Source organism: Stegostoma tigrinum, chromosome 27 (genome assembly GCF_030684315.1).
Source record: "Stegostoma tigrinum isolate sSteTig4 chromosome 27, sSteTig4.hap1, whole genome shotgun sequence".
Taxonomy (NCBI): domain Eukaryota; kingdom Metazoa; phylum Chordata; class Chondrichthyes; order Orectolobiformes; family Stegostomatidae; genus Stegostoma; species Stegostoma tigrinum.
Window position 1 is genome coordinate 28555450 of NC_081380.1, and position 910501 is coordinate 29465950.

General features: G+C 40.7%; 1 protein-coding gene across 4 annotated transcripts; it reads right to left on the reverse strand.

Moving 5' to 3' along the window:
* Positions 1-21781: 21781 nt before the first annotated feature.
* On the reverse strand, positions 21782-875085 carry LOC125464660 (seizure protein 6 homolog). 4 transcript variants are annotated; one of them, XM_059655251.1, is made up of 17 exons: positions 874434-875081; positions 479698-480555; positions 470544-470677; positions 346801-346993; positions 192433-192618; positions 178670-178838; positions 176563-176729; positions 162213-162407; positions 146320-146458; positions 96904-97100; positions 83635-83829; positions 71429-71620; positions 59641-59835; positions 56555-56593; positions 48748-48865; positions 43057-43159; positions 21782-22258 (listed from the first exon to the last, which is right to left on the reverse strand). In XM_059655251.1, exons 1-17 carry the CDS (start codon positions 874519-874521, stop codon positions 22229-22231), a joined length of 3198 nt encoding a protein of 1065 aa, XP_059511234.1. In that variant the 5' UTR covers positions 874522-875081; the 3' UTR covers positions 21782-22228. The 4 variants fall into 4 exon arrangements, with proteins under 4 accessions (XP_059511234.1, XP_059511235.1, XP_059511233.1 ...); XM_059655252.1 differs by lacking the exon at positions 43057-43159 and having other exon boundaries at positions 874434-875084; XM_059655250.1 differs by lacking the exon at positions 21782-22258 and having other exon boundaries at positions 39633-43159.
* Positions 875086-910501: the final 35416 nt, after the last annotated feature.

A 910501-nucleotide genomic window follows, 5' to 3' on the forward strand; every position in this document is an offset into this window, starting at 1 on the left:
CTTACCTTATAGCCCTGTCTTGTAATGGCTATCAGCTTGTACTTATTTATTTTATTTGTATTCTCAGTTCATCTGTTTTATTTCAAATACTACATGCATTCATATACTGAGTCTTTAATTTTATCCTAGGAAAAATGGGGGTCATTCAAGCTGTTGACTCAGCTGGAAGTCAATGAATGTGTCTAGTTCCACACTCTGGTCTAACCAACCCTCAGAGTTGAGATGGTGACTGAACAAACTGGGCCAGACGCACCCACAAGTTGCAATTTTATTAACAATTGGCTGTATAACTTCCTTTGTGCAGAATTTCGAGAAGAAGCCTCTGAAGAAACACCCTCAGAGGAGAAAGTTTTGACTAACAGAATACAAAGTGAAAGTTTTTCCGAAATCAGAATCTGTTCTGCTCGTGTAAAGTCAGACTCATCTGATTTCCACCGACCCGGCGTATTATGGCAATGGAGCTGGAACGAAGCCTTTAATGGCCATTAACTAGCTGAGGGCAGGCAGCGTTGTAGCCACATTACTTACCTACATATTTTAATTTGTTCACGGGATGTGGGTATTTCTGACACGATTAGCTTTCATTGCCCGTCCTTAATTGCCCAGAGGATAGTCGTGTCAAACACATCACATGGGTCTGGAGTCACAAGTAAGCCCATGCAGGTAGGAATAGCAGATTTCCTCCGCAAAGTGCATTTGTGAACCAGATGGGTTTCTAAAATAAATTACAATCAAAAGGGGTTGCGCTTAGAATGGTTTTTTATCCCAATTTTTTTTTTAAATTGACCTCAAATTTCACCATCTGCCATGTCCCAGAAACATTATTTAGGGATTCTGGATTGCGAGATCAGTGACAATTCCACTGCACCACTACCCACAAACCCTCAGATGGGACAACAGATTGAGAAAGCCACTGAAAGGCATGTGCTAACCATGTGTCATATTTATCTGCAGTCCTGCTATGGTCACATGTGCCTCACGGAGAGGGTGTAAAATCTAGCCTAAATTTAATTAATTTTAGCATTAATTACTCAATTTACTTACTTACTAATTAAGCATGAAGAATTACTTAAAATGCAAATGAATTCTCAGATGCTAATTGACTACCCCAACCATTTCAACAGAAGAGCTTTAAAATGACAATTGCTGCTAGACCTTCTGGCTTCGTGTAGCTGAGATGAGCATAGCTGGAATGTTGATGGGCTGTCAAAACGTGCTGCCATTCTTTGTCAATGATATTGTTTCCATGCATTATGTTGGCAGTGGAATACATTAATGCTGCTGTCGCATGACTGAAAGTGGCTGGAGAGGACGCCAATACCTCAATAACACAATGAAGTCCAATAAGACAGTCTGGGAGAAACATGTCAGAGGGAGAGATTGACTAGCAAGTAGAAAATACCTTTCCCCAAAAAGTTGTTCATCTCCAGCAATGAAAAGCGTCATATTTATTTGAACCGCAAGATTATATTTTTACACTACAACAGCATGGCTTCAATTTTATCTGAAAAGGCCAGTAATTTCCAATCTCTGTTCATTTTCAAAGAATCAGAAGAGTATCCTTCAGGCCTGTAATGTATTCAACTATCGACTATGAACAAGTGATCTGTTTCTAGCTACTTGTTAGTAATATAAATGAATGTTATGTCTCTAGAAATAATAATTTCAAGTGAGTGTGGTGTCAATGACTTTGAGGTTTGTTGCATTCATATTTTGGCTGTCGTTGAAAATAAATTTTTAGCCAATTTTTCTTGATTTAAGTTAACAAAAAACATTTTTTGTCACTAACAATTGTGTGGCACTCAGTCATAGGGTTCTAACCATATAGCAATAAAATCATAGGGTTAAAATGTTCCTCATCAAAAAAATGGTTAGCTGAGATGTGAGAAAGCCCGGGACATTACCCCATATATCATCCTGTCTGTAACACTATTCCTTTGGTGATTTTGACAGAGTGCTCTGATCTCTATAGGGCTGCCTGACTGAGGTAGGCAGATCTCTAGTTTTGTATGCTCATTTTCCAATATTCTGCCATGGCATAAACCATAGGAGCAAATTAACATTATCAATATTTTACTTTTTAACTATATACAAAGATGTTATTTTGGAAAATTAACAATTAAATATTTTCCTAAGTACTAAAGTTAATTCAATACAATTCCTCAACAAATCTAAAACTAGCCACTGTCAACCAGAAACGCCCAAATAAGACAGCTGGAAAAGTAGAAGTGATTCTGATTTCAATATTATCACATTGCGGAATAATTTACGAATCTTATTAGATTGTGGCAATATTTTTTATCTAATTTGAATTAACAAGATATCTCTTACATAAAATAACCTTATGCATTATTAATAGAATCACAAATGGAATTAAAGCCTAGGGAAAAGACAGTTATTAATATTTAAAATAGAATTTCACAACTGTTCCCTAAAATTTAGAACAAATCAGTTTGAATTATGGTAGTCATTTGTGGACCTTCTTAGATATAGTAAGATCTGCTGATGCTGGAGTCAAAGATAACACATTGTGGAGCTGGAGGAACTCAGCAGGCCGGGCAGCATCAGAGGGGTAGGAAAGTTGACATTTCGGGTCAGACCCTTTTCTGAAGAAGGGTCCTGACCCGAAATGTCAACTTTCCTACCCCTCTGATGCTTGCTGCCCTGCTGTGTTCCTCCAGCTCCACACTGTGTTATCTTATATGTGGACATTATGGATGTTTTTATTGGCCAACTGTAACAGTTCATGTATTGCATTCTAATTAAATACAATCTGTGCCAACATACATAATTTAACTTAAAATGCAACTTGTAATTCTACAAAAATAGTCCTTTGTTAGTATAGAACTTGAATATTATTGAAAAATTATGTGTTTTGTCAAAACTTTTCATTATGCACTTTAAGGACAATTAACAAAATTACCAAAGTAAAGGGCTATCTAAATTTACACTACATGAGAGAAAAATGCTAATTTGTTATCACGTGTACACTGATTAGTAGACGTATTACCACAGACAATGCACCAGTTAGATGATGACTGTCAGTTACCTGCCAAACCTTGTTTCCATTTTAAACCAAGCAGGTTGACTCTGACTGATCCAGGCATTATCTTGAGAATAGCTGTCACCTAGTTTTGTGAGTTGAAGTACACACATTTTGAGTACATTATTTCTTAATACAAAGAATAAGGCTGTTTTATTCATTTGAGTAATTTGCACTACTTCTACATGTGCCACACTGCGAGACAGACTGGTGATCTTAAGTTGATTGTCAGAGTAATTCTTCATACACTCAGGATTTTGTAGCAAATATTGTTTAATTATAAAATTACATCTAATATTGGACACTGTAAAGACCGTATCTTTTTTATTTTTACGTGTTTTAATTGAGCACTGAAGAGGAAATTTTTTTTTAAAAGCCAAGGATTGTTGAAAGATTATTGTCCATTTTAAAAGGAAGTTACCTGACACTCATTGTAAGTGTTAATTACTTTGCTATGTGTTCAAGTAATAGGAAGGGGGCAAGGTTTTCAGATAAATTGGAGCCAAGGCTTATGTACGAATAGAGCTTTAGCTGTAAACAATTAGCTGATTGGTCTGGTGACCAGTTATTGATGACAAAGTCCTCTTGCTTTCCAACAACAATTGATTGGTACCCAGGTGGCTGAGCAGCTTGAGGGTGTGAATGTTTGGGCAGTAAACACCAGACCTCTGAAAGGGAAAAGGTATTTCTACCTTGCAGTAAAAAGCATGTGAAGGCTGAAGGTAACCAATTTATTTTACCCTAGCAATAATCAGTGAGCCAGAGCCTTCATAAGTGTGAACCAGCCACCCTTGTATCTTCTTGAAGCAAATGAACTTATCTGGAGGAGAAGAATTAAGAAACAGCCAAAAGGATCATCTCAACAAATCCTGTGAACAGAATCCAGTGACCAGCCTGCCCAGCCTTCCCTCTGCCCATAACACCTATATTTTGTTTTCTTGCCCTTGTTTTGCCTCTCTATGTGTACAGGGCAAAGTTTATAAGGAGGTTACAATATTCACTATTAGAGTTCTATGTTATATGACAGTTCATAATTGTTTATCTGCAGTTAGAATCTATTTATTTGTAATAACTATAATTCTTATTAAGCATAGAAACCTGGGTCTAAAAGATAGGTAAATTAAGGAATTCTTTTGAAATGACATTAGGAAGAGCCAGCTTAGTTTCCAGTGTGCTACCCCAGTGGGACCTAACAACACTGTGTTTTGAGTTTTACAAGCACAAGCTGGTTGAGCACTGTCAGCACCCTGCTTGTTGCAAATGTCATTTCCAGTGTGTAGGTGATTGGTTCCAAAGTCTGGCTGATCAAACAGGCATATTCCTCTGAAGAATGGTCACTAGACCAAAAGCATTAACTCTGGTTTCTCTCCATAGATGCTGCCAGAACTGCTGAATCTTTTCAGCAACTTCTGTTTTTGTTTCTGATTTCCAGTGTCTGCAGTTCTTTTGGCTTTTTTTAGAATATTCCTTCAGCTATTTGCGACAAGCAGCGTATTCACCAAACTAAGATGCACTCCTTGATGAGATTGCCTTTAATCACACCCAACAGCATGCTATCCATTATTATTTGAGTGCAACCCCAGCTCAACATAAGGTTATAAAGGTCATCTGACAGTTGAGAACCAACAAAGCTGCCAGTGCAGATGAAACCCTATTGAATATTGAAATATGCACTGTGGACTCATATTCACAACCTCAGCTCCCTCATGTAGGAGGGGAGCATGACAGTGGATGTCAAAGTGATTTGATTCTGACCATCTTTTCAAAACAAAAACATTGAGACCGATTCTAATGACGACAGAGGCGTATCACGGGGAAGGTCATTCTAAAAATCTTTTTCAATTACTCCCCACTCAGTGGCTGAAGCACTCCTCCCAGAGTCACAAAGCAGATTCTGTCCATCAAGTGGCACAGTGGACATGATCACCACCATAAGGTAAAACCACGAAAACTGCTGAGGGAGCAGCAATCTTTATACATTTCACCTTCAAATCTGTCAACCTGGTTGGTTTACAATTCCTGATGTGGAAATCTGAACAGGTAGTTGGTGGCTGCAACTCACTGGCATCTTCTCCAGGCCTCCATCTTGGTCAGTGTTTCCCAATCCCTTAGTGCATGCTTCATGGGCTCTCCCATCTTCCTTCCACAGAGATAGGTTGGCACCACGACGTCCAACACGTTGGAACAGGATGCATCTCCGGGTTCCTAACTTGATTTCTTAGGACTTACTTTTTTGGATGTTTCGTGTCCAATGCAGTGTGATGCAAACAGCCCAAATCCTACACCAGTTGATGTTACCATGAAGGGATCTCCTTCTCAATCTCTCCTCTCACATGAGGCATCGTGTTCCACAGGTTAAACTCACTACTAGGATCCCTTTCTCTGCTGAGAGAGTAGCTCTATGATCTGTTAACACCATAGCGACTTTGCCTATGAGTTGCACTATCTGAATGCTTCTGGCATCTTGGCCTAGCCATTTAGTACAGCCAGTTGGCCAGGCACTTTGTCAGGTTTGGCAGTGTTGGGTAGACTGTTGTCAGTTAGGAAATGTGATGAGGTGTCCTGAGTCCGTGGGAAGGGTTAGCATGGGCAGGAAGAGTTAGTATTTGTGGGGATGGGATGGTGAGAGCCATTGAGAAAAGACGCTACGTGCAATACTGAGAATGATAGACCATGATCCTTGGCAGAAGATGGATGAAATGGCAGAGTTAGAGTGAGTGTAAGAGAAGATGCTGGTATTATCCTTGCAGAGTGCAGAAGGTCATTGCTGCATGTTCCTCCAGACCACAGACATCTTACTGACCAAAGTGGTTCCTATAGATCATTGACAACCTTTGACATAGTATGTAGCTAGAAGTGAACTCTGGGACGTGCAGCATAAGTGCTGTAAGATCCTGACACCTGTGACCATTTTATTATTGCTGAGTGCAAGACATGGTTAGTGTGATGCTACGGAGGTATGGTGCATTCTTAATGAGGTGAGCAGCATAGAATTGTATGAGAAAAATCCTTAGGGCTCATAGAGGGAAACCCTCCATGAAAATCCCTGAAAGCGATATTACCAATTCTTTTTTGGGAACATTTACTTCATGGATAATGTATTGCAGAAACCTCAAATCCCTTGAGAAATGTGACCGATGATACCTTACAAAATGCTTCACCTGATGAAGGAACAGCACTCTGAAAGCTTCTCGTTTCAAATAAATCTGTTGGACTATAACTTAGTGTCTTGTGAGTTCTGAACTTGTCTAGCCCAGTCCACACTGGACGCCTCCAACATCATAGCAAAATCCTTCAAATCCTCCCACACGTTAGGGCACCAATATCAGTGATAATGGGAACTGCAGATGCTGGAGAATCCAAGGTAACAAGGTGTGGAGCTGGATGAACACAGCAGGCGAAGCAGCATATCAGGAGCACAAAAGCTGACGTTTCGGGCCTAGAACCTTCATCAGTGAGGGGGATGGGGAGAGGGAACTGGAATAAATAGGGAGAGAGGGGGAGGCGGACCGAAGATGGAGAGAAAAGACGATAGGTGGAGAGGAGTGTATAGGTGAGGAGGTAGGGAGGGGATAGGTCAGTCCAGGGACCTGTCCGTCTTCCCTGGATTGACCTATCCCCTCCCTACCTCCTCACCTATACTTTCCTCACTACCTATCTTCTTTTCTCTCCATCTTCGGTCCGCCCCCCCCCTCCATATTTATTCCAGTTCCCTCTCCCCATTCCCCTCTCTGATGAAGGGTCTAGACCCCAAACATCAGCTTTTGTGCTCCTGAGATGCTGCTTGGCTTGCTGTGTTCATCCAGCTTCACACTTTGTTATCTAGGGCTCCAATATCAGTCAGGTCAACATCCTCATATCGAGATACTGATCACAATGAATCAGTTGTTTTGCTCTATCGAAGTCGTCCACAAAACTTCAAAAACAGGTTCTCTTCTCTGAGCTTCATTACATTGAGTCATTACCAGCACAGTCGAGAGGAACCCTCAACAAAGTCCTCAAAGTGTTCCTGAAAAGAAAAAGCATTTTTCCACTGACTCGTGGGAAGGCCTAGCCCAAGGAAAACCCAGATTGAATAAGAAGCATCTGCAAAGTTGCAAAGATGAAGAACAAGTACAGCAATAGGAATGTGCAAATACTCGAGCATCCCACTTCAGCAACACACTACCTACCCCACCTGTGGCTGGGTGGATGGATCGAGTAGTAGGCTGTTTAGTCATTTCAGGACCACAGCAGCGGAGCATCGTCAATCCTAGGCAGCTGTCTAAGAAGAAGAAAATTGACAGCTGAAAAATTATTTTTTGACAATTATGTTTAAATAAATTGAGATATATTTTGTAACAAAGAGTATACTGAATAATGATTTCAATGCAACATGGAAAACTAATATTTTTAAACATAGACTGATTAATTGCAAAGTTATTTCCCATTGATCTACAAACAGTTTAACTTCAGAGTGATTATTATAATTAATAATGACACTTCATTTTCTTTAAATTTAACAACTTTATAGTGTCCCATTGGATTAAAACTGCAGAACTCTAAGAGGCAATAACAAACATGGTAAAACTGATGTCTGATGTTATGAAGATTGTATCATGCATTTCCAATAGTGTCTTAAGGTGCCAACAGAGAGAAAAAAACTATGTTGGACCAGAAGAGGACGCTGTCTGGTTATAATATATTTCAAGCACAATTTTGCAGGGTTAATAATGGCGTGTAGCTTTTGAAAATACTTTCTTATAAATAGATCTGCATTACAAGCCTTTTTAGTTGTAATGGACTTGGGACTTGAATTTTCTTAGTTTAAATTTCACTCCATGCTTGAGTACATTCTCTCAACACATTATACTATATGGATATGCTTCTATGGACTGCATTGTATAATGGTAGTAGACTGATATTGCCATTAGATATTATTGAAGTGCAATATGATCACAAGCAATTTTGTTGGAATTTTAAATGATTTAATGAGTACTTCAGTTGTAGCAGAGTACATGTAGAATATAAATTAAATTGAAAACAAGTCAAAACATATTTATGCTGGGTGGTACCTATGAAAACTAAAGCAAAGAAGTAGAAATGAGAATAAAAGTGAACTTATTATAATGACTAGTAGGTAATTTGTGATTTATTGAATGTATAGTTAAGTTCACTTTGAATCAGTTACCATAACAATCTTGTATTAAATCAATGACAAGATGTCAGGTTGCAAAGATTAACAATAATCACGCAGCAAAATAAGAGGAAGATTCTTTGCAAGAGCTCATGTGGAAGATATTAGCATTGCGACATGAATACAAGATTTTTCAACCTTTCAGGGAGATCAACAGTAAATAACCACAACACAATTGTATGCAGTCTAAAAGATTATTCTGCCAAAGAAAATCAGAGTAAGTATTTTATCCATGAAAGAAGTGCAACCAATCAACATAGTACAAATTCTCAAAAGTCCCTTAGAATTTCCTATAATTAGACAGATTGTCTACAAATAGCGCATTTTTTGCCTGTGTTCAGACTTTTTAAAATACATGATATTGCATTGATTTCTCCTTCCACATGCCGTACAATTCTCTGTCAAGTTTCTTTTGGTAAATGTAGTCAGATAACAGATCCCTAGAGATAACTTATTAATCCTCAACAATAGCTCTGAATAGCATCTGCATTTTTTCTCTTGTTCCTTTTCAACAAATTATCCACTTAGACCCACACCTCTGTTTCTGTGAAGACATACGGACAGTCCACATGCGGACTTTTAAATAATGGTCTGTTCAGCCTGTCACAAAGAAGCACGGTGAGATGTACAATTTTCACTCTATTTGCCCTTCACAGCTGATGTGAAGAATTGAGTGCAACAAGAGTCTGTGGTCATGCCATCCTATTTCATGGCACTGAACATCTGCAGGCATTTAGCACCACAGCTCTCATCATTACCTGTTTTAAATACATGCTATGAAGTTGACTTCTGTAAGCTGTAAATATAAGCACTCACTTTTCTTAGAGGTGCAGTCCTTAATAACTTCATGACATGGTTTATAGAGATTAAGAGGAGTTTTATAATGCCAATATATTTTAAAACTGAATTTCAAATTAAATAGGTTTTTTGGATACATTTTAATGATGTAAGTTCCTCTATACAGTATCATGAATAAATTGGTTTGATAACCTGAACGATATCAATTAACATCTGCACAAAAAAAACCAAATGCTGCATTGTTTTTCTTGTCCTTTAGAAGGATATTTATTTGCTTGCTAAAATTTGCTTGACTACTTTTATTTAAGTACCCAGGGCATCTTTTGGTGATAGGTCTTTTTCAGACTAACACTCAGCTTGTCAAACTCTCAAAGTTAGAGAGCTTTTCTTCAAATGCTGAAGGGATTTATTTTTAGTTATGCTTATGTCAGTTTTTGAAGCTAATGGAAGTCAACAAGACTTGGTTAATTGTCTAGGTTTGTCTGAAGCTTGATCTGGGTAATTGCTTTTAAAAAACAAACCCAGCTTCCTATGGATTAGAAAGTAAGTAGTCTTGTGATCCCTTGTCCTCAAACATGAATGGAAGGGAAAAGCTTTGACCAAGGATAAGAAGAAAAACTGGTGGGACAAAACTCCCTTCCCCTATGGGGCCATCTGATGCATCACCAAACTTTAGTCTGTAGAGCAAAGATCAAACAGACCTGGGGGCAGTTCATGAGATCATCCTTTCACCCTGGAAGAAAGTAGTTGATTAGCTTGAATGGGTGGTCTGCAATACTAAGCGTATACCAACAGTGTGGGTTCAATTCCCACACCAGCTGAAGTGACCATGAAGGTCCTAACTTCTCAATCCTGCCCTTGTCTGAGTTGTGATGACACTCAGGTTAAACTTATGACTAGCTATCTTTCTTGCAAATGAGAGAGCAGCCCCATGATCCTCTGGGACGATGGTGACTTTACTTGGCAAAGATCCAAGAAGGAAAGTTGAAAAATCATATACTGAAGTAAAGGAATGCACCAGAATTACAGACACAATGGGTTGATTGTCCTTCATTCTTTACAATTCTGTGACAGACCGAAGTCTGGAATCCATGTTTAACAGTTTTGATAATATTTACTGTGTGTATAAAGATAGATAAAATATCTAAATTCCTTACTTTTTCTTCACAGTCAGTATAAATTATGAACAACAAAAACATTAGTTGGTGGAAAATCTCAGCAGGCCTGGCAGCATCTGTGAAGAAAAGAGTCAGAGTTAACATTTCGGGTCCAGTGACACTTCCTCAGAACACTTCCTCATAACCCTTCCTCAGTATAAATTATACCCATGCTGCTGTATCAATCTGAGCTATTTAATGTCTATTCACTATAAAAGCTGGGATTGTTGTAACTGGCTTTATGATAAGATGATCAATAATGTTCTCATCCCATGAACTGGTATTGTTAAAGCCCATTTGATTCATAGCTGTGATGTTGAAAGATGTGACATCTCAACGAGGTGTTAAATGGAAAATGAAAGTTGGTAAACACTCAGCACCACCTGCAGGGCTGAGGGGGAGGGTTTATTGACATTCTTTCTGCATCAACACAGAAGAATTGTGCCTGAGCCAAGTTAACTGATATCAGGGTAATAAAATGTGAGGCTGGATGAACACAGCAGGCCCAGCAGCATCTCAGGAACACAAAAGCTGACGTTTCGGGCCTAGACCCTTCATCAGAGAGGGGGATGGGGTGAGGGAACTGGAATAAATAGGGAGAGAGGGGCAGGCGGACCGAAGATGGAGAGAAAAGAAGATAGGTGGAGAGGAGAGTATAGGTGGGGAGGTAGGGAGGGGATAGGTCAGTCCAGGGAAGACGGAGAGGTCAAGGAGGTGGGATGAGGTTAGTAGGTAGGAAATGGGGGTGCGGCTTGGGGTGGGAGGAAGGGATGGGTGAGAGGAAGAACAGGTTAGGGAGGCAGAGACAGGTTGGGCTGGTTTTGGGATGCAGTGGGTGGGGGGGAAGAGCTGGGCTGGTTGTGTGGTGCAGTGGGGGAGGGGCGAACTGGGCTGGTTTTGGGATACGGTGCGGGAAGGGGAGATTTTGAAGCTGGTGAAGTCCACATTGATACCATTGGGTTGCAGGGTTCCCAGGCGGAATATGAGTTGCTGTTCCTGCAACCTTCGGGTGGCATCATTGTGGCACTGCAGGAGGCCCATGATGGACATGCCATCTAAAGAATGGGAGGGGGAGTGGAAATGGTTTGTGACTGGGAGGTGCAGTTGTTTATTGCGAACCGAGCGGAGGTGTTCTGCAAAGCGGTCCCCAAGCCTCCGTTTGGTTTCCCCAATGTAGAGGAAGCCACACCGGGTACAATGGATGCAGTATACCACATTGGAAGATGTGCAGGTGAACCTCTGCTTAATATGGAAAGTCATCTTGGGGCCTGGGATAAGGGTGAGGGAGGAGGTTTGGGGTCAAGTGTAGCATTTCCTGCGGTTGCAGGGGAAGGTGCCGGGTGTGGTGGGGTTGGAGGGCAGGAGCTATATCGGCCTGGGCTTAGGCAGAAGCCTAGAATCAACCCCAGAACTTCTAGGCAGTGGAGAGGGACAACTCAGTGAGAGTGTAAACCAAACATTACTCTTTAATGTACTTATAGTTTTACTTAGTCTACTCCATCTTTAGAATGTGTTTGTACATTTTGTGTATATGTACTTCAGATAATGTCCAGATGATACATGGCTGTGATGCTATCCACGGTTGAATCATTTGCCATTATTCATGATTAAAGATAACAGCAAATACTGACAAATGGGATTAGAGTATCTGGTCGGCATGGACGAGTTGGACCGAAGGGTCTACTTCCATCCTTACAACTTTGACTAAGACACAAAGAGATCTCTATTGGAGTTAATCTTGTATAGCAAATGGGGAACATTGAAAGATGATGGATTGGATATACAGTAAAGCTGTTATTAGTCAGTGACAATACCCTGTCATATGCTGCTAATGGTGCAGTAGACTTCTGTATATTCCACACACTTTCCACCCCAGACTTCGTTTATATTTTGACCATTTATTGATGCAAACTTTCTTTGCAGTTTAACATATATGGTGTCGAATTGCTATTACGATTTTATAACAGCAAAGTATGGACAGAAAAGTAAAGCTAATGATTTGAGTCAATGACTCTTTATTAACTTTACATTTCTCTCCACAAATGCTGCCAGACCTGCTGAATTTTTCCAGCACTTTTTTTTTGTCTCCAACTTCAAGCAACTGCAGTTCTTTATTTTTATCTGAGCAAATTGTGAAAGATTTAAAATTATGATCTGGACATTCTTCACACAAAGACTGATTAGCAGTAAAACACAAATGCAGAAAAACCTTTGGAACCATTGAAAGCTGATGGGACTAGAGGTATTTCCTGCATAGATGATGGAACAAAAAATCTTTCTGACCTATATCTATCAGATGGTCTTGTAGAACAATATGATCTGTTTCCTAAACAATGCTTATAATAATTACCGTTTTCAGGAAACAACTTCAATAATTTTGACCTACATGCTTCAGGATTGTACTATTTATTTTGGATCCCTAGTATAATAAAGATCACAACAACTGTTATTGTAACTGGCAGACAGCCTGCTAATGACCACATGATTTAATCCACTGTTGACACTGAGGTGGGACCTGAGCCGAGAGTAGTGTGCCCTGCTAATGGACAGGGAATGTGGGAGATTGAGAAGCATGTGGGAATATCCTATCGCAAGAGGGTGCCTTGTTGTTATTTCATTGCTGAGTTTCTCTGTTTCCAATGTGAATGATGGGCATGCCGTGCACCTACAAGACACGATTTCAGTTTGACTGTGGCTAATGTACAGATTGAATGCGGGCGACTTCGTGAGCATTGTGGGTGAGAGATGTATTTTGAAATGGAGGCAGGAAAGACCAAGGATAAGTCCTCGTTTAACAAAATGTTGCTTGACATAATGTGTGCGCAATGAGGACTATGAAGGTGGCCCCATTTTGCAGAAAGGGCAAGAAGCAAACTGAATGCTGTGAGGAAAAAGGCAGCTTATTGTGGCTGGAAGAAGACACCAACAAGATTGTGGTGACCCGTGGATGCAAGCAGTTTAGTTATTTTGGCCAAATTAGGAAATGTGCGCATGTGCAGATTCACTGACAATCTGTACTCCCCCACCCCAACTCATTCTTGTTCAGTGTGTTTTGTCAAAGCACTCCTTACACCAACTTTAGTTAAAAATTTTGTTTCAATGTACTTCCTCGCTTATCCCTTTTTCCATCCACCACTGCCATCACTCACCACACCTTAATCAGATCATTTGATTTTGAAGGCAATATGGGAAGCAATAGCCTAGTGGTATTATTGCTGAACTGTTAATCCAGAGACCCAGATAACATTCTGGGGACCCAGGTTCAAATCCCACCATGGCAGATGGTGGAATTTGAATTCAATAAATATCTGGAATTAAGAATCTAATGATGACCATGAATCCGTTGTCGATTGTCGGGAAAAACCCATCTGGTTCACTAATGTCCTTTAGAAAGGAAGCTGCCATCCTTACCTGGTCTGGCCTACACATGACTCCAGACCCATAACAATGTGGTTGAGTCTGAACTGCCCTCTGGGCAATTAGGGATGAGCAATAAATGCTGCCTAGCCAGCGATGCCCCCAACCCATGAATGAATAAGAAAAAAACAAAAACTTATGCTGTCTGTTGTTGCACATAACCCTACTGAATGTGTTGCATCTGTCAAATATATACATGGAGTGAGAGATCCTTATCAGTCTACCACCCTGTAATAAGATACAGGATAAGAAATTGACACCACAGGTGTCCACTTGACGTCAGAAGAGCAAAAGACATTAGAAATGAGCTAGATCTCTAAACGTTGGAAGTGGGGTTGCTCAGACCACATTGCTGCATGGTGACAGCATTAGATGCGTCCAAACAACAACTTGGACAAAATCGAATGGAGCTGACACCATGAATTGTCAAGTTTAAGAGGCATTTGGACAGACACATGAACAGGCAGGGAATAGAGTCAAATAGACCATGTGCAGGCAGGGATTAGTTCAGAATTGCTTAAAGGTCGGCACAGACGTAGTGGGCCAAAGGGCCTGTTCCTGTGCTGTACTGTTCTATGGTTTGAATAGGATCATCTAAAATACCTGGATTTTAGTGCTTTTTATACTCAAGTTTCTAAACTGGATCCTTCTCTCCTTCAGGCCACAATTTCATCAGCCTGCTCCTGTTGCAGTTAATGTTTCCTCAGTTGTACTGACTCCTCAAGAGGCACTGTCACAGCAGGAACTCGAATAATAGGGGTGAGACAGGTATTTTGAAAGGGGAGCAAGAAGGGCAAAGGTTAAATCTTGGTTTAACAAGATGTCCCTTGATGTAATATGTTGTGTAGTCGGGGCATGATTATGCTCTGGTGTTGGAATTTGTACAGTGAGGAGCTGGGGAAAAAATGGGCAAGTCACCTCATTGTTCCCAGCAATGGGAATCTTTTACAAGATCAGACAGGGACCAGGATTAGTTGTTTGTTGTATGGAAGCTGCAGTCAAGTTAGAGTTAGCGCACTATTAGGGATGGTCTTGCGGTGCTGTTGGAACGTTACCATTGGCAAAGTGGCTCCTCACCTCTCTCTCTCTTTCTCTCTCTCTCTCTGTGTGTGTGTGTGTGTGTGTGTGTGTGTGTGTGTGTGTGTGTGTGTGTGTGTGTGTGTGTGTGTGTGAGAGACACACAATTGTTCCATGTCACAAGTTGGAATTCCTTTGGAGCCAGAGGTTTTATGCCCCAGTGACATATGAATGTATAAATTATGGACAGTAGTCCATTCAGCCCCTTGAGCCTGCACTACCATTTGGTAAGATCATGAGTGATCTGACCTGACTAGTCTCAACTCCACTTACCTGCCTACCCCCCAATAAACATTGACTCCCTATTGTTAGTCCAGAATGTGTCTGGCTTTGTGGATGCTAATTCCACGAACCCTCTGAGAGGAAACAAAATCTGCTTGTCTCCATCTTAGACATAAGGGATCTTATCTTAAATGTATTATACCTTGTTTTCAAGGCAGTGTTTGCTAATGAAGGGAGGAGAGAGATGTGGCGGGAGAATCATAGGTGGGGAGATTGCAGGTGCGAAGGGAGGGAATCAGAGGGGCCAGAGTGACAGGGAAAATGGTGCCCTCTCCTGATCTCCCCCTCTCCTGAATGTCCCCCATTATGTGGGTTCTCACCTCTTCCTGCTAACTCCAGCTTCCAAACCCTCTCCTGCCTCCTCTAGCATGTTGACCCGTCCCCATCCTCTCCCAGGTCCTGATTCCCTCACCCCTGCTGCCCATTCACAGCCTCCGTTTGGGTTCTGGCCACTTTCCCTGAAATCTGTTGAAGTATGCATATGTAGTTTAAAATGGTGCATAACGTACACAGACTGCTGTCACGAACACACGCTGTCTTCAAACTGCATCCCCCAAGCCTAGTCTCTCTCATAAAAGGGAACATCCTTTCAGCGTTCATCCTGTTCCGTTAACTCTTTTCAAAGGATTGCTTAAAAACTGCCTGCAGTGGATACAGGCCTAACCTGTTCGACTTTTCTTCATAAGATAACCCCCTTAATCCCAGAATCAGTTGAATCAGCTGGGCCACACAAATAATGATCTGCAATCATTGCTGTGTCCAACCCCTTACAATCTCCCCATGCCCCCTTGCCATCCCCTTGTCTCTGCATCTTTGAAAGTCTTCAGTACAGCTCTTCTGTCTTTGTTATGTTGAGGCATTCTCATGGTCTCTGAGGGGCCTCAACAACACCTGCCTCTCCCAACAGGGCTGATAAACAGGGCATGAAAGATTTTATCTTTAATGTGGTCATTTTGAGGGCTACTGTTTGATTTTTGTGGACTCTATTTTCATTTACAAGGGCTGCATTTTAATTCTCACTACCGACTTTATTAGGTGATGAATTCACGTGGGGCATAATCAGTGTTTTTTGGGCAAAGTGCAAGTCCTGTCAAGATCTGTGGTTTTATTTTAGCTGCAAGGTTCAATGAGCTTTCCCCATCTTACCAAACTCACCACATTAATAACCATTTATGCCCGCATGGTGAGAAGTGCATTCGATTTCCACTCCATTTTACCACACCCTGTTTCTAGTGCAACTTGCCCCTCATCAGAAGTCCTCCATAAGGCCAGAATCCTTTGTGGCCAGGAGAGCTGCCATGTGAAAGCTGTGAAGAGAGATGGTGGGAGAAGGGGAAGCTGGCACTATGCTTCCCTGAGAGGGACCTGGCGGTTATTGTGACTGAGGTTATGCAGAGAAGAGGAGTTTTCTTCCTGAAGGACTGGCAGATAAGGTCACACCACCAGACCTGGATGAATTGTCACTTCCAGTGTCAGGATCAATGTCGGGTCATCCATCCGGACTAATTCCTCTACTCAGACTTTGTAGCATTAGACACAATTGAACGGCTTTGCTAGACCATTTCAGAAAGTATTTAAGGGACAATTGCATTGCTATGGATCTGGAGTCACATTTAGGTCAAGCCAGGTAAGGACACTGGGCTTCTTTCTCTAAATGAACAAGATAGATTTTTACCGCAACTGACAGTGATTGTCTAGTCACCATTAGGCGAATTTTTTAAAATTCCAGATTTATTAATTAATTTAAAATTTCAGTATCTACTCAGGTGTAATTTGAACTGTAGTCCCCTGAATAATATGTGGGCCTTTTAAATTACTCGAGCAATGACAGGACCACTTCAACAAAAAGTACTATGGCTACCATCGCATATCTGCGTGGCATTTTGCTTGGTTATGCTACCTGCCCACTCTTTCTGGCACACTTGCAAATCGTGTCTGCATTTCACATCACCTTGTTCAAATAATGCCACTAAATGTATCACTACTCAATTCATTTCCTGAGAAATGCAACTAAGTTGGGCTGATATAGTTCATTTGGCAAATCAACAAACACCTATTAGAAGTACAATGAATTAAAACAGACTCAGCAGGTCTGGTATCTGTGGAGAGAAAACAGAGTTAACATTTTGAGTCCTGTGACCCTTCATCAGGCCCTACATTCTTTCAATGGGTCACTGGACTCAAAACTTTAGTCGTTTTTCTCTCTACAGTTGCTCTGAAACCTGCTGAGTTTCTCCAGTGATTTCCTTTTTTGATTGTTTTCAGATCTCTAGCATCCACAATTCGTTGTTTCATTTTAGTAAAAGTGCGATATTGGCTGGAATCCTACGGTATCCTAAGAAGTCCTGCGATAGAGGGCAGAGGGATTTGGCCAATAACAGCCAATTAAGAGACATCCTCCAGGATTATAATCCAATTGATGAATGCAGCCCACCTCTCACAGCTACTTTGAAGTTTGTCAGCCTTCGGCAACACCACAGATAGTGATGGCCACTGCTGAGGCTGCTCAGAGAAACATCTTCAAAGTAAGGAAGTATTTTTTTCAGTGTGCCTGGGGTTGTGTTAGACAGACCTTACCGATTGGTGGGGTGGACCTTTCAGGAAGGTTGGGGCCTGGTTCTCCCACCTTGCCACCCCAGGAGTCTTCTGAGAAAGCACCGTGTTTCTGGCAGACTCCTCATGTGGCAGGAACCCATCGCAATTTAATGAAGATGTTGGGGTGGGGGAGTGAAATGGTCATTAGTAGAATAACTAATTAGTTTAACTCTGATTTCTCTCCACAGATGCTGCTAAATACAGGGATATAGGCTACTAGACTAGGTAGGATTGAGGTTCACAAGGAAGAGGTATTAGAAATCCTACAGAGGGTGAAAATAGATAAGTCCCCTGGGCCGGATGGCATTTATCCTAGAATCCTCTGGGAAGCCAGGGAGGAGATTACCGAGCCTTTGGCGTTGATCTTTAACTCGTCATTGTCTACAGGAATAGTGCCAGACGACTGGAGGATAGCAAATGTGGTTCCCCTGTTCAAGAAGGGGAGTAGAGACAACCCTGGTAATTATAGACCAGTGAGCCTTACCTCAGTTGTTGGTAAAGTGCTGGAAAAGGTTATAAGGGATAGGATTTATAATCATCTAGAAAAGAATAAACTGATTAGGGATAGTCAGCACGGTTTTGTAAAGGGAAGGTCGTGCCTCACGAACCTTTTTGAGTTCTTTGAGAAGGTGACCAAACAGCTAGGTAAGAGTAAACCGGTTGGTGTGCTGTATATGGATTTCAGCAAGGCGTTCGATAAGGTTCCCCACAGTAGGCTATTGTACAAAATATGGAGGAATGGAATTGTGGGAGATATAGCAGTTTGGATTGGAAATTGGCTTGCTGAAAGAAGACAGAGGGTGGTAGTTGATGGGAAATGTTCATCCTGGAGACCAGTTACTAGTGGTGTACCGCAAGGGTTGGTGTTGGGTCCACTGCTGTTTGTCATTTTTATAAATGACCTGGATGAGGGCGTAGAAGGATGGGTTAGTAAATTTGCAGACAACACTAAGGTCAGTGGAGTTGTGGATAGTGACGAAGGATGCTGTAGGTTGCAGAGAGACATAGATAAGCTGCAGAGCTGGGCTGAGAGGTGGCAAATGGAGTTTAATGCAGACAAGTGTGAGGTGATGCACTTTGGTAGGAGTAACCGGAAGGCAAAGTACAGGGCTAATGGTAAGATTCTTGGTAGTGTAGATGAGCAGAGAGATCTCGGTGTCCATGTACACAGATCCTTGAAAGTTGCCACCCAGGTTGACAGGGCTGTTAAGAAGGCATACATTGTTTTAGCTTTTATTAATAGAGGGATCGAGTTCTGGAACCAAGAGGTTATGGTGAAGCTGTACAAAACTCTGGTGCGGCTGCACTTGGAGTATTGTGTACAGTTCTGGTCACCGCATTATAAGAAGGATGTGGAAGCTTTGGAAAGGGTGCAGAGAAGATTTACTAGGATGTTGCTTGGTCTGGAGGGAAGGTCTTACGAGGAAAGGCTGAGGGACTTGAGGCTGTTTTTGTTTAGAGAGAAGAAGGTTGAGAGGTGACTTAATTGAAACATATAAAATAATCAGAGGGTTAGATAGGGTGGATAGGGAGAGCCTTTTTCCTAGGATGGTGATGGCGAGCACGAGGGGGCATAGCTTTAAATTGAGGGGTGAAAGATATAGGACAGATGTCAGAGGTAGTTTCTTTACTCAGAGTACTAAGGGAATGGAATGCTTTGCCTGCAACGGTAGTAGATTCGCCAACTTTAGGTACATTTAAGTCGTCATTGGATAAGCATATGGACGTACATGGAATAGTGTAGGTTAGATCGGCTTCAGATCGGTATGACAGGTCGGCACAACATCGTGGGCCGAAGGGCCTGTACTGTGCTGTAATGTTCTATGTTCTAAATCTGCTGAGCATTTCCAGAAATTTCTGTTTTTGTTTCCGATTTACAGCATGCGCAGTTCTTTCGACATTTAATTTGTTTAATTGGCCTGCCCAATTCTAATGAACTGACTGCAGCACCATTGACATCTCGCCACTGGAAATATCTTGCGATGACAGTGAACCTTAAGGCTCCCCTCCCTGAGTCTTCCATGTTATTGAGGCCTTATGCCTCCAAGCCCATTCCTAGGGGGCAGAGAGAATTCAGCTCATTGTCTATCAAATCATAACCACAGTTGATCAAAAGGCACTTTGCCACATTTTCAGAAAAAAATATTTATTGCAGATGTGATACTCTTTTATAAAAAGAAATGCTTGCAGTGTTTGTGATTTTTTTTATCAGATGTGTGTCAAAGTGGTCAAACACATACAATTTATTTATGAGAGAGAGTGGGCTAGTTGTGTTTTTGTTTCATTTATGTCCAAGAGATGTTCAATTATGTTTCTGGTAATGCCTGGTGGCAATCAGTGATCTTTCTCTTTAATAAAGTTGTAGCAATAGAAATTGTATAATCTGTTCTGTCTGGGAAAGAATTACAATGGCCAGATAATTGGCACTATGGTCAACTCAGTACCAGATTGACATATTCTCAACTGCTCACTTGAGTGGGGTAATGGATTCTAATTTCTAAATTTGAAAGAATAAAAGAAGTTAGAAGTGAGATCTCAAGTCATCATCTGAGCATTGATTCGTAGGGATGTTATTGGAAATTATTCTTACAAACAAAATAACCTCTAATTTTCAAAGCCATGGGATAATCAAGGATGGTAGCATGGATTTATTAAAAGTAAATCCTATCTTTGATGAGAAAACCAAGAAGGTTGATCAAGTTAGTGCAGGAGATGTTTTAAGTGTGGACTTTTAAAAACTATTTGACTAAGCACTACTCAGGAAGCTCACCAAGATGAGCAAACCCTAGGAAAGTTAAGAGAAATGGACTTGGTTCAATGGCAAGAAGCAAAGGGTGATGATGGTGGATGGATGCTTTTCAGATGGGGAGGTTTTAAATTGGTCCAGGGAACAACACTGCATTATTGGTCCATTTGAGTCCATTGCTGTTTGAAATTTTAAGTGACTGATACTTGGACATAGAGAGTAGCATTTTAAAGCTTGCAGATGGTACAAATCTTTGTCAAGTAATAGATTGAAAGATGATAGTTACAAGCTACAGGATGACAAAAAATATGATGATTAAATGAGCAAAATCACAGCTGAATGAATTTGGTTTGACTCAACTAAATAAACAGTAAAGTATAACAATAATTTGAGAAGTATAGATGAGCAGCAAAGTGTTAGTGTTCATATACACCGAATTTTAAAGGTGGCATGACCTGTCATCAAAGTTAAAAAGCATATGGAGTATTTAGATTTATAAATAGAGGGATAGAATTTAATAGCAGTGCTAGAACTTTATTAATCACTAGCTAGTTTTCAGCTGGCATATTGTGGACAATTCTGGATGCAACGTTTTACGAAAGAACCCAAGGGATAACCAGGGATGAAAAAATTCAGTTTAAGGAGAGGTTGGAACAGTTAGGATTGTTTTCCTTGGAAGAGAGAATAATAACAGGTGTGATAGACATAAGAGGTTTGATCAAGTAAATCGGGAAAATTTAATCCCTGGCTGGTGAGTGGGTAAAGAGGGCAAAAATTCAAGAGCATTAAAAAAAAATGACAGGGGAGTTGAGGAGAAATTTATTGTCTCAGAGAGTTGTCGGGATCAAGAATCATTAGCAGTGGAAACTGCATTCCCCTATAATTTTAAAAATGAGTTGGGCAGGTGCTTGAGAATGAGAAACTTATAAGTATGTAGACGAAAAGCAGGAATGTGGGACTAACTACGATTACTCTTTCAAAGAGCCATGGTGAGCTAAGTAATCTTCTGTGCTCTCGGTTTCAATGATTTTGTAATAACTGAAATGGATACTTTTCAGGTTTTTTTCTATGTTACTACCGTATTTACAAAATAATCATGGAACTTTTTCTGGAGAAAGCATCATCACAGTCCTTAACTCAGGCCCAATATGAGGATAGCAAGATAGTGTAAAGTCATTTCAATAATCAGTATTAACTGGTACCATGCTTCAGCCCTGTGGTGTCAAGGAAAGTGGAGCATTACACGGATAGTGGGCCACTGGATGAAGTCAAGTAAACATAATTGTTTTCATGACTCTTTATTATAGCACTTCTTTTTGCATTAACATAATTTCTACTGACAATGGAGAAGTAATTTTATTTTCCGTGGTAATTATACCGTGTCTGTCTTAGGTCCTAAATTCTGGATTGCAAGTCAGCAAGCCTTAAAGGGACCTTTCTGAACAAAGCCAATTATACCGATCCCAAAAAAATCGTGTAATGCACCAGGGGAAGATCAATAAAAATGTTTAATTACCACAACTTTACATTTTAAAACATTTTACAATTTAAAACAACTGAATAAATACATGATAAAAGGCTCAATAATTTGGATTATTTTTATCTACTGGAATGGCATTCTTTAACATTGAAGAATAATTACTATGTGACTGTAACTACAATGCACACAGAAATGTACAGGTACACTTATTACTTGACTTGAACTCACTCAACAAGCAGATTGATATTTCATTGACACATGTAAGTGTGGTTAGTCTATTCCTTTTTTTTTGAAGAGAAAGGTTGTTGTGAAGAACAGACTGTAGAAGAGTTGTTTGAGGAATTGACTTCAACAAGGAAAGCAGATTTCAAACAGTCGTTACGGACAGAAGGGCAAGAGGTGCTGAGAAAGTGTCTAGAAGGCAAGAGGGTATTTCTGTTGAGAAGAACATCCGCCTCTAAATTGTAACCTCATATTCTCGTGCCTCCTGAAAATGAAATAACATACAGTAGATCATAGTAGTATTTTCATGACAAATGTACTCTCAACAGTAATGATAGGTTTTATTAATGAAAGCATTGAATGCTGTATTGATTAACACAAGCATGCCATCTCCACTCCCCACTATCTCTGATTGCCAAACCATTCTCCTGTAGAGATCTCCATGGCAACAATCAGCAATGCATTGCGAACATAATTGTACACCTGTGAATAAAGATTGCGCATTTAAAATACATTCTTCTCGTTACTAGATCGACATATCCTTGGATGGAACAAATAACTTAACAAAAAACAGGAGCAATTGAACGCTAAAAAGGACTGAACTGTAATATTATGTGTTGTTCGCATGCACACTGTCACGAGGAAGGATCACATGCAGCTATCCTGGCTTCCAAACCAATGGAAAGCCTCCAGATTTCAGAAGGTTATAGCTTTGAAACATTCGAATTGACACATTTGCAGACCCTGAATGCTCACTATTGTGCCAATTGGAAAACCTGCATTACTTAACCAGGAAGTGGGGGGGTGAGAGGGGGGCGGCAAGGGAGTGGTAGCTAAGCAGGCAACAGCTGGTAGAAGTGCAGTAGAGCTCGGAAAAATGTTCTTGTACAAGTGTAGCCGCACATTTAGATAAGTACTTCTTTTAAAAAGACAGCTACTTTCTTCATTTGTGGCAACCTGCGCCTATAAGGATCACCTGTTAGACTGTGTATAGACTTAATTTTCCTGATGTTAGCTACTTCCTACTTCCAGGATTCCTTAGTAAAAATTCACCTCTTTATTTACGTGTAGGAGTAAGGACTGTTTCAGACTTAAGCCGTCGGCTTCCAACGTTTTGATGATTTCAATATAACGGAGCAGTCTTTAGGCTGATAGTAACCTTGTGTGCCCTGATCCCTATATTGGGGTTTTAGGCGCCTGTTCAATTCTGGACAATTGGATGTGACATCAATGAATTTATAGGGCATGACAAGTACTCCTTAAATACATTTAATTTGCAAATGTCATTCCAGTGCCAAAATTTCAATGTTTGTGATGAAAGTACAATTAATATACCATCATATTGTAAAAAAAACGCAGATAAATACATGGTGTATATGGTATTTGCCCTGATTGCAACTGCTGGCACTTTGTGGTATCCACCAGCTACATTAACACACAGCACAGTTTACAGGTTGTTTGAGGTAGTTTGCTGCCAGCAATTATACTTTGTCTCTACAATGTAGGGACTTATCAATGATGGACTGCATCTGAGGTATTCCGTGCACTTTTGGTGTCCTTATCTCAGGAAAGATATTATTACCATAGTGGGAATGCAACCAAGGATCGCTAAGTTTGTTCCCAAGGTGGCAGGCCTGTTCTATGAAGAGAGATTGGGCAGACGGGGCCCATATTCTCTAAAGGTTTAAAGAGTGAGAGATGAACCTGTTGAAACTTACAAAATACTTAAATGTATAGACAAGGTAGAGGCAGGTAGGATGTTTCCCTCGTTGGGAAGCCCAGAGACAGGCAGCACAATTTAAAAGTGCACAATTTTAAAAGGATGCCACTTAGGTCTGAGATGAGGAGAAATTTGCTTTACTCAGATGACAGTAAAATATTGAAATTCTCTGCCACAGAGGGCTGTAGAAGCTTAGTTTTTGAGTATGTTTAAGGTCAAAGTTGTTAAATTTCTGATGGTGTACAGTGTTAGGCATGTGGAGTGGGTATTCAGCAGTGAAATGTTCAATCAATTATGATCAAGTTGAATGGCATGATGTGGAGGTGCCCTTGTTGGACTGGGGTGGACAAAGTCAGAAGTTGCACAACACCAGGTTATAGTCCAACAGGTTTATTTGAAATCACAAGCTTTCAGAGTGCAGCCCCTTTGTCAGGTGGATGGCAGAGCAGGCTTAACAGCAGGCTGAATAACCTATTCTTGTCTCTTGTTGTGTTTTGTTCAGTGGTGGAGTGTATATCACTGTAGGATCTTTAGAGAAGCGGCTGTTGTCTTGATTTACAAGATTGTTTATTGCATTATAACAGTAAATACAACATTACAAGTCAGTCATAATTACTTTGACTCTTTTGGACCTGTATGTCATACATTTACTCCCGACAACGATTTATTTTGGGTGGCATGGTGGCTCAGTGGTTAGCACTGTAGCTGCACAGTGCCAGGGACCCGGGTTCAATTCCAGCCTCGGGTGACTGTCAGTGTGGAGTTTGCACATTCTCCCCGTGTCTGCGTGGGTTTCCCCTGGGTGCTCTGGTTTCCTCCCACAGTCCAAAGATGTGCAGGCTAGGAGGATCAGCCGTGCTAAATTGCCTGTAGTGTTCAGGGGTGTGTGAGTTATAGGAGGATGGATCTGGGTGGGATGCTTCAAGGGGCAGTGTGGACTTGTTGGGCCGAACGGCCTGTTTCCACACTGTAGGGAATCTAATCTAACCTAAACAATTTATATATAACTCCTTGTCTCCACCTATGTGTGTGACATTGGTAATTGATGACAAGTTGGAACTAATGCAAATTTGACTTTAGCTCATTAAGAAGCACTACCTCATACAACAGACTACTGGACAGTAGGGAGACATTTTGTTCGCACGTGTTGGTTCGATACATGTGAAACCTTGAGGACCATATTTAGTTTGTATACATCTCAGACCATGTTTGCACCTCTTGTTTCTGGGTCAGAAGATTTCAACTCCCAGAGACTTGAGCATAAGAAGCTCAAGCCCTGACAATACACTGCTGAGGGAATGCTGCCCCCTCAGAGATGCCTTTTAGATGTTAAACCAAGGCCTGGTTTGCTCTTTCAGCTGGATGTACAAGATCCAGTTAGACGATTTCAAAGAAAAACAGGAAAATTATTGCTGGTGGCGTGCCTAACATTTATTACACTCTCCTCATTGGTCAAACAGATTACCTGGTTGTTTGTGAGAATTTGCAGCGTACAACCTGCTGTTGTTTCTCCTTTCTGATCTCGCTGACTATGCTTCTGTTATGGACCAGCACCCCTCTGAAAATATATTAAGGAGATGGCCTGGACCCTAAATTTTTCTCATGGTAAACGTAAGTATAGGGCATTGCATTCTAGATGCAATTAGTCCAACTAGTCAACTTTAAACAAGCACACTTTATTTTTACAATACATTTAAAATACAGACAAAATAAAACAAAAGTATTAGCTTAACTGTAACTGTCAAAATAGATAATATAAAGTAATAGATAAATTAACTACTACTGATTAACTGTTTCAATATAGTGACATCCCATAAACACACACTTGTCAGAGGCAAATTCAGTAAAACAGATTGTCTCACATGCAATTCTAACAGCAGGAAGAGAACTCCAGCTTTTACTTGTAACAGTAAGCAGAATAAGAGAGTCTGCATCCAGCTTCAAGATCACAGCTGAAAGCTTGAACTAAAAATTTTGGTTCTGCGGGAGTTTGACCCTATCCTTTCAGGCCACTTGTATTATTCGAATTTTAAAACAAAACCAAAGGTCTGACAAGCTGTTTACTTTAAGCATACTCCTCTTCATCTCTATCTCAAACTTTCTTCATAAATAAAACCAGGAGAAATTACACCTCTTAAAGCCATAGTATCACCACATTTGCAAAGTCCTTAATTGACCGTAAATGACTTGGGACACCTTCTGGCTGTGAAAGATACTACAGAAATGCATGTTTCACAGATAGTAGGAACTGCAGATGCTGGAAAATCTGAGATAACAAGGCGTAGAACTGGATGAACACAGCAGGCCAAGCAGCATCATAGGAGCAGGAAAGTTGACGTTTTGGGCCTAGACCCTTCTTAACGTCAGCTTTCCTGCTCCTATGATGCTGCTTGGTCTGCTGTGTTCATCCAGCTCTGCACCTTGTTATCACAGAAATGCATGTCCTTTTACTCTTCATTCTATGCTTGTTTATTTATGTTGGCTTGGCAAACATTACCCATCCTTAATTGCCTTTGAGAGGTAGTGGTGATCTGTCTTCTTGAAATGTTATTTCTCTTGCGGAAGATGGAATATTGCCTGGTGTGGCATGAACATTACTTGTCACTTATCAGCTCAAATTTGGTAGAGACAGTCCGTAAGCAAACAAGATATTTCCAGGGCACCTGCAGCCCTGATGGGTAGAACATTGTCTGACTGCAGTTGTCCCAAGTTGAACATCATGACTATGCTTATTAAACATCACAGAGGGATTTTATTATCTTTGTTAATCTTACTGAGTTTCTGAGTGAAATATTTTTGACTGAATCTAGTGGTATCATCTCTCAATAAATAATATAGGCTTGATATTCTTCAGATGCATCAAAAAGGAATTGTCGGTACCGTTTTCTAAAAATAAGGTTCAAGGTGTATTCACTCACAGGTTCAAACAGCACAGCAAACAAATCTCAGCCTCTCAGGTTTTTAATTTCTGAAGATGATTTCAAGAGGGCCCCTGATCAAATGCATGTTAGAACATTGCACTTTTATTGAATGACTTGCTGTATTCACAGTGAGGGAAAGAAATATTACTATGTCATAGAATACCTCATAAGAACTCTAAAAATTACATGTACAAAGTATGTTTGTAAGGTCCATAACTTATAAAAAATCTCCAGTAAAGTTTTATTTGAAAAAAGTTTAGACAGCAGCAAAACAAAATACTCATTCAGAGATTTTTAAGTTTGTTGTTGCTCTAAAGACCAGCTGGAAAAGTTTCAGGTTCACAATTTAAAAACTCATTAAAAACTTGTTTCTCATCCAGCATTGTAACTAAAACTATTGCATAAATTTGGAAAAATGTAACAGCTTAAGATAGTTAGCTCAAAAGACTTTAAAGATATAGTCAGAAAAGAAAATGGACTGTTTGTGTTAAGGCAGAATTCAGCAAAACATTCCTGTTTGTTTTAATCTACTCCCATGTTAAGTGATGTGCCTAGGTTGAGGTACACTCCCAAGAATGGAAAAGACAGGATATGAGGCTGGAGCTCCCTGTTTAATGGGGAAAAAAATTAGAATGAAGTAGAAAAAGCATGCATATCAGAGTTATCAGGTTGATAATACAGCTGAGAACCAGTTTGAATATTGAAAGTTCAGGGGAAATTTGAAAAAGATATTAGGAGGGATGGAGAGAGTCATATGGTCAAAAAGAACTCGAGTGGGTACATATTATTTTGCACTCATCAGGATATTTTGCAGGAATACCAATTCATGATGAAACCAACTTTTATAGCACAATAGTGCTGAGTGATTATCAAATACACCCTGACTAGTAGGGCAAATGCCATGGAGAATGTAACCAATTGTGCTGATTAACAGGTAATAGACAGATTTTGTTTCAATTTTAAATCAGGCACACGGGTTATGGAATTTCCCTGAGAAAGTAAACAGAGAATGGCTGTCACCTATATTGTTGAGTTAGAATAAGGGCAGAACACGTTAGTCTACTTTCTGTCTACAAAGACCAGACCCCTGGGTGTTAATATACGTAGCTCCCAGTATATGCAAGTGCAACACACACTGAGCCTGGCTGACAATCCTAAGTTGTCAGCAAAATTCATCTCATATACCCAGAACTAGCTGGATCTGAGGGTGATTGTGTATGGTTGGCACCTTGCTTGTTGTGAACAGCGAAAGGGACATACTGCTTGACACGATATATGAGTCTTTGAAATGTTCAGTCTACACGCCTGCTATTACACCAAAAACTGAAATTCATATTGCATCACAACAATCCTACAGCATGCAAGCAGGCCATTTGGCTCATTGAGTCCACAGCGACTCTCTGAAGAGCATCCCACCCAGACCCACTGACCTAGCTTATCCCTGTAACTTGCATTTCCCATGGCCAATCCACTTGGACACGGCAGGGCAATTTAGCATGTTCAATCCATCTAACCTACACATCTTTGGACTGTGGGGGAAAAACCAGAACACCCAGCAGAAACCCAAGCAGACACAGGGAGAACATGCAAACTCAACAAGATAGTCACCCAAGAGTAGGATCAAACCTGGATCCCTGGTGCTGTGAGGAAACAATGCTAACCACTGAACCACCGTGATGGTCAGAATATCTTTTTGGCTTGACAGCAATATCCTGTTCGTGTAACCACTTGCATTAGTACTGCTTGGCTGGGTAAGTTGTCAGCTTGAGGCTGTGTGGATCAGGGGTCCATTTCACTGTAGTCCAGGGAGTGAATCACAGTCAGTCAGTGGTTACACTGCAAACAATTAAAAGACTTGAGGAACACCAGTCAATGAGATGCACAGAGATTAATCGAAGGTATGGTCAGTCATCATTCAGTGTTAGGGATTGGAGGAAGCAACCTGGGATGCAGAGTGGACAAGGATGGTGAGAGTGGAAATGTGGCATAAGGTGGGGAAGATGATGGTGCATTGCAGGACTGAGGGAGGGGAGGATATGGCACTCACCACCATCAGAGCAACCATGTTTTCATTGCCATTATTTAAGTATCTAAGTCTTACCTTGTAAAAGTTGAAGTCCCAGCACAGACTCCTCCAGCATCCCACATGTCACATTCAGAGAAAGATTCATTTATGTAAATTCTGCTTTCTGCCAGTCAGACAATCATCTATTTAAGCTAATTAATCCCTACATCAGGAACTCCAAGCCTGCACAATAATGATTCATGTGGCACCTTGTCAAATGCCCACTGGAGATCTAAGTGTAGTACATCAACAATGTTCTTTTCACCCACTGTGAATGTTATTTCAAAGAATTCTAAGAAGCTCAGAGTTAAGACACTGAAATGGTTGCAGAGAAGATTTATGAGAATCACTCAGGAATGAGGCATTTCAGTTTTATGGATAGATTGGTGAAGCTAGGGGTCTTCTCCTTAAGGAGGAAAGGTTGAAAGGACATTTTATAGATGTGTTTACAATCATGAGAGATCTAAATAGAACAGTTACGGAGAAGCTGTTCCCATTGGTGGAAGAGTTGAGAAAGTAAGAAAACAGATTAAGGGTGACTGGCAAAAAAGCCAAAAGCTGTAGGAAACAAAACATATTTATATAGTGTGTACTTAAGATTTGTTAAGTACTTTTGTGAAGGCAGATTCAATTAAAGTGTTCAAGAGGGAATTTGAAGAGAAAATATTTGCACAGTGAACTGGAAAAGGGCAGGACAGTAGGACGAACTGAGTGGCTTTCTGCAGGAGCAAATGTAGATACAAATGGCCAATTGGTCTCCTTCTGTAATGAAAAAGATAGTTCTGGAGAAACTCAGCATTCTGGCAGCGTCTGTGGAGAAGAAACAGAGTTAAGGTTCTGAGTCTGATATGGCTCTTTTTCCTAAATCTGTAGACTAGGTAGATTATCCATGGGAAATGCAGAGATAGGGTAGGGAGATGTGCCTGGATGGGATGGTCTTCATAGGGTCTGTGTGACTTGATGGGCCAAATGGCTTGCTTCCACACTATAGGGATTCTATGGTTCAATGGTTCTAAGTGGAAGTTCTGAAGAAGTTATACCAGACACAAAACGTTAACTTTGTTTTTATCTCCACAGATCCTGCCAGACCTATTGAATTTCTGCAACACTTCTGGTTTTTCTTTCACACGTGCAGTAGCAGCTGTACTTTGCTTTTATTTGATCCTATTCAGTGCTGTAACCATTTTTCAGTTTCATCCTGAAGGAGAAAATAGGTGTCAAAAGCATCGATATTCTTCCCTGCACTCAAGGACAGCCACAATATTTTTCACGTCAGTTGCTGGATCAAAGAATGATGTTATAGCTGGACGATCTATCACCAGAAGGAGTATGTCTAAACAAGTCACAGAATCAAAGAGTGAATATCATAATTTAATGCTTCTAGGGTAGAACATTGTGTGACAGGAATTTGAGTGGGGTCCATTTGTCTGAATTGTAACTTGTATGATTTTCTATACATTTAAAAGAATAGATGCAAAAGCGTCCAGGTTACAAAATAGGTTGTGTTGAGGACTGTGTCAAATTCCCTATTTGTAAAGCTCAGTAACCGCAGTGCTAACTTGAACAAGAGGTCACATATCCGCAGCATTCCTCATGTACAAAAAGATATTTCAAAACAAATAATGATAAGGGGGGGAATAAATAATGTTTGCTGAGATGAGATAGAGAAGAACCAAAGAGACTGGATTGTTTCAATAACGTAGTCAAACAAAAAAACATTTTGAAATGAAACAGAAAATTCTGAATGCTCACGTAAGATCAGGCAACACCTGAGAGAAAATAGAGTTAATACTTCAGCTTAATTATCAAATTAGCTTTTCTCATCCCAAGAACTGCCAAACTTGGAGTATTACCAGCATTTTCTGCTTTTATTTCAGTTTTCTCACATCTGCAGCAGTTTGCTTCTGTGTTGGAAATGTTTGGAAGATATTTTTGAAAATGAAAGGTACAAACAAAATGGAACGATATGGTAAGGGGCATTAAGATTGACAAAGTAATCACCAGTTGGGGAGCAAATGGATTGGGGATCAGGGGAATAGAAATTATTTCATACACCATGATTAATAGTTAATTTAAAATCATCATGTACACTGCCACAGGCAACATCATGTTTGGAATTCACAGTGTTCAATGCTATTTATAACTGTGTCCCTCAGAATTGGAAGTTATTAGGACAGATGTCAGGAGCCGCCTTATATTGTACGTTTTCATATAGGGAGTTAACAAGTGCTGTTGTTTGGTTGTTAGCATTAGGACCTCCAGTTATGTTGTTTTAGCCTTAACCAAACATTCACATTGATTTCTGAATATGGTTTGATTGTTAACAATGTAGCTTATATCCTAGAGTATTGTTTTGTTTTGTCATTTTGATTTTTAAATATAGCTAGGTTTCCTTTTTTATGCTTTAGTTTAAAAAAAAAATCAGAAAATAATCAGGCAGCAGGCAACTTAAAATTGAGGAGCTGGTGAATATCCTGGAGAAAAGTCTTTCCAAAAAGTTGACCACAAAGTATTTTCTTGGGAGATGTGCCAGAACAGGTGGACATTAGTATGATTTTGACAGATTTCAGAGTGTTGCAGTTCTTTCCTAAATAATCATCTGGAGTTAAATTTTGATTGTGATTTTTAAGCTAAACAGGTGAGGAGAACAATTGCTTTCCATTCCCAAATCTGGACGCCTGAATTGTAGAGCGCACAAATCTAAGAATACATTATTCTCCCCGTCTTCTCCATGTGCTGTTGAAAGATTTTAAAATAGATATAACCCAGGAGCAGAAATTTAAGGTTTGAAGTACATCTGTTTTCCAATTAACCTAACTCCATTGGGAGCCATGCTACAAAATTCATAATTGGCAAAAGAGAGAATGTAGTCTGAGATTTTTCTTGGTTGCCTGAAAGTAGAAATGCAATTTCTATGCCTTGTCCACAGCATGTTGTCTTTGAATTTGATCTCTTCTTTTATAGATAGCAGAGTTCTTCAGTGAGACCCTATTAGTAGTTCCTGATGATTATCTCCATTATGGTTCAACATAAACTTTCAAACAAATTGCACAACTTTTTCCCCGATATTTTATCAAACTATTGAATTTGAAATGAACTTACTGCACAAACGTTCAAAGCCAATGTTAAGAATCTAATAACAAGCTTTACAGAAAGGTTTTGTGGAGTAAGGCTTACTTTTAACATTATATTTGTAGGCATGACATTTTCACTAGTCAATGAGTTAGTTAGTAGGGGTGATAGTTAAAAATAACCACAAAAAAGAAGAGAAATTTAATATTTTTGTTCTAACACAATGGGTTGTTATCTCAAGCAATATCCTTTCAGAAACCATAATAGAAGTGGGATCTGTAGTGATTGTGCAGAGGTCAGCCAGATGGACCTCACAGAAGAGATAATAAAGTGTAGAGCTGGATGAACACAGCAGGCCAAGCAGCATCTTAAGAGCAGGAGGATATGAGTTCCCTGATTGTCAGCTAAAGCTAACAGCCCCAAATAGGAACAGTAATATCGTAAGAATTGCCCTAATCATGCTTTACTTGATAATGCTTCATTGGCTACATGGGTGTTTTTCCACGTTGTGCAAATAGTGAATAAAGTTGTTGCACAATGGAAAAATAAAGGATAGGAGTATCAGAATCCTCTTCACTCTGAGAGCTGGATCTGTGTCAAGGACTCTCCACATGTAAATAGAGGGTGACTTGATGACGGTATACTGGCATCTGTGGAATTATTTTGGGATTGTTATAATTTTAAAAAAACAATGGGGTAGAAGACAAGGAAACCTGATGGTATAGCAGATGAATGGAATTAAGAGATTAGCTCTTTCAGAGAGCAGCTCTGAGCTGAATTAACTTGCACTGCATGGTAAAGTTGAATAATTCTAGATCAATGGTCCATGTAAAGTAAGGTAAATGAGATAGTCTGAGTAGAATCATTTTGGGAATTCAGAGCAAGTCAGGAGCCAAAGGAGGGGAAGACCACTAGTTTGGGTTTTCAGGAAATAACAGGCAGAGTCTGCGATAACTCCTATGAGACCCATGCAGAATCACTAATGAATCTCTTCATGGAGCTCACGGACTATGAGTTCGCTCAATATCAGGCAATGGCCTGGCCAGTGGGAACACATCACCTGAGTCCAGTTAGATAGTTACATCAGTGTGATTTATTGAAAACAGGTTTAAAAAAAAAGCAAAACCCGTTTATGGGTTCGTGTGGCGCAGTGATAACTTCCCTAATGCTTAGCTGGGCATCCTGGTTCAAGTCCCAATCTCTGAGGAGGTTGTTTAGAAAATAGGTTAATAAAAAGCAGAGATAACAAGGTGTGGAGCTGGATGAACACAGCAGGCCAAGCAGCATCAGAGGAGCAGGAAGGCTGATGTTTCAGGCCTAGACCCTTCTCAGAAATTTCTGAAGAAGGGTCTAGGCCCGAGGTGTCAGCCTTCCTGCTCCTCTGATGCTGCTTAGCCTGCTGTGTTCATCCAGCTCTACGCCTTGTCATCTCAGGTTCTCCAGCATCTGCAGTTCCTACTATCTCTTAATAAAAAGCAGACCCTGGGATTGTGTCTGCTCTTCTTCCACAGATATGTTTGTGCACAGGTGTTGTTGGGGAGGGGAGCACATGGTTTCCATCAATGCTCTCAATGCCTTTGGAGTGAAATGGGCTGTATTTGCAACTCCATTTTGATATAGCCCCATCCCGCTCTCCCTACCACCCCCTTCACTTTTGGTAATTTGCATCAGGCTTTGCTTGTAAACCTCTAATTAGCTGCCCAGGTGATTATTGATGCTAGTCATGAGAAAGAAAATGCAAATAAAGTTGTGATTTTGGTGTTGGGAAAGTTGCTCAGTTGTGCATATGTCAATTCTTGGAAGGAAAGGAAAAAAAAAGGAGTACCATTAGAGGTCCTGGCAGTGGACTGTGGAGGGGAACATATCTGCCACCTTTATGCCCCTCCTCAGCAGCGACGTTTGTGCCTGGGTGTTCCTGAAGAGGGAGCACGCAGTATCCATCAATGTTCTCGATGCCTATAGAGAGAGGTGTGCACCACAGGGGATACAATGCTTTATTTCCCCCTCCAACTCTATTTTGATTTAGCCCCTTCCCTGCCCCTCTACCTCCCCCTCATTTTTGATGGTTTACCTCGCCTATAATGGGCTTAACTTGCAAATATTTAATTAGCTAAATGGATGTTTTATTGATGGTGGTTAGCATTTAAACAGTGCAGAGAAGAGCCAGAGGGCTCTATTGGCATATTGGTAGTGTCCCTACATCTGAACTAGGTGAGCTAAGTTCAATTCCTACCTGTTTCAGAAGTGTGTAATGAAATCTTTGAAGGGGTTGCTTCAAACATGTATAAGAACATATAAAGCAGTGCCAGTGTCCCCACCCCTGGGGTATAGCGGTCTGGGCTCAAATCCCACCTGCTTCAGAGATGTGTAATAAAATCTCTGAACATGTTGATTAGAAAACATAATTTAAAAAAGCAGACCCAGGATCTAATCCCTTCTCACTCTCATTCCCCTCCATCACTTTGATGGTTTGCATTGGAAATTTTTAATTGGCTACATGGGTAATTTATTGGTTAGTAGCCAAGAACGAAAAATAAGTCACGGTGATTTGGTAGTGGGAAAGCAATTCAGTTGTCTGTTAGAACACTTCTGGATATAAATGAAACAGAAATAACAACGCCTGTGCACAAACATATCTGTGGAAGAAGCGTAGATACAATCCCAGGGTCTGCTTTTTATTAAGAGATAGTAGGAACTGCAGATGCTGGAGAATCTGAGATGACAAGGTGTAGAGCTGGATGAACACAGCAGAAACCCACGACTGAACTATCTGCCCAGGCAGGAACTAGCCTGTGCACACCATGAATAAATGATATTCCTTTCCAGTCAGGCTTTCTGGGTTATCACAGAGTCATAAAATGGGAATGCTCAAAAAGTTGATAAATATTCAAGTATCTGTTGTAAATAGCACAGAATTTAAGAGCCAGGAATCATTCCAAGCCCCGATTGGTGAACATTGGCAAATCTCAGGTCTGTTATATTCGTGGGAAAAACGGTAAATGGGATCCTCAACACAGAATGAAAAATCCTGAATTTCAACTAATAGAAATGGCACGAGGGGCCCTCTTGTGGCACAATGGTAGCGACCTTATCCCTGAACCGAGAGGCCCAAGTTCAAATCCCACCTGCTCAAGAGGTTTGTAAACTGCATGCTAGGTGGATTGGCCATGCTAAATTACCCATAGTGTTCAGGGGTGTGTAGATTGTGGGTTATAGGGGATGGGTCTGGTTGGGATGCTCTGAGGGTCGGTGTGGAATGTTGGGCTGAAGGGCCTGTTTCCACATTTGTAGGGATTCTATGAAACTATGAAAATCTCTGAACAGATTGATTAGAATAAATAGATTAAAATAAATCAAAAATGGCATTTAGTGTATTCAGTCGGTAAAAATTGTAGGCCTTGATCATTAATCTGAGAGTAAAAATAGGCACAAACCTGACTTGCAAAACACAAACAGCAACTTACATTTATAAAGAAGCTTCAGGACTTCAACTGGAATAAAACACCCCAAAGCATTTCACAGAGGTATTAGAAAATGAAATATGACATTGAGCCAAACAAGGAGATATTAGGGCAGATAGCCGAAATCTCGATCAAAGCCCACGTGTTAAGCCTTGTCTCAAAAGATGGGAGTTTTAGGAGGAATTCCAGATCTTAGGGTGAAGGTAGCAGTGGGGCAGTGATTTAAATCAGGGATGCTCTAGAGGTTGGAATTAGATGAGTGCCGATATTTTAGAACGCATAGAGCCAGAGGAAAATAGAGGTAGGGAGGGGCTAGGTAATCAAAAATAGGTTTATAAAAGCAAACCCATTTGTGGATTCTTGTCACATTTATTGGTCATATCTTATCACCCTGATAAAGTGCAGGTCAACATTCTTGTTGAACTACTTTTTTCTCTGTTTTGAGGATGCTCCCACAATGGTATGGACATAATTCTAGGATACTGACCCACCGTTGATGAAGGAATTGGATTATATGTCGATCGGAATAATGGCTGACTTGTGGGAGCTTGGAAGTGGATGGTATTCCTGAGACATTTCTGGTCTAATCCATCCAGCAGGTGGAGGCCACAGTGATGGAGGTGAGCATTTGTATGCATCCTGCAGATCATGTCACCCAATGGAATGCTGACTATTTTATAGGTGTATCAACAGCAATACCATACGAGCTACGTGCAGCAATTTTTAGAAAATGCATTAAGCGATATAGGTCAATGTAATCTGAGCAATGTAGCATATCTACTTAATGCACATCTATCACCATTCAGGGACAAATAGAACAAAACACTCAATGTTCAAATACATCAAGATCACTTTTTTTGATCCTATCATTTTAGCAGCAACCCACAAATAGGCTAAAGTGCATATGAATTTCTGGTGCTAGTATGTGCGTTTAGATGGTGTAATTATTTAACTTAGTAATCAGAAATATAGTTAGCCATATCTGGATTCGCAATTAGGTACATCAGAATTCCCAATGACCTATATGTGTCTCGTGCCATCATGTTGCTGATTTGAGACTGATCCATGATGGAGGGACTTTTGAAAGGTCACCTTGTGAACCATTTTTTTGGAGAATAGTCATTTTTGAACTTGGTCATGTAACAATTATCTCGACAAATGCCATACCAGTTAAAGATCTTCTCAATGCAGTACCATCCCCTAAACTACACATTAATGTTGGGGCCCAGGAAACGATGGCACCACGAAAGTGCCAGGGAAGATGACCTCACTTAAGATGGGGATTATGTATTGTGTTGGCCAAAGTATGAATCCAGTGCCTGAGCAGTATATCATACAGCACCTGTGTGGAAAGGGTCCTGGAAGAGAAGTCTTGGTTAAACATTTAAATTGTTCTCCACGTGACCTTTTCACCTCAACTTTTCTCCCCCACAATAAGGGTAATGTAGATATTCCACAGCAGCTAGCTTCTCATTGACCACTTTTTTTTGTAGTTCCCGCTCCACTCCATTTCCAAACCATGCTGCTTACATGTGACAAGAAAGGTTGTTTGAAAGCACAAGGCAAAAATGCAAATGCATCTATCTCTCACTTTCAGGCACGCGGCAAACAAAATACGGGCATTGCTCTCACTGAACAATTGTCCCATCAGCCCATTGTTCAGTGCATGGTATTATATTAATCGGAGATGGATCACAGTTGTCTGCTTTCCTTCAATGCAGCATTGAGCAGAAATAGGTCTCTACGCTGTGAGAACCACTTTCTCAGCCCACCTGGAAAGTAAAATCAATTAACCTGGCAAACAGCACACATTGGCTCAGCTGGTCTTGCAGTGATTTTCAATCAACCTGTTTGGGCATATTAGTATAACTCTGGTGGAACTTGAACCTGGATCTCCTGGCCCAGAGGTAGGGACACTACCACTACGTTACAAGATCTCTTCTGATTGGACTTGCATACCTCTGAATAATGATCCAGAATAATGAGTATATTCATTCCCAAGCGTTACTACTTTGTTTTACTGTTTTATCCCTCTGGGCTGCAGCAGAAGTTGAACATTGGGAAAGTTCACAGAAGTTACCCTACCTCTGCCTCAAGTTTTCCAGGATCTGGGAACAAAGGCAGCAACTGCTGCCACAGAGACAGGAAGCCAATTAGGTCAATGAAGGCCCATTTAGATGCCACATTCTGAAGGAGAGCAGTTCCTGACTGTCAGAATGGCCTCTTAATGACTGTGAAACCTTGCAGTCTCCAGGTGGTAGGCCAGAAAACCATCTGAGCCGCACACCGTTCTCCATTGAAGGAGATAATGCCAGTCCTATGGAGGCGTGGCCCTCCCATACAATTGTCCTCTTTTTATTCTCAAATTTTGCAGAAAACGTCTGAGAGTACCTCCATTTGTTAGCAACCTCATTCTTGTATTTCTGCCTCAGCAGCTCCCAGTTGTTGCAGTCAGGCTGTGGCCCTCCAACCTTGGCAAGGCACCAGTTCCTCTAATAGGATGATTAAAATTTCCGATAAGATAAATAATTGGTCATGTCCTGCAATGTCAAGTCCACAGAGAGGCAACTGGCGAGCAGGGAATCAGAACATGTATGTGGCCCTGACCTGAGGTTTTGATCCAACTGGAATGTTCCAGAGTAAGACTCTCTAACATCCTTCCCTATGGAACATACAGCATGGTAGAGACCTGATCACAAGATTCTTTTGAGGTTCCTCCCAGAAGAAAAACCAGAAAGACTTGAGCTGTAGAGAGAGGTTGAATAGGCTGGGGCTATCTTCCTTGGAACATTGGAGGCTGAGGAGTGACCTTGCAGAGGTTTATAAAATCATGAGGGGCATGGATAGGGTGAATAGCCAAGGTCTTTTTCCCAGGGTAGGGGAGTCGAAGCTAGAGGGCATAGGTTTAAGGTGAGAGGGGAAAGGTATAAAAGAGATGTTCTATGTGTGCGATAGACATAAGAGGCAAATTTTCACACAGAGGATGGTACGTGTATGGAATGAGTTGTCAGAGGGGTGATGGAGGCTGGTGCAATTGGCATTTAAAAGGCATCAGGATGGGTATATGGATTGGAAAGGTTTAGAGGGATACGGGCCAAATGCTGGCAAATGAAATTAGATTACTTTAGGATATCTGGCTGGCATGGACAAGTTAGACCAAAGAATCTGTTTCTGTGATGTACAACTCTATGACTTGGTAATGACTGTCACTAATCCAAACTGAAGTACCACTTTATGTTATACAAAACCAACTGATCTAGTACTAGTCATTTCCAAGGATTAGTGTTTTTTCCCCCCTTCTGGTGCAGAGAAGGTGGTATAAATAATATCACATTAGATCTTTCAACTAACAAGTTTATAATACTATAAATGAATCTTTATGCAAGTTGGTCAGAACTGTAGAATGTTAGCAACACAGAAAGAGACTATTGGCCCATTGTGTTTGTCCTGGTTCTTTACTGGACCAGTCCAAAAATAATCCCTCTGCTTAATAAAACCACAATTATACACAGTAGAGGAAACAGCCATTTAATTTATCAGATAAACAAACTACGAATTCCTTTGCATAGTTTAATAAAGCCAGTTTTCTTTCTGCTGTTGAATTCCTGAGAGTCCCAAGAAAGCTCCCCAATTGCTATGACAGCAAAGCTTCATGATTGTTGAACAATGAAAGAACCGTTAACAAGGTAAGATTCCATGACTACCTTCCAGAAGCAGTGCTGCTAATGTATTCTGGGGCTGACAAGTTGGTTGTCTTTTTCAAACTAAATAGAGACATTTTTGCGATCTTCAGTAAGGCCTGATCATCTTTAAACTAAAATAGAAGTGGGGTAATAGCTGTGCCAGGGTTAACTTGTGTAGGGAAAGGGGACAGCCAAAACTAAAGGCTGAAAAGTTTAGCTTTAACAAACATCTGAGCTGGCCAAGGTTGGAACCTTTTCTTTTGTCTGAAGCCAATAAAATTTGTCTTGGCTTAGGAACCGATTGGTCTCTCAAGCCAAATTCTTTTCCAGTTAGGATTCAAAGCCACTGTGGCAGAGAGTCTCATGCCAATCCTTTTGACACATCTTGCTCCGCTGATAAGCTAAAACTCATGACCAAGTGAGATGAAAACTTGAACAACTGATTAGTTTTGTCATAGAGATGTTTATTAGCTTTAAATGGTCTTCAAAATAAAAGGGAAACTCACAAGAAGCCATATGCATAAATGTAATTGGCTCAAAGCTTGCTCTATAAGTTAATTACGGGGATCAGGGAGCTGTTAACTGTATCTCTTACTGGACTGCTTGTTCTCTGCCACAGGATTTGGTGCCAGTAATATTTCACAATCCAGCCCCAGGTAGTCCATGAAGAAAGTCACAAAATGATCAAAGAACAAGAAACAACAGCAAACAAAATGAACAGATGCCACACACTTTAATAATGAATCAGTTCTCATTCACAGTTATGAGAGATCATACTGATTTAGCAATTGCATAATCCAGTTTGGAGCAGTTTTCTTATATAAAAAAACAAGTAAATTGGGAGTAAATCCCTGTGCATTCAATACAGTCTTTCAATTTGACTAGCATTAGGTTTTTTTGCGGTTGGGTTCAATTTTTAGTATTCCGACTGTGATTGCAAATAAAGCTTTTGAACCAGATATACAGATTCCTTCCCTCACAGGGTATTTAGTGCTCTGTAGTGTATTTTAATTAAAGTTCACAAACAAAATGATGCCAAATCCACAACTAGAGCTAAATCACTATATGGCAATGCTTTGTGTACGTTTTAGTCATCGCTGTTTGTCTTAAAGCTTAATTTATCAGGTAACCTGATTTGAAAAATAAATTACTACTTTGCAAATAACAATCACCTTTAACAACGAGAAAATGAATTCCAAATACAGCAAAAAATCATTCTCTTCCACGTAGTTTGTTCATGCGCAATTCTGTTTTCAGAATAAAAATACCATACTAGATCTACTTGTAGGTAAACACAAATCTAAAATTTCAAATAATTTTAATTTTGTTTTTGACTGGGGTCTGGATTTTTGTCACGACTTTAATATTTTGATTCAGGGCTGATAATTGGTCTGGTTTCTAGATAAATCGTCACTTCGCTTACTGGCTCCACAGTAAGAATGAGGTCATAATTTTTCAAGACTCCATGAAGTTAACATGGATCTCATATGCTGGCTTATTGTAAAATCAGGAATGCTTCACTGGTTGTCAATTAAATTCTGTGAAGGGGCATCTTGGAAAATTTCTTCCCTGGCATTTAACTTTCTACTCTGCACTGAGGATGCAACAGCATCTGTGAAGACGTGAAAATGAATATGTACTCTTTGACTACAGAACAATGTTCACTGCTCAGTTTTTACTCACTTCTTTTCACTGGTCGTGATAAGATGAAGTTTACGTTGACTCTTTTGGTATACCTCTCTCCTTATTTTGGTCAGGTTTTAAACAAGTAAAGTAAGGGTGGGAATCAGCTGTTCACAAAGATGATGATTGGTTAAATGGGTGAGGCATGGTATGGATGATCTTGGGTGATTTTTATTGGAAGGGGAGGTGCATTCAGTACTTCTGAATTTCCCTGGATCAATTTTCAAATAACTTCCTTCTGTTCCTTGAGGGACTGCTGATTAGGCTGCCTCATGCTCAAATTTCACAGGACCCCACTTTTTTTAGAATTCTTTCACAGGAGGTGGAATTGTTGGCAAGGCCAGCATTTCTTGCCCATCCTAAACTGCCTTGGAACAGGAAGGCTTGCCAGGTCAATTCAAACAGCAGTCAAGAGTCAACGGCATTGCGCTGGGTCTGGAGTCACGTGAAGGCTGGTTTGGTGGTAATGTATTAGATTCCTTTCACTGAGGAGCATGAGCGAACCAGATAGGTTTTTACAATAACTGATGACAGTTTCACAGCTATCATTAATGAGGCTAGCTTTTAATCCTAGATTTTACTAATTGAGTTTAAATTCCAAAAGCTGTTGGGTGGATTTGAACCCTTGCTCCCAGAGGCGCTTGGGGGTCTCGATTTTCCAGCCCAGCAACATTACCACCAAGCCACTGTCTCAGCCACATTCATAAGGCTCCATCCTGCTCCCTGTCATAAAACTGGTGGCTGAACTGAAAACTGCATCAGGTGGGACTTTGGCAACAGGCCGGCAGAGAGCTGCATTTTTCTGTTTTGATCTTGCTGTGCTCTGTTTAAGGTGAAAAGCAGAGCAGAAGTGAAATGGAAACATCTGATGGAAGCAGCTGACTCTTATATAAAAATGCTAGGACTCTGAGATGGCTAGTTAAGTTTTAATGAAGCTGCCTGCCTCTATGTGTCTTTTATTTTACTTCTAAATGTTTCTGACATTGAGTGGGGGTTGGGAGAAATATTGACATTCCCAGCTTATTATTTTGTTCAGTTATAGACAACAACCTGCAGAGAAGAAGAAAAACCCACCCTTTAATTGAAAGAATGAGAAGGTTGGTAACTCTGAAAACTCCCCATCAAGAAATAACAGCAAATGGTTGTCTCAGCATTCTCAGGGGAAATGTTTCAAGTTAATAAGCGAGCGTCAGGCTTTTTGTATTAGGAGTGCAAAATATCCACTGTCTGTTTAGTCAGTAGACTAACTGAGGTTCCACTTCAGATTGCTTCATTTGCCAATGTAACTAAAAAAAGGTATGAGCATTAGCAGCTGCTGCTTGCTTTATGCATGAATGCCAGAAAATAGACCCCAAAAATGAACACTTCTCAAGTCACTAAATAATTTACCCCATGTTTAAATCCTGATTGATGGGCTGTATTTTACAAATGTTTTAGTGGGTTTAAAAATTGAGATTCAGCATCAAATCGTTTTAAATTGAGGTCGAGGGGACACAGAGTAAAGGGCCAAGCTGGAAAAGGCCAAGGAAGATGATGAGATAAGTCTTAAAGCATTGGAAAGCTGATCAAAGTTTGGTGTTTTAGAAGCCTTTCAACAGGGATGTCAGTGTTTGATGCCAGCTTTAAGGCCTGCTGCAAAACTGAGTTTAGTCAGGATGACTCTGGCTGAAGACCAAGTTGTTTTTTAAGAAACTGTAAACTAGTCATCAAATCTCAAGGTAAATTGCTGATGCTCCAGAATTTTAAACATATCATCCACATTCATCTTGAAAATGGCAAAACTAATTTCAGTAACTCTGAATTCATTTTGTTCATTTTTAATGAATAACATAGGTTCTCTGGCCAGATTGCAAAGCATCAACTGTGTTTGAGAGGCAGCTACATTTGCAGGAGATTAAGAAAGCTGGAAATCACAGGGAGAAATCTCTTAGTATGTTGCCAAGGTCACTTAATAAATATCAGGTTTCTAGTTCACTATCAATTTTTACTGAGAGCAACTTGATGTTGAATCACCTGACCTCCTTTATTGCACATTCAGTAATACAGTGATATCCCTTCAGTATCCTGATACCCAGAGACACTGCACCAAAATAATGCTTACATTAAATGTAACAGATTCTGAAGCATAGACCACTAAGAATAGAAACATAAACATGCTAAATTTTATAGAAGGTTTTGCAGTTTTCTAACAGAAACAGAAAACACAATATAACTGACACGCCAAAAGATCACAATGAAACTAGAACAAAAGCTATATTGAAAATAAATATGTATGGTAATGGTTTTTAAATACATAATGCAAAGACTTTGTGAGATGACTGACAGATGGCTTCAGTAAGGTTTCATGCCTATGGCATGCACCGTAAGAGGACAACTGTGATGTGATGGAAGTTGTTCAGGTAAGGACAGGTGTATTTTCAGGATCCAAATCCCTCAGCTGGAGGGGCTCATTACTTACTCCTGTCTCATATATGGGATTGTCGAATGCTGATTCCACGGTGATGTGGTTGTAAGGATGAGGGCCGGCCAGTGGCAACCTTAATGTGGACTTTCCCTGGAACCTGGGAAGAGAAGTGAAGTAAAAGAGGCCATCTCAGCTTCGTCAAAACTCTTCATGGAGATAGAACACTGTGCACTAGGCAGCGACTGCAGACACTCAGTTCTCACAGGAGCTGAGCGTCAATGGATCCGCTCACTGCAACAACTTACATTAATATACCACCTTTAACATTGTAAAACACGCCAGGCCCTTGACGGGAATGTCAAACACAATATTGACACCGAGCTAGAGGATATATTGGAACAGATGACCAAATGCTTGGTTGAAGAGGTAGGTTTTAAGGAGTTTTGTGGAGGAGGACAGAGGGAAAGAGAAGTGCAGGGACTAAAAACCTCTCAGATCTTGGGGTTTAGGCAACTGAAGACTCGGCCACCAAAGGTGGAACAATGAAAGTCAAACAAGCATCATTGTGACAGCATGGCACTGTCTCTATCTCAGGATTGGGGTAGGATTGGAGCAGATTTCAAAGACAGAATGGGGCAAGGGGATGGAGGGATTTGAAAAAATGATGAATATTTCAAAATCAATATATTGTCAGACAGAGAGACAATGCAGGACTGTGAGTACAGAAGAGTAAATGGGACATTGTGCAGCCTGGATATAGGCAGCAGAGGTTTGGATGAATATACATTTACACAGAGTGGTTGGGGTGCCAGGACACCATTGCATTAGCCACATCAGCAGGCACTGAAAGCACGAATGAGGGCTTTAACGTTAGATGAGGTGAGGTTAGACAGAAACAGTAAGCTTTAACAGAGCATTCAGCCCTACCTGAACTTTGCAGTTTTTAAAATTTAGCTCATAAACTAAGCTGTAGAGGAAAAAAAACAAATAGTTGAGCCATATAAAACAGAAGATGTTCCAGGGTTAATGACCAATTTGTATTAGATTTATTGATCAGAAGTGATGTTTTAATGCTTCTTTGCTCGATTGGGGAAAGTAAGCTACAGTTCCCATTTCTGTTTGTTAATTGCTGCTAGAATTGTGCATGGGAGGATATGAATGAAGATTCCAAGTGAAGTTAAGATGGGAGCTATATTTTTAAAACCAAGTACTTAGCTGACTGAAAATGGCTTATAAGAAGAGGTTTCGAATTAATTAAGTGATTAAGAGGTGTTTGGCAATGATCATATCAAATGTTGACATTTTATTGAGGGGACTTACTAATTGTGAGATTCCAACTAGATAGCTCATTGAATAGAAAAATCAAGCTGGTTTCCTATTGAGCATACACTTTACCCATCGCTTTCCCCCTCAACTTTCTTGTATTCGCTATATTTAGGCAATCTAGTATATACCCTTGCACAGGGAGAAAATAGAAAGCAAAGACCTGATTGTTTAAAATGGCAACTTTCAATTTTAAGTGTTAAAGCACTTTAGTTATCAATATTTCCCCAATGTGTTCTGGTGTGCATCCTTAGAAACCTGAAAAACCTTTTGAATAAGTTTAACTTAAAACTGCTCAAATCAAAACTACTGCCCATGTTTCTGCCTGCAAAGTGATTTCCAATTGTTCTGATAATATTTAATCATTTTCAAGCTTGGCCACTGATAGCTGGATTATAGTAACAGAGTGGGAGCTGTGAGTTTCTGATATCCAAGTGATCTGGCACAAAACCTCAGTGCTTGTTCACAAGACAAAATCAACCTGGACTGTCCTCATGTCCATTTATTTGCCTTGTTCCCAGCAAGAAGTGAGCTGTGTATGAATTAGCTGAGGGAAATGGAGACATGGAGCTACAAACCAAAGATAAGTAGGAATGTACGACATGAAGAAGCCATAAGGTTTTTGTGTACGGATATAGATGAAGTGAGTGAGTAAAAATCTGGCAGATGGAGTATAATGTAGGAAAACATTTAGTTGTTCACTTTTCCAGAAAGAATGGAAAAGTGGAGTTTTACTACAATAAAGAATGACTGATGAATTTCGATATGCAGAGTTATCTAGATATTCCATTACTGGAGTCACAAAAAGTTAGAATGCAGGTACAACATATAATGAAGAACGTTAATGAGATGCTCTTCTTTATTATGATTTGAGTTAAACTAAAGTTGGGATTTAATGGTTTAGCTCACCTCCACCTTTTCAAAGGCAATGAGGAATAGACAATAAACGTTGGCCCAATCAATGATGTCCACACCCTATTCATGAATATTTATATAGGGCATTGGAGAGATTTCATCTCAAATACTGTTATCAGTTTTGGCCTCCTTATCTAAGGAAAGATGTAAATGTATTGCAGGTGGATCAGATGAGATTTACTAGAGTTATATGCAAAATAAGTGGGTTTTTTTGAGGAAAGCATGGACAGGCTGAGCTTATTACTACTGAATCTGGAAGAAGGAGGGCTAATGTGATTGAAGTGCATAGGAAAGCATGGGTCTTCTCGTGGTTTGAATCCAGAAGTAGGGGTCATCATTTTCAAATGAGGGGTTGCACTTTAAGTGCTGAGCTGAAAACAAATGTTTCTTTCAGAGGATTACATGATGTTGGAACTCTCCATTTGAGAAGGAGAGGAAGCAATCCTTGAATATGTTCAAACTGGAAGTAGATAGATTCATGTTAGGCAAAGGAATTCAACATTTTGGGGATAGATGAGATTGCGGAATTTTAAACAAAAATAGATCAGCCATGATCTTATTCATTGGTGGAGGAGACTTGAGGCGGTCAGATGGCCTACAACTGCTCCCACTTTTGTATGTTCCTCTATCTGTTCTTCTCCCCCATTTCTCAAAAGCGACATTTTCAAACATAAGCAAATTAAAAAATGCAGCTGATTGGGAACGAAAGTTTCTGCAATGTGCTACTTGGAAACTGTCCTTAATTTTCCTTTAATTTTAAACATATTTTGTGCCCAGGTTGGCAATCATGCTTGAGGTTTAAACCCCAATCCATGATGTGCAGTCCTTACAGTGTGTCAAATAAATATTGTTCATTGAACCCCTGGTGTCGCATTATCAAAGAAGTTATTCAAGGCTTTTGGGAAGATTTGTAGCTCAGGTTGTTGATGCAGTTGTTTACTTGCTCATCAAGCTGAGAAGTTAATTTGCAAATGTTTCATCACCCTGCGAGGTAACATCGCCAGTGAGCCTCCAGTGAAGCATTAGTGTTCTGACCTGCTTGCTATTTTTGTGTCTCAGTTTGCTGGGGTGGGTAGCATTGCTATTGGATTTGTTTCTTAGTAGTTGGTATATAGGGTCCAGCTCTACATGTTTGTTAATGGAGTTTCGGTTTGAGTGCCAGGCCTCTAGGAATTCTCATGCATGTCTTTGCTTAGCTTGTCCAAGGATGTCTACATTGTCACAGTTGAATCGGTCCCCCTCTTTGTCCATGTGTATTGAAATGATAGTTGGTTATGCCTCTTAGTGGCTAGTTGGTGTTTGTGAATCTTAATGGCAGGTTTCCTTCCAATTTGCCCTTTGTAATGTTTTTGGCAATCTTTGTGTGGCATCTTGTAAATAACGTTGGTTTTGTTAGTTGCGATTGCCAGATCCTTTATTCTCACCAGTAGCTGACGTAGAAGGTGGAGTATTCTGGTGGTCATTTCAAATATGTCCTTAATGTATGGAATGGTGACGAGTGTCTCTGGATATGTTGTGTCTTCCAGTGTGGTCTGTTGTGTAGGCATCGGTGGACTACATTTTTTGGGTAACCTTTGTTTTTAATGACGCTGTAAAGGTGCTCTTCCTCGGCTTTGCATAGCTCCGGGGTGCTGCAGTGTGTTGCTGCTCACTTGAACGAGGTTTGGATGCAGCTCCATTTGTGGAGATTGGAATGATTGGTATGGTAGTTGAGTACCTGATCCATATGGGTGGCCTTCTAGTGTACACTGGTCTGGAGCTCGTGTTGGCCTTACATTCGACCATTACATCCAGGAAGGGAAGTCTGTTGTCGTTCTCCTCATGGCTGGTGAAGATGTCGTTTGAGTAGATGGGTTTCCTCCAGTTTACAAAGGTGTCATCCACATAGAGGATCCATAGTTTTGGTTGGATGATGGGAAGGGCTGTCCATTGCAGTCTTTGTATTATGGCTTCCGCTATTAATCCGGATATTGGTGATCACATGGGTGTTCCACTGATTTGTCCGTGTACCTTGACGTTGAAAGTGATGTGGGTTGTGAGACAGATCCAGTAGTTTGAGGCTGCCATCTTTGCTGATGGTGTTGGTGCTGTCGGGTAGCTGTATCCCTGGTCTATCTATCAGCGAGGCTAATGTTTCCTTAGCTAGGGGAATGTTTATGGGGGAAATAGTGCAGTCACATTGAAGGAGACTATGATCTCATCCTCATCTATTCCGGTGTCCTTACTGATGTTGAGGTATTCTTGAGCAGAGTGAATGGAGTGGTTTGAGCCATCTATTAGGTGTTTCAGTCTGTAGTTCTTTCACAAGTCTGTTTGTCAGTGTACCCAACAGTGAGATTGTGGGTCTGAGGGGGACCTCCAGCTTGTGTACCTCGGGGAGACCATAGAAGATGGGTGTGCAGCAGCCTGAAGCTACACAAAGCCGAGGAAGAACACCTTTACAGTGTCTTTAGAAACAGCAGTTACCTGAAAAATGTAGCCCACCGCTACCTACACAACAGGAAGACACAACACGTCCAGAGAGACTAGTCACCATTCCATACATGAAGGACATATCTGAAATGACCACCAGAATACTCCACCTTCTACGTCAGCTACTGGTGAGAATAAAGGATCTGGCAATCACAACTAACAAAACCAACGTTATTTACAAGATGCCACACAAAGATTGCCAAAAACATTACAAAGGGCAAATTGGAAGGAAACCTGCCATTATGATTCACAAACACCAACTAGCCACTAAGAGGCATAACCAACTATCATTTCAATACACATGGACAAAGAGGGGGACCGATTTGACTGTGACAATGTAGACATCCTTGGACAATCTAAGCAAAGACATGCACGAGAACTCCTGGGGACCTGGCACTTAAACTGGAACTCCATTAACAAACATGTAGAGTTGGACCCTATATACCAACCACTAAGAAACAAATCCAGAAGTGATGCTACCCACCCCAGAAAACTGAGATGCATAAATAACAAGCGGGACAGAACACCAGTGCCTCACTGGAGGCTCACTAATATGGTGATGAAATGTCCGCAAACTTACCAGCTCAGCAAGCAAATCAACAATCACAAAAGGAATATGTTTTTACTAAGGGCAGGTAGTTCTTCTACTGAAGTAAGACCTAACAGACAATGCAGCTTGGTTCACCATATTTTAGATGAAAGCATCCCACTATTAATAATAAGAAGATTGCAACCCTTAAATCCTTCATGAAGTTTCGAAATATTTATTCAATTTCTGAGTAATGGCTCTGCCTGTCTGTTCATAAAATATATTGTCACATCATGAAAATGATTAATTAACTTTACAATAAGAAAAATGCAATTTCATAAGTTGTCTTCAATGATGCTTTAAACAGCAAGGCTACTCGTTAATATCCTTCATTTTCTATCCTTGCTTTCATAAAAAAAAATTGTCAATCTGCTGTAGATGTTAAATAATGTGTGTTATTAAGCTCAGCCTCTGCTGTTAATCTTGCATTTTCTGCAACTACTCACTTTGTAAAGTAGAAATAGATCACTGCAATGAGGAGAGCTACAATGATCATCGGGATGAATACTGCAATGGCAATATGACTTCCTTGCATCTGGCTCAGAGAGCTTGCAGGCTTGGCCACTGCAAGAGAAACAGGCATCTTACACGCATGATATAATAGGCACCTTTCTCTTTGACATCCACATTATAAATTACACATTATAAAGTATATATTTAAGAACAGCTCTTCACCAAGTACATTTCCTCATTTGAATTTTCATTATCAAATAGAAAAGAACGACATGAATTAGATGTTGGTTTTTACGAGCACTGGATGTCCCAAAATAATGTGTGGTAAATGAAGTACTTTTTGAGATGTAGTCACTGATGTGACGAAGGAAACATTGATGATAATTGGCATAAAAAACTCTCACAACAGCAGTAGGCTAATGACCAGAAATTTTTTTATAATGTTGATTGGGGGATAGATGTTGACCAGGGCACCGAGAATAAGTCTCCTGATCTTTAAAATAGCGTCATGGAATCCTTTACATCCGCCTGCACAGGCAGACTCAACCTTGGTTTAACAGGAGTATTCCGGTATTCTGAATTCCAATGCTGAAGCCATGGCATAGGACTTGAACTGGAACTTTGTGACTTACAGACAAGAGTGGAACCAATGGTGGACCAACTTCATGCACCCATTGCTTTGTAACTGCTATTATAGATTCAGCATTTGGACTGTTACTGGTAAGATATTTCAGATCTTAACTATCGTCAGTGGGAAACAATTTCTCCAAATGTCCCACTTTAATTCATTTGGTGGTAATCTTAAATTCTTGCCGTTCACCTACTTATTAGCCTACCAGTGGAAATACTTGTTTTCGTTTATTTTGACGAAGACATCATAATTTTGAACACTTCCATTAATTCTCCTGTTAACCGTTGCTCTGAGAAAGTAACCTCAATTTTTCAAATATCTCCTTATAAGTAAAGCCTAGTGCTGTTTTGGTGAATGTCTTCTGCCTCCTCTCGATGGCCTTCTTCCATAGTAGGGTATCCAAAACATGAGGTTGGATTTCTCGGCCCTGTTTGAGCTGTGATCAGAGACAAGCATGAGCTACAAGTAGTGTTGGCGCCCTATGCGTCTGTTCAACAGGACCTAAGAATTAGAGTAGGAATAGAAATTCAGCCCCTTAAACCTGCTCTATCCTTTAATACTCAGCGTTAACTCAACTTGTCTGCCCACTCCTTAAACTGTTATTAATTAAAAATCCATCCATAACCTTCTAAAATTTATTCAATACCCTGACATCCACCACACTGTAGGGTTGTGAATTCCATAGAATCACAATTCTTTGAGGTATCCAATTCCTCTTTACATCTGTTTTAAATCTGCTACCTTTTAGTCTGAAACTATCACCTCTCATTCTAGATTTCACAAGGGGAGACATCCACACTGTGAGTATTTTGTCAATTCCCTCCAGCATTTTATATACCTCAGTTAGATCTCCTCACATTCTTTTAAGCTGGAGTGATTGCAGGCCTAAGCTACTCAATCTCTCTTCATAAGACAAACCTGCTCCACCCTGCATGTTTAACGGATGTAGGAATGAAGTGGCTAATTGGGCCAGTCTGTAACTCAGGGCATTAGTGGCCACAAAAGACCAATATAAGAGAACTGACACTGTCTCCAGGTTCCCACAGGTGACTGGATCAATTTGACTTCTCTGGAGCAGCTTCTTGTTGGCAGACAGGTGACCCTTCCTGGTATAGCTGCTATAGTCGTTCCCCCAACCTGCATCACCCCACCCAAATCCACACCCCATCAATGCCCATTCATACCAATTGTCCCTCTCCAGATGGTGGCCTGACTGTAAATGCTAGATTTAATTTGTAATAGTTGGAGGGACATGATGCCTCCATTCTGAGATGCCATCTCCCTTACCTCCCTAGCATTAACAGGTTGCCTCTCTTTAACTGGCCAACTCCAGGGAAAATCACAATGAGTTACTGTTTCTCACTGAGTGCATTTGATGCTAATGTCGGGGTTCAGAAGCCCTCAGGGAGGGGTCTCACTGTTGCATGCATGTATCTAATTTTTCAACAATTAGCAGCTGGTAACTTGCCTTCAGATTAATGTTGAAGATGTCTTATATTACTTATTGTGTATCTTCCCTTATCCTTCACTGTACTTATTTATTTTATAAATCAACATCTTTTTCCCCTGTTCGAGGAGTGTGTTAAATTGCTGAAAATGCTCATGTTTAATTTTTTTGAAAAAGCTTTAAAGTAAAAAATTCACCTCCTGAATCTGGACATTTGTGGCACTGGAGTACTATATATATAAATGTTTAAATGACGTCAGTGATCGAACCAAAAGGATCCCCTGATTCTACATTATAAACCCCAGAAATTGATCCATGTCACACTTCCCCTTTTCAACATTAATCCTGCCAGAAGAATGTTCATTCTACTTCCCCAGCTTTTATCCTGGCCTATTTTTGTAATTGCCTGTAGCATTCTGTGTTTACATTTTCCATTCCCTTCACTGTTTTCTATATCCCTGTGATCACTTCACCAGGCTGAAAGATGCAACTTTCTCCTGACTTTGATCATAATTCAGACTTTTGACTCTTATGTCAAAATCTGTACTTGGTAGAACTCCTGCTTTTGAGTCAGAAGTCTGGACAATTATACCCCAGAATGTGTCACCTTTTTAGCCCCCTTGTTTGACTGCTGCAAAGATTTTATTTCTTTTTAGCATACAGCCACATCACAATTATAATATAGTCCACTAGTTTAAATTTAAGGAGTCAGTGTCAGGGTTTTCTTGAATGAAATGAAGTGGAATTTTATTACATAATAATACTGAAAAGGTAATAAAATGTGATATTGAACACACACTAATATATGTGTAAAGTTTGAAAAGGAGCGAGCGCCTGGTATAGACAGCAAGGTAAAAGAACATGCAGCTTAACAATTCCATTGAGTCATTGAGGTTTCAGATCAACCCTGGCCTTTTAAATGATGTCATCTATTCTCAGTAGTGGTAAGATTTACTTATGTTTGAGTTTTTGGTAAATGGATTATTAGAATGGGCATTCTGATTTCCTTTCGTCAGTGTGTATTGCCTTTTGAGAAGCTGAAAGAAAACAGAAGGAGAGAATCTTTCAGGTCTACTGTCATAAATGCGTTTTGTTCTTTCAGAGGAGCTGTAGTAAATACAATTGATTGGTGTATTACCACGTTTGGCTTCATAGTTTTATCAAACTTGATAATTTGCTGGTATATCTTCCATCCCAATATGTGAAGCTTTCCCATAAAGATGTATATTAAACATGAACTACACTCCCGAGATTGAATGTTTTTTGATAAGCTGCTCCTTTCTTGGTGATTTCCTAAACTGGTTCAATCTGTGTTCAGTTGATAGTTGGTGTTATTTTAAGTCAGGGATGTTTTCTTTTTAAAAGCCATTTTTAATCTACGAAGGTCCCAGGTATTAAAATCAGATGATGGAAGTCAAAAATTGGTAGTCAATATTTCCCCACTAACATAAAGCAGGGTATTATATTGCTGGAAACATACCTAGACAGTCACTTGGATGTAAAAATCTTGTGGTATTATTCACAGAAAAGCAGGAGTGTTCCTCTGAACTGTATCAACATCAATCTTTGAGTCAACACCAGCAAACAAATTTAGTGGTCATTTATCTTATTACTTTTTTGGTACCTTGTTGTACAGGCAATGGCTGCTAAATTTCTTTATAACAATAACTGCAATTCAAATCAACAGGAGTAATTCATGGGCTGTATTTTATTTTGGGACGTTCTGAGGATGGGAAAGTTGCTGTGTAAAATGCAAGTTCCTCCTTCTCAGATTAATGGCTCTTCTCCGTGTTGTCTTCAGAAGGGTCTCTCATAATTTGTATAATCAATTACTCTCAGCATTTTAAATGTCTTAGTCACAATTCCTCATCTATACTCCCTTCTTCTGATGAAAACAAATAAAATGCTTTCCTCACAACTGGGAGCTCCAAATACTCATCATCACTGCTTTAATATGGAAACCCCTCCAATAAATGGAAGCCTGATTTTGAACCTTTACTCTGGTGGGAATGATGCTGTTGCGTGGTGGGGTTTGGAAGGTTTGAGCTCCATTCCTAAAGCATTCCAACACCCTTCCCTCCACCAGAACTTACTGAATTCTAGCACAGAAGAGCTATCTGCCTCAGAACAGTGAGACCTATTTAAAGTTTATGTTCTATTATTTTGTTCAGTTAGTTTGCCAGTGTATTTTCCCCTCGAACTGTAATTTGTATTCTTATAATAGAAGGCAGCAGGTGATATATGTGACTTGGCTTCACTCAGTTTCACAATCCTTAGGCTTACATAAATTAGATTGTTCATTGTGTACTCGTTTTCGATTTCCTATTCCAAGATGGAGCACCTTACATTTATCTCCATTAAGGCCTTAAAGCACATCTCATCACTCAAGGAAGTCAAGTCAGTGCCTCCAACACTTGATACTTTGTGAATAGATACAATAATTTGTTGATCTTACAAACTACATGCAGCTATACTTTGCTACTAGAAACACTTTTGGCACAGATCCATAAGTAAATCAGCTGTAGTTTATATAAACCATAAAATGCCGACACTACAGTACATTACTAGCAATCAGATATTCCCTAGAGCTCCTAGTGCAATAAAAGGAGTATGCTGGGTTAGACGAAACATAGCCCATTTTGATTTAATGTGCTTGTTTGCTGATGTTGCATAATTAATCCACTGCATTGTGGTTGAAGTACTGTTAGAAATGGCTCTCCTAAATCTGGTGTACCATCTTCTTAGCTGGGGTACTTAGCTTTCCCAAGGCAGCCTTCACCTGCATGAAGTACATTGCTCTGAGCTCCCTCTGTTTTTCCACCTGTTTACTTTTAGTGGTGACAGTTTGTGAGGTGGGATTGCCGTAAGTTCCCAATGGGTGACATTTTGTGTTGGAATTGTGAATTAGAGCTGTAGAGATGTAGATATTCCGGTGCAACTTATCCATGCCAACCAGATATCCGAAATAAATTTAGTCCCATTTGTCAGCCCTTAGCCCCCTAAACCCCTTCCTATGCATACTCCCATCCAAATGCCTTTTAAGTATAATTGTACCAGTCTCCACCACTTCCTTTGGCAGCTCATTCCATACCCGATCCACCCTGTGCGTGAAAAGATTGCCCCTTAGGTCCCTTTTTAAATCTTTTCCCACTGACCTTAAACCTCTCTCATTAGTTTTGGACTCCCCCACCCTGGGGAAAAGACCTTTCTTATCATTATTAGTCAAAGGTTTATCACAATCAGTTTGTGTAACCAAGACTTACATAATAAAGGCAGAGTTGAGGCTTTACAAATTTCCAAAAGGACCACGATCACCAGTACTTTCTTTTCCAACTATGACTAACTTTTTACTATTTCCTTTCTTTCTTCCTCTGGTCAGGTACAATTTGTCACTTTTAAAATCTGTAGTTACAGTGAGGGATACGTATGTCATAGAGCTGTACAGCACGGAAGCAGACCTTTCAGTCCAACCCGTTCACGCCAACCCTTTATTCATTCACAGGATTAGAATGTCGCTGACCAGACAGCATTTATTGCCCATCACTAATTGCCCAGAGGGTAGTTAAGAGTCAACCACATTACTGTGGGTCTGGAGTCACACGTAGGCCAGGTAAAGGGCGGCACGGTGATTCAGTGGTTAGCACTGCAGCCTCACAGCGCCAGGAATCCAGGTTAAATTCCAGCCTCTGTTGACTGTCAGTGTGGAGTTTGCACATTCTCCCCGTGTCTGCGTGGGTTTCCTCCAGGTGCTCCGGTTTTCTCCCACTGTCCAAAGATGTGCAGGCTAGGTGGATTGGCCATGCTAAATTGCCTGTAGTGTTCAGGGCAGTGTGGGTTATAGGGGGATGAGTCTGGGTGGGATGCTTCAAGGGGCAGTGTGGACTTGTTGGGCCAAAGGGCCTGTTTCCATACTGTGGCGAATCTAATCTAATCTAAAGGATGGCAGTTTCCTTCCCTAATAGACATCAGTGAACTAGATGGGTTTTGAAGTTGGGTAGAATATTTGCAGATTGGAAAGCAGGACATTAGAATTTGATGTTTGCAGAATGATAAGGGGGAATTGTTTGTTTTCTTAGTAGTTCTGTTAATTTGTTCACTATAGGAGTTAGATAAATAAATTGTTACTTGTTGATTATAGAGTGACTGTCAGGAGTTCATTTCATTTAACCTGCCCTTTATGTTTTTCTTTATTTATTCGATGAGGGTATTGCTGACCAGGCAGCATTTATTGCCCATCTCTAACTGCCCAGAAGGCAGTTCAGAGTCAGTGACATTGCTGTTGTACTGGAGTCACATGTAGGCCAGACCAGGCAAGGATGACATTTGGGAGCCTGATGGGTTTTTGTTGATAATTGACAATGGATTTATGATCATCATTAGATTGCTAATTCCAAATATTTATTGAATTCAAATTCCACCATTTGCCATGGCAGGGATTCGAACCCGGATCCCCAGACTGTTATCTGGGTCCCCGGATTAGCAGTCTTGCGATAATACCACTGGTCCATCACCTCCCCAGGTTGGAGGGGGTCAGAAGCAGGTTACATGACCTTTCACACTTCCTTTAACAGATTATGAGGTGAGGCGAGCCTCTCTGGGCGTTTTGGTTTTAGTTATCGGGTCAGGGTGTGGGGTGACTGCTGACCTCCACTATGTTGCAATATAAGCAGAAACAGTGCTGTGAAGAGTGGGCTAGAAAGCTCACATCAAAATATAAAACCATTGAAGATTTGAAATAAAATTATTTTAGCAACAATGTAAATTCAGGAATGTTCAGTGGGCCTGTACTGTTTTTTCTAAATTCCACTTTATAAATTATGGCTGATCATTCCGTAAAGTCACCTTTATGATCCATGTGGGGCAAAGACTGGCATAATTTGAAGATTTAAAAATCCAATGTGTTAACAAAAAATTAATTTCTTAGCAGAGGGAGATATCCCTAATGCAAATCCGTGTCAGAATGCAAACATACCACATCTGATTTAGCTCGACATTCTGCACTGGAGGCCTGCTATTTCAGGAGCAGAAGAAAGATCACTACAATATGCTCCTATGCAGCCTAAGCCTCAAGAAATGAAGTCCAAGTCTACAAATGTTGGTGCTAAAATAAAGCATCGACTGATGGAAAAACTATTCATACAAAAAATTCAACACCTTTTTAAGGCATATTTGTTTACAAATGGTACACAATTCATTTAATATAACACAAAATAAACAGAATTTTGGAGAAACTCAGCAGGTCATTTCCTAGGATGGTGACGGCGAGCACGAGGGGGCATAGCTTTAAATTGAGGGGTGAAAGATATAGGACAGATGTCAGAGGTAGTTTCTTTACTCAGAGTAGTAAGGAAATGGAACGCTTTGCCTGCAATTGTAGTAGATTCGCCAACTTTAGGTACATTTAAGTCGTCATTGGACAAGCATATGGACCGACGTGGAATAGTGTAGGTTAGATGGGCTTGAGATTGGTATGACAGGTCAGCACAACATCGAAGGCCAAAGGGCCTGTACTGTGCTGTAATGTTCTATGTTCTATGTCTGGCTGCCTCATTGGACAAAGAAAAACTGTGTAAATTTTTCAGGTCCCTTATGACTCATTTTCAGAATTCCAATGAATTTAAGTTGCTCTTGGAAAGTGGGTGACACTATCAGAACAGTATTTTCTGCACATTCTTGTTGGAAGTGAGTGTGGGGCAGTTCAAGGTCAACTATATTGTCTTACCTTCCAGTCTACGTTCGTTGAAGTATTTATCGTAAGTAACTGAAATGAAAATCAGATGGATGTCATTTTAAACCATGTTAGCAGAACCAAAGTTTTACAATGACTTTATAAGCTAAATTCTATGCTTGCTACATCAGACTCTGAGATTTTTACAAGCATTTGAAGCATTTTAACATTCCATTTTGCATGATTGTAACTAGATTCCTTTTTATACTGGAACTAAGTTCAAAGCTGTTTTCTTCTTTCTTAAGATAATAAAATGTGAGGCTGGATGAACACAGCAGGCCAAGCAGCATCTCAGGAGCACAAAAGCTGACGTTTCGGGCCTAGACCCTTCATCAGAGAGGGGGATGGGGGGAGGGAACTGGAATAAATAGGGAGAGAGGGGGAGGCGGACCGAAGATGGAGAGCAAAGAAGATAGGTGGAGAGGGTGTAGGTGGGGAGGTAGGGAGGGGATAGGTCAGTCCAGGGAAGACGGACAGGTCAAGGAGGTGGGATGAGGTTAGTAGGTAGCTGGGGGTGCGGCTGGGGGTGGGAGGAAGGGATGGGTGAGAGGAAGAACCGGTTAGGGAGGCAGAGACAGGTTGGACTGGTTTTGGGATGCAGTGGGTGGGGGGGAAGAGCTGGGCTGGTTGTGTGGTGCAGTGGGGGGAGGGGATGAACTGGGCTGGTTTAGGGATGCAGTGGGGGAAGGGGAGATTTTGAAACTGGTGAAGTCCACATTGATACCATATGGCTGCAGGGTTCCCAGGCGGAATATGAGTTGCTGTTCCTGCAACCTTCGGGTGGCATCATTGTGGCAGTGCAGGAGGCCCATGATGGACATGTCATCAAGAGAATGGGAGGGGGAGTGGAAATGGTTTGCGACTGGGAGGTGCAGTTGTTTGTTGCGAACTGAGCGGAGGTGTTCTGCAAAGCGGTCCCCAAGCCTCCGCTTGGTTTCCCCAATGTAGAGAAAGCCGCACCGGGTACAGTGGATGCAGTATACCACATTGGCAGATGTGCAGGTGAACCTCTGCTTAATGTGGAATGTCATCTTGGGGCCTGGGATGGGGGTGAGGGAGGAGGTGTGGGGACAAGTGTAGCATTTCCTGCGGTTGCAGGGGAAGGTGCCGGGTGTGGTGGGGTTGGAGGGCAGTGTGGAGCGAACAAGGGAGTCACGGAGAGAGTGGTCTCTCCGGAAAGCAGACAGGGGTGGGGATGGAAAAATGTCTTGGGTGGTGGGGTCGGATTGTAAATGGCGGAAGTGTCGGAGGATAATGCGTTGTATCCGGAGGTTGGTAGGGTGGTGTGTGAGAACGAGGGGGATCCTCTTGGGGCGGTTGTGGCGGGGGCGGGGTGTGAGGGATGTGTCGCGGGAAATGCGGGAGACGCGGTCAAGGGCGTTCTCAATCACCGTGGGGGGGAAGTTGCGGTCCTTAAAGAACTTGGACATCTGGGATGTGCGGGAGTGGAATGTCTTATCGTGGGAGCAGATGCGGCGGAGGCGGAGGAATTGGGAATAGGGGATGGAGTTTTTGCAGGAGGGTGGGTGGGAGGAGGTGTATTCTAGGTAGCTGTGGGAGTCGGTGGGCTTGAAATGGACATCAGTTACAAGCTGGTTGCCTGAGATGGAGACTGAGAGGTCCAGGAAGGTGAGGGATGTGCTGGAGATGGCCCAGGTGAATGAAGGTTGGGGTGGAAGGTGTTGGTGAAGTGGATGAACTGTTCGAGCTCCTCTGGGGAGCAAGAGGCGGCGCCGATACAGTCATCAATGTACCGGAGGAAGAGGTGGGGTTTGGGGCCTGTGTAGGTGCGGAAGATGGACTGTTCCACGTAACCTACAAAGAGGCAGGCATAGCTGGGGCCCATGCGGGTGCCCATGGCCACCCCCTTAGTCTGTAGGAAGTGGGAGGAGTCAAAAGAGAAGTTGTTGAGTGTGAGGACGAGTTCCGCTAGGCGGATGAGAGTGTCGGTGGAGGGGGCCTGGTCGGGCCTGCGGGACAGGAAGAAGCGGAGGGCCTTGAGGCCATCTCCATGCGGAATGCAGGTGTACAGGGACTGGACGTCCATGGTGAATATGAGGTGTTGGGGGCCAGGGAATTGGAAGTCCTGGAGGAGGTGGAGGGCGTGGGTGGTGTCACGGACATAGGTGGGGAGTTCCTGGACCAAAGGGGAGAAAATGGAGTCCAGATAGGTGGAGATGAGTTCGGTGGGGCAGGAGCAGGCTGAGACGATGGGTCGACCAGGGCAGGCAGGTTTGTGGATTTTGGGAAGGAGATAGAAACGGGCTGTGCGGGGTTGGGGAACAATGAGGTTGGAGGCTGTGGGTGGGAGGTCCCCTGAGGTGATGAGGTCATGAATGGTGTTGGAGATGATGGTTTGGTGCTCGGGTGTGGGGTCATGATCGAGGAGGCGGTAGGAGGTGGTGTCGGAGAGTTGGCGTCTGGCCTCGGCGATGTAGAGGTCAGTACGCCATACTACCACTGCGCCACCCTTGTCTGCGGGTTTGATGGTGAGGTTGGGGTTGGAGCGGAGGGAGCGGAGGGCTGCCCTTTTGTTGCGAACTGAGCGGAGGTGTTCTTAACATAGGTCACAGAGTTTTAAGCTTATTTAAGGATATTTTACAATTTTCTGTAAAAATACAATTCTCATCAATGGTTTTAAGTCTGACCCAATATTCACACCAATTGCTTCTTTTATGGTTTACTGGTATAGTAAACAGAAAGCATTTCTCAAGTGGTGGAACACAGTGTCTTTCTGGCCTGAAAGCTGCCAGTTAACATTCGGGCCATCAAATAGTGGACCATTGGGAAGTTTATTAAAATGAGGCAAACTGCACTTTGAATGATCAGAAATCATTTGGGCCAACACTCATACAAAGGTGAGTGGAATTAAAGCATTAATTAAGGGTGCACCCATAACACTCAAAAGCCTGAGCATGAGTAGATTTAAACTTATAGAAAACCCTTCCAAAGTGAATGAAGCATTAACATTTTTGACAAAGCATATCCCGCCGAAACACCCTGCAAAGAAAAACAAACAAATTTCACCGAAAAGTAAGGCTCCACAGTTTTCTCTCTGTGTCAGCAACTGCAAAATTTACCTTTGCAGAATGGAGGTGGGTTGCTCCACTCTGAGGGGTGTCCTGGAATGCATTTGATATTGGCTTCCCCTTTGAGCTCATAGCCATCATAACAGGCAAACCGCAGGGCTTCCCCTGCTTGGTACAACTTCTTCTCTGTGGTCTGGTAACCATTGTCAGGCACCCCAGGGTTGTGACACGGCTCAAACACCTCCGCTACAAAATCAACATCAAAGGTGGTTTCAGTTGCAGCCAAATTAAAAGAAAATATATCTCAGCACCTTTCAATTAACAGACCGTATAAGTTGTCATAATATTATTGAAGAACGAATCTAATAGTAAGTAAAGAGAAAGGCATATAAATTATCCTCTTTGCTATTTTTGATAATGGAATTCCCATTTGTAGTGAAGCAGTAACTCTGCCTATTCTCCGAGCATTTGATAGAATGGTCTATTAACAAGCTGAGATTAGAGGCTTCTCTCTATGTTATTTACATATTTCCTGCTGAGAGAACGCCGCTTGGCATACTGAGGGAAAAATGAACTGCTCAAGGGCTTAAAACTGAAGAAATTACAAATCTATTCCACTCTTCCCTCAGTCTGACAAGGAAGTTGCCTGAAAAATTGATCTAACTGTATCTTTGGAGATAGCAGGAAAAATTTAGAGAAATGAGTGAAACACTAGATACGATGAGAAGTCCAAAATCAGAATTGGTCACGAGACACAAAGGAGGTCAAATGAAAGAGGAAAGCGTACAGTAAATTGGCAGGCCCCTTTGGCACATTGATATACAGGGGCATTTCGGGGTGCAAGTCTATAGCTCTCTGAAAGTGGCTATACAAGTGGAGGACGTGGTAAAGAAGGCATAAGATGTGCTTGCCTTCACCAGTTGGGACGTTGAGTTTAAAAGTTGGCAAGTGTTATTGCAGTTGTATAAAACTTTAAATAGGCCTCATTTGAAGAATTGCATGCAATTCTAGTTCCCACACAATAGGAAGGATGTGGAGGCTTAGGCAAAGGAGCAAAACAAGTTTACCAGTATGTTGCCTGATTAGCTGCAAGGACAGTTTGGGCAAACCTGGATTGTTTTTGCTCGAGCGTTGGAGGCTAAGGGGCGATCTGATAGTAGTACGTAAAATTATGAGAAGCATGGATACAGTGGACAGTTGGAGCCCTTTTCCCACAGTGGGAGTGACAAATAACATGGGGCGTAGGTTTAAAAGTGAGAGGGGGAAAGCTCTTTTCTATTCATTTGTGCGATTCGTGGGTGTTCCTGGCCAGCCAGCATTTCTTGCCCATCCCTAGTTGCTCATAAGAAGGTGGTGATGAGCTGCCTTCTTGAACTGCTGCAGTCCACATGCTGCGGGTTGACCCACAATGCCATTAGGGAGAGAATTCCAGGATTTTCACCCAGCAACAGTGAAGGAATGCCAATATATTTCCGAGTTAGGATGATGTGTGGCTTGGAGGGGAACTTGGAGGTAGTGGTGAAACCATATGTCTGCTGCCCTTGTCCTTCCAGATGGAAGTAGGCGTGGGTTTGGAAGGTGCTGTCTGAGGATCTATGGTGAATTTCTGCAGTGCATCTTGCAGAAAATACACGCTGCTGCTCTTGAGCATCAGTGCTGGGAGGAGTGGATGCTTGTAGATGTCGTGCTAATCAAGCGGGCTACTTTGTCCTGGGTGGTGCCAAGCTTCTTGTGTGTTGTTGGGGCTGCACTCATCCAGGCAAGTGGGGAGTGTTCCATCACACTCCTGACTTGTGCCTTGTAGATAGTGGACAGGCTTTGGGGAGTCAGGAGGTGAGTTACTCACTACAATATTCCTAGCTTCTGGCCTGCGCTTGTAGCTACTGTATTTATGTGATGAATCCAATTGAGTTTCTGGTCAATGATTAACCCCAGGTTGTTGTAATGGGGGATCCAGTGATGGGAACTGTTGACATGCTAAGAGGCAGTGGTTAGATTTGTCTCTTATTGGAGATGGTCATAGCCTGGTATTTGTATGGTGCGATTGTTAATTGCCACTTGTCAGCCCAAGCCTGTATATTGTCCAGATCTTATTGCATTTGAACACAGACTGCTTCAGTATCTGAAGAGTCATGAATGGTGCCGCACATTGTGCAATCATCAGTGAACATCCTAAATTCAGACCTTTTTGATGGAGGGAAGGTCACTGATGAAGCAGCTGAAGATGGTTGGGCTGAGGAACGCCTGCAGAGATGTCCTGGAGTTGAGGCCTCCAACAACCATGACCATCTTCCTATGTAAGATAATAAAATGTGAGGCTGGATGAACACAGCAGGCCAAGCAGCATCTCAGGAGCACAAAAGCTGACGTTTCGGGCCTAGACCCTTCATCAGAGAGCCCGAAACGTCAGCTTTTGTGCTCCTGAGATGCTGCTTGGCCTGCTGTGTTCATCCAGCCTCACATTTTATTATCTTGGAATTCTCCAGCATCTGCAGTTCCCATTATCTCTGATACTATTTTAACCATCTTCCTATGTGTCAGGTATGACTCCAACCACTGAAGAGTTTGCCCCCGATATTTATTGATTCCAGTTTTGCTGGGCATCTATGATGCCATACTTAGTCAAATGCAACCTTGATGTCATGGGCTGTCACTCTCACCTCACCTCTGGTTTTCAGCTCTTTTGATGTCAGGAGCTGAGTGGCCCTGGTGGAGCCCAAACTGGGCGTCATTGAGCAGGCTATTGCTGAGCAAGTGCTGCTTGATAGCACTGTTGGTGACACCTTCCATCACTTTATTGATGATTGAGAGTAGTCTGATGGGGGGAAATTGGCCAGGTTGGATTTGTCCTGCTTTCTGTGTACAGGACAAACTTGGGCAATTTTCCACATTGCCGCGTAGATACCAGTGTTGTAACTGTACTGGAACAGCTTGGCTAGGAGAACGGCAAGTTCTGGAGCACAAGTCTTCAGCCCTATGGCTGGAATGTTATCAGGGCCTGTAGCCTTTGCAGTATCCAATGCCTCAAACCATTTCTTGATATCATGTGGAGTGAATGGAATTGGCTAAGACTAGTATCTGTAATGCTGGGGACCACAGGAGGAGGCAGAGTTGGGTCATCCATTCAGCACTTCTGGCTGAAGATTGCTTCAAATGCTTCACTGATGTATTGGGCTCTTCCATCATTGAAGATGGGGCTATTTGTGGAGCTTCCTCCTGTAGTGAGTTGTTTAATTGTCCACCACCATTCATGACTGGATGTGACAAGACTGTAGAGCTTAGATCTGATCCATTGGTTGTGGGATCGCTTAGCTCTGTCTATCACTTGCTGTTTTCGCTGTTTGGTATGCAAGTAGCCCTGTTTGGTGGCTTCACTAGGTTGAGATCTCCTCTTCAGGTATGCTTGGTTCTGTTCCTGGCATACCCTCCTGCACTCTCCAGGGTTGATCCCCTGGCTTGATGGTAGTGGTTGAGTGGGGGATATGCCAGGCCAAGAGATTACAGATCGTTCTGGAGTACAATCCTGCTGCTGTTGATGACCCACACCGTCTCATGGATGCCCAGTCTTGAGTTGCTAGATCTGTGTGAAGTCTGTCCCATTTAGCCCGGTGATAGTGCCACACAACATGATGGAGGTTGTTCTTAATGGGAAGGCAGGACTTCATCTCCACAAGGACTGTGCGATGGTCACTCTTACCGATACTGTCATGGACAGATGCAACTGCAGCTGGTAGGTTGCTAAGGATGACGTCAAGTATGTTTTTCCCTTTTGTTTGTTTCCTCACCACCTGCCGCAGACCCAGTCTAGCAGCTATGTCCTGTAGGATCTGGCCAGTTCAATTAGTAGTACTGCTGTTGAGCCACTGTTGGTGAGGGACATGGAAATCCCCTACCCAGCATACATTTTGCACCCTTGCCGCCCTCAGTGCTTCCTCTAAGTGTTGTTCAACATTGAGGAGAACTGATTCAACAGCTGAGAAAGGATGGTATGTGGTAATCAGCAGGAGGTTTCCTTGCCCACGTTTAACCTGAAGTCATGAGACTTCATGGGGTCCGGAGTCAATGCTAAGGACTGACAGAATGACTGTACATCACTGTGTCACCACCTGTGCCAGGTCTGTCCTACGGTGGGACAGGACATATCCAGGGATAGGGATGGTGATGGTGGTATCTGGGATATTGTCTTTGAGATATGATTCCATCAGTATGACTATGTCAGGCTATTGCTCGACTATTCTGTGAGACAGGTTTCCCAATTTTGCCACTAACCCCCAGATGTTAGTGAGGAGGACTATACAGGGTTGACAGGGCTGTTTCTGCTGTTGTCTTGTCCGGTGCCGAGGCCAATGCCAGGTGATCCATCCGGTTTCATTTCTTTGTAGCGATTGGTACAACTGAATGTCTTGCCAGGCTGGCTGAGAGTCAATCACATTGCTGTGGGTCTGGAGACATGTGTAGGCCAGATCAGGTGAGGAATACAGATTTCCTTCCCTAATGGACATTAGTGAACCAGATGGGTTTTTCCGACAATCGACATTGATTTCATGGTAATCTGTGGATTCGTAATTCCAAATTTTTTTTAAACGTTAACTGAGTTTCTGGATTAATAGTCTAACAAAATACCATGAGTCCATCACCAACCCTAAAGGAGAGGCGCAAGGGAATTTTTAGACAAAGGATGGGAGGTGCCTGGAATGCGCTGCCAGGGGAAATGGCAGACAAGATATGATAGCACCACTTAAATGGCATTTGGACAGATACACGAGCAGGCAGGGAACAGAGAAATACAGACCATGTGGTGGCAGACGAGATTAGTTTGGAGTGGCATAATTGTTGGCACAGACATGGTGGGCTAAAGAGCCTGTTTCTGTGCCACACTGTTTGACTTTCTATATTCTATGATTGCAAAGATCAGGTAAGATGCAGAAACCAAAAGCAACTGAAAACTGTGAGGCTAAAGAATCCAAACTATGTATTTAGATGAGTTAAAGGCTGTATGCATTGGCTCTTAGCGGAAATTGCGGCTTTGCCAGGACAGTAGCTTGGTGTTAGATATTTATTTCTGTGATATGATAATGTCACAATTCAAGTGAATTTCAGTTTGCATGTTGCATAAAAGTAACCCATTCAAATTAGTGCCTGGGAGAGGTCTCGCCAGGTTGGTTGCAGTTCCTTGCTTAAACACAGTATTGTTGGTCTGCTCTAGGTATTCACGTGAGTATTTCACAAGCAGTCTGACACTTGTTGACTCAGTTAACAGAAAGACAACAATATGTAGGCCTAGGCTTTCAACTACCCTTTAAAGATTTGTTAGATACCTCTGACGCTGGAAGAGATGGACAACTACACAGGGTGGCTCGTTGCTGCAAGTGTACCTGCGATGCTGTGATAAAATGGCAGAAGGAAAAGTCTTGTGGAGCAGTGCTGGTGTCTGTACTGCTGGACCAAGAAGCCTGGTTTCAAGTCTTGTATTCTCCAGGGTGGCATAACAGGGTGGCACAGTAGCTCAGTGGTTAGCACTACTGCCGCACAGCATTAGGGACTGGGTTCAATTCCACTCTTGCTCTTTGAAGGGGCACTGTGGACTTGTTAGGCTGAATGGCCTGTTTCCACACTGCAGGGATTCTATGCTCTCTGAACAGGTTGAGTACAATATATAACAGGGCAAAATGGTGCACCATATACTAATAATGTGCTAATAAAGGAAAGACAGCTTCCACTGTTTTTTTAAAATTCATTCATTGCATGTGGCTATCATTGGCTGGATTAGCATTTAGCCCATCCCTAAATGTTCAGAGGGCAGTTAAGTGTCAACCACATTGCTGTGGATCTTTTTTATTTATTCATTCAGAGGATGAGGGCATCATTGGTTAGGCCAGCATTTATTTCCCATCCCAAATTGCCCAGGAGGCAGTTAAGAGTCAACTGTGTTGCTGTAGGTCTGGAGTTATATGTAGACCAGAGCAGGTAAGGATGACAGTGATAATGGGAACTGCAGATGCTGGAGAATCCAAGATAATAAAATGTGAGGCTGGATGAACACAGCAGGCCCAGCAGCATCTCAGGAGCACCTGAGATGCTGCTGGGCCTGCTGTGTTCATCCAGCCTCACATTTTATTATCCAGGTAAGGATGACAGTTTTCTTCCCTGAAGGGCAGATGGTTTCTCCCAACAATTGACAGTGATTCATGGTCATCATTTAAGTCTTAATTCCAGATTTGTACTGAATTCAAATTCTACCGTCCTCCACAAGCTGCCAGGATTTGAACTCAGGTGCCCTGAACATTACCTAGGTTTCTGGATAAATAGTCTATGATAAAACCACTGTGCCATCACCCACCTTTGTGCCATTTATACACTATGTAAGCTGCATAGACTCTTGTTAGATATTAGTACCAGACATTTTGTTAGATATGGCACTCAGAGGGTTAGTAAGGGAAGCGAGGCCAGCAGTCATTATTAAGATGAACAAGTATTCACACATTGTGGCTGGGCACAGGTTCTTAGCTAAAATAAAATACTTTCTTGGAATCAGCTAGTCAGTTGCCTCTTCCTTCCACTGGAGCAGCCCACCATCCTCGAGTCTCTTCATAAACCTCTGCTCCTAGATTGACAACCTGCTTTGTAGATGTTGGTGAGCTAGCCACCCAAATGAAGAAAATCCTGGAGACTGAAATCACGAGGGTATCACTAAGGCTACAAGTCCCTACCTGCTAGAAATGAGTAGGGATGATCTTAATTAATTTGATTAATTTGACAGCAAAAATGCCACTTTTTCATTTAATTTGTTTTGATTTGTTATTGTCACGTGTGTGAGATACAGTGAAAAGTATTGTTTTGTCCACTATCCAGACAAATTATACCTTTATATATAAGTACATCAGGGCAATAGAGCAGAACACATATTATCATGTTACAGCTACAGAGAAGGTACAGAGAAAGATCAACTCTGATATACTAGAGGTCCATTCATAAGTCTGATAACAATGGCGCAGGAGCTATTCTTGAATCTGTTGGTACCTGTTTTCAAACTTTTGTATCTTCTGCCCAATGGAAGAGAGTATAGCTGGAATGTGAGGGACCTTTGAATATATTGCCTGCTTTCCTGAGGCAGCGGGAATGTAGGCGGAGTCAATGGGAGGAAGATTGGTTTTCATGATGGATTGGGCTATGTTCACAACTCTCTATACATTCTTGTGGTCCTGAGCAGAGCAGTTGCCATACAAAGCTGTGATGCATCTGGATAAGATGCTTTCTATGGTGCGTCTATAAAAATTGGTCAGAGGGAGCTTAAAGGAATAGTGTGGTATGGTGTGGAGCCATATTTCCATAAAGGCACCTGTCACCATTAGAGAGAAAAAAGTTGCGTATGTCTAACTTGAAGACAACCACTTCACAAGCATGGGGTAAGGGGAGAAGGCAAGGTCTTCACAAACTACCGCAGCTGGTATGGCAACTGAACCTGCATCGTTTACTTTATTCTGCACCACATTCTCATCATCTTGCCTTAACTAACCAACTGCAATCCCTCCCCTCAAAGGTGCACGATGTGCAAACATAAATCATGTGATTTCTACTCATTGATTGATTTATTGTTGTCACATGTACCATGACAAAGTGAAAAGTGTTGTTTTGTGCACTGTACAGACAGATCATACTGCACAAAGTGTATCCAGGTAGGGGAACAGAGTGCAGAATATAGTGTTACAGCCGCAGAGAAAGAGATCTGAATGAACATTTGAGAAGCCGATTCACAAGGCTGATAAAGGCAGGGAAGAAGCCATTCTTGAATCTGCTTTTGCATGTTTTCAAACTTTTATGTTTTCTGCTCAGTAGAAGAGGGTGGAAGACAGTATAACCAGCATGGGATGGGTCTTTAATTGTATTGGTTGTTTTCTCAAGGCAGCAGGAAGTATAGATAAAGTCAATGGAAGGAAGGCTGGTCTACGTGATGGAGTGGGCTGTGTTCATGACCTTTTGTAGTTTCTTGTGGACTTGAGAAGAGCAGTTGCTAAACCAGGCTGTGATGCACCTGGATAGGATGCTTTCTATGGTGCATCTATAAAAATTGGTAAGAGTCCTTGTGGACATGCCTTCTAGAGGAAGTAGAGATGTTGTTGTACTTTCTTGACTATTGTGTCAACATGGGTGGACCAGGACAAAATGTTAATTATCATCACTCCCAGGAACCTGATGTTCTTGACCATCTCCACCTCAGCATCATTGATGCAGCCAGGGCATACCTTCCACTCCACTTCCTGGAGTCAATGACCAGATCCTTCATTTTGCTCTCATTGATGGAGAGATTGTTATTTTTACATCGTGCCACTAAGCACTCAATCTCTTTCCTGTATTCTGTCTTGTTGTTATTTGAGATCCAACCTATAACGTTGGTGTTGTTAGCAATCTTGTAAATGGGGTTGGGGCGGAATTTGGCCACACAGTTGTGAGTATATAAGGAGCATAGTAGGAGGCTGAATACACAGCTTTGCAGGGCATCCGTGTTGAGGATTATGTTGCAGGAGGTGTTGTCGCCTATTCTTACAGACTGGCGTCCATGGGCCAGGAAATTGAGGCAACAGTTACAGAGGGGGGGAAGCTGAGGCCTAGATCTCAGAGTTTAAAGATGAGCCTGTTTGGAATTATGGTGTTGACTACTGTTCCATATTCAATCAGTGGGATCCTGATGTGGGTATCCTTGCTATCCAGATGTCTCAGGGTTGAGTGCAGGGCCAGGGAGATAGTATCTGCCATGTATCTGTTGCACCGGTAGGCAAATTCCAAAGGATCAAGGCAATTTATTAGCCTAGAGTTGGCATGAGCCATGACTAACCTCTCAAAGCACTTCCCAAGTATGGAGGGCAAAGCCACAATTCTGAAATGAATTGGGTGTTAAATTCAATGTCGATTTCATCTCTGCACAATCATAGGCAGAACAGAACGATAACATTCAGGATGGTCCTAAGGATGCTAATGTGTCATGTTTACAAGTACTACTTTAAAACTGGGACCAAAATCTTTCACTTCTTGTGCCAGGGCTGTCAGACAAAGCCATGGTACTCAGGAGTAATAGCAAAGAAAAAAAAATGTTCATTTCTCCACACCTTGCGTTTTGCACTTTCCTCATGACAGCCTTGCAATTTCAATTTCCAGTTGGCTACTCGTATCATTCTGTTTCCTTCTCAGTCTACATCCATCTAATCTTTCTTCAGTGATCTCCTTCAGCAAGTTCTCATGGCTTAGAACATGGCAAATCCAATCTTGTTGTTTTCTCTGATAACAAAGAGTGAAGCTGGATGAACACAGCAGGCCAAGCGGCATCTCAGGAGCACAAAAGCTGACGTTTCGGATTCCTCTGATGAAGGGTCTAGGCCCGAAACGTCAGCTTTTGTGCTCCTGAGATGCTGCTTGGCCTGCTGTGTTATCCAGCTTCACACTTTGTTATCTTGGATTCTCCAGCATCTGCAGTTCCCGTTATCTCTGTTGTTTTCTCTTGTTAGTCTGCACTAATGATCTTCACTCCTCCACTATCCTGCCAACATCTTTATTGCTGTTGTGTTCTTTCAAACTGATTCACCTCGTATTTTCTAGAGCCATATTTCACAATTTGCCAATCTTGGGGCGATGTTAATTGAGCTTACAGTTGGGTATGGAACAACTCTTGGTAACCAGGACTGTTAACTGAACTGTACATAATATATACAGAGCAGGGGTGATTCCTACAGGACTATCATGGAGTAATTCTTTCTACACACTCGACTATGGTGATTTAAGCTATCGTTGCGGTAACTGCTGCATTGTGTTGCAATCTCAAGATCCATGTTTCAGTCCCACACAACAAGAAACTTCAAATACCAGTCTCGATAATCCATTCTTAATCCTCACTCCTAAACTGAGTAATTCTCTATGTTTGAGGAATAAATTCTTTGATACTACTCTTGCTCTAATTTCTGAAACTTTAATCTTTAATGATTTTTATGCATCATCTGATAAGATATTTGCAAAGTATTTAAATTGTGACACCTGTTCCAGATATTGACCATTTACCTTGACTTCTGTTTTCCAATCATAATTCCCTCTAATCTGTATGACTTTAACTTTGTTTACATTATTTTTCAATAGCCAGTGGAAAAATATCTCCCACTGATGTTCTGAGAAAACAAGTTCAATAATACGGTTTGCAATTTGGATGACAATCATTGGCATCACTGGCCATAACATTTAAAACAAAAATGCAATAATTTATTTGCAAGGTTGATCTTTTCCATGTCTCCACTCCCTGCAGGAAGCAGCAGTTATGTGAGCAGGTGACATCTGAATTCATTAGCCTCAAAACACACAATCTTTAAAAAAAAGCTTGCCAGCTTCATCATTTCCCTCAGCGTGTTGCAAAATAATCTTAACCTCATGTAATTTTTCAATTTTCCCTTCATTATAATATCAGACATGAAGCTGATAATGAATGACAATCAATTAATAAAATGACAGGATTTTTCTCCCTCATGAGAGGATTAAATGACTCTTTTTACTGTATTACCAAGCTGTTGCATACTGAGTTGCCAGTTCTGAGAGATTCATTTTTTCTTTCTCTCTCAGTCCTGCATTAAAATGGTAGTTTAGATTATGTGTTTCAGTTTCTGACTTGGCCCAGGAATTAATCACCTTCTGACTTCGAGGTGAAGACAGGAACAAAGAGACAAGGCTGACATCTAATGTATATAAATTCAAAAGCCACCAGTTAAAACTAAAGGTTCCTACCTTGCATCCAATCACAGAACTTTTTCACTCTTCCTTCCCTTCCCATGCACTATATTTGCTTAAAATGTGCTCTGTTTGCAACTTTTTTCAGTGATGAGATATCATCAATAGTCTGGTGCAAGGAGTGGACCAAGTTCAAAACTGAAAAGTTGATTGTGATTTTGAAAGAAAGAATAAACAGAGACAGAATCATTCTAAACAGCCGAATAGGGGAGGCGATGGTCGAATGGTATTATCTGTTAATCCAGAGACCCACATAACGTTCTGTGGATGCAGTTTTGAATCCTACCATGGCAGATGGTAGAATATGAAACTAAGAGTCTACTGATGACCATGAATACATTGTCAATTTTGGAAAAACTCATTTGGTTCACTGATGTCCTTTAGGGAAGGAAACTGCCATCCTTACTTGGTCTGACCTACATGTGGCTCCAGACCCACAGCAATGTGTTTGGCTCTTAACTGCCCTCTGGGCACCTAGGGTTGGTTAATTAATGCTGTCCGAGCCAGTGATCCCCTCATGCTGTGAATAAATAAAGAAAAGTTGCTGCATAGAGTTGTTTGTACATATATATTTGTAGGTGTTTGAGTGGGTTAACAGAGCAATTAATGAAGCAAATAAGATCCCAGGCTTTACAAATAGAGGCATAAAATTCAACAAACAGCAAATACTAAACCTATACATAACATTAACTCTGCCTTGGATGGAATATGTGCCCAATTTTGGGCACTGCCCTTCAGAAATAAACTAAAAGCTTTGGTGAGAGTATAGGAGATTTCCTAGAATAATGGCTGAAATAAAGGATTACATTATTTTGGAAATGCTTAATGAATGAATAAATACTTCTGTTATGCAACATTTTCTCCTCTCAAATATCACTCCTTCCGATGTGAATTTGCAACCTGAACCAATTTATAGCATATATGGGTGAGAGTTGATGCTAAAGGATATGCTGCAGGATAGGTGGGAATAACTCTTCTATTCTGTACAAGCCAACACAAAGAGAGAAGCTTCTTAACTAAAATTTTTACACATATGGCAAATCTAACATGAAGTTTAGAACACCAGTTTAGTACTCACGGATACACTTAGGAACCCTGTCACTCCACTTAGGATTCCCAGACTGCCTGTTGTAACAAGTCAGTATAGTACTCCCGGCCAGCGTGTAGCCTTTGTTACAAATGTACTGCACTGTGGAGCCAATTGAAAACTTAGGATCTGCGATAATCTTGCGGCTATGATCGACATCACCGGGATCAGTGCAGAATATGACTAGGATGAGAAACAACAAAAATACATAAAGATAATGTGTATTTAGCTGTGTTATATTGCCACTGACTAAACTCTGCTGCTCAATACAGACTACTCTATTGATTCTGGTCTGCAATTCTCAAAATGTAGACCTTCTCTAACAGCAGAATGATTAGCTGTGAAGTACAATAATAACTTGCATATCCACAACATTTTAACACTGTAAAACACTTTATTCAAGGATTATCAAACTAACTTGACTAAAAAAGTCAATACTTTAATTAAGAGTTACCTTGCAACCACTAAAGCAGTGTGAGGAATTCTGTAGCTGGTCTCCATGAAAACTGAGTTAGCAAAGGAAAAACTGACACGGGCTCATCTCTGGTCATTAATCAATAGATCCATTTGGAAGTCAGCAAGCTTGAAGCTAGTTTGGATAAAAGCCCCATTTATTGACCAATTCTCAAATATTCACTGAGCAGGGGCACCTACATCCACAGAGCTATATCCCACAATAAGTCAATACCCTTTGCAAAGTGAGGATGCTGAGGGAGAAATGTGTCCGAAAAAAGCAACAAATCGTCACCTTTAATAATTCAAATACGACAAACAAATAAAGGAGTTACATTAGGTATTAAAAAAAAATCCCTTTATAGTTTAAATTTAAAAAATCCATTTCTGTTGCTAATATGTTTTTCTTTAAAAGTGAACTAAAATTTTACTGCTGGGCTTGTTCAAATATCTTTTAAAGTTAAGCACAAAATGTTATAGATTTTATGATTCATATCTTCTTAAATCTATAAAGCAACAAATTGAGCGATGGTGTAGTGAGGTTTTCTCCCCCCTCCCAGTGCGGTCTCAGTTTCATTCTACTGAAGAGAAAGGCTAAAAGAAACAATTGTGGGATGTTCTTAATTGGTTTTGGAAAAATAAACAGGTTGAGAAACAAAACAAATGTCATCTATTATATACTGTCAAAATTGCCTTTGTCAGAAATTGATTTTACCTGCAACCCATTTGTGTACTGTGCAGAGATAGTAGGAACTGCAGATACTGGAGAATCTGAGATAATAAGGTGTAGAGCTGGATGAACACAGCAGGCCGAGCAGGAAAGCTGACGTTTCTGGCATAGACCCTTCTTCAGAAAATGTATCTCTTGTGTATTGTGCAGGCATGGTTTAGCAGAGGTCTGCGGATATGAGCAGTGTCCCCTCACTAATTAGCGTCGTAAAAGATAGTCACCTATCCCACTGAAGGTGGGAGGAAGCAGTACTTTTGCTCCTGTTAGTCTGTTTGCTTGTAAACAATAAATCTCAAAATCTATTGGTTAAAATTCAACAAAACATTGGACACAGATGGACTGTGACCCAGAGAAGAAATTATTATATTACAGCAAAGGACCAGGCCCTGAATTTTGTTTTAACAGACTCATTATTGTTGGGAGACAAAGTGAATTATTTCCTCAAATAATGTTGTAGGTTAGAGATAACAAGGTGTAGAGCTGGATGAACACAGCAGGACCAAGCAGCATCAGCGTGGCAGAATGGCTGACGTTTTGGGCCTAGACCCTTTGTTTTATTTTCAATGTTCTTGACTGTTTTCAAATATTGTGGATTGTAATAGTTGCTGTCGTGGAATTTGTTGCAGCTGTGAAAATGTGAGAAGGGTTTTCAGAGCAGATTGTTGGATGTGAATTGACCGAGAGTGCATTAGAAGTTTTTAATGAAATGTTTATTTTGTTCAGATTTGTAGTGTTAGATGTAGTAACTTGGTTTTCCATCTGTGACATGCTCGTATAGAACATGTCTAGTCAGATGGGTATTCGTAAAATAAGTGTACCCAAATGACAAACAATGTGCCATTGTTAATCGTGGCCAGTTGTAATATGTAACTGTATTGGAGGTAAGTCTGATTATCGATGCCTATTGTATATATATCCTGCCTTTAAGAGAATTCACCTTTAAGGACACCAGTGGCTTTGTGAGTAGCAGTTACTTGTGAACAAGCTAGCTAGTTTAGTCTGCTTGGGTTTGCAAGTTGTACACACAGGAATCAACTGGTTTGCTCTCTTCTTTTCTTCATAACCTATAGTGTGTTTTCCTGTTTTAAATGAACTGCCGCATGGAGTTAATCAGTCCCTCATGAGCAGTTGATTATTAGACCATTATCATTGGCATGACAACACTTATGTCAGTACACATCTAAAGGACTCCGACAAGTTTGAGAGCAATTTCTGTCCATCTAACTGAAGACATGTCCATTGAAGAATACATCCAACTTATTCATCTCTGACATTTTAAGGAGAATGAAACAGATCTTTGAATTGAACACGAATTGTGTGAAAATATTTCTGCAGACTACTTTCTGTTCTGCTGTTCAGACAAGAAAATCTCTGTCAAATGGTTTCCGTTGTAAAGAAGGGCTGGATAGGCCGGGACTTTCTTCACTGCTGCATAGGAGGCTGAGAGGTGACCCAGTAGAGGTTTATAAAATCATGAGGGGTGTAGGTGATGGCCTAGCGGTATTATCACTGGACTGTTAATCCAGAGACCAGATAACATTCTGGGGACCCAGGTTTGAATCCTGCCACAGCAGATGATAAAATATGAATTCAATGAAATATCTGGAATTAAGAATCTAATGACGACCATGAATCCATTGTTGATTGTTGGGGAAAAACCCATCTGGTTCACTAATGCCCTTGACGGAAAGAATCTACCATCTTTCCCTGGTCTGACCTACATGTGACTCCAGACCCACAGCAATGAGATTGACTCTTAACTACCATCTGGATAATTAAGGAATGGGCAATAAATGCTGCCTGGCCAGCGATGCCCTCATCCCATTAATGAATAAAGGGAGAAATAAAGGTAGGGTTAATGGTATCAGTGTTAATGGGAACTGCAGATGCTGGAGAATCCGAGACAATAAAATATGAGGCTGGATGAACACAGCAGGACAAGCAGCATCTCAGGAGCACAAAAGCTGACGTTTCGGGCCTAGACCCTTCATCAGAGAGGGGGGTGGGGTGAGGGCTCTGGAATGAATAGGGAGAGAGGGGGAGGCGGACCGAAGATGGAGAGAAAAGAAGATAGGTGGGGAGGTAGGGAGGGGATAGGTCAGTCCAGGGAAGACGGACAGGTCAAGGAGGTGGGATGAGGTTAGTAGGTAGGAGATGGGGGTGCGGCTAGGGGTGGGAGGAAGGGATGGGTGAGAGGAAGAACAGGTTAGGGAGGCAGAGACAGGTTGGACTGGTTTTGGGATGCAGTGGGTAGAGGGGAAGAGCTGGGCTGGTTGTGTGGTGCAGTGGGGAGAGGGGACGAACTGGGCTGGTTTTGGGATGCGGTGGGGGAAGGGGAGATTTTGAAGCTGGTGAAGTCCACATTGATACCATTAGGTTGCAGGGTTCCCAGGTGGAATATGAGTTGCTGTTCCTGCAACCTACGGGTGGCATCACTGTGGCACTGTAGGAGGCCCATCATGGACATGTCATCTAAAGAATGGGAGGGGGAGTGGAAATGGTTTGCGACTGGGAGGTGCAGTTGTTTGTTGCGAACCGAGCGGAGGTGTTCTGCAAAGCGGTCCCCAAGCCTCCGCTTGGTTTCCCCAATGTAGAGGAAGCCTCACCGGGTACAGTGGATGCAGTATACCACATTGGCAGATGTGCAGGTGAACCTCTGCTTAATGTGGAATGTCATCTTGGAGCCTGGGATAGGGGTGAGGGAGGAGGTGTGGGGGCAAGTGTAGCATTTCCTGCGGTTGCAGGGGAAGGTGCCGGGTGTGGTGGGGTTGGAGGGCAGTGTGGGGCGAACAAGGGAGTCACGGAGAGAGTGGTCTCTCCGGAAAGCAGACAGGGGTGGGGATGGAAAAATGTCTTGGGTGGTGGGGTCGGATTGTAGATGGCGGAAGTGTCGGAGGATGATGCGTTGTATCCGGCTCATATTCCACTTGGGAACCCTGCAGCCATATGGTATCAATGTGGACTTCACCAGTTTCAAAATCTCCCCTTCCCCTACTGCATCCCTAAACCAGCCCAGTTCGTCCCCTCCCCCCACTGCACCACACAACCAGCCCAGCTCTTCCCCCCCAACCCACTGCATCCCAAAACCAGTCCAACCTGTCTCTGCCTCCCTAACCGGTTCTTCCTCTCACCCATCCCTTCCTCCCAGCCCAAGCCGCACCTCCATCTCCTACCTACTAACCTCATCCCACCTCCTTGACCTGTCCGTCTTCCCTGGACTGACCTATCCCCTCCCTACCTCCCCACCTATACTCTCTCCACCTCTCTTCTTTACTCTCCATCTTCGGTCCGCCTCCCCCTCTCTCCCTATTTATTCCAGTTCCCTCTCCCCATCCCCCTCTCTGATGAAGGGTCTAGGCCCGAAACGTCAGCTTTTGTGCTCCTGAGATGCTGCTTGTCCTGCTGTGCTCATCCAGCCTCACATTGTATTGTCTCGGGTTAACGGCAGTTGTCTTTTCCCAAAGATGGGCGATTTTAAGGTAACGCAGCATATTTTTAAGCTGAGAGGACAGCGATTTAAAAAAGACATGAGGGACTTTTATTTTACACAGGGGGAGGTTCACGTGTGGAATGAACTTCCTGAGGAGGTGGTGGCTGTAGTCACAGTTACAGTTTAAAAGTACACAAATAGGTAAGGTTTGAAGGGATATGGACCAGGAGCAGGCCGGTGGGACTATTTTAGCTTGAGATTATGTTTGGCATGGGCTGGTTGGACTGAAGGGTCTGTGCTGTGTGTATGACTCTATGACTCTCAGTTAAATTTAAAGCTTTTAAAAGGCTACAGGAGATGCACAAGTGCTGATCCAGATTTATGATTTAAGCTTCATACCGTGGAGAGTCAGCTAAGATACCTAAGCTTGGGTTGTACAAGGATAGAAGAGCTTCTTCTTTCTGTTGTTTTACCTTCAGATTCCCTCTAATGCGTTTTACTTTTCTCAAAGTGCTCCCACCTCAGGACCTTTAGGACTGACTGTACAAGGTAGTATGTAAACCTGCTGGCCTCAACATTGACAGAAATGGAGCCCGTGTGTCTGTGATATACTTCCAGCATAAACCCTGAGGCCAGGCTGCCCCTGCATCCTCACTTTGCTTTGATTTTTGTGCGTGACTCCTGACCAACTTTCCATCTTGACCTGAATAGTGCTGCTGTCCAATTACAGAGCAGCAGGTCTGTAAGTTGGGCAGTGCCACACAAGGAATGGCAGGCAGTATGGGTCCTGTAGGAATGCCAAGGATATAGCAAATAGCCATGGTTCCAGATACCTAGGAAAGCGTGTGAATCTTGCTGGGTTTAGGAGGACCATTGAGGATGGGGATGGGGTTGTATTTTGGACAGGCAAAATTACAGGGTGGTTTGTGGAGAAGGAAAACCAATACAGTGGCAGAGAGAGGGGGGAATCCTCCAGTTGGCACCAGGAGCCCACCATGTGGCACCCCTGCCCTCTTTTAGTGGACAGCTACCCAGAGTGGTGGCAGTGTCCGAACCTTCACTGGAAATTAAAGCAGTTCCCACACGCGCCATCACCTACCCCCCAACCCCAAAGCCTCCTCTGCCTCTCAAAGTCGTAGTGGGGTGGGTGGTGGTAGTGAGCACATTGCTGATGGCACGGTTCCCTAATTTAAAGACCCACTTGCCAGCCTTCTCACTCACGGGCATTCCACTTCAACTGGGTCAGTCAAAGGTCACCTTAAAAAGTGCCCTGAAATTTGGAGTAATGTTGCCCTAGACAGAGGCCTCATCATGGGCTGGATTGAAGAACAGTTTGAAGTCATTGAGAAGAAGGAAGATTGTGATGTGCTGCAGCCAACATAGGTAGATGAGACAGTGTATTTAAACAGCCAGGTTAAGCCTGTGAGACCTTCGGGTAAATATTAACTCTGGGTGTAATGATATGGAAACTCCAGCAGGTGGTGCTAACTTCACAGTAGATTTTCTTTCACTCAAACTATCAAATATGATTTTGCCAAATTGACCATGACATACAGAATTCAGTGATAAGCTTAAGAATTTGGCATTTTACCTTCCGTGTGTTAAATGGAGCATGAATAAAACATCTTTTTAGTTATAAGTCACTTAGTGATGACTCTGTTGCTTACTACATGTGACAAGGAAGAAATGAAAGGGACTCAGTTATAACAACCCAAACCTCAATGAAGCACAGGGAACTGAACCAGTTGCTGCTTTTAGAGTGGTGCTGATGAGTTACGTTCACTTTACAAGGAATTGTGATACCCCCAGAGCCCCAAAAGTGTGGCATGGTGGCTCAGTGATTAGCACTGCAACCTCACGGGGACCTGGTGCGATTCCAGCCTTGGGCGTGGATTTACACATTCTCTCCATGTCTCTTTGGGTTCCCTCCCATGGTCCAAAGATGTGTAGGTTAGGTGGAGTGGTCATGGGAAATGTAGGATGAGAAGGATAGGCAAAGTGGGGCGGGGGGTGGTCTGGATGGGATGTTCTTTAAAGAGTCAGTGTGGAATTTTGGGCTAAATAGCCTGCTTCCGCACTGTCGGGATTCCATGCTTCTAAAGCATGACTAAGTACAGTGATGGAACCGCTGAGGCTGAAGTTCCACTGAAAACCAAGACTGACACTCTAATGAGAGGTAGCAGCCACGGCCAGACTTGCTGTCTTTTGGATGAGATGTTAAACTGAAACCCAGCCTTGTTCAGGTGAGTGTAAGAGATCCCATAGCACAACATCAAAGAAGGCCAGGGAGTTATCTCCAATGCATTGGCCAAGATCGAACCTTCAATGAACAACACAAAAAATGCTGGCAGAATTCCAATGTTAATCTGCGCTGCTGAGTGGTAATTGTAGCTGATTATCACTCAATTGGAGCTGCCAGTTGTATAAGTGGAGATGGCAAAGTCATAGACCACATTGTGTGGAATGTTGGGTCTTGCTTTATTATCTTCAATTCATGCTTACAATGCAGCCAGACAAGCTGGGAGTCTACGGTGTGGCAGGTTCGACGGTATCACCGCATGCTTACCCTTGATCCTGTTTCGAGGTGCATCAGACGTTGGGGCTTGGTGCTGCCTGTTATGTAGGGGAGTGTGGGGTGGATAGGGGGAAGGTAGAATAATTCTTGGGATGAAGGAGTAGTCTTATGAGGAGAGATTGGACAGATTGGGCCTGTATCCATTACAGTTTAGAATCATGAATAAAAATGATCTTATTGAAATATATAAGGTCCTGATGGGACTCGATAGGGCGGATATGGAAAGAGGTTTTATCACTTTGGGAAGTGGAAAACTGGAGGGATACAGCGGTCTCCTATTTAAGAAGGAGATGAGGGTTTTTTTTCACTCAGTGGGTTGTTGGTCTGTGAAACACCCTTCCGTAGAGAGATAACAAGGTGTAGAACTGGATGCTGTAGAGCTTCTTCCTTAGAGAGCAATGGAGGTGAGCCATTGAATAATTTCAAAGCAGAGGTCGATAGTTATTTGATCGATGAGTCAAAGGGCAGAGGGTAGATAGGAAAATAGAGACCCCATCAGAGAAGGGGAAAGTTAACTGGATAATTTGCTCCAGGAGGCAGTCACACCCCTCGGATTAATTAGGTCATTCCCAAATTTGGCCTGTGAGCAGGGGCAGGAAAGAGTGACTGCAAAATGAGCCAGGTCTGAGAAACCAGCTGGCAGCATTCATAGCCTTGGACCCTACAACTGTCCAACAATTACATTACGAGGTTCTTGCAAACTGTGTGGACAAGAATGGACACTAGGAGGAGGAATGAGCAAATGGGCCATGGCACTTTGGTACATGAAGCTATCCAACTGTGAGGAGAAAATAGGAACATAGTAGTGGTTGGGGGGGCGTGGTGGTGGGGTGGTGGTTGCAGTATAATTAGGTGGAGAGATAATGTTCTTAGCAGCCATGAGCGTGAAGCCCAAAGACTGTCTGTGTCTATGTGCCTGGTGCCAGGACATCTCCTTGGAGCTGGAGAGGAATTTGAAGTGGGAGGGTTGAATGGGCTGTCGAATCCACTAAGCATCTCCTGCATTTGATAAGATCACGGCTGATCTAACTGCAGTCTCTATTTTCCTTATTTCTTAAACCAATGCCTTTCCCCAGTGCTGGAAACACAAAGTGCTCTGATAACTACTGAACCTGGAATGGGACCTCTCAGTGCTAAAGACCCAGAGCTTACTGCAGTGACTTTCTACCTCCCACACAGTAACCACTGGAGAAGGACCTGGTGAAAACACCAGATTGGTGTAAGACCACTTAGCTAACAACTTATGGCTGACATCAAAGTAATAATTAACAGTAGCAATGGTCAGTTATTCCAATTACAAAATCTCCTTGAAAGCTTTGTGCATAGAGCACTGTACAAGTATGTGGAGACCCTGCAATGTTAGTTGGCACAAATAATAAGAGTCTTTAGCTGGATGAAATTTATTGCATGAAATGACTAGGGAAGATGTTTGACCTGATTGTAAAATATGGAAAGGTGGGATTTATTTAGCTGAATTTCTGCTTGCTGTTACAGTGTTCTGACTGCCAAACGCTGTTGTTATCTTCCTGCTTCACTCTCATCCTCAACGTCCTACTTGTGTGTCGTCATTGTGAGCCAAAATTGGGCAGAAAATAGGAAGCTGTCATTGTGTGGGGACCATGCGACGTGAGCTGTCCTGTGGTATGCAATTGGATGTGTCCAGGCAGCAGCATCAGTGCTCAAGGTCTTCAGTTGTCTGCTTGATGACAGCTTTTGGTTTATGCCTGGATTTGACTGCAGTGCAATGTGGCTTCAGGCAGAGCATCCTTAGAGCTGTCATCAGCCAAATATGCAGGGCACAGCTTCGTCTCCAAGGAGCCAACCTCTCAGTGCTCTCTCAGGGTGTTAGGTCGGGGGTTACATTATGTGAGGGTGGGAGGACTGGGAATGGAAGACTGCTGCAAAATTCAAGTATCAGGATAGCACTAGTAGAGTGGAAGGCCCTGTGACTCATGACAACACTGGAGTCATATGAAGGAGCCGATGTGATTGCATTCAATGTGCAACTGAACATGAGTGCATCTTATAATTCGAAGAAACCCCAGTATCCTATGTTGTTGCTTCTAGATGCCCATAGGGAAAGTGATGAAAGTGCTTGTTCCAGCATTCATTAAATAGTCAACAGCCAGTTGGCCGATGTCATGGATTTCCTCTGTGGCACCCCTGAAGTAATCACAGAGAAAGAAATGAGGAATTGCAGTGACTCTGACTGTCACACAGAGTGCTACGTTAGCTGTGGGCAGCAGCCAGTTATAGGAGTTGCTGCTGGAGTGGCCCAATGTTTACTTCTTAGACTGGCCCAACTTTCTTCGACCATGTTTCTCAGAAAGTCCAGGCTATGTCCAGAGTTGCGCACTCAGGGTGGGCGATTAGGGCCAGCTTGATGTTTATTTTTGCTGGGTTTACATCACTGCATCTTTCTCCTTCTCTTGCCAGAGTGTAGCTGCTGGAGGATTTCAAACTGCTGAAGCTTTTGAAACGTTCCAGAGTATTCATCAGATACTGCCAGCACTTTGAAATGCAACCCAAAACCAGAATCAAATACAAGCAAAATGTCTCAGTAAAAAGTGGTATGTTATCTGAAATCAGCCAATTGTCAATGCAACTGGAACTAGAACTAGACACCTTCTGACATGTGCCACCTGTGGGTTGAGAGTGGTACCACTAGCATTCAGTTCATGACAGTCAGCTTCAAGCATTCAGTCTGGAGTTGAGAGAAGCATCTTGGGATACGTTGTCTAAACTATGTACTGCAGCCTTAACCTGAGAAGAGAACTAGCAGACTTATTAGGGTGAGACAGTAATGGGATCTGTGTTGAAAGGCTTTCAGTTTCTATTTACACAGTACCAGCCTGTGGGGTTAGATCTTGGACAACAGGGCAAGGCTGGATTGGTGTAGAGTCACAGATGGCTCTCCCCTTGGAAAACCTTGGGAAAATTTGAGAACCAGCTGGAGACTGACCTGAACACTGTCATCTTTTACTAGATGAAGAAAGTATGATGGTCTGAATATACATTGTGTGGACCAAAAGTGTCTTACAACAAGATCTTTGATTAGCAAAGGACAGAGAGTTTTATCATGCTTTGGGTAGTCTGCATCCCGTTTGAAACAATGGCCGAGTCATCTCTTCCCAAGCCTACTTCTCTTGAAGTGACTATGATGAAGGAGTAATGCATTGCTGAGGTTAAGTTACTTCCTGGGATAAGATGATGGTGGGAATTTTCAAAGTGAAGAAACGTGGAACCACAAAACTGGGGGCTTCAACTCCTTGTGCATCAAAAGAATGCATTCCTGCTCTGACAGAGATAGTCAAAGTAGCACAAAGTTCCCTTAGCTTCAGCAGCATTTCAGTGACTGTGGGATCTGAGCAGCACAAGCATTGAAGAGCATGGGGGTGCATCCAGCTTTTGATAATGCACTTGGTCTAACTAGTTCCCAGTTAGTCAGCAGTCGCTTCCGAGGATAGCAAAGATGGTTTGCTCTGCATCATCTTTGAACATTTTTAAAAATTTAATACACAGTAAGTGGCAGATACTGGCATTTTCAAATGTATAGCTCATGCTTTGTGTAAGAGAAAGAAAAATGTCGTCAACAATGTTACAACTCTGTGTGTTTATACAAATGTTTTAGTCGTTGAATCCTGGTGGTCTTCTTCAACAGATATCATTGCAAATCTCATTTCTAGTTCACACAATTGGCTCTTGCACTGCATCACATTGAGTATAGATGGTGCTGCAGTTCATCCAATATTAAAAATTCCTTTTGCACGTAATAACAGCTTTCAGTCAAGATTTAGTAACAGAGCATTAGACGTTTGCCATATAAATGACTGCTTTTGGTGATTAAAGATGTCAACAACTTTTAGCTATTGACAAGGAAGCTGCATGTAGAAGGTGCCCTAATGGAAAAACAGCAGAACGACTTTGCAGGACAAATAAAGACATTATGCACATAGAATGCCTGCTGATGTGTTTCTTAGATTGCAAGAAATTGTAAAAAATACAGTCAAGTAGGAGGGTGGGGTGTCCATTTTACAGGTTGTGCGGTTTGTGGAGGGTGAGGGTATTGCTCACTACCAACCCCAAGATAGTAACCTCCCTCTCTCTAGCCTGACTCCCCAAGCCCCTTCTCCTATCTCACGGGTGTCTCCCAGCCATCCAAGCCCAAAATCTCTGGTCTGAAGCCCCAAAGTCATCCTCACTTGTTCACTGGCACTAGTTGTATTTGCAGCAGTAATCTATATTACCTTCTGCTGCATCTGGGGACATAGGATAGGATTCTGTGCCTTGAGGTCTGACTCTGTACTAATCCCGGCACCCCCTCGTCCCACTGACAGAGTGCCAACTGACTTTTAGGTTAGGGTTTGGGGTGCGCGATCTGTCCCCCAATAGCCTATACTTTCAAAATGACTTTCTGAAATAAAACTATACCAAAAAAGAACATTTGCACATGTTCACAAACTGAATCATTCCTTGTATGATTTATTGTGTGTTGCAAGTTATTTTGTCCTCATTTATTATTTTGCCCTTATTTATTATTTTACACATAATCACCACAGGGAATTGCTATAACTATTAGTTTGTGCCAACCTGGATTTGTGTTTGTGTCTGAATGTACCACTCGGGCAGATTCAGTACATCACCAGCTGAGGTCCCTGTCCCAGTTGTCTTTCTAATCTAAACAAAAATGAACAAAAGTGTTGAATGGATGTGATTGAGTTCCAGGTGGAATTTCGTTTAAGGATTAAGCCTTTCTTGAATCAGGAGGTAACTTGCTGAAAGTAAAGCAGCCAGAAAACTGCCAAGGCACTTAACAAAATCATACAATTTCCTGTGGCAAAAAGATAAATATGGAATTCTTTTGAATATATTTTCAGCCCTGCTGTTCACAGCTGAGGAGGAATGAGTCATTCTGGAGAAATATTTGAATTTTCCTGATTACCCATCGTATCAGGTAAGTTACCACGTTATTACAGGACAGAAAGGAAGAAGTCTAATAAATTACTCACTCTTCTCACATGTTGGGGGATCTCCACTCCATGACAAATCCCATTGACACATTAGGATGTCGGTTCCAATCAGCTCAAATCCTGGGTAGCACTGGTATGTCACCACAGTTCCGTGGACTAGCTCAGGGTGAGAAGTTGTTTTCCAACCATTCAGAATCTCTGGCACTTCCGGGCAGGTATCATTTCTCAGAACCTCTGTAAGGAAAGAAAAATCATCATGGTGACTGAGGAAGTGCTAATCCACTCACCCGGGGCAGTTTCAAGGTGGATAGATTCCAAAATAATATCAGATGAAATGTTTATCTAACTACATCCTTTTCTTTATCAAAATGACAACAGAATTTGGGCAGCACCGTGGCTCAGTGGTTAGCACTGCCGACTCATGTGCCAGCGATCAGGGTTCGATTCCAGCTTTGGGCGACTGTCTGTATGGAGTTTGCACATTCTTGCCCTGTCTGCGTGGGTTTCCTCTGGGAGCTGTGGTTTCCTCCCACAGTCCAAAGATGAGCAGGTTGCTGAATAGTTGGAAACCAGACAAATCATCAGTGAAGAGAGATAATGGGAACTGTAGATGCTGGAGAATCTGAGATAACAAAGTGTGGGGCTGGATGAACACAGCAGGCGAAGCAGCATCTTAGCGGCACAAAAGCTGACGTTTCGGGCCTAGACCCTTCATCAGAAAAGGGGGATGGGGAGAGGATTCTGAAATAAATAGGGTGAGAGAGGAGAGGCAGACAGAAGATGTGGAGAGGAGAGTATGGGTGGGGAGGTAGGTAGGCTCTCTACCTCCCCACCCATACTCTCCTCTCCTCCTATCTTTTCCTCTATCCATCTTCAGACTGCCTCCCCCTCGCTCTCTATTTATTTCAGAACCCTCACCCCATCCCCCTCTCTGATGAAGGGTCTAGGCCCGAAACGTCAGCTTTTGTGCTCCTAAGATGCTGCTTGGCCTGCTGTGTTCATCCAGCCCCACACTTTGTTATCTTAAATGATCAGTGAAGCACATTTGGACTCTGTGGAATTCCCACGCAGTAATTCTGAGGGAGTTAGTCAAGAAGTTTGAATTTCTGATAGTCCAATAGAATAGGGGAATTGCCTATCAGGAAAGTTTCCAACCCTGAGTTATATTAGGAGGCTTTGAAGCCTTTTGCGTATGTACCTGCACAGCGATCAGGAAATGTTATGCAGATGAAAATCAATATCTAACTCCTGATAGCCATAGAACTAATCCCCAGCATCCATTGGTCTGATTAGGCCTGGCCACAACCCCAATGACCTGACATCCCCCTAGTTAAGTAGACCCCACCATCCAATTCCTCTGACCTACCAGTTTCCCCTGATCTCCTTACCCCCTCACACTCTCACAATCCCCCAACCTCACAGCCCAACTATCCACCATAGCTCTTGCTACATCACCCAGCTACCATCATGCCCACTTACCTCTTCCATTCTCATTTATTAAAGCACTAAAACACTGTTTAAATGTCCTAAAAACCTTTCAGTGCATGAAGGGCATAAATGACCAGGATATGCTTCTGATGCTGTAAAAAGTTGGCCTCCCCTGATGATTCAGAATTGTGAAGGAGGACTCCAATTTTGATGAGAGTCTGGATGTCTTGAAACTTGGTCATTGTGGAGAAAAGTTGGAGCAGAATTTGATGGTTGTCCAGGATACTTATTTTCTTCTTTAAAACAGAACCAGAGATTTCTTTCCCACCTCCACCTAAGCGAATAGGTGAGCCTTGGTATAATTGCTAAGCTGAAAATGCCAATGCAGCACATACTATGTATAGCGGTGGACTGTCAGCCTAGATTAAGTGCTCGATATTCTGGAGTTCTGCTGGAGTTCTGGTGGATATTCAGGGCTATTTAAAAAGGTTCGGGCTTTAAAGCCTGCACAGCCAATTATGAGGCTAAGGTGGCTTTTCAGAAGATAATGTGTGAAATAATTCCTACTCTGCGGACAACCCACAGACAAGGGATAGAAAGAGAAAGTGCTGGGGAAGTTCAACTGGTCTGGCAGTATCCCTGGAGGGGGAAACATAATTAATGTTTCAAGTCCAATATGAATTCTTTAATATGAAGACTATGTTGCAATGCAGCAAATTCTTGAGGCCTATTGCAACTATTTTATTTGGCTGCTTGTAATGTGACTTCCACATGGATGGCAAGGAGTATAAACAAAAATATACATATGATGCCATCAACATCTGGTACAGCTTGTTCTGTGTGTCAAAGTTCTACCCTGCCTTTAAGCAGAGGTTTACCCAACTGAAAGATCTAGGCATCCATACGTGCTCCATTCATCTTGCATGGTTAACCATGTGTTCCTTTTACTAAAACTGCTGTTCCTAATTTTCCTGTACTGCAAAAAGCCTTGTATATTAACACCATGATAACAGACTTGACCACTGAAGAGATTTTAGGCGACAATTCTGTGATATTTGATGTATTTCCTACCTCATCAATTTGTTATTGTTCAAGTACCTCTCCTGTATAATTGGCTCCTAAATGTATCCTGCAATTTATGCTCACGTTGTACAAGCTGTGAGATATTTTAACTTGCAGACTAATTATGCTCAATTAGCTGTTTAAGGCGCTCTAATGGTTACAATTCAATCTGGCTCAATTAACATTGCAATAATTAATCCGTTGATATGTAGGGCGAGCAGAATGAATGGTACAGTATTAGCAAAAGATGAATGTGCAATTTATGTGGTTGACTTTTTCTGGGTCATATACTTCAGTAATGTATGTAGATGACTATTATTTCACGATTGCAGGCAAATTAGCAGGTTATATTTCAGAAGAATTGATAAAGGTTGGTATAGTAAGAAAAAAAGTTGTCCTTTATGTTTCACAGTGAACAATGTTTCTCACTGAGTTGTTTTTGTGTAACTTAATGGAGCCCTCTTCAGGAAACCTTAGAGACCAGGCTCTCCAAAAGAGCAGTGCACAAGACCATTTCGCGAAACACCTGCAGGATTTCCTGAATGCAAGTGATACTTCTTTTTAAAAAAAAAATCAGATTTCTACTGAATAATATGAAAGTGACAACAGCAAAGTTAAGTAAAATAATTGAAATCAGAAAACAATACCTGTGTGCATATAAGATATGAATAACTGGGCTTTTCAAAAATATTTGATTTATTACTGTCATGTGTACTGAGGTACAGTGAAAAGTGTTGTATCTGCTTTATAGGCAGATTATACTATATAAGTGCATCAGGATAACAGAGCAGAGTGCAAGATATAATGTTATAATGTTAAATATACAGCTAACGATAAGGATTTGAGAGATTGCAAAGTCTGGTGCATAAATGATTCTTCTTTATTTTTTGTGCGCCCTTTGAATATTAGAGAATGATGAGTGTGTGTCTCCTAACGAAAGCAGCTAACTGTAAAAATGAAGGTATGATTGCTATGGTATTGAGATTTATAATCCAGTTTTTAGATCTGGTGTTTGAAACATCTGTTACTGAAGAGTGCATATCATTCAACAGGCAAATAACTTGATAATAATTTCCTAATAATAATTATTAGCAATACTAATTCCCTATAAAAAGCCTTGTATATGGGCCAGCCTCTCGTGGAAAGTCCAATGTCATAAAGGCCTGCCTTTTTACAAACCGATCGTCGTGACTGCCAGCATCAGTGAATCTGGCCATTCTATGTCCAGAACTTTGCTTCAGGAACTGGATATACAAACATTCTCCTGGCATCACTGTAAAAGCAGCCTCCAGTTCTTTAAGGCTACCTGAGACACCAGAGCTTAGACAAATGCTTGGGGAGTCAACATATGACCAAATAAGGATTGACGTAAAAAGGAATGAGACGAAACCTTTCGATATTTTAGGAGAATGGAATTGCCACTGAGAACGGGAAGAGGAACAAAATCTTCCAAACAGCAAAACAGTAAGCACAGAAGGAGGCCATTCAGCCCATCAAGTCTTCACCAGCTCTTTTGGAGAACAATCCAGGTTGCTTTACTCTCATTGTTATAGAGATAGTAGGAGCTGCCGATGCTGAAGAATCTGAGATAACAAGGTGTAGAGCTGGATGAACACAGCAGGCCAAGCAGTGTCTGAGGTGCAGAAAAGCTGATGTTTTGGGTCTGGACCCATTTTTCTGAAGCAGGGTCCAGATCCGAAACGTCAGCTTTCCTGCTCCTCTGATGCTGCTTGGCCTGCTGTGTTCATCCAGCTCTACCCCCTGTTATCTCTGCTTTGCTCTCATGTTGTTCCTTCGCATACCTGCAATTTTATCTCCTTCAAGTTATGCAACTCCCTTTTTGGAGTCTATGTTCCCAATGCAAAACGTCCTCTCTGCATCAGTGGTGCTGGGGTGGAGGCAGTCAAAAGCTTCAAGTTTCTGGGAGTAAATATCACCAACGATCTACCCTGGCCCATCCACCTTAACACCACCATCAAGACAGCAGACCAATGCCCTTACTTCCTCAGAAGGCTAAGGAAATTTTGTAAGACTCTGAGTAATTTTTAAAAGGTGCATCACAGAAAGTATCCTATCTGGATGTATCACAGCCTGGTATGGCAAATGCTCTTCCCAAGACTGCAAGAAATCACAGGGAGTTGTGAACACAGACCACTCCATCAAGTGGACCAGCCTTCCTTCTGTTGGCTCTGTCTAAATGTCTCTCTGCCTTGGGAAAGCAGCCAAAATAATCAGAGACCCCTCCCACCCTCTTCCATTGCACAGAAGACACAGAAATTTGAAAACACGCACCAGCTGATTTAAGAACAGTTTCTTCCCTGCTGTTATCAGACATATAACTGGACCTCTCATATTTTAGATTAGATTTTTCACTGCACCTTCTCTGTAGCTGTAACACTATATTCTGCATTCTGTTCTATCGCCCTGATGTAGTTATGTAAAGTATGATTTGGCTGTTCAGTACGCAAAACAAACTTTTCACATGTTACAATAATAAATCAAATCAAAATTTAAAAATGCCTGCATTGATCCATTCTGTGCAGTTACAAGATATTGTGCCATTGTAATGTTAAATTTTAAATAGTTGCAAGACCTGAAAAAACACAGCAACAATTATAATTAGAGGAGTAGGAGAGTCGATGTTTCGGGGCAAGATTTTTTATCTGGGCCCAAAACGTCAACTCTCCTGCTCCTCTGATGCTGTCTGATCTGCTGTGTTCCTCCAGCTCCACACTGTATTGTCTCTGACTCCAGCATCTGCAGTTCTTGCTATCTCCGAACTATTGCAATTAGTTTGCAAATTTCTTTACTAGTAGAATTCCTAGTTTCAATGAAAAGAAGGCTGATTATTTGTCAATGCTGCACTGCACCAATTGAGAAATCAGGCTAGTTTAAAAAAAAACCAAAAGCACTGGTCAGCGAAGAAATTTACAGACTTGCTATGTTTACCCAGATCATACAACAAATTTAAAATGTAACATGAGAAATTGTGGTGGTCTGGTTACTTGTTTTCTGCTTGGAACATGTTTTGACGCAACCGATGTGATCATCTTTGTCACATTCATTCAGAATCACAGAACTGTTACAATGTAATGGTAGAAGGGTGTTCAGTCCATTGTGTCTGCACTTGTTAGGTGTAACTCTCTCACCTTTCACACCTATGGACAACAACACTCACCTAGTAGTGACATTGCCCAGTAATACAGTCTTTCCCGGCAACATCTGTACATCCCAAATTCAAATCATTTATTGTGTAAAGAAACTTTCCTTTGTGCAATCTTTGGTTCTGTCACCTTAAACCTGTGTCCTCTGGTTATGAAAGGCTAGAAATTGTGATACATGTAAATAAGTTAGGACAGCTCATTTTATTTCTGTAGTTCGGTGATACTGGGGAGATATACTGGTTATTTCATGGGAATGCTGCTCCTCATTGCGCATGGTAATTCATTCAGACAGAATGTGTGCCAACGTCAGCACATTGGAAATGAAAAAATGTTCCAGCCAAGTCTAGAGGGTGAATAAATTTCATTTTTCTCTCCTGGGGCTGGTATAGCAGAGTTTGAATTTTTATAAAGGTATTTTCAGTTTAACAGCCTTTGAACATATGTAAATCTATGAAGAAACAAGCCAGCCAGACCGGGAGTAAGAAAGTGAAGAGTTTGTTTTAGCATTTATTAGTCAGTTAAAAGTATAAACATAATTAAAAGACAAACCCTGTCCCAAATCCTTGAACATACACATGCATACTACCATACTAGAAAACGGAACAAGCTACGTTGGACTCGAAACATTCAAACTGTTTTCTCTTCACAGATGTTACCAGACCTTTACCAGAGTTTCTCCAGTGATTTCTGTTTTTTGTTTAATTCAGATCTCCAGCTTCTACGGTGCTTTGATTTATTTAAACTATAGTGTTAGTGCTAAAATTGAGTAGCTCTCCAGTACTCACTTGGGATAGGTGGAATTGGACAAAAAATTAAGTTGTTTGCTAAAAGCATGTGTTCCCTTGTTTGTTTGGAGGTCCAGTGATGTAACTGATGTATGTTGCTTGTTCTTCTTGCGGTCTCTTCTTTTAAAATTGCAATCAGTCCCCTTTTGCTAGAGTTGGTGCTGAGGCATTAGAAATTCCTTTCACATTTTCTATCTCTGTAATGTATTCCAACTTTTAATAACAATAGTGTCTGTCTTAGAGAAACTGTCTAGGTTTCTCTATGGGCAATTCCTCTAGTTACACCACTCTGCATAAGTCTTCAATTCTATGCTGACACTGAACAGTTCTGCAGTACTCACCTGGTTAGGTTCACAGATAATTTTAGAGAGATTAAAACTGAATAAGTACAGAACTGTCCTTCTAATCACTCACACTGACCTCCCCTGTAACTCTGCCTGAAAATCTCCCATGACCACACCACTCTCACTCACCCTCTTACCCTATGACCCTACAACTACACATTCTGACATAATCCAACTCCATAATTCCCCACCATACTGCGATCCCCTGACTACACCCGACACAGCATTACCATACATCCCTTGATCACCTAACCATCCTTCCAACCAGACCTGACCATGCCTCACTGTCAGGTTATGCTTCTGAACTGGCTACTCATAATGCCCTGAGCCAACTATCGTCTGACCTATATCTCCCATCTGCTACTCCACCCACCAGCCACTCTACCCACTTGCAACCTCACCAACTTTTATCACACCCTTTCACTCACTCATTCATTCACTTACTCCTTCACTAGGACAGGACCAGGAGCTAGTGCTGTAAAAGCGTGCAATGTCCTGACTTCCCTCTGATTCTACAGAGCTGCAATGGAGCTCTCTGCACTTCTCCGAGAAACCGGGCTCAGGAGACCTGCCAAGAAATAGGGTTGCAGAGTTGAGATGAGGAGAAGGTCAAGTGCAGCATAAATCCAATCAGATTGGAATAAAGGAGGAAATTGATGTATTTGTATCCTCTTTGTCGCCATTTGAATGAGTATCTGCAGTTAACCAGGAAAAGCTTGGTGATATAAATTGGTGACTTCAATTGATATGGCATTGCTTTGCAGATGGACAAAGGTAGTACTGATCATTTTGGAAGTTAACATGTCGACAGCTAATGCTAAGCATTAATTTGTCACAATCAGTGTGAACACACCAGAGAGAATGGATAGACTAATATGACACCAGAGACAAGTTGATCAAGGTGCATAATTTACACATGGTTGCATTGGGCCAGTTGCTAAAACTTTTCACTGAGAGTCAAAAGGTGTGGGGTCAAAATGGCCGAAACTGGAAGTTAGTGTTGATGATATGAAGCTGATGAACTCAACATTGAGTCTTGAAAGCTGTAAAGTGCCCTTTGGCAAAATGTGACACTGTTCCTGCAGATTGCATCGGGTTTCACATGAACACTGCAGCAGATCTAGGACAGAAATGTGATTACCAGAGCACGCTGGAGCTATAAAATGGCAAGTGACTGGAAGGTGAGGCATTACTAAATTTGAATCATTTGAATTCAGCTACTGTAGCTAATAGTGTTGAATATTGGGGTCCCTTAAAACTGAAATTTTCCGAGTACTTACTTTGAGGCATGAAATTCATTTAACAGTTATTACCGAAGTAATTGACTTTCCAAAATTCCAGTATGGGAAAATGAAAGGGGGTAATTCCAAGAAATACAAAGGTCACGATGCATGTTGAACTAGCATCAACAATTTATCTGGTGATAACTGTACCCCAATAACAGTGTGTTGTTTTTGAAAAGGGGACTTGGTTTTTAGAAAGAACGAAAGCTAACCTTCAAATGGAGGTGGACAAGGAGAAAAATCTAACATCATAAGTTATTGTCGCACAGCCATGAGACAGAAAGGTTCAGACAATTGAATGACAGAGAAAATAATTTTTCCGTGGAAATGTAATACAGCAATAAGTGCTATGGGGCAGAGAGACTGCTCACTGGGGAGTTCTTACTGAGCAATCCTCAGGCAGTGCTCCTCAACACGTGGACCTTGTTGGTAGCAGTCCTCATCCAGCAGTCTTCAGAGAGCTGTCTTCTCCAGACTGAAGATGAACTAGAAGAGGAATAAGATCCAGGGAAGAGTTCCCTTGCATTTCGCCTAGTGTGAGATGCTGCCTCCACAACTTTAATTAGGGCAACACATTTTGTTCCAATAGCTAGCTTGACCCCTGGTATCGATGAACCATTTCCAATTGTCACAGTTGTACACTTGCTTTAATTGACTAATGTATCGTGTATAAACTGCTGTTTTTTAAACTCAGTAAACTCTCTGAAAATTGCTCCTAATCATGACCTGCCTAGATTAGGTAACTTTGTCTGTGAGCTCCGAAATTAACAATATAAATAGAAAAAAGGAAGTTAGGACATCGAGAGTTCCCGGTCAAGGATCTCATAATGTCCTTTGCTTGTTTGGGCGGCATGGAGGTTCAGTGGTTAGCACTGCTGCCTTATAGCGCCAGGGACCTGAGTTCGATTCCACCCTCGGGCAACTGTCTGAGTGGAGTTTGCACATTCTCCCCGTGTCTGTGTGGGTTTCCTCTGGGTGCTCCAGTTTCCTCCCACAGCCCAAAGATGTGCAGGTTAGGTGGACTGGCCATGCTAACTTGCCATAGTGTTCAGGGATGTGTAGATTAGGTGGGTTATAGGGGAATGGGCTTGAGTGGGACGCTCTAAGGGTCAGTTGTTGGGCTGAGGGGCCAATTTCCACACTGTAGGGATTCTATGATTCTAAGTTCAGAAGTAAGGAAACAGTCAATTAAATACTTCTAAAAACTGCTTATTGCTTTAAGTATCGAGATGACATCACCAAAGTAGATAATACTGGCAGCAATTGTGAGAATAGTATAATCTGATTTTGAAGGATTTTAATTTTCTACTGAAGTTTCATTGTTACGTAGAAAATGTCAATGTTCAAAGTCAGGAATAATTCCACATGAGAAACCTCTTTTTCTTTTAAGTTGCACATGCACTCTTGTAGTGTTGGCACATATCATAGGATTTCATGAGAATCTGGGATGTAAGTAAAATCTGTCTTATACTTGGGTTGCCATTTATGGGAGAATATACAGTTACTGTTAAATTATTCTATCCAATTCATTTTATTTACTTTAAAGTCAATGCAATTTTGTCAAACAGACTCCGAGCTGCTGAGTGCTTAAAGAGCGAATGAGTGGAGAGCACATGTCCAAGTTTTGTTTCCGTTACATTCCAAACACTTGGATTGTGCACTGTTCATTGTCAGTGAGATTTCTGGAGAGGATCAATAAAACCCATTCCTGTCACTGCTACAGCTTGACAACTCTGAGTCTAATTATATATTGTACTGGGATTTGACTAAAATAACATTTTATTTTCATCCTTGAATACCTTAATTTGAGATATTGAATTTTGTGACAAAGATACAACATAATATTTCTTTTGCACACTAAAAGTTCTACATTTAAAGGTCACCTTGAGACAAAGCCAGGCATGTTAGTGAAAAGATTTCGCAATCATTCCTTTAAACCTAAGGCCAACCGCTGATCTTAATTGCAGACCTGCATTAAGACCCAATTTTCACAATAAAAGCCGAATGATGGTAACAGTTGAAAAATACTTCAATCACTGTGTTATTTCTTTTTGATTCATTTTATCACCCAAAAAGAAGCCTAGCTGATTGTGATTTCCTTTGCAAATGGGTGATGATACTTTCTCAAATGAACAGCATGCTTTCTGTCACCGACAGAAGAGTATTACATGCAGCTTGACACTTTGGTACTGTGCTGAGGGCTACTGCATTGTTATAGGAGCCGGTTTCTGTCTAAATCTATAAACCAAGACCTCATCTTCCAGCTCAATTGGACATGAAAAATTCTAGGACATTATTTGAAGTGCACGAGGGGGACTTTTCCTGGTACTGTTTCTCCTACAGTCAACAGCTTGTGCGCAGACTATCTGGTCATTAATTTCACTGCTATACGTCCACAAATTAACTGTTATGTTTGCTTCCACTACAACAGTGATGATAGCTCAAAAGTACTGCAGTGACAGTGAGGTGCTTTGGGACTTGCTTAGTCATGAAAGGTGTTATATAAATGCAAATTGTGCCGCCTTTTCTTAAGGCTGCATGAATGCACACTCATCAATCCCCACAACAGCTTATGCACCACTGATCTCAACAGAACTGTCAATTTTAAATTGAATGGAAAACCTGCCTGATTTAAACATGTCAGTGATCCAGATGTGTAAAGAAAAAGCAATTTTAGCAGTTAGCAAACGTATGTGTTCCAAATGACATGGACTATTAAAAAAAGGCAATACTGGTTGCCTTGGAACCAATGAAAAAAATAGCTCAGTTGAACATTTGCTGATAACCCAGATGATCAGATAGGTTCTTGTGGAATATCAAGAATGTAGTGAAGGAGAGCAAAAGTAGTCAAAGTCTCATTGTATACTTTACTATTAGTGCTGACTAGATGTGGTGAAATAATACACACCTCATTAAATATTTAGAAAGTGCCCCAAATAATTAGTGAAAAAGCACAAGCAGTATTTTAGCTCTGGGGTCAGGAGGCCAAACACGCATTTCTGGATTCATGCTGGCCCATGAAGGGTCAGGATTATGATGCCCATTAGGGGGTCAGGATTATGAGGTCCATTAGGGGTCAGGATTATGATCACTGCCTAATTAAAGATGGAAGGCAGACTTCCAGGATGACAGATACTCAGAGGATCCTCCAGTATTCTCTGATCACAGAAGTGGGAGCTGATTATGTATGTCAGAGAAAGAACCTCAAGAAGAAGATGCCCTCTGAAGATATTTGGAAACAATTAGACTGTAACTGGCCACAATGGCAATGCTGCTGCAGCAGAAGATGATCTTCTGCTCAGGGCGGTCTGGAGCCACAGTCATGACCACCTCAGTGGGTAAGTTGTGGTGGGGTCTTTTCAATCATTGCTGGATACTCGTATTTCCTCCTCAGCCCTTGTCCTCGCAAATCTGTTACTAGGCTTTGACTGCTGAAGGAGGTGGACCTGCAGCCAAGATTTCTACCTGGTCTCAGACGCTGGCCTTAACTGGCCTTTAATTGCCTTAATAGGCTGCAGACTGATGGAGGCTAAGTAGCCATTAACATCTTGATTTTCATGATGTGCCACATGGAGCGGAACCTAGAGATGTTGGTGTAACCACATGGCAGCTGCCTGGTTGAAATTTTCAGACTAACTTCATCCAGGCAAGTGGAGAGCATGCCTTACTTATGTATTGCTCATGTTGGACAGGCTTTGGGAAGTCAGGAGATGAGTTGCTTACCTCAGACTTTTCAGCCTTTAACCTGGTCTTGTAGCCACAGTATTTATATGCTGGTCCAGGTAAGTTAGTGCTCAGTTGTAACACAGAGTTTGTTGTTGATGATGATGGATACAGTGATACAATATCATTGAATGTCGAAGGGAGATTGTAAGATTTCCTCTTGTTTGACTTGATCATTATCTGACACTTGTCACTTACCACTCATCAGTCCAAGCCTGAAAATTGTCCAGGCTCTGCTGCATGGGAGCACAGGCTATTCGATCCACAATATCCTCAACCAAAACAAAGTCTGACACCCTCTCAGAATGAACTGTGCAATTTTACAACAACAGTTTTTACTGGGAGTAAAGGTTAATTGGAAGTGCTGGAGCAATGTACGTAAATGGAGAGGAGGCCCAACTTAAGGGTGAATAGAGGGAACACAATCAGCTTTGATTTCTGTATACTGCCTCACATTATTCCTATCAAAAGGAGATACATTCTGCTAATGATGCTAATATCCCTGAGTGATCTGATTAAGTTTCCTTGGAAAATTGCAGCCAAAATCATCTTGAAAGATGAAATCAGAGTGACTTTCCAGTTCTAATACAGTACCATCAATCATTCAGAAGATTAAAGCAGGTCTCTTTAGATCATGATTTCTGCCGTTTTAATTATTTTGATTGGCATACACAGCTGAGGATTTTATAATTACGTGTCAAATCTATTTGCTAGAGCAATTCTTAAGTTGACACTGCTTAATGAAACAACAAAGACAATTAGTTGCTCAGTAATAAATTGTAGGACTGACCTTTAACCATTAAGAAAACTTTCTACCCATTACATTTGGAATAATGACTGAGCGCAGCAGGTGGCGGAAACTGGAGGAGCAAATACCTCCCATGGTAATGGGGGCATTGGAAGACACAGCAGCTACATTTGGAAGCTGCCTCGTAACCACATTGCCAGATTCTTGGAAGATTGGCAGGAAATGAAGTGCAGATTAATACACAGGCTTAAGTATCTCTTAATATGAGAATTTCAGTGGATTTGTCTGAGGGAGCTTGTTTTCTGCAAGGATTTATGTGTTGCCTCCAAGTCGTAAGGACAGCTGTGACTGATGATGCCTATGGGGACATGCATAGCTCAGACTGCACAACACTCTTGACTCATTACAACTGCGCAGCTGTAATCCTGTTTCTCTCACACCTCATGCCAGTGGGGAATAAAGTTCATGAACAAAATCTGTAGGAGTGTGAGAGACATGAATGACATTGGCTCTCAAGCTATGAGCACTACAATAATAGTAATTATTGTGGCAAGCATTTACCACAGTCTAATTATTGGCTGTCATTTCTTTGGGGGTCTGAGGAAAAGGATTGAATCATACCCCATTGAAATATGTGTAAAGAATTACCATACATATGAGAGATATATTCCACAAACAAACCTGGACCTATCCTGGGTGCAGGACCTGCTGGATTTCCGTCAAAGAAATAAATTGCAAAGTTTAATTAGACAAACAAAATCTTTGGCTCACCGTAGAAGTGAACGACAAATCCCTGTTGATATCCAAACACATTGGTTGCCGGATCAGATTGGAACTGAATGGTGACATCTGCCATGGTTGTGTACAGTTTGAATGGATGATGAGTGCCTGTGTACTGGCCCAATAATCTTGCAGTTAGATCATCCCCATCATAAAAAGTGAGAACATCATTCTGTCCCATGTTTAACCTGTAAAGACACACAGTTTTCAGTCACATGTGGAGTCCAATAGTTCCTAAAACAAATGAATACTAAATGCATGCATTGTTCAGTGTGATTCCAACAAACGAATGGTCTGAGGTAGTAATGAAGATATGAGCTGAAGATTCAATAAATTATTACTATTGCTTTATAGACATTAAATGATGACCATAATAATGACGGACTATGGATAATTAACTTTTGACTTCCAAGATCTTCGGACTTCTATGGATAGAAATGACACTAAAAAGGGGGGGAAAAAGACAATATGGCTGACACTTGTTGCAGTAAACTCCAGGAAATCTGTGGTTGTTTCACTGGCCGAGCTCGTTTGTTTATTCACAGATGTTTCATTACCCTGCTGGATAACTTCATCAGTGCAACCTCCGATGAAGCGCTGTTGTGTTTTCCTGCCTGGTATTGAAACTCTGGGGTCCGTTGGATTTTATTACCTCATTTCTGGTTTTCCTTCGCAGTGGAGTATACATAGGGTCTAGTTCTATGTGTTTATTGATGACTTTCTTAGTGGAGAACCAGGCCTCTAGGAATTCCTGTGTTTGTCTCTGTTTGGCCTGTCCCAGGATCTTGGTGTCGTCCTAAACGAACTGGTGGTTCTCCTTATCTGTGTGAATGGAGATGAGCGAGTATTGGTTGTGTCTTTGTGTTGCCCGTCGGTGTTCATGTACTCTTCTGGCCAATTTTCTTCCTGTCTGTCCAATGTAATGTCTGTCACAAATCTTGCATAGAATTTTGTATATTAAGTTGGTTCTGTCATAGTGGGTAGGGAAATCAATGTGGAATAAACAATATTGTCTGAACTGAAAGTAACACTTCTATTACAAGAGACCTAAACCCTAGCCTGACTTGAACAGACTCATATGTCCATTTTTCAACTTAACATGTATTGGAAATGAAACTCATCTTTAATTAGCCAGCTTGGAAACAATAGTCCCATACATAGAATACATAAACAACCACTATTTCGAACTGTTAGTTTGGCAAAGCATGGGAAATAAATTTTTAACAGCAGAACTGGAAGAAATTTTCTCTGTCTTTCTCTGCCTTTGTTTGGGATAAATAAATCAACTGCTAACAGCATAAATTTGAGAAGTATTTAAACTCCAAGAACTCAATGATATCTACAATATCACACTGGTGAATGATCCAGGATACACTAACTAATTGTGGTCTCAGGTTAACACATTACACCTCAAGGCAACGCCAAGGACTTCAAATTAAATATTCTCCCTTCCCTTTTGTATTGGACACAACCCCTTTTAACTCAGTACCAATGTCTGCATGTTTGAGTTTTATGTCATATCTTCATTATTTTTCTTCAAATCAGGAAGTCATAAAATTCCCCTTACATTTTTCACTTAAGAAGGCCTTGTAATTGGCTCCTTACTTTATTTCTGCTGAACCGGTTGGTGTGTGATTTAGCTGTGTCTTAACAAAGAACAATAAATCTTTGCTATAGTCAATCATGGAGGTTAAAAAGAGGACAGACAATTCACTCCTCTACACCAGGTCATAAGAAAGATTAAAACAACAGGATCTATGTTTAAAGACATTTACTGTAACAAAACACCAAATAGTCTATTGATTAAACTCTATCTTCATAGGCAATTATTGCTTTAAATTACAGAACAAACATTTAATACAACCAACTCACTATCAGATATTTATTATACTGTTCTTCAAGTAGACATTCAGTTCTCACAAAATCAGTCCAAAATAATTCCTAACTCTTATGTGTACTTGTGATGTTTTGGTTCCCAGCCCAGATGTTTAACTCCAGAACTCTCTTAAGTTGTGAAAGTTTTCTTGGAGATTCATACTCTAGCTACAGCTAGGCAAAACTTCTAGCCTCAGTCTAATTTCTCAAAAATTTGGTCTTCCCAATTCAAGCCTGAGCTTCTTACTGTATCCAGCACAGTGAACCAATGAGAATTTTAGCCTTGAGTTGCACTGTCCCTGCCCTGAATCTTAGCACGACTAACTGTGTCTGAGAGATCTTAGCAACATCATGGAAATCCTTCCCATCTCAAAGCCCATTTCCATTGTAATGTGAATCACATGGGTACTATGTCCATGTAGAATAGCTGATTAGTTACCCACAAGAGCTCAATTCTCTTTCCTTTTAGAGTCAAATAGACAGTTTAAAGCATAACTATTTGCAAGCCAACATTCTGAACTTTTCTGGGACTTTGGGGGCTCAGAGTTCTTTCCCAGTTAGTGCAGAAGCTGTTGCCACTATGCACTTTCTTGCTCATAAAACAATCTGGGACCTTTTTAACATTCAATAATCAAATCACCCAGGTTTAATGTCAGGCTGACTAAAATACAGGTCTCATGATTCCATTCAATTTACCCCCCTGTTAAAGATATAGTCCCAAACATAACTATTTTGTAAACATAAAAATGAAAAGGCATCATGATAGTGTTGAGCATTAAAATATTCCACTGTCTGCACTGTCATATCTTAAATTAAGCATCTTGGAAGCATCACAGTGGTTTTCCTTCAGGAACTGAAATATATGAAGCACCTTTGTTTTACAGTCCTCTTAACAGGGATTCTAGATCTTTTTCAGAGAATTCACAATTGCTTTCATTATTAGCAGGCTCCTTTTCTCAGCTAGAACTGAAAGAACTACAGAAGTTGTAAATCAGAAACAAAAATAGAAGATGCTGGAAAGGCAGAGCAGGTCTGGCAGCATCTGTGAAAAGAAATCAGAGTTAATGTTCTGGTCTGGTGACCCTTCCTCAGAACTGCAATCCTGCCATCAATTATGCAATTGTCTTGCAGATAGTTGAACAGCTTGTGCATTTGGATGATATAGCCAGAAGCTTTTGGAACTTCGGAAGGCGAGATGGTGTCCTTCTCTTTGCATTAGAAAGTAACCAAAGCCTGAAGAAAGCCAGTTTATTTCCCCTCACCAATTGATGTAAGCTTCCAATTAATACATCAGAGACTATATTTTGTGACCCAGCCACACTGTACCTCTTGCAAGGAAGTGAACGCTGTGGACGAGGGCCATGGAACTGCCTTCCCAGTTTTTCCACCACCCATAAAACCAGTTTTGTATGTCCTTATATATGTGTGCATTGGTAGGACTGTATAGGGAGGTTAGAATTTTAATAAGTAGAGTTATTTGTTGACAGTAGTTCTTTCCTCTAGCTAGAATCTATTTCTGAAACTTGGACCCTGCTGTCTGTTGACCTAGGACTAAAAGACAGGTAAATTGGGGAATTTTGTGAGATTTGATAACATTTTTAACTTCCGTGATGATTCTGGGAATAGCAGGTCTTGACTTTCAGTGTGCTCCTCAGTGAAGAGTGACAATTGTATACTTCATCCAGTTTGATTAACCTTGTTAAAAACAACACTACTCACTTCTAATAGTCCCGCTGGATTTTACATACCAGGAGGTATAAATTCTCAGTTATAATGCTGTTTAGCTTCTGGAATTTACACTTCCTTTTGTTTTCCTTTAGAATCAGTCTGAGACATTGGTCCAAATTCAAACATTTTCATTTCCTCCCTTGGTTACAGATTTTTAAATGTCTTAATCAGCAAAAATATGATATTTAACCATCTAACCATTGGAGTTGTCTTTCTTCTGCTTAAACAGAATGGGAAAAGCACAGAAGCAGGCTACCCTCACTCAATTAATTACCGATTTATTTACTAATATGCCTCACCTTCTCCACATGACTGTTTATCCATTCTTCCTTTTAGATAGCAATCTAATTCTCTACCACACTCTCAGGCCTTCCATTTTATGGCCTAATCACTCAATGTATGTAAAGTCATTCCTTCATGACTTCACTCTTTCATTTCCAATTACGTTAAATCTGTGCCCATTAGGTCTTGAACCTTCCATCAGTGGAAACAGTTTTACTCTGTTTACTCTGTCTGGATTTCTCATGATTTTGAACACTGTTATCAAATCTCTCAATCTTCCCATCTTCCCTCAACTGTACCAAGTTATCAACACAAAAGGAGATCCTCATAGTGTGGCTAAAATCTCAGCTCTCTGTTGTGGAGAGAAAGTAAAATTTTAAGAAGAAATCTGTTTCTGTGCTGTGCAATCTATGACTCCATAAAAGGCACCTGGACGGGCACTTGAATAGGAAGGGTTTAGAGGGATATGGACTAAATTGGACTAGCTTAGTTTAGGATACCTGGTTAGCATAGAGGAGCCGGACTGAATGGCCTGTGCCTGTGCTGTACATCTCTATGACTATATGAGTCAAAAAATGTGAACTGTTAGCATGGGATAATTCAACCTTGAAAATACGATTTCTGAATTGATGAACCTTTTAGGAGATTTTTCCACAGTTCACAAAATAGAACGAAGAGCTGAAATGGAAGGACAGGAAGCAAGTTGAACTAATCTGTTTCATCAAACCAATGGAAAGATTCCCCATTTACAGGCAGCTCCATAGTAATTTACGTGTAAAACTGTCAGGCTCAGCAGAAGCAGCTACCAAAAACGAAGCAGCAGCTTGAGATCAAAGCAAAGCTGGAGAAAATGGTGGACCAATAAAAACAGATGGAAATGCACAGCATACACAACAATGAGTTGCTAGTCATTTTTGAGATATCCTTTCAGATATAAATGCCAGCAATGATAGAGGAGCAATCTAGTGAAAGATGCCCACAGGATGTAGTGGAAACTAAACAACAACAAAAGCAACAAATGGAAGAGGTTTTGGATCTCAACAAAGCAAAAACAGGAAGAAAATTAAAGAGGCTGGACAGTTTTTTTGAGCAGATCATGAAGGAGAAAATTTACTGGACCAATACACGAGTAAAATTCTGGTAGGATTTAAAAATATCCAAGGTGAAAAACCATAAGTCTGGAAATGAGCTAGAAACTCTTCAGGAGTAGAAACAAAGAAAAAAAGTGCAGGAGTGGGTCATTTGAGCCTGCACCATCATTCACTGTGACCATGGCTGATCGTGGAATCTTAGTATTCCATTCCCACCCTCTTTCCATACCCCTTGATCCCTTTAGGCACAAGGGCCATATTCAACTCCCTCTTGGATATATCAAATGAACAGGCCCCAACAGCTTCCTGTAGGGGAGAATTACACAAGTTCACAACCCTCTGAATGACAAAATTCTTCCTCATCTCAGTCTTGAATGGCTTATCCTTTATTCTTAGACTGTGACCCCTTGTTCTGGACTTTCCTAACATTGGGAACATTCTTTCCTCATCTAGCCTGTCTAGTCCCTTCAGTATTTCATATGTTTCTATGAGATTCCTCCTTATTCTTCTAAATTCTAGTGAGTACAAACCCAGCTGATCCAGTCTTTTTTCAACTGTTAGTTCTGCCATCCCGGAAATCAGTCTGGTAAACATTCACTGGACTCCCTCAATAGCAAGAATGTCCTTCCTCAGACTAGGAGACCAAAACTGCACACAATACTCAAAGTGTGGCCTCACTAAGGTCCTGTATAACAGCAGCAAGTTATCCTTACTCCAATACTTAAGTCCTCTCGCTATGAAGGCCAGCATGCCATTAGCTTTCCTTACTACCTGCTGCACCTGCAGACCAACCTTCAGCAACTGTTCCACATGACACCCAGATCTCATTGCACCCCACCTTTTCCTAAACTGTCACTGTTCAGATAATAATCTGCCTTCCTGTTTTTGCAACCAAAATGGATACTCTCACACTTATCCACATTGCCCACTCAGCCAGTATGTCTTCATTCTTCTCACAGTATGCACTGCTACCCAACTTAGTGTCATCTGCAAATTTGGAGATATTGCATTCAATTCATTCATCCAAACTGTTAAGGTATACTGTGAACAGCTGAATTTCCAGCAATGACCCATGTGGCTCCCAAGTTGTCACTGCCTGTCACCCTGAAAAGGACCTGTTTATTCCAACTCTCTGCTTCCTGTCTGCTAAACAGTTCTCTATCCATGTCAATACATTATCTCTGATACCACGAGCTTTAATATTCCTTACTGATCTCTTGTGTGGAACCTTGTCAAAATCCTTTTGAAAGTCCAAATACACAACATCTCCTGAAGCACCCACTCTATCGGTAACATTCTCAAAAAATTCCAGAAGTTTTGTCAAGCATGATTTCCCTGTAGTGAATCCATGCTGACCAGGACCGATTCTGTCACCGCTTTCCAAATGCTGTTATTACTTCCTTAATGATTAATTCTAGCATTTTTCCCACCACCACTGCTAGGCTAACCGGCCTATAATTCTCCATTTTCTCTCCCTCCTTTTTTAAAGAGCGGGGTTACATTGGCTACCCTCCAGTCCATTGGAACTGTTCCTGAGTCTACAGAATACTGGAAAACGATCACCAATACATCCGCTTTTTCTAGGACTAATTGCTAAAATACTCTGGCGTGCAGAGCATCAGGTCCTGGGGACTTACAGGGTTTTCATCCCACCAATTTCCCCAATATTGTTTCCTGACTAATAATGATTTCTTTCAGTTCCTTCTTCATGCCTGACCCTCCGTCCCCTAGCATTTCCTGAAGGTTATATTTGTGTCCTCCTTAGTGAAGACAGATCGAAAATATTAGTTTAACTGGTCTGCCAGTAATAGCAATACCATTCACTTTAACTGGGAACTCAATCAATAAACAACACAATGACTAGGAGATTTTCTAATCCTCTTTTGTTTTTTTGTAGTCCAGGGTCTTGTGATTAAGAGGTATGTTTTGTCCTTTTTTAATGAACAAAAATGAGACAGAGATGATGAGCAGTCTGTTCCAACGCCAATAAACTAAACAGCTTGTGAGGCCTATTTGATTTTAAAAATTTGGAACAATAGAAGCAGCCTCAATGGGTAGGGTCAAGTTCTCACAGGACCAGGACTTGTAGTTATAACTTACAGCAGTTGCTGGGGCCTTGGAGCTTGAAGTGGAAGCTTGTGTTCTTCTCTCTGTTACAGCAAAATGCTGGGGTTCTCTTCCTGCTGCTAGAATTGAATGTGAGACAATCTATTTTACTGAATTTGCCTTTGCCCAGGGTGTGTTTATGACATGGTGCTATATTGAAAGAGTTAATTAGTAGTAGTTAATTTATCTGTTATTTTGTTAAGCATTTCAATAAAGTTACAGTTAAGCTAATTATTTTATTTTATTTTTATTCTGACTGTATTCTAACTGTAGTGTAGTAATAGTGTTTTGCTTAAAGCCGATAATTGACCAATTGAATTGCATCTCGAATACAACGCCTTAGATTTACCTTTAAAATAAGAAAAAGTTAGCATCCAGACTATCTTCTTAATATATTTTGAGGAGGCTTAGTCTGGTCCAATACAAGTGTTTCACTGCACCATGTGTTAAACCCTGAATAAAATAGCAGACACGTAAACCTAAATTAAGCCCAAGTATTTTTTCATTATAGAAAACAATACAACACAGCACAGGAACAGGCCCTTCAGCACACCAAGCCTGTGGCAATTTCTAATCCGTATTTAGACTTGCTACTTATTGCCTATATGCAGTTTCTATCCCTTCTGTTTGCCTCCCATTCATATGCCTATCAAGATGGACCTTAAATGCTGCTAATGTGCCTGCTTCCACCACCTCCAGTGGCAGTGTGTTCCAGGTACCCACGACCCTCTGTGTGAAAATCTTCCCTGCACTTTTCACCTAAACTTTCTTCCCCTCACCTTGAACTTGTGCCCTCTTATAGTTGACCTTTCCGTGCTGGGGAAAAAAGCCTCTGACTGTCCACCCTATCTATGCCTTTCATAATTTTATAGACATCTAAAAGGTCACCCCTCAGCCTCCATCTTTTCAGTGAAAACAAGCCAATGTTATCCAACCTCTCCTCGTAACTAAAACCCTCCAGATCAGGCAACATCCTAGCCAACCTTCTCTGCATCTTCTCCAAAGTATCAATGTCCTTCCGATAGTGGGGCAACGAGAACTGCAGACAATATTCCAAATGTGGCCTAACTGAAGTTTCATTCTATTGTAACACAACCTACCAACTTCTATATTCGATGTTGCGGCTGATGAAGGCGAGCATGACAATATTTAATTGATTTTTATCATAGCAGAATTACAGTATGAATGTTTGTGTTCAGTATTGAAACAAAACAATGAAAGGGTTTTACAAATCAATTGGCAACGCTTTTTGATCAAGCACCAGCACATCCCCATATTATCAGAAAACGCTATCAATTGGCTGAGTTTAGGCTGGAGTCTGGAGTCTCTGGTAGAATACACCATGTTTCCACAGCAACCTTCTAACATAAACATTAACTACTCAGAGCCAGTGCCTGAAAACAGTTTTTCATATCTCCTTGACAGCATCTGAAGTGATTTAATTAATATTGTGTAAAACATTTTTATGGGTGCAGTGAGAATATGTAATCACCTCACACATTCTGGGGCTAAGAGAACATTTTTAGGTGAATTAAACAGTACAATTAATCTCAGTACCTCAGAAACTCTCTTAATCTTGTCTAGAACCTAAGCCAGAACAGTTGTTGGGAAGTAGAGGGAAGACAGCAAAGAATTTATGTAATAATATTGGCAGTTCTTTGTATCCACATCGGTTTAATTTAAATTGGGGATGGAAAGCAATTGCAGAATACAGGTTGAGACTGTAGCCTTTACCTATACACTCCAATATGCTAATTTCTTCCTTGATGTCATGTGGCGTGAAATAATTCAACTGTAGAATAGAATCAATGTTTTCTTTATTGTTCAGTCTTAGGTTGTCCACGTCACTGGAAAGCCCAGCATTTATTATCCAATCCTAAATGTCCTTGAGCATTGGCGAAGTGAACCTTAGGGAAACGTAAAAGAACTTCCACTCAGCACTTCAGGCTGAAGACGGTTGCCCACACTTCACCTTTTGCTTTTGCACACATTTGCTGGACTTATGCCATTGTTGAGGGTCAGAATATTCTACGTCTTCTCCTCCTCCCATTAGTCCATTGTCTTGTGTAACAGGAATGCAGCACTTATCCTTGAGGTGTTGTTTTAAGGGATCACTTAACTCTGCCTGTATGGCACTGTGCTTCTGCTGTTTGCCACACATTTACTTCTGCTCTGTAACTCTACCGAGTTGGTACCTCATTTTCAAGAACACTACAGTTGGTCTCGCCATGCTCTCCTGCACTATTTAGTCAACCAAAGCCAGTCACCTCGGCTTAATGGTGATGGAAGAGGCAGAGATGTGCTAGTGAGTAACTATAACATACTGCTTATGTCACTGTTAATCCCCAAAAAAGAATCATAATTCATACTTCAGAAGTATTCCAAGGGATATAGCCCCATCTTCAGTATAGGCAACATTATTCAACAACTACTTGAAGCTGACAAGATACTGCAGTACGATCAATATATTTCATCAACAGAATTAACAACTTGAGGGGGCAGTGGAAGCATGTTTAATCACAGGATTCTAAAGGAAATTGAATCACAAACCAAAAAAAGGAAAAAAAGAATTGCAATGATATAGCACAAAATGGCAGGGGAGGGGCATCAGCTGAATTGCTCCTTTAGTGGCTGGCATAGACTAGATGGGCTACAAAGTTTCCTTTCTGTGCTGTGACTGTTCTGTGTTTCTAAATATGCTCTGACTTTATTAGATAAATAAAAATCAATCAAAAAACTAATTACAAAAGAGTGATTTCATTGTTACATCTTCAAAGCCAATTGAGGGTTACGGAGGTAAAACAGTGTGAAGCTGGAGGAACACAGGAAGGTCGATGTTTTCGGTCAGGAGCCTTCGGGTCCCAACTCGAAACATCAACTTTCCTGTTCCTCTGATGCTGCCTGGCCTGCTGTGTTCCTCCAGCTCCACACAGTATTATCTCTGACTCCAGTATCTGCAGTTCATGCTATCTTCGGGATTTACAGAGCTGCAATGACATCAGATAAATGGGCGATTGCTAATTGTAAACAATGTGTTTTTCTTTTCTGATTTAAATTGTGGACTGAAATGGGAAAAGAACTGTTCTAAAAATCAAATATTGTCAAAGGATTAATGCAGTTCTTAAATGCAAGTAACTTTACACTTATTGTGAGTTAACAAGGTGTAGAGTTGGACGAACACAGCAGGCCAAGCAGCATCACAGGAGCAGGAAGGCTGCTAGAACCTTCTTCTAGGCCCAAAACGTCAGCCTTCCTGCTCCTCTGATGCTGCTTGGCCTGCTGTGTTCATCCAGCTCTACACCTTGTTATCTCAGATTCTCTAGCATCTGCAATTCCTACTATCTCTGAAATTCATCATAGCAGCGTTCACACAACTGCTTGTTTAAGCAGTTGTTGAAATGTAGTATACAGATGAGCAGGAGCCATGCTGTGTGTACAAATGGGGATTCAGTCAACAGCTGCTCTGTGACTCATGGCCAGTAATTGATGACAAAGGCCTCCTGCCTGACACGAACTCTGTGATTGAATCCCAGGTAACCAGATTGGAGGCATGGACCACATAGTGAGAAGCCATCTGACCTCCAGGTGCTCTCTGCAGTAAAAGCCACTGTAAGCCTGAAGAAACCAGTTTTTTTGTCAGCAGTTGTTTTAAGCAGCAACTTTTAACTGATAAGTCAAAGATCTGTTATAAGTTTAGACAGCCACCTTTATCTCCTGCAAACCAGTGAAAGGATCTGGAGGAGGAAGACTGGGATGCAATGCTCTGATCAGTACAAGAGCCATCTCAGCATATCTTATGAACAGAGACCACTAAACTGCTTTCCTAGTCTTTTCTTCCATCCTTAATACCAATGTTTTTATTCCTGGCTACGCTACATCTGTGTGCATGAGGAGGTATTTATGAGGGGATTAGAGTTTTAATTTGTGTTATATGCAGACAGTTCATACTGTTTACCTGTAGGTGGAGTCTATATGCTTGTAATAAATCATAATTCTTGTTGAGTACAGGAGCCTGTTCCACATTTTCTGTCAACCTGGGTCTGAAAATCAGGAATTTTGCATACCTCTGTAAAACATTTGACTTCTGTGACACTACAGGAAAAGCGGGTAAAAACTGAAAGAACTGCGGATGCTGTAAATCAGGAACAAAAACAATAGTTGCTGGAAAAGCTCAGCAGGTCTGGCAGCATCTGTGAAGAAAAAATCAGAGTTAATGTTTTGGGTCCACTGACCCTTCCTTAGAACACGATGTTGTCAGCACAGATGAGAACATTTGAGGAAGGGTCACCGGATCCAAAATGTTATTTCTAATTTTTTTTTCTTTACAGATACTGCCAGACCTGCTGAATTTTTCCAGCAACTTCTGTTTTTGTACAGGAATAGCGTGACTTGATTTCCAGTGGGTTACCCCAATGAAGCATAACATGATATAACACATATTTCTGAGTAGGGGGTTCTTGTGCTAATATTTACACAATCCAGATAATTCCTTTCTTCCCCCCCAAAAAAGAACATCAGATACAACAGAAATTGCACAGCAGTTTATTATTAGCACACAGTAGCTGTACCAATCAATATGAAGATGGTTAGACCGAAGCTGATAAGATCTTGGTTAGTGGACCTCCTCTTGAACATGTGTGCTGAGAACATTGCCTCATAAAGGCTGTCTGAAACAAATTCTTCTTTGCATTTTCAGTTTGACTTATTTCTGCTCATCTCATTTGCAATCATTCTGCAAAATAATGGAGTGGAATAGCAACCGAAAGATTTGTGACTTTTGTTTGAGAGAATGAGACACTTTTTTTGAAAGGTACGGTTCCATTTTTTAAATTACCTGGGCTTTCGCAAAACCTCAAGCCTTGATACATTGTCATGCCATCCACAATTCCTCAGCTATTATACCTGGGGTTATCCTTGGCATCATGCAGCTGCAATTGACTATCAGAAAGCAAGTCGCCAATGACAGCTTTTCTTTCACTGACGCTGCTGAGTGGTTAGTTGATGAATTTTTGGGACCTATTGTTCAATGAAAGTGGAATGCCATGTATCACTGTAATATCCTCTATCTCCATGCTTTATGGTGCTTGCTCTAGGAGTTTTAATTAAAATGAAATACATTAATAATACATGAACAAAAAGCTCAAAATGAGCTAAGATTGCTTGAAACAATCGAAGGTACTGTCTTAAAGTCAAATCACACTTCACTCACAACTGTTCAAGTCAGGATAACATAACCTAATGAAATCCCTCTTGTTTTATAATTGGAATCAAATTACCAGCTTCACACACACTCACGGGCACATTTTAACTGAAATAGCAGGAAATATAAATCTAAAAAAAAAACCTCTCAGCCTTTTACTAGTTAAGGTGGACATATTCTCATTGCTTACATATTGAAACCTAGCTGCAAATTCACATGAAAATGCTACAGTTGCACAGCATTTGCAGGTTCTATAATTAGCTACACAACAAAACTTAGAGCACCATTAATCAGTAGACATTTTTAAATTTGTTGGATTTTATCAAGTTGCCGTTACATTCAATAGAACTTGTTTTTATTATTGAGAGGCTACAGGCCAAATATAGTGCTGGCACACAATGACGGAAGCTAAGACTTAGGATTTGATAATATCATAAAAATTTAGAAGATCATCCCTTAAAACTGCTCACTTTACAAAATACTTTTGTTACATTCTTGTTCCTTCCGAGCTCAGAAATCTTTGGGAGTGAGATCTGTTGCTGAACAAAGGCTAAGGTAGAATTAAAAGATGCTCTCCCAGAGTCACACCATTGTTATGGTGCGGAAGGAGGCTGTTTGGCCCACTGTGTCTGATCCAGCTCCCAATCCCTTTATCTTTTCCTGTAGCCCTGCACATTACTTCTAGTTAAATAATCACCTCATGTTCTCTTAAAAGATGAACCTGTCTCACTCACACTTCCAGGCAGTGCAATCCGGACTCTAACCACTAGCTATGTAAAAAAAAACTTGCCTTTACTTCCTTTGCAAAACACCTTGAATCTATGTACTTTGATTATCAATTCTCATGCAAATTTCTCATCATCTATTCTGTCCATCTACCCCTGGAACATGTTTATTGCTAGATTTTATGGAACAGGTTACCTTAAGCAAGTTCCTGGATGGCATGCTGATTCAAGGTATCTAAATGTCACTCCATCACAGCACTTTGCATCAGCACCAGGTGTAAATGTGGCAAGCTCACAAGAGGCAAAAGGCACCTTCAATTTGTTCAGCATAGACACAATCCTGGGGCTGCCAGGCTTAGATCTTGTTGAACAAATTGCTGATATAAAGCGACGATGGAAGCTACTTCTGTGAACAACTGTCTCGTACCGACTGAATGTCACCTTGACAACGTTGTAACATCAATAGCAACAAATCCTTCATGAACAGAAGGTGCCCCCAGTTTCAACAAAAATAAATTTTCATACTGTAATCTAGAGCTCGATTTTGTAATGAAAAATTTCCTTATGCTATCAACGCATGCCTGCTTTGTCCCTATAATTTATCTTGGCCTGATGCATACCAACAACAAGATGTCAGGAAACAGTGCACACTTTTGATTAGATGCTGTAATGTCAAATTCCCCACCCTCCAAAATTAATGAAAAATGATCATATATCAGCCAGCTCTGTGACCTGTTACCACTGTTTCACTTACATCATAAAAATGCCCCAGGATATTAATTACTCTGACAGCATGTCATAACACATACTCTGTAAACACTACTGTCTACTTTTCGGATTCTCACGGCTGCCCACAAACCAAATGAGATACTCAGTATCACAAACTACTGCCACTTTATGTCTTCAATATTGAAAATGTGTCTTGCGGAATTCATTAGGGGGGGCTAATCCATGGCAGTAGGGTGCAATAAGTACATGTTTTTGTAGGAGTGACATTTCATTTCCATAAAACCTTATCAACCAAAGAAAAGATATCTGCTTGATGCCAGAGGCACATAAGCTAGTTTCTTTTGTGCTATTGTAGCTAAAATATTAGACAGGTTCTGTTAATATATATTCCAAAGCATTGCTAAAGCAACTGTATTTCATGTGCCACCAGCCAACAGGATGTAGCAGCTCAGGATCAATGTTACTTCAAGATCAATATAGCTGTAATCTAAAGGAGCGCTGTCACTAATTTTTGTCAAAAGTTATAACTCAGGTTATGTTTTATTTTTGAGCCAGTCTCTGGACACCTTTATCAGTTCCCCATCGAGCAAGTAGGATGTGGGCTCACTCTTGAAAATCAGTCACACGCAGCCAGCTCCAAAATTTCATTAATTCCTTTATGAGCTGTGCCTATTGGAGAGGAGGAACTTTGGCCTTTCATCCTGCCCCCAGATCTAGACTGACAATTTCTAAACTATTATTTTCAAATTTCAGTCTCTTTATTGCATCTCTCCTCCTTGGTTCACCCTCCCCTTCCCATTCCCATTCGCATTGCAGGAATTGCTTCCTGGCTCCTGAGTTAACTTGCTCTTGGGCTTCAGCCAGTGGTCTTCCATGTGTACAAACTAAGATGCATTTCTATAGTGCATTGATGCTTACTTTCTCTGCTACAGGATGGATTGCATGCACTCTCTTCTTCCAATGTTTCTCTGGGGCACAGTTATAACGGTGACTTCTGCTACATCACTCAGCTGTGAGTTGATACAGAACAGGTTAATCACAGTGCTCACTAGAGCTGACCTAATCTGTTTTTATCTAATTACCAATTGCATTCTTTCAAACTGGGTTCAATAGACAGAAAGCATGTAGACCTATTCCCTGGCATGGCTCAGTGGTTAGCACTGTTGTCTCACAGCACCAGGAACCTGGGTTTGATTACACCCACAGAAGACTGTGTGGAGTTTGTACATTCTCCCTGCGTCTGTGTGAGTTTCTTCTGAGTGCTCTGGTTTCCTCCCACAATCCAAAGATGTGTAGATTAGGTGGATTGGCCATGCTAAACTGCCCTGTAGCGTGCAGGCTAGGTGGATTAGCCTTGGCAAATGCAGTAAAGGGATGGGGTAGGTCTGGGCAGGATGCTCTTCACAGGGTAGGCGTGGGCTTGATGGGCCAAATGGCCTGCTTCCAAACTGTAGGGATTCTATGATTCTTAACAGGGGTCATGGCCAATGAGATCACTCCAGCCACTACTCTGCTGAGCACATTGTGGAGTTTCAGCCCGCAGCATTGAATTATAAAATTATATTACAACAGCTAATGGCTAATGTTTAAGGGCTTCAGTGAATAGCAGCTCTGATTACTGTGCTGACTTGTGCTGGTGGAACAGTGCTGTTTGGAGTGGTTTATTCTTGTCATTATCCTCCATACTCCAGCCTTGTAAAACAATATTAAAGATGAATGAGTTTTCAAAAATAAGTAAGATGAAGACAGAGCTCTTGGGATGTCTTGACTGGATAAATGCACACATGATGGATCATCTCCAACATTTCAGAGTTCTAAAACTGCCAAATCCAATTCTGTCATAGTTTTCCACGTCCTTTCCCATCTTTTCCAGATTAATTCAAATTGATATGTTTATGAAACTGAGGCGAGAACTGCAGTTCAAGTTAGAGCTAAAGAAACACATGCAATTATGTAGTGTGAGATACAAGAGCCATGAAGTAGTCTTTCAGCTTAGTAATAAATGTTGTAAAAACTGTTTATTCTTGGTCCTGGCCCATTCTTTTTGCATCTCATAACACAATTCAAACTGACTACAATTCTGAGGTGAGTAACTCACCTTCCTGACACCCGAAGCCCATTTATCACATAAAAGGCACAAGTCAGCAACAACAAGCAGGAAGCTCAACACCATCCAGGAGAAAATAGCCTGCTTTATTAACATTGATTTACTGTCTTAAACATTCCCTCCCTTCACCGCTGGCAAACAGCGGTAGCAGAGTATACCATTTACAGAACACATTACAGCAATTCATCAAGCCCCCTTTAATGGTGTCTTCCAAACCAATAAGCTCTAGCACTTGGAAGCAGTAGATCTAATGGGCATGCTGCATTGGAAAAGCTGATTACCTGTGCAAAGTAATGTCAGTTAGTTACATTTGTGATTAACAGGGCATGGCCAATGATATCAGCCTGCAGCATGCATTATCCAATAGCTGTTGAACATATTTTTATACCGTTTAAGGGCTTCAGAGAATAGCAGCTCTAAAACGTGGCACTGACTTGTGATGGTGGAAGAGAAAGTGCTGCTAGGATGCCTCAAACATTATTGTATCTGAGGAGGGGTGAGGAGGGAGAACTTAGTTTGGCAGTGATGCTCCTCTCCCCCTGGCTCCATAAAAACACAATAGCTGCTAGGTGAAGGCTTCTGGAGCACTTCTTTCTTCGACACTTGGCTCATCTGTTACAGCCTAGCTTCATAGCATTCCCCAGCCCATTGTAGCTAGCTACATTACCACTAAAAGGGCTTTCAGCCTCTCGTGGGATAGCGCGGTGGCTCAGTGGTTAGCACTGCTGCCTCACAGTGCCAGTGGGACTTGGGTTCAATTCCAGTCTTGGATGATGGGCTGTGTGGAGTCTGCATGTTCTCTCCGTGTCTGCATGGATTTCCACTGGGTGCTCCGGTTTCCCCCCACAGTCCTAAGATTTGCAGGTTAGGTGGATTGGCCATGCTAAGTTGCCCGTAGTGTCCAGGGATGTGCAGGCAAGGTGAATTAGCCACGGGAAATGCAGGGTTACAGGGAGACGATAAGCTCTTCGGAGGGTCAGTTTGTCTTAATTGACTAAATGGCCTGCTTCCATACTGTAGAGATTCTAAGTTAAGCCAGTAAGGTCAGAATATGAAAATAAATGTGTGCTGTTGATGCTGGCTTTGGTGAACAGTGAGGCTGTGCACACAACTTCATGCCCAATGTGGGTGACATTTGAACCATGTCAAGTTTCATAATTAAATTGCAACCAGGTTGTAGAAAATCACCTAAGAGTTGCTCACCGTCTATACTAGAGAGAGCTTAGCTGAAAATTAGGACCTAAAGGGACATAAGAAGCTCCTAACCTCAAATCAAAAATCAAATAATCTTGTGAGAAATAAATTGTATCAGAAATAACAGGAACTACAGATCCTGGAGAATCCGAGATAACAGGGTGTAGAGCTGGATGAATACAGCAGGCCAAACAGCATCTTAAGTGCAGGAGAGCTGAAGTTTTGGGCCTAGACCCTGCTGTTAAGATGCTACTTGGCCTGCTGTGTTCATCCAGCTCTACACCTTGTTAGAAATAAATGCCTGATTACAGGACATCAGCTCTGAACCTCTGCCCACGATGCTAATTAATTTTAACTGTTGCTGTTTCCTGTGAGTCCTGAGGATATTAGAGTGGGGCCGTTGGGGGAGGGAGGGTATTTGTTTTGCACTTGGCACAATACACTACATCAAGCAGAGTGTCTGTTTCCATCTCAACATTCCAACTTTATTGCTGTGAAATCCCACAAAGCTGGCTGGTTTTCAATAAGCCGGAAGGGCAGCCAATGACAGTTTATGAGTGCCGTTGGAGAAACCTTACTTCACAGCCAGTGGATGGCACAGGCCAGTTTATATCTGAAACCACCTGATGGCAGACAACTCCTTTGCCTTTGACAATCTTTGAACATAAAGCATTGAGGCACTTTACTTTCCCAGTGACCATTAAGCTCTCCACCAAGTAATTCTGATGGCCAAAGCTGTAGGAACAGGGTAAGTTGTGCATTGGGACAAATCGGAATCCCCACGCAGCAAACTCTGTGGGAATTTGAATTTTCTGATGAAAATTCCCAGCCTGAAACCCCTGGTCCCAACAACCATGCCACTTCTGGATGCAGTACATCCCCATGCAGAAGACCACCCTTCATCAAAGCACCTATGCTCCCAGGCATGAACCATCCGCCCCACCCCTAACCTGCTGTAAACACTCCACCAGTTTGGGACAGGCCAAATCCAGAATCCTTGGTGAAAATATCGTCGGGACGTCAGAGAGTATTTTTTTAAAAATTGCCCTTGAAGTCTCTGGGAATCCCGATTGTCAGGGATAACTGAACCTTTCTCTCCATTTCTTTCCTCTCTGTCCGCTAGTGACCCTAAATAATATAGTTTCAATTGTTATCGATTGTGAAAAGATCTGTACTTCACTGACAGAGTGAATTTCATTCACCTTACTGCTGGGTTGGCTGTGAATGATTTCTTGTCAAACTGGTGAGTTTTCTGGGGCTTTTGGAGGCAGCCACTTTGGGGGTGAATAGAGAGAGAAAGTCAGCTTTTGATGTGACATTTTAAGAGGTTTTCTGCCAGCAATTTTAATGCTCCTGTTGATCCATGAGCTGGAAATTGCTCAGCGCTATTGTTACTTACTGTAACATATGCTTTCTTCAAATGAATTATCCTTTCACTCAAATAAAATGAAAGAGCAACCAAAATCCAAAACAACGTAACGAGTTGAAACTTTTGCTGCCTTTGTTCTTGCCACTGTTTGCTGTGTGTGTACCAGCCAAACAACAGCTCTTCATAATCCATCTATTCTTGTGAAACTTCCCGTAATACTGGCAGTTGGAAATAAAAGGAACAATTTTAAGCATCTTGCACAGTTTATGAAGTAACTGAGAGGTGAACAGTGAACAGAAAAGTTAGAAAAATATCCTTTATCTCGGAAGTTCTATGAAACTTTGTCTACCAGAACAGCGAGAAAATTTGAAAACAAAATCAAATAATAAGCAGATTTTCAAATAATCATAATATTTTCTTCTATGCGGTTTAGTTGGAGAAATGATTTTAAATGATAAATTAATCCTGACAGTCCCAGTTTAATGCTGCCTTATATATTTCCAGTGTTACAAATCATATAAATGGCTTATTTAAACTGTAAAACAGTATTTGTGAACGGTGGTCAAAATTGATGGATTAATGCTGACAATAACAGCTTATACTTGCATGTTCAATGGAGACTGATGAGAAATATCTCCACCAAATATCACTGCATCTCTTATAACACCTTTTTGTTCCCCAACCTTGTGGTAAAATAACCTCTTTGTTCTTGTGGAAGGAGACTTGTTTACTGACTTGCTTCAAGGTACAAGGGAGCAATTGATGCAATTATAGTTTTATCACTGACTCACTTACACATTGCTAAGGCAGGAAACAATTTGACAGTTTTAGTTGGGGGGGGCACTACTTATTGGTCATTGGCTACGGAATACATTATGAAAGCAGCAAACTGCCTGTAGCAAAAAAGAGTTGCATCAATTTTAGGCATTCTTCTTTGATTAGTTTAATCATTGTTTATCTTGCCAGGAAAAATGTGCAGGCCGTATGTTTCTTCTTAAAAACAGACAAGAATTTGCCCAAGTACAATCACTGGAAAAGTAAATTCTTAGGTGGAACTGTCATAGAGAGGATTTCCTGCATTATTTTTGCTTCATTAGGTTTTCTCAACAGTTGCAAGGATACTGTGTAACTGTCAAGTTTCACACACTCTCCCCACTTCAAAAAATGAAGGGTTTCCCGTAGGTTATTCTCATGCAGCATCAGAAGAATATATCAACTATGGAGCCTTGGCCTTGGTAGGTAATGTTCTCGTCCCCAAGACTGACAGATGTGCATTGGAGTTCCATTTCAGACTGACATTACAGTTGAAATATTCCACTCTTTGTTGTGGTGAGAGTAACAGTGAGTAGGTTGGGGTAATAAAGGGTCAAAATGCAAAAACACATCAGGATCTCGACTTTTGAAAAATGTTTTCCCAATTTTTACTTCAAGCCTTAATTGGTGAGTTCAGAATCTTGTTGTTGAGTTCCTTTATATCCATGCTGCTGCATCTCTTTAAATTTGTAACTTGTCTTATTTAAATGCCAGCCCCAAATCTCTCCTTCCCCGAGAAATGAGGTAGCTCAAATTCCCAAAGTGCAAATCAAAGCAGGTACCAAGCAGCTACCCAAAGCATGCTGGATGTTTATCTCATCCATCACTCAACTGCTCTTGACAACAATGTCCTATCTGCTTTAGGATCACCATCCTCCTTGCGCCTTCAGCCACACAAGTTGGCACTGGCAAACCACCAACCTTATCGCATGCTCATGCCTGCTCTCAGACCAACATCTACACCTATTTGGCTGTTCAGCACTTTAGTTTGGAGGCCAGGCACACCTATGACTTGCATGCTTCTGCCAGGTCACTTTGTGAGCAGGAACACAATTGCATCTCATACATCTGCACAGGAGAGGATGGTGAATAAAGAAGCAGAGCCTTTTGATCTCTCCCAGTTTTGGACCTTAATAATTTGGGCATCGAACCCTGGCTCTAACAAAGAGAAAACTTTCAACTAAGGTGCCGACTTCTCTCTTAAGTTGACAAAAAAAGCCCAGATTTTCGTCTTCTCACAGAGACGGGCAGTGGCTCAGAAAACACAGAACTTCTATTTTGCAGTGATACAATTTTCCTGTGTCTTCCTGGCCTTACTCTACATTCTTTTGGGTTGGGAAGCCCTTGGCTGCAAAACTCACATTATACCACTTTCTGAGCTCAGGCATCCCCCCTGTGAGGATCGCAGAGAATTTGTATTTCCATTATTTTTGTGTGTTGGTACAGATTTAGGAATCCACCTCCTCCCAAAAAGATTTCCCACCTTCTTGGAGAGTTCCTCACCACCAGGAAAACCTGCTGAAGAGTCAGGGACATTCTGCTAGGGAACTCCGAAATGTTTTGACACCTTCAAATGTCACTATTAGATGCTAAACTGGAAGTAGAGTCACTTCTTTTTAATGCAGTGATTCATCATAAGGCTATGGCCTACAAACACAACAAAAACACGGAACAGTTTGGCAGTTTCATTGGGAAGTGTGCCCACTCAGTTACACCCCACCATACATAAGGATTGCAACAATTTAATGCTTCCCCATTCCATCGGCAAAATTCTGCATTTATATTTAGCTGTTTCCTTTGATTGGTTGAGTCATGTGATCATTTTACAGGGAGCTTGTGCAGTTCTGAGATAACCAATTGTAGATGGTGGGGTATCCCAACAGCTATATCATCACCAAAATGATGCTGGAAGCTTACATAACAGGCTATTAAGAATGACATTGGTGAAGTTCAGTTCTTTGTTTAGCTACTGAATCATAGAATCCCTACAGTGTGGAAACAGGCCAATCAGCCCATTAGGTCTGCACCAATCCTCTGAAGAAAAACCAACCCAGACCCAGACCCCAACCCTAACCCCACATTTAGCACAGTTAATCCACTAGCCTGCACATCGTTAGAGACTATGGGACAATTTAGCATGGCTAAACCATCCAACCTGCACATCTTTGGATTGGAGCACCCAATGGAAACCCACACAGACACAGGGAGAATGTGCAAACCCCACAACAGTGGAATCGAATCCAAGGCCTTGGTGCTGTGAGGCCACCATGCCAGCTGTAACTATCTTTTCTCCTCAAAAAAGAGTAACATTTTAACACTGAACAGTACTAAATAGATTTACTCATTGATCTCCTGTAGATTTCTGAAAACTTCACTCCTCTTCTGCAGCGGGTTTAATTTGTTCTGGTAGCTCACAGCTAATTCAACAAGATTGTTATACAAACACAGTTTGTAGAGTTATAACTTATTTTCAGTTGGAAGACCATGTTTAAATAATTCAAAAGCAGCTGTAAGAGAATGGATTAAACGTTGCATGGGCACAAGAAGAAAACTATTTATCTACAGGACAACAGGAGGAGGCCATTCTGCCCCTTGAGCCTGTTCTACTGTCTGGTGAGATCATGGGCAGTGTGCAACCTAATTCCACATACTCATGTGCGCCTTATGTCCCTGATAACTTTGGTGAACGAAAATCTTTTAATTTCAGATTTAAAATAGAACACAGAGAGATTTGCATTTAGGAAGCACCTTTAACAACTGTGTCTCAAAGTGCTTCCCAGTCAGTAGGAGCATTTTTTTTTCCCAAAGTGTGCTCACTGTTGTAGGAAACAAAGCAGCCAATTTTTGCACATGAAACTTCCAAAAAGAAAATGATAACAACTAGATAACCTGTTTTTGTGATGTTGATAGAGGGATAAATATTAACCAGTACACTGGTGATATCTCACCCATTCTTCTTCCATGTGGTGTTAGAGGATCTTTCTCATCCTCTGGACTAAGCAGATGGAGCCTTAGTTTAATGTCCCATCCGAAAGACAGTACATCCAGTACAGCATACAGAGTACTGCTCTCAACTGTCTAAAACATGATGGAAATTAGTAAGTTCTCTTATATCAATTGCTGTTAGTGAACGAGAGTTCTAAATTTCTTCCTCTCCATGTGAAGTGTTTCCTAATTTCACTGCCAAAGACAGTGATTATGGCTGTGATAGGCGATAGCAGCCTTAGTGGACCAACTCTCGAATATTTACATCTTGGATAGAATCAAACTCCGATATTTGCTTATTTCCTCACATGCATCTGTTCAGAACTGAACAGCGTTAGTTTTTTGAATGATTAGAGCAAACTTTTGGGATAAAAAAAATCCATCCATCTTTACTATGAAGCAGAGTTTGTCAATGGACAGTTTGACCAAGGAGGCATCACAGCCATTTTTTTTCAACATGCACAACCACGCAGGAGGTAATATTTTTGTTGTTTTATTTTTATTTAGCAAACATAAATCAGCTTTTGTCGAGTTTGTGCCTACCCAGTGTTTCAAAGCAGGTGGGTACAATATGGACGGCAATTTACTTTTGTCTCTCACATGCACACGCACACACCCACACACACAGACATATATAGTCACACACACACACACTCACAAATAATTAGGATGGAACTTTTAACAGAACTGCTTATGAAGAAAGGCTCGTATTTCAGATGGAGTCCTTCACTTGGAGAGGCTAATTGACTCTCCATGCATGTTGTTTTCTTTATCCCAGACAATTAGCAAGGTGCCATGAGGGTCTTAGTATTTTAATTTTCTCCTGTGCTTGATAAAAAACCAGATAGCAAGATTCCATAGTGACAGTGAAAGCAGTTAGCACAAGTCGAGAAAAGTGCAATGAGATACATGCTGAACATGTACACTTAGAAATGGAAACAAAAACGCGTGATAAAGGCAGTAAGGAACATATTGTATCAAAAATAATCAGGATATATCAAGGAGCTTTAAGGTGAAAAAGAATATAGATAACAGATTGAATTTGGTGCCTGGACCTTTCCAACTCACTTTGATATCACATACACTTGTTATCATCTGCAAAGTATGAGAAAATCTCTTGGCATTTTATTTGACACAACATGAGGCACTTCCTGTGATTTACATAAAACCTAATATAAACATGACATCACAGCATATGCACCAGCTATTCACAGAGACAGTAGGGATGCAGATTATTGGATGTGGTGACATATATATCATTGAATTATTACAAAGGTGCCTCTCATGCTCCACCATGGAATGAGATGTCCCAAATAACTCAAAGATCTGTCAAAGCTTGTTTCCCCTTCATCAAAGTTGATTGATGTCTTAGATTTACGTAAATTACTAGAAATGCAGATAGGATTAGTTTTTACAAGTTGGCAACTTTCGTGTTGTCATAAATAGGAATGAAATGAGTTCTCACTGTGAAATTTGCACTTGATGAGAAATCACATGATTTTTGACCTTGTCCACACCAGCCCAACACCGGCATCTCCACATCATAATTTGCAATTTGTTTAAACACCCCAAACCTCTCCTTTTGCTATAATTATCATCTTTAAACTATTTGATAATTTGCTTTTGATTGTAAAGGGGTCTTAAATTGATGGTTACATGTTTCTTTAGCAAGAAATAGTTATTTGGTATGTAACTGGTTGCTTTGATATTGTTTATTAAATGTGATTGCACAGTATCAAATAAAGCCAGAATTCCCAAATCTTCATTCTGAATAAAATTTCCTTCTAAAAGTGAAAGGCTTCTTTGGCCATGTTCTACCTCATTTTCTTTCATAGTTCTGCACAGTTCCTGAATCCAAGTTAATATATGCATGCTGTTGCTACTATAATCTATATGTTAACTGTACAAAGGATGCTTAAATACAGAACAATTGCATAAAAGCCCTATCAATGAACTTCAAAGTTTAAAGGCTTAAATTTTGCAGCAAATCTAGAGAAAAGGTTATTTTTGGAGAATTGAGAACAACGGTGAAAGAGAAATGTGGAATTTGAATGCTGTCTCTCCAGCTCCTGAGACAAAATCTTGATTCTAGTTTGTATTCTGCAAATCAAAGCCCCCTCACATCTGTCAGTTGCAGGGTACTTGCCCAGAATAAATCTCAGCTCAGCTGCCAGTGGGTGTGCATGCGTGCACAGTATGCAAATCTCCACAACTCAAGGACGGCAGGTGTGGGAGTCAAATAGAAAACTTCACCCTGTTGTGGAATGTGTTTTTCCGATGCTTCGGTTGAAACACAATTGGGGAGAATTGCAGGGGAATAGTGGGAAACAAGCCAATTGTAAAGTGGATGAGCATTCCAATACTAAATCAAGCAAAGTGCAGAAATCTTCATGTATCCTTGAGGCCAGGTGAGGGAAGAAGCAATATTGAACTGACTCCTCAGAGCTAAGAGTAACTGATGTCAACACTAATGCAGAGGTTAGGTGGAGTGGTAAAGGGGTGGGGGAGGGTGGAGGGGTGGCAGGGGAATAATTGCTTAGTTTTAACATTGCTGCAGTGGTTTATTAATAGAGACTAGGAACAGTGATGACCGGTTCACGATGCATTGCCCTTTTCCTGGCCTATGTGAGAATCACACTCCTAAATCGGTAATGTTTCCCTGTAGGTAAATCAGAAACAATCTCCAATCTCCATTTTTGACCTGGCTATGTCTAAACCAGTAAAGCTGACAATATTCACTTCTGGCCCTTGAGTTGCTCGACCAATTGTCTTTAAAGGTACAGTTGCAGTCCACTCAAATATGGGCCATAAAGAGAATAAAATCTCTTGCTTTATGCTGGGCAAGCTCAGCACAGTGTCTGTGGGCTGATCTGGGACTTGACACTCTCACTTATGCAGACCTGTCTCTGAGTTTTTCTGTTGCCTGAAGTTGCAAAAGAAGGAATAGACATTTAATAGTACAAAATGTGATTATTTCTGGATTAAAAAAATACACTTTGTCTAAGCTTTTCATCTTGAACTGATCAGGACAACTTAAAAGGAAAAGTAACAACTAAGATAAGTGGCTTGATTTGTAAAGGTGTTGCCATGCAGAATACTTCAGTTAGTAATGATTGTCAGCTAATGGCCAAACTTTATTTTAATTTTTGATCATGCAGCTTGATTCTGATTGATCAAAGCATCACCTGGAGAAAGTAATAAGCAAAAGGCTGTTATTGTCACCTATTTTGTTGAGCTGAAATGGATGATTTTCCCCTTATATTGGTATTGCTAAAGAGTTCTGATGAATTAAAGCTGAAAATCCTGGACAAAATGTGTCTTTGCTACAGATGTACTGGGATTGGTGTACAGTTTCAGTCTCCTTATTTAAAAAAGGACATCATTGCATTAGAAGTAGTTCAGAGAAGAGCCACTTGCTTGATTTCATGCAATGAAAGGCTATCCTGTGAAGAGAGATGCTCAGCCTGGACCTGTATCCATTGGAGTTTAAAAGAATGAGAGGTATTCTTATCAAAACATAAAAGATCCTGAGGAGACTTGATAGGGTTGATGTTCCTCCCCATGGCAACAAGAACTAGGGACCACAGTGTGAAATTAAGGAATGTCTCATTTAGGATTGAGATGAGCAGAATTCTTTGTCTCTGAGGGTTGTGAGGCTTTGGATTGCTTTCTTTTTCCAGAGGTCAGTGGCGGTAATGCCATTGAATATTTTCAAGGCAGAGGTAGATAGATCAGCAGCTAATGAGGGAAACAAAGGTTTTTGAGGTCAAGCATGAAAGTGGAGTTGAAACCATAAATTAGGTCAATCACGATCGTATCAAATATGCACAGAAATACAAACAGCACAGCAGAATCATTTGCATTTTGTGCTTGGCAAAAACACTCCCTTTGAGGCATTTTCAAAGATGTAATCTTCAATAGACGTAAAGGAATGAAAGGTTCCTTTGAAGGCAGCATCTTGGAAGCTGTTCAGGAATAATTTAATTGTGTAAATGATCATAGTTTGAACACAGGATGTGATTCAATTTATTTCTGAGTGTTTTCTGATCTGACAGCTCACTGGTTTTGCTGTAATAAATGGTCTAAAATTTACAGGAAGGTGGAAGAAGGGTGGTTGAGGGAGTGGCTGTGTTGGTGAAGAGCTGGAACTGTAAGTCACAAGGAGGTCCTGCAGGGTTGACCTACCTTGGTACAGCTTACATTGTTAGAAGTGCTATACAAATGCATGTTGTTGTTGAGATTGAAGGTGGAGACTGTAATAGAATGGGACTTGAAGAAATCAGTCGTTGGGTTGGCTGTTGGGTGGGTGGGTGTGGTGGATATTTAATAGGTCACCAGTTAAGCAGGGTAGCTGTGGGTTGATGAGATTTCAAATTAGTGATGAAAGGGAAGACTGTAGATTTGGAAATAGTGGAGTATGTTGTTTGTTGGATATTTCACATCAGACAGAGGCAGAGAAAAATGAGCATAGGGTGGTATTTCAACTGACCATCTGGAATTTCAGGCTAGGAGAAGGAAGGGAAGGTGTTTGTTTCATGGGACCTAGGTAAAGCATTCCTCATCCTCTTCACCATTTTAGTACCACAAGATAGGGAGGTCAGAGGGAACAGACTTGGAATTTCCAGGACTGGGATGGAGAGGTGAGGTTGTGGAGGTAGCTGGGGAGAGGGGTGGTGGGAAGTTCACAGAGGAATTACTGGATGAGGAGGATGACAAAATAAAATAATTTGGCCTAGGGTCTGAATTCAAAGGCAACTCTATTCATAATAAATAAACAATATCACAGCGATTAATGAACATTGAAGTAGGTGTTACCATGCACACAGGCCCATCACCTGACTGCAAGCAGAGAGCCACTGTGCCAGCTACTAAAAGAATGAGTCTTTTCATCAATCGCTGTCAGTAAGCATTTTGGCCAAAGTAATTTCACAGAATCATAGGAGCCCTAAAGTGTGGAAGCGGGCCATTTGGCCCATCAAGTTCAAACCAACCATCCGAAGTACATTCCACACAGATCTACCCCCCAGCCCCCCACCAAGCTTTACCTGTAACCCGACATTTCCCGTGGCTAATCCACCTAGCCTACACCTCCCTGGACACTATGTGCCAACTTGGCCTGCACATCTTTGGTCTGAACACATTATGAAAATACAATTACACAGAGTGACAAATGCAAATATTATTAAGGAAACTGCAGTTACATTTATTTAATAAGGTTTGCTGCATGTGCCATTGCAATTTCAAATTGTCACCATTACCATAAGCCAGTTGTACACGTGAATCGTAATGTACTGGCTTCTCAATTAAGTTGTCAGGATCTGTTTGACTACTTTTGTTCAGAATGTTTTATGGCCTGTGTTTCGAGAATTCCTAATTCACACCTTGCGACTTTAACTATCGTCGGGACAGGGAAAACAGAATAAGTCAATTTTATGCCAAGTGCCCAATAGTCACAGAGCTGTCAATATTGGAGACCATATGGCTGAGGTAAAGTCATGGGTTTGAGTTTGATTTATTGCCATCACATGTTCTGAGATACAGTGAAAAATGTTGTTTTTTGTGCTACACAGGCAGATTATCCCATAAGTGACAGTTGCAGCTATCAGGGGGGATACAAATGGAATTGATAACCCTTTGATTTGAGCCTGCATTTCCTGATTTGTTTTCCCCTTTGTCTCTCCCCAAACCGCTCTTTCCTACCTGTCTGATGGGTAGTGTGCATGTGTCCGCTTTCAATCTGAAACGATAGCAGCCAAGGGAATTGTATGTGTGTTTTCCTGGTTGCGCATGTGTTTATATGTATGTGTGTTTGTGTGTGAGTGTGTGTAAGCATGTGTATGTGGGCGATGTGAGGTTTGTGGCAGAGTCAGAAGAGAAATGTAACAAGGCCCATCTTGACATTAGGAGCATCTTCTGGCATGCTTTATGCTTTTGCCAAGTAGTGAGTCAAGTTTCTCACTCGGCAGAGACAATAGCCAGTTAAGGGGGAATTACTGCTTGTTAAACTTCTCATTAATATTTGGCGCCCCACCTTTTCAAGTGTGCTGTCTGCTTTATCCTACATGACTTCACCATTCTCATAATTTCCAACATTTCCCATCCCTCACCTGGAATCCTGGCATGCCTTCAGCTGTTAAATTCTATTCCTCGACTGCTACTGCCACCATAGTTAGCGTCTCTTTTACCAAACACTAGCTGCAGTGTGTATCATCTGTAGCAATTCATCAAGGCTTTTGCTCAACAGCACCTCTCCATTTGCAACGTCTACTGCCCAGGAAAAGCAAGCACACCAGATACATGGGAATACCATCACCTCTAAATCACTGTGATTTGGAGATATATTCACTGTTCCTTCATTGTTGCTGCAAGCAAAATCCTGGAGCTCTCTCCCTTATGGCCAACATGGCATGTACTTTTTTAAGAAGGCAGCTCACAACCGCTTCACATGGCCAATTTGATAATAATGTTGACTTTACTGGTGATGCGTAAGTCCATGAATGAATAAAAACTATCCGTTCCTTCTTTGATACACCATCTATATTTGTAACTTATCCTACATCTTCACAGATACTACTCTTCTTGGCGCACATAACATCAGGGAAGATGCGAGACTGTAGGATGGCCACAATTAACCCCAATCCTCATCCCTATGGTGGAGACTGCCATTGATGAAGTGGGCAGAGGTCAGGCACGGACATACAATAATGCTGAAGGATATTGTGTTATTCAGTTGTTCGCTGCTTGATTATGTGTCTCTGCTGACACTTTCCTGTTGTGCTTGCCATCAGTAAAGCCTGTATGAGTTTACGGTCTGTTCCATTTCTTCACACGCACTGTATGACCCCCTGCTATTGTATTGAGCTGTCACTCAGTTGCTACTACTTAGTTAGTCATGCCACCAAAAATAACTTGCATTTTGTATAGCACCTTCAACCTAATAAATCCTCACAAGGTACTTCAAGTCACATGAGGAGATTTAAGAATATGTGGCTTTAAGGATTTCCTCAAAAGGAGGAGAAAAGCCAAGAGGGTTAGGGAGGGCAACTTAGGACATGAGCTCTAGGCAACCTTATCCTGGTTGCCTCGTTCCAGCGCTATTGCAAGATCTCTTTCCAGCCAAAGGAGGAAAGGTGTAGGGCATATGCTTGCATATGCAGAGTGCTCTATGCAAAACGTTAAGATTCATTAGCTCCTTTAAGGAATTCTTTTAAAGTAACAAGTGCCCTTGACAGAGTAAAGCTTACATGGTGCAACTTTAAAATCATCCTTATTGTTGTTATGGACATTTTTCCTTGTGTTCAAGTTTGGGGAACACCTCTCCTTCCTCTTCTCCATCACAAACTGCCCACCAACCCCCCTTCACATGGGGACCATACTCGTGCGAACTTTCAATTGCTCATCATAACCCAGTGATTGTCATAATAAGCATTTACAACTCTTCCCTTTCTCAATAAATAGTGATCACTCAACATGCTTTCTGGTGATGTATTCAAGACCTGCAGGGTTTCCTCCTCTTCAGACAAGAGCACGCTCCATAGAAGCTGCTGTACTGCATGAACTGAATTCTCCCTGTGTTTTGCAAAGCTCATTTACAAAGAAATACATACCTTCCAGCACAGTGTTTGCACAGAACAGTCTGTTTAAGACTTCTCACAGTTCAATGACCAGTTCAAAGCCAAGAATATATTTTTTAAAATGAACTTATCAAAGTCTCCTCAATTTGAATGTGAACTTATCCACCCTAATGACAAGATAAAGTTCTGATCCAGTAAGATATTTTTCTCTGCTGCCAATGAGAGACATACGCTGCTTTTATATTGTAGTTTTGCTCTTTTAGTGCTGCTGGATGCAAGTCTTGAACAACCACTGCCAATCCTAAGGCACCTTGTCAGATTTGCTACGGCTGACAGCCAGGAAACCGATTTAATAAAAAGGATGAGCTGAGGATGACATTCAGGAAGAGACTGTCTTCAGTAATGCATGTTTGACCAAACCATGCTTTCCATACATTCGGAAATAGAGAACATACTGACGCAATTCAAGCTGAAACATATCACTGCATGAATTGTGTGTGACTTTCTTGTGAGCAACGCTCCAGAAATCTGTTTCTGTTCCCTCTTTGAGAACTGGAAAACTTCTCAAATCTTCCTTCACAAAGATTTTGACTTGATTGGAGGCTGGTGCAATTATAACATTTAAAAGGCACCTGGATGGGTACATGAATAGGAAGGATTTAGAGGAATATGGGCCAAATGCTGGCAAATGGGACTAGGCCAGATTGGTATATCTGGTCAGCATGGATGAGTTAGACTGAAGCGTCTGTTTCTGTGTTGTATGATTCTATGACTCTTTGATTTCTCCACTGGCTGGGGCTGGGACTGGCTGATGTTCCTGAAGACAGCCTTCTAATTGTGGGCTGTGGGCTCAACATGCAGTGAAGGTTAATGGAGCAGGTCCCCGTGAGCATCCAGGGAGACTCAACATGAGTGAGCACAATGGTAGCACGCAAACGAGCTGTAGACACGGCCAATTCTAGGCCATAAGCTGGATGCGTATTCCCGTGCACAAATGCCCTTGCTGCAGCAGTACAATGATGGTCACTATTGCACCCTGAGGTGCAGCATTGGTGCACGGTGACTCAGTGGTTAGCACTGCTACCTCATAGCATCAGGGACCCGGGTTTGATTCCAGCCTGTGGGGAGCTTGCATATTCTCCCTGTGTCTGTGTGGGTTTCCTCTGGGTGCTCCAGTTTCGTTCAAAAGTTCAAATAGGTGCAAGTTAGGTGAATTAACCACAGTAAATGAGGGGTTATGGGGATACTGTGAGGGGTTGGGTCTGGATGGGATGCTTTTCAGAGGATCAGTATGGGCTCGATAGGCTGAATGGCCTCCTTCCAGACTGTAGCGATTCTATGATTTGATGAACAGCAAAAGTATATTGGAATTGTGCCAGGAGGAGTCATCGAGGTTGGCACATGTGTGATGCCAACATCCAAAGGGTGTCTATGGCCAGTACCTATGGAGCATGCCCTGTGATGTTGGTGCCTTGTGTCCAATATGAAGGTTATTCAGAGCAAGCAGTGAGCTGAAGTCAATCGGAATCTACTCTGACGTCCTTGTTGAGAATTATCAGTGTCAAGTTTGCTTGCGGTGGGTGGTAGGACGGGAATCTTCATTTTAATGAGGGGAGAGTCATTAATAAGGTCATTGAAAAGCAATAATCTCCTTAATAAGAAACTGGCCACTCCCTCGTGAGAATCTTGTTTCAACATCCAGAAGATTGTTACAAGTTGCAGTGAGTTGCTCTTGGCATGGAGATAGGCCTTGCTGGAATTGTCACATGATTCTGCCACATTTCTCACCATAGATAATATCATGCAGGCCCCTTTAAAGATTCTGCCCTTTGTGTCTGTAACTGCGGGTAACTTTCTAAAACAAAGCAATGTTAGCAGAATACATGAGAGCACTCAAAGCAACAGTTTCCTTACTCCGGGATAGCAGGAAGTGCAGATGCTGGAGAATCTGAGATGAAAAGGTATGGAGCTGGATGAACACAGCAGGCCAAGCGGCATCAGAGGAGCAGGAAGGCTGATGTTTCAGGCCTAGACCCTTCTTCAGAAATATTTACAACCAACTTTTCTTCATATGTGAATTCAACAAAGAATGCAAGTTCAGTCAGGAATTGGCTAAAAATGAGGTGCGAACCTGGTGTAGTTAGAATGCAGGACTACTTGCATATCAAATAGTGGCAGCAGCACGCAAGAGAGAGATCTGAGCAATTACACAACCAACAAATCAGAAGTAATTTCTACAGTTCCAGTTTTGACTGGTGATGGATAACTAAACAACTAACAAGAGAAGGAGACTCTACGAACGTCCCTATCCTCAATGGTGGAGAAATCAATTCAGATCACTTCATGTGATATCGAGAAATGACTGAAAACATTGGATGCTTCTAAGACTATGGGCCCTGACAATATTTTGGCAATGGCATCGAAGATTTGTGCTCCGTCATTAGCCATGTCACTGACTAAGCTACTACACTGGCATTTACCTGAAAGATGGAAAATTGTCCAGTATGACCTGCCCAGAAAAGTCAGAACAAACTCAACATAGCAAATTACTGCTCCCATCGGTCTCCTCTTGATCACCAACAGTCCTGTCAAGCAGAATTTGCTCAGCAATAATCTGCTAACTGAAGCACAGTTTGGTTTCTGCCAGGGTCACTCAGCTTCTGATCTCTTTACAGCCTTGGTTCAAACATGGCCAAAAGACCTGAACTTCAGACGGGTGAGGTGAGAGTGATTTCCATTGACATCGAGACAGGATTTGACTAAGGGTAGCATCAAGGAACTGATGTGGCTCAATGGTATCAATGGGAAATGAAGGAGGTGGGGGGGAAATGTCTCCACTGGTTGGAGTCATATATAAAGTAAAGGAAGACAGCTGTGGTTGTTGGAGGTCAATCATCTTAGTCCCAGGACTTCACTTAGGAGATCCTCAAGGTATATTCCTGAACCCAACTATCTTAGCTGCTTCAACAATGACCTTTTCTCCAACATAAGGTCAGAGGGGAATGTTTACTGGTGACTGCACAATATTTGTCACCATTCATGATTACTCAGAAACTAAAGCAGTTCATGACCATTTGAAGCAAGGCCAGAACAACAGTTAGGCTTGGGGTAATAAGTGCAGAGTAACATTCAAAGCATACAAATGCCTGTCAATAAGAATCTCAAAAAAGGGAGAATCCATTCATTGCCCATTGACATTCAATAGCATTACTACTGTTAAATCCCGAAGCATCAACATTCTGGTGATTACCATTGACCAGAAACTGATTGAACCAGACAAACAGGAGGCTACAAGAGGACATTAGAAGTTAGGAACTGCATGGTGTTCAACTTACCACCTGACTCCCAAAAGCCTGTCTACAAAGCACAAATCAGGACCATGCAATGGAATACTCTTCATTTTCCTGGACAAGTGCGACTCCAACTGAATTAAAAAAACCTCGATATCATATTGGACAAAGTGGCCTGCTTGATTGGTACCTCATCTACCACCTTCAACTATTATGAACCCAACTAACGTATTACAAGACAAGCCAGATCCCAGGCTGATACCTGCCATAATAGATTTTAGTTTGTATTTTCTTTACTTAATGAGCTGATCTGTCACTGAGGCATAAGCACTCAATGTTGCAGATTTGGTTTTAACAATAAAACATCAGGTTATTACACAAAAGAAAAGACATGATAAAACAAACTAGGTTATCTATGTATAATATATTTTGAAAGGTTTTGAAGCATATAATACAAAATACAATTTCATCTGTCTCAACACCATCATGATACAGGGCTCAAACATCAGGGAGAATTTAGTAACATCTGTCACATCTGTAAGCTTCACTTAACTGTTTCTTTCAATTCCTGGTCTTGAAAGCGTGGTAGCTTCTTCCTTGATTAGAGAGACAACTGAGCTGAGCTTTCTCAGTTTTGAATAACCCTTTGAAGGTTTTTACCAACTCTTCTGGTTTGGAACTTTCAAACTAAATTTCTAATATGAGATACGCTATTTTCTAATTATTTTGAATTTACTCCTTTCTCTTGGAGAAACTGTTTCATGCATTCAATTTCAACCAGTGCTTCTGCAAACTGAAAAATAAACTTTCCAAGCTATGGGTTCTCCCCTCAAAATGTCCTGACCTTTCTTAACGAAAAGCAAGCTAATGCTCCTCAATTTCCCTGTCCATACACAAAGCTCTACAAATACAAACAAATCCTGATTATAACTCCAGAGATCTCCTCTTTGACACTGGTTAAAAAAAAATCCTCCAGAAATACCTGACAACTTTATCATTAAAACATCTCAAACCAACAGATTGAAATCTACATGACACCAGTTGCAAATTCAAACTCTGAAATAACTGATATGAATGTATATGTATCATACACCTTACCTCACACAACATACACTCTTCCATCGACCAGTGAACAGTGACAGCAGTGCATACCATTTAAAAGTTTTTCACCAGTAACTCACAAAGACTCCTTTAATAGTATCCAAACCTACATATGGGCAGCAGATTCGTGCTAGCATCACCACTTGGAAGCTCTCCTCCAAGACACATACCACCCAAACTTAGAACTGTATCAATGTTGCTGGGTCCAAATCCTGGAACTCACTTACTAACAGCACCATGAGTATACCAGCCCTCATGGACAGCAGCGGCTCAAGAACGTGGCTCATCATCACTTCCTTCTGGACAACAAGGGATGGCCAATAATGTTGGCCCAAATAGCGTTACCCACATTCTCTGAATGACTAAAATAGTTTTGAAATTCAGTTATAAGTACTATCCTCTTCATTTCATTCATTTTCCAGCAAAGCAAATTTCCAAAATGTCCCTTTTCATTGGTGGAAAATCGAGTAATAGGTGAGACACAGAGTTTGGAACAAAAAGCTGAGATTTTGTATTTTGCATCCTATGTACTGAGAGTGGGGCATGTTCAGCGATGACTGTCTGAGTTCATTCCCCCCTGAGAAAACTTGCCAGATCAAGCACCAAGCAGCTTGTTAAGATCTGTCTAATGAGGTACAGGTCTCAATGTTGAAGACCTGCCTCACTAGAAGCTGCTAGCTTCTGGGTTCTAGAGCCTGGTGCTGGAGGCCTGGTCTTCAGGTATGGGGATTTCTCAGGTAGGAAGCGAGGGGTAACAACACTCATCACCTGGAATCTCAAAGTTCTGGCTTGAATGTAACTGCTGGTTGCTCCACTTTTAGGAACTCTGACCAGTGTTGAAGTTTGAATGCTGATAATTTTTAAAGTGGCAAATCCATCTCCTTAGAGGGAGTTAGTTACTCAGCTCTTTCTTGTTGTTGACTAAAATTAAAAATCTGTTTTAAGACTGGAGCCCTCCCCGTACTTGCCTGCTTTTAATGGTTAACATGTTCCCTGTTAACATTATTTCTCTCCAAACTGGAAGATTGTTTCCAGCACTTTCTTTTTGTTTATGTCCTATATTTCTTTTAATATTTGTGACGTACCTCCTACATTCCTGTGACTTAGGTTATTGCTCCATGCTCCATTTAAGCCCACATTTCATGGTACCTGGTTGTTCAGCTATTTCTACTTTCCATTGGTGGAATGCCTCAATAATAAAGAATGGAGCTGCCACTAGATAATGATGGAGGACGACAGACTGGTGCCATGGATCAGTGATAGCAGCTGGTTCTGCTGACTGTTGGGGGTTTTCCTATTGCAACAGACAGCTGCAGTGGTCTTTCCTTGGCTTTCCGGCTGGCTATGGTTTAGTGAGTTTCATGGGCAAGTGCCACAATATGAGTTTCTCTCATATGTTGTGCTATGAGTTGAGGTTGTCCTTTTCGTTTAGATCCAACTATAGCTGAATCAACATCTAATTTACAGACAGCTCAAGTCAATTTGATTAAAAGCATGCCATAAATTGCCAGTTCACTTCACTTAATGGAGATGTTTGCTTCTAAAAGTGATAGTATATTAATTAAATTGACAGCTTATTTCAGAATGCCATTTATTATGCGCATGCTTTGCAACACACTTGCCATAGCAATATGTAAATGAGTAAGTCCTAATTAAAAAACGAACAAATTAGTTGCATGAATAATCCATCAATTTAGATTTTATAGGTCACGCATCTACAGTTGTCACATGAGCTGAAAATTATATAGACCATTCATTTTGACTACTTTGCATAACTGACTATACTCAAACAGACAATTTTCTTCATTCATTGCCAAACCTGTACTTAGCTATGAATTGAGGAAACACTCTGATGTATATTCCCTTGATTCTAAAACATTAATGTCCATTTTAGGTTATAATACAAAAACAAAGAATTGTGGGTGCCGGGAATCTAAAACAAAAGCACAAAATGCTAGCGACCCCTAGCTAGTGTGGCAGCATCTTTAGAGAAAAAACAAAGTTAGTGTTTCAAGTGCAGTGACCCTTCTTTAGAACAGTTCTGACAATGGGTCACAGGACTCAAAATGTTAACTGTTTTTCTCTCTACAGATGATGCCAGACCTGCTGAGTTTCTCCATTACTTTCTGTTTTTATCTTAGAATATAAAATGTTGGGTATAATTTAGTGTCATTGCCAAGCTGGTCTCCAGCTGTGCACACGTCTTACCCAAGATACTTACTGAAATCTCAAGGCTCGTGCACAATTCAATTTCAACAATTATATCCCTTCTTTCCATCACCTAACTTTGAGATAACTCCGCCAAGGTCAGTATCCTGTCACCAAGTCACCATTTATTTACTCTTGGTGTCCTTGACACTGATCCAGCTCCCTTAGAACCAGCTCTCAGAGTGAGCAGGGTATTTGACACTCTTGTTCTTATCTGTCAGGCAGGGCTCCCTGATTAAACCAGATTAACAGCCCCAGTTAAGGAACTCATATTCTGGCTGGCTTTGTTACAATCACTAAAACTTTGGAGGGACTAACAACTGGCATCTTGTGGTTATGTTAAGTGCTAACCAATATACTCCCTGTTGTGAGTGTGAGGGTCTGTCTGGTTAACATTGAGAGGGGATGAACCAAATGTGAGTCTTAACATGAAAAACACTTGTCATTACAAGTATTGGTTTACTGCATGATGGCAGTAGTAATAAATTATATTGACTAATTAGAAATAATTCGCAAGACTATCTGGAGTCAGAGATAACAGGTCCCACACTTTTGGGAACTAATGTGGCATTGTTCGTTTTCCACCCAAATCTGCAATAATATCATTAGCAGTCTAAAACAGTAAACCTTTCAGAATTGTTACCTTACACAACATTGACTACACTCATCAATGCAGCTTGTAGCTGTTTATTTTAAATCTCCTGTTGAGAGACTAATTATTGCATTTATATGCCAACTCCAGAAACTGCAGTCAATCAAAATCACTCAAACTGAATATAATCTTAATGGTTTTACACCACACAGATTAAATTATTGCATTGGCTAATTTGCACATCTCTCATTTTACGTGAGCACAAACTTTCTTTTTATCAGGGAAATGTGCAGGAGAATCAATCTCTGGGTAGTTGGACACATTAGTCTTCCCTTATATGTGTACCAGGTTAATTATGAAGTCACGCGTTTAGGATTTTTCAATGAATACATGATGTGAATTGATTAGTCAATGATGGTATCCAACCATTTGGATATTTGTTGGGAGTCACCTGGAATCAAATACTGGTGATTACTCATCAAAGTTTTGCTGTTGACAATACGGGAGGTGAAATTGGCCCTTGTATGCATGGCTAATTACACAGAGCAATACTTTCACTGGTCAGACAAAAAGTATAGGTTCATCTCTTTTCATTCTGAATTCTTGGAGTGCCAAGATCCCCGGTCAACCATTGGATAAAGACAACTTGACCAACTATTGGATTGAAGTCAGGATTCCTGGTTAAGCATGGGTTAAAATCAGGACCTGTGGTCAGATACCACTACCAGTATTCAGCTGAACGGTAATGCCGCTAAAATAAATCCTAATATGGTTGGAAGTCAATTATCTGCAGTCCAATTTTCAGGCAAAAACATCTTATCAACCCTCTGCACAGCCTATTGAAACAATCTCTTTCTGTTCGATATCAAGTACATTCACACCCCAAGAAAGATTAATGAAAAGTGAAATACTGCAAGTGCTGCAAATAAGAAAACAGCAAGAGATAGCAGGTACTGCAGATACTGGAGAATCTGAGATAACAAGGTGTAGAGCTGGATGAACACAGCGGGCCAAGCAGCATCAGAGGAGCAGAAGGGCCTAGGCCCGAAACGTCAGCCTTCCTGCTCCTCTGATGCTGCTTGGCCTGTTGTGTTCATCCAGCTCTACACCTTGTTATCTAAGAAGACAGCAAGTTGGATCTGCCTCAAACAGGTTATTCATTGTCTGTGCGGTGAAGTCAACACTTTGATTTTATAATTCTTCATAGTGGGATATGATTATCAGAGGGATCAGAAAAAAATGTGAGAGGAGGGAAAAGTCTAAAGAGCAAACAAGCGGAAGAATTATTAGTTAAATAGTTGGTAGACAACAAACTAGTTTTTCTCCCCCCATACAATCTCTACAATGTGGAAACAGGCCATTTGGCCCAACAGGTCTACACCCACTCTCCGAACAGCATCCCACCCAGATTCACCCTCTCCACCTTCACCCTATCCCTGTAACCCTGCATTTACCATGGCTAATCCACCCAACCCGCACATCCCTAGACACAATGGGCAATTTAGCACAACCAATCCACTCTAGCCCACACATCTTTGGGCTGTGGGAGCTAACCAGAGCAACCTGGAGGAAGCCCATGCAGACAGGAGAATGTGCAAACTCCACATAACAGCTGCCTGAGGGTGGAATTGAGCCTGGGTCCCTGGTACTGTGAGGCAGTGGTGCTAATAACCATGCTGAGCTACTCTGCTGCCCCACGGGGAAGAATTACACTGAAGAAGAGTCATATCAGACTCAAAATGTTAGATGTGTTTCTCTCTGCACAGATGCTGCCAGACCTTTTGCACTTCACTTTCTGTCTACATCTTTGCTTGCTGAACATAGCAATATATTTCTGTGTCTCTTATTTTTTTTCAGTTTTGAAGATATTGCAGACATCAATTGTTTCTGTAGGGGCTGACTGACCTGCCATGTGATTCCTAGAAGAATCAGATTTCTTTATTGGCTTTGAAATTGCTTTCATTTGAAATCAAAACAGATTTGCACCAAATAGGGTGCATCAAAACCTGGAAAGTTTGTACTGTACCTCCTTAAAATAAATGCTTCACTCTGTCAAGGAACAAAGGTCAAGTCCTAAAAAGTGACCATGTAATCTGCTGCAACGTTCTTCCATGCATATTTTCATTCTGCCTCTCATTTCTATCCTGTCTGGAAGGTAATTTCAGATATTTTATATTAGTATGAGAAGAAGTATTTTTGAGGTCTTGCTATAAATTTACTCTTCTCTGTTTCACTATTATTTTCTCTGAACCTACAGCACATTTTCATCTGAAGTAACTTTCAGGATTTGACACATACAAACCATTCATTGTGCTAAATAGTTTAATTGTCTTCTTTAAAGACAACAATTGATTTACTTTACATGTTTCCCTTGAAAGTGTCTCTGCATCTTCAGTGTTTGCACAATTGCAGTTAAAAGTGTGATCCAAACAGTATAATTTTATAAGCTCAGATTAACTGTAGTTGAAGCACTCTGTATAAGCACTAGCCAAGAATCTCAAAATTTTATTAACTTTCTAATTGCACTATCTCATTTGATGTTGGCAATCTCCAGCCAACGCCAACAATATATTGACACAAATTACCTGACTCTTCTTCATAAGACCATAAGATACTGGAGCAGAATTAGGTCATTTGGCCCATTGAATCTGCTCCACCTTCGATCCTGGTTGATATGTTTCTCAATCCCATTTCCCTGCTTTCTTTCCATAACCCTGGATCCACTTACTAGTCAACAACTTATCTACATCTGTGATAATGGGAACTGCAGATGCTGGAGAATCCAAGATAATAAAATGTGAGGCTGGATGAACACAGCAGGCCAAGCAGCATCCCAGGAGCACAAAAGCTGACGTTTCGGGCCTAGACCCTTCATCAGAGACCTCTCTGATGAAGGGTCTAGGCCTGGAACGTCAGCTTTTGTGCTCCTGGGATGCTGCTTGGTCTGCTGTGTTCATCCAGCCTCACATTTTATTAACTTATCTACATCTGTCTTAATTACACTCAATTACTTGGCCTCGACAGCTTTGTGGGGCAATGAGCTCCACTGATTCACTTCCCTCTGGCCAAAGAAATTCCTCCCCAAACTTAGTTCTGAGTCAAGGGTTGTCTACTTGCTCTCAGGCTGTGCCCTTATGTGCTAGTCTTTCCTAATTGTGGAAGTATATTTTCCATATCCACTCTATCCAGGCTTCTCAGTATATCGGTAAGTTTCAATCAGATTCATTTCATCCTTCTAAACTCTGAATGGGCAATCAAATCTTACCAATGTCAGAGGTCAGGCTAATTGGCCTGTAGTTTCCCATCTTATACCTTCCTCCCTTCTTGATCATTGTTATAACATTAAACATTTTTTAGTCCTCTGGAACCCTCCTTGATTCCACTGATTCCTGAAAGATCACCACCAAGTGCCTGTACAATCACCTAAGCTATCTCCTTCAGAACCCTGGCATGTAGTCCATTTGGTCTGTATGACTAATCCACCTTCAGACCTTTCAGCTTCCGCAGCAGCTTCTCCTTACTGATGACCACTATACTCAGCTCTGCCCCTGACTTTCTTAATGTTCTGACATACTGTTGGTGTCTTTCATTATGAAAACTGATGTAAAGTACCTATTCAGTTCCTCTGCCATTTCCTTGCTCCCCATTACTTCTTCTTCAGTTTCATGTTCTAGTAGTCCGATGTCTATTCTTGCTTCTTTATTGCTTCTTACATACCTGAAAAAAACCCTGCGATCTTCTTTTATATTACTCATATTTCATCTTCTCACCCCAATCCCTCTTATTGCTTTTTAAATTATCCTCTGCTGGTTTTCAAAGGCTTCCCAATCCTCTGGTTTTCTACTAATCTGTCCTGGCTTCCCTTGTCAGCCTCATTCTCACTTTCATGTTTTTCTTCTTCCTTAGGATGGATTTCTGCTGTGCCTCTTGAATTACGCCAGAAGCTCCTGCCATTCCTGCTCTACTATCTTCCTCACTTCCAAAAAACACTGGCTAGATCCTCCCTCATGTCACTGTAGTTACCTTTATTCAATTCTAATATCATTACATCTGATTCAGTCTTCTCTCTCTAAGACTGCTGGGAGAATTCTATCATGTTATGGTTACTGTCCCCTCGTGGTTCCTTCATCTTAAGCTCCCAAATCAAATCTGCCTCATCATACCTCACTAAATTTAGAATTACCCGTTCCCTCATGGGCTCAACTACAAGCTGCTCCAAAAACAATCTCATAGACATCACACAAATTCCTCTTCTTGAGATCTGGTACCAACCTGATTTTCCCAGTCCAGCTGCATATTGAAGTCTCCCATGGGTACTGTAATAGTACTTTTCTGACATGCCTTTTCTATCCCCCGATTTATTTTCTTCCCCACATCCTGCATACTCTGAGGACGTCTGTACATAACTTCCCTCAGGGTCTTTCTTCCTTTGCGGTTCCTCAATTCTACCCACATGGCTTCTACATCTTCCGACTCAAATCACTTCTTGCTATCGATTTGATTTCATTTCTTATCAACAAGGCAACCCCACCCTCTCAGCCCAGACATAATGGGAACTGCAGATGCTGGGGAATCCGAGATAACAAAGTGTGGAGCTGGATGAACACGGCAGGCCAAGCAGTATCTTAGGGGCATAAAAGCTGCTCTCAGCCCATCTGCCTGTCCTTTCAATGGCATGTGTGTCCTTAGATATTTCATTTCCAGCTCTGATACTCTTGAAGCCACGAGTCCGTGATATCCACAACATCGCACCTGCTAATTTCAATCAGTGCTACAAATTTGTTTATCTTGTTCCATATATTGCGTGCACTTAAGTACAATACTCTCAGTCCTACTTTGAATCCCCCCTTCTCATAGTTGACTCTTTATCTGCTGTGTCTGAAGTTAGATTCCTGAGCCTTTCCATACTCTCTGACATAAGAGTCATAGAACTGTACAGCATGGAATCTAGCCCTTCAGTCCAATTTGTCCATCAGATATCCTGAATAAACCTCGTCCCATTTGCCAGCATTTGGCCCATATCCCTGAAAACTCTTCTTATTCATATAGCCATCCCGATGTCTTTTAAATGTTGTTATTGTACCAGCCTCCACCACTTCCTCTGGCAGCTCATTCCATACAAACGCCACCCTCTGCATGAAAAAGTTTCCCCTTAGGTCCCTTTAAGTCTTTCCCCTAAACCTATGCCCTCTAGTTTTGGATGCCCCCATCCCAGGGAAAAGATCTTGTCTATTCACTCTATCGATGCCACTCATGATTTTATAAACATCCATGAGGTCACCCCTCAGCCTTTGAAGCTCCAAGGAAAACAGCCCCAGTCTATTTAGCCTCTCCCTATAGCTCAAACCCTCCAACCCTGGCAACATCCTTTTAAATCTTTTCTGAACCATTTCAAGTTTTGCTACATCTTTCTGTTGCAGAGAGATTAGAATTGCATGCAGCATTCCAAATGTGGCATAATCAATGTCTTGTGCAGTCACAATATTACCTTCCAACTCATGAACATGGCCTCAGCCGTGATCTTGGGTTCATGTAACGCTACATGTAACCCCACCATTTTGTTCTTTATTTGTAAAATCTTCCTTACTGTTTTGTTTTGACACCATCACCTTGATAACTTGCTGTGATCTCTCTACCTTGATTAGTTTGTACAGTTTTGGATTTCTTGTTACTTTTTGGTTAGATCCTCAGCATGTGAGTCTTATTCCTGTCATGTTATTCCAGCCATTTGGTTTGTTTCCAGCACCACCTTATTTCTAATTTTTTATAATTATCTCTTTGCCTCAATTAATTGGATTATAGGTCATCCCTTCACTTGCTATTCAGCTGTTAAAATTTTACTCACACCGTCTGACACTTTCGATCACCTGCAGAGACTTATTATTCACCTTATCAATGCTCCACTCGCAGCATTTGTATGATCTTTTGATCTCTTTGCCGATAAATTATGTGTCTGTGTGGTTCTCTTCACTTTACCTGTTGAAGGAGCAGCACTCTGAAAGCTTGTGATTTCAAATAAATCTTTTGGGCTATAACCTCATGTTGTGTGACTTCTGACCAATTCTCACTGATTGTGGACTATAGGTCAGGAAGTTGAGGATCCCCTTACGGAGGTGGGAGCCAAGGGCTACGTCTCGGAGTTTAGAGATCGAGTTTGTTTGGAATTATAGTGTGGATCATGGAACTGTAGTCAATAAGTAGGAACCTGACACAGGTATCCTTGTTATCCAGATGTTCCAGGGATGGGTGCAGGGCAAGGGATATGGTGTCTGCTGTGACTTGTTGTGCTGGTAGATGAGTTGCACAGTATCAAGACAATTTGGTAGGCTTGAGTTAATGTGAGTTATGACTACCCTCTTGAAGCACTTCATACTAATGGAGGTCAGACCCACCAGTGTTAGTCATTGAGGCACGCTACATGATTTTTCTTTGGTACTGGGATGATGGTGGTCTTCTTGAAACGGTTGGGGACTTCAGATCGAAGTATGGAGAGGTTAAAGATGTCTGTGAATACTCCCGTCAGCTGGACTGCACAGGATCTGAATGCATGGCCAGGGACTCCATCCAGGCTATTAAAATGTGAGGCTGGATGAACACAGCAGGCCAAGCAGCATCTCAGGAGCACAAAAGCTGACGTTTCGGGCCTAGACCCTTCATCAGAGAGGGGTTGGGGTGAGGGTTCTGGAATAAATAGGGAGAGAGGGGGAGGCGGACCGAAGATGGAGAGAAAAGAAGATAGGTGGAGAGAGTATAGGTGGGGAGGTAGGGAGGGGATAGGTCAGTCCAGGGAAGACGGACAGGTCAAGGAGGTGGGATGAGGTTAGTAGGTAGATGGGGGTGCGGCTTGGGGTGGGAGGAAGGGATGGGTGAGAGGAAGAACCGGTTAGGGAGGCAGAGACAGGTTGGACTGGTTTTGGGATGCAGTGGGTGGAGGGGAAGAGCTGAGCTGGTTGTGTGGTGCAGTGGGGGGAGGGGACGAACTGGGCTGGTTTAGGGATGCAGTAGGGGAAGGGGAGATTTTGAAACTGGTGAAGTCCACATTGATACCATTAGGCTGCGGGGTTCCCAGGCGGAATATGAGTTGCTGTTCCTGCAACCTTCGGGTGGCATCATTGTGGCACTGCAGGAGGCCCACGATGGACATGTCATCAAGAGAATGGGAGGGGGAGTGGAAATGGTTTGCGATTGGGAGGTGCAGTTGTTTGTTGCGAACTGAGCAGAGGTGTTCTGCAAAGCGGTCCCCAAGATCCATCCAGGCTAGTCGCTTTTTGAGAGCCCACTCTCAAGAAGGCCAATTCAATGTGTATCTGAGGCTGTTGGGACAGGTGACATTGTTTAGATGACCCTCTGTTCAAAGCGAGCATAGAATGCATTGAGCTTGTTGGGTAGGGATGTACTGTTGTCCGCGATTCTGTTAGACTTCGCTTTGTAGACCATTATCATCACACGTTCATAGAACCCCTACAGTGTGGAAACAGGCCCTTCGGCCCAACAAGTGCACACTGAACCTCAGAGCATCCCACCCAGAGCAATTCCCCTGTAACCACCTAATCTACACATCCTTGAACACTATGGACAATTTAGCATGGCCAATCCCCCTAACCTGCACATCCTTGGACTGTAGGAGGAAACACATTAAGACATGGGTCGAACATGCAAACTCCACACAGACAGACGTCCGAGAGTGGAATCAAACTGGAGTCCCTGGCACTGTGAGGCAGCAGTGCTAACCACTGAGCCTCTGTGCTCCTCCTTGTCGTGTAAGCCTTGCCACAAATGACAGGTGTCTGTGTGGTTAGTCTGGGTCAAATGTTTAGTTTGGTATTATAAACCAAGTTTAGTTTATATAAAGTTTAATTTGGCCATTTAGTATGGCTCTTGGCTTCTCTCATGGCCTTTAAAAGGTTGTACCTGGATTTCCTGGATAGGTGAAAGTAACCTGACCAGAATGCCTCAGACTTGTGTTTCAGTAGGGAGTGGACCTTCCACTTCATCCATGATTTTCAGTTGGGAGCATTTGGATCAATGTCTTCAGCACACATCCTTCTGCACACTTATTAATGCAGCCTGTAACAGCAGTGACATAGTTGTTTGGGTTGGCAGCAGAGTTCTTGAGTATGGGCCAGTTCACTGGCTCTAAACATTCCCATAGAAGCCCTCCTGTTGTCTCAGACCAACACTGCACTATTTTCTGTATTGGGTTCTCATGGTTCATTTTCTGCTTGTATGCTCGGAGGAGGAGCACAGTGTTGTGGTCTGATTTTCCAAAATGCAGATGGGGAATAGAGCAGTAGGCATCTTTGATGTGTGTATAGCAATGGTCAAGGATGATTGGACCTCTGGGGCTATAGGAGATGTGTTGATGGTACTTTGGTAGCATGTTCTTGAGGTTGGTCTGGTGGAAGTCAATGGCTACGATGAACAAAGCTTCAGGGTATTCTGTCTCAAGACTGTTTTTAGCGTTGTACACTTTGTTAAGTGCACTCTTCAGTGCCGCATGAGGTGGGATATCGATCGCTGACCCTCGTGGATTCACATTGCAGTAAAATACCAGTAGGGTGCTCACTATTTTTCTCATGGATAAATCCTGGTGAGCCAGGATATACAGCACCAGCATATATTCAGAAAATGACCCTCATCATCTCAGTCTGCATTAAATGTTAGCTGCTATTGTCTGTCCATCTGCAAAAGTGTTCAAAAATTCCTCCGACAACTTCTAAGTGAAATAACAGCGTTTGTTTTGCCCCTCTCAGCATCGTCCAAGCATTTGTTTTCAGAATCTGGACCATTTATGTAAGCATTGTTGGATGCCATTCAACAATTCTTGCAATCAAACACCTCCCTCTCCTGAGCAATATGATCCTGTCATAACTTTTATCCACTCCCCATGTGGCATTTGGGCTCCCATGGCTTTCAGCTTGCTTAGCAAATTTAATTAATGACAGTGATGAAGCAGTTCATGTGTTGGAATTAACATTATTAACCACATTTTGCCTGAACTTCTGGAATGAAGAATTCAGTGAACAAATTTAATTCCTTTTCCTCATTCTTAAATTTCTCTTTTATTAAACTATTTTATCTTCAGATCTATGTTTCCATTAGATCTGATATTTTACAGTCATTAAAATTTAAGCTCCTCTTAATCATTCCTTTGATCCCTCAGGACCCATCTGATGATTTAAAGGTGGGGACCACGTGAAAATAAACTGGTTTCCAATCGGCTGAAACATACTTGCAATGTTTACGACAGTAGGAGGGCTCTAGTGACACAGTGGCAGTGCTCCTACCACTGGACCAGGAACATAGGCTCAAGTTCCACCTGCTCCAGAGGGGTGTTAATAACATCTCTAAACAGATTGATTCAGAAAATACCTAAGGCCAGTTTGGTCTTTATGGGCCATTTGCCTGAAGAGGTCAACCTTTTGATTGTTTTATTATGCATCTCCCCGAAAATCTTCCTTAAGTTCTCAAAGCTATTTTGCGGCTACGACTCTTCACATGTTAGTCTTAACAGTTAATGCTGATATATTTTTCCAACTCTCTAGACATTAGAATGAACGTGGTGCTGTTCTCATCTCACGTACATACTTTCTGTTACTGCCCTTGGACAACAGGACAGAGCGGGAAACATGCCCGGTTTTCCGCTTTCCGTCCTCAGGGATGAGTATAACAGACTGAGGTGTCCTCATTACAGCTGCCTGTGCTGTGATTAGTGCAAGTAGTTCAGTCCCTCGGCAGAGAGGCAATCCCCTCAGGAATTGTGGAGTTTAAAACATTTTACAATGCTTGACAGAAACTCTGCATGCTTTGGAGAAAAACCAAGCAGGCGGACTGAGCTACATGGCTATATGATGTGTAAACGAGGTGAATAGGAGTAGAGATACACAGTGTGGAGCTTGAGGAACACGGCAGGCCAGGCAGCTTCAGAGGAGCAGGAAAGTTGATGTTTCGGTTCGGGAAGAAGGGTCTTGACCCAAAACATTAACTTTCCTGCTCCCCTGATGCTGCCTGGCCTGTTGTGTTTCTCCGGCTCCACACTGCATTATCTCTGACTCCAGCATCAGCACTTCTTGCTATCTCTGAATAGGAGTAGGCTGTTCACTCCTTCGAGCTGCTCTGTCATTTAATAAGATCATGACTGAACTGATTATAACCTCAAGTCCACGTTCCTGCCTACCCCAATAAGTTTTCACCTCCTTGCTTACCAGGAATCTATCCACCTCTGCCTTAAAAATATTCAAAGTTACCTCTTCTCCCCTAGATTTTTAGCTTCAAAGATTCAAAAAAATTCTCTGAGAAAAAAGAATTTATATCTCTGCTTCAAATGGATAAGTCTTATTTAGAAACAGAATTGTTGGTCTTTGCAGAATTAAAAAAATCTGGGTTTAAAAGATTGCAATTTGAAATTGAGCAGAGAGAAAGTGGACCTGCTTTACTTTTTTAATAACTTAACCTTAAGCACATTTCTTGTGTCATGTCTGTAAACGTCTGCAGTCACAAACCTCTTCTCCTCACTTTCCAATCCTGCTAGCAATCAGTAAATTGATCAGACATCTTTCAATGACCCAGCATTGCCATTAATAGCTGCATAACAGAAATTCAGCCCAATAATTTCAACTGTCAGGTAAAACTGTAGGTCCTGTTTCTGGTAACCTTTCCAATGGGACGCAAGCTCCCACCATAGTCAACTCCAAATGAATACAGACCTGGCAGGAGTTTAATATGGATCCATTTTCAGAGCAGTGGAATTGTTTCTGGAATGGTCAAAATGAGAGCGAGGAAATTGGGTAGAGGTGTGCATTGATTTTCCTGCCTGTGTTGGGTACAACTTAATTTTACTGTCAATCTTCAACAAAAAATTGAGACGGTTGGGAATTGTATTGAAGGAAGTTGCACAGTTTCGCTGATTCCACTGTGTGAGAACTGCTGTGTACTGATTCTGCTCACATCAAATGGGCAATAAAGCCAAGCCTTATTAATTCAGACTGCTTGATGACTGGAATTTACACTGTGTAATTTTCCTTTGGATATTTTCTTCTGATTACTAGATCTTTTTAATTGAACAGATGTTTTGTTTCTAACCAAAAGTGGAAATCAATTGAAGTGTACTTTTCTATGCATGTTTGCTGAAGGAGTAAGGTTTAAGGTAACAGGAGGAGATCTCCACTGCATGAACACAGTCTACACCTCATCTGAGTCACATAACCATTTGTACTAAGATAGACGTATTGACTGGGAAATGTCTCAGGTCAAAGTCTTCAGAGGTTCCGTTTCACTGGTATGACAGAACCAGCTGGTTGGGCAACAGCCAGAATGTGCATGCTTTCACACTAACCTTGGAGTGTTAAGTCGCCGGCTCATTTCAATTTACAAGGACTTCAACAAGATTGGGGAAATGACAATGGACCAATACACCAATCAAGTCCTTGATGTGTTACTTACCAGTGAAAACACTTCCATGACTTCATGGTACGAGGATGAGTACTTTACAGAGGGTGCTGAGAAAAGGTTAGAATCACACCATCTTACAGTGCAAAAAGGTAACCATTTAACCCTTCATGCTTGTGCTGGCTCTGTCCAATTTAGACCCAGCTTTTCTCCATGATCCCTGGCCTTTTACTGAATTCCCAAGTACGCCGTGATTTCACCTCTATCTGTGCTACTTGTACAATTTTCTGACTTCTCAGTTTGACAAGTGCTATCATTTGAAACATTTGTGCAGATTCTTCTGTTTACTCTGAAATTCAAGAAGATCTCATTATTTTGATCCAAAGAATGAACATCACAGCAAGATTTGGTGCAAAGGTTGCTGAAAAAAAGCTGTTTAAGAAATAGATCATAAATGGGAGAAGCAGCTGAACTTTGACATCATCACTGCATCATGGTTCTGCCCCTCTGGACTAAGCCAGAGGTCAGCTCTCCCTCTTTCTTTTAGGACACTTTTTGACATATGCCTCTCCCTAAACTTCCAGACTACCTATTACTGCACGTCTTAATGGCTCAGTGTCCAAATCTGTTTGCTTGATCCTGTTAGATGTAGTGGAGCATTTTACTACACTGCACAAATGCAAATTGTTCTAACTAGAAAGGGAGATGGAAAATGCTGAAGTCCACAGCACATCACACGTTCACAAGATTGTCTGCATTCAAACTGCTCACAAGTCTTAACGGTTAACAGCTCCCATTTGCATTCAGTTTGCACAGGCTCCATCTAGGTCTGGTGAAACTAAATGTGCAATTCCCAAGCCATTTGTTTCAGTCACCAAGATGTCATGATTCACATAAAAGGTTCATTTGAGCGAGGTGGTACAATACTCCTGCCAATACTTTCAGGAAAAGTGAGACAAGAGTGAAAAATAGCAATCTAATGAGAAATTATGTGGACTATAGCTATGGTACGATAAGTGCTCAGTGTACTTTGCTCCAGTTTGCACTTACACCTGCAGATCCAGCATTATCCGTTTGTCTTCCTCCACGTGTATACCCCAAATGCAGTCCTGACCCTTGTCATAGGCTTCTGGCCAATTTGGAGACAGCACAACTCCAGCAGAGTCTGTAATCTCCCCACTGCAGACAGCTGTGAGTCAAAACAACACTGTCAAGTATCTTCAAGCAACTAAAAAATAAATCTCAGTCATTACATACATTCTCTTAACAATGTAAAACCATCAAGGCACTCCCTAACTATTTGGTGCTAATGCTAAAATGACTTGCATCTCCTCATTGTCATTTATTTGAAGTGATTTCCTGAATGGAAATTTAAAAACCCTTAACTATCATTTTTAAGAATGTGTTTACCTATCTTCTTATTCCTATTTTAATTGATTTCTCTTAACTGTAATCACAGAAGTGTCAGTCTAAATGCTTTGCTAACCATTTAGCTTGAAATATTGCAACAACCATTTCAAAAGGCATCACATTTTACACTGACTGCCTGTGCTAAATTTAACAGTTACCAGAATGGTAAGTAGGATTGTTTCAGTCAAAGCCAATCTAGATCTCCATAGAGAGTAGGTGGAAGTTGATGCACAATTGCAGCATGAAATTCTGACATGGGATTTTGGAGGTAGAATGCACAAACAAGAGTGAAACCATTCAGGGTAGGCTTGGCACTCTTGACCATCTCTAAGTAACCAATTAAAGACCGATTCTTGGAGCACATTCCCCAGTCCATTTCTTAATGGTGATATTAATGGTTGGAGGGTGATATTTATTGGCTGGCAAGGATATGGCGTAGCTGCACCATTTGACTGAATGCTCATTCTTAGGTCTAGTGTCTATTTTCCTGGCTTTCCAGATCTCAGTAACATTAGTGTGGTGACAGCCCAGTTCAGGACAGGCAGAAATTCATTTGTTGGAGAGAGAGGGGCTGTCACATCTGATAAAACGCTTCAAAGACATATAGAGACGGTGAACTGTTTTGTAAGTTTATGGGATCATGCAAGGTTTATTGTTTAAATTTTTCTCTCACAAACGCAATCTATTGGCAATAAAGTGACTGAGGGAACTCAAAAGCGTTGTTTCTTATTCAAATGATTTTTTTCAGCATGAAGTAGAAGTCTGACATTCACTTATCATTTATCCTGATTTTATGCTTTATCAGACGATAAGTTCAATAATGCATTGTATCAATTAAAGTACCATTCAGCAACAAAATTTGCAATATATTCTACTGTATACATGGGTCCAAGGAACAGGGTGCAGAATAAATAGCTGTTAAAATTAAACAGAGGAAGGGAAGAACACAACTAGCGAAAGGACTCTTGTTATTTTGTCTGATTTATGTTCACCATTCCTCTGCCATAATATGTAACTCCTCAAACTCTGATTTCCCTCCACCTCTACTTAATTGCACAAGAGGGGCCTGCGCATTGACCTTTATGTTTCCTCTGTTACATAAAGAGGTTAGTCTTTATTTTTTATTTCTCTGCACAACAATGTAAGAATTATGGGAAATTATACATCAAAAGACAACTGGTGATAAATGTCACACACTTTTCCATTTTACTACCTCCCATCCCAGGTGATTAACATCTCTTCTGTCAATAATTTTACAGGAGAAGTCTGTGATCAGTATAAAATATGAATTTATTCTCCAGGTCTTCCCATGACAATTCCACGAGCTTAACTCATGGAATCATAGACTCAGAGTGCTACAGCACTGAGATGGGCCCTTCGGCCCAAACAGGTTCATGCTGACCAAAATTTCCCTGCACTTGGCCCACACCCTTCTAAACCTTTCCTACTTATGTATTCGTCCAAATGCCTTTTAAATGTTGTTAATGCACCTGCCTCAACCACATCCACTGGCAGCTTATTCCACACACGTACCACTCTCAGGTTCCCATGTATTCCTTTCCCTCTTACCTTAAACTGATGCCCTCTAGTCCTTGACTCCCATCCCTGGGAAAAAGAGTGAGTGCATTCACCCTATGCCTCTCATGATCTTATACACTTCTATGAGATCCCTCCTCGGTCTCCTTCACTCTAAAGAAAAATGTCTTAGCTTGTCTGACCTCTGCCTAAAACTCAGTCCCTTGACTCCTGGCAACATCCTTGTAAATTTCTTCTGCTCTCTTTCCAGCTTAATAACATCCTTTCTATCACAAGGAGACCAAAATTGAACACAATAGTCCAAGTGCAACCTCACCAATATCCTGTAGAACTGCAACATAACTACCCACCTTCTGTACTCAGTGCCCTGACTGATGAAGGTCACTGTGCCAAAAGCCGTCTTCACATTCCTGTCTATCAATGACTTGACTTTCAGAGAGCTATGTACCTGTACTCCAAGGTCCGTCTGTTCCACTGCACTCCTTAAGGTCCTACAATTAAGCATGAAACCCCTACCTTAATGTGACTTTCCAAAATGCAACACTTCACACTTATCTACATTTGCCATTTCTCGCCCTACTTCCCCAGCTGATCAAGATCCTGCAGCAATTTCTGATCACCTTCCTCACTATCCAAATTACCGCATATTTTAGTGTCACCCGCAACTAATTATGCTTTTACATTCTCATCCAAATCATTCATTATAGATAACAAACAACAATGGGCCAAGCATTGATTCCGAGGTACAACACTGGTCACAGGCTTCCAGTCTGACAAGCATCCTTCCACTAGTACTCTCTGCCTCCTACAATCAAACCAATTTTGTATCCAATTTGCCAATTCATACAATCTAACATTCCAGAGCAGCCTACCATGTGGAACCTTATCAAAGACCTTACTAAGATACATAGAGACTATGTCGACTGCCCTGTCCTCATCATTTGTCACTTCAGCAAAGAACTCTAACCAATTACCCAGGAGAGATGTTAGGCTCACTGGTCTATAACTCCTAGGTTTTTCTTTGCAGCCCTTCTTAAATAAGGGCACAAAATTTGCTACCCTCCCAATTTCTGGGACCTCACTCATGGCTAATAATGATGTAACTCTAGCCTTTTGGATGCTTTCTGCCCAGCCATGCAAAACATGCTCTGCTCTAAGCAATCGTCTGCAGAAAACACATTCTAGCAAACCATTCTCTAATCTCTCACTTCTGAATTAATACATATACCCAACATCTTATGTATTCCAGCATCCACTTGTGCCAATCAGTCAACCATTCATCCAGTGCCTGTGCTGTAAGCAGTTCACAGCCAGTCTCCACATCTACAATCAAAACACAGCAGTAATTTAAACTTCCCGTGCTGTTCTGTGGTCACCTCAGTTCTGCTCAGTTTTAAATGTCATCAGTCCACTGCAAGCTTCTATTTGATATTTGGGATAGGACTCTTGCAAGAGATAAAAACGATGACAGAAAATGACATCCCACTAACCTTGAATGCAGCTTTTTGTCTTCTTTATTACAACAAACATACTTGACATTGTGGGTATTATTGATCTTACTGTTTTATACAACCAGGATTTCCCACAACTCAGCTTTAACTGTATTACAGGAGGTTTCAGCACATGATTTCTAACTTCTACTCCCATACTCCAACTGCTGGTTGATTGACAAGTTAATCAACAATGATGGCTGCAATTCCCTGAGTGGCAAGAAACTACTCCATCTAACCATGATGAGATTTTATAGTTAGTGTGCATAAATCCCAGATCAGCATTTCATCCTGGATCCACACTGGGTTTCCAGTCTAAATGTGGTACTGCTGCCAGGCCCACTGCTTGTAGCACAGCTGGGTGTCTGGAATTATAGTGAATGAGTGAACTGTGGTGAGAATCTCTGAATAGGCTGAGTGGAAACGAGTGCATTAAGTAGAAAACTGGGGAAATAACATCTTTGTGAGCTGCGGGGTGGGGAGGATGCATTTCATATTGTTATAAGAAAATTGTAGTGATTGTCACAAGGTCAGCAAGGTGGATCTCATATAATAGGAGTTCAATTGGACCAAGTTAGTAGCCCCAATCAGGGACCCCTGGCTGACTGATACAAACCAGACTTTCAGAGGTTCTGTTCACTCTGAGAGTTGGCTCTGAGGAAGCCAGATCAGTGTCAAGGACTATGCATGTGTAAATAAAGGGTGACTTGGTAAGGGGATACCAGCTTCTGTGGAATTATTTTAGAAAGGGTATCTCTGCAACTTTTAGATAGAAAGGATGGTTATCAGTGGAGAAATAGGAAGAGGAGTGTGAACAGTTTATTACTTGAAAATTATTGAAGAAATCTTTTTGGCTTGTGAAAATGCTGGCATACACTTATCTACTCAACTGAATTCTTTTCCACATGAAATGTCAAAAATCAGCAGTGGAAGAGGAAGCAGAATCTAGATGTGAGAATACTGAAGGTTTCAATTTGAATTTGTGGCTACAATTTTTTCAATTCCTTCATCATAATTTGTGTATTTGCATAAAGAACACTTGCATATGTTATACATCCTAGTCCATCCTCTGCTTTAAGAATGTTTGTCTTGTATTTTTCTTATTTCTTTTTGTAGGTTTATTTTGCATCTTTGATTTTCTCATTACTTGAAGTGTCTAATGCACAACTTATGAATATTAATATACTCTCTTCTTCATTAGTTTTAGAATATTCATTTATATTATCTTTCCTGCCGAAGCCCTCCACACCAGTTTAAAGTCTGAATGCCCTATTTATCCTTCCTGACAGAACATTGGTCAGAAAGAACCCATTGCAATAGTAGAGTTCTTTCCTGTTCATTAGTGGTGCCAGTGTTCCATGAAATGGAATTCCTTTCTTACATACTTCTTCAACTATACAGTCATAACTTTAAGGCCATTATCTCTGACAATTTGCACATGACTTGGCTGCTAATCCAGAGATTAAAACTCTTGGGTTTTGAACTTAGCTCCACGCTGGACAGGCTATTGTCTGTCTACGCTGTTGTTCCCAATGTGGCCCACAGAGACTGAGCACTTTTCCTCTCTCTCTAATATCCTTTAAAGCCATGAAAAAGAAAATAGGTGCAAGACTAGGCCATTCAACCCTCAAGCCTGCTCCACTTTCCAAAACATGGGTGATCATTGATCTCAAGACCATTTTCCTAGGCTATCCCTTATCCTTTGATGTCAATGGTATCTAGAAATTGATCAATCAATATCTTGACCAATGCCTGAGCTTCCAGAGTCCTCTGGAGTACAGAATTCCAAAGATTCACCACTCTCTGAGTGAAAAAATTGCTCCTCCTCTTTCTAAATGACTTGTTCCTTATTTGGAACTATTTTCCCCTGTCTAGCCATTGTTCGTTCCCATAACCAGGGGAAACATCCTTTCTGCATTTATGCTGTCAAACCACTTTAAGAATTTTGTATGTTTCAGTGAGATCATCTCTCAATCTGCTCAATTCTAGAAACTACAGGCCCAAGGTCCTCAATCTGTCCTCTTAAGACAGTTGTCCAGTGCCAAAAATCAATCTGATGAACCTCCATTGCATTTCCTCTATGGAAAGTTTATTCTTCTTCACATAAGGAGAATAAAAGTGCACACAACACTCCAGGTACAGACTCACTAATGCTTATAGAATTGAAACAATTAATCGTCACTCCTATATGTAGACCTTACAAAACTTCCAACACACCATTTGCCTTTCGAATTGCTTATTGCACTGGCATGCTCAATTTCAGTGACTTATATACAGGGAAACCAGCCATCTTTGAACTTCAACACTTCCCAATTTTTTTTACCATTTAAGAAATACTCTGCACCTTTGTTCCTCCTATCAAAACGGATAACCTCACATTTACCCACATTGTTTTACATTTGCCGTGTTCTTGCCCACTCATACAACCTGTACAAATCTCCTTGAAGCCTCCTTGCATCATCATCATAAAATATACTTGAGTCTTGTTTTCTGCCATTCACCAATTTGAAAGTATCACATTTGTTTGTCATTGAAATAGACTATTAATGTTTGGCAAGCACTGATCCTTGCATTACCCTGCTACTTAAGCCTGGCAACTTCAGAATGACCCATTCATTTCTATTCGATATTACCCATAATCTAGTGTGGTCCAATTTTGATTACTAACCTCCTGTGTGGGACCTTACTCGAGTTTTCTGAGAATTCAATACACTGGTTCCCCTGATCTACTCTGCGAGTAACATCTTCTGAAAATGTTAAAAATGATTTCCCCTTTATAAATCCATGTTGACTCTGCATGGTCAGATTGTTATTTTCTAGTTCCCAGTTATCACATCCTTCAAAATTGATTCAATATTTTTTTCTCCTACTGCCATCAAGCAATCAGGATTGTAGTTTTCCAGTCTCTCCTTCCTTGCTTTCTTCCTGTAGGTACCACTTCGGCATCTATAGAATTTTGAAAGATGACCACCAGTATATCCACCATCTCTATAGCAACATATTCTGAGCTGTAGATTATCAGTTCCTGGGGATTCCTCAACTTTCAGTCCCATTAATTAATCTAATGCTACATGTTACATGAATATTAATTTATTTCAGTTCCTCATTCTCATGAGTCCCTTGGATATCTATTATTTCTGAAAGATTTCTTGTCCCTTCCTCCATAAAGACAGGCCCAAAGTAATTATTTACCTTTTCTACCATTTTCCTATGCCTGCTTTAAATTTACCTAGAATGGGCTCACATTTGTTACAGAGTCATACAGCATGGAAACAGACCCTTTGGTCCAATTTGTCCATGCCTACCAGGTTTTCTAAACTGACCAAGTCCCATTTGCCTGCTTTTGGCCTATATCTGAGGGGCCTTATGAAATGCATTATCCTTCTTAGAAGCCTAGTATGGATGCCATCAGGTCCTAGGTATTTGAATTTTAATCTCAGAGGCTTCTCCAGTTCTCTTCCTTTGTCTTGTTCATCACTGGGTTACTCTCTATTTCTGGTATGCAACTTGCGATTCCTAAGGTAAAGTCAGACAAATAGAAGATAAATTTTTGGGTAATTTCCTCAGTTCTCATGATAATTCCTGCTGTCTCTTCTTCTAACAGATTGCCATTTACTTTAGGTACCCTCTGCCTTTTTCTAAACTTGTAAAATACCTTACAATCAATTAGTTTGCTGTCATTTTATATTTTTCCCCTTGTTTTAAAACAAGTTTTGCTAGTTTCTAAAACAGTCCCAATCTCCACTCTTATAATTACTTTTTGTAACATTCTAAGCTTCTTCTATTAACTTAATACCACCATTAGCCTCCTTATCTGGCATGGTTGGGTCTTTCTCACTGAAGTTTTCTCAATGAATTTTGCTGAAACTTCTGAATTGTTTCTTCAAACGCTCCCCACTGTTCCTTTACTGCCACACCTTGTATTCTATTTATACAATTAACCTGAGCTAACTCCCCCTTCACACTTACGTAATTGGCAGTTCAGATTTTTACTTGTGATGGAAAAATGCAGATTTCAAATTATACGCATAATTCCACTGTATTCTGATTATGCCACAGTGAATATTTTAGTGTGGCATTACTAAATAATTCTAACTCTCTGCACAAAACTAGATTTGAATTAGTTTTACCCTTCATTGGTTCAGCATGTTGCTGCCCCCTTGGTCACCGTTTAATCATGTCTGTATTATGCCACTACTCTGTCTTTGTGCATCTTACCATAAATGTTTTGTGCAACCAGGAGTTCTGAAGAAGGGTCATTGGATCTGAAATGTTAACTTTATTTTTTCTCCACAGATGTCGCCAAACCCGCAATTTGTTTTTGTTAGTCCAGGTGTATATCAAAATCAATCATCCCCACTACGTATTAGCCTTAATATCAGATGATTACTTTGTTCTCTAATCTTATCAACTCCTCTTCCTTTCAATTCCCTTTATGGTGCAATCTCTAACTTCAGTTCTGTATTCCACAGCCATATAATGCTCTGAGTGGAATCTTTTTCCTTCCCTTGATTTCACATCTTTGAATCATAGAATTTTACAGTACAGAAGGCAGCTATTCGACCCATCGTGCTCCCGCAAGAGCTACCCTGCTAGTCCCACTCCCCAGCCCCTTCTCCATACCCCTCTAATTTTATCACTTTCAAATACATATCCAACTCTCTCCTACTGTATCTGCCTCTGCCAATCTCCCTGGGAGTGCATTCCAATTCCTGACTACTCTTTTTTATAAAGAAGGTTGTTCATCTCACTCCTGGCTCTCTTGCCAACAATCCTGAAATTCTAATCCCTAGTTACTAATATAACAACTCGTGGAAACTGAATATTCTCTTTACCCTGTCAAAGTTGCTCATAATTTTGAATGCCTCAATGAAGTGACCTCTTCATCTTCTGCTCCAAAGAGAAAAGACCCAAGCTCTATCTAAAATCCTTAATTCCTGGTATTGTTCCAGTAAATCTCCTTAACTCCGTCCAGGACTTCAACATTCTTTTTTAAAGGAGGTGCCCAGAATTGCACACAATACTCCAAATGTAATCTGACCAATGATTTGTACAGGTGCAGCATCACTTCCTTATTTTTATGCTCTTATACCTCTATTTATAAATCCCAAGGATCCCACAAAGCTCCTTAACAACTATTTCAACTTGCCTGGTCACCCTCAGAGAATCATGCATGTGAACCCTGCCGTCCTTCTGCTCCTATATTCCCCACAAAGTTGTACTGGTGAGCTTGCATTGTGTCTCCATGTTTCTTCTACCAAAATGAATGACCTCTCATTTCTATGCGTTGAAATTCATTTGCCAGGTGTTTGCTCATTTGGCCAACTTGTCAATGTCCTTCTGAAGTTCTCAGTGTCTATTCTCCCTAGCTTATCTGCAAATGTAGTGATTTTGCCCTCAGCACTCACCTCCAAATCTTTAATTTAAATCATTTAATGCAACAGTCCTAACAGCGATCACTGGGGGACATCACTTTCACTTCATCTCCAATCTGAGAAATGCCTACTCATACCGACCCTCTGTTTCCTACCTTTTAGCCAATTTCTAATCCTTGCTGCCAAGGACCCAACAATCCCGAATATTTTTAATTTGCTATCCAACTTGCCAATGTGGTACCATATCAAATGCTTTCTGAAAGTCCAAATATACAATATCCACAGCAGAACCCTCGTCCACAGCTTGCGTCATATGTGGCCTGCCTTTGACAAAGTCATGTTGTCTGACTAGTCTGAGCCTATTTTACTCTGTGTATATCTACCTTATCCTGTATTGTGTCGTCCATGAGATTCCCCATCACTGGTGTCAAACTGACAGGTCGAGAGTTTCCTGGGTTATCCTCTGTCGCTTTCTTAAACAACGGTGTCAACATTTGCAATCCTCTGGTACCACAGGACTAATCTTGCATTCAAAGAGGCCTGAAGATTTCTGTCAACACCTCTGCAATTTGCTCCCCTAAGTCTCTCTGCAATCTAGGAATCACCCCATCTGAGCCTGGTGACTTCTGGAGTGCAGCCACTAAGCGTTTAATTTTTCCCATTTGTCTTTGTTAATTTTTTCTCTTATGTCCTATAGAAGCTTGTATAGTCCAATTTTAAATGCTTATTGCTAGTTTACATTCAAATTTTATTCTCCCTCTCTTTTTCAGCTTCATGATCCTCACGACCTAACGTCCAAATGCTCCCAATTCTCAAGCTTTCTATTCTTTCGGCAAATTTATCAGCTTGCTACTTTAATTGAAAAGAATCTGTTTCATCAATTTCTGATCATGGTTAAATCACTTTTCTGCTTTAAAGCAACGTATGCAGGTTTTAAACAATGTACTAATTCTTTAAGTACTACCCATTGCCTATCTACTATTACAGTTTTTAATACATTTTCTCAATCCATCACAGCCAACTTGGTCCTCAGGCCTACAGAGTTTTCTTCCTTCAAATGTAAGGTCCTAGTTTTGATTGAAGTACATAGCTTCTAAATTTAATTAAAAATTCCAGCATTTTATGGTCACACTTCCCTGAAGGCCCTTTTACAATGAGATTATTAATTACCTCCCTCTGGTGACATAATACTTCATCTAAAGTAGCCTGTTCCCTACTTTCTGTCCTTCAGTGTGGTACCAGATATGCCACAAAACACATGAGGCTCTCATTCAGTTTATAGGGAGTATGATCTGGCCTTTCCCACCATCCCAACTAATTGCCGACTCCCTACAACTACATCATGAGGCTTTCCTTCTTTTCTTTGGATAGCATCCTGTTCCAAGACGCTATCATCAGTATTCTGGATCTCCTTAAACAGTTTTTAAACCTTATTCTCATAGGTAGCAAGTTTATTACATTTGTTGAACAGAATCAGTTGCTACAGATCCCTGATCTCTATCTCAGCTGGGTCCCCATTACTGTGAACCATACTAGTTTGAACATATACTGACTTCTGAAACTTATTTCCACACCACTGGGAGATGATGGTGGTGATGGGTGGTGTGGTGGGGAGTGGGGTGTGAAGGAGGAGAGAAGATTAATATCTCTGTTAACTGGAGGGGCAGGATGAAAGGAGGAATGCTGTCTTTGTGTCACTATGAGAACACTTTATCAGTTGTAGCTACAAAGTACTTCACTTTTTTCCCTGCAGTTCTGTGTTAAATAAGAATGAAATGCTGATTTCCCTCTTCCTTCACATTTTTCCATGTTATCTCTCTTCTCCCTTTTGTATCTTGTCTGGCTGCATACTACCAGATAATTGGATTATTCTCTTCTTAGGCAGTCCCTGGTGATTGAGGATGATTTGCTTCCCTTCTGGTTCAATAGGTTCTGATTTGGCTGATAAATTCTGCAGATTCTGACACTTGAGGATCAGGTTTCGAGTTGCTGTGACTTCTCTCTAACACTGTGACTTTGCCTGTGTGATCCTGATAACATGTCTCAATGAGCTCAATGCCTTCACAAATGGGCCATCTCCATTTTGTTTGGTCAAGCTGATGTGCTGAAATTTTTGTCAAACATTAAGATTGACAAGTCGCCAGGCCCAGACCAGATTTGTCCTCGGCTGCTTTGGGAAACGAGAAATGCAATTGCTTCACCACTTGCAAAGATCTTTGCATCCTCGCTCTCCACTGGAGTCGTACCTGAGGACTGGAGAGAGGCAAATGTAATTCCTCTCTTCAAGAAAGGAAGTAAGGAAATCCCCGTCAATTACAGACCAGTAAGTCTCACGTCTGTCGTCTGCAAGGTGTTAGAAAGGATTCTGAGGGATAGGATTTATGACCATCTGGAAGAGCATGGCTTGATTAAATGCAGTCAACACGGCTTTGTGAGGGGCAGGTCATGCCTCACAAACCTTGTCGAGTTCTTTGAGGATGTGACTAGAAAAGTTGATGAGGGTCGAGCTGTAGATGTGGTGTATATGGACTTCAGCAAGGCATTTGAATAGGTTCCCCATGGTAGGCTCATTCAGAAGGTCAGGAGGAATGGGATACAGGGGAACTTAGCTGTCTGGATACAGAATTGGCTGGCCAACAGAAGACAGCGAGTGGTAGTAGAAGGAAAATATTCTGCCTGGAAGTCAGTGGCGAGTGGTGTTCCACAGGGCTCTGTCCTTGGGCCTCTACTGTTTGTAATTTTTATTAATGACTTGGATGAGGTGATTGAAGGATGGGTCAGCAAGTTTGCAGACGACACGAAGGTTGGAGGTGTCGTTGACAGTATAGAGGGCAGTTGTAGGCTGCAGCGGGACATTGACAGGATGCAGAGATGGGCTGAGAGGTGGCAGATGGAGTTCAACCTGGATAAATGCGAGGTGATGCATTTTGGCAGGTCGAATTTGAAAGCTGAGTACAGGATTAAGGATAGGATTCTTGGCAGTGTGGAGCAACAGAGGGATCTTGGTGTGCAGATACATAGATCCCTTACAATGGCCACCCAAGTGGACAGGGTTGTTAAGAAAGCATATGGTGTTTTGGCTTTCATTAACAGGGGGACTGAGTTTAAGAGTCGTGAGATCTTGTTGCAGCTCTATAAAACTTTGGTTAGTCCGCACTTGGAATACTGCGTCCAGTTCTGCTTGCCCTATTAAAGGAAAGATGTGGATGCTTTGGAGAGGGTTCAGAGGAGGTTTACCAGGATGCTGCCTGGACTGGAGGGCTTATCTTATGAAGAGAGGTTGACTGAGCTCGGAGTCTTTTCATTGGAGAAAAGGAGGAGGAGAGGGGACCTAATTGAGGTATACAAGATAATGAGAGGCATAGATAGAGTTGATAGCCAGAGACTATTTCCCAGGGCAGAAAAGGCTAACACGAGGGGTCATAGTTTTAAGCTGGTTGGAGGAAAATATAGAGGGAATGTCAGAGGCGGGTTCTTTACACAGAGAGTTGTGAGAGCATGGAATACGTTGCCAGCAGCAGTTGTGGAAGCAAGGTCATTGGGGACATTTAAGAGACTGCTGGACATGCATATGGTCACAGAAATTTGAGGGTGCATACATGAGGATCAATGGTCAGCACAACATCGTGGGCTGAAGGGCCTGTTCTGTGCTGTACTGTTCTATGTTCTATGTTCTAAAACCGGCACATGAGTCAGTTGGGATATTTGATCTCTTCAAGGATGTCGTGAGGATGTTCCTAAAGCATTTCTGCTGACCTGGCACCTTCCTGCCATGATCAAGGTCAGAGTAGAGCAGTGAGGTTAAAGTGTTTTCTTGGTTGACAGGTATGAGTTTCTGGCTCTGACCTTGCTTTCAGCATCAATGTTAACTGGATGGAAGCATTAGACACTCCCTCTTCACATTTTGTTGTATAATTTCTCATCTCTTGAAGGTTCAATCAATCTATATCTTTGCCATTCCATGGCATGGGCCAATACACGATGGCAATACAATAACACTCACCATTTGCCCCTTTTATTTAGCTTTGAAAATTGTTATGAAACCTATTAGCTTTGAATCTACACCATACAGAAATTTAAATTAACAACTGAGCACCTCTGTCAAAAGAAAGTTAATGTGATGTTCATGATTTGTATGCTAATCTTTGTATAACTTCAATGCCAACTGGCCCCACCTCACAATTTAATAGATAGAGTGCCTCTATTGTAGCTTCCCACCTACGCATTGCTTTGCATTAAATGTATCATTATGTGACGCTGTTCAAAAAATGCTCTCGTGTATCTACTTACAAGAGTTAATAAATACTACACACCCAGACTCTAGAGCTGTACAATATTCAGTAAATGATAGAAATGCCCAGTCGTGCTATGCTTTCCTCATCTCCTTAACCATTTCAACACTCTGATGGAATTATTATTAATTTATTGTAGTATGGATGGGTGATTTACTGATGTCACAAAACAATGGAAGGAATATTTTTTCTTGCCATAAAGAAATCAATATGACATTCACACGCCCCCATAGTTCAGAGTTCAAGTCCTACACTAGAATTTGATAGCTATAGAAGGTGTATTCATAGCATGACTAATGAGGTTGATTGTTAACCTGTCAATCCTCCTGATAAACCAATGGATGGCCAATAAGAGTTTGCTGGTCAGACAAACATTTCACCGTACAGAGGAATACTAGATTATCTAGCTAGCACTCGAAGAGTTGGCCAATGAGTTGGGCTCATACTTAACGACATGCCTCCAGATATAGAGCTGAGGCTATAAAAGGCCCTTTGTGAGTAATTACATCTGACATGAGTTTTCTCCCAATAGCGCGTTATCTTCCATAACAGAAAGGTTGTAAGTAGAAACCAGGGAAGTGTAGATCTGTGAGTCTGACTTTAGTTGTGGGTAAGTTGTAAAAGATAGGATTTGTGGATATTTAGAGAAGCCAAAATTGATTAGGGTCAGTCAACGTGGCTTTGTGTGAGGAAAACCGTGTCTCACAAACTTGATTGAGCTTTTTGAGAAAGTTATCAAAATGGCTGATGATGGCAGAGCAGTAGACGCTGTTTATTTGGATTTTAGTAAAGCCTTTGACAAGGTTCCATATGGCAGACTAATTAGTAAATTTAGGTCACATGGGATTCAGGGTGAGCTTGCCAATTGGATACATAATTGTCTTAATAGCAGGATATAGAGAGTAATGGTGGATGGTTGCTTTTCGGACTGGAGGCCTGTGACCAGTGTGCTCCACAGGGATCGGTTCTGGGTCCTGTTTTGTTTGTCGTTTATGTAATGATTTGGATGAGATTATAGAAGGCATGGTCAGTAAATTTACAGACAACACCAAAATTAGTGGCATTGTAGGTGGTGAAGAAGGTTTTCTAAGATTACAAAGGGATCGTGATCAAATGGGCCAATGGGCTGACAAACTGCAGGTGGAGTTCAATCTTGATAAATGCAAGGTATTGCATTTTGGAACAACAAATAAGGGCACAGCTTATACAATTAATGATAGTGCCTTGGGTAGTGTTGTAGAACAGACGGACCTGGGGTGCAGGTACCTAATTCTTCAAAATTTGTGTCACATATAGACAGGATTGTTAAGAAGCTGTTTGGCATGCTTGTCTTCATTGCTCAGTCCTTTGAGTTTAGGAGCTTGGACGTTATGTTGAGCTTGTACAGGACATTGGTGAGGCCTCCTGTGGAATACTGTGTCCAGTTCTGGTTGCCCAGCTGTAGGAAGAATATTATCAAGCTGGAAAGAAGAGATTTACCAGGATGTTGCCACGTATAGAAGGTTTGCGTTATAAGGAAAAGCTTGATAGGCTGGGACATTTTTCACTGGTGCTTAGGAGGTTGAGAGGTGACCTGAAAGAAGTTTATAAAATGATGAGAGGCACAGATAGAGTTGGTGTTAGTTGTATTTTCTTTAAGATGGGAAATTTCAGACGAGGGGAAAACATTTTTAAGGTGAATGGAGAGAGATTTAAAAAAGACATAAGAGGAAATTTTTTTTACATTGAGTGTGGTTTGTGTGTGGAATGAACTTCCTGAGGAAATGATGGCTGTGGGTACAACTATAATGTTTAAAAGTAATTTGAATAGATATCTGAATAGGAAAGGTGTGGAGGGATATGGGCCAGGAGCAGGTAGGTGGGACTCATTCATATTGGGATTATGTTTGGCATGGACTAATTGGACCAAAGGGTTGTTTCCATGCTGTACAACTCTATGACCCAATACCAAACTGGGTTTGGTCACTGTTCTATTGAAGTATCCAACAAACATTTATTATTGCCATCTATTCTGTATAAATGCTGTATTCCTCACACATACAAATATTTTAGTTAATATTGAGCTGTTTGGTTACAACAAAGGAGTACATTTCTAGTAATTTGAGTTAGGATAGAGGATGGGATCTTTATATCCGTAGGTCACATCTTATGATGTAGTGATCCTATCATGTTCATGTCGCTTACTGAAGAATGCAAAAGGTTGACAGGAAATCCTACAAACTGCGAAAGGTAGCAACGAAAATTGTGCAACAGCCATCAAAACATTGAGAGGTTTTATTCATAATCTCCTTTCATAGCATTGGATGTTATTGTGCTATGTTTTACAATCAGTATATCAGTGTACTTTTAAGTCATTCAATATTATTTTGTTAGGTTTTCACCAGCAAGACTACTTTTCTTAACAGAAAAACTGAATGGCTGTTGAGCACAATGAGTTCACATGGAGAACGCTGAACATGAGCCCAGTGATAGCGTCAATGCCTTGCTGTCCCTCTGTCAGGTTCCTTAGCACCTAACAAGCAATCCCCTTTAGTTTAGATACTTAGTTTCAATGGGGTCTGGGAAATTAGGAACCAGAGTGACCAATTTAAAGGAATTTTATATACTAGGCACTGTACACTGTTTGTGTGTCTTTCACTGATATGGTGGGCAGCACATTTTACAATGGTTGTACAGATCCTGCTCATCACTTCTGAAAAGATGACAAGAGTTAAACCACATGCTGTCAAGGATCTCCTAGGAATCACACGTTCTTCAAATAGACAATAGCCCTAGCTTGCTCTTTACTTTACTTTCTGTTGGTTAATGGAAAACCTGTTCCTATATTCATGTTCCCTTACCTCTGCAGGCTGGCTCAGTCTCATTCCACTGGGGGTCCTGGATATCCACACATTCTATGATCATTGAACCTTGCTCCAGGGTGTACCCTGGATCACATGAAAACTCAGCCACCGTTCCGACTTGATACGATGCATCACCCGTCGTGAAATTTCCATACTTAATGAATGGCTCGTAGCAATGGCCATGTTCAAAGGCTGAAACAGAAATAAAAGATATATTCAAAACAAAAATAAAACTGTGTGTTAAATTCCTCATATTTTCAAACACCAGCAGATCTTCCATGGCATTGCTCATGGCGAGATGTTTTATACCATCAGGAGTTTAGAAAAATGCTATCGCAAATTGTTATACAAAGTAGCGTGAATGGGAATTGCACACTATACTAAATTGTTAATATGTTATTGCACCTAAATTACAATAGTAAATATAAATCAAAAGTAATTAGTTGACTGTAGAGTCTACAAACTTTCATTTAGTCAGTCTCCCATGGTATTGCACACAGATTATGAAAACTAAAGTAGTATTCGTGCAAAGCTGAGTTAGAAATGGGGGATAAGGTAACCCTGAAGATCCCACATTTTCAACCTTGCTGCTTTCCTGATCCCTCATGGCCCTTATATTAAACAACCATCAGTCATCTCACTCTAATGGGAGAGCAGCCATATGGCCCTCTGGGTCTATGGCAACTTTACCTTTACCCAATTAGTCCAATACAATTCAGTTCTTGTATACTTTGACACTTTTGTTTCACATTTGATTCAATTGTATGATATAATTTCTAAGGAAATTTGGGAAATACACAAGGAATATTTAAGGTTTACTTGTGGACAGAGTAAACTGGCAACACCAAGCTCTTTGGCTTCAGATCTAGAAGCATACCTTGTGGAAGAGTAAAAGACCCTGTGGCTTGGGACTGCCAACTCCCCGGAATCAAACAAGCTTTACACCCTGGCAAACACTGGGGAATTGATGGCACAAAATGAAGGTTTTTCAGCACCACTAGTGGTGGGAAGTTTTAAACAGGAGCACACAAGTTTCCAATGGCAATTCTAACTGCAATTTGTATTTATGTAGCCCCATGAAGAGAGTAAATTGCTAGTTCACATTTAAATTTATTAAGTGTTGAGGCACATCCACTCTATCTGTCAAATTTAACTGTGGGTAGTGGAACTTTGTATGTGAGATAATGGGAACTGCAGATGCTGGAGATTCCAAGATAATAAAATGTGAGGCTGGATGAACACAGCAGGCCAAGCAGCATCTCAGGAGCACAAAAGCTGACGTTTCGGGCCTAGACCCTTCATCAGAGAGGGGGGTGGGGGGAGGGAACTGGAATAAATAGGGAGAGAGGGGGAGGCGGACTGAAGATGGAGAGTAAAGAAGATAGGTGGAGAGGGTGTAGGTGGGGAGGTAGGGAGGGGATAGGTCAGTCCAGGGAAGACAGACAGGTCAAGGAGGTGGGATGAGGTTAGTAGGTAGCTGGGGGTGCGGCTTGGGGTGGGAGGAAGGGATGGGTGAGAGGAAGAACCGGTTAGGGAGGCAGAGACAGGTTGGACTGGTTTTGGGATGCAGTGGGTGGGGGGGAAGAGCTGGGCTGGTTGTGTGGTGCAGTGGGGGGAGGGGATGAACTGGGCTGGTTTAGGGATGCAGTGGGGGAAGGGGAGATTTTGAAACTGGTGAAGTCCACATTGATACCATATGGCTGCAGGGTTCCCAGGCGGAATATGAGTTGCTGTTCCTGCAACCTTCGGGTGGCATCATTGTGGCAGTGCAGGAGGCTCCTTGACCTGTCCGTCTTCCCTGGACTGACCTATCCCCTCCCTACCTCCCCACCTACACCCTCTCCACCTATCTTCTTTACTCTCCATCTTCGGTCCGCCTCCCCCTCTCTCCCTATTTATTCCAGTTCCCTCCCCCCATCCCCCTCTCTGATGAAGGGTCTAGGCCCGAAACGTCAGCTTTTGTGCTCCTGAGATGCTGCTTGGCCTGCTGTGTTCATCCAGCCTCACATTTTATTATCTTGGAACTTTGTATGTGTCTACTTATGGTCAGGATCAGAGCTCTATTCAATTCAACTGGTTGCTTATGACCTGCTCCTTAGTTAAAACTTGAATTTCCAGCTGTCTTGCTGCATTCAAAACAGATTGTGCATGTTTTCTGGAAGACAGGCTGAGTGGTCTGGCTCTGTGCTTATTCATAAAATTGACCCTTAGTCTATTATTTCAGCTACTTCAACTTACTGAATTAACTGCACTGCAAAGAAAGCTACATTGTATCTGTATGAAACAAATCACCACGTGGACTTTAGTATTTTACTTTGAAGGTTCTCCACTGAACATAGCAGCACGTCAATCTTGGATGATTCCACTGTAGTTTTCACTTTAGAAGATTGTGTTATTCCTTTGGTTAATGTTAAAAAGATAACCCAAGAGGTTACGATGAAAGTGGTGTTATTATACTTCTATATCCTTCCACTCTTAACTAAATAGATCTGGCTTATATGTATGAGTTTGAGTCCTTTATATATTATGATCTCCAATAAACCAGATAATAAGTTCAAAAGTTTACTTTGGTATGCACTCCTGTCTATAAAAAATAGGCGTAGAGATAGCACCCATCTAATCTTGCATCTATAATGTTCTGGGCTGGCCTCCTTCCTTCATATGGCATAGCCAGAATGGTGGGACTTGCCATCATTCAGAACACTCTTCTCACGTAATAAAAATTATTGTTCCGTTTGAGATTTGGTATTTTTGCTATTCTGTCCTAATGAGTACAAGACAAAAAATGTTGACAACATGTCTCTTCTTTTCATCATATTTCACACTTTAATTCATTACTTGTGCATCTCTTCTTAACACAAAACAAGTTGTTCCTTTTTCTCTAAAAGCGTTGATATGGCATTTGTTAAACATTTATCTTTCCTTGGAGAAGAAGAACCAAAGACCAAAGGCTTTAATGACAACTTCCTGAGGAATATCATAAGATAATGAAAAATTTACATTTATATGACAATTCTTTACACAGGATGTAATACATCAACAATGACTTTTTTTAAAGTAAAGCTAATATTATTACTTTGGGGAAAAAAACAGAACCAATTTCTGCTCAGCAAGATCACACTTTCTGCAACGAGGTGAACAAATCTGTTGGCCAAGGGATGAATATTGGTTATGAAACCATTTAAAACTCGGTTCCTTGAACAATCAGCATTTTGCCAGGACTGGAATGCTGAGGTTAGATACTAATGTTCTGAAATGGGACTTGAATCTACAACCTCTGATTCAGGACCATGAGTGCCAATAACAGTTGAACTAGTGCACATGGAAAAAGATTTTCTGTACCAAATTGTGAATAGGCATGCAAGTATGTATGAAAACATTTTCCATCCTGTAACATTTGTTGTTTACTAAAATATTTACAATTGTCATAGTGCATAGTACAAGAGCTTGCAGAATTAGAGCCCATGGATTAAATGAAAGATATCACATGGATTATTTGCTTTGTACAATTTTATTTCATATTTTAATTGACTCCAAATTACTTTAATTAACAATGCACAGATTATATTGTGAGGTTAATTTACTGAAGTAAAATGTGCCTATTAATCCAAGGCATTCACAATGCAAGCTAATTGTTTTAGTGAATGACAAGACTCTCTTGTACTCTGCAATACAACACAACTTTTTATCTAGGGTATTGTTCAGAGATCTGTCTTAGTACGGGATGTATATTTCTTCAGTTTGATGGAAAGGATTTAGTGGATTTGCAACAATTTCAAGGAGCTTCACATGCCTTCCAATTGCATCTGATCCATTGTTTCATAAACTCACTGCTACGAGTTCACAGGAGAAATGATTCTAACATCCCTCGGCAAAATTGTTTAGTATCATCAGTGTGCTAATTTATACGTGGTGTGAACTGAACTGTAGAATTACACTGTTTATAATTATTAATGATCTATTACTTGTAGACTTGCCTCAATGATCCCAACTTTACAGCTAATGAAGCTGTATATTGGATGAGTTGCATAACATAAATAGCAGAAGAAACTTTCTGAAGAAGGGCCCCAACCCAAAACGTCAACATTTCTGCTCCTCTGATGTTGCCTGGCCTGCTGTGTTCCTCCAGTTCCACACTGTGTTATTTCTAGCACATATAGATCAGATTTATTGAAAAGGCAAAGTAGATGGAGGGGGCTACTGAAAATAAGCCAAGATTATCTTTATCAACACATGTAGTAGGAGTACTTAGAGACAAAATTCACATCACTAACGTTCACTAGGGTGCAGAAGCATACAATTTTCTGTTCATAAGAACATAAAGTTTGAAACGAGAAGAGGTTATTTGGCCTCTCAAGCCTATCCTACCATTCAACAAGATCATGGTTGATCTGCCCTAGGACACATCTCTTCTTTCATGTCAGCTCATCACAGCCCTCAGTTTCTTGATGTTTCAATAATCTGTCTACATTCACTTTAAATACTTCCCATGATCTAACCAACTCAACTTTCTGCAGTAAAGAATTCCAGATATTTAGTACCCTCTGGGAGAATAAATACCTTTACATTTCAGTTTTAAGTGAGTGTTCCCTTATTCTGTAACTATGTCACATAGTTTGAGATTCCCCCACCTGTGGTAAGAGCTTCTCAACACCTACCCTATCAAGACCCCTCAGTGGTTAACACTGCTCCCTCACAGCGCCAGGAATCCAGGTTTGATTCCACCCTTGGGCAACTGTGTGGAGTTTGCATATTCTCCCCCTGTCTGCATAGGTTTCCTCTGTGTGCTTTGGTTTCCTCCCACAGTCCAAAGATGTGCAGGCTAGGTGGATTAGCTATGTTAAAGTGCCCAAAGTGTCCAAAAATGTGTAGGTTAAGTGTAGGGAAATGCGGAGTTACAGGGGTAGGGTAGGGTGGGGTAGCATCTGGGTAGGATGTTCTTCAGACAGCCGGTGTACACTTGATGAACCAAATGGCCAGCTTCCACACTGTAGGGATTCTATGACTCTGTGTTCTTTATGAATCTGCTGTCCCTGCTCTCTTGCCTGCCCTTTATGAAGCTGCTGTCCACACTGTCTTGCATGTTCTTTTGAAAATGCTGCCCACACTCTCTCATATGCCCTTTGTGGATTTGTTGTCCTCATTCTTATGTGCTTCAGATCTACAGAAGTGCTGCTCCATTTCAATTTATTTGATTAATTTACATTTCTGTGAATCAATCTTTGGGCATCTCCAAGAAAAGTCTTTGAATGAACTTCTGGAGGTGCTGCCATAGATTTTGAGCTCTTTAATTAAGACTCTTTGGAAGAAGAGATGCTGACAGATAATCCATGCTGCCATCTGTGAATCTATTGTGGAAAAGTGCCTACACTATACATTTTGTACAAACCATTCACTTCCCAAAGAGAATGGCATAATAAGATTCCATCAGTATGTCAACTTGCATAAACTTAAAAATAAAACTAGAAGCGATCATCAGTCGGAAAACATTTTCACGAATATTCCTGCTTGAAGCTTAAACTTGAGCAAAGTAATTTAAATTTTGCTTTTCAAACCTCATCTAATAGCTCTTTTTCTCTTTGAGATTTCCTGGGAAATAGATGCAACCATGATGATTAATAATACTGACTACAAATGAAGCCCGTTTCCCACTTGGGAAATTCATAGAACATTTGTACCTCATTTGATAACATTTTTCTTGTGCTTTTGCAACTGTTATTTGGTATTATTTTAAGCCACTATTATAACATGAAAAAGATGAATTCAAGAAAAATCTAATTTCAAAAGTTTTGTTTTCATCCCTGTAAACTAAACCAATTCAAATATAAAAGTGACAATTAGTGTTCCAAAATTCACCATAGTTAGTTTAAGTTACTTTGAGCCTGTTAGATAGGAACAATATTCCTTCTAAGCAGTGTGGCCTCCAAGGATCCATAGACACTGTTTGGTGAGCTGATACTGTGTCAACACATTCGCTTCTGGTTTCTCCAGAATTTAGAGATAAAACAGGTTTAGTGATAACATGTAAGCATGGTAAAAGATAGGTTAACCAAAAGCAAGTAAAGAGTTGAGAAAAATAGATCTTTTTGAGCTTTAACTATTGGAGTATTACATGGATCATTGCTGGTGTGATTGCAGAACTCTTGAGGTGCAGAGAGATCTATGCGTCCTGGTACATGAATTATCAAACAGTTAGTTTGCAGTACAGCAAATAATTAGGTTGGTAAATATAATGTTGGCGTTTGTTGCAGGGGAAATAGAATATAAAAGTTCAGAGGTTTTACTGCCTCTGTCGAGCTTTTGAGAAAGCGGATCTAAAGTACAGTCCTGGCGTCCTTATTTGAAAAAGATATAATTGCATTCAAAGCAGTTCAGAGAAGGTGCATGACTCATTCATAGGATGAAAGGCTCTCTTTCTGAGGAAAAGTTAAACAAGATTTTGAAGGCACTTGATAGGGAGATACTGGAGGATGTATCCTCTCTCATGGTAGGCCAGAACAATGGGATACAGTTTAAGAATATGGACTTTGTCATGAATTTGTCAATGTGCCATTAATTAGCGAGAAATTTGAAAGAGGAACATAACTATAAAAGCATTAAGTGGCATGTTTATTCACAAAAGAGACGGCTGAATCTCCAGTGCAGTACTGACAGAGAGCTGCATTTTCAGAAACTGGCCTTTTGGGTGAGAAAATGGAAAGATTTGCATCAGTCATCTCAAAGTGCTTTACAGCTAATGAGCTACTTTTTGAAGTGTAGCAACAGACGAGAAGAAGGGAATGTTTACCTCTATGTCACAAACCCCTAGGTCCAATTAGGTCTAATTACTCCAGGGTTAGAGAACTATAACAAAATGGAACATGGAAATGTGGAACTGAGGAAGTGCTATCTTGCTGATGAGACACTAAATCAAGGTTTCACCTGCCTGCTTATGTGCTGGAAAGGATCGCATGGCACTATTTTAAATAAGCACAGGGGGAGTTATTCCTGCTCTCCTGATCCAATATTCATCTGTCAATCATCACCACACAAACAGATTTTCTGCTTAATATGACCTTGTTTGCAGTGGTTTGCTTGTTCAAGTTTGCTGCGATGTTTTATTGCAGCAGTGCCGGCATGCCAAAAGATATTCATTGGTGGCAGAGTGATTGGAGATGGTTGTAAAAAGCACTACATAGATGCAAATCTTTCTTCTGTTCATGTAACAACACTACATTTTTTTATACAATAAAAGCTCAGAAATCAGAGGACACAAGCTGCACTAATTAGAAAACGGAGTGCATTCTGTCAGCCTTGATTAGTCATTCAGTATCACAAGCACGGCTTGTGCACAAACAATTTTTCCTGCAGAAACCTCAGTGGTAGTACTGGTGTGACTCACTGTGGGTTTTTTTGTAGTATGTGTTTTGAATTATGCTGTAACATAGCCACAGTATTAACAACTGAGTTGAAGCACACATAAGTTCTCAATGAATGTTACAGTCACTGAATAGGACTGCTAGGACATCAAGATAACTCTCCTGGCTATCAGGGTATGAATTTATGAGGAACTTTGAGATTCACCAATTGCAACTCTCAAGATTATGAAAGGTATGAACAAAAGCTGATCCATGCTAGAGGTAAGAGCTAAAGGTAAGGAGGCAAGTTCAGAAAGGGGCATCAGCTCGAATTTTTTTCATCCAAAATGATTATAGCCATTGGATAAATAAGGCAAAGTCAATGAAGCAGCATATATTAACAGGGGCAAGAAAGGATTTAATGTATTTTTGAAAATAGGAACTATTGAGTAAATGGTTAGTAAGGTTGGATTGATCTATGAAAAATTGACAAATTTACAGCCCTACTGGGTTCCTAAAACTGATGGTCCTCAGAAAAATGATGCATCACTTTGGGGCATACCAAACTAGAGGACATAAATATTAGATAATCATACCAGAAAATTCAGGATTCACACCTTTCCCTAGAAGAGTCGTTAGAACATGGAACTCTGCCATACGGGGCTCTTGTGACAAGTAACAGAAGCATATTTATGAGGATGCTGGATAAATGGTGAGAAAGAAAACAGCAGAAGGGCATTTTGACAGGATTCGAAAGAGGAAAGGAGGTTTGTGTTAAGCATAAACAGCAGCATGGAGCACTTTGTGAAACAGACTGATACAGCCGTTAAGCTGGCCAGACATCCAGTTTTGCACAGGCCAGAGAAGTTTTAACTGTCAGGTACAGGGTTTTCAGAATTGACATTTTAACCACAGCTCAGAGATGGAGTGTGCTTGTTTCTTCATTTGACTGCCAGAAGCCTTGATGTGACGGGCAAGAAGGAAGCAAGACTTTTCACGTCTTTCTTTTAGGTCTTGCTGTCTTCCTTACAGCACTGAATCTCTGCATTTACAATGGCATTACCTCTTGTGCACTGGTACAGGGTCCAGCATGAGTAGCCTCCAGCAGTGACCACCTTTATATTGTGCTATGCAATTCTGTGATAAATTCTACATAGCCTGATCCTAAATAGTTACAGTGCTTGATTTCATAGCCAACACTTTTTGTGCTGGTCTGACTCCACTTGACTTCTACTCAGGGGCCTGAGGTCCATAGATACCTGGTCCATGCCCTCCCTAATACTCCTGTCATATTTAAGAGTTGAGAATGGGATTGAAGTCAAGGTGGAAAAACCACAAAGTCCCTTTTAGTAATAACAAGAACAGGTGTAGAAAAGGCAGTTAGTAGAGTGGAAAAATAGATTACAGTAGCTTGTTTAATCAGACTAGATTCCATTGGGACACAATGCATTTGAACTCAGATGAGATAGAGTTAATCAAGTGTGAGAATAAAAAGGGATCAATGAAAGAGGTAACACTAAAGAGAAGGAAGAACAAAAGTCACACTCTATTCAGCTGCTCTCTGAAATTTGAATTATCAACATGAATTCAGTAATCGGTTGCAGGCATTTAAAAAGTTCCTGTTTCCATTCCTGAACCTACAATTTAAAGTGTAATAGAATGACAGCGTTGCCACTTTAAATCTAGAGAAACCTGCGATGGGTTTCCCTTAGGGAAGTCAATGGAAACTTTTTAATGGATTATTTTGTTACTGACACAAAGTTCAAGTTCTGAACTTTAAGCCAGCAGCTGGAAATCATTTTAAAACATTCCAATTTCTTTGGTGCAGGGAGTGAATAAATGCATTTCTGCTGAAGTGACCCAAATCAAATTGAGCTGTCAAAAGCTCGGAAGCCTCTGTTGAATGAAACCTCTGAAAGCTGAGTGGGTTTGGAGTTCAGTTCAGCGCTTATTTTTAGCATTTCATGCACCATCGACTACTAATACCTGGTGTTGCACTAAACAGAATGTGATAAGGAAAAAATAAGTTTGAAGAACATCCACGTTAGGTCAACACCCCAGGACAAAAAACAGTTTGTAAAATACTTATGAGTGATATTGATAATTGGAGATGTTGTCATTGAGGATGTTGCATAAGAGGAATAGTTCTATAAGATGTAATGTCGAAACTGCATTAGCTGAAAACAATCTGACCACAAGACACAGTCATGGATAGAAAAACAGTTAGTCTTGCACAAGGCTGCAATGGAAATTTCTGAGATATGGCCAGTTTGTGAGAGCAGTAATCATACTTAACTGCTTAATATTGATATTATGTCAGAAAGTTATCTCTTCTTGTTAAGACCCTCTTGATTCCTCTATCTTCCACCACTGATAATTAGATAGGTCCTTAGAGTGAGCACAGGAAGGGGTACTAGTGGCAGTGGACATTCCCAGCTACAAGCCACCACTGATTGGGGCACAGAACACAGCACAGTGGTAGAGTGGGGACAGTGGGGAAAACCTGGGAACTTTGATGGTGGCGAGAGTAACAGAGTTATACAGACCCTTTGGTCTAACTTGTCCAAACCATATCATATTCCCAAACTAAGCTACTCTGATTTGCCCACATTCAGCCCATATTCCTCCAAACCTTTCCTATTCATGTACTTGTTCAAATGTCTTTTAAACTCTACCTGCATCCACCATTTCCTCTGGCAGTTCATTCCACAAATGAGCCACTCAAAAATATTGCTCGCATGTCCTTCTTAAGACTTTCCCCTTAAAACTAACTCCTTATATTTGAACTCCCCTACCCTAAGGAAAAAACCCTTGCCATTAACCTTATCTATGCGCCTTATGATTTTGTAAACCTCAATAAGGTCATCGCTCAAACTCCTGCACTCCAGTTAAAAAAGTCTGAGCTTATCCAATCTATTTTTATAGCTCAAACGCTCCATTCCTAGCAACATCCTGGTAAATTTTTTCTGTAACATCTCCACTCTACTAATATCCTTCCTGTGCCAGGGAAACCAGAACTGGGCACAGTACTCCAGAAGAGGCCTCATCAATATCCTATATAACTGCAACATAATGTCCCAACTCCTGTACTCAATGGTCTGAGCAAGCATGCTAAACATGTTCTTAACTACCCTGTTTACCTGAGCTGCAAATTTCAAAGAATTATGTGCCTGAGCCCCTGCTGTGTTCAACAACACAACCCAGGACCATTAAGTGTCCAAGTCCCACCCTTGTTTGTTTTACTAAAATGAAATACCTAGCATTTCTCCAAATTAAATTTCATCTGCCACTCCTAAGCCCATTGACCCAGCTGATCAAGATCCCTTTGTAATCTTAGATAATCTTCTTTAATGTCCACTATACCACTAATTTTGGGTCATCTGAAAATTTACAAATCATGGCTCCTATGTTCTCATCCAAATTGTTTATATAAAAGACAAGCAAAACTAGGGAGAAGTACTGATCCCTGCAGAACACAGCTGGTCAGTGGCCTCCAGTTCAATAAACAAGCCTTCTCCACCATTCTCTGTCTCCAAACATCAAGCCAATTTTCAAGATCACCCTGAATTCCATGAGATCTAACTTTGCTAGTTATTCTATCATGTGGAACCTTGTCAAAGGCTTTACTGAAGTCCATGCACACAACATCTACCACTCTGCCTTCATCAATCTTTTTGGGTACTTCCACAAAAAACTCAAATGAGTCTGTGAGACATGATTTCCCTTGCAAAAAAAAACATTCTGACTATCCCTAATCATTCCTTACCTCTCCAAATGTATGTAAATCAGAATCACCTCCAACTTATCTATCACTACTGTCAGGCTAACAGGCCTATAGTTATCAGACTTTTACTTACAGCTTTTCTTAAACAAAGGTACAACATTAACGACCCTCCAGTCCTCTGGTCCCTCACCCACAGTTATAAATCATACAAATATTTCTGTAAGGCCTCTGCAAATTTTTCCCCAACTTCCCCCAGCATCCTGGGACAAACTTGATTGGGTCCTGTTTTCAAAACATCAATATTTATATCCCTGAGTTCTGTAGCCTCCATTTCTTTCGTCACAGAGAAATCTGATGCAAAATATTCATTTAGCATTTCTCCCATCTCCTGAGCACATTGATGACCTTGTTGATCTTTAATGGACCCTAGTCTCTTTTGAATTGTTCTTTTGCTCTTAATGCACTTGCGGAATCTCTTTGGATTATTCTTAACTTTATCTGCCAAGGCTAACTCATATCCCCACTTTGACCTCTTGATTTTCCTCTTAAGAATGCCCCTACTTTCTGCATACTCTTCAAGAGATTTATTTGATCCCAGTTATCTATATCTACAGTATGATTCTTTCTCATTTTTGACTAGACCATCAATATCTTTATTCATCCATCATTCTCTAATCCTACTAGCCTCACTTTTCAATCTGACAGGAACACAATGGTCCCGAATTCTTATTATCACACTTTTGAAAGCCTCCCACTTATCAGTTGTCCCTTTAACTGCAAATGGTCTACACCAATCAATTTGTGGTAGTTCTTGCCTCATGCCATTAAAATTTGCCATACCCCAATTAAGAACTTTAACTTTTTTGGAAGGCTTATCCTTTTCCCTAACTATTTTAAAAATAATAGAACCATGATCACCAGTCCCAAAGTATTGCCTTATTAACACTTCAGTCACTTTTTCCAAGAGAAGGTCAAGTTTTGTTCCTTCTCTAGCAGGTACATTTACATATCGATAAAGAAAACTTTCTTGAACACATTTAACAAATTCGTCACAATCTAAGCCTTTAATACTACTGCAATCCCAGTGAATGTTTAGAAAACTAAAATATTGCAGCCCTACTATTCTTAGATATATCTGCGATCTCTCTACATACTTGCCCCTCAATTTCTGTCTATTGGGGGGCCTATATCATACAATCCCACCAAGGTGATCATCCCTTTCTTATTTCTAATTTCTATCCAGATAGTTTCACTGGATGATCCGTCAGAAATATATTCTCGAATTACTGTTGTGATGTTTTTTCCTGAATGAAAATACTACACTCCCTCCTCTCTTGCCTCCCTTTTCATCTTTCCTATAGCTTCCAAAACCTGGAACACTGAGTTGCCGATAGTGTTATTTCCTCAGCCAAGTTTCTGTAATAGCAATGACAACCCAGTTCTATGTTGCCATGCATGCCCTGAGTTCGTCAGCCTTACTTGTAGTACCCCATGTATTCAAAGGAATTAAAGGTCTGGGTGGAATCAGAATCCTTGTGGAGAAGCTTGCGGTGGTGGTATAACTAGTAATACCATATTGTGGAGGCTCCTCAGGAAAGCATCTAGATTCCAGAAGTAAGTGTAAAGACACTTGGACTTCTGAAACCACATAAACGTTCGCTCTGATGAAACTGTGGAGCTTCATGGCACTTGGCAATACTGGCTGACAGTTAAAGTCATTAAAAGGGTTTGTAGTCTTATTATCATACCTAAAGTACCAATCTGGATCTTTGAGTAAATCTCCCTCCAATGGGTTGGATTTTATCATCTACAGAAGGTTGAGCCTGCTCCTTACTGCCCACACATGTGCATCAGACATTTGGGCTAATTATTCACAATTCTCATTCTATAAATGGCTAATAATGACTCTGCAGGCCAAGGAGAGGGTGGATCCTAGTCGTTCCTTAAGCAGACTGTCAATGTCATTTGGCAGGATGCCTCATCACCAGCACTTTAAAAGAAGCACCAAGGCATTGCTTGGTTGGTGGTGAGAAGGGCACTACCTGTGAGATTCTTCATGTATGCCTGGATGCTCTGCACCACTGCACACTCCCCTTGGAGCAGCTATTGGGGTGGGGTTGAGACTGACACACATCGCATGCTGGAAGGTGCCTTTGCAAAGGAAGTCTGGAGACGGATGTAGTCATTTTTGTCGAGGTTAACCCTAAGCAGCTGTGAGATGCAGGGTTCAATGCTGTTTGGTCTGCGCCCCAGCATGCACACTGAAAGAAACATTGGTTTTGTCTGGAGGATCATCATCTTGGTGAAAGACACCCTTTGTTCTGCCCAAACCTTGTTGGCTTTCCAAAGCAAGGAGTTGACCTTGACTGAGTGTTGCAGACTGGCATATTCCAAAGTCCAGGACTACATGCTGAGGCACGTACTAAAGCATGGGGCAGTGGGGAAAGAAGGCCATCGAAAGTCTTTCTGTCGAAGTTAAATTGGGGTCTGTTCGATTATCGGACCCTCCCAGTGCCTCAAATATATGTAAATATAGTCTTGTATAAGTAAAAAATGCCTTTGGTTTGTTTTTTGGATAGAGTCAAACTCCAACATTGTTTATTTCTTCATATGCTACTCTACAGAACTGGACTGCTTCAGTGACTATGTATACATATAAAAATTTATTATGAATAAACTATGTTTTGAAAATAAAAAAATCATGTAGAAATGACTGAGTTGATTTTACTGAAGAATAAATCATTGCTGAACAACCTCTTTGGCCCTGAAAGATTAAGTTAACAATTGTGGAGTTTTGTGGTTTCAGAAAAATTAATGTCATAGTTATTTACATTTAGACTTCATTGTCTTAATTTGCTCCTTTATGTCTTTCAAGTACTCCCATGTGCATGTCCAAACAATTATTTTGCCTTTTGTATAATAATTTAAGTATGCCATCTATTCCCTGTTTTGCTGTCTGCATGAGGATTCTCCACGAGGTTCTGCAATTTGAGCTGTGCACAACTCCCTTCTCCCTTGTCCGGCACATAGATGCCACAGTTTCACCTGTAGAGGGAGCTAAATTCAAATAGATGTCAGGAGAGTGGACGCCTTCATTGATACACCATTCATACATAAAATGTCTGTGGACAACTGTATTGAGAGATGACCAATACTTTGTCACTCATAGCAAACTCTAGGCCCTGAGCTTGCTCCAAAAGAAAACTAATTACAAGTTTTCTTTCCCTTTGTTACATTTTGCAAATAAAACTAAAACCAACTTATCGTTCATGCGTTGAATAGGTACCTTCGTATCTTAAAGCTAATCCAGTAGATGTACCAGAGCTGTCAGTAGTCAATTCAATGAAGAAATGTTGTGAATCACTGATGATGCCTTCGATGGGCAGGTATTCCACTTCATAGGAGTCATAAACTGAAGGAGCGTCAATGCTGTCCCCATTCCGAATTATGACCCTGGCAAAGAAGAGAAACTCTGGTGTTTATTTGAAAAGTCATGTTAAGTTACGGTTGACAGAGTTGACCAAGAAGCAGGGGAAAGAGAAAAAGTAGGCATATATGCCCTCGATTCTGTTCTGCCATTGAATCCAATCATGGCTGACCTTATATCACAATTTCACTTTCCCACTTGCTCGTTATGTACCTCAGTTCCTTGACAGATCAAAAGTATGCCCCTCCCAGACCTAGATAGATGCAACAATGGAGAATGTACCACCTTCTAGATTGAGAATTCTAAAGTGCTGAACGCAGAAATATTTCCTTATCTCTGTCATAGATACCCTTTATCCTGACCCTATATTCTGGATTCCCCAGTCAGGAAAACAATCTCTCAATATCTGCACTGTCATGTCCTTGAAAAATCTAACATGTTTCAATGGGAACAACTCTCGTTCTTCTAATATCCAGACAGTATAGGCCAAATTTATTCAGCTTTTCATTTTTAGAACTCATTGAATGAACCTTTGCCGTATACTTCTAGGGCAAGTAAATCTATTCTTGGAATATGGATATCAGTCCAATGGACATTATTGTAAGCATGGCCTCTTCAAAGCTCTGTCAATTGTAGCAAGGCACTTTTATTCTTGTTCTCCAATCTTTTTGCAATAAACCTCAACATGCCATTTTCCTTCCTTGCTGTTTGATCCATCAGAGTGTTAATTCTCTAAACTCATTGTATGATAGCAAAGCCTACAAGCTTTACATATATTAAACAGATCCGCTTTCCTATTATTACCACCAAAATGAATAAACTCACACTTCTTCAGATTATTTTCCCCGGTTTCCCACTCACTTAACCTTCTTTGAGTCCTCCTCCTAGCTAACATTCCAAATTAACCTCGAAGCATTACCCTAAGTGCCTTCACCCAATTATAAATAGTGGCGATTTCAGCACTGATCATTGTGACACTCCATTACTCACAGCCTGCCAATTCATAAATGCCACATTATTCCTTATTCTTTCCATTCTCACCATTGACCAATATTTGATCCTTGCTTATACAATCACCTTGAATCTAAAAGCATTTATTTTTGCATATTGAGCTTTTTGAAACATTAAAGATTCCGAGAGCTTGAAAGGGTAGATGCAGAGAGGTTGTTTCCCCCAGTGGGACAGCCTAGGACCAGACAGTATATTCTCAGTGTAAGGGATCATCCAGTTAAGACAAAGATGAGGAGGAATTTCTTCTCTCAATGGGTACTGAAACTGTAGTATGCTTTACTTTGGAAGGTGGTCAAGCCTGAGCCAATGAGTAAATTCAAGGCTGAGGTAGGCAGATTTTTAATCAGGAAGGGAAGTGAGAGGTATGGGGAGGCAAAAGGTAGTGATGTTCAGGATGATCAGATCCACCATGATCTTATGGAATGATGCAGCAGACTTGATAAGCTGTTTCTACATCTTATGTTCTTATTGAAGAGCTGATCTTCATTTTCAAGCAGTGTACCTACTTTATTCTTAAATGCAAGTCAGGGACAACATAAATTATTTTACACAAACACTTTGATTATGATTTCTTAGAAACTGAGCAATTGGAATCATCCTGTTGGTGGCACAGTCTGAAGGTTATGTTTTCCCAAACCTCAAATCATTTTTCCCAGCCACCATCAAGGTATAAGTTGTTTTCCGTAAGATATTTTGGAAACTCAGACTTCAGAGCCTAGGAGCAGATATAGTTTGAGATTCTTTAAAATACAGCCTTGTGCACCACCTTTATAAATACTTAGCACCTAATTTGCCCACTTACTTTTTGAAAGATGCTGCAGTCAAGAGGATAGATTCCAATCGTGATTAAATTTCAGCTCACAGGATAATTCTGAATAGCCAAGTTCACACAACTGAAGCTATGCTGCTTGCAGGCAAGAATGGAGCAAGGAGTTACTTTTACAGCAGATATTACCTGTCATCGTCTTCGGCCAGTGCAACTTTCTCAAAGTGCAAGTGTAACTTCTGTCCTTCTGGAGCTTCAATCAACCAGTAACAGGTCAGGTTGTTGCTGTAGTTACCTGGAAAGTTGGGTGATGTGATGCGGCCTACAGTTGCATTTCGAATGAATCCCCCACAGGTAGCTGTAAAAGAAAATTTGCAGTTTATTTAGTGCTCACTCCTTGATTGAAAGAATGCCATTACGAATTTGTGAAACAATTATTTCTTGTCTCCTTGCTCCATTTGTAATGGAATGTTAACCTGGCTTTAGAAAGCTGGTGGTAAGAATGTGCTGAGTTGCACAAAAACATGCGTTGCAGTTCCTTCTCAGACAGTTGTATTGTGGTGGTTATGGTTTCAGGATATTCGTCCAGTTACCGCTTATGAAAATTATTGCATAAAGTTAAATTCTGTGACAATGCCAGCATTGTCAAATATATGCGCATAGATGTAGATTGGAACACCACTCATGCACACATTTTATATTTATATGTAAATATTTTACAAATATTGGGCAATGCCAGTACTGTTGTCATATTTAACGGTTGTCTGCAGAAATGGATATGTTACTGGAATTCAGGCTTGGTGACACGAGTGCTTGATGATACGTGAAATATTTGTGAGATTGCAAATGCCTGGGTCACATTAATACGATAAGCAGTCTTGCTGCAGTCATCTATCTTTTCATTGGGGTGGAAAGGGTATTTAAATCACTGAGTTAATTGTCCTGCCTTTCAGTGGCCATAGCACTGCACTGCGTTGGATCTCTATTTGTACTGAAATAACGATTGTTTCTTTGCATTCCTTGAAAAAGAATAATTAATAGTTTTAAGCTGGTTGGAGGAAAGTATAGAGGGGATGTCAGAGGCGGGTTCTTTACACCGAGAGTTGTGAGAGCATGGAATGCATTGCCAGCAGCAGTTGTGGAAGCAAGGTCATTGGGGTCATTTAAGAGACTGCTGGACATGCATATGGTCACAGAAATTTGAGGGTGCATACATGAGGATCAATGGTCAGCACAACATCGTGGGCTGAAGGGCCTGTTCTGTGCTGTACTGTTCTATGTTAAGATATATGCCCAAAATGAAGGATTTAAACAAATTTAATCCTTATGTTGGGGAATGAAGAGATAAGGATGGAGAACAAGTTCACATGAAACTTTTGCAAACTTGTTTTTAGCATTCTCTGCGTCATTTGTTCTGAAATTTATGATTCAAATTTGAAACAATGATTAAAAATAATTTCACTGAAGAGAATTACTACAGTAAATGAAAAACCAATCAAGCACAATGGCTACTTTCGGAGCAATAACAAATATAAATATAAATAAAACACAGCAGATTATCCCTCTTATCAAACCCAATTCACATGTCTTACCTAATTTAACCATCATAAGCGATTTAATCAGGTTACGGAGTTTGGTAACATTTGAGGTAACACAGACCTTAGCTACTGCCCCAAAGTAAATTGTAAATAATACCAGATGTGCCTAGCTTTATATCCTCAATGACATGCTCTTAAACATGATGTCCACATTTTACGCATATATTTATGAATTTATTCACTGATAAGTTGAGCTGAGCTTTATCCTTGACACCCATTTTTGTGACTACTTTCTGCCATCACTGCCGCGCTGCTGTTTTATTCACCACCTTCTAAATGTTGTAAAGAGCTTCATCCATTCGCCTTTATTGCCTTGGGACTAGACAACTGCAATAATCTCTGGACAGGCTGCTTGCCTCAAAGCTCCCTAAATTATGATTTGTACAGATTGCTCTTCCTTGTAGAAAATTTTGATATGGTTTCCTGCAAAGTTGTTATTTAAATGTAATTTGTTGGTGATCTATTACATATAACAACAGAGAAAATAAATCATGTTAATGTGTTACACATTATCTAATATGACACAGCATGGTTTCTGGGCTTCAATTAATAGAATTTGTTTCCTAATAAAATTAACCACTGATTATTATGTGACAATAATTATGCATTAGTTGTTTAACCTTTCATTTGAAACATCAAGCTTGATGGGCTTGTTTGGTCATCTCTATTCCATATTTCTGACACTCTTCTGCAATATAAATTTGAATTTATTTCATTCCCAGTGAGTGTGGGCCCACAAGACCAAGATGTGGTTCTAACTTCAGCAATCTGTACCCTTGTTTCTGGCTTTTTATTAAATTTGTTACCCTCCCATTGATTCTATCCCTTTCAGTCCCTGATTGGTACATCGAAAAAGGCTTTCTGAAAGTCTATACTGTGTACATTCCTTCCAATGCATTTTCTATATCCAAGATATCTGCCACATTCTCAAAGATCTCATGTCAAAATATGTCTCTCTTTCTGAAACCCATGTCTGAACTGACACTTGAGCGATATGAACAGAGCTGTAAGGTGGAATGATTTTTGCTGACTACTCCAGGACATTCATTTAGGCAATATCCTTTGCTGAAAAGAAATATTTGCTGAAGTACTCACATTAGGAAAGAGTAGCAGAGACTTGAAAGATGCAGAAGTTAAAACATTTGCAGATATTATTGTGGAAAGAAGGCGCATTAAAAGCTTACTGCATTAAGATTTCCAGAACCCATCAGCTGTCCTGTCAGGGAACTGTTTTAGGATTGAGTTTCTGTTCATTAATAGTAGTCAAGCCATGGCAATCTGGGAAGAATTGGCTGAACTGGTGTTGAAGTTTGGGGAACTTTAAACGTTAGTCAGTTATGCCTGAGCTCAGTTCAGGAGTCAATTTGCCTGACTGAGGCCTCACCTATAAATTGCATGATCTGCCCCTACCTCCTCACAGCTCTTAGGAAAGATTATAAAAATCTGTTGCTTCAGGAATGTTCTTCAAATTGTATCCAATTTCTTTGCTGAGAAGGCAGTAGCTGGTTATTTGAAACTTTTTGACATCAAAAAGTAATACACCATGAAGTTGATCAATATGCACCAACAAAACCATTTGAAGGCTTAGTGTCTTATTTTTAAAAATTATTTTCACTGATTTTTAAGTCATATTACACTCAGATGAAAGTCTGAATGTCCTTACTGAAGTTTTATTTTTGGTTCCGTTTTCAGCTGTGTTAATAAAACTACTCTTAGGTACATCGAACAAATACATTGTAATGCAGACATAGGTAATTAAATTTGATCATACTGCCTGGTTGTATTGGCTCACTGCTGGTTTTAAACTTTGATTGTGCAAGTAAATTATAATGAAAATTTGAAGCCTAACTTAACCAGTGTAGGATCAAGAAAATTGTGTATGCCTGGACCAAAATTGAAACTCTAACTGAGGTCTGAACATACAAAAAGAAGCATGAGCTTTTTTGAACAGTCAGTTTGGGGTGTTGAACTTTTTGACGTCTTGGGTTGCAACTGAAGTGAAACCGGAGCTGCTCAACATGACATTAGTTGCTTTGAATTTAGTTGACGAGAACAAGTGAGCCAGAGACTTCATCTGGAGATTCATTAAACATGTGACAATTGCAGAAGGAATAAGTCGGCAACACATATGTGCCTTGGCACTAAGTGATAATTTATAGAGGCCCCTGAGGTAAGGCATTGCGAGAAAAAGAGAATGTTTAAAATGACAAAAGAAAATTTCATTGAAGAGAAAATCCCGTAATTGCAAACACAACCAAACAAAACTTTTAAAAAAAATATGCATTGCAGAGAGGCTTAAAGCGTGATCAGTGAATTGCTGCCTGGGAGACTGTCCAGGAGGGGCTGTCTTCCCCTGGAGATTGCTTCATATTACAATTTGGTGTGTCATTGAGTGGCAATGTCAGGACAGATTCTTCTGCTGAGCAGTGTCCACCTACAGACCACACCAACTGGGCAGCAAGTTGGCTAAAAATCCTCGACATATTCATGAACAAAAGGGAAAGGAGAAAAGGTCGGCCACTTGGTCCATCAAGCCTGCTCTGCTTCAGCTTTCAATATCATCAGGGGTGATCTTTGGCTGCAATTCACTTTCCCACCTGTACCCCCTCCACCCCACCCCAGCCATACCTTTGATTCCAAAAAGACTCCAAAAATCTGTTTCTCTTAGCCTGTGATGACCCAGTGGAGGCAATGGGCCAAAAATCAAGCTCTGTTATTTCTGAAGTCCTATCAAATGTTTTTGATTAAGGTATTGTCTGTACCTCAATTTACCAAATTTTCAGACCAAGGTTGGGAGAAAGCATGGGCCAGTCTCTGTATTAACCAAGAATTTATTATTTATTACATGGAATTAGACTTTAGTCACAGGTAAACAGATATAAACCATAAGCATTTAATGCTACTAACTAAAACTCTAATCCCCTTGTAAACTCTCCCTTACACTTACACAAAGATGAACAGAAAGGGAAAAAAGATAATTGCCAGAGGTAGATCATAGATTATAGAATTCCTAAAGTGTGGAAACAGGCCATTCAGCCCAACAAAGTCCACACCAACCCTCTGAAGAGCATCCCACCCAGATCCATCCCTCTGCCCTTTCCCTGGCATCCTGCATTTCAGGTAGAGAAACTGGAAAGTCACCTCTGTGGTCTTTGCTTCCTTTTTCTGATGTTGAAATAATCCCTCTTCAGCAACCAGGCACCTTGCCTTTCCAAAGTTTTTCTTTGATGCTTTGATTGGCTTATAAGGAGCGGAAAGTAACTGATTCACTTGGAAACCGTCTTTGATTATCAATTTTACTCTAGGGTCACTGGAAGCAAAACACAGACTCTGCTTTCTCTTCAGAGGCTGCCAGACTTGCTGAGTTTCTCCAGCAATTTCTGTTATTGTGCATTTCAGAAGAATTCAATTCCAGGTGGTGTCCCATGAGTAGAATGGACAGAATTTGTGAAAGCAGTTGTGAGAGACTTTGGTTGATTATTAATCTGCAATTCCTTCCAGAATACTGATGGCAGGAGAGTTTCCTGACCAGCCAGAACCATGTTATACTTGCAATGCAACAGCACCCCATTCTCATGTTAAAGACACCATACAGAAGTTTGTTCATCCAGATCTACACCTTGTTATCACAGCCTCCAGCCTCGGCAGTTCCTACTATCTCATACGGAAGTTCTTTTCATGTATCAGCGATATCCTTGTTTCAAAGGACAATTACACATATATTAACAACCAACTTAAGATGACAATGGGAAATAAAACAGGGCTCAATTATGTTTGTTAAAAGCTACCTTTATTAATATGCTGAGTCTTGCTTTCTGCAAACAGAAAGAATATATCCAACCATTGCAATTTTTCCAGTGAAACAACAGCCTGGGAGATAACTATTCACTGATTCATTCTCAATGGCAACGCCTCAACCAGTCAAGTCAGAAATCTTTTTCTCATGCAGTATAAGTTGTTGTTTATTCTGAGATTTGGTATTCTTGTCTGTATCCATTACATTATAAGCCAATAAGAAACAGGAACAGAAGTAAGCCATTTGGCCCCTCAGACCTGTTCTACCATTCAATAGGATTATGGCTGATCCCAAAGATAGTAAGACAAAAAGCTTCAACAACAGCATGTCTCTTTTTTCTCAGCAATAGGTAAAACTGTCATACTAGGGGCTGCATGCTTTTTCATTCAACATTCATACACATTGAAAGGGATACTATTCTCCAATGAATACACTGACAGCAATAAATGTACCTTTCAATTGAAACATGGTGCTCTATTACCATTTGCTAAAGGTCAGTGTTCATGCCCCTGGCAAGTATTGATCTTGGCTCTCTAAAACAACAAAGAAATTGTAACCCTATAGATCTGTACAAATATTGAAAATATTTCCGTACTGTACTTTCAATGCATCTACTGAAGGAAAGGGGACATTCCTCAAGTTAGAATCCAACAACGGAATATAAAATGAATGCTACGTTACTATAGAGCTGGTTTTGTGCTGGGTGAGCACTGTGCAAGGGTCACCAGATGTTGACACTGAGGTGTCACATGATCAACAACGAACCTAAAGTAGAGTTGGCAGGCGTTTCAAAGGCTAGTCCCATTCTCATTTTACTGGGTCTTCTTATTTCAGCTAATACTGTGAGAATCTCATCGAGGAGCTTAATGCGAATCTTGCACAATATCAAAGCTGCTTACAATTCAAGCTCTCAAAACAACTTGCTCCAGTGGCAAATCATCTGTCTGATTCCAGCTGCTGCTGCTTAGCAAGAACAGAGGGAGAGCATTTAAGACTCATCAATGAAGGCTGACTACATGTAATCATTGATTTAATTGTAGGAATTTGTTATTTGTGCCTAGAAGCAAATTGGTGCATTTTCCAAACCTGAAAAAGCATTTCCCTGTTTTAAAGAGCAAAAAAAGTCTTGTAGAAATGCCTCTAGGCAGACAAATACTTTGTATGGGGTGATCAGGCCTCGCTCAGATTGAAATGCCAGCTCTGGTTTTGATGATTTCAATTTACTTTCTGGGTTGGAAACTGGAGGTTTGAAAGGTCACTGCAGGAGGTGTGCAAGAAATCTGTCCAGGTATTAACCATACATACACATAGACACAAGTAATTCTTTAGAGCCAGCAGATGTTTCTTAAAAATGCAAAGCTATTTATTACCAGAATACTAATTAGATTTAGAAGCTGAAGAAAACCTTTCAGACATGACTGAATCTATAGGGAAAATCTTCAGGTTGATTTTCAGAGTTGCTGAGGTCAGTTTTAGCTGAAAAATATGACTGATTTTTTTTTCTCTTGGAATGAAGCAATGATTCATTAAATTTTAATCTGCATAGCTATTTCATTGATTACAGTGTCACAATTTTACATCGACTTGCTGACCTGCAGCCCGAGAGTTATGTGATCTCAGACAGAAGAGTCACTGCAGCTTGAGCTGAAGAGGGAAAACTTGGGGAGGAAGCCAAGTCTCCCCGTTTGTACAGAATGGAACTATATATGGGTGAGGATATTGGCTCACATTCCTACAGACAGCCATCATTGAGACCAACTGTTTGCACCTTTGTCACATTGCCTAACTTTGACCTTGCCTCTGCTTACCTGCTGCTGAAACCCTCATCTCTGCCATTGCTATCTTTAGACGTGATTATTTCAGCACCCTTCCGTCCAGGCCAAACATTCCTCACTCCCACCGAGCTTCAAATCTCTGTTGCTATCTCCTAGCTTTCAATAAGTCCACTTCACTCATCTTTTCAGTTTTTTATACAATCCATTCATCGGATGTCACTGGCTGGGTCAGCAATTATTGTCATCCCTGATTGCCCTTGAGAAAGTAATGACGAGCTGCCTTGTTGAACAGCTGCAGTCCATGTGCTGCATGCAGACCCACAATGCCATTAAGGAGGGAATTCTCTGGTCTACACTGACCCCTGGTCAAATGGAGACTTGATTTCAAAAATTCTCATACTTATTTTCAAAATCTTCCATGACTCCACGGCTGCCTATCTTTGTAATCTCCTGGCCTGCAACATTCCTTCAAATATTGCGCATTCTTGACTTTAACCACCACTGTTTTGTGGCTGCATCCTCAGTTGCCAGGGTCCTAATTCATGTAATTCCCTCTGCTTCCTGTCCTTCCGCCTGTTCTTCTTTCACGGTCACCTTAATTTCAAAGAAACATCACTTTTTACTTTCAAAAGTCAGTTGTGCTCACTAAATGCAAAGAATTGTCAAGCTTTAAACTGCTTAGGAAATTCAGTTAATAGAAATTATACCACAATTGAGCTTCATCTGTGCAATAACAGGCACTTGGCTTAAAGAGGGACAAGTCTAAGCAGCTCAACATTCCTGAATGTAGGTATTTCAGGCTGATAAACAAGAGAATTTAAAAAAGTGGAGGTATAGCATTATTATCTGAAGAATCAAGTATTGTTGCGAGGAGGCATGATATTCTAAATGAAACATCATATGGGTTGAGCTCAGAAACAAAGAGGAGGGGCAGCCACATTGTTAGGCATGTACTATGGACCCTAAAATAGTGGAAGACTGATAAAGAAGCAAGTATGTTGACAAATTTCTGAGTGCAGTAACAATCGGGCAGTAATAGTTGGGGAACTTCAACCACCCAAATATCAACTGGAATACAAACAGTGAAAGGCAGAGATGCCACAAACTTCTTGAACTGCAGTGTAAAGAATTTTTTTGTAGACAGCACATAACAAGCCCAATGAGATGGAGCGCAATTTTAGATTTAACCTTAGGAAATGTAATACTTCAGAAAATGCAGAGCATTGCAAAAGTTACAAGGGTGAAGTGAAAATGGAAAGCAAAGACCAGAAATGAAAAAATATTTGCTGAAAAATCAATGAAAATCCAAAATTATTTTATGAGTACTTTGAGAGCAAGAAGATGACAAAAAAAAGGGTAAGGTCTATCAGAGATGTATATGGTAACTTGTGCACAGATACAGGAAATGAGGGCTGGGTTTTTACTGAGAACATTGTCTCTCTCTATGGAAGAACAAAATGATGTAGTCATTCTAGTTATAGAGGTAGTTATTAGGTAAAATGGGCAGAATCAAAGGGGAAATGCTGGTAGGACAAACTTTCTTGATGGCGACAAATCACTAGGACCAGATGAGTTGTAAATCAGGTTGTTAGAAGTGTTCAGCAAGAACGTAAAAGGTCCATTGAGGATACACGTCCCAGAAGGTTGGAGGTCTGTGAATGCTGTACCATTGTTCAAAAAATGCACAAGGGATAGACAAATACTCACAGGGCCGGTTGTTCTGACTTTAAATGATGAGAAATAATGCTGAAATTTAGAATTAAAGGAAGGTTATGTCTTACTACTTTGAATTTTTGAAGAACTAGTAAGTACTATCTATTGAGGGTAATGCAATAGATGTTGTCTGCATGGATTTTAATGCGGCATTTCACAAGGTTTACATGGAAGACTGGCCAGAAAATTATAGGCCCACGGGGAATGTGGTGGCTTGGATCCAAAATTGGCTCGGAGTTGGAGAATAAATGGCAATGGCTAACAGATGGTTTTACAAACGGAAAGTAGTTTCTGATGGTGTTCCACTGGGTTCAGTTTGGATCTCATGCTTTTCTAATATATACCAATGATTTAGAATTAAATGTGGGACACACCACTGGGAAATGAGCAAATGATACAAAAATTGGCCCGACTAGTTAATAGTGAAGAGAACGGCTGTTGACTGCAGGATGTTAGCAATGGTTTATCATACAAGTTGCAGAGTTTCTTTTTCTGGCTGATACCTGAATTTGTAGTGTCTTGATTGTTACCGTAAAGAGCAGCAGGAGGTCCAGGGACTTCTGTGTTCTATCGATGCTGTGTTGGTCATGCACTGCTCTGCATTCTCTTGTATGGAGCCAGTTGTGTGGTACTAGGGTCACTTGACTAATAATTCAGAGCACAATGTGGAGAAAATGGGCCGGAATCCCAACAAGACAGATGATCAATTTCCTTTCAGAATTGAAATCTCAAATTAAAAACAAGAACAATGTCAAGCATGATGAAATTGTTGACTGTTGCAGAAAACCCATCTATCTCACTAGTGTCCTTTAGAGAAGGAAAACTGACCTACATATAACCCAGTCAGCATTGTGGTTGACTCTGACATAACCTGTAAAATTACCTAACAAACTGCCCAACTGCATCAAAAGACCAAGAATGGAACAAAACTGGATGGACAAACCAGCATTGACCTAGGAAATGACAGTGACAGACTCAGCCCTGTCAACCCTTCTATCCAACATCAGGGAGCTTGTGCCAATATTGGGAGAGCTGTGCCATGCACTAATCAAGCATCAGCTTGACATAGTCAGACTCACAGAATCATACATTGTTGACAGTGTGCTAGACACTACCATCTCCATCCCTATGTCCTGCCCTACCAGCAGGACACACCCGCAAGAGGAGTCATCAGCTCAGTGATGCATGATCGAGAGAAGAATTGCAAGGAGGAGTCTTCAGCAATAACTTCACCCCAATGAAATCTCAGGTGAAACGAGGACAAGTAACAATCCTGCTCCCTCACCTGATGAATCAGTACTCCCTCATCTTCAACTGCAATTAGAGGAAGTACTGAAGGCGGTAACATATTCTGGGTCGAAAATTTCAACGTCCATCACCAAGACTGGCTCGGCAGCACCAGTACTGATTGAGATGGCTGAGTCCTATAGGACATAGCTGCTAGTCCTGTCTGTACTAAGTGGTGAGGGAACTCATGGGAGGAAAATACTGACGACCTCATTCTCACCAATTTGCTTTTTACAAATGTTCCATGATAGCATTGTTGGAGAGACCATCACACAGTCATTATGGAGTTGAAGGTCCATGTTCACACTGAGTATTGTTTTTGCAGCTGGAAAGCCTTTCCAGTGGTGCAGTGTCAGGCTCAATTTTGGGTTGCTTGTTGTCTGTGGCACGTATTAAGGATTTGAACTTAAATATGTGAGGTGTTATTGGGAAATTTGCAGCTGACACAAAAATTGGCCAGTGAGTCGATAATGAAGAGGATGGCTGGTGGATTGCGGGAAATATCATTGTTTTTATTTGGAGTGGACAGAGAAGTGGCAAATGGAACTCAAACAAACAAGTGGAGATTATGCATTTAGGGAATGCAAACAAAACAAAGGAAAAGCAATAAACAGGTGGATATTAAGAGAGGTGGAGAAAGTGAGAAACCTTGGAGTACGTGTTCACAGGAACCCGACAGTCGCAAGATAGGCAGATAAGGTGGTAAAGAAAGCATATGGGATGTTTTCTTTCTGGGAAATGTATTGAACACAAAGGTGAAATGTTGGAACTCTATAATACACTGGTTAGGCCACAGCTGGAGTTTTGTGAACAGTTCTGGTAAGTAAACTACAGGAAGGACATAACCGCTCCTGACAAAGGACAGAGGAGATTTACGAGAATGTTGTTGAACGTGAAAATTACACCTATGAGGAAAGATTGGATAGGTCAGCATTGTTTACCTTTGAACAGAAGAGGCCAAGGGGTAGTTTAACTGAGGTGTAACTAGACACGAGCAATTAATGTTGGCCAGCCTGAGACACCCATGTCCCTCGCGACAATAAAAAATAAGAGGGTTTAGATTGAATGGAGATGGGAGATCTGATGCCTCTACATAAAGGTCAATTACCAGGAGAGATGGATTAGAAGGAACATGAGGAAAATCTTTCTCACTCAGAGGGTGATGAGTGTCTGGAATTTATTGCCCCGTTTGGTAACTGAGGTGAAAGCCTTCATCTCGTTTAAAATGAGTTTGGATCAGCACCTAAAGCATTGTAACCTAGAGGTTTACGGACCAGGTATTGGCATATGGGATTAGAAAGGACAGCAAGTTTGTACAGCCAGTACAGATACAATGGGCTGAATGCACTCTTTGCGTGCTATACCTTTCTATGGTTCTATGGTTAAACTAGCTTTATTACTTGTAATCATCTATGAATAGATTTCTCATTGTAACTCCTCTTAGATATCCAGATAAAACACATCCAGAGAGTGTTATTCTGATAATATTGCATACATAAATAATACAGAAGGGATGGGATTAATATTTATGGAGGTGACAGCTTATGAAGCTGGGAGTGAATCATTTACCCAAAGCAAAAGCTGAATTTTAATTTTAATTCATCAAACAGTACTCGACCGTACCTCCCAGTGTTCCTGCTCAGATGGGCTAGGTGAAAAGGATTGTACAAGACATAATCAAATGAAGTCAGCAATAATAGGACTTTTCTGTTCCTTGTGGTATAAAATCTGTCAAGAGCAAAGCGCCTATACACTTTGGCTTTAAGTAAAATAACATATGGAATACGTTCCTAGACACTGCAGAAAAATCACATTCCATTTGATAGAATACTGATGCCATCACATCCAATATTTGAATAGATATGTCAATAATATATTGAAATAATCATCAGAAATCATTACCAGTTAGTCCATTCTATTACTGCTAGTGGTTATGTCCCAACTGTATCATATTAGTATTAGTTTAGAGATCTACATACACATATGCATAAATGTTTTAAAAATACGTATTATATAAAATTGATTTCTGTTGATGCTAAGTGGTTTTTTTTCCCATTTTGCCCTCAGAGTATAAAATTCTCTTAGGTTAGAAACAACATGATCTGTGACACTGTAAAACCCGCCATACTCTGCTCAAAAAGTCATTTTAACTTGAACGTCAGAAGAGCACCTTCTGCTGCATCAGATGTGAATGATTCCACTTTTAAATGTGATTATAGCTGTCTGGGCATATTGCTCATTTATGTCAAGCTGTGGGTTGCTGTGGGCCTGCAGTTATATTGATCAGGGTAGAGTATTCCTAGAACTGACAGATTAGCCCAAACTGGATTCAGACACATATGCCAGAGATGACAGGACTGGCTGTTTATTCACTGCAGGAATTCTTTATAATACAGATTGCAGGAGGTGGTAGGATTAAAGCAATTTCTTTTAAAAGTCCTTCATGGGAATCCGGACATCACTGGCTAGACCGGCATTTATTGCTCATCCCTCATGGCCCAGAGGGCAGTTGAGAGTCAACTGCCTTGCTGTGGGTCTGGGGTCACTTGTAGACCAGACACGGTAAGGCCAGTAACTTCCTTCCCTAAAAGTCATGAATGAACCAAATAGATTCTCCTGACAATTGGCAAGACACAATCACCATTAGAATCTTAATTCCAGATTGTTTGCATTTAATTCAAATTCCACCATCTGCCATAGTGGGATTCAAACCCTGTTCCCTAGAGCATTACCTGGGCCTGTGGATTAATAGCCTAGTGACAATACAGCGAGGCCATCGCATCCCCATAGTCAGGAGAAATGAAGCGATGATACTGAGGAGGCATATGGCTCTGTTTAGTAACAGTTACACATTAGAAAGACGGCTGTTTCACAACAATAATCATAGAGCTAGTAATAGAGTCATAGGAATGTTACAGCATGGAAAGTGGCCCTTCAGCCCATTTCATCTGTACTGGAGCATGAACAAGATCTACCGGCATTAGTAATCCTTGCCTCTGTATTTAATACCTTGTCCAATGAAGGAAAACATCTCATAATCTCTCTTTGCCAATTCATCTATCTTTCTTGCCACCTTCGGAGACCTGTGGACTTGCACTTCAAGATCTCTCACTTCCTCCGCCTCTCTGAATATCCTCCCATTTACTGCTTTATTTATTCTCCCCAAATGTCTCAGCTCACATTCTCCAGGCTGAAGTCCTTTACCACTTTTCTATATGAAGAAGCTCGACTAGAATTAGTAAAAATTTGGAATCAAATTACAGAGGAAATGAAGTAGTAGAAAGTAGATTGGACAAACTAATGTATGAGAGTGCTAAAATTATATAATGACTTAAATTAAGTTAGAAGAAAGCACTATATTGAACAGCAGCCATAATTAAAGTTTAAAATTTGTACAAAACTAATTTGAAAAATTTGCATTTCAAAGTCTATTAACTCCACTTTTGTCCAGTTACTTTACAGGCACCCACATATTCTTAACATAAGGGATTTGTTACTGTGTTTTTCTTTTACCAGAATTGAGCTGAGTGAGATATGCAACAATAACTTGTGCTTATATAGCATCTTTAATGTGGTGAAACATGCCAAATTACTTTGCAGTGACAGCTGGACTGTAATCTGGTCAAAAAGGGAGGTTGGGAGGACAGTCTTATAGGAGGGAAGAGCACTGAAAAGCCTCGTTTACTCCAAAGGCACAAAGCGCTCAGACAATCTACCTTGCTTTTAAAAAGCACTTAGGACAAAGATGTTGCTAAAGATGAGGCGTGCTCTCATCATGCTTACCAACGCATTCCGGTTCATTGTCACTCCAGTGAGGCTTGCTGCCATTGACACAGGTGAGGGAAGGGAAACCTTGCAGGCGGTAACCTGTGTTACAGTAGAAGTGCGCCACTCCACCAGGATGGAGGCTGGTGACAGACACATCGCCAAAGGACGGCTTCTGTGGAAATCCACAGCTCAGCAGATACGCTGCATGGAGACAAGATAAAATGTTTAGAAAAGAAAATTCAATAAAATCCACTGGGAAAGGAAATTACTCACAGTGCTTTAATCACATTCTGAGAGCATTGGGCATTCTTCTCTCGCTGGTAGCATCTGGATATTATTCCCTTTGAAGGAGAAACAGAAGTGTATTCAAATGAAATCAAAGTCCCAGAGTTGTTTAAATAAGAACAGAAAAATGCTGGAAATACTCAGCAGGCCAGGCGACATCTGGGCCCGATTGGGTGTTCCCAGCATGCTGTTTTCTTGTTTCTGATTTTTGTATCTACAGTCTTTTGAGTCACAGTTAACATGCAGAAATAGTTCATACTCTACACTGATACAGTTTGTGGGCTACAGCCGACTCCAATTCTTGTTAATGTTCAAGTGAAACTGGCTTTCATGTTTTTGGCTCTTCAAGGACTGCCTTCATTTCGAGTTCTCTGCTCAAAGGTGGGCCCTTGGTGACTATTTGCTGAAAATGTGTCATAATGCTATGATTTTCTCTACTATAGGTACAGCATGGTAGCAAACCTACAGCCTACCTCAATCGCAATGTGCTTGTTGGTATTACTCAGATCTGCACGTTGGGTATCTGGCTGACTAAGCTAACTCAAAACAGAACAAACAATTGAAATAATAAAGTGCGGAGCTGGATGAACACAGCCGGCCAAGCAGCATCTCAGGAGCACAAAAGCTGATGTTTCGGGCCTAGACCCTTCATCAGAGAGGGGGACGGGGAGAGGGAACTGGAATAAATAGGGAGAGAGGTGGAGGCGGACCGAAGATGGAGATAAAACAAGATAGGTAGAGAGGAGAGTATAGGTAAGGAGGTAGGGAGGGGATAGGTCAGTCCAGGGAGGACGGACAGGTCAAGGAGGCGGGATGAGGTTAGTAGGTAGGAAATGGAGGTGCGGCTTGAGGTGGGAGGAAGGGACGGGTGAGAGGAAGAACAGGTTAGGGAGGCAGAGACAGGCTGGGCTGGTTTTGGGATGCAGTGGGGGGAGGGGACGAGCTGGGCTGGTTTAGGGATGCAGTGGGGGAAGGGGAGATTTTGAAGCTTGTCAAGTCCACATTGATACCGTTGGGCTGCAGTGTTCCCAAGCGGAATATGAGTTGCTGTTCCTGCAACCTTTGGGTGGCATCATTGTGGCACTGCAGGAGGCCCATGATGGACATGTCGTCTGAGGAATGGGAGGGGGAGTGGAAATGGTTCGCGACTGGGAGGTGCAGTTGTTTGTTGAGAACCGAGCGGAGGTGTTCTGCAAAGCGATCCCCAAGCCTCCGCTTGGTTTCCCCAATGTAGAGGAAGCCACACCGGGTGCAATGGATACAATATACCACATTGACAGATGTGTAGGTGAACATCTGCTTGACATGGAAGGTCATCTTGGGGCCTGGGATAGGGGTGAGGGAGAAGGTGTGGGGGCAAGTGTAGCATTTCCTGCAGTTGCAGGGGAAGGTGCCGGGTGTGGTGTGGTTGGAGGGGAGTGTGGAGCGGACAAGGGAGTCGTGGAGAGAGTGGTCTGTCCACAAGGCAGACAAGGGTGGGGATGGAAAAATAGCTTGGGTGGTGGGGTCGGATTGTAGATGGCGGAAGTGTCGGAGGATGATACATTGTATCCGGAGGTTGGTGGGGTGGTATGTGAGAATCAGTGGGATCCTCTGGGGGCGGTTGTGGGAGGGATGTGTTGCGGGAAATGTGGGAGATGCGGTCAAGGGCGTTCTCGACCACTGCGGGGGGAAATTTGTGGTCCTTGAAGAACGTGGACATCTGGGATGTGCAGGAGTGGAATGCCTCATCCTGGGAGCAGATGCGGCGGAGGCGGAGGAATCGGGAATAGGGGATGGAATTTTTGTAGGACGGTGGGTGGGAGGAGGTGTATTCTCGGTAGCTGTGGGAGTCAGTGGGCTTGAAATGGACATCAGTTTCTAACTGGTTACCTGAGATGGAGACTGAGAGGTCCAGGAAGGTGAGGGATGTGTTGGAGATGGCCCAGGTAAACTTGAGGTTGGTGTGGAAGGTGTTGGTAAAGTGGATGAACTGTTCGAGCTCCTCTGGGGAGCAAGAGGCGGCGCCGATACAGTCATCAATGTAACGGAGAAAGAGGTGGGGTTTGGGGCCTGTGTCGGTGCGAAAAAGGGACTGTTCCACGTAACCTACAAAGAGGCAGGCATTGCTTGGGCCCATGTGGGTACCCATGGCCACCCCCTTAGTCTGTAGGAAGTGGGAGGAATCGAAAGAGAAGTGGTTGAGGGTGAGGACGAGTTCGGCTAGGCGGATGAGGGTGTCGGTGGAGGGGGATTGGTCGGGCCTGCGGGACAGGAAGAAGCGGAGGGCCTTGAGGCCATCTGCATGAGGAATACAGGTGTATAGGGACTGGACATCCATGGTGAAAATGAGGTGTTGGGGGCCAGGGAATTGGAAGTCCTGGAGGAGGTGGAGGGCGTGGGTGGTGTCACGGACGTAGTTGGGGAGTTCCTGGACCAAAGGGGAGAAAAACAAGGTGTACAGCTGGATCTACACAGCAGGTCAAGCAGCATCAGAGGAGCAGGAAGGCTGACGTTTTGGGCCTAGACCCTTCTTCAGACCCTTCAACTGGAAATCATATTTGAATGAAGCAGCCTGAAATAGGCATCAATAGGACAAAGGGGTCTAAGTTTCTGAAATGGCAGAGACTATGTTAGAAGTTTTTTTCACTAAAATCGTGTCAAATCTATGAAACGCTCTGTATGAGAGAGCAGTGAATGCTCAGTAACTGAGTATATTCAAGGCAGAAGCTAAACAATTGTTGGATACTCAAGAAATTAAAGGATGTGGAGAGAATGCAGGAAAATGGAACTGAGGTAGAAAATCACCTATGATCTTGCTGAATAGCTATGCAGGCCTACTTTAGATTTTATTTCAAATGTTGTTATATTCTTATTGTAATCCCCGAGGACTATATTGAAATAACCAGGGCATAGTATTAACACTCGTCTGAGGCTCAACCATTTGGTTCTCAGGCAAGAATGCTACCAACTGAGTGAACAGTGACATTATGGAGATTATCGAGATTTGAAAATCAATTATGAAAGAAAAGAGGGACTGAGAGGGTGTTGCAGCCAAAATATTTTTCCACTGCAGTGAAATCAGAGTGGGCCGATGAGATAACTTACTCTGAATATTTGGCCAAAAATGTGACAGTTGCAAAATCAACTTTGGGGTCTTAAAACACTGTAAGCACAATCAGAAAGTTCTTAGTAACATTACACAATGCAGCATGAGATGTGATTTAGAGCTGACAGTTATTCATTAGTTTTGTTAGGAAGTTGGACATAGATTAAGACGAGGCAAGGAGAGCATAATTTGGAAGTGAGCCAAACTTGTAAAAATAAGATCAGTTCAATCATGCTACTTCGCTTTGTAAAGCCCAGTGCAATCTATGTGGAACTCTAAATAGCATTTGGAATCCTCTTAACAGCTTTCAAACTCTTCAGAGTTTGTATTGTGTTACTTGACAGAAATTATTTTGTGCATATTTATCCAAATTCCTTTGGGATGATTATAACTGCATGTGTCAACTCAAAATAACTCGGTGTGACCCATGTTCTAAATAAATCATACTGTTCACTTTCTATCTCTTGCTAATTTTTGTCCGTTCCCCCATCTTTCCTCTTCACAAGCCATTGTCTTCTTGATACAACCCCAGTAAAGCGATGATTAATCATGTACAAGGTGGTTGGAGCAGGCTGAATTGTCCACTTTCGGGCTGATCCAATGATGATAGTCCACACAAGTCGCGTGGTAGCAAACAGCAGCAGAATTCTGACCATTTTTCTCCTTTCCTAACCCTGGTTTGACCTGGCTGAGATTAGGTCAATCAGCAGATACCAAGATTGAATCAATAGGAGATTTAGGAGTGTTGGGATTTGTGACTTGATAAACTTGCCACGACACCGAGGAATCCAGATTCATAAGTAAATTTTCAAAGTAGGAATGTTACCTGCGTCATCAGACTAAATATATAAATGAATTGCCAGATTTCAACTAAAAATACAAACGAACTTTGAATCAACCTTAAATCCACGTGAATATATTGTTTCCAGTTTCTTTTCTATTGAGTTTTACTGACAGTGTAAATGTAAGGGGATAATGACGATGAGTTGAAAAGTGCTATAAAAGCTGATTATTTTTATCTGTATGTTTATAGAAATCCTGACTAAACAGGAAGATATTTTGCAAAGCAATTAACAGGATTTGACTGAGCAGCAGCTAAGCATATATGCCCAAATTTAGTTTGTGTTCGCACTCACTCCTACTGATAAAGATATTTCAGGTTTTGAACTCTTTTAAATTCCTCCATCAGAGACTACTTGCACACTGGATCTATACAAAATACAATGCAGTGCAATTAAAATCATGGCATCATATCAGTTATACTGTAAAACAAGTTGTTCTCAACATAAATAAGAAGTTTCCCTCAGGATACATGTTGTAGTGAAATAAATATTACCATCTTTTACGTAAATCCCATGCTGCAATCCCATTACTGTTCAATTTATACAATTGAAAGTGTCTCTTCATCTATTGCTTTCAGCCATAATATCCTATCAACAAAACAGGAATGGAAATAGCTTGTAAATCCCATTAAGCAAACACCTCCCACACATGTACAATCTACCCCTTATCTCCTTCTGACGTTTCTCGATTCTCAAACTGAATGAACTGTTTATCTATTTCCTCAGCCAGAACCTATTAGGGACTTGAATGACATTGGTCATGGTGAGAAATCTGGGAGCATTGTTCCGTGCACTATCAGGTCAGGTCTTTCTCGACATCAAGGACATTTCAATTGCATAATTGTACAGTTCCAGACAATGAGGCAAAATTCTTACTAGAGAGTGGTGAGATGCCTATTAATGGGAATAATTGCTTGTTAACAGCCTCATTAACTACAAATCTCATGTCATTAGTATGCCGTTTCCCATTTTACCACCCACTACAAGGAAACTCATGCTGACAATTGCCAACATCAAAGTCAGAGGGCATACCTTGAGCTTGCTTCTTGGATCGCCATATCAGACAGGCATCAACAACATGTCAGGGCGAAGACACCAGCTGCACTCATCCCCTGTTCATGGATGCTGACATCTGACAAACTGCCCAGCCTCTCAGAAACACCATGGCACCTTCACAATTCATTTTCAGGATGTTTCTGCCATTTAACATTGTCCTTCATGGTGCATCAACAATTAGCTATGAAATGCTGCTGCAAGGACACTTTGTGTGCATGAACAGGCAGCTGGATTGGACCAAGCTGCATCTCAGGATTGCTTGGTTGCTCTCTGAGTGCTCACATACTAACTTCAGGCTTCTATTTCGTTTGAGGACACTTCAGGCAGAGTACTCCACATCAGTTAAATAGTGTGCACAATCAATGACAGCAATGTGCAAAGATAGGTGATGATGAGGCAAAGGCACAAGATCACATGAATGACCACATTGTAGGGAAGAGCTATTCACATTATATTTATTGCTACACCATCCAGTCTAATTCCCAACAAGCTACTGATTGAATTCATTTTGAAAGTACTGCTTGACATTGACTGAGTTGGCAACCCTCAAGACACTAAAGAAAGGTGGAATAAAATTATTCCGATCATGGCATTTATGTCGAGAATATCACAAAGCACTCTTTGCAAGGAGGAGTGCAATGTGGCAGAGATACACAAGAGAAAAATAGTTGAGGGAACAAACTCAAAGCTTCAGGTAGAGATTTAAAATAGATGAATAGAGCTTTCTGGAACAGAGTCAAAATGATTTGAAGTATTCCAGCAATGGAGTGCTAAACCTGTCCTGGCTCATTCACTGTTATTATCTTGCCAGGCTGTTTCTCTGTCATCCACTATTGGATGAACGCAAATTTCCTCCAATGAAATATTAGGAAGTTGAAGTCATTGTTTTCAGTCCCCACTGCAAATTCCATTCCTAGCTACTGACTCCATCCCTTTCCCTGACAGTAGTTTGAAAAGTTTATCTACTGGCAAAGCTGGAGTCATAGCTGATCCTAAGACAAGCTTCTGACCTTATACTTGTTGCCATCGTTAAGACTGTCTATTTCCACCTCTGAGGCATTGCCCAACTTCGTTCCTGTCTCAGTCTCATCTGCTGCTAAAACTCTCATCCATGTCTTTGTTACCTTGAGACTTGATTACTACTGTTTGATCTTGTTACATTTAACGCTGTGTAAGCTTGAGGTTATAAGAATCTCCACTGTTTGTATCTTAACTCAGAGCTAACCTACATTGGCTCCTGGCCAGCCAATACTTTAATTTTAAAAGTCTCATGTGTATTTTCAAATCCATCCATGTCCTCATCTCTCCTTATCGCTAATATCTCCTCCAGCCCCATAACTTTCCATGATAGTTAAACTACTGTAATTCTGTGCTCTCCCTAGCCTCGTTAATTTTAATTACTCCACCAATGATGGCTGTGCCTTCAATTCCATAAGCACAAAACTCTGGTGTACTCTTCCTTCACCTTTATGCCTCTCTACCTTGCTTTCCTCCCTTAACACTTACAAAAGGCCTCTTTGACTAAGCTGTTTGTCATTTGATCTAATTTTCCTTATGTGACTCAGTGCCATACCTAGTTTTGTGATGTCCCTGTGAAGCACATTGGGACATTTCATTGCATGATGTACACAAATGTTATTATTATTTATTTTGAGTTTGGATTGTTGAGGTTTGAATTGGTGGCATATGGGGTTTTCTATGTGTCTGAAGGGGTTTAATAATTAACTTCTGAGTATTTCTGTGATTTATTTTAAAACAGTACAAGAGAAAGACTTCCTGCATAGGAATGTTTTTTCCTTTATATTGGGGGAATTTTACAAGCGAAAAAATTAAATGGTTGTGTATCAGACTCTGGTTTAGAAAGTCAGGATTTTCTTTTCCTTTTATACCTAACCATAGCTTGGAAAAGATGATTTGTATTAGTTTCAGTTTGGGAAGTTCTGCAGAGTTTTTATATGAGCATGGATTTATGAATCTGTTGCTGCTGAGAAAAAGGGAGGATGATTTAGATTTTTTACAGTAGGTTATTTCAGATTAAGTTGTGTAATAATAGTTCCAAATCAGAAATGTTTGGTTAAAATGCTGAAGGGGTTATATGAATCTGACAGAGTTTAAGGTCAATTGAATGAAGGTTCCAACAAGAAGCTATCAGATCCTCAAGAGTGGGAGTTGAAGTCCCAGTTAAATTAAACCTTACAAAGGTGATAGAGAAGGGAATTGGTTGGCTTGCATGCTATGAAGGAGTGCTTTTGGGATTAGTAGAATTATCTACTCACAGTGTGTTTCAAAATCTTTTAAGTGTGTGTTAAATATAAATTGGTTTATTCTATTTATCTTTTTTTTTGCATAATAAACTTCTGTTTTACTGTTAAATTGGATTCCGCAGCATTGCGTGTTTGCTTTAGTGAGAGGCCAACTCAACAATAACATTCACTCTAAGCTGTACAGCATTTGGAGGGTCTGTGCATGTTGATCAGCATGTGGATACATGGGCATTTGGTTCAGGAAGCCAATGTGCTGTACACAGACCATGAAGGTCCATAGACTGACAGGTGAACTTAGAAGGAACTTTGCGAATTAAAACCAAAATATAAACTGTTCAATTAAGCTACATTTCAGGCTTGGACCTGGCTTGTTCAGTAGAAACACTTACTGGGATTATTTTTAAAAATGCTTTGAAGATGCCATATAAATTCCTGTTAATGTTTAAAGGTAGAAATTCTAAACCATAATCCCAGGGTGGCTGAAGTTTCAACTCCAAAAATTAAGGGTTGGGAACAGCAAAGGAGAGCACTAAGATTTCTTATTAATTTTGAAACTTCCTTTTACATCACAAGGCTGATGTGAATTGTCATACTGTGGATGGATGGTTTAGATATTTGCCCTCACATTGTGGTAGCAGTCACAGAGTCATACAGCACAGAAACAGACCATTGGTCCAAACTGTCCATGCTGACCAAACTGAACAAGTTCCATTTGCCTGGGTTTGGCCCATATCGTTCTAAACCTTTCTTGTTCATGTACCTGTCCAAATGTCTTTTAAATGTTGTACTTGTACCCACCTCCACCACCTCAACTGGCAGCTCATTCTACACATGCACCACCCTCAGTGTGAAAAAGCTGCATAAACCTTACCCGTCTCATCTTAAATCTATACCCTCTAGTTTTGGACACCCCTGCCTTTCAAAAATGACATTGATAATCACTTTATTAATGCTCCTCATGATTCTAAAAGTGTTCTCACCAATGTCTCGTACAGTTGCAATCTAATGCCCAACTCCTATGTACAGTGTTCTGACCAATGAAGGCAAGCATGCCCCAAACACCTGTTCACCACCCTGCAATGCCAATTCCAAAGAACTGTGAGTCTGCACCCCTATGTCTCTCTGTTCAACTACCTCCCCAGAGCCCTAGCATTAACTGTATAGGTCCTGCCCTGGTTTGCTCTACCAAAATGCAACATGTCACATTTATCTAAATTAAACTCCATCTGCCACTTCTCGGCCGATTGGTGCATTTGATCAAGATCTTGTTGTACCCTTGGATAACCTTGTTCACAGCCACAATTTTGGTGTCATTTTTAAATTCATTTTTGTGATGTGTGCATCACTGGCTGACCAACATCTCTAGCCCATCCCTAGTTGCCCTTGAGAAGGTGGTGGTGAGCTGACTTCTTAAACTACTGCAGTCCACCAGCTGTGGGTTGATGCACAATGCCTTTAGGGAGGGGATTCCAGTGAAGGAATGGCGATTTATTTCCAAGTCAGGATGGTGAGTGGCTTGGAGGAGAACTTGAAGGTGGTGGTGTTCCCATATATCTGCTGCCCTTGTCCTTCTAGATGGAAGTGGTCCTGGGTTTGGAAGATGCTGTCTGAGGATCTTTGGTGAATTTCCGCAGTGTATCTTGTAGATAGTACACATAGCTGCTGCTGAGTATCGGTGGTAGAGGGAGTGGATGCTTGTGGATGCAGTGCCAATTGAGCATGCTGCTTTGTCCTGGATGGTGACAAGCTTCTTGAGTGTTGCTGGGGCTGCATTCATCCAGGCAAATGGGGAGTATTCCATTGCACTCCTCACTTGTGCCTTGTAGATGGTGGACAGGCTTTGAGGAGTCGGGAGGTGAGTTGCTCATCACAGAATGCCTAGCTTTTGACCTGCCCTTGTAGCCACTGTGTTTATGTGGTGAGCCCAAATGAGTCAATGATAAACCCCAGGATGTTGATAGTAGGGATTCAGTGATGGTAACACCATTGAATATCAAGGGGCAGTGGTTAGTTTGTCCCTTATTGGTGATGGTCATTGCCTGGCATTTGTGTGGCGCGAATGTTACTTGCCATTTGTTAGTCCAAGCCTGGATACTGTCTGGACTACTTCAGTATCTGAGGAGTCACAAGTGGTGCTGAACATTGTGCAATCATTGGTGAACATCCCAAATTCTGACCTTATGATGGAGGGAAGGTCATTGATGAAGCAGGTGGAGGTGGTTGGCTGAGGACAGTTCCCTGAGGAACTCCTGCAGTGATTTCCTGGACCTGAGATGATTGACCTCCAACAATCACAATCCTCTTCCTATGTGTAAGGTATGACTCTAACCACTGCAGAGTTTTCCCCCTGATAACCATTCAATCCAGTTTTACCAAGGCTCCTTGATGCCACACTCAGTTGAATGCAGCCTTGATATCAAGGGCTGTCACTCTCACCTCATCTCTGGAATTTAGCTCTTTTGTCCATGTTTGAACCAAGGCTGTGATGAGATCAGGAGCTGAGTGGCCCTGGCGGAACCCAAACTTGGCGTCACTGAGCAGGTTATTGCTGAGCAGGTGCTGCTTGACAGCACTGTTGATAATACCTTCCATCATTTTACTGATGATCGAGAGGAGACTGATGGGGCGGTAATTGGCCAGGTTGGATTTGTCCTGCTTTTTGTGCACAGGAAATACCTGGGCAATTTTCCACATTGTCGAGTAGATACCAGTGTTGTAACTGTACTGGAACAGCTTGGCTAGGGGAGTGGTAAGTTCTGGAGCACAAGTCTTCAGTCCTATTGCCGGAATGTTATCAGGGCCTATAGCCTTTGCAGTATCCAGTGTCTCCAACCGTTTCTTGATATCATGTGGAGTGAAACGAATTGGCTGAAGACTGATGTCTGTAATGCTGGGGACCACTGGAGAAGGCCAAGATGGATCAACCATTCGGCACGTCTGGCTGAAGATTGCTGCAAATGCTTCAGCCTTATCTTTTGCACTGGCGTGCTGGGCTCTTCCATGATTGAGAATGGGAATGTTTATGGAGCTTCCTCCTCCTCCAGTGAGTTGTTTAATTGTCCACTTATTATGTCCAATCTGCAAACTTACTAACCATATCTCCTATATTCTCATCCAAACTATTGATATAAATGACAAGCAATAGATGCTTTTATAATAGATGATGTCATGAAGTCAATTCCATTACTCTCATCTATAGCATTGTAAAGATTGTGTCATTTAAAGTACTGGGATATACCTGAACCTTGCCTTTTCTAACAGGGTGATTTTTTTTCTTACATTGAAAAGACGCTAAGGCACATTCTGAAGAAGGGTCCTGATCCGAAATGTCAACTTTCCTGCTTGTTTGATGCTGCCTGGCCTATTGTCTTCCTCTAGCTCTACACTACGTTATCTCTGGTCCCAGCATCTGCAGTTCTTACTATTTCTAAGGCACATTCAAATTCAATTACTCCACATGATATGTTTTAAGCTAAGTAAAAAGCTGAGGTTGATAAACTTTGGAACTGCAGGATTTGCCAAAAGTAATAGTCTGATTTTATGACCACTAGGAATGGTATTTGTTTTGATATCGTTTGGAGTTGAGGTGTAATCTATGAAGAGGCAAGATCCCCAACTCAGTGTTTGCCACTTTCTTTTGACCAGAAACCATTTTGACAATCTCATGTGAGAGTTGAAAAACTCAAATAGCTATTTTCATTGAATGCTTCCCGACAAGCTCCTCCTTGTATCCTGAATGAACTGTATTTGAGGAGAACACAGTGGGACAACTGTATATGTCTAGTGGCAACCATCTGTGTCTGGTGATCTATCTGTGTATACAAGAACGCAAGACTGAAAGGAATCTGGAACATCTCAAATCTTATTATTTCATTCTCTGAGAACTAACAAGTATTTAGCCGAAGTGCATTGTTTCCAACATTAATATCTGCAGAGAAACTTCCTTTATATGGTGTGTATCACATGTACATGTGCAGGTTTGTTTTGGAGTAACTATTTATATATATCAAATAGTGTGTTGATCAGCTTTGTTGATTAAAACTTGTTTTTCATAAATGAATAACTCTGTTGTTTATTGAAGAAACCTGGTTGATGAATCTTTTTGCCTGGGTACTAGATAACACATTTTAAAATACGATGTGACTAGTGGAGTAGAGAGAGAGAGAAAGAGAGAGCAAGAGAGACAGACAATACTTTGTCCAGCCTCAGTTGTTGACAATGGTTCTTAGTTTATGCACTCATTTTCATTTGAAAATGGATATTCAATTTTTACAATGCAATGCCCACTCTGGAAGCCAGTCGCAACCCTACAGCACAGTAAGAGGCCATTGGCCCATCTTGTCTGCAGAGACCCTCTGAGGAGTATCCCACACAGACCTCCCTCACCCTATACCCATAACCTCACATAATCCATGGCCAATCCACCTTACCTGCACATCTTTGGACTGTGGGAGGAAACCAGAACATGCGGCAGAAACCCATGCAGATATGGGGAGAATATGCAAACTCCACACAGACAATCCAAAGCTGGACTTTAACCCAGATCCCCAGCACTGTAAGGCAGCAGTACCACTGTGTCATCCACTTGGGCTATGCTAACCTGTCTGATTACTCAAACTAGGTTTTTTTGGATATGAGACTCTAGCAGTGATAATGTACAAGTGTATAATCATGTAGTATGCACACTTGGGAAGTTCATATAATTTTCATTTCACCCAAACGATGCCATTTGAATTTGGAAGGCTATCTGGATTTTTCAGTTCAGAACTACAAGGAGAAATGCAGACTAGCTTTAGTACACAAATGGAAAAGACATTCAACACCTGGATTAGATTGTGGTTTCTTTGCATAGTGAAGGATTTACTACTATAACATTTCAAGGCCAGTATGTCTCTTCTTCAGAACTGGCAGATGTTACAAAAGAATGGGAGCATGAGTTGGCCATTCAGTACAATAACTCTCCCCCATTACTCAACAAGAACATGGCTGACTTTCTCTAGGCCTTAACACCTCTTGGATAATACAGCCAGACCTGCAGGCTTCGCCAACGCTTTCTGTTTTGATTTCAGAACTCCAGATCCGCAGTAGATTTGCTTTAATAAATATTTATTGGGAATTGGTTTCTTGTCTCACCACTTGCTTCTCTTCATTTGACTGAGAAATCTATGAAGAAATTTCTCTTGAGCAAACTACATCATCAAACTACATGGGCTTCATCGGAGGCTCACTGATGATGTTACCTAGAATGGTGACGAAACGTCTGAAAACTAACCTTCCAGCTCAGCGAGCAAACTCACATCCATAAACTACATCAACATTTTTTTTTAGTGTTTGTGAGGAATGTTTGGTTTGGTTATAGAAATATTAAAAATTACACTTCATAAAAACTGTATACGTTGACAAACTTCCAATGCATCAAAGGATGCACTTTCGATTTCTGCAATTCTGCTACATGATAAGAATGTATAGTGGGAAATTGCACAGCTTCAGCCTTGGGGTTTTGTCCATTTACTTCAAGAAATAGAGATTTTGCCTTCAAACACATTTGAGGCAGGAATATAATGACACAAACTTTCTATCAATTGGATGGGAGGAATCTGAGATTGTAAGTGACTGTTGACAGATTGTGAGCAGAGACAAATAGACATATGTTTGGAACTTGGGACTTGATGTTTCAGAGGAGGCTAAAGGCAGTTCAGTTCCCAATCTTCTGGCTGTTCATTCCACTGAGCTACCCCACCTCAACCCTTTCCCACTTCAGTGCTAAGTTCTAACCAACGTGCAATGCTTTAAGACACAAACCCATCATTCAGGTTTTGAAACATCATGCCATTTATGTTGGATCTATGGCCCTATTTCCACACTTGCATCGACTTCATTTCTTGGAAAGCCTAAAAAAGTGCCTAGGTCATCAGAATTCCTGATCACTCGTCCACCTCCAAAACACCAAGATCAGACAACTCCCTGCCTAGTGCTCTCAAACGCTAACAATCATCTCCCTCTGATTTTGATTACCAGCTTCTACCTGGTACTACCAGAATCTCAAATCTCCAACAAAAGCCATAATTTCCCCACATGTTCCCCAGTCTCCTCAAATAACATCTGCTTCTCTGCATCCATCTCCTGTTGAACTACTGCTCAATCCAAGCAATGCTTGTACACCTACTCTGAGACTTCCACATCACAGGATGATTGCCAAGTGTGCACGGTAATAGTATGTGTCATAATGCCCTCCTCTGCGTCCTTATATCTCATCCAACAAACAATCTACTGCCATTGAAAAGGTCAATTTGAATTGGGCAGGAAATGTGTTCTCATAATTGTCACAGGGATGACCTGGAAGTAACACCAACGTGTTGAAATAACATGAAGCAGCCCAACTGCTTTCTTAAGAGGTAAGGACAGGCATAATGGTTGTGTATGTTGTAACTAAGTAGGAAATTGAACAAAGCAACTTCTTCTTTGTACCATTTCATACAATAGGTAACTGGAATGTTTACTGAAATGTGAAAAGTTTGCCCTGACTGAGTCAATGCCTTTTTTTAAACACAAACAGAAATCATTGCCTTCCACTTAGTTACTCTAACAAACAAATGATTTGAAGAACAGGGAGTGCAATAATGTGTCAAATGGTGTCTGTCAAATAGAAAATCAAAAGCTATTCTAAATAATTCATCTAAATGTGATTTCTGAAAAAGGTGGATCTTTGAAATAAAAGTAAACTGACTATTGACAAGGCAATGTACCATTTCAGTGATGACTGGTGTGACAGGACAACAAACTAATGTCTGATTGATCGTGAAGAACTTATTCTAAAACATGCTGAATACACCTGCAACTATCTTCCTTTCTCCTAGTAAACCACCTCATATACACTGACAGAGAACAAAAGCCAAAATAAATCAATCTGATTGCCTACCATCCTCAAAGGCACCCAACTCCTGACTATGACACATTTGAAGTAATTTAAGTCATCTTTCCTATTAAACAAAATGCACAGCAGTGACAATGGAACTCATTACAAATTAATAGGGCTGGTTAACCCATTGATACCAACAAATGTTAGTTCAATACACTCTGAAGTCTCAGTTTCAAATATCGGCATGAAATCTGGAAGAGCTCTGCTTTAATCGCTCTTTTCTCCATTGCATTTCACTTTTGGATCCCTCTGGTCCATCATCCTCATTGAATCTAACTGATGCTCTCTTTTGTCCGAATTTAACATGTGGGCCCTGATGGCGCTCACTGCTGATCTCTGAGAAATCTGCTCACAAAGATCTAATGATGACTTGTGTTGATTACCCTTTCCTGAAGTCAGGTTAAGTCTGATTACAAGTCAAAAGGATTTCCAACCATCCAACAAAAGTGATCAAATAGTGCAAAGCACCATTAAATTCCAGTATCCTCATAAACTGCAAATCAGAAAGTATAGAAAATAAATGCTCGGAGCTGTTTGATTTTATAGAGCTAAAATATCATGAACATTCCTTCAAGAAAAATAAAAAATATGAATAGCATTTTCAAATTCAATAAAGCTTTCCAGCTCTAATTATGGATGTAGTACACAGTTTTAAATGAAATGTTACACTTCATTCAAAAAGGTGCAATTTTTGCTAAGGTTTTTACAGTAAAGATACAGAATAAAAGAACAAATATTCATCATTCGATGATTTTGATCACAGAATTTTCAAGAGTCCACCCAATGGGCAGGCATAAAATCACTGACATCAACTCTTAGATTTCAACATTGTGCTTACACAGATTCTTGCCATTACTATCTGCTTCATATTGCCATGACCATGGATCATAACCCCAGATTACCTATGGACACAGTGAGCTTCTAATTCTAACGTGTTTTATTTTTCAGAAGAGAACTGTAAATGTAAATCCAGTGGCTGACTGGAGAAGAATTCTGGAATGTCACATCGGACAGTGACAAAAAATTTCAAAGGAAGAAATACAATGCAAACTGAACTGTCATCTCCTGTGAATATCTCAAACTTTGAACACAATGGCAATAAAGACAGCAGTTTGGGCAAGTGACATGTTTGTGCCTCTTCCCCTTTTAAGAGTAAGTGTGAGTTATGGACCAGACCAGACCCAGTCAAAATATTTTAAGAAGGTAGTTTAGACTCTAACTTTTTCTTATTTTAAAGGCAAGTGTAAAGTGTTGTATTGCAGATGCAATGTGGCTGGTCAAACTACATGACATTGAGCAAAACACAATTTATTTAAACAATATAGTTAAGATACAACACAAAGAAAGAGGAATTTAGAAAAACAACTGTATTGGAAAACTTAACAGAATATTACATATAGTAACTATTGCTAATGAACTCTACCAATATAGTAACATCCCATAAAAACACTGCTTGGCAGAATTCAGAAAATAGATTTGATGCACAGGTAACCCAGCAGTAGAGAGAAGCCCCAGCTTCTAGCTGTAAGCAAAACAGGGGAAAGATAGCTTCTACTTCTTTAAAACTCTAACAGCTTCTGCCCTGTTTAGACTTTAACAGCTAATGGTTAAAGCTAACCCTAAAACTAAAAAAAAAGGAATTCTTGTCTATGAGAGTAAGCCACACCCATCCAGGCTGCTTCTATTGTTCCAACTTCAAAAAAATACCCAAGGCCTCACAAGCTGTTTGTTTCATTGGCTTTCCAAGTATATAGCTCAGCACTTGGTCTTAAAACCTCTTAAAGCCACAGCATTGTCACTCACAACCTGTGGACTGATCTGTATAGCTTTTCACTTTTCTCTATTTTTGGACTCACTTCTAATTTTTAATTTGTGTGGATGTGTGATGTCATGATTTCTTCAAATTTTTAGAAACACAATCACTCTTCTGTTATTTCAAGAGAACCTGTTTGAATTGGCTCCTTTTAAAATATAAATTCATTTTGTCTGGGTAAAAGGTATCCACCAGGGAGGGAGGTAGATTTTAATTAATGTTGCTGCGACCAATAAGGAATAAAGTAAATAAAGAAGGGGAACCTGTTTATCTCTCTTTATCTGAGAGCTTGACAACTTGGGGTATCCATTTGGAACTGTAACAAGTTTGGAGACTTAGCCCAAGGAGTGGTCATAATAATAACAGTAATGAAGTTGATCTCTGACAGTTTTACATCATTGCTGAGGCAAAATCTGAGTAATGGTTTACATTTGTATTATTCCGACATCAATAAAAAAACTGAAGGAATTGCGTATGCTGGAAATCAGAAACAAAAACAGAAATCACTGGAAAAGCTCAGCAGGCCTGGCAGCATCTGTGGAGAGAAGTCAAAGTTAATGTTTCAGGTCTAGTGACCCTTCATCGGAACTGAGGTCATGCAGGTCACTCAGAACTGAGGAAGAGGAACATTGGACCCAAAATGTTAACTCTGATTTCTCTCCACAGATGCTGCCAGATCTGCTGAGCTTTTCCAGTAATTTCTGTTTTAATATTATTCTGACAATTTCGTTCCAATGTCAAATCTCCTGAAGTGTGGAGTGGCACAGAACGCAGAGGGCAAATTTAATTCCTTTGTGTCAGCTTGAGCAAACCTGCTGCTCTTACTGAATTCACTGGCTTTTTGCAGTTACATACAAATTGCTGATTACCAAGATCAATACGGATACATCGTAAAATTACAACAAAGGAATGTTTTATGTACTCTTACTGAAACAATTCATTAAACACTTGCAACTATTTTCAATTTATCAAGTGTCAATATGACAATAAACGACACCCATCCTTGTGTACATCTTGATTTTGCCTTGAATGGAGTGAAACATTATAAGCCACTGAATTGTTACCAAAGACATGCTAAACCAAAAAATGACCATATTATGATGGACAATCAAAACTTTAGCTGAAGAAGTTAACTTCACGGAGGATCTCAAAAGAGTTAAGAGAGGTGGAAAGGCAGAGACATTTGGAGATGGGTCTCCAGCTGAGTGTGCAAAAGGGTCTGGACCACATCTGATGAGATTTTAACTCCATTTCTCTCCGATCAGATGTCGCCTGACTTGCTGATTGCTTACCAGTATTTGCAGTTTCTGTTTCAGATTTCCAGTTGTTTCTGTTTTGTTTCATAGCTAACACCACATTCATTAAATGTAAATGATATCCGACATATGTGATTATTTGTAATGAAATAACAGAGAGGTTTGATGAAGCAGCGCAGTTGCACTGTGTATATGGACTGCCAAAAGGTGTTTGATATGGTTCTATATAATTTTGAAACTAAAACCAATGGGATCTAACGGTTAGCTCAAGTGTGAATGGAAAATTAGTTGAGAAACAGAAGTGGAAATTAGAGGTGCGTAGTTGCTTATCAGCCGAACAGTATGCAGTGGTTCTCCTTCAGGGTTAGCATTAGGATCACAGCTCTTTGTGTATGTGTCAATAATCTGGGCCAGCATAATGGGCCAACAGCTTCAAAATTTTCAAAAGACATAACATTTGAAAATGTTGTAATGAGTGAGGAGGATATTTATGGACTTCAGGAAGGCATGGATTTATGAGATGGGCAGTGCCTTGGTGGATGAAATTTAATTCAAAGAATTATGAAGTTTGTAGTCTGTGAAGGAGGAAAGACTCAATCTGAGCTAAATTAACCAAGTTTAAAGGGGACACCGGAACAGAGTCCTGAAGGTTCACATACATAAGTCTTGCAAAGTGGTAGAACATATTGAGAAAGCTGTTTAAAGCTGACGTTTCGGGCCTAGGCCCTTCTTCAGAAATGTCCAGCTCTACACCTTGTTATCTCAGATTCTCCAGCATCTGCAGTTCCTACTATCTCCAAAGGAAATGTTCTTTGGCTTTACAGGTGCCACATTGGACATTTACAAAACACTAGTTAAACCTCAGCCAGGGTCTTGGGTATAATTCTAGAAAACACACTTTAGGAAGGATGTGAAGGCAGACTGTGCAGAGGAGATTTACTGTGACTGATATTAAGGATGATGGGCATCAACTACGTGGAAAACTGGAGAAGCTGGGATTATTCTCTTCTGAATAGAGAAGATACAGAGGTGTTTAAAAGAAGCATCAAAAACTGTGAAGTGCATAAATACACTAAATAATGCAAAGTTTCCACTGGCAGAGGGGTCAATAACCATAGTACAGCATTTACTAAACTGATAATTGACAAAGTAACCAGAAGAGAGTTGAGAACTTTTTTTTTCGCAAAGCATACTGTTTTGGAGTTGCAATGCTCAATTTGAAAATGTATTAGGATGTTGATTTAACATTAGGAAAGAGGCAGCAAATAGAAGTAGATAACTCTTTCAAACAGCCAGCAAAAGCAGAAGTGATTGAAGGACCTCTTCCTGGGCTTCATGATCGTAAGCTAAAACATTGTTTCTTAGCTTCTTAGATTTTCAGCTTCAACAGACGTTATCTTCAAACAGCTTCTGTGCGTGGTGCTTTTTTCGTCAAGAAACTAAATGAAATGCATTGAAGCAAGTACATGCTGCAGCTAAGTGCTTCTGCTTGCAAAGCTCTTCTTAAACTGAATGACTATGTGATGAATGGCAGCAATCTTTCTATTCCATAAACTGTGGCATATTGTAGGCTCCAGCATTTGTCCACTGCAGATTTATTTTGTGCAGCAATTACCAATTTTGAAGGAAAAGAATTAATGTCCTGTTTACTCTCCTTAAGAGCAGTATATTAACTCCTGTAGGTTTCCTTTGGAAACAGTATTAAAAAATAACGCAAATTGTAGGATTTTATTTTGCAGGATTTATTTTGAGATACTGTATTCCATTATCAGTACAACAGATTATCCCTTAATGGCTCAGCAACAACACAGCATGTCATTCCCCATGGGTTCAGGAAAAGTGAATAATTTTCCTGTGGACTTATAGAATTTTAAACACGTGTAATTTTTGAAAACAGATACACAATTGCATTACAACACTAACTACACTTCAAGTGCATTTCATGGCTATGAACTTCTTTGGGAACATTCTGAGAATGTGAATGTTGCTGTATAAATATAAATTCTTCCTTTCCTTTTTACCCCTACTGCTGCTTTTTGGGTATTGTTGACTGAAACCTCTCTATCCATTTCTGTCCTTGTTTTTTGCCTTTTGACCTATGGAACTGAGAGTTAGTGACTGGCTATTGAAAAAGTGAGTGAATAAAATTTCAACTGTATGCATACAATGGATATGTTGAGAAGTGGAGATGCAGCAAAGAGAATTGAGAAGGGGGTTTAATTAATTTGAAGGGAAGCAGAATTGGGAGGAGTGGAAAAATGAGCTGGGTGATTATACATGAAAAGAGAATGGTGCCAGTGTATGGTTCAGGTATTGTGTAGGAACCTCTTGAACATCATTGTCATCCTGGGTACTCTGTCTGGCCCTTGGCTTATTTTCTGTTAAGCTTCATTTTGAGCTGGTTCTCTTGATGTTTTTGATCAGTGGTTGTGTGCCATTGCCTTTACCTCTCACAGGCACGATGAGGAGACTGACCCTAAGCCTACTGCTGCCAGCGTGGGAATCAAATCTATGCTGCTGCCATCATTCTGAGCCATGAACTAAATGGCAAGCTAACCAAGCTAAACACAACAGCCATACTCTGAAGAAGGGTCTAGGCCCGAAATGTCAGCCTTCCTGCTCCTCTGATGCCGCTTGCCCTGCTGTGTTCATCCGGTTCTACACCTTGTTGTCTCAGCCATCTTGATCATGCCCTGAGGTAAAATGAAGACCAACATCAATGTTGTGAAGGTGTACAGGATAGAGGGATGAAAATTATTGGAGGGGCTATGAAGTGACGTTAACCTCTTCCGGTAATGAAAGAGCAAAGAGTTCAGCTGCTGACCCATGAACGTTATTCCTGATTTTTTTGATCCCTTGCTGATATTACCACTGGGAAAATCAGATCTCAAATATGACTTGAAAGGTCATTTTGAAAGAAAAAATAAAATGGTGATCTTTCATTGAAACATAAGCACACAAAGCTGCAGATTAGGTTTTAATAAGACAATGTAAATTTATTATACAGAAAAAAATGAACACAGCCTTTTACATATAACACAGCTGTAAAGGTTTCAAATCACAGGGCAGAACAAGATCCCATCTACTGCCTCAAGACTATCACTTTACAGGAAATCAAAATCCAGAAACATTTTTCTTCCCTGTGCAATCTGTAGCCTTGACTGAATTGATTGATCTCAGTTCCGGCCCGGTGAGCTGTGAAGCCTTTTCCTTGAATGGATACATAACTGGTAACTTTGATGTTTCCAGCTTTGAATAACCAATGCAGGTTTCTAAACAAGTAGTCCAGGTCTGGAAGTTTTCACAAACTGAAACCCTTGCATTGTTCCCATTAGCGCTCTGAATAATCTCCTTTTCTAGGAGGAACTACGCTTGCTCTGACACCAGTCAGTTCTCCTTCCAAACAAAAGCTTTTGAATTAAATCCAGAAGATCTTGCTCATCCCATATGCTGCTAAAGGTAAAGGCTTGATATTTTTTCTCTTTCCTATCTTAAGCCCTCACAATATTGACATCAAACTTCCATTAACACTGCAGGGGCCCTTGTAGTCACGTGCTCTCTGATACATGCTGCAATTTAAAATCATGCTTCTGCAAAGACTGAGTAGTTAGAAGTCCTGTACAGAAACAAACCAACACCTACGTGATGCTAGTTCAAAATCAAAACCCTAGTAAAACAAGTTATTAATGTTCATAAATTGCACAGCTTTCATCATACAATCTCCAGATCAGCAGCATCAAAAATTGACGATCATCAATCCACGGGAGTTTGTGAGATTGTGCAATGGGCAATATTTGCCATCTGCCTGTAATGACAAATGTGACTACATCTGAAAATTCAATAATTGGATTCAAAGTGTTCTAATTTTTAAAATTATAAATACTTAGAAAGTGCTGTATAGATGCAAGTTACTTTTCTAAGATACATCAATTTATTTAAATCCAAAGAAGTAGAACTCAGGTTTGTGAAACCACAAAAGGTCTACAGGAGTACTGTTTAACTGAAAACTTCCTGCTGTTCATCCAACTAGGTCAACTCCTCTTGTGGGGCACTGACTTTCATGGCTATCCAGAATTAAGCAGAAATTTCCACGTTAATAAGTGTTCCTTTAGGTTTCAATTATGAACCACTTTGCCTAGTGAATCATTAATAACATCTCAGAAATGTCTGATATTAGATGAATGAATCTAACACATTATTCTGAACCTCCACTGCCCAGGATGTCATCAAATTGTCAGTTTGCAAGAAGTACAGTAAATGGCTGGTTAAAGGCAGGTTCTGCAGAATAGTTTCAATCTCTGCTTCTGACTGACTTGATTGTTGTCAACGGACAAAAGCTTTTTAATTGAAACATATTTTGTAGCTTTTATCCCACTTGTTTGAATTGATCTTTGATGGTTTGAGGCCAAATTTGAGCTATAAATTAGAACGTCAGTTGGTTGGTCTTGTATCTAGCTTCCTGTTGCTAGCACCAAAGAATCATGTTAGCGTTTGTTGTATTCGCAAAAGTGCGTGAAACAGGCACTTTAAACAATAAAGTCCCATGCTTTCAACTGAATGTAGTTGACAGATGCTGAAAATTCATGTTAGTGTGCTGCAATTGTGACCTGCAAACTAATGAAAACCCAAAGCAATTTAGATTTTTGGCATAATGTTGCTTTATCATCTTTGACCAGCAGAGCTTCTTTTCATTTGGATGCTGTGAAGACTGCCTTTTACCAGATTGCAAATAGCATCTATCTGCCCAATACAATCATTATAACGCAGCATTTTTCAGAATATTACTCCTAAAACCATTTTTAAGCACAGCTGATAGGAAACTGGTAAAATTTGAAGCAATTATTTCTGCAGTGTCCATTTACTGATATGATCTGACATTTAAACTTAACTAAAAAGTGCCCAGGATGACATAATTTGCTATTTCAAATGCCTTCTAAGAAAATCAAGGTCCATGTCAGTCATGAGACCAGTATGCACCCAGACCCGTGTCCACCCAAAGCACCAGGACATCTTCCCAAATTATCTGACGAATATTCCAATCACATCTGAGGTGTTCCCAAATGGGTTGAAACTTATCAGACTGGAATTCAGATGAGAGCCATGGGTTATTCTTTCAAACTGCATGGCTTTATTAGTACACACATAGAATCCCTTGGTTAAGAATGAAGGGTGGGCTAAGGAGTGGCAGTTGGAGTTTAATTTGGATAAATGTGAGGTGCTGCATTTTGGAAAGACAAATCTGAGCAGGTAACACTCCTGGGGAGTGTTTCTGAATGAAGAGACCTTGGAGTGCAGGTTCATTATCCCTTCGAAGGAGAGTCACAGGTAGGCAGGATAGTGAAGAAGGCGTTTGGTACGCTTGTCTTTATTGATCAGTGCATTGAGTATAGGAATCAGGAGGTCATGTTGTGGCTGTACAGGACATTGCTTAGGCCATTCTTAGAACACTGCATTCGATTCTGGTCTGCCTGCTATAGGAAGGATGTCGTGAAATTCGAAAGGATTCGGAAAAGATTTACAAGGATGTTCTGAGGAAGGGTCACTGGACCCGAAAGGTTAACTATACTTTTTCCTTCACAGATGCTGCCAGACCAGCTAAGGATGTCATTAGGTTTTGAGGGTTTGAGCAATAGGGACAGGCTGAATAGGCTGGGACTATTTTCCCTAGAGCATCAAAGGCTGAGGGGTGATCTTATAAAGGTTTATAAAATCATGAGGGGCATACATAGGGTGAATAGCAAAGATCTCTTCTCTGAGTTAGTGGAGTCCAAAACTGAAGGGCATACATTTAAGGTGAGGGGGAAAGATTTAAAACGGACCTAAGTGGCAACTTTTTCATGCAGAGAGTGGTGTGTGCATGGAATGAGCTGCCAGAGGAAATGGTGGAGGCTGGTACAATTACAACATTTAAAAGGCATTTGGATGGGTATATGAATAGCAAGGGTTTTGAGGGATATGGACCAAATGCTGGCAAATGGAGCTAGATTTATTGAGGACATCTGGTTGACGTGGACAAGTTGGACTGAAAGGTCTGTTTCCATGCTGTACAGGCCTCTGATCCCATGATTCTATGTGTGTGTTGTTGAATTGTCATTGTCTTGGACCATTATTTCTGAGCTTGCAACCTCAGAAACTTTTAGCTGTTGAATGGTGCAGCAAATAGGATGGTCTATGTCTAATCACTGGGTCACTAGGAAACCTGATGCATCCAGATTAATCAACCTTTGCAATGCCCAAAGTACAGCAGCTCTCTGTCAGGATTGATGCCAGTTTCAAAACCATTGGCATCAGCTGGGCACCATTGTTTTCTTGGCCCTCTTGATTGATGGCATGTTGCTCCAAATGTATAAACAGCTTGCCAACAGATATGCAAAGAGGCCCAACAATGAAGGACTGAAACAACATCACAGTTTAGGCAAAAGCATAGCTTAGAAACAAAAGTACCACGAAAATTTCAAAGATACCTGAGGCTAGCATGCTTGCTTTTCCAACCTTCCAGCTGATGCTCAAATTAGTGTTCTTTCTATAACCATACACGAAAGACTGATATCATAGCTTTCTGAGGTCCAGCTGTAATGATCTATTAGCAAATATAGGGGTGGGAACAGATAGTTCTAAAGAGAAGAAAATGAAATATGGATGAGCATCATGGCAAGTTCCCAAGGCAAGGAAATCGTTTAATCAGTAATGGTTTCCTTGCCTACAAACCTTGAAAGAATGCACATCCGTGGATATAAGAAATGTTTTAAGCATGTGTCCAAATGTTCTGGTTCAGTGCATTCCAAATGAGTATCAACCAAGAGAATTCTGTACTCATCAACATTTCTGGTGACTAATTCTTTTTGACAGTTCATTCATAAATGACAACCTTTTCAAACAACTAATGTTGCACAAAATATCCTTTGTGATCAATTATGGAACTCGCAGGAAGGGAATGTGGCTGTGAGCAATTGAGTGAGAGTGAGTGAGTGAGTATTTAATTGAGGAAGTGAACAAATATCAAAGGGAAAGTGAATTTGCCTCTACACGAGTGAGCAAGTGTGTCTATGCATGTGCAGCAGTAAGATAATACCAGAAGTAAATGCTACAAAATTTTACAGTGTTCTAGAACAATAACAAATAGAAGAAAGTGTTTGCAAGATAACTTTCATGTCTTCAGGACGTTAATTTGATACAATTTTGAAATACAGATTGCTGTTATTTTCTATAGCCAATTTGCACCGAAAAAGATCTCACAAGCACAAAATATAGTAGTAACCAATAATGGTCATCGGTGTTTTCCAAGAGATAATTATTTTTCTTGCCTGTCTTTCAACAGTGACAAGTGATGGTTTATGTCCAAGTGACAGGTAGACACATCCTCAGTTTAATATGCCACTTAGAAATTAGCAATGTTGATACAATACAATGGTCCTTGACTGGCTCCAAATATCAACCTAGATTAGGTATGTAAATCCTTAGATTCACTATAATTGTTTTGACTCAGAGTTGAGATGACCACCAGAACTTAATACTTATACTGCACTAGAAGATAGGCAAGAATTCCATTTGTTTGTGCCCTTGCACCTGGCTTCTAGTTGGAAGTCATTCCCCTTTCTCCAATGCCAATTTGCAAGTACAGATTTCCAAGACATGTTTACAACATTGTTCACAACTCAGTAAGATGTAACTTTGGCAGAACCTCAGAGATAAGAATCATAGAATCCCTACAGTGTGGAAACAGGCCCTTTAGTCCAACAAGTCCACACTGACCATCAGAGCTTCCCACCCAGCCCCATCCCCCTATAACCCACCTAACTGACACATCCCTGAACACTATGGGCAATTTAGCATAGACTGCACATCTTTTGACTGTGGGAGGAAACCAGATCACCTGGTGGAAATCCACACAGACATGGGGACAATGTGCAAACGCCACACTGACGCCTGAGGGTGAATTTGAACCTGGGACCCTGGTGCTGTGAAGCAGCAGTGCTAACCACTAAGCCACCGTACCACCCCAAGAGGTGGATGAAAAAAAAATATGCAAGACCAGGGAATCAAGTTGGCCATACTGAAAAATGTAAAGCACTTACTCAACTAGCATCAGAAACTGCTCTAAAAAAGTGTGGAGCTGGATGAACACAGCAGGCCAAGCAGCATCTTAAGAGCACAAAAGCTGATGTTTTGGGCCTAGACCCTTTTCTGATGAAGGGTCTAGTTCCAAAACGTCAGCTTTTGTGCTCCTAAGATGCTGCTTGGCCTGCTGTGTTCATCCAGCTCCACACTTTGTTATCTCGGATTATCCAGCATCTGCAGTTCCCATTACCTCTGATCAGGAACTGCTCTGTTCTGTTAGCATAATACTTGTCTTCAAGCTGTATATATTTGCTTAGATTGTAATGTGTTAGTGTCAAGTTTCAAGGTTACATTTACCTGCTGTGAACCAATAGACAATAGACAATAGGTGCTGGAGTAGGCCATTCGGCCCTTCGAGCCAGCACCACCATTCATTATGATCATGGCTGATCATCCACAATCAGTATCCTGTTCCTGCCTTATCCCCATAACCCTTGATTCCACTATCTTTAAGAGCTCTATCTATCTCTTTCTTGAACGTATCCAGAGAGTTGGCCTCCACTGCCTTCTGGGGCACAGCATTCCATATATCCACCACTCTCTGGGTAAAGACGTTTTTCCTCAACTCTGTTCCAAATGGCCTACCCCTTATTTTTAAACTGTGTCCTCTGGTTCTGGACTCACCCATCAGCAGAAACATGCTTCCTGCCTCCAGAGTGTCCAATCCCTTAATAATCTTATACGCCTCAATCAGATTCCCTCTCATCCTTCTAAACTCAAGTGTGTACAAGCCCAGTCGCTCCAATCTTTCAACATATGATAGTCCCGCCATTCCAGGAATTCACCTTTGAAACCATTCATCATGACTAATGACTGAGTGGTAAATGACCAAACTTCATAATTTCTAATGAGGAGGCCCAGCAAATTGATTAAGTAACTTTTGCAGACAGTTACCTGTACCACCTGGAAATATATCATATAACGTTTCTCCAATTCTTTCATTAAAAACCATAAAGGCAGATTAAAAGCACAGTGCACTCTTAAGGCATCCTCTCCAACTAACAGGGTTGAAATAGAAGCCATAAGCTATTCGATAATTGGGGTGACTAAGGTCACAATGTCCAATCTGGATTTGGATGATTGAAAAGCTCAAATATCTCACAGCCATTGCGTAAATTTTGCTCCAATTGAATTTTCTTTAGTTAAAAGTGAAAGGGAATGCTGGCTTAACCAGAAGTCACTAATAGGTTTTCTCCTGTGCAATTCCTCTTTTGTTCAAAAGTCAGATGCCTCCAGCAATGGTACGTCTTCCTAGTGGACAACTGAGATTACAGCTTTTTGGCCAATATCACTGCACACTTCTAACCTAATGCATTTAATTTGCTAAGCTCCTGGAGCTCCAGAACAGGGTGCTGACTCGAGGAATTTCATGTATTTCATTGGGACACACATTGCTAAGTGTTGTGGTATTTTCCAGTCACAGGATATATGCAAAGCAGACCGATTTAAAAGAGGAACAACGTGCGCTCAATTTACAGAGACATAGCTTCCACTGCAAATTTTACGTGGGCTGGTTTTGTTTTTGGATGTCCCGAGGAATACTAGTGTGGAAGTCTGAATTTTGCAACAGTGTGGTGGTTTTGTAGTCACTGCTGTTTGCTGATGTTGGCTTGTTCCCTGTTTACAACCAAACAGAAATCCTACAAACCATCACAATGGGAGTTGAACTCTCATTCCCTGAATTGTTAGGCCAGGCTTCTGAATTATTGAATCAGTCTGGAAGATATCAGGTAGTACGCACTCTCTCTACATTAAATCTCAATAAGCCTGCCAAATCTACAGGAAGGAGATCTGATTGCTCTCTGGTTATCTTTCCATTATCAACTCCTTGAAAGCTTAGAGAATAGAATCTCAGTTATAAGTATTAAATGAATATGCCTTGGAGACTCCCTGAAGCTATTTGCATTGACCAGTGCCTTTGAAAACCATGCAAGGTAAAAACTCATGTGGCTTTTGACATTACAGATCATTGAAATGACTTAAGTGAACTGACCAATTACATCTCTTTTGATTTTATTTTGATTTATCTTGTAACTGCGTTTGTCAGTCTGTCTTTGTGAGACTAGGGGCTAGAATCAAAGAAAATGGTATTTAAATCATACACGTTAATGAGACTACCTTGTTGTTTAACTTTGCTGTGCTAAAGCTACTGCATTATTAATAATTTGCCAATTCTTTTGTTTAATCTATGAGCTTGATACTTGGTCTTGGTTATTGAAAAATCTGATTCACAACCATTGGGCAATTTTGAGTATCATTGAATGATTGAATATTTCTGTGTTGTGACAGAGATACTGATTTGATTTGGTTCTGTGTCTCCATTTCATAACTGTAGAGGTGACATTTTATCTCCTAATTGGAGTCTGTCCATCTCTTGCAGTTCCCTGAACTGCTTAGGTACATATGAAATAGTAGATATCCTGGCCTTAGCCTCTGCTAGACATTCAGTTCGTCAGGGAAATTGTGGTGACAAATGATTCATTATCACTCAGGTGCACTCAATAACAAGCATTTTCACTGCCCCGGGGATGCTTATACAGAATTGTGGTACACAGACAGCCAATCACACTAGGTCTAGCAATCATAGGAATCTGTAGCATTTGTCACAGACTGTTAAATCATTTGCTGTAACCACGGTTGTCTGTTGAGAGATGGATGAGAGCAGTTTTCCTTCTCTCTCTCTCCCTGATGGCAGCTTCCGGGCCTCTGCTCACAGCGGCTTCTGATGATATCACACAAGATTGAGAAGTCACTGTATGACAACCTATGGTTGGAAGCTTGTGGATTTTCATTCTGTCTTGCAGCACAGTGGAAATTAGACTGTTGCTTGTTGTTCAGTTCATCTTTTTATTCTCTCTCTCTTCCAAGTGTAATATCTTCCAGTTGTTAATTTTCCTTCTAAAGTGGTATTCTTGCAAATTATCCTGATGAGTGCAAAATGAAATGCTTCCTCAAAATGTGTATTTTATCCGGCAATACCCAAATTTTATAGAGTGGCATTGTTAAATATGCAACACATGATGGAGTATTGGCCATGTAACTGGACTAAAAATCAGAAGCCTAGGAAAATAATCTGGGGAATGAGCTTTCAAATCCCATCACAGCTGTTTAAAAACTTGATTTTTTCTTTAAAATTATATTTATGATAATAAAAGTCAGTATTAGTGAAAAGAAGTGACCTTATCGCATTGTTGTAAAATTCCAACTGATTAATTAATGGTCTTTAGAGAAATAAACTTGTCACCATTACTAGCAACCTATTATGTGGTCCTACTACCACAACAGTATGGTTGATTTTTAAATGCATTCCAGCAATTACCCAGGTGTGTCAAAATGATGATAAACTATGTATTGTAATGGTTCAATGATAGATCCAGACAGGAGATAACACAATAAAGGGTCAATTACACCAAAATCCACTGCAGGCAAATGGAATGGAAGGGTAAGAAACAAAACAAATTCGAGAAAAGAGTGAAAGAAATTAGGATAATCATCACAGATAATTAAAACTACTCAAATATTCTTTTGAGAGGAGTGGAATTCTTCTACTATCCACTTGTACTTTGAACCCAGTTCATAGGAAGCCAACAGGGAGGATTTACTGCTGCAGTGCAAAATGGGTAAACAAGGAAAGGAAAGTAGGGGAAAATCTATGAAATAGTAATCTTCTTATCACATTCTTTAAGATTATAACTGAGAAGGACATTATTATGAATAAAGAGCAGGACATCGATTGAAAAAAAAACTGACTTTGAGTAGTTGAGAGTAGAACTTGGGCAAGAAAATGAACAACAATGTTGGCAAACAATGAGATAGGTGAGCAATGGGAAATGTTTAAGATAAAGTGCAATAGAATCCCGAAAAAAGTTCCACTGATTAAATGGTGGAAATTGAACGATGGATGAATAAAGACGTAGAGAAAAAATTGAGAGTAGAAAGGCACACACTATTGTGTGGCCAGAAGGGGTGACAGCATGTCAAGTGAGAATACAAAGTGATTAGGAGATAAATCAAAATTCAAATATGAAAGCAAAGAGGAACTTAAATTAAATCATAAAGTACTATAAACAAAAATGTGGTACATTACAGGCACACAAAAGAGGAATTTAGAATGAGAATAATCCCACTAAGAGATGGATAGGTTAAAATCATAAACAGTGTGTAGAAACGGCAGGAATATTAACAATTTTCTTCCATGTGAATAAAGGACCGATCTGGTGAATATAACTGTAGAAGAATAGATTAGAATAAATACAATCATGTTAATGATTGGAATGCTGAACTTTATAAGGTGGTTAATTTTAAATGAGATTCTTTTAATTTAAGCTGAAACAGAACGGCCTAGTGTGGGATCTCATGTAAACGGATATGAACTCTGCCTGGTGAGCAGGCCATCTAGTCCCATGAGGCCACAGTCTCAGATCAAACCGTTTGAAAGTAGGTGCAAGCAATATAATGTGGACACAAAGGAGGAGACAGCTGGCCTTACTGCTGGCAGACTTTCAGGCTTACAGATTTTCAGAGACAGTCAAGCTGGGAGTTTTGGGGTGGAAAGATCCACAATAGATGTTACAATACCAGCAAAAGGAATAAGCTGCTTTTGGGGTAAGTGCCAGACAAAGGGCTGCTGTGCACAGAACCCCTGTTTGAGGAGTCAACGATTGTGATGTGTTAAAGGCTACTGTATCACCAGGCAGCACCCTGCAATAAGTCCATTTGTTTGGGCTCAAAGGATTGCGTGAAGTGGATTTTGTTTAAAAGGACACGAGGAGAGCCATGCTGATAAAGCAGAGAGAAGTGATCTTAGTAGACCCAGGGGGAGCTTTGGACTTAAAACACAAGACTCCATGTTAATTGAGAGTGTTGTGGTTTATTTTCTCTCTCTCTCTCTCTCACACACACACACACACACACATCAGCTTTCCAAATTCCTCCAAATGTTATTACCGGATTGAATGAGGGGGCATAATGAGAACTGAAAGGGGCAGTGAAAGGAAGGGTTATGGAGTGAGCAAGGCCTACAGGAATGGTAAAGGGTGAAGGAGTGAAGGTGGGGCTAGAGGAGTGAGGAAGGGTGTATGGATGTGAGGCACTCAAAAAGGTTGAGGCATACTTTACACTGTCCTAAAGAATTGAGCAAATGGAAGTGGGCATTTTATGCGGGTTATTCTTGCATTGGCATGCCTTTGCTCCACTTCTGGTGACAGGCCTTCCTTGCAGTGATTATAACAAGGTTAGTCAGGTGGACCTCATAGAATATAAGAGCCCTGATTGGGTTTTAAGTCTGGTCCAATCAGGGAGTCCTGGCTGACAGATAAAAAGATGAATGGCAGGGATTTTGGGTCACTCACTGAGAGGCAGTGCTATTGTCGAAGGCTATGCATTTGTAAATAACGGGTGATTGGTGACAGGATGCTGGCATCTGAAGAGTTATCTCACTCCCTGCCTTGGCTGGTTGAAAATCTCACTGACTAGCACTGCTGGGGCAGAAACACGATGATGATGTCAGGAAATTCCTAGCTCTTGCCTCCTTGATGAAAATCCATACTCAGAGATCAACATTAGTTATTCCAGGTGACAGAGATGAGAAGAAGATTCCCACAAATGCCAGGAGCACTGGCCATAGTGGGTTGGGCTCCGGCTTTGGAATGATCAAATCATAAGCACTGGAACTCTGTCCTGCAGTTGACCTGTTTGTGAGGCCATTAGACCATTGAAAGAGGGCATTTGTGCTCAAGCCCAGGTCTGCCTGAAGGCATGTTCCCCAATCATTAGCACCCTTAGCAACTACCTCTCCCTGGGTCTGAGTTGCAGCAACTAGCATTGATACATTTAAGGATGAGCTGGATATGCATATGAGGGAGACAGGAATTGAGAATTAGATAACAATGCACAGGAAAAGGTTCAAATGGAGCAGAATTGTTGATATCCATCGATTGTGTCGAGTGGCTTGTTTCTGTATAATTAACTCTATTCATCAAAGAAGATATCCCACCATCACCTTTAAGACAATTTGACGTAGAAATGCCCATTTTGCCAGTGATGCTTATATCCCAACAACAAATTTGAAGAAATGATTGTCAAAATGATAGATGAGCCTGTCTTTGCATGAATGATGAAAAGTTAGAACTAAGACTTCCCCTCCCACCTTATGCTCAGAAGATAAATTACAGGCCATCATCTGGATCACACATACCGAAGCTTGTCAAGCATTATTTGAAAAAGAATTTCTCTCAACCTCCCTGTGATATTCTCTTTACAATCAAAGCTATAGATCCCTTGATGCTTGACTCACTTTTCATGGATGACTGCATAAGTAAGTACCAGTGGAAAAAGAGAAGGAAATGACCACAATTCATCTTTATTTACTGTAGGAAATCCTTCTAGTGGGAATATTCTGCTCACAGTCATCCTACAACTGGACTACAGAGCTGTAGATTGACATGGTCTACACAAGCTAGTTGGAACTAACAAGGCTAATGCCACCTTTCAGCTGTACACAATATCAATGTGATTCCATTAGTAAATCAGCCTCACATAATCAATGCAGAATTAGATTTAGATCTGTTCTTAAATACATTCAATAAAATCTATTTTAATAAGCACCAAGCAACTTTTCAACTAGGCAAAAGATCCATATTTTTACATTAAGAGGGTACGATGATCCCCGTAAGGTTTGCATATTTATTGCAGCGTTTTATAGTGATCCACATTGTTCAAATTGGTGTTGGCAGAATTCCATGTGAATACAGAGCGACATTCCACAGGAACGTTTCAAAATTGAATGATTTTAAATAATAGCTGAGAGAGATTACATGATCTTGCAGGACACGGCCTCCATATGGTAAGGCCTAGTCTCCTTTGGGACCAATTCAGAATAATTGAAGTGATTGGTGTGATCATCGAGTTTACTGCAATCTACATCTAAGTCTAAAAATACTGGCTTCATTGTTACAAACTGGTAGAGAGGGGTGAATCAGCTCCCCTCTTATCAAACCTCCTTAGCTGTCTCCAATAAAGATTTTTATCCGGAAAGGAGTACAGCAAACAGAAGATACAAATCTGAGCGACTGGTTTGTCATTTTGATGACATGTTGTTAATTTCAGTTCAGACTGGGCCTTGGTGCTGATAGTTTCATGAAGCTTGGCTCAAGCTGTGGTCAGGTGATCATGGCAGCTACCTTACATATACTTTTATTTCTACTTTTATTTAAAATCATTTTAGTCCATTAAATATTTCAGGTATGAATTATCAGATGATGGAAGTTGAAAATTATAGTCCATTTTTACCACCATTGTAAAATGACACATATATAAGATTTATGATTGACTGCACCATTACCATAAGACCCATAGAATTTTCATCATAAATAACAGTCACTATCACAAAATCCTGTCAATGTGGAAAGAGGCTAATTGGCACATCACGTCCATAGTAACCCTCCGAAGCGCATCCTACCCAGACCGAGCTCTCACCCACCAATACCCATAGCCCCTAATTTCCATGGCTAATCTATCTAACCAACATCTCCCTGGACGCTACGGGGCAATTTAGCGTGGACAATGCACCTAACCTGCATATCTTTGGATTGACTGGGGAAACTGGGCACCCAGTGGAAACCCACGCAGACACAGGGAGCAAACTCCTCACCCAAGGCTAGAATCGAACTGCTGAGCCATCTGGCTGAAGGCAGCTTACCACTGAAGACAACCACAACATCGAGTTAATTGTGCTATTGACGTTGGCTTTTGTGCCAAGTAATCAAGGAGGAAGTGCAACAACTGATGTGGAGGGATGAGGTAGAAAGTATTGGCAGGCAGTGGCGATTGTAGAAGATATGGTATCTTCAAGAATATGATAGACTTGGCTTGCACATAGCATTGTGAATTCCTACAGTCTTATACTCCCATTGGTCTCCATCTTCAAAAAAAACAGCATTCTCAGTAGATAGTGGAAGGGGGGCTAGTGCTGAGGCAAAACAAAAATGTTCACAACATTCTGAATTGATAGCAGGAAGGTGCCTGAAGCTTTGTGTTTCCCCTTACCTACCTAATCATTTGGTAAAGGCTAAAAAATGGCTCTCAGCATGAGGTAAATAAAAGCTGACCTCCAACTAAATGATGGATCAAGAGAAGGTGACATTCTCTACCTTGGATACCTCCTCAGTTCATTGGTTATAAGGATTCAAAAAAATGACTGACCCGGGGTAAACAACCAGCCCCTGGAAATAAAGTACTGTAGCAGGAGTCCAGGACAGGGGCCAGTCCTCATCAGGTAGTTGCAAAGCTGATGACCTACTGGCATTATCACTCGACTATTAATCCAGAGATCCAGATAATGTTCAGGGAACCGAGGTTCAAATTGTGCCATGGCCAATGGTGGAATTTAAATTCAATAAAGAAAACTGGAGTTAAGAGTTTAACGGTGGCCATGTAACTATTGTCAATTGTTGTAAAAGCCAATCTGGTTTCCTCTTGTCCTTTAGGGATGGAAATCTGCCATTTTACCTGATCTGCCCAACATGTGACTCCCAGTGACTCCACACCAACCACAATATGGTTGACTCTTAGCTGCCTTCTGGACAGTTAGGGATGGTTGATTAATGCTGGCTTGGCCAGTGATGGACCATTTCACATGAATGACTAAAACAAAAGTTGTCTTCAGATAGGAAATGGAACCAGAAAGATAGAGGAAGACAGGATCCAGAGTTTCCTAATGCTTGGGCTACAGGGTGGAAGGCTGTTGCCACAGAAGACACTCTGTACCATCCATCCTTTTCTCCTTTAGAATAAGCAAACTGCTCTCACCTTTCACAGCTGTATGCTTTTTCTACCTATTTAGCTTATCCATCATTTCTAAACTATTACTTCTTTAAAAAACTACAAAGGAGTTTTGACTGGCAGTTCAGGGTAATCTGTGACTCTCCGACATTATACTAACAGACAGTGATTGGTAATTGTCTTTGCATTACATGTGCCAAGTGCAACATTTCAATAGTTGGTATACAGGATGATAGTTTATTTTTGAAATGACGTGTTGCTGTCAGCTAGCAGCAATCCCTTAAAAGATTATTCCTCAAATCAGATGTGGACCACTTTTTCCAGAATGCAACCAGCATGTTCTCAGTGTCTGGATGTGTTTGGAGCTGCCTAAGTTTAGCCTCAGCTATGTTTTTGGCTTCAGATGCGCACATGCAGACAGCCCATTAGCCAGTTCAAGCACAGAGTCTTGATGCCGCTTTATTCTGCCTTACAGAAAATTACCAATGCAGAGGGAGGCTCATTTCTGGACTGTAATGATGTGCATCAGATCCATTATGTTACTGCATCTATTTGCAGATGACAATGCACAGTTTGTAAATCAGGGAAAAAAAATAATCAAGGTCACATCAGTCCACTGTTATATAATTGCAAAACTAGTAGGACCAATGAAAGGTGGCATTCAATGCACAAAAATTGCTATGCCATGTGTGTCACCAACAAAAAACGATCCCCAACACGTGGCTTTATGTTCTATAATTGGTTGTGCATTTGGCAGGTATAGTGGACTGTCACTTTAACACTCAGGTCACATGATAATATAATGAAGCATCATTCATTTTGGGCAGAAAACAGCTCTCTCAAACCTTAGATAACAAGGTGTAGAGCTGGATGAACACAGCAGGCCAGGCAGCATCGGAGGAGCAGGAAAGCTGACGTTTCGGGCCTGGACCCTTCTACAGACCCGAAACATCAGCTTTCCTGCTCCTCTGATGCTGCTTGGCCTGCAGCATTCATTCAGCTCTACACCTTGTTATCTCAGATTCTCCAGCATCTGCAGTTGCTACTCTCTCAAACCTTGCTGTCTGCAGAGTGAACACTTTGCCAATAAAGCTCCTGCTGCTCTTTAGCACTTCAGCCTCCTGATTCTTCTTGAAACCTAATATTAAACAAATTTTCCAATAGGCAGACACATCCTAAGGATTCATTTTAAATAAAAAACCTTCAATGGTCAGCCAACATTCTGCAGATAACATCCAAAGCAAACAAGTTTCTGTGGAGCACTCTTTGGTACTGCAATAAACATAAATTTACAGTCTGGTTTAGCAGACATTTGGTCCAGTTGTCATGTATGCCACTTGTATGTGGAACCCTTATACTGTATTGTAAATAAATAAAATTCAAGATAAGACAAAATAGAAATGAGATTCAAAGATCTGCTGCACAATTCTGCACAAATTAGAAAGGAAGATATATGAGGGCTGTATTCCACAATTAAAGATTTTCAAGGGGAATCACTAGAGTGATGGATAGAAACCTATAGACTGATCATGTTCAAAAAATTATGGAATGTATTGGTGAGAATCAGCAAACACAAGTACCTCCTGCAATGACAAAACATGAGGTTGCAGTCCACACAAACTATAAAGGCTAGTTGTTTCCAAGACAGAATCTTAACCATATTTTTCCCAAGGATAATTCACAGTGGAACAAGCTGCCAAAGGATATAGTCCCAGCTCCCATCACTTGAAGTCTTCAAGACCCAGCTTCAGATAATTTCCATTGTAAAGTTTGCATTATCCAGAACACCATCTCAGCAGATAATGCCTGGTTAGCTAGCTATAAATGTTGGCAGAGCACAGATATTTAGTCAGGATTGCTGACACAATTAATGTAGACACAGAGAAGCAGAGAAAACACTATTTTGATACTTAAAAGCTTATTTTACACCAATGAAATGGGCATGGTGCCAACAAATGTCCAGGCCATGCAATGACTAAATTCTGAATTACTGTCTCCTTAGACCTGGAGATTGAGTCGACATTGAAATGTCGCTTTCATTAAATAACCCTCTTTATATTGACTGCCACTTCTGGGAAACAAACAGATGCAGAGACACATGCATCTTGATTCTCTTTTACGGAAAATATCCGCCAATCACTTAAACATCATTTAGAATTATTACAACCATTTTAGACACCAATACTTCTGCAATGATTCTTCACACCTCATTTAATAAATCCTCTAGTGTTTAAGGAGACTCAAACAAAACAGGCCCTTGGTATTGCACTAGAAGACAATCCAAACAAGTGCTACATTGATGAAAACAAACTGTCATGTAAGTGACAGAATGTCTAGACACTTTCCACAGAAAGCTTGTGAGAAACCAGACAAACCTAACTTGTTTCCATGTAAACATTCTCTGACATTGCCTGTTATTCCCAGGGATGTCTCCTTATTGTTTCCATATCAGTACTCTTTCCGGACAACCACAGTGCACTGCTTGCCATTGAATAGCAAGTGTTAAGTGAAGCATACACAGGGAGGCCTATGAGCAGAATAGCAAATCAGACACAGGAGCTGCATGAACTGGAGAATGCATTACATGGATGCAAAACAAGCCATGACTCATATCACCCAGACAATGGCTGTCATTTGTGCCAACTGTTTGGCACCAGTAGAAGTTTCAGCAATGAATTAAAACTTTATGTCAAATCAATAGCATTGGTAAAGGCCACATTGTTTTTATCCTTTACTTTTGACTGCAACTAAACTGGGTAAATATTGCTCTGAATCAAAGGGGCTGCATGGAAGATAGCTACAGTTTAAAAAAACTATGCTTACTGGAGCTTGCTGTAGATCGTAAAGGAAGTGGAGCTAACAATTGCATGGGGACAGTTGCTGTATGGGGACATCAAAGCCAGACAAATGGTCTCTACTTCTTTGTGTTCAGAGCAGATGCCCAGTGAGACTGGTTGGTTGGCTTTTCCATCATGACACTTGGAGTGAGTGTGACAGAACTGCACTTAACAACAACATGGTAGTTAGCTTCTGAGGAAGACATCAGTTCTGTGCATGCGCAAGAGCAGAAGAGCGTGACTTCTAAAGGAAGGGCATCAAGATATAGCTCCTCTTCATCCTGTGCGTGAAAGGTACGAGAAAATCCAGCTCCTGCTGCCCTCACCTACCTTCTCCTGTAAAACATTTATTTCATACCTCTGCCAAAGGAAAGGACTATAAATCCTTCTATGATGTTCAAAGGAACATTTCTCAAACAGTAAATGAAAGGCTGAACTTTGGTATAACCTCATGTTGTCAGCAAAGCACTGAAAAGGCACTGAAGAAAACTAGAAGATATCAAACTAAAACCATGCACCACACCCTGTGCTCCAGATTGGAATGATTAAACTGCATTATCCATTTTTCTCTACCCTGAAAAGCCATGTCTTTGTCTGTGTCTATCTATATTTACATCTGGGTGTTTAAGAAGGGCAGACTAATAGTGTTAATTCGATAATTCACATTTAATTTTTACTACTGGTTAAAGGTTATTTATTTATAGTTTTCTACTGATTAAGGATTCACACATGGTGTTTCATATTCTCCTGATCTGAGGCTTTCAGACATTTAAAATGGAGAGCTTTACCGATAATTTTCACAGTTGTCACAAATCTGAAACTAGCAGAGCTTGCTTTTTAGCATGGGTTTAAGAGATTCAGTTGTTAGATGTCTGCAGATAAAGTAGCTGAGTTTGATCTCTTTTAGTTTTTGCCTAATTAAGTGCCAATTTATTTGCTTTTACTCAGGAGTTCCGACAGTCATACAATACCTATTGTCCAGCATCCTCTCAATGGAAATTAGGAACAGCAAGGGAGCAGTCACGTCATTAAGGGTTTACTACAGGCCCCCCAACAGCAGCAGGGAGATTGAAGAAAGCATAGGTCGACTGATTTTGGAAAAGTGTGGACGTAGTAGGGTTGTTGTAATGGGTGACTTTAACTTTCCCAATATTGATTGGAACCTCCTTCGAGCAGAAGATTTGAATGGAGCTGTTTTTGTAAGGTGTGTTCAGGAGGGTTTCCTAACTCAGTATGTTGACAGGCCGACGAGGGGAGAGGCCGTTCTAGACTTGGTGCTCGGCAACGAGCCGGGGCAGGTATCAGATCTTGTGGTGGGAGAGCATTTTGGTGATAGTGACCATAACTGCCTCACATTCTACATAGCTATGGAGAAGGAGAGGATTAGGCAAAATGGGAGGATATTTAATTGGGGAAGAGGAAACTATGATGCGATTAGACATGAGTTAGGAAGCATGGACTGGGAGCAATTGTTCCATGGTAAAGGCACTTATAGATATGTGGAGACTGTTTAAGGAACAGTTGTTGCGAGTGATGAGTAAATATGTCCCTCTCAGACAGGCAAGAAGGGGTAAGATAAAGGAACCTTGGATGACGAGAGCGGTGGAGCTTCTTGTGAAAAGGAAGAAGGTAGCTTACATAAGGTGGAGGAAGCTAGGGTCAAGTTCAGCTAGAGACAATTACATGCAGGCAAGGAAGGAGCTCAAAAATGGTCTGAGGAGAGCCAGGAGGGGGCACGAGCAAGGCTTGGCAGAATGAATTAGGGAAAACACAAAGGCATTTTACACTTATGTGAGGAATAAGAGAATGGTCAAAGAAAGAGTAGGGCCGATCAGGGATAGCATAGGGAACTTGTGTGTGGAGTCTGAGGAGGTAGGGGAAGCCCTAAATGAGTTTTTTGCTTCTGTCTTTACGAAAGAAACGAACTTTGTAGTGAATGAAACCTTTGAAGAGCAGGTGTGCATGCTGGAATGGATAGAGATAGAGGAAGCTGATGTGCTGAAAATTTTGTCAAACATTAAGATTGACAAGTCGCCAGGCCCGGACCAGATTTGTCCTCAGCTGCTTTGGGAAGCGAGAAATGCAATTGCTTCACCACTTGCGAAGATCTTTGCATCCTCGCTCTCCACCGAGTCGTACCTGAGGACTGGAGAGAGGCAAATGTAATTCCTCTCTTCAAGAAAGGAAATAGGGAAATCCCTGGAAATTACAGACCAGTAAGTCTCACGTCTGTCGTCTGCAAGGTGTTAGAAAGGATTCTGAGGGATAGGATTTATGACCATCTGGAAGAGCATGGCTTGATCAAATACAGTCAACAAGGCTTTGTGAGGGGTAGGTCATGCCTCACAAACCTTATCGAGTTTTTTGAGGATGTGACTAGAAAAGTTGATTTGGGTCGAGCTGTGGATGTGGTGTTTATGGACTTCAGTAAGGCATTTGATAAGGTTCCCCATGGTAGGCTCATTCAGAAGATCAGGAGGAATGGGATACAGGGGAACTTAGCTGCTTGAATACAGAATTGGCTGGCCAACAGAAGACAGCGAGTGTTAGTAGAAGGAAAATATTCTGCCTGGAAGTCAGTGGTGAGTAGGGTTCCACAGGGCTCTGTCCTTGGGCCTCTACTGTTTGTAATTTTTATTAATGACTTGGATGAGGGGATTGAAGGATGGGTCAGCAAGTTTGCAGATGGCACAAAGGTCGGAGGTGTCGTTGACAGTATAGAGGGTTGTTGTAGGCTGCAGCGGGACATTGACAGGATGCAGAGATGGGCTGAGAGGTGGCAGATGGAGTTCAACCTGGATAAATGCGAGGTGATGCATTTTGGAAGGTCGAATTTGAAAGCTGAGTACAGGATTAAGGATAGGATTCTTGGCAGCGTGGAGGAACAGAGGGATCTTGGTGTGCAGATACATAGATCCCTTAAAATGGCCACCCAGGTGGACAGGGTTGTTAAGAAAGCATATGGAGTTTTGGCTTTCATTAACAGGGGGACTGAGTTTAAGAGTCGTGAGATCTTGTTGCAGCTCTATAAAACTTTGGTTAGACCGCACTTGGAATACTGCGTCCAGTTCTGGTCGCCCTATTATAGGAAAGATGTGGATGCTTTGGAGAGGGTTCAGAAGAGGTTTACCAGGATGCTGCCTGGACTGGAAGGCTTATCTTATGAAGAGAGCTGAAGGGCCTGTTCTGTGCTGTACTGTTCTATGTTCTACGTTCTAATGCCCTCACACTTATTCATAGCATATCCCATCTGCCATCTTCTCGCCCATTTACTTTCCTTCCAAGTCCTCTTGAAGCCTCCTTGCATCATAACAATTGGTTCCCAAATCATTTAGGTAGGCTTTGGAACATTATAGACCTAGCACTGATGCCTGTTTTTAAAAACCACACATTGGAATTAAAGGTTCAATATGCCCAGAAGGACTTTGGGGTGCTGATCCATTGTCATTATTACCTATTAGAAACTGCCTGCCACTTAAGAATAGCCCATCTATTCCTCCTCTCTATTTTCTGTCTGTTGACCAATTCTTAACTCGAAGTAGTGTATTACCTCCAATCTCATATGAACAAGGAACAAGAGTAGGCCACTTGGTTCTTCAATCCTGCTCCACCCTTCAACAGTATCATGGTTGATCTGATTTAACCTCAACTTAACATTTCTGCATACCTCTAATAATCTTATGTACCCTTGGCAATCAAGAAACTTCTGCCTTAAAACTACAGGAAGATTTCTGTATTCAGTGCCTTTGAAGAAAGGGAATTCAAAAGACTCACAGAAAGACTCAGAGAAAAAGAAAAACCCTCATCTGATCTTATTTACAAAACTTCCATTTGGGTCCTTTTCAACAGCTTTCTGAAAATCAAAATGTGCAACATCCATTGGTTCTCCTCTGTCTATGCCACAAGTAACACTTTCAAGAATTCCAATAAGTTTGTCAAACATGATCTCCTTGCCAAAACATCTGAATTTATTTCAAAGTGAATATTTTTCAGTGGACTGAAAGGAGCCCTATCTGCTTTAGAAAGAGCACTGGAGAACACCAGGGGATGGACTTTTCTGTTCAAGATGGGAATGAGAGTTGACAAACTTCCAGGATTGCCCTGAAATCTCTAGGAATTGAAGATTAATCTCCGTGGCACCGTGGAGAGTGAAAATCCAGAGGAAGAACCATATGAATACTATATAAACTGAGTTCTCTTTTCAATTACTCAGAACACTTCAATTTCTTAGCGATAGAAATTTTGGAACAGGTTTAGAGTGTAGCACAGATGATGATGGGAGGTTATGTGATTAAACATCTAGGAATATATTAAAGCAAATATGATAACTCACTTCTGCGTTGCAAACTCACCCCGATACCAGCTACTCAGAAGAATAATTTTTGCAGTGTTTACTGCCCTCATGACCATTTGGTTCACACCCCAATTAATGGAAAGGCAATGGAGGTGAGATATCAGGGAGGTGGACCACATTCTGGGTCGAATTGACAGCCTTTGCTGTGGCTACCGCCTGAGTGTAGCGTCAAACAGAATTAGAAGGCCATTGTCATTAAAGTGATCAAGGCAAATGGAGAGTTGGGACTCAGGATAGCTTAGGGAATGGTTTTATTGTCAAAACCTTTCATTCAAACAGCCACCCAGTTTAACTCAACACCCTAGTTGCTGCTGGCTTGGTGAAAATTCCAAAGTCACAAAGATTAGATTAGATTCCCTACAGTGTGGAAACAGGCCCGTCGGCCCAACAAGTCCACACCTCCTCTTGAAGCATCCCACCCAGACCCATCCCCATCCCCCTACTACCCACACACCCCTGAACATTACGGGCAATTTAGCACGGCCAATCCACCTAACCTGCCTATCTTTGGACTGTGGGAGGAAACCGGAGCACCTGGAGGAAACCCACGCAGACACAGGGAAAATGTGCAAACTTCACACAGACAGTTGCTCGAGGCGGGAATCGAACCTGGGTCCCTGGCACTGTGAGGCTGCAGTGCTAACCAATGAGCCACCGGGCCGCCCAAGCAAACTCACTTCCTAATGATCTCAAGATGGCTGAGTAACCAACCAACTTCACTTAAATAAAATCCAGAAGAACTTTTTTTTATTCATTCACAGCATGAGGTCATTACTGTCTAGGCAGCATTCATTGCCTATCCCTAATTGCCCAGAGGGCAGTTAACAGTCAACCACATTGTAGTGGGTCTGGAGTCATATGTAGGCCAGACCAGACCAGGTAAGGCTGGCAGTTTCCTTCCCTAAAGGATATTAGCAAACCAGATGGGTTTTTCCTGACAATGGATTCATAGTTATCATTAGATTCCTAATTCCAGATATTTGTTGAATTCAAATTTCACCATTTGTAGTGGCAGGATTTGAATTCAGGTCTCTAGAACGTTACCTGGGTCTCTGGATTAAAATTCCAGCGATAATACCACTAGGCCATCGCCTCCCCTTGTTTATACTTATTTGTATATGCTGTAAGCTGTGTCAGTCAGACTGATATTTGATGCTGTAAATCGAAAAAAAAACTGAAGTTGCTGGAAAAGCTCAGCAGGTCTGGCAGCACTTGTGAAGAGAAATCAGGGTTAATGTTTCGGGTCCGGTGACCCTTCCCCAGAACTGAAAACATTAACTCTGATTTGTCTTCTCAGGCGCTGCCAGACCTGCTGAGCTTCTCCAGCAACTTGTTTTTGTGGGCTTTGTCATTTTCCCAGTCACTCCTTCCCCTGCCCCAACCTGTCCTCGGGAGCTTGCAGATTCAAATGCAATGAGTGCCTTGGATTATGAGCAAGAAAGGGTACGGACTGCAGGATTCCGCACTGAATGGTATTAGTGAAGAGTGGTGGAGAGAAGGTCAATGAGAAAAACACTCAAGAAGACAGTTCCTGAGGTGATGGCAATACAGTTTAGGATTTCAATGTCGGAATACAAAAGACAGGGATGTCACAAGGCTTCAACTAATTAGGTGCTCTGAGAAAATCCATCCCCAAAAGACCCCCCACAAACAAGTGGCCAGAAGCAATTGTGGAGGTGATAGGAGGTAGGTTTCCCACATATGAGAGAAAGAGAGAGAGAGAGAGAGAGAGAGAGAGAGAGAGAGAGAGAGAGAGGGAGAGAAAGAGAAAGAATCTGTGAGGAGTTTCTCCTACAACTACTAAACACAAAAATGAGAGAACACCTGCCTGCTATTGAAGATAAACTGGGAAGGTAAGAGGCCTCAGCGAGGTGTGTTGGCTGAATTTGGGGAGTGTTGCCAGCTGAGGTGGGAGGAGAATCTGGAGAGCACAGACTATTGCAGAATAGTTGGAGGGGAGAGAGAAGATTGCTGCAGAGAGTGGTAATTAGAAAGCCATAAAAGGAAGACATGGAGGCTGCAAAATGGGAAGTAGGAAGCTGTAAGAAGGCAAAGGAAGCAAACAGCAGAGGGAGAGGACTGAGGAGGTTTGGGGTGGAAAATGAGGGTCCGAATGGGACAGAACATTTGTAAACCTGTGAACAAAGAAATATTCAGCTGTCTGGAAGCCAGGAAAACTCGAAGTCGATGAAGTAATGAATTACTTGAAAATAACTTTGGAATCTCTGGCTTAGGGCTGCAGAAGTTCAAGAATCACTATATGGTTGGGGAGTGTGGGGTGGATATATAGCAGATGCCATTATAATGAGCATTGAATCAATTGCTAAACTTAACTCAGAGGCTGAGATCGGAGATGCAGTGGGAAGAGTAGCAACTAACTAGTTAAAATGTTTCAATTTTGGACAAATATGATTGAAAACATATTAATAATTACTTCACCAGTCTATGGAAGATGAACTTTCTTACCTAGCGGTGTGTGTCAGTTATACAGAAAAATAAATAAAATTGTTGTTAACTTATGCCTGCTATCTGATGCAAATTTAAATTCTGTGGTACTCAGGGAGGTAATGTTTTCCTTGTGCACTGTGGCCTTAAGATTAATGAATGATTGCTAATTGAAGGTGTTGATGAATTCTTTTAATTCTACTTCTTCGAGAGTCCAATTACCACATATATTAACACAAATAAAGCAGGCATTGTTACAATGTGACTGCTGACCTAATAAATGAGTGAGAGAGAACGGGAAAGGAGTCCTTTAAAAACAAACAGTTACCCTTGGGAAATCCTCGAGAGCTGCCCACAGTGGGGAGAAAAAGCACTGAGGCACAGGTATATGTTGCAGAGGCAGAAAATTATGTGCAAGGATGGTAGCTCAGCACAACAAGTATTTTGGTTTGACTTAAGAAATAGTTTTTTTTTAAAGAAGTGTTATGAATCCTGTGCACGTCAGCTGGTAAGAAAAAACAACAGGTCATCTACAGATGAGGATGGTTACTATGAAACATTCAGACTGTCAGTCTCTGTGCTAAGGGAATACTGAGCATCGTGAATAACACTTCAGCTCGCATTACCCAACATAATATTAATGGAGCAGTCAATGATTACTGCTGTGGAACTAAACACCAACTCGGCCAATTAATAAGGAGTGGATCTAATTAGGATAAACTATGCAGTATTCCAATGTTTTAGAAGGCAGACATCAATATTGTGGGGTAGCTTTCAGATTAGCCACTGCATGCATGCACTCTGTCGAACTCCTCTGTCCAGGATATCTCAAATGATAACATTTTGTGCTCTAAAGCTCTGGCATCATTTCCATTCCATAGTCTTAGTAAAGACTCCATTGTGGAGCATGACCATGACCAGCTTATGCCAAATAGCCTGTTTCTACACTTCAAGTTCAATATAAATACATGGCTTTTATATTCAGACTGCACTTCTGATATTCAGACCCCAATTTAAGCTCTTGAAAAAAAATGCTGTGATTCATTTATGAGTGCTGAAATTTGAGAGTTTGGTTGAATCTCACATGGGAAATGGAAACATGTGGAAAGCTATCTTTAAAGCTCCCATTTGATTTCAAGTGCTTATAAAATACAAAATGTAAGTACATTTCCAATGCAAACATGTATGTGGTTCTAAATAAACCAGCAGCACCACAGAATAACAAGGGTGTTACATTTTACCGAGGATTTCAGAGATAGATCTGCAGCACAGAATGGACAGTATGTTGCAGACTTCCACTATGTACCTGCATTGGGAATGACAAACAAAAGATTGCATTTCATGTTTAATAATCAAAATTAATTTCTTGATTAAATAAATGATAAATGTCTTATATTACCTTAAAGCAATGGTTTGTGGTTAACCCTACTGCAACATTATTTGTTTTAGTCAAATAAATCTAAAACATTTATAATAAATATCAAAATCTTCATGCTATTTGCAGTGATGTAGTGACCCTTGTTCATTACTTAATATACCGGTGAAATTAGTGGTAAACATAAATAAACTAACATGGGCCGTGGCTAATTTTCATAAAGACAGCCCCACAATCAAGAGGGGACCAGAAGAACGGATGACTAAAAAAATAGTGAAAGTGTTATACAGACAGAAGTTTAGGGCAATGGGTGAGACATGGAGTCATAGAATCATACAGTAATACAGCATGGAAACAGGCCCTTCAGCCCAAACTGGTATATGCTGACCAGAATGCCTACTCAGCTGGTTCCAATTGCCTGCATTTGGTCCATATCCCTCTAAATCCTTAAAATCCACGTACCGATCTATACAGTTTTTAAATGCTTCTAATGTACCTGCCTCAAACACCCCAATCCAGGCGTGCACCATTATCTGTGTGAAGAGGTTGCCTCTCAGGCCCTTCATAAATTTATCCCCTCTCACCTTAAACCTATGCCCTGTATTTTTCAATTCCTCATCCCTGGGAAAAAGACTATATACATTCAAGCTATCTCTGCCCCTCATGATTTTATACACCTCAGTAAAGTCACCCCTAATTCTCCTACACTCCAATGAATAAAGTCCTATCCTGGCCCGCTCCTCCCCTTTATTCAGGCCTACTAGTCCTAGCAACATCCTCATAAATCTTCTTTGCACACTTTCCAGTTTACTCATATCTCTCCTATAACAGGGTTACCAACACTGTACACAATACTTCAAATGTGGCCTTAAAAATAACTTATACAACTGTAACATAAAGTCCCACCTCCTATACTCAGTGCCTCAACCAATGAAGACATGCATGCTAGTCACCACCCTGTCTACCTGTGACGCTGCTTTCAAAGAACTATGTATTTGCACTGATAGGTCCCTCTGTTCCACAACTCTCTTTAGACTTGACCCTTTACTATACAAGTTCCAACTTGGTTTGACGTTCAAAAGTGCAATACGTCACACTTATCTGCACTGAATTGCATTTGCCAATCCTCCATCCATTTCCCAATCTAATCGAAATTCCTGTGTAATTTTTGATAACCTTCTTTGCTATCAATCACACTTCCTAATTTTGTATCATCATCTATGTAGGTCAAGCATGAAATCTACTGCATCACACATAGAGTTGCACGCTTGAGCAGTTTCAGTAAACATCTCATTAAATATCTTAATGTCCCACTGAAGCGCACTTTATGTGCATATACAACAATAGTTGTTCAGTCAGCTCTTAATGGCAGAGAATGCAAAATATCAGCCCAATTTGGAGCCACATATTCCTCAAACACTGGAAGCTGTACATCCAATCATGTGGCGTAAAAGAATTTACCAAAACCGAGGAAGATGTACATAAAGCACTTTGCTTTTAAAGTTTACAATTTGAAGGAGATTATGTGATGCTTGGCAATACAAGCAGGCATTCCTTGTGACAACTGGGCCAGGTCCTTGCATCAATCATCATGAAAAGCAATGACTGCAGATAGTGATCTTTTGCTGCCTTAAAACACTTGCGCTGATTACTTCTGTGATCTCCTGTGAAGAATAGGGCTAGTACCAGAAAGAAAGAAAGCATTTTCAAATTGGACTCTGAACAATGGCATGCACACTGGGTGCAGAGAAAGATGGAATGGCCACTTACAGAGACCTGTCAAACCACAAATTGTGGCAGGCATGACAAGCTTAATGGCCAGCTGAAGATTATCAGGATCCTGCTTGCAAAACTTTATACTTTAAAGCAGAAAACTAAGAAGAAATAAGAGTAACTGTCTCTGACTCCTGGGATCTGAGAACTTCTTGAACTCTTCTCCTTCTTCCAATATTCAGACTTTTAAAATCAAGCTTTTAGTCTGTAGATCATTTCTTGCTGATTTTCTCCAATTCAACTCCTTTTTGACCATGGTGGTAGGGGCAACTCATTCTGTAACTCCATTATCCTATAGGTGAAAAGGTCCTTCGAACTTCTGAATTTCATGACTTTAATTTAGACCCCCTCTCCCTTAAACTGTTCAGCGTACAAAATATTGCCCTGCATGCTTATAATACAAAGTATTGTATTATAAACGTCAAAAACTCTCATTTGGGTTACCTTAAAGCCTCATCTACACCATGAAAATGACACCCAATGTCCTTAACTTCACTTCATGAATGCAATTCCTGACAGAATTTACCTTTTTGCTGCTCATCTCATCTCTTGCTGGAGGCCAAAGTAGAAGCTTCTGTTTTGGATCTTAATCCATGGTTCAAAAGAGTTGACTTTAATGGGAAGCCTTCTGGAAAGATATCCAGCACAAATCTGGATGACTCCTGACAGCTGAAAACTTTGGCTATTTAGACTTGCTGATGTGTGCTCTTTGTTCTTTAAGAAAGGAGAGTAATTTGCCTTTTTAAATCAATTTCTTCTTCAGTCTGTAAGCATGAATAATTTAAATGATAATGATCTGCAATGTAAATGTAAGATAATGAAAGACAAAGGAGGGAAATAATTCAGTGGAATACTTAGTGACATGTAGGTTATTACTGTATTTGCTGCATTAACCTGATAAAATATTTTATATACAGTACATTAAGGTACTGTTAGTCATTTTGCTAATGATGCTATTGAATCTGCTGTCATTTTAATTGATTTTTGAATTATTTAAACTAGTTACATTAATAAAATTGTATTGCAATGGCCCTGTGGTGATTATTGAATCCGTGACTTAATTTCTGCCTTGAGGAAGTAAAATTGATTATTTTTAATGATAGTACATGAGACAGCAAACAATACAGAACTCTGGAATGTAATGGCTGGTTAAAATCAGCAGCAACTACTAACAGCATAATTATAATGAAGCAACTTTCTTGGTGTTCACAGCAACCCACAGCATTAGTTACTGCACATTGATTTTGTTCCATCATTACTGCACAATGTTATAGGGGCCTGAGAGATATGGGCTATTGAGAAATTTGTGGCAAAATCACATGAAAAGTATAGAGGGGCCTAGATCAAAGTCAGGAGTGACTTGCTGCATCTTTTGTGTATTTGCAGAATCGGGTGGCACATTTCTCGAAAGTGAGTTACCAATGCCCTGGGATTATGGCCTCTTTAAATGTCTTATTAAGATCACAACCCACCTCAATATTCAGCTTCCTATCTTGTCAAACACACTGAAGATGCTAGACGTTGAGGTCTCGACATGGAACTCACGCGGGTAACCTGGCGACTTCAGCTCTGCTTGTTGTAAACATCCACAATATTGGACAGTGAGTACCAACACCTCAGGGCATGGTCCATGGGTACAATTTACATGCATTTCACATGCAAAGACATTGGCATCCGACATGTGCCAGCATCTAAGAACCCTCACATTCATTATAGAATGCTTCTGCATTTCCAATGCTACACCTCAGGTTGTACCAGTAACTATAATTGTAATATTATAGCAAGGACGTTGTGCACTCAGGTTCATGCACCCAGCTCAGGGCTGGTCCAGCCTGCATCTCCAGTCTGTTTGCTTGCTCTCATTGCATTCATTTGCTCTGAATTTACTCAGATGCTCACAGCATCCATGCCTTGCTTTTTACACTTTGCCTTCTCAGCCAGAGACACTGGATTCACAGTACTGCTGTGTCATTCGGTGTAGGCACAAAGCCAGAAAGCTTGTCATGGTTGCCTGCAGTCATTCAATAAGGCAAAAGGAGATAGCTTATGATCTGGAAGTCCTGACACAGTGAGTCAAGGGCAGGCTTTGCAGCAGTCCATGGGTTAGAAAACTTGCTGTACCTCGTGATGAAAAACCCTCAGAAAATTCCTGACCTGGCTGGCAAGTAGACACTAAAAAGTAGAAATCAGCTCTAAGTGACAAATGTTAAAAAAAGACCTTGAATCGAGTTAATTTGCAAAATTTACTATAATCAGTTTTTATTCCATAAACACTGACAGGCAACAATGTTTCACTATGCATTTGACTTTGTTACATCATTACATTGCTGTGACAGACAAGGGTATGATTATGATGGCACGATCGTAGTGGAGGGGGAGACAAATTCCCAAATTATGGTATTTGGTTCTGATACCAAAATAAAACTGCATAATTAGTCCCTCTTCAAGTTCATAATTTGTAACCAATTTAGCCTCTCAAATTTCAGGAAGATGGGGCCAGTCCTTCTCTGAAATTGTCCACCTGCAGAGTACTGAATCGCTAGGCACAGTTTACCTGAAGGAACAAGAATTTCTGCAGAGTGTTTAAAATGACTAATTATCCACTCACTTGGACTATTTGAGCCATCTTTCTTCTTTAACTTTAGCATTTTATTTTTTAGAAAGGCACACTCAGGCTAAGAACTACATAAAGTACATAAAGGCCTTTGTTCTGGCCATATTCTAAAGCAAATAATTTTTCAGTTGCAATAATTTGTGGCTGTTCTCTCTGATGAGTACTTTATGATTCACCATTTCCAACAACTAGGTCATCAGGCAATAGCACTTGATCGCTGTGAAAATTCCATCTCTAATGCCTTCAGCCAATGATTCCCATGTCCCATGAATGAGTAAAAGTATCTTCAAGAAGGATCACAGTCGCAAGTCAGCAAATGTTCTGTGTTAGAGTACTGAAGGTTTGTTCACAAAAGTTGGGAATATACATTGAATGTACATCATTATAAATGTTGCAAATTTCCTTACATTTATGCATGTTTTAGCTTTACTGGTGGACAATTGTTTTGTTTTCATTTGAGTAGGATGAAAAAAGGTTGTTTGGTATGTGAATGATATTCAATCTAAAAGCAAGCCTGAGTGAGATTACGGTTTGGTACCCTCACTGGTGAAACCTAAGCAATAGCCACATCCTTTGAAAATTTGTTGCACTATCAACTCGGGACTGGAGATGTCCAAATATAGATGGAGATGATTGTACCTGTTTAACTGTGCAATTCAGCTGATATGTTTTCATTGATCTATTCAGACGTATTATTACACAACTCTGGGCCTGGTGGTATCTAAATTTGGGCCTCCAGTCTCAGAGGTTGGGACACACCACTGCACCATAAGAGCCTGGTGCCAATCGGCTGATGTTTCCGTGTGCATTGTATACAGGCAATCCTCATCAGTCCTCACTATATCACTACTAATTAGTCAAAGGTGAAAATTGAATAACGTCTCTCACACACAGCACAGTCACTTAATATGGAAGGGCCTGCAACATTGAATTTGTGAAATAGTTATGAATGAAAGTTGATGAAACAAATACTTTTGTACAGAATTGTGATGACCTGGTACTGAGGCATTCACTTCTGTGACCAAAACCAGAGCAGAAAAGACCATGTGTTCCTCTTTGTGATATTGCTCCTTACATTGTTCATAATGTCAAGTTTGCTTACAAGATGTATAACAGATATTATGCATTTCTTATAAAGGTATCTTTGTTGTAGAATTATTACACAGTAATAGTCATACAAATATGAAATTAACCAGCACATAGCATGCAGGGAATCCTTGCCGAAGCTTGTTTGTCACCAGAGGAAATATTCTTAAGGTCTTGAAAATAACTGACTTTCTTCCAGAATTCACAAAATCAATTGGCTAGGGCTGCTGTGTTCTGAAGCTCACTTTGTGACTTCTGCCAGAAATACACCACTTGGTTGTCTGTCAGATATTATTTGATACTGACGGGACCACCCCAGTGGGAAAATACTAAAGCTGTTATAAGACTTTCTGTTCCAAAATCTTGAGAACAACAATTATAAATAGCAGATGATTTTTGTGGTATATTTGGCAAATACTTTGAAATTGGAGACAAAAATCCTTGGATAGTGCCTGAAAAGATACAGTATATACCATTAATACATTCCCTTTTTCCATCGAGACTGAGGGAATTGAACAGGACTGAAATGATTTTTCACACTGCCCTTCATATCGTGCCGAGCACTCTGATGTCAGGCACAATGAAGCTTAGCTTTCATACAAGGCTGCTTTCAATGTTACAAGCATTGCAGAACTAAAGACTTGAACTTTTGAAGGGACTGCCCTTTTCTGCTGTGCCTGATAACCTTACTATTTCATAAAATTATCTACAGGGCACCACTTGCAATTTGAGGCAGATGTGAAATATCTCCCCCAAGAAGAAAATAAGTATCTGACAGCTTGAATTTTCCAACCAGTGTACCTCCTGCCAATTGAATTGAGTATCTCATTAGCAGAGGTGTGGGCAAGATGCTGCACTACTCACTTACCCACCCTCTGTGCTCAGAGAGAACAGAGCGATGTTGCAACATGGGGGCACTAGGGAGAAGCATGCATTTTGTGTTTCTGCATTAGACAACAAATAAAGAGGGAAGCCAGTCTCAGGCATGCATGGTGCTTCTGCTGGAATTAAAAAGATGTGGAAGGTTTGAGGTGCTGAAAAAACTTCAAGTCACGGTAATAGGCAAGGGACAAAAACAAAAACAAATTAGAACAAATCAGTTTTACAAAAAGCCTATGATAATTCGGCTGCATTAAGTTGACGTGAAGTGTTGCAGGATTTCAGAGACATTTATCTTCACTGTGTGCTGGGGCAGCTTTTCCTGGAGAGTTCCTGGAAAGAACACAAAACTAGCTGGGCAGGCAGACAGTGGGAAAGTAAGCAAGACTCTCGAATAGGACATGGATGAATTAAACAGATCTTCATAACAATACATACATGATTTGGAGAACTTGGTGTCGGTGATGGTGGTGGTTGCGGTATGGTGGGGGTGGTATGGAAAATATTTGTGTGTTCATTTTGTCACCTTTTTTGTGGATGCAATTTTGAAATAGCTGTGGAAATGATTCAAGTGCTCAAGTTGAGATATGAGTGGATAAATGAGTATGTTATTTACAATATTGTACGTAAGACAAATCAGAAGTGAAAGCATGAAAAGCAAGTAACTGGAATGCGCAAAGACAGTTGTCCACATATTGTCTTGTAACAGTTAACATTGAGTAACTGAAACCATGCAGTTGTGCAGGTAGTCGCTAAATATGGCTAAATCCACCCTTCTATATATTTGGGCTATGTTATGACAGTATTCTACAGAACCATCAAAGATTGCTCAATTAGATTCATTGCCACCAATCCTTAGTATGAGTCTAAATTAATGGCATCTTGTAGATGGGGGTTAGTTAGATCAGTTTGCTGGGCAGCTAGTTTGTAATGCAAAGTGACTCCAACCACATGACTTCAATTCCTGCAAAGGTTGTGGTTATCATGAAGGACTCTCCTTCTCAACCTCTACCCTCATCTGAGATGTGGTCTCACTCAGATTTAACTGCCACCAGTCATCTCTCTCTGATAAGAAAGCAGCCCTATGGTACTACGGCAACTTTATCTTTAATGAAGTGGAGAGCGAGGCCCACATGAGGTCTTTTGCCTGAAGATAGGCTCAACCTTGTTCAGCAGTAAAATTCACAGTACTTAACAGCTAGTTATTCTATATTCTGATTCTTATGATGTGTTAATGAGACACAACCAGTATTAACTTAGGACAAAAGGCATGGCAGCGTCATTCCTGTACAAACCATTGCATCACCATGCTTGACTTGTTCTAGACTTGTTGCATAACTGTCTGTTGTAGTTAGTCACTTGTTGCTGATGAAATTTTTGGTTTTTCTTACAAGTGGCTTTTTCAAATCTACAGATCTCATTTGCAGACTCAACCACTTTGGAAGGGTAGGGAGCTAAGTTTTTAGTTTTCTTCCCATTAGTAGTTCTATTGGTGAAAAGTTGCACAGAGTGCACTGGAGCAATAGTTAATTAAAGCTGTGAAGCAGTCTGTGTCTTTTTCTTAAGAGGTCCTTGACTGTTTGCACTCCACATTCAGCTTCTTCATTTGGCTGAGAATATCTTGGTGAGTCAGTGACATGCTGGAACTGGGAAATGATCTCAAACTTCTCAAACATCTGATGAGCAAATTGAGGCTCATTATCAGATGTCATTGCATCTGAGATTCCACAAATGGTACATATTTCATGTAGGACCACAACAATGGTACAGAATCTGAAGACAGCAATTTAATTTAAAATCGCTAAATATTTCAATTATTTACACTCACTATGTTTTGACTGGAAATTTCTCTTTTGCTCCCTTGGATTGCTTTGGTCTCTGTGGAAACGCAGACTTAAGAGGATCACCACTGTTATATAAAACATTGGTGCCTACCTTCTCCTGCCATGGACTGAATGGATAAGTTTGTTTGGCTATCAGCATGGTATATTCTGTGGCTGTTCTGACAGAGCCACCTGAAATGATTTGCGGAGATTCACCGGCACTAATCCTCCTTAGTATTCATTGTCTAAACTATTGATACAAAGTGTGGAAGTGGGGAGAAACATAAGCTCAATCTTGATAAACAGCATAGGATTACTATGCAGTGACTAGTTACATCCGAGTTATATAACAGCCTGTTGTGAGATCTAAGGCTCAACTTTGAGGGTTAGTACATATTACTACTAGTTACATTGAATTAGCACTAGAGAAACAACTTAAAGACTAGTTAGCTGTACCCAGGAATTTATTTTTCATTCCAATGGGAAGTGCTTATCTCATGGTGTCAGTTAACCCTTTCAGGAATGATCTTACTTCCAGAACAGCAACTGACCTTTTCATCACTGTGAATCTACTGGAAGAACATAGGCCAGGTAAATACCCATTCCCTCTGGTGCAATATTGTGAAAAACTAGCAATACTCTGCTGACTTGAGGTGGACTTGAACATCTAAACTTCATTGAATAAAACGGAACTCAGGCCCTAAAACATAAACTGCTGGGAAAACTCAGTCGGTCTGGCAGGATCTGTGGAGAGAAAACAGATTCAATGTTTTGATTGCAGAAGTTTCTGAAGAGTCACTGGACTCAAAATGCTAACATTGCTTTCTCCCCACAGATTCTGCCAAACCTGCTGAGTTTCTCCAACGTCTCTGTTTTTGTTTCAGATTTCCAGCATCTACAGCTTTTATTTATTTTCATGAATTCTGGCAGCCTTGTCTACCACAAAATATATTACAGTGCACATTGATCCTACCCTCTTTCATCAGTGAACAGAGGTACAAATCCACTAGACTTTTCATGTAGAGATGTCGAGGCTAATTGTAGTGCCTCCACTCATTTTGCTTTCTGTGATTCGGGCTGGTTTCATATATTGAGCAGTTGCCTGTGCTATTATAGCTAGACTTGAATGACCGACTCGGGTACAAATCTTCCGCTGCCACAGTGCTGAAAGGATAAATCATGGGTGAGTTGATACCGGCAAAAGTTTTCAAGAATTTGTGCAATTTTTGTAACAACCCAGCTGAACCACAATTGTACTCTCGTGAAGGAACCTTGGTATCCTTATTCTATTTATCTTACATGTAATTCTGACTCAACACCAAATCAAAGGACTCTTTGTTCCCTCAGAAATGGCCAAGCACCCACTCTATTGTATAAAATCTCAAAAAAGCAAAAAAAAACTTATGATGCACCTGTGATCCTAGGTTATGGCAATGCAACAACAAGCTAACTGACCCCGCAGAATCCTTCTCAACCGTACCTTGGAAAAGCCAGGTAATGATCATTGCAAACTGTGCACCAAAATCACTAAGTTCAAAAAGAAACTGGAAACGTCAAGATGTCAAAAGGTCAAAAATCAAGGTGTCAGTTTCTCACACAGTTACAGTTTTCTTGGCTTGGAGTCCAAAGGTGCTAGCTTCAAGCTCAATTCCAAATGTACAACCATAGGCTGACAGCTCAATGCAGTTAGGAGAAAATGTTGCAGAGATGGAAATGTCATTTTTGGTTCAATCATTGAGCCAAGGCCGTCTATGCCCTCTCAGATGGGTATGAAAGATCCAGAAAATGATTTGAAGATGACCAGAAGAGTTTTGCTCAATGTGCTAGTCAACGTTTATCCCTCAATTGATACCATTAAAATGGATTATCTGGTCAGCATCACACTGCTGTTTGTGGTAGCTTACCAGGCTGCTGCATTTCTTAAATTACAAAAGTGACACATTTAAAGACTGCAAAATGCTTTATGATATCTAGAAGTCATTAAAGGTGCAATGTGCATGCAAATCCTTAATTCTTGCTAAAGGGCTTCACTTCTACTCTGCTGGGAGCAGGGAATATGTCAATTAAAGGATTTGTTCTATAGTTCCATCATATAGACTAACCACATCTTAGGCTAAGGTGGTATAGATGTAATGAACATATGCATATTTTTGATCTTCCAATACACAATGACCATGGATGATCTTGCATATGACTGTATAAGATTGATAGCCAATAAAAGAACATGCACGAAAAATGTAGGCTCTACGGGTATATCAACTGTTAGTGAAGTGGTTTTAGAAAGTGCATGCAATATCATGAATAAACTGTTGACTGTGTGCTGACAGGATAAGTTCTCTACAATACAGTGTCATAAAAATGGGGAGATGACTTTGAAATTCTAAACACCGGTTCCGTATTTGGACATGCATGACCAGATTACTATTCCTGAACTATATTTTTGATTTGCTTTAGTGTATGTGCTCTCTCTTTATTTAGTTCCAACAAAAGTTGGATCACAGATGAATAAGGATTATCCATGAGTTCTGAAACAGCCTGGCCATGCTTTTAGCCTTTTCAAGAATTTAAGAAGTGTGCATCAGCAACCAAAATTAGGTCTGGAGCTCTGCAATTTTTCAAAAATATGAGCTTCACTATTGATTGAAAAACAGACCAGGATCCTTGCCAACAACGTCTTTCTTTTCATCAGAGGGAATGAGGCTGCCAAGAGAGAAAAGATAAAACTGGAAGAATTGAGACCAATTAAAGAAAGCAGAATGCAAAAGTGATGGACAGACCAAATGAGCATCCCAAAGGGATACATTTACACAAAGAAAGAGCATGAGAGAGAAAGAAAGATAAAAAGAGAGCCAGGCATATAACTATAGCAACACAAATTGTTCCTGCTTTCATTGCATTACTCCCTTAAATGGCTGCATGATACAGCTTCAAATTTAATACCAGAAGTGTGTTAGGTATAGATAAGAAACTAAATGTGTAAATGTTAGAGAAAGTATTAGTGACTAACACTGTATTGCTGCATTTGTTTCCTGTGAATTTATACCACTTTAGCACACAGCATGTTTTCCTATGAAAGTTAGACTTAGAGCCCAATGTTAATTAGGGAAAAGTTTAAGCTTTGAGTGAAACAGTTATATCTCATTTTTTTTCTTGGCCACATTTCTACTGACTGTAGATTTGTCGCCACTTCAGATCCTTTGATACACTCAAGTAGTTGCATGTGATTGGGGTCACTCTATGTAACAGGCGTGTAAAATAAGATCCCCTCTGACTGTGCCCAGTTAAGATGCTATGGCATTATTTCCTACCCTGGCCAACAGTCCTCCTGACAAACTCCACCAAATGTTGCCAAAGTTACTTTATTTTGGGTGGGTGACTTCACTGTGCATAGAATGGCTGCCACTTCTGCACCTCAAGGGAATTAACGAGGCAATTTGAGACCTTGTTGAGAAATGGGACAAGATAATTTTTATAAATGCAGGCTTGCTCATTCTTTCTTTTTGTCTTCCTTTATTCAGTTCACACTGGGGGAATCAATAATTTCAGATAGACATTTAAAATATAAACATTAACATCATTTTAAAATACCAAATTCCCTGCGGATTTGTTTGCATGCAGACAACACTTCTGGTTTGACAAAATCTGGAATCAACTTTGATGTGTTCAAGTTACTTTCAAGAAGTTTTTCTTTAAATTTTTTGAAGAGCTTAAAATCAGAAAACTCATTTAAAGTATCTACAAATAATTCATAATATAAAAGCATCACTTGCAAAAAATTTTCTCAGCATTTTTAAAAAAATGTACACAATTACTGTATAAATAGGGACTATTCCAGAATCAAAGCATCACTAGATATCAAATGGTATTGCAATTGCACTTTTTAAAATTGGGCTAAAATGTGGTTTAAAAAATGGCCTTCAAAGTGCAAATTGGCCTCAACTTGTGATACAGAATAAATAATACCTGACTCAGCATAAGTTGCGGATGACGTAAAACAAAAACAGAAAGTGGTGGAGAAACTCAGTAGGTTCAATAGCATTTCTGAAGAGAAAAACAGAGTTAACATTTCTCATGAAGTGTCACTGGATTCAAAATGTATTTCTCTCTGCAGATGGTCCCAGACCTGCTCAGTTTCTACAGCACTTTGTTTTTGTTTCAGATTTCCAGCATCTGCAATTCTTTATTTCATTATATTGGTGGATGACGTGTACAGCTGTGCTGTAGATATTTTTAATCAACTTATTTAGATATGTTATGACACACTTCTGGAGTAAATGGGACATGATCCTGGGCCTTCTGGCTCAGAGGCAGAGACACTACCATTTTCCCCAAGGGCCTCCCATTCCTATGTAAGTTTTGCAAAACGGGTTCTTGCATTTTACTCTCCCTGTGAGTTTCATTGACTTTCTGCATTTGCACGTGAATTGATTCTTAAAGATTCAAATGTTATGTCTGGCAATTAGTAGAGTAGGAAGCCTTTTAGCAACAGAATAGTTGCTAATAACTGCCACACATCTTCTCTGAGCAATTAAACATATGAGGTCTCAATCTTGTATTTTTGAGTTGTTGCTGAAGACATTAAAAATGCCCAAGCTGATTCCTTCAGTGTACTGTACAAATTTCTACTGGGCACACCATGAGATGCCAATCTCCAGCAAATTTCAATCTTGCACCAATACAAATGATGCTACTGCTACAGAAAATCATCTCCAATTGTTTAAAAATACTTAAAGTATTGACTTTGAACCTTGCTAAGGCTGATGAAGTAAGATTCTTCTTTCTCTCCAATGGAAATACGGTACCTAAGTAAAACACACATGGACAGTTTCAACTTAAAGTAAGAGTGGGTATGAACATGAATAGTAGAGCTCTCTACTGCTCTTGAATCCTGAAAGGGTCACTACTAGTCTGACCATGCAAACATATGAACTACAATTATGTTTTACAAGGGTCAATGCCTTTGACTGGGAAACTCGCCTGGATATATTAGATTGATCAGTGAACTGAAACATATTACAACATATGCATCCGCTAGACCTAATTGGCAAAAGTTTCACATTCACATGATGACCATCGTTAACTCTATAGCAGCAGTACACACCAACTACAAGATTCACAACAGCAACTCACCAAGCACCCTTTGCCAGCATCTTCTAAGCCAACAAACCCTCTTGCCAGGATAGGCAATATCAGATACCATCCAGACTTGGAATAATACTGTCATTTCTTTACAGCGCTGGGTCAAAATCCTGCTTTACCTTGCCAATAACACTGTGTGTTTATCTATACCAGAAGTACTGCATTGGTTCAAGAAGGTGGATCACCACATTTTCAAGGGCAATTAGGAATGGGAATTAAATGCTTGCATTATTAGAGATACTTATTAGGGAAAATTATTGAATGTTTGAGTTAGGAGAAACAAAGTCATGGAAGAGAGTTTTGGGAGTAGACCCCGGAGGTGCAAGAGAAATTATGTTAGAAAGGTAGGCAGTCAAAGTGTTAGAAAGGAAGCTGGGTTTGGGGTCAAATAAGATGCCAATCGTGCAAAAAGGCTGATTCAACCTGTGATTAAACAGGGGCTGGAATCAGTGGCAAGAATTCAATGTTAAATTGAGGGGCAGAGAGGTGCAGTGAGGTCTACTGATTGGACATTGGGCCAATGGTCAGGCAGAATCAAGAGACTGAATTAGACAAGACATGTGGTGAAAGCCAAATCTGGGTGTTGTGAACATGCATGTGGGAGCTGAACTGATACTCAATGAGAATTTTAATTGAATAACTGTACTGTTAGGCTGAAACAACCCAACAGATTCTTTAAGATCTATTCAAAATGTATACAAGAAGACACACATGTACTTCAATGCAAATTTATTAGCTTAATATTCTTAATATAAATCCAAACTAATATGTGAATCAATTAGCTTAATCTACTCCACATGCAAGCAAACTAATGAGTCTCACTGCCTTGTTTACATGCTGAGGGCTAATAAAGACTGGCACTTGGAGCTCTATCTCAAAACCTGTGTTTCTTGTCTCAGAAGCCCCAGGCCAATGGGAGTGGGATGAAGTCCCTGTTATTAACAATTGTTCTGAATGTACAATGTTGTTGTTCTTTCACTACTTTTCCAGGCATTCTATTGTGTAGAAATTTCCTAATCAACCAGCTCAGAGATATGATGACACACCCCTGGACCAAGTGGGACTTGAACTAGAGCCAAGATAATAAAATGTGAGGCTGGATGAACACAGCAGGCCAAGCAGCATCTCAGGAGCACAAAAGCTGACGTTTCGGGCCTAGACCCTTCATCAGAGAGGAGGATGGGGTGAGGGTTCTGCAATAAATAGGGACAGAGGGGGAGGCGGACTGAAGATGGAGAGAAAAGAAGATAGGTGGAGAGAGTATAGGTGGGGAGGTAGGGAGGGGATAGGTCAGTCCAGGGAAGACGGACAGGTCAAGGAGGTGGGATGAGGCTAGTAGGTAGATGGGGGTGTGGCTTGGGGTGGGAGGAAGGGATGGGTGAGAGGAAGAAAAGGTTAGGGAGGCAGAGACAGGTTGGACTGGTTTTGGGATGCAGTGGGCGGAGGGGAAGAGCTGGGCTGGTTGTGTGGTGCAGTGGGGGGAGGGGACGAACTGGGCTGGTTTAGGGATGCGGTGGGGGAAGGGGACATTTTGAAACTGGTGAAGTCAACATTGATACCATTAGGCTGCAGGGTTCCCAGGCGGAATATGAGTTGCTGTTCCTGCAACCTTCGGGTGGCATCATTGTGGCACTGCAGGAGGCCCATGATGGACATGTCATCTAAAGAATGGGAGGGGGAGTGGAAATGGTTTGCGACTGGGAGGTGCAGTTGTTTGTTGCGAACTGAGCGGAGGTGTTCTGCAGAGCGGTCCCCAAGCCTCCGCTTGGTTTCCCCAATGTAGAGGAAGCCACACCGGGTACAGTGGATGCAGTATACCACATTGGCAGATGGGCAGGTGAACCTCTGCTTAATGTGGAATGTCATCTTGGGGCCTGGGATAGGGTTGAGGGAGGAGGTGTGGGGGCAAGTGTCCAACCTGTCTCTGCCTCCCTAACCTGTTCTTCCTCTCACCCATCCCTTCCTCCCACCCCAAGCCGCACCCCCATCTACCTACTAATCTCATCCCACCTCCTTGACCTGTCCGTCTTCCCTGGACTGACCCATCCCCTCCCTACCTCCATACCTATCTTCTTTACTCTCCATCTTCGGTCCGCCTCCCCCTCTCTCCCTATTTATTCCAGAACCCTCACCCCATCTCCCTCTCTGATGAAGGGTCTAGGCCCGAAACGTCAGCTTTTGTGCTCCTGAGATGCTGCTTGGCCTGCTGTGTTCATCCAGCCTCACATTTTATTATCTTGGATTCTCTAGCATCTGCAGTTCCCATTATCTCTTGAACTAGAGCCATCTGGTTCAAAGGGAGGGACAATACCACTGCACCACACCAGAGAAGCACTCTCTTTTATGTATAAATCAAGTTGAAAAACATTTCGACGTGGTCCTGTGTTAACTGCACAATATTCTGATACCTCCCAGACAAAGCAGGCTGTTTTTGCACTAGGCCTGCTTTCCATGTCACTTTCTGCAATTGCTCATTATCACCTCCAATTAGCCTTTAGTAACAAACCCTTAATCTGGTTTGGAATTATCATTTAAGACCAACAGCACAACAATCTACTGTGGATTTCAATTACCTTCATTTTCAAAACCGTACAACGTAAATTTCTGATGATATTGGATGAATGTCAATTGCAATGACAAGATGATCTTCCACCTACTACTTCAAATGCTATCATTATTGGAAAACTTTAAATTCTGCAGTTGGCATGTATAGCACAGAGGAGCTAGTGCACAACTGAAAGCACTAATGTTTACCCAGAAACATTCTACTCTTTTAGAACATAAGAAATAGGAAGAGGAGTAGGCCATCTGGCCCATCGAGCTTGGTCTGCTATCCAATAAGATCGTGATTGATCTTTTCATGGACTCAATCCATTTACCCACACACTCTCCATAATGCTCAATTCCTTTGCTGTTCAAAAATCTATCTTTTCCTTAAAAATGTTCCATGAGATAGCTTCAATTGTTCCACAGATTCACAATCCTTTGGGTGAAAAACTCAACTCAACCCTAAATCTGCTCCCCTTATTTTGAGGCTATACCCCCAGTCCTAGTTTCACCTGCTTGTGGAAACAACCTCCTTGCTTCTATCTTATCTATTTCCTTCATATTTTATAAGTTTGTATAAGATCCCCCTCATTCTTCTCAATTCCAATGGGTATAGCCCTATTTTACTCAATATCTCCTCATAAGGCAACCCTCTCAATTCTGGAATCAACCGAGTGAACCTCCTCTGTACCCACTCCTGTGCCAGTACATCCTTTCTCAAGTACGGAGACCAAAATTGTACACAGTACTCCAGGTGTGGCCTCACCAGCACCCCATACACCCTCATTTTAAACTCAATCCCTCTAGCAATGAAGGACAATATTGCATTGGCCTTCTTAATAACCTACAGCACCTGCAAACCAACTTTTTGTGATTCATGCATAAAGACACCCTGGGTCTCTCTGCACAGGAACATGCTGCAATTTTTCACCCATTTTGCCGTTATTTCTACCAAAATGGATGATCTCTCATTTACCAACATTGTACTCATTCTAACAGACCATTATCCACTCGCTTAACCTATCTATACCCCTCTGCAGAATTTCAGTGTCCTCTTACCCTTTTAGTCTATCACTCATTTTAGTGTCATCTGTGAACTTTGACACATTACACTTGGTCCCCAACTCTAAACCATCTATGTAAATTGTAAACAATTACGGCTCCAACACTGATCCCTGAGGCACACCACTAGCTACTGATCGCCAACCAGAAAAATACCTATTTATCCCCACTCTTTGCTTTCCATTAGTTAACTAATCTTCTATCCACGCTAATACATTGCCTGAAATGCCACGCACCTTTATCCTATGGAGCAGCCTTTTGTGCAGTACCTTGTCGCATGCCTTCTAAAAATCTGGATACTTCACATCTACCAGTTTCCTGTTGTTCACCATGCTTGTAATGTCCATAAAAAAATTCCAGTAAATTAGTTATAGAGATAACAAAGTGTGTAGCTGGATGAACACAGCAGGCCAAGCAGCATCTCAGGAGCACAAAAGCTGATGTTTCGGCCCTAGACGCTTCTTCCTGATGAAGGGTCTAGGGCCGAAACATCGGCTTTTGTGCTCCTAAGATGCTGCTTGGCCTGCTGTGTTCATCCAGCTCAACACTTTGTTATCTCGGATTCTCCAGCATCTGCAGTTCCCATTATCTCTGATACAATTTTAACCCCAGTAAATTAGTTAAATATGATCTGCCTTTCATGAACCCCTGCTGCATCTGTCCGCTAGGACAATTTTTATTCAGATGTCTTGCTATTTCTTCCTTGATTATTTTGAATTTTACCTCTAGACCAATTATTTTGGACCAAACCAAACCCTGCCAAACATACCAAGGAGATAATCCAAACCCTAGATTTCATCTTTTCTAAAGGCAAGGTGCTGCATTTCAGATGTGATTCAATTGGTCAAATTACTAGAATTAAAGCAAAACTTACTTATTCTTACACCACACTTAGAAGCTGTGGGCAGCACGGTGGCTCAGTGGTTAGCACTGCTGCCTCACAGAGCCAGGGACCTGGGTTCGATCCTATTCTTGGGCGACTGTCTGTACAGAGTTTGCACATTCTCCCTGTGTCTGCCTGGGTTTCCTCCAGGCACTCAATTTTCCTCCCACAGTCCCAGGATGTGCAGGCTAGGTGGCTTGGCCATGCTAAATTGCCCATAGCATTCAGGGATGTGGAGATTAGGTGGGTTATGGGGGGGTGGGTCAGGATGGACTTGTTGGGCTGGAGGGCCTGTTTCCATGCTATAGAGATTCTATGATTTCTTGAATATGAACAAGAAACAAATTGGCATAATTTTAACTCCATCCAAATAATTAACAAAATAATCTAGTATGTAATTATTACTCATCAACTATCCCAATACAGCAGCACGTTGGCAAGGGCAAATTCCACAAAACAGACTTCCCTCACTTGCTATCTCATCTAGCCGAGGAGAAGGAACACTAGCAGAATGACTGTAGTAGCAGATAGAGACAGTGAGAACTTAAAGGTTTTTGCAGCAGCAGCAGAGAGAGGGAGCTGTATCTAGCAGCTTAAACTCCAAAACCTCAACTTCAAAAACTGAAAGCAAAAATAAAACCCCAAGCCTGTGAACATGACTCCACCTACTCTTGCTTCTTCTGTCTAATTGTTTAAAAAAAGTCCAAAGGTATTTACTCTGCATTCCACGAAGTAAACTAATTCAGTTTAAACTAATTCAGCAGGGGGATGGGAACTAAAATTGTAGTTCGAGTATAGAAAAGGTTGAGAGTAGGGAGGTCCAAAATAAAGTTTCAGGGACTCAAGATGGCACTGGCAAGCAAGAAGTTGTTTGAAGTGTGTCTACTTCAACGCCAGGAGCATCCGGAATAAGGTGGGTGAACTTGCAGCATGGGTTAGTACCTGGGACTTCAATGTTGTGGCCATTTCGGAGACATGGATAAAGCAGGGACAGGAATGGTTGTTGCAGGTTCCGGGATTTAGATGTTTCAGTAAGAACAGAGACGATGGTAAAAGGCGGGGGGAGGTGTGGCATTGTTGGTCAAGGACAGTATTACAGTTGCAGAAAGGATGTTTGGGGGCTCATCAACTGAGGTAGTATGGGCTGAGGTTAGAAACAGGAAAGGAGAGGTCACCCTGTTGGGAGTCTTCTATAGGCCTCCGAATAGTTCCAGATATGTAGAGGAAAGGATAGCAAAGATGATTCTCGATAGGAGTGAGAAAGACAGGGTAGTTGTCATGGGGGACTTCAACTTTCCAAATATTGTTCGAGTACTATAGATGGGTCAGTTTTTGTCCAGTGTGTGCAGGTGGGCTTCCTGACACAGTACGTAAACAGGCCAACAAGGGGTGAAGCCACATTAGATTTGGTACTGGGTAATGAGCCCGGCCAGGTGTTATATTTGGAAGTAGGTGAGCACTTTGGTGATAGTGATCACAATTCTGTTACGTTTACTTTAGTGATGGAAAGGGATAGGTGTATACCACTGGGCAAGAGTTATAGCTGGGGGAAAGGCAATTACGATGAGATTAGGCAAGATTTAGGGTGCATAGGATGGGGGAGGAAACTGCAGGGGATGGGCACATTAGAAATGTGGAGCCTATTCAAGGAAAAGCTCCTGTGTGTCCTAGATAAGTATGTACCTGTCAGGCAGGGAGGACGCTGTAGAGTGTGGGAGCCATGGTTTACGAAGGAGGTGCAATCTCTGGTCATAAGGAAGGAGAAGGCTTATGTTAGGATGAGATGTGAAGGCTCAGTTAGGGCGCTTGAGGGCTACGAGGTAGCCAGAAAAGACCTAAAGAGAGAGCTCAGAAGGGCCAGGAGGAGACATGAGAAGTTGTTGGCGGATTGGATCAGGGTAAACCCTAAGGCTTTCTATAGGTATTTAAGGAATAAAAGAATGACGAAAGTAAGATTAGGGCCAATCAAGGATAATAGTGGGAAGTTGTGTGTGGAGTCAGAGGAGATAGGGGAAGCACTAAATGAATATTTTTCGACAGTATTCACTCTAGAAAACGACAATGTTGTCGAGGAGAGTACTGAGATACAGGCTACTAGACTAGGTGGGATTAAGGTTCACAAGGAAGAGGTATTAGAAATCCTACAGAGTGTGAAAATAGATAAGTCCCCTGGGCCGGATGGGATTTATCCTAGGGTCGTCTGGGAAGCCAGGGAGGAGATTGCCGAGCCTTTGGCATTGATCTTTAACTCGTCATTGTCTCTAGCAATAGTACCAGGCGACTGGAGGATAGCAAATGTGGTTCCCCTGTTCAAGAGGGGGAGTTGAGACAACCCTGGTAATTATAGACCAGTGAGCCTTACCTCAGTTGTTGGTAAAGTGTTGGAAAAGGTTATAAGAGATAGGATTTATAATCATCCAGAAAAGAATAAATTGATTAGGGATAGTCAGCACGGTTTTGTGAAGGGTAGGTCGTGCCTCACAAACCTTATTGAGTTCTTTGAGAAAGTGACCAAACAGATAGATGAGAGTAAACCGGTTGATGTGGTGTATATGGATTTCAGCAAGGCGTTCAATAAGGATCCCCACAGTAGGCTATTGTATAAAGTGCGGAGGAATGGAATTGTGGGAGATATAGCAGTTTGGATCGGAAATTAGCTTGCTGAAAGAAGACAGAGGGTGGTAGTTGATGGGAAATGTTCATCCTGGAGACCAGTTACTAGTGGTGTACCGCAAGGGTCGGTGTTGGGTCCACTGCTGTTTGTCATTTTTATAAATGACCTGGATGAGGGCGTAGAAGGATAGGTTAGTAAATTTGCAGACGACACTAAGGTCGGTGGAGTTGTGGATAGTGACGAAGGATGCTGTAGGTTGCAGAGAGACATAGATAAGCTGCAGAGCTGGGCTGAGAGATGGCAAATGGAGTTTAATGCGGACCAGTGTGAGGTGATGCACTTTGGTAGGAATAACCGGAAGGCAAAGTACTGGGCTAATGGTAAGATTCTTGGTAGTGCAGATGAGCAGAGAGATCTCGGTACACAGATCATTGAAAGTTGCCACCCAGGTTGACAGGGCTGTTAAGAAGGCATACAGTGTTTTAGCTTTTATTAATAGAGGGATCGAGTTCCGGAATGAAGAGGTTATGCTGCAGCTGTACAAAACTCTGGTGCGGCCGCACTTGGAGGATTGCGTACAGTTCTGGTCACTGCATTATAAGAAGGATGCGGAAGCTTTGGAAAGGGTGCAGAGGAGATTTACTAGGATGTTGCTTGGTCTGGAGGGAAGGTCTTACGAGGAAAGGCTGAGGGACTTGAGGCTGTTTTCGTTAGAGAGAAGGTTGAGAGGTGACTTAATTGAGACATATAAAATAATCAGAGGGTTAGATAGGGTGGATAGGGAGAGCCTTTTTCCTAGGATGGTGACGGCGAGCACGACGGGGCATAGCTTTAAATTGAGGGGTGAAAGATGTCAGAGATAGTTTCTTTACTCAGAGAGTAGTAAGGGAATGGAATGCTTTGCCTGCAACGGTAGTAGATTCGACAACTTTAGGTACATTTAAGTCATCATTGGATAAGCATATGGACGTACATGGAATAGTGTAGGTTAGATGGGCTTCAGATCGGTATGACAGGTCGGCACAACATCGAGGGCCGAAGGGCCTGTACTGTGCTGTAATGTCAGAGATAATGGGAACTGCAGATGCTGGAGAATTCCAAGATCATAAAATGTGAGGCTGGATGAACACAGCAGGCCAAGCAGCATCTCAGGAGCACAAAAGCTGACATTTCGGGCCCTTCATGAAGGGTCTAGGCCCGAAACGTCAGCTTTTGTGCTCCTGAGATGCTGTTTGGCCTGCTGTGTTCATCCAGCCTCACATTTTATGATCTGTGCTGTAATGTTCTATGTTCTATGTAAACATCTCAGCACTAGGTTTACAACATCTCTCTTCAGGAGAACCAGAACAGAGAAACCCCTCTTCAAGGCATATCTCATCACTCAATGCGATAGAGAAAATGCGCCGTGCATCTTTTGAGAAGTTTCAAACAAAGCACATGTTGATCAGCTCTAGGCTTGCTGGTGGTCATCTCACTGAAGATGCATAAATCCAGGGAATGGAGGAAAAGAGAATAAATTAAAGGAATACTTTAAGGTTAATGTTGATAGGTTCAGGAACAACTTTAAATCAGTTTCTTGGCCACCAAAACATAATCAAAGAAATAACAGAGTTAAAGCATGAGAAAATGATGAACCAAGTAAATGGCAATTATGTCGATTAATTGAAATGGCACTTGGTGGCGAGTCCCTTCTCCTTATTTACAAAGCAATATTGACATTCAAAAAGGAATCAGTAAGCTATTCAATTAAACTCTAATGAGAAAAGGACGTCTACTGAAAATTTCTTAAACATGGCAGTACGGCTTCTGACATAGACTAGGCTGTATATATGAGAAAAGAACATTAACTCTAAAGTAGAGGGCTGAGATATATAATCCATTTAGCTCAATGATACTATAAGTTCTTTGGAAGCTCTGGGGTTTGGAGGGACACTGCTAACTTATTTTTGAAAGAAAACTGGTTCAGGAATATTGTGGTTTATTGTGAAGTAAATCTGAAATGGTATTAGCCTCCCGGCATGAGGGGATTCTATCCTTTAAATTGTTTATCTACTCAAATAATGGAACATGGATACACAGCCTGACCCCTCACATTCTTCTCCTCTAATTCAGTGGTCACAGTGGACTGGAGAAGTGAAGCACTATCAAACTGAATGGTGTTTTGAATCCTGAATCTACGCATGGATCATGCATGTAGCAGAGTATAGAGGAGAGGAGAGCCCACGACTATTCTGCAGTGACTTTTGTTATATTCTCAGCTACTAGCACTGCTAGCATGTTGCACCTTCTCGTCACCAACAACTGGTGAATTATGGCAGGGATATTTTGCAGCCACCAATCCAAGATGGTGTTGCTGACATGGTCGGCAGTGTTAGGGCTCCTGAGCCTGTATGTTCCAGGCCAGCCACTTCCTTCTCTCTCTCTCCTTTCTCATGTTTTTCTTTTTTGTTTTCTTTTCTTTCCTCTCTGGCATTGTGGGGAAGCCAGAATGGTGTCACAGGGTTATCGGTAGCAGCGGTGGCGGTGTCTGCATCGCAGTCTCCTGGCTTCAGTAGCAGTGGAGCTGCACTCGGGAATTCAATGGGCCACCATGTGTAGTGGAGCTTGTGCTTGGGATGGAGCTGTGGTAGGCCCACAGTGGGGACAGATCGATCGTTGTCTGCAGCGGAGCTTGGTGTCCGGAGCAGGGCTGCATCCTTTGTGCAGAATAAAGTTGAGTTTGGCACCGACTGGAGGAGAAGTCTCAGTGTGGACTGGAAGCGAAGTCCCAACCAGGACTGGAGGCGAGTCCTGGCACGGCTGGTGGTGAGACCCAGCATGGTCTGGTTGGAAGACTGTACTGCTGAACTTTTCGTTTCTTTACTTTTCTAATTTATTCTTTTGTTCCTAAGATGGCAGCTTTGCAAACTTTGCACTGCCCTCATGTGAGCACATTTTACACAAACCTAATTTAATTCAATTTAATCCAATCGTCTTTCCTGTAACAAGTCTGAAAGCCTGTCTATTATCAATGGTAAAGTATAAACTGTTACAGAGCCTGAACAAGAAGAGGCATTTGACTTACATAATAAATGTTTAATTTCTTGCATAATAGCTATAGGTACAACTAATATTTATCCCTAGCAAGCAGGGAAGATGCAATCGAATGAGGGGGCCATGGGTCTCGAGAGAGGTTGAACGACTGGTTAAGAGGAAGAAGGAGGCTTATGCAAAGTTTAGGAAAAGAGGAACAGAAAAGGCTCTAGAGGGATACAAATTAGCCAGGAAGGAGCTGAAGAAAGGGCTTAGGAGATCCTTAAGGGACATGAGAAAATCTTGGCGGATAGGATCAAGGAAAGCTCCAAGGCTTTTTACACATATGTGCAGAATAAGAAAATGACCAGAGAAAGGGTAGGGCCGATCTAGGATTGCAGAGGGAATTTGTGCACAGAGACTAAAGAGATAGGAGAGGTCCTTAATGAATGCTTTTCTTCAATATTCACAACTGAGAGGGACCTGGTTGTAGAGGAGGACGTTGTGAAACAGGCAGGTAGGCTAGAGGAGGTTGATGTTAGGAAAGAAGATGTGCTAGGAATTTTGAGGAAGTTGGATATAGATAAGTCCCCTGAGCCTGATGGGATTTATCCAAGGATTCTATGAGAAGCAAGGTACGAGATCATAGGGCTTTTGGCGATGATCTTTTCATCCTCACTGTCCACGGGTATAGTGCTGGAAGATTGGAAAGAAGCAAACGTCATTCCCTTGTTCAAAAAAGGGAACAGGGATAACCCCGGAAATTACAGGCCAGTTAGTTTTATGTCCATGGTGGGCAAATTATTGGAAAGGGCTCTGAGAGATAGGGTTTATAATCACTTGGAAAGGCACAGTTTGATTTGTTATAGTCAGTGTGGATTTCTGAGGGGTAGATCAATCCTCACAAATCTTATTGTTTTCTTTGAAGAGGTGACCAAACACGTGGATGAAGGTGGAGCAGTGAATGTGCTATACATGGATTTAAGTAAGGCGTTTGATAAGGTTCCCCATGGTAGGCTCATGCAGAAGGTAAGGAGGCATGGGACAGGGGGAAATGTGGCAGATTGGATTCAGAATTGGCTGACCGTTAGAAGACAAAGGGTGGTAGTGGACAGAAAATATTCAACATGGTGCTCAGTTACGAGTGGTGTGCCACAAGGATCTGTTCTGGGCCCTCCACTATTTGTGATTTTTGTAAATGATTTGGATGTAGGAATGGAAGGGTGGATTAGTGAGTTCGCGCAAGATACAAAGGTGAGCCACGTTGTGGACCATGCAGAGGGCTGTTCTAGGTTACAAAGGGACACTGACAGGATGCAGAGCTAGGCTGAGAAGTGGCAGATGGAGTTTAACCCTGAAACGTGTGAGGTGATTCATTTTGGAAGGACAAACTTGAAAGCAGAATACAGGGTTAATGGAAAGATTCTCAGCAGTGTAGAGGAGCAGAGGGATCTTGGGGTTCATGTTCACAGTTCCCTGAAAGCTGCCACCCAGGTGGATAGAGTTGTTAAGACAGTGTATGGTGTGTTAGCTTTCATTAATAGAGGGATTGCGTTCAAGAGCCGTGAAGTTATGCCCCAGTTATACAAAATCCTGGTTCAGTCACACCTGGAGTATTGTGTCCAGTTCTAGTCACCTCATTACAGAAAAGATGTGGAAGTGTTGAAAAAGGTGCAGAGGAGATTTTCCAGGTTGTTGATTGGAATGGAGGGAAGGTCTTACAAGGAAAGGTTGAGAGAGCGAGGGATTTTCTCTTTAGAATGACTAAGGATGAGAGGTGACTTGGTAAAGGTGTACAAAATGATCAGAGGTATAGATAGAGTAGGCAGCCAGAAACATTTTCCTAGGGTGGAGGTAGCTTTTATGAGAGGACATAGCTGGCCTCATTAGGGGCATTTAAGCGGCTATTAGATAGGCATATGGGTGATAGGATAAGGTAGCGGTGGAAGTTATATAGACCTTAGATTTAGGGTAAAAGTTCGGCACAACATCATGGGCTGAAGGGCCTGTACTGTTCTACGTTCTATGTTCTCATATTGACTAATTAGGCAGAATTACAAGTTTCAGCAGCCAGGCATGTCATGTTTGTCTCCACCAAAGCATCATGCAAAACTGTTTCACCACCCCAAGACTGAGAGACATTATCAGGTTGTGTGAAGCTAATGCAACTTCAGCATTAACGCTTTCAGAGCCCTTAACTGATTCAACAAGGACAACAGTGTAGCTGATTTTGATCAAGCACCATCATACTTTTGGTCACTTATATATATGATTTGGATGTGAACACATAGAAGCATGTTTGCAGATGACACCAAAATTGGTGAAGCAGTGGATAGCGAAGAAGGTTACCCCAGTGTAACGAGACCTTGATCAGATGGATCAATAGACCAAGGAGTGGCAGTTGGAGATTAATTCAGATAAATGTGAGGTGCTGCATTTTGGAAAGGCAAATCAGGATAGGACTTACACACTTAATGCTAAGATCTTGGGAAGCGTTCTGAACAAAGAGACCTCGGAGTGCAGATTGGTATTTCCTTGAAAGCGGAGTCACAGGTAGCCAGGACAATGAAGAAGGCATTTGATATGCTTGCCTTTATTGGACAGTGCATTGAGTATAGGAGTTGTGAGGTCATGTTGAGGCTGTATAGGATATAGGCCACTTTTGGAATACTGCATGCAATTCTGGTCTCCCTACTACAGGAGGATGTTGTGAAACTTGAAAGTGTTCAGAAAAGATTTACAAGGATGTTGCTAGGGTTGGAGGGTTTGAGCTGTAGGGAGAGGATTAATAGGCTGGGGCTATTTTCCCTCCTATGTCGGAGGCTGAGGGGTGACGTAATAGAGGTTTATAAAATCACAAGGGTCATGGATAGGGTGTATAGCCAAGGTCTTTTTCCCAGGGTGGAGGAGTTGAAAATTAGACGGCATAGGTTTAAGGTGAGAGGGGAAAGACGTAAAAGGAACCTAAGAGGACGTTTTTTCACACAGCGCGTGGTGCATGTATGGAACAAAATGTCAGAGGAAGTGCTGGAGGCTGATACAATTACAACATTTAAAAGACATCTGGATGGGTACTGGAATAGGAAGGGTTTAAGAGGGATTTGGGCCAAATGCTGGTAAATGGGACTAGATTAATTTAGGATATCTGGTCAGAATGGACGAGTTGGGTCAAAGACGTACATGCTGTACACCTCTATGACTATAAATTTACTCAATCCAATAAATGATAATATATAGGGGTAGCAACCTCCCATTCTGAGGTAGCAGGAAAGGAGCTACTCAACTTTCAGAAGCACTACACAGAATGAAAAAGAAAACTTCCATTGATTAGAGAAAAAATTAGAACAAAAATTCTAATCATCTTCAGTTACATAGTGTAACATGCTCTTGTGCAATGATCATTCTGTACAATGGCCATCAAGATGCTATTCATTAAACCATGAATAAACAGAACAACTGGAAAGTAGATACACTGCTCACAATACTTAACTGTAATTGTATGTTTTTTTGTTTGACACAACACAGATTTCCAATCATATTCTCTTCTGTCATTGGGTGAAACATTTTCATTGAATTCAGGATGTGCTGTATTGGAGCAGAATTTTATTACATTATTCAATCAACTATTTGACCCCAATCACATTAAATAGACTGCAACAATTACTTCAATTTAATACTGTCCTAACAACATTCCACAAAAGCATAAATTGGTGCTGTAGGCCATTTCCCACTTCCAATTCTGAAAAATGAAGGGTCCTTTATTAAAGATCAGAGATAATGGGAACTGCAGATGCTGGAGATTCCAAGATAATAAAATGTGAGGCTGGATGAACACAGCAGGCCAAGCAGCATCTCAGGAGCACAAAAGCTGACGTTTCGGGCCTAGACCCTTCATCAGAGAGGGGGATGGGGGGAGGGAACTGGAATAAATAGGGAGAGAGGGGGAGGCGGACCGAAGATGGAGAGTAAAGAAGATAGGTGGAGAGAGTGTAGGTGGGGAGGTAGGGAGGGGATAGGTCAGTCCAGGGAAGACGGACATATCAAGGAGGTGGGATGAGGTTAGTAGGTAGCTGTGGGTGCGGCTTGGGGTGGGAGGAAGGGATGGGTGAGAGGAAGAACCGATTAGGGAGGCAGAGACAGGTTGGACTGGTTTTGGGATGCAGTGGGTGGGGGGAAAGAGCTGGGCTGGTTGTGTGGTGCAGTGGGGGGAGGGGACGAACTGGGCTGGTTGAGGGATGCAGTAGGGGAAGGGGAGATTTTGAAACTGGTGAAGTCCACATTGATACCATATGGCTGCAGGGTTCCCAGGCGGAATATGAGTTGCTGTTCCTGCAACCTTCGGGTGGCATCATTGTGGCAGTGCAGGAGGCCCATGATGGACACGTCATCAAGAGAATGGGAGGGGGAGTGGAAATGGTTTGCGACTGGGAGGTGCAGTTGTTTGTTGCGAACTGAGCGGAGGTGTTCTGCAAAGCGGTCCCCAAGCCTCCGCTTGGTTTCCCCAATGTAGAGGAAGCCGCACCGGGTACAGTGGATGCAGTATACCACATTGGCAGATGTGCAGGTGAACCTCTGCTTGATGTGGAATGTCATCTTGGGGCCTGGGATGGGGGTGAGGGAGGAGGTGTGGGGACAAGTGTAGCATTTCCTGCGGTTGCAGGGGAAGGTGCCGGGTGTGGTGGGGTTGGAGGGCAGTGTGGAGCGAACAAGGGAGTCACGGAGAGAGTGGTCTCTCCGGAAAGCAGACAGGGGAGGGGATGGAAAAATGTCTTGGGTGGTGGGGTCGGATTGTAAATGGCGGAAGTGTCGGAGGATAATGCGTTGTATCCGGAGGTTGGTAGGGTGGTGTGTGAGAACGAGGGGGATCCTCTTGGGGCGGTTGTGGCGGGGGCGGGGTGTGAGGGATGTGTCACGGGAAATGCGGGAGACGCGGTCAAGGGCGTTCTCGATCACCGTGGGGGGAAAGTTGCGGTCCTTAAAGAACTTGGACATCTGGGATGTGCGGGAGTGGAATGTCTTGTCGTGGGAGCAGATGCGGCGGAGGCGGAGGAATTGGGAATAGGGGATGGAATTTTTGCAGGAGGGTGGGTGGGAGGAGGTGTATTCTAGGTAGCTGTGGGAGTCGGTGGGCTTGAAATGGACATCAGTTACAAGCTGGTTGCCTGAGATGGAGACTGAGGGGTCCAGGAAGGTGAGGGATGTGCTGGAGATGGCCCAGGTGAACTGAAGGTTGGGGTGGAAGGTGTTGGTGAAGTGGATGAACTGTTCGAGCTCCTCTGGGGAGCAAGAGGCGGCGCCGATACAGTCATCAATGTACCGGAGGAAGAGGTGGGGCTTGGGGCCTGTGTAGGTGCGGAAGAGGGACTGTTCCACGTAACCTACAAAGAGGCAGGCATAGGTGGGGCCCATGCGGGTGCCCATGGCCACCCCCTTAGTCTGTAGGAAGTGGGAGGAGTCAAAAGAAAGTTCAAACTGTTGAATACACACTGTACCTTGAAAGTAATTGGCAAATTGGCATTGATCCTGTTTTGTCATAACCAGCTCCTGGGGTAAACTGCTCAAAGATAGGGCCGACAGCTTACTGATGGTGAAACAAGACAATTGGTCAAATATTTTTTAGTTAACAGAACCAAATTTTCATCTCAACCTTATAACATTTTAATTCTTTGTTGCTTTCTTTTGAAAACATTTTATGACATTTTGTGATGAGCTAGTTTCTTTGTACCATATGTAGGCAGGGCAGAGAACTGGATTTTAAAAGCCAGATCTGGCATGGTTTGCAAAGGTGGCAGAATAGGTCAATATCTGTCAAGCATTCTCATCTATTTATTGCACATCTGTATGATGAAAATAATAAAAATACCAGTTTTCCTTCTCTCATCTCTTTCGAATGCATTCAAAATGTAGATCAAAATAATAAATAGCAATTGTTATGAAAAGAGATTTTGTTCTTTCTAATTGGGCTTAAATTGAACACAATTATTCTTTCTGAGGATATCTGACCTTAGCTATTCCCCCAACCAGACCATTTGCTGTTTGCACATTTAAGCTGCAAGTTGAAACTGAGCAGTCAACAGAAATTGCTCATCCCACATTTGTCAGCTTTTGCACACGCATTGTACAGATAATCTTTAAAGTGTTCAGATCTTCTCATGGAGCATGTGTACATTGTTTTTGGCTGCCTGGACATAATCTGCTTACTGCTGGGATGATATTCCTTCTCCCGGGACTGTTACTCCGAACATGAGTGTTTGATCACACCAAAACGCTTGGCTTCCAGATTCAGTGTCTCTACTCAGTTGATGATTTCCAAACCATGTTGCGCTGTTGCTTCCAATTGAATCTTCATGATTTCTGCTGTGTATTGGTACCCTTAAATTTCTCCATAGGGAGTGCAACTTTTGACCGCATGACAGTATTAATCAGCTGCTTTTATTGCTTAGAAGTCACTTCCAAATCGTTTAATTGCAAACAAAGTAATATTCGTTGGAGCAGATTGAAATGTTCTGAGGAAAATGCATTGAAGTGACTTGTGGTCAGAATCAACTGTCACTTTGTCTCTCCCAAACAACTATCAATGAATAACTCACAAGAAAAGTCAATAGCCAGGCACTCTTCATCAATTTATGCACAGCATTACTCAGCTTGTATACACACTTGGATGCAAATGCATTTGTTTGCCCTTGTTGCACCATGTTCTGTCTCTCTAGCATTGCTTTGTAAGATGACTTCATTGTTAACATCATAACACCCCACCCCACTGGGACGGCATGGTGGCTCAGTGGTTAGCACTGCAGCCTCACAGCACCAGTGACCCGGGTTCGATTCCAGCCTCAGGCGACTATCTGAGATAATGGGAACTGCAGATGCTGGAGAATTCCAAGATAATAAAATGTGAGGCTGGATGAACACAGCAGGCCAAGCAGCATCTCAGGAGCACAAAAGCTGACGTTTCGGGCCTGGACCCTTCATCAGAGAGGGGGATGGGGAGAGGGAACTGGAATAAATAGGCAGAGAGGGGGAGGCGGACCGAAGATGGAGAGTAAAGAAGATAGGTGGGGAGGTAGGGAGGGGATAGGTCAGTCCAGGGAAGACGGACAGGTCAAGGAGGTGGGATGAGGTTAGTAGGTAGATGGGGGTGCGGCTTGGGGTGGGAGGAAGGGATGGGTCAGAGGAAGAAAAGGTTAGGGAGGCAGAGACAGGTTGGACTAGTTTTGGGATGCAGTGGATGGAGGGGAAGAGCTGGGCTGGTTGTGTGGTGCAGTGGGGGGAGGGGGCGAACTGGGCTGGTTTAGGGATGCAGTAGGGAAAGGGGAGATTTTGAAACTGGTGAAGTCCACATCGATACCATTAGGCTGCAGGGTTCCCAGGCGGAATATGAGTTGCTGTTCCTGCAAACTTCGGGTGGCATCATTGTGGCACTGCAGGAGTGGCAGAATATGAGTTGCTGTTCCTGCTCCTGCAGTGCCACAATGATGCCACCCGAAGGTTGCAGGAACAGCAACTCATAGTCCGCCTGGGAACCCTGCAGCCTAATGGTATCGATGTGGACTTCACCAGTTTCAAAATCTCCCCTTCCCCTACTGCATCCCTAAACCAGCCCAGTTCGCCCCCTCTCCCCACTGCACCACACAACCAGCCCAGCTCTTCCCCCCCACCCACTGCATCCCAAAACCAATCCAACCTGTCTCTGCCTCCCTAACCGGTTCTTCCTCTCACCCATCCGTTCCTCCCACCCCAAGCCACACCCCCATCTACCTACTAACCTCATCCCACCTCCTTGACCTGTCCGTCTTCCCTGGACTGACCTATCGCCTCCCTACCTCCCCACCTAACTTCTTTACTCTCCATCTTCGGTCTGCCTCCCCCTTTCTCCCTATTTGTTCCAGTTCCCTCTCCCCATCCCCCTCTCTGATGAAGGGTCTAGGCCCGAAACGTCAGCTTTTGTGCTCCTGAGATGCTGCTTGGCCTGCTGTGTTCATCCAGCCTCACATTTTATTATCTCAGGCGACTGTCTGTCTGTGTGGAGTTTGCACATTCTCCCCGTGTCTGCGTGGGTTTCCTCTGGGTGCACCGGTTTCCTCTCACAGGCCAAAGATGTGCAGGCTAGGTGGATCGGCCATGCTAAACTGCCCATAATGTTCAGGGGTGTGTGGGTTATAGGGGGATGGGTCTGGGTGGGATGCTTCAAGAGGCAGTGTAGACTTGTTGGGCCAAACGGCCTATTTCCACACTGTAGGGAATCTAATGTAAACCTAGGTATTGCCAACACCAGTTGTTTGATTCAACTGAAAGTTCCTTCTTGTTCTATGCCCCAATAACCTTGCACATCCTTTGCATGAAGATTCACACTCTGATCATGCATTAGATAGGAACTTTGCTAAATACTTTACTTTTCCAATAACTGTTCCCCTGCTTTCACATTTTCTCAAGATTTAGGAAAGGATCTTTCACAGTCCGTATATGACCTGTGCATTTGACCTCAAGTATTATCACTTGTATCTCTTTTCGCTCAGCTTCAGTTTCATCCGGTAAGGTTTCCCTGACAGTTTCAGTAGATTCTGATCATGTCGTGTAATGGCTTCTACCATCATATCTGCACAGCCACAGACTGGATTGATAATCCATTCTCAGAAGATAATTGGCTATCTCATGCTGTCTATGTTGATACTCTTGTGGATCGATGGAAATTTGCAACATCATATGCAATCATCTGTACCTTTCAAATGGCATTCAGAATGTAGTTAGAAAACTACTTTCAACGCAATTCACTTGTCAGAATGCATTCTTTGCTTTTAGGAGAGTAGAGGTCTTAGCCTTGTTGAGTTGCAACAAATTTCTTCAGCAGTTGGCATGGAGTATTAAGATCTTTTGGATCAGTGCACACTCTTAGCTTTCTAGTATTTCACTGTCACCATGCTGTTATTCCAACCATTTGGAGTTGGCATTTCCTTAATTACTCCCTTCTTTCTTTCAGGGTGAGGGCAGCTTGAAGTCTCTTTGGCACATGCTAAGTTGGTCTCACATTGTCATCTACTTTGAGATGATATCTACGTGGAAGAGATTCAAGAACTGTAAAAAAAACTTTGTAATTTGTTCTGATTCAGCTGTCAGTAGTTTAGTGGCTGAAAAAAACACACAAATCCCTTTTTAGGGTTTCCAGTCCAAGTTTCAGACTTGCTGTAGCTGAGATGGCTGGGTTTTGTTTAACATTTTCTATCTAGAACTCCAGATCTTGATTCTTCCTTTCACATTGAGCTTAATTTGTCCTCTTGGAATGAGTACCATTCCACAGCGCACAGTCTCAACTTCAGTTTTGGGCCACCTCCATTAACTACTTTACAGCGATTGACAACGCTCATGATATTGACATAGCACCAGTGTCTACCTGACACTTCACATTCACTTGATGCTCTCCTTCTGCAGTCATCATGTTAATAGAGACAAATCATTTATCACCTTTAGTCTTGATAGTGCCTTCACATTCTCGGCTTCAGAGTGATTTGGCAGAATCACTGTTCAAAATCTTTCAGCAGACTTCTTTTTATGTTGCTTTGACCTTTTCCAGCAAAACACTCATGTGCAACTTGATTCAGCTTCTTGCCTTTCAAACACTGCTTTCCCCATCCTGGGTATGTGCCTTTTTTTTCAATCACATTCTGTCCTCCACAATATTTACATCTTGTAGTCTGTACTTGATTTGTCAACTATACCTTCTAGAAATATTTCTTCCATTATGTAGAGCTTGTTAGAATTATAGAATTCCTACAGTGTGGAAGCAGGCCATTCAGCCCATGGAATCCACACTAACCCTCTGAAGAGTATCTGACCCACACTCTCCCTATCCCTTTCACCCTGCATTTGCCGTAGCTGAACCTAGCCTGCACACCTTTGCCAATCCGCCCATCTTTGGACTGTGATAGGAAACCCACACAGGGACAGAGAAAATGTGCAAACTCCGTACAGAGTTGCTCGAGGGTAGAATTGAACCCAGGATTCTGGCACTGTGACACAGCAGTGCTAACCACTGAGCCACAGTGCCACCTGTCAGGGTAAGCCTGTCTCTCAGCATAGTGCAAAGCCTTGTCAGTTCTACCATTATTAAACTATACTGATGCTTGACAGCCTTGACATTAAGTTCCTATTTGCTTAAGATCTTATCGTGGGAGCCCTTATTCCAAAGAGAATCCTAACTCTGCTGAGATCTGCTTTCAGTTGTCCAAAGCCACAAGCTGTCTCACCATAGTCATACAGTGATCATGGTTTGCATTCTCTTCCTGAGCTCTGATGCCCAAATGCCTCCCATTAATGAGTAACATTAGTAGAGGGTTCAAAATGGGTCTTCAGTGTTTCTCCAGTCGGATTTTTCTGCTCCATGATGAGGTCTAGGGTTCAACACAGCTTCTGGCACTGGTTCTCCAGCACTTTCACAACTCTTATTTGTTCAGGTTTTCTAACCCTATGGTTATCTAACAATTTTTGCCATTGCAACAGGAAGGAATTTTAATTATGTGTCATATTTCATACATCTCCACAGCAGCATAGACTGACAAATCAGTCATCCTGACTCACAGATGGTATAGAGTTGCAGGCTTCAGTTCTAACAATTCATTGCCATTTCTTGGTACAGCTGGGTCAATTACAGCTCTTAAATTCTACATAATTTCATGGCTCACAATCAACGTCATATTTGAGGTGTAGGCTTTAATGGCTTTTCTTTATAAACCTGCAAGCAACTTAAAACAGTCACAGGCCTTTGGCAGATCACAGTGCACAGTGAATGGTCCCTGAAAGCCATGTTTATAGTGTGGACAGAGATAATGGGAACTGCAGATGCTGGAGAATTCCAAGATAATAAAATGTGAGGCTGGATGAACACAGCAGGCCAAGCAGCATCTCAGGAGCACAAAAGCTGACGTTTCGGGCCTAGACCCTTCATCAGAGAGCTGATGAAGGGTCTAGGCCCGAAACGTCAGCTTTTGTGCTCCTGAGATGCTGCTTGGCCTGCTGTGTTCATCCAGCCTCACATTTTATTATCTTATAGTGTGGACAGTTTTATTTGGATTCTTAACATGTACTGTTGCCAGATTATATCATCCCAGATGTCACATAGTGCTCCCAAGTTCTCATTTTGTAAGTTCATAATGTCATGTTGAGCAAGACACTGATAAAAGATTGATCAGGTCTCCACAGAGAAGGAGGGGGAAAAAAATCAGCCATTAACTCACTTTGAAATTACTGTCTGCAGTCCTCATTAGTCAACTCAGAAGTATCACTGAAAGGAGTCAGTTAGCTTAAAAGCTACATATAATTTAGCAAGGTGATTTAATTTTTTAAAAAGGTTCTGGCTTGGACACAGACATTAAATTTGTGATATGGAGTGATAGGCTCTAGGGGAGCAAGATAAGTAAGCCAAATTTGGAAGATTAAGTTGAATATATGAATATAACTCAAAACACTCAATAGTAATGCATAAGCAAATAAGTAATAATTGACTTGCAAGTATTTTTTAAACATCATTTAGCACATAGCATTTACTTTTCAGTTAAAACAAGTAGGCTATTAATCATATAAAGGTTGTATGTAGAAATAGTTAATTGTTTCATTTAGGGACCAATTCACCATTTTTGGATTCAAATGCATTGTGTTAGCAATAGACTGAATGCCTAATTACAACCCACGTTAGTTCAGTTTGTTATTTCATACTGCAATGGCTATTTCTTTTGCAGGAGCTGCCACTGTATCTTTACACTTGCACGGCCTTTTATCTTCAGCCCTCTGAATCCCGTCTGTAGGAGCATCATCTGGAAACCTTGCAAGTGTCTTGGATCAATATACTTGATTCTTTTCTGAATCTATAATAACTGTGGCAGCAAAATGTAAATTCATTTAGTCCGTGGGCTTGTAGATTGTATTGAAGAGCTTAAATACAATTAAAATTTCAGTCACCACACAGCCTGTCATCACTGATTTGGAAGAGTAGAAATCTATTCAGTGCATACATATTTAATTGCATTTCTCTGTCAAATTGCATTTTTGAAACAAGAAATTACTGAATAGTAAAGCTGTGGACTACAGTGAAAATAACTTCATTTTACTGTTGAAGAACAAATGGAATAATAGAATTAACAAATCCCAATTCCCCTCATTTGAAACGCATTATTCTCCTCAAATGCATTAATAATGTAACACCTATTGGACTTTGACTGAGATGTACAAAGCCATTCAAATATCTCTATTTTTATTTCTTTTATTGATCATTTTCGGCAACTTCAGCTAAGAACCAGTGAATAACATGTGCAGTATTTCCAAATATGATCATGAGTTTGTTTTTAAACTCAATTTGGAATCTTACGTCCTCCTCTGAGGCAACTTCGGTGGCAAGAGGCATTTAATTGGACAAAAGAGTCACAAATGGGGATGCCATTGGTTTGGTGGGGCTTGGACCCAGGCCCCCACAACATTTGCTGATGTATCTGGATTACTAGACTGGTGCTAATACCACTACCCCACTGTCCCCTCTGGAAAATGCTGATCCAAAAACAGGAGTAGATTCCAAAGCTGTTAGCCCCAGAGGCCTGCACTCTGGCAGATTTGTTAGTTACAGTTGTTTAAGCAGATGTTTATCTGCCAAAGATGATGCATTTTATAACATTCTCACTTCACTGCATTTGATTTTCACATCTGTTCAACAGTTTACTTTTCTCAGAAGCGTTCTGTTTTACATTGCTCATGGCAAATGGCACCAAATTGATGAACAAAGTGGCACTATTTTAACTTACTGGTTTTGTTTTGAGGGGAAGGATTGTAACAATTATGTCAAATTCAAGACATCTTAAAAAGGATGCCATTCCTGTAATGACGAGCAGTGAGGATGATTAAAATCCTATTTTAAACATAATTTTCCTAAATGTTGGTGAAATGGCTCTGTAAAGTTTGGGGAAAACTCCCCCCAAAGATAAAAATGCTTTTTGGTAAAACAAAATTTGGAACATTGGGTAAGAAACATTCTCCCAAAGATTGGGTGAGTTTGAGTCAGGCTGGAAGTTGGACTATCCTTCCCACAACCCATTCACTTCTACTTTTAACTGGGGCTAGATGACCATCACATTCTTGGTAGCTGGCTGGCACTTTAAGTATCGCAAAAAGGCTACACACTTTAACTCTGGAATGTCTGATTTCCTACTTCTCAGGACATCCGGCAACAACAGAGAAACCATAATCAAATAGGTAAGTGTCTATCCACCTATCTTTCTCAAATTTCAAGGATTGGACATCCCCGATCATTTCCATCAGAAGCCTCTGACCTTCCTATTGCTCTGAGGTCACTAAGGATTTTTTTTTACTTTTTACAAGCTTTTTTCATCAGCAACAAGCCAAAAAATGTCCAGATTTGTGCATAATTCTATTTTGTCTGCACCAGACTTGTAGAAACATCGAGGATCACAGAATCCTGATAGTGTGAAAGCTGGCCATTCAGCTCATTGAGTCCACACCAACCTTCTCAAAGTCATTCCACCCAGACCCCTACTCTATCCCTGTAATCCCATATTTCACATGGTCAATCCACCTAGCCACCACTTCCCTGTAAACTACGGGCAATTTAGCATGGCCAATCCAACTAACTTGCACACCTTTGGCCTGTGGGAGGAAACCGGAGCACCCAGAGGAAACCCACACAGACACGGGGAGAATGTGCAAACTCCGCACAGACAGTCACCCAAGGCTGGAATTGACCCAGGATCCCTGGCACTGAGCAAACGTAAGCCGTTTGGCCTACTGAACTGATCCTCGAACTCAATGCCTTACTCATGCTCTCCCCTCATGCCTCTTAATGCTTTTAGTATTTATTTCTTTCTTGTGTGTTCACTGATCTTGCCTCCACTACCGTACATGGTAGAAAATTTCACAAGTTTATCAACCTCAAACTAAAGAAATCTCTCCTTATCTCAATCTTAAATGATCCATCCCATATCCTGAGACCAACTCCTATGTTCTCTCTTTCAGGTAGAACACCACTCATGCATTCCCTCTTCAGAATTTCAATGAGATTTCCTCCTCTTCTTCTAATGCCCAGTAAAAGCAGGCCCTGTCAATCCAATGTCTACTCACACAACAGACCTGCCATCCCAGAATTAGTCTGGTGAACATTTATTGGGCTCACTCTACAGCAAGTAAATTTCTTCTTAGGTAAGAGACCAAAACTGCGTAACAGTCCAGATGTAATGTCACCAGATCCTATGCAACTGCAGCAAGACATCCTTCTTCAAATTCTTTGCAATGAGACAGCGTGCCTTGCTGTACCTGTATACTGGCTTTGAAAGATTGGTATACAAAGACACCCAGGTCCCTTTATACATCAACTTTTCCTCATCTATCTCATTTAAATAAAACTCGTCAATTCTGTTTTTTCTACTCATGCTGTATCTGTCATTTTTTACCCATTCATTCAATTTGTCTAATTTGCCTTGAAGCCTCCTTACTCCCTTCCCGCCACTTACAATTCCTCCTAGTTTTGAGTTGTTAGTAAACCCGAAGGGTCTAGGCCTGAAACATCAGCTTTTGTGCTGCTAAGATGCTGCTTGGGCTGCTGTGTTCATCCAGCTCCACACTTTGTTATCTCTATATTACATTTGATTTTTTTCACCCAAATCATTGATATATTGTAAATAGCCAGGGAGCTAGCATAAATCCCTGTACATACTTACCTCTAATGTTGGACTTAATCAAAAGCTTTCTAAAAAATCTGAATACACGACATTCATTTGTTGTCCCTTACCTATTGCACCAGCTGCATCCTGAAATAAAACCTCCAATAGGTTCGTCAAACATGATTACCCTTTTAGAAGTACATGGTGACTTTCTTGAGGTCTCTTGATATATTCTAAATCTGTTATTACATCCTTTAATAATAGACTCCATTATTTATCAGTCCCTGGGGCTTTGCTTTCCGTCATGTAAATATTTACAGCGTTTTTTTAAAACTGATACTAATTTTCTTCAACTCTTCTTTCTCAATTGTCCCTTGTTTCCTTATCATTTCTGGAAAGTTATTTGTGTCTTTGGTGAAGACAGAACTAAAGTAGTTGTTTAATTCTATCGGCACAGCAATTTCTTACTTCAGAATTATCAATTTTTCCATTTCAGACTGTAAGGGACCATTACTTGTCTTCACTTTTTTAAAACTTACTGACTGAAGATTTTACAATGCTTTTGTGTTCCTTGAAAGGTTTACTCTTGAACTCTATTTTTCCTCTCTTACTTAATCTCTCAGTCCTTCTTTGCTGCTTTCAAAGCTACTCCCTCTCATCAGGCTTGCTATTTTTAAATTTTTCTTGACTTAGAATTGAATTGCATAGCGTTTAATGTCACATGCACTTGAAGGAGTGGAGTGAAAAATTTGTAATGTCACTGCTTTGGCGCTATCTTAAATTCGGCTTCCTAGGTACTGAATACTGAAGTGTTTGTTACAGACTTGTACAGAGAATCATAAATAAAACTCAGCATCAGAAAAACGAATAGAGACATTTTCTTTTTTAAAAGGACCCCGATTTTGAGGCTATACACCAAGTCCTTGGGATCCGCCTGGACTTATCGCCTCATGCTGGCCTGAACGGGGACTCACCTCTGAGACTTGCCTAGACTTTCTGCTCCCACACCTGGGGACTGTCTCCAGGACTCACTATGAGCTCTGGTACCCTCCATTTGTCTCCAGTAAGTTGAAGTTAGAAGTTTGAAAAAAAATGTTGGAGAGAAAGGAAAAGGAACGAACAGAGCAGAGGTGCTCTGACTGGATTGACTTACTCTGCCACCATCTTGCCCATTTTTATGAGCAAACTCCTCTTTTATCTAATATGATTCATCTCTGTCGTGTTGGCTCATTTTGACATTTTCTATTTTTGTTTCCAATATCCAGCAACAGCAGTTTTTTGTTGCTTTTCATTCATCTGCACTGATATGATTGTCGAGAACCTAGATAATCTCCACTTGGCTTGGTGATATCATGTGTCACAAATTGAATCATGATGAGTTCAGGTTCTTAGCCAAACTTTGGAGCGGATTCAATATCTGCAGGGTAGCCAAGATTCTAATTGTGAGACTTTGCCATTGAGAGATTACAGAAACCAGAATCTTGAGCCCAACTGTTACTTTATGTCACCTCCAGATGAGCCCAACAAGTCAAATGAAGCTGAACACTACAGCTGACTAAATAACAATTATAGAATAGGTCAAATAATCACCATGGAAACAAAAAAGGGCAATGCATAATTAGAAAGATCAAATAAGTAGGTTCACTGCATATTAGTCTTGATTCCTCCTGTTAGAACATGGTTTAAATCAAACTCTCACACTGTTCTTCAAAACAGCCCATATATCATATTAGGTAAAACTGAGATCCTCCTATGGATTCCTTTCATCTTTCAACAGCTAGAAAGCTTGGAGAACAATAGGCCAGGCAGAAAGCATTTCAATTAATTCAAAATTGAGGCTTTTGTTTTTGCAAGTACTTCTTTCAAAACAAAGCACCCCAATGTGAATTTGCAGACATTAATTAGAATGCAGAAACGGAGCACTTTTGCTGTCAGTTGGAGTGTTGGTGAAAGGAACTTGCTCACTGATAAAGATTTCAGCTTAGTTTGAACTGCTTGTTTATTAAAACAATCATTCTTGGAGTACAAATATATCAGAAGTGATGAGATAGAGAAACAGAGATATCATGTGTGCGATTGCCATTTTTCACATTAAACAGTTAAGCATGGAAGTGGAAATGGTTTTTGAACTAAAATTGCTTTAATTGAATGTGGAACACATACAGCCAAACTGCAAACTTTCATGATGGGGCACAAAGAAACCCCATTGAAACCCCATTTTGTATCCTTCAGGTGTGTACTTGGACTCGACTTCAGCAGGTTTCTGTAGCTTGAGAGAGCAATTCCAACAACATCAAGGAAAATGGTCACAAATGGGTAGTTTGGCAAAATTGAAAGATTTTTGGGAGTCTTTTTGGAAGCCTTATGGAATTTTTTTTAACTCCTCTGAAAATAAATGGCTATAACAGGAAAATACAGGCTGATCCTGAATGCACTGATGCTTGAGCAAAAACTGAACCTTTTAAGAGCATTTTTGTACAATTTTAAACATATTAATTTTGTTCAATTCTTCCTTCTCGATTGTCTCTTTCTTCCCTATCATTTCTTCAAAGTTCTTGTAGTAATTGTACATTTGTGAGGCATGTCATGTAAAGTTAATACCAATGTAAAGATCAAGAAAAGATTTTGCAATAATATTTTACAAGATAATCATCTATATTTGAATTTCTTTGATCTTTCAGATCTGCTTTTCAGTTTTCTGGCTACGTGAGCTAGTTTTAACACTGACCCTTGCTGAGACCAGCACCGTAATCGTTTTTCATTTCTATGCAATTTGTGGCACCAGTATGTCACTCTAACAACTGAAAGGTTTCCATGATTGCATGTTTTTTAAACAGGTTTTGTGCTAATTGTGCATTGATTGAGAGTTTGATGGCTTGAGACTTTTCATTTTCATGTCAAGGAGGAATATGCAGTCTCTATTCAATGCTATTTATGCTGTTTTTCACCTGTGTTCCACAGTTTTTACATTACATCGCGAGCTGATGAGTTCGCATGAAATTTAGCCCAAAGTAGAAAATAGCAAGATGGTCACAAATTCGCATGCAACTTCCTGGTTACTCCCTGTCAGAAAACTCTACCCCATTATATTGAAGTTAATGAAACACGTAGTATGCAAATTTCCTTTCAAGCAGTCATTGTTGCCTTCTCAAGGAGAAGCTGTCTTTTCAGTTGCATGCTTGCTTTTGATGACTGGTGAAGTTTTTATAATCATTCCCTTTTTGCTTGCTATTCCCTGCTAGTTTCTGATATTAATCCAGTTACAAAGAACATAATCTTATATGATATCACCGCTGTGTTCTCTAAAGTATTTGTTGCCAATTTAAACACTCAGAATTTAATGGATATTCGAATGAATAAAAAAAAGCATGAAAATGGGATGTGATGAAAATGTGCCTGACGGCTTCAAACTTATGATTGCAATCAAACCCTGGTAATAGATACCCTGGCAGTATTTCAATTTCATGAAAATGGCACACAGTGTGTACCTAACAGGGAGTAGAGAGTGTTATATGTGCATGCATGTATGGTCAATTACTGTGGAAAGGGCATTAGCAATTTTCCATTGTTACTTAAGTACATCTGATCACACACGATAGCAACTGGCATACTGTTCAATAATGGGTCTAGCTTGGCCAGATTAAGGATATTCCTGAATTATTCTACAGTCAAATCTACTTTGAACTTCATTTTGGAAGCACAGTGAACTTCCTTTTCCAAGTCCCTACAGACAACCATCTCCTCTGATCTCCTCCACTGTATCCTTGATGCTAACTTTGAATAACGCTTGCAAGTAAACTCAATGGCTTCATGTCCAAAGTCAAATTCATTTGTACATCCGTTCTTCCCATGTCTAGCTTCTCCTGTTCTAGCAATTATTGCGCATCCCTAATTGCCCTTGGGAAGGTGGAGGGAAGCCACCTTCTTAAGCAGCTGCAGACATAGACCATAACAAGTAGGAGCAGTAGGTCATTCAGCCCATTGAGTGTTCTCCACTGTAAACGACAGGAGGCTGGAAGAACACAGCAAGCCAGGCAGCATTTGGACAAAAAGAGCAATCAACATTTCAGGTATAACTCTTCTTATGAAGAATGGTTACACCCAAAATGTTGATTGCTTTTTTCCTCCAAATGCTGCTTGGCTTGCTACGTTTGTCCAGCCTTCTGTTTGTCTACTGTTGCATTCCAGAATCTGCAATTTTTTTGTCTCTAACCAAGTGTTCTCCACTATTTAATGAGAATTGATAATCCTTAATTCCACTTCCATGCCTTTCCATATAACCTTTGATTCCCTTATTGACTAATTATCTGTTTATCTCAGCCTTGAATATACTCAATGGCCCAGTCTTGGCAGTCCTCTGCAGGAAGGAATTCCCCAAATTCACTACCCGAAGAGAGAAAAAAATCATCTGTCTTTGATAGGGTGGCCCTTTATCATAAGATTATGCCCTCTTAGACTTTCCCACAAGGAAAAACAATATTTCAGCATCTATCTGATCAAGTCCCCGTAGAATCTATGTTTCAATTAGGTCCCCTTTTATTCTAAACTCCAATGAGTGAAGGCCCAACCTACTCAACCTCTCCTCATAATACAGTCCTTCCATTCCCAGAATCAGCCTAGTCAGCTGTCTCTGGATTGCCTCCAAAGTCAGTATATTTTTCTTTAGATAAGGGGACTAAAACTGCTCACAGTATCCCAGTTGTGGAAATCCCATTGAATACCAAAGCAAAACCAAAAAACTGCAGATGTGGTAAATCAGAAACTAAAACAGAAACTGCTGGAAAAGCTCAGCAGGTCTGGCAGCATTTGTGAAGAAAAATCAAAGTTAATGTTTCAGGTCGAGAGACCCTTCTACAGATGCTGCCAGACCTGCTGAGCTTTTCCAGCATTTTCTGTTTGTGTTACCATTGAATACTAAGGCTGGCTGGTTAATTTCCTCATTGCTTGAGATGGTTACTGCCTGATATTTAGGAGCATAAATGTTACTTTGCCATTTGTCGGCCCAACACTTCAGAATCTAAGCAGACATAAAGAGTGTTGAACATTGTGTAATCAGTCAACATCCCTACTTCTGACCTTATGATGAAGCAGCTGAAGATGGTTGGGTCTAGGACACTGTCCTGAACAACTCCTGCAGAGATGTCCTGCAGCTGGAATGACTGACCTCCAACAATTATATCTTCCTATGTGTTGGGTGAGACTCCAGTCATCGGACAGTTTTCCCCCAATTCCCATTGACTTAGTTTTACTGAAGATCTATGATGTCACACCCAGTCAAATATCAGGGATAGTCATTCTCACCTATTTTGTCCATGTTTGAACTAAAACTACTATAAGGCTAGGAGCCGAGTGACCCAGGCAGAAAACAAACTCTGAGTCATTGAGTAGTTTATAGCTAAGCGCTGCTTGATAACACTGTCGATGTCGCTTTCCATCACATTACCGTTGATTGAGAGTAGACTGATGGGATGGTAATTGGTCAGGTTGGATTTGTGCTGTTTTTTTGTGCAGAGGACATACTTGGGCAATTTTCCAAATTGTCGGGCTGTCTTCTAACTTTCCTGGAGCAATTTGTTTAGATTTGCAGCAAGTTCTAGAACACATATTTTCAGTACTGTTGCCTGAAGGTTGTCAGGACCCATAGCCTTTGTACTGCCCAGTGCCTCCTCTCTCCAGCTTTTTCTTGATATCATATGGAGTGAGCCAAATTTGCTGAAGCTCGGGCCCTCTGGAGGAGCCTGAGATGGATCACCCACTGAGCACTTCTGATTTACGTTTGTTGCAAATGTATAGACAAAAACCTAAGCATTTTGTGTGAATGTTGAGCTCACGAAATTGTTGAAGGTTTGTTAATTTTTTCAATCCAATCCCAGGTCAGGTCAGGTGCGACACTATTCACTCCAGTAATATGGTTACATTTTCTTCGTTTCACTTCTGTGAATCAGCTCCATGCTCAGATTTACAACTTCCAACAGAATCAGGGAGATATAAGGTTCCTATTCTGCTGTTGATTTAGGGCTGAATTTGGGACAGTTATGTGCATATGCCCAAATCCACTCAGAACTGCCTTAAGATGCTAAGCCCATTTCACACAGGCATTATTGGCTGTATGCAAAGGTGAAATTTATGCAATAAGCTAACTTTGACAAAGACCGAACTGAAAAAAGCAACTAACTAATCTGTCAGACCATACATGCAAGGGACTGAGTCTTTCCAAAAGCCAAGTGCAGTTACCATCAGATGAAAGCATCCCTGAGCCTGTGTGGACAGACAGCTGGACCCCAGGTGGGACTTTACCACTGGCCAATGAAAAGCCCACCACCAGGACCCACCTTCCAATGGAGGACATTGCAGGGTCATTGGCTTGATCAGGAGACTGGCAGCTTCATGCCATGCCTGATAGAGATTGTGACTGTTGAGGCTGCGGGGTAGGGAAGAGGATAACTTTTTGGTGAGACCAATTCCTCTTCCTGTGCTGGCCAGGCCTTGGCAATGGAGGGGGTTGAACCCTCCAATTACGGCACTGGAGTCATAAGATTGGCTTTCCCCAGTGGTGAGTGGGTCACTCTTGGGCCACAGATTGGTCGTAATGGAAACCACCATTTCCTGGGAAGCAACCAGGAGGTGTCCCCATAGGTTGAGAAAACATCCCCATGATAGTAAAATGGCCATTAATTTGTTAATTATTTGGCTTCATTGCCCGTGCTCATCTGGCTGACAGATGCACTATTGATCAATGCGTTATTCAGAATATCCTATGACAGTGAGAAGAAGTTAATTTCCTTCCATATGCCTTCTGCTGTCATTTTATGAGATTTTTCTCTTCCCAGCCCATATCTAGATGGCTGGTAAACATCAGCTCAATTTCTAAACATTAATAGAAAGCCTGCTTAAGGTTAGCCGCCAGTTTAATTTCTTTAAAAGATCTTTTGCAACATTATAACAAAATTATGCAGCATTTAAAGCCACAAGGAAAATAGGAATGCTTTTCTCACAAGTTCTAAAGACCTTAACAAAACAAACATGTACAATAAGCAGAAGCTAGTGTTAAATATTTATTGAATTAATAATTAAATGCCACTTTTGTAGAGAGAAAATGAAATAAGAACTGAGTAGTTGGGGATGTTTTCATGCCAGGAATATAATTGACTATTTTATGAAAGAAAACTTTCACATTTGCTTTCAACAGCACAAAAAAGGCAGACAAGTGACAACGCATTTACAAGAGTCTTAATCGAGAGCAATCAAGCAACTATTTAGATTTCATTGACACTGCTTGGCCTGCACGAATTGCTTATAAACATTTTCCAACTTCTGAGTAAAGGCTAATATATTTTGCATATAGCGAAGTGAATTACATTAAACGCAGCAAAACAGCATATTTATGAAGAGAGAGGAACATTACATATATTGATTTTAATGTAAGATTTACTCAAGCACATTGAACTGTACATAAAGCCAACCTAGTACATATTTTTCTAAACATTTGGTATGAGGTTTACGTTTAGTAGCTTGTGGAAGAACTTTCCATTGTTTTGCTTGGTATATACAACAGATTAATCAATATCTATTTCAGTCTGAAAACCAAGGTATTTTATAGGTGGCAGAGACAGAAAAAAAACTGCAGATGCTGGAATCCAAGGTAGACCAACAGGAGACTGGAAGAACACATTAAGCCTGGCAGCATCTGGAGGAATGGAGCAGTTAATGTTTTGGGTCGTGAAGAAGGGAAAGACCCAAAATGTTGACAGCTCCTTTCCTCCAGATACTGCCTGGCCTACTGTGTTCTTCCAACCTCCTGTTTGCCTACATTTTATAGGTGGCACTCTTCCTTACTCGTTTATCTAAATCCTGTGACCAGACGAGGTATTATCGCTTGACTATTAATGCAGAGTCCCAGGTAATGTTCTGGAGACCCTGGTTCAAATCCTGCCACGGCAGATAGAATTCAATAAAAATCAGGCATCAAGAGTCTAACATTGACTAGATTGATTATTGGGGGGGGGGGGGGGGTGCGGAATTCAACTGAATCACTGATTCGGGAAGGAAATCTGCTGTCTTTACTGGGTCTTCAGACCCACAGCAATGTGAACAATAAGCCCATACCCCATGAATAAAAGAAAAGACAAGCCAAATTCTCCAGAAATAGAAATTCCATTCATTGGATTCTGTGGGACTGGGCTATTAAGACTGGCAAGGTTCCCAATTTCAACCTCTACTGTGTGCTGGGGTAGCTGAGCTCAACCTGGAGTGGCAGTATAGTCAAACTCATAGTGGCTGTGATGTCCATTACATATCGCAGAGGAAGTCTAGCCACTGAGAATACTTAGAAAGATACAGGATGCTGTACTGAAAATGGTCCAGCACAAATTGTAATCAACATCACAAGGCAAGGAACAAAATGAAGAATAAATAAATGCAGCTGCTTTAAATATACATTAAGTTAAAGAATCAAATTCTTGGATATGGAATATTTGAAGTGAAAGGAATAAATGCAGTTAATGGGAAGCTAGACTAACTCATGAGCAGAGATAATGGGAACTGCAGATGCTGGAGAATCCAAGATAACAAAGTGTGGAGCTGGATGAACACAGCAGGCCAAGCAGCATCTTAGGAGCACAAAAGTTGACGTTTTGGGCCGAGAGCCTTCATCCTGATGAAGGGTCTAGGCCTGAAACGTCAGCTTTTGTGCTCCTGAGATGCTGCTTGGCCTGCTGTGTTCATCCAGCTCCACACTTTGTTAACTCATGAGCAGATGTTTTGTGAGGATTAGATCAAGAAAAGTGCAAACATAATCATTGGTACAGATCTGTTGAGTTGAGTTGCCTTTTTCTTTACTTATCATGGATTATGGTCTTCACTGTCTTGATCAGCATTTATTGCTCATTCTGAATATCTTTTGATGGTGAGCTGTCTTATTGAGCTGTTAGGGATGGAGTTCTAAGATTCTGACCCAATGACACTGAAGGAATGGTGATTTGTTTCCAAGTCAGGTGGAAGGGATCTTTCTGGTGGCAGTGCTCCCATGTATCTGCTGCCCTTCTCCTTCGAGATGGAAATGGTCATGGGTTTGGAAAGTGATGTCTAGGGAGCCTCAGCGAATTTCTGCTGTACATTTGTAAATGGCACATACTGCTGGGACTGAGTGTCACTGGCGGAGGGAGTGGATGCTTGTGAATGTGGCACCAACCAAGTCGGCTGCTTTGTCCTGGATGGTGTTAAGCTTCTCAAATGTTGTTGGAGCTGAACCCATCCAGGCGAGTGGGGAGTATTCCATCACACTCCTGAGTGGTACCTTGGAGATGGTGGACAGGACTCGAGGAGGCAGGATGAGAGTTATTTTCCTCAATATTCCCTGCCTCTGGTCTGTTCTTGTAGGTATTGTATTTATGTGGCATGTCCAGCTCATGTTCCAGATCAAGGTTAACCTCCAGGTCATTGACAATGCATGATTCAGTGGTGGTAATGCCATTGAATATCAAAAGGCATTGGTTAGATTCTCACTTGGGGAGATGATAATTGCCTAACGCTTATGTGACATGAACGAGGAGAGGGGTATTTATGGAGTCTCCTTCTCTAATCGCGTGTTCAATGTCCACCATTATTTGTGACTGGATGTGGCAGGACTGCAGAATTTAGATCTTACCCTTCAGTTGTGTAATCATTTGGCCCTGTCTATTCTATGCTGTTCATGTTGTTTGACATACAAGTAGCCTGGTTTTATAGCAACATCAGGTTGATACCTCATTGTTAGCTCATCTTTTTCTGCTCCTGGCATCCCCTCTTTCTTCAATGAACCAGGATGTGGAGGTACCATCAACACCACAAACTGCCAGCTCAAAGTGGAGAGGATCTCCCGGAAGATCATGCACATCAATGCAGACATTGAGTTTGTATAGAAATGCAAGGATGCAGAAAAGATCCCAAATGGACTACAGATCATGAACCCATTCAAGTGGACCTACAGCACAGATTGCCCGGACAGACTTTGCTGTCACATCTCTTGCAAACTCCTCAGTCATCTCGCACACCAATTCTACAGCAGGTGCTGGAACTTTGAAGTTGAGATATAGTCCATATTCTCAGCTTACGTTCAAGATACAGCAGAATAGTTACTTTCATTGAACTAAGGTTGATTCCTTGATTTGTTGGTAGAATAGGGGATATACTGGGCCATGAGGTTTCAGATTGCTTTGGAGTACAATCTGGCTGCTGCTAATAGACTATCACCGTGTCTCGTGGATGCCCAGTCTTGAGTTGCTAAATCTGTTAGAGATCTATGTTGCTTAGTATGGTGATAGTGCCACACATCACGGTGGAGGGTATTGTCAATGTAAAAATGGGACTTTGAGTCTGCAAATACTGTGTGGTGGTCACATTTTTCAATGCTGACTTGGACAAATGCATCAGTGACAGGCAGTTTGGTGAATTTGAGGTCAAGTATGGATTTCAAGCTGTAACGATGTCTCACAATGAACTCAAAATGTTAACTCTGTTTCTCTCTGCAACGATGCTGTTAGATCTGTTGAGTTTCTCCAGCATTCTCTATGTTTGTTTTGAGCTTCCAGCAGCTGCAGTACTTTCCTTTTATTTTACCATGAAATGCCAAATGGAATAGAAGAAGAAATGGCTAAAAATCTTCAGTGTCTGTATGTGTCTGAGTGGGAATCTGCACGTATGCCCACGCATGCAATGAAGGAGGGGGGTAAGACGCTTTTTTCAGATGGCACTGACATCCTGGAGGGTACCAAGCTAGGGGAGACTAGAGAGATGACTGAGCAAGGCCACAGAGATTTGAAAGCCAGGATGAGAATTTATAGATGGTGTAAATTGTGTCAGCCAGGCTGACATTTGAGAGCAATCTAATTTAACATTGATACAGACAGATTGGTAAGGCTTTAAGTGACCAAAGCATGAACTGTCACAAGGACAGAGGTGGGTGCACTATTTGATGCTTCTCCTGCTCCATATAGATTCTGCACATGTAGAGACAGATAAGCTGGCACCGAGCACATTACTTATCAGTCCACCAACCCACCAACGATAGTGAGTAAAATTCTGCCCTTAGAAATTATTTCTTTAAAAAAAAACTCCTCTCCACCTATCTTCTCCTTTGTCCATCTTCTTTCTAACTCTTCCTCTCTCCCTATTTATTTCAGAACTCCCTTCCCCTCCCCCATTTCTGAAGAAGGGTCTCAACCTGAAACGTCAGCCTTCCTGCTCCTCTGATGCTGCTTGGCCTGCTGTATTCATCCAGCTCTACACCTTGTTATCTAAGCCTAGTAAGTTAATTTGTTAGTTTTTAAACTGAAAACAGAATGATAATTTCAATTGATAAAATCTGAAGTTTATAATTTAGAGAACAGTAAATAGGAAATCTGTGAGGAACAGTCCAAATAAGAATAATTTTTAATGCAAGACAATTTATTCGTGATAAGATTTACTTCCCATATGTACTTTGAGAGTGCATTTGGGCCTGCCAGATCACACAGTAATACCATTCTGAAATTTCTACACCATACATAGAATGCCGTATCTCAGCAGCCTTCATGTACTTTGAAGTAGGTTTCAGACTTTAAATACATCTCCAACTGCACATATGTACTTAAGGAATAGATAAATTTTCCTCTACTGATCTCTTTAATAAATACTGACAAATGCTTCAATATTGATGGATGTGTGAAGAAATGGGGTGATGAACAGTACATGTACAGGAGACGACCTTGAGAGTTAAAGGGAGAAAACTGCAGAGGATAAGACTAAAGTGGAAGGAGCCTCTGCTGCCAGTGGTAATGTGAAGGAGAAGGAGATATGTGCTAACGAACAACGGTAGATAAGAGAAGAACTTCTGGCCCATCTCAAACAGCTGCACAGTTACAATAACTGTGCTACATCTTATCCTTTAGGATAACACAGTCTCTTCCTTTAAAAGTGATGGAAATCATTACTAGTTTTGCAAACAAATTACTATGAGCTTCCGATAGCAACTGATAATACAGGCAGAACTAATCTCTTTAATTATTCTATAACTATCCTGTAAGGAAAACCGTTGGACAATTGACAGTTCAGATATAATCAGGGATCAGGACCTCACTTCCTAATAAAGGTAATTGGTAATGCCCTCTTGGGCCCAGTATTAAACTTGTCCAGTGTTTGGAGTGTTAGTTTTTTAATAGTTTGAAACTACATTATGTGACTTATGAGTTAGTGTTTTGTTATGTAATTACACTGTTCCATTGTTCTAATAAAAGCCTTTAATAGCTTACTGTTGCTATGCAGCACTGTTTCAATGCAAGGTGCTCTTATGCAGTGCCTTTAATGTCAAGAAGTCCCAAGATATTTTTATAAAGCAAATTAAAACAAAAGGGAATGGGTATGAGCCATTGATTAATAGGTTCAGAAGGGTGAAATCTCATTGAAAACATGGGTTTCGAGCGTTTTTCTTGGTGCAGCGAGAAAAGAAGGCCTTGAGAGTTAAAGGGACAAAACTGCAGAGGATGAGCTTAAAATGGCAGAAACTTTGGCCACCAGTGGTGATATGAAGGAGAAGGAGATATGAACTAATGAACAATGGTAGATAAGAGAAGCTAGACTCTGCATCCACCCAAACTATATGATCTTTTGGAAGAAGTAACAAAGCTGTGAAAATCACAGGCTTAATGCTGCAGCGAATTAAGAAAACCTGGGAAATTCTTCATTAATGCCAGTTGGCAATCAAACCTAATCCAGTGTGCTGACCTTAACTGTGTTGTGAAGTACTTACCTCATGTATGAGATAACCTCCTTTTATGGGAACAGGTCCAGATGATCAATTGGACTGAATTAGAGAATCTAAAGGTGTATGCGAAAACATAAATCTACAGGATACTGTAGGGGTAGGGTTGGACAAGTCCATGGAATGATTAGAAATTAACATATTTTTGTATATTGGAGAACTACGAGTCATTGCTAATCAGTGAGGGGAGGTATGCCTGAAATGGTGAGTAGCAGCATTTTATATTTTGAGTCGGAAGAACATTGAATGACAATATAAAATAGGGTCACAATTCTAAAGGGAGTGAAAGAGTGGAGGGAGCTGGTTGCATACACGCAAAGATCATTGAAGAAGGCAGGGTAAATGGAGATAACAGTTAATAAAACAGCCAAGTTTCTTGGCTTTATTAACAGGGGCAGATGTATTCAAGAGCAAGGGGGTGAATGTTGATCTGGTGCAAGATGTATATTAGACCTCAGCTGGAGTATTGTGTAAAGTTGTAGGTACCACATTGTAGGAAACATATGAATGCATTCGAGAAAATGCAGAAGCTATTTACCAAATGGTTCCAGGAATGAGAAATTTCAGTTAGGAGGAGAAACTAAAGAGTTGGGACTGTTCTCTTTGGACGAAAGAAAATTGGGAGAAGATTTGAAAAAGGTTTTCAAACTCAGGAGCAGGCTGGTGGGAGTAGATATAGGGAAACAGAAACTGAAATTGCTGGAAAAACTCAGCAGGTCTGAAAGCATCTGTGGAGAGAAATCAAGAATTAACATTTCGATCCTGTGAGTTTACTTCTGAACACTATTTCTCTCAAGTTTTTCCAGCATTTTCTGTTTTTGTTTCTAAGGAAGAAGAATGAGAAAGTAGATTTGATTATTAGGTGACAGCAGCGAATAGTCTGCACACAAGAGAGAGATTTATCGAGTGTATCGATATCGAGTGACCCTTCCTCAGAACCTTTCCTGTAAGTATTAAGAGTAAGAGGGCACAGGTTTAAAGTTATGTGCAAATGGAAGCAAGGGTGATGTGAAATTAGTTATTAGTTAGGGTATGGAATTCACTGCCTGGAAAAGTTGTAGCATCAGGTTAAGTTTAGGCATTCAAGAGGGTGCAAAAAACAGAAATTCCTCGAAAAGCTCAGCAGGTTTGATAACATCTGTGGAGAAGGGTTGGGGAAAAGGCAGAAGATCGATAGTAGGTAATGGAACTGTGCAGACACAATGGGCTAAATGGCTCCTTCTGTGCCTAACAATTCTGTGATATAAATATATTATTAAAGTTGGGTGCTGAAATTTCACTTCACATGTTTTATCAATGTGAAATTAATAGTCTTTCAGAAGGCTTGAAACTAACAGTTTCATAGCAGTGTGTCTCTTACGTGAAGACTATTCGCTGCTGTCACCTGATAATTTCAGCTGTAAATTTCTGTTTAGTAGATACATTTTGTCCAAGCTGCAAATTTATGTAAGCTAACAGCAATATTTCACGTGGTTAACTTTGGGATATCAAGCCCTAGGATTTATATTGCTATAATCTGTCAAACTTAAGCAAGTCATGTTTGAAGTAATAACAGCACAAACCATTTACAGTTTAGAAAATCTTTCATTGCAGCAGAAAGGATATCAGAAACTGAAGAGAAAATATTTACCAATATTGGTTCTGAATCAATCATGATAAAGGTACTAGTAGTAAGAATATATTTGTGTTCAGTACCTCCATTACTGAAGGCATGATTGCCAATAATAGAACAGTTAAAATCAAAACTGTGCAAGCCAGAAAAATTGAATGAATAATGATGTCTTGGGTGGAGATTACAGAGGAAGTGAAAGGCAAGGTCAGGGAGAAATTTGAAAACCATGATGAGAATTTTAAAATTGACAGCTTCCTCCATCAGGAGCTGGCATATGTCAACAAGCAACATGGGGTGGGTGGGCTAATGGGATTTGGTGAGAGTTTGGATATGGGCAGCCAAGGTCTGACTTAACTAAAGCTTACTGAAGGTGGTAAATGGCCAAGAGTGCATTCATTCTCCTATCTTCAGGAATGTCATTTAAAATGAGTGAAGAGGTATCTGTAAGATTTCACACACTTTTTGAAGGCTGTTACATTGGCAAATGTCTGGGTTCTTGATAGTTAGCTTGTGCGCAAAATCAATTCGGAAACCCAGTAGATTTTGTCCTCAACAGAAAATGATCAACGTGGATAATTAAACAGTTGAAAGGCTTGATGGAAGGTTATATTATGTTATCAAAGGTTAACGTAGCAAGGCAGTGACAGCGTAGTAACTGTAATCTGGAGAGCCAGGTTCATGTTCTGGGGAATTGGATTCAAATCACACCTCGGCGTGGTGAAATTTAAATTCAATGAGCCAAGTTGGGAGTTAGAAATGTGTTTCGATTTACGGTGACTGTGAAACCATTGTTGATTGTCATAATAAGCCATCAGCTTGTTTCTGTTCTATGGGGAAGAAAGCCTTCCATCTTACCTGGTGTAATCTATATTTGACTCTGAACTGCCCTCTACGAAAGTCTGGCAAGTCACTCAGTTCAAGGGACGGACAGTAAATGCTTGCTGGTGGTGCCCTCATCCCATGAAAGAATAAAGAAGGGAAGAAAACCCTGTTTAATTCATTTCTTTCAACCTATGTATGAATGTTGTAAACTGAAGTACTCCATATTGGCGTTGCTATTGAGGTTGACATTTAAGAGCAAGGGAACCTGGTGAAAGTGGGAGTGTTTCCTCAGCCAGGAGGAAGAAGATAATCTTTGAAATTTAGCTGGCGTGGAATGACATGGTTGGGGAATCGGGTACACCAACTGCCTTGGAAACCTGCATACAGTGCCCCAAGATGTTTGATAATTTCATGAGGGCAGGAAAGCTGAGTGCTGTTACACATTCAGGGCTGACCTCCAGGGTGATATGTCCTGCAATCTCCTGCACAGCAGTTCTCAAAACTGCAGAGCTTGCAGTGCCTCTTGTTCCTCTCTTTACAGATCCTGTACATCACCATCTGAACAGCCAAAACTCCAATCCTATTATCCTTTTGTATTCACGTCTCTCACACTCCACAAATGTCAGCAAATACTTCTCCCTAAATCCAATTCTCATACCTGTAACTCTGATTATTCTCATTGGAGGTTAGGCAGCCAATCAGCCACCACCCCATAACACCATAATGTCTTGGAGCAGAATTAGGCCATTCGGCCTATCGAGTCTGCTGTACTATTTGATGATGGCTGATCATTCTCAACTCCATTCTCCTGCCTTCTCCCCATAAACCTTGATCCCCTTACGGATCAAGAACATTCTCTGTCTTAGTTAAGTGTAATAGAAGGGTTTGAAAAAGTTAATTTCTGAAACAATGTAATACTTCCCACTGTGATAAAGAGAGAGTGACTTGACTGAGAAGCATCATAACTTCTACAGAATTATTTATGTTTCTGTAAAGCTGTATATAACCTTTAGCATGTAATAAACTGGACATTGATCCAACCAACCAAAGATTTGGTGATCTTTCCTGGCTAGACTAACCAAACATACAATTACAGCTGTCACATACTGACCTCTCTGTTCCTCCAATTGCTGCTGTTTCCCTCCCATATTTGCTGATTCACTTGCGAGATGTGGTCTGTGATCGGAGGAGCAGCTCCTCAGAGGTTTTTTTTTCATTCTAGTTACATGTCCCCATGCAATTTGTTGGCTGGTAGGGATGAATACACTTGCAATCCCTGTGTTTTGAGGCCTGGTCTAGAACCAAGGGGCAGCACAGTGGCACAGTGATTAGCACTGTTGCCTCACGGCGCCAGGGACCTGGGTTCAATTCCACCCTCGGGTGACTGTCTGTGTGGAGTTTGCACATTCTCCCCGTGTCTGTGTGGATTTCCTCTGGGTGCTCCGGTTTCCTCCCACAGTCCAAAATTGTGCAGGTGAGGTGGATGGGCCATGCTAAATTGCCCATAGTGTTCAGGGATGTGTAGATTAGGTGAATTATAGGGGGATGGGTGCTCTGAGGGTCAGTATGGGTTTGTTGGGCTGAAGGCCCTGTTTCCACACCATAGGGATTCTATGATCTATGAAATATGTACATATGAATTAGGAGCAAGAGTAGACCATTCAGCCCCTTATGCCTTAAATCATGGCTGCGTTGATTTTGGTTCAAAGCCACTTTCCTGCTGGCCCCTAATAATCATTGAATTCCTTGTTCGTCAAGAATCTAGTTACATCTGCCTCACAAATATTTAAATACTCACCTCTACCACTGTCTGGTGAACAGATCTCCAAAGACATGTGACCCTCTGATAGAGAAAATTCCGACTCATCTACACCTTAAACAGGAGACTGATTTTTTTAAAACGGGGTCTCCCACGTTTATAGTTTCTCTCAGGCTTTCAGCATGCACCTTTGTCAAGCTACTTTAGGATCTCACGTGATTACCTGAACATTAATTCACTGCTTAAGGGTTTTAATTGCTGGCTAGTTGAGACAGCCCACTGGACCTTCTTGTCCAACATTTAATGTTGGAGGTTGCACAAAGAGAATGAGTTTCTCTCTGGGATAAATTCATCCACTTATTTCCCCAATTCCAGGGAGAGGAAGATTGCATCCATCAGATTTACCAGGAAAACCCATAGATTTGAATATGACCATTTCTTCCCCTTTTTTTCAATTGGCTTTCTTAATTGTACTGCAGTGCTGCACCTATTAGCTCAAGACTAATTCCAAGAATAGCTCATTTCCACGGACTTGAGGCAGTAATTCTGAGTCAAATACATAGCACAATATAGGAGATGCATGACAATTGAACAATACAATATAACTCTAAAATTACTCCAAAGTCCTCTCTTTTTTATAGAATTTCCTGCCGTGAGTAGCTAGCCCTTCAATGCACTTATCAAATCCACCTTTCCAAAATGGAGAAATTACATGCGAACTGCAGGATACTTTCACTGCAGCGAGATTGTTGCTAAACAATCCCTTGTCTCTGAATTGACAAATATGCTCTTCAATGCATTCGCAAGATCAATTTTCAACTTTAGCTCCTGTGTTATAGATTTTCACACCATGAGCAATGTGGCATTTAACCATGAATATTTATGCAGAGAGACTATTGGCCCATGAGTTGGGAGGGCTAGAAACGAAGATCTACTATTTTCTCTATATAGCCCCCACTCATGTGGTGTTAATAGATCTCAGACAGGATTGCCTTTATTTCTCCAAGCAACGTAAATCAGATAAGCCTTCTGTTCTCAAGTTCCGTTCTGTGTCACTTTTAATTAAGTACTGTAAACTTTCAATGGCTCTACTGCCAGTGCACCACAGCTACAGGTACACATAGCTACAGATACTTTGACAGCATCTTCTAAACCTTTAACAAAAACCAAAAGAACTGTAGATGCTGTAAATCAGGAAGAAAAACAGAAGTTGCTGGAAAAGCTCAGCCGGTCTGTCAGCATCTGTGAAGGAAGAAACAGAGTTAACGTTTCGGGTCTGGTAACCCTCCCTCATAATCTCCAGGTCAGCTGGCCTGAAACGTTAACTCTGTTTCTTCCCTCACAGATGCTGCCAGACCTGCTGAGCTTTTCCAGCAATGTCTGTTTTTCTTCCAAACCCTTGATCTCCAGTAACAAAGGGATTAAGAGTGGTCAGTGCTTCAGAACAGTACTCCCTATAGGTTCTTCTCCCAGTCACATACTATTTGGGTTTGGAAATACATCAACCACCCTTCATTGTTGGTGGGTGAACATCCTGGAGATTTCCCCTTGACAGGACTAAGGGTGTGCCACATGGACTGCAACATTTCAAGAAGATGGCTCATCAGCATTTTTCCAAAGATTATTAGAAATGGGAAATAACTGCTGGCTTTGCCCTTGAACATCTTTTTTAAAAAAATGCATTGGAAAGCCATGTTGAAGATCCAAGGTCTGCAGTGTGAAACATAACTAAATCATTTTAAGAGAAAGAACTGTGAATGTTGGAGATTTGAAGTAAACCTAAACAGAAATTGTTGGAGAAACCAGCAGGTCCGACAGCATCTGTGAAAAAATGGAGTTAATGTTTTGGGTCTAATGACCCTTCTTCATAATTAATGTTGAAATGTTTAAAATGTTACAGATCAGACCAAATCTCCTCAAAATGTATTAAGAAGATAGCCTAGACCCCAACTTTTTTAATTTTTAAAGGCAAGTGGAAGGTATTGTATTCTGGTTGCAATTTAACTGGTCAAACTACCAAGCTTGAAGCAAAACACACTTTATTCTTACACTACACCTAAAATACAAACAAAATAAAGAAGAATTGAAATGACAGCTCTTGTTGGCAGAATAATACATTATTTAACTACAAAAAAAACTGTTCCAATATAATAACATCCCATAATCACACCCTTGTCAAAGGCAAATTCAGTAAAATAGATTGTTTCACATGCCATTCTAGCAGCAGGAAGAGAACCCCAGCTTTTAGCTATAACAGAGAGGAACAACATCTCCACATCCAGCTTCTGCTGAAAGTTAAACTGAAATCCTGGTTCAGTGGGAGCTTGACCCCACCCCTGGCTGCTTAAAAAAATCTCAAGGCCTCACAAGCCGTTTACTTTATTGGCTGGGAGTAGACTGCTCTATACCCTCTGTCTCAAGATCTCTTCACAAAAAAATGATAAAATACATCTCTTAAAGCCATTGTACTGTCACAAAAAGATTGTCTTAATCAGAAATTTTATGTAGAAATATGATTGTGCATGAAGTCCTAAGGTGAGGTGAGAACCAGGTTCCATTGTAATGGTGTTAGTCATCTCATTTGTCAATAACACTGCCTCTACTCCAGCAGTAGGAGTGTTTTTCATAGTGTGATATTAGAGGGCTGATGTAACTGGACTGAATCACTGCATTCAGGAAATGATGAGAATAAAAATGACAGAAAGGAGCAAATTACTCCTGAACAGCAAATGGCAATTTGCTACTTTCAACCTCATAATCCTATATTGTGACAAAACACAATCTTGCTCCCTCATGAAACACATCACATGACACTTGGTTAAATTTGCCTATGAATGGGTTGCCAGGTAGAATAACTGACACTATTATAGGTAACTTGCTGAATAAATTCCTCACGATGCTGAGAGAGAACTGATCGTGATCAGGCATCAGCTTATTGTGTAAATTTTCTGAGGCCAAAATAGGCTTACAGCCTATGCTATTTCTGGTGTTCCAGACCATAGCTTCATCCAGCTCAAAAATGCTATATCTCCTATTAATGACAGCTAAATTTGATTAATTTGTCAAGTGCAGATTTAAAGCAGGCCTAATAAGAGCATAGGAGCAGCATCTAGAGACACAAAGTTGAATCCCTCTGTTCTTAACCCTGGAAAAGTCACTGAGAGATAAATGGAGAAATATTATGAAAAAACAAACAGCATTTGCTTTGAAATTCCAACAGAATAAATAACTTCATCTCAATTGGTTACAATTGAACAACAAATAGTGAGTTAAAATGGTGGAAGCAACTCTCTAAAAGGCACAATCTGTGAAACACTGATTATCAAATGTTACTTCAATGAAGTTAATCTAAATCCAAGAGATGCATTATAATTGAGCTTATTTTATAAGAGGATGTGATCATTTGCACTTGTCACTGGTAACAATGGTCCCTAGTCCATACCTACTCTATTACTCAACAATAATGTCCAAATTGTGTTTCACATCTTTCCCAAATGTAAGTCATTTGGAATTCAGAGCACACCTACTTCAGCTGTTTATGTGCAGTAGGATGATTGTCAATCTCATTAGATTAAATGCTATTTGTCAAGACAAATTGCTGACTGAGAGCTCAAATGGTTTGATAACTTTGTGCAGCACGTGGGATATCAGATCCATCGTCCCAGATTATTAGGTTTTAGTTTTTACAAAATAAATTTTTAATGAAGAGCTTAGTTGCAAATGCCCTGAAATAATTTGACTGTTAAACATAACTTTTTTTATATTTGCCTCTCGACAGTTGGGTTTGTTATTTTGTGCTTCTTTTACATTACACTTGGGGTCATGAGAACAATTAGAATTTTCTTGCAATGGATATTGAACTGATTTTGTTGTTATCAAAGGATTATTTCTCAATGTGAGGAAGGATAAAGACAAGGTCGGAATTTAGGGAAATAAAGGGGAATATTCTTGAGACAGCTCAGTGAGCTTGTAGCTCAATGCTGCTGGGGAGCAGGCCGGATCTGCTTGCTTCTGATAACTAAATACATTAACTTACACTTTAATATATGATTCTGGGATGCGCTTTTTTTGTTCGAAGCAATTGTGTTATACTATACATTTTTCTTTGCGGAATCAACATTCTGGTGGTCCTTCCACTGATCCTCTTCCCTATATTGAATTCCCAATCTCAACATCTAGGTGGAACATAGGCAAAGAGGGAGAGAGTTTTGAGATGAGTGACCTTGCAATATTTGCCTGTTCAACAGTTTTTTCAACCGTATCATCTCAACTGCGCCTGTAGCACCCTCGGCTGAGTCACAAGGTTCTGAGTTCAAGTCACTCTCAAGGCTTGTGTCCGGAAATCTACATTGACACTCCAAAGCAGGACTGAGGGAGTATTGCACTATTGGAGATGCCATCTTACAATTGGGGGTGTTAAAATGGAGTCCTATGTGACTGATCAGGTGCATAGTAACAGCGATTACAACAATATTTTGAAGCACGACTGTGGAGTTTGCCCTGATATCTTGGCCAAAATTTAGCCTTCAAATAACATCAGAAAAACAGATTGTCTGCTCATTGTTGTAGTGCTGTTTTTTTTTGGAATTTCCTGTGTGTAATCTGACTGCCACATTTCTACAGGACAACAGTGATGACTCGTTAAAAGAGCAGTATAGTATTACACTGACTGGAAAGTGCTCAGAGAAAATCATAACTATAAAAAGACAAGTCTATACTTTCTTTTCTTTGTCTAAAAGCAGATCATATGGAAAGAAAAGTGGGAAAAAAATAATTGCATGATTGTGTTACATGGTGATGTGATTTAATTCACACAGAGTAAAGGCAAGAAAATAATTCAACTATTCACATTATGACACATGAACTCGTCATCTTTCATAGTCAAGAGTGGCAGTAATTGTGCATAACTTGTTTCAAATGAGTTATTTTATGCACAGCAAAGGATAGGATGCATAATTTGCTGGAAATTGTAAGCGTTGGGTTGAACTGTGGTTTGAATAAAGTTCACGCCAATGTTCACCAACTACTGCCTATTTACACAGGTGCTGTTTTACTGTTGGGAAGGAAACAACACTTTTGCTTTTATTATAATGCAGCAGAATGTTACCTCTAGCATGACCTAATTATAATTGAATTACAAAAGTTGTATTCAAAATGAGTTAAAATAGGCAATATTGCCTTCCTATTTCTCTTGGTTCCCTTTCATCAGCATCAAATAACTGCGGCATCAAAATGGAATTCTTAATAAGTATCGAAGTTCATGTTAACATTTTAAATGAATTGTAATCATGTTGTTATTCCAGATGTGGTTTCCGTGGAAATGACAACTTTGCTGGAAATACTATGCAATATCTTACAGATCTCCTTGCTGGAGAGGCTTTTGATTGACAGTTCCTTTATAAACCATACAGACTACATTTTGGAGCTTAGGGCTCATGAGACACTGGAACTAAATGGGCAATTAGGTGATATAGAGCTTTGGATTTCCCCTGTGGGCTCCCAAATGCCACCCTCAGGCTCAAAGAGGGTCAGAAGCTTGCCCTATGCCCTCAAAAACCGTATATCTTTAATTTCAGCTAGCTCTAACATACGCCTGGAGAAGTAATCCAATTGGGAAATGATAGTCCCTATGATTGATTTTCTCGTATAAGGAGATGCTTGTCCTCCAACTAGTCTCCCTCTTATCTCACCCAGTAAGAGAACATAGACAATTTCTAGACTTTATCACTCCTTATCACAACAAGTTACAGAATCCATATAAGCAATACAGGCCATTTGGCTCAATCAGTCCATGATGCATTTCAGGTTTTTCCCACCTTTTCTTATCTAATGGCACTTTTGTAAATATCCTCTTCCTTCTCCATCATAAGCTGATCTGGATTCCCCTTAAATGCATCTGTGTCATGACAGCAAATCCTATATTTGTTTGACAAAGTGCCACATCAAAGGGTATTACACAAAATTGTTATTGTGTAAGGACTGTCATACTAGGGTGAATAGAGGATTCATTAGCCAAAAGGAGTATTAGCATAAATGGATCATTTTCGGTTTGGCAAGATGTGGTAGGCCATTGGGATCAGCGTCAGGGTCTCAACTGTTTATACTTTATGAAAGGATGGAATGCATCACAGAAATATTATGATGCAGAAGGAGCCCATTGTGTGTGCACTGGACCTCCAGATCAGCATCGTCAGCATGATTTAATGCCATTCTCCACAGCCCTGCCCAGCTATACCTGCTGATAACACAAAAATAAGGAGGAAAATAAGTTGTGAACATGAGGACATAAGAAGTCTGCAAAGAGGTATAGACAGATAGAGTGGGATAAATGGCAGATAGACTATAATATGAGAAGATGTGAACTAGTCCAATTTGGCAGAAAGAACAGAGAAACTGCATATTACTTAAATGGGACAGAAAGAAGAACTCTGAGATATAAAGGGACCTGCTTGTCTTGGTACATAAATCATAAGAAGTTAGAATTCAGGTACAACAAGTGGTTTGGAAAGCAACCGGAATTTGTTGCAAGGGGAATGGAATATAAACAAAAACAGACATTTTTGGAAAATCTCAGCAGCATCTGTGGAGAGAAATCCAGAGCTAACATTTTGGGTCCAGTGACCCATCCATAGACCTCCAAGCACTCCTATGGAATGAAATACAAAAGCAGGTATGTTTTGCTAGAGTTGTACAGGTTTTGATGAGAAGACACCTGGGAGTATTCCTCATTTAAGAAAAGCTGAAAAATTCATGAGAATTCCTTCAGAGAAGTTCACTCGAATGATAACCAGAATGGGGTTGGAAAGGCTATGTCAGTATCCACTGGAGTTTGAAGACAAGGACAGATGATCTATGCAAACATACAAAAACCTGAGGAAAGTTGGCAGGATGGACACCAAAAGAATGCTTCCTACTGTGGGCAAGACTAGAACCATGGAGAGATTGTTTAAAAATCATGAGGGGATCTCCCATTTAAGATAGAGACAAGAATCTCCTTTCTCAGAAGGTAGTGAGTTTGTTAATTCTTTTTCCCAGGCAGCAGTGGGATTAGGATTATTAAATATTTTTAAGGCAGATGGAGATAGATTTTTGACTAACAAGGGAGTCAAAGGTTATTGGTGTAGGTGTTGAGCTACAGTTAGATCAACCCTGTTCATTTATGTTTGCGTATCAAAGATCAGAATTTCCCATTCGATTTGTTGGCGATTATCTTGCACTACTGGCTTCTATTTCTGCTCTTACCCCAAAGTGGAAACATTATTTAAATGCTCGATCAAAACCTTTCACAATTTTAAGGAGTTCTATTAGGTCTCACCAAACCTTTTCTTTTCAACAGAAAACACACCCCAAGAGAAAAGAGACAGTAAGAACTGCAAATGCTGGAGTCAGAGAAAAGCAAGAATTGACTGACTGGGATAACAAGGTGTAGAGCTGGATGAGCACAGCAGGCCAAACAGCAGCAGAGGAGCAGGAAGGCTGAAAAAGGGTCCTGACCCGAGAAGTCAGCTTTCCTGCTCCTCTTATGCTGCCTGGCTTGCTGTGTTCCTCCAGCTCCACGTTGTGTTACTGCAAAGGAAAGAAACCCAGTCAGTTGATTCTTGCTTTTGTCTTCTTTCACATTTCTCCTCCCTGCACCCTTACCGGAGCTTGTATCCCCTATACAATATTGTAAGCAGAACTTGCAGCATACTAAGTGCGGTCATACAAAGTCTTGACACAGGTTTAGCATTTCTTTTCTGTTTTCTTTTAAATTCAGCCCCTTGAGCATTAAACTCTAAAGCCTGTTTTGTTTTTAGGGGAAATTTCACGCTGCCTACCTATTTAATTATATTCCATCGAGATCAAGCCTTGAAAATGTTTTGAAGTAGAAAGCAGTGTCAGTGCACATCAATCCACATTCAGCAATCTGAGCTCATCATTGCAGGCTCATAAATAAACCCTTGTTTCATTCTGAATGCTTATTGCTGGCTTATCGTGATAATGTTCAATTAAGTGGCAAACAGGTCTGCTTGGCCCTACTTTTGAAGGTCATAGAGTCATACAGCATGGAAACAGGCCCTTCAATTCAACTCATTCATGCTGACCAAGTTTCCCAAACTAAACTAGTCCCACTTGCCTGCATTTGGTCCATATCCTTCTAAACCCTTCCTATTCACGTACCTATCCAAATGTCTTTTAAATGTTGTAATTGTACCAGCATCCAACACTTCCTCTGGTAGCTCATTCCACATAGGTACCATCCCTTGTGAGAAAAAGTTGCCCCTCAGATCCCTTTTAAATCTTTCTCCTCTCATCTTAAAAATATGCCCTCTAGTTTTGAACTACCTCCTCTCAGGAAACAACCTTTGCTATTCACATCATTTCTGCCCCTCATGATTATATAAACCTTTATACGGTCACCCCTCAACATCCCATGCCCCAGTGTAAAAAGTCCCAACTTTTTCATCCTGTCCTTATAACTTAAACTTTCTAGCCCCAGCAAAATCCAGGTTAATCTTTTCTGAACCCTCTCCAATTTAATAATATTTTTCCTATAGCAGAGCAACCAGAAATGTGCACTATACTCTAAAATTGGCCTCACCAATGTCCTGTACAACCTCAACATAGCATCCCAATCCCTAAATGGCTGAAGCAATGAAGGCAAGCGTGCTAAATGCTTTCTTAACCACCCTGTCTACTGATGACACCACTTTCAAAGAACTATGTACCTGAAACCTGAGGTCTCTCTGTTCGCTAACACTACTCAGAGTCCTACCATAAAGGTGTGACAATATTCTGAATAATTCTGCACTCACATTTTCAGTAATTGTGTGATAGCAATAGAGGCCCTGAACTTTTTCCAATATCTGTGATAAAAGTTTATAACCTGTTATTAGCATTTGGGATTTTGGATTTTAAAACAGAGGCAAATGGGCTTCTGGTTTTAGTTCTGCAAAGGTGGTAATTTTTGAAAGTAGTCAGAAAGTCATCGCTGACCAGTGAGTTCAAAGATAATTTCCAAGAAAGTATGTGATTTAAATTTAATGGTTGATAATCTTCCTGGCGAGTTTATTGACAAAATGCTTACCTTGTGGCATTTTTTGACCTATGGAGAAACTAATAATTGGGGTCAGTAGTAAGCTAAGTTCAGAAGAAAAGGTACCAGGAGGTCAGTTCAGTTTGCGGCCATTCAGTCTATCCGAGCTGGAAAGAACTCTCAAAGCTACTTTAGCAGTCCAACTGAATGGGTTTCTTTAAAGATTCGGTGAGAAAATTTCAGGAATTAGCCAGAAACTGTATATCTCAGGGCAAGACAATTATGAAGAGAATCACATCTGAAGAACATATAGAAAGTCTGAAATGAAATGCTTGCAACTGTGTAAGTTAAAAAAAAACTAAAGAGTTAAGATAGGAATGTTACTAGTGTTGTGTTTCTATAAAGGATATTGTCAGGAATAAAGGGATTTTTTGTGTTTAAGGCAAGATGTATTGAATTGTCCTACATATAAATCTTTGCTTTTCTCTGATGCAATACATTTATGTCTTTTATTTAAAAGCATATTCCCAGCCTCGTGAATATTCAGTGACTGAGCACTTGAGTAAATGAACTGCACAAATCAACTTATGATCTATTAAGCCAGGTTTCAGTCTGAGATCAGACTTGTCTATTTTCACCATCAGCTGGAATCATGACTCACTGAATGAACTAATCTGCAAAGTCAGAGCTAGGGTAGCTTAATTATTCTTAATGTGTTCAGGACAGCAGCTGTAGAATTAACAAAGCTCATTCAAAGCCATTCCCTTGTTGTTAATTAGAACTGTACTTGTAAAAGAAGACACAGCAGAGAATTATAAAGGAGCACTCTTTAAAATCTGACACTGGAGATTATCCTTGATGAACTCCTATGGAGTATCATTTCTGATAAACTGTAACTGCATGAAACATCTGATTGCAATTGTAATCAGCATTTCTTTAAGAGTTAAACAGAGACCGTAACTAGGAAACTGCAGCCTTAATCAGGGCTAGGTTTAAGCTCATTTCAAATGGTGGTTTTATCACAGAATATAATCGGCACACCTTTACTTTTCTGAACATTGTGATTACAATATAAACTCATATTTCAGTCTGCCCTGATGATTGATTGGCCTTGAGCAGCTCTATTCTGTTGGAATGTGTTTTTGCAGAGTGATACAGTTTTGTGCCGCAGTCTGCAAGAAGTTATACACTGACTAAACAGCTCAAGTTCCATTGACCTCTTGCTGCCAATACCTTTTGAAAATGTTTTCTCCAGCAAGGTTTTAATTAGCATGTTGAAGTTTTAGGTGCTGAGGTTGGTTTGCTTGGTTGACTTGAAGGCTGTAGAGTATTGCATAATAGTGGCCACAGCACAGGTTCAACTCCTGGGGCAGGGTGCCTCCTCATCTAGCAACTTGACAATATCAAGGCATAATTAGCTACCGTCAGACAATGAAGATGTTACCTGAAGAGAGCAAGAATTAATAAGGGCTTCAAGATTCTTGACAATGCAGTCCTGTAATGAGCAAGAACTCTTCTGTTGAGTCAATTTCCAATGGTTCAAGCTGAGCTCAGGCTCCTGTGTTCTGGTAAAATGTACATAGCATGGTGTTTTAACAGCAGCAAAGAAGGGGACAGTTGGCCCTATCAAGCAGTTTCTGAAGTGGCTAATCCTCATCCTGCTGCTATTAGCATTTTACCAATGGCAAGTGTGTGCTTGCCAGGTAGGAAGGTCTCTGGGTGAATGCTGGATGCCTGTAATGCTTGGTGGGCCAAGGTCCCCCTACATGGACAGTCTTTGGTCCCTGGAAGAGTCGTTCTTGTCAGAGTTGCCCCCATGACAACCTCATCAACCCTGTGTCTCTGGGGTCTGCCTGACCGGCACTGGTTTCCCCGAGGTTCCAGTTCCTCGGTAGGGGATGGTAGCCTGCTTTACCTCAAGGGGCAGCTCCAACAGTGGCCACTTGTCCTGATCTTTCCACCTCAGTCTTAAATGGCTGGCTTTCCATCCTGGGACTGTGCTCCTATATTTGAGACTACCTGATGAGCAGATAATAATCATTTAAGCCTCTACTCTGTCAAAGCACCTCAGAAACTTTTATGTCTCAATCAGATAATCTCTCATTTTTCTAAATTGTGATGAATTTATACCCAATTTACTCTGCTTGTCATAACAGGGCAACTCTATTATCCCAGGGACCAATTTAGAAACCTTTTGTCATATCGCTTTCCATAAGTGCATTTAAAAACTTGGCATAAGTGTTATTTGTGTCTAAATGAGAATTTACAGTTCGAAGAAAGTCTCTTGACTTATTTGAAGAATGCAAGACTTACCTTATGAGAAAAGGTTGAACAATTTGTGCCTGTATCCATTGAAGTTTAGATGAATGAGAGGCGAGCTAATTGAAACATATAAAACATAAGGTCCTGAGCGGTCCTGATAGGGGGGATGCCAGAAGAACGTCACCTCTTGAGTTGGAGACTCCAACTAGGTGACAAAGGCCTCCCTTTGTGACAAAAGGAAGGAGCTTTTCTGCTCTCAGAGGGCGATTAGCAAGTAGAAATATCTTCCCCTGAAAGGTTAAGTCATTGAATTCATTCAAGGCTGACCTGGATAGATTTTTGACGAACAGTGGGTCAGACAGGAAAATGGAGTTGACACCACGGCCAGTTCAACTATCATCTTAGTGAATGGCATGGAGCAGCTGGATTACCTCCTGCTGTTGGGTTTAAGGTGAGAGGGGAAAGATTTAAAAAGGACCTGAGGGGTAACTTTTTCATGCAGAGGGTGGTGTGTGCATGGAATGGGCTGCCAGAGGAAGTAGTGAAGACGGGTAGAATTACAACATTTAAACGGCATCTGTTGGAAGGGTTTAAAGTGACGTGAGTTAAATGCTGGTAAATGGGAATGGGTCAGATTGGGATGTCTAGTTGGCACAGCTGAGTTGGATTGAAGGGACTGTTTCTGTGCTGTAGGAATCTCTGACTCTCTAAGTACTGTGTTTCTATATAAAACACATTCTGCAATCTTGAGTGTAGTGGATATAGTACTGCACAAGATTAATCAATGGTCAGAGCAATAACGTTCGCAGTAACTAAAATAACCTATTACTTGAAACAATATTGGGAAGAAAACATTTTTTTAAAAAATTCCCTGAAGTTTTATTTCCCAATAGTGCAGGCTAGATTTTCTTTTTTGTTTTTGCATGAGGATAGGGAACCAAAGCCAAATCTATTTCTACTTAATTTTTGCCCCCTATTGGCTCACAGACAAACCCTAGGGAGTAGCGATATGTTTCTTTCGCTTGTTGTTGCACCCTGTGGATATCACTTTGGGTTAGCACACAAGGCTGTGAAATTCTCACTGATTATACTTCCTATACAGTTAATGATACGTACAACTGCATGGGTTTAGTTGTCTTACAGGGCTCCACATGAGCTCCACAATGCCAGACTCAATTGTCTTTTGCATTTGGGGTCTGTCAGTGAAAATGCATCGGAAAATAAAACTGGGGTCATTAAAATTGGCAAGAGATAACATGCCTGCAGGAGAGTCACAGCCCCTACAACTTCTCCACTTGAATGACATGATTATAATTCTGTCAATGTCAGGGCTTGGAAACTGATTCTTGTTGAAACGTTAGCTCTTGCAGCTAATTGAATGAGACAATGCTATGGGGTATGTGACATGTATCAGGGTGGAAAGCAGTGCTTAAAAAGGTGAATGTAAGAAGAGATATATCAAAATCTAAGAAAGTCTTGACCAGCTATTCCCAAGATCAAAAACTGTATTGTGCAAATTCTCTGCATGTGTATGGTAAATACAATCATACACCTGAGTATAATTAATATGTCAGAAGTCTCATGACACCAGGTCACAGTTTAAGAGGTTTATTTGAAATCACAAGCTTTCTGATTGGCTTTCCTAAGAATTAAGCATACAATGACAATTATTACTAATAATTACACATATGAAATTATACATATTACTTACAGTATAGAGATGTTGGTGTTGGACTTGGGACTTGTTTTCCCAGGATGAAGGAACAGCGCTTTGAAAACTTGTGATTTCAAATAAAACTCTTGGATCATAATCTGGTGTCATGTGACTTCTAACTTTGTCCACCCAGGTCCATCCAGCATCTCCAACATTATAATTAATATGTATAATTTCATTTGTGTATTTATTAGTAATAATTGTCATTGTACACTTAATTCCTAGGAAACACAATTAATGTCTTGACACCCAAATATCTTAAAGAATTACTTAACAATTTTTATATAAGAATGCTCATTTTCCGACAAAGAAGTTCAATTACTTGAAGGTGGTGAACACAGACAAAACTGAGTGTCATTTGTCTGTGAAGCAAGTGCTTCCATCAAAAACAGACTTTCTTTTGAGCTTTTATTTCCCAAGGAAAGGCATACTGTATACATTCCAACCTTCTGAATCACATGTTGACCTTTTAAGCCACATCGTAGCCCTCTGAAGATGCAATAGAATCAAGATAAAAACAAGAAAGGTCCCATTGAGTTTTAATGTGATTCATTCTGTGCATTTCTTGAACAGTACTCTTAGAAACTCAGCACTGAATTTAAACATGAACATTTTTAAAGTTCCTCCATTAAAAGTTATTTTTAACCAGGTAGCATATCATGGCCTGACTGTTTCACTGACGAGCTTATTTATGTTCAGTCACTATTGAACTTCTTGTGTGAGTTAATTTCAGTGATGTATACACTGTGGCTTTTGCTATCTACATCTTTATAAATGATTTCTGTTCATCTATATAATCAAAGACGTACTTGTAATGAAGTCTGCTGCAGCTTGATCTACAGCCATACAGATGACACCGATTTGAACTGACCGTCCTGGTATGAGTTAGGTGGCAAAACAGATGCTTCTTTGTCAATGGAGCCTCTGACTATTACCTCAGAGGCAACTAACCTAAAAGCAGTGGAGCCAGATGAGGAACCCCCAGCTGTTGGCCCATAAGGAACAGGACTTCCTTTGAGGAATCTCAGGGACATGACTGCGCTGAACAAGAACAAATTCCAAAGATGCAAAACCTATTTTGACAAGCCATTTTATAGTTTCCTCACAGAGAATTAGGAACTCCACTAGCTGCAGGAAGCCAATGGAGCAGTGGGAACTTATCATGGATCGGGTTGAAATTACTGAATTTATGCAGGAAGAGGTAATGAGCTGTTGCATTTTGAGTTCCTGTTGTTTGGCCAATAATAAAGCAATTGACACAATCACCAGCTGAGGATCACAATGAGGAGAACGCCAAAATGTTTGAACTGCTCCATTGTACATTTCTCAAAAAAACAGCAACAGCTTCTCTTTATTTGAATGATTTGTGAATTATACCTTTTTAAAGTTTACACATCAGCATCACAATTCCATGGCATGTGAATGCTGTAGGCTGCTGTGTTGTATTTACAGAAATGTCATTCTGTCTTGTGCACCCATAGATTTGTTAAACTAGCAATGTTTTGAAAACGGTACTTATGCTAGGTGGCAATAGGTGTTGGGTGCACATTGATATCTCTAATATGACCAGTTGTATACAAGATGTTTGATAGCAAATTGCCTAGTGATTTTGTTGGATTCTGGCAGATCTTTCCGCCAATGACCATGTCTGGGAGTGGGGCAAAGAATAACATGGTGAAAATATGAAAGTACGAGAGAACTCAGTCCTGCCATGTGCAGGTATATTCAGACTGCTCATAGATCCACCAGCAGCACACTCTGTCCTGTTTAAGCTTCAGTATACCACAGAGTGACGGTACAGTCAGCCTTGCTCAGCTGTAGATTTTTGCTAGTCTTTAGAAATACACTTGAGGTCACTTTAATTCTCATTGCAATAAAGGTTTGAATCAGCTGCACATTTTATACACTGCCAATTATCCTTCACCTCAAAGACAAAGCTCAAAATGCATGGGATTGGTGTTCAAATTCACTCCTGAAAACAGCCTAAAATGACCAGAGAAAATTCTTCCCCAAGACTAAAATGGACAAAATTGGTGATGAGTTGTTTCCCCAACCGCTGGCTACTTGTCTCTCGGATTTGTGGCTGATAGGTTGATATCAGCAGCAAACACAGAATAGAGGAAGACTGTGATCAGAGGAGCAGCAAGAAGGGGAGTGGCAGCAATGAGCAAAGATGAATGGAAAGCCGCTGAGGCTGGAGGTAAGTAGACTGAGACGAACAAGAGGTGAAGCTGGCAGGACTAAAGCACAGAGGGCAATTAAATGATCATCTGCCTCCAAACAAATCTGATTGTAGATTCAATAACGTCTACAGCTCGCTAAGTCTGGAGATTAATCCATGTGAAAGCAAATTGTTCACAGTGCATTTCTTTTGAACAGCTGGGGTATCCCTTTGGAGAATTGAATACCGCTATTGAAATGGTTTCAGGCCACAATGAGAATTGTGAATCAGGTATGCTTTGGGATTATTAACTATTAATGGGTGGCATGGTGGCCCAGTGGTTAGCACTGTTGCCTCACAACACCAAGGACCCTGGATTGATTCTAGCCTGAGGTAACTATCTGTGTGAAGTTTGCATATTCTCCCCATGTCTGCATGGGTTTCCTCCCACAGTCCAAAGAGGTATAGGTTGTATGGATTGACCATGCTAAATTGCCCAAAATGTTGAAAGATGTGCAGCCTAGTTGGGTTTTCCATGGGAAATGCAGGATTATAGGGTCGGGGGTGGACTGGGTGTGATCTTTGGAGAGTCAGTGTGGACTAGATGAGCCAAATGGCCTGCTTCCACACTATTGGAATTTAACGATTAACTATGGATGAATCATGTGGAAAGGATGCAAAACCCCATTAGACCCACCAAGATCTGTCTTGCCTTGTCAAAAATTATCAATGGCTGTCAAGGAATACCACTGTCAAAATCTATCCAGAATTATACAGGCCTTTCAAGACGTGTCAAAAAGTTGCAGAACCTGTCAAGACCTGAAAAGACATATGAAGAAGATCTAAAACCATCAAGACGTGCTTCGACATATCATAAAGTGTCAATACCTATCACAAAACCTTAGGATTTGACAAGAGATGTCTACCTGTGAAGATAACAAAGTGTGGAGCTGGATGAGCATAGCAGGTCAGGCAGCATCTTAGGAGCACAAAAGCTGACGTTTCAAGCCTAAACCCTTCATCAGAAAAGGGGGATGGGAAGAGGGATGCTGGAGAATCCGAGATAGCAAAGTGTTGAGCTGGATGAACGCAGCAGGTCAGGCAGCATCTTACGAGCACAAAAGCTGATGTTTCGGGCTTAGACCCTTCATCAGAAAAGGGGGATGGGGAGAGGGTTCTGAAATAGATAGGGAAAGAGGGGGAGGTGAAACAATTCTTCTCCTCCATCTATCTTCGATCCACCTCCCCCTCTCTTCCTATTTATTTCAGAACCCTCTCCCCATCCCCCTTTTCTGATGAAGGGCCTAAGCCCGAAACATCAGTTTTTGTGCTCGTAAGATGCTGCCTGACCTGCTGCATTCATCCAGCTCCACACTTTGCTATCTCGGATTCTCCAGCATCTGCAGTACCTATTATCTCTCCTTGTGAAGAATCGGCCTCAGCCAGAAACTATCAAACCCTTTAAGAGCTTTCAAGACCTGTCTACATTAGTCATCATGTGTTAAGACTATTTCAGAAGCATCAAGGCCTGTTACAAGGTGTGTAGAAACATTAAGATATGATAAGAAGTGATCACGAGAGTAAAGTTGTCAAGACAGATAAAGACCCCAAAAACTGTTAAGATAAGTCAAGATCAATCAAGAAGTGAAAGAAGTGTCAAGACATGTAAAAACATAATGTTGAAAAGTGTCAAGAGTGTCTAGAAGAATCAAGAGGTGTCAAAAGGTATCAAGGAGAGCCACAGTATGCCAATATGTGTCAAGAAAAATCAAGAAGAGTCAAGAAGTGGCAAAACCTGCCAAACATAACAAGAGGTATACACTTGTCAATACATGTTAAGAAGTGAAGCAGCTGTCAAGACTGGTCAAGACCTTTCAAAAAGTGCTGATTTGAAAAGATATGTCATGAAGTGTCAGAACGTGTGAGTTGCAACAGCAGCCTATTTCAGATTGTTGGCTGGTCAGCAGTATGGTGCATCCGCGAGTAATGAAAGCTGTACACATTAATACATATGGCCTTGCTCACAACAACACACACACATTGTGCCTACTTTAACTCAACAAAATAGGTGACTGCCATCCCACTGGTTCATTTCTCACAGCAATGACCTGACCAATCAGAGACAACTTGCTGGGTTTAAAATTTTAAACAAAGCCTGGCTGGTAATTATCGATCAACATTACATTTTGCATGCCTCTATCAACTAGAGTCCACTTGCCAAACGATCAACTCTTCTCACATACAGTGTACATGATGCCAAGGTGCCAGCGTTGGACTGAGTAGACAAAATCAGAAGTCACACTACACCCAATTGTAGTCCAACAGGTTTATTGAAATCACAGGCTTCTGGAGAGCTGCTGCTTCTTTAGGTGAAATCACTTCACATGATAAAGGGGCTGCGCTCTGAAAGCTTGAGATTTCAAGCAAACCTGTTGGACTATAACCTGGTGTCATGTGACTTCTGACCTCATACAGTATAAACGTTGGTTTTCTCTCAAATTGGTATTCATGCAATATGTCCTGATGAGTTCAGGATGAAAAGCTTCAACTTAGGCTATTTTTTTTTCCTGCAATACATGTATCACATTCTTTTATTTTAATTTTTGGAAACAATGCTGAAGCCCTAAGTCACCCAATCCAGCTGCCCATCTCTGCACCAGAAACGTTCAATGCAGGTGGCCATTTTTAAAGATTGGTTTGATGGAGCTGGGTATTCTCCTGCTTGCTGCGCCTAAACCAGGAAGACAAATTGAGGCATTTGTGTGACTTTATTTCCATTCTATTTGAATAGATAATGAACATGATCACAAGACTACGTTACTTTCAATGTCATAAATTTTAACATTGAATTCTGGTGGGGCAAAATGGATCTGAATCTTAATTCAGTTCTGCAGCTGGGTCAGTCTGACAGAGATCTTTGTTGTCTAGGTTCAAATGCCCATCCTTTAACGAAAACAACATCACCCTCCCACCTCCCTAAATCGAACACAAAAATTTCAGAAAAATAACTAGCACAGTCCATCAACAAATATGCGTGAAGAAATCTCCCAAAGCTGGATAAAATGAACAAATTAATTCAAATTACTTTCGGCCCCGAGTGATGGTCAAATTATAAAATGTCATGCACAATGTTCACAGCCGTGTTGTTTGCATGGTACAATCTGACCCAATTCCAACAAGGACTGAATAAATTCAAGCAAATCCAGTTCAGACTAGCTAACTAATCCCTTCTGACTTAGTGCTGTTTAGATTAAAGATGAGAGAAAATGCATTTCAGTGTTATGAAATGCTGATGCCATGCACTGTATCCAGCTAATTTGAATGACTTTCCCTCTTAACCCTTTGTTACAAGTCTCTGTTGCTTTTATTTTAATACTTTTCTGTTTGTCCTTCAGGTCAATCATGTTTATTTAAAATTCTATTCCTATAGATACATACTCATTTGTATGTTTGGAGCAACCAGTGTATCCTTCAGCAACACCTAATATTGTAGTTAACCCTCAACCAGTGCCATCATTTCATGTGTATATATTTTGTTTGGTAGCAAGCAACTAATTAACATTTTGCCAGTTGGAATGATTTCCATGAGGGATTCAGAGAGAAATTGGCTTCCTTTTGTATATGAGCATAATTGGAGATAAATTAAAAACGCACATTTCCTTTTAAATTAGAAATTTAAAAACTGTGGTGCACTGTGGGATTCTGTTATTTGCAACAGACCTTAGACAAACACAAGGAGTGTCGGCAGGCAGACTGAAACAGCAGAGAACTTTGTACAAAACTGAATTGCCTTTGCCTCTATACATAAAGAGTGAAGTGAAGAAACTTCTCATCAATAACCATGGCTTTAAGATAAGCCAAGATATGATCCAATTTTGCCTTCCTGTGCACTTTTGCATCAAAATTATGAACAGGAACAATTTCTACTTTCAAGTAATTCTAGGGCACTATCATAAACTTAGTTATGTCATGTTTGAATTTGGATCCAGTCAAAACAAGTTGGATATAGATGTACTCAAATCGAGGAGAAATCTATTTCTGACAGAAGTCTTATTTTTGCTGCAATTCTGAACTTTCTTTCTGCATTATTACAAAACAATGATAAAATCTCACTGTGCAGTTTACTGAAAATCAGCCTTAGTGGGCAATGAGAGAGAGTCTGGAAAGGAGTGACCATGCATTATGACTTGGTGTGGGATAGGATAATTGGATCATCTACTCATTGTCACTGCTGAGTGGCCGTTTTCAGGTGTGGACTTTATTTGCCTGCAGCTATGGGCATTCAGAGCAGTGATGATCACCAATTTTGGAGAGGTGGGAGACTGATCAATTCTGAAGGAAAGTCTTGATGAGGTGAGGTGAGGTTGATGGTAAATGCAATGCATAGAAGTTGGCAGTAGGTTAGTGTATTTTTGTTGGGTTTGAAGGAGCAGTATTCTCCTGGTCACATTAAGAAGTAAAAAGTTCAAAACATCCTCGAGACATTTTTGTTTTTGAACGCTCTCTTCCAGTGGTTGAGCAGGCCAATTCGTCTGAAGATGGACAGGATAAATATGTACCTCAAAATTGTCATGAGCGTCATATCGAGGATGGAAACAGAGAGGTGTATGTACTGCCCTTTGCAAAGCAATACCAAAGATGACCAAAGCAATACCAAAACCAACACAATCAGCCCAGAAAATGACCCAATTCCATTCATTGGTCACCACCATCATATATTTTTGAATAAATCTGTTCAGAGATATGGCACACACTTCTGGAGCAGGAAGGTCTTGCACCCTGGTTTCCTGCACCATAGATGGGGACACTGCTTCTGCACAAAAGAACCTACAACATTAGCACCTTATTAAGCTGAGAAGAGGTCATTACATCAGGCCCCATTTTCATCCAGGACTTTCAAACTGCAAAACCCCTTTTCTCAAGAATTCCAAGTGTGCTGATTAAGATAATGGAAAATAGCTCTAGTGAAGAGCTGCATCTAAGCATCATACTATACTTCCAGATTGTGTTACACCTTGTCATGAGACAATAAATTGTGGCAAAGCATCAAAAAGGAGACACTGGGAGAGGTTTTCAAAAGATTAGCCAAAGAGGTGGGTTTTAAGGATGGTCTTAAATGCGGAGAGACTGGTGCAGACTAAATACGTTTGGGGAAAAATCTTAGGGTATTGATGACTGAAGACATGACTGCAAGAGGCATAAGAAAGTGGGAGATGCACACTAGACCAGAGGCAGAAACAAAGGCCAAATCATTATATTTTTTGGCTAAGTGTTATTCTTGTTGAGCTTCATTTGAGGCTTCTCTCTGTGAGGCCTAGTGAGCTGTCTTGCTCTATTGCCCCAAATTCACCTTATTAATGACTTACCCCATTCCCTATGGCACCCCTTACGTCTGATACTGGCATGATTCTCCCACTCACCATAGTTGGAGCAACTTGTTATTGGCCCAGTATTCTGGAATGCACTGGCAACCCTGGCCGACAGTGCCATTTTTAAAGCACCACCGTGCACCCGGACAAGAGCTGGATATGGGGGAAACTAGCACCATGGTTTGCTGACAGGAAGCTCAATGTCTTGGTGAACATGCTGGTGCAGAGCGGGGATGTTCTTTTCCCTTAGGACCATCACAGAAGACTATTGCACTAGCACTTGCTAACCTGGACTGAGGTCGCTACCCAGATAGGGCAATCTCAGCAATCCAGTGCAACGGCCTGCCAATAATGCCTGGCAATGATGCTCTCTGCTCTGTCAGGATAAGTGTCCCACTTTTTCCTCTGCTATCACTCACTCAATTTATCTCAATGCTTTACACACCTCCCACCATGGCCACAACATCTCACTGTCACATGCAATATCCTTCTGCATTTACCTTCACTCATGCCAATTCCCCTGACCCTTAAATTTGCATGCCGTCTGTACTGCCTACTCACTATCTTGGGACATCTCAACACCTTGCCCATCAGCTACACCAACACTAATGGGTACCAGACTTTTTCATCTCACTCCATCTTTGCATTCCAGTGGAAAAATCCATAATAGCCCCAGCACGGGCGGTGGGGTGCCTGACATCCATCTCCTCACACCGTATGAGCTGAAGCTCCTGGAACAGGCTGGAGAATACTGGGACTACTCTAATGGAGATGCCTAAGCATCCATGTCTACCATCTGAGTAAGAAACCACACTCCTTACTTTGCATCCCTCATCTGAATCTCGCTGTTCATGTAGATCGCACTTGCTACAAGTAATAACCCTTGGTCATGGCATCTTCTCTTTTTTATGTCTGGCAGGTACCAGCAGTATGTCCATGGTCTCAGCGGTAAGAGGCTGTCCCTGCCCGACATCTCTTCTAGCACCTCTGAGGAGGAAGCCTCAGATCCCTCAGAGGATGTACACAGCAAAGCTGCTCTTGCACACCACCCTCCATGAGCTCAAATACACTGGCACCTCCAGAGGGCAGGATATTTTTGTGAAATTAGAGTTGGGAGCAGCTATTTGTGAGCACTTCACTGCCACATCTCAGCAGCTGGTGGAAGAAGAAATGCACTGGCATTCACTGCACTGGCACTTGGAGAACTGACATCGACTAGGTACATCTTCAGCCCCAGGCAGCACAGAGGCCTCATGGTGTTGATCATTCTAGACTTTGTACAAATGCACAGGAGCAGCTGTCTGTGGAGGGCAACGGCCAATATGGCTGCAGGGATGCAACAACATCACAGAGATCTTACTGCCTCAGGCTTGCAATAGCCTGGCTATCTCCACAGACAGACTGATGACTGCCATGGAGACCCAGGTCCAGCATACTCAGAGCCTGCCAGATATGGAAATGGTACCACACTTCATTGCCCCAGCCACTGATGCACACTGGTGGCAAGATGACAGGGGGACAGGGGAACTTGTTCCAGCTGGCTTTTCATCAGAAGGAGACAGGGATGTGTCAGGAGACACACAGTCAGAGGAGGAATCACAGACAGGTTCCCCACCTTCGCACCACCCACCCCACCCCCAACCCCCAGGACACTCCAGGAATGCCAAGGTCCACCAACTGGACCTCTGGCAAGGTCACACGCAGGATGTCTGGGTCTTCTAGACACATATACAACTGGGGTCAGCTGACCAAACCTTCCAAAGCCAAGGGCTCCACTGTAAGGCTGGTTCTCAGTACTTCAGCAGAGACTACACTCAGGCATTGTTAGGGCCAAAGAAAGAACACCTTTTGAGGGAAGGCAATGGCCTTGTGATATTATTGCTGGATATTAATGCAGAAACCCAGGTAATGTTCCGAGGACTCGGGTGAGAATCCCGCCATGGCAGATGGTGGAATTTGAATTCAATAAAATATCCTGAATTAAGAACCTAATGATGTCCATGAATCCATTGTCGATTGTTGGAAAAAACCATCTGGTTCACTCATGTCCTTTTGGAAAGAAAGCTGTCATCCTTACCTGGTCTGGCCTACATGTGACTCCAGGCTCACAGCAACGTTGTTGACTCTGAACTGTCCTCTGGGCAATTAAGGATGGGCAATAAATGCTGTCTGGCCAGAGATGCCCTCATCCCGTGAGCGAATAAAAACAAACGGTGGCACAGGTGACACTCGATTGTAAATAACATCTAATGGTTGTAAATATAAATGTCCACTTTGTGGCACTCTCTGTGTGGTCACGAATGCAACTTTGAAGGTGCTGAGGCCACGGGTCCTTATCCTTGGATGATGTTCCATGGACCAGGATGTGGAATCGGCAGCTGCCGCAGGGTGAGGAGGCAATGGCTGATGTGCAGAGGACTGGGCCATTGGCAGCTTGGTGCCATGCTTTCAGTGGCACAAGTCAGTGTCATTGCATCACAGGCATCAGTTGGGTTTGGCTGTAATCATGCATGAAATGGTCAGGAACGCATGGATCGAGGAGTTGGCCTGTACACGATAGGTTGACGCTCGAAGGAAGGCTAAGTTGCAAGTGCATTTCACCTTCATTGTGTGGGTTTGCCCTTTTTAAGGGCCCCATGTGCCCACAACTTGCAGATGCCCCTTCCTTATAAATAGCAGTGTTTATTATGCCCATTCTGGCTATGCATACAGCCATTTTCATTTCCATAGCACACTTGTTATCTAAGCAATGTGGAAAGCAACAGTAGCATTGGCAGTCTGATAATCCTCTGCTTCTTTAATGTTTACTGTAAAGAACCCCAGGACTGATCTTGACTCACCCCTTTAGTAACTTAGCCAAACAGCTCTGAACAATATGACCAGAACCCTGACTGACATCTGTAAGCTCCCCACCACCACCAAACGTGTTCCTGTAACTCCCTGGATAAGTCTCTCAACTTGCAGTGTTGAACATTACCCACTCTGTGAACAGAAGAGGCAGGGACTCCCTCGCCGTCAGCATCCTGACTGGAACTTGAACTGTGCCCAATGGTATCAGAGGTGGCCTTTAACTTATTGTATTTGACTCCCATATTGGTGGGTGCCTCCTGGATATCAGTGAGGGCTCCTGCCCTAAGACTTCGAGAAATGGCTGTTTGCTCAAAATACAATCAGTGTTGTGATGTATGTGGCCATCACATGGTGTAGGTATAAGATTGATGTGGTATTGCACTGTACAACAACATGTTCATCCCCTAGAATCATAGAATATTACAGTCCCTCGACTGCTGACTGGTGACAATCATGACAGCAGCATGACTTCATGTCAGGGTTAAACAGAAAGGCAATGCGACAGGAGTATGAGCCTTCAAGGCCTGGCTGAGGGGGCAAAATGTACCTATGCGATGCAAGGCAAGGCAAGGTAGGGGTGCTGCAAACATCCAAGTACATGCTATGTGAGTGAATGGTAACAAAGCAAGTGAGCATCCCCTGTTTGCTCCCTGGTCCAACCCATGTGTCTGGTGCCTGTTGCTAGGCAGTGTCCTGGCAGCAGTATTCCTACAACAGTTGCAGGTATGCTCTGAAATGCAGCACTGAAGTGTAGCAACATTGTGCATGCACACTGGGCAGCAGGAACAGGCGCCTGGCACATTGTTCGGATCAGGGAGCATCTCAGGGCTGGCAAGGCTAACATTTATTGCCCATCCCTAATTGCCCTGGAGAAGGTGGTGGTGAGCTGCTTCCTTACACTGTCCTTGGAGGGTAGGGTCACCTGCAGTGCTTTAGAAATGGGGTTTCAGGATTACCAGTTTTCCCTTTTTCCTGTGAACAAGTGAAAACAGAATATCCTACAAGTGGGACCCCATCCCCTCCCAAAAAGAACTGGTGTTTGACAGCCAAACTACATGTCACACAAGTTGAATGTATGAGTACAGTCTTCTGTGTTTCAGCTTCCCAAGAACAGAATAGGGGAGCACACTTCCTTGCCAGAAAAGGAGGGGAGATAAAGACTGGCACTTTATCTTGGGTTAACAACTGTTTTGGAATGTAACTAAGCACCCTTCATGCATCTCTTGGGATGTTAAAGTTCAGATGTGGTGTCAAGCGTCTTCATGGCCATTGAAATTCAGGACGTTGTTTCTGGGGTAGTCATCATAAATTAGCACCGCAAATACATAGTTAACGGGAGCAATTCAACTAGCAAACCCACATCATATCTTTTAAAATCAAAAGAATAGCTCAAATTTGTCAGCATTAAATTGATCTAGGGAAGGTTGCTCTATCATAACTCATCACATATAAAAGAAAATCAGATACCAAATAAAAACTGGCCTCTCATCAGATCAGAGTTGTCAATGTGCAGGTTTTTATATAGGGAATTCAACACAACTGTTCATTAAAACCTAGTTATAAACTGAGGCAGAACAAAACAATTTCACATGGTGAGAAAGTAAAAATGTAACAAATCATTGAACATCTTGCATTTGTATTCACAATGTCCTGAGGAACACTCAGTATACAAAGTAATTTCTTTTTGGGGATAAACAATGAGATCCAAGTCTATTCTCTTGTAAAGATGCAACAGCGACATTTTGCAAAGATTTTGGGATGGGCGCAGATTTGCTTTGCCGTGTACTTTAGTTCTGGCATTATTGAAAATAACCTGCATTATGCCAAGTGAAAGTTGACATTTTCCCTTTCTCAATGACAAATCTGGGTAAATAAGGCTTATTTGGAAAGGTGAGGAAGACGAAAATTTATAACTCAACTGCTACTTCATTACATGCATTATTAATTCCTCATAAGTTCTGGAAAATGATACAGCCCACTATCCAGCTTTGACCTAAACTACACATCCTGCCTGCTGCGTCCATTATTCACAGCTAGGTGTCCATGTTACAAAATTTGTGATGTCAAGAGAAGTAGATCTTACTAGACTTGAAATTACAAAGAAACCTCTATCAGCAAAAGATAATGAGCTAAAAACATCAAGAGATTTGAAGCGAAGTTTATTCAGAATCCAATTGCTTCTGTTCATTGTAACATGCGATTTTACACTGATTAAGATTTATTGTTTTCTTTAAAAATAAATGATCTTGGTTTCAGAAGAGTTAATCGGTTTTTGGACTAGTTGTTGACTGCACAAAGGCAGGAGGAATCTGTCTGGATGACCTAAATATGCCAACACTGGCACTAGGGAGCCCAAACAACCCACTGCTGCTGGAAACCATTGACTTGAAAAATGAACAGATTGGCCTTACGGAGGTCTATAGAGACTGAGATAATGCAAAAGCAAACAGTGATGGTAAATGACTAATTCGTACTTTTCTTCGATCAAGAAGTGAGTACCCACCATATAACAGACCCAATCCTGAAAGAGGCATTTGGGTTAGCAAACATTTGATCTCTTATCATTCTGGAGCAGTTCAGCTGTTGGTGGCTAGGGCAGGCCTTCCGTAATAGAGCCATTCACATTTATGTGATTTATGTAGTTCAGTAAAATGTCCTGAGATTCCTTACAGGGGCATTATTTAACAAGAATTGATAGTAAATTACAAAAGGTGCTTGGGTAGCCATCGAAAAGCTTAGCCAAAGAATTGAGTTTAATAGAGTATGGGGTTCTGGATTACTAGCCCAGCATTAGAATCACTACACCATCACTGCCCTATGGCGGAATAATGGGTGGGGCTGGAGGAAGTTATAAAAATAATGGTTCAGAAAAACCAGGACAGATTTGAAATCAAGATAACAATTTCCAACTGACGCATTGCCAGATATGAGCTGCGGAGCACAGTTGTAATTAGTTAATAAATTTGGCTCAAATATGATATAGGCAACAAGGTCGTGGGTGAGTTTGAGTTGATAGAGGTAAGTGGGAAACTTAACCAGGTAATCATTAGAATAGTCCAGCCTAAAGATAACAGAGTCATGGAAGAAGAATTCAGATGAGCTGAGCTCCCCTTAATTTATTCTGTTTTGCTGATACCACTAATGTACCTCAAGAACTTTACAAAATGAGTCAAAACCTTTCAAAGATTTTGCTTCTTTGAGTAGAACACAAATACCAAAACTTGCCTAGTCTCTCTTGCACGTTAGATGAAATCATTCACAATTGTTAACAATTTACAGCTTAAGGACCGACTAAGCGAAAATTCTGGACTGATCTACTTCTACAAAGCAATTCTTTTACCCAAACAATCAAAAATACTACTGTAGATTTAGAATAATAGTTCTTCAGATTCAATCATTACAACAGAAAGGAACCTCAGAGCCACATTGACATCTGAATCCACATTCGTCAGGTGTAAGCTTCAAATTATTGCAATCATTGAAAAATTAGGAATTCACTGAAACAGACATTGGATGAAAGGTACACCAATAATAGAGTGAGTGTGTGAGTGTGAGAGTGTCTGCATCTGTGTGTGTGTGTATTTGAGAGAGAGAGTGAGAGAGATGGTGATGATAGCAATTAGAAGAATTTATTTAACTGTGCAGTATAAAAAACCCATTTAATTATTTGGAAAAGGTTAGGCACTTGATCAAACACGTGGACTATGGGGCATTTATATCTTTTCTTCCACGGATTAAGCTTTCCACATTTACTGTCCTCATAATAATGTGTCATTTTATTGACAGGCTAAACCATCAAGAATTAAGTCTGTATAATGCACCTTAGCACTGCCTTAAGGCTTCTCCGGCAGCCCTTACCCGTTTAAAGATTCAATTTGAAGACGAGAAAAATGATTTTATCAGATTCGGACAAAAAGCAAGAAAGTTCATTTTTTATTGCCACTGACAATCTGATATAATACATCGGAGCAAGGATAACATGAGTGACAGCTAACACTCTGTTAGCTTAACTTCATTTTTTTGATGTTATTGTTGGATTGAAAAACAACTGAAAGCGCAAACTGTTTGGGCCCAAAATTGCTGAGTCGTGGCTGTGACAGGCAGTACTATTTGTGATCTGCTGAAGTGCGAGATAATGGAACATTTTCTGTACTGACACCAGGCCCCAATCAGACATAGCTGGCTGTTTGTAAGGTGAATGAGCTTCATTAGTACTAAATCACTGGTAAAATTTGCTTTTATGAACTGAGGCAATTTTTATAATCATGTTAGTAATTCCAACCTGAAAGCCACTGACAGTGTTTAGGTTTACCAGAATGCTGCCTGGACTGGAAGGTAGGTCTTATGAGGAAAGGTTGAAGGAACTAGGGCTTTTTTCATTGGAGCGAAGAGGGATGAGAGGTGACTTGATAGAGGTTTACAAGATGATGAGAGGCATAAATAGAGTGGATAGTCAGAGACTTTTTCCCAGGGTGGAAATGACTATTACGAGGGGGCATAATTTTAAGGTGATTGGAGGAAGGTATAGGGGAGATATCAGAGGTAGGTTCTTCACACAGAGAGTGGTGGGCGTATGGAATGCACTGTCGGCAGTGGTCATGAAGTCAGATACTTTAGAGAATTTTAAGCAATTCTTGGAAAGGCACATGGAGGATAATAAAATGTAGGGTAGTAAGATAATAGGTTAGCACAACATCGTGGGCCGAAGGACCTGTACTGTGCTGTGCTGCTTTATGTTCTATGTTCTAATATTGAATGACATCAAGGTCCACACTCTATGGTATGAAACAGATATGAAACAGCATTTCTTAAATTTCACCAAACATACACTGATGTGTCCATACAGAAATCAGTGATCACTGTCAAGACCAGACCCCCAGCATTGGAATGCAGGCAGAAGGACACCAATAGGGTTTCAGTAGCAGATAATATCTTATATTACAGCCAGTAGCTTGCCAGCACTTGCCCCAGGATAAGTGATACAGAAGCTTTCGAGAGCATGTAGGCCCCTGCCAGCATCACTGTGTTCTTGGCATGCAGACAGATCCACTCAAGTCTGCAAAGTGCAGAGGAAGGTGACCAGTGGCATCCCTAACAATATCCAATAGCATCCCTTGTTACATGTCATACAAAACGTTGTCTAAAGGATGTGACTTGTGAATAGTACAGAAGTTCTATGACAACACTATGGCTTTAAGAGGTATATTTTGTCCTGGTATTGTTATGAAGAGAGATTGATGTACAGGGTGGTCTGTTCCATCCCAATAAAGTAAACAGCTTGTGAGGCTTTGGTGTATTTTTAAAGTTGGAATGATAGAAGCTGCATGAATGGGTAGAATCAGGCTCCCACAGAGGTAGGGTTTCAGTTTAGCTTTCAGTAGTTATTGGGGTTATGAAGCTGCCATACATTCTCACTTCTATACCAAATGCTTCAATTCTCCCTCTCTCTGCCAGAATTTTCTCTCCTCCTGGACTAGAAAAACATTGCATGTGAGGCAATCCATTTTACTGAATTTGCCTTTGCCAAGGTTGTGTTTATGGGATGTCACTACATTACATCAGTTGCTGATTAGTAGTTAAATGATCTATTATTCTGTTAAGTTTTTTAACAGAGTTAAAGTTGACTAATTCCTTCTTCCTTTGGGAGATAGTAGGAATTGCAGATGCTGGAGAATCTGAGATAATGAGGTATAGAGCTAGATGAACACAGCAGGCCAAGCAGCATCGGAGGAGCAGGAAAGCTGACGTTTCAGGCCTAGTCCCGAAACGTCGGCCTTCCTGCTCCTATGATGCTGCTCGGCCTGCTGTGAACATGCAGCTCTACACCTTGTTACCTCTTTCCTTTGTCTGTATTTTCACTGTAGAGTATTTCCTTAAAGTTGAGTAGTATAGCCAATCAGTTTACATCTGGAAAACAGCACCTTGCACTTGCCTTTAAATGAGAAAATGTTAGAGTCTGGGCTGTCTCTTTGATGTATTTGAAAGGCGTTTGGTCTGGTCCATAACAGTTTAAGAAAAAATTACATCAGCATATGGAAAATAGCTAACAAGACACATCAGGTTACATCTATCCCAGACAGATAAAATCTCACATTAATAAAAGCAAAAGGTTCTCATAAATATTACTTTCACTAGTTCTTAGCAAAATTCTTAGTAAAAAGTAAAAATTCTTTCAATTTATAACTAGGCATTTAATGTGAGGAAGCACAGAGTGCAATTGCTCTTTTGAGCATTTTCAACTTGTGCAGTGAAAATGAATGCTGATCAATTCACTGGCCATTTGTCATCTACTCATTGTCACCGACCCACAGATTTGAATCTAGCGATTTTTTAAAAGAAATGAATCACTGCTGCTCTGTTCCAGTTTTGAACCCCTCACAAAATGGGGGGTTACTAATTTCCTGGACATGGTTCAGAAGTGGGAGACTGGAACAATTCCCGAGTGTAATACCTCTTTGTTATTACACGCAGCTTAGTAAGTTAACAAGCGCTTTTCATTCCAGAAATAAAACCGGACATTAAAACGGTTTGATGGAATTCTGTAAAAAATGCGTTAGCCTCAGTCCTAATGGATAAAATGTTTGAGTTAGTTGGGTCAACGGAGGACCAGTGGACATATGTATGAGCCAGGAAAGCACCGATCTAGATTTGCTGAAGGACATAGTTCTTATCACAGAGCATGCAAATAAGAAACAAGGGGAGACCACTGGGCACTCTGTGTCGGCTCTGTCATTTAGTAAGATCACGGCTGACCTGATTTTAACCTCAATTCTTCATTCCTGCATACCCCCAATAATCTTTCATCAGAGTCACTGACTTCTGGAATAAACTGCTGAAATATGCCCAAGTGTGGTGCAAAAATACGTTCTAAGATTTGCTGATATTAGCTGTGGTAATGACTGGACAAATCTTGGAACATGTTAATACATACTTTGGAAACCGGAGATGGCAAGTGAGTGGCTTGGAGGCATTATGCACAAAAGGAGTCAGACAAAGTCTAAAATCAGGCTCAAAACTCTCATGGAAGGTCAGGAGTGAGGCCATGAAAGGGAGTAGCCTGTTGGAAGCAGCTTGGTCCGAGTCAGATTAGATACAATTGGCCTGTGGTTAACCTAGTCTGACTAACTAGGGGATAACCGTCCCTTTTAAATCACTGTTCATACATTCCAAATTTTAAATATTTTGGCATTAAACCTGTTGAATTGGGAATAAAATTGTATCCCTAGTGACTCACAACCTGTTAGAGGGCACAGTAAATCTAAAAGGGAGTTGGAGACTTCCTGCTAATTGGAAGGTTGGAGGAGTCTAAAGGATGCAGGAGAGTAAACTGAATTTTGGTTTTTGCCTTGTCCTGAATCTCCGCGGTGGGCTTTCACACAGTTCACCTCTGCACCCAACAGATGCAAATAGCTGCCTCCTCACTGTTTCTAGGGGCAAAGGGCCTGACTTGGTTTAGCACCCTGGCCCCCCACTGGAATAACAATACAGACATCTGCAGCACTTCCTCTTGAGTCGAATTGGCAATTCTGGGGCTTCACTGCCCTGAAGATGGTGAAGAACGAGCAATTGTTGTGGCTGCTATCACCTTCCTCAAAGCCTTTGCAACCCTCATTAGAGTTGGATAGTACAGCTATTTAAATCCAGCTTCAGTGATGCACATTGGCCTAAGTTGGCAAATGGGGTCCTGATGGGCAAGGTGCTGTTTTCTCTCAAGCTCACCCTAGGTCTCACGTAGCCAGCCTGGGCTACTGTCATTTTGGGACCTCCAGAAACTGCAAAGTGAATCAATCTTTCTGCCCAGACTGTCTGAAACCTTGCACGCTACCCCTTCTCCCCAAACCCGGTGAGATATTTCTTACCCAAGAACACCGAGACAAATTTCAATAAGCACGGCCCTCAAAATGGATGATGTATTCTGTTGAACATATCAGCTGGGAGGCAGTGGTTGGCTGCTAAAGTTGGGTCAAATGAAAACTAGCAAATATTTCTAAAACATGGCAACACAGACACCACAACTTATTGAATCATTGAATATTACCAGAAATTTCATAGAATGATGCTGATTTCCAATTTCCTGAGAACCTCCAAAAGTGTTATTTAAAAACATCCATCAGTGAAAACACTCAAGGTCAGAGAAAAATAACAAACGTGCCATCTTCTTCCTTAGAGTCCGTCCATCTTATTGACATTAAGAAACATAAGAACTGAAGCCATAAAACTATTATTTATACACATTAAGCGCAGCATGACTAAGAAAATACAATTGTAAAAATTTTTCTACCGAACGTATCATATCCTGATGCCATTAAAAAGCATTCATCGATACCAAACAAACAGCAGGGGATCTCAGTAGAAATAAAAAAAGACTACATAAAACATCAGATCCTGATACATCTGAAGATTTGAGAGTACTGTACACCCATTTAGGAACAAATGCAGGAAATCCACATTCTCTTGTCTTTTGCATGACTGTGGTTCTGCTTATGGCTCACTAATGTCCTTTAGGGAAGGAATCTTACCTGGTCAGGCCTACATGTCACTCCAGACCCACAACAATGTGGTTGACCCTTAACTGCCCTTTGGGCAATTATGGATGGGCAATGAATTTTAGCCTAGCCAGCGATGCCCTCATCTCATGAATGAGAAAAGAGAAATGATCCAAACGGTGCTTTGATGGATATAACATGGATGGTGTGCAAATCATTGAGTAAATGTGCTTGGGTGATTTTACAATGTAAAACCAGCATAAATTAGCGATAGCAAATTTTCTTGGGAAAAGACAGGATCAACTCATGTCCTTCTGACATGGAAAATTCCAGAAATCTTCATGCCAACATGTCTTCTGTTGAACACCCTAAGTTTACACAATCAGATAAAAATTTCTCCAGCATCCTCAGTGTTTGTTTCGGGTATGCACCATGCTTGTTAATCATTTCTTATTCTAAAGTTGTGTGAAATAATCCTGAAAACAGGTTATAGTAAGAAGGATGAGGGATCCCTCAAGATATTTGCATATATTATGCCATTGAGCTCGCTTCAACATAAGAAGTAGGAGCAAGAGTTGGCCATCCTGCCCCTTGGCCCTGGCCCACCATTTAACAAGATCATGGCTGATCTGCCCTAGGCCTCAACTCCTCTTTCTTGCCAGCTCCAAAAATTCCTCAATGCCATGACATTTCAAAACCTATCTACCTCCTGTTTAAACACTTGCAGTGATATAGCCTCCACACACTCTCCAGGACAGAGAATTCCAGCCATTCGCCACCCTCTGGGGAAAAAAAAATCATTTACATTTCATTTTAAAAGCACAATCCCTCTTTCCTGTAACTATGTCCCCTGGTTTGAGATTTCCCCACTAGTGGTAACATTTTCTCAACATCAACTCCTTAACAACAAATATCTTGGTTCAATAACTGCACCTCATGCTTTCCTCTCAATGTAGAGCAAATTTTGGGGACAGAGTCTTAAATCACTTATATATTGAACAGAGAACTACCTCCTGTTCCTCTGGGAAATTATATTGTCATATCAAGAAATGCACAGTAAATCTTGTTTACAGTAAAGGCAAACAATGTCATATTACTTTCTAAGTTCTGTTTAGACCTGGAAAAAATTACAATTGCCACTTAATCTGCAAAGGACTTTTCTTTGCAGGAATTTTCACTGCCTTGAATAACAACAGGAGGATTAATAAAGTATGAGCACAAAATTCTCTTGCCACTTCAATGAGTTATAAATGTGATTATAAGTCTACATTTGAAAACACTACACAGTTCCAAGATAAAGAAAGAGCATTAGAATCCCTACATATTTGAAACATCAATTTATTTAAGTACAGTTGACTATAGCTTTGAGTTACCTATTGGCCCATCAAACTTCTCAGCATGATGCATCCTTGAATGTCAGATTCACAAACTTCCTACTATGACTCAGTTGTTGCTCTTTTCTATTCTCTGCTTAGCTCTACATTATCATCAAACAGTGAAGACAATGAGCAAAAATTGGCAGTTGCAGCTTTCTACCGTCAATGTCACCCTAGGAGTTAACAGATAGGAGGCAGCCATGAACAGGACAGGACTGATCATCAGTACCACTATACTTTAGAGAGACAAGTCTGTGGCAGATCTTCTAAAGATTTTCCGAGTGTTGAGAGGTGATTGAAGAGCAGCTACAACAATGGTACAAATTTGGATCTGTGGCCCGAGTTGTGTCATTCATAAATGGAAAGAAAATGCCTTCAAATGCTGGAAAATTGAAATAAAACACACAGCAGGGTTGTCAGAGTTCAAAAGGAGAAAAGGAGAAAATTGTGGCCTTTGCAGTGTGGACTCTTCATCAAGTATGTTCTGGCTAGGGTCTAAATGTCAACTTTCCTTTTTATCCCTTCTCAGATAATGTTGAACATGCTGCGTGCTGCCAGAAATTTTTGTTTTGTATAATCCGGAAGAACTTTTCGTTTTTTGTGCATTTTTCCACATCTGTGGCCAGCTGCCTGTTTCATTTATCATTTACTTTGATTGTGCTGTGTACACCTTTGGAATAATATGTCATGATCAGTGATGATCATGGATCATAATCCTGGATCTATGGACATTTTGAACTTTTAATCCCAAAATGTGTTTTTTCAAAGAAGACTGTTATATCCAAACAGACATTTGTGGATGATGCAAACATAGTGGCTGTCAGGACGGAGGGTTCATGGAATGTCACACTGACAAAGTATCAAAAAAACTTCAAAGAGATGCACTTAAAAAGGGGGACTCTCACAATAAACAAAAAGATCCAACTAATCTGTGAAACCAAGTATCCTAAAAATGAATGCTCAACCCTTCACTATCTACAGTTCACAAACAACTCAGACGTTGAACACTCTATCATTTTTACTTGTACTTTTTTCTGGGCTCACTTCACTTTTCTAACCTGTGTGTAGGTGTGTTGTGTTATTACATCTACTTGTGTTTATGAGCTAATAAATTCACTGATAAATTAACATGAGAAAACCTGGTTAAATTGGCTCCTTTTAAAAAAACAAGTTCATTGCGTCTAGAAGCAAAGCATCCCCAAGAAGGGAGAGATAACAAGGTGTAGAGCTGGATGAATACAGCAGGCCAAGCAGCATCAGAGGAGCAGGAAAGCTTGGGTTTGAGTCTGGACCCTTCTTCAGAAATGATGGAGGGGGAAGGGGGCACTGAAATAAATAGGGAGTGAGACGGAGGCAGGTGGAAGATGGATAAAGGAGCAGATAGGTGAAGAGGAGACAGGCAGGTCAGGGAGGTGGGGATAGACCAGTAAAGGTGAGTGTATGTGGGAAGTTAGGGTGGAGGTTGGTCAGTCTAGTGATGATGGACAGGTCAAGGAGGCTGGTAGGTAGGAGGTGGATGTGGGGTTGAGGTAGGAGGAGAGGATAGGTGGGAGAAAGGACAGAGAGGTTAGGGAGATGTGTACGAGCTGGGCTGGTTTTGGGATGCAATCGGGGGGAGGGAAGATTTTGAAGCATGTGAAGTCCACATGGATACCATTGGGCTGCAGGGTTCCCAAGCGAAATATGAGGTGCTGTTCCTGCAACCTTCGGGTGGCATCGTTGTGGCACTGCAGGAGGCACAGGATGGACATATCGTCCATGGATTGAAAGGGGGAGTTGAAGTGGTTCGCGACTGGGAAGGGCAGTCGTTTGTTGCGACCCAAGTGTAGGTGTTCTGCAAAGCGGTCTTCAAGCCTCCACTTGTTTTACCCAATAGAGAGGAGGCCACATCAGGAACAGCGGATACAGTACCACATCAGCAGATGTGCAGGTGAACATCTGTTTGATATGGTAAGTTTTCTTGGGGCCTGGGATGAGGGTGAGGAGGGAGGTGTAGGGGCAGGTGTGACACTTCCTGCGGTTGGAGGGAAAAGTGCCAGGGGTAGTGGGGCTGGTGGGGAGTGTGGAGCAGATAAGGGAGTCACAGAGAGAGTGGACCCTCTGGAAAGCAGATATGGGTGGGGAGGGAAAAACGTCTTTGGTGGTGTGGTCGGTTTGCAGATGGCAGAAGTGCCAGAGGATGATGCATTAGATCCGGAGGTTGGTGGGGTGGTACATGAGGACGAGGGGGATTCTGTTTTAGTTGTTATTGCGGGGAAAGGGTGTGAGAGATGAGTTGCAGAAAATGTCAGAGACACAGTCGAGGGCATTTTTGACCACTGTGGAGGGGAAGTTTCATGTCCTTGAAAAAAGAGGACATTTGGGATGTTCGGGAGTGGAATGCCTCATCTCAGGAGCAGATGCAGCGGAGGCAAAGGAATTGGGTACAGGGGATGACATTTTTGCAGGAAGGTGTTCGAGAGGAGGTGTATTCTGGGTAGCTGTGGGAGTTGGTAAGCTTGAGGAAGGGATCCTTTTCAATTTAACCTTCAGCAACTATCCATAAGGAGCAGTGAATAGAAAAGAGGAGGCAGTTCATCCCTACTCACCCAGGAGCTCAACAATCTGGGACATGTTATCTGTAAACATCACAAATTTTGGCATCTCATCCGAGGTTTGGTCAAAACAATTTGAGGGCTCACCTAGAATCTAATCTTAACAATTAATTGCCATATATTCTCCACATTGTCCCAAAACCAAATTTCTTGCTGTATGATTTGGAGATTTCTTTTAGTAGTTTTGGGAATCAAAAATCGTCTCCTCCTTGGCCAATATCCAGCTCTTGCCTGGAGGGGAAATTTATGTCTTTGTTTTATAGGCATAAAGACCAAGGCTTCTGTCTTCAATCTTAGTTTTCCTCACTTGATTCTTGCTTGTTACTTCCTGATCCCTCCATTTTTTTCCTCACTGTTAGTGTCCATCTACACTTTAGATGAGAATTTTCTCATTCATTATTTTTTCTCAGTTCATATAATGCTGTTTTCTTTTAAGGCCTCTTTTAAAGCTACCTCTTTGACTCACTTTATTCATCCTTCTTGATAACATATAAGCATCCTAATATCAATTGCTCATCAGGAATAGGTTAATTCTATTCATTAGTTTATATAGAAGATCAAAGCGACTCATAGGTTCTAATATACCTGGACGCCTGTTAATACATGTACAATTTGAAGCAGTATTGAACCAGCCTGTAGGTTGAATGGAAAGGGCAGGTGTAATTGTATTATCCACAGAATCATACAGTACAGAAGAGGCCCTTCAGCCCATCAAGTCTGCAACTACAAAACCACTAAATCTACTCTACTGAAGAAGGATCCTGACCTGTAACGTAGCTTTCCTGTTCCTCTGATGCTGCCTGGCCTGCTGTGTGCCTCCAGCTCCACACTGTGTTATCTCTAACTCCAGCAGCTGCAGTTCTTGCTATCTCATAAATCTACAATCTGTTCATTTTCCAGCACTTGGCCCAGAGCCTTGAGTGTTATTGTATTTCAAGAGTTTTTCTGAATGCATTTTAAAAATTGTGAGGTTTCCAATCTCGATGACCCTCCCAGGTAGTGCATTCCAGTTTTCCACCATTTCCAGGCTGTAAAGAAAATTCCTTAAATCTCATCTAAACGTTTTGCATTTCATCTAAAAATTATGTCCCTTGTTATTGCCCCTTCAACTAGGGGAAACAGTTGCTTTCTAAGCACGCTGTCCCCATCCTTCATAATCTTATACACCTCAATCAGGACCCCTCAACTTTCCCTGATCTAAAGAAAACAGCCCAAGCCTATTCGCCTGTCTTAATAGCTGAACTGCTCTATCCCAGGCATATCTCTTCCATCCATTGACTCTATCTACACATCTCACTGCCTCAGAAAACAGCTAACATAATTAAAGACCTCTCCCACCCTGGTTATAATCTCTTCCAATCTCTTTCATCAGGCAGTTGATACAAAACCTTAAAGAGGCATACCAACAGATTCAAGAACAGCTTCTTCCCTGCTGTTATTAGACTTCTTAATGGATCACCTTATGTTGGCCTCGCTCTTAGTGGATCTTCTCTGCAGTTATAATATTGTATTCCTCATGCTGTTCTATTACCCTTGCGTATTTTGCATGGTATGATCTGCCTGTACTGCAAGCAAAACAAAACTTTTCACTGTACCTAGGTATGTGTGACAATAATACATCAAAACAAATGAAAAAAAACAATCATCCTGATCAATATTCTCTACACTCCCTCCAATGCATCACATCCTACCTCCTGCATCATGTGATTATTCCTGTGAAGGTTTTGGCATGAGCTTTTCTGTCCGGCGCATCCTACCCTGCCAGCTGTCTAGAAAAATACAGAATGCATAAAAAATGGGGACCCAATGTAACATCTCTTTCCTGTCTTTTTCCATCCATTACTACACATCCGTTATTGGCTTAAAAGTCATCTTTCTAGTTGACTCATTAGCCTAGTTTACAAAGTTTAGCAGCATAAATGGATTGAACATTCCCATTAACTTTGAGATTGAGCAAAGTAGCTTCTTCAACAGAGAGTCAAGTTGAAAACTGTCTGAGAAGGCATTTTGAATATAACAAATCTACTTGAAATGAAACTAGAGTCAAATTTCTAAGTTCCTCTACCAAGTGCTAAAACACTTATTTAATCATCCAGATTCCAGATTCCCAAAACTGAATAATTATTGCAAGGTTTCTAAAATATTTTGTCTGTTAGTACATTGTGTCTTCTTAACAAAAGGAATACTGGCACAGGACAATTGTCCAAATTTGCATTTTTGACTAATCAACCCAAATCAGGCCAATTGAGATCATCAATGGACACCAGTTTGATTTAGTGGAGTTATTAAGTTGTTCAAAAGTAATAGATCAACATTGCCATTAAAACAGGTGAGGGGTATTTCAAAAAATAAAGTTCAGTTATCATTTAAGAATGGGTTTATTATAAACATGGTCAGATGCCTTCAGGGATCTTCCTGTGTCTGTTTCTATCATGAAAATCAAGGAGCCGTCTGGTGGGACCCTTTGTGTGTCCTCCTGATGGAAACTGAATTACCTTGGGCCCCAGATTTTCAAAAGATTTCTTACTCACGCTCGACAACACAAACAACTTCAACGTGTCATGATCTTCCTTTGAACAGGATATGTAACAGTGTAACAACTCCCAAAAAGTTTTGTCAGGATATTTTAAATGAAAAAGAAGGTAAAAGTTCTATTTAGTGAATAGCATTCCACTCTAAGATTTCAGGGCCATGTTATTTAAAATTGTCTGTGAAAAGTTAATGTTTGTGGCCTTGCTCGTGGTACTGCCCACATGAAGTCAGGATGTTGCATATTTCCCTCAATGTATTGATGACTTTCTAGGCATAGAGTGGCTAGAATGCCACCAAATTGGCAGGAATGTGCAGCCTGAAGCTATGACTGTTTAACCAATAGTTTTAATAATGCCATGGGCTTGAAACATTAACTCTGTTTCTCTCCTCACAGATGTTTCCAGACCTGAGTTCTTTGAATATTTACTCTTTTATTGAAGGCAAATTCCTACTTGGGCACCATCTAGAAGCACAATCACCAGATAAGGGGTTTAGGGCATTCAAAACAATTTAATTATAACCATAAGTCACTTTCACCGAAACATGTTTTACTTATCATTGCAATGCATTGATTTTGCTATATAATCATATTGCTTTGAGAGGGGAATGACAAATCTCAATGAAAATGCATGAAGTGTTGATTATTGACCTCAATAAGACATTTTTTTATTGAAAATAGCTGAAGGGAAAGTACAACCAGCTGCTGCTATTTTAAACATCCTTTTATGTGTAGATTTTAGCCTAATTGTTTTTAAAATCTAGGCAATTAACCAATGCCCAAGCAGGGTTTACAACACTAGTGCACTAGAAATCTCAAAATGGCACTGGTGCGGCCAAAGGTACAGCATTTAAAAAAATCAAATTACAGTTCCGATGACATTATTAAACTCATTGAGCTGAAGTTGCTTCCTTAAAGAGGTCATCTGAATTCCTCAATTGTGTTACAGCTTGTAATTCCCTTCCAGACTGCATTAATCTAAATGTAAGCCGAAGAGAGAGATAAGCATGAAAATCTGAAATGTGCCGAGAGGAAAGATGAGTTACTTTGGTAGCAGCAAGAAGAATAGGACTGATCTCTGAATCAGTGTTAACGGAGCAACAGGAACAAGACATTTTTTAATATGCGATTGATTTAAATATCAGCCCTTGGCTCATACAAACTTAACAATAAAATTATTTAAAAATAATATATTTGAATTCCCAGCAAATTGATCTGTCTATGAAGTTTGCAAATTTTGGAGGATTTGTTTTCCCCTGAATTGGATTATTGATACATGACTACAATCAGTTACTCAGGAAAATAAACAAAAATAGCATTTCAAAGGAAAGTAAATTAGAATTTGAGAAGGGTCAATTTGAGAAAACAAATAGAAAAGACAAGTACAGTTGAAGAACTTGCATCAGGACAGACAGACTAGACAAAATATTCCTGTGTAGTGCAGGAGTTTCAATTTATCATACAACACCCATGAAGCCAGAGACATTGTATCATTCTGAGTAGGGTTCATGATTGGAATGTGAGGTAAGAATCTTCCCCTTGATGGTGGAAGAATACAGTACGTCCTGGCCACACATTTGGAGCAATATGTCAAACACAGTCAAAATATATATTTACAATTTTACTACACAAAGGAAAAAAAGCATTTTGCAACCACAGTATTAAAAGAACATAGCTTTACCTCTCTAACACAACTGGTAACAATAAATGTAAGTGGAGCATTCACTTTGTGTAGATGTGGACACCAGGTTACTGCCTTGAACTTCACTATTATTAATTCACAAGGACCAGTTTATTATTGGATACTGGACAAAAGAGGCAAAGAAGGGGACTGTGGAGAAGATGAACCATTTGCCATAGAGGACAAAGAAGTATTGGGTACAATGTATTTTTCCTCATAGGTGAAATCCTATTAAAATAAACACTGGAAATCAAGACTTTGAAATAAAATTCATGACAATACAATATTATTCAAAAATACCTGAAGAAAAAGGTGCATTCTATTTTTCAAGTAGATTAATTTTATAAGATTCAAACTGGGGTCTAAAGAATGCTGAAAGGGTTCATTGGACACATATCTATCTTAATAACATTGAGACATTCACTTTGGATAAGGTTCTGTAGGGTAATTCAATTAATAATTTGGACAATAATAGTGACAACTACCATTTATTTAAACATTGTCCCCACCCACCCAAGTATTTCAAATGTTCCACATATAGTGATTGGATCGAGGACTAAGTGGATTGCATTGTATGAGTTCACTGATTAGTGTTGTTAACCTGGGCCGAACAGGGAATCTCTGGCGTTCTTGTGACTCTAAGGACTGGCTCTGAGCTGGCTTGTCAGAGACCACATACTGTGCAAGTGTGAATAAAGGATGACCTGGTGACTGGATACCAGCCTCCATGGAGTTATTTCACACAGGATTTGCATTTATAAAATGTGCCAACATTCCCTTTTGGAATTGGCTAATAACTGCATGAATCCCTATTTACAGAGTTTAGTTCGGTCAAAATGCAGCAGAGTGTGCTGTGTGACACCTGGCCTCAAATAAAAGAAATAATTCACATAGCTTGAAACTCCAAATGCATCTTCTTGACAGGGCATTAGATCCTTCAGTTCAGTGATGTTTGGGGAGTTGCTGAATGAGAGAATAAATCATCTTGTATTCCAGATGGCATGTGATTAAAATTTATCATCACTCGGGGAGAATTAATACAGTGTAGCTGTTGACCCTAGGTTGTGTTTATTTGGTCCTTGTACAAGATTATTATTCAACTGCACAAACTTTATTAATTAAGTACGTGTTTCCTATTCATGTCTCATTAAAAAAATTAGAACCTATTAAAATCCAAAATCATCCAGCAGGACCTCTCTTTAAGAGAATTTATTGTTTGAAGCCCTGCTACTGGCATTAATAAAGCATCTTTATTGGAGCAAATGTCCCTAGGCAGAGGAAAAACAGATACCAAATAGTGTTAGGACAGTGAGAAAAAAATGATGGCAAATCATTTTCCTATTTTAGGAAAAAATAGGTTTTCATTAGACTTCTGAATAGACGAAAAGTAGATAACAAACTGGAAGGGGTTAGGAAAAGGGTTTCAGAGAGTGGGGCCAAGACAGCAAAAGGAACTGGCAAAGGTACACAGGGAAGGGAAACTGGACAGAGAGCTCAGGCTGCAGCGCAGTTGAAGGATCTTGCAGGAGTGGTTGGGTAAAACCATATCATTGCTCATAAGTGCAGATGAGGGCTTTGAAGTCAGAGATGATTTGTGAAAATGGCAATGATGATCAAGCCATTTTGTGTGTAGTGTCAGGTGAGGTGAGGCTTTGCCCCATTGCTGGTTGTGTGGGTGGAATTTGAGAGACAAGTGAGAGTAGCATTGGAGAAAGGCAATCTGGACAGAATGAAATGGTGGAGCAGGCTCCAAGGGACAGATGATCTTATTGTGCTTTTAATTTTTCGATCCTCTCATTGATAGAAGGTAAGCTTGAGATGGGCAGTTGTAAAGGTGGATATAAACAGGCTCAGTAATCAATTGGAGGTGCAGCTTGTGATCAAATTAGACTACCCTGGCCTCCCAATGTTGGCCACCCACAATTACCAAACTCACTGACAACATCCAGCAGAACAGCTCCCACTTCCCTTGCCTCACAGTGGTATTGTTGGGATTGGAGACCCTCCAGCCCTGAAACTAACCCACCACCACACCTTACCCCAGATCATTGTACTCCTTCAATCTGGCTTTTCACACATTCCTGGTTTTAGTTGATAGTTATACCTTTAGCTCCATTGGCCCAAAGCTCCAGATCTCCCTCCTTGAAATCCTCTGCCTCTCTATTTCCCCCTCTTCCTTGAAGATATCTTTTTGACTAGGTTTACCTGAGTTTCTAATGCAATTTTGTGTCAAATTCAGTTTGATAGTAGTCCTGTGAAGCACACTAAAGTTCTTTATCTCTCTAAAGGTTTTGTATAAATGCATGTGGTTGTCTCAATTCCTTTACAATATCCTGGAGACCATTTTGGATTACATAACAATAATTCTGACAGACTTTATTTCAAGTTCATACTTTCGACAAATGTACACATGCACCTTACCCTCAGAATTCAAATCAGTGGGAGCCTTCAGCATCAGATTTCCAAATCAATTTAATTTATAATGTTTTGTGAACATTATATGAACAATTGTTAACAAGGTAACTTTTGTTCATACCAATTGTAATTCTGGAATTTAAAATGGGTGCACTGAAATCTCTTCAGATTTGTACTGTATTCAAGGTAAAAAGGTTACTCAAAAAGGACATGCTTTGCAGCTGAGAGATTTTTCTGCACTATCTGGGTCAGAGTTTGGGTTCCAGCCTTCAGCAAAAGGCACGTTGTGAAATTCATGCTCAGATTACAAAATGCATTGACAGCAGTTGCAGGAAGCATACATTGCCTGAAGAATTGCTATTATTAAGGAGGAGTGAAAACTCAATGTAACCTCAATTGATTAGAATTTGATGACCTGCACCTCCTTCAAAAATGGTCTTACATTCTGTGAACGTTTAATCAATTTTACTATTTTCATGAAACCAGCAAATTAATCAAGAGCTATTAGGCCCGAAATGTCAGCCTTCTTGCTCCATTTCTGAAGAAGGGTCTAGGCTTGAAATGTCAGCCATCCTGCTCCGCTGATGCTGCTTGGCCTGCTGTGTTCATCCAGCTCTACACCTTGTTATCGCTGGTGCTTGTAGCTGTGATCATAGATATCAAAGATATGGGTACCTTTTAGATTTTCATAGCAGAGGAGTCTGGCTCTTCATCATTTAGGCTGAATATGTGTCACAATGACACCACCCACAAACTGGAGGAGCAACACTTCATATTTGGCCTCGGGAGCCCATAGCCCGATGGCCTAAACATGGAGTTCACCAGTTTTAAAATCCCTCCAGTCCTGGCCTCATCTCATGTTCAACCCTCCTTCTCATTCCTGCCTCCTTGACCTGACACAACCTGTCCGTCTTCTCTCCCACCTATCCGCTCCTCCCACCTCACTGACCAAACCTACACTGCCTACCTGCACTCACCTATCACCATCCCACCTACCTTCCTCTCTCTATTTACTTCCCAGATCCTTTCCTCCTCCCCATTTCTGAAGAAGGATCCAACCCCAACTGTCAACATTCCTGCTGCTCTGATGCTGCCTGGCCTGTTGCAGCTCCACACTGTGTTATCTCTGACTCTAGTATCTGCAGTTCTTGCTATCTCTGAGTACGTGCTTAATTGTTTTTGGAGGATAGACATTGACTAATTGCTACTGATGTAGAAGCGCAAGATACCTCTCTTAAAACAAATATTGGAGTATTTTTATTAGCTTTGAAGGATTGATGTCATGCCATAAATAACTTCTCAAAGTGCAACAATGGCCTAAGGAAGGTGCAGTTGCATTTACCAAATTCCACTTCTGGGGAATGGTGCTTAGCTGGAATATTGGAGTGTATATGTAGCAATGTTTCCTTCAAGTGAATGGTCTTAATTACAGACTTCCCTAAACCCAATAATCCCCTTTCAAATATTCCAGCCTAATTATCAGCATGATTGCTTGATAATAATATACTTGTAAAGAATGATGGAAAGAGTCTCTAATTCAGCCCAGTGAAACAATTGGCAACAATAAATTGCCTTTCTTTTTCTATTCATTTGTGGGATGTCGGTGTCAGTAGCTGGCCGGCATTTCTTGCCCATCCCTAGTTGCCCTTGAGAAGGTGGTGATGAGCTGACTTGTTAAACTGCAGCAGTCCTGCTGCTGTGGGTTGACCCACAATGCTATTAGGGAGGGAATTCCTGTATTTTGACCCAGCGACAGTGACGGAACGGCGATATATTTCCAAGTCAGGATGGTGAATGGTTTGGAGGGGAATTTGGACATGGTGGTGTTCCCATATGTCTGATGTCCTTGTCCTTCTAGATGGAAGTGGTCGTGGGTTTGGAAGGTGCTGTCTGAGGATCTTTGGTGAATTTTTGCAGAGCATCTTGTAGATAGTACACACTGTCGCTACTGAGTTTCTGTGGTGGAAGGAGTAGATGCTAATGGATGTGGTGCCAATCAAGCAGGCTGCTTTGTCCTGGACGGTGTTAAGCTTCTTGAGTGTTTTTAGAGTTGCACTCGTCCAGTGAAGTGGGGAATATTCCATCGCACTCCTGAGTTGTGACTTGTAGATGGTGGACGGGCTTTGGGGAGTCAGGAGGTGTATTACTCGCTGCAGTATTCCCAGCTTCTGGCCTGGACTTGTAGTCATGTTGGTTTGTGTCATTTAGATTGGTAGCAAGGGAATGAATGGCATAAATGTAAGTGCAGCATCTGAAACTTTTGATTTTGTCTCCTTTTCCAGGGCTGACATTAGGGGGATTTTATCAATGTCTAACAAGTTGTCACTTCTGATTATTCACTGTGGCTCCTAAGGGAACAAAGCTGATTAAAGCCAAGCTTCTAGGAACACAAGTTACGGCTAAAAGATTATTTAATTCAAAAAAATTGTGAATCTGAGTTCAGCCCTCATTGTGCCAATGATGAAGCTCCAGAAATTATGAGGAAAAACATTTAAAAAATAGTCTACAAATGATAGTTTTGAAAATCATTATTTATTAGGGAGAGTAGGCCAATGAAGATTGTTTGGGGATCCCTGCAGTTACAGCAATCGAGAAAACTAAACAAGGCTTCTATGCATATATCCTTGATTGAACCACACTGAAATATAGTTGCCACTTGTACACTGACATTTTAAACCGTTACAATATACACTTCCTGGGGTACTGGACAATTGGTTTGTTTTACCACATTTATTCACCCTATTTCAAAATTATTTTTAGATGTACAAGCAAATCATTCGCCCTTCAATGTAAGCAGTGCGAAAGGTCACTTAAAAAATATAAATATAATTTATATTAGACTATCCCAACCCATTAATATATTAAAATACCACTGTGAGTAGGGAGGCTGCAACGCAAGCACCTAGTTTAAAAACACAACCATTGCAAATCCCTTTATATTAAGATTTTCCTCAATAACATAACAATTTGATATTTCTGCTCAACGTGAGTGAAAAGGTTAACTTTACACCTGTAACAGAAACCGTCAATGGTGTGTAGCCAAGAACTGAATTTGAGCAAATAATACCACCATGTTTGGAATATATGGTCAGACATAAAAAGCATTGGGCTCATACATAAATTCCACTCAGAGCCAGGAGGGCATCAATAATTTGCAGCACAGCAAAAAGGTAAAGATCAACCATGCATTCACAGAAAAACAAAATCATAAAAGATGTCTAGGGCGCCTGTGTAAAAGGCCAAGAATATTTTTTTTGTCTTGCCTTATTTAAGCCAACATCAGCATTCTGTTGTCAGCATTCTGAATAAGTAGATCATGAATTGGAGGGAGATCTTGTGGCGTAGTGGGTGATGACCCTGCATCTGAGTTGGAAAGTCCAGATTCAAATCCTACCCTGAACCTAATGGCTAAAGATATAACTGAACAAACTGCTTGGATATCATCTGCAAATCCTTCCAAAACATGCCAGTGACAGGTAGGAAGAACAGGAGATGTTCCTGGTTGATCTTGTGACGGAAAGAAAGTCAGATCCTCTCCCATCACTATTCAGTGTTCCGGCCTACAACATGCAAGTAAAAATGCAGCTTGACTCCCTGAGTGAACTGTACCAAACAGATTATGATGATATCGAACAGATTTCAGGCACATGGATTGCCAATACAGTTCTAAGGTTGGTTTTGATACAAAAAAAATCTAATACATGCTGCTGTTGTGAATTTTGTATTCTAGGCACTAGATTAGGGAGAAAGTATTTTACAAACAAGATTGCAGAGCAAGAAAATAAACCTGTAGTACAGAGATAATAGGAATTGCAGATGCTGGAGAATCTGAGATAACAAGGTGTAGAGCTGGATGAACGCAGCAGGCCAAGCAGCATCATAGGAGCAGGAAGGCTGACGTTTTGGGCCTAAAGGGTCTAGGCCCGAAACGTCAGCTTTCCTGCTCCTATGATGCTGCTTGGCCTGCTGCGTTCATCCAGCTCTACACCTTGTTATCTAAGCCTGTAGCACTATCATGTCTCATCCATAATAGCCGCATTAGCAAATATAGCACAGAGGCATGACAGAATCTTTATGACTATATTCTGGAGTGGAGAAAATCTCTGAATCACCAGAGATCCTACCAGCAGAGAAAATTATGCCAAAAATACTAATAACTATTAATTACACGTTCGGTTGAATAAGAATACTGTATTCCTTATGCATATAATTTAAAGCATAAAATAATAACTACTTTGGTAATGTACTGGGGTTGATGTGTAGGGCAACCAAGAAGGGAATAAGAAGATTGGGGGTTACCCAGGTGAAGAATTAGAATCAGTGACTCAGTCCCCAGACACACAGGAGATTACAGCAAGCGACGGTAGATGCTGCAGACAATAGTGAACATGGTGTAGCATGATCCTCAGGGGGAGATGGGGGCAGTGGTGAAGACCAAGTGAGTGTTAGGTATCACAGAGAAGATAGTGGCACTTACCTTTAAGGAGCAGAGAAGGTCACTTACCTTCACATGGCACTTCTGGGTATTCTTCCAGACCGCAGAAACTGACTCCAGTGGCAAGTTCAGACCAGACTGGCAGGGTCTGGTGGCATGGCCTTTTCTGCCAGCCCTGGCAGAAGGTGACAACCCTGCTCAGCACCACACCATTCACCAATCCTCCTGGTCCCTACTGGCCAAGTGGGATGCCAAATGGGAGTCATAAATCAACATTGTGAGTGGGGAACATGTAGGAAATAAGTAGTGACAGGCTGTATGGTGGTAAGTGCCAAGTAGGAAGGGACTCAGATGGGAGAGGCTGGTGCTGATGGCTAGGTTGTGCCTGGGAGGCACTGTGTTGACATGACCTGTGCTGGCTTTCATGATCTCTTGATTCCTAAATGCAATACAGAAATTAATAATGACAGTGACTATACACAGAGTGGATAAGGTCAGTTTTCTTTTTTGTCCCAATACATGTACTCCATGCCTGAGGCCCTTCAAGGGCAATTGCTTCAGCCATGCACTTGCTGAGTACAGGCTGAAGTCCTTTGCAAAAATATCGCTGTGTTTCTGAAACGCACACAATATCCAACAGTGTGGGGTAAAAATGCTGGTCCCCAGTAACCCTGATCATGTCACTGGTCATTGTAGATTGAAGATAGTTATTTCTGTGATGCAACTATAGTTCAAGGTGACCTTAAAATAGGCACCTGTGGGTCACAAACCACAAAGCTAATGCAAGACCTCATGGGCTGTACAAGGGCACGGAACTGATCCTCTTTGAACCTGAACTGTAAGTACAACACAACATGTTCTTTTCAACAATAATGTTTTTCCTGGGTGATGAGTGCTGGAAGGAGAAGGGTTCAGCATGCTCAGATCCCTTATACTTTCTTACTGTCTCTTTGCAACATGACTGGTGAAGCATTCATTGGAATGAGGTCCAATGTGAAGGTTTTATGTCAAGGTATTTCATGGCCTACCCTGTCACAGTGCTCCATATCCCATTAAAGTATATTAAGCTGTAATTTGTGAGTGATGTGAATGCTGACTGCTGACATTGCTAAGGACCTGTTCTGAGTCATATGCTCCTCACACAGCTTCACTGGAAACGTGACCGATGGGTCCTGCCACAGCAGGGGTTATCTATGCTGTAGCTGTGATGCAATGAAGGTGTAGGGAAGTGGAGGACGAACGAATATCCCAGCAAGCCCAAGGACCAGCAGCAACCTCCAAACAATGGCCTCCACTCAAAGAGGCTGCAGCGCAAAGTGTCCTCAGGACGTGGAGGAAGTACAGGAGAACCAGAGTGTATTGTTCTCAATGGCTTTTCCTCCAGATGAACGAGTGCAGTATCAGATTGAGACACTGTCACAGAACTACACCAAGGTGCAGTATCAGAAAGAAATTATTCTGAGACAATGTCACAGAACTACACCAAAATGCAGAATCAGACTGAGATTATTCTGAGACACTGTCACAGAACTACGCCAAGTTTGCAGTATCAGATTGAGCTCACCCTGAGACACTGTCACAGAACTATGCCAACTGCATGAAGGGGTGGGTGGCCATTCTCTCCCAATAGCCATTAAGGTGACAGCACTAAATTTTTCTGTGACTGGCTCCTTCCCTGGCAGCCTGGGTGAGATCAGTCAATCCTTGACATATATCAAGGCTGTTACTGGAGTCACTTGTGCCGGATAACACCGTTGCATCTCATTTCCCTGTGATGTGGTCAGTGTTGTAGTCCAGGTAATCAGCTTCAGCAACATCGCTGGTTTCCCTCCGCTGCAGGGTTCAACAATACAGAAGTGTTTCATTCAACTAACTTACGCGTGACCTGTGATTATTGATGACACATTTTAGAAGTCTGCACCAGGCACCTAGGGAACTGCCACAATACCTTTATCACTGAGAACGCTCACGCTTCTGCTGAGCTAGAAAGGCCAGATGCCTTACCATGATGATTACTGGGGGACAAGGGCCACTTCCTGCTAACAAGACTGATGAGTCTACTGTATAACTCTCTGACTGAGGGCATAGTGCATTCACAATGCAGTCCATTCGTCAGCTAGGGCCTTGGGGGAGCAAATGACAGGCCTGCTGAGGATGAAGCTCCACTGCTTGGAATGGCCTACAGTACAGATATTGTGTGCTAAATAATCCTAGAATGCTGTGCTCTGCATATCTGGAACAGGCAAAGATGGGCGTTATGGACGCCTAGGAACGGGCAGGGCAAAAGCAGTCTTCAGAGGGGGATAAAGAGGACATTGAGCATGAAGAATATTACCTTCAGTGTGCTAGTGAGGTGTAGCATCAGGTACTACAAGTCAGACAGGATTTAATTAGACACAAACAAACTGCAGATGCTGGAATCCAAGGTAGACAAACTGAAGGCTGGAAAAACAGCAAGCCAAGCAGCTTCTGGAGGAGGAGGAGAAATCAACATTTCAGATATTACTCTTCTTCAGGACTGAATATGGGTAGAGGGGGAGTTGCACATAAAGAAGTCGGGGGTGGAGGGTGGCGAAATGATGATGATACGTGGATACCAGTAGTAGGTGCGACCTGGTTGGCCGATGGGAGTGATAAAATCTGTTCGTAGTTGGAATGGAGGGGAGGAGATGGGACACCAAAGGAACTTAATTGACACCCAGTTCCGTAGAGGGAAGTTGGGTGCAGTAATGACGCATTGATTATAAAATTGTTGATGGTCAACCTGCAAGCAGTCCCTGTGTGCTCTGAGAACTACATGCCTGCTTCTTATTCTGTTTGCTTTGGTGTTGGCAAATATTTCCCCGTATGTGATGGTCCTACATTGAACAATGATAAGATGTGAGGCCACAATGGGATGGAGAATAAGTAGCATTGACTTAGAGATTGTCATAAGATGGGATGTAGCTAAGTGTGCTGGGATGTGTGGTCTGGTGCTTAACTAATGTTTGGGATAGGAGTGTGCAAACGTATATGCAAGTAAATGTGAGCTGTGATAAACTTCTGGCAAAATTCAACCTGACAAATCTAAATCCTATCTAGAGCCATTACACAGATTGGGATCAAATTGCTGGGATCTTTCAACCTGTATTGCTGTTCTTCCAATTCCTGCTGGAATCAAGAACAGCATCTTCCAAAAATGGTAGACTTGTATAAATAGTTTACTGACATATTCCTTTTCTTGAAGGAATGCGCTCTATTTGTTTATAAAAGGCCAGGTGAGCCAAAGGGCCTGTTCCTGTTCCTCATGCTTGTTTATCTTGCCTTACTGTGTTATTGCTGCAGTTGAAAAAGGCAGCACATCCCCACCTTCTCAAGGGCAGCCAGGGACAGGCAATAAATGCTGGCCCAGAAAGTGATTAAGAAAAATTGCACTCATCGCTATCTCTCTCATTGCCTTTTCTGTAAATTACTGACCCCTTTCACGGTGACAAACAACCTGATTTGAAGGAAATGGCTTGAATGAAGTCAGTAAAGTATGGATTAGCAAAGAATTATGTTATGTCTTCTGTAAGGAGAACATTTTGCCTGCCCTTTATTTTCCATTCCCTAAACAGAAGTAACACTAGCTGGGAGCTTGCCAAAGCTAATCAAACGATACACAATCAACTCAAAAATATTCACTAATGGGATACATGCAGTAGAAATGGTGTAGGTTTTCCTTAACATAGGTCGTAAGTATACACAACATTCTAGCATTCACTGTGTCCCAGCATCTTTCAATTTATGACGATGAGTTCTTATTCCTCACCCAGAAAACTTGAGCTTCAGCAACTGTTAAATTTATTTATGTAGTGACGCAGTCCAGTGACATAGAATGGTCCTGAGAGAGTAGGAACCCAGGCTGATGTGGGAAAGTGGAGGGGGGAGAAGTGGAAGGGCACTGAGAGGGCAGGGCCAGGAGTGGGGAGGAGGCAGGACCAACAAGAGAGGGGGAGAAACCTGGAGAGGTACCAAGGAATGTAGGAATTTCGGGCAAGAGGCCACTAAGAGGAGGGGGAGAAACAAAGAGGAGGACTGAGGGAATGGAGGAGCTAGGGTGGTGGGGTGTGAGGAGGCAGTGAGTGCGCTAGCAGCCAGGAGGAGCACTAAGAGTTGGAGGAGTCACAAGAGGAGGAACTGCCAGGAGGGTGATGGGCACAGACGGTGGAGGAGCTAGGAGGGACACGAAAGCGAGAATTGATTCAGGATGGATTTCATTCCTCAGACAAGAATAAGTCTGCAGCAAATCAAGAACACTAAGTGAAACAACTGATAAACACTCAACATGAGCCATGGCAAACACATAAATTTGTTGTAATGGAAAGATGCTCTTGGGATGCTGCTGACATTTTATGCAATGACTGTTCAGCTAAAGCATTGAAATGACCCGTGAAGTGAGGGTAAGATTCGTCTCACGTTAATTGGTAATAATGTAAACAAAACATACTGAGTTTCAGAAAAATATTGTTCAAAAGCAGATACTTTTACATTCTTAAAGAATTGTAACCTGAGAAAGTCTTGTCCATCATTTATTACAAACAGTAATTAGGAAATATATTTTCTTATTGATGTAATGAGTAGACTCTCACCACTCACTAGCTTTTGCACTACGCAGTTGTGCTATAGTCACTCCGGTCTGCTGAGATTAAGTGAAAACCTTGAATACTTTGTTAATTCATCACTGGCTGGCCAACATTTCTTGCCTGTCCCTAGTTGCCCTTGAGAAAGCAGTGGTGAGCTGACTTCTTGAACTGCTGCAGTCCTTGTGCAATGGGTTAACTCACAATGCCATTAGGGAGGGAATTCAGGATTATGACCCAGCGACACTGAAGGAACAGAAATACATTTCCAATTCAGAATGGTGAGCGGCTTGGAGGCGAACTTGAACGTGAAGGTTTTCCCATGAATCTGCTGCCCCTGTCCTTCGAAATGGAAGTGGTCGCGAGTTTGGAAGGTGCTACCTCAGGGTCTTTGGTGAATTTCTACAGTGTATTGAGTGGATAGTACACACTGCTACTACTGAGAGTCGGTGATGGAGGGAGTTACTCATTGCAGCATTCATAGCCTCTGATCTGCTCTCGCAGCCTCTGTAATTGTAGCGTCATACAGACATACAGCACGGAAATAGGCCCTTTGGTACAACCAATCCATGCGGTCCAGGCTTCCCAAGCTAAAATAGTTCCACCTGCCTGCACATGGCCCATATCCCTCCAAACTTTTCCTATTCATTTATCTGTCCAAATGTCTTTTGAATGTTGCAATGGTACCTGCGTCTGCCACTTCCTCTGGCAGTTCATTACACATACAAACCACTATCTGTGTGAAAAAGTTGCCCCTCAGGTCCCTTTTAAATATTTCTCCTCTCACCTCAAAAATGTGCCTTCTAGTTTTGAACAACCCCCAACCCTAGGGAAACAACCTTTGCTATTCAAATTATCGATGCCACTCATGATTTTATAAGCCTCTACAAGGTCACCCCTCAACTTCCTATGCTCCAGTGAAAAAAATCCAAGCTTATCCTTATAAATCAAACCCTCCAGTTCTGGCAGCACCCTGGTTAATCTTTTCTGATCCCTCTCCAATTTAATACTGTCCATCCTATCGCAGAGCGACCAGAACTACACACAGTACTCCAAAGTGACCTCACCAATATCATGTACAAACACAACATGACATCCCAATTCCTATACTCCGTGATCTCAGCAACGAAGGCAAGTGTGCCAAATGCCTTCTTAACCACCCCTTCTACCCGCGATGCAAATTCCAAAGAACTATGTAGCTGGACCCCTAAGTCATTTTGTTCAACAACACTATCCAGCGCCCTGACATGAAACTGTGTAAATTCTGACCTTACTTGATTTTCCAAAATGCAACAATTTGCATTCATCTAAATTAAATTCCATCTGCCACTCTTCAGCCCACTGGCCCAATTTATCAAGATCCTATTGTAATCTTAGATAAACTTCTTCATTGTCAACTGTACTATCAATTTTGGTGTCATTTATATGATAAGCCCAGCTCTTGCAGCTACTGTATTTATATGGTGAGTACATCTGAGTTTCTGGTGCACTGATAACTCCTAGGATGTTGATAGAGGGGTATTCAGTGATGCTAACACAATTGAATGTCAAGAGGTGGCAGTTAGATCATCTCTTATTGGAGATGGTCATTGCCTGGCCTTTGTGTGATGCAAATGTTATTTACTACTTGTCACTGGCAAACATCCCTACTTCTGACCTTATGATGGACAGAAGGTTATTGAAGGAGCAGCTGAAGATAGTTGAGCTAAGGACAATACCCTAAGGTACTCCTGCAGAATATACTGGAGCTGAGGGGTCCGACCTCCAATAACCATAACAATCTTCCTATCTGCCAGACTGCAGAGCTGAGATCTGATCTATTAGTTGTAGGATCACTCAGCTCTGTCTATCACTTGCTGCTTATGCTGTTTGACACTTAAGCAGTCCTGTTTGGAAGCTTCACCAGGTTGACACCTCATTTTTAGGTATGCCTGATGCCTCACCTAGCATACCCTCCTGCACTCTCCACTGAACCAGGGTTGATTACCACGTACCAGTCTCTGAAGACAGAGGAATGGAAACAATACAAAACAGTTTAAAATAGTGCGAAATATTTATTTCATCTTAATCAATTTTCCAAGTAGTAACACTACGAAAATATTCGCTATTGACATAAGCCAGTTTTTTGCAAAGGTATTTTACAGTAGCTCAAACTAAGCTTTTAAAGGAACCCAGTTGGAAGATGTCAATATTGAGCATGTAGAGTGCAAATGAGTCTCTTAGAACTCCTGATAAATATCAGTGCAAGTCCACACAATTGGATATAAATTTCCATTTGCACAAGATCTAGCGAGTGAGTGCTCTTTTGTAAGTCAGGCCTATTGCTTTCAGATTTGATAAAACACTCAGTCACAAAATAGTGGCATTGCTTTCACCTCATCATTATAGCCCTGGTGTGTAAGCACTTACCTTGGTAATGGAATTGGAATGAGCCTGGATTTCCAAGTTGAATGCTCTGGAAGTGGATAGAAACTTGATTGCTTGGGCTGCGAATCACCTGCCCCTTCATTAAAATCGACTCGTTGGCAAGAACAGTTGGTTCATCTCCATCGAGCCCTTCAATTGTTAGCATCTCTCCTTCAGACAGGCTGATGTTTTTGACCTGAAGAGAGATTGTTTGGAAAACATTGTTACAAAATGGCCAAGGCATTTTGATGTGAGAAGAATAGGTTTGGGAGCAGCAACCAAAATTCTACATTTTAACATTTATTTATTCTGTCTTGGATCTCTCTCTCTCTCTCATGTAACATTGCTGCTGCCCAAGGGCTAATAATCAAGTACATTCATTTAATGTGATCAAGAAATTTATGAAAAGATATTAAACATAGCAGTCCTCCAAGTTAAATCTTAGTTAAATATAAATTTAATGATCCAGTTCCCCTGGCATTAAGTTGCATCATAAATAAACATTTGCTGCAATTTAGGACTATAACACTGCAAATTCTATCTTTGTTATGGCAGTACAGCTCCTACATGAATCAAACTGTTCCAGCCCACTTCACCCAAGTGTCAGAATGGTATTTGAAAAGTCTCTGACTCATACTGAGCCCAGAAAATTTTGTTGCACAGGGAGACAAGAGAACAACACAACAGAAAACTGAAAGCAGAGAGCACGTACTGATGCTGTCAGATATTTGCTGTACAGTAAGTGGCACACTCCTTCTGGAGAAATAATGCCTAAAATTGCAGTGCACCTCATGATCCAAAGGTTTTGGCCAAATATGTGCCAACTTTTTCCTTTCAAAATTCAGGTGCATCTTGTATTTCCGGTAAGTATGATAACTTTAGAATAATGTTCGATATAGCTTGAGGTTACAGAATACAGCATCAAAACGGAGGAGGCATATTGGATAGTGCCTAAGCCATTCACAAATCCAAACTTAATTATAAAGTGAGATTTCTAGACCCGATTTGGACAGCTGTCTAGTGGAAGAGCTCAGTTCATATCTCATGTGCGACCCCAAGGTTCTATTTGCCTGTTGTTTTAACTCAAATTCCGGACGTGATCTCCAAACTCTCACATTACTTTTTCTATCTCTCAATGAACAGCCATTCCAGTGAGGTCAACAGGAGTTTGAGGAACAACACATAATCTTTCAATGAGCCATTCACTGCTCTGGTCTCAACAATGAATTCAACAATTTCAAATTATAACCATCAACCAATATTTTTTGACAATCAGTTGGTGATCATTCCGTTAGTGCCATTTATACCTCTTCTAGATCAATAGTGTCCAATATAAGGGGGAGGCAATGGCGTGGTGGTATTAGACTGTTAATCCAAAGACACAGTTAATGTCCTGGGGATCCAGGTTCAAATCCCAACATGCCAGATGATGATCTAATGACGACCATAGAACCATTGTTGATTGTTGGAGAAAAAAAACCCATCTTGTTCACTATTGTCCTTTAAAGAAGGAAACTGCCATCCTTACCTGGTCTGGCCCTACATGTGACTCTAGACCTATAGCAATGTGGTTGACTCTCAGTTGGTGGATGGGCTATGAATGCTGGCCTAATCAGTGACACCCACATCCTGTGAATGATTTTAAAAAAAATTCTAAACACTCAATAGATGTGCCAAACTGTTCACAGTTATTAGGCAAATTGATTCCTTTAGAGAGAGATATTAATCTAATGGACCCGTATGACTGAGAACATGGCTCCAGACTCTGTTGGCACAATCCATGGCTACATCAGAAGTAAGTAGAAATTTCTGCAGGAATAACATCCTAAACATTAAAAGAAACTGTGGCCATCCATCATTAAGGAAGGTTGCAAACAGCTGCCCATTGAAGGAAATGCTTCATGCACATGAATGCTGTGTAACAATTAATTGCTCCCACTAAAAATATTCATTTATGGAGCTGCAGCACAGAGGCACAGCATTATTGCTCACTTTTAGTCTTGTCCTTCAATCCCAGGGCATTGCATAAAGATTGTTAAAAGTTTCAGTTCCATCCTTTACATGTATTTATGATATGTGGCACATTCAGATCTTCACAAGTTCAGTGATCATTAAATTCCTATTGGGTACCAATGCTGTTGACTCTTTTAATATTGGTGCACTTGTCCCATTATCATCTTCTTTGACCTGTAGACATGAAGTGAGTTATTCACTGCTGGATTTCCAGCCTCTGGTGTGCTCTCATAGCCATAGTATTTCCATGCATGCTCCAGATCAGTTTCTGATCAATGGGAACTCCTAAAATGTTAATAGTGAGCATTCAGCAAAACGATCATTACCAGACATTCATGTGGCTTAAATGTTTCCTGCCACTTATCAGGCCAAACTTAGATATTGCGCGGATCTTACTACATGATTGCTTCAAAATTTGTGAATGGTGCTGAACATCACATTCCTGACCTCTTGTTAAAAGGAAAATCATTAGTAAAGCAGCTGAACTTTGTCGAGCCTAGGACACTACCCTGAGGAACTCCTGCAGTGATGTCCCTGGACAGATGAGGTTGATCTCCAACAATCACAGCCATCTTCCCTTGTTCTGGCAGTGACTCCAAATTTGGCACGTCTGGGTGAAATATTTCTTTTGTGCCAATGAACTGAGGTCCCACATCATTGAGGACAGGGATATCTGTGAAGTTTCCTCCTCCTGACAGTTGCTTAATTGTCCACCAGCCTCATGACTGGATGTGGCAGCACTGCTGGGCTTAGATCTGAGCTTAATTTTATTTTTTGAATGCTACTTGTGTTTGGCACAGAAGTCATCCTGTATTGTCGCTTCACCAGGCTGACATCTCATTTTTAGGTAAGCCTGGTGCTGCTCCTAGTATTTTTGCACTCTTCATCGAACTAAGGTTGATCTCCTGGTTTGATGATAAAGGTAGGTTGGGGTAATTGTTGGGGTCCAAGGTTACATGTTGTGGTCAAATCCAATTCTGCTGCTGTTGATGCTTCATAGTGCCTCATGGATTCCCAGTTTTGAGTTCCTAGGATCTGTTTGATGTCTATCTCCTTTGGCATAGAATTCGATAAAGGATATCCTCAATTTGAAGGCAGGACTCCATCCCCATGTGGACTGTGTGGTGATCACTCTTACCAACACTGTCATGGACAGATACATCTGCAAGATTATAGACTGATGAAGATGAGGGGAAGCACGTGTTTCTCTCTTGCTAGGTCTGTCACCATCAGCCACAGATAGAGCCCTGCAGTAAAATTCTTTAGAGCTCGGTCAGCAGTAATGCTCCCGAGTCACTGTTTGTGCTGGATTTTGAAGTCTTCCATCCAGAGTACAGTATATCCCGTTTCTATCCTCATTGATTCTTCCAAATGGTGCTCAACTTGGAGGAGCATTGAATCATCAGGCAAGGTAAGGGCAGTGTGGGGAAGCACAAGGTGGTAATCAGCAGGAGGTTTCTTTGCCCATGTTTGACCCTATGCTACAAGACTTCCTGGTGTCCCAAGTTGAAGTTAAGGACTCCCCGGACAACTCCCTCCCCACTGCATACTTTGTGTCTGCCATGACCATGGGACATGTGTGGGGATGGTGATGGCAATGGTGATGACTCGGACATTGTCTGTAAGGTATGAAACCGACAGTATAACAACATCAGGTTGTTGCTCAGCTAGTCTTTGGAACGGCTCTCTCAATATTGGTACAAAGTCCAAGATTGAGAAGGAGGACTTTACAGAGTCAACAGGGCTATTTTTGCCAATGTTGTTTCCTGTGCCTAATTTGAAATGAGGAGGGGCGTCAATCTGGTTTAGTTCCTTTCTTTGGACTTATAGCTGTTTTCTTACAGCTGAGAATTTTGCGGGGTCATTTCAGTGGGCACTTAAGATTCAACCACATTGCTGTGGGTCTGGTGAAACATGTAGGTCACACTGAATAAGGGGTGATGGATTTCCTTCCCACTAGTGAACCAGATGGGCTTCTATGGCAATTGATATTGGTTGCATGGTTGCCCTTAGGCTAGTTTTAATTTCAGTGCTTTACACTGAATCCAAACTTCGCCAATATTCTTCCAATATTCTCCATGCCGGGATTCAAACCCATTTCCCCAGAACATCAGCGATAACAAAGTGTGGAGCTGGATGAACACAGCAGGCCAAGCAGCATCTCAGGAGCACAAAGCTGACGTTTCGGGCCTAGACCCTTCATCAGAGAGGGTCTAGGCCTGATACGTCAGCTTTTGTGCTCCTGAGATGCTTCTTGCCCTGCTGTGTTCATCCAGCTACACACTGTGTTATCATGGATTCTCCAGCATCTGCAGTTCCCATTATCTCTCCCCAGAACATTAGCTTGGGTCTCTGGATGACTAGCTCAGTGACAATATCATGTGACCATCATCTCAGGAATATCTCTAAACATTTTTGATTCTGATGAATGTCATCAACTTAAAATGATAAATCCGCTTCTCTCACTAGATGCAGCTGACCTGCTGAGACAATTTTGTTTCATACTTAACTCATGATTGATTAGATTCCCTACAGTGTGGAAACAGGTGCTTCGGCCCAACAAGTCCACACCCCCCCTTGCTGTATCCCACCCAGACCGATCCCCCTATAACCCACACACCCCTGAACACTACGGGCAATTTAGCATGGCCAATCCACCTAGCCTGCACATCTTTGGACTGTGGGAGGAAACCGAAGCACCCAAAGGAAACCCATGCAGACACGGGGAGAACGTGCAAACTCCACACAGGCAGTCACCCAAGGCTGGAACCGAACCCAGGTCCCTGGCGCTGTGAGGCTGCAGTGCTAACCACTGAGCCACCGTGCCACCATTGTTTTTGATGAATGTGACAGTCTCATCTCTCACATCTGAATAATAGTGTTGAAGCAGTGAGATTATCCAAACTCTTATACTGCATGTTCTACTTCTCGATGAACACTGCATTTCAACATAGAGGCAACTTTTCAGCCTGATTTTCACAATGTTGCAAAGACAACAGAATATTTGGCTGCAATAAATAGGTGCAAGCTGGCTGAAAACCAAAATGATGGCCTAGTGGTATTATTGCTAGGCTATTAATTCAGAGACCCTAGCAAAGTTGTACTGCCAGAGGAAGTGGTAGATGCAGGTACAGTTGCAACAATTAAAATATATTCAGATAGTTACACGAACAGGAAAGGTTCAGAGGGATGTAGGCCAAACAGAGGCAAATAGGACTAGTGTAATTTTGGAAATCTGGTGGCATGTTCAAGTTGGACCAAAGAGTCTGTTTTACAGCTGTATGACCGTATGACCTGTGTTGAATGGTGGATGGTGAGATTTAGATTCAATAAATATCTGGAATTAGGAGTCTAATGATGACTGTAAAACCATGGCTGATTGTCATGAAAAACCCATCTGGTTCAGTAATATCCTTTAGGTAAGGAAACTGCCATCTTTACCTGGTCTGGCCTAGATGTGACTCCAGACCCAATGTTGTTGATCCTTAGCTGCCCTTTGAATAATTAGGGATGGGTGATAAATGCTGGCCTGGCCAATGATGCCCACACCCAGTGAATGAATAAAAAAAACTCCACTCGAAAATGCTGGAAATACAAGTGTGTTTTCTTGTAGATGGAGAACTGTAGAAACAGAGTCAATGTTTCAAGTTAGTGACCCCTTTATCTGAACCAGGGGTAGTTAGTGACGCAGCAATTTTTAATCAAGGCAGGGCAAGGAGGGAGTGAAAGAAGAAAGATTTTTATGTGGAAAGCAGGAGAGATAAAATAAGGAAAGGGCTGATGGCACAAGGCAAAAGGAAATGGCACTGGGGCCGGAAAGAAACAATGATGGGTCTAATGGAGAAAAAAATGTGATGCAAAACAGAATCAATACCATTAGGTGCTGTTAAAGGCACTTCAAAAAGCACAAAGGTCAGACAAGAACAGGATCTCAAGACTGGAGGTTCTTGAATTTAGTGTTGTTTGAAAGACATCACAATGTGGAAATACTGATGCTGCACTGGGGTGGACAAAGTCATAAGTCAGACCATACCAGGTTATAGTTCAACAGGTTTACTTAAAGTCACAAGCTTTCGAAGCAGTGCTCCTTCATCAGGTGAAAGATGTGGCATTGTTCCTCAAGCACATTTGGAGTTGTATTTGAGCATAGCTGGAGTGCAGAGCAGATGCAAAATGATCAGAGTTAAAATCGGGTGGAAAATTAGAGAGGTCGGTAAATGGGGAGGTGGAGGTTGGAAATGAAGCTCCACAATCCCACCAGTGAGAAAGTCTGGCAACTGAGTGTCAGTCAAGCATTTATGAGCTGACCAGCTGGCTTACCTCTAAGTGCAACAGCAAAGAAATCCCATTCCACTTGAAGCTGCCAGTCAAACAGAGTTATTCCTGTATCCAGCATCCAGGCCTGAGTATTTAGAGGGTTGAAATGATTGTGTGGGTGAAGTTCAAGCAACAGGATTTAAAAAAAACAATACAGCAATTGTGCCTGTGAGAATGGGGACAGGACACCTTCTGTGTAAATGGGTTTTGTCTTGACCCATATCAAACGGAGTCCTGTATGCACAACTGTGAATGCTTAAACTTATTTGAATTGCATTAATATAACGCAATTTGCTTTCACATGTATTTCATGTTTTGACATGTTCACACTTTGAAACAGACTCGCAGCATCATTTTGTACAAGAATGAGAGAGAATTGAACATGACACTCTGTTTCTTCTGCTAATTGGAAATCAGAAGGTTTGAAACCTCCCACCATGATCAGTGGCAGGCAGCAGCTGGGAACTGCAGGCTAATGCTGCACTGCTGCAGAGACTGGGTATAGTTTCTGGGTAAAGGCATTGCCAGGTAGGGTCATGGGAAGAGTAGGTGTTGGCGGTAAGGACAGGACAGTGTCTTTCAGCAGCCACTTCCCCTCCCATGCCACTAACTAGTCCCAGACTAGGGCAAATGTAGGAGCCCCTACAACCTGGAAGGGCGACCATCCCGGTTTCCTGGTTGAGACAGCAGCCACTTTTCCCTGCTTGCCAAAAAGCAAGGTCATCAGACCAATACGAAAACAAAGTTGCTGGAAAAGCTCAGCGGGTCTGGCAGCACCTGTGAAAGAAAAAACAGAGTTAACGTTTCGGGTCCGGTGACCCTTCCTTAGAACTGTCATCAGACCGCTGGTGGTTTGAGACCCTTAAGTGACCATTGTGGGGCTTTAATTGGGTGATGGTTTGGAGGGTCACCCAAAGACTATGAATCCAGTATCTGCAGAATTTTTCTCCAGTTACACCTTCAGGCTCTATTTTTCATCGACCTATCCACATATAAAGCACCAGATCATAATAAGCAATCCACTTAATCTCTCCAAGAAAGGGAGATGGATTAGAGTATTACATGTCAAAATAGAAAAAATAGACAAGAAATAGAAATCATTTTGATTATTTGCATTTCAATTAGCAAAAGCTCTTTATGCAACACTGAACCTTTGAATTCAAACACAATGCAGGTTTTAAGTTCTTTTTTTTTCCAAAAGCTTATTAAAAATTGTACATTTTAGGTAAAACCACTAAAGAACTTGAATCAGCCACAACAATCAAGATCTGTTTCACTGCCCTTTTCTTTACTCATTCCTTAGTCTAAAGGGATCCAATTCATCCATCATATCTTCCTGAAGAAATACAATCTGGTAGATTTCTAATCCTTGTGCCCTTTAAAGGACTACCTTTCTACTTTTGCAGCTGAAGCAGAACCTGCTTTTATGTGATTAATTGCAATGTCAAGTAAATCCTGGAGCCAAGGCAGTTATTAACCCATTTCCCACGAATGACCTACAGCAGTCCAGAAGTAACATTAGAAAAGAAAATTTCAATCCATTTTGTGGAAGTTTTAAAATCCGTTTTAATCGATGCTAATGCATTTAAAATAAGTAATTGTATTAAGACAGTGGGTGAAGAAAAGTGTTGCAAATTTACTGTGTGTATTTTGGAAAAATCATCATCAATAATTCAATGGCCATTATCATCCTTTCTTGCATTCTTTGGTGTAACAGTTACATGAATGAGGATTTAACAGAAATACCCTGTCCCATGCTGCCATGGGTCTGGGGAAATTCTGTTGCTACAGGTATTTGGTATCAAATGGACAGATTATTGATCTTGGTAAAAAAATGTTCTTGCTGAGCTCTGGAACAATAGGACAAACCTGAAATGAGAGCTCTGGGGAATAAATTCATCTTGAACAGGAGTGAAATTGGACAATAAAGCATTACAGCTTTAAACTCTAATTAAAATCAGGTCAGACACGCGAGAGGCTGCCAATTTGTTACTGCTCATTTTGCACTAAGGCCCAAGCCAATTTACAGCCCACAATGTTTGCACAACCACAATACACCAATTTTATTCAGTGGTGCATCCAGGATCCAAGTCTGAGAATTTAGAAGCTTGAAATAATGGTGAGTCAAGTTCAAACAGGATAAAACAGGGTAAGCGGTTCTGATGAAGGGAAACTGGACTTGAAACATTAAATCTGTTGTTCTCTCGACAGATGCTGCCAGACTGCTGAATTTTGCCAGCACGTTCTGTGTTTGTTTCTGATTTCTGGTACTTGCAGTTCTTTGTTATATAAAACAGGGTAATTATGCCCTGAGAATGGGACAGGGAAACCTTTCCTGTAAATGGTTTTAAATTGGACTCAAAACAAAATGGAGTTCTGAATGTACAATTGTGAAGGCTTAGGCATATTTGATTGCATTAAACCAATTATGTTTGCACTTGTACGTATTACATGCTTTGACATGCATGCATTTTGAAAATAAATCATCCCTCAGCCTCATTTCATTCGAAAATGAGAGGCAATCATGGAATCAAACAGTACAAAAGAGACCCTTCGGCCCATTCAGTCTGCATTGACAAAAAAAATTACTCTATGTCTACTTTAGTCTGACTTTCCAGCACTCGGCCCATAGCCTTGCATGTTATTACATTTCAAATGCACAGCCAAGAACCCAGGCAGTGCATTCCAGATTCCCATTCCCCTCTGAGTGAAAATTATTTTCCCAAAATCCTCTCTAAACCTCCTCACTTGCACTGTAAAATTATGCCTCTCAGTTGCTGACCATTCACCTTAGGGGATCAGCTGTTTTGCATCCACCGTGACAATGCTTCTCATAATGTTACACACCTCGATCAGGTCCCCTCTCTGCCTTCTATATATGCTATAAAGAAGACAACCCAAGCTTATCCAGCCTCTCTTCATAGCAACAATGCTTCATCCCAGGCTTAACCTGGTGAATCTCCTCTGCATCCTTTCCACTGCAATTACATCCTTCCTATAGTGTGGTGATCAGGACTACTCACAGTTTTCCAGCTCTAGTCTAGCTACAGTCCTGTACAGATCCAACATAATATCCCTATTCTTAAAAGCTGCACCATGGCTGATAAAGCCAAAAGCCTTCCTAATTGCCTTATTAACCTCTCATGTCCCCTGAGGGATATATGAAGGACCCCAAGATCCCTCTGAGCTTCCTAGTGCTCTGCCATGCATTTCTTCCAAAGTGCTCACCCTTACAGACAGATTGGTCAGATGGAAGTTAACCCCAAGTGTATTTCTGTACTCCTGTAAATTTTCCTGTAATCCAAGGCCTTCTCCCTCACTGTCAACCACCTGGTTAATCTTTGTGTCTTCCACAAACCTACTCATCACGCCCCACATTTTCTTCTGAATAATTTATGTGCATTTAGGGATCTAACAGTCGCGGACCCAGTACTGATTCCTGAGGTACACTGTTGGACACTGACTTCCAGTCACACAAACAGCCTTCTACCATTATCCTGTGTCACCTACCATTATGCCAATTTTGGATCCAGTTTGCCAAGTTGGCCTGGATCGCACCTGCTTTAACCTTCTTCATCGGACTCCCATGTGGGACTTCGTCAAAGGCTTTGATGGAATCGATATAAATGACATCAACTGCCCTCATTCATACACCTAGTCACCTTTTCAAAAAATTAAATTAAATTTGTTAGACATAATTCTTCTCTGATGATTATCCCTGATCAAATTTTGACTCTCCAAATGAAGATTAATTCTCCAAGAGAATTTTACCCAGAAGTTTCCCAATGACTGATGTGAGACTCACTGGTCTGTAATTCCCTGGTTTCTCTATATCATTCTTTCTCTACCCTTGAAAAGTCGAACCACATACTCTAGTCCTTTGCACCTCCCCAGAAATGAATGAAAAATTTGGGTCAGTGGTCCTGTAATTTCCTCCCTCGCCTCCCATGGTCGTTTTCCAAGTTTAAGCCCACCAAAACTTCCAATACTCTCTTTGTCAATCCGCTCAAAAACTTATTGTCTCTGTTTCTAAATTCTGTACCCAAATCCTCCTTCTCCTGAGTGAAAACATTATGTAAAGTACTCATTTAACCCCCAGGCAATGTCCTCCAGTTCCATGAGCAAGTATCCGCTTAGTCCCTAATGGGCCCTATTATTTTCCTGCTTATCCTCTTCCCATGAGATCTTGGGATTCTCCCTAATCTTTCTAGTCAATATTTTCTCATGCCCCCTCTTTGCTCTCCTAATGGTTTTCTCATGTTCCTCCTTGCACTTTCAGTCCTCCACTAGCAACTCCATTGATTTGCTCCCTTTGTACATATTAGAACCCTTCCTTTTCCACCATATCCAGGCGTGAATATTGCTACACATCAGGGCTCTCCGGCCTTCTTGCTCCTACATTTTACCACGAAGGCTACACTTTGGGCTCGTACTCTTGATAATTCCATTTTGATTGCTTTCCTTTCCTCCCATTGTTCTGTGAGATCATTCCAGAAGAAGCTGTTCCCAGCCTGCTTTAGGCAGATTCTGTCTTATTTTAATAAAATCTACCTTCCCTCAATCCAAATCCTTTTTTGCAGACCACTTTTTCCTTTTCCATAACAACTTAAATTGCACCGTGTTGTGGTCGCTATCACTGAAATGTTCCCTCACTGCTTCCTCAAACATCTGCCCAGAATTAAGTTCAACACTGCACTGTCCCTTTTTGGACGTTCTACATGTTGTCCTAAAAAGATCTCCTAAATAAATTTCAAGAAATTTGACTTGCTTAAACACTTTACACTATGACTATCCCAATTAATACTGGGGAAATTGAAATCCCCTAACTAAATTACCACACTATCATTTTCACACACATCAGTGAAATGTCCTTTACTGTCTGCTGACTGTTTGACCCTAACCCTAACCCTATAACGCATTCCCAGTGTGACTACCCTCATTTTATTCCTAAACCCTATCCATATAACCTCATTTGAAGACCTTTCTAAGATACTGTCCTGCCTTACTGCATTAACTAATTCTTTAATTATTATTTAATTATTAATTCTTTAATTATTATTCCACACTGCCTGAATATCCTATACCCCAGAATTTTGAGCTGCCAAATCCAGCCCCATCCTCAACCATTTCTCTGTCATGGCAACATGACATTTCCACACATCAATCCATACCCTTAACTCATCAGTTTTAACTGTAGTACTCCTAGTATTAAAGTAGAGGCTGGCTAGTTTCACCTTACTCCCTAGCAACGCAACATGACTGAACACCCTCTGCCTGCGTTCCTTTACTAAAATATCTTGTGTTCTTATTGAATTAACATTCTGTGTCCCACCTAACTAGCTTAAATTCCTCCCAACTGTAATTGAATGAGACATTCTTTTTCTTCAGCAGACCAGAAATCAAATCCCTTAAACTTCCCACCACAATCCAGTTTCCATTAATCAGCCACAATACAATCTGGTCATATGAACAAAACAAAGAACTGTGGGTGCTGGCGATCTACCAGATGCTCCTAGACCTGCTGAGTTTCGCTAGCAATTTCTGTTTATGTATACAAGCTGGTCAGCTGGGTAACAAAGCAGCCTGCATTCTTCCTGATTTGGCAGCTGCTGAACAGCAATAGAGTATACTGACGCTTTCTTTATCTTTATTCACAAACGTATACACACTGTCCCGTCTTCAGAGCCACAAGTAATTTTATGTTTCCTATGTGACGGTGATATGGTCACTCTTGGATCATCTTGAAACACTGAAGCATTTAAACCAATGACCTAACTTGGTAGGAGGATTAAAATCAAACAGAAAGTGCTGGAAGTATTCAGCAGATCTGGTAGAACAGGCAGGGAGAGAAACTTGGTTTACATTTAAGTCAAATATGATCAGAAGTCCCCAGATTTGGGAGATATCCAATCAGTTTTCCAGTTTGCAGAAACTAGGACACCTCACTCCTTCCAGGATCTGAGGGCACATGGATAAAAGTCCAATATTGAAGTTGTCCATTTTTGTACACTTAAAATGTAAAGGGAATGTTTTCTTTCTCAATGCTGATGTTGCTTTAACTTAATTCCAATTGGCTGAAAGAGTATCCACTGTCCTTTTAAAGAGTAGAGAGTTTTCTAATTGTTGGACAAATCAAAAGATCTAAACAGCAGTGTAGCTCAGGGTTACATCATCATTGTGTGCTTGAACACAGGCTAACATCAGCTTGCCTGATGTGGTACAGCTGAGAAATTTTCAACCGTACAAGATTAATCAAAGGTAATGATCTACTTGGTACAATAATTGCATTTCAGCAACCTACTGTGTTGGGGCAATACTGATAACATGTGCGTACTGTCACAATGGTATGAAACATAGACTGTTGACTTGGAATTCCAACTTCTGAGTTAAGACTTTCAAGGACTGAAATGGTTTTAAAATAGGAACCAAAAACATTGAAATGACCCATGGCATCACTGACCCACAGAATGTGGTCAAGTTTCATGAAATCAATCAACGTGTTAAACAAATGACAATCTGAGAAGAAATTGACATTTTCCCCAATGATAGTGAAACCTGAGAGAAAGCCCTTCTTGGGAGGCTCTAGAAGGTCCTCATAATGCTTCAGATTTGGGAATTGTCATATGTTGGAGGAGAAATCCTCACCTGAGGATGGGATATACAAACATTTGAGACATTGTCTCTGTGGTAGTAAGATGGGGGCAGGTGGAATTTTGACTGCAGAATGGAAATAAGCTGGAAAAATCTTGCTCTCTTGACCGCTGCTGAACAGCAATAGAGTCATACTGACACTTTCTTAAGAAGTAAAGGCCTGTGACAACAATCGCCAGAAAGAAACATCTGAAAATTGAGAATTTAAAGTACAACTGTATTGCTCTCTACTACTGATGATGCTATAAATTAAATCACCAACCATGGTTCTCAGTTAAAATCGTCATGCCTCAAAGTCAGGTTGGATGGAAGGGTCTGTTTCCATGCTGTACATCTCTATGACTCTATAATGACAGATAATTATGAAACCTGCTTTTACTTGGATGTTTAGAAGTTTAGAATCTTTATTGAATTTTGAAACATATTAACTAATCCGTGTTGGACAATTAAAGGCTCCCTGGTAACAGCAAGCTTTAAGAATCATAGAATCCCTAGAGTGTGGAAAGAGGCCACTTCCCCGTCAAGTCTGTGCCAAACTTTCGAACAGCATCCCACTCAGACACACCTCCCCACCCTACCCTTGTATTTCCCATGGTTAATCCACCTAGTTAGTACAAGCCTAGACACAATAGGCAATTTAGCATGGTTAATCCACATAACCTGCACATCTTTGGATGTGGGAGGAAACCAGACCATCCAGCAGAAACCCACGCAGACTTGGGGAGATCATGCAAACTCCACACTGACAGTTCCTGAGAATGGAATCGAACCCAGGTCCCTGGTGCTGTGAGACAATAGTGTTAACCACTGAGTCACCGTCCCCTCCTCTGAGGGCAGCTCTCACGTTTGATTACCAACCTATCCATGCTCCATTCCTGGAACAACTCAACACTCAGTGGATATCTGCCGAAAGACTGGTATCTCCTATGCCTGTGCCATTAGCATAAAATGGTTTTTCTTCAATTGTTACCTTCTTCCTTTTCTTTCTCTCTCCTCATTGTGATTTTCCCTTTCCTGCACACCCCGCCTCAGAGAGTGAAGCTGTGGAGTGAGGAGCAAGTCAGCCAAGTCACATGGAGGACCAGAGCAGGCAGAGGCCAAGTCCTGCACAGGATCAGAGTGGGCACAGGCTTGTGGTGGAATCAACTGGAGTGCGTACAGGCCAAGTCATGTGGTAGATGGGAGAGAGCATGGGGTGGGTCCCCGTGTGGAACCAGCTCGGGCAGTGTGGCCTGAGCCTTGGGGCCTGCAGGTACACCCCGTGAGCCCAGAACACTCCGAAGTGTGAGCCCTGGAACGACAGGTGGGCTGCGAGCCCCGGCGCGGCAGGTGGGCTGCGAGCACCGGAGCGGCAGGCGGGCTGCGAGCCCTGGTACAGCAGGCGGGCTGTGAGCCCCGGAGCAGAATGTGAAAGAAGACCCATAGCAGCACATAGGAAAAAACCCCAAGTAGCATGCAGGCAGCAAGTCTTGGATGAAGACCATTGTGAGGACACAATCCTTACCTCAGATGTGAGATGCATGTGGCTGGTTGATTGGTGGCTCTGGAGTGTGCCCAGAGATATTGTTGCTCAATGCCCAACAACTGAGGTTTTTCAGAAAAATCTGCAAGCTGAATTTGCCAAGGGCTTTCTTTTGTTTCTGTTACGAGTTTTCTCAAAGTCTGCTTTTTGGGAAAGCTTGGTGAGTTGGAAGTTATATGGCATTATATTAGTGAGGTGAGTTATATTAACAGCTAGACTATCCACAAGACAGTAAGCAATAATCCTCATTAATTGGAACCACCTCCTGCCAGGTGAAAGTCTTGTCACTTTGCTTGAGCAAAGTATAAAAGATGGCATCAGTTGCAGATGGGCCTCATTGCACTTCTCATCCAATCATGCCATTAGCAAAATGGATCAGATCTCTATAAGATTCCACCCAGAGAGTTGGTGGTCCAGGAAAGTTGTCATACTGAATACATTAAATCTAGTCATTTGTGAGCTGACTTTAGAAAAAGTGACCATAAAACCATTAAATTGTTGTACAAGCCTGACTAGTTCGCTATCATTTGTGAGTTCTTCACTTTCCACTCTGTCCAATGCCTCTGCTGTGACGCAGATTTTAATTAAAGGAAGCCAAACTTGGGATATTTATAGTTGCAAACGGTAAACAAACTAATCAAATTTATTTCAATAATTCACCTCCCATTTGAAGTCATACACAAGGTCTCAAGTGAGTTCCTTGCAATTGCTGTTTTGCAAAACGTCTTCTACCTTTCAGCTGAAGGCCAATTGTTTTAATGGAGCCACGTCCCAGAACTGTGATTTCTTAGCTAGGTATCAGATTTAAAAGAACAACAAATCTCATTGCTAAAACTGTTCTTTCAGTTAAATGATTCCATCCCAGCTTAATCACAGATAAATATTCTTCAACTACTTCTCTTCCCTCCAGTTAGAGTGCTTTATCTTCATTGATTAAGGCTACTTGTTTTCCAAGAATAGATTCTTCCTGTTGATTTTAATGGAATGCATTTGAACTGAAGGCTCACATGGGGTCTATCATCAAAAGAGCATCAATAAAACTGAAGACCTACTTAGCCCTCAGATACTTCAAAATCAAAAGTTATTTCTATCAAGAAAGTGATGGAGTGTCCTTTTTGTTTTTTTCACTTTCACCCACAATTTTTGTGTACCCACCCTCATGAATACAAAGCATTGGATTACACAAAAACTTAGTGTCTAATGGTGCATTCTTTTTCCATGGGGGTAAAAAGAAGGAATTCCTACCTTAGTGACCTCATATGGCTGGGCAATAGAATTAACAAACAGTAACTGCAAAGATCGAATGGTAATTTACATACTTATAGATGATCTTTACTGTAAAAAAAAGCACTAGGTATGTCAAAGAGTCTGAAACCAAATTAAAACAATAAAAAAAAGCTGGATTTCATCAGAGATAGTGGGAACTGCTGATGGTGGAGAATCTGAGATAACAAGGTGTTGAGCTGGATGAACACAGCAGGCCAAGCAGCATCAGAGAAGCAGGAAGGCTAATGTTTCTGAAGAAGGGCCCGGACCTGAAATGTCAGCTTTCCTGCTCCACACCTTGGATTTTAAGTGCTTTCTAACATCATTTAAAAGAAATTTTTCACAGACATGACCAAAATCAAACTGTACCTATTTTGAAATCCAAAAATGATATGAATACTTGAAAAATTGCAATGTGTTAATGACGAGATATTTTTGTGATGCTTGTTATGGATAAATATATAGTCAGAACACTGGAGAATTCTACTTTGATCTACATCAAAATTGTGCCATGAGGTTTTTTAAATGCTGTTAAAATGGCCACCTTTTAGTGTTTCGCAGTACCTCTAACAGTGCACCTCTGCCTTAGCACTACATTGCAATATCTGCCTTGAAGTTTCACTCAGAAATTGGAGTGTGAATTAACTGCCAGAACTGAAAATGGTTAGAAAACATGAACATAAAAGCTTGGTGAAAAACGTATTTTGAGAAGCTTTCCCGAGCAGAGAGATTTACAGAGGAAAGCTCAGGAATGAGATCTTACTGGACTAAAGCTCCATCATAATGGTGAGATGCAGCAAAAAAATAAATACATGAAAGGCCAGAGTAGGACATTGCAAGATGTTCTGCAATTACAACGTTGGAGTGCATTGCGGAATTCTGATGTGTTGTGATCTGGGGGGATAAAGGCAAACAATATCAACAGAGATTTGTTGGGTGAATAGGTCTAACTGTGGACAGAAAACGGCACTGAGGTTTGGACAAATCTGAAGTTCGTGTAGACCGGATTATGAGGAAGCTCTACAGGACAGCAGGGGAGCAAATAACACTAGATGTTGGAATTAGTGCTGAAAACAAAAAATGCTGGAAATTACAGCAGGTCAGGCAACATCTGTGGACAGAGAGCAAGGTAACATTTTGAGTCTAGATGAATCTTCATCAGAGCAGTGGGGTTAGTGGGGCATGCGGGATGGAGAAGGGGGAGACAGCATTTACATGAAGAAGAGAAAGTTGCGAGGTACAGATCTTTGGAAAAGTTGTCAAAGTGATGGAGTAAGGGCAGGAAGAGAAATAACTGAAGATGGTATTGCCTGCATTTGGACAGTGATTGGAGAAATGCATAGTGTACTGGCTAGCTTGTCATAGCCATATGATCTCTATACTTCTGCTTTTACTTTGATTTGTGGCAGTCTTTAAACATATTATGTGAAACATGATGACAGAAATATGAAGCTGAAAATGAGTACATTTTCAGAGTTCCAAGAAGGCAACCCATCATAAGTAAGCAACGAAGAATTAGAACCACAGTTTGAAGAGCTTCGTGAGTCAGAAAGGCTGGGAAGTTTCAAGTCCCTGCTGCTGTGGTACTGAAAGGAAAAATAGGACAGAGCAAATAATAATAACCTTTTATTAGTGCTGCAGAAAAAATCCTCAAGGTAATGCAGGCTGGATCTCATTGAGGAGCAGAAAAACCAGGTGGCAGAAATCCTGATGCCTGCATAGATACAGGGGGAAGTAATGGCCTAGTGGTATCATCGCTATATGATTAATCTAGAGACCCAGGCAATGTTCAGGAGACCTGGGTTTAAATGCTGCCATAGTAATTGGTGGAATTTGAACTAAATAAATATCTGGAATCCAGAAATAAGTCAGCTCCATGTTGCTGTTGCTTTCTTACATTGCTTCATTTGGTACTTCACTTAACTCCTTGCCCTTTCTGGAAATGCATAATGAGAAGACAAACAGGGCAGTATACTGTGCAAGGGCAAATCCTATTCACTGCCAGCAGCCATTCACTGTAACATTATAGGGACATGATTGGAACGTCAACGCTCAACAAGATAATGATCTGATCAGCTCAAGAGTAATTTCCAGCCTCTCAGACAGGAGTTTGTTGAGGAGCAGAAGAGTTGCTGCAGCTGCAGCTGAACTTCTGAAATCTTTTTTTAAAAAATCAATCGATCTGAAATGTCAGTGCATAGTGCCAGCAAGAGAGAGTGTTTCACATGCTGCCCGCTGTCTGTGGGTCCAGACACTGCTGCCACCTGGAGCTCTGCCCCTTGCATAGTGCAGTTCAAATGCCAGGCTTGTTGGAGCGTGCATTCAGCTGGAGCATCCAACCTGCTGAATTATTCAAAGGCACCACTGTTTTCTATGCTTTTGGCAATCCCCAGGGTTAAACTCCTGAGACATTTATCCTCTTTACTTTCTGTTTGTTGAGTCTAAATATGCCAGCTAATTGACAAAATAAAAAAGCCGGTCTTACTGCAATTATTGCAAATTCTTGGTTAGTAACAGTCCACATTACCTGATTTTCTAAAATGTATAAAATATTCATTGAGACCATTAAGACAAATGTGTCGTACTTAACTCAAACGTAGCTCTTGCATATCTGTTATTTTGATTTTATAGTAATATTGAGACATTCTAAGGGCCTTTGTCAGGTCCGAACCCTCTGCTGAATCATAAGAGTTCGACATGAAAAAAAATTGCGTAATTCTCAGCACCATTCATGACCCCTCAGATACTCAAGCAGTCAGCATACAAATGCATCCAAGCGTGGACAAAATTAAACTCTGGGCTAAGCAGCAAGTTATATCTGTGCCACACAAGTTCCTGCCAATGACTATTTCTAACAAGCGACGCTTTGACATTCAATGTATTACCATTACTAAATTCTCCCACCATCAACCTTCCAGGGGTTTACCACTAACTGAACTGGACAAGTAATATAAATATAAGATAATAAAGTGTGAAGCTGGATGAACACAGCAGGCCAAGCAGCATCTCAGGAGCATAAAAGCTGACGTTTCGGGCCTAGACCTTTCATCAGAGAGGGTCTAGGCCTGAAACGTCAGCTTTTGTGCTCCTGAGATGCTGCTTGGCTGCTGTGTTCATCCAGCTTCACACTTTATTATATTGGATTCTCCAGCATCTGCAGTTCCCATTATCACAAGTAATACAAAAATTGTGGCCACTAAAGCAGGTAAGATGCTTGGATTTCTGCATTAAGTAACTCACTTCCTGAATCCCCCTGCTAGCTATCTACATGGAACAAGTCAGGAGTGTGATGGCTATTTGTGTCATAACAGCCTGCTTGGTTGACACCCTATCCAATTCCTTAAACATTCATTCCTTCCAGCACTGGATGCACAGTCAAAGCAGTCTGCACCATTTAAAAGGCACACTGCAAAAATCATCAAGGCTCCTCAGATGGAACCTTTCAAACCTACAACATCTAGAAGAACGAGAGCAGCAGGCACATGAGAACACAACCACCTGTAAGCTCCCTCCCAAGCCACTCACTATCCCAATTTGGAACTATATAATGCCATTCCTTCAGTATCACTGGATCAACATCCTGAGTTCACTGTGAACAGCACTGAGCATGTACTTTCCCTGCCATTCCCCATCCATGGGTAACAATATTATAGCTTCAAGAAGGCTGCTTACCACCAATTGTACAAGAGCAATTAGGGACGGACAACGAAAACTACCTTAGCCAGTCACACCTGTATACCACAAAAAGAAACAAAAAGATAAATAGCACAAACATGCATCCAGTATCTCAAATAAACGGCAGTTAAATAGCATGGGTAAATTTACTCCAGCTATTTGGGTTTAGTTAACAGATGGAAAAGCATCAACTTGTCCTACATACATTAAAACATACTGCAAGTGCAATTAGAATTAGCAATGCGTATCATATTACATTATATTTGCATATTTTATGCAAATACTAAATGCATAGTAGCTTTTATTTTATTCATTCATTCACATTGGAATTTGAATTCCAATTCATGGAATTCTTTCATTCATGCTGGCTAGGCCAACATTCAATGCCCTTCCTGAATTGCCACAGGGTAGTTAAGAGTCAGCCACATTGCTGTGGGTCTGGAGTCATATATAAGCTAGGCCAAGTGAGGATGTAGATTCCCTCCTGGAAGGACCTTAGTGAACCAGATGGGGTTTTTCTGACAATTGACATTGGTTATGACCAGCCCTTAATTCAAGATTTTTATTGAATAAAAATTTCACCATTTGCCATGGTGGGAATTCAACAAAGGTCCCGAGAACATTTTCTGGATCTCTGGATTATCAGCTCAGTGATAACGCCAGCGGGCTGTTGCCTCCCCATTGCTTGTTATTAGGGCTCTCAACTACAAAGTTTGCAGAGACAGCATCAACTTTGAAAATAAGGGTACATATTTTTTCAAACTAATCTGTTCAGAGATGTCATTACACAAATCTGGAGCAGGTGGGACGTGACCTGAGCCTCTCGGTCCAGGGTTAGAAACACAAGCACTATGCCACAAGGGGTTTATATTATAAGCAAAAATCTCTTCTGAAAATAGTGTGCAACAGCCCAGTAACTGAGGCATGTAAAATGCAACTCATCAACTGGGGCTGGGCGTACTGTTCTTCCTATTTCTCATGGAGTTGGATTTAACTCCATTGAGACAAAAAGAAGGAGATGTTGAAGGAGAGAATGGGAAGGAGACAAATGAGGAAGAGAGGCCCGGGCGAGGACAAAGGCAAGGTTGGGTGGGGAGAGTGAGAGTGAGAGCACAGGGAGTGCAAGAGCAGGGGAAGACAAGTTAGGGGAGAGTAAGAGTACAGCGGACAGCAAGTTCAGAGAGAGATGGAGGTGGTGGTGGGGGTGGGAGAGTGAGATTGGAGGGACACAGAGCATGATGGGAGAGAGAGTGGGAGAGCCAGGACAGAGTAGGGGAAGGGGTCAAAGTAAGGGAGGGGAAGAGAGATAGTGCAAAGGTAAAGAAGGAAACAGAAAAGAGAGAGGCTCAAGGGGACAAACATCAAAGGAAAAACAGAGAGAGAGAAAGGAAAAGCAAAGACAAGGATGGGGGAGGAAACAAGAGAGCAACAGTGAGCAAGCAGGGATGGGTAAGCAGCAGAAGGCAAACATCACTGACAAAAGAGGAGAGGAAGAAACTCATCCACTGTTTAAAGATGGCAAGAATTTTATAGGCAACATTGAAGTTCATATTTTTCCAGGTCACTTCCCTTTCCTTAGCTCTTGAAGCTCCCTATGCTGGCACACAACTTAATTAGTGGTCTAGTAATATTCAAATCAGATTGCTGCAGAAGAGGAATATCGAGTAGGCTCCATTGCTTAAAGATTATGATGGCGAGGGAAGAATGATGTTATGGACCAGACCAAACTCCTTCACATATATCAAGGAGATGGCTTAGACCTTAACATTTGTCTTATTTAAGATGGCGAGTTCCAGATATAATTTGATTTTTCACACTAATTGGCTTGAGGCAAAACACATTTTATTCTTACCCCCAGTTAAAATACAAACAAAGAAAAATCAGTCTAATTTTAACTCTATTGGAAAGCTTATCAGAATAATAGATTTTTTAGTTACTAAAAACAACTGTTCAAACATAGTAACATCCCATAAACACCCTCGGCAAAGGCAAATTCAGTACAACAGATTGCCTCACATGCGATTCTGGTAACAGGGAGAGAACCCAAGCTTCTAGCTGTAGCAAAGAGAGAAAGATGTAGCACTTCAACAACTAGCTTCCAAACCCCAACAATTACTGAAAGCTAAACTAAATTGCTCGTTCTGTGGGAGCCTGACCCCACCTATTCATGCTGCTTCTATTGTTTCAACTTTAAAATAAAACACCCAAGGTCTCACAAACTGTTTACTTTACTGGACTGGAACAGGCCATTCATTACCTCAGTCTCACCTTCTCTTCATTGAAAAAAAGGACAAAATACACCTCTTAAAGCCATAATATCATCACAACATGAGCACGAGCATAGATTTTTGTGTTTATCCCAGGACTTACTCAGATTCCTCCACTCTGAGGAGTTTCTCATTTCAAAGCCAGCTTTTAGATTTATAGAGCTCCTTAATCTTTCAAAAGACAAAACAGAAGCACATACTTGCGGATTAGTGTTCTCAGGTTTGGATACAGGTGTTCCTGCAGAATTTATTGCATGGCCTCACACCTCCAACCGCTCCCAAATTTAATACTTTGCTTACCAATGAACATATTCAAAGAAATTAGAAATAAGACTGCCTCCAAGTCTTTTGTGGTGTATGCAGGAGATCAATCTTCAATTCCTGCCTCATTCCATAAAAAATTCATAAGCTGCTACGTTATCACCACTTTCCTGACTGCTTCAGAATTATGTGCAACTGGTAAAAGTTTATGGAAGGATACTGAGTCCTTGGAAATGCGGATGCTAAGGCATAGGGTAAAAATTCCACACCTTAAGACAAATGAAGAAGTAGTTGAAAGTGCAAGAGCAAAAAGGCCTCTATAAACCTCTGTCTAGAAAAGAAAATGTCGGTATTTTGGCCATTTGTTCTGAGCTGAAAACTGTAAAAAAGTAGCAGAAAAAGTTTTGGGCAGCATTGGATGACGAATGCCACAGAGTGGTTGCAAATGAGCTGCAATGGATACATGAAGCTGGTACATGTAATAATAGCAGAACATGAAGCAGATCACAGGACTAGCTACAGGCAATTACAGCAGCAGCCACCTCCTCCTAACTGGGCCTTGTCATGGTCACGTCAATCTCCAGAAATTCATTGTATGATCGCGACAGCGATCAGGGGTATTGGGGTGACAGAGAACTATCTTCACAGATATTATCCCAATACTGTCCCTTTATCACTTTGCAGTTCTTGGGAACAGAACGTTTACTCTCAATGGAACAATGAGGAAAACTGGGACAATAACATGAAGACCAGCTCTCTCGGCACATCAAACACTCAGAACTGAAGCAACAACAAACTGAAACAATCGGAGAAAAGTTCAAAATTTTTCAACATTTACTGGCATCTCTTTGAAATTCATAAATTGTCTTCCTTTATCAATAATATTCCATTATCTTTAATTATCTATCTTCTCAAGACTGTATGCAAAGAAAGGCAAATGTTTTACAATTCGAAGATATCATTTCCACTTTAGTTCCACTGAGCACATTCAATTGTGATAAATCTTTCAAAGCTTCCTCTCTTGATGTATGTGGGTATGCTATCATTAATCTTCATTTCCAATTATGAAAACTACTGAATTGACTAATATTTAAATTGAAATGACTAAAATAGCCTTTGGAATTCACAGGAACAAATGAAAAGATAGCTTTTGTCCCTTTGAAGTTCCACATTTTCTTTATTGTCCTTCAACCAGCCTGAGACTTTTGTTTATTTATTGATATTGAATTCAATCAGTATGTTAGTGAGCTGCATTTATGCAAAATGTTTTGAATCCTCAGTAGTCTCATCTACTTACAGTCTTAGTGAGGTGACTGTATGTATGGTTGCCCAATGTGCCCCATGAAACCAATATGAGTAAGAAAGCAAACAGTCAACAGGAATGAAGCAGATATAAATACATAAGCATTATGGGTACAAATTTGGCAAATGGAGCATAATGTGGCAAATTTTGGCAGGAAGCATAGAGAAGCAGTATGTCATCTGTTCAGAGAGGAATTCAGTGGTACAGAGGGATCTGGGACCCCTGGTACACGAAGCACCAAAAGTTAGGGTGCAGGTACAGCGAATGATTGGAAAGATGAATGCAGTGTTGTTGCTCATTGTAACAGGCAAGGGACATAACAGGAAAGTTTTTACTGCAGCTGCTCAGAGCCTTGGTGAGACTACAACTGGAGGAGTATGCACGGATTGGGTTTCCTCATTTGAAAAAAGGTAAATAAATTTCAAAATTAATTTGATGGGGTCTTGATGGGAATATGAATAAGGAATGTTTGGATGGATATAGGCCATAGCTGGCAACTGTTTTAGGTCAGATTGGGACATCTGGTCAGCATGGACAAGTTGGACTCAAGGGTCTGTTTCTGTGCTGTTTGACTCCATGACTCAATAAAGCAGTTCAGAGAAGGTTCACTTGACTCATTCCGAGGGACAAATGACTTTTCTTATGAGAAAATGCTGAGCAGTTGGGTCTTCACCCAGTGGAATTTAGAAGAACGACACGGGATCTTATTGAAATGTACACCATACTCTAGGGGAAGGATATGATAGACACCAGGGGGATGTTGCCTCTTATAGATGATGCTGAATAGCTAGGCAACATAGATAAAGACAAGTGGAGAGAGGAAATAATGGGAACTGCAGATGCTGGAGAATCCAAGATAACCAAGTGTGAAGCTGGATGAACACAGCAGGCCAAGCAGCATCTCAGGAGCACAAAAGCTGACATTTTGGGCCTAGACCCTAGGCTGAAAACGTCAGCTTTTGTGCTCCTGAGATGCTGCTGGGCCTGCTGTGTTCATCCAGCTTCACACTTGGTTATCAAAGACAAGTGGATGTTGTTTTAAGATGGAAAAAAAACCTCTTCTCAACGCGTTTTTAGAGTTATGGGATTCTCTTCTCCAGAAAAGCGTTGCAAGGGACACATTGGATTTATCCAAGGCTGGGTCAGATAAATGTTTGGTAGACAAGGGAATCAATTGTTAGAAGGACAAGCAAGAGCACAGAGTTGAGGGTACAATCTGATCAGCTGTGATTACATCCAATAGCAGAGAAGGTTCAAGGGGCTGAGTGTCCTACTCTCAAAACTTATATTCTAAATCACTTCAGAGCATGTTGCTCAATTAACATGAATTCACATCTCACCATGGCAACTGGGAATCTGATCTCAGTTAGTTGTATAAGTTTGGAATAAAAAGCTAGTATCTGGCCTGCTCCTAATCAAGCTGCTTCAGATCAGCTACAACACTGGCATCTACCCAACAAACTGGAAGATTGTCTAGGTATGTCCTGTGTGAAAAAAGCAGGGAATGTTTGATCAGTCTAGTCTTAATTATCAGCAAAATGATGGAAGGTGATGCAAGAGTGTTATTAAGCAGCACTTGCTCACCAAAAACAAGCTCAGCGATGCTCAGTTCACTTTTGATTCCAAGGAGGTGTGACAAAGTGCAAGTCTTTAATTCGTTCGAATTACCACTAAACATCACAACGAGGTTTCATTCATAGATAATGGGAACTGCAGATGCTGGAGAATCCAAAATAACAAAGTGTGAAGCTGGATGAACACAGCAGGCCAAGCAGCATCTTAGGAGCACAAAAGCTGACGTTTCGGGCCTAGACCCTTTATCAGAGATTTCATTCATAGTTGAGTTAGAGGTCTGCACTCTCTTCTGAGCTAAGAGTTCTACCCATTGAGCTGACACCTATCTATTAATGAAATGTGAGGCTGGATGAACACAGCAGGCCCAGCAGCATCTCAGGAGCACAAAAGCTGACGTTTCGGGCCTAGACCCTTCATCAGAGAGGGGGATGGGTTGAGGGTTCTGGAATAAATAGGGAGAGAGGGGGAGGCGGACCGAAGATGGAGAGAAAAGAAGATAGGTGGAGATTACAAGAGTCTAGCCCGAAACGTCAGCTTTTGTGCTCCTGAGATGCTGCTGGGCCTGCTGTGTTCATTCAGCCGCACATTTCATTATCTTGGATTCTCCACCATCTGCAGTTCCCATTATCACTGATACAATTTTATCCTCACTGCGAAGCCTCTTCCAGGGATGCCTAACCTGAAGAAGTTACCCACCTCCCTCCGGACCAACCTCAGGGAATCTCTCTCCCATTGCAACTCTCTTCTAATCTCCACCTATCTTCTTTTCTCTCCATCTTCGGTCCGCCTCCCCTTCTCTCCCTATTTATTCTAGAACCCTCACCCCATCCCCCTCTCTGATGAAGGGTCTAGGCCCGAAACGTCAGCTTTTGTGCTCCTGAGATGCTGCTGGGCCTGCTGTGTTCATCCAGCCTCACATTTCATTATCTTGGATTCTCCAGCATCTGCAGTTCCCATTATCACCTATCTATTAAGTTTAGTGCAACAATTAAAAAAAACATTAAAGACATGCTGTAATGTAGCACCTTGTCACACCCTCACTTCTGAAATACAGAGGTCTGTTGTGTAGGAAGTCATGACAGCCATTTTGGACTGAGCCAAAGTCTTCAAGTGGCAATGACCAATTCATTTTCATTGCTCGTATTTGTTGATAATTCTGGAATCCCTCTTCTATGAAATAACAAATATCTTGCACACAGATTGTGCACTTTGTGTAAGAATCACAATCAATCCCCGTCAGATGTTAGTCGCCAAATCTGTGAAAACAGTGTAGTAAATCTGATAATGTTCACACATGCATAACAAAGTAATCAGAATGAAAATTCAACTAAAACTTTCCAAAAGAAAACACCCACATTTATAAGAGTGCCAAATGCAAAATTTAGATTTAACTACTCTCTGAGCTGACTATTGTCTGGTTAAAAATACTGAGGTAAATGCTTAATCCACAAATAAACATATGTCCTCCAACTGTACACAGCAGTGCCTACACCCATTCACCACAAGGCTTCCTTTCAACAGTTGTCATATCAGATATGTCCAATCTGTCATTAGCAACAAGAACCTAGTTCATACAGATGTGGAAAGAATCTAGCTTCCAAGGAGAACCTCCATTTCATTTTTGGTAGACAAAACTTGTCTTATTTTGCTAATTGGTTCAGTGGATTTTGTAGACATTTTTTAATCAGCCTGTTCAGACATGTTAGGAGACACCTATGGAATTAGTTGGATTTGAATCCCAAGCCTTTCGACTCAGGTAGTGGATACTACAACTGCGCTGCAAGGGACCTACAAAACTGGTTCTACATATTCTACGACCTCCACCATAGCTTCTGGTGTGGAGCAAGAAGAGACAGCACGTCCATGAATCTGAACAGGCAACAGTACAAAACATCACTGCTGTTGCACAAATGACTGAATGTGGTTACAAACAATGCTTCTATTTTTCATAGGCTTAAATAGAGGGCTCTGACAAAATATCTTTACTTTCAATCATTCAACAACTGAGACAATGCCGGAAAATAAGGGATCAAACGGATTGCTCCATGAATTTATAGACCTCCCATCTCAGAGCCACTGTTGCCAACCAGATGGAATTTATTTGTTACCTGGCAAAAAAAAGTGTAAGCAGCAAGTGATAGACAGAGCAAAGCTCAACTCCAGTGGGTGAGATATTGCTCTGCAGCCCTGCCACATCCAGTCATGAATGATGTGGACAATTAAACAATACACTGGAGGAAGAGGATCCACAGGCATCCCCATCTTCAGTGATGGAAGAGCCCAACACATCAGTGCAAAAGATAAGGGTGAAAAACATGCAATAAGTGCCAGGATTACCGAGTGGATGATCAATCTCAGCTTTTCCACTAGTCCCCAACATTACAGATACCAGTCTTCAGCCAAATTGATTCACTCCACATCATATCAAGAAACAATTGGAGACACTGGAAACAACCATGGCTATGGGGCCTGACAACACTCCCGCGATACTGGCGAAGCCTTGTGCTCCAGAGCTTGCCGCTCCCTTAGCCAAGCTGTTCCAACACAGTTACAACACTGACATCTACCTGACAATGTGGAAAATTGTCCAGGTACATCCTGTACACAAAAAGCAGGACAAATCCAACCCAACTAATTATCGCCCCTATAGTCTACTCTCCATCATCACTAAAGTGAGATAGAAAGTGTCAGTAACAGTGCTATCAAGCAGCACCTGCTCTGCAATAACCCGCTCAGTGACACCTAGTTTGGGTTCCGCCAGGGCCACTCAACTCCTGACCTCATTACAGCCTTGGGTCAAACACAAACAAAAGAACTGAAAACCGGAGATGAGGTGAAAGTGACAGCCTTCATTTGGCCATGTGTGGTATCAAGGTGTCTTAGCAAAACTGGAATCAATAGGCATCAAGGGGAAAACTCTCTGCTGGTTGGAGACTCTGGATCTATTCTCATTGGAGGTGAGAAGGATGAGCAGGGGATCTGATTGAAACTTATAGAACACTGACAGCCCTGGATAAAGTGGACTTGGAGAAGATGTTTCCACTAGAAGGAGAGACTAGGACCTGAAGGCACAGCCTCAGAGTGAAGTGACACTTTAAAACTGGGATGAGGATGAATTTCTTCACCAGAGGGTGGTGAATCTGTGGAACTCATTTCTGCAGAAAGCTGTGGAGGCCAAGTCATATAGTGTATTCAATAGGTTCTTGTTCCAGTACTATTCGGCCCCCACCCCCAACTCTTTCTCCAATACATCGATGATATCATCGGAGCTGCTTCCCTCTCTCATCAAGAATTGGAAAGCTGCATTAATTTCGCCTCCAATTTCCACCCTGCCCTCACTTTCACATGGTCTATCTCTGACTCCTCCCTTCCCTTCCTCAACATTTCTGTTTCTGTTTCTGGGGACAAATTGGCCAGCAATATCCATTACAAACCCAACGACTCCCATAGCTACCTGGACTATACATCCTCACACCCCACTTCCTGCAAAGACTCCATCCCATTCTCTCAGTTCCTCCGTTTCCATCGCATATGTTCAGATCAGCCCAACTTCGACAAGGGAGCCTCTGAAATGTCCACCTTCTTCCTCAACTGAGGATTCCCCAGCTCCATTGTTGACAGGGCCCTCAATCGGGTCTGACCCATCTCCTGCACTTCTGCCCTCACCCTTTCTCTTCCATCCCGCAACAGCGATAGGGTTCCCCTTATCCTCACCTACCATCCCACCACCATCCACATCCAGAAGATCATCAGACGCCATTTCTGCCACCTCCAGCAAGATGCCACCACCAGACACATATTCCCCTCCCCTCCCTTGTCTGCCTTCCACCAGGACCGTTCGCCCGGTCCATACTTCCTTCACACCCAATACCTCCTCACAGCTCTACGGTACCTTACCCTGTAACCGGCGAAGGTGCAACACCTGCCCATTTACCTCCTCCCTCCTCACTATCCAAGGGCCCAAACATACCTTCCAGGTGAAGCAACACTTCACCTGCACTTCCCAGAATCTAGTTGACTGCATTTGCTGCTCACAACGTGGTCTCCCCTACATTGGGGAAATGAAGCGTAGACTTGGCGACTGCTTCACAGAACATCGACGTTCTGCTCTCACAAAAAAACTCTGAGCTACCTGATGCCAGCCACATCAATGCACCACCTTGCTCCTCGGCCAACATCTCTGTCTCTGGCTTGCTACAGTGTTCCAGTGAAGCCCAGCGCAAGCTGGAGGAACACCACTTCATTTTCCGCTTGGGGACCCTACAGCCCTCTGGGGTCAATGTTGAGTTCAATAATTTTAGGGACTCCCCCATGCCCCTGACCCTCACACCACTCACCAGGCCTTGTTACCACATAGCCTGCCACTACACACCCCCTGTTGTTATTCACTAACAGTCCCCATTAGCAACTATTCACCCTCCCAGCCTGATCGTTAGCAACTCCTTTGTCTGTCCAACTGTCTTTCTCTCTCTCTCTTTGGGCTCTATCCTATTGTTTACTCCCTACCCCACCCACCTCCCGATTTTCTGCATATAAACTGACATTTTCCCAGCCACCATCAGTTCTGAGGAATGGTCACCAGACCCAAAACGTTAACTCTGTTTTCTCCTTCACGGATGCTGCCAGACCTGCTGAGCTTTTCCAGCAACTTTGTTTTTGTTCCTGATTTGCAGCATCTGCAGTTCTTTTGGGTTTTTTTTAGATAGGTTCTTGATTGGTATAGTTTAGGGTAAGGTTTATGGGGACACGACAGGAGACTGGGGCTCAGAAACATAGCAGCCATGATCGAATGGCAGAGCAGACTTGATGGGTTGGCGAGCCTACTTCTGCACCTATATCTTATGATTCGAATCATACATGACAGGTGGTTGTTGGAGGTCAGTCAGCTCAGAGTAAGGATATCTCTGTAGGAGTTCCTTAAGTGGGCTGGTTGCCCTGAAAGGCGTCAAGCTGCTTCAGTGTTGTTAGAGCTGTATTATCCACAAAAGTAGGGCGTATTCCATTACATTCCTGATTTTTGCCTTGTAGATCGATTTGAAGAGTCGGAAGTGAGATACTTGCTGCATGATTCATAGCTTCTGACCTGCTCTTGTAGCCACAGAATTTATGTGGCTAATTCAGCTCAGTTTCTGGTGAATGTTAACCCCAGGGAGTAATGCCAATGAATGTCAAGAGGAGATGGTTAGATTTTCAGGTTCTCACATACGGGAGAGGGTTAATGCCTCAAACATGAATGACATGAATGTTACTCGCCACTTTACAGTCTGTACCTGGACAGTATCCAGGTGTTGCTACACTTGGGCATGGACTGCTTCAGTATCTAAGGAGTCATGACTGATGTTGAATGTAGTGCAAACATCAGTGACCATCCCAATTCCTGACCTTATGATGGAGGGAAGGTCATTAATGAAGAACCTGAAGATGTTTATGCCTAGGACACTACCCTGAGGAATCCCTGCCGAGGTGTCCTGGACCTGAGATGATTAACTTCCAAAATGACAACCATTCTCCTTTGAGCCAGTTATGACTGCAGCCAGCGGAGAAGTTTCCCTCAGTTTAGCTACAAGCTATTTGATGCCACACTCGGTGAAACATGGCCTTGTTGTCAAGGATAGTCATTCTCACCTGACCTTTTAAACCCGGGACGGACCAACATGAGCCATGTTCTGTGCTTAGAAAAACAACTATGAACTCTCACCATTTAAATGTCCTGGTTAAAATTCTAACCCCTGATAAAATTCCCCCTACACATACATAGGCAGATGGAAAAACATCAATGTTATAGGTAGAGCGAATAACTGGAAAGGCTGTTCAATGTTCCTTCTCCACAGTTTTCATTGAGACGATCTTATTGGTTTGCCAGAACTTTAAAACAGAATAGAATAGAATCCCTACAGTGTGGAAGTAGGCCTTTCAGCCCATCAAGTTCACACCAACCCTCCAAAGATCATCCCACCTAGACCCACACCCCTACCCTCTCCCTGTAAGTCTGCATTTCCCATGGCTAACCCACTGGCTTGCATATCCCCAGGCACTAGTACAACAATCTCTCTCATCTTCACTTTCATTTACTTACAGGAATCACGTAATGAATGGTTCATTGTGCATAAATTTGCCGTCATATCAATTAAAATCGACTGCTTACAACAATTGTAAGGGAAAATAAGCTGGTTTTTGTCAGGCTTCAAACAGTTTCTACTTCAGAGAAAAGGAAACTGCCTCCCTTTCCAGAAGCCAGAAGGGCTTGTTCATACCCACAAGCTGTTCATCTATCTCACAACCAACCACATAGTTGTTGGCAGCCAGGAAGTCATTGTCATCAACAACTGGCCATTACTCCATAAACCAATCAGCGACTTATTGCTAGTTGATTTTTTTTTTGTTCATACTCCCTTGCTGCCAGTTTATCTGCAAATAAACATCCGCAAACTAGGTGAAGAAAGAAACATTGTGAACAACATTTACAATAAATAATGAAGTGGGATAGTGTAGGGGGAGAGGCTTAGATTAGTTCGCAGGTCGGTGCAACATCGAGGGCCGAAGGGCCTGTTCTGCGCTGTATTGATCTATGTTCTATGTTCTATGTGTCATGCTTTTAAAAAGTGTAAGAATTCCTCTAATAAGGCTTGGTTTATTTTTCCCATTTCAGTTATAATAAAAAAAGGAGGAAGATAGAAAAAGATAGTCTTCACTACTCCCCAGTTGGCAGAAATGGCTTTTTCTCTCTGTATCCTAACTATTCACCTTAATACTTTGAAAACTGATCAACAAACTTCTTAAGCTTCTCAATAAAAATCAAAAGAACTGCAGATGATGTAAATCAGGAACAAAAACAAAGTTGCTGGAAAAGCTCAGCAGGTCTGGCAGCATCTGTGGGGGAGAAAACAGAATTAATATTTCGGGTCTGGTGACTCTTCTTCAGAACATTTCTTCTCTTTCATTCATGTGTGTGTTGCTGGCTGGTCAGCTGACCACCATTTATTGCTTATTATAGGGGCACTCTTTTTTTAACCTTTCTCCAAATAACACTTACATGTTTACCTTATAGGCGTCAGGGCACAGTGTAGCCTAAGGTATTGAACACAGCCTCGAGGGAATTGTGTACATAATTCTCTTTCAGTCAGACACTCCGTGGAATACATTTTCAGCTTGACTACCTGGGTGCTAATAGAGAGTGGGCTGGTCCCTGTTGTAAAATATGCCCAAATTCCTTCCCCTTAATATTAGCTGGATGAAAATTGAGTGACCAGTATAACTGTGACTGGACAGCTGCGAAGGTGAAGAACTCCCTACACCCAATACAATGCCCTTTATATATGTATCAGTAGCCCTTCTGGCCATGCAGTTGTTTCTAAGAAAGGAAAATAGAAACTCATGAGCAAGTAGATGTCATTCAACTTCTTGAGTTCGAACCATCACTCATCCCTGATCAATGTCTCAGGTATCTGCTTTGGTTCTGAAAGACTTAATATTATTGCCCAACAAAAAAATCTAGACTCAACAGTATTTTAGATGAAAAGCTCCACATTTCTACCAAAGTTTCTGACATAATGCCTAAAGAATCCAATTCTGATTTTAAGATTATGTCCCATTGTTTTGTATTCTCCTTCCAGAGGAAACTTTCTACCCATCTATCCTGTAATAATTTTCACACATCAATAAGATCATTTTCTCATTGTTTCCATGATAATTTTAAGGACTAATAATTTCATTCTTCCTTAATTGTTTGAAATTACTGAGTTGAGACATACATTGGCTCTTTTTATGGGTTATTTCCTTCCTACTAATGCACATTCCCTGAAAAGAAAGAATGGTTTCTGTCTCATGCCATTGTCACCTTCAGTCGTAACTATTCCAACATAATCCTGGCCATTCTCACATATTCTCCCCTCCATAAACTCAAGGTCATATAAACCATTGTTGCTCATGTCTTTACTTACACCAGGTCCTGTCCTCTCATTACCCCTGTCACTCAACAACCTTTGCTGACACCTTGTCTGTCGATGACTTGCTTTTAAAGCTCTCACCCTTCTTTTCAAATGCTTCAATGGACTTGTCTCTCCCACATCATCATAGAAATAGGTTAGCTAAAAGCTATCACCTTGCTGCTCCTAACGGTTGCTTTGTGCTGTTCCTTCAACAATGACGACACATGAAAAAGAGATAACTTGACTGTGATGAGTTTTGGAGCAACCATTTGTCATGAACACCCTGTAATAATGCAAGTTTTTCTTTCTCATTCAGTAAATGATGTTCATTTCTTCATTTGAAACACCACTTTACATCTGCAAATATTACGAGCAAGTGGTAAACTTTTTTTTAAAATTACATGTAGTTTCTAAAAATCCACCCTGTCTACCCTAAGATTCACAGGCATCAGGTATAAAGAATCTTATTAAATTTTTAATCAGATTTAATGCAGCAAATGTACCAAGATACAACACTGCCAAAAAATACTGAAATAATCTGCATATTCAAGTAATTCAACAGGAAGAATAAGAATAAAATCCCATGACCAATGTAACTGAGTTCAATTCAATTGTATTATAGCAAATATCAGGATTGTTCTATCAGAAATCACAGAATTCATTTTTGTTGAAACTGAAAGCCAATGGCTTCTCATATGGCATTGGAAGACAGGTTGCTAGGGTGTGGGATATGAATTTACCACAACATAAGCCACACACACGCAGACACAAAATTACATAATAAAACAAGACGAGAGAACTGCATATGTTGGAAATGAAATGAAAACTGAAATTGCTGGAGAAACTCAGCAAGTCAGTGACATCTGAGAAAATAGAGTTAATGTTTCCAGATTAGTGACCCTTATTTAGAACTCACCCTGGCTCTAGTTCTGAAGGAGGGTCACTGGACTTGAAACATTAACTCTGTTTGCTTTCCACAGATGCTGACCGACCTACTGAGTTTCTCCAGCAATTTCTATTTTTATCACATATTTACTTGTTACACCAATCATTAAGTTACTTTACCCAGTGCCAAATACAAGCAATCTTAAAGTGGTAAGTGAATTTTGACTTCAACTTTAAGCTCGGGGGCGGCAGGCATATACGCTCCCCCCGCCAAACAAATCTTGTACGCCCTTCAAGAACTTTATAGGGTTCTTCCAGAATTTTGAAGTATATCACAATTCCTCAATAATTAACTAGATATTTGCGTAAAAATAAATGAAAGTTTATGAGTGAAATCTGTCTCAGTTTACTATTCTCTGAAGACACCACATAATATAACACAGCAGGCAGATGTTCATTCAAGTGTGTCACTGAATGGGATAATATTGAAAATAAAAATCTATCTATAGCTTGCTTACATATAGAATTACTCAAAGTTTTGAATACATAATAGAAATTTTAAATGTCATAAGCAATACAAAGAACATCATAATATCTCCATAACACTCAAGAACAGAAAGATATCTCTTTGCGCATGAAAACAAGGAGGAACAAAACTCAACAAAAAGTGTTTAAATTATAATATAACTTTGACTGTCACTCAACAAGCCCCAATATTTAATTCATTAGATATTATATTTCTTCAGAGGACGACTGGCTCCCCTCTTTCCCACTTCCACGTTTGACCTCAACAGAGTTCGTTTCACAAAGGTAATGCTTGCCAATTCTGAGAGTGGTTAGCTGATTGTGTGCTGTGACAAAAAGATACAAAACGTATGTTGGAGATGGTAAGAACTGCTGATCCTGATGTCTGTGATAACACAGTGTTGGGCTGGAGGAACACAGCAGGCCAGACAGCATCAGAGGAGCAGGAAAGTCGCCTTTTCGGTTCAGGACCCTTCTTCAGAAATGGGAGAGGGAAGGGAGCTCAGAAATAAATGGGGGGGGGTGGGGCTGGGGAAGGTAGGTTGGATGGTGATAGGTGAACACAGGTAGGCAGTGGTGAGGATTGGTCTGTAAGGTGGAAGGAGCGGATAAGTGGGAGAGAAGATGGACAGGTTGTGTCAGGTCAAGGAGGCAGGAGAAGAGGGAAGAGTTGGTCATGGGATGAGGCCGAGGTGTGGGGAGATTTTGAAACTGGTAAAGTCCACATTTAGACCATTGGGCTGTAGGATTCCAAGGTGGAATATGTGGTGCTGCTCCTTCAGTTTCCAGGTGGTATTATTGTGACACTGGAGGATGACCAGGATGGACATGTCAACCCGGGAGTCCCTGGGTCTGTTTCCTGGAATGTTTTTGAAAAATAGGATTTACTGATCTGAGAAAAAGAGATGACAAAAACTCTTCAGCTTTCTCTCTGTCTCACTTCCTCGCACACACATATAAACTTCATACAAACACAAATAGATTGCAGATTGCATGCAGAGATCAGGCAATTTAAAGTCTTGTAAAGTTAAAGGGTGTACAGATCTTGAAGGTTAGTGACTTGGCTGGTTTCAGCTTGAACTAAATGATCCTGGATTCATGTCAAGGATGAAGCAGTTTAAGTACAGACAGCAGCTGCTGGTTTGAGTTCTTTTAAAAGGTCACATGGCACATGGATAATTAAAAACATGGGCAAGGTTCCAACTTCCACGCAGAAACACAGAGTGAGAGATCCACGGAGAATTCTTGTTTCAGCATTTCATGTGTTTGAGAGCCAGTCTGCAGAGTAATCAGGGTCTCAATCATACAAAGGGTTGGTTAGCTTATTGTGCGACCCTTTCTCTCCAACTGCCCTGTTCATGACATATTCATAGCTGCTGGATTTCACTTGCCTTGCTCACCAAATTGGATTAACTCTAAATGTTTCTCTTTCATATCCAAGTATCCATTGCCAAAATGATCAGGTCTAATGCTTTGTTCCTGCCTAGTTGAGTACCTGAACAATCAAATGTTTTGCTCGTGGTAAGAGACGTTTCCCCATACCTATCACTTCAAGGCCATTGGTCCCGTTAAGGCTTTGAGGTCAAGTTATGGCTACCTCCACGTCTTTGGACGAGGATAGCACAGAGATGCAAATGCTTTGCCATCTTTGACAGTGATTTCTATTGCTTTTCAGCATGGCTCTAAACTTTTAAAAAAAATAATTATTAGGTTTCAGCCAGTACATTAAAAAAAGTCATTCTGATAAAGCATGTCTTGATAACAATAGTTTCAAATGCACAGCAAGGATAACTATAACCTGGCCACAAAATGATTCTGATTTGTCACATGTAAACTAACCAGACTTACAAGAAATGCTACTGAATAATTTAAAGCAAAATCCATCAACCGTATTAAAATCAAACAGAACTATGACTCAGAATTAACATCCAGATTCATGGGAAGGTTACAACACAGGAGGCCATTGAGTGCACTGTGCCTCTCATGACTCCTAAAGTACAATTCACTTTGTGGGCCTCTTGCTGTCCTCTCTCCATAGTACATTCTTCCCTTTTCCCCAATTCCCTAATTCCATAAGACTATAAGACATAGGAGTGGAAGTAAGGCCATTTGGCCCATCAAGTCCACTCCGCTATTTAAATCATGGCTAATGGGCATTTCAACACCACTTCCCTGCACTCTCCCCGTAGCCCTTGATTCCTTCTGAGATCAAGAATTTGTCAATCTCTGCCTTGAAGGCATCCAACGTCCCGGCCTCCACAGCGCTCTGCAGCAATGAATTTCACTAGTCCACCACCCTCTGGCTGAAGAAATGTCATCTCATTTCAGTTTTAAATTTACCCCCTCTAATTTTAAGGCTGTGCCCACGGTTCCTAGTCTCCTTGCCTAACGGAAACAATTTCCTAGCGTCCACCCCTTCTAAACCATACATTATCTTATAGGTTTCTATTAGTTCTCCCCTCAACCTTCTAAGCTCTAATGAGTACAATCCCAGGATCCTTAGCTGTTCATCATACGTTAAACCTACCATTCCAGGGATCATCCGTGTGAATCTCCGCTGGACACGCTCCAGGGCTAGTATGTCCTTCCTGAGGTGTGGGGCCCAAAATTGGACACAGTATTCTAAATGGGGCCTAACTAGAGCCTTATAAAGCCTCAGAAGCACATTGCTGCTTTTATATTCCAACCGTCTTGAGATAAACGACAACATTACATTCGCTTTCTTAATTACAGACTCTACGTGCAAGTTAATCTTTAGAGAATCCTGGACCAACACTCCCAGATCCCTCTGCACTTCTGATTTGCGAATTTTCTCACTGTTTAGAAAATAGTCCATGCCTGTATACTTTTTTCCAAAGTGCAAAACTTCACATTTACTCACATTGAATTCCATCAGCCATTTCCTGGACCACTCTCCTAAACTGTCTAAATCTTTCTGCAGCTTCCCCACCTCCTCAGTACTACCTGCCTGTCCACCTATCTTCGTATCATTGGCAAACTTTGCCAGAATGCCCCCAGTCCCTTCATCCAGATCATTAATATACAAGGTGAACAGCTGTGGCCCCAACACTGAACCCTGCGGGACACCACTCGTCACCGGTTGCCATTCCAAAAAAGATTCTTTTATCCCAACTCTCTGCCTTCTGTCAGACAGCCAATCCTCAATCCAAAATCCTCAATTCCCTTTTAAAGGCCTCATTGTACTTGTTTCCACTACATTCTCATGGAGCGTTTTCTGGATCCTAACTACTTGTTTTGTGAAATGGCTTTTCCTCATATCACTACTGCTTCTTTTGTCAGTTGCCTTAAATCTGTGCCCTTTATTCCTTGATGCTTGTGCAAAGGAAGAGTTCCAACTTTCCAACCTATCCTTGTCACTGAAGTTCATCATCCCTGGAAGCATTCTCATTAATCTTTTCTACATACTCTAATTCCTTAATCATTTCCCATAATGTCATACCCTGAACTGAAGGCAATACTCTCAATGCGGTCAAACCAGTGCTTTGTTTGACATAATTTCATTGCTTGCGTATTCTATGTCCTAAGCTGCTTAATAAAACCCAGGCTGCTGCATGTTTATTAACCATGCTCTCAAACTGTCATGCTACCTTCATTAATGAATGTCCCTTTATACCCATCTGTCTGCTCCTGCACCCACTGCAGAATTTGTACCCTTTATTTTTACTGTGTTCTTTCTACAAAATGAATCACTTGATACTTTACTGCATTAAATTTAATCTGCCATTTAATTGCCCATTACACCAAACTGTCTACTTCCATTTGAAGTTCAACACCATTTTCCTCTCTGTTCACATTGTTTCCAAGTTTTGCATCATCCACAAAGTTTGAAATTGTGCCTGTACTTCAGGGGCTATGTAATTTATAGATATCAGGAAGAGCAGGAGTCCTGTTATGAATCCTTCTGTATTCCACTTCCAACATTCCTCCAGTCTGATCATTTAACTAAGACAGTGAAACAATGGGCAGCCAAATTTGGGTAGCCCTAAATTCCAATTGTAGACATTCCCACCAGCAGAATTAGGAAATTCAGTAGAAGGACACCAATGATAAAGCAAAACTCGGGACCATTAACTCCAGACTAGCAGATCCCATGCACACTTGTCAGGCCAACTACTCAGAGTAAGGCTTTGGAAAAGCATGGAATCACAGAGTTCTGAGTGAACTATCATTTCACATCAAGATCAGTCTGCGAAACTCTGCAAGCAGAGCAAAACTTGTGTGAAAGACACAAGCGTTGTTGATTAGAAGGCAAGTGATACTGATATAGTAAGTGCAGGACCATGGCATGAAGAGAAAAGTGGAGATGGCTAAGGAGTGGGAGAGACAATGCTTTGCATAATGCCTCATCTCGGCCATTCCAATTGAAGATACAGTAGGTCTTCAACTAACGAGCCCAATATAGTCAATGAAATTGAAGAGTCTCATAAATGCCTGCTCATCTACTTAGGGATTTCGCACCACAGCACAAAAACATGGAAATCACATTTAGCTGCATTGATGACAAGCCAGATTGTCTCACCTGAATGAACACAGTACATTAAACAGATAGAGATTACTCAGTTTCTCCAGAGCTAATTCCTAACATTTATCAACATGTTTTACTGTACAAGGTCAAGTCATTGTAAGGTGTGAGCAAAATGATAACATTTTTCATGTATTTATTTGCGTCACCATGTTTTCAATTTCTTTTTGATGTCATAATCCTAGAGAATGCTAGGGCTGCTCTCTTTTAGAGAGAGACAAGTATTGGTTCATTCTGAGGGTCACCATGCCTTGAGTGAGGAGAGAGGTCAAGAAGGAGAGATCTTCCTGGTAACCTCAGCTGATACAGGAATTGGACCTGTGCTGTTGGAGTCCCTCTGCAACACCAATCAGCTGTCCAGCCAACTGAGCTAACTAGTGGAAAACACCTTTGTAAGCACAGGCCCCTTCTCAGCCATCTCAAAGCCCCACAATACAAATTTGAGCACGGGACCCCTGCAATTCAACTTTTTGTGAGTTTACTATATTCACTGTTTTCTGTCTCTCAACCATTTTTGCATTTATGTTGTTAATGAACATTATATTTAATGAACACATTAATTCAAAAGTCCCTTCCACGGTATCTTAGAAAATGCCTTTGGAACTTCATGTATGCTATTAACATCTTTACCCTCTCTACATAATTGGGTGTAATTTATCACAATATCATGGCTACTGCTTATTACACAGGCTTTTCAGGAAATTTTCTATTTATTTTGGAAATATAAGATTCCTGCTGTAAGCTAGGACGTGAGTTTGCTGTTGACAAGCTCTGGAGTTATTAATGAGGTGATAATGTTCACCAGATGAGAGAAAACTATTTTATAGCTTTGATGCCCCTCTCCCCAAAATGAACTTTCCTTGCTTCTGATAGAATAGTTAAACTAAATAATTCACTCCTCCAGGTCAATCACATTCTGCTTTATCGGCCATTGTGCCTGGTAATACTTTCACATGGCTGCAGATTCTCATTTGCCAAACAGAACGTGTTATTTAAGCAAAAGCAAGCAGCTTCCAGCCCATTACAACAGTGCCTTTTACAATCTCTCCTTTCGACTACCGAGCAGCTACGTCCATTGCCCAGCAACAAGACAGATGTAAAAAATGATTTCAAAATGATGAAAAGATTATTTTGCCATCCTGTCATTTATCTTTCAGTTATTCCACTCTCTAATGCTTCAAAACTCAGAACTAAAATGTAAATAAACCAACAATGATCTGTTTGAAAATAATTAAATTTGATTCCAATATTGCTTATTTAGTCAAGCCGGGATTTAATTAACTACAGATCACTTTTCAGGAACACAGTATTTGCACATTGCTATTTTACATGCTTGTCACCCCAACTGTGCTTTCGCTGCCTATTCAGCAAAACACATCTGACATTTTGTTGAATTTGCATTGTCATAATCCATCTTTCCATGTCTCTGTTAAATTGTGATATTAACTCATGTGGCAGTCACCATCATATGGTACTCATTTCGAGTGACAATCAGATGATTCAATTTTTGCATTAAAAGCAGTAAAATCATGCAGGATCTGGAGAGGTCTCTGAAAATAAACTGTGACATTGCTTTTGAAACAACATTTTCTTTTGACTTTATATTGAGGTGGTTTGGTGGCTCACTGGTAAGTACCGCAGCCTCACAGCACTAGCAACCCAGGTTTAATTTCACCCTTGGGTCAATGTCTGTGTGGAGTTTGCACATTTTCCCAGTTCTGCCCAGATTCCCTCCAGTTTCCTCCCACAGTCCAAAGATGTGCAAATTAGCTAGATTGGCGGTGCTATATTGCCCATAGGATATGCTGGCTAGCTGGGTTAGCCATGGGAATTGCAGGGTTCTCGGGTTGGAATGGGTCTGGGTGGGATACTCTTTGGAGGGTCAAATGGCCTGCTTCCACACTGTAGGAATTCTATGATTATGCAACTTTTTGCCAATAAGAAACACAAATAAGCTGCTGTATATCTAAATGATGAGAAAAAGACAGCCAGCAAAAAAAAGTTTGCTGTTTTCTAAAGCAGATGGGAAATGCAAATGAGACTTTTGCTGATACAATGCAATGATTCCGCATATGTTCTAAGATCCGACACAGCTATGGAAAGATTGCTGAACAAAATATTTCATTGCATTATACAGATGTAAATTTGAGTTAAAACTTTTAATACACATTGCAATTACATATCATGTCCAGTATGTATTTTGATATAAAACAGAAGCTTATAGGGATTTGCAGATTTGGAACAAACAGAATCGTTAAATCAGTGGTGAGTCACAATTTAATCTGAAATCTCCTTACGGTAGCACAATTGATGCATTTATAATTATTCAAAGGATTCTTGTCCTTCTGATATTGAGCTGAGGAGTAAGTGAACTATAAACAGACTGAAATTATTGGATATAAAGTAACATACTAACAAGCGCAGACACCAGGTTAATGACAGTATCTAATCATTTAAGAGGCTGATTTAAAGTTGAAAACTGCAAGTTTTATTTTGTGGCACAGTCTATTACCAAACAGTACGTTAAAGTGCTATTGTCCTGAAGTGTGAATGATTTATAACTCTTCACTCTGACACAATCCTGGCTGCACAATGAAGTGCAGGCCAATAAGGTAATTATTAAGGAGGAAAAGAAGGTTTTGAAGTGACAACCCCTTGAAGCAGCATTTACCATGATTCCAGTCCCAGTTCTTTGGAAAAAAAACATAGTGTGATACATTTTTTATGTAGTCTGCCCTTGTTCTAGTGTTACGTTTACAATGATGATCAGAGACCACAACAAAACTGTTTAAAAATGGTACTTTCAGCAAAAAACAATTGAAGTTATCGTTCTTTCACCAAGATGACACTACTAAGGTCACCCACCAATTAGCATATTGTCCACAATTGCACAGAAGCATCAGGTAGCTTTATAAAGAAAACACTGACATGGTAGAAAGTGGGTTAAAATTGACAGCAGTTTGTACTTTGAGGCCTCAGATTTCAGGCAGGTCTATACAGGGCTGAGCTGCCAGCCACAGTGAGATTAGTCAGAAGGTACTTAAATATTGAGATCATTGCTGGTGTAACTGCAACTTTTGGGTAGAAATAGATGGAAAGCATACTTGATCGCACTTTTCTCAGTTGAATAACCAGTTAGAGAGCTTCAAAGGAATTATTGGATGATGCTCAATGAAGTGACTCAAACATAGATTGAATTTTTATTTCTCTGGGCCTAGGAGTAGGAAAAATGGTCTCCCTCTCTCACACCCCCAAGAGTCATTAAAGAAATAGGTGCTGACTGTTCACACCTTCTAGCACCACCTTATTCATATTGCCTTTCTTTAGCTCCCACTGGCTCAAGGTGAAAGTCGAATCTTTTTCCATTAACCGAAGCAGCAGAGACGCCAATGTGCTAAAAATACCTGCGTCACAAATGATTTAGATCTAATTCAGGCATAACCAGGTGGTCAGAACAGCCAACTTTGCACCTATTATATTCATTAACTGAACATCACACATTAATCTCTCTGATGAGAGTCTGTAGACAGTTTTGTCATCTATTTCCAAATAGAGATTGCATTCGTTTATTTTCAATCCAGTGTCAGTACCCCTGAAAATAACCATAAGTTTCTCACAAGCATCATCCCTTGTCTGTCTTTTAGCCGAGAGATTTACTTGTTTTGAATTCTTTCAGCCTGCAACACAGTTCTGTCAAATTATGAATTTCAAACTTCTGGGCCTGGCTTTCATTTCAAATAATCTAAAGGGATGACATTTATCTCTCAATAAAATTAAAATTAAAAGAACTATTATTACCCATAATTAAGAATTGACAAATGAAATAACGCTTGCAGAAATTCAGTGCACAAAATTATTCTGGGGTATATGGAACTCTGTGCAAATTGGGAAAAGTTATTTACGCTTATATTGTTACATATATTTGAAATAGTTGTCAAATATGAGGCTTTCAGCCTGATCTACATGCTTCTGCCTCTCCTGGTTCCCTTTAACATAAAAGTGAAAAACAAAATTGGTTTACCTTATTTTAATTGTAGATACAGCTGAGGCATTCACTATTTTGCTGCTGGGTGCATCATTACTTGTCCTGAAAATCTTGGAGCCACCCGTGCAAAATTGAAGCCCACAGAATTAGTAAGATTTAAGAGCAAAATTAGTTTTGAATTACATGGCATCTGAGGATGGGATTGGAAGGGTCATCCCCCCCTTACTCCTATTGCCCCCAGCATCAAGATGTACAGATTGCACATCTCTTACATGTGTTTCTTCATTTGTTTGTGAGATTTTTATCAGCACTTTCTCCCAATGGCACCTGGTTATTACATGGTGAAGGCCGGTTTATCCTGCCTATTTTTTGAGACATCCTCCCACATGCTTCAGATTTGTGTCATTCGTCCTCATAATTTTGGTTAAGATCTTGTGCTTGAGCCATTGTGCACTCCTTTTGCTTTCTTCATTCCAGCTTGCACTCTCTCTTAATTATAGAATCATTCCAGTAAGCTATTTGGCTCCTTGAGTCCACACTGACCCTCTGAAGAATATCCCACACTGACCCAACACTCTACACTGCCCCTGTAACCCTGCACTTCTCATAGCTAATCCACCTAGCCTGCACGTCCATGGACTCAAAGGGTAATTTAGCATGGTCAATCCATCTTTGGACTGTGGGAGGAAACCCAAAGAGGCATGGGAAGAATGTGCACACCTTACATAAGGTTGGAATTGAATCCGGGTCCCTGGCACTGTGAGGCAGCAATGTTAACCACTGGGCCACCGTGCTGCCCCAAAATTAACTTAAGCAGCATTTGTGTTAATCTTCTTTCAGCGTTTGTCCTGAGGAATCTCAACCCACTTAAGTAAAACACTACTCTCACCTTGATCTCAGGTGAAGATCAAAGCAAGATATGTCGATAGAGGCATACTTTGTTGCAAGTATGGCCACATATATGCAACTTAATAGGTAGGGATGGAGGGATGGGGATAGGCATTTAAGTTCTATGTCTGATGAAATTACACATTAATTCAAAGGAAAGAAATTAAGAATTTTGCATTTACACAGCAGTCTTCGTGATCCCAAGACTTTTCAAAATTGCTTCACAGTGACCGAAGTAATTTTGAAGTGTAGCATTTGCTGTAACGTAGGAACTGCAGCAGCTAATTTGCACACAGAAAACTCTAACAGCCAATGAGGTAATGATGCAAAATCTGTTTTAGCATGTCAGCTGAGGGATATGTTTTGGCCAGGATGTCATTGATGTTCAAGTCTTAGAACCTCCAACCTTGTAGCAATTCTCTTAATGCTACAGTAGAAAATGTTAACATGAAATTTTGTGCTCAAATGCCTTGAGTAAATACTCAAACTCAGAAATCTCTGACTCAGTGGCCGAGAGTACTGTCCACTGAGCCATGGCTGACGTGTGCACCATTGCTTATAACAACCAGCCAAAATTTGTCTTTAGCATTTATGTGTAATAGCTCTTTGAGAAAATGAAATGTTCCAGCTGAACACCCATGAATCACAGATGAATAAAGCTAATACTCTATAATAAGTGACTCAACTGTGGCCTAACAGGAATCAGCAGTAATCTGAAGCAGCCTAAAATGTCTCACCAAAGGCAATGTCTTCATCAACTATCTAATTTACAGCATCACCACAACCGCTCTGGTGTGACTGAAACTGTAATTGACAAATCAAGGCCAATTTCAATCAGAAACCACAGACACAGGCCAAAATGAAAAACCATTTCAATCATCAGAAATCTTCCGTGACACTCCATGAATCATGTTTCAGAGGTCCATTTTACTGCTTTTTTGATAGACTCTAAAAAATATTTTGGTTGTGTGAATATATCTGTTCATCTAATTCACATGAATTAACAGCTTAAGGATTGTTAAAAAATTAAGATGAAGTCCTGTCAAAAGAGTAGTACCTTGCTCTTTTACAATTTTGTTAGGTTAGCTCTACGTTCTTGGCTTTTCTCTTTGTAATAGCATATTCAGCAAGAGTTCAAAACTCAAATAGGTCAATGGATAGCAGGCATCAATGAAAAATTATTTTTGTAAGTAATTACACTTCAAAAATTACAATACGTCAACGTTATAATAATTAACATAACCATCTTTGAACAAAATTAATACGGGAAGGAGAACAAAACGTTCTTAAGAATCTGTGTTAAACTGTTCTAAATCATTAGTTAGGCCTCAGCTGGAGGTTTGTGTACAATTCTAGGCACTACTAATTAGGATATGGCTTTAATTAGGTGTTAGCTAACTGTCAACTCGTAGCACTTGCCTCTGAGTCAGACGGCTGTAGGTTTAAGTTCACTAGAGAACTGCACACAAAACTCAAAGTTGATGCTCCATTCAGGAGTTAGTGCTACATTATTGGAGACACTGTCTTTCATGTGAGACATTAAACCAAGCCTTTAAATGCCCTCTCAAGTAAGCACAAAATATCCCATTGTGCTATTTTAAAGAGTCAGTGTCCTGAGATATATTTAACCTGTGGTCAGCTGATTTCACTCTCTCACACATGCGCGTGCACACACACACGGCCCTGGGCTGTCGTTGGATATTCCCTCTCAATACTCTTGGATGTTAAGGCTTGTCCAGTAAAGATCAGTAAAAGTATCACAGGGTCAGCTATTCATTGGATAAATACATTGGAGGAAGCCTCAGTAAATGTTTCATTTGGCTTCACTAATTGTGCAAGACACTCTGGAGAGAAGCTCTGTATAACATATGCATGAGCAATTATCAGACATTCAGGCTTTCAGCATGTTTATTTTCCCCACAGACTCCTCAAAAAGACTTTTTTCTTGCATCCTCTGCTGTTTCTTGTCCAATATCCAGAGGCTGGTTCTATAAAGATGCACACATTCTATTTTATAGCAAGTGACACATGCAAACCTTATCCTGTACTCACTTTGGATTTAATCAGATGTATGCAAATGAGACCCCCCACCCCTCTGTGACCAGACAACTCATACTGTTCTGAGGTCAGTAACGACTGCAGAAGAAGAGTCCCGACCCGAAACATCAGCTTTTCTTCTCCTCTGATGCTGCCAGGCCTGTTGTGTTCCTCCAGCTCCACACCTTGTTATCTCTGACTCCAGCATCGGCAGTTCTTACTATCTCTGAGTGTCAATATATGTAGAGCTGGAAAAGCACTGGAGGTCAGACAGCATCCAAGGAGCAGGAAAGTCAATGTTTCAGGCTGAAACCCTTCATCAGGATTCCTGTCTGACTTGCTGTGCTTTTTCAGCTTCATATCTACTGACTCGTACTGTCCTGAATTTGTGTCACTAACTTTCTTCCCTTGCCCACTTCTCTCCTAAACCTATAACACAGGAACATAGAAAATTTACAACCAATCATGACTGCACCACGTGAAAAGGAGCATATTCCACCTTTTGGTCTTGTAGGTTGCATTTCAATCTCATGGTATTCAAAATGTATTTGGTTATGAGAGTTACAGCCTGCAACACTCTTTCCAGCAGTGTGCTCCAGAGCCCCAGCATGTTCCGAGTGAAAATTAATTCTTTCCAACTCCCAGGTAATCCAGGCAACTAGCTTAAGTTTATGCCCCTGGTAACTGGCCTCTGCCAATAGAATGGATCCTTCTACTGGAAAAGGGCAGGACAGTGGCTAACACTCCTGCCTCACAGCACCAGGGACCTGGGTTTGATTGCAGCCTTGGGTGACTGTAGATGTGGAATTTGCATGCTCTCCCCGTGTCTGTTGGGTTCCCGTCGGGTACTCCAGTTGCCTCTCTCAGTCCAAAGATGTGCAGATTAGGTGAGTTGGCCATGCTAGGTTGCCCTGTAGTATCCAGGGAGGTGCAGGCTAGGTGGGTTAGCCATGCGAAATGCCAGGTTACGGAGATAGGGTAGGTGGGATGCTCTTTGGAGGGTCAGGGCAGACTCAATGTAGGAATTCTATGATGCTTACCCACTCTTCTTTACATATTCCAAATAAATCTCCCCCAGCCTCATGTAATGAAAAAGAAATCAAACAATGCTAACCCAATCTTTCCTCATCATTAAACTTTTTCATTTTTAGTGACATTCTCAGACACCTACAGTCTCTAGTGAAATCAAATCAGATTAGCATATGCAAACTCCAGTACCTCAGTTGATATTCATACCAGAATAAGCGTGCCTATGGAATATTGGATAAAACTAGGTCTAAGCAGCACTATGTTCAATTCTACCCTCACTCAATATTCATTCAGGGATCCCCAGACACTAATCTGTGAATGATCGATTTTCTTTAACTCCCTTCTAACTTAGCACAGACAAACCATTAACATGGAACTTCAGCCTTGATATTTGTGGAATCGAAAGAGTTCTGGTAATGAGCCCTTACCTTGCACTTCTGACCTGATTGGTTGCATTGCTGGTATAGCTATCTCCTTGCCCCTGTAATGTTCATAGAGTCAGGCCAGCTTCACCTGGAAGGAGTCATGAAGCATAGCCTGGAATCAGGTACCTTTCAAAGGACAAGTTCAATAGGTCTTACCCATGCTGCTCGTAACCTGTCTACTCTAAAGCATGCCCACATCCATATCCATGGCCTCCCATACTTTTCATGCTAACTTATGGTCTTTCCATGCCCGTTCATCCAGTTTACACCATATACAATGTGTACATTATATACTATATAGGATGTACACAAGTACTGAACCCTACAGTAACAATATGAGATGTGAAAAAAAATCACAATTCTTTCCAAACAGATGCATCCAGAATGCTATAAAATGTCAAACATCAGTATGTCAACAACTTAAGTTTTTAACTACTTCACATCTCTTGTCGTGTGTAAACAAACATTGAGATATCGACAAAAGGAATCACAGAAAAACTTACTACAACCATGTAAAAATGTTAAGCCAACAAAGTCAACATTTTACTGCAACTATCAAAACAAGACTGTCACTTAGTTAAAAAACGAAAGAACTGCAGATGCTGTAAATCAGAAATAAAAACAGAAATTTCTGGAAAAGTTAAACAATAAATCTCCTGGCAACATCTGTGGAGAGAAATCAGAACCCTCAGGACAGTTCTGAGGAAGGATCACTTGATGTGAATCACTCTGATTTCATGGCCACATAGTTAATCCTTCAGTGTGAGCTTGAGAAGGAATTTATAATGTCAAATCGAAAGTAATTTGCAAGTAAGTGCATTTATGGTGATAATACTTGCATTGAATATAACCAAAGCTCAGTTTCGTATCTGCTTCTGGAGGGGTGGCAAGGCTGACATCTGCCCCCCCCCCATGTGAAAATTATACCATTTAAAAAGATATTTGTGTCTAGGTTAGTCTAATAAACTGGGAAATTTCCCAACTCAAGTTACCCGCCTTGTAATAAAAATTCAAGCCTTTGTATTTCCAAATATTCTTTATTCATTGGATGAGGATGCCACTGAAGAGGCAGCATTTATTGCACATCCAGCAGTTCAGAGTCAACCATGTTGCTGTGAGTCTGGAGTCAAATGTAGGCCAAACCAGGACATTTGTGAACCAGATGGGTTTTTCCTGACAATTGAATTCCTGGTCATCATTAGACTCCCTATTCCAGATATTTATAGAATTCAAATTTCAGCATCTACCATTGTGGGATTTGAACCCGGGTCTCCAGAACATTATCTGGGTCTCCAGATTAACAGGTCAGTGATAATACCACTAGGCCATTGTCTCCCCTATCGCCTTACCACTTTATCCACTCAACTATGCAAGCAGCGAAAGCTGATTTTAATTTCTTCATTAAATATGCTGGTTGAGGTATTGCAGGGATCCCAGGCTGACGAAGCAGTGCATGGAGAACAACATTGTGAAAATTCCCTCTTCAAATCTAATACTCTTCTAATATATTCATAAATTGAAAGTTCTGTGTCGCTAGAACAAAATTTTCAAAGAATTGCTAGCAATTTTGTGCTCATAAATTCATCACCTATTACACAAATAATCCACAAACTTGAATTAGGTTGATAGTGCCAGTGATTTAGGTTGCTGAATTTAGAAAACAAAGGACAATTATGCATAATCTGAACCTTCGTGTGTTCTTCTGAAATTGGTACAGGATTGCGGATAATTATGAAAATGACTATTAGATTATTTTAAAACAAATCATAATTTCTTTCAACATACAAAGCAAGTTCTTTAACTGTACAAGGACCCCAAATAAAGTCCAAGTCAAAGAGTATAAATTATAAAATAATGATGCTGCACCTTTGAAGCTGCTTGATCTGAAACTCATCTTGCGCCTAAACTGTTTATGCATTCACTACACAGTTGGAATTGCCGGCTCATTTATTTCTGAGAAGTTTTTTCTCCCTTCCACAGCTGATTTTGGATGCCCCTCTTATGCATCTATGCTGATCTAAACATTCAAATTCAGCATTCATTTGATCTGTGCATGACTGGCTGCCTCCAAAAGCATTTATAGCAAGTAAATGCATATGCAGTGAGGTTACCCACAGGAGAGCAAAAGTCCCATCCAATATTGGTGCAGGATCTCAACATGGCACTTGTGAGGAGCTTGTACATAGTAAGTGGTTTCTACACTGATTTGGTTTCAGGTGCCAGACTTTAAGACAAGTTTAACTCCTACAAATGCATTATCAACCATCACTTGCTTGATGTACAGTGATTTGTGCACCATAAAAGCTTCATAGCATGAGGCTATTAGAGTTAATAATCAGTGTTATGTTGATATATGTCGCAAGATAATAGTCCGTGGGCATGTCATCATTATCAAAGCAGCTTTTATCTTGGGAAAGGTGCCAATATTCCAGCACTACACTGCATGAAATGGATGAATAATTTGCTTGTATTTATAAATGCAGTAATAGAGAAATGTCAAAGTTATAACAACTTGAAAACGGTAAAAAAATCAACCTATTCGTTCTGTCATGACACATTCTCCCATCTATTTTTCCAAAGCTGAGGATCAGCTCATTTCAGTCCAGAGCTGTGGCTTTACTGTATTAATGTAAAATGATCAATTTCTGAAGAAGTAAAATCCTTGTGATCAGATACAGACATTTCCAGCTAGAAGTAGTTTCATTGTGTGATATTGCAAGATGTTGAAGCATCAGTTAATTGTTCAATAGAACATCTAGCTCCTGGAATGCACCACACAAAGGATTCTCCCAGACAAGTGGCTTTCAATCTTAGTCATAGTCAGAAATCACACGACACTGGGTTCTAGCCCAACAGGTTTATTTGAAATCAGAAGCTTTCAGACCTGATGAAGGAGCAGTGCTCCAAAACTTGTGATTTCAAATAAACCAGCTGCACGATAACCCGGTGTCAAGTGACTTCTAACTTTGTCCACCCCAGTTCAACACCAGCACCTACACATCATGACTGCCTAATCTCAATCATGATCTTGGTGATGAGAGGAAGCGGAGGTGCAGTGCTATCACACAGGCAGTGCAAATTCTCTTGATCTTTCTCAAGCACTTCCAGGTGATCTGGTTAAAGAATAGCAAGACCTGGGTGCAGGCCACCACACAATCACAGAAGTTCATCTCCCTCAGAGTGTCTTTGCTGTCTCTTTGCTCAAGACATCTAAACTTAACCCTACTCCTGCTATCTGTTTGTGCCATATTTTCCTCTGGTGTAAATTTTTATCAGCTTCTCTCTCTTAGTACTTGCTTCACCCACATTCAACGGCAAAGCATTTCATAGTTAAATAACTCAGTAAAAGGAAATGTCTCCTAACTTCACTCTGTGGTAATAACTCTTCTGCGCTGCAGTGGAATGGAATATGTTCCATGAAACGTAAAATATTGAGTTCATTTTATCATCCCCCAAGAGCCCTAAGGTCAGCAAGTCAAGATCAGCCTGTTCAATCACAAGAGAACCATTGGTAAGCGAGTGATAGCTTGAGATGTCATCCTTAATTCATGTAATGGCTGTTGTTAATGGCCCAGAATGTCTGACTAGTGTCAGAAACCCCACAGGCATTTCTGCTATAACGCAATAGGTGCATTCTTATGTGACCTTGAGCCATAGAAAATTGTGCTATAGGGAAATCATTATAGAAACTTGTGAGGAAATAACAAGAACTACAGATGCTAGAGTCAGAGTCAATACAGTGTGAAGCTGGAGGAACCCAGCAAGTCGGGCAGCATCAGAGGAGCAGGAAAGTCAACATTTTGGGTCAGGACCCTTCATCAGGGTCGACTTTCCTGCCTGACCTGTTGTGCCCCTCCAGCTCCACACTGTCTAGAAAACCGCTATACCTGTACAACAGAAAGTCTGCATTATCCAAACAGCATCCACTATTCTTCAATTGCATTATGGTCAATTTGCATTAATGAAATACGTTATCGCAGAACTACCTGTATTTCCAACCTTGATCAGACAACAAAATACAAACATTTTGATGACTTCTAGTCTGGAAATTGCTGGAAAGGATTTTCCTGTTCCATAACACAACCAGCAGGGGAGAAGTCACTGTGCTATGTTCTGCAATTTAAATATTAAGCAGCTTAGAAACTGTAACGGTTACTCTGAAAGGGTAAGCATGTAACGTTAAGCGTTGGAGTAGATGTGACAGATGGGTGAGGAAGGGCAATAGTTTGGGTAGGGGCATTTAGGGTGCCAGGCAAACAGGTATGAGGCTGAGTCTTTACGGTAACTCGAGAGGTTGAGTCTGGTAGGGGAATTGAGATTAGGGGAAGGAAAGGGTTGCTGGTTAGATCTGATGTTGGGTTTGAGGATTGGGAATATGCAGTTGTATTTCAGGTTGCCTTAGGAAGAGGAGGGAAGGGTTGGAGATGGTGGGTATTTCGTTTGGGGTAGGCGTGGGTAGTGTTGGCTTGGGTTTGCTCGGGTCAGCTTGGTGAGAACCTGAAGGGGAGGGATTAGGTGGCATTCAGGTTTGATTGGGTGGTGGGGGACAATTTGTGGTGAGAAGGAATTGGTCAAGTTGCTGGGAAGGTTGTTTTAACCACTGCAGTCAGATTAGGCCAGGGAATGGAAGTGTAGTTTGAGAACGTGAGGTCATACGTCAACAATGAGCCGAGGTGTCAATTTAATCGTTAGCGAGGAGTTTAATCTTATACTTTACTGGGTAACTATTAAGCTAGGGTGATTCAAAACCCTTGCATTCATTGACATTTAAAGGATTTTTTTGGCAAGTTTCCAGATGCACATGTATTGCCCATCAGAATTTTCCATTACTTGGGCAATTCTATCACAGTCACCTCTGTACAATCCTTAAATGCACAAATCTGCCATTAACTCACTAGCCATTGGAATATCTGAGCGATTGATATAGTGTCTTGCTTTTTTTTAAATCCACCCCACCGACTACAAATGGATGGTGTTTTCTTCCCCCAATCAGACACATCTACATGTTGCACATGTTCCTACAGTAGATGATTTTTTTTAAACCTAGAAGCCAGCAGCTGCTGTGAATTACATTTATCAGACAATTATCTTTAAACACGTCCCACTTGTCTACAAAAAGTTTAAGGAAAAGTTATTACGAAAATCTCATCCTTAATTGCATTTTATCAAAATGGGCTGCTGCCGGAATAAAGAGTCCTTGGGGGATTTTTCCTTGTTGAAGATGGAGTTTTGTCTATTAATTAAACCATGTAATTAAGGCAGACCAGAAATAAATGATGTAGTGCCAGAAACATCTGTTTGAATGAGGAGTTAGGCCCAAAGAGAAAAGAGGCCCCAGAGGCAGAGGCTTCCAGCATATATGGGGGGTCAGGCATGAAAATGTCATCCTTCTAAAATTAAAACTCCTGCAGAAAAACAATGATGGATTTACTTAGCCTTTCCCACCTCCATCTGCTGATTAGTCCGACAAGGGTTGACCTGGTGTTAATGTTTGAGGAAAAATGACAAGACTTTCCATCACGTTTTCCCATTGTTAGTTGTTCTTTCAACATCCACAATGACAAGGCAATGTGCGTGATATTTGATGAAATGACACCACTGCTATAGATCTAGTAAAGATGTCACAGTTATACATGTTGGCCTGTGCACACCAAGTATTGCTCACAGTAACTTTAATCAATGTTATTAAAAATAGAAAAAAAGAAGATGGACTGGGTATTCTAGACGATCGCTTAGAAGATTCAGTACAAAAGTCCAAGATCCTTTCTCCCCTTGACATTTAGAAGTCTACTCCAGCTTTTCTTGCTAGAAAAGTGATGCCACAATGACAGTCACATTTTAAAACCAATGCGTTTGGGAATTGCAGAACCACAGGGAAGCCCACTGGCCAGGTTAGTCTGTCTTTCAGTCATAAGGTGGAAGATGGTATGGGGTGGAGATAGGAGAATGGTTACAGGTTTAAGTTGGAAACATTGGGTGCATTCAAAGTTGGAAGAAAATTTGGATTTTTAAGAGTGTAATACATGCTATTGAACACCCTGGTTACTTACGTTTGCAAAACTTGTGCCATTATTTCTGTATCCCAAACATTTAGATGAGGTAGTGGCTAAATTAGCAAAGAAACTTAGCCAGATTGATTTAATCAAACTACCACTCACCCCTCTCAAATCTATAAAGAAACAGCAAGCAAATTCTTCAGTCATAAGGCAGCATGGTAGCTCGGTGGTTAGCACTACTGCCCCACAACGCAGGGGACCCAGGTTCAATTCCAACCTTGGGTGACTGTGTAGAATTTGCATTTTCTCCCTGCGTCTGCGTTAGTTTCCTCCCATTGTCCAAAGATGGGCAGGTTGGGTGGATTAGCCATGGGAAATGCAGGGCAACAGTAGGGGAATGGGTCTGAGTGGGATGCTCTTTGGAGGGTCGGTATGGACTCATTGGGCTGAATGGCCTGTTTCCACACCATAGGGATTTGATTCTATTTTATCTCCCATTAGCTTTGATGACCAATGGCTTAATGATTAGAAAAGTTATGAACTAACAATCCTATAGAAAGGCCACATTGCAAAATCTAAAACAGTGGGCAAGCATCAACCATTTCAGGCCCTGTCAGGATACAGGCATCACCTTCTTCACTGGTTGAAGATTAAATCATAAGTACCTTGTAACTGTGAAGCGCCTAATGAGACAAATATCTTTCATGTGCAATATGCAATGGCACAAGCCTGGAATACCCAAGAAACATGTACAGCAAATTCTAACTGAGATGATGAAGAAGTACTAAAGCATACCTGTTCCATGTCAGCAAACTTACATTACACCGGGAATTCATTTAGGTGAACCTACAAAGTTGCAAGTGACCTGTTTATTTTGTGGCACAGAACATTCCAGATTACTGCGTGGTCACATGTACATGTACAGAGGGAATGGTGGTATCATCCTTGACATCATCGCAGTAAGAATGTTTTCAAATGCCCCTCTTTCTCCAGCATTATCAATTTCCCTGGCCTCTACTCCTTATTTTATTTAAATCTCTTGGGAAAACAAGAATCAGTCACTTAGCCATTCCTCAATTCAACAACTGCCAATCTCCACAACTAACAGTCAAAGGGCCTCATTGTCCAGACAACGTTGAAGAGAAGGCACCTAGTAGTGAGCGCCTTTCCTTTCCTCTCAGCTGCATTGCCTTTGTATTTTATTCTTATTGCTTTCATGGAGAAATATTTGACCATTTTTTACATTATTGTCATGATGGATTGGTCCCACTAAATGCAGTTCATTCACTCTTCAGCATCTCTAGCATTAAGTTTTGCTCGCTTGCAACCCCAAATTTATTACTAATGGAGAGGTTTCATCCTGCACTTTATTGAATGAGCCCTGACTGGGAAGAACAGATGGAGAAACATGGGTGAAAGGAAGTCTTCCTTTGAATGTTCCTCAGCCCAAGTGACAAGGGTGACTTGGTGATAATCCTGGCTCTATTCTTCCCCAAGAATCAATCTCTTGCCATTGTTTTCCAAAACAATGCTGCCAGTGGCACATAATTTGAAACTGTTACTTACACTTGCTGTCTAGGTGAAGTAACCCTTAAAATTGAAGAAATTAATTATTGGTGTCTTCCATTTCAAGTAAATTTGCAGCACATAAATCATGTGAAATGATTAATGTTTTGCAGGAACACTAAAGCTTGTCATTATTTTTGTCTGTGACTGGAAAAATCGCCTCCTCATTGTGATTAATTATTGCCAAGTACAGAGCTGTCCCATTAAAAGCCTGACTGCTGTTTAAGTGAGTGTTAAAAGCTCATATTCAGATGAACAACAGCTGCAACTGGTTTAATTGATCATTTATTATTTTATTGAGTAACAAATGAGGAGACAGAATTTAAACAATGTATTTTTATTTCATTGTTTTTCTTCTGGCAGTCATGTAGGAGAACAATTACATTCAGTGCAAGTGTCGTCCCTGACTGGAGACCACCCAAAGCTATGTGAAAAAATATTATTAGATTGATTTGTTGTATCAAATCAAACCGTAATGCTCTCTCTCAATTATTCCACTGCTGACTGATCAGTCCAGCCAACTGAATAGATGGCTCATTCTTCCATTCACAACATGGCTTCTCAACTTGGCCCAGAATATTGATCACAGTCACATTCAATTCCACACGAAACACAATGGTTGCAAAATTGGTTCGAAGCCCAGAAATCAAGGTGGCAATCACAATGTGCCACAAACCCACAAGTGTTACTTCCGATGCAAGAAGTATGCAATTTGTGTGTAACCTCCTGCCTCTTGCATTCAGCGAATGCTAAGCAAGTAATTGTGATGCTAGCACTGCTTAAAGTTAACCTGCACTTCTTTAAAAGGGGAAGTGCCTTCCGATTGCAGCAGGTACTGGAATGGGTTGTAGAAACAGGCAGAACACAACCCAATTCCAGGCCAGAGCAGAAAGCACACAACCATGTTTTAAAACCAAAATGACACTTCTTTGGAACTGGTTCTTTGCTAGCTGTTCTGAATAAATCTTACTGGATTCAAAACGTTAACTCTTTCTCTCTCCGCAGATGCTGAATTTCTCTTGCACTTTGCTTTTATTTCAAATCTCCAGCATCCACTGGACTTTGTTTTTGTATTAGGCAGGGAGCACATTCCAAGGTTCACTGATGTTGTGCTGGATGATTCAGTGAAGGTGATAGCAGGTAATTTTTGTGCTCAATGCCAGAATGCAGAGCCACAAGAAACATAGCGAAATTGGAGCAGGAGTAGGCCATTCAGCCCTTTGAGCCTGCTCCACCCTTCACTATGATCATGATTGATTGCCCACCTCAGTACCCTGTTCCTGCTTTCTCCCTACCCTCTTCGATACCTTCAGTCTGACAAACTACATCTAAATACTTCTTGAAAATATTCAATATTTTGGCCTTACCTCTCTCTGTGGCAGTGAATTCCACTGGTTCACCACTCTCTGGATAAAGATATTTCTCCTCATTTGAGTCCCAAGTGACCTGTCCTATATCTTTCGCCTGTGACTCCTGGTCCCGGACTCCCTGGTCATCCTTCCAATGACTTCACACAAAAAGTCAGTAAATTCATCTGCAAATGCCAAACCTCACTCACTCAGAGTACCCTACCTACCAACATAATCACAACTAATAACACTACATTCATAGTTTAACCTCACCCTCGTAATGGGTCTATAGCAAGTGTCACACCCAAATCTCCCAGCAGGTACACTTCAGCCTATATCTACCAACACGTTGCGCTCTCATCAATGGTCAAGGTCCTCTGTTCAGGATATGCCCTGTGTCAGGCTCTGTGATTACCTGCACTTAAGTGATGCTCCCCAAGCTCAGTCAGACAGATGAGGGTGTCCACTTCCATTGGGACACCCTGTAGCTCCCATGCTCCACTTGCTGAATTTTCTAATGACGAAGCCAGTTGCAGTGCCTATCTGAAATCTATTTGGGCTTTAGCTTGTTGACGCTTCTCCATGGTTACGTTATTAATCCCACATACTGAACTGAACAGTCTTTCAGCATCTCATTCAGGGTTAACCCAAAATTACATGCCAGTCATCTCAATCTCATCAAAAGTCCTGTTCCTGACTCTCCCATTCGCTAACAGCCAAATAAAACTGATAGTATCTTAGAGTTAGAGGAAGTTTATGGTCATTATATTCCTTATCCAACTCTGTCAATTGTTGGAAGGTTTTAGTGTCTGGTGCCGCTGAGACCTCTTATAACTGAAAATGCCATGGATCCGCAAGCAGTCAGAAGGATTACTCATTGCTTTTCATCTGCCCCAATGTCATTTGCCTAGAAAAATGATCACATTCTTTCCATAGGGATCAAGGGTTATGGGGATAAGGCAGGAACAGGATACTGATTGTGGATGATCAGCCATGATCATAATGAATGGTGGTGCTGGCTCGAAGGGCCGAATGGCCTACTCCTGCACCTATTGTCTATTGTCTGTATACTGGACCCAATCTTCGACAGCAGGATCCAACTAGTCAAGCTTTCCAAATACAGGGAACATGACAGAAATGCTTATATCAACTCCAGGGTGATTATTGGAAGTGAATGTTCTGCAGGCATTTACTGTTTTCTCCTAAGCTTGATGACTGCTTCGCAGAACATCTACATTCTGCTCGCAAAAAGAACCTGAACTACCTGTTGCCTGCCACTTTAATGCACCACCCTGCTCTCTGGCCAACATCACTGGCTTGCTGCAGTATTCCAGCCAAGCCCAACAGAAGCTGGAGGAACAACACCTAATTTCCTACTTGGGGACACTACAGCCCTCTGGATTCAATATTGAGTTCAATAATTTTTGGGCATTAACTCTCCCATGCCCCAGCCCCCTCAGCCCACATACCAGGCCATGTTACCACATAGCCTACCATTACAAACGCTCTGTTAGTCAATAATAGTCCGCATTAACAACTATTCACCCTCCCAGCCTGATCGTTAGCAACTCCTTTGTCTGTCCAACTATTTTTCCTCTCTCTTCAGGCTCTATCTTATCGTTTACTCCCTACCCCACCCATCTTCCTATATTCTGCATACAAACTGACGTTTTCCCAGCCACTATCAGTTCTGAGGAAGAGTCACCAGACCCAAAATGTTAACTCTGTTTTTTCCTTCACAGATGCTGCCAGACCCACTGAGCTTTTCCAGCAACTTTGTTTTTGTTCCTGTGTTCTCCTGTTGCCACTGAAATAACTGCCCAAAGGCTGGTATACCATCAGCAAGTCACCCTTGGCTTACGCACAATACTCTAGCTATGGCTAGCCAGCTTGGAGTCAGTCCCAGAAAAAGCACAAATGACCAAGGAGCCTGTGACAAGCAGATCCCTGGTAGGGACAACGCTTACGTGAAAGAAAGGGCGGGGTGGGGTGGGGCGGGGTGGGGCGGGGCGGGGCGGGGCGGGGCAGGGTGGGGGGGGTGGGGCAGGGTGGGGTGGGGCGGGGGCGGGGGCGGGGGGGCGTAAAGCACTCTAACCCCCACAGTGCCCACCTCTCTCTAAAGGCATCATCTCCTGTTCTCCTGATCAGCTAGGCCTTCCTGATTGGCCCAGGTTAACAGCCCCAATCAAGGATCTTATAGTAAACAAGATCCACCTGGTTCCAATCACTACACAAATCAATAATATTGAAAAAAATACCCGGCATCCATGGAAGTAAATGTCATAGCAGGCATGTTCAGATTTACCTATTCAAAGCTCTCCCTTAGATTAACATAAGGTTTTCTTTTTTCATCAAATCTACAAATAAATAAGATAGTTTGTGATTGTGGCAATACAATATTAGCCTTTAAATAAGCAAATGCACAAGTAATTAGGTACCAAAATTCACTGGACTCCGGGGTGGTTCCCACAGATTGGAAAACAGCCACTGTTTAAAAAAGGACAAAAAACAGGTAACTATAGGCCAGTGAGCTTAATGTTGATAGTGAGGAAAATGCTTAAATCTATCATTAAGAAAGAAATAGCAAGACATCTGGATATAAATTGTCCCATTGGGAATACCTAGCATTTGTTCATGAAGGGCAGGTCATGTTTAACTAATTTGGTGGAATTCTTTGAGGACATTACCTGCATGGTGGACAGTGGGGAACCTGTGGATGTGGTGTAACTGGACTTCCAGAAGGCATTTGACAAGGTGCCACACCAAAGGCTGCTACATATGATAAAGTTGCACGGTATTACAAGTAATGTATTGGCAAGGATAGAGGATTGGTTGACCAGTAGAAAACAAAGAGTAGAGGTAATGGGTGTTTTTCTGGTTAGCAGTCAGTGGCTGGTGGTGTGCCTCAGGGATCAGTGTTGGGACCGCAATTGTTTAGAATTTACATAGAAGATTTGGAGTTGCGGATTAAGTGTGGTGTGTCAAAATTTGCAGATGACATTAAGGTGAGTGGTAGAACAAAGTGTGCAGAAGACATTGAAAGTCTACAGAGGGATATAGATAGTCTAAGTGAGGAGGCAAAGGACTGGAAGATGCACCAGACAATGTTGATAAGTGTGAGGTCATCCATTTTTGTTGGAATAACAGCAAAATGGACTAAACTTTAAATGGTAAAAAATTGCAGCTCGCTGCTGTGCACACGGACTTGGGTGCCCTTGTGCATGAATCACTAAAAGTAGGATTGCAGGTGCAGCAGGTAATAAAAAGGCAAATGGAATTTTGTCTGCCATTGCTCAAGGGATGGAGTTTAAAAACAGGGAGGCTATGCTGCAGCTGTATACTGTCCTGGTGAGGCCGCACATGGAGTAGTGTGTGCAGTTTTAGTCTCCTTACTTGAGAGAGATATACTAGCACTGGAGCGGGTGCAGAGGTGATTCACTCGGTTGATTCCAGAGTTGAGAGGGTTGGATTATGAGGAGAGACTGAGTAGGCTGGGATTATACTCATTGTAATTCAGAAGAATGAGGGGAGATCTTAGAAACATATAAGATTATGAAGGGAATAGATATGATGGAGGCAGGGAGTTTGTTTCCGCTAGCAGGTGAAACTAGGATTAAGGGTCATCGCCTCAAAATAAAGGGAACCAGATGTAGAACTGAGGTCAGGAGGAACTTCTTCACCCAAAGAGTTGTGAATCTGTGGAACTCCCTGCCCTGTGAAGCAGTTGAAGCTACCTCACTGAATGTGTTTAAGGCAAAGCTAGATAAATTTTTGAACAGTAAAGGAATTAAGGGCTATGGTGAGTGGGCGGGTAAGTGGAGCTGAGTCTCAAAAAGATCATCCATGATCTTATTAAATGGCAGGGCAGGCTTGAGGGGCCGGATGGCCTATTCCTGCTCCTGCTCCTGCTCCTAGTTCTTATGTTCTAATCTTAGCCTTTAATCAGTTTGTGAGAATGTAAAACAGATTGTGGACACAGAATACTGGGCAATGGGTAATAATAGTGCTGTCTTCAAGCAAGTTGCAAACTGCAGTCCAAAGAGACAGGAAACCTGACATTTTGGGTCTAGGTGTGAAGAAGGGTCTAGACCCGAAAAGTCAGCTTTCCTGCTCCTCTGATGCTGCTTGGCCTGCTGTGTTCATCCAGCTCTACACCTTGTTATCTCAGATTCTCCAGCATCGGCAGTTTCTACTATCTGTTAGTCCAAGGAAACAACATACTTCTGTAATTCTAAAATAGCAATACATTTATTTGTTAATGCCCAGGAATTTTATACTTTTTATATTCCTCGAAAGTCAGTAATTCATTTCCTTGGCTCAGCAGGTAAATACAACTTGTGGTACAGCATGGAGCCTGATTTAACACCAAACCTCTGCTCTCGATTTATTATTAATCAGAAGGTTCAGCTGCTCTCACAGTAGTCCACATGCCAGAAGCAAATGTCAGTAGATCCTACAAAGTTCAGGTATTTGCTCAGCAATTGCTCAAGTCAATCCAATAATCTTCAACTTGTAAAAGTACAGTAATGTATTACATACTTAATCATAGACCTCCAGTTGCACCTTTATTATGTCTTGAATGGTGCTCCAAATCCATTTTAACACCAACAAATCGAGACAAGTAACAGATGAAGTGGTAGGAAAGGTCAGCCCCTCTATCCAATGTCTCTAAAATGATTTAATCTAGTCATTCCAGCTCTTTCCCATCACAGGCTCATTCTTTGAGCTATATATCCACTAATACTCTGATGTACTTCCTGTGAGAGAAATTACACCAGATGCAATATACATGTGGTAGTCCACAGCTGAATAAACTCATAACAACGAATGCATAAATATTTTTTCTTTATTCATTCATGGGATGAAGGTGTTGCCCTCAAGTTAAAGTCAAGTTGACCACAGATATTGTTTTAATTCATGCTGGAAACACCAAACAATTTAGTTATCAAGGTTTCTAAACCCTTTCTATGTCAAAGTGACCCCAAGCCTCTGTCCCTCCGTGTGCCACAGCTAAAACAATCTCCATTTCACATGTTCTAGCTGACGGATTGCTTTTACTATTTTGCACTGGGAGAAGACAATATTAAAATGTATGTACTGCATCAAAAACATCAAACATAATGCTTCATGACTCAGGGTAGACGTATAACAAATACCATGGCTTCTATGTCAAAGTTGAAATAAATCTGAACCCGTCAATATGCCTTCTGCTAAATAGAACTTGTCAGCTAAATCAAGAACGTAAATTCACTTAGCACAATTTGGAGACTTTGGTCTGAACTTTCAAGGGACGACAGAGGTTAGTGTGAAGGAGGAGTTGCCTTAAAATATGAGGGAAATCCCATGTGACTGGCATCCCAGCAGTGCCTTATCTCCACAGAATTCTGCAGAAATTGGGGCATTTCTGTCTATAAGTTACCCTATTGACTGTGGCAGGTAACCAATTAAAGTCCCCTTAAGGCTTAGTTAAGGGAGTTTTTCTGGTGCAAGGTTGATTGTCCAGGCAGCCACCCATCTGGTCAAACAGTGATAGCTTCCTATGAGTTTTGGAGAAAATATAATACCCATAGTATATGATGGCCTGTGGTTCCCTGTGTGCATACACAAACCTGTGAGTGACCATCACATTAAAGTGGTCAAGGAAATGCAAGTGGGAAAAAAGTCAATCTGATCTGCCCAAGTATTATTAATATCCAGTGCTTTTCAGCAGACAGGATCACAAACAATGATTTGCGTCATGTAGCGTCGTTAATGTAGGACGTCAGTTCAAGTGGTTTCATTTGGAAAGTGGGGAGAAAACAATACATGAAGTTTTAAGTGTTACTCTGAAAGATGTCCTGGAATTCTATACAGAAACAATTCTATGTTTTGAGATTTCACGAAAGATAAGCCAAAACAGTGTCTACTCTGAAAATAACGTGAGGAACAAAGAACCACCACTTCAATTCCAAACTCTTTACTTATCCTCAGTAACTAGACTTTGTTTGCAAATTCAGAGCTTATGTAGTGTTGCTACTCCTGTATAAATCCCACTGAGAGAGCCAGTGAGTTTCCAACTTGTCCTCGACACTCACTCACTCACTCACTGAAGAAATATTTTTCCCCTTTGTTCAACATCAACGAAATAAATCTTAAAGCAATCACCATATTTTATAAAGATCAGAAGAACGAGGAATTTAAAAAGAAACTAATCTGCATGGTTCAAGTTTATGAAATATATTTCCCTTTGATCTCAGTGGTATTTCTCCTATCCAGAGAGAGCCTGGCTAAGCCAGCATATCATGTCTATCCCTAATTGCCCAAGAGAAGGAGGTGGTGAGCCATTTTCTTGAACTGCTGTAGCCGATGCACATAAGGTCAGCCTCAGGTGAGAAGGGAGTTACATGAATTTAGAAATGGTAAAGGAACTGCGATATTGTTCCAAATCAGTGTGGTGTGTGGCCTGGAGGGGAACTTGCAAGTGGTGGTTTTCTCATGTGTCTTCTGCATTCATCCTGCCAGCTGGTAGAGGTCACAGTTTAGAAGGTGATATTGAAGCAGCTTTGGTAAGTTGTTGTAGTGCATCCTGGCACACACTGCTGTCACTGAGCGTCAGTGGTGGAGGGAGTGAATATTGAAGATAGTGGATAGGCCACCAATAAAGTGGGCTGCTTTGTCTGAATGGTGTCAAGCTCTCTGTGTATTTTTGGAGCTGGACTCCTCCGAAAAGTTGCGGGTGTTCATTACACTCCCGACGTCTGCCTTGAGCACAATGGACCAGCAATGGGGAGTCAGGAGGTGAGGCACTTGTTTGGGACTTCCCAGCCTCTGACTTGCTCTTTTAGCTGTATTTATATGGCTAATCCAGCTTCTATGGATTTCAATGTTGCTCGGGCTTCTGATGCAGTGCTTGGTCAAATCCTACCTTCGTGACAAGGGCAGTTACTCTCACTGCAATGCTAGGGTTCAGCTTTGCACACCTTTGGACGAAAGCTGTAATGAGGTCAGGAGAAAAGTGGTCCTGGTGGAAGATAAACTGAGCATTATTAAACAGGTTATAACTACAAATGCTGTTTGATTGAACTGTTAATGGCGCTGTCCATCACTTTCCTTATGGTTAGGAATAAGCTGATAGGTTGGTAATTGACTGTGTTGGATTTGTCTTGTGTTTTGTGAACAATATTCCACATTGTCAGGTAGATGCTAATGTTGTAGCTGTACTGGAACCGCTTGGCTAAAGGTACAGTTAATTGTGGATCACAGGTCTTCAATACTGTTGCTACAATGTTGTCAGGGCTCATAGCCTTTGCAGTGGCCAGTGCCTTAAGCCAAGTCTTGACTTCATATGAAATGAATCTGATGGAAGACTGGCATTGGTGGTGCTGGGGACCTCAGGAAAATGTCCATTCAATATCTATGGTTGAAGTTGGAGACAAATGCTTCAGCCTTGTCTTCTGGCACTGATTTTCAATGTCTCCCATCATTGCGGCGTATTTGTGAACCCCACATTTTGTGGGTTCTTTGATTGTTTACCATCATTCAAAAGTAGATATGGCAGAAAATCAGAGTTTTGATCTGAACGATTGGCTGTGGAATTGCCTAGCTCTGTCTATCCCATTCTGCTTCTGTGCGGCATTCAAGTAGTCCTGTGCTGTACAGAATACCACCTCATTTCCAGCTGTGCTTGCTGCTGGTCCTGGCATGGCCTCCTGCACTTTTCAGAGGACCAGGGTTGATTTCCTGTCTTGAAAGGAAAGGTAAATTTGTGGAATCATAGAACAATTAAAGCACAGGAGGTCATTCAGTGCATCATATCCATGCTGGCTTTTTGGGAGTGCTATTCACCTAGCTCCACATCCACACTTTTTCTCCGGGGTTCTGCAAATCTTTCTTTGTCCTTGAATATTTGTAACAAATATTTTCTTCCCATCTGTTTATCTCTGTTTTTTTTTAAAAACCAACACAGATTTCATACACGCCGTCCCCACCCACCCTATAATAAGAGCAAATCAGAGTAATAGAGTTTCAAGTGACAATATCTTTATCATATTTACTGCACTAGGAAATATTAAAAGGGTCTACATTTAACATTTCTGAAAATGGAAGATACAATGATTTTTTTATTTTTAAAAAAACAAAAGTTTTTATAGGTCTTGAAATGAGATTCTACAGCTCAAAAACAAGTGAATGTGCTACGTATCAGGAACAAAGTCAACACACCTATTTGAAAGAAAGGGCAAATATCACTTCATCAGCATTGCTTGTACAAGGACAATGAGCTTGCAAATTCTTCAGTATTTTAACTAGGTCAAGGAGGTGCATCTTATACAATTTATAGTGGATTTTTAACAATATTAATAAAAAGTTTCACCATTACATTATAAAGACAAATAGCAATTTACCACATGTAAAATGATGTGAACATGTAGTGTGAAACTATACATTAAATGATTCACAGCTAAATCATTTTATGTTTGTGACTGACTAATTAGAATAATTTTGCATCACGATAAGCATGTTGAATGAAGATCAAGCTTCAACATGCTGCTTTGAAACTGGTTTGCATCGCAATTCAGCCAATAGATCAATATTGACTACCACAATTCTCAAAAATGTTTTAAGTATATTGTCAAGTGAAAATTGTTGAATGAACAAGCTGTTTGTTTATTGGAAGCCTTTGGCAGAAACAGTGAAGTGGTTAACAAGCTGTATTTCAACTGCAATCGGAAAACATTTTTAAAATGAATTAGCTCTAAGCTGATTTATTTACACAGATTATACAGCATAGCAACCAAAGTCCCAAACACTTCTTCCACATGAAGCAGCATTTTATGTATACTTTGTTCAATTTAATCTCCTATATTTGCTGTTTATAATGCAGTGTCCGTAGACTGGGGACATCAACGCACATTGGGTGATTGCTTCTTGGGACACTTCTGCTCTGCAAGCCTGATCCTGAGCCCCTGGAGGCTTGCCATTTTATTTGTCTAGCTTTACTGCCATGTTGACGTTTCCATCCTTTGTTTCATTCGGTGTTCCAGTGAAGCTCAATGTAAGCTTGAGGGACAGCACCTATTGTCAACTTAGATGCCTTACAGTCTTCTGGCCTCAACATTGACAGTAGTGAGTGTGAATTTCAAGAATTTCAAGTCATATCTGTACAAAACTCTGGTGCGGCCGCACTTAGAGTATTGTGTACAGTTCTGGTCACCGCATTATAAGAAGGATGTGGAAGCTTTGGAAAGGGTGCAGAGGAGATTTACTAGGATGTTGCCTGATATGGAGGGAAGGTCTTACGAGGAAAGGCTGAGGGACTTGAGGCTGTTTTCGTTACAGAGAAGAAGGTTGAGAGGTGACTTAATTGAGACATATAAAATAATCAGAGGGTTAGATAGGGTGGATAGGGAGAGCCTTTTTCCTAGGATAGTGATGGCGAGCACGAGGGGGCATAGCTTTAAATTGAGGGGTGAAAGATATAGGACAGATGTCAGAGGTATTTTCTTTACTCAGAGAGTACTAAGGGAATGGAATGCTTTGCCTGCAACGATAGTAGATTCTCAAACTTTAAGTACATCTAAGTCATCATTGGATAAGCGTATGGATGTACATGGAATAGTGTAGGTTAGATGGGCTTCAGATCGGTATGACAGGTCAGCACAACATCGCGGGCCGAAGGGCCTGTACTGTGCTGTAATGTTCTATGTTCTATAAATCTGTTCCTCATTTGTTTTTGCTTTACCTAGATATGCTGATCATCATTTTATTTTTCATGGTTTTGCTTTTGTACTCATTATTAATAAACTGCTCAGAGGAGTACACTATCGATTCTAGAGGCAGATTTTGTCCTCTAAAATACCCTTGAATCACCTTCAGCCAGTGTTCCAATTACAGTGTCTTCGCTTAAAGTAATTGTTCCTATGCCTTTCCTTGCTGCTTTATCAATGTAGGTAAACTTGCTCATTATTGTGCCATTCACCCTCTGTACAGACAATATTTTGTTTCTTTATTTCAACAATCACCTTTTGCACCATGAAATCTTTTGCAAGTTAATCATTATCACATCCTGCTTCATCGCAGACCAACCCCTTTGCTTTCCCTACCCTCCCCAGTCCCTTTCAGTCCTTAACCTGAAATGTTAACTCTTATTTTTATCTCTTAAATGCTGCAGACTTGCTGAATATTTCTTGCATTTTCTGTTTTTAGATCATTATTCAGGACCTATCTATATCAAAACATTGCTGCAATACATCAGAAACATTTTCCAGAAAAATGTTGTATTTTACAAACAAGTTGTTACATAAGACATTGCACCATGTTCAACTAAATTGATAAAGTAGCAAGGGCAGCCAGAGGAACAACTATTTTAAGTGAAGTTACTACAGTCCCAACACTAACATAGGATGATTCAAGGCTGTATTTCACAATTTCTGAGGACAAAATCTGCCCACAAAAGAGATAGAGTGCACCTCTGAGCTGTTTATAAACAGAAAATCATTCCCAAAACATGGTCTAACTAATACTAAACCCAAAAGCACATGAAGTAATTAATTTAAACACACACTCAAGTATCAAAGGTGGGTCCAATTCTCGACTGTTTGAGAAGAGTCAGTTCCAAGCAGCAGATTCAGGACACACAGCACTCATTCCTGCTCTCAGGTTCAGTCATTAAAATTTAGTAGTTCAGAAAATCTGATTTCAAACCTCAGTAATAAAGCTAAAGATGTCAAAAGAAAACTTGGTGTCTCCCAGCTAAATTTGAAGATTGCCAAATCTACACTAAAACCGGTGTAATTGAAGACACTCTGAAGGCTTGATGTTTGGTTGCCTTTGATAACGTTAAAACTGCGAGAAACACATTGTATAACAATTTTGCACTCAAAACAAATCTTAATAAAGTTATCATTTGTGTAAACTAAACGTGAAATAATTCTAGGCTAACATTAAAATTCTGCAGAAGTGAGGGAGCTGTAAAAAGCTGAGAAATATCAGTCAGGGAAAATTGCTAGGCACAGCCCAGTCTAAGTAAATTGAAATCCATCATTTTGTCCAAGAAATGACAAGAGGTTATGACAGGTTTACAAACACAGGGGAAATGAAGAATGTGGTTTTCCTGTTTACCACTAGATGTATTAAATCTTCAATAAATCAACAGATACATTTTATAAATAAATGTGTAACATGCTCAATCTCCATTATTGTACACACTTTTATTTTGCCATCATTGTGTGTAAGGTAAACAGATTTGTATCATTGTGTAAAGAACTCAGTCAAAAATTCAGCACAAACACAAACCGAATGGTATTGATCAGAATTTGAATACTACAATCTAGTTTATTCACCCACAAACCCACACAGAGAACAATTCAAAAGCTATTGTGAATTTATTTTTTATACTTCATTTTTAAAATAAAATGTACTTATTCTTTGGTGCTGTAACAATAGCCATCGGCTCCCGAGATGGGCGAACAATGAAAATGGCGAATCATGTAAGCAAAGTATCTTTGTTTCCTTAATTCAGTAGCTTCAGTAGTCAGGCAGTCAACATGACATTACATCAAAATGTAAGGTTGCTTTGTGTATACTTGAGATCATACTTGTGAAAGGGTCTGCATGTTGGAGCTGCCGCTAGTTTGGGTACTGACAACTAAACAAAGTTAAAAACAGCTCCATTTTGCTCAGTTCAAATTCTCAGTTGAAATTTCAAAGTGGTATTACATATGTATAAATCACACCCTTTGCATTACATTATTCAAGTATTTGTAGTTGGGATTATAAATTGCATTTTCAGCCTAGTGCCCAGTTTAGTAATCCTTTACCTGTTTACTCTTCATGCATCTTTCAATCTTTTCCGACTTTAATGAACAATGTCCTGTATCACAGAATAGCCATACAATTGGTTGCTGGGCAAGGTTGTTTGCATTTGCCTTCCAAGCATAAGTTTTACTGGGCAACAAAATGTGAGGCTGGATGAACACAGCAGGCCAAGCAGCATCTCAGGAGCACAAAAGCTGACGTTTCGGGCCTAGACCCTTCATCAGAGAGGGGGATGGGGTGAGGGTTCTGGAATAAATAGGGAGAGAGGGAGAGGCAGACCGAAGATGGAGAGAAAAGAAGATAGGTGGAGAGGAGAGTATAGGTGGGGAGGTAGGGAGGGGATAGGTCAGTCCAGGGAAGACGGACAGGTCAAGGAGGTGGGATGAGGTTAGTAGGTAGGAGATGGAGGTGCGGCTTGGGGTGGGAGGAAGGGATGGGTGAGAGGAAGAACAGGTTAGGGAGGCAGAGACAGGTTGGACTGGTTTTGGGATGCAGTGGGTGGGGGGGAAGAGCTGGGCTGGTTGTGTGGTGCAGTGGGGGGAGGGGACGAACTGGGCTGGTTTAGGGATGCGGTGGGGGAAGGGGAGATTTTGAAACTGGTGAAGTCCACATTGGTACCATTAAGCTGCAGGGTTCCCAGGCGGAATATGAGTTGCTGTTCCTGCAACCTTCGGGTGGCATCATTGTGGCAGTGCAGGAGGCCCATGATGGACATGTCATCTAGAGAATGGGAGGGGGAGTGGAAATGGTTTGCGACTGGGAGGTGCAGTTGTTTGTTGCGAACTGAGCGGAGGTGTTCTGCAATGCAGTCTCCAAGCCTCCGCTTGGTTTCCCCAATGTAGAGGAAGCCACATCGGGTACAGTGGATGCAGTATACCACATTGGCAGATGTGCAGGTGAACCTCTGCTTAATGTGGAATGTCATCTTGGGGCCTGGGATAGGGGTGAGGGAGGAGGTGCGGGGGCAAGTGTAGCATTTCCTGCGGTTGCAGGGGAAGGTGCCGGGTGTGGTGGGGTTGGAGGGCAGTGTGGAGTGAACAAGGGAGTCACGGAGAGAGTGGTCTCTCCGGAAAGCAGACAGGGGTGGGGATGGAAAAATGTCTTGGGTGGTGGGGTCAGATTGTAAATGGCGGAAGTGTCAGAGGATGATGCGTTGTATCCGGAGGTTGGTAGGGTGGTGTGTGAGAACGAGGGGGATCCTCTTTGGGCGGTTGTGGCGGGGGCGGGGTGTGAGGGATGTGTTGCGGGAAATATGGGAGATGCGGTCAAGGGCGTTCTCTATCACTGTGGGGGGAAAGTTGCGGTCCTTGAAGAACTTGGACATCTGGGACGTGCGGGAGTGGAATGTCTTATCGTGGGAGCAGATGCGGCGGAGGCGGAGGAATTGGGAATAGGGGATGGAATTTTAGCAGGAGGGTGGGTGGGAGGAGGTGTATTCTAGGTAGCTGTGGGAGTCGGTGGGCTTGAAATGGACATCAGTTACAAGCTGGTTGCCTGAGATGGAGACTGAGAGGTCCAGGAAGGTGAGGGATGTGCTGGAGATGGCCCAGGTGAACTGAAGGTTGGGGTGGAAGCTGTTGGTGAAGTCCCTCACCTTCCTGGACCTCTCAGTCGGCCATCTCCAGCACATCCCTCACCTTCCTGGACCTCTCAGTCTCCATCTCAGGCAACCAGCTTGTAACTGATGTCCATTTCAAGCCCACCGACTCCCACAGCTACGTAGAGTACACCTCCTCCCACCCACCCTCCTGCAAAAATTCCATCCCCTATTCCCAATTCCTCCGCCTCCGCCACATCTGCTCCCACGATAAGACATTCCACTCCCGCACATCCCAGATGTCCAAGTTCTTCAAGGACCGCAACTTTCCCCCCGCAGTGATCGAGAACGCCCTTGACCGCGTCTCCCGTATTTCCCGCAACACATCCCTCACACCCCGCCGCCGCCACAACCGCCCAAAGAGGATCCCCCTCGTTCTCACACACCACCCTACCAACCTCCGGATACAACGCATCATCCTCCGACACTTCCGCCATTTACAATCTGACCCCACCACCCAAGACATTTTTCCATCCCCACCCCTGTCTGCTTTCCGGAGAGACCACTCTCTCCGTGACTCCCTTGTTCGCCCCACACTGCCCTCCAACCCCACCACACCCGGCACCTTCCCCTGCAACCGCAGGAAATGCTACACTTGCCCCCACACCTCCTCCCTCACCCCTATCCCAGGCCCCAAGATTACATTCCACATTAAGCAGAAGTTCACCTGCACATCTGTCAATGTGGTATAATGCATCCACTGTACCCGGTGTGGCTTCCTCTACATTGGGGAAACCAAGCGGAAGCTTGGAGACCGCTTTGCAGAACACCTCCGCTCAGTTCGCAATAAACAACTGCACCTCCCAGTCACAAACCATTTCCACTCCCCCTCCCATTCTCTAGTTGACATGTCCATCATGGGCCTCCTGCACTGCCACAATGATGCCACCCGAAGGTTGCAGGAACAGCAACTCATATTCCGCCTGGGAACCCTGCAGCCTAATGGTATCAATGTGGACTTCACCAGTTTCAAAATCTCCCCTTCCCCTACTGCATTACTAAACCAGCCCAGTTCGTCCCCTCCCCCCACTGCACCACACAACCAGCCCAGCTCTTCCCCCCCACCCACTGCATCCCAAAACCAGTCCAACCTGTCTCTGCCTCCCTAACCGGTTCTTCCTCCCACCCATCCCTTCCTCCCACCCCAAGCCGCACCCCCATCTACCTACTAACCTCATCCCACCTCCTTGACCTGTCCGTCTTCCCTGGACTGACCTATCCCCTCCCTACCTCCCCACCTATACTCTCTCCACCTATCTTCTTTACTCTCCATCTTCGGTCTGCCTCCCCCTCTCTCCCTATTTATTCCAGTTCCTTCTCCCCATCCCCCTCTCTGATGAAGGGTCTAGGCCCGAAACGTCAGCTTTTGTGCTCCTGAGATGCTGCTTGGCCTGCTGTGTTCATCCAGCCTCACATTTTGTTGTCTTGGAATTCTCCAGTGCCTGCAGTTCCCGTTATCTCTGATAAGTTTTACTGGGAATGGTATGCCCTTCTTCATTGGGATTTGACACTTAACGTTCATTGATTTAGTAGTACATCCATATTGTACATTCTGCTGGACCACTTGAGTATGGATAGTTAGATGACGACGAGGTATGGGTCATTCACCATTTCAAACACTTCTTGAAATTGGTTGCCAATCATTTGAAATCCATTGTCAGATACTATCTGCTCAAGACAATGAATAAACTGAAAATAGCATCCATTCTATCAATGATGGCTATGATCATTGTATTGCCAAGTCATCAAAGAATAGGTTAGAGAAGTAATTGTTCACAAGGATGTATCTTCTCCATACACTGTGAACAGATCTGTTGCAACTCTTGAACAAGAAGTGGATTCAGCACCATATGGATATAGAAGATCGCTCTGTTGCTAAATCCAGTATATTTGGCATGTCTCACATGCATTCAGGAGACACCAATAATCCTGATTCATCCCTGATCATGTGCTAGCCATCTTAAGCATTTAATACATATGGACCTGGTATAAGATGAACATGATATTTTGTGGATGTGAGTTTGCTCGCTGAGCTGGAAGGTTCGTTTTAAAAGAACCTTCCAGCTCAGCGAGCAAACTCACATCCAGAACCTCAACCTGAGCTACAAATGATATTTTGTGTACCAGCCTAAGTTTCATAAGCACATGGGATTGTTCTGCTAAAAACAGTTACAAGCATCTATGTTTTGCATCTCATTTGGAAAAGAATCTTGATCTGGCGAATTTGAGAATTAGTTCTTAAAGTGTTGTTATTTTTGTGGACTTTCTGAATATTACCATTTTACTCCATCTTTTTTAGTTCTACTCAAATTTTCTCCTGAATTTGCATACTGCGCTTCCCTGAAGGATCAATAAATAGGGCTGCATCATCCTTAAAGTATAATACAGTATCACTCCTAAAATTTCCAATCAAGTCAAATCCATAAAATTTGGCTCGGTACATGCATTTGAAATCATACTGATTCAATTGCATTATGCGCTGTTTGTCCACTTGTGGTTTGAATCTCAATTTGTGACTATAGCGAGAGCTGTTCATATTAATGTCTTTTTCCTTTATTCATTCACAGGATGAGGGCATCACTGGCGAGGCAGCATTTACTGCCCATCCCTAATTGCCCACAGGTCGGTTAAGAGTCACCCACATTGTTGTGGCTCTGGAGTCAGATGTAGGCCAGACCAGATAAGGATGGCAGTTTCCTTCCGTAAAGGACATTAGTGAACCAGATAGGTTTTTCCAATAATCAACAATGGATTCACGGTCATCATGAGATTCTTAATTCCAGATACTTACTGAATTCAAATGTCACCATCTGCCATGGCAAGATTCGAACCCAGGTTATCACAACATTATCTGGGTCTCTGGATTAACAGTCAAGTGATATGGTCCTGCCACAGCCAGACCATTTGTATCTAGTTAGTGAATAACCTCAGGAATCTAGGATAGGCTTGTGTATTGGCAGTGACTTGTGATTTTGCCAAAGCATGAAAGTGCTGATCTGTTATACACTGTGAGACACACTCCCTCGTAGGCTGCATGATGGATTGTCTCTTTAAAAGTATAAGTCTTTCTTGACATTTAGTGGTGATACGCTGGCACTAGTTCCTTGTCAATCTTAGCTTTTAGTGTGTTGTCCTGTCTTTTCAAGACAAGATATTAATGCTTATGGAAGATTTTGATCACCTAACACCATCAACATGGTGGGTAAGGTTAATAATAAGGAATGCCTGGTCAATCTTTTGAAATTTGCCTTACACTCATTTGACTCTGAACTTCTTAGATTTGATTGCATTTTTACACTTTCTTTAACACTTTCCTTGCTGCCAACGCTATGGTGTTTGATCATCTTGATGATCCTGTGCATTTTATGCAGAAGTCTGACTTGGCCTTTGGAACCAGGTGTACCATACATGCCCAACGTCCCTTGACACCACATGTTTGCCAAGGGAAGCTGTTCAGCTTTTGGGTAGGGTGTAATAAATTGCATCTGTTACAGAGTTTCTTGGTTTAATATTTTTTTGCTGACTCGCGCAATAGCTTTGGTGGCATGTGAAGCATGTAATTATTGCTGGCCTGTTACCATGGCTCCATACTTCCATCTAACAAATAATGCATCAATGGTATGCCCCTTTCTCTTGCTCAGAACATCCTTCCTAAAAGCTGCAATTCATGTGAAGATTATCACTAACTCAGTCTCTCTGATGGTTCCTCTTTAGAGAAGCTACCCTCGTGCCCTATGCTGCAAAACCTTCTGACAACTTGCTTGGGTTACAATCTGTGTGACACGAGTTGGAGTGTGTTAAGCCTGAAGTTAAATCTTACTTTGAGATGGTGTTTGGGAACTTCTCAGACCCTTTTTTGAATCTTTTGGATCACCTATGGCGTGACGAGATATGTTAGTTATTCAAATATCCACCACCAAGTTATTAGAGTCTTATGCATTGTTGCTAACATGGTGTGAGCTTACCTGATAGAACATAGAACATACAACATTACAGCACAGTACAGGCCCTTCGGTCCTCAATGTCATGCCGACCTGTCATACCGATCTCAAGCCCATCTAACCTACACTATTCCATGTACGTCCATATGCTTATCCAATGACGACTTAAATGTACCTAAAGTTGGCGAATCTACTACCATTGCAGGCAAAGCGTTCCATTCCCTTACTACTCTCTGAGTAAAGAAACTACTTCTGACATCTGTCCTATATCTTTCACCCCTCAATTTAAAGCTATGCCCCCTCGTGCTCGCCGTCATCATCCTAGGAAAAAGTCTCTCCCTATCCACCCTATCAAACCGTCTGATTATTTTATGTTTCAATTAAGTCACCTCTCAACCTTTTTCTCTCTAATGAAAACAGCCTCAAGTCCCTCAGCCTTTCCTCGTAAGACCTTCCCTCCATACCAGGCAACATCCTAGTAAATCTCCTCTGCACCCTTTCCAAAGTTTCCACATCCTTCTTATAATGCGGTGACCAGAACTGTACACAATACTCCAAGTGTGGCTGCACCAGAGTTTTCTATAGTTTCACCATAACCTCTTGGTTCCGGAACTCGATCCCACTATTAATAAAAGCTAAAACACTGTATATGCCTTCTTAACATTGATAAAGCAGCAAGGAAAGGCATAGGAACAATTACTTTAAGCGAAGATACTGTAATTGGGACACTGGCTGAAGGTGATTCAAGGGTATTTTAGAGGACAAAATCTGCCTCTAGAATCGATAGTGTACTCCTCTGAGCAGTTTATTAATAATGAGTACAAAAGCAAAACCATGAAAAATAAAATGAAGATCAGCATATCTAGGTAAAGCAAAAACAAATGAGGAACAGATTTATAGAACATAGAACATTACAGCACAGTACAGGCCCTTCGGCCCGCGATGTTGCGCTGGCCTGTCATACCGGTCTGAAGCCCATCTAATGTACCTAAAGTTGGAGAATCTACTAGCGTTGCAGGCAAAGCATTCCATTCCCTTAGTACTCTCTGAGTAAAGAAACTACCTCTGACATCCGTCCTATATCTTTCACCCCTCAATTTAAAGCTATGCCCCCTCGGGTTCGCCATCACCATCCTAGGAAAAAGGCTCTCCCTATCCACCCTATCTAACCCTCTGATTATTTTATGTTTCAATTAAGTCACCTGTCAACCTTCTTCTCTCTAATGAAAACAGCCTCAAGTCCCTCAGCCTTTCCTCATAAGACCTTCCCTCCATACCAGGCAACATCCTAGTAAATCTCCTCTGCACCCTTTCCAAAGCTTCCACATCCTTCTTATAATGCGGTGACCAGAACTGTACATAATACTCCAAGTGCGGCCGCACCAGAGTTTTGTACAGCTTCACCATAACCTCTTGGTTCCGGAACTCGATCCCTCTATTAATAAAAACTATAACACTGTATGCCTTCTTAACAGCCCTGTCAACCTGGGTGGCAACTTTCAAGGATCTGTGTACATGGACACCGAGATCTCTCTGCTCATCTACACTACTAAGATCTACTTACCACTAGCCCAGTACTTTGCCTTCTGGTTACTCCTACCAAAGTGCATCACCTCACACTTGTCTGCATTAAACTCCATTTGCCACCTCTCAGCCCAGCTCTGCAGCTTATCTATGTCTCTCTACAACCTACAGCATCCTTCGTCACTATGAATGCAACAATGAAATGGTTGCTTCTCAAATCAAAAGTAACTGGACATGGAGACTATGGCATTGAAGAATCCAACAGACATTTATTATAATTAACTAGTATATGAAAGCAATATATCCCTCAGGCACATCCCTTGGCTAGCATTAACACAGATGCATGCTTCTTGCAGACCATCATGCCTCATGAGATGCAAGGTAAGATGGACTATGTGATCTTTACACCCTCAGGCCATGTGTTATGAGGCAGTGATAATATCATGAGCATGTTTCTTTTAGGCACATTGATCTGTTGACCATGGTCATGACACAACACTTGTATTCACAGAAAAGTGCTCAGTATATTACGTGAAATTATTAATTATAATCGCCAGAACTACATTTAGCAGTGAATTTATGCTGAGGAGACTTTAGGTTCTTTCTTTACCTTAAAAATAATAATATATTTATTATGATTCATTTGGAAATAGATAAAGCATCAACAGGCAACACTCAGATGCACAGATATGTCTCCATTGCCTTGGAAAACTTAGAAGTTCTAATGTTTACCATCAGTCTCACGTATGCTGGCATCAATGTGGTGACCCCCCTGAGTACATGCTTCCCAAGCTTCATTACCAGTTCAGAAGCCAGCAGGAAAGACATGTGTGCTGTGCAGTCAAATAGGGAGCTCTCTGAATAAAATTGGACAACATAGGACAAGAGCTTTCAAACATGGTTAGCTTTAATGTTCATCTCATCCCCAGAAGAGAACTGGCCTCATTGACCTGTCCATTTAATAGGGGGAAGCCTGCTGTTTCAGTTCTGCTCTGTTGTTACAAGCCCACTGCACACATTTGTGTCACACTCCACTGAATTAGAACCAATGTCAAAACTTGTTTATTTTTAAGTTTTCCGTCCCGCGGTGAAACGCAGCAGCAGGCTGCAAAACACACAGCTGTTACCCAGAAAATGAAATGCGAGCACATAGATACCCAAAATTACTGAGGGAGAAAATGGTTGAAGTCCACCTGAAAAAGGGACTGCAGGACATGAATATGTATATAGCTCTGTATTGGAACTAAGAACGAAAACATGTGTTAATAAATGTTTAAAGACTTCACACCTGGATAGCGGCTTCATAAAATAGGATGAATCTGAACTAATTTTACGCACTCTGAGCCAAATGCATCTTCAACAAACAGGATAGAGTTAATCTTATTTAAAAGCTGAAGTAAGATTATTCAAATAATACACACCCCATGACAACATATCAGCACCTTTTAATGGGGACCTGCCTCTGGTTGGTGTAGATGACGAAAGTGCCGGGGAAAGCCATTCTGTTCATGAAGCATGATGACTAATTATAGAACATGACAACAAGTACCAAATGCAGCATTGGAGCAGGAGTGGGAGCTCCTTCATTAGGCCAATATTGTCAATGCCAGAGTTTAGTTCCCACAGACAGTGATGCAGTACCATGTGAACTTTGATGTTTGCACAACATTGGTCAAAGAACATTATTCACCTTCAAATATCATATCCCATTGACAGAACCACTAACTTCACACAATCCTCAATGCACCTTTATTCATTCTCTCATGTACCGTCAATTTCCATGATTCACATTCATAGCTTCACCTCACCCTTGCGCGCACAGCACAGCTTCAAACCTCACAGCTACGTCTCTCAGCTTACTCACCTCGCCTCACATCTGTCAACACAAACCAAACAACAGTCACTGAAACACTTTCCTCTCTCTTGCAGGAGAAGGTACTCCCACACCACAGGCAGCACTTAGCTGAAAGGGCATGGCTTAGACAGGCATGGCTGCACATTTCAGCGATTGGGGCAATGAAATGACAAACCATCATTGAAGTCATTACAGAGGGCTGGCTAAAACCACAGAGGATGATAGTATGCTACTACGTATTCCATCTTCTAACATCACCAGCATCCTGCTCTCATCCTACAGTCTCTTCTGATTCATAAGCTACAGATTACATGTGCATACAACTGTTGCTTTTACCCACTTTCCTTCCCACATAGATAACTTTCAAACTTTTCTCCCTTCAGAATCCAAAGGAAGAAAAGAACAGGCAGAAGTGCGGGTGTGTGAGGTGCAAAAGGAACAAACAATTGATGGTGATGAAATATGATTGGATTGTACATGCAACCATCAATCCAAACCAGGCACTGAGAGTATTTTAGGGAGCAGTATTGAGGTGGGGTCTGCACAGAGTGGATGGGAAGTAATGGAACTTGCGGGAGCAGGCAAAGTCGTGGAGACGCTGGGAGAAATGGGCACAGGATTTCCAAATTTGTTTGAAAGCATCCTATCCACCAACACTGAATGTCAGTAAGTTTCACTAATGAGCTATTTAAAGACAATTATCCCTGAGCCTCCTAGAATTTAACAGTGGCTCACTACTTGTGCCACTTTCTTATAGGTTCGTCTGACAAGCAACTGACAACATTCTGTGGAATTTCAAGGCTTTGGTTTTGAACAAGAGGAGTAGTGCATTGGCCAAATTATTCACTTAACAACGAGCAACTGTGGCCAAAATGTATTTGCCAGATTTATGGGTCATGCTGGGTGTCTAATTAGATATAGTTTTCCGTAATAGTTGTGTTGCTTGCCACTATTTAACCTTCCAGCTGATTCTTCACATCTATTTGTGTTATTAAACAGTATTTTTATTGGACCCTTTGGCCACTGACTTTATAAATGATTGTTGGGTTAACTGTACACGCAGTATTGATTGTAGTAGGTTCATTTAAAATTCAAGGCCTTTCTGTCAGCAGGAACTAAACACATTAGCAAGAATCCGAATAAATCTAAGAACTCGTGATAAAGCTTTTAATAAAGCCCTTTGTCAGCGACAGACAGGACTAAATAAAAATGAGAAGTTAAGGAAAAGGACACAGGTCAACAGTGGTTAAATGCAACATTCAATTTTACAAAATTAAATTTCATGGTTTGTTACAGTGGAAGATCACATTCTGCAATGCTTCATTTTAAAGTTTTAAAAGGTGACATTGTTATGGAAAAGTAACACATTAAAATGATTTTTCTTTCATGTTTCCTCTTGGTGTATCAATAATCTGGAGGCCTGGTGATCGATATGGGACACATTCTGTGGAATAACAATACGCCATTCAGCCTTTCAGTTCAGTTCCTGCCATTGAATTAAGTCATGACTGATCTTCAACTAATTCCACCTAGCCCATCTTTCTCTTTCTTTGCTTCTATGTTTGCTTAAAAGCAGTTCTGACGACAGGTCATTGACTTGAAATATTAATTGCTTCTCTTTCCACAGGTGCTACTAGACCTGCTGAGTACTTTCAGCACTTTCTACTTTCATTCAAAGTTTCCAGCAATAGTTTGGTTTCATAACCCTTAATACCCTTTTATTAAGTGATGACAGTAGAACAGACCTCTAAGAAATCTGCAGGTAAGCTGCTAAAGTTATGATGTGGGAGCAAAAGAGTCCCAGTGAATTTCAGGGCCAATCTCAGCAGCCCAGTTCAACTTTGTTTTATGTTCCTAACAGCATTCAAAATGGTACCAATCTAAATAATGCAGGAAGGCTCCACAGTTGGCATGCACTACAGTTAAACACATTCAGAATGACCACTCAAACCTTCTGGTCTTGGTCCTGTTGCTGAACATATTTTGCTGCAGGCCAGGAAAGAATGGTCAATTCAGGCTACACTTCCTCAAAAGGTCATTCACCCCTTCAACCGAGGATAAGGTTTTCCATGGGCAGTAAATAACTCATACTAAAAGGCTTTGATAAAAAAAAATGTATAAAGTAATGTATTTGGTGCAATTTTCTTATTCACCATTTTAATGAAACTATTGAGAAATTAAATAAGCAATTTTAGTCCTTCATTTGCTCCTGTGTGATTGAGAAACTGTGAGATACCAGTTATTGGTAGAGACCAAAGAGTTTCGATAGTCAACAGTTACAATCTGACATTCTCGTAACAGTTGACGCTACCTGGCTTATCCATCACTGATATATCAGAATTCATGTCTGTTAACAACTTTTAATATAACTCCGTAGATCATGTCCATTAATACATTAATTAGTGGTTATAATACTAACTGCATATTGCCATGTACCAGCCACCCACCACTCAAGCTAATTCAGGAGCTCACTACTGTATCAGATTACAACCACTTGAAGCTGCAGTCATACTCCATTTGAAAGTGCGGTCATGCATAACGCAGGATGTAAACAACCCCATTTAACAAGACCAACATTCCATTCAAAGGCGCAGTCAGGCACGATGGCTAATAAAACTGCACAGACACTACAGGATGGAACCTTCTTGCACCCCTACACCAAAAATAGTGTTTGATATTAAAATCTAACTGTGAACAGTTGCTATTACCAAGCACTTTATCTAAAGTCCTCCAGCCAGAGTGGCTCCAAGTATCATTCAAAGGTGATAATTGGATTCGCCCTCTTCCTTTAAAATAAAATGTTACTTCCCTGTAAACTTCTCCTGTATATTATGCAACAAGTTACTTGTCTCAAATTTTTATTCAACATGTATATAAGAAAACTTTACCCCTCTAATAAAGCTAACAAACGTTTTGCAGCGTATGTAATCAATCTTTAACCTACTGAAAAAACTAACAGCACTATGTCCAGAACTGCGCAACCTTGAATGAATGAATGAATGAAATTGACAGCACTACTACAACAGATGTGATCGCGAAACTGAATGAATGAATGAATCAATGGTAGTAAATCAATGATAATAAATCCTGAGATGCTGCTTGTCCTGCTGTGTTCATCCAGCTTCACACTTTGTTATCTTGGAGTCTCCCAGCATCTGCAGTTCCCATTATCTCTGAAAGAATTTGAGTAAGCTTGCAAAGCATTTGTGCCACACCCAAATCTGCAAATTATTCACAATTGCTAAATGGAAACAATTCCGAGAGGTTCATCCAGATCTAGGCACTCCCAGATAGTGAAAAGTATGGAAATGTAAAAAAAACTCCGCAAATTGCTGTTTATTGACTATTCCTTTGTTGAATATCATCTTTCACTTAAACATTTCAAGTTCCCTTCTTCTTTCTTTGACCCTGCCCAATGATCACACAGTTGAGACCTATTGAAGGTTATTACCAATGCCACAGAGTCAGTCTGGTAAGTTCACTCCCTCAGTATTCTGCAAGTAAACAGGGAGCGCATATTTTGATACTAATTAATAAAAAGCACACATTTTAGATGCACAATTTCACAATGTGAACTCGGCAAGTACGACAGTATGGAAAACAAAGACATTTACTTGAGTGAGCCCTGTTGGGATTTAAATAGCATTTGAGCAGCGTTATTATAAAAATTCAGATAAGTAGATGCTGATTGGACCATAAAGAAAACAAAGTTACAGTGCCCTTAATGACCAAGAAACATCTCAAAGCACAGTATAGCTAATCACATACTTTTGAAGTGCAGTCATTATTATGTGTGAGAAACCTGGCGACCATTATGTGCACAGCAACTCCCCCAAACAGCAATGTGCAAATGACCAGATAACTTATTTTTGCATCGAGTACCAAATACTAGCTAGGATGCCAAGGATAGCTTTCTTTGGAAACAGCCCTGTGGCATCTTTCACATCCAGCCAAGAGTGTAGATGGAGAAATAATAGGAACTGCAGATGTTGGAAATTCTGAGATAATAAAGTGTGGAGCTGGATGAACACAGCAGGCCAAGCAGCATCTTAGGAGCACAAAAGCTGATGTTTCGGGTCTAGACCTTTTCTGATGAAGGGTCTAGGCCCAAAACGTCAGCTTTTGTGCTCCTAAGATGCTGCTTGGCCTGCTGTGTTCATCCAGCTTCACACTTTGTTATCTAGTGCAGATGGAGCCTTGCTTTAATATCTGTAGAGTGATGGTAATGAGGGCAGCCAGCTGGACCTCTTAGAATAGGAGTTCCCCGAGTTGACTGTTAATCTTGTCCAATCAGGGAGCCCTGGCTGACAGGTAAAAAGGTGAGTGTCAGAGATAGTGACAATCCAGAACCTGACTGTGAATGAGGCAGCATTAAAGTCAAGGACTGTTCATGTATAAATAAAGGACGACTTGGTGATGGGATACTAGCCTCTGTGGTGTTAATTCAATTTTAATTGAGAACTGGCCCCTCTAACTATCTAGCACTGTCTCAGTACTGCTCAAAGATCTTGACTGGGATTTGAACCCAAAATCACCTGCTTCAGAGAAAATAAGTGCTTCTAAATCAGCCACACTTGTCACACCAACGTGTGGCACATACTACATCAACAGGATTTTGCTTGTCAATGAAACCTGACGGATAATGATAAAGCATTAACATGTTTTTGTACCATCAGTGCAGAAAAGAATTTGAATCTGCCACTGTGACTCCACGCTGGAAAGCAGATAGACTGTTGCATCTCACACTGCTAATATCGTTCAGTGCTTCATCAAAAACCACCTTACCCACATTTGCAGTGTGATGTACACACACACACACACACACACCTCACGTTAGGTCAGTGCCAGTTAACGTAGGTGAGCACCAGACTATATGTACTCAACAAGCTCTTGTTGCTTAACGGCTGGTCCCATTTTAAAAAAAAGTACATACATATGTTTGTTTACATTAGCAAAAAGGTACAAACAAAAGGAAATGTTATTTTTATATCAATTCTGCTGCAGTTTGGATTTGGACACAATGCAATTTGCGATTACCAATCTAATAGAGTCAGAGAGTCACACAGCATGGATTCTTACGATAACACTGTTACTCCAGCAGTGTGCAAACAGGGCAAAGCTTTATTTTTAAGTTTAAAAAAGCGCCAATTTTCCAGATCTATTCATAATGTTAATAGATTGAAAATAAGAATTGGTTCCTATTAACTTTGAAAATATTATCAGGTTTAAACACTGATAGGTAAGTATATGAAGTCAGGCAATCTCCACTCTGAAACAGGTAGAGCCAGGAGTGTAACTCAGTGCTGTCAGCTTGTAACATTCTGGAGCAGCTGACTGTATTAAACCACACTTGAAGCATAGCATATAATGGATGTTAATGGCAACATTCACTCTTGAAGTGAAAATGTCAAAGCGTAAAGTTCCAAGCTGATTCCATGGACATCAATAAGAACTTTCAGTCTCAAGATTAAAGGTTAGCCTTGAGCAATTTTTCAGGAAAATCTAGGTATTTCTTCTTCAATTCTCTTTCATCTTTCTTTCCCCATTATCCCAGGGCCCACACGTGACTTTAGCGAGAAGGGCAATTTCCAAAAAAAAATTATAATTGTCCTTTTCTGGAGCCATTTCCTTGTGTTGTTTCCATTTGTGAGAATGTGATTGATGTTCAGTTCACTAGTTTTGGTTGCCATGGTGGCCAAAAATCCTCACTACAGCCTGCTAAGTGTTAAAGTATTGGCTTTGATGCTCATCTTTCACCTTGAGGGATCATGGGTTCAAACATAGTCTAAAATGACTGTTGATGGTTTGAAAGTCTCCAGGCTGTGATGGTGATATGAAAAATGAGTTGTCACAATATAATCATGACCTCTTGCCAGTATAGGGGCAAGTTAACACTGACAGTCATTATGTGGACGTAAGCATTCATAACAAAAACATAAAAGAAAGCAGACTGCATGATTTTTAAAATGAAGACTACATTATTTTTGGTCATTGTGGTTTAATTATCCCGCAACCTCTAACTTACCCTTTGGGTATTGAATTCCCATATCAACCGTATGGAAGATCAACTCTTTTTCATATGTACTATGTCCCTGAAATGTTGGAACTCAGTGCCAATATGAAAAGTTATATCTTTTTATGTTCAGCACTTATACATATCTGACTTGGGGATCTTCTAGAATTAGTCACTGACTAAAGTGTGCATTTTGCAAACTGCCACAGAAGAAAATATAGATTTACAATGCACTGACAGAGCAAATGCAGCAGCATTTCCATTGTTCGAAATAATTCATAAATCATAGTGAGATAAAATGCCAGTTGATTTAGAGGAATGAAAACAAAAAATACTGGAGATATTCAGGAGGTCTGGCAGCATCTTTGGAGAAATAAGGCGTTAATGTTTCACATCGATGACCTTACATCAGAACTCCTTCTTATTAAAGGTCACACCAGAAATATTAATTTGATTTTTCTTTCCACAGATACTGTCCAAACTGTTATTTCCACCATTTTCTGTTTTTATTTCAGATTTCCAGCATTCACAGATTGTATGGTTGAATTAAATTATGCCTTGTGTTTAAAACAAAAATCTGTTGTATACGCCAACAATCTCACTATTTCTTTATCGAAAGGAATTCTGTTAGAGCAGACTAAAGGATCACAATTTAAGCTTCTCACCTGAACTTTGGGGCTCTTCAATAATGTAACGTTTGACCAGTACGGAGCCAAAGAGCTATCCTATAATTGCACTCTTAAATCCTGGGATAGGGCTTGAACCCACAACCTTCTGGTTGACTCAGCATTGTCGATCTGCCGCACAAATGAATTCGACATATACACTCATACATCTTCTGATTATTAAGCTTCAATTCAGCTCTGTCCAAGCTATTAAGGAAAGTTCACTTCAAGTTTCGCTTCTATTTATCTACAGTTAGAAAGGAATCCTAACTTACCATAAACAAACATACAAGTACAATAAAATAGTTTCTGGCCTGAGTTTGTTTCAGTCAAAATATTCTAATCATCAGCAAGTTAGCTGTCATTTAGTCAAGGTGCAACTAGTTAAAGCAGGTGAGCAGGAAGTGCTGTGAGCAAGTGGTGAGAAGTAGGCAGCTGAGAAATTACTTGGAAGAGCCTCAAATCTTCAATTACTTTTCAATGTCATCATTTTTTTCCAAATACTTTTGTTGGGCTACAATTTCAATGGGCTCAAGATAAAATGCCATGGATTTTTATATATTCTGAATGAAACACAGCACACATGTCACTATTGAATACCAGGACAAAAGTGCTCTCACACCCTGAGAACCATCTGCAATGATTTGACTCCCTGCTTTCCCCGATTCGCCCCCTCAGCCCAGCCCCACACCCTCATTATCAGCATTATTATCACCATTTCCTACATGAATCATAGAATCCCTAAAGTGAGAATGTAGGCCTTTCAGCCAATTGAGCCCAAGCCAACCCTTCAATCAGCATCCCATTCAGACCCACACCTTCTTCCCTATCCCTGTAACTCCACATTTCCCATGGTTAACCTACCTAGTCTGCACATCCCTGGACACTACGAGCAATCTAGCATGGCCAACCCACCTAACCCGCACATGTTTGGACTGTAGGAAGAAAGTGGAGCTCGCAGAGGAAACCCACACAGACACAGGGGAATGTGCAACCTCCACACAGACAGTTGCCCAAGCGTGGAATTAAACCTAAGTCCCTGGCACTGTGGGGCAGCAGGGTTAACCACTGAGCCACCGTGCCAACCTGCTTTCAGCTCTGATGAAGGATTTGAATTGTTCGCTCTCTTCTCTCCATAGGTACTGCCTGACCCGCTGAGTTTTTTTTCTAGACTAACAATGTGTAGAGCTGGATGAACACAGCAGGCCAAGCAGCATCAGAGGAGCAGGAAGGCTGATGTTTCAGGCCTAGACTCTTTTTCAGAACGCACTTTTCTAGCACGCTTTTTTATTTCAAATCTCCAGCATCCTCAGTGTCTTGCTGTAGAGACATGTCTTTGTATTTGTTCACAGGATGGCTTAATCTACCATTTTCTAAACAGATATGAATGGTCACTCAGCTTCTAGCTGCTAATATCTCTGAACTGCCCTATCCTGATACAGATTAAGGATACAAAGATCAAGTAGGAGGCTCTCAGGTTATGTTGCTTAAAGCACACGTTTATGGGTCTATTATTAGACACTGATCAACATATGTCAGCCTGTCGCCTAATATCTTTTACACTCAATTGAGTTCTGGTGTACCTTCTTTCAACTGAATCCAATAAGTGGTGATATTACAATCTGTGCTATAAACAGTCAAAAGACAAAGGAAAATAGAAATCAGGGCTTGAATTACTGTTAAGACACTATTGACAACATTTGCATTTACCTGACAAAGGAAAGGTCAAATAGAAATGATCTTTAGCAGATTGAAGCCGGAATTTTAAAAACCTTTTCTTTTATATCTGATTCACAAAACATCATTGTCTCAGTTCTTTCAACCCAGCTTGAGCAGGTGCAGATTTGAGGAATTTCAAAACGAAACATGCAAGGTTCAGCTTTTCTGTTTTTTTGGATAACATTAACAATCAAATAAACCCTGCCAACTTTTGTTTAGCCTTACTGCAACCCCAGTTCCCCTCTGGGAATGCTCTGATCCTCTCTATATGACATGACTTAAGCATTCGCTACAATACAATGTGCTACCCTCATGCTAATATTACTTTGGTGGTACAAAGACACAAAGCAAGTATTAATGATCTGAAAAGCTGGCAGCAAAATTCTTCCCTTTCTGTTGATTGGTAAATACTTTCAAATTTGTGGCTGCCAGAATAAAGAGCATCGATTTACAAGTGGTCAATGGAGTGGCATGTTGTTATAAATTGTGAAATCGCTAAGTGACAACCAGGGAGTGGGACATCAATTTCACATGGTCATTGGAAAGACATGGAGGAGGAAAGCAGTTTTGTTTATCCTAGCTCATTTATTCTGGAAAGAAAAGAATGTATGAATTATGTTTTAGATATTTTCTGATCAACTGGTACAAGGTGCTATTATACACTTCTGGAGCAGTTGGGACTTGAACCCAAATCTCCTGGTTCAAAGGTAGGGTCACTATCACTGCACCACAAGACCCCTCTGAAAGAACCCACCATTGTTCTGATCATGGCATTCAGTTGTTTTGAATGGGGCTGACAAAGGAAGGAACAATTTCGCTGAATGCTACATTCCCTATAATTGTATTTCCAATCCCTTCACACGTTAAGGAACCTACCCTATTTGGATGTCCGGAGCAAATTTACTGGTTTATAGGGACACCGAATAACATGCTGCAGTTCCATAGCCCAACCACTTTAATTACGGGATGGAAAATTAACGGCTGCAAATACCTAATTTCCTGACACATTCCTTGTGCACGTGGCCTATCAAGGATTCAGTTCTGTAGCAAGGCATAGCTAACACCCTTTGCATTCAAGTGATTTCACTACTTAAAGCTTGCAAACAAAAAACAACTGAGTTTTTCTCATATTCTTGACAGGGTCATACTTGTGCCAATCTGAACATACAAAATCGATGGGCATAAAACAAATGTCAAAATTGAGTGAGCTTATCCCACATTCTCAATGGGCATAGCAACATGTTTGAACACTTGCTGCTTTCCTCTGGACCTTAAAAACAAAGAGCTTTGAATGTCACCAGACTGCAACTCTTTACATAGTTAATAAAACAGAAATATGTTGGTTGAAATAAACACGCAAGTAATAGTCAACTGCAAGTGTATTACAAGGTACTTACACAGTTGAGGGGTTTAGAGAACATTATAAACCTTGAGGCCACAGCTCAAATGATTTATAACTCCATTTGAAGCCTGTAGATTTGTATAAACTGCCTAGATTGTTGTTTGACTTCATTTAAATATATAGAAAAGTGCTGCTCGCTCAATCAAACCCATTCTTTTAAGCACTGACATATGCAAACAGGAACTCTGCTCTCATGGACTTTGTCATAAGCTGATACAATTGATCACAGAGCTTGCATGCGATACAAGGCTGCTTTTTCAGCTATTCATTGCATACGAAGTGGTACAAAGGCTGTGATTTTTCTAATTTTATTTTAAAAGCCTGGTGGTATCCCCACTGCCAAGAAAACTCTATCTATTGTGAGCCAATCAGCAATGAGGGAGACTCTTGGTGAAGCGCAGGTCTCAACACCTGTATTCTTTGTTGCTTGAAGCTGTTGGCTGAGTCCTAAGGACCGCCAGTTCAGGCCTACTCTTTCAGGAATCTGATTACAAGAACTTAAGTCATTTTCTTACCCTTCTTGCAGGGTCAGGGGTAGGCTCCTGTGGTCCAACGTGACAGGCAGGATGCCATGACTACCCAGTCAAAAAACTTGGCACCTTTCTCAAGAAGGCAGGAAGTTGGGAAGCTGGTGAGTTGAGGGCAGTAATTGGCCAACAAGTGACCATGAATTGGTGATGGGTCATGAATGTTATCCACATAGCTGGTGAGGTAACAAGAAGGCATATCTCACCAGGGCCAACTCATCCAATTACTTCCTAGATCACTACGTCCAGTGATGGGAAAACCATGCCCATTGATGCTCACTTTCTTGACAGAGCTTTGCTTGGTTTCATTTTTCTCCTATAGGTCTACAGGTTTTCTGTGAGCTTCTTCAGTTAACATTGCATGATGCATCAAATTAAATTCAACTTGTTGAAACAGACACTATTGTCAACTATCAAAGGCATTGTCCTAGGGACAATAGACTCTATTATACAGACTATCAGAGAAGTAGTAGATCCCACTGCACCATTTAACAGTCAAGACCGATAAAACACTTCACTTCCTTTGAACTACACTATCCTGACAACCACTTACGCCACTGCTAATCAAAGATTTATCAACATCTACCTTAAATATACTCAAAAGACTGAGCTTCAGTAGCTCAGAGATGGAGGCAATTCCAAACATTTACCATTCTCTGAGTAAAATAAATTCACCTCATCTCAGTTCTAAATAGCATGCTCTTGTTTTTAAATTGTGGCCCTTGGTTATGGGCTCCACAACCAGGGAAAACATTTTACGTGCATTCACGCTGCCACCCTGGGAACAAGTCTGGTGACCTTTTGTTGCACTCCCTCTATGGCACTCATATGCTTGTTGAGATAAAGAGACCAAAATAGGACAAAGTATTCCATGTGTAGTCTTCCCAAGCTCCTGTACAATTGAAGCAAGACTTCACTCATCCCATCCTCCAACATTCTTACAATAAAGGCTAACAATCCTCCGAAAAACGGTTTAGATCTTCCTTACAACACATATTCCCATTTAGTTTTATATTATCTGCATTTTTGGAAATATTACATTTGGTCTCCATGTTCAAGTCATTGATACATACTGTAAACACCTTGGGTCCAAGTAGTTAAGGATTCTTGTGGTGTCCCACTAGTTACAGTTTGCCAATGGGAGAATGATCAATTTATTCCCAATCTTTCCTTTGTCTGCTGGGCTATCCTTAATCCTCTTATCACATAAGTTTTAATGTTGCTAACCACCCTTCAAATGAGGGACCTTACCAAAACCTTCTGAAAATCCAAAATGCAAGCATTGATTGAGTCCCCTTCAACAAATTTGCTAGTAATATCCTCAAAAAATCCAAGTTTGTCAAACATGAGTTTTTATTTGCAAATTCATGCTGACTATGCCCAACAGATTGTTTTTATTTCAGTCTCCATTTATCCTGTACTTTATAATAGATTCTAACATTTTCCCTACTACTGAGGTGGAGCTGACAAGTTTATAGTTCACTGCTTTTCCATTGTTCCTTACTTAAATAGTTGGATGACATTTGCAAGCATTCAAACTTCAGGAATCATTCCAGAATCTATGCAATTGTGGAAGATAATTACCAATGTAATAACTTTCTTGGTAGCAAGCTTCTTCGACAGTGTGTTAGGTAGACAATGGGGTCACAAGGACTTATCAACATTTTTCTTCAGTCCAACCTCTTACTAATGCTAATTTCCTTCAACTCCTCATTCTCCCTGCTATCTCTAGTTCTAGAAGATATTTTAGTTATTTTACTCAGTGGAAACAGACAAAGCTTCGCTTCCAGATTCTCTAGATTGCAGATTCTCTAGACCCCCACGATAAATTCTCCTGTCTTCGTCTTTAATGGATCCACATGCATCTTAGCCTAATATTTCTTTTTTACTTATTTGTTGAAGCATTCACAGTCCATTTTTGTGATCCTTTGCTAAACTTCATTCATATGATTTTCTTCTTATTTTCTGTTTCATGATCCTCTTTCTTAAAAAAAACATTTCCAATCCTCAAATTTATTATTATTTCTACTCACTCCTTAACGTCCTTTTCCAGCCACAGCTGACTGGCATGTTTTTGTGCATTTTTGCTTTTTTTTTAAATTCTGGGAAGCAACATTTAATTCTGTAAACCAAGTCCTTTAAAGATCATCAATTTCCGACTTCAGTCATGCCTTTAAAGGTATTTTCCCAAACCAGCTTAGCCAACATGCTTTTGCAATTTCCCTTATTCAAATTTAAATCCTCTGCTTTAGATTGAACTATTTCACTTTCAAATGTTAATATTAAATGTTAAATTTGATCATATTGTAATTTCTTATCCCTAGAGCTTCTTTTACAAGGTTATTAATTAGCTCTTTGTCATTATAACACTAGATCTAAATTAGCCTGTCTATTTGGCTCTTCAACAAGCTGCTCAAGAAAAGCATATCATTCGTGACTACTTTGGTTGCTCACACGTCATCCCTCTTGACTCTATTGTCCTTATGCCCACTGGCAGTCAAGTCAGAGATTACTGGTTGTCAGGTCTTGTTTTCTTAATTTCTATCCTAACTTCTGAATTCTGCTTTGAGAACCTTATCCGTCTTCCTACTTTATGTCATCGGTAACAATGTGGAACATAACTTCTGGCTGAACGTTGCCCTGCAGCCACACCATGACACTCTTGGCCCTTGCACCTGGGAGGCAATATACCACCCTGGAGTCATATTTCACATGACAGAAACACTTATCTGATCCCTTGACTATGGAATTCTCTATCACTGCTGTCCGTCCATTTTTCTTTCTTCCCCATGTACAGTGGGGACATCCCTGGTGCCATGAACTTATCTTGTCTTTTCAAAAAGAAGGCGTGAAAGGGTTTTGAAATCTCTTTCCAAGCTTTTGCAATAATTTCAATCCTCCTCCCAAGTAATAAATAAAATCAAGCATTGTACAGTTTTCCATTTTCCTGTGACACGTTGTATTAACGACACATGAAATTGAATGAAATCTCAAATCTCCGATAATCATGTTTGGAGTGTAGCTATTTTAAACTATACTTTCATTGGATGTGACTATTGCTGTCAAGGTGTCCCATGCCTTCCTGCCCTTCGGAGGGTAGCAGTGAGCCGCTTCTTGAGCTGCTGTAGTCTATGTGGTGGTGCTGTCATTACAAAGCTCCAGGAATTTGCCCAAGTGCTGAAAAGCAAAGGTAGCACATTTCCATATCAGGATTGTCTATGGTCTGACGGGGATCTAGAAGACGCTGATGCTCCCATGCACCTGCTGCCCTCGTCCAATGAGGAGGCAATGGAACTCAAAAGCTTGGACACCAATTTCAAAGAAAATCCAAAATGGGAGTAGGCGTCATTATTGGGCCGCTTGAGGCTGCTCTGCTACTCAGTAAGTTCATGACTTTCATCTCCCTCAACTACATTTTCATGCACTATCCATGTATTTTAAACAACCTCAGTATCTTAAGGCCTTTAAGATACTCAATGATTAAAGCATCCACATTTCTCTGGGATGAAGAATTCCAAAGATCAACAACTGATTCACAGTGCAGATTTCCCTCATGAGCTCAATTCTAAATATCTGATTCCTTTTTCTGAGGGTGTGACCCCATGTTCCGGACTCATCAGCATGGGAAATGTCTTCCCAGATTCCACTGTGACAATGCCCTGAACTGTTTTAGATGTTTCAATGAGATTGCGTATTGCTCAGTTGTATTCTAAAGAACGTAAGCCGAATCTACTCAATCACTCTTCAGAACAATCGTTTCAATGCAGGATGAAGCACTGACAATTTGCTGCCTTGCATCTTGTAGATGGTATAGCCTGCAATTAAGGTTTGTCTGCAAAGCAGGGTGTAGGCATTTAGGATATGTCACATGCAAAGATTAGAAGCAGTAGCTATAAGGTTTTGGAGATTTTATAAGATTTTGGCTGATCTGATTGTCATCTTTACTTTCCTATCAATGACAGAGAGAATTAATGTTACCAAACTTGATTTGACCAATGCAAAATAGATTTTAACAACAAAACAAGTTATACCAGAATCTGAAGCCATTTTATGCAGCTCTTGCACTGCTGTCTTGTGTTTTTGGTCAGACTGGCTAACATTTTAGAGATCACACACGGCACTCCCCTTTGGGGAGGTGATGGCCTTATGGTATTATTTCTGAACTACTAATCCATATCCCACCTTCGCAGATGCATGAATTTGAATTCAATATAAAAAGTCTGCAAATAAAAGTTATTGCTGCTTGTCAGAAAAATCCATCTGTCCCTTAGAGAAAGAAACTGCCATCTTCACCTAGTCTGGGCCAAATGTGTCTCTACACCCACGACAATGTGGTTGACACTTAACTGCCCTCTGAGATGGGCAATGAATGCTCACCTCGCCAGTGATGGCCTCATCCCATGAATGAATTTTTCAAAACTATGTATCAACAAATTTTTTTAAAATTGTAAATTTGTGGATGTTAAACTGTCAAATTGCTTCAGGGAATTAGGATTACAGCCTTGCCAATACTAACTTTCATAGTTCTCCTTCACTTTACTTGCTTGATGTTTCATTTTCGATTTCTAAAATTAGAAATTGTACTGACTTCTGATCAGGACAATTCTCATTTATAACTTTGACCAGGAATGCATTTTTTTCCCCCCCACAAAGATGTGCTGTGTGAATATGGAGACCGTATGCTTCCAGAACCACATACTCCAAGAAAGACATCATTGCACGTAAGAGCAATTTGCAGAATATTTACAGTTCAAAGTAATATCAACCTGCTGTGGCTACTTTTAAAGTTACCTGGATGTTTTTCCATTTCACCTTTGGTCTGCTATGACCAATGCTTGTGGCCATGATTTGTTCACTCCATGCAGTTGGATACTGCATGTTTTTCACCTGCAGGATGCTATGATTACAGATGATTTCAACCTACACAGTTCAAAAGTGCATTATTGAAGCAGTTGCTCTTTGGAGGCATTGACTGTAGCACACATTTGTACATTAAATTGTTTGAATGAAATCCCTTTGATCCCTATTTTAACTAATGATTTACCCATCAATCTTAATTCCACGTGCTTACAATATCATGCTTACTCCTTATATAGCACAATGTGATTGCAACCCAAAATCATCATCACATAACAATGATGTCCATTGACCAAATAAACAATTGGTTCTGAGAAAGGGTCATAGGGTCATAGAGTCATAACATCATAGAGTACTACAGCACGGAGATAGGCCCTTCGATTCAAACAGTCCTTGCTGACCAAAATGTCCATCCACACTAAGCCTGTTTCCCTGCACTTGGCTCATATCCTTCTAAACACTTCCTATCCATATATTTGTCAAAATGCCTTTTAAACGCTGTTAATGTACCCACCTCAACCACTTCCGCTGGTAGCTCATTTCATATGCATACCACCCTCTGTGTTAAAAAGTTGCCCCTCAGGTTCCCATGTATTCTTTCACCTCTTACCTTAAACTGATGCCCTCTAGTCCTCAATTTTCCAACTCTGGGAAAAAGACAGAGTGCATTCACCCTATCCACACCTCTCATGGTCTTATACACTTCCATTAGCTCCCCCCTCAATCTCCTACACTATAAAGAAAAACATACTAGCCTGTCCAACCTCTCCCTATAACTCAGTCCTTTGAGCCTTGGAAATATCCTTGTAAATTTCTTTCGCACTCTTTCCAGTTTAATAACATATTGCCTACTGCAAGGTAACCAAAACTGAACATGATGCTCCAAGTCCAGAGTCAGCAACATCCTGTACAACAGCAACATAACTTCCCAACTTCTATATTCAATGTCCTGACTGATGAAGGCCAGTGTGCCAAAAGCCTTCTTCACCACACTGTCTACCTGTGACTCCACTTTCAGAGAACCATGCACCTGAATTCTAAGGTCTGTCTGTTTCACTAAACTCATTAAGGCCTTACCTTTCACAATGAAACTCAACCCGAAAAATGTTAACTCTGATTTCTGTCCAAAGATGCTGCCAGACTTGCTGAGCTATTCTAGCATTTTCAGTTTTTGTTTCTGATTTACAGCATCTACAGTTCTTTTGGTTTTTATTGAACAAATAAAAGCATTGAGTTTTGCAATATATTGACGTGAATGAGTATCCACATCACAGCACATGCTGCAAAGTACATGATGGAAATAACTTCAATACAAGGCAGATAATGCAGTTTGTCAACATTTCCAAGATATAAATTCTCTACTTCTTAATTATTGATTCTGTCACCTCAACCTCCATCCTCAATGATGGTACCAACAGTGGCTTCCCACAAGGAGTCTTCCAACATCTATTCTCAAGCTTCCAGATTTCTTGTATAGTGTGATGAGGACAGCTGTGTCCATTGCATTGCTTTCACAAATGAAAATAGCCCTCTCAACATTGATCATGTGTTAACCTACAGACCTGTCTATCATAAAAGCACAATATAATGCTGAAGGTCTGGAATGAAAGCAGAAAATGCTGGAAAATGTCAACAGATCTGGTAGAGAGAAAAACAGAGTTAATGTTTCAAGGTTAATATGACTCCACTTCCGAACAAGGCAGATCTGAAGAAGAGGAGAAAAGTAATATTTGATGCAAATGTCTCTTTTCCAGGCACTGCCAGACCTGCTGAGACTTTTCTTTATGTTGGCCAGGATCAGTAGCAGCATCCTTATCTTGGAATCAAAAGGTTGTTGGCCCAGGATCAATTCTGGACACTTGAGCACAAAGGGTAGTCTAACATTACAGTGCTCCACAGAGGGAGTGCTGCACTGTCATTTGGACAAAACGTGAAACCAACACCTTATCTGTCCTGGCTTCTGTAAAGCAATAAATCACATTGTAACACTAGGTTGGCAGTATATATAAAGATGTCCTTCTGGCTTTCTCTATAGCACCATGTCATGACATAATGGAATTGGGAATGTTTTCAAATTCAAAGCAAACTGAAATCAAAGTGGTATTGTATATAGACAACAGCTCCCACGCTACAGTGTAGCTCAATGAATGCTTTGTTTGAAAGCTCTGCCTATGCATTTAAGTCCCTTTGTGTTTGATCTCAATCTCTGTGATTTGGCACCTCTCACAAAGGGACTGCGTGCATGTGTGGTCCAGGGCAGCTAAATGGGGCATTGAAAAAGTTGCATTGCAGGGAAAGGCAGAGCCACGTGCAGCTTGCAAAGTGCCAGATGGCTTCCCCAGCTATAAGCTAGGAATGGAGAGAGAAAAAGAAACATGTCAATGTTGAAATTCTGAAATAAAAGTAGGAAATGCCGGATAAACAAAGCAGGTTTGCCAGCATCTGGAAAGGGAAATATCAGGTTGATATTTTTGGTGCTTTGTCAGAGTTTAGAGCTCAGCTCACTTATTGTTAACAGGACTTAATAAAATGATGGGAGAGAAGAAAGAATGTTAGCTACCAATCAAAAAGCAGAAATACGGCTCCCATTATAAGGTAGCAAAAGGGCAGTGGGAAGTGTTACAGAGAAGGGAAGGTTAAATGAAAGAAAGTCCCTGATATTCACTTCATAAGTAATAACTAATAATTTATTTATTTAACCCTAACAGCGAACAAATTAATGGAAATACTAATAAACCCAACAATTCCCATCTAATTCCAAGGTATTCGCTAACTGAACAAAATTCTAGTGATATGCTATTCCAGTAAACACAAGTCTCACTTATGTAACCCAAGTAGTAAGAAAACAAATTAAAACTTAGTCTCTCAAAGTCTACACAGAATGTGTCTTCCAGATTTATCCGCCTTTTCCATTGCCTATCCAGTCATAAACGCCTTTCTTCCACTGATCCTGCTGTCAGGGATGCTTTCTCTGCAAAGACTCTTAGTTTGAAGTGCCATGTTATCTTTTATGGATGAGCTGGTACTTTCTTAGAGACTTTAGCTATTACTTGTGAGAACTAGATGCTTATTTCTCAGCCATCAGTTTGCTCTCACAGTGATTTTCAAAGCCCTCTCCTTATACTCCTTGGATGACATATCAATTTTCTTACAATAGCATTAGTCCAAGGTTGTCAAAACCATCAGATTCAAATTCAAACGGCTTTCAGTCATGAACGGCTTGGTCTAAATTAACTGGCTGATTCCTGTTGGTTGCCAAAATATCAAACAAACTTAATATTTCCAACCACACAGCTAATTGATACATGTTTCAATTTTAGAACTGGCTGCAGTTTAGATCTTCAGTTGCATGCTGACACTTTTATTTTCTGTATAAATCTCTAAGCTTACAAAAGCACTTTCTCTCTTAAAGGAACCATACACTCTAAATTTAATAACACCTCCCTACTTAAGAAAAAAATAGAATCATAATTATGAAATGATGGCTTTTTTTAAAAAACATCTTAACACCATTATCACAAAATACATAGGTGAGTAATCTAAAGTTACATCCTTTATAGTGATTCTGCATACATATGTACCATTGGACCGTACTAGTTCAATCTTACCTACACATTTTGTTTTAATCCCACGATAACGCATCTGCAATAACATTTTTATGACTGCAACATGTACAATCAGTAAATTAAAAGCCTGACTCCAATGAAATAGTCTTGTGTTCTTGTACCTAAATCTTCCTAAAAAGGCAATAGAGTTGTGGTCCATATGCACAACCATTTCCAAAACATTCTTGTAACATAAACATTAAAATGTTGTCGGGCCATTACCAAATTCCATAGCTTTTTTTCAATGGTGGTGTATTTTCTCTGATGGATACTGAGTTTCTTTGAAAAATAACCAATTGGCCTTTAAATTAAGCCATCATCCTCCTGCATCAACGTAGCTCCAACCCCAACATCGCTGATGTCGATAGTGGCTTTAAAGGGTTTCAAGAAATTTGGTGTGGCTAAAAGTGGTACAGTGTTAACATGGCTTTTAAATTCTCAAATGCCTCCTGGCATTGTTCTGTCCACAGAAATTTCATTTTCCTCTTTAGCAAATCCTTTAGCAATGCTACCATGCTATCAAAGTCTAGTCCAGTAGAAATCAAAGCACCTGGTCTCAAAAATCAAAGCATCTCTTTCTTCGAGGATTGTCTTGGAAATTCCTCAATGGCCTTCATCTTCACGTTCCTCGGGGTCATCCTTCCATGCCTGATGTTGTGTCCCAAGAATGTCACATCTGCCGTCACAAGTTCAGTTTTGGCTAAATGTATAGCCAGTTTTGCCTCCAGTAGTCTTTCAAGGAGCATTGCCAAATGCACACGTGATCATTCCATGAATGGCTAAGATCATTAAATCATCTATATGGATAGCCCAATGACTTAAGCCTGCCACATCTCTGTTCATAAGTTGGATGCAGTCTTCATTCCAAAGGGCATTACGTTAACTTGATAAAGCCAATGTGGGGTCACAAACAGAAACTTCTTTCGCTCTCTCTGACGAGAGTATTTGCCAGTAACCATGAAGTAAGTCCAACTTTGTGATGTAAGTGGATTGTCCAACTTTTTCCACAGTCCTCCAGCCTTGGAATTGTTTACGAGTCTGACTTAGTTACGGTGTTGACATTCTGATAATCCACGCAGAATTGTTGAGTACTACTCGGTTTGGGAACCAACACAATTGGCAAACTCCACTCGCTTTGAGATAACAGGGTGTAGAGCTGGATGAACACAGCAGGCCAAGCAGCATCATAGGAGAAGGAAGGCGAGACCCTCAAAATGTCAGCCTTCCTTCTCCTATGATGCTGCTCAGCCTGCTGTCCTCATCCAGCTCTACAGCTTGTTATCTCAGATTCTCCAGCATCTGCAGTTCCTATTGTATCTCTCCACTCACTTTGACTCAGCTTTATGAGTCTTCATGGAGCATTGCTTCACTTCCTTCTGTACCTGCATTGCTTTGAGCAGATTAAGCATGTAGGGGTGTTGTTTAATCAGAGCAGCATTCCTTAATTCAACCTCATGTACTCTAACATAGGTACTCCCCATTCTATTCCTACATACATCCTCATGTTGCTGCAATTAGTCTTTCAATTCAGTTCTCTGCTCCTGAGACAGATAGCTCACTATCCCATGCCACCCTCCAAGGACTTCCTCATTATTTAACTTATTTTGAGGCACATCAAAATCCAAACTATCTGGTTATGATTCCTCAATCTGCGGAACAGTCATTAATACCTGTTTCTCCAGTTCCCTGTCCCTGTCATAGTAAGATTTCAGCACATTCACATGACATAACGAATAAACGTTTTTTTTCCCCTTTCTGGCATCTTTACCAGATAAATCACCTGACTGAACTTCTTCTCAATCTAACAAGGACCACTAAATCTTGCTTTGAAGGGATCCCTTACCACTGGTAACAGTGCTAATACTTTACCCCCACGGGCACACATACGAACTTTAGATTTCTCATCTGCTTCTGGCTTCATTAGATCCTGTGCCATCTTCAAATGTTGTCAAGCCAATTCACCTCCTCTGCTTAATCTTTCTTTCACCTTAGACACACAATCTAATTGTGAGATCTCTGACTTTGGGCTTGTCAACATTTCCTTAATTTTAAACGCCCTCTTACTTCGTGTTCGAATATCAATTCAAATGGAGTAAACTTAGTTGATTCATTTGCGGCATCTCTAACGGCAAAAATATAAATGAGATACCTTTATGCCAATCATTTTGGTAATCCTGGCAATTAGCCCTCAGCAGGGGTAACTTTAGGGTCTGAGACCACCTTTCCAGTGCTCCCTGGGATTCAGGATGGTACGCACTTGATTAAGGTGTTTGATGCCTAAAACAGCCATGATCTCCTTAAATAGTTTGGCAAATAATTGGACCCTTGGCCTGACTGAACCTCTCTGGGTAGTCTATAATGAGTAAAGAAAGCAAGCAACTCCTCCACAACCATTTTTCTCTTAACATTTTGTAATGCAATTGCCTCTGGAAATCCGGTAGATACATCTATAATGGTTAGCAAATACTGGTTTCCACTTTTAATTTTAGGGAGGGGGCCTTCACAATCAACCGTAATCTGCATGAAAGGTTCTTTAAATGTGGGAATTGTCATCAAAGGTGTTAGTTTTATCACTACCTGTGGCTATCGTACCATTTGACGCATATAACAGCTACGGCAAAATTCTGCCACATCCTTATGCAATCCAGGCCATAGAAATGTTTTTGTATCTTAACCTGTGTTTTCCACACTCCTAGATGACCTCCTACAGGAAATTCATGTGCTACCTGCAATATTCCCTGTCTGTCTACTATCTGGTGCACTTCCACCCATTACATCTCTGCACTAACCTGTTGTGGTCTCCATTTTTACCTTAGGATTCTACCCTTAAGATAATAATACTCGAGAATACATTCTGATTCATTTCCTGAGTAGGCTTTATGATATAAACCTTTCATTGTCTCATCTTTTGTTGTAACTCCATCAATCTTTCAGAACTAAACACATCTGTCTGATCCTCTACCTGTTCAGGTTTTTCCTTTAGCATCTCATCAAACAGGGTGTCAGCTAACTGGACCTCAACTCCTTTGTCTCTCTCTCTCTTTGGTTTTTCATTCTTGCTATAATTTATTGACTGTGGAATCTTGTCAGTACACAGTTCAGAAAACTTCCAGGGTATTTTTCTTTAAACTCCTCAGTTCCTGGTATTCCTTCAGCTTCTCCATTACAAAGGGCATCACTCCCACCTTTGGCCCTGCTAAGTCGTTTCTAAGAACAAATTGTATTCCTCGATTAGACACTCTTTCAAACGCTCCCACTGTCACTTCCCCAGTCTTGATCGGACTTTCTAGCCTTATCTTACACAGGGAAACGCTAAATCTCTCTCCATGTATTCCACAGATTACAATTCTCTCAGGTAATGTTTCAGAAGGAAGGCAAATACTTTCATCTCTTACTCATAGAAACTGACTAGCTCCCGTATCTCTCAATATTGTAACTTCTTTCCATCTCTCCCTGTTCTTACTGAGCAAACCATACCCACATAGGTGAAGACTTTGAAGAGATCGGGCACCGTCTTGTTATCCGTGTCTCGGCTGTGCACTCTCCTGCAACTCCTTGACTTCTTTTGAATTCCCTTCACTATCTCAACCAATCCCACTGGTTTAGCATCTTTTACCACATCTTTTTTCCCAGTGCCTTTCTTAAACCACAGGCACTGTGATTTTATATGTCTCACTCCATTATAGTGAAAACATCTGAGGCTCTTGCCTCCTTCTCACCCTCTTGGGTTTCTTTTCTCAACTGTGGTAAACACTTTCCAGCGGGATTTACTTTTTGTTTCTCATTAAAGGGATCTCCCTCTTTCCCAATTTCTATCCTTCACAGAAAGACATTGCTGTTAGTAGCTAAACTTCAATTTATGCACTAATATATAATCATCCACCATTTCTGCAGCTCTTCTCACTGTTTTAACTTTCTGTTTCTCATCATGAGTTTTTAGCATTTCTGGAAGTGAGTTTATAAACTTCTCCAGCAGAATAATCTGTCTAAGATCTTCATGTGTCTTTTCAATCTTTATTGCTCTCACCCATCTATCAAAGTTGCTATGTTTAAATCTTTCAAACCTGACATTAGTCAGGCCTGGTTCCTCCCTTATATTTCTGAATCGTTGTCTATATGCTTCTGGTATGAATTTGCTGGGCCTCAAAATAGCCTGTTTTACTTCTTCATATTCTCCTGACACCTTCTCTGACAGTGCTGCAAACACCTCACCAGCCCTGTCTACCAATTTATTCTGAATTAACATTACCCATACAGTCTCTAGCCAATTCATCTGCTTGGCCAGTTTCTCAAAGGAAATGAAAAAGGCTGCTATGTCTTTTTTTCCAATCGAAATTTGGTGATGTTTTGACATATTTGTGCATATCCCTGTTAGGTCTTTGGGTACGATGGGTCTGCTCATCATCAATCTCTTCTTCACTAAACCCATTTCTACCTTCATTTCCATCCTTTTGCATCGGTTATCCTGTTCAATTTGCAACTTCCAATGTTTTTCCCTCTCTTTCTTCATCCCTTTCTTCTCTCTCTCTTTCTTTTTGTTCAGCCAGAGCAATTTTCTCTTTTTCTTTTCTCTCTGTTTTAAACTGTAATTCAAACTGTTTCAGTTCCCTTTCTTTCTCTAATGTCCTGGTTCTTCTTTTATTTACCTTTCCTTCTAGCTCGAATTGTCTAATTTTCAATTTAAGCTTTTCTAACTCCACTGCACTTGTCTCTTTCTCTGATGTACCTAAATGCTTGATCAACTCCATTACTAGTCAAACCCAATTCTCGCCTGTTTGCCAAATCTTAAAGTATATCCTTCCTCTGTTTTTCTAAACTTTGTTGACAAATTTGGGAAGCATCTTGAAACCCAAGAACTTCTTTAGCAATGTTAAGAGCCGTTCCCCTCTTCCGATTTAACTAACAACGAGTAAGCAAAATTAAACAGACTTTCCTCACCTGTGTTTTATTTAAAGATCTAGGGCACTAATCCCTAAGTCTGTTTAAATCTGTCCAAATCCATTCAGATCTGTTGACATCCCACACATGAACCGGTTAGATCAGGACTTGAGCCCCCAAACTATTACAGAGAAGGGGAACTTAAAAGAAAGAAAATCCCTGATATTCACTTCATAAGTAACAATTTATTTATTTAACCCTAACAGCGAACAAATTGACAGAACTACTAACAAACCGAACAATTCCCCCCAGATCCTAAATATTCTGTCACTGAACAAAATTCCAATCAACACAAGTCTCACTTATGCACCCCAAGTAGTAAGAAAACAAATTAAAACTTAGTCTCTCAAAGTCCACACTGAATGTGTCTTCTGAAATACTTTGCCTTCTTCACTGTCTCTCCAGTCATAAATGCCTCTCTTCAGCTGTTTTCAAGTCATAAATGCCTTTCTTCCACTGATCCTGCTGTCAGGGATGTTTTCTCTGGGAAGATTCTTGTTGTGGATAAGATGGTGCTTTCTTAAAGAGCTTAGTGATTTCTAGTGCGTGCTTATTTCTCAGCTGACTTTTCACCCTCACACAAATTTTCAAAACTCCTCTCCTTATATACCTTGGACAATGTCAATTTTTTTTAACAGTAGCATTGGTCTGAAGTTGTCAAAACCATCAGATTTAAATTCAATTGGTTTTAATCACTAAGTGTTTGGTTCAAATTAATTGACTGATTTCAGCTCATTGCCAAAACATCAAACAAGCCTAATGTTTCCAATCACACTGCTAATTGATACGTGTTTCAATTTTAGAACTGGCTGTAGATCTTCAGCTGCATGCTGACACTTATTTTCTATATAAATCTCTAAACTTAGAGAAACACTTTCTCTCTTAAAGAATCCACACACTCTATACAACTTTGTAACAGAATATACAATCTAATCCAAAATTATTTAATTTAGAGCTATTTGGAACTTACGTTTTTAAGCACAAGATTCCCGTGTTGTATTAGAAAGGCTGCTTAATTCAATTTTTTGCATAGTGCACATTTTTAAAGGTAGGAAGTAACTTGAAAATTATCAGAAACAAGCAGGACATAAAATTCACATACGAATTACGGATGAAAATGAAGCAAAAGGTAAGTGTGAGAAGTAGATGGGAAAGTGGGAGAGATCATCACAATTGGCATCATTCACACTCGTGTTCCAACCACAGAGCGGTAAAGAAAATAACAGCTTGTTGTTTCTGAAGTAAACATTGAGTTAGGAGTGAATAATACAAAGCCAAAAATGAAATAGTGACCGGGAGCAAGGTCAGGTTGGGAAGGATGGGGTTGGGGTGGGGGGGTGGCGGAGGTGGAGATTAGTGGCGTGGAGGAGGGGGGTGGTTCTTTGCCAGAGCTCAGTAGCAGCACTCGCCTCTGTATCAGAAGGCTGTTGGAACAGATCCAACATCAGAAACAACAGCAGAAAACTGATGCAATTTGGGAATCAGCTTTCAGATAGGGCATTAAACCCAGTCCTCCCTCTTAATTAGGTAAAACTGATCCCTGACACTAGTTCCAGATAGACAGGAGAGCTACCTGCTCCTGATCAATGCTTGCTCCTCAACCATCAAATCAGACTATCCTGCTATTACCTCATGACTGCCACATACAAAGTTGTGTTTCCTACACTGGGACACTTCAAGAGATACTTCATTGGCTGTAAGGGCTTGGAGTTGGGGGGAGGGCGGCTAGTTTCATGCTCATTGTCTAGTGAAAGGATGCAGGTGAAAGCAAGACTTCCTTTTCAAATTGAGGAATCATGCAGGTGACTGTAAGAATCACCCTTTGAGTTATACAGAAGTTTGAGAAAGCCATCACCCGGTCTATGCCTCAGCTCATCAATGCAGATGAGAAAGCCTTAAGCTCAGATGGAAGAAGAACACATACATCCCTGTTACTTGCGAGCAGAGTGCTGTAGGCCATGAACAGTTGTGTTGGCTTTGATACAGAGACCAGGAAGACAGCCCAAAACCAGGGAGGTGCAAGACAACAGAACGATGCAGTGGAAATCCTCGGTGTGAGTCTCTCTGCAATCCAACAATCAATTATTGTGGCTTATTCGCCAGGATAACATGACTTCACACATGCAGAGCTTATTCCATGTCTGTGAGATGACAACTCAACTGGAACCATCTTGCCCTGAGCCATCATCAGTTGAAAAAGTGGAAAAAAATCAAGCAGTTCTGTTTTTCTTCTCAGCACGAGCAAGCACAGGCTGTAACCATGGCAACTCATTATTAAGTGCCGTGGAGATTCCTGTGGCATCAGGACCACGAGCAAAAAAAAACCTGCTGGCGCTGTACAGCTCACACAAAATAATTTGAGACAAGCTTCCAGGGAAGGCTCACCGCAAAGATCTTTGAGTGTGAGAGCTGTACCCTGCTTTCTGGCAGCCCTTAAGGTCAAATGGGGAAGCTTACATTTGCACATCAGTCCATGTAGTCCTGTACTGCAGTAAGATGGGGACTGCCTACCAGCTGTAATCATCTGCCTCCCAGCAGGTTTAAAAAATATAAGTTAACAATACGGTTATGTTTCACCTTAGGAAATGACAGGAACCAGCCAAAATTCAGAAATGAGATTTTCTTTCAACCTTTCATAGAAATTACCATCATTTACCAGACTAGAACAAACATACAAAGCTATCACTTAACTAAACAACCATTGCTTTCCTTGATCTATATTAATGGTGTAGATGTGCATATGCAGGGTTTTTAGGGAAGAAAATATTCTATTCTGATGCAGTCCAGGCTAGATGTAACTCTAGACACAGAGAGCACTTTTAACTGCTATGCCTCTTAACTCAGAAGATGCTTAGTTGTAGAAACTGCTGCTGAAATCTTAAAATTCCACACAACTTGGAAGCGTTGTGAATTGCAAAGTGGGTAGAAGGAAAAAATGGTGTGGTAGAAGTGATACTGGACTAATAATTCAGAGGCAGCAACCACTGCTCTGTAGATCTTAGTCCAAACCTTACCAGGATAACAGAAATAAAAGGTGACTCCCAGTAACGGTGCTCATGTTATCATTGGACTGTTGTAAAGCCATTATGTAGGGAAGAAAGAGACAAAAAAACTGCAGATGCCGGAATCCAAGGTAGACAAATAGGAGGTTGGAGAACTCGGCAAGGGGAAGACTGCTCCTTTTCTCCAGATGCTGCCAGGCCTGCTGTGTTTTTCCAGCTCCTATTTGTCTACCTCGCAGGGAGGAAAATTTGCCAACCTGGTGCAGTCCAGATTACTTGTGACTCTGGACACAGAGCACTGGACTTTTAACTGCTTTAGCTCATAACCAGCAAGGGGCTCAGATGTAGCAACTGCTACTGAAATTTCAAATCAGAATAAAACTGGGGTTGGGGGTCATCAAGCATTGACCTAAGCGATAGAAACAACAAAGACACACCCAACCCTGGATGACAATGCATTGACCTCCTTACTAAAATCTGGGCAAAATTGGAAGAACCATTTGTTTGACTGTTCAGGGAAGAGACAGACAGTTATTCACTGTGTGACATCATCAAGTCAAAATCCGAGACCCTGTTATCACCATTCCTGGCACACATCACCTTGTCCAGTCTTACCAGCAGGGCAGACCTGTCAGAGGTTGTGATACAGTGGCATATGTTGCGAGAGATCAGTTCTGGGATTCTTCAATTTTGGATCTGGGCCCTACGAAGTCTTACGGCAAAATGTTAGATGTAGGCAAGGAAACACTCTACTGATGAATAAGTGAGGAACAAGGGCACTAGATACATGAGAACACCACCACTTGCAAATTCCCCAAATCACACAAACACTCCGACATTAAGTGGCATCAGAGGAGCAGGAAAGTTGACGTTTTGGGTCGGAACCCTTGTTCAGAATTGGGGGAGGGGGAAGGGAGCTCTGAAATAAATAGAGCGAGGAGTGGTGGGGCTGGGGAAGGTACATGGGATGGTGACAGGTGAGTGCAGGTAGGCAATGATGGGGATTGGTCAGTCAGCTGGGAGGAGCAGATAGGTGGGAGAGAAGATGGATTAGTCGTGTCAGGTCAAGGAAGTGGGGACGAGAGGGAGGATTGGCCATGGGCTGAGGCGGGGGGGCGTGGGAAGTTTATGAAACCTATCACCATCCCACGTACATTCCCCATCCTTTCTCCCTCTATATATTTCGGAGCTCCCTTCCCCATTTTTGAACACTGGTCCCAACCCGCAATGTCAACTTTCCTGCCCCTCTGATGCTGTCTGGCCTGCTGTGTTTCTCCAGCTCCACACTGTGTTATCTCTGACTCCAGCACCAGCAGTTCTTACTATCTCACTCCTACAATAAGATTTGTTCACTGTTGCTGGGTTAAAAGCCTGAAACTCTCTTCCCAAAGTTATTGTAGGTGTTCCTACAGCACATAAATAGTAGTAGTTGAAGAATGTAGCTCATCACCAAGTTCTCCAGGGCAACAAGAGGGAGAACAAAAATGCTGGCTTAGCGAGTAATGCTCACATCCCATGAATGAAGTTAAATAAAAACCCACAGAGAACAGTAAGGAAAGGGTTACAAGGTCAGAACAATGCTTGTTATGCGCAAAGCAAGTGAGTGCGATACTTGTTCTTCATATCGATACTTACTACTTGAAGTGATATTGCTGAATCAAATAGGACAATTTATATTGAGATAAAACAGGTAAATGCAACAAACTGATCAAAGTCAGACAGGTAACCACAGTAGGATAAGAAGATATCTTTCTATAAGTAAACCACAAAGATAACTTAGGAAATGCTAATCAACAAACAGTTGGCCTCGCACCCAATTAACTGAGCTGTGTTGTTCAGTTTCAGGTTTTGATCGTCAATATGGTTGATGACAAGAGAACACAGCAAGCTTCCAAGTAAAAATGGCAGCAGGAAAGCAGAAGGTCCAGGAAAGAAATTTACTCCATCTATTTCGACATAATGATGAAGCAGGATCACCCTGACATCGGGATCTCTTCCATGGCCATGGGCGTCGTGAATTTGCTATTTAAATCAAATTTATGAGACTTCTGGATGTGAGTTTGCTCGCTGAGCTGGAAGGTTACTTTTCAGACGTTTCGTCACCATTCTAGGTAACATCATCAGTGAGCCTCCGACGAAGCGCTGGTGTTATGTCCCGCTTTCTATTTATCTGGTTAGGTTTCCTTGGGTTGGTGATGTCATTTCCTGTTCTTTTTCTCAGGGGATGGTAGATTGGCTCCAAGTCAATGTGTTTGTTGGTGGAGTTCTGGTTGGAATGCCATGCTTCTAGGAATTCTCGTGCGTGTCTCTGTTTGGCTTGTCCTAGGATGGATGTGTTGTCCCAATCAAAGTGGTGTCCTTCCTCATCTGTATGTAAGGATACGAGTGATAGTGGGTCATGTCGTTTTGTGGCTATTTGATGTTCATGTATCCTGGTGGCTAGCTTCCTGCCAGTTTGTCCAATGTAGTGTTTGTCACAGTTCTTGCAAGGTATTTTGTAGATGGCGTTTGTTTTATTTGTTGTCTGTATAGGGTCTTTTAAGTTCATTAGCTGCTGTTTTAGTGTGTTGGTGGGTTTGTGGGCTACCCTGATGCCAAGAGGTCCGAGTAGTCTGGCAGTCATTTCGGAAATGTCTTTGATGTAGGGGAGAGTGCTTATGGTTTCTGAGCCCGTTTTGTCTGTTTGTTTGGGTTTGTTGCTGAGAAATCAGCGGACTGTGTTCATTGGGTACCCATCCAGCGTATTCAAAAAGAATGGGTACCCTATGAACACAGTCCGCCGATTCCTCAGCAATAAACCCAAACAAACAAACGAAATGGGCTCAGAAACCATAACCACTCTCCCCTACATCAAAGACATTTCCGAAATGACTGCCAGACTACTCGGACCCCTTGGCATCAGGGTAGCCCACAAACCCACCAACACACTAAAACAGCAGCTAATGAACTTAAAAGACCCTATACAGACAACAAATAAAACAAACGTCATCTACAAAATACCTTGCAAGAACTGTGACAAACACTACATTGGACAAACTGGCAGGAAGCTAGCCACCAGGATACATGAACATCAACTAGCCACAAAATGACATGACCCACTATCACTAGTATCCTTACATACAGATAAGGAAGGACACCACTTTGATTGGGACAGCACATCCATCCTAGGACAAGCCAAATAGAGACATGCACGAGAATTCCTAGAAGCATGGCATTCCAACCGGAACTCCATCAACAAACACATTGACTTGGAGCCAATCTACCATCCCCTGAGAAAAAGAACAGGAAATGACATCACCAACCCAAGGAAACCTAACCAGATAAATAGAAAGCAAGACATAACACCAGCGCTTCGTCGGAGGCTCACTGATGATGTTACCTAGAATGGTGACGAAACGTCTGAAAACTAACCTTCCAGCTCAGCGAGCAAACTCACATCCAGAACCTCAACCTGAGCTACAAATCTTCTCAAAACTCGTTATGAGACTTCGTGCCTGGCGCATTACAACGGGCGCAGCAACATCAGCTCTCGGGAGATTGAAATCGCTGTGTGCCTCCTGCCTCCTGGGTGAACTGCCCAAGCACACCACATTGAAGGGGGACAAAGACACTGACCATATCCAGCACCTCCACGTTAAACTCCACACGGCACTGAAAAAAAAACAGCCTGCATTGTGGAAAGAATTTTACATGAACTCTTCTAAAATCCATATCTTGTATGTAAACCTCCAAGAGTGTCTCATTGACAAATGGATGGGATGAGTTCAGTGAACCAGGGAGGTCAAAAGTCTCTCTGAAATGACTGACAGTCAGCTCCCAAAGTAAATGGGGATGATGCATGAATCTAACCCCAAAATGTTTTCAGTGGACTTCAAACACAAAGACGGGCAGCCACTCTCAAATTTATTCCCTGTTCGGTTTTTGATGGAATATGGCTCACCCAACACGAATTGAAAGCACAGTAATTCCAAATCTGCTGCTCCTACATTTATACTAAGTGGTATTTTTCTGCACTTGTGGCTTCAATTCATCATGGAGTTGAACAAAAACAGAATTCCATACCTGTACAATCTGACTCTGTGATGAATTGCAGGAGCAGGTGCAGAGTGCGCCAAAACAATACATTCTGTTAAACTCACAGCAGCAATGGACCAGCCTGGGGGACAGAAGTTTATGGTGAGTGACAAGCAGCTCCAATCACGGATTCTGTCTCCAATGCTGCTGTTCTCGCTATGATTGGAGGAATAGTAAGGGCACGACAAAGGGAGGTCAAGGCGGTGATGAATACATTTGAGGTAAAGTGGCCTGAAGTGACTGTTCATTGTACTGGGGTGGGGATTTTGGGGGGGGGGGGGGGGGGGGCGGGCGGGAATAGGTGGTTTGGTTGAATTCCCCCTAAGTTATAATCAGTGGAAATGATCACAGAATTTTAAACACAAATGGCACTCAGCACCATTCCTGTTTGTGCAACATTTTGCAAGCTTTTATATCTCACACTGTTAGCCAGTTCTCCATGAAATGAGCCACTTCCCAGGATAATCATCAATGCATCCCTCAGTTAATTGCACGCCTTTAAGAAAGCCCTAACATTAACTTGGGACTTACAAGCATGAGAACACTAATGAATATACATACCAAAAGATGTTGAACGTAATTAGTCAAAATTACTACTGTTCCCAAATACAATCAGAAAATAGTTTCAGAATAAAATAGAAAATAGTCTTAAAAAGTCATTTTTCAAGAATTTAAAATCAGGTTTCCTTTGATGGTGGATTGACCTAGTATTAATCCAACTGGGCCAGCATCCCAATCTTAAATATACAAAGGTGTATGTTTTAAAAGTCTTTTTGTTCAAAAGCCGACGTTGTAAAACACAGCCTGATTGCTTAATTTGTAGCAAATTTTATGTTCTGGAATACGATCTGGGGGAGGGGGTTGGGAGCTGGGAAGGATTCCTCTGGTCAGAGCATCTAGAGCTGGGACTAAAGACAGAAAGTGCTGGAGACTCTCAGCAGGTCTGTGGAGAGAGAAGCAAGAGTTAACATTCTGTGTCTGATGAATTCATAAAGCTGGCAGTCAGTTCTTAAAAGTCAGGGGTGGCTTGAGATTGTTTCTTACAGAGGATCATAAATCTTTGAAACATTCTTCCTCAAAAGGCAGTCAAAAGTTGGGCCTTGGAATATTAAAAAGCAGATTACTTGGGATGCGCAGAAATATGGAATTGAGGTTACAATTGCATCTACCATGATCTCACTGAATGCAGGAGCAGGTTTAAGGGACTGGGCAGCCAACTCTTGACCCTAGATAACAAAGTGTGGAGTTGGATGAACACAGCAGGCCAAGCAGCATCTTAGGAGCACTAAAGCTCACATTTTGGGTCTCGACCCTTCATCAGGAAAATAGGCCCGAAACGTCAGCTTTTGTGCTCCTCTGATGCTGGTTGGCCTGCTGTGTTCATCCAGCTCCACACTTTGTTATCTCAGATTCTCCAGCATCTGCAGTTCCCATCATCTCTCAACTCTTGATCCTAATTTGTATCTTCACATAGACATGCATATGTAACATTCTGCATCCAAGTGAAACGTAATATACATCACCAGTTTGTTCGTCTGGAAAACCAGGAGCCATTTTATTTGTATTGAGAACTATAATTAGGAAAAATATTAACATGGTTGATCATTATCATCCAATTGCAATAAAAACAAATATTATTCACTAAGGGATTAAAACATTCGCTTCGCCAAATATTTCCGCGCATTACGTTCGTCTATAGGTTTTCATGTTGAAAGAATAATTTTAATTTATTTTCAGTTTGGAATTATGGGGTTCACTTAACTCTGACTGTTTATATCATACATTATTTGAAAGGCACCAACAGGAATAGGAAATTCCTCAAAAGTTGGCCTAAGTGACTTACTTGCCATTGACATTTCGAGTTTAAATATGCAAACAAATGAATTTTGAAAAGAGTTAACTAAACTCCATCACTCACTTATCGGACACTGCATTTTATTCTCCCAACTGAATAACATATGTACAAATTAATTTACAGTTCCTCGCAAAGAGAATCCCAGCCTCTAGGATTTGGGCTGCTTGCTAAACACACTGATCCATATTCATTCTGTGTGTGCACTCTTAAAATTATACTTGTGTATCAGATTTCTTTTATTTTACAAAGACAGGATTTCTGGAGTACCACTTTTGGCATTCCAAATGCTAAATGAAAGTCCTACACATGCATAGAAAGGAACTGCCCTTCGCCTTTTCATTTAGCTGCTTTGTGTCACCTCTGTTTTGTTCTGAAGACTGAATTATTCTTACCATCATTTGAAAAGACTAGCGGATACACTCGGTCTCTGTGTTTTTCATTTTATTCAGCACTGATTTCACATGGTTGCATTCAAAGACTCAGTGAAACCGATTTGCTGATCAATGTGTAATCACAGCTAGTCAAAAAAAAAGTTACTCGGGTGAAAATAAGGGTGAAATATTGCTTCTGCTCAGCCTTACACCAAACTATCACATTACTGGGCCAAACATCTTGCATTTTCATTATTTTGCTGGAATCCCAGCATATCCTCAGATCTAGTGCTGCCGGGCGAACGTAGGGAGATACAGAAAAAATATAGATGAAAGTGAAGGCAAACGTATCCAAAATCTACAAAACAATATATTTTCAGTCATCAACATCTGTAACCTGGGGACAAGTACTGAAAGCGGACACGCAGGCAGTGAACCTGAAGATTTGCAGATTTCAGTTGCAGAGCAGAGATTCCTTCTTGCCATTTCCATCTGCATTAGCTCTCCCATCATTCCTAAGGTGGTTGTCAATGTTATGGAGATGCATTCATGCTGCTCTCCTGCAATTTTTATGGAATTGGGGTAGCTTTTTAAAGAATCGTGATTCATGGCACTTTCAGAGGTTCGTGAATCATGGTTTGAATGAGTGTATCTCTTGAAAAGTGAATTTTAAAGTCCTCTTTACATTCCCAATTCTATATATGCACACCCACCCACCCGGTGACCCCTCATGTCCCGAGTAAAGCATGGCTGAGAGCTCAGCAACCACTAGTCTGTTGAGACATCAGAGCCATGGGGGAAATGTTCCTTGATAGGCAGCTCTGGCTGTCTGGTCTCTGCTATCACAGGCACAATATTTACTCAGAGATACTGCACTTTTTTTCTCTAAAAGAACTGCAGGAAGAACTGCAGGAATAGCCGATCCCTGTTGCAGCCCCTGGTAATGTCTTGACCAGAGTTGACTTGTCAGGTTTGAGTTTAATCAGTTGTCCAAAATATTTCCTATTTCCTGGCTCCTTCTCTGTCAGTGATGTGAAGTGCTTCAAGCGAAGTGGGTGATGTAGTGTAGTCTCGCCAGAATAGTAACCCAGAACCTCAGGTAATATTCTAAAGAGGCGGATTCAAATTGCAAAATAGCAGATGGTGAAACTAGAATCAAATAAAAATCCGGAGCAAAAAGCTACTCTAATGTGGACTGTGCAACCAATGTTGATTGCTGTCAAAGCCCTTCTGATTCATTAATGACCTGTAGGGAAGGAAATCTAGCTGTCCTTACCTGGTTTGGTTCCAAACCTACACCAATGTGGTTGTCTCTTAACCAAGCTCAAGGCAGTTAAGGATGAGCAATAACTGTTGACATTGCTAACAACACCCACTTTATCAATGGTAAAAATAATAACATTAATCAACCATCTACACCAGGAAGATTGAAGATATCTGTAATCATAGTAACCTGCTTAGTAAGGACCTGTTCTTTTTCTGACACTCCCCACACAGGTTTTAATTTCAGCTGTGATTAGTGGATCCAGCCACAGCAGGGCTCATCTTTTCTGTGGCCATGTTGCTATGTAACAGCAGGGAAATGGAGGAGGAGCAGGAAAGCCCAGGAGCAGCAGCAGCCTCCAGCAGACGCCTAACAGCCTCCACATGAGGAGGTTGCAGCTAAAGTGACAGAGTCTATTGTCTTGGATGGCATTTCCTCCAGTTAAGCAAGGCTCATGACTATTACTTACTGAGGAGGTCCTGGGGCACTGTCAGAATGATGCTAACTGATGGAGCAGGACATATGTGTACATGACTATCCTATCCCAATGGTCATCAAGGAAACTGCTGCACTTTTTTTTAAACAAATGCAACTGGCCACTTTCAGTAATCCACACACCGCTGCAGGATCCCATAACTTTCCACCCAGTCAGTGCTGCAGCCCAGACAAGAGGCTTTGTCCACATATGTAGCCCCTCCCTTAGGTACTGGATGCTGTTGACTATATATCGCATTGCAGATGACTTCATCAAAAGAAAATGGTCCCATCTAGTCAATGTTCAAGTCATCGCTGATCATTGTGGTACCACATCTTAAAACTCGATGCTAGCTACCCTGAGAGCTGCCATGATGTCTGTTTCCATGAGAACTCTCATGTTATATTGCTTCAGCACAAGGGCAGGATGCCTTACAAAGAAAGCTACTGGGAGACAAGGGCTCCACTCTGCGACCATGGTTGATGTGTTACTTAACCCCCTGACTGAGGCAGATCATAGCTACAATGGAGCCCATTCTTCAAGCAGAATCACCATGGAGCAGATAACAGGTCACCTGAAGATAAGGCTCTGATACTTGGATCATTCTATCAGCCTGAAACATAGCACTTTAAACATAATAAATCTTCCCAATATTGGTGCTTAAAATTTGATAAGGACATTTTAGGTCAGATAACCAAAAATTGACCAAACTGGTGAGTTTTAAGGAAGGTAGAGGGGCAGGTAGAAGGTAGAGAGGAATAAAGGTAGAGAGGCAAGGAGATATAGGGAGAGCATTTCAGAACTTAGAGCCTAGATAACTGAAGGCACAGCCACCAATAATGAAGTGGCTGAAAGAGAGATGTACAAACTGCTCCCCTGAGAAGTACATAAATATCTCTGAGGAAAGTGGGAAAGGAAGGGGCTACACAAATAGGAATGGTTGAGGTTTCATATATCTAGCATTTTGCATTTACAGGAACACATGAGAATGGTAAAAGCAACCTGATCCCTGAAATGAAGTTCATCAATTCCAAGTAAGAGAGAATACCCAACCCCAAAATCTCATAGCTTCTTGTCTAAATTTGAAATCTAAACAAGGATCTATCATACAAGGGAGGACAGTGATAAATTTTTTTTTAACAATTTCAGGTCTGTAGTAAATCTTGGTTGCCATCATGCAACAGACTAAATGGTGGACTGTAAAACAATTTCTAAATCGTTTTCTCCAAGAGTCACATCTCACCGTCTGTCTTTGGACTCGGCAAACCACAGTCACCAGGATGTACAAATCATAGGTAGGAATAAAAGTTGGTTCAGTAATTTGTTTTTCAGGTGCACAAAGAAAATAACAGAAAGCTGAAAATAGGTGACAACAAAAATTAAAAAGGAAAACTAGCTGCTTGGATTTAAGATTGTAGGGGGAAGTATCAATAGAAGCCTAGGTGAAAAATATTTCTAATAATTTGCCTTGCTCTTCCTACCAAAATTAGAATCATAGATGTCTACAGTATGGAAGAAACCCCTTTGACAAATCAGGCCTGTGGCAGTCAAAAAAACAAATACCTAACTACTGCAATATTCCAAAATTGTTCTTTAAAAAATTAAATGAAAGGTATGTTATCCTACTTGACACAAGCAACAAAGTGAAAAGGAAGATGATTTGCAACGTTAGGCTGAATGCATTTATTTCAAAAAGATCCCAACAATTTCCAAGGACACTCTGACAATGGAGAAAGTTCTTTGCTGCTGAGACAGACTTCAAAATTATCCTCAGGGTCTGCTTGAAGGATGAAGGCATATTGAATTGAAAAACATTTTGTTTAATAAATATGAAGCACACTGCTCTTTCTGAATTTCATGTTCAATCCACAGTACTTTCAATAACTTGATAATGTGCTTTATCTGTGACAAGCATTCATTGTAATTTGTCTCAATTGCAAACTATTTTTTTCTTCACTGTGACACTCCCCAGTTACACACTTTGAATTGGCCGCTTAGTTATTCAACAATTTGCTTGCAAAGTGTGGTCTCTACTCCATGCTATCCAGGTTCTGTTGTACAACACTGGTTCCTATATCGGGAACATTTCAAACACCAGTATTCCTCGGTCAAATTGGCTAGAAGAATATCTATTTGTTGAATTAAAATTTTACTATCTCAGCAAAATCCTACCATTACCTCAATCAGCACATCTACATGTTGTTTCATCGAAATATGCTTTTGGACGTAGCTGATACAAATTGTGGGAACAATTAGTTGGTAGCTGACAAGAACCAGGGATAAAGACGACAGATTTACAGGAATTTATGTTCACATCATTCCATCACTGCACCAAACATTTTGACAATCTTATTTTTTTATTCATTGATGAGATGAGGGCATTGCTGGCTAAGCTACCATTCATTGTTCATTACCAGTTCCTGTGCGATGAATGTGGGGGGGGGGGGGATGCGGGGGGGAGAGCTGTCTTCTTGAACTGCAGCAGTCCACTTTGTGTAAGTAGGCCCACAATGCTGATGAGCAGGGGGAAGGGAGATTTTCAAGATTTTGACACTGTGACAATGAAAGAATGTCAATAGCAGCTGCTTCGGTCTGGATGATACCAAGCATCATGAATATTGTTGAAGCTTCATTCACCCCAGCAGGTGAGGAGTATTCCATCATAATCCTGATTTGTGACTCGTCAGAGATGGACAGTTTTTTGAGAGTCAGGAAATGAGTTGCTTTCACTGGATTCCAAGCTTCGGACCTGCTCTTATATGTTAGTCCAGTTCATCATCTGATTAATAAAAACCCAGAGGATGTCGATCGTAGGGGAATTCAGTGATGGCAATGCCACTGAATGTCAAGGGTGATGATTAGATTAAAGTTTGTGATCGCTTGGCACTTGTGAGGCACTAAATGTTACCTATCAGCCTAAGCCTGCAATTGCCTAGGTCTTGCTGCATTTGGTACAGACAGTTGCAGCATCTGAGGAGCTGAACATTGTGCATTCATCAGCAAACATCCTCACTTCTCCCTCTATGATGGAGGCACGTTAAAAAAAAATCTCTAGGCCTGTTTCACTACAGGAACTATCAATGCCACTTTCCAATTAGGAAGCAGGCTCGAGCTAAGCAGGAAGGGAGTGATCGTCATTCACTCCACTGGTTCTTCTTTCCTGCAGTGCAATCCAGCCAAAGTCAAGCAAACTCATTCTATTGAATAAACCAAATGCGAATGTCAGGCAAAGCTTAAACCTGAAACTCCCATTCAACAGCAACAGAGTGAGTGAGCTGCTTGGATGGACATATACTGTCAATAGTTAGGAATGGGACTGTTTGCTCTGTACAAACAGGTTACAGAATCATAAAATGTGAGGCTGGATGAACACAGCAGGCCAAGCAGCATCTCAGGAGCACAATTTTATTATCTTGGAAGCTTTTGTGCTCCTGAGATGCTGCTTGGCCTGCTGTGTTCATCCAGCCTCACATTTTATTATCTTGGAATTCTCCAGCATCTGCAGTTCCCATTATCTCTAGGTTACAGAATCAGACAGGTGCTCATCTTATGATGGTTTCAGAGCCCCATGACATTTGTGATAAGGTGTTTCTTTTTCCAGCAGTCTGAGGATTGTAGATGATGATTCACGATTGTTTTGTCTATACGGTTTATCATTCCATAAAACTTAAACTAATTGCAGTGAAGCTGTTTTGTGTTCTTCTTAGTCTCCATATATACTCCTGACTAAGTCTAGTCTCAATTAAATCCACGTCATAAGCACAATAACATTTAAAGTCAAACTATTAGAATTCCTGAAATGTTACTGTGCTTATTATTTCAATTTAATTGAAGCCAGATTGACATGTTATAACAGCAGGCAGACTGGATACTGCAGATACTGTAACCTTTATAATTAAAAACAACCTAATTTTCAGCACTACATAATGGCCTTGGCAAACTCCTGCTATGAGGCTGCTGAATAAATGATAGTTTCTGTAATCATTTGTATTCCACGTATAAATATGGCATCAGTACAACGTATACCTGATCAGTGGTGCAAAAATAGCTCAAGATAAAGTTTACAAAGGTTTGGGGATTTTACTCATTCTGACATTGAGCAAGTGAATTCACCACAGTGAAGCAAATGAACAGCAAACAGAATCTAAAACTGTATGAGTAAATCCATGGAGTCTGCATTGGCAAACTGTCCTTGTTAAACTTCACTGAGCTTTCTGTTGACCAGTGGTCAGTGGTACACAATGGAACCTCGTCAAACTGCTGAGGTGAATCTGAAGAGCTACACACAAATAATTCTAAGGATCTGAGATTTCTTCAGCTTTGAAAGGAAATGATTTAAAGGATTAAACATATGGCACACAATACCATGCAAAGTCCGAAAAAGAAATCAGTGCCACTGCTTTGAACCAATCTAAGCGAATTGCTCAAAGGTTAATAGGTTCACACAGTAAAAGTCAAATTTAGGTCATCATACAATGAGTAATTGTCCTTTGGGTATAGCATTGGATGGCAATCTTTGATTAGTTTAAGACACAAAATTGGATACCCCAATGTAGGAGTACAGGTGGTGACAGATGTGAACTCTCTGAATAGATCAGTTAAGAAAAAGATTATTATGCATTCTCCAGCTGCATCTTGTGATTCTAACCATTTCTCAGTCCAATTCAGAATACAGGGTTGGACTGGAACCAGAAACAGTTTTCAAATTGAAAAGGTACTGTTTACAAGGTAATAGTTTGTGTATTCAACTAATTAGGAGGTTGGGAGGAAGGAGGAGGAGGTGGTTTCAATAGTGTTGCTTGAAAGGCACATGGAGATATACGTCTAATAAATAATAATTATAATTTCCATTACAATAAAGACTAAGTTTGCTGCATACATTTTATTGGCAAGGCGCCTCCCCTGAACAACCAATGTGTAAACATGATGTCGTACAGGAATTAAGCTATCATATAGAAATGTGATTCAATATCATTGAAATGCAAGCACTTGAGGACAATGATTTGCTCTAGAGGCATATTTTGAGTTACTGCTGAAATGATGCTTAAAACGTAACAGTCAACATCACAGTTAGACCTGCTAAAATGGCACCCACTTTATAATAAAAGGAAATTTTTGAAGGTACAATTGGTTGTCATTAGGAACAATTTAATAAATAACAATTGACCTTCTTTCTCTAGTGATGTGTAATGCAATCAATGTCCTCAGGTCAAATCAAAAATGATTGCATCAGGATAGAGATGGTTTAATGGGGATGCAGCACATCATGTTAGAGGAGATTTGCTTGATTCCCAATGACTGATAGCAATATTGACACAAAGTGACACTTCTGTTTAACCATTTTTCTTTGAAAAGTGCAGTTGTGGGTTAGAATATTCTTTCCTCACTAAAAAGTCATGCAAGTAAATTTGAACAGATTGCCCACATCAAAGCTTACACGAATAAAATTCTTGAAAAATAAATCAGTGTTATGCTCCATTAAAGCACCAATGCACAGCAGTGGCTTTGGTAGCCTAGTAATTGGAGCACAGATCAAGCAACGTAGAGATCACGAGTTCAAATTCTACCATGACAAGTTACGATATTGAATTCAACAAATCCACTCATTTGTGGGTTAGCACCAGATAAAGTGACCATGCAATCTGACATTGGGTCATTAAAACTCAACTGATTGTGATCCCCATCCATTTCATCATGCCCTGTGTAGTTGCTTCACAAGAAAGAGCATTCAAAGAGAAAATAATACAAATATGGACTGCTGAGGGTTGACATTGTTAAATTTCTGATCTCAGAAGCAAACAAAAGTTTCAGCACAGCACTGATGGAGATGCTGCTGCACTCCTAAGTGTACAGCCACGCAGTGCGGGGAGACAATAAAGAAAGGAGAGACGCTAACTTAAAAGAGGGTTGTATTCCCATAGATTTTCAATTTAGGGAAGTCAGCCAGAATTATCTCTATTGATCAACTTGTGATGCAAGTAGATGCATTTGAATGTTGTTTAAGATCAGAATTTGGATAGTATGTAATTTCATTCCCTCTGCACTGATTACATGGCTGAGACAGAATGCTGAGGATATAATGGGGAGAATGGTTGTACCACAGTAGCATGTTACTGCACCTCAAGCATTTCAGAAGAAAGGAGGGGGACAATGATTTCAAGTATTCATAGTGTTGCAATTTTTAAATATATTCAAATAACATGTTACAAAGTGTAGGAGACAAGTCATTAGTTTTGAGAAGATTTGTAGCTCAGGTTGAGGTTCTGTATGTGAGTTTGCTCACTGAGCTGGAAGGTTACTTTTCAGACGTTTCGTCACCATTCTAGGTAACATCATCAGTGAGCCTCCGACGAAGCGCTGATGTTATGTCCCGCTTTCTATTTATCTGGTTAGGTTTCCTTGGGTTGGTGATGTCATTTCCTGTTCTTTTTCTCAGGGGATGGTAGATTGGCTCCAAATCAATGTGTTTGTTGATGGAGTTCCGGTTGGAATGCCATGCTTCTAGGAATTCTCGTGCGTGTCTCTGTTTGGCTTGTCCCAGGATGGATGTGTTGTCCCAATCAAAGTGGTGTCCTTCCTCATCTGTATGTAACACCACTTTGATTGGGACAACACATCCATCCTGGGACAAGCCAAACAGAGACACGCACGAGAATTCCTAGAAGTATGGCATTCCAACTGGAACTCCATCAACAAACACATTGATTTGGAGCCAATCTACCACCCCCTGAGAAAAAGAACAGGGAGCGACATCACCAACGCAGGAAATGACATCACCAACCCAAGGAAACCTAACCAGATAAATAGAAAGCGGGACATAACACCAGCACTTCGACGGAGGCTCACTGATGATGTTACCTAGAATGGTGACGAAACGTCTGAAAACTAACCTTCCAGCTCAGCGAGCAAACTCACATCCACAAGTCATTAGTTCTGTGTTCCCACCCACACTTGACTGCAGCACCATTTGGTAAGTTAAAACCAACAACTGTAGCCCTACTTTTAAAACTCCAGGGTCACTAATATAAAAACTTCTTTTAAACAGGATAGATCTACTTAAATATCCTAAATGAGGACCCTTACATAACTCTTCTACAACATGTTGCTGCAGTGTACAGCTGGCATTATCTGCAGCAGACTGGCTAAATAGCATTAAAAGAAAAGGTATCAAATCCCTTGCACAAACTTGTCTTCAACATGACAGGCAGCACATCTAACAACAAGTTAGTCAAATGGAAGCTCCACTCCATTTACATCTCCTACCTCAGTTGTTATCTGTCTGCTTTAATGATTCCTGGTGACTTTGCACATGGTGCAGCCTCTCCAGAGTATCCACATTTATTCAGCTCATCATTGGAGTGGGGAAATTGTACTTTGTTCACCTTAAATCATATTTTTAAAAGTCTGAACCCCTTCTTTGTAAAATAACCATGGTACACCATTTCTGCGCTAGTTGGTCACATATAAGAACACAGTCAATGTTCAGAAGCGCAGATTTAATCGATTTGAAAAGGTTTATTAAGCTCTTGATTGTGGATTCTTTGGAAGGTCATTTATAATGCAATTTGGAAATTAGCTAGCTACTCCAGCTTGTCACTTTTATTACCAAGATTCTGGAATCAATCATCAATCCACAGCTTCACAGCTGCGGCCACAAGACTGAGTGGCAACATGATAGTGCTGACTGATGTATTTCACTTCATTGTGAACTCAGCTTTGAGACTGCAGTTTTCTCAACAGCAATTTTCTGGTTCCAATTCTGCTTTGCCAGTAAACAGGCAGAGGTAAGGGGACAGTTGGAAACAAAATATCTACAGGACCTCCACCCATTCCAACTTCCAGCTGGACCTCAGTTTAGGCAACCAGGATTCCGTCTGGAAACAGGGAACTCATTCAACTTCAGGTCAAATGTCATCATTATGATCCTGTCCTGCCAGCAACATGGCTCTGTCCACTCATTCAGTGAATGCACAAATACCCAGATAGCTATAAATGTGTAGTCAGCCTATTACAGTCTGACACACATGGCAAAGCAAATACTTCACCTGTCCCCTACCTGATCTGTGCACCAGCACCAATTACTTTTCACTCTTGTTCTTTCCAAGTCATCATACATTCTCATCCCTCTTTGTTTTCTCAAGATGTTGAAATTGACATCGCTGTAGAATTTCTAACCCCAGGAATTCCTTACTTCAGATCCAAAAACTGTGGACCTGCTTCCCTGCCTTTTGTAGCTGACAATATTGTTAACACAGACAATCAGCATCATCCAACCAGTATTCACTTGATTTTTGCGGTACTCCATCTTCTTTTCAATTTGTGACTTTGCAACAAAAAAGAAAACAAAACATTATTTGTAAAGGGTGAGGAGTCAGATTATCTTAATGTACTTTTGTGTAGTTATACGTATCAAGAAACACAGAAATATATTAACAATTATGAGGAGGCAGAAGAACATTTAGCCAACCTTTCAATGTTAGCTTCTTTCTCAATGCATTTGCACATTTGTACTTCTTAGCCCCGGGGAAAGTCATGTGATTCTGTTGTGTACAGTTTTTGCAGCATCAATTACCTTCCTCTAGTATAGAATACACAGCAGTTCACTATATTCTAAATGCGACCTTAAATTTTTATATAAATTTACCACTATCTCTACTCCTTTGTATTTTATGTTTGTGGCAAAACTCCAAATTATATTTGCTTTATTGTGGATTTATCCATTGGAGTGATGACTTTAATTGTCCTGCAAAACACTACCACAAATCTCTCTGGTCTTTCAGAGTAACAGGCTGACTTCCATTTAGTACCAAGGTGTATCTTCCCAGGCCTACCAACAAGGGATCCAGTGTGCCACATTTTAGTCCATTCCCCACTTACAGAGGTGTAAAAGTAAGACACCTGGGCTAGAGAAGCATCCATTACATTGAATAAGTTGAAGAAGAAATAGAGTGCAGGATGTCAAAAAGAATTCAAAACAATGGAGAATAAACTGTCATTAAAAAGGATAGGTCTTGGATTGATGCCAGGCAATCAGTATTCAATGGAGTCAACACAGTAGGGAGCCAAAGGAACACGGACGGCCAGGCAGCATCAAAGGAGCAGGAAAGTTGACATTTCGGGTCAGGATCTTTCTTCTGAAAGAAGATAGCATAACTAACAACATTGATTTAATGCAAAATGATAAGTTTTAAGACAACAGATTATTGGTAATCTTAAAGTTATTTTAAAACAGCACTAAAATAGTAAGAAAAATAAACACTAAGATGAATAAATAAAAATTTCAAAAAGATTCAGCGTCAGTGATAGGTTAAACAGAACAGAAGATTGGATATTTCAGAGAAAACAGTTCTCAAGATATAGAATTGCTTCAAATTTAAATATCAAATCTGAAGATGAAGCAGTTTATATGTTATTGCGTTCGGAATGTCCACAGCAGATGATTTTATAAATCATCAAAGTATCAAAAATATATTGACAAAGTTTTAAAAACATTTAAGAATTACTTTAATATGTGAACTCAAAATTCTTGAAAAGGCAAGCTTTAACAGAACAAAAGCTTTAACAGAACAGAACAAAATTTATCAATTTTGATTGGTGATTTAATTAAAGATCAGCTACGGATTAGCAGAAAACTCTGACTTCTGAGTTCTGAAAACAGATTTCATAAGAGACAGGTCTTTTTGTTGGAATAATTCATGAATTTTGACAGATTTTGTACAGTCAAAAGAGAACTTAGCTTCGGAGAAAGCTGTTCAATATTTGCAGGAAGCAGAAATTTGAAAGATTCACAGAAAGATCTTGAGATAAAAAGAACAACTTTATATTGGAAGAACAACTGAGCATATTCATTTGGTAATGTTCAGACTATCTGAAGAGACATATATGAAGCCAGACAACAGTCAAAACAACCGCTAAGAATAAGTGTCAGCATTGAGAAACAACAAAACTTCACAGGCGCAGGTAACGCCCAGTTATTCTCAGAGAATGTTACATATATAAGACTTTCAGAAAATGCATAGCTGTAGGACAATTTCAGAGTATCAATCAAGTGAAATATATTTATTGTAATTCAGTCACAGAATATGTGTGCCACTGGTTAGGGCAACATTTATTGCCCATTCCTATATGCCCAGAGGGCAAAGTCATCCACATTGCTGTGGGTCTGGAGTCACATGTAAAACAGAATAAGTCAGGATGGCAGTTCCCTTCTCGTAAAGGACATTAATCAATCAGATGGGCTTTTACCAACAATTTACAATGGTTCTTTGGTCGTCATTAGATGATTATCTGCCAAGGTGGGATTTGAATCTGGGTCCCCAGGCCATTAACTATGTCTTCGGATTGACTAGTGATAATACCACTAGGCCATTGCCTCCTCTTACAAATACAAACTAGTTCATGTAGCAGCACCCTCTCCTTTAAGAAACATTTCTGTACAAGACAATAAACTATTACAAAAATTATTTTTTGAGACATTCCCAGTGGAAATCAGTCATTCGACCAAAATTAATGATTCATCTGTCTCATCATTAACAGATTTACATTAGAGGACAGCTTGTTAATTTTTAGCTTAGTACAGGAATGAGTGTTACTACTTGATCAGACAGATTAATATGAAAAAACCGAAATTGCAGCCTTCAAAGATGAAACTATATGAATAAGGTAGAATAACTCTCAAGGGCATACTTCAAGGAACACAGTAACACAATAAGCTTACGAGAATTGATTCATAATCGACATCCCTCACTTTTTACCCTGCGCACATGCCTTGATTTTAACATCCTTGTAGAAGCAGAAGTGTAACTAGTTCTGTGAGAATAAATGGCTCCAAAACAAATTGTTGTCACTCAACCAGTCAAGGAGCAGCATGTAGAAAATTTCACTGAGCTCCCAGACCAATGAAGCAAAAAGATGAAAAAAATATCAACTGAGGTTAGATAACAAAGTGTGAAGCTGGATGAACACAGCAGGCCAAGCAGCATCTGAGGAGCACAAAAGCTGACGTTTCGGGCCTAGGCCCTTTATCAGAGAGCTCTCTGATGAAGGGTCTAGGCCCAAAACGTCAGCTTTTGTGCTCCTCAGATGCTGCTTGGCCTGCTGTGTTCATCCAGCTTCACACTTTGTTATCTTGGATGCTCCAGCATCTGCAGTTCCCATTATCACATCAACTGAGGTTGTCTATGTTGGAAGAGAATTGTTTCATATTGCCAACAGGAAGGAAGTCACATAATTTACTGATTATCAATTCCATTTTCACATTAGAGTCAAAGTACGCCAGAAAGATTATGTACTAATTGTAATGAGATCAGCCAGGTGGACCTCAGAGAATATGACCTCACTGATTGGGACTGTTAATCTGTTCCAATCAGGGAGCCCTAGCTGACAGCTATAAACAGGTGTGTCAGACATCCTGCTCAGTCTGAGAGCTGGCTCTGGACCAGTGTCAAGAACTTTCCAAGAACTTACCAGCCTCTCTAGAGTTATTTCAGATTTTTTGCTGAACAGGCTCAGTTTTTAGTATAGAATATTGCTTAGAACAATGAAATGTGTGGAAGATTGCATCTAATTTTAGAAATGCCATCCTTATGGGCTGAGATAATCTACAAGTATAAAATGGCTTCAAATTCCTAAGGAGTTCTGTGAGAAGGCCCATAATTTTCCCATCTCCCTCTTTTATATTAATTTCTTTACAATTGTGCATTAATATCTCCTTCCAAATTGAATAACATTTTTGTTCCAAAGCCTCAGCTTTGACTACATACAGGTTGATTAAAGTGTCATCACAGGGGATTCTGTTTATAAACCTGTAGGTCATTGAATTAAAGATCGTTGTAGCATCATTAGTTATTGGGCAATATGGGCACACAGTCTTTTGCACTGTGTATACTGTATCAATCTGAGATAAATAAACTAATGAGTTCTGATTGAAAGGGTATTAGTGAGAAGGAGAGACTGACCTGAAAGAAGAAACAAAACCATGATTTTGTTCTTATTTTGCTTTGGTTATGTTCCTCATAATCTGCTTCATCCAATTTTCAACTGATAGGTAGAAATGTCCTATCACTTATTGTGTATCTTTGCACCTCCTGAATAAGAGGCTGTCTTTTCACAAAATTGAGAACCACCAATGGAAAGAGTTCAAAATAACCTAAACAGATAGTTGCATGGATAGTTTAGGATGAGTCTTTGTGCCTACTATCCTTCACAAGTTGAGACCAGTAGCTTAAAGAAGCTGCTAGAATATAGGCTCACAAAGCACTGACCTGAAGTTCCACTCCGTATCCTCTGTAGACTGTAATAGTATAGATGCAGTCCAAGTTGCTGTAGTACAGGTGACTGGGGTATTCTGGAGACTCAATGTAACCCTCAAAGTCTGTGAAATTTAAGCTGCAAGGAACTGGAAAGGAAAACGAACAAAGGAATTAGCATTTGCAAAGCACATTCTGGGTCTCCCTTGATTCCATTTCACTTACTATTCTGCACAAAGTTGACTCCTTGAAAGGGTTCATTGTGCAGATCAATAAAGATCTTTCGTCCCCATTGACTGCAGTGAAATTACTGAAGTGTGTCTCTGGCTGTGATGAATCAGTTTTCACATCACTTTTTTGGGACTGTTGGCTTATTTCCTCACGGTCGTAAACATGGAAAAGTCCCACGGGAGATTTCAAACTGTCCAAAGTATTAGCACCACATTGCACTAAATGTTTCCTCAGTTCGGCCTTTATCTCGTTAAATCAATACTGAACATTATCCTTTCACACTTGGTTCACCAAGTAGCAATGTTCAAATAAAATTGCAAAGAACATCTTAAGGCAGGAGCCTAACTTCATGAATTCCTCTTTATAAATTAAAAGTTGTAGTGAAACAAAACATTACATTTTTCACAATGATAAGATATGACTTTACATCCAAATAGATTTTGTTACACAGCAGGGCAGTTAGCTACCATCAGCGATAACATTAGAATCAACTAATTTGGCTCTTTTTTTCTCCATAATCCGTCGCATTTTTTCCCCCTTCCACAAGAGTTCATTGTTCAAACTAATAATATGATGAAAATTATAATTAAATGATATGTCTTCATTATAAAAACATGGATAAGCATTTGAATAACTTGATTGAAATGTCGATTAAAAAGGTTCATAGTATCACCAAAATTAAATCAGTTTCCCAGAACAACAACTCGCGAAGAATTTTAAGATATAGGAAATAAGTACTTGTGGGTGCTTGTGGCTGAATGGCAGTGCCCCTGTCTCTGAGCCAGCAAGCCCAAGTTCAAGTCCCACCTACTCCAGGTGGTTATAATGACACCACTGATCAGGTTGATTAGAAGATCATAGAATCCCTACAGTGTGGAAATAGGGCATTCGGCCCAACAAGTTCACACCACCCCTCTGAATAGCATCCCACCCAGACCAATTCCCCTAATTTCCCATGTCTAACCCACCTAACCTAATATATTTAAAAAGCTGTATTGACTGGGAATCTCACTGAGTTTGTATCTAAAAGAGTTAGAAACAAAATTAATCTACTAGTCTGAGTTATAAGGAGATGGATAGGTTGGGACTTTTTTCCTGGAGAGCAGGAAGCTGAAGGGTGACATTATACAACTTTATAAAATCACAAGGTACATAGATAAAGGTGAATTGCCATGGTCTTTTCCTGGGGTGTTGGGAGTCCAAAACTAGACAGCATAGATTTAAGGTGAGAGGGGAAAGATTTAGAGGGACCTGATGGGAAATTGTTTTACACAGGGGCTGTTGTGTATATGAAATGAGCTGCCAGATGAAGTGGTAGAGGTGGGTACAATTACAACATTTAAAAGATATTTGGACAGGTTACGGATAGGAAAGGTTTGGAGGGACATGGGCCAAATGCTGGCAAATAGCATTACTTCAGTTTAGGAAGCCTGGTTGGCATGGAGGAGTTGGACCAAAGCATTCATGCTGTGTGACTCTATGTCTCTAAGTAGTGTCCATCTTAGTTTGCCATGATTAGCTATCAGGCCATTAAATGAGAATATGATCAATTCACAGTGATAACCTTTGACTCTATTGTTAGTCGAGAAACTATCTACCTCTGCCTTGAGTATATTCAATGCCTTCACCATTCTCTGGGGAAGAAAGTTGCAAAAAGAATAAGTTTCTGCTCATCTCCATCTTAAATGGGGAACGCTTATTTTTAAGTGGTGTTGCTTCGTCCGTGACTCTCCCGAAGAGAAAACACACACTGACCTAATTAAGCCCCCTCAGGTCTTACATAGTTCAATAAGACCACCATTCATTCTTCTATACTCCAAAGGATACAGACCCAGTTCATCCAACTTTTCCACATAAAATCACCTTTATACTCCTTGTATCAATTCTGTGAACATTGTCTGAACTGTTTTTAACATAATTATATCTTTCCTGGAATAAGGACACCCAAATGGTACACAGTGCTTGAGACACGGCCTTATCAATGCCCTGTCACAAAATGTCCCTTCTTTTATATTTCAAACAGGCTAAGCTGCAGATCAATCAGGATCTAATTGCAAGGCTGAATAGCCTACTCCTATTTCTATAATCCTATTGCTCATCATGACTTTGAAAGCTGACACCCAGTATTTTAACATTTAGAGTTCATAATTCTGGTTCAGCCGCATATCTCTCACACTTGGCTCAATTTGACCTGATCATCTTCAAATCAAGTATCTAAATTCCATTATTGTTTTGGAATGGTTCTTTTCCAAAACTTAAATACTTTGCTGCATTAAAATGCTCAATATATTTCACTTTGGGCACATCATTCACATAAAATATAATCAAAATGGTTTTGAAAAATTATTCCTTGGAATTTTGAAATACTGCACTAATGGACCTCATTAACTGAGAAACTTTCCCACTTAGGCATTCCTGGTTGATCCTGGGTCAGCAGCTGGCTATTGCCATTAGCATTGAATTCTGTTGGTGCTGCTGATTATTCTAATACAGCTATGAATTGATAACTTGTTCTTAATTTGTCCTGGCATTGCCTATTAAATCTCAAATGATGGTACCGGGTTTTTTTTCAATCAAAGCAGAGAGCACTTCTTCTGTGATGCCAGCTTAATCTCTCAGGTGGCTCCTGCATTAAAAGTAATCTGCCAAATTTTCCATGTCTTCTATTCTTCCCAAGTGCCTGATTCCTTGCAAAGTAGAGATGACAAGGACTTATACTTATCTCAATGCAGCAGTGACTAAAGGGATAGGGAGAGCGGTATGTGGATCAGAATATCATTTTTGCTTCTCACACAAAGTTCATTGAGGGTCAAAGTTTTCAAATAATTCACAGTTTTAATTATGAAGTGCAGAATACATACTGTGGCTGTTGTACATAAAAGCAAGGATTCTAATGGATCTAATTAAAGTGCAGGATAAGCCGAGCACTTACATTACCTTCCGGTCACTTAATACCTCACAGAATGTGCATCTTCACACTAAAACCATTAGTAGTTCATTTGATGAGTATTTCTTTGAGGAAGTTGCTATTTTTGTGCACTCAGACCTGAGCTGGAAACTTAAAACAAATGTAATTTCCACATTCCTTTTTGCTGTTGTGCCAAAAGTTTGAATTCTGATCCTTTTGAGTATCTTGGGCTCAAAATAGCTCTATATCAGAGAACCAAAGTAAGGGTACTGCAGAACAGAGATTGTGTCACTGGATGAATAATTTGAAGCCAAGAGTTCAAATCCCATTGTAGCAGTTTAAGATGAATTCACTTAGCCAGATGCTAGACAGTGGGTCAACTACTCAATGATAGATTAGAGAGGCCTGTTTTCTTGCCTTTCCTCACACTTAGAGTCATAGAGATGTACAGCACAGAAATAGACCCTTCAGTCTAACTCGTCCATGCTGACCAGATACTCTAAATTAATCTAGACCCATTTGCCAGCATTTGTCCCATATCTCTATCAACTCTTCCTATTCATGTACCCATCCGGATGCCTTTTCAATGTTGTACCAGCCTCTACCACCTCCTCTGGAAGTTCATTCCATACACATGAAAAAGTTGCTCCGTAGGTCCCTTTTATATCTTTCCCCTCTCACCTTAAACCTATGCCTCTTGTTTTGGACTCCCCCACCCCAGGGGAAAAAGCCTTGACTGTTCACCCTATCCATGCCCTCATGACTTTATAAACCTTAATAAGCTCACACCTCAGCCTCCAACACTCCAGAGAAAATAGACCCAGCCTGTTCAGCCCCTTGCTAAAGCTCAAACCCTCCAAATCCTGGCAAATCTGTCTGAACCCTTTCAAGCTTAACAACATCTTCCCCTTAGCAAGGAGACCAGGGGTTCATCATGGTATTCCAAAAGTGGCCTAATCCATGTCCTGTGCAGCCACTACATGACCTCCCAACTCCTATAGTCAATGCATTGACTAATAAAGGCAAGCATACTGAACACCTTCTTCACTACCCTGTCTACCTGCAACTCCACTTGAAAGGAACTAAAAACCCTCACTCCAAAGCCTCTTTGTTGGGCAACACTCCCCAGGATGTGATCACTCTATTTGATTTGGCCAAGATATATAGCCAATGTTCTCTGTACAAAGAAGATAGTTTCCTCCTGTCTGTTATGGACTACTGCTAATTACCTTACCTTAGAGTACACAGTAGAGGTCCCTTTAATCTAAAATAAGCATCACAATGTGTTTACAAGGATCTAGGTCATTGTTGTTTTATAAAGTAATGGCTCTGAAAGGGTTAATACTTAAAAATGAATTAAGCTCCATCTCACCTGATGGTGTTATAAGTACTTGGATGGGGAAGGCAGAAGGTCAAAATCCTGGAACTCAGCCTCTAATACCCACTAACTTACTAGAAGGACTGCAGTGATTCAAGAAGGAACTTCATGACTGGCATCTCAAGGGCAATAAATGCTGACTTAACCAGTGATGTCCATATCACATGGATGGATGGATAAATAGTAGATCAATTGGGAATCTTAAAAGGAGGCAGATTATCATCTGGTCTCTTCACCGCCTCCCTAACAATGTCTGTAACACCAATGTAACCCGTACCTATCGTGCAACAAACTACATCTTGTTTAAGACAAGAACACTTCTCATTAGAATACATCTGGATTCTATTATACCGAACCACACACTACCAAGTAGTTCCTGTAGAACTCAAGCTAAAAAGGAGATAGCAGCAGCCAATGTACTTTCTGGTGTTGAAGAATACAGGTGGCTCACCTAACATGGTAGTAGCTCTAGCCACCTAAGAATTTCATTTAGCTGCAACATTACAATATGGTAGACAGAACTACAGGTTGGAATTTGACTAAGTTGTACAGAATGAATTCCAGTGAAGTCAGAAATTTCCACTTACGCCTTCAAGAGTGTTTCAAAGAGACTGTCAGCAGCAGAATGAGCTGTGTAATCTTTTTAAGCTATTTATTCATGAGTCATGGGTGTCACTGACTGGGCCAGCATCTGGTGACCACCTCGAACTGCCTTTAAAAAGGTGCTGGTCATCTGCCTTCTGGAACCACTGCAGGCCATTTCATGTAGGCTGATGCACAATGATATTAACAGAAGTTGTTCCAGGATTGTTGACTTAGTGACAATGAAGAAGCAGTGAAATATTTACCAGTCAGGATGGTGAGTGGTTTGGAGGGATACTGACAGGTGATCATGTTCCCATTTACCTGCTGTCTTTGTCCTTCCAAAGGGTAGTAGTTATGGGCTTGGAAGGTGCTGTCTCAGGAGATTTGGTGAAATTCTGCATTGCATCACTTGCTAATGGTACATAATGCTGCGATTGTATGTCAGTGGTGGAAAGAGTGAATGCCTGTGGACATGGAATCAATCAAGCAGGCTGCTCTGTCCTTAATGGTGCCAAACATTTTGAATGTTGTGGGAGCTGCATTCATCCAGACAAGTGGGGAATGTTCCATCACAATCCTGACTACTGCCTTGGAAACGGTGGACAGGCTTTACTTAGAACATAGAAAAGTACAGCACAGTACAGGCCCTTTGGCCCACGATGTTGTGCCATGAAATAATCCTAATCCAAAAATAAAATAACTGACCTACATTCCCCTCAATTCACTGCTGTCCATGTGCATGTCTAGCAGTGGCTTAAATGTCACTAATGACTCTGCTTCCATGACTACCACTGGCAAAGTATTCCATGTATTCCAACTCTCTGGGTGAAGAACCTCCCTCTGACGTCTCCTCTATACCTTGCTCCTAACACCTTAAAACTATGACCCCTCACGGCAGTCAATCCTGCCCTGGGGAAAAGTCTCTGGCTATCAGCTCTATCCATGCCTCTCATTACCTTGTACACCTCGATCAGGTCACCTCTCTTCCTCCTTCTCTCCAAAGAGAAAAGCCCGAGCCCAGTCAACCTCTCCTCATAAGACAAGCCCTCCAGTCCAGGCAGCATCCTGGTAAACCTCCTTTGCACCCTCTCCAAAGCCTCCACATCTTTCCTATAATAGGGCGACCAGAACTGGACACAATATTCCAAGTGTGGTCTCACCAGGGTTTTGTACAGCTGCAGCAAAACCTCGTGGCTCTTAAACTCAATCTCCCTGTTAATGAAAGCCAAAACACCACACACTTTCTTACAACCTTATCCACTGGTGGATTCCTGGTCTCTGACCTACTCTTGTAGCCATTGTATTTGTATGGTTAATCCAGTTTAGTTTCTACTCAAAGGTAATCCTCAGCATGTTGATAGGGGAAGATTCAGTGATGGTAATGCCACAGAATATCAAGGGGACTTAGTTAAATTGTTGTAGGTGGCCATTGGCTGGCACCTATGGGATGCAAAAGTGATCAGCGACATGTATCAGTCCAAGATGAATATTGTCCATCTTGCTGCAATTGGACATAAACTGCTTTCATCTCTAAGAGACACAAATAGTGCTGAATATTGTGCAATGGCAAATGAAGGTGTCCAAAGCACTTGTTGTAACTACAGATCACTCCAAAGCATTTACTTCCAACACCTGATCACAGCCCGGGAATGGGGGGAGGGCAGATAAGAGTGCTTTGGGGAGTTGTGGGCAATGGGACTGGATATCATGGGATTTGACCTATTTCAATAAACCTCTTAAGAATAGCTTCTGATGGAAGGAATAAAATGAAATTTTACTGAGTTGTAATTTTAATTTATTTGCTCGCGATAAATTACATATGCATTGTGAAAATATGCCCTCTGTACAAGGGAGGTCAGTAGAAAAGCTACCTCAACTCATTCACAAAAGTACAGGTCAGTCCTCGAGCTGTCCTATTAAAAAGGGGACGATATCTACATTTAAATACAATACTTTTAGGCCACTCTCCACATCTAAACTTCAGTATTGAGGATATCTAATTCAATCCAAACAGCGTTTGAAGGAATTAGTTTCATCTTTTAAAATCAGTATTTTCCCTAACATAGTCCCTGGTATTTCAGCTTTCACAAATTGTAATTTATGCAACTTCAAAGCTATTGGAAAGCTCCTATAATGTTGTGAAATAATAAGGATACTTTTAACTGGTGACATTCTGCCCCTTGTCACACACATTTCAGTGACCAAAATGGTTGTAATGTGGGGTTAATAACATACAAAAGCACAGGCTTTATGCTGGTTTAACATATAATGAAAGTACAAGATGAGCTGAACACTTCCTTTTTTTATTTCTTCATGGGATGCGTGTGTTTATGAAAAGACCAGCATTTATTGCCCATCCCTGATTGATAATGAGGACACGATGCTGAGCAGCCTAAATGGTTTGCTAGGTCATTTTATCTAGGGACATTAAGAAATCAACCATATTTCTGCATGTCTGAGTTTCATACTGTCACTTTTTTCTGAGCAGAAAGAAGTTTCTTCGCAGCTCCTTACTTAATTGCTTGATGACTATGTTGTATGAATGTCCTTTCTTTTTGCATTTTATTACAAGGGGAAACATTAAACACCACGTCTGCTTGAACAACACCTTTCATAATTTTAAAAGCCAATAGCAGGCCAACCATCAACCCATTTTCAAGAAAAACAACCTGTTCCTTCTACATCTCCACTGATTCAAAACTATTGAGGAACTAACTATACATCTGTTATATACCAATGTGAGTTAGAACCTGTGCACATTTATTGAAGGAACATCCTATTTTGTTAATACATTCTCTTGCCAAACTAGTCAAAATTAATTCTTCCAGATTTAGAATTCTAGAATGGACAAACTTCTTTGTCATAATTCAGCTTCTCCAAATGTACTTTGCTTCAAGGGTTTAAAATACAAAGCACCTTTAACTCCAAGGCACAGTTCAAACTAATTTAATTGTTAACCTGATACTGCTGACCCAACTTGGCAGATTTGAATATTTCCTTTGCAGGTTCTAAAAATGCAGTTGAGGACAGAGCACACAATGATCGCACGCAAATGGTATCACGCAGGTAATACAGTACCACTGAATGAATATATGCTTTTCCTATCGTTTTTACTGGAGAAAAATGAATGAAAAATGCCATTTTGCAAATCCAAACAGAACAGAATTGCTTGCAATTGGATTTTTCTGCCTTTATATAATTCCCTCAGGGTCTGTTGTGAAGATTGATCGCTGTGGGTCAGCAACAACTTCTCGTATCACTGTATCATGTGGTAGAAGGCAATCTCACCAGACCTTGCTTGTTTTTTTCCTCATCTAGCAATCCCATGCTCCTGTATTCAGCGTGATTAGGATATCCAACCTGATCTGTAATTTATCCTTGGTCAGTCACAGAATAACCCTTTAGTGCCAGATCACACCACCTTGAACTGAAATCTTATTCTGGCCTTATACAGGCCAACTGACATTCAATGCTGTTGTGCAACCTATGTTTAAAGTTTACTGTAGTTTTACAGCAATAGTCACCATAATTTATTCTGTATAAAAACTAAAGGAGCTGCGGATGCTGTAAATCAGAAACAAAAACAGAAATTTTCTTGAACCATGAATACTGCTGCAAAGATATAAGGTGAAAATATAGAACTAATCAGAAACAGAAATAGGAATTGCTGGAAAAGCTCAGCAGGTCTGGCAGCATCTGTGGAGAGAAATAAGAGTTAACATTTCCAGTCTCAGTTTTGAAGAGGGCTACCCAAAACATTAACTCTGCCTTCTCTGCACAGATGCTGTTAGACCTGTTGAGCTTTTCCAGCAATTTCTACTTACGTTTCTGATTAGTTCTGTTTTTTGTTCACCTTGTATCTTTGAAGCAGTATTCACGGTTCAAGAAACTTCCCATGATGGGTTGGAGAGGTCCTGATATTTAGAGTCAGATCACTGCTGAAGAGGCCAACATGCCCTGCTGCATTGAGCAGGTAGATTAAGAATGATGTGTGGGGAGAGGGAAAGTGAAGCAGCTTGAATGCACTACCCTCACTCTTTATTGCTAAGAATAATGTAATTTTGTACCTGGTGTCTGCACGGTTGTAATTATTGTTGTAGTAATGATGGTTGTAGTCATAGTTTCCTCATCAGTCTCGCTTGCAACTGAGGAGACGGTTGGATCTGCAGCAGGATTGCGATACTGCTCAGTATTCGGTCCTTGTATTTGATGTGTGCCTGTTCCGACTGTTGTGGTAATGGCTGCTGGAGGGTTTCTAGTCAGCGCAGTAGCCACTCCTTGGTCGCTGAAATTTTGAAAGATACCAGATTCGCTCTGAGACTCTCTTGTTACAGGTGAGGGGCGACCAGGCTCAGTTTGAACAAATGCAGTGATGCTATTTGGGAGTGCAGTTTCAGGCAGCTCAGATGTAGCTGAGCTTACAGCAGATGTCGTGAGAGAATCTGTGGTGGCAACCGTTCGCAACATTGGAGGAGTTTTCCCTCCTTGTGTTACACCAGTACGGTCAGCCAATGGAGCAGCATCTGTTGCCAAAGATGAAGAAGTGCCCAGTGTTGTCATTGGAGATGTTGAGGCCATTGTAGTAGTGGTTATGTCAGAAAACAATGGAGTGTCATTGGTGACTATCTGATGAACCAAAGGTTCTTGAGGTTTTTGTGACTGAGTAGCAGGAAAAGTAGCACCAATTCTCATTCCTATCTTATTGGTTAAAAGTGGTTCCTGACCAAGGAAATCCTTCTTCAGTAATGTCTCATGAATGATTTCTTCAAGCAGGGGATGATGGTTGTTGATGTTGATATTGGGCGTTGTACTAACAAAATGAAATTTATCGTCTGGTTCAGTAGTTGTAGCAGTCGTCCATACAACTTCTGTCTTGCCATTGCTCTTTCCTTTCCCACTTACGGTATTCAGATCTTTGGACAGGTCTTTAAAAAAACACAATAAGAACATCAGTATTTTGAGGATGATGGAGAGGAATATAATTTAACTTCAGAACAATGATGGCTGCATTTCAAATATTGTTTGTCAGCTGTGAAGTTCCTGAGACTTTTAAAGTGAAATATAAATGCAAATTCCAATAGATCTTTATTAATCCAACATGCATCAAAGTCTATTTCTTCATCCTCCTACTCTGAAAAATGTCAAGTAGTAGTACAAATACCTCAATAACCTTCAATCGACCTTCTAAGAATTATTGATCTAACTCGCAGACATTGCCTCAACTATCAGCTCTGCAAATGCGTCGACTGCTCAATTTTTACACAAGGAGCATATTTTTCTAGTCTTTATCCTTTGGGGCTTCCAATAACTCTAGCAAATTGCTCTGTACAATGTTGTTACTTGGGCAGGCAATATTTGTAAGCTTTGATTAATACTCCAATTCTGGATTCAGTACATCATTATAGATATAAATTGAAACCATACAAGTGATTTTTGAAATTTAAGGACTATGTACGTACTGGACTACAGCATTCACTTTTCACAATGGGATGACAGCTCTTTTCTCCTTGATGGATGTAAGGATCTCAAGTGTTTTAAAATTCCAGTGGACATAGGGATTAATGACATAAGCAATTGTATTATATTTAATATTCTGCATTCATAATTTTTGAGTGCATAGACCAAGAATTGTACCTTGGTATCAATATTTGTGAATGAATATATATTTGGATTAAGGTTGTTCCACTCACAAGTCAAGTATGAAATGCATACTTAAAACCACAACCACCACATTTTGCTAAAAGTAAAGCACCCTCCTTCCTTCAACAATTTCCACAGTATTGTCAAATATCCCATTAGTAATGCTGAAAGCAAAATGTTGTTGAAGCATTTGTCTTGCTCTCATCAGGGTCATCAAATTGCAAGCTTTACAATGCGAAGGGAAAATGACATTTATTCTGGATGACAGGACAGTGCTGATTTGTTATCAGGTAGACTCTAAATGGTATATACAGAGGTGAGTGCAAAATGTATAGAGCTGGATGAACACAACAGGCCGAGCAGCATCAGAGGCTTCACAGTGGGGCTAAAATTGTTTCAGAGATAGTAGGAACTGCAGATGCTGGAGAATCTGAGATAACAAGGGGTGGGGCTGCTTGGCCTGCTGTGCTCATCCAGCTCTACACCTTGTTAGATTCTCCAGCATCTGCAGTTCCTACTATCTCTGAGTGCAAAATGTGTTTTTTTAAAATGTCATTCAGTCTCTCGATTGTTTACATAAAGTGAAGGGTTGAAAGTTGAGGGCTTTACAGTGGAGGTTACTGATGCAATTCACATTGGAAGTTGGTTAATCAATTTCGTAATCATTAGTTTTGCAATTGGCTGAAATTCTGTTGATCAAATTCTTTTTGGCAGTAATGAATTTACAGCATTTAGGATGAGAAAGAGTCCTTTTGTGTTCCTGATTCCTTTTGTCTGGTCACTTTCTCATACTCAGAGGAGTGATTACTGGGTAGTTCTCCGACTCTGGCCTTCGTATTATCCAAACAGTTGAACTCAGGCACACAGAAAAAAAGAGAAAGCATCGAGTCCAGTAGGACACTTCTTCAGAAGGACTCAAAATGTTTACGGTTCTCTTTCAATAGATGCTGCCAGACCTGTTGAGTTTTTCCAGTATTCTCTATATTGGTTCCAGATTTCTAACATCCACAGCATGTGCTTTTATTTTTGCAGTTGGGACAAGCTGTTCAGCACAACAGCCCCAAAGGATGTTCTAGCCTATAAAACACCAACAATGCTCTCAGTTAAGTGGCAAAGTCGGAGATTTTATAGTGAACAAAGAACTAAACTATAGTACCTGAACCATGGTTGAAAACAAGTTTCAGAGTTGACCATGTCTAAAAATTTCATCAGTCAAATTACATGATTTTTCATAAACATGGCCTTCCAAGACAAGTTTATGTTGAAACTTTTAAATGAACTCCGATTTAAGTGTCGGCATTTAATTTGGAATTGGTGGACTCTTTTGACTGGCTCATAAAAATTCTAATAGGGAAACCAGAAAATGAATTCTTAGCGTAGTTAAAATATCCACTCTGTTACCACAGAAAGGAACATAGTAAATAGCTTAGACACATTCAAAAAGAAACTAGATGAACATGAGAGGAAAGGGAAATTTAAAGATATGCTGCAATAAGGCAGATAGAATGGGAGGAAACTTGAGTGCAGCATAAACAATTTCCTAGGCTAGCCGAGCTGAATGACCTCCTTTATCTATGGCACATTCTGAATAACTGTAAAAAAATAAAGAATGTTGAAATGACAGGAACACATGCAAATTCCTCATATCCTCCTGGAAGTGTAAGATAAAAATGCAATCACTGGAAGGAATACTTTGAATCAAAATCATCCCAATGAGTCACTTTTATATTCTTTTCCAACCCAATGACATTATCGCTCTCTCCAATTTTAGAAAACGCAAGCCCCATGATGGTTCATCTGGCAAAGAATAAGGAATTGAATATCTCACCAAAACACACTAAATACAAATCTCATAGCTTCAACTACTGACACCAGCAGATGAACATAATCATATTAAAAACGATGCCTTTATCATCAATACGAAGTGTTGTCATTTTCCTTGGTCAGGAACAACTCCAAGGCAGCAAGCTAGATCAGTCTTAACTGCAGGCATACAATTCATTTTGCAGGCTGATGTAATTTTGAATGTTACTGGCACAGATGCAGAATACGTATACCACCAAGTGACAATTCTTAACCTTTCCCAATTTATAAAGACTAAGGTGTTGACAATTACATTAAATTGAATTGTCCTTAATTCAATTGTCATTGAATTGTACTTAATCGATTGATATAAATGCCCCAGGAATCTTCACTCCTTTGTTGCAAAAAATCATGCTTGTTACACTAAAATGCTGAAATGGTAAAATGCCAAAGATGAAATATTTAATTGCATAGTTTAATGAATGAAAAATAACGCCTATTTATAATGATTTTGATATTTTGCAGAATTAAATTATCACCCATTCAACATGCAGTGAAACCACCACAGCAAGTTCAGTAGGTGGTACTGTTAGGTCAATAATAATATGTACTCAGCACCATCTCTCTTCAATTGCATGACAAATGGCAGCTTTTTCACTCTGTCAGCTATTTTTTCGATGCTGCTGTTTTGGGAGTCAGTTAGCTCAGTTGGCTGGATGGCCATGTTGTAATGCAGAGTGATGTGAACAGGGCAGGATTCCTATGGTCTGGTGGGTCTACAGTGATTTGGCTTTGCCTTTCATGCTACAGTTCCTAAATTGTTCAAACAAGCATTTGATTATTGGACACATATAATTTGTCAAGGTGATAAATGGCAGCCCCTGGAAAACTGAATATTTTTGCTACTTTAAATCATATATTATCAAATTACATTAAATGTAAATCTGAGTCCCACTTTGTGTCCCTTCCCTTCCCTTCCCACCACACCCAACTCCAAACAGCCAGTTTTATAAGACTACTTTTCTGTCCTAACATTTCCCTTTCAGATTACGTGTTGCAGCAAGAAACTAAATCTCACAGGAAGCCAGCAGCTAATTTAGAAGCAGAAAGTTAGCTTGCCCCTTCACCTTGAGTACATACAAGTAGCACATCTCCACAGTCTCAGAATTTGTGCCCTCATTTTACACTTGGAGCAACTGCAGAAACTGTTAGAGAAAAGGGAACTGTTGCAATTTAAAGGTATAAAAGAAAAAGGTGCATCATTATAATTTTACAGACCTAATACAATGATTTTAAGAGCAATGAGCATTTGGCAGTTTATTAATATAATGTGTTGCTTTCGTAGTCATTCACAATCAACAAACCTAAAGATATTTATCCAGAATCATAGGTTGTAGCATTCTTATTTATTGTAACATGTTTTTCAAAGATTTGAACTAAATTAACCAAATGACCTACAGACACAAACTACAGCACAGATTGCATTGAAACAGAGAAAAATACATGACTTATATTTTAGTTCTGAGTATTGGAATCATCACAAATCATAGGGTAGCTCTGTTATCAATTGAAATCAGTGCTCTGCTCCAGACCCATTTGCCAGTTAATGCATTACAGGGAGCATGTAGTAACATTCTTCATTACTTGCAGATTGTTTTGGGCAATTGGATGAAATCTTCTGCTTTCTTCTGGGGGGAGCTTGGCGATGCAAGGGGAGAGTGGAGTTGTACTCAATCACTGCCGCCTTCCGGCCTCTACCAGATTTAGAGATAATGGGAACTGCAGATGCTGGATGAACACAGCAGGCCCAGCAGCATCTCAGGAGCACAAAAGCTGACGTTTTGGGCCTAGACCCTTTTGGCCTTCATCAGAAAAGGGTGATGGGGATTCTGAAATAAATAGAGAGAGAGGGGGAAGCGGATCTAAGATGGATAGAGGAGAAGATAGGTGGAGAGGAGAGTACGGATGGGGAGGTAGGGAGGGGATAGGTCAGTCCGGGGAGGACGGACAGGTCAAGGGGGTGGGATGAATTTAGTAGGTGGGAAATGGAGTTGCGGCTTGAGGTGGGAGGAGGGGATAGGTGAGAGGAAGAACAGGTTAGGGAGGCGGCGACGGGCTGGGCTGGTTTTGGGATGCAGTGGGGCAAGGGGAAATTTTGAAGCTTGTGAAATCCACATTGATATCAATGGGCTGCAGGGTTCTCAAGCGGAACATAAGTTGCTGTTCCTGCAACCTTCGGGTAGCATCATTATGGCACTGCAGAAGACCCAGGATGGACATGTCGTCTAAGGAATGGGAGGGGGAGGTGAAATGGTTCATGACTGGGAGGTGCAGTTATTTATTGCGAACCGAGCATAGGTGTTCTGCAAAGCAGTCCCCAATCCTCCACTTGGTTTCCCCAATGTAGAGGGAGCCACACCGTGTACAGCGGATGCAGTATCCCACATTGGCAGATGTGCAGGTAAACATCTGCTTAATGTGGAAAGTCATCTTGAGGCCTGGGATAGGGGTGAGGGAGGAGATGTGGTGGCAAGTCTAGCACTTCCTGCAGTTGCAGGGGAAGGTGCCGGGTGTGGTGCGGTTGGAGGGGAGTGTGGAGCGGACAAGGGAGTCACGGAGAGTGTGGTCTCTGCGGAAGGCAGACAGGGGTGGGGTTGGAAAAATGTCTTTTTAGTGGTGGGGTTGGATTGTAAATGGTGGAAGTGTCGGAGGATGATCCAGAGGTTGTATCCAGAGGTTGGCGGGGTGGTATGTGAGGACTAGGGGGATTCTATTTCAGCGGTTATTGCAGGGGTGGGGTGTGAGGGATGAGCTCTTTTGGCAGTTATTGCGGGGTCAGGGCAGGAAGGTCCATCAATAGCTTTCCCCCATCTGATGGCTGATTGAGCTGTTAAGTGCCCAATTAATGATAACTTCAAGGCCTCATCCCATTGGTGCTGTTAGATGGGCCTGTCGCTCTGCAGTGTGCACAGCAACTAAAACCAGAAGGCCACTTTGTCGAGCAAGGAACATTGTTACCTCCTACCACAGGGTGCATGTGTCCGTCAATCAAAAGAACAAAGATCCATTTTACCCTCTTTTCCCAGCAAAAGACCCTCACCTAATTTATGCAGCCGTGGGCTCCCAGGGTTCCTTCTGGCAGCAGCTGTGCCCTAACCTGGGAACAGTCAAAAAGAGCAGCTGACTTTGACAGGCAAGTACCTGGCTCTGGGGTCTTGATTGCACGGCCTGATTGCCTTGTCATTCTGCAAATCTACCCAAAAAGAGGCAGCCAGGGTCACTTGGTGGCTCTTGACCTGCAGATGAGATCCCGACACTGTGATTCTGCCCACTCAGATTCTCAATGTTAATTGAATAAATTACTATGCCTCCTTTCTGTGAGACAAGTCTCTGAGTAACAGAACAGGGATCATAGGTGGACCATTTCACCTACAGAGGTTGGCCTTCAAATGACGCAGTGAAGTTGTTATTTTTTATGGTTCACTGAAAATATTTCTTTGAAACATTAAGAAAGAAGCGAAAGAAGAGAAGAACAGAGTTAGCACAAGTAGTGTAGCAGCCATTTTTAGTGTGAAATTCATTAGCTTTCCTATTGCTATCCTATATGACTCCTGCAAGAAATGGACAGTTTTGTGGGTTTTTAAATGTGAATGGAAAACTTTGTCATCCAATAGCAACTCCAAGTACAGATTTCAGTGGACATATCATCCTCCACCAGAAAGCAATTCGTTCCCTTGAACTGAGTCAAAGCCGAGCCTCAAAGGTGGTGGAAGGGAGCTATAATAGCTGGCAGGACCCAGCAGTTGGGGGCCAGAGTTAATGCCTGAAGTGGCCCATGTAATTCATCAACCTTACTAACTCTGGTGGGGTCAGTCCTGAAAGGCACCTTCCTATGTGACCCAAGATTTAAAGCCGGAACATGACTGGGGCAAATTTGGTGCACAGAGTGTAAACTGACCCAGTGCTGCAGCAGACAAGAATCGCTTTCATGGTAATGGCTTTATTTGGGGTTTCTTGTACAAGAACACTTTCATTACTCAGGTATTAAGGTAGTCAATTGATTTGTGACGTTAGAGTCTCACACGTGGAATAGACACAATAAAATCTCTAGCTGTCACCAAGGGAACTACAAACAGCTAAGTAATGAATATTATTGTAATCGATATAAACAAGTCATGATATGAAACTGGTCCAGTTAACATGTGAGTTGATATGCTTTTTCAGTTTTTTTGTTCTACACCAGGGAATACTTGATCTTTGTAAAAACAGTAAGGAGTTCAACAATGTGGTTTACAGTAAAACTATTTGTAGCATGGATGAAGACCACTCAGCTCTTTATGTCTGTGCTGTGCTGCTAAAAGATTTGATAGGAATCCATGAGAAAAATAAGGCTGATCAAAAGGGACATAATAGCAGGTTGTACCATCCTGCACTCTACTTGGAAGGACAGAAGCTTGGTATTGCAAATCTGCCTTCACTGTGTAGCAGTTTCAGGGCAATCCCCAGTTTTAAAGGGAAGGACTGAAAGAAAATGGCTTTTTGTAAAGACATAATGAGAACTGCAGATGCTGGAGAATCCAAGATTACAAAGTGTGGGGCTGGATGAACACAGCAGGCCAAGCAGCATCTCAGGAGCACAAAAGCTGACGTTTCGGGCCTAGACCCAAAATGATGAATTTCTGGGAATGAAGGAATTTCTGATGAAGGGTCTAGGCCCAAAACATCAGCTTTTGTGCTCCTAAGATGCTGCTTGGCCTGCTGTCTTCATCCACTCCCACACTTTGTTATCTTGGCCTTTTGTAAAGAACTGGTCAACCTGGCATCTGTGCAGGCATCTGGGGACAGAGATCTTTCAGAGGTATGAGACATCTCAATCAACAAAACCGGCACCCACCAGACAACGTATCTACGGACAGGCATAAAAATGGTAACAAACCCGAAACTGTGAACAATGGGGCCTGTCTAGTTAATGGGATAATGATTTACACTAATCTGAAAACAGTTTTGGGGGCTCCATGGAGTCGTCAAAAATTCAGTTAAGTGAATTCGGGATGGTATTGACCGTTTTGTTCCCACAAATGATGAGATTAAACTGGCCCCAGCAATTACCGGAGATGCTTGTGAAATGGAATTACCTGGGGCGGGGTGGGGGGGGGTTGCGGAACCGGCCGGTCCTTTGAAATCGTAAAGGTTAAAGGGGGATCAGGGCCAGCTTTCGGGAACTCTTCTTTTTCACTCTCCTCGCCCTGAGCTCGCTGCTCCTCTGGACACCAACCCCTTGGGGCTGAAGACATCAACCCTGTCTGCGACCTCAGACTTTGGAAGTCTGCAATAACAGCCGAGGCAGAGAGGGAGCCCCACCGGACAAGTAACAAGTCCCTCTGAGACCGTAAGAACGCTTTCCAGGCTTGGGACACTCGTACTCTGGAGTAGCTGGTTAGGCATGGGGGGAGGGTTTTGTGTGATTTTTAAAGTATAAGTACCCTGTATTTGTGTAAGGTTAAAGATTTACATTGTGCCCGCTCCAGTTGTCTTATATTTTATGTCATAGTGTAGAGTGTAAGTTTTATTGATGCATTATGCAGATTGGGCAGGTTGAGTTTTCCTGTAATAAAGTTCACTGGTAATTTTGAACTCATATTTGAGTCCATCTGTGCTCCTTCAGGGTACACCAATTTTGGCTGAGTTCACAACAGATCCCAGACTATAATTCCAGTGTCAAGGACCGGAGGGTGTTCCGGGTGATTCGAACCGCCCACTTAAGGGGGATTGCTGGCCAGGATAAGCAGTTTGATCCCTCTTTTTCTCTCTCTTGGGGGTACTGCCCGAGTGGGTAGGTACCAGGTGGCTGTTGTCCCACCAACAAGAGAGGGAATCACTCAGGCATTGGTGGCGGTCGCGAATACTGTGTGGAGATAAGTTCCAACTCACTGGTCAGACTATAAACAGTGAGTTTGGTTCAGCGCTCTCTCCAACGGAATTGCCCTAGTGCGGCATTCCAGGTGTTTGAAGTTTCAGAACCTGCTGGAAAGAGACCGCCAGAGTAATCAGGGAACCCCAGACACCAACCTGAGTGTGGAGTAAAGGAAAGAGGCCCTCCACAACTGGACATGATGCTAGAGGTCTATTTTGTGGTGCACAGTGGCTCAGTAGCTGGTACTGCTGCCTCACAACACCAGAGCCCTGGGTTCAATTCCAGATGAGGGTGCCTGTGTGGAGTTTGCACATTCTCCCAGTGTCTGTATGGGTTTCCTCCAAGTGCTCTGGTTTCCTCCCACAGTCCAAAGATGTGCAGGTTAGGTGAATTGGCCATGGGAATTGCAGGATTACAGGTATAGGGTAGGGGGTGGGACTGCGTGGCACACTGTTCGAAGGGTTGATGAAGACTCTATGGGCCAAATGGCCTGCTTCTATACTGTAGCGATTCTACAGCTCTATTCTTCGTATATCTTGACCTATTAGATAAAATAAACTGTTTTCTCCATTTCGTAAGTGGATATGTTGAACATTGTGGACAACTGGGGGAACTGAAGTAGGGGATCCAAACCACCTTTTGCATTGGAATGGTCAATTGGCGAAATAGCGCCTTTAAGTGGAACATTAAACAGGGGACACTACAACATCATTCAGAGGGGGTGAAACAGAATCTGTGAACTAGACTGCTGGTGAATTTGTGCACTATCTTTCATTGTATCTAGTCTTCTTTCAAGTGAAGTTCACAAACAATAGCTCAAATGCTATCTGGAAACTCATTTCCTAATCACACCTTTTTTTAAGAATAAAAATCTTGCCGATATGTTCCAGATCAATGGAGAACAAATATTGAAAAAAATTGGCTATTCATTCACTGCAGGACCATTTTTGTGCTGCTGACGTAGACTCAAGGCATCCTCCAGCTTATGCAGTGACATGAAGATAAATGCCACATTACATACTTTCATGGACAAGCAACACAGACTGCAGTCAGGCAAAATGTGTGCACAGCACCACAATAACCTGAGATTGAATGGAATAAAGGGTAAGATACACAGCCAAAGTGGAGAATACTTTGGAGAATGAATCTAGGATTACTACTTTGGTTAGCACATAGCAAGCAACAAGATGTATTCCTTGATATAATTAGAGGAATCAAGCAAGGCAACCAATTGCTAGTTGAACTGAAAGACAATTTGGAAAGAAATTCCAAATGACACAAAATATGAACATTGCTTTAAAATGTTCCATAAACTCCTGCAATTCTATCACAAGTTTATAACGTTTTGTCTGTGGAATTGTAGTTAGTGTTATAGACAGAATTTCTTCCAGCATATCAGGCAATAGGCTTGCCATACTGGGCAAAACTGATTCAGAGATTTTTTGTTCCAATTTCCACTTTCAATAGTCAATAGCTCAAATAAAAAGTCAGGCCATTCTCAGACAAGATCTCTTTGACAAAAGAAAACAAAGCCCTCTCTTGGCTTTTCCACTGCCTAATACGTCATGCTGTTTGTCTGACTTCTAGTGCTGATGAGCACAAATTTCCCTCAACTATATTGCCCGAGGTCCCTGCAATACACTTCAGTGCTTTGTCATCTGTCCATCCCTCTCCCTTGTGTTATGCCTCACGGTCAGTGTACCTTTATTAGTGCTCATGATGTCATCACTGCATTATAGCATGCAATCTGAGGTGATATAAACTCATACTATTCCTGGCTGAGATATACTGTTCACATCCTTCACGTATTTTTTAATGCAGAGATGAATTTCTAACAACATATCCACTCTAAGACAGTTTATATTATCCTTTGCCCCTGCCTCAGCTAATCTATTGCTAAACCTATCATCCATACATTTTTTACCTTCAAGCTTTATAGTCTTTTGGCCTTCCACCTTGGACACCCTTTGCAAACTCACATTCATCGAAAACTCTGCTGTCCATATTTTGACTTGCACCAAGAACTGTGCACCATTACTCTATATTAATTAATGTGCACTTCGGTTACAAGCCAGCAAAATCTTGACGATAAAATTCTCTTTCCAGTTTTTAGACTGCTCCATGTAATCTCCTCCAGCAGCAAATTACTCCGAGATCACTGCCTTCCTTTAACTCTGGCCTCTAGTGTGTCTGATTTTAATCCCCTGACATTGGCAGCAATATCTTCAACTGCCTAGGCCTGTTCTGGAATCCCCTTGCTAAACCAAACTACCTGTCCACTTCCCTCGCCTCCTTTAAAGCAGCCCTTAAAATCTACCTCTTTGCAGAATTGATCACCTGTCCTAAAATTATATTTTGTTTTGAAGTGCGGCATGGTGGCTCAGTGGTTAGCACTGGCAGCCTCACAGCGCCAGGGACCCGGGTTCGATTCCAGCCTCCGGCAACTGTCTGCACATTCTCCCCGTGTCTGCATGGGTTTCCTCCCACAGTCCAAAGATGTGCAAGATAATAAAATGTGAGGCTGGATGAACACAGCAGGCCAAGCAGCATCTCAGGAGCACAAAAGCTGACGTTTCGGGCCTGGACCCTTCATCAGAGAGGGGGATGGGGGGAGGGAACTGGAATAAATAGGGAGAGAGGGGGAGGCGGACCGAAGATGGAGAGTAAAGAAGATAGGTGGAGAGGGTGTAGGTGGGGAGGTAGGGAGGGGATAGGTCAGTCCAGGGAAGACGGACAGGTCAAGGAGGTGGGATGAGGTTAGTAGGTAGCTGGGGGTGCGGCTTGGGGTGGGAGGAAGGGATGGGTGAGAGGAAGAACCGGTTAGGGAGGCAGAGACAGGTTGGACTGGTTTTGGGATGCAGTGGGTGGGGGGGAAGAGCTGGGCTGGTTGTGTGGTGCAGTGGGGGGAGGGGATGAACTGGGCTGGTTTAGGGATGCAGTGGGGGAAGGGGAGATTTTGAAACTGGTGAAGTCCACATTGATACCATATGGCTGCAGGGTTCCCAGGCGGAATATGAGTTGCTGTTCCTGCAACCTTCGGGTGGCATCATTGTGGCAGTGCAGGAGGCCCATGATGGACATGTCATCAAGAGAATGGGAGGGGGAGTGGAAATGGTTTGCGACTGGGAGGTGCAGTTGTTGCAAGTTAGGTGGATTGGCCATGCTAAATTGCCCGTAGTGTTCAGGGGTGTGTGGGCTATAGGGAGATGGGTCTGAGTGGAATGCTTCATGGGGTGGTGTGGACTTGTTGGTCTGAAGGGCCTGTTTCCACACTGCAGGGAATCTAGTCTTTAAAAAAAAATCTGTGAAGCACATTGGAACATTTTACAATAGAAATGCAAAATGGATTCAAACTAGAGCTCCTCATTTCTGAGGAGGGTCTCAACCTGAAGCGTCAGCTTTTCTGCTCCTCTGATGCTGCTTGGCCTGCTGTGTTCATCTAGCTCTACACCTTGTTATTTCAAACTGAAGCTGTTGTTATTACCTGCATGGATCCAACATGCTGATATTCCTGAGCGCTTTGATAAAATAGTAAATTGACCATGCCTTGGAGTGCAGCAGCTGAATCAAAGGATTTTACTTCTCCTTTTGGTTTAAGCCTGTGTGGTTGTCCATTCGTGGACTCTATACTTTCTGGATTGTCTTGGGAGTTGGGGCATTTGTGCTCCACTCTAAGAGGTTGCACTGTTTTCCTCTATTGCTACTACTCTGATTCCCCTGCATTTTTAGCTGATTCTCCATGGGGAGTAATGCTCTCTCATTCTGTGTAACTAAAGAGTTTACAGGAATACCACGTACTATTTTATACTGAATACACTTTCTAGTACAATGTTGCTCTGCCACTCCTCTGAGTCCCCTTCATGTCAGAAGAGCATCACCATAACATATTCATTTCCCCATTACGCTCTACCCATCTCTACACGGTCAATTTACCAAACACCATTTTACATCTTTCCCAACATTATCATACAGAATGACAACATCTGAACAATAGGTATCAATTAGAGGTGTCAAATAAACAGCGTTAGAATTTTCAGAATAATTTAGGCTTTTTTTGGTGAAAACACATGTATTTTAGTAATTTTCTACAACTACTGTTTTTAATGAGCAGTGCACAATTCAGTTAATTCTTCTTAAATTTACCTTCATTGCCTTCTGCATTTGGATGTATTTTAGCTGGTCCTGTTGCCTTATACATATTCATGAACTCCACTTTTTAATGACTGCTTCATTACTTATATTTATTTTTTAATTTGCTTGTACATACTTTCTCATTTTCTCCAAGAACTTTGATGCAAGTTGTGCCCTCCAGCTGAAAAAAGTATTAATATTCCACATAATCAAAATTGTTGTAAAAATGAAACATTTAAAATGTCCATACTTGTGTATCTCTCATCGTCTCACTATCCTGAGGCCCTCTTCCTTCTTCAAAACTTTCCCAATTGGAAACTACCCCAAAATATATTTAATTATTTCTAAATGCCTCGCAATGTGTTTCTATAATTCTTATTCTTTTTCTTGTGATTTTCCTCCCAATGAATTTTTATGTAAACTAGCCCGAGATGAGAACAAAATTACATTACTTACCTATTTCTCATATATTTCTTAAATGATACAGCCGTGACTTATCTGGCAATAACACGGTTGAAAACTCTAAAATTTCGGATTCCACACTTGAACTCTCAGCCTCGGATTCCTGGCCTTCGCGCATACCCAGCAGAGCATCTGCTCTGCCTAGCGTGGCGGTCTCCCGGTGGCCCACAGCAGTCTTTCAGCCCGACATGGCCTCAGTGTGAACTTCCAGCTTTGAGGCAATTCCAGAGCCTTCTCCCAGCCTTGAGGTGAAGCCCAGCATGATCTGAAGTCAAGACCTGGTGCAGACTGGATTGGAAAGACTGTTGTTCTGAACTTCTTATTTCTCTATTTTCTAACTTATTCCTACGATCTGCAATACTAGATTTTTTATTTCTTTATTTTTCTAATTTTTTTCCCTACGAACTTGTACTGAAGGATCTGTACCTAGGTACCTTGTGCACAAAACGTGCTGTAAGTGGCAACTTGTAAAGTTTACACTGTACTCATTTGAATACGTCTGACAATAAAGCTCATTCAATTCAATTCAATTGAAGAGAATCTGAAAGTGGTGCACTGAAAATGCTGCAGTTATTTAATGCGCTTGGATGCCTCCTGTGCATTGCTTCATTGTTTAACTGTCCATCCAACCAACATTATCCATTCATTGGCTGGATGCATTAGTGGAGGTCAATGTTCTGAATGGTTCGTGCCATTTCAATGCAGTTTGCACTGTTCAAAGTGAGCTGGAACATCTTAAGGAAGGGGTACAAGACTGCAGCAGGTACTGGCAATTATGTTTGAATTTAACCTCACAACAGGAGAGATGTAGACAATGATTTCTGGGCACTGTTTTGCAAGACTTGGTAGAGATGGTAGAAACAAAGGGGGTGATGTCTTGTATCTACAGGTGGGAAGGATCTAGAGTTGGGCCTTATGGTAAACACTCATATGCTTCTCCTCATTCTCATTCAAACAACTCCTCTGTAAGCCTCACCTCAATATTTGGCACCTTGTACTGACTGACAACCATGATAACCAAGCATAAAACACAAAACACCATACTCATTGTAACAGAGTGTGAAGCTGGATGAACTCAGCAGGCCAAGGAGCATCAGGAGCACAAAAGCTGACGTTTCAGGCCTAGATCCTTCATCAGAGAGGGGGATGGGGAGGAGGTTCTGAAATAAATAGGGAGAGGGGGAGAGGCAGACCGAAGATGGATAGAGAAGAAGATAGGTGAAGAGGAGAGTATAGGTGGGGAGGTGATAGGTCAGTCCAGGGAGGACGGACAGGTCAAGGAGGCGGGATGAGGTTGGTAGGTGGGAAATGGAGGTGCGGCTTGAAGTGGGAGAAGGGGATAGGTGAGAGGAAGAACAGCCTAAGGAGGCAGGGATGATCTGGGCTGGTTTTGGGATGCAGTGGGGGAGGGGGAGATTTTGAAGCTTGTGAAGTCCACAATGATACCATTGGGCTTATTCATTGACACATTTCATGCTCTCTTGGCTGAGGAATAGTCACTCTCAGTTTAAACTCAGCACCAAGTCATCTTCCTCCATTGACAGAGCAGACCTGTGTCCCTCTGCAGATAAGCTGACTTTACCTGCAGGTACACAAGCTGTGCAATAAGCAACAGAAACTTCAACACCTGGCCCACCTCCTCATCTGGAATGACACACCTTGGAAGCTACAGGAAGCACCAAACTTGTAGATCAAACAAGAAGAATAAATGAACCATAACTAAACAGCAAATAGATAATTATCGCTTTAAGTAGTATTTGTGGGAGTGGGCATCATTCCGCTATTAAACTCATATTGAGTTAAAGGTATTGGCTGGTGCATGGAATTCCAATTGGATAGCACTGGTACTAAATCTACACTGCACACTGAATCATAGCATGATCTTCCAGTTCTGCAATGTCCAGTAGATATTCATAACCCAGCCACCAACTCCTATATCAATACACCATCCATTACTATTCATTTTAGGTGAGAACATGTGCACCACACTGACAAGCCCAATTTCTGATCACTTTGCATTTTTGCACTGAGCTCCACACAGTACTTCCTCATTTTTGCTGTAACAATGACATGTTTGTGTAGAACCTCAAGGAACGAAATGATTCCAAGGCGTTTTCAAGGAGAAGAGGATACAGAGAAGAAGTAAGGATAAATTGACTGAATTGAACGTTCCATGTAGCTAAGTTGAAAAGGCTTTGCAAAAGAACAAAATTGGGACTTTGAAACTGTTTCAAAGTCTTGAATGGAATGACAAGAGACACACATCAGGCAAGAGGTAATGGAGCAGAAAGTGCAAGCTTGTATGCAAGACTGATATATTTGCATCTCTGTATCATAGACTCAGAGTCATACAGCACAGAAACAGACTCTTCGGTCCAACTCATCAGTGGCAACCAGGCATCCCAATCTGACCTGGTTCCAGATTCCAGCAATTGTCCCATTTCCAACTAAACCCTTCCTATTCATATACCCATCAAGATGCCTTTTAAATGTTATAATTGTACCAGCCTCCACTACATCTTCTGGCAGCTCATTCCATACACACATCACGCTCTGCGTGATAAAATTATCCCTCAGGTCCTTTTTAAATCTTTTCCCTCTCAACTTAAACCTATGTTCTCTAGTTTTAGACTCCCCTAGCCTGAGGAAAAGACCTTGGTTATTCATCCTTTCCATTCCCCTCATGATTTTATAAACCTCTCTAAGGCCATTCCTCAGTCTCTGATGTTGCAGGGAAAAAACCCCCAGTCTATTAGGGCAGCACGGTGGTTCAATGATTAGCACTGCAGCCTCACAGTGCCAGGGACCCGGGTTCGATTCCAGCCTCAGGTAACTGTCTGTGTGGGGTTTGCACATTCTCCCCATGTCTGCGCGGGTTTCCTCCCACAGTCCAAAGATGTGCAGGGTAGGTGGATCGGCCATGCTAAATTGCCTGTAGTGTTCAGGGGTGCGTGGGTTATAGGGGGATGTGTCTGGGTGCTTCAAGGGGCAGTGTGGATTTGTTGGGCCGAAGGTCCTGTTTCCACACTGTAAGGAGTCAAATCTAATCTTATCTTTTCAGCCTTTCCCTATAGCTCAAACCATGCAGTCTCAGCAACATCCATGTGACTCTTTTCTGAACACTCTCAAGTTTAACAACATCTTTCCTACAGAAGGATGAACAGAATTGTACTCAGTATTCCAAAAGTGGCCTCACCAATGTCCAAGACAACCGCAACATGACATCTCAACCCCTGTTCTCAAGGCACTGACCAATGAAGATAAGCATACCAAATGCCTTCTTCACCACCCTGTCTATCTGTGAATCCACTTTCACCTGCATCTCTGGGTCTCTTCATTTGGCAACATCCCCAGGAACCCTACTATTAACTGTTAAAGTCCTGCCATGGCTTGCCTTACCAAAATGCAGCACATCACGTTTATCTAAATTAAACTCCATCTGCCACTCCTCGGCCCATTAGCACGTCTGATCAAGGTCCCATTGTACTCTGAGATAACTTTCTTCACTGTCCATTTATACCACCTACTTTGGTGTCATCTGCAAACTTACTGACTATACTTCTTATATTCACATCCAAATAATCTATATAAATGTCAAAAAGCAGTAGACCTAACACTAATCCTTGTAGCTCACCACTGGTCACTCAGTCCAAAAAAACACCCCTCCACCACCACTCTTTGTCTCCTATCTTCAAATCAATTTTGTATCCAGTTGGCTAGATTCCATGTCATCTAACCTTATGAACCAATCTACCACTTTGCTGAAGTCATTATACACATCTACTGCTTTGCCTTCACCAATTTTCATTGTTACCTCTTCAAAAAACTCAACCAAGTTAGTGCGACATATCTTTGCACCTTGCCCAATTCTTTTCATAGGTCTAATCCACTTGTTATTCAAAACACTTTCAATTCATCCCACAAGTTCAACAACTTCTCCAATAAAAACCTTCACTTCACACACCACACCAGTACTGATTCCTTTCTCACCAGCCAAAAGACCCATCAATAAATTATACATATAAATAAATATACACACATAGGCTTAACAGAACTGTTCAACCAGGAAGAGACATTTAAAGTATGATTCATAATGAAAAAGCTATGATCTTTATCTTTTTGAGGCATTTTTGGGTTGAGGTGCACTTCTGACACTAATGACTTTTTCAGCTCAACTTTAAAGAGGCTTGGAAATGTGTACTGAGATTTTAGACACAAGTTTGTTTCTCCTTGCTGCTTTATGTATTTTTAATTTGACATTCCCAGTGCATTTTATCATGAGTATGAATGCCTGCTATTTCCCTTGTTTGTTAAAGGGAAATAATCTACCCCGCTGAGTAAAATTTCAGCACAAAAGAAAATCGTTCCTGATTTTAATAATGTAGGCACTCCTTTTGTAATCCTTCCTTTATTATTGAATTTCTAAAGTTTGCTGTCAGTGGAGAAAACCCAGGAAGAGCAATTTAAGGCAAAATGCTTCCCTTTTATCTTCTTCCAAGAAATTTCTTCAGTTGTGAGATTAATTCACCTTTCCATGCAGTGCTGCTCTTTCAGATTCTCACTCATACACTGGGGCACTCTGAAGACTCACCCATTAGTACTTTCCTGCTTCTGGCTTAGCACCCAAGCATGTAAGTGGTTTTAAAGCTGAAAATGTCTAAACTATCTGAAACTTTCTTGAACAAACCTTCATTTTACTAACTGAAAGCTTCTTACAATAAGCCGGCCTTGTTATTGTACAGCTGAACATCCCTAGTGGCTCAGCTGAAGACTGGTGTGTTGTTGTATTTAACCAGAGAAGGTTGAGCCCCCGTCAGCTATTCTCAGTCCGGTAACAGCAAGTGCAGTACAATTGGTTTCTTTACGCTTTTATTCCCATTCATGCTCACGATAAAATACATTTGAATGTCCTGCTGATACTCTGTCAAGTCTGAAAAATAGTGAATGACCTCAAGTGATATAAGCGAAGCAATATTGGAACACATGGAATTAAATCTCCATATAAGTCAGAAAAGCAATTAGAAAAGATGACTAGAAAATAATTTATACCCAAACACTGCTTACATAACTTATCCAGAAAGTTGTTTTTTAATGTGTTCATGTGAGTTCAGTGCTACTAGTCAAGTGAGTATTTGTTGCACATCCCTACTTGAGAATTCCCTTAAGAATGGGGTATGGAGTCAGTGTTGAGCTGGTGTTGTCCAACTGGTGTAGGGGCACCTAAAGCATTGTTAAGGAGATAGATCCCGGATTTTCACCCAGTATTAATTAAGGAATGGTGATATGGCTCCAAGTCAGGGTGATGCATGAACTGAAGGGGAACATGCAGGCAGCAGTGCTCCCACTACCTGCTTCCTTTGTCTTTCTAGCTGTAGAAGTCATAGGTTTGCAAAGTGCTAACAGAATTTGTCTTCAATGTCATCGAGCTTGTTGAATGTTGTAGCTGTACTTAACCAGGCAAACGGAGAGGCTTCCATCACACTCCTAACTTCTAGATAGACAGGAGGCAGAAGGAGAGTTATTTGTTGCAGAACTTCCAGGCTTTGATCTTCTCCTGTAGCCACTGTTTTTATAATGGCTGAGTTGATTATGATTCTGGGCCACGGCAATCCCTGGGATATCGATTGTGAAGGATTCAGCAATTATACTGTTGTTGAATATGGGAGATGGCTAGATTCTTCATTGTTGGGGTCATTATATTCTGGTATTTTTGTGGTTTAAATGCTAATTGCCACTTAATCGCGTAAGCCTCAATATTGTTCTTTATGTATGAAATGCAATATGGACTGCATTATTATCGAAGGGGTTGCAAATGGATCTGAACATTGGTGATTACACAATGAACAACACTCTTTCTGTTAAAGCATCTTATGTTGAAGGGAAGTCTATCAATGAAGTAGCTTAAGATGTTTGAGCCCAAGATACTACTCTGAGGTATTCCAGCAGCAACATCAAAGGGCTGAAAAATTAGGCTTCTTTCAACTTCAATCATTTTCCTTTAACAAAAGAGATAGTAAGAACTGCAGATGCTGGAGAATCTGTGATAACAAGGTGTAGAGCTGAATGAACACAGCAGGCCAAGCAGCATCAGAGGAGCAGGAAGGCTGACGTTTCGGGCCTAGACTCTTCTCCAGAAAATTTCTTAAGAAGACCCTTTCTGAAGAAGGGTCTAGGCCTGAAACGTCAGCTTTCCTGCTCCTCTGATGCTGCTTGGCCTGCTGTGTTCATCCAGCTCTATACCTTGTTATCTCTTTCCCTTAACAAAAACTCTCTTTGTCAGTTACCCCTGCTACTTTGGGGTAATAACTAGTTGCATCAGTTAAAAGTTGATGGCACTTGTGGCCCTGGATTTATGTGTTGGAGGCCAAGATGAAACTATGTAATCCACGCTGAAAGTTCAGTACTGAGGGAGTGTGTCTTTTCCAAAGCATAGCTCCCTTGAGAAGTTGTTAAACTGAGGTCCTAGTATGTCTGCTCCAGTGAATGTTTGGAAGCAAATGAAGCTGGTGCTCTGAATCAAGAGCTTTTCTCATCTGAATCTATCTTGTGATTAAATGAATGGGCTGAGGTATTTGCACAACTGACAAAGATGAAGTATGCACTGATATAAGAGTAAAGTCAGTAAGATACTTATGTTTTGGGACTCCCTCTTTAAATTAAGCCAAGAGGAGAAATGGTCATGAGTCCTGTTCTGAATTCTGCTGACAATAAGCCTAGACTTGGTTGTGAAAGGCATGACCGTGTTGCTTTAAAGAGAAGGACATGCAAATATACATAGCGATAAATAATGACCACAGCAGTTATGCTGACAGTTAATAGACTATGAATGTCAAGTTTTGTACACTGATATTCATAAAGTTCATGACACCATAAGTCTGTGGGGAAAACAGCGGAGAGACAGAGGTGTCAAGTTTCTTTCTTTTTACTTCACAAAATGTGGATGGGAGCTTGTGTTTAGATTGAGGAGATCAAATTCATGATGGTTTAAATAAGACTGGAAAATTGGTCTGAGCTTTGGCTAGAGGGTAGAATTTCACACTGGCTTTTCACCAAGAAAGTTAGTCTGGGGATGGGACGTTACCTGGCAGATAAAGAAAAAGAAATGGAGGAAGGTCTCACATCACTTTGAACCGATTCCTGGACAATTCAAAATCCACATAAAGAACACAAATTTTGGAGGGTGAAAACTATTTTAAACTATTTAAAAAGTTTAATGAGGGAAATTTCTTTGCAGTTTATTGTATAAGCTGCCTACTCTGTAGTGTTTCAACAATGTTGCTTTTGGTTTGTTTATACAGTAAAAGTTTTGAAACTCAAAGTTTTCATTTGAGATCCTTCTAGTCAGCAATTGGTCATTCAAATGAAAACATAAAATGCTGGAGAAACTCAGCATGTCTGACAGCATTGTGGAGAGAAAACTGAGTTAATGTTTCGAGCCCAGTGACCCTTCTTCAGAACAAAAGGGTCCATTCTGAGGCTGGAAGTTGGCTTAAGCTTTAGCTAGAGGGAAGAATTTGCAATTTTCTCCTTACCGTGACATCATTTTAATGTCAGTGGTTACCCGACAGGGTCAGGGAAAGAAATATTCTAAAAAGTGGTCACTGGACTCGAAGTGTTAACCTTGTTTACTGTCCACAGATGCTGCCAGACCTGCTGAGTTTCTCCAGCAAATTCTATGCTTGTTTGTTTCAGATCTCCAGAATCTGCTATTCTTTGTTTTACTTTGCGAGAAATTCAAATGACTTCCTATGACTTCCACAACAGCACTATATCACAATACAGTGCATTGCTACAATGTATAAAACCAAAAGTAATGATGTTGATAATGTTTTTTTCTTCATCATGATAAATTTGAAAATAGGTTACATGTCACAGATCAACGCCAGATGATTTACAATACCCTGGGGAAAACCCATTTACAAGGGAAAGGCAGAATTGATAGAATCCAGAAATATCATAAATTCCCTTTTCTTAAATGCACTGTCTTATCGAGAGAAGATCTAGAAGATACCCTCTCTGCCAGTCATCAGTGACAGCCAGATTCCTTCAGCTATGTAAAAGATCCATAATTCATGAGCACCATAGAGAGAAGTGAGTTATGACAGTCTTTTACATGAGTGAAAGGGCTTCTGGAACCCACCGTCATTGAAATGCTCTGCTTATTCAATGGGAGTGAATGATCACCAGTCTCTTAGCATGGCATTTACATTAATCTTCTGCCGCTGTGCATGGCTGCTCTTATGCGATAATTCACACATGTTTGTTATCACTTGGATTTTTCCACTTGTGTGAATTATTAGTCCATTGGAGCCAATTCCAACATCTCTGTATTTCAGTCCTTCTTCTGAATCATAATTTAATCATCACCACTTAATTAAATAAGGCAGCCGACGGGAAAAAAATGTGATGGAGTGGCAGTCAACATTCTTACCTTCACTGCAATTCTTTCCTGCGCCTCCAACCTGTGCTGAAGTTACATTTTGACTGCTTTAAATCTGTTACCTCATCATGCGCCTGAACACCCAGTACCATCCTGTTGGAAGTGTGCACATTTCCACAGCCCTAGGCAAATGTTGCAGCAATACAAACGCATAAATAAAAATGAAATAACGGGAAACTAATCCTTGGAAAAGCTTTGAAGCCACCATGTTGAAAGAGATTCAGGGCTATACAGAGCTGAATTTAGGGCTTCAGTTAATATTCATCTATTGATAAAGCTTCACTCTCAGTTAAGGACCTCATACACAGCTTTAATGGGGAGATGCTACAAATTGAATTGCTTTGTGAACTAATGCAGGAGAAGGAGAAGCTGGAACAATTAATTGAGTCACAACACAGCCAACAGAACCTTTTAAAAGCTGAAGCTTTATGGCTCCCTACCAATAGCAAGTCATCTAGAGTCTATAGGGATTTAGAAAGTCTGGGTGTATAGATACAAATTTGATGGTTCTCATAGTTAAAATAGGAATTGAATATTTGACTATTAAATACTGATGCAGAATTTAAGTGTATTTTGTCACAGCATAAAAGTAATGCACATAAGAAAAAATTTATCACTTAAAATTTAATTTTTTGTTTACTATTCACATGTTGCGCGCAAACAAAACACTGAAGCTTGTTTCACTCAAGGCCACCACCTCTCAGCAGCCTTTGCAAGACGAGGCAAATGAAACAATTTGTTGAGAGTGAAAGGTTAAATCTTTTGCGAACACAATTACAGTGAAAAACAGGACAGAAGGCAGAAATTCAACCTGTCACAAGTGAATGTGACAAGTTGCAAATGAGCTAACAATCTGACAATTCCTGCAATGGTCAGGTGCAGCTTTCAGGCCGAATTCTAACACCAAGGCTTACATTAATCGTTTTGCAAAACTCCATATTTACTACTGAATAAAGCCCATCACTGCTGAGGTGGAGCTAGGGGAGGAAAATATGGTGGATGGGTGAAGGAATCAACAAAGAAAAATCTTTCTATAAGCTTTACAAAACTGTCACTGATTGACAATAGGTCATCAGGCATCACCCAAATTGTCTGGTCCTTTAAATAAGTTGCAAGTAGCAGCAGCACAAAAGGAGAATGAATTTAGTAACAAGATTCTGGAACATTCTGTTCAACATCAACACCATATGCACGGAGACAGCCTGTAAAATATTGACAGATGGGCCTGTGTTTTTATAGAGGCTTGCTTTCAAAAGTGAGTTATATGTGTAACGATTGGCTATTTATTACCTGTATTTGTCAGGAAATATTTGGAAAAGCTCCAGATGCTTTGGAGAGCCTGGGTTTGTTCCTTTGCAGTACAATTTCTATAGACCTGTCAGCATTAAAGGGTAAAGACACTAATTTTGTAATTGTAACAAACAGCATGGCCTTATGTCCCATTGAGCCACAGCCATGCTAGCGTACAAAGGGAGTCTGACTGTCTTTCTTGTTTTGTTACTAAGGATAAGACACACAATAATCTTGGAATCTGTAGGAAACCCCGAGGCTAAACTACCATCAAAAAATCATCAAAAGGTTACCAGCTATACCAATCCTTCTGCTATCAGGCTAATAAAAGGCCATGTTATGATGAGGAAGAAACAACAGTCGAGCATAATTGTGAACCTTAGGGATCCTCATCCAGATTCCCCAGATTGAGACCAACTAACAATGGCTCAGCAGGTCTGGCAGCATCTGTAGAGAGAAATTAGAGTTAATGTTTTGGATCCAGTGACTCTTCCTCAGAACGCAAGGAAGGCTCTGACAAGGTGTCACTGGACCTGAAACGTTAACTCTGATTTCTCTCCACAAATGCTGCCAGACTTGCTGCGTTTTTCCAGCAATTTCTGTTTTTGTTTCAATTTCCAATACCTGCAGTTCTTTTGGCTTTTATCTAAGCAATGATGACAAATGTCAGTAATCAGACACATAACTGGGCACCAGTTAGCTATCCCAAATGCAATGTCAAAATGTGTCTTCATCTGAAACCAGCAGAAACTTCAGGAACCCGCTGCAAGACCCTTTACAAAATAGGGGTGCCCACATGGTTGTAGTTTCTTTCATATTCACTTCTGGGACATGGGTGTTGCTTGCTAGACCAGCACTTTATTGCCCACCCCCAGTTGCCCTTAAGAAGATAGTAATGAGCTGCCTTCTTGAACTACTGCAGCACACAGTTGACCCACAATGCCGTTAGGGGGGGAATTCCATGGATTTTGACCCTGCAACAGTGAAGGATCAACAATATAGTTCCAAGTCAGGATGGTGTGTGGCTTGGAGGGGATCTTGTAGGTGGTGTTGTTCCCGTGTATTTGCTGCCCTGTTAGCTGTTATCACCTTGCTAACACAGCTAATGCAAGTTAAAATTGACTCCATAGAATCTGTGATTGCACTCTTCTATTGATAAAAGGATGATTTTTGAAATTATGTAATAGCACACGGCTGCTGGAGCTGTTAATACTAAGATAACAATAACTGAGACATGTTTGTATCTGCACTAAAGAAAGGGGAGAAGGAGTTGATAGTAATTTAAGAAAAACAATTAACCTCTCTTTTACTTACAGGAATCAAGATATGACTTTGCCAATTTGCTGACTTTGCCTCAAATGTCCTCCATTTGTTGGGGTCACCAAACCAAAGAATTAACAGATGATTTGCATAGGGCTCTGAATAATCAGTTCATGAACTGAATTTTACAGTTGCAAATGAACTAAAACTATCACGCACAAGACCTTTAAAGTGACTTTTGAAGAATAGGTCTTTAGTTCTAAAATTTATAGTTGAGGCACTTAATTCTATTTACATATTTTACCGAGGTTTCATTTAGAGTGCACAGAATTTAAAATGCCTAATTGGATCTGAAGAACTTCCTTCCCAGTTCTCATTCCTCCCCATCATAAACCTAAAATAAGAGCATTGCCCAACAAGTTCATCTTACTTTGCATTAAAATTGAAATTATGACAAGTGAACTGCAATTGTCTACTTAATACAAATTCAAATCTCCTGGCTACCACATGGTAGCATGACATGTATTCGTAAGTCCTTCATGTTTCTATGCACTCTTTCAGCTCAGTCTTCTTACCAATGCTTAACTGGTTTGAAATTTAAATTGAATTGATTTAAATCAGATCGAGGCGAGTTTGTGTTTGCTGCTTAACTACAAAGAGAGCCTGTACTGGCAGACAAAATATAAATTACAAGGGTCCACAAGGACAGACATTTGGAAACTTTAATTCAGAAGTCTTGAGATCTCACCTAAATGCTTTCATGTGCTATGGGGGAATGGAGACATAGAAAGTGAAAATTATTTTTAATCAAATACATCCGATACATTTGATGCCTGTATTTCTGTACTCACCAATCACAAGCAAATTTTAAAAGAAGATGTCCAAAAATCTAATAAATTGCTAATGTGATGCAAAAATATTTGAAAGCCTTGGGCTATGGTAAATGTCAATCATAGTGAGATAAAACAACATTACTTGGCAGCCAGAACTTTTGCTGCTTTTTTTTTATGAAGCAGGGTTTGGGCATGAAATACCGTAGGAAAGAGTTTGTGTTCAACATGACTATTCCAGTGATGCCACTAGAGTAGTCAGAAAGCAGAGTGTTGTCCCATTCTGCAGGCTTTATGCAACATCCTGCATTCTATCGGGCATAAACTAAATATCGAAGATCTTAGTTATAGGTGGCTCATTGTGTTTGCACGCTTAAGTAATTTCCTCAGTTTTATGAAATGATCATTAGCACTTTGCCATGTCCTGGTCTTTCACTAAGCAGTTTTTTAACAGTCAATTACTGAAATTTTGAATGCAGCAGTCAATTGTTGTGAAAATGTTTATAATTTTCAATGCCCTCAAGGTATTTCTAGGTCAAAGATAATGATAAACAACAATGTCAGAGAAGCCCATCTGTACATGAGGCAGTATGGCTGTACCTACTGATCTCAACAAGAGTTAAATACATAAGTGCACCAACCAGACAGTTCCAGAAGAGAACTGTGTAAAGTTTACTTAAGAATCAGTAATAGAGCCATGCTCAAACAGCAGGCATTCCAAACGACAGGGACGACGCTGCCAGGGCAGTCAAGGTCACAAACAACTTCTGCATCGACAAATTTTTTCAAGCATGGGGTGAATCTACAATCAGCAGATGCTTTATAGCATCAGGTGGGGCCATTGTATACCAGGAGCACCTTCATTACTTCATCGTTGATAACATCTACGAGGCCATCTAAATCTCTATAGAGATCTTGCTGTTACAGTACAAATAGGAGCATTCAAAAGAGTCACCTGGGACAACTTGGTTAGAGGACATCTTTAGCCAAGATATTCAAAATACAAGATGCTGGAAATACTCAGCAGATCTGGTAGCTTCTGTGCAGAGGGAAACAATCAGCTTTTCAGATTACCGACTTTCATCTGACAGATGCCTCTAAACCGCCTATTTGACACAAGAACATCTTTGACATCTTGGCTCATTATCAATGTTAACCTTCAAAAAAATCTCAAGAGCGCTGAATGTTATTAGCCAATTTCATTTTTATTTGCTACTGCATTCAAAATGTCAGCACCTCACATGTGAGCTACTACTTTACAGAAGGCCAGAGCATATCAAACCTTAAAGACGCATCTCAGACACAAAACATGGAAAATTGACAACTAGATTTAGCAATATTTTTAGCTTAAACATTTTCAGAAATATTTCTCTTTTTACAAAGCTTATTTTCAGACAAAGATAACTTTTAAATCTAAAAATACATTTTCAACTTAAAAAAAAGACATAACAAAATCAGGACTTACTGAAGGAACACAGCAGACCTGACAACACAAGTGGAAAGTGAAACAGAGTTAATGATGAATCCAGTGGAAGTTGGTCAGAACTAGCAGCAGTTCTGATGAAGTGTCGCTGGACTCAAAACATTAATTCTAGACTTTTTCACTCCACAGATGCTGCCAGACCCGCTGAATTTCTCCATCACTCTTTGTGTATGTTTCACGTCCTTGCTTTACGGTTTTAAAGTTGGAACCAGGCTCTTGGGAACCAAAGGGATAGACTTGCCCCTTTTCCTCTGTTGAGAGAGAAGTGATGGTGATTCAGAAGGTATATACAACTTCCGGGTCCTATCCATTGGTACTCGCGTCTTTCTGAAGAAGTTGGACAACCTCAATAGAACCACCTCCTTGAACTTCACTGGAAGCCTGCACCCCATTCATGAAGCAGTAACTGTATTATACCAGCTGCCAGACCAGCACAGAAAGGAAATCTTTAGCTAACTAATTCCAAACCCTGCATTCACAGTAGCTTTTTGATAAGAAAGTCAACCAAGTCCGTTATTGACACTGTGCAATCTATAGCTTCTTAAGATCCCACTCAAAATTCATTTTGAAACATTCCCATGCAGGTATTCCCTGCTACCTTGCCCCCAGAATTATACTTCATGACACTAACTGAATATGTGAAGGATCTCAGAAAATAACTAACAATTTTTCTATTTGATAATAACAAATCTCCCCTCCCCCCACACACATTGGTTTTGTATCCTTGTATTTTCCTTGCAATTTTCAACCCCCTACTTCCCTGAAAGGGACAGAATTGGAGGAATAGCACAACTGCGTCTACTTCTTAATAATTCCGATTAAACAGAGGGGGAGATATGATAGAACTTTGACTGAATTATTCCACTTCAAATACGACCCAAGTAGCAACAAACTATTTTTTGCAGAATGTGCTTGAATGTACATCTCAGTGCCTGGTGCATGAGTAATTAAATGAAAAGAAAGACCATGATGGGGATAACACTCTGTGTCCTCTCCCAGCTTCACTCGAGTTGATGCTTTTCATGTTCTTAATCTTCACAAAGTCCAAGGTGACTCCCTCAAAGACATCCTGTGGCAAGAAACTCATGTGCTGCCTCTCAAGGTCCGTTCACTATATACAAGGCACAAGTCCGGACTGTGTTGGACTGTCAACAAAGGTTTGTGGGGAAAACCACCAAGGCTCCCTCCAGGTACTCACCACCTTATCCTGCAAGTTAAATAATAGTGTTGAGACATTGAGAACAACGGCACTCAATGACACTGCTGCAAGCATTTGTGAGCGTGTAAACACGTGCAATTTGGCTAGGTTTTATGAGAAGGATTTTTCATGAGAATTGTTTTGTCAGCATTTGAACAGTTTGACTAACAAATTGCATCAAAACTTGATGCAGTAAGGACACAGAGAACATTCAAAGAATTATACAGTCATCTGAGCGCTTTGTGCAATCATTACGTTACTGAGTGCAAGGGAACGTTTTTCTGATATGTAAAATATTTAAGCATACAGAAGGTGATGGAGTCTAATCATATCTAATTTCTTTGCTAAACCCTAAACTTCTTGCAAGTCTAAGAACATCTTCCTAGTTCAAAGCATGTGCCTTGAGTAGTGCAGTTCCATTGAAATTATGACTCTGCTTTAGGAAATGAGAGGTCATTACACTGGGTCTAAAACATTGAAGGACTGATGATTCAGACCAGGGTTTTTAATCTAAAACAGGCTACACTGCAGACATCTCATTAATCAAGGTGGCAAATTTCTCAAAATCTTCTCAAAATGGTTAAATGGTGTGTTGCAGCATTTCTTGCCACTTACTACTGAACATTTTCTTGTGGGATAATTGTCAGTGAAAGCATCTTCAAATTTTTCATTCCATCATGGGATATGGCCATTGCTAGCTGGACCAGAACTTATTGCCAATCCAGAGTTGCCCTTCAGAAGGTTTGGTGAGAGGTCTTCTTTAGCTGCTGCAGTTCTTTCACTTTAGGTATACATACAATGCCATTAGGGACTGGGTTCCAGGATTTTGACCCAGCAACAGTGAAGGAACAGTGAAATATTTCCAGTTCAGGATGATATGAAGGGTAAGTTGCAGAATGCGGTTTTCCCATGTATCTATGCTCTTATCCTTCTCGATGGAACTGGTCATGGGTTTGGATGATTTGCCTAACAAGCCTTGGTGAAGTTCTGCAGTGCATCTTGTAGATAGTACACACTGCTGCTACTGAGCATCAGTGGAGGAGGGAGTGAATGAGAATGCTGCACCAATCAAGTGGGCTGCTTTGTCCTGGATGATGTGAAATTTCTCAAGCGTTATAAGAACTGCAAACATCCAAGCAAGTGGACAGTATTCCATTGCCACAGATTCCTAGTATTTAATTTGTAGTTGCAGCCACAGAAGTTATATAGTTAATCCAGCTCAGTTATAGCGCAATAATAACCCTAGGATTTTGATAGTAGTGGATTCAGCAATGGAAGTTGCATTGAATATTAAAGGGGTGATGGTTAGATTCCCCCTTGTTGGAAATTATCACTGCCTTTGGCGAATATGACTTGTCAATGGTCAGCCCAAGCCTGTCTGTGTTACTTTGCCTTTGGATTTCATCTTCATCTATCACTAACTCCTTTACCTTTGCCATCCCCTGTCTTCAGCATGTATACCAACTTTTCCGAGCTACCATCAATTATGAAGAAGGGTCACTGGGCCTGAAACATTAGCTCTGTCTTTTCTTCATAGATGCTACCAGATCTGCTGAATTTCTCGAGCAGTGTCTGTTTTAGGCTCATCACTGAACTTCCAATCTGCCTGAGACTGCTCAGGGACCAAGCTCAGAGAATTGGAGAACATCACTGGAAACCAAGGATGCACAACCATAAAAAGCTGCACTGGTGAGTAGCTAAGTGTTTTTATTATTTTGTGGGGATGGGGAGTGGTTGTGGTGGGCAATGTTGAGGTTGGGGACATAAGTGAAGGTACATTAGAGGGAAAGACAAGAGGCTGGACTTTAGGAGCCACCATCCTGACTCCATCCCTGTCCCCCTGCTCCAAACACCCCTGGTTTGGGACAATTGAGATCCTTGTCTGGCTGTTATTGGGCTACTTAATTGGTGGTGTAGTTGAAAAGGTCACCAAGAGATCTTTTTGCCCCAAAACTATTCACTGAGTTGGTGGGAATGGGGAATATCTCTCCAGGCCCAACCTACCCAATTATTTGCCCATCTTGCGAATAGGCACAAGAAGAAAATCCATATATTTGTGCAGAAGGGGAAAAAACCATCTATTTACATACAGAACTGGTCAGCCCCACAAAGGTCCAGCTATTCAGAATAGTGATTAGCACTGAGCTGAGACTTCAAGTTTCTAAACACAGGAGGGCTGAAATTAACATCTGCTCATATTTCTAATAGAGTGAGGAAATGACAAAAAAGTAGATGCAATGATCCTGATCTTTATCTCTTAGTTATAAACTAAATCCCCGAACAGCATTAAAAAAGAGCCAAATCCTTCATGGCTCAGGTCATTCTTTAACCTTTCAAATTTAATTTTAAACAAGTTCATCAGCAGTTTATCATCAATCTTCATTAAAGCACCAAAAGTAATGAGAGGAAACATTCCAGTGAGGTGCTGTTAATGAAAACAGCACTTGAATGTTCTAATTCAGTAAGAAAAAGTTGAAAAAGAAAAGTGGCCAGTGATGAATGGAATATTTTGTGATTTGTCTTTGGACTGTCAGTGCTGGTCACTCTTAAGTTGTCTGCCATACCAACAGATGACATGCTTGTATTCGCTCCAGCGTTTAGTAATTGTACTGATGAAAGGGAGCAGTGTTGAGTGCAATTGGGTTGGGGGATTGATGATGCTTGCTATAAACTAAGGATTAGAGGCAATTTTCCAAACTTCCAAAGCTATTAAGAAAATACTGTCATGTAAGATGTGAGATTTACACCTGACTTATTTTTGAGTTTGGATTTTGAACAAGCGGCATCTGGGTTTTTTCATCTATGTATATGAGTGCGCTAAATAATTAACTTATCAGTATGTTTGGAGTTTTTTGTTGTTTAAAAGAGATACGAGAGAGATAGTTCCAGGAACACAAGTGTGATTTAGTTTGCATTGGGAGAGTTTTATGAGGAGACAAAGTTAATGTTGAAGAGCATGGCCTTCTTTCACTTAGAAGGAAGAGGAATTGATTTTTCCTACTTAGAGAAAACACTCACTTTGGAAAGCTTTTGGTTTCAGTTTGCAGGTGTCCTGGATGAAGGTGGGTGCATGAACATTTCTTCTACTGAAAGAGCTTAGTTCAGAAAAGTTACAAATAGGTTACCTTAGTGAAAGAGTATTAGTTTGAAAGCTCCAGGCCAGGAGTGTTTGGATTTTTCCACTTTATCTTATTTTCATTTGCATAATAAACTTCTGTTTCATTGTTAAAAGACAAGGCTCAGAGCAGAGGAGATACAACATCGCGAAAGCAGCTTTTGGAATCTGTTGTTGCTGAGTAGCAGGTGAGTTTTGAGAAATCTTTATCAGAGCAGAAAGCACCAGCAGCTTCAATTTAACATTAAAAGTAGTGTCATTATAGGAATTAATTAAGTTAAAGGAGAAGGACATGGCAGGAAAGCTCCAAACTGTGTCTGCTCCTTTTGCTCAAAGTGGGAAGTTGGGCACATTTCTAGTGCCTGGGACCTGCATGTGTGTATGAAATGTCTCATTCTGCAGGGGTGTCCACTTGGAGCAATCTCAGGGCACACAGGAACATAGATAGTGTTTATAGCGAGGTGCTCACACTGCAGACTCAAACTCCATCGGCAGGAAGGGAATGGATGACCATCAGGCAGAGTAGGATGGCTAAGCAGGTAGTGCAGGAATCTCCTGTGGCTATTGCCCTACAAAGCAGATAAACTGTTTTGGATACTGTTGAGTGGAATGGCCTCTCAGGGATAATAGTAGCAACCAAATTCATGGCTCTGCTGCAGAGTTACCGAGAAATAGGTACAGAAATGCATTAGTTATAGAGGATTCAATCTTAAGGAGAATAGATAGGCATTTCATAGAATCATTGGATCCCTACAGTGTAGAAACAGGCCTTTCAGCCCAACAGGTCCACACCAACCCTCCAAAGAGCATCCAAACCAGACCTACAACCCCTACCCTTTTTCCCGTAACCTTCCATTTCCCATGGCGAACACACCTAATATATACATCTCTGAAAACTATGGGCAATTTAGCATGGCCAATCTACCTAAACTGTACATGTTTGGACTATGGGAGGAAACCAAAGCACTTGGCAGAAACCCAGATTTGTTTTTGTGGCTGCAAACGACAGTCCAGGATAATAGGAACTACAGATGCTGGAGAAACTGAGATAACAAGGTGTGGAGCTGGATGAACTCAGCAGGAAGGCTGATGTTTCGGGCCTAGACCCTTCATCTGATGAAGGATCTAGACCCGAAACATCAGCTTTCTTGCTCTAAGATGCTGCTTAGCCTGTTGTATTCATCCAGCTCCACACCTTGTTATCCGAGAGTCCACAATGGTGTGATACCTCCCTGGTATTTCATCCTGGATGTTTTGGAGCAGTTGCAGGACACTCTGGAGGGGGAGGGTGACCAGCCAATGGTCATTGTATACGTTGGTACCAATGGCGTAGGATAAAAAAACCAGATGAGGTCCTAAAAGCAGAATATAGTGAACTAGGAAGAAAGTTGAAATGTAGGTCCTCAAAGTTAGTTATCACAGGATTACTACCAGTGCCACAAGTGAGTCAGAGTAGAAGTAGCAGGATATACAGGATGAACACGTGCTGAACAGATTGTGTGAGGGGAAGGGTTTCAGGTTCACGGTGGCGTTGGGACCAGGTCTGGGGAAGGTGGGACCTGTACAAACTGGACAGGTTATACCTGGGAATGACTGAGACTGATGTCTTTGAGGGTATACTTTGTAGGGGGAGGCTTTAAACTAATGTGGCAGGGGGATGGGAACCCAGAGGAGTAGGGCACGAGATGCAGAAATTCAAGGAGAGGTAGAAACCAAGGCAACATGATTAAGCATAAGAGCAGGCAGGGAAATACTGCTGAAGAGCACAGGAGAGGAGGTCTTAAATGCATGTACTTCGGTTAGTACCTAGAATTATAACATTATTGTTATTATGGAGACTTGGCTGAAAGAGAGACAGGGCCGGCAGCTGAATGTCCCAGAAATTAGATATTTCAGCTGTTATAGAAGGGGATATAAAAGAAGTGGGGGAGTTGCATTATTGGTAAAGGAATATCTCATAGCTATACTGACAGAGGATACATCAGAGAACTCATGCAGCAAGGCAATGTGGATGTAACTTAGAAATAGCACAGACGAAATCACAATGCTGAGGGTATATTACAGGCCTCCCAACTGCAGGAGATAGAGAAGAGAATATTTGAACAGATTTTGGAAAGACACAAAAACAGCAGATTGTTGTGCTGGGTGATTTTAACTTCTCCTATATTGAGTTGGACTCACTATGTTCTAGAGGCTTGGATGGGGCAGAATTTGTAAGGACCATTCAGGAGGGCTTCTTGACGCAGAATGTAAACAGTTCAACTAGGGAAGGACTTGGACCTGGTTTTGTGAAATGAGCCACTGAGGTGAGTGAAGTTTCAGCGGGGGAGCATTTCAGGAGTAATGATTGTAATACCGTCGGTTTTAAGGTACTCATGGATAGGGATAACAGTAGTCCTCAGGTGAAGGTGTTAAATTGGGGGAAGGTGAACTTCAAAATTATTAGGCAGCAAGTGGAGAATTTTGATTGCAAGTGGTGGTTTGAGGGTAAATCTATATTGGACAGGCTAGAATAGTTCAAATTACAGTTGATAAGAGTTCAGGAGTGGCATGTTCCTGCAAGAATAAAGGATATATATGGCAAGTTAGGTGAACCTTGGATGACCTTGTTATGGATGCAAGTTTGCTCGCTGAGCTGGAAGGTTCGTTTTCAGATGTTTCATCACCATTCTAGGTAACATCATCAGTGAGCCTCCGGTGAAGCGCTGGTGTTATGTCCTTTGTTATGTTATGGCTTTGGTCAAAAAAGAAAATGGAAGTGTCCATAAGGTCTAGGAGGATGAGAACTGACAAAGCCCTTGAAGTCTATGAGAAAAGTAGGAAATAACTTGAACAAGGAATTAGAAAGGCTAAAAGTGGTCATGAAAAGTCTTTAGCAAACAGGATTAAGGAGAATCGCAAGGTTTTTTTTTTACACATATATAAAAAGCAAGAGGGTAGCCAGGGAAGTAGTTGTCTCACTCATGGACAAAGGAAGGAATCTATGTGTGAAACCAGAAGGGGTAGTTAGGGTCCAAAACAAATACTATGTGTCGGCATTCACTGAAGAGGAGGAATGGTGGAGGATGATCTCAGGGAAGGTAGTGCCAAACAGTGTCACATTTTTAAGCCAAGTTGCTATTAAGAAGGAAGAGATTTTTTGCATATTAAAAAGTATTAAAGTAGATAAGCCCTTGGGTCTGGATGGAATCTATCCCAGAATATTGAGGGAGGCACAGGACCAATTTCTGGAGCATTGTCTGACATCTTTGTATCCTCTTTGGCCACAGATAAGGTTCCAGAGGACTGGACAATAGCCAAATGTTGTTGCATTGTTTAAGAAGCGTAGCAGGGATAATCCAGGAAAGATTGTGAAACTTTCAGTAGTCAGGCGAATTGTTAGAGGATATAGCAGGATATAAATCAGTTGGAGGCATGGCAGAAAAATGTCAGATGGCGTTTAATCCAGACAAATGATACATTTTAGAAGGTCAAGTACAGGTAGAACTCTTAGGAATACTGATATGCAGAGGGATTTGGATGTACAGATCCACAGGTCACTGAAGTTGGTAGCACAGGTAGATAAAGTAGTAAAAAAGGCCTATGGCATGCTTGCTATCTTTGGAAAGGACATTCAGTATATGGATAGGCAAGTTATGCTGCAGCTTTTTTGAACTTTAGGTTAGGCCACACTTGGAATGTTGCATACAGTTCTGGTCACCACACAACCAGAAGGATATGGATGCTTTGGAGAGGATACAGAAAAGATTTACCAGGCTGTTCTGAGATGGGGGATTTTAACTATGAAGAAAGATTGGATAGGCTCGGTTTGTTTTCATTGAATCCAAGAGATTGAGGGGCAACCAGATGCAAGTTTATAAGATTAAGAATGGCATGGATAGAGTGGAAAGTAAAAGGGTTTTTCCTAGCGTGGAGGGGTCAACTTCCAGGGGACACAGGTTCAAAATGTGCAGGGGGATGATTAAAAGAGATGTGTGAGACAGATTTTTCACACAAAGGGTGGGGAATGCCCGAAATGTGCTGCCAAAGGAAATGGTGGAAGCAGACACAATAGCGGCATTCAAAAAGCACCTGGATGAATACATGAACAGGAAGGGAATAGAGGGATACAGATCCTGTAAGTGCGTCAGTGCAGGCTCAGAGGGCTGAAGGGGCCTGTTCCTATGCTGTACTTTTTTTGTAAAACCACAGCATTGTATGCTTGTGTTTCAGTGAAGGACCAGCTCATTAAGTTTTAAAAAAATGATCAATCAAGTTTAAGTCTGAGATCTGACCTGACTAATAACATTAGCGGGGACCTTAACAATATCAATTACGGTCTTGCAAAAACATTACATGAATATCCCATGTACCAAATTGCTTCTTGATACTGAAGGCCATAGGTCAAAAGCTGAAAGGCAAGCAAAAGCATTCTTAAAGGATATCATTAGCCCCAGTGAGAAAATAATGGACAAAATGTAAAACTGCAGTCTTTGTATCTTATTTACAAATTCAATCCATTAAAAAAAAATAGGTTTGCTACTGCCACATCACTATGTGGGGTAAATCCTTTCATGAGACAATACAGTTAGATGGAGATCACCAAAAGATGTTTAACATCTTTTTGTTAGTACATATACAGTCATCATCCTGTTAATTTTTGCACAGATGCATGAAGCAATCTGTAACTGGATGAAGTAAAAGAGACCAGCCAAAGCAAACAAAAGCAGTAATTTTACACTGAAAATAACGACTGCCAGAGATCACATCTCATCTAGATTCAAAACGTTAGCTTGTTCTCTCTCCTTGATGCTGTCTGACCTGCTGTGATCTTCAGCATTTGTTGTTTTCAGTACAGTTTCCAGCATCTGCAGTAATTTGTCCCTACAGTAATTTTACACAGTTGAAAGGATCTCTATAAGTTACACCAGCAAGTTTGAAAAATAATAATGTGCTGCTTAACATTAAACTCTGCAGAATGCCACCAAATTCACTTGTGTTTCATATGGTACCATAATTGCTCTGTGGTTTATCAGAATGACAAGGGTTATTTGGCACCAAAGGAAAGTCTGTTTTGTGCTGAATATTTTTCATTCACTGGGAACTCTGATTTCCAAGGTACATCTCACTTATGAGCCTTCCCTTATTGGGGGGCCTTGGCTCAATATGGATCCTAAAAATTAAAAGATTTTATACTAATCCAGGTTCCACATCAGCCATGAAGGACAGAACATGTTCAAATGTTTCAATAATTAGGAAACCTCTTTTTAATCTTCTTCATAATAGTAGTAACAATTGCATGCAGACCATTGACTGACACCATCAAACAGCGTCAATATCAAGCAACAACTCTATAGGATTAGTACATTAGAGGGAACCTTTGTTTTTATTATTTTCCTAACATCTCCACACCCCACAAACACTCACAGAAACATAAACATTAATAGTGATATAGTACACATGCTAACATGCAGGGGGAGACAATGGCCTAGTGGTATTATTACTGGATTGTTAATTCAGAGACCCAGGTAATGTTCTGGACACCTGGGTTCAAATCCTGCCATGGCAGATGACAGAATTTGAATTCAATAAGATATCTGGAATAATGACGACCATGTATCCATTGCCAATTGTCAGGAAAAACCCAACTGGTTCAATAATGTCCTTCAGGGAGGGAAACTGCCATTCTTACCTGGTCTGGCATACATGTGACTCAAGACCCACAGCAACATGGTTGACTCCAAACTGCCCTCTGGGCCACTGGGAACGGGCAATAAATGCTGCCTTGGCAGCAATCCCCTCATCCCATTAATGAATTTAAAAAAAAAGTCTGGGTTTTGCTCAATGTTTGCACGCTGCCAAGGCTTCCTTTCCACCTAATTTAGAAGCTGATTTTAAAGAACATAGTAAAATGCTAATGTTGCCAAACTGTAAACATTTCAGGTCTAGCTTCATCAAAACAAAAAAAAATTGTCTTTCTGATGATTCCAGTAGAAAAACGTAGTTTTCTGATATATTAGTAAATAAAACAGCAGGAGCAGGTGCAGGGGAAAAGCAAGTAACACAAGGCTTGCTTACTTCTCATGACTTATTCATTGTGAGGCACCAGTGTGAGATACAATTTACCCTCAAGTACTGTGGCACATACCTTTCTTATTTCATCAAATAGTAATGAACAGAAGGTTTCTGACACAACGTTACATACTTATTCAAAACAATCATTAAAAAATGACGATCACCAAAGTGTTTGAAAAGATCCGAGTTTCACAGGTTTTCCCTTTCAGAGTTAACCTGGCATAGGGTGTTAACAAATACTTCTTGTCTCAGACAGAATGAGCGTCACAAGCATTTATTTTTGTTCATACTATCAGACCTCTCGGAATAAAGTAACACTCAATTCCCGCTGTCAATAGCAGCAGGTTTTCTAAGTGTACTGGATTCTGAAAGATTACATGTGTTCCCAGTTCATTCATTGTGTCAATATTGTGTCTAGTTTGTTCGGTGATGTTAACAAATAAGATACTTGGAAACAGGGAATCTCAATTCAGATGAAGAAACACAGATATTGACTGCAATAATAACAAAGGAAAACATTTGTTCTGAGAGTTTTGTTTTCCAAGAACCTGCTTAAGGTTGTGTTGCTCTGGGAAAAAAAATCAATGAAATATTCATTTTAAGATGATTACAGCTGTAGATAACCCAGGAAGGGGTTTATAGTCAGACAAGACCTAACAGAAGAACTACAGACAGAACTTAAAAACAAATCACAATGTCAAGTTTTTCATTTAATCTTGTTTAATCAAATTGCTCACTGAAATGCATAAATTCACGAGTATGCAGAAGCACAATTGAAGTTATTTCAGTGAACAGCACTATGGCTCAATAGTTTGATAAGGAATTAGAACAAATAAACTAGTTAGCCATTATGAACAGCTCATTAACAGTCAAAGTGAACAATGACGTCTCTGAGGATGGTATTTAAGGGAAGATCCTAGGGTTGGACAACAAATTGATGATGTAAGGTTTACGCCTGATCATTAAGTTCAGAAGTCATGTGTGAATACTCAATATACTAATGGCAGATTAATGACACTGCATATAGACTTTTCAACCCAAGTTTTACACAAAGAAATGAATGAATTATAGAGACTTCAAAATAACGTAACTGTTCAGAAGGCTAGGAGGCCTAGTCAATAATTCATAACGGTATCCAGACCATGTAAAAGGGTAAGAAAGTTTGGGAGCTCTCAGTGCAACAGCGATGGAGAGAAGCTGCAAAGACTGGATTTCTGTAAGCTTGAGAAGCCGCGAAGAGCTGATAGACCAAAAAGATAAAGGAATAAAGAAATAAACCATTCATGGTGCGATCTGTCCAAGTCACCCGGATCATTTATATTTGTCACAGTCAGGTGCTTTTGTTGTCATTGATCTTGAATGAAAGGTTAAAGTCACAATAGTATTCAGTTTCTTTCCTCTTTCCGCCCTGACTTAACACTGACAACTTGCTCTCCCCAACTCTAAATTTCATTTAAAACCAGCAGACAATGAAAATTAAAAATGCTCAGACTACTTAATAGGTCTACTTGAAAACATCAGCTTAACAGTACGTCAACTCCGTCTGCAGTTCTTGCTGCCTTGAGAAAGCAGCCAACATAATCAAAAAGAATCCCCCCTACCCTGGTTATACTCTCTTCCGCCTGCTTCCGCTGGGTGTAAAATACAAAGTTTGAAGACATGTCCGACAGATTCAAGAACAGCTTTTCCTTCTCTGTTATCAGACTTATGAATGGACCTCTGATATATTAGAGTTGATGTTCCTCTACACATGCACTGTAGCTGTAACACTACATTCTGCATTCTGTTCTGTTATCCTGGTGTATTTACGTAAAGTACAATTTGGCTGGTTAGCATGCAAAACAATGCTTTTCTCTATATCTTGGCACCTGTGACAATCATAAATTAAAGCACATCAAAACTTATTTTAACATGTGAGGCTTAAGAATATTATTTATTTTTTTCTTTTAATTGCTTACAAAAGATCATTTGATTTGTTGCATGGCAAGTTCACAACAACTGACCTACAAATCTGAAGCAACCAGACACATCCACTAAATGAAATTGAATAATTTGTTGGTTAATTCAGAGTAAAGTGCTAACTCCATGTAGAAACTCTTCAATTTTCTCTGTCAATACTTTGAAAAACTTTTTTCTATTGACTCTAGGTGAAAACTAAATTAGATTCAATTACAATTTCAAGATTTGCACAGGATTGTGTCTCTGTAACAGGTGATATTGTTATAAATGTGACTGGAGTGCTTACCTGGGTTCACTTAACTGGATTGTTAATTTTTATGTCCTTTATCATCAAATAGATATACAACATCAGGCTAGATAACTATTGCGTTAGGGAGTAATAGAGCAGTGAGGCTCATATTTTGGTAAGGATTAAATCTGGAAAGCTACTGCATGAAGAAGCTGACCTGAGGGTGACTGGGCCAAGGAGCAGGGCAAAGCATCATGTGAGAGTATGTCCAGTACGTTTCCAAATTCATTGAAGGGCAAGTTAGGAATTTTTCATCTATTAATTTAAGTGGCAGAATGACAGGCCAGTTTATGGAAGTCAACCTAATATGGAGCTGGGGGAACACAGCAGACCAGGCAGCATCAGAGGGGCAGGAAAGTTAATGTTTCAGGTCAGGACCCTTCTTCAGAAATGTGGAGGGGGAAGGGAGCTCGGAAATAAACAGAGAGGAGTGGGGCTGGGGAAGGTAGGTGGGATAGTGGTAGGTGAGTACAGGTAGGGAGAGGTGGGGATTGGTCAGTGAGGTGGGAGAGCTAGGTAGGTGGGAGAGAAGATAAACAGGTTGTGTCAGGTCAAGGAGGTAGGGATGAGAGTGAGGGTTGGACATGGGATGAGGCTGGATGGGGGGGGGGGTAGATTTTAAAACTGGTGAATTCCATGTTTACGCCATTGGGCTGTGGGCTCCCAAGTTAGATTATGAGGTGTTGTTCCTCCAGTTCACAGGTGGTGTCATTGTGACACAGGAGAAGGCCCAGGGCAGACATGTCACCCAGGGAGTGGAAGGGGGAGTTAAAATGGTTGGCAATTAGAAGGTGTTGTCATTTGTCACATACAGAGCACAGATGCACTTTAAGGGAGTGCTTCCTGCTATGTTTAGAAAATTCAATATAATTTGAAGTATGAACAGAGAAATATGTATGGGATTTCAATTTAACAGAACTCAGATAACCTGGGAAAATTTCTGAGAACCTGGGTTCTCGAAAATGCAAAGTCTGTTTTGGACAGACAACCAGGTAACTACATTGGATTAAGACTGCAGAGGCAGGATTGGGCCTAATGTCAAAGGTTGCCAGATTAAATTGCATTAACTTCTTTTGAAAATGGAATTTGGTCAGTAGATGAATAGATCCTGCTTTCTAAATAAATGACCAGGCAGTGGTAATTGTCCCAAAAATCAGCAAGAGTAGCTATTGCTGAAACTGAAGAAGCTGGAAACAGAACATTCCATCTGCATTGTGAGTAGTTCTATATACAACCAACAGCTCAGAAAATCATCTATTAAACTTCAAAAGGTTCTTTTCCGAGTGAAGGACTGAAGGTCACTTATATTTGACATCTCTTTTAAGTCTCATTTCTAACAGTTCTAAGGGTAGATGGCCTGAATGAAGCCGCATTACAATACTGGATAGGGTGACCCTGGCAGATGTAGAAAGGGCTTCTGAGCTGTAAATTGAGATGAATTACAAGGAGAACGCAAGTGGAGGTAAACATTTTAACTCATCCATAGCACGTCTAACTTATAAATACTTAGTATCACAGTGGTTACCAATTGGCAGTCATCAGAATGTACAGCCAATATATACTGTTCTTTTCTCAAGGTTACTTCTTTCAGAAGGGCCATCAGTTACAGCATACATCAGATAAGGCAATGTTAGTATGTGTGTAACAACAAACTGAAATGACTTACAGAGGAAATATACACTTACTATGACAGGGATATATATTAAAACATCCAGTAAACTCATGGAAAGGAAAAGTGGGGTTGGGGTAAAATGGGCAGTAATACAATCCAAGATAATAAAATGTGAGGCTGGATGAACACAGCAGGCCAAGCAGCATCTCAGGAGCACAAAAGCTGACGTTTCGGGCCTAGACCCTTCATCAGAGAGGGTCTAGGCCCGAAACGTCAGCTTTTGTGCTCCTGAGATGCTGCTTGGCCTGCTGTGTTCATCCAGCCTCACATTTTATTATCTTGGAATCTCCAGCATCTGCAGTTCCCATTATCTGTAATACAATCCAGTCCAGTCTTGATTTATCACTCCAAATTATCATTACTGCGAGTAAATAGTATTATTGTCAGTTAAGACCTAAATGACTAAAACCATTAATGCACAAAAGAAGCAACACTTTAACTAGTGTGCATCTTTCCGTTACTAGGAAGCCTGTAACAAGTCTTACTGATACAAAAGGACTCGCGTTTATACATGTTCATCATCCTGATTTTCTGATCAATTTTCCACAGGAAAAGTTGTGGGTGGGGGGGTGGTGAATGTTACCTTGAGCATTTTGGCCTAAAATTGCTTTATTGCTGGAGGTAACTAAAGATAATCAGGATGGTAACTGGTTGATATGCTAATTAGCAGTTTTCCTAATGCTTCTTTAATTGACTGTACATGAGTAACTCATAGATCTGTCATCATAATTATTGAACACATTATAACGATTCTGTTGGAAGATCTTCTATCCCACCAACTGATAGCGAGTTTAGGAAACAATTTTGAAAGCCCCATAAAAGTCAAGCTTTTGTAATAGAAGAGCTGTGGAGACAGATGGGAGCGTTGGTTGAAAACATCAGCAAGTAGGGGTGTTAATCTATTTGATGTCAGCTCCAAAACAAACCGCTAAAGTAGAATAACATTCTGTTAATTGTATTTGTGTTGTGATGCTGGTCTAAATTATGTCGATTTAAACTAAGTGAATTTGATAGCTGTTGTGGTTCAAGCTTACCTAGCTGTTCAATAAAGCAGTGATAATGGGAACTGCAGATGCTGGAGAATCCAAGATAACAAAGTGTGAAGCTGGATGAACACAGCAGGCCAAGCAGCATCTCAGGAGCACAAAAGCTGACGTTTCGGGCCTAGACCCTTCCCGAAATATCAGCTTTTGTGCTCCTGAGATGCTGCTTGGCCTGCTGTGTTCATCCAGCTCCACACTTTATTATCTTGTTCAATAAAGCACCTCAGTGATTCGAACCAAGACAGTCTCATCTTGACTTAATGTGATATTAAAGAAATAAACATGCAAAAGATAGATATCTAATTCACACTTACACAGTATCCAGTGAAACAATTAGCAATACATGTAGTTACACTTAATTATGCTGCTTTGCATCTTGCACTCAAGACAGGTGCAAGAAACCAAACTTCAAAGGCAACAATGTGGTCCCTTTGTAACTATGGATTCTTGCAGGCTAATCCTGATCAGTGCAAGATGAGAAGCTTTGATTTTGTGTTTTTTTTAAAACAATACTTAAATTCTGCGCAGCCAAACAATTGTTATGTTGTTATGGAAACTGTTATGGAACTAAGAATAATCCCAAACAAAAGTAACACATTGCCTTCCTAATGAAGTGACTGCCATTCTCAATAGGTCAATATTTATGGCAAACCGTGATTCATAATATGCATGTTTTTGAAATGCATGGCTTTTTGTGCACACTTACGTTGCTTATATGAAAAATAGAAATCCTGCAATGCATTGCACTTCCTTTTACCTGGAATTATTTGCTTGCCACTTCTGATCTGCTTATTTTCTTTAGTCTTGTGTCTACACCACATGGAATGCAAGAGTTCAGGGTAGCTCAACCAGACCATTTCAGCAATAATTAGGAAGGGTCAATAAATACTTGCCTCATCAGTGATATCTACATCCCAAGAATGGATTTAAAAAAAGGTTGGCCTTCAATGCATATGGAAGAAAGTAATCCCACCACTTTAAGCATTCATTTGTTGCAAAATAAATAAATAATGTAACATGTCTGTTATACATGCAATGCCTATGCCATTATGAAGGGCATCGAGCAAATCAATCATGCATGCATGTTGTTGTTGATCAAGGATCACATCAAAATGAAAGATGTTTGAAGGAGGGTAAGTAGCTAAATGGAGTCTGCCTGGTGAATTTGCACAAATCAAAACAATTGCTATGGGCATTATGAAACAGATCTACCAAGAGATTAATCGACTTTTTTGCCTATTTTGAAACAGATTTATGAGAAAATACGGTCAGACAAGGCTAGCCATACTGAAATATTGTAGTGAGTCTTCCCCATGGAGTTCTCTCTACCATATCTAAATTTATCAAAATAATTGACAACATATAATTTGGACAAGCAGAAATTTTCTCCAATTAATTATTCAGAAAGCCAAAACCATTGCCTTCATCCCTCTGCAATTTCTATTCCCAATTCATTAATTTCAGCTCTCTTTCCCAGAAACTGTCTGAGGTTAAACTTAACCATTTGCAACCTTTTTATCATAATCAACACTGAGATGAGTTTCTGACCATATACTTGTACCATCACCTATACCATCCAACCCCATAATACTGGCTATTGACTTACTGTGCCAGAACCTGCTGACTGAGGTCTGCAGTCAATCATGACAACTCTCCTGGCTTTATGTCTGCACAAAAAAGACAGGTCACAACTAATGTAGTATGATCTTGGTACCCCTGGCTGGAGGGTAAAGCATGGCACTGCAGGGCGGGGTATGGCAGGGTGAGGCAAGGCAAGCACGCAGGTAGGCTCAAGATGATTGTGCACTAAAAGAGCAAGCTAGTACCCCTGAGATGCAGTCTGGTCCAATCAGTGAGCTGCATGCCTCTAGCTGTATGCAATATGTTCTTGCAACAGCATTGCAATGCTACTAGCTTGGGCACCCAAAGTGAAGCTTCAAATTGCCTGAAAATAGATTGAGAGGAGCATAAGGGTTTTGAAAGGTTGGTAGATGTTAGATGCTAAGGTCACGGATGGGTAGCAGAGCGGCTGGAGTATACTAAGGTGCTGTTGCCAAGTATCTAAGATGTTGGTACCAGGTATCCAAAATGGCAACCTGGAGGAACAAGTAGTGATGTTCACTAGAAACCTGCTCGGACTTATATGTCAAGAATCCTTGGCATCTAGTTTCCTTGTGAGGGGCTATTGGGCAGCAAACTATCCTATGAGGAAATGGGAAGGCAATTGCCTAGTGGCATTATCATTCGACTATTAACTGCAAAACTCAGTTAATATTCTGGGGACCTGGGTCCAAATCCCATCATAGTTGATGGTGGAATTTGAATTCAATAAAGAATCTGAAATCAAGGGTCAAATAATGACAATGAATCCATTATCAATTGTCAGAAAAACCCATCTGGTTTCGCTTATTTCCTTTAGGGATTGAAGTCTGTCGTCGTTATCTGTTTTGGCCTACATGGGACTCCAGACAGACAGCAATGTGTTTTTTTTCCATTTATACACAAGATTTGGGCATCACTGGCTAGGCTAGCATTCATTGCCCATCCCTATTTGCCCAGGGAGCAATTAAGAGTCAACCACATTGTTGTGGGTCACATGGAAGCTATCCTGCTAAAGATAGCAGTTTCCTTCCCTAAAGGACATTAGTGAACCAGATGTTTTTTTCTGTCCCTGACAATGGATTTATGGTCATCATTAGTCTCTTATTTACTGATTTTTTTTGGTGAATTCAAATTACACTATCTGCTGTGGCAGGATTCGAACTGAGGTCCCTGGAACATTTCCTGGGTCTCCTGATTACGAGTCTAGCGATAATATCACAAGGCCATCGCCTCCCCTTTTGACTCTTATCTGCCTTCCGGGCAGTTAAGAATGGGCAATAAGTGCTGGCCTAACTAGTGATGCCTGCATCCTGTGAGCGAATTTTTAAAAAGCTGCTTATAAATGAGGTTTGATGTGCAATTAGTATAACAGTATCACGCAATAATCTCTCTTAATCAGCACCTTGTCGCTGCCTAATAAGAATCTCGCCTCAATGTCTGGAACTTAGTTCAAAAATGCAGCTGATCACTGCTGATGTTGAGGCAGCTCTTGCTATTTCAGAATATAGTTGGATTTCTCACCACGGCCCACATCATTCAAGGCTCTGTAAAATTTCACCCAAGTTTCATGGCTACAATAGAACCTGCCATGATCTATAATTTGCCTTTGCTGGCTTCACAATAATCACTGCATTTTTCTCAGTGAGGGTGAGTGGGAAGGTGAAATGCAGAGAGCACTGAAAACAAATAATAAGTTCAAAACTGGCTCATGAGATTTCAAGGTGAATGTGATTGAAAATCCATTTAAAACAGGCCTCCTCAAGCTTTAGATCATTTGAACCTGCAGTGTAGTTCACAATTTAAAGGTTATGCTCATACTAGATTAGCTGCTGTCATTTTTCACCCATTCACTCCAACTCCTAGATAGACAGGCTATTGTACACAAGATGACTATTAACATAATAGCTACAGTTACAAGTGGAAATTACGATATGTACATTTGTTGAATAAATTACATAAATATGTAATATCCCTGAATAGCTGTATAATAAACTTCAATGTCACTCACACATCAATTTCTGATATGATTTATGTAACTTACCTGATTGTTAAATTTAAAAATAAAATTAAGCACGTTTTAAATGCATATTAGCTCAAATACATTAAAACACAGCAGCAGATTTATGATCTATTCTCCTCTCTAAACATGTGAAAGTAATCATTATTCATTTTACCAGGCCAGTACATCAATTATTTTAACGACAATTTTAATTAAAATACACTGAACTTTCCCAACTGTCTGAAAATACATTAGCATTTAAAAAGCTCCACATTTTCCCTTTGTAAATAATTGTGATTATCCACTCTCCTGGAAGTTTTGATCTGTATCATTTTATACAAAACTGTGGAAAATCTACCAGGTTCCCTACTGCATTGATTCTTTCTTGTCAGTATTGCACATGAACGGGCACGTAGTATCCAAAATAAAAGTGCATAATCTTGTTGTTACACATATATTGAAGTAAACTGATGCAGTCACATAAAACATACCCTGTAGTATTGATTTATACATTTATTATTCACTGCCTTTCAAAAGAAAGGAGCTTTACACATTTTCTCTGACACTTTCTCCTACTTTGCCTTATGTGAAGTTGGCGACTCACGCTATGGTACAAATTAGCAGCTGCAGAAGTTTTTCAGCATCCACCCGATACAGCCTTTTTCAGAGCTTGCCAGACAGCAAGAAGGAACAAGAATGTTGCTCATGTTGTTGTAGGCTGGGGATGGTGGGGTATTTGGAGAAGTGCTTGCAGAGGGGAAAGACATTATGGGGAACACCAGACATTGAAAGGAGGCTATGGATAGAGATGTGCTGCCCCTCCCCCCACCCTAACCTCACCTCCAATCCAGCCTTCCTGCCTGTGAACTGAGCAGGGTGACTTTAGTTAAGCCATGTCTCACAGCTCACTTCCTGTGCAGTTTTAAGACACATGCTGCGATAACACTGCAGTATCATAACACAAAACCTGAGGATATAAAGGTCTCAGTCTCCTTTTTAACTGGGGCCACTTGAAGCATGACACACTGCTGGGAGCTGGCTATGGTCTGTAAGTGAAGAGCTTAGTATTAGCCAAGACTCTGAAGTGCTTGTAACTGTTGTACGTAAATATACCAGAAGCTGCAACGAATATCTGTTCAATCTTTCAGTACTACATTATCCACAACTAGATCTTATGTTACAGGAGTTAACACAAGTATTGTCTTATCAAGTACAATACTTTGCTAGAGAGAAAACCATCCACATCCCAGTGACAGATCAATTTTTACACCTCCAACCAACCCTTGCTTGGAGGTTGAGGTTCGGCAGGAAATGTGTTAAATCTCGTGGTCAAGATTTGAGTATTCCATTAGGAGACGTGCTCGTGGCATCATCACTATATCACAGTATGTGACCTGAGGGTATAAAGATTGCAGGTTCCTTCATTGGGGCCACCTGAAGCATGACACACAATGGAAAGCATGCTGCTCAATGTTACTCTTTTGCAATCTGACTGCGTACAATAGGTAGCTGTAATAAATATTTGTTAGATTTTTCAATACAATAATATCCGTGCCCTTTTTTTTCCTTACAGGAGATAATAAGCATTGTCACATTAAGGAAAATACCCTGTTGAAGGCAAACTCACATCAAGAAATGCCTCTTCAATGGGCAAATAATGAACAGTTTAAGGGTATCAATTGGGGCAAGGGCAGGTAATCCAGCCTCCCGCTTACTCATTCCATTATAAATGTGCACAATGCTCAGGGCTAGCACATGGAAAAACCATTTCAGGAATTTATAGATAAACCCTCTGTTACCTGAAAAAACACCAGCAAGGGATGGCACAACGCTGTCCAGTGTATTTTGGAAGATGCTACCCTGCAAAGAGGTGGGTGGAGGGATAGGCAGAGCTGGTAACTTATGTGACAGTGGCAGGTAGTTGATGAGGTCAATACGGCCTGCTTAAGGCACTCCTGACAAAGCCTACAATTGCCTGGATGGCAGTGGGTTGCCTATTGAAGCCAAATCCCAGCAGACAGCAACTGTAGGTGGCCTCATATATTTTCAATATTGAAACGTGTTGAGAAGGCACCCTCTTGTTGTCCCATGTCCGACTGAATGGCTGCCATCTTCCAAAGTTGATCAGCAATCAGTTGGACTTCCAAACTCAGACGCTTCAGACCATATACACACCCCGTTTTTTTCACAATGGGGCTGGATTCCTGCAAGCAGCCTCCTCACATACAATCATTCTTGGTATCCCACCATCCGTATTTGTGGGTTCCAGACCCGTGCTTCATCCTGACATCAGGAATGAAAACTGTGGCAATTGTGAGCTCTTAAGTGATAGAACTACTTTGATTTTATTCACCTCACGGGGTGCTTACTAACTGAGTGGGTTTAGGTAGATGTATGTTCTGAGCTAATTTTCACAATTGCCTCAGGCTGTATGCTGAAACCTTGAAATGCAGAGGATTCGAATCCTGTCAATAAAGCCAATTGCTTCCATCTAGTGATTCATTCCTTAGCAAATTGTAATGAGAGATACTGAAGCAAGTTAATTGACATTGCAGTCAGTAATACAGGCAGTCAACCCTGGCAATTTAATACGGTTGCTTTAATACTTCTCCAAGCTATAGTATATTGGTTTAAAATATGCAGAAGCTGAAACTGTTGTTCAGAATTGATGAAGGTTTCAAATTAATTTATAAAAGGCACAGGCATTTGATTATTTTACACAGCCTTGGTGTTTAGTTATGTGGTTCTCTTTTCCAGTCAGGTTTTATACTCATCAAAATGAAAAGTATAATTTCTGCAGCATGGAATGCTCTCTCTCATTCCTGGTGTTAACATTGCATCACAAACATCATGCACGGGGCAAGCACAGCTTCAATAGTATCAGAGGTCTGGAAGTAAGAGAGCTGGCAGGGCATTCACTTCAAGTGGAGGGGTTATATTGTATTTGCACATAAATTGTCGACATGGGAAGGGGCCTCCAATCGACTAACTTCACCGATGCATCTCAGGGCTCCATAGAGGTCCCCACAGAAGCTTATCCACAGTACTCACACAGGAAGTTTAAACTTAGGATTGCTGGTTTCACTCTCCCCAGACTGCACTGATATGCTGAGGACAGTGAGTTCAAATAGCTTGTACCAAGGACACTTACGCTATTACACAGATTTACTTCAATGCTTTTCTTTGCTGGTGTTAAGTCTACTCAGGAGTTTAATAAACTTGTTGGAGTATCAAAGTGGTCTGGCACCAATAATGATGAGCTCTTACTCTCCATAAAACCGGTGCTTAACCATTCCTATACCCACACAGCGTCCAAGCCTTCCTAATACCCCAACGAACAGACTACTGCCTCTCCCACTACTCCTATACCACAGTCAATGCTCAGAACCCTTCCAACCTTCAATTAGCGGCACCAAACCTCACTCTCTAAACCGACCTTCTGGACTTGTTGGCTCCTGTCCAGATAGTGTTGGCATTGTTAGGAATTGGGGATTTCAGCTTGATTTTGTTGTGGGAGGGGCTGGGAAGGTGGTAGGGTGGGTGGTATGAACACTGACAGAATGTCGAGGAAGGGAGGAGACGCATGTAGGGAGTCAAGGGAGCAGGGTAAACACAGGAGTTAGCAAGGGGCTGCAAACTCCTTACAAACACATGCGAGCCATGGAAAAACAAATAATTGCAGATATTGTTGAAAATATTTTCCAAGATGAAACATTCTGTAAAGAGAATATTTTACACAAGCCTGTGGACATTTAAACTTGTACCAAAATACTAGAGTTAGTACTTTACCAAAGGAGAGTAGCTTATCCTCATTAAGAGGAACATGGTCAAGAGACTATATCTGAATGGGATGTAGACAGAATGTGTATGTAAATTTGGCCTATATGGGACTTCAGTGCACAGGCAAAGAGTACTTGAACAGTGAACATTGTTGTTGAGTTTTAATTTGTTTCTTTATCTCTAAGCAGTAAAATGTAAATTCCTATTATATTACTTTAGCTGGAGAAAACATAAAACTAATTTCTTCGTCAAGTAAACAAATTTGGTGAGAAATGCCAGGCTGGTGGTTTGCTGCAACTGCAGTAGATAGGAATCTGTGAAATATACTGCTGTCCCAGACTTTGCTTGAAGTGGCTGCAATTTAATGAGCAGCATCAGACAGGGTAAACTACCTGAGTTTAGCTCCAGGAAGCAGCCACACCCCTTAGATTACACAAAACTTTAAAACTTAAACTTTAGGCAGAAACAGGAGTGTGTTACTGCGAGTCAGTCAGAAATGGAGACCCTCAGGCCTGATCTTCCCTAATAGGTACAAGGTGCTTGTTTCCTGAGTGAATGAGAAAAAGGACTGTAAGAAGGATGACCTAACCATGGCACGAGAATGAAGGAAGTCATTCAGATTTTGGCAAGGAGAAGAAATGTGGTGGTATTAGGGGACAGTATATTGAAGGGAATAGATACTGTCCTCTGTTGCAGTGACTCCTGGAATGCCATAGATTATGTTGCCAGTGGGTACCAGGGATAAGAATATCTCCTCGTGGCTGCTGGAGAGAAACTTAGATTGGAATGGGAACATCCAGTTGTCACGGTCAATGTGAGAACCAGCAACGTACCTAGAACAAAGAATTGTGTTTCTCCAGAAGAAATTAAATTAAAATGCAGAACATTAAAAGTAATAATGTCTGAATTGTTTTCTGAGCTAAATACCGATTGCATGAAGTCAAACAGATCAGAGAGTTCAATGCAAGATTCTAAGGGTGGTGTGTTAAGGAAGGGTTTTGATTCATGGTGCTTTGGCACCAGTACTCAGGGGAGAGCACGGTATTCTGGGACCAGCCCAATTTGGCCTATGTGGGACTTCAGTGCACAGGCAGAGAGGTACTTGAACTGTGAACATTGTTGTTGACCTTTAGTTTGTTTCTTTATATACAATTAGGTATGTAGTTAGATCCTTAAACCAATAGGGACAGGGTTCAGTAGAAGGGAAATATAGATATTCAAAGAGGAAGGACAAAACATCATAGCCGCATAGTGATGTGGTTAACAACAAACAATGTAGGACAGGAAAGGACAACAAATTTTAATAGAAATGGTACATCAACAAATAAGGTAATTACAGTATAGAGACATTAAAAATAAATTAAATTCTCTTCACCTGAATGTTTTAAGCAGCTACAAAAGGATAGATGAACTAATGGCAAAATGGAGCTAAATGATTTAGATTTAATTGCCATTACAGAGATATGATTATAAGGTAATTGAGGCAGATAAAATACAGGGTACTAAATACTTCAGAAAGACTGGCAGGATGGAAAAACAAAGGATTAGCTCTGATGGTTAAGGATGGCAAATGTGTTAGTGAGGAGGGATCTGGTCCCATAAGATCATGAAGTAGAATCAGTACGGGTGGAAATTAGGAATGGTGAAAGTCACAAAGCATTGGTGGGGATAGTTTTCAGACCCGTTAACAATAATTATAACATTGGATAGAGCGTTAAACAAGAAATTGTAGGAGCTTGTAACAAAAACAATGTATTAATTGAGGTGGACTTTAACTTTGATATAGATTTGGATAGTCAAATTGACGAGTGTGTTCTAGAGGATGAGTTTACAGAATGTTTTTGTGACAGCTTTCTTGGAATAATATGTTGTGAAAATGATTATGGATAAAGTTATCTTGGATCGAGTACTGAGTAGAAGCATAAATAATTAATGTCATAGTAAAAGAGCCTCTGGGAAATAGCGAACATGATACCTTTGAATTCCATGTTAATTTTAAAGTAGAGCACTCCAAATACAAAGAAGCATGTTAAATGCAAACAAAATTAATTTCACAGATATGGGAGGAGAACTGACAAAGTCTAAATCGAGTCAATAGACTAAAAAAGTGTAACTGTAAATGAATAGTGGGAATCATTTAAAGAAACAATTCTAATTACATAATATATGTCTATGTCACTGAAAAGCCATTGTTCATCGATGAAAACCCATTCTGCAAGGCTAAAAAAGGTCGGGTCTGGATGCGAAGATCAGAAACTGGAGCCCATCAAGGAGTAAAAAAGGAAGAACAGATTGGCAAACCACTTCTCGGAAAATGTAGCCCATAATATACGGTTGTCTTGCAGCACAGCACTTGAACAAATACGTCAAGAATGTCATTTGCCCTATAATTTTGTTTCAGGACACCATATCCTGAATTCTAATGTTTTTTGCCTAGGAATTCTCAGTGTGCTATTTTGGAACAACTGTCTGTTCTCAGATCACAACAACTTGGAATTGTGCAAGAAGTTAAATCGGTTCCACCCGGAGGCAGAGAGAAATAATATTTGTGTCAGTTGCACTGGAGTCCGTTTATGTTGAGCTATTAATGAGACTTAGCCATGAGATATTAAATGACTGACCACCAGTAAAATATTTTAAATTATATTCAAGTATCAAAACACTAATGAATTAATAACAATGGATTCTAATTCTACCTTTTGAGGCAAGCATTTCATTTATTACAGGCTCTTTTTGGGATTGAATTAAATATCCTCTTAATGTAATTAACATTTCCCTGTTAGATGGGATCAAAAAAGTGTTGAATGCATTGAGATTATTGTTTCAAAAATAAACTCCATACCCTATTGCTGAGTGTCTTTTTCTTTTCTACAAATCCTTTGACACTTAGCCACATTTCTTCAATGACTTGTACAGAATGGATTCTAAAATATGCATACAATGGGATTGAATGTAAAGCATTACAACCCTGCACACTGAAGCTTTGTTTTTATATCTCTGAACCTTTGATTCAAATCCAACTCAAACAAATGGCCTGACCTCTCATTCTGACAGAACTTTGAAAGACCAACACTAGATTAATTGGTGAAAGAGCTGAAAAGTCAGCTACATTTTCATTGTGGTTCTGAAGTAAGCTTTGGGTATAAGGATGTGTACAGCAACATCCTGAGTCACCTATAATGGATACTCATTAATAAAATCACATACTGTGAGCTGGCACACCTGGGTTTTGTTAGTACAGCAACATTTAAAATAATCAGCATGGCTCCAAGAACTATTGAGAGGTAGACATTGGTACAGGAATATTCTGATCTATTCCTTCGAGGATTTGAGTTATGATGCATCTTTTAAAGCCCTTTTTTCTGACAATTATATTTTTCTTGCTGTTTCAGGGGTTGGGATATCACAATGCAGTAAGGAAGAACTAATTAAGGCATGAGCATAAACAATTTCCTTCGGGATAATGTATTCCTAGCAAAACTGGTTAATAGTCTTGTATCATACAGCAGCAACAGGACATCATCAATGGGCTCCCATTGATTTACAAGGCCGGTTTGTTATCAGCATGAAGCAGTGCTACAAACTAGGTGGCCATTGGCAATGATTCCACTAAGAGAGGTGTTTTAGCCTGGTACCTCCATAGGGAACATACATTAATTGCTATTGAAGAATGTAGCAACCAACTTCGCAGTGAAAAGTATGAAAGCATATAAGAAATTTTGAACTTTTCCCTCAGCTGGTAAAAACATCACATGGAAGGCATTCAAAACAATCTGGTTAAACCAAAGTTGTTCAGTTCGCAAGAAGGCACCATTTTATTTTTACTTACAGAACAGGTAGAAACCTTGTTAACAGTTATCAGATAAGGGTTTGACAATATCATTCACATCCAAATTGATCCTAGAAATCCACATGTCACAAAACAGGCAGAATCCTTTATGACATCACTGTTTACATATTTTTGCCCTCTACCTTCAATTCTCACTTAACTTCATGCTGACAACAAACTGGCCTTGTAAATCAATGGGAGCCCACTGATGATGTCCTGTTGTTGCTGTATGATACAAGATGAAGTGCTCAGCACCAATACAGCATACGTATTTACAATTTCAAAATTATAAGATCTTGCTTTATGTTCAACTACTCTGTGCCTTTAAGCTGATTTCCCCCTCCCTCTCTAAGCCACCTCACAGGCAATAATGAGATATCCATAAAAAGATGAAAGTGGCCACTCTTATACCTATCACTATAAAAAAAAGTTGAATAAGGTGTAACTGGGTTTTTGACAAGGTATTACTTGTATAAACCCTTATCCTTGCTGGTCATGAAAATTTAATTTTGTACCTGTGGAATGTGTCGACTTTAATGAAAAAGACTACACCTTTTAAAAAAAAATTCAAGTCTCTTATGCTGGCATCTATTTGAATCAAATCATAATAATTGCTTTATCTTAAAGTATTGAATGTCTCAAATGCTTGAGTGTTTTTATCTTCCTGGTTTGTTGTGTGTATGAATGCTTCAAAGTGATTGGCTGACGTCGCTGTGCCAGATACCAATACATCCTTCTGACGATGTGACAGATTTAAATTGTTATTGGGAGAGGACATGTCTGCATCATTGATCACTGATGGGGGCTGTTTTGAGGTCACTGGGGCACATTTTTGTTCCATTGCTCAGCACAAAATCAAGATTTAAATATGAAAATAATTCCACGATGTTGGATGCAAGAACTAGGCATACTCAAAATGCTTGAGTTTGGAAACTTTGGCAAAAACTTAGATGTAAAATGACCTGACCCTCGCCCCTGGGCTCAAGGCTTGAATTTATATATGTGTTTATTCACTTTGTAGTTTTATTCTACTTCATCCTGTAAAAATACATGATCCAAAGCTGAACTTTGACAACCCTGATGACATCAGCATTCCTCCCCCACAGAAAGTTTGCAAACAGCCATGAGATATCAGCAGCCAAAGGAAAACAGTGAGATTAAACCTTTTATAGCATTTTGTCCAGTTCATGTAAAGCCAGAGTTGACTGTATTGTTTAGGATTTTTGAACCAGTGAGAGTGACCATTGTTCATCTCACAAAATCAGTCAGACCACAAACATATGAGTATATGTTCAAGATGCTGGAGATTGAACAGTTTGAAAAGCTCCCATTGATACACATCCCCAGAGCTATAACTTCAGTAAAGGCCATGTGCTCATGATGAAAAACAGCCTAGCACTTAGGCAAAGCAAATAAATCTTCTTTCACTCTGAGTGCGAAAAATAAAACTGTAGTTGAAAGGAAGCATGACAAAGGCCTTTCAGCTGATCTGTCAAGACTAGCATCTTAAAACTGAACACTCATGTCCTAACATCCATGCTAGTGGGTATCACCCAGCATAACATCCATAATGTCCCATTATCTACTTATCGTCAAACTCATGGACACATTGGTACATCTTTTGTTCAAAGTTTTCTTTCACATTCATCAGTTTCTAATCTGAATGTGTATGTTCCATTATTATTTCTTCTAATGTTTGGTTACCAATACACTTATTCTTTTGTGAACTCAAGAACGGTGAGTTATATTGGCTCCTTGTAAACACAAATTCATCTGGTCAGTGAGAAAGTTGTTCACAAGTAAAAGGGTAACTTCTTAAATTCAGCTTGTTGTGACCAACTAAGGGCGCAGCTGAATAAAGCATCCAAACCAGTTTATCCCTTGACCATTTAAGGTATCCTATCTGGAATCATAAAAATTGGGGAACCTCATCTGGGGACTGGTCATGACAGTGAGGCTTCAGAAGAGGTGGGAGACATATTATTTAAACAATGGTAAATGTGCAAAACAGTTACTAAAATTTCAGGTAGTTGCAATCAGCCAAAAAATGCAGCTATTGATATTAAAGATGTAGGCAGTAGGATTTGTTCAATAAAGTTGTTGAAGAAACAATATTGATTTATTGTGTAAATGGTGCTTAAAACAGAAGAAATACATAAAGTATTCCAAGGGAATATACAGATTTAGACCTGGCTTTTCGGATATTTCTGTCAATGAATATATCACTTATCTCAAGCTTAATACTGGGCAAATGGTACCTTGCTATCAGATTGTGACTCACGGTAGAAAACACAATATCTACAGCTGACATCACTGCAATGACATAGAGCAGGAGTCATCCCGCTTAATTTTAAAGGTATTCTACAAGAAAGTAATACACAGAAGTGCCTTCAGCATCACTCACCGAGATGGTGTCATATGAACGTGGAGGCAAAAAAGCTCAGAAGTGAGACTGAACATCTGGGTCCTCTTCACAGCCTTTGTAACATGTCAATCATATCAGTATAACTTGTACTTAGTTGATAAAAAGCAATAAACTACATCTTGTTAAGTCTAAAGTGTCAACTCCTTAAGACCAGCAAGTAGTTTGCCTCTACAACATCACACCAAGAGGATAGTGGCAACAAACCAATCAAATGATGAGGAAAATAGTGCTGTCAGCATCATGTAACATCGTGGTCAGCAATGAGGATTGCAACAATTTTTGTGGTGTTGAATTTTTTTAAAACTCAACATCAGCCCTATGTGAAGCTACACTGCAGTTATGGAGAAACCCTGCCATACTGTTGTAGTCGGAGTACTCATCAGAAGCGACAATTCTTGTACAACCCATGAACAACACCGCGGGGAGGTCTATTACTGTGATTATTATTACATAAAAGTGCAGAAGCAATCATGTTTTTTTTCCAGTGTTCCATGAAATATTGCAACCAATTATAAACAATGGGAAAAAAATTTATGTAGTGAGATATTTTTCAAATCTTGATAGTTGTTTAGAAATGTGCTGAAAAACAACTAATGAATAAGGCATATTTTCCTCTCTTGAGGTCATCTGAAGCCACGCAGGTCTCCATGGCAACCCTGTACATCTGGATATTTTACTGGGCTGCAGTGATTACAGTTGAAGTTCTACAAAAGTGTACATGCTGATAGCTCAGCACCAGAAGTGCACAAGATTCTATTGACCTTACTGATAAACAGACTGAAAGAATCATGTTTAGATTTCTCACAGACTTGCTATAATATGATTGTGTATATTACACATCTTATTAATTCAGCCCTTCAATTATTTCTTCAGCTATCTGACTGAATTTGCACAAACCACTGCTTTAGCAGAATTGTTTCAAAGTTATCTAACTGTTTTGCACTGTATCGCAAACTTTATAAATTTTAAAGACTGTAGCATGTTATTTAGAGATAATGGGAACTGCAGATGCTGGAGAATTCCAAGATAATAAAATGTGAGGCTGGATGAACACAGCAGGCCAAGCAGCATCTCAGGAGCACAAAAGCTGACGTTTCGGGCCTAAACCCTTCATCAGAGAGGGGGATGGGGAGAGGGAACTGGAATAAATAGGGAGAGAGGGGGAGGCGGACCGAAGATGGAGAGTAAAGAAGATAGGTGGGGAGGGTGTAGGTGGGGAGGTAGGGAGGGGATAGGTCAGTCCAGGGAAGACGGACAGGTCAAGGAGGTGGGATGAGGTTAGTAGGTAGCTGGGGGTGCGGCTTGGGGTGGGAGGAAGGGATGGGTGAGAGGAAGAACCAGTTAGGGAGGCAGAGACAGGTTGGACTGGTTTTGGGATGCAGTGGGTGGGGGGGAAGAGCTGGGCTGGTTGTGTGGTGCAGTGGGGGGAGGGGGCGAACTGGGCTGGTTTAGGGATGCAGTAGGGGAAGGGGAGATTTTGAAACTGGTGAAGTCCACATTGATACCATATGGCTGCAGAGTTCCCAGGCGGAATATGAGTTGCTGTTCCTGCAACCTTCGGGTGGCACCATTGTGGCACTGCAGGAGGCCCATGATGGACATGTCATCTAAAGAATGGGAGGGGGAGTGGAAATGGTTTGCGACTGGGAGGTGCAGTTGTTTGTTGTGAACTGAGCGGAGGTGTTCTGCAAAGCGGTCCCCAAGCCGCCGCTTGGTTTCCCCAATGTAGAGGAAGCCGCACCGGGTACAGTGGATGCAGTATACCACATTGGCAGATGTGCAGGTGAACCTCTGCTTAATGTGGAATGTCATCTTGGGGCCTGGGATGGGGTGAGGGAGGAGGTGTGGGGACAAGTGTAGCATTTCCTGCGGTTGCAGGGGAAGGTGCCGGGTGTGGTGGGGTTGGAGGGCAGTGTGGAGCGAACAAGGGAGTCACGGAGAGAGTGGTCTCTCCGGAAAGCTGACAGGGGAGGGGATGGAAAAATGTCTTGGGTGGTGGGTTCGGATTGTAAATGGCGGAAGTGTCGGAGGATAATGCGTTGTATCCGGAAAACCCTATCGCACCATTCACGACCTCATCACCACAGGGGACCTCCCACCCACAGCCTCCAACCTCATTGTTCCCCAACCCCGCACGGCCCGTTTCTATCTCCTTTCCAAAATCCACAAACCTGCCTGCCCTGGTCTACCCACCGAACTCATCTCCACCTATCTGGACTCCATTTTCTCCCCTTTGGTCCAGGAACTCCTCACCTACGTCCGTGACACCACTCACGCCCTCCACCTCCTCCAGGACTTCCAATTCCCTGGCCCCCAACACCTCATATTCACCATGGACGTCCAGTCCCTGTACACCTGCATTCCGCATGGAGATGGCCTCAAGGCCCTCCGCTTCTTCCTGTCCCGCAGGCCCGACCAGTCCCCCTCCACCGACACCCTCATCCGCCTAGCTGAACTCGTCCTCACCCTCAACAACTTCTCTTTTGACTCCTCCCACTTCCTACAGACTAAGGGGGTGGCCATGGGCACCCGCACGGGCCCCAGCTATGCCTGCCTCTTTGTAGGTTACGTGGAATAGTCCCTCTTCCGCACCTACACAGGCCCCAAACCCCACCTCTTCCTCCGGTACATTGATGACTGTATCGGCGCCGCCTCTTGCTCCCCAGAGGAGCTCGAACAGTTCATCCACTTCACCAACACCTTCCATCCCAACCTTCAGTTCACCTGGGCCATCTCCAGCACATCCCTCACCTTCCTGTACCTCTCAGTCTCCATCTCAGGCAACCAGCTTGTAACTGATGTCCATATCAAGCCCACCGACCCCCACAGCTACCTAGAATACACCTCCTCCCACCCACCCTCCTGCAAAAATTCCATCCCCTATTCCCAATTCCTCCACCTCCACCGCATCGGCACCCACGATAAGACATTCTACTCCCGCACATCCCAGATGTCCAAGTTCTTCAAGGACCGCAACTTTCCCCCCACAGTGATCGAGAACGCCCTTGACCGCGTCTCCCGCAAATCCCGCAACACATCCCTCACACCCCGCCCCTGCCACAACCGCCCAAAGAGGATCCCCCTCGTTCTCACACACCACCCTACCAACCTCCGGATACAACGCATCATCCTCCGACACTTCCGCCATTTACAATCCGACCCCACCACCCAAGACATTTTTCCATCCCCTCCCCTGTCAGCTTTCCGGAGAGACCACTCTCTCCGTGACTCCCTTGTTCGCTCCACACTGCCCTCCAACCCCACCACACCCGGCACCTTCCCCTGCAACCGCAGGAAATGCTACACTTGTCCTCACACCTCCTCCCTCACCCCCATCCCAGGCCCCAAGATGACATTCCACATTAAGCAGAGGTTGACCTGCACATCTGCCAATGTGGTATACTGCATCCACTGTACCCGGTGCGGCTTCCTCTACATTGGGGAAACCAAGCGGAGGCTTGGGGACCGCTTTGCAGAACACCTCCGCTCAGTTCACAACAAACAACTGCACCTCCCAGTCGCAAACCATTTCCACTCCCCCTCCCATTCTTTAGATGACATGTCCATCATGGGCCTCCTGCAGTGCCACAATGGTGCCACCCGAAGGTTGCAGGAACAGCAACTCATATTCCGCCTGGGAACCCTGCAGCCATATGGTATCAATGTGGACTTCACCAGTTTCAAAATCTCCCCTTCCCCTACTGCATCCCTAAACCAGCCCAGTTCGTCCCCTCCCCCCACTGCACCACACAACCAGCCCAGCTCTTCCCCCCCCACCCACTGCATCCCAAAACCAGTCCAACCTGTCTCTGCCTCCCTAATCGGTTCTTCCTCTCACCCATCCCTTTCTCCCACCCCAAGCCGTACCCCCATCTACCTACTAACCTCATCGCACCTCCTTGACCTGTCCATCTTCCCTGGACTGACCTATCCCCTCCCTACCCCCCCACCTACACTCTCTCCACCTATCTTCTTTACTCTCCATCTTCGGTCCGCCTCCCCCTCTCTCCCTATTTATTCCAGTTCCCTCTCCCCATCCCCCTCTCTGATGAAGGGTTTAGGCCCGAAACGTCAGCTTTTGTGCTCCTGAGATGCTGCTTGGCCTGCTGTGTTCATCCAGCCTCACATTTTATTAGCATGTTATTTACCCAGTTGCCTAACGTCAAATTTGCAGTGCTGCATTTATTTTACTGGTCCACGTACAGAAAAGGCTTTTAAAGTATGACAAAATAAAATATTCTAACCTGATGATAAGTGAAGCAAGTTATTATAAATGGAACAATTCTCAAAGGGCTAGCAATTAAGTTTAAAGAGAAGTCTTGCATAATGGGTTCACTCTGATGAGCCTGTTCAAAATGTCTAATTGAGGTGAAAGACAAGAGATGTGAAGCTGAGGATGAAATTTTAATTCATTCAAACCCCATTCACTATACAAAGTAAAAACTAGCCCTCACTGGGAGGCCTGACACTGGTTTATGCCATTCTCCTCTATTGCTATGGCAATAGAGTTTACGGAAATATCATAAGAGAGGGAAATGATCATAACGTATATAACTTCCAGAACAGCAGGTCACCATTTGGCACGTCTACAATTGCTTCTAATATTTGTGTTCCAGCTCTTCTTCCCCTCTGCTTTTCTAAGCTACATCTATCGTTGCCAGGATCAACGAAGCACGACTCTGACAAATAGATGGTTTCTCAGAATAATGCTTGAGAGAAAAAGAACATTTATTTAGATTTTCTCTACATAGCTATGCGTAGAATGGAGCTTGTTTTAACAATATGCAGAATAGGACATATTCTGTAAATGGCTACCCTAATGTTAACATTGTGAACGTATTTCCTTCAATGATGTCTATTGCTCCATTTGAATATGGCAGTGACTAGAATAGCAAGGCATACAGTGCATGAGACAGGCTGTGGCCAGAGGAACCTCTATTGCAAGCTGCAGATTTATATATGCAACTGAAAAAATAGGAACAGATGGTTGGTTTAAAAAAAACATATTATTCTCAAGAAGATATATTTTGGCCACCTGCCTTACCAAAAATCTCGCTATTTATCATAATATAGTTCAATTTTTGTTTAATTAGATGCAATTAAAATAGAATCACTTATGTTCCACAGGTATAACCTTTTGGTTGTGTATTGTGCCCACATCTAGGTAATTGCCAAAAGTCTAAATGTGGCTTTGTCACAGCATTTGTAATATAATTTCACTGATGTGACTACAAGGACTGTGTGATGACAGGAACAGGTAACAATTGAGTACAAACAACTGACACAGGAACCTTATTTATCCATATCTTGGCTTCATCAATGGGAAATTCTACCCTTTAATGCTAACTCTAAACCCACATAGGTCAAGTATGGAACGAGCCCAACACAGTATAAAGCCCGACTGTAAACAAAGCGCAGTAACTTTATCTTTAGAGTCACACTCTCCACCTTCAAATTTAAATGTTTCCGAGTTTCAGGTCAGCTATCATACAGATTGAGTGTCACTAAAACTTTAGCATGAACAAGACTCTGCACAATTGGTGTTTGTTATGTTGACTCTAAAATGAAGTCCCTACTCACATCCATTAAAACCATGGGCAGAATTTTATCAAGACCTGAGCAACACAGGCTATGGTGAGATGTGTGGTGCAATTAAGCGACAAGTGCAGTTGGATTCATCGCAACATTGAGATTATCCCACTCCACCATTTGTGCCTTTTATGAACAGCGACTTTTGCAGGCGGTGCTAAGATGAGAATTGACAGAGATTACTGTTTGTTAACCATCTTGTTAAAAGCCCAACACACCTCATTCATTTGCAGCCCCCGATCTTACCAAACAAGGTCAATGCCTGGAAAACCCCACAAGGAAACCAAAGCAAATGCCTGGCAGATGCAGCTCACCACTTGCACTGAATGAGTTCCATGTTGCAAACTGGGCACTAGGGGCAGAAGCCACATGCACACACAGACACAGACACACAGACACGCAGACACACACACACACCATGTTCACTGCATAGACATCTGACATGTCCCAGCTTTTAACCACACTCATGACACATCTCTGACCCACTTACAGGATATTCCTACACTTCAGTGCTGCACAGACAACTATCATTGTCATGCTGCTGCAAGGATACTGAGTACTCAGGGGCAGGCACCCAGTTCATAGACTGGGCCAGGCTGCATCTCCAGGCTCTTCGCTTGCTGTCACAGCCCTCACTTAGTCTGAGCCTGCCTGGAAACTCCAGGATCCCTGTCTTGCATTGTTTTGCTATTGCCCCCTCAGCCAGAGATATCAGGCTCACATCATTGTTATCTTGTTATAGACAGAAAGCCAAGAAGCTTGCCATGCTTGTAAACAGGCTGCAGCCAAGTCAAGGGAGATAGTCTTTGCTCGGAGGCTCCCAGCACAGTAATTAAAGGGCTGTGTCCAATTCCGGTCCAGGTCCTGTGCAGGGTTGTCAGAGTCTGGACCTGTCCACACAATGGGGATGGACACAGATATCAGGAAACTGGCTGCCTGTCTTGATTTTTTTTCTTCTCTATTGAGAACGGTTTTTCTCATGGATTGAGAGAGACAAACAGGAATTGTGGATGATGACAGTGGGTAGCATAGTTATTCCTGGCACAGTTGTGGAGTCAGTCAGTAAGCAGCACAGAGAGCAACACAGGGTTAGTGGTATCAAAGGTTTAAGTGGCTGAGAGCGTATGGAGAAGATGGTCCAGGCAATAATGAGAGTGAGACAGATTGAGCTTGAGTGGAAGGTTAGTGCTGTAGCAAAGATAGAATGAGAGGTATTGGAGAGTAGATGGTGGAACTCAGCCTAACAGGGAGGAGAATATCATTGACTTTCTTTCATCGGATATTCCTCCAGGCAGCTGAGAGTCAACTTCAGGTCAGGTTTTCATATTCTGGCGTTGTGGCCTGTATTGTTAGTCCTGGGGGAAGAGGGCATCCCACATTGGGCACACATCATCTGGCAGGACCTGGCATACAAAGCAGGCTGCTGATACCCTCCTATCTGCCACATCCAGAGCAAATGTCAGGAATCATGCAGGGCAGCTCCAGACTGACCCTGCTTCCTCAGGTGCACAATGAGGTTTTAAAGGGGCTGTGAGCACAAGGGGTCACTAGTGAATTCCGCTGGGTATTGAGTTGTTGCGGGAGTGACTCATGGTACAATGAGGCAGAAATTGGATGTGAGAGATGTCAAAGGGACATGGTAGGTAATTAACAGGGCAAGTTTGCTTGGCCTCACAATGAAAAGTCCTCAAAAAACTCGATGGAACTTCAATTTACCCAAAAAAATTTAGCCAAAGATTCAGCTCCATCTTTGATACATCACTTGAATCTACACTTGCTTCATCTCATCTCAGCCATTTGTTTCATCCATGCATCTTATTTCTAGAGATTTGTGTACTTCAATGCTCTCCTGACCAGTCCCCATGTCCTACTTTCCACAAATGTAAGGTAGTTCAAATTTCTACTGCATAAATTCCAACTTGCATGAAATTCCTTTCACACATTTCTCCTGAGCTTGTCTGCCATTGTCCTTGCTTAACCAGAACTTGATTGTAAAATTCTCATCCTTGATTTTAAATTTCTCCATGGTCTCCCTTTCTTGAAGATGTCGTCCATCCCTACCAAAGTATATGGAGATAAGTCTTGGATAGACACAGTTGAAGACTACTGTAAACAGACTCAAGGGTTAAGTTGTCTCCTCTGAAATCCATGTTTTGAGGCCTCTGCATTCCTCCAATTCTAACCACGTAAGTACTTCAAATTTTAATCGTGTCAACATGTGTTTTTGCCTTCAACCTCAAGCTCTCAAGTTGCCTCCCTCAGTCTCTCTGCATGCCTCTTTCCTATTGCTTGAATCCTAGAATTTCCATCAAGCATTTGCACATCTGGCCTAAAATATCTCCTCACGTGGCTCAATATCAAATTTTGTTCTGACGTGTATCTATAAAGCATTTTGGGTTGTTTTATTATATTAAAGCAATCATAAAAATCAAATTGTTGTTGTTTTCAATTAGTGCCAAATTACAGTTAATATTTTGTGCTGTGAACCTATTAGGAACTGGAATACAGCTGCTCTAAACAGAAGCAGCTAACAACTGTCACCAATGGGGAACAGAATACTGACTTCAGGAAACTACAGTATATTTAAAACTGGGTGAAAGATCAGGAACTCGGGATAACTTATTTCAGCAACTGCAACTTAATGTACAATATTTCTTTGCTTTGTAGGGTGACAAAGGTTTTATTCTGAGTCTTCATTGCATGGTTAGGTCTGGGCTTCATGTGTGACTCGAACAAGGCATCAACAGCTTCCAAATTTACCAATAGCTAGAAATTCATAAAAGCAGTGCAGCAAGGCTCTTGGTGGATAAAACTGCACTTGTTAGCTACCAGAGTCAAACCAGTAGTATCATGTCACTGTAGCTTTAAACTACTCCAATCATGTAATTCTGCTTCTAATGTAATGGTTCCACAATGAATATAGCTCATCAGTATTCCAAAACTAATGCAAGTGTACATATTATTCAATAGCAATATTTTGCAAATAAAGTTGACTCATAGTTCCAACTATACAGTTTCAACTGCATAAAAGGTTTTGCCTCAGAGTGGAATGATGCGCAATATTTTTCAACATTAACAAATTAAGAATGCACCTAATAAATACAAAAAAACATTGTTCACAAATAATTAGAATTAAAATGGAACTTGTCGTCTCATTTTCTACATGAAAGGAAAGAATGAAAAGTCAGTAAAATCCAGACGATTAATATCTAAATTAGTTTGACATCGGTATGAATGTATACTTGTAGACAAGTAAACGGGACGTCAGGTTTGGATGCTCAGCTGCTCATCAGGTTTATTGACTTTATCCAAAAGTATCCAGTTCAAAAGATATCGGATTCAGAAGCTTTTGAACTATCCAAATCCTAACAAATTTGCTCATGCCTTAAAACTGTACACTAACTTAATCAATTAAGTACACTGCATTGTGAAGATTCATGAACACAGGATTTACACCAATGTTTAGTTTCCTATCAAGCTACTTAAGGAACATCCTCTACCTTCCAATTTACTTTTTCACAGTCTCAGACATATACAACAGGGAAGGAGGCCATTCAGCCCATTAATGTTTCATCAATTTTATGAATGTTACACATTAACACCCCGCCCCTACTCCCAGGTCCACTGTCCTTCCCCCATGCCTGAACCTTATTTTCTCCTTTATTCAAATATTTTCTATGAATCCCTTTTACTAGCAATTACAGATTCTGCATCCACAATGGTGGAGCTTTGAGTTCTAACAATCGTTGAGTAAAAGAAAAATAATTTCAGGGCCCTCATTTGGTACCCTCCGATATGGGCATTGACTGACCAAACAGTGGAAACAGCTTTTTGCATCAACTTTTTTGTTGTTAATTGGCATTGCACTTTTCAGGATCATTTACATTGAGGCAACAAGGCACTAACTTTTCATATTTAACCAACTATCCCTTTTGCTATACATTTTGGAATGGGGCAACATCTCAAAAAATCAATCCTACGATTAGGGGATGACCATTGGCCCCTTTTCAGACAGATTGTTTAACAGTTAAACCAGAAGTAATAGGTACAACTGTGAGTGATAATGGGAACTGCAGATGCTGGAGAATCCAAGATAACAAAATGTGAGGCTGGATGAACACACCAGGCCAAGCAGCATCTCAGGAGCACAAAAGCTGACGTTTCGGGCCTAGACCCTTCATCAGAGAGATCTCTGATGAAGGGTCTAGGCCCGAAACGTCAGCTTTTGTGCTCCTGGGATGCTGCTGGGCCTGCTGTGTTCATCCAGCCTCACATTTTATTATCTTGGGTACAACTGTTAGTGTTACTTAACATAGAATGGAATAAGGGTCAGAGGCCCAAGAATGGAAAGAGTACTATAGTCTCCCAATTACTGGTCTTCCAGACATATTTGACTACCTTTAGGAATTGGAGGAATGTCTTTTCATTTATGTCCCATTACCCTCCTCTTGCCCCTTCAACTCAACATTTACTTTGCTGACACTTTTCCCTTCTCAGGTTCCATGCCGACAGATGGGAAGGGGACTATGCTGGTAAGTTCCAACAACACTGCACAGGTCCGTTGGTCTTTTCACATCTTGTATTTATGTAAAGCCCATAGCAATTCAAATTATCTGAATTTACTTGAATTGGAGGATTTACAACACAAAAGAAACTTTCAATTTGAATCACCTTGGGATTTCAAATCAGTTTATTCGCGTTTCACAAGCAGTCCCAAAACTCTTGCAATGTATAAACATTAAAACCATCATACCTCATACATTTATTCAGCATCTTTATGTTCGAGGGTTCTCCCCCACAGTAAATGTTCTAACTTTCTATTAGAAAACTGGTTCAGAATATTGACAGCAAAGATAATTAAGGTGATTTACATTTAACCACTGTAACATTTGATCTGAAAACTTAAGATGCATGAGCAACATACACAGTTTCACAGCCTTAATGAGGTGTGATGCAATCCCAGTTAAGTTCAGTCACTGTAGTTTGGTTTGCTCAATCACATTAAAGTTAATGGAAGAAGTGGATCATTACTCAGATTGCTGGAGGCAACTTGGATTATTTTTTACAGGCTAAACACCCGAGAACTTAGCTAAGAAAAATAAAATTATGTTATTATTCCATTTACTTAATTGTATTATCATGATGGCTTCCTTTCATACACTCCATGACACTTGCACTAAATGAGGTGGACATTGCTCTGGCCATTTTTGTGAATGCTGCTCATATTTGTAACTTTATTTGTAAAATAACAGGCTCAAGGATTTATCTCTCCCATAAGAAGTAATAGAGATGTTCACTTACATCCAAAATGAACACAATATCAACAAAGTGTTGGAAAATGTGGGAATTTAAAATATTTGGCTTCCAAGAATGTAATTTCATGACTGTAAAAAGAATAAAACCCTGGCATTTACAGAGCACTTTCCATGACCACCAGAAGTCTCAAAATACTTTACAGGCAACAAAACGCCTTCCAAAGTGTGAGTGATAATGGAAACTGCAGATGCTGGAGAATCCAAGATGATAAAATGTGAGGCTGGATGAACACAGCAGGCCCAGCAGCATCTCAGGAGCACAAAAACAGACGTTTCGGGCCTAGACCCTTCATCAGAGAGGGGGATGGGGTGAGAGTTCTGGAATAAATAGGGAGAGACGGGGAGGCGGACCGAAAATGGAGAGAAAAGAAGATAGGTGGAGAGGAGAGTATAGGTGGGGAGGCAGGGAGGGGTTAGGTCAGTCCAGGGAAGACGGACAGGTCAAGGAAGTGCGATGAAGTTAGTAAGTAGGAGATGGAGGTGCGGCTTGGGGTGGGAGTAAGGGATGGGTGAGGGGAAGAACAGGTTAGGGAGGCAGAGACAGGCTGGGTTGGTTTAGGGATGCAGTGGGTGGAGGGGAAGAGCTGGGCTGGTTGTGTGGTGCAGTGGGGGGAGGGGACGAACTGGGCTGGTGTTGGGATGCGTTGGGGGAAGGGGAGATTTTGAAGCTAGTGAAGTCCACATTGATACCATTGGGCTGCAGGGTTCCCAAGCGGAATATGAGTTGCTGTTCCGGCAACCTTCGGGTGGCGTCATTGTGGCACCGCAGGAGGCCCATGATGGACATGTCATCTAAAGAATGGGAGGGGGAGTGGAAATGGTTTGCGACTGAGAGGTGCAGTTGTTTATTGCGATCCGAGTGGAGGTGTTCTGCAAAGCGGTCCCCAAGCCTCCGCTTGGTTTCCCCAATGTAGAGAAGCCACACCGGGTACAATGGAAACAATATACCACATTGGCAGATGTGCAGGTGAACCTCTGTTTAATATGGAGAGTCATCTTGGGGCCTGGGATAGGGGTGAGGGAGGAGGTGTGGGGGCAAGTGTAGCATTTCCTGCGGCGCCGATACAGTCATCAATGTAATGGAGGAAGAAGTGGGGTTTGGGGCGGAAGAGGGACTGTTCCACGTAACCTACAAAGAGGCAGGCATAGCTGGGGCTCATGCGGGTGCCCATGGCCACCCCCTTTGTCTGTAGGAAGTGGGAAGAATCGAAAGAGAAGTTGTTGAGGGCGAGGGCGAGTTCGGCTAGGCGGATGAGGGTGTCGGTTGGTCCAGGAACTCCCCACCTACGTCTGTGACACCACCCATGTCCTCCACCTCCTCCAGAACTTCCAATTCCCTGGCCCCCAACACCTCATTTTCACCATGGATGTCCAGTCCCTATACACCTGTATTCCGCATGCAGATGGCTTCAAGGCCTTCCGCTTCTTCCTGTCCCGCAGGCCCGACCAGTCCCCCTCCACCGACACCCTCATCCACCTAGCCAAACTCGTCCTCACCCTCAACAACTTCTCTTTCGATTCCTCCCACGTCCTACAGACAAAAGGGGTGGCCATGGGCACTCGCATGGGCCCCAGCTATGCCTGCCTCTTTGTGGGTTACATGGAACAGTCCCTCTTCCGCACCTACACAGGCCCCAAACCCCACCTCTTCCTCCGTTACATTGATGACTGTATCGGCGCCGCCTCTTGCGCCCCAGAGGAGCTCGGACAGTTCATCCACTTCACCAACACCTTCCACACCAACCTTCAGTTCACCTGGGCCATCTCTAACACATCCCTCACCTTCCTGTACCTCTCAGTCTCCATCTCAGGCAACCAGCTTGTAACTGATGTCCATATCAAGCCCACCGACCCCCACAGCTACCTAGAATACACCTCCTCCCACCCACCCTCCTGCAAAAATTCCATCCCCTACTCCCAATTCCTCCGCCTCCGCCTCCGCCGCATCTGCTCCCACAATGAGACATTCCACTCCCGCACATCCCAGATGTCCAAGTTCTTCAAGGACCGCAACTTTCCCCCCACAGTGGTCGAGAACGCCCTTGACCGCGTCTCCCGCAAATCCCGCAACACATCCCTCACACCCCGCCCCTGCCACAACCGCCCAAAGAGGATCCCCCTCGTTCTCACACACCACCCCACCAACCTCTGGATACAACGCATCATCCTCCGACACTTCTGCCATCTACAAACCGACCCCACCACCCAAGACATTTTTCCATCCCCACCCTTTTCTGCTTTCCGGAGAGACCATTCTCTCCGTGACTCCCTTGTTCGCTCCACACTGCCCTCCAACCCCACCACACCCGGCACCTTCCCCTGCAACCGCAGGAAATGCTACACTTGTGCCCACACCTCCTCCCTCACCCCTATCCCAGGCCCCAAGATGACTTTCCATATTAAGCAGAGGTTCACCTGCACATCTGCCAATGTGGTATACTGTATCCATTGTACCCAGTGTGGCTTCTCTACATTGGGGAAACCAAGCGGAGGCTTGGGGACCACTTTGCAGAACACCTCCACTCGGTTCGCAACAAACAACTGCACCTCCCAGTCGCAAACCATTTCCACACCCCCTCCCATTCTTTAGATGACATGTCCATCATGGGCCTCCTGCACTGCCACAATGATGCCACCCGAAGGTTGCAGGAACAGCAACTCATATGCCGCTTGGGAACCCTGCAGCCCAATGGTATCAATGTGGACTTCACCAGCTTCAAAATCTCCCCTTCCCCCACCGCATCCCTAAACCAGCCCAGTTCGTCCCCTCCCCCCACTGCACCACACAACCAGCCCAGCTCTTCCCCCCCACCCACTGCATCCCAAAACCAGTCCAACCTGTCTCTGCCTCCCTAACCTGTTCTTCCTCTCACCCATTCCTTACTCCCACCCCAAGCTGCACCTCCATCTCCTACCTACTAACCTCATCCCACCTCCTTGACCTGTCCGTCTTCCCTGGACTGACCTATCCCCTCCCTACCTCCCCAACTGTACTCTCCTCTCCACCTATCTTCTTTTCTCTCCATCTTCAGTCCGCCTCCCCTTCTCTCCCTATTTATTCCAGAACCCTCACCCCATCCCCCTCTCTGATGAAGGGTCTAGGCCCGAAACGTCTGTTTTTGTGCTCCTGAGATGCTGCTGGGCCTGCTGTGTTCATCCAGCCTCACATTTTATCACCTTCCAAAGTGTAACCACTGTAGAAAACGTGCTACCCAATTAGTCCACAGCAAACTCCAACAAACTACAAATATAATGACCAATGGCCTTGTTTTGTGGTGCTGATTTGAAGGATAATGCAAGGGCCTGACTGGTCTGCTTGAAAATAATGCTATAGGATAATTTACAATTGTCAAAATAGGGGGATGGGATCTGATGTTTAAGTTCTCATCCAAAAGACAGCATATCATTAGTACTTCACTGGAATATCAGCACTGAATACTGTGTGCAGTGGGACTTTAACCGAGGAATTTGTGATTCTGAGGCAAGAATGCTGTAACTGCACTACAGGTTATGCCATTTGAGCAATCATTTTTAATAACAGCCATTTACAATCCTTCTGTTGTGTGGCTTTAAGGTTCTCAAAAGGAACCAATCTGATGAAGGGTCTAGGCCCGAAAGGTCAGCTTTTGTGCTCCTGAGATGCTGCTTGGCCTGCTGTGTTCATCCAGCCTCACATTTTATTATCATGCAATACGAATATTACAGAGTTTGTTACCTGAGATGCACAGTGTGTCTTTTTTATGTGATGGATTGGACTGTGTCTGTGACCCTCTGTACTTTTTTTGAGGTTTTGGGCAAAGCAGTTGCCATACTAGGCTGTGATGCATCTGGATAGGACACTTTCTACAGTGCATCTATAAAAATTGGTACGAGCCCTTGTGAACGCACCAAATTCTCTTAGCCTCCTGAGGAATTAGAGACATTATTGTTCTTTCTTAACTGTCCTGTTGACCTGGGTGGACCAAGACAGATTGTTGCTGATCACCTCTTCCAGGAACTTGATGCTTTTGACCATCTCCATCTCAGCACCATTAATGCAGACAGGGGTCTACCTGCCACTCTGCTTCTTGGAGTCAATGACCAGCTCCTTCATTTTGCTGACAGTGATGAAGAGATTGCCGTTTTTAAATCATACCACTAAGCACCCAGTCTCTTTCCTGTATTCTGCCTCATTGTTGTTTGAGATCTGACCTACAATTCTGGTGTTGTCAGCAAACTTGCAAATGGAGTTGCAGTGGAATTTAGTTATTCATACACTCATGACTGTGTGGCTGAGAAAGCTGAGTACACAGCCTTGTGGGCACCAGTCATAAGGATTAAGGTGGAGGAAGTGTTGTCACCTATTCCTAGTGATTGCTGTTACTATAGGTTAGAAAGTCAAGGATCCACCTACAGAGGTGGGGGTTTTGGTGGGTGGGGGGGGTTTGCTGAGACCTAGTTCCCACAGTTTTAGAGATGAATTTGTTTGGAATTCTGGTGTTGATGGCTCAGTAAATAATTAGGAGCCTGATGCAGGTACCTTTGATATCCAGGTGTTCCAGCAGTGAATGTAGGGCCAGGGAGGTGGTGTCTGCTATGGACCTGCTGTGCCAGTAGGCAAATTGCAAAGGTTCAAGGCTAATTTTTTGAAATTTATCCATTCATGGGATGAAGATATTGTTCGCTTGACCAGCATTTATTGTCCGTCCCTAATTGCCCAGACAGCAGTTCAGAATTAATCACATTGCTGAGAGTCTGGAGTCACACGTAGGCTAGACCGTGTAAGGAGAGGAGTTTCCTTCCCTAAAGGGCATTAGTGAAGCAGATATGTTTTTCTGACAATCAGCAATGGTCATCATTAATTCCAGATTTGTTTTGAATTCAAATTCCACCATCCGCCCATACCTATCATTTTAAACAGGAGTTTGAGGATTACTATACATATCAAAGACCATAATGCTAATTTTAGATGTTTACTCTTGAAGCGGTAAAGATGACCCCATGAATTTAGCAGATGGGGTAATGCTGAGATGAAAACTTATTTCACTGCTACACTGTCATGCTCTGAAATTAGTTTTCAGACTGCAATGTATCCTAATTTTCACCTGATTGATGCTGTTCTGTGAAAGGCTTTAGAAAGGTGTGATTTATGGACACCTGGAAGAGCAAATCGTCCAGAGGGTTGAGGCAGGGAAGGTTGCTAGTACAGCATATGGTAACCCAGACTCTGAGGTGCTAATGGCAGGGACCATGGTTTTGGAAGCGATGTGGAGAGGTGGGGAGGGTGGTTGGAATGCTAGGAAAACAAATGGGGAAACATTCAACAATTCCCTGGACTTCTAGTAACTATTTTAAAGCTACCTCTTGGATAAATGCTTAACATTCATATTTTGTCTCAATTATTACGCCAAGTTAAAACTATAAAATTGGTAAAGAAACAGACGGCAGCCCAAAAATATTTTAACAAGTGCAACTTTCATTTTAGTTACAGCCAAGAATATTCTCAAAGCTCTATACTCAACTGAATATAGGGATTAAGAAACACACCATCAATTTTATTTGGCACCATCCACAGTTACTCTCACTTGATTGGATTCTGGGCTATGCTCCCTTAACTCATGCAAACAGCATACATGTTCTGGCAATTTGGATGTTCATCAGAAACATGCCATCTGAGGGCAGTCATGAAGGAGAATGTCAGCCAAGTCTGGAATTATACCTTTTCTTAAGAATATAAGAACAGGAGTAGGCCATTCAACCCCTTGAGCCTATTCCACCATTCATGGCTGACCAATGGCCCAACTCCATAATGGTCCCTTTGGCCCATATCCCTTAATGCCTTGGCTGAACAAAAATGTATCTATCTCAGTGTTAATATCAACAATTGATTTCGCTTCTCCATCATGAGCTCTGATGCCAACTAACTGGGAATCAAATGATAACATTTGCATGCTTCATCACACTAGCCCACTTTGTTCTCACGAAAAGAAGGCCACACTGAAAATAGCCACTTTGTAACTTTTCCCTTAAATATAAAAACACCCGACAGACAGCACTATCCCATTATTGACGAGCACATATTGAGAGTTGAATGCTATGCAGTTTGACATGGTAACGATGTTCTCAATTTTTCACCTTTGATTTCAATTTTTCTAAGTATTTCCTGCCTGACGATGGCTAACACCTGCTACCCCAATGTATTGTGCGATAACTCTATGACAGTGACAACTCCGTGAGTGAAACTAAGGATGTGGAATTTACTCAGTAGCTTAAAAGACTTCTTTAGCCTATGAAATAGCTTTGAAGTGTAGTCACTGTTGCAAGGTTAGAAACATGTAGATTTCTGCCCTGCATGCTCCCTCAAATAGCAATATGATTAAGAACAGGTAACCTGTGTAGCTTTTAGCAACATGAATTGAGGGTTAAATATTGGCTGGATCATAGGTCACATTCACTAATCTTCTTCCATAAAATTACTGCTGTATCCCTAACACATGCTTAACAATGGTACAAATGGTCCTTAAGATCTAAAAAGTTTAATGTGTTCTTTTCCATAGTTGAATAGACATGAAAACACATGGCAAGAGGTTCCTATTTGTCTTGCAGGTGTATAGTCCTTTGCAAAGACATATTCTAATGGAGGCAAATAGGAAGTATCTGCCTCAAAATGAGATTTTTCTTTCTCCAGAATATGAAAGAAAATCGTCTTTTGCACATGTGATCGCAAGTAACCGTTGAGGCAGTCATGAATCTCTCCATCACGTGAATACAGTGCATCTGCAGATGTATGGAAGAGCGTATGTGTGGTGTGTGTATCAGAGAGACAGGTACATCAGGTTCACATGTATGGTGCGTGTGTGTGGCACGTATGTAGCGTGCTTGTACATAGACACATATTGTGCAAATATAGTGTGGTATATAGGTCTGGTGCGCATGTGTACATGGCATGCTTTGTGCGTGCTGCACTGGTATGTGTGGCTCATGTGTGGAGGGAGTGGTGCGCATGTTTGGTATGTGTGCATGTCCTTGACTGTGCGTGGATGTGTGTTCAAGACTGTGCGTTTATTATCAATTGTGTTTGCGATTGAGAGCTCCTGTATATCCATGTATATGTTTGCGCTCATTTCAGTGTGTGTGTGTGTACGCACGCGTGCGCTTTTGTGCTCATGTCCATGTGTGTTTGCATTCATGTCCGTGTGCGTGATGTGCTCTTGTTGTGTGCATGTGTTTTTATTCATGTGCATGTTCAAATTCGTGTCCGTGTATCTTTATGCACGCGCACGCACGTGTGTGTGTGTGTGTCCGTCTGTGTCTGGCGTGTATTTGTGTGGAGGATCACTTGGAAAGAACAAGCGTTGCTGACATGATGCAAGTGGAATTCTGTTCAGTTGAGCATGTGCCAGTTTTAAATCTACAGGCAATTTGTCAACAACACCAGCTAAAAGAAGATCAGAGTGTAGCCACGAAAGGCAGTGAATAATACTCAAAATAAATGGGACTGAGGTACAATAAAACAAAGTCATCCTTCTCACTCAGCAAGAGGCCAAGAATCAATGCATTCATCACGGGAACTGCACTGAACTGCGGTGTTAACTTGGCTTAATCTTAGCTCCATCCCACCAGTGACAGAGGGGCAAGAGACAAGTCCCTATTAATCAGCCCAGCAGCATCCGCAAAGGATGATTTCAATATTTAATGTTATTCCAAAATAGTTAAAAAAATGTAAGAAATGGCAGATTGGTGAACAGATGAGCAAAGTATATTGAAACTCATGAACAGATGATGATAGGAAGCTCAGCAGAGGAGACTGACACTTGATCACACTTGGAAACATTGCTGTTGTCACATTTATTATTTAAATGCCCTCCAGAAGTGCCAGCAATTCCTCTCCTTTAAGGAATACTTGGGATAAAAACATTTTTCTCGTTAGAATAAGCTTCATCTGACTCATTTTTTAAAAATAGCAAATGTCATCCCTTTCACACCATGGAAGGTGCTGGCTTGTCACAGAACTGAGGGGTAGCATTTCAAATGTGATGCTTGAACAAAGCAGCATTATATCTGTGCAGCAAACCACACCAGAGACCACACTTTATACGTGCTTAGTCTTGAAATCAAACATCATAAAGACTTATAGATCCTCACGTAGTCTTTTTACTCTCCACTCTCCTGCCTTATTCTAGCTAAGATAGGACAGGTCACCTGCCCTTTATTAGAATCACTCTGCAGAAAATATAAATGTCACACAGAAACATTTCCCTGTAACAGTGCCACAAGATGCAGCTGAGTTAAGGAACCTGACAGACAGAATTTGCTCTGAGCCGATGAGCAGGGAGTGGGGTGGTCAAACAGAAAACGTTCCATTCAGCAAGTTTAACACTATGATGTATAAGCATCAACAATGATGAGTGCTCAGACAGAGGCTTAACTCGCAAACAAGCTGGGCCTTCAGTCAGACTGGGAGCAAGTCTAGGAATATTAGGTTGAATTTGGTGTAGGAGCTGGTGAAATAACTTCACAGAGGCTGGTATCATATCAAGTCACCATTTATTTACACATGGAGAGTGCTCGACACTAATCCAGCTGCCTCAGAGTCAGCTCTCAGAATGAACAGAACCTCTGACAGCCCCGTTTATATCTGTCCCTGATTGGACTAGATTAATAGCCCCAATCAGTGAACACACATTTCGATGAGGTCCACTCGGCTGACTTCATGCAATCGCTAAACGGTGTCTGGGGTAAGGATGCAGTGAAGAGGTTTGTGATCTGGTAAGGACATAAGCAGGCTGACTGATAGGAGGTTAAATGGCGAGGGTATTGGAACCCCACATGGATTTTTGCTTTTGCTAGGAGACTGGGGTTTGGATTTGGTGATCTGGAGGGGCATGATTGCATTTGAGGAGAAAGCAATTACAGAGGAAAGGATTCTCAAGTAGTCACATATTCCCTGAGCCCACAAAGTCCTCAACATGCAAAAGATGATGTGTTAGCAGAAGCTCCTGAAATATAGTTAGGAGAAGAAAAAATAGTTGAAGATAAAAGCTTGAAAATACTTAAAGCTGCAACTGATTTGCCTGATTGGAGGGGTGCTTGCACATCTTCCAGTTTCAATCAAAGCTGAGAAAAGATGTCTTCAAAGCTAGTCTGGATTGGGAAACAGTTACCTGACACTTTATGTCCAAACCTATATTTGATTTCCCTTTAAAATTTAATCCAACACAATAATCGCTCCAAAATAAATCATACATGCTACAGATGATCCAATCGGGAGTTTTATTTTTATGATAGAAATGAATAAAAAACGTCTAAAAGAGTAGCATTTGAGCAGTATCCAGAAATAGACAACACCGAATAGTGATATTTATTGTAGTTTTGACCTTTTTTTATTTTATAAGTGGTACATTTCAATTAAAAATGGTCTTTGCCACCGATATTCCCAAAGTGGCTCACACCTGATATGTATCAGAGATAATGGGAACTGCAGATGCTGGAGAATTCCAAGATAATAAAATGTGAGGCTGGATGAACACAGCAGGCCAAGCAGCATCTCAGGAGCACAAAAGCTGACGTTTCGGGCCTAGACCCTTCATCAGAGAGGGGGGGATGGGGTGAGGGTTCTGGAATAAATAGGGAGAAAGGGGGAGGCGGACCGAAGATGGAGAGAAAAGAAGATAGGTGGAGAGGAGAGCATAGGTGGGGAGGTAGGGAGGGGATAGGTCAGTCCAGGGAAGACGGACAGGTCAAGGAGGTGGGATGAGGTTAGTAGGTAGATGGGGGTGCAGCTTGGGGTGGGAGGAAGGGATGGGTGAGAGGAAGAACCGATTAGGGAGGCAGAGACAGGTTGGACTGGTTTTGGGATGCAGTGGGTGGGGGGGGAAGCGCTGGGCTGGTTGTGTGGTGCAGTGGGGGGAGGGGATGAACTGGGCTGGTTTAGGGATGCAGTAGGGGAAGGGGAGATTTTGAAACTGGTGATGTCCACATTGATACCATATGGCTGCAGGGTTCCCAGGCGGAATATGAGTTGCTGTTCCTGCAACCTTCGGGTGGCATCATTGTGGCACTGCAGGAGGCCCATGATGGACATGTCATCTAGAGAATGGGAGGGGGAGTGGAAATGGTTTGCGACTGGGAGGTGCAGTTGTTTGTTGCAAACTGAGCGGAGGTGTTCTGCAAAGCGGTCTCCAAGCCTCTGCTTGGTTTCCCCAATGTAGAGGAAGCCACACCGCCTCAGGTGAAGTCCAGTTCCCAGCCAGCTGGATCCTTGGTCTTTTCTAATGTGTTTGCTAGTCAAAAAATTTGCTGTAGCCATTGAGCAACTCATTTGCTTTTCTCCTGCAGATGGAACAGAAGCATGATCTGAGGGGTGACGGGGACACAGAGATAGGCTAGGTCGGACAAGAAACTCAATGGAATGGACAAAATGGGGAGATTTTACAAGATGATGTAATCCATCAAAAAATTCAGAGGTCTTGCATTTTTGGCTATGGGTTTCTTGAGCATCACATGTCTCCTGCTCTGTGCAATTGATGCCAGCAATAATGAGGCTGTCAGCATAGCAGGAATGGAAACCTTGGGCTGAATCATACTAGAAATCAGCCAAGTGTAGTGGAGGTTTTCTCTGTGCTGACACCATCTTTAAAGGACAGTTATGCAGCCATTCAAATGATCGCAGGCTACAGCTGCCTGTCATCGTTCATTCCATAAGCTGCAGTTATGTTGGACAGAGGGAAGTTGACATCTTGCGATAGTGATAGAGATATGGGGGGTCCTGCTGGACAGGGAGTGCTTGTGGTTACAGTGATGGAGCCAGCCTTGAGATATTGGTGACTGATGCATATCCAGAGGACCAAATGAACTAGAGTCACCAGCTTACCATTGATTTTCATGTCAGAATTGTTGCTGTTTAGTTTCCAGGTGGCAGTAGGAGAAAAGGAATAAGAAAGCTGATAATGCACAACTAGGCCTTTTGCTACTCACTAGTGAGAATCTTGACTTAGCAATCAACACTAGCTTGAAAAATGATTTTTTTTTGGTCTCGGCAGCAGAAGCTCCTCACAGCTGACCTCATGCAATTTTTCCAACTTTCTCGCCAATGCCCTTGTCATTTAAGAGCTGAGAAGATACTGTCCACATCTTCAGGAGTCCTTCTTCAGTAAATCTGACCTTACATCAAGCCGTTCCTTCACCATGGTTGCTAATTTCAAACATTATTGCTCGAAAGTCTGTGTAAAACATTTATTTTAAACAACTATCACCAAAGAATGTTACAACATTGCACCTTCAATTCCTGAGGAGGGAAATTTCTTATATCACTGAGTGTTCTCTGGACTAATTAAAAGCTTGCCATAATCTGCGCATCATCGCATGAACCTCCTGTTTACTTCCTTAACTCTGACATATTTCCTCAGGTTCCATACAGGACAATGGGCAGCAAATCTCTATCACTAGGCCCTAGACCATTGCCATCTCTTGTACTCCAGCCCGGGTGATATTCCACTCTTCAAAGTTCCCCTGAAATGTCCTTTACCTTGTCTGCTTTGGCAAGGCCCATCATACTCTTCCATTCAACTGGTCCTCTGGCAGGTAAGATAAATGTCCTGCTACTTTCTGTCATCCCTCTGTTGCAATATCCTGTAGATGTCTCCGACAAACCCTATGTCATACTTCTTCATTATTGATGCTGTCATTCCTTGTGGTGCTCAGGATTTAAAATGGGCATCGCAGGTGTAAAATGTCCAACTTTGTGTTGTTCTTTTTTTGCTGTTCCACTCCACATCTCACTTCCATAGGCTACTGCTGGTCCTCTTATGGACAGCTTCTTAAAAACCGAAAGAACTGCAGATGCTGTTAATCAGGAACAAGTACAGAAGTTGCTGGAAAAGCTCAGCAGGTCTGGCAGCATCTGTGAAGAAAAAAGTCAAAGTTAACGTTTCAGGTCTGGTGATCGTTCGGAGGAAGGTTCACTGGATTGAAAATGTTAACTCAAATTTTTTTCTTCACAGATACTGCCAGACCTGCTGAGCTTTTCCATCAAATTTTGTTTTTGGTAAAGCTTCATGTCTGTGTTGAAGCTGTTGGTTGCCAAGACTATGTGTTTTCAGTTAGTTAAATATAAAATATGAAAATGAACATTTACTAATATTCACATTAGTGCAAAAAAAGTAGGTCAGAGAGCTTCATGTTGTAGATAAACAGAAGCCCAGAGTAGATTAACTAATGAGCCCATCAGTTGTGCACAGCTAACTCCCAACAGAATTAAAAATTTAACAAAAATCCAAACTGCATTTAGGAATGCAAATGTCAGGCAGATTTTGTTCCTCTGAGACCAGAGTTAAATGTAAATGCTGACCTGGCCATGCCCTCCTTCTATCATGTGAAAATGTCTTGCATGAAACATGCTTTTACAGGCTCAGTATAGGTCACATTGGATGCAGGCTCAACACAAAGCCGGCCATAATTCAACACTAATTGACAGATAATTGGCACTTGCTGACTTAAAGATGGTCTTATGGATTACTGAAAGGGGAATCAAACTGTTTACACTAGGACAGTGCTGAGTGTTCAGGGATTTAGGCAGAACAGAAGCAACTTTGCATTAAATCTCCATGAAGCCAGGATGGTTCAATACTGCTAACAGAGACCAAAAGAGACAGATGTCTTCAATTTCTACACCTTCCACTTCATAATCACAAAGTTCGTCATTCACAAAACAGGGGTGAACCAAGTACTCTGGATCAGTAAATAGGCTAACATCAGCGTGACATATATGCATGTGTGATTCTATTATGTTGATTTTTAGAACCAGTCCAGACAATCTTTCCGTCACAACACACATGAAGTGATGTTACTTTGATCGCAGGTACATTTTGTGATGTCTGGTGTTTACCACATCAAGTATTGCATTAAATCATGTGTTCATGGCATCTTCTCTGTAGCATAGTATGTAACCTGATGGTAGAAAAGACTTGCATTCCATCATATCACAGATCGCTTGAAGCATGACACTCTTCTGGAACCATGCTTCCCTGTTGTAAATTACCGGCTTGGAATTCATCTGGGCACTGTGTGTCTGAAGAATATACTGTTTCTATGGAATGGATTGTTGTAATAAATGTCTGTTGGATTCTCCAAAACCACAATATTTGCACCTTGTTGCTTGTGTTGCAGGAGACAACATAAGCATTGCTGCATCAGGCAAGACACCCTATTGGACTCAAACTTACAGCACTAACTTTTCTGCACGTGAAGTTAAAAGGATCCATTTACCAAAGTATCACCATTCCATAGTACAGAAGCAGCAAGCTGTCACGTTCCTGTGATCAAGGATCAGAATAAGACAAGTCCTAGTCAGATCTCCGCAATTTCACCCCAAGTTTAACCTTTTCAAAGTTTAGCAGGATGCTTCATAGGAAATCTCATTAGTTATGTCATAAGATAGTAAGTGACTGTTTAATATCATTTATTAAAGAGGCAAGTTATGTCATTAATAAGGTATTTAATAAGCTATAATCCCACTTAGTTTGCCACTCGTCACTGCCTGTCAGGAAACTCACTTTACTGCTTGGCCGATGCATTGAAGATGCAGCGAGTTGCTCCCCATGTCAAGATAGGCCTTGCTGGAGTTCTTACCCAATTCTGCTCCAAATCATGCCATTCAGGTCCCTATATGACTCCGCAGGTCACTGGATCAACAGCCCAGCAATAATACCACTAGGCCATTGCCTCCTCTTTCAGCTGAATTCAGTATCTTCACTGAAGTGAGATCTGCACTGTAGGGGATACCTTGCATAAATGCAGGTTAAACATCTGACTTGCAAAAGGTGAGTCAATTAATTTACTGCAGTTAACAAGCCCTCATGAGAAATAAAAAGATGAAGAATACTTCAGCAGAGCTCTTCAATATCACTGACATTCTTAGAAAGCCCCCACTCAGAATGTAACCTGCTCAGGGATTTCCCAAATCTCAAACACCCTTTTCCCTTCCCATACAATCTGGGCCAGATTTCTCTTAGAAGATACGAGTACTTCAACTTAAAGGTAATGGTTTTGAAGGTACAGTTTTTCAGTATGTTAAATGTGCTAAGTAAAATTTCAACATCTCCATCAGTTTTAAAGCTCTGAGCTAGACTCTCATTATTTTGGTTAATTTGCCATAATTAGCAGAACACAGGGACACACAGGAATATTTTAAAGACCAGCAGATCGCTGACTTTGAGGTCATTCATACGTGTTATCGGATGAAGAGTGAGTCAAGCTGAAGGGTGTTGAATCAAACAGGCAGACAATAGATGACATACGTGGAGATGAAGTTCAGAAACAAACCATGTATATCTATGTTGACAAATCGAAAACTTTCACCTTTGAATTGACAGAGTCAAATTCAGACAAGTGATCTATAACCTTAAGGGGAAAAAAAAGCCTACTCTTGTTTTATTTTACAAAGATTCTAATGCAATTTTTTCCTTCTGTAAACTTATCTCTAACAGCAGCTGAGATTCAATTGTTCCCTCTGTTTGGTTTAACACTACAATTCAGCTGGCACTCGAAGGTCAACCAGTGGAGCTGCCCTCATGTATGTAAGCAGCTGAGTATCCTTCTCCAGCACAGCTGGTCGCAGTGTAAAGACTGCAGCACAATTAGGGATTTCTGGCCAACACTAAACAGCCACTGGTCTGAAATTCCCTGTTGTATATCATAGCGTCCTTCAGTGTCCATTAGGTTCACACAACTATATGAGAGGGATTGAGGCTTGGAGAAGAGTGCAGACAGCTGCTTATTAGTTCCTACAGTTCAAGTCTGCCGAGGTAAACCACTGTCATTATAAACTGAGAGTCAGAAGTTTGTCTTTGTTCAGTGTCTGAGTTTACAGATGAGCTCTCATTATGTTACAACAATTCCAAAAAAATGCAAAATGTCATGCAGAGTTACCAACATCTTTGTTCGGGATCTTAAAGGAAATGAGAGCGAGTTTAAGAGGTAAGGTAGGAGACTAAAAAGTAGAACGTTAAAAGTAGTAATTTCTGGTTTACTCCCAATGCCAATCTCAAACGAATGAAGGAATACAAGGTTAAAGGTGATAAAGCAATGGCTGAAGAGCTGGTCCGTTGATCAGGGATTCAGGACTTTGGACAAGTGGAATGTCTTTTGTAACAGAAAAGACCTATTGAAAAAAGGTGGGTCTAACCTGAACTGGAAAGATACCAATATCTTAGCAGGGAGATTTGTCCATTCCACAAAGAGAGACTTCATACTGACAGAGATGGAGATTGGGGGAATTCTAAGTAGCAGTGTAAACAGAAGGACAGATGGGGGAGGCTCTGAATGTGAGGAGAGCAAGTCAATTAGAAAAGAACATCAGAGTCAGAGGACGTAGTAACTTTGAAGAATTAAAGATAACAAAGTGTGGAGCTGGATGAACACAGCAGGCCAAGCAGCATCTCAGGAGCACAAAAGCTGACGTTTCGGGCCTAGACCCTTCATCAGATGAAGGGTCTAAGCCCGAAACGTCAGCTTTTGTGCTCCTGAGATGCTGCTTGGCCTGCTGTGTTCATCCAGCTCCACACTTTGTTATCTTGGATTCTCCAGCATCTGCAGTTCCCATTATCTCTGAAGAATTAAATTGCATTTATTTCAATGCAAGGGATCTTACAGTTAAGGCTGATGAACTCAGTGTGTGTTTAGGAACACGGGATTGGGACAGCATAGCTATTATAGAAACTTAGCTGAGGGATGGACAAGACAATAATATTCCCAGTTTTAGATGCTACTTGAAGGACAGAAAATGAGGTGAGAAAGGAGAATGTGCAGCATTTTTGATTAAGGAATACATCATTGCTGTAAGTAGGGAAGCTATTTCTGATAAAAAATCATCCAATGAAAATATAAGGGTAGAAATTACAAATAAGAAAGGAAAGATCACTTTGATGGGATTGTGCTATGCCTCCCCCAATAGTAAAAGGGAAATTGAGAAACAATATATAGGGAAATCTTAGACATATGGAAGCATAATAAGGTTGTAATAATGGGGGATATGAATTTTCCAACATTACCTGGAACACTTTGGATCTCGCAATCATATTCTATTAGCTTCAAAATGGTTATGGAAAAGGATATGCCGTCCATAAATGTTAAAGATTTTAATTGGATGTTGAGAGGCATTATATTCCTGTTACAGTGAAGGGAAAGCCTGGTAAGATTAAGGAACAATGGATGAAGACATTGACCTTATAGTCAAGAATAAAAGATAATCTTATTTTAGATATATGCAACCTGGTTCAATTGAAACTCTTAATCGATGTAAAGAGTGTAGGGGCATTCTTAAGAAAGAAATCAGCTGAGAAGGAGGAACCTCCAGTTATGAAAATCCTTTACCCCTTACCATATCCAAGTATCCACCTACATACCGGCTACGGGACGCTACAACACCTGGGTAAAGAGCAGGTTCTGGGAAATGGGAGCAAACAATATGGTCTCAGTTCTAGTGAGTCTGAAAAAGAGGACAAACCATTCTATTTATGACCATTACAGACCAGGAACCATAAGGAGGAATAAACAAAGGATGACAAGGGTGTAGTTAGATGTGAATATACACAAAGGGCTAGCCACAAGCCTCCTAATCCCAAACTGGTGGAATGATGGCCCAAAGAACTGCTTCACCCAAAAAAGGGAGGCGTGAAAATATGGAGTGAATTGGAAAAGTTTAAAAAAATACATTAGTGTGCACCTTATGGATGGAGTACAAGCATTGTCTATCATGGCAGGAGTTAAAGTGAGCAGGCAACTGATAAAAAAGTTACACAGGAATTAGGTGAAAATGGACAAGACCTTGATGATGGATGGAAAGCTATTAGGAATTGGTCAAACGATTACAGCCCACCTGTGACAGATTGGAGTAAAATCACAGCATGTCAGTAGAAAGACAATGAGGAGTTACAGGACTATGCAGAGAGATTTGTAGAGATCTAGATAGAACATTCTGGCCTGGCAGGGGACACAGAAGTAGAAGAAATTGACAGCAGTAGCCTCTTGTCCCTGAAATCTGCCTTCGTCGCAGGATTAAAACCTGAACTAGCAAAAGTATTCATGGTTATGGATCCCGATTGGGAGACCAGTCGTAGAACATATGGTGAAATGGTTGAAGAGGCTAACCACTTGGAGCAGAATATGGGATGTAAAATTTTGAACCATGCAGACCATACTAACAACACCAAGCGTCTTGGCAGATAGACACTCAGGGAAATGTCACAACTATGAGGGACATTGGGCAAAGACCTGTCGGATTAAGAAAAAAAGCTGCAGGTGGCTATAAGCCTGCTTTGAGACAGGAAACTTACATGCCTGGGGACTCTGCATCTGAACAGGTGTTACTGGGACATATCAAGGGCATGTCTGCTGAACAGCAGAAAGCACTCTTGGATATTAAAACTTGAGGCTGGATGAACACAGCAGGCCAAGCAGCATCTCAGGAGCACAAAAGCTGACGTTTCGGGCCTAGACCCTTCATCAGAGAGGGGGATGGGGAGAGGGAACTGGAATAAATAGGGAGAGAGGGGGAGGCGGACCGAAGATGGAGAGTAAAGAAGATAGGTGGAGAGAGTATAGGTGGGGAGGTAGGGAGGGGATAGGTCAGTCCAGGGAAGACGGACAGGTCAAGGAGGTGGGATGAGGTTAGTAGGTAGATGGGGGGTGCGGCTTGGGGTGGGAGGAAGGGGCGGGTGGGAGGAAGAACCGGTTAGGGAGGCAGAGACAGGTTGGACTGGTTTTGGGATGCAGTGGGTGGGGGGGAAAGAGCTGGGCTGGTTGTGTGGTGCAGTGGGGGGAGGGGACGAACTGGGCTGGTTTAGGGATGCAGTAGGGGAAGGGGAGATTTTGAAACTGGTGAAGTCCACATTGATACCATTAGGCTGCAGGGTTCCCAGGCGGAATATGAGTTGCTGTTCCTGCGACCTTCGGGTGGCATCATTGTGGCAGTGCAGGAGGCCCATGATGGACATGTCATCTAGAAAATGTGAGGGGTAGTGGAAATGGTTTGCGACTGGGAGGTGCAGTTGTTTGTTGCAAACTGAGCGGAGGTGTTCTGCAAAGCCGTCTCCAAGCCTCCGCTTGGTTTCCCCAATGTAGAGGAAGCCACACCGGGTACAGTGGATGCAGTATACCACATTGGCAGATGTGCAGGTGAACCTCTGCTTAATGTGGAATGTCATCTTGGGGCCTGGGATAGGGGTGAGGGAGGAGGTGTGGGGGCAAGTGTAGCATTTCCTGCGGTTGACATGTCCATCATGGGCCTCCTGCACTGCCACAATGATGCCACCCGAAGGTTGCAGGAACAGCAACTCATATTCCGCCTGGGAACCCTGCAGCCTAATGGTATCAATGTGGACTTCACCAGTTTCAAAATCTCCCCTTCCCCTCCTGCATGCCTAAACCAGCCCAGTTCGTCCCCTCCCCCCACTGCACCACACAACCAGCTCAGCTCTTCCCCCCACCCACTGCATCCCAAAACCAGTCCAACCTGTCTCTGCCTCCCTAACCGGTTCTTCCTCTCACCCATCCCTTCCTCCCACCCCAAGCCGCACCCCCCATCTACCTACTAACCTCATCCCACCCCCTTGACCTGTCCGTCTTCCCTGGACTGACCTATCCCCTCCCTACCTCCCCACCTACACTCTCTCCACCTATCTTTTTTACTCTCCATCTTCGGTCCGCCTCCCCCTCTCTCCCTATTTATTCCAGAACCCTCACCCCATCCCCCTCTCTGTTGAAGGGTCTAGGCCCGAAACGTCAGCTTTTGTGCTCCTGAGATGCTGCTGGGCCTGCTGTGTTCATCCAGCCTCACATTTTATTATCTTGGAATTCTCCAGCATCTGCAGTTCCCATTATCTCTGGCACTCTTGGATATACTGCCTTTTGGATACTGGTGCTGAATTGACATGTTTACCTTTGATTGACAGACATAACCTGCCCTTTGATGGTGAGCAGAGGACTGCAGGCAGGGTGCGGGGAAAAGGAAAGACCTGGGAGCAAGTGGAATGGCTGCAACAGGAAAAGAGAGAGAGAGAGAGAGAGAGAGAGAGAGAGAAACAGACACCATCTTTTGCACTGCAGTCACTGAACTAAGTAAAGTCTTTGCAGTCTGGTTTGAATGTATTTTTGTTCGTCGGTGGTTAAATGTTGCGTAATATTTGTGTTTTCATTCCCTGGAGAACGAGATCTGGGAAAACTTTGAATTTACTTTGTATTTTGGGAATCTATGTTGATGTAAACGGGGGCATTGTGGACTTGTTGGGCTGCAGGGCCTGTTTCCACACTGCAGGGAATCGAATCTAATCTAAACTAAACATTGGGTTGTAAAGCTTGGCAAAAATTTACCTCTCAGAATTGGAAAAGATCACATTTGGAATTTCATTTTCTGGCTGGAGTAAACTTCCAAACATTGTTTTAATACATGAGTGAATCTTTAATTCTGGATGATCAGATTCACTCATTGTAAATGTACTTTGATGCGAGAGAATCCAACTACTAGGAAAATTGGAATTTTGGAAATTCTAATCTTACGCTTTAAAATCTGAGAAAACGGATATCAAGGAGATCTAAAAAGGACAGTACAATCTAACAAAGGAGTTAGTCTTTTCCTTTGTTAATTATAACACACTTATTTCTGTACAGAAGGAGGAGAAACAGTCAACATAATTATGTCCAGGAGTTTTCACCCCGTCCCTTAAACCACAACTAATTAATTCATTCTGCTTGAAATGGAATAGATGGATACTTTTTGTCTTTCAGATAAGAGTATGAACTTCTAAACATGTCTGCAGACTTCCAGCATCACAACAGTGATAACTGATGTATCCTCAACCCATCAAGCCCTTCATTAACAACACATCTCAGCATTGAAGAGCTACTGTGAAAACATTCAGGAACTTCAGTACATGAAAACTGCTCGTGACATTGGAGGAGTAAACAGAATTTTGAATTTAGAAAAATTTGTACACAGAAATAACAAATATCTAGACTGAGCTATAAACTAAGTCTTAGATATGTGGGTCACCTTAGAGAAAGAACAATATATGTTTTGCCTTAAGCGAACAGAAATGTTTAACTTCTGTATTAAAATATTTTAAGATGATGTACCAGGGACTACAGATCTTTCCAGTTAAATGGCAAAATTGGATCAGATGAAGCAATTAGGGATGAAGAGTAGTAGCAGAAGAAAAACAAATCAGACTAGTGGGTTGAAACGTCAATCGAAGTTAACATGCAACTTAGTGAAAAGGAAGTTTAAGTGAGAGTACTAAACTGATAGCTTTCTCTTGGTGATGTTTGTGTCCTTGTCTTTCCTTGGTGAACATGGTGATCGTGCCACTACTCGAGGCATCAGGACTGTATCTGGAGAGACAAATAAAATCTCATAGATCTTTTAATAAGATCATAAGAGAGTCAAGGCTATGTGACATGGTCTTGGGATACCGATATAATGTGCAAAAGTGAGTGCTACCTCGGAAGTAACACACGTGAATGAATGCTTGCTTAAAAAAAATTGCACTGAAGAACAGGCTTCAGACATGTACGCGTACTTGCAAAATGAATTAATGTGACTTAGAAGAGCACAAGAGCATAGTTTACATGATACAACTTTGACACATAATCCATAGAGAAACTGACTTTAAAACAGCGAGCTGAATTGAAAGGGCCCAAAAAAATGAAGACATACAGATACCTCAAAAAAGAGAACTGGGGGATTTTGATTCCATGGTTAATGTCAACAAGAAACCAGCGACTGAATTGGAAGCTTGATGAGAATCGTTACAATAGTTCAAGAGTGGGAAGTTGAATGTATTACTTTTTATTGTTGTGATTCGTATTCTATATTTCTTGTTCATGTTACTTAAATGTTATATTCAGCAAGCGCTGAAGCTTGAAGTTCACAATTTTACTGCTGTTCAACACTTTAGGCAACCTACATATTAATGTTATAACAAGGGGTAGACCTAGATGAACGCAACAGGCCAAGCAGTGTCAGAGGAGCAGGAAGGCTGACATTTCGGGCCTAGACCCTTCTTCAGAAGTTGGCCTGCTTTGCTTGAGTGAATCTGTTTGCAAAGAAACAAAAGGGCAGAATTGTGGATTACATTGAAATTTGTGTGATTAGGCTACAGCATAACAAAAGTTGCATTTGCAAATGCTAGTGCAAAGAGCAGACTTGAAGTTGCAGTTGAAACAAAGAAAATCCGTTCAAAGCAGACAGCAGCATACATGACCTACAGGCTGTTGGCTAGACAACGTGGTTCACATTCAGAGTGTGTTACACAAACATGTGAGATCAGAGGGTACTAATTGTTATTTGCAGTTTCGTGGAGGATCAAATTAAAAACGTGTGTAAAAAGAACGAAAAGAGCTATTGGTGTACAGGTCTCAACATGTAATTGTCTGATCGACGTTCATTAAGAAATAAAACTGGATATTTAAAAAGATCACAGACTTGTTCCTTATTTTTAAGGAATCTGACATACGGCTAGTCTGACTTCAGTTGTGGGTAAACTGTTGGAGATTATTATAATAAGATAGGATTTATGGGCATTTAAAGAGACAGACACTGATTAAGAACAGTCAGCATGGTCTTGTGCAAGGAAAATTGTGTCTCACAAACTTGAATGAGCTTTTTGAGGGAGTTACCAAAAAGATTGATGATGGCAGAGCAGTAGATATTGTTTATTTGGACTTTAGTAAAACCTTTGACAAAGTTCCACATGGCAGACTAAAGAGTAAATTTAGGTCACATGGGATTCAGGGTGAGCTTGCCAATTGAATAAATTAGCTTAACGGCAAGAGACAGAGAATAATGGTGGAGGTAATAAAGTGTGGAGCTGGATGAACACAGCAGGCCCAGCAGCATCTCAGGAGCACAAAAGCTGACGTTTCGGGCCTAGACCCTTCATCAGAGAGGGGGATGGGGTGAGGGTTCTGGAATAAATAGGGAGAGAGGGGGAGGCGGACCGAAGATGGAGAGAAAAGAAGATAGGTGGAGAGGAGAGTATAGGAGGGGAAAGGTCAGTCCAGGGAAGACGGACAGGTCAAGGAGGTGGGATGAGGTTAGTAGGTAGGAAATGGAGGTGCGGCTTGAGGTGGGAGGAAGGGATATGTGAGAGGAAGAACCGGTTAGGGAGGCAGAGACAGGCTGGGTTGGTTTTGTGATGCAGTGGGGGGGAGGGAACGAACTGGGCTGGTTTTGGGATGTGGTGGGGAAGGGGAGATTTTGAAGCTGGTGAAGTCCACATTGATACCATTGGGCTGCAGGGTTCCCAAGCGGAATATGAGCTGCTGTTCCTGCAAACTTCGGGTGGCATCATTGTGGCACTGCAGGAGGCCCATGATGGACATGTCATCTAAAGAATGGGAGGGGGAGTTAAAATGGTTCGCGACTGGGAGGTGCAGTTGTTTATTGCGAACCGAGTTGAGGTGTTCTGCAAAGTGGTCCCCAAGCCTCCGCTTGATTTCCCCAATGTAGAGAAGCCACACCGGGTACAATGGATGCAGTATACCACATTGGCAGATGTGCAGGTGAACCTCTGCTTAATATGGAAAGTCATCTTGAGACCTGGGATAGGGGTGAGGGAGGAGGTGTGGGGGCAAGTGTAGCACTTCCTGCGGTTGCAGGGGAAGGTGCTGGGTGTGGTGGGATTGGAGGGCAGTGTGGAGCGAACAAGCGAGTCACGGAGAGAGTGGTCTCTCCGGAAGGCAGACAAGGCTGGGGATGGAAAAATATCTTGGGTGGTGGTGTTGGATTGTAAATGGCGGAATGTCAGAGGATGATGCGTTGTATCCAGAGGTTGGTGGGGTGGTGTGTGAGAACGAGGGGGGTCCTCTTTGGGCGGTTGTGGCGGGGGCGGGGTGTGAGGGATGTGTTACGGGAAATGCAGGAGACACGGTCAAGGGCGTTCTCAACCACTGTGGAGGAGGGAAAATTGCGGTCCCTGAAGTACTTGGACATCTGGGATGTGCGGGAGTGGAATGCCTCATCCTGGGAGCAGATGCGCGGAGGCAAGGGAATTGGGAATAGGGGATGGAATTTTTGCAGGAGGGTGGTTGGGAGGAGGTGTATTCTAGGTAGCTATGGGAGTCAGTGGGCTTGAAATGGACATCAGTTTCTAGCTGGTTGCCTGAGATGGAGACTGAGGGGTCCAGGAAGGTGAGGGATGTGTTGGAGATGGCCCAGGTGAACTTGAGGTTGGGTGGAAGGTGTTGGTGAAGTGGATGAACTGAACGAGCTCCTCTGGGGAGCAAGAGGCGGCGCCGATACAGTCATCAATGTAACGGAGGAAGAGGTGGGGTTTGGGGCATGTGTAGGTGCGGAAGAGGGACTGTTCCACATAACCTACAAAGAGGCAGGCATAGCTGGGGCCCATGCGGGTGCCCATGGCCACCCCCTTTGTCTGTAGGAAGTGGGAGGAATCGAAAAAGAAGTTGTTGAGGGTGAGGACGAGTTTGGCTAGACGGATGAGGGTGTCGGTGGAGGGGGACTGGTCGGGCCTGCGGGACAGGAAGAAGCGGAGGGCCTTGAGGCCATCTACACGCGGAATACAAGTGTACAGGGACTGGACGTCTATGGTGAAAATGAGGTGTTGGGGTCCAGGGAATTGGAAGTTCTGGAGGAGGTGGAGGGCATGGGTGGTGTCGGTTGTTTTTCAGACTGAAGGCCTGTGACCAAAATGGATTCTGGTTCTGGGTCTTCTTTTGTTTGCGTTTTATATAAATGATTTGGATGCAAATGTAGAAGGCATGGTTAGTAAGTTTGCAGATGACACCAAATTTGATGACACTTCAGATAGTGAAGGTGGTTTTCGAAGATAACAAAGGGATCTTGATCAAATGGGTCAATGGGCTGAAAAATGGCAGATAGAGTTCAATCTGGATAAATGCGAGGTATTGCATTTTGGTACAACAAACAAGGGTAGGGCTTATAATAATTAATGGTAGACTCTTGGATAGTGTTGTGGAACAGAGTGACCTTGAGGTGCAGACACACAATTCTTTGAAGTTTACGTCACAGGTAGACAGGATGGTTAAAAAAGCTTTTGGCACACTTGCCTTCATTGCTCAGTCTTTTGAGTATAGGAGTTGGGAAGTCATGCTGAAATTTTGTTGGTGAGGTCTCTTCTGGAATACTGTGTCCAGTTCTGCTCAACTAATTACAAGAAGGATATTATCAAGCTGGAGAGGGTTCAGAAGAGGTTTACCAAGATGTTGCCAGGTATGGAAGACTTGAATTGTAAAGAGAGGGTGGATAGGGTGGGATTATTTTTACCAGAGCATAGGAGGTTGAGAGGCGACCTGATAGAAGTTTATAAAATAATAAGACGTAGAGATAGAGATAATGGTTGTTGACTTTTCCCTAGGATCAGGGATTTCAAGGCCAGGGGGCCCATATTTAAGATGAGAGACGAGAGATTTAAAAATACGTGAAAGGCAATTTTTTTTTGTTTTACACAGGAGGGTGGTTAGTGTATGGAATGAACTTCCTGAGGAAGTGGTGGATGTGGGTACACTTACAACATTTAAAAGACATTTGGATAGATACATGAAAAGGAAAGGTTTGGAGGGATATGGGTCAGGACCAGGCAAGTAGGGCTAGTTTAGTTTGGGATTATTGTCCACATGGACTACTTGGACTGAAAGGTATGTTTCCATACTGTACAACTCTATGTCTCGACAACTCTATCTCAGAAGCAAACCCTCACAATAATAAAAAATAAACATTAATTTTCTTAATCGCTCACTTAAGCCAAGGGCATCAGGAATATTTCTCGGTTAATCTCTTTAGGTTCAGAATTAGAATTCGCTGTAATGCCAGTCACTTCATATGCCTGGAAATTAAACCCTGATGTTGTTAAAAGACAGAATATTTTTCAATCAATCAGTCTCTTAACTCCTGGGGCATCCAAGCACAATTCATGACTTAAATGCAAGGAATGAATTACAATTCCACTTTAAACATGCATTCATGGTCAAGCAATTTTATATCAAGGAAAACAGGGTCAAGTCAACATAAATACTTGGTATGTGACTGACAATCCACTCAAAGTTACCAGCAACCGCACCCATGTAGCAGTTCTATTTCCCACACTCCACTTGCTCGTGATCCTCTTAACAGAAACCAAAACTTCAAGTTTACACAGAAGTGCAAAATTATAGAGTGATTTTTATGTTGCAGACTCCCAACAGCTGATTATAACAGAAAACTTTTAGTAAATTTGCAGATGACACCAACATTGGTGGCACAGTGGATAATGAATGTTATCTAAGATTACAAAGAGATCTGGATCAATTGGGTCAATGGGCTATGGAGTGGCAGATGGCGATTAATTTGGATAAATGCGAAATATTGCATTTTGCTTATACAAACAAGGGCAAGACTCATTCAATTAATGGGTGAGCCCTGAGTAGTGTTGTAGAACAGAGAGAACTAGGGATTCAGGTACATGATTTTTTGAAATTTGCATCACAGGTAAACAGGGTGGTTAAGAACGCTTGCTTTAGTAGGAACGATACGGTGAGGTTATACAGGATGCGGGTGAGGTCTCTTTTGGAGTACTGTGTATGGTTCCAGTCACCCTGTTATAGGAAGGATATTACTAAACTGAAAAGGGTTGAGAGAAGATTTGCCAGGATGTTGCTTGGAATGGAGGGTTTGAGACACAAAAATAGACTGAAAAAGCTGGGACATCTTTCACTGGAGTGTAGGGGGTAAAGGGGTGTCCTTATTGAGGTTTATAAAATCATGAGGGGCTTAGATAAGGTGAATGACAAGTGTCTTTTCCCTAGGGTGGAGTGTTCAAAACTCGGGGCATATTTGTAAGGTGAGAGGAGAAAGACTTAAAAAGGACTTGAGAGGCAACTTTTTTTTTAAACGCACAGAGTACGGTTTGTATGTGGGATGAACTCCCAAAGAAAGTGGTAGATACAGGTACAGTTACTGTGGGGATATATTTCCCTCACCACCGATCTGCCTGCCTTAGGGACCACTCTCTCTGTGACTCCCTCATCTGCTCCACACTCGCCACAAGCCCCACCACCCCTGGCACCTTTCCTTGCAACCATAGGAAGTGCCACACCTGCCCCTACACCTCCCCCCTCACCTCCATCCATGGTATTGAGCAAACCTTTCACATCAGACAGAGGTTCACCTGCACATCCATCAATGTGGTCTATTGCATTCATTGCTCCTGACGTAGCCTCCTCTATATTGGTGAGACCAAGTGGATGTTCTGAGACTGCTTTGTAGAGCACCTGTGCTCTGTTCACAACAAACAACAACACCTTCCAGTCATGAACCACTTCAACTCCCCCTGCCACTCCCTGGACGACATGTCAATCCTGGGTCTCCTCCAGTGTCACAATGACGTCACCCAGAAACTGGAGGAGCAGCACCTCATTTTCCGCCTTGGGAGCCTACAACCCAATGGTGATTTCTCAAGAAAGGTCTAGGCCCAAAGCATCATCCTTCCTTCTCCTCTGATGCTGCTTGGCCTGCTGCGTTCGTCCAGCTCTACACCTTGTTGACTCAATGTGGACTTTACTAGTCTCAAAATCTCCCCACCCCCAGCCTCATCCCATGACCAACCTTCCCTCCCATCCATGCCTCCTTGGCCTGACACAACATGTCCATCTTCTCTCCCACCTATCCGCCCCTCCCACCTCACCTGCAATCCCACCACTGCCTACCTACACTCACCTATCACTATCCCCTGCCCCACAACTCCTCTCGCTATTTATTTTGGAGCTCCCTTCCCCCTCCCCCATTTCTGAAGAAGGATCCAGACCTGAAACATCAACTTTCCTGCTTCTCCAATGTTGCCTGGCCTGCGGTGCTCCTCTGGCTCCACACTGTGTTATCTCTGACTCCCACATCGAGTGCTCTATAGTTAACTGCTTTCTCTCTGTTTACAAAATCGGACTCATACTTGCCTTGTAAGCATCTGAACTTCAACATTGGATTGGTGGCTCCCCATTCGGCAACATATTTACTTGAAAAAGATTCAAAATAATTTTCGAAGAAATCTCTTAGCTACTGTAGCAATTTGCAAAAGTGATTACAGTTAAGAAGTGATTCTTAACTGGCAACTTTATGTAATCCTGAAGTCATGAAAGGTGATATATAAATACAATTGCCTGTAAACGAGATGAAGATCAGCCATATAAAACTAACTACTGGAGATGGTCTTGCCTTAGTACACTTTGGATAATGTGTCACACAAGTTAATTAGCCCAGTTTGTACCAACATTAAAGTTGAAAACTTTGCAAAGGCACTGTTAGAGAAAAATAATTTCAAATCTTGTCACATTTGTTACAGTAATTACTCCTGCTCCATTACAATCTGGACCATTTACCTTGCCTGTCCCAAGATTGTTCATTATTCCATGAAGATGATGGAAGACAAGGATGAACAAAAATCAGGTCATAAAAATCAAAGGGCGGATGTAAAGATGAGCCTTCTGAGTAGCTCGTGGTAGTAAAGGGTCTGAGCTGTGTCAGTGCACATTGCCTGCAGTTGGTGCTAGGTTTTGGCAGGAGGAAAGCTGGTAAACACCAGCACAAGAGTGGAGCGAGTAGCCTGTGATATTGTGGGAGGTCGTAATTTACTGGTATAAGATTGACTTCATCTCACTTCCAGTAACAATCGCCTCACCTGTTGATTATTTCTGGCACATTCTCTATCTTATTTCAAACTTTCAACATCTGTAATACTCTGCTTTTTGTGATTGACTGTGTTTTAGGTTTAAGTGAGTTCTAAACTAAAGATATTTGAATAGACAATGTTAAAAGTAAGATCTATTGTGCACTCCGTTAGATTATAATGCTTCATTTATTCCACACAAATAAAGTTGATACATTTTCAGGAATATTTTGCATTATGTGGTATGTCTGATCTCCACCAACTAAAACCACAAGTGAAACTATCTTTTCTCCATTTTACATATATAATTAAATAGTTATTGATCACTTTGGATTGAATTCATTCAAGTGAACTGACCAGATTTTCATAAATCCGTTCTCTTTTTTTCAAATTAAACTATAAAATTGATGTGAAGAATCAGGCTAAAATGTGGGAGATTCTGAGTGAGAAAAAAAACAAGATAATTGGAAAGTAGTGAGTGCTCAACTGACACTATTCCGAATGTTTGCAAAAGAAAGCAACTCCTGAAGTCAGGAACAACTATCTCGATAAAAGTGAAAGAAATATTAGAAATTTGAAATTCAAATAGATAAAGGTGGGAATACTCGGTAGGTGCATCTGTTTTTTAATTCATTCATGGGATGTGGGGCGTTGCTGATTAGACCAGCATTTATGGCTTATTCCTAATTGCTTTTAAGAGAGTGTTGGTGAGCTGCTTTCTTTAATTGCTGCCAACTATATATTGAAAGGAGTGAAGTTGGTGCTGGGAGAGGTCAGCCTGATTTCATTACATTTACACTTTTATAGTGCCTTGCTAGATCATTTCAGAAGGACAAATATAAGAGTCAACCACAATGTTGTGGGTCTGGACTCATATACAGACCAGATCAGGTAACAGTGGCAAATTAACACAAATGACAACACCTTCCAGCCACGAACCATTTCAACTCCCCCTCCCACTCCCTGGGCAGCATGTCCATCCTGGGCCTGCTCCAGTGACACAATGACGCCACCCAAAAACTGGAAGAGCAGCACCTCATATTCCGCCTTGGGAGCCTACTGCCCAATGGTCTCACTGTGGACTTTACTAGCTCAAAATCTCCCCAACCCCCGGCCTCACCCCACGACCAACCCTCCCTTTCGTCCCCGCCTCCTTGACCTGACACAACCTATCCATCTGATCTCCTACCTACCCGCCTTTCCCATCTCACTGAACAATCCCCACCACTCCCTACCTGCACTCACTTATCACCATCCAACCTACCTTTCCTAGCCCACCCCTCCTCTCTCTATTCATTTTGGAGCTCCCTTTTCCCTCCCCCATTTTTGAAGAAGGGTCCTGACCCAAAACATCAACTTTCCTGCTCTTCTGATGCTGCCTGGCCTGCTGTGTTCCTCCAGCTCCACACCGTGCTATCTATTAATATAGAGCACTGTCATTAAATACTGTACTCAAACAATCAGTTAAAAATTTACAAGTTTGAATCACGTACAATACCTTGTTTTCAAATTATGTCACTGTGATGAATATAGAATACACTTCTAAAATTGCCATAAAATCTTTCTGGAAAATAAAGAGTGAGGCAGATTCTAAAACTAATGTTATTAACAGCCGTTGCTGTATTCAAAGAGTAATTTTTGTTTATTCTCTTGCGTGATGAAAGTGTCATTGGCTGACCAACGTTTATTACTTGTCCCTAGAATTCTCACATTCAATGCTTAATTTAAAATTTTCCTGGACAAAATTCAAACGTGAGTGAGCAACAGGCTTCATTTAACAATGACAGCTTGTTGAATTTGCCATTCCTAATATGAAGATTTTTCTTAAAATGTCCGTTTGTGCTTCTTTCCTCACTAACTTGGTTGAACAATACAGTATTCAGCTAAAGTACAGTATTTAAAAACCCTTTAGAATGCGTTAAATTACTTCCAATTTGCAGAATGCTGTAGAAAATGCAAAGCACCATTTTAAGAATATCAGAAGTCACAAGTAGGAGCAAGAGTAGGAGGGGTCATAGGACTCCCCAGCCTGCTCTACAATTCAATATTTATGGCTGATCTTCTGCAAAAGCTTAACTTTCCTGTCCTATTGCATTATTCCTCAGTGGTTAAATGCAAATAGATCACCTCTGACTCTTCTAAACGCTAAGAATTTGATCTGTTCTACTCAAAGTTTGTTCTTAGCAACAACCTTATCAGAAGAATCATTCTAGGGTAGGTCTGCTGCATCCTTACTCAGATAAATTAAATCTGCTCATTATTCCAGGTCTGATCTCATCAAAACACCAACTAATTTAGGGCGGCACGGTGGCTCAGTGGTTAGCACTGCAGCCTCACAGCGCCAGTGACTGGGGTTCAATTCCAGCCCCGGGTGACTGTCTGTGTGGAGTTTGCACGTTCTCCCCGTGTCTGCGTGGGTTTCCTCCGGGTGCTCCGGTTTCCTCCCACTGTCCAAAGATGTGCACGTTAGGTGGATTGGCCATGCTAAATTGCCCGTAGTGTTCAGGGGTGTCTGAGTTATAGGGGGATGGGTCTGGGTGGGATGCTTCAAGCGGCGGTGTGGGCTTGTTGGGCCGAAGGGCCTGTTTCCACACTGTAGGTAATCTAATCTAACTGCAGCAAGACTTATTTATTTGAATACACCAGTTCCTTTTTGAAAAAGTCAGAAATCACACAGCACTAGGTCGTAGTCCAACAGGTTTATTTGAAAACACAAGCTTTCTGAGCCTCATTCTTTCTTCAGATGTTAGTGAGACAGGTGGTGTCAGACATAGAATTTATATGTAAAAGATCAAAGGGTCACAACACTGATGAGGATGTATTAAACAAGCCTAAAATTGTTAAATCTTTAATCATTTAGAAGGTTTTAATTGATTAATATGTTTATGTAAAACCTTGAATTCCTTCTAAGTCATTGTCCTAAGAGAACTAAAGGTTTTATCGATGTAAAGAGATGACATTTTAGATGTTAGGTTAGGTGCAAGGCCATGTTTAGAACCTGTTTGTGTTTTGGTTCGGAGTCAGACAGGTTTTATTTCTAAAGTAGGGATTTCTAAAATGCCACATTTACTGACTGCCTATAACTTGTGTGCTTTTTGAACAAAATAGAATGTATCCGTGAATACAAATTCACCCCATAGATTCATGTGCGCATGTACGAGAGGGAGAGAGAGAGAGTGGGTGTGTGAGAGAGGGGGGAGAAAAAGTGCGTAATAAAGGTTGATATACCATTTGTGTTTCTAATTGTTTGTGGTGTCTTCATATTAATAAGAAGGACACCCAGATCTCTCTGCGCATCATTTACTCGTCTCTCACCATTTTATAACATATGTAATTTCTTATTCTTATGACCATATTTCTCTACATTATACATCATTTGCCACTTTTCCACTCAACAGTGCTGAAGCATTTATCTCTGCAGCAGGTAACTAGTAACAATCTGCCAGCCCAAATGACCCATTTTGTTCTTCCTCAGTGTTTTCTATTTGTAGACCAAATTTCCAACTATTCTAATATATTAGCTGCTGTTAGTAGTCATCATGTGTAATAATCCCATGTGTGGCACTTTATTAAATGCCTTCTGTAAAGCCAAATATATCTCATCCATTTGTTTTTCTTCATCCATTCTGCTAGTTACATTCTCAGAAATTCTAGTAGATTTGTCAAACATGATATCCCTTTCATTAAAATTTATTGACAGTGCCTAAGCCTATTATAATTTTCTGTGCTTGATAATCAGGTTGTTAATAGATTAAAGCGATTTTCCAAATCAAGGGCTGTTGAGAAAAGGCAAGAAATTAGGGTTGCAGATTATTGCTGCAGCCATGATATTATTGAACAGACTTCAGCAGAACAGACTCGATGGGCTGAACAGCCTACGACTACACTACATCTTAATGGCTAATTGCTCATCGGTTTCTCTTCCTCCCTTATTTCTTTAATAGTGGATTGCATTATGCTACATTTGGAAAATGAGGTAAAGATTCCAGAATTTAGGGAGTTCCAGAAGATCAAAAACAATGCACCCACCATCCTTCTACTCGTCTCTTTAAAACCATAGAATGTAAGCCATTTGGACAGAGCCCTAATAAGTTCTCCAATTCCTTTTCAATGAAACCAAGGACTTTAAGTTCCTAGAGATAGTAAGAACTGCCAGTGCTGGAGTCAGAGGTAACACAGTGTGAAGCTGGAGGAACACAGCAGGCCAGGCTGCATCAGAGCAGCCGGAAAGTTGACATTTTGGGTCTGGACCATTTTCTTTGTATTGGTCTTCTCAGAAGGAATCAAATATTTAGATTTTGTTTTGTAGCTTCAATTCTCCTCAGAATTTCTCTGATTGGACCCACATTTAGGCTTGCTAATCTCTTCTTTATTGTGTACTTCCAGAAGCTTTGGAAAATTGAAGAAAAAAATCTTAAATAATTTACTTTCTCCAATGTATTAATCATCCTTTGCTAATTTCTAGAACCCTTCCAAATCACAGGCTTGCTGCTGGGTTTTGGCAACACTGTAATCCTCTTTTATCTGAATACAGCAATATCTGGCCTTCCCCAGCAATCCACAGTTGGAACACTGACCTCTCCTTGATCTGCCTCAGTCACTTTGTATCACTGTAGGCTACACCTCAACCTTTGGCATCATCAACAAATTTTGAAACTTTTCAAAGAAATGCAGCAGTCCTAGCATTGACCTTTGGACATTGTAAATGTTATTCAGATTAGATACAGTGACAATGATTGGTCGTTTTCTATCCTTAAGCTACTACTTTTTTTAACCAAGCTGACACTAATCACCTATTGCATGAACCTCTATTTCACTAAGCAGCCATTTATTTGATTTATTGTTGTGCCATTCACCAAGACACATTGAAAAGTATTGCATGCTCACCAGACAAATAATACCTTACATAAGTACTTCACGGTAATAGAGCACAATGCAGAATGTAGTGTTACAGCTGCAGAGAAAGGTCAACTCTAATATATTTCAGGCTGTTGAGAAGTCTGATAACAGGTTGGAGAAACTTGAGTTGTTCTCACTGGAATGACAGGTTGAGGGGTGCCCTGAAAGAGGGTAAAAGATTATGAAGGGCATGGACAGAGTGGACAGTCAGTTACTAGGGACCATAGGTTTAAGGTCCGAGGGGCAAGGCTTAAGGGTGATGTGTGAGGTATGCTTTTTACACAGAGGGTGGTGGGCGCCTGGAATTCGTTGCCAGAGGTGGTGTGTGGAAGCAGATACTATAGTTACTTTTAAAGGGCATTTTGACAAATATATGAATAGAATAGAGGGATACGGTCCCCAGAAGGGTATGGGGTTTTAGTTGTGACAGGCAGCTTGTTAGTGTAGGCTTGGAGGGCCAAGGGCCGGTTCCTGTGCTGTAATTTTCTTTGTTCTTTGTTAACAGTAGAGAAGAAGCTATTGGGTCATGCTTTCAAATGACTGCACCTAATCAAAGAGGGTGGAAGAGAGTCTTACCAGGTTGGGAGGAGAGACCCTTCCTCAGAATTGATGGTAGCTCAGAAAATGTCAGTTTATTTGCAGAAACAAGGAGTAAGGAGTAAATGACAGGTGAGGACAAAACCCAAAAGGGAGAGAAGAGCAGTTAGACAGACAAAGGAGCAGATAACGATCTGGTGAGGAGGGTGATTAACTGTTAATGGGGACTGTTAGTGACTACCAATGGGTAGTGTGTTATAACAGACTACGTGATAACAAAGCCTGATTGCTGAGGGTGGAGTAAGGACAGGGAGGGCTCAGGCCCTAAAGTTATTGATTTCAGTAATGAGTCCCAGAAGGCTGCAGGGTCCCCAGGCAGAAAATGAGGTGTTGTTCTAGCTTGTGCTGAGCTTCACTGGAGCATTGTAGCGAGCCCAAAACAGACATTAGATTAGATTCCCTACAGTGTGGAAACAGGCCATTCGACCCAACGAGTCCACACTGCCCCTTTGAGCAGACCCATCCCCCTACAAACCCCACACCCCTAAACACTATGGGCAATTTAGCATTGCCAATCCACCTAACCTGCACATCTTTGGTCTGTGGGAGGAAACCGGAGCACCCGGAGGAAACCCACGCAGACACGGGGAGAATGTGCAAACTCCACACAGGCAGTTGCCCAAGGCTAGGATTGAACCCAGTCCCTGGCACTGTGAGGCTGCAGTGCTAACCACTGAGCCACTGTGCTGCCCTAGATGTTGGCCAGGGAACAGGGTGGAGTGAAGAAGGGGTGGGCGACTGGAAGTTAAAAGTCTTTATTGAGAATAAGATGCAGGCTTTCTATGAAGTCTATGTTTCATTTCCCCTATGTAGCTAAAATCACATTGTGAGCAGTGAATGCAGTAGACTAGACTGTGTGAAGTGTTCTACTGCATTTGCTGCTGACAATGCTAGCCAATAACAGTCTCCATTAACAGCTATTCACCCTCCTAGCCAGATTGTTATCCACTTCTTCGTCTGTCCAACTGTTCTTCTCTCTCTTTGGGCTCTATCCTCACCTATCCTTTATTTCTTACCGTTCCCCTATCCTACCTTGTGCATATAAACCAACATTTTCCTAACTGCCATCAGTACTTAGGAAGGGTCACATGACCCAAAACATTAACTCTGATTTCTCTCCAAAGCTGCTGCCAGACCTGCAATTTTCCCGCAATTTCTATTTTTGTCTACTTCGGTTTTCATAATGGACTAGGCTGCATTCACAACTCTCTGTAATTGTTTGTGGTCTTGGATAGAGCAGTGCCATACCAGGCTGTGATACATTCGGATAGATTGCTTTCTATGATGCATTTATGAAGATTGGTAAGAGTCATAGCAGACATACCTCCTTCGCCTTTTCAGGAAGTAGAGGCATTTGTGTGCTTTTTTTGACCATGAGCCATTTGAGAGATAGTTTGGCAAATACTTTCTCAAAATCTATATTGAGAACATTCACTGCATTAAGCTTCTCCATTGCTTAATCAAAGAATTCAATTAGATTAATGGAACACAACCTGCATTTTACATATCGGTGCCAAATTGTTTCAATTCATTCAAACCTCTCCAAGTGCCTATTGAATTTTTCCTAATTATTGTTTTAAAAATGTTACACACAAGTGTCATCAAACTGATCTACGAGGAGTCATTTGAGCAACGTTATGACTTTTACAACTTACCAGAGGTTTGGAATCTCCAACCTAAAATAGCCACATCAGTTCTTAACCCTACATACCCAGCTTTTGTTAAATTTAAGACTCTATTTTCAATGTTAACCACAATACACTCAAACTCAGTATGAAATTCTATCACAATATCATCTCTCTTCCCATCAGAATCCTTTACTCTATTATGCAAAGTGGATCTAAAATAGCTTTTTCCAAAGTTTGTTCCTCAACAGATTGTTCTTGAAAACGTATCTACTCCCAATGTAAATAATGATTGAGTAACATTAATGAAAACTGCACAAATTACTTGATACATCCTTGAAACTTTGCAAGTCTGCATTATTATTGACCTTTTCTTTCTTACTTAGGTTTGTCACCTTTCATAGCACACCCAATTCGATTTACAATGTTGGTCCATCGAGGATGTCAAGACAATAGCAACTTTTGCTCCCAGGTTAGGGGAACAGAGTTAGAAAACCTGTGGTTCCACAATGCCAACTTGGAAGGAAGTGCCCCGGATGGTTTAACATTTGTGCAAGAGTTGGGGTGGCAGAGGGGGGACACTAACAGGTTTCAGGCTCCCAGCCCCCAGGAACAGAGTGCAGACAACATCAAGAGATAATGGAACAATAGCTGATGACTTGAAAGGCCAGTCTCAGTGCTGTGGCACATTGTCCCAGGTGTAGCTTCGAGTGCTGAACTTTCAGAATTGGGGTTACAACTGAAGCTGAATTCCACTGGATTGAAGCTGAAGAGCCAGTCCATCTTTGTAAAAATTTTGGTCACAGTTAGTTATTTGAACAAAATATTTCCTAAAGCAGAGGCCCCCATCCTTTCAACAGGCAGAGATCAATTGAGCACATGGGCTAAAATTCTGTTTCTCTGTTCACCCATGCATATTGCAAATATTTACCTCAGCAGACAGACTACTGTCCACTGGAATTAAATTAAATGGAAGTTTGATCCTTTTGGTTTTCACAACTGTTGGCCTTTTTAGCAATTAGGGATGATGCAATATTCAGAAGATAAACATATCCCCAAAGCCTAGTTTCAAAACCTGATCATCGGTGCTACCAGTATCAACACGAAAAGGGTGTCTGACACTTTAATCAGGCATGAGGGAAAAAGATTGGTTTACATTTGATGGAAAATATTAAGAATACTGTGAACTTGGAGGCAAATAAAAACCAACTATGACGATACATTTTTTGAGTCATTCACGGGATAAGGGCATGCTGGCTCGGCTAACATTTATTGCCAATCCCTAATTGCCCAGAGGGCAGTTCAGAGTCAACCACATTTCTGTGGGTCTTGAGTCACATGAGGGTCAGACCAAGTAAAGATGGCAGTTTCCTTCCAGAAAGAAAAATCGTGGTGAACGTGATAGATTTTTCAGACAATTGACAATGGATCCATGGTCATCATTAATGACTCTTAATTCCATTTTGATAGAATTTAAATTCTACCATCTACCATCATAGGATTCAAACCCAGATCGCCAAAACATTACCTAGGTCTCTGGATTAACAGTCCAGCAACAACACCACTAGGCCATTCTTTCCACTTAAATTTGATGCCGCTTACACAAAACAGCTAATGTTGAGGTCTGTGTTAGTGGCAGTAAAAGTTAGGGTTAAAAAATATTGCTAAGGGTAGTGACACGTTCAGGAAGTTATGTTTTACAGAACACTGTCATGCTCGTTCTGACATAAAACAATTCTGGTTTTGGAGTAGTATGCGGTTGGTTTAGTTTCTAATGTATCAGGGCTAACTAGTAAATTTTTAATGTAGCAGTACCGATGGAGGGATATTTCCCTGCAACACTGCTGCCCAGATGAATTAAATTGCTGAAAGTTATATGTGGAAGATGAAAGACTAAGTACATGAGACCCACTCATACTACTGCCTCTATGTGGCTCCAAATAGCTTTCAGAGGGAAATGCTCTTCAAAATGGAAAGATCTGTTCTCATCATCCTCACCAAACGTGACTGATATTTTACTGTGTGCCTGAACGGAGCTACGTCATGATGACTACTCAGCAGGAAATTCACCAGTTAGAAAGCAACAAAGATCCCTAACTGGACCAAGAGCACAGGAATTGATTTAATTACAGATTCAGTTAAGTAATAGGTAGACCTGATTGTTTTCCCAGTAATATTTTCTAACATAATGCTCACTTTGATCTGATTTATCTTTGTATCCTCACTAGCTTATGCTGATTTAAATCTACATTAAAAATAGGTGGTTGGGATGAAAGATAACCTTAACTTTGAATACGAATTAAAATCAAATTTCCTGATATCTGTTTTGTAACATTATTGCCACGACTGACAAAATAAATCAGGGTCTCGGTTTCAATGTGCCTGCTCGCAGATGTAGTTTAAACCACAGTGATAAGATGATAATTGGGATTACCTAGGCAACAATTTCAGAATGTTGATCAATTTGCACTGTACTGTGGTTTTGTTAAGCATTGGTTTTTAACAGCCAAACTCTACCTTTCAAAGAGGATATTGAGTAATTTTCAAGTTCAGCAACTTTGTGAGAGTGGCATCACTGGAAACCAGTTTTTCTCCCATCATTTCACTTTCCACTCTCCACTGAATTTGCTTCCAGTGGAGTGCGCACCACTTGAGGGCTCTTTCGCAACAAAAGACAGCTGATCCATATTGTAAATGTCAAGGGAAGCTTCAGCATCATTTTACCCCAGATAAGAAGGCTTTATATGCAGAGCAAAAGAGATCACTTTAAGTCATTTCTTAAACTAAGTCATTAAAATAAAAGCTAGATTAAGATTAACACTATTGCGCTAACACTACATTTGAAGGAATAAAGTTACTCAGGTTAAGGGCATTGCAATTTTTAAGATATAATTTCCTTCACTAACTCATTCCTATTCATCAAATAGGGCACAGCTCATCCTTTTATGCTTGGATAATCCAAGCAACGATAGGAGCTTTATACAGATTGCACTGGCATGTGTGGCCCTCCTTCAAAGCAAAATCTTTCACAATGACTTATATCCTGTTTTCCAAAATTATGTTATTTTTGCATGCTTCATTACACATTATCTTCCTGGCTTACCAGGAAATCTTGTATATCTCCCAAAAACATAGGACAATCACAGCAAACATAGTTTGAATTGCTCTAGCAAGGAAGCTGGTTTAGGCACAATGGCCTTCTTCTGTATTAGAAATTACCTTCTTAAGTACTGAAATTAGAGAAATATGCTTGTTGCTGTCCTGTTGGGCATCCTCCAGCCAAACTCATTGCTGAATCATTTCCTAATTTTAAAATGCAGATAATTCACCATCATACTTTGTTGCAGTTAATCAGCATAATTCAAGCTATAGTAGGAATTCCAGAAACATACCTCTTCAATACTTTTCAGCGCATTCACTGCTTGCTGCACTGTGCTGTAACTTGTTGAGAATTCAAATTTTAATTATGGAGAGAAATCTCTCAGTCCGATTCACATTTCAATAGAACACTGATACACCTCCATAATTGCCAAGGAAAATCACCCTTGTTTTAAACATGACAATGCATGAGATTCCTACAACTGCTCTGCTCCTCTGTACTGATTGATAAACAGTGAAAAAGGGAGATCAAGTAAATAAGAATCATTAAAATATTCAGACAAAAAGAAGTTAGAGATAGTAGGATGAGATAGAGGATAGTAGGAAAATGGTCCAGACATGAAACATCAGCTTTCCTGCCCCTCTGATGCTGCCTGGCCTGATGTGTTCATCAGCTCTACACCTTGTGATCTCAGACAAAAGAAGTGTTGGGATATTTTTAAAAAGTAACAAAAAATTCTGGACGTATGTTTGAAATAGTAACCTGGTCAGAAAGTGAGAACAATTTCATTTCTGCTTAGATACCAACATTTTGTTACAGAGGAGCAGATGCTGTTTGGCCTGCTGTGTTCATCCAGTTCTACACTTTGTTATCTCAGATTCTCCAGCATCTGAAGTTCCTATTATCTCTGCAAATATGACAGTAAACCCTTTGGTAACTGAAGTCAACATCTCCATGATACAAACTCATTAATTGCAGCTTCACAGAGAAGTCATACAAATGTCAATTATGTGATAGCCATGTCAAAGTGTTTACAAAAAGGGTGCATAGGTTTAGTTGGATTGACCTCATGGGTCCTTCTCAGTTAAATGTCATTTGATTTACAAAGCTCAACTTTGACAGCTATTCATCACTAAGTTCTGTCTACACTTTGTGTCTGTCACCGAGAGCAAAAATGCAAGACACACTAAGTTCAACTTAGAACATAGAACATTACAGCACAGTACAGGCCCTTCGGCCCTCAATGTTGTGCCGACATGTCATACCGATCTCAAGCCTATCTAACCTACACTATTCCATGTACGTCCATATGCTTGTCCAATGACGACTTAAATGCACCTAAAGTTGGCGAATCTACTACCGTTGCAGGCAAAGCATTCCATTCCCTTACTACTCTCTGAGTAAAGAAACTACCTCTGACATCTGTCCTATATCTTTCACCCCTCAATTTAAAGCTATGTCCCCTCGTGCTCACCGTCACCATCCGAGGAAAATCGCTCTCCCGATTCACCCTATCTAACCCTCTGATTATTTTATATGTCTCAATTAAGTCACCTCTCAACCTTCTTCTCCCTAATGAAAACAACCTCAAGTCCCTCAGCCTTTCCTCGTAAGACCTTCCCTCCATACCAGGCAACATCCTAGTAAATCTCCTCTGCACCCTTTCCAAAGCTTCCACATCCTTCTTATAATGCGGTGACCAGAACTCTACACAATACTCCAAGTGCGGCCGCACCAGAGTTTTGTACAGCTTCACCATAACCTCTTGGTTCCGGAACTCGATCCCTCTATTAATAAAAGCTAAAACACTGTATGCCTTCTTAACAGCCCTGTCAACCTGGGTGGCAACTTTCAGGGATCTGTGTACATGGACACTGAGATCTCTCTGCTCATCTATACTGCTAAGAATCTTACCATTAGCCCTGTACTTTGCCTTCTGGTTACTCCTACCAAAGTGCATCACCTCACACTTGTCTGCATTAAACTCCATTTGCCACCTCTCAGCCCAGCTCTGCAGCTTATCTATGTCTCTCTGCAACCTACAGCATCCTTCGTCACTATCCACAACTCCACCGACCTGAGTATCGTCTGCAAATTTACTAACACATCCTTCTACGCCCTCAACCAGGTCATTTATAAAAATGACAAACAGCAGTGGACCCAACACCGACCCTTGCGGTACACCACTAGTAACTGGTCTCCAGGATGAACATTTCCCATCAACTACCACCCTCTGTCTTCTTTCAGCAAGCCAATTTCTGATCCAAACTGCTATATCTCCCACAATTCCATTCCTCCCCATTTTGTACAATAGCCTATTGTGGGGAACCTTATCGAACGCCTTGCTGAAATCCATATACACCGCATCAACCGGTTTACTCTCATCTACCCGTTTGGTCACCTTCTCAAAGAACTCAATAAGGTTTGTGAGGCATGACCTTGCCTTCACAAAACCGTGCTGACTATCCCTAATCAATTTATTCTTTTCTAGATGATTATAAATCCTATCCTTTATAACCTTTACCAACAACTGAGGTAAGGCTCACTGGTCTATAATTACCAGGGTTGTCTCTACTCCCCTTCTTGAACAGGGGAACCACATTTGCTATCCTCCAGTCATCTGGCACTATTCCTGTAGACAATGACGAGTTAAAGATCAATGCCAAAGGCTCGGCAATCTCCTCCCTGGCTTCCCAGAGGATCTGAGGATAAATCCCATCCGGCCCAGGTGATTTATCTATCTTCACCTTCTGAAGGATTTCTAACACCTCTTCTGTGTGAACCTCAATCCCACCTAGTGTAGTAGCCTGTATCTCAGTATTCTCCTCCACAACATTGTCGTTTTCTAGAGTGAATACTGTTGAAAAATATTCATTTAGTGCTTCCCCTATCTCATCTGACTCCACACACAACTTACCACTACTATCCTTGATTGGGCCTAATCTTACTTTCGTCATTCTTTTATTCCTTAAATACCTATAGAAAGCCTTAGGGTTTCCCCGATCCAATCCGCCAACAACTTCTCATGTCTCCTCCTGGTTCTTCTGAGCTCTCTCTTTAGGTCTTTCCTGGCTACCTCGTAGCCCTCAAGCGCCCTAACTGAGCCTTCACATCTCATCCTAACATAAGCCTTCTTCTTCCTCTTGACCAGAGATTCCACCTCCTTCGTAAACCACGGCTCCCGTGCTCTACAGCTTCCTCCCTGCCTGACAGGTACATACTTATCTAGGACACACAGGAGCTTTTCCTTGAATAAGCTCCACATTTCTAATGTGCCCATCCGCTGCAGTTTCCTTCCCCATTCTATGCTCCCTAAATCTTGCCTAATCTCATCGTAATTGCCTTTCCCCCAGCTATAACTCTTGCCCAGTGGTATACACCTATCCCTTTCCATCTCTAAAGTAAACATAACAGAATTGTGATCGCTATCACCAAAGTGCTCACCTACTTCCAAATCTAACACCTGGCCGGGCTCATTACCCAGTACCAAATCTAATGTGGCTTCGACCCTTGTTGGCCTATCTACATACTGTGTCAGGAAGCCCTCCTGCACACACTGGACAAAAACTGACCCATCTATAGTACTCGAACTATAGTGTTCCCAGTCAATATCTGGAAAGTTGAAGTCCCCCATGACAACTACCCTGTCTCTGTCACTCCTATCGAGAATCATCTTTGCTATCCTTTCCTCTACATCTCTGGAACTATTCGGAGGCCTATAGAAAACTCCCAACAGGCTGACCTCTCCTTTCCTGTTTCTAACCTCAGCCCATACTACCTCAGTTAACGAGTCCCCAAACATCCTTTCTGCAACTGTAATACTGTCCTTGACCAACAATGCCACACCTCCGCCCCTTTTACCATCTTCTCTGTTCTTACTGAAACATCTAAATCCCGGAACGTGCAACAACCATTCGTGTCCCTGTTCTATCCATGTCTCCGAAATGGCCACAACATCGAAGTCCCAGGTACTAACCCATGCTGCAAGTTCACCCACCTTATTCCAGACGCTCCTGGCATTGAAGTAGACACACTTCAATCCAACTTCTTGCTTGCCAGTGCCATCTTGCTTCCCTGAAACTTTATTTTGGACCACCCTACTCTCAACCTTTTCTATACTTGAACTACAATTTTGGTGCCCATACCCCTGCTGAATTAGTTTAAACTCACCCGAACAGCCTTAGCAAATTTCTCCCCCAGGATATCGGTACCCCTCTGGTTCAGTTGAAGAACATCTTGCTTGTAGAGGTCCCACCTACCCCAGAAAGAGCCCTAATTATCCAAGAATCCAAAACCCTCCCTCCTGCACCATCCCTGTAGCCACGTGTTCAACTCCTCTCTCTCCCTATTCCTCGCCTCACTAGCACATGGCACTGGCAACTAACCAGAGACAACAACTCTGTTTGTCCTAGCTCTCAGCTTCCATCCTAGCTCCCTGAATTTCTGCCTTAAATCCCAGTCTCTCTTCCTACCTATGTCGTTGGTGCCAATGTGGACCACGACTTGGGGCTGCTCCCCCTCCCCCTTAAGGATCCCAAAAACACGATCAGAGACATCACGCACCCTGGCACCTGGGAGGCAACACACTAACCGTGAGTCTCTCTCATCCCCACAGAACCTCCTATCTGTCCCCCTAACTATGGAGTCCCCAATGACTAATGCTCTGCTCCTCTTCCCCCTTCCCTTCTGAGCAGCAGGGGCAGACTCTGTGCCAGAGACCTGTGCCCCACTGCTTTCCCCTGGTAAGTCGTCCCCCCCCAACAGTATCCAAAGCGGTATACTTATTGTTGGGGGGAATGGCCACAGGGGATCCCTGCACAGCCTGCCGGTTCCCTTTCTGTCCCCTGACCGTAACCCATCTGCCTTTTTCCTGTACTTGAGGAGTGACTACCTCCCTGTAACTCCTCTCAATAACCCCCTCTGCCTCCCGAATGATCCGAAGTTCATCCTGCTCCAGCTCCAGTTCCCTAACGTGGTTTTCAAGGAGCTGGAGTTGGGTGCACTTCCCGCAGATGTAGTCAGCAGGGACATTAGTGGTGACCCTTACCTCCCACATTCTGCAGGAGGAACATTCAACTGCCCTGACCTCCGTTCCCATTATTCTACATTCCCAACTTTAAAAAAAAGAATAAAACTTAAAAGTGGTTTTTCAGCCAAGATTTCAGCACTTGCTCCAGTTCCATGTTTATTGGTGATTTCGAAGATAAAGCACCCAGGTACCCCAAAATGATAGTATATTATGGTAGAATGCAGTACTTGATCAGTGCGGACCTACTCCAAGAGGATGAGTAATTAGATGTGCTGGCCATGCTAAATTTCCCCATGAAGTTCAGCGATGTGCAGGTTAGGTGGACTAGCCATTGGAAATGTGGGGTTGTCAGCCCAGGAGGGAGGGTGGGGTCTGAGTCTGGGTGGGTTGCACTTTGGAGGGGGTAGTTGTAGACTTGATGGGCTGAATGGTCTCTCTTCACACCGTAGGGATTCTTATTGATCTCATTGATTTTAATTTTTACAAACCCTTTGCTTGTTCACTAAGGTATGCATGCCCAAAAGAAATAATTCAACAGAAGCAAGTGTCAAATTACTGTCTGAAGATAATCCTACCCACCAACTCTTGGTCAATTTTTGATGTAAGATGCTACATAAAATCTGTGCCCTGGAGCCATTTCCAGTCTGAATCATAATATTTCTAAAGTAAGCTGTGAGTACAAGTGGGAGTTATGCCATCCAACAAATGCTATTTAGTTCGGCAATACCTTAATGAATAAATGCAATTGCAGGAATTCTCAATACTAAACAAATTCCTTGCTCATTTCTCCAACTTCAGTGAAATGTTTTGCAACATGTGATCACAGACATTTCAGATTTTCAGTTCAGCAGCAGAAAGCTAGCAGGCAGCGCACAGACTTTACTGACATAAATTCAAGGCTATAATACCTCACCTGAGGTGCTCAGTTGAGTTGCTGTCCTGAATATACAAATAGAATGTCATATTCATGCAACTTTTTTCACAGAAGTTGCCGCACAACTTTGGTGTTTGACGTTGAGCTGAGTAAGAATAGTTACTCCACTGGAATGCTTTTTTTTCTGCATTCCCAAAGTACCAGAAGAGAAAAATTACAAAAACCGCCTTTGGAAGTTCAGCAAGTAGCAGTCCTCCCTATTCCTTGGAATCATAACTGACAGATGTTATTAAACCTCATTTTAACAGTCTACGTTAAAGAGGACTCATACCTCCTAATCATAGACTCCCTACAGTATGGCCCTTCAGCCCAACAAGTCCACACTGACCGTCAGAGTGCCCACCCAAACCCATCCCCCATAAGTCACCGAATGTACAAATCCCTGAACACCACGGGCAATTTATCATGAACAATCCACCTAGCCCGCGCATCTTTGGACTGCGGTGGAAACCAGAGCACCCAAAGGAAACCCATGCAGACTCGGGGGAGAATGTGCAAATTCCACACAGACAGTCACCTGAGGGTGGAATTGAACCCATGTCCCTGGCACTGTGAGGCAGCAGTGTTAACCACTGAGCCATAAGATTACAAACCTGACTTTTCCACTGCCAACTGTCACCCATGGCTTTTTCTGTTCCAGCAGAAGAGGGCAGAAAGAAAACAAAATTAAGTGATGAGAAACTACTTCTGCTGTTGACAATCCAGAATTAAACATTTGAAATGCTAGTGATACACAGCAACATCGGTGAAAATTTGCAGAAAGGAAAGAGCTATCTCAGGTGTGCATTTTTGACTATATTGGAATGAAAGGAATTTAGTTTCATGGACAACTATGTCAGACAAAAAGGCTGGACGTATTTAGCAAATTATTTCTGACAATATCTAGGAAGGTGGCAAGCAAGAGGAGATTGTGGCACAGCGGTAATGTCACTGGCTGAGTCGTCCTTAAGCCCAGGCTCATGCTCAGGGGGCAGTGGTAGGTGGAATTTTAATTCATTTAAAATAAAGAGAATCAAAAGTTAGTAGTAATGACCATGAAACTATGATCAATAGCCATTAAAATCTATCTGATCACTAATATGCTTTCGGGAAAGAAATCTGCCATCCTTACCTGGTCTGGCCTCCATGTGACTCCAGACCCATAGCAATGTTTTGACTCTCAACTGCCATTTAGGCAGTGAAGGATGGGCAATATATGATGGCCTGGGCAGCATAGCCCACATCCCAAGAATAAACATTAAAAAAAACATATTCCAATAAGAATAAAGGAAAAATTGATAAAGCAAAGGAGGGCAGTACAAACATAGTCTCAAAGCCGCGTTTCTCAATGCAATGTTTAGAGAGCAACTCAGACCTACGACCAAATGTAGCCTGGATGAGTAACAGTTCATAAGGCTGTAACGATGAGGTTTATCCCCCTCCTTTACGTTTAGACATGGTTGTGTGGGTCAGGGTTGGTTGACTGCAAAAACAAATTAGCAACTGTGTCATGAAATTTAACAGAAAGCTCCTGGTTAGCCTTGAGGTAGTCGAGATTTGCACACTCCATGTGAAAGCAAGAAAAACACAAGCTTTCTCTTTAATTGGCAATTACATGCACCTCGGAATGAACAATGAAATGTGACAATGCCGTATTGGAATTTTTGCAATATAGTCGGTTTTGATATAACACAATCGTTCTGTTCTCGTGCGATCTTGCATTATGAGAAAATTGTGCAATAGCCATACCGTTTAAACTAATGGGGCTGGAATTGCATTTTAGTCAATACAGGAAAGGAAGGTGCACGTTCTAATTTCTTCAATCGCTTTATAGCAAAGTCACATTGAGAAAACACGTGTTATAGCAGAACAGACTGTAGGTTCAGTGGGTGGGAGGGGTGGAGATACAGGAACGTTAAAAGGTCCTGAAATTTCTTGCACTGAATTGGAAATAATTATTGCATACACAATTATTGGTGAAAACTATTTGATATTGCAGATGCTTTGCAATTATTAAAAGCAGCACTGCAGATTCTTTCATTCCTGCAGATATGGGCTTTAAAATTGCTCAAAGTCAGAAGTGGATTCATTTTCACAGCAGTGCTAGCTTCTCTAGTGTTCTGGTCAAATCGTTATTTTATACGAAGGTCAATTTATTCAATACAATAACAAAAGCTAATGGACACACAGCACCTTCTGTAGTGCGATGGATTAAAGCAAAATGTAAAATGTCAGAATATATTGGCCATCTGTCACCAAGCGGAGTGTTTGGCTGATTATAGCACTGTAGCATTGTTATGGCCTCTGCATTCAGATTCTAACCCTACATTTCACTTAACACCTTCACTGTACATGTTATTTATATTGGGTCACCTCTACTTCCGCTAAGCTCGTGTTCATCTGCAAGAAGAAATGGCCTGAATTGGTGAACAGGGTTATCGTTGCTGATTCATGGTTAATTAACAATCCACACAATTTCTTTGGCACGAAATTTGCTCTGCTAATTTCCCATCTTTTCAGAGATAGGGCAGTGTATTTAGTTTCAAGATCACCCGACTCAAATCTGGCCAGTTTCATGCACTGAGCGTTAATGAGATTGATAGTTGGTCAACTCAGGCATATAATCATACCTGGTGACCTTATGGCAGTGGTTGATCTAACCACCCCCCTTTCACCTAAACACCTTTTCAGTTTGCACGTATACACCACTGCCACTCTTTCCAAAGATATGATTCTTCTTTCTAGGCAAGAACAAAACTAGAGCAATTAGTCACAGAAAGAAAAAGGTTAATAAATCACCTTAAAATGTTAATTAAAACAGTAAACAATAAAGGATTAAATCAAGCTGTTATGTTGGAAAATTGAGTTTTACCAGCATCACTAGATTCTGAGGTATTTGTCAAATGGCAACTGAATCCAGCTCTTTATTAAAAACATAACTGTGGACTACATGCTGCATATGCAACAAAATTAACCTCCCCTACTGCATGCCAGTTTGACACCCCGTATTCTGTCCTGACCCTCAGACTAGTCCAACATATCTTCAAGGGTTGCTCTTGTATGATAATGTGGTTATTGAAATGCCTTTGTGAAAAAAAATATGTTTCAAGTCAGTTAATTGCGATGGCCTGTTGGGAATACAATTATCCTGTTTCTGAGATTGTCTTCATTAATGATGTTCATTGAGCACATTTTCAGACCCCTCCAACCTACTAATTTTCTTTTGCATAAATTTGAGCTGCATGAATTAGCAAGGTGACTTACATCAAGATGGCTGCATTTTGAACAAAGTTGCACTTCATCTGCAAAGCAACATACACTACAAAATAGAACTTATTGTTTCCAACTTTAAATATAGATCTGAGTTGTTATTTTCTGTTTCAAACTCTGAATGCTTGTGTAACTTGAGCTAGTGTCATCTCCTTTCTCCAGTAACCTGTGTATAACATCGCTACCCATCTCAAACACAAATGACAACAAAAACATTTAAAATTAACAAATGCATCTGAGCCTAAATGCACTTCAGACCAGAAGTGGTTCTTCCAGAAGCTTGTACTTGGTTCTTTTTGGGAAACAAGTTCTGGCTGCTGAACATTGTTGATGTGCATTTTAAAAACTGAAATAGTCATTCCTTACTTTGAGAAACCCTCAACAGTTTTTTTTAGATGATTGGTTCCTTTTCACCCTCCTTCACATGTAATAAATCACACATGGAAAGGAGAGGAGCTAAAAATCAAAGGGTGATCATTTGACCTGTCATATCAGTTCTTTGTTGTGTAAACCAAAAAACTAATCCCACTACCTGGCCCTCTCACTGATGGCCCTTCTCTGCCTAAAACAATGATATGACTGTCCCCTAAAAGAAACAATGGTTTCTGCCTCAACTACTAATTGTGCCAAAGTATTTTATGCTGTAACAATCTCGATGCTGAAGAACTTTTTCCTGGCCTCTTTCTTCAAGACTTCAAACTGATGACCACAGCAAAATTATCAATCTTTTAAAGAAACTTCTAATGAGCCTTCAGAGATAATGGGAACTACAGATGCTGGAGAATCCAAGATAACCAAGTGTGAAGCTGGATGAACACAGCAGGCCAGGCAGTATCTCAGGAGCACAAAAGCTGACCTTTCGGGCCTAGACCCTTCATCAGATGATGAAGGGTCTTGGCCCAAAACGTCAGCTTTTGTGCTCCTGAGATGCTGCCTGGCCTGCTGTGTTCATCCAGCTTCACACTTGGTCATCTTCTAATGAGCCTTATTTTCTTTGCTCTTATTGAAAGGTTTACCTATCACATCACTGCACTTTCAAGCTGCTCAAGTCTGAATATTATAAAGAATGCAATTATAGAGACATTTAGAAAATAACGATCTAATTTGACAGAGTAAACATGGATTTATGAAGGAGAAATTATGTTTGACAATCTGTTGAAATTTTTGATGATGTTAGTAGCAGAGTAAATACTGGAGAGCCAGTAGATGTGCTGCATTTGGATTTTAAAATGATTTCCATTAATGTCCCACACAGGAGAATAATAAACAAAAATAGAACACATGATATAGAGAATAATCTATTTATATTATGCCCAAAGATGTGTAGGCTAGCTGGATCGGTCATGCTAAATTGCCTGTAGTGTTCAGGGGTGTCTGGGTGGGATCCTTCAAGGGGCAGTATGGATTTGTTGGCCCAAAGGGCTTGTTTCCACACTGTAGGGACTCTAATCTAATCTAATCTTAGCAGAGAAAGAAAACACAGTAGAAATCAATGAGTCATCCTTAGTTTGGCAGGCTGTGACTAACAGGGCACCACAATGATCAGTGCTTGATCTTTAGCAATCCACAAACTATATCAATATTTTTTAAGTGAAACCTAAGAGCAATATTCCCAAAATTTTGTATCGCACAAAACTTAGTCGGAGTGTGAGCTGTGAGGATGACGCAAAGAGGGTTTGGATAGGTTGAGTCAGTCGGCAAAAACATGGCAGATGGAATATAGTATGTGAGGTTAGCTACTTTGATTTTCGGAACAGACATGCAGTGTAATTCTTAAATAATGAGTGATTGGAAATTGTTGATGTCTATCTAAGTGTACTTGTTTGTAAGGCACTGAAAGCCAAATTGCAGGTGCAGCAAGCCATTAGGAATGCAAATTGTATATGTTGGCCTTTATCACAAGAGAATGACAGTACAGGAGCAAAGATATCTTGCTTTAGTTTTTATAGCTTGTATCGATGCACCATCAAAAGCATTCTATCTCAATGCGTCACTGCTTGGTATGGCAACTGCTGTGCCCAGGACCTAAGAAACTATAGGGAGTTGTAAAGACAGCCAGCCCATCACACAAGCCAAACTTCCATCCATTGACTCCATCTATATTTCTCAATGCCCCAGAAAGGCAGCCAACATCAAGAGCTGCTCCCAACCCGGTTATAATCTCGTCCAACCTCTTTAATCAGGCAAAAGACACATTCACCAACAAGTTCAAGAACAGTCTCTTCCCCACCTTATCTTATTAGACTTCTGAATGGACCTCTCAAATTTCAAAACAAATGTTGATCTTACTTTTCATGCACATTCTTTGCAGCAGTAACTTTGTATTTCTCCGTCTGTTCTATAACCCCATGATTTTTCTATGATATGATCTGCCTTTACTGCCTGCAAAACAAGGCTTTTCACTATACCCAGATACTTGATAATAATAAATCAAATCAACTCAGAATTGTATAGGATATTGGATAGACCGCACCCAGAGTGTTTCATACACTTTTTGTTTCCTTAAGTAAGGAAGAATGTAATTTCTATTGAGGGAGTACAGTGGAGGTTCACCTGGGATGGGAGCAGCATCCCATAAGGAACTTTGAGGAAACTGGAACTATATTTTTGAGACTTTGGAAGAACAAGAGTTAATTGCTTCAAAATTACAAACCGTCTAAAGCACTAGAACTGGTAGATCCAAGAAGAATGTCTCCCCTCGATATGGGGTATAGGACAAGGAGACACTGTCTCACAACATGGGGTAACCCTTTTAGGACTGAGATGAGGAGAATTATTTTCATTCAGAGGATAGTGAATCTTTAAAGGGCTGTACAAACTCAAGTCACTGAGTACGTTTGAGATGGAAATCAATGGATTTCTGGATAGTAATAACAGCAACGATTTGGGGATATTACAGAAAAGTGGCATTGAGATGGCATAAAATACTAGAGTTGTAAAATGGCCTATTCTTACTCCTATATTTCTAGAAAGGCTCACTTACCTCAAAGCTATTTTCTGCCTGCCATCTAACTTTCTATAAACAGTACTCCATTTCCCTTATACCAAATACCAGAATTGTTGCATTAAGACAAGAGATAGAACATAGAACATTACTGCGCAGTACAGGCCCTTCGGCCCTCAATGTTGCACTGACCTGTGAAACCAATCTGAAGTCCATCTCACTTACACTATTCCGTTATCATCCATATGTTTATCTAACGACCACTTAAATGTCCTTAAAGTTGGCGAGTCTACTACTGTTGTAGGCAGGGCATTCCACGTGCTGACTACTCTCTGAGTAAAGAACCTACTCTGACATCTGTCCTATATCTATCACCCCTCAATTTAAACCTATGTCCTCTCGTGCTGGCCATCAGCATCGGAGGAAAAAGGCTCTCACTGTCCACTCTATCTAATCCTCTGATCATCTTGTATGTCTCTATTAAGTCACCTCTTAGCCTCTTCTCTCTAATAAAAACAGCCTCCAGTCACTCATCCTTTCCTCATAAGACCTTCCCTCCATACAAGGCAACATCCTGGTGAATCTCCTCTGCACCCTTTCCAATGCTTCCACACCCTTCCTATAATGTGGTAACCAGAACTGTATGCAGTACTCCACGTGTGGCCGCACCAGAGTTTTGTATAGCTGCAACATGTCCTCACGACTCCGAAACTCAATCCCTCTACCAATAAAGCCTAACACACCATATGCCTTCTTAACAATCCAATCAACCTGGGTGGCAACTTTCAGGGATCTATGCAGATGGACACACTGAGATCTCTCTGCTCGTCCACACTACCAAGAATCTTACCATTAGCCCAGTACTCTGTATTCCTGTTACTCCTTCCAAAGTGAATCACCTCATACTTTTCTGCATTAAAATCCACTTACCACCTCTCAGCCCAGCTCTGCAGCTTACCTATGTCCCTCTGTAACCTGCAACATCCTTCTGCACTATCTACAACTCCACCGACTTTAGTGACATCCGCAAATTTACTAACCCATCCTTCTACACCCTTATCCAGGTCATTTATAAAAATGGCAAACAGCAGTGGCCCCAAAACAAATCCTTGCCGTATACCACTAGTAACTGAACTCCAGGATGAACATTTCCCATCAACTACTACCCTCTGTCTTCTTACAGCTAGCCAATTTCTGATCCAAACCACAAAATCACCCTCAATCCCATGCCTCTGTATTTTCTGCAATAGCTTACCGTGGAGAACCTTATCAAACGCTTTACTGAAATCCATATACACCACATCAACCACTTTACCCTCATCCACCTGTTTGGTTACCTTCTCAAAGAACTCAATAAGATTTGAGAGGCATGGCCTCTTCATAAAACCATGTTGACTATCCCTAATCAAATTATTCCTTTCCAGATGATTATAAATCCTCTCTCTTATAATCCTCTCTAACACTTTACCCACAACCAAAGTAAGACTCACTGGTCTACAATTACCAGGGTTGTCTCTACTCCCCTTCTTGAACAAGGGGGCAACATTTGCTATCCTCCAGTCTTCCGGAACTATTCCTATAGACAATGATGACATAAAGATCCAAGCCAAAGGCTACGCAATGTCCTCCCTAGCTTCCCAGAGAATCCTAGGATACATTCCATCCGGCCCAGGGAACTTATCTATTTTCACACTTTCCAGAATTGCTAACTCCTCCTTCTTATGAATCTCAATCCCGTCTAGTCTAATAGCTTGTATGTCAGCATTCTCTTCGAGAACATTGTCTTTTTCCTGTGTGAATATTGACAAAAAGTATTCATTCAGCGCCTGTCCTATCTCTTCAGATTCCACACACAACTTCCCACTACTGTCCTTGACTGGCCCTAATCTTACTCTAGTCATTCTTTTGTTCCTGACGTACCTATAGAAAGCTTTAGCCTTTTCCTTGATCCTACCTGCCAAAGACTTTTCAAATCCCCTCCTGGCTCTTCTTAGCTCTCTCTTTAGGTCCTTCCTGGTTACCTTGTAACTTTTAAGTGCCTTAACTGAGCCTTCACGCCTCATCTTTACATAAGCTTCTTTCTTCCACTAGACAAGAGATTCAACTTCTTCAATAAACCACGGTTCCCTTACTTGACCACTTCCCCCCGCCTGACATGTAGATACTTAAAAAGGACATGCAGTAGCTGTTTCTTGAACAAGCTCCACATTTCAATTGTGCCCAGCCCCTGCAGTTTCCTTCCCCATCCTACACATCCTAAATCTTGCCTAATCGCCTCATAATTGCCTTTCCCCAAGCTATAACTCTTGCCCTACGGTATATATCTATCCGTTTCCATCGCTAAAGCAAACGTAACCAAATTGTGGTCACTACCACCAAAGTGATATCTTTTGAAAATCCAAAAATACTATGCGGACTGACCATTTTTTGCAGATACAAGGGTCGGAAGCTTTTCATGATTATCAACAGGTCTCAGTCAAGCCAAGGGTGATAGGCTTTAGTCTGGAAATCCTGTCACATTTAGACGAGGGTAGCCTCCAATAGCTGTCTCGGGCTTGGAAATAGTCAGTCAGTCACTCTGGGTGTTCAACATCAGATGCCCTCCACATAAAGAGGAGGAGCTGAATGTTGGGCATTCCACCACACAATTTGAGTCTTTATGTACTATTGGGGGCTGTTTTCCTCCTGGGATGAGAAAGAGTTAGGTATCCAGGTAGATAAAAGTGGGTGGCCCAGCTGTTAGTTCTGGTGCGAGGTGGGATGCCTGGAGTGACTAAGTAGGCAGCACAAAGGGGATGCAGTTAGCCGTATTGTGGTTGGGTTGAGAGAGAGGGAGTGCATCAAAATCAGTGGAAAGTAGGTACAGTAGCAGAGATAGAGTGAGTGTGAGGTATCTGAGAGAATGGTGGCACTTACATTGGCAGAGGAGGAGGTCACTGACTACGTTCCTATATTGCTGGGCATTTCTCCACATCACTGAGATTGCTTTAGCTCAGGTGACAACCTCACACAGGCTGACATGGTCTGGTTTCATGGTCTCCACTGCTGGTCCTGGGGGAACAGAAAGACCTAGGTCTACGTCACCTAGTCTGGCAAGACCTCAAGGACTCTGTCTGCACCGTGGGGTGGTGAAGTCCCCCAGTCTGCTATGGCCAAGGCAAATGCCAGGATCCATGCAGAGCAGCTTTAGCCTTTCTCCAGTGCTTGTCCAGGCGTACAATGGCCTTTTTAAAAATGGCAAGGTGCAAAGAATCTGTAAATTTAAGGATATCCACTGGATGGCAAGTTTTCCACAAACAGTTCCCAGTGAGGTGGGGTGGAAACCATACACTTTGAGACACCCCACAGCAGGGTAGGGGTGAGTTTAATGTAATATGAGAAAACATATTACATGGTAAAAAAACATGATAGATCTCATGATGGAAATCACTACAAAAGACTTGATGCAACTCAGGCTTAGCCAAAACAATGATATATCACATAACTGAATATTTGCAATTGTCATCCTCCTTGTGTAACTTCACTTCTCTATTCTTTCATCTCACTAAACGTTGCCATTCGCCAGTCTAGAATCTTAATCAACTGTTCTTTTCAACTCGAACATCAAATCTACCTACGCTGCAGTTACTATTTCCCAATTGGTTTCACATCAGTCATTTTCTCCATTTCATCTTGCTGTAAAAAATTGAGCTGCTTTGATGTACCAGCCACAGAATTCAGGATGCAAATTTCAGTTGGACCATGTATTAATTTCACTCCATTTGATCTTGAAATGGTTAAATAACTCAAAGATATTGCAAGTTTTGTTACATGTATCCCTGAAACCTCCACATATTTCTACTTCTAATTTCTATACTGTGTGGGCTCCAACAAACACCAAGAAATTGCTTCACATCAACGACGACAACCTCTATCTGCATAGCATCTTGAGCATAATGAATAGTCCCAACACACTGACACCAAGCCATATCAGAGGATATCTGCTCAGATGACCAGAAACTTGATCATGAAGTAGGCATAAGAAGTCTCAAAAGGAAGAAAGTGAGGGAAGCAATACCAGTGCCTAGGGTCTAGGCAATCCAAGACACAGCCACTGAAGTTTCAGCAATTTCAATTGGAAATGCACAAGAAGGTCAGAAATTAAAGGAATGCAGATATCTCAATAAGACGTCTTCTTTTTCCAACTGTTTATTATAATTATTGTTGAAGCCATCTTGTGTTGAAAATTGAGCATGTAAATTTCACTGTAGGAACCATGTAGAGTCAGAGTGATACAGTGTGGAAACAGACTCATTGGTCCAATAAGGCCATGCCAACCATAATCCCAAACTATACTAATCTCACCTGCCTGCTCCTGGCCCCTATTCTTCCAAACTTTTCCTATTCAGATATTCTTTTAATTGTAATTGTACCCACATCCACCACTTCCTCAGGAAGTTCATTCCACTTGCAAACCACCCTCTGTGTAAAAAAAATTGCCTCTGACATCACTTTTTAAAGTCACTCCTCTCACCTTAAAAATGTGTCGCCTAACATTGAAATTCCCATTTTAGGCAGAAGATAACTACCATCAACTGTATTGATACCCCTCATTATTTTATAAACTTCCATCAGGTCACATCTCAACCTCCTACACTCCAATGAAGGAAGTCCCACAGTGTTCAGCCTTTCTTTATAACTCAAACCTTCCATACACAGCAACATCCTGATAAATCTTTTTTGAATTCTCTCCAGCTTGATAATATCCTTGAATGGAAAGTTCTGTCCATGACTCACTGTACAATATCAGAGAGTTCAAAGAAGCATCATTTTATGAACTAAAGGAGGTCATATGCTCACTATGCGCTCAGGTTTTTTTTAAAAATTCATTCTTGGGCTGATGTTTACCTTCAATTTTTCTCAAGAACGCTGTGTGGAACCATCATCATGATCCATATCAGTCCATGTGTTGTAGGTACAGCGTAGATTTCTAGCAATGTTGCTAGATAGGGCGGTCTTGAATTTTGACTCAGCAGTTGTAAAGGAAAAGTAATCCAGTTACAAGTCAGGATTTAGATTTAGATTTAGATTTTATTGTCACATGTACTGAAGTACAGAAGTACGGGAGTACAGTAAAAGGTGCATAATCCAGTTACAAGTCAGGATTTAGATTTAGATTTAGATTTTATTGTCACATGTACTGAAGTACAGAAGTACGGGAGTACAGTAAAAGGTGCCATTTTAGGTTCACAGGTACCTACGTACAAAATACTTATGTACAAAGTTGTAAGAGACGGTGGAGGTAGAGTCATTGAATATGCCTAAGATGTAAGTAGATAGGCTCTTAGTAGACAAGAGAATCAAAATCCATCAGAAATAGATGAGAAAGCAGAATGTGGAACACAAGCATATCTGACATCAAATGGCAGAAGATGGTGTGAATTGGAGGGAAATGAGAAGTGATGTTGTTTCCAAACATCTACTGGCCTTATTCTTCTTGGCGATGGCAGTTGTAGTTTTGAAGATACTCTCAAGGGAGCCTTGGCAAGTTGCTGAACTACATCTTGTAGCTGGTACATTCTGTTGCCACTGCCTCTAGGTGGTAGAAGGCATACATGTACATGGTGGTGAGGATGAACTGCTTTTTCTTGGTACCAGGTTCCTTGCATGTTATTAGTCCTGCACATAACCAGCAAAGTGAGGAGTATTCCATCACACTTCTGAATTGGGAAAGTAATGGCCGTTATTTTTAACAAATTTTCTTTTGGAGTTTGTGCAGTATGTATGGCTCCACACACACTAGTAGAACTTAATCCCTTAGCCAACTAGCCAGTTTGAAAAGATATGAGAGTGATTCCTCAAACTAATTAACTATGACAGTAGGCAGGCGGTTAGGGCATCCTATTTCATTGACTCGCTTCAGACCAAGCTCCTCTTCTATGGCTTCAGGCACGGGTACAAATTTCAGGACCCCTAACCGAAATTTCGCTGAAGTAAGTTGACTGCATATGACTGCTCCATATGAAACGGACAAAAATGCTCCCATGTACAGGAACAATCAAAATATGGGATTGATTGATTTATCTGTTATTAATACATTTTGTGAAAGTCTCCTCGTACATCAACAGCCCCGTCAGAATATATCCTTCGCAAAGTTGTCTTCGCATATTATTGAATTGCCTAATACATCAAAAGGAGTGGATCAAATCCAAGGCAAGCAACATATCGCATATGGAATTGGAAGGGGAAGAAAAAAAACTCTCTGCCTGACTTAACACAGCATCAATAGAGCACAATCTACCAGAAATATAGCGCTGTGATGGAAAATAATGGAACGTAATTTTGTTCAGGCATTGTGGTCATTACTGGTCCTGAGGGTCTCATTAGCAACCCTCGTGAATGAACACCTCAGGGGTGGTAATAACCATGATGTTTGAAAAAAATGAGGTTGTTGTTATATTTTCAGGAATTATGTGTTCCATGAACTACGGTAGAATTATACCAATATTATACAACCTCAGCACTCTGGGGCTGGAGTTTTGTTGAAAAAAAAGCCAAAGATTGCTCAAGGCATGCGTAAGAAAAGGTTGTGTCACTCCTGAGAGCTGATTCAATATAAACCCTGAGGAATTTGGTGGCACAGTTTGCTCAATCTAGTGTACATATTATCTACACATTAGATATATTCTGAGTGTAGTCAACACAATCAACCAGAAAATATAAACAAAATCTATCCGTTTAGGTAGTATAAAAGTAGAATTATTTTTCAACATTCAGAGAGCCCCACTTTCACGAGCAGAAGCTCTATCAAAAAGCAAAGACAATAATATGAGGGCGTTAAGCTTTCAATCCAGATGATTAGAATCAGCTAAAAATGTAAGGAACCATACATGAATGGGAATCTCATCTTCATAGAAGTCTTTGTGGAGGGAGTGCCTTGTTTAGTAGTGTCATAATTGTAAAACACAGTACCAGTTATCTTCTGATGTTTTGCAGGTCATTTGGGAGGGCATTTTAGATGTAGATATTAGCAATATGACATTACCTAATTGAAGAGATGATAGGTGGAGACGAAAATTCAGACACTTGAATTAAAGTCATTAGATTCAACATGTGAGATGGTCTGAACATTTTTATGGTCAGAAATTACTTGAGTACAACCACAATACTTGGTCTGAAGCAAAAATGTTGACCTAAGTCAACCACATAAGCAGGATAGGTGGCAATACTTTAGTTAAAATGGAGCAGAGTAAACATTCCATACTTTAATTTGAAAGGAAGAAAATAAAGATTAGCAAAGACACTTGCAACTTGTACCAAACAGTCTTTGTGCTGGACAAAAGTAAAGTTAACCATTTTTGGCAGCATTGGATAAGAAAGTCCAAGTTAGCAAAACAGCAAGGACAATTTAATCTGGAAATTCATTATCAGGATTTTAATGTTCAAGTCATTAAGATAAAAACCTGATTTTATGCTTGCTATTAGTGCAGTGAGATGCTAATTGTAAATTTCTGCTCTGTGGCGCATCTTCTCGGGGTCCACTGAATAACAGAAATAAAGATATAATTGATTCCTGGTGCACTGCTGTGCTGTTGCTATTATTTCAGTGCTCAACAATGGGCAAAGAATGGCAACTTATAACATGATCGTGCCCAGAAATTAGTTCATACTGAACAAAAATTGAACAAAAATAGACAGATGGTCCAAACACAATTATGGATTGGTCAGATTAGGAATGAGCATCATTTGGTTTTAACCTATACAATCTACTCACATCAATTCAAAATAAGCAATTTTGGATTATGGGATAATTTGGATTCTGATTGTGCAAGGAGAAAAATTAAAGCTGTTAACTTTGGCATTTCCTAATGCCCATCAGCCATGTTTTAAATGGCGGAGTTGACTTGATGGGCCGAATGGCCTTACTTCCACTCCTATGTCTTATGGTCTTATGGTCCTAAATGGAGAATAACTTCAGAAGGCTGGAGAAGCAGAGAGATTTAGATGTTCCAGAAAATGAATCAATAAGTCAGTAATCAAGAAAGTAAATAGAATGCTCTCCTTTATTATAGAAGAAATTGAACATAAAAATGAAGATGTTATATTTCAGTTACACAGTGCACAGTCCACATCTCGAATGCTCTGTGCAGTTTTGATCTCCATTAAAGAAAGATCTAAAAGACATTAGAGGCAATTCAGATGAAGTTTACTAGATTGATATCTATAGGATTGAACAAAAATTTCTGTGTTCTACAACACTGATCAAGACCCTGGACTTTTCCAACATCTAAAATGCTGGACAAAAGCCCGAGTATACACCGAGCCGATTGACACATCCACTCAAAAAAAATCAAACAGACCTAACACTCAAGACTGAAACTAACTTCTAAACCTCGGGCTGTTCCAACCCAGACATTATGGAACCTATGCAGACACCAGACACTCAACTTCAATCCACATTCATTCAGAGAGATGTCAGGCATTCAACCCCAATCAAAATACATTTGCACAAAATCTTAGATAACATTGTGTGGAGCTTGATTAACACAGCAGGCCAGGCAGGATCAGAGGAGCAGGAAAGCTGATGTTTCGGGTCTGGACCTATCTTCAGAAATAGGGAAGGGGAAGGGGCCTCTGAAACAAATAGAGAGAGGGGGAGGTGATGATAGAAGGTGGATGGTGGAGCAGATAGGTGGAGAGAAGACAGACAGGTCAAGGAGGCAAGGATGAAGCCAGTACAGCGAGTGTAGGTAAGGAGTTGAGATGCTGTTTCTCCAGCTCCTCCATATTCCACTTGGGAACCCTGAAGCCCAATGGTCTCAATGTGGACTTTACAAGCTTCAAAATCTCCTCACCCCCAACCTTAGCCCAAGACCAGCCCAGCTCGTCCCCGCCTCTTTGACCGTCCGTCTTTTCTCCCACCTATCTGCTCCTCCCACCTCACTGACCAACGCCCACCCCCACTTCCTACCTACCAGCCTCATCCCCACCTCCTTGACCTGTCCATCTTCCCTCCCACCTACCTGCCCCTCCATCCCAACTGACCAACCCCCACCAACCCCATCCCAACTCCCTACCTACATTCACCTGTACTGGCTTCATCCCCGCCTCCTTGACATGTCCGTCTTCTCTCCCCTATCTGCTCCACTATCCACCTTCCATCATCACCTCTCCCCTCTCTATTTATTTCAGAGCCCCCTTCCCCTTCCCCATTTCTGAAGAAGGGTCTAGACCCAAAACATCAGCCTTCCTGCTCCTCTGATGCTGCCTGGCCTACTGTGTTCATCCAGTTCCACACCTTGTTATCTCAGATTCCAGCATCTGCAGTTCCTCCTATCTCTACACAAACTCTTAACTGTCAGGAAGTCAACTGACATGAAGGGAACACCAGTAACATAACGACAAGATTTGGCTTGAACATAGGAGGCCTGTAACTAGTTTAACAGAACACACCGCTTTCACCAAAAAGAGCTATGCCCACAGCATCTCCAGAAGATGGATCCCAAACAGCTATGTCCCTGACAGCTATCCCTGGAAGAAGGATCCCAAGCAGCTATCTCCCCATGCACTGAATCCCCAGCAGCTATTCCCCAAGAGGCGCTCCAAACAGCGATCCCCAGAAGAAGAGTTCCAACAGCTAATTCTGGTGGTTATTTCCAAGAGCTATCCCTGGAAGGGGGATCCCGGCGGCAATTCCAAAACTTACTGACACAGGCCTGTTCCGTACCGGGTAACCAACGGCAACCGACCACAACCAGATCTAAGAACTGACAACCTCCAAAAACCATCAATCTGACCAACACCACAAGGCCTCAGACACATCCTGAAGTGATCACCGACCCGCCAAACCACCAGAAAGTGAGGAAAACCAAGTACGCACCCAATAGATCCAATATGCATCCTACCACATCAGTGGATTCAACCCAGTCTGAAGGCCTAGACCACCCAAAGTCTTCATCGAGGCACCAGGTCTGGCAAGTGGGAACAGCCACCTGCACTTCAAAATTCAAGTCCCGAGACTCCAAAGTTTCCAAGCTAGCTAGCAGGTAGGGGAACGTGGGTGGTGACAGTGCAGAGAACCCCAAAGGCAAGAAGCCTGATAAAAGTATCCGTGGTTAAATTTGTTGTTTAAGTTCTAATTGCGTTTAATCTGTATTTGATTTAACAGTACATTTAATTACTGTTGTCTGTATAATTGTGTCAATTTCACTGTTTTATTGCATTTGCCTTTATTGCTTGTATTATACTTAACTTTTTGTATTTAGTAAACACAGAGATTCTTTTGCTCTGAAACACCTGTCTACTGCCTTCTTCATTTCACATTCTGAAATAATTCCAGTGTCTAGAAGGGATTTGGGGATGATTCGAACCACCTAAAAATTAGCAAATTACTGATCGCAAACCAGTACCCTACATACCGTGAACAAGTGGGCTGATTTAGAAGGAGAGTTTGGACATGAAATTAGAAGAATGAGAGGACTTGACTGAATAATATTGTCCTGTAAGATCTTGAACAAGTGGACATGGAAAGGATGTTTCCTTTTATGGGCGAGCTAAAGGGTGGTGTTTTAAAATTAGGCGTCACCCTTTCAAGACAGAGATGAGGTGAATTTTTTTCTCAGTGGCTTGCATAATTTTGGGATGCCCTGCCTTAGAAGGCAGTGGAGAATGTTCTTGAAGATATTAGGGAAGGGAATCAAAGTTATTGGGAGTAAAGTGAAATGCGGAATTCAAAACACAAACAAACAATCTAGAGTCTTATTGGATAGCAGAGTGGGGTCAAGAGGTTGAATAGTTGACTTCTGCTCCTGTTCATTTGAGAGTGACACTTTAGTGCAAACACCTACTTGGAAAATTCAACTTTGGTGGTGGTGGTGGGTGGGGGATAACAATGTTGAATTATCAGTAAATTCTAATGTTAACTTGGTTATTTTGAAATAAATTAATGGTTTATTTATCTCATTATTGCTTGAGCGATCTTGCTACATGCAAATGGGCTGCCATGTTGCCTACTTAATATTATCTCACACAGTTTAAAATAATGTATTGTCTGTAAAACTGCTTTGGGACTTGAAACACTTTTATAAATGGAAGAATTTGTTTTCTCCAAACCAGGTCATGTGTCTTATGGCCAAGGTACAATTTGAGTTGGTAATCGTAAGAAGTTTTCTTTTGGAGTGGTGGGGTAAAAGACTCAACTACAAGATCATAGTAATTTGTGACTACATGGTTAAGAAAAACTAGGTTGATTCTTGGTACAGAGCGATTTTCTTAGGAGGAGAGGTTGAGTAGGTTGGGCTTGACAGGATAGATATGGAAAGGTTGATTGCCCCTTGTGGACAGAGTCGAGGATCAGAGGGAAAAAATCTCAGAGTAAGGGAGTTTCATTTATGACAAAAATGAGGGGAATTTTTTTTCTTTCGGGGGTTTCAACCTATGGAATTTTTTACTGAGAATTATGTTGAAATTGGGTTGTTAAGTATAATTAATGCTATGATATGCAAATTATTAATCATTAAAAGGATAAAGGGTATTGGGGAAAAGGCAGGAAAGTGGAATTCAGGATTATCATATCAACTATGATCGAACTGAATGGTGGAGCAGACTACGGAACAAATGGTCTGTTTCTGCTCCTACATCTTATAGTTAATAAACTACTAATAATTCAAAACATTCAAAGTGTAAAATTCATCTATATTTTCAGCCTGTTTTAACATATTTTTCAAGTCACAGAGGTGTTTCTTGCCTAGATTTATAGTTAGATTTGGTTCTTGAAATATTGCTGTGCATTTCGTTTGTTCTTCAGTTCTCTGATCCACAAATACTGCTGGAGATCTATCAGTTTACATTGACACATGCCATTATTACACTGGGCTTTTCAACGTGAATTTATGCAGCAATAGTTTGAAGTTGATAAAAAACTTATGATTAAGCTGTCAAATTAAAGTTCCATTTTCATAGCGATGTGACCAAAAAGCTTGCCAAAGCTAGTACCAATCATGAAATCAAGTCGACTCAAGTCCAGGAAACTAAATTAGACCATGATGACACAATATGATATGCACTGTGCTATCCACTCACCATTGTGAAGTCCTTTAACACAGACTTGGAGTAAAGTGCATGCAGCCAAGAAAAGTGGGCCACAAAGCTGGATGTTCCATCTTTTCCATCAGCCAGTGGATTTGGTGGTCAGAGAATTTAGGCGTTGCTGCCACATTCAGAACTTATAAGCTCACAGTGCTTCTGACTTGCCTGGCCTTTCAGTTCAAGCAGCTTGTCATGTTTTCTAGCTAATACACCAAATGTATTTTAAGCAAATAGCTATGCATCCGAAAGTCTAAGTGATCCTCAGTTGAGACAAGATGGGTGTTTGAGAAGCAAGTCCTAATCGCCACCTACGGGTAAATGTTTTTTCTCATGTTGTCTCTTGGTCTTTTCCCATCAACTTCATATTACATCCCATAAAACCATAAGAAATAGGAATGGGAGTTGGCCATTCAGCTCCTCAAGTCTGCTCTGCCATTCATGAGGATCACAGCTGATCAGACATTCCTCACATTCATTTTCCTGCACTTCCCCATAACCCCTTGATTCCCTGATAGAATCTAAAAATACTTAAGGTCTCTGACTCCACAGCTCTCTGTGGTAGAGCATTCTAAAGACTCTCAACCCTTAGAATTGAAATTCCACCTCATCTCAATCTTAAATTGGCATCCCTCTATTGCGAGGTTATACTTGCAGATCCCAGGCTATCCAATGAGAGGCAACATCCTTTCAGTATTTAACCAGTCAACCCCTTAAAAATCTTATGTTTGGATGAGATCACTTCTCATTCTTCTAACTTCCAGTGAGGAGAATCTGAGTCTGTTTAACCTTTGTTCGTAAGACAATTCCGCCACACCAGGATCATCCTCCTGAACCTTCTCCGACCTGCCTCCAGTGAAATAATCTTTCCTTAAATATGTGAAGCAAAATTGCTGAAGTACTCCTGATACGGTCTCTTATAGAGTTGCAGTAAAACTGCCCTATTGATATACTGCAACCCTGTTTAAATGAGTGCCAACATTCCATTAACTTTCCTGATTCCCTGCTGCAGCTATGTGCTAGCTTTCTGTGGTTCATAGAATCCCTACAGTGTGGAAGTAGGCCATTTGGCCCATCAGCTCCATACTGATTCTCCAAAGAACATCCCACTCAACCCACCCTAACCCTGTAACCTAGCATTTCCCATGGCTGATCCACCTGGCCTGCACATCCCTGGACACTATGTGCAATTTTGCATGGCCAATCCACCTAACTTGCACATCTTTGGGTTGTGGGCGAAAACTGGAGCACCCGGAGGAAACCCACACAGACACAGAGAGAATGTGCAAACTCCATACAGACAGTTGCCGGAGGGTGGAATTCAACCCAGGTCCCTGGTGCTGTGAGGCAGCAGTGCTAACCCCTGAGCTGCCCCTTTCACGCACAATAGCCCCAAATCCCTTTGTGTTGTAGCTTTCTGTAGTATTTCTTCATTCAAATAATATTGTTTTGTCTGTTCTCCTATTCAAAATGAAAATTTCACATTTCCCTGCATTACATTCCATTTGCCAACCTTTTACCTACATACTTAACCTGTCAATATCTCCCTGTAAGCTGTATGTATTCCTCTCACAACCTGCCTTTCCAACTACTTGCGTGTTGTCTGCAAATTTTCTTACAGCACATTCACTTCCTTCCTCCAAGTCACTAACATATATATTGAACAGTTGTGGTCCCAGCACTTTGGAACCTCACTGGTCACTTGACAGCTTGAGGAAGAACCCCATATCCACACCTTGCTGTTTCCTCCCCATGAGCCAATTCTCTATTGACGCCAGAATGCTACCTCCAACACTGTAGACTCTTATCTTATGACTTAACGTTTTGTGGGACAGTTTGTCAAACGTCGTTTGGAAGTCCAAATACTAAACAACTACTGGTTCCCTTCTATCCACTCTGGTTGAGACTTCCTCAAAAAACTGCAATGAATTAGTCAGACACTTTCATGAAGTGATGCTGACTACACTTAATTAGATTATGATTCTCCTAATGTTCTGCTATTGCTTCCAAAACAATTGATTCCAATACTTTTCTAAAAAGAGATGCTAAGGTAATTGGCCTAAAGTTACCTGTGTTTATCTCCTCCCACTGGTTCCAAATGAATACCTGGATCAAAGCTCTACTCAAATGTTTAAATCTCTATAGGGAACAACCAACATCCCTGCCCTATCTTTCCCAAGAAATATTCATTATTCATATTATAGTTAGAGACTCATCACCTTGTAAGGGTCCATCTTACAGCAGCACTGATTAGAAATGGACAAACCATTCCCTCAACAAGCTCAGGACTGGCAAGTAGAATATAAGATGGTGAGACAAAACTTAGAGGATGAAAATTTTAATTCAAGTGACAGGTACTCCACACCAACAAAGTCCAGGCCCCAGTACCATCAAGAATGTTCAAACGTCAGCAAACTTTAGCAGCTTGCACCAGATTCAAAGGCACTAATTACACAAACAGCAGCTGTTTCTGACTTTACACTCTTCAGGTCATTTTTCAACTGTTCTTTGCTACATATCCTGCCTACTAAATATGAGGAATAATTTATACCATAATATTAGTTTTTTTTTGTTCTGTGCTTTATGTTTGGAGAATGCAAGTTCCCATTAAGTCTGCTAAGTGGAAGCAAGAACAGAGGGGAGAAAATGTTAATGAACAGAAACCCATCAGTTGAACTAATGAAGAACAAGTTCATATTTTAGCCATGAACAGGGTTCAAAGTATCATTTTGTGCATTTGCAAAGTGCTTGCAATAAATTTTTCTGCACAAACAACTGCACCACCAGAGAATATTAGCAACTAAGGCACGTTACATTACCCAACACGTCAATATCGCAATAAGCGTCACGTAGATAATGTGTTTTCACTCATTTTAGTTTGCTGCTATCTGTGGCCTCTTGTCATATTCCAGTTCATGGCAGAGTGGTTCTTTGTTGTTATTCTACATTGGACTTCCCTTATTGTGTTGGCCATACAATTAAACCAAATGATTGCTCTTATCAAGAACTCCTGAATGTTATCCTTTTGGAAAGGCAGAAAATGTTCATCCTAGACACCCTATGCCCCAAGAGTTCTTGTTGATATAACAGATTGTGAGAACCATTTTAGTAAATTAAATACATACTTTGAATTCAAAAATTATCAACAAATTATTATGGTTGAATTATCCTTTATGAAAATGTTAACACGCATCGATTTAAACAGCTAATTTTTTTTCAGTTGAAAGGAAAGAGCAGCAGATGGTCTTTAAATTTCAAAGTGCTGTGCATGATTATTTATGCTTCTCTGCTGCTCATCTTTGCTGCTGATCTGTTGACATCCTCAAATTTAAATATTTATAACAAATTGGAGGGAGAAAAATGTTTTATTCTGAACTGACAGCAATAAAATACTCACAAGGAAGATTGAAATGTGCAGCAGGAGAAAGACTGAAAGCGCACTCTTTCAGTGTCATGGCAAATGCTTTTAATAAAGTGAAATTATTGCCGGCATGAGGGGCTCATAAAACCAGTAGACATAGGATTCTACTGGTATGAATAAAAAATATATTTGTTCTTCATTAATTCAACTAATTCAGTGCATGAGTTTATCTTTCTTAAACTCCTTCCATCTTGTAATTTGACAGAAGCCACATTCCCATGTATAAAACAAGAGCTAAAGTTTATCCTGGAATATGAGCTATTCCTTCTTTTACCTTGAATTTGCATCAAAGAGTAGTTAACATAAACCAAGCCAAAGATGGAGAAGTTTGCAACAACCACAGTTTGCACGATAACACATTTAAGAGATAACTCTTTTAAACCAATCCTTCATCTGGAGGTTGATCTCAGAAAAGGAAATGAGCATTGGCCTGAAGGATTTTTAAAAGAAAAGCAAATCATACTAAACTCTGGGGGTAAATTCAGAAACCTTATTGAACATCCATTTTTGAGCTGCCTGGAACTATCAAAGTAATGTGGGTGGCCAAGGAGGTATTGGCATTACGTTACACACATAGCATAATAGGATACTAACAATGTCCTTCTGAGGCATATGAACTCAAGCTTTAAACTATGCCCAGGCTTTTGCACAGTCTGGCAGACAGGGCCCAAATGTGTGACCCCTATTTCTAAGAGATCAATTTTTTTCTCACTTGGGGAGAAGTGGCGTATAAAGTTCATCCAAAGGAATCCCAAACTCAACAGTGCCATTCGAACTGAAGCTCAAAGCAGCACTATTTTTGCCACAGCAATGGTCTGAACCCAAAGGGAGAAAGTGATGACTCTTTAACAAGAAAGTAAATGCTCTTAAAGGCCAAATAAAGTCTCCAGAATTGTCACGATTTGAAGCGATTTAATTTTGTGTGCTTTAAAAATTAAATCAAAAATAGGCTGCTTGTTGTCAGAGATGAAAAACAAAACTCTTGTTCTGACAGTTGCAGTAGCTGTCTGTTGTATTTTTCCCAAGGAGAATCTGTATGTCATTATGAATGCTTTGCACTCTTCCACAGGGTATCTGATTTCGTGTTAACGGAGGTGGTAAACTCAAATTTTCACCGACAACACCAATAATTAAGGGACCTGTCTTTGATACGGGATTACATATAGAAATCTGTTTTTGTTTTTTTATAAAGGATTAAGCACTTTGCAATTTAAAATTTTGAATGGGCTTTCCCAAATAGAAGTCGTTGTTTTCAAACTGAGTGACAACTATTCCACAATGATAAAGTAAGAATGCTTAATTTTTCAAAAATCACTAACTTAAAAACCTTGAATGTGGAGGTGCAAGTGTTGGACTGGGGCGGACAGCATCAGAAATAACACAGTATCAGGTTGTAATCCAACGGATTTATTTGAAAACACAAGTTTTCAGAGCCTTAGTCCTTCCTCAGGTGCTAGTGACTAACACCTGAAGGAGGACTGAGGCTCTGAAAATGTGTGTTTTCAAATAAACCTGTTGGACTTTAACTAGGTGTCGTGTGATTTCTGACTTGAAAAGTCTTGAACATTAGGTTGAGAAAAAAGTCTTTTCTTTTAAACAATGACACATTTAAATGGCCTGAAAGTATCCGAAAGGCTTAAGAATATGAAAAGGAACATCTAATAGTTGGGAATGAAGATCACACACAGGAAAAGACTACCCAAGGTGTAATAAGCTGGATATTAAAATTAATCAATTTATATATGGAACAGCCAATCAGACCTTCAACTGTTTCTGCATTCAAGGAAGCTCTCGGAAATGTGCACCAGGACCAATATTTCAATGGAGGTTCTGAGAGCTTTAGAGTAATAATTGAAGAGAAATTTCAGTCTCCATTTTCTCTCAGCAGAAATTGGCACCTAATTTGCAATGAAACGATTGCCGAGACATCAAAAGAAAAGGATTTCAATAACTGAAAATTTGCAATGGCTGACTACAAATGATGAAACCAACTAATATTATTTGAAAAATGGGATAGCACAGATATAAGCATATAACTAAAATAGACAAGAAACTTCTTTTTAGAAAAAACTGTGGATCCTGAAAATCTGAAACAAAAACAGAAATTGCTGGGAAAACTCAGCAGGTCTGGTAATATTAATGGAGTGAACTTGGAGTTAATGTTTTGGTCCAATTACTCTTCTTCAGAACTGATGGTAGCTGGGAAAAGGTTGGCTTTTTTGCAGAAGACAGGATGAGAGGAGATGGGATGAATAAACGATTGGTGAAGATAGAGCCCAAAAAAGAGAAGAAAAACAGTTAGATATACAAAGGAGCAAGTAAAGGTCAGTCTGGGAGAATGAATAGCTATTAATAGAGGCTAATAGCCGCTGACAATGGGTTGTGTGGGGTAGTAGACCAGGTGGTAACAAGACCTGGTGTGTAGGGGTTGGTGTAAGGACATGGGAGAAGGTCGCTGATTGCCTAAAATAGTTAAACTTGATATCAAGTCCAGAAGGCTGTAGAGTTTCCAAGCAGAAAATGAGGAGCTATTCTTCCAACTTGTGCTGAGCTGGGCTGAAGCACAAGAGCAAGCCTGAGACAGAGATGTTAGCCAGGGAATAAGGTGGTGTGTTGAAGTGGCAGGAAATTGGAAGGTCAGAGTCTTTTTTGCAGACAAAACACAGGTGTTCTGCAAAGTGATAACTCAGTCGATGTTTCATTTCCCCAATATAGAGGAGACCACATTGTGAGCAGTGAATACAGTAGATTGTATGAAGTGCTGCTTCACCTGGAAGGTGTGTTTGGGGCTTTAGATGATGAGGAGAGAGGAAATAAATAGGCAGGTTTTACACCTTCTACAATTGCAGGGGAAGGTACCGTAGGGCTGTGGGGAGTGGTGTTAGAAGTGAAGGAAGAGTGGACTAGTATGTCCCGGATGTAACAGACCTTGCGCAAGGCTGACAAGGGAAGGGAGGGAAATATGGGTCTGGTGGTAGCAATCCGCCAGAGGTAGCAGCACATGTCCTGTGGTTGTGGATGCTGGTGGGATTGTAGGTATGGACAAGGGAGACCCTCAGAAAGAGAAGGGGTGTACATTCATGGTGAAGAAGAGGTGGCTGGACCCCATGAACTGGAAAATCTGAAACTGACAAAGTGTCAGATGAATTGTAGCTGTAAGTGGGAAGGGCCTGGCAAAGGGGAGAAAAAAAATGAGTTGAGGTAGGAGGAGACGAATTCTGTGCGGCAAGAGCAGGCAGAAGAAATGGGTCTGTTTGGACTGTCCTGTTGTGGATTTTAACCTAACTGCTCAAAATGTTTTTAATCCAACAAGCTTGGTAGAAGGCTGATGACTTAAGGATCCATTGCTCATCCATTTTATACCCTGACCAATTTTATTCTTCATTCTCTCTATTTTGTTTAAGTATTGTGGTCAACCTATGGATGAAGTTGAAACCACTGTGCCACAAAGATTCACAATGAAATTATAGCAGAAACCAGGCATTCAGCTTAACTTCACACCCCCATCAGCATAACTTTCTGCTCCTCCTTCCACCATCTAATCTAGCTTCCTCTTACATGCATCAACGATTCAAGTCCTGGATATGGTTGCAAAGTTGTACACTCTGTTTAATTAAGTTCACTGTGGTTGACAGATTGACTTAGGATGGAGAGACTTTATAGGAGGATGCTGTAAGGCTGTGGGATGCATTGACAGTGCTTAAAATAAAAACTTTGTAAACCATGTAGTGATAGGTTAGGTCAGTGATGAAAGAAAGGGGTTAAGTGACATGGGATTAGATCCCATGCTTTATTTGAAGCTCAATAATAACAAAATTATTTGGTCTGTCATGAGATTGTAATTTCAATGAAATACCAAGAACTGATCAGCTGGTCATTTATGATGTAACCACATGTGGAAAATGGCTGCCCCAATTATTGTACATCAGAAATCACTATTTCACATCAATATGAATTACTTTTGAGGTGCTGAGCAGCTGGAAGGATACAATAGGTACAGGGCTTTTTATTTTTGGATACATGCAGTCGCATAATGTAGCACAATTGGGACTAAAAGTCAGTGTGTAATACCTGCCCAACATTTTTGTACATTTCCTCTATATCATGAGGTAAAGTACAGAGATATCCTGCTTTACTTCATTCAGTTCTGAAACAGCCAAGTTAAATGGTTGTGATCTTTCCTTACCGAATTTTAAAATAAAGCTTGAGATACAAGTGGTCTGCAGGACCAGGCTGATTAATCTGCAAATTAGCCAGGATACAAGCATTTGATTATAACTTCACATTCCATTTGATATGTCAAGGAATAAGAAGATACTGTGAACCCAGATAATGTGCAAGCAAACTGCTCTTTGGCATTTAATGCAACAATTCCTACCATTGAGGCTTTAACCATGCATGATTGATCTGGGACAACAATGACTAATTGAATAATTACTTACAGATTACCCAAAAGCATTTAGTTCTGGCAGATGTGAACTCTTCATGAACTAAGATTCACAATGCCTACTTCTAATGTTGCATTTATTGAAACACAAGCCTGGCTATGATTTAAAATGATGCCACTTATAGGCAGTGTAAGAAATGCTTTCCAACAAGGATATTTTAATTGCAGAAAGATGAATTCAAATTGTTCTTAAGTACTTGAATCTTTCTATCTCGTTGGTGGCCATATATTATTGACATTATAAATAAGTATAATTTATAATCTTACACTCCACACATTTTCGGAAGTAAAGTATTTTGACTTTATAATGGAATAAGAGCATTTGTAGGCATCGTGGGCATTTCACATAATCTCCAGTGATCAATATAATCTAATTTTTCAGAGAAAATTATAAGCCAGGATACCAGAAGGACTTTTGCTGTTCTTTGAATAGTACAATGGATCTCCAACATCATAAGAACTAGCACATTGGGCTTCAGTTTCAAGGCTTATCTGAAAGACAGCATCAGTGGTATAATGACATGATCTCAGATGTGCCAGCTTAGATTATAAACTTTGAGAGTGACAGTAACTGATCCAAAGCTGATATGCTTTTGTTTGTTCAGCTCCTTTCATCCTTTAGAATACATTGCCAGGCAATCTATCTGCAATTGACAGTTTGGTCATTTTGTTGCACAATGCCATTTTCAAACAACTACCTAGTGGTTATTAGTTCTAACAACAATTTATTGCAATTATCTGTTACTGGAGTAAACTAATCAAATAGAATGTAAAAATGAATTTTTCTCCAATGGTGCAATGTTCCAAATTGACGGTAGCAATAAGAAATTGTATTGCGATATCACCAATTAACAAGTTTGCTAAACTTGGTTATAAATCTTAACAAGATTCTTTTCCACTATTGCTGCTTTTGTATCATTGTAACCCCTGGAAACATGATAATGACATTATGAACAGGCAGCTAAAGCTACTTTGGCTAGTTTTCAACATTTTTTTGTTCTTTGATAGTAGAAGCTAGAAATTTCAAACAACCAGATAAGAGTAAACTGCTGGACGTTTTCCAAAACTTGGATCATTTGTTCCTGTATGAATTGCTTGCTAACAGTGTAACTGCACCCAATGAAAAGAACTAAACAGACAACACACCATTGCTTGTGTTTTCCACCTCCCCCAATGACATTATGCCATGATGTCATCCTTTGTTTCATGCATGACAACGTCATTGGTCAATGTGTCACTATACAATTCCATAAATATATTGCACAACATATTTGTCAGTTTCTACACACAGGGGTATAGATGTTTCAAACTCTCTTCCACAAATGACAAGAGATGGTGGATCAGTTGTTAATTTGAGATAGATAATTTTTTGTTAGGCATTAGTATTGAGTGATATGGGCCAAGCTCAGGTATGTGGAATTAGACCACAGATCAGCCATGATCTCATAAAATGGTAGAACAGACTCAAGGGGCTGAATGGTCCACTCCTGCTTCTACATTCCCATTTGTCATGGTCATTCTACATATGCATTCTCCCTCAAATGCACTTAACTGCTGGTTCATGGGAGATAAACTAAAGTAACATGAGCATATTCGTGCAATTAGACTCAGACATTCAGGTCTGTAATACACCAGTCAGATAAACAATCCAACAAGATTTGATGGGGGCTGGTGTGCGAGCAACAATTCTTGGATTGAATCAGATAAGCCTGATCAAACCTTGGTATTGTCTTAACAGAGGTTTATTTAACGTATAACAAAGTGTGGAGCTGGATGAACACAACAGGTCAAGCATCATCTTAGGAGCACAAAAGCTGATGTTTCGGGCCTAGATCTTTCATCAGAAAAGGAGGATGGGGAGACGGTTCTGAAATAAATAGGGAGAGAGGGGGAGATGGGTTGAAGATGGATAGAGGGGAAGATAGGTGAAGAGGAGAGTATAGGTGGGAAGGTAGGGAGGGGGATAGGTCAGCCCGGGGAGGACAGACAGGTCAAGGGGGCGGGATGAGGTTAGTAGGTAGGAAATGGAGGTGAGGCTTGAGGTGGGAGGAGAGGATAGGTGAGAGGGAGAACAGGTTAGGCAGGCAGGGATGAGCTGGTCTGGTTTTGGGATACGGTGGGGGAAGGGGAGATTTCGAAGGTTGTGAAATCCACATTGATACCTTTGGGCTGCAGGGTTCCCAAGCGGAATATGAGGTGCTGCTCCTGCAACCTTCAGGTGGCCCCGTTGTGGCACTGCAGGAGGCCCAGGATGGACATGTCATCTAAGGAATGGGAGGGGGAGTTGAAATGGTTCACAACTGGGAGGTGCAGTTGTCTATTGTGAACCGAGCGTAGGTTCATCCAGCTCCACACTTTGTTAGCTCGGATTCTCCAGCATCTGCAGTTCCCATTATCTCTCTCCAAAAAGAAGACTTAAACATTCAATAAGTTCATTGCTGAGAAAATAATATTTAGGTTCTATTAATATTAGTCTGAAAAAGTTATGCGGTCATTGAAAATTAGTGATTGTTCTCCTTAACTTGGCGGAATGCACTATTATACAGTAAACTGTTATATGCACAAGTAAAAGAATTCCTTGCAAACTGAAGACAACAACATTCCACCTCCCAATTCTAGCACCAACTCAATTTGATGCTTACAAACATACAAAGTTTCAGTATAAAATGTTTACTTCATCCAACTTGTCCACATCAGGATTCACCCCTCACATGATCAAATGAAATGTTTCTTCATTTTGGCAAACAAAGTTAATTGTAAAGAAATGGCCTTCTTTAATTAAAGAACACGAAATATCATGTCAGGAGTTCAGCTATTGAAAAGCAGGACTCTAATATATTATTGTTAAAAACAGACAGCAAAGAAAATACGATGTACATTTTTCTTAGCTTAGCACCCAACCCTAGCCCCACAAGTATTGCACACTTAGAACTGCAGTAAGAGGAGGAATTTATTTTACCCAGGGAATGCACCAGGAAATTTAAATTGGAAACTTCACAGGCAGATGAATGCAATAATGAGACAAAGAGACAGTATGCGTTAATGCAGTTTTGGTTGCTCACATTGCAATTAAATTTAAATTGTGCAATTAAATAATCACTCCACTGCACCACTGAAAAGAAATCCCACAGATTAGGAGGTAATTGTATTGTATAATAAGATATTTACGTCATCTAAAAGGTAAACAGAAGTGGCTAAAGTCACTTCTGACTTACAAGTTATATAAATTCTGCTGGCTTTGATCAAACTGTGTTTCTGACAATATATTTTCATCAGGTCAGATCAGATGAATACAGCTTCATGTTTCCTTTAAGCCTTTGGTACAAAAGCTCCCCAAATCCACACTATAAAAAAAGTAATGAATCTGGATTCATCATTATACTTCAGTAGTTAAAAGAGAGGAAAAAAAACAACAAATCACAATAAATAGCACCAGAGATAATGGGAACTGCAGATGCTGGAGATTCCAAGATAATCCCGCATCTCCCGCGACACATCCCTCACACCCCGCCCCCGCCACAACCGCCCCAAGAGGATCCCCCTCGTTCTCACACACCACCCTACCAACCTCCGGATACAACGCATTATCCTCCGACACTTCCGCCATTTACAATCCGACCCCACCACCCAAGACATTTTTCCATCCCCTCCCCTGTCTGCTTTCCGGAGAGACCACTCTCTCCGTGACTCCCTTGTTCGCTCCACACTGCCCTCCAACCCCACCATACCCGGCACCTTCCCCTGCAACCGCAGGAAATGCTACACTTGTCTCCACACCTCCTCCCTCACCCCCATCCCAGGCCCCAAGATGACATTCCACATTAAGCAGAGGTTCACCTGCACATCTGCCAATGTGGTATACTGCATCCACTGTACCCGGTGCGGCTTCCTCTACATTGGGGAAACCAAGCGGAGGCTTGGGGACCGCTTTGCAGAACACCTCCGCTCAGTTCGTAACAAACAACTGCACCTCCCAGTCGCAAACCATTTCCACTCCCCCTCCCATTCTCTTGATGACATGTCCATCATGGGCCTCCTGCACTGCCACAATGATGCCACCCGAAGGTTGCAGGAACAGCAACTCATATTCCGCCTGGGAACCCTGCAGCCATATGGTATCAATGTGGACTTCACCAGTTTCAAAATCTCCCCTTCCCCCACTGCATCCCTAAACCAGCCCAGTTCATCCCCTCCCCCCACTGCACCACACAACCAGCCCAGCTCTTCCCCCCCACCCACTGCATCCCAAAACCAGTCCAACCTGTCTCTGCCTCCCTAACCGGTTCTTCCTCTCACCCATCCCTTCCTCCCACCCCAAGCCGCACCCCCAGCTACCTACTAACCTCATCCCACCTCCTTGACCTGTCCGTCTTCCCTGGACTGACCTATCCCCTCCCTACCTCCCCACCTACACCCTCTCCACCTATCTTCTTTACTCTCCATCTTCGGTCCGCCTCCCCCTCTCTCCCTATTTATTCCAGTTCCCTCCCCCCATCCCCCTCTCTGATGAAGGGTCTAGGCCCGAAACGTCAGCTTTTGTGATCCTGAGATGCTGCTTGGCCTGCTGTGTTCATCCAGCCTCACATTTTATTATCTAACAATAAATAGCACCTTCCTTTTACAGATATCAATTGACCTGCTTTCCAAACTTGTCAACATTTTCCAGCCTTGCCAGGCAGGAATGCCTCTCAAACATTTAAAATGAAATCTTATGTAGCAACGTAGAGGTTTGTGGAATACATTTTGATTGAAGAGAGGAGTTTAAAGTGTTTTCACTGCAGGAGGTAAATTTAAAAGGATATTAAATAGAAGTGTTCTGAGTTAGGAGTTCCATTTGTGTAAATAGTGAATGTTATCTCCAGTGACAGAAAGGCTACCATTACTAACAGTGGTAGAAGTAGATCCAATTGTAACATTATTTATGAACCCACAGTAACACCTGGCTTGATAGGCCAAAAGTTTCATTTTTGGTTTTTGTGTACCATTGATGTCGCTCACTGAATATATTCACAAGACGATGTCAACGTAATTTTAACTAAACAGTCTGAAATTTCATTGCAGAAAAAGACACAAAATATGTGCCAAAACATATCAGCATTTTTAAACAATCTCATAATTGATATCAGACAGTAATATTCAACATTTTACCACTGATATAACTTCACTGATACTTGAAGCTCAGTGAAGGATCAGCTGTATCCACTTTTAAGTTCCTTGCTCATTTAGAACAGCTGAAATTGGGGGTGGGTGGGGGTGGGGGTGGGAGTGGGTGTGGGGGGGGTGGACGGGGGTGGGGGGGTGGACGGGGGTGGGGGGGTGGACGGGGGTGGGGGGGTGGGGGGGTGGGGGGGGTGGGGGGGGTGGGGGGGGTGGGGGGGGGTGGGGGGGTGGGGGGGGGGGTGGGGGGGGTGGGGGGGTGGGGGGGTGGGGGGGGTGGTGGGTGGTGGGGGGTGGGGGGGTGGGGGGGTGGGGGGGTGGGGTGGGGGGGTGGGGGGTTGGGGTGGGGGGGTGGGGGGGTGGGGGGGGTGGGGGGGTGGGGGGTTGGGGTGGTGGGGGGGTGGGGTGGGGGGGGTGGGGTGGGGGGTGGGGTGGGGGGGGTGGGGGGGTGGGGTGGGGGGTGGGTTGGGGGGTGGGTTGGGGGGGTGGGTTGGGGGGGGTGGGGTGGGGGGGGTGGGGTGGGACGGGGGTGGACGGGGGTGGACGGGGGTGGACGGGGGTGGGGGTGGGGTGGGGTGGGGTGGGGTGGGGGTGGGATAGGGGTGGGGTGGGGTGGGGGTGGGATAGGTGAGGGGAGGGGGGGTGGGGGTGGGATAGGTGAGGGGAGGGGGGTGGGGGTGGGATAGGGGAGGGGGGGTGGGGGTGGAGGGGGGGTGGGGGTGGGGTGGGGGTGGGATAGGGGAGGGGGGGTGGGGGTGGGGTGGGGGTGGGGGTGGGATAGGTGAGGGGAGGGGGGGTGGGGGTGGGATAGGTGAGAGGGGAGGGGACAGGTGAGAGGAAGAACAGGTTATGGAGGCGGGGACAGGTGAGAGGAAGAACAGGTTATGGAGGCGGGGACGTGCTGGGCTGGTTTTGGGGGACGATCTGGGCTGGTTTTGGGACGCGGTAGGGGGAGGGGAGATTTTGAAGCTTGTGAAATCCACACTGACACCGTGGGCTGCAGGGTTCCCAGGCGGAATATGAGTTGCTGTTCCTGCAACCTTCGGGTAGCATCATTGTGGCAGTGCAGGAGGCCCAGGATGGACATGTCATCTGAGGAATGGGAGGGGGAGTTGAAAATGGTTCACGATTGGGAGGTTCAGTCGTTCATTGCGAACCGAGCGGAGGTGTTCTACAAAGTGGTCCCTAAGCCTCCACTTGGCTTCCCTGATGTAGAGAAAGCCACGCCATGTACAGCGGATGCAGTATACCACATTGGCAGATGTGCAGGTGAATATCTGCTTGATGTGGAATGTCTTCTTGGGGCTTGGGATGGGGGTGAGGGAGGAGGTATGGGGGCAGGTGTAGCACTTCCTGTGGTTGCAGGGAAAAGTGCTGGGTGTGGTAGGGCTTGAGGGGAGTGTGGGACAGACGAGGGAGTCACGGAAAGAGTGGTCCCTCCAGAAAACACACAAGGGTGGGGAGGGGAAAAATGTCTTTGGTGGTGGGGTCGGATTGTAGATGGCGGAAGTGTTGGAGGTTGATGCGTTGGATCCGGAGATTGGTGGGTGGTACATGAGGACGAGGGGGATTCTGTTTTGGTGGTTATTGCGGGGGCGGGGTGTGAGGGATGAGTTACGGGAAATGTAGGAGACACAGTCAAGGGTGTTCTCGACCACTGTGGGGGAGATTTTGTAGCCACTGAAAAACGAGGACATTCGAGGTGTACGGGTGTAGAATGCCTCATCCTGGGAGCAGATGGGGTGGCGGTGAAGGAATTAGGAACAGGGGGTGGTATTTTTGCAGAAAGGTGGGTGGGAGGGAGGAGGTGTATTCTAGGTAGCTGTGGGAGTCAGTAGGCTGGAAATAGATATCAGCTTCTAGCTGGTTCCCCGAGATGGAGGCAAAGAGGTCCAGGAAGGTGAGAGGTGTTACAGTTGGTCCCTATTTATTTCAGAGCCCCCTTCCCCTCCCTCATTTCTGATGAAGGAAAACATCAGCCTTCCTGCTCGGCCCGCTGTGTTCATCCAGCTCCACACCTGGTTATCTCCACTCATCCTTCTATTTTCTCAGTTTTTATTTCTAATGCACTGAACTATTCATTTCCAGCTCCATTCCACAGCTGTAAGCCCCATGAGAAATGCATGTACAACAAACTTCAGACACCCCTCACCATTCAGAACAATTTAAAATTTCCAATAAAAAAAGTGCTCCCCTCTCTTAAAATGCATTAGCCGTCATAATCTATCATGAATCTGCATCATACTTTAAAATTGGAATCGGTTGTGAACTTGGATAAAATACAGTGGGAATACTCGGAAAGAGTGGGGAAATGTGAATAATTAGATCACACCTTCAAACAGCTGGCACTACCATGATGAAGGAAAGGCCTCCTCTGTGCTGTCAGTTTCTCTGGCATTATCATTCATCAAAACCTATGAATAATATTTATTTATAATCTTGCTTGAAACTCTGACAAAAACAATTAAAATGTTCCTGTCATAATAACTAGAGGAATTTTTACCCATAACATACCTTCCTGGAATATTTTTTCCAGTGAATAGTAGCTCAGAGTTATAGAGTTATAGAGTTGTACAGCATAGAAACAAACCTTTCAGTCCAATTAATCCGTGCTGACCAGACATCCTAGATAAATCTGGTCACATCTGCCAGCATTTGGCCCATATCATTCTAAACTCCTCCTATTTACGTACCCATCTAAATATCTTTTAAATGTTGTAATTGTACCAGCCTCCACTGCTTCCTCTGGCAGCTCATTTCATACATTCACCATCCTCTGTGTGAAAAGGTTACTCCTTAGCTCTCTTTTAAATCCTTCCCCTCTCACCTTAAACATATGCCCCCTAGTTTTTGACTCCCCTACTCCAGGGAACAGACCTTGTCTATTTACCCTGTCCATGTCCCTCATGATTTTGTAAACCTCCACAAGGTCACCTTTCAATCTTTAACACTCCAGGGAAAATAGTCCCAGCCTATTCAGCCTCTCCCTATAGCTCAAACCCTCCAACCCTGACAACATCTTTCTAAATCTTGTCTGAATTCTTCCAGGTTTCACAACATCCTTCCTAAAGCAGAGAGACCAAAACTGCACATAGTATTCCAAAAGTGGCCTAACCAATATCCTGTGCAGCCTCAGCATGACTTCCCAACTCATATACTCAATGCACTGTCCACGAAAGGCAAGATTACTAAATGCCGTCTTCACTATCCTATCCACTTCATTTTCAAGGAACTATGAACCTGCTCTCCAAGGATTCTTCATTCAGCAACACTGCCCAGGACCTTACCATTAAGGGAATAAATCCTGCCCTGACTTGCCTTTCCAAAATGCAGCTCCTCACATTTATCTAAATTAAACTCCATCTGCCACTCCTCGGTCCATTGGCCCTTCTGATCAAGATCCCGTAGTACTCTGAAGTAACCTCCTTCACTATCCACTACACCTCCAAGTTTGCTGTCATCTGCAAATTGGCTAACTGTACCTATGTTCCCATTTAAAACATTTACAGAAATGACGAAATGCAGTGGATCCAGCACTGATTCTTGTGGCACTCCGCTGATCACAGCTACCAAAATTAACTGTACACATTTCTAAGTAGAGCCTTATTATTAAAATGGTATAGTGCAAATTGAATGTTCTTTTTACACACAACATGTTAAAAAAAATCAGATTTTTGAACATTTTTGAATATAGGGAGTAAAATCAGTTGGATCCTACATCTGATTTCTAGACACTAAATGTCAAGAAAGCCATATACAGCACGTGGCCAAAAGTAAAGGATGTGTTCTGAATATCCTTTGCGTTGAAAGCAAAATGATGAGAAATCATTGCTACAACTTTCAAAGTTGAAGAGATCCTTCAGTTCTAGAGTTCAATTCCAGTTTTGTGGAATCAACTGACTTCAGCAAACAGTGCCTTCCCAATTTTATGCGAAATGAAACTAAAACAGTTGATTGCCAAATTACTTTCATTGGCATGTGCACTTTAATTACTCTGCAGTTGAACAGAGGTGTTATATTCATTGGTATTTAATGCATAATAAAACAGAAAGCAGATGAACATTGATTGAGGGCAGAAGTGCAGATAAAGCTACGCTGGCAATGTGCTTGGGTAGAGGGAGCAATCATTCTTGGCATTTCTATCCTCTGTATGATTTACGGAAGAAATACATGGCATTTGACTCTGTTTAACCTGCTAATCAACAATGTTTGAAATTATATTGCTTACTTTGCAAACCAAAGAAGTTTGTATGGAGGCAGTAGCATTTCAAATTATCACCCAGTGTGGAATGAATACATCTGGAGGTATAATTTCCCCTCTACCCTATTTCAGCATACCAGTTATTATGTCTAAGCTAAATTCCTGCCTTCTCTATTCTAATGAGCTCCCCAACATATTTATTTTAGGAACAGTACAGTGAAAGTTAGAACGTGGGTTTGAAAGAATTCGACTATTCTTACAAGTAATAGAGCTTATGTAAAATTCATGTGTTTACAAAATTACTTCAAGTCAAAAGGAACAAAAATCTTTCCCTGCAATGATGAATGGAGAATGGTTTACGTTCCAGTATTTGGTGTTGCAAATTCTCAATTCAATCCTTTCTCTTTAAAAGTTCTACAATTCTGCTTCTTCTGGTCAAGAAAATGCATTCATCTCTGACACTGCTATTCAAAACTTCTCAAGCAAATCTTAACAAATTGCAATCTGCTTCCCTTGACAGATACCACACAAGATGTCAAAGTTAGAGAGCATTCAGTCAATGGCAAAATACTGATCTTTGAGGGAAATTAAATGCAATAAAACAAAATCTTGCTCGCCCCTTGCTCACACGTGTTCCCTCTGTGAAAGACAAGGAAAAATTATTTCCTGATGAGACCAAAGCAATATTGGAATTGACCTGACAGAATGTAAATAAATTTATTTAACGCAGATATTTAGTCACTCCCCATACATAATTGGAATATCCTGTACAATCGTTATCTCTGATATTTTGACATGTAACAGATTATATTTTTAAGAAACTGATCCCAAAATTTTGGCTTGGACATTGGTTATCATTGCCATTTTGAAAAAGAAGTATCATTACCAAGCGTCTTTACTCCACAATGCACTCTGTGTCATTGGGCAATAGGTTGTATTTTAAATACATTGCTTCTGAAAAATTACTTGTAGCCAATACATGCTATAGGTACATAATTAATCTTAACTAAATTTTTGTAAGAAAAATCAATGTAAAATATTACTGCAGTAGCAAAAGCGACAAAAGTAGGGTTGCACATTTCTAGGAAATGAAACATAAATGTTCAGTGGGAGGAACAGTTAGACTTTTTTCAAAACATAGATCCCCACATAAGGCAGTACTGATGTTGTGGTGTGAAAGTCACAGTTACAAGAAATAGTGATCACAAATTTAGAGTTATATCGCATAAAGAACCAAAATAGACTGGGAAAAGAAAACCTAAATTTAAGAAGGATTTGTAAAAATTAACAGCACACTGAAGGGTCACCCTGTCATCAGGAATGTTGAAATGCAGAATTGGAGGCTTTGGGGTGATCTTATAGACATTTATAAAATCATGAGGGGCATGGACAGGGTAAATAGATAATGTATTTTCCCCAGGGAGGGGGGTCCAAAGCCAGAGGGCATAGGTTTAAGGTGAAAGGGTAAAGATTTAAAAGGGGCAACATTTTCACGCAGAGGGTGGCGCATGTATGGAATGAGCATTCAGAGAAAATGGTACAATTACAACAGTAAAAAATATCTGATGGACTTATGAAAAGGAAAGGGTTTAGAGGAATATGAGCCAAATGCTGGCAAATGGGACTAGATTTATTTAGGATATCTGGTTGGCATGGACGAGTTGGACCGAAGGGTCTGTTTCTGTGCTGTATATCTCAAAGACTGTAGGGAAGGCTCTGTCCATTACATCAGATGTGTATTTGATGGATATTTTTTAAGCATTAATTTGTGAGGTGAGCAGAGAAAGAGATGAGAGGGAGAGAAGAAAGGGGCAAGAGAGAAAACATGAGGAAAGAGAAAGAAAGAACAGGAGAAAGGGAAATAGACAAATGAGAAGAAAAGAGAAGCCACAGGAGAACAAGTTTAAAATGAAGGAGGCCGTAAGACCTAAATTCGGTGGACAACTCTCCTGGAGGACTGTTTGCTGCAGAAAAAAAATGAGATTTAATGATAAATTAGGGGAAGACTATGGTATAAGACTGGGTGGAATACAAATACCAACTGAAAGCGAGTTTTGAGAAGATTTGTAGCTCAGGTTGAGGTTCTGGATGTGAGATTGCTCGCTGAGCTGGAAGGTTCGTTTTCAGACGTTTTGTCACCATACTAGGTAACATCATCAGTGAGCCTCCGACGAAGCGCTGGTGTTATGTCCCACTTTCTATTTATCTGGTTAGGTTTCCTTGGGTTGGTGATGTCATTTCCTGTTCTTTTTCTCAGGGGATGGTTGACAACGACATGACCCACTATCACTCGTATCCTTACATACAGATAAGGAAGGACACCACTTTGATTGGGACAACACATCCATCCTAGGACAAGCCAAACAGAGACATGCACGAGAATTCCTAGAAGCATGGCATTCCAACCGGAACTCCATCAACAAACACATTGGCTCCAAATCAATCTACCACCCCCTGAGAAAAAGAACAGGAAATGACATCACCAACCCAAGGAAACCTAACCAGATAAATAGAAAGCGGGACATAACACCAGCGCTTCGTCGGAGGCTCACTGATGATGTTACCTAGAATGGTGACGAAACGTCTGAAAACTAACCTTCCAGCTCAGCGAGCAAACTCACATCCAGAACCAACTGAAAGGTCCCAGTGGTCAGTTTGTATGTGTTACATTCCTAGAATCTGTGGTAAGTAAGTTCTAGACCAAACTAGTCACGTCGTAGAACAGTGCCATTGCCAGATTAAGGAAATTTGCATCATATCCCAGAACAGAGGGTATATTCTGTGCAGCAGATAACAATAATCCTGTAAAATTGGTAACAATGTACAACACATTGCACTGACATATTTTCTATCCATTTCTACTCGGCAATAATTAGTAATGCATTCACTTTCATTAATTAAACTGCAACAGAGTAAATCCAGTTAATTTCACTGTATCTTGGTGTGCTGATAACACTGCAGATGCAAAGCTATTGAAAAAGATACATTTTAGTTTTCAACAATACAAGCGTGCACCAAAAGCCCAACAAGACAAGTTACATTTATATCGTGGTTAACATTAATCGATCCAAGTCTTTTAGTTGGAAGAGACTCTGTCAAGTATCAAGAACACATTGTAAGATTCCAATCCCAGTGGAACAAAATAAGCATGTTTGCAAACTTTCCAAGAGGGAAAGATGCACACAGCATGAAATTAATTATTTTAATAGGAATCATTTATTATGCTATAAAATTTAATGAGTTTATGCTGAAGAATGCCAAGTCTTTTTTATGTTTAATCTGGATTATTCTGACTCAATGACTTCCCCAATGCCTCATTAATTGTGTCTGTTACAGGTTCACTGCCTCTTGCTTTCCCTTATGTGGATCAAAATAACTTCAGCTATGCTTTATAATTGGTATGTAGCAGAATGCATTTTATTATATTGTATATTTGAAGTCAGGTAAATAAACAAAATGGGTCAATGACAGGTTATAAATTCAGCCAGTTACAGTCATACAACATGGAAACAGAGTACAGAACCTTCCCATCAAATTAATACTGATTTTAAAGCTGCCAAATATTGGTGTGAATGTTGCTGCTGCTTATAGCCATTTCTCTCAGGAGATCCACTGTCGTGGTATCCCTCACTTGTTTATCTATCACTATGCTTACACATCAACTATAGCACGTTCATTACCACTGTCATCCAAATATGCCTAAATTGACCCTGCTATCTGTGACCATTAACCAGAAACTGAGCTGGGCTATATGAATACTATGGCCACAAGATCAGGTGAGCATCTTGGTATTTTGCAATAAGTAACTTGGCTCCTGTCCCTCTAATGCCTTTCCATTGCCTGTAAGACATAAGTCTGGATGTGATGGTATATTGCCTATTCTGCACCTCATCTGCCATCTTCTATCATTCTAGACAGAATTCTTTTGGCATAACACCATTCCTCTTCAAATTTCTTGCTAATTACTCCTAATTAATTCTAATGCATTCTTCCTAACAAGCATTGTTTTTGTCCTTTTGGTGTTCTTACTCAAGCCATATTTTAAACTTCTAGACTATATTTGACCCTCGATATTTGGAGGTGCTTTTTCTGATACTGCATGTGGTGGTGTGTTGTCAGCATAACACCTAACATGTTAGGTTAGGTGGATTGGCTGGCCATAGTGTCCAGGGATGTGCAGTCTAGGTGGATTAGCCACAGGAAGTGTCGGGTTATGGGGATAGGGTAGGAGGTGGGTCTGGGTTGTGATGGTCTTTGGAGTGTCAGTGTGGACATGATGGGCTGAATGGGCTGCTTACACACAATAGGGTTTCTTTGTTCTTGCCTCCAAGTTTACTCCTATAAGTGCATCCAATTCTCTTAACATTTGTTATATTGAGATTGAGTATATTTATCAACATTGCCCAGCCACGTCATACTCTTCTGATCAATCCTGGGGATTTATGCACCTGTATGTCAGCTAAAACATCTCATACCTCCTCCTTATTAATCTTAACATGTTCGAGAACTTCATCAGTCCAAGCAAAATCCCCAGCTACAATCCCTTTCTCATCTGTGAATACAGATGAGAAATATTCCTTTAAGACCTCACCCTTTATCTCTGGCACCATGCAGAGGTTGTTCCTTTGATCGCTACTAGGTCTCACTCTTTCCCTGGTAATCCTTTAGCTCTTAATGTACTTGAAATATGTTTTGGGGTTTTCCTTAAAACCGTCAAAGATTTTTTTCTGGCCCCTCTTTCCTCTCCTGATTTGTTTTAAGGCATTTCCCCTACACTATATTTTTGAAGGCCTTCCATGTTTTAATACCCTGTCATATGCTTCCTACCTTTTCCTTTATCAAATTCTCCATATCTCTTGATATTCAGAGTTCTAGGCCCTTGTAACCCTTATCTTTGACTTCTCCAGGAGCATGATGTCCCAGAATTCTCACTGGGCTACTTTTAAAAGATTCTCATATTTCAAGCGTAGACTTACCTGGAAATAACTGTTCACAGTCTATGTTTGTCAGGAGCAATCTAATTGACATTCCCCCAATTTAGACATTGAACTTTGGCGCTATACCTATCCCTTTCAATAATGGCTTTGAAACTTACAGAGCTATGGTTATTATGCCCAAAATGCTTGCACACAAAAGCTTCAACGCCTTAACCAGCTTCATTCCCCGAGTTTAGATTGCACGGTCCCATCTCTAGTAGGCTTATTTGAAATCACAAACTTTCAGCGCACTACTCCACTGCTCCTTGTCAGGTGGGGTCCAACACCAGCAAGCTCCTCACTATCTCTAGTAGGGCTATCTGTGTACTGGCACAAGCAGCTCTCTTAGGGCGGCACGGTGGCTCAGAGGTTAGCACTGCTGCCTCACAGTGCCAGGGACCCAAGCTCAATTCCATCCTCAGGTGACTGTGTGGAGTTTGCACATTGTCTGTGTGTGTTTCCTCCAGGTGCTCTGGTTTCCTCCCACAGTCCAAAGATGTACAGGTTAGGTGCATTGCCATACTAAATTGCCTGTAGTGTTCAGGGAAGTGCAGATTAGGGGGATGGGTCTGGGTGGGATGCTCTGTTGGTCGCTGGGCCTGTTGGCCCGTTGGTCGTTGGGCTGAAGGGCCTGTTTCCACACAGGGGATTCTATTCTATGATCCTAGATACACTTTAAAATTCTACCCTGTCTAATCCTTTCACACTAAGGAAATCCCATTTAATGTTAGCAAAGTTGAATTCCCCTCCAACTCTCACTGTTTCTCTCACACCTTTCTGTAATTTGCCTAAATATCTGCTCTTCTATCTCCATCTGACTGTTGGAAGGCCTGTAGTACAATTCTAACAATTGTCCCTTTCTTTTAATTTCTGAGCTTTACCCAAATACCCTCACTTGAAGACCCTTCTAAGACATCCATTTTCATTAGCTATGTAAGTATTTACTTCTAGAAATTCGTCAAAAATTCTTAGGTTAAATATTCCCTCTCTTGTTCTTACTCCAGATCTAAAACCACTCTGTTTCTGTTTCAAACATGTTATTATTTCTTCCCAGTATGATTTCCAAGGCTACTTCAATGAAATGGCTCATTAAGCTTATAGTTCTGAAATGATTGCATCCCACTGCTCTAGGTTTCTTTGGTAACTTATCAAATTAGAAATGTTTCAAGTCACTTGAACTATCCTTTTGCGTATATTTGGTAACAGCTTTCTATCATCAGTTCTAATTCTGTTTGCCAACAGCTTTTTACCAGTTCTGTTGTAACTTCACCTAAGCCTGGAGGTTTTCCTGTACTCAATACAAAGCATTACTTTCCTCTGATCATAATGTTTCGTCCATCATTTGTTTCTATATCTTGTGTATTGACAGTAATGCAAAAGCAAATTACAGCACATGTTTGAGACCTGAAATAGAAACAAAGTTTTGAAAATACTCAACAGGTTAGTCTGCACCTGTAGAGACCATAAAAGACATAATATGTCAGGTCTGGCTTTGCTTTTGATGTGTGTGCCATGTTAATTTTGTTACATATCTAGGATATTTCTTGAGTAACAAATAGTGACACATGCAGATCAGAAACTCCAAAGAATTTTTTTTTCAATATCAGAAAGGAGATGAAGATGAGCTCTGTATACAATAGAGGCATCAAAGCTTAGGTGACAGTAGACTGACTGAATCATGCTATGACATAGAATCTGAAGGAACCATGTGGTGTAGTAAATCTATTTCCCTCAATAGCAGATTACTCTTCAGTTTCAGCATGTTTTTGATGATCACTAGAGTTTAAATTTTGATGCAACTTCCATATTGTAAAACAGACAGTTGTACAGTGTATTTAGTTTAACAAAATGCATTAAGACTATTTTGTAAACAAGGTGGAAGAAAACTGGAGGCTTGATATAGCAGTGAATGTAAAACCTCGTTTGCTTATAGGAACAATGGTAACACAGAATTAATCAAGAAATCTAAGTCGGAAAATGGCAATCAGATTGAAGAAACAGGGACAAGTGTGGGCCAACTTGCTCTTACGGAGTTGGGAAGCATGAAGGACATTCTGTTCGAGGTCCTTGGTCAGAGACTTCAAAAGAAAATGTGATGCAGATTTACTAATGCACATAAGTATTTTTTTTCAAAAATACAGGGACACCATCCTTGAGAATTTTGATACATATGTGTTGTAGGTGTGTCAAAGGAGCTGCGATACCTCAAATTGCAGGCTCCTTTAACATATCTACAGCATATTTGTACCAAAAACCTCAAGGACAGACTCTTTGTATTTTTGCAAAAATATTTATGTCCACTAGCAAATTTAAATTACATTGTGACAAGTATCAGATTGATTGATTGGTTGGTTTCTCATCTTCAAGTCTATGGTTTAAACCCCACCATGAAGCTGAGTACACAGTAAATGCTGACGACTGAGGGAGTACTGCATTATTTTTTTCAGTTGAAATATAAAACCAAAGTTCTCTGTCTAAACAATGGTAAACGTAAAACAGATATCCTATGGCTTTATTGGAAGAACAAGACTTTCCCCCCACTTAAATGGACAGCATTTGTCTCTCATCCTGGATCAATAGAAACAGATTACCTGGTTATGCTTTAATTTATTGTTTATGGGATGTTGCAGCCAATGTTGGAAAACAAAGCTTTTGACTACAAAATACCTTGAGATGTTCTGAGGATCCAGAGAGCTCTTCCTTCCCTTTACAATCTGAAGGCTGCCTATTTCATTGCATTGAGAGAAATGTGGCAGCAAGAAAGAGTTAGTATACTTTCAACATGAATTTTCTGGTAGGCACAAGGCAAATTGATAAATAATGTTATTGCGATATTAACCAATTGTAAGTACCCGGGAAGGGGAGGAAGGAAAGAAGGGAATACACATTCTATTTTTAATAAAAGATATTAAATTATGTCTATAGACTAAGGAAAATGGTTAGGCAGTTTCTGCCTCTTTGAAATCATCTTCCATATGACTTCAAAGCATTGAAATAATAGCTATTAACGTCTCTCATAGTTGCTTCAGTCAATCTCTGTTTTGCTAGGCATCTAATGAGCCAGGGCTAATTGCATTCTCCATGAAGGTTCAGCTTCACATATTAACTAGGTAAATGTGATGCTTTGCTGAAATTAGACTGTGAAGTCAGTGATCCTGAAATTCCAATGGGGAGATATGCTGAAGGAAGCATGGGTCATGAAGTTAGAGCTCCAGTGGCTTAGCCTCATCTTTGACTCATTCATTCCTTCAGTCCAGCTGAATTTAGCTACAAGAATGTTCCTTGTGTGATTCATTGGAGCTTTGAGACATTCATTGTTTTGGAACTGCAATTATATAGTGAAATGAAATGTAACGATAAATTGCATTTGAATTTCCCACCTTAGAAACTTTGTCAGTCAGTGAGAGGGTGATTTGTCCAAAATAAGAAAATATGCACAATGGTCACCACTACAATTTCCAGTGTGATGCTCAACAGCAAAATTATTGATCCTAAGGTCTGGAGCTTAATCTTGGAGAATCCTGATGGATGCACTTTTGCAATCCATGCATGGCTTTGAGAGGAATTTCCTAGAAGCATGACATTCCAACCGGAACTCCATCAACAAACACAGTGGCTCCAAATCAATCTACCATCCTCTGAGAAAAAGAACAGGAAATGACATCACCAATGCAAGAAATGACATCACCAACCCAAGGAAACCTAAACAGATAAATAGAAAGCGGGACATAACACCAGCACTTCACTGGAGGCTCACTGATGATGTTACCTAGAATGGTGTCGAAATGTATGAAAACTAACCTTCCAGCTCAGCGAGCAAAGTCACATCCAGGAATTTTATCTATTCACACAGGGGTAGGATCTCCAATGCCTTCTGTTAACTGTGGTGGGGTGCAAAGGATTGAGGGTGCGGAGCTGGGCCAGTTAAAAGGCCCCTCAGTTCTCTAATGCAGAAGCTCAGGTCTTCCTTACACCCACACGCATTTCTCCCTATGCCACCTCATATTGCCTGATACCATTCCATGGATCCTCAGAATCCCCCACTAATGCTATGCTCCCTCAGATTTGCCAATGCCACCTCGAAACCCCAATCCACTGCATGCCTCCCCACACCCATCATGGCACCTCATATTCCCCACATTATGTACATTCATGATGTCTCCTCTATGTCTCCCATGCCATCTCACATTCACCATGCATGTAACCTCCATATCCATTTACCGTGTATGCACTCCATTCTCATTGTTATTGAATTGCGCCAAGCTAAAATAATTTGAAAACCATAAAACCTCTAACAATCTAAGAAAACCCTGAATTCAACCTTATTATCATTGACACTGGATAAAATAGCCCAAGGGAAAAACAAAGTTATCATTTTTTAAGACATCTTAAAGTCTCAATGTCTTTTCTGATGTCTTCAATCTCTCCTAACTACAATGCAAGGTTCCCAACTGCTCCAAGAAGGCCACTATCATCCTGGTGCCAAAGAAAAATAAGGCAACGCACCTTAATGACTACTGCCCGGTGGCTCTGACATCCATCATTATGAAGTGCTTCAAGAGGCTAGTAATGGCGCACATCAACTCCAGCATCCTAGATTGTCTTCATCCAGTGCAATTTGCCAACTGTCGCAATAGGTATGCTAAAGATGCCATCTCCCTGGCCCTACATTCATCCCTGGAACATCTGGATAGCATCTATTGACTTCAACATCATAATTCTAACCAAACTGATCTCCAAAGTCCACAACTCTGCTTTGTGTCCTCGACTTCCTGACCCACAGACTGCAATCAGTAAATATAGGTGACAACACTCCCTCCACAACAATCATCATGACCAGTGCCTTGTAAGGCTGTGTACTCAGCCCCTTACTATACTCTCTATACGCTCATAACTTAGACCAAATTCAGCCTGAACTCCATTTACAAATTTGTGGGCCAGATCTCAAACAACTACGAGACCAAATAAAGGAAAGAAATAGACAAGACAGCTTAGTGGCATGGTGCAAAGACGACAATCTCTCCCTTAATGTCAGCAAAACAAGGACCTGTTCATTGACTTCAGAAAGCAGATTGGAGGACATGCTCCTGTCTGTATCAATAGTGTTGAGGTGGAAGTGGTTGAGATCTTCAAGTCCCTAGGAGTAAATAATACCAACAGTTCACCCTGGTCTATACACATTGACTCTACAGTCAAACAAGCACACAAATGCCTTTACGTCTTCAGAAGGATAAGGGAATTTGGCATGTCCACCATGATTCTTACCAACTTTTATAGACGCACAATAGAAAGCGTCCTGTCCGGATCCATCACAGCTTGGTATGGCAACTGCTCTGCTCAAGACCATGAGACTTTACAGAGAGTTACGAACGTAGACCAAACCATCATGCAAACCAGTCTTCCTTCCACTGAGTCCATCTACACTTCCCCCACCTCAGAAAAGCAGTCAAAATAACCAAAAACGCTCCCACCGTGATTATACTCTCTTCGACCTGATTCCGTCACGCACAATAAATGAAAATTTGAAAACACATCCTAACAGATTCAACAGCAGCTTTTTCCCTGCCATTAGCAGAGTTAAGAATAGACCTCTCATATATTAGAATTGTCTTTCTCTCCACTCTCTGTAGCTGTAACGCTATATTACGCATTCTGTTCTAGTACCCTGATGAACTTGTGTAAAGTATGATTTGTCTGGTAAGAAGACAAAACAATACTTTTCACTGTATCTTGGTGCCTATTGTATTTGGGAATAAACAAGAAGCCAAAAAGATACAATCTGTAAACACAGTCTTGTGAAAGTTGAATTGTTCATCTAGAAATAAGACCACCTCTGACCTGAAGGTTTTGAAATCTTGCAACGCCCTCATTATGGAACAATTATCTTGATAAATATTTCTAGCTAGACTGATGGAACAGATCCACATTTCAAAGTAGAGTGCCTATCAATCAATCAATTGAAAGGGAACAAATGCAGACTATTGTTTCCAACTTTGGAAAAATCATCTGGCAATCATATTGAATCAAACCACAAAGTTGACTTAAAAGTTTTCTCACAGTTTTGAATGCATTATGGTGTTTGCTCCTTTGGAAAAAGTAGGTTAATTCAATGCTGTATGACACAATGTGAGGATAACTAACTTTTACCGGACCGAAGCCTAGGATGGATCACTGCATCAGAAATAGGCCTGCAGTATAATATAGGACCCAACAGTGATAGTTGAAGTTGAGAAAACATTTTACACTTACCTTTCAGTATGCTCCTGTCTCTTATGTAGCCTCTTCATTTTCTCCACAGACTTTTAAATCTGCCTTTTAATGGGCTTCCTTTGCCATCAAATTAAAAGGGTGTGCAGGAGGAAATCCATTTTTTGTCCCCTATTAAGAATGGGGAACCTGACCTCAGCACGACTGGGCATACATTTTGTATGTGGGGATTTCCAACCCACAGGACAACCAGATAGAAATGGCAATGTGCAGTACAATCAGATTTCCTCCAAAATAATTTTTAAAAAGTGTAGCCATTTACACACTGAAATGCAGTTCTGCACCCAAAACATAAGTTCAAGCTAATCAGGTTACTCCAGACACAAAGTGTGTTTCAGGGCATTGGGTGTATGGGATCAGTTGTACAAGGGTCCTGGGAAATCCTCTTGCTGCTGGAAAAAATTGTTTTAAGTAACATTTCCTTGGTCTGCACATGTGCCAAAGCTTAGAATGTGACATGGCTTGGATCATTTGGGAGATGAGCCATCCAAGCAGTTTGCTACATTGAACGGGCACTTTGATTGCAATTATTTTGAATTATACAATTGAGACATATTGTGATACATTTCCAGCACAGGTGAGACTTGAATCTGGACCTCCTTGCCCAGAGGAGGAGCACTATCACTGAGCTCCGTAGAGATGACAGACACACAAAGATCTTGGATATGTGGTAAAGACATCAGATGTCTCAAGTAAGCGTTCTTGTGCATGTTAGCATATTTTAATGATGCAAACAACACAGGCAGGGAGGCTATCCACTAGAATGGGAAGGCATAGTCAAGAACTGGTATTAATAGAGCTATCACAGTCAAGTGTTTAATGAAATTGCAATGAAGTCCAAGGGGCAGGAAAAATTAATTCATTAAAATAATCTCAATTTAAGGAAGGAAGGTCTCTTGTGGCAGAGTGGCAGTGTCCCTCCCTCCAGGCCAGGGGGCCTGGGTTCATGTCTTACCTGCTCCAGATGTGTGTAATAACATCTCTGAACAGGTTGATTAGGAAACTCTCTCAACTTGGGGGAAGTAGATACTTCTTCAAAAAAATAAAATTACTTGATAAAGAAGTTAAATGAGCTGCTTATGATCTGATTTAGGAAATTAAACAGAATGATGCAACTTTATAAAATTGACAAAAGCCTTATTCCAATCCCAACAGGGGTGCAGTTTAAGGTATGTATTGCTTTCATTAGTACAAAACTGAAAGACATTTTGTGTCAAATTGTTGGGCTATTAAAGCAACACAAACAGATTTTTTTTAACTTCAGACTGGCTTCCAAAGTGTGCTCAGTCATCTCTAAAATTCCAATACCACAAGTCTATAATGTGCCATGATCAGCATTGGTACAGCTTCAGAGAACACTCGGGGAGAGACTAAAAGGGAGTTTAAACGGCCAGAAGACACCTAGAGAAAAGAAAATTAACACTGCACTCATCAAACCCACTAAATACATTGCATTTGGATCTGTGCTTCAAGCACAGAATAGTGAACAGATTTGTTTGAGATCAGGAAGGTAATTGACAATTACCTCCAAGATAGATTTTTTTAAAGCTGTCTTATGTACATGACCTGTTAGAGTGGTGTAGTAATTTTCCAGGCTATAGTCATGTTCCTAAAATGTCTATGGAGAAATGATGAAAAGTAGTTGATCAGAGCTCTCATTCTATTGTACCAAGTCAAAACTACACTGGTGTCACAATGTTCCAAAACTGGTATGACAAAAATAAACTATCAATTAACAGAGTATTCCAGACTATTGCAGCTATATTGCTCATTTCACCAGCTACTGATATCTCTATGAATTACTAAATTTCAATGTCAAACTTATTTATTATACATTGTTAATTAATACACTGTTAAGTTAGAATTTTACACGCCTGCTAATATTGCTTTCAGTGATAGCTAGAATAGAAGTCATGCAAGGAATTACAAATGAAAGAAATTTATGACAGCAATGCTGTGGCCTGTCAGGTAGTGAAGAAATGATTGTTTTCTCAGAAACATTTGGGCACTTGTTGATCTCATTGCCATTCACAGAATCTCACTTTCCACAATAATTTGCTGCAATAACTGCTGGCCAGCCAGTAATGTCCATGTCCCATGAGTGACAATTTTTAAACATTACTGCCATAATGACCATGACAGCATTCCAAGTGATTTGATAGGATCAACTCTGAAGTGTTCGCAGAGAACACAGTGGCTCAGTGGTTAGCACTGCTGCCTCACAACGCCAGGAACGTGGGTTCGATTCCACCCTCGGGCGACTGACTGTGTGGAGCTTACACGTTCTCTCTGCGTCTGAGAGTTTCCTCCGGGTGCTCCAGTCTCCTCCCACAATCCAAAGATGTGCAGGCTAGGTGAAATGGCCATGCTAAATTGCCCATAGCATCCAGGGATGTGTAGATTAGCTGGGTTACAGGGAGATGGGTCTGGGTGAGATGCTCTGAGAGTCAAAGAACAAAGAAAATTACAGCACAGGAACAGACACTTTGTCCCTCCAAGCCTGTGCCGATCCAGATCCTCTATCTAAACCTGTCATCCATTTTACAAGGATCTGTATCCCTCTGCTCCCTGCCTATTCATTTTTTTGCCTAGATAGATCTTAAAAAACACTATCGTGCCCATCTCTACCACCTCTGCTGGCAACGCATTCCAGGAACCCACCAACGTCTGTGTAAAGAATTTTCCACACATATATCCCTTAAACTTTTCCCCTCTCACCTAGTAATTGAGGCCCCACTCTTGGAAAAAGCTTCTTGCTATCCACCCTGTCTATACCCCTCATGATTTTGTAGACCTCAAACAGGTCCCCCCTCAACCTCCATCTTTCTAACGTAAATAATCCTAATCTACTCAACCTCTTTTCATAGCTAGCGCCCTCCATGCCAGGCAACATCCTGGTGAACCTCTTCTGCATCCTTTCCAAGGCATCCACATCCTTTTGGTAATGTGGCGACCAGAACTGTATGCAGTATTCCAAATGTGGTCGAACCAAAGTCCTATGCAAATGTAACGTGACCTGCCAACTCTTGTACTCAATACCCTGTCCGATGAATGAAAGCATGTTGTATATGCTTTCTTGACCACTATCGACCTGCGTTGCCACCTTCAGGTTGTACGTTCTAGTTCTAATTCTAATTTAATAGTGCATTAATTAGCAATGTATAATAAATAAGTTTGACATTGAAATTTAGTGATTCATGAAGATATCAGTAGCTGGTGAAATGAGCTACATAACTCCAATAGTCTGGAATACTCTGTTAATGAACCTATAATGAACCTGAACACCCAGATCACTCTATGCATCAATTTTCCCCAGGGTTTTTACATTTACCAGATAATTCGCTCTTGAATTGGATCTTCCAAAATGCAACACCTCGCATTTGCCTAGATTGATGGGTCAAGGTTGGTGTGGACGAGTTGGACCAAAGGGCCTGTTTCTACACTGTAGGGATTCTAACAAAATATTCTGTATAACAAATCATAACTTGCATTCAGGGTGCCACAGCATTTCACAGAAATACAATGTAAAACTAAAGGCCTTTAATGCAGCAAGATATTGGAATGGGACATATCAAACCACTGTCCAACACAGTCCAGGGTTTAAACAAAAATAAAGAACTGCAGATGCTGGAAATCAGAAACAAAACTGAAAATTGCTGGAAAATCTCAGCAGGTTTGGCAGCATCTGTGGAGAGAAATCAGAGTTAATGTTTCGGGTCCAGAGACCTGTCTTCAGAACACAGAGCTAACCTGGACAGATTTTCTTCAATGGGAAGGGATTGGGGTTTGTGAGCCAAAACCTTACTTAGAGAAGTTTGTTTTAAGTTGGGAGCGTAGTCATATTCAGAGGTATATAAAATTTAGAATTAGAATAAGATTTTGTCATCATGTGCACTCAAGTATAGGAATACATGTGTATGGTGAAAAATGTACAAAATCACTGGCCTGGTCACAGAACCAGAATTAAAAAAAACAGCAGAAATAAGAGCAAGCCAAAAAGTAAGAAAAATGTTTAGATCTTAAAATCTAAGTCTTATCTCCATTAAAGTGATTGGGACCACCGATCAGGCACCTGGGCCTAGCCATGGCCTAAAGTCTCAGTCAGCCTGTGAATCTCAAATCGGCCACTGGGAGGAGCCACATTCTTGCTGACGCAGCCACCTCCAATCACTGGAGGAGCTTTGCCCACGCCGTCGGCCTGAATGCCAGGAGGAGCCATATCCTTACTGCTGCCATTCCGTGCATAGCCTGCTCTAGTTGCCAGTGCCATGCTGCTGCTGCCTCTGATTGCCAAGAGGAGCCTGGGAGGAACCACCCCCCAATCGACTAATGCCACCAATTAACGTGACACAAAAGGCTTTAAAGAAAAGAAAAACAAAGAAAACGAAACAAGCAAGACGAAGAGCAAAAGAAAAAACAGAAAGCAGACAGGAGTGGGTGAGAAGTCCTAGGTTCAGGAGCCTGCACACAATCCTGCTACTTTGCAGCCATCTATGACTACAGATGCAGTAGGCACAGGGAAGAGCATGGCAGAAGTCAAAGATGGTTTGAAAAGAAGAAATGATAACTCTGCCTCAAAAGTCTCCCAAAATTTTAAATTTCATGTAAGCCAGGCAATGGTGAAAACACACATATATCCCTTAAACTTTTCCCCTCTCACCTAGTAATTGAGGCCCCACTCTTGGAAAAAGCTTCTTGCTATCCACCCTGTCTATACCCCTCATGATTTTGTAGACCTCAAACAGGTCCCCCCTCAACCTCCATCTTTCTAACGTAAATAATCCTAATCTACTCAACCTCTTTTCATAGCAAAACATGTACTTTTTGAATAAAGAGCTGCTTTCTGATTTTCAGGGGCTAAGTTTAGATTTTCAGAGACTCCTTGAAGGTAAAGCTTCCACTAAAGGGTATTAAAGAGTAGCTCAGTGCTGGGCAGGTAGCCAAGAATCCAACAATAATGGAACAGATTGTCTACATTATCATATGTTTCTGCTCTCAGCCTGCTGTCCTCCTTCAGTGGCTGATTGTAAAGCAAACTCAAGGTCTGTAAGATTGAGCTCTCATGAATCAACAAGACTTGCACTTTTTTCTAAATAGTAGACAATTGCTTTTAAAAAAGTGAAGCAAACAGCCACTGAAGAAAAAAAAAATCATTGCCCGTCATATATTTCATCTCTCAAGCAACAACAACAATGGAAAGGATGGAATTTATGATTGGAGAAGCTGGAATAGTAGCACATGAAAGCCAGAATTGGTGAATAGAGGATCAGCTCAACGCACGTGCTCACTCTCTCCCCTACACTTACTGCTCTTCCACTCAAATTCTACATGTTTTCCAGCTTTGAACAAGATGTCTGTATTTTTCCAGCACTGGACCATGGAAGAGACATAATAAAAAGTCATGTCTGGGAGGGTAAGGGCTCTTGCGGTACAGTGGGAGTGATCCTGCCTCTCAGGCAGAAATGAAACTTCCCAGGCTCAAATCCCTCCTGTTTCAGTAGCGTGCCATAACGCATCTGAACAGATTGCTTAAAAAAATTCCATATGGAAGTTGGGGAGAATGGATTTGCTTTATCTTGGCTGCTTAATTTGCCTGACGTCTCTGGTTATTTTGAATCCTGCAGTTGAAGGGTAAAACAGAAGTGTTCTGCATTCAGGACTTGGAGCACGATGAGACCAACAGGAATTTAGATGAGCTGCAAAGTTAATAGTAAATGGAGGACAGAAAGCAAGGCAGAAGAGCACTGAAATAACTTAGTGTGAAGAGAGTTCAGATTTCAGTGTAAGGTGGGTTAATGTAGGAAGGCAGGCAAATATTTTCTATAATTCTTTGGTATTATTGCTGTGGATCTGATGACCTTTGTAATTACAGGCCCTACATCTTTTAGGGCTCAAATTCTTTAAAAGAAAGGAATGTAGGCTCATTAATATCTTACTCTCAAGAAAAAAAAATCAGACCAGTGGTCAGTGCCAAAACCTTATCAGTGACATAAGAAGTTAGACCTTAGTCGTTCATGCCACACTGAGCACAATATATGGACACAGTCCGCATAATAAAGATAAATATGAAGCCATAGCTTTTGATTGAAAAGCTCATGGATGCAAAGCAATAAACAGCTACAGAACCAAAAACCAAATGTCGTCAGTCATTAGTCAACTGTTAACAAAATATTCTTTGAAGGTTCAAGTTAATAGTTTCTGCATCAGTACAGAAAATTAGTCGACAGCAGAGTCGTACCATTCATTTGACCAACTGCTGCAGATAACGCAAAAGAACAATCAATGTTGTATAATTTCAGATGAAGCATACAAGTGTAATTCAACATTTTCAGATGTTAATGATGGCTATTACAGCCGTGCTATTATTTTTGTGTGTCACAGCTTCCAGACATCTACTACATCAGCAGCATTGGAAAACTGCAGCAAATTAATGATCTTCTATTTAAAAACCTCTTTCAAACACATTCTTTTAATATAACACCATAGGCAACAACATTAAAACCACATCACTGCAATTTATCATTTATTCAACATAAAATGATGGTAATAGTAGTCTAATCATTCAAAAACCATTTGGAAATTTGACCCTTTTGAATGTTGAGAGTTATAATTTAGTACTGATTATTACTTATTTTGGGAAACAACTGACCTATCTATCTTCACAGGAATTAGACTGTACAACACCATAACAGGAGCAGGCTAATCACCTATATGGAGGTTACTACTCTATTCTATTATATCATGGCTGATATGTATCTTAATTCCATTTACTTATGTCAAAAAGATTATTCAACTAAGTTGCTTTCCAAATACTCGAACACATAAACTAGACTAGCACTTGGTGCAGCATTGAGAGGAATGAACTTTTGGGAGGTTCAGTCTTTCAAGTGACAGATCAAACCAAAACCCCATCTTCCATCTCAAGATGAAATGGAAGTTCCCACCGCACCACTCAGAGAGGCTTTTGGCCAATTTATTTTTAGGGAAAAGACATACAAATCATGGTTAAAATGCTAATAATTGAAACTTGGATGACACTACCTCAAATAGCTTGATTTACAAGTTTCTGTAATTAGTAATCTGTTACTGATACTTCTGAACTTGTCAGGCCTAGCCTTTCAGGTTATGAACATGAGATTTAAATCAAGTAGAGGTGGGCAACAGGTACTCAGCATCAAAACTGAAGACCACATGGGCAAGCTTTCACTAAACCCAGAAGGAGCCCAGAGGATGAAAATTAAGAGATTTTTTAAAGTCAAGCAAAATATTTCACTAATGTGGCAAAGCGTGCTGTGCTCATTATGACTATGTATAGGCAAGCTCACTGATTAAAATGTGGGTTTGACCCAACTATCATTCATTTGTTGAAAAACAAAGCAACTTAATAAGTTTTAGCCTTCCACATTTAGACAGTGCTTTTTCAACCCACCTTTATAACTCTTGGAGTGAAAAGATGCACAGAAGATATATGGATCCTGTTCTGATCTGAAGATACTGCTGTGCAGATGATACAACATCCTAGGTTGCATGATCCTCGTTGGAGATATTACTGGACTTTATCATACAATCCCTTTCATCCACTATCTTATGTAGTTACTCAAAAGGTTCACATGCACTGAGCACATTAGTTGTTCGCCAATAGACTCTTTACTACTCAACCAGATTATTCAGGATTACCAACAAACAAACAGCTTTTGTTTTCTTCCCATGTCTGATATTTTTTATAATCAAATGAATTATTTTTCTTAAATTACTTATTTCAATGTCCTAGAGATTGATTAGTCCTTAATACCTAGAGAGTTGGAAATCTTCTAGCATCGTAAATTTTTACATCTAAGTTCATGCACATTAGGAGCACACTGCAATATTGTTTCTTGCTTTTGATCTCGGTGGGAGAGGACTGAAGCTGTATTTGAATCCTAAAAAATGGCAATAATTTTCCACATAACATTCAAGTTTACACAGTTGCTAATCATGCAATTTACAATCAATCATTTCATTCACAGCACTGAACATTTCTGTCGACAATACAAAGGCAATGCAGCACATCTCATTGTGTGTCTACATACTTAAGAGATTTGATCAGAGAACAAAGAACAAAGAAAACTACAGCACAGGAACAGGCCCTTCGACCTTCCAAGCCTGTATCAACATGCTGCCCATCACAACTAAAACCCCCTACCCTTCTGGGGACTGTATCCCTCTATTCCCATCCTATTCATATATTTGTCAAGCCACCCTTTAAAAGTCACTATTGGATCTGGTTCCACTAACTCACGCGGCAGCAAGTTCGAGGCACCCACCACCCTCTGTGTAAAAAACCTGCCTTGTACATCTCCTTTAAACCTTGCCCCTCGCACCTTAAACCTACGTCCCCTAGTAACTGCCACTTCCACCCTGGGAAAAAGCATCCGAGTGTTCACTCTGTCCATGTCCTTCATAATCTTGTAGACCTCCATCAGGTTGCTCCTCAATCTCCATCACTTCAGTGAGAACAACCCAAGTGTCTCCAAACTCTCCTCATAGCCAATGCCCTCCAAACCAGTCAACATCCTGGTAAATCTTTTCTGTACCCTCTCCGAAGCCACCACATCCTTCTGGTAGTGTGGAACCAAAATTGAACATAATATTCCAAATGTGGCCTGTCTAAGGTTCTATAAATGTGAAACAATACCTGCCAACTTTTAAACTCAATGCCCCGGCCGATGAAGGCAAGCATGCCATATGCCTTGTTGACTACCTTTTCCACCTGCATTGTCACTTTCAGTGATCTGTGCACCTGTACATCCAGATCCCTCCGCCTATCGGTACTCTTAAGGGCTCTGCCATTCACTGTATATTTTCCATTTGGATTTGATCTTCCAAAATGCATTACCTCACATTTTTCTGGATTAAACTCCATCTGCCATCTCTCTGCCCAAGTCACCAACCGATCTATATCTGCTGTATCCTTTGGCAGTCCTCATCATTATCCACAATTCCACCAACCTTTGTGTCATCGGCAAACTTACTAATCAGACCAGTTACATTTGCCTCCAAATCATTCGTATATATTACAAACAGCAAAGGTCCCAACACTGATCCCTGAGAAATGCCACCAGTCACAGCCCTGCATTCAGAAATGCACCCTTCCGCTGCTACCCTCTGTCTTCTGAGACAGACCCAGCTTTTTTATTCATCTTGCAAGCTCACCTCTGACCCTGTGCTACTTTACCTTCTGTATCAGTCTGTCATGAGGGACCTTGTCAAAGGCCTTACTGAAGTCCATGTAAACAACATCCACTGCCCTAACCTCATCGATCATTTTCGTCACTCAAAAAAATCAACCAAGTTAGTGAGACATGACCTCTCCTTTACAAAACCATGTTGGCTCTCACTAATATGCCTGCTTATTTCCAAGTGGAAGTAAATCCTGTCTCAAAGAATCCTCTCCAATAATTTCCCTATCACGAACTTGAAGCTCACCAGCCTGTGATTAGCTGGATTATCCTTGCCACCCTTCTTAAACAAAGGAACATCATTGGCTATTCTCCGACCATCTGGGACCTCCCCTGTAGCCAGTGAAAATACAAAGATTTCTCTCAAGGCATGCACTTTCTCTCAAGGCTCCAGTAGTTGCCTGCCTTGCCTCTCTCAGTATTCTGGGGTATATCCCTGGGAAATTGTCTACCTTAATGTTTTTCAAGACTCCCCAATATCTCCTCCCTTTTGATCTTAACAAGGCCCAAACTACCTACACACCCTTTTCCAGACTCATCATCCACCAGGTCCTTCCCTACAGTGTATACTGACACAAAGTACTCATTTAATACCTCATCCACTTCCTCTGGTTCCACACAGGAATTCCCTTCCCTGCCCTTGAGTAGGCCAACCCTCTCCCTGGCTACCCTCTTGCTCTTTATATATGGGAAACAAAAGCCTTGGGAATTTCCTTAATCCTGTGGGCCAGTGACTTTTTATGGCCCCTTGATGCAAAGGAGAGAGAACCAACACAAAGAATGTTAATTAATGCACGTTGTTTGGCAATTTGATCATATTCCAACTTGCTATCAATGTCAGATACTTTCTATTCACTTCTGGTAAAGTGTTTTTACAAGTTCTTTTTGATTAGGAACAAAGTTACCACTATCCCACAGTCAGTCAAATCCCAGAAAGCAAATGAAAGGGCATGTTATCTTGTAATAGCTCTGCAATCAAGACACAACAGGGAAGAATAACAATCAAGAACAGGAGAGACAATAGCCCAGTGGCATTATCACTGGACCATTAACCCAGAGACCCAGGTTCAAATTCTGCCATGGTAGATGGTGGAATTTGAACTCAGTAAAAAAGAACTTAGAAGTAAGAGTCGAACAACCATGAATCTATTGTCGATCATCAGAAAAACCCGTCTGGCTCACTAATATGCTTTAGGGAAGGAAACTGACACCTTTACCTGGTCTGGCCTATGTGTTACTTCAAACCCACAACAATGTGATTGACTCTTAACTGCCTTCTGGGCTATTAAGGATTGGCAATAAATGCTGCCTGGCCAGTGATGCTCTCATCCAGTGAATGAATTTTAAAAAGCCTTCATTTTACAATATCAACTGAACCACAGCAGCCTTCTCATAATTCAGTTTTCTTTCAGTATTGCACTAGAACAAGGGTTGAACTTTAAGACTTACTGACTCAGTTCCATCAACCTAAGAGAAAATGCAGAAATGAAAATGAAATAATACTGATAGGAAAACAGATACCTTCTAGCAATAGGTATTAGTTTTGCCAATAAATGGAAACATTAAACAAATGTCTCAAACACAGTTAAGTATGAACTGTGAAAATACTGGCTCAAATTTTCACCTTTAACACCTTAACTTCCTTCAGAAGTTCAATCTTTTTTTCGAATGCATTAAATGTAAGCTATCCTGAGTGATGGGAGGTATCTATTGGCTTTACACATGACTATTATCTTGGCCAATGGAATAGGTTTTCATGTTTTGTTGTGACTCACAGATTAAGTGTTGGGAAGTCTGCGACTGTTCTTTAGTTGCAAATGGAGCTCATGACTGTGTCATCTAATTGCCACATAAGATTATTTATTTTAACCTGCTTAACAGGGTAGCATTGAATTTCCAATTATAACTGTCATTGGTTTATTTCAATCGCCAATGTTTAAACTGCCTTGTAATTTACTAACCATTTTGGAGACGATTGAAGGTAACAGAGAAACTTGATTTTGTATAGGTGTGGTGTATTATATTTTCATGAAATCAAGTACAATATTGTTTCAAATTGTGGACCTTGCTTAAGGTATATGTAGAATGTTATTTTACAATAATTAGATGCCGGCTCATTTCAAGTCTTTTCAATTGCTAAGATTTTCCCAACTTTAGAAGCTGCCATATTATCAACATGGTAGGACACTATAAAATCCAATTGTGCAATGAAAGCAACACCCATCATATCACTGCTCTAACGCCTCCATTAACTCTTGTATTTAAATAGTTGGATCTTGGCACAACAAATTCTATTCATTGGTTGAGCCTTACTGGATGCATTTCCACAGCTTAAAGGCTTTCCTTTTCAGTTGGCATTGTTTGGCCTTAGAATTGGTACATTGACTTCACACATGTGATAATGAATTCAAACCGTGCAGCTCCTTTATAAATTAGATGTTCTAAAACTGTGGTCAGTTCTTCACTCAATTCCAGTGAAATGATTCTACAAAGGATATATCCTAACTGTCTGGTAAGTCCAAGAGTTGTTTTTGCAGAATTATGTAGAAGTTATTACCTTAGGTCAAGCCTGAAAAGGCCTTGTGAATTCCATCTTGTATTTTCAGTACAGATACTCTTACACCAGATTCATGTGCACCTGTCTCTTTTTTCCATTCACTTTTCCAGAAAATTCTTCTTAAGAATTACCATGAAGTTACCAGGAAAGAAGAACACTTCAAATTGTGCAAGTTGCATCTCATCGCTTGTGAATTAGATGGATTTCCTAAAGCCTTCAAAAGGGGAAAAACAAGGCTATCTTCAAACATGCTTGTGTCTGTACATGCCCAGACAACACTGATATTTTCACTGCTATTTGTTAGTGATTCAAGGTTCCTGGAAGACATTGCACAAATACAAGATAATTTGACTTTTGCCGTTCAGCTCTGCTGCTGTCTCAGAATCATTGTCCGCACATTTCTGTTTGGTCTTTGTTGTTGACATCTCTAGCATTCTTCACTGACCCTTTTACACACTCTGATGTTGAAAATCATTCTAACAAAAAAAAGAACAGGATGGCCTTATTGACTTCGGTTACTTTTTCCTCCTTTTAAAGATGCAGAATTATTGATTTTATTCCTTATAAGCTTTGACTATCTTCTGAGTTCTAAAGATTCATTAATTCTTTTATAATATTAATGGTATATTTGTTCGCAACATAATCTAATCATAACACAATATAGACCATGCAGCAGTTGGACTGGAGGTTATTGCTGGCATAACAATAGGGTTCAAAAGTTTAAACTTGGAAAAAGGAACCAACTTCTTGCCTTTATAACAATATTCATATTTCCTTTCCTTACACTGCCTTGTTCATTATTTTGACTAGTTTACCAAGATGTTTCCTTAATGCTCATTACTCCTCCAGTCACAGTAGAACCATTCATCCCTCTTGTACCTTTCAGTTTTTCAAATGGTCTGACTCCACTATTCTTGCCCCATAATTCTTGTGATTATTTCCAATTCCATATATGTCAAATTCCTTATTGAAAAATATAGTGTTAAACTTGCATCTGACATCCTCTCACATTGTGCATTTTAAATCGCATCAATATGTGGCATGTTTTATTCAAATTCTCATCTCTCTTTTATTTATTGTTATCTTCAATCAGTCTCTCCCATTTACTGACCATCCTAACAGTGAAAGCATCGTTCCTTTGTCTATTGTATCAAATAGCCTTCATAACTTTGGGCATTTGCATCAAATAACCTCTCATAGCCTTGCTGCTCAGAGGAAAATGACACAAACATTCTACTTTCTCCCTGTCACTGATATCATACTAGTAATTCTCTGTAATGTCTGGCAAAGAATTCCTTTTCAGACTTAGGGGTGAATTTTGCAGTTCAGAACACATTAAAAGAAAAGATTACAATTAGACTAGATGACCTTGCTAACGCCCTTCCGTGATTACCAGATAGGAGAAGTTGGAGTGAGGGAGTGTCCATACATGGGGGCAAGTACCATCCAGTTTAATGCCATTCACTGAAAACTACTAAATTTTGTAATAAAAAAAAGAGCAAAATTGTGTTCCAGGCAAACAGTTCAGAAATAGCTAAGGATTAAATTGAAAAACTTGGCATTCAAAATTTCCAGCCGTGGTGCCACAGCAATTAAAAAAAGAACAAAAGCAATGCTAAAGTATATTGGCAAGCTGAGTGGACCCTGATCAAACTGTATAGTGATACAGCCAAAAAGAAACGGCAGATGCTAGAATCCAAGGTAGAAAAACAGGAGGCAGGAAGAACACAGCAAGCCAGGTAGCACATGGAGGAATGGAGAAGCCAATGTTTTGGGTATTACTGGGTTAGATCAGAAACGTTGACTTCTCCTTTCCTGAAGATGCTGCCAGTTTCTGTAGTGTAGTGGTTATCACGTTCGCCTAACATGTGAAAGGTCCTTGGTCCCAAACCAGGCAGAAACACAAACCTGGAAGAGGGCAGCAGTATGGTGACACTGATTGGCTGGCATAGCGAAGATCAGTGCAGTCATTGCTTCCAGAAGGTGGTTTGCAGAGGGGGTGTTGTCAAATGACAGTTCAACCCCAAAACACTTCCTCAGTGTTCCTTTGCATCAAGAGATTGAAAATAATGTAACATTAATCAGTCTGTTATGGCACTGTGCAAAGGAATCAAGACCAAGTATTGTCACTGAGTGAGGCAGAGTTTATAGGACTAAATGCAGAGATGCAATCTAACACCCTTCTAAAATAATACATTCATCCTTATTTTGTTGGCTAAATAGAAAATATGGCACATTGGATTTTTAAAATATTAATATGCATAGATTGATTTATGCAGTAAAAGATGGTTAGGGATTTACCAGGGTTTCATTGACTTCCTTTACCAGGTCCTGGAGTGAGTTCACCATGTGATCCTTTGATCTACCAGATCCCTTTCACATTGGGTGCTGAAAGATCACAATGTGAAGCTGAAATACAGCCAAAAGAACAGCAACAAATTCCTTAAATAACTGAAAAAGAGGGAACCACAACTGATGTACATGTGGTCCTCAGACTCCATAGCACCACAGAATAAACACTTAGACTGGAGTGTCCATGAACCACCTTAACCCACAGTTGATTGGGATAGAGCCACACAACACTCTCCACACCAGGCTCCCAATGGAAGGTGGGAGGACTCCTACGTGGAGAGCCTTCCATTAGAGACACTTGCCACCCAACAGTAGAAGAACCCAATGCTTTTATTTTACTTTAACTCAAGAAAATTGACTGTGGTCTTCCTCAAAATAATTCCAAGGAAATACTCATATACTTATATAATGAGCTTGAATCTAAGTCAATAATTTATCTGAAAGACAGTACATCTAACATGGCAAGAGCCTTCCAGTACACGTCTAGATTGTAGATATTTTAATCGACCTGTTCAGACATGTTTTGACACAACCAGAGTATTGTGTTCAATTCTGCCCACTATTCTTTCAAAAGAATGAGGGTGTCCTTGAGAAAGGGCCTTGGAGATTTATCAGAATGGGTCTATGAATGAGCAACCTTAGGTACAAGGTTAGGTTGGAGAAGTTCAGATTGTTCTCAGTGAAAGGAGGATCTAGAGACCATTGCCCAAAGCATAGATTTTCCCATCCTTATCCACCCAGCTCAGCCAATTCCACCACCAAAAATAAATTTACAACGGCTTACACTTCATTTGTGCCAAACTTACTGAATGTTAAATGTCAGCCATTGACTTGTTACTTCTGGTTCTTTGAATGATAAGGTTTGCACTGATACACGAGTAAAGCAGTTTTTTAAAACAATATTAAAAGGTGATGATTGGCTTTCTATCAAATGTGAATTTAGTCGGTTCATGCTATTGGCAGATATGTAACAGAACTCCATCATTTGAGTAATCAAGTGAATTGAGCCAGTTTGCCAGCCAAACATAGGAATTGGAGAGGGGGAGCGACAGGAAGGAAAGGCTGTTGAAATCCTGCCTAAATAGATGTCATCATTAGAAAACAAGTCTACACATTTGCCTCCTGTCACATATTCCCCCAGAATCCCCACAGGGTTTTACTGTATTTTCCAAGATTTAGCCTTGTGACAGTTTCTAAGTGCCATCACTTCAGCAGAATCTGAGGAAGAAGTGAAATTTCACAACATGAAACTGTTAACCCATTTTTGTTGCATTCACAACCTATTTTGCCAATAAAAGGAAAATCACTTGTCTCATCACATTTTTATTCTGGTTTAAATGGCTAATAGCCAGCAATTGTTTCACAGATAGTAGGAACTACAGATGCTGGAGAATCTGAGATAGCAAGGTGAAGAGCTGGATGAATTTCTGAAGAAGGGTCTAGGCCTGAAATGTCAGCTTTCCTGCTCCTCTAATGCTGCTTGGCCTGGTGTGTTCATCCACCTCTACACCTTGCTATCCTAGCCAGTCATTGTTAATTGTTCAAGTAGATAATAAGAGCCAAGACTAGAAGTATAAGCTTTCTTTCAGAGACTGAAGGAATTTCTTTGATATCTTTGAAGTTGAGAAACTGACATTTTTTTTCAAATCTATTAGAATTATCAAAATAAAGCTAGCTTTCTCTCATTCTTAGCTTGCCTCATCAACAAGTAAAATGTAATTAGCTTCAGTCTTCTATTTAGAACAGTTAGAATTGGTGCTCTCAAAAGAAATGTAGTTAAATAAACACAGCTGCAGCAGAATAACATGGTATCCAATGCATGGTCCTTATAGAGTTTGGTACTATCCAACTTACTTTGTACAATGCCAAAGCAAGTCTGGCTGAATGCATTTTTTTAAAAATTGGGAGCATAAAACTCAAAGCTTCTTAAGGTGTACATTAAACCTATCTGTCTAAATTTGCAAAGAAGAGGGGTGAATTCTGTGATCCTGCACTTGTAGTGTGGAAGCCACACTTAGAGGGAGCATAGATCAGGCACATGGTCAATGCAGTTTAGCACCACCCTACTCACAATTTCTTTCCTGCGCCCGCTGTGTACATAGCTTCCTGCCGAGAATGCAGGATTGCAGAACCAAGGCGCAGAGGTGAAACAATCTTCAGCAATGAAGCAGAAACAAATGGATGACTAGCAAAAATATCTTCTGGTATATTTGTAAAACTGACCCGCATGTAGGACAGACATTTAAATTAATTACATCCTTATCACTAGGGAAAAATATGCAAATGGATACCAAAGGTTCATTTTGTTATTTTGTCGGTGAATTGACCATGATTAATGCTGAAACAAAAAGCAGATAATGCCAGGAACAATGAAGTATTTTTCAAGCCCCTCTGCCAAGGGGTGACAACAGAGTTAAGTATTGATTCAGTGATCAACTGATTTGGCCATTCACCATCAGATCTGTCTTGACCTTCAGTGCTATCAGGCCTCCTTGTCCTCAACAACTGCTCGTCACTTAGAATCGTCATCCTGGAGGACAAAATTAGCTATCTTGGAATTTTGTTTCCATCACCAATAAGCCCCCTGAGCTGCTTTCCCTCAATCATCAGACGGTCTTCTTCCTGACCAAAATAGGGTCCTTTCCTTCCATTACCTTGGTGGCTTTCCATGTCAAATGACACAAAACCCTCCCTCAAGTTGCCAATTTCTCAGCAACATTGTGCTTTCTTTCTTGATTTGTTAATTATCACAATTTTAACGGATTTTTTATTTTCCATTCCTTTTTTGCTGCTCACACTCAGTCCTCAAAACCTCAGACCGATCTTACAAAGGAGAAAACATCTGGCATCTGGTGCAACCTTTCTTCATTCCTGGTCTAAGTGGCCAATGTTAGAATCCTGATGGATAAATATTGTATTTCACATGTTTTAGCCAGACTCCTTGTGATCGCTTCTAAATGCCATCAACTTTGAGCTTTGTTATGGGAATCTGAGTACGGAATGCAACTTTGCACAACGAAACAGTTTACCTACTTAGCTGTATTGACAATCTACTTTACCAATGAAAAGAAAATCATTTGGCTCATTCAGAGATAGTAAGAACTGCCGATGCTGGAGTCAGAAATAACAGAGTGGAGCTGGAGGAACACAGCAGGCCAGGTAGCAGAGAAGCAGGAAAGCTGAATGTTCAGGTCAGGACCCTTCTTCAGAAATGTGTTACCATTTGGCTCAGCACACTTTCTCAACTCTTCGAGGTTTACATGACAAATAGCAAATAATTGTCAATTGTTCAAGTAAATAATATAAGCTTAAAATGTCTAGGTCTTAGGCACACTACCATCATGTAATATCTCTAGATTAGAAGATCTAGATCACATCTAATTAATTTAAAACATTCAGTTCAAAATTAATTTAACTTGTTTTGCCTTTCATAAGATTCAGGCTGATATGTAACTGAATTCCTTCCATCCAAGTTAACCAAATTATCAGTTATTCAAAAATAATTCTACAATGGTTGATTAACAGCCAAGTTAGATTTTTGTTGAGGACTAAGAGAAGCTGGTGCTAAAGTAGAGTTCAGGCCAGGGGCAGACTAGGCATAGAACCTCAGGGTGGACTGATGGGCTCAAAAGCCTACTTTGTTTCCTATTTCTGTGTGCTTACGTTCAATTTAGCCTACATGTGACTCCAGACCCTCAGCAATATGATTGACTCTCAAGTGCTTTCTAAAAATGGCTGAGCAAGGCACTCGGTTGTAACAGTTACTCTGAAGTCTTAACAAAGAAATGAAAGCAGGCAGACCACCTGGCATCAATTTAGGCACCGAAAAAGACATGCCAGGAATAGCCCATTCAAACCAGCAATGCCCCTCCTTCTGAAAACTGGGGTCTAGTTCGAAAATTAGAAAAGCTGTCTCACAGACTAGTCAAACAATAGCCTGACATAACCACACTGATGGAATCACGTCTGACAGACAATGTTCCAAACACCATCGTCATCATCCTTGGATACGTCCTGGTCACCGCAGGACAGACCCAGCAGAGGCCTGTGGCAGCACAGTGGTATACAATGGGGAGGGAGTTGCCCTGAGAGTTGTCAACATCAACTCTGGACCCCATAATGTCTCACTGCTTCAAGTTAAACATTGGCAAAGAAACTTCCTGATGATTACCACATGCTGTCCTCCCTCACCTGAGGAATTAGTTCTCCTCCGTGTTGAACAACATTCAAAGGAAATGCAGAGGGTGGAAAAGGTGCAAAATGTGCTTTTCTGTTTAAATGGCACAGTGTGTCATCAATAGCAGTAGAATTGTACGCCAGTGCAATCTGAAACATCAAGACACCACACACGCACGCGCACGCACACGCACACGCACAATGTCAGGGGTTCAAACTTGTTTCAGACAAGACTGCAGGAGGGTATTCCAGGAGCAGCACCGGGCATACTTGAAGCTGAGGTGTCAATCTGATGAAGCTATCAAACAGGGCTAATTGCACGCCAAACAGCAAGCGACAGACAGAGCTAAGCAATCCCACAACCAGTGGATCAGCTCTAAACTCTGCAGTCCTGCCACATCCAGTCATGAATCGTGGTGGACAATTAAACAACTCATTGGAGGAAGAAGCTCCATAAAAATCCCATCCTCAATGTTGGAGGAATCCAGAAGATCAGTGCAAAAGATAAAACTGAAACATTCACAGAAATCTTCAGCCGGAAATATCAAGTGGATGATCCATCTTGGCCACCTCCAGTGTTCCTCAGCCTCACAAATACCAGCCTTCAGCCAATTTTATTCACTCCATGCGATATCAATAAATGGTTGGAGACACTGGACATTGCAAAGGCAATGGGCCCTGATAGCATTTCAGCAATAGTACTAAAGGCCTGTGCTCCGGAACTTGCTACACCCCTAGTCAAGCTGTTCCAACACAGGCATCTAACCAACAACCAGGTTTGTCCTACATACAGAAAGCAGAACAAATCCAACCCAGCCAACTATCGCCTATCTTTTGACCATCAGTGAAGTGATGAAAGGTGTCACCAATAGTGCTATCGAGCAGCACCTGATCAGCAACACCCAGTTTGGGTTCTGCCAGGGCCACTCAGCTCTTGATTTCATCACAGGCTTGGTTCAAACATGGACAAAACAGCTGAATTCTAGAGATGAGGCAGAAGTGACAGCCCTTGAAATCGAAGCTGAATTCGACCAAGTGTGGCATTAAGGAGCCCTAGCAACACTGGAATCACTGGGTATCTGAGGCAAAATTTTCACTGATTTGAGTCATACCTGGCACATAGGAAGATGGTTGTTGTTGTTGTTGGTCAGACATCTCAGCTCCAGGGCATCTCTGCAGGAGTTCCTCAGGGTAGTGTCCTAGACCCAACCATCTTCTGCTTATTCATGTGATGATTGCACAGTGTTCCATATCAATTGTGATTCCTCAGATCCTGAGGCAGTCCATGTTCAAATGCAACAAGATCTGGACAATATCCAGGCTTGGGCTGACAACTGATTAAAAAAAAAAGATTCATGCCACAAAAATGCTAGGCAATGGCCATCTTCAATAAGAAACAGTATACTTACCACCTCTTGACATTCAATGGTATTACCATCACTGAATCCATCACTGTCAATATCCTGGGGACCACCATCAACCAGAAATGTAATTGGACATGCTACATAAACACTTTGGCTGTAAGAGCAGTTTCAGAAACAAGGAATACTGCAGCAAATAACTCATCTCCTGACTGCCCAAAGCCTGTCCGCTGTCCACAAAGCACACGTCAGGACTGTGATTGAATGCTCCCCACTTGTCTGGATGGGTGCAACTCCAACAAGAATTATACAGTTATCGAGTCAGAGAGACGTACAGCAGGGAAACAGACATTCGGTTCAACTCATCCATGCCGACCAGACATCCTAAATTAATTTATTCTCATTTGCCAGCACTTGGCCCAAATCCCTCTAAGCTCTTTCCGTTCATGTATCCATCCAGATGCCTTTAAAATGTTGTAATTGTACCAGCCTCCACCATCTTCCCTGGAAGTTCATTCCATACATACAAAATGCTCTGCATGAAAAAGTTGCTCCTTAGGTCCCTTTTAAATCTCTCCCCTCTCATCTTAAATCTATACCCTCTGGTTGTGGACTCTCCCACTCTAGGGAAAATACCTTGACTATCCACCCTCGCCATGCCCCTCATAACTTTATATACCTCTATAAGGTCACCCCTCATTCTCCGACATTCCAGAAAAATAGCCCCAGACTGTTCAGCCTCTCACCATATCGCAAATGCTCCATCTCTGGCAACGTCTTTATTCCATCTAGAAAGACAAGGGCAGCAGATACACAGGAATGCCGCCACCTGAAAGTTCCTCTCCAAGCCTTTCACCATCCTGTCTCAGAAATATATTACCATTCCTTCACACTCGCAGGCTCAAAATCCTAGAATTTCCTTGCTAATGGCCTTGTGGGTCAAACTACTGCAGGTGGACTGAAGCAGTTCAAGGCAGCAGCTCAACAACATCTTCTCAAGGGCAACTAGAGACAGGCAATAAATGCTGGCCAGTGGCAGCCACATCCTACAAGAGAATTGAAAAAAAAACTGGACTTCTCCACCACAGACAATTCAAGACAGGTATGGTAGAGCATGAAGAGAATTAAGAAACAAGGATTAGGACATGTAAACATTGAATTGATGAAGAAATTCAATAAAGATCTTCTCAATAGGTGGAATGGGCTGGAGGTAACATTTAGCTTCCTTTCTGCTTCTATTAGTCTTGCTATAAATGTCCACTCAGGAGTCCAGGGTTGTGTAGGCTAGGTGGATTAGCCATGGGAAAGATAAGATTACAGAGTGAGGGTCGGGGGGCCGGGGCAGGGTGGGGGGGGGGGGGTGCGAGTCTGGGTGAGACACTCTTCAAAGAGTCAGTGTGGATTTGTTGGGCTGAATGGCCTGTTTCACACTGTAGGGATTCTGTAATCTATCAGCCATTGGATGCTAATATACAGAAAGCTTGGCTAATATTAATTTCTCTTGGCAATCTTAATGTAATTCAACAAGCAATGATTTAACTTGGGTTGTTCCGATTTTGGAAAAAAAAATCTTATTTTGATACATCCCTTAAATTGAAAGTCTGTAGTTTAAACATGAAATACTGTACCTTGCACAAGGAAGCAATAAATTATACAAAGTAAGTGATAAATTGTGTGCTGTACCATCTGAAGCAAGATCTGACAACTTATAGTGTATTAAATAAAGTCTATAAACATAACAATAGATTTTGGAACAGGAACAAAAAGAAATGTAAAAGTGTGGATGAATGACTCAGCTTAACTCATTGGAAGTGAAATTGAGATAATCTAGAATCAATACACATTAGGCCCACACTTTCACAGGAACATGTTGAGAAGTCTACTACCAGAAAAACACTGTAGTGAAGCAACCAACATTCACTCTAGGCACTGCAAACACATTCCTAATATCTACTTCATGAATTGGAAAGATGTCGTTCTGCTACAAAACACTAACTACATATCAAAAATAATTAATCGTGCCAGAAACAGTTTGAGATTGCAGTTCTTTAATGCAAATCTGAGTACTTGATTTTATTCTTCACTGAATACTTTCATTTTGACACACAGAATTTTGATGTTCAGAGGACAATTCTCGTGCTTAGTTAGGAACATTCCCTCCAAAATATGGATTAAGATTGTTCCAAGTAATTATCATAAACCCATCCTGAACATACTTCATAGAATGGTTCATTTTGTAGTTTTTAAGATTCTGGAGGGACTGGAAATGTAGACGAATTCAAAAGAGATTATACAATGGTTAAATATGTGATAATTGACAGAGATGCGACTTACATTTTCAAAACAATAGAAGAGAATCACGAGTTTAGGAGGAGGTAGTTTGCCCAAAAGTATCTCAGCAAAAAATCCACATGTTGTTCTGGACAGCCTATGATCCTTTACTGGTGCTGAAAACAGAGGCACACGTTCGAGACTGGAGGACCAAGGTCAATGTTAAGCAGACAAACAGGAGGTTAGAAGAACACAGCAAGCCAGGCAAGCAACTGGCGGAAAGGGGCAGTCAACGTTTCGGGTATTACCCTTCTTCCGGGACCATCAAAAATCGATGAGCAGGCTGTCAGGCATGTTGGAAGGAATCTTCTTAATGATTAGAACAACAGTTAGAAGTCACCTGTCACATCAAGGACCTTTAGCCACAAGCATGGAAGAATGAAGCATGCTTTGTTCCTCATTTAGTGTAATCATATCAGCACGAATTGTCCTGCTTGAATTAAGTGAGTCCAATCATAATTACATATTAGCTGTGGCTCAGCTGCTAGATTCTTATGAACCACAAGATCCTAGATTCAGTTTCACTTCAGGGCGTGTGCACAAGAAAAAACTGCATGATTTTTTTCAGGTGGAGGAGCAAGCTGAGGCCCTGTTTGCCAGCTCAGGTGGAATATTAAAGAACACACAACATTACTTCCATCAAGAGTGGGGAAGTTAAACCTGGATCCTGGCCATAAATTATCTCTCAGCTGACACCACCAAAAACAGATTATCCAGTCATTACCTCATTTCTACTTGTGGGGGTTTACTGAGTGCAAATTAGCTGGGATGATCCCTTTTGGCAGTTACAACCCTTTGAAAAAACTGAACTGGTTCTAAAGCACTTTGAGACAGTTTGCAGTCATGAAAACTGCAGTAAAGTTTTCTTTTCTCCCATTATCAATCTAAACATTTGCCTTATCGTGAGGTACAACTTACAAATTTGTATTAGATCTTGTCTCATTAATCTTTGCTAAGTCAGCCTTCAAAGAGTTTGAAGGAGCACTCTTATGAAAGATACCAAAGTATGCAAAATGTATTGAAAACAAAAAAATGCTGGAGATCACTGCGGGTCAGGCAGTATCCCTGGAGTGAAAGCAAGCTAACATTTCAGATCTAGATGACTCTCCATAGAGGCGGCGTGAAGTTGTACAGGGGACAGCATTTATGCAATAGTATGGTGGAGGAGTACTGGAGGAGTGTGATTGTGCTGACTAAGTGAATGGAATGTGAGACTGGCACAACAATGGTGTGTCTAACTGCCAAACTGGAAAGAGCAGATGGTCTCAATGGCATGGAGGGAGGAGAAAGAGGACATGGCGACAGGGAATGTAACAGGTAAAGCTAAAAGAATGGGAAGCAATGGGAGTGTGTTCACAATCTGAAGGTACAGAACTCAACAAGAAGTCCAGAAGCTTGTAGATGAGACGTTGTTCCTCCTGGTAGCATTGTGATTCACTGGAGTATTACAGCATGCCAAGGACAGTCAAGTGGGCATGCGAGCATGATTTTTTGTAAAAATGACCAGCTACAGGAAGGATGGGGTCACACTTACACACAGACAAGGGGTATTCTACAAAGCAGTAACCCAGTGTCCGTTTGGTTTCTTCATTGTAGCGTAGGTCAGGCTGGGTGCAGTGAATACAGTATACAAGATTGGAGGAGGCACAGGTGAAATGATGCTTCACCTGGAAAGACTGCTTGGGCCTTTGGATGGTGAGCAGGGAGGCGTGGCAAGTGTTGCACCTTCTGTGGTTACATAGGAAGATGCCGTAGGTAGGTTCCATTCCAGTGGGACTATCTGTTCTTTCCTGTCTGGTGGTTAGCCACATTCTCACATTCTGATCAGTTAATCTGCACTATCAACACTGTTTCTGCCTTCCCTATACCCCAACTCCCACACTATTGCAAAGTTCTGCCCTCTCCATACTTCATGTCAGCTCTGAAGAAGAATCATCCAGACTCCAAACGTTAGCTTGCTCTCTCTCCATGGATACTGCCTGGCCCATTGTGATCTCCAGCATTTTTTTGTTTCCCATACAGAGTTAGCATCTGCAGTAACTTGCTCCTGCACAAAACATACTGCTATATTCCTGAATTGCACCATCATGTGCGTTAGAAATAGGTCAGCAAAAGTCGACTTTCATGAAAGAAAAATGTTCAGTCTATTTACAGTAGTGATAGATGCTACTAAATTTGATAAGATATCTGCAATGGACCTGAATTTGTAATACATGACAAACCACTTCTCACGGAACCAGACTTGGTCTGTTAGTATTGTACATTTTTAGAGCACTTAATGGGATACTATTTCAATTTTCAGTGATTCTAAGATATTGCACATCTTTCCGTTATCCTGTGCCAAGGCTGCTTTTAAAAAAATTATGGATCCTGGAAATCTGAAAAATAAACGAAGTGCTTGAGAAACTCAGCAGGTCTAGCAGCAACTGCACAAAGGAAAACAGAGATAAGATTTCAAGTTCACTGACCCTTGGTTGGAACTGCTTGGTTTCGGGATGGAGGGGAAGGTCATTGTCTAACTTCAGCCTACTAGATAAACATTGTGAATGACTCTTTACAATGTGAACGGTAACAGTAAGTGGATTTTTGAAGCAGGGAGCACCCTTTACTTTGTCATCTGCTAATCTCGCATTCACTCCTCCACAACGTACAACAGTTAAGCCAAGATTTGGGTCACACACTTTTGGAAATACATCGAGAGAGAGAAATTTTGCTTTAGACTGATTTTGTGAAGCCATGCAGTTGGTCAGTAATTAGATTTGGCACCTACTTGCTAAAAAAAATGAGGCAATGTGACATAAGGCAGTTCCCTGAATAATTGCAAGAGCAAGCAGAACTTAGTTATCTATCAGTAGTGTCAGCAATAATTTGTTCAAAGATGATGTGTTAACAAGTCTCTAATGGACAGGAGTGCTTTTTTTAAAAAAAAAGTCAGTGCACCAACTGGGAAATAAAGCACATTTCAGTTGTACACAGTGGGCACTTCCATCTGATTGGAAATCTGCGTTTTAAAACTAAAGTACCTTTCTGTGGATGAGTTGTACAACATCAACCAAACTCTTTAATTTTGTATCACGTTTCTATATTTTGCTTGGAAAGCACAAAATCCTTTATGCCAAATTTCCATCGCAAATCAATTGCTTCAAAAGACATTTCCTTGTTCTGCGCACAAATTTGAATATAACAATGAGACACTCCTTCATTTTGTAGTATTTCAAAAGGTTACAAAACATTGCAGAGTGCTGATAGCAAAAAAAAGCAATTCTGTTGGTAATGAATACTCAGCAAGAATGCCTGTCTATTTGACCATATTTAATGAGATGCTCTGAATGTCAAATTTGCTTCCTCAAAGATGTGAATATATAATTTCATGGTGGCTCTAAGTGAACACAAATTTTATGAATAGGCCACTGTAGTAATTGGACTCTGAAGTCAAGAGTGGAAATCTTTTCAGCTGAAACAAGTTGATAAATCTTTCCCAAATGTAGAGAATGGGAAAGTGGAAAATGAGCATTCTCCTGCAGAAACACGGCTGTGTCAGATGTGGAGGAATCCATGCTAAATATTTCACAACTATTTGCGCTAAATTGATGAGGATAGCATGATGAGTGAATAAAATCTAATTAGCAAGGCTAACCAGTGTGCTTCCCTCAGAGACCAATTGTTCTTCCCGTGGCAGAATGGCCCCTTGGAGAGAGAAGGCAGGTTCTAACATGTTTATGGACTTGCTGCTGGCCCATGGACTGTCCTATTCATGACAAGGAATGCCAAGAAGGTGGCAACAGAGCAGATAATGTAGCACAGAGCTGCATCTCATCCTTTCAGGGTTCTTCTTCCATGTGTAGCAGCACTAGATGCACCATTCTTTTAGGGGCAGGCTCAAAGATGATACTAACCCAGCCTACGGTACTATTGGATAAGTTAGACATCAGAAGGAAACCTAGCATGATAGATCATATCCTTTGTTTGCACAGTTAGTTTACACGGTGATTAATTACAGACTTGTTCACATGAGGGTGCAGACATTTCTTAACACCAGAAAGGAAGTTTATTACACAAAAAATGATTTTTTAAAAAAACTAAATATTAACAACAGTTAGCTCGATATAAATTTCACAGCAAAACAATATTTCACCCATTTCCTGACACAATCCATTACAGAGACCCAATGCAGAGAAATTACATCTAATATCTCAAATCTGTTGGCATCTATTTAATAGAATCCTTTCCCATGAACTAAGGGGACTGTTTGATGGGCCATTTCCAAACTTAGAGATGTGAACTTGCCACATATCTGAAAGGCTAATCTTGCTCAGTTTTCATAACCTACAGATTTCTAACTAGAGATAGTAGGAACTGCAGATGCTGGAGAATCTGAGATAACAAGGTGTAGAGCTGGATGAACACAGCAGGCCAAGCAGCAGAGGAGCAGGAAAGCTGACATTTCGGGTCTGGGCTCTTCATCAGAAATGGGGGAGGGGAAGGGCATTCTGAAATAAAGAGAGAGAGAAGGGCAGGGCAGATGGAAGATGGATAAAGGAGCAGGTAAGTGGAGAGGAGACGGACGGGTCAAAGAAGCGGGGATGGGAGTGAAGTGGGGAGGTGTAGAGGCAGGTGTAGCACTTCCTGTGGTTTCGGGGAAAGGTGCCGGGTGTGGTGGGGCTGGAGGCGAGTATGAAGTGGACAAGGGAGTCATGGAGAGAGCGATCCCTCCAGAAACTTAACTTCAATCTTTCTGCTGAGGCAACTTATTCCACATCAACCCTGAACCTTTCTTTTGGAGCTGGAAAAAAAAACTTGCTTCTGAACTGAATTTGAATAATTTGGACAAGCCCAGACTCCTCTAAATTGAATACAAAAGATAATGGCCTTACATGTTTACCTTATCTGTCGTAAACCTAACAATAAACACCTTTCCATTGTTCTCACAGGAACTGGTAGCCATCTACTCTCTGGTACATACTGGATTAGGTCAGTGCCCCAAGGAGGACTCTCTGACCTTGCTTAAGAGAACTTCAAAAATAAATCCCACATCCACATGTCACTACTTTAAAATCCAAAATAAATAATAATATTAACATATAATTGTATAACATATAATTGTATATGTATATTCCCATCACTAAACATATGTATGTGACTACTTTTCCTTTATGAACACTTAATGCTCTAAATTAAAATGTTTTGAAAATGAACATCAAGAACATTAAGGACCATATTTTGCTCTGAAAATGATAATGAAAATGACCAATGATAGAACACCATTGTGATACAAACTGGACAGTCACTTCTCTAAGAAGTTAACAAGGAAATCCACTACTTACTGGTGGGATGTTCTATACCTCAGGAAGCTGCAGGAAATTTGCCCCTCACTAATTGGCTCTCTATTTAAAATGTATTGAATGGCATGAAGCATGTGTTCTAATGGCACAGGTGAAGAATAAAGTTGCCACACAAAGTCCAAGTACACTTGTAACAATACAATAATTTCAATTGCTTTGAGCAACTTTAAAATAACCTTTACCAAGTGTGGAATCTTATTCCTTCAGATGTTAACTATTGCCGGATTTATTTTTAAATTCATTTTTTTTAATTCATCTGCTTTGTCTTCCTCAACTCCCTTTCTGAATCCAATTTTTCCTTTCTTTACCTCATTGAAGAAATTCCTGGCTCAGCCAATGCTGGTCATCAATAATCTTTTAGTCTGATTGTGTCAGGCACTACAGTGTTGGTTACCATGTTCATTGAGGTTCTGGATGGCCTGTAGACAGTACTGTGTCATTTGAAAATTTGTGTAATAACGAACTCAGACAACTTTCCAACTGTTGCCCATTCAATTTTCACAGAGAAATCCCACTAACATGGCTCTAAACATACTAAAGACCCTGTTATCACAACTTTAGACATCCAGCCATGCCAACATTTTACTGCAGGAATGATTTGTATGTTCTGATGCCGAATTGACTTCTACAGGACAAGTGGAGACTCAAAAAATATGTAATGTTTGAACATTCCCAAAAAGCAATGAAATCCTAATCTTGAAGCATGGAGCTTCTGAATACCTGAAAATATATGGTTCAGGAAAGTCAAGCATAAAAATTGGATTTTATTTGGTCTCAACTGGATTCATAGATGCTTGAAGAATACAATTTGTTGAGTAAATTATGACGAACTTAAGCAGCCTTCTTTCCTCCAGAGATTTTTTTTAATATTCAGAACCATGTCTCTTATTTAAAAGTTGAAAATTCTGCACCGTTGCCTATTTGTCTGAAAAATACAGTGCCCGTCTTATGTTTGGAATTTCTAATACACTGAATAGCTTCAGGCCCAACTCTCAGCAGGGTAATATATAATGTCCATTCTAGAAACAAGTTGATAGCTTAGCACACACAACACGGAGAGATTAAATGTCAGTTCTTTTCTACCTTAGAGAACATTACACTGCCATCAATTGAAATAGACTTCTCAATAATGAATTTCTCCATGTAACTTCATACAGCACTGATGGGCAAATAAACAAAGCAACCAAAGTTCTGAACATTTATTAGAATAAAGTTATCAGTGTATAATATACACAAGTCTTGACAGTTGAGTTACACATTTGAAGCAAAGTCATATGCGGCAAATAACAACACAAGTACTGGTGCATGACTGAATAAACATGATTTTCCTTTGAAACATCCATTGTTGCTCCATCAGTTGTCATCACTACCTGTGGGAAGGATCACAGTCTTACTAAAGCAATATTATAGGATGCAAATGAGCTGCGAAAATTCTTGTTTTCTACAAATTTAGAAGGTGCTATAGAACTGCGATAGGGTTAGGGTTAGGGTTAATGACCAGAAAGTAGTCTAGGAATTTGTACTCAAAACAAACCTACAACGTCAGATTTGTTTTTTTTAAAATAAGCGCATTGATTTTAATAAGGAAGAATGTTAAATTAATTAAAACTCATTGAATCTCACTTGTTTATATAATTTGCTGAGCAATTTTATGAACTCTTTCTTTTTGGGCATACAAGACATCAGTTCAAAACAGGATGATGCCAATCACTGTTTGTTGATTTCTGCAAATATCGATGAAAATGTAGGCTTTTCCTGTTTTACTTAATTTACAGCAGGTAAATTGACAACCACAATTTCTTTGTAACAGCAATAAAAAAACCATTAATTTTTATATATTCAATATTTTGACGACGTTACCAAAGCTTAGACAAACAAAATAATCCTTCTATACTGTTCATGTGTAGGAATCAAATTCAGCCATTCAGCCCATCAAACCTACCCTGCATTCTATATTATGGCTGATCACCTTTTCAGTGCCACTTCTCCACATTACTCACCAGAAACATATCAATTTCTGTCTTGAACCTGCTCAGTGATTGAGCTTCCAAGGCCTTTTGGGATAAAGAATTCCAATGGTTCACCACCCATTGAGTGAGGATATTTTTCCCATCTCAGTCTTTAATGCCTTATCCCTCATCCTGAGCTCATGTTCCCAGCCAGGGCCAACACACTATCTATATCCATCATGTCACATCCTGTAAGAAGGTTATGTTTCAATGAGTTCACCTCTCGTTCTTTAAAACTCAGCTTCCTACATAACTCCTCATAAGATAATCCTGGCATTCCAGGAATTCATGTGGTGAACTGCACTCCCTGTATGGAAAGTAGACTCTTGTATAGATAAAGAACCAAAACTGTACACAATATTCTAGGTGATGTCTCGCAAAGATGCAATAGAATTGTTACAACCTTCTGAACTTTGTACACAAATCCTTTTCAAATGACTGCCAATCTGCTGGTTGCCTTCCACATTGCTTGCTGCACCTGCATGCTAGCTTTTAGTATCTCATGAACAAGTTCACCTGGATCCTTCTGGATACCCACACTTTCCCACCTCCCAACATTTAAGCAATTATCTGTTATTATGTTTCTCTCTACCAAAGTGCATACCTTCATACCTATTCAGATTGTATTCCATCTGCCATTGTAGCACATTAACTTAATCTGTCCAATTCCTCTTGAAGCCTCCTTACATCTGCCTCACAACTTAATTTCCCTTCCAGTTTGGCATCATCCGAAAATATTGCATCTAAATCCAAATCATCGAAATAGATTGTGAAGAGTTGTGAACCTAGCACTGAATTTTGCAGTACTTCACTTGTAACTGCTCACCATCCTGAGAATGATTCATTTAATCCTACTTTTTGCTTTCTGTTTATTTACCAATTCTTAATGCCTATAAGTATATGCCCCCAAGTCCAATGTGTTCAAATTACATTAACTAACGTTCTGTGTTGGATCTTGTCAAAAGATTTAAAAAACCCAAATATATCATATCTACTGGTTTTCTTTTTTGTATGGTCCAGTAACATCCTCAAAAGATTGAGAGTAAGAATGGTAAATCAGCAAAATACACTAAATATGATGTCCCTTTCATGAATCCATAGTGACTCTGTCCACATTTGTTATTCTTTTATAAAGGATGTAAGAATTGGATATTTTTTTTAAAAAGTTTTCCCAGTGTCCTGTTTCCAAAAGTAACAGGTCTATAGTTCTCCACGCTTCTTCTTGCATCCTTCTTAAATAGTGTAGTTCCATTTATCATCTTCCAGCCAGCAGGAATCTTTTCAAAATCTGTGGAATTGTAAATGATAATCACCAATGTACCCGTTCTCATTACTGCTACTCCTTTCAACACTCTGGGATGAAGATTATCTGGTCCAAGAGATTTATCAACCCTCAATCCAGTTAGTTTTTCCAAATACCACCTCTTTACTAATACTTTCTTTTAACTCTTCAGTTCACAAGTCCTGCGATGACCTAATTTTTCTAGTAGATTGTCTGTATCTTTTTCTGTGACGATGGATGCAAGGTTATTGTTTTGTTTCTCCATAATGTCTCTGCCCTCCAGTATAAATTCTCCTGTCCCTACATGTAACAGACACACATTTATTCATGTTAATCCTTTTCCTTTTATGTTCCTCACTAGATTATGTTCAGATGCTCTTTTCTCTTTCTGGATCTGATCCTTGGTGTTCCTTTGCTAGGTCCTAGATTGCTCCCAATCCTCAATTTTGCCAAATGTATCTGGCACCTTCTTAGCTGCTTCCTTTGTTTTAATGCAATCTTCAATTTCATACATCTACTATGGTTGATCCTTTGGGTACTTGAGCCTTATAGGAATGTGTGGATGTTGTAGATCTCGTAACACTTCTTTAAATATTGGCAATTGTCTGTCCTCCATTAAATCTTTTAGTGTATTTTGCTGATTTACCTTTATCCATTTACCCTTCTTACTGTCAAAGATTCCTTTGCTCAGATTTAAGACCCTGGTTTCAGAATTAGCGAAATCAGCTTTCAGACTTCATGTAAAATTCTATAATATTATGGTCACTGTTTTCCCAAAGGCTATTTTTCAGCACAGTTACTAATTAACCCCTTCTCTTTACACATGTTAAATCTAAAATAGCTTGATCATCAATTGGTTCCTCAACATACTGCTCCATGAATCCATCTCATGCACACTCCTGTTGACTTATTAAACTCAGTCTACATATAAACTGAAGGTGCCAATTATTACTGTCTTGCCTATCTTCCAGCCATCACTAATTTCCTTATTTGTAGCATGCACAAATTTAGTGCTACAGTTTGTTGTTCTATAAACACCTCACGCCAGTTTCCCCTTCCTGTCACTTTGTTCCACCCAAATTAATTCTACGCATCGACGATTTGATTAAGATCCCCTCCTACAAATGTGATTATGTTTTCCCTTAATTAAATAGCCCTACTCTTCCTTTTGGCCCACTTGTAGAATATCTTTGAATATTCAATTCCCAATCTTGGTCGCCCTGTAGCCAAGTCTCTGCAATGGCAATTAAATCAGTTCCATTATTAATCAATTAGTGCATTCAAATCATCATTTTGCAAATTTTTTTTCCATTTAAATGTCTTTGTTCAGCCTTTTTGGTACTATTTTTCATTCTGATCCTATTTGATGCTTGCCATTGTTTCATTTGCCTTCAACTTTTGATGACACCTCTACTTCCTTTTACTAGGTGTGCTTCCATTTGTTTGGTTCACAAACCTTTGTCAATCTAGTTAAACCCAATTCCAACCAGCACTAGCAAATCTCCCTGGTTTCCAAGCTGCAGAGATGCAATCATCTATCTTGTGTAGGTCCCACCTGTCTCAGAATTGGTCCCAATGTCTCAGGAATGTAATTGCCTGCCTCAAACTTCAGGTTTCCCACTACATATTCAACCCCTTCAATTTTCCCTGTTTCTATGTTCAATAGCATGAGAGACTGACAGTAACCCTGAGATCACTGCTATACAGGTCCTGCTTTTCAATCTCCTTCCTTGCTGCCTGTAATCTGATTTCAGGACTACATTCCCATTCCTAATCAAGCCACTATTACCAACAGGGACCAGGACCTCTGGCTATTCACCCTTCTCTGGAAGAACGATCTATAGCTATTGAGTGTCAACCTTGATATTGGCTCTAGGAAGGCAGTGGACTCTCCTGAAGTCACATTTATGGCCACAGAGAAACCAATCTGTTCCTCTAGCCAAAGAATCAAAAGCATATGGCTATGATACTATTCCTCCTTCCCTCCTATAAAATTTAGCCGCTCGTGGTCCCATTGGTTTGGCTTTGGCTGCACTTTTCTGAATAATCATCACTCTTACTAGTAGCCTAATTGAAAACAAAATCATATGTGTATTTCTGCATTATCTGCCTGGTTTTCTTGGATTACATTGTGGTTACCCATTCACTATTTGCCTGCGCACCTGCTTACAGTGTGATCACCTCCCGAGAAGTGTAGCCGTTTCCCATGTACACCAATGGTTCCAGCAAGTACTTGAGTTTCAAGACCCAGAGGTCAAGCTTGAACAAATGGTGAGACTTCCTGCAGATGTGTTCAAGTACATGACTTGCCACATCCCATAAACTGAAAATTCCACTTGGCCAAGCTGCCCTGCCATACTTTAAATGTAACAACTTTTTATTGCAAATAAAATAGGTTATCAGTTACACAACAATCTGCCTCTTCTGCTGCACTGAAGTAGGAGCCAAGTACCAAACAGTGAGGAAAGTTAATTTTTTAAAAAAGGGAAAAAATGTTGCCAGGTGGGGAATGCACCCCATTTCCACTTCACCAAACTCACCACTTACTCTGTTTAACCCTCCCTGCAAGCTGTAAGAAATGCCAACATTTATACTCTTTGAAGTGATGCTGCAAGAACCAGAGTGAACACGTTTACCTAGTTAACTGACAAGCTATAGTGTTGTTTACATTACCTAAGTGTGGAAGAATGTTACTGTATTTTCTTGCCTTATTTTAATTCTTAGCCCAGTTAAAAAAAATTAAATGCTAGTTAGGATCCACATTTTTGAAAGTTAACGACATTGTCTAATTCATTTCCCACCAACCATTCTTTCTGTCCTTCTTGACAAGTGAACAAGGCCTTGAATGTATATAGTGTTTTTAAACATATTCAAGCATTGCAAGGTTTTCTACAAATGCATTATCAAACAAACTGACTCCGGACTCCTAATTGATTTTTACCTTTTATTATTTTAAAGCCCTGTAATGCCATGTCCTTCAAATATTAGCTTCCATCTATCCACAATAAAATTGATCTGCCACGTCTCATTCTGTATAATTGCTTCAAGTCTCTGCAGATAATCCATCACTTTGTTAATCACTTGCCAACAAAACTTCATGTCATCAGCAAATCTAATAATTCTGCTCACACCTTATTGCTAAATGATGGTGATTGATATGGAACAGTAGGACCATGTGGATCGTCACGTTTCCCCATTTCATATTTATCACCATCCTCTGACTTCTGTTGCTATGCCAATTCTCAATCAAAACCTAGACAATTTCTGGACCTGTTCACAGGCATTTGCAGAAATAATTATAATTTAGTGCGGAGCAGTTGCCTGCCCTCTTAATTACATGGTAGAGGGGTTGAAAGGGTCAGTCATAAATAAAATATTAGTGCACAAAGCGGTTTGCTCATTACAGTAATGTTTTAAAATAATATTAATTTAGGTGAAAAGCTACCATATTGATCTCTTTCTTGTGTTGCAAACAAGACATAATGCAGACTGGAAATATAGATGTTAAGATCTTTTAATACGCAGTGAAAGAGAAAAATAATAAAATAGGTAATATCTGATAAATCATTCTACGACATTTGGCATAAAAGGTGTAATTATTACATTGCAGATTCAATAGGTATGAACTTGCACATTAAACATGAGAAAACTGGATGAGCTGTACACATTTTATTCAAAACTGGCATGATTGTTATGCAGAAGTTATTCCCACATTGACATCAAATATCAATGTATAATACTTAAGGAACCAGATTTTAAAACATTGATAATCCACATTTCACATGTAACAATGGCTCTTGCCTCAAGGTTACTTTGTGGCCTTTGTAACTGCTTAAAAAAGACATACATTCCTCATTCATGATGCAAAATGACCCTAATAGATCAGAAAACATTGAACATTTTCAGCCACAACTTCAGCAGTTGGGTCAGGCAATAGCATTTCAAAATCCTGCCACTAATTTCAATGAAATATTTATTTTGTACTTGTAGTTATTGGATCGGGGTTGAGAGAGGGTATTGGTTAGCTTAGTTGGTTGGTTGACTAGTTTGTGATGCAGAATGACACGAAAAGCATGGATTCAATTCCTACACCTGCTGAGGTTACCATGAAGACCTTTCTTTCTCACCCTCTCCTTTTGCCTGAGGTATGGTGATCCTCAGGTTAAACCACCACCAATTGTCTCTTTTTAACGGGAGACGAGCTCTAGGGTCTGGTAAGACAATGGCCACTTGGTTAAGTTGGAACAACACAGTGATATGATTAAGATATAGTCAACAAGACAGAAATATTCTGATTTTGGGTTTCCAGCATTCACAGTTCTTTTGGTCTTTAATCTACGACAGAAATGTTGTTACCTAGACTTGTTGGATAAATATATTGCATGTACATAATAGACATCCTTTTGGTTCAGTAAATGCTAATGTTTCTTAACAGTTTCTCCATTCATTCTGTAGACACTACCTCAAGAATCAGCAGCTAGCAGTGCATCAATTATTTTGTAACAGATTATTCCAGGCAAGTACGTGAAGATGGAATCCTATTAGTAATGGCTGATCTTCACATTATTGTTCTTGAAACATATTCACATATTCTCCTAATCTAACATTCCATTATAAAATAACCAGAAAACAAGTTCAAACAGCTCTCAACAAATTGCCACTCAAATTATTGTCCAAATTTCAATCACCTCTAAGGCACGATTTCTTACCAATTCTAATGTGTCTACAGCTCAATCCCTATCCTCTTGGAAATCCTGTTCACATATCTTTCCCTTGTCCTAAATAACTCTCAATGCAAGAAGACTAATGTTCTTATTTTATAATTCACTGCTAAAATCAATAACATTCTCATTGAGTTATGTGAGTAACAAACTTTGTTTCTATAATATTTTGTACCAGAAGCCACACAACAGACCATGTCTACAAACTGCACACCCACTCCACCCCCCCACTACCAACCCGAGTCAAGTAAGTTACCATGACATGATTTCATGAGATGCACCTGACTGTCGCCCATCAAAGACACTCTTAAAATATTTTGAAGAAGCGTCTAAACCCAAAACATCAGCTTTCCTGCTCTTCTGATGTTGCTTGTCCTGCTGTGTTCATCCAGCTCCACACCTTGTTAACTCCATACTCTTAAAGTAAGCTTTTGTTTTAATAATGCATAAGGTCTCAAATAAGAACTTTTTAAAAAACTTAAATGTTACAATTATTTACTGTACTGCGAAACCATTACATACCAAATCGAAGCAGCTAACAGTATGGTATAGTTTTTCTGAAGTCATTTTATTAAGTGCTTTAAAAACAGGATCTTCACAGACGATGGGACTGGATGTTAGTTAAAAATGCTTATTTTACGATAATAAAGTGTGGAGCTGGCTGAACACAGCAAGCCAATCAGCATCTTAGGAGCACCTAAGATGCTGCTTGGCCTGCTGTGTTCATCCAGCTCCACACTTTGTTCTCTCGGATTCTCCAGCATCTGCAGTTCGCATTATCTCTGATACTATTTTACAATAAACCTATTTTCAGCTGTTTCATTAAAATGGCACAATGTTGCTACTCCTAAATGTAACCAAGGAATGAATTTTACAGCAAGAAAAATTAATACATTCTAATACAGACCCCAAATGCACTGATTCATGGCAGATTTTACATTTGGCAATATATTAGCTTTGAACAAAAATTTGGAGTACAAGATGATTCTGAACAAAAGGACAATTACACCTGGATTCCCAATTGTAGCTAAAGTAGAAATCTCTGAATGTCAGATATCACCAATTTCCTAAGGAGAGGGTACATGCAATGATTAAAAAAAAGTTTGGGAATGAGAATGTTCAGTTAGAGTGGAAAAAAGAACAGTTGACTTGGATTTTCAACAGATTAGGAATTAGGTAGTGAGGTTGTGGATGAATTAAATTTATTGCAGATTAGAGGAGAAATTAAGCCTGGTGGTGATTAATGTGTGGAGGATGGTTTCAGTGCCAATTGGATGACAAATAGAATAATAGCTTCTTACCAGGTTCTGAGCGAAAACATTTGAAGTGCTTCTAAACATCTCATAAAATGTCTGATGGGATTGTCGGTACAACTACAGGCAGAGAGAGACACTCAAACAAAATCAGAAATTGCTGGAAAAACTCTGCATGTCTGGCAACATCTGGACAGCAAAAGTAGAGTTAATGCTTCAGGTCCAGTTGCCTTTCTTCAGAACTTCTTCCTCTCTACTGACGCTGCCAGATCTGCTCAGTCTTTACAGCTATTTCTGATTTTGCTTCTAATTTCGAGTATTTGTAGTTCTTTGTTTTGTTTCAGCTAGAAAGATTCATACTCCAAGGAACACAGTCAAATTGATGTTCAGTGACTGGGTAAATGATCAAAAATATCACAAACTTGTTTCACAGCCTGTGGCAATTTTTTCTAACGTGTTCTATTGGCTGCTGTTTGCTGTATTTAGTTTGTGACTAATTCCACCCTGTGGCTATTGTGCTATTCGGAGGGTGAGGATTTTATTTATTTCAAATAGTTGGTTGTGGCTGATTCAATAGATAATAGATTTCGTGCGACTAACTTTGTGAATCACAGCACAACATTCCTCAACTTCGCTGTGATGACAGATCAGAAGCCTAGTGTACCTAAAGCCAAAAATGACAGCATATGTAAATTCTGTGGCTGTCTGGACAGAAAGCCAGGAATGTCACATGTAAAAAGGTACTGAGGGAACTTCACACAAAACACATCAAAAGGTTGGAAAATCAATTCAAAACAAATTGGAGATAATGGGAACTGCAGATGCTGGAGATTCCAAGATAATAAAATGTGAGGCTGGATGAACACAGCAGGCCAAGCAGCATCTCAGGAGCACAAAAGCTGACGTTTCGGGGGTCTAGGCCCGAAACGTCAGCTTTTGTGCTCCTGAGATGCTGCTTGGCCTGCTGTGTTCATCCAGCCTCACATTTTATTATCTCAAAACAAATTGGATTGTGATTTCCTGTGGCAAGAGAAATAACAAGAAACTGAATACTTCCCTTCCCTCTCAGCAAAAAATGCCAAGATTATGTCCCAAACAGCAGATATTTTTGCGTTTTCCCCTTTCAAGAATACACAACAGTGGTTAAAAGAAGTGTGGAGCTCGAGAACACAGCAGGCCAGGCAGCTCCTGAGGAACAGGAAAGCTGACATTTTGGCTTGGGATCTGAAGAAGGGTCCCATCCCAAAATGTCAGCTTTCCTGCTCCTCTGATGCTGCCTGACCTGTGGTGTTCCTCCAGCTTCACACTTGGTTATCTCTGACTCGAGTATCTGTAGTTCTTGCTATAACAGTGGTTAAAAGCCAGTTTTAAGCTCGACTTGTATGTGGCATAAGGACAACAGCTGAGGAAACCCTGGTCATCCTTCTACTAAGATAATGAAAATTGTTGAAGTCAGAAAGCAAGTGAAACTGCAGTCAAAAGAGCAGAAAAAATGTCAGTTGACCTGCAAAGTCAAGCAACTCAAAATGAACCACGCGTCCATCAATATTAGTGCTACTGATACAACCCAACGTAATAGTCACAATGTTCCATTATCTACTAGTAACCCACAAATAATCTAAATACCGATCCATTTCTCTTTTAGACATATTGGTGTTTTATCTGAATATACGGCTTGCAATACTATTTTGTCTCACGTTTAGTAGTAACCAACGAACCCGTTTGTTAACTCAAGAAAGCATGATTAAATTGGTTTTTTCAAAACAAAGTCACTTGGGTCAAAAGCAAAGCATCCATACGGGAAGGGAAGGGAACTTTTGCAAATTAACGTTGTTTTGACTAACTAAGAGGATGGGTGAATAATAATGAGGAGCCAATTTTGGGTATCCCATCTGAAACCATTATAAACTGGGGAACCTTACCTTGGGACTGGTTATTACAACTTTTAAATTGGGTGATTGTCTAACAATTCATTTTTGACTGTACAAATTTTACTTGGTTTCTAGAAAAGAACAGATTTGAGATACCTAACAGCCTTCTGTTTCATATTTTATTAGGTTACTTTAGATTCCAGCTGGTATGACAACAAGAGGAGGTGCTGAATTATTCTCAGAAACCAAATCCAAAATTAAACATGCAAGATTCAGCACTTTCTGAAAAAGCATGCATGACTCATCATAAACATCAAATGTTCATCTCTAAGTGCTCTATCACTGCTGCACTATCTCTGCCTATTGAGTGATGCAGGGAAGCTTTCTGGGGTAAGCTGCATCCCTATGGAAAAAACAACTTTTTCCCCAATTCCAAATTACCCTGCTAATACATTATACCTTCCGGTTAATATTCCAAGGTGCTCTTACAGTAATAGTGGTGGACAACCAGAGAGTAAAAAGAAGCCAAGGTGAGTAAAATAAGCAAGGAACAATTAGCAAGAAAGAGAGGGGGAATAAGAGGGATAGGAAGAAAATAAATTAAAAAAACACACACAAAGGCTCATCACAACATAAATGCAACTTGCCACAACATCAACTTCTGCACATACTCAATCTGTAAATGGAATGGTCCAGACACAGTTAAATTACTTAAAAAGGTAAAATAGCCAATTGAAATTTCCTTCTGGTCTACAAAAGAGTTGATTACAGGATGTGTTAACCATTAGTCTCAAGTTGTGTATGGTGCAGGATGACTAGCGACACACTAAACCCAAAACTAATGTCACCTCCTGAAAGGTCATTAACCTGAAAAGTTAACTCTTTCTCTCCCATACTTCACCTGAATTTTTCTAGCCTTCCTTGTGTTTTTTTTTTGCCTATTAATAACTCAGTGGGAGAAACCAGAAAAAGTCTGTTTACTTTCATTCTGGTCGTAGGGTTCTTCTTAAGGATCAACACTTCTGGCTCAGATACTCCTCCTAATAGACTACCTGCATCATTTCATTGAAAGAAATGCTGTGCAGGTATCACTGCCATCATGACCTTTGCTGGATCATACACGGGCACGAGCCTGAGAATAGTCTACACACACAAAGTTCTGATTCGGCTGAAGGAAGAGCTGCTCATCTGCATTAATGCAGCACAACTTTCTCCAGTATACAGATAGCCCAGAAAAATTATTTTTTAGCAACCAACTGCAATCCCCAAGGTTCTTTGTCCTTTGGGAAGTGCTCAATCATGTCTAAATGCAGGCCTATGAATTTTGGATAAGTGGGCAGCAGATATGTTTAATCCATATTATCTGACTGCAAATACATCTGTATCACCACAAGTCAGTAACCAACACATGGACAATATCCTTTCGTGAAAAAATATTTGCTTCCTGACCTGTATGCATGCAAAAAGAGATATGTGAAGGGAATTCTCTCCTTCTTTGGGGATGCAAATTCCCAAAATGCAAACATACTGCTCAGCTATACATTTATCTATCTCTGAGGTGGAACAAACATCAGTTAGGTGTGCAGCAATGATTAAGAATGGAAAATTTGCCATTCTAAATATAAAACAAAACTAAATGGCATTAAGCAGTATCATTATAAGGACTGTGACCATCTTAGAATAATATAGGGCAAGAGGGGGCTATTTGGCCCATCATGCCATTGCTAACTCTTTGAAAGTGATATCGAGTTAGTGCCACTTTCCTGCCCTTTCTATATAGCACTGCATGCTTTCCCCTTCAAATACTCATCCAAATAACTTACAAAACATTTTTTGAATTAATCCGTTTACATCACCATTTCAGGCGATGTTTTCCATATGTTATCACCTCCACCGGTGCTAATTTTTGCCTCACTTGCTCAATTTACAACTGTCTTGAATTCATGCTTTCTGGTTACTAATCTCTGTGTCTCTGGATGCAATTTACCCTCACACTATCAAAGCATTTCATGATTTTAAAAACATTTATTAACACTCCAATTATATTCTCTGCTCCATGAAGAACAATATCGGCTCAAGTTCACCTAGCAAAGTACACAGGTCGCTTAAGGGCTCTTGTGACTCAGCAGTAGTGCCCCTATGTCTAGGCCAAAAGGCTCATGTTCAGGTCCCATCTGCCTCAGAGGTGTGTCACAACATGAGCTTGAAATAACTACAGGTAGTATGACTGAGTGGTCTAAAGTGACGTATTTTTGCTGTTATCTTTATAAAGATCTGTGATGCAATAGCAGTATACCTAACGTTGGGCCAGGAGTTCGGAGATAAGTCCCACTTGTCTTGGAATCACATTATAATCTGAACAGATCGATTAATATCATTACAGGTTTAATAGATAGTAAAATAGACATTAAACATTCGACATAAAAAAGTGATAAATCACTGTTGGGTTTCAGCTTGAGAATTATATCCAATTCTAGGCACCACATTAATGGTATGTTCTGGAAATATTGCAGAAGAGATTGAGGTGAATGGTAGCTGTAATGAGGTATTTCAGTTTTATGGAAGAGAATGGTACTGGAAAGATTGTCCTTCACAGAGCAGAGAGGGATAAGGAGAAATTTAATGGAAATTTCGAGAACCGTAAGGGATTTTGATAGGATAAATAAAGAGAAACTGATTTCCCTGCCAAGGAAGGCAATAAACAGAGGAAACAAATTTATGGTTACTGGCAAAGTACCAGAGGGCAGGCAAGGGGATTTCTTTTTTTAAATTTGCAAGTTATGATGATCTGGAATGCATTAGATGAATGCATGATAGGGACAGATTTGATAGTAACATTCAAAAACAAAAATTGCATGTATCCAATCCAAATTTTAAAATTTGCATCCTAGTTTTAAAATCCTACCACCTTCCTTCTCGGTTTGCTCCAAGATATTAGTGATATTCTAAAACTGCTCCTCTTGGACATCCTTGGTTTTAATACTTCCACCCAATACAGCTGTACCTTCTGCTGCCAAGGCCTTAAGGTCTAGAATTTCCTCCTTACACCTCACAGCCCCTTTTTCTCTAAAGTGCCCTTTATAAGCTGCCTGTCTGATATCCCTTCGTGCAGCTAAGTTTCAAATTTTGTTTGATAATGAGAATGATCTTCGGATAATTTATTATGATAAAAGGCTTCATAAATACAAGAAAATTAATAATAAAATGTATTTTGGAGCGTCAGTCTGAATAATATCCTTCTGTGCAAGAACACAAAATATTGTTTTTTTGAGGGCTTCCCTTAAAGGGCACATTTTGGTTTTGGGAGATACTTTTTGATTTTAAATGGCTATCTTTTTCATTCTCATTAATTCCTTTCAGTCACATAGTAACAATAACTCCTGTGTTTGTGTAACATAGTGGGTATTTGGACTCACACAGCAACAGAATTAGAGCAATTCATCAATATCTTCAAAAACTATTAACCATCCATTAAACTCAAAGCCACAACATAAAAAGGACAGCCCTGATTTCCAAGACACACTATTAAAACTGGAACAAGACAAGTGGCATATAGTGGCAAAAGACTTATTTAAAAATAATTGACTCATAATTCTACAGTCAGAAACCCATCAGCTTAAACAAATGGGTGAGATCAAAGGTGACCACTTTGCATCACTTATTCACAAAACTGGAGCAATTTGTTTAGGCAGCAACCAACCTTTTTACTGTATCTCAGATCTCAAACATAGATTTATATTTAACATTTGTCACAGTGCCTAATACAACATCACCCATAACATTATTTTTCCTCATTGTAGTGGCTTAAGCTACAATGCCTTAACATATGCCTTAAGCTAGGGATTCCATATTTATTTGCAAGTAACTCATCGTTTCATTGATTTCAAATTATCCTAGCACCTAGCTAGCCATGTAATCATTTGTTGACAGATTTGAAACTGTTTTGTCTACCTTAAGCTTCTCTCTTTTTCACCCTTGTAGATTCTCTGTCACCCATCCATTATGCGAGAAGGACAGTGGCATGCAGGTGACAGCAGTAGAGAAAGTGGTGTTCTTCCTTTGTGGGATCCCTCTGCTCATGAAAAGCATCTTTTACAGAGTTATTTCCCCTTCTAACTCTTCCCACTCTCTTGAAACCAGTGCCCCCTACCATTGTTACTTGGTCTTTCTGGCATTGTTCAATTGTTTATACTTCTGATGAAGGGTCTAGGCCTAAAACGTCAGTTTTTGTGCTCCTAAAATGCTGCCTGGCCTGCTGTGTTCATCCAGCCCAATACTTTGTTATCATGGCAGATGGTGGAATTTGAATTCAATAATAATCTGGATTAAGAGTCCCAAGGTAACCACAAAACCATTGCTGATTGTCAAAAAAAGCCCACCTGGTTCACTAATGTCCTTTAGGGAAGGAAATCTGCCACGTTTATCTGGTCTGGCCAACAAGTCACTCCAGAACCACAGCAATGCGATGCCCACATCCCAAGAATGTGTTTTTTTCTTAAATTCACTCTCTGTGTGGAAAAAGTTGCTCCTTAGGTCCCTTTTTAAATCTTTCCCCTCCCACCTTAAAACTATGCTGTCAGGTTTTGGACTCTGCACCTGGAAGAAAGGCCTTGACTGTTCACCCTATCCATATTCCTCATGATTTTATAAATCTCTATAAGATCACACTCAGTCTCTGACGCTCCAGAGAAAATAGCCTCAGACTAATCAGCCTCTCTCTATAGTCAAACCCTCCAACCCAGGCAACACCCTTGTAAATCTTTTCTCAACCCTTTCAAGTTTAACAACATTTTTCTGAAAGCAAGGAGACCTATAGCAAGAATTGAACAGAGTATTCCAAAAGTGGCCTAATTAATTTTTAAATGAAATGTGATACCTGCATGCAAAACTTAAATGGTGGAGCAGACTCAGAGAGTTGGACAACTTACTCCTGTTTCTATTTCTTAAGATCTATTTGCTTTGATTGACTGAGAGGCATTAAAAAAGGAGAACCAACTCTCTCCCTTGCCCAGTCATAGCAATCTACTCTTATACACTTACCTCAGGCAAACCAGTTACGGGAAAGAGGGCAACAGAAGGACTCTCTCACATTGGGACAGCACAATGGCTCAGTGGTCAGCACTGCTGTCTCCCATCACCATAGACCCAGGTTCAGTTCCACCCTCTGGCTACAGTGTGTGGAGTTTACACATTCGTCCTGTGTCTGTGTCAGTTTCCTCCCACTCTCCAGAGATGTGCAGGTAAGGTGGACTGACCATGCTAAATTGACCATAGTGTCCAGGGATGTGCAGGCTAGGTGGATTAGCCATGGGAGATGCAGGGTTACATGGATGAGGTGGGTCTGGGCAGGATGTTTTTTGGAGGGTCAGTGCAACTGGATGGGCTGAATGGCCTACTTCCACAGTGTAAGGATTCCATGATTCTGAGCACTACCAGCTCAACACCGTCAAAAGGAACCAGAACAAAGGATTTCAAATAATCCCAAAGACAAGCATCTCGAAATCTACTGTTCAACGACCAACATTTATTTCACTATCTACCCTTCACAAACCACCAAGAAAGACTGTGGGTATGTGCTCGCGTGTGCCTGTGTGTCTGTGTGTCTGTGTGCCTGTGCTATTATTTATTTTTGAATAGCTAAAAAATGTACTCTTTTGTTAACTCAAGAAATTCTAGTTAGTTAACTTGGCTCCTTTCAAAACAAATTCATTTGACACTGGGGAAAAAAGGCATTGACAAGGAAAGAAATCCTTTACTAACCTTGCAGTGGCCAAACAAGGTGGCAGGTAAACAGAGGGAAAGTCAGTTTTTCCCTCCTCACCCATAATTTGGGTTATCCATCAAGAATCTTGCCTAGAGTCTAGATGCAATAATAACATAGCAGATGGCAAATAACCTTCAGAGAGAAAGCAGCTCACTGAATCATTCATTTTAGGGCAATCTTAATTGACTAATAATGCACTGAAATTCTATGTGACATTTGTTATGCTGATTTATCATTGTCCATAGGATCAACACCATAATCCCCAACCTCAGCAGAGTCTAGTCACTAAAATTTGCTCATTTGCATCAAGTGACATCACAGCACAATCCATATCATACAGATTACACTTCAAATCAACGTTGCTCAATTCAAATTATCTGATAATTCAAAATTCTAACACTACATTCCCACTTTGCTCCTTTATTTAAATTTAGCATGTCAAATTATCGGATGATTCAAATATCTCTTTGCACAGAGGCCTCAAAAGAAAAGGAGTTATTAAAAAATGCTTGGATGTAAGTTACTGAAATTCAAATCAAAAACAGAAGAAAAATGAACAATTAACACATGCAAAGGGCAATGACCTAATTCTTGTCATTGTCCTGATGATCTACATACATACATCAGCAACTAGCCAATAGAATCTTGAAACAAATTATTCACATAACCAATAGCCAAAACGAAGGGTTTATCTTAGGAGACAATGTTGGGTTGGTTGGTTACATATCCTCAGGCAACTGTCTATGTGGAGTTTGAATATCTTCCCTGTGTCTGTTTGGGTTTTCTTTGGGTGCTCTGGTTTCTTCCTGCAGTCCAAAAATGTGCAGATTAGGTGGATTGGCCATGCTAAATTGCCCATAGTGTCCAGGGATGTGTGCACTATGTGGAATAGCAATGGGAAATGCAGAGTTGCAAGGATAGGGAAGGTTAGGTGGGTCCGAGAGGGTTTCTCTTGTGGTGATGTGGACTGAATGAGCCAAGTGGCCTGCTTCTGCCTTGTAGGGGTTCTACTAATCAGTATATTCCACTTCTCTCCTCTTAACCCCACCCACACTGTGTAATCTATGCCCAGTGAGGAGCAGCTCTGCGACATTGTTGCAAAGTTGCTCCAGGATCTGAGTACATTTTAGAGAACAGATAGATTCTTGGCTGACAAGAGAGTTATAGGATATCAAGATGGGCAGGAAAGTAGAGTTGATGCTACAATCAGATCAGCCATGATCTATCACATGTTTAAGTGAGCTCAAGGGGCTGAATGGCCTACTCCTAGTTCACGTGCTGGTATGTTATCGGATGATCAATATGAAATACTTGATCCCTAGTGACACAATGTAAGTGCCTTCTGATCAATCTGTAGATCCAATGATCAGATTTTCTTTCAAAGCAGTCTGTTGATACTTGGCTGTTTTGTTTTGAAGAAATGAAAAAAGTTAAAAGGGACTTTAACAACAAAGAAATGGGCACTTGGCTGACATTATATAATCTTTGAACACTTTCTAGCAATGTACAGGTCACTCTTATAAAAGGAAGAAATTAGGAGAGGGTCTTAGTAAGGCCATCAGCATCAATGATGGTTTTCTACTGGGTACTATACATTCTCTGGTTGCACATCCTTTGGAACAAGAGGATTTCCTTGAAAGAGAAACATACGTTCGATGAGTTTATGTACATAAAAACAACCTTCTGTCTCGTATCAGCACAGATGTCAGAGTAAAAAGGGTACAGAAGACATATAATTCGCCCAACAACTGTCTGGTAGCAGGCATTGTGGCTAAATCCTGGCTTAAACTCGTACATGAAGTATTGCCACTGGACTTTGGCTTCAGGGAACTGCTGGCTATTGTGGAGCTGTATTCAAGCACAACTTAATTTATTCAGACACCTTTATCTCCACAAAAATGGGGAGCATGAAGAGAAATTATTTCCACAAGATATTTGACTATCTGAATTATAATAATAACCTAAGAACTCATCTTTCTTCAATGCCCTTTATTTCCAAACTATACTCTGTTTGTCATGACTCAACAAATCCAATATGAAATGAATAATGTACCATTTGTGACTTATCTCTATTATAATAAAATTTGAGCTAGTGCCATGTGAGCTTTATCTGTGTGCCTGAAGGGGTTTGTCAGAAAACTTGTAAGCATTACTGTAGCCATGGTGACTTCCTTCTAAAGCTTTACTAGAAAATGTGCATGTTCTTGGTATGTAAAGGGATTTATTTCCACTGAGAGATCTTTTAATGAAAGAACAAAGTAAACAGTTGCATATTTTTCTTTCTGTTTAAGCCAGTGATTTTTTTTCCCCTTTTGATTTGGAAAACATCCATAGCTTTTTAATAGATTTGAGTTTCAGTTTGACAGGCGTAGAGAAGTGTTGACTAAAGCTAGTTGTGTAAAACAGCTGTTACTGAGAAAGGGGTACAGTTTAGAACTGGTAGGAAATAGGTTACGTCAATATAAGGAGTTTCATTTAAAAGTTCCAGAGGAGAAGTGTTTAGTTAAAACCCTGAAGTAGTTACTTGAAGCTGAGAAAGTCAAAGCTCAGATATGTGAAGATCCAAGGAAGAGGCTATCAGAGTCTCAAGACAACTGAATTAATGTGCAGTTAAAATAAGCTATAGGAAGTGATAGAAAAATGAAATGTCTCCATTGTGAGTACAGTATAGGAATGCATTTGGGATTAATGGCATTGAAAATTTATGATGTATTTTAAAATCTTTAAATTTATGTCACACATAAATTGTTTGGATTATACCTTCTATCAATTTTCTTTTGCACAAAAATCTTCCATTTTACTGTTTACATTAGATCTGTAGCATTGCATATTTGTGTTTTCATGAAAGATGTTTTTAAAACCAAAAAGAACAAAATATAATTGAACAAGTCAGATTTCAGCCTGGGATCTGACTTGGCAAGTAATAACATTAGCTGCGTTCAAAACCAAAGCAGGGAGGAACTTATTTGCTCAGAGCAGTTAGAATGTGGAGCTCATTACTGTATGGATGCGGTAATGCAGGTAGCTAGAGATATTTAAGCAAAACTAAATAATGAAGAAAGGGCGAAAGAAAAGGATGTAATGATTGCTGAAATGATGCAAGGTGGGAAGAGATATGTGTGGAACATAAATATAGGCTTAGCTCTATTGGACTGACCTGGCTCTATGCTATAAATACTTTGTAATAGTATTAGCACTGGTGGCCCACAAACACTTCACTGCCTGACACAAAAAGGACATCAATTTTTAATTTCCCAGTTATAATTTTCTTTAACAACAGTTGGCACTTGTTTGGCACAGAGGCAGCTAAAACAATGAAGGAAAGCTAGTATGCCAGAGGTCTTGCCAAACACAATAACTTTCAACACCTTCAGAATTCATTTAAAGCCAACACTGATTTGAAATACAGAATTTGGCTAAAGAATTTATTCCTGTCTGCTGTCGTTTGCATTTCTTTAATGTAATGTTTGAAGTCAGTTGAGCTAATTTTGAAGTGTTGTATTTGGTCTCTATATTCCCCTCAGATATTCTAACTACATATACATGTGCATTAATTTTTTACATTCTCAGCTTCAAAATTGTGTTGCCAGGTCTTCAGTGATTATCAAAAAGAGCACTGCAGCATTATTTATGAGAATTGGAAGGTCAGAGGCTATAAACAGCTTTAGCTTTCTTGTCAGAAGCAGAACCCAAATGAAAGGGAAAATATTCTGCCTGTCGGTGATGACATTTCTGTTGTTTTGTTTGTAACGTGCAACAGCATTTGAGGGTTTTGAAGTGATGGCAAACTATTTTAAAGCTTATACAGCATTACATAAAACCACCATTCCAAATTAAACTGATAGAGCATTGGTGCTACAGGACTGGGGAGAACAAAATATTCTATCTATTTTTATTAAAGAACCAATTCCAATATAATGGAACAATTTCCTTTTCTACACTTCAGCAAGGGAATTCCTGATAACAACGTTTAACAAAAAAAAATCTACATTTGTAAAGTGCCTGATCCCATCACTCAGAAGATTGCGGAAGGCCCTTCATGCCCCATAAATTATTTTGATATTCAATGGCTATAGCGCAGTCAAATCCAGCACAAATGGCACAATAACTTAGACATGAAACATTGCTGCTACATTTTTTTTTGATTGATGTAAAGAGTGTTTTCACACACTGATCTACAAGTAAATGAATGGAATTAACTCAATAATTTTCGGTCAACGCATTAACATTGTTGTGAATGTGTATGTATTAGGAACTTACGTACAATTGTTTAAATGTATTTATGCAAACTGTATTTAATCATGTGATGTAATATCATAATTCAGTTTGCAAAGCCAGTAAGCTCGTGTATACTGAGGCAACAACCAGTAGCCATTAAATCTGTGTTCAACCTCTCTGCCTGTACTTTAGCTTAGTTTGTACTAACATAGATAAAGATATTATAACATTCATAAGTTCCCAAGATAACGAGGTGTAGAGCTGGATGAACACGCAGCATCAGAGGAGCAGGAAGGCTGAGTGTGTGTTTGTGTGTGTTTGTGTGTGTTTGTGTGTGTGTCCTGTTTTAGCTGGGGGTACAGTAGAGGGTGCATCTACGCCCAAAATGTCAGCCTTCCTGCTCCTTTGATGCTGCTTGGCCTGCTGTGTTCATCCAGCTCTACCCCTTGTTATCTCAGAATCTCCACCATCTGCAGTTTTACTATCTCTGATACGTAAGTTCCCTGTGCCTTGCACACTTGAAATGGGTGCTGCGAGTTATGCGGCATCCAACTTAATTGTTGAAATTCTGAATACCTTTTCACTCGGTGGTGTTTGGTCTCATGCCTTGTTTGTAACGGTTGACCTCACTAGAGCAGATTCAACCCTTGGCATGTGTTCCGCGCTGCAGCCCTCTGTTTCTGAGAGAAAATGTATACCTTATACATGCTCACACCTCAGGTATCTGTGAGCAGGTGATCAGTCAAAATTAGTCATGCATCTGAGGTATAAATGCAAATACTATCGTTCCTGATTCAAATGCCTACGATCCCCAAGGCACAGTTCCACATAAGTACTTCAAGCTCTGTGCTTAAGGATTTAGGTTTTAATTCACATGCCAAGCTTAGTTTAAATTTTCTATCCCAATTCAAATGCATTTAACTCTTAATATGACTCTGTATTGTGGCAAAATAAATTCAACGACATAAAAATTAGAAATTAAATACAGTAGCTATTCATTATAGTGAAATGCGATCCATTTTAATTATCTCTTTTGAAGTAATACTTCAGGTTTTCAAACTTGATTAGTAAAATTTCTTGTAAGCCAATGAAATATTTCCCCTTCACCACCAAAGGACACTAACTTCATCAAAAATTTATCAAAGTATGTTCCTGACAGCTTGAATTCATAACTCCAGGGCACGTATGTTTCTTATTTGACATATCAAGTGCTTAAAGGATACATGATGTGGGCATCAGCTAAAATTTCTGGCTACAGAAATAGCCAAAATAATTCTGAATGGCAAGATGCCATTAAATGGTCTGAACTAAACCAGTACTTCAGGGCATGGTTGCGCTAGACATCCCTGTGCAGGGTTTGTTAAAGGAAAAATGACATTAAGATTAAACTACAGCAGGTGGCGAAACTCTGAAAGAAAATGAAAGGGAAACTGCTGCAAACACTCAACATATCAGGTAGTGCTGAGAAATAGAGTAACATAGTGGCTTAATGTTTGATTGTACAACCTTGCAGCCATTCTGCTGTAGGGTCACAGACCCACATATTTAGCATAACCTTTACACCTCCTCCAAAGAATAAAAACTAATTTGCCTATCAGAACACGAATATAGAGGTCATGAGACAAAAATCATTTTTAAAAAGAACTTGCCTGTTCAAAATCAAACAGACTTTTAATAAAAAAATTATTAGAACTGTAGAATGCAGGCATACAACAAAGTTGTGAGAACATGAAATGTTGCAAAGAAAATTTAAATAAATCATGATCAAAATCAGATGTCATAATGCACATACAACCTTTAGAAAGTAGTTTAAATATTTCATGTGAGTGGAGTTTAGGCTCAGATGGATCAGTGCAGATCAGTTACTGATGTAATCTTGTTTTACACCTGACAACATTTGCTAATTAGGTCACTCCGAAAGGTGTTTAAAATGGGACTGACACTAGGATGCATCCTCAGAAAGCTGCATTTCCTTTCAAAAACAATATTACACCTTGGACAGTTCTCAGAATGAACTTTTCTCAGGAAGAGATCAGTGACTCTGTATCTGCTGCAGGTCTGAACATTTATTTTCTAAATGGTTTTAGTCAATTTTGTCTTCCTTTAAGAAATGAGAGCTGTCAATGCCAAGGGAACAGAAGGTTTATTTTGAACATTTTACACAGTCTCGACATCAAGCTGATACCAATCACATCACAAACTAGCTACATTTGATCAATTGTAGGCCTGTGGTATTTCTGTTTCCCACAATAACTACCCATGTGTCTGTCTGAGCAAACCATTGGCCATGCCAATTGGGGATGCAGCTCTGTAATTTAAGGTTTTACCCATTACCAATTGAGTTGAACCTGTTCTGAAATAACTCTAGACAGGCCAATATCCTGTCACCAGGTCAACTTTATTTACAAATGGAGAGTCCTTGAACCTGATCCAGCTCCCTCAGAGGCAGATCTAGTGAACAGATAACACTCCTGTTCTTATCTGTCAGTCAGGGCTCCCTGATTGAACCAGATTAACAGCCCCAATCAGGGAATTCATATTCTATGAGGTCCACATGGCTGACTTCACAGCAATCACGAAATCCATCCCCTTGAGTCCAAGGACATAGGCTAACTTTTTTTGTAGCTCTTCTTGTGGTGTTTTAGCACCAGGTCAGGTTCCTTCAGCCCCTCTGCCTCTGATATGGTTGGTGTGTAATGCACAGTGGCTCACTCTTACATCTGGAGTGTCTCGGAAGAAAGCATGTCTTCTTCAGGCAGCAAAAGCATCAAGGAGGCAAATGCTAGGTCCATCTCAGGTTCCAAAGTCTCTTCGATGCATGATTGAGGGGAAGAACCCACGGGTTCTGGGGCAGGTAGAAAGGATGTCAAGGAGCCAGGCACATTTTGCTCCCGCCCCGTTTGTGAGATTTCAGCTTTCACATGGTCCACATGCTTGTTCAGCTCTGTCGCACCTTCCCAAACATGATATGTCACTGGAACTGACTTGGTGTTGACCATGTCTCTGACCCATGCAGGGCCAATCCTATGGCACCTGCACCAAACTTCATTCCCTGAAGCAAACTGCCTCTCATGCTTAGCTGAGTATTGTGTCCAGTATTGGCATTCCTGATGCCATTTCAACCTGGCCCCTGCACCCTGCATCTGGGAAGAGCAGATTTAATCTGGTGTGGAGTCTCCTCCCCATTAACAGCTCTTCTGAACTATCCATGTAGTTGCATGAGGGGTGGTCCTATAATCAACTGGGACAGTCTGGTATGGATTGAAGCTGTGGGCCGCTTCTTTAAGCCTGCCTTCAGAGTTTAGGCTGGTCTTTCTGCTAGACCATTGGATGATAGTTGGTATGGAGCTGTCCTAATAATACCATTTGACCTCAGGCAATACTCAAATTCCCTGCCAGTAAATGATGGCCTGTCATCTGCAACCAACACTTGTGGGAGTCCATGTATTGAGAAAGATGTGTGCAGTTTTGCCTATTGTCATCCCTGAGTTGACAAATGAACTTTATACATATCCAGCCACATTGACTGGGCATCCACAATGTCAAAGAACACTGAGCTCATGAAAGGAACTGCATTGTCATTGTGGAATGGAGTCCAGGGTTTACCCAGGCATTCCCACAAATATGGAGGAGCTGCTGGCTTGTTGACACTCTAGACATTGCCCCACCGACATGGCTGTATCTGCATCCTATCCTGGCCACCATACATAACGTCTCCTGAACATCTTCATTTTAGAAACCCTTGAACAACCCCGGTGGAGGTCAGCCAGCATCTGGCAATGACATTTGCTCTGCGTAATAATATTCCATTCCCCGCTGTGATCTGGTCTCTTCAGGTCCAAAAAGGTTCCAATTCTGGTTGTGATGTTCTTTGGTTTCCCCATCATCACCAGTTGTTTCAGTTTTACCAGGGCCGGAGTTTTCTGCATTCAAAGTCTGATATTGTCAGCTGTGACTGGAAGTGTGCCCAGAAAATTTAAAGCCATTATGGATTCATCCAGTGGGAGTGCCACCGGTGGTGTATCTGTCGGTGGAACGCAGTTCAATGCATCTGCATTTGCTACTTGGTCTCCCAGTGTTCCAATTTGTAATTATACACACTTAGTGTTGGAGCCCACCGCTGAATTCAGCCTGAATCTATGGGATGCACTGTCTTATCCTCTTTAAGTAGCCCTAGCAGGGGTTTGTGATCCATTATTATCAAAACTTTACATCCGCAAATTTGTGGAACTTCTTGACTCCAAATATGACTGTCAAACTTTCCTTCTCTATCTGGGTGCATTTAAGCTCTGTATTAGCCAAAGTCCTGGATGCATTTGCTTTTGGGCATTTCTTTCCAATGGGCCACCTATGTGCTAATAATACTCCGATTCCATACCCGGAGGCATCGCATGTCAATACTAGATCTCGCTTGGGCTTATATTGTGCCTACACCTTAGGGGATGATAACTGTTTCTTCACTTCCCTGAAAGCTATTGCTTGGCTATGTGACTATTTTTGAGACTGACTTTTTATGAAGAGTTGAGGCAAAGGTGCCAGGATGGAAGCCAGGTTATGTATGAACTTTCCGTAATAATTCTCCAGTCCAAGGAAAGACCGATGCTCTGGTACAGGCATGGGAACTGGGACACCTTTCAGCACCTTCACTTTATCTTCCAATGGGTGTAACCCAGTCTTGTTGACTCTGTAGCTCAAGTAGGTCACAACAGGTGCCTGGGGCACACCTTTTTCCCTCCTCAGGCGTGTGACTATCTGGGAGAAATGTCTAAGAACTTTGTCCAAGTTCTCTAAGTGCTCCTTATTGGTTTTCCCTGTTACAAGCATGTTATCTGGGGTAGACCTTGTAAAATCTTCTCTATCATCTGCTGAAAAATTGTACAGGCTGACAATACCTAAATGGCAGTCTCATGTATTGGTATGAGCCCTTTTGGGTATTAATTGTAGCATATTTCTGTAAATCTTCATTTAATCACAACTGCTAGTATGCTTGGCTCATTTCCAGCTTCCTGAAGGACAGACCCGCTGCCAGCTTTGCATGTAAATCTCCTATGTGAGGGATTATTTATCCAGCTGCAAAAAGTGGTTTATCATTTAAAATCTCCACAAAGGGAAACTGACCTGTTGGGCTTACAATCAGTATAACTAGTGCTGCCGAATCCACAAGATGGACTGGTTTGATGATCTATTTGTAGATATGGGTGTGTGTTGTTGGTGCATGTGTATGTGTAGGTATGCAGACTGGCACCTGTATGGGGGTGCATGTGTGGGTATGTGCGTGCAAATGTAGGAGTGTGGGTGGGGATGAGAGGGAGTGAGGATGTGAGGGTGGGGGGGGTCTGTGTGCAGGGTGCATGTGGAGGTGTGGGTGTTGGGATGTCGGGGTATAGGGTTGTGGGAGTAGTGGTGTATGCGGGTGTGTGTGGATTTTGGTTTGCGTGTTGGTAGGGGTGTGTGGGTGGGAGTTGGTGGGGGGGTGAGTTGTTTTAGGTGTGCGGGTGGGGGTGTGGGTGTGGGTTTGTGGGGGTGGGAGGTAGGTGGTTGTAGGTGTAGGGTGGATGTGGGGGTGTTTGGGTGGAGGTGTTGGAGTGAGCGTGGGTTTTAGTTTGGGTTTGGGTGTGGGTAGAGCCTACGTGTGGGTGAGTGTGGGGTGGGCCTGGGTGATTGTAGGTGCGTAGATGGGTATGGGTATGGGGTTGTGGGTGCAGGTGGGAGTGTGTTGGTATGGGGTTATTGTAGCTGGGTATGGGTGGAGGTATGGGTGGGGGTTTTGGTTGAGATGTGGGTGGGGATGGCAGTGTGTAGGCGCAGGGGTGTAGGTGGTGGCATGTGTGTTTGGGGAGGACAGCCAGTACTCCATACAGTCCTAGAGGCCCTTCCATGTCTGCTTCAGTGCAAGTCCCTCCTCTCCTACAATAGTGGCTGCCCAGCTGCTAAAGCCATTAATTTAACTTTAGATTTTAAATGAGCTGGAGACAGGACAGGTCTATCTGGAAGAATTGTCTCCATTATTTACCTGCTGTTGCATCCTCCTGCTTCTTTCAAACAGGAAGGTCCCTGTTTGCACTCCAACTTGGAGAGCTGACTTGCATCATTAATTGGACAATGAGAGCAGCCACTTGCCATTACTTGGCTGCTCCTTGGTAAATCACAGTAAGTGATTGCTTCTCAACACAGTGTAAACTCCTGGCCTCCATTTAAGTCCTTTGATAAGCTTCAAATCCTACAGGGAAAAGAAGAAATCTCATTCTGTGTATCATCCAGATCAGATTACAGTTGCAGGTCCCATTCCAGAAGAGACATGTACTAAAGGGTGAAGGGTATTAATACTAGTGCACTATCTGGGTTTATATTTGACAGTCCACAGCATTCACAGTGCTAGCCACCATCTACTACAGGTGATGAATTTGAACTCTCAATGTCTAGAAACAAGTGTTGACTGTTGTTCTCTTCCCTTTTAATCTTGATTCCGGTAAATATACTGTTAATAAGGTGGTGTGTCTTTTTCTAACTTTGTTGGTTTAATGATCACGAAGGTATCATCTATGTATTTAACCCATAGTTTAGGCTGGATCTGGAGGAGCTAGTGGAGTTAATTCCTAGTCATAATGGTGGAATGAACGAACAATGGTGAATTCCTAACCAGCGTATACAGAAAGGCCACACACACACACACACACACACACACACACACACACACACACACACACACACACACACACACACACACAATCCTGATTTACAACAGTAACCACCCCAGTGTCCTCAAACAGAGCTGTGTCAAGACTCTTTTTAAATGAGCAATAACTCACTGCATCACCCCAGAGCTGCACAAAAACTAAGAGGAACACCTAAAGAGCCTTTGCAAACAATAATCATCCTAACAGCTTCTTCTGCCGATGCCTGGCAAACAAACAACACCAAGAAGACACTGCACACTGCAACACACTGATCACCCTACCCTATGTTAGAAACACATCAGTACTGACTACAAGACTCCTACAATCTCTTGGAACAAGAATAGCATATAAACCAACAGCACATTTCACCAGTTACTCTCAAAGACAAAAGACCCCATACCCACAATGAGCAGGACAAATGTGATCTGTACAAACATTACATAGCACAGACCGGCAGGAAACTCGCCACCGGATACATGAACACCAACTCGCAGCAAAACAGCACAACCAACTCACCCTTGTTTCAATACAGGCCAAAATCGAAGGACGTAAGTTTGACTGAGACAAAGTTACAGTACTAGGGCAAGTACTACAGACAAAGACAAGCACAAGAATTCCCGCAGGCCTGGTTTCAATCACCAATGTAATTAACAAACATGTTGAAATAGACCCCATTTACATATTACTACAGTACAAAACCGAAACAAGGCCGGCCACCATGACAGACCGGACCCAACAAATTCAGAGCGAGACAGAACAGTGCTTCATCGCTGATGCTGTCACTGAGAAAGGAGATGAAACATTTGTATGAAAACCAATCAGATCGGTGAAACAACCAACAACTCCAACCTCAACCCAAGCTACAGATCTTCGTTAAAACATATTCTTCATAAATAATTATGAAACAAACCACAAGACTAACACACATGTATTAAGGTCAGATATCTAAAAATGTGGTCAAAGAGAGAGAGGTTTATGTGATGCCTCAAAGGGGAAAGCATGATGAAATGGTGGAGAGATTTAATGAGGGCATGAGGAGACAGTAGGGCAAGGAACCCAAAGGCATGACCACCGACAGTGGAAAAATTAAAATTGCGGATACATAAGAAGCCAAAGCCTGAAGACCATTGATAGCTCAGAGAGTTATGAGACTGCAGCAGATAACAGAGAAAGGGAAGCGTGAGGCCATGGAGGTATTTGTAAACAAGGATAAGAATTTTAAAATCAAGGGATAGCTTGAGTGACAGCCAACTAGGGTAGTAAGCACAGAAGATATTCTTCACTGAAACAGTATTTCATCTTCCAAGAGTGATGCTCATGTTAGTCAATATTGAAACAGTGATGCTTGCTGTTTCTACCGTTGTGCAGTACAAAAATAAAACTAGCCCTGTTTGACTTGTTTGTCAATTTTGATAAGTTACCTAAAATTTGAAGTTCAGTATTCTGCAAATGAGTTGCTCGTGCATCATAAAATTACATGCAATTCATTCATCAGGAATTAACAACATACCAGATTAGAACCACTGCCAAAATCAGGCAGGCTAGTTAATAATTATAGACATCCTGCTTGGAATGAATTTTCCAATTGTTCTGGAAGATTAACTTGCCAGTACAGACCTACACCAATGCAGCGCAGCACAGAAAAGCATACGTTGTACATCACAAGCAATGATTGCATGAGATTATGGATGACTGAAATTGTAACTTGATGTAGAACATGTGGCCTATTGAGGTTAAGGTCAGTGCTCCATTAAAATGATGTCCTGCAGTATTGCTGACAACTCAATCCATCTGCACTAGGGGCCATCCCATTATTTCTGATGAATTGTTCCATTCCCAAGAATTGAGGCACATTAAAAGTTCTCACTGGAAGTGACACCTGCTTTACACCATTTTTCACTGAATTCTTCTATTGCTAATATTAGAATCAGGATCGCAAGAGATTAGAAGCCTCTTGCGATAAGACAAATTACGATTATTCTGTGGAGACCTGTTCAACAGCATACATATCAAATTTAGTGGACGGGTATTTAACAATTGTGCATTGGACATTCAATTGGAAAAGGTTTGATGAATTTGAGGTACTTATACACTGGAACTGATCTGTGTAGAGAATATTGTTACAATGATGCTAATGATAACAGAGCAGTTTTTGAACGTTGGTGATGCAGAGTCAGGACTGCTTTTGAAAGTGCAATCAGATCAGTGCAGGTGGCCAAAATCACAAAATATATTACACATTGTGGGGAGATAAAAGAGCTATAATACAATCATCTAACTATAACATAAATGCTTAGAATGGTAAGATTGGTTTTCTACTGTATCAGTAAGATGTTGGGAGCTGCTTCTTGTTGAAGGCAGACATTAACAGGAAGATTCCTCATTGACTAAAATCTGAACTGGCATGTTGGACACAATTGACCAAACAAAAAAAGCTTATTTGGGAATCAGGATCTCAATGACAAGTCTGATCACCGTTTCCACATGCTCCTATTAACTTCACAGAATGGGACACCCAAAGCACTGGGGAACGGCAATCACTTGTGCCTTTGCAAGATTTTCCAAATCTGGTGGTAAACAAGGTGGCCCAACATTTCCCAAGCTAACAAGTGCAACATTTATTTAGTCAAAACCGGTTCTCCTGGACAGGACTTGACTGACAAGGGATGCAAAGCAATTGCTCTATGCAGAACTTGTTAAGGCAGGAGACTTCTAGGACAATGGAAAAGCTTTAGGGGTGTCTTCAAAGTATCCCTGAAGAGGTCAAATATTCCCACTGACTCATGATAGAGACTGCACACATCGGTGGAAATGCTTAAAAGTGAAGATGTGGCATCAGAGAGAGCACACAAACCTAACAAGCACCATCAGTCTGCAAACTAGAGAGCAAGCATGGCATTAAGAAGGCACTAATAAGAAGAGTAAAATAAACATGGCAAAATTGTTGAGATTTGCATTGTTACTGCAAAGTTGAATATGTTGGCATTTTAATTCAATTAGCGGCAGCTTTAAAATCATTTTTCATTGCTTTTGGCTTTCTCAAAGTCAAGGCTACCTGTGCTAGAAATGGTAATTTTTTAAAAAGTATTTTACATCCAGCCACAGAGATTTTCCCACTCTGCGTATTTACCATTCTAGTGGCTTCCCTTTATAAAATATTGTAAAATAAGTCAAGCCAAGCAGCTTCAGAGGAGCAGGAAGGCTGACGTCTCGGGCCTAGACCCTTTTTTTTCCCTTGAAGAAGGGCCTAGGCTTCAAACATCAAACTTTCTACTCCTCTGATGCTGTTTGGCCTGCTGTGTTCATCCAGCTCTACACCTTGTTATCTCAGATTCCTGGCAGTTCCTACTACCTCTGTAAAATGAGTCAAGATTGCCAACTCAAGGCCCATTGAACTCTAAGAGAATTAAAACATCTTCCTCCCAACAGCATGCAGACCAGACAGGAACAATGAATAAATGTGCATTGAGAAAGTGTCTTCACACATTTCAGGATGCCTTTGAGATGATTCACATGGAAGTAAGTATTTCAAAGTGCAGGCCAGGCAGAGCAATATCCTAGAATAAGTATCAACGGAAGTATTGATTTACAAAAATGTTTCAGGACACTTTGTTCTTCAAATAGTTTTTTTTACTTTTCCTTTATTATTTCATGGAACATAGGCAGCGCTGGCAAAACCATTGTATGTTGCTTGCCAATTAAGTGCCCATGAAAGGAGTGGATTGCTAGGCTATTTCACAAGGCCATTGACAGGTTACCACATTTTCCTGGGTCTGGAGCTACATGAAGACCAGACTGGGTTTGAATGGTAGATTTCCTTTCCTAAAAGAAATTAGTGAACTAAATGAGTTTTTTTAGTAAAAATGTTCACCACTACACCTTCAATGATAGGAATTTGAACTCGTGCCCCTAAAACCTTGGACCTTTGGATTACTGTTCCAGTGACTATCACTATGTCACCATCACCCACACTGCCATTTTAATCAGCAACTTCAATCAAAACATGGGCAGACAGAACTCTGGCTTACCATCAGATTTGAAGACTGACATCACTACTGTTTTACAACATTGGTGTGTCAAAACTAGCACGAGGACTGCATTACACCATGCCTAAGGCTGGGGTCTAACAGCAGGTACTGAATAGTGACAAGGCAGGGGTATGAGTAAGGATAAACCAATGTTCTGAACCTTTGGCAGAGCAATGCAACAGATTTGCTTAATTGGATATAATTGGAGATCCAAGCAGGGCAGAATTGGTGACCTTGAACAGTTCAGTAAATCATGTCCATGCTACAGCGGGATAACTATTTAAGTTGTTTACCCCACCATCATCATATAATTAACATTTCGAAGATTTCACAGGAGCATTTCTTACATTACAATTGGTACTGCTACTACGGGTACTCATTTAAGACTCAGGTAAAATCCCCACAATTAACACAAGAAGAAACAGTTTTGTCTGCTTTCTGCTCTTCCCTAGTCCCTCCCCACTCAAAGTAACAATTTATAATTCCTGTCTGTCACTCTAGGATTTTGCCAGCTTAAGCAAGTGAATGCCAAGACCAAATATTTTGCTGAAACTAAGGGGTTCAGAGGGAAACCAAAAAATGCTCTTTTCCGAACATTAAATTCTAATTAGATGAGATTGAAGGAACATAGCTGCTTTACATCAATCCCAATTCTAGGCTGCATTTCCACTTCCTTAAGTCATTAAAGATAAAAGAAAATGTAATGAGCTTTTCACCTTCATTTGCTTAAAGTGCATTTTCATAGAATGATAGATAACTCAATGAATTACTAATCATTACTCCAAATGTTGTCTTTGCTCTCAGTAATAAATGAGTTAAGCATTCAAAACACCTTATTACAGAAGTAATTACACACACTGGGTTTTTGAATTAAATGTACCGATGTATCAGAGAACCTTCTGTACTCAAATGTGGATTAACATTTGAATTGTTAAGAAAAACATTTCTCCTTCATAGAGACCTTGTACATGTTCTCTCAGTATGGCATTTAATTTGCCCTTGTCACAAAAGAGCTAATGGGCTGAAGATTTGAAAAGCTTTCCTCCTTTGCACCCAGGTCAAGCCAAGCCTACGGGCTATTACAGCAATGCTAAACAATGTGCTTTGATAGTTTTTGACTTCTTCAACCTCAGATATGTTTTCCATCTGCTTCAGCTTAAAATTTCCAAGCCTCTCACTCTCGCCTTTTCAAATCTACATCCTGGAATTAAGCACCAAAGTATCTTTATACATCAATATGCCCCGAGTTCCGAATTGAAACCTTCAGAATTTCATTTTGCTTATTGCTCATGGAAGGCAATATTAAATGAATAACTTCTGTTTTACAAACTGATAAAGCCCATTTATTACTCAACTATCAAAGAACAGTTTATCCTTGATGGAAACTAATATTTCACAATATACCTCCAACTGATTATTTTCTATTTCCGAACATTACATAAAATGGTTGAGGTAAATAATTGATAGAATTTCTTCTGTTGCATCTGGTGAGCTAAGTTTCATATTTTGCACTTTGTTGTTCTCTCTGAAAATAAATTATTGCAGATGAACAGGTGATGGAGCAGAAATTAAGACAAATAAATTGGAATGAATGAATAATGATTTATTTTATCTAGGATTTACAACGAGAATTGGGTCATTAAGCTTAATCTGTCAGTGCCCATGCTTGTGCTCCTCTTGATACTTCTTGCATCTTTCCTTTTATAAATCTAACTCTCCTCTGTGCAGCTATTTCAACCCTGGAAATGGTGGGGTGGGGGGGGGGACAAACTATTTTAGTTGGAGTCATACGCAGCTCAAGAGAATATCATATGGCTGTTGGAAGTCAATTATCTCAGTACTATCGATAAAATGTGGAGTTGGAAGAGCACAGCAGGTCAGACAGCATCTGAGGAGCAGGAAAGTTGACATTTTGGGTCTAGACCCATCATCAGGCTATCTCAGCACAATTGCAGGTCCTCTGCCCAATGGTCAGCTCTACCAACTATTACCACTCAGAAAATAAAGGAAATTATGAACCTAACTCCCTATTTTCTTCTTCCTCACATGCCTGTCTCTGTTCCCTCGAAGGCATCTGTACAATTTCCTTCTTGCATCAGCAAAATTCACATCCTTATTACTCTTTGGACCAAAAAAGATTGCTTCTTAAGACCCATTGAATTTCTTGGTAATTACTTTGAATTGGTGGCTTCCAGTTATCCACTTCCCAGCAAGGGGAAGCATTTTCTCCGTATTTACACATAAAAATCCTTCCAGAATTTTAAAGACCTCAAACAAGCAGTCTTTTTTTTCCCCCCCAAGGTGAAAACACAAGAATCCCACCCTGTCAATCTTTTCCAGATATGTACATTGATTTGCATATTTGTGGGAAATGAGAAAAACCGAGAGATGGCCCAATGTAGCATCACGTTATTATTTACGGAAGGAAATAGAATGAGTTAGAATTGTGGCAGACGCAGAAAAAGAAATAAATTGAGGTGGAAATCATTTGAGAGAGGGGAAAGAAGGACAAAGGAACAAAATGGAAAACTGCCAGGAATGAGAGTGTAGTTTAAATTGTTCCCTTTTTGAGCAAGGAAGGCCAAGTTCATGGAGGACATTGCAGGAACACAACTCTCATCACTAAAATGGCCCCTAACTAACTGAATCAGAGACAGTAGGAACTGCACATGCTGGAGAATCTGAGATAACAAGGTGTAGAGCTGGATGAACACAGCAGGCCAAGCAGCATCAGAGGAGCAGGAATTCTGTAGAAGGGTCGAGGCCCGAAATGTCAGCCTTCTTGCTTCTCTGATGCTGCTTGGCCTGCAGTGTTCATCCGGCTCTACACCTTGTTATCCTAAATATTTGAATACTCACATTTTCTCGTGAGTTTATTGAGATTTAGTTGTGCATATGCAGCAATTTATTGAAACTGGTGAAGGCTGACAGATACCTACTATTCTTCCAAAACTAAATGGAGCAAATTCTAAACACAAAGAACAAAGAAAATTACATCACAGGATCAGGCTTTTTGGCCCTCCAAGCCTGTGCAACCCATCAGAAGTAAAACCCCCTACCCTCTGGGGACTGCATCCCTCTTGTAGGGATTTGCAAATCACTACACATCATACCTCCCACCGTAAAGTGTCAAATGACATACACCGAAATAAAGGATGAACACTAAACCCATTGTTATTTTCCCAGCAAATTCCCAATCATTGATCAGTTTGCAAATCAGTTTGTTTGATTGCCAGTTCAGAAAAAAAGAAACAGAAACAGTCATATGGCCCCTTGAGATATAATTGCCATTTAATGGGATAAACACTGAACTACTACATCTACTCCATGTTCCTGCCCTATTCACATATCTCTTGATTGTCTTCCCAGCCAAAAATCCATGAATCTTGGCCATGAATATATTTATCTACTGAGCACCCATAGGCCTTGGGCTGAGACAATTCCAAAGAATCAAAAGCCCCTTTGTGAAGAAAGTTACCTGCATCTCATCACTTAACCCAAGAATATGATTCCTGGTTTCCCTACCAGGGAAATAGCCACTCAGCATTTATATTCTCAAGTTCTCTAAAGATTTTCAACGTTTCAATAACAGCAACTTTGTATTGTCAGCCAATTTTGCCATACTCCATTCAGTCTCATCATCTAAGCGTTTAAGTTTTAAATAGCTTTCATACGAATAAATTAATAAATGTAAATAAATAAATAAAGTTTAATAAATTAATTAAATTATTTTTAACTGGGGCCCAAGTAGTGATCCTTATGGTACTCAATTAGCTTCACCTTGTCATCGTGAAAAAAAATCTGTTCACTTTTACCTTCTGTTTTCTATCTGTCAGCCAATCATCTATCCTTGCTAATATATTACAGTAAGTCCCATGAACAGCCTTCTGTGTGGATCCTTTTCAAATTCCCTCTAAAATCTGAATATACTACATCCATTGGTTTCTCCTTATCTCATTTGTCAAACACTATTTCACTGTTATTTTCCAAGTACCCAAGTGCTATATCCTTAATAATTTCTAGATTTTTCCTCTTATTGATGTCAGGCAAACTGGCGGACAGTTCAAATCATCAGTCCTCCTTTTTTTTTATAACAATGGATTTACAGTAGTTAAGACATTGATTAGCTCAGTTGGCTGCACAGCTAGATAATAATGCAACTTGATGCCAATAGTATGGGTTCAAATCCTGCATCAGCTGAGATTACAATGAAAGACTTTCCTTCGCAACATTCCCCTTGCCTGATGCATGGTGACCCTCAGGTTAAACCATCAACAGTCATCTCTCTCTAATGAGAGAACAAGTCATTTGTCTGGTAAGACCATGGTGACTTTATCACTGACAATAGCTGCCTTCCAATCTAAGTGGTCTATTTTTCCAACATTCCCTAGGTTTTAGACCAAAATCAACACGTTCACTACAACTTCAGTTCTCTCTTAGGAAACACACAATGTTACTATCATTCCCGTGTCCTGAAAGGACACAGATGAGGTGCCTGCATTCCTTCTCTCAAAATAGGATCAACAACCAAGAAAACTACTGCTTGAGAATATGTAATTACATCACTCTTGAAATGGAGCATTTTCCCAAAGAAATACCAAGTAATGATTAATTTGGATCAAAGGTAATAACATAATCTCAGCCTCTTCTGCCTTATACAATAGCCTCGGCTGAATTCAAGAGTATAATCTGTAATACAAATACTCATCAAGTTTGTGGTGCATTACATACTCTACACAGGATACAAAGTAATGGCACACGCAGTTTACATCCACAGTCCTTCCCAATAGATTTGTTATATCGGGCTGAATGAATTCCTTAGTATTTCAATACATGAGGCCCTCTCCAAACTTATGTGCAAAAGACACATCCTAAGGCACCAGAGTGCATAGCCTGTCCATGCCCCTTGCATCACACTAAACAATACTGATGGAAGAGTATACTGACTCTTCACTATTGGAGTGACTGATTATTAATTTTCAGTCAAATAGCTCTCTTCCCCAGCTTCTCCATATTTTGCATTTAATAAATGATTTCAGGAACTTCCACCCTCACTGCCTACAGAGCATTATGGGTATATTCTGACAAGACAAAACCAAAAATATTTTAACCCTATCAAAGCCACAGATGACAATTTTGTTAGCACTCAATAAATAAAGGTAGATTTGGGGCTTGAGCCCAGGATGGAAGAAAATCGCTTACCCGAGGACTATGTCTGGTGAGGTAACCAGAGCCACATGACCAGAGGATGCACAATGGTGTAAGGATAGCCACAAGCACAACATGAAGCTCTGTAAGAATATCAATTATCATGCCTTGGAATCACTGGATAACGACAGAGAAAAGTAGTGCCATCTCCAGGGGATGGTGTACAGCATCATAATAACAGGTAACTATAGTGGATGGTAACAAGCACCGATGCTGAAAGCAACAGCCCCCAATGAAACTAGAGATCTTCACGTATGGCACTTGTGGGAGAATCTCCTTCTCAAAGATTGGTGTCTTCGGTCATTGACAAAGGTGGATACCATATAAACACAATCATGTGAAATGGATTGTGTGTGTGTCCATCATCTCCTCTAGATGACAGGCTTGTACAGCTGATGAAAACACAAGTGTTGGCTCTTTATCTGTTTTTAAACCCCTGTACTTTTCCTCCCTGATTAATATATTCATAGATCCCCTTCAGTCCAACAAGTCCACACTGACCCTCAAAGCATCTCACCCAGACCCATCCCAACCCACACATCCCTGAACACTATGGGCAATTTAGCATGGCCAATCGACCTCGCCTGCATATCTTTGGACTGTGGGAGGAAACTGGAGCACCCCAACGAAACCCATGCAGACACGGGGAGAATGTGCAAACTCCACACAGACAGTGACCCAAGGTTGGAATTAAACCCAGGTCCCTGGTGCTGTGAGGCAGCAGTGCTAACCCCTGAGCCACCATGTTGCCCTTCCAGATACTGCTGGGAGCAATCTTCAATTGCAGAATAGTCAAGGACAATTGTACATCCCAATTGTTTGGCCATCCCTCAAGGAACATGAACTGCATAGGCCTTTGGAAAACTCTCACCTTCAATTTCAACACAAGATAAATCAGACTTGCATTGTTACAGAATCAAAACGCTATCATTTCGTGTCAGCGTCAAAAAGCTAATCCCTTTTCGAAAGAACATGGATGGTCAATAAGAGCTGTATAGTCTAAATCCCCAAAGCAAACAAAAATATCAACCAAGATAATAAAGTGTGAAGCTGGATGAACACAGCAGGCCAAGCAGCATCTCAGGAGCACAAAAAAATCAGCCAATTTTTTTTACTTGGGCTAAACCTAGATGGTCATGTCACTGGATGTTAAAAGCTATTGTGACAATCATGTAAGCCTTCCTTTTAACAGTATGAGCATATAGCAATAAACTTACAATCTATTAAACAGTAATCTTTTTATGCTCTTATTAATTGAAGTAATAACTGACGTACATATGAGTGCAGCAAGTAGTAACTACAGGCAGAAATGGTGAAGGTCAGAACGGCTGACTGAATCATTCCATCAAATTTGTGCTTTTTTTTTCCAATTATACACTTCAATTTGTTTGATTTCTGACACATAAATAATAATTTTTTTTAAGTATTTTGTAAACCATCTATTATTCCTGCAAAACCTATTGCAACTTTCTTTGGTTGAACCCAAAATTGAGGATCACACATTATTATAACAGGATCTGGATCTCAGTCATTTGTCATTGAATTGAAACTGAAGAACGCCTACCTAGCAACCAGAGATATAATTGCAATCACATGATGGAACCTGCTACAAAAAAGTGCTGCCTGTTTCATAAATACAAAATTACATACACCGTTTTCAATGCATCACCTGCACCAGTTCAAGTTATGCAAATTCCCTTGCAGATTATTTCACTGCAAAATATGCAGGCATTATAAATACTGTATATTTTTCCATCATGTGGGACTTCGGATCAATGATCAACAGGAGTTGAACGAGGAACATCAAAAACAACTTCTGCAAAAAAATGAATGTGGCTAAAGATACACCAAAGGGGGATGTTCCTTGGGACTGATACTAACACTGATAAATGTCTCAAGGATATGGTAGTACAGGTGTAGTATGGAGGAACGTTCAAAATATAGTTGAACAAGGTTTAATTTAGTGCGTTTAACGGTTACTCATTGTGAAGTGGAAGAAACTTATAAACGTTATATGACTATGGCAACTCAAGAATATAATGCCCTTACAAATGCATTTCTTAAAATATCTTTCTTTTAGGGTGGCACAGTGCTTAGCACTGCTGCCTCACAATGCCAGGGGCCTCGGTTCGATTCTAGCCTGGAGTGACTGCCTTTGTGGAGTTTGGACTTACTCCCAGTGACGATGGGTTACCACCAAGTGCTCTGGTTTCCTCCCACAGTCCAACAATGTGCAGATTAGGTTGGTTGGCCATGCTAAATTTCCCTATAGTCTCCAAGAACGTGCAAGCTAGGTGGAATGGAGACCTGCGACTAGTGGTGTTCCGTAGGGATCAGTGCTGGGACCTCTGCTGTTTGTGATTTACATAAATGATTTGGAGAAAAACATAGCAGGTCTAATTAGGAAGTTTGCAGATGTTACAAATATTGGTGGAGTTACAGATAGTGGGGAGGATTGCTAGAGCATACATCAGGATATAGATCAGTTGGAGGTATGGGCGGAAAAATGGCAGCTGGAATTTAATCCGGACAAATGTGAAGTGATGCATTATGGAAGGTCAAGTACAGGTGGAAATAATGCACTCAATAGCAGAACCCTTAGAAGTATTGATATGCAGAGGGTGTGCAGGTCCACAGGTCACTGAAGGTGGCCACACAGGTAGATAAGGCAGTAAAAAAAGGCCTATGACATGCTTTTTTTCTTTGGAAGGGGCAGTGAGTATGTGGATAGGCAGGTTATGCTGCAGCTTTACAGAAATCTAGTTAGGCCACGCTAGGAATATTGCATATAGTTCTGGTCACCACTCTACCCGGAGAACATAGATGCTTTGGAAAGGGTATAGAAAACACTTAGCAGGCTGTTGCATGGTGTGGGGGATTTTAGCTAAGAAGAAAGATTGGATACACTGGTAACAAAGTGTGAAGCTGGATGAACACAGCAGGCCAAGCAGCATCTCAGGAGCACAAAAGCTGACGTTTCGGGCCTAGACCCTTCATCTCTGATGAAAGGTTTAGGCCTGAAACATTAGCTTTTGTGCTCCTGAGATGCTGCTTGGCCTGCTGGGTTCATCCAGCTTCACACTTTGTTATCTTGGATTCTCCAGCATCTGCAGTTCACATTATCTTGGATACACTGGATTTGTTTTCACTGGGAATGCAGGAGGTTGAGGGGCAACCTGGCACAAGTTTAAAAGATCGCGAATGGCATTGATAGAGTGGGAAGTATGAGGCTTTTTTCCCAGGGTGTAGATGGTAATTACTAAGGGACTCGGATTCAAGGTGCTAGGTGGGTGGGGGAAGGTTAAAAGTGATATGCGAGGCACGTTTTTAAAATAAAGGGTGGTGAGTACCTGGAACACAGTGCCAGAGGAGGTGGTGGAAGCAGACACAATAGCAGCATTTAAGGAGCACCTGGACAAAGACATGAACAGGAAGGGAATAGAGGGAAATGGATCCCACAAGTGAAGAGAGTTTTAATATGGAAGGGCAAAACGTGGTGGCTGAAGGTCCTTTTTCCTGTGTTGTACCATTCTGTGTACTCCTGGAAAATCACTGACTGCTTCATTCTGCCTTCACTGATATTTTCTGGAGCAGTGCAAGTGAAAAATAGCATGCATAACCATAAGCATTTCCCTTATGAGAGAATGTGGCGAGAAAACTGCTGCTTTCATCGAGCTTCAGCTTCTATTAATGACCCTTCACATCAAGGGTCATACATCCTTTGTCCTGGAAACTTGTGCCAAAATTTATTCAATAGTTAGCATGGCATGGTGAGATCTCTTCAAAAACATTGAGATCCTTCGAATCTATGAATACTCTCTGCTTTGCAGGTTCGTGCACTACTACTATGCTTCTAATACAGTCTTCAGGAGTTGTACTTTTTTTAAAATTACTCCCTTCCATTTCAGCTTCCGGATCTGGATGTCCAGGCAGAATTTGAGGACGCTCCTTACTAGACTAGCATCGTAACTCAGTGGTTAGCACTATTGCCTCACACAGCCTGCGGCTCGTGTTCAATTCCAGCCTCGGGTGACTGTCTGTGTGGAATTTGCACGTTCCTCCTGTGTCTGCAAGGGTTCTCCCTAATGCTCTGGTTTCCTGGATTCTACGATTCTTACCATGAGAGTTTGGGTCTCACTCTCAGCTACACGTGAAGAATATCATGAAGACAGCCAAAACCTGTACAAACAACTTTTTAAGTTTTTCAGGATCTGTTCAGCAGTCAATAGCTCAGTGGCCTGAAAAATGCTTCAAACCTCAGCACCTTCATACTTGTTTCTGCTCTGATAGGTGGATTTTGCTCAATGTCTACTACCAGCAACTGCATATCTTCTTTCTTGCCATTGCATTGAGCTCTCCGTTTCATGTGTTTCTTAAAATGAACATTGTTTCAGCAGATAGCTTAAACTTTCTCCTTGATAGCATTGTTTTTGGGTCACCATGTCACTTTCCACAGGTCTGTGCAGCTCATGATGTTGTACGACTTGTGTCTACCTAACACTTCACATTGGCCTGATGCTGTCCTTCTGCAGTCATGATTTTATCAGTCTCACAATATTTTTCATCTATTAACTTTATGACACCAACCTGCTGTATGGTGCGGAGTGGTTTGTCAGATTTGTTGTCTGATGTCTTTCCAGCAGCTGACTGCATCTTTTGAGCTGAATACTTGCATACCAAGTGATTCAGCTTCTTGCAATGAAAACTTTCCTATACTGGACATGTTCCCTTTCCATTCATATGCTGTCCTCCACTTACATCTGTACTCCAACTTTGAACTTTCTGCTGGCCCTTCCCGCAATTTTTCCCCCCTTTTCTCCCCCACCCCTCATCATATTTGTTAGATATTGACTGTCCCTTTCCATTATACAAAGTTCCATCTATTTTCCCACTAATACTCTCTAGCTGATGATTGTCAACCTCACAGCTTCTGCACATATTGAAAGCTTTCTTGAGATTAAGATTCAGCAGACATACTCTCATGGTAAGGACTTTCATGTCCAAGATAATCCCAAATCTGATAAAATAATCTCAGTTGCCTAAACTCTCTAAGTTCACCTAGATGTCTCAGTGGCATTTCATACTGATTAGTTCTCTCCCTCTCTTTTTGAGTTCTGATGTTGAATGAATGCCATAAGTAATATTAGAAGGGGATCCAAATGTGTCATCAAGACCTTCAAAATTCCATCAGTCTGGTTTTACAGCTCCTAAAGGAGATGTCATGTGCAATATAACTTTCAACACTCTTTCCCCAGCACTGAAGACACAGTTATTGGTTGAGTGTTGCAGAAATAACAGGCATTTTTTCGAAGCTTTTTGTCTTGCACACACACAGAAAACTTGCAAGAATACCAATAAAGGGGCAAAACAACATTTACGTTTGTACAAGAGTCGCGTGGCGGTTGATTGGCAAGAGAACTCTGATTGGTAAAAATGTTGACATGAGGAATGATTAACTATTAACTACCAGGCTTTGTTTAGAATTTAAACCAGGCTAGTTCATTTTGATTGGTCAGGCTGATGTTTTGAAATATAAGCCAGCAAATGACTGTCTTCTATTTTATTAATTGAAACAAGCACAATGTCTGTACAAGGTGTAGAGCTGGATGAGCACAACAGGCCAAGCAGGCCAATTTCTAAAGAAGGGTCTAGACCTGAAACATCAGCTTTTCTGCTCCTCTGATGCTGCTTGGCCTCCAGTGTTCATCCAGCCCTACACTTGTTATCTCGGATTCTCCAGCATCGGCAGTTCCTACTTTCTCTGTAGTAATGTCTGTACATGTTGTTTCTATCTGCAAAGGACAAGAGCATGTTGATATAGATTCCAATACATGCAAATATGCCTAACTGATACCCTATTTTTTTTAACCAGTGTCATTATTTGCACAGACAGAATTCTCCAACAAACATTGTCCAATTGCTGAATCATATCTAATACTGGACACTGTGTTGAGTTTTGTAAATGCAGGCAGATTGGGTTTTGTTAGTTACTTCCCTGTTGCCAAAAGCTGTGCATACAGCCTACATAGCTGGCATCACACCAGCACTGAAATTCATACGGCACATACTCATCTATGAGGTGGTCAAGATGACTTGCTGGCTTGACAGCAGCACCTTTTTAGTGGTGAATATCACTTGTGTTGCTAATACACTTTTCAACTACCTTACTGTTTCAGGGCAAACAGAGGAATACTGGTCACTTTTTAAGACAAAGATTAGCGGTCTCAGGACCCTTCGTGACTTTGCACATTGTACAAGAAAGTTAAAAAAAAACACGATCAGGATAGCTATTATCCTGCAGGTTGGCTTTCACGTGCTATTATTCAGCATCAAGTTTACACAATGCCTTGGACTCTATTTATCAGGATGTCAATAAGGCCAATCCTATAGTGTATATGTAGTGATTATATTAAGGTCAGCCGAGTGGATCTCATAGATTCTCTGATTGGACCAGATTAACTGACCCAAATCAGGGAGCCCTGGCAGACAGACAAAACAGGAGTGTCAGACATCCTGTTCACTCCAAGAATTGGCTCGAAGGGAGGTGGAAAAGTGTCAAGGACTTTTCACATGTAAATAAAGGGTGACATGGTGATGGGATACCAGCCTCTGTGGAGCTATTTCAGGATGGGACTGTAGAATCCCAATGTGCCGACAAACCAGTAAAAGTAGTTTGTGGTAGAGTGGAGTAGACAGCTCTCTAGCCATTTTTTTCAGTTTTGTTTCCTCCCTTACTGATAGTCTCGCAAATTGTCCTAATGAGTGCAAAAATGGAAAAACTTAGACAAAATGTTGATTTTTTTCAGTAGTACTTAAGTTCTATACTACCAAACAGCTATAAGAGTTGCTACCCTTATTTGTTCAGGTGTCTTGTTCAGACCTGCAGCAACTTCATAATTTTGCCATTGTGACTGGAAGAAATTCCATTTCTGTCTCATATCTCTTCTCAATTCCACAGTAGTAGGGACAGGAATATTCATAACCATTCTGATTCAATGTTTAAGGTTGTAGTCTACAGTTCTACTTCTTTCTTAGTTCTTATTTATTGACTGCTTCTTACAGTAAATGGTTGACTTACTGCATGGAAAATCCACACAGTTTCAGCTGCACACTTCTGAAACAATGTTTTGCCTAATTTATTTAATGGCTTCTCATTTTAAAATAGAAATAATTTAGAGGTCACATGACTATGGCACATCACAAGCTTACAGTGTCATTACAAATGCATTTTTCCAGCAGACAACATGTGGACAAACTATACTACAGAAATTATCCTTGCTATGTTGATTGGCTGTTCGCATCCAAAATTTCTTGAATACTCAAACGTACTCAAAATAGTACTATCTAGATCAGAGACATTGGGCTGTTTTCTTGCAAAAGACCCCAATAATTTGTTCACGTCATGGAAGGTTTTACAACCTATTGGCTGATGAAAAAATATATCGGGAGACATACGGCTACAAATTCGCAAACTGCATATGGTTCCACTGAAGGACTGAACAAATGATTTCTCTGCAGTCAAGAGTAAATCAAGTGCTATACTGACTGTGTATATAGAATAGAGCAAAGCACTAATCAGCATATTTAACAATGGATCTAGGGAGACGGTGGAGGTAAGCAGAAGTACCTTACCCCAAATAAATCTAACTACATAATCCATTCGGACCAGGACTGGGGGAAGAGAAGTTCAAATCATAAGAAGTCCTACAGGTACCTTTAGCTCATCTAAAGCTACACAGAGGAGCAATACTTAGCAATTTATGGAACTGTTGACATGAAACTGAAAGAAGAAAGTAAAAATTGTGAAAACAGTCAGAATATTCCAGGGCTCTCTGTTTTCTGTCAGCTTGCACAAAGACGATACTGAACTCTTCTTAACTGAGCTCCTTGTCTGCAGTCAATCCAACAGACATCCACATTGTCTGCAAAACAATGCCTTCTTCACTTGACAAAACAAGAACTTCAAATCAAACAAGATTCCCGTTCCAGTTACAAAGATGTGCTCTCACTGGATACAGGGGCTGTTGAGTAAAGCATTCTCTTGTCAAGTCATGTTTTAGTTGATCGGCAGACTGCATTGTGAAGAGTGACAAACTTCGTGTTTTCTCAAAACGTTTGCTGGAAGACATCAAGGACACGTCCCATAATGCAGGTCTCTGGATAAACCTAATAACAGGATGTAAAAAAAATCTTGAACAATTACACAAGGTTGCACTGAGGATGAGATTCCAGCGAACAAAGCAGAATAAGCGCTACAATGTATGGGTAGGTACATACATTCCACAATCGTACAAAAGACTTGTGCTGCAGACCTTGGAGAACCAAGATCCAAGTTCTTCAGTATTTACAACAGTAGTATTTACCTGACAATGTGGAAAAGTGCCCTGATGTGTCCTGTATACAAAAAAACAGGACAGATCTAATCGAGTCAATTACTGACCCATTGGTGAAGTCTCAATCATCACTAAAGTGATGGAAGGCATCACTAACAGTGCTATCAAACAGTATCTGCTCTGCAATGACCTATTCAGTGATGCCCAATTTGGATTCCACCAGAGCCACCCAGCTCCTGACCTCATCACAACCTTGATTCAAACATGGACAAAAGAGAAATTTCAGAGGCGAGCCGATAACAACAGCCCTTGACGTTAAGGCCACATTTGACCAAGCGTGGCATCAAGAAACCCCAATAAAAATTGAGTCAATGGAAGTTGGGAGAAAACTCTTCACTGTTTAGAGTTATACCTTGCACAAAAGATGGCTCTGAGTTCCAACCAAGAATCATAGCAGATTTCAAAAAAAATAACTTTAATCTCCACAGATGCTGTTAGATCTCCCTGAGTTTCTCCAGCACACTCTGTTATTTCAGATCTCCAGCACCTGTGGTGTGCTGCTTTTGTTAAGATTGTTGTAGCGATGGGAGGTAAGGTATCTCAGCTCCAGGACATCACTGCAGGAGTTCCTCAGCAATGTCTCAGAGCATAACCTGGTTTCAGCTGCTTTGTTAGTGATTTACCCTCATTTCAAGGTTAAAAGTGATGTTTGGCACCATTCACAACTCCTCAGGTATAAAAGCAATGAATGTAGAAATAAAGCAAACCTGGATGATAGCCAGGCTTGGACTGACCAAAGGCATGTACATTCACTTCACACTAGTACGAGGTATTGTCAATTTCCAACGAGAGAGATTCTAACCATCGCCACTTGACATTCAGTGGTATTTTAGTTGCTGAATCCCGGGTCACAATCCTGGGGGTTGATACTAACCAGAAACTGAACAGGAATAGCCACGTAAGTACTGTGGCTACAAGAGAAAGTCAAAGGCTGAGAATCCTATGGGAAGTAATTCACTTCCTGACTCCCCAAAGCCTATCCACCATCTACAAGGCACAAGTCAGGAATGTGATAGAATAATCCTCACTTGCCTGGATGACCATAACTCTAGTATTTCTCAAGAAACTTCATACTATCCAGGGAAAAGCAGCCACATGGCAGCACATTCACAAGCATCCACTCCCTCCACTAATCACAGTCAGCAGCAGCAGTGTGTACTATCGACAAGATGCACTTCAGAAATTCACCAAAGATCCTTACATAGTACCTTTCAACCCTACAACCACTTCCATCCAGAAGGACAAGGGGTGATGTGTGGGAATATCACCACCTTCAATCTACAAGCCACCCTGATGTGGAAATATATCACCATTCCTTCACTGTCACTGGGTCCAACTCTCTCCCAAGTGGTATTGTGGCTCCACCTACACTAAATGGACTGAAGTGGTTCGAGTCAGCTGCTCACCTCCACCTTCTCAAGGCCAACTATGTTTGGGCAATAAATGCTTGACTGACCAACAAGTACCCACATCCTATGGATCAATTTTTAAGAGCAACCCAACTAATCACATTCCCTTGCTCTATCCCCTTAGACATACTGGGTTATTTCCCTCAAGTGCCTACACTTTCCTTTATAAATTCTTGACCATCTCCTCTGCCAGCATACTCATGGGCACAGAGTTCCAGACCATTATCTCTCACTGCTTCATAAAGGCCTTCTTCATATCCCCTGCATGACTCTTGCCAGAACTTTAAATCTGTGCCTGCTATTCCTTGTAACATCAGTTAATCAAACCTAACAATCACATACACCACTATCAGACGTCCCCTCAACCTCTTTTACTCCAAAGAAACCTGATCTTCTCTAACCTGACCTTGCGACTAAAATCTCTCTTGCCTGAACTACTCCAGTAAATCATCTTCTTCAGAGATTTCACGTCTTGATTAAACAGTGGTGACCAAAATTGGATGCAATACTAGTTGCCAAAGCACAACTTTATGTATGCTCAGCATAATTTCTTTGCTCTTATATTCAAAACGGCCACTTATGAACCCAAGATCCCGTGATTTTTCTTGTGCTATGGTTGACTCTTAACTGCTTTCTGAAATTTCCCAGTCTTTGATCTGTAAATAGTTACTTGTTAGTCCAAGTAACTTGAATATCGATGAAGAAAAAGACAGTTTGCCAAAGCTATCCATTTGCCAACCAATCAGCCCTCTCCTCCCATGCAATATGACACCGATTTCCCATTATTTTGGAATTTTGTACAAATTATCCTGAAGAAACTGAAAAAAATTCAGCAAAATGTATCAATTGATAAATAAATGTTGTTGGGCTAAAAGTAGAGACTCATGCACACAGTCTCTTGGATAACTACACTGCCCATCGTAATTCAGGTTGAAACACAACCATTTAGGACCAGTGTTCTCTGCCTTAAAACCATTTTTTTAAAAAACTCCACTGACCCTCCCATTCAAGTTTTGTTAATTGGTCTTTAGTGTGGTACTTTATCAAATGCTTGCTTAAAATGCCTAGAGACAATATCCATTGTATTTCTTTCATCCACCTTCTGTTACTTCATCAAAAGACTCAATTAGATTAGTCAAGCACAATCTGCCTTTCACAAATCCAGGCTGACTCTCCTCAATTAATTCAAACCTCTCCAAGTGCCTCCTATTTCTTCTCCAGTCATTGTTTCCAAAACCTAAGGTACCACTGATGTCAATTTGAGTGGGCTGTAGTTACTAGCAAAGTTTTAAAATTATTTCTTAATAAGGATATGGCTTTTCACCACTTGCAACCCTCTGGCACCTATCCCAATAAGTAGGGAATATGGCAAAGAATCCTATTTTTTTCCCCCTGAGGAATCTTCCTTGAGATTTTCAGGGGGTACACTAACTTTCAGGGACTACTTTGTTGTTTCAGGCTCATTTTACATTCTCACTAACCCATTTAATAGTTGCTGCAGTCATGAGATCATAATACCTTCCGTGTTTTTGGTAAAGATATTTGGGCTTAGATTGGAGCAGAAGTAATATTACTTATCAACAATTTCACCCCCCACCCATTAAAATTAAAGCCACAAGATATATATTCATTTCTTGTGGCTGGTTGGCTCGCCAAGCTGGTGCATTGGATGTTTCATTACCTGCTGGGTTATATCATCAGTGCAGCCTCCGATGAAGCACCGTTGTGTTTTCCCGCCTGGTTTTTAAACTCAGCAGCCCGTTGAGCTGGATTACCACACTTGCAGTTTTCTTTTGCAATGGAGTGTATATAGTTCGAGTTCTACATGGTTGTTGATGGCTTTCTTCGTGGAGTGCCAGGCTTCCAGGAATTCCTGTGCCTGTCTCGGCTTTGCTTGTCCGAGGATCTTGCTGCTGTCCCTATTGAATTGCTGGTTCTCCTCATCCGTGTCAATAGAGATGAGTCAGTATTGGTCATGTTTTTTTGTAGCCAATTGATGTCTGTGTATGCTTCTTGTTCATTTCCTTCCTGTCTGTCCGACGTAGTCTTTGTCACAGTCTCTGCAGGGAATCTTGTATCTTGACAGGGACTCCTGTCCATTGTGAGTAGTGGGTCTTTGGTTCAGGTGAGCAGTTGTCGTACGGTCGATGAGGATTTGTGCGCTACTCTGATGCTCAGTGGTCATAGGAGTCTTGTGGTCAGTTCAGATGTGTTCCTGACGTAAGGTAGCATGATGAGCTTGTTGGGGCATATAGTATCTTCCTGGTGTTGTTCGTGCAGGCATGTTCTGACCAGTTTTTGGAGGTATTCTTCTTCTCCTCAGCATAGTATATCTTCTACATCGGACCAACAGGAAGGAGATTAGCAAGTGTACACAAACATCAATTAGCTACAAAAAGACATGACCAACACTATGTGTAAGGAAAACCATCATTTCAACTGGGACAACGCCAATGTCCTGAGCCAAGCTAAGCAGAGGCAGGCACGGAAGGTTCTAGAAGCCTTGTACTCCACGAAGAAAGCCATCAACAAACACATAGAACTCGATCCCATATACATTCCACTGTGAGAGGAAGCCAGAAGTGGGGCAAACCAGCTCAATGGACTCTAGAGTTTAATTACTGGGGCGGGGGGACACTGATACTTCTTCAGAGGCTGCACTGATGATGTTACCCAGTAGGGTAATGAAACGTCCCACGAACCAGCTCAGCAAGCCAACCAACCAAAACATCCACAACCTGAGCTACAAATTCACTCCAAACCTTAGAAATTCATTTCTTAAGTACCATGGTGTATATATAGCGGCACAAGACAACAAGTACAAGTTAACCAAATAAATGACAGACACTTCTACACATAAGCAGCCATCACTCTGAACATATCTTCTGTGGAGGGCTGAGGTCATCAGTGATGTACAGCCATCAGTAATGCATAAAACTAGAAAAAATACCTCTGTAGTTACTATACTTTTTACTGCATCTCAGAATTCAAATTCAGATTTAAATGAAACAATTTACATACATAGATCAACTAAATTTTATGGTAACACCCACCTTTGTGTAGTCTTAAACTAGAGATTCCACATTAGTTTGCAAGAAATTCATCACCCAAGGGATTTCTTGGCTCCTTGTTGCCTCGATTAAAACTGTTCCTATTTGTTTCGAGTATCCATCTTGCTCACTCCACTCTGCTCTTGCAGCCTTCTGTTTTCCCAAACCTCATCAGTGTATTTTAAGCACATGTAGGCAAGGAAAGATGATAACAAAAATTCCTTCCACTATCTCCTCTTCCATTTCCTTAAGAATCTTGGGACACAATCCATCACAGCCAGGCCACATTTAACTTGCTGCCTAGTCCCTGGCAGTCTGACCACAGGATCTCAATACCTACTGGCACCTACCTCGCATGCAGAACATTTTGCACTCGCACTATTCCGTCTATTACCTAGCACTAAGGCAAACAAAACAGCGTGCAGAACAGTTACTGAAATGCCAGCCTGTTTTCCAAACAATGAAATCTCCAATGACAAGTCCATTTCTAAGCTTTCCTACTCCCTCTTTGCGTTCAGTGCTCCATCATTTTCAATAGTCTCCAGTGCCCAGCAGTGGTTTGAAAGCAGAGGAGTAATGCTCCTGCTTTTCCTGCCTTTTTTAATTCTTCCAATGGCCAAAAGATCTACAATCCAACATTCTCTTTGCCTGTGGGCAGCCACCTCTTGGAGCATATGATCCACAAAATTCAGTGCCTCCAATGTTCTGCAATGATTCCATCTGTGGCTCAGGGTCATAAGCCCTGAGGTTAAGCTCAAATAGTTGGTGATACGTTCAACATGTGATCCACCCCAAGACACCAAATGTCTTCAAGTTACCACAGGGTGCAGGAATTGCAAACAACAGTTGTCAGCTACCCTGTCAAGGTTCAATTTAAGTTAAATGCCAAATGCAAAGCTAAGCTAAACTTTAAGAAAGAAGAGATTGTCCTTTATAATGGTAAAAATTCTACAACCCACTAAATGCCCCAAGTTTCTTATTCCATAGAACTGTTCATGTGTAAAGCAAACATCTCCTGTATTTATCATAGCAAGAATTTCCACTGACAGTAATTACCAACTTTAACTACTAAATCCTAAAGGCAAAATTACTACATTTTACAAAGAGACCAATACTTCAAGTCACTACATTTAGTACTGTATGGAAGCTGTACAGTGTAGAAATAGATAGTCATTTCTGTATCCTACATCTAAATCAGATTCACTGAAAAGGCAATGGTTAAGCTGCCAACCGTAATGTGTTCATAGTATTTTAGCTATGGTAGAAATGCAGTGAGGTAGGGCCAGTGAGCTGAGTTGATTAAAACGTTGTGCGTTGTAACGTTAAAAACTTGGGTTTAACTTCTATACTACTGATGTAATTTTTGGAGTCTGCCTCTTCTATTCGCGCTTCTGTAATATTATGGCACTAGTTAGCCAAGATTAGCAACTCTCGGACAAGACACTAATGAAGTGACAGAGACAACTTCAGTGATGAATTACATCTTTAAAGCTATTCATGTTCAGAAGGAACAAATTACAGACTGCACAAGCTGTGGGTTGATGATCATTAATCATATGAATGCTTGTTTTGCTATATTCTGTACCATGACAATTTTAACACAGTCTCATCACTAATAACATCTTGCACTTTACTTCTCAGAGTAAAATTAAGACATTTCAGGAGTTGTCTGAGTCATACTTGCTATAACTAACAATGCTGGACTAGGTGGAAATCATACTTATAATTTACTGCCCAAAAATGTCGAATCATCCGCTGCATTTCGCTACAATGTGAAAATATTCAATAAAAGATTCTGGAAATGTACCACTTCTAGGACAATTTTTTTCAATCAATCCTTGATGAAAAAGGTTACTGGTGAATTACAGATCCTTTCATTTCTCAGACAAGCTGTGAAAACCTATTGATTTGGAGGAAGTGGACTGTTCTACATCACTGAAGAAAACACTTACTTATATCTATTCATTAAGATTTTAATGCGCAGGTTTCATAGACTTGAGATGATGTGATTGTATTAGTCGTGATTGGACTATATTTCTTTGTTACTGGACATGAATTAAGAAAGAACTTGCCAGTTAATTAAAATTTCGAGCTTATGGTTGAAAATATATTAAAGAAACAAATATCTTTCTTGAAGTCTGCAGTCTCAGGTAGAAAAATGATGAGTGCATGTGCAATGAAATATAAATTGCCTAGAAGGACATCAAGTACTATTCCTATCTCATTTACATCTGCTTATGTTAAGCTTGTCTTCTGAGCAAAGTCGCATTAATGGTGAATGTGGATTACTTTCAGCAGAAATGATACGCAAATAATTTTCAAAGTCCAGAAATAACTAAATCAGAAAAGTGCTGTGCTTTTCTTCATGAATTGTGCAACACACATGGCGATTACAGTCTTAATACACTCAAAAGTCTGTTTTAAATTTACAAAAAGCAATTAATCTCATAGACCTTATAGAGAACATGTATTCAGTTTTGTTCAGTACGATTCATTTTACAAGTGATCAGCATTGGGTAGTTATTCATTCCAATTATTGTAGCTACATTCAAAAGTTAGCTTGGAGCTAAGATCATGGGAACTTTTGGGAACAGAAAGTAGATATTAGGACCAATAAATGCCTTTTGTTTTGGGGAGATGACCATAACTACCTACAGACCGGTACTTAAATTTAAAAATCTGTTAACCAGATCTCAAAATATTAACTGAAAACACAATATGCTTGCTCACTTTTAAAATTTAACATTTTTATTAGAATTTTATGTATTTGAGTTGTCACCAAGCTTGGACTTATTCCATCAATTCATTTGAAATGAGATGAATCTGCACTGCTCAAAAGAAAATAAGGCTCACTTTTAGGTATCAATTCAATGCATTAACCAACTTTCAAATGATTGGATGAGGATAAAACAGAGCAACTTAGAAACATGGAGACCAACAGCTGATGCAGCAAAATAGTTTTTCAAATCTAGTCAATCTTCTTCCCAAACATATTAGTTTCTTATTGGCCTTCCACTCTAGCTGAGAACTATGCAAATTGTTTCTAATCCACCTTACTTCTTTCTTGGCCATTCGGTTTAAAGCGCCATTCCGTTTAATTGGTGAACCCTATTTTCCCTGTCCTCCTCTACTATCATTCCAAAGAGTCAGTCATAACACAGTTGGTCATACTCTTCACTCTGGGTCAAAACATTCTGGATTCAAGTGATGCTGCAGTGCAGTGCCAAAGGACTGCCACACTGGCAGGATGTTATCTTTTAGGTAGACATAAAAGTTCTCATGGTACTATTTCAAAGAAGAACAGGGGCATCACGCCTGTCATCCGAGCCAACACTTGTCCCTCAATAATTATTATGAAAACAAGCTATATGGTCATTATCACATTACTGAATGGGGGAGATTGCTGTGTTCAAATTGACTCCTGTGTTTTCTACAGAAGTAGTTATGCTTCAAAATCATTTAACTGACTTCAAAAAGCCTTGAGATGCCCTGTGGTCTTGCAAAGTATATAGCGAGTCTTTCTTTATAACAAACACCTTGCACATATTGATATTCAAACACACTTACCATCTTTTGTCAAGGTTGTGTTATACTTCTATACTTGTCTTTTCTTCTATTGAGGGATTATCTTTTGGAGTTGGCTCCAAAGTCTCAAATCCTTCTGTGAATTCTTGCCAGAGATATATACCATGATGTTACAGGAAAAAAAAGATGGATCATATAGGAATCTGATTTAATCTGAGAAATCCCTCTGTATCCTTTAACTGAAGGGAGTGTGAAACAGACCCAGCAGACATGTGGTATTATTAAGACATGCCTAAGTTACCACAGTTTAATTTTTTTGATGCTGAGAATTGATTGATGTACTTGCAAGTACCTTGAGAATTTCAAACGGCACATTTTTCTTCTTAAAAATATAGTGCCATTACAAAAGAAATATTAATTAATAGTGTTCTTGCATAATTAGAATGACTTATTTCTTTCTCAAATATAGTTCCTGGTGCAATTAATTATCCAATGGATATCTGATTATGAGAACTGCATCACAGATAAGGTCTGCTGCACTCAATGGATCATCATTTTCTAAAATGTTGTCATCAGCTAATGCTAACCTGGTTAGTTAGTCCCCACACCCTCCATTCCATTGCAGAGATCAAAACTGTGTTTGTGGTCATTAACACAAAATAGCAATGTTACATAATGCAATTATTAACCTAATCCTGGACATGAAATTATATTACGTGAAACACTTTTTAAAAAATTTTGTGCGGCAAATTAAGCTGGACTTTCATAAGCCAACTATCAAGCTACAATGGGAAGGTCTTGGTATAGCTCATAGCTACAAATTACAATTTAAATGCAGAAACTTTTACAGTAACCGATCAACAGATTGAATGTATTTGTAACTAGGAAATAATGGCTCTGTATTCCCAGTTACTCATTCCAAGAATGGACAGAATATTCACCTTCAAAACCAATTGGCTGAGCTGCCTTGGTTTTAATATACCACTTTAATAATCTATCGAACAGCTGACTGAAACAAAGTTACTCAAGACATCTATTTGAGGTGGAGGATTAGAGGGATGCGTATCCAACAGTAATCTTGGTGGGATTGTTGCCATTTTAGAAGCCACCAATGTCAGTAGCCCCAGCACTACCCTTTAACAGGGCTCCTTACAAACACACATGGGGTCTGAAGCCAATTATATAACGTTGCAGCCGAATACTATAGAAAACACACAGGCTAAGAGTCGATTTTGAGATCTTGCATGAAGAGTTTCTATATGTTTCTACAGCTTCCCTTCATCCGGCCAACCATATTTTCTTGCATTGTTTTCCCAAATTCACCTCGTGATGTGTGCATCACAGCCTGCTCACCAGGAGCCAACACCATCTTTAAAGCTTGCATCTGGCCATGCACTGTCAGCCCACTTTTCACCATCCACATTGTGGGAATGCAAGAAAGAAAAAGTGCTTTTCGTGGCATGTAGATAGCAAGCCTGTCTTTTCATTGGACATGCAAATACGCATTCCTCATCTATTGATATTTAAGAACCAAGTTACATTGCTTAACTTTCCTTAGCCTCATCGCATTTTACAATCAAGTCTAAAGGGATGTTACTCTTCCCCCAATGCATAGTGGAGCCCAACATTTTCTCATTGTTCAATTCAGAACAATCATATACAGAAAGTCTTCAAATGGCTCCAAACATTCACTTTTATTGACCAAAAGAGAACAAAAAGACGGATGCAAGCTTCAATTGCCTCTAGCAACAGAAACGGAATCTTTGTTTTGCAGGCACTGCCAAATTTGTGGTCAGTGAGTGATCATTGCATCCAGCTCACATCATGGAATTGGGTGTCAACTCAGTCCTGTCTGCTCAGGCTGCAGCACTGTCCTCTTCATGGAGAAACAAAATGGATCCGGCACAAATGGCATCAGTAACAGACTTGATACATTTGCAGCTTAAGGATTCCAAGATCCTACACTGGTCTCCAGTAGTTCTATGGAAGGAACCAGTTGCATATAAGTTCAATGCAGTGGTCACTTTGACATTCGCTGAGATAGGAAAGCCAGCCACACCTTCAGGTCCTACTCCAGCAGCTGATGGAGTACTGTGACAGTGCACTGGGACACCCTCAGTCTGCAGTGACACTGCTTCTTTCATGCAGAAGAAATATTATTAAAGAGATGGACTCTATGCCACCTGTACTTCCTGAGGGGCTGTTCAGCCATAACCTCTTCATGTGGAGGATGGAGTTACTACTGTTGCTGGGCCTATTGGTGCATCTGTTGCTTTTCTATTTCTCTGGATCTTCATTCCATCACAGCAACAGTGAAGTAACCCCCGCTGTGGATGGATCTAAATGACACACTTCCATTCTGATACCGCTCACACATCCATGAGGAGGACCATAGAATATCTCTACTTGGAACTTTGATATAGGGACCATATACCAATGAATGCAGCACAGGTCAAGACATGTCGTTCAAATGTATCAGGAGATTGTTAATGCTAAATGAGTATTAATATCCTGTGACATCCAGCTCCCCATCCCATATCATTCATTCAAAAAGGCAACATTGTATGCAAGAGATAGTAAGAACTGCCACTGCTGGAGTCAGAGATAACACAGTGTGGAGCTGGAGGGACACAGCAGGCCAGGCAGCATCAGTAGATCAGGAAAGCTGATGGTTCAAGTTGGGACCCTTCTTCAGAAATCCCAACCCGCAAAGTCAGCATTCCTGCTCCTCTGATGCTGCCTGGCCTACTAGATATAAAAGCATTTTGGTGAATACTTACAGTCAGGGTGAGAAGATCTCAATTCCATGCCTTTGTATAGTCTGTGAGATGTTGCATCACTTTTGTATATTATCATTCAGATGCACTGTCTTTCACGTTCGTGAATACTTTTGCGTTACAAAGATCTTCAAATCTGCTTTGACCAATGACATGGTTAAGATTGCTTGTGACCAGGACTTTTATCCCATGCAGTTGGACACTGCATGTATTTCACATGCAAAGTAGCTATGATTCCAGGTTACTTCAACCTGTACTCTTCAAGTATGATTGATGTAATTTCCCATCAAGGCCAGAGCTGCTATGACCATTGATCATCTCCCCCACTGTAGTGACGTATGTGCACTTGTCTCACCACTCAGAAGTTGAGAATTCTCCCTATCATAACTATTATCCCCTCAGCATTCCAGCACGCTGCCTCCAATTCCCAGATGTAGCATCTCAACTTCCTAACACAGCAGTGGCCTGGAGTAATGCCCCCTTGACTTAAGCCAAGCCCCAAGACTGACCGTGATCCACCTACCTGACAGACAAGCATGGACAGCCCTGACCGCAACGTAACCAGCTGAGTTTTGTATCTCATTGGCAGCTCCATAACTGGTTTACCTATGACTCTCCAGACGAGTTAAACCAGCTCTGCTGGACTCCCTGTGGCCCAATCTCCACTGTAGTGTCTTGCATCATCTGACTGTGGTCAATGAAGCAACAACTGATCGTGCCCAAGCCAGTGGACTGATCACCAGAAGATGTCCTTGCATTACTGAACCAGAGCCTCCTGATTGATGGTAGACCCCCCCCCCCCCCCCCCGCTTAATTTTACTGAGGACTACTCCCATTAGACTTTGAGAGATGGCCATTTAGTTGATACATGTGCAGTGCATTTGCTACATAGGCTGCTGGCACTAGTGCAAATATCAGACTGACATAGCATGGTGACATACAATAATATATCTGCCCCTTGACTGACCATAACTGACAACCAAGGCATGGTGTCTGGTTTAGTCTTTGTGCTTAAAAGCAAGGCAAGACACAAGGGCTGAGAGCTTTTAAACTCTGACTGAGAGGCAAAATAAAAAAAGGAATGCAGAGCTACTGTGAGCCTCTAAGCAGGCCTAGTGTGAGAGAAAATGTGGATCCCTGAGCTACAGCCTCGTACAGTCTATAAAATGGGTTCCTGTCCCTGCAGCAGCACTGCATTCAAAAGGCCAAATGACCTATTTCTGCTTCTATATTATATTAATGTTGTTGGTTTGCTTCAAAGTGCAGGACCATGTTGCAAGAAGAGTGCAGATGTACCATGAGGTCACAATGAGGCAGGTGGCGTGGTTGGATGCCAAAGTCCTGGATTTCTTTTCTTTTGGGTAGGTGTTGAAAAATAGAGAGAATGGGAGCAATCATTGTCAATAGAGCATGCCCTCAGACATTGGTGAATGCCTGGAGGAACAAGAGGTGAGCTGCAGTCACTGGTTAGCAGTTCTGACCTTCAAGACAAGGTTTTATTTAACCATTGCTTTTCAATCTGGTAGATGGGAGAATGAGATGCGGCATATAAATGTGATCAACCAGTGATGAGATATTAATGAATGCAAGTCAATGCATAAGGCCTCTTCTGCGCACTAGTGAGAATCTTGTCTCATCATTTGAAACTTGATTGAAATATTGGGCATTTTGTTTTCAACATCGGGAAGCTGTCTGCCAATCTTAAGCAGTTTCTCCTTCTTTCTTACCAATGCCTGCATTGTCCAGTGATGTGAAAGTGCCAGTGTTGGGCTGGGTTGGATAAAGTCAGATGTCACACAACACTAGATTTTAATCCAATAAGTTTATTTGGAATCTCACAAGCTTTCGGAGCACAGCCCCTTCGTCAGGTGTTGAGATAGAGCAGGGCACATAGACACAGAGTTTATAGGCAGAGGGATCAAAAAATCACGCAAACGATGTGAGTGGAGCGTCAGATGATGTCTCTGCAGGCAACCAAATGTGTTAGGCGGTGTGTAAAGTGTTTATAAAGACAATGTCAATGGTGTCCTGTCATGAAAATCAGGCAGAGCCATAGGAATACACAAAAGGTGACACACACACACACACACACACACACACATTTCATCCAAAATGTTATTTGCAGCTACATTCTACTTTGTTGAAAAAAAAACAATTTGTAGTCACAGTCAGTCAGTGTGGGCATCACATAAATTCCAGCTTTCAGATTAAAACCAGCCTCATTGGAGATTAAAACTCTAAGAAAGATTCTGAACAAAGCCTCACACCTACAATTCAGTGTCTGACCTGAGATGTCCCCTTTTGTATATTCCTATAGCTCTGCCTGATCGTCACGACAGCACAACGCTGACATTGTCTTTATAAACACTTTTACACACCGTCTAACACTCTTGGTCACCTGCAGACTGTTATCATCTGACACACCCTCACACCAGTTGTATGATCTTTTGATTTCACTGCCCTTGATCTCTCTGCCCATAAAAACTCTGTGCCTGTGTGCCCTGCTCTCCCACTGCACCTGACGAAGGGGCTGTGCTTCGAAAGCTTGTGAGATTCCAAATAAACTTGTCGGGCTATAACCTGGTGACGTGATTTTTTACACTGTTCAGTGAACGGGAAGATTCTACCCCATGAGCCTTACGCTGTTCAGTTTTATGAGGATCTTTTCATAATCTTGCCATTCATCTTTAAAGGGCCATTGAAAAGAGAGAGCATAGATCCAGGAACAGCAAGAGTATCCCGGTGTTCCAAAACAGTTTTGAGGTAAGTGAAATCCTGACAATTAGTTTCCCTTTCTTAAAGTCCGATTTGAGAGAAATCACTTTTTCCAATTTTCAGGATAAAGACCTTCATGTAGATTTACACATACAGGCTTGGAAAAACCAAAAGGGGGAGTTCCATAATAATCTTGAATACAATGGACTTTCTCAATATGTAATCTTAGAAATGTAAGGAGGTGATAGCCTAGTGGTATCATAGCTGGACTATTAATCCAGAGACCCAGATGACATTCTGGCAACCTGGGCTCGAATCCCACCACAACAGATACTGGAATTTGAATTCCATAAATATCAGGAATGATGACTGTGAATCCATTGTTGATTGTTGGGAAAAACCCATCTGGTTCACTGATGTCCTTTAGGGAAAGAAATTACCATCCTCTCCTGGTCTGGCCTACCTGTGACTCCAGACCCATAGCAATGATTTTGACTCTTAACTGTCATCCCGGCAATTAGAAATGCTGCCTGACCAGCAATGATCTCATCCCAGGCATGAATAAAGGAAACAAAAAGATGGAATGAGCTTCTTTCAGCACATTTTATGAGTATGGATAATTCAGTCAATTAAAGTGAAGGAACTGCCTTCACATTTGTGCATTTTATAGCCCTTAAAGGCCATGTTTAGAGATTCAGATTGCTGACAGAAACCTTCTGCATTGTCATCTTTAAACCTCATCACTAATTGCTACTTAAAAATACTGATCCCTCAAACAGTCCTTGGCAATTCCATTCGAAGGATGTCTGGAATGAGTTTCATTTTGCACAAGTAATGTTTTTGATGATTCCAACTGTGAAAAGGTACAAATGTCCTTGGGCCTCTACTGTTTGTAATTTTTATTAATGACTTGAATGAGGGGATTGAAGGATGGGTCAGCAAGTTTGCAGACAACACGAAGGTTGGAGGTGTCGTTGACAGTATAGAGGGCTGTTGTAGACTGCAGCAGGACATTGACAGGATGCAGAGATGGGCTGAGAGGGCAGATGGAGTTCAACCTGGATAAATGCGAGGTGATGCATTTTGGAAGGTCGAATTTGAAGGCTGAGTACAGGATTAAGGATAGGATTCTTGGCAGTGTGGAGGAACAGAGGGATCTTGGTGTGCAGATACATAGATCCCTTAAAATGGCCACCCAAGTGGACAGGGTTGTTAAGAAAGCATATGGTGTTTTGGCTTTCATTAACAGGGAGATTGAGTTTAAGAGTTGTGAGATCTTGTTGCAACTCTATAAAACTTAGGTTAGACCGCACTTGGAATACTGCGTCCAGTTCTGGTTGCCCTATTATAGAAAAGATGTGGATGCTTTGGAGACGGTTCAGAGGAGGTTTACCAGGATGCTGCCTGGACTGGAGGGCTTATCTTATGAAGAGAGGTTGACGGAGCTCGGAATTTTTTCATTGGAGAAAGGGAGGAGGAGAGGGGACCTAATTGAGGTATACAAGATAATGAGAGGCATAGATAGAGCTGATAGCCAGAGACTATTTCCCAGGGCAGAAAAGGCTAACACAAGGGGTCATAGTTTTAAGCTGGTTGGAGGAAAGTATAGAGGGAATGTCAGAGGCGGGTCCTTCACACAGAGAGTTGTGAGAGCATGGAATGCGTTGCCAGCAGCAGTTGTGGAAGCAAGGTCATTGGGGACATTTAAGAGACTGCTGGACATGCACATGGTCACAGAAATTTGAGGGTGCATACATGAGGATCAATGGTCGGCACAACATTGTGGGCTGAAGGGCCTGTTCTGTGCTGTACTGTTCTATGTTCTATGTTCTATGTTCACTTACAACCCAACCTCCAAATTTCTGGGCAATGGGATTTTTCAAACTGATTAATAAAAAATTGAAAAGAATCACTATGTGCAAAATAGCAACTACTAAATTAAGACCAAAGTATCCTTCAGCCTCACTTTAAAGGCAAAGGTTACTGAGTATTACGTTTTACATGAATAATCCATTTAATATAGTCAGAAAATGAATTACGTGTGTGCATTTCAATATATGATATAGAACATTTTTTACTAATGCACCACTAGACTGTGACAAAGCTGACCTTGGAATGCTTCACTTGTCATTAATGGCCTGTATATCATGAATATTTGGTTTCTGCCTCATGAATATTACTGAGTTGAGTATTCCTTTTTAACATTAATTTCATTTTTAAATGAATCATCTTTTAACTTGTAAAGGGGATAATTTCTACTCTTTTGAGCAAACCAAGAAAATGATTTTAACAAAATAGAGGATGATTAATGGGCATAAAACTAATGGCCATTCAAGCCTTTCAGCTGTAATCGACACCACACAGAGTGTTGTGGAGAATGACACCATTGTTATTCCTTCAGGAACTAATAAAAGCTGAAATCCCTTTGATTAAATTGAACCATAATTTTCTAAATAATTTCCTGGAATGTGGTGCCTTCACAGTTGAGCATCTTTAACCAAGCCATGAAAACATCAAGTGAGTTATGTCAGTTTTTTTTAATTTCCTGGGACCATTCAGCCAAGTCCAAGTTAAAAGATCATTATAAAAGTGCTGCCATTCATCAAAATCAATGATTATTGTAAATTTGCTGCAATAAAAGGCACTTCTTAGAACACCACAGAAAGGTGCTGGTGGGTTCAGCATTCAATTTGTCATCCTAATCTATTTAAAATCTATACTTTCTGAGCTGGATCAGACCAAAATAATGTTACAAAAGATAGGTAGGAAATCAAGCTGTGAGGATGGGACACAAGGAATATAGATGAGTAACATGATATGGTAGAAATTTGACAGATGGAATGTCAAAACATGAGAGGTGGCCCACTTAGACAGGAAGAGGAGAAAAGTGGAATGGAGAAAGATGACAAAATGCAACAGCACAATGGGATTGATGTCCTTGCACATGTATCACAGAATATATGCATGTAGGTAAAGAAAGTAATGAGGAAGACAAATGCAGTAGCCTTTATTGCAAAGGGGGAATGCATCAAAGTAGGAATGCCTTGCTACAAGTTAATAGTGTTGCTGTGATTGTAATATTCTGTACAGTTTGATTACTTTATTAAAGGAGGGATATGCTTACATTGTAGTCTATATGGAGGTGGTCCCACATGATCAATTAATTAGGAACAGGAGTAGGCCATTCAGCCCCTCAAATCTATTCCACAATTCAATGAAAACTTGGCTGATCCATGGCCTAACCCCATATAACAACCTTTGACACATATCTTTTAATACCCCTGTTTAACAAAAACTTACGCCATATTTAAAATTAACAACTAATCTAACATTAAATACCATTTACCGAAGACAGTTCTAAACTTCTACCAACCACTGTGTGTAGAAGGCTTACTGATATCTCTTTGGAATAGTCTGGCCCTAACACTTAGACCATGTCCCCTAGTTCTAGAACCTCCAACCAGTGGAAATAATCTATTTTTATTTACCCTATCTTTTCCTGCTAATATCACGAAGATTTCAATCAGCTTGTATCTTAATTTCTAAATTCTGGAAAAAAAAGGCCTAATTTGTATAATACCACCTCATTACCCCTGAAGTCCAGGTATCATTCTTGTAAACATACGTTGTACTCCTTCCAAAGCCAAAATGTCCTTTCAGGTGTGGTGCCTAGTTCTGCTCACAGTACTTCAAGGGGGTTTAAACCAGGGTTTTGAATAACTACAGCATAACACTTCAGCATCCTTATCCCCCTGTCCTCCAGGTACAAAGGCCAGCATTTCATTAATCTTCTAGATTCAGGCATCAAGGTGTTTCCCTATGACGAAAGCTTGACCTATAGCCATTAGCATTTATAAACATGCGAGGTAATCTTCTTGAAGCTTCGAAGATTCTAAAGGGGCTTGATAGGGTAGGGGCAGAGCAGGTCTTTTCTCTCACATATGAATAAAGTACCAGGGAACATGGTTTCACAAGAGGGTATCTCCCACTTAAAATAGAGGATGTTCAATCTTCACTATTCTCTATCCTAACAGCAGTGGAGGCTGAGTTGTTAAATATAAGCAAGGTTCAGATAGAGAAATTCTTGATCTATAGGGCAAGTTGAGGTTATGGAGAACAGACAGGAAAAGTGAAGTTGTATCAAGATCTAATCAGTTATGATCTTATTAAGTTGAAGAGTAGTTTAAAGGGACTCAATGGCCTGTTCATGACCTCATTTCTAATGTGCTTGCATCAAGTGACTGGTACTGCTACTGATATTTGACATTTAATTAATTGATGTATTAAGTTGATTGACAGTTGATTTCACAGAAATGTTCATAGTTATTTTCTGCAGCAACACTGGATTGCTTCACCTCTGTTAAACTATAAAATGCTGGGTACAAAGTTTTTACTAGTCGCACTAATAGCAAATTGGTAGCATGCTCACACCGCACACAATTTTTCTTTCCATTGAAGCTGAAGAAAATTGGGTACAAAATGAAATAAGCCTGTTTTTCTACAAATCCATTTACCTTGGTAGTGAAGACCACGGCTTTCCCCCAGGACATTGGTAAATCCCTGTTTGGAAATAACCTGATTCTCAGCTCACTAATAAAATCCTAAACTTGATCCTTTTTCTGTTATTGCAACTCAAGTAGTAAATTCCCACTAATCCTTGCAGCTCAAAAACTGTATTTACTTAAACTGGGACAAAGTAATTCCATTTTGGAGGATGGAAGCACAATTTTTATTATTTGGCTGGATCATTGAAGCATGTTTCTGTTCAGCTCCATTAAAAGATTGACTTCAATGAATAATAGAAGGCTTTCCAGTTTAATTTTCACTGAAGCTTTTCTGGCTTCTGTCAGTCATTGATGCTCCTGGAGACCTGAACATATTCTGACATCACTCTGCTGTAGAGAAATTTCTCTACTGCATAAATAGTAACATTTTCCTCCAGTTTACCTTCTGTGGGAGAAATGGCATATCATCAGCAGTATCACAAGACTGGGGGGAGGGGTATCCTCTTATCCACATCATGGGGTCTTATTCCTAATTTGCTAGAAGCAAACTTGGAAACTTTCTCAAAAGGTGGCTTTAGTCTATAACTTCCTCAATTGCATGAAGACTAAGGCAAATAAATGAAACTTTTCCCACAGGCCTTGTAATGCCAGAGTTCCAAGGAAATTACTTAAATTTTTTATCAGGTTACAATAAAATTTCCATTCAAGTTTGAAGATTCCTACTTGTTGGTATCTAAGGGATCCTTCAATTACTAATGGATTAGGAAGAAGCAATGGCTTCCACTTCAGACCAGGCCAATGAAATAGAGTTTGAATAGAGTGCCACAATGCACTGGTCTTCAGATAAAGGAAATCCTTCACATTACGAAATGCCAAGGGGAAAATGCTTCCATAGTACTTTCCGATATTGGCTTACCAGAGACAACACTTTGCTCCTTCTATTTCCCTCTTGCCAACTAGGCCAAATAACAGCTTGGTTAGCAAATGGAATGGAACACCAGTAATAAAGGATTGCAGCTGAAGTTCCTTAGGGATGGTTCTCATCAATCAAGGTGGAAAAGAAAGAGGTCACAACAATTGGGTGAGAGGGGGACAGGAAACTATTGTAGGCCAGTTAGAGTTGGTGGGGGAAGCTAGAAAGAGAGGTGGCAGTCAGGATTACTCAAGCCATTCAAAAATAGTGACTGGAATTACAGCACAGGGGTGGGTTCGGGAGAGGTGAAAATTCTTTGAGTAGCTGGGGATAGTTGGAGAAGGGTCTAGGTGTGGAATTGTCCTGGCTCAAAACTGTGCTGAACTAGCAAATTATTTTTGCAGAATTGGTAGCTTTGGTCTTCCATTCACTGTTGGGATTCCCAAACCCTGTGAACCCTATGTAGCAACAGTCCATTTTAAAATTAGGCTTCATAGAAATATGCGAATAAACTTCCCACCATTCACTGGGAAGCCTCAATTTATGCCATGAGAAAGGTGTCAGGCCTGGTATGACAGGGACACATGCATCCTATTGAAGTTCTCCTCATCAGTCACCCTACTTTCCTACCAACCATCATGCAGACTGAGAGATTTAATCACAATCAAATTTATTAATCACACATACAAATAAATGCAAGCACCAACTTCTACACAATTTGATAACATTATGAAATTGGAAGGTGACCATTTGCCTTCCAACTGAATAAAATGAAGAAAAGGGCGAATCAGAAAATACTTCATGATGATGGTGTGTCATTGAGGACCAACGCGCTCAGTGTAGATCACAAGCCACACCATTTTACCAAGATGAATCAGCACATTTTGTAACTTTAATGACATTTGCAAAGCATCTGCAATATTGTCTAGCATTTTCTGCTCTTCTACGCAACAAAATTGAAGGAATAACTGAGTGAAGATGCAATGATACATACACTAGTTATTTTATCCACCACTTCAGAGCTTAGAATTCATAGTTCAGCATACAAATTATAGGATTACATGTATTTCCATCACTTAGTCAAAGCAAGCTAGTTTACCTTGAAGAAATAAATGCTACACAATTTAAATAATGTAGACAGTGAGAACTAAGCATTTTACGTTTGTCAACATTTATTCAGATAATGCAGCTTTCACTAGACAAAGAGAGTGAGCAAAGATTATTGCACTGTGTATCTTGTAGAATTGAAAAATCATCTTTATTATTCACAACCTCTCAGTTTCATAACCTGCTTTCTCAAGCCTTCTAATTTCATGCATTAAATCCACAAGAATGCTGAAAGGAACATGTGGAACAGATTCATTCCTGTGCTAGTCAAATGAGAAATATTGCAGTGGGCAGTCAGCAAAAAGGATTAAACATGCACTTATCCTTTATCATTAACTTTTATGCTCTTTGACAGAAAGTTACTCCGTTTCTGAGAATTAATGAGAAAATGAGGTTAAAAAGAACAGAGAAATGTCAAGATAATAATTTGCTATTTGGTCACTACTGACAAATGACAGCCCTCAAATCAGTGTGAGAGTGCTGCCCGTTACTACCTAATACAACCATTAAAGGCTACAGCTAACCTATTCCCTTGTTCTAGGTTTATTTCGTTGGGAGTTCAGCTGTCATAATGAGAAATAACTACAGAGTTCAACTGTTTCTTTAGCTTTAATGATTACGCAGAACAATCACGTGTTAATTCGCTTGAGTTTTTAGTGTCCTTGACTCACAACAATAGCACAAGAATTCCTCTGTAATTCATTAACTCAGTTTTGCACACTTCAGACGTCAATATTTTCTCATTTACGACTTGAATTTGAATGCAAGCCATTCAGATCCTTGAGCCAACAAGATATAAGTAAGATAGTTGTAGGTTGTAATGTTCCAAGCCTCTCCATTTTTAGGAATTGTGTCTTTAGATTAAAACATTGCAAGTGCCACTATTATTTCACAAGTGAGTGAGGGAAGAGTAAACTGCAAGTCAGTTGAACATCAGGTTTAGGAACATGACAGGAATCCATTCTCAAGTGCACAGTGGTTGTGCACTTTGCAAGACTGATCTACTGAAGGAAGTGAAAGGGGGGATGGTGTGATTGGCTCATATTTGACAAACCTAGTTAAATTTCTGGACCTACAAATGGATGTTATCCACATTCATTTCCAACATTTGAAAAAGTTCTGTTCAACATTATTCATGAAAAGACAAGCAACAAAATTCTAGGCAACTGTTGCACAAGATGTTAGAAATACAACATTAGCTAATCATTTCATCAAAACAAGCAAGCTTACCCTGAAGGGATAAAATTTACTTAATTTAAATAGTGCAGTGAGAACTAAATTTGTTGTATTCATCAACATGTAACATCAAGTGCCATGGAATGTTAACTGCCATCCAATAGCATGAGACCATATCAGCTTGGATGGGAGAACACCTCTGAATCTTGAAGGAGATAGACCTACCTTCAAGACCCCATGATAGTCTTTGAATCGATGTCCACCACTCCAATGTAATTTGTACCTGACAGTTAGCGTACAATAGAACACGTCTTTTTTTTTTAAATTTGAAAAAGCATCTTCTCATTAGATAGCCTAACAGTTCTCCTCTCCCACATTAGATGATGACCCGACCTATAGATCCCAACGTATACCTTCCTGTGATGAATAAACCAAATAGTTCATACAATATGCTGAACAATGGACAGCATTCATCATACAATAGCAACAATGCATTCTAATTTGTTAGGAGGTAGAAGACGATATTACAGATAAAAAAGAACTCTAATTGTTTGTATGTACAAGCGATATTCTTCACAGATTTGAACTGGACTCTCAGTGAATAAGTTAAGGCAGATTTTTTTAGGTAAATCCTTTACAGTAATATTCATAGAATAGGAAGTTGACAAAATACCAAGATACTAAGATCACTTAAGTGAAGGAACTTACAGTGTATAATGAAGAAAAATGCAATGCTGAAGATAATGGGACTTAAAATAGACATTTTTACAATATTATTGTTTCTACATCCAAACATTAAGAGGGAATTGAAGTTGTACTTATCATAGTTTTCAAACATTGTGGATTTGGGAATTGTGCCTATATAGAGCTAAATTACAAATGTCATTGTTCTTAAAATAGTGAACAAAGAAGGAGACTATAAATGTGTCATTCTAAGTCAGTTATGGGGACATGTGATGGGCAATTCACTCTATGACATTGCAAAATAGCATCGTGGTGTGCTACTGTCAACATACAACACACAAAGCATGAACAAATCTTACATCAAACATGATCCAAGCTAAACGAATGTCTCAAAAGGAATCATAAGAATGAAGAAAGTTCCAATACTGAGAAAGATTGCACGCTATCTTGTTTGTCCCTGGGAAAATTGGTTAAAATTAAATTTTGTTTTTACCTCTAAGTCATATCAATTCATCAGTATATTTCAAGGGAGAAGTTGACTTTGCTATCACAGTCATAGAACAGAATTTTCCCATTTTCAGTTAGTGTTTTGTTGATTGACATTCATGATACCCAGTTCACCATGGTTCAGGGCGAATTTCCTCCCTCATCCTTCTACCTTTAACAGTATTAATTACAAAATTGGGGACCTTTCCCAGAAAGTTCATGACCAGAGAGAAGTCAAAGTGGTCACCGGTGCTGGCATTGTGTCACTGGGGCTATATTTAAAATCCAGCTTCACACCACTCCACTTCGGCAGGCCAGAATCAGCTCTTCTCACTGTGGCTTTCAAGATTTGTGTTCAAGACATCACACAGTTAAGTGGAAAGCTCGCACCTCACTTCAGGAACATTGACCTGGAGATATTAAGAGACAAGGTGCTGAAGAGATGGACAGTTTTTTATCCAGCTGACCACACCATCCAACGCAGCTAGATGGACACAGGTTGCAGTCCAGATTGATGCCATGTCCCAGTTGAAGTTGGTCAGTCAGTAGCTCAGAGAGAACATCACTGACCTTCTGAGTTCACAAGGGCAAGTGCCAGCATTTTTCCTGTCCTACCTCACACTCTCATGAAATCTGCCACTGTACATACATTCCACTAAGGTTCATGGATTAGAACTTTCAGCATTGCCTGAATTACGTTCACTCTACAGCTCCTACCCAAGTCATCATCCCAATATACTACGCTGCCTACCCTCTGTATTTCCCATTCACTAATTGTGGATATCTTTCCACCTTTCCCACCCATCCATCATCATTAACTGTTCTTCCATCCATTTGAATCATAATTATGTCTTTAATAAAACAATGAGGGGACAGATTGGCTTAAGCTCTTGGACTGACATCTCCACAACAACCTGACTGATTACCTGTAATCCCTGGAGAGGTTGCACATGACCTGAAGGACTGATCATGACCCAATCCACAAATTGCAAGAACACAATCCCCTAAGCTCTCGGAGGATCAAGCACCTGACTGACTGTGGCAACTCTGGAAACGGGAATCGGATGAGCCCTCGACTGACTGTGGTCGTACCCCCAACTAATCATAGGCACATGTCATTCCAACAAGGACTGCTCTCATTTTACTTTCAGAAATGGCCATTTACTAGAAGCACATGTACTGCATTTATACTGTGAACACCTGTTGCATTTGTGACATTGATGCAGCATAATGCTACATAATGCAATATGTCTATCCCTTGACAGCCTGTAACTTTCCATGGAGCGGAGGGCCAGAGCAGAGTGGAATAGGGACAGTTGGAGCCTGATGTGGGCAGTCAACAGCTTGTGAGCCCAGTAAGACCAGAAGTGGAAGCCCTCTGCACTGAACTACTGCAATGTAATGTTTACCTGCAATCTCATTATTATTATTATTATTACTATTATTTTTTCTTTTCTAACTTAGACTATGTATCACTGTAAGTTAATTAACATTTTTTTCTTTATTTTTCTCATTTGTACCTAAGATTTGTACCTAATTACTTAGCGCCGAAGATGATGCTGAGAGGGGCGACATTGTAAACTTCTCTCTGTACTTGTGTACATGTGACAATAACCCTAATTCTAATTCTAAGGACCCTAGTATGTTAAGAAATCAATGTGACTCATTAGAGACTGGTTGATTGTAAATTGGCACACAAGGCAGTGAATACACACTAAGAAAGCGAAGTACACAGAGGTTGAAGTCATGAATGAGCACGAAGAATGCAAGCTAAGTGCCATAAAATGCGTCCTGTGTAGATGCACAAAGCGTACACGCAAAGCAACCTGGCAGATGCATACAAGTCCTAGTTGCCCTTAAGCTCCAAAGTAAAGTGTTGAAGGGCTGAAGTGGTGTGTGAGCTGGCCTGATGATTTGAGGGCTAGAGGTTTAACAGGTTTGAGTGGATGGAGGATCAAGGAGGTTGGTGACCATGGAGCAGACAGAGATATTCTTGACAAAAGCATTGGATGATGACTCGAAAAAGCATTTGGAGAGCTGTGGGCTACAAGTATCCACCTTGGTTTGTGTGTCAGGAATTTGCGCTCTCTCCTTTCTGGCATAATGAGAGGAAATTTGGAAGTGGCAGATAAATAAGAGGGTGAGTTGGAGCTTAAATGAGATGCCATGGGATGCTTGCTTTCATTATTGGGATCATAGAATGTAGGACCACGGAAGTCTTCTTACATCTTTTACCAAACTTTGGCCAGGTCACAGATGGAATTCTGTTTGTAGGTCGGGTCGCCACGCTATTGGAAGCATGTGATTGGACTCTAGAGGGTGCAGAGGAGATTCACCAGGTTGCTGCCTGCATGAAAAGCTCTAATAATGAGGGAAGGCTAGATAGGCTGTTTTTTTTTCCTTGGAGCAGACGAGGCTGAGAGGGAGAGGGGGTTCTGACTGAGGTACACAAAATTATGAGACATATAGTCCGAGTAGATTATGAGAATCTTTTCCTGATGGCAGACATGTCTGACAAGAGGGGCCACAGGTTTATGGTGAAAAGTAAGTGGTTTAGAGGAGATCCCAGAAAAAAATGTTTTCATCCAAAGGATGGTAGAAAAATGGAAAGCACTGCCTGAGAGAGAGGCGGAGGCAGATACCTTGCAACATTTAACAAGCATTTGGATGGGCACCATTGCAGGCAAATGGGATTAGTGTAGTTTGGTGTTTGTTGTCAGCATAGGCCAAACGGCCTGATTCTATGCTGCAAGTCTTGATTTAAAATAAGATAATCACCAATCAATGGATTCTGAAGTTAACACTTCAAGCTTGCCGAAAAAATAATTAAAATGTTCCTGATAACAAGAATCCAAGTTTTTAATTCTTTCTGTATTTTCCTCCCATTCTTGCCATTAATCACACTCAGGGATGGGACAATACCAGATATTATTGAGATGAGAATGTATTTAAAAGTAATGACCCTGCCTGTTACTTGCAATTTTTAATCCATATTAGTGGAAGGTTAAATCTTATATTGCTTAAAATTCTTGGCAACTAAATTTAAAAAAAATCCCAATGGAGAATGTCAGAAACAAGATGCACATAACTTTTTGCAGCAACAGATATTAAATGTAGGGAAATGTGTATATTGGGTTCATATATCGAGTAACATATCCAGTTCATTTTTATTAACGCACTTGGAATGTTGTGTACAGTTCTGGTCACCGCATTATAAGAAGGATGTGGAAGCTTTGGAAAGGGTGCAGAGGAGATTTACTAGGATGTTGCCTGGTATGGAGGGAAGGTCTTACGAGGAAAGGCTGAGGGACTTGAGGCTGTTTTCATTAGACAGAAGAAGGTTGAGAGGTGACTTATTTGAAACATAAAATAATCAGAGAGTTAGATAGGGTGGATGGGGAGAGCCTTTTTCCTAGGATGGTGATGGCAAGCACGAGGGGGCACAGCTTTAAATTGAGGGGTGAAAGATATAGGACAGATGTCAGAGGTAGTTTCTTTACTCAGAGAGTAGTAAGGGAATGGAACGCTTTGCCTGCAACGGTAGTAGATTTGCCAACTTTAGGTACATTTAAGTCATCATTGGACAAGCATATGGACGTACATGGAATAGTGTAGGTTAGATGGGCTTGAGATCAGTGTGACAGGTCGGCACAACATCGAGGGCCGAAGGGCCTGTACTGTGCTGTAATGTTCTATGTTCTATGTTCTATGTTCTATCTATTTTGTTCAAAATAATTTTGCATTAATATGAAAATTAGAGTTGATTGTGGAGGCCCTAATATTGAGTCACGGATATAAAAATACCTTGAACAGCACTTAGGCTTATTGTTAAGAACAGTTAATCACTGGGGATGTTTCTGTAGAGATGAGTGCAAACTGTTTCTAATACTTGCTAATAAAGCTGCCAAGCTTTCTTTTTTTCATTATCAAATTTGTAACTCATTTAACAGGAATTGAACTTTTGACCTGATTGCAGCAAGATTATAAACTGTTTAAGCTACTGGGCTAATCTAGTAATCGTACAAAGACGTCTTTTCTTGGTACTTTTAGATTGTTAAATTGGGCAAGCTCATTAACTCCTATATAGAACAGGAATGCTACATGGACTGAGTTCTTGCACATAGAAGTATTGTCACCCTGACTAACTGAGACCATTCAGCTCAAAGAAATCTATTTTGCAATTGAAAACCCAACTTATACTAATAGAACAGAATGACTGATTTCACTTCACAATATTTGAGGCACTTTTAGCACATCAACAAGCAATATATTTTACATTGCCCATCATCAGTCTTCAATATAAATGCTTAAAAACATGACATATCCCCACTCGGAACTGAAAAACAACGTTGTGAAGTTCTTCTTAAAATTATGCTCGGGTGCTTGCAAAGTGTCTGTGCTAATGACCATTGTCAGTTACACATCAATCTCTGTTTTGAATGCAATATTTCAAGAAATATAGCAGCAATAGATATTATCTGCTCCTTATCTGCCAGAATTGAAAAATACACCACATTTAATGGGCAGAAACCAAATGAGAAACGTGAGCATCACTGTTAACAATATTAATTGCCAATAGGAAAGGGAAAACAAAACATGTGCCAACAGCAAGTTAGGTTTGTTTACCTTACATTACTTAAATGTGAGAAAACAGGTGAGAGCTGGATGAACACAGCAGGCCAAGCAGCATCAGAGCAGGAAAGCTGACATTTTGGGTCCGGACTGTTCTTCAGGACACTTCCGAAGAAGGGTCCAGACCCAAAACATCAGCTTTCCTGCTCCTCTGATCGCTTGGCCTGCTGTGTTCATCCAGCTCTACACCTTGTTATCTCAGATTCTCCAGCATCTGCAGTTCCTACTGTCTCTGAATATATTTAAATGTACTGTGTTACCCATTTTTGTCTATTTATTTATATTTAGGCTCCCTTGCATTCAATGAAGCAAGCTGGCTCTAAACTTTTGCCAATGTCTTATTGGTGGTCAGGATGCACAAGTTAGTGTGGGCATTTTGAGTCTTTTTATACTCTGGCCTACCTAAGAATCTGATGTTGATATAACACAGTTACTGGCCTCTGAGTCAGAGGGCTCTTTGGAACATACAACATTCTCATTGAAATGTATAACATTCTGACAAGCAAAAACAGAAATTGCTGGAAAAGCTTAACAGGTCTGGCAGCAGTTGTGAAGAGAAATCAGAGTTAACATTTTGAGATCCGGTGACCCTTCCTCAGAACACTGGATCCAAAATGTTAATTCTGCTTTCTCTTCACAAATGCTGCCGGACGTGCTGTGCTTTTCCAGCAATTTCTGTTTTTGTTTCTGATTTTTTACAACATCAGCAGGTCTTTCAGCTTTTAACGTTCTGACAAGGAGTCAAAATTAATACAGGGATGCTAGTTCCTCCTGTTTTGGGGGTGGGAATTGGAACAAGAGGTCATGGTTTCAGGATATGGGGTAAGCCATTTCTGATTGAGATGAGTAGACAATTTGTCAGTCAGAGGGTGAAAAATTCTCTAATTCAGAAGGCTGTCATGGTCAAAATACTGAATAAATTCAAGAAAGTGAAATTGGGCCTGACAAATTTATTGAGTATTTTCTAAGAAAGTCTCAACCAGTATGGATAGAGGGGAACCAGTAGATGCTTTGCATTTGGACTTCCAGAAGGCATTTCACAAGGGGCTTCACAAAATATTTAGTCAAAAGATAAGAGCCCATAGTGTCAAGCCCACATCTCAAGTACTGAGAGCAGTTTTTGTCCCCTTTTCTAAGTAAAGATATTTTCATCAGAGCAGTTCAGCGAAGATTCACAAGGATAATCCCTGGTATGAAGGGATCACCTTATGAACAAAGACTACACAGGCTGGGACTTTACTCACTGTAGTTTAGAGGATTAGAGGTGATATAAATTGAAACATATATGTTAAAGCAGTGGATACAACTTCCATTTCTGAAACAAAACAGTTATGAAGAACAGTCACTGGACTCGGAATATTAACTCTGCTTTTTCTCCACAAATGCTGTAAGACCTGCTGAGTTTCTCCAGCAATTTCAATCATTACTGCTTGTAGAAATTTTTACATGAATTGGTTGCCCACCCTCCCATTTCCTGTATCACAACAGCAATGAGGCTTCAAAAGTACTCCATTAGTTATCACATGTTTTGGAATGTCTTGTGATCATTGTGAATCCAAATCCATCTTTCTTTGAGAATGTAACTGTCCGATATCTGAATGGAGTTAATTTCATGAAAAGACATGCCCTTTCAATGCAGAGGCCTGCAAACTGGTATATTCATGTTTTGTGTTGCGGAATCTTACCTTCACAGATCTTTTTCATTCTTTATTTACTCAACTTATTAAGTATCGCCTACTACAAACTCCACATCAATGTGCAAGCAATTAGAAAAGATTACAACTTTCAAGTACATGCCAGTTGAATGGTACATCCATGGACTATATTATGACATAAAAGAAAGTGAATTTTGATGCAAGCAGGACTTATGCTAGTTATTATTTCCTTCAAAATTTACTTCAATGCCACTGCTACCATTACAAAGTGTATTTAGCACAGTCATCATTGCTCTGTCCTCATTCCCCTTCACCCATTAATTCCAAAGGCAATATTCAATTCAATTTCCTGAAGGACCATGTTTGCTCGTAACTACCAATCGTGCTGGTAATTAATAGCATTGGTGACCTCTCAGGAGAAGAAATGCCTGGCAATGAGAGACAGAAACCTCTACCCCTTAAAATGATAGATGGCTGAAATAACTGCACAAGAGGCCTGAATCCTGTCATCAAGTCATCCTTTATTTACGTGTGTACAGCACTCTGGCTGTGGCCAGCCTGCTCAGAGTCTCTCCCCTGAAGTGAGGAGATTCTGAATCTTCTGTTTATATCTCTTGACCAGAGACCCCCGAATATAAGATAACAAGGTGTAGAGCTGGATGAGCACAGCAGGCCAAGCAGCATCAGAGGAGCAGGAAAGCTGACTCGGCCTGCTATGTTCATCCAGCCCCACCTCGGATTCTCCAGCATCTGCAGTTCCCATTATCGCTGACCCCCAATTGTCCCACGTTAACAACCCCTATTAAGGATCTCATAATCATTAAAGATCAACCTGGTTCCAATCACTACATCAGTAAACATTGAAATCACAACAGGAAATGAAAAGTGCCTTTAATAATTAACTGCAGTTATTGGGTTCTAGGACAGATAAAAAGAAAATAAAAGAACAAATCACTGAGTCAAGATCTCTTCCCTCAATGTTCAAAAGTATCTACTAACCACAAGGCAAATATTGTACAACTGACTGGCGAAGTCTGCAGAGTCTGCTGGTGTAGAGTAAATAAATGATCATTTTTTTGTAAAGCAGATCTACATTGTTCACTCTTATATTTATTCTGACTACTTAAAGGAGTGGAATAACTATCATAGGTTGGAATTTTTCATTTCTATAATAATATTATTCGAATATATAAAAGGTTGAGAGTAGGGAGGTCCGAAATAAAGTTTCAGGGACGCAAGATGGCACTGGCAAGCAAGAAGTTGGTTTGAAGTGCGTCTACGTCAATGCCAGGAGCATCCGAAATAAGGTGGGTGAACTAGCAGCATGGGTTAGTACCTGGGACTTCGATGTTGTGGCCATTTTGGAGACATGGATAGAACAGGGACACGAATGGTTGTTGCACGTTCCGGGATTTAGATGTTTCAGTAAGAACAGAGAAAATGGTAAAAGGGGCGGAGGTGTGGCATTGTTGGTCAAGGACAGTATTACAGTTGCAGAAAGGATGTTTGGGGACTCGTCAACTGAGGTAGTATGGGCTGAGGTTTGAAACAGGAAAGGAGAGGTCACCCTGTTGGGAGTCTTCTATAGGCCTCCGAATAGTTCTAGAGATGTAGAGGAAAGGACAGCAAAGATGATTCTTGATAGGAGTGAGAGAGACAGGGTAGTTGTCATGGGGTACTTCAACTTTCCAAATATTGACTGGAAACACTACAGTTCGAGTACTATAGATAGGTCAGTTTTTGTCCAGTGTGTGCAGGAGGGCTTCCTGACACAGTATGTAAACAGGCCAACAAGGGTCGAAGCCACATTAGATTTGGTACTGGGTAATGAGCCTGGCCAGGTGTTAGATTTGGAAGTAGGTGAGCACTTTGGTGATAGCGATCACAATTCTGTTATGTTTACTTTAGAGATGGAAAGGGATAGGTGTATACCACTGGGCAAGAGTTATAGCTGGGGGGAAAGGCAATTACAATGAGATTAGGCAAGACTTAGGGAGCATAGGATGGGGAAGGAAACTGCAGGGGATGGGCACATTAGAAATGTGGAGCTTATTCAAGGAAAAGCTCCTGTGTGTCCTAGATAAGTGTGTACCTGTCAGGCAGGGAGGAGGCTGTAGAGCGCGGGAGCCGTGGTTTACGAAGGAAGTGGAATCTCTGGTCAAGAAGAAGAAGAAGGCTTATGTTAGGATGAGATGTGAAGGCTCAGTTAGGGCGCTTGAGGGCTACAAGGTAGCCAGGAAAGACCTAAAGAGAGAGCTCAGAAGAGCCAGGAGGAGACATCAGAAGTTGTTGGCGGATTGGATCAGGGTAAACCCTAAGGCTTTCTATCAGTATTTAAGGAATAAAAGAATGACAAAAGTAAGATTAGGGCCAATCAAGGATAGTAGTGGGAAGTTGTATGTAGAGTCAGAGGAGATAGGGGAAGCACTAAATGAATATTTTTCGACAGTATTCACTCTAGAAAACAACAATGTTGTCGAGGAGAATACCGAGATACAGGCTACTAGACTAGGTGGGATTGAGGTTCACAAGGAAGAGGTATTAGAAATCCTACAGAGTGTGAAGATAGATAAATCACCTGGGCCGGATGGGATTTATCCTAGGATCCTCTGGGAAGCCAGGGAGGAGATTGCTGAGCCTTTGGCATTGATCTTTAACTCGTCATTGTCTACAGGAATACTTCCAGAAGACTGGAGGATAGCAAATGTTGTTCCCCTGTTCAAGAAAGGGAGTAGAGACAACCCTGATAATTATAGATCAGTGAGCCTTACTTCAGTTGTTGGTAAAGTGTTGGAAAAGGTTATAAGAGATAGGATTTATAATCATCTAGAAAAGAATAATTTGATTAAAGATAGTCAGCACGGTTTTGTGAAGGGTCAGTCATGCCTCACAAACCTTATTGTGTTCTTTGAGAAGGTGACCAAACAGGTAGATGAGAGTAAACCGGTTGATGTGGTGTATATGGATTTCAGCAAGGCGTTCGATAAGGTTCCCCACAATAGGCTATTGTACAAAATGGGGAGGAATGGAATTGTGGGAGATACAGCAGTTTGGATCAGAAATTGGCTTGCTGAAAGAAGACAGAGGGTGGTAGTTGATGGGAAATGTTCATCCTGGAGACCAGTTACTAGTGGTGTACCGCAAGGGTCGGTGTTGGGTCCACTGCTGATTGTCATTTTTATAAATGACCTGGATGAGGGCGTAGAAGGATGGGTTAGTAAATTTGCAGACGACACTAAGGTCGGTGGAGTTGTGGATAGTGACGAAGGATGCTGTAGGTTGCAGAGGGAAATAGATAAGCTGCAGAGCTGGGCTGAGAGGTGGCAAATAGAGTTTAATGCGAACAAGTGTGAGGTGATGCACTTTGATGGGAGTAACCGGAATGCAAAGTTCAGGGCTAATGGTTAGATTCTTGGTAGTGTAGATGAGCAGAGAGATCTTGGTGTCCATGTACAGAGATCATTGAAAGTTGCCACCCAGGTTGACAGGGCTGTTAAGAAGGCATACAGTGTTTTAGCTTTTATTAATAGAGGGATCGAGTTCTGGAACCAAGAGGTTATGGTGAAGCTGTACAAAACTCTGGTGCGGCCGCACGTGGTGTATTGTGTACAGTTCTGGTCACCGCATTATAAGAAGGATGTGGAAGCTTTGGAAAGGGTGCAGAGGAGATTTACTAGGATGTTGCCTGGTATGGAGGGAAGGTCTTGCAAGGAAAGGCTGAGAGACTTGAGGCTGTTTTCATTAGAGAGAAGAAGGTTGAGAGGTGACTTAATTGAAACATATAAAATAATCAGAGGGTTAGATAGGGTGGATAGGGAGGGCCTTTTTCCTAGGATGGTGACGGTAAGCACGAGGGGGCATAGCTTTAAATTGAGGGGTGAAAGATATAGGACAGATGTCAGAGGTAGTTTCTTTACTCAGAGAGTAGTAAGGGAATGGAACGCTTTGCCTGCAACGGTAGTAGATTCGCCAACTTTAGGTACATTTAAGTCGTCATTGGATAAGCATATGGACGTACATGGAATAGTGTAGGTTAGATGGGCTTGAGATTGGTATGACAGGTCGGCACAACATCGAGGGCCGAAGGGCCTGTACTGTGCTGTAATGTTCTATGTTCTATGTTCTATTCTTTAGAGGGTTGTCAACTAAAACAGCTGCATATCGGTGAAGTAAGGCTCACTGCCATCTGTTGATCGACAGGACAATTTTTAGGTTGAAAATCTTCTACCTATTTATGCTGCAGTTAGCTCAAAGAAAATTGATGGAGGCAAGGGAGAGAAACAACAAATGCATTTATCACCTTAAAATTTATACTGTTTATGACTACAGTACCTGAAGAGCACGCAAAATGTGACTTCTCTGGTACACTCGGGACTAATTAGGAGGGTCTTGGTACTGTTACATTTACAGGGTGTCAGAACTGTGGCATAGCTGAAAACACAGGATGCCCTGGGGAACTCACACTGCAACATTAATGAGATCAGATTCCCCGAAATAATAAAGTTCTAGTCTCACTCGCGTGCTCTCTCTCTCTCTCTCTCTCTCTCTCTGAGAAAGCAAGTGACAGTGAATCTTTTGTCAACTTTCAGTTATTGATGTCAGAGTTGAGGGGAAGGCAGGGTCACAGCAATGCCATTGGCAAAAGAAGTATTCACTGAGATTTTGCATGAACCTTTGGATTGTTCGTAAGTGTAAAGATGCAATTTCGTCAATTTTGATCTTCTGCATACAATAATGTGTTCTAAGTACTGGCACTCTAACCTTAGTGAACGAAGACTGATGGAAATGATCATAATCAAACTTTGTTTTGACCATTGATTCAGCCTACCTAGTTCATAAGTTACACACCATTTAATTGGCATAGTCCAATTATTTCTACATGTTCAGGATTGATTTAGTTGGTACCTTTCCAATGAATCATATTGTAAGGCTTGGGTGATGTGACCAGTGAAGGGTTTACAACTGTTGAGGACACTGACAAAGAGAACAGGCGCACGTCTTGCGGTCAGCAGGTCTAGCTCTTAGCAAATGAATTTTTTCATTGTGGTTTTTCATGTTTGACTAGTGACTGGATTATCTCAAAAATTCATAACACTTTTTTTATTCAAGTATAGTAATTGTGGTATTCTCATGAAAGTCAGGATAGTCCTGTACCTGTAACTGTTCCTTCCTGTATAACTGGTAAACATGTTTGAAAATGTCAACAGGGAGAGAGAAAAGGAGACAAGGAAACAAAAAAAAAGAGCAAATGGGATGGGAACATAAAGCGAAGAGATGTCATGAATGAAAGATGATGCTTGCCACTTTCTAGCATGTTTATGTTTTTGTGGTGATTTGGCACATCAGTTAGGCTGTCACATATTATCCTGTATCTGGTAATTAGTCAAGGTGTACGGGTATGAGATTATAGTGTTTTAAGGGGAGTCAGTGAACTGGTAGTCCAAAGGTTCAGGCTAAATGCTCTAGAAAGTGGCAGAGCTTTAGGATTTCTCATTTGGATAACTACGTGGATTGTTAACATTGTACAAAATGTCGTGCAAACAGAATTACAAGTTAAGAGCCATAGGTTTTGACTAAATCTTGTAATTTCATGCATTTTGAGTCACAATTTCTCTCGTGTATGAAAATAATTAACACGGGAGATTCTTCTCCTGTTTAATTAGGAAAAAAAAGAAACCCAAATAAACTTTCCCTTTTGATATTTAATCTCCCTTTATACTTTAAGGCATATACAGTGTGCTGCATTTGTTGATAACCTATTCAAGGCATCAAATGGCAAATCTCAATCATTGGAAACATTTCCTTTAGAAGAACGTATTCTCTAAGCATGAGAACATGGTACGTTTATTCCAGCCATCAAATTCACTTGTGAAACAAAATGCTGAACTTCCTACACTTAAAAGGAAAAGAAAGGCTGTTACCTGAATTACACCAAAATCTCTAAAGAATTATTGGATTGGGTACTACTATTCACATCCACCATGATTTATAAACAAAGCCAACAATCTCAATGATCCAAACTGCATTTTCATTCCATATCAACCAAAGTTTTCCAACATTTTATTCTCCCCTCCACAAACCCACAACTGCCCAATAGAGCTTTGTTGTGGAGCAAAAACAAAGTTGCTGGAAAAGCTCAGCAGGTCTGGCAGCATCTGTAGAGAAGAAAACAGAGTTAACGTTTTGGGTCTGGTGACCCTTCGTCAGAACCTCAGAACTCTCCAATTCAATCCAAAATTTCAGCTCATGGCCCCTCTTGGGGTTCTGTAACCTGCACAACGGCTTCAAAGTTCCATGCAGGATGATCTGCTTCAGCACGGGCCTTTTGTGGCATTGACTTCCTCTGCCAGGAGGTGGCACAAACAGAAACAAAATTAGACAGAATGCTGATTCTAATCATTATTTTTGGGGAGCTCCGCTTTAAGATGTGTAACTGAAAGGAGGGCAGAGACATTGTAGGATGGAGACGTTTAAGGAGGGAAATCCAGAGCTTAGTCTCAGTAGCGGAAGACACAATGAACAACAAAATATTATCTACATTTTCCAGAATCCATTGAATTGTTTGACATGGGGACCCAGGAGCTAAGCTTCACATCAAGATAATTTGGTAGGGAATATGTATTGGAATGCAAAGATAAATCTGAGCAATCTCAACTGGCTCATGGGTAAAACAACAAGGAACAATTTGCTCAATGAAAGGGTAACAACCTATCAAACTTCATTATAACATTTTTGACTATGCTTATTTTTTGCCAACAACAAACATCTAGATTGTGACTGAAAATCTCAGCAAAAATTTCAATGAAATTAGGCATATTCCAGTACAAGGGTATTTTATCTGCAATAAATGGGAAACAGTACAAAGTCAAAAGCAATTTGGAAAGGTTGTATCATTCATCACTTTTCCTTTCATACATGTTCTCCTTTAAAAGGTACTTAGCTAGTGAACAGAAAATAACACAAACAGAATTTGATAATCACAGATCAAGTCCATTGCAATGACCTTGCGCAGAGGTTTACCGTGATGTAGCCTCACCTCTTCTGATTTCTAACCTTTTCCAGCCCTGTCACCCACTCAGATACCTCATACATACACTTCTTTAACAATGGCCTCTTGTGCATCCACTATTACGTAGAATTATATAGGCGATGCTGCACAAAAACATGCCATTTGACCAATCCAATCCATCTCAACATTTATGCCCCATCAAACTTGGTCCCATCCTTCCTCATCTAAATCTATCTTTCTAACTTTCCATTCCCTTCTTCATCAAATTGTTCTTGGACCTACCCTTAAATACACACATACTATTCACTTCAAGCACTCCCTGCACTAGCAAGTTCTAAATTTTTAACTGACCTTAGGTAAAGAAATTTCTACTATATCTCGTGGTGATTATTGATAGTCTTCAGTTGTGTCCTTTCTCACCAGAGGAAACATTTGCTATCCACTGCATCTAAATTTTTCATACTTCTAAAGCAAACTTCTTATAATTTCAGAGCTTGTGGAAGACACTACTTGAAACTTCTCTGCTTGGTCAAGCATTTGGTCATGTATCCTTACATTTCCTGAGGAGGTTTGGCGACACAATTTTTGCTTGTGAAGAGATGTGGGATTTTTCATGATGTTAAAGGTGCTATAAGTTGTTGCATATGCTGAGCAGCTGACTGGAAATGAATACACTCTTTCATGCTAGTTGTCCAATAAAAAGCTCACCTTCACTTCCTGATCACAGGCGCCAATTAGCATCAGAAGCTACAAAGCAGCAAATATACACCCAAAAGGAACATTTAAAAAATACAGTATAGATGTGCAGCAAGAGTCAAAATATTTAGTTTCAAAATACAACATTTATCTATATCCAGTTTGCTCAGTTGGACCTGATCCATTTTTCTTGCATCCTTGGCAAAATTCATGAACTTGCAGATTTTGAGCCCTGAAAGCATTGTGGTACTTAAATTTTGCTTCAACACAGATGAAGCCAGTTAATGCTAATCCCTCACGCCGCAGTAATCTGTAATTTATAACTACACAGAAGATTGCCATTTTACATCAGGCAGAGATCAGAAGGGGGATGAGAAAATGAAAATCTAATACAAATCAGATGCTGGTTTTTAAAACCTGAGACTCTCAAAACACTGCTGATGTATGAAAGATAAGCAAAGTCAAGAGTCTAGACACCTTGCATCACAACTAATCACAGTGGTTTGAACAGTTGAGTAACTTATCTGACTCTTTGGGGAAATATTGAACCTATTAGCCGATGGGTCGTTGATTTCCTCAAGAATAGTGCAGTTGATTCTGAGAGGACTGGTAATAACTTTCTCGTCTGCGGCTTAAGCAAAGTCAAGCTATTGCAAAGACCCAATGGACAAGGGAAGCAGTTCTGATTATTCACTTTATCTTAAATCTTTTTGACATAGAACACTCTGACCTTGTGAGCAGCCCAATTCCACCATTTCACCACGCGATGTCATCGTTCACAGTTCCTTAACGGGACATTCATTCACAGAAACCTGAACAGGTTACAAGCTGGAAAGGTTTCTTTGAAAAAGGAGCAAATAAAATATCACCCAGTCAACATTATTAGTCAGAATTCAGATCAAAATTTACACTCGAACCTTGTCAACTCTGTTCACTCATTCAAAATGATAGAGAGCACACTCGGACTCTGCTTCATGCCATGTTGCAACTGTAAACCAAAAACTAAATCATCCTCCTCCAAGAAGGAGCTTCTAATGCAGTCACTTTCATCACCCATGTTTTGATAACAATGGAAATCAACTGAGTGACAATAACGCAGCTCAATTTCAACAGCTAGACACATCATAATCACTTGAAACCGTGCTACAACCTTGAACAAAAAGTTGGGACGCAGCCCAGTAGTGTCATGCCATGTTATCAATATCAGAGCATGAGGGCGAGAAAACCTGAAAGGAATTATGATATCAGCCAAAGGCAAATTAATGCATGTTAAGTTGCAACATATACGGTTAAGTTGAATTCATCTCCCAAGGAAAACAAAAACGCTTCAGCATTCCAGATATAATGAACAAAAAGACTGGAGAAACTCAAAGGTACAGGCAACAACTGTAAAGAAAAGCAGAGTTAATGGCAATGATTTCATGCTTTCTTTCACTAAGCATGGAGCCAGACCCCTTTAACATGGGCTAGCTATGGGCTGTCAGAGGCAATTACACCCTCCCGCTATAATGCCCCCAACTTCCCCAAGATTGGAGCAGGGAAGCAGTCCATTTTCTTGCCTGCCAGTAAGGCAAGTAATCAGGTCCCTGGTGGGTCCAGGTTCTTGATTGCTTGTTATTCAATCATTTAACGGCCTTAACTGCTGGAGCATCATGAAGGTCATCCATGGACCTTCCCAGCCAGAAATAATTGCTGAGGTGGCAAGAAGGAGACAGGTATGTCTCTGGAGCCAAGCTGCCCTGCCTAGCATGCAACAAACAGCCCAATATTTTAGATCCATGACTGAATCAGGACTGAGGAGAAGGAAAAGTTTAAAGACTAACTAGTGAAAGGGAAAAGAGGCCAAGGGGAAAAAGCTACAATGGTCAGCAAGAGAGCAATAAGAAGAACTAAAATGACAAGTAAGTGTAACATGGACCCCAATACAGAGGCGGCTACATGTGGGCAGTGAATACACAACTCCAAACTAAAAGCAGTATGCCTAAATCACTGTTTCACTTGGAAGGAGTATTTAGGCTCTTGGACCATGAGACAGAAGATGGTTCAAGATCAGGCATCAGATCTTCTACACTGGCATGGAAAGGTGCGATGAAGACAAAAAGAACGTTGGGGAGTGGATTCATGTTTCATGGAGGAAACGATTCCTTCGGAATGCTGGAAGAGAAGGGCCAGGGAAGGTGCATTTTCTAATTGCACGGATATTTGTCTCTGGGCTGTTAAACTGCTCCAGTGAAATTCAATGCAAGCATGAGTAACAACAACTTAGCTTGCAAAAAGTCATTTGGACTCAAAATGTAAACCTTGTCTCTCTCCAGATACGCTGCCCAGTCTGCTGAGTTTATTGATACTTTCAATTCTTATTTTTTGATTTTAACTTTCGTCTTTGCGTTCTACAGACTTCTGAAATCAATAATAACTTCAAGAGCATCAGATTATGACCTCTGCTTCCATGTTGTTCTCTGCATTTTTGTTTCTTTCCCGTTTGTTTTTCTGGCTTGACCTTCATCTTGTTTCTTCCTTTGTCCTCATACTGCATTCAGATAGGTTTTATGCAGCAATTCAGAGCTCAACTGGACACAGCCATTGTTTCTTCACTGTATCCATGACTACACTTTGTTGCATCATTAAATCTTGTGCTGCTCTCCTCTCCATTACATAACCTCCAGCCTATCATAGATCAGCTTAGTTCTTCCTGCCCCATTTCCAATGTTAAAAAAAATAAAATATTTTCTTCTCTTCAGCTGTGATGAAACTTATCAAGCTACATGCTACTTGATCGGCTGAGTCCTTCCAGCCTTTTGTAGTTGAGATTTCCAGCATGTGCTGGGTTTTGCTTTGTTTCACTATTCCAGAAAAATGGAAAGTTGATAGATGCATTCAAATTATTAAATTACAACCTATTACCAAGTATTAGATTGAAATTGATGATGTGATACTTCTTACTACATAAATCAGAGTCATTTAAAAATAATCACAGAATAAATGATAATTTAGATCTAGTAATAAACACTGACAAAATGATGAACTTTTGCTTCATTTATCAACTTCTCTTTTTCACCGTTGTCATTTTTCATTTTCTCTCATTTATTTCACATGTACTGTACTCTATATATGGTTTCTCATTTTGTTTCCCACACACTGTCTTAGCAAAAGATGCAAATTAATGGTACTCTCTCACAGGTGCACTTCCTTGGGTTTTACAGTATTTCTGCTTTTTTGTATGTATAAAAAAAATCAGCCAGCTATGATATAAAAAGTAGGGTTTTTTTAAAATCATTTATTACAAGTTTGGGTCTCTGGTTTTGGAGTTAGTGGCCTATGGGCCTTTTGTGTGTCTGGAGTTAATATGTAACTAAGTTATTGCCCATAGCTTAGAGCGGGAAACTTTTGGGTTCAGTTTTACTTTGAATTTTGGGCGATCCTGTGAAGTCTTAGAATGGGATGGCTATATCTCCAGGAAAAAGGCTACCTGCAATGCCAATCTAAGAGCTGCTAGACACAGGGGTCTGGTGATGTATTTCTGAGTGGCATTTTGGGTACTTAAACTTACATTTAAACAACCTTGAATACCTGTTATAAACAGATGGTTTTATTTACTCGATTTTATCTTCATTTCTTTTGCTGATAAACTGCTGTTTTATTGTTAAATCAAAATTTGCAGCATTGCATGTTTATGTTTCAATGACAGAGTACTTAAATAAAACCTGGATCTTCCAAGCTGGATTTCAATCTGGGATCTGACTTGTCTAGTAATAACATCAGCTGGGATTGTAATACTGGGCTTTTGCATCTTTAACTTGCATCTTTTTAAAATTAATTCGTGGCATTTGGGATCACTGGCGAAGGCCAAAATTTACTGAACATCCTATTGCCCCTTAGAAGATAGTAGAGAGGCAACTTCTTGATAAGCCACATTCTATGTGGTGTAGGTACACCCAAAAGGCTGTTCAAAAGTGGTTCCATGAATTTGATCCAGCAACAATAATGGAACGGCATGAAGTTCCAAGTAAGTTTCATGTTTGACTTGGATTGCAACTTGCAGGCGGGTGGTGCCACAACTCATCTGCTGCCCTTGTCCTTTGGGTGGTAGAGGTCATGGTTTTGAGGCATGCTGCTGAAGGAGCCTTGAGGAGTTGTTGTCATGCATCTTTTAGATGGTATACACTGCTGCCAATATCTGCCAGTGGTGGAGGGAGAATGTCTAAAATGTGCTAGAAGGCAGGGTATAATTAGGTGGTCTGCTGTGATTTGTTGTGGGAGGTAAGAGTTGAAGTATAGAATATACCCAGAATACCCAGCCTCTGAACTGCTGTACCAGAGTATTTATTTTCAGAATGTGTCTCTGTGCTGCTGCTTCAGTTGTTTGATTTTAAAGTTATTTTGTAAAATAAGTGAGCCCTTACTGATTCCAAACTTCAATACACCAGCCTCTTTCTGAATACAGGCATTCGAATCTCACAAACAACTGTGTTCCTTTCAACAATGCCTAAGCTGATATCATTGCTAATTTAGGATTATGAATAATATTTATAATTCATCCACTACAAAAATATTAAGTGTAATGCTAAATGGTTTGGCATTTAACAAGTGATAGGTCATGTTACAACAAAGATCTCTGCAGTAATACAAACTGAATAACTTTACTCTTACTCCAAACAGAGCTAAAAGCTGCAAGTTACACTTCACTTAATGATTTTGCCACTTTAGCACATTGATCACATTTATATCACCACTAGTTAGTTTCTGTATTACTGCTGCAGAAAAATAGATGCCCAGGCTTTTCCATTTGATGTGAAAACCCTGAGAAATTTATACACCCTTTAATGAGAAAAGTTCAAGAAAGGAAATTAATAGAAAATAAGACACAGGGTGGTAAATACATATTTTTCAGTTCCTGTTGTATTTAAAATAGATGTGTTTGATGTCTATTATGCAAAAAAAAACTAATCAGCATCTTCACACCATTTACGATAAAAATCAATGAAAACTGAAAGCATAAGTTTATATAGCAGATTGTTAGGTTGCTCAGAAATGTCTTCAAGTGTACAACTGAAAAAATATGGCAACTAGTTTGTACACAGATATGTTCTCACCAGCAGCAGGGTGCACAACCAGTTAATCTACTTTGGCGAAGAACTAGGAAAGCTGTTGTCATTCTACAAATCAAGCCATGAGGCCAATGTACAACTCAAAGCTGTGTGGCTGTGCAGCAATCTGGTCCTCTCCATGCAGGTCACACACAAGTTGGAACTGTCAGGTTACCAATCAGGTGCAGCTGTACAAAACACATTTTGGAGAAGTCAGTTCACCACCATACGAAGTACAACTAGCAATGTGTAATGCTGCCCCAGCCAGCGATGCCCACAAGTGAATGAAATAATATTAAGGTGGCCATCCCCATTAGACAAGCCACCCGTGCGCAAAAATAACAACATTAGAAGGTATTCTATGGGAATTCCAGCCTGTTGGGAATCAGAATGACAGTTTTACACATCGGTTGGGATTCTAAGGATCACAAAGCCAACAGTTCAACCACCACCATCAACATTACTGGTAACCTCTAATGCAACGTTCAAACATTTGCTCTTCATGAACAATGCAGGTACTGATCTGTATATCTATATTTTCTTGAAAACCTTCTACCAACTTGATCTCACCTCTTCTTTTCAATCTATGCGTATTTAGTTTGCGTCAGTATTTTTTCTGGTATGTAGTAATTAGTAAACTCAGAGATAGCAGGAACTGCAGATGCTGGAGAATCTGAAATAACAAGGTACAGAACTGGATGAACTCAGCAGGCCAAGCAGCATCAGAGGAGCAGGCACGCTGATGTTTCAGGCCTAGAATAAGTAGGGTCTAGGCCCGAAACATCAGCTTTCCTGCTCCTCTGATGCTGCTTGGCCTACTGCGTTCATCCAGCTCGACAGCTTGTTATCTCATTAGTAAACTCATATTGTTTGCTCATTCGAGAAAGTCTGGTTAAATTGGATCCTTTTAAAACACAAGGTTGATTTGAGTCTGGGAGAAAAGTTTCCACAAGGGAAATAGTCCTTGTGACTGAACAAATAAGGGGAGCAAGTTCATTCCTCCTTGCCCCAAGCTTACCAAGGGAATGAGACTGAATAGATTGTCACACAGAGAGCCAGCATGAAGTTGATGGATCAAATGGCTTCCTCTGTGATGTAATGGCTTAAATGTTCATCGTCTAACTGACTCTTAAGCTGAAAATTTACCTTAAAAAGGGAAAACATTTTGTCTTCAGGAAAACACTGAGGGAAGTTCTGCTTTGTGGAAGGTCTTTCATAATAAAGGTGTTAAACCATCTGCCTCCTTGTCCTGTTGAACTATATTTATCTCACAATCAACATTAGGAAAATAACGGATCACCTGGGCTTTGACATTCTGCTGTTTTTGGGAGTTCACTGAACACTTATTAGCTACAATATTCCCTACCTTACAACTGTTACTACACTTCAAGTGGTGCTCCATTAATTTGTAAATCACTTTGAGACATCTGCTTATTGTGAAAAGCACTACATAAGTGCAATTTTTTTTTACCATTCATTATCAGTGTGCACCATTTTAACAGAAGAAGAATTCTAACACTGAAATCAACTTCACGTGTAGAATTAGAGATTTGAGGTTGTATATATTGTACCAAACAGTAAAGCAGCTCTTCCATTCAGGAAGCAGAACAGCTATAAAGCCCCTGAAGCAGATACACTGTATTGATGATGTTTTACAGTATCTAGTCATTGACATTGGTAACTGAGCCGATACAAATTAAGAGAGTTTACCAATAATTGACCTAATTAGATGAAACTTCTCATCTGGGGTTTGAGCACAACAGAACTCTGTGCTGTAATATAAATACCAATATTTTAAAGGCTGTCAAGACAATCATTTTACCAAACATACAGACACACACACACACACACACACACACACACACACACACACACACACACAACTGCAACACTCTTCCTTGCTTGGAGAGAGATTTAACATTTTTTTTTTAAAAAATCAGATAATGACACCCCTCCCCTAGGAAATAAATCTGGACCAAACCTCAGCAGCAGCTGTCTCACAACTCAAAGATGAGGTCTACTTGGGATCATGGATTCCTGCAATGGGTTTTCAAGCGGCTGCAAAGGCAAATTCTTGACAATTAGTTATTTGGGCACATGGAGCAGGGTATACCTCAAGGTAGTGGGATCCAGAGTGTAGGATCTGTTTCTTTTCCTTTTCTTTCCTGTGGTCGCTGTGCCTCATTGCAGTTATTCAAAATATGTTGCAGCTTGATGAACAAATTGTTGCAATTATGAGTACGTGGCAGCAAACTCCTTAATAGCAATGCTGCTGTGCTTCAAGGAAACCTCAAAAGGCACTAGCATATTGATAGTGGCATACTTATTACAGTTGAGCTGCAAGTAAAGGATCTTGAATTTTGCAGTGGGGAACTCTGGCAGTGCAGCTATGACCCTATCACGAATGGCAAACCAGCAGCATGGACATGGGAGTCATTGTTAACCTTTCTTTTTCAGTAGAATCGTATGACTTCTTGCTTGTACCTTCAGCTGGCCCTTCTCAGGAAGGCGGGACTTTCTGTAGTGAGGGCAGCATCACTACTTTCTGATACAAATGCAAATCTTTCTTGCTCTTGAAATTACACACAAATCAGGCTAAATTTGGAACAATGGCAGCATGCCATTTTTAGTGCATCTTTGCTAGCACCCTCCATTGTCCTGTTATCTGAAAGAGGACTGAATGATCACAGATGCTGCTTCTCAAAGGTGCCTCATCCCAACACAAGAAGTCCAATGACCTTCACACAAGTGCCACCTGCATTCAGATTCTTGACTGGTTTGACAGCCATAATCTCATCCCCAATTCTCCAACGCCACAGGACTAGGCAAATGGACCTTGGTAGAAGCCTGTGTGTGACTTTGTTTAATGTAAGGACCATGAGCTGTTGTGTGCATGGACACGATCTTGGTGGTCAGCTTCCGATGATGTGTCAAATGAAGATGACCAAAACCACTCTGCTGCGACATTTTTTTTCTGCCTGTCCAGTCAATAAAAATGCATAGACTTATTTTGTCTGTTCTGCCATTGATGATATTTTGGACCACACTGTCTGGCACCTCCCATGGATCTTGCTGCAATGGATGGTCCTGCCAGAAGCGAGAAACTCCCAACACCATCAGGGCACACAAACCCCTCGGTCACATCAAAGTGGTGATTCAGAGAGGAAAAAAAATGGGTAAACCAAGAATAGCAATATTTCTAATATGGGGAACCCAAATTTGCAATTGCAGAATTATTATAAAAAGTTAATGGTTGAAATGAGTTTTACACATGCATCTATCCATATTGCACAATTGTATTTTTAATGTGGTCCTGATGTCTAAAGTTCCATCCAGGCCTGGGGAAAAAAATCTTTGGGAAGTGTAGAAAGAAAAGAAAAATGCTGCATCAATGTGAAGTATTGATTTATCTGGGTATTCCTTCTCCTTTGTACAAATCAGATAAAAGAAGTGGCTCATTAACTGGTGTGCACCAAAAGTACTGTCTAAGGAACAATAAATGGCTTTACAGATGAAGCTGAAAGATTCTGACATCACATTAACTGGATGCAGCAAAATCTGTCAAAAAGGTCCATGTGGAACATTTACACATTCTCAGATCTTATTCAATAGATTCCATTGCCATTAATCTGACAGTCCTGACCATGTATGATCCTACCAGATTTTGACATTTCCCACATTGGCCAATGGAAAGATAGGCAGTTTTACCTGACAGTAATGTTTGGCTCATTTGATCTACTGTCTGGCCCACTTGCTGTGTGGGTAAAAGAGAGCTATTCACTGTTAAATTTTCACACAATTTTAAGAAAGTGAAACAATATCTCAAATATTATTGAAATTAGGTCACATATACATAAATATATTACTCATTTTACAATGATAGAATTCTGTATTTAGTTTCACACAGTGACAAATGAATTAATTTATAGAAGGTAGTCATTACTGCAGTTTGGAAATGATTGGGGGCAATGAGGGCTTAGTTTCTGCTTTTGAAAGCTGAGCTATTAATTTTTTTTTCGCTGCTTATTTTATCAGCAATAGCTATACAGGTGTAAGGATTTCTTTATCTTTTGCGGCAGAAAGTTGGCCAATTGTGAGCTGCCTAAGACAACAAGCAATTGTTTAACTAGTTAACTAATGACCATTGATGTTAATCCAACATTGATGAGCAAAAAAAGTGATGAAACTAAGCAAAAGGGTCAATATGATCGGCAATCAAGTTTGGATTTTGAAAAGCTGATACAAAGCCAACCACAAGAACTTAAAATATTTCCTCCTGTGCATATCTTCAATTCCTAACTTTCCAAATCATCAAGTTTAAACAAGTTTAGGCATCAAATATTCAATATATATGGAATGTGTGAAGGTAATAATTAAAATTAATTCATCAGACCTAGCCATCTTTTTATTTGAAAGCACTTACTTAAACATCCAATCCAGGCAATTTCTAATTTTCCAAGAAGGGAAATCATCTAGACAGAAATGACCCTTTAATGGCTTACTGCTCATCTTTTTAAATCTGTCACCATTGGGCAGGCTGAGGAACCAGTCATCATATTGAATGCAGCCCACACTCCCCGACATCCCCTTTCTGCTAATGCCAACACTAACACTGAAAATACACAAATTGCCGAAAATTCCCTACAGGACAGACTTATTGCTCATTCCAATAAATTACAAAGTTAATTGTTAGGATAAAGTCCATCTGGCTTTTTTAATTTTTCCCATTTCAAAGAAAGTCAGACATTTAAACACCAGTGACGCTCATGTCTAAGAGTACTTGACACCCGGAGACTGCGATAAAGTTACAAGAGTAGAAATGTAGAAATCGGGACTAATGCTCTCGAGACAGGAGTTCAAATTAAGGTTGCCGACTCTCCTGGAAAGGCCAGGAGATTATTAGAATCACCATGAGTCTCCTGGGGGGTCAAAGAAAACATTCCAGGAGACGAGAACACACTTCATTCCTTTTTTGCCAGTAATCATCCTGCACATGCATATAATTGTGTTCCACATTGTTATGTCAGCGGCAAATGGAGAGGGAGAAACAAGAATCACCTTGTTTATCATCACCACAGCTGATAACTGGCAGAGGTCAGGGTAGAGTCAGCGATGAGACTGTTGTTTAAACGTCTGACTCTCTTTGAAATGGGAGAAATTAAAATAGCCAGAGATAATGGGAACTGCTGATGCTGGAGAATCCAAGATAACAAAGTGAGGAGCTGGATGAACACCTTAGGGTCTAGGCCCGAAATGTCAGCTTTTGTGCTCCTAAGATGCTGCTTGGCCTGCTGTGTTCATCCAGCTCCATACTTTGTTACCTTAACTAAAATAGCCAGATGGATGTTATCCTGATGATTAACTTGTAATTTATTGGCATGAGCAATAAGTCTGTCCTGTTGGGAAGTCTTGGCAATTGTTGTATTTAGGGAGGCACCGTAAACTCTTTGCAAAGGACATATATCAAGAAGCACAAGACAGCAGTTTAAGATGACTGACCTTCTCCTGGTTAATATCAAGTATTTTGGTAAAGGAGGGAACAGTTTAGTTCACCACCATTGGTGCAAAATCAGAGGGAGAGGGGCGTTTGAACTTGTGTGTGTCATGCCACTGCCTTTCCAGGATAGCACTTTCTGCACCAGCTTCTAAAATAATTCCAATTCAAGTTTGCAACCCTAGTAGAAATCCTACAATGGCAGCTGTGAAATTTATACTTAATGAATTCATAAACCTGGAATAAAATCTAATCTCAGTAATAACGGCAATGAAATAGCTCATCTGTCATAAAATTCAACTGTTTTCTGTCTGCCATTCCTACATACTCTGGCCTTCACACTTCCAAACCCACAGCAATGTGGTTAGCTCTTAACTATCTCTGAAATGGCCCAGCCTGGCACCCCATTGTACCATACGAAAGATTTACTTTGGAAAAAGGCCCACTTATAATGGCAGTAGCCAAACTGCAGAAAGAAGGATCCAAAACATGGCAATAAGTTAAATAACCAACTAATCCAACTTTGATCATACTAGTTGAAACTAAACATTGGCCTGAGGTCATGTAGCTTTTACATCCGTTTTACCCAAAGGTTATGTCTGTCTTTTAATGTTGCACTCATTCCAGCAGAGCAGCTTTCTCTCAGGAGTGTCAGGCTGGGCCATGCACTCAGCATGGTTCTGTGGTTTAATGCACCATTGAACTATGTTGACATTTAACAGCTTTCATGAAGCAAAGGTTGATTTGTTAAAACAAAAAGACAATTTTAAACCCTTTATCATTTGACAGTTTTAATCTGATCTTTTGAGAGGTCTAAACAGAAATAATGGCCAATGACTTTTTTTTAAAAAGGACAGTTTCTACTAGACTTCAACAACTGAACTCCCCTATTCAATTACTACATGTTGAGAGACATCATCTATTGTTTCAAATCAACAGTGGTATTTATCCAAATGGGCAGAAATAAGATGATACCTTATATTGAAGCTTATTTTGTTGCTTCTGCCCATCTGGGTAAATATCACTTTAGAGCTAGTAGGAACTGCCGATGCTGGAGAATCTGAGATAACAAGGTGTAGAGCTGGATGAACACAGCAGGCCAAGCAGCATCAGAGGAGCAGGAAAGCTGACATCTTGGGTCTGGACCCTTCGTCAGAAATAGGGGAGGGGAAGGGGATTCTGAAATAAATAGAGTGGAGGGAGGCAGATGGAAGATGGATAAAGGAGCAGATAGGTGGAGACGGATAGGTCAAGAAGGCAGGGATGGAGCCAGTAAAAGGTGGGTGTAGGTGGGGAGTTAGAGTGGGATTTGGTCCGTTCCCAAGCTTCAAAATTACACTGCCCCCAACGGCATCCCAAAACCAGCCCAGCTCGTCCCTGCCTCCCTAACCTGTCTGTCCTTTCTCCCACCTATCCACTCCTCCCACCTCAACCCCACACCCACCTCCTACCTACCAGCCTCATCCCCACCTCCTTGATCTGTCCATCTCCCTGGACTGACTAAACCCCATTCTAACTCTCCACCTACATTCACCTTTACTGGCTCCATCCCTGCCTCCTTGACCTGTCTGTCTCCTCTCCACCTATCTGCTCCATAGCCATCTTCCACCCGCCTCCCCATCTTTCTCTATTTATTTCAGAATCCTCTTCCCCTTCCCCATTTCCGAAGAATGGTCCAGACCTGAAACGTCAGCTTCCTGTTGCTCTGATGCTACTTGGCCTGCCGTGTTCATCCAGCTCTACATCTTGTTATCGCTGGATAAAAATCACTGCTGCTTTGAGACAAAAAAAAGTGTATCTCAACATGCAATAAACATTTGGGGGCCTGCAGAAGAATGTATTGCTTCGGCTGGAAGAAGATAAGATGAGACAGGCACAGGATGGAGACACGCGTTGGTAACAAGCCATAAAAGGTAGAGAACCAGTTACTGTCTAATTGACACCTGAGTCTTTTTTTTAAACAACGAATAGACCATGGGGACACATCATCCTATCATTGAAGTGGAACAATTATTTTCTCTTTATAAATCAATATATCCTGAGTAACACCACAGGAGATTTGTTAAAATGAAACTAAAAATAGGTTTGATCTGCACCATCCAACTTTAGGGGTCTGTTTTCTTTAGAAACCTAGAATTTGAGATTGTGTAATTTTTAACCAGAAAAGATCTCAACACAAAATCAGAGAGCAGCAGTGAGTTCTTCAAGCATTTTGATTAATATTCAGTAATGACCACTCACTTATAAAGTGGTCAACTGTTTGTTTCTTTCATTTGCTGTTTGTAAGATTTTACATCATACAAATTAGCTGTTTTGTTTTCCCTCATAACAACAATGACAGCATTTCAAAAGCAAAACATTCAAATGCTTGGAGATAACCCTAGCCAATGTGACCCTATTAAAATGTTGCATACAAATATGTAAGTTGTATTATGAAGAAATTGACACTCTTTCTTTCAGGTGGTATTCTTGTAAAAATAAAGCAATCCTTTGGGCATTGGTATTTATGGATCAACATTTTGATTCTGATCATACTCACGATTAGAGATAATGGGAACTGCAGATGCTGGAGATTCCAAGATAATAAAATGTGAGGCTGGATGAACACAGCAGGCCAAGCAGCATCTCAGGAGCACAAAAGCTGACGTTTCGGGCCTAGACCCTTCATCAGAGAGGGGGATGGGGGGAGGGAACTGGAATAAATAGGGAGAGAGGGGGAGGCGGACCGAAGATGGAGAGTAAAGAAGATAGGTGGAGAGGGTGCCTCTCCACCTATCTTCTTTACTCTCCATCTTCGGTCCGCCTCCCCCTCTCTCCCTATTTATTCCAGTTCCCTCCCCCCATCCCCCTCTCTGATGAAGGGTCTAGGCCCGAAACGTCAGCTTTTGTGCTCCTGAGATGCTGCTTGGCCTGCTGTGTTCATCCAGCCTCACATTTTATACTCACGATTATGCTGCTTTGTGGGCATGTTTAACAATCTAATGTTTAAGTACCGAGGAATGCAACGCTTCCTATTTTATTATGTGCAAGTCCGTACTATTATCCAAATACAGTACCTCACCAGCATAGCCTTCAAGCTGATGAAACATATTGTTTCCATTTCCAGTTTTTCTCTCATGGTATTTCAAGGTAAATAGTACCAAATTAGTGTGAACAGTCTTGGACTTTAGGGGTTGTATTATTTCGTAGACTGATGTCTATTGAGAACGAAAGAAGCACTGTTTATTTCACTCAATCAATGAACGGATTTTTGCATGATGCTGTACTATCTGCACAGCTTTTAGCCAATATTTAGAACATTTTTCAAAGTAGTTTTATACAAAATCTGCAATTACTAAGATTGCTAACTCATTTCCTTCCCTAATACGGCAATCAGAAAGGTCTTAGAATTTGACATAGCCCAATTGGCTCAATGGACATGAAATACAATTTTGATGATTGCTGACAATTTCACTGTTGATTCTGCCTGAAAAGAAACAACCTATCCAATAATTTTTTCATACGAAGTGTCCTAATGTTTGAGAAAATCATTTCACACTGTGTCACAATGAAATTAACTTGTGCAATTCATTTCAGTTGAACAGCATAGAATTAAATTGCTCTCCAATTGTTTCATTCTAGTCCAGCTCACTCATTTTGTGTGTTTGTGGAAATGTGAAAATACGAAAATACAGCACGTTTTTATTCACTGTGGTCTCAAAAGAGAACTGTGGTGTTCTGCAACATATTGTGAGATTTAATTTTTACCCACAGTATCTTCCTATGTGAAAACATGTAAGTCAAAACACTGCAACTGTGTCCTATATTCTGAGGTGATCAAATGACAGCCTCAAATCCTATTTGGCTGCACTGTAATGAAGTTTCCAAGAGAGGAGCCAAACCTTTAATGAAACATAGCAACATCTATTTATCTGATCCAGTTCGATTAATTCTGGGGGCCTTGAAATGCTACAAATATTAACTCTGTTAGTTAGAACAGGCAATCTCAGGATATTATATCATGGCAAGCCCAATGATAAAAACAATGAAGTGGTTTTATCATTTTTTTTAAATAAAGTGCTAAGGTTAACCAGGCATATTGTCATTAAGGAGTCTACTTTTTTCTCCCCCTGAAAATTAAAATCAGTGATACAGTGATATATAGTGAGCCATCCATTCTACATGAAGTATAGGATGATCTAGCACAGGGACTATTATTTTAAGGAGCAAAAGCAAATAATTGTTTGAAGCAGATGATGATATAGAGCCTGGCGAGATAGAGGGCAGCTGGTTTTGTTGCTCGCGAGGGATTGGTCTAGCAAGGAAATAGCCAAGATGACAGACAATGGCTTCTTTTTGTGCTGTAATCTTGTTTATGGCTCTATGGAATGTCCACTTGATCGATGGACACAGGTCGACATTATTGAGAACTCACACTGTAAACCGACATCTTCAGAATACTCAAAACAGATCCCTCCATGGAAGACAGTAGAAGACAAAGGGAACCACAGTTTAAGGGAACTTTTACAGCAATTTTTGTGACCAATTCATGCATTGAGAGGAAATATGCTCAGACCACAAATCAAGCAGGGAAAATTCAATTGAACATTCAAGTGTTAAGCAGCCTACTGCTTCCAGACAACATAGGTGTAACAATACATTAAAAACTCATTCAGTTTCAAAATGCTGGCCGAGGCAGTGAAGTACATATCCCTTGCATGAAAAAAGGATTTGAGGGTGATGGTGTCATTGTGATATTGTCATTAGTCTAGTGGTTCTCAGGCCCAGACTAATGCTCTGAAGCGAAATGTTAAAATCCCATCATGGCTACTGCAGCATTTAAATACAACGAATTAAAAATACGGCATTGAAAGCTGGTCTCAGTAATTTTGATCTTGAAACTTCCATTGATTGCCATACAAACCCATCTGATTCACAGAGATCCTTCAGGGAAGGAAACCTTCCGTCCTTACATGGCCTAATTTACATGTAAGTGCAGGCTCCACAGAAATGAGGTTGACTCTTAAATACCCTCTGAAATGACCAAGCAAGCCGCTCAGTTCAAGACAAATTATGAACGGATAGCAAATGCAGGCTTTGATCCCCACATCCCATGAATGAATAAAGAAAAGAAAATACATATTAAATTCTGCAGCACATATAATGTAATAAAACATTCCAAGGCTACTCGCAAAAGTGTTATGAAGCAAAATGTGACGGAGACAATATTTGAACAAATGGCTAAAGCATAGGCAAAGAATTGGGTTTTAAGGAAAGTCTTAAATGGGAAGAAGCATACAGAAGGGTAGAATTTAGGGTAGTACAGGGGATTGCAGAGCTTGGCAGATGAAGGCATGGCTCATAAGACATAGCCTATCCGGTCCATCAAGTCTTCTGCACCATTCGATAATGGCTGATATGTTTCTCAACCCCATCCTCTTGCCTTCTCCCCGAACCCTTGATCTCCTTAGTAATCAAGAACCTATCTCTGTCTTAAATACATTCAATGAATTGCCCTACATAGGCTTCTGCAGCAGTGAGTTACACAGACTTACCACCCTGTGGCTGAAGAAATTCCTCATCATCCCAGTTTGAAAGGGCCATCTCTTCACACTGAGGCTGTGCCATTGGATCTTAGTCTCTCCTACTAATGTAAACATTATTTCCATACCCACTCTGACCAGGCCTCTCAGTATTCTGTAAGTTTCAATGAGGTCACCCTCATCTTTCTAAACTCCATCGAGTACAGACACAGAGTCCTCAACTGCTCCTCATACAACAAGCCCTTCATCCCCAGGATCATTTTTGTAAACCTCCTCTGGACCCCTCCAATACTAGCACATCCTTTCTTAGATACAAGGCCCAAAACTGCACACAATATTCCAAATGCGATATGATCACAGCCTTGTACAGCTTCAGCAGTACATTTCTGCTGTTGTATACTAGTCTTCATGAAATGAATGGTAATGTTGCATCTGCCTTCCTAACTACCAACTGAACCCGAATGTTAACTTAAGAGCAGCCTGAATTAGGACTCCCAAGTTCCTTTGAGCTTCATATTTCCCAAGCCTTTCTCAATTTAGAAAATAAGCTACCTCTCTGTTCTTACTTATATTTTCCAACATTGTATTCCACCTGCCACTTCTTTGCCCCCTCTCCTAGCTCATCCAAGCCCTTCTGCAGCTTCCCCACTTCCTCAGCACCACCTGTCCCTTGACCCACCTTTTTGTCAAATGCAAACTTAGCAGTAATGCCCACAGTTTCTGCGACTAGATCATTAATGTATAACATGCATAGTGGCGGTTCCAACACAGACTCTTGCAAAGCTCCACAAGTTACCAGCTACCAGGTGAAAAAGATTCCTGTATTCCCAATCTCTGCCTTCTTCCTGTCAGCCAATCCTCCGTCCATGCCAGTACCTTATCACTAACACCAGGGGCTCTTACCTGATTCAGTAGCCTCCTGTGCCGCACCTTGTCAAAGACTTCTGGAAATCCAAATAGATCATATCTACTGGCCCTCCTTTGTCGAATTTGTTTGCTACCTCTTCGAAGAATTCTGATAGATTTCAACAGCGTGACCAAGCTCGAATTAGACAGTTTTAGTAGTGGTATGGATTTGTGGCTAAAAGCTCATCTCAAGGATCAAATTATCCCACAAAGATTGTGAACAAGCTAGGTCAGCCCCCTCCTTTGCTAATAACATATTTTTCTGTAACAGGAGTGAAGAAAACAATATTACCTCCAGGTGTATTCTAGTAGCTGACTCAAATAGGGCAAAGACTCATGGGCAAAAAGCAACTGTCAAAACGGTAACGGCAAAAACGTTCACAAAAAAAAATGCGTTTTCAACCACTTCCATTAAAATAGCAACAGAAAGTGAACTCTCATTTGTCAGATCATCTTTATTATGTTTATTAGGAATACTGAAGAGCACATGGGCATTCCTGTTTCCTGTAGATTAATGAAAAATTACAGGCTGTACCCGTTTAACTATAGTTCTAAAATGAGCACCATCATTGGAACCTAATGAGTTACCAGCACCAGGGAACAATAAGTAAAGGATAAACAAAAATAAATTCTGGATATATTGGATCCATAGCTCATTATTTTAATCTTGGGGATCAAGCAATTAATATTAGCTCAAATTTCTCAATAAAGTCAAATGATTTTCTAGATTTTTTCAGAGCAAATTCCATTGAAAACAATGTTCTCAGAGGCAAATATTGGCCTCAATGACCAGTTCCTTTCCTTTACATGGCAGGCTGAGGAAAAGGCACAAATTACATTCCTGGAATAGAAGATATCCAAAGGGCTGATAACCGCTGACATGTCCACATTTTACCAGGTTGGAATATTTGAGAAACGCGAAATGTTCATATCCATTTTATCACTATACAAGAATTTTACAAATGCATTCTCTGCCTGATTTAACATTTGTAACTTTGTTTTATAAATTCCTATGAACACATGCAGAACTGGCTTTCCTCTGTAAAGTTTATCACATTGTTCTTATGCTCTCTTCCCCACAGTGGTCCTGTAGCACCTTAAATTTTGCATTTCCCATTCCTCAAACTACATCACACAGCCATTTCATTCTGCTACTCTCATCTGATTCTCCACCTCCTAAATCACCATACTTTGCTATTTAACTCTAATATAAAAATTGTATAGCTTAAAACCATTAAAGCAATTTTAAAAATCCAAAGACTATTCTTATATTTGGAACGGACGCCAAATTATATCAGTAATTTTGGATTTGATCTTTAATAACATAAAATTGTCTTCCATCCCCCATCTACTTTAAAGCCTAGCTTTAATGAAGACTGTGGCTGTTCTTCACCACATAAGTAATTTATTTTTCTACTCTAAGAGGTACAGAAAGGACACATTAATGGAAATTTCCTCTGGTCTTAGCTGTCAATTGAAGTGTTGTTTGGTTATCTACCTTTCCTAACATCACTGAATCACAAACACAAATGCCTGTATAGTCAACTAAAAATTGCTAGCAGATAGCAAGAACTGCAGGTGCTGGAGTGAGAGTCAATTGTGTGGAGCTGGAGGAACACAACAGGTCAGGCAGCAGCAGTAGAAGAGTCGACGTTTCGGGTCTAGACCCTTCATCAGGACTAAATAACAAATTCTTGATGAAGGGTTTAGGCTGAAATGTCGACTCTCCTACTCTTCTGACACTACCTGACCTGCTGTGTTCCTCCAGCTCCAAACTGTATTGATGAAAAGTTACTAGTTGCATAGGTTACTGCAAACCCCTGACAGTTCTACCATTTACTTGTCAGAGAGATGAAGCTAAAGTGTTTTTGTTTTCTCACTTCTGTTTAGTATTTCTTTATGAATGATGGATCTATGAAGATGCAACTTCTTAGCAGTCAGGAGTAAATCAGTAAGCAAACACTTTTCACAAATAAATGTTTAAAAACAAACCACATTCCAACTATTCTCAAATCATCGTGAAATGTCTCCAAAACAGTTCATTACATGGAGGTCTCAGAATCCTTGGATACCACTGTTTTTGGCTTTTCAAAAAAAAAACACATTCAAATGATTGAATAAAATCCAACTCATTTAATTATGGGAAATACACATGATATAGGAAGACAAATTTAATAATCTCAACTATAATGTGTCACAGAAAACTAAACATTCACTGTCAATTAGTATATTCATTACAATAAAAGTTGTCAAATAGACACAATGGCTTTTCAAGTCTAAATTTAAGTCTAACATCATAATTTAAAGAAACGATTCTTTGCTTCCAGCATGAACTTTTACCATTAATTTGCTACAAGTATCCTTATGTGATGAAAAACAATTTTGTGACGTCTAACTATTATTGCTATCTACCTCAGTTACTTCACATGTCAAGGGATTGACTCAGTTTTCTATGGAACAATCAATTTTGTAGCTGAATGTCTTGTATAAATGTCGTAAACAGCCTAATGAATGAGCTCACCTTAGATTTGAACTTTGGGTGTTTCAGGTTCTAATTCCAGGCAGCATAATTTCTCGACGTGACCAGTCAAAAATGAGAAAAAAAGATTCTCCTAATTGCTGCAAAGTGAAAATCGCTAACTAAGTAACGTTGAGGTCAGGGTTGGATAATTTCCACAAGCAACACCCTGGAAAGCCTAAATAAAAACCGAAAGAGCTGCGGAGGCTGTAAATCAGAAACAAAAACAGAAGTTGCCGAAAAGCTTAGCAGGTCCGGCAGCATCTGTGAAGGAAAAAACAGAGTTAAAGATTCCAGCCCGGTGACCCTTCCTCAGGATCTGGAAGGCCTTGCTGATTGTTATAAAGGGTCATAACTGAGGGCCAGCAATTGCTTAAGGTGAGATGGGAAGAACAGAGAATAGGAGGAAACAAAAGAAAATAAAGAACTGTCAGTGCTGGAAATCTGAAACAAAAAGCAGAAAGTGCTTCAGAAATCAGCACGTCCTGCAGCATCTGTACAGAGAAAAACAGTAAATGCCTTGGAGTTCAAATGGTACATCTGTTTTTGTTCCTAGCAACACTGCCAGACACAGTTTCTTCAGTACATAAAAGAATATGGTGTCAAACTTTAATCACAGTTTTGACAGTCAAACAAGAGACATTAGCACCTTGAAACAAATTGAATAAGAGTCATACGAGACGAAATGTTCTGTCTGCTTGTCTCTCCACAGATGCTGCTGGCCCTGCTGAGTTTCTCTTTTGATTACACAACAGTGGTTCCATAGTTTGTAGGACAATGCAAGGGCACCTCTTTATTTCAAAGAGATACTTTGGACACACCTGTCCATGTTGACTAGAAGCTCTGTCACCTGTCATGGAGATGGTGGTTTGTCCAGTGCAGAAGCTGTAATCAAGAAAAAATGCCATTGTTTAAAGGGAAAGGGCTTCAAATCAGAATAATTGAACTCATAGTCCATACGTAGGCTTCATTCCACTAAATTGAAACTACCATCATTGTTTCACTGTAAAATTGCATTTGACATTTCCGTCTAAAGTCTATCTATTATGCTTAGAATACAGACCTGTCACACTTATCATGACAGACCTAAGTGCATATTCAGGATGCTGAACCAGAAAATTCCAGCTGAAATTTTGATTACAGTATTTAACATGTTGCTGTTAAATGCATTTCTTTAAAAAAGAAAGATGTGTACCTTCCGCCAGAATAAAGTGATTTCAATCAGTTTGATATTTTGCAACTCATAGGTTTCAATGAAAAACTCCCTGCAGCAGTTACTTAGAGGTAATTCTCACCTCAATGTAACAATGATGAATTGCATGCTGAACTGTGTGCTGTTTCTTTCCCCTCTGTGTACCTTTAGAAAGGAACAATGGCCATCATCAGACATTTTACTTCATTTAGCATCAAGAAAAATGACACAATTTTAACTGAAATGCAAAGTGTTGACCTTGCCAAGTCTCTCAATTCCAACTTCTGAATGGCAGGTGTTCGCACAGTCGTGGGGCCAAAGGGAACGTGAAGAAGGGGGAAAAAAAACAGGCAGTGCACAGTAATCAATTTTTTTCTTCTATTTAAAGGTAATGGACAGATTGAAAATCAGATAGCAAATAATTGGGGCATCCTTTTTCAATTCGGCAGAATTGAGTAGCAAAGTATTAAAAGACTAAAAAGAAACCGATATTTTGTAATAATGAGAATATTTCATCAAAATCAATAGGAGTTTCAGATTATTTGTCATTGTTATGCAAATTGAATGCAGTTCTGTCACTAGTATTCCAAATTACATTTGGCTCAGTGCTGGAGTACCGTATGTAAATTTGAGTCCTGAAATAAATTGTTCTGTAAAGGTAATTTTTCTTCTCCCAAATTGCCAAGACAAATGATAATAGGTTACAGCATGAATGGCAGATAGAAGGCAAGTAGAATTAGAGAGTTGAAGACTGCATTGTATTTTCTGTTCTCATCTAACGATTCTTTTAACTTCCTTTCCTATTATTAATAATCTCACTCTTCATCATAAATAATGATTTTCAATCTCTCTGCAAGCTAAGCCTTTTTTGGTGAAAACTTAATTTTAAGTTCCATCATCTAACATGGGAATTAATGCAATCTAAAGAATATAGGAATAATTTTACAAGTGTGTAGTCCCAGCAAAGAACCACATACATCAGCAGCACATAATAAAATTTCATCATTGACTGACCTGATTATTTAACAAAATTACAGCAGTGCACACTGGCACTTCCATTATGAGTTCCCACAGTGAAAGATCCCCTGTCCAAAAAGAAATGCTGCTTTATTGTGATCAAAAGTGGAAATTTTGCCAAAGTGACTAATATTATTCTCAATCTTCCAAATGTTGTGTTGCTGCTTAAATTGGAATTTACAATTAGACTGTGTAATACTAACCGGCTAGAATATTTGAAATTATTCTCTCTCTTCTAATATGGAACTGAAAAATATTGCTTTGTGTACAATATACCAGGGGAGCCCTGCCTACAGAAAGTCAAAACATTAAGATTCACTCAAATTGGTGATGTTGTTGGCATCAACCATGGCTAGGTTGGTAGCACATCAGCTTTAGCTTAGAAGGTTACGGATTCAATTCCCAATTCTGATAACAGCATACAAAATCCAAGCTGATATCTCAGTGCAGTACAAAGACTGTAACATACTGTCAGAGATGCCATATTTCAAATAAGATACTTAACCAAGGCTCTATATACCCCACAGTTGGGCACAACCAACCCTGTCGCACTATTCCAAAGGCAATGCAACTCAGCTCCAAGTGTTAGTGAATGCTTGTCCATTAGCCAACATAAAAAAGGCAGATTATCTGGGTAGGATTATATTACATTTTATGAGATATTCCTATGTACAAATTAGTTGATCTATTACTTACACTAAAAAGCAACTACAGGTCAAAAGCATTTCCTTAGTGAAATCATGCCCAGTGGGGGGAGTGGCGTTGGCATAACGTTACTGCCATTGGACTAGCAATCCAGAGCCATAAGGTCTGTGGGCATGGGTTCAAACCCTACCATGGGATTTGCTGAAATTTGAATTCATTAAAAAGCTGGTACAAAAAGCTAACATTATGTCACCTGTCAACTGTTGTAAAACCTACCTGGTTCACTAATGTCCTTCATGGAAGGAAATCCTCTGTCCTACCTGAACCAACTTGTGACTCCAGATTCAAGCTCCCTCTGGGCAATTAAGGGTGAGCAATAAGATTTGGGCAATAAATATATATGAATGAATTTAAAAAAAGTTCAGACAGGTGCAGTATAAATCCTTCTAAAGTTATTATTAAGAGCTACACATTTTAAGTGCTTGATAAGTATATTTCGATACATAAATTTGCTCCCGTGATTGCATGACAGTTTGATATTTTATAAATAAGAAGAGAACTACACATGTATTTGTCATCATCAAATCTTGTAAGTATCCACCAACAAAATAAAAGACAGCTTTTGACAACCATTTTGCTCTTTGGGAAGGTAATGTGTTGCTATGTACTTTCATCATAATAAATGCACGTGTAATTTGTATTATCACATTCACACTTGAAGCAAAGAGTCTGGCCACCTTTTACACGAAAGCAGTATCTTGTCTTTTCAGAAATTCAAGTAAGTGGCTTTTTATAAGAGCTACAACCTGTGACAAAGATAGCAGGAACTGCAGATGCTGGAGAATTTGAGATAACAAGGTGTAGAGCTAGACGAACAAATGTGCTTTTTGCCCAAAGTGCACTACTGACCTGCAAAATCAAAATACAACAAATATAAAGTTGAAGCGGTTTGTTGTGATCAATTTTCTCCTTCAAAAATCATTATTATCTGTTCAATCTTGCACACTAACCCTACTCTGAATATTTAAACACTGGTCATTGTTTTACTTCCTATTATTCCAAATGTTCCATAACTGCATGGTCTCATAAGGTTTGTGTCCAGCATCCTCAACTCATAGTGACTGCCAGCTTGATAAGTCACCAGTATATTGGATGACTCCCCCCCCCCAACCCCCAATTTTTTCAGGCTCCTATTGAACCTTTGCCATTGGCAGCTGCAATAAGATAAACACTTTTATGGGCATTGCATGTTCCTATGGCCTTTATAACAAATCAAGGGGAAAACTCAATTTGACACTCTAGTCTAGCTCAAACAAGAAAATATTCTAATCTCTCTAATTAACAATGTAATGTGACATTTTCACACAATTGCACGACGTGGTTTATGTTAACAATTAATGTTCAGTTATCTTATAACTCAAGTGACATGCAATTTATTATTTTCAAAAAGAAATATCGAGATCAGAAAAAATCCCACAACGCAAGATATAAACATGTAGTTGTGATAAATCCAACTGACGTCAGACTTAGAAATAACTGCAGTGATCCCAGCTGGTGATGGTATTGAACAGGTTAGATCCCAGAATGTAACTTGACTTGATGAACCTTGAATTTTATCTTTGTAATTTGGTTACCCTGCTGATCAGTCACTGAGCATATTAACAAAAGGCTGCCAATGCATGTTAACAAAAAGTACAACCAAATTTGTTATGCTAAATTAAAAGAAACAAATAATTATACAATAGACAAAAAGCAGTTGAGATGATTTTATTACAAATATTAAAACTAAAGATTCAACCTTTCACTTTCAATAATGACTCAAGATACTCACAACTCTGAGTTTTAAAGTTCTTCGTTCAGTTGCCAGGCAGTACCAGATGTCTTTTTGGCACATTTCTGTATTCACTTGATGTTAGCTTCTTTCGAATAATATGCCCCGAGACCCTGGAACAGACTGCAAACACAGCTCAACAAGGACTTAACATGGATTCCTTGAAGTTCTCTTCTACAGCCTTCTGTTTATTCCATTTTCCTTTATTGTGATTCATTTGTCCTGGAAAATGATAAACTGTATTGCTGCTCTTTAAGAACTTTTCTCCTTGAATGGCCTGCTTCTGTTTGAAGCCTGAGCACTCAATAGACTTTTGGATGGCTCTCTTTTTTCCAAAGGGAAAATGAATCTCTCTCTATGCCCAGACATTCCTTTCTTCCACATTTGTTTTTCTAAAGCACAGAATTGTTATGGTGCTGAAAGTGGCCACTCACACCTGCACCAGCTCATTAAATGACCATCATTGTCTAGTGCCAATCTCTTGCTTTTTCCATGTTTCTTTGTGCATTATTTTAATCCAAAAAAAAAGTATCCAAAGCCCTCTTGAATGCCTCAATTGAACCTTCCATTCATGATGCATTCAGACTCTAATCTCTGTGTGAATTTTTGTTCTCACTTCACCTTTTCTTCTTTTGCAGATCATGTCCTCTTCCTCTTGTTCCTTTTAGGAGCAAGAACACTGTTCATGTCTACTCTAACGAACCCATTCATGGTTTTGAAAACCTCCATCAGATCTCCTCTTAGCCTCTCCACAGAGAACTGTTCTATTCACCTCAAGGCTTATATTTTCAAGGCCCCATTTAAATGTTACACATTTCCAGACATCCATCACAGAATTCAGAAATGAAATCATGTCCTTCCCCTCTTAATCCACACAATACAGAAATACAAATAAAAAAACTTAAAGCTAATCATTGTTCTGTCCATGTTAGGATTCGTTTCAAAATAACAATAATAATAATATCATAAACCATGTACATATCATGTACACAACAGACATTAACCAAAAATAAAAAATATGATTATTATTTCCAATGAAGCAAAAATATTATTCCTACTTTTGGAGCTTTAAACGATAATCCTATGGTTCAATGTGAATTTGCTCTAATTCCCACAGCATTTCACGTTTCACCTAAATACCTTTTTTTTTTAAAATGGCGAATCTGACCCGGTGTTTGTAATATTTATCAATTGATCATCCAACCATTCTTACTGCATCGGCATAGTGAGAAGACTTCTAGGTTAAATATTTTAGGGCAGACTTTCATAGAACATAGAATAATACAGTGCAGAACAGGCCCTTCGGCCCTCAATGTTGCACCAACCTGTGAACTAATCTAAGCCCATCCCCCTACACTATCCCATCATCATCCATGTGCTTATCCAAGGACTGTTTAAATGCCCCTAATGTGGCTGAGTTAACTACATTGGCAGGCAGGGCATTCCATGTCCTTACCACTCTCTGAGTAAAGAACATGCCTCTGACATCGGTCTTTCTTTTATTGCTGTTGGTATAGGGAATCGTCAGCGGCAGCCAAAAGTCAAAAGGATACAATGGATCTCGGTAAATTTCTGCCCATTTAAAATAACGCATTAAAAATCAAGTGCTATCATATAAGTCTTATTGTCCCCTTATTGTTACCTGCAGTAAACCAGTGGAATACCGAGCCAAGTTTGAATATGATTCAAAGCACAGTGATGGACATTAGATTGCTATCTTGTCATTTGGAAGTAAAATAAATAACACTAAGCTTAATATCTTGACTTACATTATGCATCTTTATTTGTTTTAATTGAAAATATTCATGAGCTCTGCAGAAAAGAGATTTCAGTCACTTTTAGAGGGGGGAGGAATTAAAAGGTTATAAAAGGTGCTGGGAGATTTTACAAATCTGTATATTCTAGGCTTTTCAATCCATTAATATAGTGTTGATATAATTATGGAGAACAATCTCACAACTTCCAATACACATGATGATCAAGCAGCGTGCCTACTAAAAAGACAATCACAGAAAATTATTCTCATTGTGGCTACGTTTCCCCTAATATCAAGCACGTAATAAAATAAGAAAAGCTTTTGCTCTTGTGAAAGAAGAGCTGCTGTTGAAACTCAGAAGAAAAATATCCCTTCAGAGCACTCTTAATCAATCTAACAGGCTCATGTGGGAATCTTCATTATTCAGACACTCACAAGGAAATGTTTGGAAAATGGGATATAGGCCTAGAAATTGATCCAGGTGGCTGCAATATGACAGGCAGGAAGTCTATGAGCATTTCCATCCAGAAATGTGCAGCCTAAGGACAACAGGCCTCCTTTATCAAGTCTAAAGTAGTTTTTAAGGCCCTTTGCATATGCAGTATATAGGGCATAATGTCCCTTTAAGGTCCCTCCTCTAGAAATTGATTCCCAACCACCCTGGACAACCACCCCTCATGCAATCTCTAGTCTTGGAGGCCTGGATCCATTTCACTTAAACTGAGCAGCCAGATGTCACACTGCTTCACAGCAGTACGCTGTAAGATCACACCCAGACCAATGCTCAAAATACACAGACATGACGACAGATGGGGGGGGGGGGGGGGGGTAATAGGAACTGCCGATGCTGGAGAATCTGAGACAACAAGGTGTAGAGCTGGATGAACACAGCAGGCCAAGCAGCATCAGAGGAGCAGGAAAGCTGACATTTTGGGTCTGGACCCTTCTTCAGAAATCTGAAGGAACCTGAAGAAGGGTCCGGACCCGAAACATTAGCTTTCCTAGTCCTCTGATGCTGCTTGGCCTGCTGTGTTCATCCAGCTCTACACCTTGTTATCTCATAATGACAGATGGATTTGCTTCCAAAATGCCTAGGAAAATTCAAAGACCAACCAGAGAATACTTGTTCCCATAAGTAAAATTGATTGAATTTGCAAAGAGCTATTCCTCCAATTAATGGCTTTTTCGATGTTGAATCTGATGTTGATAAACTGACTGAGCTGGGATTGGGGAAGACATTTTCCAGGTGGGGGATCAGGACTGTGTTGTGGAGGGAAAGCCTTTTCCAGTGGCCATATTTAGTGGGTGGGGGTTGGGTGTAACTTATTGTTAGGTGTCCTTTGATAAAGGAGATAGGAAGGGTGCTGTGAAAGGGGGGGTGGGTCTACCAGTGCCAAGGAAGGAATTGTCTGCGGGGGCCAGGCAGGCCATCTGCTGGAGTGTCCACTGAGGCTAGGAAGGCTATTTGCCTGTGCTTGGTGCGCGTGTGGGGGAAGTGAACAAGGTGACTCCAAGGGAGGTGGTGGGAGGAGAAAGCTGTCAGAGAAGAAAACTACAAAAGAGGGGATAGTGAGGCCACAGAGGAAGGAGCACAGTTTTAAAGTGAATAAAAGAACATACAGTTATCTCTGAGTCATGAAAACTTGAATTCATTGTGGAATCTCTCACTTAAGGCTACATATATTCAAGAACATCTATCTGGGGGAAACACTGTCATTTTTAGACAACTGTGTCAATCGCAATGCTTAAAGCTGAGATTGAGATTGGAATATTTAGGATAGTTGATAACTGCCTGAAGATCTTCCTGCTTTGTGTATACAAAATCAAAGTGCATCATGCTATGACCTCATCAGTCTGGAATGTGTGATGGTTTTTTGTGTGTAAAAGTGCATGTCAGTTATTTATTTTTGCTAACTTTTTAATTCCTGCTATTTGCAGCTACTTTAAATTCTGTGATGCCAACTAAATGAACACTTGCTTATATGTGACTTTTAAATTTAATGAAAGGTTGATAATTGAGGATGTTGATGAATTCTTTCAGTTCTGCAAATGCAATTCCAAAATATTATTGCACTGTCACCTAATAACTAAGTGAGAATGACAAATGAGTTCTTGGAGATCAAGAAGTAACCTCTTAAGAAAATCTCATAAGAGGCCTTGAAAGAAAAAGTTGACCCTAGCAACAGGCCCAACATCTGAAGGCCCTCAGACTTCACTTTTAGCTACAGAAAATGAATACTGCACCATTTGCAAATTGGTCTATCTGAATTTCAGGTCCATAATGTCGGTGGTACTTTCCCAGACATAATACATTATGACAATCTGTCACTGATTGAGGCCTGTGTTTAATTTAACTTAAACTGAAGTAATAAAATTTCACTTTGCCCCAAATCTTGATGAAAGCTCATAAAAATCAATGAAGCCCCTAACAATGTTACTTTTGTAGGATTATACCTTAATGAAATAAATCAACCTGTATGCCACATAAGGAGATTTGAATGACTATGAATAGAAAATGGACATTCCATTGATTTATTAAGATATATAGTTGCTGGATTTTATGATCAAATATTTAGTCCTTCATTGATGCATGAAATCCACTAAAATAAAAACCCTCAGCAAATTATTGTACATGTAAATACCATTCCCATCCACATTGAATAGCACTTAGTTTAACCCATCCAGCTAAGAAGACTGAAATTTCCTCTATGTTCTAATTTTTGAGTGATTCGTCCAGGGCAGAACGTGCATTCTCTCTACCCTTACCTTACACCCCATAACTGGGAGGTTAGGATTGTTTAATTTATCTATTGAGAAATGCAGATACAGAGGCCGTTTATGTTGGCTCGACAGAAAATTGAATGAGATATTGTGAAGGGAAGCTTGAGATGTCTTTTTTCCCCAAATTATATCATTTCCATTCTGAGTCAAAGAAACCACTGAAATTTCTTATATCTGTACCTGGGCATGCTGGATAGCATAAAGGCACCTGTCCAAGGAAATTAAAAAGGAAACTTGCTGCAATAGTCAATTGATACAGGTCTCATATTATAGCATGTCTAACATATTTGAAGAAATACATTATGGTCCTAATTACCTTCTAGTAAAAATGCAAGCAGCCCTACAAATCAGTCCCTCCAATAATCAGCATTCCTTTCTTTTTGGCATTATGTAAATTTTCTTCCAATTCCCTGACCATCTCTTCGGCTCTCAAGACTCTAGCCCCAACCTTACCACTCTTCAACTTCCTTTCCCCTTTTAAAAGCTAGCATAAACTTCACCACTTTTGAGAAACCTTTTACCACCTTTCCTAATACAATCTCCCTTGGCTTTGTGCCTGTTTCTTTATTTTGCAGTATCAGGCTTTAAGCATCATTAACATCATTACCTGCAGTAGGGACCGTCAAGTAAGTTTAATGGGAATGTGAAGAAGAAAGCAATTGGCAGACTATTTTGACTGAAAGCTACAAATGCTGGAGATTACAATGGGTCAGGCAGCATCCATGGAGAGACAGCACACCAACTTTTTGAGCCTAGGTGAATTTAAGCTTGCTCTCTCTCCATGGATGCTGCCCGGCCCGCTGTGGTCTCCAGTATTTGTTGGTTTCAGTACAGAGTCCAGCATTTGCAGCAATTTTCCAGACTTTTTTTTTTCTTTTTGGGATTGACAGACCTCATGATGCCATTACTACCATTGTGCTGCTCTTATTCAGCACTCTTACATTCAAAGGATTGTTCTTTGTTCAACAGTTTTCCAAATTTCCTTCTAGTCATGCCTTTTCTGTGGTTAAATTTCAGACCTTTAGCTTTTTACTCCCTCACTATCCTAAATACGCATCCCTTCATTTTAAAAAAAAATTACATCGCTGTATTTCTGCACAGATATATCATCTAAAATCTACCCAATGAACAATTTGTTGGTCACTGAATCCAATGTTTTCTCAGTAACAGGTGGAACAGTCCTGTCTCATTTTTCCTTCTTCTGAACTCCATTGGCTTTTCTTTTAGCCCTGACAAGGTTAACAAATGAAATATTAACTGGCACTTTCTCTCAATAAATGCCATAATACATGTCCAATATTTTCTCCTATTTGAAAGCATTACTTACAGATCTGTGTGTAAGTAGGGTTGGGAAATAAGAAGTGTGAAAAAAAACTCAATACAATAAAAACCAGAATATTGTGGATACTGGAGATCTAAAATAAGAGCAAAGTGCTGGAAAAACCCTGTAGATCTGGCAGCATCGGCAGGCAGAGAAACAGAGTTAACATTCTGAGTCCAATATACCTTTCTTTTGGCTCAAAACATTACCCCTCTTCCTCTTTCTACAGATTTACTAGCCCTGGGCTTCACCAGCACTTTACTGCTTGTTCAAAATACCGAACTCTGAAGCATGTTACTGCAAAGCAACAATACACAACTAAACTTCATTTTTTTGCACTGTAACTTACAGGGAATCATTGTGGGGAGAAGGTAGGTACACTATGGATTATTATTGTATTATGGTCAAATCCTGGGTGAGGTTCCCCAATTCATGTTGGCTCCAGACCAAATACGATTGAGTCCTGGGCGAAAGATAACTGGCCCCATTTCTTTATTCACCCATTACCTCAGTTAGTTGTAGCAGTTTGTTTAGGGCCTTCCCTTGTAGATACCTTTTGCCCAGATACAAATGAACTTCCATTTTAAATGGCACAAATTTAAACCAGGTTTTCTTCATACAATCCTAGAGCTGTACAGCCTGGAAACAGACCCTTTGGTCCAACTCATCCATACCAGCCGGATATCTCAAATTAATATCATCCTATTTGTCAGCTCTTGGCTCATATCCCTCTAAATCTTTCTTATTTATATACCTATCCAATTGCTTTTTTAATGTTGTAATTCTACCAGCCTCCACCTCTTCCTCTGGCAGCTCATTCATACATGCACCACCCTGTGTAAGAAGAAGTTACCCCTCAGGTCCTTTTTAAATCTTTCCCCTCTCACCTTAAACTGATGACCTCCAGTTTTGGGCTCCCCTACCCTGGGGAAAATACCTTCACTATTCACTCTATTATTGCCTCTCGCCATTTTATAAACTTCCATAAGGTCACCCCTCAAACTCTGATAGTCCAATTCACAAATGAAGTTTATTAATGACTAAACAAAAGAATTATTAATGCAATACACATAAAACATAGATTAGAAATAAATGAGTTCAAAAAGATAAAAATTTCTAGAAAATATATATGGATTGACTTCTAAATTGTTTACAAAGAGTAGATAGTTAAGTATTGTGGCCATTGCAATGGAGACTACCACTAACATAGATATTAGTAGGTGAACAGTCAGTTTCACAGTCCTTAGTTCTACAGGTTAGCTGAGGTTCTGTACTCCTGATTCCTTTTGACCTCGACTGAATTTCAGCATTCAGGTGAAAGTGAAAGTCATTTGTTTTCCTATTTGTGCTGAAGTCGTTTGCAGCACTCAAGAGTGAGAGAAGGTCTTTATCTTTAAGGGTGGCTAGGGAATAATGCTTTGACTGTGACCTTCACAGCATGCTAAAACTCAGCCCCAGGCTGGAGCACACAAGAGCATTCAGCTCCACTTGTCCACTTCAGTCAAGTTGAAACTGACTTTTTAAACTCCTGTCTTTGTTTTATCCTCCAGGAATAAACAAACAAAGAAGAGCCTTTTTTTGCTGAAGGGGGAAAGATAGTTATCACTTTGAAGTTTTTTTTCCCTGTTTGACATTTGCTAACAACTTTAAAGTTCAACTTTCTTTTGGATTTCCGCATACCTTTGCCAGACAGTAACTGAATTTAAATCCAGGGCTTTTCCTGCAGTGGTTTGCCTTTTTGAAAAAAAATTACATTTTGGAATTGAAGGTTTTTTAAAAAAAAATGAGTCAATAATTCAGGGTTCTGATCCATCATCTTAGCAACTGAAATATGATGATCTGTCCCAGGTATATTGTCGGAATCTATTGGCTCCAAGTGGCTGGAGTGTGTTGCAGAATGATGCCAATAGCATGGGTTACACCACACTCTAGCCAACTAAGTCAACAGAGATAAGGGGAACTGCAGATGCTGGAGAATCCAAGATAACAAATTGTGGGGCTGGATGAACACAGCAGGCCCAGCAGCATCTCAGGAGCACAAAAGCTGACGTTTCGGGCCTAGACCCTTCATCAGAAAAGGGGGATGGGGAGAGGATTCTGAAATAAATAGGGAGAGAGGAGGAGGCAGACTGAAGGTGGATAGAGGAGAAGATAGGTGGAGAGGAGAGTATGGGTGGGGAGGTAGGGAGGGAATAGGTCAGAACGGGGAGGACGGACAGGTCAAGAGGGCGGGATGAGGTCAGTAGGTAGGAAATGGAGGTGCAGCTTGAGGTGGGAGGACAGGATAGGTGGGAGGAAGAACAGGTTAGGCGGGAGGAAGAACAGGTTAGGCGGGAGGAAGAACAGGTTAGGCGGGAGGAAGAACAGGTTAGGCGGGAGGAAGAACAGGTTAGGCGGGAGGAAGAACAGGTTAGGCGGGAGGAAGAACAGGTTAGGCGGGAGGAAGAACAGGTTAGGCGGGAGGAAGAACAGGTTAGGCAGGCGGGGACGAGCTGGGCTGGTTTTGGGATGCAGTGGGGGGAGGGGAGATTTTGAAGCTGGTGAAATTCACATTGATACCATTGGGCTGCAGGGTTCCCAAGTGGAATATGAGTTGCTGTTCCTGCAACTGACAGGCGGCATCATTGTGGCACTGCAGGAGGCCCGGGTTGGACATGTCGTCTAAGGAATGGGAGGGGGAGTTAAAATGGTTCACGACTGGGAGGTGCCATCGTTTACTGTGAACCGAGTGTAAGTGTTCTCCAAAGTGGTCCCCAAGCCTCCGCTTGGTTTCCCCAATGTAGAGGACGCCACACTGTGTACAACAGATGCAGTATACTACATTGGCAGATGTGCAGGTGAACATCTGCTTGATGTGGAAAGTCATCTTAGGGCCTGGGATGGGGGTGAGAGAGGAGGTGTGGGGGTACATGTAGCACTTCCTGCGGTTGCAGGGGAAGGTGCCGGGTGTGGTGGGGTTGGAGGGCAGTGTGGAGCGGACAAGGGAGTCACGGAGAGAATGGTCTCTCCGGAAGGCAGACAAGGGTGGGGATGGAAAAATGGCTTGGGTGGTGAGGTCGGATTGTAGATGGCGGAAGTGTCGGAGGATGATGCTTTGTATCCGGAGGTTGGTGGGGTGGTATGTGAGGACAAGGGGGATTCTGTTTTGGCAGTTATTGCGAGGGCGGGGTGTGAAGGAGGAGATGCGGGAAATGCGGGAGACACGGTCGAGGGCATTCCCGACCACTGCAAGGGGTAAGTTGCGGCCCTTGAAGAACGAGAACATCTGGGATGTGTGCGAGTGGAATCCCTCATCCTGGGAGCAGATGCGGCTGAGGCGAAGGAATTGGGAATAGGGGATGGGATATTTGCAGGAGGGTGGGTGGGAGGAGGTGTATTCCAGGAAGCTGTGGGAGTCAGTGGGCTTGAAATGGACATCGGTTTGTTGGTGGTTGCCTGAGATGGAGACAGAAAGGTCCAGGAAGGTGAGGGATGTGTTGGAGATGGTCCAGGTGAACTTGAGGTTGGGGTGGAAGGTGTTGGTGACATGGATGAACTGTTCGAACTCCTCTTGGGAGCATGAGACGGCGCCGATACACTCATCAATGTAACGGAGGAAGAGGTGGGGTTTTGGGCCAGCGTAGGTGCCAGCATTTCCCTCAATTCACTCCTATACCTGCTGTAATAGTTCAATGAGGACTGCCTCCTGGCTGTGCTCCATGTTTGGTGTTCCACAAGCTATATAACAGTTTACTTCCCTCTCATAGAGAGGGTGGCATCTATAGTTCCTCATGATCTGTTGTGATTTACCTAAGATTAAAAATGCTCCCCATCCTTAAAAAGGGCAGACTAGTTTGCAGATACACATTCACCTGCAATACTGAATTTTAGCAAAGCAAACCTGTCTAAAAATGTTTTCTTCCACCTCTCACATGCTCCATTGCTGTTATTTAAGTGAAAGCAAGTGGTCTCATTTTTTTTTGTCCAGGCCTAAGTTCAATTGACAGAAAACATAGCTGGGATCCAGATCCTGTACCAGAAAAGTGACTAGGATATTACTGAGAAGTCAATGTAAAATTTTCAATATTTATTATCCAATAAGACTTGATTAACATGCAAAATATAACTGATCATTCCTCATAACTTTAGTCATTGCAATATCACAACAGTAAAATATTCACTTTCATGCAGCATTTCCCATGATAGCTACTACTCGTTAACTGAGCTCTCATTCATAGTAAATTCATAGATTATGTTCTGAGTTTCCAATGTGTTTCAGTATGCAATTGCTCTAGGACCACGATTAACACATTCCCATTCAAGTGAAAGCAAGCTGATGATCACAAGCATGCTCAAGATAACATATTGGTATTTTACTACATCTCAAAAAAATTGTATAATTAGTCATCTGTGCCTATGAAATCTATTACTATGGGAGGTGTGGACTTCAACTTATTGATACTGTAGCACAGATATTTGAAACCAAGAGGTGAAGTAGGATAGGAACAATATTCATGATATTTCACCTTGTGGAAAAGTATTTGCAGAAACTGAAAACCTGCAAAAACTAAAAATCAAACAGAAAACCAAACAATTGCAGTGGACATTCCTAACCTGAGGTCTTTGCTTGCATTATACAACCTGCTCTCTGCTGCCAGTTTGGATCATCATAAAATTTCATTGGTGTTTAACATGAAGTCAAAGAAACAGTGGAGCAGAGGCACAGCTGAAGCTAGCCAAACAAAACAGAAATATTTTTCTGGACACCTCCACAGGCAGAAACTGCCCAGTCATCCTTCACAGGCCAGTGATCAGGCACCTCCTGTCACACTGGATGAAGTACAGTGGGTAGCTGGGTCTTGTTAAGAAGGGTCACTTCAACCTTGAAAAGCTCCAACTCAAACACTGTCCTTCTCAGTACTCCCACTCAATGAACAGACGATTAGATTCAAACAAACGTAATCATACCAACATGTACAGAAATATACAACAGGGATAAATAATTGTTTGCACTTTAGCTGCTGTTTTCAGTGTCTTGTTGTCATCTTGAAGAATACTTAGTCAGAAGCAAATTAAAAAGTCAATGAGAGTTGAAATGCAACACGGGGTAATGTTGGATGGGATGCATATTATAGTTTGGGGCTCCTGATGCTCTTTTTAAGTCAGAAGTCACACAGCACCAGGTCATAGTCCAACAAGTTTATGTGAAATCATAAGCTTTCGAAGCATAGCCCCTTCGTCAGGTGAAGTGAGAAAAAACCACACAGAACACAGAATTTATTGGTAAATACATCAAAAGATCATACAAATGGTGTGACTGAAGTGTCAACAGGCCAAATATTAAGTCCCTGCAGGTGTTCCAAACTGTTCGACAGTGTGAGTAAAGTATCAACAGCTGAATAACAAGTGAACGGATGACCTATAATTTGATTAAATGAGGCAGAGAGACAATTGCAAAAAAATTAAAAATGTGCTGGAGACAAACTAGATGAGATTAGGCAAGATTTAGGGAGCATAGGAGGGGGAAGGAAACTGCAGGGGATGGGCACATTAGAAATGTGGAGCTTATTCAAGGAAAAGCTCCTGTGTGTCCTAGATAAGTATGTACCTGTCAGGCAGGGAGGAAGCTGTAGAGTTCAGGAGCCGTGGTTTACGAAGGAGGTGGAATCTCTGGTCAAGAGGAAAAAGAAGGCTTATGTTAGGATGAGATGTGAAGGCTCAGTTAGGGCACTTGAGGGCTACAGGTAGCCAGGAAGTACCAAAAGAGAGAACTCAGAACAGCCAGGAGGAGACATGAGAAGTTGTTGGCGGATAGGATCAGGGTAAACTCTAAGGCTTTCTATAGGTATTTAAGGAATAAAAGAATGGCCCTAATTTTACTCTCGTCAATCAAAGATAGTAGTGGGAAGTTGTGTCTGGAGTCAGAGGAGATAGGGGAAGCACTAAATGAATATTTTTCGACAGTATTCACTCTAGAAAATGACAATGTTGTCAAGGAAAATACTGAGATACAGGCTACTAGACTAGGTGGGATTGAGGTTCACAAGGAAGAGGTATTAGAAATCCTACAGAGTGTGAAGATAGATAAATCACCTGGGCCGGATGGGATTTATCCTAGGATCCTCTGGGAAGCCAGGAAGGAGATTGCTGAGCCTTTGGCATTGATCTTTAACTCGTCATTGTCTACAGGAATACTCCCAGAAGACTGGAGGATAGCAAATGTGGTTCCCCTGTTCAAGAATGGGAGTAGAGACAACCCTGATAATTATAGACCAGTGAGCCTTACTTCAGTTGTTGGTAAAGTGTTGGAAAAGGTTATAAGAGATAGGATTTATAATTATCCAGAAAAGAATAATTTGATTAGGGATAGTCAGCTTGGCTATGTGAAGGGTAGGTCGTGCCTCACAAACCTCCTTGAGTTCTTTGAGAAGGTAACCAAACAGGTAGATGAGAGTAAACCGGTTGATGTGGTGTACATGGATTTGAGCAAGGCTTTCGATAAGGTTCCCCACAGTAGGGTATTGTACAAAATGGGGAGGAATGGAATTGTGGGAGATACAGCAGTTTGGATCGGAAATTGGCTTGCTGAAAGAAGACAGAGGGTGGTAGTTGATGGGAAACGTTCATCCTGGAGACCAGTTACTAGTGGTGTACCGCAAGGGTCAGTGTTCGGTCCACTGCTGTTTGTCATTTGTATAAACGACTTGGATGAGGGCGTAGAAGGATGGGTTAGTAAATTTGCAGACAACACTAAGGTCGGTGGAGTTGTGGATAGTGATGAAGGATGCTGTAGGTTACAGAGAGACATAGACAAGCTGTAGAGCTGGGCTAAAAGGTGGCAAATAGAGTTTAATGCAGAGTTTAAGTGTGAGGTGATGCACTTTGATGGGAGTAACCGGAAGGCAAAGTACTGGGCTAATGGCAAGATTCTTGGTAGTGTAGATGAGCAGAGAGATCTCGGTGTCCATGTACACAGATCCTTGAAAGTTGCCACCCAGGTTGACAGGGCTGTTAAGAAGGCATACAGTGTTTTAGCTTTTATTAATAAAGGGATCAAGTTCCAGAACCATGAGGTTATGCTGCAGCTGCACTTGGAGTATTGTGTACAGTTCTGGTCACCGCATAATAAGAAGGATGTGGAAGCTTTGGAAAGGGTGCAGAGGAGATTTACTGGGATGTTGCCTGGTATGGAGGGAAGGTCTTACGAGGAAAGGCTGAGGGATTGGAGGCTGTTTTCATTAGAGAGAAGAAGGTTAAGAGGTGACTTAATTGAAACATATAAAATAATCAGAGGGTTAGATAGGGTGAATAGGGAGAGCCTTTTTCCTAGGATGGTGACCGCGAGCACGAGGAGGCATAGCTTTAAATTGAGGGGTGAAAGATATAGGACAGATGTCAGAGGTAGTTTCTTTACTCATAGTAGTAAGGGAATGGCACACTTTGCCTGCAACAGTAGTAGCTTCGCCAACTTTAAGTACATTTAAGTCATCATTGGATAAGCATATGGACGTACATAGAATAGTGTAGGTTAGATGGGCTTCAGATTGGTATGAAGGTTGGCACAACATCGAAGGCTGAAGGGCCTGTACTGTGCTGTAAATGTTCTATGTTCTAGATGACTGGAATAACATGGCACATACAAGAGTCACATGCTGAGTGTCTAATCAAACTAATAAGTAATCCAAAACTGTACAACATAATTAAGATAGACAGATTGTAACATTTTATCAAGGTGATGGTGTCAAAACAGGTCAGCAAGGAAGATTTTACAGATGCAGAACAGTATGCTGTAGTCATCGGTAGCAAAACATGCACCCAAGATCACGGCTGAGGCTGTCTCCATGGGTACAGAACTCAGCTATCAGTTTCTGCTCAGCAATTCCGTGTTGTTGTGTATCTCGAACGCTGCCTTGGAGGACAATTACCCGATGACTGGAGGCGAAATGTCCTTGACTGCTGAAGTGTTCCCCAACTGGGAGGGAGCATTACTGTCTGGCAGGTACTCACTGTGCCCATTCATCTTTTGTCATAGCGTCTGCATGGTCTCGCCAATATACCAGGCCTCAGGGCATCCTTGCCTGCAGCATATGAAACAGACAATGTTGGCCAAGTCACAAGTAACTGCAGCGTGTGTGGTGGGTGCTGTTCCCACATGTGATGGTAGTGTCCATGTTGATGATCTGACATGTCTTGCAGAGGTTACTGTGGCAGGGTTGTGTAGCATTGTGTTCATGTTGTCCTGAAGGCTGGGTAGTTTGCTGTGAATGATGGTCCATTTAAGGTTTGGCAGCTGTTTGAAAGTGAGAAATGGAGGCGTAGGGATGATCTTGATGAGATGTTCATCAATGACACATCAAAGGCCACAAAGAACATGGCGTAGTCTCTCTTTTTAAGATAAAGAACAAGGATTTGAAGCTTGCATTTGATTAACTGGCTGACTTATAAAAACTGGGAATACTTACAGAATTATACACAGGAAGCCTCAGGCTTACTTTGAAGGTGTATATTAAAACCAGAAACATCCATTGTGAAATACCACAGTTTACAATTTTCTTCACCCAGTCACGATGAAGACTATTTGTTCTGAACCAGGACAAAAACTTCTGTTGGCAAGTTGTTATGAGAAGGAAGGCAACTCTCAATCCTCCCTAGGTCAAAAAAATTCAAACAAGAGATTGTTGCATCATCTTTCCTCTTGCATTTAGGTACAGTTTGAAAGAAAGATAATGCCAAAAATAAGTCAGTGTGAAGTGGCAGAATATGAAACGTATTCGCTTTTGAGTTTGAGGAGAGATATAATATTGACTACCATTTTGCTCATGTCCAGTACATTTATTTGCCATCTGAAACATACAGTCCTAGATAGCAAGAGCCTTACCTCACTAAGTGTGTTAGTCTGCTTCAAATAGAATGGAAAGGTGCATAATGCATGGATAAACAACATGCCCAGTATCCAATATAGATCATAAAGAGGCCTGTTGTTATAACCTGGGGTCACACTATCAAATAGATTAGTAGTTAGGAAATTTGGGCTCATCTCTGAATGAAAGACACTCTGGTTGCTTTCAGGAGTGTCCAGTACACCTAAAACTCAAAAGAATATCCAAGTCAGAAGCTAAAATACTCCACCTTAACCCTTGTACAGGGAAAATGACTGGTCATATGAGTGTCAAAGACTATGAAACGAAAGACTCACATGCATTTTGTACTCTTAATAACCACCACCAAATGACTCAAAAGAACTTTAGTTAAATGTAAAAATTTTTGATATGTAGTAACTGCTCTAATATAACAAATGCAGCAAGCCATGTGCTGAGCAAACCAACTCTCACAAACGATGGTGTAATGCTGACTAAATCATCTGCTTTCTGTGATGTTGATGGATAGACAAATATTGCCTGATCACAGTTCTTCTTGAAATAACACCATGGTGTCTTTCACAACCACCTGCGCAGGCAGTTGAGTCCACTTTAATATCCTGTTTGAAAGATGGTCTGACAGTGCATCGCTCTGTCAATATTGCACTGAGTGTGTCGGCTCACTGGAGTGGGAGTTGAACCAATAAACCTCACGATTCAGAAGTGAGAGTACTTAACAGCAGAGCCATGGCTAATTGAACAATTAATCAAAGGTCTTCTTCATTACTCATTCCTCAAAATCTCATCCCAGTGCCATTGTTTCATGAGTATCCTCTCCTGGGCTGTTTAATTCTGTTCCTTCCAAACCAGTTCTGTGGATTTCTCACTGCAGTGAAGGATGCAGCATGTCATGATGATGTGAGCAGCTTTCACATGGCTTTTTTGCCGCACTCTTCCTGCCCCACGAGATTAGACAGCTGAGTTCTTGCATTAACATTCTTGTCGCTGGCTCTACTTTGATCTTGGTAAACATAGTTGCCCAGTTATAGTGGTGTTCAAACATTATTATTACCCAAGGCTGCAACTCTCAGTAGCCCACCTCATGACAGAAAATGTAAGCAGGCAGGCAATATTCTCTGAAATCAAAAGAATCTTGCCAAGTAAAAAAAATTCATTGCGAGACAACTGTTGTTGTTGCCTATTATCCATGGCACATCAATTTCATGGCTGGCATTTTCAAAGTAGGTCATCAGCTTATTGTTGGCTGCACCTTTGGACTCCAGTTTGTGGATAGACCTGATGCTCCTGTTGTTATCTGGATGATCATGTCACAGAAATCAAGGACTGCAGGCACAAGTGACGCACAGCTCTGACAGCTCCTCTGCTAAGTACAGCATCTATCAGCACTGCTCTTCAGACCCATTAAGGTACAATTCCCACTGCTAATAGTGGTCTTGGAGCTGTGGTAATTATGCCATAACCTAGCTTGCTTTTACCCTTGTGCTCTCAAAAAAGTTAATACAGTGAAATTTCCTCATGGACACCAGGTCAGCATTTCCAGAGTTTAAGTGCAACAGGTGTCTACTATCTCAGCACATTTTCCAAGTAGGATAAACAAATGAAAAGCACAAGAAGCCTTTCATAATTGGACTGTTTCAGCCACATTTGGAATCATACAGCATAGAAACGAACCCTTTGGCCCACCATGTCTATGCCAACAAACACCAAAACTGCATTCATCCTATTTTGTTGTATTTAGACTATAGCCTACTGTGCTCTGTCATTTTAAGCTCTCGTCCTGATGCTTCTTAAACGTTTCAAGAGTACCTGCTTCCACCTCCCTCTCAGGCAGCATATTTCTAGCACCCTCTGGGTCAGATCTCCTCTAACCCATTTACTCATCCCTTTAAAGAAGCGCCCTACATACTCTGAAGTGACGGGTTATTTTTCATCCACCCAGGCAGGCAGGTTGTGTCACAGCTTAACATCTCATTTTGAAAGGCACCGACTCTGATAAGACAGCACTCCCTTAGAACAGCGCTGAATCATCTCGTCTCAGGCTTGCTTCAGGGTGAAATCTGAGTTCGCGACTTTCTGACTGAAAATGCTGCTGACTGAGTCATGGCTGACACTTGTGCAGATGTGGCAGACTTTCGCATTACCTTTCTATTTTGTAAACGGTTTGCTAAGCGTAGCCATCTGCATCTACCGTACCGCACCCACCAGCAACTCCCCGCACCCCCCCCCGCCACCCCACCCATGCAAACGTAAGGGAAGTATGTATGTTACCCTTAGCAGTTCATTTAAAAAATGCAAAATCCACATCTTGCCAATTTTCAGGGGGCCACTGTCAAACCCACCTACATTTCAGTGTGAAGTCAATGAATATTACTAGTTATACCCATCCTCTGACTTCATTTAAATAAAAGAAAAATTGGGCTGGAAGTATTCAGCAAGCACGTCAGCAGTTGTGGAGAAATAAACCTTTAAAATGTTTTAGGTCAATAACTTTACATCAGAACCTGAAATGGTATCTGTTTCTTTCTCCACAGATGCTGCCTGAGCTGCTAAGTATTCCCAGCAGTATCAGAGATAATGGGAACTGCAGATGCTGGAGATTCCAAGATAATAAAATGTGAGGCTGGATGAACACAGCAGGCCAAGCAGCATCTCAGGAGCACAAAAGCTGACGTTTCGGGCCTAGACCCTTCATCCCAGCAGTATCTTGCTTTTGCCTTCCTCATGGCGATCTTACATTAGGCAAAGACTTTCCCCTCTTAGAATATGAAAGAAAAGAAATTAAACTAAAAGGAAATTGAGAGATAACAAGGTGCAGAGCTGGATGAACACAGCAGGTCAAGCAGCATCAGAGGAGCAGGAAAGCTGACATTTTGGGCCTCGAACCTTCTTCAGAAAAAAATTCTGAAGGAGGATCTAGGCCCAAAATGTCAGCTTTCCTGCTCTTCTGATGCTGCTTGGCCTGCTGTGTTCATCCAGCTCTGCACCTTGTTATCTCAGATTCTCCAGCATCTGCAGCTCCTGCTATCTCTGCAACTAAGAGGAAAGATGAGTTAGCAGGCTGTGGAAAGAGGTGATAGACAAGCCTTTGTATGGATAATGAAACTTTGAATGTGCTCTGTTCTCACGTCACATTAAGTACATAGAATAAGTACCGTTCTGCCAAAGGTTTCAGTCTGATAACAACCTGCTGTCTGACTGTTGTTCATATTATAATGAAGCAACTTGAAAAGGCAATTCAGACTATTCAATCCATTTTGATCACAAAGGTCGAATTGACCCCAAGTGGATCATTTTTTTTTCTTTGAACAGCTTCAGCTTCAAGCTTTTAAGCCTCTTCCTTCTATGAGACAATAAACTTGGTTGCTTCCTTTGTGAATTCTTAATCGGGCTCTATATAACAGCTGCACTTCATAATCGTTCATCTCCAAATGTAACACAGTGTTTATTCTTTATGATATGTTCAATTCTGAATTTCTTCAGCTTACAATCATGCTGGAAGGCACTTCTAGTGTGGGTAGTGTTTCTACCTCTAAGCCAGAAGGCCCTGGTTCAAGTCTCACTGGTTCAGAGGTGTCTCAAAACATGTTTGAACAGGTTGAGTAAAATATTTATAATCACACCCTTCTTTTGCTGGCACTTGCTTAGATTTATATTGTGCATTTACTATCTCCTTAATTACTCATGAATAGCCTTACTGTCCCAGAAAAAAAATTCTTCTAATATTTTAAGGAGTGTTAAATTTCTCCATTGTAATAAAAACTATGGAAAATTTGTTCTTTAAAAAAATTCTTAAGACATGTTTAGATTGATCTTAATCAAACTTGTTTGCCCCAATTATTTGTCACTCACTATTACATTTTAATTAAAAGTGAATGCTTCCTTGGGTTTTTACTTTCTGATTTGCTCTGCTAGAAGACTTCAATGAGATTGGTTCATAACATCATTATTGCTACTTAGAGATTCCCTTGACCTAACACCAGTTTTAAACTGGTAGGGAGAGAAACGCAAGACACAGTAATGACATATCTTTGTGGGCAAATTTTTTTAAGGCCAGTTATGAACACAAACATCAGTTGCTAACCAGAATGTGCATGCACATTGTTATCTCTGCTATCAGGAGTCAAAGAGTGGAGCTGGATGAACACAGCAGGCTAAGCAGCATCTTAGGAGGACAATAGAACATAGAACATAGAACAGTACAGCACAGAACAGGCCCTTCAGCCCACAATGTTGTGCCGACCATTGATCCTCATGTATGCACCCTCAAATTTCTGTGACCATATACATGTCCAGCAGTCTCTTAAATGACCCCAATGACCTTGCTTCCACAACTGCTGCTGGCAACGCATTCCATGCTCTCACAACTCTCTGCGTAAAGAACCTGCCTCTGACATCCCCTCTATACTTTCCACCAACCAGCTTAAAACTATGACCCCTCGTGCTAGCCATTTCTGCCCTGGGAAATAGTCTCTGGCTATCAACTCTATCTATGCCTCTCATTATCTTGTATACCTCAATTAGGTCCCCTCTCCTCCTCCTTTTCTCCAATGAAAAGAGACCGAGCTCAGTCAACCTCTCTTCATAAGATAAGCCCTCCAGTCCAGGCAGCATCCTGGTAAACCTCCTCTGAACCCTCTCCAAAGCATCCACATCTTTCCTATAATAGGGCGCCCAGAACTGGACGCAGTATTCCAAGTGCGGTCTAACCAAAGTTTTATAAAGCTGCAACAAGATCTCACGACTCTTAAACTCAATCCCCCTGTTAATGAAAGCCAAAACACCATATGCTTTCTTAACAACCCTGTCCACTTGGGTGGCCATTCTAAGGGATCTATGTATCTGCACACCAAGATCCCTCTGGGCCTAGGCCTTTCTGACAACTTTTGTTTTCCTTCCTTTATCGCTGAGGAAAGTAGACACAGAAAATAGATGACAGAATAGGTTACTTAGCCTAGCGAGCCTGCTCTGTCATTCAAGTTGATCGTGGCTGATGGTCCAACTCTGTCTTGATCTATTTGGCATGCACAGGTAGGCTGTGTGTGTGTTTTTATTTGATTGAGACAGATCTAAACAGGTCATAAGAATTTTTTTTAAAAGAAGAAACTGTCCATCATTTTTATTACAATGGAGAAATTTGACACCCCGAGGCTGGTTCACAGGACTGATTAGAGAATCTGGGTAATAGCTAGATCATCTTTTCTGAAGAAGGGTCCAGACCCGAAATGTCAGCTTTCCAGCTCCTCTGATGCTAATTGGCCTGCTATGTTCATTCAGCTCTACATCTTGTTATATCTAGATCATTTTGGTGCTGTGCAAAGTTTTTTCTTAAAATGGAGTAGTCAGTTTGTCACTGGATGAAAAGGGATCCTTTCCAGCAAAAAACCATAGCATCATGTGAATATGAGAACAAAGCAAATGAACGTTTTGCCCATTATTGAGCTTGCCCATTCCAGCATCTTGCGCTGATTGGATCTGCAACTGGGCATCAAATTGGTCATGATAATAAAATGTGAGGCTGGATGAACACAGCAGGCCAAGCAGCATCTCAGGAGCACAAAAGCTGACGTTTCAGGCCTAGGCCCTTCATCAGAGAGCACAAAAGCTGACGTTTCGGGCCTAGACCCTTCATCAGAGAGCACCTCTCTGATGAAGGGTCTAGGCCCGAAACGTCAGCTTTTGTGCTCCTGAGATGCTGCTTGGCCTGCTGTGTTCATCCAGCCTCACATTTTATTATCTTGGATTCTCCAGCATCTGCAGTTCCCACTATCTCATCAAATTGGTCAGCTACTTTCCTGCCTTTCACTAGAATGGTGTAAAAATGACGTGGAAACATTAAGCATATTTTTAAAAGGATTAGATTTTCTTCCTACAAATTCTGCCCACTTGCAATCACATACTTTCAAATAGCTGCATCCCACTATTTTTTTTCCAACCTTCAGGAGGTCCATTTACCGCCTACAAGTACAAGTGAAAACCTGAGATAATGGGAACTGCAGATGCTGGAGAATTCCAAGATAATAAAATGTGAGGCTGGATGAACACAGCAGGCCAAGCAGCATCTCAGGAGCACAAAAGCTGACGTTTCGGGCCTAGACCCTTCATCAGAGAGGGGGATGGGGAGAGGGAACTGGAATGAATAGGGAGAGAGGGGGAGGCGGACCGAAGATGGAGAGTAAAGAAGATAGGTGGAGAGAGTATAGGTGGGGAGGTAGGGAGGGGATAGGTCAGTCCAGGGAAGACGGACAGGTCAAGGAGGTGGGATGAGGCTAGTAGGTAGATGGGGGTGCGGCTTGGGGTGGGAGGAAGGGATGGGTGAGAGGAAGAACCGGTTAGGGAGGCAGAGACAGGTTGGACTGGTTTTGGGATGCAGTGGGTGGGGGGGGAAGAGCTGGGCTGGTTGTGTTACACAACCAGCCCAGCTCTTCCCCCTCCCGCCCCACCCGCTGCATCCAAAAACCAGTCCAACCTGTCTCTGCCTCCCTAACCGGTTCTTCCTCTCACCCATCCCTTCCTCCCACCCCAAGCCGCACCCCCATCTACCTACTAGCCTCATCCCACCTCCTTGACCTGTCCGTCTTCCCTGGACTGACCTATCCCCTCCCTACCTCCCCACCTATACTCTCTCCACCTATCTTCTTTACTCTCCATCTTCGGTCCGCCTCCCCCTCTCTCCCTATTCATTCCAGTTCCCTCTCCCCATCCCCCTCTCTGATGAAGGGTCTAGGCCCAAAACGTCAGCTTTTGTGCTCCTGAGATGCTGCTGGGCCTGCTGTGTTCATCCAGCCTCACATTTTATTATCAAGTGAAAACCTGTCCTGGAAAACCTGTAGGTATTGCACTAATTATACAGCTGTTCCAACAGTTTATTTGGCTACACTGACAATCTACTTTTGTGATTCAATTGGATGCATTAGTTGCAAATTGATACTCCAGTCCCAATAAAATGACAAATCATAAATGAGCACCTGCATTGTGCTAAAAGCTGGTTCCATTATACATTGCATGAATCACTCATTTAAACAACCTGTAAAAGTCTGTGTGAGAATTTGCTTTGTGCCAGCAGTTTTCGCAATAGTTCAGATATTCTCACCTCTTAAATGCCCTTAAAACAATCGCCAGCTTAACTGAGAGTTGAACTACTTAAAGCAAAGTTATTGCAATGTAAAACACTACAAATGTAAACAAAACAAATATTTCTGACAAACACCCGAATCTTGTGGTGCATAACAAGTGGCTTGAAAAATAAACGTGAATGCAGAAAACTCAGCTATGTTAAAAGGGAAACATCCCAGTACTGGATCAGCAAATCCACTGCAATCATTGGATCTATTGTGAAAAACCAAATAACAAGGAAAAATGACAGCTCGGTGTAGCATCTGCCAAAAAAGAACAAAAGACCAAGAAAAACATATGTGAAGTCACAGATCACGTATCTAAACAGTTGGTGAAATGCTATGGGTACTCACTAGGTGACAGTAAGGACTGCAGATGCTGCAAGTCAAAGTTGACAAAATGTGCAGCTGGAGAAGCACATCAGGTCAGATTGCATCGGAGCAGGAAAATCAACATTTTGGGTCTGGACTCTGGCACATACCAGGATGTCCTTTCTCGTGCAACATCTCTTACAGGTCACAGTGACCGCACTCAATCTGATCTACATTTCCTGCAGGAGCTGGGAGCAGATGGATTGGCACAGGGAATCTGGCAGAATCTCAGCACCGTGCTCAAAACTACATACTAAGCAATCCCACCCACTTATGTGCCATATTCATTATGGATTCATTCCAAAGCCCCCACAATGTAATATCTGCTGTTGCATTGCATGCATATATCTGTCCATCCTGGCAACAAACATTCAAAGTGCAACTTACAATATTGCCACAATCACATCTTCAAAGGGATTCACACATCAATTCATTCTTACACAGCCTTAATGCATGATTTATGCAGGAATAAGCACAACCCATTGGCTAACCCATCCAGAGAGATGCTGGACATTCTTGTATGCACACATTGGCAAGCCACCATTGCTACTATTATGTTTGCATGGATCATGAAAACTAATACAGCTTTGTGTTTGGTTTCTAACTTCATGGAATTGCATACAGATGGACTGGGGCTTTTGCCTAAAACAATGAAAACATCTGACAATGGAAAATTTTCCTCTCAAGGAAATATATATAGTTTTGAAGAGGTCTACCTAGACACAATGGCTGTTCATGCATTGTATTAACCATGGCATGGGAAGTATAAATTGATATTTTCTGAATCTACCAACCAAGCAACACTGGGTCTTCCAGACAAGTCGGTCTCCCTTCAGTCAAATTGCTTTACCTCATGTTCAGTTGCAGATTATTCATATTTGATGCCAAGTGTGTTGTAGAAAGACTAAAAACCTCAATGTCAACCAGAACTTGCTATTGATGTGATGTTCTTCCTCAGTTACTAGCTCATGATGAACTGTACCATACACAATATGATCATTTTTTGACTTACAAATATGTTTCAAATATAATTGCTTGACCATCACAAAAAAATGCAAAAAACTTCCATCTCTGCATCACTGCCTTTTTCTATCCCTGTCTTGTGTGCACCACCACTGCATCCACTGCTTTGATTCCAGCATACTAGATGTTTTCAGCTACTTCCTGGTCAGCTTCGAATCTTTTTATTCCCCCCAAAATGTTGCTGCTAATTCAGCTGCATGTTTTCTGTTCTATGTGTCCACCATTCCCAATCTTAATGGCCTGCTAACTCTGTCTTTGACATTCTAAGTTTAAAGTCATTGTTTTTGGCTTCAAATCTTGTCATGATTCGATTCAAACAAACATATCCATTCACATTCCTCATTCCTGCCTTTTCCTTTACCTGCCATTGTTGGCAAAGTCTTCAAATGTTTCAAACTTTGGAATTCTCTCCTTGAACCCTTCCACTTCTAAAAGTCCTTCAGTCACTCCCTCAGGTCCACTGGCTATGTTCCAGAGAAAGGTGCAAAATAAGATATTAACACACTAAACCACAGTGACAAAATGTTCAGTTTGGAAGAGTACCATTTATCGGAAGAGCACAATTAACATGAAAGCTTCATTAAATCTAAAAGCTTAATCACAACAAATCCTGCCCCCAGGGCACACAAAAAACAAAGGTATCTTGACAACATTATGTATGATTATGCTAATTACAAATGCCAGCTTTGTGCATGACAATGTTCACGAGTGATTAGTCAATTCCATGCTTCTTTTGGGAAAACTGCAGAGAGCTAAAAGGCGGAAGGTTGGACTGAAGCATTTTAGCCTGACTTCCAGAACAGTTTCTTGCCAGTGGCACAATAAGCATTAGGTCAGGATTAAAAACAATGCATCTGTTGTAACTCTTTCTCTTGTTGGTACGAACCTCCTTTGTTTGCTTTGATAGAGGCAGAGGAGGCAATAACCTGTTTAAAACTAAGTTACCTTCATCATTAAGGTATCAGAAAATGTAACTGCATATAAAAATGTTAGATTTTGGAACTGTGTGCATGGGACAGTACAAATGTTCAAAGCTTACAGAGCACGATGTAAAATGGTACTGGATCAATGTTTTTTTTTCGAGTTTACAATTTCTTAAATAAATGTAGCAGAAAAGTGATAGCATACTGCAAATGGCAACTGATCTAATTAAAACTCAATCTACGAAGAGCATCGGACACAAAGGATTTAATGCAGCATGCAATCAGGTTAACAAACCATCAGCCTGTCCTCATCAAATTAAAGTAGGTTGACATTGTTTTTTATTATGTGTACAGACCGTTAAGTGGTCATATGTAAAGATTGTCTCGAAAAGGTCAGCACCATCATCAGCACTTCACATCATACACGTGCATTCAAGTTATAGTGCTACAAAAGAAAGGTTAAATTGATGTGTTGCTATTGGAAACAGTGGAAATATAAATGTGTCAGTGTGGTCTTCAGGGAGATAGTAACCTTTAAATGCATATGAAAATCGCCAAAGTGTAAAAGGATTTATCTTTAACATGTATTAGCCCTTAAAAGGCTACAGCCTAATTTTAGAATTTTATTTTTATTTTTCCTCTCTTTCTTTTTAATTCCTGAGATGGCTACCCTTGGATGTGATAGGAAAACTGCCAAACTACTCTCAATCACCTTTAAAATGAAGAGTTCATCAACAGTGCTATCAGTGCATAGGAAAATCTTCTGTGCTGACACTTAGTTTGGATACCACCAGGACTACTTGAGTCCTAACTTCATTACTATATTGGTCCAAGCCTGACAAGAAAAAAAGCTGAGGTCCAGATGTGAGTCAAGAGTGGCACTGACATTAAAGCTGAATTTGACTGAGTATGGGATCAAGAGCATGAGCAAAACTGGAGTCAATGGGAATCAGGGAGGAATCCCTCCCCTGAATGGAATCAAACTAAGCACAAAGGAAGACAGTTGAGCTTGTTAGAGGTCAGGCATCTGACTGTAAGGCATCAATGCAGGAGCTACTCAGAGGAGAGCCCTAGGCCCAACCATCTATGGCTGTTATCTACAAGTCGCAAGTCAGAATTCAGATGAAATATTCTCCAACTGCCTCGGTGGGTGCAGCTAGAACAACGCAAGAAGCTCAATGCCATCCAGGGCAAAGTAACTATTTGATTGGCATCCAAGCACAACCTTCAAAATTCATTCACTTCACTGACATGCAGTGTCTACTTTTTACAAGATTCATTGGAGTGATTCACCAGAGCATCTTCAGTAGTACTTTCCAAACCAGTAATCTCTCCAACCTAGAAGTACAAGGGTAGCAGATACAAGTGAACAGCATGTTCTCCTCCAACTCACACAGTGTCCTGACTTAGAAGAAAATTTCTGTTTGTTTATTGACACTGTCAAAATCACAGAACCCCTTTTCCCAACAGTATTATGGAAATCCCTACACCCTAAGGACTGCAGTATTTCAAGGCAACATCTTGCCATTAACTTCTCCAGCACAATTAGAGATTGGCAATAAATTCTGAATTAGCCAAAATGGCAACAGACCATGATTGAATACTTTTTAAAAGAAAACCTATCAGTACATGCATTCTAATAAGTCACCGCCAAAACTGGGATACTTTGACTTAACGTCCATTATGGATTTGCATCTGCTATCTGTGTCTACTGCACCTGAAACTTAGTTGGATTCAGTGGCATCCAGCCCTCCCTTCAGCAGTCACAGCATTTCATTTAATGTGGGATTTAATTCACACTACCCTGAATCAATTCATATCATAACATAGCCTCAGGATTCAACAGCAGATTCTCCTTTTGAACTGGATTGTCACCAGCACATGAATTTGTACAATGTCTGTGAAGGCATGGAGTTAACAGAAACTAAAGCTAAGTTTTAAACTAAAGTGTTAAGATGCTTCCCCACCTACGCTGCTCTACAATATTACGGATTTACAGGGTTTATCATTTAACTCAGTTGTTTGAACTCATTTCCGATTAATGTGATGAGATTAAAAAATAGAATTGCTGTGGGTTTTCCATCTCAATATTCATCTTATTTCACTCAAGAGATTTCCTGTAGCATTTTGAACTCTGCCTCAATATACCATTACACGTTATAAAGCAGAAGTTAACCGCTCCCACGGAGAACAAAAACAAAAGTGCCTAAAGAGAAGTACCTCACCCAATAATGTGTTTAAAAAAAAGTGAGAAGGGGTGTAATCAGCTTTTCAGTAACTTCTAGTGATTAAATAAAATAAATCCCTGACACGCACTTCAAAATCAACAGGTGATAATTTATTTATTTAATACAAACAGTGAACAAATTAATGAAACTATTAACAAACAAAATAAATCCTTTTTAACTACGAACTATTCCTGAATAAAGAAAGATTCTAATGTTATGCTGTTCCAATGAATACAACTCCCATTTATTTGAAAAACAATAGAATTTAATGTCTCAAAATTACAGCCCTGTTACATGTCTTCTGGAATGTTCTGTGCATTCTTCGTTAATTCTTGCATCAGGAATATTAACTAGTTTTGCTGTTGGTACCATTGTTATTTTGTGGATACTTTCTCTAGACATACAGGAGGCAGTAAGAGCCGATGATTCTCTTTTGAGAGCTGACAGCCATTAACTTTGGCAAATAGCAGCTGGCTTTCGGGTCTTGTCCAACAGCCCCTTTCCTTTTTTACCCTTGGTGACATATCAACATTTCTTACAATAGGATTGGTCCTAAATCATTAAAATCATCCAACTTAAATTTTATTGAGTTTTGGCATATAAGTGCGCGATTCAAATTGTTTGGGTAAATTCAAAAGCTTGTTGTCTTGTTAAAAACTGCTGCTGAGCCTGATAACTGCACAGGATTTTGATACAACTATTTCAATTTGGGTCCTCTCTGTGTACTTGCAAACTTTCAAGCTGCAGCTCACAGGCATTCATTTTAAATCTTTAAGCATAGAAAAGGCATGTGATCTTTTAAATGGACCATGCAATGGTTCCCCCCGACCCCGAGCATCTTACAAACACCAAATTCTAACTACCTGCCTCCCAATCCACAAGTACCCTATGCAAATTCACAACACACATCATAGAATCTGGCCATTACACCCATCAAATCTACACTGACCCTCCAAAAACCATACCACCCAGGCATCTCTCCCACCCTATCACTGTAACCCTGCATTTCCCATGAGCAGTTCGCCTAATTTGCACATCTTTGAAGTGTGGGAGAAAACCGGAGCACCTGGAAGTAATTCACACAGACAAGAGGGGCGGGGGGGAAATGTGCAAACTCCACGCAGACAGTCACCCAAATGTGAAATTGAACCAGGGCCCCTGGTGCTGTGAGGCAGCAGTGTTAACCATCAAACTGCCTCGCCTCCCTCATATTTCAATAAATCTAACCATCAATTTGCAGTCTCTTTAATTCCCTAAAAGGTCTATATTTCTTGTATTTCAAAGTCTAAACTCTGGAATTTTCAAAATTGAAATGAATTATATCTGAAATCTCAAATTATCTTACATTGCCACACTCCTGTCAGAACCCATCACATTGCAGCCAACGTGGGACTTCACTCAACCATATCCACTCAACATGTACTACCTCGTGCCATACACTCACATGGATTTTGAGCAATTAAATGCAAAGTTTAATTATTGTTTTTGTCTTTGGTAGGATCTATGCCAAACAAAGGAACAGTGACATCTAAACAAAATACTTAAATAAGCTTCTCTTAAATTCCCAATTCAGCTTAAAATACAAGGAAATTCTTGCAGGCCAGGTGTTTCACTGAGGTAGCAGACAGCAAACTGCACACAATATAAGCCAGTGTAATGAGACATATTTCAGCATAGCCCATTGCAAAGGAGAGATTTAGACTGTTGCGTGACTGCCACTATTTGGTCTCCTGATTCATAGGCATTTATAAAACAGAGTAAAAGGTGAATATCTTTTGCACAGAATCCTTGGCATGTAACAATTAAAAAGGTAAGATCCTATATAAACATTTGACTGCTATTGGGTTATATCCTGGATCTGAAGGTATGTCATCCTGCATATTATAAGATTTTCTGATGGTCATTTATACAACAGCATTGACAAAGCCCACTAACTAGTAATTTTGCAAGTGAATGATATGTACCCCAAAAGTCTTTAGGATGAGGAAGAATGTGATAGGGGGCCTGAAAATAGTGAACCAGTTTTTAACTTTACACAAAACAAATGTGAATGATTGTTGGGTTTTTTTTTCCCCTGCTCCTCAGCTGTTTCCTTCTGTATTTAAATATTAACCACATTACAGATGAAGCAAAAGAAAAGCTTATTAAATCTATACATAAGCCAAAGTTTTATCAAGTTTATAAATAATGCTAACTATGCTTCTGGAAAACACTTCTCCAAATTTGGAGGCAACTTTGCATAATTAAATACAGGACCCAGTGCTTCCTTTGAGTTATGCTAGCTCTGTAGGCACAATTCCCCCAATATGTGTCACCAACACTTGCATTCATCACCATTAAAGCTTCTGGGGCCTTCTGATCTGAAATCATCATATTAAGAGCAGGTGCTGCCATAAAACTGATCACAGAGTGTGCATGCTGATGAAATTAGAACTCAAAGACTTTGTGCATCTTAAGCTTGTCCTGTCAAGCAATGCCAAGGTTGAGACAGCAAAAGGTGGCAACTGTTCAGCCTTTTCTCCTGCCCCGTGTATGTTCATGCCTCAACACTGTAGAGGAGTGTGCCGAGATGTAGGACTGGTAGACTTGCAGTTGGTGTTCCACACTCTCTTGCTCAGCTTAGACCTAGCAGCTGCAGCCTTTGCAATGTGTACATGATTTCAGTATCAGTTGACAGGTTGCTGGTGATTGTGGAGCCTACACTTGCAAAACTAGCGACAATTCTCAGCATCACATCTTCAACACTGATGGATGGCAGTGTGATTCTAAATCATGGCATTGGTCTTCCTGATGCCGATAGTCAAACCGAATTCCTCACAGGAACGAGAAAGTCTGTCCATTTGCCACAGTGGGTGATCCTTACCACGGAATGGGAGTGTGGTATCATCAGCATAAAGCAACTCTGTGATGATGACTTAGCGCACCTTTTTATTGAATCTTCAGTGAGCTAGGCTAAACAGACTTCTATCATTTGTGACGTGCAAGAAGACACTCTCTGTCGATGACCTGAAGGCATGTGATGGCAGCAATGGGTCTCAGAGGGTTCCAAAGATGATAACCTTGGTTGATCTTACCCATCATGTTGTCATAAAAACAGATCAGGCTGAGCAACTTCAGTGGGCATCTAATTTTCTCCAACAACTTAAAATCGACCACCTATGTCCACTGGGTGAAGTGCTTTAGTGAAGAAGGAGACAAATTACAGTCTCCTTTTTCTCAGAGCAATTCTCTTGCAGCTGGCAGACTTGAGTAGATGGTATCTACTCTAAAACTTCCAGTACTGAGATCACATTGTGAATTGGGGTTCATGCTTTCAGCCAGGATCTACAGTTTGACAAGGGCAACATGAGTAAGTACTATTCCTGTCATGCACTGCAGTAAGATACATTGATAGTTGTTGCAGTCACTATGGCCAGCCCTGCACTAGTGTACAGTCTTAATCTTTATGCCAGCGGATGTCCTCTGTCTCCAACAGAGACATACATTTTAGTGCAATGCTGCAACATTGCCCAGTTTCCCATGTTTGAAAAAATTTAGTTTCTACAACAGTGAAGAGCAATACAATAAATGAATGAAATTTGAACAAGACATGTGTTACACTCAGGTTAACCAGGCTGCGTGAAGTCTGAGCATCAGGACTGCAGTAGACTACAGGCAACTGCTTAGAAATTTGACCTTAAATTAGATTCCTTGAATATTTGCATATGCATATGCTTAACAAGTATGAGGTTCCTTTGCTAGTTTAACAAAGACTTTAAACCTACTCAAATAAATAGGTTAATGCCTCTGTTATAATGGGGTACAAGGGCATTTTACACAAATCTATGTGGACAGAAATTCTCAAACAGCTTAATTTCACTGCACTTATGTTCTATTAACAGTTCCCATAGCCACAGGCTACAGGAAATCAATGCATTATGTATCAGAGAAGACACACTTGAAACTATTGGCAATGAGAATATCATATGCTGTTCCATCATCATGCTAAAAATTAAACAGGTGAAGGTTGAGTTGTGCTGTTTCCAAAAATATGTATCTGGAATGTCAATTTGATATTGCTAACCCTTTTAAGCTGCCTGAAAAGAATGACACCTTAAATGTACATGTTGTGGTGTTGCCCACAGGTCTGAAATTGTACAGATTTCCTAAGCTTTCAAAATAAAAAAAACACAACGAAAACAACATACTGCCAATGTAGCATGAAATAAAACCTACTTGCTGCTTGTGTAATGGATTTCTCTGAAATACCTCACCGTGTGCACTCTCCCTTGCTCCTCTCAATGCTTTCTGAGATTTAACTGTTCTATCTGCCCAAAATTAAATGTAGCATGAAATAAAAAACTAACTTTGCCTTTCACTGTGCAATGGCTTCTAGCTAAACTGCCTGCAATGCTAAATTCCATTTACTTTCCCTGGGCCTAAGATGGTTTGACAGTTTTGCCAATGAAGAGAATCAAAACCATTAAAAGCTGCTTATATCTTGGCATCATTTGTTAAAAATGGTGAACAGCAGCAACAGAAATTCTCCCCAGAATGGAGGCAAGTATTTCATTTTCTGCGATGGAACATGCCACATTCAGAAGGATTACAGGACTAGACAGAGAGGAATTAGTTGATTCAGACATCAACGGCTCAGTAACCTCAAAAATGAATTCAATAAAGTTGACTACCAGATTCAGAGTGGGAAGTGAAATATCATTGTTGTTAGACACTATTTCCCATAAATGTATAAAATGGTCAAACTGTACATTTCACAAATCTCTGTGAAAACAATTGAGGGGGTAGATGAAGTTAATACAAGGTTTGCTGAATAGGCACTAGCCAAGAATAGTCACTGCAGACCAAACAAAAGTTGCCAAACTGTGTTGCTAAAACAAAAGGGATTTCATTGAATTTCAGACATCTCTGGTCACACTGCCTTATGAATGATTGCCAACATTCATTATTTCCTGCCTCAGCTCAAAATAACAAAAAAGGAATTGTAAAGGTAAATAAAAGAAAAATGCAAAACAGAAAGCGAAAACGCCAGGATGAAATTGTATTTAGTTATAATATTCAGGATTAACCTGTAAAGGGATCGACAGTTGGAATAGACTTGCAAGTAGGTTGTGGAATCCGTAACATGGGTAACAATGTAGCCACCATGGCTTTATGCTAGTTTTTTGATTAAATGAACAATTCCTTCAAATGTCTGTGCCTTTCCCAATTATCTTGCAGAATTTTCCAACAATTATCTACTTCTCTTCAAGCAGACAGTACATAGTCTGTTTCTACCCCTTTTTTTAACGATTATTTAAAACCATAATTCTGTGTCGATAAAGGAAATGTTGTTCCAATTAAGCAGCATCCTTTTAGACTTAACCCTTTAAAGTTGGTGCACATTTAAAAAGAAAAGATTGAAAGCATGCTCAAAGAAAATATAATCAAAGTGAATTGGATCAATTGGAGCTCACCCATAGTAATGGCGCCAAACCATTCACTGGGTACTATTACAAAGTCAATGCAGTTACAATATAAGATTCATATCCTATTCCATGTTTGGAAGACTGTATTGAGGATGTGGGACAAGATCTTATATTTTTAGGTTGGACTTACTCAGAGGATTCTGGCAGGTATCTTTATTGGAAAGAGTGATGGAAATTTCAGTTTTTGTGACACCAAATGGACTGTACCAGTTTAAAGTCATGCCACTTAATTTGAAGAATGTGCCAACCAAATTTCAAAGACTAACCAATAAAGCTATTTCAGGATTACCCAGTTGTGCAGAATATCACGTCATTGCCTGTGTATAAAGTTCACGGAAGGAACATTCGGAGCATCTAGCAGAATTATTCAATTGACTTCTCCAGACAGGCTTAATGATGAATCTAGCTAGGAGTGAATTCACAAAAAACCTGTTACTGGACATGGACAGATAGCCCCTTGGGATATGAAAACAAAGGTTATTGGGGACTTTCCCCATACTGTCGAAGAAGAAGGAAGCACTACAATTCCTGGGACTGAATCTTTTTTAAATCGGAAGCACAGGCTGAAGTTCAGCAGCATGGTTGCTGCAACAACTGAACTGTTGAAGAAGTGAAGAAAATTTCAGTGGATGGAAAAGTTTCAAAGGGTACTAAACTCCCTGAAAATTGTGTTGACCTCTGCTCCAGTGTTGGCCACACCTAACTACGCAAAGCCATTCAAGGTGGTTAGCAATACGAGGGATATGGGTATCGGTGCTGTGCTCTTGCAAGATGACAAATAGCTTAATCCAAATCCAAAAAGCTTAATATTCATCAATAGAAGAATCCCACAATAGCCTGGTGAGTTGGGTGCTGGCATTGCAATGTTCCAAGATTAATTTTGCCAGTAAGGTGTCTGAGACAACTATATATACTGATCATAACCCCTTGAAGCTCTCAGAAACATTTAAAGATAAAATTTTGAGACTATTTCGATGAAGCTTATTATTGCAGCCATTCAATTTGAAATGTATAGATGTGGCAGGATGAGAGAACATAATTACTGGTGAATTGTTGTGGCTGTGTTGCGTGAGGACAGAGGCATTTGGTGACAGTAAAAATCAGACCAGAATGGACTGTAGTAGTGAATGTTTGTATGCTTAGAGTCAATGTAATATATATTTATTGTAGCAGACTAATAGGATAAGACTAAACATTTCTTTAAAATAAAATATCTTTGTATTTTGATTGTTCATTTGTTTTTAAGGTGAGAGGTGTGATGACATTATGGCTTTAAGAGGTGCAATTTGTCCTGGTGTTTTTACCAAGAGAGGTAGAGACAGAGGAGTTGAGCAGTCTGTTCAAAGCCAATAAAGTAAACAGCTTGTGAACCCTTGGGATTTTTTCCTCAAGTTGGAACAATAGAAGCAGCATGAACATGTGGGGAATGGTGAATGGAATGGTAGGTTTAACGTATGATGAACAGCTAAGGATCCTGGGATTGTACTCATAAGAGTTTAGAAGGTTGAAGGGAGATCTAATCTAAACTATACATTATCTTGGAAGTTTCTAAGGGGTGGACACTAGGAAGTTGTTTCCATTAGGCGGGGAGACTAGGACCCGTGGGCACAGCCTTAAAATTAGAGGGAGCAAATTTAAAACTGAAATGAGATGACATTTCTTCAGCCAGAAAGCGGTGGGCTTGTGGATTTCATTGCCGCAGAGTGCAGTGGAGGCCGGGACGTTGGATGCCTTCAAGGCAGAGATCGACAAATTCTTGATCTCAGAAGGAATCAAGGGCTACGGGGAGAGTGCAGGGAAGTGGTGTTGAAATGCCCAGCCATGATTTAAATGGCGGAGTGGACTTGATGGGCCGAATGGCCTTACTTCCACTCCTATGTCTTATGGTCTTATGGGTCAAGCTCCCACAGAACCAGGATTTTAGTTTAATTTCCAGCATTTGCTGGGGTCTTGCAGCCGGATGTGGAAGCTGTTATTCCTCTCTTTGTTACAGCTAAAGGATTGGGTTCCTTTTTTATTGCTAGAATTGCATATGAGACAATCTATTTTACTGAATTTGCCTTTGCCAGGCATATGTTTATGGGATGTTACTCTATTGGAACTGTCGCTGTTTAGTAGTTAAATAATTTATTTTTCTGTGAAGTGTTCCCAATAGACTTAAGCTATTCTCATCCCTTTTACTTTTGTTTGTACAATTGAAAGATCTTAAAAGCCTTCCAAAAGTGAGTTTTGCTTCAAGCCTGTAGTTTGACCAATCAAACACATAATGTTTTACACTTGCCTTTAAAAATAAGAAAAAGATGAGGTCTAGGCTATCTTCTTAACATATATTGAGCGAGTTTGGTCTAGTCCATAACAATGTCACAGCTGCAAAAATCATCGTTGTCCATTTACTAAAAATTAAAAGAAGGAAAGGCTGGCATTTCTATAGGATATTTCATGACCAAGAAACGTTTCAAAGTACTCCGCAGCTGATGTAGTAATAACATAAGAACGTAAGAACTAGGAGCAGGAGTAGGCCATCCGTCCACTTGAGCCTGCCCTGCCATTTAATAAGATCACGGCTGATCTTTTTGAGACGCAGCTCCACTTACCCGCTCACTCACCATAACCCTTAATTCCTTTACTGTTCAAAAAGTTATCTAGCCTTGCCTTAAACACATTCAGCAAGGTAGCTTCAACAGCTTCACTGGGCAGGAAATTGCACAGATTCACAACCCATTGGGTGAAGAAATTCCTCCTGACCTCCTACATCTGCTTCCCTTTATTTTGAGGTGATGTCCTCTAATCCTAGTTTCACCTGCTAGCGGAAACAATCTCCCTGCTTCCATTATTTCTATTCCTTCATAATCTTATATGTTTCTACAAGATCTCCCCTCATTCTTCTGAATTCCAATGAGTATAATCCCAGTCTGCTCAGTCTCTCCTCATAATCCAACCCTCTCAACTCTGGAATCAACAGAGTGAATCTCCTCTGCACCCGCTCCGGTGCTAGTATATCTCTTCTCAAGTAAGGAGACTAAAACTGCACACGGTACTCCAGGTGTGACCTCACCAGGACCCCATACAGCTGCAGCTGTTTTTAAACTCCATCCCTCTAGCAATGGCAGATAAAATTCCAATTGCCTTTTTATTACCTGCTGCACCTGCAATCCTTCTTTTAGCGATTCATGCACAAGGGCACCCAAGTCCCTCTGCACTGCAGCGTGCTGCAATTTTTTAACCATTTAAAACATAGTCCATTTTGCTGTTATTTCTACCCAAATGGATGACCTCACACTTATCAACATTATACTCGATCTGCCAGACCTTTGCCCACTCACTTAGACTATCTATATCCCTCTGTAGGCTTTCAGTGTCTTCTGCACACTTTGCTTTACCACTCACCTTAGTGTCATCTGCAAATATTGACACACCACACTTAGCCCCCAACTCCAAATCATCTTTGAAAATTGTCAACAATTGCAGTTCCAACACTGATACACTAATACCAAAGTGTAGTCACTGTTGTAATGAAGGAAACATGGCAGTTACTTTATGCACAGTAAACTCCCATAACAACAATGCATTTTGTGCGATACCGATTGAGGGATCAATAGTAGCCAGGATCCTCTGACCAAGGTATCTAAAAGAAAATAGTTTTTAATCACTGTGTTGCAATTTATGGGCCACCCTGCTCAAATTGCTGCTGCATTTCCTATTTTACAGCAATGAGTGTATTTCAAGGAGTGCTTTTTGACTGTGAATCACTAAGACACATCTTGGGGCCCTAAAAGATATCACATGAAACACTTTCGCTCGTTACGTTGTGCACAATGGACAACCAAAGCTTACGTACACATTCCCAAATGACAAGGCTTCCCATCTGGAACAAAGCATCAGATTATGTTGCACTTAGTCTTTCATTTTCAGGAAGCTCACCAATTCAAGGCGTTATTTAAGAATTGTCCATCTACACATTGTGAAGCATAGCTAGGGGCTAGTATTTGGCAACAACAATTCATTCAGACAGCAAGCATGAGCTGCAAAATGAACAAGAAGGCTTAAAGTATTGAAAATACATCAGGCTTTAAAAATAAGATCTATAAAAACCCTGATTTTCTGGTAAACCGGTCACTGCAGCATGGCTGAAGGTAGTCCCGTTTTCAAAGTAAGCATTCTAAAATAACTGATTTAAAATGACTGAACTGCGCCAATATATCTTCCTGCTTTACCTCTGAACCACAGTAGTTACTGCTTCTGCACTGTGGCAACCGTGAACTCTAACTTAAAATTGCACAGTTGTAATTCGTAAGTATCATCCAGTTTTGCCATGTATCAAGTTGAAATAGGATTTTCCTACTTGAAGAAACCTTTCAGCACAGTTTACCAATGTAGATTAGATCCACACTGGAGTAAAATCACATTAATTACTGTTATATATTCGCTGACACTCGTTGGGAGCCGCAATTACTAACAAAAGGGACTATGAGTTGCACTGCATTCACCATTTTGTTAAGGAGATCTCAGTGAAACTTTAATGAATGTGTCAAAACCCACTTATGTTACACCTCACCTGCCACATAAAGATGATGGATTTTTGCAATAATACAACTCCTGAAAATGGAAGGGGATTTGCTCAAGACTCCACGTTCAAACATCAGTGATGATGCATGAGCGTTCATTGGTTCAATAACGCAATGAACCTGAACCTCACTGCACAAATAAAAACAGATGGACGGGCCAGTAAGTAACCACAAAGGGATGATTTTCTGAGCAAACAAAGCACATAATCCCCTCTGCTCTTCTCTAAATGAATAGAGTATGTGAATTCTTTGCTGTATTTGCTGGCGGAATAAATCAATGCAACAAGGCTTGGTAGGAAAAAAGTTGCTGAATAAAAATTCCATGTAAAGTATGGAGTAGCAAAACAAAGATGAACTCATGGGACAATCAGACAGACAAGAATATTCTGTTTGTAAGCTACATTTCCATGTTACCAAATATAATTAAGTCATACTTTAGAACACAATGGATAAGGCAATAGATTTACATTTTGAACACCAATTATGGTCTCAGACATGCTGAAGTTTGGCAAGTCCTTTCAGAAGAACAAATGCGTTAAAAAAAAGTTTTTCAATTGCATCGTTGCATATAATTAGAACAAAACAAAGACATTTTAAAGAAATAGAGGGTTTTGGTTGTTCTAATTTGCTAGGTGTTTGTATATTAAGGTTTGTAGTCTATCACAAATGTGTCCTCTGCCCATTGGCAGCTCCTTGGCTCATTTTCTGTTGATGCTTTGTCCTGAGCTGTTTCTCTTGGCAGCCATCACCATTTGTCATTGTCTTCCATTGTCAGGGGCAAGATGAGGATACAGGCTCCAAGACTATCTCAGGCAGAATGAGGCTCAACTCCACTTTTGGCATCATTCTGAACCACACACTAGCTGTCTGGGCATGGAACATAGAACATAGAACATAGGAAAGTACAGCACAGTACAGGCCCGTCGGCCCACGATGTTGTGCCTTGGATTAATCCTAATCCAAAAACAAAATAACCTAACCTACATTCCCCTTAATTCACTGCTGTTCATGTGTTTGTCCAGCAGTCGCTTAAATGTCACCGATGACTCTGCTACCACTGGCAAAGTGTTCCATGCGCTCACAACTCTCTGGGTGAAGAGCCTCCCTCTGACATCTCCTCTATACCTTCCTTCTAACACCTTGAAACTATGACCCCTCCTGGCAGTCAATCCTGCCCTGGGGAAAAGTCTCTGGCTATCGACTCTATCCATGCCTCTCATTGCCTTGTACACAATTGAACTGTTTGTGTTAATACGGGAACAAAATGTTGTTCTCTTTCTGTAAACACAATCAACATTTTGATATCACAGCCATATCATTTACCTCTCTGTTAAAAAGAGCAGCAATTTCAAACTAAGCAGTTAGTAACATCTAACCAGTTAGACCTTGCTACCCATGGACATAACAATGGCATATGGGTACATTTAACATCATCTGTAGGTGAGTAATCAAGTCACTCTAATTTCAGGTTAGTGGGCGAAGGCAACATCAGATATTTTCTGAGAATAGGATCAGCGCTCTTTTCATTCACCTTGGGATATAGAATCCTTTTTTACAGATGTATAAAGATGAGACTTCTATAAAACGACATTCAGTCTTTCATCCATTTTATTACCATTTACTCCAGTACAGGTTTCTCCTCCTTAAGAGCTCCTCTTGCTCAATTACTCTCCAAGCAATGTGAGCCAATGATCCAGGGTTCAAACTAATCTCTGTCAGATAACCAAAGATTGTTCATGTAGCATCACTATTGATTGCTTCAAAACAAAAAAGTCTCATTTCGATGTCCTGTTCATAGCATGAGCCTAAAATGCCAAAATTTATACCTGCATTTCAGGATTAGTCTCAGTTTCATCAGGCCTTCATGAGGAAATAACAGAAGGGTCAGTTTCATTTAAAAGTAACATTTTTAAAAATACAAAAGTTATGGTAGACTAGACCAGTTCTACCTTTACAACACATCCTGTGTAAGAAGACTCTGCAAAGATTCTTACTTTCAATTTGATTGAGTTTTTTGAAGAAGTAACAAGGAGGATTGACGAGGGCACAGCAGTGGATTTGATCTGGTCAGATCACACAGAATAGGGGGAGAACTAGCCTTTTGGACACATAACTAGCTTGAAGGTAGGAAACAGAGGGTACTGGCAAAGGGCTGCTTTTCAGCCTGGAGGCCTGCGGCCAGCGGTGTGCCACAAGGATCGGTGTTGGGTCCACTGCTTTTTGTCATTTATATAAGTGATTTGGATGTGAACATAGGAGATATGGTTAGTAAGTTTGCAGACAAGACCAAAATTGGAGGTGTAGTGGACAGTGAAGAAGGTATCTCAGAGTACAACAGGACCTTGATTCGATGGGCAAATGGGCTCAGAAGTGGCAGATAAAGTTTAATATGGATAAATGTGAGGAGCTACATTCTGGAAAAGCAGACTAGGACAGGACTTATACACTTAATGGTAAGGTCTTAGGGAATGTTGCAGAACAAAGACCTTGGAGTGCAGGTTCATATTTACTTGAAGAGGAGTTGCAGCTGGATAGCATAGTGAAGAAGGCATTTAGTATGCTTGTCATTATTGATCAGTGCATTGTGTATAGGACTCATGTTGTGGTTGTACAGGACATTTGCTAGGTCACTATTGGAATACTGCATGCAATTCTGGTCTTCCTGCTATAGATAGGATGTTGTGAAACGAGAAAAGGTTCAGAGAAGAATCACAAGAATATTGCTAAGGTTGGAAGGTTTGAGCTATAGGGAGAGGCTGAATAGGCTGAGGCTATTTTCCCTGGAGTGTCAGAAGCTAAGGGATGACTTTATAAAATCATGAGGGGCTTGGATAGGGTAATTAGATAAAGGTCTTTTACCTGGGGTGAGGAAGTCCAAAACAAGACAGTTTAAAGTGAGAGGGGAAAAGGTTTAAAAGGGATGTAAGGGATAACTTTTTCCACGTAGAGGGTTGTGCATGTATGGAATGAGCTGCCAGAGGAAGTGGGAGATGGGGTACGATTACTACGTTTAAAAAGCACCTGGATGGGTATATGAATAGGAGGGGTTTAACGGGATGTGGGCCAAATGCTGGAAAATAGGAGTAGATTTATTTAGGATATCTAGTCAGCGTGGATGAGTTGAAATGAAGGGCTGTTTCCATTCTATACAGTTATATGACTCTAATTGTAGGACTTAACCTCTCTGCCCAGAGATCATTTGTCTTTTTGATCTTACTGTTAGTGAAAACACAGGGACCACAAGGAAAACTTTTGTACATAATAAGCTCTTTGCAAATTTCCTGATAAGCAAAAAAGTTTTTCATCCATCTCACATATCAAATCCTAGTCTGGACTTGCGCATGGTGAGGGACAATTTATTAGAGACGGAAGTGGGAAGATTTCTATCCTTAATATTTAATTTGTAATTTACGACCAATAGAAGTAGTAATAACGAAAACAGATGTTTATCCACTAGGTTTTGGGACCAAGGTTTCAGCAATGAAGTACCAACTCTGTTAGAGGAAAATAAAGCAAGATTTCAATGAGGTAATATTTCTTGTTCAATTGGTTAAGGTACTCAGTACTACTGTATTAACAATCATCCAAAGCAGGAACTATGAACTCCTAAATGTTTATGGATATACATTTGATTCATAGACTAAACACTGGAAAATGAAATTAGGTAGGATGGTTCATTTCTCGACCAGTGCAGACACAATGGGCAATGTTTTGTGCTATAATAAATGTCCTATGATTCTATTCTTTCAGCACAAGTTATCCAAACCGATGTCTTCATAGTTTATTGCGTACCTTGAGCAATGTGTGTCTTACCTCAACCCAAATCCATCTTTAGCAGTTGATATACAGAAAGAGTTCCTGCTCAAATATTCTGAAGTTGGAAGCAGTGTGGAAGACTGTAGATCAGAGAATTCTTGAAGCTTTAGAAAAAGAGTCCAGGTTTTGATCAGTATCGTGATGTCAGATTGCCATATTGTATGGAGGATCATCATGCACATATTTGAATTGAATTGAATTGAATTGAATTCGTTTTATTGTCACATATACTCAAACGTGTAGAGTGAAAAGTTTATACATCACCGCTTACAGTGCCATCTTAGATACAAAATATACCTATATAAAGCTTCTTTAGTCACAAGATCTCTGAAAATAGAGAAACAAAATATCCAGCATTGCAGAAATAAAAGTCCAGAACAGTGGTTTTCCAACCCAGGCTGGCCCTGGCTCCAGATGGCACTGGGCTTCACTGTGAGAATCATGAGATTGCTCTGGTATTGCCTCAAGACTGGATGACCGTGCTGAGGCTATACCAGGCTGAGAAACCAACACGCTGGTCCGAGAGGATGCCATATCGTGCCCCATAACCGTTTTCTTATCACTTATTTTACTCTGTAAAAGGTAACTAAATACAAGTAGCTGTTGATAAATTGCAGCTTTTTCAACGCTCAGAACCTTCAAGTTTAATTAAGCTGGTTGTGGTGTTTCTCTCAGTGCTTCTGGTGGTCAAGCAGTGTCCAGCCTATCTCTTCATAAGCTGTGCAGGATGATTCAAAAGCCTAAGTTAGGCATCACTAATTAAAGACCCAAAGGGGACTTAAAAAATAAATTCAATTGCAGTTCCTTATACAATTGATCAAAGACCTGATCCTAGATGAGGCATCTATGACTTTTACTGGACCTCCCTGCTGTCAGAATGTCTTGTATTAGTGGGAATTAATTGGGTGGGAAAAGCAATGTGATTGAAAATTTCTTTGTAAAACAAATGGCAGAAAAATAGGACAGCAAATGACATATGAGTTTATTGTCCTCATGTTGTCAAATGATTATTGTACAGCAGGGCCACAGATTGGCAGCAGATTAGTGTCAACGCTGAATCAGTTAATCTACCCCGACTGCAACAACTGAGCTGTTCCGAAAAGGATTTGCTGTGTGCATCTGCTGCAAAGAAGTTATTCTGACAGCCATTCGAGAAACAGCAGGCTCACCATTACAAAAACGTAAATGGTACTCTATGCATAAATAAAATTTCAATATTCATGAACATTAGTTTCATAATAATACAGGAAGAGATATACAACAATATCAACATTGGCAACATGCCACTTTTATTAAGCTGCCTCAGGGCAATAGTCTACAGCTATAGTTTGCACTGTGTTGAGTTTCTAATACTGTTTATGTGAAGTGTTCCATGTAATTTATTTAAGGAAGCAATCATGTTTTGAGCTGAGAAAGCACATCAAAAAGCTCAATTTCTGTCAGATAATTGAGTTTCATGTTAACCAAGACATGAACAAAGAAAGCTAATTAAATATGTGCCTCTTCGCTTTTGTTTAGCCATCTCAGAAAGAAAAAAAATGCGTCAGTAATAAATGCAATGTCATCTTTTCATTTAGCCAATATTCTCGGTAAAAGGCAGTGATAGAGGAGAATTAAGACACAAATTTGAAACGTTAAACACTATTGTTATGACCAGATGACAAAAGGTAAACTGACTTCCCTCTTTTTAACCCAATTCAGCTGGCTGTAAAGATTTTTAATTCTCACGAGATCAAAATGAAGGAGCCATTCACAAAGTTTGAGTCACATGGCACAGAAGAGGGCCTTCTGCCTGCCAAAGCTGCACTTTCAAAAAATTACTCTAAATCTACGTTCATCCCACTTTCCAGCACTTGGCTCATAGCCATGAATGCAATGACATTTCAACTGCACATCCACACATTTTTTTTTTAAAAGAGGTGGTGAGTGTTCCCCCTCTACCTTGTTCTGAGGAAGGGTTACCAGACCTGAAACATTAACTCTGATTTCTCTTCACAGAAGCCACCAGACCTGCCGAGCTTTTCCAGCAATTTGTTTTAGTCCTCCCTCTACTACATGCGCAGGCAGTGCACTCCAGATTCCCACCATCCTCTAGGTGAAAAATACTTTCCTCAATTCCCCTCTGAACTTCCTGTCTTAATATCAATATCCACTGAATCTTTTTCACAGTGGTTATAACTTATTACCTCTGACTACTTAAAAATCAATTTTAAAAAAAAATTTGTTCACAGGACAAGGGCGTTGGCCAGTAACATCTCCAATTGCCCAGAGGGCAGTTAAAAGTCAATTTAAAGTGGAAATGAGGAGACATTTCTTCAGCCAGAGAGTGGTGGGCCTGTGGAATTCATTGCCACAAAGCGCGGTGGAGGCTGGGACGTTAAACATCTTCAAGGCAGAGACTGATAAATTCTTGATCTCGCAAGAAATTAAAGGGCTATGGGGAGAGTGCAGGGAAGTGGAGTTGAAATGCCCATCAGCCACGATTAAATGGCAGAGTGTACTCGATGGGCCGAATAGCCTTACTTCCACTCCTATATCTTATGGTCTTAAACACATTGCTGCAGGTCTAGAGTCACATGTGGTAAGGATGGCAGTTTCCTTCCCTGAAGGACATTAATGAACCAGATGGGTTTTTCATGACAATCGATTCATAAAATTCCAGATTTCTATTGAATTCACAATTCACCATCTGCTACGGCAGGATTCAAACCCAGATTCCCCAGACCATTCTCTGGGCCCAGGATTAACAGTCTAGCGATAATACCACTAGACCATCAGCTGCCCTGTATATAAAACCTTTCTCAGTTAAGTCTATCGTGTATTATCAAGACTTTCTCTGCCTCATCAAATGCATGTCTACTTTAATTGAACCTATATTTTAAATATTGTCACGATGGTGATAAAAAGGGGTTATGAATTTTCATCTGATTCTAATACCCAAGGTGTCTTAAATAATCTCCTTAAAACTTCTGAGTGAATGAGGGAATTTATTAATTACTAGCCCTGAGAAAAAATAAATAACTACAACAAACACAGATATAAAAGTTTAATGATGGTGAGAGTGTGTGGTACAAAAAAGACAGAGAATAGGCCGTTTAAAAAGTTTTGAGCTCTTAAGATGACAGGTTTTAACCTGATGTGATTTAAATCCTCAGCAACAGTTAAATTTTGATATCTTTGGAGTTCCCAGCGAATGGACACCAAACAGAAATAGGGGACAGGGGAGGTGGAGAGACAGAGGGGGGTTTGGGGGAAGAGACAGGGGAGTGAGAGAGACAGAGAGGGGGGAAGAAGTAAATGAGGGGAGAGAGCAAGACCAAGAAGTGACAGGGTGAGAGAGGGTGTGAGTGAGAGAGAGAGAGAGAGAGAGAGAGAGAGAGAGAGGGAGAGAGAGAGAGAGAGAGAGAGAGGAGATTCCCCTATCCTTCATTAAATATAGATCACTTGTGTATTCCTACATCAGACTTCATTCTATTTCTTGCTGAATAAACTGCAGACAAAAGACATACAGATTGGAGTTCAAAGCCTTTTAATAATGAGAATAAATTGCCTCAGTCTGGGTGGTATTTATTGATAATTCCATGAGCTTGGTTCAGTCTGGTCAGGGGACAGTACAGCCACCTTAATCAGTGTTTTCCATTTTAAAAAATATGGCACCCAAAGTATTAAAATCAGATGTTGAAATTTGTAAATTGATGGTCCATTTTTACCACCAGCATGACAATATTAAAATATAGGTTCGATCATAGTAAAACATGCACTTGATGAGGCAGAGAACATCACGATGGACTTAATTGACAAAATGTTTTAATATATTGACTTTTATAAAGTAATCCATGTTAAAGAGTTATGGCTGCAGTAAATGGATTCCACAGATAGTGATGCTAACCTTTACAATTGAGTAGCTAAGAACTGCAGATCCTGTTTGAAACAAAAACAGAAAATGTTGAAAACACAAAGATCAGTAAGAACATGTGGAGAGAGAAAATACATGTAATGTTTCAGGTCAATTATCCTTTGCTTCTATATCTTTTTTCGCTGACACTTGTTGAATGAGGTGCTTAAGTAATTCATGACTGCATTTGCACTACAAATCGCCAAAATGTCTTTCATCCAATGTCAAAACGTTATTTTTTAAATCTGACATTCTCACTTCTCTGTTGCAGAGATAGTCCCTGACTCCAGCATTACAGAATTTGGATGTAATTAATCACATTGGACTGATACTGCAATCAGAGTGGACTCAAGTTACAACTGCATATTGGCAAGACTATGAATTTGTTTCAGAAAGTCAATGAATGTTAGATTTGAATAGAGAAGATCAATATTTTGAGCCATAAGACAAGCTTTTCATGGTTAATGCACAGTTAATAGTCTAGCTGCAATTCATATGACACTTCAAGATCTAGTCAAATATAACCATTTTCATCCAAGAGTTATTTGGCCTTCCTCCCAGTTTCTGTTCTGTCATTATCGTCCACGTGGCCACTGCTCCACCTCTGTTACAGACTTGATGGGTTGAATGGCGTCCTTAGGAACTGTAAAATTCTATGATTCTATTTTATTTTCAACTCCAAATCTAGCGGTTCCACTTACTTGGATGTATTTACTGTGCCAGATTTCTCTGCTTGCCTATCAACATTTCGGCTGCAGCCTCTGAATTTTTTTGCACATCCCAAATAAACTTTGCCCAAGTTCTTGCTTGGAATATTCGCTGCCAAAACCCCTGCACTGTTTGGTTTATTATTTAGGGTTTAATCTATTCACTAGACCTTCCCTTTCAAGACTTTCCCTTTCAAGAATTTTCTCTCCCGTTCAACTACAAAGATTTCTTCATACAGATCAGTTGATTTTTTTTGCTGCTGTCTCTGGTGTACTGGTTTTCAACCTGTTTCCTCTCCCACAGGTATACTATGAAATCTAATGAGACATACTTGTTTCTGTGGGGTTTCTGAATTTCTGGAGGCCTCAGGAGTAGGATGGTCCTTTTAGGAATCTGAAGTGAACGGATGGAAAATTTCATGCCTTTCTTTAAATCTAGCTTGGTGATAAAAAGTTCTGATAATACAGTTAAGCTCTTCTTTTACATTGGAATAAAACCATGGGTTAAGTGAAAGAAAAATCATTTATTTCCTTAGGATCACAATGTCCTGGAGCTGTTTTAGGGGGTATGCATTATTTAATAGCCCTGAAAGACAGGAACAAAATATCGCCAGCTCCACATGTTATTCACATGTTATCCCACTCTTAATAGAACTCAAAGAAGTGGAAAGAAATGGGGTCAAGTCTATAATGAAAGCAGTCAGCTGTAGCATTCTTGATGTCTCCTATCAGTCAAGAAAAAGCACAAGAACTGAGAGAGATGGGAGATAATGGGAACTGCAGATGCTGAAGAATCTGAGACAACAAAGTGTGGAGCTGGACGAACACAGCAGGCCAAGCAGCATCTGCTCCTAAGATGCTACTTGGCCTGCTGTCTTCATCCAGCTCCACGCTCGGTTGTCCCTAAAACCGAGACAGAATTTGTTTGTCTCCTGCCCTTTATTCACCTGGACATAGTGTAATGATCAATAAAGAAAAATACAAATACAACACTTCTGATACAACAATCAAGAAAAAGGGCCTGCTCTCTTATTAGAGAGACATGACTGGTGGTGGTTTAACCAGAGGGTCACCGCATCTCAGGCTAAGGGAGATTTTGAAAAGTAGAGTCCTTCATGGTAACCTCAACCGTTGCGGGGTTTAAACCCATGCTGTTGACACAATTCTGCATTTCAAACTTCACAACCCTGGTTAGCTCAGTAAAATTGGATGGCTGGTTTGAGATGCAGAGTGGGTTTAATTCCTGCACATCTTATCATGAAGGATTCTTTTTGTGCCATAAATTGTCCTATTGGACAATGGTGACTTTACTTATTTACTGACCAAGAAAATCAGTTGGCAAATCACCTACAGAGGATAGAATGCAGTAAATAATGTAGATTTATAATTCCAATAGCACTGCCTTTGTGACCAGTAAGAACTTGGAATGTTTAAGTCATTAAAAGAAGTGACCAAAATATAATTGAGGTGGAATTTTACAATTTGCAGTTCGTGTTTCATGGGCCTTGTCTGCAATGACTCAATGATTTTACCCATGCAATCTTCTACTCTTCACCTCTTTAACTGTGTATCTGGGCTAAAGAGTTCCTTTCACAGGAATCACACAGCAAAGAGGCAGTGTACTCATCACTGTTGGGCCCTTTTGGCTTTCACATCCCTGGCACCATATTTAAAAGCCCAGCTGCACACCATGTCAGATGATGCAAGCCAAGAACTTACACACCCACACCATTATTAACAAAAGCATGGCCTTAAGGGAAGGGAAGTTTAGTCTCCATTTTTTGGATAATGGCCTGGCAGACAGGATATTAGAAAGGAGGGCAGTCCTTTTTCTTGTGGACCTCCACAGGAGACGGCAACACCAGGCCAAGCCAGCCCTGGCACAAACTGCTGCCCAGGTTAGTGCTATGAAGCCAAACATCCACCCATGCAGGAAAGAAGGTCAACGATCTTGTGCATGATGTAGGAGTAAGTGCCACTATCTTCTCTTTGCTACCTCACACTCTCAGAGTCACCATTAACTCTTTCACTGGACACATCTTTCATCAGGGACCATGGTCCACAACTCTTAGTATTGCAAGTATCATGTCAGCTCAACAGCTCTCACTCACCTCATCCTAAAACCACTACCCACTTCCTGCCTCCGCGCATCCTACTCATTGACTCACTAGGGATACCTTATCACCTCGTCAGATCATCCATCACCACTAACTGCTCTTCCATTTACTTCCATCATACTCAAACATTCCCTTTGTCACATTGCAGGAAAATTAGTCCATTCCCCACAGTATCCTAAATGTCCTACTTATCCCCAGACTGGCTGCACTTGACCTGAAGGACTAACTGGGGCCTAATCTCGGAGATGCAAGGTTGAAGATCCCTGGACTTTCATCAGGCCAAACCTCTGTACTGGCATTGGACAAGCCCTTGACTAACTGAGGGGTGACAGACCATGGTGCCTTTCACACAGTTAAGAACTACACTGCCTCTTAAAATTTTCACAAATGGCTACTTGACTGAAGTGCATGCAGTGTGTTTGCTATGCAAATGGCTAGTACATGCAGATGTGACATTGACACAGTACAGTTGTCATACAGCAAAATGGTCATCCCTTTGACTGTTCAATTCTCCGGCTATGAAAAGCTGCCTGTCCCTCATTTACAGACTGCAAGCCACGCAGGTTGGCACTGAGCACTGAAGACCCCGTGCACTAAAAAAGCAACGTAACCCACCTAGATGTTGGCAGCCAGTTAGCAATGAAATCAGTGACTACGTGCAAAGAAAGCAATGCAAAGTAGACAGACTAGCAGCCTCCAAGTAAGCACAAAGTGACCGAGTGTTAACAAAATAAGCTAAGACCCATAAGATGTATCCTCTGTCGATGCATCCTACGTAGATACCTGAGCCATGTGCAGACTTGTATGCAAAATGACCTGCCGGAAGCATGCTACTTGTAGGTATCCATCAGTTCCATAGCAAAATGTTGAAGGGCTGATGTGGTGTCACAGTGTTGGTCCAAAAGCAGGCATGATGTATTGAGGCTGGTAGTTTGCCACTGTCGACTTGCATTGAAGAAGGGTTGAGAAAGCTGGCAATCATAGCACTTACAGATCTCTTGTTGCAGCTAGATGATGGACAAGACAAGCATTTGGTGAGCTGCAGCCATCAGCTCTGATCTACATCAGTATTCAGTGCCATCTCATCCCTCACAGTAGAGTAGCATTGGAAGTAAAATATAACTCAGATGAGTTATGCCTTAATGAGATGAGAATACATGGAAATAATGCAATCCTCACTGAATAGCAAGATTCTCAAGTTGCCATTTAGGGATCAAGGGAAAAAAAGTGTGATTTCTTTTTAAAATAGAGAGATTCTGATTTTTTTTCATCTCTCCTAAGAAGGAATAGGTCCAAAACAATTAAGAAGTTGTTGTACAAAATGATATTTCAAACAAGGTCTTCAAGTAAATCTGTACTCAATAATATGTAGACCTAAGCAAGTTAAGTAAACAAAAATCTATAGTCAATGGCTAACCTTGAGAATTGGTGAAAGACTTAAACAATATTGAAATATACAATAACAAAAACAGAAGTTGCTGGAAAAGCTCAGCAGGTCTGGCAGCATCGAAGATGAAAAAGAAATCAGTTAACATTTCGGGTCAGGTGACCCTTCCTCAGTAATATACAATTGCATAGTCCCCTTCTCCATCCTCAACTTTCTTGTTTTATTCCTGTAGTTCCTCAGTCCTAAACCTATTTATTCATGCTTCATGTATGAACAGAAAGCAAGAGGTACTTGGCAATTTTGAAGCAGGACATTCAAACAATATACTTTGGCAAACTGGGAATAGTGCTGATGAGAGGAAAAGCCTGTTTGAGAACCAAACCTACTGAGCTGTTGTAAAACAGCAAAATCAGACCGTGCTATCAAGAAGTAGAAAAAGACCTTGTGAGGCTAAAGACTACATCAGTGTGAATGACGGCTTGACAAGATTACACAAAACACAATAGGCCTCTCTAATCCCGACAAAGTTTTTCAACTAGCCTTTTTTGTTCCAGCTTTCCAATCAATTGTTTCTGTCATCTTCACAAGATGGAATTTGCACAAAGTGTAAAATTGGAAGTACCATGTGACGTTTACGCTCAAGTTTGAAACAAAAATGCATCAAGATCAAAGACTATGAATAGATCATTGAAGTCTTGCAAAATCCAGTTCATCATTGAAAGGAGATATAAAAGAAGTTGTTTAAGTAGCCTGATGACTACAAGACAACTGTCCGATCTTTTAGGGGTCATCACTTACTTTATCTAAATGTCAGTACATAGAAGGGACCTTCTCTCCCCATTTCCAGGGTACCACGGGGTGTCCTGATTGCTGCCAATCCCAACATCTCCCCACCACCCTGTTCTTATGGTCAGCAGCAATCATCCACTCCATATCATGGTAAAAGTGTCCCTTATTATCTTTCATAAATTGTTCACCCTGACTGCAGACAAGGAAGGAACCCCAACCAGCATTTCAGGAGAGTTGTGGCCGAGAAACTCACAAGAAGCCTACAGCTGTAGAGGAAACTCAGTCAGTCTTCGAGAGAATATCTGTATGCTGAGAATCAAATGCAAAGGATCATAATTTATTTCAAAAACATACATGCAACCAATTAACAGGGAATCACATTTCTATGGTGGTTATACGATCATTTACACAGGCATAGCATTGCTAAACTGTCTTCATTGTTAAAATACTGACCAAGGGCAGAACGAGGTGTACTCTATTACTAAGTAGACTAAGAAGAGCTTGTAATCTGTTTGTAATGTGTAGGTGTGTGGTCTACCGGTAGCTATATGGACATTTGTGTAACTACTGGTGTGAGAGATAGGAGGAACTGCAGATACTGGAGAATCTGAGATAACAAGGTGTAGAGCTGGATGAACACAGCAGGCCAAGCAGCAGAGGAGCAGGAAAGCTGATGTTTTGGGCCTAGACCCTTCTTCAGAAAAAATGAGAGTTCTGTTTATCATCTGGATCAGCTGATAAAATGTTTATTCTAAGCCATACATAGACAATAGTAGAGTAGAATTTTGCATAGCATGTGTCTGATCCAGAAAAGCATAATATTAAATTCAGATATTTGAGTGTGTTGATTATTTCTCAATGGTCTCATTTCCAAACTGTCAAGTAACCTATCAAATGTATAAGACATCATCTTCTACAACCAAGGCAGCAATTGTCAGTGGTTGATTTAACACACAGAACTGAAACCCAGCCTTTTTTTCTGCTCTTCACCATCTGCACAACTATTTGACTGAGGACTGAGATCACTATTTTGTAGTCAGTGGAAAATCTGACCACTTATTCCTTCTAACACACCAACCAAAACTCTGACTGAGATCAGCGATCTCAACAAAGATCAAGGATGGAGGCTTAAGCATTTGCGGGCTCTGTGTTGACCAGTCATGCACTTTCCAACCTAACAAAATGAGTAAAATTACAAATAAATAAACAACACATCCCACTTCCTACAGACAAAGAGGGTGGCCATGGGTACCTGCATGGGCCCAAGCTATGCCTGCCTCTTTGTAGGTTACGTGGAACAGTCCCTCTTCCGCACCTACACAGGCCCCAAACCCCACCTCTTCCTTGGTACACCGATGGCTATATCAGCGCCGCCTCTTGCTCCCCCAAGGAGCTCGAACAGTTCATCCACCTCACCAACGCCTTCTACCCCAACCTCAAGTTCACCTGGGCCATCTCTAACACATCCCTCACCTTCCTGGACCTCTCAGTCTCCATCTCAGGTAACCAGCTAGAAACTGATGTCCATTTCAAGCCCACTGGCTCCCACAGCTACCTAGAATACACCTCCTCCCACCCATCCTCCTGCAAAAATTCAATCCCCTATTCCCAATTCCTCCGCTGCCGCCGCATCTGCTCCCAGGATGAGGCATTCCATTCCCGCACATCCCAGATGTCCACGTTCTTCAAGGACCGCAACTTTCCCCCCACAGTGGTCGAGAACGCCCTTGACCGCGTCTCCCACATTCTCATCAACACATCCCTCACACCCCGCCACAACCGGCCCCAGAGGATCCCCCTCGTTCTTACATACCACCCCACCAACCTCCAGATACAACGCATCATCCTTCGACACTTCTGCCATCACTTCACAAGCTTCAAAATCTCCCCTTCCCCTACTGCATCCCAAAACCAGCCCAGCTTGTTCCCCTCCTCTCACTGCATCCCAAAACCAGCCCACCCTGTCTCCACTTCCCTAACCTGTTCTTCTTCACCCATCCCTTCCAATTACCTGAAGCCGCACCTCCATTTCCTACCTACCACCTCATCTCGCCTCGTTGACCTGTCCATTTTCCCTGGACTGACCTATCCCCTCCCTACCTCCTCACCTATACTCTCCTCTCTACCTATCTTCTTTTCTCTCCATCTTCAGTCCACCTCCCCCTCTCTCCCTATTTATTCCTGTTCTCTCTCCCCATACCCCTCTCTGATGAAGGGTCTACGCCCGAAACGTCAGCTTTTGTGCTCGAGATGCTGCTTGGCCTGTTGTGTTCATCCTGCTCCACACTTTGTTATCTTGGATTCTCCAGCATCTGCAGTTCCCATTATCGCATTATAACTTACTGCCTCATTTTCAAATACTATGAATAAATTATGATTTTACGTAAAAGGGGAAATATTTGCCAAATATTCTTTGGAGAAAGCAAGAACTGCAGATGCTAGAGTCAGAGACAATGCAGTGTGGAGATGGAAGAACACAGCAGGCCAGGCAGCATGAGAGGCGCAGGAAAGGGACACTTGGCCCTGACCTAAAACGTCAACTTTCCTGCTCCTCTGATGCTGCCTGGCCTGCTGTGTTCCTCCAGTTTCACATTGTGTTATCTATGCCAAACATACTTTGTTGTTATTTCTTTCTTTATAAAAGTACAATAAACAAAAAAAACATTTTTTAAGATTGGTGTAAAACTGCATCACATGTTTATGAGTTTTTACTGATTATTTTAATGGATATAGTAGACCGTTAACTTTAAACAAATCTAAAACAGCAAGCACAGTACCATCAGATAAAATTGTTAAGGATCTGTGCACCCATCACAATAAGTAATATTAAACTTTGGGAGGTTAGACATAACCAAAATCAGGAACCTTGTTTATGGCTGCGATAACTGGAATGAGATCTTTCTCAACAGCCCTTAGTGCAAAAGCTAACACTGGGATATCAGAGGAATTGGACTGTGCATCTTCAAATGTCACCCACTCAATTTTTTTGTCCAGTTAAATTCAGTGGACAGATCTTCCTTGGTTCACACTGTATGAAGTAAGAAGATCAAATTCTTATTATCAAATCATCTTATCAAAACAATCAAGTCAATGTATGCTACTCTAAGAGCACAATAGGGTACATTATTATTACAACATATGGGGAAGTGACCTAAACAAAGATAGAACGAAGCAGCAGAGGCAATGGAGCAGAAAGCCACTGATGGTTAGTAGCCATTTGGATAGTGTGAAGACTAGAAGAGTGATTAGGATTCATAATAATGGCAATAGCACAACAGCTGCATTATTCTCTGGGTTAACCAAGAGTTCAGATGACATGATTTTCAAGTCAGCATTGCGGCCTGACCACCTGGATGCCAATGTTAGGTGAGATTACAGTCAATGACTGTGCAGCATTGTACCAGTGTCACTGTACTTTATTATAAACAGCCTGCAGCTGGTTACTTGGAAACCCCACTGCAATACATTTTAAGGAAACAGTTATTCATGATAATTTGGCAACAAATACAAGTGTAAGTGTTCAGAATTAAGCAGGGAATCTTATAGGGGCCTGAGCAGTATGGACTGTGGAGAGATTTCTGCTAAAAATGGGTAAATCCAGTAAGGCTTATCTCAATGTTAGAAGCACCATGTACAATCTTTTATGCTTTTACAGAGCAGGGAGACTCTCAATTGGCATGTTGCCAATTAAAGGAAATTATGGTTTATTAAATGCCTTGCCAATGGCCCACCCCAACTCATTAATATTCAGCTTCCTATCTCAAAGGTGAATGAGCTCAGCATTGAACAATCTTGAAATGGAATCAGAGCGGGTACCTGGCGACTTTAGCTTTCTGCTTGCTCATCATCAAACAGCATCTCAGGGCACAATCCACAGGCACCAGCTGCGTGCAATAGTTATCCTCAAATATTGGCATCTGACACATGCACACTTCTCTCTCTGTTCCACTTATAGGCCACTTAGGCAGCACAGACAGCTAGCATTGAAAGGCTGAAGAAAGGGTACTTGTATACAGATTCATTTCACAGATTGGGCCAGGCTGCTTCTCAGGGCCACTCACATACTCCCTTAGTGCTTGCACACTTGGTTACACCAGCCATGTACTACAAGCCAGATCACGCCAGCTAGTGCATTAGCATTTCAGCACTTCCACACCGATGAGATCTTTCACGCAGTCAGGCTGCTCATCATGCTCGTCAGACTGATGTGTCTGGAGGTTGGGGGGTTGGGGTGTGCAGAAGCTTGATGTTCACCTCAGAAATGTTAGTTTAACACCTACAGTATGTGCCGGCTAACCACATGACGAACACGGATTCACGGATTCCATCAAATATCCCTGTTGGAAACTGAGTGGGGCTAGTCCTCAGTCCAGTTTTGCTGGGAGTTTGTGTTGGGGGTGGGGTGTTTGGGTGGGCTGAATAGCCTACTTCCACATTGTAGGCATTCTATAATTTTAGGAACAAACGCAATGGAAAGTGGAATGGTTGAGGCGAGTCAGGGATGGAAAGTGGGTCACAGCGCAGCAGACACTCCCTTTTTGGATATAATGAGTTGGTCCCTCAGCTGGCACGGTACCTTCACCAAGCTGGTACACATACTAGGACTAGGGCCATGGTGGAATGGACAGCAGAGCTGAAGAAAGCTCGGAAAGATTTAGGTGAACCCTCCAGGATAGTTTGGACAGTGTGCACCACATCATCCTGGTGGCTGTTTTCTGCACAATTGATGGATGCAATGAAGTGAGTTGCCGGAAGCTGAGGAGCCAAGCAATGGAAGCAGTCATTTGAGGACAAAGAGCTGGGGGGAAGCTCTTCTAGGGGCTGGCAGAGCTCAGCCACATTAAATTTACAAGGGAGGCAGGACCTCAGTGAGTTCCACTCGAGGTGAGCTGGGTGCAGAAGGCCAGGAATGGTCAAGATCAAGATGGCAGCATTGGGTTCAATTGTGGGTGCGAACTGCAATCTGTTTCATTTTTAGGAATGACTCTCAAGAGAAAACAGATCCCTTTCCATCACATCCCCCCCCAAAAGGGGTTACTAGATAATATTTCTTTCAAGCTTTCTCCTTTATTTCTCATTTGGGGTTCCTAGTGGTACACAAATGGGTTATTCCATTTGCTTATGTGACAATAGTACCTGAACTTCAAAAATATTCCATGATTCTAAACACTTTGGAATACCATGAGAATATATTAAAAATATTTAAAAATTCAAGCTTTTTATTTCTAATTTTAAAACTGGGACTTTTGCTGAGTATTTTATACACTTTAGAAATGCTCAGGCTATAAGCAGACAAAATACATTATTGGTAATGTGGATGCTGTTACAGAAGGCTTTTATGTTCTTTCAATTGTACAAAGAATAGTTCATACATTACAGCAGTAATGACAGATGATTGCATTCTATGGCTTAAAAATCTTACTAACTTATTAACTGTGATACAGTTTGAAAAGATCCAACTGTTGCTTGAAGTCATTTGGTGATGTCATTCACTGTGTGCATAGAGAGACAGTAATAAAAGTCCTGGGATGGTGGGGGTCAGGGGATGAAGATGGGGGGGGCAGTGTAGGGGCTAGAGCACTGTACTGAATCAGACTGATAGGGGTTCCTTGGGTATATGCCCAACTGAAGCTTTCAGTTTTTCTCCTCCTAAGGTTTATCAGACAACATGACTGTGTTTATTCACAGTGACACAATCAGCAAACATAAACATAATGACAAAAGCCCGAATTGCTGGAGCAGAACGTGGGCTGTATGAAACAAGGACTTTCAATTTTCTTTTTAAAAGAAGTTCATTTCCTATTGAGAAAGAGCGTGTTCAGCTGGCTATACTCAGAAGCAGACAGTGAAGTAATATGAAATGAGGAAATTCAATTAAATTGAAGCAGTTTGCAGATAACTGAACACTAACCAACCACACCTACTTCTGTTCCAAGTAAGTTCATCTGTCATTTTGAAATGTCATTTTTTTTTACATTGACTGCTGCACTGGGGATTCTTTTTCCACAGAAATACAGTGAACATGAATACTACACAATCTTGGATATGCACCCAATTATGATTACTTTTGTTCCTACAATTCAGCTCCTCGCCTAGCAGTTTTCCTGGGCATCACTCCCAACCAAGAAACAGATCTATTCAGAGGCGCTTGTGGGGAGCTGGTTAATGTGACGTTGGTTAATCCTTTCCCATGTAGAGACAGCTTGTTAAATTATATTTTTGTTTCCATTTAAGTGTAACATATTTCCTTTAGGTTAAAATAAAAAAAGCAAAGACTGCAACAAGTACTTACAGCTAGTGATAACAAAGTGTGGAGCTGGATGAACACAGCAGGCCAAGCAGCATCCTAGGAGCACAAAAGCTGACATTTCAGGCCTAGACCCTTCATCAGAAAAGGGGGATGGGGAGAGGGTTCTGAAATAAATAGGGAGAGGGGGGGAAGCAGATCGAAGATGGGTAAAGGACAAGATAGGTGGAGAGGAGAAAGACAAGTTAAAGGGGCGGGGATGGAGCCAGTAGAGGGGAGTGTAGGTGGGGAGGTAGGGAGGAGATAGGTCAGTCCAGGGAGGACAGACAGGTCAAGGGGGCGGGATGAAGTTAGTGGGTAGGAAATGGAGGTGCCGCTTGAGGTGGGAGAAGGGGATAGATGAGAGGAAGAAAAAGTTAGGGAGGCGGGGACAAGCTGGGCTGGTTTTGGGATGAAGTAGGGGGAGGGGAGATTTTGAAGCTTGTTAAATCCACATTGATACCATTGTGCTACAGAGTTCCCAAGCGGAATATGCGTTGCTGCTCCTGCAACCTTCGGGTAGCATCATTGTGGCACTGCAGGAGGCCCAGGATGGACATATCATCTAAAGAATGGGAGGGGGAGTTGAAATGGTTCGCGACTGGGGGGTGCAGTTGTTTATTGTGAACTGAGTGTAGGTGTTCTGCAAAGTGGTCCCCAAGCCGCCGCTTGGTTTCCCCAATGTAGAGGAAGCCACACCGGGTACAGTATACCACATTGGCAGATGTGCAGGTGAACCTCTGCTTAATATGGAAAGTCATCTTGGGGCCTGGGATAGGGGTGAGGGAGGTGGTGTGGGGGCAAGTGTAGCACTTCCTGTGGTTGCAGCGGAAGGTGCCGGGTGTGGTGGGTTTGGAGGGGAGTGTGGAGCGGACAAGGGAGTCACAGAAAGAGTGGTCTCTCCAGAAGGCAGACAAGGGTGGGGATGGTAAAATGTCTTTGGTGGTGGGGTCGGATTGTAGATGGTGGAAGTGTCGGAAGATGATGCGTTGAATCCGGAGGTTGGTGGAGTGGTACGAGAGGACGATGAGGATTCTCTTTTGGCGGTTATTGTGGGAACGGGGCGTGAGGGATGAGTTGCGGGAAATGCTGGAGACACGGTCAAGGGTGTTCTCAACCACTGAGAGGTGGGGGTGGGGGGGAGGGTGCGGGGGGAGGTTGTGGTCTTTGAAGAATTAGGACTTTCTTTATACAAATTGTAGTTCTGAAAGCTGTACAAAACAATTTGAAATTCACAGCCGCAACACAATCAGATAGAATTTTTATTAGAGATGCTTTAAATTTAGTCGACAGACTGCATCTCAGTTCATTTCTTAATAAGAAATATGTTCTACTATTACAAATAGGACATCTTTCTCTTTCTAATTTGGAATCATCTACAGATTCAGATGGTATCATTAGCTCTGCTGCCTCTTACAGTTTGTGTAACTGTTTGTACTAAATGTTGTTTTGAATTCTTGATTTGATCAAGTTTCACAAGGCATTGACTGTTTTCTGTAGGATGTTTTTATGGATGCCAGGTATATATCAGCCATTATCATAATTGGTAGTATGACTTGTCCTTAAATAACAGGTCATCATGTTGAATCATTGAAGCACTTCCTACACTTTGAATGCATTTATTGCTATCACCAACAACCCCATCAACTGCAATAGAAATAATGACCACTTAATCGTTTCACTGTTGGCAAGTAACCAGGGAGGACACCAAGAAATCCTGCTTTGGTGAATGAATTCTTATCTGCAAATGAAATCGCAAAGCCAACTATAGCGTTTCACACAATAATGATCTACTCAGTAGTCATTGAGCCGAGGACCTTCTTGGTACAATTCGCTTATTCTAAAAAAACAAAGGCAGCTTTTACAACAAAAAGTATTAAAATGGTATTTTCTAAGGGGCTTCATAGGACCATTATAACACACTATTTTACATCGAAGGGATGATAGGGCAGATGATAAAAAGCCTGGGCAGTGGTAGGTATTTGGGTGCTCCTTCAAGGATGAAAGCAGAGAGGCAGAGGAATATAGTGAAGGAAATCTAGAGCATAGGGCCATGACAGCTGTATGTAAGCTGAGTAATGATGGAACAATGATAAAGGTACAGAATGCTCATGGAGTCAGAATTAGATAGGTATACGCATCTCTGATGGTTGTGGAGGAAATTATAAACATAGGCAAGGCGATGAAGTGATAAGAATGAGAATTCAAATGTCAAGCTTAACTGGGAGACAAGGGCTGGAATGGTGGGTGAAAGGAATGAGATGCAAATTAGGATTCAGGCAGCATTGTTTTGGATGACCTGAATTTTACACAGGGTAGAATGCAAAAGGGTGGCTGGAGTGCATTGAAAAGTCAAGTTGAGGGTTAACAAAGACATGGATGACACATTCCTACACAGATCATATGCTACAAGATCTCTTAATAGAAACTTATAACCTCACTCCATTGTTACTTATGGCCTGCAAAGAACTTGTAAAGGCTTGTAGAGCAAAAAAAAATTAGTAAATGCATTAAAATGCATGATGGAGACTGAGTTATCTGGGCAATACTTTAGAAACGTAAAATTAATCTTGAAATCAAACCATTATGTTACATTGTTCTTTCGCTCCATATTTCGCTGAAAATTACTAAGGGTACTAGTGGGTATTCAGTGTTGCTAAGGCTTTTACTCCTGTGAAGTTTAATTTATTTTGCATTGGCATGAATATTGCACAGGACCTAAAAGCAAAGTTAATTGATATACATTTACAACAACCTCCAACTTTTTAAAATCAGAATGCATTGCAAATATTGTTCCTTGGAGTGAAAGGTTTTGCTGAAGGGTGATAAGATTTGCTGGACAGCAGCAAGGAAGGTACAGAATAAACTAATGGCCAAGTTCAGAATTCCAGCTGGTTTACCAGTGGCTGTTCCTGGAAAATGCCCAATTCAGGGTGGTGGGGAGAAGAGTCAAAGAGAGAGATCGCAACAAAGTTGATAGTTTGATTAGTTCTTGAGTAGCATTGCTTCTGACCATATTCTGTCAAGGCATGTGTATATTTGACTGATATTGAAAAAGAATACTTATTTTAAAATATATCCTTAACTACCTATATCTGTTGGTATTGAGATAGTCTAGACATTCAATCAGTTCAAGGACAACTAGGCGATGTGGATCAAACAATGGTCTTGGCAGTGATGTCCACATCCCATAAGACATCTTAGGTGATTTAGAGTTAGTATGCAGATACAGCAATTAATCAAAGCTAATGGAATGCTTTCTTTATAGAATAAAGTATGCTATGCTTTAGTTATACAGGCATTGGTGACACCAAACCTCAAAGATTGCGTGCAATTTTGATCTCCTTATTGGAGGAGGGATGGAACCGCACTACAGATAGTTCATTATTATTAGATTGCTAGCTGAATGAGAGCAAGAGAGAAGAGGAAGAGGTACGAAGTTAGCCTGGAGCTGTGTTTCTAGAGCAGTAAGACTGGACTATTTCCTCGGCCTGTGGCTTGTTAAGGTGCAAAGATCGCATGTAGCAGAGCGATGTGCTCTTCCTGCCAGACGTGGGACATCAGGAAGAGTCTCTATGTTACTGACAATTATGTCTGCAGGAAGTGTGTTTGGTTACGAATTCTAACAGATAGCATGGATAGGTTGGAGCAGTGGTTAGAGGAGCAAATTGGCTGCAGACTGGTCCCCAGCATTACAAGTACCAGAGGCGGCAGAGATGGATCATTTACTTAGTAATTCTGGCCAAAGACTGCTGCGCTAATGCCACAGCCTTATCTTTTGCACTGATGTGCTGGGATCTTCCATCATTGAGGATGGGGATATTTGTGGAGCGTCCTCCTCCAGTTTGTGGTTTAATTATCCACCACCATTCACAACTGATGCGGCAGGACTACAGAGCTTAGATCTGATCTCTTTTGAGAATCGCTTAAATCTATCACTTGCTACTTTTACTGTTTGCATGCAAGTAGCCCTGTTTGGTGGCCTCACCAGGTTGGCAACTCAACTTCAGGTATGCCTGGTGTTGCTCCTGTCATGCCCTCCTGCACTCTCTAATGAACCAGGATTATTCCTGGCTTGAGGTCACTTTCCAGCGATTGACTTTAAAAGCACTTGAGAAACAGTAAATGTTTTCTGCAACGCAAATGACATTTGATATTTACACTGTAAGAGACTTGGTTATATTTTACAAAATTCTCAGCAGTAATACAAACAGCCACTGAGTCAGTTATGTTTCATTTGTCAAAAAGAATACTACTGGATGACAGGATTCACAACTGGCTTCATACATTCAGGTCACATCATAGTTTTGTCAGTGAACCACTGATCCAGAGAATGAGTTTCAAAACCCCCCCCAATGACAGTCTGGATTCAGTTTCAGAATCAAGATACTTCAAAAACTGGGACAATACTAGTGTAAGTTACAATTAAGCTATTAGATTGTCGTTACAAAAACAAATTTACTAATATCCTTTAAAGTAACTTACTGTTCTTTATGGGACTCCAGTTCCATACCGAAGTAGTTGACTCATAACCATCCTCTGAAGTGGCTTAACAAACCATTAAGTTATATCAAATTTTCATGGAATCCAATGAATCCATACAGTGTGGATATAGGCCAGTCAGCCCAACAAGACTAACATCCCCTCCTTATCCCATCACTAATCTGTCTATCCTACACATCCCTGGACACTATAGGTAATCCAGCTAACCTGTACATCCTCGCATTGGAGGATAAAACATGAACACCCAGGGGAAACCCATGCAAACACTAGGAGAATACACGGGTGGAGTTTGCACAGTCGTCTGAGACTGGAATCAACCCCCGGTCCCTGGCGCTGTGAGGCAGCAGTGCTAACCACTGAGCCAACATGCCACCCCTAAATCTTCAAAGAGAATGCCCACAACCACCTTCAAGGCCAACTAGGAAAGATCCATAAATCACCAGCAATGTTCACGTACAGAAAATTAAAGAGAGCCTGTCTCAAATGAAACTTAAGTTGCAAAAATGAATTCTAAATTTTGCCAATTCCATTAGTCTTCTTAAAATTAAGCATTTCCTGTAAACAGCCCTACTCCATAGCCTTACCAGCAGATTTGGTGACATTAAATTGGTACACCAGTTAGAAACTGAGATTTTAACAGTTTCCTTTTTAAATTTTCTCAGAACGGCAGAACAAGCTGCAGACCTATTTTTGTTTTAAGTGGTCAAAGAAAGGGAGAGAACTTGAAACAACATCCCACAACTTTTCCAACACGTCAGCCACCATGCGCTGGAAGGCAAACACATTCTGGTTTAATAGTTGGGATTAATCTCATACAAGAGGAAGGTTGGAAGAAAACTAAACACCACGCATTGAAGAAAAATTTTGTATGCACGAGTTCAGCAACAAAATTCTATATCTATTCAAGATGAGTCAATACATCCACAAGTAAAATCCCCCAGTTGCAGAGCTATAAAAAGCCAGAAGTATGACTTAGATATCCAAGCTTCTGAAAGTAAGTTGTTGCATAAAACATCAAAGTACAGTTTAAGACAGGAGCTTGTTTTCTTCATAAATTCCTCATCATTTTACCTTCAAAAAGATTGAGGAACTGCCTTTGGAGCAGCATCAATACACGTATAAAAGTAACTTCACCGTTACAATTTTTTTAAAATGTTAAGAACCAAGCAATTTTGAAAAAAGACAGTTTGGAGAAAAAAAAACCCAACTTTCTATCTTCCTACTTGTTTATTGACTGATTAAAATGCAACAACTTCATGGCAAGAGATTTACTGAATATTTCACAATAGCAGCAAACAATCACCTGACAATAAGCAAATTTCTAAAATGGAAGAACATTTTAAAAAATTAAAAAGTGAAACAAAATTTGAGATTTTTTTCAGGCACTCATTAAAATGAGTCTCTTGACATAGAAAAGAATATAGAGCAAGAAATGCAGTTTCAATAATTTAACAGGGGATGTGGAAGATGCTGTGACTCTAAAGTTGATTTCTAGTAGGTCACAAATTAACTTGAAAGCTTCCACAGCTCATCTTCAGCACTGGCAAATGTTCTCACAGTTCAATGGAGGTCAGAGTGTCAGCATAAGAGTTTTAAATAACAATGTACCACCAATTCTGGAATTCATTTTATTATTACTGCCTTTTCAGGTACAGATTATAACATATCACTGGAATATGTACCATAAGACGCCAGCCCATACTGTCAACCAGGCACATAGGCAGCCTACCTCATCAGTATGGTGCAATTACCCAAAACACAATATCTGTCAAGCACTAATGTTCTTGTTTGAGAGAAAAGGCAATGAAAAATAGTACTGGCTTATCCAATGCCTTGATATGTAGAGTGACTTTTAACCATAATTCAGAATCTTGACTAAAATACATTCATCTTCACTGCTCTTAATAAACTACTTTCAATCACGTTGTTTAATAGAGCTTCTTGAATTTAAAATAAAATGCATGACATTTTCAGAAGGGAAGAGATAATAAAAAATATTCAAAGAATGCCCTACATGATATCTGTCAGCTGATCATAAAGCAGCCCTTGTTGCATCCATAGGAAAAAAACCCATTAGCCCTGGCTGGTATAATCTCTCGGATGAAGGTGGCAAGTGCCTGCAGTGACACACAAAGCGAAAAGTCGGGCAGGAGAGAACAATGAGTGGATAGCAGCAAAATTCCCCAAGTGAACGTGGCCAGTATGGTATTATATTTCTAATTGCAAGCTGCGGATGCTTCTTTCTAAATGCTAAACCATTACTATTAATAAAGGCCAAGTAACTATTCATTCATGGATCTATTTTTCTCAAGTTACATTGCACCAAAATTGTAGAAATTAGAATAAAAGAGATATAGACCTTGCATTATTTTATAAAGCCCATTATCTAGATCTCAGAATATCCAAATACATGCTTCACAGACTGTTAGTTTACTTGAACAATTCAGTAGCCGTTGTTACGTAAGCAATTTGCACTCAGCAAGGCCCAATAAGTAGCAAATTAGTTCATCAGCCTTTGATGATGGAGGGATAAAACTTGGCCAGAACACTGCAGAGTTCCTTGTTCATCTTCAAATAGAACTGAATAGACAGACAGGATCATAGTTAAGCATTTAGCCCAGAAGACTGGAAATGCTACATTTTAAAACCAGAGATAGCCTTTTCCCAAAATCGAAAAGAAATACATTTGCCACGGAACATTCAATAAAGTGACTGTCAGCATGTGAGAACTCTTCTAGGAAGGGAGGAAGGAATGGTTCAAATCAAATCATCCGGTTTTTATATCCAATGTTTGTCTTGTTTTAACTTCCAATCCTTTCTTCCCATCTTTTTATTTATTTTGGACCTTCTGGGCTATTAATACGTAAGTTTTTTTTATTTAAAAAAAACATGGTTTTCTGTTAAAAGAAACAGGAGAACGCACTTAGTTTTCACTGCAGGAACAGATGGGAGAAGAGAGAAATGGGCAAGAGAGAGGCAGGTAGGGGAAGAGAATGTGCTGGAGAGGAAAGGGAAAGAGAGGGGAGATGGTAGAGAGAGGAGAGACAGGACAGAGGGTGGGGGGGTGGAGAACAAGTAGTAGGAGATTGAGGGAGGACAGAAGAGAGCAGGGCAGAAGAGGAAAGGTTGAAGCCAAGGGAGAATCATGACAAAAATAAAATAATAAGACAACATTACACCATAACAACTAAATAATGATGATACTATGTAATAACATTAACATATGTAAGGATCAATAGAGCAATTGGTCCATGTTAAACAATCAGACATTTCATGTCACTACAGCTAGGATCTTGAAAAAAATGTCTGAGATCCTTTATGATCTCTAGCTTAAAGAGTTTATTCCTTAATCGCTTCCAGGCTGGCAATTTGTTTTGGAAAATCAAATGGCATGGAATGAATCTATGATTTCAGTAGGAAGTCGCTAGTCATTTTAAAGCAAACAAATGTTTGCAATTGAAGCAGTTTGAGCACTGTGATTTCATTTCATGGTCACCGGTTTCAATAGTTCTTAAACAGCGACTGAATTAACAGAGAGGAATGTGCGACAACACGGCGAGACAATGTAGATAGTACAATTAAAGATAATAAAGACTCAAATGGTACAACATTGAGGAGAGCATGGACCTTGGGGTTCAAGTGCATGATTCTCCAAAGGTGGCCAGACAAGTTGAAACTGTTGTTAAAGCAGCTTATAGGATCTTTGAGTTTAAACACAGAGGCATTGAGTATAAAAACAAGGAAGTGATGCTACACCTTTATAAATCATTGATCAGACCACATTTGGAGTATTGTGTTCAGTCCTGGGTGCTTTATTTAAGGAAGGATGTTAAAGTCTTGGAGACAGTGCAGAGTACATTTACTGGAATGAAGGATTTTAGATACAAGGAACAGTTAGGGAAATTGGGTTTGTTCTCCTTGGAGCAGAGAAGATTAAGAGATGGCCTTACTGAAGTGTTCAAAATTACAAATAATTTTGACAGGGTAAAGAAGGATATTCTGTTTCCATGGGTCAGTATGTCAGTAACTACGGGTCACAATTTCAAGTGTGTCGGCAGGAGTTAGACGTGAGATGAGAAGAAACTTCTTTCTCAGTGAGTGTTAGGATTTGAAATGTATTTTCTGGGAGAGTGTTGGAGGTGGAGTCCGTAGGAAGCTTTAAAATGGAGCTCAATATACATTTGAAAGAAATGAAGTTAGAAGGCTGCAGAAATAGGGCTGCAGAGTGGTACTACCTGGGTAGCTCTTTCAGGGGATAATGGGTCAAATTGTCTCCTTCTATACTGTAAAATTCTATGATACTTGGGCTTCAAGGTTTATGTTATGACATTATAAAATGTTTGGGAGGAACTAGTTTTACAGATTAGGGCATCTGTGACTCTTTAATATTTTGTACATTACAGCCAGGCCTTCAAGAGTGAAACTAAGAAACACTTCTGATACAGAGTTGCAGAGAAGCTTGATTTTTTTCCATAAATTCTAAGATGCTTTATTAATTGTTAATTTTAAAATGGAGCATAACAGACCTCTATTAACCAACAGGCATTTAGGAAGCAGGGCAAAGATTAGGATGTGGACTGATGTCACAGTACAGCTATGACTTCATTTAATGGCAGAGGTGGATCCTGTTCCCTTAGGTATCAATAACAAGTCCAGCACTTTTAACCTTCCATGCAAATAATGCCTATGCAAATTAGACATCCAGGGTTTCTCGGTAGCCGAATGCTGAAACTGAGGGAAACATTAAATGTTAAGTTAATAACCTTTCGATCATTTCTTACATCTGCATTGATTTTAGTTTTCCTGCTGGCACTTTTGCTATTATGAACCTTTTAACCAGTTGCCTTAAACTGTATAAGATAACAAGGTGTAGAGCTGGATGAACACAGCAGGCCAAGCAGCATCAGAGGAGCAGGAAGGCTGACATTTTGGGAATAGGCCCTTTGAACTACATCACTACCATCTATCAAGGGCTGGTACTGGGCCAGGTTAAAATAGGAACAAAAAAGGTAGAGATAGATTCAAAGTGATGTCAGCTAATTCAAGTTCATAGAAATGTGGCATGTATCCAGCTTCTGGCATCTGCAAATCTGCTTCACTTTTGTAGCAGATCCGTCTACATTTCAGTTTGAAAGTTCCCTTTGAAAACAATGGCAAATCAAGCAAACATTTATTCTAACATATCAATAAGATCATAAATGGTATTGAAATGTGGTGTTTCAGCATTTTCTGTCCACCTAAAAGACAGTCAGAAACTAAGATCAGTGATTCCTGTGAGGAAACTGGCAAAATTGATCTCTGTCAGATTGTCCAGATATATCATGCATATTTTTCAAGAGGAATATTTGGACAGCTCCTGATTGTGTCATGTGAATTTAGTTCTTTTTTTAAAAAAAAAGAAAGCCCTTGAAAGGGCTCAGAAAATATTTACAAGGATGTTGCCAGGGTTGTAGGTTTTAAGCTACAGGGAGAGGCTGAATTGACTGGGGCGAAGGCTGAGAGGTGACCTTACAGAGGTTCATAAAACCATGAGGGGCATGGATAGTTTAAATAGACAAGGTCTTTTCCTTGGGATTGGGGAGTTAAAAACTAGAGGGCATAGGTTTAACGGTCAGAAAGGAAAGCTTTAAAAGGGACCTAAAGGGCAATTTTTTTCATGCGGAGGGTGATGTGTGTATGGAATGAGCTGCCAGAGGAAGTGGTGGAAGCTGATACAATTATAAAATTTAAAAGGCATCTGGATGGGCATATGAATGGGAAGAGTCTAGAGGGCTATGGGCCAAATGCTGGCAAATGGGACTAGATTTATCTCCGGTGTCTGGTCAGCATAGTAAAGTTGGATCGAAGGTTCTGTTTCTGTGCTGTCCATCTCTATGACTCTATATGAAGCTCTGATTCTTAATCAATTGCATTTTGGGTCAATGACTCCTATTGTTTCAGAATTGAATAAACCACAGTAATTTGTTGTGCAAAAGTTGCATATGAAATTCAATTAATACTGTTCAACAATATAGAATTATTTCAATCAATGCCTTACTGTACAAAAGTGAAGAGCAAAAACAATGTGCCAGCAAAAATAAAGGTTTTCAACTACCAGTAATTGAAAGTGGCATCTCCAAGGAAAAGATCTACCATTCAATTAATTTCACAGGCGCAATTATTTGTGGTCTTATTATAGTCATTTCACATTCTGCGAGAGAAAACAATTAGTTATCTACACCATCCATTTATATGGACGCATGGTGAGTGAGATTACAGTGATAGTGATAGAAAAATTCAAAATTTCTGGACTGTATTGTTGCTATGAAACACATTAGCCTGTAATTTGTGAAGATAATAATGGTGAAACTGTCAACATTCACTGTGAAATGAACAACTGTTGTATGTGTACCTTGCTTTTAAGGGAGTTCACCTTTACACATATTCCACGTGCTGCGGGCATACAATGTTGAGACTTTGCCGGCCGGTTAGCCTCTGTGATGGACTTGCAAGCTGTACCCACACAAAATCAGATAGTTTGATGTAAAGTCTACTTGGTAACTTATAATATGCTTTACTGTTATGAACTAACCTATGGAGTTAATCAATTATGAGCGACTGATTATTGGGCTATTATCATTAGTATGACAACAACAACTTGGGAGTGTACACATGTACAGAATTGTGTGGAAATGCAGAATGGCTGCCAGTGATTTTGTGCTTTGTCAGAGGATGCACTGCGCAAGCACCCAGAATGTAATTAGTAGAACATTTTATGAATTGATAACAAATCCCACTCTATGCCTGCACTATTAGTGTTACTGTTGAAGCCTGCATAGTGTAATAAATCATGTGGTGTTCTAACGTATCTGCTCCCTTGTTTCCTTATCCTTTTCAGTGGTAGACACAGTCCATGAAAGACACAAAAATAGCTTGGAAGGTAAATGGTGAGGATGACAAAGAGTCTACAAGAAGATATGGACAGGTTAAAAGAGTCAGAAAAGAAATTGGAGTATAGTGTGGGAAAATGTAGATTAGGCACCTTGGCAGGAAGAATAGAGGAACGGAACATTATTTAAATGGAGAAAGACTGCAGAAAAGGTACAGAAGAGGAATTTCAGAACCTTCATTCACAAGGCGCAAAAGCTAGCACAAACATGAAGGGGCTAATAAGGAAGACAAATGAAATGTTTGCTTTTATTCAAAAGGCAATGGAATATGAAAGTAGGGAGGTTTTGCTTTAACTATTTAAGGCACTAGTCAGACCACAGCTTGAATACTGTGAACAGTTTTAGGCCCTTTAACTAATGAAAGATATTCTGGCTTTAGAGGCAGTGCAGAAAAGCTTCACTAGACTGATACCAGTCATTTAAGGGATTGTCTTACGAGGAAAGGTTGAGTAGGTTAGGCCTGTAATCATTGGAATTTAGAAGCGTAAGAGACATATAATTATTGAAACGTATAATGTTCTTAGGAGATTTGACAGGGTAGATGCGGAAAGACCATTTCCCCTTGTGAGTCTAGGACCAACCAGCATAATCTCAGTTAAGGAGTTTCATATTTAGCACTGACGAGGATGATAATCTCTCAAAGGATAATGCAACAGTGGAATTCTATACCGCAGAGAGCTGTTGAGGCTGTGTAACTAAGTACACTCAAAGCTGCGATAGGCAGATTTTTAATCATAAGGGAATTAAAAGCTCATGGGGAGAAAGGCAAGAAACTGTAGTTATCATCAGTTCAGCTATGATCTCATTGAACAGAGGAGGAGTCTCGGTGGGCTGAATCGCTTATTTTTCTCCTACCTTTTAATGGTCTTGACAGAGTATTTTGCTGAGTGCATGTAGTTTTGTTTTCCATTCACTCTTATCCTCGTTGATTTACTTTGGCTCCCTAACCCACAATATACTGAATGCAAAACACTCAATGTGTTTGTAAAAGGTTCTCCCAATGCATCTCTGCAATATCCACAAATTTGAAATCTGAGGAATACAACATTCAGTAACCCCCACCCACACCCCACCCCTGTCTTACTTCCTGCCCCTCTCCCTTTCAGTCCACACCACAAGTGGAAAATTCCTCAGCCAGCTCAGTCCTTCTTCTGAAGCAGTTCCCTAAATTCTCCAGCGCTGAAGCGTGTGATTCACAAAACCTAACACCTATATCAAGCATGTCAGTGGTACACGTAGCTAGGTGTGTTTTATAGAGTAGAGTAAGATTTCATTTACTACAAGCAACACCCTGAACTGAGTAGAAACTACTCCCACTGCACTAGCATCATCATTTTGCCATTTCTCACACGTCAGCTCCTGAGATCTCTGAGCAAGATCAACAGCTTTGCACCGCAGGGTCACGCCCATTCAGACTTGGACGGAATTTACCCAATTCATTTTGCATGAGACGCTTTATATTAAATAGCTGAAAAATAAATATTCAAACTATTATGGGGAAAAGCAGGGGAATCACAGTAAATAGATACCATGTTCAGAGGCCATACAGTGTCCTGGAAAATTCTGTACAAATACTGTGGACACCAGTATAAATTCTTGTATGCTGGTGGCGTGATTGACTGGAGTTATTGCCTGGGTGGCATCACGCTTGTACGAAATGCATTTTTTTTTAAAAAAATTACATCAGTGGAAATAAGCAGTTCAAGCTGTACTTGAAAAGATTGTTCAATCGGGAACCTTTAACCCACCTTTTTGTTTCCCCATGTCAACAGACTGTGTACCAAAGACTTACTATTCTCACTTCATCCTTGGTTGCAATAGTTCTTTCTTTTCTACAATATGAATAGTTAATGCATAATGTCTCTCCACAGTTTTTTACACTCATTCTGAAGGCCAGAAACAAGCATTCTGCTAATTTTTAAAAGTGATTTAATCAAATAGCATTGTTTGGTCAAAGAAAAGCATGGCAATTTGTCCATATTTCCCTATCTCTTTCTCAATAAAACTGCTGACTGAAAAATCCTTCCACACATAAGAATTTAATTAAAAAACAAAGACCGACAATTTTGTTTTGTTATTCTCAGTGAAGCTTTGTTCCCATCCGGGGAATTTCTTCATACTTTAGAAATGTATTTTCAAGAAATGTTCAGAATTGAATTGTGAATTTTATGTATTGGCATATTTGCTCAGGCTGAAGCCAGTGGTCTGCTCAGCCATTCCCTCCTTACCCATGTAAACCCTTGTTCACCATACATCTCTTCCCATCATGCCATTGGTATGGCCCCCATTTTTGTTCCCTCAAGTCTGAAAGCAAAGTTTCAACATCCATCATCTGATCAGGCAGAGCAGTATCATCTGCTATCAGTTCTCTCAATCCTCTTAAAGATCCACACAATTCCTGGTGGAGTGCTTAACTGGAGTTATTGCCTGGCATAACTCAGGTGGTAGAACAGGACTGAACATCTCACTCATTTCTACCGAACTCACCTTATTTCCTAAATTGTGTATATACGTTTCATGATCTCTTTCTGAAACTGTGTCCTCCACTTTGAATCTCACTGCAATTGGCTTTTGCTTTGTAGGTTCTCACTAAAATTGATTTTCCACTAGATAATTTTACTTTTCTTTCATTTTCTATTTCATAACAGCAACTCACAAACACATCACTTTCCATAAGCATCAAGCACATGCAAGCAAACAAATGCTGAAGGAAATAATGAACGTGCAACTTTTTTGCAGGAAAATCCAGCATCATCTGTAAAATACTCATGTTAACATCATTGCTGTAGACTGCATACAAAAATGGAGACAAGGTTCCTGTCAAAAATATTGCCACTAACTAAAATTGTTCTCACCAGGAGACCACACTTCTAGGTTTTCATATCAAATGCAAGCGAAGCAAATAAATGCTCTTTAAATGCCATGGTGACACGGTGGCTCAGTGATTAGTACTGCTGCCTCACAGCACCAGGGACCCGGGTTTGAATCCACCCACAGGTGACTATGTGTGGAGTTTACACATTCTGCCCGTGTCTGCATGGGTTTCCTCCAGGTGCTCTGGTTTCCTCCCACAGTCCAAAAGACATGCAGGTTAGGTGGACTGGCTGTGCTAAATTGCCCATAATGTTCAGGGATGTCACGATTAGGGGGTTATAGGGATTGGGTCTGGATGGGAACCACAGAGGGTCACAGTGTGGATTTGTTGGGCCGAAGGACCTGTTTCCACATTGTAGGAATTCAATATTTAGAAAAAAGGAAGAAAACATGAAAATAAGTTTTGAAAACTAAATCATAAGTGGCTCAACTAAATGCTTGTTTTAAAGAATGCCATTAGTTATAGATCAGTAATTCCCCATTGAAGCAGCTCTCAATTTCACTCACTTCATTGAAGAACGTGCAAAGGCACAGGCAAAGGTACATGGTCCATGAATGATGATTCCTCTGCCGGTCACTTTAGTAGCTCAGAGAGGATTGACAGAAAAGTTAACTTCAAAACAAAAAGGGAGCAATTCATTCATTTTTCTCTGTATTTCTTCAGGTGGTCTCATATAGCAGTTAGAAATATTTTGATCAAATAACCTGGTCTACTGTATCCATTGTTCCCGATGTGGTCCCCTCTACATCGGCAACGCCAAGTGCAGACTCAGTGACTGATTCGGGAAGCATCTGTATGCTTTAATCAACACCAATTTCCAATTGCCAACGATTTTAACTACCCTGCCCCCCACCCCTGCCTCCCTTGGTGACATGTCCATCTTGGGTCTCCTCCAGTGTTACAATGACGTCACAAGCAAACTGGAGGAACAACGCCTCATATTCCACCTCAGGTGCTTACAGCCTGATGACCTCCACACAGTAGTCACCAATTTCAAGAGCTCGCACCTCCAACCTCATCCCATGTCCAAACCTCCCTCTCATCTCCACCTCCTTGACCTGACACAACTTGTCCATCTTCTTTCCCACCTATCCGCCCAACCCTTCCTTCTGACTAACCTCCACAGCCCCCTACCTGCATCCAACTACCTTTCCTCAGCTCTACTCCTCCTCCCTCTATTTATTTCACAGCTCCCTTCCCCCTCCCCTGATGAAGGGTCCCGACCTGAAACATCAACTTTCCTGCTCCTCTGATGCTGCCTGACCTACTGGGTTCCTCCAGTTCCACATTGTGTTGATTCTGACTCTAGCATCTACATGTCTTGCTATCTCCTAGAAATAATCTGATTGCTTCTTTCTGAGTAGGTTTGGTTTTAATTTTAACACTTGAAAACTTGTGCTGTACTTCACAGGGGACCAGGTCAGTGCTTACCACCAGGAAATAAATCAGCTCTCAGTTTTATAACTGGGCTACATTTTTAATTCCCAAATGTCATTCAGATGATCCACATTCATGCCCACGTCTATTGGGACACATAGCACGTGGTCTAAACTTTCCATTTCTTAGAAGATATTAAGGGATGATAGCCTCCCTTTACAATTCATTTATGTAAAATTTCCTTTGTACTATTAACTAGGCTATTACAAAAATGTCCAGCAAACCTACTGGAATTGTCATAAGGGGCAAGTAGATTTTTTTGTTTAAATCTATTCTTCTTTGTATCACTTCATCAAATCTCTGTCAAAATTTGCATTTCTTAATTACCCTTAGTTTCCAGCAACACACTATTTTTGAAAACTAGCTGAGATCTATCAAGGCTCTGCATTGTGACACAAGACACAGTTGAATTGTTGTATACGGAAGGTGTCTTTAATAAAAGGTGTAACGGTCTCATATGAAATATCAAATGCATTCTTCTAAAAAATGCTTTCGGGATTTTAAAATCAGAGTCAAATGCATTTGACATTGCTTCTGTTTTCCACCTATTAGTAATTTTTTTTCCCTGTAAGTTTGAGGAACAAAGCCAACAGCAAAGAAAATTGATTACGTTCAATACTCAAGAAAACATCGATTGTTGAAAATCATAACGCATTAATGATTGTACCCGTCTATCCACAAACAAATATTTAAAATTCTTTGCTCATTTCAAAACTAATAGATGCCAATCAGTGACAGTTAATTCTCAACGCCAGGCCTTTTCAGGTGCAGGTATTGTATTGCATGCAGTGTCAGAACACAAAGGGAAATACAGAAACACAAGCCTATGCTTACTATAAGTATCAACCTCATTTTCAGCTCTAAAAAGAGCATATCGTTGTCCTGATACTTGAAGTATCATGATATGCCTCAATAACAGCCAAAACCTGTACCTATTAGGAAGATACCATTAAATATCAACATTGTAATCACGTGTACTGTCAAAACAAAATTTCACCACATTTACAACAGAATACAATCCTGCAAAATCCTTCTGAACAGCATGATAGTGAATCTCACAGATTATGACACACATCTGTCCAGACATCGCACTACTGTCTTCACAGTCACTGCACTCATTATGTATTTTCAATTATGATCGACACATCTGAATTCTGCAAATAGATACTTTCATAATAACATGTATTTGCTTCAGAGAAGTGGCTAGCTAAATTATGGAGAACAGGTCCAGCCAGCAATCTGTTTTAAAAGTTGATCTTAGCTGATTGGTTGTGAAATACTTCAATTCCTTGTGTTAGGAACGAAAAAGTTGTGTCTATGATTCTCAGTCAATCCTTTTCAGAGATTTGTGTGCATCAATATCAACTGCTAAACAGGTAACAACATATTTAATAGTCAAATTGCCCGCTGATACTCCATTTCAATTGAAGAATGGCCATGCAGTTGCATAAGGCTCATGCAGAATGATCTGAGAGTTTTATCCAATGCCCACATTGACTGAGTAGAGAGAGAAAACAGAGCAGTTACCATTTCAGCTCACCTGCTCTTTTTCCTTTGATCAGGGCAAATTTAAAATCATCCCTACCAAATTCATATGACATTTACAAATGGCTTTGCAATCCAAGTTTGTTGAAGCTGTTGATATAGTTACTGCCTTATAATTTTCTGCGTACTTGAATTCTTTTTATCACAATACACTGCCTAATTTATTAGGATAATTGATAACTTCCAATCAAATTATACATTCTAAACCTCTAATACACTATTTTTCATTCACATCTTTACATAAATCTAATGATGTAAAAAAACACTTTGCAACAGAATTTTATTATTGTCTTTTATCTGTCCTATGGGACCTCTATTAATGTGTCTGTACCAGCATCTGCTGTGGGAAAAGGCTTGCAGGATTAACGTACTATTTAAAATTCAATACATATAAAAATCATCCAAGATGAACAACAATCAGCCAGAGCACCTCCAGCTTGTGACATATAAACATAAAAGCAAGACCTTGAAATACAAAGCTATAATGGTGTCCCAAAGATTAAAAGAAAATGTTTTTTTAAATGCTCCAGTTGAGTCCTGCATCATTAAGACAACTATAAAACATTCATTAGCCTACAGGATTAAAAGGCAATGTTTCTAATACATTCACAACTGTGCTGGGAGAGGGAGTTCAAATCTTTCAGAGGAGTTACACATCAGCAAACAACTATTTTCTTGTGGCATATTATTATAGATTTGTTGCCATAGAGATAAATTAACACATGCCTTATCATGAGCCATTGTATAGCAACAGTGCACAAAGCACCGAAGAATTCAAAGCAAAAACCTAATAATATGCAAACCTGAGAAGCAGATGGAGATGTTTAGCAGGGAAAAAAAAATTCAAGCAGGGGAAAACAAAATCAAACAAGTTAGTTTTTCATCAATCTACCTTTATGCTTCCTGTGCTTTCTCCACTTCCTGCAACAGTCATATAATTTTACTTTTACGTAGAATACAAATATGCAGTTCAAAATATAATTTCAGTGCTCAATTGGCCAATAGATTCCTGGCAGGGTTCTACATGCAAGAATACATCATACAGAGGCATCATTCTTTACCTTTCGTGCAAATTTGTTTTTAAATCAGTGTGTGGTAAATGACTGATGTTGCAAAAATTGTTACAAAGGCTTCTAGTTGGGCTGTCTTCATCATATTATTCACATATTTCCCAATCTCATTGCAACTGTTTTGTGCACACATCCACGTCACTGTTTCTTCCATCTGTTATGTTCAAAAGAAAAACCAGTCTGGAAACTTTGAGGTAAATGGCTTCATTTGTGCCCAGATTTTTAGGTAAAATTCTTGTTAATTATAAACAAATACCACGTGCTTAACAAATTAACAATATTCTTCAAAATTGCCGTAAGTAATATCATTGGTGAAAACCTGTTCTACAGGAATAATTCAGATTCATCTCAAGATTACATAGCTCCATATTATGAAGACAAGTTTAACACAGTGAGAACAAATCAGTAGCATGGAGATGCCAAATGGATTATTCAAAGCTAAAACTTTACTAATGAGCACATCATACTATCCAGTTTAGAAGGTTACAGGAGGATGACATGCAAGCTGATAGCCTGACCAGTTGTCCTCAAAGCCACAGTTAGTTCTTTGGCAGAGAGATTACATATTGGAAAGAATATTACAATTGAATTCCATCATCCATCTTATTGGAATGCCACCCTCAGTTTCCATTAAGAAAAGTCATTGGGTAGTATACAAGCGCAAAACAATAGTCATAGAGCACAGCAACAGACCCTTCAGTCCACGCCGAACAGAATCCCAAACTAAACTAGTCTGAACTGCCTGCTCCGGGCCCATATCCCTTCAAATCTTTCCTATTATGTGCTTATCCAAATGCTGTTTAAAGGCTGTAATTGTAACCATATCCCCCACTTCCAGAAGAAGTTCAATCTGCACACGAACCACTCTGTAAAAAAATTTGCCTCTTATCTTTTTAAAAATCTCTCTCATCTCATCTTAAAAAGGTGTCCCCTAATCTTGAAACCCCTATCCTAGGGAACAGACAACTATTAACTCAAATCAACATTCCTCTTTATTTTATAAACTTCTATAAGGCCACCTCTCAATCTCCTGTGCTCCAGTGAAAAGATGTCCCAGCCTATTCAGTCTTTCTTTATAACTCTAACTTTCCACAACTCGGCAATATCCTGGTAAATCTCTTCTGAACTTGGTCCAGCTTAATATTATCCTTCCTATAATGATTTGATCAGAACTGGACAAAGTACTCCAGAAAAGACCTCTATGTCCTCTAATGCCTCAACATGACTTCCAAACTCTTACCCTCAAAAGGACCGAGCAATGAAGGCAAGCATGCCAAAAGCCTTTTTAATCATCTTGCCCATATGTGATGCAAACTTCAAAGAATTATGTACCTGAGCCCCTAGATCTGTCTGTTCTGCAATACTACCCAAGGCCCTTGTACTAGCCCAACCCGTGTTTGTTGCACCAAAATGTAATACCTCACAATATCTACATTGAACTCCATCACCATTTTTTCAGCCCATTGACCCATTTGATCATCTTTTGTTGGTATTTATTGAGACAAGGACTCAGATGATTAAGGGAGATAATCTAGATTTTGTTTTAAAAGGCTCAGTCATGAAAGTTATTGCTAGCAAGGCCAGTATTTATTTCAAATACCTAATTATTCTTGAAACGGTATAGGTAAGCCACTTTCTTGAATGGCTGCAGGAAACTTGGCTAATAAGGAGGCAATTCCAAGACTTTTACCCAAGTACAGTGAAGCAACAGCAACATATTTCCAATTCAGGAAGGTACAATAATTGGAGAGCAACGTGCAGCAGATATGTACACCTTGCCCTTATTCTTCAAACTGGTAAATGTCAAAAGTTTGGAAGATGCTAGTGAGCTGCGGTGGTGCATTCAATGAATTCTGTTTAGTGCAGCTACAGTGCAGGGAAGCTGAACAAAGTTATTTAAGGTGTAAATAGATTGTTGATCAAACAGCTTACTTTCCTAGCTAAGTTGTAACCATCAAGTGGTTGGGAGATACTCTGTACTTACCTGGGTGAGTGTATCACATCACACTCCCAAGTCATGCCTTGTAGATGGTGAACAGGCTTTGGGTAGTCAGAAGGTGAGTTTGGCTATATTATTTATACAGCCTGACACTTAAGCTGTAATGGTTACCCCACAAGTATTGATGGTCAGGGATTCAGCTATAGCAACGTAATTGAATGTCAAAGGCAAGTTGTTAGATTTCCTCTTAAACGGCACTTGTGTGGACCGAGTGAGATTTGCCACTTACAATCCAAGAGTGAACACTTATTTAGAATTGTTTCATAATTGGAGGAGCTGAGAATGGAACAGGACTTTCTGCAATCAGTAAACAACCCTGTTTCTGAAATAGATGAAGCAGCCTGTGCTGTGCGTGATCTGGGATAGTTTGCCTAACGACATACCTGGTTTTGGAGCAGATATTTTTCAGCACTACAGCCATTGTTAGGGGCAATAGCATTTAATGTACCTCAGCCATTTGTTTGTGAATGACATGTACGAATTTGGGCACCACGGTTGCTCATAGTGCCTGGGACCAGTGTTTAATTCTAGCCTTGAGTGACTGTATGTGTGAGCTTACATGTTGTCCCCATGTCTGCGTCGGTTTCCACTGGGTAGTCTGACTTTCTGCCATTGTCCAAAAATATGCAGGTTCGGTGAATTTACCATGCTAAATTGCCCTGTAGTATCCATGTAGACACAGCCTAGGTAGATTAGCCATGGTTAATGTGAGTTTACAGGAATATGGTGAGGGACTGGGATGGGGAGGTGCAGGTTGGCACAGCCTCGATGGGCTGAATGGTCTCTATCTGCAACAAAGGGATTCTTTTACTCTAATTTGAATTGCATAAAACTTACTACCTATGATTTTAGGGACCACAGGAGAAGACTAAGACAAATCACTTACATAGTACTTTGTGAATAGATATTGAAGTGCGTTCTCAGTTTAACAACATAACTCCATCTGCACAGGTATATTTTGTAGTGGTCACTCTTACCAAAACTGTAATGAAAGATGCTTCTGTAACAGGTAGATAATTAGGGTTGATATCAAAGAGTTATTTTTGCACTCATTGTTTCACAACCTGCTGCACACCCTATCTACATACACATCCCTCAGGTCTCAGAAAATTTAGTCAGTAGTGTTACTACCAAGTCTGTCTTTGATGGGCATTGAAGTTCACCATCCAGAATACATTCTGTGAGCTTTCTGCCTTCAGTGCCTCTTGCAAATGATGTGTAAGATGGTGAAGTACCGAATCCTCAGTTGTGTGATAAAAAGAGTTGATAATCAGTAGCTTTCCTAAACTTCATCAGGTCTAGTCAGAATTCCAGAACAAACCAGTGCTGTGGTTGGTTCGCTCACCAGTTTGGTTCATTAGTTTATATACCAGTCTGCCATCTGCCATGTGTACTGGGCCTGCCCTGCCAAGAGTACAAAACATAGCCGGGGATGGTGACGCTGATGTACAGAACATGGACTGTAAGAGATTATTGTGAATATTTGACGGTCAATCTCTTGCGTGCCTAGACTGTAAGACACTTTTTCCAATACTGGTACAAGTCCCCACATGTTAGTGAGGAAGACTTTGCAGGAATTAAGTGGATTAGTGGTGTTTTTGTCTTATCCAGGGTCTAGATCAATGCTAGGTTGTTCATTCAAATGTACACTTCAGAAAATATTAAATAAGGTTTGATATAATTGGATAGCTTGTCAGGTAATTTAAGAAGACCAGTAAGAGTTGAGTACATTTCTGTGGGGCTGGGATTGCACTTGGATCAGACTTGGATCCCACACTCTGTGTGGGACTGCTCGGATTTAGGTGTCAAAGAAACTTCGGGCTGACTGGATGGTGATGTTAAGACTACAAAGATAACTAGAGGCTGGCAATCCCCTACATATTATTATGTCTGAATCTGCAAACACATTTTGTGTTTTTTCCTTTGAAGAATACACTAAGAGACTAAAATGCCAGACTTAACTCCACCGATGTGGAGTAGTGGGACAGAATGGTCTCATGTGTACAGCCTAGGCTTGAGTATAACATGCTCTGACAGTGATACTCAAGTACTATCACCTAATTAGCCCCATTACAGATAAAAGCACTTTCTTACACCGATTGGTACAAATCAGTTTGAAAAAAGTACATCGGGCAACAAAAAGAATGATCTCTCACTGAAAATGCTGGAATTTACTCACTCAGTCAAAAGGAATGAGAATTACAGAATTTTAACAGATCTGCAAAACTCAGGATCATGAAGCAGACAGTTTAACTAATCAGTGCTGCACGCATTCTCTCTTGTGGGGGCCACGGTGTTCAGTATTTTACTCTTAATGAACAACTCAGCATCTGATCGGTGTAACATTTCTTTTTAAAACGCCCATATTTTTGGATTCACCTAATTTCTAACATGTGTAGCTCTAGTGTTTCTTCTTGCATGTAGTAATTAATAAGCACATTCTTTTGGTTAATTTATCTCTTGTTATCCACAAAAGCGAAGGGTCTGTTTTTAAATTAATCTTGTAGTGACCAATGGAAGGGACGGGTGAATAAAGAATCAGATTGTCTCCGCTCACGCCGAATTCACCCATGGTTCGGGTATGATGCGTTATCACAATGGCAACATTTCTATTTTGATGTATAACATTCCCTGAAAAATCAGAATTAACAGCCGTTAGTGCGGATCCCAGCTATGGAGGGAAATCAGGTTCATGTCTCAGGAGTTTTGCGATTCCATTTAATTTGGTTACTAATTGACTGACATGAAAGTACCCAGAATGTCGTGGATCCATTCTTCCTCTTGAATTCTGATGTGATTTTCTAACAAATGCAAGATGAAATTCTTGCAATGCTTAAATAAAACAGAGGGGAACATTTTTCACTTCTGATGGAATAGGCTTTATATTTACTCTCCATGATGGCAAGAATTTGTTATCAACTTACTGGATGTGAAGTAGGTGTTCATTTCTAGCAATGAACTGTTACTTATTCATGACTTAACATCCTGTGACTAAAAGGTTAAGTTTAAAGAGTGCCATCAAGGAATTATTGTAATTTGAAGTAGCATTTCCAATCTGAAAAAAGTAATACATTTCATAAAGTCAAAAGATTATACTGCCTTAAAAATGATCAGACTCAAATAATTCATTTTATTTAAAGTTGATATTCAGTCACATTTATCATAATCTTGAAACAGCTTCAGAAGGGAGATAAAATAAACACAAGACATGAAACTGATAGATAATTTCTTGAAAACTGTTTTTACTGTTGGTAACACCATAGGGACTATATCAACAGAAAAAAAAACCCTGACATTTAGGGCAGAGAATAATTAAAACTGATTTAGATTACACTTTCAGCATGTGTATAGCAAAGCTAAACAGTTGCAATATTATTGCATTGCTTCTCTTTTTAAAAATTTTAAGTTAAGAAAAATATAAACAATAGGAAATGGTTGAGAAAGAGACTGGCATGGCAGAAATATAAGGTGCCATGTCCAATTCACACGTCCACAATGTCACTTATTAATTTTTAACAGATGCTCCAAAGAAAGCATTCTATCGAGTTGCATCACAGCTTGATATGGCAACTCCTCTTCCCTAGACTGCAGGAAACTACAGACAGTCGTGAACACAGCCAGTCCATTCAGCAAACCAACCTTCCATCCACTGAGCCGGTCTACAACTTCCTGGTGTGTCAGGAAAGCAACCAACATAATCAAAGGTTTTTGAGATCAGACTATAGACATTTTTGGTGGGTCTGCTGAAAGTACAGTTCTTGAGGTTTAACTTTGTATATTGGTGACAGACTCGGATTTAATAGACTAACTGTAAATACAAATTTATTTCACATCCATACATCCAGGAGTTAGTTTTTCATCAAAACATTGCCCTGTTTTATAGGGAAAACTACGCTGAAGGAAGAGTTTGTTTTCAGCTTTGAGATTGACATGTCCTGGCAACTATACTCAACTCACCTGCCAAATGAACTTTAGGCTAAGTACCATTTATGTTTCATAATTTTTATAGCTCCAATATCAAATATTAGGAAAGAAATACTGTTGTACATATAGTTCCAAAACCCAAAGAATCACACTTGATTTTCAAAATGTTAAATTAGTAAAACATACCATAACCTTTACTCATGGCAATGTTCAAGTAGTTGCAAACACAGCATCAAACTGCTCAAAATTATTTTTAAAAACAATGACATTTGGATCTCTCAAACTAACTTAAATAGAGTGCCTTAAGAAAGAATATGACTGATGGTACACAACAATATCCAAATGAGCACACAACCAACAGAGAAACGTACTTGTGTTGGGATTTATTTAACCTGGAGATACAAATACTCAATTTGAAAATTGTTGTGCAATCACTCATTAAAATTATTCATTCATTACGGACAAATACAAAGATGAGGAGAAATTACTTCACCCAAAAAGAGTGGTCAGCTTGTGAAATTCTCTGCCATAGGAAGCAGTTGAGGCCAAAACACTGAATGCTTCCAAGAGGGAGCTTAGATATAGTTCTTTGGGCTAGAGGGTTCAAAAAATGTGAGGAGAAAGCGAGAACAGGGTACTGGCTTGGATGATCAAACATCATATTGAATGTCGGAGTAGGCTCTAAGGGCTGAACTACCTACTCCACTTGTATTTACATAGAAAATTAGAATATATTATTTCTGTAGTCAGACAGTTAATCAATTCTATCAGCCTCTCCTTCTTTAAGTAAAAGAGCAACAATGTTGCACTTCAATTGATATGTCATATTTAAATTATATTGCTAAAGCAGCAACTCTACGTAAACATCAAATGGCTTGCTGCATTGCATTTCTGTTCTTGGGTCAGATATAAATTTATGCAGAGTCAGCTATATCAGCATTCAAATCATGGCTTCACTAACTCAAGTGTGATTAAACAGAACGCCAATTTGTGCAACATACTTTTATGTGTCATGCAAGGTTTTATTTTCTAGGTTCCGCGTTATGTTTGTTGCATAGTTTTAGCAGAAAGAACTACCAAAGCAATCATGTGCATTGGATATCACACAGTTTCTTCTTCATTGCCTCTAAAAGAGTTTTGCCATGATTTGGAGCAGTGAGATCATGCAGTAACATTAGGATTTTTAGTTTGAAAGCTGAATATATCCTCTTTACCAACAAAGTATCGAACAAAGCATTAAGAAACAAATGGTCTTTCTTAAGTATTTTTCATTAACTTTTAATATTTGGCTGTTAACACTCATTAAAAAATCATTAATTTGTGGGTCAAAGTGAGTTTATGTTTAAAATATTCATGAATGAATAGTCATGTGGTACAAGAATATTTTTCCTATTGTACGATTATTGGGTTGCTCTTCATTGTGTGTTTGACTGGTGCAACTGAGCATTTGGTTGATTTTGGCACATTTGAGTCACTGGGACAATTTTAGAAGGACTCATCATAGTCTTTGATCACCAGGCGACTTTGGTAGTAATATTAGAGGCCAGTAGCCTGATCTGTGCAACCTTTTATGTAAAAGCATGGCCACACAACAGGAAAAAAGATGCTTCAGTGGGAAATAGCAAAATAATAATTGTTGTGCATGCCAATGTTTCTAATTCTGTAAATAAAAACTCAAAGAAATATATAGGCAGTTAAGTGGTTATTCAGAATCTGCTTGAAGCTTACAGTGCTGGTTGTAAAGAAGCATTCATCCTGTAATAGGCACAATATCTGTTTTGATGCAACCTTTTGCAGCATGTGTGGAGGGGAGGGGATATAATAGTCTTTCCTTCTCAATTTCATTCTATGATTAATGATCCAGTAATCTCACCTGTTTTATAGTACATGACTCTCCACTATTTGACATTCTTATAAATTATCTTGCACAAAACTTGACAGAGGGCTAAACCTTTAAGTTACAGTCAATATAAAATTATGATGAAAGCAGTGTGATGTTACGAACTAGTTAGAGACCATTAACTATGAAGAAATCCAAATATATCTACCTGACAAGCAATTATGTCACCAGGTTTCATATATAAGCAAAACTTTATGGTATATAAGAGAATCAAACAAAATAAGTGCTTTTTGACTACAGAACAAAATATGAATGGGCTATAGTCAGATGGCCAGAACTGTGGCAAAAAGAGAGAATCCTAAAAGGTGCAACGTGATGCATTTTGGAGGACTGAAAAAAAAGGGAGATGATGATGAATAGTAGTATCCTGGGGAGTACAGAGAGTCAAAGGGGGCCTGAGTGTGCATGTCCATAGATCCTTGAAGGAGACAATGCAAACGGACAGGACAGTTAACGAGGGAAATATGGGATACTTGCCTTTATAAATTGCAGCCTTGATTACAAGGGCAATGTGGTAATGATGAAGCTGTATATAAAATATTAGTTGGGTAACAGCTGCAATTCTATGTGCAGTTTTGCTTGGCACGCTACTATAGGAAGGATGCGATCAACAGAATGTTGCCAGGACTAGGGTGTTTCAGCTATGAGAAGAGATTGGATAGACTGGGGCAACAACAGAGTGCTGGAGTAACACAACAGGTCTGGCAGCATCCGCTGACAGAAATAAAAATGTATGTTGAATCCAATGACCCTTCAGAGAAAACTGTTGAAGGGTCGTTGGAATTAAAACATTTATGCTGTTTTCTCTCTACAGATCTGATAGACCGGTTTTGTTTCTCCAGCACTTTTTGGTTTTGATTCAGGTTTTCCGCAGCCACAGTTCCTTGTGCTCATTCTAGATAGACTTACTTAAAGTAGAGAAGGTGAAGGGGAGATCTGATTGAGGTCTACAATATTGGGAGCCATAGATACGATCGATAGGAAGAAACTCTAACCCGTAATGGAGGGATCAGTAATTAGAGGGCATGGATTAACAGAAGGGGCAGCAGGTTTAGACAGAATTCAAAGAAAAAAAGTCATCACACAGAGGCTGGTGACTACCTGGAACACAGCTGAAAAGGTAGTTGAGGAAGGAACCATCACAACATTGACAAAACATTTAACTGAATACTTGGAATGCAGCAGCATACAAGGCTATGGACGAATTGGTGGGAAACAGGATTAGAATAGTTAGGTGTTTGCTGATCAGTGCAGAAAATGGGATGAACAGCATCCATGCTGTAATTGTCCATTACTTTATGACTTAATAATTTGCAGTCAATCCTCAAATCCATGAGGTTCAATTCTTGAGGACCCCATAGATGATTAAATGCATGAGCATGGGCCATGTTTAAAAATAGATTTAAAATCACCGAAACACAACTTTTGCCCACAGATGTTAATTTTTGGTGTTACTCATTTTTGTGTGTGTGAATAGGAGAATTTAAGATTTGTGATTTTACAGAAGTTTTACCGTGGCTCATAACAACAAGTTTACTTTCTAATTTCCCCAAGATTTGCATTATAAGTCATATCAATCTTATATTTATTTCCTTCTGTGGGGACCACTGTAAGAATGTTCAAGGCTCAGGAAAGATTTCTGCAATGCTAGCTTTCTTCAGGAGGTCAAACTTTCAGTTACCCTCTTTTGACCTGACTGTGGAGGCCTCATCCCTTGATCTAGTCATTTTTCCCAATACTAAGCTAATCTGCTGGCTATTTGTTCTTACAATAAGAGAGAGAGGGGTCACAGTAGATTATCTTACCAGCTTCAAAATAGGCAATCTTCAAACTTCAAATCATTGAACAGGTTCAAACTGAGATTAAGCCTCACCCACATTCAGTACAGTCAATGATCAAGCCATACACCTTTCTGACTTGGAAATAGATCATTGATCTTTCACTGTGACTAGGTCAAAATCCTAGAATTTGCTCACTACAGCATTGTGGGTCTACCAACAGCATTGGGGCTGCAGTGGTTTAAACCGGATGATAGTACATTGAGACTTTGGTTATTCAAGTCCTTTACAGTGGGAATAATTGTGGCCCCGGCATTAATCCATGTGGCAATCCATTAGTTATTTATAGGTCACTATGCTGAAAATACCCTCCTTTTTCTCAACTCTGTCTTCCATTAGTTAGCCGACTCTCTTTCCATGGTAACACACTAACTCTAAAGATGACAAGGTGTACAGCTGAATGAACACAGCTGGCCAAGCAGCATCAGAGACAAGCAGGAAAGCTGATGTTTCGGGTCTAGGCCTTTCTTCAGGAAAAAAAGTGTTTTTCTGAAGAAGGGTCTAGACCTGAAACGTCAGCTTTCCTGCTCCTCTGATGCTGCTTGGCCTGCTGTGTTCATCCAGCTCTACACCTTGTTATCTCAGATTCTCCAGCATCTGCAGTTCCTACTATGTGTGTAACAATTTTAACCCCACACTAACTCTAAATGTCATTTATCTTATTATGTAGCTTTATGTGCTGCATTTAATTGAATGCACTGCCATTACTGTAATGTTGTATTATCGGCTGCTTCTATATAAGATTAACAATATTTTACTAGTCCATGCTTTATTGTTGCAATGAACCATGTACCTGCAATGTATTAACTCCATTCTCCTCTCCTGTCTTTACCCAGCTCTGGCAATGATGATTCTTCAAAAGAATGCAAAGGTCAGCTTTGTCTTATAGCAAACAGTTTAATTTTTCTTTTCAGGAAAATAAAAAATCATAACTATGAGCCAAGAATAATGGCAACATTCTCCAGAGTATCACCATGAACTGCCCTAATTTAGGGACAGACTATGTTGCATTGCGACCACAGTCACACCAAGGCTTCAGTATTTATGTATAGAAATTTATGAACCACATGTGTAAACCTAATTTTAATGCAGAAGCAGTCAAGACAAATAACAGGGAAGAAAAGAAATCCAAATTCAGAGAAGTGACAGGGCAAGACCTCAAGAACGGCAATCACCTTAAATTTGAAAGGGCTTAGAAATATGGTCACATATATCTGATCACAGTCTGCCAACTATCTTTCATTTTCATATACTTCTTGCTCTGGCAAGACTGCTGCCAATCTCTGCTTTCAAGTTAACCATTTATCAATAATTTCTATTTTTAAAAGCTTCAAGTAAATCACTGCCTTCAGTAGCAGCCAGTTTTGTAAGGCAAGCACCTGAACCTTGAAGCTACTCATTAAATTAAAATTAATCTGAGACTTCCTTTAAGCATATTTCTCTATTTGAACAAAGTTATTAGTTCAGATCCCAAGGTTTCAAACATCTGAACCGACAACTTCAGCTCTTTTTTTGAGTTTCAAGTTTTGCTGTGGAAGTGAGCTCCTCAGAGACAACCTGAAATACAGAAGAAACAACCTGCAATACCTCACATTCTCAGTGGACTGAAGACATGAATGATGAAATGAGCAATGATAAGAGAAAGGTGAGAGTGAGCAAGTAGAATTAAAGGATGCCATTATTTCAGAATTTATACCAAACAGAAACATTTTATTTGAATCAGATAACAAAAAGAAAACTGGACTGAAGGAATTGCAGTCTCTGTCCACATCCACAAGTGCTTGTAAACCACTGCACAGATCTCGATTTGTCAAATGAAAATAAATCAAAATTAAAACCAGGTGTCCTTCTTATACAGTTCCATTGTCACTTCAATTTTAATCAATTGTGTTAGTCCTTAATTACAGAGCCAATCTACAGCACTGACCACAACATTAAAAGGGGGAAAAAAATCCCTCCTTTCCCACAAAACAAAAAAAAAAATCAATACAACACAAAGCAATGAAGCCACTTGATATTTCAAAGCTATAAGTTGAACAGTCTATTTCCATTCCTCTTGTGAGGCTGTCAATAACTTTCCTCGCTGGATAAAAATAGCCTTGAATTGGTTCGTATGTACTATCTTCCATCAAAATCACTAGGGAAAAAGAGGTAAAGGGGGTTGCTTCTAAGGACCAATGACCCTTTGGAAAGAGACAAAAACACTTGAACCTTTGTTTCCAAAACCCTGTTGCCAAGAACTGATATTTCCCCACTAGCAAGGGAATTATGTTGTAGCCGTTCAATTATACATACACACATTCTCTTTGGAGAAGGCATGTTGCCATTTGATAAAAAAGAAATGTCCTTGAAGAGGGAAGGAAGAAGAAAAGACAGTCGGGTAATCCAAGATGAAACAAAACAAAGCTCAGCAAAATTGCACAAAAATGCATTAAAAGAGGTCACCGCTTAGAAGGTTAATTCTGGAAACGGTCATTAGCTAAATAAATTGTATCTTCAGCAGCAAATCTGCGTATTTATCAAAACTCTCTGTACACATTTGCCACAACAGTTACCGTGTATTCCATTGCAGTGAAAACGGGGAAGCTGAATTGTTCAAATGTTCTCCAGACAAATTACATCTTGCTACAAAGAAAGGGAAAATTGCCACTTTCCAATACACAAAAATGTGAAACTACTCATGCATAGAGCCAGCTGGTAAAAGGCTTTCACAGCAAATACACGTGACTCTTGTTAACAGTCTAATGGTTTTGCAATTTAATTGATAAGGAATAACATACAGAAAATTGGTTTTAATCTTTTACACCAAGTGGTAATACAGTGTTGCCTAACATCAAATAAATGCTGAAATACAGTACTTTCAATTAGGGGTACTTGAGATACACAGCAACTGATAAAAGTGTGGAATCCCATCATGGCTCTGACAGAAGAATTCATAAATCTGGCTCATCAAAAATAAAGTATCTTAACATGACCTACTTAGAAGCCTTTTTCCAACTGCGTTAAAATAAGCTAGAGGCCAAGATTGCATATTTGGAATATGTTGAACTTTAAAAAGACAATTGAAAGTGAATTGTACATTATAAAAGCTACCAATCATTTTGGAATTACTCCAATTAGCATAAAATGGATGTCTGAAAAGTTCCTTAGAAACAACAAAAAAAAATCTGCAAGGCTGTACAAAAGCGATATCATTCATGTGTCTTTCTAAATGTTTGAAAGATACAGCGTGATGCCGAAATAAATTGAAAATTAAAACAACTTTATCTTTGCCTCTATAAAAAAAAGATAGGAAGGCAAGGATGACACAAAGAGACCACAGGGTATGGAATAAAAACAAAATGCTGCAGCAACTAGAATCTGAATCAAACACAGAAATGCTCAAAAAATGCAGGTCTTACAACATCTGCAGAGAAATGGAGTCTGGCGTGACTCTTCTTCAGAGATGAGAAGTGAATGGGCAAAACAACTTGGACTATAATGTAGGAAAATGTGAGATTATGCACTTTGTCAGGAAAATTCGAAAAGTTTCCTTATTTAAATAATATTAAAGATTGCAGAAAGCTGCAGCACAGAGGGACTTAGTGGTCCTCGTGCATGGCCACAAAAACAAATCTGTTTCTACATTCAACAGGGAAGGCAAATGGAATGCTGGCCTTTATTTCAGAGGGAATGAAGCATTTGGGTTTAGATTTATTGTCACATGTATATAGAAAAACAGCAAAAATTGCCTTTGTACATATTATACACAAAGTATTGCCATGCTCTGGCACCATCCTGAAACACTGAATAAAATGCAAGATTTTACTGCAATAGTGTTCATATTTCTTTCTTTTTATTTCTCCTCCGCTGATCCTCCAGTCACTGCTTGACACTGGCCGCAGTCTCTGAAACAGGCTCCTGTATCTCTAACAGGCCTCTGGCACTGCCCCAATCACAACCACCACGTATAAACTGGAGCCATTGGCCTGTGGATGCATACATTCTGAACCTCCCATTTCCCATCCAATGATCCTCCAGTTGTTGGGATCCTCTACAGATGCTTTGACTCCTTCAGGCACACCGGCCTAGACACAGTCCTGGAGCCTCAGCTCAGCCCGCGAGTCTCAGTCAGGAGATTTAGCCTGGGACCTGCTCCTTGCTCACCAGGAGACTCTGGCCTGGGCTGCAGCCATGTTTGAAGCATCCTGGCATCACTGCAACTGCCTTTGTTGCATGAGGCCTCCTTCTTCACCCAACACTGAGCTACCATGCCACACCTTATCATACAGTATTTGTTTGATAACGTTGAAAGAATGGCGTCATCATAATGACTACTTACGTCATCAGGGCAGTGACCCACCTCAGCCACAGAAGATCATTTTCATATTTGGAGTCTATTGTTTGAACAACATTCAACTGGACATTTATTATACAACTGCCAATTTATTTTCTCTATTGAAGTTAATAATAGAAGCAACAAAACAGGCAACCAATCTTATATCACCAAAAAATTTTATAAAAGGACACCCCAAACCCTTCCTCACTCACTTCTCAAATATTCTATTGGGAAACAGCACAGAGGTTTATTTGTTCGTCCGTCAGCACTGAGCAGTCAGATTGTAACATACTGGAAAAATGTCACGGGGAATGGAGAATTAGAGTCGTAATGGAGAAGCTGCGTAACTGGGACTTTTTCCCACTGTAACATAGGAGGTTAAGGAATTGCCTAATAAAGCATTATTAAATCATGAGGGGTACAGGTAAGTTGAATGGCAGGTGTCTTTTCCTGAGAGTGGGGGATTTCAAGACTAGGGGGCACTTTTAAGATGAGGAGACAGCTTTAAAAAAAGCTATGAGAGGATTTTTTTTGTTGAAAACAGAGTGGTTTGTGTGTGGAATGAACTGCCAGAAGTAGTGGATGTGGGTAGTTACAACATTGAAAAGACTTTTGGATAAGTACACGAATAAGAAATGTTCAGAGGGATATGGGCCAAGCACAGGGATGTGGGACAAGTTTAGTTTGGAATTACACTTGGCATGGACTGGTTGGGCTGAAGGACTTGTTTCCTGTGCTGTTTGACTCCATGTCAATGATTATGTCCACTGCAAACTTCAGGAATTTTTGGTTCAGTGCTTTACAATTTCCAGACTGAGCAAAATGTACAGCCATGTAACAGCAGGATCATTGTCCTTGGTTTGGACAGTAGAAGGTAGTGATTTTGCATTTCAAATTTACACTTCCTCAGGACAGAACTTTTTAAAAAAAAGTGTCCCATTTATCTCTCTGTTGGCACTGCACGATCATCTCTTCGCATTAGCACAGATCTTCCAATTTTTTTCTTCTCTCCCTTCATCATCACCCCCATCACAGCCTTTGCCTACCTTGTTTATGAATGATATATCTCTGAACACTCCTAGTTCTGATGAAGAGGAATGTGTTTCTGGATCTTGAAAGGATAAGAATGTAAAAATCCTATCAGCACTCCTGACTTATCCAATGTTTCGTAGCAGGGCAGGGCCTTTACCTGCTGTGGGAGGTGACCTGAATCAGAGTCAATATAAATACGCTTGAAGGGCAAGTAAGGTTAGTTCAAATGTCATGGTCAGATTTTGTTTTAATCTCCCATTCTTGAAACATGGCATTGATGAGGCCTCTTCTGGAATAAAGTGCCCAGTTCTGGTCACCCAGTTATAGGAAGATTATCATCAAGCTGGAGGCAGTTCAGCAGAGATTTACCAAGATGTTGTCGGGTATGGGAGGTTCAAGTTATAAAGAAAGGCTGGAACTTTCTTCACTAGAGCATAGGTGGTTGAGAGGTGACCTGATAGAAATGTATTAAATGATGAGAGGTATCGATAGAGTTAATGGTAGTTGTCTTTTCTCTAAGACAGGAAATTTCAAGACACCAGGGGGTACATTTTTAAGGTGAGAGGACAGAGACTTTAGAAAAAAGACATGGGACTTTTTACATAAAAAGAAAGAAGGTGGTTTGTGTATGGAATGAACTTCCTAAGGAAGTGATGGATGCGGGCACAATTAAAAAAGACATTTGGATGGATACATGAATAGGAAAGGTTTGGAGGGATATGGGCCAAGAGCGGACAGGTGGGACTAGCTTAGTTTGGGATGAAGTTCAGCATGGACTGGTTGGACCGAACGGTCTGTTTCCGTGCTGTGTGACTCTATGAAGAAAAAACAATTAAAGAAAGAGCCCTGTGCTGGATTATTTTGATAAATAATCTATATATGCTTGTTTAAAAAACATAAAATTACCACCTGGATATGCAGCTTAAAAAAAGGGTAGTTTTAACATTTCCCTTGGCGCACTTATTCTGTTATGAAGAATGCCTGGCTGAGATTCAAACCATAAGTCTCCGAGCTCATGGTTTCATACACACAGTTTAATGAAAATGTTAAAGTATTAGCTGTCTTTGCTGTGGGGTCAGAAGAGAAGTTTACTTTTAAGAGAGATAAATCAGAAGGACATTTTAAAGCTTTGAATGGGTTTCCCGAATCCCAGCTTTTCACCTTCAAATGTGTGAGTTCATCATGTCTTCAGATTATTACAAATTTTTTTGCCATCCCCACATGGCTCGTAAGGTCGGTACTTGGTGAGTGACTAAAGAGACAACATGGAGAAGGTTATCAAGAGCCATGGAGGATGGTTGAAGGTTTGAGAGGGGTAAGGGCTTAATGAAATCTAAAGTAATTGATAAAACCCCCAGGGAATCAAGGCAGGCATTCTAACTAACCACTTCACCTGCTCATGTAACTACTTAGAATGTCCTTCACTAGGACTTTAAGGGCCCATTTAAACCAGAAACTGATTGCAAGTTTGCTGCACGCGCAGTTTTTACTTCACATTCCCCAGTGTCCTGGTCATTTTGTATTTGTTTTAAAGAATTCATGTTGATTTGTGTTGTTATGAAAGGAAATAAATACAAAGTGAAATGTTATAACTTCATTATTAGGGAAAGAAATCAAGCAATAAATGCAAAATCTTGGAATAAACTTCTGCAAATTTGTTAGTTATCAAATAATTAGCAGGGGCTTGTTGACTACTTAATCAAGGGAAAATTCCCTTTGTGCAATATTTATCCCTTCTAATGAATTCATACTGTAATTTATAGCAGTCAGTTTAGCTTAGCTGGTTGGACAGTTAGTTTGCAGTGCAGAGTGACAGTACCAGCTGAGGTTACCAAGAAGGACTCTCCTTCTCAACCTCTCCCCTCACCTGAGGCACAACGGTCCTAAGGTTAAACCACCATCCGTTCTCGCTCTCTCTCTCTCTCTCTCACACACACATGAAAGAACACTCCTCTGATCTCTAGGACTATGGCGACTTCACTTTTACCTTTGTGATTTACAGAAAGTATAAACATACTGCACCTCTAATAAAGTTGGTAACACACAATGCCACCACAAGACCATTAGATTTTTTTAAAAACAACTTCTGTTAAGTTCAGGATGCATTACGGTGCAGTAATGCACGTTGTCAAAATAGTTTCAACAACAGCTACAGTCATCTACTTATTAATATGTGAAATGAGGAATCCCCAGGGAACACCCCGCTTACTGATCAGGCAGATTAAAATGCCTCTCTCATACTGGAGGCACAAAATCAACAATATTTCAGTGATAGTCTTACTCAAAAGGATACTTGAGAAATCTGAAGTACAAATAGATGGGTCACATTGGCACACTAGGAAACACAGTAAAGGTCGAGTGTAATACACACCATGTAAAGAAAGCTGTACAACCGAAGTAAGATAACAAAGTGTGGAGCTGGATGAACACAGCAGGCCAAGCAGCACCTTAGGAGCACAAAAGCTGATGTTTCGGGCCTAGACCCTTTTCTGATGAAGGGTCTAGGCCCGAAACATCAGCTTTTGTGCTCCTAAGGTGCTGCTTGGCCTGCTGTGTTCATCCAGCTCCACACTTTGTTATCGTTATCTCGGATTCTCTAGCATCTGCAGTTCCCATTATCTCTGTTCAACGGAAGTAACTCATTAAACCAGACCTGGAAATACAAAGATAAAGGCAGATGGGATTTGCAAATCAAGAAAGGAGAGAAGGCTCTTTACATCAGCACAATATCATTCACTTTTCAGAAAATGCACTTTTGAACACATACAACATGAACATTGAAATTTTGAAAGCAAGGAGCACACTCTGTTCAAAAAGCATTCAATTAATTACATTAGTGCCTCAACAATTATGGTTAAAATTATCATCTGTCCTGTGATTAATCATTATACAATTAATTTGCTGCCCAGTTTTAAACTAGTTAATTTGATTCATGGACAATGTTTTTTTTAAATCATGCACAGATCAAATAATGGACACTAACACACACACACACATTACTTTGCTGCGCATATTATTCAGACCATTATCTGCTGCACTGGTGAACTGCAAATGAAGAGAACTTACTGCGCCATTTTAGATGAACTACCTTCTAGATAAAATGTGGCATTACAAATGAAAAAGATAGGTGTAGGCTGTGCTGCTACTTACAGAGCTTAATAGTAATGGATTTGCTGTTTTTCTCTTTGGTCCAACATGCAGCTGCAAACCTGGATGGAGCTTTAGTTTGCAAATTATCAGAATAGAACATCAAAATAAACACTGCATTTTCATTCAATTAGCCTTTATAGGTCAGATAAAGGACAACAACTAAACAAAATCTAGTGCCAAAAATTATACTGGTATAAATAGTACTTGATCTTCAAAACTCAAAAGTATGTAGCTGAAATAAAGAAGACAGGTAATTAACTATTAATTATTTGTTTTCCCATTGATTGGAGAGAATCATGCTCCTGTACTAGTACAAGATGGCGGCATTCATGGCTTGTAGAATTCTCAACTGAACGTGATCAATATTGCTTTTTTAACCAGACAGCAGGAGCAAAGCTTTAACAACATGATAGAGTGTCCTTTTCATCTCTGTCTACTTAGCCTTCTATCTTCCATAAAAGCAGCTTTTACCTTTGGAAAGTGACAATCAGGTTGGTGCCCAAAAATGCAGAGGAAGATAGAGTGCATAATTCTTCAGCAACCCTCTTAAAGTAGCTAACACAGGGCTTTTTTTGGGCAACATCCATTTGGACATTTATTATATAAATGCCAATTTCTCCTTCCTATTGAAGTAATTGATGCAAACAAACTAGGGAACCAATCTTATATCACACAAAATATTTTTAAGAAAGACTCATCAATTCTCTTGTTCCATACAACTAATTATTAATATTTGTGTTTCTATAAATCCATCCACACCAATACGCCTTAGGAAACTTTACATAATTAACTACTTTTTAAACTATAGTAAACTTGGCATCAGCAGACATGGTTAAGAATTGAGCAGATTTTCTGAAACAGACCTAGGTAAACTTCTGCTCTATTACATTTCCTCAGCACTTTTCTAGATGATCACTGTTTCTCACGATATTACTGTTGTGAAAAGTAACTGCAGAAATTATTCTTCAGTTGTAGAATGTCCAAAATTAGTTTTGTCACTCATGCCATTGAAGTTCCCAATAAGAAAAGCGCAATCAGCTGAAAATGAGTGCATTGCTGCAGATCACCCCTCTCCCCAAACATATTCTTTCTTGAGACAATGTATTTTATCCTCAGACCAATGACAGGCCCGTCTGCAGGATACAAGATCAAGAAATTATGCATTTTCTTTAAGAGCTTACTTCAATTACAGAAGCTAGAGTCACTAATGATAAAGTTTTAAAATCAGAAACTTGAGATTATGAAACAACATACATAGGACATGAATTATTCTGGCTGCATAATTCATGTTATCTACCACTGACCTTGAATAAAGCTACCCAAAGATCGAGTGATCTGCGATTTGGTTTTCCTTTTTCCTAGCAATGGTTTAAAGTCTGCTACTAAGAATATCAATCTGGACCAAGTCAGTTAGTATGACAGAAACCAAGACATCCTTCTTTGCAAAAGATTTACTATTATAGACTCAGTCTCATAGCTCCTTCCACACACTAGCCCCTTGTTCTCCCCTTTTAAATCAACATAGTTAATTAATCAATTAACCCCAATTACCTGCTAAACTATATGCTATTTAAACAAAGCAATCTCTTAACAGCAACAGTTCCATCAGCAAGCAGTCAATCACAGCGAAGCATTTACACACAAAAGTTTTGCAATAGTAAAATGATGATGAATAGTTAAATATAGAAACAAAACAAAGAAATTTGACAGTCAAATGAAATTGCTTTCTCAGCGACTGTGAAGTTATGTGCTATTAAAATTGCTTGTCACCTCATTCAATTAGACAAGAATTTTTACAGTGAGACTAAGCATAGATTGGAGTCCGTCATAAATTCAATCTTTTCCATTAATGGTGGGAAACATAAATCTCTCTGGAGAAGCACAGAATCACTAACACTAACATCTGGAATCCTGCATTATTCTGTACATGTGCAGAATTCAGAATTTTGCTGAGAATTTCAATGGAGTGACACTGGCAAATACTAATATTTCTACTACTATTATCTTCAGAAAATCCAGGTCATTCTATTTTTCAGAATGCACAGAATGCAATACTTATGCTGCTGTTTGACATCAAATTACTGGTTTCATCATGCAAACTCCTGGGGCAAACTGATGACTTAGTGCTACTTTGCTAGAATATTAATCCTGAGATCCAGAATATGTTCTGGGGAAACAAGTTGAAATGTCGCCATGACAGATGATGGAAATTTAACTTAATAAAAGTCTCCAACATCTGCAGTTCCCATTATCTCTGATCAATGAAAGTCTGGAATGAGATCTAGAATGAAACTATTGTTGGAAAAGCCTGTCTGATTTGCTGATGTCCTTTACAAAGGAAACCACTGTCTTTGACTAATCTGGCCTCCACTTGACTCAAAACCCATAACGTGGATGACTCTCAACTGCCAATTAGATCGACTTTATAAGCAGTGCCTTAAAAGGAGAACAAAAATGAAATGGAGAGTTTTAGACGAGGAACTCCAAAGCTCAGGGCCTAGACAGCAGAAAACATGGCCATCAATGGGAGTACAAACTGAAATCTGGAAACAAGCTCATTGTGGCTCAGCACACTTATGTTGGTGTGAAGAAGATTTGGATTCAAGTCATATTCTAATTCTTGAATGCAAAAACCAATACTTTGTTAAAAAAATTTAACTTGTTCAGACTCGTTATTACATATAAAAACCTAAAGAACTGTGGATGCTGGAAAGTAAACAAGAAAAAAGTGCTGGAAAAGCTTAGATAAAGTGTGGAGCTGGATGAACACAGCAGGCCAAACAGCATCTTAGGAGCACAAAAGCTGACGTTTCGGGCCTAGACCCTTTTTCGTCTAGCGGCAACTGTGGGGAGAAATCAGAGTTAATGTTTAGGGTTCTGAGGAAGGGTCACTGGAGCCGAAACGTTAACTCTGATTTCACAGGTGCTGCCAGAGTTTCCAGCAATTTCTGTTTTTGTTATGATACACATCTGGAGAAGGAAGGACTTCAAGCTCCCCTTTAGATCTAAAGGTACTATCATTCATACCAGCACTGAGCCATAAGAATCCTTAGAACTGAGTTCTTTTTTATGGAATACCCACAAAAACACCAGTTTCACAAATTAAACAAGTAATTGACTTGCACTATGCTTAGGGGCAGTCAACCACCACCAAATATTGGTGAGGATAGGAATAGAGTGCGGGTGGGGAGGATGCCTTTATTTTTGCAATAAACATATCCATCACAACTCTAATGAGCTGACGTTCTGAAATAAAATGATGAGGAGTGATCATAGGTAATCTGCTGGCAGAGTTCACCAGGTAAACAGTAGGGAGGAGGAAATTGTATGGGATGGAAATAGGCAAGATTTGATCCCAACAGGCACATTCCATAGATAATCAATGGGAAAACAAAATATAGCAACTGGAGTTGCAATTTGTAAGCAGGGAGCATCAATGGACCCTTCAGAAGATGGTCAGAGAAGCAGAGGATTCCATATGCTTGACTCTGTCATGGATGATACTATGATGATGGTCAAAGTGTAAGACAAACAAGGAGTACGATGATATTGGTTCGGCAGCCAAGAAATTAAATGAACAATAATATCTGAAGAGGAGCCGATAAGGGTTAAAAAGCAAAAAAAAATTTTAAAGTGTAAAAAGTGGAAGTAGAAATGTTTTACATACACAAAAGCAAAACCGTGGGCATTCAGATGACAAGTTCCAAAAGGTAGCATGATTAGTTTAGTGTCTGGGTAAGAGTGGTATGCTTTCAGTGTTTGGAGCTTTTCTTAAAGATAAGCTCCCATAAATCTAAAATAACTGAAAATAATGTGAAACTGTCGTTGGTTAGATTAAAAAGTGCCTTTATATTGACATATTTTTAACAGTACATCCCTCTGCATCACTCAAAAGCAACAGATCATTGTCCACAATACCAAAGTAAGATGCGTTGCCATGAGTTAATGAAAAAAAACTTAAATAGTCATTACCAAACCAGCTGTGATTTGAAAAGGATACAATCACAATGAAGCTTTTCTATAAAAGAAAAGCTGAAGTGGTCAATTAAAATAGATCAGGGCACTATACAATCACATCAAGGCAAGGAATAGGAGTGTAGAGGAGGGAGATGTTGGGAGAATCCTAGGCATTGAAGGAAGCAGAGATGGAAGAGAATAGGTATCGTGCCAGATGTGGTTCAGTTGGTAGCATTCTTGACCCTCTATTAATGTTCCATATTTAAGTCCCCATGTGGGCTTGGAGAAACTTCAAGGAGAACATTCAAGTGCAATATGGAGGGAGTACTGTACAATAGTGCTCATGATACCATTTCAACTAAAAACAGCAGGGGAGCTATCCATAACGTCCTGGCCAATCTCTCAATTAACATCATGAAGACAAAAAAAACTTTATTTGGTCACTATTGTTGTTTGTGGAGGATTGTTGGATGCAAATTAACTGTTGGGTTTCTTATGTTCCAACACTGAATGCACCTCAAGAAATAACCACATGGCTGTAAAGCATTCCAAGACATACGATGGTCATGAGAGGCACCATACATATACAAATCTTGCATTACTTTTTTTTCCCCATAAAGGCCATAGATGTAAAAAAAAGGAACATTGCAAACTTGCATTGAATTAGCCCAGGGTCAATTTTTCAAAATTTGAAAAGGATCAGATTCTTTACGTGTTTTGACATTTAAAAATGAGGACCTTTTACTCGCCTTCATTTGTGCCTTATTTTAAAAATCCTACACAATAAAATAATGACTTGTCAGATGACAAGTTCTACAAGGGAGCATGAAGAGATTACTGCCTTAGTGGAAGTGAAATGTTGTTAATGATTATTCTGAGATTTTTTTAAAAAGGAAATCATATACCTAAAACACCTTAATAACATCAAATTCTTTGTGGTCATAAAGAAAAATATGCCTTTTAAATTTATCTGTTCAAAGAAAACCTACACCTGCATACAAAAAAGGAAAGGATCATTGTAGACAACAGTTGCCAATTGTCTGACAATGACTGTTCTTGGCATCTATTAAAAGGGAGTTTATAGGGTCCTTTCATACAACTATACTTGCCGCTTGAATGGGTAGTAGTAACACAAATGATTTATAATAGATTCAATATAGCCTGCAACAAACACAATTCGAAGAATCAGCCAGCTTTGCTCTTTGAAAATAGTTTCTTCTAAAATATGGCTGCTGAAAATTTTGAAAATCAATACACCATGTCAAAAGAGTTACAGAAAGCTCGTAACAGATTTGCTAAGCAAGCCACATGGTGCAGTCTACACTTCAAGCTCCAATATAAAAATTTGCAAGAGAATGCATTTAGACAAGCAAACAATTTATTACATTTGCTTGTCAGACACAAATGTAAATGTGCATACACATGGGAGCACTTGTATTTGTGTAGCCAAAATCAATCCTGACAAATAATGATTGACAACCTCTTTAATCTTACTCACTTGCCCTCCGTATTTAATTTTACTCCCCAGAGTAACTGCCTGAATCCATTTCATTAACTCTTTAAAGACAACACATTGATATTTATGGCACATTGGGACAGATGAATAAGTCATAATATGTGCACTAGTTCACGTTTCCTCCAAGGTATACAAATAAGCAATTGATGCAACTAATTTTTAAAAGTACTAATTAATATTAGTGGAGTGTGAAATAAATGTAAGACAATGAATAGGTAAATGCAGGCCAGAGGCTTACTGCCCATTGCTGGGGCATGCCACCTCAGTGTTCTAAATCCAGTATGTCAATCAAGCAATAAATTATTATTACATTACTTTAGAATTACTCAGTTGATGAAATAGTGATCTATTACCGCATTCATATTAATGGTCACATTTCAGTGGCAATCACAAAGAATGGCTCTGCCTTTCAACAAATTAAAAAGGGACATATATCTTTCTCATATTAAAAATGATCCAAACTACAGAGAACTCAAGGAGATTACCACATTGCAGAACATCATTGTATACAGAATAACAAATTATTGAAGGAACTTCAAGGTTGCAACATAATTGAAGAGATCTGATTACATTATAAAACTCCAACAGCACAGGTAATGTGGTTTATGAATGTCATTGAAATCTCAAAATAGAATTAGAGTCTTTAACGCTCTCTCTTTATTCCCCATTCTGTATTGCATTATTTAAAGCATATGCAATTTGCCTTTCTGTAATTAGTTAAATGAAATTATTCAAATGTTACTGTAGTAACACCTTTCTTGACAATGGGAATTACAGGAAATGCCTCAGTCTTTAGCACCCTCAACCAGGGAATTTTCATTTTAACATAGACAGGTGGTGAATGGATGTCAGTTACACTGGAAAGATTTATGATGCCACGGTTCCAAATCATTCCAGCAGATAAGTGGACAAGTAAGCTATCTTTAAAACACTTCTGCAGCTTTAGAAACTCAAGACCACCAACATATTGCTGAGATAGTAGCCAATCATAGAATCTCAGAAATTGAATATTTTTTATCCAGCAAAAATGCAACTTTCCTCATTTTATTCCTGATTTATCATGAGACTTTTGGCAAAGTGGGATAAGTCCATTGCTTAACAATTAGGTAACACCAACATCAAGGACAAGATTAGTTTAATTGAGGATGCTTTGTGAAATATAGGCATAAAGACGAATTGGGCTGGTTTTAGGGCTGGTGTTGGCACTGAAATTCAAATGAATGACCATCTTCATATTCTGCAGAACTGAACCACGGGCTCCTTTTGACTCTCATATTCATCAATATTTCCCAACAGAAGGTGGAATGGACACTGATGATGATTCCAAATATCTTTATTTGAGTTATTGTTCAAACTCCACTTCAACTTTTCATCAATTTTAGGTGTTTTGTTTAAGCCCCTGTTGGTGCTCGTAAGTCCAAAGCAGAATGGACCAGCAGAAGTTACACTTGAATTCAACGAGCAGTTGGATAAGAAGAATGCCCAGTTATGCATGAGTTACAATGAGTGTTCAACTGCACAACTCCAATTAAACAGTAATGTAAATGGTGCAATACAACTTGGTGCTATCACTCTCCAATGCAAACTGCATTCCCTTCCAACATCCAAAGACATAGATGTTTCTTTGTACATGTACACACACACACACACACACACACACACACACACATTTATACAAGATGTTACAGCATCAGTGAACTCTTTTGCACACTGGTACAAGAAAATAGATTTGCAACTTATAAGGCTTTTATGAACAAACCAACAAATCTGATAAATACATTGAACGTCTTCACACACTCTCCCATCCCTGCCATTCTTTTAAGCAAAAATGTAAAGGAAATTGAAAATTCAATGTTTGACATTGGTTTAAAGAAATTTCACAGCCATTCTATGGATGATATAATAGCAATACTGTGCAAGTCAGCAAACAACAAGTTGAGTATTTTTGTTTATTGCTGGTCACAGGAGAGATGCAATCAACTCTCAGAGCATTCTGTTTGAAATCATTATCCAAAACAATTTATGGGATTCTAAAACTATGGTTTTAAAAGTAATAGCCAGTGAGAATGAAGTTAAACATGCATTTTATGTTTTAATGATATATTTTACTTGCATCACATTGATTAACAAATAAAAATACATATTGTTCAAAAAGCAGTTAATAAATTTAGGTCTTGTGTGACTAGTAGTCTGAAACAGAATAGGGTGCGTTCTCATGGTCAGAAAGTGGCTTTTATTAGTACTGCATGGCGTCCAGTTACTAGTGAAATCAGTGTTTCAGTTGTTGTCGAAGATAATAAAATGTGAGGCTGGATGAACACACCAGGCCAAGCAGCATCTCAGGAGCACAAAAACTGACGTTTTGGGCCTAGACCCTTCATCAGAGAGATGCTGTGTTCATCCAGCCTCACATTTTATTATCTTGGATTCTCCAGCATCTGCAGTTCCCATTATCTCTGTTACAGTTGTTGTCCCTTATTTTTCTCAGTGATTTAGGTGAGCGTGTCTTGGACACGTCTACATCCATCTGAATCATAAAACAAAATACTTTACATTCAAAAGGACCTTAGATGAAACAAATAAATCAAAAATAAATTTAAATAAACAAATAGACTGTGTGAAATGGGAGGGAGATTACAGAATCCATCTTCTATCTGGATAATGTATTTTAAATCTATAACTATTGTGTTACACACATGGGTAGTAATTCCAAGCATGTGTACACTATGAAGACTCATATTCTGGGATACAGAGTTGGAAGCTGGAATGGATACTAATATTTCATAAAACAGAAAAAGTTTCATGAGGAGAATGACAAATACATTAATGAACATAGTGGCTATCAGATACAGTGGTAAGCTTAGCAAACAAGAGCATTTTAGTGTGGAACAGTGTAGACACAGAAGATTTGATTAAGCTCTTTAACATAATGAAGGATTTATATTTAGTAGAAATGGATAGACAAATTGAACAAATAAATTAGGGAGATCAGGAAATAACATGTCAACTTAGTATAGAAATTATAGAAAGTAATTAACTTCAAACCCAATACCAGCATGTGCATGTGTGGATTAACAGCTAACAATCAAAAGGAAGTTGCATGAGTCCTTAAGTATGATCAATAATGTGACATGCAGGAAAGAGGTGAGTATTAGAAAGATGCATGTCAAGCACTGGGTCACCTTGGGTATCAAAAGGGTCCTCCCATTTTTCTTCCCTAAATTGGCCAATGATTTTTAATATTTATTTTTGTCATTTTCTGGGGTGTGCAAGTTAGTATGAATCAGAAGAGGGTTGGGAAAGAGAAAGGGCTGAATTTGAGCATACGTGGTTTTCTTTATATGCTTACATTACCGCATGACACTATCAGATGGTATTATTGGGCCAGTTGGTCTTTATCTGCTTCACTTCAAAAATGAAACCTCCTGCAGGACTTTCAGGTTTCCAAGGTTATCTAGCTGACAATAATTATGTGGTTAATGTAAATTATTTGCAATTTAGAACTTTATATTGATTACACGTCTGATCAAAAAATGCTCCAGGCATAATTTGTAAAATAAAACTTTAGTTTGGTGCAATGATTTTGACATCCAGATGTTGCAAACCTAATTGGCCTCAGATTTATGCATTTTTATCTTAGTGGCCTCATCTACAGAAAGCCCAGTCAATTTAGAACACTTCAGAAGCTAAATGTTTTTACTAGATTCTTGGCAGTTACAGTAGGGAACATTAGCATTGCAAACAGTAGTCTATTCTGAATGCTTAAATTTTCTCAGCCAGTGCAATGAATGCAACTATAAACCTCAAGCTATAGTGAAAGAAACTTTATGAAGGTAGAATATTAGAGAAGATCAGAGCTGGGAAAATGTTACGATGATACTTAAGTAATTAGGTACAAATGCCAGAGTCATAGAATCATAGTACAAAAGGCTCTTTGGCCCATCAAGTCTAGACCACCAAAAATACACCACCACCTATACGAGTCCCACTTCCACCCCAACCAAGTGTCTTTATGTTGAATACCTCAACACTTCAATTGCTTATCCAAGTTCATTTTAAAGGTTATGAGGTTTCTCCATCTCAACTCTCTTCCCAGGTAATGCATTTTTTAGAACTCATTCTTTTATATATACTTAGAGACCGAGACACAAAATCAGATCTTTTAGCATTCAGAAGCACAACCTCGCTTACATGACAACATATATACTACAAGGCAGTTTCAAAAACAGGAAGTAGAAATAGCTGCTAGCTGTGACAGTGATAAAATGCAGCTATTGACAGCCATCCTCTCAGTACATCCAATCCACTTCCACTTCCACTGTGGTTTTATTCCACTCCTCTTGATCAGACATTTCTCCTTACCTTCCTACAGTCAATTCACAATAAAAAGAGAAAATGCAACTGAGCAACTATATAAATGCATGAGAGGGGACTGAGACACTCTGGCAGGTTTCCAGAAAAAGTGCAGTTAGAAGGTTAAAATAAGCTAAATTGATTAAACCAAAAAACTAAATCATTAAAGAAAATACCATCTCAACACTTATAGACAGAAAATCCAGAGCAGTATATTACTGAATATTCTTTTAATTAGACCTCATGTGTATCACCTCAGGATGAGCGCACATGTCCTAGACAATTATAAAAAAATACATCTGTATATCTTTTAGGAAGTTTTGCATATCTACCCAAATAAAGTTAAATTAGGGATACTGATGAGAAGTGTTTTGTTAGCAAATGGGCTTCACAACTGTGCCTCTGGGATCTGGTCCAAAAACAGACTCAAGACATAAGACACTTCTCTAAGATCTGCAAACAGAAGTCACATTTTCAGTTCCACTTCGTCAAGGACAGAAGTTGTTTGTAACACGATCCAGTTAATGACCTAATTGAAACATGACCCACAGTTAAAGCGTTCGAAAGGGCAGCAACCTGGAAATTTAAATCAATTCACACAGCTTAATTGGGTGGCTGCGCTGTAAGAAAATCATAGTAACTTCACCTTTGATGACTTGACCTTCCCATTGTCCGGTTATTTGAGAGGTTTACAATTTATGAAACAAGGCTATGGAGGAACATCACCAGTGGGGGAGAAGGGGAATAGCGCAAAAAGTAATGGCGCGATATCCTCGGGGTTCCTCTGCTTCAATCACTTGTATTTAAACGGCAATTATGGAATGCTGTCGCGCGTTTAAGATATCCATAGGAATATTTAATCAGGTTCAGTTAGGGCAATAGTTCTGGCTCCGGAGTGATACTCAAACCAAAACATCACCTACACAAATAGAGCACAAGCACTTTAGAAACGACCGCTTCAGTTCATTTCTATTCCTAAATGTTGATTATGTTCAGGGATGGTCTGTGTAAGCACATGATATTTGGCCAGCCTACAAAGTCGTTGTGACAAGGTTTGAGTCGAACAGTACAGGGAATGAATGGATAAGATGATTTACACAGTGGAGGGCGCACTACCCACTATGGAGTTGGAGCACGATTTGCCGATAGCGAACCACATCTATTGCAAGTGCACTGGTGCCTGGATCTCAAAATACAACGCATGTTAAACTAACATCCATTATTTTATGAACATTGGTTTACTTGAAAGTACTGACTGAACTCCACTTTCACCTTTTAGCGTCACGGCAAACTAAATTTTCCGGCATTTTCATTTTCGTCGATGTTTCTCGCGATTTTAAAGGAGTTACGATAAGTGCTGGTGATAACTGCACAGGAAATTGTTTCTGTCTGGAAAAATAAAACTTGAACTCAATTTGTGACGGTACAATCGGTGACCCTGACAGGGGGTGACAAAGGAAGACTAATTCACACTCCAATTAACAATTCATCATTGGTCTCATTATCTGATGTCAATTAGTTTAATCAGATTGACGAAAAGGGATAAACATTAGGATTAGAAATGCTTGATTGGCAATTCTTTATAAATTGTTTGTAGATATGTCTCACTCGTGACACATAGCAATTATGCACACTGTCAAGCACTTTAAAACAAACGGCGCAACAATTGAACAAGATTTGAAAACTATACCCAATGAAAAATCTTTAAAATGAGTTTTCTTCGCACATTTCATTGTTCAGTTTTCAACTATGTTAACCCTTCCAACTTCGCAGCCTGCACAATGTAAGCGTCTCCGGTGCTCATTAACATCCAGTCATTCAGCAAATAATATCGCCATACGGACTTTTGACTGCGCCGTACCTATATGTGCAACCAAAATCCAATAACACACCAGAAGTATTCTAAATGAAAAGGGTTTAGGGAGAGAATACTCTCCATTTGATTTCCCTGTCGAACACGTGAATCCCATTAAGCTGAACAACCGAAGCATTAGTCCTGTATTAACTGACTTTAAATACAATGAATACACACATTATGTTTTTTTTTGCAGCCAAAGCCTTACCTTGACCAAAGACCGTCATCAGACAAGCTAGAAGTAAACATAACGTGCTCATTTTTAACCGATACGGGGAGAAAAGATTCTTATTCATCCCAGAGGTTGCCAGCTCACATCGAAAGGGTATCTTTCTGTTCTGTCTCACCCAACTACTTTCCGAGTCAATTCAGATGGAGTCTCCGCGGCAGAGAAAGAAGTCGTTGCTGGCTCTGACTTGCCGAAGCACAAGTGGGGAGTTGGCCTGAATCTTGACGAGGTTTTTTAGTTGTGTGAGCCAGTGTCGCGACTCCCGGCTGCCGTCAGCACCACGGATAGCTCCAACCGATGGAGCCGACCACGTGCAACGTGACGTGCTGCTGCCGCTGAAAGTAACCCGCTCGATTGCAGGTTCTTCAAGTTATAGTGCACAGGGATGCATTCTGCAAGGGAGCACCTATTCGCCCACTCCTTCTTCTCATGTACGGGGAAGTCCGTATATTTTTCAATGCATCTCTCGCTACGTTGTCCGCATTTAATTTAATACCCCTGCGTATTACAACCCTGGGTTCCGGTTCTCTCTCTCTCTTTTCCTTGGAAGTGCACACACAAACGGCAAGTCAACATGGATCACATTTGCAGCACGGAAACAGCCCATTCGGCCCATCTGCTCTCAGTCACTGTTTATGCACCTCTCATCCACACTCACTTCACCTAACTTTCCGTTGACATAATCGCAGAATACCCAGGATGCTGAAAATATTTTATTCAGAAACAACGTAGAAAATGCTAGGAAGACTTAACAGATCTGGCAGATTCTGCGCAGAGTGTTGAATTCAGATATATGACTCCTTGTCATCGATCAGAAATGTTAACTTATTTTTCTCATCTAACCATGTGAGCATGCCCCATCTCCCTTATCTCACGGATATGCTGTTTGAGAGATTTGTTCTGAGCACTATCCTTTAGGGTAACATGTTCACACTGGAGATTAGCTTGGAACTGTTGCTCTAGAATATGCGTTATTTATCACGACTGTTTGCACTCGAGTTCCGTAATAATATTCAGATATGTAGTCCTTGGTATCTGTGTCGTGAGCCATGAATGTATCCCGTGGACTGCAGGGTCAAAGCTAGAAGTCAGTCACCGAAAGGAATATGTAGCTACTGTATTTTTAATCAACCTGTTTAGACTGGTTATAACACACCTTTGGAGGAGGGCCCTCTGACTTTGAGGGAGGGACGCTACCGCTGCACCACAAGAACTCTCCAGAAGGCAGCTGTTAAGTACAAGAGTGTACAAGGCACAGATGTCTGTGTTTAGCTTCAGAACTAATGGAAACATTTGCCTTTTTCACGAATAAATCCCACCTCGTCCCCAGAAAACCAGGCTGGGCAACAGAATTTGAAACCCTGAGTTTGCTTCGAAAACTGTCTTCCACCTCCTTGAAACTCTTGAGTATCTTGATCTGGGATGTAAGCGAGGGGAAATGTTCCGGTTCCTAAACTGCATTTCAACATTTTATCCTTATATTGCAACTGGGAACCGCGACTCTTAGAAAAATGGTTACTTAAATCAGGAATTTGTTATGTTGAAAGCGAAGAACCAATGAGGAATGACCATTTCCTCACAGAGCCTATTTGAGATGCAGTACCTTGTGCAAGTAAATGGCTGCAGTAAAATAATGCAGTAAAGAAGGTTTTAAAATATAAATGAAAATGACACAACGACACATTTGAATGAAAAATGACAATCCTTTATAAATTGTAGTGCTTAAACGACTGCTCAAAACGAGTACATTAAAATGAAAATGATATTCCAATGGCCAAATAGTGGTATGGAATAGGGCAGACTGGAATTATACCTGTCAAACCTGACTCCCAGATTCAGCTGACTCGGAATCACAGAGTGTTCAAGGTGTGGAAGCAGCCATTCGGCCCATTGTTTCTGCACTGGCACTTTAGGCATTTTACATTAGTGCCAACCTCCAGCCTTTTCCTCATAACCATGCACATTGTTTCTATTGAAGTAATCATCCAATGACCTCTTGAGTACCTCAACTGACCCTTCCTGTGACACATTTCCAGACAGTGTATTCCCGAACCTAACTAGTTGATGTCAAAAAATGGTTTTTTTTTACACACTTTGCATTTGCTTCTTTGGCAAGGGACTTTAAAATCATGCCCTCTGCTTCTCAATTGTTTCTCTCTACCAACTCTGTCCAGACGCCTCCTAATTTTGAAAACTTCTATTAATTTTTCCCTCAGCTTTTGCCTCTCCAACTTCTCTAATCTTTTCTCATTCCACAAGTGTCTCATTCCTGGGACCTCAAATCCTTGCAAACCTCTTCAGAACTCTTGTCCTTCACAAATCTTCCAAACAACCCATATATTTCTATGTGACTATGAACATATCCCAGATATTTGTTTTCTGGATGACCAAAGTTAGACAGACTGGGCTGTAAGTTTTGGGCTCAACTTTGCAACCTTTTTCTAAATAAGGGTGTAATTTCTGCAATTTTCCAATCCTCCAGTACCACTCACAAATCCAGGGAAGAATAAAAGATGATTATCAGTGCCTGTGCAATTTCCATTCTCACTTCATTTAATATCCTTGGAAACATCTCATCTGGTCACAGTGCCTTATCGACGTTCACTACCAGCAACTTATCCAACACCACTTCCCTTATCAATTTTAAATTCCTCTAGAGACAGGGTTTCCGACACCAGGGTCTGCCTCATACATAAAGATAGCTGCTTCCTCACCATGTAAATCCCCTTTTCAGTTCCTAATTACCCCCACTCCTTTTTACCATGCTTTTACAACTGATGAGATTATAGAAAACTTTAGGATTTCCCTTCAGGTTGTCTGAGAATCTGTTTTCATAATCCCTCTTAGTTTCTTGCATTTGCTTTTTCATCGCCCCCTGAACCTTCTGCATTCTATAGAAAAAAATTAGCTTGTTTTTCAATTGTAATCACAATTTGATACCTCTCAAAAGTATTAACCCTTTCCTCTAACATAATTTCTATCCTCTTTATCACCCAGGGAGTTCTGGATTTGTTTACCTTGCCTTTCCCTGTTGAGAGAATATACTTTAAATGTGCTCAAACTATCACTCATTTGAAGGTAGCCCATTGCTCAGCTGCTATTTTTCTCACCAACTTTTGGTTCTGCTAATATCTGGCCTAGTTCTATTCTTACGCCATTAACATCAACACTCCAGCTGATGTATCTGATTATTTTTAATCTGGATTAAGCAATGCCATTTTCCACCACTATCCTAACCTTATGACACAATCACCACTGTCCCCGTAATGTACTTGATTTACTTAGACTATCTCATTCCCAAAGTTCAGGTCGAGCGCCTCTTTTCGTGTTGGTTGGACACATACTGCTGGAGGAAATTCTCCTGAACATGATCTAAGAATGCTTGTCCCATACTGTCACTCTCACCACCACTTTTCCAGTCCATATATGGAAAATTGTAGTCCACCACTTGAACTGCTTAATGATGTTTATACCTCTCCGTAATTTCCTTGCAGATTTTTTTTGTATTCTTCCCACTAGGTGGTGGTCTGTAGACTACAGTGATCAATGTCATTGCGCCCTTCTTATTCCTTACATGTAACCACATTGATTCTGTCCTTAAACCATCTAAAAAATTCTCTTTCACCAGGACTGCAATGCTTTCTTTAACCGAAACTACCAGCCCTCCTGATATGTTCCTTTTCCTATCTTTTGTGAACACTTTGTAGTAAGGATATTTCAGGCTTGTTGCAATGCTCCAGTGAAGTTCAGTGCAAGGTGTAAGAACAACATCTCATTTTCTGTCTGCGGACCCTGCAGCCTTCTGGACGTAATATCAAGTTCAGTAATTTTAGGGCCTGAGTTCTCCCATGTCCTTATTCTAACCCCCACAACTAGGCCTTGGTATGACATAGTGTGCTATTACACACCACCACAGTCCCCATTAACAGCTATTCACACTCCTAGCCAGATAGTTACCCACTCCTTTGCATGCCTAACTGCTGTTCTCCCTTTGGATTCTATTCCCAACTATAGTTTACTCCTTACCCCCTCCTCCCACCCTAGATTCTGCATATAAAATGACATTTTCCTAGCTACCATTAGTTCTGAGAAAGGGTCATTCAACCCAAAACCTTAACTCTGAATCCTCTCCACAGATGCTGCCAGACCTGCTCTTCCTTAAACCAGGTCAGGGCATTGTTGACACAACATCAAAATCCCACAAGGAAACTGTCTTGAAACTCCTCAGTATTGTTTGTTATACTCCATGCATTCTTATACATGCAATTAAATCTTGATTTAAACTTTGTTATTTTCTCCCTTACTTTGACTCCACATTTAATTTACAATTCTTTATTTTGCTGTCTGTCTCTCCCAGTTTGCTATCTGTCTCTCCCAGTATTCTATGGTTTCCATATTCTTTCTAAGTTAATTTAAACACTCTCCAATCGCAGGAACATAATACATCCATGACTCCACATACCACAAGACAGGCATTTCACTTGGCCAAGATATCCTAACCGTGTACTTTTAGGCTACTGTTAATTATCAACTGGAGATTAGCAGAAAATAGAGATTACAAAGTGTGGAGCTGGATGAACACAGCAGGCCAAGCAGCATCTTAGGAGCACAAAAGCTGACGTTTTGGGCCTACACACTTTGTTATCTCGGATTCTCCAGCATCTGCAGTTCCCATTATGTCTGATTAGTAGAAAATAGACTTTTTTTTAAACCATTACTCACAAATCATTCCCTCTCATGTACCTATAACCTTCTCTTTCCCAGTGCTACTTTAGAAATTTACAGTTCCCAAAATCATTGGATTGATACATGGCTGAAACAACCAATCAACACACAATTATCCTGTGATGTCACCTGAGGAATTTATTTTCTGCTCTCCTAGCACTGTAGTATCTGGCACTCTCCCTCTTGCACTGTTTTATCTGGAGTCCTCGTTTTCACTTTATCCCTCTGATGTTGTCTTACATTGTGTTTGCTCTCTATCTCTCTCTCACACACAGTTTTAACTGCTGTCCTTTCTATCTCTTCCTTTTAGTGCTGTTTTATATAGGTTCCTCTCTGCTTCCTGTCACTGTTTTATCTGATATCTGTGTGGCTCTAATGCTGTTCTATTTGGTGTCCAGTTTCTCATGTTATTTTGTATGATGACTCTCGCATGCTATTTTATCTGGTGTCCACACTCCCTCCCTGTCAAGCTGTTTCATCTCATGCTTTCCCTTTCTCACTCTATTTCATGTGGTTCCTGTTTTCTCTCTCTCTCTCAATGTTTTATCTGGTGTCCACTTTCTTTTTCATGCTGTTATATCAGGTGTCCTCTCTTGCTCACTTCATGCTCTTAAATGCAGTGTACTACCGTAGGAATTGAAGTTTATTGGTCCATTTCCAGATAAATGCCCTCATTCATTTGTCCCAACACCCTTCTCAACTGGCCAGCACTAACAATCCCTTGCCCACCAGGCCCAATACCTTCCTTACCTGATAGCCCTGACTATCCATACCTCTGGTTTAACAATGTTCGTGACCACCACAGGTCCTGACATTCCACATCCCCACCACCTCTCTCAACATTCAGCTACTTCAGAGCCCCCTCAAACCTACCCTAAGTATTGTATCACTGACCTGGCACCTACATACCTGTCACACTATCCTCCTGGCACCCTTAGCCAACTGCCTCCCTAGCCCCACACTTACTATCCATCATTAACCCTTTCACAGCAGCTGTCAAAGTGTTTAGCTGTGCTGCTAGATCACCGAGAACAGCACACTTTCTGCTGCAATAAGGGGCATGGTTTGACCACTCCAAGAATCCTTCACTACAGAGAACTGTGCTGCTTTCAGCTCTGCTTCACACTGATGAAGGAACCAGTGTTAGAATCCCAACTAGAAATGCAGAGCTCAGTGCTAAACAGAAAAAGAATAGGAGCAGAGTTGAAATCTGGTCATGATTGGCAGTCTTCGAAATATTACCATCAAGAATTGATGAATATAAAAGAAGTATATGTTCTTCTAGGTTTAAATAGAATGAGGAAAGATCTGATACAATTCCTCATTCGTACTGGCATATGAGATGAAAATTATACTTTTCTCCCATTCATTTGGCTTTATTAATACAATATTGTCCATTTTCTCATTACATCATCTGCTAAGCAGCCTGTTTTCTCTGCTATATCAAGGTGTAGAGCTGGATGAAGAAGCAGGCCACAGCTAGACCCTTCATTGTCTAGGCCCGAAACGTCAGCCTTCCTGCTCCTCTGATGCTGCTTGGCCTGCTGTGTTCATCCAGCTCTACACCTTGTTATCTCAGATTCTCCAGCATCTGCAGTTCCTATTATCTCTGTTTTCTCTGCTAACTGTGATATTCTTTGATTTTTAAAAATGCCTGAAACCTGATTTCAAAATTACTTTCGTCTGCCTCTTCCCTCGTTCTCTTAACAACATAAAACACATTATCCCCGTACTTGGGTAATTATCTATTTTTGATCCCAACTCCCTTTTGTCTTGGGAGTCGATGGAACTTTTACAGCACAACTGTTTCTAACTGTTTTTGTTGGAGACAGACCCCATTTATTGTGTTACAATCCTAGACAAGACCAGCAAATTGTTATGAGTATGGAACAATCGAGATATTTGTTATGATCGGCTTGGAATTCCATAATCCCTTAAAAAGTAAACTGCATTAACAAACCAGTGGTAAGAAAATAAAAGGCAGGATTCCAGGACTGAATTTAGATAGAAAAAAGATCTATTATACAAACTTTCACAAAATAAACATAAGCGTTAATGACTCATTGGTATACTCAACAGGCAGGATAATTCTAAACCATACACATAATATAAACAATTTGTACTCCAACATTTAGAAACATAAGATAATTATGGAATAACAGACAAACCATGGATAAACTTCACAGTCTGCATTTCAAATGATCAACTCAATCAAGACAGTTCCCACGCAAATAGTAGTGACTTGGAGACATGGAGAAGGGTTCCATCCCAGAACATTGACTTTCCTGCTCCTTGGATGCTGTCTAACCTGCTGTACTTTTCGAGCTCCCTGTTTTTTGATGAATATTTGTGAACCTGTGGATCACTAAATCTCAAATAAATTCTGAATAAAAACTGAAAGAACTTCAGATGCTGTAAATCAGGAACAAAAACAGAAGTTTCTGGAAAAGCTCAGCAGGTCTGGCAGCATCTATGAAACAAAAATCAGAGTTAACGTTTTGGGTCTGGTGACTGTTCCTCAGAACACCCATTAGATAGTAGACAATAGACAATAGGTGCAGGAGCAGGCCATTTGGCCCTTCAAGCCAGCACTACCATTCATTATGATCATGGCTGATCATCCACTATCAGTCTCCTGTTCCTGCCTTATCCCCATAACCCTTGATTCCGCTAGGTTTGCAATTGTTGAAATATCTACTTCTTAGCTCATATTTTAGAATATAATTTTCAGTTTTAGGAATTAAAGTTGAATAGTAGACAGTGAGTTAAGTGCAGTTCAAGCTCCTTGAAGTCTAGTGTAATCAAAAAGGGTCATGTTGATTTAAGAGGTTAACAGTTAACTAAGAAGGTAAGATAATTAAAATGCTGGACTTTAATGATTGCTCAGACACTTAAAACAAATAGCAATTCAGAGGATTACCTATACTTGTTTCACAAAATCAGAATATAAAATATGGAGCTTTAAAAATAGCAGGTGACTTACTTAGTTGGAGACATGGTATCTGCAGTAATGGCATTCCAGAGGAATTTGGAGCAAAATTAGTTAAAAACATTCAATAAATACTAATGCTTAAGTCAAGGACAGTCCAGAACAGCCTATATTGTCATGGAGATAGGTGGAGCTGAAGATGGTTCCCTGGTTTCAATTTATCTGGGGATATGTTTGAGACGTTAGTCACTGTTTGGCACTAGGAGAGTTACTGAAGAAGTATAGATAATAAAATGTGAGGCTGGATGAACACAGCAGGCCCAGCAGCATCTCAGGAGCACAAAAGCTGACGTTTCGGGCCTAGACCCTTCATCAGAGAGAGGGATGGGGTGAGGGTTCTGGAATAAATAGGGAGAGAGGGGGAGGCAGACCGAAGATGGAGAGAAAAGAAGATAGGTGGAGAGGAGAGTATAGGTGGGGAGGTAAGGAGGGGATAGGTCAGTCCAGGGAAGACGGACAGGTCAAGGAGGTGGGATGAGGTTAGTAGGTAGATGGGGGTGCGGCTTGGGGTGGGAGGAAGGGATGGGTGAGAGGAAGAACAGGTTAGGGAGGCAGAGACAGGTTGGACTGGTTTTGGGATGCAGTGGGTGGAGGGGAAGAGCTGGGCTGGTTGTGTGATGCAGTGGGGGGAGGGGACGAACTGGGCTGGTTTGGGGATACTGAAGAAGTGTTACTGGATCCAGGCAACAAGCACTACTGTTACTGTTCAGGCAGTTAGGGCAGAAGTCTTTGATAGTTTAGTGCAACTGATAATGGGGTGAAGCAAGTGCAAAGCAACACTTTCAGATAGCTGCGAAAGGTGGTGGTTGCAGAAATTCAGCAGCAGGTGGCGAAACTAATTGATCGATAAAAGCTGAAATTGTGCTGCTAATTAGAGACATGGAGCAGAATCAGGAGTCCTGGAGGCCTTGGAAGAAGAGACTGATCGACATAAATAGGGCCAATGTGTTTTGGAGAAGCTTTGACAGCTTTTGATAGCTCTTGATCTTTGAAAGTGAAGAATTTGCGAAAGAGACAAAATTTACTTGAGGAGCAAAAACAGAAGTTGTTGAGAAAGCTGAGCAAGTCTGGCGGCATCTGTGAATAAAAAATCAGAGTTACCGTTTCGGGTCCAGTGACCCTTCCTTAGAACTAGGTTCCTGCTCGGCAGACTTTAGGGCAGGTCACATGAATCCCCATCATTTCTTACATCTAAAATGAACAAAAATGTAGTAACTTTCTATTGTCAATTTTATTAATAGTCTTTCTAGTCAACACTGAAAATGTTTTTGACTGAAAGTTGAGTTAAATTACCACTTTCACATGGATGTGAAGTGTTTATATGCAAAAAAAGCCAAAAATGTCAGTTAATACCCGAATCCCAGTCATGTTCAGCAGATGCTGCAGTAGGATTAGTCATCAGTTAGCTGTAGGGCACAAATGGAGCAAGCTGTCCTCTGAGTCTGAATCTGTTTTATACCTATTGGGGAATACTTGATGTTGGTATTGTATACCAAAGGAGAGCAACCTTTCATTTTAGCATTAACACTTTTCACTTTCAGTGTCTAAAATTCATCCACAATATAAATTTCATTTCCTGAAGAGATGGTGTCCAGGAAGAGGAAACTAAAGTTTCTTCTGACATCTACACGCTATCAACAAGATAAATAAATCCAGGATATCAATCTAACATTAAAACATTGTACAAGACAGAGATAATCCCTGCAGTCATATAATGTTCTGTATTTGAGTATTTGATCCTCTGACCCAAAATTGAACTCCATTCCATAATCCCTGCTATAACCAGATATTCTGAAAGTGTGTACTGTTTTTAGTAGTCAGCTTGCTTCAAATAATACTTTTAACACCCTTGGCAATAACTATTTAATCTGCTTAGAATTTAAAACTGAACTTCCAAATTAAACAGTAACAATCTCTCGACATGTTGTTATGTGCTTGTCTGGATGATCAGAAATCCTGGTTGGTGATCTTGACTGGAAACAAAGAACTGTACAAAGTTTAGGTTTTCAAAGGAAACTCTGACATGCTTATTTTCCAGGCCAAAGAATTAAGGAAAACTATTATTGGATACTTCTATAAATTCAGTAGATATCTGCTTGAATCCATCCTCAGGCTTTTAAATCCTTTTGTTATTTATATAATTTATATGCAATGAGAAAGGAAGTGAAATAACATTGTAAGTCTGATATAACAAATGTCATACCAACAATAGAATAATGCAATCATGTGTTAGTACACAACATCACATAATTTAAGAGTTTATTTCACATGAAGAATTTTTCCACTTCCGTTAAATTGTTATGAAATCAACTCCATCACTTACCCCAGCAATACCTTAAATGTCTTCAAAATAATATGTGATAAGTCCTTGGTCATATTTTAAGGATGACAAAACAAGGACTGACCTTATCAGGCATCAAGTTGACATTGATAACACATGGCATTTTAATTCTGAATATAAAGTATTGATCCACTTAGTGTATTTTAGGCACATAATCTAGACTTATCTTTCAGTGGAGTACTTGGCAGGTTATGCACTGCTGGAGTCTTTTGAAAGAAATGTTAAAGCAAAACTCTTGTCTGCTTACTCAAGAGAATACAAAGGAAAAAAGAAGTCCAGGGCACTTCTGAAAACAACCAGAGGATTTCTCTTCAGCAACAACAGAATTTAAAGTATAAAGATGGATTAATTAAATAAAACAAAGAAATGCAGATGTTGCAGATGTGAAACAAAACAAGTTATTGCTGGAGAAACTTAAAAGGTCTGGCAGCATCTCTGCTGAGTTTCTCCAGCAATTTCTGTTTTTGGATAAAGATGGATTATTTTGTTGTTCATCCCATTGCTGTTTATAATACCTTGTTGTAATTATGAAATGGGTGCTGTATTTCACTCCAATAACATTTTCTACATTTTGTAAGTACTTAATGTGCTTTAGAAAGTCACTGCATGAAAGTTTTTCATGTCAAAATCTTTTTTATTAGATAAGTATCAGTTGAATCCATTTTCCTTAAATCAAAATTTGTCCACCCAACTACTCCTCCACTTTCATCAACACTTCAACATTTTCAAATCATCATAGAATCCCTACAGTATGGAATTGGGTCCTTTGGCCCAACAAGTCCACACTGAATCTCACAGCATCCCACCCATACCCCACCTAATCTACACATCCCTGAACACTACGGGCAATTTAGCATGGCCAATCCACCTAACCCACACATCTTTGGACTGTGGGAGGAAACTGGAGCACCCGGAGGAAACCCATGCAGACACGGGGAGAATGTGCAAACTCCACACTGACAGTTGCCCGAGGCAATAATCAAACCTGGGTCCCTGGTGCTGTGAGGCGGCAGTGCTAACCACTGAGCCACCGTGCCACTGTGCCACCCCATATTTACTGGCATTAAAATTGGTCAGTGGGAGCCACAGTTAATGTATCCTGGGGAGGTACATAAATCTACAATAGTGAATGGGTTTGGAAACAGGTTAAAAGGACTGAAATTGACTGCACAGCAGAAAGCCAGCTCCAACCTGCCAACTTCAAAATTTAACTGCAGTATGTTAAGTCGTATGCAAAAAAAACCCCTTGGCAGAGGCAGGTTGCCAATTTGAATATGTTAAGAGCTCATATTAGCAGCTCTTTTAATAGAGAATTTCAGTTTCGACTGTGGGTGCGCAAGTTTCATGGCTTTCCAGGAAGTCAGTAGTGAAAGCAAGACAAGAGAATGGCAGCAATTGAGGAGGATGAAGAGGTGACAGGCTAAACATCTCATAAGCACTGACATCTCACACCTGCGCCCTTGACTAATTATGTAAGAGGCTTTTGCTCATAGTACATGTTCTGGGAGCTTGTTTTCACTACATTGTAAGTGATGTCGGCTGTTTTGGAGGTGACATTCATTATTTGGGAAATTTTATTTCAGAATTCTGCTTGTAATAATCATGGGTCAGATCCCAAAATACGAGGGATGATTTAAATTTGTAATTCCAAAATGTGCTTTTTAAAAGAGGACTGATACAACCAAAATGGCTCTGAATGTAAATCAGTTGGCTGTCTGTAGAGGGAGACCCACAAAATGTCACATCTACAGATGCAAAGGGAACTTCAACAATAGCCTATCAAAGGTACGGAGAGGTCAGGAAGAAAGGCAAAGCAAAATAGACTGGGTAGTGACCTCTTTTGACTACAAAGATAATGATGGGCTGAGAATCCACTGCTCAACAGTAAGCCATTGCTTGTGGACTATGCCTCAAACTGCAAACGCATCTTCTGTTTTTGTGAATACCAGCCAAACTGAACATGTTCGTGTGTACTAGCAATGAGCCACCTTGAGGCTCAATCGGTAGGCCACTGCTGCCCCACAGTACCAGGGACCCAGGTTCGATTCCATCCTCGGGTGACTGTCTTTCTGGAGTTTGCACATTCTCCCCGTGTCTGCGTGGGCTTCCTCCAGATTCTCTGGTTTCCACCAACAACCCAAAGATATGCAGATTAGCTGGATTGGCCATGCTAAAATTGCCCACAGTGTCCAGGGATGTGTGGGTTCGGTGGGTTAACCATGGGAAATGCAGGGTGACAGGAATCAAGGTGGAATGCTCTTCAGAGGGTCAGTGTGGACTCAATGGGCTGAATGGCCTGCTTCCACACTGTAGGGATTCTATGTTCTATGTCAGCTTGGTCTCAAGTGTTAGCATGCTGTGAAGTTTACAATCAAACAACCATCCACTAGTCACTCCTGTGTTGCAAGTAAAGACAGTCTATCACACTGCAGTAACCCAGTTAAAAGAGTAAACAGCATAATAAAAAACTCTGGCACCCCGAATGCTGGAAAGAAAATAGAACTATAGAACTATAGAATCACAACAAATCTGAAAAACTAATGATTGTGAAGTCAGCTGTTCAACTATGAACATCAAAGCCACCACTCATTTCATTGCAATGACCATAATTTTCAACTATGCTTCTTTTCATTGATTCAAGAAAGTCTGACTAAATTGACTCTTTCTTAAAGCATAAGTTCATTTGGGTCTAAGAGAAAGATATCCACAGGGGAAAGGATCCTCTTTAATTCAGCTTGTCGCAAACAATTGAGGGGCAGGTGAATAAATAGGGGAGCCAATTTATCCCTCCTCACCCAGGAGCTTGATAGTTCTGATTATCCGTTCTGCACCAATAATAAATGGGGGAACCTGCCAGGGGTATGGTTGTTTCAGATTAATATCACTTCTGCTGTTTTAGTGTCTACTCAGATCAGGACAAAGATCACTGGCAGCAACAGTAAAGCACTCACTGCCAGGCATAGCAGCAGTGAGAGAAACACCAGAAATGTCTGGTGCTCCACATGAAAGAGTAGATCATCAGAGGAATGCAGTTTATCGGAGGCAATATGAGCAATGTTCAGTGCACAATCCAAGGAGCACCTTGAGTACAAGTGGCTCAAGTGTTTCAAGATCTCACACTAACCGGTGCCAAAAGTATGCAACACACTGAAAAAAGACTTGCTATTGGCTGCACCTTACATGTGCCCATCAAAGTGACCACTTCTCTGCCTTGGGCTCATTCCATGAATTGGCTGGAGAGGTTTGTAAGATTTTGCAGTGAACCTCACAAATGTATCACACAGATACCATGTTTGCTAGAGTAGACTAAAGTGTATACTTTGTCACTAAGGCCAGTCAGATTCAGTGGCAAGTTTCTTCATAATACTAACACGGTGTCACCTCTTGGCCCTGGCAGACTGCAGTAACAGTCAAATTACACTTACTTCCAGATTTCTTCATGTGCTACCAACCCTCCTGACTACCATTCCCAACCCCAGTCTCTATTGGCTCTTTGTACTTTGCTAAATTAAAACTCCCCTCTTGTCTTTACTTCAGAATAGTGACACATCTCATGGAATCCTGCTCATGGTTAATTATGATGATGTGAGAACAGGACTGTTACATAATATAGTCCACAAAATGTTATTCTGCTAAGGTCGGATCATCTGAAGGTTGCTAAATAAATATAGGCACAGGTCAGTAGAAATTGGTTGCTGTTTGATCAGAGAAAGCTGCAAATTGTCATGTGCTTTTCAGTTTCAGGCTGCAGCTCAGAAACAACCAGCAGTTTTAATATTGTTCTGTAGCTAGAGCAAGGGGTATTTTTTAATGGAATGATATATACACACACTTGAGTACCATTTATAATGTAGAATTTAGAAATAGATCGACAGAATGAAAATTGTGAACTCCTTCGATATGGCACATAGTATTTGATTCGTGGTAGTACAATAAAATCTTCTATAAAGAGTGGAGTCAGATCCAGCTAAGGTGTTTTATAGCAAATGAGTTCAAGTTTTATCTTAGCATTAGCTACTTGCTTGATACAGAGCCACAGTGGACACATATAAAGTTTACACGATATTAAATTGTAGTAACGTAAAAATTCACCAGTGCGATAATTTACATTTTATAAGCTTCCAGCTCCATAACTTTTAAACGTTAAGAACTAACAATAAAAAACACTGTGTGTCAATAGGGTTGACTTGTCAGGGCGAACGAACCACTTTTATGGGGACCTATTCTGTATAAAATTCAATCAGCTAGTCTTCTCGAGGTTATCTACTTATTCAGACAATTGCTACAAGGTGCAGCTGTTTAGTTGGCTTTTTAAACGTCAGCTGTAAAACACTGCTGTTTAAGTCATAAGAATATAAGTTCAGACACCAGTCCCAGATTCGAACTGGCATTTAAGTATGTTGGTCATGAAATTGATTCTGAGCACTTGGGGAGAATCTAAATATATGATATGATGCTATGTTAGTGTAAGGCCTTTCCTTAAGCTGTCATATTAACCATTGTATTATTTTAGCATGAGATTTTCTGGGAAAAATTGGGCTCAAATTCAGTCAAAAATGCGAAAGCAAGTGATTTATTTTGTAGAAACTCCATTATAGTCATGTACTCATCAACCTGCCAAGAAGAGAGTTCTTCTCATCCTGGTGGCATAAAGAGGTCTAACTATATTCATTAATCTTGTTGAAACAATGTGAATGGTTAATAAATTAAATTCATTGCATTCCTGAATTCCTATCTATCTTCCTGTCATTATAAGATAGCCTCATGCCAAGAAAAATGGAACTCATTGACCGAGGCATCTGCTCTTCTGTTGTCTTTTGGTAGGTGTTTACTTAATAAATCAAATCTATAAATATTTGTGTATAACGGGTGATTCTTAACAGAGCGATGTTAAGTTCGTAATATTTTCATTACAGTAACCTGAATTTTCCTGAATCTCAGGGTTCCCGACAAAAGTAAACATGATAGGACTTTAAATTACCGGCTTCATCCCATTGTGACCCTGTACTAATTTCATGGGATGGAGTTAATTAAGCGTTCATGACAAGTGCCCTGACAATGTGCATTGATAATGAGTTTAATGACATGAATAATGGTAGGGTTGTGCTGAGACAAGTGCGAATATGCATTGTAAAGGAATTACTTGAAATGCAGATGTCACAAAATGTCTTTTAAATAATCCTAATGAAATGAGGTGGGCCAAAGCTAGAGGCCACTAGCGCCTGGTGGATCTCTGTAATGATGCCTACTACCTCATCCCTTCCAAGCCACGCATGCACTGTTCCATTAAGACAGTGACACATCACAATAAGTGATGTTCTGGAATAAAAGTGCCTTCCTGTCCTTCACACTGTCTCTGTGGGTCTCTCTGTTCTTGTCTTTCCCCTTCTCTTTCTGTGCCATAGAGGTACTGTAGTGTCATTGATTAGTAATGTGTGCATAGTGTATAGCAACATCAGCAACAAACAGAGCCGAGACTGTGTGTGTGTCTGAGATACTGTAGCTGTGTAAATATTTAGTATTGTTAATAAACTTCAAGATATGTACCACAACCAGAATCCAACTCTCTGTAATGCATATTACGCAAACTAGCATAGAAACCTACAAAGGACATCAACCTCCAGGGCCAATCAACTTCAAATGTCACCTTAATATACAAAATGACCCTAACAGTTGGGATAGGGCCTGAAAGGGAGGAAAACCTATCACTGGAACAAGCCCTGCACATTCAGAAAATTTCAGTAGCCCTTTTTGGGAATGGGGGTTGAATGGAAAGCTTCCTGACCCCATATGTCTTTATTATCTGCATCAGAATTATTGTATTTAGAGCAGATAATAGATCAATAAGTGATTATAATCTGCCTGTCAAGTAACCAGCCCTAACAAAACATCTGTCAGTGTTCTGTCCCTGTACTGCAAATATATCTAGGCCTCAAAAGTGAATGAATCACAATTATTGTTTTCAGCTGATCACAAAATATCCACAACTCTGGCAGCTATTTTACTTCCTGCAACCCCACTCCCCCTCACCAAAACTTGGGCACTGCTCTATGCTAAACAGAACCTTTTACAGCTTCAGCATTCTGTTTGACCCCAAGTTGAGCTTTCATAGAATCTTTGTGTCCCAGAAGAAGGCCATTCAGACATTCCTATTGTCTCACCTCTCCAAATGATTCTGTCACTTAGTGCTATTTTCCTTCCCTCTCTCTATAATTTTGCAAGTCGTTCCTTTTTAAACAGCCATTTAGGAATGTTTTAACTGAACCTGCTTTTTCCAGAATCTCAAACTGCAATTTTTTTTATCCCAGCTGATGTTATTGCTGGCCAGTCAGATCTCAGTGTGAAATGTAGCTTGTTGGTTCCTAACTTGTTCTATTTTTTAATTCTGAATTTTACATTCAGAAGAGACAGGCAGTATACTTTTAACACAAAGAATAACATATCTATTAAACAATATGGACTGTGGGACATGGGACGGATGAAAGATTTTATTACAGCCAGTAGAAAATGATTCAAATTTACACTATTTCTTTTATCCCAACAATATCCTTACAAACATTAAAAACTCATCACTATTTACAGACTAAGGCTGTTTGCTCAGAATTAGGCTAGTACAGCTGCTATCAGTACAATTTGTAATGAATTGCCCTTCTTTTTTTTTCTGTGAACCACTATAGGTTTTTTGCTACCCTTCAGTCAGGATCGCTCCTGGACACATGTAAAATAAAAACTGAAAAGTTAATTCATTAGCATTTTAACCTCAGAACGGCAACATGAGTTGCCTGAATCTGTGGCCAACAAGCCTTCACTCTATAGTACACGCCACACATCTTTTTGACAAGGTTTTAACGTATACTCTCCTCGGCTTTGTTTGAGTACTGTTTCACCTCTAATCAGTTAAATTAACTTACGTTCTGAGAGAGGAATTTTCAAATGTGACAACTGCCTTGCCAAATAAAGATGACTGAATATGTTAAAACAGCACACAACAAAAAAATGTCAGATTCCAGCTGATCCATGTGAATTACTATAAACAGAAAATGCTGGAAAGATTTAGCAGGTTGAACAGCATTTAGAGCAATTGCAGTACCGTTAGAAAATTGACACCCTTTTATTAGAACATGGATTTAATATCAGTTTCTTTCTACTTACAGAAAGCACAATGAGCCTGATTCGCTTCTATGTCAATGCCTGGGAATCCCTTGAGGGGGAGCACACAGTGTCCTCTGGTGGGTTTGAGGCCTTCTCTAACAGAGGAAATCAAGAGATTGAACGGTTATAGAAGGATGGGCCTGGGTGGGATGCTCCAGGAAGTGGTGTGGACTTGTGGGCCGAAGGGCCTGTTTCTACACTCTAGGGATTCTAATCTAATCTAAAAACATCATAATGTTCTCTGAGTTATCGCCTTCATTGTTTAGTTGATGTTTCTTTATAGTTTATTTTGTGACAGCATCTTGTTATAGGATCTTACCATAATGCATGGGCATAATATTCTCCACAGACCTCATGGCCCCAATGTCAATGAGGATTAGAAGCTCGCAGTTTGTAGAAAATAATCACACAGGATGACCTTCCCCAAATTGGCTGGAAAGCAGGCTCACCAAACAATTAAAAATAGCAGGTGGAAGGGCACTTAAAGCTGGAGACCCAATAAGCAAACTTGTAGCATGGATAAAGCAGTAGACTGTCACCAATGTGGAAGGGGAATCCCTCCACGGGACTTGCTGAAACTTTAACAGAAGCTAGCCTGGAGCAGTAGCATTCTAATTTGCTGCTGGGAGGTCACCTCAAGGTGTCTCATTGCACAACTCAGAGGTATTCAGCCCATCCATCAAACCTGCTCCTCCATGCAATAAGCTCATGGCTAATCTGACTGAGTCCTTAAATCTATTTCCCTGCTTGCCACTAACAACCCTTGATATCCTTGTAGATCAAAAATCTCCTTAAATCAGCTGTAAATATATTCAATAGCCCAGCCTGCATTTCTCCTGTGAGAAGATAATTCCAAAAACTAACCCTCGAAGTGAAGTAATTCCTCCACATCTCTGTCTTCAAAGGGAGACCCCAAACTTTGAAACTATATCCATAATTCTTGATACACCCCCGGAAATCCTTTTAATCTCTACCCTGCAAGGTCTCCCATTGAATCTTCTGTTTCAACACCATCAATTTGTATTTTTCTAAATTTCAATGAGTATACACTAAGCCTGCGCAACATCTTTTAGGAGCTTGAATCCAATTCAAGTACATCTCGCTTTAAGGAAAGCTCCCAAAATTATACACTGTACTCCACTGTAGTCTCACCTATGCCCTGCACAGTTATAACAAGAGTCTCCATGCCCCTTGCAATGAAGGTCAACATTCCTATTGTGAATTAATTGCTGTTCCTGTATGCTCACATTTTTGATTCATAGAACAAGGACACACAGATCACTCTGCACTGCAGCATTCTGCACTTTCTCTGTACTTAAATATATTTTGCTTGTCTATTCTTTCCAAAGTGGACAGCACCACATATTGACACATTATATTCCATCTGTCAAACTTTTGCTCACTCATTTAACCTTCCTATATCCCTTAGCAGGCTCTTTTTATATTCATCTGCAATCTGTTATCTTCATCTGTCATTTGCAAATTTGGCTATATTACGACAATTCATTAATCTAAATTATTCATATAGGTTTTAAATAGTTGGGCTTCAGCACTGTCCTCTGTGGCACTCCACTTGTTACAGTTTGCCAATCTGAAAATGATTCACTTATCCTAAGTCTGTTTCCTGTTAGTTACTTAGTCATGTATCCAATTTAATGGACAGTATGAGCTACCAACAGTTTGAGTTCTTCTTTGTGCAGCAACATTTGCTGTGGCACTGTGAGATTTTGGGGTTCATTTTAATTGTGAGATTCACATCAAGTATAATTATAGACTGAGTTTGCAACAGCAAGTATAAATGTTTAGGAATGCTGACTGGTTGCGAGACTCAATCCACAAATAAATATGTTTAGACATCTTACAGAATTTATGAAGCTTATTATCATGAATGTAAAAAAAAATTGATTAACACAGTGGTTTTCAATCAATCTTTTTTGTGATGCCAGTTTACAACCACTGATTGACAGGGCACAGGTCTTCTGTTCTGTTGACTGAAGTTGCCCTCTGTCTTCAGTTTCCCTTTCTTGTACGCTGAAAGCCCAAGAATGATGACTTATGAGGCCTTGGAAGCCATGATGCCTTATGCATGATCAGAGATGTCCTGAGCTCTGAAATCTAGTTGGCTTATTAATTCATAAACAGTCCATGAACAATTCATTGTCAATCCTGGATTAGCCAAACAATATGTGCCTAATTCTTGATCAATTTCTTTAAAAGTAATGGTGGTCTAAATACCATTTTTTCCTATTGTCTCCTGATTCATTCTTAGACTTACAAATAACTTTGTAAATGAATCCTTTCATAACACCGTGTCCCCCATAGCATACCAATGCATAGATCTTTATCAAGGCTGGATGGCATCAATGAGGCTGGATGTGTCTAGATAAGGGGATGCGATGTCCCACCTCCCAGTGATCAGCTATTTATCCCAAATGTCCCAATTTATACACTTCGAAAGATCAAAACAACCACAAGATGACCAAACTCATCACAGAAATTAATTTCAAAATGAAATGCAATACAGAGATATATATATAAAACATGTATATACATATATATACACTCGCATGTATATACGTACAGGCCTGTCACATATACTAAAGTTCAAAACTAAACAATTTTAAAACACGACTATGTCCTTGATAAAAAGTCATTTAGCTCTAAGTGTTCTCACTTGTTTTAGCCAAGGTTTACATCAGTCCGAATCATTAAACAGCAATAAAGCCGTAAACCAATAACCTCATTTTTGACCTGGGTGATTTGCTTTCTTCTGTACAGAAAATGTTCCACAACAAACCTGAAGTGATTGGGACCAGATTGACCTTGTTAATTACAAGGTTCTTAATTGGGTTTGTTAACCTGGGTCAATCAGGAAAGCCTTCTCTGACCAATATAACCAGAAGATTAGCCTCTCCTCAGTTGAGGACTGACTCCAAGCTGGTTGGCTACAGCAGTGTACTGTGTGCAAGTAAATGAACATCATGGGACCTGGCCTCTGTGCAGTTATTTCAAAACAATAATACAAAATTAATTCCTCACTTGCTGAAACAAGTCAATTTTATATTCACTGAAAAATAACTTGATGTCACAGACCTTTATCAAATATCCTTTGGAAATCAGAACATGTTCCATTTCTGATCCTCTTTATCCTCCCTATTTATTACATCCTCAAGGAACTCTCACAGATTTATTAATCACAATTTATTTTCATAAAACCATGTTGACTCTGCCTAATTTTATTACGATTTCCAAACCTCCTGCTGTCAACTCCTTGATAAGGGAATCTGGTATTTTGTACACTGATGCTACTAGGGGTTCTGCCTTTTGCTGTCTACTTCTTTCCTGCATTAGATCTCCCAAAATGCATCACCTCACATTTGTCCAGATTAAACACCATCTGGAATTTCTCCACCCAAGCCTCCTGCCTATCTGTATCTTGCTATATTCTCTGGCAACACAGTGTGGACCTGGAAGAGCACAGCAGGCCAGACAGCATTAGAAGAGCAGGAAAATTGACGTTTCGGATTGGGACCCTTCTTCAGAAATCAGGGAGGGGGAAGGGAGCTCTGAAGTAAATAGACAGAGGAGGGGTGGGGTTGGGGAAGGTAGGTGGGATGGTGATAGGTGAGCATAGGTAGGCAGTAATGGAGATTGGTCAGTAAGGTGAGAGGGGCGGATAGGTGGGAGAGAAAATGGACAGGTTGTGTCAGGTCAAGTGGGTAGGGATGAGAGGGAGGGTTAGTGATGGGATGCGGCCAGAGGTGGGGAGATTTTGGAACGAGTAAAGTCCACATTGAGACCATTGGGTTGTAGGCTTCCAAGACAGAATATGAGGTGCTGCTCCTTCAGTTTGCGGGTGGCGTCATTGTGACACTGGAGGAGGTCCAGGTTGGACGTGTTGTCCAGGGAGTGGGAGGGGGAGTTGAAATGGTTCAAAACCGAAAGGTGTTGTCATTTTTTGCAAACCACCATAGAGGAAGCCACTTCATGAACAACAGATGCAACAGACCACATTGATGGATGTGCAGGTGAACCTCTGTCTGATGTGAAAGATTTGTTTGGTGCCACGGATGGAGGTAAGGTGTAGGGGCAGGTGGAGCTCTTCGTGCCGGGGGTGGTGTGGCTAGTGGAGAGTGTGGAGCAGACGAGGGAGTCACGGAGAGCGCGATCTATATGGAAGGCAAATAATTCCCTGGCAATCCTCCTTACTATCCACAGCTCCCCGAATCTTTGTGTCATCAGCAAACTTATTAATCAAGTCACCTACATTCTCCCCACAAATTGTGTATATATATTACAAACTACAAGGGTCACAGCACTGATCCTCCAGAACACCATTGGTCACAGATCTCCAATCTGAAAAATATGCTTCCACTGCTACTCAGTCTTCTCTGACTAAGCCAGTTCTGTATCCATCTTGCCAACTCACCGTGGATCCCACTTTTTATATCGGCCTGCCATGAGGAATCTTGTCAAAGGCCTTGCTAAAGTCCATATTGATAACATCTACCACCCTGCCCTCATCAATCATCTTTGTCACTTCCTGAAAAACTGAATCACATTTGTGAGCCACAACTTTCCCTTCGCAAAGCCATGCTGCCTATTGCTATTAAGTCCATATTTTTTCCAAATATGAGTAAATCTAATCCCTAAAAATCTTCTCCAATAATTTCCCTGCCACTGATGTAAGGCTCAGGATCCTAAAATTTCTTGGGCAAAAGAACAATGTTAGCTATTCTCCTGTCCACTGAGGCCTCTCCTGTGACTAAAGAGGACACAAAGGTTTTGTACAAGGCCCCGGCAATTTGTTTACCTGCCTCCCTCAACATTCTGGGATAGATCCTACCAGGACCTTAGGACTTGTCTACCTTTACGCTTTTCAAACATCTAACACCTCTTCCTTTTTCAAACTCACATGCCCTAGAAAATAAACATATTCCCCCAAAGACTCACCAAACACCACATCATGCTCATTTGTGAATACCAATGCAAAGTATTTGTTAAGAACCTCACCCATTCTAGCTCAAATGCATAAATTCCATCCTTTGTTCTTGAGTAGACCTACTCATTCCCTAGCTACCCTCTGGCTCATTATATATAGTAATAAACATGTTGGGACTTTGCTTAATTCTGTTTGCCATAGACATTTCATGGCCTCTTTTAATTCCTTGTTTAAGTTCCTTCCTGCTAGGTTTGAATTTTTCTACCCTGTTAATTTAGAATAGATTTTTATATCGAATAAAGACTCATGGTAATAGCATTTTACCCAATTTGTACAAATGTCATCTGTTAATTGTGAATTCTGATATTTTTAACACCGCAACAGTTTACCACTTGTGAAACATATCTGTAAATTCACTGATAAATTCACATCAAAATGTCAGATACGAACAAATGCAAACATTCTTGAACATATGACAAAAACAATGTGAACATGGATGCTGTGAGGTTAATTAATGTTATCCTTCAGTTAGAATTAATAATTGTCTTATTTGTTGAATGTCTTCAGTGAGTCCTGAGATTATTGAGGAGCCAAAATCATTTTAATTTACTTAAAGCAAGTTATGCACTGGTGTCTATGTAAGTATGCTGTAGCTAATAAAACACTAGTAAAGAATGCATAGTTAAGTATGTTACATGATCCTAAATAAAAGCATTATCTAGGATGAACTGTGGAATATTTCAAAATCTGAACATCATCATGTAAAGTTGTTTTGTAACACCAATTGGATTCTAACATCTGGGTCAGCAATGAGTCTTAGTCTCATTGCAAGAATCTAATTTTGCTCGCACTTAACATTTAACTGACACTGTTTAAAATTCCAAATTTTACACCCTTACACTGCATTTTACATAGTCTCCACTAGAAAAGCAACTACAGTCAGTTAATTTTGGGAAAGAGCTTAAGCTGTTTTATTTTCTTGTGACTGGTGTGAGCTCATTCTGTAGTTTCAGTTAAATTCAAGAATCTGCGAGTGGCTAAACATTGATTGCAACTTTGAACAGAGTGCTGGCAATTAAGGGGTGGTGTAATAATTGGTGTCATAGCAATGTCATTGGACTAATGATCCACAACGCCCAATTAACGTACTTGACACATGCAGTTGAACCCCTCTATGGCAGATGGTGAAATATTAATTCAATAAAATTCCACATTTAAAAGTGAGCAAGCTGAGTGGCATCTATGCAACCATCGTCAGTTGTTGTTAAATTCCACCTGGTTCACTATTGTCCTTTAGGAAAGGAAACCATTGTTTTTATCCTAGTTTGGCCAACACATGAGCTCCAGACCCGCAGCAATGTTGTAGCCTTTTATTCCTACTCGCATTGGTCCATTGAGTTCACTCTGGATAACAATAATCCAAGTTCTAACAATGGGATATACCCAATGTTCTCTATTAAAGCCAAGTGTACTACACAAAATACTGCAAAAATATTACCATTCAATGCTTGCAATCAAAAGTGAACCACTTTGTGAACTTTTCTAAAGATCAGGCCAGAACAGGGGATCAGCTCGTTCTGTCTGAACTTGTTGTTGTTAATCAATTGACCTTACTGAGCTAGTCACATTTTACTGTGAGCAAAGCTGTTTTAAAAAAATCCATACAAAGAAGGTTTATTTTCCAAGTCTTGACAATATAACAATCAGTTTGACAAGTGGTAAACAAAAGTGTCATGTATTCCACACCAGTTTGATTAATTCACTCATTAAGACTTTCTCCTGTCTCTTTGGAAAGACATTTATCCTTTGTTTTTAATGAAATTTGGCATAAAATTTACCTTCACTCACAATTCACCACTTTTATGTCATCCAATCAACTGTATGATATTTACACAGCACCATTCTATAACAATCACAAATTCAGCTGATAAATTATTTAAATCATGATCTTAAGCAATCATGATCATTACATATTGCAGATTCATTGCCTCCATGTCATGTCAGCAAAGCAACTGTATTGAGAGCAAGGTTCCATCTCACAAATATGCTCCATGTTGAGCCTCAAAGGCAATGCTTGTCAGCCGCAATTTTTTCACATGCTGAGTTGTAAGTATGCAAGGACATCTTTGGGGATGGAGACTACCACGCTGGATTACTTGCAGAATTCTACTCTTAATGTAGCATTAACATTTTGATTGTTCAATGTGCAATTTTATAAAGTCAAATACCTCAGAGCTCCCTATGGAGGCCTGACAATATCAGAGAACATCGAACATTACAGCGCAGTACAGGCCCTTCGGCCCTCGATGTTGCACTGACCTGTGAAACCAATCTGAAGCCCATCTAACCTACACTATTCCGTTATCATTCATATGTTTATCCAACAACCATTTAAATGCCCTTAAAGTTGTCGAGTTTACTACTGTTGCAGGCAGGGCATTCCACACCCTTACTACTCTCTGAGTAAAGAACCTACCTCTGAAATCTGTTTTATATCTATCACTCTGAGGAAAAAGGCTCTCACTGTCCACTCTATCTAATCATCTGATCATCTTGTATGTTTCTATTAAGTCACCTCTTAACCTTCTCCTCTCTAACAAAAACAGCCTCAAGTCACTCCTCCTTTCCTCATAAAACCTTCCTGCCATACATCCTGGTAAATCTCCTCTGCACCCTTTCCAATGCTGCCACACCCTTCCTATAATGTGGTGACCAGAACTGTACGCAATACTCCAAGTGCGGCCGCAACAGAGTTTTGTACAGCTGCAACATGATCTCATGGCCCCAAAACTCAATCCCTCTACCAATAAAACCTAACACACCTTACGCTGTCTTAACAACCCTATCAACCTGGGTGGCAACTTTCAGGGATCTATGTACATGGACACCGAGACCTCTCTGCTCGTCCACACTACCAAGGATATTACCATTAGCCCAGTACTCTGTATTCCTGTTACTCCTTCCAAAGTGAATCATTTCACACTTTTCCGCATTAAACTCAATTTGCCACCTCTCAGCCCAGCTGTAACATTCTTCCGCACTATCTACAACTCCACTGATTTTAGTGACATCCGCAAATTTACTAACCCATCCTTCTACACCCTCATCCAGGTCATTTATAAAAATGACAAACAGCAGTGGACCCAACACCGACCCTTGCGGTACACCACGAGTAACTGAACTCCAGGATGAGCATTTCCCATCAACCACCACCCTCTGTCTTCTTACAGCTAGCCAATTTCTGATCCAAATCACTAAACCACCCTCAATCCCATGCCTCCGAATTTTCTGCAATATCTTCCTTGGGAAATCTCATGTCACACTATGTGAGGGACTAATGCGATTCTGATTGATGAGTGTGAGGTATCGGGAATTCCTTCAGTAAAGTTGTGTTATTTTTCGGACATTTCTGACAGACTATCTGCTTAAATCTCACATGGAGATGACCTTGGCTGAACTGTTAACGGCTGTGGTCCAATCATAAAGACTTCTCAGAAAGAAACAGCAATTACTACTATCAGCATAGCCAGAGGGAGAAGCAGCACATATAGATCCACCAAGGAGATGGAGGTGGAGTAGATTGATGAGATCCCATTGACCTCACGGTCATTTTTTTCATCTCCCTGACAGACCGTGTAAGCATCAATTAAATATGGCCAGTCCATCATCATCAAACTATATCCACCCACTAATACAGTACTTGCACACAGAGGGTCTGGCTGGCACTGCTATCCAAGTTGTCATCAAGGCTAAAGCTGCCCTGAATTTTTAAGCTACCAGCTTATTGCAAGGAACAGTGGAGACTTGTGCAGCATCGCCTAACCCTTGATCATTAAATGCATTATGCATGTAATTGATACACTTTTTCACCCAGAGCGCAGTTCTTTATCTCTTTCCCCCCTTGATGAAGAGAGTGAAAAGTTCAGAATTCTACACCATCACTGACTTCCCCACTATCAGCTGCATCCACGTTTCTTCAAGAGCACCCCATCACCAACCTGCAGAGTTTATCAACTCGATTAGTGTTCAAATTATGTTTGACTATCAATGCCACATCCTGGAGAACTGTACCAGATACCCAGGACACTTACATACATGAGAATTCTGTTCCAGGTTCCTGCCCCCTTCCAAAGACATCTGGTCATAGAGGGATGGTTGCAGGAAGACAAGGGGTGCCTCCTTCTTGATAACTTTACAAAAATCCTCAGACTGACAAGAGAACTAAGATAACTCATTGCTCATGCTTCCAACAGAACCATAATGGAAAAGACCATTCAGCTTCTTAATGTGATGTCTCAATGTCTGGTTCACTACAACAAAGCCTGGCATTTAGCCCAGAATGGGTATCCTGACTCATTGTGTCACACTATGCTTTTCACAACTAGATGTAACTAAGGAGGGATTGTCCTGAATATAGTCAAAATGGGGGAAGGACAATAATCTTCTGAGGATGAAGATGCAAATGAAAATCAAGACATTGACCGTCCAAGAGGGCAATCCAAGAAAGCACAGGGAGCAAAAGCACCGTTGAGTGCAGAAGCTCACAAAAGCATGAGACCTAGGAGCAGAAGTAGACCATTCATCCGATCGAGTTCAATCTGGCATTCAATGTGCTCATGGACGACCTGATAATCTTCAATTCTGCTTTTCTGCCTTCTCCCCATAACCCTTGATTCCTTTATTGATCAAAGATTTGTCTAACTCAGCCTTGACTATACTATTTGTGCCAGCCTCAACACCCCTCTGCAATAAAGAATTACATAGATTCACTGAGAGAAAAACAATTCCTCCTCATCTCTGCTTTATCATATCAGGGTAGACTGAAGTCTCTAAGGAAAGCCAGCAAATTAACAGGAGTTCACCCTGACACTACCTCAGCAGATAAGGCAAGAAGTTACCAAATTAATAAATGGACCAAACTAAAAGTTCTATATCAGAATGTACATCCCATTCAAAACAAAACAGATGAACGAAGAGCATGAAGAGAAGTAAATAAATACAACTAAATAGCAATTAGGGAGATATTGATTGAGTACTGAATATTAGAGGGTGCATGACTTTTAGGAAGGATGAGAGCTGGGAGAAGTTGACCATGTGGCTTTGTTAATTAAGGAGGGTTAATCAATGATTAATGATGATTAGTACGATACAGCAGGCTGCCCTAAGTTCAGGAAACCTGGATGCAGAAACAATTGGGTAGAGATAGGAAACAATGAAGACAAAAAATCTGTTGCGGGAGTGATGTGCAAGTCCCCTAATAGTAATCATACTGAAACATAAAGGTAGAAAAGGTTGGTTCTTGCCAGAAAGATATGACGATAATCATAAAGCATTTTATTTATATGGGCAAAACTGGTCCACATTATGCGTTCGCAGAATCTTTTCAGGATAGATTCATAGAAGACCACATTCTGGAGTCAACCAGAGAGCAGACTCTCTTGGACCCGATACTGTGCAACATAATAGGTTCAATAAATAATATCATAGCAGTCATAATATGACTGTATTTTTCATTCAGATTAGGGTGCAAAGGGTGGATCCAGAATTATTATTTTAACCATAAACAAGGACAATTGTGATGCATGACAGCAGAATTGAACAAAGAGAACATGTACATTAGGTTAAGGGAAATGTCAATAGAATGCAGTGGCAGACAGTTAAGTGAATGTTTCAGATCAAACAGAACAGATACATTTTAACAAGAAAGAAAATTTCAAAGTGGAAAATGCACCATCAGTGATTTACTTTAGCAGTTAAATATAGGAGCACACATAAAGAAAAATGCATACATTTGTGCAAAATCAGATGGTGGGTCAGAAGATTGGACAGAATATCAAAAAGGCAAAGAATAACAACAAAAAATGGAGGAGAAACAATTAGAATAAAAGAGAAAGCTAAATTGAAATATAAAAGCAGATATTAACAGTTTATATAGATGTTTTTAAAAAGCAGGTTAATGAAGTGAGCATTGTTCCTATAAAAAGTGAGTCTAGAGAATTAATGATGGAAAGTAAGGACATGACATATGAATTGGGTGTATAGAGGATAAAATTAATATTCCAGAGGAACTCAGGAAATTCACCAGGGAAGCGGTGCTGACCAAAACATTAGAGCAGTGATTTGACAAGTTCCTAGGGGGTTCCAATAGATTTCGTTATAGGGTGTAAAAAGAAGCAGCTGGTGCAATGGTTTATGCATTGGTTTTAATTTTCCAAAGTGTCCTAAATTTGGGAAGAGAGATTAGGTTTGAAGGGAGCAAATGTAACTCCTTTGTTCAAAAATGGAGAGAGACAAAAAGCAGGAAATTACAAGCCAGGTAGATTAACAGCTGTTAGAGGGAAGATGTTAGAAGCTATAATAAACTAAATTATAGCGGAACATTTAGAAAAGTTCAAAGGAATCGGACAAAGTCAACATGGCTTTGTGAAAGGAGAATCATATTCAACCAATTTATTTAGTTCTTTGGAGAAGTAACAGTTACCGTAAATAAAGGAGAACCAGTAGCTGTACTGGTATATTGATTTCCATAAGGCATTTGATTGGGCGCCCCATCAAAGATTATTGCAGAAAATAAATGCTTGAAATGTAACAGGTAATACATTCACAGCGATAGAAGATAGTCCAGTTAACAGGAAATAAAATAGGGATATATGGATTTTGTTTAGTTAGCAAGATGTATGGAGTGGTGTGCTACAGGGATCAGTGCTGCAGCCTCAACTTTTTATCATTTATATCAATGACTTGGATGAAAGGACTGAGGGTACAGTCACTAAATATTCTGATTATGCAAGAATAGATAGGCACTTAAGTTATGAAGGGACATAAAAATGCTAGAAAATATAGATAGGCTAAACGAGTGAGCAAAGACCTAGATGAAAACAGTCTAATGTGAAATTGCCCACTTTGGTAAGAGAATGAAAAAGAAGTATATTAAGTACATATTGAGAGATTGTAGAGCTCAGAGCTGTAAGAGATCTGAAAGCCCTCTATAGGTTTGCAAAAGACTAATATATAGGCACAGGGAGTAATTAGAAAACTTAGTAAAATGTTCCTGGTGGAATCCTATACAGGCTTGAATGACGTAGGCTATGACAAGAAATGTGGCAGAATTGCATGAGAGGTCCAGCGTTTTGATGTTGGGAGCAACTAACTCATTGCACTGAGGAGGGATTCTCACCAGGCAGCAGAGAAATGCCTGTTAATGGGGATTATTGCTTGGATAGCATCAAATGGTAGCAATGCTATAGGGACATTGAAGGTTGTTAATGACATTGATATTGTGAGAAATCTCACAGGGCCTCTTGGAGAGAGCCTTCTGTGATACATAATGAAATTGACGCTTAGCCAAGATTTAACAAGATTCAGTTCATCATCTATTGCAAGGGGAATTGAATAGAAATATAGGGAAGTAACACTTTTGATATAGAGGGCATAGCTAAGCCTATGCCTGAAGTAATGTACAAATAGTGTTTGTTTCCTTCTTTAGGAATGTATTTGTTCATTACTTATTTAACTAATTATGTTGGAAGCAGCTCAGATAAGCTTTACTAAACTAAAATCGAATGAGCAGATTATTTGAGGGTTATAAGGGCTAGGAATGTATCTGCCGAAGTTTACAAGAGGAAGAAGTGACTTGATTGACACATAAAAGATTGTGAGGCGTCTGAACAGCATGGATATGGAAAAGATCCTTTCTCTTGTGGGAGAATGAAAAACTAATGATCACTTCTTAAAAAGTAGGAGTCACCCATCAAAGACAGAAATGAGCCAAGATCTTTTCTTTCAGAGGGTCATTTCTCTTTTGAGCTTCCTTCCTCAAAAAGTGGTGGCAGCAGAGTGTTGGATAGATTCTTCAGAAGCAAGAGGTGAAAGGTTATCAGGGGTAAGTGGAAATGTGGAGGTGAAGTTACAATCAGATCAGCCATGTTTTTTTGAACGTTGGAGCAGATTTGAGGCATCAAGTGACCTGCTCCCAACTCATGTATTCATGTGTAACTGTCCTAGGGGATAAAACTGCAGATCGCTGCTAGTTAAAGGCAATGCACCCTGTTAATATTAATTGTCTCCTTTCTTTCATGGAAAAGCATTAAGGATTCATTTAAGCTTCATCTTGAAAATGCCTAAAGTATTTCAATGAAAATGATGCTCAGATCATTGGAGACTATCTGATTATGTACTCTCAATGAGAACATTACACCTGAAGGACTAAAAAACCCTGGAAACCGTTGTGAACAATTTTGATGCACAATCCCTAATGGGCTTGAATCTTAGTCAATATATTTTCTGATAGCAATAATGAGATTTCATCCAGTTGCCATTTAATGGATAACTGCTAAATTGAATAATACTGATGTATTCCTAATACAGAAAAGTTATATTCCAGACTAAATTGTTTTCTAAGCTTGTTCTTGTCATTTCTGAAAATGACTTAACAAATCAATCCACAAAATGACAAAAAATCCAAATTTTCTGTTTAATTTTTCAGAATATCAAGTTTCTAATTTTTTTTTATTCACAACATCCTCATTTTTACTTCCTTTCAGCCCTGACAATGATGTGTGCCATAGGCCCCAGTTCTTCACTTTTATTTCTCAGTGAAAAGACCACTGTGATTTATATCAAGGTTCCAACAATGCCAGTGTTCCCTATTTGATTTGCACTAACAACTGAACATTGCAACCCAGTCGAATAGGTGGCAGCGTTTGGGCTTATGGGGAAACAGAACAGCCCGCGACCGCATTTAATAAATTGTTAATCCCAATAAATTTCATTTTCCTTGACTTTGCATTGACAATCATTAACAAATAATATCAGCTTTTCCTTTTAAAGAGTGACCAATCACACTGTGGGCCTAGCTGGCTTGTACATTTAACTAGAAGACATCTACTCAATACATTGTTTCATCGTAAAACAGTACACAGTCCCTTCCCATCAGCTTAAACATTTAACACTACGAAGCAGAATCTTTTTTTCTGCAATAGTATCATCCTTTTTAAAGACAAGAAAACCAATACAGTTTTTTTAAAGAAGTGAATTAGATACAATTCACTGAATTAGAGTTAGGTAGCAAATTATTCTGATTCTTCTCCCTTAATTAAAAGTGAAATGATTGTTGAATGCTGGAAATCTGATATACAAACAGAAAGTTCTGGAGAAATTCAGTAGGTCTGGCAGCACACATGGAAAGTAAAGCAGATTTACCTTTCAAGTTCGATGAGTTAATTACCGAAGAAGATTCGTAAAGGGTTTGTATCATGTGTTCTGTTAGATGAAAATAATGTCAGGCAGAAAACGAAACAAGTTTGGTTCAACTGGAGCTTACAGACAGCATTTCTTTTTCAAATGTGCTGAGTTCAGCCATCAAACAAAACGCTGCCTAATTTTCGCACGCTTCTCTGCTTTAATTAATCATGTATGGTCCTAGATCAAATGAAGCACAGAAATTCACAATTTATTTTCATTTAAGCTGATGCATTTTTTTAAGTTAAAAGCATCAGCATGATTGCATTGCTGTGTCTGCCTCATTTTCCTTATTGCATGTTCAACCTACTGTCTGAAAGCCACACATACAAAATTGCAAACAATTCTAATAAAATTTAACACACACAATTTCAGCTGGCAATCAATGTAAAGTCAAACCTTATTTTACTGGTGCATTAAGAGAATGCTCCTATTGTTTTATAAGCATTTATCTTTCAAGGCATTTAAATTATTGCAGCATCCCATGCATTTGTCATATCAAGAGAGATGGTAATGATGCAGTAAATCATATTTAAAACCTAAGCTTCTGCATTCTGAATAATTATATTTACCATGGTCAAAATATATCAAAGAACTATTATAATAAGCGTGTTGAAGCCTAATGCTGTGCAATAACGTGCAATTTATAACCATATTTACACTACCAATTACACTTTGTTAATGTGAATTTCATACAAAAAAGATTAAAATTCAAAAACTTGTTTGAGATATTCAGCAACACTTGCATGAACTGTCAGCAATTCCAACGGGAATTAAATTATTCATAACAAATAGGCAAAAAATATCCTGTCAGCACAATATTTTATTTTTTTTCAAAATATGTAATCACCTATAGGATCAAAGTTCAACAGTTGCAAGTCTAGTTATAATTCATTCAACATCTGGCCTCTGGTAGGAAAGAGAAGCATTAGGTTTCCAGACACTCATTAAATTTTAGATTTGTGACACAGGGCCAATGCGTTTATAGAACAAAAAATTGATTGGAAAATAAATCACACTACACATGGGCAACTTAAACAACTCGGTTAACAAAAAGCTTGGCACTGCAGCGTGTCATTAACCATCCCCACATTTTATTCTTAAGCCAACTTCTATGGCCAAAATTCAATAATTTTAATATTATTTTTAGCCACTGCAGAAGTTAGAAATATCGATTTATTTTTTAATCAGATCAAGTTTCATCAGAATTAATCAATGTTGGGATAAGTAGTCTTTCCAGCCTTCCTTACACCTTTCAAACCCCTGCATCACAATGTACAACCAATATAAGGTACATGGGCCCCATTAGGAATTTTTCAATCACTTCCTCTCAGACTTATAACAAAAAGAGAGTTAAATCAATAAGTAGAACATATTAAAAAGAAATTTGACAAGTAATGAAACAGTTGTTAACCTAATTAAAATGAGTAACTAATCTCAAAAAGGCAGGAACCCTACACAAATTATCTTTAAGGACTGAGGTACATAGTTAAGTTTGGTTTGGAATATATGCCTCCAGTATTTTAGATTTAAACCCATTTTACAATCCAGTAAAACAAATTAGCACATTTCCCACATGGTTTCTGTTTAGTAAGATATCCCTGTGGGCCCCAGTGCTTGGTTATCTTAATTCATTGTCTGCTTTTTAACTACATTTGAAATTGCTTAGGATTCAACACAGACATTGACTTTTTTTTGGTAAATTCCAGTTTTATTTCTAAAATTATTATTCTTATGTTCTGTTGGATCATAATTTTAATACCTATAGTTTACCATAAGAACATTAAATCATAGTGTCACATTGCCCATCACATCCATTCTTTTTATTGGGCCACACACTTACTTACAGGCCGGAGGAGTTGGAAGACATGAAATTCGGACAAAAAAAATCTTGATTTCATTAATGGAGATCTCTTGTTTCCTCAAGGCTTTCAAGAGTCAATTTGGAGTATTTTCAGTCATTAATTTAATCATCTACATGAGAAAGGAAAGAAAGGCTTGCATTTATAAGAACATCTATTAGATAAGGAAACTGCTGAGCAATCAATGGTCTGGAGCTTAAATTGATTATTGAAGACCAATAACCTAAACCTTTGTCATGCCAGAAAGTGCTTTGCTTCATTCTTTAATTGAACTTTCTTGACCTGAGGTACAACAGCAGTTATCATGAAATAGGAAGAAAATAAACTGTAGGGCCCAAGTTATCACTACATTTTGGCACGCTTTATGACAATGGGTGCATTGATCAGTTAGGGCCTCATTTACCTAACATTAAATACGAGAAGACTTCTGAATTCTTAGTCTGCAATCATTGCCGTTAAAGCTGTAGCATCAGAGAACGGTTGCAATATTAAAGGAGATAACGAGGTGTAGAGCCCCGATGAACACAACAGGCCAAGCAGCATCAGAGGAGCAGGAAAGCTGACGTTTCGGGCCTAGGCCCTTCTTTAGAAAAGAGTCTTCATTTCTGAAGAAGAGTCTGGACCCAAAACATCAGCTTTCCTGCTCCTCTGATGCTGCTTGGCCTCCTGTGTTCATCCAGCTCTTCACCTTGTTATCTCAGATTCTCCAGCATTGGCAGTTCCTACTGTCTCTGTAATAATATTGAAGCAAGTGGTTTATCACTTCCGTGCTGCATTTTGTCATAGCAAATCAGTTGGTCCCACTCTCACACTCTTTTCTAAAAGCCCTAAAACCTTCCATAAGTTCACCTCACTGTGTAGGACAGTGTAGAGTCCCTACATCTGGACCAGAAGGCCTGGGTTCAAGTCCCACCTCCAGAGGTGTGTCTGAACAGATTGATTATAAAAATATAAGCTGCTTTAAATAGTCTGTGGGTAACTACTTCCTTAGGGGGAAAAAAAAGCAATCCACCTTTGGGCACAGATTGTCATTAAAATAGATTTTTACTTTGTACATCTAACAAAAGAACAATTATAGTTTTTAAGCATCAAGTTACGAAAATGAACAAATGGGAACTGAAGTGTACAGTCTGTAGAATGAGTATGAATTATAAAAAGATTTATAGATGGAACAAGAAATTTATTTTTAATCTAACCACCAGGAAACTGACAAGCTGAGACTGTTTCCCCATATTGCACATCACCTGATTGACTTCAATTGAAAGTAAAAGTTGGCCAAATGGGTAAATCCAGTGAAATCAATTGCTTGCCTAGTGGGTTTTGCTCGTATTAACCTCAAGGATTTTGAGTTTAGTTCATTGGAGATAGGAAGCTAGTCTTTGAGATTGGAGAAAAGGGAACATGACAACATAGAAAAGCCATCAAATGACAGGATTTGGAGAAATTCATTACGCAGTGTGGAACAGACAAATATGGGGAAGTCTGGAAAATCAAACAATCCTGCTAAGAAAAGCCATGGATTGGGGTTTAGCTGGTGGTCTGGGTGAAGTTGAGGCAAATGATCTAAGCAAAGTAAGAATAAGTGATTTTGGTGTTGGGGGCCACCATTGCACCTTTAGCAGTGAAAGCTGCAGTTGAAGGAACTCACATTCTTGACCACTGCTACGCAGGAACTCACACTGACCAAACTGCTAAATGCTGCCTGTGTTCAGGCAAGCATCAGAATTCCAATCCAGTGCCATCCAGCCCAGCTTTGTGTTCCCTGCTTCATCCCACCTTCATCAGCATCCAGCTCAAGGAGGTGAAATCCTGGCTGAAAGTCAACACAGAAGCAAAAGGCTGATTTTCTTTTGGGGAATGTGAAGGTCAATATTTGTTGTCATTCCCTAATTGTCCTTGCAGGTTGGACCACCTTCTTGAACTGCTACAACTCTTTCTGTGTAGATATACTCACAGTGTTGATGACAAGGAAACCCAGGATTTTGTTCCAGCAGCAATGAAAGAATGATGGTATAGTCCCAAATCAGGGTAGTGTGCAACTTGGAGGGGAACACGTAGGTGGTAGAATTTCCAAGTATCTGCTGCCATTGTCTTTCTAGGATGTAGAAGTTGCAGGTTCAGAGAGTGTTGTCAAAGTTGGATTAGTGAGTTGTTGCAGTGCATACTGTACCAAAAGACACTGTTACCACTTTGTGTCAGTGGTGGAAGGAGGAAATGTTTAAGATTGTACATAAAGTGACAAGAAAATAAGCTGTTTTGTGCAAAATACAGTCAGGCTTCTTGCATGTTCTTGGAGTTGCCTTTATAAAAGTAAATGTAGGGTATTCTGTCACAGTCCAGGCTTGATCCATGTAGATGGTGGACAGGTTTTGGAATTCAGGAGGTGAATGTCTTGCCACAAAGTTCTCAGTCTCTAACATGCTCTTGAAACCATATTATTTATATGGCTGGTCCAGTTCAGTGCAGGGCAATTTTGAATCCCAGGCTGTTGATATTAGGATGTTAAGCAATAGCAATGTAATTGAATATCAAGAAGAGATGGTTATATTCTATCTTGTTGCAAATGCTTTGGAATTCAACATTTCACAGGGCTTTGATAAGCTAAGTGGGATGCTGGGAAACTTCCCTGATGGTTTATGAGTTGACAATGAGAGGAGGCCAATTTATGATCATCATCAAAAAAATGAAGGGAACCTTTTTTAATCAAAGGGTTGTAAGGGCGCAGAACCCCAGACCAACAAACATAACAGAACTCAAAATAACTTCTGAAAATTAAGAGGATAAACATTTGGCAGA

What these genes read in the sequence shown, in the direction of transcription:
- LOC125464660 (XM_059655250.1), bottom strand. Translation starts at nt 874,521, where the DNA reads ATGAATAAGAATCTTTTCTCCCCGTATCGGTTAAAAATGAGCACGTTA. An exon ending in GATGACGGTCTTTGGTCAAG is followed by an intron (nt 480,556 to 874,433) that starts GTAAGGCTTTGG and finishes GTTTTTTTAAAG; the next exon opens with ACCTGTCCAAAGATCTGAAT. An exon ending in CAGGGTTCCTAAGTGTATCC is followed by an intron (nt 59,836 to 71,428) that starts GTGAGTACTAAA and finishes TTGATTTTGTAG; the next exon opens with CGGAGGTGTTTGAGCCGTGT.